Source organism: Microcaecilia unicolor, chromosome 8 (assembly GCF_901765095.1).
Source record: "Microcaecilia unicolor chromosome 8, aMicUni1.1, whole genome shotgun sequence".
Classification (NCBI taxonomy): domain Eukaryota; kingdom Metazoa; phylum Chordata; class Amphibia; order Gymnophiona; family Siphonopidae; genus Microcaecilia; species Microcaecilia unicolor.
Window position 1 is genome coordinate 167405385 of NC_044038.1, and position 1153433 is coordinate 168558817.

Sequence of the window (1153433 nt, forward strand, 5' to 3'; positions counted from 1 at the left end):
ATTTCAGAAGGCCTTACCAACGGTTGAACCGCCATAGAGCACAAACAAATTTCTTCTTGTATATCTTTATTCACATTCTCGTTCACCGTTGAATCGCCAGATACCATTAATGAAAGTCGCTGTACTATCTCTCCTTCTGCCAAGATGTTCCCATTCTCTGCTTCCATTGATGGAGTACGCCACCCCTTCGAGTCTTTTTTTTTCCCAGTTCTTGGTACAGCAACTCCGTCCGGCTGCGGGGGAGGGGGAGTAGCAGGTCCTAGTGGGCTGAGTGAAAAATCACTCTCCAGACCAGGGCTCTTCCTTGCCCCGGTAGCGGAAATGCCCATAAGCGGGGTAGAAACCAAAAATGTGGAGATAGACGACTGTCCCGGTAAGGAGGGTATTTCTTCGGGAGGGGTGGTCCCTTCGGTTTACCCTTCCTTTTCGGCATATTAAAGAAGAAAAAAATTATATTGATGTTAAACGGGAGCGTCTGTCTCACACAACCTGCTTAGTCGCCATCTTGGATTCACTCCCCCTCGGTTTCTCAGATTTAATTTTGATACTCTTCTTAATACTTGAATTATACCAGAGAGTTTCTCTCCAGAGTTTATACACAGTTAGTGTGGGCTAATGCTTAGTGCGCGCTAAAAATCCTAACATGCCTGTAGCACGGCTTAGTAAACAGGGCCCTAAGGGGTCCTTTTATTAAGGTGCACTGAAAAATGGCCTCTGGTAGTGTAGATGCGTGTTTTGGGCGCACAGAATCATTTTTCAGCGCACCTGCAAAAAAATGCCTTGTTAATATTTTTGCTGAAAATGGAGGTGCGGCAAAATGAAAATTGCCGCGTGTCCATTTTGGGGTCTGAGACCTTACCTTCAGCCCTTGACCTAGTGGTAAAATCTCACGCGGTAACTGGCGGTAATGACACTTGGCGTGCGTAGCTGACGCGTACCAGAAAATAAAAAATATTTTTTGGCCGTGCGTAGCAGACGCGTGCCAAAATGAAATTACCAGAAGGGCCATGCGGTAACTCCATTTTGGCACGCATTGGGCACATGTAGACGCTTACGTAGCTTAGTAAAAGGGCCCCTAAATTTTCATTGTTGATCATTTATAACATGTAGAAATTTTGATTTGTGATTGAGGGACATGAAGTAAATGCATATATAAAATTGAACTGATTATAGCTGAGAGATATAGAGGAACCTCTGTTCTGATGGAAAGATAATAATGTTCCTGCTTTTTTCTGATGATCCAAAACATTTTTTAAGTCCCATCTTATTCAGGTGTATTGGCTATTGTGAGTTTTAGATGAACGTTTGGTTGTTTTCTCTATATTAGGGGATTTATTTCGTTTATAAACTAGGCATAAAGGACTGGATCCAGTAAATGACAAAAAAGATCTGCGCTAAACTAGTTTTCTCCAAAGGGCACACATCCTTTGCAGAAAACTAGCTTAGCGCAGATCTCACGACTAATGTTAGGCACTGGATTTAGGTCTGCTGAAAGCTGGTGTGATGTCAGCACCCAACGTAGGCTCAAATAACATCACACCTATGAGGAAAGGCTGAAGCGGCTAGGGCTCTTCTGCTTGGAGAAAAGACGGCTAAGGGGAGATATGATAGAGGTCTATAAAATAATGAGTGGAGTGGAACAGGTAGATGTGAATCTCTTGTTTACTCTTTCCAAAAATACTAGGACTAGGGGGCACACGGTGAAGCTACAAAGTAGTAAATTTAAAACGAATCAGAGAAAATCTTTCTTTACTCAATGTGTAATTAAACCCTGAAATTCATTGCCAGAGAATGTAGTAAAAGCAGTTAGCTTAGCGGGGTTTAAAAAGGTTTTGGATGGCTTCCTAAAGGAAAAGTCCATAGACCATTATTAAAATGGACTTGGTGAAAATCCACTGCTTATTTCTAGGATAAGCAGCATAAAATGTATTGTACTTTGTTGGGATCTTGCTAGGTACTTGTGACCTGGATTGGCCATGGTTGGAAACAGGATGTTGGGCTTGATGGACCTTTGGTCTGTCCCAGTGTGGTAATACTTATGTACTTAAGCAACTCCTGGGAATGCCTCTTGATCTGCCATATTTCTCCCATAGCTACGTTCCTTTAATTGCGCACTATAAAATTTAGGGACGGATGTTGTAGAATAGCGACTAGGGCAGATGCACACTAAAATGCAAATTGTTGTGCCAAGTTACTCCAATTATTGATTGTTGATGCCTTATTAACAAATTAATTTGCGTGCATCTGCTCTGGTTTCCAGCAGTGTAAATGATCACACCTAAATGTAGGTGCATTCTCTGGCCCTATGCACTATTCTATATACCGTGCCTAACTTTAGGCACATTTTCTATAGAATAGTGCTAAGGGCCAGGTGCTATAGAATGCACCTAGAGATCCGTGATGAAATCCAGGCATATTCTATAGCAACGCTTGTAACTTAATTAGCTTAACAAGCTAATCAGCGTTTTTGACAGCACTCAACAAGCAATAACGAGCACCAATTGGCAATAATTAGAATTTACACACACAACTCGCTAAGAGTATTCTGTAATGAACTGCACCTAACTTCTCATGCATGCAGTTCAAAAGAGACGTGACTATGGGCGGAGAAATGGACATTCAGTGGGTGTTCCTAACTTTACGTACGTAGTTATATATTATGGCTCAGTGCGCATATATCTACATGCAGGGATTTATGCCATGTTTTCATTGGTGTAAATGGATGCACATCAGGGGCGGACTGAGGGTGGTTGGGACCCCCTGCCCAGCCGCTACCCGACACACCCCTGCCGCCACAGCCAACGCCCCTGCTGCCCTGGTCCTACCTGAGGAGTTCTGGTAGTCTGGTGGCATGTTCTTTCCTGCCCGCTGCACTCCTGCTATTCTCCTGCCTGCCGTTTTCAAAATGGCATCCGATATTTCCCGCGGTAGTCTTGCGGGTCTCAGTCTCACAAGATTTCCGCAGGGAGTCTCGTCTGCCATTTTTAAAATACAGTAGTGCCGGGTGGGGGGAATAGCGGCAGCCCAGCGGGCTGGGCAGGAAAGAACATGCTCCCCCCCCACTGAGGCCACTAGATTAGCAGTAGTGCGCCAGACATCCGGGCAGAGCCTCTGGGCCCTCAGGCAGTGCCTGGTTTCCCAAATGATCCTTCTGCCCCTTACACGCATAGTTTTAGGCGCTGCAATATCAACTAAGTATATGTTATATACTACAGGTAAATCCAGGCGCTGCTTATAGAATACACTTAGGCGTAAATATTCGCATGCAGAGTTTTTAGACACCATTTACAGAATCTGGTTCCTAAGTGTCCAATAGGAAATCCATATTGTCTGGTCTTGCTTGTTAAATGTCCTTCATGCTCATGTGTGCTAGTGAAAAGTTCAAGCCAAAATCCAAAATATCAGTGTTTCAGTCACACCTCAGGCAAAAGCATAACAGCTGGCTATCGACACTCATTGATCAAGTTCACGTCTCCAAACAGCGTTGCCTCCGAAGCGTGTGACTTGCCCTAGAGTGTCTTTTCTCAAACAGATGAGATTTATTTTTCCAGCTATCTTTCTTCTGCAGTTCCACATTACAAAATCCGCATACACTAAAGGAAATAATTGTACAAAATGTTGCTCGTGAGGGAACAAGAAGTCATTTTCGCAAAACTGCATGACAGATTGAGTCCTACAATTGAATGCTTTACATGGACCCTTAAAGTACGCCTCCGATTATTGATGCCATGTGTTGTTCACAGTGTCTTTGTGTCCAGCCTTCGGCTCCATATGTTCCATTTTGTAAAATGATATCTAAAAATCAGGAAAAATGTCTGTGTGCTTCAGAATCTCTATGCAGATTTGGAGGAGAGGAGGGGATGGGTATTGTTTGATCAACATTAGGGCAATAATTTTCATTTGCCCGTTTAGTAGAAAACGCATGAGTCCTTTTAAATTTCTATATTAATATTCAAATGTAAGGTCCCCCTATAGTTGAAATTAAATATTGTATTCATGGGTAGAAAACTTTTCCATGAATCTCACACCTATTTTATCTATGGGTCAGCTGTCAGCGGGACCCCATGTAAATCTGTTTAGTAAAATGCATGGTTTCTTATAACACAATCAAGCTGGACTCATTTTTTTTCTTTGTTATTACATATTAACATTGTAATCCTGATATGATATAGATTTACTTATAATGTGGTCAAATATCTTGGACCCCATATATGGCAATATGGGGTCTACATGATACTTAGAAATCAATCCTGAATTCATATTTCCATCTGAAGGGATTTCCCTTTTTCTATGTGGGAAAATATATCCACCTAGTGAATCTATTGTAGATGGGTATATTTAACCATTCAGTGGCTGCCACCCAGAGGTGAACACTGCATTCCCTAAATTCAGTAGTCTATCTATCTATCTATCTATCTATCTATCTATCTATCTATCTATCTATCTATCTATCTATCTATCTATCTATCTATCTATCTATCTATCTATCTATCTATCTATCTATGTCTGTGTGACTGGTAGCCTGGACTTACAATATAAATTGTGCTTTCTCTCTGTCTGTCTGCATCTATCTATATTTGTGTGTGTGTGTGTGTGTGTGTATGAGTCAGTGATGCAACTAGGTGAGGCACAAGGTCCCAACGGACTTCTGATGATGCCGGCGCCTATTTTTCACACGGTCCGTTGCGCCTACGCAGTCCATGCGCATGTGCCTACGCAGTCCGCTCTCCACTCCCCGGATGTCACAACCTAGCTATGCTTCTCCTGTGAGTGCTGGTAGCCTGGAATTACAATAAGTATTTCTCTCTCTCTCTCTAGAGAGCCAGAAAAGTGGAAAAAAACAGGGAATGTTCTCTGTTGAAGTTCAGTCACATGGTGGATTTTCACTACAATTCCCCAGGAAGCTGTAAGCTCTGATGTCAGGAGGATGGTGCTCAGGAGAGCCAAGGAAGCTGATGACTCATCAGGCAGCCTCTGCTCACCTGTTTGCAGGTGCACTGCTATGGAATTGCCTTCAGAGAGGGTACCGTGTTTCCCTGAAAATAAGACACTGTCTTATATTAATTTTTGCACCCCAAAATGCGCTAGGTCTTATTTTCAGGGGCTGTCTTATTTTTCAGGGAAACATCGAGGTTTGAATCGGGGTTGGCCCACCTGCCCTCCCTCCGTCGCTCCCGGAACTAACCTTAAACGTCTCCTTTCACCTTTGCAGCAAGCAGCAGCAGGGCAGGCCACTCCTTCCTTCCGTGTCCCGCCCTCACCTGACGTAATGTCCGCGAGGGCGGGACATGGAAGGAAGGAGAGGTCTGCCCTGCTGCTGCTTGCTGCGAAGGTGAAAGGAGGCGTTTAAGGTTAGTTCCGGGAGCGCCGGAGGGTGAGTGGAGGGGGGCCCGGCAACCTCGGGTGGGGGTGGGGGGGGGGGGTCGGCCTTGTCTGGCTCTCGGCAGCCCTGCTTTCAAACAAAAATTTGCTAGGTCTTACTTTCGGGGGAGGCCTTATATCTACCAATTCAGGAAAACCTCTACTAGGTCTTATTTTGGGGGGATATCTTACTTTCGGGGAAACAGGGTAATAAGCAAAGGTTTCTGTGCAGATAGCAATGCTTACCTGTATAAAACGTGGTTTGAATACTGCCCCCTTTAGTATGAGTTAAATTACTACATTGCATAATTTTGCTGATAGAAAAGAAAAGATAATATTAAATCGAGGAAGGAAAAGTATATGCAGTGACTGCATTTTCAAACTGCTGCACACACTGCATGGGGTGGGGGGGGGGGAGGGTTCATTATGCAGCTAAATTTATCCTGCACTGCAGTTGTGCTACTTCCGCATTCCCCTTTCTTTCATTTCTCCTATATCAAACTCGTTGTTTTTGTTTGCCCGATGCTCTTTTGACTGCTTACTCTGATTTGTAAACTGCCTTGAAGTCCTAGGACAATTTGATAGAATAGCAAATGGACGAATAAATAAATAAATAAGATATTAATGTGTATGCTAAGTTGGTCTCTAAAGATATTAGTGAAGTTGTGCTAGAATTAGCTCACGTTCCCATGTAAATAAAGGATTGCTATATGCAAATCAGGGCTTACCAGGTCCACAGAAGATAGCCTGGTATGCACGGCACATCTGCTGTATTTTTGGAGGCTTGGTAAAGACTGAAAAATTAACATCTGCCATGAACCAAGTGTTTAATTTTACCAGGCCCTACTGCAACCTCAAATCTCCCTCGCTAACTGGCCCTTTTCATGCTAGGTTAGGTAATTCTGGAATATCTTCTCCCCAAACCTGCCAAATATAAAAAAAAAATCCCACCAAACATTGCCCTCACCTGATCCTTTCCCACATTGGGGTAGATTCTATATATGGCGCCTAAAAAAATCGGTGCTGAAATCAGTGCTGACTAGAGTATTCTAGATTTAGGCACTGACTATAGAATATGCTTATTTGATATTTCAGTGCCTAAATCTACGCGCATCCATTTACACCAATGAAAACATGACGTAAATCCCAGCGCGTAGATTTAGACGCACTGGGCCATAGTCTATAATTAGGCACATACATTTTGGAGCGCCCACAAAACACCTATTTGCCCACCCATTCCTCACCCATCCAATAAAAAAGGTATCATCTTATTTTCTTTTCCATGTTTTATTTTGTTTGATTTCTATTGATAACCCACCCATTACCACACCCCTTTTTGCCTGTACATGTTAGAAGTTTGGCGCACATCATTACGGAATACACTTAGCGAGTTGTGCATCTAAATTCGAATCAGTGCCTTATTAATGCTCATTATTGCTTGTTAAGTGCTGTTATCAGCGCTCATTACCTTGTTAAGCTTGTTAAAATACAAGCATTGTTATAGTATCCATGGCGATTTCGGTGCCTATCTCTTGGCGCACCATATAGAATCTGGGGGATTATGGCTGTGAGAATCACGCCTTCCTCCCCTCCCTTCCAGAGGTACTGCCCAGCCTCTTCCACTCCACTAGGCTACTTCTCCATCAAGGCTCCATTAAAATTTATGGTAGAAAAAGGGATTGGCATTCTGTAGTGCACATAAACAGAGTATAAACTTATCCAACGTGCACATAAGTGGCATGGACTGAACCTACTTATTTGTTGCATTTGGTGGCAGCTGCAATGCAGGCTCTGACATCCCTCCTGTCATGATACTGCCAAGGACCTGGTTCTTGTGGAGGAGAAAGAGAATGCTTTGGGTGGGAAATCTCTGGGTTTGAGATGGAAATGTCTTTAGATAGGGAATGGCTTTGGGGGAGGGGGTGGTAGAGAAGGTAGGAAGTCAGTTTGTCGCCCTCTGCTCCTGTGTTGTTCCTTTTTATTCTGGGCCATTTATCATGGAGAATTTTTGCAAGTATCTAGTACAGCATTTCCCATCCACAGCCAGGCTGAGGTGCAGAACTGTCTCTCTGGCATCAACCTGGAGATTTTTCACAGGACAGCCCACGTTGCTTTAATCAGAAGCTTCTGATTTGCAAGATATTTGTTTCTGGCTTTTAAAATCATAGAGCACCTCTTTTGAGAAATGAATGCTGGGCTTTTTTTCTTGTGTTTTATCAGCAGGAAAAATTAAGTGAGGGTTTCAAAAATCCTGCAACTAAAACAAAATTCACTGAACTATTATAACCCTTATTAATATGCTCTAACTTACATGTAAGCAGCAGGGGGAAGACTGACATACAAGAGCCAACAAGAAAGGTCAAACAATATTACAAGATGATTTCAAAGGTTGTTCAAACAAAAATAAAAGCAACAACCAAACAAACCGCAAAAAGTAATTACTGTCTGAAGCATGCAGGACGCAGTAAAATGTGAATCAGGCAACTGGACTGAGAAAAGGCCACTGGAGATAGGTCAGAGTTCTTTGCTAATAGAACAGACTAGCAACATTTCGAGTGTTAAGAAAATAGCAAAATTGGAGACTCCAGTGGGGTTTTCCTCAATCTGCTGTTCATTCTGTTGAACAAGTGTTTACCTGCAATTGATATGATGTATTTAGTCAACATAGGCAAATGCCTGGGTGCCAAATTTTGAAGCCACCAAATACCTGGGCTAAACAGGTGTCTAGACTTTGGCGCACAGGGCCATATTCTATAACTAAACTACACGCATAAATTTTAGAACGCCCATGAAACGCCCATGAAACACCCATAACCACACCCCTTTTTGACTGTACACATTAAAAGTTAGGTGCACTGCATTATAGAATACACTTAGCGAGTTGTGTGCGTAAATTGTAATTATTGCCAATCAGTGCTCATTATTTCTTGTTAAGAGCTGTTATCAACACCAATTAAGTCACATGTGTTGTTATAGAATATGCTTGGATTTCAGTGTGGATCCGGGGGATAACTTTATGCCGATATTCTGCAGACGTAGCTATATAAGTTAGACTGCTGAGCATGCTGTCATAGGTTTCTACAGATAGCTTATCCCTTAGGGGCAATGGGGGGATTCTATAAATGGCCAGGAAAAATCGGCACTAAGCACGATTATATAAAGGGCATGCACCCTTGCGTCGAATCCTGCACCTAATGTTTGGTGCCAGATTGATGCCTGCTGACACCTGGTACAAATGCTGGCAAAGAGAATCCACTTACGTGGAGAACTCAAATGCTGGCACCCAAATTTTCGGAATGCCCCTGATATGCACATGCCCCTCCCATGGCCTCACCCCCTTTTGAGACACGTGCTATTAGAGTTAGGTGTAGTACCTTACAGAATAGGGTGCGGCCAGGTGTGCATGAAAATTTTAATGGGTGCTGGTTAACACCAGTAATTGGTCACCACACTATCGGAAAGAAAAATTCTAAAAAAATTCAATAATTCACGGTTTAATATTCAGAAACAGGGAAACTACTGCAAATTGCCTTAACACAGTCACGCAGTAGCCTGTTCCTGCACGCTAACCACACAGATTCTATAAAAGTCACCCAAATTTGAACATGATCCTGAGATGCGCACACAATTAACAATCAATAACTGGATGTTAACAATCAATTTATGATGTTAATTGGCACTAATTAGGATTTGGTCACGTATCTGTCTGTACACTGTTCTATAACTCTGGGTGCCTAAATCCCATAGCACGTGATCCAAAAGAGGGCATGGCAAGAGGAGGGGCATGGCCGGGTGAAGGATGTTCAAAAGATTTGGACGCAGTGTTATAGAATACCGAGGATGCGCATCCAACTTGTGTGCTAGGATTTACACCAGGTTTCAGCAGACATAAGTCATATTGCTGAAGTTGGCGCAGGAATCAGCGCTACGCGCTATTGTGTAAAGGACACTCAGCCCAATGCATCCTTTATAGAATAGATAATTTTTCTGGTGCTGATTTTTGAGAGCCATTTACTGAATTTGGGCTCGATATTCAGTCCATGGGAGGTAGCCTGGCTAACTTCTGCGGTTGGTGCTGAGCCCAGACATTCAATGCTGGGCAGTTTCCAGTGACTGGTATTGAATATCTGGTTTATTTTGGGCTGGTTCAAATTTAATCGGCAAAGCCGATATTCAGCGCTGGCTGGTTAAATTTGAACTGTCCAAAGATAGGACTGATATTCACGTGGCCAAATATGGCTGCTAAACTCATGCTGAAAATAGGTGGATAGCCAGTTATATCATGGCTGCTAGCCACGGATTTTCAGCAGGTCTTGGCTGGCCATGTACCACTGTAAATTTGCAGATAGCCGGTTATGGAGCATTTAACTGGCCAAGAGCCAATTCTGGCCTGTTAAATACTTTTGAATATCAGGAGGTCTAGTCCTAAATGCTTAATACACTTTAGTAAAAGTTAACTAAATAAGTTAAGCGGATATAGTGCTAAGGCTCTTCAGCTTGGAGATGAGACAGTGGAGGGGAGATACGATAGAGGTCTATAAAATACTGAGTGTAGTGGAATGGGTAGATGTGAATTGCTTGTTTACTTTTTCCAAAAATGCTAGGACTAGGGGGCATGCAATGACACACCAAATTTAAAACAAATTGGAGAAAACATTTTTTCACTCAGCGAGTAATTAAACTGTGGAATTTGTTGCCAGAGAATGTAGTAAAAGTAATTAGCTTAGCAGGGTTTAAAAAAGGTTTGGATAATTTCCTAAAAGAAAAGTCCATAAGCCATTATTAAGAGGGACTTGGGAAAATCCACTGCTTATTTCTAGGATAAGCAGCATAAAACCTGTTTTTATTGCTCTGGGATCTTGCCAGGTACTTCTGACCTGGATTGGCCACTGCTGGACACAGGATACTGGGCTTGATGGACCTTTGGTCTGTCCTAGTATGGAAACACTTATGTTCTTAAGGTGACATCCTGGCATATATATATTTAAGGGTGCACTTTAATGCTAGTATTGTAAACATTTATACACATAACACATGCATAAACTTTAGCATCTTGTTTATAGAATGACCCCTCCCATATTATAGCAATATATTCAATCCAACAAGGTTACCCAATAAAGAAAAGTTTTACAAGTTTGAGAAACTCAATTAGTAGGAACTACAATTAATCAATTACATAAAACAGATGAGCAACCTGACACTTCGCCACCATTCTCTTGTGGTGCAAGTCATTGTTAAAAGTTTAATTAACTTTCTGGCTCCTGGATAGAAAATAAATGACATTTTAAGATTCAGTTAAGAAGTAATGACCTCAGAAGTGAGCTGAAAAATTGACTTCAGGCCAGAAGGCAAGCTCTGCATTGAAAATATTCAACTGCGTTTAGATGAAGTGACTTCTGTTTTTGCAGGCTGATTCTGCACGCGATGCCCTTAGCAATGTGTACAGTACATCATGCACTAGTGTCTATTATGCAGCAGATGAATAGGTCACGGTACGGTCATAGAGTGACAGCTGGACTGCAGAATCCAATTTTAGCTATGTGGATCTTTAAAGAGATCATTTTCAAACTGTCTGCTCCATACTGGGACAAACACCAGGCACACTTTTTACTTAAGGGTTTTGAACTAGTTTTCAAGGTGACAGAACATGCCCTCAGTTACAAGTACCATATTTTTAAGCATAAAACACACCCACATGCATATATGGTTCCTGAAAAATCCACGTGGAAAAATTTACACCTAAGTGTATTCTGTAAAGCATGCCTAAATTTTATAGAATAGACTTAAATTTCCACATGGTATAACAATACACTGAGCGGCTCACCATGTCACTATATTTGGTCACGTCCATTTAAGCCACGTTTTGCTTGGTGTAAATCCTGATGCCTAAATTAGGTGCAGATTGGGTGTATTCTATAATAATGCACATAGATTTTAGAAGCGCCCAAGCACCACCCATGGCCATGCCCCCTTTTCAACTATTCGACTTAGAATGTAGGTGCACCAGGTTATAGAATACACTTAGCGAGTTGTGTGCATAAATCTCCATTAATGTCAATTAGTGCTGATAATTGCTTGTTAACATCCAATTAACAGCACTGATTAAATAGTTAACCAATTAAGTTATGCACATTGCTATACAAAACACCAGTTTCTGCATGGATCTTTAGGCACCATATATAAAATCCAGGGATAATACACGCAAATGACGTGTAACATAGTAGATAACGGCAGAGAAAGACCTGTACGGTCCATCCAGTCTGCCCAACAAGATAAACTCATATGTGCTACTTTATGTGTATACCTGACCTTGATTTGTATCTGCCATTTTCAGGGCACAGACCATAGAAGTCTGCCCAGCACTAGCCCCGCCTCCCAACCACTAGCCCCGCCTCCTAACCACTAGCCCCACCTCCTAACTACTGGTGCTGCCACCCAATCTCTGCTATGTCTATGTAAAAATAAACTCATGTGGAGGGGCATAATTGAACGAAAACGTCTATCTCCATGGGCGTTTATCTCCGAGAACGGGTCCGTGAAGAGGTGGACCGAACCGTATTTTCGCAAAAAATAGACGTCCATGTTTTATTCGACAATTTGTGATCTGGGCGTTTTTGTTTTTCAGTGATAATGGAAAATGAAAGCGCCCAGCTCAAAAACGAATAAATCCAAGGCATTTGTTCATGGGAGGGGCCAGGATTCGTAGTGCACTGGTCCCCCTCACATGCCAGGACACCAACCGGGCACCCTAGGGGGCACTTTTACAAAAACGAAAAAAAAGGTAAAAGAGCTCCCAGGTGCATAGCACCCTTCCCTTGTGTGTTGAGCACCCCAAATCCCCCTCACAACCCACTGCCCACAAGTCTACACCATTACTATAGCCCTAAGGGGTGAAGGGGGGCACCTACATGTGGTTACAGTGGGTTTGGGGGGGGGTTGGACGACTAAGCATTAAGCAGCACAATTGCAACAGGTAGGGGGGGGGATGGGCCTGGGTCTACCTGCCTGAAGTCAACTGCACCCCCTAACAACTGCTCCAGGGACCTGCATACTGCTGCCAGGGAGGTGGGTATGACATTTAAGGGTGAAAATAAAAAGTTGTGAAACATCATGTTTTGTGGTGGGAGGGGGTTAGTGACCACTGGGGGAGTCAGGGGAGGTCATCCCTCATTCCCTCTGGTGGTCATCTGGTCATTTAGGGCACTTTTTGGGGCCTTATTCGTGAAAAAACAGGGTCCAGGAAAAGTGCCCTAAATTCTAGCTACAAACGCATACTTTTTTTCCATTATCGGCGAAAGGCACCCATCTCTCCTCGGCCGATAACCACGCCCCAGTTCCACCTTCGCCACGCCTCCGACACGCCCCCGTCAACTTTGTACGCTTCCGCGATGGAGTGCAGTTAAAAACATCCAAAATCGGCTTTCCATTATACCGATTTATTCGTTTTTGTGAGATAAACGTCTATCTCCCGATTTGGGTCGAAATCTAGGCGTTTTTCTCTTTCAATTATAAGGTGGATAATGCTCCCATAGGGGTAAATTCAGTAAATGGCGCCTAAAGACCGGTGCTGAAATAAATAGTGCTTAGTACTATTCTATAAACAGCGCTCAAAGTTAGATGCCATTTATAAAGTAGTGCTAAGCACCGGGAACCATAATTACATTTAGGCATGACCATTTACACCAACGAAACCTTGGTATAAATTCCCGCACCTAAATTAGGTGTGGCTCCCCTGTATTCTGTGATAGTGCACATAAATTATGGAAATGCTCCGATATGCCCATGTCCCTCCCATTGCAGTGCCCCTTTTTTGGAGCCACATGTTATATTTATGTGCCGATCTGGGTGCATAAATATATTGCATAATTTTTCATTAATGCCAATTAGCATTGATAATTGTTAGCTCCCAATTATCGGCGCTAATTGGCTCACTATTCAATTGCATGCCCAAATTTGTGCATGCAATTTAAAGCATGACCTCCATTAAAACATTTTTTTAAATACTCCCATAAATGCTGTGTTAAATGTGGGCTTAGCATGCAGGAAAGTCCCATGTTAAAATGCGTTAAACCCAGATTTCACCTTACTTTTGCAGAAGTGCACCTACAATAGGTTTCAAGGAAAAATATGCAGGTAAACCACCTCGGAGGTACCAAAATCGAAGACAATAGTACATGATGGGTAAAGAGATATGTGTGTTGACTAAGCTGAAAAGAGACTGCAGGATGATCATTGCTGATAATCTCTAGGGAGCAAACACATGCTGCATGGCTGCTGAAATGATGCATTATGTAACTCTGCATGTAATAAATACTTTTGTTTTCTGAGGTTTCTTTTGTTGTTGTTGTTGTTTTTTTTTTTTTTTTTACTTAATACTGCTTTGAAACCTAAGGGGAAAGAGGATTATTAAATAATAAAACAGACTTGGAAATATGGAGTCTGCACCAAAAACCTTATGCCAGAGACTTAAGGACCTAAGTATGTATTCTCTGGAAGAGAGGAGAGATGGAGGCATCTGACAGTGACATTTAAATGCTCCAAAGGCATAAATAATGCACAAGGATCTTGGTGGAAAGGAAGTTATAAAACAAGAGGTTATGATATCTAGATCCAAGGGGTTAGAATCAGATGTAACACAGAAAATTCTTATTTTTAGAGAGGTGACAGGACGGCTGAGATAACTGGAGTCTACGGCATGCACCTGGAAATAAATTGGATCATCTGGGCTTTGTGGCCCCTACCTGCTATCAATCCTGTTCCAATTTGTTTCTGTTTATTCCACACTTGCTTTACTGCCTTTCTATAGATACAGTCAAAGCGGTTTACATATACTGCTTTTGCAGGTATTTTTTGTCTCTAATGGACTCACAATCTAAGGTTATTTGTACTTTTGCTTCATTTTAAAAACCGGGCTAACCTTTACCATTTAAAAATACCCCTCCCCCCAATACTTCCTGGGCCTTTCCCAATACCCCTGTTGCCCTTTTGCACCATCTTATCTCAGTAGGGGTGGTACTCTCTTTTTTTTAATTGAAAGTTTTTAAATAATATGTCACAAAACACAGGAATATGTAAAACTCAAAACATAAAAAATACAGAAGTCTAGCAGTGGTACTCTATGATCGGGAGAGGGCAGGAGGATTTTTTGTGGCATTTCAGGGCCCAATATTTTTTGAGGAGCCCTTTTACCAAACTGTAGTAAAAATGGCTTTAGGGTCCTTTTACCAAGCCACGCTAAAAAGTGGCCAGCATTGGTCTAGCGCGTAGGTTTTCAGTGCGCTGCAGCCACCGGGCTATATTTTATTGTAATGGCCACACGCTAATTTCCCCATTAGTGCATGGCCAGTACTGATTTAGGAGGTAAGGGCTCCCATGCTGCTCCCGTGCTAATCAGGTAGTGCGCGGTAATGTGCCCGTACTAACCAATTAGCAACAGAGAAATCTAATCTCTACCCATGGGCACACCTCCCACACTGGAAAATAAAAATATTTTCCAGTGTGGGATTAGTGCACGCTGAGTGGTAAACTACCATGGGATACCTCAGAGTGTCCTACGGTAATGCCCTTTTACCCTGCGGTAGGCCTACTGTGTCTTAGTTAAAGGACCCCAAAGTGCGCCCCTTACGCAGGTCTTTCCCATGCAATAAGGCCATTTTTCCTGCTGGTGTAAAATGGCTGAATTTCCTATTTTCCCATTAGTGACCATGCGCTAATTTTCTTGTTAGGACATGGATATTAGCGTGTGAGCCCCGATCACCGCCTATTTTGTAAGTGGTAGGGACTCACATGCTAAACATGTGCTAATCACTTACTGCTGGATTCTATATATCGCACCTAGCATTCCGTGCTGAAATCTAAGCATATTCCGTAACAAAGCAAGTAACTTGATTGATTGAACAAGCCAATCAGCATTTTTAATAGCGTTTAACAAGCAATAATGAGCACTAATTGGCAATAATTAGAATTTACATGCATAACTCGCTAAGGGCTCCTTTTACTAAGCGGCAGTAAGTCCAATGCAGGCTTACCGCTTGCTATACAGGAAGTACCGCAGGGCTACTGCAGCAGCCCGGCAGTACTTCCCACCCCTAGCGTGCTATCATTTCTGGTGCTACAAAAATTTATTAATTTTTGCAGTGCCGGTGTGTACCCGGCGGTTATCGCTGGGTTAATGCGGGAGCCCTTACCGCTACCTCAATGTGTAAGGGCTCCCCTCCGAAGTGGCCATGTTGCAACTGCTTTACCTGTCAGAAAGTGAGACTTCCCTTTTACCAGCTGCTGTAAAACAGGGCCTCGGCGCACATGTAAAATATGTACCAACCCCCTTTTACCGCAGCTTGGTAAAAGGGGCTCTAAGTGTATTCTGTAACGAACTGCACCTAAATTCTAAAACAGTGTGCCTAAGTGCCGTAGTGCGTGTCTTGAAACGGTGTTGCTCACAGGAGGAGCATGGATGTGTCAGGGGCACTCTGAAAGTTTGCACATGTAGTTATAGAATACTGGGTCGATGTGCCTAGCTTTGGCGCTAGCGTTTCTACCAGGTTTTATCAGGCGTAAGTTAGGCGCAAGATTTGCGCTTAAGTGCTATTCTATAAGGGCCATGCCTTTTACAGAACAGCACTTAGGAGAGGGATTCTATATAGGACATCTAAAAAATCAGTGCGGAAAACATTTCCTAGATTTAGGCACGGTATATAGAGTATGCTTAGTTGATAGCCCAGTGCCTAAAACTACGCGTGTCCATTTACAGCAATGAAAACATGGCATAAACCCGGCAAGTAGATTTAGGTGCACTGGGTCATATTGCATAACTAAGCCTATAAATTTCAGAACGCCCACGAAACGCCCATTTCCCCGCCTATAGCCACACCCCTTTCTGGCTGCACGTGTGAGAAGTTAGGTGCACTGCGTTACAGAATACACTTTGTGCACATAAATTCTAATTATTGCCAATTGGTGCTCATTATTGCTTGTTAAGTGCTGTTATCAACGCTAATTTGCTTGTTAAGCCAATTAAGTGCATTGTTATAGAATACACTAAATGCGCTATGTAGAATCAGGAGGTTAGTGCCAATTTTTTCCAGCACTTAATTTTCAGTATCATTTATAGAATCAGCCCTTAGTGTGCACTCTTTCAGAATATCAATCCTTATATATATATATATATATATATATTTTTTTTTTTTAATTAATTCATTTCTCTTGACAAATATCATGAAGGTACTAGGCCGCTTTGGCCTTTCACAGCATGATAAACTACTAAAGTATTCCTCCTAATTTAGTACTGGGCTTCCAGGAGAGTTTTAATCTACTGAGAATTAGTTCTCATAACAAAAATGGTTCACAGAATTCAGGCATTACTCATACTGCCAGAGAAATAAAGAGTATTATCCAGCATAAGCATTGATCTACACTGTAAAAAGTATCAACTGACCTAGAGGGAAAAAAAACTGAGCTGGAGAAAATCATTTTCGTAGTAAATCAAAAACCTTCACCTTGTCTCTCTCTTAAAGCAATAATATTAATTATCTTTTCAAATACATCCCGTTAACTAAGTTGCCAAGATAAGAAATAATCATCAATATTTCCTCTCTTTTGTGCTGGTACGTTTGCATTCCTGAGGCGACAACTGTGTCTATAGTTTTGGATAGTTCCTCTCTTTGAGACATCTACCTACGTGAGGTGAATGTAGTATCACTGTGTGAACCCTTATGACAGACTCATTGTACAGATATTCATAGTATAAGAGACAGTTCTTTTTCTGTAGACCATACAATCTAGTCCAAGCAAACCTGGAGGAGAGGAGTGGCCTAGTGGTTACAGCACCGGTCTGGGGATGGCCAGTTCAAATCCCACTGCTGCTCCTTTTCATCTTGGGCAACTCACTTAACCCTCCATTGCCTCAGGTACAAACTTGGGAGCCCTTTAACTAAGCTGCGTTGGTGCCTATGCGCGCTCAAAGCGTTCCAAATTGGAGTTACCGCCCGGTTACCGTGTGGCCCTTGTGGTAATTTCAATTTTGGCACGTGTCTGCTATGCACGTCTTTAAAATATTTTTTATTTTCTGGCGCACGTCAAGTGGCATTTGATGCGTGTAGACCATTACTGCCCGAGTACCATGTGAGACCTTACCGCTAGGCCATTTTGCTGCAAGTCCATTTTTGGCAAAAAAGGCATTTTTTGTAGGTGCGCTAAAAAATAATTCTGCGTGTGCCCAAAACACGCGTCTACACTACTGCAGGCCATTTTTCAGCGCGCCTTAGTAGAAAGACCACTTAGATTGTGAGCCTGACAAATAGCTACTGAATGTCCCAATGCTATCCATGTAAGAAGGAGTGAGTAGATAAAATAATATTAGCCATTTATTGAGTTACCGTTAAGAAGTCTTATTTTACCGGTAACCAGGGTGCCTAATGCAGCTTAGTAAAAGATCCCCTTAGGCTACTAAGGGATCCTTTTACAAAGGCACACTGAAAAATGGCTTGCAGTAGTGTAGGCACGGGATTTGGGCGTGCACAGAATTATTTTTCAGCGCACCTGTAAAAAAGGCCTCTTCCCCCCCCCCCCCCCGAAAATGGACATGCGGCAAAATCAAAATTCCCGCACATCTATTTTGGGTCTCAGACCTTACTGCCAGCCATAAATCTAGCAGTAAAGAATTTGGGCGGTAATGACCTAAGTGCATCAGATGCCACTTGGTGCGCATCTGCTACATGCGTCAGAAAATAAAAAATATGTTTTCGGACGCGTGCCAAAATTGAAATTACCGCAAGAGCCACGTGGTAGTCGGGCGGTAAGTCCATTTTGGCACACGTTGGGCACGTGTAGACACTTATGTAGCTTAGTAAAAGGGGCCCTAGGTTTTTCTGAAAATCAGTCACAAATATAGGGTGTCTTTTACTACGGCGCGCTCACGTTTTTCGTGCTTGCTAAAATTGTGAGCACGCTACATGATAGAGACACCAATTCATTCTTATGGGCGTCTCTAATGTTTAGCGCAGGGGCGTATCTGCGTGGGGCCACAGGGGCCTGGGCCCCCGCAGATTTTGCCCTGGCCCCCCTCCCCGCCGTCAACCCTCCCCCGCTGCTTACTTTTGCTGGCGGGGGGCCCCAACCCCCGCCAGCCAAGGTTCGACCCGCAGTCTTCATATTTCATCTTCCTCCGACTCCTCCGTGGCCATGCTTTAAGTAACGCTGCTGATTCGTTGAATCCAGTGTTGTACGCGCGTACAACGTGCTGCGACGTCAGACTCCGAACTGGATTCAACGAAGCAGCACTGCAGCGTTACTTCCTTGCAGCATGGCCACGGAGGAAGATGAAATATGAAGACTGCGGGTCGGACCTCGGCTGGCGGGGGTTGGGGTCCCCCGCCAGCAAAAGTAAGCAGCGGGGGAGGGTTGACGGCGGGGAGGGGGGTGGAGAGAGGCGGGGGGGGAAGGGAGGCAAAAATGTGCCCCCCTCTCTGGCTCTGGCCCCCCCTACCGCCGGATTCCAGATACGCCCCTGGTTTAGCGCACCCACAATTTTAGCGCACGCTAAAAACGTGAGTGCGCCTTAGTAAAAGACACCCTTAGGAGTCTAATTTAGGGCATCAATTTAGGAGCTCAGTTTTTCTTTGATTACTGGGCCCAAAATGTTCGTGTCTGTCATGCTTTAATGTGTTGTGACATGCAGAGTTATGCAAGAACCCTCTTGTCCCCAAGATATAATAATGAAAGGCAGACAGTAGGACTTCACAGACAAATGAAAATTTATTTAGACAGACAAAAAGTCACCCATTTGAGACTACAGTTTAGCATTTACAAGTTAACCAAAGAGGTTTGCAAACATATGAAACATTCCAATTTACTCTGTATGGGAAAGCATTCATGTGTGGGTTCTATTACACTTCAGCTACATGAAGGTTGTCAAACCGAAACACTTCAACTCATTTTAACTGATGTTTTAATTTTTATTTTTCAAGGCTACACAGAGAACAGTAAAGACAGCAGCAGCATTGAGAAAAGTATAAAAGAGGGCAGATGCATCATAGGAAGGGCTTTTAGTACAATGCAGTCCTGTGCACTAAAGAAACGAGGTCTGGTGGCAAATGATATCCAGGTGCCCCCCCCCCCAATGATCTCATGTAGGGTGTGATTTGCCAAAAACATTTTTCTTCACAGAAACTGAATGGGGGAGGTGGATGGGGGGGAATTGCCTTAGTAAATCAGGTCCATAGAGGCTGGGAGAATTTGGCTACACAACAAAGTTTTCTTTATTAAACTAGTTTATGGCTTGCTGAAATCATAGAATTGGCTGGACTTGCTCTCTGGGCTTAGGAAAGCAATTTGGAATGTTGGTATTACTTTCAATGTAGCAAACACTTTCAAACTTCTTTTACAATTAAGATTAAAACAGCAGGCATTCATTCTACTGGAAAAAGAAAGGATAAGTTAGACGCTACAGTAAATTAATGTTGATTGGTTCTTAGTGAGGTGGAGTTGCAAGGGGAAATGTTACCCGTCTCTTCCCATGTCTGTCCTTATGCCCTCTCCCCCCCCCCCCCCCCCCAGGGCTGGCTCTAGGCAGGAAGCAAAGCAAGCATCTGCTTGGATTGTATATATCTGGAAGCAACATTTTGACCATGGTTTGGCCAAAAAAAAAAAGACTAAGATTATGCATTTTGTAGCGTTCATTCAGTTCATTAATGCATGGTGAGAACTTCAGTACATGCAAGATCAATTTAACATGCATACAATTGGGAAGAACAGGCATGGGAAAAATAGTTTCTTGGGGCAGCAGAAAACCCACATGTTAATTGCTAATTGGCTGTGAGGCCATGGACCTCACAGCCAATTAACATTTTGGAATACTCAAAATGAATATCGAAGAGATATTTATGCATGCTTGGAGACTAGGTATATAGAGATTTTTAAAAATGTTTCATTGGTTGTTTGTGTTTATTTGTTTTTACTGTTTTTCTTCTCGTATTGCTTACAGTTTTTCAGTTGGCTATTGGCAGCTCTCACTAAGGGCCCTGTTTACTAAGCTGTGTTATAGGCGCGTTAACATTTTTAACGTGCGTTAACCATATACACGTGTTAACTGTGTATGTACCTACAATATCCCCTACAGGCACCTACACGGTTAGTGCACGTGCTAATTGTAGGCACGTTAAAAACCTAACACACCTTAGTAAACAGGGCCCTTAAAGTGGAAAGCCAGACCCCCATCAATTAACACATGTGCATAAAGCCCCTCCCCCCCGGCTTGCTTTTCTCTTCTTATTGCCCCTTAATCATAGCCCATCCCTAGGGTCCAAATGGGGAGAAGCAGGACAGGAATGACTGGGAATTACTCCTAACCCATTGGATGCAGAGGATGGTGGAAGGTTAAGGTGAAGGAGAGGGAAAAGGGTGTGAGGGATGGAAGGCAATCAATGGGGGAGGGGACATTCTAATTTTTTTTAAAATTGACATAGCAGTTGGAAGCAGAACTGAGATCTGACACCAGGAGTCTTCATTTGCTACTACCCAGGGATTATTCCTGCATTTTATTTCCTCTCACCCCACCTTGCACAATTTTATTTATTATTTATCTATTTGTTTATTGAGATTCACCCAAGGCAGTGTACAACAGGTATAGCTTGACATAAACAACTTATATTATTGTTAACAATGTAGCAATAGTAAAATGACCAAATGTAGGCACAGAATACAATCAATAAGGTAAACTTGGAGATAGGCAACAATGTATCTAGTGTGGTCATTACATCAATAGTCCTTGGCTAGAATCCTGAATCAGGCAGGGCTTTTTCTGGAACACTGCAGTCATGAGCCTGAATCAAGCCACTGATCACTCTTAAGCAATGAGGGTGACTATAGAATTCACTACTCTTTGTATAACATTTAGCCCCACCCCTAGCCTGGCCCAAATCGAACCCCACTTTAGCTGCACAGATTTTGACCTTCACAGTGACTTATACAGTCAACAGTGATCTGGAAAAGTGCCAGAAATTCTTCAAAAAGCAGTTAAGAGGTTGGTATCTGCTGCCAACCATGAGAACTTCTGAATGTTAGGAATGATGTATTTATTTAAGTAGAGTAGGAATTTCCCTGTCCCTAGGAAGGCTTAAAATCTGTTGAGCAGGGACTGTCTCTTCATGTTCAAGTGTACAGCACTGCGTACATCTAGTAATGCTATAGAAATGATAAGAAGTAGTAGTGGTGGAAATCTGGGCTTACTGCATTCTAACATGGGACTTTTCACGCACTAAGCCCAGATTTACCATGGCATTAAAATAGGGCATTTTGGGTTTTTTTGCAGGTCGTGTAATAATATTCTCATTAGCACATGGTACCTGCAAAAAATTAATTTTGGGAGCACTTGCTTTCTCCTATTTAGAAGATACTAACCCCTAGATTCTATATAAGGCACAGTGAGTTGCATGTGTTAAATTGGGCGAACTTTCAATTTACACTTGCACTATAATTAAGTACTGAGCCAATCAGTGATGATAATTGGCCAATAACAACCAATTATCAGCATTAATTGAAAATAATTGTATGTTTTTGTGCACTGCCTGGTTACTGCCAGGTTGGCATGGGAGCCCTTACCGCCACCTCAATGGGTGGTAAGCGCTCCCCCCAAAACAAAGACCTGCCTTTTACCCGCTGCAGTAAAAGGGGGCCTCAGCACACATCAAAAACATGCACCAACTCCAGCGCAGGCCCCTTTTGCCACAGCTTCGTAAAATGGGCCCCATGTGACTTAGAATTTACACGCCCCACATTACGGAACATGCTTAGCGAGTTGTGCGCGTAAATCCTAATTAATGCCAATTAGTGCTGGTAATTGCTTGTTAACATCCAGTTGACAGTGCTGATTAGCTAGTTAGCAATTAAGTTACGCATATTCTTGTAGACTAAGCTTCAATTTCTGTGCGGAAATTAATGTGCTATATACAGAATCTGGCAAATAGCGCACAAACAGGCACAATACAAGAAAACGCTTTAACACATTTTGTGGTAACCTGTTTTCTCATGCTAATGCCATGCTAAGGGCTAAACACCCTTTAACAAAAGGGCCCTTTAGTTTGTTCCTGAAGCAAAGGAGGGTTAAGTGACTTGTCCAAAGTGGATGTGGAGTGGTGTTGAAGTGGATGAGTAGCATAATGGCTAGAGTAATGGGATGAATGCAAGGGAAGCCCAGTTAAAATCCTACTGTGGCTCCTTATGATGTTGGACAAGTCACTTAACCCTCCATTGCTTCAGGTAGAAATTAGATTGTGAGCCCTCCGGAGACAGAAAAATACCCACTGTACCTGAATATAAGAGACGGGAGAGGTTCTGCGAGATTGGACCGCATGAGACGAGCAGATGTGGTCCCTCTTCACAAAAGTGGAGACAGGGAAGAAGTGGGAATCTACAGATCGGTAAGTCTCACGTCGGTGGTAGGAAAAATAATGGAGTCTACTACTACTACTACTACTATTTAGCATTTCTATAGCGCTACAAGGCGTACGCAGTGCTGCTGAAAGGATAGTTAACTTTCTAAAAGACAAAGGGTTACAGGACCTGAGGCAACATGGCTTTACCAAAGGAAAATCCTGCCAAATGAATCTCATTGACTTCTTTGACTGGGTGATAGAAGAAATGGATGGAGCCCGTGTGCTAGATGTAATCTACTTGGATTTCAGTAAAGCCTTTGATACGGTCCCCCACAGAAGACTCATGAATAAGCTGAAAGGGTTGAACTTAGGACTGAAAGTGGTGAACTGGATAGAAAACTGGTTGACCGACAGGTGACAGAAGGTGGTGGTAAATGGAATCCGCTCGGAGAAAAGGATGGTGAGCAGTGGGGTTCCTCAGGGGTCGGTGCTGGGGCCCATTTTGTTTAATATATTTGTGAGAGATATTGCTGAAGGGTTGGAAGGAAAGATTTGCCTTTTTGCGGATGACATGAAGATAGCCAATAGAGTGGATACCCTGGAGGGAGTATAAATGATGAGAAGGGATCTCCGAAAGTTAGAAGAATGGTTGAGGGTCTGGCAGTTAAAATTTAATATACTATTCAAATTTCTGGGTATCCTATAAAGGTCAGTTTCTAATATCACAATGGATATACTGTTACAGAAACCAAAGTAAAGATATATTGATATCACAAAAAGAAAAAAGAAATGTGTAAAATATACAAAAATATACTTATATATGATATTAGTTTGTGCTCAGTTTTTTTTTTGGGTGTATTAACAGTGACCTGAAGGTTCAAAATGTGTATAAACACCACACTTACATCATTGCACACCCTGCCTCCATCCTAATCGTAGCACTAAACAAAATAGCAAAATCGTTTATCCAAAGAAACTGATACTATGCTGATAAAAAATATATATCGGCTACTTAGCTTAGGTGGAGTTTATACAGGTCCAATAGTCTTTTTTGATGTTATAGACAGATGTAAGTTCTTTATCACTGCAATACTTTTTAAATCTCAATCCGATAAAAAATTTTGTTCAAAAATCAGTGTTCAGAATTCCTAGTCCCCTACATGGGCCATGTTTCGCCAAACTAGCGGCATCTTCAGGGGAACTGATCTGTAACCAGTGGTGTGCTGGAGCTGGCTCTCACAGGCTCGCGAGAGCCGTTTGTTAAGTTTTTAAGAATTTTGGGAGCCGGTTGTTAAAGTAGGCCTCCCCATGGCTACTTTAACAACTGACTCCCAAAATGTGGGCTTGGGCCCCCTCCTGAATTCTCTTTTACTTTGCTGGCAGTGATGCTGGCCCCACTAGCCAAGTAAATAGACTGCTGCTGCTCCCTGCTCCTTGTTTCTGACTCTGAGCATCAGGCTGGGACTTTTCATGCAAGCGCAAGAAGGTTCTATAATGCTGCTCAGAGCCAGAAACAAGCAGCAGAGAATGGTGGCAGTCCATTTATTGGCTGGTGGGGCTCGGCAAAGGTATGTCTAGTGTGCCCGCACAAGGGAGGGGAGAGAGAGGCATGTATTCCCCCCCCCCCAAAAACAAAAATTTTTTCAGGGCTGGCTATGCCCGGAGAGAGAGCCCGTTGTTAAAAATTTACCAGCACACCCCTGTCTGTAACAATAATGCATGCACCGTATAAAAAACAAACACTGCACAATATATAAAAAATATAAAAAATAAAGAAAATTGTAGAATTAAAATACTCAAAAATATAACAATGTTCATGAATTAAGCAAAGTTAAATAGGCTTTGTTACTCACTGTTCGGCATAGTTAAAATTTAATGCCAAGAAGTGCAAAGTGATGCATTTATACTGATAGGAGGGGAGAGATTAGTAAGCTCGACTCAGGAGAGAGACCTTAGGGTGTTGGTGTCGGAGGATATGAAGAAACAATGTGACAAGGTGACGGCTGTAGCTAGAAGGATGCTAGGCTGCACAGAGAGGGGTATAACCAGCAGAAGAAAGGAGGTGTTGATGCCCCTCTACAAGTCATTGGTGAGGCCCCACTTGGAGTATTTTGTTCAGTTTTGGAGGCCATATCTGGCTAAAGATGTAAAAAGACTGGAAATGGTGCAAAGAAAAGCTATGAAAATGGTATGGGATTTGCATTGCAAACCGTACAAGGAGAGACTTGCCGACCTACTACTACTGAACATGTATACCTTGGAGGAAAGGAGAAACAGGGGTGACATGATACAGATGTTCAAATATTTGTAAGGTATTAATCCACATACAAACCTTTTCCGGAGACGGGAAGGTGGTAGAACTAGAGGACATGACTTGAGGTTGAAGGGGGGGGGGGCAGACTCAGGAGTAATGTCAGGAAGTATTTTTTCACGGAGAGGGTGGTGGATATGTGGAATGCCCTCCCGCAGGAGGTGGTGGAGATGAAAACGGTAATGGAATTCAAACATGCATGGGATAAACACAAAGGAATCCTGTTTAGAAGGAATGGATCTATAGACTCTTAGCGGGCATTGGGTGGTGACGCCGGTATTTAGAGAATAAAACAGGTGCAGGGCGGACTTCTACGGTCTGTGCCCTGAGAAAGGCAGGGACAAATCAAACTCGGATATACATATAAACTATTACATACCATGTAAAATGAGTTTATCTTGTTGGGCAGACTGGATGGACCGTTCAGGTCTTTACCTGCCATGATTTACTATGTTACTATGTTAATATACTACTACTACTTATCGTTTCTATAGCGCTACTAGACGTATGCAGCACTATACACTTGAACATGAAGAGACAGTCCCTACTCGATAGAGCTTACAATCTAATTGGGACAAGTAAGAGATAACTCAAAAAGGTGTGTGCCATTAAAACAGTTATACATGTCCAAAGATTTGTCTTCATTTTACAGTAAATGTGTACCTTGGGCCTCATTCACTCTTTTCCCATAGATCCTGAATGGGAGAAATGCCTTGGCCCCTCTGTGCTTCTTTTCAAAAAACAAATCTTTCTTGAATAGGTCTCTAGAATAGAGAATTCATCGGCATGCTCAGTGTGCCTCTCATTAAAAAGTATTACCTAATTTTGTGATTTGCATCAATGCATTGGTCTCTACGTTAAAACATGTTTCTTGTACTCTGCTACTCTGCAAAGTTTATTCAAAATGTTACCTTCGCATCCCACTGTGATTCTCCTGTGCATGAGAAAATGAGGTGCTTAAATAAAACTCTCATGGCATCTGAAGTGCAATGCGTTCTTAATGAATTCATCTCATTTAGAAATATTTGGACAGGTCAGCCAAAGTGGCACAATATAATAGTTTTCAGAAACAGAATTTCAAAGGTCATCTCTTTGAAACTCTTCATCAAGGTAGTTAATAAATTCCAATAAATAAATAAAATAATGAAAAACAACCAACTAACCAAATAAATAACTCCTTCAAAGAGGAAAAGTCAAATGTTTTTAATGAAAATGAAAATTAAGGGGCCCTTTACTAAGCCACACTAAAAAGTCGACAGCACTTTTGTTAGCACATGGGTTTCCTGCTTGCTGACGCCACTTTTAGTGCAGCGGTAAAATAGACGCATTTGCATCTTTTTCTGAATGGCCACGTACTAATTTCTCAATTAGTTTGTGGCCAGTACTGTGGGAGCCCTTCTACCACTTATTTTGTAGATGCTAAAGGCTCCTGTGCTAACCCCATGCAGCAATGTGCCCACTCTACCCGATTAGCGCAGGGCACGCCTACTCTCCACCCATTGACATGCCTCCCACGCTAAAAAAGAAAAACTATTTTTTAGTGTGGAATTAGCATGTGTTGAATGGTACATTACTGCGGGACGCCTTGGCACATCTCACAGCAGTGCTTTTTGGGGCATGGTAGGCATGCATTAGGGCAATGGTTCCCAAACCTGATCCTGGAGGCACCCCAGCCAGTCAGGTTTTCAGGATATCCACAATGAATATTCATGAGAGCGATTTGCATGCACTGCCTCCACTGCATACAAATCTATCTCTGTCATGAATATTTTGTTATGGATATCCTAAAAACCCGACTGGCCGGGGTGCCTCCAGGACCAGGTTTGGGAACCACTGCATTAGGGCCTACTGCGGCTTAGTAAAAGGGCCCCTTAGAGAAATTGAGAGGTTCAAAATGAAATGTTAACACTATTTCACTGGTGTTGGTGCTTAATTTAAACTGGTGACCTACCCTCTCAAAATCCAGCCCCTGGAGTTCCCAAGTGGCTCCAGCTTTTCAGAACGGTCTATGCCAGTCCTGGGTTTATCCCTCTGCCTGCAGGGACTTGTAGTCTTGCTTTCCTCAGAGAAATCAGTCGAGACATTGGAACTATAAGTCTGTGGAGCAGGGCTGGTATTAGACATTCAGGGGCCCAGGGCAAGAACTGGAAAGGGGGCCTGAATGCTGGCCTTCAGTCTATGCCTCCTTCAGCTTGAGGCAGACTTGTGACCCCTTATGGGCCAGGGTAATTGCCCTGCTTGCCACCACCTAACACTGGCCCTGCTGGGGAGAAAAGTCCAGACCAGATCAGTTTGTTCTTAATACCTGGAGCATCTGTTATACAAGGGCTTGTAGTTCTTACCAGGAGTACCCATGGTTTGGAGACCATTGGATTTGAAACTTGATGTCAAGCCTAGTTGCAATTTTTGGGTCTTTGGTTTGATCTGCTAAACTTACGGACACACAATGGGGAAAAGAAGAGGAATCCCGTAAATCAGGCCCCTCATTTGTCATTGTGTTTCTATATAACCCAACATGCTGTTGTTTTATATGGCTGTTATTCTTGTCCGCCTTTGATGGTTTTAACTATTCAGAGTGTATTTAGGGGCTTTTTCACTAAAGTGTGGTAACTTTTCAGACTTGCTGCACTTTAACAGCAAAATTTACTACATGGTAAGTGCAAAGCACTTGTCGTGCTAATCCAGGGGTTCTCAACCCAGATCCAGGGACATACCTAGCCAGTCAGGTTTTCAGGATATCCACAATGAATATGCATGAAATAGATTTGCCTACAGTGTAGGAAGTGCATGCAAATGTATCTCATGCATATTCATTGTGGGTATCCTGAAAACCTGACTGTCCTGAGGACTGGGTTGAGAAGCCCTGCTCTAAGTGGAGTGGAAGTCCTGCAATTCCATCACTGCCAGTAGGGGGTGGTGCTTCAATAGCATGTTATAAATCTCTAGAGACAGGCAGGTTCCCTGGAGTCTGTACCTCGCTATTGAAAATGTGATAGTGAAGCAGCAGCACCCACTGGCAGGATTATAGGTGGAGGACTCATGCTCAGCTTAGAGGAAACAGTGGCAAAGGCATGCCCAGCATATCTTCTGCAGTTACTGCACTGAAATGTTCTTTACTGTGCATTAAGACTGTTTGCAACTAGCACGGATGCACTTTCATGAGTCATCTTGAGGGGGCAGTAACTGCACAAGTGGTAGCTCATGATAAATACCATGCAACGTCTGTAGTATGCAGTCCATGCTCATTCTCTGCCCATAACCCACCCCCTTCTTGCCCCCAACACAGCAAGCAGGCTAATTTGCTCAGTAACCCCCAGATTCTTTATATGGCACTAAAAGACATGTGCTGAATTTTGTGTATGGTCCTGAGGTGAGCACCCATCTTAATTGCTTAATGAGCCACTTAATGCCAATAATAATTGCTAACATTGAATTAAACTAAATTAAAATAATGGAGACCAGTGACGAACAGGAAAGTGGCGGTTTGAACCATAGAGTGCCCCACAGCTCCTATTGACTGAGGTCTCCAAAACATATTAATAAGCAATTTTTGAATGAGTGCTATTTGGATTGCATTTTACAATTTTCAACATGATATTGGGGCCGTGAAGATAGTTGATTAACAATGAATGATTGGCATTAATCGGCCTCAATTAGGAATTGCACATCCAACACTGTGCACACAAAACTCATGGTGTGCAACCCAAAAGGGGGTTTTGGCTGTGGCAGGGGCATGAGGAGGTCATGGGCATTCTCACAAGATGCATGCAGTGTTATAGAATTCAGGGGATCCACGCTTAGCAGAAGGTTTTAGTTGGTGTAAATCCTCACAACCAAAGTTGGACGTGGGAATCGGCTCTAAACATTAGTCTATAACTCTGAGCACTGTTTATAGCCTCTTTTTTTTGACACTGGTTTTTCAGCACTGTATACTCCATACTGCTTAATGCAAGTTAATAAAAGGGCCCCTGTGATGTACACAAACACACATAACCTCCAGGTCTACTGTGTTGCAGGACAGTTGGCCGCTAGAAGAAATGTGAATACATCACTTTCAAAGACAAGCGTTTTGATTTTAAATTTGGCATACCATTTTTTGAAACATTAACTGAACATGCATGGCATTAGCTTTCTGTGAAATTTCCATTAGAACTCTTACGTTTCCATCATCAAGCTAATGTTATTGACTTAGAATAGGTCAGCTAATTTGTCAGAGCTGGCATATGGATTGGTGCTGTAGAACCTTCTGTTGCCCGAATGTATATTCTTGCTGCAACTCTTGGGCAGAACCAAAAATTACAACAATGGATTGTGAAGCAAAGGAATCTACCCCCTCCTTCTATAAAATTGGGCACCCAATTTAACGCTTAGGGCTAGATTCTATATATGAAGTCAAATAAATCAGCGCAGAAAAAGTTACACCCATGCCCCTCCCATTTCGCACCCCCTTTTTCCGATTGCACAAAAATTTTAGGCAGGGATCCCATTCCTAAATTTATGTGCTTCAATGCCAATTAAATCTAATTAGTGCCAATAATTGCTTGTGAAAAAGCCAATTGGCTTGTTATTCAATTAAATTGCTGTGTAATTTTTGGTGGCTTTTATAGAATTAAGGGGTTAGTGTGCAAAGTTGTGCATGTAATTTACAGAATAAAGTCAATTGTCTGTCTAACTTAATGGTTTGATGAGATGTTAATTGGCTTTAAGCTCCAGTAATTGCCCAATTATTACATTATTATATTACATTATATTAAGATTCATATTCTGACATTACCTGTACAGTTCATGGTGGATCACAAATTAAGTCAAAAAATCACTGAGAAACATACTCAGTTAAGCAAGCATAAAAAAGCTCAACATCATAACGTATAAGCAATAAAAAAATTAGACATAAGTAATAACATTTAGCAACACCCAGATAATATAAACTTCTGAAATAAGAACGTTTTCAAGTGTTTTCTAAATATCAGATAATTCTTTTCCAATCTGATAACTTGAAGGTAGGCCATTTCAAATAGAGGGGGTCTGATAAAAGAAACACAATATCAAGTCTTTGAAGGACTTCACTTGCTTTACGGATGGAAAATGATTAAGATATTGATTTTGAGAAGAATGACCCAACCTGCCTATAGACAGATTAATCAAAGTGGTTAGATATAGAGGAGCAAAACCATATTGTGCTTTTCCAATAAAGATTTGCATTCCACTCATCTGGCTGGGAGAGGTTATTCGGTGTTCCCCTACTCTTGCTTGGTTTTTCATTTGGACTATGTAGGGTTTTGTTTCCTGATCTTTTTGGTTGGTATCGTTATAACAAATAGAGCAGTCACCCAATCATGGAAGAGTGTTTTTTTTTTCTTTTTTAATTATGGAGATTCACATTTATTGTCAATACTTGAATAAACCAGCTACACAACAATGTTGCAAACTGGCATTTTACTCTCTATCAAACTTTAGGTGAATGTGACACAAAAAAGGCCCACTTGTTCTTGATCTGTACCTACTATTCTTGGGCCACAGACTGTAGATGTCTACCCAGCAGTGGTCCTACATCCTAATTACTGGTGTTGCCATCAAAGCCCACTCCTGCCAATCCATAATTAGGGCACAGACCATAAAATTCTGTCATTTTGCCATATTTAGGACACAGATCATAGACGTCCACCCAGCACTATTTCTCTACTACTGGATTTGCCATTCAAGCACCGGCACATTTCTATCCTTTTTCCATATAAGGATCAGTTGTGTTTATCTCACACTTTCACCCCAAGGTCTCTCTCCTGAACCATGACTGTCAGTCTCTCACCCCCTATCTCCTTTGGATTTCTATACCCAAGTGCATCACCCTGCACTTTTTCACATTAAATTTTAACTGACAGTCTTTATGTCATTTTAATTTTTAGAGACCCCTTTTCATATTTTCTGTTCCCTCTGTAGTGTCCATTCTGTTGGATATTTTTGTGTTGTCTGCAAAAAGACAAAACCTTTCCTTCTAATCCTTTAGCAATGTCACTCACAAATATATTACATAGAATTCATCTCACTATCGATCCCTGAGACACTCCACTATTCACCTTCCCTTCCTCCGAAAAAACTCCATTCACCATCAAATGGCTGCTGTTGTAGAACTGGTGCTCAGTGTATGCAATTGGGGCACCTATCGCGTGGCACTCAGTTACAGAATTGCCCCTTTAGATAGTAAGTCATCTGGAGATGAAGATCTACCTCAAGCTTGGATGGCTGGAGAAAGATGATGGCAACATTTCTGGGTTTCCCATTTACAATTCTGGAGGGTCACCTTCACCAGCAGGAAGGATGGTATTCTTTGCCTGCTGGCACTTTTGACCTTTACTAAATGCAGGGCTTTTTTTCAGGGGGTGCTGAGTACTGGCACCTTTTCCATTGTCAGCTAAAATTGACCCACGGACTCCAAGTTTTAATGAAAGAGCTCAGGCTCTACACACCAATTCTGCCTTGTCATAGATTCTGTGACTGGTTGCAGGGGGGTCTGGCTATTGTGGGGTGGATCCCCTCAGTGATCACCCCACCCCTGAAGGGTGGCTTGGCATTTGAGTACCAGCACCTTTTTCGCTAGAAAAAATGCACTGACTAAATGACATCACTGTTGCCGGTAGAGAAGGAAGACTCTTCAAAATCATAACTGGAGATTATGGATGGGGTGCTGTATGGGGATACTCCAGTATCTGGGATGGGGATAGGCTGCTCAGAATCTTCAGTATGGGGTGAGAGGAAGGGCATCACAGCAGAGGGTGGGATGATTTTGGTGCTTATTTTCAACCAAGACTGAGTAGCTAAAATCTAGGCAGCTACATGTTGGTTGTATAGACGAGACCCCTTTGTTTTGGCTGAAAATTGGCCTATATGTTATGAGAATGAGAACAATAAATGCACAGGTCACCAAATTGTGCACATATTAATTAGTTGCACAATTTCACTAACGGGCAACCTCACCTCCCCCATTCTGCCCCCAAAGAGCTTCAGAGTGGATTATATTGTTTTGCTCTTGAAGGCAGCTAATCATCAGCCTTGAAATGATCAATTTATCTAAAAATGAATACTGTAAAGGATGAAAAGAGCAGCTATATCTGACAAGTTTAATGCATGAAAATGACAGTTATAATATTTTTTTATTCCTATTATAACTGCCTAATGTAGTTAGCAGGTGCTAGAGGGAAACCTGATAATGTAATTTTAAAAAACATTTGCTCCATTTTTCTAACATTGCTACTATAATTCCATACCTCAATGGTATCGGTTAACTTTATTTAATGAAAATAACACCTTTGAATTTTATATTCATTGATTAGTTTCCCGGTGTTAAAATAAATATCAGATTCTGTCTTTAAAAGTTACCTTTATCACACAGAGGATTGGACATGATGCTAGATCATGGAATTTGGGGGCCATTTTACCAAATGGATGTAAAAGGGGCCCTGCAGTGACATTGGCTTGTGGGTTTGCTATGTGCCGAGGCCCCCTTTTACCAGTGCCGGTAAAAGGCTTTTTATTTAAAAAAATAAAGAAATGGCTGTGCCATAAGTTAAACACATGCTGTTTAGGAGGCAGTAGCCCAGCGCTGCTTGATTACTGCCTGGCACACCTCCTATGCTAGAAAATACAAAAGTACTCTATAATGCGTTAATCACCGCATGCCAGAGGCTGGAACTACCGTTGGGCTCCTGGGTGAACCCAGCGGTAGGGCTGATTTGCTGCATGACGATGCGGCGGTTACAGTTACCACCGCTTAGTAAAAGGGCCCCTTAGTTCACTGTTTTGAAGAATACAGCTTTTCTGATTCCTATCATTGAACTGCAAATGTCTAGATTTAGATTGATAGCAACAGGACATCGTAATGACCACAGGCAAGTGCATTGTCCATGAATACTCTACAAGATCTCTAGAATAACATTTGAACCATACAATGTCAGGTTGTTATATGGCGAGTTCATTGCCACCCATCACACTGAGTCCTAATAAAAACTGCCATGCCTGTCAAAAAATGGCAAAATATTTGTCAAACAGTAGTAGCTGTAATGTTTGACAAAAAGAATATTTACCTCTAATTATACTTCATATTTATTAACTATATCTGCTGACAAATTGCAGGCAAACAGAAAAAGCATTCCTGGCTAAAAGAAGGAGATGGCTGAGGGTGCCAGGATCCCTTTGTAATCGTGCCACAAGTCATGGAGCAGTGCCATCCACGTACCTTTAAAACGTGATCTGTTAAAGGGGCCCAGCAATAACCTTTCTGAAGGACAATAGCTCAGGATTAGCTTGAAGGTAAGATCAATAGTAGTGATGTGAATGGGAGCAGATTTTGTTTCATTTTTACTTTTGAAACCTTTTAAAATTTCTTTTTCTTTGTGTATGTGTGTTTTGCTTTAGCCTGTGCTAAATCATCTTAGTATGTCCTAAAATGCAAAAACAAAACATTCTTCATTTTTGTACTGTCATTTCTGATTAGAAGCAACACAAAACAAAACAACAAATGTCTTTGGTGTTTTCCCCATCATTTGAAGCAATTAAACACCCCATTATCAATAAAAGCCTGGGACCCCCTTCCATTCACTTTAAATTGTTGCCTAATGCAAATTCTGAATCAGTGGAATGTTTATTTAGGAACAGAAATACAAAGTAAGTTGACTAAAATTCCCAAATATTGAAAAGCAATTTCCCAGGTAGCTCATAGGGATATTATAACACAAAGTATCGCCCAGGTCTACGACTGAGTGGATCCATCTTGAATATGTTTATTGGGAAGCTTCTCCCTGGTTAGACTTTACTACAGAGCCAGCAGGACATGTTTGAAATGAAGAGAGAAAGGTAGACGATCTTAACTGGAGAATAAGCGCATTCATTTTCGGTTTTGTACATTATGCATCAAAGATGAAATCAAGGACATTGTTCTTTCATGAAGTACAAAGATGGACATGCTTGCAAATATAAAGTCATGCCTATCAACTTGTCATAGTACAGTCAAAAGCATACAGTACAGAGAAGTGTTCAGACAATACATTCATTTCAGCAATGAATTACAGTAAGGGAAGGTAGTCGCATGCTTTGGTTTCAGGATGTTGTGGTACTCTGTGTGAAACCACTAAAGCAAAAGAAACTTGGTCATGTAGACACACAGGCCAATACTTTCTCATGTTGATATCAATATATTTTTGATGCGTATCAGAGAAAATGTCTTCAGTTAAACATGGCTGCCTTAGGATTTATTTTTTGAACAGACCAAATGCTTAAATGTATGTATGTACACTGTTAAAGAAATGCATTTGCTTGCTTTAGGTGGTTACTTTGCAATGCCAGTTTCATGTTTTTTTGCCTTGGCCAGTCATTCAGATGTCATGATGGACACATGATTCGAAGATCTGGTGGTATCTTACAAAGAACAAAGAGGGAAGCTTGTTTGCATTCCAATAGTACATACAGACTTTTCTGCTTTGGAAAAAAAAAAACTTTAGTAGAAGTATTTGTTGTATTATGATATTTTTTAACTCCTCCCCTCATCTCTGAAATTTGTCATATTTTCTAGAAAGACAGTCTCCCTGTTTTCTCTTTCTGGTAGTTTCACACATAGAACTCTTAAAGGAGACAAACAGCTACACTGGGGCTTGCCTTAGGCCCAATGTTGTTATCAAGACACTGGAAGATCTGATGTACGCTGACAAGCTGAGGGAAATGACCTTTGCAGTTCGATACCAATATATCATCTGGTAAGGAGGAAGATGATGAGATGTCTGCTTTTCCTTGTCATGCACTACATGACAACCACAAAGCAACTCCCTAGCCTGAGATAATGAAGGCCAGAACATTTACTGCAATAGAAAACTAATTTTCCTTGGATAATATAACAGCAGATCGCTATGCCAGGTCTGCAGTATTTTATTCTGGAAAACACGACTTTTTCTGTGAAGGACTGCATGCATGCATTTGTATGTATATGTGTGTCTGTGCATATGGAGGGGACAAGTTCCAGCACATACCTTTGTCCAATCAGTAGTCAGAAAACAAAGAGAAAGTAAATCAAACTCCCCCCCCCACCACCCCCCAAGACAGTGAACAGAAATCTATATCGAAACCTGACACTGGAAAAGAAGTGTCTTCAAACTCTTTGTTGGAAACAAAAGCTCAGAAAAGCAATACTTTGTGCCCGATATTCCTAGGTACAACTGCAGAGATATGAAGTTATTTGCAATCATTGTGCAAAACGTCAGAGTTCGTAAAGTGGGTGACTACCATATATAGCCAACTTCATCATCCTTCTCGTCGTCTTCGTCTTCATCGTCTTCATTAGTTGCTCGTACGTGAATTTTCAGTTTTCCTTCTTTATCCCCTTTGGATGCCTCTCGATCCTCTTCCAGGTCATCTATGAGTACCACAGATCCACCACTACCAAAGTCCCCAGAGGTTTCCTGTTCCTCTTCTAAATTATGGAAGGTTAGAGAATTAACGTTTTTATCCAAGTTTATAAGTTAGTCCTAATCATCTCGGTTTCTTCCCTGATCTATATGTTCAGTTGAGTAAATTAAATACATAGAGAGTCCATAAGATAATTATTTAAAAAGTAACATCTCTCATTAACCATGTATATGGTTTATCTAAACTCATCATCATAACTTATACTACTCATGCTCTTCCTGAGAGGTGCCAAATATAACTTTTGACTTTGTGAAACGTTTCATTTTAATCTTGCTCGACCTGCATGCTGCATGTTATAAACAAGTAAAATAAATATTGCACATCAATATACTAATCCTATCTTGCAGCTTCTTGTGTAGGAGTCTGGGATGGGACTCAAACACTGATTCCCTCTAAGCTGAGCTGGAGTCCTCCACCTACAGTTCTGCCAGTGAGTGGTGCTGTTTCATTATTACATTTTCAATAGTGAGGGACAGGCACGCTCTGCAGGACTCCAGAGAACCTACCTCTCCCTAGCAATTAAAAACGCAATATTGAAGCACCACCCCCTACTGGCAGCAATGGGGTTGGATGATGCCCACACAGCTTAGAGGGAACAGTAGACTCAAGTTAAGACATTTCTTTCCATGTACGAGAATGTAAAACCAATGGAGTCGTGGTAGTGAAAGGAAAGTTTCTTTAAGAATCATAAACTGCTTAATAAAAGTAATCTTCTGTTTCAACAGGATCAAACCAAACTTACTGTACTGTGTCTAATTTGGTAACAAAAGCATTAATAATCAAGAACTACATCTTGTCATTTTCACACTGCTTGCTTTAATCTTAACAAAGGGATAAATATCTTCAAGTGGCTGAGTAACACAGTGTACATTTTATGTTTTGCATAAGCTGAACAAGTGACATTTTGTAGCACTGGCAGCTGTTTGCAGAAATTACTTGACTTTTCCTGCCTGATCTCGTAGAAGCCGAGAGACTCACGCTGTTAAATTATCCTAGAGCAGCAAATCTTTACTCACCACAGGTAACTACTCCTTGTTTTCTTGACCCGGCCAGTTCGTTTCCGTACTTATCAACACACCAGCACTGTCTTGTACTTCCGTGGCACTGAGTTGCTCTGTAATATCCTTCTTCATTGCACCTTGGGATGAAGGCTCCTAAAAAAGGGGTAAAGGCACAACCTTATGTACTGATTCTTGCTTGAAATATTACTTCTGCAGCTGTAGTTCCCAAAGCTCTCCTCAAAGACCCGAGTAGGGTTGGGTTGGTTTTTGACAATATCTTCAATGGATATTAGGGATGGGCATTTGTTTGCAATGATATGGAATATGGGAAATGTCAACCACATATTATATGTCATTGCATGTTGTTATCAACCAAAAAAGAGCAAACAAACACAATGAAAATTAATATTTTACCATTTGCCGATAAGTGCACATTCTTTCGAGAGAGTGCAAGCTATTTGTAAAAAGGACATCCATAACCACGTTACATGCACACATAGGAGGGAATTTTATAAATGGAGCTCAAAATTCATCGCTGTAAAAAATCAGTGCTATGCGTGATTCTATCAAGAGTGCGCACCCCTTATAGAATCACGCTTAGCACTGATTCCTGTGCCTAATTATAGAAGCTACCATTTATGCCCATTGTAAATGCTGGTGTTCAATTTAGGCACGCTAATACCATATTCTACAATTTTCTGTGGAGCTTTTTGGAATGTCACTGACACACCCATGGGTACACCCCCTTTTGAGTTATGCACTATGGGAGTTAGGCACTATGCTTTATAGAATGGTGTGCAGCTAGATGCAAGTACAAATTTTAATGAGGGCCAATTAAGATCAATAATTGGTTATAACACCCAATTATTGATAGTTAAGGGCTTGTTAATTAAGTTGCATGCTCATTTTGGGTGTGCATCCAAATTTCAGGGCGCAATTCTAGACGCCATCTATAGAATCCAGTGGATAGTGTGTACTCTTTCAGAAAGAATATACCCTCTTTGAAAAATTGGCACATTCAACGACTTTGCTCTCGTGATGAAAATGCCCGAACAAAATGAATAACATGAACATTCCCAGAAATGACATGGAAAATGATAGAAAACAATAATTATCTGGCTGCCCATCCCTAATGCACATGTAGGGAATACATTGGCATACATTGCCATCATTGTCTTCAGAAATATTACACATGTATAATTTCTGGATGTCCTTCAAACCTGGGCGACTGGGGATGCCTGAGAACATAATTGGCAACCACTGTTTGTACTGTATTTCATAAGCATTGTACAGTTGAATCAACAGAGGAGAACCCCAAAATGACGTGGAAGTACTTTTTTCTAAGTCTAATTTAATTACTTTCTATGAGAGGAAATATCCCTCGGCAAGCTACTATGGGATTATGCTAAATTACAAAATAGGCTAATGCAAGATCCTTCCATTTATGTCAGAGAATGTTTAACATACCCAGAAAGGACCTTCTTTTAAAGTGTCTTCCTGAGACACAGGGAAGATTTGCTCTCTACTAGGACATCAATTCCACTTCCTTATAACTTATTAATTTACTGTGTTCCTGAGGGGGCGGAGGCTGTGTCTCTCCCATTCTGCTATCACAGATCATTGCTAAAATGCCACTAGACCGATACAGTGCTTTTTAATGGCATAATAGATATAGAGACTAATTTTCAAAGCACATAGACCACAGGGACACTAAGCTGGGGAGCATGTTGACATCAGAACATGCAGTGTGACATGCAGTGTGACCTATATGAGGAAGGAGGGGCTAGAGACTGTGAGACCAGTGGCATACCGAGGGTGGGGCGGTGGGGGCGGTCTGTCCCCGGTGCACGCTGCTGGAGGGGTGCTGGAAGCAGCTGCGTGACTGTCGGCTCTGCTGGTTTGCTGCTCCCTCTGCCCCGGAACAGGTTACTTCCTGTTACGGGGCAGAGGGAGCAGGGAATCAGCGGAACCGACAGCCGCGTGGCTGCTTCCAGCAGGTAAGAATGCACCCGGGGGTGTCATGCTGTACATGGGGGGGGGGGGGGGGGGGAATGCCTCTGTACCCAATGGGTGTGTGTGTGTGTGTGTGTGCAGCGGCGATCCGCCCCAGGTGGCAGCCGACCAAGGATCGCCACTATGTAAGACAAGCATGGCAGACCATGTGGAACCAGAGCGGTGAGAGAGTGAGTGGCTGGAGTGAATGAGAGCTACCACTGAGGAAGCAAGCATTAACTCCCATGGCAGAATGGGCCCTCAGCTAAAGACCAAACCTGAGCTGACAGTGATGGATGGCAACTTTGTGGACCAGATTATGGACTGGAGTAATGTGGACTGTTTTGTTAATGTTTGAATATTGGCAATAACTCAGATTTATTACCTTTGGGAGTGAGGAACTTTCCACAAGGGGAGAGGGAATTAAACTGAAAATGTGAAAAATGGTTGTTAAAGGGTTCACTTGATAAAGTTGGTTGGGATGAATGCTGGTCTTTTCATGGGGGGAGGGGTGAGAGAATCTTCTGCCTAGGGGAGAAGGACAGTATGATGGCCCAATGAACCCAGGGAGCCTTCTTAAAAGGGGGCAGTGCATTAGAAACAGAAACATGAACCCATCTCCTCCTCCCCCAACTAAGATCCACTTCGCACCCCCTAAAGACACTTTCCAAGACCCCCAGTATAAGCACCACCACCCCCTAGAATTTCCAGACCCTAGCCAATATCCCCCACCGCCCCCAAAGAACCCAGGTCTACCATACCAATCTCTTGTGTCTAATGGAATAGGGTATGAGTGATATGCTGTTGCCTTGTATGACTCTAGGTTCAAAATGGAGCTTCTTAACCCCTAGTGATAGTTTTGCAGTACCTACCACTAGGGGATCAAGCTGCCAAATAAGGACTAAACCCTTATATAGCAGCTTGACACATAGTGATCGTACTGTGAAACTAGTGCTAGGGGTTGAGAGGCTCCGTGTTGGACCCAGAAAACTCTTCATGGGTGGAGGATTTGTTCAGGGGGTGGGGTATGTTGGGGGGGGGGGGGAAATCTGTGCTTCTATTGATAATGCATCAGCCCATTTAAGAAGGCGTGCAAGGATGATTTTCAGCGCTACTATCTCGATAGTGCCACTGAAAATCAACTGATGTCCCTGGTCAGCAACACTCATCTGGATAGGATGTGTTGCCCTTTGTGGGTAACTTCAAAATTAGCTGCGTAAGTACATTTGACAATAATATTTCACAACTCCTTCCCTATCACCCGTTGTCCTTAAGTGCCATATTTATAAATTCAAACTCATCTGCAACCCTGCAAGGGCTGAAATTTCTCTCTCGACATTAACATTTATGAAAAAATACATCAAGAGATGCTGTAATCCGGCCTTTCTTCTCATAATGTACTGTGATCCTTTTGCATTTTCACTTCAAGAGAAGTGCGGCAAATGCTGTTATTTCTAGCACAAATGCTAGCCTATAATTAAATTACCTGTCCGGTATCAGACACAGCAATAAAGAAGTGTTAATTAGGTGTTTAAATGAGAAATCAGACTCACCCAAAAGGCTTTTCCCTCGATTTAGCTTCTGAATCCTGTTCATTTCATTCTGGCAAGGGAGACCTATAACACAATGCAGAAGAATCATTTCCAGATGGTCCTCGGTGGAAGTTCTAATGACCGACTTCAGTCTTGACATTAAGAGCAGTTTATTGCACCCCTATGAATTACTAAATCTCACCTGCTGGTGAGGCACATCCAAACAAATTTGAGTCAACTTTACTAATTAAAGAATTCAGACTCTACTGTAGTGAGGGTTATTGTAGTTTTAATGTAAGTCTTTCTCTCGCCACCATGCTGAAACGTTGTCAGGTCAGGTGTATAATTTTTGATTTACTAATTGATTGAATTTGAACATTAGTCCCGGAGCTAATCAAGGATGAATGGTCCAGCTGTGATGAGCTCAAATATTGGCTCAGAACACAACTGATTTTGTCTTTTTTTTCCCTGGCTGGCTGTAACCCAGCGTGCACTGAAATTTGAATTTCTGGACTGAGGTTTCAGTTGTTATTTTTAATGCAAGTCACCTCAGCTTTGCAGTGCAAGTGGGTCCCTAATTCGTCTGGCTCATCATGTGGGTAGAAGCATTTTTGATGATTCAAGCATAGGGCTTCCTAAGCCTAGCCTAGTAGCCTTAGAACCAGCTAGGTTTTGTGGATATCCAAAATGAATATGCATGAGATAAATTTGCATATACGGTGGCTTCAGTGATATGCAGATTCATCTAATGCACGGTTTTGGGGTCACTAGAACAATATCGTTTTTGGATTTTTAGAATATGGGGTCTTAAAATTGAAATGTGGTTGCCATCCTGTTCTGCTGATATTGTGTTATTAGCTTCAATGTTTAGATGGTTCCACCACTTGTGTATAATGCGCCATCAATGACATTCATTTTGATATGCAATTCATTTTGTTGCATGGGCTCTTTCCCAAAAAGGCAGAATATAAGGGGTTGATATTCAGAGCAATTTAACTGGCTAGAAATGGCTCCTGGCTGGTTAAATCACCTGATCGGGACTAACCGGTCATTTTCAGTGGCTCTTAACAGGTTAGTGCAGCTGAAAATGACTGGTTAGCACTTACAGCAAAACTGGCTATTTTGAGGTGTTCCAGGGCGGAGTCAGCACTTGGTCGGTTAAGTACCATCAGCACTTAACTGTCCAAGATAACCACAGGGGTGGACTGATCATTCGGGAACCAGGCAGTGCTAGAGGGACCAGAGGCTCTAGGGGGTTCAGAGGTTCTGCTCGTTTGCCCACCGCCACCAGCAGTCCTACCTTGAAGGGCCCTGGTGATCTAATGGCTTCTTCAGGTGTAGCCGGACAGGAAAGAATCCCACTCTTTCCTGCCTGCTGCCACTAGTGTACCCGGGGGCCAATGCCAGTGTGTTTTCAAAATGGCTGCCGAGACCCGTGAGACTGCCGCAGGAAGTCTCGGCAGCCATTTTGAAAACATGCCAGCTGTGATGTGTGTGAGGGGTGTAGCGGTGCAGTGGTGGGGCGGCAGGCAGTGGCTGGGGGGGGGGTCCTGATGACTCTTACTGCCCAGAGGTCCCGACCACTGTCAATCTGCCCCTGTGTAACCACATAAATAGGACCACATAAAAGCCTGTCCTATTTTCATGCAGTGCTCCATTTTGATTTCCAATAACAGGAAACAACAGAAGAAATGTGGTTGACATGTCTTCCCGTTGTAAACAACTGCCCGTCCCTAGTTACAAATGCTCTAAGGGCTTTCAGAATCATTTTATGTTTTATACTTTGACAAATTAAAACATATACCTTCTGGCTTCTGAAAACAGTAGCACCATTCATTGTTGGAAAGTTTCCCATCCTTAAAGGAGTCACAAGAATTGAAGAGTGGTTTAATACATGGCTCGTATTTATCAAGGTAAATGGCATTGATCTCCGTATGGTCCAGCAATAAGTCATAGTTCATGTCTAGTTTGTTGAACATCCAGCCCAATGAATCTTTGCAGATTGGTAATATACTGGTATCAAACCCTGCAGAAAAAAAGTATGAAGTTGAATTACAAGCCCATTCTGAAGAAGAAGCTGTGTACACAGACATAAGTACATAAGTACATATAAGTACATAAGTAATGCCAAACTGGGAAAAGACCAAAGGTCCATCGAGCCCAGCATCCTGTCCCCGACAGCGGCCCTCCAGGTCAAGGGCACCTGGCAAGCTACCCAAACATACAAACATTTTATACAAGTTATTCCCGGAATTGTGGATTTTTCCCAAGTTCATTTAGTAGCGGTCTATGGACTTGTCCTTTAGGAAACCATCCAACCCCTTTTTAAACTCATTTTTGTTTTCCATTCCTTCCCAATAATTCCCAACATTCCATTCGCCTTGCTAGCCGCCACCGCACACTGAGCAGGGGGCCCCAACGCATCATCGATGACACCAAGATCCCCCTCCTGGGAAGTGGACTCCCAATGTGGCACCTTACATCACATAGCCATAGCCTGGGTCTCTCTTTCCCAATGAGAGAGAGAGAGACTGGGTGAAAGCTGGAGGAGGGTTATGAGATTGGTGAAGGCTATGAGAGAAAGATTGCATGAAGGCAGGGATTATGAGAGAAAGACTGGGTGCAGGTTTGGGGGGGGGGGGGGTTGAGAGAGAGAGACCCATGCCATGACATGTGAAAGCTATTACCTCTTTGCTTATTTATTTATTCGTTGCATCTGCATCCCACACCTTCCCACCTCCCTGCAGGCTCAACGTGGGTCACAGTGCGCTGTAGTGGCGATCGCCATTTTCGGCATGAAAATACAGTATGGAATTTGATTAAATACATAAATGATAAAGTAACTTATAGAGTAAGTTATATAATCAGATCATTTCTGGCGTGAGAGATTAGTTGAAGAAACATTAATGTTCATTATTTACAGAGTGGTTTAAGCAGTGGCGTACCAAGGGGGGGGGGGGGGGCGGTGGCACTGGCAAAACCTTTGTAAACAGGAAACCAGTAAACCACCTAGTTTAGATTATTCATTTAATTATACAATCTTGTATCCCACAATTATCCAAAAACAAGTTTCGGTTCAAAGTGGCTTACAATTATAAGAGAAATTACAATGCGGTGCTCAATCACGTGCGTTGGGGAACAATTCATGATTTACGAGATTAATCCTAAGGTTTCTTAACTAGATGCGGTTTTAGTTCTTTTCTGAACTGGAGATAGTTGTTAACGTTTCTTAGGGCCTGGGGGATTGAGTTCCATCATTTGGAACCCAGGTAGCTAAACCCAGCTGTGTAGGTGGATTTTGTAGGTGATGTTGCTGCTGTTGGGAAGGTGTAGTAGTAAGTAGCTCCAGGTTCCTGGGTTTGTGTTTCTTAGTGATAAGTTTTTCAGGTCTAGCATGTAGTCCGAGGACATGCCAAACAGTATTTTGAAGATTAGGGTGCTGGATTTAAAGAACAGTCTAGCCTTAACTGGTAGCCAATGTAGCATTACAAGTAGTGGAGTTACTCTTTCGTATTTTGTTTTTTTGAATATTTATTTATTTTTATTTTTGTTACATTTGTACCCCGCGCTTTCCCACTCATGGCAGGCTCAATGCGGCTTACATATACAGGTACTTATTTGTACCTGGGGCAATGGAAGTGACTTGCCCAGAGTCACAAGGAGCTGCCTGTGCCTGAAGTGGGAATCGAACTCAGTTCCCCAGTTCCTCAGGACCAGAGTCCACCACCCTAACCACTAGGCCACTCCTCCAATATTAGTCTTGCTGCTGTGTTTTGGACGGTCTGCAGTGATTTTAGCATGCTTTCTTTGCATCCTACATATGCTGCATTGCAGTAGTCTAGGGTAATATCAGAGATTGTACTTTAAGATGGAATCCTTGTCTGGGAAAGTAGTCTCTAATCCTTCTCAGATTCTACAACATTTTGAAACTCTTTGATGCCACTGCTGGGACCTGGTTTTCAAGAGATAGATGCTTGTCGATAATGATTCCTAGTATTTTTAGTTGCGGTTCAATGGGGTATTTTGTTTGGTCTATTTTGAGCGTTTGGAAAGAAGCAGGATTCTGAGAGCTGGACAGTACCAGTAATTTGGTTTTGTCTCTGTTTGGTTTAAGTTTGAAAGTTTTGGCCCATCCTTCCATGAGGTCTATTCCTTTTTTTTTTTTGCCTTGTCCAATATCTCTGTGATGTTTTTGTTAAATGGTATGTAGATACTGACATCATCAGCATATATGTATGGGTTGAGTCCTACCTGAAAAAAACGGTGTTAGCACCAGCCTAAAACTCAGGTTTTGGTACAAGGATTGCATTTAACAGAACCTTCTATAGGAGAGAATTTTGCAGGAAAAATAATGCACATTTTGGGAAAACCTTCTCCCAAAGCTGTTTGGAATGTTGGATGGAAATTGCAAAACGAAAGGACCGGACATATTTATTTTTCTCTGCAAATGATTCCTTCAAAGAATTTTCAAGGAATAAAATCCCTTGGCAAGAGACATCTATTTCAAAACATTTGCAGGCATTTGCTTTTTCTTTTGTTTTTATCATACTGTGGTGGTCATTTTGCTAATGGTTAGCACACGGTAGCATCATTTGTACACATTATCTATCACAGGGTCCATTTAATTCCTATAATGCACATTAACCCCCTCATTCTATAACAGGTGCCTAAAGTTAGACATCAATATGTGCACTTAAGGTATAGACTGGAATAGCAAAGAGACGTTGAGAGTCTAGTAGCGACAGAAGAAAAAACAGAAAGCAGACACTAGAAGTCCAAACAATTTCTTTATTCGTACAGACCCGACGTGGCCACGTTTCGTCAATTAAGGCTGCATCAGGGGTAATAACATAAAACAGCTAATAAAGAAATAAATAAAAGATATATCACCAAATGATAAAACAATAAAAACTGCATTTACATAAAAAGCCAATTATAGGATATATTAAAAACAAATAAAAAGCACAGCAATAAAAATCTTTAATAAGTTCTTAAACATCACAAAAAAGACTAAAAGGTTAGGCTCATTGAGCAACTAATAAAAGTCAAAGCAAACATCCTAACCCTGGTTATTACCCCTAATGCAGCCTTAATTGGCGAAACATGGCCACGTTGGGTCTGTACGAATAAAGAAATTGTTTGGACTTCCAGTGTCTGCTTTCTGTTTTTTCCTCTTAAATTATAGAATACTAAAAGGCACATGACTTCACATTTACATACATACCCTGGGATTCTATATATGATGCATGGAGGCACGCATGTAGATATGAGTGCACGCCTAATCTACACACGTTTCAATTGTTTATCGAGCCACTTAGTCACAATAATTAGCTGATAACGACCAATTATCAAAACTAATTGGCCATAATTGGAATTTACACGTGTGCTTTGCTAGGCGTATTCTGTAAAGCGGCGCGTGTAAAGTCCAATGCACACAGCCAAAAAAAGGGGGGATCAGTTATGAGTGGAGTGTTGGTGTGCCAGACCTATCAATCAAATATACGTGCACAGTTACAGAATTTGGGCCAGTGTGAGTAGGTGTAGGCGCAGGCATTTATAGCAGCTTTTCACTAGCGTAAATGGCCGTGCCTAAATCTACACACGTCCACCCGGCCTATGCGTATTCTATAAGCTAAATTTGAATTTAGGTGCGTCTTATAGAGTATGCCTTGGTGCTCTAGCTGACTGCCTAGTTCACAGAATGGAAGCGCTGGCCCGAGTCACCGGCATAAATTAGCAGCCAGAGCCAGTGTTTAGCTTAATCTGTACATTCAGCACCATTGGCTGTATAGGTAGCAACATTAAATATACATATTGGTTGATGACTATGGTGGCACTGTTTGTGTAGTTTAGGCCTGCTAAAAAGATAACGTACTGGGATAGCTATGGATGTTTAACATTTAGAAAATCTATTATGTATGTGAAATTATACATGAAGTACAGAGAAGGCTAATGGTAAATAGAGTAATAAGCAATTCAGGTAATAATTAGTTGTTTGACATATGGTTGTTCTTTGTGAGGGTTTGTTTGAATAGGAACGATTTGAGGATTTTGCGGAATCCAATACATTCCTGTATATTTCCTATTCTGGGTGTTAAGGAATTCCATTATTTGGTTCCTAGGTAAGTGAAGTCTGCAGAGTGGACAGTTTTGTAGATCACATTTTTATCATCTGGATACCGGGTCATTATCACCATTATTTGAATAATTCTCTGGGGCCGCTTTTGCCCCAGGTCTAGCTAATAATTATACAGACCCTACTGTAGCTATGTGGGTTAGCTCTGTTCCCAGCAGTGGCGTAGCTGTGGGGGGGGGGGGGGGGGCCACAGGGGCCTTGGCCACCCAAATTGGCTCTCTGGTTTGTCTGGTGTCCCTCGCCAGATAAAGCATTTATCCTGAGCTGGTCTCACATTGCTAGGCACCCTGTCCTGTTTTCAGTCGCTGTGTATGCTCGTTTGAATTAGACTGAGCATAAACAGCGACTGAAAACAGAACAGGGCACCAGGCAATGTGAGACCAGTGCGGGACAAACGTTTTAACTGGCAGAGCTTGGGAACCCCCACCAGCCAACCTTTGCAGTGGCGGTGAGGGGGAAGCGGCGGCAGGGGAGTGGAAGCAGTGGCAGGAGGGCGGTGACGGGGAGGCGGTAGCAGCTGCGGGGGGGGGGGGGGGGGGCGCGGTGCAGGGCGGCAGGAGGGATGTGGACCAAAATGTGCCCCCCCATCTTGGGCTCTGGCCCCCTCCCATCAAGGTCTGGCTACGCCCTTGGTTCCTGGCACTGAACATTGCTGGCACCCGCATAACCGCCAGCTCCTCCTCAATACTGTCCCTGACCTACCCGTTTTTTTTGTGGCTGATCTGACCAGATATTTAGTGGCACTGCCTAGTTAATTGCTGCTGAATATTGCTGGTTGGGTGGCCTCAAGTGATTTAAGTAAGTTGGAGCCTCTCCTGCCCATTTAAATTGCTTTGAAAATTGGGTGGATGCTGCGGGTACAGGAAAACACCTTGAGAGCTCAGGTCAATTCTGTGAACTGCTTTCAGAGGTTAAGTGATTTGAAGAGCACTTTGGTTCGCATCAGAGGAAAAAAAATTCAAAGTATATATATAATTTCAGTGTGCAGCAGCAAATAGTGGAGATTACTATTGGTTGAAAACCTGGATGCTTTAAATTGTTTTCCCGGAGCTGAAACTTTGATTGCCATCGCAAAACTGTGCTTCAGCAAAGTGAAGTAGCTCTTAGACTGCATTATCTTGAAAAGCAGGGACAGCACCGCAGTTGATCTGCTACTCGGAGTTCCAGGGAGGGCACAGCATCAAATTGGAAATTATGTTCCTTAACAGCACTTCTGGTTCATGGCCTCAAGTGTCACAGAGTCGCATTCAAAAGCGCTGAAATGAACAGGGTCTTGCCAATCACGGCAAAACAAGACCAAACAATTCAATTACCTAATAATTGAATTACTTCTCAGTTAAATGAAGAATCCCACCGAGAGAAAAAAAATATCTTAAGCAGATTTCTTAAAATTGCTTCTTTGTTTTCCTTGCAGCTGTTCTCTGCAGAACAGCTTTGAGTGTGGCAGTGGCACGTCATGTGGGGAGGGGGGATTGCAAACAAAGACTGCAGGTTTGGGTGGATGGATTATGGCATCTAATTTTCAGGAGCTGCTAAAAAGACAGACAATCCCACTGCTTGGCTGTGGACAACCTACTGCGATCAGGAGGCACCTACAAGCAACTCCCTTGCTTTGCATGGGCCCGATATACTAAAGAGTTTTTTCAATTTAACAGGGTATTCTATAAATGGTACCCAAAATTAGAAATTGGGAAGATCCGTACTAAACTAGTATTCTACAAAAGACGCTCTGTGTGCACACAGATCTTGTATCTAACTTTGGGTATGGCACTTACGCCTGCTGAAACCTGGTGTAAATGCTGGCAGCCAACTAATGGCAGTTGGGTGTGTAAATGACCCTATTCTACTACTACTACTACTTAGCATTTTATTACACTGCGCCTAATTTCTGGGAACGCCCCGACCCACCCATGCCCCTTCCATAGCCATATCCCCTTATGAGTTGCATGCTACAAAATTTAGGCTTGCATTTTATAGAACAGGGGTGCAGAACAGATCTGTGTGCAAACCCAAATGACTGCCAGTTAACAACTATTGATTGTAATGGTTCATTAACTAATTAGTCTATATGCAGATCTGGAATCTGCACCCAAAATTTTGTGCCCAACTTTGGACAACCTATATAGAATCTGCAGGTTATGGTGTGTCATGGGAATGCTTATTACATCTGGCCTGCACTACTCACAGGTTTATTTATTTATTTATTTACAACATTTATATCCCAAAATATTCCCGCCCATGGGCAGGCTCAATGTGGCGTACAATAGTTAATAAACAAACCATAACACAATAGCACAAAGTACAGTGGACAGGGTCACAGGAGGGGGAAAGAGAAGTCTGATGAGGGAATGGAAGAGAGGGTGGGTGATTGGGTATCACAAAGTGAGCTGTGGGCTAAAAGGCTGCAGCTCCTGCAGGACTCGTGGTAAACGCTCTGCCAAAAAGGAAGGTCTTGAGACGTTTCTTAAAGGTCGGGTGATCTGAAGTGATTTTGATCTCCCGAGGCAGCCCGTTCCACAGTTGAGTGCTGAGATACGGAAAAGAGGAGCCATAGATGGCCTTATATTTGAGGCCACGCGAAGCAGGGTAATGGAGAGTGAGGTACGAGAGGGCCAATCTTCGGGAGTTCCTGGGCGGTAGGTTAACAAGAGGGACCATATAGGAAGGGGCATCTCCATAGATAATTTTGTGCACCAATGCACAGGTCTTGAACGCGATGCGGTCCTTCACAGGAAGCCAGTGCAGCCGCTCACGCAATGGTCTTGAGCTTTCAAATCTGGATTTTCCATAGACGAGCTGGGCAGCTGTATTCTGGGCCATTTGCAATTTTTTTAGGAGCATACCTGCACAACCTCCGTAGATACTATTGCAGTAGTCAAGATGGCTAACCACCAGAGACTGGACCAGATTGCAGAAAACACCCCGAGGGAAGTAAGGCTTGATACGCTTAAGCCTCCAGAGAGAGTAGAACATTTGCTGGACTGTAGAGTTCACATGCTGCTCCAACGTCAGGGTTCGATCAACCAAGACACCCAGGATTTTTAGGGATAACGAGAAAGGTAGTGTGAGCTCAGGAGTAATTAGCGCAGGAGGCCAGAGTTTGCAATAAGGAGAGAAGAGGACCAAGCAATGCGTTTTCTCGGCGTTGAGCTTGAATCTACTACTACTACTATTACTATTTAGCATTTCTATAGTGCTACAAGACATACGCAGTGCTGCACAAACATAGAAGAAAGACAGTCCCTGCTCAAAGAGCTTACAATCTAATAGAATTGGCCCAGTCAAGCATGGTGTTAAAGCCGTGACGAATCCGACTGGTAATTTCATTCAGGTTCTTCTCAAACGGGATGTAGATAGTGATGTCATCTGTGTAGATAAACGGGTTTAGCCCCCATTTGGAGAGAGCCATTGCCAGGGGGATCAACATCACATTGAACAGGGTAGGTGATAGCGGGGAGCCTTGTGGCACTCCGCAGTCAGCTTTCCAGTGAGATGACCGAGTGGAGTTGGCTTGTACTTGGTAGGATCTGGATGTTAGAAAACCTCTAAGCCAGGCTAATACATTTCCGCTTGCACCGAAGTAATCGAGGAGCCGCAGAAGTATATCATGGTGAACCATATCAAAGGCGCTGGACATGTCAAACTGCAAGAGTACGATGCTCTTCCCCTCAACTATCTCTTGCTTGAAGTTAGATAGGAGAGTGACAAGCACAGTCTCAGTACTGTGGAGCGGTCGAAATCCCGATTGTGAGGCATGCAGAACATTAAATTTGTCCAGGTGAGCATTGAGTTGCTTATTCACCAGGTTCTCCATAAGTTTTACGAAAAGGGGAATGGAGGCAATTGGCCAGTAGTTGGACAAATCGCTACTGAGTTTCTTAGCGTCTTTAGGCACCGGGGTCAGCAAGATGTTACCATGGCTTGCTGGGAACTTGCCTTCACCGAGCATATGGTTTAGGTACAGGGTCAGGTCTTCAAGGAAACAGGCAGGGGCACTTTGAAGCAGATAGTTGGAGCATACATCCAGCCTGCAGTACTTCCGAACAAATCGGCGAAGCTCCCTCTTGACAGTATCAACTGAGAGGGTGGAAAAGCTGGAGAGTAAATGGTCCGCTGGTTGCTCGTCAGGCCCCGGGTGCAAGCCTGCAATAAAGTCACCAATGTTGGAATTGTTTTGCGGAAGGGCGCTCTGCAGCTTCTTGAGTTTGTCCTGGAAAAATTTTGCTAAATCGGCAGCAGGTGGGGTACCACCTCCCGTAGAGGTAAGTACCGCAGTATCCATTAGCTTGTTTACAAAGAAGAAGAGTTTCTTGGCATCTTTGAAATCCGGGCCAATTTTTTTCTTGAAGTAATTTTTTTTCGCCTGCCTAAGTGCGTAGTTGTACGTTTTGTGAGACTGCCTCCACATAGATAAATGTTGAGTGTCCTGGTATTTTCGCCAGGCTCGTTCAAGCCTTCTAGTGTTTGCTTTGAGCGTTCTGAGGTGATCATTGAACCACGGGGCAGCTACTTTCCTCTTTATACAACACTCCTTGAGCGGCGCAATGGCATCTAGGGTGGTTCTACAATGGTTATCCCAGTTGTGCAAAAAGCTTCCAGGATCTGTCGGGCCGGGCCAGTCCGACTCATATATAGACTGCCAGAATGCCGCAGAGCCAACATACCCTCTCGTTGTGTATGATATTGGGGAATGCAGGCTACATGGCCCTTTTAGCTGCCACAGAATTGAGCAGGTGAGCTTGAAGTGGTCAGACCAAGGGACAGCTGTCCACAAAGCTTTGGCTATGCACAGATTGTAGTGGTTAGCCGACTTAAAAGAGAAGAGGTCTAAAGTGTGACCTCTGGAGTAGGTAGCCTGAGTATTCCAGTAGGTGAAGTCCCAAGAGCGGAGGAAGGCCAAACAGTCTCGCGTGTGTGCAGAGGAGGAATCTTCAAGGTGCAGATTAATGTCTCCCAGGATTAGTACATTGGGGCAGGACAAACATGTTGTAGAGATGAAATCAGTAAAGATAGGTTGCACATCACACCAGTTGTCGGGAGGTCGGTAAAATAGGACACAAGTTAGATGACCAAATAAGGTTTTATTAGATATTCTCACTGAGACGATTTCAAGTTGTGGCTTAATGGAGCCAGCAATGGGCTCTACGACGAAGGTGGAACGATAGACGAGAGCAATACCTCCACCTCTCCTACCTGGACGCGGCCAGTGGACAAGCTTGTAACCTGAGGGACATAAGTCAAGCAAGACAGGGTCTGTTTGGAGGCGGACCCAGGTTTCCGTAATAAAGACCAGGTCAAGGCTTTCTTGCATGATCCAATCGTTAAAATTTGAGGCTTTTTTGATTATGGATCTGGCATTTACGTAGCCCACCAAGACAGGGCAAGAGGCTGGCGGTGAGGACTGCGATTGGCAGATGCGAAGTAGTTGGCGTTCTTTGGTATGTGGTCTGAGAGGACGGCTTGGCAGTCTGCAGGAGGTGCGAAGGATGGGAATGGGGACAGGAGTACTTTCTGAAGGAGAGAGGGAAAAAGAGAAAGAAAACAAGGAGAGAAAAAGACAAGCAAGAAAGGATGCAAGCAATGCCATTTTGGGAGCAGGGGAGAGGAGCAGGAACAGACCAGATGCGGTAGCAACACAGCCACAAGGATGCCATAGTGTACTTGCTGCAGCACAGGCTAAACAGGAGCCCAGGCACGCTCAGATTCAGTCCTTGGTGCAGAAAAGACTCCACAGGAGCGGAGAGTGCAGGCAAAACACGCCCACTGCAGTAGCAGCCAGAATCCGGATGAGGTGGGCGGGCGCTAAGAAGGTCAAGCCCCCAAGTTGTGTCTGTTCTCACTTCTGCGGCGACTTCGCTCTCAGTCAGCTCCGTGGGGCAGGAGGCGCTGGGCAGGGAAAACCAAAGCGGAGCCTTCAGCCAGCTGGAAGTTCACCGTGGCCAACAGGGGCAACCGCCGACTCCGACCAGGAAAGCCCGATCCCTGATCTCAAAATGGTAAAGCCCCGCACTAAGGCGGAACAGAGGAGCGTGATTTTAGTAGGCCCGTAGAGCAGCTAACTGGGGTTGTAAACCACCGCCGGTTCCACAGCAACTGCCACAACTGTTGCACATGGAGGCCAATACTATCCATATAGAATTAGATTCTATATATGGTGCAGGAAATATTTCCATCTAGGCATATTCTTTAATATGCCTAGCGGCCATGCCTGTGCCTAACTCTAGGCACGTCTTGGCATAAATACTGGCACCTAAGTTAGACGCGGAGCAGGTGTATTCTATAATCCTGCGCATACATTTTTGGAATGTCCATGGTTTGCCCCTTCCACGCCCATGACCATACCCCCTTTTTGCCAGTGTGCATTAGAATTTGCATGCACCACTTTACAGAATATGCCTAGCAAGCTGTGCGTGCAAATTCTAATAATGCCAATTAATATCAATAATCACTTGTTAAGTGGCAATTATCAGCGCTGATTGGCTTGTTATGTAATTAAATATCACATGCAAATCCAGAATTCGACCACATCTGTGTGCACAATTTTGGTCATGCTACATAGAATCCGGGGGATATTTTTTGAAAATACGTGGAGAGTGAAGTTACACATTCATCGTACCATTTTAGTCTTCTTAGGGAACATGATGTCGTATTTTTCTCCAGCTCTGTAATGATCTATATGGTATTAGCACATTGATCTCAAATTGAGGGGGTTTATCTTTTAATCCTTTTTATGCAACTGGAATGGGCAGAAAAATCAGATTATTGCCATCCACAATTACAATAGCTTGCAAAGTATTAGGGATGGGCAGTCCAAAAATGGTTTCATTTCATTTCCTGTGTCATGTGCCGGATGGTTTGTTTTATGTTTTTTTGGTTAGATTTCTTTTTTGTTTCGGGATCAATGTCATTAACGCTGTTTGAGAGTGTGGAAGAATTTTGCTAAGAGCATTGCGACCATTTTCTGGTGGACTGCTCCTGAGGAAGAACTCTATCGAGACAAAGGCTCTGTCGAGCAGCCATTCTTTGAATTGTTTCAGGTAAGTGTTGGTCTTTTGAATTGTTATTAACCATTGTCAGCCCAGTATCCCTTATGCTTTTGATATATCTCTGTGAGGTTTTATTTTTACTATAACTTTGTGTAACTGAAGATTGAATATTTTTATATGGACACATTTCTGTTGGCTTATGCACATTGGAGGGTTCAACGATGTCATGAAAGCACTTTGAATGGTCCATCAAAATTGGGGCAACTTCATATTGTGTATCTTGGCCTTGGGAAAATCCTTACTGAAAACCTTCCATTTATCATTACATATTTTTCGTTCATATGCACTGAATTGTTAATAGTTATATTCTACTTCAGTCTCATTTATTTCTCTGTAGCGGGTTCTGCATTTTTTTGTATTTTTTTTTTACCTCCTCTTCTTTTGGGTATTTTTTGGTTTCTTTGAAATGTTGATATTAGAGCATGGCCATTACCAAAAATGAATATGGTGCATATGGTTTGCGCATGCACATCTGGATCATCAACGTGACTAGCAATTATGCACGAGCCTTTTAGAAAACTATCAGCTATACATGTAATTGTCAGTGCTTAAGTGTAAGCATTTATAACAGCCATTGATATGATCTAAGCGGTCATGCCTAAAGTTTCGCAAATAGGTGCGGACTTATGCTAGAATTCTATTTTTTTCAAGAATCTTTTGGAAACACTGCTTAGAATCAAACTGGAAGAAAAAAAAGGGAATTAATGCCTCTTGCTGTTTTTGATATATATGAATGTTTTTATTAATTGTATATTTTTAGTTTGGATGGTTTGCTGTGCTTTTCTATCACATATGGATTTCCGATTTGTGTATTTTAATTATTTTAATGTTATATTTTATTGTAAACCGTTCTGATTTACTCTGTAATAAGAAACGGTCTAGTAAATAAATAAATGATAAACGATAATAGTGAATTACTTGTGGAATTGCTGTTATGGAATATCCCCCCGATATTCGAAAATATTTAACTGGCCAGGAATGGCACCGGGCCAATTACATGGCACTTAACCAGCTATCCAGCGATATTCAGTGGAGGATAATCGGATATACCCCACTGAATATTCCCAGTTAGTGGCTAGGGGATAATCGGCAATATTGAGCGATATAGCCAGTTGTCCCCGGCTATTCAGCACATAACCGGCTATCATAAACGGCCACATTGGGCCGCGTAAGTAGCTGGAATACTTTTGGCTGGTTTAAACTTAACCAGCTATCTCTGAATATTAACTTAAGGGTCCTTTTACTAAGGTGCGCAGAAAAATGGCCTTGGCTAGTGTAGGCGTGTCTTTTGGACACGCGCAGATCCATTTTCAGCGCGTCTGTAAAAAAGGCTTTTTTTATTTGGCTGAAAATGGACGTGTGGCAAAATAAAAATTGGCACGCATCCATTTTAGGTCTGAGACCCCCATTGACTTAGCGGTAAGGTCTCAGGCGTTAACCGGGCAGTAATCGCCAGCACACATACACTGCCGATTACCACCCAATTAGCGCCATGCTGTAGAAAATAAAAAATATTTTTCGATGCGCATATCGGATGCACATAAAAATGGGATTAAAAAAAAATTTTTTTTTAATTATCTCATTTGTACCCCACAGTTTCCCAACAGTGTCAGGCTCAATGTGGCTTACAACAGACCACAGAGGCAGACGCCAATGCAGTAAAATGAAGCTAATACAGCAGAAAAACCTACACAAGAGATAATGGGGAGGAAGAGGGGATGGAAGGAGTAGGGAAACTAGGAGAGAAGAGGGAAGGGGAATTTGTCCAAAATTGTCTCTAGATTGACGTGCATCCAACAATGGAGCATTATCACCCAGGCCACTCGGTAGTTGGGCGGTAGTTCCAAATTGACACTCATTGTACATGCATAGGTGCCTACATGATTTAGTAAAAGGGCCCCTTAGCCGGTTAAGTTTAAGCCAGCCAAAAATAAACTGGATATTCAATGTCAGTCATCGGAAATAACCCAACATTGAATATCCTGGCTGAGCGGGCTCTCTCCAGCGGTCAGAATATTGACCCCTATATGCTTAACATGCAGTACTTAGCCACCTAACTTTTGTCAACCTTTACACAATTACCTCCTGTATCTATTTCTGTTTCTTTATCTGTATTGATCGATTGATAGATTTATATATGGGGTAACTATGAAAGCCATTTCCATAAAACTACCTGCCTGACATCATAGGAGCCAACTTTTCAAAATTAATGGTTGTGCTAAGCCCAATGTAAGTAACCCTTCCCTGGCCAGATACAAGGAATTTTCTCAATATTGGGGGTGCTCAAGCACCCACAGCACCCACAGAGTCGGCTCTAATGCCTGACATGAAGATAAAGATGTGTGCCCGGGCTGTATAATAAGTAACTTTGGTTACAGACTGAGGAGGGAGGATTGTGGAGGACTAGCATTTATGTGTGAACACTTCTGGATTTTCAAAAGTATGAGTACATTTTTCCTCAGTATTATTTCACCTAGTACATGTGCTCATAATCTTCCAGAAGTGTGCATGCACAATTCACTAATGCAAGCAGTGATAAAATTTTCCCATAGTGCATTAAAGTGTCAGAACATTTATGGTACTGTATCATGTCCTAATTAACAAGAGGAGTTGCAAGGTTAGTGTAAAAGAAAGCTCTTAGAAGGTGGAAGCAATGAATCTCAGGAACAGCTGGCTAGATCATCAATAAAGACTCTATTATGGAAAGTGATTTATTTGGATATTTGTATCTGGAGGTGTGGAGAGACCTCATTAATTATGCAATGTGAGACGGAGTCTTAGGAAGAAGCTTCTGGATGTACTAATTCAGCTAGCAGAAGGACTATATTTATGAACACAGTTAAATAATTGGATCTCAGAGACCAAGACGAAGACTGATTAGTCTTTGTCTGGGGGGAAAGAGATTCATAGATGTGGCCATGGGTGGTAGAACATATTCAAATAGGTGATTCTTGGATTTTCTTCCCAAAGGAAATTCCCTTAATGGACTACACACTCAGGACTGTAACAAGCTAAAAGTACGCCCGGTACGATTCATCCACTGAACCCTCCAAACACCACTCCCCTAGAGAATCCACTCCCCCTTCTGCAAGTCGCCCCCAAGGAAAACTCCTCCTAAGGGCACATACCCATCCTCATCCTGAGGACTCCCTACCTCCTTGTCAGTCTCCCCCTCCTTACCTGATTGATGTCCTGGTGGTCTAGGGTAAGGTGAGCAGCAGTGATCCCCACTCACTGCTGTCTATGGCTATTCTGGGTTCAAAATGGCACTATGACTCTGGTAGCCTCCATTTTGAATCCAGATCCAGCATGGGCAGCAGCAAGTGGGGATAGCTGCTGCCCATCCTACCTTACACCACCAAGGCATCAGTCAGGTGGGCCCTGCAATTGGAGATGCTAGGCATGCAAGAGAGGCAATGGATGGGGAGCAACTTTCATATTTCCTGTCTCCTTTGTGCCTCGTGCATTTGCACTGGCCAACCACACTTTTCTACGGCCCTGTCTACACTTTCTTCTGCCAGAATGTTTGTATCCCAGGAAATAATGTGTTTCCTCTTTGACAGCAACCATCACAACAAGCAAGACAGATATGAGGGTCGCTACCAATACATTCTCCAAGTCCATAATTCAATGCTCCTCAATCCAGTCCCCGAGTACCTTCCCAGCCTGTTGGGTTTTTAGGATATGCACAATGAGTGTGCATGCAAAAGATTGGTATGCATGCCTCCATTGTCTGTAAATCTCTCTCATGCATATTTTATTCTAGTTAGTTAAATTATTTATAATGTGTGCCATTGAATGCTCTTGGCAGACTACAACAAACACAAATAAGTAATAAAAAAATACATGGTAAAACAGATAATAAAGACATAGGCACAGTAAAACCTTGCAGGTCAATATTCAGCTGGCGGCAGTGAACGCTTTCCTAAGGGTTGACTGCGGCTGGTTCAGATAGACCTGGATACTCAATGCTGGGCCAAATCCGTTCATTGGTAGAGACTATCCGGAAGTTATGCAGGTATGGCCAATATTTAGTGCCATATCCACCTATCTAACTGTGCAAAGTTAGGACTGCTTTTTCTGCATCAATATCCATAACAGATTAGACTTAGAACCTAAATAGAAATATCTTAGAGGAGAAATGGAAAAATATGATCGAGATATTTTAAGTATCCAAAAGACATTAATATTGTACATGAAACAACCCTTTTCTAAAAGAAAGAAAGCTGTGGAACTAAGGGATCATGGACTGAAGCTCAGGAAATACTTTTTCACTGAAAGAGTTATGGATGCATGGAATTCTCTCCTGGAGGAGGTGATGGAGATAAAAATGGTAACTGAATTCACAAAGGTGTGGTACAAATAGCAGACCGTATCTAGTAGCAAGAGGATGGTTCAGTGCAAAATAGTAGTGAATGATGGCATTTTGCATCCAAGGATGTATGGGGTAACGTTAACCTGACTAGAGCGGCAGGTATGATCCTATACAAAAGGCATGGGGTTATCCTGCAAAATGTCGCAGTTACGACCCTGCACACCTTAATGGAGAAACTCGATAGGCCATTGATCTTTGTTTACCATCATTTATGATATTAATATGAAACAGATTTCCAGGAATTTCCTCAGTTCTTCTACCTTGGATGGTCTAAACCATCTTGTGTCTGTCCATGGCTGAAAAGTAGCACTGACCACCATGGCAGTGGGCGGAGATGCTGCCATATTGAGTGACCTCCAAACATTTGCAGATGCTATTGAAAACAACAGCAAACTTGTGAGGTTTATATTGTTTTAGTAAACCTCCTTGTTTTTTGCATTCTTCCAGTTAGGAGGGGATGGGGGGGGGGGAGGGGGAATGTAAGGGGAGTTGGGGGAGTTTTTGAGGGGTCTGTGAAGGGGGGAAGTTTATATTCAAAATGTGTTTGCCAGTGCTCCAGCGCTTGCTTTGTTATTTGCAGTGCTGTATTGTGGATTTCAGAGTTGCGCTATATGCCTTTATTTTTATTTATGATGACAATAAAGATATTTCTAGATAAAAACAATAGCAAATGCCTATGTGTGTTTTTTTTTAATTTGACAACTTTTTTTATTTATTTGAAAGCATCCCATATATACATACATATCATAAAATAAAATTGAAAATCAGTAAACCATCATAAAAAAATCATTGTTGGTGTTTCAGCTATAAACAGAGCGCCCAAGAGAGACAAGCTTCGGATCAGACGAGATGCCACACACTGAATTGAGAAGAAGCGGATAGAAAACTGCTTAAGTGGCAGTAAATGAAGGCAGCATCTCATCTAAGAAGTTAAAGATGTTTTCTCTTTTTTGTACCTATTTTTCAGGTTTGCAGAGTCAGGTATTTGGATTTTTCTTCTCGGCAATTAGAACATAAGAACATAAGAATAGCCATACTGGGTCAGACTAATATCTAGTCCAGTATCCTGTTTTCCAAACAGTGACCAAGCCAGGTCACAAGTACCTGGCAGAAACCCAAATCGTGGCAACATTCCATGTAGAACCCCAAAGAATAGCAAGATTCTGGAATCTTAAAGAGTGACAAGATTCCATGCAGAATCTCAAAGAGTAGCAGCATTCCATGTAGAACCCGAAAGAATAGTAAGATTCTGGAATCATAAAGAGTGACAAGATTCCATGCAGAATCTCAGAGTAGCAACATAGGTGTTTGCCATTGTTTTTATCTAGAAATATCTTTATTGTCATAAATAAATATAAAGGCATATAGCGCAGCTCTGAAATCCACAATACAGCATTGCAAATAACAAAGCAAGCTCTAGAGCACTGACAAATCCCAGGGCAAGCTGTTGCTTCCCATGTTTGCCTCAATAGCAGACTAAGGACTTTTCCTCCAGGAAATTGTCCAAACCTTTTTTAAACCCAGATATGCTAACTGCTATTACCACATCCTCCGGCAAAGAGTCCCAGAGCTTAACTATTCATTGAGTGAAAAAATATTTCCTCCTATTTGTTTTAAAAGTATTTCCATGTAACTTCCTTGAGTATCCCATAGTCTTCGTACTTTTGGAATGAGCAAAAAATCAATTTACTTCTACTCGTTCTACACCACTCAGGATTTTGTAGAACTCAATTATATTTCCCCTTATCCATCTCTTTTCCAAGCTGATGAGCCCTAACCTCTTTAGCCTTTCCTCATACGAGAGGAGTTCCATCCCCTTTATCATTTTGGTCGCTCTTCTTTGAACCTTATTAGCTGATAGTTTGTTTAACGTACACCAATATGGCAGCAGGCCGGGGGAGATGGCTCTAGCTTTTTGACGTCATGTTATCTCCTGTCATTAAACCCCCTTGCTTAATACAAATACTCAGGGAATCATAGTACAAATGATTGAAATGGTCAGCTAGTCATGTACTCAGGGGAGATAGGAGAGGATTAAACCGAAATATAGTAGGAAGACAACTAGACATAACCAGGTATCAGATTGAACAGCAACTTCCTCCTTGGAAAAGGTCTTGATTCTGGGTAACAAGCTTTTACATTTTCAAAGACATATAATGACAAACTGGAGAAGATCTCTAAGCATTATATGAAATCAGACAGGAAGCATTTGCTACAGTGTGTATGACTATCATACTCTTTCTGAGAAGTCTGGTGTTTGCAAGGAGTAAAAGTGAAAAAGTTAATTTAATTGCAACCTTAAACTTGACAGGTGTCCAGGGAATAGAACATTCTGTAAAGGAACTGGTCAGGCTACAAATGTCGATGGGAAAGGACCGGACTGTTCTAAATCAATATTTAACACAATTAAACTCAAATGAGAACCTGCCACACATGATAATAAGACTTGGCAAGTGAGTAGAAAAGTTCTCTTAAAAATGGCAAATTGAACTCAAAGAAAATGAACTTTCAGCATGATGGACAGCCATCGGATGGTTCTTAGATTTATTGAGAAACACAAAATGGTGGGTGGGGGTGAGATTTTTAAAAGGACATACGTTTACCAGTGACTTGCAAAACAAAGGAGGAGGAAAAGTCCCTCATGCAAATGTGAGCAGAAAAAATAAAAAGTGAGGTGGACAAAAGGAGGATGTCAAAATATAAAAGTCTTTAATTCTAAAAGATATTAAAAAAACCCGACACGGCCGGTTTCGGCTCACAGGCTGGCCTCAGGGGTCAAGAGTATCTCTTGTGTTGAGACGACAAGACTTGCTAAAAGAAGATGTCAAAAAACTGGCTGCCGAACTGCTGTATGATCCCCAGTGAAAAATCCTCGTGTAATGTAAACAACACCTTGCTGGCTAGACCGGTGACATAATTAGTGCAAATTGAGCTCAAAGAAAATGAACTTTCAGCAGATGTACAGCCATCTGACAGTTCTCAGATTTAATGAGGGCCACTACTGATGCTGGAAACACAAAGTGGTGGGTGGGGGTGAGATTTTTAAAAGAACTTATACTTTTAAGTTAAACATATAAGTCTGTTATTCTCTAATATTCAGCCCCTCTACAGGCAGGATAAAAGTTTGTCTAACAGACCTAGCACTATTTGTATAGAGCTGGGGTGGAATTAGAGCAAGAACTTGTATGTTATCCATACAGTGACCATATTTGGCTGTTATAGGATAGCCCTAGGCATTTTACATTACATCTGACAAATAGCCGGTTAACTCAATAACAGTTAAAGACAGACCTGCTATTTAAGTGGCCTATCTTAACCGCTCAACTTAGCCAATTTAGCGTTGAATATTCGTGCTTAGCCAGCTAAGTTGCATGGCATAGCTAATTATGGGGAGATTCTATATATGGTGCATAAAAAAATCGGCGCTGAAATCAGTGCCGTCTAAACGTATTCTATAATAGGTGCCTAGATTTAGGTGCCGATTATTTGATATTTCAGTGCCTAAATCTACGTGCATTCATTTACACCAATGAAAATGTGGCGTAAATCTCAGCGTGTAGATTTAGGTGCACTGGGCCATATTCTATAACCAGACACGTAAATTTCGGAACATCCATGAAATACCCAATTCCCCATCCATAACCCTGCCCCTTTTTACTTGCAAGCATTAGAAGTTTGTCGCACATCGCTACAGAATACGCTTAGTGACTTGTGCACCTAAATTCTAATCAGTGCCAAGTAGTGCTCATTATTGCTTGTTAAGTGCTGTTATAAGTGCTCATTAGCTTGTTAAGCTTATTAAGTTACACGCATTGTTACACAGTCCGCACTGATTTTGGTGTGGATCTCTAGGTGCACCAAGTAGAATCCGAGGGTTAGTCCTTGAAAAACCCAAGGTTTTTTCCACCAATGGAAAAACAAACAACTCAATTAGACCCTAGAATTCGAACCAAATAATGACTTAAAAATCAAATAGAGAACCTTAAATCAATTTGATTTTTTATCATTAACAGATAAATATGAGAAACACTATCAAATCGCCCAGCCCCAATGATCAATCTAATAGCAGTGTTTTGCATCAACCGCAACCTGTTTAGCTGTTTTACTGAGATACAAGAATAAAGTGAGTTGAAATAAGCTAATTGTGGCAACAAGACAGCCTGAGCTACAACCCAAAACAGTAGTGATAGGACTGCGTTGGGCTCCTTTGCCATCCTCTTTGCTGCTTAGAATCTTTTGTGCTTATGTATTAATACAACTGTATGTCTTGACTGAGAAAGCTACCAAATAAAAATGTAAATATATTGCCCTCTTCTCCCAACTAAACCCACACCAACATCAGCATCTAGTAGTAACCTTTATTCTGGCTAAGTGGACCCTGTGTTATGCTTGAGGAAAATGTTTTCAGTGAGTCTAGAATGTTTTCAGTACTTAAAGCCTAATGATTGACTTTTCTTCGGATCCAGAATAGTAATGAGCATTGTAATAAGGAACTAAATTCTAGAATTTGCCAGATGGTAAAGCAGTAACTAATACTCCCATTTCAAAGAATAAAATAAAATTCTTCATTATGCACATGTATTTTCACATAACTGAATAATTTTGTAGTGTTGAAAGAGTTCAAAGTTCCACATTTCCACGTAGAATTGCTCTTCATAGTTCCATTTTCTTGAAGAAGATTTCATTGCCCATTTTTTTCATCAGAAAGGGAAAATTCCTTTTTAGAGGGCTTTAAAGAACAAGATGCATCCAAGCAAGAGCTTTTTAGTACCCCAGGAGTATGGAGAAGCCCACCACTAGACAGAAGAAATGTTCTAAAAACATTGCAAGAGTTGCTTTAAGGATGCCCGTGGCACATCTGCAAAGTTCTTCCTTAGGGGATCAATTTATCATCATTGAATCTGAAATGGAGCCGTCTCAGAGAGTAATGCTAATATTATATTTTGATTGTGCATGAATATTAAAGCTAAGGCCCCGCAGTGTTCAGTTAACATGAGGGAATTTCCTCCACCCTCCCTATTGCCATGTGCTTAGTATATTATTTCCCCTTTCACTATATAGGTTTCTGAACAGTTTGAGCAGTGGGAATTTGTGTTTTTGGAAACACAGGTCTAAATTTAGGCTGTACATCATTTCTGGTTAGGGTTATTGAACTATAAAAACAGAAAAAAAATGATGGCACATAAAGACCATATGACCTATCCAGTCTGCCCATCCATGCCATCTACTATCCTTTCCTATCCCTAAGAGATCATCCAGCTTATAATTGAAAAAGAAAAACGCCTATATTGCGACCCAAATCGGGAGATAGACGTTTATCTCACAAAAACGAATAAATCGGTATAATGGAAAGGCAATTTTGGACGTTTTCAACTGCACTCCATCGCGGAAGCGTACAAAGTTGACGGGGGCATGTCGGAGGCGTGGCAAAGGTGGAACTGGGGCGTGGTTATCGGCCGAGGAGAGATGGGCGCCTTTCGCCGATAATGGAAAAAAAGTATGCGTTTGTAGCTAGAATGTAGGGCACTTTTCCTGGACCCTGTTTTTTCACGAATAAGGCCCCAAAAAGTGCCCTAAATGACCAGATTACCACCCGAGGGAATCGGGGATGACCTCCCCTGACTCCCCCAGTGGTCACTAACCCCCTCCCACCACAAAAAATGATGTTTCAAAACTTTTTATTTTCACCCTCAAATGTCATACCCACCTCCCTGGCAGCAGTATGCAGGTCCCTGGAGCAGTTGTTAGGGGGTGCAGTGGACTTCAGGCAGGTGGACCCAGGCCCATCCCCCCCTACCTGTTACAATTGTGCTGCTTAATGCTTAGTCATCCAACCCCCCCAAACCCACTGTACCCACATGTAGGTGCCCCCCTTCACCCCTTAGGGCTATAGTAATGGTGTAGACTTGTGGGCAGTGGGTTTTGAGGGGGATTTGGGGGGCTCAACACACAAGGGAAGGGTGCTATGCACCTGGGAGCTCTTTTACCTTTTTTTTTTGTTTTTGTAAAAGTGCCACCTAGGGTGCCCGGTTGGTGTCCTGGCATGTGAGGGGGACCAGTGCACTACGAATCCTGGCCCCTCCCACGAACAAATGCCTTGGATTTATTCGTTTTTGAGCTGGGCGCTTTCATTTTCCATTATCGCTGAAAAACAAAAACGCCCAGCTCACAAATTGTCGAATAAAACATGGACGTCTATTTTTTTCAAAAATACGGTTCGTTCTGCCCCTTCACGGACCCGTTCTCGGACATAAACGCCCATGGAGATAGACGTTTTCGTTCGATTATGCCCCTCCACATGACCTATCCAGTCTGCCCATCCATGCCATCTACTATCCTTTCCTCTCCCTAAGAGATCATCCAGCTTATAATCGAAAGACAAAAACGGCTATATTGCGACCTAAATCGGGAGATAGGCGTTTATCTCCCAAAAACGAATAACGCGGTATAATCGAAAGCCGAACTTGGACGTTTTCAATTGCATTCCATCGCGGAAGCGTACAAAGTTGACGGGGGGGGGGGCGTGTCGAAGGCGTGATGAAGGCGGAACTGGGACGTGGTTATCGGCCGATCAGAGATGGGCGCCTTTCGCCGATAATGTAAAAAAAATATGTGTTTTTAGCGAGAATTTAGGGCACTTTTCCTGGACCCTGTTTTTCCACGAATAAGGCCCCAAAAAGTGCCCTAAATGACCAGATAACCACTGGAGGGAATCGGGGATGACCTCCCCTGACTCCCTCAGTGGTCACAAACCCCCTCCCACCACAAAATATGCCGTTTCACAACTGTTTATTTTCACCCTCAAATGTCATACCCACCTCCCTGGCAGCAGTATGCAGGTCACTGGAGCAGTTATTAGGGGGTGCAGTGGACTTCAGGCAGGTGGACCCAGGCCCATCCCTCCCCTACCTGTTACAATTGTGCTGCTTAATGCTTATTAGTCGTCCAACCCCCCAAACCCACTGTACCCACATGTAGGTGCCCCCCTTCACCCCTTAGGGCTATAGTAATGGTGTAGACTTGTGGGCAGTGGGTTTTGAGGGGGATTTGGGGGGCTCAACACACAAGGGAAGGGTGCTATGCACCTGGGAGCTCTTTTACCTTTTTTTTTTTTTTTTTTTTTTGTAAAAGTGCCCCCTAGGGTGCCCGGTTGATGTCCTGGCATGTGAGGGGGGACAGTGCACTACGAATCCTGGCCCCTCCCACGAACAAATGCCTTGGATTTATTCGTTTTTGAGCTGGGCGCTTTCATTTTCCATTATCGCTGAAAAACAAAAACGCCCAGCTCACAAATTGTTGAATAAAACATGGACGTCTATTTTTTTCGAAAATACGGTTCGGTCCACCCCTTCACGGACCCGTTCTCGGAGATAAACGCCCATGGAGATAGACGTTTTCTTTCAATTATGCCCCTCCATATGACCTATCCAGTCTGCCCATCCATGCCATCTACTATCCCTTCCTCTCCCTAAGAGATCATCCTGCTTATTTTCGAACGAGAAGGCCGGCCACCTTCCAACACAAATTGGGAGATGGTCGGCCTTCTCCTAATGCTGGCCAAATCGGTATAATCGAAAGCCAATTTTGGCCGGCTTCAATTACTTTCCGTCGCAGGGCCGGCCAAAGTTCAATGGGGTGTGTCGGCAGTGTACCGAAGGCGGGATGGGGCCGTGGTTAACAGAAGGCCGACCTCGGCCGATAATGGAAAAAAGAAGGCCAGCCCTGACGAGCATTTGGCCGATTTTACTTGGTCCCTTTTTGTTCACGACCAAGCCTCGAAAAGGTGCCCGAACTGACCAGATGACCACCGGAGGGAATCAGGGATCACCTCCCCTTACTCCCCCAGTGGTCACCAACCCCCTTCCACTAAAAAAAAACATTAAAAAACATTTTTTCCCAGCCTCTATGCCAGCCTTAAATGTCATACCAAGCTCCATCACAGCACTATGCAGGTCCCTGGAGCAGTTTTTAGTGGGTACTGCAGTGCACTTAAGGCAGGCGGACCCAGGCCCATCCCCCCCTAACACGTGGTGGTCAATAGGAGCCCTCCCAAACCCCCAAAACCCACTGTACCCACATGTAGGTGCCTCCCTTCACCCCTTAGGGCTATGATAGTGGTGTACAGTTGTGGGTAGTGGGTTTGGGGGGGGGTTGGGGGGCTCAGCACCCAAGGTAAAGGAGCTATGCACCTGGGAGCAATTTCTGAAGTCCACTGCAGTGCCCCCTAGGGTGCCCGGTTGGTGTCCTGGCATGTGAGGGGGACCAGTGCACTACAAATGCTGGCTCCTCCCATGACCAAATGGCTTGGATTTGGCCGGGTTTGAGATGGCTGCCATTAGTTTCCAATATTGGCAAAAACCAATGGCGGCCATCTCTATTGCTGGCGATCTCTAAGGCCGGCCCAAATGTTGAGATTTGGCCGGCCCCAGCCGTATTATCAAAACGAAAGATGGCCGGCCATCTTGTTTTGATAATATAGTCGGGTACGCTGCTTTACAGGGCTGTGAAGATGGCCGGCCCCGTTCGATTATGCCTCTCCATATGACCTATCCAGTCTGCCCATCCATGCCATCTACTATCCTTTCCTCTCCCTAAGAGATCATATGACCTATCCAGTCTGCCCATCCATGCCATCTACTATCCCTTCCTCTCCCTAAGAGATCATCCTGCTTATTTTCGAACGAGAAGGCCGGTCATCTTCCGACACAAATTGGGAGATGGCCGGCCTTCTCCTAATGCTGGCCAAATCGGTATAATCAAAAGCCAATTTTGGCAGGCTTCAACTGCTTTCCGTCGCAGGGCCGGCCAAAGTTCAAGGGGGTGTGTCGGCAGTGTACTGAAGGCGGGATGGGGCCGTGGTTAACAGATGCCTGGCCTCGGCTGATAATGGGAAAAAGAAGGCCGGCCCTGACGAGCATTTGGCCAATTTTACTTGGTCCCTTTTTGTTCACGACCAAGCCTCGAAAAGGTGCCTGAACTGACCAGATGACTACCGGAGGGAATCAGGGATCACCTCCCCTTACTCCCCAAGTGGTCACCATCCCCCTCCCACTCAAAAAAAAAAATTAAAAAACATTTTTCCAGCCTCTATGCCAGCCTTAAATGTCATACCCAGCTCCATCACAGCGCTATGCAGGTCCGTGGAGCAGTTTTTAGTGGGTACTGCAGTGCACTTAAGGCAGGCAGACCCAGGCCCATCCCCCACCCACCTGTTACACTTGTGGTGGTCAATGGGAGCCCTCCAAAACCCACTGTACCCACATGTTGGTGCCCCCCTTCACCCCTTAGGGCTATGGTAATGGTGTACAGTTGTGGGGAGTGGGTTTTGGGGGGGTTTGGGGGGCTCAGCACCCAAGGTAAGGGAGCTATGCACCTGGGAGCAATTTCTGAAGTCTACTGCAGTGCCCCCTAGGGTGCCCGGTTGGTGTCCTGGCATGTGAGGGGGACCAGTGCACTACAAATGCTGGCTCCTCCCATGACCAAATGGCTTGTATTTGGCCGGGTTTGAGATGGCTGCCATTAGTTTCCATTATCGGCAAAAACCAATGGCGGCCATCTCTATTGCCAGCGATCTCTAAGGCCGGCCCAAATGTTGAGATTTGGCCGGCCCCAGCCATATTATCGAAACGAAAGATGGCTGGCCATCTTGTTTCGATAATATAGTCGGGTACACCGCTTTACGGGGCCGTCATTACAGATGGCCACCCTTAGAGATGGCCGGCCCCGTTCGATTATGCCTCTCCATATGACCTATCCAGTCTGTCCATCCATGCCATCTACTATCCCTTCCTCTCCCTAAGAGATCCTACATTCTTGTCCCAGGCTTTCTTGATCTGTAGGACCAATGGTTAGAAATTAAGGATCAAAGGCATTGAAGAAGAGTTAAACTCTCCCATGGAAATCAAAGAAGGAAAGGACATTAAGGAGGTAGAGGAGGCGAGGCAGTTTAATGCAATTTCCTAGTGTAAACCAGTTAAATGTGGTACCTCCTCACAACAGGGAGAAAGCAATGCATTTCTAATCTCCTCAGTTCTCACTGTAACAGTAATCATGATGATGGCTTCACAGGACAGCCCTTTCAGAATAAATTGCTGGACAACAGGCATATACAGATGTAGAACAAGCAGGATCCCTGCTGTAAATTATTCACACTGCATGTTGTCATTCCAGATGTTCTACAATCCCCAGCAGCAGATGCTACTAGGATCGCTTTCAATGCTGTCATTGTTAATTAGGGGCAATGGCCAAGCACTGGGCCCATGCAAAAGTAACCAAGCTTGCTGTGATCTGTAAGCATGCTCTTTTATAGCAACCAAAGTCATTTTGGGGGAGACTAGATGCTTTTGCTAACACTTTTCTCTCCTTTCCAGTTCCCCTTCCTGTCACCATCATGATACAATATGTGAATCACGTCTGCATTTAAATGTCTATATGATATTCGGCGTCGTACTGTACTTTGCAATGTATGCATGAATATTACAACTCTATCCCTGATAGGCTCAATATTCAGCGCATGGTGGGCAGTGCGTTTACTGTTTGCCGCTGGCATTAAACCTAGATATTCAATTCCAGGCTGTATCCAGCAACTGGCATTGACTATTCAGGTTTATTTTGTCTACTAAAAAGTTACCCAGCTATGCTGATATTTATCATTAACCTGTTAACCTTTTAGCGGTCAAAGATAGGCCTGCTATTTAAGTGGCCTATTTTGACCGCTCTCCATAGTTGGTTAAGCGCTGAATATCTGCACCTAACTGGCTATGTTGTGCGATACAGCCAGTGAGCGACTAGCCACTAACCAGGATATTTAGTGGGAGATAACCGGTTATCTCATGCTGAATATTCACAGATAGATGCTTAAACCCTTTTTAACCGGCCAGGAGCCGTTCGTGACTGTAACATATAGTAACATGGTAAATGATGGCAGATAAAGACCTGTACAGTCCATCCAGTCTGCCCAGCAAGATAGACTCATTTTACATGGTATTTGATACTTTATATGTATACCCGAGTTTGATTTGTCCTTGTTATTCTCAGGGCACTGACTGTAGAAGTCTGCCCAGTACTGGTTTTGCTTCCCAACTACCGGTGTTGCCACCCACTCTCTGCTAAGATTCCATAGATCCATTCCTTCTAAACAAGGTTCCTTTGTGTTTATCCCATGCATGTTTGAATTTCATTACCGTTTTCATCATCACCTCCTGAGAAAGGGCATTCCATGTATCCAGCACCCTCTCTGTGAAAAAATACTTCCCAACAATACTCCTGAGCAGTGCGTTTTTTTCTAGCAAAAAAGGTGTGGGTACTCAAATGCTAGGCCATCCTTCAAGGGTGGGGTAAACACTCAGTGACTCACTCCACAATAGCCAGGCCTCCCCAGCAACCAGTCACAGAATCTATGACAAGGCAGAATTGGTGTGTAGAGCCTGAGCTGTTTCATTAAAACTTGGGGTCCATGGGTCAATTGTAGCAGACAATGGAAAAGGTGCTGGTACTCAGTACCCCCTCAAAAAAAGCCCTGCTCCTGAGTCTGTTCCCTTCAACTTCAATTCATGTCTTCTAGTTCTACCTGGTTAAATAGTTTTGAATATCGGGGGGGGGGGGGGGGGGAAGAGGGGAGGAGGAGGAATATGTCCAAACTACATCCCTGCTCACTGAGCACCTGGCACCTGTGCTAAAATAGCACACGTGAGTAGCAAAATAACACGTCTTAACGGCAACCCACATTGATAACTACACCCCTAAATCAGGAGCTTATATTTAGGTGTTCAGTTTTTCAATAACTTAGAAATGCTATTTTCAATACATATATCAATATTTAGAAAGGTATTTTCTCACTGCCTTCTGCTGCTTCAGGACTTGTAGGCTTGATAACTCGATTTGCGTCTTCATGAAGTGCACCAAACCAGTCTTTTAGTCTTGATGCAAGGTTTCTCAATTCTTTATCGGTGCAAACCACTACAATGAAAACACAACAAAAAACTTTAAAACCCTAACATTTTAACTACATTTCCCAATCAGAGCCTAAACAACAACAACAAAAGCATCATTGACTGGCCCAACTACTAATATTCTGCGGCATTTAATGGATAGCACTAGTTGGTTAGTGTTGGGGTGGTCTGGGGCGTAGTTAAGGTGGACCTGGACGTTAGGAATTGACCTCCACAAATGTGTATTCAATATGTATCATAAACCAGGTTATGTTGCTACACAGCATAGAGAACTTTTGTGGTGTATGATACATATCAAATGCACATTTCTAGGACAATCTGATTCCGCAGTGGGCAGTCATTGGATTTTGCTGGACTCCTGATGCAGGCCACACAGCCGAAACATGGCCGTGTCAAATCTATTTAGATGTGAACAAAGATTAAAGCACAGGACTAGTGACTGTTTACTTTTCAATTGCCTCCACTGTAACCTTAGTTATCCAGGCACTGCAGATATTCAATGTCGATGCCTGGATGGCTAACTGGGCATGTCAGACCACATATAGGGCTGGATTCAGTAAATGATGCTAAAAAATAGACTGGTGGAAAAATCCACACTTGGCGCTATTCTTTAAAGAGCGCTCCAGGATGAACGCGCTTTATAGAATAGCACTTACCCCCAGATTCTAAGTAGCACGCCTAGAGATCCGTGCCGAACTCCAGGCGTATTCTATAAAACCATATGTAACTTAATTGGCTTAACAAGTTAATTAGTGTTGTTAACAGCACTTAACAAGCAATAATGAGCACTAATCGACAATAATTAGAATTTATGTGCACAACTCGCTAAGCATATTCTGCAACAAAGTGCGCCTATCTTCTAATGCATGCAGACAAAAAGGGGTGTGGTTATGAGCGGGGAAATGGGTGTTTCGTGGGCATTCCTAAACTTGCATATTTATAGAATATGGCCCAGTGCGCCTATATCTACATGCCGGGATTTACACCATGTTTTTGTTCGTATAAAAGGACGAGCATAGTTTTAGGTGCTGGGATAGCGACTAAGCATATTCTATATACTGCGCCTGAATATAGGTGCTGCTTATAGAATACACTTGGGTGGAAATGTTTTCTGAGCAGATTTTTTAGGTGTCATATATAGAATCTCCCGCTTAGTGTGGATTCTCACACCCAACTTTGGGCGTGAGGACTTACACCAATTGTACCTGGTGTAAATCCTGGTGTGCAATTTGTGCACAGCTCTCAAATTCAGTAACATTGCACGTAACTTTCCAGAACACCCTTGACGCACCCATGTCCTCCTTTTGGGTTGAGCACAAGAAGGTTTAGGCGCAGTTCCTTATAGAATTACACATAGAGGGGCATAATTAAACGAAAACATCTATCTCCATGGGCGTTTATCTCTGAGAACGGGTCCGTGAAGGGGCGGACCGAACCGTATTTTCGAAAAAAATAGACGTCCATGTTTTATTCGACAATTTGTGAGCTGGGTGTTTTTGTTTTTCAGCGATAATGGAAAATGAAAGCACCCAGCTCAAAAACGAATAAATCCAAGGCATGTGTTCGTGGGAGGGGCCAGGATTCGTTGTGCGCTGGTCCCCCTCACATGCCAGGACACCAACCGGGCACTCTAGGGGACACTTTTACAAAATAAAAAAAAAAGATAAAAGAGCTCCCAGGAGCGTAGCACCCTTCCCTTGTGTGTAGAGCCCGCCAAATCCCCCTCAAAACCCACTGCCCACAAGTCTACACCATTACTATAGCCCTAAGGGGTGAAGGGGGGCACCTACATGTGGGTACAGTGGGTTTGGGGGGGTTGGACGACTAAGCATTAAGCAGCACAATTGTAACAGGTAGGGGAGGGATGGGCCTGGGTCCACCTGCCTGAAGTCCACTGCACCCCCTAATAACTGCTCCAGTGACCTGCATACTGCTGCCAGGGAGGTGGGTATGACATTTGAGGGTGAAAATAAACAGTTGTGAAACGGCATATTTTGTGGTGGGAGGGGGTTTGTGACCACTGGGGGAGTCAGGGGAGGTCATCCCCGATTCCCTCCAGTGGTTATCTGGTCATTTAGGGCACTTTTTGGGGCCTTATTCGTGGAAAAACAGGGTCCAGGAAAAGTGCCCTAAATTCTCGCTAAAAACACATATTTTTTTTCCATTATCGGCGAAAGGCGCCCATCTCTGATCGGCCGATAACCACGCCCCAGTTCCGCCTTCACCATGCCTTCGACACGCCCCCCATCAACTTTGTACGCTTCCGCGATGGAGTGCAGTTGAAAACGTCCAAGTTCGGCTTTCGATTATACCGCGTTATTCGTTTTTGTGAGATAAACGCCTATCTCCCGATTTAGGTCGCAATATAGCCGTTTTTGTCTTTCGATTATAAGCTGGAAAGTCAGTTGCGCAGAACTCCAAATTAGTGCCAATTAATGTGAAAAATTGATTGTTAGCGGCCAATTATTGAGTGCTAACTGCTCATTAGGGGGCCCTTTAATACAGGCGTGGTAAGCCCAACGCGGGTTTACCACACGTCAATTTGGAACTGCTGGCCCAACGAAGGCACCAGCCGTAGTTACAGCTCCATCGTATGTTATTTCCCGCCCCTGGTCCTGACCCGGCCACCTGAAACACTCAGAAGACTATTGAAGCTGCATATCTTGACTAAAGCCCTGAAATTATTTGGAGGAAGCAACTTATTGAAAGCAATTTGCTCTCCTGATGTACACAGTGAAAAAATATCCATTTTAGTAGGTGAATATTTTTATACTAAATTGAAAAGACCCAGCATATCTTATAGGTGAGGTTAAGATGAGAATTTGGCAGTAGTAAAACCAGGAATGTGATTGTTTAGTGTATGTTCAATTCATTAACTTGCATTAATGTGTGCAAAATCAATTTATTGCATGCTACTGTTAACCTATGAATTAACATGCTTGCAATTTGAGTACATTATAAAGTGTAATGTGCATTACAAATAATTAAACAATGGTGATTGCTTTTGACATACAAGGTGGTAGCTTTATTAGGTGTACAAAATGGAAATGCATTCCTGAGCCAGACACATAAATCCCCAACCCTCAGTCCTCCAATCAGGTTGATGCCTTGGTTGGAGGCACCTCCCACCAGCCTGCACTCATTGGGGTCATGCCTCCACCTGGCCTCTTCAGGTGACTCTGACCACCCAACCCTTGGTCACTCTGTGCCTCTGTGGCACAACTCTTCAGGAATCCTGCCATTCTCAAAATATAACCAACAACCCCTGTCTTACTACTACTACTTGACATTTATAGAGCGCTACTAGTGTTACGCAGCGCTGTACATAATAACGAAGAAGGACGGTCCCTGCTCAAAGGAGCTTACAATCTAAAGAACAAATGTCAAGCTGGGGCAGTCTAGATTTCCTGGGTAGAGGTGTAGAGGTTAGGTGCCGAAGGCGACATTGAAGAGGTGGGCTTTAAGCAGAGATCTGAAGACGGGTAGGGAGGGGGCCTGGCGTATGTGCACGGGGAGCCTGTTCCACGCGTGGGGTGAGGCAAGGCAGAAAGGGCGGAGCCTGGAGTTGGCGGTGGTGGAGAAGGGTACTGAAAGGAGGGATTTGTCTTGAGAGTGGAGGTTACAGGTAGGAACGTAAGGGGAGATGAGGGTTGAGAGGTAAGGAGGGGCTGCAGATCGAGTACATTTGTAGGTGAGTAGCGGTATCTGATCGGAAGCCAGTGAAGCGACCTGAGAAGGGTGACATGAGTGTATCGGTTCAGGCGGAAGATAAGACGTGCAGCAGAGTTCTGAATGGATTGAAGGGGGGATAGGTGGCTAAGTGGGAGACCAGTGAGGAGTAGGTTGCAGTAGTCAAGGCGAGAGGTAACGAGAGAGTGGATGAGAGTACGGGTGGTGTGCTCAGAGAGGAAAGGGCGGATTTTGCTAATGTTATAAAGGAAGAAGCGACAGGTCTTGGCTATCTGCTGGATATGCGCAGAGAAGGAGAGGGAGGAGTCGAAGATGACACCGAGGTTGCGGGCAGATGAGACGGGGACGATGAGGGTGTTATCAACCGAAATAGAGTGGAAGTAGAGGAGAAGTGAGTTTGGGTGGGAAGACAAGAAGTTCGGTCTTGGCCATGTTCAGTTTCAGGTGGCGGTTGGACATCCAGGCAGCAATGTTGGATAAGCAGGCCGATACTTTGGCCTGGGTTTCCGCAGTGATGTCAGGTGTGGAGAGATAGAGCTGGGTGTCATCAGCATAAAGATGATACTGGAAGCCATGAGACGAGATCAGGGAGCCCAGGGAAGAGGTGTAAATAGAGAAAAGAAGGGGTCCAAGGACAGAACCCTGAGGGACTCCAACAGAGAGCGGGATAGGGGTGGAGGAAGAACCATGAGAGTGTACTCTGAAGGTATGATGGGAGAGATAAGAGGAAAACCAGGAGCGGACAGAGCCCTGGAACCCAAAAGAGGACAGTGTGTCAAGAAGTAAGTTGTGATTGACAGTGTCAAAAGCGGAGGATTGGTCAAGGAGAATGAGGATGGAGTAATGACCTTTGGATTTGGTGAGGAACAGGTCATTACAGACTTTGGATAGTGCCGTTTCTGTCGAGTGAAGTGGGCGAAAGCCAGATTGAAGCGGATCGAGGATGGTATGAGAGGCGAGAAAATCAATGCAACGGCTGTGAACGGCGCGTTCAAGTATTTTGGAGAGGAAGGGTAGGAGGGAGATGGGGCGGTAGTTGGAGGGACTGGTAGGGTCAAGTGAGGGTTTTTTGAGGAGAGGTGTGACAACAGCATGCTTGAAGGTGTCAGGGACAGTTGCGGTGGAGAGAGAGAGGTTGAGGATATGACAGATGGGGGGGTGATAGTAGGAGAGATGGTGATAAGTAGGTTGGTGGGGATGGGGTCTGAGGAACAGGTGGTGGATTTCGAGGAGGAGAGAAGATGGGCGGTTTCCTCCGGTGATATCAGGAAAAGAGGAGAAGGAGGCCTGGGTTGATTGGTTGAGGGAGTGGGATGGTAGGATGAGGAGGAGGAGAAGGTTTAGTGGTGAATTCGAGGTTGATCTTCTGGACCTTGTCGCGGAAGTAGTCAGCCAGTGATTGAGGAGAGAGTGAGGGGGTGGGTGGGAGCGGAGGGCACTTTGAGGAGGGAGTTGAGGGTGGCAAAGAGACGACGAGGGTTAGAGCTAGGTCACGGGTGGGAGCAGAAATAGAAAAGAGGCTGGGTCACATGGCTCACCCTTTTTTAATGCCTACATAAGGCCATAAGTATTGCCATATTGGGACAAACCGAAGGTCCATCAAGCCCAGCATCCTGTTTCCAACAGTGGTCAATCCAAGTCACAAATACCTGGCAGAAACCCAAATAGTAGCAACATTCCATGTAGAACCCCAAAGAGTAGCAAGATTCTAGAATGCTAAGGAATAACAAGATTCCATGCAGAATTTCAAAGTGTAGCAACGTTCCATGAAGAACCCCAAAGAGTAGCAAGATTCCATTCAGAATCTCAAGTACATAAGTATTGCCATACTGGGACAGACCAAAGGTCCATCAAGCCCAGTATCCTGTTTCCAACAGTGGTCAATCCAGGTCACAAATACCTGGCAAGATCCGAAAAAAGTACAATACCTGCTGCCTACCTCCTGGCTGGTCAGATCTGCCCTGTCCTCCCCTGGCCCAATTGTCAAGCAGCAAAGGGGAGCCACCCTTTCCCTCAGATAAGACAGAGGGGGGAGAAGGGGGAAGCTCTAGCCTCTTCTCCCCCCCTCCCCGGGGAGGGGGCAATGTGACCTGGTTACCTTCACCTCCCTGGGAACCCCAGCTCAGAGACTCCTCTAAACCTGTTTTTTTTCAGAGAGCTCTCCTGTTCTGCCAACTTTCCCCACAAATGAAGCTTTACAAGTTACAAAGTTTGTCACATTTTCCTCAAAATCATATTTTCCACAATTTTTATGATCTTCTGCTGGAAACCCTCCAGTTTTCCCCCTCAATTTATTTCAAGAGATTAAAACCAGCAGCAGCTAAAATATCCAAGGGGAATAAAAAGAGAAGCAAGCCTGTCAGAAACAATACCCTGATTTCTGCATTCTCTTTAGTGATTGAATTGCCAGATTTAAAGCATTTTCTCTTTCATCCAATGAACACATCACTCTACATTTGAAATAACATCTTCTGCAACAGAAAACAAGGTTTCACACTTAAGAGTAACCCACAGTATGTGCTCCCTAGTTCATTCCACCTTTTAATATTCCTCCCACTAAGGCTTATTAAAAACAGTTTTAGCACTTGCTGTCTTCTATTAAATTTGATACTCTGACAGCTATAGTGAATTGATCTCTGTTGAATTGCTGCAGTTCTTACAAGAGCCCTCAGAATAATGGCGAATCAAGTTTCTGTCCCATTCTGCATACGCATATTCAGATTGCGGGAAGGAGCCCGGCTAACTCCCGTGGTTGGAGGTCAGCCTGGATATTCAATGTCGGGCCGTTAATATCTGGTTTATTTTTTGCCTGTTTAAACTTAACCAGCTATGTTAATAGTCGGAGATAGTTGGTTACGTTTAAACAGTGCAAAAATATTTCACCTATTTACATGGACCGATGTGGCCACTTACAATAGCCTACTATGTACTGAAAATTCAGGGCTAGCTGGCTATATCACATGATATAGCCTGTTATCTCCTAGCTGCTAACCGGGAATATGCAGCGTGGGGTAGTCGTTTATCCCCCACTGAATATCGCTGGATAGCCGGTTAAGTGGCATTTAACCGGCCAGGTGCCGTTTCTGGCCAGTTAAATGCAGTGGCGTAGCCAGACCTCGAGGTGGGAGGGGGCCAGAGCCCAAGGTGTGGGGCACATTTTGGTCGCCGCCCTGCTGCCGCCCTGCTGCCGCCCCCCCTGCCTCCCACTGTCGCCGCTGTACATCTTTCCTGGCAGGGGTCCCCAACCCCTGCCAGCTGAAGACTTCGTCCAGCACTGGTCTTCAACACCGCCGCATTTCCTGCCTGCTCTTTCTTCCCCTCATGTCCGGCACGCTCCTTTTATTGAAACTGCTCCACTAAAAGAAGCTTGCCCGACGTGAGGGGAAGAGACAGTAGGGTAGGCAATGCGGCGGCACTGCCACAGACCAGCGCTGGATGAAGTCTTCAGCTGGTGGGGGTGGGGATCCCCGCCAGCCAACCAGGGGCCCAGAGCAAATTTGGGGGGCCCCAGGCTCCCATGGACCCGCCTAGCTACACCACTGGTTAAATGGTTTTGAACATCAGGAGGATAATGTTTTTTGTAGGCTGAGTGATGAAGATAGTGAGGCTCATAGTCAGCCAGCATGGTTAAAGCCCACTGCCGGCACTCAAGCCAGAAATTCATTGCTGCACTGTATCCGGTGATTGGCATTGAGGGGCCCTTTCACTAAGCTACGGTAGACTCTATGTGCACGCAGCGCGCCCAAATGAGATTAGCGCCAGGCCAGTGTGCCCTCCTGGCAGTAATTTCAGATTTGACGCCCACCTATAACTTGTAGATGGATTATTAATTTATTTCCTACTGCGCGCGCCAGTTCCTGTGGTAATCAGCACTTGGCATGTGCCGACCGGTCACTGCACATGTAGTGCATGAGCATTTACTACTAGATCAATGGGTGGCATTAAGGGCTCAGGTCGGTTTTGGGTGCGTGCTGGTTTCATTTTTACCTCAGGCCCTTTTCCCGTTCCATTAAAAAAAAGGATTTTTTGTAGATGCGGTAAAAACTGGTCTGGTGCATGCCCAATACACTCGCCTACACAACTGCAGGCCACTTTTTACCATGGCTAAGTAAAAGGACCCCTGAATTCCAGGTTCATTTTTGGCTGCCGGAACATAACCAGTTAAGCCATTATTCAGCACCAACCGGATAAGTTTTTATCGGTTAAAGATAAGGCTGCTATTTCTGCAGTCCTAGATAACTGCCAAAGCCAGCGATGAATATCGGTGCTAACCAGCTATATCGTGTCATATAACCAGGGCCACTGAGGGGGGGGGGGGGGGGGGGCAAAATTCCCCAGGCCCAGCCTCCAAGGGGGGCCTGGCACCAGCGCCGGGGTCTCTCTCTCTCTTCTGCTCCTGAAGAAAACTCTAGTGCTGGGCCCGTCTTGGAGGCTGGTGAGGAGCGGACACAGCAGGGCTTCGGGCCAGAGCCTCTGGTTTGGTTGGCGGAAGTCCCCCCAGGCCCCACCAACAGAAGGGGTCTTCCTCCAGTGCTGCTCTTCACTCTGCCGCATTGCCTGCCAAGTGGCTGCTTTTCCTCTCAGGTTGCGCATCCTCGATTTTGAAGCCGAACATGCACGACGTGAGAAAAAAAGCAGCCGCAGGTGCAGGGCAGCGCTGGAGGAAGACTTCTTCTGCAGGCGGGGCCTCAGGATCCCCGCCATCCAAGCTATTTGTAGTTACAGCGGAGGGGGGAGGGCAGCAGCGTCAACGATCTGGGGGGGGGGAGGGGGGGGAATGGCCCTGCCCTGGGCTGGGCTTAGTCTCTCGGCAGCCTTGGATATAACCAGTTAGCTGCTATGGCTCACCGTGAATGTTCAGTGGAGATAATCGGTTATCTCCTACTGAATATTTGCGGTTAGCTGCTTAAACGCTATTTAAGTGGTCAGCGGCTGTCGCTAACCGGTTAAATAGCACTGAATTTTGGGGAGTTGTGTCTATCTTGCCATAATTCTATACTGAACCTCCATGGCAGTGTTTCAGCTTTCTATATTCTGGTTCTTTCTGCAGAATCCAAAAGTATAAGGCTTAAAAAAAAAAGAACCTACATTTAAACTAGACAGTTCCTGAAATTAATGTCCAATTCCCCAGATCTCCTTCCTCCAGACCACTCTATCCTAATTTGTCCATCATTTTGACTAAGAGCCTGTTTTCAAGTCAATGTCTACTATGAGCCCCGCCCTTGCCAACTTTAAATTATTTCCTTAGAAAAGGCCAAAGCCTAAGCGATAGCCACTGTAGGGGGAAAAAATCAATGTGGAATCAATTTTAAAATGCTTCCTGCATGTATAACTTGCAAACATTATCCTAAGATTAGATTATTTATGGAAGGGTTTGAGAAATGAAAGGCGAGCTGGGGTCACCGTTGTTTTTCACCTCACTCTCTGGGGAGTCATTTAAAAAAGATTTTTCCAAGTGCTAAGCCACTTTTACACACAGGTCTTTTAAAATCTCGCACATTAAGAAATGCAGGGTCATGCACTTGGGTTATAAGAATCCAGGAGAACGGTACAATATAGGGGGTGAAGTGCTTCTGTGTACGAAAGAAGAGTGGGACTTGGGGGTGCTTGTGCCTGATGAACTTAAGGTCTCCAAACAGGTAGAAAAAGCAATGGTCAAAGCCCGAAGGATGCTTGGCTGCATAAGGAGAGGGATGACCACCCGGAAAAAAGAGGTGATAGTGGCCTTATATAAGTCTCTGATGAGGCCCCATTTAGAGTACTGTGTGCAATTCTGGAGACCGCACCTGCAGAAGGATATAAAGTGGATGGAGTCTGTCCAGAGGGCAGCTAAAAAATTGGTATGTGGTTTTGGTCATAAAACATATAGGGACAGGCTTTGGAACCTAAACATGTAGAGAGGCAGGAAAGGGGATATGATAGCGATGTTTAAATACCTCAGTAGTGTTAATGTACAGGTAAGCCTTTTTCAAATGAAGACAAACTCTAGAATGAGGGGGCATACGATGAAGTTAAGAGGAAATAGGCATAGCAGGAATCTAAGAAATTACTCTTTCAAGGAAAGGGTGGTTGATGCATGGAATGGTCTCCTGGTGGAGGTCCTGGAGACAAGGACTGTGTCAGAGTTTAAGAAAGCATGGGATAGGCATGTGGGATCCCATAGGAAAGGAAGAGTTGTTACTGAGGGTGGGCTTACCGCTGCTTTGTAAAAAGGCCTCTTAGTCACCAGCGTCCTTTCAGGCGTTTGCTCATGGAGCTTCTCTCTCCCTCACTACCAGTATTCCACATTAAAATCTAAACATTGCCTATTCACTCTGCTGAATTTGTCTATGACAAGCAATCTTTCACGTGATCCACAAAGTACAGCATTCCTTCTACCTGGTAACTGAGAGAAAATGCCTTATTCAACAGAGCGCTTAAAGGAAGCCAGCTTGGTTCGGTTCCCTGGAAATGTCACTTATCTTTTACGTAGGGGAGATGTGCACAATGCGGAACTGGAGAATCCAGTTGGTTGATTTGACATTTTCTAGCTATAAATCTTCTTTTGTCAGCTGTAAAGATTTGAATTGAGGTGAATAAGGGACGGATGGTTAACAAAGTGGTAGAGAAAAGGGAGTTTGGGTATAAGCTTTATGGCTGATTCTCAAATAGATGAATGCAAGAATGATACGTCTATATGAAAGTTTGCTACAGTGTCATTACGAAATCACAATACATAAGTAGGCCACCTGCTGCTACTAACATCTACTACTTATGTATTATGGATGCATGCTGTCTCTTTATGATCTATTTCCATTTATCCTGTATTTCTATGTTTACACCTCCTTATTCCCCAGAAAAGGAGCCAAGCGGGCTTATTTTCGAAAGTGATCACTGGCCATCTTCCGACATAAATCGGGAGATGGCCTGCGATCTCTCAAAAGCAGCGAAATCGGTATAATCGAAAGCTGCTTTTTTGACACCATCGCCGCTTTCCCGTCGTCGAGCTGACAAAAGTACAAGGGGGCATGTTGGCGGCGTAGCGAAGGCGGGACATGGGCAGGCATGGGCGTGGCTACCAGATGGCTGGCTTTCGTGCATAATGGAAAAAACCCCCAGCGTTAATCAATATTTTGCCGGGTTTACTTGGTCCTTTTATTTTCACAACCAAGCCTCATAAAGGTGCCCCAACTGACCAGATGACCACTGGAGGGAATGGGGATGACCTCCCCGTACTCCCCCAGTGGTCAACAACCCCTTCCCACACTAAAAAAATAAAAATAAAAACCTTTTTTACCAGCCTCAAATGTCATACCCAGCTCCCTGACAGCAGTATGCAGGTCCCTGGAACAGTTTTTGTTGGTTGCAGTGGACTTCAGGTAGGCGAACCCAGGCCCATCCCCCCCCTACCTGTTACACTTGTGGTGGTAAGTGTTGAGCCCTCCAACCCCCCCAAAACCCACTGTACCCACATGTAGGTGCCCCCTTTCACCCATAAGGGCTTTGGTAGTGGTGTAGAGTTGTGGGGAGTGGGTTTTGAGGGGCTCAGCACCCAAGGTAAGGGAGCTATGCACCTGGGACGTATTTGTATATATTTTTTTAATTTTTAGAAGTGACCCCTAGGGTGCCTGGTTGGTGACCTGGCATGTCAGGGGGACCAGTGCACTACAAATGCTGGCTCCTCCCACGAGCAAATGCCTTGGATTTAGCCAGGGTTGAGATGGCTGCTTTTAGTTTCCATTATCGCTGAAAAACAAAACCGGCCATCTCAAACCCGGTGAACTCTGGCATTTGGCCGGGCCAAACCGTATTATCGAAAAAAAAAGATGGCCGGCCATCTTTTTTGATAATACGGTTCGGCCAGCTGTTTGCAGCGCCGTCAAAATAGATCGCCGGCAATCTATTTCGCTGGCGCCGTTCGATTATTCCCCTCAAGATGGCTTACATTTTTCATCATAAACACATTAGAATACATGAAAATAATAAAAAATACAATCATGCTAAAATTCCTGTTCCTTCCCTTACTTTTATTAGGAAGAGTGACAGGCCACACTACATGACAAAAAATATGAAAACCCAACAAGATAGTAAGTTAGTTCATCAAATAGTTCAATACACAGACAATACATTCAAATATAACCTCATATAATAAGAACAGTCTAGATTACAAATACTTCTTTTGTACTTAGAAAAACACATTATATAGGGTACGAAGGATTCCTCTTACTCGGTCTATAGCAGGACACTTTCTGAAATAGGGATCGGGATTTAGGGACCCTTTTACTAAGCTGCGTAAGCATCTACGTGCGCCCAACATGCACCAAAATAGAGTTACTGCACGGTTACCGCATGGCCATTGCGGTAATTTCATTTTTTATGTGCATCTGCTACACTCGCCCAAAAAATATTTTTAATTTTCTGGCGCATGTGACATTTGGTGTGCATTGGTCATTACTGCCTGGGTGCCATGTGAGACTTTACCGCTAGGTCAGTGGCTGACTTTACCACTAGATCAATGGCGGTAAGGTCTCAGACCCAAAACGGACGCACAGCAATTTTGATTTTGCTGCACTCCATTTTTGGCAAAAATTTAAAAAAGGGCTTTTTTTACAGCTGCGCTGAAAAATGGATTGGCATGCGTCCCAAACCTGCAGCTACACGACCGCAAGCCATTTTTCACTGCACCTTAGTAAAAGGACCCCTTACTTTTTATGTGGTGAATAGGACGGGGCAGGGTCGTAGCCAGACACCCAATTTTGGGTGGGCCTGGGCCCAAGATGGGTGGGCAGAAGAACTCTGCCTTGTCCCACAAGTGATTTGGAGGGGCATAATCGAACGCGAACGCCCATCTCCATGAGCGTCTATGTCCGAGAACGGGTACGTGAAGGGGTGGGACAGACCGTGTTTTAGAAAAAAAATGTGCGTCCATCTTTCGTTTCGAAAATACAGTTTGTACGGACCAAAATGCCATGGATTTAGTCATTTGTGAGCTGGGCGTTTGTTTTTTTAGCGAGAATGGAAAATACAAACGCCCAGCTCAGAAATGTCCTAATCCAAGCCATTTGGTCGTGGGAGGGGCCAGGATTCGTAGTACCCTCGCCCCCCTGACATGTCAGGACACCAACTGGACACCCTAGAGGTCAGTGCGGTGGACTTCAGAAAATGCTCCCACATGCATAGCTCCCTTACCATGGGTGCTGAGCCCCCAACCCCCCTCCCCCCAAACCCACTACCCACAAATGTACAACACTACCATAGCTCTTAGGGGTGAAGGGGGCACCTACATGTGGGTACAGTGGGTTTTGGAGACCTCCCACTTACCAGCACAAGTGTTACAGGTAGGGGGGGATGGGCCTGGGTCCCATCTGCCTTAAGTGCACTGCGGTACCCACTAGAAGTGCTCCAGGGACCTGCATACACGCAGGCCTCTAGGACTTGTTGCTGCTGTATAACCTTGGCACACCAGTTAACACCTGAAGTCTAATCTCTTTGAAAAAGTCCTTTATTTGAATAAGCACGTTTACTCACAGTTAACTGCAGATCAGAGTTTGTGCCCCACTGGCAAAGAGTCTTCCTGGTACTGAGATTAGCAGTAGGTCAGAGCTGGCAGAATGCTGTACAATGACCTCTTTCAGCAACATTCAAGGGAAGAACTAGGAGGCAGATGCAGCAACCAAACGTAAAAAAATCTAAATCGTTAAAGTCCCTAACGATTTTAAAATAACGAAAACTGTACCAAAAAAAAAAGTCACACATGCTGAGATCGGTATTGAAACGTACAATGTATCAAAGAATCACAATACACATCGTTAATCGGCCCCCAAATCATGCGCAGAGCAGCCAAGCGTTATGTTAGCTGCTCTGCGCATGCCACAAACAGTCAAAACACAGTCAAATCACAAGCACATGGCTCCCAAATCAAAACAAAAATAAAAAAAAAGGGTCGGGAGGGGGCAAGGGCGCTCATCAGGAGCGTCCTGTACGGACGGCCTTGCCCCCCCCCCCGCTGCTCCCCACTTTCCGCCGCTCCCCCACCCCGAAAAAGCAAAATTCAAGCAGCCCTGCTCCCCACTTTCCGCCGCTCCCCCACCCCGAAAAAGCAAAATTCGAGCAGCCCCTGCCCCCCTCCCTTCCTCACTACTCTCTCACCTCAGCTCCGCCTCCCGACATCCTCCGTCCTGTGCCCCGTCCCCTTTTGGGGTCGTCGCCGCCATTCCCCTCCTCCATCGGGCCCCCCTCCCTCTTACCGGGCCCGTGCAGCGCCTCTATCCTCTGTCCGAAGGCGCTGCATGGGCAAGAAGAAAGCCTGATGCCTGTCTTCGCCCAGCTTCGATGGCTTGTCTTTCTCCTGCTGGGCCCGCCCCTGTCTGACGTCAGTAACCTACGTAGGTTACCGACGTCAGACAGGGGCGGGCCCAGAAGGAGAAAGACGCGCCATCGAAGCTGGGCGAAGGCAGGCATCAGGCTTTCTTCTTGCCCGTGCAGCGCCTTCGGACAGAGGAGAGAGGCGCTGCACGGGCCCGGTAAGAGGGAGGGGGGCCCGATGGAGGAGGGGAATGGCGGCGACGACCCCAAAAGGGGGCGGGGCACAGGACGGAGGATGTCGGGAGGCGGAGCTGAGGTGAGAGAGTAGTGAGGAAGGGAGGGGAGCAGGGGCTGCTCGAATTTTGCTTTTCGGGGTGGGGGGAGCGGCGGAAAGTGGGGAGCAGCGGGGGGGGGGGGGCAAGGCCGTCCGTACAGGACGCTCTTGATGAGCGCCCTTGCCCCCTCCCGATCCTTTTTTTATTTTTATTTATTTATGTTTTTCTGACGTCCTTTGGACCAATCACAGCGCTTTTAGCTCTGCTAATGCGCTGGGATTGGCTCAAAGTTTGTTTATTTTTTCTCTTAATGATTTTTCCTGGCACAGAGCTGTCCTAACGAGTGGTCCAGACCTCTCGTTAGTTTTCCTGCCTTTTTCCTGCGTAAAGGCAATTGGAAAAGGTTAGTGCATGTCGTTTCAATGGGGTTTTCACACTAATTGCTCATCTCCATTCCGTTTTCGTTAGCTGCTGGCTTCCTCGGTAAAAGCCCTTTGATGCATGCAACGGATCAAATTTTCCTCGTTGGAGAGTCATTAAAGGCTCATTTAGCTTTAGTGCATCTGCCTCTAAGTTCTGTAACGTGGCTAACACATGAAAGGGATCTAAAACTGTGTTACAAAAATGGCCACTACCTCATGGACTACCAGAAACAAAACAGGGCACACTCTGACCCAGTAAGCAGAGGGAAAAGCACCATGGGAGTAGAACCTACCAACTACCAACATCGTGAGCATTTAACACAAGCTAGTGGAATCACGGAGCCCAATACCCTACACCCACCACAATGCATTGCTGATGTGACTTTGCAGTGCGCATAACAGAAAAGGTGTCACACTCACCCGAGAGCCACATCAGAACCAGGGAAAGACTGTCACAGGATAAAACACATTCTGCTGTCATGGAGGTGGGTACGACATTTGAGGCTGGCATAGAGGCTGGGAAAAAAAGTTCTTAAAGTGTTTTTTTTTTGGTGGGAGGGGGTTAGTGACCACTGGGGGAGTCAGGGGAGGTGATCCCCGATTCCCTCCGGTGGTCATCTGGTCAGTTGGGGCACTTTTTTGGGACTTGGATCGGAAAAAAAAGGGTCCAAATAAAGCTGACCAAATTCTCGTCCATAACGCCTTTCTTGTTTCGATTATCAGCTAAAGATGCCCATCTCTCCTCGGCCGATAACCACACCCCAGTCCCGCCTTCACCATGCCTCCGACACGCCCCCATCAACTTTGTTCATTCCTGCGACGGAGTGCAGTTGAAGACGACCAAAATCGGCTTTTGATTATACCAATTTGGTCGCACATAGGAGAAAGACGCCCATCTCCCGATTTGGGTTGAAATATGGGCGTCTTTCTCTTTCGAAAATAAGCTGGTTGGTCTCTCCCTCACTCGCCTGCATGCCATATGGACTCTCAAACATCCCCCCATCCCCTGCATACTTTTTAAATAGCAGCTTTTCACCAGCAGCGAGCAGGAACTAGTACACACTACTCATGTTGACCCCACAGCCTTCCCTCTGATGCAATTTCCTGTTTCCGCATAGGCAGAAGTATATCAGAGGGAAGGCTGTGGGGCTGGTTTTGAGCAGTATGTATCAGTCGCTACTCACTGCTGGTGAAGATCTGCTATTTACAAGGTATGCAGGAGGAACAGTTGTTGGGAGTTTTTGGCAGCTGGGGATTGGGAATCGTTGCTATCATAGGTGTGCTGCTACTGGGTGGGCCTGAGCCCAACATGGATGGGCCTGGGCCCACCCTTGGCTACACCACTGGGACAGGGTGCTATTCCCTATGGGCCCGATATTCAGACCTCGGAAGGGAGCCCGGCTAAATCCTACGGTTGGCGGTCAGCCCAGATGTTCAATGCAGGGTCATTTCCAGTGACCGGCATTGAATATCTGGGTGTTTTTTGACCTGTTTAAATTTAACCGGCCAAGCTGATATTCAGCGCTGGCCGGTTAAGTTTAAAACCAGCCAAAGATATTCCTGCTACTTTAGTGGCCTAATTTGGCTGCCAAACCTAGCCTGAGATGCGCTGAATATTAGCGGATTGCTGGTTATATCATGCAATATAACTGGTTATCCACTAAGCACTAACTGGTGATATTCATCAGGAGATATAACAAAAGAGAAAGAACGAAGTACAAACTAAAGCCCAAAAAAAAAAAAACCAGCACCACGGGCCTTTAAAAATGGAACACAGTTCTTTAATGAATGAGCCTTGACAAAAAGACCCGACACGGGCCGTGTTTCGGTGACTAGCACCTGCGTCAGGGGTCACAGTGATGACGTGGAAAACTTGGGGAATAACTCGAATATATTCCTCTACAATATATTCCTCTACAATATATTATTCCTTACCCCACGTCTCATATAGTAAAAGCTACAAAGCACCAAGGCACTTTCACTTTCTGTATACAGAAAATGAAAGTGCCTTGGTGCTTTGTAGCTTTTACTATATGAGACGTGGGGTAAGGAATAATATATTGAAGAGGAATATATTCGAGTTATTCTCCAAGTTTTCCACGTCATCACTGTGACCCCTGACGCAGGTGCTAGTCACCGAAACATGGCCCGTGTCGGGTCTTTTTGTCAAGGCTCATTCATTAAAGAACTGTGTTCCATTTTTAAAGGCCCTTGGTGCTGTTTTTTTTTTTTTTATTCATCAGGAGATAATCAGCTGTCTCCCATTGAATATTGCCAGATAGCTGGTTAAGTGCCATTTAATTGGCCAGGAGCCATTCCTGGTTGGGTAAATGATTTTAAATATAAGTGGGTATAATAATAAACTGTAAGGTTTGCACAGTCTGCATCAGGGTCCCCACAAGTAGGTGCCACTTTATAGAATTGCTCTCTTAGGGTGGGGGGGGGGGGGGGGGGTGTCAATCTATAAGGATTTAGGCAGCAAGTACACGCATGAATGCTGGTACTCTAGCCTTTTATGCATGAATGTAAATACAGACGTGTGCAAATAACAATATTCCAACCACACAGTATTTGGTGAGTACAAGCCAATCTGCAGCGGTGTGTATTTTAAAGGTGGGCATTCACATAGGCAGAGTCTGGGTGGAGTGTGGGTGGGGAGCACAATTTCGGGCATGATGATAGAATACTATGATTTAAGCATGAGCGTTTACACCAGCAGTAGGATCTATAAAGAAAAGTAGGTGCTAGGCTGGAAGTCCATAAGTGTGTCATTTTGACACCCCTTGGCAGGATCACTGGCATCAGTGTGGCCCAAAAAATATGGTGAGCTCTGCTCTAATTGGAAAAATGGTAATTTAACACACACCTAAAAAATCAGCGCGGAAAAAAATACGCCTAGACGCATGGTTTGGAGAATATGCCTAAATATACGTGTAGTGTATAGAATGCGCCCTACACCCATTTTCTGCAACTATATTTAGTCACGGCCATTTACGCCAATGTAAACCTGGTGAAAATGGCGACACCTAAATTATGCGCAGATTGGGTATATTCTGTAACATGCCCCCTTTTCAGATCCATGTCTTAGAATTTACATGCATCGCTTTTAGAATACGCTTAGACATTTGTGCGTGTAAATGCTAATTAATGCCAACTGGCATCAATTGCTTATTAAGTTCAATTATCAGTGTTGACTAGCTTGTTAAGCTAATTAAGTTGCATGCGCAAATCCAGAATATGACTGGATTTGTATGTGCAACTCAAGTCGCGCTATATACAATCCAGGGGATAATGACTAGAATTTACATGCATTGGTGTTAGAATATGCTTAGACATTTGTGAGTGTAAATGCTAATTAATGCCAATTAGCATCAATTGCTTCTTAAGTTCAATTATCAGTGTTGACTAGCTTGTTAAGCTAATTAAGTTGCATGCGCAAATTCAGAATATGACTGGATTTGTATGCGCAACTCAAGTCGCGCTATAAACAATCCAGGGGATAATGTCTAGAATTCACATGTATTCTTGCCATCTAACACTCAGCTGTTCCTTTTAGAACTGTCCCCATCTGCCATCATCTCTTATGTTATAGTATTACTGCATTGTTTCTTGGAGCTACACAGAAATCAAAGAAAGAGTAAATGCAAACAAACAGACAGAGTAAAGGAAAGAAAGTTGGAAGTGGAATGACTGGAGGATCAATGTGCAAGATGAATGGGATTAGTAATTAAGCTTGATCGGAGGCACAGATTTGCTGCAGCTCTGGAGTGTTTACCATGAGATTCACTTTCCCAAACAACTTTGAGTGGCAATAAAAGAAAAATCCAGTCATTTTGCAAGAATTGATCCCGCTCCATGCTACTCAGCAAATATTATTTGTCTTGGCAGAGTAACTAAGAAATTTGTGGGGCCGAAACGCTGGGCTCATGGGCAGATAGAAAAAACACAAAAAATATTAAAATATTTTTAAACAATTGGGGATAATTATATATATATATATATATATATATATATATATATATATATATATAGTAAAAACAAACAATAAATTATATGAAAGAGAATATATGTAAAAAAATAAAATATGGGGGTCTTTTACTATGGTGTGCTTGCAATTTTTTAGCGTGTGTTAAAAATAGGTGCGCACTAAACATTAGAGACGCCCAAAGGAATACCTTGGTGTCTCTAACATTTAGCATGCTCTTATTTTTAGCATGTGCTAAAAACATAAGTACACCTTAGTAAAAGACCCCTTAAATAAGAGCATACAGTATATATAAGAGAAGAGGATAATATATACACACATGAGGTCTCCATGTGATAATGTGTAATGTATAATATTCTAATATATTCAGAAAAAAATCCTGAAATGATAATTCATAGTTTGGACATTTGTAAAATGGATGTTTATGCTAGACATATCCAGCACTTGGACATCCATTTTTCATGTATATTAGAACAGGCTGTATGTCAGCAGATCCTCTTCTAAAATACATGAGAAATGGACATTCATTTTCTGAGTTGGATGTCCACTCTACAATTCCTCTCTGTACTATCGTTACATGTACCTTGCAATAGCTACTGCTGTCGAAGTGAATATGAAGATCGTTAAGGTTGAATCATGAGTGATTCTGATTTAACCAACTGCTGCTGTCCAGAGATTTCATTTATCTGATGCGATTTCCTGCCTGCCATGATTCATATGGGATTTTGACTTAATCCAAACTTGTGTGCCCATCTCTGATATATCCCCTGTTTTTCCCCCCCAAATTGTATGAGATTTCCCAATGGATCAATTAAAAGCTCATGTTCAGTAAATACATACTGCTGATTTCATTGCCATTTCTAGTCACGCCGCCATCCAGTAATTGGTATAGCATGAAAGTACCACTGGGATTTGGGAGAGATGTCACTATAGGAGCCTCAACAGAATGAAATGGTGAAGCAATACTGAATGTGGACATGAAAGAGCTGTTCTTTTAGCCTTTCCAGAAGCATGAGAGGTTTTTGAACTAGTTGCCTGCAGATAGCTACACTTTTTGGGAAATATCCATGAATTTATAGACTATGGGGTCCTTTTACTAAGGTGTGCCGAAAAATGGCCTGTGGTAGTGTAGATGCGTGTTTTGGCCACAAGCAGAATTATTTTTCAGCACACCTACATAAAAATGCCTTTTTTTCCCAAAAATGGACGTGCAGCAAAATCAAAATTGCCCACATCCATTTTGGGTCTGAGACCTTACTGCTAGCCGGTAAAGTATCCGGGCGGTAATGTCCTATGCACGCCAATTATGCGCACCTGAAAATAAAAAATATTTTTCAGACACGTGTATTGGATGTGCGCCAAAAATGAAATTACTGCAAGAGCCACACGGTAGTTGGGTGGTAACTCCATTTTGGTGTGCATTGGGTGTGTGTAGACGCTTACACGGCTTAGTAAAAGGGCCTCTATGATAGCAAGGGGTATATAGTTTGCCCTGTTTCCTTAGCCATAGCAGTTACAATAGTAGGTCCTTTTACTAAGTTGTGGTAAGAAATGGCCTTAACATGCCCTTATGCAGGTCATTCCCACACGCTAAGGCCATTAGTGTGTGGCCATTTTTTAAAAAACCACTGTGGGAAAATTTAATGCCACCAATCTTGTGGTGGTAAGGGCTCCTGTGTTATCCGAGCGCTAACCAGTCAGTTCACGGTAATGTACATAGGTATATAAGTACATAAGTATTGCCATACTGGGACAGACCGAAGGTCCATCAAGCCCAGCATCCTGTTTCCAACAGTGGCCAATCCAGGTCACAAGTACCTGGCAAGATCCTAAAAAAGTACAATACATTTTATGCTGCTTAATCTAGAAAGAAGCAGTGGATTTTCCCCAAGTCCATTTTAATAATGGCTTATGGGCTTTTCTTTTAGGAAGCTACCCAAACCTTTTTTAAACCCTGCTAAGCTAACTGCTTTTACCACATTCTCTGGCAACGAATTCCAGAGTTTAATTACTCGTTGAATGAAGAAATATTTTCTCAGATTTGTTTTAAATTTACTACTTTGTAGCTTCAATGCATGCCCCTAGTCCTAGTATTTTTGGAAATCGTAAATAAGTGATTCATATCTACCCGTTCCACTGCACTCATTATTTTATAGGCCTCTATCATATCTCTCCTCAGTCGTCTTTTCTCCAAGCTGAACAGCCCTAGCCACTTTAGCCTTTCCTCATAGGGAAGTTGTCCCATTCCCTTTATCATTTTCATCGCTCTTGTCTGAACAGTTTCTAATTCCACTATATCTTTTTTGGATGCGGTGACCAGAATTGCAAACAGTATTTGAGGTGTGGTCGCATTATAACATTCTCATTTTTGGTTTCTATTCCTTTCCTAATAATATCTAACATTCTATTTGCTTTCTTAGCTGCCGCCGCACACTGAGAAGAGGGTTTCAATGTATCATCAACGACAACGCTTAGATCCCTTTCCTGGCTGGTGACTCCTAATGTGGAACCTTGCATTACATAGCTATAATTCGTAGATAACCAACTAGTTAGTACAGTGACACACAATCTCCAATTACCACATTGTTAGCATGTGCACATTCCAAGAGTAACGGGTGATGTTTTATTGAGTCCGTGTTAGGCCATTTTTGCTGCATTAGGGCAATGCATTAGTGCCTAATGCAGCTTAGTGAAAAGACCCCACACATTTTAATGCATATCTGGCTTTATCCTTGTGCCCCTGGCGTTAGGATTTTCACTTTGAGCCAGGGGCGTAGCCAGACACCCAATTTTGGGTGGGCCTGGGCTCAAGATGGGTGGGCAGAAGAACTCCGCCTTGTCCCACAAGTGATTTGGTCTCTCCCTCTCTCGCCTGCATGCCATATGGAGGGGCATAATCAAACACGAACGTCTATGTGTAAGAATGTCCATCTCTGAGAACGGGTCTGTGAAGGGGTGGGCCGAACTGTATTTTCGAAAAAAATGGACGTCCATCTTTTTTTTCGAAAATACATTGGATTAGGGTGTTTTTTGAGCTGGGCGTTTTTGTTTTTTAGCGATAATCGAAACCAAAGCGGCCCAGCTCAAAAACGACCAAATCCAAGGCATTTGGTCGTGGGAGGGGCCAGCATTCGTAGTGCACTGGTCCCCCTGAGATGCCTCTATGCCAGCCTCAAATATCATACCTAGCTCCATGACAGCAGTATGCAGGTCCCCAGAGCAATTTTAGTTTAGTTGGTGCTGCGCGGGACCCATGCAGAGAGGAAAAATCGGAAGAAAAAAAAAACAAGCAAGCAAGTGCAGTCAGGGACGTCCAAATTAAACAGATAGTATAAAGGGGAATTGAACCAGCAACCTTCTGATTACAAGCTCAGTATTCTAGCCAGTGCACCATGTTATTCAGCTGCTTAGCTAGGCCTTCCCTTTCCATTAAGTCCCTCCAAGTTTCTGTCAGCCAATCACAGCTCGTTTGGAGGGACTTAATGGAAAGGGAAGGATGTCTAAGCTACTGAATAATGTGGTGCACTGGCTAGAGCACTGAGCTTGTAATCAGAAGGTTGCTGGTTTAAATCCCCTTTTTACTATCGTGGTAATTTAGACGTCCCTGACTGCACTTGCTTGTTTTTTTTTTTCTTCCGATTTTTCCTCTCTGCATGGATCCCGCGCAGCACCAACTAAACTAAAATTACTTCAGGGACCTGCATACTGCTGTCATGGAGCTGGGGATGACATTTGAGGCTGGCTTACAAATTGGAAAAAAAGTGTTTAACGTTCGGTTTTTTTTTGGTGGGAAGGGGTTAGTGACCACTGGGGGAGTCAGGGGAGGTCATCCCCGGTTCCCTCCGGTGGTCATCTGGTCATTTAGGGCACTTTTTTGGGACCTGTTCGTGAAAAAAACGGGTCCAACAAAAGTGACCTAAATTCTCTCTAAAAACGCCTTTCTTTTTTCCATTATTGGCCGAGCATGCACATCTCTGCTCAGCCGATAACCACGCCTCAGTCCCACCTTTACCACGCCTCTGACAGGCCCCCATCAACTTTATTCGTTCCCTTAACAGAGTGCAGTTGGAAACGCCCAAAATCGGCTTTTGATTATACCGATTTGGGCACCCCCGTGAGAAAGACGTCCATGTCCCGATTTAGGTCGGAATATAGGCGTTTTTCTCTTTCGATTATAAGCAGGATGGTCTCTTAAACATCCCTCCTCCCTCGCATACCCACTTAAATAGCAGATTTTCACCGGCAGCGAGAAGCAACTAATACACACTGCTCATGTTGACCCCACAGCTTTCCCTCTGATGCAACTTCCTATTTCTGCATAAGTGGGAATGCATGAGAGGGAAGACTGTGGGGCTGGTGCGAGCATTATGTATCAGTCACTGCTTGCTGCAAACAAAGATCTGCTATTTACAAGGTATGCAGGAGAGACAGTTGTTGGGAGTTTTCGACTGGTGGGGCTTGGGGATCTCTGCCAACCACATCATAGGTGTGCTGCTACTGGGTGGGCCTGAGCCCAAAGTGGGTGGGCCTGGGCCCACCCAGGCCCACCCTTGGCTAAGCCACTGCTTTGAGCCCTTTGCATGCAGGAAAATGCTTACTGTAAAATGCAGTAAATCATTGAGCGTAAGTTAATAAATTAAAAAATTTTAAAAATATATTTTTTGGAATGGAATGTGCTACAGGTGGGAAATGCTTCAGATCACAAGCTTATTATTAGATCCATCAGATAATAGATATTAAAAAATTGATACTGGATTGATGATGTTTACACATGATCACCCTTATTCATGCCTGGCTCAAGTGAAACTAATCATTGTGGTTGAAGCATGCGTATCTGATGGATCCAGTAGTAAACTTAAGCTTGTGATCTGAAGTGTTTGTGAATAAGAAAGAGTGTTAGGAGCTGGGCTTATTATTTTGGTAACTATTTTGCCTCCTCCTTTATGATCATTACTGGTGCTTGAGTTACTAAGAACAGGTGGGAAATGGGCATGCCTGCATTAACCAGCTAGCATGTTCTGCTTAGCATTTGCTGTTTAATGCAGAGCTTAAATGGTAGTTCTTACCAGTGGCGTACCAAGGGGGGGCAGGTTACTTCCTGTTCCGGGGCAGAGGGAGCATGAAAACGAAGAGCCGGCAGGCGCGCGGCAACCCCCCCAGCGGCGTGCACCTGGGAGGGGGGGGTTCTTTTGCCGGGGGATTGGGGGTTTTTTCGCCGGTGGGGGGGCGTCACGCTGTTCTGGGGGGGGGGGGGGCGCTGCACCCAGGGGGCGGGGCGAATCGGCGATCCGCCCCGGGTGTCAGCCCCCCTAGGAACGCCACTGGTTCTTACTGCCTCTTAAAAAGGAGACAGTAAGGAGTCTAATGGTTAATGCAGTGGACTTTGACCCTGTGGAGCTGGGTTCAATTTTGCTGCAGCTCCATGTGACTCTGGGCAAGCCATTTAACCCTCCATTGCCCCAGGTACAAATAAGAACCTGTATATACCATGTAAACAGTTTGGAATGTAGTTGCAAACCCCCCAGAAAGGCAGTATAACAAGTCCCATTCTCTTTCCTGCTTTAATGTTTTTGCAGGTCTCAGGTGCTATTGAAAAAATTAACATGGAACCTGCAAAAGAAAGCAGAAAAAAAGCCCTATGTTAGGACATCATAAAAAATGGGCTTAACGTGGGAAAGTCGAGCGTTAAAATGCACTAAGCTCAATTTCTAACACTTGTTAGTAAAAGGGCCCCTTTGTGCATTAGACTCATCCCTCCCTGATATTCAGCACCTGGCCTGTTAAATGGTACTTAGGGGTCCTTTTACTAAGCTAACTCCAGACTCAGTTCCTTTTATCTTGCTGCACCATATGCCTGGGATAGACTTCCTGAGCAGGTAGGTCAAGCTCCATCTCTGGCCATCTTCAAATCTAGGCTAAAAGCCCACCTTTTTGATGCTGCTTTTAACTCCTAACCCTTACTCACTTGTTCAATACCCTTATTTTATCATCCCCACCTTAGTAATTCCCTTATCCCTTATTTGTCCTGTTTCTCTGTCCTAATTAGATTATAAGCTCTGTCGAGCAGGGACTGTCTCTTACATGTTCAGTGTATAGCGCTGCATATGTCTAGTAGCGCTATAGAAATGATAAGTAGTAGTAGTCTTTGGGATTCCGGAATCTTGCTATTCTTTGAGATTCTGCACAGAATCTTGCTACTCTTTGGGATTCCGGAATCTTGCTATTCTTTGTCCTTATCCCTTATTTGTCTTGTTTGACTGTGTTGATTAGATTGTAAGCTCTGTCAAGCAGAGACTGTCTCTTTATGTTCAAGTGTACAGCGCTGCATACGTTTAGTGGCGCTACAGAAATGATAAGTAGTAGTAGTAGTAGTAAGCCATGGTAGCTTTTTTAGGTCACCATAGAACTCAGGTAGTGGTAATCATTGAGACACCCGTACGAATATAATTGGTGTCTCGGTGTTTACTGCCAGCTGATTTCTACTGTGAGCTAAAAACACTACCGTAGCTTAGTAAAAGACCCCCTAAGCCACCAATGCGGCTATCTTGGTTGAGTATTAGCATTAAGTGGTTAGCTGGATGACCGACTATGTCGCGTGACATAGCCAGTCAACACCGATATTCAGCATCTGGCCGGCTATGTTTGGCGGCCAAACATGGCCTCATCAATAGGTAGAATATCTTTGGCCAGTTTGACTTTAACTGGAGAGCACTGAATATCGGTTTAGCCGGTTAAGTTCAAATCAGCTGCAAAAAAAAAAAAATATTCAATGCCAGTTACTGGAAACGGACTGGCATTGAATATGTGGGCTCAGCACCGATCGCGAAAGTTAGCCGGGCTTACTCTGACGGTCCGAATATTGGGCCCTTCAAATCCAAACCAGTCTAGTTAATAATCTATCAATCGATTTGGACATATCATGACTGAATGAGATTATCCGAAAAGATCAGAGGCTGAACCAGGAGCTGAAACATATTTCATCTGTAGAATTGTTTTTACGCCTGCCTTTCAAAAGACGAATGCAGAGAAAATGAACCAAGTGATCATTCGGAAAGAAATCTCATCTTTTGTTGTGGTTTCCTCATCCAATTTCTCTTTCCATATCCTCCCCTATCCAAACTAGATCAGCTGCCTCTGTAAATCATTCTTAGAACTTACACAGCAAGCACATATCATATACCCTATGAATCCCCCTATTCTTTTCTTAGATGATAGCATTCTCCTACATTAATGGAAATGTGTAAGTACCTGCTAATTGGGTCTGTTCAAGATTTAATACGAACATTTCTGTAGGGCATAATTACTTTTTTGAAGTTCTGCATAATATGCAGTGGCCCCCTCTGGCAAATGTGAAACATGTGATCATTTATTCTTTTCAACTATCCCTTAAAGGCACCCATTTCCAAGCCCACAAAGCAATTGATAGAAAATGAATATTCACTTAAGAACACAATACTATGACTCTGATTCCTTCAGCTCAGCTAAAAGGGAACTTAATAGGTCTGGTGCCCTAATGTTTCCAGAAAGCGTTTCATTCAGAAACAAATGAGTGAATCTGCAATGCAAAGTGAGAGCCCTCTGTGCAGCAAGAAAAAATTCCTAGCCTGGTTTTGCAGAAGGGCTGCCCATTTCATAAAGGTGCACAGATTGCATGGTGTGGCTGATAACATTTGTGAACAGTCAGGATCATAAAGTTTGACTTCCCACGGTTAGTGTCAGTCTGTGTGGCATGTCTAATTTTTCCTTAGGAAGACATTCTTTTGGCTTATTTGGTTATAAAGCATTTGAGAAGTTGGAGGCATGAAGACAGAGGAGTGAACTGTGTTGCTATCTGAACATTGGGGTGGGGGGGGGGCAGGGAGAGAAATGGGAGGGAGAGACAGGATTAACAACCTGGTTGCCCTAGGCCAGTGTTTTCCACATTGGTCCTGAAGTACCTCTTTGCTAATCAGGTTTTCAGGATATCCACAATGAATATTGGCAGCTGGTCCCTCTTCCACCAACCAGCCAGGGCTGACACAACTCAGCTTCTCCAGCTTCACTGTTGGCTAGGAGGCTCCAACCACGGTCCTGTCCTTACTTTGTACCCTCCGGTTCCGACACTCCTCTCAAATGGCTGCTACCCCAGTTATCTTTATGATAGTGTTCACCAAAAATGTGCAGCAACTCCAATACTTCTTATAAGTTAGGGGTTTTATTTGCATAATCTTTAGTCACATAGTTCACAACTTTTACTTCACACATTGATTCCACTTCCCCAACACAGTTCCAGCTCCCTTCCTCAGGAAGATTTAATTATTGTCCAGCTTCTTCTGACACCGCTTTATAATTTCCAGCAGTTTGCTAGTTCCTTTAGTTTTTCACCATCATAGCATTTCATCAACCCAGTCTCATGTCATTCATCAACACAGTTTCATTTCATTTCTTCCTCATATCTCATCCCTTCATAGCACTCCCTTCTGTCCCCTTGGGTAATCTACCAGGCTAGCTTCTTCCACAGGTTCCTTCCCAACTGCACCAGCCTTCTTTCCCCAATCTTAAACAGTTTAGGTATTGTAGCAGCCAGAAAACCTTTTACTCTACCCCCTTGGGTCCGTGCTAATGCTGAAATCTCCATACTCTCCTCCCCCAACCCCTCAGCTGCCTCCATTTTATCATATTCCATATCCTCCTCCCCACAGGGCTCCCCCAGCTGCTTCTCATCACCCTGATCAGAGACCATTTCCCAATCATCTCCCCCGTCCTCCAATTCCTGAGAGTCTTGCATAGGAAGTGATAGATTCTGGAGATGGTAGTTCCTACCCCTAGTCAATATTCTGACTGGCCTCTTGGCCACTAGGGGGAGAATCTCATGTCTACTAGGAACCTGTGAGTGAAACTTTCTCTTCCTTAAGAACACCTCTTCTTCGAGCCCCTGCCTCTGCCCTCTTTTTGTCAGGCTTTTTTCCGACCCCTTACAATATGCATGAAAGGCTTTTGGAGCAGATGCTTAAGACTGACTGCTGGTGTGGGATGTAGCAGAATATAACATAATATGTTTGCTGATTTGATATTATTTATATTGTTTATGAACCACCTAATTCAAATTCCTAGCTCAGTGGCTCCCAAACCTGATCCTTGATGTACCCCAACCAGATAGGCTTTCAGGGTATCCACAATGAATATTCATGAGAGACATTTGCATGCAGTGGAGGCAGTGCATGCAAATCTCTCTCATGAATATTTATTGTGCATATCCTGAAAACCTAACTGGCTGGGGTTCCTCCAGGACCAAGTTTGGGAACCACTAAGCTAGGAATTTAAATTATGTGGTATATCAAATTTAATAAACTTTGAACTTGGATGAAAGAGATTTGCATATATAATGGAGGTAGTATATGCAAATCTCTTTAATGCATATTCATTGTGGATATCCTGAAAACTTGACTGGCAATGGGATACTCCAGGACTGACTTGGGAAACATTGTCATAGGCCCAAATCTAATTAAAGTCTGCAAGTTTTCAGCATTCTCTGTTTGTACTTATGTAGGTGGTATGATTTATGATATGCTACCGTTACAGTTTTTATACCGTTAACACCAAAAGTTCGAAGTAATTTAGATTTAGATTTAAAAAATCAAGACAGCCTCTTGATGAAGAAATTAAAAACAAATATCCAAAATTCAACCTGAATTAACAAGAAAATTCTTGAAAAAGGATTGTTTTAAACATCTTCCTAAAATAAATGTATTCAAGATTAATTGTAAAACAAGGGGCATAAGCAAACCAGATTTTAGGGACTCGGTAAGCAAGAAGCCTATCACAGATCTTAAAATCACTTTAGATTGTCTTTGAGAAGGGACTGTCCTTCTATGTTAAATTGTACAGCGCGGCGTAACCCTAGTAGCGCTTTAGCAATGTTAAATAGTAGTAGTAGTTTTACTAAGACGCGCTCACGTTTTTGGCGCACGCTAACATTGCGGGCACACTAAATGTTAGAGATGCCAATGCATTCCTATGGGCGTCTCTAATGTTTAGCCACCCACAATGTTAGCGCAAGCTAAAAACATGAGTGCGTCTTAGTAAAAGATGCCCTGAATACCCTTAAATGAAGGAAGGGCAAAAGGGGAACAATTTATAGTCCTTCTACTCCTAGAGGGAACTGTAAATTCAAAGTGGGATATTAGATATTCAGGACAATCACCTTCTCGTTCATGCTGGTAACTTAACCCATTGACGATCAAGTCTCTATTTTCACTCAAAGGTCTTTTTAAAGACCGACTTCATTGGCATCATACTTCACCAGTTCTTTTTCTTCAACATCTGCACATCAGATGCTCTTCATTCATTGAGACTCCTGATGCAGGCCTAGCGGCCGAAACACAGTGTTTGTGTTGAGCCTTTTTACCTAATAAACATTTGCTTTTAGAAGAATTTATTTCTCCAGTCATTGGTTTCTGTGGTCAAACATCCCAATTTTTCCCATAACAATCACCATTCGGAACATGATGCAGTATACAAGAGAATTGAAACAGAATCCTTGCTTCAGATGGGAGCCAGTGGGCATTGATCCTCGCTATGCCTAAATTTGAAAATTTGAAAAACAGCAAAGCTTAGAAATAGTGAGGACCAATGCCCTGGCGTTAAGGGCTCAGGCTGTAAATAGACACACACTGATTTTAATTTTGCTGCAGGTCCATTTCCCGCTCCCCCTCCCCCCAAAACCCCTTTTTTCCAGATGTGGTGGAGAAATGGTCCAGCACATGTCCAATACATGCGTTCACACTACTGCAGGCCACTTTTTGGTTCACCTTTTTAAAAGGGCCCCTTAGTACCTAATGCAGCTTAGTAAAAGGACCCCATGGATTTTAGTTGAGGAGTAGCCTAGCGGTTAGTGCAGTGGACAGTGATCCTGGGGAACTAAGTTCAATTCCCACTGCAGCTCCTTGTGACTCTGGGCAAGTCACTTAATCCTCCATTGCTCCTGGTACAAAATAAGTTCCTGAATAAATGCAAACCACTTTGAATGTAGTTGCAAAAACCTCAGAAAGGCAGTATATCAAGTCCCATTTCCCTTCCCTTTAATGCATCTCCGACTATCCTTGTGTCCCTGGAATTAGGATTTTCACTAATTACCTCTTGCTTTCTTTAATTTTGTTACATTGCTGGCCTCAATATCTGTTGCATGCATGCGTTGTCCTTGCTGAGAAGAAACACTTCCCTGTGAATCTTCTAAGCCAACTTCTCATTACAGACTTCTAGTCCCTTGTTCTAGAACTTTGGTAAAAAAAAAAAAGGGATACTGCTTTAGGGGTACAGCTGAGAGGAAGGGGAAGAGTTTGGGGGTTGTTATTTGTTGCTCCAGGGGATTTTCAACAGCACTTGTAATTTGTTTGAAACTAAAGCGACTGTGGTATAAATTGGGGCTCTTTTTGATGGTTGTATTTTTCTTTTGCCTGGTTAATAAATAATAAAGTTCTAAAAAAATAAAGCACTGCCATTTTTGCATTATTCAGTATTCATTATGTGTATAGGACTGGATTCAGTAAATAGTGCCAAAAAATAGGAGAAAAATCAGTGCTCAGTACTATTCCATAAAGGGCACTCCAGGATGAGCACTTAACCGGCCAAGGTAACTGCATGAAAATCAGCCCTATCGTTATGCAGTGACCCATAGTTGATTAAGGGGGTCTTTTATTAATTTATTTATTTATTAGGATTTATTTACCACCTTTTTGAAGGAGTTCACTCAAGGCGGTGTACACTAAGGTGCACTAGCATTTTTAGTTCACGCTAAAAATCAGCTGGCGCTAAACGCTGATATGCCCAATGGACATCTCAGCGTTTAGAGCCAGCTGATTTTTAGTACGAGCTAGAAACACTAGTGCACTTTAGTAAAAGACCCCCTAAATGCTGGGGTCCTTTTAAAAAAGCTGCGGTAAAAAGTGGCCTGCGGTACTGTGGGCGTGTTCTTTTGGTGCACACTGTTCCACATTTTACCACGGCTGGGAAAAAGACCATTTTTTAATGGGCGGGGAAATGGATGTGCGCAAAAATTACAACTAGCATGTGCCTATTTACGGCCTGAGTCCTTACCATCAGCTATTGACCAAGTGGTAAGGGCTCACGTGCTACCTGTATGGTAGCCATGCAGCACACGCCAACGTGGCCACGCTGCTGATTTCCGCCAGGAACACCCCCCGCAGTAGAAAATAGAAAAATAGAAAAATATTTTCTACTGCGGGATTTGGCATGCACCAAACTTGGAATTACCACTGGGCACACCCGCTACCCTGGAGGTCATGCTAATTTGGTGCACTCTACTTGTGTGTTAACCCTCCTGTGGCTTTTTAAAAGGGCATCTTAACCGGTTATGTTTTCGCCAGCTCTAGATACCTGGCATTTCAGTGCCAGAGCTCGGACATGGCCAGGCATTGAATTTCCGGGGATAACACTGGGAGTGGTCAGATCGCCGCTGGCTAAATATTGGGCCTGACATATATATTCATGTACTGCCTCCATGTTATGCAGATTCATTGTGGATAACCTAAAAAGCAGACTGGTTGTTTGCTTCTGAGACCTGGTAGAAGTCATGCAGTTAGAAACTGCAAATTGCCCTAGGCTTATGCCCTTGGCACCTTCTGATACCTGTAGGAAAATCCTTTGTTTTATAGAGAGACCTGTTCATTGCCCACAGCAGTCTGTGCTTCAGTAATAATTCCTGCACCAGCTTTCCGTCTATGCATTATTTAATACTGCTATCCAATTGCAGTTGAAGAGACTGAAATAAACAGCTCACTGACTGTTAATGACAGAACTATCTGGAGAATTAATCCACATCTTTGTCCACCACTAGAAATGGTAGGAGAATACGTGGTAAAAAAATTTGCTGTTTAGTTTCTCATGTCATTTAAGGGCTTTAAAAATTTTTTAAATGATCTTTCTTTCATTTTGGGCAACATCATCGATGTGTGCATTATTTTGCAGGACAAAATAGTGCGTTCGATTGCGAAATAGTGTACACTATTGACAACACAGGAAAACCCCCCCAAATTTTGCTTTTCTCCTGTCATTTTGAATTAAAAAGGGCATAAAATAACCACAAAAGCACATCCTTAAAAGGTTTCCTCTTACTGTTATAGGGCAATGTCTCAGAGGACTGCAAATGTCTGGTTTTCAGGACCCTCCTAATGAATATGTATGAGATAGATTTGCATGTGAAGGCAGATTTTAGAAAGAAAATACAAACTGGAAGTGAAATGTCCAGGCCAGAAGGTGTCAATTTTCATGAATATTTTACAAAAAGATCTGCTACCATAGAGCCTTTTACAAACTATATGCGGGAATGGATGTGCATGTTTGCAACTGCCACTTTTTAAAATATCAACTGGATCAACACAGCAACATATACATGTATGTTGACATTTTAAATCATACATGTATATGTGCAAGAACATACATCAGTCTACCATTTTAGAAACATATACAAGTGGTCACAAAAAGGCTCATTTTCAAAGCACCTAGACTTACAAAAGTTACCTATGTTACTATCCTGCTTATTTTCGAAAGACAAGGGCGCCCATCTTCCGACACAAATCGGGAGATGGGCGCCCTTCTCTCAGGTGCAGCCAAATCGGCATAATCCAAAACTGTTTTTGGCCACCCTCAACTGCGTCGCAGGAGCGGCCAAAGTTTAAGGGGGTGTGTCAGAGGCATAGCGAAGGCGGGACAGGGGCATGGTTAACACATGGGCACCCTCGGCCAATAATGGAAAAAAGAAGGGCGGCCCTGACGAGCATTTGGCCGACTTTACTTGGCCCATTTATTTTCAGGACCAAGCCTCAAAAAGGTGTCTGAACTGACCAGATGACCACTGGAGGGAATCGGGATGACATCCCCGTACTCCCCCAGTGGTCACCAACCCCCTACCACCCTAAAAAAAAAAATTTAAAACATTTTTTGCCAGCCTCTATGCTAGCCTGAAATGTCATACCCAGCTCCATGACAGCAGTATGCAGGTCCATAGAGCAGTTTTAGTGGGTGCAGTGCAGTTCAGGTAGGCAGACCCAGGCCCATCCCCCCCACCTGTTACACTTGTGGTGGTAAATGGGAGCCCTCCGAAATCAACTGTACCCACATGTAGGTGCCACCCTTCATCCATAAGGGCTATGGTAGTGGTGTACAGTTGTGAGTGGGTTTTGGGGGGGATTTGGGGGGCTCAGCACCCAAGGGAAGGGAGCTATGTACCTGGGAGCAATTAATGAAGTCCACTGCAGTGCCCCCTAGAGTGCCCGGTTGGTGTCCTGGCATGTGAGGGGGACCAGTGCACTACAAGTGCTGGCTCCTCCCATGACCAAATGGCTTGGATTTGGCCGGTTTTGAGATGGCCGGCCTCGGTGTCCATTATCGGCGAAAACTGAGGCTGGCCATCTCTAAGTCTGGCGATCTCAACAATTAGGTCAACCATCTCTAAGGTTGACCTAAATGTTGAGATTTAGCCGGCCTGACCATATTATCGAAATGATGGCCACCCATCTTGTTCGATAATATGGTTGGCTCTGTCCCTTCCCGGGGCCATCCCTGGAGATGGTCGCCCTTAGAGATGAGCGCCCCCGTTCGATTATGCCCCTCCACGGGAATTATTTTCGAAAGACAAAAATGTCCAAAAAGTGTCATAAAGCAGCATTTGAATTGATGTCTTCTCAAAATGTCCAAATCGGTATTTTTGAAATCTATTTTGCAGATGTTTATCTATGCAATTTGTCTGCAGTAAGTCCAAATCGCAAGGGGGCATGTTGGGAGCATTTCAAGGGCAGGATTAGGGCGTGCCTAACACTTGGAAGTTTTATGGCCATAATGGAAGAAAACCAAAACATCTAGGGCGAAAACTTCGATGTGTTGGTCTAGACCTGTTTTTCTAATGAATACGTCACAAAAAAGTTCACTAAATGACCAGATAACCATTGGAGGGATTCAGGAATGACACCCTCTTTTAATCCCCCAGTGGTCACTGACCCCTCTCATTCCCCAAAAATGTGAATAAAAATATTCACTAGCCTCTATAAAAGCCTCAGATGTTATAGCCAGGTCCATTAGAGCAGAATGCAGGTCCCTGGAGTAGTCCAGTGGTGGGTGCAGTGCATTGCAGACAGGTGGACCCAGGCCCATTCTCCCCCTACCTTTTACACTTATAGTGGAAACTCACTAAAAACCCAATGTACCCACATATAGGTGCCCCCTACACACATAAGGGCTATTGTAGTGGTGTAGAGTAGGGGGTAGTGGGTTTTGAGTAGATTTTGGATGGCTCATCAAAAAGATAAGGGAGCAACAGTGAGATGTGTACCTGGAAGCAACAGTGAGATATGTATACAAAATCCACAGCAGTGGTCCCTAGGGTGCCCCACTGGTCCCTGGGATGCCTGGGGGACCAGTCTGCTAAAAATGCTGACCCCTCCTACGTCCCAATGGCTTGATTTTGTGCGTTTTTAGCTTGTGTTTTTTTCCCAAAATGACCTAAAGAGACAAACACACATAGCACAAAACCTTGTTCGAAATGGTGTTTAAAAAAAAAAAGATAGATGTTTTTCTTTTTTCAAAAATGGTTACAACTGCTATTCGGATTTAGGACGTTTAGCGCAAAACATCCAAAGTCTGACTTAGATGTCATCTTGAAAATGTACCTCTATGTAACTGTGTAAGTCTATGTGCTTTGAAAATGAGCGCCATTGTCTGATATCATTTGCAAGAATCACTTTTGGGAGGGGAGACAACAAACACTGGGAGATTAAACGGTGAACTTCTCTAAGTCTTCCAGCTGAGAACTGCATAAACTCCTGGATTCTATATAAAGCGCAGCGAGTAGCGCATGTTAAATTATGTGTGCAGTCAATTCATGTGTGTTATTCAATTGAGTAATGAGCCAATCACTGATGATAGTTGGCCAATACCAACCAATTATCATCACTAATTGGCAATAATTGGAATTTATGCGAGCTTTTTAGGCATATTCTGAAAAGGGGGCACAGCTATGGGAGGAGTGTGAGCATTTACGTGCATTGTTATAGAATTTGGGGGAATGTGCCTACATTTAAGAACGGGCATTTACAGCAGGTTTTCAGTGGCAGAAATGACCAAGCCTGAATGTAGGCACGTTCCCCGGCCCTATGAGCTATTCTATACAACGTGCCTAACTTTAGGTGCATTAGAATAGCACTATGTGCTTTTTTTCAGACACGTTTAGATTTTAGGACACCATTTACATAATCTGGCCCAGGTGTAAATCCCAACATTGATCCCAAGGGAGCTAGACCTGCATTCTAATCTAATTTAATCTAATCTAATCTAATTCAGATATTCATAGACCGCCAATTCCGAATGGTCCTAAGCGGTATACAAAATTTCTAAAAAAAAAAGGGGACATCATAGGGCTATTAAGCAGAACAAACTCATTTCTGAAATGGGGAATACATGTGATTATTTTAGGCCCTGCCCTAGTCCCACCCAGAACATGCCCAGACCATGTCCTCTTGCAATACGAACTTATTCGTAATTTGGAGGTGCATATTCCGGTCTTCTAAACTTGGGATTTAGATGTGTATGTAAGGGCGGGCCAAGACAGTCTGCCGTCTGAGGTGAGGGGATGGTCTGCCACCCTGGCTCAGCTCGGCACCCCCCCCCCCCCCAGTCTGACATCTTCCCCTTTCCTTCCTTCCCCTAACTTACCTTCTTTTCTGGCTTTCTAAAAGTTAGGGTGGCAACGGTTCCCATATGCTCCCATGCCGCCGGCTCCTTCTCTCTACTGCGTCCCACCCTGCTTTTGAGGAAACAAGAAGTACACCAGAGAGGTGAGCCATGAGATAGAAGGGGTCAGCGACAGGGCAGCGTATGGGAACTGCTGCCACACTGACTTTCGGAAAGCCAGAAAAGAAGGTAAATTCAGGGAAGGAAGGGCGGGGGGGGGGGGGGGGGCTGATTCCAGAGTGCGGCGGGCGTGGGGGTGGATGCTACTCCAAAAGATTGCTACCTTAGTCCCTCGCCTCAGGTGGCCTAATGGTAGGGCCGCCACTGTGTGTATGCACATCTAAATCGTGAATACAGCCTCTAAAATAACCAGTATTATGTAGGTGGTATGTATTCAAATATATCTCATATATCAGGGGTTCCCAAACTTTTTCGGTTTGTGGCACCCCCCCCCCCCCAGCCACATGGGTCTCCGCAGCAATCCCTCTGGCCACATGGGTCTCCGCACCCCCCCCAACATGGGTCTCCTTTTCCCTGCAGCTCCCATCTCTCACACCAACACACCTTTGCCTTCCCTAAATCCATCATCGATCGCTACCTTCCTTCTTGCAGGTCCGGGATCACTGCCACTTCCTTCTCCTTCCCCCACCACCGCTGCAGTGCTTGCAGCTTACATTTTTGGGCTGTCCGTGATTCACACACGCACTCCGAGGCCTTCCCAGTCTGCCTGTCCAGCCCTCTCTGATGCAACTTCCTGTTGCGAGGGCCGGACGTGGCAGAGGGAAGTCCCCACAGTGCCTGTGTGAATTGTGGATGGCTTGAAAATGTAAACTGCAAGCACTTTAGTGGCAACGGGGAAGAAGCTAGAAGCAACAGATGCTGGACCTGTGGGAGGGAAAGTAGGGAGTGATGTGCCGTGGCACCCCTGAGAGTTCGTTTCGGTGCACCAGGGTGCTGCAACACACAGTTTGGGAACCGCTGTCATATATATTCACAGACTTGTTTGTTGCTCTCAAGGACTGGAAATAAATGCCACCCTTATAGGGAATCACATTCTGCCATAGCTTTGAATTACATATTTTATGACATTTTCCCTCGGTAATACATTTCACCTATCTCTCTGCACTCGTGAGTAGACTTCTTACTAAGAATGGTCGACTTCCATTTGTCACCATTTGATGAAGATGACAAGGAAATGCGTAAGAGTCACACCGTACTTGTGGAAACTTGGTTTTTCCTCCATTACCCTTTTTAGTACAGTTGATATTTTTTTTTTTCAAAATGTGCAGAGGTTTTTATTATTATTATTGTTATTATTATTATTTTCACATTCCCTGCTGCTTTTTCCACCGCTGCTTACCACCAGGGTTTCATTCAAATAACATCCTACATCACTATGAATTATTTTAAATATGGAGAAAAACAGCACTTGGAAAGAAAATGAGGCGTTGCAGCACAGCGGTGTCTTGATACATTGGTGATCTCCCACTGGAACATTTCCTGCAGTCTTAGTGGAAAACTGAAAGAAATTCAAAGTGGAAACAGAATCAAGGCAGCAGGAATATTCCAGAAACAGCAGGGCCGGCCTAAGTAAGGAAATACCTCAATACTGCTAGTTTGTTTCCCCTATCTTTGGATGTGGAGAGGGTTGGGGGATCGTCGTGCCAACATGCTCTTGGCAACCTGTTCTTGGCAGAATGCTGCAGGGGTTTGCCATTTTCTTTTGCAGTCCACCCTAGGGTTGCCAACCTTTTGCCAATGAAAAACCCAACACTTGTCCCGCTCCGTGCTCCCTCATGCCCTTCCCTTGTTCCACCTTCATGCCATGCCCCAAATCCCTTGCCATGCCACCGTTGTACCTTTCTCTCGCACCTCTACAACCAACTGTCCATACTAGGGATGGCATCTCAAAAGAAAAAACTGCCACATGTACGTACGTTCTATGATTATTTCACAAACATAACAGAAACAGAGTTTCAATAACCAAAATCTGCAAAACAAACAAACAAACAAACAAACAAACAAACACATTCCGGACTTATATATGTAGAAAACCTGCCATAATAATGCAGCACAAATGTCCAGGGCAGGACTGAGGAGTAACCTAATGGTTAGAGTAGCAGACTGGGAATCAGAGGGCTCAAGTTCATAATCCCACCATAGCCTGTTTTGGCCTTAGACAAGCCATTTAACCCTCTATTGCCTTGGAATGTCCAGGGGTGGCACTGGCAACCTAACCCCAGTGACGATCCTAGGTCGGCTGCCACCCGGGGCGGATCGCCGATGCGCACCCCCCCCCCCCCCACGGGTGCAGCACAACACCCTCCCCCCCCCGGCGCATCAACCCACCCCCACCCTGGGTGCATTCTTAGCTGCTGGGAGCAGCCACGCGGCTCTCGGCTCCGCTGGCTCCCTGCTCCCTCTGCCCCAGAAGTAACCTGTTCCGGGGCAGAGGGACCAAGGAACCAGCGGAGCCAACAGGCATGTGGCTGCTCTCTGCACCCCTCCACAGGCGTGCACCCGAGGTGGACCGCCCCCACCACCCCGCCCTTGGCACACTGCTGCCTAACCCCATTCAAGGTCTCCCATCAACCATCACACAGTGGCCCCAAAAGCATTTCACAGCTTGCTCCTTGTGGGCATCAGGGACTTACAAGAGGGAATCTCAAATAGCAACAACCCTACCTATAAAGAGGCAGCACCCTAGAATACCAATATACTTCCTACTGAAAATACAGAACAAGTCATACTGCCTTCTCTAGCAGAAACAAAATCAGTGCCCCCCCCCCCCCTCTGGCCTCCCCTAGTCCTGACTTCCAGCACCAACTTGCACATTCCTGCTGTCTAATGGAGGGTAGGGGTAGGAACAATCCCTGCTCAGCCCTGCTCTGGCAGCTCCATTCTCACAATTGTCACCTCCCACCACCTAGCAGTAATTTTGGGGTTCTGGTTCTATTTCCGTGATGGATTGTTACTCTATTTCATGTTATGCTGTGGGTTCTATTATAGAATACAGACCAAATTCTATATACAGCGCTCAAAAATGCGTGCAGAAATTTGGGTGTGCACCCAACTTCTGCATGCAATTTAATTAAATAGTGAATCAATGGGTGCCAATAATTGGGCACTGATAATCGATCATTGGCACTAACTGGCAATAATTTCAATTTGATCACACATCTTGTGAGGTGCTATTCTAGAAAGATATGCACATCCATTTTAATGCATGGATCTGAAAAGAGGTGTGGCCATGGGAGAGGCATGGATGGGTCATGGGTGTTATAGAATTTAGGTGCGCCATTCATAGAATGTAAACAGTGCTACAAAGATAAGTGTCCACATTCACTGTTTTATATATTTATATATTTTTTGCATTGAACATTATTAAGACCGTTTTGTTGGATTATTTTAGAATTTTGGACACTTTATACAGCATGAAGGTTTTTTGACCTATGATTACTGTTTTAACTATGTGCAGCCAGATTGTTCACCAACATAGGGGGTCTTTTACAAAGGCCTGCTAGCGTTTTTAGCACGCCCTAATGATTAGGACGCAGTACTTCAGAAAGCAGGTGAAAGCTTGGCTTTGCAAGCAGGCCTTTAATGGAAGAAGTAACTAACTTGTTAGTCTCGCTCATACACACAAAGAGTGACACGGGCTGCACATACTGCAGCAGGACATGTTTATCCACTCCTACCCTAGCTAAGATAATATTTAACCACCTCTCTGACCTCATGTGCACCTTTCTTTAAATTAGTCACCTTATTTTCTAACTTCTCTTACTCTCTTACCTATCTATATGTTCCATCTTTGCTTATACCCTACGCTGTCTTTTAAAATGTTCTATTACGTATTGTGTTGACATTGTAAGTAGTTTACTATGCCATATTTTGTATTGTTATTTGAATATTTTTACTGCTGTAATTATCTATTGCTTATGTTTGATTTATTCTTACTGTACACTGTCTTGAGTGAATTCCCAATAAATAAATGCTAGAGATGCCCATAGGAATATATGCAAGTAATAGATGTCCCAAACAGTTATATCTGAAGCAGGAATTCACAGCATATCATCTAATGCGTCTAATGCATGGGGATAATCAGATTAAAATGCTTCCCACAACCATATGAACAATGTTGTTCCCTCGCACAGGCGAATTGGTGTGGAGCAAATCCTCATATAAATCCCCTTACTTCTTTTTTCTTTTTATCGATATACATCCATCTTTTATATATCAAAACTGTGCAAATTCACATCAATAAATATATACATCCTTTTTAAACAGTCACTTATCTGTAAAAGGCAGCGATTTAACAGTAACAGGGAACCCCCGCCGACATGGCCAAGTTTCGCATAAAGCTTTATCAAGGAAGAGGCTCACGTTTCATCCTGCATCTATCCCTGGATGAAACGTGAGCCTCTTCCTTGATAAAGCTTTATGCGAAACTTGGCCATGTCGGCGGGGGTTCCCTGTTACTGTTAAATCGCTGCCTTTTACAGATAAGTGACTGTTTAAAAAGGATGTATATATTTATTGATGTGAATTTGCACAGTTTTGATATATAAAAGATGGATGTATATCGATAAAAAGAAAAAAGAAGTAAGGGGATTTATATGAGGATTTGCTCCACACCAATTCGCCTGTGCGAGGGAACAACATTGTTCATATGGTTGTGGGAAGCATTTTAATCTGATTATCCCCATGCATTAGACGCATTAGATGATATGCTGTGAATTCCTGCTTCAGATATAACTGTTTGGGACATCTATTACTTGCTTGGATGACTAGTCCCCACAGTGTGCTATTTGGTGATATTTAATCATAGGAATATATGGGCATCTCTAGCATTTAGAGCATCCTAATTATTAGCACACACTAAAAATGAAAGCACGCCTTAGTAAAAGACCCTCATAGTGATTAATTACATCTATTGAGATGTTTGCCACAGTTTTATGAGGTCTTTTTCTTCCTGTAAACAAATATAAAATAAGTGGGTAATAGAGCTGTTGAATATCTGAGGTACTGAGGATTGTTTGCCTATTTTTTTGAACTGAATTGGACCTGGGGGGGGGGGGGGGGGGGTTTATTTTTACGTTTTGAAAATAACCATTATACCTTTTTTGATCCCAGCCAGCTAAATAATTATTTTTGAGACTAGACAGGATGGTAGACTTATATAGAGGTAATTAAGATAAATTTTAGCCGGTGAATCCTTATTTGTTCCTCTTTTCTTCTATTTGGACTTTGGGCAATATCAGCCTTGTTTCTTGGAGTCTTATAGGGAACTAATCACATTTTTTGTATTATATATATATATATATATATATATATATATATATATATATATATATATATATAATACAAAAAATGTTTTATATAGTTCATAGTTTCTTTGGTGAAATATTCTATTCCTAACAATCAGCGGATGGCTGCATGTTTTATAAAGTACATACATTTAAATGAAAAGTGTAAAAAGAAAAAGCACAAAATGCCTGGAAACTCAGAAAAATGTCAAATTTCAGACATTTTATGCTACTTTTCATGCGACACAAGCTTGTGTGAAGTCACTTTGCCCTCTTGTACATGAGGCTCCAAGAGAATTAAGTTGCCTAGAGGTTAAAGTACTGCCTGCAAGGCATTATCAAACGATTTCAGATATGTATAGAAGATTCTTCATGGATGAACTTTGCTTGCTGTCTGCGGACTGCTGTGTTCCCCTGAAGCTTGTTTGTATAAATCAAGACAGTTTGGATTGCTGTTACTCACTTTAACTGCATGAGTGCGTGAACACAACCACAGATGGCAGATCTGCCCTAAGAGAAAGAAAGAGCACCCGAGTTCCACTTCTCCATCTGATTGATTAAAGCCTATGGCATAGCAGACAGCTACCCTGGCAAGGGGTTACACCAGTTTTAATATTCTCATCCCATTCATCACTTTGATGAGATCCCCACGGATTTCATGCTCATTTTCCTAGGTTGACTTGATGTCTTTCATGCTTCTGTTTCCCCTACTTCCGATGCACTGAATTTCCTCTGGGTGAATCTGAATACTGCTGTTTCCTAAAATAGAATGATAGAACCAGTTGGTTGCAAGAGTTAAGCATGAAATCGCAGTGGCACTGCAAGAGGAAGAATAGTTTTACCCTATGGTCATCTTTCTATGGAGAACGCTAGATCATTTATTTTTTACTCAGTATGATACACCAAAGCAAAATGGATCTCAGAGGGGCACATTTGGATGCCTTAAATTTACTGTACCTCATTTGCTGCAACTTCTAAAATTTTAAGAGCTGTACAGCAGTAGCATAGACAGACAGCAAATTTCAGGTGGGCCTAGGGACAGAATGGGTGGGCACAAAATGTCCTCTCCAGCCCTTCTCACCCTTCAATTCACAATATAAATACTGAGCTGGTGAGAATCCCCAAGCCCTGCTAGCTGAAGACCTCTCCTCCAGTCCTGCAAAGGCGCCCAGAAACCCAGAACGCCATGCAACCAAGCTCTGCAGTCAGCTCAGTGCAGCATTCCTGAGCTCAACCTGGCACCTAGCATGCTCACTTGTCACTCATGCCCCTGCCATATCGATACCCTGAAGAGCAATGGGTTTCTCGTAAACTTAAAATTCTACCATCCTAATCTAACACACCTATCTTTTGCTTTCATATAGAATATTATATTAAGGCCAATATTTTAGAAACATATCTACATGTAAACAGTGGCATGTGCATTCCAGATCGGCACCCAAAATTATCAGTTAATGGGATCCAAAGTTTTAATTATTGGAGGTAACAAGCACATAATTGGCACTAATTATGATTTGGGCACCAACCGGGCTACACACCATTCTGTATCAATGGGCACTTAATCCACTAGTGCCCAACGTTCCCATATGGGAGCTTATTATAGGAACATTGCGCACTAATGGGTTAAACTAGATCACTCACAATTCAAAAGGGGGTGTGGCCAAAGAAGAGGCATGGGCAGGTCAGGGGCATTCACAAAAGATTTATACAGTATTACAGAATAGCAGGGATTCTGCACCCAATTTGCGTGCCAGGATTTACACTAGGTTTCAGCTGGGATAAGTCCTCGTACAGAATTTGGTGCTCAATGCTATCCGATAGAGTGCTCATCCTGAAGTGTTGAACACTGAATTTTATCATTCCTGAATTTTTGGCACCATTTATAGAATCTGGTCCTTAATGGTCATTTTACACTGCAGTAACTGCTAGAGCAGAGCTGTGTTAATGGGCTTTGCAGTGTGTTTGCCGTTAGCGCGCAGCAAAACTGGGTGTTAAGTGTTTTTTGTGTCAAGGCTGTGGTGTGGGATGGAGAGTGGGTGTGGAAGGTGTTTGGCAGTTAACACACTGTGGGGTCCTTTTACTAAGCCACGGTAAAAAGTGGCCTGTGGTAGTGTAGGTAACGTGGAGGGGCATAATCGAACGTGGGCGCCCATCTATAAGGGTGGCCATCTCTAAGGCCGGCGCCACGAAAGGGTGGGGCAACCCGCATTATCGAAACAAGATGGCTGGCCATCTTTCGTTTCGATAATATGGTCGGGGACGGCCAAATCTACTACTACTACTACTACTACTTAACATTTCTAGAGCGCTACTAGGGTTACGCAGCGCTGTACAGTTTAACAAAAAGGACAGTCCCTGCTCAAAAGAGCTTACAATCTAGTGGGCAAAATGTCAAGTTGGAGCAGTCTAGATTTCCTGAATAAAGGTATGATGGTTAGGTGCCGAAGGCGACATTGAAGAGGTGGGCTTTGAGCAAGGCTTTGAAGATGGGTAGGGAGGGGGCCTGGCGTATGGGCTCAGGGAGTTTATTCCAGGCATGGGGTGAGGCAAGGCAGAACGGGCGGAGCCTGGAGTTGGCGGTGGTGGAGAAGGGTACTGAAAGGAGGGATTTGTCTTGAGAGCGGAGGTTACGGGTAGGAACGTAAGGGGAGATGAGGTTAGAGAGGTAAGGAGGGGCTGCAGATCGAGTGCATTTGTAGGCTAATAGGAGAAGCTTGAACTGTATGCGGTACCTGATCGGAAGCCAGTGAAGTGACTTGAGGAGAGGGGTGATATAAGTATATCGGTCCAGGCGGAAGATAAGGCGTGCAGCAGAGTTCTGAATGGACTGAAGGGGGGATAGATGGCAAAGTGGGAGGCCAGTGAGGAGTAGGTTGCAGTAGTCAAGGCGAGAGGTAATGAGAGAGTGAATGAGAGTTCGGGTGGTGTGCTCAGAGAGGAAAGGGCAAATTTTGCTAATGTTATAGAGGAAGAAGCGACAGGTCTTGGCTATCTGCTGGATATGCGCAGAGAAGGAGAGGGAGGAGTCGAAGATGACTCCGAGGTTGCGGGCAGATGAGACGGGGATGATGAGGGTGTTATCAACTGAGATAGAGAGTGGAGGGAGAGGAGAAGTGGGTTTGGAAGGGAAGACAATAAGCTCAAGTGGCGGTTGGACATCCAGGCAGCAATGTCGGATAAGCAGGCCGATACTTTGGCCTGGGTTTCTGCAGTGATGTCTGGTGTGGAGAGATAGAGCTGGGTGTCATCAGCATAAAGATGATATTGGAAACCATGAGAGGAGATTAGAGAGCCCAGGGAAGAGGTGTAGATTGAAAAAAGAAGGGGTCCAAGGACGGATCCCTGAGGAACTCCAACAGAGAGTGGGATGGGGGTGGAGGAAGAACCATGAGAGTGTACTCTGAAGGTACGGTGGGAGAGATAAGAGGAGAACCAGGAGAGGATAGAGCCCTGGAACCCAAATGAGGACAGTGTGGCGAGAAGTAAGTTGTGACTGACAGTGTCAAAAGCGGCGGATAGGTCGAGGAGGATGAGGATGGAGTAGTGACCTTTGGATTTGGCAAGGAACAGGTCATTGCAGACTCAACAAGTAGGTCGACCTTAGAGATGGCCATCCTCGGTTTTCGCCTATAATGGAAACCGAGGATGGCCATCTCAGAAACGACCAAATCCAAGCCATTTGGTCGTGGGAGGAGCCAGCATTAGTAGTGCACTGGTCCCCTCTCACATGCCAGGACACCAACCGGGCACCCTAGGGGGCACTGCAGTGGACTTCACAAATTGATCACAGGTGCATAGCTCCCTTACCTTGGGTGCTGAGCCCCCCAAAACCCACTACCCACAACTGTACAACACTACCATAGCCCTTAAAGGGTGAAGGGGGGCACCTACATGTGGGTACAGTGGGTTTCGGGTGGGTTTTGGAGGGATCCCATTTACCACCACAAGTGTAACAGGTAGGGGGGAGATGGGCCTGGGTCCGCTTGCCTGAAGTGCACTGCAGTACCCACTAAAAACTGCTCCAGGGACCTGTATACTGCTGTGATGGAGCTGGGTATGACATTTGAGGCTGGCATAGAGGCTGGAAAAAAAAGTTTTTTAATTAGTTTTTTTGGGTGGGAGGGGGTTGGTGACCACTGGGGGAGTAAGGGGAGGTCGTCCCTGATTCCCTCCGGTGGTCATTTGGTCAGTTCGGGCACATTTTTGAGGCTTGGTCGTGAACAAAAAGGGACCAAGTAAAGTTGGCCAAATGCTTGTCAGGGATGCCCTTCTTTTTTCCATTATTGGCCGAGGATGGCCATCTGTTAACCATGCCCCCGTCCACCTTCGGTACACTGCCGACACGCCCCCTTGAACTTTGGCCGTCCCTGCAACGGAAAGCAGTTGAGGCCGGCCAAAATTGGCTTACGATCATGTCGATTTGGTCAGCCCTGAGAGAAGGCCGCCCATCTCCCGATTTGTGTCAGAAGATGGGCGCCCTTCTCTTTCGAAAATGAGCTGGATAGTAACATAGTAGATGATGGCAGAGAAAGACCTGTACGGTCCATCTAGTCTGCCCAAGAAGATAAACTCATATGTGCTACTTTATGTATATACCTGACCTTGATTTGTATCTACCATTTTATGGGGACAGACTGTAGAAGTCTGCCCAGTACTAGCCCCGCCTCCCAACCACCGGTGCTGCCACCCAGTCTCTGTTAAGCTTCTGAGGATCCATTCAGGGCCGTGCTAACACAGTAAGCAAGGTAAGCAGCGCAGGGGGGCGCCCACCTCTGGAGGGCGCCTACCCTTTCCTGAGGTCAGCTCACTTGCAAAAGGTTTTGCCTGAAGCTTTGATTCTCCTCTCTCCCTTGCACTCCTCTCTTCGGCCACAGTGCTCACTGAGGCAGGCAGGCTGGCTCTGCTGCTGAAGTTGTTTGAAAGAATACAACAAGTGCTATTTATATGGTTGGTGTGGGATGAACTCCTCATTCAGGGTGAGCTTGAACAACATTCAAATTAAAGAGAACAGCCAGGTTTGGAGGGAGGTTTGGAGGGAAGTGAGACTGGGGAGAAATAAAAACTAAATAGTGTAATTGTTAAAATCTGTAAGTGGTTCAAAGTTTTTTTTTTTTCTCTGCGCTTGTACACCTAGAGGAGAGCATGACTGCAATGATGTTTGCATAATTGTCAGATAACCCAAAGCTATAGCTAAAAGCCATTTCATTGGCTGATGGTTCCAACAGTAGTTTCAGAGGAAGTTTAGCTGACGTGTAGTGTAGAAGAGCTGGTAAGTGTTTTTTTTTTTTTGGTGTTTGCTTTTATATAAAAGATTCTCCTTGGATAGGAAGAGTCTGTGATATGTGAAAATATATTTTGCTTTAATGAAATTGCTAAACTTTAGAGTCAGAGACTTATCAATGATCAGAAAAAGAAAGTCACCAGACAACAAAGGTAGAGAAAAATCATTTTATTTTCATTTTAGTGTTTGGAATATGTCCACTTTGAGAATTTACATCTGCTATCTTATTTTGCAATGTATAGCAATTTGTTTCTAAGAATATTGCTGACAATTCCTGTCAGTGTAGCAAGTGGTGAGCGATCATTTTCACGGTTAAAAATCATAAAAAACTAGTAAAAAATGCCCGTTTCAAAAGAGAAGGAAACGGGCGCTAGCAAGGCCATCTCCCACCCTCCCTCCCTCACTGTTCCAGACTCTGCCGTCCCTCCATTTTCACCCCCCCTTTCCGTGACCCAGTCGACCCCCCCTTCTCAGCGAAAACCGTCCCCCACCGCTGTCCAGTACCTGTGCTGATGGGGGACCCCAACCCCTGTCATCCGAAGTCCTGTGCTGGTCTTCGAGGCGTTGCTTCTTCAATGATTTTGTGTCCAAGTTGCTCCACGTGCATCTGACATCAGACGCACGCAGAGGAACTTGAACCGAAGATCATTGAAGAAGCAACAGCGCGAAGGCCAGCACAGGACTTTGGCTGATGGGGGTTGGGGGTCCCCCGTCAGCACAGGTACTGGACGGCGGCGGGGGACAGTTTTCGCCGAGAAGGGGGGGTCGAATGGGTCGCGGAAGGGGAGTGCAGTGGGCTGTAACACAGGGGGAGGAGTCCGCGTGTTTCCCTACTCCTCCCCTTGCTTTGGTATCAGCTGTCACTGACGTCACTGACGTCAGTGCATGCCTGTCTAGCAGACCACCTCCGAGGGAGGCACGGTCCCAGGCACATCCTGTTGGAGGTGAGAATTATTATATAGGATTATTTGCGATCAAGTATTTCGCAAGAAAGGCTTGTAAGCCTTGCCATGATTGCTATTGAGAATGATATATGTGCCCAGTTAGATATCAAAGATTTAATTACTAATTTCATGAACATGAAAGCACGATAAGCTAAGTGGTTGTAAACCCTCTATTTGTTCAGCAATCCCACAAAGATGCACTCCATCTTTCAGCTCCTATTTCCTTTGCATCTTGTGCCCCACGGGGGAGGGGGGGGAGGGGGGCGCCAACTGATAGTCTGCAGGGGGGCACCAGAGACCCTAGGCACGGCCCATCCCATTCCTTCTGAACAGGATTCCTTTATGTTTATCCCACACATTTTTGAATTCCGTTACAGTTTTCCTCTCCACCACCTCCCGCGGGAGTGCATTCCAAGTATCCACCACTCTCTCCATGAAAAAATACTTCCTGACATTTTTCTTGAGTCTGCCCCCCTTCAATCTCATTTCATGTCCTCTAGTTCTACCGCCTTCCCATCTACGTAAAAGGTTCGTTTGTGGATTAATACCTTTCAAATATTTCAACGTCTGTATCATATCACCTCTGTTTCTCCTTTCCTCCAGGGTATACATGCTCAGGTCAGCAAGTCTCTCCTCATACGTCTTGTAACTCAAATCCCATACCATTTTGTAGCTTTTCTTTGCACCGCTTCAATTCTTTTTACATCCTTAGCAAGATACGGCCTCCTAGGTGCGTGTATTGAGTGCATGCTGGGCCAGTTTTTACCACATTTACAAAAAATGACTTTTTTTTAATGGGATGGGAAAAGGGCTTGCGGTAAAAATGAAACCAGTGCACGCCCAAAACTGGCCTGAGCCTTTAACACCACCCATTGATCTGGCAGTAAAGGCTCACGTGCTACACAAGCGATGACGGATTGGCATGCACCAAGTGCTGACTACTGCTGGAACCGGCGCACGTAGGAAGACATGAATAAGTAATTCATCCACGTGTTATGGGCATGCTCCAAATCTGAAATTACCACCAGGAGGGTGCACTGGCCTGGCGGTAGTCTCATTTGGGCGCACGCTGCACGCGCGTAAATCCTACTGTGGCTTAGTAAAAGGGCCCCTGTACTTCCCATATGCTAATTTGATAAAATGAGGGGACATGAAGTAAAAGTTTATCAGATGAATGCAAGATTCGAACTGGTCGATAAATTCTCAAAGAACTAGCAACAGAAACTGGAACGTCATTGCTTAAGGCCTTAAAAATCAACATCAGGAGTTTAGTAGAAGGGTCCCTTAATAAGATCCTACTTGAGCATGTAAAATGCAATTATATACGCTCCGGCCCTTTCCAAAACTACCTGTTTGTTGAATTCCCCAACCTAAAGTAACCTCATCTGTGAGTCTACCTACTTTGTTCTTGGGGATAATATGCATGTTATTGTTCCTTATGCATATTTTTACTTGGGGAAATAATTGGCAATTTTCAGACTATTTCCTTGGAATGTGGTCTAACACGTCATGTCGCCACTTTGATTATTTTATACTTGCAAGAGTGTTTTATAAATATTAAACAGCCATTTACCTGGGTGAATCAATTTTGAAAATTGCTTTGCTCAAGTTTTCTTCTATAATATAAGCAGTTCATAATAGGGAAAACCCTTTGGCATGTCAGGACCCTTGTCAGTTGTCATGTATATTAAAAGATACATTCAGTCTTGAAATTAGAAACTGGTTTTACTTTGGCTGCATATTATCTTGCTTCTCACCCCCTCCCCCATTCGATACAAGAACAGCTATCACCTCACTAGACTGCAGGTCTCCTCTTTTTAAATAAATCACCAAGCTAACAGAGTAGCTTTATTTAAATTCCATATTCTTTCATAGTAATAATTCTATAAGCTATTACTAGTTATATTTTTTAACATGAATAAATTGACTGTATGCCCTGTTGATCCCATTTCATTGTATTTACAGCAGACTTATCAAAACACTATGAAACACACGTTGAGAATCCGTTGCGCTATTCAAAACAAGTGACCCATAAAAACCATTTTCCATTTTTCTTGTGTATCCCATTCTTATTAATCTTTTCAAAGTACTCATCTGAAATTATTAAGTCTATGAATTATAATTAAACAGGTGGAGTAGGCCTCGCAAGGATGACATTCTTTTGTAGAACTTAAAAAGAGATGACAAGGTAATATTGGATTCTTATGAGTTGCTTCTTAATGTAGGCTCAGGGACCAGCATGCCAGAGGCAGGTACAGTAAAAGCCCCATTATTCAACACTTAACTCTCTGGTATAGTGAAGTGACTGGCATCTCATCAAAGCAACACCCTTAATGTAGGGGAATGATAGGAGAGAAGGGGCTGGACTAGGGAGTGGAGTTGCTTTCCTCTACTCTCTCTGTCCACTCTAGCACTGCCCATCCTTTCCTGTGCCAAGGAAGAGACAGGATGGAGGACTGGGTTGGATGGGAGGGAGGAAGAACATGAAGGGAGGGAATGGGGTTGGGGATACAGAAGTTCTCTGCTTTATTCTTTGCTCTTTCTTCTCTAGCATCACACCCACCTCTTCTGTAGGTCAGAGCAGAAAGCAGAGTACCCAGCGGACATATTTGGTTCCAGCTATTCACAGTAACTGCTGATGGTATTACTTATTTTATTATGTATTTATTAGGATTTATTTACCTCCTTTTTTGAAGGAATTCACTCAAGGCGGTGTACAGTAAGAATAAATCAAACATGAGCAATAGGCAATTACAGCAGTAAAAATATTCAACTAACAATTCAAAGTATAGCAATAATATACTACTTAAATAATACAAACAGGGACTAACTGGTAATAAATTCAAACCTATCAAATTGCTAAATCAGTTAGGGCTTGGGTTATTTCTCTCACAGCATGAACAAATAGATAAATGATCAACAATGGACCTCAAAGCTTCCAAGCAAGGCAATTCTGCATAGAATAATTGTTCCTGTAAAGAGCGCCTTTCCTATATGTGGAGCAAATCCTATCACTGGTCTCAATATTTTTATTCAACCGAGTAAAAAACAAACCAATGTAAAAAACTCCATTTATGGAGAAAAATCATTGGTTTCTCAAAAAACCCCATTTAAACAACTAGCTCCAACTACTGTGAGAAAAAGTGCCCAAAACTATCAATAAAAGACCAACGTGGGACACGCGCTTTAGCTGGCGGTGGTTGGGGACCCCCGCTAGCCAAATCGGGGGGCCCCAGAGCCAATTTGGGGAGCCCAGGCCCCCATGGCCCCCCATAGATACGCCACTATGTGCTGCTCATATCTTACATAGCACATATTTTACAGGTGGTTATGGTTTATTTTGTTCTTGATATACCGTTCTCAGTGAACATGTCAGAACAGCTTACAAATAAAAGTATAGATTTAAAGTTTAAGGAAGTGAAAAGTAACACCAATATTGTACAGGAAAGTCATTAAACATCCATACCAAAATACTGAGAACAAATAAAATAATCCATACATTCAATGCAACACAACAAGCATACAAGTTAGTCAATACACGTTTCCTAATAACATTAAAAAATTATACATATTTCTGTCCTTCTTGCTTGTACATGGGAGGAGTCGGGATAGACTGTGGTGGGGCCCACATTTATGCACATAACTTATAGAATACTAGAAGTTGCTTGTGTACCTACTTGATTATGCTAGCATGGAAGCCAGTCTATTTCAGTTGAAAGAAAACTCTCGGATGAGAGGCCACAGGATGAAGTTAAAAGGCTGTAGGCTCAGAAGTAATCTAATGAAATGCTTTTTTGCAGAAGGCGTGATGGATCTGAGGAATGGTGATGAAGACAAAGACTTTATCTGAATTCATGAAAGTGTGGGACAAGCACATGGGATCTCTTAGAGTGAGGATGAGACAATGGATGGGCAGACTGGCTGATCTTGCAGTCCCCATTTTGCCTTTGGAATCTGCACTTTTACATATATGCATCCAAGAACATTATCCTTTCGACTGCAGGAAAATTTATTTGCATGCATAATGAGAGAGAAGACAATGATTTTCACATTAGATGCACTATATAGCTTTCATTATGCTTGGAGGCATATTTGTTCCTGACTCTACATACAATTATGGCTGTAAACTGTAATAATACATTTGGTGAGGAAAGATTTTGGCTTGCAAGAACCATCTGCGGAGATGCCTTCCTACATTTGTCAGCTATGAAACAGAATTGTCAGGCAAAATATTGTACTATCATTATTACAGTACAGACTGCTAAAAAATGCAAATTCCTGTGGTCAATATGTAGATACCCACTGTTAACTTTGTTAATGTGCATAATGTTACCAGCCTATTTCCAAAAGCAGCATGAGGCTCAAAAAGCCAATGAATAGTCGCTATCTCTGCCATTCCCTTACCCCTCCTTTCCTCCCCTTTCTTCCCTCCCACCCCTTTCACTTTTTTGTAGACCCCCCCAAACAATGACCACACGGCTATTTCTTCCAAATGGAATAGTTTATTATAAGGCTGCAGCACTGGCATGAACAATTACAATAATTCCACCTCATCATACAATATATCAACATTTTGTTATGTTAACATCTATACAACATTTGCAACCCTGATCCTTATTTTTTATTTTATTTATTTATTAGGATTTATTTACTGCCTTTTTGAAGGAATTCACTCAAGGCGGTGTACAGTAAGAATAAATCAAACATGAGCAATAGGCAATTAGAGCAGTGAAAATATTCGAACAACAATACAAAGTATGGCATGGTATACTACTTGCAATGACAACACAATATGTACTAGAACATTATAATTGGTAGTGAGGGGTAAGGCAAAGTTGTAACATATAGATGAGTAAGAAAGTAGGATGAATTAGAAAGTAAGGTGACTGATTTGAAGAAAGTTGCATGTGAGGTCAGAGAGATGGTTAAATATTATCTCATCTAGGGTAGGAGCAGTGGCGTACCTAGCATATTTGACACCCGGGGCTGACCTTTTTTAACACCCCCCCCCCATGGAAAAATTATTTTTAGCAATAATCATGAAATGAGATAAATGGTCAGAAAAGAAATAGACAGTAAAAAGTAAAGAATTAATACTTTTTAATTACATTTTCTTTATCATTTTTCCAACCAACTCTGGAACGCTCTCCCTAGACCTATCCGAGCAATCCATAACCACCTACCATTCAGGAAAGCACTAAAAACCCATTTATTCAAGCAAGCCTACCCAAAGGACCCAGATTAATCTTATGAACCCATCTACCTTTGATATACTGAAGAGAAAACGACATTGACCCAGACTCTATCTCCCACCTTACCCTCCTCTCTATCACCTGTCTCTACCTACCCATCCATCCTATTACTATGTTATACTTAATTTCCTACTTTACATAACAAAATTCTGTGTTACCTATTACTATGTAAGCTGCATTGAACCTGCTTTTAGTGGGAAAGTGCGGGATACAAATATAATAAATAAATAAATAATAAATGTTTCCTTTTCTTATCTTCCTTTATTTTTCTGTGACTAGCTTTCTTTTCTAAGTTGAGATTATTTTGTTATTTATTTTATTTTTATATGTATTATGGAATAAATTATAGTTTGTTTCATATGTAATAGATTTATGGTATGCTATATTATAAAATGTTAATAAGTACACCATTTATAGATAAATAAACAAAACGTCCACAGACATGGGATTCCCAGTTTGGTGACTTCAGAACCAGGAGCTCCGAGTTGTGGACCAAGAGTGTCACAAGCCGCAAGCACTCCCTGTGTGACATGCCCCCAAAAGCTCCTGGTGTGCTCCCGCCCTGTCCTCTTGTATCTCACTGGCAAGGGAACCAATGAACAGGGTGCAAGTTTGGCACCCCAGCTTCCCTTGAGCTCTGTGCAACTACACCAGCCAGACATAGCTAACTATGGCCTTGTTAGGGACCTCCAGAGCCCAGAACCCCCCGTTGGCCCTGAAGCCCAGAATCAGGGATCCCCAGAACTTGACAAATTTTCTTTGGATTTAGCAGCAAGCCCAAAAGCTTGGAAACCAATGGCTGAGACCTTCCCCCCACTACCATCAATTGCTTCCATTAAAGTGGGGAGTGGGGGGATGACTCTTTGGAGGTCTGCCACAGCTCCTTTAAGACCTGATTTACTAAGGTTGTTTTCCCATTCTTTGTCCAAGGAAAATAAAGCTTAGCAAATCAGACCTTTAATGTACACTTAGAGCCAATGACAGAAATACATAGCCAGCAGCAATCCTCTCCCATCCAGTCTTTCAATCTCTCTCCTCCCCTCCCCACCTCATTATCACCCAATCTCTCTCTTTTGGCCCCTTCTTCCTACCAGTCTCTCTTCCCATCCCAGTGCGATTGAAAGAGGCTGTCAGCATCGGATCTTCCCTCTGCGAGTTCTGCCTATGTGGAAACAGGAAGTTGAAACAACATAGGCGGGACTCGCAGAGGGAAGCTCCGACGCTGACAGACTCTTTCAATCGCTGCTTGCACCGTTCGCGCTGCTGAGTCTTAAAAAAAAAAAGTAAGTAGGGGACTGAGAGGAAGTGCAGGACTCACCAGGGGGGGGGGGGGGGGGGAGTCACCAGGGGGCAATAAAAAGGTGCCGGTACACCATACCGTTGCGTACCGGCACAAAAAAGCACTGGCTACTCCACACTCTGTATGCTAACTATTTAGATAATCAAATAGCCACTATGCTTCGGTAGCCATCCCCCATATTTTTTGTGAGCCTGTGTTATAGTATCAAGGTATCTGATAAGGTATAGGCTAAGCTCAGGCTCTTTCTCCACAATCACGCTCATAAAAATGTGAAAAACAGATACCAATTTGCTATAGATTTGAATATTTTGGGTTTACACTCCATTTAGTGGCATCTATGCCAGTTACCTGCCTTCTCCCCAGTCCAGTCTTCCTGGTCCCTGAGGAGGAGGGAGATCATAGCTATGAATTCCCTATTCCAGATTCTTTGTTTCAATGTTTCAGGGACTCCTTTCGCTAAAGTATTGACTCTGCAAAGAACATCCTCAGTACTTTTGTAAAGGGTACAGGAGTACATTGTGCAGAAGTGGAAATGAGATACAGCATTGTACTGAGGATAAGCAGGAGTGAGACATGGAACTGAGGTGGAAGGCGGAACAGAGGTGATGGAGGTAGCTGCAGCAGAGGGGGGGATTAGTAACACACCATACAGTCTGTACATTATAAACACTTTGTCAACTGCACTCCGTCTAGGCTGCTGCCTTTTTTTTGCTTAAAGGACACAATCGCGATTTTCGGACACGCCTATTTTTAGATGTAATTTACAGAATCTGGCCCTTACTGGCTCAGTGACATAGACGAAGCTCATCTTTGACCAGGGCTGGTGCAAGAGTATTAGGTGCCCTAAGTGAAACTTCAGCCTTAGGACCCTCCACCCCAAATTAATTTTAGGCCCTTAATCTGCCTCTCTCCCAAGACATCATACTTTTAAACTTTACCCAGGTAAATAGGTTAAATGAAAACAATCCACTCTTCCTGCAGGTAAAAGTATGAATTGATGGTTCTTTGAGTTTGCTTGGGTGTTGGTATTTATTATTTTGCTATTATGCAACTGCTCTTTGGCACCCCCCCCCCCCCCCAAAAAAAAAGCTTCTGCCCTAGGCAACTGCCTAGTCTTGCCTAATGATTAGACTGGCCCTGTCTTTGACTTTCCACTTTCTTTTTCCTGAATTAGGATTCCCTTTGTGCTTATTCCAGACTATCTTGAATACTGTCTCTTCCTTCTCTTGGGGATCAGTCTATGCAGTTTGCTTCAGTCAATTAGGTGAATATTCTCCCTTATTTCTAACCTCCAACTTATGACTTTTAAAAATTGTTTTAGAAAAAAGAAATAGGAAGTCTTGACAAAGTTGCACACAAATTCGCTGAAGGCATGCTTGCTTTGCAAAATGAAATTTCACTCTTGTCTCCTCAGGGAAATGAACATGCTTAAAAAAATCTTTGAAGTGTTAAAATGACTTAAACAAATATAACAGCTTTGCTTCTGGTTTGCCATTTAGTTTTCTGTTGCCCATAAAAAAAATAAAGAGAATTAAAGCTTTCATATTTTTTTATGTTCCCTCATACAGACTCATCTACAGTTTCATTTCTTTATTTCCCACACGTTCTCTGGGGAGGCTAATTTCTCTTTCAAGTGGCAGTGATTTTACCAAGTTAAAGTATCCCGTTGCTGAAGGAGGTTTTCCCTGACTTTTCATCATTGAAATCTTGCCTTGGAATGCTGGCATCTTTCAAAAATGCAAAAAAAAAAAAAAAAAAGGTGATGGACAAAATGAATGGTAATTAGTGCAGGATAGGACAGAGCTGGGAGCCTGGCTGTCTCTTGTGATATAATAAAAATCACAACAAGAAATGTTATGCCAATCTAGCAATTGCTAGACGACATCAGCCTTGGAATAAATACCATGCTTACGTGGGCCAACGCCTTCAAATTGAAACTTAACACCGAAAAAACTCACTGCCTCGTTCTTGCCTCTCCCTTCAATAAGTTCAGGCCCACCAACTTATCCGTGCCAGGCTTCACCTTGCCCATCTTTGAAAGCCTTCAAATACTAGGTGTTATAGTAGATCGGAACTTAACGCAGCTGGACCATACCATCTCAACCACCAAGAAAGCATTCTCCTCCCTCTGGAAACTAAGGCGAGTGAAACCATATTTCCCTAGGGGAGTTTTCGGCGACCTAGTCAGATCATTAGTCTTGAGCCGACTGGATTACTGCAATGGCATCTATGCAGGGTGCACTGGCGTACTCGTAAAGAAACTACAAACTGTCCAAAACACAGCAGCTCGACTCATATATGGAGTACCAAAGTTCACTAGTTCCAGTCCGCTTCGTGAGAAATTGCATTGGCTTCCTGTACAAGAGCGTATAACTTTTAAGATCTGTGCCCTAGTCCACAAGATTCTCTATGGAGCAGCCCCTGCGTACATGGATTCACTTGTCCATCTACCCGCCAAGAAACTCTCTCAGAACTGCCCGCTCCTACTTAACCCTCCATTACCCTGCGTGTTCTAGGCTGAAGAATAAAACCATGTATGCTTCCTTCTTTGCCTACGTCGGCGCCCGCTTGTGGAATGCCCTACCAAAATCAGTGAAAGCGATTCAGGATCATCTGGCTTTTAGGAAGTCGCTTAAGACTTGCTTATTTGAGCAAGCATACCCCAAAGATCCAGGCCAACCTCACTAACCTCAGGATGCTGCCATTGCGCTCTGGCGCTGCTATTATGGACCCATTTCTTTATCCTTACGTCTCTGCCCTACTTACCCCTTTCCATTTACTGTGCCCTGACTATTTTTTGTTCAAATGTTGTAAGCCACATTGAGCCTACCAGAGGTGGGAAATTGTGGGATATAAGCACTGTAAAATAAATAAATAATAATAATAATTCCATGCAGAGTAGATAATAAAGCCATTCACAGATGCACTTCCAGGCCTATCTGCATATTAGAGAATAATACAGACCACAAAATCTTCTTTCCCCTCTCCAGGTCAGGCCTGTGTATTTTAAGGGCCACTTATTATAGGATGGATGAGATGCTTGCATTTTTTTATATGATAAGTGTGGGTGCAATGATTTGGGGATTTTTTTTGGTGCATACTACTTCTGTAGTGGTTGCACAAACAATATGGCATGACCATCAACTATAAACGCCTGTCCTGCTCTTGCTAATACTAATATCTTTTGTCTTTGTGCAAACACTTCCCTTTCCTGGATGGATGCATCTGACCACTGTCCCTTGGATTCTATATATGGCGCCTTTATTTGCATGCCAAAATTTGGGCATGTTCCCGAGATGGGTGTGCAAATTAATTGGCTAATGAGCCAACCAACATCAGTATTTGGAAGCTAACAATCATTTATTGAAGTTCATTGGCGTTCGTTAGGATTTGCATGCACATCTGGCTGTGTGCTATTCTATAATATTCTATATTCATTCATGGAAAGGGTGGTAAAAGCATGGAATGGCCTCCCAGTGGAGGTCATGGAGGCGAGGATTGTGTCAGAATTTAAGAAAGCGTGGGACAGGCATGTGGTATCTCTTAGGAAAAGGAAGAGTTAGTGGTTGTGGAGGATGGGCAGACTGGATGGGCCACTTGGTCCGTATGTGCTGTCATGTTTCTATGTTTCTGTAAGGCATGGCACCTTGGATATGTCAGAGGCAGGGCCGGTTTTAGGCAGGGGAGGCAGTGGCGGTTGCACAGGGCCTCCCACTCCTAGGGGCCCCGCATCTCTGGTACGTCTGTCCTCCTATCTCGGAACACCTCCCTGCTCTGTACCTTAATGTGCATCCACATTTCAGTAGAGAGCATCAGACAGCGACAGTGATTTTCATATCCCATCAGCTGCCAAGCCCAGAGCCTCCTTGCTGCTATGTCCTGCCCCCTTTTGATGTCACTTCCTGCTTCCACAAGGGCAGGACGCAGCAGCGAGGAGGGCCTGGGCTTAGCAGCTGATGGGATATGAAAATCGCTGCCGCTGTCTGCTGCTTTCTACTGAAACGTGGTGGATGCACATCAAGGTATGGGGTGAGGTGGGATTCCGAGAGCTCTAAACCTCCTTTTAAACTGATAATTTATGGCTTATGGTGGTGGATGGGCACAGGTGGGTGGGGGGCAGGCACAGGTGGGGGGGGGGGGGGCCCACTGAACTGATCTGCACAGGGCCCTAGAATAAGCCTAAATTTCCACATGGTTTATAGAATATGCCGAGCAACTGTTGCACAACTAAATTTAGTAGTGGGTAGTTATGCCAAGTAAAACTTGGTGTAAATGATGTCGCCTAAATTATGCATGGACTGGGTGTATTCTATAAACACGTGCATAGATTTTAGAAACACCCATGGCCACGCCCTCTTTCCCACTATGGGGCTCATTTTCAAAGCACTTAGCCTTACAAAGTTCCGTGGAGGGCATAATCGAATGCGAACGCCCATCTCCTTGGGCGTGTATCTCTGAGAACGGGTACGTGAAGGGGCGGGACAAACCGTAGTTTCAAAAAAAATGGGCGCCCATCTTTTTTCCGATAATACGGTTTGTGCCAGCCAAATGCATCGGATTTGTGCGGATTTGAGTTGGGCGGTATCGTTTTTCAGCGATAATGGAAACCAAAGGCACCCAGCTCAAAAACGACCAAATCCAAGGCATTGGGTCGTGGGTGGGGCCAGGATTCGTAGTGCACTGTTCCCCCTCACATGCCAGGACACCAACCGGGCACCCTAAGGGGCACTTGTAACAATTAAAAAAACAAAGCAAACTACCTATGAAGTCCATAGCTCCCTTCCTTTGGGTGCTGAGCCCCCCCAAATCCCCCCCAAAACCCACTCCCCACAACTCTACACCATTACCATAGCACTTATGGCTGAAGGGGGGCACCTAGATATGGGTACAGTGGGTTTTGGGGGCGGTTTGGAGTGCTCCCATTTACCACCACAAGTGTGACAGGTAGGGGGGGATGGGCCTGGGTACACCTGCCTGAAGTCCACTGCACCCACTAATAACTGCTCCAGGGACCGGCATACTGCTGTCATTGAGCTGGGTATACAAAAAAAACTCTGGACTTGATTTCAGCAAAACTCAACTATATAGTCAAATAACAAGCTGAATCTTCATATACTAAATATAGACTTAAATCTATGTACGATGTGATGTCTTTTTCTCTAATTTTAATTTATTATTTTTTTATTTTTTAATTTTAATTCCAAAAGAAATGGAGAAAAAAGACCTCATCAGTCCCAGCTTGACGATATTTTTATTCAATTTTTCAATCGATTTGATCGTCTGCTTGTTCAAGGACTCCGTTATAATCCTTGGTCTTAAAAAACTCCACCTCTCTTTATTATAATAACAAAATTATTCTTTCATTGTTCAATCTCCATATTATAATCGTGATTATTTTCGATATCAAGTTAAATACTAATGTTACTTAGCTTTTTTCTCTGCAGTTAACTGTGAGTAAATGTACTTATTCCAATAAAGGACGTTTTCGGAGACATTAGTCTTCAGGTGTCAACTGGTGTGCCAAGATTCTACAGCAGCAACAAATCCTAGAGGCCTGGAGCACTTTTAGTGGGTACCGCAGTGCACTTAAGGCAGGTGGGACCCAGGCCCATCCCCCCCCTACCTGTAACACTTGTGCTGGTAAATGGGAGGCCTCCAAAACCCACTGTACCCACATGTAGGTGCCTCCTTCACCCCTAAGAGCTATGGTAGTGTTGTACATTTGTGGGTAGTGGGTTTTGGGGGAGGGGGTTGGGGGCTCAGCACCCGTGGTAAGGGAGCTATGCATGTGGGAGCTTTCTGAAGTCCACCGCACTGACCTCTAGGGTGCCCAGTTAGTGTCCTGGCATGTCAGGGGGGTCAGTGTACTACGAATCCTGGCCCCTCTCACGACCAAATGGCTCAGATTGGGATGTTTTTGAGCTGGTCGGTTTTAGTTTCCATTATTGCTAAAAAAACAAAACGCCCAGCTCAGAAACAAACTAATCCATGGCATTTGGTCCTTACAAACCGTATTTTCGAAACAAAAAAAAAGACGTCCATTTTTTTCAAAAATATGGTCTGTCCCTCCTCTTCACGTACCCGTTTTCGGACATAGACGCCCATGGAGATAGGCGTTCGCGTTCGATTATGCCCCTCCACGTGACCTTAAGCGCACCATGTTATACAATATGCTTAGACAATTCTGCACATAAATTCTAATTAATGCCAATGTGTCAATAATTGCTTGTTAAGTGCCAAGTATCAGTGCTGATTGACTTATTGAGTGTGAAAATCCAGAATATGACTGGATTTGTACGTGCAACGTAAGTCGCGCTGTACAGAATCTTGGGGATTGTTACAGAATACTGCCTTACTGCGCTTAACTTGGGCACCAGCATTTATATCAGGTTTTAGCAAGCGTAAGTCTGTCACCCGAAGTCAGGCATAGGAATCAGCAGTAAGTACGATTCTATAAAGTGGGTGTGTCCTTATGGAATTGTGCTTAACACTGATTTTTTCCAGTACCACTCAAGGGACACTCAAGGAAGTTACATGGAAACACTTTTAAAACAAATAGGAGGAAATATTTTTTCACTCAAAGAATTGTTAAGCTCTGGAACTCATTGCCACCGGAGGTATTAACAGTGGTTAGCATATCTGGTTTTAAAAAAGGTTTGGACAAGTTCCTGGAGGAAAAACCCATAGTCTGCTATTGAGACTGACATGAGGAAGACACTGCTTGCCCTGGGATTGGTAGCATAGAATGTTGCCACTCCTTGGGATTCCGGAATCTTGTTACTCTTTGGGATTCTGGAATGTTGCCACAATGGGTTTCTGCCAGGTACTTGTGACCTGGATTGGCCACTGCTGAAAGCAGGATACTGGGTAGATGGACCATTGGTCTGACCCAGTATGGCTTATGCACTTTAGTTGCTCGCAACACTCCTAGTCACTCTTCTTAATGCACTCAAGCATGGAACAACAAAATCAGACCAAAGTGAAATAATACCAAAGAAATATAATCAACATAACACCAAGATTCAAATGGAATTAAAGATACACAGAGAAAGGAACCCAAAGAAAGTAAATAGGCAGAGGCAGGAAGTCATCTACAGCACTATTCAGACACATAGACAGAGATCCCATCCTCTATGAAGTTTATCATGCAGTCTGATTGAATTATAATGCTTCGGAGGGCTAGATATGTAAATGATGGTAGAAGCAGAGCAGGGAAGGTAGTCGATGGGGGCAGCAGGCAGTGCCTAGTGAAGATGCTAATCCACTATAGTCCAGCAGGCAAGCTGGAGATTTTGTTAAGAGTAGAGTATCGAGAGGCGTAGCTTCCAGTGGAAATATGAAAGAACAATTGTCTGCGTCTACCACTATGGACAAAAGAAGGCAGAGGCAGTACAGGGTGGAGGCCAGGAGACCAGCGACAGGAAAAGCCATTACCATCAGAGCAGAATAGAAAGTACATTCTGTTCTCTGCTGAAGAGTGTAAGAGCAGGTTTAGACAGATGCAGAATCTAATGGATCCTCATATTAAACATTTCCAGAATCATATACTGAAAGCTTTGTAGTTGAAGATGGCCTTGAAAATCTATTTGCTAGTGTGCTGCTAAGTGATGAGGAGTAGTGAGTGATACTGTCAGGACCAAGAGCATCCCAAAAGTACAGCAGATAGTGGAGAGTGTGAAGGATGCCTCTGGACTTTTATCTTCTGTCCTACCCTCAGCTTCAGTTCCAGCAGCACCAGCAGCCCCTGAAGAGGCAGAGAGTCAAAAGTTATTGGAAATCTTCCATGAGAACTGCTGGATTCTTTCCTGACTCTTAGGGAAGGTAGCCATGCTGGAACTCTGGCGACGGCCACAACTGCACAACTGCTATTGCAGAATGCATTTAATGACACCTTCGGAGGCAGGGGCAAAGGAAGATCTTTTTGATTGGAAGGGCCAAGCAATGCAATCTCCAGCCTTGCCCACAAGAATTCTACTTTCCGGTGATATGTCGGGCAAAATATTGCTGGGGCCATGGCCCCAGTGGACCTCTTCATTCCTCCGCCTATGTCTGGAAGTGCATCAGTATTTAACATATATTAGCGACACATGCATTAGCTGTTAGCATACATTAATGGCAATAGAACATCAGAGATGTGGACAGATAAGAACACAAGAATAGCCATATGGGGTCAGACCAATGGTCCATCTAGCCCAGTATCCTGCTTCCAACAGTGGCCAATCCAGGCCACTGTCCATACTACCAATCCCGGGGCAAGCAGTGGCTTCCCCCATGTCCATTTCAATAACAGACTATGGGCTTTTCTTCCAGGACAAACCTTTTTAAAATTCAGATACACTAACTGCTAACCATTTTAAATTGTTTGAGGATCTGTGTATGCAAAATGCATGTACCAGCTAGATCAAGGCTGGTGCAATGATATTGGGTACCTTCGGCAAATCTTCAGCCATGCATTCCCCAAAAATTAATGTTTGAAAAATAATATTGAGCTTTCTGCTTATAAGACTGTGCCCCATACATTTTTAAAAACCTGCAATGGTGCCACAACAGCTGAAAAAAAAATATTTTTTACAGCAGGATCTTTAAAAATATAGCATATATAAAAAATGCAACATTGAAAGTAATCTTTGGAGATTAAAAATATAACATGCAGTGTATATTATATTTATATGTGTTAAGGTGCAAACCAGAAAAAAAATACTGTAAACCCTACCAAAAATATTCTCAAAGTGGTCAATATTCACAATGATTTTAGCGGGCAGGAGAGGCCCACTTTTGCATAGCTTTTGGGTACCAGCCTGAAGTGTGTCAGTCACCTTTTCCTCCCTCCCTCCCGCTGCCCCAAACATGATGACAACCCCTTCTGATGCCCTCTCCCACCCTTCCAACTCCCCCCCAGAACAAGACAACAGCCCCTTCCAATATCCTCTCCCTCCTTCCTCCTGATCCGTTTGGGCCTACTTGCCCTATCTCAAGTGGTCTAGCGGGGGAATGGGCAGGAGCGATGCCCACTCGCTCCTGCTTATCACAGCTGCCTCTTCAAAATGGCTGCTGTGACCTCTAGCGGTAGCCTTGAGATTCTTCAGTAGTAAATAGGCACCTTAATAATTCTTTCTCTTCCTTAGGGGCCCTTTTACTAAGCTGCGTAAGCTTCTACGCACGCCCAACATGTGCCAAAAATTTTTTTTGTTACATTTGTACCCTGCGCTTTCCCATTCATGGCAGGCTCAATGCGGCTTACATGGGGCAATGAAGGGTTAAGTGACTTGCCCAGAGTCACAAGGAGCTGCCTGTGCCTGAAGTGGGAAACGAACTCAGTTCCAAAGTCCACCACCCTAACCACTAGGCCACTCCTCCACTCCAAAATGGAGTTACCTCCCAAATACCACATGGCTCTTGCAGTAATTTCATTTTTTGCACACATCTGATACACGTCTTAAAAATATTTTTTATTTTTTGGCACACGTAATGGACACGAGCCAAGTGGCATTTGGCGCGCGTAGGTCATTGCCACCCGGTTACCGCACGAGTCTTTACCACTAGGTCAATGGCTGGCGGTAAAGTCTTAGACCCAAAATGGATGCGTGGCAATTTTCATTTTGCCGCAGTCCATTTTCGGCAAAAATAAAAAAGACCTTTTTTACAGGCGCGCTAAAAAATGGATCGGAGTGTGCCCAAAACCCATGCCTACACTACCACAAGCCATTTTTCAGCGCACCTTTGTAAAAGGACCCCTTAATGCACTGAAGTACATAGTCAGCTGCCTTTGGAAGCTGTTGATTATATCAAAAAGAATATGCAAATAAGGTGACAATCAAAGACTAGACTTGTCCTCAATCTGTCAGCTGTCAAGGATCTAATGAGTAATCTGTTTTGTGTTTAGCTTTAACACAAAACATTTGTTCCAGAGAGTGCCTTTTCCCTTTGCAACCTGTATTTCAGATCAGTGTGTTGAGTCACTCATAACAATGAAAATAGGAGTTAACATAATTCTCTTCACTGTAATGTTTACATTCCATAGGGGAAATTTGTGAGTAAAACAAGATATATTTTGGTGTATTACTATACTTTAGATACATTTCTTCCTAGAAACTTAAAAGCAGTAGTGGGTCCCTCAGTGGCCTGTGTGTTGCGGCATTTTCAAGGGCAGCAGGAATGAAGGTGAAGATCTTTCCTTACCTGTGTGTTGGTGGGTGTTGAGAGCTGGGGTTGTGCAGACCAGAAATATTGGTTTTGCTTTGTTTCCCCTGTTATTTCAGAGATTTTTATTTTGTTCATTACTTTTGTTTTCCAAAAGGGTCAACACTATTGACAAAGAGTGCACGTTATTATTTTTCAAAGTTAATCTTTGGGGGGATGAATGGCTGAAGGTGTGCCTAGGGTAACCCAATATCATTCCACCGGCCTTGTTCCAACAGTACTTGCATTCTGCATACACGGCTCCTCAAATACTTTAAAATCTCTCTGCACCTCTAATGTTTTATTGTCATTAATATATGCTAACTGCTAATGCAGGAGGTGTCGTTAGTGTATGTTAAATACTGATGCACCTTCAGAGATGTCATTAAGGGAGGAAGTTATTAACGTTGGCTTCCATTAAGATGGATCATTTTACTGTTAACCTGGGTTATTAATAACTCATTGCATAAAATGGGACCTGTGCTAAAATAGCAGATATTAGCAGTAGAATAACTTGTCTTTTAGGTAACCCACGCTGATAACCTCCTCTCTAAGGGGTCCTTTTGCAAAGGTGCGCTAGCATTTTTAGCACATGCTAATGATTAGCGTGCCCTAAGACCGCTAGTACACCTTTGTAAAAGGGCCCCTAAATGCATTCTGCATTAACAGCCATGATGTGCTGTGCAGTTATGGCCATTGCCAGAGTTTCAGTATTGCTGCCTTCCCCTAAGAATCAGGAAGGAACCCAACAATTCCCATGGAGAATTTTTTAATAACCTTTGACTCTGCTTCTTTAGGGGCTACTGATGCTGCTGGAACTGAAGCTGAGGGTAGGAAAGACAATAGAAGATCAGGGCATGGCTGGCACCAAGGAGGTTTTATGATAGGGGACGGGATGAGCTTATCTGGCCCATTATGTGGGCTGAAGCTTGCCGCCATATTGAGTGACTACAAACATTCGCAGACACTATTGAAAAACAATAGCAAACGTGAGGTTTATATTGTTTTATTAAACCTCCTTGGTTTTGCATTCTTTCTGTTAGGAGGGGAGATGAAGGGAGGGTCTGGGGAGTTTTCGAGGGGGGGGGGGGTTGTTTTGGGTACACTAATATGGTGGCTGCTGGGGGAAACCGGCTTCAACTTTTTGATGTCATGCATTTCCTATCTTATTAAACCTCTTTGGCTGGCAATGACAGCAAAAGGTAGCATTAAGTGACACCATGCTACTGGCAGTCTGGAAGCACACAATATCAACTGGCACCTGAGTAAATTATGGCCCCAGTCAAGACTGGATGTGTATTGCCAGTGTCCAGATTAGGCCAACACTGAATATACAGGCACAATTCAACCCACAATGGTCAGGGGGTAAATGTCTAGGTGGGCTGCATGAATAGCAGGTATAACTTGAAACTTTTACCCCTGGATTCTACAAAGGGCGCTCAAATTTGTGTGTCCAAATTTGTGCATGATCCTCAGATGCATGCATAACTAAATTGAATAACAAGGCAATTAACAGCAATAATTAAGCACTAAGAATCAATTATTGATGTTAATTGGCACCAATTTGGAATTGTGCTCACATCTTGCTATATGCCATTCTATAATACTGCACGCTCAAATCCTGTAGTGCGTAACCCAAAAGGAGGCATGGCCATGAGAGGTGCATGGGCGGATCAGGGACATTCTCTCTAGATTTGTGCAGTGTTATAGAATTAGGGGGATCTGCACCCAACTTGCATGTCAGGATTTATACCAGGTTTCAGTTGGTGTAAGTTCTCGCACCCAAAGTTGGACGTAGAAATCCAAGCTAAGCTTAGCATGGATTTTTTATGTCACCCAAGTTTTGGCGAAGATGACACAAGGATATAGTCTTTAGACAATGTTTTTAAAAGTCCAGATTTATTGTGTAGCTCAAAAGACACAACAAGTCCAGATCAATTGTGTCTTTTTGAGTTACACAATTGATCTGGACTTGTCTTGTCTTTTGAGCTGCACAATAAATTTGGACTTTTTTAAACATCGTCTAAAGACTATATCCTTGTGTCATCTTCACTGTGTTCTTTGTGATTTTGAGTTTGCGAAGACTGGTGTTCTTCTGTGTTTACATGGACCCAAGTTTCGGCGCCATTTAGTGAATCCGTCCGTAATGTGGATCTTCTAAGATGTATGAGAGCGTTCAGTAGGGAACACATTTACTCCTTTCTCAAAGCAGATGTAAAAATTGTGTGTGGGCATTTGTGCATTTTTGGGGCTGGTTCTGGGTGTCTATTGTATAAAATGCATCTACATGCTTATGTTGGCTTTATGAAATACGCTAGTCTCATTAATTGCGGAATCAAATTGTTTTCACAAGCAATGTGGTATAAAACACCCAATAGTAGACATTCACTGCTTGTATATCGTGAAATTTAGAGAATGTTTTATAAAGAATTTATCTTGAAAAAAGGGCCTCAGAATGGGTGTCAAGCAATCAATTAGCTTCAAGATCGCATATGACCCTCCTGATATCATCACCAGTCTCTGAATATTTTATACTTATATGTTTTTATATTATCACTGGTCTCTGAAACATTAGTGGTTAATAGTATAAAGACATATAAGTATAAAATATTCAGAGACCGGTGACGATATTGGGAAGATCATATGAGATCTTGAAGCTAATTGACCGCTTGACACCCATGCTGAGGCCTTTTTTTCAAGATAAATTCTTTATAAAACATTCTCTAAATTTCACTATATACAAGCAGTGAATGTATACTATTGGGTCTTTATGAAATAGGCACCTTTTGGACCTCAAATACATGTCCTCTTATCAAATTAACCCCATTATGTGATTACAATAGGTGCCTAAGTTTTATTCCAGCAGTGAAAAGAAATTCTAACCACAAGAAAATAAAGATAAAGATGATACCTCTTTTATTAGATTAACTTAATGTACTTGTGCAAGGATTAAAACTGTGGTAGAACTTGACCTGGGTCCTGGCCAGTTAGAGAAATGATTAGGTGTTTGGTGCTGTCAGCTAGGGGTGGACACTATGTTGTAAATTCAAGAAAGACTGGCTTAAAGTTAGGCACTAATCCCCGGATTCTATATAGCGCGCCTAGAGATCCACGCCGAACTCCAAGCGTATTCTGTAACAACACATATAACTTAATTGGCTTAACAAGCCAATCAGCATTGATAACAGCACTTAACAAGCAATGATAAGCACTAATTAGCAATAATTAGAATTTACACGTACAACTCACTAAGCGTATTTTGTAACACAGTGCGCCTAACTTTTAATGTGCACAGCCAAAAAGAGGTGTGGTAATGGCAGGGAAATGGGCATTTCGTGGGCGTTCCAAAATTTACATGCATAGTTATAGAATATGGCCCAGTGCACCTAAATCTACGTGCTAGGATTTACACCATATTTTTGTTGATGTAAATAGAATATGCTTAGGCCAAATTTTTTCTGCAAAATGTTTTAGCCACCATACATAGACTCCCCCCTAAGCGTCAATTCTGCATACAACTGCCATTATAGAATACTAGTGTAAGTCCACAATTACGCACCTAACTTTAGACGCAAGCATTTACACTAGCTCAAAGGCTGCTTTAAGTGTTTGTGCCTAATTGTTGCAGTTATGTATTGTATAACATGTGGATGCAAATCTTGGCGACGCCCCTGAGCCACCCATGCCCCTCCCCAGTCCACGCCCCCTTGCAGTTGTGTGCTATGGACTTACATGCACATGTATAAAATACCAACTGTCAGCTGTGTGCGTGACTCTAATACTACTTAGTGCCAATAATTGAAATTTAACACCAATTATCAGCTCATTATAATATTAGGTTGCAGGTATAACTGACCTTATTATGAGACTCTTTATCAAGACGTGCTAGCAGTTCCCAAGCGGCAATGCCAACGGAACCCATTCAAAGTGAATGGGCTTTGTTGGCTTTACCGCACCCGAGTTGCTAGCTCGGTTTGATAAAAAAGGCCCTAGTTAACTTGCATGCACATTTTTGAACACTAAGCATAATGTGGGATACGCAAGTTTATAGAACTTGGTGGTGTGTGGATTAAACAAGCCTAATCAAAAAATTATGGAAATTGAGCCTGTGGACTGAAGCAGAGACCTGTTCCTGAGAAAGCATTGATCCCCGAGAAAGAAAAAAGGGTGCTGGGACCTTGAAAGCTGTTTTTAGCAATATGAGAATTATGAGCCATGCTGTGGGGGCAGGCCAAAGAGAACTCCAGATGAAAGAAGATGGTATATGTGCTGACTGAAGGTAAAGACAGTAGGTATGCAGCCTGCTAAGCATGCATTCATTTTTTTCAGGACCTCCATACATTCTCTTCAGGCTTTTAACCTGACAACTTGTGAATAGCTTTTCAAATTTATATTCGCTTTATCCAGTCAGTGCAAAACAAGCTAAAAATAATGCAGCTTAAAAAAAATTCAGGTAAACAGCAGCTTTTGTTTTAAAAATCCATAAAAGCTAAACAGTAAAGGGATGCAGGTGGAGGGGGTGGCAGGATGGAAGGAAAGGTACACGTATTATGTGAGGAGAGAAAATGGAGAGAGACAAACAGAAAAAAAAGGAACTTTGAGAACGTTAGTAAAAGAATTGAAATTCATTGTACAAGTTATGGAAGCAGAACATGATCTCCCTTCTCGTCCACTGCTAACTCCAGGCTTTGTTCCTTTTCTCTTGCGGCACCTTATGCCTGGAATAAACTTCCTGAGCCTGTACGTCTAGTTCCATCTCTACCTGTTTTCAAATCTATGCTGAAAACCCACCTTTTCACTGCTGCTTTTGGCTCCTAGCCACTACTCATTTGCCTCTCCCCTTGTTCCTTCTCACCCAGTACTTCCCTCGCCCTTAATTGTCTTGTCTGTCTGTAGTATTTTAGATTGTAAGCTCTATTGAGCAGGGACTGTCTCTCTGTGTTAGGCGTTCAGTGCTGCATGCGTCTGGTAGCGCTATACAAATATTAATAATAATAATAAGCTCGGTTTTGACCTCAACATTTCCTTTCCTTTTTCACAGTTAAAGATGTTTTCTTAGATTCTGTCACTAGAGGTCAGTATCATGCATCTACTGTCCTTTTCATAGGTAATAGTTTCTGGTCTTGAATTAATCCTTCTTCCTTTGGTCTCTTATCATGACCTTGTTCTAGAACATTCTGTGCAGAGATATGATCCTCTATTGGCAGGTAACATCCTCAGCTTGTTTGTTGACTATTTACTTTTCTAAGTGGATTATTGATTATTCTGATAATATGGCTACATTTGTTGTTTTAAAAATTGTTTTTAGAGATCTATTATAGTCCGTCTTGAACTGGTTTCAGCTAAGCATAAGATAAATGCCAAATTAATGGGCTCTTTTACTAAAATTCATTAACCATTTACCCCTGGATTCTATATATGGCAGCCAGAATTGCACCCTCAAATCTGAGTGTGTGTCTAAGATGCTCATGCAAATTAATCAAGTAATGAGCTAATTAGAATCAATAATTGGGTGCTAACAACCAATTATTGATATTAATTAGCATTAATTAAAATTTGCATGCATCCCAATGGCTTGATTTTGTGCGTTTTTCAGTTGGAAGTTTTTGTTTTGAAAATAGCCCAAAAAGATAGACATACTGAGCACAACAATGTCTAGCGAATGGCCATTTTCAAAACAAAAAGGTTTTTCTGTTTTGAAAATGGCCACGTTCCCTACTGGATTTTTGGACATTTTCTGCAAAACATCCAAAGTCAGATTTAGACATCATATTGAGAATGCCCCTCTATGGGGTACTTTTACAAAGGCGTGCTGAAAAATGGCTTGCTATAGTGTAGGCGTGGGTTTTGGGCGCGCTCCGATCCATTTTTTTAGCATCTGTAAGAAAGGCCTCTTTTTTCCCCCCGAAAATGGACATGCTGCAAAATCAAAATTGCCGTGCGTCCATTTTGGGTCTCAGATCTTACCGCCAGCCGTTGACCTAGCGGCAAAGACTTGTGCGGTAACTGGGTGGTAATGACCTTCGTGCGCCAAATGCCACTTGGCGTGCGTCCGTTACGTGTGCCCGAAAAGAAAAAATATTTTTCAGATGCACATATTGGACGCGCACTAACAATGAAATTACCGCAAGAGCCACACAGTCAGGCGGTAACTCCATTTTTGTGTGCGTTGGGCGCCCGTAGATGCTTACGCGGCTTAGTAAGAGGACCCCTCAGAGTTTTCTAATTCAGTACTTATGAGTTAGGGGTGTAGAATATATTACATATCGGTGTTTATTGTAGCAGAGCTGGCTTAACCATTGGACCAGGTAAGAAAGGGCATTGAAATCCCCAGCCTCTGACATCACCACCAGTGCCTCACCTGGTCCAAAGGTTAAGCTTTTTCTCCGTTTCTTTTCCACTGTGCTCCTGTACACTTTACTTGGTTGTTGGCAGCGGCAGAAGCTGTAAGAACAACAGGTAGCTTTTGGCTTACCCTTGTGTTTTCCCTGTACCGTGTCCTACCCACAGGAAATTACATCAGAGGCGGCAGGGTGTGGCAGACAGAAGGTGCAGGGGCCGGCAAGAACCCGCCTATTGTTCATGCCGCTGCTGCCAGCAACCAAGGAAAAGCATACAGGATCATGGGGGAAAACAGTGGGAGAGAGAGAGACCAGATCTGGGAAAGGGGGGAGATCCTAGACTGGGGGCCCTTTATACTAAGCCGCGTATGGCTCTACGTGTGCCTAATGCGTGCCAAAATGAACTTACTGCCCGATTACCGCCTGCCTCTTGTGGTAATTTTAATTTTAGCACACGTCTGCTATGCATGTCTGGAAAATATTTTTTATTTTTGGACGTGCGCCAAGTGGCATGGCATCTGATGCGTGTAGGTCGTTACTGCGCAGATTCCTTACTGCTAGTTCTATGGCTGGCAGTAAGATCAGACACCCAAAATGGACGCGTGGCAATTCTGATTTTGTCACATGTCCATTTTTGTAAAAAGGTTTTAAAAAGACATTTCTGCACGCGCCCAAAACCCGCGCCTACATTTCCGCAAGCCACTTTTTACCGAGGCTTAGTAAAAGGAACCCTGAGTGAGGGAAAAGTGCTAGACCCATGGGGGGTGCCTGAGGGGTAGGTAGCAATGTGGGGAGGGGGAGGGGTGCCACTGAAATAAATTGGCTTAGGATGCCATAATTCCTTTAGCTGACCCTGATTGCATGTCTATTCCATCAACTATGCATTTTTTGGTGAATAATGCAATAATGTATTCTTTAGTCATAGATTTCCTTGCTACCCCTTGCATAATAAATAATTTCATTGTATGCAACCTTTCTTTAAAAAAAAATAGTGATTCTAAAGTGTTTATCAACACTGAATTGATTTTAGTTGAGACATGCTGTACATTGGGTGAACGGCCAATTACCTTGCTAGTGGGAAATCAGGCACTTAAACAGCTGTTACAGGCCTGCTTGATGGCAGCTGTTTAGTGCTGAGAGGGGGGTAAATGTAATTTTTATGTGTATTTCCTTTAAGTTTAGCCTAAGGCATTGTTTTTGAAAAGGTTTTCTGTTTGTTTGTTTATTTCAAAGCACTTTTGATTGTAGGACACTTTTCCTGATTTTAGGCAGTTTTGCTTGTAGTTGCTGTTAATTCTTCTTTTTAAAGTGATTCTTTTTTAGGCTGTTAGGCTTGAATAGTACATTCCAAATTTGATTTATGCTATGGGTTACTCAGATTATCGTATTAATATGTGGTTTTCAGGAGAGTCTATTTTTACTGGCAAGTGTTTCCAGAGATCTAGGACAAATCAAATTTGGGTATACATATAAAGTATCACATACCTTGTAAAATGAGTTTATGTTGTTGGGCAGACTGGATGGACCATACAGGTCTTTATCTGCCCTCATTTACTATGTTACTATGTAATAGAAGCTCAACCACAGTGAGTTATACGCAGTGTGTTTTTTCTAGCAAAAAAGGTGCCGGTACTCAAATGCTAGGCCACACTTCAGGGAAGGGGTGATCAATGACGGACCCACCCCACAATGGCCAGGTCCCCTGCAACCAGTCACAGAATCTATGACAAGGCAAAATTGGTGTGTAGAGCCTGAGCTGTTTCATTAAAATTTACAGTCCATGGGTCAATTTTTGCAGACAATGAAAAAGGTGCCGGTACTCAGTACCCCCAAGTACCCCTTGAAAAAAAGCCCTGGTTATAAGTGCTTTGTGTGTATATGGATATCTCTCTTGCTATATTTCAAATTTAAATTTTTAAATTATTTTTGCTATTATTTGTTATTATTTTTTGCTCACATCTTTTTTTGTTGTAGATCAAGGTGAGTTACATTTAGGTACACTGGGTATATCTCTGTTGCTTGAGTGCTCACGATCTAAGGGGGTTGTTTACTAAAGCTTAGCTTGAGTTATCTGCAGTGTTCCCTACTTGGTTAGTGGGTAGATGTTGCTACCTAGTGCCTTTTGGGTCATTTGTTCAGTAATAAAGGATGATTTTGTTCTTTGTTACTTCTACGATTAATTTATTTAGGGTCCCTTTTACTAAGCCACGTAGGCACCTACGCTCGCCCAATGAGTGCTAAAATGGACATACTGCCTGACTACCACTTGGCTTTTGCAGTAATTTCATTTTTGGTGTGTGTCCGCTATGCGCGTCTGAAAACTATTTGTTATTTTCTGGCGCGTGTAGCAGATGCGCGCCAAGTGGCACCTGACATGCGTTGGTACTTACCGGCCAAATTCTTTACTGCTAGGTCTACGGCTGGCGGTAAGGTCAGAAACCCAAAATGGATGTGCAGCAATTTCGATTTTGCCGCATGTCCATTTTCGGGGGGGGGGGGGGGGGGGGGGGAAGAGGCCTTTTTTATAGGTGTGCTGAAAAATGATTCTGCGTGTGTCCAAAACCCTCGCCTACACTACCACAAGCCACTTTTCAGCAAGCCTTTGTAAAAGGACCCTTTATTTATTTATTTATTTATTAGGCTTTATTTACCGCCTTTTTGAAGGAATGCACTCAAGGCGATGTACTATAAGAATAGATCAAACATGAGCAACAGACAATTACAGTAGTAAAAATATTCAAATTAATCATCTTCGTCTTGCCTTGTTATTAATTTTTGTTAATGTACCCATGATGAAGACGTCAGCTAAAATACGTGGGGTGTTAGAAAATGACTTTACTTGTTTTGGACTGCTTTGGGTCCTGCTGGTTTGTACAACTGCTGTCTGGAATTTTGGAAGATGGAAATGAAAAGATAATTAAGTTTTGGATGTAAAATGTATATGTCAGTTTTTGAATGTGCATCTGCCAGAACTGGTTTTAGACATGGCTGGAGCCCACAAGAAAAAAACCTCACTCATTGGCATTCAATCTCCAGAATAGCGCTGGTAAATCTCCAGCTTTGAGATGGGCCACCCTTCGCATCTCTGAACTTCTTTACCTTTGCTTTCAGGGAAACTGAGCCCCACCAGCCAAATAAATGGACTGCTGCTGCTCCCTGCTACGTGTTTCTGGCTCTGAGCAGCATGCCAGGACTTCTTATGCAAGTATGCATTCATTCAGCGCCCCCAATCATTTTGAAAAGTTGGCTCTTATGCCCATGTTGCTACTATTCTATAAGGGCATCTTGGCACACAGATGCCATCATAAATTGGTGCTCAGTACATGTCATTGCCATACCTAAATGGAGGTGCTAATTTATAAAATTGCTTCCTTAGGGGTCCTTTTACAAAGGTGTGCTGAAAAAGAGCTTGCGGTAGTGTAGGTGCAGGTTATGGGCATGCGCCGATCCATTTTTTAGCGTGCCTGTAAAAAAGGCCTTTTTAACATTTTTGCCGAAAATGGACGCGCGGCAAAATCAAGATTGCCGTGCGTCCATTTTGGGTCTGAGACCTTACCGCCAGCCATTGACCTAGCGGTAAAGACAAGGGCGGTAATGACCTATGTGTGCCAAATGCCACGACGCGCGTCTGTTATGCACGCCCAAAAATAAAAAATATTTTTCAGATGCAAGTATCGGACATGTGCCAAAAATGAAATTACTGCAAGAGCCACGTGGTAGTAGGGTGGTAACTCCATTTTAGCATGTGTTGGGCGCACATAGACGCTTACGCGGCTTAGTAAAAGGACCCCTTAATGTACTTTAGTTAAAAGCACCCAAAGACTAGATAATGTTGAGGTGATCTTACTGAGAACCCAAGAGCTGAAGGGTCAGGAAGAACTTTGGTTAGCCATAAAATAAAAGACTGAGGGGTCCTTTTACTAAGGTGCACTGAAAAATGGCCTGCGGTAGCGTAGGCGCGTGTTTTGGGTGCGCACAGATCCATTTTTCAGTGCGCCTGCAAAAAATGCCTTTTTAAAATTTTTGCTGACAACGGACGTGCGGCAAAATAAAAATTGGCATGCGGCCATTTTGAGTCTGAGACCTTACCGCCAGCCATTGATCTAACGGTAAAGTCGCACACAGTAACCGGGCGGTAATGACCTGTGCGCATAGCAGACGTGTACCAGAAAATAAAACTTATTTTTCGGACACGCATATCTGACGTGTGCCTAATATGAAATTACCGTAAGAGCCACAAGGTAGCCAGGTGGTAACTCCATTTTGGCGCATGTTGGGCATGCGTAGACACTTACAAAGCTTAGTAAAAGGGCCCCTGAGAAAGCAAGAAATCTCTGTGCAAAGCGGGATAACACAGTTAAAGGACAATTGACCAGTGTTTTTCTTTAACAAGGTAGCAGAAATGTAAGGACGAAGAAATTCAAACTCAAAAAATAAATGCAAGCAGAGGAAGACAAGTACAATTATCAGGAAAGAGAAAAGGGATATGGGAGAATAGTTAGACAAGCAAAGGCCCACACAGAGGAGAAAATTGTTCAGTCAATAAAAGGAGAAGACAATCTCACTGCTAGATTTATTTAGGGCAATTTTCAAAGGCATCTACTTGAGTGAATAGGTATTTATCCAGGAAAAAAGACCTGAGTGAAAATTGTCCTGTTAAAATGTGGCTTATGGTATATGCACTGCTGTGTACATTTAGTCACATGAAGAAATGGAGGTATTGAGGATGTGATTAGATTGGGTGAGGAAAACAGCAAACTCTGACTGAATTTCAAATGTTTGCAACCGTGGGGGTTGTGTGAAAAATTGCTTTTTCATAAAGAAGAGATGAAAGTGGGATTTGCAAACAAGAGTTTCAGCAGAAGGCAGTAGATCCATGCAGAGTCAGACCCAGGTCCACAGAACCCAGCATCCAGTGGCAGATCCCAAAATGCAGATCTATTTGCATAATAAATTTCCTTAGACGAACAATGGCTCTCCCAAGTCAACATGATTTTGTTAAGGACTTTTTCTCCAGGAACTTGTCCAAACATCCTCCGGCAACAGATTCTTCAGCTTAATTGTGTACTATGGGGGGAATTCACTCAAAATTTGGTGCCAGAAAAAAATCAGCACCCGTTCCCTTCCTCCATTTGCAAACTCATGAATGATTGTTCAAGGATTGGAATTGAAAAGGTATAGTAAAGTGTGTCTCAATGGGCTGTATGAGTCATAAAGGTGTGTGTGTGTCTTTTGTGTGTGTGTGTGTGGAGGGAGGGTTATGTGTATTAGTGTGTGTGTATTTTTGCATCTTTGTTTTTGTGTGTATGTGTGTGTCTTTGTACTTATGTGTACAGATGGACAAACAAAGAGATTGTGCCTTCCAAGTAGGCGCTATCGCTTTGGCGAAATGTGCTTAATAAAGCTGTGAGACTTAATGGTATTTAAATCAGGTGCTAAGACAGCTCATAAATATGCTGACTGTGTTCTTCATAACTTGCTCAGCGTATCCTCAAAGATACGGGATATTCCAAAAGATTGGAGGAAAGAGACTGGAGGAGCCAACTACCAATCCCATTAGTGTAATTTCAATAGTGGAAAAATAATGATAGAAACAATACTAAAGAAAAAGATACTGCAGTAACTTAAAGCAAGTACATTAGGTGTCATCAACAGAAAAAAGGAGATAATATTGCCCTTGTATAGGTCATTAGTGAGAACCTCTAAGTACCATGTCCAGACCTGGAGGACATACTTGCAAGGTTCTTCTTATTAGTTGGCTTAAGATCCTCAATTATTTTTCAGATCTTGAAGGTAGAAAGACCATAATAATTGTGAAAGCTTTATATGAATATCACCCTTCGTGTTCCCTCATTTCTGTTGGAACTTTCTGCTAAAATGTGTTGATTGGTAGAGACATGCTCAGAGAAGCCAAGGGTGGACCTTCCCAATGCTGGAGATTTACCACCGCAATGCTACAGATTGAAGGCCAAATGAGTGAGATTTTTCTCATGGGTTGAAAACTAGTTCTGACAGATGGACAGTCCAAAACCAGACATATTCCAATCAATAAATACAAAATAAAAATTCTTTATTCTACCTTTGTTGTCAGAGATGCCAAAGGAGGTCCATCCGGAAGAGTGACATATGCCAATCCAATAAGTGAAATTGAAGGTCAATGAGTGAGGTTTTCTCGCAGTGCATTAAATCTATAAATTTGAAATGGTGGTGACGTTCAAGGAAGGACTCCTGGCTACACTTATTGACAAGTAATGCCTTCATGTGCTTTCATGGATGACATGTTGCATATTTTAAACTCAATTATTTCAAACACTTAACATTAAACCACATACAAACCTATGGAAACAATTCAACTGTATTTAAAGGTCCCTCATCCTGCTGGAAACCTTTCTTAAAAATTGCTCTCCTTTGGCAGCTCTGCACTAAGGATGCCAGCTATCAAACAGAGAAATTGCCCAATAAACACTTTTCAGGGTCCTGTTCGTGAGATTACTTGTTTTTAATTCCATCTTTAATTTTGCCCTCCTTTGTATTTCAGTATTTTCATTGTCCTGATTGCTTTTGCAAAAATATATATATGGCTGCTAAAAATAAATCTGAAAAACACTGGCAAAAAGCCAGAGACATTTCATTAAGCTAACAAATAAATTTAAGTGGCAAGGAGACATAGGAAGCAGAACTCCATTACTGGCTAAATTTAAACCATGCAGCCTGCTTGAGTTTTTAAATAACCCACATTTGCACAGTAAAGGTGAAGATAATTACCTGTAAAGCTATCTTTTGTAAGACTTCAGTGTCACCTTTTCCCCTTGCCACTGGTAGAAGCACTGCTTCAATTGAATCAACCCAGCCCACCTCAGAGCTTTGGGCCTTCCCTGTAATACGACCTACCCTCGCAAAAGCAGGAAGTTGTATCAATGAGGGCAGGAGTGCAGGACGCATCATAGGGAAGGTCCGAAGCCCTGAGGCAGGCTGATTCAATTGAAGCAGTGCCTCTAGTGGTGGCAAGGGGAAAATGTGACAGGGACCACGGGTAGAGAGGAACCAGGAAGGGAGGGGAAGGAAAGGGGAGAGACACTGGAACTGGAGGTGCTGGTCTGGACGCAGGGAGATGCAGGCAGATGCCATAGTTGCCTCCTCTCAATGCGTGAGAGGAGGGGGCTTTGACATGCAAGCTGGAGTCAGGGGCCCATTGTGTGTGTCATGCGCCAAATGCATGCAACTTGGTATGTCTGCATGCTGCAGAGTATTTTCATGAAGCCGGCCCTTTAAGAATGATGATGATAATGATGGTGGGTACTTAGACCCTGTTGCTCTTCCTAAAACTAGGTTCAGAGCGATTAACAAAAGACAACTATAATAGGTAGATACAGTAATTACCAAATAGCTACATTAGGACAAGAGTTCCTGCAATTCATAACAGAAATGTAGAAAATAAGGGCCCCTTTTACTAAGCCGCGTAAGCGTCTACATGCACCCAACATGCGCCAAAATGGAGTTACCGACTACTGCGTGGCTCTTGTGATAATTTCATTTTGGAGCGCATCCAATACGCTCGTCTGAAAAGTATTTTTTATTTTCGAGCGCGCGTAACGAACACGCGTCAAGTGGCATTTGACGTACGTAGGTCATTACTGCCTGGATTCTTTACCGCAAGGTCAATGGCCAGCGGTAAGGTCTCAGACCCAAAATGGACGGGCGGCAATTTTCATTTTGCCGCATGTCCGTTTTCGGCAAAACAAAAATGCTTTTTTTGTAGGTGCGCTGAAAAATAATTCTGCGCATGCCCAAAACACGCGTCTACACTACTGCATGCCATTTTTCAGCACACCTTAGTAAAAGGATCCCTTAATGAGTCTTCAATTGTTTCTGGAAACAAAAATAGGATGAGGAATGCCCAAATATCTACAGGAAGTGAATTCCAATATTTAGTCATTCGAAATACTGCAGAATTTTCCTGAAAACCTTTAAGTCTGATTCCTCTAAACAAAGGAACTCTCAGCATAAGATAGTTACAAGTACATTGTTCTCGACCATCGTACAATAGTGTATCTAATGAAGTCAGATCGGATGGCCAAAAGCCCTCTAAAATCTTAAACACAAAGCAACGTATTTTAAAAATGATTTTTGCTCTTTGCTCTTTTTGGAAGCCAATGTAGTTCAGCCAACAAAGGAGATACATTTGCATCTTCATCTTCAATCTTGCCATTTGTTAACCCATGGCCAGCAGTGTTTTTGAAAATGCTGCCTAGCATGAACTCAATTACACCCGGATGTTCACTACCAGCCCTTATCCAGGTACCTGCATTGAATAGCCAGGTAGTGCAGTGCCGAGTATCACCATAGGAAGGTTTCTGCTGGCAGGGCTTGGGGACCCCCACCAGCTCAGATATGTGGGGTTGTGGTGGGGTTGTGCCCCCTCCCACTTTGTGCTCAGCCCCTTCCCCCCCACCCAAAAAAATCAAGGTCTGGCTACGCCTCTGCTCTGGGCGAGTCTCAAACCTCCATTGCCACAGATACAAAATAAGTACCTGTGCATAATATATTAACTGCTTTGTATATCTTGTCCTGATTATGTTGTAAACTCAAATAAGCAGGGGCTATATGATACGTATTAATAATAATATTTAAATGCCACTGTCTGTATTTGTTTTAAATGCTGGCACTATTCTCCGGCTAGTGAACTGCGCTGAATATCCAAGCCAAGTGTGAAGTACTGCAGCCCAGAGGCATAGCCAGACCTTGATTTGGGAGAGGGCATGAGCCCAAAGTGGAGGTGGGTCACATTTTGCCCTGCCTCCCCACTGCTCTTGACCCCCACAGTAAACCCACATACTTGGGCTGATGAGAGTCCCAAAACCTCGCCAGCAGAAGCTTTCCTGCGGCCATATTTTCACTAGAAACGAGCATGCGCATGATGGAGGGGGAAAGCGGGGCAGGCAGCATGGCGGCATATATTGCTGCAGGAAAGCTTCTGCTGGCGGGGCTTTAAATACACAGAAAGCATCGGTCTGACCAAATGTGGGAAATTTTCTCAAAGGAATTCCCAGATATTATCGTTGGCCTCAATAAATCATCAAACTGAATGCATTTATCTTGATAAATGCATTCAGAGTAATATTCGCTTTCCAAGTTTAGATTACAAGCTTAACCTAATTAACTCAGATGAAACCCAAGACCCAGAGAACTAATAAGAAAAAATCATAATGAACATTATACTTGTTCTTTTCTGATGCAACCTTTAATTTCCAAAGCACATTTATATTTATTCTCTAAAACAGCTGACATGCATATTTATTGACTGTGCCAAGAACCATTTCCTGTAATTCAAGCTGTTGCTTTTAGATCCCTTTAGAGGCTCAAGAAATAATAGATCTCAATAAACAATTCCCCTGCCTACTGCCCTACACTTGCTTTGCCATGAAGATAACATTTCTTTAAAAATGTGCCTGGGGCACTTGTGGAAGGTCAGGAGGACTTCCTTCTCTGGTAATGTGAATGTGGGGATGAACCTAGCTTCAATTACTGATGTGTTCATGCTCTGATAAATCTGCAAACCTGTTGGAAAGAAATCACAACTGGCATGTTGGGAATACAATCAAATAATTTCCTGGAAAACAGAACGGGGAATAAACCAAGGAAAAGGCTGTCAGTACTAAATAACAATTTTTTAGGCTAGATTTTTTTCATTGCAAAAATATGCATACCACTGTGTATAATTTTACTGGAAGGATATATGTAAAATGCCTACGGCCCTGATATTCAGACCACGGGAAATAGCCAGGCTGTCTCCTGTGGTCCGCGCTTAACCCGGATATTGAATGTCGGGCTGTTTCCGGTGACCAGCATTGAATATTTGGGGTTGTTTTTTTGGATGGATTGAAGATAACTGGCTGTGTGGATATTCAGACATAGCTGGTTATCTTTAAACCAGCTGAAGATATACCAGGTTTGTGACGTGACCAAATATGACAGCCAAACCCGGTTTAAAAACCAGAAGATAGCTGGTTATATCGTGTGATATAACCAGTTTTCTGCCAGTCACTAACCGTTGACATTCAGCAGAGGATAGCTGGTTATCCTCCACTGACTATCGGCAGATAGCCGGTTAAGTGCTATTTAACAGGTCAGCATCTGTTCTGATCAGGCAATATATTTTTATCATAGCCCTTAAGATACCCACATCAATATCTGTAAATAAAATTTAGCTCTTGGTTATGATTGGGGCAGTACATTTTTAAGTTTATTTCATGGCTGGTCATAGTTGAAATATAGGGCCTATGTTCAGCTGGTGAAGATCAACGTTTTGCTATCCGCTGCTGGCGTTAAACTTGGAAATTTAATGCTGTGCCATGTCTGGGCTTCATCATTGAATTTCCAGGTTTGCAGAGCTGGCTGATGCACAGCTGGTATGGTGTCCCTTTACTAAGCTGTGCTAATAGATTTAGGGGCCGTTTTAGTAAGGTGCACTGAAAAATGGCCTGTGCTAGTGTAGGTGCAGGTATGGGATGCGCACAGGTCCATTTTTCAATGCGCCTGCAAAAAGGGCCTTTTTTGTGGCTGAAAATGGATGTGTGGCAAAATTAAAAGGAGCATGTGTCTATTGTGGGCCTGAGACCTTATCGCTACCCATTGACTTAGCGGTAAGGTCTCACGCATTAACTGGGCGTGCATACCAGGGGCGTATCTGCGTGGGGCCTCAGGGGCCTGGGCCCCCGCAGATTTCGCCCTGGACCCCCCTACCGCTGCCAACCCTCCCCCTCCGTTGCTCGCCTACATTCGCTGGCGGGGGACCCCAACCCCCGCCAGCCGAGGTCCGCATCCTCCTGCCGCTGCCGGCTGCCTTTAAAAGAATTCCGTCAGCTTGCGGGGGACCCCCAACCCCCGCCAGCCAAGCCGAGGTCCTTTCATTTCTTCCACTAAAGCTGGCGCCGAAAGTTTCTTTTGAGTCTGACGTCGCTGCACATTGTACGTGCAGGACGTCAGACTCAGAAACAGAATGAGCTTCATTCTGTTTCTGAGTCTGACGTCCTGCACGTACAATGTGCAGCGACGTCAGACTCAAAAGAAACTTTCGGCGCCAGCTTTAGTGGAAGAAATGAAAGGACCTCGGCTTGGCTGGCGGGGGTTGGGGGTCCCCCGCCAGCTGACGGAATTCTTTTAAAGGCAGCCGGCAGCGGCAGGAGGACGCGGACCTCGGCTGGCGGGGGTTGGGGTCCCACGCCAGCGTAGGTAGGTGACAGCAACGGCGGGGGGAGATTGGCAATGGCAGCGGCTGGGGGGAGGGGGATCGGCAATGGCGGCGGCGGCGGCGGGTGGGGGGCTATAATGTGCCCCCTCACTCTGGCCCTGGCCCCCCCTACTGCCGCAGTTCAGATACGCCCCTGGTGCATACACTGCTGATTACCACCCAGTTAGTGCCACATGGTAGAAAATAGAAAATATTTTCTGACACGCGTTTTGGACACATGTCAAAATAGAACTTTGACACAACAAGTACGGGAGCAGGAGACTTGGTTGTAAACTTTGGCAAAGTTAAGGAAGCTAAGGGGGAACTTGCTAGCCAACGATGTGTATGAATATATAAGACTGAATGTATATTGTACAATCCTTGCAAGCATTATGTGTTTGTGATTTCTAATCTTGGTTCTTTGTTCTTTGCTCTCTCTAATGTGTGTTTCTCCACTTAATAAAAATATTTAAAAAAAAATAGAATTACTACCCAGGGCATGTGGTAGCCGGGCGGTAGTTATAATTTGAAACATGTTGGATGCACGTAGGCACCTATGCACGTTAGTGAAAGGGTCCCTTAGTACATGCTAATGATTAGCACACGTTAAAGGATAAGACGCCCATAGGAATATGATGGGTGTCTTATCATTTAGCCCACATTAATTATTAGCATGCGCTAAATCCTTAAACACACCTTAGTAAAAGGCCCCCTAAGTGCCTTATTTAGCACTTAACCAGCTATGACTTTTATATGGTCCTATTTATGCAGTTAACCTGGACAGTTAAGTGCTGAATACCGGTACTTAACTGGCCGAGTACTGACTTCGCCCAAATAGAATGTCCCCCAAATAGTTGATTTTAATTCAGTGCTAACCAGTTATTTTCAGCAGCACTAACCAGTTAAGCACCGAACAGGTGATTTAACTGGCCAGGAGCTATTCTTGCCAGTTAAATCACTTTGAATATCGACCCTGTAAGTTGTTTATTTGTATGTTATGGTGTTGATTTACTGAAAAGTTGTACTGACACACTCAAGCAGTTCAGAGATTGCATAACACATTCAGCTACTCTTCCTACCACTTAAAGAATGGTTGCCGTAGCATCTGATTGATTATATCTAAAACAATGTAAAGCATTGAATATATCTTCTTCCAAGCTCAATATCATTTATGATTTCTACCTGCTTTAAGACCTTGAAATGTAGTCAGTATTGTAGGAATGATCTGTAGATATGACTTCTTTTCTTGGATTTATGGAAAAACTAGTAAAAAAGGCCCGTTTCTGACACAAATGAAACGGGCGCTAGCAAGGTTTTCCTCGGAGTGTGTATGTTTGGGAGAGTGTATGTGAGAGTGACTGTGTGAGAGAAAGAGTGAAAGTGTGAGTGTGTGTGTGTGAGAGAGAGAGTGAGTCTGGGTGTGAGTGTGTTTGTGAGAGAGTGTGTGTGTGAGAATGAGAGTGTGTGCAAATGTGTATGTGAGACAGTGTGAGAGAGAGAGTGTGTGTGTGTGTGTGTGCGAGAGAGAGAGAGTGTGTGTGAGACACAGATTCTCTGTGAGAGTGTGTATGAGACCAAGCGAGTGTGTGAGTGACTGTGTGGCACATAGAGAGTGAATGTGATACAGTGTGAGACAGAGTGTGTGAGAGTGAGAGTCAGAAAGACATTGTATATGAGAGAGAGAGTGTGAGCCCTGCCCTCCCAATCCATGCCCATCTGTCCCCTGCCCCCTCCATTCATCCTTTTCCAGCAATTCCCCTCTCTCCCTGAGCCCTGCCCTCCCAATCCATGCCCATCCATGCTCCTCTGTCACCTGCCCCCTCCATTCATCCCTATCCAGCAATTCCCCTCTCTCCCTGAGCCCTGCCCTGCAATCCATATCCATCCATGCCCATCTGTCCCCTCCATTCATCCCTATCCAGCAATTCCCCTCTCTCCCTGAGCCCTGCCCTCCCAATCCATGCCCATCCATGCTCCTCTGTCCCCTGCCCCCTCCATTCATCCCTTTCCAGCAATTCCCCTCTCTCCCTGAGCCCTGCCCTCCCAATCCATGCCCATCCATGCTCCTCTGTCCCCTGCCCCCTCCATTCATCCCTTTCCAGCAATTCCCCTCTCTCCCTGAGCCCTGCCCTCCCAATCCATGCCCATCCATGCTCCTCTGTCCCCTGCCCCCTCCATTCATCCTTTTCCAGCAATTCCCCTCTCTCCCTTCCATGACCCCCCTCGCATCCATGCTCCTCTCTCTCCCATGTCCCAGCCTGGCCCGCCCTCTTCTCCCCCCCCTTCGCATCCATGCCCCCCCCTTCGCATCCATGCTGTCGTTTCTCCCCTGCCCTCCCGCTCCCATTGTTCAACTTTACTGCCCACCCTCTTCTCTCCCCCCAACATCCCTTTTCTTTTTTTTTTCTTTTTAAATTTACCTCCGTGACGGTTCCGGCAGCGCAGCGTCAGGGAAGGAGGCGGCGCTCCCGACGTCTAGCCTTCCCTTCGCTGTGTTCCGCCTTCTTCTGATGTCATCCTTGACGTCAGAAGAAGGCGGAACACAGCGAAGGGAAGGCTAGAGACGTCGGGAGCGCCGCCTCCTTCCCTGACGCTGCGCTGCCGGAACCGCCACCATGGAGGTAAATCTAATATAATAAAAGGCACCGTGCGTGGGTGCGATCCATTTGTTTGTTTTTTTTTCCGCCCTCGACGTCATGACGTTTGACGCGAGGGCTGGGCAGAGACGGCTGGCTGGCTTCACACCATGAATCCACGAACCCTTCAGGGAGTGTTTGAGTGACTTCAGAACGTTGTCTTCAGAACGTTCACGGTGCGTTTTATTATATTAGATTTGAACCCAAACCACCTTATAATCGAAAGAGAAAAACGCCTAGATTTCGACCCAAATCGGGAGATAGACGTTTATCTCACAAAAACGAATAAATCGGTATAATCGAAAGCCGATTTTGGACGTTTTCAACTGCACTCTGTCGCGGACAAAGTTGATGGGGGTGTGTCAGAGGTGTGGCGAAGGTGGAACTGGGGCGTGGTTATCGACCGAGGAGAGATGTACGCGTTAGGGCGATAATCGAAAAAATAAAGGCGTTTGTAGCGAACATTTAGGACACTTTTGTTGGACCCTTTTTTCACACAAACAGGTCCCAAAAAGTGCTCTAAATGACCAGATGACCATCGGAGGGAATCGGGGATGACCTCCCCTGACTCCCCCAGTGGTCACTAACCCCCTCCCACCACAAAAAAAATGATGTTTCACAACTTTTTATTTTCACCATCAAATGTCATACCCACTTCCCTGGCAGCAGTATGCAGGTCCCTGGAGCAGTTGTTAGGGGGTGCAGTGGACTTCAGGCAGGTGGACCCAGGCCCATCCCCCCCTACCTGTTACAATTGTGCTGCTTAATGCTTATTAGTCGTCCAACCCCCCCAAACCCACTGTACCCACATGTAGGTGCCCCCCTTCACCCCTTAGGGCTATAATAATGGTGTAGACTTGTGGGCAGTGGGTTTTGAGGGGGATTTGGGGGGCTCAACACACAAGGGAAGGGTGCTATGCACCTGGGAGCTCTTTTACCTTTTTTTTTGTTTTTGTAAAAGTGCCCCCTAGGGTGCCCGGTTGGTGTCCTGGCATGTGAGGGGGACCAGTGCACTATGAATCCTGGCCCCTCCCACGAACAAATGCCTTGGATTTATTCGTTTTTGAGCTGGGCGCTTTCATTTTCCATTATCGCTGAAAAACAAAAACGCCCAGCTCACAAATTGTCGAATAAAACATGGACGTCTATTTTTTTGCGAAAATACGGTTCGGTCCGCCCCTTCACGGACCCGTTCTTGGAGATAAACGCCCATGGAGATAGACGTTTTCGTTCGATTATGCCCCTCAAAATGTCCTTTCTCATGAATGTTGCCTACTTACGCTAATATTCTATAACAGATTTGTTGCCGGATTCTATATACATAACAAGCCTAGAGATCCGTGCTGAAATCTAGGTGCGTTCCATAACAACGCACGTAACTTATTTGGCTTAACAAGTTAATCAGCGGTGATAACAGCACTTAACAAGCAATAATGGGCATCAATTGGCAATAATTAGAATTCATGCACATAATTCGCTAAGCATATTCTGCAATGGAATGCATCTAAATTTGAATGCGTGCAGTTCAAATGGGAGTGGTTATGGGCAGGGAAATGGACATTTCATGGACGTTCCAAAATTTACACGTGGGGTTATAGAATATGGCCCAGTGCGCTTAAATCTACGCACAGGGATTTACACCACATTTTCATTGGTCTAAATGGCCTCGTATAGTTTTAGGCACTGGGATATCAACTAAGTACATTGTATGTACCGCGCCTAAATCTAGGCACCACTTATATAATACGCTTAAGCGGAAATGTTTACCAAAGGGATTTTTAAGGCTCCATATACAGAATCCGGCCCTTGGTGCCCAACTCTTCCATTATAAAATACCATCTTAATACCTAGTTTTTTGGCGTCTCACTTTAGAATACTTCCCTAATTGCTTAATGCACTGTGGTAATTAAAAGGGCCTATGAAGATTTTTTACACACTTAACATCTAGGAAAGGCATGTTATTGGATTTAGATTTTTTAACTCACCCTTCCAAACCAGAGCTGAAGGCATTTTGCATTTCTGGCATGCTAAGCCTTTCCCTTCCCCAGAGGGTTTACAATCTAAGGGGGTGTTTTACTAAAGATTAGCTCAAGTTATCTGCAGCAGGGCCTGCAGGAATAAAATGGACCTGCTGCAGATAACTCAAGCTAACCTTTAGTAAAAGAACACCTAAGTTGGCACCCGAGGCAATGCAGACTGACCTGACTTGACTGAGTTCAAAAGGAGAATCAGTGGGAGCGGGGCAGGATTTTGTCTAATTCAATCAAGGCATTTTCCCAGGGCCCATGAGTTTAGGAAGGGCCCTTTCAGTTGTGCAATTTCAATGCACCATGGTAGCAAGCTATGTGTGAATGGTGTGCCTGCCTGCACATGGAGCAAAGAGGTTGAGGGTGCTAAAATTGCACCCCATCCATTGCCTCCCTTGCTTGACTGTGACACAGTTGGTGGGGCAGGAATACAAGGTGTGTTTCCAGCTCGGCACACTCCTGATTCAAGGGCTCTCAAGGCAGATCATTGCTCTAGTAAGTCAGCTGCTGGCAAAACAAGAGTTTTTTTGGGGGGGGAGGGGGGCTGCTTCAGGCACAGACAGCTCCTTGTGACTCTGGGCAAGTCACTTAGAGGTAGATGCACTAAACGTTTTTCATCGTTAAATGAGCCCTCAGGGAAGAATTTCCTATCCTTTCCATGCACTTAAGCCTATTTTCCGACGACAGTAGCAGCTAACGAAAACGGAATGGAGATGAGCAATTAGTGTGAAAACCCCATTGAAACGACATGCACTAACCTTTTCCGATTGCCTTTACGCAGGAAAAAGGCAGGAAAACTAACGAGAGGTCTGGACCTCTCGTTAGGACAGCTCCGTGGCAGGAAAAAGTGTTAAGTGAAAAAATAAACAAACTTTGAGCCAATCCCAGCGCATTAGCAGAGCTAAAAGCGCTGTGATTGGTCCAAAGGACCTCAGAAAACACATAAAAAATAAAAAAAGGATCGGGAGGGGGCAAGGGCGCTCATCAGGAGCGTCCTGTACGGACGGCCTTGCCCCCCCCCCCCCCGCTGCTCCCCACTTTCCGCCGCTCCCCCCACCCCGAAAAAGCAAACTTCTAGAAGCCCCTGCCCCCCTCCCTTCCTCACTACTCTCTCACCTCAGCTCCGCCTCCCGACATCCTCCGTCCGTGCCCCGCCCCCTTTTAGGGTCGTCGCCGCCATTCCCCTCCTCCATCGGGCCCCCCTTCCTCTTACCGGGCCCGTGCAGCGCCTCTCTCCTCCGAAGGCGCTGCACGGGCAAGAAGAAAGCTGAATCAGCTGATGCCTGCCTTCGCGATGGCGCGTCTTTCTTCTGCTGCGCCCGCCCCTGTCTGACGTCAGTAACCTACGTAGGTTACTGACGTCAGACAGGGGCGGGCCCAGGAGGAGAAAGACGCTCTATCGAAGCTAGGCGAAGGCAGGCATCAGCTGATTCAGCTTTCTTCTTGCCCGTGCAGCGCCTTCGGACAGAGGAGAGAGGCGCTGCACGGGCCCGGTAAGAGGAAGGGGGGCCCGATGGAGGAGGGGAATGGCGGCGACGACCCAAAAGGGGGCGGGGCACGGACGGAGGATGTCGGGAGGCGGAGCTGAGGTGAGAGAGTAGTGAGGAAGGGAGGGGGGCAGGGGCTTCTAGAAGTTTGCTTTTTCGGGGTGGGGGGAGCGGCGGAAAGTGGGGAGGGGGCAGGGGCTGCTAGAATTTGCTTTTTCGGGGTGGGGGGAGCGGCGGAAAGTGGGGAGCAGCGGGGGGGGGGGGGGCAAGGCCGTCTGTACAGGACGCTCCTGATGAGCGCCCTTGCCCCCTCCCGACCCTTTTTTTTATTTTGTTTTTATTTGGGAGCCATGTGCTTGCGATTTGACTGTGTTTTGACTGTTTGTGGCATGCGCAGAGCAGCTAACATAACGCTTGGCTGCTCTGCGCATGATTTGGGGGCCGATTAACGATGTGTATTGTGATTCTTTGATACATTGTACGTTTCACTACCGATCTCAGCATGTGTGACTTTTTTTTTTGGTGCATTTTTCGTTATTTTAAAATCGTTAGGGACTTTAACGATTTAGATTTTTTTACGTTTGGTTGCTGCATCTGCCTCTTAACCCTCCATTGCCCCAGGTACAAATAACTACCTGTATACAATTTGTAAGCCGCATTGAGCCTGCCATGAGTGGGAAAGCGCGGGGTACAAATGTAACAACAACAAAAAAAAAGCAGAGCCACCAGTACCTGCAGAGGTCTATCTATTCTCCTCCTCCCCCACGTGTTGTCATCCAATTGGGATTTCTTACCTTCTGCTGTCTCCTCTGCTGGTTTTCCTCTGCAAGCAGAAGTAACAGGTCCCTGCTTGTGAGGTTTTAAAATCATTGATATTACAACGGGGGACCAAAGAGTTAATCCTCCCCTGAGTGGCAGAAATGAGATTTGAACTCCAATTTCCCCATTTCTCAGGCCAGTGCTGCAACCACTAGGCTACTCCTCCATGCCGCAGACACAGATACACCTGATGTTGAAAAATTTGTGCTTTCTTAAATCATTCACTAAGATGATGAAGGACAAGTTAGAATCACACAGTCACTTCATTTACTAAAGTTAATATGTTATATACTGGAGCTAAAAAGGTGTGAAAGATAGCTAAGGAAGAGCTTGAAAACTCATGAATAAATAGATTTCATCAACAATTGTTCTGTTGAGATAACCACAGCAGTTGTTTTGGCTGCTTACTTGAATTTATAACTTTAAAATGTCACTGAGGATTTATCTGTGTGGTCCTACATCTGATGTAAGGTAGGTGGCAAGCAGATTGCAGGAAGAAAATAACTCCTGTAACATTGTATAAGGGCAAGGAAGAACAGCTAGCACAAATTAAACTAACAGTTTAATTTTTGTGCAACAAAGAATTGAACCTCATGAATCAATCTGTACGGCTAGTTTTCTGTGACATTCCTGCTTCTGAACAGCCTGCTGGAAACTCATCCACTAATTCTATAAGACTGGGCGCTTAACTTTATGCTTACCCAGGGATTCTATATATGGCGCCTGAAAATCCACGCAGAAACTAAAGCGTATTCTATAATAACGCACATAACTTAATTGGTTAACTAGCTAATCAGCGCTGTTAATTGGATGTTAATTAGTCAAGTTCGGGAGGCGGGGCTGGTGGTTGGGAGGCGGGGATAGTGCTGGGCAGACTTATACGGTCTGTGCCAGAGCCGGTGGTTGGGAGGCAGGGCTGGTGGTTGGGAGGTGAGGATAGTGCTGGGCAGACTTATACGGTCTGTACCAGAGCTGGTGGTTGGGAGGAGGGGCTGGTGGTTGGGAGGCGGGGATAGTGCTGGGCAGACTTATACGGTCTGTGCCCTGAAGAGCACAGGTACAAATCAAAGTAGGGTATACACAAAAAGCAGGAAATATGAGTTATCTTGTTGGGCAGACTGGATGGACCGTGCAGGTCTTTTTCTGCTGTCATCTACTATGTTACTATGTTAACAAGCAATTATCAGCACTAATTGGCATTGAGATTTACGTGCACAACTTTCTAAGTGTATTCTGTAACATAGCTCACCTAAATTCTAAGTTGCATAGTTGACAAGGGGACGTGACCATGGGTGGGGTGGGGTGTGGGCACTTCTAAAATCTATGTGCATTATTATAGAATACACCCGCTCTGTGCCTAATTTAGGCGTCGTGATTTACAGTAAGTAAAACATAGCCTAAATGGACGTGACTAAATTTGGTCACGTGGGAAGCCACTCAGCGTATTCTATATACCACATGAAAATTTAAGTCTATTCTATAAAATTTAGGCATACTCTAGAGAATACACCTAAGCGTAATTTTTTTCTATGCGGATTTTTCAGGTGCCATATATAGAATTTAGCCTTTAGTGTGCAAAGTGGGGCACCCAAGTTATAGAATAATGTCAGTTGTGAGTGCAACTTGACTTAATAACTGGCTGTTAATTGGAGTGAATAGCCAATTATTGGCTTAAATTGGTGTTAGTTTGTGTTAATCAGCACCAGTTGATAGCTACATGCACAATTGTCCTTAGCCACTATTCTTGAAGCTGTGAGCGCAATTTTTGTCACTTCTAGGCTGTGGAAGGGGCATGGGTGGGTCAGGGGTACATAAGTATTGCCGTACTGGGACAGACCAAAGGTCCATCAAGCCCAGCAAACAGTGGCCAATCGAGGTCACAAATACCTGGCAAGATCCCAAAAAAGTACAAAACATTCTATACTGCTTATCCCAGAAGTAGTGGATTTTTCACAAGTCCATTTAATAATGGTCTACGGACTTTTCCTTTAGGAAGACGTCCAAACCTTTTTAAAACTCCGCTAAGCTAACTGCCTTTACCACATTCTCTGGCAACAAATTCCAGAGTTTAGTTACACGTTGAGTGAAGAAAACTTTTCTCTGATTTGTTTTAAATTTACTACATTGTAGCTTCATTGCATGCCCCCTAGTCCTAGTATTTTTGGAAAGCGTAAACAGATGCCTAAGAGTTACAATCACAGGTTATTGAATACTGAGGGCTACAGATTTATAGAGCTAAATGTGATCATAATGATCTATTCTTCATTATTGGCAAAAACCTTCCGATGAAACATATTTTTCACTTAAAATTTTCAATATCCATGTTCTTATAAAACATCTAAGCATTTTAAATATTAAAAAAAAAATCTATAGCTGTGCTAAAATAAGGGACCCTTTTACTAAGTGACGTGTAAGCGTCTACTTGTGCCCAGCATGCGCCAAAATGGAGTTACTGCCCGACTACCACATGGCTCTTGCAGTAATTTCATTTTTGGCACTCATCCAATACGCATGTCTGAAAAATATTTTTTTTATTTTTGGGCATGCGTGACAGAAGCGCAGCAAGTGGCATTTGGCACACGTAGGTTATTACCGCCCGGTTACCACTGAGTCTTTACCACGCGGCAATTTTCATTTTATTGCAAGTCCATTTTTGGCAAAAATAAATAAATGCCTTTTTTTACAGACACACTAAAAAAATGGATCGGCGCACGCCCAAAACCCGCATCTACACTTCTGCAAGCCATTTTTCAGCGTGCCTTTGTAAAAGTCCCCTGAGTGAGCAAAACGTCCGCTTTACCGATTCAGATATCAAATGCACTTATCTTTAGAAAGCACATGCAGAGCCGACATCTTAAACTCTCCCAACACCCCGGATATTGAAAATTGAAAAATATGTTTCATCGGGAGGTTTTTGCCAATGATCTTTATGATCACATTTAGCTCAATAAATCTGTGGATTTGGAGCTGTTAGAAGCTTTTCCTTCCTTTATCTGTATATATCTCTGATTTTGAGTGGATCATTTTGTTTGGAGTTTATCTTTATTGATTTTTGTGATTCCACACCCAATTTGTGTGTGCTTTAGCTGAATCACAAAGAACCAGCTGCGTAAGCAATAAACTCTATATCATCACAGTAGAGAAGACTTGAACAAAAAAGAAATATGATTTCAATGCTCTTTTGAACTGCTGTTCAGATGTACTCAACCTTAAATAACCAGGTAAATTATTCCCATAACACTAGTCCTTTCATTGAAAACGCAGCAACCCTTGTCTCTGCCTAGTGAATATGTACCAGTGATGGCACAACAATCTGTAAACCATCAGACCTCAATGCTCCTGCTGGTCTATAGAGCTGAACGGCCTGCGCCAGATATAGTGGTACTGGAAACAGAATCGCTCTATATTCACTGGCAGCCAGTGCAGTCACCTCAACTTGGGTGTAATATGCTCAGATTTTCCACAACCTAGGATCAGCCGTGCTGCAGAGTTCTGTGTATCCTGCAAGGCCTTAAAGCATCGAGACTTTGAAATTTCTAAGTACAATGTACAGTGGCTTCAAATCCCACTGCTGCATCTTGTGATCTTGGGCAAGTCACTTAATCCTCCATTGCCTCAGGTACAAACTTAGATTGTGAGCCCTCCTGGGACAGAGAAATATCCAGAGTACCTGAATGTAACTCACCTTGAGCTACTACTGAAAAAGGTGTGAGCAAAATCTAAATAAATAAATGCATTGCAGTAATCTAGTTTTCTCAAAACCAACACCAGTACCACTATTCGAAAATGATACGCTGTCAACATAGGTTTCAATCTACTAAGTAATCACATTGGAAAAAAAAGGATGATCTTACCACCTGTCCAATTTGTTCCTGCATTGAGCAATGTGTATCCAAGACAATACCTAGACATTTCATCTGTTCTTTAGGTGCCCACAGTTATGCGAGGGTAACTAGCGCTAGATTCTATAAACTGTGCTTTAAAAATCGGTGCTGAAAAAAATACACCTAGGCGTATTCTATAAACTATGCCTAAAATTAGGCATGGTTTACAGAATATGCCAAGCGCCTGTCTGCATGACTAAATTTAGTTGCGGGCAGTTACGCCAAGTAAACCTTGGTGTAAATGCCAACGCCTAAATTAGACACAGACCGGATGTAATCTTTAATGACGTGCATAGTTTTTAGAAACACCCACGACCTTCCCATTCCATGCGCATGGCCACACACCTTTTTCAACTATGCACCGTAGGTTTTACACACATTACTTTGCAGAATACGCTTAGACAGTTGTGTGTACAAATTCTTATTATTGCTAATTAGTGTCACTAATTGCTTGTTAAGTGGCAATTATCGGCGCTTATTGGCTTGTTAAATAATTAAGTTGCATGCACAAATCCAGAATACGACTGGATTTGTGCACACAACGTAAGTTGCGCTATATAAAATCTGGGGGTGTGTGCTGATGCTGGGTTGTGTTAGTATTATATAATGATCAGATAATGTTCTTTATGTATTCATTTGTTACATTTGTATCCCACATTTTTCCACCTTATAGTAGGCTCTATGTGGCTTACATAGTTCCGCAGAGGTGGTTACAGACTCCAGAGTGAACAAATACCGGTGAATAGAATAATTAAATGGATCTGGTGTGGTTCGCCCTATGTAGGTTTGCGTGGGTAGAATCGTGTGGTTAAGGATTAGATTATTGACTGTTTTCTAGTTTAGTTAATAAATAAAATAAAATAAATTAAAATGTTTCATTATTCGGTTTTTATGTTGGTTCTATGGGTTATATATATATATGGTTATAGAATATACTTCCACCACAGGGCATCAGTACATCTAAAAGAATGCACCTACTTTTTGCATCCACAATTGTCCCTTTAGTCCTTGACAAAGACAGTCAGGTGGATATTAACAAGTACTATCTTTGAGCTCTTAAAAAAATAATCAGTAGCACTTATGTGGATAACTTTTGCTGTTAAGGGGCCCTTTTATCAAAGGGCAATTCTCCAACAGGTCAGCTAGAAACAGAGGGTAAGCAGATGCCTATTTCTATCCTATCCAATAAAGAAAAGCGGCAGAAAACATGTATGTGATGCAATCACTTACACACACCCTATAGCTAGTGTAAATACCCACACCTAGATTTAGCCAAAATATGCATACACTATAGAATACTAAAATTTACACTCTTATTCGTGCACTTTTGTCCATGTCCCCCACATAGTTTGCCCTGTGAAAACATGCTGCAGACTTTTCTGCTAGTTGGTATTCTTGGAGTAGCTTGAGAACCTGGGGAACTGGGTTCGATTCCCACTGCAGCTCCCAGTAACTTTGGGCCAGTCACTTAACCCTCCATTATCCCAGGCACAAAATAAGTCCCCTTATATAATATGTAAACCGCTTTGATTGTAACCACAGAAAGGCGGTATATTAAATGGCATCCCTTTTTCCTTATAGCAGGTAATTTATGCATAGATGCTTAGAATACCATCATATACATACTTGTGGAACGGGATTTATACTAGAGAGTTGCACGGGGACAGAAATGCAACCCATCCCCGCCCGTCCCCGCTGGAATCTAACCCGTCCCCTTCCATCCCCATAGGGAATCTAACCCATCCCCGTCCGTCCCCATAGAATTACCCCTAAAGTGCATTTCGGTAACTGACTATGCACAATCGGGCACCCGGAGTACATACAGTAGAAGCCTATTCTATAAACTATTGTAGACGCCCAAGTTCCTTTATAGAATACTAGTATAAGCAGATATACGTATATTTTTTTAAATTAAATTTTAACAACTTAAATCCAAGCAATTTCACTTGTACAGAAAAGTGCTTCTAATAATAATGTAAACACTTACAAAGTATTTTCGGACTATAAGACACACTTTTTTCCCCCCAAATTTGGGAGGAAAATGGGGGGTGCGTCTTATAGTCCGAAGGTAGCAATTTCCCTCCCTCCCGCCCTCCCCCCGAGTTCGGGATCGCCCTCCCCCCGGCCCTGTCACCACTTCTCCCCTACTCACATCACGCGATCTTCCCTGGTGGTCTAGTGACGTCGGGGCAGGAAAGAGCCCCCTCTTTCCTGCCCAGCGCGCTGCTCTCCGTCCTCCTGTATGCTGCCTGACGGTCTCGGCAAGATTCAAAATGGCCATTTTGAATCTTGCCGAGACCGTCAGGCAGCATACAGGAGGACGGAGAGCAGCGCGCTGGGCAGGAAAGAGGGGGCTCTTTCCTGCCCCGACGTCACTAGACCACCAGGGAAGATCGCGTGACGTGAGTAGGGGAGAAGTGGTGACAGGGCTGGGGGGAGGGCGATCCCGAACTCGGACAAGACGCACCGGAGCACCTAGGTTTTAGAGGAGGGAAAAAGGAAATTTTTTTTTCCTATTTCCCTCCTCTAAAACCTAGGTGCGTCTTATGGTCCGGTGCATCTTATAGTCCGAAAAATACGGTAATCCTAAAAAAAAAAGAACAAATATAATTGCACTCAAGTCCACAATATAGGATCCAAGACGTAATAAAGAGGGTAATACAAGAAAGTTTTAAGGAATATTATACCTGAAGTACAAGGGCTAGACATTTACTTTATAAAGAGCCTATTCATTCTCCTGACACTCTCTTAGATACCAAAAATGCTGACAAGTGAGATGATTCAAAGAAAACATATTTAACATCTTTATATCTAACCTCTGGTTTCAACAAAAGAAATTGCTTTCGTCTACGCTGGGTTAGTATAACCCAGGGGCATAGCCAGACTTCGGCGGGAGGGGCGTCCAGAGCCCGAGTTGAGGGGGCACATTTTAGCCCCCTGGTGCCGCCGACCCCCCGCCACTTTTGAGCCCCCCGGTGGCGCCGCCCCTCCCTGTCCCTTTCGACCCCCCCTCCTGCCGCCTCCAACCTTCCCCTGCCACCGCCAGGTACCTTTGCTGGAGGGGGTCCCCAACCCCTGCCAGCCGAAGTCCCTTTCAGTGCCGGTCTCCGAATCCAGTGCGTTTGCTGATCTGGATTCTGTTCCTGCGTCCTACATGCAGGACGTCAGGACTCACAGAAACAGAATCCAGATCAGCAATGTGCCGTAGACCAGCACTGAAGAGGACTTCGGCTGGCGGGGGTTGGGGGGACCCCGCCAGCAAAGGCACCTGACGGCGACGGGGGTTGAATGTGGCGGGGGAGGGTCAGCGGCGGCAGGGGGGGTGAAAGCAGGGGGGCCAGGGCTAAATCTGTGGGGGCCCATGCCCCTGTGGCCCCACCTAGCTACGCCCATGCCTTACACAGGTGCTCATGCCTATGCCAGCCATAAGTGTGGCAGAGACACATGCAGTTCACAGTGAGTTATGGGCCTAGCTGGGATCCCAACATATGTCCCTTCCAGGATCCACCTCTGTGTATGTTCCCCCCTTTGCAAATAAGCGCTACTTAAGTTAAGCAGGTATTTGCAGAATGAGCGCTTAAAGCTGCTACTACTACTACTACTACAAATCATTTCTACATCGCTACCAGTCATACGCAGCGCTTCACAATTGAACATGAAGAAAAGACAGTGCCTGCTCAAAAGAGCTTACAATCTAAATCAGGACAAACAGACAGGACAAATAAGGGATAAGGGTAGGACAGACAGATAGGACACATAAGGAAAGGGGACTATTGAAGAGAGGAAGACAAGATAAAGGTTACGAGCAGGTGACAAGTTAGAAATTAAAAGCAGCATCAAACAGTTAGGCCTTTAGCCAGGGATTGAAGGCGGCCAGGGATTATGTATTAGCTGGATTATGGGTCCCTTTTACTAAGGTGCGTAGGTGCCTATGCAAGTCTAACGCATGTCAAATTAGAACTACCGCCTGGCTACCGCGTGCGCCAGGCAGTAATTCTATTTTTGATGTGCGACCAAAATGTGCGGCAGAAAATATTTTCTATTTTCTACCGTGTCTGTAGTCTGTAGTGTACACATGGTGATGATTACGGCCCATTTAATGCGGGAGACCTTACCACTAAGTCAATGGGTGGCAGTAAGATCTCAGGCCCAAAATGGATGTGTTCTCATTTTAATTTTGCCGTGCGTCCAATTTTGGCCACAAAAAAGGCCTTTTTTTGCAGGAGTGCTGAAAAATGGACCTGCGCACATCCAATACATGCACCTACACTAGCGCAGGCCATTTTTCGGTGTGCCTTAGTAAAAGAGCCCCTGTTGCACTCAAACTTTGGCACCGAAAAACATCAGCGCTGAGCAGTACTCTGTAACGGGTGTTCCAGGATTGCTGCCCTTTACAGAATAGCAAGTAACACTGGGCTGCTTATTCAACTGTGGATACAAGGTGTTGCATCAAGTGTAAATTGGAGACCTGCATGGGAGTGGGGTTCGTGGGAATCCCGTGGGTTCCGCGGGATTCCCACAGGGACGGAAGTAGTTCTGCGGGGATCCCGTGGGGATGGAAGTAGTTCCTCTGGGGCTTCTGTGGGGACAGAAGCAGTTCCTGTGGGGTTCTCATGGAAGTGTATGCTGCACGAGCCAGCCTCTCACCTACCGAGTACCAAGTTCTTTGAGTGCTGTCTCCTCCTCGTCCTTGCTTTGACAACACAGATGTGGAAAGTCTCCATTAAGGAAGTGGTGGAGATACAAATGGTGATGAAATTCAAAAAGACATGGGATGAACACACAGAATCTCTAATTAGAAAATGGAAGTTATAAAAAGCCTAAACTTAAACAGTTGCTTGTGTGTGGATGTGTCAAGTGACACTTAGATGGCGACTCTGGCTGTGATGAACTAGGGCCGATATAGGAAGACCTGTACGGTCTGTGTCTCATATATGGCAATCTGGTTTAGGATGGGCTGGAAAGGGTTTAGACAGCAACTTTAGTGGCTGGAACATGAGGACAGTGTTAGACAGACTTTTACGGTCTGAGTCCCGCAAATGAGAAGATGAAAAGGTTGGAGTGGGCTTCAAGGGCAACTCCAGCAGTTGGAACATAAGGATAGGGCCAGGCGGACTTCTATGTTCTATTTCCCTGAAACGCCACAGAAAGACCATAAGCAAGTATATAGTATCACATTCATTGTTGATTTAATCACAAATTAATAATGATTGTTACTATTGGGTAGATTGGATGGACCATTCCAGTTTTTATATGCTGTCATTTACTAAGTTACTATTAATCCTCTCTGCTCCTGGGCTGATGCGCAGACCTCAGCTCTGACATAAGCACAAGCATTAGATGTCACCTGACTGACTGGCTTGTGCATGTGGCGATCTCTTAGCACACAGTGATAGTGAATTAGAGAAGTCTTACATGTGCGCACCAGAGTGTTCCAACTTCCGTTCCTTCCTTCCTTCCTTGCCTGCAGTGCTGCAGCTCAAACCCAGAGAGAGACTGAAAGAGCCAACAGGATTTATTTTTTTTTATGTACCATTAAATTCTTGTGGGACTGGGTAGGGACAGGTTAAAATTCTTGCAGGTACGGGCAGGGATGGGTTAGATTCCCTCCGGGGACGGGCGGAGATGGGTTAGATTCCCCATGGGGACGGACGGGGATGGGTTATATTCCCTATGGGGATGGAAGGGGACGGGTTAGAGTCGGGCGGGGACGGGTTGGATTTCTGTCCCCGTGCAACTCTCTAGTGTAAATCCCATTCCACAAGTTGAGCATGGATCTGCACTATTCTATAACACTGTAAGCATTTTAAGGGAACACCCCTGATCTGCCCATGTCCCTCCCATTGCCATGCCCCTTTGTAGATCCCCACGTAAACACTTAGGTGCTATTCCATAAATGGACGCATAGGTGTGTTTTCATGCCGATCTGCCGTTTCTGTCGTTTTTAAACCCCGCATCCATTATAACGCTTTTCCATGTCAAAAATTCAGCATGGAAGTAGCAGTGCAATACATAGAATTCCCCTGTTAGTGACCACACTATCATTTACATATGTTTGTGTGTATAATGCATGTAAATACTAGTATTCTAAATATTTACATGCATAACATCCTTAAATGTGAGCATCTAGGTTACAGATTTGCCCTTTAAATTATCCATTTAAATTCAGGGTGAGATTTGGGGCAGGACAGGCCAAGGCTAAATATCATCCATTCAGTAGTGAAATTCAAATGTTAACAGATAACAAATGCATTTAACTACAAACTGATAAATAGCAGGTATAACTTTAAACAGATAATTTATTTTCTGTAAATTTTATGCAGATTTTCAGTGAGCCTATTTATGAGTTGTGGCTACCTGAAACTCTGCATAGCTGTGAATGGATAAGCTGGATAAGTTATCTGTCTGCAGCTATGATGTACAGTAGCTGTGTGGCTAAAAACTGACCTCAATCTTTTCTTCCAGGTTTCTTTAGATGAGAAAAAAAGATAAACAGATGAAAACAAAACTCAAGTGCTACAACCCACTGGCTTTAAAAAATAAATTACTTCATGCTCTCAGTCAGATTTATGCAAGAACAACAGGAAACTTCTGCGTTGTGCAAAGGGCCTGGATGGTTCAAATGAATTGCCACAGAGTTACAGTTGGAATCCAGCAGAGGTCTGTAGGGTCATAAATGGTCCCTATGTAAAATGATCTAGAGGACTTATTTTAGTAGCGGCAGAACCACTTAGGGGTCCTTTTTCTAAGGTGCGCCAAAAATGGCCTGCGCTGATGTAGACGCGTGTATTGGATGCACGCAGGTCCATTTTTCAGTGTGCCTGCAAAAAAGGCCTTTTGACCGAAAATGGCCATGCGGCAAAATAAAAATTGGCGCGCATCCATTTTGGGCCTGAGACCTTATCGCCACTCACTGACCTAGTGGTAAGGTCTCACACGTTAACCGGATGGTAATGGTCTACGTGTGTACAATGCCGATTACCACCCGGTTAGTGCCACGTGCTGGAAAATTTCTGGTGTGCTTAGTGGACGCGTGCAAAAAAATGAAATTACCACCCTGGCCATGCAGAAGCTGGGCATTAGTTCAAAATTGGCGCATGTAGGACATGCGTACGTGCCTATGCGATTTAGTAAAAGGGCCCCTTATATTGTAACTCCTGTTAGATGTTTATTCCACTGTACATGTTGTCACTGGGTTTGGCGAAGAGATTTCCAGCTACTGTGAGCTCTGCTGTGATTAAAAGAAGGTTTTGATTAACCTTAGGTGGCGTTCTTCCTCAGGGCTCCATCTGCTCCAGCTTTAATGGATAAATCTATTACTATAGTAAGCTTATTTAAATACAAGCAAAAAAGCCCCTTTCGGAACAAATGAAACGGGCCCTAGGAAGGCTGTCGTCTAAGTGTTTTCTCATCTCTATCCCCTCCCCTCCATGTCCAGCGATTCTCCCCTCCCCTCCATGTCCAGCGATTCTCCCCTGCCCTCCCTTCCACATCCAGCGATTCTCCCCTCCCCTCCTCTGCCCTCCCATCCCATCTCATCCATGTCCAGCGATACTCCTCTCCCCTCCACTCCATACCTGAGGTCACAGCGGCAGCAGGCTCGGCTCGCGTCGCCTCCAGCCTTCCCTTGCCTTCCCGCTCAGTGTCCCTCCCTCCTTCGACGTCATTTTGTCTTTCCACGAGGGCGGGACACAGAGGGAAGGGAACGCTGGAGGTGAGCTGATGTAAGCTCATTAGCATATGGTTACGAACCCAGCCAGCCATCCATCCAGGGACACAGATTGACCAGTTATTATAGAGAGAGATCTGGGAGTTACACTTGATTTCCATCAAGATTAAGTTTCTAATGTGGTAAAAAGGGGTTTTGGTGCGCTTTGTCTATTACTTGCCATTAAACCCATACAAACACCCAGTTTTCAGATGCTGTTGCATGCTTTACCAATATCCCGTATGAACAATGGAAACTTGGGGGTCCTTTTACTAAGGTGTGCCGAAAAATGGGCTGCGCTAGTGTAGGCGTGTGATTTGGGTGCAAGCAGATCCGTTTTCAGCGCGCCTGTAAAAAAGGCTTTTTTTTTTTAGTTTTGCCGAAAATAGATGTGCAGCAAAATAAAAATTGGCACGCGTCTATTTTGGGTCTGAGACCTTACCGCCAGCCATTGACTTAGCAGTAAGGTCTCACAAGGTAACTGTGTGGTAATCGTCTATGCGCGTAGAAAGACGATTACCGCCCGGTTTCCTCTGCATGCAGGAAAATAAAAATTGTTTTCCAGTGTGCATAAAAAACTAAATTACCACCCAGGCCTCACGGTAGCTGGGCGGCAACTCCAAATTGATGTGCATTGGGCGTGTGTATTAAAAGGGCCCCTTGGTATTTGCTGTGTTGCCTATTTCTAGTCTCAAATGATTACAATCTGCACAAAACACGGCAATTCACCTGTGAGAAATACTCAAATTCATGTAACAGCATTATATCTAAAATTTCATTGGTTACCTACATAAGTACATAAGTATTGCCGTACTGGGAAAGACCAAAGGTCCATCAAGCCCAGCATCCTGTTTTCAACAGTGGCCAATCCAAGTCACAAATACCTGGCAAGATCCCAATAAAGTACAAAACATTCTATACTGCTTATCCCAGAAATAGTGGATTTTCCCGAAGTCCATTTAATAATCATCTATGGACTTTTCCTTTAGGAAGCTGTCCAAACCTTTTTTAAACTCCGCTAAGCTAACTGCCTTTACCACATTCTGTGGCAACAAATTCCAGAGTTTAATTACACGTTGAGTGAAGAAAAAACTCCGATTTGTTTTAAATTTACTACATTGTAGCTTCATTGCATGCCCCCTAGTCCTAATATTTTTGGAAAGTGTAAACAGACGCTTCACATCTACCCATTCAACTCCACTCATTATTTTATAGACCTCTATCATATCTCCCCTCAGCCACCTTTTCTCCAAGCTGAAGAGCCCTAGCCGCTTTAGCCTTTCCTCATAGGGAAGTCGTCCCATCCCCTTTATCATTTTCGTCGCCCTTCTCTGTACCTATATCCTTACTCATAAGGCTTTCTTTGAGAACACAGCCCCATATTTGGGATCTTTAATTATTCCTTACATTCCAACTAGAACTTTGAGATGATGATCTCAACACAGATTAGTCATTCCAACACACACAAAAGCTCACTCAAGAAAGTGCATTTTTCTGGTTAGCACCCACTCGCTGGAATAGAATCTTTGCCAAAATTAAAAAAAAAAAGATTAAAAAAACCTTACCAGTTGATATTGAAAACGATTTAACCAGCCACCGACCAGTCAAATCACTTGTTTATGGCTATCCAATCATTTTCAGTGGCACTTAACCAGTTATATTTGCTGAAAATGACTAATTAGTGCCAAATTCAAAGAAGTATAACTTGTGGACATTCCAGGGGTGGATTCAGGGTTAGTTGCTGATATTCAGCCCCTCATCGCATAAGTAAACCACTTAAATTGTGTCACATAAATAGCAGTCCTATCTTTAAGTGGTTTGGCTCATGCAGTCAAGGGCTGACTATTGACTTAGGAGTCCTTTTACTAAGATGTGCTGAAAAATGGCCTGCGGTAGTGTAGGCACGTGTTCTGGGCGCGCGCAGATCCATTTTTCAGCGCACCTGCAAAAAAATGCCTTTTTAAAATTTTTGCCGAAAATGGACGTGCGGCAAAATCAAAATTGGTGCGCGCCCATTTTGGGTCTGAGACCTTACCGCCAGCCATTGACCTAGTGGTAAAGACTCAGTAACCGGGCGGTAATGACCTACGTGCATCAAATGCCACTTGGTGTGCTTCTGATATGCGCATCCGAATATAGAAATTATTTTCCGGGCACATGTATCGGACACACGCCAAAAATGAAATTACTGCTAGAACCACGCCGTAGCTGGGTGATAACTCCATTTTGGCGCAAGTTGGGTGCGCATAGAGCTTAACGTGGTTTAGTAAATGAGCCCCTTAATTGGCTGTTAGCTGGCTAAAAAAAAGGGATATTTAATGCCAAAGCCAGGACAGGGAATAACAACGGCAGCTGGCAGCAAATCACTTACTGTTGCTGGCAGAATATCAGCGGGGGGGGGGGGGGGGGGGGGGGAGGGGCTACTTTTTTACTCAAGCATTTGGGTTATCTGATATATCTGGGGAGGGAGAGAAGTAAACACATTATCTGCAGGATATACTTTTGTAGTTGTTTGAAGTATGTATATTTTTAACTATTGTTAACTGATAGGTTGTGTGTAATTTAGATCTTTGCTATAACTAATGGAGATCTTTTCCATTTTAAACAATCTGTATTTGTAAACTGCTGTGATCATATGTAGCCAGGTGGTATAAAAATTTTTAATAAATAAACAAAGTCTGAATTTTCCTTGTAACCTGACTGGATTTCTCTGACTCATGAATGAGTCTGTCTACCCCAACAAGGTTCTGCTTTGCTGAAAAGGATTCTTTAGAAACATGCCAGAAATTAATGTGAAAGACCAGCTGCCAAAATATAATCCCTACTGAATTGTGTTTTACAGATCAATAGTTTTGGCACGGACTCTCCTTGCTTTGAGTTTGATGTGCTTACCAATATCAACCAACTTCTGACGAGCAAGAGTTCACTTTTCTATGAGTTTCTACCTCTACCTGCAATGATCCTTAGGGGAAACTAATAGGCTTGCCACACAGCCATTTCCTGCAGGAAAGAGAGGCTTCCCTTTTATCCGCTGCAGTATAAGGGAGCCTCGGTGCGCATGAAAAACACACACCGATGCCAGCGCAGGCCCTCTTTTGCCGCAGCTTGCTGCAAGGGGCCCTAGGTGACCTGTTGGAAAACTATCCTCCACATGTACAAAGGAAGCGCCTTGTTACCCAAAGTCAATAAAATTAATTAAATATCCATATAAACACATAAAAGGCTTTACCTTCAAACTGCTATTACTAAATTATTAATCCTCCCTAGAGCAATAATCTGAGATTCTTTTATTTCTCAACCAGAGCAGGAGGAAACCAACGCTAAACTATACCAGCATAGAAAGCACCATGTGACACATTACAATAACCTGAAAACATGATGTGTTGTGAAGAGTATTAGCTACTGTTTGCCACTGGGTGAATTCTTTCTCCAAAAACGTATTACAAGATTGGACAAAATTACATTGTTCAGCAGAAACTAATATCACAGTCGAAACAAATGAAGTAAATGCATCAGATCATTAGGACAATCAGCACCGATTGTAACTCAGTATTACAAAAATTGTTGAATAAACTTACCTGTCTTCTCAGCCTTATATTTTGTGCTTTCTTGTCCTGGAAGACAAGGACAGGGACCTTCACATCGCATTGAAATGGTTTTGCCTGACGTGCAGGTATGGAAGTCCAGTTTGCACTGAAGTCAAAATAAAACAAATGTAAGAACTACAGTAATAGTTACACAGCAAAATGGTGCAAAGCAAGAATCAAAGCTGTCCTTAATGAAAACATTGCAGATGCTTTGAAGCAACAATGTTGTACTAAGGAAGGAAGTGAAAAACTTTCTGATGCATGGATTTGATTCTACTGAAAATGAATTCACTGTAACTGGATCGATTTCATTTTTAATAGGGTAAGTGCAAGGCCTATGTGACACCATCACTTCCCCAGCCCCTGACTGGTGAAGTTCTGTAAAATTATTGAGGCTGATATTCAGCATGGTTTAAGGGGGCAAGATGTTTTCGGTTGGGTCAGAACAGGTTTGAGCCAGTCGGAACTGGTTTGAACCGGTTTGAACCAGTCGGAACAGGTTTGAACCGGTCGGAGCAGGTTGGAACCGTACAGAACCAGTTTGAACTGGACCGGTGTTATTTTCAGCCATACTTTGTTTTGTTTCAGATTTCATTTAAAAGTTTTTTAAGATGCGTAAAAACATTTTTTTGAACTAGCTGAAACCAACTTTGCACATTAATTTGTAGGTTAACACAAATCAGTTTGGCATATATTTTTTTATTCTTGTAAAATTACCAACAGAGTGCACAATAAGGAATGCACATCCCTAGTAGATTGTTATGTTTATCCAGTATAATCAATAATGATATTTAAATGAATAGTAACTCAGAAGAAACTCCATTGTTTGTCATGTAATTATCCACAATGCTCATGTCTCCCTGGACAGCACGTTCAGTAGGAAGGAGTTACATTAGAGATCAAAGCATTTTGCTCTTCTCTATAACCCACTCACCAGATAATTAAATATTAAATATGATTTATTTACTTTCCATTTCTCTTTTATTTAGCTGTTTTTTGTTTTCGTAATCACTCCAATACACAAAATGTGTCAGACTTGTGAGTTCTTGTACCAAGTAGAGCGCTGCTGAGCCCAGTACTCAGGCCTGGTTCTGCTTGGTGGCTGGACAACCCCGGGTTTCACCTGCGCTGACCGCCATTCCCCAGAGGTTGAGCCCCTAGGTGCGGGCGGCCTGCAGGACTTACGGGACAGATCTGGAAGCGGGGTGATGAATGTGTCGGCCAGGCAGGCAGCAGGTCAAGAGAGTAATCCAGGTACAAGTGGCAGTCAGTAGGCAGGCGGCAGGCAAGAGAGTAATCCAGGTACAGGCAAGTCAGTAGGCAGGCGGCAGGCAAGAGAGTAATCCAGGTACAGGCGAAAGTCAGTAGGCAGGCGGCAGGCAGAGGGATAATCCAGGTACAGGCAAAGTCAGAAACGAGGGACCAGTAGATAAGAAGCAGACTTCAGAGTTAGAAACACCTACCAAAGTAGAAGCCAAAGCATGGAGTCCAGGGAAAGCTCAGCTGATAAAGGGCTGGCGTCTGACATCAGCAGGGAGAAGGGGCACAGCCATAGGAAGAGCAGGGGAAGGAGGAACCGGAAGACCAATAGGAGAGAAGCAAGGGAAGCCAGGCAGAGGAAGAGCAGACCCAGGTGGGTGGAAGCAAAGCAATCAAGGAGCAGAGAGAGAGGAGAATCAGGTGCATGGAAGCAAAGCAATTAAGGAACCTGCAACCATCGCTCTCTGAACAAACCCAGAGAGGACTACACACACATGGCTCAGGCAGTGCCAGTCAAGTGTGTGTGTCGACGGGACCTCACGCAGCCCAAGGACGCCGCTTGCGTTGAGGTAGGGGACATGACAAAATGCTGGAATGTTCCTCATAAAGCAATGTCATACATCAACATAGGTGGATGGCAATGTCAAGAGTCTTAAATAAAAATACGGATAATATATAAAAATATCATATACATAAAAATCTGGATCAATAGAAAAAAAACCCAGTTTAAAACCCAGGCAAGGGAAAGATGTTGCAGTTTCAATCTGACACTCCTGAGCAAGACAGATTTAATGTTCCATCACAGAATGAAAGAACACAAATGAAAAATGAGATGTTTTGACCACCACCTAGGGAGGTGATTTCGTGGCCATCATCAATCAAAGCATGACTGCAGATACAGCCCTTTAAATACCATGAATCACAGAGGACACCAGGTATTTAATAATGACAGCCTCTTATGCCACTCATATGTTAACCCTCCGCAAACCATAGAGGACCAAGCAGTATTACATAAGCTATCTGGAAACTCAACTCAGCAGGTGGGTAAGTAGGAGGTGCAGTCTGTTGACTGCCGTTCAGTGAGCGCATGACTGGAATACAATGTTCAGACATTTACCTAGGTCTACTTACCCAAGTACGACAGCTTGATTAAAAATTGCCCCCCCCCCCCCCCCGCCTGGGTACAATTACACACAGACATTCACCTCACATATATTTCAGCTTCACTAAAATGAGGCATTTCCAAGAGCATGTCTGTTGTCGGAAGAGGGGCAGCAGTAAGCCAGTGTGAGTACCTGACATTTTCATAAGTGCTCGTCACTAAAAATTGCGTGCACAAATTTAGGCACATACCCAATTTGCATGCGCAATTTAATTGAATAGCAAGCTAATTAGCTGAGGAGAGATATGATAGAGGTCTATAAAATAATGAGTGGAGTGGAACAGGTAGACGTGAATCATTTGTTTACTCTTTCAAAAAATATTAGAATTAGGGGGTATGCGATTAAGCTACAAAGTAGTAAATTTAATATGAATTGGAGAAAATGTTTCTTCACTCAACGTGTAATTAAACTCTGGAATTCATTGTCAGAGAATGTGGTAAAGGCGGTTAGCTTAGTAGGGTTTAAAAATGGTTTGGACGGCTTCCTAAAGGAAAAGTCCATTGACCATTATTAAATTGACTTGGGAAAATCCACTGCTTATTTCTGGGATAAGCATCATAAAAATGTATTGAGCTTTTCTGGGATCTTGCCAGGTATTTGTGACCTGGATTGGCCTCTGTTGGAAACAGGATGCTGGGCTTGATGGACCTTTGGTCTGTCCCAGTGTGACAATACTTATGTACTTATTTATTGGCACTAATTAGATTTAACTGAAATTTGTGGGCATAAATTTAGGCACGGGATCTGTAACTAAATGTTATGTATGAGTTCAAAAAAGGGGTGTGGAAATGGGAGGGTCGTGGGCAGAATGGAGGCATTCTTAACATTTCTGCGCATTGTTATAGAATGAGGGAGATACATGCCTAATTTAGGTGCGTACGTTTGCATCATGTTTCAGTTATGCAAATGGCCACGCCTATTTTAGCCACAATTCCTGGGCATAAGGGCTATTCTATAAACTGCGTCTAACTTTAAGTGTAGTTTACATAATAGTGCTTTTTTGTACACCAATTTTTTTGGCGCCATACATATATAGAATTCGCCCCGAGCGTAACATTGTGCACACAAGTTTATAGAATAACTAGTAAAACATGCCCGTTTCTGACACAAATGAAAGGGCACTAGCAAGGTTATCCTCCGAGTTCCAGCTTGGCCCCCTCCCTCCCCTTCTCATCCGAGTTCCAGGTTCCTCTCCTCTGAGTTCCAGGCTCCCCTCTCCTACGAGTTCGAGGCCACCCTCTCCTCCAAGTTCAATGCCCCTCCCTCCCTCCCTCTCCTCCGAGTTCCATTGCCCCCTCCCTCTCCTCCCCTCCGAGTTCCAGGCCCCCTCCCCTCTGAGTTCCCTACTTCTCCTCCCCTCCCCTCCGAGTTCCATGCCCCCCTCTCCTCCAGAGATCCAGACCCCCGCGCCTCCTCCCTTCTCTCTCTCCCCTCCGAGTGGCAGCCCGACCTGCGTTGCCCGCCCTCTTCTCACAGTCCTCCACCTGCCCCTCGTCTTCCTGCGTGCTGCCAGAATTTAAAAGTTTTTACCTCAGGGTCCGGCGGGCAGCAGTGAAAGGCGAGTATGCATGGCGCTTCAGCCTGCCTTCCCTTCTGTCTCAGCTCTGCTTCTGGTTCCGCCCTCATTTCCTGTTTCTGGAAGGGTGGGACCAGAGGCAGAGCTGAGAGAGAAGGGAAAGCAGGCTGAAGCGCCGTGCCTGCTCGCCTTTCACTGCTGCCGCGGGAGCCCGAGGTAAGAACTTTTAAATTCTGGGCAGCACGCAGGAAGACGAGGGGCAGGTGGAGGACTGGGAGAAGAGGACAGGCAGCGCAGGTCGGGCTGCCACTCGGTGGGGAGAGAGAGCGAGGGAGAGAGGCACGGGGGTCTGGAACTCAGGAGAGGGGGGCATGGAACTTGGAGGGGAGGTGAGAGAGGGAGGGAGGGGGCTGGAACTCGGTGAGGGGGGCCTGGACCTTGGAGGACAGTGGGGGAGGGAGGGGGTGCGATTCTCCCGTGATTGTATCCGCACCTCCAACGTTCTGTGGCTGGCTGGTGCTGGTTTCCCTTCCCTCTCACTGATTCGCCCTCTGACGTCATCATGTTCAGACGCGAGGGCTTTGTGTTACGAACCCAGGCATCCAGACGTAGAACGTTGGAGGTGCAAATTATTATATAGGATGTCTTCGGAAATGTAAGTACTCGGTTTATAGAGCTGTCCCTTTAGTGTCCTGCAGCTGCAAAACCTCTCTAGTTTTAACTGTGTTTCCCCTTTCAGGTTTAGACACTAATAGTTCAGCAAAGAAGCAACAGTTCCGCCTTTTCACGATTCCTTTCAGTTTCTCAGATCTACAAGTTATTAAATATTTATATAAATTGCATCTTTGTTGTTGCCCAAACTACATAACCCTGCAGGAAAACACCCTGCAGAGCAAAATGAGCGTAACCTGTTGTGCAGGGCTTATACAAACACAGAATAATGACGATATTTTATATTCACACCCTGAGTTTGTTTTGACAACTGAGACACTTAAATCATTCAAAGCTACCAAATATGGTTTAAATAATTAAAAAAGAAAAAGGAAATCATGTGTCAGCTTTATTTATTAACTGGAATTTATTAACCGTCTTTATAAAGAGATTCACTCAAGGCGGTGTAGAAGGTAATGTAGCAATTATTGAGCCTGATTCACTAATGGCTTCCCTCCCCCCCCCCCCCCCCCCCCCCCGTGGACATTAAAGGGCCCATTTTCAAAACAGAAAAAATGTCCAAAAGTGGCACAATGCAAACAGATGGACATTTTTCTTGCAAAATCGTACAAATTGCTATTTTCAAAACACATTTTAAGACATTTTTCTAAGTAGCTCATCTGCACTGTGTCCAAATCACAAGGGGGCATGTCAGGGCCAGTGGCATAGCTAAGGGGGCCTCAGGAGCTCAGGCACACCCTCCAGAAATTAACATTTAAAGCTGAAGCTGTGTGTACTAAAATCTGCTAATTATTTACTACAAAAATCCAACAAAAGGGTTATGGGCCCAGGGCTCAGGAATTGAAAAAGAAGAGAAATATTACCAGGCAGAAAAAAAGGCCACATTTTTCTCTTAAGTTTTAAAGGAAAGATTCAGTCTGTCTCTCTCCCCCCACACAGCAGACAGAAGGCTAAGAAAATGGCTGAGGGAAGAAATTCACCATTTTTCTATTCTCTCAAGGTGCCTAGATTAACTGAGTTTAATTATCAGCAGTGGGAACTAAGATTCATATGTCTCCTTCGAGCAAAAGGATTAAATATATGCTTAGACCAAGACAGAACAGCTGAAATATGGCTGAATGGGACAATGCAAACTATTATGTGAAGTGCATGCTTTTGGAAGCTCTCTCAGAGAAACAAGCCATATTAGTGGAGGAAAAGATACACCAAAGGACATTTTATAAACTGAGAACTATGTATGCAACTACATATGCAAAGCAGCAACCAATTTGGCTGGCAGAGTTGAATGAAACCAAATTAAGGGATAAAAGTAAATGTAATGATCACATTATGCATCTTATGTCTCATTTCAAAAGCTAGAACTTTCTGGAATTCCCATGTGTGATGCATTGAAAAAAGCATTTCTTTTACCTCACTATCAAAGAGTTTGATGTTTTTAGGTCTGTAAATGAGGCCATTGAAGGGCAATCTTTTGAACAGGCAACATCAAAACTAAGGCAGGAATGCATAATAAATGATTCTGAGGAGATGTGTGCTCAAAGTCAGTCAGAGAGAAATGAAACAAATTTCTTGGCAAAGAACAGAGGAAGGCGGAGCTATGGGAAAACTCCACCCAAGGGCAAGCTGATTTGCTACTCATGTGGAAAGGAGGGACATGTATCTAAATGGTGTAAGGAAACACAAAACACTCCCTCTCTCCTAAGCCAATGGAACTAAAGAATTTTCAAACCAGGAAATGTATGAAGGACAAAGATAAACACAAGGGCTTTCTAATGGCAGAAAATCTTTGACTATGGTAAATAATAATTCAAATGAAAGTACTTGGATTTTGGATTCGGGGAGCACATGCCATTTAACCAATTGTAAGGATTTCTTTCAGGAAATGTGTCCAGAGGAAGGTATTCTTAAAACTGCAAACGCAGGGACTGCTAAGATCCAAGCAAAAGGAATTGGATTCTTAAAATGCAAAGTGTCTAATGAAGTTAAAGAAATTCCTGTAATGATTCTTGTTATTCCCCAAGCAGTTTGTAATATGCTTAGTGTATCTACATTAGATAAGAAGGGATTTCCATTCCGTCTCAGGCCCCCCTACTCTGGTGGCCAGTCAGGTGCCTGACTTTTAGGCCCCACTTACCTACGCATAAATGCGTTTTCTTGCAATTGAGGGCATTGGTTGTGCGTCTGCTAATCTGCTGGACACTGCAGCTGTTTACTGTGCCTGCCTTGTCTGCCTTGTGGCTCTGATTGATCTTCAGTGATGCTAGGGTCTGCTGCTGTTGTATCCCCGCATGCCGGCTCCTGCCCATGTGATTCAGAGCCATCACAGAGATCCCACAATCTGAAGAGCTGCGAGAGCCCGTGTACTGAAGATGAATAAGAGCCGCCACAGACTGAGTCCGTTTACTGAAGTGAAGAGCAGTCGGAAATCACAGCCACAGAGCCCAGCCATAGTCTCACAGCCCAGGAATCGGCAGCTGCTGCAGCAGGTTTTGGAAATTTGAACTTGAAGGTGCTGCTGAAGGAAGCCTGCCCTGTGGCCTGCAAGCATTGCTAGTGCCTGTATTCAACTTGGGTCTCCTCTCCACCACTGCTAGTGCCTGCTGTCCTGGGTAAAAAAAAATATAATAATAATAAAAAACTTCTTATGCTGGGCTTTGGAGACAGGGGTTAATGCTGGGCTGGGGTGGTGGTGATGGTAGTACAGGAAGGACAGAGTTGATGCCAGGTGAGGTGAGATGGGAAGTTTGTTTATTTATTTGTTGCATTTGTATCCCACATTTTCCCACCTATTTGCAGGCTCATTGTGGCTTACATTATGCCGTAATGGTGATCGCCATTACCGGAGTGAGAAATACAAAGTGGTAATGCATTACAGTTCATAAGTGATAGAGTAATTTAAGCAGTCAAGTATAGAGAGTTCATTTCTGGAATGAGAGATAAAGTGGTATTGCATTAAAGATCATTAATATCAAAGTAGTTGAGGTAGTCAGGTGTAGAACTTTGGTTTCGTCCAGGTCTGGTATAAGTTTCAGTTTTTGGTATTTAGGATGGATCATTGTGGTATGCCTTTTTGAACAGGTGAGTTTTTAGTGATTTTCGGAAGTTTGTTAGGTCGTGCTTTGTTTTTATGACATTTGGTAGTGCATTCCATAGTTGCATGCTTATGCAGGAGATGCTGGATACATATGTTGATTTTTATTTCAGTCCTTTGCAGCTGGGGTAGTGGACATTCAGGAATGTGCGTGATGACCTTTTTGTGTTTCTGGTTGGTAGGTCTATGAGGTCTGACATGTAGACCGGGGCCTCGCCGTAAATGATTTTATGAACCAGGGTGCAAATTTTGAATGCAATGCGTTCTTTAAGTGGGAGCCACTGTAATTTTTCTCTTAGGGGTTTGATGCTCTCATATTTCGTTTTGCCAAATATGAGTCTAGCTGCTGTATTTTGGGCAGTTTGGAGTTTCTTCATGATTTGTTCTTTGCATCCAGAAAAGATTGCATTGCAGTAGTCTAACCTGCTTATAATCGAAAGAGAAAAACGCCTATATTGCGACCCAAATCGGGAGATGGGCGTCTTTCTCCCGTGGGCGCCCAAATCGATATAATCGAAAGCCGATTTTGGGTGTTTCCAACTGCAATCCGTCGCGGAAACGGGTAAAGTTGATGGGGGCATGTCGGAGGCATGGTGAAGGCAGAACTGGGGCGTGGTTATCGGCCAAGGAGAGATGGGCGTCTTTAGCTGATAATCAAAATAAAAAGGCATTTTTACCGCGATTTTGGGTCACTTTTTTTGGACCCTTTTTTTTTCACGAACAGGTCCCAAAAAAGTGCCCCAACTGACCAGATGACCACTGGAGGGAATTGGGGATGACCTCCCCGGACTCCCCAGTGGTCACTAACCCCCTCCCACCAAAAAAACCCACTTTAAAAACTTTTTTCCAGCCTATATGCCAGCCTCAAATGCCGTACCCACATCCATGACAGCAGAATGTGTTCTGTCCTGTGACAGCCTTTCCCTGGTTCTGATGTGGCTCTCGGGTGAGTGTGACACCTTTTCTGTTATGCGCACTGCAGAGTCACATCAGCAATGCATTGTGGTGGGTGTAGGGTATTGGGCTCCGTGATTCCACTAGCTTGTGTTAAATGCTCACGATGTTGGTAGTTGGTAGGCTCTACTCCCATGCAGGGGCGTATCTGCGTGGGGTCACAGGGGCCTGGGCCCCCGCAGATTTCGCCCTGGACCCCCCTACCGCCAAGCCTTTCCCGCCTACTGCCGTCACCTACCCCCGAGGTCCGCTCCTGCCGGTTTTTTTAAATATTACTTCAGCTGGCGGGGGCCAGCCCAGCCGAGGTCTTTAACTTCTTCATCCTCGTGCTGTTAAAGCTGCAACGCATCCTTCCATTTGGACGGAGTTTTGACGTCGCAGCACGTTGACGTCCTGCACGTACAACGTGCTGCGACGTCAAACTCCGTCCAACTGGAAGGATGCATTGCAGCTTTAACAGCACGAGGATGAAGAAGTTAAAGAAGACCTCGGCTGGGCTGGCGGGGGTTGGGGTCCCCCGCCAGCTGAAGTAATATTTTAAAAAACCGGCAGGAGCGGACCTCGGGGGTAGGTGACCGCGGTAGGCGGGGAAAGGGTTGGCGGTAGGCGGGGGAGGGTTAACGGCAGTGGGGGGGGGGGCGGCAGTAGGGGGGTCGGCAGCCAGGGGGGGGGGGGGTTATAATGTGCCCCCTCACTCTAGCCCCTGCCCCCCCTACCGCCAAACCTCAGATACGCCCCTGCTCCCATGGTGCTTTTCCCCCTGCTTACTGGGTCAGAGTATGCCCTGTTTTGTTTCCGGTAGTCCATGAGGTAGTGGCCATTTTTGTAAGCCAGTTTTAGATCCCTTTCACGTGTTAGCCACGTTACAGAACTTAGTTCTTACCTTGAATGTTGCTGAAAGAGGGCATTGTACACCATTCTGCCAGCTCTGAACTTCTGCTCATCTCAGTACCAGGGAGACTCTTTGCCGGTGGGGCACAACCTCTGATCTGCAGTTAACTGTGAGTAAGCGTGCTTATTCCAATAAAGGACGTTTTCGGAGAGATTAGTCTTCAGGTGTCAACTGGTGTGCCAATGTTATATAGCAGCAACAAGTCCTAGAGGCCTGCATGTATGCAGGTCCCTGGAGCACTTTTAGTGGGTACCGCAGTGCACTTCAGCCAGGTGGACCCAGGCCCCACCCCCCCTACCTGTAACACTTGTACTGGTAAATGGAGGCCTCCAAAACCCACTGTACCCACATGTAGGTGCCCCCCTTCACCCCTAAGAGCTATGGTAGTGTTGTACATTTGTGGGTAGTGGGTTTTGGGGGAGGGGGGTTGGGGGCTCAGCACCCGTGGTAAGGGAGCTATGCATGTGGGAGCGTTGTCTGAAGTCCACCGCACTGACCTCTAGGGTGCCCAGTTGGTGTCCTGGCATGTCAGGGGAGCGAGTTTACTACAAATCGTGGCCCCTCCCATGACCAAATGGCTCGAATTAGGACATTTTTGAGCTGGGCATTTTTAGTTTCCATTATCGCTAAAAAAAAGAAATGCCCAGCTGAAAAACGTCCATTTTTTCAAAAATACGGTCTGTCCCGCCTCTTCACGTACCTGTTTTCGGACATAGACGCCCATGGAGATAGGCGTTCACGTTCGATTATGCCCCTCCACGTGACTTAGTACCATTGATTGTACCAGGCTGCAGAATATTGCCCTTGGGAAGAAAGGTGTTAATCTTTTGAGTTTCCACATTGAGTGGAACATTTTCTTCATTGTATTTTTCGCATGGCTTTCTAGTGTAAAATTTTGGTCAATTGTAACTCCAAGAATTGTCAGGCTATCTGAAACAGGAAGGGTGTAGTCCGGGGTGTTTATAGTGATGGGTTTGTACGTGTTATATTGTGATGAGAGGATGAGACATTGTGTTTTTCCTGCGTTGAGTTTTAATTGAAATCCATCCGCCCAGGAATTCATGATATGGAGGCTGTGTTTGATTTCATTTGTGATTTCTGTTAGATCATGTTTGAATGGGATGTAAATCGTGACGTTGTCTGCATAGATGTAGGGGTTGAGGCCTTGGTTGGATAATGATTTGGCTAGGGGTGTAATCATTAGGTTGAAAGGGTCAGTGAAAGCAATGATCCTTGGGGTACTTCACAATCAGGTTTCCGTGGTGCTGATGTGTTCGAATTTGATGTCACTTTGTATGTTCTTGCTGTTAGGAAGCCTTTGATCCAACTAAGTACGCTTCCTCCGATTCCGAAGTATTCTAAGATATTTAATAGTATTTTATGGTTTGCCATGTCGAACGCGCTGGACATGTCGAATTGTAGGAGAAGTATATTGTTGCCAATTGCAATTGCTTGTTTGAATTTGGTTAGTAGAGTGATTAGTACTGTTTCGGTGCTGTGATTGGATTGGAATCCTGATTGTGATTCATGAAGTATTGAGAATTTGTTTAAGTAGTCGGTGAGCTGCTTGGTTACCATACTTTCCATTAGTTTGACTGCCATAGGAATGGATGCTACTGGGCGGTAGTTGGTTATGTCATTTGCTTTTTTCTTTGAGTCTTTGGGTATTGGGGTTAGTAATATGTTTCCTTTATTCTTAGGGAAGATTCCATGTTTTAGCATGAAGTTTAAGTGTGACGTGAGGTCTGATATGAAGTGTTGAGGGGCGGATTTTATTAGTTATTGGGACATATGTCAGTTTGCAATGGGATTTGGCGAACCTGTTGATTGCTTGGGAGATGGTTGCATCAGTTAGCAGAGCGAAGTTTGTCCAGAGTCGGTCTGCTGGGTGTTCATCGGGGTTTGGGTCCAAACAGTCCAAGAATTTTTCGTGGTCAGAGGCATTAGTTGGAATAGTAGAATTGATACTGGACTGTGGGGATGGTGGAATAGAGAAGGGCAAGGGAGATGCTGGGCTATTAGATGGTGGATATAGAAAGGGCAGGGGAGATGCCAGTCTATGAGGGGGTGGGGGTATACTGGTCTATGAGGGGGTTAGGGTGGGGATGGGGTATGGAAGGGCAGGGGAGATGCCAGTCTATAAGGGTATGGGGGTATGTAAGGGCAGGTTAAGTTCGATACTCAGAACTTAACCTTCTATGGACTACCACATAAAGATAGGACTGACACCGGATTATTTTGTTAGGGTGACCTTATAGTTCCATGTCAAAAGAGACAAACTAAACCAATCTTGGTCCTCTTTCTCCCTTTTCCCTTCCCATGCTTGCCTACTTTTCTTGTAGAGAGCCTAAAACCAGGACGGACTTGGTCTGTTCTTTATGACATGGGGTCACATGGGTTTCTTCAAAGCAAATTACAGTTTTCGCAATGTTCAAAACTGTGAGGCATCATCAGCTTTGCAGTTTCCTTCATTATAAACCACACACGCCTATAAAAGGTAATGATCAGCTTCTTGCTTTTTGAAAAGAATAATCATTTCTTGGCATTAGCCATTTGAGTTAATGGCACCAGGCAAGTTAACTTGCTGTTAACATTGTAACAACAGTTTTGTACAATGCACTGCCTTCTCTAACCAATACTCTTATGCATGTATAACAGCAATAATGTAATTTAAAAGCAGGCATATTTATTGTAGGCAGAAACACATGTTGGAAAATTGGTCATTTTGGGCAATAAATGATAAATTTTCTTCCAACTAGCATCTCGGGTAGGTCTTGGGAGGTGTACGACAACCAATTGCTTTGGAATTTCTGACCATCTTCATGTTGTGCTTGCCTTTAATAGTTTCTTCTTTATTATTTAAATTATGCATTGCCTTTCTGATTAGTCTTGATTGGGTTGACTACAATTCTGTAATTAGGTAAATTGGATTTCTTTTTATAAAGCTAAAGTAGTATTTTTACTCTGTGTAATAATAGCTTTTTCACTTTGTGAACTACGTGACTCACAGATTTCATATTAATGTCTTGATTGGAAATGAACATTGATTTGCTTACGATAGTGGTGATAAGCACCATTTGTGTTTTAATGTGCGTAAACTGTCCTTTATCTTGCATAAACATTTAAACTTCCAATTTTATAAGTCATGATATACACATTGAAAACTGTAGACCATGCAATTGGCAAGGGGGCATGGTCTGGGTGTGTTTTGGGTAGGTCGAGGGTAGGACGTCGAAGGACATTTTTGATAAAATGTCTGTGTGGAATATTTCGCTAGAAATGTCGCATTGAGTGGTGAACATAACCATTTTTGAACTTGGGGCAATGGAGGATTAAGTGATGCCCAGGAGTCACAAGGAGCTTCAGTGGGGAATTGAACCTTGTTCTCCAGGATCAAAGTCCGTTTTACTAACCACTAAGCTACTCCTCCACTCACACTAAGCCATTTGTTATAAAATTACCTCAAAGTATTAAGATTTGGGATATTGTGGCCCTTACATCCTACTGTCTCTTCATCTCTGGATGCTTGTCTTTCCCAATATCCTGGAGACACTCATACTGCTAAACTTGAAAACTAAGGGGGTTCCTTTTACTAAACTGTGTTAATAAGTGGCTATCAGTAGTTTTAGTGTGTGGGTTTCCCTTGCGCTCTGGCCACTTTTAGCGTGGCTCTAAAATTGCCAAAACTCTATTTCTGCCATTAATGGCATTCGCTGATTTCCAAATTAGCTCTTGGCCATTACCTCCTAAGCCCTTACTGCCTCTTATTTAGTAGGTGGTAAGAACTCACGCACTACTCATGCAGTAATTGGGCAGCTTAATTCCTGTCCCCCCTGCACTAGAAAATAAAAATGATTTTCTAGCAAGGGAAATGGCACACGCTGAACTCAGAAATACCACAGGACACCTTAGAATGCCCCATGGTAGTGCTGATTCTGTGCATGCTACTCACACAGTAGCCTTACTATCGCTTTGTAAAAGGGGTCTCTAAATTTAAAATCCACTTTTTCAAGTCTGCTTTCAATTAGCTCCAATATCACCCATTGTCTTTTTTTCTAATTATTTATGTTCCATTTTTGGTCATCATTGCTGACCACCAGGTTTGTGCTAAGTAAGTACAGGAAGAAAGGCATAACGAATAAAACTGAGTCTACAATAAACTGTGCAACATTTCAAAATTTTGAAAAGGTAAGCAGCAGTTTGACCTTGCATTAACTACAGAACTAACCTTGATTTTGTTCCCAGAAAAAGTTATTGTTCATGGGCACGAAATGTGCCATAATTCTTCCATTTATTCATAAAACAGACACAGAGCAAACACTGGCAGTGTGGGTGCCCTACATTCATTTTCCTAACACACTTCAACCCTGTTTTGCAGGAACCATCTCTAAAGGTGAGAGGAAATTTTAAACCAACTAGGAGAAAATATTGTTTCACTCAATGCATAATAATTAAGCTCTGGAATTCATTGCTGGAAGAGGTGGTAAAAGTACTACTACTTAACATTTCTAGAGCGCTACTAGGGTTACGCAGCGCTGTACAAATTAACAAATAAGGACCGTCCCTGCTCAGAAGAGCTTACAATCTAAAGGACGAAATGTCAAGTTGGGGTAGTCTAGATTTCCTGAGTAGAGGTGTTGTGATTAGGTGCCGAAAGCGACATTGAAGAGGTGGGCTTTGAGCAAGGATTTGAAGATGGGCAGGGAGGGGGCCTGGCGAATGGGCTCAGGGACTTTGTTCCAAGCATGGGGTGAGGCGAGGCAGAAAGGGCGGAGCCTAGAGTTGGCGGTGGTGGAGAAGGGTACTGAAAGGAGGGATTTGTCTTGAGAGCGGAGGTTACGGGTAGGGATGTAAGGGGAGATGAGGGTAGAGAGGTAAGGAGGGGCTGCAGATCGAGTGCATTTGTAGGTTAGTAGGAGAAGCTTGAACTGTACGCGGTATCTGATCAGAAGCCAGTGAAGTGACTTGAGGAGAGGGGTGATATGAGTATATCGGTCAAAGCGGAAGATAAGATGTGCGGCAGAGTTCTGGATGGACTGAAGGGGGGATAGATGGCTAAGTGGGAGGCCAGTGAGGAGTAGGTTGCAGTAGTCAAGGTGAGAGGTAATGAGAGAGTGGATGAGAGTTCGGGTGGTGTGCTCAGAGAGGAAGGGGCGAATTTTGCTAATGTTATAGAGGAAGAAGCGACAGGTCTGGCTATCTGCTGGATATGCGCAGAGAAGGAGAAGGATGGAGTCCGAAGATGACATTGAGGTGCGGGCAGATGAGACGGGGACGATGAGGGTGTTATCAACTGAGATAGAGAGTGAAGGGAGAGGAGAAGTGGGTTTGGGTGGGAAAACAATAACGTTCCGTCTTGGCCATGTAAGTTTCCAGGTGGCGGTTGGACATCCAGGCAGCAATGCGGATAAGCAGGCCGATACTTTGGCCTGGGTTTCCGCAGTGATGAACTGGTGTGGAGAGATTAAAGTGGGTGTCGTTAGCATAAAGATGATAGTGGAAACCATGAGATGAGATCGGGAGCTAAGGAAGAGGTGTAGATTGAAAAAAGAAGTGGGCCCAAGGACAGATCCCTGAGGAACTCCAACAGAGAGCGGGATAGGGGAGGAGGACGAACCATGAGAGTGTACTCTGAAGGTACGATGGGCGAGATACGAGGGAAACCAGGAGAGGACCCTGGAACCCCAAAGGAGGACAGTGTGTCAAGAAGTAGGTTGTGATTGACAGTGTTCAAAAGCGGCGGATAGGTCAAGGAGGATGAGGATGGAGTAGTGACCCTTTGGATTTGGCGAGGAACAGGTCATGCAGACTTTAGATAGTGCCGTTTCTGTCGAGTGTAGGGGGTGAAAGCCAGATTGAAGCGGATCGAGGATGGCATGAGAGGAGAGAAAATCAATGCAGCGGCTGTGAACGGCGTTCAAGTATCTTGGAGAGGGAAATGGGGCGGTAGTTGGAGGGACAGGTAGGGTCAAGAGATGGTTTTTTTGAGGAGTGGTGTGACCACAGCATGCTTGAAGGTGTCCGGGACAGTTGCAGGTGGAGAGAGAGAGGTTGAGGATATGACAGATGGTGGGGGGTGATAGTAGGAGCGATGGTGTTAAGTAAGTTGGTGGGGATGGGGTCTGAGGAACAGGTGGTGGATTTTGAGGAGGAGAGGAGATGGGCGGTTTCCTCTTCGGTGATATCAGGAAAAGAGGAGAAGGAGGCCTAGGTTGGTTGGTTGAGAGAGTGGGTTATAAGATGAAGAGGAGGAGAAGGTTTGGTGGTGAATTTCGAGGTTGATCTTCTGGACCTTGTCACGGAAGTAGTCGGCCAGAGATTGAGGAGAGAGTGAGGGGGGTGGGTGGGAGCAGAGGGCACTTTGAGGAGGGAGTTCAGGGTGGCGAAGAGACGACGAGGGTTGGAGCTGAGGGAATTAGTCAGTTGGGTGTAATAGTCCTGTTTGGCGAGGAATAGGGAGGATTGAAAGGAGGATAGCATGAATTTGAAGTGAATGAAATCAGTATGGGTGAGAGATTTCCTCCAGAGGCGTTCAGCCGAACGGGCTCAGGAGCGAAGGTATCGGGTGCAAGGGGTCAGCCAGGGCTGGGGATTGGTATGCCTTGTGGGATGGGAGATGGACGGTGCAAGGGTGTCTAGAGCAGAGGAGAGAGTGGCATTGTAAGTGGAGACAGCTTTGTCAACAGATTCGGAGGACATGATGGAAGGGAGGAGATCAGAGATACTAGAGGATAAGGTGTGGGGGGGGGGGGGGGTCAACAGCCTGGAGATTTCTGGAAGTAGTAGTTAGTGTTGGGCGAGATTGAGAGGGAGGGTGCTGAAGTGTGAATGTGATTAGGTGATGGTCAGAGAGAGGAAGAGCTGATGCGCGGAAATTGGAGGGTGAGCAAGTAGAAGAGAGGATGAGATCAAGACAGTGGCCAGATTTGTGAGTAGGGATGTTGGAGCTCAGTTGGAGATTGAAGGAGGAGGTAAGAGTGAGGAACTGAGAAACATATGAGTCGGATGGGTTATCAATGTGCATGTTGAAGTCACCAAGAATGAGGGATGGGGGATGAGGGCTCAAGAAAAACGGAGAGCCAGGCATCGAAGTCGGTAAGGAAGGAAGGGAGGGACTTATCAGGGGGGGCGGTAAATGACTGCAACTCTGAGTGGCAGCGGGTGGAATAGACGGATGGAGTGAACTTCAAAGGATGAGAAGCAGTGAGACTGAGGTAGGTGGAGAGGTTGAAAACTGCAGGAGGGCGAAAGTAGTAGCCCGACGCCGCCTCCGCGACATAGGGCCGCGATTGAGGCAGAGTCGTCAGGGGTGAGCCAGGTTTCAGTTAGGGCGAGCAGTTGAAGGGAATGGGAGATGAAGAGATCGTGGGTGAAGGGAAGTTTGTTGCAGATCGAGCAGGCGTTCCACAGGGCGCACGAGAAGGGGAGGGAGGAGGGGGGAGGAGGGGAATAGAGATGAGATTGGAGATATCGCGGGAACGTTTGCATAGATGAGATGAGGACGAGGACAGGTGTGGGGGACCTGGGTTGGGATTGATGTCTCCCACGGATAGCAGGAGAAGGAGCAAGAGAGTACGGAGAAGGGTGGGTGAGGAAGGGCGACGAAGGCGACGAAGACGGGATGCACTTAGGAGGAAACAGTGCAAAACTGTTGTAGAGGGCATAGAAATTCTTCCTGTTAGAAACAATTATCTCTATTTCCTCTATTAGTACTAGGTATATGAATTTTTCACCTGGAAGAGTCTTGCAGTTTCCAGAACCAGGGCTGACCCTTCTGCCTAAATGGTTGTTGTAGGGGGAGACACCCCTTTGGAGGGAAACTGTGGGACTATAAATACCATGTCCATGAAAGTAGCCTTGTCTTTGGCTCCTGGTCCCTGGCCACTGCACTGCTGATAGAACGGAAGCTTGTGACTAACACAGTCAGTGCACAGGGGTAGGGAAGGAGTGAGCGCGGATGCAGTAACAAAACCCTTCTGAGAAGAACGAGAGATAAGCAGTGGAAAATCACATACCTAGGAGAAGCACTAGGATGGGGTACCCAAGTAGTTGAAATCTCACTGGGGAAGAGATCATCTACCAGGACCTTGCACCTGCAGGCTCAAAGAGTTCAGCCTCCGACGAATACCAATGAAGAAAGATTAAGGAGGCTAGGGCTATTCAGCTTGGAGAAGAGACTGCTGAGGGGAGACATGATAGAGGTACATAAAATAATGAGTGGAGTGGAACAGGTGGATGTGAAGCGTCTGTTCACGCTTTCCAAAAATACTAGGACTAGGGGGCATGCGATGAAACTACAGTGTAGTAAATTTAAAACAAATCGGAGAAAATTTTTCTTCACCCAACGTATAATTAAACTCTGGAATTCGTTGCCGGAGAAAGTGGTGAAGGCGGTTAGCTTAGCAGAGTTTAAAAAGGGGTTGGACGGTTTCCTAAAGGACAAGTCCATAAACCGCTACTAAATGGACTTGGGAAACATCCACAATTCCAGGAAAAACATGTATAGAATGTTTGTACATTTGGGAAGCTTGCCAGGTGCCCTTGGCCTGGAATGGCCGCTGTCGTGGACAGGATGCTGGGCTCGATGGACCCTTGGTCTTTTCCCAGTATGGCATTACTTATGTACTTATCCAATCTTCGTTAGTCTAACCATCTGGCATATTCGACAGATCCCACCAGCCAGTGCCATCATTGCATTTATTTCTATAAAACATCTTTGTTTTAGAACAATTTTTGAAAATTGGGAACTCTATGCATTTGTTTATGCACTGTTTGAGGGGTTTATGCAGTGTTTTCTGTATTATCTGAATTTTTACTTATCTGACAACGGGTCGGTCCCATTTACATAGGATAATCGAGACTGTACTGTAAGTTTTTCTACTAAACAGTTCTCTGGAAACTGGAGTCCCAGGGAATGAACACCTGCAAAACAATTTATAAAGACCTTCTACCAAAGCAGAGTGATCAGCAGACTGCTGAATACGAGACTGCAAGTGTTGAATATTACTATTATTCTAATAAAGAATGTATTATTATTATTATGACATTTATAGCCCACATTATCCTGAACATGCTCAGGTTCAATGTGGCTTACATTCAAGAAAAAAGCATCAAAAATATAATACAGTCATATTTAATTATAACATTTTAACATATTACGAATAATTGTGTGTTTGTCATGAAGCTAGGCAAGAGTATTGGTTATGTTGAAACATATAAGAGAGACAGCAACATTAGTTTATTATTATCTTTTGATAAGATACGTAATTAATAGAAAAGCTTGTACATTAATTTCAGTATTTATATACTGCTTAGACCTAAGCAGTTTACAATTTCACTTTATGGGTACTAAGTCTGTCCCTAGTGGGCTCACAACATAAGCAGTACATTATACTACTGTTCTACCTGTGGCAATGGAGGGTTAGGTGACTTGCCCAAGGTCACACAGAGGTGCAGAGGGAATTGAACCTGGTTCTCCAGGTTCTCAACCCATTACCAACCATCAGGCAGCAGTGGGAATCAAACCCAGTCCCACCCCCACAATCAGCTGCACTAACCATTATACCACTCCACCACATAGTTGATACTAAGAAGTTTTCCCATGTGTTTTTCTGTCCCATCCAAGTTAATTAAACTTGTGGTTGGAATTGCAACTTCTGGCCTGGACTGACTTATTAGGTGAGTGTGTTGAATGTCCCAGCCCTGACCTCACAAAACATAACCCAACCTGATGCTCACTGGGTAAGAAAATATTATTAAGGCAGACCTGGGGAAAATGACTGCTTATCATTGGTCATAAGCAGCATGGAATCTGTCAGTACTATAGGATCCTGTCAGGTACTTGTGACCCGGATTGGCCTCTGCTGCAAACAGGATACTGCCCTTAATGGATCTTTCATTTGGAGTGGAGGAGTAGCCTAGTGGTTAGTGCAGTGGATTGTGGACCTGGGGAACTGGGTTTGATTCCCTCTACTGCCTGATGGTTGGTAATTGGTCGAGAACCTGGGGAACCAGGTTCAATCCTCTCTGCAGCTCTGTGTGACCCTGAGCAAGTCACTTAACCCTCTGTTGCCCCAGGTACAATGTACTGCTTATGTTGTGAGCCCACTATGGACAGTCCCAGTACATATAAAGTGAAATTGTAAACTGTTTAGGTCTAAGAAGGATATAAATACTGAAATGAATGGGGAACTGGGTTCAATTCCCACTGCAGCTCCTTGTGACTCTGGGCAAGTCACTTAACCCTCCATTGCCCCAGGTACAAATAAGTACTTGTATATACTACACGTAAACTGCTTTGAATGTAGTTGCAAAAACCACAGAAAGGCAGTATATCAAGTTCCATTTCCCTTTCACCCGTCTCAGTATGACAGTTCTTATGTTCTTAAATTCAGCTTTTATACGTGGGCAGTGTTTTAACCTCTCTGCTGACTCAGATACTAGCCCATATAGACTTTTCTGTGATAATGTTTAGGCATTACTGAGTCCAGGGAAAGCATATTAAAGAAATAATCACTGAAAAATAGATAGATGAGCAAATGGCTCAAGGAAATTTGCAAAGGTTGCAGAGCCTATCAGCTTTTGATTATTTGTTGAAAGCTTGCTGAGGTTTGTAGTGAGTCATTGCGTTTAAACATCTTTTGGTCTATTTCAGTGTATACATGCAATGCTGTTTGTAAAATCTTCCAAACATTGCTGCTATGAAGAATTTCAATGGATTTCCAGGCAACAGCTTAAAAAGAATGTTGAAAAGCTCTTAAAGATAAAGCCAATTGCAAATGTTATAATATTTCCAATGGGAACTACTAGTCGGAATGCTAGTCTCTCTCTCTCTCTCTTATCATGTTTTCCTTGTTGGGATTCCAACCCCAGAACCTAGATGTCAAGTACAAAAATGTTTTTCAGTTAGTTACAACTGGCTGGTTTCCTAACAGAAGCCACAATAATTCTGTAGTTACTTCTCAGTCTGCTTACTGCACAGCTTTGACTAAGTCGGCTTATGAAACTGGCCATCTGCTTTGCCAAAATTAATCATTTTAAAGGAACGTGAGCTATTCTTTGGTTTTTTAAAAAAATGATCACCAACATATAGTTGTTTTTCATTGTTTATCAAACTAACAGGAAAATCTATGTTAATAGAAGGATAACGATGATGATGATGATGACGATGTAAACATAGAAGAACACAGTCTTCGCAGGCCCAAAGTAGCAAGGAACACAGCGAAGATGACACAAGGATGAGATCTTAGATGATGTGTAAAAAAGTCCACTTTAATTGATAAGTCCAAACCAATGTAATAATTCAAGAAGTCCTTATGCTCACTATAGGTGACATTATTTTGCAGACTATACACAACATTTTCTTCGAGTTTTGAGTATTACTAACGAGGTTCTTACTTGGAAACAGATTGATAGACATTATCTGTCATTACAGACTACTACTAATAGAAGGATAACACTTGGCCTGGGCCAGGAGCAACGTAACTTGGCCAAACACACATCCAGGAGGAAGGTTAGTCAACTGTGGAGGAAAATAGGGAATGGAAGCCAAAGGAATAGGTGCTGAGTATGAGCTGCTGATGGAAATGGGAACAGCTATTGGTTGGAGTGAGAGTGAGAAGACCAACGTAGGGCAGGGAATATGAAGGGACATTTAGGGGCTGTATACAGGAAGAACATTTATGAGGAGCAGGAAGGTGGTGGGAGTCCTAGTTTCACAGTAGTTAAGAATAGGGGTCACTCCAGTAGACAGCCAAATGGGGGTTCCAAGGCAGGTTGGGGAGGGGGTATTGTTGGTATAAAGGGAAATGGGATAGGATTTCATTACCTTTCTATGGTTACAATCAAATCAGTTTACATGTTACATACAGGTATTTCCTTTGTACCTGGGGCAGTGAAGGGGGTTAAGTGACTTACCCACAGACACAAAGAGCTGCAGTGGGAATTGAACCCGGTTCCCCAACTGCTGTACTAACCATTAGGCTACTCCTGCACTCTAAACCTATAAGTGACACCATCATAGGGAAAAAGAGTGAGATTCTACAGCCTTGCGGAACTGCAAATTATAGGCAGCTCCACCAGTTTCAAGGAACCCTACTGCAGGTGGATCATTACCAACTGGCCAAGTTGCTGAGTGTTGTTGTAGAAGTGGATGTGGAGGGGGAGGGGGAGGGGGAGGGGGGAGTATAAATTGGAAAGGAAATGGAGTAAACTGATTAAGGGAGTGAGTGGGTAGATGTTATGGGAAAATTACTGCTTAATATATTATTGATTACCTAGAAAATAAAGAAGCTGCGGCTGTGTTTTTTGCTGTTTAGAAACCTTGTGATTATTTTGAAGGTTGGTATGGGAATCTTTTATTATTGAGGTAAGGGTGTTAGAGCCTACCTTAATTTATTTTCCTCTTTCTTTATTTAAAAACATTTATTGCCCACGTGATCTACTATTCTTGAGTCAGCAGAAGGGTTAAAACAGTGCTCAGGTATGAACCTTGCTTTTAAAAAGCTCTAAGGAAATACATGGCAAAAAAAAAAAACCAGACACACACATACAAAACAACAACAACAACAATAACAACAACAATAAACATATTTAGGCACTTTTCTTGAATTTGTATTTATCAGCATATAGTTTGCTTAGGGGGTCTTTTACTAAGTTATGTTAAGCAGCTGGTGCAGGTTAAGCCCCTAAACAAAGGAATAACCCTCTAGAGAGAGATAAATGAAGTCAGTAACAAAAAAGAATCAATCCATTAAAAAAATGTCAATATCGCTTAATACAAAGCCTGGGACCTGTCTCACTGGATGCTAAATGGTGTGTGTTATTAAGATATATATATATATATACAGAGAGTGAATTGGGAAGAGAAAAGGAAAATTCAGTATAGGTTGAAAAATACAGACAAGCTTTATTTCCGTGAGAATAGCCACAAAACTGGTTCACTTGAAGCTCTATACATCATTAGAACTCCTGCCAAGATTCCCCTTCCTTACTCCACTTATTTTAATTAATCAAAAATGAAGATTTTATTATTTTTATTACATAGAAAGGCTAACAGGTCCACAACGATCTAATAAGCATTATAATGCAATATCCATAAACTGGAAAAATAACCAAAACAAGTCCACAATAGTGATCTGGTATAAACAGCACCGGAAATTCAAAGAGCAGTAGAAAAACTTATCTCAATCTGCCGATACTTTCACAAGACGTCTTGTGAGCAACCCCTGCATTTACCGCACAGACTTTGCACTTACTATATATTAATTTTTACTATTAATGTGTTGTAAGTGCAAAACCTTACCATACTGTTGTGAAAGCCTCTCACTGTGTTTACGCTAGAAAAACGTGAGAATTTTGAATACGAGAAAGATATTTTACTTCTAGGCAAAAGCAAATTCAAGGATTTCTGTGAGAGAGAGACAGAGAAAATAGAGGGAGTTATACAAAGGTAAAGGGATAGTAAAGAAAGAAATAATATGCATATTTGGAGGGACAATTACATTTTTAATCTCCCCACAAAGTTTGAACCTGCAAGCTCATTTTCAAAGGGAAATCATCAATGTTTCCCCATCAAAAACTTGGATCAGTGTGTACCTGCTTAATGCTTGGTACGAAGTACATGCTGGAAAATACATGCAAGGATTTCAAAATGAAATCACCAGATATATTCCTCTTACCCCCGCCCCCCCCCCCACACAAATTAAACCACACTCTCTTTCCCCACTGATAAAGAAGTTCACTTTCAGAAACAGTGCCCACACGTTTCACATTGGAGAAGGGCTGAATTTCAGAAGCATTTCACCTGGCTAGATATGTTTGTTTGTTTGTTTTATATCATTTTACTTAATGCCAGCTCAAACTGGCCTGATATAATAGGGTCAATATGCAATTATAGAGCGTAATGCACCGTGGCCAGAAAACAGGCCATTACTGTAGTTTTTTCATCATCACTTTTTAAAATTAGTTTTACTTATGCATTAAAAAATAATTCAGTATGGGAACCTTTTTTTACTAAAGCGTAGCTTGCACTATTGGAATTTGCCCGCACTAAATGCTAAGAAGTTCGTAGCATTTAGCGCACACTAAGCTTTAGTTAAAGCGTCCCTATAACGTATGATAAGTGAATGCGGAGGTTAGAAAAGCAAATGCAAGGATAATATCAAATATTATCTGTGACAAATAAAGAAAACAGGCACAATTATGAAGAGGGACCAAACTACAAGATAATAAGGAAAATCCTATATAATAATTCTCACCTTCAACGTTCTGTGCCTGGGACCGTAGCTCCCTAGGCTGGAGGTGGTCTGCTAGGCAGACATGCACTGACGTCACTGACGTCATGACAGCTGATTCCAAGGCAAGGGGAGGAGTAGGGAAACACGCGCAGACGCACGACGCAAGCAGAGGAACTTCCAGAGAAGATGAGGAAGGAACGCGAAGGGCACAACAACACTTCGGCTGACGGGGGTTTGGGTCCCCGGTCAGCACAGGTAGTACACAACGGCGGCAGGGGGCGGTTTTTCGGCGGTACGGGGGGGGGGGGCGACAGGTTCGCCGATGGGGGGGGGCGAAGGGGCCGTAGCACGGGGGGGGGGGGGGGGAGGAATTGCCTGCCTAGGGCCCGTTTCCTTGGCTTCAGAAACTGGCCTTTTTTACTAGTATATAATAAATTCTAAACCCCCTCCCCCCATTTACAAAGCTGCGCTGTGTCAGCATTACCGCTGGCCAGTCAGCCTAACTAGCGATTACTGTAGGCTGTTAATCCCCGGTGCACATCATAATTTTGACAAATTTAAAGATATGTGTGAGATTTTTGGCAGGCAAGTTCCTTAAAATATTCAGAAACTGAGCATCTCTGTCATACACAAAACCTAATTTATGTGGCTGCTTTACCTTGTGAAATAAGGTTGAAGCTATAATTTCAATTTTTATAACACAAAACAGCTGCAAAATGATAATGCCATTGCCAAGTGATGCATCAGGTGAGGTGGTTAAATTTAATTACCAAGTTGGCAGTAGTTTATGTGACCCACATGCAAAAAATAGTAAATATATGAATAGGTATATACAAGTTGCGATGAAAAAACATCTGGCCTCTTTCTTTTCCTGATGTGGTATATATTTAAAAACCACAATTATAACATTTACATTTTGTTCCAAATACTAAACATTACTTAAAACAATTTATCACAAATAATTCACTGTGGAGATGTGAATGAGGGCAGGACAGAGCCACACAGTAGTTGCAGGTAAAGGGAGCATTTAGGTCAGGGGTCCTGTTCCATTCACAGGTAGGAGGGAAAAGGCAACATAAAACAAGTCCTTAAATACAACAATGTCCTCGTTTGGTCTGCTCCTAGAGGGCCACTGTGTATCTTATGGCCTTTCAGTCCAGCACACACTTTCCCTGTCCCTGGCCTGGTTCCTCAATGCTATCAGCAATTACTCAGGCCAAAATGCAAAATCTGCAAGGTTCCCATCAGTTGGTCTACTTGACTCTAGCTGTGGCAGTTCACATATAAGTAGTGGAGGCACATGCCTTGGGGTATTGCTGCTTCCCTCTGGACCTCCTTAACCTAGCCATGCCTAGCCAGGGCAAGTCACTTAACCCTCCATTGCCTCAGGTACAAACTTAGAGTGTGAGCCCTCCTGGGACAGAGAAATATCCAGAGTACCTGAATGTAACTCACCTTGAGCTACTATTGAAAAAAGGTGTGAGCAAAATCTAAATAAATAAAAATAAATGGCCTCGGCTTATATACTTCCTGGACCATGCCCTCCTGGCTCCACCCCTCCCGTGTTACTTCCCCTTTGGGCAGGACTATATGGTTTAAGGTGACTCTGACACTGCAAGGGGGTGCTATTGAGGGGCACCATCCTATAGACTCCCTCACATTCACTTACTGCATCCAGCATGTTCACCTTAAAAAAACATATAACCCTATTGAGACATCCTTTAAAACCCAATTACAATGATTGCTACTCTGTTGTTTCTCATTTGCCATTTCATAGGCTATTTGCTTCCTCCCCCTCCCACCCTGTACCATTAAACCTCATGTACTGGTCTTATAAACTCTAGCCAGATTCTGTGAAAACAGTCAAGTTTTCAAAACATATCTGAAATGTAAACATTAATGACGACATGAATATCAACCTTCAGCACATTACCTCCTACCAAGAAGGGCAGTTGTCACTTTGGTGATAATAGTATTTTTGATCACAAAGAGGGTTCAATTACCATAATTGCTGCAGAACCCCAAAATATATCTTTAGCATCTTTGATACATAGGTTTAGAATCCAGTGTTTCCTAGGAACATCTTTATCCTCTATAATGACCCTTGGATTTCAATATTTTATGGATTTCTTTCACCCCAAAGTTACATTGCTGTTTGTTCGATTCAGCTTCAGGTTTATCTATTCAATTTGAAATATTTTCTAAATCTACATTCATTTTCCCTACAGCCTCTTCAAGATGTTCTCCTAGCTGAAGTTACAACGTAGCATCATTAGTAAAACAATAAAATATAGGTTAAACAATGTGAAGGAAAACAATGACCTTGAGTTATTCTATACACCAAGAAAGAGGGGAAGGTAGTTTTCTCCCCCACTGATTACCTTTTATATCCTTCCAGAAAACAATGAGAAAAACTTTTACTCCATCTTAAATAAATGTCTAGAAGGATATCATAGTTGACTCTTAAGTAGAGGAGTGTGGTAGCCAAGTTAGTCCACTCTTAAGGTTATCAATAGAAATCAAACAAAATAAAACATGGAAAAGAAAATAAGATGATACCTTTTTTATTGGACATAGTTGTTAGATAGTTGACTTTAAAAGCTTGCACTTTGATCCAGAAACACTGATAAAATCTGCTATTTAAAATATTTTTGGTTCATTTATTGATACATTTCTAGGCAGGTCATCCAGATACAGTTTCAAATCATCTACTACTGCAAACAATGCAAGCTCTGTACTGCAAAACCTCCTGAAACATGACCATCAAAACTCTTTCTTCTGAAACAGTCCTGCAATTGCAGAAGGACCACCTTCTCTACGGTCTTTCCTAAGAAAGGGGCATTTGATATGACACTGTAATTCTGGGATTTAGTAATGGGTAATCCTGTCTTCATTAATAAATAGTTTCACTGTTTGCCTGCTTGTCCTTCTCTTAATGGTGGGTGTAATACCTTTGCAAAGTCCCCTTCCACAGATGCTTCTTATGTGGGTATAAAACTGCAATGCGAGTCCAATTTTGGCAACAGAGTAAAAGTTCATTGATGTTTGCATAGGCATTAACATGTTAAAACAGATGTGAATAATTGATGAATGCATGCTGATTTGCTTTTGTGAACATCAGTACTAAATATATGCAAAACAGAAGGGGCCCTTTTACTAAAGCTTAGTGTGTGCTAAATGCCACATGGCCTATATGTATAAAAAAGGACATGCAGCATTTAATGCATGCCAGATTGGGGATACTTAACTGCAGGATCATCTTAAAAACCACTGGTCTAAAGGAAAGAAAAAGAAATATTAAATACTATCATTATACTTGCTTAACTGACTAGCCTAAAATTATATGAATAGCAGCAAAGAAAGGATTAGAATTCCTGATCAGCAGGCAAGTTGGTGGCTAAGTGCAGTGTTGTGTACCACCATGCAGAGGATCTGGGTTCAATTTCTGGATAATCTCTTTTGCTCTCTGGGTGGACTGGAGAGGCTGTGGGAATAGCATTCATAGCAGTAGTGTAACATTGGTTGGGAAAGGGCCCACCCAAAATCAGCACCTCCTTGCTCCTCCTCCAGCAGTCAAAATGCCTTCCAAACTCAGCAGCCAACAGCATTAGTGTTTCTGAGCTGCTATTGGCCTCCCTTCCCCAACACATGCTCAGTTTTCAGCAGTGGCTCAGGGATATTGCCATTGCTGCTGAGCTTAGAAGGAATTTGGCCACAAGAGAAGGAGGTCTTCAGTTGGCGGGGCTTGACGATCCTCACCTGCTCAGTTATTTATATTTTGAGTTTTGGGAAGGGGCGACATGGGTGGGGGGGGGGGGGGGCAAACAGAAATTTTGTGCCTACCCACTTTGAGTTGAAGCCCACCCATCTGGCTATGCCACTGATTCAAAGTCCTGGGAGGGAAGTGGAAGGGGAGAAGAAGGCCCAGTGATCAAACAACAGTGATGCCAAGGATTTAGGGCCTGCGAATGCAGGGTGTCTGTTGTATGGCTCCTGACTAAGGATTATCAAGAAGAAGGTGATATAAAAACAAAGAGAAAACAATCCCTGCATGGAGGAGAACAAACTTTGATGACACTGGATCCTCATCCTACCTCTGATTCAGCTGGAAATCTCAAGGAGGCAGGAGAAAACTGCTAGCCTAAATAAATAAAAACCTCATTCTATAATATTGCACGTATGTTATAGAATACTAGCAGTTAGGTACAAATTGACACTAACAACCAACAATCATTGATTATTGAAGTTAATTGGCACAGATTGGACCTAATTTGTGGTTACATGCGTTAGCACCTAAATTCTGTATTGAATAACTGTGAGAGGGACATGTTCAAGGGCGTCCCAAGCATATAAGCTTTGAGAATGCTGTCAATTACATGCATGACTGCCTCAGTTTGGCGTAAGCATTTACGCCTGCAAAAGAGCTAGCATACCTAAAGTTGTGTGCATGCATGTGGACTTATTCTAGTATTATACAACAGCAATTAAGAGCTTAATAGCCGTTATAGAATTTATGTGCTTAATGCACATACTTTAGATCCCTAACTTTAGGCAACCTTTGCAGAACATAAGATTAGTCATACTGGGGCAGATCGATGGTCCATCTAGCCCAGTATCATGTATCCAACAGTGGCCAAGTGACCCTGACAGAATCCCAAAGAGTAGCAAGGTTCCAGAATCCCAAAGAGTAACAAAATTCCAGAATCCTGAAGAGTAACAAGATTCCAGAATCCCAAAGAGTAACAAGGTTCCATGCTACCAATCCCAGGGTAAGCAGTGGCTTCCCCATGCCTGACTCAATAGCAGACTATGGACTTTTCCTCCAGGAACTTGTCCAAACCTTTTTTTAAACCCAGATACGCTAACCGCTGTTACCACATCCTCTGGCAATGAGTTCCAGAGTTCAACTATTCATTGAATGAAAAAAATATGTTCTCCTATTTGTTTTAAAAGTATTTCCGTGGCCTTCAATCTCTTTATCTGCCCAAGGTTGTAGATTGCAAATGAAGAAAATGACAAACTGGAAAGGAAAAAGTATGGTTGGCAGCTGCAATGTGTCTTTGCATGGGTAGGCAGGGGCAGCTGGGCAAACTAAGGGGCTAGTTTATACGCTATGTTAGGTGCTAATGCATGTCTAATGCAGCTTAAAATGGCAAGCCATGGGATGTGCTCAGGATCCTGCAGTAACTGCCAAATTAGCGCGTGTTCATCCAGGTGTTAATAAACATTTGTATTTTTTGGAGGAGGCTGTGTTAGGGGGTGCAAAATGAACATTCCTCTGCTAAACAGCATATTAGTGCATGCTAAAATAGCGAAAGGCTTACCACCTATAAAATGACTGCCCACATGGTAATTTTATTAATGGTCATGCAATAATGGCCTCATTAGCTCATGGCCATTAATATAAACAATATAAAATTGGTCATTTTACGGTTGCTGTAAGAATGGCCTCAGTGCGTGGGAAAGGCCCAAGTAAGGACATGTTTTTGCCATGACTTAGTAAAAGGACCCGCACATTTTTAATTAGCCTTTTTCTGTCATCGTTTACTGTTTTACAGCAAGCCCCAAGAACTGCCCAGGCTCTCAGCAAAATATGAAAATGCTTACGATTAATTATTAAACTAGAATTTGGGTGCTTGTGTTTCACAGCATTCTGTCTCTTCACATCTTGACATGTAAAGGAAACAAACTGCAAGAACAAACAGGGCTGGAAGGAGAACAATAGCCCCGCTGCTACATATTTTAGCAAATCAGAGCTGCGGCTATTAAAAATGCATCATTTCGCTACGGCACATTTTTTTTTCTGAAGTCCACAACAAACTGACAGAAACTTCAGAAGCTGTTATCTGGGGATAGATTTCTGGCTTCATGCTGGAAAGGGATTGCAAGGCTTTTCAACAGACAATGTGCTCTGACATCAGTCAGGTGCTGGTTTCCTTTGAAAACCGCATTGATATTCATGCGGTCTATGTTGTTTACAATCAAAGGAGTCCTGCATAGCTCCGAATTCTGGATCCCCCTGCACAGCAGAAGACAGATTGTCTTAGCAATTGCAAAAAAAATCTCTCTCACCCCTTTGCTGTCTCTGAGATAACTGACATCCGGGATTCTCTGATAATTATTTGCTGGAGAGTCCACACTGGCACCAAACTGACTTATCCGGAGTTCTCTGGTGCAGGACTGAATTTTAACACCACAGAAGGGCTTCCTGCTGCTCTTTTATTCAATGAACGTGCGTATGATATCATGCTGCTTACTCCCTGTACATCCCTAAACTTAGGGTTACCATGTGTCTGGATTTCCCTGGACATGTCCTTCTTTTCAAGGGACTATCGGGGGTCCATATGTTTTGTTTTTACAGCCAGCCCATTTGTCTGGGTTTCTGGGCTGGCTGGCGGGGATTGGTGTGCGAGTGGACAGATGGACTTGCCTTCTCCTCCTCCCCCAGCCTACTGTAGTGCACCCTTGTGGTCTAGTAGCTTCTTTGGGGCAAGAAAGAACCCCACTCTTTCTTGCCTGCTGATGCTGACCTCCCCGCTACCACCACTTCTTGAAAATGGCTGCCAAGACTCCAAGCGGAAACCTTGCGAGACTTCGCAGAAGTTTTGCAAGGCCTACGCTTGAATTCTTGGCAGCTATTTTCAAGAAGTGTCAGCAGTGGGGAAGTCAGCAACAGTGGGCAGAAAAGAGTGGGATTCTTTCCTGCTCTGAAAAGGCCACTAGACTACCAGGGTTGCAAGGTAGGTCTGGGAGGGGAGGGACAGAAGGAGGTAAGCTGTTCGTGGATGGGAGGGAGAGAAGGTGACAGCTGCTTGTGGATGGGAGGGAAGGGAGAGGAGAGGAGAGGGAGACATGCTGTACATAGAGGGGAGGGAAAGGAAGGGAAAAGGGGGAAAATGCAGCACATGGATAGAAGGGGATGGAGAGGAGAGGAGAGGGGGACATGCTTCTCATGGATATTTTCTTTTTTGGAAATGTACATCTTTTCTAATTTTGTATTGAGACTACAGAAGAAAATGCATTTTTGGTACTTTTACCAGTATTTTCACTGCTTATAGAATCTGGCTTTCTTGGGGGATCAAGGTGACTGTGTGGCTGGGGTGGGGCAGGGCGACATTTTATTTTTTTGTGTCCTCTTTTTTGTCTCCGCATATATGGAAACCCTACCTAGACTTCTTTTCTCTGACAGAAACCCTGGAACCTTCCATTTTTTTTGTTACATTTGTACCCCGCGCTTTCCCACTCATGGCAGGCTCAATGCGGCTTACATGGGGCAATGGAGGGTTAAGTGACTTGCCCCATTCCTTATAGAGCTGCAGGGAGAAAAGACCTGATATTGGATTCTCATGCTACTGATCTGTCCAAAATTCTACTTGCCATTGTACAGTGGCAGAGAATTTATAAAGGTTATTCAGATTGATTACCACATCGTGGAAGAGATGGAAGTGATATTTGTTTTGACAAGTTCATACAGGATAACAATGTATCAATAGATTATACCAGGCAAGAGACTCTGAATTTCATGAACCTATTTCACAAAACTTATCGACAGTCAAGTGCTTTAAAATTTTGAGCCAACGGGCTCCTACAGCTCTCTATCCATAGCAAATTTGATCACAGCAATGCTATATTTATAAGTAGTGTGCAAGGCGCACAGTTAATGTATAAACAGCAATTCTTTCAGTTCACACTGGGAACACAACACCTTTTTATAACCTGATATACCCTCTTTGGTTTCTTTAGATCAAAACATGATTACTTCTCTCTTTCTCTTTTCATATGTGGCAAATCATGTATTATTTTTTCTCCTTTGGGCCACAAATCAACACACACCATCCCCAAATAGGCGTAGGGAGAAATAGTTGATGAAAATGAGATTCTAGGATACTTGATAATAACATTTATCATTCTTATTTGTGACAGCGGACTGAACTGTTAATTTAAGCCTATATCAAAAGCTAGATGCCCCATCACACAATAACATCCACAGCAAATATCCTGGTGGCAGAACCCAATAACTTAATTTCATTTTGTTTATTAAAAACACATTACATTACATTAAATTCTTATAACCTGCAATGAAAAGCTCAGTTCGATACGGCTTACAGAAAAGAAGAGTGGAACAATGTAGGAATTACATAGCATAGAACCATAATCATCCTATCCTAACTCTGTTAAACAAAGTAAAAAAAAAGAGAAAACCAACTCTGTTGAAGATGAAGCAGGACAATCCCTCTGCAGAACACCAAAGAAAAGCCGCACAGGAGCAGAGGGCAACAAACTGACTTCCAGCCTGGGAGAAAATGTTCAAAGGTTCTTTATTTAAAGGCACCAGAGAAGTAACCCGACATGGGTCTGTTTTTCCGCGGACACAGCTGCCTGCCTCAGGGGTCACAAGAAACACTCTAGCAGCCTTATTTTCGAAAAATGATGGGCGCCCAGATTTCGACCCAAATCGGGAGATAGGCACCCATCTCGCAAAGCCGCCCAAATCGGTATAATCGAAAGCCGATTTTGGGCGTCTTCAACTGCACTCCATCACGGGAACAAAGTTGACGGGGGCATGTCAGAGGCGTGGTGAAGGCAGGACTGGGGCGTGTTTATCGGCCGAGCAGAGATGGGCACCTTCGGCAGATAATCGAAAAAAGAAAGGCGTTTTTAGCGCAAATTTGGGTCATTTTTTGGACCTTTTTTTTTCACGAACAAGTCCAAAAAAAGTGCTCTAAATGACCAGATGACCATCGGAGGGAATCTGGATGACCACCCCTGACTCCCCCAGTGGTCACTAACCCCCTCCTACCATAAAAAAAAACAACTTTAACAACTTTTTTTTTCAGCCTGTATGCCAGCCTCAAATGCCATACCCAGCTTCATGACAGCAGTATGCAAGTCCCTGGAGCAGTTGTTAGTGGGTGCAGTGGACTTCACCTAGGTGCACCCAGGCCCATTCCCCCCCTACCTGTTACACTTGTGGTGGTAAATTGGAGCCCTCCAAACTGCCCCCAAAACCCGCTGTACCCACATGTAGGTGCCCCCCTTCAGCCATAAGGGCTATGGTAATGGTGTAGAGTTGTGGGCAGTGGGTTTTGGGGGGATTTGAGGGGCTCAGTACCCAAAGGAAGGGAGCTATGGACTTGGGAGGTATTTTACTTTTTTTTTTTACTTGTTACAAGTGCCCCCTAGGGTGCCCGGTTGGTGTCCTGGCATGAGAGTGGGACCAGTGCACTACGAATCCTGGCCCCTCCCATGACCCAATGCCTTGGATTTGTTCGTTTCTGAGCTGGATGCTTTTGTTTTCCATTATCGCTGAAAAACGAAACCGCCCAGCTCAAATCCGCACATATCCGCTGCATTTGCCCGGCACAAACTGTATTATCGAAAAAAAAGATGGCCGCCCATTTTTTTTGAAAATACGGTCTGTCCTGCCCCTTCACGTATCTGTTCTCGGACATAGACACCCATGGAGATGGGCGTTCGCGTTCGATTATGCCCCTCCATGTCTATGTAAACAGAATTTATACCTTGTGCAATAGATGAATGTAGATTCCAGGATATAAGATTACACCTCATATACAGTGAGCAGTCTCTCAAAACACTTCTCAACGCACAGCCGCAATGAAGGGCAAACCTTTGAACTTTCTCTCTCAAGCTGGAAGTCAGTTTGTCTCCTTCTGCTCCTGTGTGCCTTACCAATTACAAGTAAACATAATTTACTAAAATTCTCTACATAACAAAGATTTTTTAAATAGAAAGGTTTTCACAGCCCTTCTAAATAGTCTATAATTTGTTAGTAGGCAAATCGAAAACTGAAGAGAATTGCATTGTATCGCTGCCTGATATGGGAAAGAGAACGTCAAATGTTACTGAAATTTGACTTTGTTAGAACTTGGGAAAGCTAATAACATCAGATTCCTACAAGAGTATCTGTCATTAGTTTTGAACAAATAGATATGTTGAGTCAAACATAAAGGAGCAATTCCATGTACTATCTTAAATAATTTAAAGGTAACCCTTGCCTCTATTGGTAGCTAGTGCAACTTAACAAAAATGGGGTTACGGAATCAAACCTACCAGCAGAATAGATGAGCCTGTAGGCCGTATTTTGAACTGTCTGTAGTTTTTTGGTTCAACGTTTGGAATAACTTAGGTAAACATATATACCGCCAAACTGGCCTTTGGTCATTCAAAACTTTTTAAAGATGAATAATGCAAAACAAAAACGCTCATACCAACTAACATACAATTTCTAACCCACATATACCACACACTCTAAACAACACCATAGCCATATATAATCTGATCTAGGGAGATTCTAATATATAAGTACATAAGTAATGCCACACTGGGAAAAGACCAAGGGTCCATCGAGCCCAGCATCCTGTCCACGACAGCGGCCAATCCAGGCCAAGGGCACCTGGCAAGCTTCCCAAACGTACAAACATTCTATACATGTTATTCCTGGAATTGTGGATTTTTCCCAAGTCCATTTAGTAGTGGTTTATGGACCTGTCCTTTAGGAAACCGTCTAACCCAAAACCTTCTGTGCAATTAACCTTCCTTCCCCTATATACTGCCAAACTTACTACTTATTTCTCCCCCCAGAAAGAGGAGGGGGGAAAGATGTTTCCAGAAGGAGAGCAGATTTGGCTCACCTCACAGATCCCTGAGCAACTTATTCCTCATAAGAACATAGCAATTGCCCTACTGGGTCAGACCAAGAGTCCATCCAGCCCAGTATCCTGCTTCAAACAATGGCCAGTCCAGGTCAGAAGTCCCTGGTAGAGTCCCAAAAGGTAGGAAGATTCCACACTACATAACCTCAGTGGCTTTCCCCAGGTTTACCTTAATAATAATTTATGGACTTTTCCTCCAGAGATTTCTCCAAACCTTTTTTAAACCCAGCTATGTTAACTGGCTTTTACCACTTGCTCCAGCAATGAGTTCCAAAGCTTAAACATATGTTGAGGGAAAAAATATTTCCTCCTAATTGTTTAAATGTGCCACTATGTAACTTCATGGAATGCCAATGAAGACTCTGCTCTTGCCTCCAAGCTCCAGCCAAAATTTGCACAGCTGTGTCTTGGACTATCGGCATATATTGTAGTCCTTTGGCTGGTAGCCCCATGTACAATGCATTGTGTTAATGCAAGACCCTGAGCACCAATGCCTGTATTACCAAACAAAAAGCTTTTTTGTCCGCGAATGGCTTCAGCTGTTTTACCAACTATAATTCATAAAAGGCATTCTTTGCCAAATTCACAATTTGTTGCTGTCTCTCTTAATCCTGACAATCATAACCCAGTCCTTTTGTCAGTGTTTGTCCAATCCCAGGATCCTAGGCAAGAACAATCTGTACTTTTTTTGTTCATTAGGCTGATCGGGCAACTGTCAAATCGTCAATCCTACCATTAGGACCAGAAGCAACAATTTATGCTTTGTTCTTTGGTGTCTAAATGCTGGCACCCTCCTTACTGAATTACCCCTTATGGGCGTAATGCTATAAATTAGTCTCTATCATTATTCTGACAATTACACATGTAAATGATTACAATAATGCTATTTATTTATTTGTTGCGTTTGTATCCCACATTTTCCCACCTATTTGCAGGCTCAATGTGGCTTACAATGTTCCATCATGGCATACGCCATTCAACAGTAAAGAAACAATTGGTATTAAATGAAGAACAAGTATAACATAATAGAGTTGAGCAATCTGGTATAAAAAGAAAACAGTCAGAGTAACAGGTAAGTAGTGATGCGATAGAATTCCTATTATTGATCATTGTGGTATGCCTTATTGAAAAGATAAGTCTTTAGTACTTTTCGAAACTTGAGTAGGTCGTAAATAGTTCTCAGGTCAAGTGGTAGTGCATTCCACAGCTGTGTGCTCAAGTAGGAAAAGCTGGACACATGTATTAGTCTATATTTTAGACCTTTACAGCTTGGGAAGTGAAGATTTAGGAATGTGTGTGCTGATCTTTTAACATTCCTGGGTGGCAGTTCAATAATGTCTAACATGTAACCAACTGATAAATCGATTCCTGAGAATGCCCAGTTGTTTTCTTTTTGTGAGTCATCTTGAACTTTGAGATATTGGCGGTTGATAAACATGATTTGTGATGTAATGTATGTGTGTCTCTGTGTGTAAAATGCCAAAATGCTGCCTGAGCACTATTCTTGCATAGAGTGTATATTGGGCCGAAAGGCATATACATAGGTAAAGTCTGGGTGAAGTATAGGCAGGACTGACACTTATGCGTGTAACTTAGGTCAATATTTAAAGCGATTTAACTGGCCACAAATGGCTCCTTGCTGGTTAAATCACCTGCTTGTGGCTATCTGCTAATTTACAGCAGCACTTAACCAGTTAGTGCCTCTGAAAAAAACTGGTTAGCACTGAACTGAAAACCGGTTATTTTGGGGGCATTCCAAGGGCAAGTTGGCACTTGGCCGGTTAAATGTTGATATTCAGCACTTAACCGCATAAAAGTCATTCCTAGCTTTATTTGGTAACCCATAGGGGGTTAAGTGCTGAGTATCGTGCTTAGCCAGCTATGCGTTAGTGGGCTCTAATGCTGAAGCCCGGATATGGCCCTGCATTGATTTAAAAGGTTTAACATCGGCATCAGTTAGCAAAATGCTGAATATCTGGCCCTAAATTTTCTATAAGTTACGTGCATATCTCTAGCATCTAGAGGGAAGCACTTATACCCATTCTATGGCTGTAATAAATTCTCACTTCGAAGAACATATGGGAATATATACCCAGAAACACTAGCCCCCCTGTTTACAAAGCCACGCTAGCGGTGGGCTGTGTCAGCAGTACTGCACCGCCAGCCATTAGTGTGGCTTGGTAAACAGGGGTGTAGTATTTTATAAAGGAATGTAAGTGCCTACTTTCCTTCACAGAATAGGTGGCTAAACACTGATACACTATTATAGAATTTGTTCCCTAATGGGGAAATCCTATAACTGTAGGACCTCTATTTAGGCCCAGTAGAAACCTATTCTGTAATGCAACCTAGGCACCTAAATGCATCAGGGAAGCCTGTAACTTACAATATTCAGCAAGTTACACATATAAATGGCAGTCCAGTTTATATCCTGCCCCTGTTCCAAATACATGCTATGCAAGATAGCAGCATAGCTATGGAATAGTGCGAAGGTGGCAGGGCTGGCCAGAATATTGCTTGAGCTTCATGCTAGTACTCTAAACATTTGCATGCACATCAGGCTTGTAAATATTAGTGCCTGGGTTATAGTATTACCCTTCAACCATATATATTATTACTGCACTGCTTCTACAGCATGGAGGAGTGGTCTAATGGTTAGTGCAGCGAGATGCGGACCTGGGGAACCAGGCTCAGTTCCCACTGCTGTCTAATGCCCGGCAGTGTGTTAAGATTCTGGAGAACCAAGTTCAATTCTCTTTCTGCAGCTCCGTGTGACCCTGGGCAAGTCACTTAGCCCTCCATTGCCTCAGGTACAATATACTTAGATTGTGAGCCTGTCTGGGACAGTGCAAGTACCTGAATAGTTGTATATATGTAAACCACCTTGATTTGTGCTTCAATAGAAGGCGGTATATCAAAAATTGATAGACTTCTAATGCTTTTTAAATTATTTTGATTATACTTATCATAATTTTCTGTTCCTATGTACTGTAGGTACTGCTGCTACAAGAAAATGAATTTCACTTGTTTTTGGCAATGAAAAGCTTTCTTCACAGTTGTATTTTATGAATTTCACATTGCTTAATTTCATTTGATCCTGTACATACAGATGTCCCAAATCATTTGACCTAGATGGTAGATGCTTACTGAAATGGGTCCTACATGAATAATGAACCCTTAAGAAGTTACAAAGTCCAAATAGCCAAAAGAAGCACCAGGAGCCTTCAAAATTGGGACACAGTTCCTTTAATCGTATAACTTCAACATCAATCTCTCCTTAGTGACCCAACACAGGCTGTGTTTCGGTGCATAGCGCCTGCATCAAGGGCAAATTAGGTTGTAACATCTAAGACGTTTGGTGTGCAGAAGTTAATCACTTCATTTAAGCCTTACTGTAAAGTAATAATACTAGGGTGTATTCCATCTACAACATGAAGAACCCTGTTTGAGTCCACTCCAGCTTATCACTAAGTCATGTGGGTTTCTAGAGCTTCTGGTGTACACTATGAAAGTTTTGGCTATTTGTTCCAGAATTTTCCTTTACAGTTTATTTACATCAGCTTCTCACTTTATTCTTAACATAAGCTTAATGAGGTCATTACAACCCTATATGGGCAGGCAATTTTTCTTTGCTGAAAAGATCAGAAAAGCACCAAGGAATCAGTGATTCAGAACCACAGAGGAGACAAAATAATTAACCCAGGTATCTTAGTAGCCTAGTGGTTAGCGCAGTGGACTCTGATCTTGGAGAACTGGGTTTGATTCTCACTGCAGCTCCTTGTGACTCTGGGCAAGTCACTTAACCCTCCATTGTCCCAGGTACAAATAAGTACCTGTATATACTATGTAAACCGCTTTGAATGTAGTTGCAAAGACCACAGAAAGATGGTATATAAGTCCCTTTCCCTTCCATGTGCAGGTGATTAGCTTCTCTAGATCCTCAGAATGATATTTTAAATAGTGATATTATATAGAAATAAAGTTTTCCATAAATGAAATGCTACAAGAGAAAATATGATTATATCTAATGATAAATTGCTTTGAAAAATGGCAGAGGTCATAGAGCTGAAAATAAATGAAATCAAAATCTTTTAATTACCATTCCTTGAATTTGTATTGACTAAAGAAGGAAGCCTTTTAAGTATTAAACCAGGAGGTCAAATAGCTGAAAAGATTTTACTTGATCAATTCATTCAGAATCAACTTGCATTTTGATGCTAGTACTTTTCCACAAGATTCCGTCTCAGTTTTGTTTCCTTTTCATTTACTAAGTGAAGCTTTGTACATGCTACAGGGAAAACACAGGTTTGGCTCTTTAGGTTCTGCAAACCAACACACAAGAAATGCATACTGAAAATTTGCAAAAAATCACTTTCACATACAATATAGTTCATTTAGAACTGTTATGTTATGTTATAACATAACTTCTTACCCACCATCTACCTTAACAGTTCAAGGTGGGTTACACAAACAAAGAAAACCAGAAACAATCATTCTGGGAGTTACAATAAAACATTAGATAAAATATCCATTAAATGTGACAATTAAGACTCCAGACGTGGAAACAGAAATGATTTCAAATTCTTTCTAAACAATGTGTAGAATGAACAACATCGGAAGACTAAGAGAAGTGAGTTCCATGATGAAGCCAACTGGTAATGGAGTGACACAGAAAAGTGTCTCATTGACCTTAAAGCAGTGGTGCTGGGAAATTGTAAAAGGAATTGATTATGTGTCTGAGATCTGTGAAGGAGATTCACTAAATCCAACATATACAGAGGAGCTGGTCCTGACAGGATCTTAAAGATCATTGTACACACTTTGAAACAAATATGTTCTTTGACAGGAAGCCAATGTAGTTTCAAATAATATTCTTTCACTCAGTCATAGTGTTTTAAACCATAGATTAACCTAACTGCCATGTTCTGTATAACTTGCAGTCGGTCTAATAATTTCATGGAACAACTGATTAGAGCCAAATTACAGTAATTAAATCTGGCCAAAACCAATGCCTGTACAAACAATCTGAAGGTGTCTGTTGCAAAATACCTCTTGAAAGATCTGGGTTTTCTCAAGATAATAAAGATTTTTCTCAAAATCATTGAGACATAGGATTACATTGTTAATAAATTATCCAATTTGACCCCTAAAATTTTAGACTGAAGGTCTAATGTAAACTTGTTTCCATCAATTAGAAACTTAGAAGTAAATCTTTCATTTTCATCTTGATACATCCAAGGGTGCTCAAGGAACTCGAAGAAGTTCCTCTTCAATGCTTCTTTAGAGTCCGGAGTGTTCACGGAAGACTGGAGAAGGGCGGATGTGGTCCCTTTGCACAAGAGTGGAAGTAAGGAGGAGGTTGGGAATTACAGACCGGTCAGTCTGACCTCAGTGTTGAGTAAACTAATGGAAATGCTTTTAAAGAGGAGGATTGTGAGGTTTCTCGAATTGAATGGAATGCAGGACCTGAGGCAGCATGGCTTCACTAGAGGCAGGTTGTGTCAGATGAATCTGATTGATGTCTTTGACTAGGTGACGTGCTGGATGTGGTGTACTTAGATTTCAGCAAAGCTTTCAACACGGTTCCGCACAGGTGACTCATAAATAAACTGAGTACCCTTGGTATGGGACCTACAGTAACTGACTGGGTTAAAAATTGGTTGAATGGAAGGAGACAGAGGGTATTGGTAAATGGAGCTTGCTCTGGAGATAGGGATGTTATCAGTGGAGTACCACAGGGATCAGCCCTAGGGCCGTCTCTTTTTATCATCTTTGTGAATGATATTGTGGAAGGGCTGTTTGGTAAGGTTTGTCTCTATGTGGATGACACCAAAGTCTGCAACAAGGTAGACACCCCAGAAGGTGTGGATGACATGAGGAAGGACCTAGCAAAGCCTGAGGAATGGTCCAATATTTGGCAACTAAGATTTAATGCTAGAAAATACAGGGTCATGCACTTGGGTCATGAGAATCCGAGGGAACAGTACAATATAGGGGGTGAAGTGCTTCTGTGTACAAAGGAAGAGTGGGACCTGGGGGTTATTGTGTCTGATGACCTTAAAGTTTCCAAACAGGTAGAAAAAGCGACGGTCATAGCCAGAAGGATGCTTGGGTGCATAAGGAGAGGGATGACCAGCAGGAGCAAAGAGGTGAAAGTGCCCTTGTATAAGTCTCTGGTGAGACCCCATTTAGAGTACTATGTGCAATTCCTTAGCCGTAAGGAGTAGAGCCAAGTGTTTTCCAGCTGCATTGAACTGTCCAGAAAAGTCACCCTGATCCACTGCTGTCCCTCTGGTCAGGGGGAGACTGGATCCTAAAAAATAGTCAGTGAGAGCAAGGTTTGAAGTTGCTGATAACTGCTTGTCCCAATTGGGGAAGGGATTGAAAGATGAAAGCAGTGGAACCGGTAAGTGCCAACCATCTTATGTGTCAGGGGATAATTCACCCACACAGGGCTTATGTTTAACCTGTTCACAAGCCAAACTTATAGCACTAAGTGGGTCTTTTATTAAAGCTTAGAGTATGTTATCTGCAGCAGGGCCTATTGGAATAAAATGGATCCTTTAGCAGATAACATGTGTTAATCTTTTGTAAAAGACCCCCTTGGGGAACAGTAGTAAGAACTACAGGAGAGTTGACTGAAACACCACTGGGATAAGAGTATAGAAACCCGGTTGCCATCCAACAAAAAGAGAGAGAGAGAGAGACTAGAGGCTAAAATTTACCGCAAAGAATCATATCACTTGCATCAGGAGAAAAGAGCTACAAAATAACTAAAGGGTCCTTTTACCAAGCTGTGGGAAAAGCGGCCCTGCGGTTGCATCGGCATGTGGATTTGCTGTTTGCCGAGGCCCCCTTACACCACAGCAGGTAAAAGGCTTTAAAAAAAGGAAATGGCTGCGCGGTAAGTTAACCACTTGCCACGTGTCCATTCCTGGGGGAGCTCTTACCACCTCAAAATTAGGCAGCAGTAAGGGCTTCCACGGTAGCCTGGTGGTAACTGGACAACGATTACAACTAAGTGTGCCCCCCAATGCTCGAATAAAAAATATATTTCTGAGGCACAAGAAATGGTGCGTGGTGAGGGCAGGCATTACCACCGGGCTCCTGCAGAAGCCCGGTGGTAGTGCCGAATCAGCATGTGACATGCCCATGGTAGGCTGGTCATGCATTTGTAAAAGGGCCCCTTAGACTTCAATATACAAAGAGGATGGAAAATAAGCTCAAAACAACAGTGAAATGACTTTGTACTTATTAAGGCATGGGGTAGGGGTGGGGGTGGGGAAGGGGTTAAACTGCACAGAGCAGCAGTTACATCTCTAAATGAAGGCATGGGTGGTAACATATTTGGAGCAGAGTTACAATTTTAACCAGCTATCTGGATAGACTGAATGGGTCATTTCAGTCTTTATCTGCCATCATTTGCTATGTTACTAAGCCACTATCAGGCTTATTTTTGAAAGAGAAGGGCGCCCATCTTTCAACACAAATCGGGAGATGGGCGTCCTTCTCCCAGGGTTGCCCAAGTTGGCATAATCGAAAGCCGATTTTGGCCGTCCTCAACTGCTTTCCGTTGCGGGGACGACCAAAGTTCATGGGGGCATGTCGGAAGGCGAAGGCAGGACTGGGGCGTGCCTAACACATGGGCGTCCTCGACCGATAATGGAAAAAAGAAGGGCGTCCCTGACTAGCACTTCAGCGACTTTACGTGGGCCATTTCTTTCTTACAATCAATACTCAAAAAGGTGCCCCAACTGACCAGATGACCACCGGAGGGAATTGGGGATGACCTCCCCTTACTCCCCCAGTGGTCACTAACGCCCTCCCACCCTAAAAAAAACTTTAAAAATATTTTTTGCCAGCCTCAAATGTCATACTCAGGTCCATCACAGCAGTATGCAGGTCCCTGGAGCAGTTTTAGTGGGTGCAGTGCACTTCAGGCAGGTGGACCCAGGCCCATCCACCTCCTACCTGTTACACTTGTGGTGGTAAATGTGAGCCCTTCAAAACCCACCAGAAACCCACTGTACCCACATGTAGGTGCCCCCCTTCACCCCAAAGGGCTATGGTAGTGGTGTATAGTTGTGGGGAGTGGGTTTGGGGGGGGTTTGGGGGGCTCAGCACACAAGGTAAGGGAGCTATGTACCTGGGAGCAATTTAGGAAGTCCACTGCAGTGCTTCTTAGAGTGCCCGGTTGGTGTCTTGGCATGTCAGGGGGACCAGTGCACTACGAATGCTGGCTCCTCCCACGACCAAATGGCTTGGATTTGGTCGTTTCTGAGATGGGCATCCTTGGTTTTCATTATCGCTGAAAATCGGAGATGACCATCTCTAAGGACGACCATCTCTAAGGTCGACCTAAATTTTGTGATTTGGGCGTCCCCGACCGTATTGTCAAAATAAAAGGTGGATGCACATCTTGTTTCGATAATACGGGTTTCCCTGCCCCTTTGCCGGGACGTCCTGCGAGGATGTCCTCAGGAAAACTTGGGCACCCCTTTCGATTATGCCCCTCCATGGGGCACTTTTACTAAGCCGTGTAAGCGTCCACATGCACCCAACATGCGCCAAAATGGAGTTACCGCCCGTCTCTTACAGTAATTTAATTTTTGGTGTGCGTCCAATACGCACAATGGTAAAATAATTTTTATTTTCAGATGCGCGTATTGGATGCTCGCCGAGTGGCATTTGACGCACATAATTCATTACCGCCCAGCTACCGCATGAGACCTTACCACTAGGTCAATGGCTGGTGATAAAGTCTCAGACCCAAAATGGATGCGTGACAATTTTCAATTTGCCGCACGTCCATTTTCAGCAAAAATTTAAAAAGGCATTTTTTACAGGTGCGCTGAAAAATGATTCTGTGCGCGCCCAAAACATGCGTCTACACTACCGCAGGCCATTTTTCAGCACACCTTTGTAAAAGGGCCCCTCAGCCAGTAGCCAGAATTCCAGGTAAAGAACTGAGCAGCTTCGTTCAACTCTCTTTCTACCAGATACTGCGGCATATATTCTAGGGCTAGGCCAATATCCAGTTCCAAGTCCTCCTTCCAACTCTAGGGTGAGATGAAGAGTCACCAAAGAGAGGTTATACTTTGGGGAATTCAGTTGGGAGTGACTGGGAATATCTTCTTGGTCTCTGGTTTTGTTTCAGTGGAATTCGTTTTTTATTTGGTGGTGGGTAACAGAATTCTTGCACCTACCCATCTGAGATAGGGGGTTGAATAAAGATTATATAAATGGTGTTAGTGTATGTTATTTTATTTTTATTGAATTGCTGGTTCTTAATTGCATGCTATATTTATGCTGAATAGTGCTCTGAGTCATGGTTGATAAAAGCTGAGTGTAAAATTAAAATATATTGTAATATAACATAATAGATGATTAGGAAGTTGGCCAATTAAAACATATTGTAATATAACATAATGGATGATTAGGAAGTTGGCCATTCTATTATACTTTTATAATAGCTCTTGCAATTCTGCAGGACTTGTTTTTGTTAATATAAATCTGCATTTATTATCATTATTAGAATTCGTCTTTGATCATGTAGCATAATGGTTGCTGGAGCCAGTGGGGTTTTCAGAATCTCTGCAGTGAATCTTTGGAGAAATTTGCATAAAAAGGAGGCACTGCAGGCAAATCTCTCATAAATATTCACTGTGGATATCCTGAAAACCTAACTGGCTGGGGGGGGGGGGGGGGGGGGGGGGGAGGGGCACGGACAGTTCTGGGAACCACTGAAGGGCAAGGCTCATAACGAAACAAGATCCCTTCTGAGTATCTTGGAGAATAACCAAGGAAGTTGCTTGCATATGTGAAAAATGCATTACGTTAATTAGGTCTACTAATGTATAACTAATTAAAATACAAAGCAAATTGATTTTTCTTTCAGTAACTGAAATGCGAATTCTTCCCTCTAGGCATAGCCATGCCTATAAAATTTGCAAAACCCAATTTTTATAATGAGTTGAACCTACATTAATTACAATTTTTTTTTAATGCAGCCCAGGTTAGCAACAATTAGGAGACTGCAGGACCACATTTTTCATTTTTTTTACTATTTCTTTTGGTTGGAAGTGATTTTCATTTCAGTTTGTAATTTCTTTTTGTTTTGTATTGATCTGTTTTATTGTATAGTGTTTGCCAATAATATACACTAAAACCAAAACTTACCCCACAAACCCTCCTCACATCTTACACTTTAAAAAGTCCCCTGAGCCTTCTCTGCATTGCCCATGCCCTGCCCCACGACTGAGGGGAGATATGATAGAGGTCTATAAAATAATGAGTGGAGTGGAAAGGGTAGACGTGAAGTGTCTGTTTACTCTTTCCAAAAATACTAGGACTAGGGGGCATTCAAAGTTTTGGAAAAATAGTAGCTTGTATCAGAGACTCTTGATGTAAAGGTACCATGGGAACCTCAATGGATACTCTTACATACCAATATCACAGGAATAATAAAAAAAAAAGGACAGATAATTTAGTCAGGCATCTTCTAGTGGCTACAAAGTGTGACATTGTAAGAGCCTGGAAAGTAAGGTGGTTCCCTCATTGGAAGTTTTATGGGAAGGGTGAGGGAGAAGAACTTGATGGAGAAGCCTACAGAGGATTTAAGGGATACCCATAAGCCTTTGCAAAATGACTGAGTTGCTTTGGAGGCTGGTAGGATTAAAGAGGAGGGGGGATATGATGAGGGAGCAAGCTGCCATAAGTGGCCTTCTTTCCACTTAATAATTAGAATTGAGCAAAAGTTGGAACTGGTGCTGTTATCTCTAGGGGAACACACAATTCTGATTCAGAATTTGGGTTCTATTTTTTTCTCTCACTTTTTCTTGATAATTGGTGTATAATTGAAGAAAGATTGTATAACTAGCAATATGGTTTTGTAGGCTATGTTCTGATTTTTGAAATTGTATATATGAAAATTTTATCCATGAAAAGCTCAAAGCTAAAAAAAAAAGAACATGGACTTCTTTAACTTTCAAATTCATTAGGGTAAAATATTATTGTAGAAAATTGGTTTTATTTGCTAAGAAGATCTATAAAATGATGAGTGGAGATGAACGGGTAGAAGTGAAGGGTCTGTTTACGCTTTCCAAAAATACTAGGACTAGGGGTATGCGATGAAGCTAAAAAAGCAGTAAATTTAAAATGAATCAGAGAAAATCTTTCTTCACTCAATGTGTAATTATACTCTGGAATTTGTTGCCAGAGAATGTGGTAAAGGCAGTTAGCTTAGCAGAGTTTAAAAAGGCTTGGATGGCTTCCTAAAGGAAAAGTCCATAGACCATTATTAAATTGGACTTGGAGAAAATCCACTATCTATGGGATAAGCAGTATAAAAGGTATTTGTGACCTGGATTGGTCACAGTTGGAAACAGGATGCTGGGCTTTATGGACCTTTGGTCTGTCCCAGTATGGCAATACTTATGTACTTCTGTACCTTTACTAAAGCTTAGCTCAAGTTATCTGCAGCAGGGTCCATTTTATTCCTATGGGCCCTGCTGCAGATAACTTGAGCTAAGCTTTAGTAAAAGACCCCCTAGGAAAATACTCTAATTATGCCACTGGAAACATCTTTTGTATTTTAAAGCTTCAGTACCTCAACAGATCATAAATCTCCAACATAGAAGGTCAGCAACAACATCATTCAGCTTGCCTCCGAGTTAAACAGCATGATAACATGGTGGGGATGAACACAAATATTTCCATTTCTATTATAAAACCCATTTGATGCAATTACACATTATGTTGTTTTTACTATTTAGTTTAAAGTGCTTTAGCTTGTCTTGGGCATTTCATGGAAAGGCGGACAGAAATCAAAACAAATATACTGTAGAACATAAAAATGGAAAAGGAAGAACACTGACAATTAATTTCAGTTCCAAAATCATTTTTCTTTGCTTTCATTTAGGAAGCCTAGTAAAATGATGGCATTTGTTCTCAGAGTGAATGGGTATTTTAGCTATGCTGCCTGCAATATTTCCTCTGGGGATGCATATTTATTTGAAAGTATACTGTTTCATCGTTTCATAACAGAGGGGTCCTTTTACAAAGGCGTGGGAGGGCTACTGTGCAGATAGCACGTGCCCAATCGGTGCTGCCGCCGGGGTAGCGCATACACCTGGCAGTGATTCCGATTTTGGCATGCGCCAAATCCCGCAATAGAAAATAATTTTCTATTTTCTACCACCAGGGGCATTCCTGGCGGTAACCGGCAGCATGCCCACACACTGGCATGCACTGTATGGTTACTGTGTGGGTAGCATGTGGTAGTGCTGAATTGGCATGTGGCAAGAGTGCGGTGGACTTGCTGTGCTTATTTCGAATTCTTACAATCAAGTAAAACTTGTACAGAAAAGGAGGTTATCAGCTATTAATTGCAAATTATTATTATGAAGAAAATTATCCAATAACTATCCTCAAGTCCACAACTTAGGATCCAAGAATACGCAAGTGGAATTATTATATACTAGTAAAAAAGGCCCGTTTCGTACAGAAATGAAACGGGCGCTAGCAAAGTTTTCCTCGGAGTGTGTATGTTTGAGAGAGTGAGTGTGTGAGAGAGAGTGAATGTTTGCGCGTGTGTGTGTGTGTGACAGAGGGAGAGTGAGACTGGGTGCGAGTGTGTGTGTGAGAATGAGAGTATGTGCCAGGGTCTCCCCCCCCCCCGGTCTGTCTCCCAGTTGCAGTTGCAGGGGGGATTCCCCCTCCCTCCCAGTTCCAGGGGGGTTCCCCCCGTCCCTTTCTCCCAGTTGCAGGGTCCCCCCTCCCAGTTGCAGGGTCTGTCTGTGTCCCCTCTCCTTTTGTCCTCAATTTAAAAACGACAATGTGAAGCAGCAGCTCCTAGGTTTGCTTGTTTGTGAGTGTATAGCAATGACGGCTGCGTGGGGGAGTTGAAACAGAGATTAACCAATGGGCTTCCTTGCTTACCGTACACTTGCTTGGGTCACTTCCACTCCTGTGTATTAAACGTCCTGAAGCATGTCATAGGTTTGCTTCTTTTGTTTTCAGTGAATGGGATGACGGCTGTGCTGGAGTCGTAGCCAGTGGTGTTTCCTCCCCCCCCCCCCGCCCGGCCGCCCGCCCGCTTCCGAGTCGCCAGTGGTCCTCGACCCCGAGCCCTCACCCGCCTCCTCCACATTGGACACTCGCCGCAGCCATTTGCTCGCCGTGTTGCCGCCCTCCCTCTTCGTCCTGTGTGAGAGTGTGAACCTGGCCTCTCTCCTGCTTTCGGCTACTGATTGGCTCCTTGAATGTGCTCCGCCCTCAACGTCATTACGTTTGACGCGAGGGCGGGGCCCACATCTGCTGCTACAGAGCTTCGAACAAACGAACTGGCTTCATTGACGTCAGTGGTTAATGGAACGTTGAGAGTGCTTTTTATGTCCAGATGGGGCGTGGCCTAGGGCGCAGATGGGCGTGGCTGAGTGCGGGAGTCCGAATAGCCTAGGTCAGGAGCCACAGTTGGAGAGAGGTGAGCTTCAGAACGTCTGAGGGGGATTCAGAATGTCTGAGGGGGATTTTATTTATATAGATTAGAACTGTTGTAGGAATTATAACCTGAGTGATCACAAAGTGCCCTTATTTACATTTCTAGAGCATCAATATAACATTAATATTAATGTTAACTTATCCCCTCAGATCTCTTGGCTACTAGAAATTCAGTGAGATGAGAAGGCTAAAAAAAACATATTTAATTGACTGTTAACGGACTACACATTTGCAAGGGTACTGTAAATAAAAAATACCACCGATCTGAAGAACTCCTGGTTTAAGTTTTAAGAACTGTCAACGTCTTTTCTGAGTCTCTCTTGATATATCAGGGAATACACGTATTTTAAGTCCCATAAAGTCTTTATCTTTGTTCTTAAAGAACATTTTCATCAACCATGTTTTATCTGGAGTTAAAGCAACAGCGGTAACCATTTCGGAGTCTGAGGACTCTAAAATTGCAGATATATCTAAAGGAGAATCAACATGTTCAGGAACCAATTGACCTTCTTTTGGTTTACTCGGAAGATAATATATTTGAGAGATAGGGGTAATAGAGACTTGCTGTGCCTTAATAAGCTTTTTCCCCAGTGAACCCAAAGTGGGGGGAAATCCTGAGTAAATCAGGACTTTATTGGGGGTTTAAACTGTGAAAAACAATTTCAACTTTTCTAAATCATAAATATGGCATGCTCTCAAATGTAAGGCAGTGAACTAATGTTACCATTAGCGCATGGCCATTAAAAATTTTACCACGTGAGCACTTACCTCAATCCATTTTGTAGGCAATAAGCAGCTACCACACTGTAATTTAGCTGCGCTAAAGGGCCCTTTGACTAAAGGGTTGACGTGTGGCAACCCAGAACTACTACCAGCCCAACATGGCCACCGACGGTAGTTCCGCCTCCAGTGTGCGCCATTTCCAGCGCCACTGGATTTTAAAAAATATATACTGCCGGGGTAGTGCGGGAGCCCTTACCGCCACCTCAGTGGGAGGTGGAAAGTGCTCCCCCTCCACGTGGCCACGTGGTAAGTGCAAGCTTACCGCAGGACTATGTTTTTTGGGGGGATTTTTACCTGCTGTTGTAAAAGAAAGCCCTGGCGGGTGGCAAAAATGGCCGCCTCTGCTACCACAGGGCCCTTTTTACAGCAGCTTAGTAAAAGGGCCCCTAACTGATCAGCACAGGAACACCAACTCTCGGCCCTTGACATGCCCCCTCAGTTAGCACACGCTAATTTGGGAGTTATGGTAGGATGCCTGAGTGCATCCGGCAGTATGTCATTTTAAGCTCATTAGGCGCAATTCTGCACCTAACACAGTTTAATAAAAGGGTCCTTTAGTAAATAACACTTTCCAAGATGGAATATTCCTTTCAAAATGAGAGGGTTCATTTGCCCTTTCTTGATGAAATGAAATGCAGACCTAACAATTACAACAATTACAGATTTGTAGTGAATGTGTCATATTTGGGAAAGCTGATTGAAAAGGGACTAGAATCACAATTATCAGATTTTATGGATGAGCGAGATTACTACAGTTCTTTCCCATCACGATTCAGAAAGGACTGCAGCTGCAACAGCCCTTTGCAATGATTTTCTTCTTGAATTAGATAGGGTAAGAAAGGACATCTTATTGATTTAAGTCAGTCTTTCATCAGCGTTAGAAATACTTAATCATTTAATCATGATTACCTATCTGTCATCTGTAGTGATGGGAGGCATTGTTATCCACTGGCATGGGTTATTTTTGAAGAATAAATGTCAGCTTGTCATCATTGATGACTGTACATTTAAATATCTTCTTGTTGCCCTCGTGGTGTAATATCGCCAAATTTGTTGGTTTTGTACATAGCTTGGCAGGAATGAATCTCATTCATAATGTGATTTTGGTTTCTAATATTCACTATCGGGCTTATTTTCGAAAGTGATCACCAGCCATCTTCCGACATAAATCTGGAGATGGCCGGCGATCTCTCAAAAGCGGCGAAATCGGTAAAATCGAAAGCTGTTTTTTTGACACCATCGCCGCTTTCCCGTTGCTGAGCCGGCGACAGTTCAAGGGGGCGTGTTGGCGATGTAGCGAAGGCGGGACATGGGCGGGCATGGGCGTGGCTACCAGATGGCCGGCTTTCGCAGATAATGGAAAAAAAAAAGCAGCGTTAATCAGCATTTCGCCGGGTTTCCTTGGTCCTTTTATTTTCACGACCAAGCCTCAAAAAGGTGCCCCAACTCACCAGATGACCACCGGAGGGAATGGGGGATGACCTCCCCATACTCCCCCAGTAGTCACTAACCTCCTCCCACTACAAATGCTGGCTCCTCCCACAATCAAATGCCTTGGATTTTGCCGGGTTTGAGATGGCCGGCATTTTTTTCCATTACCGCTGAAAAACAAAACCGGCTATCTCAAACTCAGCAAACTCTGGCATTTGGCCAGGCCAAACCATATTATCGAAAGAAAAGATGGCCGGCCATCTTTTTCAATAATACGGTTCGGCCAGCTGTTTGCGGCGCTGCCAAAATAGATTGCTGACAATCTATTTCGCCGGCGCCGTTCGATTATTCCCCTCTATATGTGCTTGTCTCAAAACTTGCATCGTGCCACCTTCTGGAGTTCATAAGATGCAATATGTAGAGGCTATACTTTACAAAGTGTTCAGGTAGGAAAGGTGATGGCAAAAGCCAGAAGGATACTTGGGAGTATAAGGAAGAAAGAATGGCCAGCGGGAAAAAGAAGGTGATAGAGCCTCTGTAAAGGTCTCTGGTGGGACCTCATTTGGAATACTGGAGAATGTCCAGTGAGTGGCTACTAAAAGGATAACTATATTTGAAAGAAAAGTGTGAGAGGGGAGATATGCCAGAGATGTTTATTTCAATGCACAAGATGTGAGTCTGTTTCAAATGAACCGAAGCTCTGGAATGAGGAGTCATAGGATGCAGGTGAAAGAGGGGTAGACTCAAGACTAATTTAAGGAAATATTTCTGCATCCAATAGGAGGAAATATTTTTTCACTCAAAGAATAGCTAAGCTTTGGAAGTAATTGCCGGAGGATGTGGCAACAACGGTTAGTGTATCTGGGTTTTAAGAAAGGTTTGGAAAGTTCCTGGAGGAAAAGTCCATAGTCTATTATTGAGATGGGCATGGGGGAAGCCACTGCTTGCCCTGGGATTGGGAGCATGGAATGGTGCTACTAATTGAATTTCTACCAATTACTAGTGACTTGGATTGGCCACTGCTGGAAGCAGGATACTGGGCTTGATGGAGCATTGGTCTGGCCCAGTATGGCTATTCTTATGTAACAGATGTATGGAACAGCATCTCAATTGAGTTGGTGGACTTGAGGACAGTATATAAATTAAAGAAAGCAAAGGACAAATGCAGAGGATCTCAGAGGAAGGGATTATAGACAGGCCTTTTGGTCTTTAATTATCTTTAGGCCAGCCTCACCAGAGTCAGAGGGAATTTTTTTACAACAGACTACCTAAAAAAATGAAAAAAAAAAAAAATCAGCACTCAGATTCATGCAAAGGCACACAGGTAAATTTATACCTGATCTGAGGCCAGTGCAAATATACACATGTACTTTCTACGTGGACATGCGCATGTTCTATAAAGGATTTCTATAGATGGCACCTAAAGAGAGGCATGCAATTGGGTGCACAGTTATAGAATAGGGTAATTTAGGTGCAGAAACTAATTGACTCAATTGGCTTAATTGGCGCTGTCAATAATTGGCCTTAACAAGCACTAGTTGGCACTAATTAGGAGTTATGCATCTAACTGATATACGCCCTAGTCTGTAAACTGAGTGCTTAATTTCTATAGCATGCAATTCCTAAGAGAGCAGGGCGAAGGGAGGGTGGGGCCAGGGTAGGGCCATGGGGCAGGGCCTTGCCCAGCATTTAGGCACAATTTTATGGAATATTTGCATTTACATGTCTAAACGCAAGTAGTTAGGTGATAGTCAAAAATCATCCCAGGAACCAGATCACATTATGGGGCTCTTTTACTAAGGTGCACCAAAAAATGGCCTGCGCCTGTGTAGACGTGGGCATTGGACGTGCGCAGGTCCATTTTCAGCACAACTGCAAAAAAGCCCTTTTTTGGCCAAAAATGGACATGCGGCAAAATAAAAATTGGTGCGCATCCAGTTTGGGCCTTAGACCTTACTGCCATCCATTGACCTAGTGGTAAGGTCTCATGCATTAATCGGGCGGTAATGGTCTATGCATGTACAATGCCAATTACCGCCTGGTTAGCGACACATGCTGGAACATTTTTGGTGCGCATAGTGAATGCACATTAAAATTGAAATGACCACCTGTGCCATGTGGTAGCCAAGCGGTAGTTCAAAATTGATACACGTAGGACGCGTGTATGTGCCTACACAGCTTAATAAAAGGGTCCCTGTATGTCACCGTTTCCAAAAACATATTTCCAAAACGTACTTATTCAATATTTAAACTTATTAATGAGTTAATAAACCATTTTTTGAAAAGGAACTTCAGATATCTCAACACAGATACTGCATCCCAATACTGTGCATTTCAAATGTAATATGATCGAAAGCCACTCAGCTTAAGAAAAAGCCGGAACCTCTTCCAACATGGGTAGACGTCCAACTCATCCCATGCAATCGCCCACTCAGCATAAGGAAGTAGTTAGGCAGAAGCATTTACAACAGCCTAAACTTCGCCATGAAAATGCAAACTTAAGCTCTAATTCTATATCAGCAGTTCCACGCAGAAGTGCCATATATAGAATTTGTGCCTAGTGCCCTGTATCCCAGTGCCTATTTTTAGACATCCTTTACCAAATCTACCACCTACATCGTAATTCCACTCCAACTCTGCCCTGGGAACTTCTGCATTGTCAGGACACACACTTACATGTTATGCTATACAGGGCTTATTGTCTGCAAACACCAATGTTCAGTTCGTTACAGATCACAAATCAAGAATACTGAAACATAAACCTCAGGAAGTACAGACTTATCATGGTTAAAACAGACATAATCACAATTATGAGAAACAAGTCATAAAAGCACTTGATTATCCCAGATATTCATGAAAGAAACATTTTGAAAGCTCTATGAAATACTAGGTTATTCCTAAGCATACGCATCTCAAAAGGAAGAGAATTCCATATTGAAGTTAGTGAACAGAAAAATTGAACAAATTCTTAGATCTTATTGAAGGGACTGCTGGGAAATTTAGCAGCATGCGAATGCGGGTTTTGCTATTATTAATAGGGTTACCATGCAAGAGCTGCACAAGTTGATATAAGTAAATTGCTGCAACGCCGTAAATGATCTTAAATGTAATTGTAAACAGTTTAAACTTAGCCCTGGCCTCAACCGGGAGCTAATGCAATCTCACAAGCAAAGGAGTGGCTGGTGTAAATCTGCCAGCTGAAAAAAATCAACAGAGCCACCATATTTTGAATAAGTTGCAATTGTTTTCCCAAGTGTCTTTGAGCAGCCATTGAAAATGCTGTGCGATTTTAGAGAAATCCCTTTACCACATATAGAAGAGGTTTTATTTATTTATTTGTTGCATTTGTATCCCACATTTCCCCACCTAATTGCAGGCTCAATGTGGCTTACATAGTACCGTAAAGGCATTCGCCAATTCCGGTATAAACAGTTTCACAGTGATGTTATGGTAGAATAAGGTTCATGTGGAACAGCATGTTAGGGAATCGTATAGAGGAAGAGTTACGTTATGTCCATTACGTTCTTTGGTTTCGTAGTGTTGCAGGGTTCTGATATTTAAGTAGGGTCAGTAGGGTATGCCTCTTTGAACAGGTACGTTTTTAGTGATTTCCGGAAGTTTAGGTGGTTACACGTTGTTTTCACGGCTTTTGGTAGTGCGTTCCATAGTTGTGTGCTTATGTAGGAAAAGCTGGATGCATAAATTGATTTGTATTTAAGTCCTTAAGTATGTTATTCAAACATACTTAAGTTTTTTAAGCCTTCCCTAGTCTGTACTTTTAAATAACTTTACTCTGGAATTATTTTGGTAGCTTCGTGTTAAGGAGTATTTAAATCAGCTCAACCACTGTGCGTGGACAGAGATGGACTCTATCCCATTTATTATGGCCCTTGTTAAGGGATGTTTGAAATCGGAGCTAATTTAGGTTAGCTATAACAAAGGGTGTGAAGACCTAGGCAATCATTCCTTTTGGCTCCTTACTCTTACTTACGTTAAGTATTTCTGTAATTGTTCTTTTACACTAAAAGTAAGCATATGTTAGACAGAGAAATCCATCAAAGGCTCTCAATACAGTTCATTAATATCAAAATAACCATTCAACAAATAATGGACCAACAGTTCATCATTATATATGGAGAGATGGGGGGAAAAGTCTAATCTGTCACCGGTTTGGCACCCCACTGCTCTCTTCGGGGTGATTTATTTGAAAAACCCTTTAGTGATTGTTGCAATCATTGACAAACTCCCACTTCCATCCATATAATATGTAACTGCAAATGTTAATTGCTATTTAAATAATAATTAATCAATCAAAACAGTTGACATTATGCTGAGCGTCTGGCGATAAACTTGAAAAGTAATGCAGGGTGGCACTTATCTTTTGGCTCACTAATGACCTCCAAAATCAGTTGACTTACCTGGATAGCACCCTACATTGGTACTATCCAGTGAAAGTTTATTCCACCCCAAAAACACAATTCCCAACCAGATAACTTTTGACCAGACTTCGAACTGTCCAGACTAGTTACTTCTGAAACTAATCAGACAAATCTTTTGACTGGTAGCCACATGCATTTTTCTTTTCAATAAAATGCTGAAATAATCTGCGTGTTTGCCATTCTGTGCAAATGTTGCTTCATAATACTATCTGTTGTATGTTTGGAGGAATTCCGAAACTGAAAGTGATGACTTGGGATAGCTTGAAGTGGACATGGTATGATGGATAAGAGGAGAAATAACTGATTGTTATGAGGCTATATCCAAAAGTATATGATTTAACCTTCCAAGTGCTGTAACGAGTAAGTTATTATACTAGTGTTCAAAGCACTACATGTACATTTTCTCACTGAGATGGAAGCAAATAAACCTGTTAACATAAAACATATATACCTGGAGCTCAGATTAGGGTCCCTCATTAAATTAAAATGCTTCATAAAATGCCCTCCTGAATTTCAACCACTTCATTATGGTATCTCAAGTAGGAATATTTTGCATGGCTGTGTTACATTAAAAAAAAATGCAACACTATTTCAGTAGCAGTGTAGCCCCCCCTACCCAATCTAACCAATCAATGTGTGCATTACATTACATTAGAGCTTATATCCTGCTAACACCTTTTCAGTTCTAAGCAATTTACTAACTTTTTTGTAGGGATATAGAGATCAGAATGTCCTCTGAGAATTACAATGGATGCTTTAGAAGTAGGCAGAGATCTACTAACTACAATACATATTTCTTAAATAAGAAAGATTTTTAATCTTTTTTTGAAACATGAGGTAAGATGGTGTAGGGGAATAATTTCCGGAAATGTCTTTCCAAAGTCTGGCTGCTTGAATGGCAAGAGATATGTTGAAGAGCGCTAGTCTCTTGCTCTTAGGTGAGGGGAAGTGAAGAATTTGGCGGCTTCTTGTCTCCTTGATCTGGTTGAGGTTGCAAAGCAGAAATGAGCTAGTAGATAACTGGGGATCAGTCCTTTCAATGTTTTAAACAGGAAATAGGCCAGTTTGAAAAGCACTTTCGTCTCAATGGGGAGCCAGTGTAGTTTGATATAGGAAGGGGAGATACTGTCGAATTTTCATAGACTGAAGATTGGTCTGAATTTTGTATTTTGAATGGTTTGAAGCCTCGAGTGAGGTTTTGTGCAGTCTAGGTATATTAGATTGCGGTAGTCAAGAGATGATAGTACCAGCGCATGTACCAACTGTTCATATTGGTTGATTTCAAAGTACTTCAAAGTACTTCCAAATGGTGCAGACCTTTCTCATTAGGTGGAAGCATTTTTTGGCCATTTTTTGCATCTATCTGGCTGATATTTAAAACCATTTATCTGGCCAGGAATGGCACCTGGCCAGATAATTGGTACTTAACCAACTACCTGGCGATATTCAGTGGGAGATAGTTAACTATCTGCCGCTGAATATCGCTGGTTAGCACTTAGCAGACAGCCGGTTATATCACATGATATAACTGGCTATCCGCTGATATTCAACACATTGCTGGCTAAGTTTGGTGGCCTAATTAGGCCACCAAAATATCAGGCCTGTCTGGCCTATCTTTGGTCGATTTCAACTTAACTGGCCAGCGCGGAATATTGACTTGGTAATGTTGAAACCGGACAAAAACCACTGAATATCCAGGCTCATCGCCGACTGCGGAAGGCAGCCCGGCTACCTCTCGCAGTCTGAATATTGGCCCCATATGTTTTTATTTATTTACTCTGAGCTTGACATTGATAATAATTTAACTGTACAGAAGATCATGCCTGGTTAAACAGTGCTGACTGGCCCTGGAGCAGATATTCAATGGCACTAACCGAAGACAGCAAATCAATATCTGCTCTGACTGCCACGATATTCTCCATTAGTGCCGGGGCATCTGGAGGCAGAGTTGGGGAAGACCCGGAAGTTAGGCACCACTGATATTCAGTACCAGGTAAGTATTGGCAGTGGTGTGCTGGAGCCGGCTTGCACCAGCTCACAAGAGCTGGTTGTTAAATTTTTTAACATCTTGCAAGCCGGTTGTTCTGCAGTGCGAGCTGGCTCCGGTAAATGATGTAAGCATGGCAGGAAGGTGCCACAAGCCATGCTTACCCCGTTTACCTCACCTCCCACCATTGCCCTTGTTTGCTTGTGCCACCCTGGGGGGGGGGGGGGTTAAATCGTTTTGATTACCTCTGTCGAAGCAGCCGCATCATTGAAAGCCCTGCCCATCTCTATCCTTCCCTTTGTGAGTTCGTTCCCTCAGAGTCCCGCCTTCTGACATCATTTCCTCTTTCCGCAAGGGCGGGACTCTGAGGGAACAAACTCATGAAGGGAAGGCTAGAGACGGGCAGGGCTTTCAATGATGCGGCCGCTTCGACGGAGGTAATCAGGGGAGAGAGAAGAATTGCTGGGTACAGATGGCTGGAGGGGGGGGCAGGGGAGAGGAGAATTGCTGGGTACAGATGGCTGGAGGGGGCGCAGGGGAGAGAAAAGAATCACTGGGTACGGATGGCTGGGGGGGCAGGGGAGAGAAGAGAATTGCTGGGTGCGGATGGCTGGAGGGGGGGCAGGGGAAAGAAGAGAATCGCTGGGTATGGATGGATAGAGGGTGGCAGGGCAGGGAAGAGAATCGCTGGGTACGGGTGGCTGGAGGGGGGTAGGGGAGAAAAGAGAATCGCTGGGTATGGATGGATAGAGGGGGGCAGGGCAGAGAGAATTGCTGGGTATGGATGGCTGGAGGGGGGCAGGGAAGAGAAGAGAATCACTGGGTATGGATGGATAGAGGGGGTTAGGGGAGAGAAGAGAATCACTGGGTATGGATGGATGGAGGGAGCAGGGGAGAGAAGAGAATTGCTGGATATGGATGGATGGAAGGAGGGCAGGGGAAAGGAGAGTTTCTGGACATGGGTGGATGGAGGGGAGGGCAGGGGAGAGGAGAGTTGCTGGGCATGGGTAGATGGAGGGGAGGGCAGGGGGGAGAGGAGGGTTGCTGGACATGGGTGGATGGAGGGGAGGAAAGAGGAGCGTTGCTGGACATGGGTGGATGGAAGGAAGGGCAGGGGAGAGGAGGGTTGCTGGACATGGATGGAGGAGAGAGAAGGGAGAGAGAAGAAATGCTGGACATGGATGGAGGGGAGGGAAGAGTGAGGAAGGAGATGAGATGAGGGAAAAGGAAGGGAGGAGAAAAACTGCACATGGATGAAGAAAATAGGCAGAAGCTGGATCCACTGGACAGTCAAGTCTGCGGAGGACCCAGCTTTTACTTACGGATGTAGGACAAGAAATGAAGAAGAAAGGCGGAAAGTAAAGAAATAAATGGAAAGGAAGCCCTGGAAACGGAGTTAAGAGGACAGATAGCAGCAGAATCGGATACTGGGCCAGCATGATCAGAAAAACAAAGTCACCAGACAACAAAGGTAGAAAAAATCATTTTATTTTCATTATAGTGTTTGGAATATGTCCACTTTGAGAATCAGGTGCTCAACATTAAAAGTTTATATTTATTTACTTATTTATGGCATTTTATCCCACATTAAACATGAATTAGACTGGAACCTGGGATCATTTAATTTTTTTTTCCTGGAGAGAGTAATGCATTGCCCCCCCCCCCCCCCAGGCTCTCTCCCCGACTATAACCAGCTCTGCAATTTGGGGGGGGGGGGGGCGCAGGGATGGAACGGGGAGACAGCCTATTGTTAAACATTTACTAGCACACTACTTAGTATTGGGCAAGTAAGGACTACACAATAACCCAATTTGCCCAATGCTTATCAGTCACTTGCCTAATACTAGATATTTAGCCAGCGGCACACTGATTAGCAGCTGGCATCTGGATAAGTTATGGCAACCAGGCAAGACTCTGATATTCTGTGTGGCTGGGCCCGGATCGGGCCCAGCATTGACTATTTGGATCAAATTCAGTCTGTGGTGGTCATTGCTTTAGAAATCACCGACTGCTGCTGATAAGTAGTAAGTAGTAAGTAGTGTACAATCTTAAAAACATACCCAATCTAATAACATCAACAGAATCAGACAAAAATGATTAATGATTTTAGTATAAACTGAGTCCGACATCATCATAGCTCTCAACCGACATCACCAAAAGTTTGCCCCCCAAAAAACAAAATTTTATATTTTCCAGAATGTTCCATAGTTTAACTCCATACATAAATCTACTAGACGTGAAATCTAACAGCTGAAAAAACTGTTGAATGGGTTTTTGCCAATCTTGCTACCTTCACTGAAGGAACTTGCAAAGCCCGCTTACCTTGGTAGAATAGGTGTGTCCATCGGAGCCGCAGACAGAGCTGCCGTGTGTTGCTGGACATGGCTTGCATTTGGCTAAGTTAGTTGCTCCAACCCAGTGTTTATGGGGCGGGTTTCCTTTCTTTTGCCTTAAACTACAAAACAAAATCAAAGATCAAAAGTGAGCGATTAAAAATTCTTCCTTCTTTTGCTTTTTCTGAAGGAATTCATAATAATGGAGTCGATATTCAAAGTGATTTAACTGGCCAGAAAATAACTGGTTAGCACTGAACTGAAAACCAGTTATTTTGGGGGTGCTCTGGGGATGGAGTTGGTACTTGGCTAGTTAAGTGCCAATATTGAGCACTTAACCGGCAGGTTAACCACATAAACAGGACCACATAAAAGTCAGTTCTATCTTTATGTGATAACCCATAGCTGGTTAAATGCTGAATATCACACTTAACTAGCTATGCATTAGCTGGCTCTGGAAACCTGGAAATTCAGGGGTCCTTTTACCAAGCTGCAGGAAAAAAGATCCTGCAGTAGCAGTGTGGGCCGTTTTTCCCGTGTGCCAGGGCACTTTTTACCCATGTGGTAAGATTACTCTTACTATGTGGCCATGCGTGGGGTGGGGGGGGGGAGCACTTATCATCACCCATTGAGGTGATGGTAAGGGCTCCTGCAGTAACTGGACTGTGTGCGGCAATGCTCGATTATTGCTGGGTTGGCGCCACGCTATAAAATAAACATTTTTTCAGGCGTACCGGAAATGGCACCCACTCAAGGCAGAACTACCGCTGGTGGCCACGTAGGGCTGGCGGTAGTTCTGGATTGCCATGTGGTAAGCCCACACTGGGCTTACCACTGCTTTGTAAAAGGGCCAACAAGAGCATAAATCCTTTAACTATCAGCCTTATGGAGGGTAATTTCATAACAATGCACTAAGGTGCTTACAGATGGCTGATTGGATGAAGAAAAGAAGCCTGCCTTGTAAAGAAAAATAATATATTAGCCTAAGGGGTCCTTTTACTAAGGTGCGCTAGTGGATTTAGCATGTGCTAAATGATAAGACACCCATCATATTCCCAAGGGCATCTTATCATTTACAGCACTCTTATTGTTAGCGGGTGCTAAATCTATTAGTGCACCTTAGTAAAAGGACTCGTAAGTCACCTAACACAGACATATACAGCAGCGATAGAATTGGTGTACATGCCTGTGGCTATGTTTTGCAAGTTTATGCATAAATGACTGCATTTCATAATTTATTAATTAATTTTATTTATGCATTCTTGTATCCCACTCAGGCTCATTTTCGAAAGAGAAAGGCGCCCATCTTTCAACACAAATCGGGAGATGGGCGTCCTTCTCCCAGGGTCGCCCGAATCGGCATAATCGAAAGCCGATTTTGGGCGTCCTCAATTGCTTTCCGTCGCGGGTATGACCAAAGTTCATGGGGGCATGTCAGAAGCATAGCGAAGGCAGGACTTGGGCGTGCTTAACAGATGGGTGTCCTCGGCCGATAATGGAAAAAATAAGGGCGTCCCTGATGAGCACTTGGCCGACTTTACTTGGTCCATTTTTTTATGACCAAGCCACAAAAAGGTGCCCGAACTGACCAGATGACCACCAGAAGGAATCGGGGATGACCTCCCCTTACTCCCCCAGTGGTCACTAACCCACTCCCACCCTAAAAAAGAATTTTTAAAAAATATTTTTGCCAGCCTCTATGCCAGCCTCAAATATCATACCCAGCTCCATGACAGCAGTATGCAGGTCCCTGGAGCAGTTTTAGTGGGTACTGCAGTGCACTTTAGGCAGGCGGACCCAGGCCCATCCCCCCCACCTGTTACATTTGTGGTGGTAAATATGAGCCCTCCAAAACCCACCGCAAACCCACTGTACCCACATCTAGATGACCCCCTTCACCCATAAGGGCTATGGTAGTGGTGTACAGTTGTGGGGGGGGGGGGGGGTTGGGGGACTCAGCACCCAAGGTAAGGGAGCTATGCACCTGGGAGCTTTTTCTGAAGTCCACTGCAGTGCCCCCTAGGGTGCCCGGTTGGTGTCCTGGCATGTGAGAGGGACCAGTGCACTACGAATGCTGGCTACTCCCACGACCAAATGGCTTGGATTTGGTCGTTTCTGAGATGGACGTCCTCGGTTTCCATTATCGGCGAAAATCGGGGATGACCATCTCTAAGGTTGACCTAAATTTCGCGATTTGGGCGCCCCGACCGTATTATCGAAACGGAAGATGGATGCCCATCTTGTTTCGATAATACATGTTTCTCCGCCCCTTCACGGGGCCGTCCTGCGAGGATGTTCCCAGGAAAACTTGGGTGCCCCGTTCGATTATGCTCCTCACTATTACCCCAAAACAAGTTTCGGTTCAAAGTGGCTTACAATTTAAATTTTGGTGGAGTTACAATAGTGTTGTGCAATGTGTGGCTATTCATAGAGTTTGGGAAGAGATAGATTTGAAGTGGAAAAGGCAATGGTAGCTTTTGTGTTCAATTGTAAAGATTTGGTGATATTTATTCATATAGAGGTCCTTTTACTAAGGCGTGCCTAAAAGTGGCCTGCACTGGTGCAGGCGTGTGCTTTGGACGCGCACCTGGAAAAAAGGCATTTTTTTTGTGCCTGAAAATGGACGTGCGGCAAAATTCAAACCAGTGTGTGGCCATTTCAGCCTGAGACCTTACCGCCACCCATTGACTTAGCGGTAAGGTCTCACGTGCTAAGTAGGCGGTAAGCATTCAATGCGCATCAATTGTCGATTACCGCAGAGTAAGTGCCATGCGGTAGAAAATATTTTCTACTGTGTGTTTTGCGCGCAATAAAAAAATGGAATTACTACCCAGGGCAGGTGGTAGTCAGGCGGTAGTGCCAATTTGATGGGCGTTGGATGCACTTAGGCGCCTACATGCCTTAGTAAAAGGGCCCCATAGTTTTTGAAGGTGACAATATCTTTGTGATTAGCTGTAGAATATTTTGAAGGTTTGAAGAGATAGAGATAATCTATGCACATACTTGCACATACCAACCAAACCCCACCCATGTTCATGCCCACTGCTTGATGTCACAACACACACTTTTACACAGGTTGGTATTCTGTAAGAACTCATTTACGCATGTGTGTGGCCACTTATATGTGGGAATAACTTCACATTGTGCATCCTATAAATCCACTTTCAAAATCCCACTAAACGACTATCACAGCTATAGGAAACAATTGCAGGATGGGTTCTGAAGTTAATTTCACAAACGTTTACAATTTGCTACACGATAAAGACTCCAATGTAGTGTCACATTTGGTGGTTAAAATAATCATGATTCTATTCTTTAGTTTCAGCTCAACCTTTATCCTGTTCTAACCCATGTCATATTGATAAATAGTCCTATTAGGAGGCTTGTGTCCACAGGAGGAGCCCCATCACAGTATTATAAAGTGGAAAATTATAAGCCTATAGCCAGTGTCAGCATTTTCCTCTTATCATGGGGAAGCTCTCTCAATTTGCAGAACTACGCTGACCTCTACAGAGTTTATTTAACTTGAAAATAGGAACACTACATCTAGGAATTATGTACACAGAGGGTACTCTGGTATGTTTATTTTGATAGGAAGGTATTGGTGATTTATATATTTATATAGGTCTGTTTTTTTCTAAGGTACTTGTTTGCAAAAAAAGAAAATACTAATGTTAGGATAATTTCTTCCACATAAACCAGGTTAAATTTGATCCTCAAAGGCTACAGATTTGATTGGTTTTCAAGGGAATCAGTATGAAAAGTAACCTAGGGCTCCTTTTACTAAGCACCACCGGGCTACCGCAGCAGCCCAGCAGTACTTCCCACCCTACCACTCTGTCATTTCTGGCGCTACGCAAATTTGTAGCACTGGATACTACCCAGCGGTAATTGTGCCGTGCCGCGCGCTGCCCAGTTACTGCCGGGTTAGTAAGGGAGCCCTTACCGCCACCTCAATGGGTTGCAGTAAGGGCTCCCCCCCCCCCTGAAATGGCCGCCTGGCCATTTCCTTAAGGAAAGTGAGACTGGCCCTTTTACCAGCTCGGCGCGTGTGTAAAACACGCACTGATAGCAACATAAGCCCCCTTTTGCCACAGCTTGGTAAAAGGGGGCCCTATGTCTTATTTCTGATTTATGCAAATGTACTCATAGAATTTACTAATGTTAAAATGAAATCCAGACTGGATTGTAAACCTTGAGGACTGTTACATTGGCTTTGGCGATTCTTATGACTCTTCACGTTGTTATACTGTAACCTGTGATGTCTTGGGCCTATTATTTGTTGTTATCACCATTGGCTGAGAGTATTTGATTGACTCCTGAGGCAGACGCCCAAACACAGAACTGTGTCAAGTCTGCTTTACATTTTAATAAGCCCACTGTTTAGATATAGATTTGGTCTGCCCCCTACTTTCTCTTTTGTCTGCACTTTTTTGTGATCTGTTGTAAGGGGGATACTTCTGATTTCTCTGTCACCTTTTGCACCTGCTTCAAAGCAAGCAAAACTGGAATGAAAGGAATTAGTACGAGTGATTGAGGGTGTTTATGCCCTTATTTCCCTTTATTTTTTTTTAGGGGGGGGGGGGGGTTGATGTTTTTTAAGTGCTTACTTTTCTTTGTAAAATACTAGTGTAGCATAATCACTTATATAGTGCTGGTGTAAATGATCAGCAATGATTGCAAATTATAGCATTGTACAATCCATGTAAATACTAGCTGACACCACTCATGCTGTGCCCACACCACTCCTATGCCTGCCCACAGTGAAAGTAGGAGGAATGCTGGCTTCGGCCTAACCTCTGGTAAGCCTTTCCTCAGCTGAGAGGTGCCCAGCTCTACCACCGGCTGCCTTTCAGGTGCTGTGGAGGACTTGCAGCTCATCTGCATATCCTTACAGCCTTCTCCGGGGTGACACCCAGGTCCACTCTGATCCACTCAGGGCCTCCGCTCTAGGTGCCCAGCGCTCCCACCAGGTGCTGTGGAGGACTTGCAGCCCATCTGCATTTCCTCACAGCTGTATCCGGGGTGACTCCAGGTCCACCCCGATCTTCCCAGGGGCATTTTTCTCTTTACATCTAATCTTCTTCCCAGTTGCTAAAGTACCTCAGTCATTTATGGCCCCTATTCACATTCTCTTCCTAGCCCTGTCCCTGCCTAATCTTTTCCCTCACCCCCTACCTCTCTCCGCTACAGGAACTCACTGCCCATCCATCGACTTCATCACCTCACCTTCTCTCCTACCCTCTTCCTCCCTCTTGGCTTTTAATCTCTGTCTCTTTCTTCCCTCCATTTTGCCTTCCCCATTCCACCTACATACCTCTCGCCTTCGACGCCTTCGTGGCCACACCTCTCCTACTCTCCTCCGCTCTCTTTTACTCCTTCTCTTACTCTCAGCCGGTGAAGTCAATCCCAATCCTGGCCCTCCTCACCAACTATTATCCCAACTCTACAGATCTCACCGTGACCTCTCTAACCTCATCTCTATTCCTCTACTCCCCTCCTCTTCTCTGCCCTTCTCTTGCGCTCTATGGAATGCCCGCTCTATCTGTAACAAACTCCCCTATATCCAGGACCTCTTTATCTCGCGTCACCTCCATCTACTCGCCATAACAGAAACCTGGCTCTGCCCTGATGACTCTGCTTCAGTCGCAGCCCTCTGCCATGGTGGTTATCTTTTTTCACATACTCCTTGCCCTGCTGGTCGCGGGGGCGGTGTTGGACTACTTCTCTCTCTCTCCTCCAGATTTCAATCCCTTCTTCCACCTCAATCTCACTGTTTTTCCTCCTTTGAAGTCCACTCTATCCGCCTTTTCTCTCCTCTGCCTCTTTGAATAGCGGTCATTTATCGTCCCCCTGATAAGTCCCTTTCATCTTTTCTCAGTGACTTTGATGCCTGGCTTGCCTTCTTCCATGATCCTTCCTCCCCCTCTCTCATCCTTGGTGACTTTAATATTCCTGCTAATGATCCTTCCAACTCTTATATTTCCTAGTTACTCGCTTTAACATCCTCCTTTAATCTCCAACTATGCTCCACCTCCCCCACTCATCAAAATGGTCACTGTGTTGATCTCTTCTCCTCCAACTGTTCACTCTCTAATTTCCTTGCCTCTGATCTTCCCCTCTCTGATCACCATCTTATAACTTTCACACTTAAATCTCCTCCCTCGCAGTCCCGGCCTATCTTATCTAATTTATCGAGGAATCTTCATGATATTGACCCTTCATCTCTATCCTCCCATGTTTCAAACCTCCTCTCTACTGTGGCACCATCCACAATGAGGCTGTTTCTTCTGCCTTAGACACACTTGCACCTTTGATGACCCGCCCTATAAGGTGTGCAAAACCCTAACCTTGGCTGACTTCTAATATCCGCTACCTACGTTCCTGTACCCGCTCCGCCGAACGCCTCTGACGGAAATCTCGGGCCCTTGCTGATTTCTTATACTTTAAGTTCATGCTGACCTCCTTCCAATCTGCTCTTTTACGCACCAAACAGGATTATTATATCTAACTGACCAACTCTCTTGGCTCTAACCCTCAACTTCTATTCACCACATTGAACTCTCTCCTCAAGGTGCCCCCTCCCCCAACTCCCCCTTCATTATCTCCTCAGACCCTTGCTGAATTCTTTCACGATAAGGTTCAAAAGATAAACCTTGAATTCTCTACCTATACACCTCTCCCTCCACTAGTCTGTTCCCCACTCTCTCCTTCCCCTCATTCGTTTTCCTCCTTTCCTGAAATTACTATAGAGGAAACTGCACTTCTCCTTTCTTCCTCAAAATGTACCACCTGTTCCTCTGATCCCATTCCTACCCACCTTCTTAATGCCATCTCACCTGCTCTTATTCCTTTTATCTGTCACATTCTCAACCTCTCATTTTCCACTGCAATTGTCCCTACTGCCTTTAAACATGCTGTGGTCACACCTCTCCTTAAGAAGCCTTCACTCGACCCTACTTGTCCCTCTAATTACCGACCCATCTCCCTCCTCCCTTTTCTCTCCAAATTACTTGAGCGTGCTGTTCACCGCCGCTGCCTTGATTTTCTCTCCTCACATGCTATTCTTGACCCACTACAATCTGGTTTTCGCCCTCTCCACTCAACCTAAACTGCGCTTACTAAAGTCTCCAATGACCTATTACTGGCTAAATCCAGAGGTCAATATTCCATCCTCATTCTTCTTGATATTTCCGCGGCTTTTGACACTGTCGATCATAGCATACTTCTCGATACCCTGTCCTCACTTGGATTCCAGGGCTCTGTCCTTTCCTGGTTCTCTTCCTACCTCTCCCTCTGCACCTTTAGTGTTCACTCTGGTGGATCCTCTTCTACTTCTATCCCTCTGCCTGTCGGCGTACCTCAGGGTTCTGTTCCTACCATCTCTATGCTGATGACTCCCAAATCTACCTTTCTACCCCTGATATCTCACCTTGCATCCAAACTAAAGTTTCAGCCTGCTTGTCTGACATTGCTGTCTGGATGTCTGAACGCCACCTGAAATTAAATATGACCAAAACCGAGCTTCTCATTTTTCCCCCAAACCCACCTCCCCGCTCCCCCCATTTTCTATTTCTGTTGATGGCTCTCTCATTCTCCCTGTCTCCTCAGCTCGAAACCTTGGGGCCATCTTTGACTCTTCTCTCTCCTTCTCTGCTCATATCCAGCAGATTGCCAAGACCTGTCGTTTCTTTCTTTACAACATCCGTAAAATCCGCCCCTTTCTTTCCGAGCACTCTACCAAAACCCTCATCCACACCCTTGTCACCTCTCATTTAGACTACTGCAATCTGATTCTTGCTGGCCTCCCACTTAGTCACCTCTCCCCTCTCCAGTCGGTTCAAAACTCTGCTGCCCGTCTCGTCTTCCACCAGGGTCGCTTTTCTCATACTACCCCTCTCCTCAAGACCCTTCACTGGCTCCCTATCCGTTTTCGCATCCTGTTCAAACTTCTTCTACTAACCTATAAATGTACTCACTCTGCTGCTCCCCAGTATCTCTCCACACTCGTCCTTCCCTACACCCCTTCCCGTGCACGCCGCTCCATGGATAAATCCTTCTTATCTGTTCCCTTCTCCACTACTGCCAACTCCAGACTTCGTGCCTTCTGTCTCGCTGCACCCTAAGCCTGGAATAAACTTCCTGAGCCCCTACGTCTTGCCCCATCCTTGGCACCTTTAAATCTAGACTGAAAGCCCATCTCTTTAACATTGCTTTTGACTTGTAACCACTTGTAACCACTCGCCTCCACCTACCCTTCTCTCCTCCTTCCTGTACACATTAATTGATTTGATTTGCTTACTTTATGTTTTGTCTATTAGATTGTAAGATCTTTGAGCAGGGGCTGTCTTTCTTCTATGTTTGTGCAGCGCTGCGTACGCCTTGTAGCACTATAGAAATGCTAAATAGTAGTAGTAGTAATACTTCTGTGCTGGTCAGTGTTTTGTAAGAGTTAATTTAAAAGTGTAAATTGCCACGTGTGTAAATGACAAAAAACCCAACATTTACAAGCACAATTCAAACCTAAAACTAGGTGCCACCATAAAGAATTATGCCCCTTTTGGCTAGATTAAAAGTCTACAATTGCAGGGTCATGGAAAGAGCCTTGGTGCATGGTCCCTGGCTGAAGACTGTTACTACAATGAAAAGCAGAACAGGGGAAGGATCCATGTGGAAAGGCGAAGAAACCAAAAACGTGGTACAAACAAGTGACTCAAATATTAAACCTTATTTGCATGTGAATTCAATTACATGCAGTTCAGCTTCTTATTAAAATAGAAGGTAAACAATTTAGGAGTAGAACTGAATTTGTTCTTTCAAAATCAAAAATAATTTGTTAAAATGTGAAACTAGGAATCCTAATTCAACATTTGGCTTTCTGGTAATTTTGAACACTGAACTATCAGACGAATGGTTAATCTTCAAGAACGATATGGAGTGGAGGAGTGGCCTAGTGGTTAGAGTGGTGGACTTTGGTCCTGAGGAACTGAGTTCAATTCCCACTTCAGGCACAGGCAGCTCCTTGTGACTCTGGGCAAATCACTTAACCCTCCATTGCCCCATGTAAGCTGCATTGAGCCTGCCATGAGTGGGAAAGCACAGGGTACAAATGTAACAAAAAAAATATCTCTTGAAATTTATTATTTAAAGTTATCTCATTTTTGTGTTGTTTGTTTTGCAAAAAGCATAAAACTGGGTTTTCCCCTCGTTATTGATCTATGTAACTAAATTGCCACCATGCTTATTTCCACTACTGTTCAACAAATCTTAGCCACCCAGGTACCTCACGTAGCTACTCTTTGGCAACACCACCGTCTGCTTCCTCTCCCCTCTTCTTCCTCCCTTCCCTGATAATCTGGTTCATTCACTGTAAACCGCCTGGAACCTCATGCTGGGAATTGTGCGGTTTAAAAGCGATAGATTAGATTAGATTCTTGATTCTCACACTGAGCGTATTCTGTGTTGTCAAGGCACATTTCAACTGAAAATAAAAGTCTGAGATTGTTCTTGTCTGAAACACTGGATTGTTTTTCTGTTTTAAAAGGTCACTTATGGAAAATAAGAACAGATGACACAAATATAAAGACAGTGTTGATGTTTCAGGCTCAGATACAAATTAACAGGCTAGATGTACAGAAACTAGGAATGTGCATTCATTTGCAAGACATGACAAATGTCAATGGGAACGAAGAGTGTGCACTATTCATAATATTTCCCCTAAAATGAAAATAACAATAATAAAAAACAACATATCCACCAAAAAGTCTGTTAATAACATGAGAACATTTTTGAGCTCACACCCCTAAAAGAAACTGGATGGTAGAGATGTTTGGAAAACTCAAGGTCAAATTCAATCCAAGCTAGGGTTGCCAGCTAGATCTAGAGTTGTCTGACAGGGTTGATCCAGTCCTGGGCTAATCCCTTTGCAGCACAAAAGGGAGTGGAAAATAGACCAGGCAAATCAGATTTGAATGAGGAGACTTCAAATGTTGATAAATAATGTATTGGTGAAGACTCATCACACACTGAATCTATGGATTTCTCACCAACTGTCTTTTTAAAGACCATTATCCTATTGTATCAACGTTTTGTGAATAAGTGACGGTTTCATGTATTTTACATAAAAACTCCTGAAGCAGGCTTATAGTCGAAACACGGTGTACTGTGTTGAGTTTTAACCAATAAATTATTTATCAACTAGTAAAAAAGGCCCATTTCCGAAACCAATGAAACGGGCACTAGCATGTGGCTTTTTTTTTGTGTGTGTGTATGTGTCACAGAGTTATTTTGTGTGTGTGTGTGTGTGTGTGAGTGTGTGAGGGTGCAGTGTGTGTGCAGGTTGTTGATGTGTCTTTTTTTGTTTTGTTTTTTTGCTTGGGGGTTGGGGGATGTGCTGTGCTGTCCTTGGTCGCTGTTTGCTGCTGGCTGGGTCACGGGTAATCCTTCCAGCTGGGCCGCAGCTTGTCCTGTTCGCCCACGTCCCAGATGGTGACGGGCACGTTGTTTTCCGGCTCCTCCGACTCCATGTCAAGCGATCCCAAATATAGTCTGTGCTATAGGCCCTCTGGCACTCTTCAGTACTGGCATTAGGCATTTAAAAATTTCTTCCCCCCCCCCCCCCCCCAGTCTTTTTTTGCACATACCCACAGCAGGAATATTCTTCTCTCGTTCCAGCGGTGGTTCTGTGCTCTCCATGCTGCACAGATAATGAGCCATTCTGCTGGGGAATGCTCCTCCCTTATTGTCACGTAGTTTCCTCTGATTGGTCCATCTTACATTGCCTAGTGTTGCCTGGGAACGGTGTTGTGATGGTCCTTTGTGTTTCAGAATGTTGAGGGTGTTTTTTCTGATTGGTCCGTCATGCGAGGGCGGGGCAGAGAGACATGGTCAGTGTTGTGGCTTCACCACCATGAATTCATGAACCCTTCAGGGAGTGACTGAGTGACTTCAGAACGTTGTCTTCAGAATGTTGAGGGTGAGTTTTATTATAGTAGATGTTTGAAGTCTCCTCGTTTGATTCTGGTTTGCCTAATCTATTTCTCACTCCCTTTTGTGCTGTCACTGTTACGTTGTGGGATCTTGGTGTTCCCCCACCCCGTCAAGCTCTCACCTTATACATTTGTATGCAAGGACTTGTGGTTCTGATTTCCCCATTGCATTCCCTAGGAAAAGCAAGACTACAAGTCCCTGTGTGCACTGGGGTAAGCCCAGGACTGGATTAACTCTGTCGGGTGAATATAGATCCAGTTGGGCAACCCTAATCTAAGCTAAATTCAGTCTGGTTTGAGTTTGAAAGTTTGCACATTTTCCCTTAGACTTTCTATGGACATTTGTGAATCTAGGGAAAATTTGGCCAGAATAGATGTGATGTTGCCAATTCAAGGGGTTTATAATGATTTTTTTTCTTGGAACGAGCTTGTAGAACTGAACTAATTAGCCAAGACAACAAATTTCTTGAAGGACAATCAAACTAGTTTGCCAACCTGTTTTTGTTTTAAGGTTCATGCATCTCGATTGGATGGAATGAAAGCAGTGGTGCCACTTTTATCCTTTTCTGCCTGCACTTTGGCATTACAGCAGCTATTTCTAGATGATTCAGTTGACAAGAACAGGCAAACAAGACCATTAAGAAGCCTATTTTTATTCTGATTTACATTTAACTTTCATCTACTCTCTTTTTAAAATTAAACCCTCTGTTCCCTCACCAAGATGATTCCTCACAACTTTTAATTCTCAGCACACACATTTTAGGGTAGGTGTGTTAACTTCTTCCCTGGCCCAGGCCCCGTAGCGTCAGAAGGAGGCGGGGCCTAGGCCAGGGAAGAAGAGACGTCATGGAGACTCTACAACCAACACAATAGATCTTCCTGCCCGTGCAGCGCTTCTGAAAGAGGTGAGAGGCGCTGCTCGGGTCGTTAATAGGGAGGGGGTCTCGGGGGAGGGGGGGGGCGGCGTAGTCGACCTCAGGGGGGGCAGCGGGGGGCGGGGCACGGGGCAGAAGAATGACGGGAGGCGGAGTTAGCTCTGCAGAACACAGGAACAGGAAGGGAGGGGGACCGGGGCAGCTAGCATTTTGCTTTTTCGGGGGGGGTGGGGAGCGGCGGAAAGTGGGGAGCAGCGGGGGGGGGGGGGGCAAGGCCATCCATACAGGACGCTCCTGATGAGCGCCCTTGCCCCCTCCCGATCCTTTTTTTATTTTTTTTATTTGATGTGTTTTCTGACGTCCTTTGGACCAATCACAGCGCTTTTAGCTCTGCTAATGCGCTGGGATTGGCTCAAAGTTTGTTTATTTTTTCACTTAATGATTTTTCCTGGCACAGAGCTGTCCAGACCTCTCGTTAGATTTCCTGCCTTTTTCCTGCGTAAAGGCAATCGGAAAAGGTTAGTGCATGTCGTTTCAATGGGGTTTTCACACTAATTGCTCATCTCCATTCCGTTTTCGTTAGCTGCTGGCTTCCTCGGTAAAAGCCCTTTGATGCATGCAACGGATCAAATTTTCCTTGTTGGAGGGTCATTAAAGGCTCATTTAGCTTTAGTGCATCTGCCTCATAGAAGGTTGCAAGCGATGTGACCACATCACACCATTTTTGCAGAAACGTCATTGGCTACCAGTACAATACAGGGCTAAATTTAAAACTCTATGTCTGATCTTCAAGGCCCTGAAAGGAAATGGCCCTGAGTATCTAAAGAATAGGATGATCCTCCACACACTGCCAAGGACACTAAGGTCCTCCCAAGGACTTTCACTAACTACACCCTCTCCAAAAGACATTACACGATGTGATACCCGCAAGCGAGCCTTCTCCAGAGTAGCCCCCACACTCTGGAATGCATTGCCTGAAAGGCTCCACTTAACACAAGACTATCTCTACTTCAGGAGCAAGTGAAAGCTTGGCTCTTCAACCAAGCCTTTAATGGAAGAAGTAACTAACTTGCTAGTCTCACTCACACACACAAGGAGTGACTCGGGCTGCACATACTGCAGCGGGACATGTTTATCCACTCCTCCATGTGCAACTTTCTTCAAATCAGACAGCTTACTTTCTAATTCTTCCTACTTTCTTACCTATCTGTATGTTACAACTTTGCCTTACCCTTCACTACCAATTATAATGTTCTATTACATATTGTGTTGACATTGCTAGTTTACCATGCCATACTTTGTATTGTTTTCGAATATTTTTACTGCTGTAATTGCCTATTGCTCATGTTTGATCTAGTCTTACTGTACACCGCCTTGAGTGAACTCCTTCAAAAATGCGGTAAATAAATCCTAATATTAATAAACAAATCAGGGACTACAAACACCAGCTCCCATCTCTGTTAGCACAAGTTAGTAACAGTGTGGCCTGTTTGACCCAGGAGCCTGTGTAGTTACACTGAACTGGGGAGATAAATTGAAATCCAGGCCTTAAACTGAGAAATTTGGCAGCTATGACTGTGTTGGCCTTTTTAAAAGTGAATCATTGGTTTTAAAATTAGGGCTGGATTCTATATATGTTGCCAAAAACATCAGAGCTGAAAAAAAGCACTATTCTATAAGCCACGCTTAAAGTTAAGGTTGGTGTATAGAATAGCGCTTATGCCTGGGAATTGCGCCTAAACTGTGCCTAAATTTAGGTGTGGCCATTATTCTATAAGAATGCGTGCTAATTTTTAAAATGCCCCCGTTCCACCCATGGCCCTCCAATTTCTGCATCCCCTTTTTCAGATCACGCATAAAATTATTTATGTGCATAAATTTCAATTAAATTTAATTAGTGTCAATAATTTCTTCTTAAGAAGCCAGTTATTGGTGCTCATTAGCGTATTATCTAATTAAATTACACATGCAAATTAGGTGTGCACCCAAATTTGTATGCACAATTTTTGGCAACGATTACAGAATTAGGGGGGTTAATGTTAATTGAGACTCCTGAATTGTTTGACTTTAGTTTACAAAATGATGAGCTGAACTATGTTCTCATTCTTTCAAATGGTCCCTCCAGGAAAAGTCTGAAGACCAACTATGTAAAGCAATGTTTCCCAATCCTGTCCTAGAGGCATCCCTAGTTTTTCTGGATTGCCACCATCAGTTATGGATTTGCATTGGTTTGAAATGACATGGAAACGTTTTCCTGCCTGAAATGACAGGACCCCCCCACCCTCAGATTTTCGGTTTTCTAGTGTGCTGTTAATAGTTTGCATTCTTCCAAAAGAATACACATTTATCCAAAAGAGCAAGCACGCTTCCAAAAAAGTCTGTGCTTTTTGCTAACTCTTGTTCTCAGTTTAATTACAGTGCATAATAAATGATAGATCACTATATAAAAGGTAACTATAATAGTAGTAGTATTATGGGTAGCCATCATTTTAGACTGATGGCTGTTAACATTGGCCAAGACACTTTCCAGGACTGGGTGTTAAGGAAAGGTATGGGAAGTGGGGGTGGGTGGGGATGGGGGGGGGGAGGAGAAGGCTATAGGGAAGAAGTATAACATCATGCAGTTTCTGGGAAGAAATGAGGTACAGATGGAGTTTAATGTTGGGACTGGATCGAGGGAAGGAGTGGGGTGGAGTTTGAGGGTGTGAGAAGAATTGAAAAGGGTTGTTTTGGCTGTCTTTTATTTATTTATAGTTTGGGAGGGTACGGTGGGGTGGAAGAAGATTGTGATGGTTCGGTGTGAAATCAATTTCTTGTCCTATCCCTTCCCAGTCATGGGTAGGAGTTCAGTGGAGGGAGGAGGGGACTGTTTTTTTTTTAATATGTATATATGTATACAATGGTGGAAAAAGAAATTTAATTCTAGGTGGCAGTTATCTTGGGGGGGGGGGGGGGAGGGAAAAGCGGAAGAAAATAAGGTGTTGTCTGCTTGTGTGTGAAAGTGCCACACTCCACTAGTGGAGGCGAAGACTTGGTGTCACTGCAGGTCTCGCAGATCATGTGGATTTTAAGTGTATATGGAGCTTGTTCCAATAATTGAGGTGGATAGGTCATTACCAATTAGCTGATTAAAGAAAAGAAGTATTGCGGTAGGAAAGCTGCTCTGAAAAAAGGGAATTCATAAGTTTATATGCTTATGAATTCGAGGAATAAAGCTGCAGCCAATTGCTTTGCCAAATAATTTAAGAGTAGTACATTGTGCTTATTTTATAGTGATGGCATGGAATTGGTATGAGCGCCAATGTTAGGAATCTTAAAAAAGAAAACTAATGAGTTGCAAGGACTTTGTGTCAAAGCAGAAGGATGAAACCATAAAGTGCAAAGGTTCACTTGGATGAAAAATGATCGTAGTCCCTTCATATGGTAGATGATAGAGCAATTCTGAAAAGATGACTCTCAAAGGAAAGTACTGTGGCATGTTACAAGTTCAAGAAATAAAAGATATAGAAAGTGGGACTGTGTCAGGATATTATTCACGTGTCCATAGGGAAATACATTGTACTATCCACAGATCTGGGTCACCAGTTTTCATAAGTAGGCCAAACTGATGTTAGAGCTAAGTCACTCATTACAACATAACTCGCTGAAGTCCTTCCCATCAATCAACATCAAAGAAATCTGTAATTAAAACCTAGAGTGCTTGACTTTGGAACATTTTCAGACTGTGCTAATTAACGTGGGCCTCTCTGTTTGTACATAAGTATTGCCATACTGGAACAGATCAAAGGTCCATCAAGCCCAGCATTCTGTTTCCAACAGTGGCTAATCCAGGTCACAAATACCTGGCAAGATCCCAAAAACGTTCAAAATATTTTATGCTACTTATCCCAGAAATAAGCGGTGGATTTTCCCCAAGTCCATTTTAATAATGGTCTATGGACTTTTCCTTTAGAAAGCTGTCTAAACCTTTTAAAACCCTGCTAATCTGTCTTTACCATTGGATGACGTGGGGGGCATAATCGAAAGGGATGCCCAAGTTTTGCTGAGGACATCCTCGCACAATGTCCCAGTGGAGGGGCGGGGAAACCCATAATATCGAAACAAGATAGACGTCCGTCTTTCATTTCGATAATATGGTCAGGGACGCCCAAATCTTGACATTTAGGTTGTCCATAGAGATGGTCGTCCATAGACTTGGCCGTTTCTGATTTTCAGCAATAACCAAGGACACCCATTTCAGAAATGACCAAATGCAAGCCCTTTGGTTGTGGGAGGAGTCAGCATTCGTAGTGCACTGGTCCCCCTGACATGCAGGACACCAACTGGGCAACCTAGGGGGCACTGCAGTGGACTTCAGAAAAAGCTCCCAGGTACGTAGCTCCCTTACCTTGTGTGCTGAGCCCCCAAACCCTCCCCCAAAACCCACTCCCCACAACTGTACACCACTACCATTGCCCTTATGGGTGAAGGGAGTCATCTAGATGTGGGTACAGTGGGTTTGTGGTGGGTTTTGGAGGGCTCACATTTACCACCACAAGTGTAACAGGTAGGGGGGGATGGGCCTGGGTCCGCCTGCCTGAAGTGCACTGCAGTACCCACTAAAACTGCTCCAGGGACCTGCACACTGCTGACATGGAGCTGGGTATGATATTTGAGGCTGGCATAGAGGCTGGCAAAAATATTTAAAAAATTTTTTTAGGGTGGGAGTGGGTTAGTGATCACTAGGGGAGTAAGGAGAGGTCACCCCCAATTCCCTCCGGTGGTCATCTGGTCAGTTCGGGCACCTTTTTGTGCCTTGCTCGTAAAAAAAATGGACCAAGTAAAGTCAGCCAAGTGCTCATCAGGGACGCCCTTTTTTTCCATTATGGGTCGAGGACACCCATGTGTTAGGAACGCCCAAGTCCCGCCTTCGCTACGCCTCTGACACACCCCCATGAACTTTGGTCGTCCCCGCGATGGAAAGCAGTTGGGAACGCCTAAAATCGGATTTCGATTATGCTGATTTGGGTGACCCTGTGAGAAGGACACCCATCTTCTGATTTGTGTCAAAAGATGGGTGTCCTTCTCTTTCGAAAATGAGCCTGATAGTAGTCTATAATAAGTCCCATGGTCATACAGAATTCTTTTTCTATGGACAACTGAATACTTTCTAACAGATATTTCTTATGTCTAGGACAAGATTGTATGATAAAGATTAAATTAAATGATGCATCCCTACTGATATTAACATACATTTAAAGGTATCAGAAAATCACTTCACAAAAATAAAAAGGAGTGTGCCCAGAGTCTATTACTACTACTACTAATCATTTCACTAGTGCTACTAGACGTATACAGCCCTGTACACTAAACATATAGGAGATAGTCCCTTCTTGATAGAGCTTACAATCTAATCATGACATAATTATACCTGTCCCCGTGTACTCTAAATGACATTGCTCCCCCCCCCCACACACAAATGAAAGTGAAGACTAATCAAAGTAAACAATGCTGCCAACATGGGAAACAAAAAAAAAGTTTATGGGCTGCCCACCCATGCTGCCTACTGCTTTAACACACTGTTTTGCTACCTTGAGATCATCAGAGACTATTATCTTCTCATCTTTTTCCTTGCTGGTGCATTTTGTCATTGACAAAAAGGCAAACTATCCTGTGCAATATCACTCATGATAGAACAAAACTATGCCCAGGAGACACTCCTCAGTCTTTAGAATGAGTTTCATTGACTACTATCTTGTTATCTATCAAAATACATTTCTTATTGAGTCTAGAAGTCTCCTATGTGGAATGATATCAGAAGCATTGCTAAAATCCAAACAAACCACCTCCAGCACATGCACTTAATTCAGTTCTTTAGTCACCCAAATGAAAAAGTCAATCGGTTTCGTCTGACAATTTCAATCTGGAAAAATCCATGCTTTTTCAGGTCCTTCAACCCACTGGATTATAAATACTTCACCATCCTTTCCCTCTGTAGAGATTCAATATGTGCCCCTTTCAAAACCTAATTCTGTTTAGGTATTGCCATCGACAGCAATAATATTCCCCCACTGTCCCACTGTGATCAGGAACTCATAGTCAAGAACCATAAAACAAACTGTAGAATGATTTAAAAAAAACTATTTCAGATAAATAAACGAATACTTTTCCTGCGATGGTTGCTTTGGAAGCAGCCACCAGACAAAAAATAAATCCAATGTTTTCTATCATGCATTAATGTTCACCTTTAAATTAAATTAAATGGAAGCAATTGTTTCCAGTGGGGGAATAATGACTTTGGATTGCATTAAATGGCCATACTGTACAAGTGTTTTGCAGTCTCATGATACATTAATAATAATTGAATGTCACTGCTATGGATATAAAATCATCTCAGTGTTGGCTCTCTCTATATATATACATAGTGCTTGCATATAAAAGTTCAGATGTATAATTTGATTGCAACGGTATCAGTATAGAAAAGGCAAGTGGGATCCACAGTCAGTAGTACCAATAGCAGAGAGTAGATCACAGGAAATGAAGTTAAAATGCTTTTACTAAAATAGCCCTATATGACCATGTTTCGCCTATGAAAGGCTGCCTCGGGTGCAGTGAACTGTTAATCTGACACAACGCATAAATTAGAAAACAAACAATATTGGAACAATGAAATTAAAAATCACATTTGTAAAACATATATCCATAAATAAATTAAATTTAAATAGAATAATAAAATCAACCAATCAAAACATAAATACATACATAGATATGCAAATTGTATTCATAGAATAAATGCTAAAAATATAACAGTAGTTCAAACTTAAAAACAGACACTGTGCATTATTGTGGGGTGAGGGGAAAATTAATAAAAACATTTTAGTTCATCTCCTGCAATCTACTCTGTTCTATCACTAATTTGATTGCAACACACATTTTGTTGCTCTGTATTTTGCACTCAGATCCTGAAAAGTATACTGAAGATTTTATTTTTTTATCATGACAGCAGAAATGTCCAACAAATAGCAAAATCAGACATTCAACTAAATTGTACGGTGCTTCATTATGTAGATTTTATCCTTCCTAAGGCCCACGCTATGAAGTCTCCGCAGAAACTGACACTTTGCTGGTGGGTCTACAGAAAGTAAATGCATATTTTTAATGCAATAATAATACTTCATTACCCTTAAGGTATTAAACCAAATGTTTCTTTTCAAACATTACAGCACAGTGGTGCTGGCACAGACAACGTAGTCATACAATTAGTTACAAGCTGTGCAAGCAAAATGCTTGTCCCTTATGACACCTTTTATTAAGAGGGAGGTTTATTAAATTCACACGCAGGGTATACCAAATGAAACGGCAGGAGGTGTTTGCAATTAGTGGTCACTGTGAAAGAAGCCCCACATGATTTCTTTAAAGAAATTGCATTTATCAGTCTTCATGACTTGGGGGGGAGGGGGCCAGGAAACACTTATTACAGGGGAAAGAAATCAATGAGTGTTGGAAGCTACAAGTTTATCAAGAAATGTCAGACAACAATCTTCTATCTCAGTGTAATGAAGGTACTAATAACGCGTGACACCTGTAGACACTTTGTATTTTCCGTAGGGTGTAGGCACGTCCAACATATCAGTTTCAACATTAGAGGAGACAAATCCCTTCTGTTGGTTGTGAAGTGGTTTGGATTTTTAGCTGCTCAACCATCTACCGTGCTCCAAATTAGAATGATAAGGCCATTAAATTTCTTGCTTTAGGGCAAGGGGTTTTTAAGCAGTGGGGCCTGCAACCTCCGAGGGGTGTGGGAAGAGGTCAAAAGGAGTGCAGAGAAGGGTCTTGAAATCTGAGGCAATTTATTGAAATGTTCTAGACAGAGTGAAGGCAGTTATTAGGCTAGTTTTCAAAGGAATTTGTCCAGAACAGAAAATAGACTGCACGCATGTGATGACAAGTGCGTTGCACTGTTGAAAAATGAACCACAGTTTTGAGCACTGGTCAAGGGTAAACCAGTAGTGTAGCCACAAGGGGAACTCAGAAGCCTGGGCCCCTTCACCGTGGATTCTAGCCTCCTTATATTGCAACACTGGGCATCTACTGCAATGGCTGGTGGGGGTCCCCAAGCCCCGACAGCCGAAGAGGTTCTCCACTGGCATTCTGTCTATCTGTGGCATTTTATATGGGTTGCTCCCATCATTGTGTACAGACAGTTGTCAGGCTGGGACTCCCCCCCCCCCCCCCCATGTATGCTCAGTTTTCACTCATGTGGTGGCAGGGGGAGTCCGGCACAAGGGTGGAGGCCTATAGAAAGTGCGACTAACAGACAGAACATCGGGGAAGAACCTCTTCGGCTGGCATGTGGATCCTCGCCAGCATCCAAAGGTATCTGGAGTTGTGAGGGAGCACAGAGGGCAAGGGGTGGGGCAAATGTTTGTGCCCCCCTCCCACTGAGGGCTCAGGCTTCCTCAAAAATGATAATCTGACTTCACAACTGGGTAAATAGCTACAATACTCTCACAAATGGTGACAAAACATACTTTTTAAACTTCATTTGCACATTTCTCCAGGGTGCGCAGTCATGTCTTTGTGACAAAGGCTGTGACCTAATGACCAACATTACTGAATTGTTCTTGCAATGCTTATGAACAAAATGTTTCCTTTGTGAATGATCATTTTATTCAATAACATCACGCAGCGTTGTAGCTTTAAGTGTGATTTCTTTGGCAGTATAACTCTGTACTACCGTGATTTTAAGAGCGTGTCGGCACTTGGCACTGTTTTCACTTACACCAGGTCAGGAGTTGGTGGGATCAATTCTATAACTGGGTGCCTAGATGCAGTGCACTGAGTGCTAAAAGTACTTAAACAAAAAGTAAAAGTACTGGCTTCAATAGTAGAAACTCTTATCCAAATAAACCAAACAAACAAAAAAATCTCAAGTAAAATTAATAAAGTACAGCGCTTAAAGCTACTTTTTCACTACAATGTAAAAAGCATTCTTAACAAGTTGGGCCACTGAATCTAGCATCTTTACAAGTAAACTTCCAGGGGGGTCACGCTAGGTCCTTCCTAGAACCCCCCCCCCCCCCCCCAACACCCTGAGCATTGTAGTGGACAGAAGAACATTAAACACCTATTGGAAAACAAAACAAGCTGGATTAGTACAGATCTACACAGACACTTGACCCACTGTTTACTAAGGCGTGTTAGCATTTTTAATGCACCTACAATTAACGCATTCGCTAACCGTGTAGGCGCCCTTAGGAATATTGTAGGTGCGTGCACATGGTTAACGTGCATTAAAAATGCTAACACGCCTATAATGCGGCTTAGTAAATGCTAACAGAATATCCTGCCTTTTTCACACATGAACAGAGGTAGTCCCCCATAAAGTACAGAATAAGTAACCACAAACTAAAAAAATAGAAATATGTAATCAAAAATTAAACTGAACCCCCGAGAAGCCATATTCTGCATACAGTGCAAAACCAAAGAAACAGAAACTGTGCAAAATATAAAAAGAGCAGATGTAAATTTCAAAAACTCACATATTCCAATTGCTACATTAAAAATTAACAAACAAAACAAAAGCAGAAAATAAGTGATACATTTTTATTGGACTAACTTATTACATTTTTTGACTAGTTTTTGGAGGCAAAAACGTCCTTCCTTAAGTCAGGACAAGTATACTATTACAGCAATATACTGTCTCAACCTGAAGAAGTAGGTTTTGGTCTCCAAAACTTTGTAAAAAAAATATGTCACCTTATTTTTTGTTTTTTTCTTTTCTTTATATTTATTAACTTTTAAAGTGGACTAACACAATTACCACATTACTTTATCCTAACCTAAAAACAAAATTCTTTTTTCTACCTTTGTTGTCTGGCCTTTTAATTTTTCTAATTTCGTTGGGCCCAAATCTCTGGTTACTGCTTTCCTGTCCTTTTAAAACTCTCTTTCCAAGGGTCTCCAGTCCATGTGCCATTTTTTCTTTTCGTCTGTCTTCTTCACCTCTTCCACTATAACCAACTCCAACACTGATCTGTTCCAGCTCTGTGAGTGCTTGAGCACCCCCAATACTGAGGAAACCTTTGACTGTATCCAGGGAGGGATAATTTATATTAGATTTAGCATCCCCATTCATTTTGAAAAGTTGACTCCTATGTCCCTACCTCTCCAGTCTTGCCCAATTTCTCTGATTCTCCCCAGCCCATAACCTCTGTCTCTACCCTACCCCGCCTTTATCCAGTATTGCCCCATCTCTCTGTCACTCTCTCTCTTTCCCCTCTCATCCAGTCTTGCCCAATTTCTCTGACTCTCCCCAGCCCATAGCCTCTCTCTACCCTCCCCTGCCTTTATCCAGTATTGCCCCATCTCTGTCGCTTTCTCTCTCTTTCCCCTCCCATCTAGTCTTGCCTCATTTCTCTCTCCCTCCCTACCTATCCAGTCTTGCCCAATTTCACTCTCCCCCAGCCCAGCTGTCTCTTTCCCCCTTTTGTCCAGTATCATCCCATCTCTCTCTGTCACACTCACTCTCCATCCCCACCCATCCAGTTGTGCCTAATTTCTCTCACTCTCCCTTCCCATCCACTGCAGCTCTGCAGCACAGTCTCACTTACTTCCTCCCGTGCACCTCCGCTGGTCCCTCATTAATAAACTACCATGGGAGAGAGACGGAACCTGGCTGTCTGCAGCGCCATTGGTGCTTCCTGTGTCACTCCTTGAAGTGTACATCAGAGGAGGCATGCAGGGCACAGGAAGCAGTAGCAGCATTGGAGAGAACTGGGTCCCGCACATCTCACCATGGTAGTATATTAGTGTGAACCCGGACATTTGGGCACAAGCTGCTGCAAGCCGTGTCTGACATCACTTGGAAATCCTGTAGAGTGGGAGAAGCAGAGAATTGGAAAATACTTTTTTTAAAACTACTTTCCAAATTTGTACTTTGTTCCTAAGTACTAAAGTAAAGCTTAAATGTAACATCTTACAAGTAAAAAGTATTGCAAAAAAAAAAAAAAAAAAAAAGAAGGTAACCCGTTACAAGTAAAAGTACTGCCAATGGTACTTAAGTACTGTAACAAATTACAAGTACTTTGTTACTACCCATCGCTGGCTAATTCTATAATTTTATTTATTTATTGCATTTGTATCCCACATTTTCCCACCTATTTGCAGGCTCAATGTGGCTTACAGAGTTTTGTTATGACACAGTCATTCCAGGATATCAGATACAATAGGTAATGTCCAAAGATTAAGTAAGACGCGAGAAGGAAGGTGTTAGGTAGGTTAGTATAGAAAGTAGGCTTGTATAACTGGGTGGTTGGTGAGGTAATTTTGTAAGGCTAAGGGTTCTCTTTGTAGGCCTTGTTGAAGTGATGTGTCTTCAGAGATTTGCGAAAGTTAGTTATTTCGTCAATGGTTTTCAGGGCTGTAGGTAATGCATTCCACAACTGCTTGCTCATGTAAGAGAAGGTAGTGGCATGTGTCAGCTTGTATTTTAGTCCTTTACAGCTGGGGAAGTGCAGATAGAGAAATCTGTGGGATGATCTTATGGTGTTTCTGGGTGGCAGGTCCACGAGGTTTAGCATGTAGATTGGGGCGTCTGCGTGGATGATTTTGTGTAGAATCATGCAGATCTTGAACGCAATGTGTTCCTTGAGTGGAAGCCAGTGAAGCTTCTCTCTTAGGGGTTTTGCACTTTCATATTTAGTTTTTCCAAATATAATGGCATCTGTGCGCCAAAATTCCATAATAGAAAGCTAGCAAGGAAGTCAGCATCCTCACACCTGCATTTACACACTCTCACAGGCTCAGTATTCTGCAAGTTACGCATGTAAATGTTGGACATGTCCACAATCCGCCATGGTGCCTAAAAAAATTGATGCCAAAATATCTGCTTAAATAGAATTCTATAAGCTGAGCCTAAAATTCAACACGGTTCATAGAATTAATGCATAAGCGGATAGGTCGCACGTAAATTTAGGCACCCCCATTTGCATCAACGTAAACGTGGTGAAAAAGGCCTATGCCTAAAGGCTGCCGATACTCAAATGCCAGGCTACTCCTCAGGGGTGGGTAATCACTAAGGGACCCACCCAACGATAGCCAGGCCCCCTGCAACCAGTCACAGAATCTATACAAGGCAGAATTGGTGCGCAGAGCCTGAGCTCTTCATTAAACTTAGGGACCATGGTCAATTTTAGCAGACAATGGAAAAGGTGCCAGTACTCAGTACCCCCCTCAAAAACAAAGCCCTGTCTGTGCCTAAATTTACGTGCAAAGCACGATTATTCTCAGAAGAGATGTAAATTGCTTCTTAAGATGAGATCTTTGCAATTGGGTGGATTATTCTGGCTGAATTTCCCATGTAAATGTGTAATTAAACTTGAATCAGCTAGATATATTTTTTAGGAACCAGCTCATCTAAATGCTTTTTTAAAAATCAAAATGTAGTAGATCTTTGGGGGTAACGGGAAGGCCTACTATGGCATCTATTCCTTGAGATCAAGAATTCTGATCTTTGTTATTTCATACATATCTTTCTCTCTCTCTTTTTTTTTTTTTAGTTTTCCTAGAATTGTGCTTTGGATATTCACTCCTTTTGTGGACTATTATGGATAAATCCTATTTAATAATTCTCACCTCCAATGTTCTAATCTTGCCGCCTGTGTCCGTGGCTCCTTTGGAGTTGCTGAGCTAGGCTCTGCAGTCGTCTGACGTCACCATTGCAATTATGCTGTGAACTTCAGAACCCGTGAAAAAAGAAAAAAAACATTCCATGCCTCACAGCTGATCTATTTGCAGCGACCTTGCTCTCTCACCTGCCTTCCCTCCAGCCACCCAGGTTGTGTAGCGAATTCTTCGGGGCAGGCAGGAAAGATCCCCAGTCCTGCCTGCCCACTGCTGGCGCTGGCCCTCCCCCGCTGCCGGATCGCTGTTCAAAATGGCTGGCGATACTTACAAGGGCGGCCTCCAAGACTACAGCAGAAGTTTCGTGAGTCCGCCATTACAAGTCTCGGCGGCCATTTTGAACAGTGATCCGGCAGCGGGGGAGGGTCAGCGCCAGTGCCAGCAGTGGGCAGGCAGGACCGGGGATCTTTCTTGCCTGCCCCAAAGAATTCGCTACATAACCTGGGTGGCTGGAGGGGAGGCAGGTGAGAGAGCAGGGTCGTTGGACATGGGTGGCTGGAGGGGGGGCAGGGGAGAGAGGAGGGTCGCTGGACATTGGTGGCTGCAGGGGAAGAGAAGGGTCGCTGGACATGGGTGGCTGGAGGGGGGCAGGGGGAGAGGGAGGGGTGAGGGGGATCCTAAGACCAGAGAGGTGGGGGTGGAAGGGGGTCCTCAGACCATAAAGGGGAGGAGGGGGTCCTGAGAGAGGGGGTGGGGGCACACACTCACTCTCTGTCTCTCACATACACTCTCTCTGACACACTCTCTGTCTATCACACTCTATCTCTCTGTCACACACACACAGTCTCACACACACTGACACTCTGTCTCTTACACGCTCTCTCTCTCACACAAACACACACACTCTGTCTCTCTCTCTCTGACATACACACTCCATCTCTCACATACACTCTTTCTCAAACATACAAGGAAAACCTTGCTAGCGCCCATTTCATTTCTGACATTGAATGAGGTTTATTTGTTTGCTATTGTAATATTTCTTATTTCATCTTGTTTTCTGTACCAAGTGATTTTTCTTTGTGTAATATTCACATTTATTATATAAATAAAGTTTAAAATAGAATCAAGGCACATGTGTGTCCCCTTGTGCAAACCCCCTTGCATTTATATGCTAAGCCGGTTGCTCTCTAAAATTATAGAATACCACTTAGCATTCCAACAAGCACTTGGGCGGAATTGTAACAGTCATGCACACACGTGACAACATTCAGGGGCCCTTTTACTAAGGCACGCCAAAAAATGGCCTGCACTGGTGTAGGTGCATGTTTTGGATGCACATAGGTCCATTTTTCAGCATGCCTGGAAAAAAGGCCTCTTTTTGTGGCTGAAAATGGACGTGCGGCAAAATTAAAACCAGTGGACGTCCATTTTTGGCCTGAGACCTTATCGCCACCCATTGACTTGGTGGTAAGGTCTCGTGCGCTAACTGGATGGCAAGTGTCAGCGTGCATAAACTGGTTCTCACCGCTGGGTAAGCGCCACATGGTAGAAAATAGAAAATATTTTCTACCATGTGTTTTGTAGGTGCATCAAAAATGGAATTACCGCCCAGGGCATGCGGTAGCTGGGCATTAGTTTCAATTTGACTCTCATTGGATGCGTGTAGGTGCCTATGCACCTTAGTAAAAGGGCCTCTCAGGGGGAAGTTCTATAAACGGTGCTCAAAATACATCAACAAAAAAATCGGTGTTGAATAGTATTCTGTAACGTGTGTTCCAGGATCAGTGCCCTTTATAGAATAGCGCTTAGCGCTGGGATCCATGCTCAACTTTGGACATGAGGAGTTACACCAACTGAAACCAGGTGTAAATTCCAGCATGAAAGTTGGGCGTGGATCCCCCGAATTCTATAACACTGCATGCATTCTAAGGGAACGCCCTGACCCACCCATGCCCCTCCCATGGCCACGTCCTCTTTGCAGATCCACACGGAAACATTTAGGTGCTATTCTATAAATGGACGTGTAAGTGTGTTTTCATATAGATCTGATGTGTCTGCCCTGTTTCGGCGCCTTGCATCCATTAGAACACTTTTCCATGCCAAAAGTTTGGAGCAGAAGTAACGCCTAACATTCAGCGCCATATATAGAATTTCCCCCTCAGTTTGGAAATGTAGGTGCGAAGTTCTAGAATGAGGGGGATTCCCTGCCACCTGCACTTGTATTTATAAAGAGAAGAAGATGCTTTCTTATTCTTATACCCATGGCCCTATTATAACATTACCCCCAACGTACCTTGAGTTTTGATGTTAGTACCATTAGATGCAAAACCTTTGCACAGTTTAATAAGCGGGACCAACATACATTAGGACACAGAAGAAACAGTTTGATACGAGACTGAAGGGATATTCAATAATGATAGGAAAACAACTTTGAATGGTACACGACACTGCACATTTTCAGTGTGAGCAGCTGTCTGCAGTACCCCCCACAGTAGCCTGCAATGAGTGCCTTTAAAGTTTAAACAGCACCAAAGGAAGTTTCCATGGCAATCTGTGGCACATCTGCAGCAGTGCCACAGATAAAGGCAGCTTAGAGCAGATGGCACTGTATCTTTATCTAAAAATGGTTTAAAATGGATTCCATTTTTTAATTTCAAACTTGAGTGAGTTTGGAACTCACATTGAATGCATTTTCAACTCATTTGCCAAGGAGCTGAATGGAAATCAGTCGTGTAGTGTTGCTTCTTTAACTTCCTTGTAAGGGTGCGCATACAAAAATACATTTGTTTCTTTTCTATTTTGTTTATTTTGTGTCATTATTTAATTTGATTCCTTCTTATTTCATTTCTGTTTTTAAGCGCACCTGTAAAAGGACAAACAAGAAAAAAAAAAGTAATTACTTTGTCGCTTTGTTCTCAGTAGGATGCTAGACTGCACAGTGAGAAGCATAACCAATAGCTAGAAGAAAAGTGTTAATGTCCCTGTACAGGTCATTGGAATGGCCCTACTTGGAGTATTTTGTTCAGTTTTGGAGGCTGTATCTTGCAAAGGACATAAAAGGCGAAACAGTTCATAGGAAGGCAACAAAAATGGAATAGGGTTTTTTGCTGAAAGACATAGAGGGACATAATCGAACGGTGTGCCCACGTTTTCCTGAGGGCGTCCTCGCAGGACGTCCCCGCGAAGGGGCGGGGAAACCCGCATTATCGAAACAAGATGGGCGTCCATCTTTTGTTTTGATAATATGGTCAGGGACGACCAAATCTCAACATTTAGGTCGACCTTAGAGATGGTCGACATAAATGTTGAGATGGTCAACCTTCGAGATGGTCGTCCCCAGTTTTCGGCCATAATGGAAACCGAGGACGCACATCTCAAAAACGACCAAATCCAACTCATTTGGTCATGGGAGGAGCCAGCATTCGTAGTGCACTGGTCCCCCAGACATGCCAGGACACCAACCGGGCACCCTAGGGGGCACTGCAGTGGACTAACTGATGCACTAACTGAACGGAAAAAGCCCTTCCCTTACTGATCCCTTAGTGATTCGGAAAGGAACGGGCATGCATGAAGGAAATCGCATGCAAATGAGCTGCTCACTGTTACCTCGTTTGCACATGATTTCCTTCCTAAGGAGGGGAAGCCAGTGCAGAGCAGACGGGCATTATGCGTGGCTGCTCTGCGCATGCCAAAGACAGCTTCATACATGCAGACAAGCTGCGTGTATAATAGCCGTCTACAACCTTAAATAAATTGCCATCTACAAACTTAGAAAATTACAAGTCCAGGTGAAAATGTCCAAGTGCTCGTCAGGGACGTCTTTTTTTTTTTTTTTTTAGAGTATGGATGAAGGACATCCTTTGCTATGCCTCCATCCCTGCGATGGCAGTTGAGGACGTCCAAAATGTGGACGTTTCTGTGAGAAGGACATCCATGCCTGGATGTTTCTGTGAGAAGGATGTCCATGCGTGCTTTGCTTCCGACACCCCCTTTATTTATTTGGATTTTGGATCACAAGTAGCAGCAGTGGGATTTGAACCGGCCACCTCTGGATTGCAAAACTAGTACTCTAACCACTAGGCCACTCCTCCACTCCACTCCCTTAAAATTGGCTGTCCCTGTGGGGGGGGGCAGTTCAGGACATCCAAAATGTTTGAAAGAAGGACATCTATGCCTTCGCTATGCTTCTGCTGACACACACATACCTCCCCTCCCAGGGACCTGCATACTGCTGCGATGGACCTGAGTATGACATTTCAGGCTGGCAAAAAATTTTTTTTAAGTTGTTATTTTCAGGGTTGGAGGGGGATAGTGACCACTGGGGGAGTCAGGGGAGGTCATCCCCGATTCCCTCCGGTGGTCATCTGGTCAGTTCGCTAACCTTTTTGAGACTTGGTCGCAAGAAAAAATGGACCAAGTAAAGTCGCCCAAGTGCTCGTCAGGGACGCCCTTCTTTTTTCCATTATCACTCGAGGACACCCATCTGTTAGACACGCCCCAGTCCCGCCTTCGCTATGCCTCCGACAGTTCCCCGGGAAATTTGGTCGTCCCTGCGACGGGAAGCAGTTGGGGACACCCAAAATTGGCTTTTGATTATGCCGATTTGGGAGACCCTGAGAGAAGGAAGCCCATCTCCCGATTTGTGTCAAAAGATGGGCAACCTTGTCTTTCGAAAATAAGCCTGATAGAGACTTGGGGGTACTTTTGCTAAGCCGAGTAGGTGCCTACGCGTGATGAACGTGTGCCAAATTGGAGTTACCACCCGGTTACTGCGTGGCCCTTGCGGTAATTTAAATTTTGGCGCTCATCTGCTACGCGCATCTGAAAAATATTTTTATTTTCTGGAAGGCATAACGGATGCATGCCAAGTGGCTTTTGACACGTTTAAGTCATTACCGCCTGGATTCTTTACCGCTAGGTCAATGGCTGGCAGTAAGGTCTCAGATCCAAAATGGAAGTGCGGCAATTTTGATTTTGCCGTAAGTCCATTTTTATCAAAAAAGGCCTTTTTTAGAGGCACACTAAAAAATGGATCGGCGCGCACCCAAAACCAGCGTCTACACTACCGCAAGCCATTTTTCAGAATGCCTTTGTAAAAGGACCCCTTGAAGACCTGCATATGTATGATCTACAACAGGGCTACTCAATTCCAGTCCTTGAGGCCCACAGGCAGGCCAGGTTTTCAAGACATCCTTAATGTATAGGCTTGAGAGAGATTTGCATAGTAAGGAGGCAGTGCATGCCAATCTATCATATGCATATTTATTGTGGATAGCTTGAAAAGCTGGTCTACTTGTAGACCTCAAGGGCTGGAATTGAGTAGCCCTGCCCTAAGGAAAGGAGGGACTGGGGAGTTATAATACAGACATTTACATACTTGAGAGGTATTACTATGCAAACAAATCTTTTTCAGAGACAATGAAGTGTTAGAACTAGAGGACATGAACTAAGGTCGAAGGCGTAGACTTAAAATAAACATCAGGAAATACTTTTTCAGAGAGAGTGGTGGATGCCTGGAATACTATCCCGATGGAGGTGGTGGGGTCAAAAACAGTGATGGAATTCAAAAAGGCATGGGATAGAAACAGAGGATCCCTAATACCTTACACTCTAAACAGGGGCATATGGGTCTATAAACTGCATGGGGCAAGAGATACAACCCTAAACGAAGTCATAGAGGGTGCATCCTGCAGGTACAACACTAACCACCTTAGTGGGCAGAGTAGATGGACCATACAGGTCTTTATATGCCGTCATTTACAATGTTACTATGAAACAACTGCATATTCCTATTTTCTTTTATGTTCTAAGCAGCGTTATTCCAGCGGCTTTGGACCACCAGGCCGTAAAACTGCAGCACAATGCTCCTGGGCCATCAAAGCAACTTGCCCCAGGATCCAAACTCCCCCCCCCCCCCCACTAAAAGGCTCCAGACACCCCCACTCTCCTGGGTCCAGAGGGCCCACTATTTAGATCATTGGTGGTCCAGGGAGTCTTCAGGTAGGTGCAATGCCAAGTCCAGTGCATCATCAAAATGCTCCCCTAGTGGGTAGTCTCATGCACACTGCAAGTTGTGTTAGGGTTTTTACATGGTGGGCATTGTTACACTGTTAGCACATCTACATTAATGCATGCTAACTAGTTAGTGCACAGGTAATGCAGGAACCCTCACCATCTACAAAATCTGGGCAACCGCATATGGTCTTGGAATAGGTTCTTATCATGTGTCCTCAGGGCTTCTCAATGGAGACGCCAAGTTACAGACTTCCTCCATAAGGGTCAAATGAAATGAAACTAGCTCAAGGGTTTATCAAAAGAGAAAGAACTCTGCAAATCTGAAATAACATGCACCTCTTCTTCCAGCATCCCCAGCTGGATTAATACAGGCACTGAGGTTTAAGGCACTGTTGAATATCTAATAATCCAATAATGATATGCATGTATAGTGCATAATAAGGTTAAATTAACATACGCTATTATTGCAAATAATCTAAATAGTTCATAAAATTGTGTGTTTGTATATGCATCACTGCACTGTTTATGTCACTGCAATATTCCACATAACTCAGTGCATGTTTAAAATTAACATTAAAAACATTTCTTTACATAAATCACAAACCATTGTTTGAGTTATAGAGATATTTTGCAAGCATCTGCATGTGTAAATAGCTAATGGCATTTTCACACAAAGAGATCCATGCTACACAGAGATTTTAAGGGAGTGTGGTGTAGCCTGACCACACAGACAGGGGGCCTAGGGGGCACCGCAGTGGACTTCACATAAAGGTTACAAGGTACACATCTCGCTATTACCTCCTTATATTGTATGGGGAGCCCTCCAAAACCCACCAAAAACTTACTGTACACAACTATACACCACTTCAAAAGCCATTATAGCTGCAGGTGTCACCTATATTTAGGTACAGCATGTTTTTGGTGGATTTTGGACGGTTCACACTTTCTACCACAAGTGTAACAGTTAGAGTGGATAATGGTCCTGAGTCCCCTTCTCCACAGTACACTGCACTGACCACTAGGTTGCTCCAGGGACCTGCTTGCTGTTCTAATAGGACTGACCATAACATCTAATGCTGTCATAGAGGCTGGTCTGTACTGTTTCATTCACATCTTTGGGGCCTGGGAGGGGAGTCAGTGATCACTGGGAGAATAAGGGAGTGTCATTCCTTTATTCCTTCAGTGGTCATCTGGTCATTTATGGCACTTTTTTGTGGCTTAGTCATTATTAAAACAGGTCTAGACCACCAAGTCCAACTTTTAACCCTGGAAATTTTTGTTTTGTTCCATTATGACAGAAAAATATAAGCTTACTTTTTAACACACACGACATTTTAATTTTTTTTATTTATGCATTTTTATATATAAAGACAAGATAAATCTTAACATGAAATATGGAAGCTGAATTCATAAGATTAATTAACAAAGGAAAAAATACATGACATTTTAATTTATGATTCTTGTAGGGTGCGTTATAAAGTAAAAATAAATCCAGACTAAGCTTTATCTTATTTTCTGTGTTAAATTATCAAATTAAATTTTTAATCTATCACTTCCTGCTGCTTTAATTTTTCAATTTCCACCCTACTTTTTTTTCCATTAATGAGCCTGTGATTGCCTGCTTAGTGATCTGCCAAAACTCATCAAGAGTACAACCTACAGATTTTCAATTTAGTCATTTTCAATCAGATTAATTTGGCCAGTAAACCATGAATGAGATTTTTTATGGACATCAGCCACTGAAGTACAGGCTGATCAGGCTTTGAGAAACTACATTGTTAATTCTGCTCCGAAACAGGCCCAATTGTACTGTCTCTTTAAATCTACCTGTGAATGAGTTATTCAGACTAGTTTCGTAATAATATTGACTTCTTACTGCCTTAGCCCACCTCTAGCAGTCAATGACTGGGAAAGAGGGATAATCGTGCTACAAGGAAGACATTCCCTTCATAGCTATTGGTATCTGTTGCTTATTGATTATCAGGTATCTCTCTCAAATTTGATATTGGTTGTTTTTGTGATGAGTCACCTTTTGGAAGTCCAGTTGTGCTAACATAAGGCTTATTAAGGACCATATCCTAAAGTGTGAAGAAGTTTTACGGTTAGCATACTTCTTTGTTAAATGTTGTGGGAATTTTCAGTATCTGCCAATGCGGCCAACACAGGAAAAATACATTCACTGCACATTAACTGCATTGCTGGTAACAAGAATTAATTAATTAATTTAATGCTAGCATCTGAGGTGGACTCAAAGGTTCTGTGTTATCTGCTGTATTAATAGTTAACCTTCGGCTTTGCTTTTACATGTCCGTTGGACAACTTTTTTGCAAAACTCTGCTATTACCATGCACAGTGCAGTAGACCATGTACGTAGTGGGTCTGTAATTCTGAAGCATTTTATGCCTTTTTCTTATTTGCTTGCTTGTATCAATCCAAGCTGAAGCCAAAGTACACCAGTAAGCAATACTGGAGGCTGGGTCATTTTTAACTAGCTTTTCTTCTGTTATCTTCTCAGAGAAGTACTGGAATTTGTAGTTCTTGGTTTAAGAACCACGAATTCTGACCAATAATCTGTTCACCATCTTGGAATATTAACACGTGGATGCCACAGCTTCAGTGCAAGTTTCTTTTTATTTTTGTTTATTTGAAAATAGCTGCTGCATATTATTTACTGCATAAGTTCAAAGGGGATTAACAGATTCATCAATAGGAAAAGAGCACAAAATTCCATTATTTGGGACTTCGCAACCTATACAATACTACAGTGGATCTAGCAATACACACACATGCCCCAGTTGGGAATAAAGTTGCATATAAACATGTAACTGGCCAGTACCAGAAGATGTATGAAAAGAGACTGGAAAACTTGAATATAAGCACACTGGAGAAGAGGAAGGATAGTAGAGATATGGGACAAACATTTACATTCTTCAAAGATAGTAAGGAACAAAACAACCAACTAGAGGATATGAAATGAGATTGGAAAGAGGGAAACTTAAAAGCAACACCAAGAAATACTTTTCACAGAGAGGATGCTGGGTGCCTTCTGCGGAAAGTGGGATTGAAAAAAAGGACGGAATTTAGAAACAGGTGGAATAACAAAGAGGTTACCTATATGGGATGAAGATGAAATAAAACTATGCAGCATTTCAATTCACAGTAAAAAATAACGTTCACACTTGTAAAAAATAAGGCATGGGGGGGGGGGGGGGTGACCACACTATAAGGCCCCCTCCTTGTGGTTTTCTTGCCTTGATACAGGAGTGGCTTGCCATTGCCTTCTCCTGTGCAGTGCTGGGGGGGGGGAGGGGAGGAGGAATGTCATGATCTGCACTGGCATTGAGACTTATCCCTTTCTAAGCTTATCTCTTCTGAGCTTGCATTGCATTTTTCTTTCAAAATATCTTTAGTGTGCTCTTCTCTCCATATTTTAACAGCCACATTTTCTGTCTCAACCCATGACCTCAGCCCAACCACCCCATCCTCTGCCTTCTGCAGCAGTTGGTCCAAATTTAACTATTTATCTTTATAGCCTTCACTAAATTCACACCTTCCTCCAAACTGACTACCTGTCCGCTTCATCCCATTCCTTCTACCTGGATAGGGATTATGACAAGTGGAGGGGCATAATTGAACGGAAACGCCTATCTCCATGGACGTTTATCTCTGAGAACGGGTCCGTGAAGGGGCGGGCCGAACCGTATTTTCGAAAAAATGGACGTTTTTGAGCTGGGCGTTTGTTTTTTTTTAGCGATAATGGAAACTAAAAACGCCCAGCTCAAAAACGTCCTAATCCGAGCCATTTGGTTGTGGGAGGGGCCACGATTTCTAGTACACTCGCCCCCTTGATATGCCAGGACACCAACTGGGCACCCTACGTCAGTGCGGTGGACTTCAGAAAAAGCTCCCACATGCATAACTCCCTTACCAAGGGTGTTGAACACCTAACCCCCCTCCCCCAAAACCCACAAATGTACAACACTACCATAGCTCTTAGGGGTGAAGTGGGCACCTACATGTGGGTACAGTGGGTTTTGGAGGCCTCCCATTTACCAGCACAAGTGTTACAGGTGGGGGGGGGGGGGATGGGCCTGGGGCCACCTGGCTGAAGTGCACTGCGGTACCCACTAAACGTGCTCCAGGGACCTGCATACACACAGGCCTCTAGGACTGGTTGCTGCTATACAACCTTGGCACACCAGTTGACACCTGAAGACTAATCTCTACGAAAACGTCCTTTATTGGAATAACCGCCTTTACTCATAGTTAACTGCAGATCAGAGGTTGTGCCCCACTGGCAACGAGTCTCCCTGGTACTGAGATGAGCAGTAGGTCAGAACTGGCAGAATGCTTTACAATGCCCTCATTCAGCCACATTCAAGAGAAGAACTAAGTTGTCTAACATGGCTAACACAGGAAAGGGAACTAAAACTGGCTTACAAGAATGGCCACTACCGCATGGACTACAACAGGAAACACAACAGGGCACACTCTGACCTAGTAGGCAGGGGGGAAAAGCACCATGGGAGAAGAGCCTACCAACTACCAACATTGTGAGACTGTAACACAAGCTAATGAAATCACAGAGCCCAATACCCTACACCCACCACAATGCAATGCTGATGTGACCCTGTACTGCACCCGAGAGCCACATCTGACCCAGGGAAAGGCTGTGACAGGATCGAACACATTCTGCTGTTATGGAGGTGGGTACGGCATTTGAGGCTGGCATACAGGCTGGGAAAAAAGTTTTTTAAGTGGGTTTTTTTTTTGGTGGGTGGGGGTTACTGACCACTGGGGGAGTCCGGGGAGGTCATCCCCGATTCCCTCCAGTGGTCATCTGGGCAGTTGGGGCACCTTTTTGGGACTTGTTTGTGAAAAACAAAAGGGTCCAAAAAAGTGACCCCAAATCACGGTAAAAACGCCTTTTTTTTTTTTTCGATTATCAGCTACAGACACCCATCTCTCCTCGGCTGATAACCACGCCCCAGTTCCGCCTCCACCACGCCTCCGACACGCCCCCGTCAACTTTATTCGTTTCCGCGATGGAGTGCAGTTGGAAACGCCCAAAATCGGCTTTCGATTATACCGATTTGGGCGCCTTTGCGAGACAAACGTCTATCTCCCGATTTAGGTCGCACTATAGGCGTTTTTCTCTTTCGAAAATAAGCTGGATAGACTGGCCACTTTACTTGTATCTCTTATAACAGTTTTTCTTCTGGCTATATTGCCTCTGAATCGAAAGCTGTTATCATTTGCCTCTTACTGAAATAAACAACTGGACCCATCATTATCCTCAAATTATAGACCATATACTTGAGAAAATCTGCTCAATTGAAGCTCACCTGTGAAGGCCCGTTACCTAGAGAGAAATTTATTATAAAGTTGAAATTGCAGAATGGTTTAGTTGTGAGATTTTATCGATTGATTTGCAGTAATTCTATTGATAGCTAAGTAACGCCTATTGAACACTAGTGCATGGCCATTAATTCAAAAATTCCCATGGAAGGGCACACAAAGGTCATTCTTTAGCGCTGCTTTGTAAAAGGGTCCTTATGCCACTTACACACGCTTTTACCAAATAGTGCTTAGGTGTCCCACCACCATGTGCAATTACCCACAAAAGTGTTGGTATTCTATCAATTTACGCAGACAACTGGTACGCAACTGTAACTGCCCAGTTATAGAATTGCCCTTTCATGGATTTTAACGTAATGTTGTAATTGTCCTGGGTATGCTCAGCTTCTTCTACTGTGAGCCACACTGAATCAGAAACAGTATGTTTGGGATATAATTGCAATGATGCAATGTAATGTAACTCTACAAGGCATCAACTAGTTTTAGGTGGCAAGAACATGCCTAAATGGTGGTATTTCAGGGATCCTTTTACAAAGGCATATAAGAGCCTATCACGTGCATCCAGCATGCGCCAAATTGGGATTACCACCCAGCTACCACGTGCCCCGGGTGGTAATTCTAAATTTGGCATGTGCCGAAAACACGTGGTAGAAAATATTTTCTATTTTCTATCGCAGGATGCCTACCTGGCGATAAACGGCAATTGGCAAGCGCTGCATGCTTACCGCCCGTGTAGTGTGTGAGACCTTACCACTAAGTCAGTGGGTGGGGGTAAGGTCTCAGGCCGAAAATGGATGCACACTGGTTTTCATTTTGCCGCGCATCCATTTTCTGGCTCATTAAAATAATCCTTTCCAGACGCATTGCAATAAGGGCCCAGCACACGCCAAATACAAGCGCCCACACTGCCGCAGGCCAGTTTTGGTGCACCTTTGTAAAACGGCCCCTTAATCATTTAAACTTATCAAAGATCACATTCCACAAATAGTGCCAAAAAATTGGTTCAAAAAAAAATAACATGCTAATCATTATTCTGTTTATGGCGCTGAAAGTTAGGCACCCTTTATAGGATATTCTTACCCCCTAATTCTGTAAAAGTCACCAAAAATTGTGCACACAAATTTGGGCATGCATGCAATTTAATTAAATAACAAGTTAATTAGCACCAACAATTGGCTTTTTAACAAGCAATTATTGACTCTAATTAAATTTAATTGAACTTTACAAGCATAAATTTAGGTGTGGAATTTTACATGTGGTTTGAAAAATGGGGTGCAGAAATGGGAGGATCATAGGAGGAATGAGGCATTCCTAAAATTAATGCACATTGTTATAGGATAACTGCGATATGCACCTAATGTTGGCTCGTAAAATTGCACCACATTTCAGTTGGTGCAAATGGCAGAGCCTAAAGTTAGGTGTGATTCCCGGGCATAAGTGTTATTCTATAAAGTGTGCCTAAATTTAAGCGTGGTTTATAGAATAGTGAGTTTTTGAAACTGATTTTTTTTGCCGCCATATGTAGAATCTAGTCCTTAGCACCTAATTTTAAATTGCATGGATCCGTGCGACTAAAATTGCATGTGTAAATTCCGATTAAAGCCAATTAGTGTTGATAATTGATTATTAGTGCCCAATTATCAGTGCTAATTGGCTCTTTAATCAATTAAATTGTATGCGTAAATTGGGTGCATGCCTAAATTTCTTTGCCAATTTTAAGAGCCATTTATAGAATTTGGGGGTAAGTGGGTACCTACATGTGTAAATGACCTTGATAAAATACCAACCTGTGTAAAAGTACATGCTACATTTGCATGGTGCATACTTTACTGAGGCAAACACATGGATGAAGTTTGGATGGAACATTCTTGCTATCAGCTGGATGCAGGCATTCACACTAGACCTAGGTGTGTGGGCATAACCATGGGTGAGGTTTGGGCTGAGTGTGGATGGGATATACAGTTAAGAACTTAAGAACATAAGCACTGCCATATTGGGACAGACCAAAGGTCTATAAAGTCTAGTTTCCAGCAGTGACCAATCCAGGTCAGAAGTACCTGGCAAGATCCCAAAACAGTACAATACATTTTATGCTGCTTATCCTAGAAATAGTCAGTGGAGCAGCTCACACTTATTTATGCTTTAATGAGGGGATGTCTCATACTGTCACACAGGCACTTCTTTTTTGTGCTTCCTTAAAGCCTCAGCTTTAAGGAAGCACAAAAAAGAAGTGCCTGTGTGACAGTATGAGACATCCCCTCATTAAAGCATAAATAAGTGTGAGCTGCTCCACTGACAGTTTGTTGTGTATGGTTCAAATTACAAGTGGTGGAGGGTTGCCATTTTTTGCTATATTTTTTTGATTATCCTAGAAATAAGCAGTGGATTTTCCGAAGTCCATCTTAATACTGGCTTATGGACATTTCTTTTAGGAAGATATCCAAACCTTTTTAAAACCACACTAAGCTAACTGCTTTTACCACATTCTCTGGCAAAGAATTCCAGAGTTTCATTACATGTTGAGTGAAGGAATATTTTCTCCGATTCGTTTTAAATGTACTACTTTGTAGCTTCATTGCGTGCCACCTAGTCCTAGCATTTTTGGAAAGAGTAAACAAGCCATTCATATCTACCCATTCCACTCCACTCATTATTTTGTAGACCTCAGTCATATCTCCCCTCAGCCATCTTTTCTCCAAGCTGAAGAGCCCTAGCTGCTTTAGCCTTTTCTCATAGAGAAATTGTCCCATCCCCTTTATAATTTTCGTCGCCCTTCTCTGTACCTTAAATTATAGAATATGATAATTTATGCATGAGCATTTGCACCAGGTCTGGGGTGCTGCATGGGGTTGCATCTAAAATATACGCATATATTTTCCCTGCTATGTTAGTATTCTGTAAAGGAAAGTAACTGCTTACTTTTCTTTATAGACTAGGCGTCTTCTTAGTTCCTAAAAATAAGCATCTCTTTCTAGAATTATCCTCAAAGTGCTTTTCAATAACATCTTCAACATTACTTTTATAGAACAGAAAAATGCATACCATTTACCTCCTATATTTCAGAGAAATTTTGGATGGGGCAATTTGTCTACCTAAATCACAGAGCTCTCCTTGTTATCTTGTGCTATTTCAAAGTGACTAAAATAGAACAGGGCACCTGCAATTCTACTGCTATACCAATCGTTTGCAAATGTTCAGTCTTAGTCATTCAAATAAGAGCTAAATGGCTCAAAATCTTGCATCAGTTTTGACAGGTCTAAATAATTATCTTTTCCAATAAGAGATGCACAGAACACACTGCTTCGAACAGGCTTCAGAAAGTAAAATTGCAGTTGAGTTCCTTACAAGTAGCATTTTAGCAGACAATGTTTTCCTTGGGGTTTATAGCTCTGTCATGGCAGAGCTTTGTACAGTAGGGCAGGATTCAGTAAATTGAGCGAAAAAATAGGCACCTGGAAAAATCAGGGCTATTCTATAAAAAGCACTCTGGGCTGAATAGTCTTTATAGAATAATGCTTAGCACAGAATCCCGTGTCCAACTTTGGGTCCGAAGACTTACACCAACTGAAACCTGGTATAAATCCTGGCACGCAAATTGGGTACACAACCTCTGTATTCTATAATACTGCATCCAAATATTCAGAATGCCCCAACCCTCCATGCCCCTCCCATGGCCACTTCCCTTTTGAGTTATGTGTTAAGAAAATTAGATGCCCATCATTACAGAATAGCATGCAAACCTTAATTGGGGACAATTAATATAAGTATCCTGTTTAGAAGGAATCAATCTAAAGAAGCTTAGCAGAAACTAGGTGGCAACACTGGAAATTGAGAAGCAAAGCCAGTGCTAGGCGGACTTCTATGGTCTGTGCCCTCTGATCATGACCTAGATAGATATGGATGGGCTGGATTGGAGCTTTTCAAGGACTTCGATGACATCTTCAGAAGTTTTAGAGCAAGGAAAGTGCCGGGCAGACCTCTACGGTCTATGCCCTGAATATAGCATGAATAAATCAAGATCAGGTATACATATGTCGTATCACCTTATACCTTTATGTAATGAGTTTATCCACTCAGGCAGACTATATGCCACCATCTACTATGCTACTGTGTTACTATGTTAATTGGTTGTTAGCACTAATCATTGAGTGCTAATGGCTTGTTAACTAGTTAAGTTGTGTGCACATCTCTGGATGGTGCCCAAATTTGTGCTACCTTTATAGAATCCAGGGATTAATAATGGCTTTACTAGTAAAATACTTATCTGAAAAACAACATGCCATGAAAGCAAATAATCCCAGAAATTATATTCTTATTCCTAATTTTATTATACACCCTGTCCTTCCTGTTAAAAAGAATGCTCAATGCAGTTTACCATAAATCAAAACTAAGCAATCTCAAATCGGCACAAGATGATTTTCACAGTACATGTCAATAATTGTATTGCATTAAACTTGAAAGACAATAAGATTTACATTACCATACTGTATTCTTCAACCCCAGAGAGAACAATCAATAGAATGCCATTGAAAATGCCAGGGTCCAGAGGTTAAATTGAACAAGTCACTAAAATCATGAGAAGATACAGAGCAAGGACATTATTTTATGGTGGCCTAAATCTACTGTGCTTTCAAGTTCTTATGACTATATAAAGGGCTATGAAGGACTCAGTAACAGGGGCTCAATGGTCAGGACAGAAGGCTACAAATAGAGTACAGGGAGGAAGACATGCAGTTATATAAGAACATAAGAATAGCCATACTGGGTCAGACCAGTGGTCCATCTAACCCAGTATCCTGCTTCCAACAGTGGCCAATCCAGGTCACAAGAACCTGACAGAATCTCAAAGAGTAGCAAGATTCCAGAATCCCAAAGAGTAACAAGGTTCCGGAATCCCCAAAAGTAGCAAGATTCCAGAATCCCAAAGAGCAACAAGGTTCCGGAATCCCAAAGAGTAGCAAGATTCCAGAATCCCAAAGAGTAGCATTCCATGCTACCAATCCCAGGGCAAGAAGTGGCTTCCCAATGTCTGTTTCAATAGCACTTTTCCTCCAGGAACTTGCCCAAACTTTTTTTTTAAACCCAGACAAGCTAACCACTGTTACCACATCCTCTGGCAATTTTCTTTTGAATTAAAAAAGATCCTTTCCAATCATGTTAGGTTTACCCAGAAAAGCCATATTGCATTTGTTTATCTTCAATTTTAGAAAATGTTTATGTGGCCAGCATTGAATGAGGGCCACGTGAATGGCTTTGTTTGAATTTGTCAGCATAGGCAATATATAACTTTGGGCTATAAATTTAGGTGTAAATGACTGGAGTACTGGCAAAATTCCACCCAAGCACTAATCTTAAATATAGGTACATCTTATATAGTGCGTATTTTACAGGAGTGGCGTCATATGGGTGAAGTCTGAGCAGACCATGGGCAGGATCACACATGCATAACTTTTAGAATGCTACAATTTATGCAGGTATCTCTAGCATTTGAATCCGATTATTACATCAGCACTATGGTTGCTATAAGTATTCAAACCTGTTACGCTAGTACTCTATAAAGGAAAATAGGTGTCTATTTTCCTTTATAGAATAGGTACTCTATAGGTGCCCTCTAGGTTCCTAAATAAAATTTGGGCAGGATGAGGTACAGTTTGGAGGTGAAACTTAAAGATGAATCTTGATGTAACTCATACAGAATCTCCAGATAACTTATCCATTTATGTGTGATTGCAGAAATAGACCAAACTTTTTATGGATAAGTTATCTGTACAAAGATGTGCTGGCATTTTCAGTGATGACACATAAATGAGTAAATTGGTTCAAATTATCTCTTTGGGGCCCTTTTATTAAAATGGGCTAGATTTTATATATCACACCAATAACACTGGCACAGGCGTATTTATTAAACTGAGCATAAATTTAGGCACGGTTTATAGACTATTCCTATATCTAGGCAGAGTATGCCCAAAATCCATTTTCTAAAACTATATTTAGTTGCGGCTATTTATGCCAATGAAAACCTTGTGTAAATGCTGATGCTCAAATTTCATGCAGAACAGGCATATTCTATAACAGTAATGTAAATTCTAGAAATGCCCATGACCGCCTATTCCCCTCCCACGGCCATGTCCCTTTTCAGATCTGCATCTTAGAATTTATACGCATCATTTTCTAGAATACGCATAGAAAGGTGTAAATTCTAATTAAAGACAATCAAGATTAATAATTGCTTGTCAAGTTCAATTATCGGTGCTGATTGACTTTTTAAGCTAATTAAGTTACATGTGCATATCCAGAATACAACCATAAGCTTTCAGAGGGTAATCACTTTTGTTCATTACCAGTGCTAAAGGTACACTAGCGTTTTTAGTGCATGCCGCTAAACACTAAAAACACCCATTGGAGTATATTGGTGTCTCTAGCATTTAGTATGCCCTAATTTTAGGCGTGCACTAAAAATGATAAACTCTTAGTAAACAGGGCCCTTAATCTAATTTGAACCCATAACCTCAGTGTGAAAAGTTTTGAAATGTCCTAATTCCCTGGAGCCAAGTAACCCATGTTAGGACTGAAGAATGGGTTTTAGCTCGATCTGAGCCAATTTGGAGATATCTACTTAATCCTCCCTCCTCTCCAAGAATGTTCTGTAACTCTCATTGCTGGCTAAGTTGATATTAAAGTATTTCTTAATGCCATATTATAAATATTGCAGATTCAGGATACGCGTTGCAAGCTATAATCAAATGATAACCAGAGGGCCGAGAATAAAATCTGCTGCTATCTGTCATGTCTAAGAATGAAACAAGAAAGCCCCAAGGTTTATTTCATTAGTAGCATATTTCAGACCCTATGCAGAACATTTCAAACGTATCTTGAACTGGTATTAGCACAGCTATGATGCCCTCAGTGATAATGCACTTACGACTGACCAAAGCAAATGAAACACTTCAAAGCGGTAATATCTCCTAAACAAGTTATAGCAAATAAATTTTGGAAGCCTCATGTGAAGTGGAGTCAGAAGCTATATCCATAGCTTGGGGATCCGTTTTCACACACATTCCTATTTTCTTTAGAATTTCATCCATGAAAAATATGGTTATACACAGTTCTTGTTATAAATATTTCATAAGCAGAGTTCCATCGAGAGACATGTGAACCATCTGGCAGCAACTTTATGGCTCAAAACTCCATGCCTTTTCTTCCAGCTTAACAATACTTGCCAAAATACCCCATTAGTGCAAACAGTGGTGTTCGGACAACCCCTCCTCTCCCCCCAATAACAATAATCCTGGGAATGTTTTGGTTTAGGATGGCTGCTGGGAAGTTCCATTAGGGATGCTCTCCCAGTGAAAGAGCTGGGCAATTTGTCCAGAATTGGATCACATGGTTTTGTTGTTGAGCAGCATTATTAAGAAGGCGGTTGCAAAGTCTTGTTTTTCCTGAGAGGTTAAAATTGTCTCTTCTCTTTATGGTTAAAGTTGTCTCCGTGTGTAAGTACATCTAAGGCAAGTGAGCCCCATTATGGTATGGACATAAATGGTGCTTTAAATTACAAGCACAAATTTGGGTGTGCGCCCAATTTGCGCTTGCAATTTAATTGAATAATGAGATGATTAGCACTGATAATTGGGTGCTAACAATTACCAACACTAATAGACATTAATTGAAATTCATGCATGCATTTTTAGTCATGGGGATCCATGTATAAATTTTAAGTGCATCTTCAAAAAGGAGGCGTGGCCAGGGTGGACTAGGGGCATTCCTACAAATTATGCACACTGTTATAGAATAAGGGGGATCCACGCCTAATTTAGAGGATTTGTACCAGGGTTTACTTGAGATGGACATGGGGGAAGCTACTGCTGTCCCCAGGATCGATAGCATGGAATCTTGCTACTCTTTGGGATTCCGGAATCTTGCTACTCTTTGGGATTCCACCAGGTGATTTTTCGATGCTATTTATAGAATTTGGCCCTATATATGCACTTAAAAGTGTCCTTCAGAGCATATATAGGGTGAGGCAAAAAGTAAACTCTAGAGTTACGCGCACACAATTTAATTGAATAATGAGCCAGTTAGTGCAGATAATTGAGATGTTAAGCAATTATTGGTGCTAATTGAATTTAATTAAATTTTACATGTGTAAATTTAGGCATGGGATCTGCACGTAAATTTTGCATGTGTATAATAGGCTTTTGCCTGGAAACTGTCTATCCCTTTTCATTGTAGATTGAACACTGCCTAGATGGAATTCCTATGGGCAGGATAGAACATTTTAATTAAACTTGATGTGGGTCCAAGAGGGGGTATGGCCTTGGGAGGTTCATGGACAGATCTGGGGCATTCCTTTAATTTATGCATGTTATTATAGAATAAAGGGGATCTGCATCTAATTTAGGCACAGGGGTTTACACCAAGGTTTCGTTGGTGCAAAATGTTCATACCTAAATGTAGTCACTGTTCCCTGTGCTAAGTGCTATTCTGTAAACAGTGCTTAACAATTTTTTTATGCTAATTGTTTAGGTGCCATTTGTAGAATTTGGTCCATAATATATAAAATATAATACATAATATATAATATATACCGTGGATCTGAGTTTGCAAGTTCTAGATGACATTTGATATACAAGGTCCACCTAAGGTCAGATTTGTCTATCTTTCTATAAGTAATGAGATGAAGGTTACATTAGTCAAGGGCTTTTGTGCTAAATGGTTTGCAGTACTGTATGTGGAGTAATAGCTCTGGAACAGCACAGTTTAATTTCCAGTGACAGACACATGTATTATTAAATTTGTAAAAATAAATAAATAAACAGAAAAACACAGCAGAAGAAAAAGCATGTACTGCAGCAAATTACTTCATCTTAAAAATAAAACCCTCTCTGCATGCATTGTCTTCACTATTCATTACTATTGTAAATGCACCCAGGAAATGAATAATATTTCTCTTCTTTTCCAATATGGAATGAATTATTCACTCATAAAGATCCTTTAAAATCAAATTTTCATTTACTTCTGCAGTTCATCCATATTTTACTAGGTAGAACAAAAGAGATATTTTGTAGAATTCTACATAGTGTTGAAATGTTCTTTCAGTTGGGACAGCTTGCTGTAGACAAGAGTTATTTGCCATGCAGATTGAATTTTAGAAGTCTTGAATTCTTGACATGGAAGGCAATAAACAGAATAATTAAAGATTTAAATGGACTCTAAACCAGAAAAATGCATGCAAATATATCTCAAAGATATTCACTGTAGGTGCTCTGAATGCAAGACTGATTTCTGGCCCTTAGGGTATGAATTTGAGAATGCCACTATCTAATTCAGTGGACCTCAAATTAGTAGGTTGAATCCACTAACCAATCAGGTTTTCAGAATAACTACAATGAATATGCATGAGAAAAAGTTGTATGCAGTGAACTAGTCAGGTCTAGTTCAGTGATTTGTGTCCAAAAAAAGGGTTAAATTATAGATCTTAGGGATGTGCAGGCAAAACAAATGTTGCTTTCTTAAGTTTCCTATGTCATTTGAAGATTTCTTTTTCAATTTTGTTTTTATATGCTTTTATTCATTTGACGTTTTTTTTTTTCAATTTTGTTTTTATACATTTTTATTCAGTGTGGTAATACTGAAAACCCAACCAGCTAGGTGAGAAGCATTGTATTAAGGGACCTGTAGCACTGATTTCAATGGGTAGACTCAGGGACTGCAAACATCATACCTCTTTGCGATGTAAGTTTAAAACAGGACTGGCCATAAGGTCTCCCTCCTGGAACAGAGTAACTTTTCAGCTTTGTTTAAGCTGCTGCTGGCGCCTTCTATCAATTCTTCTTTTTTTCTTTTTTTTTAGGTGACTGAGGGAGGACATTATCAACGTGGCCTACTGTTAAGGTGGGTTATTTTACCACGTCATGCTATTTTAGCACGGGGTCTCATTGCATAAAATGGGACCCTGTGCTAAAATAGCACAACCTGTGGTAAAAGAATCCAGCTGACCAGTAGCCAATATTGATAAGTTGCCTTCAGAATCAATCAGCAGGGTCGCCAAGAGGGGGGCAAAATTCCCCAGGGCCCGGCATCCAAGGGGGGTCCGCCCGGCGTTAGCATTACTCTCATGTTCCTGTGCACAGCAACGCCATACTTCCTTCCTGCCGCGTCCAAACAGCCTCATTGGACACAGCAGGAAGGAAGGAAGGACTCTGCTCTGTGGCGCTGCCATGCACAGGAACAGGAGAGCAATGCTAGTAATGGGCCCTGGGGAAGTTTGCTGTGCACAGTGATAGCCTGGAGCAGGAGTGCAGGCAAGTAAGCGGGGTGGCGGCGGGGCGAGTGGTGGGCCCACCCGGAAAGGGGGGCGGGTCTGCCTGGAGAGGGGGGTGGGCCCGGAAGGGGGCGGGCCAGGGAGGTGTTTACCCCGGGCCAGCTTTGTCTCTCGGCGGCCCTGTCAATCAGTGCCTTTACTAGTTCATTCTGTCACATTGTCTCTAGCTGGACAGGGACATCAAGGGTTGATTACTGTACAAGAACAAGGTGAGAGCTAGGATTGCTTGAGGTAAGTTTTAATGTCACTGTACGTTCAGGTATTGCATTCATACAAAAAAGGCAAATGAGGATGATTGGAAACAAAGGAGTCCTTTTACAAAGTGTTGGCAAGACCAGCGTGGGCTTACCATACACTAACTTGGCCAACAGCGGTAGTTCTGCCTTGACTGTGTGCTGTAAAATGTTTTTTTTATAGTGCAGCACTAACCCGGCTGTTATCACACATCACCATGAGCTGCCTGGTTACCACTCAATGGGTGGCGGTAAGTGCCCCCCCCCCTCTCTCAGAATGACCACACGGTAAGAGTAATCTTACCGCATGACCATTTTTTAGGGGCTGTTTTATAAAGGGCTTTGGTGCATGGGAAAAACAGCCTCCGTTGCTACTGCATGGCCTTTTTGTCCATGGCATAGTAAAAGGACCCCAAAGTGCTCGACAAGAAGCCAGAATCCTGAGGCATCAGGAAGCAAGACAAAAACAGGAACCAAAGCCAAGCCTGGACAAGAAAACAAGACTGAAGTAGCAGGGAACAAGCCAAGAGGTAGGATAGAAATATTCAAGCATGCCCTGGGCAGGTCCCTGCTTGCCCTATGAGGAAACAGAATCTAAGTACCAGAAATTCAAGATACAGCTAGGAATAGTCTGGCTAGAACCAGATTCTCAAGAAACAGAATAACTACTTTTTAGAAGAAAGATACCCTGCAACCAAAGTTGGTCACCACTTCAAGTTGGTTTATGTCTGACAACTTTTAAAATTGCTGGGAACCCCCCCCCCCCCCCTAAAAATAGTTTTTTTCCTGTCATTTCAGGCTAGAAACTACTACTACTACTATTTAGCATTTCTATAGCGCTACAAAGCGTACGCAGCACTGCACAAACATAGAAGAAAGACAGTCCCTGCTCAAAGAGCTTACAATATAAAATGACAGGAGAAATATCATTCACATTTCCCATATTGTTTGTAATGAATGCACATCTCTAATTTTTATTAACCATTCTTTATATAATGTACTCCACTCCTTTTCAAGCACAGCAAGCCAAAAATATGAAATATCATTTGTCCTTACCTATGCACCAGTTGCTTGCGACTTACACAAACAGCAGTCTGATAATCATGAGTTACACATACTTTGTGTGCGCTGCACTTCATCTTGAGGCAGGGGTCTTTTGATGGATCTAGGGCTGTATAATAAGAGCAAAAGAACATTGTTACAAAGTGTCATTTAAGTGGTTCTTAAATGCAGTGTTTGAAACAAAGCAAATTATACCTGAAAACAGTGGCGTACCAAGTGGGGGGGGGGGGGGGGGGCGGTGCGGCCGGTCCGCCCCGGGTGCACGCCGCTGGGGGGTGCCGCGCGTCTGTCGACAATGCTCATTCCCTGCTCCCTCTGCCCCGGAACAGGAAGTAACCCGTTCCGGGGCAGAGGGAGCAGGGAACGAGCGTTGCCGACAGACACGCGGCACCCCCCAGCAGGTAAAGATACACCTGGGGGGGTGTGTCTGTCATTTTGCCGGGGGGGGGGGGGGGGGGTCGCATCGGCGATCCGCCCCGGGTGTCAGCCACCCTAGGAACGCCACTGCTTGAAAATCAAGCCATTTCTCCAAAATTAAAAAAAATAAAATCCAAGGGGCCCTTTTACTAAGCCGTGTAGGTGCCTACATGCGCCCAACGTGTGCCAAATTGCAGTTACCACCTGGTTACCGTGTGGCCCTTGCAGTAATTTCAATTTTGGCGTGCATCCGCTACGCGCGTCTGAAAAATATTTTTTATTTTCTGGCGCGTGGCAGCTACGCGCATCAAGTGGCATATGACGTAGTAGACCATTACCGCTGGGTTACCATGTGAGACGTTCCCGCTAGGTCAATGGCTTGCGGTAAGGTCTCAGACCCAAAATGGATGCGCAGCAATTTTCATTTTGCTGCATGTCCGTTTTCGGCAAAAAAAGGTAGTTTTTTGTAGGTGTGCTAAAAAATAAATTCTGCATGCACCCAAAACACACGTCTACACTACTGCAGGCCATTTTTCAGCGTACCTTAATAAAAGGACCCCAAGTTTTTGACTGTGCACGTCTGTATTGGCTATATTTTCAAAGGAAAACTACATGTTTATACCAACAGCAGATTGTCAGAAAGAGATGCATATTACTTCCATGACTGTCTAGGTTGTGGCTCTGTTTAAAAGATACTTTTAACCATGTCTGATTGAAAATAAAAGCCATATTAAACGGGAAAGGGAAATGGAAAATGGGACTTGATATACCACCTTTCTGAGGTTTTTGCAACTACATTCAAAGCGGTTTACATATATTCAGGTACTTATTTTCTACCAGGGGCAATGGAGGAAGGCGGGTTTCTCATTTTGAGCTATCTAGCTGGATCTTTCTTAGCAAAAATCCAAGCACTCACCTCCCTTAGGGGAGAAGTTATCAATGTGGGCTACCATTAAGATGAATTTTTTAAAATTACAAGTCGTGCTTTCTTAACACAGGGTCTCACTGCTTACAATGAGACCTTGTGCTACAATAACACAGCCTGTGGTAAAATAACCCGTCCTAACGGTAGCCCACATTGATAACTTTTCTCCTTAATACAGCTCTTGTTCTTAAGCAAACATGGCGAAAAGTGTCTTTTAGGGACCCTTTTAGTAAGGTGTGCCGAAAAGTGGCCTGTGCTGGTGTAGGTGCGTGTATTGGCTAAGCACAGGTCCAGTTTTCAGGGCGCCTGCAAAAAAAACCCTTTTTCTTTGGCAAAAATGGATGTGCAGCAAAATAAAAATCAGCGCGCATCCATTTTGGGCCTGAGACCTTACCGCCACCCATTGACTTAGCAGTAAGGTCTTACGTGTTAACCAGGCGGTAATCGTCAGTGCGCGTACACTGTTGATTACTGCCTGGTTAGCGCCACACAGTAGAAAATAGAAATTATTTTCTGCTGCGCATTTTGGACATGCATCAAAATTAGAATCACCGCGGTAGCTGGGCGGTAATTCTAATTTGAAGCATGTTGTACACACATAGGCGCCTACATGCCGTAGTAAAAAGGCCCCTTAAACAATATTCTTTGGGGCCTTTTCCAAGCTGTGGTTAGCCTAACACAGCATAAAATGGCGTACTGGGGGACATGCTGAAGCATCATGCGGTAAGTGTAAAATGCGCATGCGCTCTAAAAATATTTTTAATTTTTTTGATGAGGCATGTCTGGGGAGTGGAGAGTGGAAATTCCTGCACTTACCAATTAGCACAACTGCATTGCCACACACTGGATAGCACAGGAATAGGGTATAAGCCCTTGCCACATACAAAATGAGTAGCTAATTTTTTTTAATGGCTATGTTTATTTATTTATTGATTGATTGATTCTTGTATCCCACTCTTATCCAAAAACAGGTTTCAATTCAAAGTGGCTTACAATTTACATCCTGGTTGAGACCCCTATCTCCAAAGATACCCCTGAACTCTTGCAGACCACACCACCCCTTGTAGGCTCCCCAAGACTTACCTTAACTTATGCCTGGTGGTCTAGGGTAGACTAGGCTGAAGTGATCAGCCAATGATCCTGCTATGCTAGTGCTGAGTTCAACATGGTGGCTGTGATCCCTAGCAGTATCACAAGACTACCACTAGAGGCTACAGCCACCATTTTGAACCCGACGTTGATATGGGCAGCAGTGATTATGGATCACTCCTGCTCGGGTAACCCTAAACTACTAGAAATAACTTTAGATAGGTCTATTATTCCTGTACCACAAAACTTACTAACTTGCAATATTACATTAATGAAGATTATTTACTCCTGTAGTTAGTAACTAAAATATGGCAAAAATTGCCTTCTTACAGCATCTTAGCTTGTTAACTGGCTAAGGCCCGAGCAATTTTCACATAGCTACTTTATGTGAATAAATGGCTTCTAAAAATAGCCCTTTCAATGTAACAGATATCCACCAATTACTGGGTTTTTATTTAGAGAAAAGCTTAATTATGCAATCAGTTTTTTCCATTTATTTTATTTATTTATTAGGCTTTATTTACTGCCTTTTTGAAGGAATTCACTCAAGGCGGTATACAGCAAGAATAAGTCAAACATAATCAATAGACAATTACACCAGTAAAAATATTCAAATAACAATGCAAAGTATGGCATAGTATACTACTTACAATGTCAACACAAAATGTAATAAAACATTTTAATAGACAGCATTGGTTGTAAGCAAAGATGGAACATATAAATAGAAGTAAGAGAATAAGGGACTAGTTAAAGAGAGTTGCAAACGAGGTCAGAAAGCTGCTTGAACATTATCTTAGCTTGGGTAGGAGTGGATAAACATGTCCTGCTATATAATATGTGCAGCCGGTGTCATTTACTTCTTCCGTTAAAGGCCTGGTTGAAAAGCCAAGCTTTCACCTGCTTCCTGAAGTAGAGATAGTCTTGTGTTAAGTGAAGCCTTTCAGGGAGTGCATTCCAGAGGATGGGGGCTACTCCAGTTCACATTCACACAACCAAACTTTTTTGTTTTCTGTTTCGGCTTCAATGCGATATGGTAATGCAATCATATAAAAGTGTTGAAATCAGCCCTTGAAGTTGAATTGTTATGTAAGCGAAAGGCTCCACACATTCAGCAGACGTTATGCAGTTACTGTATTAACTTTCCATTTCTGTATTCTTGAAGGCAAAAGTGAAGATTGAGAGGTGTGTGTATGTGTGGGGGGGGGGGGGGGGGGGGGGGGGAACGACCCTATGCTCTGGAATTTACTCCCAGTGGAGCTACTTATACTTGAGACTACCTCTATCCCAACTGACTCTCTACCATGCATCTTGTTCCCATCATATATCTGCTCTTGGTCCCTCAGCTATATGGTAAGCCGTATTGTAGAAATTCTTTAGCATCATATCTGTTAGCTGAATGTTCAATGCATGCTTATTAGATGCATTGTTAGTATTATGCTAACATTGTATTATATCTCTGGTATTTGAATTCCAGTGCTGTTAAGTGTATATATTTTTGATACTGTTTCACAGTAGTTCTATTATTAGATTTCAATTTACTGTTTTCAAGTTTACCTCATTTATTGTATTTGTGTTTATACTTAGTTATTTTATTATTGTTAGGCTGTTAACAAAATTATAAGTTTTATGTTAAACTGTAGCTGCTTTACACTGCCTTGGGTGAATCTCTTCATAAAGGATTGGAGAACGGCGGAGGTGGTCCCTCTTCACAAGAGTGGTGATAGGGAAGAAGCTGGAAACTACAGGCCGGTAAGCCTCACTTCGGTTATTGCAAAAGTAATGGAAGCGATGCTGAAGGAAAGGATAGTGAATTTCCTGGAAGCCAATAAGTTGCAAGATCCGAGACAACATGGTTTTACCAAAGGGAAATCGTGCCAAACGAATGTCATTGAGTTCTTTGATTGGGTGACAGGAGAATTGAATCAGGGATGAGCTATGGACTTAATCTACTTAGATTTCAGCAAAGCTTTTGACACGGTTCCCCACAGGAGGCTCTTAAATAAACTGGATGGGCTGAAGATAGGACCCGAAGTGGTGAACTGGATTAGGAACTGGTTGACGGACAGAAGCCAGAGGGTGGTGGTGAATGGAATTCGCTCGGAGGAGGGAAAGGTGAGTAGTGGTGTGCCTCAGGGATTGGTGCTGGGACCGATTCTGTTCAATATATTTGTGAGTGACATTGCCGAAGGGATAGAAGGTAAAGTTTGCCTATTTGCGGATGATACTAAGATCTGTAACAGAGTGGACACCCGGGAGGGAGTGGAAAACATGAAAAAGGATCTGAGGAAGCTAGAAGAATGGGCTAAGGTTTGGCAATTAAAACTCAATGTGAAGAAATGCAAAGTGATGCACTTAGGGAATAGAAATCCTCTGGAGATGTATGTGTTAGGCGGGGAGAATCTGATAGGTACGGACGGGGAGAGGGATCTTGGGGTGATAGTATCTGAGGATCCGAAGGCGACGAAACAGTGTGACAAGGCGGTGGCCGTAGCTAGAAGGTTGTTAGGCTGTATAGAGAGAGGTGTGACCAGCAGAAGAAAGGAGGTGTTGATGCCCCTGTATAAGTCGTTGGTGAGGCCCCACCTAGAGTATTGTGTTCAGTTTTGGAGGCCGTACCTTGCGAAGGATGTAAAAAGAATTGAAGCGGTGCAAAGAAAAGCTACGAGAATGGTAAGGGATTTACGTTATAAGACGTATGAGGAGAGACTTGATGACCTGAACATGTATACTCTGGAAGAAAGGAGAAACAGGGGTGATATGATACAGACGTTCAAATATTTGAAAAGTATTAATCCGCAAACGAACCTTTTCCGGAGGTGTGAAGGCGGTAGAATGAGAGGACATGAAATGAGATTGAAGGGGGGCAGACTCAAGAAAAATGTCAGGAAGTATTTTTTTACGGAGAGAGTAGTGGATGCTTGGAATGCCCTCCCGCGGGAGGTGGTGGAAATGAAAACGGTAACAGAATTCAAACAAGCGTGGGATAAACATAAAGGAATCCTGTTCAGAAGGAATGGATCCTAAGGAGCTTAGCCGAGATTGGGTGGCAGAGCTGGTGGCGGGAGGCGGGGATAGTGCTGGGCAGACTTATACGGTCTCTGCCCTGAAGAGGACAGGTACAAATCAAAGTAGGGTATACACAAAAAGTAGCACATATGAGTTTATCTTGTTGGGCAGACTGGATGGACCATGCAGGTCTTTTTCTGCCGTCATTTACTATGTTGCTATGTTACTATGATTCTTTGTAACACATAAGAAAATCTTTGTATAGATTTCTGTGGAACAGCTTTAGAGCGCTTATAAAAGATTTCATTACTGAAATGATCATTCTGTTCATTTTTTAAAAACAAATTGGCAATAAAGAAACAGCCATACTTCTTAGAAAAGGGTAGGAGACACCCATACAAAAGAAACCTCTTCATAATACAGCATTGGTCACAATTGCAATACAGTCCTTTTCTCTCCATAGACTGCTAGAATTCAAAACAAAAGACATGCATTCTTTCAGTTTGTAAATTATCTCAGGAAAAGTATTCATACAGATTAACACCAAGGAAAACTACAAACATACCTTTTAAAGATTATATATATAGTAAGAACAAGCCCAAAATCTGCCCCAGGAATGCTTCCCCAAGTGAAAATAGCTCTAAACACATGGAGGTAAATATTGAACAGAAAGAGTAATTCATAATGTTATGCGATATTTCATCTTTATAACCATGCAGATTTTCAGCCTGGTTATGCATTCAAGATTGAATGCTTGAAATGGTGGCATATAGTAAGTTTATAAGGATCATTTTTTACCATGCTATTCCTTCTATTTCTGGAGTGTCACAGGCTGCACATACTGCTGCAGGACATGTTTATCCACTCCTACCCTAGCTGAGATATGTAACCTCATTTGCAACTTTCTTTAAATTAGTCACCTTACTTTCTAACCCCTCTTACTCTCTTACCTATCTACATTTTCCATCTTTGCTTATACCCTTGACTGTCAATTAAAATGTTCTATTACGTACTGTGTTGACATTGTAAGTAGTATACTATCAGGCTTATTTTCGAAAGAGAAGGACGCCCATCTTTCGACACAAATCGGAAGATGGGTGTCCTTCTCCTAGGGTCACCCAAATCGGCATAATCGAAAGCCAATTTTGGGCGTCCCCAACTGCTTTCCATCACGGGGATGACCAAAGTTCCCAGGGGCATGTCGGAAGCGTAGCGAAGGCATGACTGGGGCGTGCTTAACTCATGGGCGTCCTCAGCCGATAATGGAAAAAAGAAGGGCGTCCCTGACGAACACTTGGCCAACTTTACTTGGTCCATTTTTTCTTACAACCAAACATCAAAAAGGTGCCCCAACTGAGCAGATGACCACTGGAGGGAATCGGGGATGACCTCCCCTTACTCCCCCAGTGGTCACTAATCCCCTCCCACCCTAAAAAAAAACTTTAAAAATATTTTTTTGCCAGCCTCAAATGTCATACTCAGCTCCCTGACACCAGTATGCAGGTCCCTGGAGCAGTTTTAATGGGTACTGCAGTGCACTTCAGGCAGGCGGACCCATGCCCATCCCCCCCTACCTGTTACACTTGTGGTGGTAAATGTGAGCCCTTCAAAACCCACCACAAACCCACTGTACCCACATCTAGATGCCCCCATTACTCCTTAGGGCTATGGTAGTGTTGTACAGTTGTGGGGAGTAGGTTTTGGGGGGGGGGCTGGGGGCTCAGCACCCAAAGTAAGGGAGCTATGCACCTGGGAGCAATTTGTGAAGTCCACTCCCTAGGGTGCCTGGTTGGTGTCCTGGCATGTGAGGGGGACCAGTGCACTATGAATGCTGGCTCCTCCCATGACTAAATGGCTTGGATTTGGTCATTTCTGAGATGGGCGTCCTCGGTTTCCATTATTGCCGACTTGAATGTGTGTTATCTGGAGAACTGCTGAATTTCTATATAACTTTAAACCCCACTTCCACCATCCCCAAATCCTGCCCATTTTGTTGGCTTTTATGTAGATAATTTTTGACCACATATGGCATAGTTATCAACATGAACAGCCATTAAGATGTGTTCTTCTACTACTAACTTGTGATATTTTAGTACAGATCTTATTTTATACAATGGGGTTAACAGTAAAATAACACAGTCTAACATTAGACCACTTTGATAACTCCCCCTCTTAATTAAAAAAAATGTCTGTAGAAATAAAAAAAAAATCACTGCTACATGTAATAAAAGTGAATCAAGCCATTGTGACATCATTGATGAGGTTGGCTCTTAGGTATTGGTGGAATGAGACATTATTACATCACAATATCAGCTCTGGTTACCAGAGACTTTAACTCTTCACACTAAGGGCAGCGGCGTAGCAAGGCTGGCTGACACCCGGGGCGGGTCGCCGCTGCGCACCCCCCAGGTGCAGCTCGGCGCACCCCCCCCCTCGGCACGCGCGTGCCCCTTCTCGGCGCGCACAACCCCCCCCGGAGTGCATCTTTACTGATGGCGCTCCGCCCCGCCGAGTGCATGTCGTCTCTGGGAGCTGCGTCGGCTCCGTTGGTTCCCTGCTTTCTCGGCCCCGGAACACGAAGTTACCTGTTCCGCGGCAAAGAAAGGTAACCAGTGGTGCCGACACCCCCCCAGCGCGTGCACCCGGGGCGCACCACCCCACCGCCCCCCCTTCCTACGCCACTGACTAAGAGCAGAACTTATCAGTTTGAGCTACCATTAAGATGTGTTATTTTATCATTAATTCATGCTATTTTAGCACAGGTACCATGTTATGCAGTGAGATCTAGTTACTAATAACTGGGATTAACGGCAAAATAACACATCTTAGCCATAGCCGGCACTGATAATTTTCCCTCATAGTGAAATAAATATGCCCAGAAGTAATTCACATTTAATTGTATACAGTTTACTGATTCTGTTCATCTTCCATTGTTTCCAGAAAGGATAAGTAAGATTGAAAGCATTTTTTCTATTCTTCTAGTTAACGAAGAGTCAGCCAAAGAGAGGATGATGAGATCTGCCTATCCACATTCATGACGTGCCTTTTACTAATACCGAAACTGTGATCCAAGAAGATGATTGGAAATGTAAAATTATTTAACAGCAGCTGACGACCAAGCTCAATTAGTTTTGAGCAAATTATATAAGCCAGTTGTTAACACTTTTATTTCTTTTTCGTATTCACAGAAATCCATCTCAGCAGGCATTCAATATAATTATTTTAATTAGAGACATCAAACTATTTTAATTAGCGCTGTGGATGGTTAGAAAGACATTTTTATTTGCAGCTTTTAATTTTCTTTCTGTTTAAATGGAAAGGTCCTATATTCAAAGACATCGTAGAAGACATAGCTGGGGGAAACCATTTTGAACTGTAGATCTCTACGTGCTCACTGCGCAAGCTATCGGTTGTTTTATGATGCTTCTTAGGATGAGAATTATACAGACGCCTTCCCTTATTCAAACTCTAACACGTAAGGCTTTACACACAGGCACACCTATGTACACGTCTAACCTGTTTACATCTTATATTCCATCAAGGATACTGTGGTCAATTAGGGGCCCTTTTACTAAGCTGCGTGTCTATCCACCTTATAATCGAAAGAGAAAAACGCCCATATTCCGACCTAAATCGGGAGATGGACATCTTTCTCTCGTGGGCGCCCAAATCGGTATAATCAAAAGCCGATTTTGGGCATCTTCAACTGCACTCCGTCGCAGGAACGAATAAAGTTGACGAGGGCGTGTCAGAGGCGTGGTGAAGGCGGAACGGGGGCGTGGTTATTGGCCGAGGAGAGATGGGCATCTTTAGCTGATAATCGAAAAAAAGGCGTTTTTACCACGATTTTGGGTCCCTTTTTTTACCCTTTTTTTTTCACGAACAAGTCCCAAAAAAGTGCCCCAACTGACCAGATTACCACTGGAGGGAATCGGGGATCACCTGCCCTGACTCCCCCAGTGGTCACTAACCCCCTCCCACTAAAAAGCCCCCCACTTTACAAAATTTTTTTGCCAGCCTGTATGCCAGCCTTAAATTCCGTACCCACCTCCATGACAGCAGAATGTGTTCTATCCTCTGACAGCCTTTCCCTGGTTCTGATGTGGGTCTCGGGTGAGTGTGACACCTTTTCTGTTAAGGGCACTGCAGAGTCACATCAGCAATGCATTGTGGTGGGTGTAGGGTATTGGGCTCCGTGATTCCACTAGCTTGTGTTAAATGCTCACGATGTTGGTAGTTGGTAGGCTATACTCCCATGGTGCTTTTTCCTCTGCTTACTGGGTCAGAGTGTGCCCTGTTTTGTTTCCGGTAGTCTATGAGGTAGTGGCCATTTTTGTAAGCCAGTTTTAGATCCTGTTAATGTGTTAGCCACGTTATAGCACTGAGGCCCAGATGCATCAAACATAAAAAAATCTAAATCGTTAAAGTCCTTAACGATTTTGAAAAACCGAAGTATGCACCAAAAAAACAGGTCAAACATGTTCGTTGCGGTATCGAGAAGTACAATGTATCAATGAATCGTAATCCCCATCGGTAATGGGCCCCTAAATCATGCGAAGAGCAGTCAAGCGTTTTCAGCGAGATTAGTCTTCAGGTGTCAACTGGTGTGCCAAGGTTATACAGCAGCAACAAGCCCTGTCCCTGAAGCACTTTTAGTGGGTACTGCAGTGCACTTCAGGCAGGCAGACCCAGGCCCATCCCCCCCCCCCCACCTGTAACACTTGTGGTGGTAAATGGGAGGCCTCTGAAACCCACTGTACCCACATGTTGTTGCCCCCTTCACCCCTATGGCAGTGCTGTACATTTGTCCCGCCCACAACCAAATGGCTTGGATTAGGACGTTTCTGAGCTGGACGTTTTTATTTTCTATTATCGCAAAAAAAAAAAAAAAAAAAAAACCCGCCCAGCTCAGAAAGGACCAAATCCATGGCATTTGGTCCGTCCAAACCGTATTTTCGAAACAAAAGATGGACGTCCATTTTTTTCGAAAATATGGTCTGTCCCGCTTCTTCACGTACCCGTTTTCGGACATAGACGCCCATGGAGATGGGCGTTCGCATTCGATTATGCACCTCCACGCGTGCCCAACGCGTGCCAAAATGGAGTTACTGCTCGACTACTGCATGGCTCTTGCGGTAATTTCATTTTTGGTGTGTCTGAAATTTTTTTTTATTTTCAGGCATGCGTAACCGATGCGCGCCAAGTGGCATTTGGCATGTGTAGGTCATTACCGTCCGTTTACTGTGTGAGGCTTTACCGCTAGGTCAATGGCTGGCTGTAAGGTCTCAGACCCAAAATGCACATGCAGCAATTTTCATTTTGCTGCACGCCCATTTTTGGCAAAAAAGGCCTTTTTTACAGGCACGCTAAAAAATGGATGGGCACGCGCCCAAAACCCATGTCTACACTACCACAAGCCATTTTTCAACACGTCTAAGAAAAGGACCCCTAAATAATTGTTTGCACTTCCCCGCACATTATGACAGTACTAAGTTACATGCATTCTTTTGTCTTTCATCTACTTTCTGAAACTCACTTCCAACCAATATACGTTTGGAACCTTCATACCCCAAATTAAAAGCTTCATTGAAGACTTATTCTTGAGAGCATATGCCCCCGGATCCTAGAGATCCACGCTGAGAATCAAGTGGATTCTATAATAACACATGTAACTTAATTGGCCTAACAAGCCAATTAGCATTGATAACAGCAATTAACATGCAATAATGAGCACTAATTGGCAATAAATAGAATATACTTGCACAACTCACTACGCACATTCTGTATTGCACTGCACCTAACTTCTAATGTGTGCAGACAAAAAGGGGCATGGATGTAAGCGGGGAAATGGGTGTTTTGTGGGCATTCTGAAATTTGCATGCATAGTTATAGAATATGGCCGTCTGTGGCTAAATTTACATACCGGGATTTACGCAATGTTTTCATTAGTGTAAAAGGAAGTATGTCATTTTAGGCGCTGGGATATCAACTAAGCCTGTTCTATATACTGTGCCTAAATCTAGGCACCACTTATAAAATATGAATAGATGACAATGTTTTCCACATAGTTTTTTTAGGCCCCATATATAGAAATCCCCTCCCCCCATGGGATGTTGAAGGTTGATAGAGCACAAGCCTCATTGTATCCCAGTTATGAGGCTTTCTCTTTCTTTGTCTCCTGAGACAGATGCCTTCTGTGTGTGTGAAATTTGGGACATTTTACTAAACTGTGTTGGGTGCTAACACATGCCTAATGCAGCTTCAAATGCATTAGGATGCATTTAGGTGTCCTGCAGTAAAGGCCATTTTAGCATTGCTAACCCATGTTAAAATGTTTTTTTTTTTTAATTTTTAGGGGAGGGAGCTTGTTGGGGACATTCCTGCATTAATCAGTTAGCATGGCTATATTACTGCGTGCTAACCCCCTGATTCTGTAAAGGTTGCCAAAAATTGTGTGTGCAAATTTAAACATGGTGCCAATTTGCACACACAATTTAATAAGATAATGAGCCAATTAGTGCCAATAAGGGATGGTCATGGTGTTTTGGGGGGGAATGGGGGTATGGTTTAGAGTTATGCACATAACTACAGAATAAGGGTAGTTCACACATTAATTTAGATGCAGGTATTTGCAAATGGTGGTTCTTAATTTATGCATGACCATAACACTTAAATATCAAACATATAAATGGCAAGTGATCGACTCACCTGCAAATGCGCAGTAGAGACTTCCCTCTCTGTCCCGCCCTCGCGTCAAGACGTGATGACGTCAGAGGGCGGAACAGAGAGGGAAACGGAGTCGGACTGTCGGCCGCTGCCGCTGGAGCCTGGAAACGAACATCGCGCGCACCAACCTCCACCCTCCCCCCATCCCAGCCGCCGCTCCCGCCCCCTCCGTATCAGGCCCCCTGCACTGACCTGACAGTGCCTCTCACCTCCGTGTGGAAGTGCTGCAGGCAGCAGCAGAGCGATCTGCTGCTGCCTGCAGCGCTTTCACACGGAGGTGAGAGGCGTTGTCAGGTCAGTGCAGGGGGCCTGGCACGGAGGGGGGAGGGAGCGGCGGTGAGGAGGGTAGCTGGAAATCCCGCCCATTTTAACGGGCTTAACGGCTAGTTATTCTATAAACCACACCAAACTTTAGGTGTGGCTTATAGAATAATACTTAAGTGGTGGGGTTTTTTTGCATGATTTTATAGGCGCCATTTACTGAATCTACCCCCAACTGGTTAGTGTAGGGTTACCGCATAAGCCCTTATTACCTTCAAAATGGAAAATGAGAGGCATTAAGTGTTCACATGGTAATTTTTTATAAATGGCCATGCACTAATGGTGACATTAATGCATAGCCATTAATGCAAAAAATGGAAAATCAGCCATTTTGGACTAGATTCTATATAACACGCCTAAGATATTGGTGCCGAAAAAATATGCCCAGGCAAATTCTATAAACCGCACCTAAATTTAGGTGCGGTTTATAGAATATGACTAGCGCCCATCTGCATGACTAAATTTAGTCACGGGCTGTGCCTACACCTAAATTAGGCACAGACTGGGTATATTCTATAACAACGTGCATAGTTTTAAGAAATGCCCATGACCCTCCCATTCCACACCAATGGCCATACCCCTTTTTCAACTAGGCGCCTTAGCATTTATGTGCAATACCTTACAGAATACGCTTTAACAGTTGTGTGCGTAAATTCTAAGTAATGTCAATTAGTGTTAATAATTGCTTGTTAATTGGCAATTATTGTCACTGATTGGCTCATTATTCAATTAAGTTAAATGCACACATGCAGAGTACAACTGGATATGTGTACACAACTTTAGTCATACTATATAGAACCCGTGGGTTTACAGCTGCAGCAAAAGTGGCCTTAGCATGTGAGAAAAACCCACGCAAGGGCATGCTAAGGCCACTTATTGCCACAGAATGAGCTTACAGTCATACTGGAAGGGGATTTTAGGAGTACACAATACACAACATATGAAATGAACACGATCATACTTTGACTCAAGCACAGATGGACTTAATAATGACACTGACTTTCACACCCATCATATGAACTGTAAAGGTTTAATGTCATTTACCTCCATCAAGTCCTTTTAGTAAGTGCATATGCAGATATCCTAAAACCAACAGTACTTTGTAAAAGTATTCACAGCTTTTTACATCTTTCAGATGTTGCTGTCTAAAAAATGTGGTCCACAATACATTAAGGGACCCTTTTACTAAAGTGCAGTCGAATCTGTGCACTAACCCACTGATTCTGTAAAGGTCACTGAAAATTATACATTCAAATTTAGGTGTGGTGCCAATTTGCACATGCAATTGAATTAGATAATGAGCCAATTAGTGGCAATAATTTGCATTTTAACACCTAACTTAGGTACAGATCGAGTGTATTCCATAATAGTGTACATAGCTTTTTGAAATGCCCACAACCCGCCCATTCCACACCCATGGCCACATCCCCTTTTTGGCTGCATGCATTAGAATTTACACGCACTGCATTATAGAATACACCTAGAAAGTTGTGTGTGGAAATTCTAATTAAAGCCAATTAGTGCTGCTAAGGTGCCATTTATAGAATTTGGGGGTCAGTGAACTGCTAAATATTTACATTATCATTTACTTTCTTTTTTGCTCTTTTCCCAGTAATTTTGCTTCCTGCTCCATCTCATATTTATGTTTTTAATAATTGAATTTTGGGGGCTGGCCTTGTTCATTTTAACAAAACATTTTGCACTGTTCATTTCTGCTTGTCTGATTATGCTAATGCTTTTGTCCCATGCTTTGTAATTTTGTAAGACTTTCTTTGTTCTTGTCCTCTTCATTATTTTAAAGACACTCTTTCTTATTGACAGTTTATTTTAACTTGTTCATTGAACTAGATCTGATTTATGTTTTTGGTATAAATTTTGTCTAACTTTTCTGTAATACCTTCCACTTGTTTCCAGTGTCTTTGCCAACATTTATTTTCAAGGAGCTTTGTCACAGATGATGAATAGGAAAAGTTCTTTTTAAAAGAAAAGTTTTTTTCTTTTTTGAAATTTGCTTCTGGAACTTATTGTTTATTAAGGGTCCCTTTTACTAAGCCGTGTAAGTGTCTACGTACACCCAACGCATGCCAAAGTGGAGTTACCACCCGACTACCATGTGGCTCTTGCGGTAATTTCATTTTTTGCTCGCATCCGATACGCGCATCTGAAAAATATTTTTTATTTTTGGCCACGCGTAATGGCCGCACGCCAAGTGGCATTTGATGCGCATAGGTCATCACCACTTGGATTCTTTACCGCTAGGTGAATGGCTGGTAATATGGTCTCAGACCTAAAATGGACATGCAGCAATTTTGATTTTGCCGCATGTCCATTTTTGGCAAAAAAAGGCCTTTGTCACAGGCATGCTGAAAAATGGATTGGTGCATGCCCAAAACCCGCACCTATACTACTGCAAGCCATTTTTCAGTGCACCTTAGTAAAAGGACCCCTAAAAGTTTTGATAAACCGCTTTTCCTGCAAAGCATAACAAGGCCCATGATTGTTTCAATTTTTTTTATTGTTTCTAAAATGTATGTAAATGATGTTATAGTACATTGGCCCTTAACTGGGAGGAAAAAGCAAAACCCTTTAATAACCATTCATAAACAGGATATGTCGTATAAAGATGTCTCTATTAGACTGACACACACTGATGCCTATTTTATATTTCTGATTTATTCCTTCCATCAGAAATGCAGATCTATGCTTACTGATTAGTGATTGCTGACTGCTTATGATCACTACAGGAGACAAATGATAATTTCCAGCTGCATAAGCAGAACAACTATGCTTTATTACAGCAATAATGATTTGGAGACGGCATTCATATTTGTTTGTTTATTATACATTGACTATAACAACCAGATACATGCATTTATAATTTTTAAAACTCAACAAATGAATCGTGGCATGCATAATTTTAAAATTAAAATATCAATAAGCAGTACAAAAAAACAAAACAAAACAAGTGGAAATCAGACTTTTTTAAAAAATCTTTCTCATTTCAGATTGCTTAGAAAATGAATAAGAGAACAACGGTTTATGTTGAATTTATTGAAATGCTGAGAGAAAGACTTCATGGTTTTGCAAATAAATTAATAAATAACCAGTGAAAATATAGTAGGCTGAGGTTTTGTTCAGGAAGTTAGAAAATCACAGACTAAGGCCCTTCACTTCAGAAACATATTCACCTATAAATAGCAATGTTTACACGTTCATATCATGTACACATGTAAACAGTGATTTCAGAAAGCCTCTATCTACATATGGCGATCCATACCATGCAGAGATTTCAAAGGAGCATGATTTAGGTGTGGCTTGGGTGGGACTAAATTCCACATATATATTCCCCATTTTACATGTATGGAGAAAATGTCCATATTAAGATTTCCATCTGCTCAAAAAAAGTGCTAGTTTCAGCCAGGAATTAAAAATTAAGGAAGTCATTCTCCTTAGTCTCATATAGTTTATTTCCACTTCCAAAATGAAACCAAGCTAAACTAGTGGCTTCACTACTTAATAGGCAGAACTTGCATGTGAAAGTGAAGCCATTTACACGTGGCAGTTGTGAAATAGCCACTTCCACGTGTAAGTGCCAACACCTCCACTTGGAAGCTGCCAGATCCATGTCGTTCTTTTTTTTCAATGTATATATCCAGTGGTGTGCTGGAGCCGGCTCGCACCGGCTCGCAAGAGCCGCTTGTTAAATTTTGACAGCTCTTGCGAGCCGGTTGTTGTTGGGGGCGAGCCGGCTCCATTGCGGGAGGTAAGCATGGCAGGAGGGCGCCATCACAGGCCATGCTTACCTCCCCTGCCGCTCCGAAGCATGTCCAAAGATGTCCTTCGCTCCCACCCTCCCCTCCCGCTCCCCTCCGTCTTTTTTTAATTACCTCCGTCGAAACCCGCGTGCCATTTAAAGCCCTGCTGCGTGCTGGCTGTCTCCAGGCTTCCCCTGCTTGATTCGGATGATGTTCGTGCCTTAGTCCCGCCTTCATTCTGACGTCATTTCCTTTTTTTGCGAAGGCGGGACTAAGGCACGAACATCATCCGAATCAAGCAGGGGAAGCCTGGAGACGGCCAGTACGCAGCAGGGCTTTAAATGGCGCGCGCTTCGACGGAGGTAATTAAAAAATGACGGAGGGGAGCGGGAGGGTGGGAGCGAAGGACATCTTTGGACATGCTTTGGAGCGGCAGGGGAGGGAGGAGAATCGCTGGATGGGTAGAGGGGGGCAGGGGAGAGACCTGCTCGGCATGGGTGGGTAGAGGGGGGCAGGGGAGAGACTTGCTGGGCATGGGTGGGTTGAGGGGGCAGGGGAGAGACTTGCTGAGCATGGGTGGGTAGAGGGGGGCAGGGAAGAGACCTGCTGGGCATGGGTGGGCAGAGGGAGGCAGGGGAGAGACTTGCTGGGCATGGATGGGCAGAGGGAGGCAGGGGAGAGACTTGCTGGGCATGGATGGGCAGAGGGAGGCAGGGGAGAGAATTGCTGGGCATGGACGGGCAGAGGGGGCAGGGGAGAGAATTGCTGGGCATGGATGGGCAGAGGGGGGCAGGGGAGAGAACTGCTGGGCATGGATGGGCAGAGGGAGGCAAGGGAGGGAGAACAGCTGGGCATGGATGGGCAGAGGGAGGCAGGGGAGAGAATTGCTGGGCATGGATGGGCAGAGGGGGGCAGGGGAGAGAATTGCTGGGCATGGATGGGCAGAGGGAGGCAGGGGAGAGAATTGCTGGGCATGGATGGGCAGAGGGGGCAGGTGAGAGAACTGCTGGGCATGGATGGGCAGAGGGAGGCAAAGGAGAGAATTGCTGGCCATGGATGGGCAGAGGGAGGCAGGTGAGAGATTTGCTGGCCATGGATGGGCAGAGGGAAGCAGGGGAGAGAATTGCTGGGCATGGATGGGCAGAGGAGAGAATTGCTGGGCAGAGGGGGCAGGGGAGAGAAGAGAATTGCTGGGTATGGATGGATAGAGAGGGGCAGGGGAGAGAGGAGAGTTTCAGGACATGGATGGCGGGAAGAGCAAGAGAAATTCTGGACATGGATGGAGGGCAGGGAAGGGAGAGAGAGGAAATGCTGGACATGGAGGGAAGATAGAGGAAGGAGATTAGATGAGGGAAAAGGAAGTGAGGAGAGAAACTGCACATGGATGGAGAAAATAGGCAGAAGCTGGATCCACTGTACAGTCAAGTATGCGGAGGACCAGAAATGAAGAAGAAAGGAGGAAAGAAAAGAAATAAATGGAAAGGAAGCCCTGGAAACGGAGTCAAGGGAACAGATAGAGAGCAGCAGAATCAGATACTGGACCAGCATGATCAGAGAAACAAAGTCACCAGACAACAAAGGTAGAAAAAAAATAATTTTATCTTCATTATAGTGTTTGGAATATGTCCACTTTGAGAATCAGGTGCTGAACGTTAAAAGTTTATGTTTATTTACTTATTTATGGCATTTTATCCCATATTAAACATGAATTAGATTGGAATCTGGGATCATTTAATTTTTTTTTCCTGGAGAGAGTAATGTGTTGGCCGCTGTCCCCCCCCCCCCCCCCCCCCGGGTATAGCCAGCTCTGCAATTTTTTGGGCGGGGGGGCGCAGAGGTGGGTGGGGGGCGCAGGGGTGGACGGGGGGTGCAGAGGTGGATGGGGGGGGGGGGCGCCGAGGTGGACCGGGGAGAGAGCCTGTTGTTAAAAATTTACCAGCACACCACTGTATATATCTGTAAAATGGCTGATCCCACTATACGAAGAAACAACAAGTGAAAAGTCTCCACGGAAATGCCAAGAGCAATCACACAGCGGTGACCATCAGAGGCAAAACAGTTGAAAAGTTCATTCAAATGTGATCTTTAATAATAAGAACAGGACCCGACATGGCTGTGTTTCGACATGTATTGCCTGTGTCAGGGGTCTGTAACTTTCTGACAAGTTCTAAACTTGGACGCTGTTGGAAGTGGAAACAATCGCTGTATGCTGTTTCTGTACATTAAAGCTGTAAATTGATATTGACTGTTTACATATGAATATATGATACAAAGTCACAGACCCCTGATGGAGGCAATATATGCTGAAACATGGCTGTGCCAGGTCCTGTTCTTATTATTAAAGATTACATTTGAATGAACTTTTCAACTGTTTTGCCTCTTCATTTGATGGCCACCGCTGTTTGATTGCCCCTCATCCCACTACACACCAGTAGATACATGGGCAATCCTGAAGGCATTTTAGACAAGGCTCTACACTGGCAGATCGTTTTCTAAAATACTACCACAAATATGTATATCCTGACTTGGACATCTCAATTATGATCTCGATGTTCTACTTAAAATGAGGATCAAAATGAAGCCTGTGACTGCATAGTAAGCAAATTAAAATGGTCAGACTGGATGGACCAAATGGTCATTTCCTGTTGGTACCTTCTATGTTTCTATATGGTTTTGGTGTTGATGTGCCTTTGAGTTCAGTTTCCTTTTGCATGGAGCTAGAGAGAATGTAGAAATGATGGAGTAATGAAAGATTTCTGCTGGTTGTTGGAATTCATTCTTATAAATTCTGACTGTATTCTCAGTCTGATCGTTACACCCACATTTGATTTGTCATGTGTATAAAAGTCAAAGGATAAGGAACAGTAGGAGACATAGGATGTGGGTCATTTAATTCAATCCAAAATTGCTTTTATATTTTAATATAACAATCTTTAAAATATGTCCAGTCATTTTCTAATATTACAGCTCTGGATGCAAAAACTACCTGGTTAGAAAACAATCATCTGGTTTGGTTTTAAATCCTGAAAAGGCAACAGGCCCCTTGAATCACAGGGTACCTACAAAACCTACAAAATGACCTACAAAACTCACCTCCAACATTTCTGTTGCCTTGGTCTCTTGTCTCAAATACCTCAGTGTCTTTCTTGACCAAGAACTTAAAAATGCCAGGTCAATGCTATAGTTAAAAAGCTTCTTATTCTTTATGACACTTTCAGACAATCTGCTCTCATCTAGATGAATCTTCACCGTTAACCCTCCTTCATGCACTAGCTGCTTCACAATTGGACTATTGCAATATCGCTTACGCTGGTGCTTGCAATCAATTCAAAATGTAACTAATCAGATCCTCCCTCATGAATCAAAGTTTGACCATGTGAATTCCTCCTCATTCATCATCACTGGCTTCCAGTTCACTAGCATATACACTATAGAATTCTTACACTAACACACAAAGCACTATCCAGCAGCTCTTTTTCTGATACTATACTAGAGGCTTGTATCCTGCCAAATCCCTTAAAAAAATGGTGCAAGACGGGTAACAAGAAAACCCAAGCATAACAATCATATAAATACCAGAAGAAAAAGTATAGCTTATGTATAATTATACAAATCAATTTACTAAATTCACAAAACATACTTTGCAAAAAGATAAGTTTTCAGTTTTCTCCGAAACAACAGATAAGAAGAAGAAGAACAAATACCATATGGAAGAAATTTCCAAATTCTAATGGCATGAAAAACTAAAGACTGACCTGTCCCAGCTACCTAATGATATCCGCCCCTGATCGCTTCATAGCAGACCTCACATCCCACCTAAATTACATGCTTCAGCAAGGTCTCTTCCCTAAGTAAAATGGCAATATCCTACTCACCCCAATACCAAAAGATACCAAGAAAAAAAACAAACAAAATCACTAACTACATTCCAGTAGCATCTATCCCGTTGGTGGTCAAACTGATGGAAAGCATGGTTACCAAACAATTTACAGATTACATAAACAAATTCTCAATATTACACGAATCACAGTCAGGCTTTCGCCCCCTCCACAGCACGAAAACGGTATTACTCACTCTTCTAGCCAAATTCAAGCAGGAAATAGCAACAGGCAAAAACATCCTTCTCCTCCATTTTTGACATGTCTAGTGCATTCGACATGATAAACCATAATATATTAATAAGATTACTAGATAAGTTCGGGATTGGTGGATACATACTTAACTGGATCAAGGGCTTCCTAACCACAAGAACATATCAAGTAAAATCAAATTCAAACATATCATCACCGTGGAAAGCAGACTGTGGAGTACCGCAAGGATCACCGCTATCACCGATCCTATTCAACTTAATGATGACCCCACTTGCCAAGTCCAACCATGGCCTTAACCTTTCATATATGCAGATGACGTCACAATATACATTCCTTACAAAACCAAACTGACAGAAATTACCAATGAAATCAAGCTCGGCCTGAACATCATGGATTCATGGGCAAATGTATTTCAACTAAAATGCAATAAAGAAAAAACTCATTGTCTCATCCTCTCATCCCAACACAGCGCGGACATCCCCATAAATATCAACACCCCAGATCACACCCTTCCTATCTCAGACAGCTTGAAAATCCTCGGCGTTACAATGGACTGTAACTTAACACTAGAGAGCCAAGTGGCATCCACAACAAAGAAAATGTTCCACTCAATGTGCAAACTCAAACGCGTGAAGCAATTCTTCCCAAGGGAAACATTTCACAACCTGATACAATCAATGGTACTAAGCCACTTAGATTACTGCAATGGAATTTATGCGGGATGTAAAGAACAGACCTTAAAGAAACTTCAGACCACTCAAAACATGGCAGCTAGGCTTATATTTGGTAAAACGAGATTTGAAAGCGCAAAATCCCTCCGCAAAAAACTACACTGGCTCCCAATCAAAGAATGCATCACCTTCAAAATCTGCACCTTGGTTCACAAAATCATCTATGGAGAAGTCCCGAGTTACATGACAGACTTGATCGACTTACCAATTAGAAATACATCTAAATCAACATGATCTTATCTAAATCTGCACTATCCAAGCTGCAAAGGACTTAAATACAAAACAACTTACGCATCTAGTTTTTCCTACATAAGCATACAACTGTGGAACGTATTACCAAAAGCCTTGAAAATGACGTACGACCACCTAAACTTCCAGAAATCACTAAAAACCAACCTGTTTAAAAAGGCATACCCTACCGATCCAACTTAAATGCCTAATCTCTGCAACACAACCAAACTAAAGCATGTAATGGACATAACACAACTCTTCTGCTCTCTGATACCTAATGTGGCTGTGCCACATGAACTTGATCTTACCACAACATCACCCTGCATTTGTTCACACCGGAGCCTGCAAAGTCCTCTCCAATACTATGTAAGCCACTTTGAGCCTACAAATAGGTGGGAAAATGTGGGATACAAATGTAACAAATAAATAAATATAGTAATCTATATTTTACACCTTTCAAAGAAGGTAGCTACAAAATAATACCCACACTTCAACCCTTAAAAGAAGTACATGAAAAAGAAAATAATAAAAGAAAATCAATTGGAGCTTCACCATATAATGTTTTTAAAAAACTAAACAACAACATTTAAAAACAATTTGTGCTCTATGGGGAGCCAGTGAAGACCAGTAAATAACTGGGTCACATAATCAGAGGTACTTTTCCTACACATCAGCCTAGCAGCTGTGTTCGGAGTCAACCTTAGCTTCTCCAGTAATTTCTGCAAAATACCTAGGTATAATGAATTACAATAGTCCAGAGATGACAAAATAACAGCCTGAACCAATTCCCTGAAATGTTGAGGAAAAAATAAAGATCAAATTAAATGTTATTGCTTCAGTTTAAACATAATTTTTTTAACTGCAGCATTAATCTGAGGATTCATCATTAGAGATGAGTCTAAAAGCTGGCCCCAAGACCCTGGACTCCTTATCCTCTGAAAGACATGACCCATCCAACAATATAATCTGAACTGGTCTTGAACTCTGATTAACACCAAACCACAGTAGCTTAGTTTTATCAGCTTTCAATTTGAAATGATATTTTACAGACCAGCCTTTAATCTTATCAATAGCGGACGTCAGCTTTCCCATTAACAAATTAAAGTTCTCATTTAAAGAGAGCAACATAAAGATATCGTCTACATCTGAAAACATCCACTCACCTAACCCAGCATAACCGTACTCAATGAGGTCATAAAAACATTGTAAAACAAAGGAGAAATAGGTGATCCCTAATGGACTCCACAGGGAGAGGTCCATAAATTGTCTATTCCTCAGGAATCCATCAAAGCATTTTAATACATTCCCCATAAATCCAAATCCTTCTAATCTATCCAGTAACAAGTCATGGTCTACGGTGTCAATGCAGCGGAAATATCGAACTGCAGTAGGACCATTTGATTCCCCTTACTCAATTCTGATTGAACAGTTGACTTTAATACAATTAGAAGTGTCTCTGTACTGTGAAACCTCCTGAACCTGTGTTGAGATGATAATCTGTTTATTCCCTAAGGGGAGTCTTTTACATAGCATCAGTAAGCCCAACGCGAGCTTACCGAATGCTAAATCGGGACTACCATCGGACCAACATAGCCGCTGGCAGTAGTTCCGCCCCAAGCACCCACCATTTGCAGGGGAAAAAGAAAACCCCTGGAAAAGGCTTGTGCTGCAGTAACCTGGCGGTAATCAGGCATTATCAAGCTGCTCAATTACCACCGTGTTACCACAGGAGCCCTTACCGCCACCATAGGCGCCCCATATAAGAGGCTTGGGGAGGCTAAGCCTCCCCAGCCCAGCTGTGACTTTCCCCGCCTGCTTTCTCCTGCGACTTTAAAATAACAGGTTTTAAATGCAGGGCGGCTGCAGGAGGAACGGAATGTGGGCTCTCGGGGAGCTGAGGACAGGCAGGTGAGGCTGGGGGAGGGAGACGGTGCTAAAGGTTCACTGACCCGCCCTAGTCAGGTTTAGTTTCTTTTTCAGTGGCCATGGCAAGATGAGACGAGCTGAACCAGTATTGCTGGTCTTTCTGCAGCTTTTCGTGCTGCCGGAGGCTGCCAGAGTCCTCTGCCTGTCCTTTGTGGGTGAGTGAGGGGAGACCACTGTGCAGGCAGGTTCGGGGTACAACTTTTGCATGCCACATGCAGGGAAGGAAGCAGAGTGTCGGTTACCTGCGGAGTGAGGGCTTCGATTTCGCTTGATGACTAAATTAAGCACTTTGGGGAATCTTAATGCTTGCTGGGGTAGTTCGGCCAGAGATCTGGATCTGCCCGCAGTGCCCCAGAGCTGAAATACAGGGCAAGCGTTGGATAACTTTACTTGAGAGTTCAGATCGGAACTCCTCACCAAATATTACTAACTTTATTAAACTTTCGGTTAAATGTTAAGCAAGATCTGAGAACTAGGAAGAGAAACTGTACACTTCTATAATCAAATGCCTTAAAAAGTTTCATCTCAGCTTGAAAACAAAATTTTCCACCTTTTCTCTTTAGCACTTCTTTCTCCTTTTATCTTACTATTCTAATTTTGTCGTCTTACTTTTTAGCTGCCTTTTTTTTTCTTCTTCTTTTTTTTCCCTTCATCTTCTTTACATTTGTCTGTCCATTTATGCAGACAAGATGCACGAAGCCTTTAGCCTTTCTGAGTCAGAACTCAAATTATTAGGGTTGGGGTTCATGTGTTCTGGACAGACACATACACAGCATTGGCTATGATTTGAGAGCCTCTGTAGTTGAGCACTTTGGTGTGGTTTGGGTTTTAAATACTGGATTTGTGTAGGCACACCATATCTCTTTTGCATTTTCATTGTGCAGCAGCACCTTCAGTATGTCTTCTGTGGAGAACAGAAAAACTAAATGCTCAGACAACAAAGGTAGAAAAAAGTATTTTATTCAGAATTTATTAATTGGAATATGTCAGCTTTTGGAAATGTGCATCTGTGATATTTTGCACGTAAGTTTCAATTTCTTTAGTATTGCTGCATGCTCAGTCTGACTTCTTGAGGTAACTTTCCAGTTCAATATTTTGCCTTCATATCTTTTGATTTCTACTTCCTTTTGTCATATCTGTTGTCATGTGTTTTTCATGTGTGATCAAGGTGCAGTATTCTGCTAGCGTGTACTAACCGTTTTGGGTTTTTTTTTCACTAGGTAGTGTATTGGTGTTTTAGAGCCTGGTGTAATTACAGTGCTGCCTTTCCACGCATAAGATTGTAGCTTGTCCTGTCCTTGGAATTAGTGCTGTTATGGTTTGGTAAGGTTCTGAGTGTGTTTTTGCACAAGATTGTGTATAGTGTTTTGCAGTGGAGAGATTGTGTGTTGGCCATACTAAGGTGACATCAACACTTTAAATTAATTTTAGTTTGTTTGTCATAACATCAGACATGGTTTTATAATATTTTGGAGGATCTGATGTTGAATTGTTAAAGGTATTAATTGTGACGATTTTACTTTTATTTTTATTTTTTTCTGTGTGTTGTCAGACAATTATGGATGTAAGCCCCGCCCCTGACACCACCCCTAACCCCGCCCCTTTAGCCTCCCCAAACAGTTGGGTCACCGACCGCCTATGCCGCCACCTCAATGGGTGGCGGTAAAGGCTCTCCACAACATGGCAACATAGTAAAAGTTCTTTCACCACAAGGACATGTTTGTCTGGGGGCTTTTAACCCGCTGCGGTAAAAAAGGCCTGTGCTAGCAGCGGGGGCCGTGTTTCCCACCTGCCAGGGCCCTTTTTCTGAGGCAGGTAAAAAGTCCCCAGACAAACATGACCATATTTCCCTCAGCTTGGTAAAAGGACCCCTGTGTTCCATACCAAGCCCTTAGATTGTTCAATTTCTGTCAACGCCACATTCTCCCTACATCTCGAGCTTCACTGGACTCGCTCTGTTGCATGTTTTCTACTGCACAGCAACACTGTTATGGAATTCCCTTCCTGTCCCTGTCCATCCTGAACTGTCCTTTCCTATATTTAAAACCACTATAAAACCCCATTTATTTGTAACAGCTTTTGGCGACTGAATCATGATTGGTGGTCACTGGTGATGGCAGTGATCAAATCTACAGTATCCTTTCTGTTAAAGAATTGCATTCTTTTCCCTTTCTCTCTTGTTTTAATTTAGATACCAGAAACCGCCTTGTTATGTTTTTTCAGGAAAGACAGTTTGGGGTCCTTTTACAAAGCGGCGGTAAGCCCAAAACGGGCTTAACGCTCGCTAAAAGGGAAGTACTGCCGGGCTACAGCAGCCCAGTGGTAATTCCCACCTCCAGCATGCATCATATGCGGCGCTGCAAAAATATTTTTATTTTTGTAGCACTGGTGTGCACCTGGCAATAATCAGACAGTGCCACGCACTGCCTGGGTACTGCTGGGTTAGCGTGGGAGCACTTACCGCCACCTCAATGGATGGCGGTAAGTGCTCCCCCCTGAAATGGCTGCATGGCAAGTGCTTCGCTTACCACGCAGCCATTTCCTGAAGAAAACAAAGACCTGCTTTTTACCCGCTGCAGTAAAAGGGGGCCTCGGCGTGCACCAAAAACATATTCTAACACCAGTGCAGGCCCCCTTTTACCGCAGCTTCATAAAAGGGGCCCTATATTAAATACTAATAAACCATAAACCATATAATAGATCTTCATCAAATATTCAAAACAAATTGGAAAACATTTTTTCAATAATTGTTTTAAATAAATGAAAGACTATTAAAGAACGCAAGCTCATTGCACCTACTTTTACTGTTGCCTTTCTTGGGCTGCTAGTTTTGCAATCATCAGAGCCCTCCAGTGTGCATTAGTTGCAGGTGGGCTTGAGCTTTTTCAGATGATCTCTTCTTTACAAATCCGTGCTAGCGATTCTGGTGCTGAAAATGCCACAAATCCCATTCAGTTCCTATGGGCTTCATCACATTTGCCGCACTCGAATCGCTTATGCAGGTTTGTAAAAGGAGCCCTTAAGTTATTCAAAAATGTTATTTTGCAGTTTCTTTTGGGTGTTTGACAGAACTATTATTTGTGTGTAATATTTGTGCATTTGTTCTTTTATTTGGGAATTAGTCATTTTCTAAGACATTTTCAAAGCTTAAAATGATTTCACACATTGCAAGAATTCATCTGAAATATATGCTTTGGCTTTTGCAAAATGCTAAACATATTAGACTCCTACCTTCTTATCCCTTCCTGAAGTTATTTTGTAGAAAACTAAGCAAATATGAATTGGAAACAATAAAGCTGGTATATTACTTCTAGCATTATTGCTTATCATTTCCATGGTACTACTAGACATATGCAGTGCTGTATACATACATGTAATCCACGGACTTTATAATAATGCTTAACCAACTTAGGGGAGTACTCATTAAGGTGCATTAAAAATAAGGAGCCTGATATTCAAAACAATTTAAACGGCCAGGAGGGGTTCCTGGTCATTTAAATCACCTGTCCATCTTTTGTTTCGATAATATGGTTCCGGCCAGCCAAATGCCTTGGATTTGGCCGGGGTTTGAGATGGCCGGCGTAGTTTTTTAGCGAGAATGGAAAGTTATGTCAGCCATCTCAGACCCTGGCCAAATTCAAGACATTTGGCCGTGGGAGGAGCCAGCATTTTTAGTGCACTGGCCCCCCTGACATGCCAGGACACCAACCGGGCTCCCTAGGGGTCACTGTGTTGGACTTCAGAAAAGCTCCCACGTGCATAGCTCCCTTACTTTGGGAGCTGAGCCCCCCAACCCCCCCAAAACCCACTACCCACAAATGTACTGCACCCACTAAAACTGCTCCAGGGACCTGCATACAGCCTCTAGGACTTATTGCTGCTGTATAACTTTGGCACACCAGTTGACACCTGAAGACTAATCTCTTTGAAAAAGTCCTTTATTTGAATAAGCACGTTTACTCACAGTTAACTGCAGATCAGAGGTTGTGCCCCTATGGCAAAAAGTCCCCTGGTACTAAGATGAGCAGTAGGTCAGAGCTGGCACAATGGTGTACAATGCCCTCGTTCAGCACCATTCAAGGTAAGAACTACATTCTCTAACGTGGGTAACACAGGAAAGGGAACTAAAACTGGCTTACAAAAATGGCCACTACCGCATGGACTACAACAGGAAACAAAACAGGGCACACTCTGACCCAGTAAGCAGGAGGAAAGCACCAGGGGAGTAGAGCCTACCAACTACCAATACCTACACACACCACAATGCATTGCTGATGTGACTCTGCAGTGCAAATAACAGAAAAGGTGTCACACTCACCCCAGAGCCACATCACAAGCAGGAAAAGGCTGTCGGAGGACAGAACACAGTCTGCTGTCATGGAGGTGGGTACGGCACTTGAGGCTGGCATACAGGCTGGAAAAAAAGTGTTTAAAGTGGGTTTTTTTTTGGTGGGAGGGGGTTAGTGACCACTGGGGGAGTACGGGGAGGTCATCTCCGCTTCCTTCCGGTGGTCATCTGGTGAGTTGGGGCACCTTTTTGAGGCTTGGTCGTGAAAATAAAAGGACCAAGTAAACCCGGCGAAATACTGCTTAATGCCATTTTTTTTCCATTATCGGCGAAAGCCGGCTATCTGGTAGCCACGCCCATACCTGCCCATGTCCCGCCTTCGCTCCGCCGCTGACACGCCCCTTTGAACTTTCACCGGCAAGGCGACGGGAAAGCGGCGATGCTGTCAAAAGAAGCAGCTTTCGATTATACCGATTCCGCCGCTTTTCCGCGATCGCCGGCCATCTCCCGATTTGTGTCGGGAAATGGCCGGCGATCACTTTCGATTATGAGCTGGATAGCTTTGTGCTAAGCTTGCACTTACATACAATATCCCTATAGGTGCCTACATGGTTAGCATGCACACTAATTGTAGGAACGTTATAAACTCTAATGTGCCTTAATAAACAGGGGATCCTAAGGGGGTCTTTTAGTAAAGCTTAGCTCACATTATCTGCGGCAGGGCCCATATTATTCCTATGGGCCCTGCTACAGATAACTCAAGTTAAGCTTTAGTAAAAGAACCCCTAAATTAGGTACAAATCCTTCTTATTCTATAATAGCATGCATAAATTGTATGGTCGACCACGGAATCCTACTACACATACTTGAATACTTTGGCATTGGAGGAAATGTCCTGAACTGGTTCAAGGGGTTCCTAACCCTGCGTTCGTATCAAGTCACATTAAATTCAACCACATCCAAGGCATGGACACCTGAATGTGGAGTTCCACAAGGATCACCTCTCTCACCAACTATCTTCAACCTAATGATGATCCCTTTAGCAAAACCCCTATCAAACCATAACCTCAACCCATATATATACACCGATGATGTGACAATATACATCCCTTTCAAACAAGACATCAAAGAAATCTTCAACGAAATCAATCAAAGTCTATACATCATGAACACATGGGCAGATGCATTTCGTCTGAAATTAAATGCAGAAAAAACTCAATGCCTGATACTCACCTCCCAATACAACACAAATGAATTCAACGCGATAAACACACCAAACCTAAACCTTCCAATCTCAGAAACGCTAAAATTCCTTGGAGTCACTATCGACCGCCACCTAACACTCGAAACCCACGCAAACAATACAACCAAGAAGATGTTCTACTGCATGTGGAAATTGAAAAGGATAAAACCATTCTTCCCAAGATTCGTCTTTCGCAACCTAGTGCAATCCCTCGACCTCAGCCATCTGGATTACTGCAACTCACTATACGCAGGATGCAAAGAGCAAATACTGAGGAAACTTCAAACAGCCCAGAACACAGCAGCCAGACTCATCTTCGGAAAACCAAAATATGAAAGGGCAACACCACTACGAGAGAAACTACACTGGCTTCCACTTAAGGAACGCGTCACTTTTAAGGTATGCACACTAGTCCACAAGATCATTCACGGTGAAGCCCCAGCCTACATGTCCGAGTTGATAGACCTACCACCCAGAAATGCTAAAAGATCATCCCGAACATACCTCAACCTCCACTTCCCTAATTGCAAGGGCGTGAAATACAAGACGCTACACGCGTCAACCTTTTCTCACATGAGCACGCAGCTTTGGAATACACTGCCGCGCAACTTAAGAACGATTTATGAACAAGCTTCCTTCCGCAATCAATTGAAGACCCATCTGTTCGAAACAATTTACGGAAAGAGCCAAAACACATAGAGTCCACACTCACTGTTCATCAATGCATCATACATCCACTTCTGACCCTCATCCCCCGTAATTCCACATCACTCATACACTTACTCACAGAAATATGTACACCATATGTCTTTGTGTCTTAATACTGCCCTTTAAGCTTCCCATTGTCTCCCTCCAATGTTTCTATGTTGATGTCCCATTGTTAAATTCCTAACGATACTTCGATGGCCTCGCATAACTTGTACAATATAACCCATAACCAAGTTGTAACAAATGTATTTCCACTATTCATATCTTATTGTAAGCCACACTGAGCCCGCAAAGAGGTGGGAAAATGTGGGATACAAATGCAATAAATAAATAAATAAATAAATAGTGTAGAAATGCCCCTGATCCGCCCCTGATCCGCCACATCCCCTTTTTCGAGACATATGTAAAATTTACGCATGGATCCCCATGACTAAAAATGCATGTGTAAATTTCAATTAAAAATTGATTATTAGCACCTAATTATTGGCGCTAATTGACTCATTAATCAATTAAATTGTTCACATGTCCAAATTTGCACATGCAATGTTAAGCACCATTTATAGAGTTTTGGGGATATTTTATAAAATCTACACCTTTTTCAGAGCAGGTGCAAATGTGTGTGGGTGTTTATATGCTCTTGGGGTTGGTTCGGGGAACCAATTTTACAAAGGCATACGGGGATCAATATTGCCTTTATAATGGAATAAAGGGCTCCTGTTACTATGCTGCAGCAAAAATGACCTTTAATGCACCCTTTCGTGGGTCTTTCCTATGTGCTTAGGTCATTTTTACCTTAGCCATAAATGGATGATTTTTTAAATCAGATTATTTATGAATGGGACAAATGGTGTCTGCACTTAAAATCAGGAACAATCTAAGCTCCTGGTAATACAGGTATCATCCATACTGTTCATTATTTAAATCTGCAAGTCCCATTTATTTATCCCTTCTATTAAGGAAGAAAAGGGTTAAAATTCCAGGATCATTCAGCAAAGCACATTATGACATTTGCCACAAGTATGACAAAAGCTGCCTGCAGATGAATTTCTCTATCCGTGATTTACACAGGGTTTTCCAGGACTTTCAACAGTGCTTAAACCCCAAAGGATGCTAAATATTCTTTTCCTCCCTGAAATGTAGTGACATAAAACAGGAAGCTCTTTTCTGCCTAAGATATTTCCTGATATACTGACAAAATTGTCTTACGTATTCTTCTGGTTTATAAAAATACACAGAAAAAAACATTTTATGCTGCTTATCCCAGAAATAGTGGATTTTCCCCAAGTCCAATTTAATAATGGTCTATGGACTTTATGTTTAGGAAGCTGTCCAAACCTTTTTTAAACTCCACTAAGCTAACCACCTTTACCACATTCTCCGGCAACGAATTCCAGAGTTTAATTACACGTCACCGCATCTCAAAAAGGATATGGTTAGCGCAGGCAAATCGATTAGCATAAGGTTAGCGCATGAACCCTTATCGCCTACAAAATAGGTGGCGGTAAGGGTTCACAAGGTAATGGTCACACACTAATTGGGAAATTAGCGCATGGTCATTAACGGAAAAAAGAACGTGTGGCCTCAGCGTGAGGGAAATCCATGTGCTAAAAATAGTGCAGCTTTGTAAAAGGGCCCCTATTATTGGTGTATTTTCAATCAACGGCGCCCTCCAGTGTGCATTAGTTGCAAGTGGGCTTGAACCTTTTCAGATGATCCCTCCTTTATTTAGGGTTCCTTTTACAAAGCCGTGCTAGCGATTCCAGCACAGCAAATGTCACAAACCCCATTCGGTTCCTATGGGCTTCATCGCATTTGCCACGCAGAAATCGCTAGCGAGGCTTTTTCTTTTTGTTCCTTGTTTCCTGCCTAGATCCTCTTAAGCTGTAACTGCTTGTTTATTTTGAAATTACAATACAAATAAAAAATTTTAAAAAATGAAGGAAAAGCTGCCAATCTAATCCTATTATAGTGAAGAAATGCAAGAACGTTCATGCTGTCAGTATCCATAAGTAGGGGAGGGAGTAGACTGAGAAGTAATAATCATAGGAAAAAGGTTTTTACATATCATAAACCATTCTTTAAGACATATTTTACTTGCCTCGAAACATGAATTCATTTGCTTTATAAGTCTAACACTGTGGCTAGGGTATTGTTAAATTCTTGTATTGTCCCATCGGTATTATCTCTTCCCTGCCTATCTTTAATAAAACCAGTTTGCTCTATCTTTATGATTGATGGTAAGTATTTCTCTAGGCGCCCGGCACAAACACTTAGTCAATATTTTGTATTATAGGTTAATACAGAGGGCAAAAATTACTGCATATTTCTGGTTTTTTTCCCTTCTGGATTTTGAATAGCTCCTCTTACTGTCAGCATTATTGTATAAGGCAAGAAGTACTGTCTGAAGCCTTATTAAATATGTTTTTCCAGCTTAGAGGGTAGTATATGTATCAGAATTTTGTATTAAATGAAAGGTTGGTTTCATGGCCTCTGTCAATTCTTATTTGGTAATTTCGGCTTCAGAAATGCTAAAACTTTCTTCCAAGTTCATTGACAGAGGTAATTTCTTCCAAAAAATTGTCAGTGGCTGAAGCCACCAAAACATCTTTGTAACTGCAAGAGGGCCCAACATCTCACGAGGACGCCCAAATTATAGATTTATGTCCACTGACAGAGCGGGAGATTTTCAAATGCTCTACATAATTATAAAGCTATCAGGAGGCAATTCAATAAGTGGGTGCCTCATTTTAGGCATCCTGAGGAGGCTGCGTGGCAGGGGCGTAGCCAGACACCCAATTTTGGGTGGGCCTATACCCGAGATTGGTGGGCAGAAGAACCCCGCCCTGTCCCACAGGTGATTTGGTCTCTCCTTCTCTCGCCTACATGCCATATGGTCTCTCAAACATCCTCCCTCTCCCGCATATCTTTTAAATAGCAGATTTTCACCGGCAGCGAGCAGCAACTAATACATACTGCTCATGTTGGCCTCACAGCCTTCCCACTGATGCAACTTCCTGTTTCCACACAGGCGGGAATACATGAGAGGGAAGGTTGTGGGGCCGGTGCGAGCAGTATGTATCAGTTGCTGCTTGCTGCAGGCGAAGATCTGCTATTTACAAGGTATGCAGGAGGAACAGTTGTTGGGAGTTTTCAGCTGGTGGGGCTTGGGGATTCCTGTCAGTCACATCATAGGCGTGCTGCTACTAGGTGGGCCTGAGCCCAAAGTGGGTAGGCCTGGGCCCACCCGGGCCCAACCTTGGCTACGCCACTGCTGCGTGGTATTTTCTAATGGAACTTAATACTAGAATAATCTAGTATTGGCATGCCTAACTTGTAGATGCCTGCAGTTACACCAGCCCACAGCTGGCATGTGTGCACCCCTAAATGCAGCAGGAATGCATATGGGGTGAATTCTACATATGGCGCCAAAAAAGCACTATTCTATAAGCCGTGCTTAAAGTTAGGCACAGTTTATAGAATAGCGCATAAACCCAGGAATCGTGCCTAACTTTAGGCATGGTCATTTGCACCAACCAAAACGTGGTGCAAATGTATGTGCTTAAATTAGGTGCATATCCCCCCCTTATTCCATAGCAATGCGCGTAAATGCTAGGAACATTCCTGTTCCACCCATAACCCTCCCATTTCCACACCCCCTTTTTTCATTCACTTGTAAAATTTAGGTGTGGATCCCATGCCTAAATTTACACACATAAATTGTAATTAAATCTAATTAATGCCAATAATTACTTGTTAAAATCCAATTACTTGCGCTAATTAGATCATTATTTAATTAAATTGCACACATAAATTGGGCATGTGTCCAAATTTATGTGCGCAATTTTTGGTGGCTGTTATAAAATTAGGGAGATAGCTTCCAGAATTCTGTAAGCTACATGTGTAAGTGGGATCCCTGCCTACGTCCCGCCCAGGCTCCTCCCCTGTATACACCCCCTTGCAAATACACACAATGCGAGCTATGTGGGTATTTGCAGACTAGCACATAGGCCTCCTGATAGCACTTATATGGCCTGGCATTGAATATCAGGATTTTTCGGCGGTGGCAGAGCAAGCAGGCATAGTACAGAGAAGGGTGATCAAAATGATTAAAGATATGGGAAGACTCTCATATGAGAAATGGCTAAAGAGGTTAGAACTCTTCAGCTTGGAGACAAGACAGTTGAGCAGAGGTCTACAAAATCCTGAATGGAGTAGAACGGGTAAATGCAAATGGAGTATTTACTCTTTCCAGGGCCGCCGAGAGGGGGGGGGGGGCAGGGGGGACAAAATTCCCCAGGCCCGGGCCTCCTGCATTCGAAGCGGCAGTCACAAATTGCCTCCCTTTGGGCCTTCCCTCCCTGTGTCCTGCCCTCGTGGAAACCGGAAGTTACATTAGACGAGGGTGGGACACAGGGAGGGAAGGTGAGGCCAGAACTGAAGAGAGGCGATCTGCGACTGCCGCTCTGAATGCAGGGTCCCGGAGTCGAGGAGGCAGGCAGGTGAGACTGGGGACTGCAGCTGCGGGGAGAGCACCGGGGGGGTGGCAGCGGCGGGGGGGGGGGGGGGGGGGGGGGGAGTGACAGGGGGCAGCAGCATCAGGAGGAGCGATGGGGGGTGGCAGCGGCATTGGGGCAGAGGAGGAGCGGCCTTGCTCCAGGCCTGGCCTAGTCTCTTGGCAGCCCTGACTCTTTCAAAAACTATAATGACTAGGGGACATTTCATAAAGTTACACAATATCACATTTAAAGCAAACAGGACAAAATATTTTTCATACTACTTATGGTTAAGCCCTGGAATTTATTCCTAGAGCAAGGGAGAGGAAGGGATACTGGATGGCATGGACAGGTAGACTTTGAATGCTATATGGCCTTTATCTGCCTTAATTTTTCTCTGTTTCTATATTTCTGAGGGGTAAAAGTGGTTAATGTAGCTAGGTTTGAAAAAGGTTTGCACAGGTTGCTGGAGGAAAAGTCCATAAAATGTTATTAAGGTAGACCTGGGGAAAGCCACCACTTATCCCCGAGGTTAAGCAGCATGGAATCACTGTTGTAAATAGGATACTGGGCTAGATGGACCCTTAGTTTGACCCAGTAGGGTAACTCTTATGTTCTTTTTTGTATGTTCACATTCGCTTTCTAAAAGTAGGCTGCATTATTTTTGCACGGAATTTCTTGTACTGGTCTTGCTTGGGGGTTCTAGGGGTCCTTTTACTAAGGTGCGCCGAAAAATGGGCTGCGCTAGTGTAAGCGCGTGTTTTGGGTGCACACAGATCCATTTTACAGCACACCTGTAAAAAGGCCTTTTAAACATTTTTGCCAAAAATGGGCGTGCATCAAAATAAAAATTGGCGTGCATCCATTTTGGGTCTGAGACCTTACCGCCTACCACTGACTTAGCGGTAATGTCTCATTTGGTAACTGTGCGGTAATTGTCTACACGCTTAGAATGATGATTACTACCCGGTTTCTGCCACACGCAGGAAAATAAAAATTATTTTCCAGCGCGTGTAGCGGACATGTGTAAAAAACAAAATTACCGCCCAGGCCTTGTGGTAACCGGGTGGTAACTCCAAACTGACGCACATAGGACGTGCATAATCACCTACTTAGCTTATTAAAAGGGCCCCTTAATTTGCTAAGTAGGCCACTTAAAAGTTTTAAAGTTGCAGGAGGTAGAAAGATCTAAAAAAATTGAGTAACAGCATTGCTGATCATCGCTGATCTTTCTAGAAGCTGGTACAGAGTTCATAGCACTCGTTCTGATAACAGCAGAAGAAATGTAGATTAGGGCAACCAACAATATCTTCTAGAAGTAATTACTTATTGTTTTAATTTTGCTGTAGCAAATCTTGGCATAAATTACACTGCTTCATTAGACAGGAAATTGGAAATGCCCCATTTCCCACTTCTGCAACAAAGCCACACTTGTGAGGAAAAATGCTGTCTGATATTTAACTCCCCAGGCATAATTGCCAATACTAAACTAAGGTGATTTGCATACAGTAATCAATTCAGCAAAAAAGAACTACCACAGGCCATGAAGCTTAAAAAGTATGTGAATTATTTCACGTAAACTCATTTTGCGAAATAGTAATACTGGAATAAATTAAGCTGTCAGCACTTATTCAGTCCACACTGTTCAGTTCTGGAAAGCAAGAAAACTCTGCCAAGTTTGAAAATCAATACACAAATTCTTTTTATTTATTATTTGCCGGCATTTTTTAACTCATTTTCCTACAGGGAAACTGGCCTTAGAAAATAATCATTTCTGTGCGTTTGTCACCTTCTAATAACTTTTGAGCCATTCATCCAATTTTGCTTAAATATTTGATACAATAGACTATTCACCCCCCCCCCCATCCCCAATATTTAGTGCTATTTAACTGTTCAGAAACAGCCACTGAACAATTAAATAGTGTTTTTGCACCTAGTAAGCTCGACTCAGGAGAGAGACCTTGGAGTACTGGTGTCTGAGGATCTGAAGGTGAAGAAACAATGTGACAAGGCAACAGCCATGGCCAGAAGGATGCTAGGCTGCATAGAAAAGGGTATAATCAGCAGAAGAAAGGAGATGCCCCTCTACTAGTCATTGGTGAGGCCCCACTTGGAGTATTGTGTTCAGTTTTGGAGGCCTTATCTGGCTAAAGTGTAAAAAGACTGAAAGTGGTGCAAAGAAAAGCTACAAAAATGGTATGGGATTTGTGTTGCAAACCGTACGAGGAGAGACTTGCCGACCTGAACATGTATACCTTGGAGGAAAGGAGAAACATGGGTGACTTGATACAGATGTTGAAATATTTGAAAGGTATTAATCCGCAAATGAACCTTTTCCGGCGACGGAAAGGTGGTAGAACTAGAGGACATGAATCAGTGGCGTTCCTAGGGAGGGGCGGTGAGTGCGGTCCGCCCTGGGTGCACGCCGCTGGGGAGGTGCCGCACGCACCTGTCCTTTGTTCGTTCCATGCTCCCTCTGTCTCGGAACAGGTTACTTCCTGTTCCGGGGCAGAGGGAGCATGGAACGAATGAAGGACAGGCGCGCACGGCACCCCCCCCCCAGCGGCGTGCACCCAGGGGGGGTTCTTTCGCGGGGGGTGTCCTTTCGCCGGGGGGGGGGGGGGGGGTCGCACTGCATCCGGGGGGGCACTGCACCCGGGGGGCGTGGCGATCGGCGATCCACCCCGGGTGTCAGCCCCCCTAGGAACGCCACTGACATGAATTGAGGTTGAATGGGGGCAGACTCAGGACTAATGTCAGGAAGTATTTTTTCATGGAAAGGGTGGTGGATACATGGAATGCCCTCCCGCAGGAGGTGGTGGAGATGAAAACAGTAATGGAATTCAAACATGCGTGGGATAAGCACAAAAGAATCCTGTTTAGAAGGAATAGATCCACGGAATCTTACCGGACATTGGGTGGCAATGCTGGTAATTGGGAACCAAAACCAGTGCTGGGCAGACTGCTACGGTCTATGCCCTGATCATAACTGAATAGATATGGATGGGCTGGAGTGTTTAAGGAGCTTTGTACAAGAACAGTGCTGGGCAGACTTCCACGTTCTATGCCCTAAGAACGGAAAGAACAAATCAAACTCAAGTATACATATAAAGTATTGCATACAATGTAAAATGAGTTTATCTTGTTGGGCAGATTGGATGGACTGTTCAGGTCTTTATCTGCCGTGTGATTTATCCAGTTAGGCATGCATATTCAGCGTCTGACTGGATAAGATTATCAGTTAAATCGGACCACATAAATAGCAGTCCTATCTTTAACTGTTATAACTTAACCGGTCAAGGGGCCCTTTTACTAAAGGGTTGATGCGCAGCAACAGGCTCGCCGCGTGGCAACCTGGAACTACTGCTGCCCAACGCAGCCACCGGTGCTAGTTCTTCCTCCAGTGCGCGAAATTTCCAGCACAGCTAGCTTTAAAAATATATACCACGGTGTGTGTATGTGTGTGTATGTGTGTGTGTGTGTGTGGGGGAGTTACTCAGTGGAAATCGGTCAGCACCATGTGCTACCGCATGCTAGTAGCATGGGAGCCCTAAGTTCTCCCCCCGCATGGCCATGCAGTATGTGCAAGCTTACTGTATAATCATGTGGTTTTTCAGGCTTTTTACCTGCTATGGTAAAAAGGACCCTGGCATGTGGCAATAATGGCCACCGCTGCTACCACAGGGCCCTTTTTAGCGCAGCTTGGAAAAAGGACCCCTAAGTGTTTAGCACCCCAAAAAGCCCCATGGATATTGAATGCCGGTCGCCGGAAATGGCCCAGCATTGAATATTCAGGTTTAATGTCGGTCGCCGGCTGAATATCAGCTCCTCTGTGACTAGGAAATGCACAGCGCCCCCCCCCTTCCCCACCAAAAAGGTTCATGTCTTGGGTACATAAGTACATACGTATTGCCATACTGGGACATACCAAAGGTCCATCAAGCCCAGCATCCTGTTTCTAACAGTGGCCAATCCAGGTCACAAATACCTGGCAAGATCCCAAAAAAGTAAAAAACATTTTATACTGCTTATCCCCAGAAATAGTGGATTTTCCCCAAATCCAGTTTAATAATGGTCTATGGATTTTTCCTTTAGGAAGCCATCCAAACCTTTTTAAAACTCCGCTAAGCTAGCCATCTTTAACACATTCTCTGGCAACGAATTCCAGAGTTTAATTATACGTTGAGTGAAGAAATGTTTCTCCGATTCGTTTTAAATTTACTACTTTGTAGCTTCATCGCATGCCCCCTAGTCCTAGTATTTTTGGAAAGCATAAACAGACGCTTCACATCTACCCATTCCACTCCACTCATTATTTTATAGACCTCTATCATATCTCCCTTCAGTCACCTTTTCTCCAAGCTGAAGAGCCCTAGCCGCTTTAGCCTTTCCTCAGAGGGAAGTTGTCCCATCCCCGTTATCGTTTTCGTCGCCCTTCTCTGCACCTTTTCTAATTCCACTATATCTTTTTTGAGATGCAGCAACCAGAATTGAACACAATATTCAAGGTACGGTCGCACCATGGAGTGATACAAAGGCATTATAACGTCCTCATATTTGTTTTCCATTCCTTTCCTAATAATACCTATCATTCTATTTGCTTTCTTAGCTGCCGCAGCACACTGAGCAGAGAGTTTCAACATATCATCAACGACGACGCCTAGATCCCTTTCTTGGTCAGTGACTCCTAACGTGGAACCTTGCATGACGTAGCTATAATTCGGCTTCACTTTCCCACATGCATCACTTTGCTACTTTTTGGTATCTTTTAAAACATAAAACTGTGATGTGGAGGGGCATAATTGAACAGGGACGACCATCTCTAAGGGCGTCCATCTCTAAGGACGTTCCGGCGAAGGGGCGGGGAAACCTGTATTATCGAAACAAGATGGGCATCCATCTTTCGTTTCGATAATACGGTCGGGGACGCCCAAATCTCAACATTTAGGTCGATCTTAGAGATGGTCGACCTAAATGTTGAGAAGGTCGACCTTAGAGATTGTCAACGCCGGTTTTCGGCCATAATGGAAACCGAGGACACCCATCTCAAAAACAACCAAATCCAAGGCATTTAGTTGTGGGAGGAGCCAGCATTCGTAGTGCACTGGTCCTCCTCACATGCCAGGACACCAACCGGGCACCCTAGGGGGCACTGCAGTGGACTTCACAAATTGCTCCCAGGTGCACAGCTCCCTTACCTTGGGTGCTGAGCCCCCCAACCCCCCCCTAAAACCCACTACCCACAACTGTACACCACTACCATAGCTCTTAGGGATGAAGGGGGGCACCTACATGTGGGTACAGTGGGTTTTGGGTGGGTTTTGGAGGGCTCCCATTTACCACCACAAATGTAACAGGTGGGGAGCGGATGGGCCTGGGTCCGCCTGCCTGAAGTGCACTGCACCCACTAAGAACTGCTCCAGAGACCTGCATATTGCTGTGATGGAGCTGGGTATGACATTTGAGGCTGGCATAGAGGCTGGAAAAATGTTTTTAAATATTTTTTGAGGGTGGGAGGGGGTTGGTGACCCCGGGGGGAATAAGGGGAGGTCATCCCTGATTCCCTCCGGTGGTCATCTGGTCAGTTCGGGCACCTTTTCGAGGCTTGGTCGTGAAAAAAAAGGGACCAAGTAAAGTTGACCAAATGCTCGTGAGCGACGCCCTTATTTTTTCCATTATCGGCTGAGGACGCCCATCTCTTAACCACACCCCATCCCGCCTTCAGTACCCTGCCGACACGCCCCTGTGAACCTTGGTCATTCCTGTGACGGAAAGCAGTTGAGGACGCAAAAATCGGCTTTCGATTATGCCGATTTGGGCGACCTCGGGAGAAAGACGGCCATCTCCCGATTTGTGTCGGAAGATGGGCGTTCTTCCCTTTTGAAAATAAGCAAGACAGTCATTCTGTTATACGTAACTTCAAATGTTGAGTCAGATATGTCTATTTGTTTGTTGTTGCTGTTTTTCAATTTGAATAAAATATATTGAAACATAAAACAAAATTTTCTCAGTTTTCCTGTTTGCTTCATCTGTTTGTTTTTTTTAGACACACATTGTGGGGGGAATTTTGTATAGGTTGACCAAAGTAAGGCGCCAGGATGATCTGTGCTAAGCTAATAGTCCATACAGTTTGTTCTGTGTGAAAAGGGCTTTATAAAATATTGCTTATGGCACATTTTCATGCTTAACTTTGGGCACCAGCATTTATACCTGCCAAAGACTGGTGTAAATGCTCAAGCCCAACTAATGGCTATGACTGTGCACGTCAGTATTCTATAACTCCGCGCCGAAATCCTCGGAATGCCCATGCTGCTCCCATAGCCACATCCCATTTGGAATTGCACGCTATGAAAATTAGGCGCGATTATTATAGAACAGAGCTTAGGACGGATCCACACGTAATTCCTAATGGCTGCCAATTAAGTACTTGTTAATGCCAATTATTGATTGTTATCACCGATTAAGCCAATTACTTTGCGTGCATATCTTCAATCCAGGTACAAAACTGATCGCCTAACTTTGAGCAACCTATACGGAATTCCCCAGTGTAGGCATGCCAGAACTATTTTATGCACTCAATCGATTGTATGCATGATAATTTGAAGGTATCTGTGCATACAAGCAATTTGCACACACTCTTCAGTGCCAAACAAACTGAGTGCAAGGTTATGAATAAATACCATTATCAGTGACTCCCCACATTCCAAATGCCCATGATACATCTGACACTTGCATTTTATTGAAGCTTGGCTTACTAAGGCAGTCACTAACCTGTTGTAACTTAAGAACATACACATTGCCATACTGGGACAGACCAAAGGTCCATCAAACCCAGCATCCTGTTTCCAACAGTGGCCAATCCAGGTTACAAGTACCTGGCAAATTCCCAAGACAGTACAATACATTTTATGCTGCTTATCCTAAAAATAAGCAGTGGATTTTCCCCCAAGTCCATTTTAATAATGGCTTATGGACTTTCATTTTAGGAAGCTATCCAAACCTTTTTAAAACCCCGCTAAGCTAACTGCTTTTACCACATTCTCTGGCAATGACTTCCAGAGTTTAATTACATGTTGAGTGAAGAAATATTTTTTCCAATTTAAAATAAATGTACTACTTTGTAGCTTCATTGTGTGTCCCCTAGTCCTAGTATTTTCGGAAAGAGTAAACAAGTGATTGATGTCTACCCATTCCAATCCACTCATTATTTTATAGACCTCTGTCACTACTGTCATATTGTCTCTCTCTGGGCACTTGTAGCTTCGCTGTATGAAAATTCTTTATAACTTGATACTAACTCTCATGGTAAACACATTACACAACTTGCAATCAACCTTACAAGCTGTGTTATTCTGCTTCTCAGGTGCCACTACCTTGTGGCTGATGGTCCTGTAGAGTCATCTTAAAGAACTGGTGCAGTAGAAACAACAGCGTGATCCATGGTCCCTCTTCCCTTATAATCTATGTATTTAAATTTGTGCCCCACCACCCCTTGCCCAAACTCCACCCATTTGAGTACCCACTTGCTAGGTGTATACTTACACGATACTGCTTAGCCAGAAGCCCCTCATTTGTACACGTGTGACTAGAATGCACCTAAGTAGATTTTGTTCGTTATAGAAATACCCCCATAATGTACGTTTACTGCCGGATTCTATATAGCATGCCTAGGGCCCCCTTTATGAAGCTGTAGCCAAAGGGGACCTGTGCTGGCATTGACACATGTTTTCGATGTGTGCCGAGGCCCCCTTTTACCACAGTGAGTAAAGGGTAGATTTTTTTTTCCAGGAAATGGCTGCGCGGCAAAGTGAAGCACTTTCTGCAAGGCTATTTTGGGGAAGGGAACACTTACTGCCACCCATTGAGGTGGTGGTAAGGGCTCCCATGCTAACTCTGCAGTCACTGGGCAGCATGCAACACTGCCTCATTACTGTTGGGTGCACACCGGGGTGGGAACTACCGCTGGGCTGCTGTACTTCCCTTTTAGCGAGTTGGGCTTACCACTGCTTTGTAAAAGGAACCCCTAGAGATTTGTGCCAAAATCTAGGAGTATTCTATAACAACATGCGTAACTTAATTGGCTTAACAAGCTAATTGGCATTGATAACAGCACTTAATAAGCAATAATGAACACTAATTGGCAATAATCAGAATTTACGCGCACAAACCATCAAGCATATTCTGTAATAAACTGCGCCTAAATTCTAATGCACGCAGTTCAAAAGGGGCATGGCTATGGGCAGGAAAATTGGCATTTTATGGGCATTCCAAAATTTACATGCATAGTTATAGAACATGGACCAGTGTGCGTAACGCTACATGCAGGGATTTACGCCACATTTTTCTTGGTATTTATTTATTTGTTACATTTGTATCCCACATTTTCCCACCTATTTGTAGGCTCAATGTGGCTTACATAGTTCCGGAGAGGAGGTTACAGACTCCGGTGTGAACAGTACAGGTTGGTTTGACGTCGGTGCCGGGCAAGATGGTGGAGGCTATTATTAAGAATAAAATTGCAGAGCATATACAAAAACATGGACTGATGAGACAAAGTCAGCACGGATTTAGTGAAGGGAAGTCTTGCCTCACCAATCTAATGCATTTTTTTGAGGGGGTAAGCAAACATGTGGACAATGGGGAGCCGGTTGATATTGTATATCTGGATTTTCAGAAGGCGTTTGACAAAGTGCCGCACGAAAGACTCCTGAAGAAATTGCAGAGTCATGGAATCGGAGGTAGGGTATTATTATGGATTAAGAACTGGTTGAAAGATAGGAAGCAGAGAGTAGGATTGCATGGCCAGTATTCTCAGTGGAGGAGGGTAGTTAGTGGGGTCCCGCAGGGGTCTGTGCTGGGTCCGTTGCTTTTTAATGTATTTATAAATGACCTAGAGATGGGAATAACTAGTGAGGTAATTAAATTCGCCGATGACACAAAATTATTCAGGGTCGTCAAGTCGCAGGAGGAATGTGAACGATTACAGGAGGACCTTGCGAGACTGGGAGAATGGGCGTGCAAGTGGCAGATGAAGTTCAATGTTGACAAGTGCAAAGTGATGCATGTGGGTAAGAGGAACCCGAATTATAGCTACGTCTTGCAAGGTTCCGCGTTAGGAGTTACGGATCAAGAAAGGGATCTGGGTGTCGTCGTCGATGATACGCTGAAACCTTCTGCTCAGTGTGCTGCTGCGGCTAGGAAAGCGAATAGAATGTTGGGTGTTATTAGGAAGGGTATGGAGTCCAGGTGTGCGGATGTTATAATGCCGTTGTATCGCTCCATGGTGCGACCGCACCTGGAGTATTGTGTTCAGTACTGGTCTCCGTATCTCAAAAAAGATATAGTAGAATTGGAAAAGGTTCAGCGAAGGGCGACGAAAATGATAGTGGGGATGGGACGACTTTCCTATGAAGAGAGGCTGAGAAGGCTAGGGCTTTTCAGCTTGGAGAAGAGACGGCTGAGGGGAGATATGATAGAAGTGTATAAAATAATGAGTGGAATGGATCGGGTGGATGTGAAGCGACTGTTCACGCTATCCAAAAATACTAGGACTAGAGGGCATGAGTTGAAGCTACAGTGTGGTAAATTTAAAACGAATCGGAGAAAATTTTTCTTCACCCAACGTGTAATTAGACTCTGGAATTCGTTGCCGGAGAATGTGGTACGGGCGGTTAGCTTGACGGAGTTTAAAAAGGGGTTAGATAGATTCCTAAAGGACAAGTCCATAGACCGCTATTAAATGGACTTGGAAAAATTCCGCATTTTTAGGTATAACTTGTCTGGAATGTTTTTACGTTTCGGGAGCGTGCCAGGTGCCCTTGACCTGGATTGGCCACTGTCGCTGACAGGATGCTGGGCTAGATGGACCTTTGGTCTTTCCCAGTATGGCACTACTTATGTACTTATGTTTGTACAAGTACAATTAAATTAGAATTGGGGTGATTCAGCCCATGCAGAATGCAAGGGTGGGAACCGTGGCAAGGGATAGGGTATTGTCTGTTTCGTAGTTTGATTATTGTCCTTCATATTCGATGTTTATGTCTGTTCTGTGGGATATGCCTTTTTGAAAAGGTGAGTCTTTAGATTTTTTCGGAAATTTAGATGGTTAATCGTGGTTTTCAGATCTTTTGGTAATGTTCTCCAGAGCTGTGTGCATATGTAGTGAAAGCTGGACGTGTATGTTGATTTATACTTCAAACCCTTGCAACTTGGGAAGTGAAGGTTTAGGTACATTCTTGCTGATTCAATTGTGTTTCTGACTGGTAAGTCGATTAAATCAGTCAAGTATCCTGGAGCTAAGCCATGGATTATTTTATGAACGAAAATACAAATCTTGAAGGCAGTGCGAAGGGGTCTTGCACTTTCAAATCTTGTTTTTCCATAAATGAGCCTGGCCGCTGTGTTCTGAGCAGTTATGGAGTTTCCTTAAGATCTGTTCCTTGCATCCCGCGTAAATTCCATTGCAATAGTCGACGTGGGTTAGTACCATTGTTTGAATCATATTACGAAATGTTTCCCTCGGGAAAAAATGTTTTACCCGTTTAAGTTTCCACATTGTGTGGAACATTTTCTTTGTGGTGGCAGTTGCTTGGTTCTCTAGAGTTAAGTTGCTGTCTATGGTAATGCCGAGGATTTTCAGGTTATCTGAGATTGGGAGTGTATAGTCCTGGGTGCAGGGCCGGTCTTAGGCCGAGGCGACCGAGGCGGCCGCATAGGGCCCCGCGCTTAGGGGGGCCCCACGCGGCGTGCCTCAGTCAGCCTTGACCTAGTTCCGCCCGGGGATCGCCACCGCTCATCCGAACTGCCCGCCCTCTTCTCTCCCCCACGATCGATCATCGATCCCATTCCCTTTCCTTTTTTGCTTTTAAATTTACCTCCAGTCCGGCAGCGTCAGTGAAAGCGCTCCCAGCCAGTAAAAGCGCTTCTCTTCGCTGTGTCCCGCCTTCTTCTGATGTCATGACGTCAGAAGAAGGTGGGACACAGCGAAGAGAAGCGCTTTTACTGGCTGGGAGCGCTTTCACTGACGCTGCCGGACTGGAGGTAAATTTAAAAGCAAAAAAGGAAAGGGATCGATGATCGATCGTGCATCGTGGTGGAGAGAAGAGGACGGGCAGGGGAAAGAGGGACATGGATGGGATGGCAGGGCTCAGGGAGAGAGGGGAATTGCTGGATACATGGGTGAATGGAGGGGGGCAGGGGAGAGAGGAACACATGGGAGGGCAGGGCCCAGGGAGAGGAGAAATTGCTGGAAATGGAGGGGAAGGGAGAGGGGACAATTACTGGATGTGGATGGAGGAGGGAAGGGCAGAGAGGGCCAAGGATGGACTTGGATGGGATGGCAGGGCCCAGGGAGAGAGGGGAATTGCTGGATACATGGGTGAATGGAGGGGGGCAGGGGAGAGAGGAACAGATGGGAGGGCAGGGCCCAGGGAGAGGAGAAATTGCTGGAAATGGAGGGGAGGGGAGAGAGGAGAATTGCTGGATGTGGATGGAGGAGGGAAGGGTAGAGAGGGCCAAGGATGGACTTGGATGGGATGGCAGTGCTCAGGGAGAGGAGAAATTGCTGGAAATGGAGGAGAGGGGATAATTGCTGGATGTGGATGGAGGAGGGAAGGGCAGAGAGGGCCAAGGATGGACTTGGATGGGATGGCAGGGCCCAGGGAGAGGAGAAATTGCTGGAAATGGATGGGAGGGGAGAGAGGAGAATTGCTGGATGTGGATGGAGGAGGGAAGGGCAGAGAGGGCCAAGGATGGACTTGGATGGGATGGCAGGGCCCAGAGAGAGGAGAAATTGCTGGAAATGGAGGGGAGGGGAGAGAGGAGAATTGCTGGATGTGGATGGAGGAGAGAAGGGTAGAGAGTGCCAAGGATGGACTTGGATGGGATGGCAGGGCCCAGGGAGAGGAGAAATTGCTGGAAATGGAGTGGAGGGGAGAGAGGAGAAATGCTGGATGTGGATGGAGGGCTAACTGTTGAATTTAAGGGCTGGATCGGAACACTTTGAAGGCAGATGCTGAAACTGGAGAATGGATAGGGACAGGGGGCTACAGATGGTAGACGGAACACATAAGGACACAGGAGGAGGGTGGACACGGTGAGAGAAAAAATATCAAACGGAAAGAAGACACTGCATAAAACAGAAGACACTGGGACCAAAGCGAATAGAAAAACTAAATGATCAGACAACAAAGGTAGAAAAAAAGTATTTTATTCAGAATTTATTAATTGGAATATGTCAGCTTTTAGAAATGTGCATCTGTGATATTTTGCATGTAAGTTTCAATTTTTCTAGTATTGCTGCATGCTGAGTCTGACTTCTTGAGGTAACTTTCCATTCAGTATTTTGCCTTCATATTTGTTGTGTCATGTGTTTTTCATGTGTGATCAAGGTACAGTATCCTGCTAGCGTGTAGTATTTGCAGCCCTTTTTTTTTCACAAGGTAGTGTATTGGTGTTATAGAGCCTGGTGTAATTACAGTTCTGCCTTTCCATGCATAAGGTTGTAGCTCGTCCTGTCCTCGGAATTAGTGCTATTATGGTTTGGTAAGGTTCTGACTGTGTTTTTGCACAAGTTTGTGTATAGTGTTTTGCAGTGGAGAGATTGTGTGTCCGCACCTCTGACCCCCCGGGGTTATGAGAATTTGAACTACTAATTGTGGACTTGCTGAATAATTTCTTGGGAGGGGGGTTTCATGATAGCATTGTGGTTATTATTTCAATCAGTTTTTCTGTACAAGTTTAGCTTCATTTGTCTTTATTTGAAATTTCATAAATAAAATATTTTCTAAAAATTGAATAATCTTATCAATGGGCGGGGGTGGGGCTAGGATAGGGGCGGGGCTAGGATGGGGCCCCAACAAATTGGTCTGCATAGGGCCCCGCACTTGCTAAGACCGGCCCTGCCTGGGTGTGTATGGCTGTGGGTCTGGGGTGGATTGTGCCCTGTTGGGATGAAAGAATGAGACAGTGTCTTTTCTTTGTTGAGTTTTAATTTGAAAGCCGATGCCCAGGAATCCATTATGCTTATGCTGTTCTCTGTTATGTTGGTAATTTCTGATAAGGTCGATTTGAAAGGTATGTATATTGTGACATCGCAGGGCAGGCCAAAGTTAAAGGGGGTGTTCTGGCAGGGTATGGAAGGCGGGATAGGGGCGTGGTTACGAGATGACCAGCTTCGGCCGATAATGGAAAAAAGAAGGCTGGCTCTGATAAGCACTTGGCCGGCTTCAGTTGGTCCATTTATTTTTAGGACCAAGCCTGCAAAAAGTGCCCCAAATGACCAGATGACCACCGGAGGGAATCGGGGATGACCTCCCCTTACTCCCCCAGTGGTCACCAACCCCCTCCCACCCAAAAAAAATTAAAATTTATTTTTTTTGCCAGCCTCTATGCCAGCCTGAAATGTCATACCCAGCTCCATGACAGCAGTATGCAGGTCCCTGGAGCAGTTTTTACTGGGTGCAGTGCACTTCAGGCAGGTGGACCCAGGCCCATCCCCCCCACCTGTTACACTTGTGGTGGTAAATGGGAGCCCTCCAAACCCCCCCAAAATCCACTGTACCCACATGTAGGTGCCCTTTCACCCATAAGGGCTATGGTAGTGGTGTACAGTTGTGGGTAGAGGGTTTTGGGGGGGATTTGGGGGGGCTCAGCACACAAGGTAGGGAGGTATGCACCTGGGAGCAATTTTTGAAGTCCACTGCAGTGCCCCCTAGGGTGCCCGGTTGGTGTCCTGACATGTGAGGGGGACCAGTGCACTACAAATGCTGGCTCCTCCCACGACCAAATGCCTTGGATTTGGCCGGGTTTGAGATGGCCACCATTAGTTTCCATTATTGCTGAAAACCAATGCCAGCCATCTCTAAAGCCGGCCCAAATGTTGAGATTTGGCCGGCTCCGACCGTAGTATCGAAACGAAAGATGGCCGGCCATCTTGTTTCAATAATACGGTCGGGACGCCGCTTTACGGGGCTGGCCTTGAAGATGGCCGCCCATATAGATGGCCAGCCCCGTTCGATTATGCCCCTCTATGTGACCCGTGATCTGGTTGAAGCTTGACCAGATTCGGTCTGTCGGGTATTCTCCTGAGTGTGGATCTAGCTCATCGAGGAAGGTACCCAGGTTGGTGTTCTTCTGAGGCATGCTGTTGCGTAGGTTGACAATTTTTTCTTTGAAGTATTTGGCAAGTTTGTCTGCTGGTGGAATGTCTGTGTTAGAGGCGGTAACTGGTTTGGTGTCTAATAGTTTGTTCAGTAGATTGTATAGTCTCTTTATGTCATTGTAGTCTGTTCCAAATTGTGCTTTATAGTAGTTTCGTTTGGATTTTTTTATTTCCTGTTTGTATTTTCTTTGTGATTCTCTCCATGTGTATAGAGTTTGAGTGTTTTTGTTTTTCCTCCATGCTCGTTCGAGTCGTCTGGATGTTGTTTTTAGTTTCTTCTGATTGTTGTTGAACCATGTGGTTTTATCGAGCTTGTACGAGGTTTTTGTTCATACGGGGGCTATTTCGTTTAGAAAGGAAATGCATCTTTTTTTCCCATTCTGCGAGGTAGTTTGTAGAATCAGTTGGAGCTGACCAATTGTTGTCATATATCAATTTCCAAAATGTTTCAGCGTCCACGTGACCTCTTGTAATGTATGATGTTTTTTCATCTGAGTGATATCCTTTCTTCAGTCATTGTAGGGTCAGATTTAGTTTGAAGTGTTCTGACCAAGGAGTTTCTGACCATTTATGTTCTGTTATTTTGAAGTTTTGGTCTGTTGTAAATTTATTTGTGAGCAAGTCTAGTGTGTGACCTTTTATGTGGGTAGCGTTCGATTGTGGCCATTTGAAATCCCAGAGTTGAAAAAATTCCTTGCATTCTTGTACACCGTTTGAGTCTTCTAAGTGAAGGTTAATATCTCCTATGACTAGTATGTTTGAGTTATATTTACAAGTGGCTGATATGAAGTTCATGAAATTTGTCTGTGCTTCATTCCAGTTACCTGGTGGTCTGTAGAATATGACACAATTCAGATGGTCAGTTAGGATTTTGTGTTGTATTCTGATTGATGCAATTTCGAGTTGAGGTATTAGTGACTCAGCTGTGGTTTCGGTGGTGAAGTGAGATCTGTATATTAGTGCAATGCCTCCTCCTTTTTTTCCCTTTCTTGTCCAGTGTGTGATTTTGTATCCTGGGGGGCATAGGTCGAAGATTATGGGATCATTTGGGTCGTGAATCCATGTTTCACTGATGAACAGTAAGTCAAGGGCTTCTGTTGTGATCCAATCAGTTAGTGTTTCTGTTTTGTTTACTGTGGATCTGGCGTTAATGTAGCCCACTTTAATTGTGTGGTATGGGTCTTCTGTGTTTGAGCTTGTGAGGACTTTTATTAGTTGTCGTTCATTTATTGATTTGGATTTGTTTGGTCCTTTTTTTGACTTTTGTACGATTTGATCATAGAGTGATGATTTTCCATTATAGGCTCTGTTGTCAGTTTGGTGGTGGTTGGTGTGTCTGATTGACCGGAATTGGTTGTGTAGTAGGGGTATGATGTTATTTTCGTCATGTGGTGTAGCTATTATTGCTTGGATCAATGTTAGGGAGTAAATTCCTAAGAGTAGTTTTATGGTGTTCATTTTGAGTCCTTTAGAATTGTGGTGAGTGTTTTTGGTTGAGTTTTTACCTGTGGACTCCACAGAGATCGAAGATGTGAATTTACTGCAGCCTGGTTCCGGCCAGGTTTGATGTAGACTGCACTGAGGGAAATTTTTTTTTTTTGAGTGTGTGTGACTGCAAGAATGTGTGTTTGTGGGGATTTGTGTGTGGTTGAGTGACTGTAAGAATGTGTGTTTGTGGGGATTTGTGTGTGGTTGTGTGCAAGAGTGGTACTGTGACTATCTTGCTTCGCTTTCACTGGGTGTAGTAGGGCCTTTTACAAGTTGTGCTGATAAATTTTCTTCCTGCACTTTCTTGTTTTGTCTAGTTAACAGCTTCCTGAACAATTTGAGCTGTGTTGGGAAGATTTTGTTTAATGTAGTTTTGTATGGTGTTTAGTCTGTGAGACCTTGTTCATTGATTTCAGATTCAAAAAGGTTTACTTACAAACTTGGGCCGAAGCAGATGATGACCGGCTGCAGGCAGTGTTGTTTTAGAAGTGGTGCTGTTGTTGTGGTCTGATCTTTCCTGCTGTCTCCTGCTATGAGTGACTGCCCTGGGTTCTTGTTCTTCTGCTGCCCTGCTATGTTATTGGGTGTGTCTTTTGGTTCATGGAGCAAGCTACTCCCGTTCAGGTGTTGGGTCCCGATGTAGTGCAATTCTCTGCCTGAGTCCCGCAGAGTTGTTGTTCCATTCCCAGTAGTGTTCTGGTTGGTTGCTCTGTTGGAGCGGCAATTCTTTTCCTCTCTCTGTCTAGTTGTTCGGGCTGGGTCTCTGCCTCAGCCACGAGGGGAGATGTTAACGCTGCTGGGCCCAATCTTCCGAGAGTGCTCGGTAATAGCGCAGCGGCTCTCTGGGATCACTGTCCGCCGCATCTCGCGGTCGCGTCGTGATCCCAGCTGTTTTGTTTAATCCGTCGCAGCGGTGGCGTCCATCCCGCTCACCGGTCTGTCGTTCCTGCCTCGTGAGGGTCGTTTTGCTTGCTCAGTTGCAGCAGTGGTGCCACACTCACCAGTTTCACCGGTCCGATGCGTCTGCCACGTGGAGGTGCGGGCTCGCTCACCTGGTCTTCCCCGCTCCCCAAGCCTGACTGTGTCAAGGCAATGCTTCCTGGCCACTGTACACCACGGTGTGTGATCATCTGTGGTCTCAGCACTTGAGTTGGGTGGGTAAGGATGTAAATACTTGGCTTTCGGTTAAGAGTCTTGGAGGGTCTCGAGACTTGACCTCTTACTCTGATGCCAGAGTATAAACAGAGGCGTGTAATTTTAGACGCTAGGATATCAACTAAGCATCTCCTGTATACCGTACCTAAATCTAGGCTCCACTTATAGAATACGCTTGGGCAGAGATATTTATTGCATAGATTTTTTATATAGAATCTGACCCTTAGTGGTTAACTCAGTTTTCACATAGAGATGGCTTCTACTGGCAAAACACTTCATTTAGAAGTATCCTAATATTTGCTGGCTATCTTTTTACCGGTTTTGGATTGTTCTTTGGAATTTGATTTAAACTATTAACTGACAGTAAACCTCAACTCAAAGAAAATGTGATTGGAAAAACACACAGAATGTACCATGACATTGTCTCATGCACTTTCCCCAGATGCATTCCACGTTTCTTTAATAAGATGGTTTTATGATCATCTTTGAACACCTTAAATCATTCTTGAAAATAGTTGAATAATGTGGGTGTTTAATCTTTAGTCTGGTAAAAGAGAAGTGTTTTAAAAGGAAATTTTAAAAAATCCTCTTTAATTCATACTGAGCACATTATTATTCCATACAATTGAGCACTGAGTTATTGGGTTTACAGATCTGCATATCAGTAGGATGCTTGCTGCTCAATTTCTAGTGAATGATCACATGCTGCTGTGTCACGTATACCTGAGCGATGCATATCCCAGTGGACGGGGGGGGGGGGGGGGGGGGGGGGGCTTGTATAATGCAAGGGTTCCTGATGGGCTGACAGATTGAATGTTACTATTAACACCCAGGAAGTTAATTTCATACTTTCGCTATCCTGTAAAAAATTAAATTACATACGTCTGTAAGTAAAGTATTGCCATACTGGGCCAGCTCAGCATCCTGTTTCCAACAGTGGCCAATCCAGGTCACAAATACCTGGCAAGATCCCCAAAAAGTACAATACATTTTATGCTGCTTATCCCAGAAATAAGCAATGGATTTTCCCCAAGTCCATTTTAATAATGGTCTATGGACTTTTCCTTTAGGAAGCTGTCCAAACCTTTTTTAAACCCCGCTAAGCTAACCTCTTTTACCACATTCATCGCATGCCCCCTAGTCCTAGTATTTTTGGAAAGCATAAACAGATGCTTCACATCTACCTGTTCCACTCCACTCATTATGTTATAGACCGCTATCATATCAGACCTCAGTCGCCTTTGCTCCAAGCTGAAGAGCCCTAGCCGCTTTAGCTTTTCCTCATAGGGAAGTTGTCCCATCCCCTTTATCATTTTTGTCGCCCTTCTCTGCACCTTTTCTAATTCCACTATATCTTTTTTGAGATGCAGTGACCAGAATTGAACACAATATTCGAGGTGTGGTCGCACCATAGAGCGATACAAGGGCTTTATAATGTCCCCATTTTTGTTTTCCATTCCTTTTCTAATAATACCTAGCATTCTATTTGCTTTCTTAGCATTTGACCAATTATTCTACTTGGAAAATTAAAGCTGAAGATATAGACAGAGCTATTTTCAGTGAGGATAAATCCCCCAACAGAGTGGTTATTCGTTGAAGACCCGTTGCTTGCTAGTCTGCGTTGATAAAGCAGAATTCTCACTGTAGCATCGAGATCTTCTGTTATAGCACATAATCTCCAGCTAGTACAAGTTCTTTTAGCAAATGTATTACTTTTGTTTCAGTTTTTATTGTCTGACACATCTTGCCCAGATGATTATCCAATGATTTTCCGATCCTCTTATGTTCATGGCTAGATAGAAAGTACCTTTTGAGGCCGAGCCTTTCAACACCCATCATGTACCAGGAGGGTTCATGGCAATCCTTCTTCTTTTGGTCTTTGGCACATAATTACCTTGATGCATGTACACACTGCTAGTTCTGATGGACAGGAGACTTGAACTCAGATCTCTTGAGCTGCAACCTGTAGCCCTGTAGTCAGATCAGGGTCAGAGTCATGGATCTGATATATTATTATTATTTATTTATTGCATTTGTATCCCACATTCCCCCACCTATTTGCAGGCTCAATGTGACTTACATATATTTGTTAACATTGTCATTTCATGACATCAGATACAGTTAGTAATGTGTAGCGATCAAGGAAGGGAAGAGAGAAGAGGGAGGAGAGTGATTAGGGTAGTTATAGAAGGTGGGCGTTCATACTTGACTACTACTACTACTACTACTACTTAACATTTCTAAAGCGCTACTAGGGTTAAGCAGGGCTGTACGATTTAACATAGAAGGACAGTCCCTGCTCAAAGAGCTTACAATCTAAAGGACACGTGAACAGTCAGGGGCAGTCAAATTGGGGCAGTCTGGATTTCCTGAAAGAGTTAGGTGCCGAATGCAGCTTTGAAGAGGTGGGCTTTAAGCAAAGAGTTGAAGATGGGCAGGGAGGGGGCTTGGCGTAAGGGCTCGGGAAGGTTGTTCCAAGCATAGGGTGAGGCGAGGCAGAATGAGCGGAGCCTGGAGTTGGCGGTGGTGGAGAAGGGTAATGAGAAGAGGGATTTGTCCTGTGAACGGAGGTTTCGGGCGGGAACGTAAGGGGAGATGAGGGCAGAGAGGTAGTGAGGGGCAGCAGACCGAGTGCATTTGTAGGTAAGAAGGAGAAGCTTGAACTGAATGCGGTATCTGATTGGAAACCAGTGAAGTGACCTGAGGAGAGGGGTGATATGAGTATATCGGTTCTGGCGGAATATAAGACGTGCAGCAGAGTTCTGAACAGATTGAAGGGGGGATAGGTGGCTAAGTGGGAGGCCGGTGAGGAGTAAGTTGCAGTAGTCAAGGCGAGAGGTAATGAGAGCGTGGACGAGAGTTCGGGTGGTGTGTTCAGAGAGGAAAGGGCGAATTTTGCTGATGTTAAAGAGGAAGAAGCGACAGGTCTTGGCTATCTGCTGGATATGCGCAGAGAAGGAGAGGGAGGAGTCAAAGATGACTCCGAGGTTGTGGGCAGATGAGACGGGGAGGATGAGGGTGTTATCAACTGAGATAGAAAGTGGAGGAAGAGGAGAAGCTGGTTTTGGTGGAAAGACGATGAGCTCGGTCTTGTACATGTTCAGTTTCAGGTGGCAGTTGGACATCCAGGCAGCAATGTCGGATAAGCAGGCTGGGTTGGTGAAGTGACTTAGTGAGGCTATATGTTCTCAATTGTAGGCCTTGTTGAAGAAGAATGTTTTCAGTGATTTTCGAAAGATAGTTGTTTCGTTGATTGCTTTCAAGTCTGTAGGTAATGCATTCCATAACTGTGTGCTCATGTAAGAGAAGGTAGTGGCATGCAACTGCTTGTATTTAAGTCCTTTGCAGCTGGGGTAGTGCAGGTTGAGAAATATACTGACTCTCTGTGGTGCAACCAAAGTGGTTTACATATATTATATGCAGGTTCTTTCTCTATCCCCACAATCTAAGTTTTTGTACCTGTGACAACAGAAGTTAAGTGACTTGCTCTGAGTCACAAGGAGCTGCAGTTCCCCAGATTCTCAGCTCACTGCACTAAACATTAGGCTATTCCATTAGGCCAAAACCATAACTATTCACATCTATTTTTTCTTGTTGTTTTAAAGTATAATTGTAATAAAGCAAGGTGCTCAGAAAAATACATATACATATGTTAGATATTTAGTAACAGAAGCATAACAAGTTGAAAAAGCTCAAGTTTGAAACTTCCATGGTACAACACCGATTATCAAGAATTCTGATAAAGGAGAAAAGGAATAACTTAATAGTTAGAGCAGTGGGCTGAGAAGCAGGAAAACCAGGGCTAAAATTTGAGAAACACACTTTGCAACCTTGGGTACGTCATTTAGAGCCCCTTTTACAAATGGCGATACCCGTACTACCGCTTTGCCGTGCGCCTTTCCGGCACTACTACCTGGTAAGAGCCCGATGGTAGTATCTGCCCCCAATGCATGCCATTTCCGGCACTGAAAAAAATACTTTTATTTTTTAAACTCCGGGGGGCTTACCCGGCAGTAGTCCGGCACCCCTGTGTGCTGCCCTGTTACTGCCAGTGCGGGAGTACCTGAAGTAAAGGATGATCCTCTAAACACCACCAAGGACACTAAGGTCCTCTCAAGGACTATCACCCACGCCCTCTCCAAAAGTCATTACACGATATGATATCCACAAGCGAGCCTTCTCTGGAGTAGCCCCCACACTCTGGAATACACTGCCTGAAAGGTTCCGCTTAGCACAAGACTATCTCTTCTTCAGGAAGCAGGTGAAAGCTTGGATCTTCAACCAGGCCTTTAACAGAAGAAGTAACTAACTTGTTAGTCTCACTCACACAAACAAGGAGTGATAAGGGCTGCACATACTGTAGCAGGACATGTTTATCCAATCCTACTCTAGCAGAGATAATATTTAACCATCTCTCTGACCTCATGTGCAACTTTCTTAAAATTAGACACCTTATTTTCTAACTCCTCTTACTTATCTACATGTTCCATCTTTACTTATACCCTAAATTGTCTATTAAAATGTTTTATTATGTATTATGTTGACACTGTAAGTAATATACTATGCCATACTTTGTATTGTTATTTGAATATTTTTACTGCTGCAATTGTCTATTGGTTATGTTTGATTTATTCTTACTGTACACCGCCTTGAGTGAATTTTTTCAAAAAGGTGGTAAATAAATCTTAATAAATAAATAAATAATAAATAAAAACAGGAGCAGGAGACATACTGAGGGAGCAGAACCTTCTCCCTGTCTGCCTGCCTCCAGAAACCTTGCCTAAGAACATTAGCAATGATATTATGAGGGGCATAATCGAACGGTGTCAGCCATCTCCGTGGCTGGCCATCTCCGGGGCCGGCTCAGTAAATGGGCGGAGCCAACCGTATTTTCAAAAAAGATGGCCAGCCATCTTTTCTTTTGATAATACAGTTGGGGCCGGCTAAATCTCAACATTTAGGTCAAATGTTGAGATCGCCGGGTTTAGAGATGGCCGGCTTTGTTTTTTGGCCATAATGGAAACTGGGCCCAGCCATCTTAAACCCGGCGAAATGCAAGGTAATTGGTCGTGGGAGGAGCCAGCATTTGTAGTGCACTGGTCCCCGTCACATGCCAGGACACCAACCGGGCACCCTAGGAGGCACTTCTAAAAATAAAAAAAATATATTAAAAATTTCTCCCAGGTGCATAGCTCCCTTCCCTTGGGTGCTGAACCCTCCAAATGCCCCCAAAACCACTTCCCACAACTCTAGACCACTACCATAGCCCTAAGGGGTGAAGGGGGGCACCTACATGTGGGTACAGTGGGTTTTGGGGGGAGGGGATTGGAGGGCTCCCATTTACCACCACAATTGTAACAGGTGTGGGGGGATGTGCCTGGGTTAACCTGCCTCAAGTGCACTGCACCCACAAAAAAACTGCTCCAGGTACCTGCATACTGCTGTCAGGGAACTGTGTATGACATTTGAGGCTGGCATAGCGGCTGGTAAAAAAATGTGTAAAAATTTTTTTTGTGTGTGTGGGAAGGGGTTGGTGACCACTGGGAGAGTAAGGGGAGGTTATCCCCGATTCCCTCCGGTGGTCATGTGGTCAATTGGGGCACTTCTTTGAGGCTTGGTCGTAAAAATAAATGGACCAAGTGAGGCCAGCGAAATGCTCATCAGAGCCTGCCATATTTTTTCCTTTATCGGGCGAAGCTGGCCATCTCATAACCACGCCCCTGTCCCGCCCCCGTCCTGCCTTCTGTACCATGCCGAAATGCCCCCTTGAAATTTTGCCGTCTCCATGACGGAAAGCAGTTGGCGCCTGCCAAAATCAACTTTCGATTATACCGATTTGGCCGGGATCAGGAGATGGCCAGCCATCTCCCGATTTGTGTCTGAAGATGGCTGGCGATCTCTTTCAAAAATAAGCTGGTATATCATAAAACATACAAACCCAGCTAATCCTCTTTTCAAATTATAAATTAGGTTCCAACCAACATAACAAAGTTCTTGAAGAATTCAAAATTTTATTATCACAAAGTCCAATAAACGTTCTTAACTGATATAAATATTTTTCATCTGTAGAAACACTTTAAAATGTTGTAAAGCAGACTTATCAAAGCTTCATCATATTTTGCAGTGCACGGACGCCTCCACCAACATGTGGCATGTTTCGCAAATTGCTGCCTCAGGGTGTGGTCCGTCATAACTTAAACATAAGGAATCGCACATACTGCATCTGGAACCTAATTTAGAATTTGAAAAGAGAAACAAAGAAACAAAACAAATCTTTGATACAGCTGGGTGTGTTTGTTTCTAGAAACCTTGCCGGCATCAGGCCCCCCCTTGGAGGCCGGGCCCAGGGAATCTTGCCCCCCCCCCTGCCCCCTCTCAACCACCCTGGGAAACCTTTTGTTGGATATCCTCTGTGTTTCTCCCATGCAATTCCAATTGAATTCCAATATCAGAGCAGTAGGATTCACTGTTGAGCAATAGTACATACCATCTGCACTATTTCAGCAATATTTGATGACATCAACCCCCCACCCCCCCCCCCACACACACATACAAAATTAAACCCTGAATAAAATATGAAATCCTGTAAATTACAAGGGGAACTAAACAAAATGTGCAACTCTCGTAATAAGATTTCCTTACTATTGTAGCTTTGTAAGTGAGCAACAATCTACATTTTCTTCCCTCGACATTTTCCTAACTAGTGATTTCTACCAACATAGACACCTTCAGAGCCTGTGGCTTCCTAAGTATAGCTTGTTTAATGTATGTTTTTGTTTTTCTTTCCTTAAGCGAGTCTCACACTGTTCCCCCCATGTCTCTGCTGTAACACTTCACTGCTCAAAGTCAAATGAGCTGAGATATCCTTGGATTCACAGAATAATACAACATGTCAGTGCTAACACACGTATAGGGCTGCATTCAGCTAAGGTTTTGCCGTATAATTGCTGTTTTGACTGCTTACTGATAGAAGGTTAGAACTAATGCGATGTGTGTTTTGGTTAGAATGAGTGTGAGGATGAGCTGCAAACACTTTGGAGTAAGCATACCAGTAACCTACAAGAAAACATAACCTGCATTTGCGGTCCCTACTTTGCTGATTTCAGTGCAAACGTAAGTATGTTATAGGGCTCCATAATTACATGGGAACATTCAGTGTAGCCATTTGAAAAGAACTAATGGTGAAATTAGCTGTCCAGAATTTCTTGACAATAAATTACATGGTTTTGTAAATTACATGCCAACCAATATTACAGTTATTGAGAGGATAAGAGAGCCAGTCCTGGTCTTCCAGCTTTCACTGGAGTGCTTTCTGCTGCATTTATTTATGCTTTACCTGCAAGAATTTCTGCAGAGCAGCTTGCCTTGGGATAGCAAACTATAAATCGTGTTCTGGCTCTTTTGTTCCTGAGAACACATAGCCATCTGCTAACACTATTAAGATGACAAATCCTATAATTAAAAAACATGGTATTATTCCCTCTCCATGTCTACAACCAAAGTGATTTACTGCAACTTAATGTATACAACAAGGTCTGTATTTAATCTGTAATGATCACCTTCCTTGAGTTACAGAAAAGTTCTCACCCTGGAGAAACCATGAGACGTTTTTGTATGCTGGCAGAAGAACACTTCAAAATGTAGTTGCTTGCAAAATAATTATAGGTTGGTGTTCAGTTTCTGAGAGCAACTATTATCTTGTTCACGAGGATAGTTCTGTTCACTAAAACAATCCAATTCAAATGTTTTCCCTACATCTATATGTACTAATAACCTGTATGAAAGCTTGCGAGAAGGTAAACAATGTGTTGTTCTTCTGCCATATACTGTGGATATGCAAAAATGTCTGACCCAACAACATTCCTCACAGGATATGGAAGAAAGATAGGAACAGGAGAAAGATGAAAGAGAACAGTGTTTTGTTTTTCACTTCTGTTGGTTGGCGTGCCCTTTGGGCATGAGATGACCTTGACTAAATGTTCCAGCCTAGCAGCTGAAGAAGCATGCATCTTTTAGATAGTGACATTATTGATATTGGTTTTCTAAAAGGCCATTGATGAATGTTTTGGATCATCTTAAAACCAGGCTGGTTCCAAAATTCTTGGGGAGTACTAAGTGAATGAGAGCGCCAGCCTTAGGCTTGGGGAGGCTGCATGACTTGAACCAGCAGTATTAAAAGACAGCAGTAGGGCTTGGTCAAGTAATTTCAGGCTCTTGGTGGCAGAATTTATGGGTGGAGCACCCAAGGCCTATGATGAAAAGCACAAACATTCATCTACTTAATATCAGATGTGTGTGTGTGTGTGTGTGGGGGGGGGGGGGGGTTGTTATCACCCATACCTTTCAGTTCTTGGAAGAAGGGGTTGTACGCTGATTATTGACAAAGCTCATGGAGGCTGAAAACCAATTTTTTTTGTCCAGGCTGTAAGAGACAGTTGGTTGGGGGAAACATAGAAGGGCATAATCGAAAGGGACGCCCAAGTTTTTCTGAGGATGTCCTCGCAGGACGTCCCCATGAAGGGGCGCGGAAACCCGTATTATCAAAACAAGATGGAAGTCCATCTTTCGTTTCGATAATATGGTCTGGGACGCCCAAATCCGGACATTTAGGTCGACCTTAGAGATGGTTTCCTTAGACTTGGTCGTTTCTGATTTTCGGTGATAATGGAAACTGAGGACGGCCATCTCAGAAACGACCAAATCCAAGCCCTTTGGTCATGGGAGGAGCCAGCCTTCATAGTGCTGACATGCCAGGACACCAACCGGGCACCCTAGGGGGCTCTGCAGTGGACTTCAGAAACTGCTCCCAGGTGCATAGCTCCCTTACCGTGTGTCCTGAGCCCCCCAAAACCCACTACCCACAACTGTACACCACTACCATAGCCCTTATGGGTGAAAGGGGGCACCTACATGTGGGTACAGTGGGTTTTGGGTGGGTTTTTGAGGGCTCACATTTACCACCACAAGTGTAACAGGTAGGGGGGGATGGGCCTGGGTCCGTCTGACTGAAGTGCACTGCACCCACTAAAACTGCTCCAGGGACCTGCATACTGCTGCAATGGACCTGAGTATGACATTTGAGGCTGGCTTAGATGCTGGCAAAAAATATTTAAAACATTTTTTGAGGGTTTGAGGGGGTTAGTGACCACTGGGGGAGTAAGGGGCGGTCATCCCCGATTCCCTCCGGTGGTCATCTGGTCATTTCAGGCACCTTTTCGTGGCTTGGTCGTAAGAAAAAAAGGACCAAGTAAAGTCATCCAAGTGCTCGTCAGGGACGCCCTTTTTTTCGATTATGGGTCGAGGACGCCCATGTGTTAGGCATGCCCAAGACCCGCCTTCACTATGCCTCCAACATGCCCTCGTGAACTTTGGTTGTTCCCGCGACGGAAAGCAGTTGGGGATCTCCAAAATCGGCTTTCGATTATGCCGATTTGGGCGACCTCGGGAGAAGGACACCCATCTCCCGATTTGTGTCGAACGATGAGCGTCCTTCTCTTTTGAAAATAAGCCTGAAAATGAATTTGAATCCCTGATGAATGAAAATTGAAATGGAATATATTTAGTCTAGGATCTGGTACAAGGTGTAGCAAGACCAGGATCCCAGATAGGCTTCATCAAATTATTGATCTTTCTATTTGGAGGTCATCACTTTTATTATATTGGAAGGATGCTTGGCTCTGACATCTCAGTAACATATAGGAATTATTCTCTGGATAACATGATGATGGTCATGTATATAAAGCTGATGCCCTGCTTCTGTGGGTGAGGGGAGAAAGAGATCTTTGGGAAAGGGGATGGGGTAACTGAATGGGAAGAGAGAAGGTGTGCTATCTTATGGTCATGGGCATAGGTGGATAGGGCAGAAACTCTGACTGCCTATATTGGTTCACTGGTAATCCACAAGAAACATAACAGACATTTGTGGTTACGACCTTGCTGATTTCAGAGCAAGCCCAAGGTTTCCATAATTATACAGTAATATTCAGAGTACTCACTCGAGAAGAGGCAACTGTACTGCAATATCAACATAAAATTACATATGCCTTAAGAATAAAATAAAATGACATCAGGGCAAGAGGGCCAGACCTGGTCTTACAGCTTTCACCCTAATGTACTCTCCTACATTTAATTCTGCTTTACCTGCTGAATGAATTGCAGCAGAACAGATTGCCTTGGGATAAGACCTATAAATCCACTTCTGGCTCAGTTGTTCCTGAGAAGTCACAGCCATCTGCTAACTCTATTAAGATGACAAATCTGGTAATTAAAAAACATGCTATTATTCTTTCGACATGTCTGCATTGAAGTGATTGACTAATAGTTGATACATATACAGCAAGGTCTGTATTTAATCTATAATGATCACTTTCCGTGAACTACTGCCGTGTACCACCTTGGAAAAACCAGGAGGTATTTTTGTAAGTTGAGAGAACTATTAGAAATCCATTATCCTACAAAAACTGTAGCTCTACTGCTTTTGAGAGCTATGACTGTTATTAGACCAGTTCATAGTGTTGCCCTACCTCACCAAATACTGTTTTAACCTTTGCATTAGCATATATCATGGTAAATAAAGTGTTGACCCTATAGACACTTGCTGTATATCGCAGTATTCAATATATATATTCTCTCCATCAATATTGCTATAATTTCAAGGGAATACTTGGGATGAGAAATATTCCAGTCACATTAACTGGCAATTTTTAATATACTTTATGACATTTTTGAATTGCATCTTGTATTTTGATACCACAAGAGCTACAAGACACTAGGACATCTACAACCTAGTATACATAATTGCACCACTACATGAATCAAGAAGAGGTTTGGGCGTTTAGATATTGTAAAGAAAATGAATGTTCTTAGGCTTAGGAGTAACATGATAAATTTGTCTTTCTAGAATTCTTGACAAGGGGAAAAGTCAAAAGGTATTAAGTGAAGTCTCCTAAGAAAATGACAAACTGCACAAAATACGGCTGCCCGCCTTATATATAGATTGCCACATGATTGCCACGTTACGTTAAAGCATCTCCTCTTCTTAAGGATCTACATTGGTTACCTATCAATGAAAGAATTTAATTTAATCTCTGTGTTCTTGTTTATCAGATTCTTTATGGTATATTACCATCTTATATGATAGATCTCATTAAGTTATCACCATGAAATGCCACCTCATCATCTAGAGAATATCTCATATTACATTTCCGAAGTTGTAAAAACTTAACCTACAAAACTATCCATAATGCTAATTTTTCTTATTAAATTACTAAACTCTGGAACTCATTACCCAAGTAGATCAGACACACAGTTGATTATCAGGGGCATAATCGAAAGAGAAGGGCACCCATCTTTCGACACAAATCGAGAGATGGGCGTCCTTCTCTCAGGGTTGCCCAAATCGGCATAATCGAAAGCCGATTTTGGGCGTCCTCAACTGCTTTCCGTTGCAGGGATGATCAAAGTTCACGGGGGCGTGTTGGCAGTGTACCGAAGGCAGGACGGGGGCATGGTTAACAGATGGGCATCCTCGGCCAATAATGGAAAAAAGAAGGGCGTCCCTGACGAACATTTGGCCGACTTTACTTGGTCCAATTTTTTTCACGACTAAGCCTCAAAAAGGTGCCCAAACTGACCATATGACCACCAGAGGGAATCAGGGATCACCTCCCCTTACTCCCTCAGTGGTCACCAACCCCCTCCCACCCCCCAAAAAAACAAATTAAAAAACATTTTTTGCCAGCCTCTATGCCAGCCTCAAATGTCATACCCAGCTCCATCACAGGAGTATGCAGGTCCCTGGAGCAGTTTTTAGTGGGTACTGCAGTGCACTTCAGCAGGTGGACCCAGGCCCATCCCCCCACCTGTCACACTTGTGGTGGTAAATGTGAGCCCTCCAAAACCTACCCGAAACCCACTGTACCCACATTAGGTGCCCTCCTTCACCCCTTAGGGCTATGGTAGTAGTGTACAGTTGTGGGGAGTGGGTTTGGGGGGGGGTTGGGGGGCTCAGCACCCAAGGTAAGGGAGCTATGCACCATGGGAGCAATTTATGAAGTCCACTGTAGTGCCCCCTAGGGCATGTGAGGTGGACCAGTGCACTGGTCCTGGCATGTGAGGGGGACCAGTGCACTACAAATGCTGGCTCCTCCCACAACCAAATGCCTTGGATTTGGTCATTTTTCAGATAGGCGTCCTCGGTTTCCATTATCGGCGAAAACCGAGGTCGCCCATCTCTAAGGTCGACCGTCTCAACATTTAGGTGGACTATCTCTTAGGTCGACCTAAATGTTGAGATTTGGGCGTCCCCGACTGTATTATCGAAACGAAAGATGCACGCCCATCTTGTTTCGATAATACGGGATGCCCTGCCCCTTGGCGGAGACATCCTCAGAGATGGGCGCCCTTAGAGATGGGCATCCTCATTCGAAAATGCCCCTCCACATGTTATTCTACTTCCAAGTATCATCCATTATCCTTTCCTATAATATTTTTGGTTTCATGCATTACACCAATGTAATTGTTCTCATACCTCAAACTAACATTATCTGCTTTTGTTGCACCTAGAATGTAAACTGCACTGAACCTTGAAAAGGGGGATATTAGCTATATACAAGAATTGATTTGATTTGATTTAGTCATTTACTTAAAACCCACTTCTTTAGATCTGTGTTAAGCTAATATGAAAATATTCTTTTAATAGTTGTCTTCTTGTATTAATATTGTCTTATAATGCTTCTTCTTAATTTGTTATATAAGCTGCATTGAACCTGAGCTTTCTTGTGAAAATGCAGGGTAGAAATGTCTTAATAAATAAATAAATAACGCTGCATGGTCATCTTAAATTTTATGTTGAAATATGGTGAGATAAAAGGATGGGGAATAAAGGAAGAACACATAATAAAGATGTTCCTTTTAAAAGACTTACTGTTTATATAACCCTCGAAGATTAGGTCCTTTTTTTGGCCCAGTATGAGTTGAACCACTGGCCATTCATCACACTTCTGAAATGCATTATGCATATATCATGGAACAGATAGGAATCTCATTATTCATTAAAAAAAAGTTTTATTTTGAAGAGACATAATAAAGCCTTGCTGAACCAGACCAAGGGTCCACTGAGTCCAATTTCATGACTCTGATGGTGGCCAGTCCATGACACAATAGACTAGAAGAGCCCAAAATGTAGATCCAAGCTAATTTCAAAGGATAAGTGATGACATTCCCAACTCTGGCTGATCATTTTTATGGACTTTTCCTCCAAGAACTTATTCAAATCTCTCTTGACCACATCCTATGACCACAGATTCTACACCCACAAGAAAAAATACATAAAGGTCCAGACCAACACTTGACACTTCAAGTAGTATGGCACGTAAACATTGTCTACAGCTTCATTATGCCTGCATAAATATGTTTTCAGTCTTCTGGTTGTTAGTTTCATGCAGTGTCCTCTTGTTTTCTGTTATTTGAAAACATCAATTCCCTATTTAACCATTACACCCTATTAACAATTTTATCAATTTCTATCATAGCCTCCATCGGGTATCTCTTTTTCAACCCAATGAACCCTAACCTGTTCAGCTTTTCTGTAGAAGGGATGTGATCCCAACCTTTTATCATATTCGTTGCCCTTCTACGCATCTTTTCTAGTTCCATGATATCCTTTTTGAGATGGGCAACCAGAAGAGCACTCAGTACTCAAGGTATGCTTACACTTGAAAACTATGCAGAGACATAATGACATTCCTTTTTAGATAATCTCTATCATTCTATCTGCTGTGGCACACTGGGCTGAAAATTTCAATGTACTGTCCGGCACGACTCCAGATTTTTTTTTTCTTGGGTGGTGATTTCTAACTCAGAACACAGCATTTTACATCGATATTGGGATTATTTTTCCTTATGTGCGTTGCTTTGCACCTGTTCACATTAAATTCCATCTGCCATTTATGCCCAGACCCTTATGTTAGCTCTACCCATATTTTAGACGTCTATAAACTTACATTTAGATGTCCATATTCCAGGAAAGTGTAAATCTTGATTTTATGAAGCCAGGACGCAGATGTCCAAAACTGCAGTATGTCATTCTAAATGTGTTTCAGGTGGGACTAGGTGACTGGCCAAAATATGGATGTCCAAATCCCCATTTCAGAAGGGGAACAGATGACTATGTCCAAAAAGATGGATGTTAGCATTTAGACCTGTTTTCCCAGACATCTTGGTGTCAGAATAGTGCTCTGATTGAGCAGCAATCCATTGGCGGGCTTAAGGGAGGTCACCTTCTTAATCACCTAGTGGCTGATGTTCCCCCCCCCCCCCCCCCCACAAAAGGGCAAGGTATAGTGGGCTCTGTGATAGCTTTCAGAAATATGGATGTTCAATGCACTAAATTGACTGTCATAAATGTTCTTGTCCCAGCTCAAGGATGCCTATGTGGACATTTTATAACATGGACGCTCATGTGCTGCCACATTGATGTCTATGTTCCCGTTTTACTCTGTTTGTATTGTTTCTGCTTGTAAAGTGGATGTTCATGCTGGATGTAACCAGTGCATGGATGTCTATTTCTCCATGTATATTTTAGAACAGGCTCTATGTCAGCAGATTTTGTTCTAAAATGCAAGAGCCACCAGCGATGTATTGATCTGGACATCCTTTCTAAAATGCCATTTCTGATCTCCTAGTCTCACAAGATCCTTCTGTAATTCTTCGTAATCTTCTGCTATTTGGAGGGCTTTGAATTATTTTGTGTTACCTACAAATGTGATCACCTCTCCCATTGTTCCTTTCCAAAGATCACTTATGAACATCTTAAAACAGCACTGGTCCCTGTGCAGATGCTTGGGACACTCCACTATTAACCTTTTTCTGATGGACTATTTAGTTCTACTCTCCCGCTTTCCTTTTTAGTGTTTCCAATCCATAACAGAGCACTGCCTTCTACCCCATGAGTCATAACAGTTCAGTTCCCTGAGGAGTCTCTAAAGAGGGACTTTTTCAGATGACTTCAATCCAAAAGCACTACAACAACCTGCTCACTGTTATTCATGTGTTTGTTCACATTTTTCAAAAAATTTAATCAATTGGTAAGACAAGGCTTGCCTTTGCTATGGCGAATGTTTTGACGTTCGATACAGGCGACATTTTACTGCCAATCCTGCACAACGTACCTTTCTGAACACTGAGCTCCATATACGAGGTTTCATCCTGGCTAGCTGATCAACAGATACAGTTTGATGTGCAACCCATTACAACAGATCATGAAGACTCTTGAGGCAGGACGGTTGGCTGAAACACGGCCGTGTCGAGTCTCGCTGATTCAGATTATTCATATGGACCCGTCAATAAATTTGGATTTATTACACATTGTCTAAAGACAATATCTTTGTGTCATCTTCGCTGTGTTCTTTGTGGGGTTGAATTTGCGAAGATTGTGCTCTTCTGTGTTTATATTGCCTTTGCTATGCCCATGCTGACTCTTTCCCATTAAACCATGTCTATCTGTATAGTTGGTAATTTTGTTTAATATAAGATTTGCTTCCATTGTTATAAATTTTTAATTTTTCTTTATAGAAGAGCTAGTTCTATTTCCAATTCTCATTTTTTTAATCTTCTCACACTTATCTGTTATTTAGAGCTTCATTGCTTTCAAACAATTATCATGGTAACATAAATAGCTTTAGATAACATAAGATCTATTTAATGAAAGGGAACGTGCCAGGGACCTGTGACCTGGACTGGCCACTGTTGGAAACAAGATGTTGGGCTGGTTGTATCTTTGGTCTGACTCAGTATGGCTATTCTTATGTTCTTAGGAAAACAGTGTAATGTATAATAGATACTATATATATTATATATTGTTTTGCATTTTCTAAATGCTTTCTTCACATGCTGATGAGTAACAAAAAGCTGTTGTGAGGAAATACATAAAAATGGCATAAAATTATTGAAATAATCTTTTGCACTGACATGGTAGGACCTAATGAAGAGAGGCTTTGCTGTGCCCCTCGCAGAACATCAATTTCATGCCCTCTAGTTTTAAAAATGGGCCACAAATCCTGCTGATGTTTTTTTTCCCTTTGAAAGATGACAAATGGCTGGTTCCTTTAATGTGCTGTGCATAATCAAACAAGAAAAAAAGTATGTAATAGCAATCCAAAAACCTTTTTTCAGAAGAAATAATTGCATTTTTGAGGGAGTCCTGTGAGACACAGATAGATCTGTATTTGCTTGTTACATTTGTTAGTAGATGAACATAGGCTGTATATACATATTCTGCCGGATTCTATACAGCACCTACAGATCTGCACCAAAATCCAGGCATATTCTATAACCATGCACCTAACTTAATTGGCCTAACAAGCTAATTAGCATTGATAACAGCACTTAAGAAGCAATAAGGAGCACTACTTGGCAATAATTAGAATTTATGTGCACAACTCACTAAGCGTATTCTGTAATGAACTGTGCCTATGGGCAGGGAAATGGGCATTCCCAAATTTACGCACATAGTTATAGAATATGGCCCAGTGTGTGTAAATCTACTTGCAGGGATTTATGCCATGTTTTCATTGGTGTAAATGGATGTGTGTAGTTTTAGGCACTGCGATATCAACTAAGCGTATTCTATATACCATGCCTAAATCTAGGTGCCACTTATACAATACGCCTAGGTGGAAATGTTTACTGTGTGGATTTTTTAGGCACCTTATATAGAATTTGGTGCATTGCAGTTAATATTCAGCAGCAGGGTATATGGTTGAAAATATCTGGATGGAACAGCAATTTTTTTTCAATTTAACTTAGGTGCCCTTTTACTAAACTGTCTTAAGCACTTACCCCTGGATTCTATATAGCATACAATATAGTCTTATTCTGGATTTGTGCATGCAACTTAATTAGTTAACAATCCAATCAGTGCCAATAATAGCCAATTAACAAGCAATTATTGATACTAATTGGCATTAATTAGAATTTACGTGTACAACTGTCTAAGTGTATTCTATGATGTGATGTGCATAATTTCAGGGTCACATAGTTGAAAAGGGGCGTGGCATGGTCAGGTCACTGCATCAGTTGATCTAAATTTTGGAGAGTGATGCATATTTGTAAGAATAACCCAAATCTTAATTATCTGATGCTAGAGTCCACTTTAGGAATCAGCACTCAAGTAAAAGACCTAGGTGTCATTGAAGACAACACTCTGAACACTTCTGCCCAGTGTGTGCAATGGCCAAAAAAAAGCAAACAGGATGCTAGGAATTATTAGGAGAGGGATGCAAAATAAGATCAAAATATTATAAATATTATAATGTGTCTGTATTGCTCCATGTTGCAACCTCACCTTGAGTATTGCGTTCAATTCTGTTTGCCGTATCTCAAAAAAGATATAGTGGAATTAAGTTCAAAGAAGAGTGACCTAAATGATAGAGGGGATAGAACTGCTCCCATATGAGGAAAGGCTAAAAAGGCTAGGGCTCTTCAGCTTGGAAAAGAGATAGCTGAAAGGGGATATGATTCAGGTCTACAAAATCCTGAGTGGTGTAGAGCGGGTGGAGGTGAATCGATTTTTCACTCATTCAAAAAGTACAAAGACTAGGGAACACTCAATGATGTTACACGGAAACACTTTTAAAACAAATAGGAGGAAAATATTTTCACTCAAAGAATAGCTAAGCTCTGGAACTCATTGCCGGAGGATGTGGTAACGGCGGTTAGTGTATCTGGGTTTAAAAAAGGTTTGGACAAGTTCCTGGAGGAAAGGTCCATAGTCTGAGATGGACATAGGAGAAGCCACTGCTTGTCCTGGGATTGGTAGCATGGAATGGTGCTACTAATTGGGTTTCTGCCAGGTACTTGTGTCCTGGATTGACCACCGTTGGAAGGAAGAGACTGAGCTAGATGAACCATTGGTTTGACCCAGTATTGTTATTCTTATGTTCTTATGAGGTGGGGGGGGGGGGGGGGGGGAATGTTACAGTTGATTTGACAATGCTATAGATGGAATAAAAGAGTGTGAGAGTATGAAGTTTTTTCTGAAGAAAACTAGATTTTAAATAATTATTTTCTTAACTCAGGGCCCTTGATGTAGTGCAACAGTATCTCTGTGTATATATATTCCACATGGTTTATATATTTGTGAAAAAGAAAGTAAAAAGTTCAAACTGCAAGTGCTGACAGTAAAAGAACAATGTTCTTTTAGATTGTTTTACTGTAACAAGAAATTCTACATCTTTTATGCAGATAACTGCTTTTCCAACAACGCAATCTCTTTTTAAAGGTCTTTGGTAATGTATGTTAAGCCTCTTTTTTGTAAAAAAGCACATATGCTGCATCCAACATATTCTTTCTTCAAAGGGTTTGCATGCAGAACTATGTCACAAAACAGAAAGGGAAGGAGACTAGTGAAAAGCTCTGATAAGGACATCAAGGGTACCAGTGATGTTGGTGCACGTTGCATGGTGAGAGCATGTTCAGCTAGAGAAATTAGCACGTGCTGCTATGTCATGCAATGTGCTAAGGGGTATATGAGATGGTAGAACTACATCACAGAAGTCTTTTACTAGTTGAACAAGTATTGTTGGGGGAGGGGCAAGATGGGGAGGAGGGAGACTCTCCGTCTATTTATTTATTTATTATTACATTTATATCCCACATTTTCCCACTAATTGCAGGCTTAAAGTGGCTCACATAAATCTGTAGTAAGGCTACAGTGCAATAAAGCAATTATACAAATTGAGAATAAGATAGGAAATAACAATTAAACAGCAATAGGCAAAAGATAATAACATGTAATAACATGTAATCTATCATACTATGCACTCACAAATAATCTCCCAAAATGTCTTTTTTTTTATTCCATTGCAAATGTTCTCTGTTTTACATAGAACTGAGATAGAATTTGATGCAGTGCTCTAGATATCAGCATTAAGCAATTAGGACTGGATTCTGTATATGAGGATCTAAAATGTAGGTGCAACAGAATCATGTGGGTAACGCTAGTCTATAAATTGCATCTACAGTAAGAGTTATGCGTGTAATTAAAAAATAATTTTATTTAATTTATATCCCACATTGTCCCAATAGATCAGGTTCAAGGTGGCTAACATTGTAATTAGCTACAAAAAGTGATGTGGGATAGTATACATTAAGTAGTAATAACAAAGTAAATGAGGACTGAGTATTATATGTAATATGGAAAGGAATGCTAGATGCAAAAAAGTAACAATGTATAGTCATCCATGTATAGTAGCAATTAGAATGGAACTGAGAGGGGGATTCAAGATGGCCGCTGCAGCGATCGCATGATCCTGACCTAGCTCCGTGAAGGCTTACCTTATTGAATATGCCGAAGAGAAGGGGCCGTCCAGCTTCCGCAGCCCCGCCACGACATACTCCTGCTACTGGAGGGATAATACCGCACCTCCAGCGACTACCGGTTCCAACATCCGAAGGGGTTAATCCGCTGAATCGCACCAGCGTGAATGGAGACGCTGGTGCATCTCCAGGATTAGAGCTGACGCTCAGCCCCGAGGAAAGAGCACCTCCCCCTCGCCCTTCGAGCTGTAGCTCTCCTCTGTTGGTGCCCCCTGCACCATTTTCCCCATCGGGTTTGGATGAAGCGAAGCGGGAAGCGGTACAAACAACTGGATTTCTCCGGGCAGTGGAGGGACAGACGACTCAGGCGGAATCCTCTGTGACCGCTGAAGAACCGAAGGAGAAAGAAGCTGAAGGCTTGGAGCAGATAGAGCAGCCAAAAATGGCGGAGGTACTGTCCACACTATTTCCTATCTCTATGTCTAAACCTAAAGAAGTTACACTAGATTCCTTGTGGTCATTAATTGTGGATCTTGGCAAGGCTTTAAGCCCTCAAATACAAAAATTGTCTCAGGACTTTGTGTTATTAGAACAAAATTCAAAAGAAATGGAGTCAAAATTGGATACGGTAAAGCAGCAAGTTAAAGACCAAGGAGAGAATATGAAAAAATTACAAAATTTCCAGGAAATCTCAATGAGAGATTTAACTTCATTACGGAGAAAAACAGAATTTCTAGAAAATTCAATTAGAAGTAATAATTTACGTTTTTTGAATTTTCCAAAACAATTTACCTTAACACCATGAGAAATGCTGAGGAAATATTTAAAAGAAGTTTTGGGGATGGCTGAAGAAGCCATACCCCCTTTCTCACAGATCTATTATTTACCATTAAAGACTCAAGTAAATCAAGTAGATCAAGGTAATCAAGATCTTAATATCTCAGCAATACTGGAATCATCGGACTCTGATCCGATAACATCATCAACTTTAATTGCTACAGTTGCCCTGGCTCCAGATAAAAATTGGATTATGACATTATTCTTTAAAAACCAAGGAAAACTTTTTCTGGGACAAAAAATACAGATTTTTCCGGACCTTGCGAAAGAAACACAAAAAAGACGTCAACAATTTTTGATGATGAAACCTGGCGTGCTTCTATTGGGGGCTACTTTTTTTTTAAAGTTTCCTTGTAAATGTGTGGTTAAATTTCAATCTACAAAGTATGTTTTCTTTGAGCCTGCCCAACTAACAGCCTTTTTAACATCTAAAAATAAGTAGGGTTAAGGATAAAACAATCTCTCTTGTTGTAATAATGTGGAACCGATAATCTTAGGAATCATGCAATGCTATTTCTTTATTGATGTTTTCAAATTTAAATTTAATTCCATTGTGTAAACCTCTTGAATCCATAATGAGGACTTGAGCAAATACGGCAATATTTTTCCTTATATTAATGATGTTATAATTAGAGGCTGTTATTTTCTTTTCTGAACAAGTTTGTATACTTGAAATTATTAATAAATGCATAATAAAAAAAAATAAAAAAATAAAAAGAATGGAACTGAGAAATTGGAACAATTGTATAATTAGGAATTTAAATTAATTATGATCATCCGTGAGAAACTACTTAAACAGAGAGGATTTAAGGTATCTCTGGAATATCAAATAATTATGTTCCCATCTGATGAATTTTGGAATGGAATGCCAGCATTTGGTATAGAGGTAAGAGAATCCGGACATGTAGATTGACTTGTAGATCACATTTTTGCAACTGGGATAGTGGAGGGTCAGATAATCTCTTGAACCAGGGAGAGCTTTGTAAAGGGGGAGATCAATTAAAGGCTGCACATAATCAGGGGTTAAGTCATATAGAGTTTTGAAAACAAAAGTGCATAGTTTGAATGTTATTCTGGCTTTGATTGGGAGCCAGTGTAACTTTATAAGCAAAGGGGCTGCACTTTCGAATCTCATAGCCTTGTAGACTAATCTGGCTGCTGTATTTTGAGCTATCTTCAGTTTTTTCAAGGAAGGTTCCTTACAGCCATTATAAATGGCATTGCAATAATCAAAGTGTGATAATACTAATGTTTGTACTAAGGTTCTAATCATTAAATAGCAACCCTGCACTTATAGATTACTTCAGTCACACTTAATAAGTGGGCAAATCAAGTCAAATAGGAGCCTCAGCAGCAACTCATTTCACACAGGAACATATCCTGTGACTTGCCTGCCTCAGCATCAGCTTCCATACGTTATGACTATTAATCTCACTGTGCTGCAAAACATGGCCCATGTTGGCAAGGGTCCAATTGCAGTTGCTTAAGTTTAAAAAGATCAGTTTTAAAGTTTATATAAAATATATTCTATAAGTGAAATATTGTGAGATTAACAGTCATAACACATGGAAACTGACGGCTAGGCAGACAAGTCACAGGATAAGTTCCCGTATGAAACGAATTGCTGCTGAGGTTCCTATTTGACTTGATTTGCCCACTCCTTAAGTGTGATTGAAATAATCTACAAATGCAGGGTTGTTGTTTAGTGATTTGAATTACCCCCACTGTGCATAGATCATTGTTGGACTATTTAACATTGATTTGTACTAAGGTTCTAAACATATCATTAGGGAAGAGATGCCTGATTCTTTTTAGTTTCCACATTGCTGTAAAGGTGATGATTCTTTGGACGGATGTCGAATAACATGTAGGAATCAATACAGAATATGGGGTCTCCATGCGTAAATTTAGGCATTGGCATTTACACCATGTTTTCATTGGTGCAAATGGTGGAGCCTAAATTTACTCACAACCTTTCTGCTGAAGTGTGTATTCTATAAACCGCACTGAACTTTAGGCATGGCTTATAGAATTTTTTAGGCACTATATATAGAATCTAGCCCCATATATATATTTATAATGATTAGAAAAAACACTGAAATTCATGTTGGATAATGAGTGTCACAGACGGCAGTAAAAAAAGTTAAGGGAATGATAGGCAGGGGAAAAAACTCTATGGTGCCCTAAGCACATGCTTATTTTGCTTAATGGTTAATCCAAGGCTGTCTGAGGGGGTGGGGCTGGGTCAAGTGGTGCTCTTTAGGAAGGGATACAGATTGTCATAAGAAGTTCAGGATATGATCTGGGAGTTGGGATGCTTTATTGCCCTGAAACAAACATAATGACAAAATAAAATGAAACAAACATTTGCAAAGAAACAATGGCATTAAATGGAAAAAAAACCCTGTAAATAATGCAGGAAAATAAGCAGAATGAAATTGTTTTGCTGGCATACTCCCAAACCTTCTCTCTCAGCTGTGCTATTTGTAATTGGCATATGGAATGTACTGATATACCTAAGGGTTTTCCTGGAGATAGGGAAGAACCAAACAATGGAAGTAAACCAAACCCAGTATATTCACTTTACATTAAATATTTAAACTTATATACTCCTCCGTAGGAGATAAGGCTACATCTTATTTACAATAAATATAAAATAAATTATTGAAGGAACACTTCTGTACTCACTAAAAGGCAACAGAAATTAATAGCAGCAATTACAAAATGCACAGTCATGTTAGCAAACTGGACATTTTGGGGTCCTTTTACTAAGATGTGTTTAGGTGCTAACCCCCCCACCTAACACAGAAAGACTGGTTTAATGTAATATAAGCTAAAGCATCCTGCTTTAATTTTGCCATGTGTGCACACTAACAGTGCAGTAAGTATTTTAAAATATTTTTTAAAGGCATTTCAGGGGCAGAGATTGGGTGTTTCTGTGCTAGTTAGTGCATCTATATTACCACATGTTTACTGGTTAGTGTACAGTAAATGTTGGAGGCGTCTTTACCATCTCCTAAGCAGGGGCATAGCCAGACTTCGGCGGGAGGGGGGTCCAGAGCCCAAGGTGAGGGGGCACATTTTAGCTCCTGTTACGTCTGGGGAAGTGAGCCCTTGTGCCCCGGCTGAGCATGGCGAAGCACCGCACTCGGTCAGGCAGCCAGAGAACCCCTAGCTTCACCTGGGAAGTGACCGCCGTTCCCCGAGAGTTGAGCCCCCAGGTGCAGGCAACCACCAGGACTTCCGGAACCGGCGGGGTGTATGGCCACCAACCAGACAGGCGGGGAAGCTGACACAGTCCAGGGACCACGGAGGCAGCAACACAGCAGAGTAGTCCGGAGTCAGTCCAAAGTCTGGGCAGGCAGCAACACAGCAGAGTAGTCAGGAAACAGTCCAAGGTCTGGGCAGGCAGCAACACAGCAGAGTAGTCAAGAAACAATCCAAGGGTCAAAACACAGGAACACAGGATCATAAGATAACTGGCAGTAGAACACAGATGAGGACTGCGACCTCTACAGCAATAGAAGCCGAAGCATGGAAGGACTGGTGGCAGGGCTTTAAATAGTATAGGAATTAGGCTCAAACATGTGCAGCTGTTCCAAGATGGCTGCCCCCATCAGAGGAGATGCTCTACGCCCAAATATGGGCTTCCTTCCTGAAGCTCCCCAACTCCAAGATGGCTGCCACAACCTGAGAAGCCCATCTCCAAGATGGCCGCCCTATCCTGGAGATACCCACATCCAAGATGGCCGCCGCATCCTCGAATGCCCATACCCTGCGCAAGCAGGCTGCACTTCTGGAGGAGTGTAACAGAGTGTAACAGCTCCCCACGGTGCCTCTGAACCCCCTGCCACTTTTGACCCCCACCCCCGGTGACACTGCCCCTCCCCATCGCTTTCGACCCCCTCCCGCTGCTGCCAACCCTCCCCCGCCACCACCAGGTACTTTTGCTGGTGGGGGTCCCCAACCCCTGCCAGCCGAAGTCCCCTTCAGCGCCGGTCTCTGAGTCCGGAGCGATCGCTGCTCTGGATTCTGTTTCTGTGAGTCCTGACGTCCTGCATGTTCCTTCTTGCAGCATGTCAGGACTCACAGAAACAGAATCCAGATCAGCAACGTGTCAGAGACCGACACTGAAGAGGACTTCAGCTGGCGGGAGTTGGGGACCCCCGCCAGCAATGGTACCTGACGGCGGCAGCGTGGAAGGGTTGGCGACGGCGGGAGGGGGGGGGTCGAACATGGTGGGGGAGGGTCGGTGGTGGGGGGCTGAAAGCAGGGGGGCCAGGGCTAAATCTATGGGGCCCATGCCCCTGTGGCCCCACCTAGCTACGCCCCTGCTCCTAAGTAGGTAGGTGGTAAGTGCTCACACTGTATTTAAAGAAATGGCAGTACTCTACTGGTCAACAAAACAAAAAGTGGGGAGAAATATATAGGGCCCCTTTTACCAAGCTGCGGCAAAAGTGGGCCTACGCTGGAATTGGCGCGTGTTTTTGATGTGCACCAAGGCTCCCTTTTACCGCAGCAAGTAAAAATTAGGTCTTTCTTTTTTTTTTTTTAAGAAATGACCATGTGGCAAGTGAAGCACTTGCCGCATGGCCATTTTAGGGGTGAGCCCTTAGAGGTGGTGGTAAGGGTTTCTGCGCTAACCCGGTGGTAACTGGGCAGTGTGCGGCACTGCCCAATTACTGCCAGGTACACAGGATATGACAGTGCACCGGGGGGGGGGGGGGGGGGGGGGGGGAACTGCTACGGTAGTTCCCTTTTAGTGAGTGATAAGCTTGCATAGGACTTACTGCCGCTTTGTAAAAGGGGACCTCAGTGCTTAACACCTCACAATCCTCACTTATAATAATAAATACATGCAAATGGAGGAAAAGGACCTCAAAAACCCTGTAGGACTTTGTATAACTCCATTGGTCAGAGTATAACAGTTATATGAAGTACATCTTCAAGAAGAGACTAGATTGCCTGGGTACACTATCCCTTGCGAAAGCTGTGAGTGAAATGGGTACCCATTGGGATCAGGAAAATAAGTGTGCCTTTATTATGTTTATGCTCTTGATTTTTGTTGGATTAAAAAAAACTGTTAAAAAATTAAGGGGTCCTTTTACTAAGGTGCGCCAAAAAATGGCCTGCGCTGGTGTAGAATCATGTATTGAACGCTCGCAGGTCCATTTTTCAGCACACCTGCAAAAAAGGCCTTTTTTTGGCTGAAAATAGATGTGTGGGAAAATGAAAATTGGCGCGCATCCATTTTGGGCCTGAGACCTTAACGTCACCCATCGACTTAGCGGTAAGGTCTCACGTGTTAACTGGGCAGTAATCATCAGCACGTGTACAATGCCGATTACCGCCCAGTTAGCGCAGCGTGCTGGAAAATTTGCCGGTGCGTGTAGGAGATGCATGTAAAAAATGAAATTACCACCCAGGCCACACGGTAGCCAGGCGGCAGTTCAAAACTGATATGCATAGGAAACGCGTATGCGCCTACGCGTTTAGTAATTATTAAAGAGAAAAATTTCAGATGATACATTCATTGACTATTTTGAAGAACTGAAAAAAAAATCTGAGGGTTTTTGACCAAGGATGACTTTCTATTGGTGGTGACTATTTATCAGAAATGTTTGGAATAAGTCCTACTACAGTTTTGAGGTCTTTTCCTTCTGTTTGCAAAAGGTTTAGCAGGTGTTTATTATTATAGGTGAGGATTGTGAGGTGTTAAGCACTATATATTTCAAGGTGTTGAGTAGAAATTCAGTTATATTTAAACACACTCTACTGGTAACATTAACGCACGGCCATAAAACAATCCCTTAAATAAGAATGCATCTCTAGAAGAAAATGCAGAAAAGTCTTGTATTTAATAAAATGCTAAACATTTGCTTTATCCTCTTTTTGTTTTTTATCAGTTCAACATCCTTTAAGTCACCAGTGAAATATTGATGAGGATTAAGTAAATGTTGTTGTTGTTATTATTAAACTTCAAATATGCCTAGGGAACTATTTGCTGTAGTGAAGGGATTTTGCACCGTGATCTATGAGGAATGTGAATGGAATATCCTCAGTTGAGCAACGTAATTGTTTTGCTAATCATTTTCAGAAGAAAACTGAGATTCTTTAGGCAACAGAAGATGTGGATGGTCAGGATGCAGAGTCTCTTTACCTGCTAATCTGGCAGATTTTAAGATACATGTGGGGTTGAGAGAGAGAGAGAGAGAGAGAGAGAGAGAGAGTAACCGCTGGGAGATGGACAAGAAGAGTGTTTGTTGGTCATATATTAGATGGTTTGTGCTTCATCCCTTAAAAACATTCTTCATTAAGGGGCCCTTTTACTAAACCTAGTGTGTGCTAACGGACATTAGCATGCATTAAGTGCCACATAGCCCATAAGGTAAACAAAAATAGGACGCACAGATTTTAGCATGCTAATGTCCATTAGTGGCACTAAGCTTTAGTGAAAGGGCCCTTAAATGTATTCATTTGCCCTCTTGATCACCTTAGACTCTAGATCATGAAGTGAGTCAAAGCACAGTTAAATTTTTCTTGAACTTCAAAGGGAGTGTGGCTTGGCACATGCTTTTTTACTTTTAGTGGCTTCAAATTAACTAGCAAGCTTGATCTTTATTATTATTATTATTATTAGGATTTATTTACCGCCTTTTTGAAAGAATTCACTCAAGGCAGTGTACAGTAAGAATAAATCAAATGTGAGCAATAGACAATTACAGTAGTAAAAATATTCAAATAACTATACAAAGTATGGCGTGGAGGGGGATAATTTAACAAGGGCGCCCTGTAAAGGGGCGGGGCAACCCGTATTATCAAAACAAGATGAACGTCCATCTTTCGTTTCGATAATATGGTCGGGGACGCCCAAATCATGAAATTTAGGTGGCCTTTAGCGATGATCATCCCCGGTTTTTGGCGATAATGGAAACCGAGGACGCCCATCTCAGAAACGACCAAATCCAAGCCATTTTGTCTTGGGAGGAGCCAGCATTTGTAGTGCACTGGTCCCCCTCACATGCCAGGACCAGTGCACTGGTCCCCCTCACATGCCCTAGGGGGCACTACAGTGGACTTCATAAATTGCTCCCAGGTGCATAGCTCCCTTACCTTGGGTGCTGAGCCCCCCAACCCCTCCCCCCCAGGTCTGCCTGCCTGAAGTGCACTGCACCCACTACAACTGCTTCAGGGATCTGCATACTGCTGTGATGGAGCTGGGTATGAAATTTGAGGCTGGCATAGAGGCTGGAAAAAAATTAATTTAAATTTTTTTTGGGTGGGAGGGGGTTGGTGACCACTGGGGGAGTAAGGGGAGGTCATCCCCAATTCCCTCCGGTGGTCATCTGGTCAGTTGGGGCATCTTTTCGAGGCTTGGTCATGAACAAAATTGGGCCAAGTAAAGTCAGCCAAATGCTCGTCAGGGATGCCCTTCTTTTTTCCATTATCGGCCGAGGACGCCCATCTATTAACCACGTCCCCGTCCCGCCTTCGGTACACTGCCATCACGCCCTCGTGAACTTTGGTCGTCCCCGTGACTGAAAGCAGTTGAGAACGCCCAAAATCGGCTTTCGATTATGCCGATTTGGGCAACCCTGAGAGAAGGACGCCCATCTCCCAATTTGTGTCAGAAGATGGGCACACTTCTCTTTCAATTATGCCGCTGAAAGAGAACTTTATTTCCAGGACAGATAAGGGCCTCTGAACTCATCTGACCCCCTCCACCAAATTCATCTACCAAAGTCTTCAAAATCTTTACAAACAACAGGGAGCTAGTATCTCTCCTTCTGGCCTTAATGCAGCTGATACTCTAACCAGCACCCCATCAGATAAGTTATTTAAGCATCTCCTGGGAATAGAATTTGAGAGTATATACATAATATTTTTCAAGGGTTAATGGGGTAAATAACTCATTTCATGTATTCTTTGTTTAGTCACTATGCTTCACTATTATCTCCAGTTGACTCCGGTGGGGTAGAGCAGTCCTGAGTTGGGGGTCCATCATCTCACATCATATCTGGAAGCATAGTATGAAGTGTGCACAAAGTTACTCAGAGCTTCAAATGTATGTTAACTCGCTTTTTATTGGCTAGCTACACCCACAGATAAAGCAGGGTCAACATAAGACAGTATGTTTCTACCCTCATACATGTTAGCATGTGTTCACTGGGAAGACACCCTGATAGTTTACTTATGAAAAGTAGCCGTGTGTCTTGGAAATTGACCCCATGAGTATACAATCCTAAAATAAATAATTATGAGAAGGAATCACAATTTCTCTTGCATATTGCAAATAGAAGCATATGAAATATTAAAGTATGTAAGCTTCAGCTCCTATAAAATAAGATAAAAATGCCTTTATAGTTGGGCAGCTGTCTGGCAGGTTCTTTTCAGCATAATCAGGTTGACGTCCATGAGTGCCCCTCATTATGGCTGACAGTCAAATACACTCATACATATATAATGAGCCATGAACTCCAAAGTTCTTGTGCCTGTTGTGTGTGTGTGTGTGTGTGGTTCTGCATGATCAATTTTTTAATCTTTAATCATGGTAATAGAAAAGTAAGCAGAATACATTCTGCACATTACAGACATAGCCTGCAAAGCCAGAAACGATTCCATGCTTCAAGCTCTATTTAGATATAAATTTGATAAAGAGTGTTGTTGAATAAACCAAACTGTCAAACTGTCAATGGCTGAATTTTTCATACTTCTCATAGACTTGTCAACGAATCCTGCTAAAGTGGTAAATAATTTTTTTAACTCAATTACATTTTTGAAAGACTATTCTTCATAACTTACAGGGCGATGCAGTGTGAAGTGAAAACAACTGAAAGGTAAATTGGGACCAGAACCATGAAACGAGCAGAGAAGCTGTTGAGCAAAGTCTGTCTTGAGAGCCAAGGCCAACAGCTGTAGTCTTCCTCAGACTGGACAGAGTTCACATTTCCATAGATTTCTGGTTTAATAACACAGGGGTCCTTTTACAAAGGTGTGCTAGCGGTTTTACTGCGAGCTAACCATTAGCGAACGCTAAATGTTAGAGACGCCCATAGAAATATATGGGCAACTTGATATGCACTCCTCTCTACAAACTTTGACATTTAAAAATACTAGTGATAAAAAGGTTTTGTCTGAAGCTGTCCTTCTTCAAGCACAGGTGACTGCTCAACAGTCCACTAAAGTAAAACTTCTGGAATCAAAAACTCAGACTTTGGAATCTTTGGGATTAGTCTCAATTAAGGATTGGAATTTCACTTATCGTCGATTAGAATATTTGGAAAATCAAGCTAGGAGGCTTAATTTGAGACTAACCAATTTTCCCAGGTCACCTCTAATAGCGCCCAAAGATATCATAACAACACTCTGTAAGCCACATTGAGCCTGCAAAAAGGTGGGATAATGTGGGGTACAAATGCAAAAAAAAAAATAAAAAATAAAAAATAATAATAATATGGTAAAGAAATATCTGATTGAAATTTTGGGAATGTTGGGTGATTCACTGCCTCCCATAACTTGTGCATAGTATTTACAGATTTAAAAAAAAAATCAGTTGGTGAGAATTTTCAAGGCCAAGCAGGAGACAGTATAAACCTAACATCTTTTTTGGAGTCCTCACTAGAAATGATTACACAGAGAACTATACGTAGTATCCTTTGCTTTGGAGATGGATCGTGATGCGGTATTGAGACTTTCATTTTGACATTTGGATACACAGTTTCTGGGATCTAGAGTTAGAACATTTCCTGATCTTTCTAGAGAAACACAGAAAAGGCGTAAGGTGTTTTTTGGCCTTTCGACCAAGGATTTTGGCCTTGGGCGCCAATTTTGTACTTAAATTTCCTTGTTTATGTTTTGTATTATTTCAAGCTAAACAGTTTCAATTCTTTGCTCCTAAGCAAGTGGAAGAATTTTTGGTAGCTAAAGAGGAGATAAATATCACTGTTTAAGTCACAGGAGTGCACTGTAGTGATGGGCTGGAGAAAGCCTTATGAGTTGCAATGATTTAGGTTCTTAGTTTAATATTTCTTTGATTTCTTTTTTATTTTCTCATTATCTTGGATCCAAATGACCTTATATATTTTGGACGAAGCCTGTATAGTTTTCATTTGTAGTCAATTTTGACACATATTATAATTTTCACTGTCTTGAATTACTAATTTCTGTATTATTTCTCATTTGAGTTGTAATCAATATAAATAAATAAATAAGAAAAAAAGAGAAATATATGGGCAACTCTAACATTTAGTGCGTGCTTATTTTTAGTGTGCGCTAAAAACGCTAGCACGCCTTTGTAAAAGGACCCCACAGTGACATAGTAGATGAAATAAAATTTTAAAAATGGTTGTGGGGAGCGGCACATTCTTGCTAGCTCTAGGGAGCATAGTGCATTTCTCTCCCAATGCAAAACTTCAGGCTGTTCTTTCTAAACCTGACTCACATGCACTTCAACCTTTGCCATCAGGCCCCCATGGCCCCAAGAGCTCCTAGCACTAAAAGGGAAGACAGGGAAGGCACAAGGAAAAAGCAGGAAAGCAAACACACGCTAGCAAAGGAGCTTCCTAAGCCCCTACGCTACAGCAGTGCATCACCGCACTAACCTAACCCAGGTTCCACTAAGCACCAAGCTACTGACGTACTTCTCACAGCGAACTGAAGTGCCTCTAACAGCACCAAACCCAGAAGTACTTCTAACAGCAAACTCTGCAGTGTTCCTAACAACACCAAACCCCGAAGTACTTCTAACAGTAACAGAGCTTCCAAAGCCCTACACACAGCAATGCTTCCAAAACCAAGAGGGAAAAGCAGGAAAGCTAAACACACAGACACCAGTGCACACTGCACTAACACTAACCTGAACCTTAGCAAAAGCAAGCAGGGAAACTAGACACAAAGTCAAAAGTGCACACTGCACCACCCTACCTAAAGCAAACACCACCGTTGCAAAGGCTCTGAAAGAAACAACACCACTTCCCTGATGATGTCACACTCCCTAGACCTAGACCCAGGCAACAGCACACTGGCCCAGAGAGCACACTGAAACCCAGAGAGGCCCAACCCACACCAATGCAGCACTGTGAAACACTTGAAGCCTGTACACCCAAAGAGAGGTAGAGCAACTCAGCAACACACACAGGTGCAGTATAGTGAAACAATTAGAGCCATGCTGCTGGAAGCTGCCAGCACAGAGAGACAGAGCCAGCTCAGACAGGACAGACAAAAGAAACAGAAGCCAGCTAAGAAGCTGACCCCCAGAAAAGAGGTAAGTTTGAGAGGGGTTCTGACCCCAATCATAACAATTGTCACCTCTTGCAGAGGTGTTAAAAGCAGAAATCTATACATTGGGAAATATCATTTATGCACTCATTCAACAGGATTCTATATATAGTGCCTTAATTTCCATGCGTAAATCGAAGCGTATTCTATAACAATATGCGTAACTTAATTGGTTAATTAGCTAATCAGCACTGTTAATTGGAAGTTAACAAGCAATTATCAGCACTAATTTGCATTAATTAAGATTCACGTGCACAACTCGCTAAGCGTATTCTGTAACACGGTGCATCTAAATTCTAAGTTGCATAGTTAACAAGGGGGTGTGTGGCCATGGGCAGGGCATGGGCATTTCTAAAATTTATGCACGTTGTTATAGAATGCACTCGCTCTGCACCTAATTTAGGCGTCGGGATTTATGCCAAGTAAAACATGGCGTAAATGTTTGCGACTACATTTGGTCACATGGAGAGGCACTCAGCGTTATTCTATACTAGTAAAAAAGGCCCGTTTTGTTATGAAATTAAACGGGCGCTAGCAAGGCTATCCCCCACCCTCCCTCGCTGTCTTGTTCTGTCCCCTCCGAGTTCCAGACCCCCCTCCCACCCAGTTCAAGGCCTCCCTCCCAGTTCAAGGCCTCCCAGCCTCCCACCCACCCAGTTCAATGCCCCCTCATGCCCCTCCCACCGAGTTCCAGACTCTGCCCTCCCTCTGATTTCAACACCCCCCACCCCGCGTTACGGACCCATGGACCCCCTCCGCGACCCTGTTGACCCCCCTTTCTGCCGAAAACCGTCCCCCGCCGCATACCTGTGCTGACGGGGGACCCCAACCCCCGACAGCCGAAGTTCTGTTCTCATCTGCGCCGGCATTGCTTGTTGAATGATCATCTGCTCAAGTTCAGTGCATGCGTCTGATGTCAGACGCACGCACAGAAACGAACAGATGATCATTCATCAAGCAACGCCGTGCAGCCGAGAATAGGACTTCGGCTGTCGGGGTTTGGGGTCCCCTGTCAGCACAGGTGCACAACAGCGGCGGAGGAGTGTTTTCGTCGGGAAGGGGGGGGTCAACAGGGTCGCAGCAGGGGGGTCCAGGGGTCCGTAACGCGGAGGGGTGGTGTTGAAATTGGAGGGAGGGCGGAGTCTGGAACTCGGTGGGAGGGGCGTGAGGGAATCACGTCACTGATGGTGCCTAGCAGACCACAGGAGCCACGGTCCCAGGCAGGATAGAACGTTGGAGGTGAGAATTATTATATAGGATATCACATGGAAATTTAAGCCTACTCTTATAAAATTTAGGCATACTTTACAGAATACACCTAGGTTTTCTGTGTCGATTTTTGTGCATACAGATTTATTTTATTAGCATTTTTTAGCCAATATTATGCTAATGTTTTTCCTGGTTGAAAATAATGTAATATTTTGTTGTTACAAATTTAGAGTTCCTTGCATGTCTGGAGTTTACCATTCTGCCAACTGATACTTTGATTCCATAATGGGGCAATTTTCAAACTGCTAGCAATTTTCAGCCCATAGGTTTTGCACAAAAAGAAATTACAGGTATATTTTCAACTTGAAACTTGCCAAGGAAACTTGCAGCTGCTTTTTGCGTAGCTACTTTGTTTCATAGAATGCAAATGCATTTCAAAATGCATGTGATTTTCTGGAGGAGTGGCCTAGTGGTTAGGGTGGTGGACTTTGGTCCTGAGGAACTGAGTTCAATTCCCACTTCAGGCACAGGCAGCTCCTTGTGACTCTGGGCAAGTCACTTAACCCTCCATTGCCCCATGTAAGCTGCATTGAGCCTGCCATGAGTGGGAAAGCGCTGGGTACAAATATAAAAAATAAATAAAATTCAGCCTCAGAAAGCTTCTTTCTAATAAGACTAGAAGTACACATGGACTTTTAGCTGTAGAGGGCAATTTTTAGATGGACAGTTTAAGAAAGTAAATTGCTATTTGCAGAAACAGCTTTGAAAATTGCCTCTCCTTCGCCTTCCCCCCTGCTCCCTCCCCAAATTTTTAGGTTCACATTTCTCACTGCCTTCAGCTAAGTGACATGACATTTGGCTACACAACTGTGAAAAGCAGGTAAGCTCAGATAAGGACTTGGTCGAACATCTGTAACAAGAAGATAAGTCTTTCAGCAGTTTTGTGAGCACCTCTACTTTGAAGCTTCTGTGTCTTAAATCTTGCATGACACCACTGATCAATATTAGCAGAGAGATTTATTTGAAGATTATAACTGTAGCTTTGTTTAGCAGGAACGTGTCCAAAAAGGAAGGGAATTTTTTTTTCTACATTGAAGAAACAGTGTATTATTGAGAGGTAAAGGTCTGCAGCTTCTCTTTTTCATGTCATGATTTTTTTTTTTATATTGTTATTGTTGGTGGTGGTGGGGGTGTGTTGGGAGGGGATTTTACATTTTTGTTTTTATTCTTTGTTTACTTTTTTTCAGTGTGTGGTATTTGATGATAACATGCTCTCTGTACTAAAACTGGCTAAAAGGGTAACAGTTAAGGAAGGAAAGAAGGCCTTCGACCCATGGGACAATACCTACAAATGAGTTTGTTTTGCAGTGCCTTTTTTCATTGTCTTGAATGAGGTTTCAGTGCAAATATCAATCAGAAAACTATTCCACAATGCTGGGCCACAACCATTTAGCGGTCACCGGTTGTATTCCCATCCCAAGTGTGCACCATTTCTGGGGGAAAAAAGAAACCCCCCAGAAATGGCTTGCGTGGTGGTAAACTGGCAGTAATCAGGCAGTGTGCCGCTGGGTTACATGGGATCCCTTTATCGCCACCTCAGTGGGTGGCGGTAAGGGCTTCCCACCGCATGTACACGCAGTAAGAGTTCTCTTACCACATGGCCATGTGTGTCTGGGAGGTTTTTTACCTGCTGCTCTAAAAAGGGCCCTTTTTCCCGCAACTTGGTAAAAGGACCCCTAAGTAAATGAATTTGTGAGACGGAACAAGCAGAAGATTTTGTTGGGATGATCTAAGAGACTGGGAGGGCTTTCATGGAAGTAGGAAACTGAATCCAAAAAAAGGTAGTCCAGAGTTATGGACTTGGGATTCCTTTTACAAAAAGGGCATTAAAATCTAGGCTTAGTGTGTTTTAACGTGCACTTTCCTGTACGCTAAGCCCAGATTCAACATGGCAGCATTTATGGCATTTTCTGATATTCAGCACGAGTTAACCAGCTGGGAATGGCCGTCCGCTGGTTAACTCACTTATCGGTAGTTATCCGGTCATTTTCAATGGCACTTAACCGGTTATCTTTGCTGAAAATGACCAGTCAGCCCTGAAGTGCAAGCCGGCTATGGTGGAGGCATTCTGGGGGCATTTTGGGGGTGGAGTCCAGTTAGATCCTGATATTCAGAGCTAACTAGCCAGTGTTAGCGCATAAATAAAAACATATAATTAGTCCTATTTTTATGCACTAACGAATGGCTGGTTAGCTCTGAAAATCAAGACAACCAGGCATGTGCTAGCTGGCTTTAAAACAAAAGGATAATCAATGCTGGCAACCGGATATGGCTCAGCACTGAGTATCCGGGTTTAACTCCGGCAACGGATATCAACAGCACTGTCTGCCACTGGCTGAATATCGAGGGTTTGTTTTTTTTTTTTTAAATTGCAGGTCCTGAACTAATTTTTCTATTAATATGCTTCTCAAAATTAATGCAGGAGCATTAAGGGGCCCTTTTACTAAAGGGTTGCTGAGCTGCTTGCCGTGTGGCAACACAGAGCTACCGCTGGCCCAATGTGGCCGCCGGTGGTAGCTGCGACTCAAGTGCATGCCATTTCTGGTGCTACAGAAAATAATATCATAATTTTTAGTGTGGTGCTAACCTGGCGGTAATTGGGCAGTGCTACAGGCTGCCTGGTTACTGCTGGGTTACCGCAGGAGCCCTAACCACCATCTCAATGGCTGGCAGTAGGTGTTCCCTGTCCCCGCATGGTCAAGCGATAAGAATAATCTTAATGCATGGCCATGTCTTTTTTAGAGGCTTTTTACCCACTGTGGTAAAAAGGGTCCTTGTGTGTGGCAAAAACGGCCCCCACCTCTACCACAGGGCCCTTTTTACCGCAGCTTGGTAAAAGGACTCCTAAGTTTACCCACATGTACATAAGTACATACATAAGTATTGCCATACTGGGACAGACCAAAGGTCCATCAAGCCCAGCATCCTGTTTTCAACAGTGGCCAATCCAGGTCACAAATACCTGGCAAGATCCCAGAAAAGCTTGATACATTTTATGATGCTTATCCCAGAAATATTTTCCCCAAGTCCAATTAAATAATGGTCTATGGACTTTTCCTTTAGGAAGCCATCCAAACCTTTTTAAAACTCTGCTAAGCTAACCGCCTTTACCACATTTTCTGCCAACGAATTCCAGAGTTGAATTACACGTTGAGTGAAGAAAGATTTTCTCTGATTCTTTTTAAATTTACTACTTTGTAGCTCCATCGCATGCCCCCTAGTCCTAGTACTTTTGGAAAGTGTAAACAGACGCTTCACGTCTATCCATTCCACTCCACTCATTATTTTATAGACCTCTATCTATCATATCTCCCCTCAGCCATCTTTTCTCCAAGCTGAAGAGCCCCAGAAACTTTAGCCTTTCCTCATAGGGAAATCGTCCCATCCCCTTTATCATTTTCGTCGCCCTTCTCTGCACCTTTTTTAATTCCACTATATCTTTTTTGAGAAGCGGCGACCAGAATTGAACACAATATTCGAGGTGCGGTGTTAGCCAGTTAGGGTGCGCTCATGTGAATGTGCTAGCTGGTTAATGCTTCCATGTCATTCTCCACCCCTAACATACCCCCTCTTAAAGATATATATTTTTAAAACAGTTAATATATGGTTAGCACTTGCTAACTGGAAAAATATCACAAAAAGTTTTAACGCATTTTGCTGTAGGCTTATTTTTCATAAGTGGAGCTCCCACATATTTGGGTAACATACAGAATTCTGTAAGTATTTTATCACCCCACACTTACACCTGCTCCAATGCTAGTGGAATTACAGGTGACAATGTTAGATGCAGCAATATTGAATTACACTTGTAATCTATAAGACAACCAAGGTGCTTGAATTCTATAATTGAATAAGTTCCTGCCATGTGCCTCAGGGCATCTAAATGGAATTACTTCCTTAACAGCCCATATGTCTTTATAAAAACTGGCAGAAACTTTGCACAAAGTAGCTAACATGAGGCTGTGGACATTAATACCAGCTCAAAAGCAGCTGCACAGTACATGCAAATTCATGTACTTTATAAATTGCATGCATAGATCGTTACTCCACCCCTCAACACGCCTACACTTTGTTCATTTAAAATTATGCAAGTTCTGTCATCTTACATAAGAATGTAAGAAATAAGAGTAGCCATATTGGGTCCATCTAACCCAGTATCCTGTTTCCAACAGTGGCCAAGCCAGGTCACAAATACCTGGCAGAAACCCAAATCATGGCAACATTCCATGATATAAATCCCAGGGCAAGCAGTTGCTTCCCCAAGTCTTCTAAATAGCAGACTAAGGACTTTTCCTGCAGGAAATTGTCCAAACCTTTTTTAAACCCAGATATGCTAAGTACTGTTACTACATCCTCCAGAAAAGAGTTCCACAGCTTAACTATTCGTTGAGTGAAAAAATATTTCCTCCTATTTGTTTTAAAAGTATTTCTAAGTAACTTCCTTGAGTGACCCCTAGTCTTTGTACTTTTGGAATGAGTAAAAAATCGATTTACGTTTCTACTGATTCTACACCACTCAGGATTTTGTAGACCTCAATCATATCTCCTCTCAGTCATCTCTTTTCCAAGCTGAAGGGCCCTAACCTCTTTATTTCCTCATACAAGAGGAGTTCACCCCCTTTATCATTTTGGTTGCTCTTTTTTGAACCTTTTCTAATTCCGCTATATCTTTTTTGAGATATGACGATCAGAACTGAACGCAATATTCAAGGTGCGGTCGCACCATGTAGCGATAAAGATGCAATATAGTATTTTTGATCTTATTCACCATCCCTTTCCTAATAATTCCTAGCATCCTATATGCTTTTTTGGCCGCCTTTACTATGGAAGCAATTTTATAAGAGACATAGACATTTTACTCAAATATCCTATTCTATATGCACAAATGCCATCATAAAGTATTAGGTTCTATATATGGCACCTAAAAATTCCACGTGGAAAAAAATATGCCTAAGTGTATTCTGTAAAGTATAGATAAATTTTATAGACTAGGTTTAAATTTCCATGTATAGAATACACCAAGCACCAGTCCACATGAATAAATTTAGTCACGGTCAATTATTCCAAACTAGTAAAAAAAAACCCCGTTTCTGAAGCAAATGAAACGGGGGCTAGCAAGGTTTTCTTCAGAGTGTGCATGTGGGAGTGTGTGTCCCTGCCCTCTCTCCCTCCCTCTCCCCCCTTTGAGTCCAGTCCTTCAGTGTTAAGTTTCCTGCTGTTCTGTGTTTTTGTTACAGAGAGAGTGAGGGCATCTCTCTCCCCTCCCCCCTCTGAGTCCTTCACTGTTTCCTGGGATTTCCTGCTGTGCTGTTTTCCTTCACTCATGGGGAAACCGGATATCTCTGGCGCTTCACACTTCCAGCTGGAGGCTTCAGTGGTGCCTTTTATATATATAGATAATACCTGGTGTAAATCCCGACACCTAAATTAGGTATGGAGTGGGTGTATTCTACAACAATGCATATAGACTTTAGAAACACCCATGATTTGTCCATTCTATGCCCATAACCATGCCCAATTTTCAACTATCCAGCTTATTTTTGAAGGAGAAGGGCGCTCATCTTTCGACACAAATCGGGAGATGGACGCCCTTCTCGCAAGGCCGCCCAAATCGACATGATCAAAAGCCAATTTTGGGTGGCCTCAACTGCTTTCTGTCGCAGGGACAGCCAAAGTTCAAGGGGGCGTATTAGCAGTGTACTGAAGGCGGGACGGGGGCGTGATTAACATATGGCCATCCTCGGCCGATAATGGAAAAAAAAGGGCGGCCCTGACGAGCATTTGGCTGACTTTACTTGGTTCCTTTTTGTTCACGACCAAGCCTTGAAAAGGTGCCCGAACTGACCAGATGACCACCAAAGGGAATCGGGGATCACCTCCCCTTACTCCCCCAGTGATCACCAACCCCCTCCCAACCAAAAAAAAAACTAATTAAAAAACATTTTTTTGCAAGCCTCTATGCCAGCCTCAAATGTCATACCCAGCTCCATCACAGCACTATGCAAGTCCCTGGAGCAGTTTTTAGTGGGTACTGCAGTGCACTTCAGGCAGGCGGACCCAGGCCCATCCCCCCTACCTGTTACACTTGTGGTGGTAAATGGGAGCCCTCCAAAACCCACCCGAAACCCATTGTACCCACACCTAGGTGCCCCCCGTTACCCTTTAAGGGCTATGGTAGTGTTGTACAGTTGCGGGGAGTGGATTTTAGGGGGCTCAGCACCCAAGGTAAGGGAGCTATGCACCTGGGAGCAATTTGTGAAGTCCACTGCAGTGCCACTTAGGGTGCCCGGTTGGTGTCCTGGCATGTGAGGGGGCCAGTGCACTACAAATGCTGGCTCCTCCCATGACCAAATGGCTTGGATTTGACCAGTTTTGAGATGGGCTTCCTTAGTTTCCATTATCGGTGAAAACCAATGTCGGCCATCTCTAAAGGCGGCCATCTCTAAGGTCGACCCAAATGTTGAGATTTGGCCATCCCCGACCGTATTGTCAAAATGAAAAATGGCCGCCCATCTTGTTTCGATAATACGGCTGGGGACGCCTCTTTACGGGACCGTGTTTAGAGATGGGCAACCTTATAGATGGGCGCCCCCATTTGATTATGCCCCTCTATGTGACTTTAGAATTTATGCGCACCACGTTACAGAATATGCTTAGACAGTAGTGTGCATAAATTCTAATTAATGCCAATTAGTACTGATAATTATTTGTTAACATCCAATTATCAGCACTGTTTAGCTTGTTAACTAACTTAAGTTATGCACATTGTTATAGAGTACACTTTGATTTCCATGTGGAAACCTCAGCATGATATATAGAATCCCGGGTAATAATGTCCTCTTTGGTGTAACAGCTCGGGATGGATATTTGTTTGCAACGATATGGGAAAGTCAAGGACATATCTCACGTCATTACATGTTGCTATCAAATGAAAATGAACAGAAAAAACATGAAAATATGCATTTTATCATTTGCCAATAATACTGTGCACTGTTTCAAGACAGTGCAAACCATTTGCAAAGAGGGTATCCGCTGTGCATGCGTGCATAATGCGCACTCTTTCAGAAAGAATGCATCCCTCTTTGTATATAGTACACCCTCTTTCAAGAGTGCATGCTTACCCCGGATTCTATATAGTGCGCCTAGAGATCGGCACTGAAATCGGCGCGGGTTCTATAAGAATGCATACAATTTAACAGGCTTAACAAGGTAATGAGCACTGATAACAGCACTTAACAAGCAATAACGAGCACGCGCAATTATACATTGGTGCAAATGGCCATGCCTACATATAGTTGTGGCTGCCAGGCATAAGCGCTATTCTGTAATCCACACCTAGCTTTAGACGCAGTTTATATAATAGCACTGAGCATTTTCTTTTCAGCGCTGATTTTTTTGGGCACCATATATAGAATTTAGTCCAAAATGAATATGTTCTGACTGTGCATCCCTAGTAACAGCATTTATATGTTCACCTGCTGTGAATGTGTGTGCAATCTCTTCCTGGAGCTGAGGAAATGGGAATTCCTAGGGATAGGGAGAGGATATGGGATTGACTGTGAATAAATGTCTCTTTCCCCCTCCTCCTTTTTGGTCTGTTATAGTAGTATTCAATAAAGATCAAAAGTTATTTCCTCAATTTGCTAATTTAACTGGATTCCTGATGACTATACAATTCCACTTACCGTATTCTGGGCCAGCCCAAGGCAAGATGTCGCCTTAGGTGGAGCTAACATGCCCCCCCCCCCCCCCCCCCCCAGGCTGTGTTTACCTCGTCATGTTTCAAACCCGGCAGCGATTCCCATATGCTGCCCTGCCACTGGCACCTGCCTCTTCCCTTTACTGTGCCTGCCTAAGCCTCTGACAAAACAGGAATTTACATCAGAGAGGCAGCCGCAGTAAAGGGGGCAGGTGCAGGCAGTGGCAGGGCAACATATGGGAATCGCTGCCGGGTTTGGAACGTCACCATGAGGTAAACTGCCGCGAAGGGGGAGATACTGCTCCTGAAGAGTTCCACCTGAGGCCCCCGCCTCAGGTGTCCTAATGGTCGTGCCACCCCTGACTGCATTAGTCTGAAATATATAAAATAGTCTTAAAGGGGCATGCTGCAGTTAAAGTTCATTTGAGTAGAGGAGTGGCCTAGTGGTTAGAGCAGAGCTCTTGACATCCAGAGGTGGTTGGTTCCAATCTCACTGCTGCTCCTTGTGATCTTAGGCAAGTCACTTAACTCTCTATTGCCTCAGATACAAAACTAGATTGTGAGCTCTCCAGGGACAAAGAAATATCCAGGGCACCTGAATGTAACTCACCTTGAACTACTACTGAAAAAGGTGTGAGCAAAATCCAAATAAGTTTGACCCATCAAGACTTTCTAGCTGCCCCTCTTTCACCTTGCCTTCCTACTGTCTTCTCTGTCTATCCCAAGCACACTTGATTTCTGTCACTTCTCTTGGTGGCTACCATCCATCTCTGCAGCTCAGTGATTTTAGGTATCCACAACTCCATCAACAATGGTGCATTTTAAAAATATTTCCTCTAAGCTTCCTCCCTCCGTCTCTTCCCTCATTCCTGAATTTCTTTTTCTATAAGGAATAATATCTTGTCTGTAAAAACACTTCGCCAGTAAGTTCACAAAGCAGCAGAACCATTTCTCCAAACCTACGTTCAATACCTTATAAAGTTGTGCCAAGTATTTCCAATAAATCCAAGGTAACCTGCTTGAAGTAGTGAGATTTGGGTCAGAACCTCAATAGTAAGAGAGAATGCAATGCAGTGTGAAGGGTAGTGGAGCATAAATCATCTCGGTGTGCTATACAGAGAATGAACAGTAGGATCATATTATTTCCAGAGGTGTCGATATGCTAGTCTGTAATAGCAGGAACAACAGAGGGGCTGGTGGCATTTTGCAGACTAACAGATTTATTGAGGCATAAGCTTTTCGAGAACAAGGGTCCACTTCATCAGATGCAAGTGCAAATGCATGTACAGGCTTTTTCCCATGGAACCTCGTACCTCAATAAATCTGCTAGTCTTTAAGGTGCCTCCAGCAAAAATCGTGGAAACATTAAAAAAATTAACCCTCAGGGCTCTCTGTATTTCTGTATTATGGGACCCACAACATTGATGTCAATGGATAGAAACACAGACTGCAAATCCCACACACTTTTTAGTTGGAAGTTCAAAACCAGCACTGGCCAAAAGTCTCCTTCTGGAACTGGGTAACTTGGCAACTCTGCCACAGCTATTGTTTACCCACAGAATTTCCAGCAATTTTGAAGGAGACAAGAAGTAAATATTCTTGCCATGGTTTAAAAAAGTACTGGATCTGCATTTGTGTCAGTAGTTTTACTGGATTTGATTTGAAAATTTGATCTAAGTTTTATTTAAAATCTGTCTTCACATGTCTGAGAATGGGCTATAGAAAAACAACCTCGTATATTTATACTGCTTAGGGCTTCTTTTTACAAAGCTGTGCTACCGATTCCCGGTACGGTAAATGAGAGGAAGCCCATTCAATTCCTATAGCCTTCCTCTCATTTGCCACGTGGGAATTGCTAGCACAGTTTTGTAAAAGAACCCGTAACAAATATGCCAACTAAATGCTGCAAATCATTATGGAGCAAATGATGAAAGAACATTTACAAAAATGAACTCTGAATCCTGCAGGTTCTCAATTCCTGAATTAGATTTTGGTTAATTTTATTTCTATTCTATTCTATTCATTAGTCTTACATACAACTTCTATCCTTAGAAAAGGTCCCAAAGCGGTTCACAAAAGTAAGATGAGAAAATGAAATACACTCAAAATAACCTAGAAATGAAGAAAAAGCAGAATACCTTTAATTATAACTAAAATAATACATTTCCAAGCTTTTCTGAATACAAAGTACAAATCAATAAACCTAATAGACTCAGGAAAAGAATTCCAAATTGAAGCCGCCTTGTAAAAACCCCTTTAAAAGAGAGACACATGGAGGGGCATAATCCTCACAGGACAGCTCCAGCAAGGGGCAGGGAAACCTGTATTATCGAAACAAGATGGGCGTCCATCTTTCGTTTCGATAATACGGTTGGGGACGCCCAAATCAGCAAATTTAGGTTGACCTATGAGATGGTCGTCCCCAGCAGAGATGGTCGTCCCCAGGACTTGGTCGTTTCTGATTTTCAGTGATAATGGAAAGTGAGGACGCCCATCTCAGAAACGATCAAATCCAAGCCCTTTGGTCATGGGAGGACCCAGCATTCGTAGTGCACTGGTCCCCCTGACATGCCAGGACACCAACCGGGCACCCTAGGGGGCACTGCAGTGGACTTCACAAATTGCTCCCAGGTACATAGTTTCCTTACCTTCAGCCAGATGCACTAACTGAATGGAAAAAGCCCTTCCCTTACTGATACCTTAGCGATTCGGAAAGGAACGGGCATGCAGAAGGAAATCGCATGCAAATGAGCTGCTCACTGTTAGCTCATTTGCACATGATTTCCTTCCTGAGGAGGGGAAGCCAGTGCAGAGCAACCAAGCATTATGAGTGGCTGCTCTGCACATGCCAAAGACGGCTTCATACATGCAGACAAGCTGCATGTATAATAGCCGTCTACAACCTTAAATAAATTGCTGTCTACAACCTTAGAAAAACACAAGTCCAGGTGAAAACGTCCAAGTGCTACTCAGGGACGTCTTTTTTTTTTTTTAGAGTATGGGTGAAGGACATCCTTTGCTATGCCTCCGTCCCTGGCAGGTGACATTTAAGGATGTCCAAAATGTGGGTGTTTCTCTGAGAAGGATGTCCATGCATGGCAGCATAGAGTCCCCTGAGGAAGCCATCTGGTGAAATGGGTCCCTGTAGGGACGTTTCGCTACTGCCACAGATCATCGCTTATAAGATGTTGCTCTTCACTTTTTCATGCTTTGGAAGAATTGAAAAATGTTTTTTTTGCATCACTGCATAATTATAAATAAAAATTGCATTACTGGGTTTTTGACCTATGATTGAAGCCAGCACTGCGCTATAAAAGCTGTATGATATTTCAGCGTCAATGAAGCACAGGCGTCTGATGTCTTGTCCCAATCTTTTAAGCAACTGATATATTTGCAGTGGCAGCCACAGTGAATGTGTTTTTCCCACTTTTTCCCAACTTGTGTTTTTGGGTTGTAATTATTGTTTGCCAGTGGGTTTCCAGTGTTTTTTTGTTACCAGAATGCGTACCCATGGGAAAGAATAGCATCGTCAAAAATTCTTCCGGAATGTTCTCTTGAAAAATTTGGGCGGCTCACAATTTTAGCTGTAGGAATCAAAGACTTGCAAAACACAATTCCCCTTTACGTTGGCTTTTGCCTGTTGGTTTTGTTTTAAAATGGGACGGGTTAGCCTTCAGTAGTTTCTGCCCTAGTGCAGTTACAATATACTGCTTATTTAGAAACTCTATTCATATTTTGGACATCTGAAAACCGGCATTTAGACTTCTATATTACATGGATGTCCAAATGTCGATTTTACGAAGCCAGGACATGACTGTATCCAGTTAAGTGCTATTGAAAATGCCCAGTTAGCCCCAGACAGGCAATTTACATGATCAGGAGCCTCCCTTGGCCGTTTAAATCATTTTGAATATTGGGCCCTATGAGTAAGATAAACACAATACCCGAGCATAATTTCAGTATATCACCAGTCTGTTCCTAAAAGCCCAAATTCTTGATTTACTGTTTCTATTTCCCAATAAGAGATCCTCTTACAATTCTACTCTTCTACAACCAGCCTCTTGAGAATGGCACTGACAGGTCGGGGCTCAAGTCTCTCCTCCTTATTGCAGCATCGCTTTTCCTTATAACACCTGCTACCCCCTCAGGGGTTTGTTGACTTGTTTAATTCAGCTATTTGAAGTGACAGCCGTGGCACCACTAAAGTGTGTTTCTAATGCAGAATTCCTTCCCTCAGTCATATCTCCATTATCCGATTAATTTTATTTCCTGTTTATAAAGAGAAAGAAGGGCCCCTATAGAATGTCAAACCAGGAGAATCACGCATTTAATTTTGAATAATGTAGGAAATTTGAGAACACAAATGACCAGGTGTACTGAAAGATTTTCCTCACAGGTAGGGAGCTTTCAGGCGCCCCCCCCCCCAAGAAGTTGCAGGGATGTCTTAATCCAAGTACTTTTCAGCTGAATGGCATGTGGACTAAACCTGCAAAAAACAGGTAAGAACCCTCCCCATCCCCCATCCTGACCCCTAGCCATGACTGTTTGCCCTTCCTAGGTTCATGGAATTTTTCAAAGGGCTGTTGTTCATAAATTATTATTTACCCATAGAGAATCTTCTTTTTGAAAATTGTTCTTGTATGTAGGGGGGAGGGGGGCAATTTCATAACAGGACACCTATGTGAAATGTCCAAAAAAACATGTATTTTATAATGGCAATTATGTGCTTTATACAGAGGCTGATATAAGATCCCGATTAGCACATAAATCTTCGTGCAAAAATTTACACCTCCTTCAAAAAAAGATGTAAATGTTGCTCTTTACTCTATCCTGAGCAACCTCCGCTATAAGGCATTTTTAGCTGTGGTAAGCACAGATTAGTGCTTACAACAGCTTAGTAAAAGGGTCCTCAAATATACAACCCTCCCACCACCCAAGAAAACAAACAAAAGTCAGTCTGACAATAAATCCCTAGTACAACACCAATGAACTCATTAGTGGCTCAACGAGATTTAACTATAGTTATACTGATGCTGCCTTTGTATGTAACCTACCTTTGCTCTTTCAGGAAAAATGAGAAATATCAAATAAAATAAATGTAAAAAACCCCTGTAAAAACGTTAATGTTTCTACTGGACAAGGAACATTGCGCAGTACCCAACATAAAAATACCTGGAAACTTGCGACACAATGTAACCAAAGACCGTAATGAACATTACCTGACTCTTCTTCCCCCATTCCCTCCCTAAGTTCCCCCCAATTGTACCTACTATACATGTACCTCATTCTACCACAATATCACTTTGTATTTATTCATACCATGTATTTGTTCAGACCGGAATCGGCTAACACCGTTAACGGTTATATGTAAGCCACATTGAGCCTGCAAAAAGGTGGGAAAATATGGGATACAAATGTAACAAATAATAATAATAATAATAATCTTAGAAAGATAAAAGTAAAGTAAAATACATTTGGAACTGTAACCCACTGCCGCATGAAAAATACAATAATTACTAGACATATCTCACAAGTTATAGCCCATAAGTAAAGATATGTTTTGTTTTGTTTTGTTTGTTTGTTTGTTTTTTGTTACATTTGTACCCTGCGCTCTCCCACTCATGGGAGGCTCAATGTGGCTTACATGGGGCAATGGAGGGTTAAGTGACTTGTCCAGAGTCACAAGGAGCTGCCTGTGCCTGAAGTGTTACGGTAACATAGTAGATGACAGCAGATAAAGGCCTGTATGGTCCATCCAGTCTGTCCAACAAGATAAACTTACCTAACTTAACCATATGTAATATCGAATCATACCCAACAAGGTAGGATGTGATACTACATATGCATACTTAAGATCAAGTATGCATATGTAGTATCACATCCTACCTTGTTGGGTATGATTCGATATTACATATGGTTTAGTTAGGTTAAGTTTATCTTGTTGGGCAGACTGGATGGACCATACAGGCCTTTATCTGCTGTCATCTACTACGTTACCGTAACTTGTCCTTAGCACCTCACAAACCAGGACCTGACATGGGGCCGTGTTTCGTTGGGAAACCACCTGCTTCAGGGATCGCATACACTGTTACACACAACAATGCTCGACAAAAGATGCTATACATACAGTGGCTACATGTCACAACCGCTCCCTACTTCAGAGAACCGTACTGCTAATGTTTTATGAGAAGAATCCGAATCACAGTGCAGACAGCTCTATATAGAACTCGGGGTATACTTAGAAGAACTTAAACCATAGGTCTACACCAAGATCCACTTTCTGGTCAGAAATTTGATTTTAATTATAACAGGCAGTAATCAAATAAATTGAACCTTTGAATTTTGGTCACACAGGGCCCCTTTTACCAAGCTGCGGCATAAGGGGGCGGTGCTAGCGTCGGCATGTATTAAACACGCGCCAACGCTCTGTTTTACTGCAGCTGGTAAAAGGGAAATCTCGCTTTTCTACAGGAAATGGCAAGGCGGCAAGTAAAGCACTTGCCACGCGGCCATTTCGGGAGGGGGGGCAGTAAGGGCTCCCATGTTAGCCCGGTGGTAACAGTGCAGCACGTGGCACTGCCAGATTACTGCCGGGTACACTCCAGCGCTACAAAAATAAATACATTTTTGTATCACTGGAAATGATGGCGCACTTGGGGTGGGAAGTACCGCCGGGCTGCTTCGGTATCCCGGCGGTACTTCCTGTATAGCGAGTAGTAAGCCTGCATTGCGTTTACTGCTGCTTAGTAAAAGGAGCCCATAGTTAGGTTTATAGTTAATTCGTTTTAATATACCACTTTTTGTGGTATATTACAATAATTATTTACAATAATTAAAACCTGATAAATGAAAATCTGAAAAGAACCACATTGTCAGACAGGAAAGAGGAAGAAACAGTGAGAACAGAGAGTTTCCTTCACATTTGCCTGTCAGCATGCGCTAATCGCGTGCTATTTAATTAGGGACATACACTTATATGCAGATTCTCTTGCTTCTCTGCGTGAGCCGGTCCTTTATGTTTAGGTTTATATTTATCAGTTAGGTTACAAAGCAGGAGAAATTCCTTTCTTTGTTTGGGTCTACAATAGAAGCTAGCAGAGTTTGAAGAGTATATATACCCTACAGCTTAAAAACTTTCTAGCAGAAGGGAAATGAATATAATGAACACATCTCGGAAACTCCACTCGCTACAAAATGTATTAACAATGCAAAGCTATAATTGCCTTTTTATGTTTGCTTGTCTCTTTATACAATACATGATTTAGGAAACAGTAATACAGATAATATTCATTTATAAACGTTCTTAGGCGATGTATAATGAATAATTTATTGCAAGAAGCAAAACTGTTATGGGGTGGAGGGGAGGGGGTTTAAATACCAATCATTTTGATTTCAAAGCCTGTAGAAAATAGAAAAAAAAATTGAATTTATTAAGTGTAAGAACACCTTATTTGGGAAGTTTCTATTAGTTTCTATTAACTCTCCCTAAAAGTAATCAAACATGAATTTGTCTTATCTTAGGACTGACACTACGTCTTTGAATAACTGCATGTATGAACGATGCCATTAACTAAATTTAAATAGCAAGTGTGAGCTTTTAGGAATCATGACTTCTAAAACATGGTGGGGTAAATGTTCAGAATGATTTAACCGGCTAGAGAATGTGGTAAAAGCAGTTAGCTTAGTGGGGTTTAAAAAAGGTTTGGCTAGCTTCGTAAAAGAAAAGTCCATAGGCCATTACAAAAATGGACTTGGGAAAATCCACAGCTTATTTCTAGGATAAGCAGCATAAAATGTATTGTACTATTTTGGGATCTTGCCAGGTACTTGTGACCTGGATTGGTCACTGTTGAAAACAGGATACTGGGCTTGATGAACCTTTGGTCTGTCTCAGTATGGCAATACTTATGTACTTGGGATTTTGAATGGAATCTTGCTTCTCTTTGGGGTTCTTCATGGAATGTTGCTACACTTTGAAATTCTGCATGGAATCTTGTTAATCCTTAGCATTCTAGAATCTTGCTACTTTTGGGGGTTCTTCATGGAATGTTGCTACACTTTGGATTCCTGCCAGGTACTTGTGACCTGGATTGGCCACTGTTGGAAACAGGATACTGGGCTTGATGAACCTTTGGTTTGTCCCAGTATGGCAACAATTATGTACTTATGATAAGTTGCTGCCCAGGTAATCGCAGTGAGCTGGCCATCTCAGGATTTCCTGAGGCAATCCAGGGGCAGATTTTTCCTCAATTACAATAACTTCTCCCAAGCAGATAAAATAGATATGTTCTGATTGAATAAGAATCTTAGGGCCCTGTTTACAAAGGGGCGCTAGTGTTTTTAGCGCATGCTGAAAATTAGCGCACACTGTGTAGACACCCATAGGAATATGATGTCAAACAGTCTCAATTTTTATAGGCGGGGACTATCAAGCAGATATCTTCTCATCCCAATGCACAGTCACTATTTCAAAAAACTCAGGTACAGGATGTACTTTCCATAAGACATTTATTGCTATATATCACAGTATCAAGACCTGTGTCAACATGGCCACGTTTCACCAATGCTGCAGCAGGACAACAGCCCTGTTACCAATACGCTGCTCACTTCCAGCGCTTTCTCATCTTACATAGGAATATTTTGGGCATCTACATGGTTAGCGCGTGCTAAAAACACTAGCACACCTTTGAAAACTGGGCCCTTAGAGGCCCTTTCAATAAAGAGCATTACATTTGGCGGTATTTTTCCTGTTCCATTGTAGTAGCTCATGTGTTTACTATTTAGTATTTTGGGGAGGGGCATGTCTTGGGCAGAGAAAGGGCATGGAAGCGTTAATCAGCTAGCGCATTCGCATTAGTGCACTAAGGGGCCCTTTACTAATAAACACTGAGCACTAATTGGCAAGAATTAGAATTTGAGCGTGTATATTGCTAAGCAAATTCTGTACTGTACTGCGTCTGGTTAGGGGACGTGGAAATGGGCATTTTATGGGCATTCCAAAGTCTACATATGTTGTTATAAAATTTGGGCCAGTGCGCATAAATCTATGCTCAGGGATTTACACCAGATTTTCATTGGCGTAAATGGTCGCACGTAAATTCAGTTGCATGAACTATGCCTAAGCGTATTCTAAATACCGTGCGTAGATATACATGCAATATTTAGATAATGCTTAGGTGTAATTACCTAGTGTGCATTAAGTTTAGGCACCATATATAGAATCAGGCCCTAAGAGTGTGCACGTTTTGCAAAGAGTGCGCAATACTGCTGGCTAATGAAAACCTCCCACTCGTTTTCATTTGCAACATTTGTAATGACTGTTGTTGACATTTCTTATGTTGCTTCTAATGAATGCACATCCCTAGTAATTTTATAAAATCTCTTTTTATGGGTACAACTACATGGAAAAAGTTTATAAAATTGGTCTCATACACTGTTAAAAAGTGGAAAAATAATTTAGCATAGACATAGCTTGCTCAAACCCTGGGACTCGTACTTTGCCTGGCTTTTTTATATTAAATAGTTGTTTAGACACAAAAGTTCTGGTTATGTGGTGCTTCGCTCTAAGAATAGACCAGGGAAATTAATCAAGAGGGATAAAGTAAGCAAACTGTGATCCTTGTAATCACTGAAACTGTCTTAAATACTGCACCAGCATTTATGAATCAATTTTCTTTTCCAGCAGGAGGAGGTATGAAGTAATTATAGTTCCTTCTGATGTTTGTACAAGCATATGAACCTTTCCGCACATTATTATAAGGTTTTTTACTGCTGTTTGGGCAGCCAACTCAGGGGCCCTTTTACGAAACGGTGGTAAGCTCAATGCAAGCTTACCGCTTGCTAAAAGGGAAGTACCATCAGGCTACCGCAGCAGCCCAGCGGTAGTTCCCTCCCCCAGCGCATGCCATTTCTGGTGCTACAAAAATATTTCAAATTTTGTAGCGCTGGTGTGTACCCAGCGGTAATCAGGCATTGCCGCGTGCTGACCGGTTACCACCAGATTAGCAAGGAAGCCCTTACCACCACCTCAATGGGTGGCGGTAAGGGCTCCCCCCATGAAATGGCCACGCGGCAAGTGAAGCACTTGCCGCACGACCATTTCTTGAAAAAAAAACCAAAGACTGCCTTTTACCTGCTGTGGTAAAAGGGGGCCTCGGTGCACGTCAAAAATATATGCTGATGCCAACAAAGGCCTCCTTTTGACGGAGCTTCATAAAAGGACCCCTCAGTCACAGGGGCGTAGCCAGACTTTGGCGGGAGGGGGGTCCAGAGCCCGAGGTGAGGGGGCACATTTTAGTCCCCCCCCCTGCCGACGACCCTCTCGAGTCTTGGCCCCCCTCCCACCGCCAACCCTCCCCTGCCACCGCTGTCTACCTTTGCTGGTGGGGGACCCCAACCCCCGCCAACCGAGGTCCTCTTCTTCCTTTGTTCTGTTTCTGATCTGCAAGGCTTCGTTCTGTTTCTGTGAGTCTGATGTCCTGCACGTACAACGTCAGACTCAGAAACAGAACGAAGGAAGAAGAAGACCTCAGCTGGCGGGGGTTGGGGTCCCCCGCCAGCAAAGGTAGGCGGCGACGGCGGGGGAGGATTGGCGGTAGGAGGGGGGTCAAGAGGGTCGTCAGCAGGGGGGTCCAGGGCCAAATCTACGGGGGACCCAGGCCCCTGTGGCCCCACATATCTACGCCACTGCTCAGTCAGAACCTGCCTCTTGATCTATGATGTTTGAGTCTATATTCACAACTACACACGACTTCCTGTTTTCTCTTAGGGGCCCTTTTACTAAGTTGTGCAAGCACTAGTATGCACTTTTGGCTTACCACGGGATAAGCTCAGGCATCCTGCAGTAAGTTCCAAATCAGCACATGCTAACTGTGCACTAAAAAAATGTGTAAAACTTTTCTGGAGGGGGCATGTCTGAGGGCAGAGTGTGAGTATTCCTGTGCTACTTAGTGCAGCTACGTTATTGCGTACTAACTGATTAGAATAGGATTAGGGCGTGAACTCTTACCACTTTCAAAATAAGGGGTGATTTTATTAAACCGCGGTAAAAAGTGGCCTGCGGTAGTGTGAGCGTGTCTTTTGGGCGCACACTGTGCCATTTTTTTTCACATCTAGATAAAAGGGCCTTTTTTTAAGGTGCCGGAAAATGGACCTGTGCTAAAATCGAAACCAGTGTGCATCCATTTTCGTTCTGAGAACTTACCGCCACCCATTGATCTAGTGGTAAGGGCTCACGCGGTACACACACGGTGACCGATTGGTGTGTGCCAACTGCCGATTAATGCCAGCAAATCCGGGTGTAGTAGGAAAAATACTAATCTGTCCTGGCATTATGGGTGTGTGCCAAATCCAAAATTACCACCAGGGGGCGCACTAGCCTGGTGGTAGTCTCATTTTGGCGCACGCTGCATGCACATAGAGCCTACCGCACCTTTGTAAAAGGGCCCCTTTAAGTGTCTGTAAGTGTAAACGCACTCATTTTTAAAATGATCACACTGTAATGCAAAAATGGAAAATCAGTGAGGAGCATCCACGGAAAGTGGAGGAACCCTCAGTTCCTACGTCAAAGTAGTGCAGAAAAGGAGTAGGATGATCTGGCCCTTTCAAAGACCCAGGAAGATGTATACCACTACAAAGCCTTTATTAAAGAACAACAAGTGGCATGTAATGGGTCAGTTCAGCAAGCTGAAGAGTAGTAAATCACCGGGACCTGATGGTATTCATCCCAGAGTATTAATAGAACTAAAAAATGAACTTGCGGAGCTACTGTTAGAAATATGCAATCTGTCCCTAAAATCGAGTGTAGTACCGGAAGACTGGAGGGTAGCCAATGTTACTCCGATTTTTAAGAAGGGTTCCAGAGGAGATCCGGGAAATTATAGACCAGTGAGTCTGACGTCGGTGCCGGGCAAGATGGTGGAGGCTATTATTAAGAATAAAATTGCAGAGCATATACAAAAACATGGACTGATGAGACAAAGTCAGCACGGATTTAGTGAAGGGAAGTCTTGCCTCACCAATCTAATGCATTTTTTTGAGGGGGTAAGCAAACATGTGGACAATGGGGAGCCGGTTGATATTGTATATCTGGATTTTCAGAAGGCGTTTGACAAAGTGCCGCACGAAAGACTCCTGAAGAAATTGCAGAGTCATGGAATCGGAGGTAGGGTATTATTATGGATTAAGAACTGGTTGAAAGATAGGAAGCAGAGAGTAGGATTGTGTGGCCAGTATTCTCAGTGGAGGAGGGTAGTTAGTGGGGTCCTGCAGGGGTCTGTGCTGGGTCCGTTGCTTTTTAATGTATTTATAAATGACCTAGAGATGGGAATAACTAGTGAGGTAATTAAATTCGCCGATGACACAAAATTATTCAGGGTCGTCAAGTCGCAGGAGGAATGTGAACGATTACAGGAGGACCTTGCGAGACTGGGAGAATGGGCGTGCAAGTGGCAGATGAAGTTCAATGTTGACAAGTGCAAAGTGATGCATGTGGGTAAGAGGAACCCGAATTATAGCTACGTCTTGCAAGGTTCCGCGTTAGGAGTTACGGATCAAGAAAGGGATCTGGGTGTCGTCGTCGATGATACGCTGAAACCTTCTGCTCAGTGTGCTGCTGCGGCTAGGAAAGCGAATAGAATGTTGGGTGTTATTAGGAAGGGTATGGAGTCCAGGTGTGCGGATGTTATAATGCCGTTGTATCGCTCCATGGTGCGACCGCACCTGGAGTATTGTGTTCAGTACTGGTCTCCGTATCTCAAAAAAGATATAGTAGAATTGGAAAAGGTACAGCGAAGGGCGACGAAAATGATAGTGGGGATGGGACGACTTTCCTATGAAGAGAGGCTGAGAAGGCTAGGGCTTTTCAGCTTGGAGAAGAGACGGCTGAGGGGAGATATGATAGAAGTGTATAAAATAATGAGTGGAATGGATCGGGTGGATGTGAAGCGACTGTTCACGCTATCCAAAAATACTAGGACTAGAGGGCATGAGTTGAAGCTACAGTGTGGTAAATTTAAAACGAATCGGAGAAAATTTTTCTTCACCCAACGTGTAATTAGACTCTGGAATTCGTTGCCGGAGAACGTGGTACGGGCGGTTAGCTTGACGGAGTTTAAAAAGGGGTTAGATAGATTCCTAAAGGACAAGTCCATAGACCGCTATTAAATGGACTTGGAAAAATTCCGCATTTTTAGGTATAACTTGTCTGGAATGTTTTTACGTTTGGGGAGCGTGCCAGGTGCCCTTGACCTGGATTGGCCACTGTCGGTGACAGGATGCTGGGCTAGATGGACCTTTGGTCTTTCCCAGTATGGCACTACTTATGTACTTATGTACAGCAGCCATGTTTCGGCACCTGTGCGCCTGCTTCAGGAGCCTAAAAAGGACATATAAAAGATCATATACAAATCATAAAAAAAACCCATATAAAATCATAAAAACACTGAGTCACAAGCAACCATCTAATTTATATAAACAGGAATTATAAATACATATAACATTTATAGTTTAAATGAATTGGTTCGTGCATTTAAAAACTTTTGGCATATATAAATTTTAAAACAAAAACATTATAACAATAGAAAATACATATTACATGTAAAAAAAATGCTGAGGTAAAAATGGCCTAAGCACATGGGAAAAGCCCACACAAAAGCACACTAAGGTCATTTTTTACTGCAGCTTAGTAAAAGAACCCCTTAGTCCAGTCACTATAATGACTATCTTCAGATCAAGGTCATGCGCCAGGGTTCCGAGCCTTGGGTCTGGTTTCTAGGTGTCTCCACCGAGCAATAATGACTGTAAATGCTTTCACAGCATCCCCAGCCCTGACTGGCCTGTGAATGGAAGATTTGGTCCAGGAATTGAAGCCCCTGCACTGCCATTAAACAAACCTACTGGCTGTAGACAACTCTTGCTGATTATTGTAAATTTTGATGTTTATCATTAACTGAAAGCCCTTTAGGAGAAAGAACTGAAAAGGTTCAATTTAGGCAGAAGGCTTAAGGGTGCTTTATTGTCTGATAAACCTCTCCATCATCCTGCTCACTAAATTCAGCGTATGTCTACACAGCTATAGCACCTGCCTACATCAAACTAAGGCCCTGAGCAATCAAGGTTTTCTTTTTTCTATTCTATGTCTATGGAAACAACCCTTGATAAGTCAGAAAATCAAATGATTGCTTTGATTATCACAACGCAACAATGATTTTGCTACTGAGAGAAAAACATGTGATTTATACTAAATTGAACCCGCCGATTTCAAATATGAACTCTGAATTTGCCTGACACATCTAGATTTTAAGTTATACATGCAAAGCCTATTCACTTATAATAGTAATGCTTGGGATGCATTTGTGCTAGTAATGCAGAACTTCCTTGGGAACAGATGAGCTGAAAACTATGCTGAACTAGTAGGCAACATGCTTAAAGCATATGAACAACTTGGCTGCCGAATGTCATTGAAAATGCATTTCTTACATTCCCATCTTGACTTTTTCCCACCCAATTTGGGACATGTAAGTGACGAACATGGAGAGAGGTTTCATAAAGACATTTCTACAATGGAGAACAGATATCAAGGCCGCTGGAATCCCAACATGATGGGGGACTACTGCTGGTTTTTGCAACGGTCACAAACGCAAAAGTAGATGCCTGAAGCACTTTTAACAGAACTGGGCCTTGCTGAAGTAAGACTTTTAAACTGGAATACGAGACTTTCTTGAAATTTTGTTATTTCATTACATTTTCATATACTGTTTACTACGAAAACTTTGATGTAGATCAGGTAATTGTTGGAGTAAAACTCGTTCTGTAAAAAATTATTCAATGCTTTTTTCCAAGTGCTTAATTCATTTGGGCAAACTTATGCATAACACAATTTCCTGACGTGTTACAACAATTCTGACTTCGGATTTGGAATATGCACACTGAATTTAGTATAGGACAAATGGTTTTTGCCCAGTAGCACATGAAAACATGTTTTTTGTTGTGCTGTGTTAGAAACCATTTACCATATCACGTTGGAGCCCAAACTGTATCATTGATTTAGGAAGGGGATTATTTTATAAAAAAAATAAGTACCTCCATAAAAAACATCATATACAACATATTCAATAAAATATTAAGATTTAAATTAATTTAATTTAAAAATATATAGTTCACCTTTTCACTTAATGGGGCTTGCAAAGCACACAATATATAAACAGGTAGGGAGTAATTTCTATAAATATGTTTCAGCACAGAAAGCCTGTTTTACCCCTAAAAATGGACTTTTATACCCGTGTGTCAGAATACACATGCAGAATAAAGGTGTGCCCTTTTATATAGAACACACATAAACATTTGCAGGGGCAAAGTTTCAATGGAATGGATACGAAGTTGCAATGTACACAATTATTTTATAAATTATATGGGTTCTGGCAAAGAGTATGCAGATGCATTTACACTATTTTTGGAGCAGATGCATTTTTCAGAGCCTTTTGTAAAATACCAGAGGCATTGTGAATGTCCTAACCTAGGCAACTCAACTCCCATTGCAACATTCTAACCCCCACCCCTCCTGTTTACTACACTGTGCTAGTGGCTACTATGTGCTAATGCTGACACATTACCAGGCGGTTTAATAAACGGGGAGGGGGGAATAAAATTGGGCTTTGCGTGTTATTACACCTTGAAGCTAATCCACTATTGTGCAAAAAACTTTGAAAATTATGCTTGGTGTGCTAAAATTGGAATTAGTGCATTTTATCTGTGATAAAGTGAATTAATTTTGGTTTTAGCACTCAGTGCAGCATTCATGGGAGTTTTTGCCTTCACAGAAAATACAACGTATCACACATAGGGGCCCTTTAAGTAAGCTGCACTTTCCCGTGCGCTGAGGCCATTTTTACCATAGCTATAAAATGGGTGCATTTCCCATCTTCTGTATTAATGGCCACAAACTAATTCCAATTAGCAAATGGCCATTAGCACAGGAGCACTAATCACCATCTATTTAGTAGGCGGTGATGGTTCCCACACTAACTACACATTCATTGGTTAGCATACAGTAATGCAGCTGTAATGAGGGGCCCTTTTATTAAAGGGTCGCCACGCAGCAACCTGGAACTTCTGCCGGCCCAACACATCTGCCGGTGGTAGTTCCGCCTTGAGCGTGCACCATTTCCGGCACTACGAAAATTATCTCCATAATTTTTAGCGCGGTGCTAACCTGGCTGTAATCGGGCAGCGTGCTGGGCTACTGCGGGAGCCCTTACTACCACTTTTTAGTGCTGCTTAGTAAAAGGGCCCCTAAATATTGCCATGTAAGTAGCATGGTGGATGACGGCAGATAAGACCTGTATGGTCCATCCAGTCTACCCAAAAAGATAGACTCATTGTATATGATACTTTGAGGGGCATTTTCGAATGGGGATGCCCATCTCTAAGGGCGGCCATCTCTGAGGACGTCCCTTGAAGGGGCGGGGCATCCCATATTATTGAAACAAAATGGGTGTCCATCTTTTGTTTTGATAATACGGTCGGGGACGCCCAAATCTTAACACTTAGGTTGACCTAAGAGATGGTCGACCTAAATGTTGAGATGGTCAACCTTAGAGATGGGCGACCTCGGTTTTCGCCGATAATGGAAACCAAGGACGCCCATCTCAAAAACGACCAAATCCAAGGTATTTGGTCATGGGAGGAGCCAGCATTCGTAGTGCACTGGTCCCCCTCACATGCTGATGCTCGTGCTACAAAACAGTGCTTAGTGTTAGTGGTGAACCCTTTGCCGATTCATTCACGCTCTCAAATGAATTGGCAAAGGTTTCACCACTAACACTAAGCACTGCTTTGTAGCACGAGCATCAGCAAACAGAAAGAAAAAGAAAAAAAGAAATAAGAAAAGGAACAGACGGGCAGCCATTTTACCCGTTCGTCCACCTAGCACCTGTAAAGGAGTACAACTGATACAGAGGAGCCAAGTATTATTACATATAGTGGCATACCGCTCATATTGGGACTAGAGAATATTTACATCCAATATTTTATGTATTTCATCTATTCCAGCTCTCTGTAGGCAAAAAGGGAGGGATTGATAGTGCGATGATGGTGGTATTAGTAAGATGTTACAAGCTGTTTAATGGCTTAACTCATTCACTTAATTCTGAGCACTATTATATATTATTGTACACTACTTTAGAGCACATGTGACTTAGAATCAACACATTGGGTAGTAAGTTAATTATATTGAGGTTTCTAGGTTTTTCATATACTTAGAATACAAGAGAAACCGATCGATAAGGGATCCCCAGTTTATCCTGATTAATTAAATTTTAACTGCCAGACCCATGACCATTCTTCTAACACTTGGAGATCCTTTCTCATGGTTTCTACTCATTCCAGCTGGACATATATACTAAGCTTAAATGCATAGAATTAGCTTCCTCTGGATTTGCACGTTTCTGGGATTGAAACGGAAATAGTATGAGAGCATTTTTTTCCAAGTGGAGAAGATAGAAATATAACATAGGCATTTGAACTTTCACCTTCTTTTCCAACCTCCTCGGCAAACATACCCTCTTTCCCAATAAAATAAAGGAACTCAACTCAGTTGGCCACAGCTTCATTAAAACAACTAAATAACACAGCCACTTACAAACTGGGTTTAATCAAGACTAGACGGTGTCATCCTAGCCTCCCACCAGCATAAGCAAATTCAGAACTCAAATTGGCCCGATCTGCAATGATGCAAAGCGGTAACAAAATATCCACGTCCTAATTCATAATTCACATCCCAACCCAACAATTACATTGCGGTGTCACCCATATTAGCCCCGCTTGCTTCATCCAACCAATCTGCAAGTCGACACTATGCAGTTTCCCAATATCCTAAATTACTGCTTAAACTGTAAGATATTGTGTCCCCTCACTTAACTATCACCCTTCACTCTCAACTGCTGCAACCCTTCCATCCATAAATGTATACCTTCAGGCTAGGAGGTGCTGCCAGCCGACCACCCTCACCTCTCAAACTCTACAACATATGCAGTAAGCACATCCTACCCCTTTACCTTTCCCGCACCAAGGGGCCCTTTTACTAAGACGCGTAGGTACCTACGTGCATATAACTCATGTCAAATTAGAACTACCACCCGGCAACCGCATGCCCATGGTAGTAATTCTAATTTCTACTTGCGTCCAATATGCGCGGCAGAAAATAATTTCTATTTTCTAGCACGTGGTGCTAACCAGGCGGCAATCAGCAGTGTACACGCATAACCCGTGAGACCTTACCGCTAAGTCAATGGGTGGCGGTAAGGTCTCAGGCCCAAAATGGATGCGCTCTGATTGTTATTTTGCCTCGCGTCCATTTTCTGCAAAAAAAAGCCTTTTTTGCAGGTGCGCTGAAAAATGGACCTGCACGCATCCAAAACACACGTCTAAATCAGCGCAGGCCACTTTTCAGTGCACCTTAGTAAAAGGACCTCTAATTCTCTTCACAATCCCTCCAAACTGACTTGCCTTTAACCTTCCCTTCCCCCAGCCTTAGTAGGCTTCAGCTCAGTCATGTTATGGCCCCCCAGTCTACTCATTCCTCAGTTCATGGGAGTCAATGCATTTTCTTAAGAATTAATTTAGCCAACATACAAAAAAAGTCTCTTTATCCCCAGCTTGCAGAATAGTTTAGAAGCCATTGACTTTTAATGAATTGGAGCAAACACATATTGCAGTACTGTACACGGCTTACATAAAAGGCCTTCAGAGGATTTTGTGTCAGAATCATTTCAAAGGGGATACACAGGCAGAAACATAAAATAAATCTCTCTGAAAGATTAGTATAATGGTTAAAGTTGAGCTATATTCTCAGCACTAGGGGTTTCCGTTCTTCAAATGCATGACATTACTTTCCTCAAGCTCATTGTGTATCAGGCACCATATCTTCTTAATAAATGTGGACCAGAAAACTATTTATTTTCAATTCAAGAAATGTGCAGTATCTTAGTACTGAATATATTCACATAGCCACTGTTTTCTGCTGCAGTTCGACAGAAATTAAGCTGCTTTAGCTATTTAATGTAGGAATTACTGTGCCTTAACAGTCAGTAGAGGTGTGTGCAGCTCCACAATTTTTATTTTGTTGTTTATAGGAATGTTTGTTTTATCGACTTTTTTTTTTGTTTTGGGACCACTTTCATAAACACTTTTTGGAATGGGTGGGCACTATTTGAGTTCATACTGTTTTCCAGTAATGCACAAACTTTGCATAAGAGTACACCCCCTTCTGACAAAGGATAAAATCCTGTAGTTTTGGACTGTAAATAACATGAAACAACATGGAAATGTCAAAAGATATTCTCCATTTCATTTTAAACGAATGCACATCCATAACAGGTAGCAGGCAGTTGTACAAAGGGGGTATTTTAGTAAGCCGCATTAGCATTTTTAGCTCACGGTAAAAATCAGCTGGTGGTAAACGCTGAGACACCCATAGGAATATAATGGGTGTGGGGCATTTACCACCAGCTGATTTCTATCATGAGCTAAAAATTCTACCATGGCTTACTAAAAGACCCCTCCCCCCCCCCAAATGACGTGGAGGAGAATAATCAAACGGCGCCGGCCAAATACATGGCCGGCCATCTATTTTGGTGGCACTGCAAACCGTATTTTCGAAAAAGATGGCCGGCCATCTTTTGTTTCGATAATACGGTTGGAACTGACCAAATGCATTGGATTTGGCCAGGGTTTGAGATGGCTGGTTTCGTTTTTTAGCGATAATGGAAAGTTATGTCGGCCATCTCAAACCCGGCTAAATCCAAGGCATTTGGCCGTGGGAGGAGACAGCATTTTTAGTGCACTGGCCCCCTGACATGCCAGGACACCAACCGGGCTCCCTAGGGGGCACTGCGGTGGACTTCAGAAAAGCTCCCACGTGCATAGCTCCCTTACTTTGGGAGCTGAGCCCCCCAACCCCCCACCAAAACCCACTACCCACAAATGTACTGCACCCACTAAAACTGCTCCAGGGACCTGCATACAGCCTCTAGGACTTATTGCTGCTGTTTAACTTTGGCACACCAGTTCACACCTGAAGACTAATCTCTCTGAAAAAGTCCTTTCTTGGAATAACCACCTTTACTCACAGTTAACTGCAGATAAGAGGTTGTGCCCCACTGGCAAAGAGTCCCCTGGTACTAAGATAAGCAGTAGGTCAGAGCTGGCACAATGGTGTACAATGCCCTCTTTCAGCACCATTCAAGGTAAGAACTATGTTCTCTAACCTGGGTAACATAGGAAAGGGATCTAAAACTGTCTTACAAAAATGGCCACTACCGCACTACAACAGGAAACAAAACAGGGCACACTCTGACCCAGTAAGCAGGGGGAAAGCACCAGGGGAGTAGAGCCTACCAACTACTAGTACCTACACCCACCACAATGCATTGCTGATGTGACTCTGCAGTGCAAATAACAGAAAAGGTGTCACACTCACCCCAGAGCCACATCACAAGCAGGCAAAGGCTGTCGGAGGACAGAACACATTCTGCTGTCATGGAGGTGGGTACGGCATTTGAGGCTGGCATACAGGCTGGAAAAAAAAGTGTTTAAAGTGGGGTTTTTTTTGGTGGGAGGTGGTTAGTGACCACTGGGGGAAGTACGGGGAGGTCATCTCCACTTCCTTCTGGTGGTCATGTGGTCACTTTGGGCACCTTTTTGAAGCTTGGACCTGAAAAAAAAGGGACCAAGTAAAAGCGGCCAAATGCTCTTCATCGCCGCCTTTTTTTTCCATTATGGGCTAAAGCCGGCCATTTCTTAACCCCGCCCATGCCCCGCATTCGCTTCACAGCCAACACGCCCCCTTGCACTTTGCCCGACTCTGTGATGGGAAAGCGGCGATGGTGTCAAAATAGCGGCTTTCGATTATACCGATTTGGCCAGTTTCAGGAGATGGCTGGCCATCTCCCGATTTGTGTCGGAAGATGGCCGGCGATCACTTTCGATTATAAGCTGGTTATGCTGTTAAAATGCTGTTAACAGTTTTTTGTCATAACAACATAAACGTTGCCATACTGGGACAGACCAAAGGTCCATCAAGCCCAGCATCTTGTTTCCAACAGTGGCCAAACCAGATTACAAGTACCTGGCAAGATCCCAAGACAGTACAATACATTTTATGCTGCTTATCCTGAAAATAAGCAGTGGATTTCCCCATCTTAATAATGGTTTATGGACGTTTCTTTTAGGAAGCTGTCCAAACCTTTTTTAAACCCTGCAAAGCTAACCGCTTTTACTACATTCTCTGGCAATGAATTCCAGAGTTTAATTACACATTGAGTGAAGAATTATTTTTCCGATTTGTTTTAAATTTACTACTTTGTAGCTTCATTGCGTGCCCCCTAGTCCTAGTATTTTTGGAATGAGTAGGCAAGCAATTCATGTCTACCTATTCCACTCCACTAAGTACTTACATTTATATCTGTTCTTTAGCCTCTCTAATTTTCTGATTTAATTTATGCACATATGATAAATTTTCAAAATTGTGCATGCATATGCAAACCCCTCCTCAACCTGCCCCAACACCTAAGAGGAGAGTTGAAGAAAGTGTTAGTGGAACACATGATTTACAAACTCAAATATACTTTTGAATTATCCACAACAAAAATAAAACGAATGTTTGATATTGATCCTAAGAACCTTCTCAGATCTCATAGTAATTTACAAAGGCTTGAAAAGAAAGAACTGGCAACTATGAATGTTTCCTACGTGCAGCTGCCACACTGACATTCTGAGGGGAAATAATAATAATTACTTTAATTACAATGCTTCCATCAAGATATTAAAATGAACATAACTGAAGCTGGTTTTGAATGTCATATCCAAATTAAAACTTGTGGTTAAATACCATTTTTTTTCTTTGCAGAAAGATGTAACCACAGACTGTTTGTGGAACTAAATAATGCAGAGTCTTTCCTACACTCATCTGAAGAACCTGTTCTATAACTGGCTCTTGGGAAGCAGTTGCAAGTCGATGTCTTCAAACAGGTGTTTGTGAAAGTTAATGCATTTTTTCTCAATTGATGAAATAAGATGATTTTAATCTTACAGTGCTAGAAATAATACAGTGCTGTGCACTGAGGACTTGCTATTCAGCTGTTATACCAAGGGGGGTCTTGAAAAAACCTTTGAACTCAAAGAACGTTGCAGCGAGTAAAGTGACTCAATCCCTTGATATAGCGACTTCATACCCGAACAAATATTACAAAGACTCCTGAGGCAGGCCTGTGACCGAAACACAGATCTGTGTCGAGTCTTTAATAAAGTTTTCCTGTTCCACTCAGTTGTCCCAGTCTCTGGAGATATTGGTCCATTTCCCACTTCTACTTTCTATGAGCTGGCTATTCAGCACTTAAGCGGCTATGGGGTAGCACTTAAAGATAGAACAGACTTTTATGGGGTCCTGTTTATGTGCTAAACCTGGCCACTTAAGGGCTGAATGTCAGCCCTCAGCCCTCGGATTCTACATAGAGCACCTAGAGATCCATGCCAAAATCCAGGTGGATTCTATAACAATGTGCGTAACATAATTGGCTTAAGCTAATTAGCGTTGATAACAGCACTTAACAAGTAATAATGAGTACTAATTGGCAATAATTAGAATTTACATGTACAACTTGCTATGCATATTCTGTAAAGTTGTGGACAAAACTTCTAACGCAGGTAGACAAAAAGGGGCATGGCTATGGGTGGGGAAATGGGCATATTGCGGGTGTTCCAAAATGTACACACATAGTTATACAATGCGGCCTTCTGCACCTAAATCTATGACCTGGGATTTATGCTTTGTTTTCATTGGTGTAAATGGACGCACATAGTTTTAGGCACTGGGATATCAACTAAGCGTATTCTATATACCTCACCTAAATCTAGGCACCACTTATAGAATACGCTTAGGCGGAAATTATGGATTTTTTAGGCACCATATATAGAATCCCCTCCTAAGCATCCAAGTGCTGACTCCACCCCAGAATGATCCCAATATAGCCAGCTTTGAGTTAGGCGCAAACTGCGAACTTCAGCGGCACTTAGCAGGTTAAGTGACACTGAAAATTAGCAGCTAGACCCAAACAAGCGGTTTAACAGGTCAATAGCCAGCTATATCACTTTCAATATTGGCTGGTGATTGTTCTAAAGCTGCAAATGGGTCACGTTTTCAGGATATCGCAAATGAATATGCATCTTGGAAATCTGGGCTATTTCCAGTAGGATGTGCAAATACTGCCAATCACCAAATGGTGATCACTTATAAATGGGGGTTACATTGGCCACAAAATCTTGCAAATTCCATTATTTCAGTATGTACAGCAATGTTTTCAGGAGACACTTGTCTGCTCTGAGAACATACCTTGAAGCTCCCATCTGGGGATATAAGTTCTTCAGAAGAGAATCTTGAGCTTTACAATTTCAAGAATGTGACTGCTGTGCAAAACTGATTGGAATGTATGATTGAGCAATCTGAGCACAACCAGCCTTGTTTTTGAGAAAACGAAAGAGTCATGGGATAGGAGGCAGCACTCTGTTGTGGATTAGGAATTGGAATTGGTTATTGGACAGAAAACAGAAGGTAGGGTTAAATGGCCATTTTTTTAAAATGGAGGAGAGCGAATAGTGGAGTGCCTTAGGGATCTGTACTGGTACTGGGACCGATGCTATTTATCATATTTATAAATGATCTAGAAATCAGAATGATAAGTGAGATGATTAAATTTGTAGATGATGCAAAATTATTCAAAGCTGTTAAAACAATCGGACTGTGAAAAATTGCAGGAAGACCTTAGGAATATTCCCGATTACTGCCTAGGAGATAACCGGCTATATCGGGTGATATACAGCGAGGGATAGCTGTTAGTGAAAAGGTGAATCTGCTTTATTGGTGAGGAAGTGCTGCAATTATAACTATTGGGTATTTTCCCCTATAGTTTCTAACCTCTGACGCAGCCATGGGGTGAAACGTGGCCACATCATCTATTTGTATCAATAAATTTGCCCAGCACTCTTATATCCTTGGTCTGCTTTTTGCTTGCTATACTCCTGCTTGTTACATGCAACCTCCCTTTCCTAGAATTTGGAGAATATTACTACTTTTATCACCTTGTATCGTTCCTTCCAGTCTCTTCCCCTAAATCTCATTCCTCCTTATATGCTTCTGATTTTATAGATTCTGCATTCCACAAATTCGTCAGTTGGATGTCTCCAGGGTACACTTTAAATTCTTGTTGACATAAAAAGGTTTGCTCAGTTGGCCAACTGTGCACTTTAGTATGGTCATTCACACATTTTATTTTGGATAAGTGCTAAACTCAATTAAGATTATACAGTAAGAAATGTGCCATAGGGTTCTCACTTGACATGTTTTCTCCCTGTGGTCTGATATAAAACCTCCCACCTAGTTGGGTATGATAACCACCCCCTGTGGATGAAAGCAAGGAATACAGCTCCATTTGATATAGTGATGCCTGAGCTAACAGGCTCACTAGGAGACAATTATCTTGCTCTTCCTGCCCTCAGGGCATGTCAACACTACTTCTAGTCCTCTCCAAGCTGTGGTTGCTTAGCTGCCCCACAAAGTAGAACATAATGCCTCTTGTAAGACATTAAAGTGACCAGGCATCCTTTAATATTCCTCCTTTTCTTCCTTCCTACAATATTGATATTTTTGAAGCTATTATACATCCCAGATATTTTGTTAAATGAACTGTTAAATGGCAGCAATTTGTTTCAGAAACATTGTGTTATAAATAGCACACTACTGTTGCAAGGATCTGTTGAATGCTTGTCACTCCAAAGTGAATTATTGGCAGAAAAGAGTTTTGAAACAGAATTGCCTCTATTCAGAAATGCTGAGGAAAAAGAGAACTGGGGCTGAGCTATTGTACGTTCTCCGTTTCCAGTTGTGTCAACTGAGAGGCAGCAGTGCTAAATAAATCAAAGGAAACCACCATGCTCTCGTTTGTATTCCATCATGTTTATTTTCATCTTACACGTCAAATGCATTCTCTTGCTGTCAGTTCTTGGTTGGCTGTATTATTAATATGTGTGGAATCTTCTGAGTAATAGGATGTCTCTAGCCAGAATCTATGGTATTGCTGAACATTTATCTGAAGTTTACAGTAGCTTTACTTTCTTTCAGCCTTGTCCCCCATATCTACAGATCAGAAACTATAATGGTACCACCAGCCTGCTCCCAAGGGAAGCTGTAGGGTCCTGCCCCCCCCCCCCCCCCCCCCCCACCCAGAGACTGTCTTCAAAACCAGACTACTATGCAGCACTGGAAGATCCAGTTGCCTGCTCCTTGCATGTCAAAAGGAAAATGCTAACCAGGCCTAGTTTTTCTTTCTCTGCATCTAGGGACTTGCAGTTCCAGTGTCTTAAGGAAATTGATGTCCCTTGACATGTTGGAATTAAACCAGAGTAAGCCTGACTTGTCCCTTTTGACATGGAGCCATGATGTCACCCAATGCTTCCATTGAAACTAAACCTACCTCTGCAGGAGGGATGGGCTGTGGTTTGCAACAACATTGGAGATGTCAACAACATATCCTATGCCATTGCTTGTCATCATCAAACAAAAATGAGCAGAAAAAAACTATGGTATTTTATGTTTTGTTATTCGCTGATCACTATCAGGCTTATTTTTGAAAGTGATCGCCGGCGATCTTCCGACATAAATCAGGAGATGGCCAGCGATCTCACAAAAGCGGCGAAATTGGTATAATTGAAAGCTGTTTCTTGACACCATCGCTGCTTTCCCGTCGCCAAGCCAGTGAAAGTTCAAGGGGCCGTGTAGGCGGCAAAGCGAAGGCGGGACATGGGTGGGCATGGGCGTGGCTACCAGATGGCCGGCTTTTGCAGATAATAAAAAAAAAGTGGCGTTAATCAGTATTTCGCCGCTTTTAATTGGTCCTTTTATTTTCACAACCAAGCCTTAAAAAGGTGCCCGAACTGGCCAGATGACCACCGGAGGGAATGGGGGATGACCTTCCCGTACTCCCCCAGTGGTCACCAACCCCCTCCCTCACTAAAACAATAAAAATAAAAATCTTTTTTGCCAGCCTGTATGCCAGCCTCAAATGTCATACCCAGCTCCCTGACAGCAGTATGCAGGTCCCTGGAACAGTTTATGTTTGTTGCAGTGGACTTCAGGCAGGTGGACCCACGCCCATCCTCCCCTACCTGTTACACTTGTGGTGGTAAGTGTTGAGCCTTCCAACCCCCTCCCCCCCACAAACCCACTGTACCCACATTTAGGTGCCCCCCTTCACCCATACGGACTATGGTAGTGGTGTAGAGTTGTGGGGAGTGGGTTTTGGGGGGGATTTGGGGGGGCTCAGCACCCAAGGTAAGGGAGCTATGCACCTGGGAGGTATTTGTATATATTTTTTAAAAGTTTTAGAAGTGCCCCCTAGGGTGCCCGGTTGCTGTCCTGGCATGTGAGGGGGACCAGTGCACTACAAATGCTGGCTCCTCCCACGACCAAATGCCTTGGATGTCGCCGGGTTGCAGATCGCCGGCATTTTTTTCCATTATCGCTGAAAAACAAAACCGGCCATCTCAAACTCGGCGAACTCTGGCATTTGGCCGGGATAAACCGTATTATCGAAAAAAAAGATGGCTGGCCATCTTTTTCAATAATACAGTTCCGGCCCCGGCGACGTTCGATTATGCCCCTCTATGTGCACTATTTGGAAACAGTGCAAACTATGTGGATGCAGGGTGCATTTTCAGAAAGAGGTGCACGCTTTCCAAAGAGTGGATCCACCACACATGTGTGAACCATTGCACATACACAAACTTGTGCACACATGTGTACCCAATCAGGAAAAATGCATGCCCTCTTTCTGCAATAGTGCACACTGCTTCAAAAGTGCACTACTATCAGAAACAGACAATATGACTGGAGGAGTGGCCTGGTGGTTAGGGTGGTGGACTTTGGTCCTGGGGAACTGAGGAACTAAGTTCAATTCCCACTTCAGGCACAGGCAGCTCCTTGTGACTCTGGGCAAGTCACTTAACCCTCCATTGTCCCATGTAAGCCGCATTGAGCCTGCCATGAGTGGGAAAGCGCAGGGTACAAATGTAACAAAAAAAATCCCAAATAAAGCAAAAATTCCTGTAAATGACACAGGAATCAACCTTCTGGCCACCTATCCCTACTCCACAGCTGACCTGTTCACTCATATAACTCATCCCTAAACACTTGTTCTACATCCATGAGAGAAAATGTTTTGCTCTACCAGGTCACCCCTGAGGTGCCCCAAAATCAACATCTGGCTATTCCCCTGCTTGCTATATGTAACTTCCCTTTCCTAGAATTTGGAGAATATTACTGCTTTTATCACCTTGTATAACTTCTTCCAGTCTCTTTCCCTAAATCTCATTCTTCCTTTTATGCTTCTGATTTTATAGATTTTGCATTACACAAATTCCATATACCTTCCTAATTCACACCCACCTATTTGAAAATATACCTCATAACTTTTTTTTAATATTTAGTTTCGATGTACTGTAGCTCTAGATTGAATTGCACTGAAAGTATCTCCATAAAGCAACATCAGAATTATTTTTCAGCCAATAATCAAATAAGTTTTTATCCTCCCTTATCTGTTTGCAAAGCAATTTTCAGATATCCACAATCATTCAATTCCTTCTCTAAACTGATCGAATTACTGCTTTCATTCCACTTCCATTTAATGAAATCTAAAAGACCTGAGGGATCAGTAACCTGATTCACCTCTTCAGATACAATGTATGTTTATGGATGATATGAAGAAGATTTTTTTCACATTCAATAAAACAATGTAAAATTTATCATGGGAATTGCAGTTTCTGTTCAAGAGAATAGGATTGATAGGTTTGGAGAAATAGATGCCACTTTAAAATGAAGTTGATATCTGCAGGTGCTAATCAATAAGCCTAGCTATCATTATTCACAATTGAAATAATATACTTCATCATTGTTATTTTTAAGGTTGTAAACGTGTACACTGTTCCTGTTACCAGATTTGTGGTATTTGGGCTCAGGAAGGTTCCCACACTGGATCTGAGGGGAAGAAGCTCTTTTCTGTTTACCATCTCATCCACTGATATTATTTGAATGATATGTTTTGATTTGTAATGTAATTTATTGATGCTATCCTCTAGGAAACACAGAGATACATTTTTAGTGGGATGAAATGCATAAAGTCATAAGGATATTTTGCCCATGTAACTGTGTACAGATATTCAGGTAGGCTATCCTGCTTATTTTCAAAAGAGAAGGGTGCCCATCTTCTGACACAAATCGGGAGATGGGCGCCCTTCTCTCAGGTGCGGCCAAATCGGCATAATCGAAAGCCGATTTTGGCCACCCTCAACTGCAGTCTGTCGCAGAAGCGGCCAAATTTTAAGGGAGCGTGTCAGAGGCATAGCGAAGGCGGGATGGGGGCGTGGTTAACACATGGGCGCCCTCGGCCGATAATGGAAAAAAAGAAGGCCAGCCCTGACGAGCATTTGACCGACTTTACTTAGTCCATTTATTTTCAGGACCAAGCCTCAAAAAGATGCCCAAACTGACCAGATGACCACCAGAGGGAATCAGGGATGACCTCCCCGTACTCCCCCAGTGGTCACCAACCCCTACCACCCAAAAAAAAAATTTAAAACATTTTTTGCCAGCCTCTATGCCAGCCTGAAATGTCATACCCAGCTCCATGACAGCAGTATGTAGGTCCTTGGAGTAGTTTTAGTGGGTACTGCAGTGCACTTCAGGCAGGCGAACCCAGGCCCATCCCCCCCCTACCTGTTACACCTGTGGTGGTAAATGGGAGCCCTCCAAAACCCACCAGAAATCCACTGTACCCACATCTAGGTGCCCCCTTCACCCATAAGGGCTATGGTAGTGGTGTACAGTTGTGGGGAGTGGGTTTTGGGGGGGAACTGGGGGGCTCAGCACCCAAGGGAAGGGAGCTATGCACCTAGAAGCAATTAATGAAGTCTACTGCAGTGCCCCCTAAAGTGCCCGGTTGGTGTCCTGGCATGTGAGAGGGACCAGTGCACTACAAATGCTGACTCCTCCCATTACCAAATGGCTTGGATTTTGCTGAATTTGAGATGGCCGGCCTCGGTTTCCATTATTGGCGAAAACCGAGGCTGGCCATCTCTAAGTCCAGCGATGTCAACATTTAGGTCGACCATCTCTAAGGTTGGCCTAAATGTTGAGATTTGGCTGGCCCCAACCGTATTATCGAAACAAAAGATGGCCGCCCATCTTGTTCGCTAATATGGTTGGCTCTGCCCCTTCCCGGGGCCGTCCCCGGAGATGGCCACCCTTAGAGATGGGCACCCCATTCGATTATACCCCTCTATGTGCTCAAGTCTGAATCCTGAAAATGCCGGCATACATTCAGAGTCGAATGATATGTTTTTGAGATAGTGTCTGAGGGGTCCTTTTACTAAGGTGAGCTGAAAAGTGGCCTCCACTGGTGTAGACGCATGTGTTGGATGCGCGCAGGTCAATTTTTCAGGGCACCTACAAAAAATGCCTCTTTTTTTGGTCAAAAATGGACGTGCGGTAAAATGAAAATTGGCGCGCGTCCATTTTGGGCCTTAAAGTTTACCACCACCCATTCACTTAGTAGTAAGTTCTCACTCATTAACTGGGCAGTAATCGTCAACGCACGTAGAATGCTGATTAGCACCCGGTTAGCGCCGTGTGCTGGAAAATAAAATATTTTGGGGGCACAAATAGTGGACGCGCGTACAAAATGAAATTACCAGCCGGGCCATGCAATGGTATATAGAAAACAGTGAGCACCAGTGTAACTCCTGATGCCTGAATTAGGTGCAGTCTGGGCGTATTCTATACAAATGTGCATAGATTTTAGAAACAAATCCCAATCACATCTCACAAAGCTTGCAGCATGAAAGCACATCTCTAACACTTTCAAATTTAAGCAGGAAAATGCCCTCTCCTCCTCCTTTTTTTTTGTGTGTGGTTGCCACTAAACGCACACCAATACCAATCTCCACCAGGGCTTGTTGAAAGGAACATAAAGCTCAGGTACTGTGAACTGAATACACAAATATGGTGGAAAATTTGCAAGAAGATTTTGATAAATAAAAAGGGTAAAGGGGTCATGGGTTTGATGTACCACCTTTCTGTGGTACAATCAAAATGGTTTACATATTTTATATGTAGATACTTTCTCTGTCCCTAGCGGGCTAACAGTCTTATGTTTTTTTTCTTTTTGTACTGAGGCAGTGGAGGGTTAAGTGATTTGCCCATGGACACAAGGAGATACAGCGGGAATCAAATCCAGTTCCCCAGATTTTCAAACCACTGCACTACCTATTAGGCTACTCCACTACTCGTTTTATCAAGACTTTGATCTCAGTTCTTTGGCTAACTGGAAGCCAATGTAGATTCAAAAACACGATAGATATGTTGCTTCAAATCAGCACCGGAGAAAACAAGAGCTGCCACATTTTGAACTTACTAAAGTCTTTCCAGTTGTTGTTTAGGTAGGCCCCTATATACAGAACCATAGAAATCTAAAGATGATACAACCAACACTTGGGTTACAGCATGTAAATCTTGCCCATAGATGGTAAAGGATCACGATCACCGCTGAACAAATCTGTTTACATAAGAATATCCCTGCTCTATTGGTCACCTTGACCTCATCCTCCAGCAACAAATTCTGCAGCTGAATTATGCATGTACCAACAAGAACAAAACCAACTTTCTATGATTTTTCAATCTGCTGGTCATTAGTTTTCTGGAGTGTCTTTTGTGTTGGTCGACAGGTTAAACAATTATTCCCTGTTTAACCTTTTTACATCGCTCATAATTTTCTAAACTTCTAACCAGTCATCTTTTCCTCAAGCTGAAGAGTCCTAACATGTTTGGTCTTTCTTCATAAGGGCTTTGTCCCATTGTTTTTATCATTTTTGACACCCTCTTCTGAACTTTTTCTAGTTGTACTATATCTGTTTAAAGAAGGGACAACTTAGAGCTGCATAAAATATTCAAAGCACAGGTGTATCGTGCACCTATCAATGGCATAACGACATTCTCAGGTTTGTTCTCCTTCCTTAGATCATCCCTAGCATTCTTCTTCTTATTTTTTTTTAATTCTATATTTATATTTCAGAAATAATATTACAAGTATAAACTTGTTCCAGAAATAACAGAGTTACAACACCCAAGCATCCCTAGAGAAAGTAACAATCTCAACAAAAGAAAAAAATATATAGGTGATCTGAACTCTTCCTTAGACCTCAAAAGGAAGGGGGAGGAACAGCAATATAAAGACAGAGAGATCTCAGAGATATGTAAAGAAGGAAAAGGCCTATCCAGGCTAAACCGTGCCTTAATTCTCATTGCCAACTAACTAGATGGATAAAGGATCTCCAGCTTCACCACCGAGGGGGGTGCTAAATCCACTGCAGCCTCAAAGTTCTTCAACTTAGCCACAGTAACAACAGGTGGACATAGCAGAGTGTTGGATAGTGGAAGAGACAACAACATGTACTTTCCTAACAGGTCAGACACTTCCTCACCTGACCTCAACGTAGAGTTCTCTCCAGTGCATTCAGACAGAGAGGTTTGGCAACATAGTGGTTGAGCTCCTGCTGAATCAGGGACAACATGCCTACCGTTGGTGGTAAGACTTGCATACCCCCTTTCCTCTTGTTTGAGGCATATTGATAAGAACTCGACCTGAAATACAGCCTAGCATCTTAGCCCAATCTCTAGCATTCTAATTGCTTTTTTACCACAATGGGATGAAAATTTCAACACATTGTCCACAATAACTCCAAGATGTTATTCTTAGTTGCTGACTCCTAACTCAGAACCCAACATTTAATACCTGTAATTGGGATTATTTTTTCCAATGTGCAATTTTTCAACATAGGTGCTAACATTTATTCACGTGATATAAACATAAATGTTTAGAATAACAATCCTTATTTCAAAAATGCCAGAATTCCATCTAAGTGCTATTCTGCAAATACCCACTTTACTAAAGGCCCTGTTTACTAAGGTACATTAGTGTTTTTAACGCACCTACAATTAGCGTGTGCGCTAACCCTGTAGGTGCCTATAGGGATATTGTAGGCGCATACACAGTTAACGCGTGTACGTGGTTAATGCATGTTTAAAATGTTAATGTACCTATAATGTGACTTATTAAACAGGGCCCTTAAACAGGTGATTATTTTAGAAGTGCTTTTTGAGTTGATGTGTATAAACCAGTATTTGAACATCTACATTACATAAACATCTAAATCCCAATTTTACAAACTGGGATATACATGTCCAAAACTCTAAAATGTGTATATGGTAAGGGGGCATGGTCTGGGCATGTTTGGGGCAAGACTAGTGCTAGCCTAAAAAATGAACATATATTCCCCATTTCAGAAGGGGAATGTACAACTTATGTCCACAAAAATCAAGAGATGCTACGTGGGACATTTAGGTTTCAAGAAAGATGCTCTTTATTGAGCAGAGATCCATGGGATTATTTATTTATTTATTTATTAGGATTTATTTACTGCCTGTTTGAAGGAATTCACTCAAGGCGGTGTTCAGCAAGAATAAGTCAAACATAAGCAATAGATAAATTTTCAAACAACAATACAAATTATGGCATAGTCAGGGCCGGTCTTAGCAAGTGTGGGGCCCTATGCAGACCAATTTGGTGGGGCCCCATCCTAGCCCCAGCCCTGCCCCCACCCCAGCTCCACCCCATTGATAATATTATTCAATTTTTACAAAATTTTTTATTTATGAAATTTCAAATAAAGACAAATGAAGCTAAACTTGTACAGACAAACTGATTGAAATAATAAGCACAATGCTATCATGAAACCACCCCTCCCCAGAAATTATTCAGTTCAAGTCCACTACAATTAGTAGTTCCAATTCTCATAACCCCGGGGGGGGGGGGGGGGGGGGGGGTCAGAGGTGCGGACACACAATCTCTCCACTGCAAAACACTATACACAAACTTGTGCAAAAACACACTCATAACCTTACTAAACCATAACAGCACTAATTCCAAGGACAGGACGAACACAACATAGGCGTCCGGTATAAGAGGCTTGGGGAGGCTAAGCCTCCCCAGTCGCATCTCTCTCTCTCTCATCCCCCCAGCCCCACGCCCCCGATGCACTGTTTATCGGTCGCAATCTCCCTCTCTGCAGTCCATATAATTAGCATCACATCTCTATCCCTCTCACTCCCTCCAACGTGCTTTACATCACCCATCGCTGCCGGTAGCGGCACCAACCTTATTACAGCTTGCTTCAGGGCTTCTCGGCCTGACGTCATGATGTGCCCCGCCTCCTCTGACCAGCCTTCCTGCTTCCGTGAGGGCTGGACGTATCATAAGGAAGGCTGGTCAGAGGAGGCGGGGCACGTCAAGACGTCAGGCCGAGAAGCCCCGAAGCAAGCTGTAATAAGGTTGGTGCCGCTACCCACAGTGATGGGCGATGTAAAGCACGTTGGAGGGGGTGAGAGGGATAGAGATGCGATGCTAATTATAGGGACTGCAGGGAGGGAGAGTGCGACCGCAGAGCGGAGACGAATGAGGGGCGGAAGTGGCTGCCGGGAGCACATCCGGCTTGCTTGGGCCCAGCTTTTCCCTCCGGCTGGGACGGTGGTCTTGCCGTGTTCTTGGGTCTGTTTCATAATTAAATCCCTTCATTATTATGCTTGGGGAGGGATAACTTGATTGGAGTTCAGCACCCATAATCATTTTAAAAAGTTGCCTCGTATGTTTGCTCCTTCGTCTCTCCCCCCCCCCCCCCCAGCTTGATAACAATTTTTCTAGTATTGCTGCATGCTGAGTCTGGCTTCTTGAGGTAACTTTCAAGTTCAGTATTTTGCAATGGCGTACCAAGGGGGGGAGTGGTGGGGGCGGTCCGCCCCGGGTGCACGCCGCTGGGGGGGGGGGGTGCTGCGCGCCTGTTGGCCAAGTCTGCTCGTTCCCTCCCTGCTGCTCCCTCTGCGTGGAACAGGTTACTTCCTGTTCCGGAGCAGAGGGTGCAGCAGGGAGGGAACGAGCGGACTTGGACAACAGGAGCGTGGAACCCCCCCAGCAGGTAAAAATGCACCCGGGGGGGGAGGGTGTAATTTCGCCGGTGGGGGGGGGGGGGGGGTTGTAATTTTGCTGGTGTGTGTGTGGGGGGTGATTTCGCCTGTGGGGGGGGGCTGCACTGAACCCGGGGGGGGGGGGGGGCGCATCGGCGATCCGCCCCGGGTGTCAGGCAGCCTAGGAACGCCACTGGTATTTTGCCTTCATATCTGTTGTGTCATGTGTTTTTCATGTGTGATCAAGATGCAGTATTCTGCTAGCCTGTAGTATTTGCAGCCCTTTTTGTTTTTTGTTTCACTAGGTTGTGTACTGGTGTTTTAGAGCCAGGTGTAATTATAGTGCTGCTTTTCCACGCATATGGTTGTAGCTCGTCCTGTCCTTGGAATTAGTGCTGTTATGGTTTGGTATGGTTATGAGCCTTACTGAGGTGGCACCAAAACATCAGAAAGGGTGTAGAGCCTAAATCATGACACACTACCTCTTGAAGGATCTATATATGGTCGTTAATAAAAGGAGCTCATTGTGAACACTATCCACCCTAAAAGGGTGTTTTGTGGCTTTACATGAGAATTGTGGTATTATGATCCCTTGTTTCATATTGTTGATGGTCTGCATTTTCCGTATGGTGGTGTATTGGTGTATTAGGTCTGCCCAGTGTAATATTTATGGTACAGTAAGGTTATGAGTGTGTTTTTGCACAAAGTTGTGCATAGTGTTTTGCAGTTGAGCGATTGTGGTTAGTATATGCTTTGAGTAACCACTTTATTATTTGACATACATATCTAATATCTAAATTTAATAAAAGGTATTAATTGTGATTATTTTATTTTTACTTATTTTTTTCTGTGTTGTCAGACGATTATGGATGTAAACCCCACCCCTGGCCCCACCCCTAACCCCGCCCCCTTTAGCCTCCCCAAACAGTTGGGCCACCGACCGCCTATGGAGCACAACCTTATGTGTGGAAAGGCAGAACTGTAATTACACCAGGCTCTAAAACACCAATACACTACCTCGTGAAAAAAACAAAACAAAAAGGACTGCAAATGCTACATGCTGGCAGGATACTGCTCCTTGATCACACATGAAAAACACATGACACAACAGATATGAAGGCAAAATACTGAACTGGAAAGTTACCTCAAGAAGTCAGACTCAGCATGCAGCAATACTAGAAAAATTGAAACTTACATGCAAAATATCACAGATGCACATTTCCAAAAGCTGACATATTCCAATTATTAAATTCTGAATAAAATACTTTTTTCTACCTTTGTTGTCTGATCATTTGTTTTTTTCTATTCGCTTTAGTCCCAGTGTCTTCTGTTTTATGCAGTGTCTTCTTTCCATTTGATATTTTTTCTCTCACCATGTTCACCATCCTCCTGTGTCCTTATGTGTCCTGTGTACCATCTGTAGCCCTGTCCCTATCCTTTCTCCAGTTTCAGCATCTGCCTTCAAAGTGTTCTGATCCAGCCCTTAAATTCAGCAATTTCCCCTCCATGCATATCCAGCATTTCTCCTCACTCCCCTCTTTCCATGTGCATATACTTTCCTCCCCTCCATCCATGTCCAGCATTTCTCCTCTATCCCTTCCCCTCCATCCATGTGCATCTCCTTCCTTTGTCTTTCCTTCCCTCCATTCCTGCCCAACATTTCTCCTCTCTCCCCTGCCCTCCATGTCCAGCAATTTCTCCTCTCTCCCTGGGCCATGCCCTCCCATCCATGCTCCTCTCTGTCCCCTGCCCCCTCCATTCATCATCTCTATCCAGCAATTCCCCTCTCTCCCTGAGCCCTGCCCTCCCATCCATGCTCCTCTCCCCGCCCCCTCCATTCATCCCTATCCAGCAATTCCCCTCTCTCCCTGAGCCCTGCCCTCCCATCCATGCTCCTCTCTGTCCCCTGCCCCCTCCATTCATCATCCCTATCCAGCAATTCCCCTCTCTCCCTGAGCCCTGCCCTCCCATCCCATCCATGCTCCTCTCCCCTGCCTCCTCCATTCATCCCTATCCAGCAATTCCCCTCTCTCCCTGAGCCCTGCCAACCATGTCCAGGTCCTCTCTCTCTCTTGCCCTCCCGCTCCCATGTTCAACTGCCTCGAGGGCGGGACACTGAGAATGAACGAATCAGGAAGAGCTTCTGCTTTCTGCTAGAGATGTCGGGGGGACTTGGGAGGGGAGGAGCGCTTTCAGTGACGCTGCTGTGCTGTCCAGTCGGATTCCGGCGACGGAGGGTAAGTAAATTTAAAAGAAAAATGATCCTTGGTTGGGGGGAGAAGAAGAGGGCGCCAGGGTGGGCAGATAAGTGGCGGTAAGCATGGCGCGGCGGCACCCTCCATGTTGGCGGCCCCCTGCCATGCTTACCTTGCTTGTTGGTTACCATCCGTGTCGGACCAGCCTGGGAAGAGGCTGACTGAGGCGAGCCGCGCGGGGCCCTATGCGGCTGCCTCGGTCGCCTCGGTCTAAGACTGGCCCTATGCTACATTTCAACGTCAACACAATAATAAAACATTTTAATGGACAGCATAGGGTGTAAGCAAAGGTGGAATGTATGGATAGATAAGATAGAGTAACTAATAAGGTACTAATTTAAAGAAAGTTGCAAATGAGGTCAGAAAGGTCCTTGGTGTGTGACGAGACATCAAAAATGACTCAAAAAGTGGAAGACTCTCCAGATAAAGATAACTGTTTATTGAAGGGTGAACAAGGGGTGTGTTCAGGTGTCTCGCAGTCATTTTTGCATGTGCACACACTACCCACATGCTAAAAAATAAAATTTATTTTTAACGCTAAGGTGTATCTGGGAGCAGAGAGCGGGCATGTTCTGTGCTAATCGGTTAGTGCAGTTATATTGCCATCCACTAACATGTGGTGGTAGGGGGCTTGCACGTGGCCATTAATGGGAAAAATAGAAAAATTGGCCATTGTACCCTGGTGGTAAGAATGATCTTAGCGCACAGAAATGACCCGCATAAGGATACGCTAAGGACACTTGTTACCGCACTTTGGTAAAATGGTCCCTTTGTTTGGCCTTTGGCCACCTAAAACCAGACCTAAATACCTGCACATAACTCAGGCACAGATCGGGTGTGTTCTATAATAGTGCACATGGGAGCCTTTTTACTAAGGCGCACTGAAAAATGGCCTGCGCTGGTGTAGGCGCGTGTTTTGGATGCACACAGGTCCATTTTCACTGTGCCTGCAAAAAAGGCCTTTTTTGTGGCCAAAAATGGATGTGCGGTAAAATTAAAACCAGCGCGCATCCATTTTCGGCCTGAGACCTTACCACCACCCATTGACTTAGGGGTAAGGTCTCACGTATTAACTAGGTGGTAATCACCAGCACACGTACTTCCGATTACAGCCGGGTAAGCGCCATGTGGTAGAAAATTTCTACTGTGTATTTTGGACATGTGTCAAAAATAGAATTACTGCCCGGGGCACTTGGTAGCCAGGTGGTAGTTCCAATTTGACACATGTTGGACGCACATGAGTGCCTATGCATCTTATTAAAGGGGCCCCATAGTTTTTTGAAATGCCCACAACCTGCCCATTCCACAACCATTCCACACCCCCTTTTCAGCTGCACGCATTACACATACCACATAACAGAATACACCTAGAAAGTTGTGTGCATAAATTTAAAGTAAAGCCAATTAGTGCGGCCAAATTATCACACACAACGTAAGGCGCCATTTATAGAATTTGGGGGTAATAGGTAAAACACAGGCATTTTTTTGTTCATTTCAATTAATAAAAACTTACTTACCATCAATCTGACTAAAAGTTATTCATAGCAGTTTGCAAAACTTAAAAACTCATCCACTAACATGAACTTTCTGTTTGGGCTTTCTACATAGGCTCCCCTGCTGGAAAATTTCTCCCTAAGGGTGGAATATGTTATTTTCTTTGCAGTCCAGGGGCAAGGAATACACTTAGCCGTTATTAATAAGCTGCACATTTATGTGCCGGTGGATAAAGCAACCTTATGCACAGTACTGCCAGAAATGTGAATTTAATAGGTTCTAGGATATGGTTGGGGATACTACGAGCCTCTAAGCACTGGCAGTCATCCCCTAGGTGGAGAGCAAGAAGTGATTGTTAATTGCATCTTTGCAATGTGCAGTGAAGTTTGATGATGTCTGCAAATAACAATCCAAGCCACAGAGATCTTATATTGGCATCAGAACCCTCGAAGGACTCTCCCTCACATTATTAGAAAGGCAGATCAAGTAATTTCATTGTATGTGTCCAAGATTTCAGAATGACATTTTGATTCTTTACTAATGTGTTAATTCTTAATGGTACAATACTTTTAAACTAATTTTCTGGAATTTCTAATTCTTAATTGAAGCATTTGCAGGTCTTGCCCATTACTATCTCAGGTTTTCATTTATAGCTCTTCAAATACTCATCATCAAAAGGAAATATCTTTGGACAGTCGACTTGCCAGTCTTTACCCAATTTAGTTTACATTTCCGAAATGTTTTAAGCTCCAATATCTTCATGACATTTCCATATAACAATTGTAGAACCTCCAAGAAAAGAAACCAGCAACTCTGAATTTCCTCCTCATTCCCCATCAGAGTCCCAAGATCTGACTGTCTACCCAATTTCACCATTTCCTCTAGGGGTTTCCATGTTTCAATAAAACTTGCAATGTTTTCACATTTTCTGGCGACTACTGGTGGGAGGAGCCAGCATTTGTAGTGCACTGGTCCCTCTTACATGCCAGGACACCAACCAGGCACCCTAGGGGGCACTGCAGTGGACTTCACAAATTGATCCCAGGTACATAGCTCCCTTACCTTGGGTGCTGAGCCCCCCAACCCCCCCCCCCCCAAAAAAAAACCCATTCCCCACAACTGTACACCACTACCATATCCGTTAGGGATGAAGGGGGGCACCTATATGTGGGTACAGTGGGTTTGTGGTGGGTTTTGGAGGGCTCACATTTACCAGCACAAGTGTAACAGGTAGGGGGAGTATGGGCCTGGGTCCGCCTGCCTGAAGTGCACTGCAACCAATAAAAACTGTTCCAGGGACCTGCATACTGCTGTGATGGAGCTGGGTATGACATTTGAGGCTGGCATAGAGGCTGGCAAAAAATGTTTTTAAGATGTTGTTTTTTGGGTGGGAGTAAGGGGAGGTCATCCCCGATTTCCTCTGGTGGTCATCTGGTCAGTTCGGGCATCTTTTCGAGACTTGGTCCTGAAAAAACAGGGACCAAATAAAGTCAGCCAAATGCTCATGAGGGACGCCCTTCTTTTTTCCATTATCGACTGAGGACACCCATCTGTTAACCACGTCCCCGTCCCACCTTCGGTACACTGCCGACACACCCCCGTGAATTTTGGTTGTCCCTGCAACGGAAAGCAGTTGAGGACACCCAAAATCGGCTTTCGATTATGCCGATTTGGGCGACCCTGAGAGAAGGACGCACATCTCCCGATTTGTGTCGGAAGATGAGCGTTAGGTATGATTTGTCCTTGCCTTTCTTAGGGCACAGACTGTAGAAGTCTGCCCAGCACTGTTCTTGTACTAAGTTCTGAAGATTCTGGAATCCTAAAGGGTTACAAGCAGGGGCGTAGCTACGGGTGGGCCTGGATGGGCCCAGGCCCACCCAGTTTAGCTTCAGGCCCGCCCAGAAGCAGATCCTTACCCTTTCTCGACTCCCACCCCTGCCGCAGCGCTTCATTTAATTCTGTGGGCGCTGCTGTCACAGTCTCCCACCCCTGCGCTTACAGTTTGCGCTGACAGCAACTCTACAGATGCGGAACCGACGTCCGACGTCCTGCTCCGGGGCCTTCCCTCTGCCGCGCTGATGTAACTTCCTGTTTACGGAGGCGGGACGCGGAAGGCCCCGGAGCAGGACGTCGGTTCCGCGCCGTAGCAAACTGTAAGCGCTGCCGCGGGGGGTGGGAGACTGTGCATTTACAGCAGTGCGGACAGAATTAAATGAAGCGCTGCGGCAGGGGTGGGAGAGGGTGAGGAAATCAGTGGGGTGCTGGGCCAGTAAGGAGAGGCTGGGAAGGGAACAGAAGGGTGCTGGACTTGCCAGGGGCAGAGGGTTGGAGGGAAGGGGAGAAGTTTGGGATTTGCAGAGGGAAGGGGAGAAGTTTGGGATTTGCAGAGGGGCAGAGGGTTGGAGGGAAGGGAGAAGTTTGGGATTTGCAGAGGGGAGGTTGGAGGGAAGGGGAGAGGTTTGGGATTTGCAGAGGGGAGGCTGGAAGGAAGGAAGGAAGGAAGGAAGGAAGGGGAGAGGTTTGGGATTTGCAGAGGGGAGGTTGGAGGGAAGGGGAGAAGTTTGGGATTTGCAGAGGGGAGGTTGGAGGGAAGGGGAGAGGTTTGGGATTTGCAGAGGGGAGGCTGGAAGGAAGGGGAGAGGTTTGGGATTTGCAGAGGGGAGGTTGGAGGGAAGGGGAGAGGTTTGGGATTTGCAGAGGGAAGGTTTTGGATTTGCAGAGGGAAGGGGAGAGGTTTTGGATTTGCAGAGGGGAGGTTGGAGGGAAGAGGAGAGGTGCATGGAAAAAGAGCCAGATACATAAGGGGAAGGAAAGAGTGGAAGAGAAGCTGGTTGGGGGATGGGATCAGAGAGGAGAGGGACACATTGGTGTGGAGAAGGGAGAAAGGGGACATAGGTAAGTATACAGAAGGGAGATGATGGGCATTAGGTGGGAGCATGGGGACAGGGACACAAATGTGAGATGCTGTGTGGGGATGGCACATGGGCACAGAGGGGTAATGCCTGGCAAGGGGGGGGGGAAGGGGATATGGAATAGAGATAAAATGCTGGACACTGGAGAGGGGGGTATATGGACACAGAGGGGGGGAGAGAGATACCAGACAAGGGGGAGAATAGGAACACAGAAGGGATATGCTGGGCATGGGGTGCATAGGTGAACAGAGGAATGATGATGGATGAGGGGATATGAACACAGGAGAGATACTGGACAAGGAAATATAGGAAAACAGAGATGGAAGATGGATGATGGACATGAAGAAAGAAGAAATGTCAAATAGGAGACCCTGGCAAGTGAGTTAAGAGAAGAAAGAGAGAAGCAGAAACCAGAGACTGGGACCAATATGATTTGAGAAAAAATGACCAGACAACAAAAAGGTATAAAAATATTATTTTATTGTCAATGTTGTGAATATAATATGTTGGATTTGGAATGTACATCTTGCCAAAGTTGATGTTAAACATGGCTGGGGTCCAGGACAGAAATCTAGGAAAGGACCCCAAAGTCCATTACCAGGCTGCGCCTTCAGCTTCCAGCATGCAGGCTTTCTCTGGCCAAGAAACCAAGCACAATTGCCCTAGTTGCATCCCCTAACACTATCCCTGGCATGTGCCATCTTTATATTTTGCACAGGAGCAAATGCCTTTCTTTCTTGTTTCTCTAGTGTTATACTACATGCAAGGTCTAGTTTCTTGGGGTTTCCGTTTAATTTATATTTCTAGAGTTTGTGGTCACTTATTCTGTATTTTGCATTTGTGTCTTGTGTGTGTGACTGAGGTATTCTGTTAGAATGAAGTTTCCATGTAGCATTCTGTAGTAATTTGGCTTGTTCAGCTTTCCTGATAAATGTATTTGTATTTTTGGGCCCTACTATAATATTTAAGGCACTTCTTTTTCATAGGTAGGATCTTTGTTTTTGGAAGTTAGTGTTGGCATGGTAGATTTGCTCTAGGTTCTGAGTGACTTTTTGTTTTATAGATTTTTTTAAAGTTAATTTATAATATGTCTGTAATTGAGATTACACTAGAAAACAAAATTTCTTTGTATGATGAGTTTTATGGAGAATTGTCCTTGCTGTGCTCTATATCCATTGTTGGTGGAGGGCCAGGAGGTTCTCTTGATGCAGAATGTGTTTGGCTTCAATACCATATATTTGTTGGAGGACCATGGCTCAATGGGGCTGAATAGTGCAGTCTATTGTACTTCCCTTAGCTCTCAATTGGCCTGCAGCCACTGAAGCCTGCCCTGCAACCCTCATTGAAGTTATGAGGAGAGGGGTAGGGACAGAGCATGGGTGCATCAGGTTGCTGTTTTTTCTCTTTCAAAAAAGTTGGCAACTCTAGTGCCCACCCATCCAACCTGTTGGCCCACCCAAAAATTGCCTTCTGGCTACGCCACTGGTTACAAGATTCTGGAATCCCAATGAGTAGCAACATTCCATGTAGAACCCCAAAGAGTAACATAGTAAATGATGGCAGATAAAGACCTGAGCAGTCCATCCAGTCTGCCCAACAACATAAACTCATTTTACATAGTATGTGATACTTTATATGTATACCCGAGTTTGATTTGTCCTTGCCTTTCTCAGGGCACAAACCGTAGAAGTCTGCCCAGCACTGTTCTTGTACTAAGTTCTGAAGCTAACATCGAAGCCCCTTAAAATTTACACTCCAGCCCATCCATATCTATTCAGTCATAATCAGGGCGTAGACCGTAAAAGTCTGACCAGCACCGGTATTGCTTCCCAATTACCAGCATCGCCACCCAATCTAAAGAAAACTACGGAAGGTTCCAGAAATGTTCTGTTTCATAAGTTTCTGTTGTTATTATGATAGGTATAGATGAGTTCTTATCTGTAGGACTACATTTTTATCACTCTTTGTATTATGATTGTTTTATTGTATTTTCTTTTTACTAATTGATTGTAAGCCACATTGAATCTGGGATCTGCACTCGATTTTGAGAACCTATAGAGAATCCATAATTAATGGCCTTTAAAACAAAACAAAACAAAAAAAAAACAAGTTGAAAAGTTCTAAAAATGGTTCCTTTCTAGAATACTCCTGGAACTGGCTATCTTTGTGCCTAACATTTATGCAATCATTTTTATGCCAGCCATATAACCGGTATAAATTTGCATGCGTAAGTGTGGCAAGGATGCACATAACTCATAGTCTTCTATGTTACCAAGTAACTGGGACCCCCACCTATGGCCTGCCCATGCTCCGCCCCTGTGTACACCCCTTGTAAATAAATATACACTATGTCACTTAGGGCCCCTTTTACCAAACTGCAGCAAAAGGGGGCCTACACTGGCGTCGGCGCGTATTTTTCATGTGCACCGAGGCCCCCTTTTACTGCAGTGGGTAAAAGGGAAGTCTCTCTTTCCTGCAGGAAACGGCCATGTGGCAAGTAAAGCACTTGCCACACGGCCATTTCAGGGGGGAAGCCCTTACCGCCACCCATTGAGGTGGCGGTAAGGGCTCCCGCACCAATCTGATGGTAACTGGGCAGCGCATGGCACTGCCCGATTACCGCCGAGTACACTCCGGTGCTACAAAAATAAATATTTTTGTAGCACCGGATATGATGGCGCACTAGGGATTGGGAAGTACAACAGGGCTTCTGCGGTAGTCTGGTGGTACTTCCTGTAAAAGGGGCCCTAAAACTGGTAGTTGCAGAAAGTGATTAGGTGCCATACTAGCATTTATGGGCATAATATTTAGCCCGTGGTGGTAGGCATTCGGACTAATCCTGGATATTCATTATCAGGGCATGCATGGCTCTCAGCACTGAGTATCCAGGTATGTCCACTGACTTTTAGACTGGTGCCCGGTTAACTCACTGCATAAGGTCAGAACAGCTGTTTTGGTGTGCTCACTTTATACAGTTACCTAGCTGGTTAGTGGCCTGAAAATTTCTGCTAACCAGCTAAATTGACGCTTCGCTTTAACTCTGCCTCTACTTTTTCGGGGTCACTCATTTTGCTTGAAAGACAAGCAGATCTTGTGAACACTCTGGAACCAACTGCAGAGAGTCTGTGTTGCAGTACCTGTTTGAGAGTGGAAGAGTAGCCTAATGGTTAGTACAGTGGGCTGAAAACCAGGGGAACTGGTTTCAATTCCCACTGCAGCTCTTTGTGATGCTGGCCAAGTTGCTTAACCCTCTGTTGTCCCATGTACAAAACTTAGATTGTGAACTCCCTAGGGATAGAGAAAGTACCTGTATATAATATTCAGGAGTGGCCTAGTGATTAGGGTGGTGGACTTTGGTCCTTGGGAACTGAGTTCAATTCCCGTCACTTAACCCTCCATTGCCCGCCGCATTGAGCCTGCCATGAGTGGGAAAGCGCGGGGTACAAATGTAACAAAAATAAATTTAAACTGCTATGGTTGTATCATAGGAAGGCAGTATATCAAATACATGACCCTTCTAATACTTGGTTCACCTCTCACATTTATCTTCCTCATATTGCACTTTAAAATAAAAAAAATTGAGCTTCTCTTTTCCTTTTGATCTGGATATAAGCAACAGGTGAGCTAGTTTTTCAAATTTCTGCTTTAATTTTACCTCTCAGTTCATCAGTGGAAATAAGATGATGCAACAGATTCATACAAGATAACATATATATATATATATATATATATATATATATATATATATATATATACTGTATATATATATATATATATATATATCTTGTGCTTAAAATAGCATGTCAATGTGTCACTGCAAATGATATAATCTGCTCAAGAAGTTTTTCTCTAGAATTATATTCAACTTTACTGACTCAAGGCTTTAGAGGTCAATCTCTAAAAGGTCCCTGTGCAACTAAGATAACTAGCTAATTTTTAATGGGCAATCATTAGGACATTTCTCAGCTGAAGCTACAGTAACTCATTAGGATCAGGGCCGGTCTTAGGCATAGGCGACAGAGGCAGCCACATAGGGCCCCGCGCTTAGGGGGGCCCCGCGCGGCGTGCCTCAACTCTGCCTCACTCCGACCGACTCCCGCTAGGACAACCGCATCATGATCCCGCTTGGCCGTCGCTGCTCCGCTCCCGCCACACTGCGGCACAGTGCCCAGCCCCGCTGAGCCCGCCATCAGCAGCTTCCCGCCTCCCTGGACCCCGACAGTTGCACCAACAGCCCCGACAGACAGTTGCAGTGCCAGCGCGATGGCCCCGGCTCCCGACAGAGAGTTGCAGCGACAGCTCACCCCAGCGTTTCACTTCCCGCTCAATGTCCCTCCTTCTGTTGAGGTATTTCCTGTTTGGCGGGCGGGAGTCACTGAGCGGGAAAGCTGCCTGGAGCCTGGTTGGAGGTGAACCGGTGTGTGAGTGAGTGCGACTTAAAAATAAATAAAGACAGTCAAGTGGAGCTCGAGCTGGAGCAAGTTTTTGCCACTGCCATTCAAAGGTAAACCAGGTATGATGATAGCTTTTCTTATAAGGAAGAAGGAAGTTTCAAACCCCTTTTGTGCCATTTTAAAGGTAAATACTATTGCAGTAGTCTATTATTCTCCCATCAGTGTTTTATGAAGGGCAGTGACAGGAAAAGATCAAGAGGTTAGCTAAAGTGGTGCGTGTATATGAGGGGTGGGGACAGGGGCAAGTGGAGAGGGCTAGTAGTGTCAGACTTTACTGTTAATTTGCCCAAAGTTATTGAAAACCTAAAGAATCCCAAGTGGGCAGGTACTAAGCTGGCCAGATCATGTGTATTTAGGAGAATTTGAGTTTCCAAAGCAAATAGCAATTTAGCCTCAAGAAAGCCTCAGCTTAGGAGAGGAAAAAAGCACATATAAAATCCATTTCCAAGGAACCTTTTTAAATTAAAAAATAGGGGAATTTGAAAGTACTGGATCTTTTCTTAGTATTTTTACTTTATTCTCCTATGTTATGAGAATTGGAACTACTAATTGTAGTGGACTTGAACTGAATTTCTGGGGAGGGGGAGGGTTCATGATAGCATTGTGCTTATTATTTCAATCAGTTTTTTTGTACAAGTTGTACAAGTTTAGCTTCATTTGTCTTTATTTGAAATTTCATAAATAAAAAATATTCTAAAAATGGAATAATCTTATCAATGGGGTGGAGCTAGGGTGGGGGCAGAGCTATGGTAGGGCGGAGCTATGGTGGGGCGGGGCTAGGGTGGGGAGAGGCTAGGATGGGGCCCCACCAAATTGGTCTGCACAGGGCCCCGCACTTGCTAAGACCGGCCCTGATTAGGATTTCAGCAAAACGTTTAGCTACAATACAGTTCAGTCTCAGCAGTGTCCAGCTGGTTACATGGCTTCCCAAACCTGTGCTGGGGACCCCGCATCCAGTCAAGTTTTCAGAACACCCACAGTTAAAATTCATGAGATGAATTTGTACACACTGGAGTCCTAGTATATGGAATTTGATTGAGAGTATCCAGTAAACCTGACTAGCTACTGATAAGCCCCAGGTTAGAGTAACAGCGTGAGAGCCAGCATACAACAGTTCAAATCCTTCTTTCTCTCCTGAAACTCCTGTTGGTTTTAGAAAAGTTATAACATTGCCTATTTCCTCAGATACTAGGGATGATCTGTCATTTGCAACAACATGGGAAATGTCAATGACATATCCCATGTCACTGTGTGTGATAAAAATGAGCAGAAAAAAAATCACAAATTGTATTTTTTGTTTTATTTATCTATAAGAATGAAGCATCAGACTAATTATGTGCTGACTAACCTGGGGGCACAGGACAGAAGACAGAGCCTAACTTGCTGCTGGTTGGGAGTTTGGGGGAGAGGAGAGATGATTGGTTATTTACTGCACAATGTGGTTAGAAGCAGTGGTGGGCTCTAGTCACTGTTTTTTTAGGGGTCCTTTTACTAAGGTGTGCTGAAACATTTCCTGCGGTAGTGTAGGCGTGTGTTTTGGGCGCCTGCAGATCCATTTTTCAGCACGCCTGCAAAAAATGCCTTTTAAAATTTGTGCTGAAAATGGACGTGTGGCAAAATCAAAACTGCCGTGCTTCCATTTTGGGTCTCAGACCTTACCGCCAGCCATTGACCTAGCGGTAAAGTCTCACACGGTAACCAGGCGGTAATGACCTATGCGCGCCAAATGCCACTTGGTGCACGTCTGAAAATAAAAATTATTTTCCAGATGCGTGTATCGGATACGTGCCAAAAATGAAATTACCGCAAGAGCCACGCGGTAGCCGGGCGGTAACACCATTTTGGCATGTGTTGGGTGCACGTAGACACTAATGCGGCTTAGTAAAAGGGCCTCTTAGTTAGTTGGGAGGGGAATGTTTCATATTGAATATTGACCCCTTAGGCTTTTAAGTTTTGCTAGAAATAGGAGACAAAATTTAGGAACTCAGCTTTTTTGAATATCAGGCCCTAAATTCCTTATTGGTCAGACAGGTTAGGTCATTGTGGTCTTTATCTGTCATCACCCACTAAGAAAATAGATAAAAGAATGGATAATGGGGCCCCTACAGAACAATTTCATGGGGATCATTTAATGAGCAGAATTGTGTTGAAACAACACCAAAGAGTTGAAAGCTGATTACAGAAAATCCTGTTCTGAAAGTGAAAAAAACAGTTGATTCCAGCTTTTCTAATTCCATAGTGAAAACTGCCAATATTGTATAACAGATCAATCCTGCCACACAGAAGAGTGCCGTTTCTAATTAATTTGTTATCAGTGTGTTGTACTGATGGACAGAATGCATGCATAAAATCATCCTGTGTTCTGCCTTCTAATTAAAAACAGTTTGATTAGGTGAGATAACATCTTATCTTATTCTTCCTCAGAGTTGAAAAGATTTCAACTATTTCAGCACCTCATATTAATCTGATTTAGAACAGGACACGAAATATGAATCACATTTAAAATATTGTGTTGTAAAAGTGGGACTTTTACTATATTCTTTCCTCTAACATGCAGAGTTCTAGAAGCCATATTGAATTCTCATGGTATTTCCTGCATTTTGGGGTAGATTCAGTAAATGGCATCTAACGTCAGGCTAAAATGGTGAGTGCACCTTGCAGGTACCGCCCTTCTTGCTCCCAGAGGTCACCTCTTTCCCCACCTCCCAGACTTCCTATCATGTTACCTGCCTCCCTATAGGTCCTCTATTCTTTAGTGTTTCCTCCTTACTTATCCCTTTTCTAACTTGCCTGTGCTTGTAAGCTCTTCTATACTTCCCCATCATCCTCCCCCTCCCTCCTATTCCTGCCGTGCTGGGCCACCGCCCGCTTGTGCTTGTGGATGGCTAATGCTGGGTCACTGTCCTGAGTTCTAGGAGCCATATTGAATTTTCACGGTATTTCCTGATATTTTGGGGTAGATTCAGTGAATGGCGTCTAACGTCAGATGCCAAGATACAGGGATTAAGTCTGCATTCTCACATCTAATTTCAGGCACAAGCACTGATGACAGTCAAAGGCTGTAATATGTTAAAAGCAAATGACCTAATATTTCAAAATGTTTTCTGCTCCTAAATTTAAGCTCCTAAGTTAGGGGCTGTTTTACTAAACCACGTTAAGCGCTAATGCACGCTTACTACAGATTCCATATATTGCACCTTAATTTCTGCACAGAAATTGAAGCGTATTCTATAACAATTGGTTGACTAGCTAATCAGCGTTGTCAGTTGGATGTTACCAAGCAATTATCAGCACTAATTGGCATTAATTAAGATTTACGTGCATAACTCACTAAGTGTATTCTGTAATGTGATGTGTGCAAATTTCAAGTCGCAGAGTTGAAAAGGGGGCGTGGTTAGGGTGTGGAATGGGTGGGTTGTGGGCATTTTGAAAATCTATGCACATTATTATAGAATATACCCACTCTCCCACGGATTCTAAATAATGCGTCTAGAGATCTACGCTAAAATCCAGACAGATTCCATAACAACGAGTGTAACTTACTTGGCTTAGCAAGCTAATTAGCATTGATAACAACACTTAACAAGAATAATGAACACTAATTGGCAATAATTAGAATTTGCGTGCACAAGTTGCTAAGCATATTCTGTAATGCACTGTGCCTAACTTCTAGTCTGTATAGACAAAAAGATGCATGGTTATGGGCATGAAAATGGGCATTTCATGGGTGTTCTGAACTTTATGCATGTAGTTGTAGAATCAATCTAGCATATTCTATATACTGCTCTTAAATCTAGGTGCTGATTATAGAATACTCTTGGCAAAATTGTTTTCTGTGTGGATTTTTAGGAACCATATATAGAATCTCTCCTCTGCGCCTAATTTAGGCATCAGGCTTTACACCAACTAAAACATGACCTAAATGAACGTACTAAATGTAGTCACGTGGAGAGGTGCTCGGTGTATTCTATATACCGCATGGAAATTTAAGCCTATTCTATAAAACGTAGGCATACTTTAGAGAATACACCTAGGCGCATTTTTTTCCACATGGAATTTTCTGGTGCCATATATAGAACTAGCCCTTAACATGGGGGGAAAAAAGGCTTATTGCAAAATGTATGAAAGCATTTTGTAGCAATTTTCCTGATAGCATTCACTAATTGCATGCTATTTAATTTTTGAAAATATTTTGGGGAGGGGGTGTGTGGTGGGCAGGGATTGGATAGGGAAGCATTATCCCACTAGTGCATTATGATTACTGCAGGCTAACTGGGTAATATGAACTCGGTGCCGAAGCACTTAGCAGCTGGTAAATAGCAGGTATGCTCTCAACTTATTTTTTGCACGTCTTGCAATTAGCAAAATAAAATAAAAAAAGAAACCTCAAAAAAGAAATCTTAATATACTGCCATGGTAAATCTGGGTTTACCACCAGGAAAGTCCTGTGTTAGCTTGCGTTAAGCCCAAATTTTGCTGCGGCTCCTCAGGGTCCTAAATTTGTGCCCTATTTTCAGCTGAAAGTCCATCTTAATTTAGGAGCTTAAAAGTTATGCTTAGAAATTATTTTTATTTATTTATTTATTTTATTACATTTGTATCCCACATTTTCCCACCTATTTGCAGGCTCAATGTGGCCTAACATTCATTTGACTACATATATTTGAGCCCAATTTATGAGCTAGTGCTGAATTTTTGTGCTAAGCTCCTAACATTTTCCCTTCCCTAAATCTGCCCCTGTTGCCACTCACATTTAATCTTCTAAATAAGAGTTTAGTGATATTTTGAGTATCAACTTAAGTACTCAGGTCTAGTACATTTCCAAAGAGGTCAATTTAGGAACACAACTCTCAAAGTTTAAAACATAAATCCTTTGAATATCAGGCCTAAAATGATTAGCAACTGAATATCCCCTTGTATGCCAAGTGATTTTTGGGAAAAGTTGATGTTGGCTTCGTCTCCTGAAGGCTTAAACCACTCAAGGTGACTTTACTTAAGGTGACTACATTTTTTTTTAAAGTCCAAAACTTGAGTTACTTGCACTCTTGGAAATTACTGCTCTGTGCGGCTTCAAAAATTACACCACCACAACTCTCACTGCTGCTTTACCATGATTTTTAAATCACTTGAACAGCATGTCATTGAAACGCGTTCTGTTGCCTGTGTGAAATGAGGGAACATGGTCCCAATTCGCTTCCATGTGAAAAGGTGTTTACAGAAATACATCATCGCAGAGGGCACTAATTGGCATCAGGGTGGGCAGTCTCAGCAGAAAGGTAAAGGGTAGACTGAATCAGCATGAAAACTGAATTACTCTCTCTTCTTTGAGAAAGTAGGTCTTCCACTGTTAAGTCACACTGGGAGAAGACAATCCAGCAAACGTGTGGTATTTGTTCTGCAGTTAAAGGAAAGAATTTCAGTTTCTGTCAACATGATACCTTTCATGGATACTAAATTCAATGGAAAAACTAATATAAATAAGATGTAAGCCTCAAACCACATGGTATGATGTAGACAAATGTGAAGTCCTCTGTTATAAGTACCTAGTATAGAACATACGTGTACAAGTTCAGTCCCCAGGCACCACAAACAGGTAAGGATATCAGGTTATCCCTAAAGAATATGCATGACACAGAGTTGTTTAAAATGGAGGAGGTATGCATCTTCATTAGAGATATCCATGACCTGCTTGTGGCCCTCAAGGACTGAGCTTGTCTATTCCTGCCCTAGGACTATGTCTTGAGGAGTTTTGTGGGCATGCCCTGGAGGTAAATGTTCACAGATGAAGTTCTTAATGTTTCGGTAAGTAGCTGAAGCAGCTTTGGCTCTGAGAAGCTGGTGCCAAGAAAAGCTGAGAATAGAGAAACTACTCTCAGCATGGCTGCGCAGAAACGGCGGGCTCCTGATGAAGCAGAAAGCTCTTCGGAGAATGATAAATTCCCCATCTGTAAGACATGTTCAGTCTGGTAAGGACAAGGGACAGTGAGTAACAAGGAAGCTTGGATTGGATTTGTAACTTTGAGGGGCATAATCGAACGGGGCGCCCATCTGTAATGACGGCCCCGTAAAGCGGTGTACCCAACTGTATTATCGAAACAAGATGGGCAGCCATCTTTCGTTTCGATAATACGGTTGGCGCCAGCCAAATCTCATCATTTGGGCTGCCCTTAGAGATGGACGACATTGGTTTTCGCCGATAATGGAAACTAATGGCGGCCATCTCAAAATCGGCCAAATCCAAGCCATTTGGTCATGGGAGGAGCCAGCATTTGTAGTGCACTGGTCCCCCTCACATGCCAGGACACCAACCGGACACCCTAGGGGGCACCACAGTTGACTTCACAACTTGCTCCCAGGTGCATAGCACCCTTACCTTGTGTGCTGAGCCCCCCAACCCCCCCAAATCCCACTACCCACAACTGTACACCACTACCATAGTGTGATGGAGCTGGGTATGACATTTGAGGCTGGCATAGAGGCTGGCAAAAAAATGTTTAAAATGGTTTTTTTGGGGTGGGAGGGGGTTGGTGACCACTGGGGGAGTAAGGGGAGGTGATCCCCGATTCCCTCTGGTGGTCATCTGGTCAGTTCGGGCACCTTTTCAAGGCTTGGTCGTGAACAAATAGGGACCAAGTAAAGTCAGCCAAATGCCCGTCAGGGCCGGCCTTCTTTATTCCATTATTGGCCGAGGACGGCCATCTCTTAACCACGCCCCCGTCTGGCCTTCGGTACACTGACGACATGCCCCCTTGAACTTTGACCAGCCCTGCGACAGAAAGCAATTGAAGCCGTCCAAAATTGGCTTTCGATTATACCGGTTGGCCGGCCTTAGGAGAAGGCCGGCCATCTCCCGATTTGTGTGGGAAGATGGCCGCCCTTCTCCTTCGAAAATAAGCAGGTTTGGCACCAAGAGGAAATCTTAAGGGTTCATACTAGATACTGGGAACGGGCTAATCCACAGGTTTGTCCTTACCCAGATTCTCCCCTTCTGTGTACCCCCTTCTCACTCTAGTTCTTTCTGTACTTCCCTGATTTTTATCTCAGTCCATGGCAGCAATGAGATGAAGTTAACATAGGACCTGTGACTAGGTATAGTATGTGCAGGCCTGTGGCAGCCCCACCCCCTCTTCCTCATGGGCTTCCTGTTAGTAAGGAAATACAGGCAAGTAGAACTGCTGCAGGATCTGTGAGCATGGGCACCTGCTCTTAAGACTCATGCTAACCTCTTTTCATTACTGGCAGGCTGGAGGAGAGAAGAGGAGGGGAAGAAGCATGGAACCATCTGGATCCTCACCAACATTCTTCAGATTCTGGGCTAAAGATGGCATCAGCATACCTGGGACATTTTGAATTGTGGTCACCTAGAGATTGCTGTAGTAGAGACGGGCAGTTGTTTACAATGATAGAAGAAATGTCAACAATGTTTCTTCTGTCATTTCCTGTTGGTGGCAAACAAAAATGGCCAGGGTTTCATTTGCAAATGACAGGTTTGAAAATGCCAGCCCCCATGTTCCAAGGCCCCCCTGCCTCAAACCTACTTCCTGTGGTAGTCTAGCAGAGTCATTTGGGGCAGGACAAATGCTGATCTGCTCCTGCCCATGGCCATGAGCACATTCAACATGACTGCCACAACCTTTTCCCCATAGTCTTGTTGTACCATGAGACTGTGAAGAAAGTCTATGGCTGCCATATTGAATGCAGCCACGTCAATGGGTAGAAGGGAATCAGCATTGCTTCTGCCCCAACTAGACCTCCCAGATGTAGGTGTGGGGGTTGGGGAGCTTGGATCACTGGGGAAGGGGTGCTTTGATGTTGGGGGGGGGGGAGTAGCCTAGTGGCTACTGCAGTGGACCATGATCCTGGGGAACTGAGTTCAATTCCCACTGCAGCTCCCTGTGACTCTGGGCAAGTCACCTAACCCTCCATTACTCCTGGTACAAAATAATTACCTAAATATATGTAAACCACCTTGAATGTAGTTGCAAAAACCTCAGAAAGGCAGTATATCAAGTCCCCTTTCTTGTTTTGTGTCATTTCCCATGATGACATAGAAAGGAGGGGGACCCCTGAACAAAATGAATATTCCCCTAAATGACACAGGAAAAAACCCATAAAACTAGTAATATAGGGGTGAGGATATGAATGTATGTACAAAAGGAGTAACAAGCACAGAAAGTTTACTAAGAGAATTTAGCCTTGATTTTTAACGCTGCCATGTGTAAGCTTTATATTTCTTAAAATCTTACAGCAATCAAGGCCATACTAAAACATAGTATCACCAAGGTAGAAATAAGAGTGACTGTACCATGACATATAAAAATGAATTAGTCAACATTATGTGCTGTGATAGAACAATAAAAGGAAAACACACAGAAAGAATTATTCCTATGCAAAGAGCAAAAGCTAAAACTATGAGGATTTCTCACAACAAGGCTATCGATGGCATGCACACATTTCTGCTCAGTTTTGCTGTCTTTCTTCAGTGTTAATAGAATGATACAGGATAACACTTCTTTATGGAGATTGATGGGCCTCTTTCATGCTAATTCTTTTAGAAAGAAGGTTTTATTTGCCATGTCAAGAAAATAAAATGATGACAAGCATCGTAGTATGCATTTAAATGTCATCAAGTTTCATTACAGATTAAACTATTTACCACACACAAGGAATGATGTCTCAAAGACAGTATTTCCAAATGTGTTCATGACTATAGGAACTCTTGGTAAAGAAAAGAACTGGATGGGAGTGAAACAAAGTGTTTAACTGCTTGCCATCACAGTGACTAAGTGCTAGCTAGGGACCTGCACAGGCAAACAATTTTGGGTTTCTTCTCAGAAAATGTGGCTTTCTTCCCAGATGTTCCTTGCTATTTTTGGTTCGTTTCATACTCTTGTGCTAATGACAACTTTTAACCGACATTAGAACTTTTTAATGCCTGGTAATCAATTGTAAATGCATTAATTTGTAAGTTAATGGGCATCAGATCAATTTCACGCACACAAAATTTTCAAGGTGTCTTAATGAACTGAATGTGTGCTATTAAATCAGCTAAAGAATTATTGCTGCAAGGAAATTTTGTGAATAAGGAATTACATTCCATTTTGTTTTTAACTGCCATGCAAACAAGTGATTCTCCTTTCGTTCATTGAAATAAAAAGATATCTTCCGCAGCAGCAAATACAGTTAGGCATCTTTCACACCACTGGAGGTGTGAACGGGGACTGGGACAATGGAAAACCCACAAAAATCTGTGGGAATCCATGGTGGTGGTTACAAAACAGTCATTAATACCACACAGATGAGAGGAGATGGATCCAAAGTGAATAAGGACAGTAGAGAATGGGTCAGAAGTGAATGGGGACAAGAGGGGATAGGAACCAGATGTCCTCATGCACACCTTGCTTAACTCAGAATCTTGAAACACCAACACCTCAGTTAAAAAAAGCAAAATGGAAAAATCTTGCATACTTAACAAAATAATGCCTATCATTTTCTGTTAAATTTTAACATTATAGGACATATTTTATGCTTTGTTATGCAGATAAGAAAGAAAACTGTGGAATAGTGAGGGAAAGGTCATAGAATAATGGCAATTGCGCACCTAACAGGGGTTCTTTTACTAAGGTGTGCCAAAAAGTGTCCTGCAGTTAGCATGTGAATGAGTGTTCTCTGCACTGTTCCAACTAAGCTAAGCGGGAGTCCTCCACTTACAGTCCTGCCAGTGGGGGGCACTGTTTCACAATCATAGTTTCAATAGTGAGGTGCAGACAAACTCTGCTGAACTCCAGGAAACCTGCCTGCCTTTAGCGATTGAAGGCACAGTATTGAAACATCACCTCCTACTGGTAGCAACGCAGTTGGAGGACTCTCGCACAGCTTAGACGGAACAGTGTTGTTGTATGCTAGCATGTATTTATTTCACGCAATAGGGGCTAAGTCTCAAAAGGTCACCTCATGTTAGGTGTCGGGATGATGTGTGCATTCTGTGATGACAATTGTGCATGCAATTTTCATGATAGAATACTAGCTTAAGTCCTCTTTTATGCATCTAACTTTAGGCGTGAGCACGTTCGCTAGCTCAATGGCTGGTGTTTAATGCTTCCCCTACTGCAGGCAGTTACATACATAAATGCTAATATTCTATAACTAGTATGCATAACTGTCTGACACACCCTAACCTGCTCATACCAGGTCCACGACCCCTTGTAGTTGTGTGCTCTGGAAATTCAGCATGCAACTTATACAATACTGACTAAGGGCAGTTACACATGTAACTGCCAATTAGTGCCATTTAGCGCCAATTAACACAATTATAACCAAGAATTGCTTGTTAAGACCAATTAGCATCTAATTATTAAATTCAGTTATGTGTGCAACTGATGCTATTCTACAAATTGTACTTGCAAATTTGTGCTAGTGTGATAGACCTGGAAGTTGGGCTCAGTGTGGAGGCATGCACTCTAGCTGACCTTTCATGCATGATTTATGGTGCAGTCCTAACCAGCCTACACAAAGAATGGAAGCAGCTTGCAGAAACAGGATGTGCTATTTACTTGCTAGACCAGCGGTTCCCAAACTGTGCGCTGTGGTACCCTGGTGCGCCGCAGCAAACTCTTTGGGGTGCCGCAACAAATCTCGACCTCCCTCCTGCCACCACCTGAACTGCTACTGCAGACAGCAGTGGCAGCAAAACAACAACAAAAATGCAAGTGCAGGGCTGCAGCAGCCTTCAAGTATGTGCTGTCAGTTCTGCAGGTCCTCTGCCCCTGGAACTGGAAATTGACATCAACATTCCTCTTCCCAAGTTCAACAGCACCATCCCCAGCCAGCAGTGCTCGTTCTTCCCACTATCTGGTTCTGCAGTGCAGCCTACCTTGCTTCTCGGAGATAAACAGTAACATAAAGGCAAAGAGCCACTGTTGGTCTGTTCCACTGTTAGCTTTGCTGGTCCCACCCCTCAGAGACAGGAAGTGGGAAGATAAGGCAGGACCAGCAGAGCCATCAGCAGAGTGGCTGAGAGTGGCTCTATGCCTTTTGCTGCTTTTATCCCAGGAAACAGCTGAACAGGGGACAGGAAAGTAAAGGAAGGAAAGATGCTGGACTGTAGTAGGCCCTGTGCTCAGGGTAGGTTTTACTTATGGACCACTTGTTAAGCTGGTTCTGGGGCAGCTTCTTCCTTTGCCTTTAGGTAAAAGGAGTCTGAAAGTAGGTCAGTGGCTAGATGTGTTTTTTTTTCCCCCAAACTATGTGGTCAAACTTCCCTAAGACAATCCGATAAAACTGAAAACTCCTCAAGCATGGGACGGATTATGCAAATATATTATGTGAGGAACTTTAGAAGTTTCTATATGTAAAAGATGAAAGCTTAAAACAATATGTCCTGTGAAATCATTGCTTGATGGATAGGACCTAGGAAATTTTCTGAATGGCTGGAAATGCATCTTAATTTATGCATGCAAATCTAGGACTGCACAGATGGTGCTGTGCCACTAAATGAGGACAGTAACAAAAGGGTGATCTGTTCAGATTTGTTTGCAGTCAGCAACATTCAGACGGCATCATTCTGGATGAGATGCAGACCTCAGTGACACTGCTTTTGGAATGACAGTATAATGCAAGCTGCAGTGACCCAAGCAGGAAATCATGAATGCCTGAATGAACATAAAAAGCAGGACCATCAAAGGAAGGGCAGAAATGTTCTGATTGGTGTAGCTGGAAGAAAGCTGTTTAGATACTGCTAGGTTTCCATAGAGTGCTCAGAGTCCAGAATAAATCCTAAAATGGTAACTTAATAAAGGTGGTCCCTTGTTTGTGAGTACCAAGTCACAAATGGCTTATGGGGGCTGCCACATGGCAGACTATTGGTGGGGAGCTTTTCTATTGCCTTTCCCAGCTATTTTAACCCTCAGCTAAGTCTGGGTACACATTTACTAACCACAAATGGATGGACAACTAAGTTGGCCAGAGGTTGGCTGCCTGACAGAAATCCCAGCGTGGAATTTGAACACTGCACCAAGTGACTTACTGATTGTTCAACAAGGCCTCTTGATCATTTAATGGCTGACAGGTAAGGTAGTTCCTTTGAGGATGATCACAGGTTTTAAATAACCAGGATAATTTTTACATAAAGCATGAGATGGGCACATGGGATCTCTTAGGGGGAGGAGGAGATAATGGATGGTTTGAAGCAGTTGGCTATGTGGTTGCTGAAACCTGCATAACTCACAAAAAGGCAATATACTCAAGTAGGACCAGTTGATCAATAAATCTCAGTCCACTCCCACTCAAAATTTAACAGAGCCCTGAAAACCTCAGTGGTTCTCCTTACACATATATTATTTTAAGTGCAAGGTTCTTCAGGATCCATCTTGTCATCAGTTCTCAAGAGGTTCACTGATGAAATTCTTATAGGTTCCTTCCGAACACCACCTTCTGTACTGCCCACTTTATACATGGCTGGTCAGAGGCAATATTCAACAGCAATGCCCAAATAAGTGATACTGAATATTTCTTTATTTTGGATTTTGCTCACACCTTGGCAGATTAGGTTACAAACTGGCTCAGTGATAAGTGGCAGAAGGTGATAGAGGTAAATGCTGTTTGAGGAACTAGGTCTTGCTGGTGCTTCATGCAGACATTTCTTCAAGACAGTGGATGAAGCATGGAAATTTAGAACAAAAATTTATAACAGATTAAAGGGGTAGGGAGCAGATGAAATGCTAAGTTGAGCACCACTTTCACTTTCACCACATTAGAATTTGGTAGATAGAACTTAGAATTGTTGAAATGAATCAATTCTAACAATAATTTTGTAAGCCGAGGTCTAACAGATGCAATAAGCCTAGGTCTTTGGGATGGTCGTTTTTCAAACCATAGTTAAGAAAATAATTGAAATAGAGGAATGACTGGTGGCAGGCAAGAGTTGGAGGCAAAAACAGTGAAATAATGTGGAGCAAATGGACTGTCAATAACAATATAGAGTGTTATGCCTACTGCTTTCTATACTGATACATTTCACCTAATGTGAATGAAAATAGACATTTCTTATTGTACAACCTGAATGTTAACATGCAGCATACAGAACAACTGAGATGTTGTTTAATGGAGAAATCTTATGCTCACAAGTCTTCTGTCCAATATGCTTCTGGTTGTTCAGTGTTTTAGAATGAAGCATATTATAGTATTCGTTTCTTCCAAAATAGTAGAACATTCACTAGCATTAGCATATCTGCCGTTCGAAGCAAAATTAAATCCCTGTGGCTTTTGTTCCTTCTTTCCTTCTCTAACTTCTACCCACTCAGGCACATTCTTTGATTTATAGGCCACCACCAAGAAGAGAACAAAAGGAAGGATATTTGTCATGAGAGGTAATCAGGAATTTAGATTTAAAAAAAAAAGAGAGAAACCCAGACCTAATAAATGAATTATTTGTAATTTCTTTATCATTCATTGACTAACCAACATAATATACATCAAGTAAATCCAAAGGAGCTCACATTAGATCACACATCTATTCTACTTTAGCTTTAACAACTAATTTTAATAACAACTTTAAATAACTAAAAACTCAGCAACCTTGGACTACTGTAACGCTTTGATGTTAGGTCTTCCTATGAAGTCATTCAGATGGATTGGGTTGGTCCAGAATGCAGCCACAAGGTTGCTTCTGAGTACATCTTCTTGAGAAAAACTCTCACCTCTGTTCAAAGAAGTTAACTGGTTACCAGTTCAGATGAGAAGTGTATCTAAAATATTAGTTCTGATGTTTGAAAACAAATTGTAAAAAGAAAGTTGAAACTGGAATTGAAATGTCCAGGTTGGGAGGAGTTAAATTCATGCAGGACTTTTACAAAGACAAACTCAGATAACACTAATGGAGGAACCATAGCTACACAGCCATCTAAGTGTGGGCACATACACATATATGGGTATTTTAGATCATAGACGTACATGTGCTGTGCATTTGGGAATGAGACCTATGCTAAAATAGCACGATAGCCCACATTGATAACTACCCTCTTAAATGGTTCAGTTTCATCTGTACAAGCACCAGAAATGGAAGAATAAGCAAGTTACGTGTTTTCTACTCACTGGCAAATGCATAACTCGCCTTGGATAAGGAACCCCTTATGTTTTTATTGACTAGGCTGTCAACTGATTCATCATGATGGTATAGGAACTGAGATAAGTGAATTTTGATGTCTCTAACAACAACTAGTGCTACTTGATCTATGTTATAAAATAATATTCACCTTCCCAAATGTAAATAATACTATTAAGTAGTTTTCATCTTCCGTGGAGATCATAACACTTCTCAGTAGCTGGACAATAACGAAGACAGAGGGTCATATTTATCAAAGGCTTTCTGTATACTTGGAGGAAAATTTTTTGATACATTCAACATTTATCCCCCCCTCCATTTACTAAGCTGCGCTAGCAGTTGCAATGCGCAATGCTGACACAGCCCATTCAAAGTGTCAGCATTAGCACAGGCCAGCCGCTGACACAGCTTAGTAAACAGGGGGTTAGCATGTAAGTAGTGAGTTGCAGTTGGGAGAATGGTTTAATTATTTTGTGGACCTGATTTACTAAGGATTTTTTCCCCTTATTTTTTATTGGTGGGGAAAATCATACTAAATCAAGCCATGCATAGGTTTATGCATTTGAGGAATGGCCTAATGGTTAATACAGCAGGTTGCAGATCTGGGGAACTGGGTTTGATTCCCACTGCTGCCTGATGGTTGGTAGTGGGATGAGATCCTGGGGAACCAGGTTCAATTCCCTCTGCAGCTCCTTGTTACCCTGGGCAAGTCACTTAGGGGCCCTTTTACAAAGACATGCTGAAAAATGGCCTGCAGTAGTGTAGACTCGTGTTCTGGGTGCACACAGAATCATTGTTCAGCGCACCTGTAAAAAGTGCCTTTTTTAAAATTTTTGCTGAAAATGGACGTGTGACAAAATGAAAATTGCCTCGCGTCCATTTTGGGTCTGAGACCTTACCACCAGCCATTGACCTAGCGGTAAGGTCTCACACAGTAATCGAGCGGTAATGATCTATGCGCATAGAATGACGGTTACTACCCGATTACCGCCTGCACCCCAGAAAAAAAAATATTTTCTGGCACGCCTAGCAGACGTGCATCAAAAATGAAATTATCGAAAAGGGCCACGCGGTAGCCGGGCGGTAACTCAAAATTGACATGCATTGGGTGCGCATAGATGCCTATGTGGCTTAGTAAAAGGGCCCCTTAACCCTCCATTGCCCCAGGTACAACAGTATTACAATGTACTGTTTAGACTGTGAGCCCACTAGGGATAGACCCAGTACCTGTAAAATGAAACTGTAAACCACTTAGGTCTAAGCAGTATATAAATACTGAAATGAATGAATGAAATGTTTTTGACCCAGGCACAGGCAAATTAATACAGAATGGAGCAATAGTCTAAGAATGAGTTTCAAATTCCACTTCCCCACTGACACTTCTTAGACTATGCCTGCTGACTTTTAAAAATGTCTGCTGCAAATCAGTACTTTCCTCAGATTTCTTCTACAATGGAACTAAATGTTGGAGCTCTCTCCCTAAATCTGTTAGATTCCATTCTAATTATATACAATTTCAAAAGAAGTTAAAAACTTATCGCTTTACAAATTCATTTCAAATTTCTTCAAATTAGTCTAAATTTTCTTGATCTAATTAACTGGCCGACAACCTTACCTTCTGCTTGTATTATGCCTTTATCAAGTTGTACATTGCTATAATCCTTCTTTTAATCTGTTACTCCTTGCTACTCATTCCAACATATTATGACCAATGTCATTTTTCATTCTATATTTATTCAATCTGTATTGTAAGACAGATTGAACTCAAGACTTTTTGGGATAATCTGCCGGATTATATATATATATCGCGCCTAGCGTTTCGCACCTAAATCTAAGTGTATTCCATAAGAATGCATGTAACTTAATTGGCTTAACAAACCAATCAGAGTTTTTAATAGCACTTAGCAAGCAATCATGAGCACTAATTGGTAATAATTAGGATTTACGTGCATAACTATCTAAGCATATGCTGTAACTCACTGTGCTCAAATTCAAATGTGCACATCCAAAAGGGGTGTGGCTATGGGCGGAGAAATAGGTGCTTCGTGAGTGTTCCCAAATTTGGAATATGGCCCAGTCTGTGTAAGTCTACCCACAGGGATTTACGCCACATTATCACTGGTGTAAATAGATGCATGTAGGTTTAGGCGCAGGGCTATTGACTAAATGTGTAATATACTGTGCCTAAATCTTAATATGCATAGATTTTCCAGGTGCCATATATAGATTCCCACCCAATGTGGGATACAAATGTCATGCATACATCTGTGGGCAAGACTCTTCATATTTATCCCCTTATGCTATATAGGACTAAATTCTATATATGACACCCAAATAATCAGTGTAAAAAGTGCTATTCTATAAGCCACACTTAAAGTTACGTGTTGTTTATGGAATAGCTTTTATGACAAGGAATTGCGCCTAATCTTATGCGCAGTCATTTGCACCAACTGAAACATTGTGCAAATGTACTTGCCTACATTAGGTGCATATCCCTGTTATTCTATAACAATGCACGTTAATTTTAGGAACCCCCCCCCCATTGTGCCCATGACCCTCCTAATTCTGCACCCTCTTTTTCAGATCACTCATAAATTCTAATTAAATGTAATTAGTGCCAACAATTGCTTGTTAAAAAGCCGATTATCAGTGCTAATTAGCTTATTATTGAATTAAACTGCATGCACAAATTAGGTATGCACCCAAATTTGTATGCACAATATTTGGCGACTTTTATAGAATTAGGGCAATAATGTCCAAACATTAGGTGCCAGATCAGCGTGCAATCTTCTGTGCTACAGTGACAGTTTTGTGCCAAAATGGGGGTGAAAAAGTGGTACACACATAAGTGCATTTAGGTGCTATTCCATAACTTGTCACCTAAGTGTTCTAGCCTGTATCAGCAAGGGGACATTCACATGGAAGGGGCATAGGCAGGCCATGGGCGTGTCACCAAGCAAGTCTTGCTGACCAAGACTTTGCAATACTAAATGTCTATTTACTAATATTCTTCCACTACTCATGATATATTGTAAGCCACTTTGAGCCTGCAAAGAGGTGGGATAAGGTGGGATACAAATGCAACAAATAAATGAATACTTTTAGGTGTGCATGTAGGATGCTACATTTACGCTTGCTATTGACATGGTGTAATTGGGTACATTTGCATAAGTTATACAGATTGAAGCCTATGATTTCTGGGTATGATTTCCAGTGTGTTGTTCAAAGTATGGTTTCAGTATGTTTGGACTACTGCGATGCTTTGTATATAGGGATGTCTTCTTTGAGTATCAAAGCATTTTGGGTAGTCCAGAATGTGTCAGCCAGAGCAATAATGGGAGTGGCAATTTTCCCATGTGATACCTATGCTTAAGCAATTACACTGGCTACCTGTTCTGCAAAGAATTCAATTTAAGTTATTGATAGTTATACATCAGGTCATGTTTGCTGCTTCCCCATTTTATTTAAAGCAGATTTTGAGTGTTTACCGCCCAAGATGTACACTGAGATCTGACACCACTATGCGACTGTCGACTGATGTACTTATGCAGTTGCATTACGTTAGACACGTGAGCCTCAGCCTTTGCTTCTGTTGGAATTTTATTGTGGAATGCACTGTCTGGTCAGCTCCGTCAGTGTGCTAACAGGACACATTTTAGGAAGTCATTGAAAACTCAATTGTTTGTGTCTGTATTTTTATAATTATATGAAGAGAGAACCTTTCGCAAGCAGTTTGTTTGTATATGTTTTATGTTCTTTTTGGAAAATGTGAATGTTCTTCCATACTCCACCTAGTTGTAGGCGGTACAGAAATTTTTAAGATAAATAAATGTTGGCACATAACTGCTTACTTATGTTAGTGTTCGGTAATTGAGTTGGCATACTAATTTGCTTTTATATAGAATACTGAGCTTAGTGTTCAGATTTTTGGCAGCTAAGTTCTAGCCTTCTTTATAGAATTACTTCATTTATAAGCTTTTTGTGGGAAGAGTTTTATTATTCCTGAATTTGATTAATGCTGTAAGTTGAAAGATGGGCTAAAAATTCAAATTAATCTTTTTTTTTTAATTCACATTTTCACCTTGATCTCGAAAGAAAGTAGGTGCAAAGAAAGTCTCAAAAATAGAATAATGAAATGACTACATCAGGACAGCTATATAAATAGTGATTCAGAGCACTTAGAAATATGTTTTATAATCACCAGGGTGATAATTGGCCAAACAAAACAAAAAACAATTCATGATTATTTTAAATAAATTTTTCTCAATTTTCCCCTCACCTAAGTGTTCTTTATTCACAGTAGAAATGTTTTAAGTGTGTACATACTGCAAATTCTATATATAGCGCCTTAATTTCTGCATGGAAATTGAAGCATATTCTATAAAAATATGTGTAACTTAATTGGTTAACTAGCTAATCAGCGCTGTCAATTGGATATTAACAAGCAATTATCAGCACTAATTGGCATTAATTACAATTTACATGCACAAGTCGCTAAGCATATTCTATAATGTTGTGCACGTAAATTCCAAGTTGCACAGTTGAAAAAGGGTGCACCTAATATATCTGTCAAGGTTTACGCCAAGTAAAAACATGGCCTAAATAGATGTGACCAAATTTAGCTCTGTAGAAAGGCGCTCAGCGTATTCTATTTACTGTGTGGAAATTTAAGAGTATTCTATAAAATTTAGGCATACTTTAGAGAATATGCCTAGGCGCATTTTTTTACCGCATGGATTTTTCAGGTGCCATATATAGAATCTAGCCCACAGTACATATGTTAATTTGTAGGTATATACATGTACAAGCAATTTGCATACACTTTACATTTATACAGGTTGAACACCAGGTCCAACTGTAAACCAGACTTTACCACAACTTAGAAATTTCTATGTTGACAATTGCACAAGAAATGTACAACATGGGCATCATCCTGCAAATCATTGCTTCTTCAGGGGTCTGTATATGTATCTGTTACAAATGATCAAAAAGTGAGTGCGGATTACAAAAAAGTACACGTGGAATCCCAAAAGAAATCCACTATAACCGAAACAACCATAGAACAAATGAAAGGAAAAGCCTTAAAGAACTCAAGAATTACAAATGATTTCTGGGGATTTTTTAAAAAAATATTTTTGAGCTCTTGAAAGTTTTTTGAGATTCTGAAATTTTATGATCAATGCTTTTCCTGTTGGGTCAGCATCGTTTTTATTGGTTCATCCAACTAACAGCTCCCATTGATGTGCTGTGCCTGTATGAGAATGCATTTGTTCCATATTTTTGTGTCCTAGACTTTTGTAAAGTTCGTGTTTACATGGTGTGTTTGTATATTTTTTTTATAGAAGACACCCCGTCGCTGGGGACCCTGAAGAAACATAGTGAAATGCTGGCTATCGTTGGCCTGGAGGCGAGTGAATTTTCAATACAGCACAGCACAGTACAATAGTGGGTAGTCAGTGAGCTCAGCCCAATTTGCTAATTGTGGATACACTGTGATGTAGATCTTCCAAAGATAAGAGGACTTTGATTTATCTCTGCAAAGATTTTTAAGATGCTTATCCTTTGAGAAAGATTGAGAAAGTCTGTGATATGTTTGCTTTTGATAGATTTTTGCATTTTGATATTTTTTCATGGAAGGTTTTTATGCCGATGATGAAGGAATAAGTGATCATTTGATCCTTTTAGCTTGTTAGATTGTTTGCAATTCTTGAGCTCTTTGAGGCTTTTCCTTCCATTTTATCTATGGTTGTTTTGGTTATAGTGGATTTCTCTTGTGATTCTATGTGTATGTATCTGTTACTCCAGTGCTCATAGCCTCACACAAACAACTCTTTGAACACAGTGGTATGTATTAAGTTAAGGATCAGGAATGCACAGTACAAATAAAAGCAGAGCAAATACAGTTAAACCAAAACATATGCAACATTTGATCATCTTCTTCTGTAATATCAAACTTCAATGCTGCACACTGTTAAAAAAAAAGAAAAAGAAAGAAAACTGTCTTTCTTACCTTGATCAAAAGGCTTGTTTGGGTTCCAGCTTCTGAAATAATCATCCTGAGAAAAACAAGGCAAAAAATAAATTTGGAAAAATCATGCAAACGTTCATTTACTTTTCATCTTTATTAAATCACTAAAAACAGCCATGCTATATAATTAATTTGGGGGAAGGGGGAGAAAGACAGTGCTCTATAGCAAATATTTGCAGAAGTACAGTATTTGATTGGTATGCTTCAAAAACAGGTAATCACTTCTAAACTAGGGATGTGTTTTCACTGGAAATGAAAGAGAAGATTTTAACGAGGTTGGCTGATATTGTACAGCAGAAATAACGTTTTTGTTGGTCTTGGTCTGTTAGCACCATTTCTTCTGGCTGTACTAGTGGGGCAGGAGCAACTGGGAATCAGTCCTGCCTCATGACAGAGGGATGGAAGTGAAACAAAACACATGATTTATATTGAAAAGAACATTAAAGACTGTTTTCTTCACATGTATGCTAAACTTAAGAATGAATATCTTTTGGAATGCAGTTGTGATCTTCCTGCAGCCCTGTCCCTGACTGGCCCCACAGTCTCAGCTCGCAGTAGTCTTTTGTCTTCCAGGTTAACCAAAACCAAGTCTGGCCTCCAGGAATAGGATTTCACAAGGTTCCAGAAGAAAACTGACCTACATGAATTATACTTCTGCTGTTTACACGTAAGTTGTTTGGGCATGTCCTACAGTGCTGTACTGTTCTTGTCTGCCCTGGGCCTCTCTGGTCTGCTCCTGGCCAGTTAAATCGCTTATTCAGAGCTAACAGGTCATACGCGGGGGCACTCAAGCGGATAGTGCCGCAGAAAACGTTCGGTCAGTGCCTAGTGCAAAACAAGCTATTTTGGTGGCATTCCAGGGGCATAGTCAGAACTTGGCCAGTTAAATGGTGATATTCAGCACTGAGGGGGTCTTTTAGAAAGTGGCGATAAGCCCAACACGAGCTTAATGCTCACTAAAATGGAAGTAGTGCCGGGCTACTGCAACATCCCGGTGCTACACCCCCAGCACACGCCATTTCTGGTGCTACAAAATTATTTTTATTTCTGTAGCACCAGTGTATACCCGGTGGTAATCGGGCAGTGCCGTGCAATTCACGGTTACCACCAGGTTAGCATGGGAGCCCTTACCGGCACCTCAATGGGTGGCGGTAAATGCTCTCTCCGAAATGGGTGCGTGGCGAGTGCTTCACTTGCCGCACGGCCATTTCTTAAAAAAAAGAAAGACATGCCTTTTACCCACTGTGATAAAAGGGGACATCAGCGCGCATCAAAAACACACTCCGATGCCAGCATAGGCCCCCTTTTGCTGTAGCTTCATTAAAGGACCCCTTAACCAGCCATGGCAACGATAAATATAAGTACATAAGTATTGCCATACTGGGACAGACCAAAGGTCCATCAAGCCCAGTATCCTGTTTCCAACAGTGGCCAATCCAGGTCACAAATACCTGGCAAGATCCCAAAAAAGTACAAAACATTTCATACTGCTTATCCCAGAAATAGTGGATTTTCCCCAAGTCCATTTAATAATGGTCTTTGGACTTTTCCTTTAGGAAGCCATCCAAACCTTTTTTAAACTCCGCTAAGCTAACTGCCTTTACCACATTCTCTGGCAATGAATTCCAGAGTTTAATTACACGTTGAGTGAAGAAATATTTTCTCTGATTCTTATTAAATTTACTACTTTGTAGCTTCATCACATGCCCCCTAGTCCTAGTATTCTTGGAAAGAGTAAACAAATGATTCACATCTACCATTCCACTGCACTCATTATTTTATAGACCTCTATCATATCTCCCCTCAGCCATCTTTTCTCCAAGCTGAAGAGCCCTAGATGCTTCAGCTGTTTCTCATAGGGAAATCGTCCCATCCCCTTTATAATTTTCGTCACCCTTCTCTGTACCTTTTCTAATTCCACTATATCTTCAAGTACAAAATCTCTACTAGCTGCAGATAGCAAATGTTGCTGGTAATAATATCTTAGCTGCACACATGTCAATGAGGTCTCCTTTTATCCCTTTTAGCTCTCCTAAAGGATAGCAAGCAATGCAGCTCACAGGAGCCCAGTGGCTTCTAGCACATCACCCTTACGACCATTAAGGACATCCATAAAACTCTGTTTAGACTCAAAATATTTCTGTTATATAAGACTTGTTTACAATGTGTTTTTTGAAAGGTACTACAGGAAACAAGCGGAAAGACACCATGCTGGTTTTATCCCATACTTTTGTCAGGAAAATCCAAACAATACAAAGAGCAGACATGTATTGAACTGAAAGTAATGACAGCCCCTCCTCAAATATACAACAGCACTAACAGGAAAGGTTCAGCAGACATATGTTTTTGTTCAATGTATGAATTTTGGAAAACACTGAGATACACATGGCATACTTCCAATCATTATATTCTATTGCCATTTACAGCTTAAAAATCAAAGACCTACCTCAACTTCCTGAAAACGAAAGCATTTTAAAAAAGAAAAACAAAATAAAACAATGTATAATATCAACCATAACAAGGGCTGTTACATTTCATCAATGCTTATAACACAGAATCACCAAATCATGTGGTTGTGAACATCTTCTAACTATGGGCCCTGTTTACTAAGGTGCGTTAGCGTTTTTAGCGCACACTAAAATTAGAGCGCACTAAACGCTAGTCTCTTATATGATTCTATGGGTGACTTAGCATTTAGCATGAGCAAATCATTAGCATGTGCTAAAAACACTAGTGCGCCCTTAGCGTGGTTTAGTAAACAAGGACCTATGAATGATATATATGTTGCTTTCACTGCACACCTTACAAGGGTTAAGACATTCCCTTCACAATGCATAATTTTCATCATTTAACCTACTAACCTAGACTAGCAGTACAGAACAATTAACATAAATTGAATACAACAATACATCCCCCAGATTCTATGTTGTGCGATTTGCATTCTGCATGCAATTCAGGTTGTATTCTGTACTGCATGTGCAACTTAATTATCTTAACAAGCCAATCAGTACCAATAGATAATAGAAATGTGTGCATATTTATATATTTCATTAATATCCCACATTATCCCAATAGATCCCCATATATTCCTATGGGTGTCTCTAGCATTTATCATGCTCTAAAAACGCTAGCACGCCTTAGTAAACGGGGCCCTCAATGAGGATTGAGTATTACAAAATGTAATATGGAAACGAATACTAGATGCAAAAAAAAGTATCAAGTTATAGTCATCCATGTATATTAACAATTAGAGTGGAATAGAGAAATTGGAATAATTGTACAATTAGGGGTTTATATTATGATAATCCGTGAGAAATTGAATAAACAGAGAGGCTTTAAGGTACTTCTGGAATATCAAACAATTAGATTCCCATCTGATTAATTTCGGGAGGGAATACCACCATTCTAACTATGTTATGTTACATGTTTAGTACCAAGTATGTATGCACCTTAACGCAATACTATTTGTAACTCTGTTATCCGGAAATGGTGATGGTCTGCAAGGCAACCGCCATTACAGCAAATGTAAGCCACATTGAGCCTGCAAATTGGTAGGAAAATGTGGAATACAAATGCTACAAATACATAAAATAAATAAATAAAAATATGGTACAGAGGTAAGGGAATTCTGATATGCAGATTGACTTGTAGATCACATTTTTGCAACTGGGATAGTGGGAGAATCAGAGAGAGCATTGCGAAGGGGGAGATCAATTAAAGGTTGCATATAACCAGGGGTTAAGTCATATAGAATTTTGTTACCTCGTTCTTAGGGGTTCTATAAACAGGTCAGGTGCAGCTTTTAATAGAAACCTAGGGCAGGAATCAAGTGCACAGTTAGAAGATGAATATGTCAATAGAAAATATTTCACCAAGAAGAATGAAGGGGGAGAGAATGATGACCAATATCTATCAGTTTTGATACCAGTGAGGTTATATGTCAGTTCGGTCATGAAAATCATAAGGTCTCCTTTATACATTATAACGTTATCTCTAATTTTTATGATTTTCTGCTCAAAATGTGTAGGTAATTGGGTAGCAGATGGAGTAGATTCATTGGATAGATAGAAATGTGTGTATATAATTGGAAAGCTAGAAATGTGAGTGTACAGATAGATAGATATGTATGTAGATATAAAGATACAAATATTTGTATATACATTTATATAAATACTAGTAAAAAAGGCCCGTTTCTGACACAAATGAAACGGGCGCTAGCAAGGTTTTCCTTGGCTCCCCTGCAGCTACCCGGGTCCAGTGACCCTCCTCTCCCCCTGCCCCCACCTGCAGCCACCCATGTCCAGCGACCCTCCTCTGGACATGGATCAGCTGTGAGGCATGTTCCCCCCCCCTCCCTGGGTTCTGAAGTTGACATCATAATGGCTACGGTGATGTCAGCCTGATTTACAGAGCCATCCTGACCAACTCGGAATGAGCCACGGTCCCAGGCAGCAAGTCAGAACGTTGGAGGTGAAAATTATTATATAAGATGTATGTATACTTATTATTATGCAAATCACTGACTTCTCTGACAAATAGGGTGGTATATCAGATGTTTTTAAACTATTAAACTATAAATGGAAATTTGTATAGATAGATAGATAGACAGATAGATAATATACTATTTTTTTCCTATGCAGGATTAACAATCATCAGAAGAGCATACGAGAAAGACAGCCCACCGGCACTAGAAAATATTTTCTAGTGCCGAAAATGGCGCACAGCAGGTCCGGAACTACCACCGGTCTCCTGGGCAAGCGCAGCTGTAGGGCTGATTTGCTGCGTGCAAACCTGACAGTAACCCAACAACTGGGTGATAAAAGGGACTCTTAGAGAATGAGTGTCTGCATTGCGAAGCTTTATTCCCATAGTCACAGCGTAGAAGTAAAATCTTTACAATGAGTCTTAAGTACGATTAATCCATTTGTATCAATGAATTTAAGTGTTCAGATCAGAGTTTTCAACAAAGAACAATACGGTGTTTAGGTTTATTTCCAAAAATGGAATATATTACACTTGCATCTGTAGAACACAGAGGGAATACATAATTACCATATCTGTGATTAAATAGTTGACTTTATTGAAGAGTTCTTTTAAATTCTGAAATGTTACAGCTCTGATTTACAATACCTCTAAGCTACTTATATTAATTTAGATAAGGAGAATGAACTATTTGTCAAAGATTGCGCCCGCTAAGTAATACCCACCATGATTTACAGTGAAAGGCAGAATAGAGATGCAAGTTGATTAGAGGGGCAATCAGGATCACATGAGAGTTTAATGGCTTTTGATTGTTGGAGATAACAGGCTTCCTAAAGAGTTATTGTTTTACGTAATTAAAAGTCTTCACTGGCTCTTAGTGACCTTAGTAAGAATAGCCAGTCTTTGTAAGAAATGTAATAGAAAATCAATTATAATAATAGGTGTATTAAACATGTGAAGGGCAATTCTATAACCGAGCACCTGCAATTAGGTGCCCCTTGTGCGCGTCGATTTACAGAATACTAGCACTTATACGTGAAAGTCAGTGATTCCCAAACTTGTCCTAAGGTTTTCAGGATATCCACAATGGATATGCATGAGAGAGATTTGCACACACAGGCTTAAATTCTATAAATGGCGCCCAAATTTGGATGCCAAAAAAAAAAAAAAAAAGATCTATTCTATTGAAGACGCTCAAAGTTGGGAGCCTACCACTTAGCACCAGGATCCACACCCAATTTTAGGTGCAAGGATTTACACCAACTTAAACCTGATATAAATTGTCACGCCTTAATTAGGAGCAAATCTGCCTTATTCTGTAACACTACGTACAAATTCTAGGAATTCCCCTGACCCACCCAAGCCCCTCCCATGGCCACATACCCTTTTTGGATCCACATGTAAAATTTCCGCATACATCTTTATAGAATACTGACTACAAGGATGCATGCATAAATTCAAATTGGTACCAATCAGTGCCCAATTATTGGCACTCAATTAAATTGCATGTACAAATTGGGCGCATGCCCAAATTTGTATGTGCAATTTTGAGCACCTTATATAGAATTAGGAGGACTGCCATCTTGATATGGAAACCTCTCTCATGCATATTCATCGGATATCCTGAAAACTTGACAGGCTGGAATTCCCTCAGGACAGGACTGAGAACACCTGGCATGAGCATTCACTTAGCTGTGAAAGTGCTAGCAGAGCGCCTAAGAGCTATTTTGTAACAGATTGCTTAATTGGCATAATATATAAATGTAAGAAGGTGGTACATGTGGGCAGAGCATGGGTTGGCAATAGATGGGGCTCCCACATATGTGTGTAACTTATAAATTCTGTAATTACACCCATCCCTGCTGCATTTAGGTGCCTGCAGTAATAACAGATCTATGGCTGGTATAATTACGGGTACATAAGGACTGTTATTCTATAATGGAAGATACCACTATGGACTAGGATCTCACCATTCATCCTCAGGGAGCTACCCAACTATAGGATTGCCCTTATTGGGGGTAATCATATATGAGAAGTTCAACAAATTGCCTACTAGAAACTTATTGATAAAGACAACTTAAGCACCGATGTGTGTTTCTGAAAGGTCCTCTCAGAACCAGCCTCAACAGGGTGCAAGTGTCAACATCTAAATTTATGCCTGCTCTGAAAAACCTACATATATATTCTATACATGTGGAGTGGAATGGAAGAGTAGCCTAATGGTTAGTACAGCAGACTTTGATCATGGCAACTTGGTTCAATTCCCACTGTAGCTCCTTGTGACCATGGGCAAGTCACATAACCCTTCATTGCCCCAGGTAAAAAAAAACTTAGGGCCCCTTTTACTAAGCAGCAGTAAGCCCAACATGGACTTACTGCTCACTAAACAGGAAGTACCGCTGGGTTACCGCAAATGCCTGGTGGTACTTCCCACCCCTAGCACGCCATCATATCTGGCGCTACAAAAATATATTAATTTTTGTAGTGCCTGTGTGCCCAGTGGTAATTGGTTGTCATCTGGTTGTCATCTGGTCATTTTGAACACCTTTTTGTGTCTTATTCATTATAATAACAGGTATAGACAAAATCATTTAGATATTCACCCTGGACATTTTCATTTTGTTTCATTATGGCTGTAAAACATCCAAGTTGTTAGGCATCTCCTAAGCCCGCCATATTCTTACCTTTGAAACGCCCCCGACATGCCCCCTTGTGATTCGAATGCACTGCAGACGAATTGCATAGATAGACGTTTGCAAAACAGATTTCAAAAATATCGATTTGGATGCTTTGAGAAGAAATTCATCCATATGGTGCTTTATGATAATTTTTGGACATTTTTCTCTTTCGAAAATGAGCCCACACTGTGACAACATGCAACGGAAGACAATTCCCAGATGCCATAAGATTTACATTTGGCTTTAAAATGAATCTATTCCCAGTTCAGAAAAGGTGTTTTATTTCAAGATACTAGGTTAATATCTTCTGCTGAATATATTTATTCAGTTGATGAACAATACAATCACATTTTATACTGTATAACCTTGTTTATCTGCCTTGCCTACCCTAGTTTTCATAGGAATTAGAACAAAATATCCACCACAGCACCCATTTTTCATTTCATATAGATCTAGGTGTCATGTGAAATTTGTTTTAGAGTTTTTAATGTAAAATCCTAAATGCTATTCTTTCCAGGAACTGCCTTGGGTTTCTTTCTATTGCCCCTCAGAGTCTATTATGGAAAAATGCATCTTATTATCCCCAGACTCCAGAAAATGTTTTATACTTTTACAGAATGCTTAAGGCACTTCAATATTAATGGCAAACAGGATCTCACAAATTTAGAAGCTGGCAACATCTCATTGAAGCGCTATTGCAACCAACCAGATAAAAACAAATTTTCATACACATTACTTTACCAATGTAGCTGAACTGGATTGATGCTTCCATCTGTATACATCAAAAAGTGATCAACGATGCAAAAACGTTGTGCAAATGAAATCCTAAGAAAGTCTGCTTGTTCTGGGTACTCATTATTCTCTCCCTCTGTTTCACACCCACTTCTATCTCGATTTAGTTCAAGGACACAGAACAATGAAAGGAATTTAGTTTTGCTTGAACAAATTATGCTGTCTTGTAAACTGTCTCAGTTTAAGAGCTGTTCTTTATACCTTCCCCCTGAAGTCCACACAAACAGTTTCAGCTGCACTGTGGAGGGAATTCTATGAAGGCTGGAGGAGTGGCCTAATGGTTAGCGCAGCAGGTTGCAGATCTGGGGAGCCCAGTTTGATTCCTGCTGCTGCCTAACGGTCATCAGTGGGTTGAGATCCTGGGGAACCAGGTTCAATTCCCCCTGCAGCTCCCTGTCACCCTGGGCCAGTCACTTAGCCCTCCATCACCCCAGGTACAATATAATAATGAGCCCAATAGAGACAGTACCAGTAACTGAAAAAGAAAATTGTCTAGGTCTAGGCAGTATATAAATATAAAAAATAAATATATTGGAAGCAGAAAAGTTCAGCACTAAGCACTATTCTATAAAGGGCCAACTCTGGGCTCCAGACTTAAGCCTGCTGAAATCTGGTGTAAATCCTGCCTCCCAAGTTGGGTGCAGAGACCCATTATTCTATAACATTGTCCCTAACTTTTCAGAATGCCCCTGGCCCACCCATGCCCCTCCCAAGGCCACACCCCTTTAGGTTTCACACTTTGGGATTTAGGCACCATGTGTTATAGAATAGTGGACAGACAGATTCACATGCAAATCCTAATTGGTGGTAATGTCAATAATTGGTTGTTAGCATCCAATTATTGATGGTTAAGAGCTCATTAGCCAATTAAGTTGCGCTCACATCTTGGAACTGCGCCTAAATTTAGGCACTTTATATAGACTCCATTGGGGTGTGTATAAGGAACCTGGTCCAGGAAAATGTAATCTACTGTAGCAAAATAAAATATGTTTATGTTTATTAAGGGGTCCTTTTACTAAGTTGTGGAAAGCACTAATGCATGCTTACTGCAGCAAAAACATGCTTAATGCAGAGTTCGCATGGAGAGGCATAATCGAACGGGGCCGGCCATCTATATGTGCGGCCATCTCTAAGGCCGGCCCCGTAAAGTGGCATACCCAACCGTATTATTGAAACAAGATGGCCGGCGTTAGAGATCACCGCCATTGGTTTCCGCCGATAATGGAAACTAATGCCGGCCATCTCAAACCCGGCCAAATCCAAGCCATTTGGTCATGGGAGGAGCCAGCATTTGTAGTGCACTGGTCCCCCTCACATGCCAGGACACCAACCGGGCACCCTAGAGGGCACTGCAGTGGACTTCAAAAATAGCTCCCAGGTGCAAACCTCCCTTACCTTTTGTGTTGAGCCCCCCAAAACCCACTACCCGCAACTGTACACCACTACCAAAGCCCTTAGGGGTGAAGGGGGGCACCTACATGTGAGTACAGTGGGTTTGGGGGGGTTTGGAGGGCTCCCATTTACCACCACACGTGTAACAGGTGGGGGGGATGGGCCTGGGTCCGCCTGCCTGAAGTCCACTGCAGTACCCACTAAAAACTGCTCCAGGGACCTGCATAGTGCTGTGATGGAGCTGGGTATGACATTTGAGGCTGGCATAGAGGCTGGCACAAAAATGTTTATAATTTTCTTTTTGGGTGGGAGGGGGTTGGTGACCACTGGGGGAGTAAGGAAGTTGGGGCACTTTTTTGAGGCTTGGTCCTAAAAATAAATGGACCAAGTAAAGCCGGCCAAGTGCTCGTCAGAGCCGACCTTCTTTTTCCATTATTGGCTGAAGCCGGCCATCTCTTAACCATGCCCCCGTCCTGCCTTCGGTACCCTATCGACACACCCCCTTGAACTTTGGCCGGCCCTGCTACGGAAAGTAGTTGAAGCCGGCCAAAATCGGCTTTCGATTATACCAATTTGGCCGGGTTTAGGAGATTGCCGGCCATTTCCCGATTTGTGTAGGAAGATGGCCGGCCTTCTCCTTCGAAAATAATCAGGTTAGGCACCCCGTGGTAATGTTTGTATGTGTGCGCTACTCACATGATAAAGAATAAAATTTATTTTTTAGTGCTGGGGTGTGTCTGGGGGGGTGAAGAGTAGGCATGTACTGCGCTAATCAGCGCAGCTGCATCACTGCTCACTGATTAGCATGTAGTTAGCATGTGAGCTCTTACCGCCTACAAAATTTCCACAGCGATCAAACAGACAAGCACAAAGGGGAAGAAGACAGTTCCAAGAACCAATTTGGATACACGCGCTGCGCTGTTTCAGCTGATTCTTGCATGAATGACCAAAAACGTGGTTGTTCTCCATATTGTTTTCAACAAAGGTTGTTCTCCATATTTTTTGCAATACCACAAAGTTGTGACCCCTGAGGAAGGCAAATAGCCGAAACATGGTCTGTGTTGGGTCCGAACTGTTTATGCAACTTTTATTGGAGAATACATTTTTTGAACTTTGAAGATATTGGACTTCTGGTAGTTCTTGGAACTGTCTTCTTCCGTTTTGTGCTTGTCTGAAATTAGCACGTGGCCATTAATTCTGGAAAGAGAAAAGTTGGCCATTTTACCCACATGGTAAAAAGTGCCTTAGTGCACTAAGGCCCCTTTTTACCAAAGCTTAGTAAAACGGCCCCAGAAAGATTGACTATTCTGCCAGGCTTTCCAGGTCACAGCGGTTTACATGATCAAAATAATACATAAAATATAAAACCATCAAGGAAGCACAATAGGAAAGACTTAGACACCACATTCACACATCAATCACCACAAACATAGTCCAAAAACATCAAATACTTGCAATACAGCTAGGCACCATCCCAACGCTATCAAACCTCCAAAGTTCCAAAAGATTAGCAAAAAGATTTTAAAAAGATACGCTTTTAATTCTGCTTTAACTTTTGACAAGGAAGTAATCTGCATGTCTTATAAGAACAATATGGAAGACCATTGCCATCTTCATTCACTATGTAAATGAAATGGAAAAATGCTTCTGCTGCTCTCAGTTATAGGAAAATTCTCAAGTCATTTATCTGAGTAAATAATAATTTGCTCAGGTAAATTGGCCTGTCTGAAAATTTACATTCTTGGCATGGCTAAAAGAATGCATGAGTTTTGGCATGCATGCTATTAGCTGAGTTTGAACAGATGCATTCCAGGAGGTGCATTTAGGTCGAGGAGGATAAAGATGAGCACAAATTCCATTTTCAAATGCACACGTTTGTTTTACCCCTGCTTGGCCGTGGACCTACAGAAATATTAAGGGATAGTATGCACTGTCTTTATATGTGTGTATGTTATCGGGAGAATTCTATATATAGTGCTCAATGTTATGTGCTTAAATTTGGGCACGTACCCAATTTGCGCATGCAATTTAATTGAGTAACGAGCCAATTAGCACCAATAATTGGGTGCTAACAATCAATTATTGGTGCTAATTGGCAACAATTTGGATTTATCAATACATCTTGCTAGGCACCGTTCACTATTCTATACAGACACATGCATAAATGGGTGGAGGAGTAGCCTAATGGTTAGTGCAGTGGACTTTGATCTAGGCGTCCTGGGTTTAATTCCCACTGCAGCTCCTTGTGACTCTGGGTAGGTCACGTGAACCCTTCATTGCCTCAGGTACAAAAACCAAGATTGTGAGTCCTCTAGGGACAGACATAGTACGTACTTATAATTGGATTGTAAGCCACATTGAACCTGAATTCTGATTGAGATAATGCAAGATACAAATGTCATAACAGAAATAAATCTTTCAGGGTGCAACTAAAAAGGAGGCATGGCCATGAGAGGAGCAGAACAGTGTTCGAGCACCCTGCTGGCACTTTCTTGGATAATGTACACGTATGCAGCAAGGAGCATGTAAAGACAGTCACCTAGACTATAGAATTGCCCTTATTGTCCGTACATCTCACTCATTGGGGCTGTCCACTCTTGGTATCTCTGATTTGTACCAGAAGTAATGGAGGGAGAAAAAGACTTGCCCAACTACCTTGGTTCTCATCCCACTGCTGCACAGTGTGTAACTTTGGAGTCCCTAATTCTACCCACAGAAATTAGTGCTTCAGGCCCCATAATACAACAAAATGGGATTGTCATTAATCGAAGCTGGGCCTAAATTCCTTACTGGATCTGGGTAATTTGACAGTGTCCCAGGGTATAGAACCCAAACAGTGCTGATCCCAATGAATAGATCCATTTCTTGTTGTTCACACCCAAAATATTGTTTATAGTTTCACACCCAAAATAACAGGACCAGTGTATTGAACAGTATGTTACTCTGACGTAACAAAAAAATGTGCTGTAATAATTTCAGACTTTCAAGTATAAGCTTACAAAGGCAATTTATTGAATTTATTGATAGCATTGTGAGAAAATACAAGATAAGTATTTCAGAGAAACAACTTGACTGAATGGTGAAAACATTTCTGAAAGTCTGTTACAACATTCTACATCATCTAAAATCATTTCAGTGTCCCGGAAAGTGCTCACCTATAGAACTATGTCTAGAGAAGGACGATGTAAGCGTAAACATTTTGTGCTTGTTTGTCCTGTGGTCCAGCTCCCGTCTGAGCATCTGTATTAATTCTCAGCCTAATGGAAACAGGCGAATGGGCTACGAGATGATCATTAAACCACAATCATGTCTAAATCTTTCAGAACCTATAAACATGGCATTTCCATTAGAACTGTTTTTATGATATTGCTAGCATTGTTTCCCTGAGCCCCAGCCCAATGATTAAACCTTCCACCCGCGAAGTACAGCTGGGAAGGTGGCAATAATTGCCATCTTGCTGCTCTTTTAAAAATTAGCTGCAGAAGGCTGCGATTGCAGTTTCCAGTCTTCCTCTTCCGCCTGCTCCAGAAGATTGTTTTGATTTGCCACAGTGTGAAATCACCAGCTGCTACTCAGCTTAGCCTCTACCAGAAAATCTCACTAAGGTTTGCCTATTTTAATCAAACAGACTCGGTGAAAAGAAAAACAACGAAATAGATGAATAAAGAAGATCTCTTTAGAAGGCTCAAAAATGCTTAACGATGAAAGCTCTCTGACAATTCATGTTCCTTGCTGAGGACATTACCTTAGGAAAGGAGATTAGTTTTCCTGAAGGCTTTTATATGTAAATCTAAGTAGGTATTCTGTCTAGCCAACTGTTTTGTTGACTTTCTTTAAACTGATTTTCATTTTCCTCGTCTAGTACAATGCTTTTTTTGTGTAATTAAATTATTTTGATATTGAATTTAATATTAAAATTTTAAAGGAGCATTTTCAACTAGTATTTACAGCATATTGGGTCTTATTCCAAAAGGTTTTCCCCCAATCTGGAGGTAATTATGTAAAGAGGGTGCCAATATCTAAGAACATAAGAATAGCCATACTGGGTCAGACCAATGGCCCAACTAGTCCAGTATCCTGTTTTCCAAACAGTGGCCAAGCCAGGTCACAAGTACCTGGCAGAAACCAGAACACTGACATGTATCTGAGTATCCCCCAGATTATATATATGAGGGCCAATATTCAGATGGCAGGAGGCAGCCCGGCTAACTTCCGCGGTTGGCGATGAGGCTGGATATTCAATATCAGGCCATTTCCAGTGACTGGCATTGGATATCTGGTTTATTTTTGGCAGCTATAAACTTAACTGTCCCAAGTCAGTATTCATTGCTGGCCGGTTAAGTTTATAGTGGCCAAAGATAGGCCTGCTATTTGGGTGACCTGATTTGGCTGCCAAACGTAGCCAGCAATGTGCTGAATATTTGCAGATAGCTGGTTATATCACCTGATATAACCAGTTAGCTGCTAACACCTGGATTCTATATAGCACGCCTAGACATTGGTGCTGAAATTGGCACAGATTCTATAACAATGTTCATAATTTAACAAGCTAATGAGCGCTGATAACAGCACTTTACAAGCAATGATGAGCACTAATTGGCACTGATTAGAATTTAGGCACACAATTTGCTAAGCATATTCTGTAACGATGTGCGTCAAACTTCTAACTCGTGCAGACAAAAAGGGACATGGTTATGGGTGGGGAAATGGGCATTTTGTGGGTGTTCTGACATTTATTCGCCTCATAATAGAATATGGCCCAGTGCACCTAAATCTACACACTTGGATTTATGCCACGTTTTCGTTAGTATAAATGGATGCACTTAGATTTAGGCTAAGTAGGCACTCCACTCTCAGCCTGCCCCTAACCCAACTTAGTGGCGATTTTCAGAGACACTAACTGCTTAAGTGCTGCTGAATAGCGTGTGCTTGGTCATTCAATGGGTTTTAACCAGGAAAGAGACTCTCCTGTCTAGTTAAACCCTTTTGAATATTGGGTGGAACAATTTCAATGTACATTCCATTCCACTACTATTTTTTTAGATGCAGTGACCAAAATTGCACACAGTATTTGAGATGCAGTCACACCATGGAGCAATGCAAAGGCATTATATTATATTATATTATATTATATTATTTATTGCAGCATTTATATCCCACATTTTCCAAATAGGTTTGGTTTAATATGGCTTACAAAGCTAGCTAGTGGAGGTAGAGAAATACACTTTAAGAAAGTGGGTGGAGGAGTAGAGATTCAAGAGATTACAGCAAGGCTTCGAGTGTTAAGGTGGTCCGAGCAAGGAAGAATAGGGGATAGGTATTGTTCTGGGGGAAAAGCCAGGGGATGGTCTGTTAGAGTGCCAGGGGATGACTTAGAGACAAGGATCTTCATGTTCGGGGTGTGCTGGTCGTCATTCTGGAGGTTTGGATGTCTTGATATCTTGAACTGACTTTTTGTGGTGGGGATTAGGTTACATTTCGGGTGGATGAGAATAGTTCATTTTTGTTGTCTGTGGGTAGGACTTTTTTGAACAGGTAAGACTTTAGGTGTTTCCGAAAGTTAATGTGAGGTGTTATGGATCTTAGTGACTTGAGAAGGGCATTCCACAGCTTGAAGCTTTGGTAGGGGAAGTTTGCTAAGTGAACGGACTTGTAGATGAGCTTTTGACATCTGAGGTAGTGAAGAGTCAGATAGTTCCTTGCCTAATTCAGTGTGTTCTTAAGAGGTAGGATGATCATGTCCGAGAGGTATACAGGCACTTCTCCGTGGACTATGAGCCAGACCATGGTGTAGAGTTTGAAAGTTATATGGGCTTTGGTTGAGAGCCAGTGGAGTGCTGGCTCTTTGATTTTGTGGCTTCCTGAAAATGAGTCTGGCGGCTGTATTTTGAGCTGTTTGGAGTCTCTTTGTGACTTGCTCTTTGCATCCTGAGTAGGTAGCATTGCAGTAATCTATGTGTGTAAGAACTATGAATTGTACTATAAGTCGGAAGACTTTTGTGGGGAAGTTGTTTCTAATTTTCCTCAGTTTCCATATTGTATGGAATACTTTCGTTATGTGATCTGGGGTTCAAAAGTTAGTTTTTGATCGATGACAACTCCCTGGAGTTTTAGGTTGTTTGAGAGAGGGTAAGTGGTCCCGTCTAAGGTGTTGTTGGGTATGATGGTTTAATTGTGAGGTGCTGTTGCTACCAGGAATTGGGTCTTGTCTCTGTTGAGTTGGGGCTTGAATGCGACGAATAAGCTTGAGCTTGAATTCTCAGTTGTGTTCTTTATTTCTTTTCTACATTACATATCTAGAAGATGAACAAATTTGCAGCTTACAAAAGTTAACAAACTCCCCAACTCAATGGAAAGCATTGTGACACCACAAGGACTTTACAGATCATTTTTTAAAACTTGTATCAGAACTTTGTTAATCAAAATCCATTGTTGAGAGACAAAGCTCAGGGTTAGCATTTAATTGTTACCATCCTTTTGTCTTTTTGTGCTTATCCCACACCTGCATTCACTTCAGAATTAATTTCCTAAGCACCTGGCAAGTACACTTCTATCCTCTTTAGTTTACACTCTCCTTTAGTCTAATAGTCTAATAAGTGCGACTGAGTCACCAAATCCAAAGGCATTTGTGATTTAAAAAAGAGAAAATTTCACTCAGCGTGACTTAGTAGTTTGATGTGGTTTAGGAAGGATAAGCTGCAGTTTGCCTAAAACCCAGTATTTCAGTGCTCCCTTTTAACAATTACACTTGAGATGAAGAAGTCAGGTACTTACATTATCTCACAAACTACTTAAAATCAAAAGGAACAGCTGAAGTGTTAGAGGAATTTGGGACTAAGGCCCAGATGCATTAAAGTCATCGGTAATTCCCGTTCCCTACCGATTCCATAACGAATCGGTAGGGAACGAGAATTCACTAAGAAAAGGGAATGCAAATGAGCTACTCGTTGTAGCTCAGTTGCATTCACCATTACCTCGGTAGCCAGTCGAAGAATCGGGACGTCCCATTCGGTTATGCTCCTCTTCCAGGTCTCTTCAGCTAATCAAGCGCGTCTAGCTTGCTGGTGTCAGCTAAACGCACTCTGATTGGCTGAAGAGACCTGGAAGAGGAGCATAATGGAAAGGGACGTCCCGAACTCCAGATCGACTCGCACGTCCCCGATTCCCTTCTCCTCGCACAGCTAGCTACAGAAGGTGAGCAGTGCCGGGGAGACAAAAATAAAAAATAAAAAAAAACCAGCGAAAAGACAAATAAAAGATGTCCCTCACAAGCGCAGGCAGAGTACGTCCATAAAGGATGCCCCTCACGTGCGCTCGCTGCTTTTTTTTCTTTTTTACCTTTTTTGGGGGCCCTTTTCCTTTCTGATTCCCTCACAGGAGCCCTAACGAGAAGTGCAGACCTCCCGTTAGGGTTCCCATGGTAAGGGAATCGGAAAAACGGTAGTGCATCTCATTATAATGAGCTGCAATGGTAGTGCAGCTCATTATAATAGCCTTTGAATAATTTGCATTCCATTTTCGTTGCCTGTTATCGTGACAGGGAAAATGCCCTTAGTGCATGCCCCCCGGTAAACTACTTGCGTTTTAAACTGGCTGGAACCAGTTTAAAACGCAAGTTGTGGGCTCGTTAGGTTTAGTGCATCTGGCCCTAAATCTTCTAACAGCAAGAATCTCCATGCAGAATTCCTTGTGAACTGATCTTAATTGGTCTTTCATATGGCACCTGCATTTCTATTTTACGGAATAGGCTTTCTGAGTGGCCCTTTTGCCAAGCTGTGGCAAAAAGGGCTATGTGGTAGTGGCTGTTTTTACTACGTGGTGAGACCCTTTTTATCGCAGCGGGTAAAAAGGCAGCAAAAATACATAGCCATTCGGTAAGATTGCTCTTATTGCGTGGCCATGTGGAGGGAACACTTATCACCACCCATTCAGGTGGCGGTAAGGGCTCCCGCAGGAACCCAGCAGTAACCAGGTAGCGGTTTTAAAAGTATTTCCATGTAACTTCCTTGAGTGTCCCCTAGTTTTTGTACTTTTGGAATGAGTAAAACATCGATTTACTTCAGCTCGTTCTACACCACTGTCGTCTACTGGGTTCCTTTGCTAAGTTGCATTAGGTGCTAATGTGCACCTAATTATTATTATTACTATTAAAAAGTTTTTATACCGCTCTAGCCAACTAGCAGAACAGAGCGGTGTACATACTACAAAAGAGAAAAAGAAAGGAACTCCATCAAAGAATAGGAAAGCACATCAGTCACACGACAGGTTAGGCAAAAACTAAGGGAAGGATAGGCAGGGGGGGGGGGGGGGGGGGTATTGTACACAGTATAGCAGCTCAAAAGGCAACAGTTTAGCTGGTGGTTTCAGTCAAACTGTCGCCCCGAAAGCCAAATGAAAGAGCCAAGTCTTTAGTTCGGTAGCAAAAACAGACTAACATAGGACACACTAAAAAATCATGCATTAAGGGGCCCTTTGCGGTACTAGGAAATATTGAAAAAACATTTCCTCAGAGGACAACCTGGCGGTAATCGGGCAGCATCGCCTACTGCCCGGTTACTGCCAGATTAGTGTGGGAGCCCTTACCAACCACCTCAGTGGGTGGCGGTCAGTGATCCCCCCTGAAATGGCCATGTGGCAAGTGCAAACTTACTGCATGGCCATGTCATTTTTGGCAATTTTCACCCGCTGCAGTAAAAGGAGGCCCTGGCGCATTGCAAGAACAGCCACTAGCGCAGGGACCCTTTTACCGCCGCTTAGTAAAAGGGCCCCTATGTTTTGTATTTGTGGGCACTAACTGATGCTCATTGCCTGGGACGGAGAATGGGTGTTCCTGCATTAATCAGTAAGCCCATCTACATTAACAAATGCTAACTGGTTAGATAATGCGGGACCATTACCGCCTACAGAACTTGCCTTGATTTTAGCTAACCATCAAATTATCCCAACGGACTCTTTACACGCATCTTGTTCCCATCATATCTCTGCTCTTGGTCCCTCAGCTATATGGTAAGCCATATTGTAGAAAATCTTTAGCATCATATCTCTGTTAGTTGGATGTTCTAATGAACGCTTATTAGGTGTATCATTAGTATTATGCAAACATTGTATTATATCTGGTATTTGAATTCCTGTGCGGTTAAATGTGCATATTTTCGATACTATTTCACAGTAGTTCTATTATTAGGTTTCAATTTACTGTTTTCAAGTTTTCCTCATTTATTGTATTTAAATTTATTCTTGGTTATTTTACTATTGTTATGCTGTTAAAAAATTGTAAGTTTTATGTTATACTACATCTGCTGTACACCACTGTGGGTGGATCTCTTCATAAAGGCAGTTAATAAATCCCAATAAATAAATAAATGTAAGTGTTCAGGTGGTAATTTTTGAAAAAGACTGCTTGCTAATGGCAACATTAGCACATGGCCATTGATGAAAATAATAGAAAAAAGACATCTTTACTGCTGCGGTAAAAAATAGCCTTAGCATTCAGGAAAAAACATGTAAGGACGCGCAAAGGGCAATTTTTACCGCAGCTTTGTAAAAGGACCTCTCTGTGAGGCTTGTCCAAGTTCAGGCCTCGAGCATCGCATACATGCCAGATTTTCAGAATATCCCTAATGAATATGCATGAAAAAGATTTGGATGTCCGCTTTCTGCATATCTCTTTCATGCACATTTATTAGGGATATCCTGAAAATCTGGCCTGTACGGAGCCAGAGGATGAACTTGGAGAAGTCTGATCTAAGTCATACTATACATATGATAGAGATGTGCATTTGTTTAAAAAGAATGAAAAATGTAACAAAACAGCTCATATTTATTTCTAAAACAAATGAAGCAAGATAAAATGCAATGGACCTTGAAATGAGTTAAATGAAGAAAACAGAAACAAAAAGCACAGCCATAGATTTTCACAAGTCTTTTTTTTCAGATTAATAGCACAAAATCTGGGACTGAGATCCATTTATATACTATGTATGTATTTAGCTGGCTAATTATTGGCCCAATATTCTGCCAATGTGTTCACTGGCTTAAGTTAAACATCAGTTCCAATTTCCACAATCGGAACCACTGGTTGGTTATTTTGGCTCACCATTTCTCTCTCCTAACCCAGCCTACTTTATTCAGATAGGGGTCCTTTTATCAAGCTACATTAAAAAGGGCCCTGCACCAGGGCCCTTTTTACCACAGCGGGTAAAAAGCCCCTAAACAAAATGGCCATTCGGTAAGATTACTCTTACCGTGTGGCCATACGGCGGGGAGCACTTATTGCCACCCATTGAAGTGGCAATAAGGGCTCCAGCGGTAACCTGGTGGTAACTGATTACCACTAGGTTAGTGCCACAATAAAAATTACAGAAATATTTTTCATTGCGTCGGAAATGGCACACTCGAAGCGGAACTACTGCCAGAGGCTGCATTGGGCCGGTGGTAGTTCTGGGTTGTTGCGCGGCAATTCTTTAGTAAAAGGGCCCCACGGTATGGGACCATTTGATGGCCAACCCATATCTTCTGTAGAATATTGGGCCCTATACATTTGTTTGCCTCTCTGAGAAGACATTCAAAGAAAAAAAAAAGTGGAAAAGTAGAGTAACGAAAACTCCTCACAGCTGATGTTCAAACCAAAATTTATTCAGAATTCTTCTAAAAACATGGACGACGACCAGTGGTGTGCTGGAGCAGGCTCTCACAGGCTCTCGAGAGCCGTTTGTTAAGTTTTTAAGAATTTTGGGAGCTGGTTCTCCATGGCTACTTTAACAAATGGATCCCAAAATGTGGGCTTGGGCCCCTCCTGAATTCTCTTTTACTTTGCTAGCGAGAGAGAGCCCCCTGTTAACAATTTACCAGCACACCCCTGAGTCGACGACCCAACAAGACTTGTGTTTCAGCCTAGTCGGCCTGCATCTGGGGTCTAGGAAATAGTAAACCAATACGTATTTCCAAGACTAGTCATCAAAAGGTTAAAAATCCAATTCACCTGGATGCTCAACACAGATATAGTAACTAACTGTATCTGTTCACAAAAGGTCGTGTCAGGTCGTTGTTCATGTTTTTAGAAGAATTCTGAATAAATTTTGGTTTGAACATCAGCTGTGAGGAGTTTTCGTTACTCTACTTTTCCACTTTTTTTGGTGCCCCCTTTTTAGTAGAGTATTTTCCTTCTGTTTGTGACTGTCAAGACATTCAAAGAGTGATGGATTTGGTAGACTGCCTTTCTGTGGTACAGCCAAAGTGGTTTGCATATTATATTCAAGTACCTTCTCTGTCCCTTGTGGGCTCATAATCTAAGTTTTTGTACCTGGGAAAATGAAGGGTTAACCCTCGCACTCTATACGGCGTGACCAAAATTGCATGCACAACTCCAGTCATATTCTGGATTTGAACGTGCAATTTAATTACTTAACAAGCCAATCAGTGCAGATAATTGCCACTTAAGAAGCAAGACACTAACTGGCAGTAATTAGAATTTATGCATACAACTTGCTAGGCATATTTTGTAAAGTGGTGCACGTAAATTCTAATGCACGCTGCCAAAAAGGGGGTGCAGCTATGGGTGTCGAATAGGTTGGCCAAGGGCATTCCAAAACTCTAAGTGCAGAGTTGTAGAATACACCTGCTCTAGGCCTAACTTAGGTGCTAGTATTTACACCAAGCTTTACTTGGCATAAATGGACATGCCTAGAGTTAGGCGAGGCATTGCTACTAGGCGTATTGTATAACCTGCACCTATATCTAGGCAATTTAGAGAATACGCCTAGGAGGAAATTTTTCAGGCGCCATATATAGAATCTAGTTCTAAGTGACTTATCCAGAATCAAAAGGAGGTGCGCTGGGAATTGAACTTAGTTCCCCAGACTCTCAGCTCACTGCACTAACCATTAGACTCCCCCTCCATTTCAAAACCCCAGTGTCGCAGACTCTAGAATTAAAAAAGAGCAGTTTTATAATTGAGCACACACATTGATCTGCCATTAACGTCTATAAATGTACAGAATCCCCCTGAATTTATAAAAGTCGCCAAAAATTGTGCACACAATTTAATAGCATAATGAGCCAATTAGCGCCAATAATTGGCTTTTTAACAAGCAATTATTGGCACTAATTAGATATAAATGGGACTTATGCATACAAAATGTAAGTGTGGAATCCACGCCTAAAATTTACACATGGCCTGAAAAAGGGGGTATGGAAATGGGAAGACCATGGGTGTGATTTTGAGTTACGCACGTAATTATAGAATGGTGCTCTGCGCATAAATTTAGGTGTGGGCATTTGCACCAGTTTTCGTTGGCACCTAATTTTACGCACAACCTCTCCACTTAAGTGTTATTCTAAAAATTGTGCCAAACTTTAGGCGTGGCTTCTGGAATACCATTTAAGTGGGGGGTTTTCAGTGCCTGTTTTATAGAACGTGGCCCCAATAACTGCATGTTTGTGGGTAAGTGTACACTTACGCACAAAATGGGAAAGCAAAGCTACTAAGCGTTATTCTGTAAGGGTGTGCATAAGGGGCATAGAAGAGAATTCTATAAATGGCGCTCAAAATTCAGCGCCAAAATAAATCATTGCTAAGCGCAAATCTATAAAGGGTGCACACACTTCACGGAATCATGCTTAGGCATGGATCTGTGCCTAACTGTTGGGCGCGGGACTTCACACAATTCCACATGCAACTTTTGGGAATGCCTCCAACATACCCCTGGCCATACACCCTTTTCAGATACATGCTATGAGAGTTAGGCGCTAAGCCTTATAGACTAGTGCACAGCCAGTTGTGTGCGCTAATTCTTAATTGGTGTCAATGAACAGTCATAATTGGTTGTTAGCGTTCAATTATTGCAAGTTAACTGCTTGTTACTCAATTAAGCTGTGTGTTCAACGTGGGTGTCATATACTGAATCCGAGGGATAGTGCATAATTACAATGGAGCATTCGCAAGGGTGAAGCATGGAAAGGGCATGGGTGGAACTGCCACTTACCTGTGCAGCTTGCAGAATAGAGTGTTACATGCACCCTTGTTGCATTTAGGTGCCCACAGTTATGCCAGGTCTATGGCTGATGGAACTTCAGACACATAAATGTTAGGTATGCTGATACCGGGTTGAGCTAGCAGTGGCAGACTGACCATACAGTGCTGCTCCCCCCCAGCCCCCACAAGCTTCAGTAGGCCCTCCCTGGGCCAACCTTGAAGGGCCCTGGTGATCTAGTGGCCTCTTTGGGAGCAAGAAAGAACCCCACTCTTTCCTGTCCGCTGCTGTTATTCTTCCTGATGCTTCTGCATCTTCAAAATGGCTTCCAAGACTTCCTGTGACACTCTCATGAGACTGCCAAGACCCGTGAGACTACCATAGGACGTTTCGGCAGACATTAAAAAGAAGCATCAGTGCAGGATACAGCAGCAGCATCAGGCAGGAAAGAGTGGGGTTCTTTCCTGCCCCCAAAGAGGCCACTAGATCACCAGGGCCCTTCAAGGTAGGCTTGGGGAGACTTATTGTGCAGGGGGGTGCTGGAAACAAAGGTGGGGGTGGTTGGGGGGGGGGGGGGGTAGAGGGGGGCTGGGTGGCAGTAGGGGTGGGGGCAGGTACTGCAGTGATGCCAGGACACCCAATAACCTTTATTGCCTGGAGGCCCACACTCCTTTCAGTCTGTCCCTGTGCGCTAGTATTCCATAAAAGAATCTAGACACCCAGATGCTATTATAGACTCTCACTGCATGATATTGGGGCACCCTAAAGGGATGCCCAGTTATAGAATTGACACCAAAATGGGTGCTGCAGCAGATAACGCAGGCTAACCATTGACAGACGATGCCCAGAGTTTTCTAGTGACACCCTCTTTTCTCTGCTTGAATCTGTAGCTTTTTAAGTTTCTATGGCAATAATAGTGAAAGAAGGCTGTGTGGTAAACCGGCAGTTTTGTTACCTCTAGTTTATCCTTAGTCATTAAACCTCTGGAAGACAGACTGCTTTCAATGCTGAATGGGGTGAGAGGCCCTAGAACACCTCATAAAACAGAGAACAAAACTAAAGAACCTCATTCATCACCTTAAACAGACAAAACACACATTCTACTTGCCTGCAAAAACATTAACAGTTATTTGATGCAACTGCATATGTTAAAAGCTATCTTTCTGTCCTTCTCTCCCCTGAGACTTCAAAGGCCACCGAATCTAATGTAAACCCATCTTTTTCTAGGAGAACAGTGTGTTGGGTGTTTCTGATTAACCATGCCCCTGCTGCCGCTGCTGCTGTAAAAGGCAGCAGAGGAGCTGACAAATGTACGTTGGCTGTGAATGAAGACAATCTGCAGTCATCCATAACCCCAATTCCTTTCAACCGCAATCTCTCTGCAAACCAAGAATGTAGATGGGGGTAGCTTTTATAACTAGCCTAATGTATTGTCTAGGATATCAAATGGAGTTATTCCCACACACCTGCACAGGTTTCACCATTGCACCGACTGTGTGACAAGGTAGGATTCTTTTAAAACAACATACTCATTTAATTAAAAATAACCATCAAAGGAAAAGCACAACTGGGTCTTCAAGACTGAGACCTTTATTAAGATCAGACCCAACATGGGCCGTGTTTCAGCGTAAACAACGCCTGCCTCAGGGGTCCAAGTTCAATATCAAGATACACAGGTAGGGAGCTCAGTAAAAGCAAATTCTTAAATTGGTATACAACTTCCCAAAAAAGAAAATGCAAAAGCTCCTGTAGAAAGTTGTCAGTCAGAAAAAAAACACCAAAGTCCGACGGCGTTCTACAGGAGCTTTTGCATTTTCTTTAGTTTTGGAGTTGTATACCAATTTAAGAATTTGCTCTTACTGAGCTTCCTATCTGTGTATCTTGATATTGAACTTGGACCCCTGAGGCAGGCGTTGTTTACGCCACGGCCCGTGTCGGGTCTGATCTTAATGTCGGACTCCTGTTGTCTCAGTCTTGAAGGGCCAGTTGTACTTTTTCTTTGTTTGCTATTTGTGTATACTGTATCACCCTCTCTGGTTGCTTTATTTTAATTAAAAATATCCATTCCGGCTCAAAGCTGTTTAGGTGGTTACCATATGAGAGAGAATCAAAAGAATAAGCAAGACAATCTCCATCTGGAGGGTACTTCTGTAACAGAGTGCCCCCTAGAGGCACTAGTTATGATGACTATTTTAACCCATTCTGTAAAGAAAGTAAGCATTTGCGTTCATTTGACCTATTTTTAGTCATGCATTGTGTGTGTGCAAGGACATAAAAATACACACAATTGATTGTACATGCATTAATTTATAGATGAACTCGTATACAAGTGATTTACATGCACCTTATATTCTTAGGGCCCCTTTTACTAAGGTGCGGGAGGGCTAATGCATGAGTAGCGTGCGCCAAATTGGCAGTACCACCAGGTTAGCATGTACACCTGGCAGTAATTCTAAGTTTAGCACACGCAGAATCCTGTGGTAGAAAAATGTTTATATTTCCTACTGCAGAGGGCGTTCCCGGCAGTAATCAGCAGTTGGCATGTGCTGCATGGTTACCGCATGGGTAGCACGTGCACGCTTACTGTTAAGTCAATGGGTGACGGTAAAGGCTCAGGCCATAAACAGGCACACACTAGTTTTAATTTCAGCGTATGCCCATTTCCCAGCCCATTAAAAAAATAGCCCTGTTCCCAGCCGCAGTTAAAAATGGCCCAGTGCGTGCCCAAAACGCATGCCCACACTCAATGCATGCCTAAAAATAGGTCAAATGAACGCAAATGCTTACTTTCTTTACAGAATGGGTTAAAATAGTCATCATAACTAGTGCCTATAGGGGGCACTCTGTTACAGAAGTACCCTCCAGATGGAGATTATTGTCTTGCTTATGGCTTAGTAAAAGGACCCCTTAGATATCCAAATGAGGCGAAAGCACACTCCTAGCCATTGTACTCTGAAGGAAACCTAGACATTTGAGATTGGCTTGAGGAAGACTCTGATATAATAAGTTGCAGAAATCTAGTCAGGTGGTAACCTCAAATGAACCTTTTCCGGAGACGGGAAGGCGGTAGAACTAGATGACATGAATTGAGGTTGAAGGGGGGCAGACTCAGGACTATTGTCAGGAAGTATTTTTTCACGGAGAGGGTGGTGGATATGTGGGATGCCCTCCCACGGGAGGTGGTGGAGATGAATACGGTAATGGAATTCAAACATGTTTGGGATAAACACAAAGGAATCCTGTTTAGAAGGAATGGTTCTACAGAATCGTAGTGGTGATTGGGCGGCGACGCCAGTAATTGGGAAACAAAATGAGAGCTGGGCAGACTTCTACGGTCTACGCCCTGATCGTGACTGAATAGATAGGGATGGGCTGGAGTGTAAATTTTAAGGGGCTTCGACGTTAGCTTCAGAACTTAGTACAACAACAGTACGGGCAGACTTCTACGGCCTGTGCCCTGAGAATGGCAAGGACAAATCAAACTCGGGTATACATATAAAGTATCACATACCATGTAAAATGAGTTTATCTGGTTGGGCAGACTGGATGGACTGTACAAGTCTTTATCTGACGTCATTTACTATGTTATTATGTTCTGTGCTGGCAGATTACTTTTGCATTATGTATATATCTTTTTATTGTATACTTATTATATTGTATATATTTTTATAACTATTTTATTGAATAGTTCCATTGTTTAGTCCATTCTTTTATATACATGCATTATAATAGATTTCTAATGCAAGCGGATGCACCGAAACACGACACCGTGTCAAGTCAAGTAGAATCAAGCTTTTGTGACATTTTGTCTCCATTTTAAAGTTCCCCCAGGAAGGGTTTGGAACCACTGCTAGAGTATTCTAAAGTAAAAGGATGCTGGCTGAGAAAACACATTTAGAACAGATAAGTGACAGAGACAAAAACAGCAGTATTTACAAATGTCCTGCAATAAGGGACAAAGCCTATGTCTTTCTGATGTTCTTTTGTATTCTTTCAAAGTGATTGATCATTTTTAATTTCAAATGCCTTATGGTTCTTGTAGTTTTGAAGTGTTCTTTTACTATTCTGATTGGAAAGTCACTGATGCAATAGTCTGGCCTAGAAAAATATTTCCCAACTACAGCATCATCTTGTCTCCAGGGTGCTTTATTTTATGCTGCGTAATTTTATTCTTCTCTTTAACTTCAGAGCTGTCGCATCAGCAAAGCATCCCTTTTCGTATGTTCTGCATATGACAATGCGTGGGGTTTAGGACCCTTTTAGAAAGCTCCAGTAAGCACAAACCTGTCCTTACCGCAGTAAAAAAAAAACGGTGTAACGTGAGGCATGCGTATTCTATAACAACGTGCGTAACTTAATTGGCTTAACAAGCTAATAAGTGATGCTATCAGCACTTGGGGGTCTTTTACAAAGGTGTGCTAGCATTTTTATCGTTCATTAAATGCGCTAAATACTAGAGACACCCATAGGAATATATGGGTGTCTCTAGCATTTAGTGCATGCTTATTTTTAACACACACTAAAAACGCTAGTGCGCCTTTGTAAAAGGACCCCTTAACAAGCAATAATAAGCACTAATTGACAATAATTCGAATTTACACTCACAACTCGCTAAGCGTATTCTTCAGCTCAGTGCACCTAACTTTGGAAATCTATTCCTGCCTATATTTGATCCGAGAAATCTTTTGCTGAATTTAAAACCTCCATTAAAACCTACCTTTTCTCTTTGATATATCCTTCCCCTCCTTGATTGCTCGTATGCCTGAATGTACGTGTCCTTCCCTCCCCTGGCACAGCATGATTATGATTAGTATTCTGTAAACTGCTCAGAAGCCAGTTCCTGGCATGGGCGGTATATCAAATGTTTGTAAATAAAAATAACTTCTAATGTGCACAGACAAAAAGGGGCGTGGTTATGAGCGGGGAAATGGGCGATTCACAGGCGTTCCAAAATTTACATACACTGTTATAGAATATGTCCCTCTGCGCTTAAATCTACGCACCAGGATTTACATCATGTTTTCATTGGTGTAAATGGGGGGGGGGGGGGGGGGGGGTAGATTTATTTATTTATTTATCTATCACATTTGTATCCCACATTATCCCGAACAAGCTCAGGTTCAATGTGGCTTACATTCAAGAAAAACATCAAAAATATGATACAGTCAGATAATTATAACATTTAATGTATTAGGAATATGATTAGGTGCTATGAATTCTGCCTAAGCATATTCTATATACGGGCATGGATTATAGAATATGCTTAAGTGGAAATGATTTCCACACTGATTTTTTAGGCGCCATATATAGAATCCCGCCCCCCCAAGCGGGCAATTCTATAAAGTGACACCTAAATTAAATACCACAAAGGGGCAGGCTTTGTGCGAACTCAATAACAGCGTTAAGGCACACCTGAACCATTACAGAATAATAGTTCTAATCCGATTGAGTGTGCTAAAATTTAGGCATGACAAAACGATAGGAGGAAAGTCTCTGTAAGTAAGGTGCAACTAAGGCAACAGCTGATGAGCTGAACCAGCACAAGAAGTTCCAAAGATTGTGATCCAAAATTTAAAATGAGTTTTGGGATTACATTCATTGGAATTTATAAATGTTAGATTACACTCATTGGAACTTCTTCTGCTGGTTCATCTCTTCATCTGACTGTCACTGCTGTTGCCTTAGTTGAAATTTAGGTATGACCACTTATGCCAGGCCAATTGGAATTCATGCAAGTGATAATATTTTATAAATTGTGTGCATTGCTAGGCCCAACACCCATGACACACCCATGCTCTGCCCACTTGTGGTTGAATTACAAGCGACATACATGTGAACCGATCAATATTCAAAATGATTTAAGTGGGCAGAAGAGGAAGTACTGTGAGGTTGCCTCTAGAGGTCACAACTGCCTTTTTGAAGAGGCAGCCACGATGTGCAGGACAAAGTGGGCATCATTCTTGCTCATTCCCCTGCTAGACCACCAGGAATTGGACAGGTAGGCCCAAATGGAGCTTGGGGGAGGAACGGTGTTGTGGATGTTTGAGGGAGGAGGGAGGGGGGTTCAGAAGGGGCATTCAAATTGTTTGTGGAGGGGGAAGGTGGGGATTGGAAGGGGATTTAGAACTGTTTCGGAAGGAGGGGGAGAGGGATCGGATCTTGAGGGCAGGAGATTGGGACCTGGCCAGATACCCTTATGTGAGTCCTGACTGATATTCAGTCGAGATCCGCATAAGACTCAATGGCTAGTACAGGTCAAATTAGCCCTGGATATTCAATACCAGGGCCTAGACATCCAGATGAATAAACACAGGTTGCGGTGAACTTCAGTTAGTTTCAATAATCATTCTGAATGTGTCTAAACTGCTGAGCTGCATCATTAGAGAGGCTTCCCTTCAATCTTTTTATTTTTTTTTTCAGAATGAATCCTTTTGATATTTTTAGTACTTTCATATACCACAGTATGAGACTATTCAGATTACTCAGGTTGTGCTGCACACCAGGATCCCTGGGTTTTTGCCTGATCTTAGCATAACTTTGTCTTTTTTTTCTTTTTAATCAAGGATGAATTTGCAGTTCCATTATATAAATGACATCTTTTTTCTTGGAAATGCAACTACCTGATATTCAGCCTCAGTGGTTGGCTTCTTTTTTGTTTCAGTTGGCCACTGAGGCCAAAATAAATCCAGATATTCAGCGCTCAGATCTGGTTAGTGGCTGACAGTGAACATCTGGATTCAGTGGTGACCCTCATCACTATGCTGGTAGCAGTGATATTCAGTTCAATATCCGAATAGCTCACCACATTAAGGGGCCCTTTTACAAAGCCGCTTAGGATCCTATCCAGCTTATAATTGAAAAAGAAAAACGCCTATATTGCGACCCAAATCGGGAGATAGACGTTTATCTCACAAAAACGAATAAAGCGGTATAATCGAAAGCCGAATTTGGACGTTTTCAACTGCACTCCATCGCGGATGCGGACAAAGTTGATGGGGGCGTGTCAAAGGCGTGGTGAAGGCGGAACTGGGGCGTGGTTATCGGCCGATCAGAGATAGGCGCCTTTCGCCAATAATGGAAAAAAAATATGCGTTTTTAGCGAGAATTTAGGGCACTTTTCCTGGACCCTGTTTTTCCACGAATAGGGCCCCAAAAAGTGCCCTAAATGACCAGATGACCACTGGAGGGAGTCGGGGATGACCTCCCCTGACTCCCCCAGTGGTCACAAACCCCCTCCCACCACAAAAATATGCCGTTTCACAACTTTTTATGTTCACCCTCAAATGTCATACCCACCTCCCTGGCAGCAGTATGCAGGTCACTGGAGCAGTTATTAGGGGGTGCAGTGGACGTCAGGCAGGTAGACCCAGGCCCATCCCCCCCACCTGTTACACTTGTGCTGGTAAAAGGGAGCCCTCCACACTGCCCCCCAAACCCACTGTACCCACATGTAGGTGCCCCCCTTCACCCCTTAGGGCTATAGTAATGGTGTAGAATTGTGGGTGGTGGGTTTTGAGGGGGATTTGGGGGGCTCAACACACAAGGGAAGGGTGCTATGCACCTGGGAGCTCTTTTACCTTTTTTTTTAAAGTGCCCCCTAGGGTGCCCGGTTGGTGTCCTGGTATGTGAGGGGGACCAGTGCACTACGACTCCTGGCCCCTCCCACGAACAAATGCCTTGGATTTATTCGTTTTTGAGCTGGGCGCTTTCATTTTCCATTATCGCTGAAAAACAAAAACGCCCAGCTCACAAATTGTCGAATAAAACATGGACGTCTATTTTTTCCCAAAATACGGTTCGGTCCGCCCCTTCACGGACCCGTTCTTGGAGATAAACGCCCATGGAGATAGACGTTTTCGTTCGATTATGCCCCTCCACGTGCGCCCAACGCATGTCAATTTGGAGTTACCACCCAGCTACTGCGTGGCCTGTGCGCTTATTTCATTATTTTTCAGACACATGCAGTAAAAATATTCAAAAACAATACAAAGTATGGCATTGTATACTATTTACAATGAATTTGAAACTCCAAAGTCACAGTTTCACACTGCCTGTGTATATTATTACCGGATACAAGAATCAGTTGTCACCCACAATTCTATGCAAATCTTTCAGCATAAGTGGAGAAAAAAAGGGGTTTCAGTAACGCCACCCAGCCAGCCCAAGATGAATGGACTATAAGGCATGGGCCCGGCGCAGTATCATCCAGCCCCCAATGTCAACACAATACGTAATAGAACATTATAAATAGAACATGATAGCAAAGGGTAAAGCAAAGATGTAACATATAGAAGGGTAAGAAAGTAGGAAGATAACTTCCACTTCACCTTTGCTTTACCCCTGTACTACCCTTGCAGTGTCCAGATAATGACACCAAATATAAGCAGAGAGGCCCTTCTAAGTCAAATATCCAGACACCTGCAGCCACTATGCAGATAAAATGCTTTGGACATCTGGCCCTAATTTTGTATTTATTTATTTTACTTTTTAATTATTTTACATAAAATGATTAAACTTTGCCATATGTAGGGCAAGGGTAGATTGAGTCAAAAAGAATATAGAATAATGAGGTATTTGAATGGAAAAAATATTTGTTGGGCTCAAATATTTTCCAGCTAGTCAAAAAATGTATTAGGCTATTCCAATAAAGAAGGTTTTATCTTCTTTTTTTTTCTTTTGGTTTATTTCTATTTATTATCTTTAATGTGGGATAACACAGAAACTACACTACTTTATCCAAAGTTCCCAGTGAAATACTAAGCATTAAGGGGTGAATTCAATATATGGCGCCAAAAAAAATCAGAGCTGAAAAAAGCGCTATTCTATAAACCCTGCTTAAAGTTAGGTGTGGTTTATAGAATGGCACTTATACCTGGGAATCGCAGCTAACTTTAGGCACAGCCATTTGCACCAACTGAAATGTGGTTCAAACGTATGCACCTAAATTAGGCATGTACCCCCCTTATTCTATAACTATGTGTGCAAATTTTAGAACACACTCATTCCACCCATGACCTACCCATCTCCAAGGCAGGAAAACAGGAGAACAGTAGCCCTTGTAGATACACAAACCAAACAGTCATGACATATATAGAAGATTGTTTTTCATTTGACACAGCATAAATAAATAAATAAATAGATAAGCAAGTAAGTGTATAGGTAATGTATATACTCTTGACGTCAATATATATTATGATGCAAAAAATATATATAAAACAGATAAAAATGATAATAATAATAATGGTAGTAAATAGTAATAATAATAATAAAAAAATATGTAAAAACTTTAAAATACATAAAGAATAAACAAATACAATAATATAAAATGAAAAAAAACATGGAGGTCCAAGTAATACCTTTGTATGGATGTATGTTGTTATTAAGCTAAGCTCAAAGCTATACAGATGGTGCCCAATATCTAAAAGAAGGGGGACTAATTAGCTCATTATTCATTCGATTGACAATGCCTAAATTTGCACATGCAATTTTTAGCAACTCATAAAATTCAGGGGTAAATCTGCATTTTTTTTAATTAAAAATTTTTTTTGTACATGTTTGCAAAACACAATAAGCCATATGTAATTCTCACCTATGATAAACAGATTTGACAGGCTGAAAATTCAATTGATTTTATACATGTGGTTATTGCTTGAGGTTTCAGTGCCATTTACAACTGTCATACTTGTAACATCTGGGAGCATTTTATACCTTCTTTGCCTTGCACACTTCTTCCTGTTGACCGGGATGCTGTGCAATCAAAAACGTACTGTTTGAACGTATCTAAGAGGTGAATATATCCTATTTATATTCAATTCTAGCTGTCATGCTATTGAAATGGTCAGGAGAAGGCAACTAATTAAAAGCTAACACTTACATGGAATCTTAGAAATATTGTAGAAATAGGCAATTAAATAAAATTACAACACAAGAGTCTGCATATTTCAATGGTTTATTTAAAGCTGAACAGTTTATTTTTTAGCTGAAATTAGTTTTGGTAACAGTCTTACGCAGGAAGTTTACAGAATTACTCCATATCATTCCATTTCTTTATTGCCTATCATTATACATCTTAGAGTGAATGGATGTTAAATGAAGTGAATCATAAAAAAATTATGAATGCTATGAGTTATGAATGCTATGCTGACCCATACCAAACAATTCAAATGGGCTACATCAACGCCAGATCCGTAGTAAACAAAATGACACTTGTAACAGACTGGATCACATCAGAAAACCTTGATCTACTCTTCATCAATGAAACCTGGATCCACGACCAAAAAGACCCCATAATCCTAGATCTTTGCCCCCCAGGATATAAAATCGTCCACTGAACCAGAAAGGAAAAGAGAGGCGGAGGCATAGCACTAATCTATCGATCCCAGTTTACCATTGAAACCATTGCCAAGTCCATAACACTCCAATTTGTAATTGCCTCAATCAGAATCCACAACAAATCCCTGCTTGACCACTTGACAATTATCAAAGCAAGGCCTCAACCTGTTCATCTATGCAGACGATGTCACAATATACATTCCCTTCAGACATGATCTAACAGAAATCACCAATGAAATCAAACTCGGTTTGAACACCATGGACTCATGGGCCAACTCTTTTCAACTGAAACTGAACACTGAAAAAACACACTGCCTCATCCTCTCATCTCAACACAACACGTACAAACCCACAACCTTAATCACCCCAGACCACACCCTCCCTATCTCAGACAATCTGAAAATACTCGGCGTTACAATTGACCGCAACCTCACATTCAAGAGCCAAGTGAACTCCACAACAAAGAAAATGTTCCACTCAATGTGGAAACTCAAACGTGTAAAGCATTTCTTCCCGAGGGAAATATTTTGCAACCTTGTACAACCAATGGCACTAAGCCATGCAGACTACTGCAACGGAATCTATGCAGGATGCAAAGAACAACTCGCAAAGAAACTCCAGACTGCTCAAAACACAGCAGCCAGGCTGATATTTGGTAAATCACGATTTGATAGCGCCAAACCCCTCAGAGAAAAACTGCACTGGCTTCCAATCAAAGAACGTATCACCTTCAAAATCTGCACCCTGGTCCATAAAATTATCTACGGCTAAGTCCCAGGATACATGACAAACCTCATAGACCTATCAATCAGAAACATAACCAGATCATCTCGAACATATCTAAACCTCCACTATCCAAACTGCAAAGGACTCAAATACAAAATAACTTATGCATCCAGCTTCTGTATTGCCAAAAGCTGTGAAAACGACCTAAGACCACCTAAACTTCAGGAAATCACTAAAAACCTACCTATGCATACCCCACCGACCCAACATAAATACCTACACTCTGCAACACAGGAAAACCAAAGCTCATAATGGACACTATATAACCTTTCCTCTCCTTAACCCCCACTATACTTGAAACACATGTACCTTTATTCGACCACAATATCACCTTTGTATTTGTTTCTCTACTGGGCTTGGCGAATGCCTTTACAGTACTATGTAAGCCACATTGAGCCAGCAAAAGGTGGGAAAATGTGGGATACAAATGTAACAAATAAATAAATAAATAAATAAATAAAATAAATAAAAATATATGTTTTTACTTTCTTTTCTATTAAATATGATATTATGGTAAGTAATACAGAATGTTGTGTCACCCCAACTTGGTAAGACCCCAGCAATACAGAAATTAGTGGTAAACAGAACAGTCCATTTGAACAATGTTTTAAAATGTTTTTGCTTGTGCTTAAGTGTTTATGTTAACTTATACCAAGCTGCGGGTACAGTGCCACGCGCTGCCTGGTTACCGTCGGGTTAACCCAGGAGTCCTTGCCACCACCTCGGTGGGTGGTGGTAAGTGCTTCACTTGCTGAATAGCCCGCTGTGGTAAAGAGTGCCTCAGCGCGCATCAAAAACACATGCTGACACCAGCGCAGACCCCCTTTTGCCACAGCTTAGTAAAAGGACTCCTTAGATAGATAAGGTAGGGTTTATAGCTGACAGCATAGCAGATGGAGGTGAATGGTGGAAAAGTGTAGTTGGGTTTGGAACTGGATTAATCTCTGAAAGCGAACAGGTTTGTTTGTTTGTTTTTGGTTTGTTAAAGAATACATTATTTTGTTTGCTTAAAGAAGGCAAGCATCCTCCCTTCTAAAGTGTTGGCTAAGAGAAAGGGTCATGGGTTGCAAGGTATTTTTGAAGTGAATGGACTTTGAACTCTCTTTCGATTTTATACATTTTGTTTTGGTTCCTGCCTGGAAAATAAACCCTGCTGTCAATTTCACTTGTGAACTGAGGGGTCTTTTTACCAAGCTGCAGGAAAAAGAGCCCTGAGCTAGCACCAGGGTCCATTTTTCCTGCGTGCCAGCGTCCATTTTACTGCAGCGGGTAAAAAGACCCCAGGCACATATGGCTATGCAGTAAGAGAAATCTTACCACATGGCAGTGTGACGGGGAGCCTTTACCACCACCCATTCAGGTGGCAAAAAGGGCTCCCAAGCTAACCTGGCAGTAACCGGCAGCGCACAGCGATACCCGATTATTGCTGGGTTACCGCTGTGCAAGCCATTTCCAGCAGTTTTATTTTTCCGCTGGAAATGGCACGCGCTCGTGGCGGGACTACTGCCGGCGACCACATTGGGCCGGCGGTAGCCCCGGAAGAACGAGAGGTAAGCCTGCGTTGGGCTTACCGCCGCTCTGTAAAATGGCCCCTAAGTGATAGATTATTGCGGAAAGAGAGCGCAATGATATGGAGGAAAAATGGCGGTTGAACTGCGTCCTAACCAGGCTGGAGCTGGGTGCAAATCCTTATACCCAATGACAATATTCAGCAATGGAGCTAGTTTGTTTACCACTACTGAATATCTAACTTATCCCTTCAAGTTACTTAAGATAAGATAAAACAGTCTTGCATCCCAAGGGAGGAGTAACCTAGTGGTTAGTGCTGTGGACTTTGATCCTGGGGAACTGAGTTTGATTCCCACTGTAGGTCCTTGTGACTCTGGGCAAGTCACTTAACTCTCTATTGCTCCAGGTACAATTAAGTACCTGTACCTAAACCACTGTGAATGTAGTTGCAAAACCTAACCTAGTGGTTAATGTAGCAGACTTTCATCCTGGGGAACTGGGTTTGATTCCCATTGCTTTACCTTGTGACTCTGGGCAAGTCACTTAACTCTCCATTGCCCCAGGTACAAATAAGTACCTGTATATACCATGCAAACTGCTTTGAATGTAGTTGCAAAAACCACAGAAAGGCAGTATATCAAGTCTCATTTCTCTTTCCTAATACCACAAACAGTTCTAAGTGGCAACATTATATCAAGAAGCCAGGGACAAACCCCTGGGAATATGTTGAATATAGTAATAAGCAAATCAAGATATAGAATCTAATACATGTTTGTGAAACAAGAAGGTTTTGACTTTCTTTCTAAAATCTAAATAGGATACAGTAGAATTAAAATTAGCCTTTAACATTGTCCAGTTTCTGGCTGCTTGAAATGTCAGAGTTGATTCGAATAAACACAATTTTCTTTTTCCCTTAGCTGAAGGATAAGTAAAATACATGTCATTATTGCATTTTGACCTCTGCACAATGAAAAACTGAAAGTGGTTATACAAATAATTATGTACTGAACCATGAAATATCTTAAAAAGAAAACAAGCCAGCTTGAAGATAATTCTAGGCTCAACTGGAAGCTAGTGTAGTTTAATATAGCTGGAAGAGAAACGATCATATTTTTTTAAGGCCGAAAATTAGGCAAACCGCTGTGTTCTGAATTGTCTGGATTCGTCTCAACAGGCTTTGTGGCATCAAGAGTGACTGAACCAAAAATCTGAACTGCTCCACCTTAAAAATAATTTTGAACACATTTTAGCTTTCTCATCGTAAAGAAAAAAGTTTTCACCATGGACTATCAAACATGATCCTTAGGATTTTAATTGATTTGAAAAATTCATAGTTGACCTGACCAATATTAATAGACTGGAATATTTTCTGGTTTTATCATCAAAACGTAACAGTTTGGTTTTTTCAAATTAGGCAAACCGCTGTGTTCTGAATTGTCTGGATTCGTCTCAACAGGCTTTTGCTGCAGCCCAAATAAATAAGATTTCAGTAATCTAACTATGGGATCAAGAGTGACTGAACCAAACATCTGAACTGCTCCACCTCAAAAATAATTTTGAACACATTTTAGCTTTCTCATCATAAAGAAAAATTTTTTCACCATGGACTATCAAACATGATCCTTAGGATTTTAATTGATTTGAAAAATTCATAGTTGACCTGACCAATATTAACAGACTGGGATATTTTCTGGTTTTATCACCAAAGCATAACAGTTTGGTTTTTTCAATATTTAATTTTAGTTTGTAATCTACTATCCAATTTTCTATCAATGTCACAGAATGTTGGAGTCTATGACATTGATAGAAATATTGCTTTGTAATAACTGACCTAGAGAGCACAAGATATTAAATAGCAAATTTATTTCCAAATGTACAAAAACAATGCCAATTCCTTACCTTTCCCCAACACAGCTTTCAGGCACATAGCTCCCCTCCCTCAAAGCTTTTGATAATTAACTCAACAATCATCATCATACCACAACAATCCTATCAAAACACAAAGGGATACCAGGATAAATGGCCTTTGGAAATTGCCCACCTTTCCTGTAGGTAAAAGTACATGCTGATTGCTTGAATATATGTGACTGTTGCTTTGACTGCAACTGCTTTTTTGCTGCCCCCAAGAAGCTTCAGCCCTAGGTGGCTGCTTAGTCTTGCTTAGTGGTTAAGCTGGCCCTGAGAAGAAACAATGGCACATTCTTTAGTTTCAACCCCTGTTTAGTTTTGAAGGTGTTACGGTAGAATGAGCAAACTACTGAAATTGCATTTTATCCATGCTGGTCCTTTGTTTGCTGTAGAGAAGGAAGCATATCAATCTTTTCTTGTCTTGTTTTCTAAGGTCTGGATAGAGAGTAGCAGCATGGTGACTGTACATAATATGTTGGGGGCTGTTGTCCTCATCTGAGTGAGTGGATCATTTTCTTCCCTCCTTCTGCCTTGCTGCAGAAATCTACACCACATTAATCATTTGTGAGCCGAGTCTCTGTGGGAGGCGAGAGTATGGTATAATTTACTGTGCCTGCATTAAGTTCCTTTCCTTCATCAGCCCTTTGTGCGCCTCTCTGCTGCGAGTTAGTACTTCCAAACTTGACAGGAATCTGAACGTTCCTCCTCAGGTGGTTTGCTGAAAAAGGCAACGCTGGAAAATCCTGAAGGAAACTCATGTACAAACCATGTTAGAAACAGACACATTGTTGTCTCCTATTTTACTAAGGGGTCTTTTTACTAAGGCACGCTGAAAAATGGCTTGCGGTAGTGTAGGCGTGGGTTTTGGGCGCATGCTGATCCATTTTTTAGCGCGCCTGTAAAAAAGGCATTTTTTTTGCCAAAAATGGACGTGCGGCAAAATGAAAATTGCTGTGCGTCCATTTTGGGTCTGAGACCTTATCACCAGCCATTATTGACCTAACGGTAAAGACTCACGCGGTAATGACCTATGTGTGCCAAATGTCACTTGGTGCGCGTCCGTTATGTGTGCGCCTGAAAATATTTTTCGGATGCACATATTGGACGTGCATCAAAAATGAAATTACCGCAAGAGTCACGCGGTAGTCGGGTGGTAACTATGTTTTGGCGTGTGTTGGGCATGCATAGATGCTTATGCAGCTTAGTAAAAGGACCTCTAAGGGGATTATACACTATCTTAATCATCAAATCATTGTATATATGCTATACCCTGTTTGCTAGGAAGATTGCCTTCATTTTTGACTATTAAAAAATACTCATCAAACTAGAATTTATCTAATACAAATGCTGGATTCAAATAATTATTGATATCATGCTGGATGTCACAATGTAATGGGCCCACTGGAAAGAGGGAGGAAGAAGAGGACTGTTTAGTACATCGGTTCTAAAAGCTGCCTGTTTAAAAGAGTTCAACCGAACATACAGTGGGGTAATAGAGATGACAATTGAATCTGGAACCCAAATTGCACAGCCTCTGAGTATCATAAAATATTTCTAGCCAACACAAGAACATTAAAGTTAACGTTCCTAATGCTGGGAAAATCTTTGCACAGTTCAGAAAAGTCTTTGCTGCATAAATCCACATTTTAAAATTTTTGGCATTAATTTGTTCTATACAAAAAATACATTCAAGGGAAAATGATTAAATACAAGTCACCTCAATACTTCTATAACCCAAAAAACATAGCAGGAGACCAATAATATATATCAAAAAATATATAATAGACAAATCTGTCAAAATAAACAGAAAACAACAAAACTACTAAAAACTTATAAAAATAAGTGAATAGGTGAATGGTGCTGAGAAATAAGTGACATAGAATAGAATAGGACTTTATATTAACAAAACAGGACATTACAACCCATTACATACAGGAAAATGAGTCCCTGTTCCAGAAAGCATAGGATTCCTTTTACAAAGTGGAGCTACCAATTAACATGTGCTGAATTTGAAGAAACCCATGGAAACTGAGGGGTCCTTTCACGAAGCTGCGGGGAAAAGGGCCCCGTGCTAGAGGTGGGGGCTGTTTTTCCAGCGTGCCAGAGTGTTTTTTACTGCAGCGGGTAAAAAAACCCCCAGCACACATGGCCATGCAGTAAGAAAACTCGCACCGAATGGCTTTTGCGGCAGGGAGCCCTTACTGCCACCCATTGAGGTGGCGATAAGAGCTCCCGCGCTAACCCAAAGGTAACCGGGCAGTGTACAGTGATGCCCAATTACCGCTAGGTTATTACTGTGGAAGCCATTTCTGGGGGTTTTCTTTTTCCCTCAGAAATGGTGGTGCGTTTGGGGCGGGACTACCGTCGGCGGCCGTGATGGGCTGGCAGTAGTACTGGAAGAGTGAGTGGTAAGCCCACATTGGGCTTACCACTGCTCTGTAAAAGGGTCCCTAAATGGGCCCTTCTACTAAAGGGTTGGTGTGTGGTAGTGGGCTTGCTACATGCCAATCTGGAACTATCTGTCTGACTTGTGAGTTCTTGTACCAAGTAGAGCGCTGCTGAGCCGGTACTCGGACCAGGTTCTGCTTGGCGGCTGGACAACCCCGGGTTTCACTTGCGCTGACCGCCGTTCCCTAGAGGTTGAGCCCCTAGGTGCGGGCGGCCTGCAGTATTTACGGTACTGAGCTTGAAGTGGGGTGATGAATGTATCGGCCAGGCAGGCAGCAGGTCAAGAAAGTAATCCAGGTGCAGGCAAATCAGTAGGCAGGCGGCAGGCAAGAGAGTAATCCAGGTACAGGCAAAAATCAGTAAGCAGGCGGCAGGAAAGAGAGTAATCCAGATGCAGGCGAAAGTCAGTAAGCAGGCGGCAGGAAAGAGAGTAATCCAGGTACAAGTGGCAGTCAGTAGGCAAGTAGCAGGCAAGAGAGTAATCCAGGTACAGGCAAAAGTCAGTAGGCAGGCGGCAGGAAAGAGAATAATCTAGGTACAGGCAAAGTCAGCAATGAGGGACCAGTAGATAAGAAGCAGACTACAGAGTTAGAAACACCTACCAAAGTAGAAGATGAAGCATGGAGTCCTGGGAGAGCTCAGCTGATAAAGTGCTGGCGTCTGACATCAGCAGGGAGAAGGGGCACAGCCATAGGACAAGAGCAGGGGAAGGAGGAACCGGAAGACCAATAGGAGAGAAGCAAGAGAAGCCAGGCAGAGGAAGAGCAGACCCAGGTGGGTGGAAGCAAAGCAATCAAGGAGCCTGGAAGCCAGGCAGAGAGAGAAACAGGTGCATGGAAGCAAAGCAATTAAGGAGCCTGCAACCACCGCTCTCTGAACAAACCCAGAGAGGACTACACACACATGGCTCAGGCAGTGCCAGTCAAGTGTGCGTGTCGAGAGAACCCCGCGCAGCCCAAGGATGCCGCTTGCGTTGAGGTAGGGGAAATGACACTATCGCTGGGCTACAGCAGGAACCCAACGGTAGTTCCCACCCCCAGCACACGCCATTTCTGGTGCTACAAAAATATTTTCTATTTTTGTAGCATTGGTGCTTATGCCTGGTTAGCACAGGAGCCCTTACCGCCACCTCAATGAAAGTGAAATGAACGCAAACCTTTGTTCATTTTTCTTTTATTTTGATTTCAAAGGGCCTGATATTCAGCCAGCTACGATCAGCATTTTGCTGACCTCCTCCAGGGCTAAACCCAAAAATTCAATGCCAGGCCATTCAATACCTTGAGTATTGTGTTCAGTTTTGGTCACCGTATTTCAAAAAAGAAATAGCAGGATTAGAAAAGGTTCAAAAAAGAGTGACTAAAATGATAAAGGCGATGGAACTCCTCTCATATGAGGAAAGGCTAAAGAGGTTAGGGCTCTTCAGCTTGAAAAAGAGACGAATGAGAGGAGATATGCTTGAGGTCTACAAAATCCTGAGTGGTGTAAAACTAGTATTAATAAATCAATTTTTTGCTCATTCCAAAAATGCAAAAACTAGGGGACACTCAAGGCAGTTACATGGAAATACTTTTAAAACAAAGAGGAGGAAATACTTTTTTCACTCAATGTTGCTGGAGGATGTGGTAACAGTGGTTATTATATCTAGATTTAAAAAAGGTTTGGACAAATTCCTGGAAGAAAAGTCTGGAGTGTCACTGTTATTTTGCTATTCTTTGAGGTTCTACATGGAATGTTGCCACAATTTGGGTTTCTGCCAGGTACTTGTGACCGGGCTTGGCCACTGTTTGGCGTGTGCAGATGGCAAACTAACGCAGGACTTGTAGGCCAATTTTGCTGTGTTAGGCGTGCTTTAGTGCCTAATGAAGCTTAGTTAAAGGGACATTTATTAAAATGTCTATTTTTTAATTTTTACATGAAAGTACATGCTTAAACAACAGATTTGAAAGAGGTCGATCCGATTAGGGAGGCTGGACACAACTGGGCTGAAGGCCCGCAAAAGGAATAGTGGCAAGGAAAGGGTTAAGGATAGGCAGGGGCGGAGGGAGGAGGGGGAGAATAAAGGAGAGCTCACAGGTAGGGAGGGGTCTTTCTGAACAGGCAGCGACAAGACAGAACAGCTGAAGACTGACCTGAACACTCTCGTTGCCAGGAGAAGGCCCGATTCGACCACTTTCACTTTAACAGCGTCATCGAGGTTGTTTTCTGCCTTGTTTTTATCAGTTGTGAAATGTCCAGTTAGTTTGCATTTGGCTCTCTCGAGTGATGGTTAGTAGTTAAATTGCAAACGCCGGCGTGCAGCATGCGTTTTCCTGGGCCAGCATGTGATGGGGAGATCGGGTGGCGCCGTTTACATGAAAGCACATGCTTAAACAACAGATTATTCTTTTACAAAAGATCAATTCCAAGCCATTTCTTTTCCAGACTATGCAGCCTATGAAAGGCTGTCACCATAGTAATGTTGGGGCCACAATTATATTTTATAGCACTTCATCTTATCATTTCATAATGAATGAATAATAGCATCATCCATTAGATCTCACTTTCATCTAGTTTACATTGAAATAGAGGTCAAAAAGTTACAGGTGACAGAGTAATACATTTCTGACTAGCTGTTGGAGCTCAGATCCTTTCATCAGACAAAGCGAAAGGGAGTGAAGGGAGCCTTGCTCTTGAGAGCTAGTTAAAATTGTATTGTTAATTCAATAAAGACGTTATGGCCTACAGCTTGATCTTTATTTCTAGGTAATAAAGGGCACCGTCTAGGTAACCAATGTCATCCCCAAACACTAGGTTGATGGACTAAAGATTTTATTTGTTGTTGTTTTGTTTTTGATTAGTTTTTATAGGAAAAATGCCACGGGACAAATATTCAGCAGTGCCATTGAATAATATACTGGATTAACTTTAGGACCGCCCTTCTCCATCACCCAGGGGCAGCCCACAGTAGGATGTGGAAGGATATGGGACTCATTTCCATAAGTCAATAAGGGCTGAAAAGCAGAGCAGAAAGTGGGACATGTGTGAAAAACAGAATCACTCAAAGATAGACTGATCCTGCCATGAGCAGATTAGTTTAACCTGTGGTGTAGCCGTGCGGGAAGAAGCCTTGGGAGCCTGGGGCCCCTACTCTGGGATAGGTCCCCCTCTGGAACTACAGCACCCCTTTACCTTTACTGTCATGGATGCCAAAGCCCTGCCAGCAGATGTCAGCAGTATGTCTTCAGCTGCCAATGCCAGGCCTTCTCACGCATGCTCACAGCATGTGCAAGAAGTCCCAGCACTGGCAGTCCATGTTTGCAGGAAGGAAGCAGCATAAACATATTTCTTTGGCTGGGGAGGGGCCTTGGCATTCCCACCAGTAAAGGTATGATTAACACATGGAGAGGAGGGGGAGAGGAATGCATTGCCCCCTCCCAATCCACCCATGGGCACCCTTATAATTAGAGGGCTGGTTATGCCGCTGGGTCTGAGTTTTTCTCCTTTACTTACCATGTAAATTTTGTCCGGCGTATAAGTTGGCTGAGCAAAATTCAACCAGTTGTGAGGAGAGGGGTTAATTTATAAAATGAGAGACGTGTCCAGTGGACTCCTTAGGACACCCATACACAGGGCTTTTTTTGAGGGGGTACTTGGGGGTATTGAGTACCGGCACCTTTTCCATTGTCTGCTATAATTGACCCATGGACCCCAAGTTTTAATGAGAGAGCTCAGGCTCTACACACCAGTTCTGTCTTGCCATAGATTTTGTGACTGGTTGCAGGAGGCCTGGCTCTTATGGGGTGGGTCCCTCAATGATCACCCCACCCCTGAAAGGTGGCCTAGCATTTGAGTACCGGCACCTTTTTTGCTAGAAAAAATGCACTGCCCATACATATCTTTTGAGTATGTGAAAAAAAGCGTTTTATGAGCTTGTAACAAAAGCAGGGCAAGGCTAGAAATCATCATCGGACATTCGATTCCTGCCTTTCATTTTTACATTGTTTCTTTTCATGACTTCTCTCCTAATTTGATGGAATTCTCAAATTAAATGAGCAGAAAGGGGAGAGAAAACTGATGTGCACTAGGGTTGGGCTCTGATTTGCAATGACACAGGAAATGTCAATATTACCAAACAAAAACAAGCAGAAAAAAAATGCATTTCATGTTTTGATGTTCGCTGATAATAGTACTCTGTGGAAAGAGGGTTCACTTTTTCCTGATAGGAGAACCACCACATACGCACAATCTAGTGCATATGCTGGCAACCAAATATTGACGTTAATTAGTAATCATTAAAATTTGCATGCGCATCTGTCTGTATGCTATTCTATAAGGCTGAATATCAAATTGTAATTTAAATGCCCAGTGTTATAAAATCTTCTTTGATAATTCAACCGTATAGCAGAAGTCCTCATGTAGATACATTCAAATTCACATTTGTATGTATTTAGGACCTCAGCTATAGCAATTCTTTTAAGAAGAGCCAACTGTGAGTTGACTATGAGATGTGGTTAGTAGACTGAACCCTGACGCAGCTTTATGCGAAACAAGACTCATGTCGGCAAATGGTCCTATACGCTTCGGCAAACAGTCCTATAAGCTATGGCAAATGGCTTTATAAGCTATCATACTCAAGCTAAGTACACCTCATTAGATGTTTTCTTGAGTTTCCAGAATTGCATATAGTACTCTAAATGGGAAATTAACGGAGACTTATACAAGGACACTATCACCTCTTTTTTTCCTGCTGGTCATCCCTCTCCTTATGTACCCAAGCATCCTTCTGGCTTTGACCGTCATTTTTTCTACCTGTTTGGAAACAATCACCCCCAAGTCCCATTCTTCTTTCGTACTCAGAAGACTCCCCCCCCCCCCTATATTGTACTGTTCCCTTGGATTTTTGTAATCCAAGTGCATGACCCTGCATTTCTTAGCATTAAATCGTAGTTGCCAATTATTGAACCATTCTTCAAGCTTCGTTAGATCCTTCCTCACACTAGTCACACCCTCTGGAGTGTCCACCCTATTACAGAGTTTGGTATCATCCGCAAAGAGACAAACCTTACCAGACAGTCCTTCCGCAATATCACTCGCAAAGAAGTTAAAGAGAGCTGGCCCAAGGACTGACCCCTGTGGTACACCACTGATAGCATCCCTTTCCTCAGAGCAAGCTCCATTTACCACTACCCTCTGTCTCCTTCCATTTAACCAGTTTTTAACCCAGTCAGTCACTTTAGGTCCCATACTGAAGGCACTCAATTTATTTATCAGTCACCTGTACGTAACCATGTCAAAGGCTTTGCTAAAACCCAAGCACACCACATCTAGCGTGCCTCCCATGGCTTCAGTCTAGTACCCAAAGTTAGGTGTGGGAATCAGCACTATGTATGATTCTATAAAGGGTGTATGCTCATTATAGAATAATGCTTAGTACTGATTTTCTTGGGTGCCCATTTATAGAACCCCTCTCTACCCAGTGGTGTGCACAATTATTGGCAACTGACAAATAAAACAAAAATTCCTGTAAACAACCTGGGAAATGACACATAGAAAAATTTCTGGCTGAGCGTGTTTTCTTACCCCTTGCCTTGGAGGTGGTTTCTTCACTCCCTCCCTTTCCTTGTCCCTCCCCTCCCTCCCCTCTCCCCCTCCCTTCCTGTCCTCCTCTCTCTTCATTCCCTTCCCTTCCCTTCCCCTACCCTCACCCTCCTTCTCTGTCCTCCCCTCCTTCACCTTCCCTCTCCCTCCTCTTCCAGATAGCAGTTGGCCAACATAATTTTGCTTCCACCTTCCCTGTGCACACAGTGAAACCCTGTCTCCATGTTACAATGCTTTCAGACAGTTACAAAACACAAATTTAATCTGACAATATATCATGCTCTTTGACAAACCTCCGATCTGGCTACAACATGCCCTTTTCAACCTGCATCAGTTTCCCTTAGCTTCATTCTGTGGAAAAGTGCTATTAATAACTCTACCCAATATCTTACGCTGAGAACTTAATAAGTACATAAGTATTGCTATACTGGGAAAGACCAAAGGTCCATCAAGCCCAGCATCCTGTTTCCAACAGTGGCCAATCCAGGTCAAAAATACCTGGCAAATAGCATGGAATTATTTTTATGGTTCAGGACCTGAAAATTTAATACAATTTTTAACATTTCCTATTAATAGATCACATTTGAGAAGTACTCAAAGACTAACTTTAGAGTTTTTTTCAATGAAAAAAAGTTATGGGTCTGTTTCGGATTGTTCATTCATTTATCATAGTGCTAAAATATGGGATGAATTCCCTGTTCAGATTCATCAAATGTCAACATACATTCTTTTCCATAAGGCAAAGTGATAGTACTCTGTTTTCAGAATTGCAGTTTTGTTAGATTCATAAGAGTAGCCAAACTGGGTCAGACCAATGGTCCATCTAGCCTAGTAACCTGTTTTCCAAACAGTGGCCAAGCCAGAAACCCAAATTGTGTCAACACTCCATACTACAAATCCCAGGGCAAGCAGTTGCTTCTCATGTCTTTCTCAATAGCAGACTATGAATTTTTCCTCCAGGAATTTGTCCAAACCTTTTTTAAACCCAGATATGCTAATCACTGTTACCACCTCCTCCGGCAAAGAGTTCCAGAATTTAATTATTCATTGAATGAAAAAATATTTCCTCCTATTTGTTTTAAAATTATTTCCATGTAACTTCTTCTAGTGCCCCCCAGTCTTTGTACTTTTGGGATGAATAAAAAATCGATTTACTTCTACTCGTTCTACACCACTCAGAATTTTGTAGACCTCAATCATATCTCACCTCATCCGTCTCTTTTCCAAGCTGAAGAGCCCTAACCTCTTTTCCTCATATGAGTCATTGTACTTAGCTTTAAGCACTGTATGTTACTGGTGACTATCCAGCCTCTTGAAAAGTGTAATCCGCGTAGAACCGAGAGGTTAACTGCGGAATATAACTCATGCTGTAATGTAATGTTAATTTTATAATCATGTAAAATTCACAGTATATCCCTTCTAATGTCAAGCTGTTCTTCTTTATGTAATCTGTCTTACATTCTCACGCTTAAAGGCACAATTTAAGCTGTATAATACAATACAATACAATACAATACAATACATAACAGAACCTAAGAATAGCCATACTGCATCAGACCAATGGTCCATCTAGCCCTGTATCCTGCTTCCAACAGTGGCCAATCCAGGTCACTAATACCTGGCAAAACCCCAATTAGTAGCAACAATCCATGCTATCAATCCCAGGGCAAGCAGTGGCTTCCCCTATGTCCATCTCATTAACAGACTATAGACTTTTCCTCAAGGAACTTGTCCAAACCTTTTTTAAACCTAGATACACTGACTGCTGCTAGCACATCCTCTGGTAATGAGTTCCAGAGCTTAACTATTTGTTGAGTGAAAAAATATTTCCTCCTATTTGTTTTAAAATTATTTCCATGTAACTTCCTCGAGTGTCCCCTAAATAGGAGTGTGAAAACTTCAATAGAAATCCGTATACACCCTTCCCCCAATTCCGTTGACTGAAAAAACTCATTCAAAAATGGCAATGCAGCACTGGCGTCCCTGAGGAAGAAATTTTGAAACAGGGATTCCTGTTGGACGTTTGGAACAGAGAGTGAAAAGGCGAGGAAATATAAGTGAAGTTCGCTCCTCTCTGTTCTCTTACATTCCGGTGCTTTTTTGTATTTTGTTTGGATATATTTTTTGATTATTTTTGGATGAGTTTTTTCACTCCTGTGTGGATTTAAAATATGTATTTATAACATGTATTATGTTTAGCATGTGTTTGATATATAAAAAGAAACAAAAATTAAGGGATATAAAACAAGGAGTATAAATGATGTATAGAGCTTTCAAGTGAGCCGTTTTTCAGCTGAACTCACTGAAATTCAAGCTCAACTGTGGGAGCAGCCTATACTGACTTCTCCCTTTGTTCCTTTTTCAATCTAGGGGCCCTGTTTACAAAGGCGCGTTAGTGTTTTTAACGCACCTACAATTAGAGTGCGTGCTAACCGTGTAGGGATATTGTAGGCACCTACACAGTTAATGCGCATACATGGTTAATGCACGTTAAAAATGTTAATTCGCCTATAATGCGGCTTTGTAAACAGGGCCCTAGGTATTTACATAGTAACATGCTAACATAGCAAATGACGGCAGATAAAGACCTGAATGGTCCATCCAGTCTGCTCAACAAGATAAACTCATTTTATTTGGTATGTGATACTTTATATGTATAACCGAGTTTGGTTTGTCCTTGCCTTTCTCCGGGCATAGACCATAGAAGTCTGCTCAGTACTGTTCTTGTACTAAGTTCTGAAGTTAACGTCGAAGCCCCTTAAAAGTTACACTCCACCCCATCCCTATCTATTCAGTCACGATCAGGGCATTGCCGGTAATTTAGTGCTACAGGACTGTGTAACTCTCTAGACATCTCTATACCTCTTATGTATTGGGATTGACTATTTTTGATTTTTTTGTATTTTTATTATTTGGGATTTTATAGCTGGTACCAAAAGTTAGGCATTGAAATGTGTGCTAAGCTAATGTTCTGTAAATGTTGCTCTATACAGAATGCCCTTTGCAAAAAACTAATTTAGCACTGATCATTTTTGGTGCCTAACCTGGGGCAACATTTATTCAATTCATTTACAACGAAAACAACTACTTTATAAGAATTTTGAATTACTGGCATTCAAAAGATAAGTGGACATTTATAAAATGCTGCATCAAAGACTGGAGTAGTTGTACAGAAACCTTGACCATATCAAGCCAGTAAAGCCAAATGAAGATGCACAGTGTCGCCACAGTACAATGTGAAACTTTCATTCTCTTTTCTTTTAAATTGCATCTTTCACACGAATATGTCCCCAAACATTTCATATCTATTTAGAATGAATTAATTTGTATGGCATATTTGTGTTTGATACGCATTTGATTATGTAAACAGCATTGAGTAGTTCTCTGGAGCAGAAAGATGGCATATATAAAAGTTCCGATTAGATTAGATTGATTCAGTTGAGTACATCGGGTTTGGAAAACAGTTTTAAATAAAGAATTTAAACCCTTTCAACCGTTACGGAATGTAATTCAAACTGATCCGGTTTCAAATAGTGTGTGGAAGTAAAAAGATTACCTGAGAAAATATGAGCTGTTTCTTGGCATTACAGGGAATTGCACTCAGCCGAATTTGGTAACATGCTTCTGGCAGTCTACAGGTGCTAGTTAGTTATGGGGACTCCGTGAATGGGTTTGCTTTCCTCCTCAAGCCCCTCCCCCCTAAGTAAGCTGAATTTTTAATACAAATAATAATTGCAGTAAAAGGTAATAGTGAAATCAAGAGAGTAACTGAGACAGTCATGCATTTTTCTCAGTTTATCGTTTATCGTTTATTTATTTACTATACCGTTACTTATTGCACTGGCAAAGCAGAACGGTTTACATTGTAAAAATATACATTTAGAAAACAAACATACAAACTAAGAAATCCATTAGTCGATAGGAAAGCACAGCAAAAACAGAAACATCCACACTAAGAGGTGAGTGAACAAAAATACAGTACCATTCATACAAAAACCAAGATTATAATGCTGCATGTTGAAAATAGCACATCCATTGCATCTGTTATCCCTTAATCATGCGTTGTTTTCAAACGTACTGTGGAAAAAGTATGTTTTTAAGGTTTTATGGAAGCGGGTATATGATTTCTCTAATTTAATTACTTTTGGGAGGCAGTTTCAAAGTGTGGGGGATAAGAAAAAGAAAGCTGATGCTCGCGTAGATTCCCATCTAGCCCTCAAGGGTGACGGAATTACTAATCTATTATCTGTGAGTGACTGGAGTGTACGTGTCAGTAAGTATGGTATGGTGATTGGCTAAATATGATGGGGTTGATAAGTGTAATGCTTTATATGTCAGAATGAGGATCTTAAATTTTATTCTGACTTCAATCGGAAGCCAGTGAAGATGGTGTAAGAGGGGTGTAATCCTGTCACATTTTGAGGTCCGGCAGATAACACGGGCTGCCGTGTTTTGTATCATTTGTAGACGTTTTAAATTGACCTTTGTGAGGCCTGTATAAATGACATTGCAGTAGTCAAGACATGTTATGATATAAGCATATGTTAGGGTACACAAGGAATCTTTGTCTATCGAGTTTCTGATTGAATGCAATTTCCGTAGATGATAAAAAGATTTTTTTACTACATCAGATATTTGTTCATTAAAGGATAATGCAGAGTCAATAATGACACCTAAATATTTAAAGGATTGTACCGTAGGTATCTGCTTACTAAACAGAGTATGTATTAAAGATGGTATTGATCCATGACCTGTTATCCAAGACGTTATTGTCTTATCCGGATTTAATACTAAATGGTGCTTTGTAAGCCAACTGGCCACCTCATCAAGGCAGTTTTGAATTGGTGTCAAATCAATGTTCAGCGGCTGCACGTAATGAATAAGAAGGAAGTCATCAGCATATGAATACGAGCTGATACCCAGAGACTGGATAAGTAACGAAAATGGACTGACATATGGATTAAACAATATTGGTGATAAAACCAATCCATGTGGTACTCCACAGTAGATGGGGTGGGATTTTGAAATAGATTGATTTTGAACAACTTTGAATGAATGGTTACTGAGAAAAGATGAGAACCAATTATAGACTGTGCCCGAGATACCAATTTCCTTCAAACGACTGAGTAGTAGATCATGATCTATTAGATCAAACGTCGCAGACAGATCAAGTGAGATAATCAATTCGATGTAACCTTGTTCCAGTCTAGAATGTACTTCACTTAGAAGGGACGTCAGAACCGTCTCTGTACTATGACCTTTCCTAAAACCTGATTGTCTTGGATGTAACACATTTTTCGATTCTACATAAGATTGTAACTATGTAATCACAACCGTTTCCAATATTTTGGATAAGAATGGAAGATTTGAAACCAGGAGATAGTTACTTGGGGAGTATGGATCCAATGAAGATTTCTTAAGACTTGGCTTTACCAGGGCCTCTTTAAGAGCTTTTGGGACTACTCCATCTGTAAGGCTTTTTGTTATAATTGAGTATAGATGGGTTAGTAGTTCTAAAGAGGGAAACTTTAGCCAATTTGACGGTATTGGATCTAGTGAACAGTAGGTGGGTAAAAGATGTGATATCATTTTTTGGAATGATGTTAGGGATGGAATCTCAAATAGGTGTCATAATCCTGACAAAGTTGGAGTGGACACCTCTTCTGAATCTGTTATCTTAAAAAAAATGAGCTCTTAACTTATCAATTTTGGAAATAAAGAATTTTGCTAGAGTTTCAGACTCTATATATGATGTCACTGTACTTATTTCTGGTTTTGTTGTTAGATGTTTCATAACAAGAAACAACTGTTTAGACGAGTTTACAGCAGCCTGTATTTGTTTGGAAAAATAGGTGGTTTTTGCTATTCTTATCTGCGCTATAAAATACCGTTGACACTCCTTACATTTATTTGTTTGTTCTGTTGTCTTTCCCTTTCGCCATAATCGTTCGGCTCTACGTACCTGCTGTTTACATAATTTTAGGCCTGAGTGGTACCACGGCTGAGAATGTTTCATCCTTAGTTTAAGTGTTTTTATGGGAGCAGTATTGTCAAGAGCTGCTGAAAGGACCTGATTCCAAATAGTAATCTGCTCCTCTAATGATGAATCAAAAAAGTTTAATGGAAAATTTTCTGACAAAGGGGGCAGGGCAGAGGGATCTATCTTTCGCAGACCCCTAGTCTGAATATAAGATAGAGTAGATCTCTGTGCTGGTCTTAAGAGTAATAATTTAAAATGAAGGAAGAAGTGGTCTGACCAAGAAACTGGTACAGTTTCTATCTTTGTACATTGCAACTCATCTGGCTTATTTGTCATAACTAAATCTAAGGTATGACCTGCTATATGGGTGGATCCTTTTACATATTGTGTTATACCAATGTCTTGTAAGAATTTATAAAATCTCATAGACAGTGAGTTTAACTGGTCATCTAAGTGGATATTGAAATCTCCCCATATTAAGAGATTTGGAAATTTCACAGCAGCATCTGCTATTGATTGCTATATACTCTCCCAATCTTCTCCTGTGGTAGAAGGAGCACAGTAGAATAGAAGCGAATGAAAAGTAGAGTTAGCTGTATTTATTTTTAGTAAAAGAAGTTCTGAATAAAGAAGACCATGGTCAGGAATCTCCTGAATTTTAAGATTTGAAGCATAAATGTATGCCAGCCCATCTCCTCGCTTGTCAACCCGAGATGCATTACTCACTGAATAACCTAAAGGTAAACACTAGAATAGATAGGACTCTTCTCCAGGAAGGAGCCAGGTTTCTGTTATAGCAAATGGATCAAGCTGATAAATTTGTATGAGATCTATGATATGACTATACTTATGTTTCAAGGACCGACAGTTTACCAATGCTAATGAGAGGGAGAGAGATAGGGGGATAACCCCTAGATCTGTCTTTCTAGATGGCGGAAGAAATGTTAAAAAACAGGGCTTATCAAGAGTGGACATTTTCCGACTTGGCCGCCTGCCCCACTGAACTGGAATATGTGAAGTTTCCGATATTAGAGGTAATGAAGTGTGAGGCAGCATGAGGAACTTGCAGTACAATACCAGAGAATAAAGACGGTTGATAACTAGCCAGCCTGTGGATAATAACCAACTAGATTTCCTTACCGGCAGTCTTGTGTTTTGATTCATTAATTGCGGTTTCCGTGTGCCTACTGGCAGAATAGTGAGGAACCTCAATAAGATGTCATAAAAATATGACACCCCTCATTGTACACCCCAAGGAACACACCTAAGGAGCAGGACCTGCTCCTCAGGCACGCTCCTCCGGTGCACCCCCGACGCGCACGTCGTGCCGTTGATGCACAAGTTTAAATAGCGGTAGAGACTTGCTATGATGTCGGAGGATGCTGGTGCGTGGGTCACGTGACCGTGCCCGGAAATGGGACTTAGTGTATACATAAGATTGTCCAGGTAACTTTGATGTCGGAGGACGCTGGTGCGTGGGTCACAGTTGATTTCCTGTCCATCAAGACATTTTGCTTCTTCCAAAATTCTCCTGGAAAGATAGGAAAACCTGACAATAAGAAAACAGTAGAAACACTTTTGTTAATGTGGTCAGATATGAATTGCCTGTGTTGGGAAGTGGGCCTTTTTGTATTGTGGAAAATGTGGAGTCTATTTAACCAAGGTATTTGTGTAGTGAGAGGTAGGAGAGGAATGTAAAAACGCTTAGATAATGCAGTATGTAAATTTGTGAATAAATAAAAGCTTCTCCTCCGCTATATATTTGTGAGATTGTTATTATGCTAAGTATTTACCCATTCTAAAATTATTTGGGTTAATGCATAAATCCAGCCATCTATAAACTTTAAAAATCTATATAGATGGCGCTGGCCTGAAAAAATCTCTAATAAACTTGGCACTATTTGTATGTCCCCTAATTGCATAAACTTAGCATCTAAGGGGTCCTTTTACTAAGGTGCACTGAAAAATGGTTTGTGGTAGTGTAGGTATGGGTTTTTGGGTGCGTGCTGATCAATTTTTCAGCATGTCTGTAAAAAAAGGCCTTTTTAAAAATGTTGTCGAAAAAGGACGTGAGGAAAAAAAAAATCAAAATTGCCGCATGCCCATTTTGGGTCTGAGACCTTACCACCAGCCACTGATCTAGTGATAAAGACTCACCTGATAACTGGGCGGTAATGACCTATGTGCATCAAATGCCACTTGGTGCACGTCTGATATGTGCGTCTGAAAAGAAAAATTATTTTTCGGATGCGCTTATCAGACATGCACCAAAAATGAAATTACCACAAGAGCCTTGTGGTAGCCATTTTGGCATGTGTTGTAGCATAATGTTAGCTACGTGCATTACTTAGCTGCTAATTGGCTTTAACAACCAATAATTGGCTATAATTCACATTAATTGGCACTAATTTTCAGTTAAATGCACAACTGCCCTTATTTGGGATTCCACAAAGAAGATGTCAGGAAGTATTTTTTCACGGAGAGGGTGGTGGACGCTTGGAATGCCCTCCCGCGGGAGATTTTGGAGATGAAAACGGTAACGGAGTTCAAACATGCGTGGGATATGCATAGAGGAATCCTGTGCAGAAGGAATGGATCCTCAGAAGCTTAGCTGAAATTGGGTGGCAGAGCAGTTGGGGGGAAGAGGGGGTGGTGGTTGGGAGGCGAGGATAGGGGAGGGCAGACTTATACAGTCTGTACCAGAGCCGGTGATGGGAGGCGGGACTGGTGGTTGGGAGGCGGGAAATACTGCTGGGCAGTGCCCTGAAAAGGACAGGTACAAATTCAAGGTAAGGTATACACATATGAGTTTGTCATGGGCAGACTGGATGGACCATGCAGGTCTTTATCTGCCGTCATCTACTATGTTACTATGTTACTACTAGTAAAAAAGGCCCGTTTCTGACACAAATGAAACGGGCGCTAGCAAGGTTTTCCTCGGAGTGTGTATGTTTGGGAGAGTGTATGTGAGAGTGACTGTTTGAGAGTCGGAGTGAAAGTGTGATTGTGTGAGAGAGAGCGTGAGTCTGGGTGTGAGTGTGTTTGTGAGAGAGTGTGTGTGTGAGAATGAGAGTGTGTGCAAGTGTGTATGTGAGACACAGTGTGAGTGAGAGTGTGTGTGTGTGGGCGAGAGAGAGAGTGTGTGTGAGACACAGATTCTCTGTTTGAGTGAGTGTATGAGACCAAGCGAGTGTGTGAGTGACTGTGTGGCACATAGAGAGTGAATGTGAGACAGAGTGTGTGAGAGTGAGAAAGACATTGTATATGAGAGAGAGAGTGTGAGCCGTGCCCTCCCAATCCATGGCCATCTGTCCCCTGCCCCCTCCATTCATCCTTTTCCAGCAATTCCCCTCTGTCCGTGAGCCCTGCCCTCCCAATCCATGGCCATCCATGTTTGTCTGTCACCTGCCCCCTCCATTCATCCCTATCCAGCATTTCCCCTCTCTGCTTGAGGCCTGCCCTGCAATCCATATCCATCCATGCCCATCTGTCCCCTCCATTCATCCCTATGCAGCAATTCCCCTCTCCCTGAGTCCTGCCCTTCCAATCCATGCCCATCCATGCTCCTCTGTCACCTGGCCCCTCCATTTTTCCCTATCCAGCATTTCCCCTCTCTGCCTGAGGCCTGCCCTGCAATCCATATCCATCCATGCCCATCTGTCCCCTCCATTCATCCCTATCCAGCAATTCCCCTCTCCCTGAGTCCTGCCCTTCCAATCCATGCCCATCCATGCTCCTCTGTCACCTGGCCCCTCCATTTTTCCCTATCCAGCATTTCCCTCTCTGCCTGAGGCCTGCTCTGTAATCCATATCCATCCATGCCCATCTGTCCCCTCCATTCATCCCTATCCAGCAATTCCCCTCTCCCTGAGTCCTGCCCTTCCAATCCATGCCCATCCATGCTCATCTGTCACCTGGCCCCTCCATTTTCCCTATCCAGCATTTCCCCTCTCTGCCTGAGGCCTGCTCTGTAATCCATGCTCCTCTGTCCCCTGCCCCCTCCATTCATCCATTTCCAGTAATTCCCCTCTCTCCCTGTGCCCTGCCCTCCTAATCCATACCCATCCATGCTCCTCTGTCCCCTGCCGCCTCCATTCATCCTTTTCCAGCAAGTCCCCTCTCGCCCTTCCATGACCCCCCCCTCGCATCCATGCTACGCTCTCTCCCATGTCCCAGCCTGGCCCGCCCTCTTCTTCCCCCCCCCCTTCGCATCCATGCCCCCCCCTTCGCATCCATGCCTCGCATCCATGCCCCCCCCCTCGCATCCATGCCCCCCACCCCTTCGCATCCATGCATCCCTTTTTTTTTTTTTTAATTCTTTTTAACTTTACCTCCGTGGCGGTTCGTGCAGCGAAGCGTCAGGGAAGGAGGCGGCGCTCCCGACGTCTAGCTTTCCCTTCGCTGTGTTCCGCCTTGTTTTGAAGGCGGAACACAGCGAAGGGAAGGCTAGACGTCGGGAGCGCCGCCTCCTTCCCTGACGTTTCGCTTCCGGGTTTGTTTTGTCGCGAGGGCGGGGCAGAGACGGCTGGCTGGCTTGAAGGCTTCACACCACGAATCCCCGAACCCTTCAGCCTCAGCCTGGGAGTGACGTCAGATGGCTTCAAGGCTTCAAGGCTTCAGGCTTCAGACTTCCGGCTTCAAGTTTCCGGCTTCACAGAACGTTGTCTTCAGAACGTTCACGGTGCGTTTTATTATATTAGATGTGTGCAAGATCCATAGTGCACAACGGCAAAGGGGCGAAGAACTTGGAGGGTCATGGGCAAGTCAGGGGTAAGACAAATTTATGCATAGCTTGAAAAAGGGGGCATGGAAATGGGAGGGTCATGGATGTTTCAGGACAGATCGGGGGAGTGGATATAAGTTACGCGCATAATTACAGAATATGAGTGCTCCATGTGTAAATTTCAGTGTAAGCATTTGCACCACATTTTCATTGGTGCAAATGGTTGTGCCTAAATTTATGTGCAACCTCCCCGCTTAAGCGTTATTCTATAAACTGTGCCGAGCTTTAGGTGTGGCTTAGGTTATAGAATAGTGTCATTTCCAAGCTAAAGTGTCACATTTTGGCACTGAATATACAAATTGACCAGTGACCAAAGTAATCAGGGCAAATCTTTTGAATATTGACCTTACTGTCTTTCTCCATCTTATATAAGAAGCTTTTATGCTTTATTGAATAGGATAAGAGTTTAGGTGTGAAGTATTTATACCTTAATTAACGTATCCTTTTTTCGAACCAATTCATGACATCTGCCATTGGCCAACTTACTGCTTTGAATTCTCAGGCTATCTTGTGAAATGCAAGGTCTCTAGCACTGCAGGGGTTAAGCATTTCAATCACAGCTGTATTTGTCTTTGGGACAGTAAGCAACAGCTGTTGCTGGACACAAAATTGCCTGTCCTGATGAAGAGTTACTCACTCCATTGCACAACATAAATCATTTTCTGTACTGCAAGTGCTACAGTGACCAGTGTAGAGAACAGAGGTGTATCATTCCATTAATCGGTTCTGTTCATCTAATCGATTTAAAAGTCATATGTACTATTCCTAAGCAAAAATAACCAATTTTTTTTAAATTACAACTTATCCTTCCTTTAGTTCTGCTCTTTCTTACTATTTAACTTACATGCAGCCATCAATCACACACTCCAGAATATTTTACTGCTTAGCTCAACTTCTTTACAGCAGGATTTTCAACAGGTAAGGCCTTTGGATTAAGTTAAGCACCAGCGCTTAACTTAATCCATAGATTCAGTGCTGCTGTCCGTACTGGTGGAGGCACTGAGCATACAGATTGACCAGTGACCACACTGCTGTCCAGTAGCCCTAAACTAAATGCATAAATTATCCATGTGATGAGCAACTCATTAAACTAGGTGCTAGCATTTACATACGCATCATGCGGGTAAATGTTTTGAAAAGTAGCATATCCATTGAATGTGGATTCCTAAATGTTAGGCGCATTGATACGTTTTGCTAGTATTCTAGGCACCTGGTTCCATTTTAGAATAGGTCCTTCCACCTGCCCTGGCTGCCTAAATACAGGCACTCATTAATAACTGAAAATCACCACTAAAGGTGGGATTCTATAACTCAAAAACATGCCCCATTCTGCCCCGAAAAGTGCATGATCATCCCCTTTCCATGCCCCCTTTTTTGGGCTGTGAGTAAATTTTAGGTGCAGATCCTGTGCCTAACTTTACATGTGTAATACCCAATTAAATCTAATTAGTGCCAATAATTGATTATTAAAAACCCAATTATTGGCAATAATTGGCTTGTTATTCAATTACACTGCACACGCAAATCAGAACCATGCCAAAATCTGTGTACAGAATTTTTGGTGACCTTTATAGAATCAGTGGGTAATCCACTTTAGAGCATAATTACAGAATAGCATTTAGAGGCACACTTACCCACATAGATGGGCACTTACATTTAGGCAACCTGTTGTAGAATGAAAAGGATACTGATAGACAGATGTGAAATAAATAATTACTCCTTTATTTGTACGTATATTTTACATTACCTTCCTGGGTTAGTGTTCAATTGCATTATATAAGGAACCAGGCATAACATCAATTATTCCTATTGGTGCATGACTGATGTGCACTGGACCACAGGAATAAGGCTTATTGAAATCAATGCAACTACTAAAAATAATCTCTTCAATGAAGAACTTTGGACATATTGAACCCAGAACAGTCTTGATTTCTTGAAGCCATATTGACTTATTGATGTAACCTGACATTATCATGACAACCAAAAGTATCCTCATCCTTTTAGAATGGATGTTTAGCTGTTAATGGCTGTTCTCTGTAACATACAATGTGGCCAATACATTAGAACACAATCCAAGGTTTCAATGTATTTGGAGAAATTGCATAAATATATCAACTTTTCTCTGAGGTGGCCTTCCCCATTATTTTGCAAACTTTAATCTATGGATTTTCCCTTTAAAGAAATCTGTTGTAGTCTGCCTATATTATCCTAAAAGTCAGCCATCTTTATGCTGGTCTTTAAGACTGCTTATGCTGTATATATTTTGCTCCCAGAGTAACATAATAAATTAAATGACAGCAGATAAAAGACCTGTATGGTTCATTCAGTCTGCCCAACAAGGCAACCAGAGTTGTACCTGCCACTCTGTGAAGGAAGAACAGCAGAAAGATACTGAACTCTAAGGGAGGGGGGTGGGAGATGCTGTACTTGGGGGGGGGGGGGCAAGAGAGAGGGAAGATACTGCATGTGGTGTTATGGGAGAGGGAAGATGCTATGCTGTAAGATGGATGAAGGGGACAGGGGAGATGATGCACTGTAGGGGAGGTTAGGAAGATGCTACATTGTAGGGGAGCAGGGAAGATGATGCACTTTAAGGGGGAAGGGGAGATGCTGTACTATAGGAGGGACAGAGGAGAGTAAAGTTGTACTGTATGGGCAAGAGGGGAAATGCACTGTAGACAGGACAGGGGAGAGGGGAAATACTGCACTGTAAGGTCAGAATGGAGAAGGGAGATGCTACACTGTATGGTCAGAAGAAGAGATGTTGTGCTGTATGGGCCAAAGGGATATGCTGTACTGCAGAGGAGAAAGGGAGAGGGGAGATGCTGTACAGCAGAGGGGATGGGAGAGGGGTGACACTACATTGTTGGAAAGAAGAGGAGAGAGAGAGGTTACAGGGAGATGTCATGGCTACAGATAAAAAGAGAAAGTAGGGGAATAGAAGTTGGAGATGGAGAGGAGAGGAGATGCTAGGAATGGTGGAACTATGGGGAAGAGGCCAAGAGGGGCTGTCAAGGAGACGAGTGAGAGGACAATAATGATAATATGATAATGGAGAGTAGATGAAAGATAGGAATTGGAGCTCCAATGGACTTTCTCTCAATTGCCACGCAGGAATCACTTGCACAGCTTTGTAAAAGAAGCCCTAACGTTGCTACCACACTAATTTAATCAGAATTACAAATAAAATTCTTTTTCTACCTTTCTTGTCTGGCCATTTAGTTTCTCTGGTGTCTGCTTTCTTCAGTCTACTCTTAACTGAACTTAAACTCTTTTGCCACAGTTTCCTTTCCATTTCTCTCTCTCCTGTCTTCTACACTTCCTCCACTACATTCATCTCTGACACTCATCTTTCAGCTTTCTTCTATTTTTCTGCATTTCTATCCATTTAGATGTTATTCATTCTTACTATCCAGTCTAAGCTCCCTTTTTTCACTGAATCTACCTACATTTTTCCATGTTTCCCTCACTCAAGCCCATCCATTCCCCTTTCGCTTAGTCCCCAGTCTTTCATTAATTCTTTCCCCCTGTCATATAACTTCTCCTCTCGGTTTCTTTCTCTCCCCTTCTCCCCCCTCCACTATGCAGCGTCTCCTCTTAGTATCTCTTTCTCCCCCCTGCCAACCAGCATCACCCCATCTCTGTTTTTCTCTCACTTCCCCATATCTAGCATTGTCCCATCTTTCTTTCTCTTCCCTGTTATCCAGAATTGCCCCATATCTCTTTGTCCTCTCCCATTCAGCATTACAGTGTCTTTTTCTCTTCTACCCCATCCATCATTGCTCTCTCTCTCTCTCTTCCACCCAATTCAGCTTCACCCCATTTATCTCTCATCACATCCACCATCTCCCTGTCTCTCTTCCCCTATCTAGCATCTCACCCTCTTCCTCCCTATCCAAAATCACCTCCTCTTTCCTCCCCCATACAGCATCACCTTGTCTTTGTGTGTTGCCTGTCTCTCTCTCTCTCTCTGTGCGTTGTGCATGTCTCTTCCTTTCGCTCTCTCTCCCCTTCTCTCTTCGCATGTTGTCTCTTTTCCTGTGTGTCTGTGTGTGGTGCCAGTCTCTCTCTGTCCCTCCCATTCTTTCTCTCCCCATGTGTCTGTGTGTGGTGCCTGTCTCTCTCCCTGTGTCTTCTTGCGATGCTTCTCTCTCCTCGTGTGTCTGCAGGCAGTGTCTCTCTCGCTCTCTTTTCCCTTTGTGTCTGCTGTCTCTATCCCTTTGTGTTTGTGCGCAGTGCCAGTCTCTCTCTCTCTCTGTCCCTCCCCCTCTTTCTCTCCCCGTGTGTCTGTGTGTGGTGCCTGTCTCTGTCCCTGTGTCTTCTTGCAATGCTTCTCTCTCCTCGTGTGTCTGCAGGCAGTGTCCCCCCTCCCTGGCTCCCTCCCTGCCCCTGCTGGCTCAGGCAGCCTGGACTGGGTCACGGCCCTCTCCCCCCCCCCTTGGCAACTGGCATCAACCAACTGAATGTCGCTGGACCCCCCCCCCCCCACACACCCGGCCTCCCCCTTTCCCCTGGGGGGGGCGGGGGAATTCATTTGGGGGGAATCTCTCTGAGGGCAGGCGATGAGTGGGGCCGGGGAGGGGGGTCCAGCTGGCGAGATGACTCGGAGCCGGGGTCCGGGGTGGCGGGGGATTGAATTAAAGTACTTACTCAGGGACAGTCACAGGACAGGATGGGCGGCGAGCGACAAGACAAATTTGTCTGCTCTTTGGCGGTCCGGTCGGCGAATCCGATTGGGTGGGGGCGGGCCAGGAGTTTTAAAGAATTGCACAGTACTTTTGTTGCCATGGTACTGCATCGAAGGGGGCCAATCCGGGGCCGCTGCAAAACAGCTTGCATCCTTTAAAATTTGCGCCGGCAACCGAAGAGCCAATGGCGCGATGGCTGCACACGATTGGCTGCAAGCGACGATTTTTTTCATCATTTTTTTGTAGCACTGGGTGCGCGTGCCAGCAGAAAGGGCTCTGCGTGCCCTCTCTGGCACGCGTGCCGTAGGTTCGCCATCACTGCTCTAGTGGATACTCCTCTACTTCTATCCCTCTGTCAGTTGGTGTACCTCAGGGATCTGTACTGGGACCTCTTCTTTTCTCCATCTATACTTCTTCCCTTGGTACTCTGATCTCATCCCATGGTTTTCAGTATCATCTTTATGCTGATGACTCCCAGATCTACCTCTCCACACCAGAAATCTCAGCCGAAATCCAGGCCAAAGTATCAGCCTGCCTGTCTGACATTGCTGCCTGGATGTCTCAGCGCCATCTGAAACTAAACATAGCCAAGACTGAGCTTCTTATCTTTCCCCCTAAACCAACCTCTCCTCATCCCCCATTCTCTATTTCTGTGGATAACACTCTCATCCTTCCTGTCTCATCAGCTTGTAACCTTGGGGTCATCTTCGACTCCTCCCTCTCCTTCTCTGCACATATTCAGCAGACTGCTAAAACCTGTCATTTCTTTCTCTATAATATCAGCAAAATTTGCCCTTTCCTTTCTGGTCACACTACCAGAACCCTCATCCACACTCTTATCACCTCTCGGACTATTGCAACTTGCTTCTCGCAGGTCTCCCACTTAGCTATCTCTCTCCTCTTCAATTTGTTCAAAATTCTGCTGCACGACTAATATTCCGCTAGTGTTGTTATGCTCATATTAGCCCTCTCCTCAAGTCACTTCACTGGCTTCCTATCTGTTTCTGCATACAGTTCAAACTCCTCTTATTGACCTATAAGTGCATTCACTCTGCAGCTCCTCGGTACCTCTCCACTCTCACCTCTCCCTACATTCCTCCCCAGGAACTCCATTTACTGGGTAAATCTCTCTTATCTCCACCCTTTTCCTCCACTGCTAACTCCAGACTCCGTTCCTTTTATCTTGCTGCACCATGTGCCTGGAATAGACTTCCTGAGCCGGTACGTCAAGCTCCATCTCTGTCCATCTTCAAATCTAAGCTAAAATCCCACCTTTTTGATGCTGCTTTTAACTCCTAACCCTTGTTCACTTTCAGAACCCTTATTTTATCATCCTCACTTTAATATTCCCTTATCTTGTTTGTCCTGTTTGTCTGTCCTAATTAGATTGTAAGCTCTGTCGAGCAGGGACTGTCTCTTCATGTTCAAGTGTACAGAGCTGCGTACGTCTAGTAGCGCTTTAGAAATGATAAGTAGTAGTAGTACTCCAGGACTGGACTTGGGAAACACTGAACTAGAGGATAAGAGAAGGAGAAAGAGAGTTGATAAGTAGGTGAAAATTAAGAAGGAGATGGAAGACTGGAGGGTGAGAAAGAGGATGACATTTGAGTGGAAGATAGACAAAAAAATTAAGAAAGAGAGGAAACATCTAAAAGGGACAGATCAATATGTGTAGAAATCTGTAGAAGTTGAGTTCCACTTTTTCCTTTTTAGTAGTGGTAGGTGTATTGGTGTTCTAGGGCCCAGTGTAATATTTGTAGCGCTGCCTATTCATAGGTAGAGTTATTGCTGTTTGACTCGATTTTTTACTCTTTCAAAAAGTACAGGGACTAGGGAACACTCAATGAAGTTACATGGAAATACGTTTAAACAAATAGGAGGAAATATTTTTTTATTCAGTGAACAGTTAGGCTCTGGAACTCGCTGCCAGAGGATGTGGTAACAACGATTAGCGTATCTGGGTTATAAAAAAGTTTGGACAAGTTCCTGAAGGATAAATCCATAGTCTGCTATTGAGATGGACATGGGGAAGCCACTGTCGCCCTGGGATTGGTAGCATGGAATGTTGCTACTAGATACTTGTGACCTGGATTGGCCCCTGTTGGAAACAGGATACTGGGCTAGATGGACCATTGTTCTGACCCAATATTGCTACTCTTATGTTCTTATGTTTACATTGAATTCATGAGAACTACTACATTGTGTCAGACCAAAGATCCATAAGGGTTATGTAAGCAATGTGTTTCAGATACGTGAGTACTGTTCAATTTGTGTGTTTTAACTGAAAAATGCTCTAGGGTATACAATACACATTCAGGTCTTCAAATCTTTTCTCAAATGTCATTTGGTGCAAACCTCACAACATTTTTATCACCTTCCTATGATGTTTTCTTTGCTATGTTTCTTTCATATTTCTTCTGAAATAGGTAAGGAGGCAAACAACGCAACATCATTACAAAAGCAATACAAATATAAAGAGGTCTTATGAAACAACTTTTCATATACTGTGTTGTGTTGCATCCATAGCTTGGACTGATACGTGTGAGAGAGGCAGACATTTCTGTCAAGTTCTTTGGTGAAATGGATTGGGATCCATTATGCTCATTTAAAAAAAATATTGTTGATAGCAAGCTTACAGTCCCGTTGCTCTATAAACATTGTTCAAAATGTACAAGGTTTCTCCACTACGAACATAAAGTGCTAAAGCATTTTTCTGTTCAGTATTGGTAATTTGTGGCTGAAAGCTGCATATTGTAAATTAGATTGGATGCATTCTAGCAGGGAAATATTGATAGTCACAACTGGTTGCCCCAGTATGAATAATATATTTACAATCAGAGTCTGCCAGGTGGCATATAAAAAGCAAGATTTATAATGCAAACCACTGCATTGTTCTATTACAGCTTTTAATGCAATGGCTGAAATAATACATCCTAAAAGGTCGAATAAAGGTCAGATCCCCAGAGAAACCTTATTTTAGTAATGAGACTTTCTCTCCTGCCCCAAAAGTATTATTGCATCTACCTTCAATATTGCGGTTGTTTAACTACATATTTTAAAATATCTTTTGATGCACTGTGAAAAGCGTTGTTTCTTCAGGTAAATGCACATTTGTCACATTGAACTTTTACTGGCCTCGCATTAAAGAAACAAATATAAATGGTTAACAGCATTGAAATGACTATCTAACGTTCCATAGAAGAAAATATAGTGATATTATTCAAGTTTACATAGAGACTGTTTTCATTGCCAAGATATCAAAGTAAGCAGTGTAACAGATTACTTTTCTTTTCTAAGTTGCTCATATATCTTTCAAAAATGTTAAAATCCTACAACTGTTACCATTGCATACATAATAACATGATTTTAAAGCCCAATGGCTTTCTGGAACACTGTGGTCTGGATATTTTTATATCAATGCTTGCTGAATCTTCTCCCCTCGTTTGTATTATTAGCACTGAACTCCAAAGTTTTCCATGTATCTATGGGGCAGGCACAGCAATATTGTAAACCTCCCCTCTGTGTCCTGCCAATGAACTCAGCATTGTTCTGGGCAGAAAGGTGATCTCATCTCCATTACTTATTCAATCCTCGTCATTTGAAGCATAAGGTCAGATAAAAAGATATACGTTCAATACTGAAAAATTAAGTTGTAATGGAATCCTGGATGGGACAGGGAGCCACTGGGAAGGGATTCTTTAAAAGTAAACAATAATGAGCACAGACCCAAGTGCATTTTAAAGGCACGTAAGATAGGGAGGTTCAAAGCAAGTTAACTCACCCTTGCAGTAACCCATTAGTCCATACAAAGTCTACAGGAGATGAAGGGGCTGGTTTAGGGAGTCTATTTTATAAAGGTGCATAGGGGCCTATACCACTCTTATATAACAGGGATAAAAGAAGCATCTTTCCAGGTTTTCACCATAAGCAAGTTAACTCATGGACTGTTCAGGTCTTTATCTGCCGTCATTTACTATGTTCCTATGTATGTAAACGTTCTGTTATAAAAGTACTTCCAACAACAATATTGCAACCTACAAAAATTACACCATTCCATTCCATTAGGCAGCAAAGTGACTCACAATATTTAAAAGTTGCTTTGAAATGTAACACTTATAAAGCACAAAAATGAAAATATTTAGAACCTAACCAAAATTTTTCTCAATGAGTCAAGCTTTACCGAATGTGTGAAAAGAAAACAAACTTCCAAATATTGCACAAAATGGATGAGAAAGTGAGCTCAGAGGCCAGTGGGATTACTGCTTTACAATATATTTCACAGCCTCTCAGTCTGATTTACTACACAGAATCTGTCTGCATGAGCCAGAGGGGTAGCCAGACCTCGATTTGGGAGGGGGCAAGAGCCCAACATGTGGGGTACATCTTGCCCTGCTTCCCCACCACTCTCAACCCCCGCTGTAAGCCCACATACCTGGGCTTGCAGGGGTCCCTGAGCCCCGCCAGCAGAAGCTTTTCTGTGGTGATATTCACCACCGCACTGCCTGCCCTGCTTTCCTGCCCCGGCTCGCATGCTTGTTTTTAATGAAATTGAGCATGTGCTAAGCGCTGTTCTATAAATGGTGCACTTAGCCCAGGATTCTACATATCGCGCTTCGATTTCCGCACAGAAATTGAAGCGTATTCCATAATAATGTGCATAACTTAATTTGTTAACAAGCTAATCAGTGCTGATAATTGGATGATAAAAAGCACTTATCAGTACTAATTGGCATTAATTAGAATTTACATGCAGTACTTGCTAAGCGTATTCTGTAACGTGGTGCACGTAAATTCTAAGTCGCATAGTTGAAAAGTGGGCGAGGGTATGGGTGTGGAATGAGCGGGTCATGGGTATTTCGAAAATCTATGCACATTGTTATAGAATACACCCGCTCCACACCTAATTTAAGCATCGGGATTTAAACCAGATTTTAGCTGGAGTAATTGACAGCGACTAAATTTAGTCACGCAGAGCAGCACTCGGTGTATTCTATAACATATGCGTACTTTATAGAATGTGCTTTGATTTTTACGTGGAAATTGAGGTGCGATACATAGAATCTAGCCCTTAGTGCCAGGGTCTGCGTACAATTTTGGGCATGAGAATTAATACCAGCTGAATCCTGGTGTAAATCCTTGAGCCTAAATTAGGAGCAGATCTACCATATTTATCCTTGAGCCTAAATTAGGAGCAGATCTACCATATTTTATAACACTGTGTGCAATTTCTAGGCATGTCCCTGATCCGCCCATATCCCTCCCTTGGCCACACCCCCTTTTGGATCCACATGGAAAATTTACACACACATCTTTATAGAATCCTGACTAGGAGTTTGCACATGTACATTTTAATTATTGCCAATTAGTGCCAATAATTGATGATTAGCACCAATTATTGCCTATTAACTTCACATTTGTCAATTAAGTTGCATGCACAGTTATGAAATACATCCAATATGCACCAAATTTCCATGCGCAATTTTGAGAACCATATATAAAATCCAGGGGATATTGTTATATATGCACCACAATGACTACTAAATTACCCCATAATGCTTTATCTACTGCACTCATTACTAATCTCATAAATTAATCTGCATTATCTCTTTTGTTATCACCAGGACTAATAACTGTAGCAACTTGACAATAGCTCAGATAGAATCCAGCAGCTGACAACTCGAACTATACGGAGCTGAACATTTTTCACTGTTCTTTTCTTGGAGTCACCAAGGCATAATACTTAATGGGTTTTACCTACCTTCTCTCGTTTGATGATACCTTGGCATTAATCAACACTACCACAAAAAGAGCAAAATGAAATTCTGCTTTCTGTCTTAAGAGTCCATACCCAGGACATTCTATTTTTCAGTTTGTATTTATATAGGGCTGTCAGTGTATAACCGTAGGAGATAAATCACACAGCAACAAGGTCTTTGCCCCGAGAATTTCACAATCTAAGTTCTAGTAAAGGGTTAAATGACATGGGTCAAGGTCACACGGTATGTATTGTAGAAGGGGAATCGAACTTAAGTTTCTGGGTCTTTCACTGCTTTATAGTCTGAATACTAGAGTTGCATCACAATCCCTGACATTTCATTTTATAGCCCAATTAAAATAAAGAGTTGCTTGGTATTATGGACGATATGCATTCATAGAGTAATCTTATAACAGGTCACTTAGGGGTCCTTTTACTAAGCTGCAGCAAAAAAAAGTGGCCTTGGCGCGCCCTTATGCAAGTTTTTTTTTGCACTAAGGTCACTTGTTGCCATAGCTGGAAAATGGATGATTTTCCATTTTGTAGTTTAATGGCTATGCGCTAATATTTGCCTTAGCGCATGGCCATTAACAAAAATTAGCGCATGAGCTCTTATTGCCACTGTCGCGGGAACAAACAAAGTTGACGGGGCATGTCGGAGGCTTGGTGAAGGCGGGACTGGGGCGTGTTTATCGGCCGAGGAGAGATGGACGCGCTCAGCCGATAATGGAAAAAAGAAGGGCGGCAGTAGCGAGAATTTGGGCCGCTTTTTTTGGACCCTTTTTTTTCATGAACAAGTCCCCAAAAAGTGCCCCAACTGCCCAGATGACCACCGGAAAGAATCGGGGATGACCTCCCCTGACTCCTCCAGTGGTCACTAACCCCCTCCTACCAAAAAAAAAAAGAACTTTAAAAACTTTTTTTTCCAGCCTGTATGCCAGCCTCAAATGTCATACCCAGCTCCATCACAGCAGTCAGTATGCAGGTCCCTGGAGCAGTTGTTAGTGGGTGCAGTGGACTTTAGGCAGGTGGACCCAGGCCCATCCCCCCTACCTGTTACACGTGCTGGTAAATGGGAGCCCTCCAAACCGCCCCCAAAACCTACTGTACCCACATCTAGGTGCCCCCCTTCACCCATAAGTGCTATGGTAATGGTGTAGAGTTGTGGGGAGTGGGTTTTGGGGGGGATTTGGGGGGCTCAGCACCCAAGGTAAGGGAGCTATGGGCTTGGGAGGTATTTTAATTTTTTTTTAAACTTTTTACAAGTGCCCCCTAGGGTGCCTGGTTGGTGTCCTGGCATGTGAGAGGGACCAGTGACTAAGAATCCTGGCCCCTCCCACGACCAAATGCCTTGGAGTTGTTTGTTTTTGAGCTGGGCGACTTCGGTTTCCATTATCGCTGAAAACCGATACCGCCCAGCTCAAATTCACCCAAATCCGATGCATTTGCCCGGCACCAACCGTATTATCGAAGCAAAAGATGGACGCCCATCTTTTTCGAAAATACGGTCTGTCCCGCCCCTTTGCGGAGCCGTTTTCGGAGATAGTCGCCCATGGACATGTGCGTCCATGTTCGATTATACCCCTCCATGTCATCCAACTTGCTCCACACCCCAATCTGGGAGTCAAATATATGCAATTTTGCCTAATGTTCCCCTAACAACCACTTCATCTGCAACAAACTTCAACCCCCTTAAATTCTTCAGCCCTCTATACACACTTTCTAAACCACTGTAACAGGTGGGCAGGTGGGATCCATAACTTGTCCAACCACCCTACAAATATCTGCACTTCCTCCTGCTCTAGGTAAGCTCCATTCATGCATTTCCTACACTCCAATACCAAAACCTGCTACTCTAACCTGGTCCCTACCCCAACCACTACCTGCTCCTACCTCCCAAATAAATAGGTTCAGGCTCATCCACATTATAGGTATATAACTAAAACTCCACCCCCTCCATCCTTGGGCAATCATACATATTTAAGATGTATATGTGTATATAAAACTATGAACAGGGAGCTATCTTATACATAAGATAGCTCCCTGTTCATAGTTTTATATACACATATGGCAATGAATTTTATAAAACACTCTAGATGTAAAACCAGTACAAAATGATCACTTAAGCTTGCAGCTGAGTCAACAGTGATTTCCCAAATGTCACAAGGAGAATCAGCAGGGTCTGAATGATGGTTTTCTGGCATACAGCCTACTCCTCTCTCCATTAAACTGCTCCTCCATTTATCATAGGCTGATACAATAAGTACTAATGATCAATGAAGGTCACATTTCATGACTTACTGATTAGTTTAAAGAGTTCTCTAGGAGCTTTCAGCTAGAGACCATCACTTGTGACTACCTGTATAATATACTTTACAAAGGGAAATATCATCTTTCTCATTGGTGAAAAACTACTTTCTCTAGCGAGTCCCCTTTGTTTACAGAGGGCCCCTTTTACAAAGCGGTGGTAAGCCCAATGTGAGCTTACTGCTTGCTAAACAGGAAGTACCACCGGGCTACCATAGCAGCCCGGCGGTATGCCCCACCCCAAGCGCGCTGTCATATCTGGTGCTACAAAAATATATTTATTTTTGTAATGCTGGAGTGTACCCGGTGGTAACTGGGCAGTGCCGCACGCTGCCCGGTTCCTGCTGCACGTTGCCCGGTTACTGCCAAGTTAACTCGGGAGCCCTTACCGCCACCTCAATGGGTGGTGGTAAGGGCTCCCCCCCAAAATGGCCGTGCGGCAAGTGCTTTACTTGCCGCATGGCCATTTCCTGAAGAAAGAAAGACCTACCTTTTACCAGCTGTGGTGAAAAGGGGCCTCGTATGTGTGTCAAAAACAGCACAGGCCCCCTTTTCATGCAGCTTGGTAAAAGAGGCCCTTAGACTGTCAAAGCCTCTGTATTTCAAGTTATCTTTGAATATTATCTAGGGAAAGCCCTGCATTCTTAAAATCAGAACTTATTGGAGGTAATACCTTTGACTGTTGCACCCAACTCCGTTACACAGAATCATGCCTTTAGATGTAAGGCAAATGTATGATCTAGAAGACTCCCCTTACCCTTCATAAAAAGGTCTGGCTGTTTGAAGGGGCTTTAAAATTATTTATTTATTCATTTATTTATTTTTGTGCTATGTAAGCCGATACTTTTTGGGGTAACATTTGACATTTGATTTGACATTTTTTAACCATTGTTTTAATTAGGAAGTAAAAAATTAGCTTAGGTACCTCAAGACTACATGAGGACTGGTTTTCATATATCTGGATTCAACCTTGATGATCCTACAAGTAATGTCTTAAAACAAGCGTTGCCCTTTCAGGTACACGAGATCTATTGGGCAAGAGGAGAACCAAAGGAAATACTTTCTGAGTAGACACTAGGAGGGGCATAATCAAAAGGGGCGCCCAAGTTTTCCTGAGGACGTCCTCTCAGGATGTCCCGGTAAAGGGGCGGGGAAACCTGTATTATGGGTGTCCATCTTTCATTTTGATAATACAGTCGGTGACGCCGAAATCACGAAATTTAGGTCGACCTTAGAGATGATTGTCCTTAGACTTGGTCGTTTCTGATTTTTGGCGATAATGGAAACTGAGGATGGCCATCTCAGAAACGACCAAATCCAAGCCATTTGGTCATGGGAGGAGCCAGCATTCGTAGTGCACTGGTCCCCTTCACATGCCAGGACACCAACCGGGCACCCTAGGGGGCACTGCACTGGACTTCAGAAATTGCTCCCAGGTGCATAGCTCCCTTACCTTGTGTGCTGAGCTCCTCCAAAAGCCACTCCCCGCAACTGTACACCACTACCACAGCCCTTATGGGTGAAGGGGGAACCTAGATGTGGGTACAGTGGGTTTGTGGTGGGTTTTGAAGGGCTCACATTTACCACCACAAGTGTAACAGGTGGGGGGATGGGCCTGGGTGCACTGCACCCACTAAAACTGCTCCAGGGACCTGAATACTGCTGTCATGGAGCTGGGTATGATATTTGAGGCTGGCATAGAGGCTGGAAAAGTATTTAAAAAAAACGTTTTGAGGGTGGGAGGGGGTTATTGACCACTGGGGGAGTAAGGGGAGGTGATCCCCGCTTCCTTCCGGTGGTCATCTGGTCATTTAGGGCACATTTTTGTGGCTTGGTCATAACAAAAAAAGGACCAGGTAAAGTCATCCAAGTGTTCATCAGGGACGCCCTTCTTTTATCCATTATCGGTCGAGGACGCCCATGTGTTAGGCACGCCCCAGTCCCGCCTTCGCTACGCCTCCGACACGCCCCCATGAACTTTGGTCATCCCTGCAACGGAAAGCAGTGGAGGACGCCCAAAATCGGCTTTTGATTATGCCGATTTGGGTGACCCTGTGAGAAGGATGCTCATCTTGCGATTTGTGTCGAAAGATGGGCACCCTTCTCTTTCGAAAACAAGCCTGTAGGTGAACTTTCTACGGCCCAAATCTAGATTTGGAACTTTCCTCAGAATTATCTGCACTTGTTCTCCCTTTCCGGATCTGAATTCTTTAAAAAAAAAACCAAAACCTTTGGGGTCTTTTTACAAAGGCATGCTAGCATTTTTAGTGCACGCTAAAAATAAGAACCCTTTAAATGTTAGAGAAACCCATATATTTCTATGGGCATCTCTAGTATTCAACACGGACTAATGGATCCTTTTACTAAGCCGCAGTAAAAAGTGGCATGTGTATTGGGCACGCGCCGGGCTAATTTTTATCGCATCTACAAAAAACGGCTTTTTTTAAAAAATGGGACAGAAAAAAGGCCTGTGGTAAAGATGAAGCCAGCACATGCTCAAAACCGGCCTGAGCCCTTAACACCAGTGGTAAAGGCTCATACGCTACACACGCGGTGACCAGTCGACACACGCCAAGTGCCGATTACCAACGGAACCGGCGTGCAAAGGAGGAAATAAGTAAATAATTCATCCACACATTATGGGCATGTACTAAATCTGAAATTACCGCCAGAAGGGCGTGCTGGCCTGGCGGTAGTCTCATTTAGGTGCGCACTGCACACACACAGAGCTTAACAAAGCTTAGGAGAGGCCCCCTAAAACCTTTGTAGAAGACCCCCCTTAATTCTTAATATGGTTTGAAATTGTGAATTCTGATTATGCAAGATAGTAATGTTTTCCAAAAATACATTTAAATCTGTGACTATTCATATTCAAACTGGACCATAGGACTTATACAGGACAAATATGTTTATCTGAGAAAAGGATTAATGACTGAAATACATGAGTCTGTGTCTCTTTTAAGTCAGACTATATAAATACATTCAATTTGTATCTGACTTAAATTTAGTCTAACTATATTGGCCGTCCCTACTACAGATTACTTTTGTATTTACAACTACTTCACCTGTCGCATTAGCAATTACTTCCCTCCCTTTCATCTTCTTGAAAATTGATTTATCTTTTGTACAAAGAAAACATGGTGGGAAAAATCCATTATTATAAAACGTAATGTAAAAAGAAAATTAATTCTAGTCTTCTCAAATCAGTTACTGAAGTCTGACATCAATTTACATATTCACAATGAAATACCAAACAACATCACAAAAACTTCCTGGCAAGACATAGATTTCCTAGACTTCCTTCTAAAACTCTGTTCATAAATCTTTAGCATTCCAAGCTGCCAGACACTGGAAGGATTTATGGAAATTCTTCCACCTTCTCAATCCTATTTGTTATTTAGAAGAAATGCTCGGACATTTCTATTTAATAAATTTGTATTGAGGAACTGATCATTAATTTTTATTATTTAGTTTTGGTTATTCCTGAAGGATTGTTCTGGTCTCTTTGGGGTCCTTTTACTAAGATGCACTGAAAAATGGCCTGTGTTGTTGTAGACACGTGTATTGGATGCGCACAGGTCCATTTTTCAGTGTGCCTGCAAAAAAGGCCTTTTCTTGACCAAAAATGGACGTGCAGCAAAATAAAAATTGTCCATTTTGGGCCTGAGACCTTACCACCACCCATTGACCTAGGGGTAAAGTCTCACACATTAACTGGGCAGTAATGGTAAACACGTGTACACTGCCAATTACTGCCCGGTTAGCGCCGCGTGCCGGAAAGTTTCCAGGCTACCTAGTAGACGCGCGTAAAAAATTAAATTACCACCTGGGCCACGTGGTAGCCAGGTGGTAGTTCAAAATTGATGTGCATAGGACGCACGTATGTGCCTTTTTTTTTCCGTGACCCGCTTAGAACTGAAAGGTGTGAACGGAAAACAAGTCAAGATGTTATGTTATATTATGTTATGTTGTGTTATGTTATGTTATAAAAGCTTGACTTCCATTTTGAACCTGTAGTAAAATGTATGAAATCTGAACACCAACCAAGGTAAACTGGTCTTTGAATTAGTTGATGGCACACACTACTGATAAGAACAGTTATATGATATGCAGAGGTTATGCCGTCCAAGGCAATAAGTGATAAATCTTCAAGTCACTTTTTACAGATTATTAAAAGTGAAAAAACAAACTGAAATGTCCCAGATTCGCAGCAGAATCATTTACTTGTTTGCCACCTTTTCCCATCCTTCTATGTCAGTTCAATAGGAAGAATATCAGAGGCGTAGCTAAGTGGGGTACAAGGGGAGAGGCTGCTCCCCCAAATGGATTTTGAACAAAATGGCACTATGTGGATCAGCCCTTTAGCATCACACTGATGCTTATTTTACAAAAGGTCTGCCCCCCCCTGACATTAAAACCCAGCTATGCTTCTGCTGAATGTATTTGAAAATTTCCAATAAGAGGTAGATTAAAGAAAGAGTGTCAAAATTTAGGCACCGGGGTGATGTGTACTAAGTGCTAATTCTATAACGGCAGTTCCATGTAGAATTGCTTTTATAGAATACCAGTGTCAATCCACAGTTTTGCGGTTAACTTTAGGTGTAAGCAGTTATGTCATGTCAAAGACTGAGGTAAGTGTTCGTGCCTAACTGTTGACAATTAGGTGTGAAAATCCTAGTATTCTATAACCCAGTGGTTCCCAAACCTAGTACTGGAGCCACCCCAGCCAGTCAGGTTTTCAGGATACCACAATGAATATTTTCGAAACAGATTTGCATGCACTGCCCCCAACTGCATGCAAATCTCTCTCATGGTTATTCATTGTGGATGTTTTGAAAACCTGACTGGCTTGGATTCCTCCAGGACCAGGTTTGGGAATCACTGGTATAACCTACGTGCCCTACTCCTTGACATACCATTGACCCACCCATGTCCATCCCCACATCTACACGCCCTAGAAGATGTCCATGATGGAACTGGCGTGCACGGCTTCTAGAATATCAAGTAAGGACAATTATGTGCACAAATGCTAATTGGTGCCAATTAGAGTCTAGTAACACAATTCAAGTCAATAATTGACCATTAATACCACTTAATAGCTAATTATTAAATTAAATTGCATATATGACTGGTAGCGCTATAGAAATGATTTATAGTAATAGTAGTATGTGCAATTGGTCTTATTCTATAATTTGCTTACTAAGGGGCCCTTTTACTATGCTGTGTAGCCACTTACATGTGCCCAACATGCTTCAATTTGGAGTAACTGCCTGGCTACTGTGAGGCCCAGGCGTTAATTTCATTTTTTACGCACGTCCGCTATGCACATTGGAAAATAATTTTTATTTTCCTGCTTATGGCGGATACTGGGTGGTAATCATCATTCTACGTGTGTAGACAATTACCGCACGGTTACCGCATGAGACTTTACCGCTAAGTCAATGGCTGGCGGTAAGGTCTCAGACTCAAAATGGATGTGTGCCAATTTTTATTTTGCTGCACGTCCATTTTTGGCAAAAATGTTTAAAAAGGCTTTTTTTTACAGGTGCGCTGAAAAATGGATCTGCGCATGCCCAAAACATGCGCCTACACTAGCGCAGCTCATTTTTCGGTGTACCTTAGTAAAAGGACCCTATAAATTTGTGATCTAAGCTTTAATTTGGACATGCAAGTTTACAGAATCCAGGGTGCAGTGGGTAATTATTGGCTCCTCCCAAACTCCACTCTCGGACCTCCCCTAACCTAGCTGGGTAGGGAATAGCTCATTAGTGGAGGTAATCGACTGCACTACCTGGTTAAGTGCTGCTGAATCTCAGTGACCGGCCAGCTCAGTGAGATTTAACTGGGCAGGGGCTTCTTAGAATATTGAGGGGCTCCTTTACTAAGCCACATAGGCATGTACGCGCATCCTACATGTGTCAATTATGAACTACCACCCAGCTACCACATGGCCCAAGTGGTGATTTCATTTTTTACGCGCGTCCACTAAGCACGCAGGAAATTTTCCAGCTCACGGTGCTAACAGAGCAGTAATCGGCATTGTATGTGTGTAGACCATTACTGTCCAGTTAACGCATGAGACCTTACCGCTAGATCAAAGGGTGGCGGTAAGGTCTCAGGCCCAAAATGGACGCGTGCCAATTTTTATTTTGCCGAATGTCCATTTTCATCCCCCCAAAAAAGGCCTATTTTGCAGGCGCGCTGAAAAATGGACCTGCGTGCATCCAATACACGCGTCTACACCAGCACAAGCCATTTTTGGCACACCTTAGTAAAAGGACTCCTGAAACAATAATGTTCAATTAAAAAAATCACAGAGCTCATCCATTTCCTTTCTACTTCCCTTCCCAGTCCTCAACAACATTTTTTTTTTTCTTTTGCCTGAGGGACACTGATTAGGATTCCTCACAGAATGGTACACATGTGCTGTTTTGTCAGCTGATTGGTGTCACTGCTGTAGGCATATGCATTAGTTTGAGATGACAGGAGAAATATCAGCAATATTTCTTATAGTATTTTATGTATGAAACAAAAAAGTGTTTTTCTCTGTGCTTTTTTGTTGTGGTAGAGGAATAGTCTAGAGGCTATAGCAATAATCCAAAACCCAGCAAAACCAGGGTTGAAGTCCCTAATCCCTCAATGATGCTCCTTATGACTTCCATGGTCTCAGTTTGCAAGCCCTCTAGGCCAGTGAACTACATACTGGGCTAGATTCTGTAAAAAGTGCCCACAGATAGGCATCAAAATGGCAGATGAAATTTAATGTGGACAAAGGCAAGGTGATGCACATTGGAAAGAATAATCCGAATCATAGTTACCTGGCAAGATGTTTACATATGCAAGTGTCAATAAAAGAAAATATTCACTGCCTATTTCTTTTCTGACCATTTATCTCATTTCATGATTATTACTAAAAATATTTTTTTTTCTTTTGGGGGGAGTGTTAACAAATGATCTGTGTTAAAAAATGATCTGTTCAGTGACTAGGTACGCCACTGAATAGGGCCCCTTAGATGTAAGATCTGGAGATAGGGAAATGCCTACTGTACTTGGGTGTGATTCACCTTGAGGTACTACTGGATAAGAGTGAGCTAAGTGCTAAAAAAAATACTAGCTTCAGGCAGCATCCATGTTCTACGTATGCACTTTATAAGACTCATTTTGACTACGTGAATGCAGTTTTGGTGGGAATTCATCAATGAATTTAAGGAAATTACAGACTTTGCACAATACTGCAGTGCATTCACTTGGAAGAGCTCATAGGTTTTGAACATGTTGCTCCATTATTTATGCGTTATCACTGGTTACCGGTGCAGTTTCAGATTTTATTTAAGTCGATGGTGATTACCCATAGCGTGTACTATGAAGAAGCTCCTCAGAAGCTTGTTAGGGTAATATAGCCATAAAAACCAACCAGGCCATTACGTTCCCAAGATACGTTAATGTTGTGAATTCCTCCAGTGGCTAGAACCCGTTTAGAGGCCACTAAAAAGAAGGCCTATTTTTACTTAGCGAAATGCACTTCCTTTGGTGGTACGAGCCAAGAAGTTTTTGAAGCTTTTTAAATGCTTATTTAAAGCTCATTATTTTGTTCTGGCATTTGGAGTTGATCTCTATGAAGTTTGATTGGGGTTGGGTGTTGCACATCTGCAGTGATTTCATTAGTAAAAGTATGCATGGTCTTGTATGATTGATGCTTTTCTATCTGATTATTGTAGTTCCTTTCTGGTATATTTTAATATGCTATTTTATTTTAACTTTGTACACCTCTGTGATCTATTAAACAAAAAGCTTAGTGGTATAGTAAATTCAATAAACTGTAACTGAAACTGTATATTAAGGGGTCCTTTTACTAAGCTGTGCTGAAAATGGCTTATGGTAGTGTAGGTGCGGGTTTTGGGCCTGCGCCGATCCATTTTTCAGTGTGCCTGTAAAAAAGGCCTTTTTTAAAATTTTTGCCAAAAATGGACATGCAGCAAAATCACAATTGCCGCACGTCCATTTTGGGTCTGCGACCTTACCGCCAGCCATTGATCTAGCAGTAAAGTCTCACACGGTAACCAACAGGCTTATTGTCAAACGTGATTGCCGGCCATTTCCCAACATAAATCGGGAGATGGCTGGTGATCTCTCAAAAGCGGCGAAATCGGTATAATCAAAAGCGGCTTTTTTGACAGCATCGCCGCTTTCCCCGTTGCCTTGCCGGAAAACGTTCAAGGGGGCGTGTCGGCGGCGTAGCGAAGGCGGGACATGGGCAGGCATGGGCGTGGCTACCAGATGGCCGGCTTTCGCGGATAATGGGAAAAAAAAGCGGCGTTAAGCAGTATTTCGCCGGGTTTACTTGGTCCTTTTATTTTCATGACCAAGCCTCAAAAAGGTGCCCCAACTGACCAGATAACCACTGGAGGGAATGGGGGATGACCTCCCCGTACTCTCCCAGTGGTCACCAACCCCCTCCCACACTAAAAAAATAGAAATCAAAACTTTTTTTTACCAGCCTGTATGCCAGCCTCAAATGTCATACCCAGCTCCCTTACAGCAGTATGCAGGTCCCTGGAGAAGTTTTTAATGGGTGCAGTGCACTTCAGGCAGGCAGATCCAGGTCCACTCCCCCCTACCTGTTACACTTGTGGTGGTAAATGTTAAGCCCTCCAACCCCCCCCCCCCAAAACCCACTCTACCCACATGTAGGTGCCCCCTTCACCCATAAGGGCTATGGTAATGGTGTAGAGTTGTGGGGGTGGGTTTGGGGGGGATTTGGGGGGCTCAGCACCCAAGGTAAGGGAGCTATGCACCTGGGAGCTATTTGTGTATTTTTAAAACATTTTTAGAAGTGCCCCTTAGGGTGCCCGGTTGGTGTCCTGGCATGTGAGGGGGACCAGTGCACTACAAATGCTGGCTCCTCCCATGACCAAATGCCTTGGATTTCGCCGGGTTTGAGATGGCCGGCATTTTTTTCCATTATCGCTGAAAAACAAAACCGGCGATCTCAAACCCGGCGAACTCTGGCATTTGACCAGGCTAAACTGTATTATCGAAAAAAAAAGATGGCCGGCCATCTTTTTCGATAATACGGTTCCAGCCAGCTGTTGCACCGCCGCCAAAATACATCGCCGGCAATCTGTTTCACCGGCGACGTTCGATTATGCCCCTCTAAGCTAGTAATGACCTATGCGCGTCAAATGACGCGTGCCAAAAATGAAATTACCGCAAGATCCATGCAGTAGCCAGGTGGTAACTCCATTTTAGCGCATGTTGGGCATGTGGAGACGCTTACATGGCTTAGTAAAAGGGTCCCTGAGTGTTGTCACCTATTTGTATAGTGGCTGATATTTATACAAAATTGCAGTTACTGTCACCACTGAAAATTGACCCGCCTCCCTTTTGAAATTTTTTTTTCAAAGTCTGACAGTTGCCTTAGAAAATAAGAATAATAAGAAAGTCTATATTCTCTACTGACCTCCAGTAAGCATGGGAGCAGCAGATGGGGACAAGAAGTGTCTGCAACAGCCCCAGTTCCTTATCAAAAAACACATTAATTGCATTGTGGTTCATTATCTCTGCCCCAGATTGCAAATACCTCTGACAGCACAGCACTGGTCAATTTAACCTTTGTGATGATCTGAATAGCCCAGAACATTGTAAATGAGCATCTTTGTCTTTTCTTCCATCTGCATAAATCATTGATTTATCCAGTTGAAAGAATGACCTTCGTCTGTACTGATAATTAGATAGGATAAATGAAATCACCAAGGATCAATAGAATCAACCAGAAGGGACCAGGAAAGACTGATAGCCCATGTGTTTCAATAGACAGAAAATATGCAAATTAAATAAACTTACCAATATTAACCATAAGATATTTGTGCATAGAATGTAATATACTGTAGTACAAGGCTAAGTAGGTTTGTTACAGTAAATCCAGTTCATTCAAATTACAAATATGAACAAATAAAAACATGGATTTGATGATTTACTAATGGGTCAATTCTCAAAAGGTCTAAGGGGCCCTTTTACTAAGCCGCGTAAGCATCTACACGCACCCAATGCATGCTAAAATGGAGTTACCACCCGGCTACTGCGTGGCTCGCAGTAATTTCATTTTTGGTGTGCGTCCGATATGTGGATCCGAAAAATAAGTTTTATTTTCGGACACGCCTATTGGATGCGCGCCAAATGACATTTGACGCACGTAGGTCATTACTGCCTAGTTACCGCATGAGACTTTACCGCTAGGTCTATAGCTGGCGGTAAGGTCTCAGACCCAAAACGGACATGCAGCAATTTTCATTTTGCCGCACGTCCATTTTCGGCAAAAATTTTAAAAAGGCATTTTTTTATTGGTGTGCTGAAAAATAATTCTGCACGTGCCCAAAACACGCGCCTACACTACCACAGGCCATGTTTCGGCGCACCTTTGTAAAAGGACCCCTAAATCCTTAAACATTTGTTTATCAAAACCGAGGTGCTTTAAAAGAGGGGTAAAGCCAAGATGGAGGAAAAGAATAGGTACTCTGGGGTCAGCACAGGAAGCTATGCTACCAATTAGCTCAGTAGTTTATACTTGAATTTCCCAAAATCCTACTCCAGATGCAGGAAAATTAGTGCGGGAAAACCACTGCCCTAAAGGGTAATGCACTGGGCAGGCAAAATACATGCAAATTAATTGCTCCCAATTGTAAAACACTGTACTAAAATCTAGAAGAATTTTTTTTACTCCTTTTGTTGTTGTTTATTAAAGACTTGGTATACATGCCATAGCAAATTGGTTTACAGTCTAATTGCAAATAGGAAAAGAACAATCCAACAAAAAAGGTGAAGGTACCAAGGCAAAGAACCAGGATAGGCTGAAGTCCAGTTTAATTTTAAAATAGAGTTTATTCATAAAATCCAAAAAGGTGTGTGCGAACAGCAGGATGCACCTAACATCGGTACCCAACACAGGCCATGTTTTGGCAATGATATGCCTTCATCAGGGATCCTGTCTTTCTATTGCGGAGGGCTTGTTTTCCTTTTTTTGCTGCTTGCCTTTGTACATATGAAAAGAACACCGGATCAGTCCTGGTGTAAGGATGCACCACGGGAGAAGAAGGTGATCTAAGGTAGAGTGAGGCATTTCACCTCAGATTATCGATCACTACAGAAGGTCTCTGAACCCCTCACCACCTTAGACCCCAAATAGTCTGTACCTCCCTCTTCAGTTCCCCCCCTCCCTCAGCTGCCACCTAAAACAAAATTCTGGTAGTCTAGTGGACTCACGTTCCCTCCCATAGGACTTCTTTGAATAATGGGTGGAGTGGAGGAGTAGCCTAGTGGTTAATGCAACGGAGGTTGATCCTGGGAAACAGGGTTTGATTCCCACTGCAGCTCCTTGTGACTCTGGCAAGTCACTTAACCCTCCATTGTCCCAGGTACAAATAAGTATCTGTATTTGAATGTAGCTGCAAAAGTCACAGAAAGGTGGTATATCAAGTCCCATTTCCCTTTCCCTTATAAAATTTCTCCAAGTGTTACAAGCATAACAATAAAGAAAAAGTAGGGACTTAGTGGTTGGAGAGCCTGAAGGATTAATTATTCACTGGTCTAGGACTCCAGTGCAGCACAAGGGAGAGGAAGGGTGGTGAATGCATAGAACAACTCTCCCAGTGGAGGTGATGGAGAAAAAAACTGTATTTGAATTCAAGAAAGCTTGGGACAAGTATGTAGGATCTCTAAGGGATAGTAGATGGCATGGATGGGCAGACTGGATAGGCCATCTTGATCTTCTTTCATTTTTCTCTGTTTCTATATTTCTAGACTCCTGATCCAGAGTTTTTCATAGTTTTATTTTTGTAATTCAATGGTTAGAGGTGTAAATTAATGGTAATGTAACCAGTTAAACTTGCTTCAATGTTAACACACTTTTTAAACTTCTGATTTAGCACAATTCTATATAACCGGTTATGTGCTAGCCAGTTTTTAAAAATTATAAATTTAATGGGAAAGCCCATACAGGGCCGGAATTGAATTTCCAGTTCTAGCACTGGTAGAAGGCAAAAAGCTCTGTCCACCACTGGCTGAAGATTGGCTGGATCCTGCTTTGCCTTAAATAGATAAGAAATCTGTTTAAAGTTTATATGCATTCTTAGCAGAATCACAATATTTTCTGCTACTGAAAATCTACATAACTTAAAAAGGATTGTACATCTATTTAAAGTTACGCGATGACCCCCAACGCTGAAAACTGACTTCATTGTTTCCGCCTTAAGGAAACATAGCACAAAAATATTTATGCTTATTTAAAGAAGGAGTGAAATATGTTCTGTCTGTGTCTCATCAAGAGCCAACAACATGATATCTGTTTGAAGAAACTGACTTGCCTAATTGTTGAAACTAGTGATTTCAATTTCATTGAATGGAAAGAATATAATCCAGCATTTAAAACTTCAATAATGTGACTACAATCAATTTCTTTTTCAGCTAGCTTTCTAAGCTTAAGACTGCACAATGTTTGTAAAGATGGAAGGATAGCTTAGAAACATCAATCAAGTCAGCATCATACACTTTTCAAGGGGAGAATGTGTGATTTGTCCCATGTCAATTTACAATAAACAGTTATCTAGAATCTAATGGTGTACTTTATTACCTTGGGCATCATTCCTAGTCCTTGAGGGTCTGTTTTTTTTTAGGATATCCCTACTGAATATGCAGGAGAGAGATTTACATACAATGAATGTAGTACAAATGCAAATCTCTCTCCTACATATTCATTAATAAATATCTAATGGGATATCCAATGCATAAATTATGATTCCAAAATTGACCTTATCCAAATAATCATATATCAATTATACTCACATAAATACTCATACAATAAACATTTATTAATACAAAATTCAGTTGCAAACAAAAATTAAAAAACACTATTTAAGCTGTACCCTGTCAAACTAAGAGGACATATGTTTACTCTATTGTACACAAATATCATCAAGCCATCAAATCAATAAATAATTTCATCATTAAAGCTGTGGGTAGATGAACAATCAAACATGCGCCCCTGAAAGGTGCCCCAGGGCTCACAGGCCTAATTAAAGTCACTCACAACAGTAATTTCACTCCCCCACAACCGTTCAATTCAATGACTGATTCCATCCAGTGTGTGTTGCAAAATTATGATATTATGACTTGCTAACAGCCCACAGCTGCTACTGAGGCTCCCACGGTCTTACTGCAGCTTTACAACCCAAAGCTGATGTGGCTTGTAAGGCCAATAATTATCTCAGTAACACAAGGTCCAGTGTTGATAGACCTGACTTAGTTTTAACACAAGTGCGTGTTTTGCTCCAATAATGTCTTCAGGAAACTAAACAAAATATATGACAAAAAACATTTCCACGGCATCCACAGGGCAGCTCTTACCGCAGGGTGCCCAAATTAGCTCAGGGTTGCTAGTTTGGACACCCTGCAATTTGGGCACCCTGTGGTAAGAGCTGCCAGCCCAGTGGATGCCATGGAAATGTGGGTTTTGAAGCAGCAGAAAACAAAGGGGATATCAGATACCCCACCACGTCAATCACATTAAAAGTTTTATACCCTGTGAATCAACCATCATCTACATAATGGTAAAATTAAGGAAAGCAGCCACTACCTTAAACATAATGTTGATTTGATAACCCTCTGCAGGTTGAACATCATTCTAGAAGTAACAACCATTTCAATAGCTGAAGTTTTGCCATAAATCACCTGATCAAACTGCTCATGTTAATGTATTAACAAAAGAGCAAATTCTTTAATATACTGTGAGACTGATTTTCAGACCAGCTAACTCAAGAAGTCAGTGCTGAGCCTGGATATTCAATAACAGGCTGTTTCTGGTGACTGGCATTGAATATCTGGTTTATTTTTGGCCAGTTTCGAGATAACTGGCTGTCGACTTAGCCGGTTATCTTGAAACTAGCCAAAGATATTCTACACTTTTACGTGGCCAAATATGGCTGCTAAACTGGCTTCAAAAATCAGTGGATAGCCAGTTATATCATGCAATATAACTGGCTTTCCACTAGCCACTAACTGGGGATATTCAGCGGGGGGGGGGGGGGGGGGTAGCCAGTTATCCCCCGTTGAATATCAGCGGATAGCCGGTTAAGCGCTATTTAACCAGCCAGCAGTTGTTTGGCTGGTTAGATAGCGTTGAAAATTGGATGGAGTATCTCTAGACCAGGGGTTCTCAACCCAGTCCTCAGGACACACCTAGCAAGCCAGATTTTCAGGATACCCACAATCAGTGCTTTTTTTGTACTGGTACCTTTTTTGAGGTCCGGCTCACCTGACCGCTCACTTCCATTCATGCACCCATGCTCCCTGCTTTGAAATCGTTTTTTTACCCAAAGTCGCAGTGAACCGGCAGTAAAAGCAGCAGGCAGGCAGACACTGGCAGGCAGGCTTGCCTCCTCGCCGCTTCCCTTCCCTCTCAGTGTGTCCCACCTTCCTCTGATGTAATTTCCTTTCCGTGAGGGCGGGACACGCTGAGAAGGAAGGGAAGCGATGAGGAGGCAAGCCTGCCTGCCTGCCTGCTGCTTTTACTGCCGGTTCGCCGCAACTTTGGGTAAACAAACGATTTCAAAGCAGGGAGCACGGGTGCACGAACGTAAAGTCGGGGGGATTGGGATTTCAGAGAATTGCTGGACATGGATAGGAGGGGAGGGCAGGGAAGAGAGAATTGCTGGACATGGATGGGAGGGGAGGGCAGGGGAGAGAGGAGAATCGCTGGACATGGATGGCAGGGGAGGACAGGCGGCAGAGGAGAATCGCTGCACATGGATGAGAGGGAAGGGCAGGGGAGAGAGGAGACATACTGGACATTTATGGGAGGGGAGGTCAGCGAAGAGAGATTTGCTGGACATGGATGGCAGGGGAGGACAGGGGATAGAGGAGAATCACTGGACATGGGAGGGGAGGGCAGAGGAGAGAGGAGACATGATGGACATGGATGGAGGGGAGGGAAGACAGGAAGGAGATGCACATGGATGGGAGGGGAGGGCAGGGGAGAGCGGAGAAATGCTGGAAATGGATGGAGAGGAGAGCAGGAGATAGAGGAGAATTGCTGGACATGGATGGATGGAGGAGTTGGCGGGGAGAGAGGAGAAATGCTGGACTTGGATGGAGGAGAGGGAAGAGAGAATTATTGCTTTATATGGATACAGGGGAGGGAAGAGAGAATTATTGCTTTATATGGATACAGGGGAGGGAAGAGAGAGGAGAAATGCTGGACATGGATTGAGGGGAGGAAAGAAAAAAAGAAGAAGATGCACATGGATGGAGATGAGGGACAGGGAAGAGAGGAGAAAAACTGCACATGGATGGAGAAAATAGGCAAAAGCTGGATCCACATTATACCTCCTCCAGTCAATTCCTTGGAGGAGGACCCAGCTTTTACTTATGGATGTAGGGCAAGAAATGAAGAAGAAAGGATGAAAGTAAAGAAATAAATGGAAAGGAAGCCCTGGAAATGGCGTTAAGAGAATAGATAGAGAGCAGCAGAATCAGAGACTGGGACCAATATGGATAGAAAAATAAAGTCACCAGACAACAAAGGTAGAAAAAAATCATTTTATTTTCATTTCAGTGTTTGGAATATGTCCAATTTGAGAATTTACATCTGCTGTCTTATTTTGCCCTAGGTATACTGGAGCTGTAACAGCTTACAGAAATTATTTATAATGAAAAAAATCACGTTATTTTTTTCTGCTATACTAGTATAATATTTTCAATGATGTCTGTTTATATGTGCCATGGCTGGTATAAGGGGTGTGGCTAATGTGGGTGTAGCTATAATAGGGGTGGAGCCATATGTGGTGACCTCGCCCATAATGAGTACCGGCACCTTTTTTTCTACATGAAAAGCACTGCACAATGAATATGCATGAGATAAATTTGCACACACTACTTCTATTGTATACAGATCCATGTCATGCATATTCATTGTGGGTATCCTGAAAAACTTCAGTGGCTGGGTATGTCCAGAGGACTGGGTTGAGAAACCCTGCTCTAGAAAATTCCAGATGTCAGTCTTACATAGTGGCATAGCCAGACCTGACATTTTGGCTGGGCCCAGAGCTAATATGGGTGGGCACTGTATATCCATCCCATAGCTAAACATCAGCTCTATCCTTCCACCCCACTCCTCCCTGTAGCCTAGCATCAGCCCTGTCCTACACCCTACACACCCCCTATGGAATTAAATAAAAAAAGACTTTTTTTTCATGCCCACCTCTGCATGCACCGGTCCACCCAGAGAAAACTGCCGGTGCCTACACTTTTATTTATTTATTAATTTTAAACTAGGCGCTGCAGAGATCATCCCCACCCAAAAACCCACCAAAATAAGAGAAAGACAACTTTTTAAAAATTAAGCTATCTTGGCACTATTAAAATTTAATGTTGGGGAATTTTTGGGTGGCGATGGGCTCCTCATTGACCTAGGCAGTGAAATGTCTACCCCCCTCCCCCATCCAGAAGCCCACTACCAGACCACTGCTATTATTTTGATTACAAAAGAGTAATCAAAATGCTGGCTGGTCATGGTGGTGGGCTTCTGGGTGGGGGTGGGCTTTTCACTGCAGGGCAAAAAAAGGTATATTTTAATCATTAAATATATACATTTTTTGCCCTAGGCAATGAGTGAAGTGCTTACCCCACCCAGAAATTCCACAACAATAAATTTTAATAGTGCCCAGGCCCCAGCTAGCTTAATTTTAAAAAAAATTACATGATGAAGTTAAAATTATGATTTAAAAAAAAAAGCATTTACAATTTTATTACCTGCTGGGCTGGGCTGGGCTGGGCTGGCAGCTGCTTGGCAGTATTAGAGTTGCACTACGGCGCGGTACCGAGACAGGAACTCGATTCTCGAATGATCTTCCCGATCGAAGAACCTTTCCCAATTCTCACGTTTCCAGGGCAGGGATAGGCTGAGGCTCGCAGTGCACTAGCTCAATGCTCAACCCTCCTGCGTGCACGTGCAGCTATTTTTTTAGCCTGCCCTGATGCCATGAGCGAGCGGACAGAGCTGAGCGGAGCGTGAGCGAAGCTGAGCATGCCGCCGCACACAGCCATGTCATCATACGGGCATACTGCTACTGCGTAGGATGGAACAACAACTACAACAATGACGAGCATCAGCTGCACCGCGCGGCCGCGATGCGACGGACCTGCAAGTGCATTAGCGCCGAGTCTGCAACTCTGCCTCTGCAAGCCCAAAAGGTAGGCGGGCTGGAGCCTGGACTCGAGATCAGCTGATTGGGTTCCGTCTCTGCCGTGGTACGCTAGGCTGCTGCAGTGTGTGCACTTGGGTGAGCGGGCGGGTGGGCCTGGGCCCACCCAGCCCCACCCGTAGCTACGCCCCTGGTCTTACAGCTGTGCAAAACTGGGCCCAGAAAGAGACCAGTGCCTGGGTTGGGATGGGCTTCATTCTATACAGCTACCATCTTCTTAGGCATCCGATAAAAATGATTGAACAAACACTAGAAAGCTTCTTAATTTTGTACAGAACTTGAACATTTCAGGAATAGAACCAAAAAAAACCCCCCACCTCAACATATTCAGTTAGAAAATGCCATAGCACCAGAACTACTGCTTAACCCACTGGAGAAGATTGATTATGTTGGATAGAAGCTGCCTAAGGACAAAATATGCTGTGCAATTTTGCCCCAGAAGAAATGTAATGTGAAAATAAGATTCATCAATCTTGTACATCACATTTTGCCCAATTTTTCACTACAGGACAGACTGATTAAAATGAAAATGAGTCTATGTGATATTTGTGGTCATACTTCCAACGATGAGGCCTCAAAACAAACATAATAACTTTGGCATAGTCAATGGTGCATGGTGAACTTGGCTTGTGCTTGAAGAAGGTATTTAAAAATGGTAGTTTTCAAGGTCATAATCATGTCATTCAACATTAATAAGTGTCTTTACCAGATGTAAACTTGAATTCTTGCTTGAAACAGAGAATTCATTTCTTTATTTTTAAACTGTAAATTCCTTTTATTTGAAGACTATACGCCGGATTCTATATAGCGCACCTAGAGTACCGTGCTGAATCTAAGCGTATTCCATAATAATAGGCGTATTTAATTGGCTTAACAATCTGATCAGCATTCATTGATAGCAGCGCTTAAGAAGCAGTAATGAGCACTAATTGGAAATAACTAGAATTTACTCGCATAACTTGCTAAGCGTATTCACTTATGTACTGCGCCTAAATTCTAATGCGCACAGTTCAAAAGGGATATCATCAAGAGCGGGGAAACGGCCATTTTGAGGGCATTCTATCATTTGCGTGTGTTGTTATAGAATATGGCCTTCTGTGCCTAAATCTGCAGGCCGGGATTTGCAACATGTTTTCGTTGGTGTAAATGGAGGCATGTTGATTTAGGCGCTAGGATATCAACTAAACGTATTTTATATACCATGCCTAAATGTAGGCGCTGCATATAGAATACGCTTGGAAATGATAATAGTAGATCAGTGATAGAAATACAAACTTTATTCATGAAAATAGCAAAAGTCCTTGCATCGCCCGACACTGGCCGTATTTCGCCCAAAAAGGGCTGCCAAATCTTCAGAGTCCACAAATGCCCAGACTTCCTTTGCTGAATTAAACTTCTTGTACCTGGCAGAGGGGAATCTATGCACTTGTTCTCAGGTAGACAGACTGGTGTCTTTCATACTTGGTAAGTGTTTGAGAAACCCAAGCGATTTGCAGTATTTTGAAAACTGAACCATTTCTGCCAGGGAGGAATGCAAAGAACAAGTGCATAGATTCCCCTCTGCCAGGTACAAGAAGTTTAATTCAGCAAAGGAAGCCTGGGCATTTGTGACTCTGAAGATTTGGCAGCCCCTTAGGCAGCCCTTTTTGGGCGAAACATGGCCAGTGTCGGGCGATGCAAGGAGTTTTGCTATTTTCGTGAATAAAGTTTGTATTTCTATCACAGATCTGCTATTATCATTTCCATCTTGGGGCTTGCGGATCAATTGCCTCTCTGCTTTATAGAACATGCTTGTCCAGAATTGTTTTCCTCGTGGATATTTTAGGCGCATTATACAGAATCTGGCCCTATATGGCTAGGTCCGTAGTCCAGCTCAGTAAAAACTGACATCCAAAGTGTGTGCTTGATAGTATCAGCAAAATTAATGTTCCAGTAACTAGCTAGAGAGGGTTATTAGTATTTTATGATACTAGATTGAAACCCTGGTGTGATGACCCTGAGGGATAGGGCTATACCTTCATTAGAAAGTTTATAGTCTAAGGATGTCTCCATCAGTTTTGCTGGGAACGATGAAAGAAAATTTTCATTACAGAAAAAGGATTGAACTCTCTCCCACCCCTCCTCCTCAGCACACTCAGTAATGAAATTGTTCCTTATTCTGCAGTAACTTCCTTAATAGCATTTTATTGCATCTATGCACCATTGTTTTATAACTTTATTCTAGACTATATATAATACCATATTAATATAGTATCATAGTAGATGATGGCAGATAAAGACCTGTATGGTCCATCCTGTCTGCCCAAACAAGATAAACTCACAGCATAAAGTACGATGTAATATTACATATGCATACTTGACCTTGATTTGTCCTTGCCATTTTCAGGGCACAGACCATAGAAGTCTGCCTGCCACTGGTCTTGTTCCCCAACCTCTGGAGTTGCCATCTAAGCACTGCTAAGTTTGTTTGGTTTCATCTTTTTTTCATATAGGATTCCTTTGTGTTTATGCATTGCAAATACGGTATATTTGTTTCAAAGCAACAGTACTATCTAGCCTCCTCCTTTGCTTGTATTCCTAATGATTTAGCGTACTTCCCCTCCCCGGTTTAATAAGCCGTGTAGCAATGTAGACACAGCCCATTCAAAGTGGAAGGGCTGTGTCAGTATTAGCGTAGCTTAGTAAATGGGGGGTGGGGGTTAATTGTACACTGAATGCTCCCGTGATGAAAAAAATGTCCAAATAAAACAAACATTTCTGGAAATGAAACGATATGAAACAAAATTTTCTGGCTGCCCATCCCTATCCCCAACCCCCCCCCCCCCCCCCCCCCCCAGAAAAAAGGTCAGGTTTTCAGAATAACCAACATATGGTTCTATGACCAAATGTATGCAATACATATTTCATAACTTTTCATTGTGAATATCCTAGAGATTAGACTGACTTGAGGATATCAAGAACAGAATGGATAACCATGGTTACAAGGGATCAATACAGTATACCTGATTCAGGAAATCACCACAATAATATATATTGATTAAGAATACTTGGGGGGGGGGGGGAGTTCATAAATGCCATCAAATATTAGAACAAAAGTTAATTCTCGTAGCTTAGCAGGATTCCAAATACTGATACTGATATATTCTTATATTCCGCTACAACCTTGCAGTTCAGTGCGAATTACACATAATCAAAAGTTCAGACAAACCTGAAGAATCAATAATTAGCTTCTACAAGAATTCGTCATATCAACTAAACATGTGAAATAAATTCTAAACAGATAAAAGATATTTCTTTAAAAAGTACGCTTTTATCTTTCTCGTAGAAGCCAGATAGTCCCATTGAGGTGGTGATAATGCATTAACACAGTGGTAACCAGGCAGCTTGCAGCACTGCCCGATTACCACCGGGTATACTCCGGTGCTAAAAAAAATAAATCGATTTTCGTAGTGCAGGAAATGACACGCTGGGGTGGGAAGTACCGCCGGGCTGCTGATGTAGCCCAGCAGTACTTCCTGTATAGCAAGCGGTTGGCCCGCATTGGGCTTACGGCCGCTTAGGAAAAGGAGCCCTGAGTTATAAACTCATGGAATAGTAACTAACTTGCTTGTCACATACACACAAGCAGTGACACCAATTGCACATGCTGTAGCAAGATATGTTTATCCACTTCTTCCCTAGCTGAGATTATATTCATGCTCCTTTCTGACTTTGTGTGCAAGTTTCTTTAAATTAGTTCCCTTATTTTCTAACTCCTCTTACCCTATCTCAACGTACACCCTATGCTGTCTATGAGAATGTTTTATTGTGTATTTTGTTGACTTTGTATTATAAGAACATTGTATTATAACATATTATAACAATAACATGTTATTTGAATATTTTTACTGCTGTAATTGTCTATGTTTAACTTATTCTTGCTGTACACTGTCCTGAGTGAATTCCTTCAAAAAGGCAATAAATAAATCTTTTAAAAAGACATAAATAATTAACCCCCTCCCCTGTTTACTAAGCCACACTAGCAGTTCTTGCAAGAACAACTGTAAATATATCTGCTAATTCACGCATGTGAATGTCTTGATATCAATTTCAGCAAATCTTTAAAAAAGATTTTAACAGGATCTTCAGAGTTCACAGCATCAATGCTGCTTAAACTGAACTGAGTCAGAGCAGCAATGTGTGCATATCTTCATCGATCCAATATTGTTTAGGAATTATTCATCCAGCTTGCACTAGCCTTATCATATTTTTATTTAAAGATCATCCAGCAGCCTTCAAAAGTTTCAAAATTTGATGAAACATAAAATCAAGTAGTGTTACTTAACTTTTCTATGATTGCAGGTCTATAAGAAACCCCAGCAACATGGCCAGGAAAGGAGTTCAAGGACAGCAGTATGCATAGAAAAATGGCCACGGCTTTATTAGGTTTTGAGCATCAGCCCCCTAGACATTAGCCACAGCATGTGTCAATTACGGAATGCTATAATTTACATGCATTTTTGAGTGTTCCTCCCATGTTCTGAATATGTGCACACAAACCAGCAAAACACATGCCATCAAGGCATGGCGCATTCTTTTTCAGTAGTCGTTACTATGGAAGAGGGTGTTTACGTGCATAAGTGGCTAGTATATCTCAGGGGCAGACTGCCCATTTGGACAACTGGGCAGTGCCCGAGGGCCTAGAGGCTATGCCCGTTTGCTCACTGCCGCCACACACTACTACCCCCTGGCCCTACCTTGAAGGGACCTGAATAACACTCTTTCTTGCCCACTGGGGCTATTCTGCCTGGCGCTGCAAGGCTCCCTGCAGCAGTCTCGCAAGACTGTTGAGACCTGTGAGACTACTGTGGAAGTCTCGGACACCATTTTGAAAACACAGCGGTGCCATGCAGAATAGTGGTAGTGGGCAGGAATGAATGGGGTTCTTTTCTGCCCCTGAAGAAACCACCAGACCACCAGGACCCTTCAAGGTAGGACAGGGAAGGGCCCACTGAGGCTCAGGAGACTGAGGTGTGTGGGAAGGCAACGGCAGCTGCAACGGTAGGGGGCGACAGCATGGTGGTATGTGGGGCATCAGTGCAGTGGTGGTGGGGGGGCCCAGATCACTCGCAGTCCACCCCTGGTATCCTGCAATTTAATCTAACCGCCTTTACCACATTCTCTGGTAACGAATTCCAGAGTTTAATTACACGTTGAGTGAAGAAAGATTTTCTCCGATTCATTTTAAATTTATTACATGCGATGAAGCTACAATGTAGTAAATTTAAAATGAATTTTCGTCTCTTAGTGCTTAAAGATTTTGAGAATCTAGAGAAGACAGCTTGGAAAAGAAGAAGTTGGAATTTAACTAAGAAGGAGCAGTATGCACTGGAATCCCTGAGAACCAACAAGAGCATCATTATTAGGAGGGTAGACAAAGGAGGGGCCATAGTGATCCAGAGCAGTATATTGCCGAAATTTTAAAACAATGTCAGGTTGTCTCCGATTATAAATGGTTAACAAGTGATCCGACCCCAGAACTTCAAGAGCGTATTTTTAGGCTGACTAGTGAAGCGTACGCTAGCAGGGTGTTAACCCAAAAGGAACTCCATTTTTTTAATACCGCACATTCTAAGATCCCTGTTTTCTATACTCTCCCTAAAATCCACAAGACTCTGGTTCATCCTCCTGGAAGACCAATCATTTCCAGTAGAGATCCATTTTAGAACCGTTTTCCATGTTTGTGGATTGTTTTTTAAAACCACTAGTGAAGGAGGGAACATCTTATTTGAAGGATACAACACACTTTCTACAGATCTTGACAACCCAAGAAAATAAAGCACGTATTTCTATTATGGCAACACTTGACGTGACCTCTTTGTATACAGTCATCCCTCAGGATGACGCTTCGGAAGTGTTAGAGCAGTTCTTGGACACTAGGGAACCGGGTCGCGTACCTACTTCTTTTATTTTAGCCTTAGCAAATCTGGCTAAGAAGAGGAATTTTTTTCTGTTTGATGACAAATTATTTCAACAGATCTCGGGTGTTGCGATGGGAGCCACGATGGCTCCCTCCGTGGCGAATCTCTACATGAGAGCATTTGAACAAAGATTTGTGTACACCACGGAGCTCTATAAATTTGTGAGCCTATGGGTCTGTTACATCAATGACATTTTTCTATTGTGGACAGGCAATGAATCCGAGTTGCACCAATTTACTTCAGATTTGAATAGCTGTCATCCGCGCATCCAGTTCACATTACATTATGATGTCTCTGAAATAACCTTTTTGGATGTCTTGATTAAGAACATGGGAGAAGGCTTTATCACTACTGTTTTCCATAAAAAGCCTGATAGAAGCGTTTTCTTGTATTATGGGAGTTGTCACCCTTCGACTCTGAAGAATAGTCTGTGCCATTCTCCTAGTTTCTAAGATATCGTCGAATATGTTCCAACTATACAGATTTCAGACGACAATCTCAAGAAAGATATAGTGGAATTGGAAAAGGTGCAGCGAAGGGCAACTAAAATGATAGCGGGGATGGGACGACTTCCCTATGAAGAAAGACTAAGGAGGCTAGGGCTTTTCAGCTTGGAGAAGAGACGGCTGAGGGGAGACATGATAGAGGTATCTCTCTATATAAAACGCACCTCCAACGTTCGAATGAAGCCTCTGTTAGCCAAAAGTGAAGGGGGTGAGATCGCATTGTGTCTGCCCCGCCCACGCGTCAAACGTGATGACGTCGAGGGCGGAGCAATGACACTCAACCAATCGCAACGCTCGGCAGCGAAGCGTCAGGGAAGGAGGCGGCGCTCTCAACGTCTAGCCTTCCCTTCGCTGTGTTCCGCCTTCTTCTGACGTCAAGGATGACATCAAAAGAAGGCGGAACACAGCGAAGGGAAACCTAGACGTCGGGAGCACCGCCTCCTTCCCTGACGCTTCGCTGCCGGAACCGCCACGGAGGTACATTTAAAAACAAGAAAAAAAAACATGTTGGGGGGAGCGAACAGGGTGGCCACAAAAGAAAAACAATGGGAGCGGGAGGGCAGGGGAGAAACGACACCATGGATGCGAAGGGGGGGGGAGAAGAGGGCAGCCCAGGCTGGGAGTGGGACATGGGAGAGAGAGGAGCATGGATGCAAGGGGGGGGGGTCATGGAAGGGAGACAGGGGACTTGCTGGAAAAGGATGAATGGAGGCGGCAGGGGACAGAGGAGCATGGATGGCCATGGATTGGGAGGGCAGGGCTCAGGGAGAGAGGGCAATTGCTGGAAAGGGATGAATGGAGGGGGCAGGGGACAGAGGAGCATGGATGGGCATGGATTGGGAGGGCAGGACTCAGGGAGAGAGGGAAATTGCTGGATAGGGATGAATAGAGGGGACAGATGGGCATGGATGGATATGGATTGCAGGGCAGGCCTCAGGGAGACAGGGCAATTGCTGGATAGGGAAAAATGGAGGGGCCAGGTGACAGATGAGCATGGATGGGCATGGATTGGAAGGGCAGGACTCAGGGAGACGGGAATTGCTGAATAGGGATGAATGGAGGGGACAGATGGGCATGGATGGATATGGATTGCAGGGCAGTCCTCAGGCAGAGAGGGGAAATGCTGGATAGGGAAAAATGGAGGGGCCAGGTGACAGATGAGCATGGATGGGCATGGATTGCAGGGCAGGCCTCAGGCAGAGAGGGGAATTGCTGGATAGGGATGAATGGAGGGGCCAGGTGAAAGAGGAGCATGGATTCGAAGGGCAGGACTCAGGGAGAGGGGAATTGCTGGATAGGGATGAATGGAGGGGACAGATGGCCATGGATGGATATGGATTGCAGGGCAGGCCTCAGGCAGAGAGGGGAAATGCTGGATAGGGAAAAATGGAGGGGCCAGGTGACAAAGGAGCATGGATGTCAGGTTCTCAGGTTCAGAGCCCGCGGGACTGGGCTCTGGAGCAAACGTGAGCCCTTGGGCTGCTGACGAGGAGCGACAGCAGCAGGCAAAACCCACCAACCAACACTGGGTAAACACACCGGCAGGGACTGCAGGCACTGCCCAGCGAACCGGAACACATGGACTGGAATCCCCCGGACTGGAACACACACCAGACCGGAACACACTGGACTGGAGCACACCAGACTGGAACACACACCGGACCGGAACACACTGGACTGGTCCCCCGGACTGGAGGACACAGGACTGGAACACGGGACTGGAGCACCCTGGACTGGTCCACACAGCTTCACCTGCACTTAGCTACTAAACCCCCCAGAAGTTGAGCTCCTGGGTTCGAGTAGCCGACAGGACTTACTGGATACCGGATGACAAAGGGACCAGGACTGGAAACAGAATTGCTCCTAACCCTAAACTGATCTACGTGCTCCCAAGCCCTAAACCAGCAGGAGTGTTCCTAACCGTAAACTGACAAAAGGACTTCCTAAGCCCTATACTAAACAGGAGCTCCTAATCCCTGCTCAAGAAAGGGACTTCCTCAGCCCTAGACTAACAGAGCAGGGAACTAAACACAAAGCTAACACAGGTGCTACTAAGCACCAAGCTACAAGCAGAGCTTTACACTAATAAGCTAAACACCGAACTAACCAGCTACCTAAGCACTGCTCTAGCAAGCTAGATACAACTAACAAGGTGCTTCCTAAGCACTACTCTGGCAAGCAACCAGAAGAGCTCCTAGCACTAAAAGGGAAGACAGGGGAGCCACAAGGAGGGAAGCTAACACATAAGCCAAAAGTGCTTCTAAAGCACCAAACACCAACAGCAAAGACTGCAATGCTCCTAATAGCACAAACACCAGAAGTACTTCTAACAGCAAACTCTGCAGTGTTCCTAACAACACCAAACCCAGGAGTACTTCTAATAGCAACAGAGCTTCCAAAGCCCTACACATAGCAATGCTTCCAAACCCAAGAGGGAAAAGCAGGGGAACCAAAGGGAAAAACTAGGAAAGCTAAACACATAGACACCAGTGCACACTGCACTAACACTAACCTGGACCTTAGCAAAAGCAAGCAGGGACCCTAGACACAATGTCAGAAGTGCACACTGCACCACCCTACCTAAAGCAAACACAACTGTTGCAAAGGCCCTGAAGGAAACAAGACCACTTCCTTATCAAGGCCCTCCCTGATGATGTCACACTCCCTAGACCTAGGCAAAGCACACTGACCCAGAGAGGCCCAACCCACACCAATGCAAAACTGTGAAACACTTGAAGCCAGTACACCCAAAGAGAGGTAGAGCAACTCAGGCAACATACCCACAGGTGCAGTGTAGTGAAACAATTAGAGCCATGCTGCTGGAAGCTGCCAGCACAGAGAGACAGAGCCAGCTCAGAAAGGACAGAGAAAAGAAACAGAAGCCAGCTAAGAAGCTGACTCCCAGGAAAGAGGTAAGTTTGAGAGGGGTTCAGACCCCAATCATAACAATGGATGGGCATGGATTGGAAGGGCAGGACTCAGGGAGAGGGGAATTGCTGGATAGGGATGAATGGAGGGGACAGATGGCCATGGATGCATATGGATTGCAGGGCAGGCCTCAGGGAGACAGCGGAATTGCTGGATAGGGATGAATGGAGGGGCTAGGTGACAGAGGAGCATGGATTGGACTCACACTTTCACTCTGACTCTCAAACACTCACTCTCACATACAGTCTCCCAAACACACACACTCCGAGGAAAACCTTGCTAGCGCCCGTTTCATTTGTGTCAGAAACGGGCCTTTTTTACTAGTATAAAATAATGAGTGGAGTGGAACAGGTGGATGTGAAGCGTCTGTTCATGCTTTCCAAAAATACTAGGACAAGGGGGCATGCGATGAAACTACAGTGTTGTAAATTTAAAACAAATCGGAGAAACTTTTCTTCACCCAACGCGTAATTAAACTCTGGAATTCATTGCCGGAGTACGTGGTGAAGGCCGTTAGCTTGGCAGAGTTTAAAAAGGGGTTAGACGGTTTCCTAAAAGACAAGTCCATAAACCGCTACTAAATGGACTTGGGAAAAATCCACAATTCCAGGAATAACATGTATAGAATGTTTGTACGTTTGGGAAGCTTGCCAGGTGCCCTTGACCTGGATTGGCCGCTGTCGTGGACAGGATGCTGGGCTCGATGGACCCTTGGTCTTTTCCCAGTGTGGCATTACTTATCTAAGACCCTACTAGATAAATTGATTGCCCGTGGGTACCCAGATCAAGTTGTGCATAAAGCTTATTGTAGAGCAAAGTGTAATCATCGTGATCTACTCCTCACACCTAAACCGATCACCACTTCAGAAGAGGATACTACACTGGCCTATGTTATGCAGTATGATTCAATTACTTCATGAATAGCATCCACTTTGAAGAAGCATTGGGCATTGGTACAAACTATATGTTTAAGGATGCACGTATATGCTTTGCCTACAGTAGAAACAAAAATCTCAAAGAATTCTTGAGCCCTGCAGTTTTACCATTTGCCACTGTCACAACAAATCAATTGAATTGCAGTTTAGGCCACTTTACATAAGTACATAAGTAGTGCCATACTGGGAAAGACCAAAGGTCCATCTAGCCCAGCATCCTGTCACCGACAGTGGCCAATCCAGGTCAAGGGCACCTGGCACGCTCCCCAAACGTAAAAACATTCCAGACAAGTTATACCTAAAAATGAGGAATTTTTCCAGTCCATTTAATAGCGGTCTATGGACTTGTCCTTTAGGAATCTATCTAACCCCTTTTTAAACTCCGTCAAGCTAACCGCCCGTACCACGTTCTCCGGCAATGAATTCCAGAGTCTAATTACACGTTGGGTGAAGAAAAATTTTCTCCGATTCGTTTTAAATTTACCACACTGTAGCTTCAACTCATGCCCTCTAGTCCTAGTATTTTTGGATAGCGTGAACAGTCGCTTCACATCCACCCGATCCATTCCACTCATTATTTTATACACTTCTATCATATCTCCCCTCAGCCGTCTCTTCTCCAAGCTGAAAAGCCCTAGCCTTCTCAGCCTCTCTTCATAGGAAAGTCGTCCCATCCCCACTATCATTTTCGTCGCCCTTCGCTGTACCTTTTCCAATTCTACTATATCTTTTTTGAGATACGGAGACCAGTACTGAACACAATACTCCAGGTGCGGTCGCACCATGGAGCGATACAACGGCATTATAACATCCGCACACCTGGACTCCATACCCTTCCTAATAACACCCAACATTCTATTCGCTTTCCTAGCCGCAGCAGCACACTGAGCAGAAGGTTTCAGCGTATCATCGACGACGACACCCAGATCCCTTTCTTGATCTGTAACTCCTAACGCGGAACCTTTAAATGTGGTAGCTGCACTTTTTGCTCAATTATGGAAGAGACTACGGTATTCATTACTCCACTAGATCAGAAGAACTATAGTCTCACAGCCAGCACCTCCTGTAAATCAAGTCATGTGATCTACAGTTTGAGGTGTCCCTGCAACAAGATCTATGTGGGCAGACGTCCAGGGCACTATCAACTCGCCTTACTTAGCATAAAAGTTCCATACAAACCGCAAAAATCAGATTGCCCTTAGTGGCGCATTGTAATCAATATCATCATGGATTTGAAGACTTCAGATGTGTGGTTTTACAAGCAGTTTACCGTTCCCCACGTGGAGGAGATTACTGCCGAGTCCTTTTACAACAAGAACAAAAATGGATATTTAAATTAGGCGCTTTGGAACCACATGGTTTGAACTCCCGCATAGAGTGGTGTCATTTTTTCTGAGTTCCCGATAGGCACATATTTTTTCTGAGATGCCTATTGGCAGATTTTCAGACAGCATCTGACGTCACAATAGCTATATCATGCAGATCCAGTGTGCTTGATCAGATGTTGAGGGGGACCCTGTAAAGAGGAGTTGCGGCTGCTCCAAATACTGTTAATGTTGGTGCTTATATACTTGTGAATGAATAAGTCTAGAGATACGTTTTCTGTACTGGCAAGTGTTTTTGATTTGTCAGCAGATCAACCCCGCGATCGAGACCCTGAAGCAGCAGCTCGAAACGCTGGCCATCGTTGGCTCGGGATTAGAGGGTGAAGATAGTGCGGCAGAGCACTCTATGTGGCAAAAAGATCCCCAGACCAGTACTGACTTTAAAGATAAGTGTCGATATTCATGCTGAGTGCAATATATTAATAGTATTGTAGGCACATTAATTTTCAAGATCTTTAATATGTAACCGACAGGAAGGTGTTAGCAATTTTTGAAGGTTTTTTGGCCAATGATGAAGAGAAGATCATAAAGATCTGTTATATCTCCGATAGATTTAAAAAGTATCTAGGAGCTCTTTGAGGCTTTTTTCCTTCCTTCGGTTAAAAAAAGGGCCTTTTTTGCAGGTGCACTGAAAAAAATGGACCTGTGCGCATCCAATACACACGTCTACACCAGTGCAGGCCACTTTTCAGCACACCTTAATAAAAGGTTCCCTTTATTTCTTAAAACTTTTGGGCCCCCTGTCGGTGTTTATCTAGGACAGGATTTGTGTTGGAACTGTGATGATTCTGCTAACTTTGTTTTTAGAATATTTCCCCTTCCCTTTACTTCTCTTTCCTGTTTTTATTGTACTTCTTTTTCCTAAGGCTTTTATTTTTAGTTATTGTAAACCGCTTTGATGAGCTTTCTTATAATTGGCATATCAATTTTTGAATAAAACTTGAAAAATCCAAAAATACCTAGTTCAAGCCTGACCTCAATTTTTTTGCATGTCTCTAGCAAAGGAACATCAAAATGTACTCTGGAAGACATCCTTTTATCTTACGAAACCACAGCTTGGGCTGAAACTTTATCTGTTCCTCTATCTAGATATGGAACTGTGAATTTTAACTCTGCATTCATTATAAAACAAGCTTTATGTGATGGCTGAGTGAGTTTTGGGGAGAAAAAACAGCTTACTAAAAATGTTAGATCCTTGGTAGATGATTAAATGATCCTTCTATTAGTTTATATGTTCAACTTAAATCTTTTTTTTTGTAATCATGTTTTCTGTGTAGCAAAGTTATAATCTCCCCCATCCATTGATGCCTGTCAGTATTATATTGTGGCAAGTTGTAAGATATTTAGGAAAAAATATAAAAAGGATGTTATTTCCCTGGCTTTCTGTGGGTGGTTATATAATTCAGTACTGCACAAAAAAAAAATTCAAGTCCCTTGATCTAGAATTTCAAAGAGCAGTGAGGGCTAAATGATATGACATGCAATCTTCATCCATTCCGGCCCTCCACTTATACCTCATATGATCACTATACAACTTTGTATTTGTTAACCACCGACTGGGCATACGCCTTTGACGGTACTATGTAAGCCATATTGAGCCTACAAATAGGTGGGAAAATGTGGGGTACAAATGCGACAAATAAATAAATACTTTTCAAGAAAGCTCGCCCCATATCCTCAAAAGTCAGGATGAAATGAAAACTCCAGCTAGCCCACCTCCAAATTAAAAGGAGCTGGAGGGGGCACAGCAAAATGGCAGCAGCATGGCTGAGCTGGCTGAGTAGATAAGCTGTGGTGGAATTTCCTACTTGACTGTCTGTTTACCAGAATGGGTAAGAAGAGGGAAAGAGTTTCCTGACCAGGTTCGGGAAGTGCTCCAAAGGTTGTAGCAGCTGTCCCGACTGAGAGTCGGCGAGAAAGGGAAAGTCAGCATCTGTCTTGACTTCAGAAACATTTCTCAAGACTGAGATACATAGAGTAATGGCACAACCCAGAAGTCTTGTTCCTGAGGCTGTGGGGTATATGCAAGATGGAAAATGGTGAGGTTTTGAATCTGCTGAGCTATTTGTGGTACCCCTTCCTTTGATTCAAGAGGTCGATGGAGAGGTAACTGAGTAAACTGTCAAAGCCTCTTAAGGCACAATGGGCTAGATTCTATATATAAAAATCCACACCAAAAAATATGCCTAGGCGTATTCTATAAATTACACCTAAATTTAGATATACTTTATAGAATAAACCTAAATTTCCATATGTATTATAGAATACGCCGAGCACCTGTCTGTGCCACTAAATTTTGTCACGTGCAGTTACACCAAGTAAAGTTTGGTGTAAATCCCATTCCTAAGTTAGGAACGGACTGGGTGTATTCAATAACCACATGCATAGAGTTGAGAAATGCCCATGACCCGCCCAGTTCACACCCATGGTCAAACCCCTTTTTCAACTATGTGACTTAGAATTTGCATGCATTATAGAGTGTGCTTAGACAGTTCCGCGCGTAAATTCTAACTAATGCCAATTAGTGTCAATAATTGCTTGTTAATTAGCAATTATCAATGCTGATTGGCTTGTTAACTAATTAAGTTGCATGCGCAAATCCAGATTTGACTGGATTTGCACTTGCACCTTAAGTCCCACTATATAGAATCCTGAGGAATATCTTTAAAGCTTTAATATCCAAGAAGTATAACCCCCACACATCAGCACCCACCATAAGTCTCTTTTCTTTCTGAAATTTACTTTATTGAATAAATGTAGCTAATTTACTCACAGTTAGTAGATTCTCAGATATTATTGCCCCAAGGCAGGAGACTTTACAGGTCTGAAAGTTGTACCAGTGAGTAGAGGTGGACATTTGAAGAGAAAGAAGCTTTATGGCAGAAGTGAGAGAGTTGTCAAGTAGATGAACGTAATTCATGGATGGGATGATGAATTGTCTTTGTTTGATATGCCTAAGATAAAGTCTTCAGACCAGATTCCTCAGTGCTTACAGTTGCTTAATGAAAAGCCTGAATTAGTCACTTTGGAAACTCTTTGGTCTGCTATAGACAATTTGGGTAAAGTTCTTACTGGAAAATTTAATATGATGGAGAATCAAGTTACAGAACTCCCTGGAACTCTTGCTGAATGTATTACTCTGATTACAGATCAAGGAAGATCTCTAGACTTGCTCAAACTGACGGTTAACAAATTAGACACCTTAACAACAGCCTCTGTTAAAGATAATATTGCCACTCAGAAGAAATTGGAAATGATGGAGAATTATTCTAGGATAAAAATCTATGCTTTTAAAATTTTCCAAAGCAAACTAGAGTTTCAGCTGAAGAAATGCTGAAGAGATATATGAATGAAGCTCTGGAGATTTCATTGGCCTCTTTTCCTAGTTTAAATAGAGTTTATTATATAATGGTTCCCCAGACCAGTAAAAGAAATGATCATTCTGCAGGTACAAGCTTGTAATTGATAATGTGTGCCATTCACAAAATCCATTCTCTACCCAACAAAATACACAAAGACAAAATATTTAATGAAGAAACAGGGCCACAGCTTTATTAAATTATGTATCTATTTGCATTCAATAAATTCATGCCAATTAAGCAAATAAACAAATACAATTTTAATTACTTGACTAGACTGTGTCATACTAGCCAAGCAGATAACCTCCATAACTTCAGCCATCTGCGTCCCCCACGGTGATGCCAAGGGACGTTATAAGCAATGGCAATCATAAATTATTCATACATGCACGACATTTCAATCCTCAAGCGCTAACGCAAGAGAATATTCATATTCTGTGATCAAAACTCAAATACTTAAACTGCTCTTATTCAGTAAACTCAAATACTTAAACTCCTCTTATTCAGTAAAAGTTACAAGACATACTTTTCCACATTGCACAGCTGCAACAAATCACCCACCCCAATAAAAACAATTCATTGGGCGGGTGGGAGGGATCACCAAAATCTCTCACAAACTGCTGACTTCTGCTGGAAAGACCACCAAAACTCATCATACCTGATTGGCAGCACTGATTCCCAACAACAACCAACCAATTAACAAGATCAGGAAAGACCTACTAAACCACGGGAATTGGTGTTCAGGCACACATTATATTGCCCAAGTTAAGTCAATGGGATTTATTCTTATCTACTGATAGTTTGAATACTCTTGATGCACAACTAATTTTTCTTCTTCCTTTACTCTGATTGCTACAATTAAGTGGGGAAAGGATAGAGATAAGGTCCTGAAACTTTACTTTAGACATAGGTGTGAAGATAACTCAAAGAAGGCATAAGCAATTTTTGTTACTAAGACCCAGGGCCCTGTTTTCTTCTACATTTTCCCTGCAAACGTACCTACCCCGGGATTCTATATATGGTACTGAAAGTTGTGTGTGCAAATTAGGGCACACGCCCAATTTGTATGTGCACTTTAATTGAGTAACGCGCCAATTAGCACCAATAATCGGGCGCTAACAATCAATATTCTATAAACTGCATCTAGATTTAGGTGCAGTTTATAGAACACACCAAGTGGGTTTATAAAATACACCTAGCGGTCATGCCTACGCCTAACTCTAGGCGTGCCCATTGGTGTAAAAACCGGTGTCTAAGTTAGGCGCAGAGCCGGTGTATTCTATAGCTCTGCGCATATATTTTTGGAATGCCCGTGACCCGCCCATTCCAAGGGCATGGCCACACCTCCTTTTTGTCAGCACACATTAGAATACGCTTAGTAAGTTGTGCACGTAAATTCTAATTAATTTCAATTGCTGTCAATAATTATTGTTTATTTATTTACTATACCGTTTCTAATTGCATTCACAAAACAGAACAGTTTACTTCTTAAAATAAAATATAATTAAAAAATAACATATAAGAAATCCATTGATTTGATAGAAAAGCACAGCAAAAACTAAAACAACCATTTTAAAGGATACTACCGTATTTTTCGGACTATAAGACGCACCGGACCATAAGACGCACCTAGGTTTTAGAGGAGGGAAATAGGAAAAAAAAATTTTTCCTTTTCCCTCCTCTAAAACCTATGTGCTCCGGTGCGTCTTGTCCGAGTTCGGGATCGCCCTCCCCCCGGCCCTGTCACCACTTCTCCCCTACTCACGTCACACGATGTTCCCTGGTGGTCTAGTGACGTCGGGGCAGGAAAGAGCCCCCTCTTTCCTGCCCAGCGCGCTGCTCTCCGTCCTCCTGTATGCTGCCTGACGGTCTCGGCGAGATTCAAAATGAGAATTGAAGAATTTGGGAGGAAAAAAGTGCGTCTTATAGTCCGAAAAATACGGTAATACCAATAGACATTGGACAACCATTCATAACATACTATATAAGCAAACATATTATTTTTTTACTGCGTATTCATCCTGCCTATTTGTACCCTTTTTTATCCCAGATTATTATCGAAAGTATTTTGAAACAGAGATGTTTTCAAAAGTTTACGAAACTGGACATAGGACTCTTCCAATCTAATAATTTTAGGAAGACAATTCCAATGAGAGGAAGCTAGAAAGAAAAAAGCTGAGTTCCTAGTAGATTCCCATCTAGCCTTTTGTGGTGGAGGAATTACTAATCTATTATCTGTGAGCGATCGAAGTGTTCGTGTAGGTGAGAATGGCAGGATAAGATTAGCTAAATATGATGGAATCAATAAATATAAGGCTTTACGTGTCAGCGTAAGAATTTTACATTTTATTCTGGCTTCAACTGGAAGCCAGTGAAGCTGATATAGGAGTGGTGTAATCCTATCATATTTTGAAGCCCTACAGATAATACGATCCGCAGTATTCTGTATCATCTGTAACCGTTTTATATTTGTCTTGGTAAGTCCTGCATAGATGGTATTGCAGTAATCCAGGTGTGTTATAATATATGCATATGCTAGGGTACATAGCGAAGCTTTGTCAATTGAGTTTCTAATTGAATGCAGCTTTCGCAGATGATAAAATGATTTCTTGACTACCTCAGATATTTGCTCACTAAACGATAAAGCTGAGTCAATAATGACACCTAAATACCTAAAAGTATTGTTAATCGTTAATTATTGGCGCTGATTGGCTTGATAAGTAATTAAATTGCACGCGCAAACCCAGAATATGACTGGATTTGTGCACACAATTTCGTTTCTCCTATATATAATCCAGAGGATGGTGCCTAATTTGGAACATTGTTTACAGAATAGCACTAAGTGCTCATTTCTTTCGGTGCCACTATGCAGACACTGCCACTGAATATCTGGATTATTTTACCTTCTGACATTAAAAGAAAAATAGTTACTGCTCTGGGCTCAATATCCAAGGCACACAGAAATATCCTGGGTTAATGCTAACTTTGTATATATCACCTAGAAAAAAAAATGGACAGTACGCAGAGCAGGCCAGAGAGCAATCAACTGGTATGATTCCCAAAAACCAATAGGAATAAACTGAATCAAAGGTAAAGAAAAGCTCAGGGGTCCTTTTACTAAGCACATCTTTTGGACATATGCTGGGCCACTTTTTTTTTTACCACACCCAGGAAAAAGGGCCCTTTTTTTTAAGGAGCCGGAAAATTGACGTGCGCTAAAATTGAAACCAGTGCACATCTATTTTCGGCCTGAGAACTTACCGCCACTCCTTGACCTAGCAATAAGGTCTCACGCGTTACCTATGCAGTAAGCATGCAGCTTGCGCCAACTGCTGTTTACCGCCAGGTAAGTGGCCTGTGGTAGAAAACAGAAAATTATTTTCAGCACTTGCCAAATTCTGAATTACCACCTGGCTCATGCACTAGCCAGGTGGTAGTGCTGATTTGTCGCAAGCTGTACACGCGTAGGGCTTTATCCAGCTTAGTAAAAGGGCCCCTCAGGGTATGCTACTACTAAACGTTTCTATAGTGCTACCAGATGTACGCAGCACTATACACATTATATGCAGGTACTACTTTCTCTGTCCCTAAAGGGCTCACAATCTAAGTTTTTGTACCTGAGGCAATGGAGGGTTAAGTGACTTGCCCAAGGTCACAAGGAGCTGTAGTGGGAGTCAAATGCAGGTCACCAGGATGAAAGCCCGCTGCACTAACCATTAGGCCACTCCTCTCCTCCAGACATGGAGGCTTTCATAAAATATGAACAGCATTGTCAAAGAAATACATATAGGATTGTGGTTATCAATGTAGGGTGCCATTAAGATGTGTTCTTTTACCACTGAGGGGGAGGGAAGTTATCAATGTGGGCTTCCGATAAAATGTATTATTTGACCACTAACTCGTGCTAGTTTAGCACAGGTCCCGTTTTATGCAGTCAGGCCCAGTTACTAATAACTGAGGTTAACAGTAAACTAATATGTTCAGTAGCCCATGTTGATAACTACAACCCTAACTCATGCTATTTTTACACAGGTTCCAAGTCACAAGTCCCCAGAGTTAACAGTAAAATCATGTCTTCAAGACAGCCTATATTAATAACTTCCCCCACAGCGGCTCAAAGCACTACATGGAAAGTCATTTTATACATGAACATGTTCAAAAATGAATGCCATCACTATAGGTTTATATCTCTAGGTGACAGCTTATCAAACATATAAACGGCGAGTGACCGTACTCACTCGCAAATGCGCAGTAGAGACTTCCCTCTCTGTCCCGCCCCCGCGTCAATACGTGATGATGAGAGGCGGGACAGAGAGGGAAACTGCGCGAAGGGGAGGGAACCACCGAGGTCGCCACCGTTCCCCCTCCCCCTGAGGTTGCCGCCACTGGTACCCCCCCCCCCCGGAATCGCCGCCGCTGCCACCCCTCCACCCGGCCCGTCTCTTCGCTATTCAACTTACATCTCCGCAGCAGGCAGATCAGCTGAGCTGCCATTGGCCTTCCGTCCCTGCCTGTGTCCCGCCCTCGCCGACGTTACGTCACACGAGGGCGGGACACAGGCAGAGAAGGAAGGCCGACAGGAGCTCAGCTGATCTGCCTGCTGCGGAGATGTAAGTGGAATAGCGAAGAGACGGGCCGGGTGGAGGTGTGGCGGCGGTGACTCTGGGGGGGGGGGGGGGGTGGCGGCGACCCACTAGCCCGTTTTAACAGGCTCAACAGCTAGTAAACACATAAAATGCAAGTTTGCTACTTGTGTGTTTAGATTTTACCACATAAACCTCTAAACCAGAATGATCCAACCTAAACACCTGAACCCTCCAACACAATCTAAACTACTACCAGAACTGGACTAAACTTAACTATCTCTCCTTGAATACTTATATACTCTGTCATCTATGATCATTAACACTTGACCACTCTGTATTTCTCTTACCGGAATTGGCGAATGCCTTTACGGTACTATGTAAGCCACATTGAGCCTGCAAATAGGTGGGAAAATGTGAGATACAAATGCAACAAATAAATAAATAAATAAATGCAGTAGATTTTGTAAATGTGGGTGTTTGCAGGGAGCAGGGGATGTTTTTGAATCCCAAAGAGATAAGTGCAATTCCCCCCCTCAAGCACATTTCCAAATTCCCAGTCCAAGCCAGAAGTTAGCCAGAGCTTATGTGAGACTCGAGGCAGGAATAAATGCCAATCGAGGAGACAGGAGACGCTGCAATCAGATAAACTTTTTAAATTGTGATTAATGCATTAATTGCAGAGTTAACTGCGATTAAAATGTAGCCCTGATTTATGCCACTGAAAATCTAGTGTAAATACTCATGTCTGCATGTTCCCCTGAATTCTATAAGGTACAAAAATTTGATTGACGCCCCTAACATGCCTACACTCCACCCATGGCTGCGCCCCCTTTTCAGAATACACCTAAAAAGAAGCACGTGTAAATTCCAATTATTGTCAATTAGTGATGATAATTGTTATCGACCAATTATCATCACTAATTGCCTCGTTACTCAGTTGAGTAGCGTGTATAAATTGGCCACGCGCAAAATTTATTTATTTCTTTGTTTGGATTTTGCTCACACATTTTTCAGTAGTAGGTCAAGGTGAGTTACATTCAGATACACTGGGTATTTTAAAGCGTTCTACTCTCTGCACCTTATATAGAATTTGGTCCAAAGTGTGCGCGAATGGCAAGATAAATGCAGAATGATTTAGCACATCCCACATTAGTCCATTTTTGCTGCATTAGGTCTGTTTTTGCATCTAACGCAGCTTAGTAAAAGGGCCTCTATCGATCACCTGTCTTCTGATAAATTCCTCACAGATTAATTTGAAAAGGAAGTGCTCTTACAACATCCTCCTGACACATCTCCAGGCTGACTAGAACCCATAGGTGAGACTGTCTTTAATTTTTTCTTAGATTCTGGAATTTTCTCTCAAGACAGGCTGACATTTTAACATTTCATCTTCAGATAAAAAGCTGCATCTTCCATCAGTCTTAATTTGCTTGACGTGACTGCAGAACAATTTCTGTGGAAGCTCTAGTAAGCTGGGATACCATGCATTATCTCAGACTTTTACTCTCAGGGATACATCTTTCCACACTGTAAAATTAATATTGACACTGGGATTTCTGCTCCCTTCAAGTTGTTTTATTATGCTTTTACCTGTTCAGCTGATATTTGATCTCACCTACTGGTATCTTATCATGCCTATTTTTATCTAGTTCCTCAGCTCGCTCAGATTGATGCCAGACTTCGATGACACTGAGATTGTCCTTATCTTTGATTCAGTATTATCTCTATTGGTCTTTGGCGTTATACCAGTTAATTGATCCTGAGTACTCTGGGTGTGGTTTCTTTTACTAAAGCGCGCTAGCGTTTTTAGCGTGCACTAATATTTAAACCATATACAAACTACTATGTGGAAATTTGAAAAAAGAGTGCTTCCTCTTTCTGAAATGTGTCCTTTTTCCAAGTGGAGGGGCATAATCGAACGGGGCGCCCAAGTTTTCCTGAGGGCGTCCTCACAGGACGTCCAGCGAAGGGGCGGCAAAACCCGTATTATGGAAACAAGATGGGCATCCATCTTTCATTTCGATAATATGGTCGGGGACGCCCAAATCTCCACATTTAGGTCGACCTTAGAGATGGTCGTCCGTAGAGATGGTCGTTCCTGATTTTTGGCAATAATGGAACCCAAGGACGCCCATCTCAGAAACGACCAAATCCAAGCCCTTTGGTCATAAGAGGAGACAGCATTCGTAGTGCACTGGTCCCCCTGACATGCCAGGACACTAACCAGGCACGCTAGGGGGCACTGCAGTGGACTTCAGAAAAAGCTCTCAGGTGCATAGCTCCCTTACTTTGTGTGCTGAGCCCCCCAAAACCCACTACCCACAAATGTACACCACTACAAAAGCCCTTATGGATGAAGGGGGGCACCTAGATGTGGGTACAGTGGGTTTGTGGTGGGTTTTGGAGGGCTCACATTTACCACCACAATTTTAACAGGTGGGGGAGCCTGGGCCCACCTGCCTGATGTGCACTGCAGCACCCACTAAAACTGCTCCAGGGACCTGCATACTGCTGTCATGGAGCTGGGTATGATATTTGAGGCTGGCATAGAGGCTGGAAAAAAATATTTTAACATTTGTTTTAGGGTGGGAGGGGGTTAGTGACCACTGGGGGAGTAGGGGAGGTCATCCCCGATTCACTCCGGTGGTCATGTGGTCATTTAGGGTACATTTTTGTGGCTTGGTCGTAAAAAAAAAAGGACCAAGTAAAGTCGGCCAAGTGTTCATCAGGGACACCCTTCTTTTTTCCATTATCAGTCGAGGACGCCCCAGTCCCGCCTTTGCTATGCTTCTGACATGCCCCCGTGAACTTTGGTCGTCCCTGTGATGGAAAGCAGTTGAGGGCGCTCAAAACAGGCTTTTGATTATGCCGATTTGGGCGACCCTGGGAGAAGGACGCCCATCTCCCGGTTTGTGTCGAAACATGGGTGCCCTTCTCTTTCGAAAATGAGCCCATTTGTATACAATATTTCCAAAGAAGGTGTACTATTTTCAGAAACTGACAACTTGACAAAATGGCCAAGTGAAAATGAATAAGATGAAAATTCCTGGAAATGACATCCCTAACCACAGTCTTTTTGGTATGAAATGAAAATTCTAGTTAGCTCTTTTGATAGATTATAGATGAATAGGCATCAAATGGAATGTTTTATTTCATACTCATGTTATCTCATCTTCCCAATCACAGCATTCCATTTCTGGATGGCATTTTATAACACAGGATTGTTGCCTATTTTCAGAATGAGTTTGTCTTTTACTCTGTTGTCTAGTTCTATCCTCCCCAGCATTGATACTACTGCTTGAAATTGTTCTTGATCTAGACTGATGAACATCAAATCACCTTTATTCTGTCATAAATAAGCTAGTTGGAACCTGCTCTCATAAGAGTTTTGCCATAAACATACAATTGGACTAAGCCCTTTTGAATCCATTTCTTTTATACTCTTTGCTGGAGGCTTATAGCTAAATGAAATCAGCTTGTAACTGCAGAGGAAGGGGGGCTTCTGAATGAAAACAAGCTTTCAACACACCATATCTGCTCTGATTCATTCTCATTTACTAAACACAAGCAAGAAAACGAGGTCTATCTAGGTGTCTTAGGACGATATTTCTCTTCACAATGCTGAAAGCCACTCACTCCTCTGCATCAAAGCCTTTATAATGAGTCTCTTAAAAAACTAGCATCAGGCATTTTGTCAATGATTCTCTTTAAGGCTCTTTGAACTTTATTAATTTCTGTCAAATGTTTGGGAATAGGTGTTCATACTTCCTAACAATCCAATTCAATTCAGCAGTTGGTGTCAATTCTGTTCCACCCATGGGTGATGGGATACATTGCTTGTAGGTCATCTAATCAGCAGCAAAATGAAGAACTGCCAGACTCAATATAATTGAAGAGTACTGCACGTTCCTCTGAGTATTGTTACTAAACACACAAGTCATTATTTAGAACTCTTGCTTTGGATTCATTTCAGTAGTGTGTTTGTGAGCAAATCTGAAATAGTCCCCATGCCAACTTATCCTTGCTAATGAAACTATCTTTTAGCAGGGTCCCATAATCCCTTGCAATCTTTATAAATGGAAAAGCTTCATAATGTGAGGGAACAGCAGACAGTTAATAGATAATGATTATCTAATGTCCTGAAATAATCATTTCTGAGCTTAGTGTGGCCTTATGCACTTCCCTGCATTTAAATATTGTTTCTAATAGAAACCCACATCCAAATGCAATGCTTTCGCCATGCAGGAGACTGCTTTTAAACCTTAGCCATCTCATGATAACACATTCTCACATTTATTTATTATTAGGATTTATTTACCGCCTTTTTGAAGGAATTCACTCAAGGCGGTGTACAGTAAGAATAGATCAAACATGAACAATAGACAATTACAGAAGTAAAAATATTCAAAAAACAATACAAAGTATGGCATGGTATACTATTTATAATGTCAACACAATACGTAATAGAACATTATAATTGATAGTGAAGAGTAAATCAAAGATGTAACATATAGATAAGTAAGAAAGTAGGAAGAGTTAGAAAGTAAGGTGATTCAGTGGCATTCCTAGGTCGGCTGCCACCCGGGGCAGATCGCCGCTGCGCACCCCCCGGGTGCAGCGGTGTCCATCCCCCCAGGGTGCAGCACGACACCCCCCCAGCACAATGACACCCCCTCCTGGTGCATCAAGCCCCCCCAGGGTGCATTCTTGGCTGCTGGAGGGTGCAGAGAGCAGCCTCACGCCTGTCGGCTCCACTGGCTCCCTGGTCCCTCTGCCCCGGAACAGGAAGCCTGTTCCGGGACAGAGGGAGCAGGGAACCAGTGGAGTCGACAGGCGCGCGGCTGCTCTCTACACCCTCCAGCAGCGTGCACCCGGGGCGGACCGCCCCCACCGTCCCGCTCTTGCTACGCCACTGGATTGATTTAAAGAAAGTTGCACATGAGGTCAGAGAAATGGTTAAATATTATCTCAGCTATGGTAGGAGTGGATAAACATGTCCTGCTGCAGTATATGCAGCCTGACTCACTCCTTGTGTGTGTGTGTGTGTGTGTGTGTGTGTGTGTGTGTGTGTGTGTGTGTGTGTGTGTGTGTGTGAGACTAACGAGTTAGTTACTTCTTCCATTAAAGGCCTGGTTGAAGAGACAAGCTTTCACCTGTTTGTGTTAACTAGATTGCAAGCGCTATGTCTCTTTTGAGCGTTTGCACAGATTTATGTATGCTTAGTAGAGCTTCAAAGGAGATAAGTAGAAATTGGGGTCTTCAAGGAGATTTCAAGTCTGCCTGAAAATAACTTGCAGATGTTTGGTTATGAGCCTTGCTAGGTCTGAAAACAACCAAAATGAATATCTGTTTATGAAAAATTCTCTGTGTTAACTGTTGAGGGTGTTCTCAATATTTTGCCATTCAGTTAATGGAAAGAAGTTCTGTATTGCAAATTCACTGCATCTGTTCAGTTGGCTTTAACTGTGTCATGTTATCTGCCCCATTAACAGTGAATGCACAGTAATTTCCATGTTAACTGTATTGTGCAGTCCCTGCCCATTTTTACTCATGTTCTGGGTTAACTGCTAATGTGGTAATTACTATATGAGTTCTGCTGCACTGTTAGCAGTGTTAATTATTGAATTTACAGTTAACATCTTAGTAAATAGGCTTCATCAGGGTCAGAAGACTCCATTCCTCACAAAGATATCAGGTTTTCAGGATATCACAATACATATGCAGGGGATATATTTGCATGCACAGCCTACAATGTATGTAAATATCTCATGAATCTACATGTTGGATATGCTGAGAATTGTGACCTGGAGGACCAGCTAGTCTGCTAAATTGTAATAGACAACACCTTGATTAACCTACGAAGGTCAGTTCTATTACATTACAAAAGCTACCACTTACCTTTTTCTTCTTCAAATCCATTTCTTCAAAAACTCAGTGAATAACCACACAAACTATAGATGTCCTTTCCACATTGCACAACACTATTGTAACTCCACCAAAATGTAAATTGTAAGCCACTTTGAACCAAAATTTGTTTTTGGATAATAGTGGGATACAAGAATGCATAAATAAATAAATAAAGGACATTGCTATTGCACATTAGAAAAGTTCAATTAAAAAAAAAAAAAAAAGAAAAGTTCAATTTGGCTTACAGCATGAACAGCAACAGTCAAACTCCCCCTCCCCCTTTCCGCGCAGTAATGCCAACACAGCCCATTCAAAATGATTAGGCTGTGTCGGCATCACCACGCAGCCTTTTAAAAGGGGAAGGAGGTAGTGAGCAACTACTGGACAAAAACTTCATCCAATTAAAGTTATAGCATAGCAATGAAGTTTCAAGATATCAGAAATGTTTGAAATAGAGAAGACTTTACCGTGTGGCCATGCGGCAGGGAGCTCTTACTGCCACCCATTGAGGTGGCAGTAAGGGCTCCTGCAGTAACCCAGCAGCAATGTCCAATTACTGCCAGATTACCGCTGCACTAGAATAAAAAATTCTGGAGCACTGTAAACGGCCACCAAGTTCCCCATGAAGATATGCTTGACTTTTGCTGACCCAGGAAGGGGAAAGATACCAATTGTACTTTCTAACAATTTCAAATGCATTTTGAAGTTAGTTTAATGCAAGATGTGCTATAATGGAAGTAGGTTTTTGGACCATATTCCATACTGGAAAGGCTCAGTTTCTTATTTCACAACATATGGAAGATAATTTAAAAGGAAGTATGGACTACATTATGGACTACAGACTGGATGTATCAGGAAGCAATGTCCTGACATATCTTCAATCTGCTCTTTAGACTATACAAGCCTAATGCAGAGGCTTTCTTACAAGTAAATGTTTATGCATATCTTTTTATCTTGTTGGGCAGACTGGAAGGACCACAGGTCTTTATCTGCGTCACTTACTATGTTACTATGTTATGCTTGACATGGAACTACTGCCGGTGGCCATGTTGGGCCATCAGTAGTTCAGATTTAGCATGCAGTAAGCCCGCGTTGGGCTTACCGTCAGTTTGTAAAAGACCCCTATAATGTGTACAGCACTGGTTAAATCTAGTAGCGCTATAGAAATGATTAGTAATAGGGTGCTCAGATGCCATTATAGAATAGGGCAGCTCTCGCATCGAGGCATCCTAAAAGGCCATGTCCACTTATAAAATTGCCTCCACAATGGCCAGAGGATTTTTTTTACATCATATTTTATTTTGAAATCTTCGTAAGACATTTGGTTGTTATAAATAGATGTCATAAAGAAGAGTATGCCTTTAACACACCCAGTCTTCTAGAAATTATGCATGATGATTGTTAGCACATGTAGCATAAATCTAATTTATACAATAGGAAATATTTTCTAACTTAATTAATGCAGCTTCCAAACAGTGCTATAATTGACCTTATTAATCATGCTGGTGCACCACTTGCTCCAAATCACAAGAAAAGTGTAGATTCCAGCCTGAACTCTGGAGCACCACTTGCAAGACTAAATCAGTGCTAATTGCTTCACATTCAGCATTTAACACATCACAGCATGAAGAGAGCTCTCATCTGTGTAGGGCACACCTAGGTTAAAAATACACAAAGTGCCTTCCTCTGTAGACCTCAAGAACAATTGTTTTATGTAGACAGGTAGATATAAGTCAATAAACAATCTGTAGATGATACATTTTATTGTTCCGACCCCTCCAAATCCCTAAAAATTCCCCCCCCCCCCCCCCCCCCACGATCCATCTGTCATTTACCCCACATTCCAATTTACCCTCTCAGGGCCAGATGCACTAAACTTTACGAGCCAATAACGAGCCATTAACGAGCAAGTAGTAAACCCTGGCATGCACTAAATACTTTTTTCCGACGACGGTAGCAGCTAACACAAACGGAATGCAGATGAGCAAATTGTGTAGAAACCCTATTGTAATGAAATGCACTAAGCTTTTCCGATTTCCTTAACGCTGGAAAACGCTGGGAGATCTCGTTGGGGCTGCGCAGGCTTAGAAAACTTATAACATTTAAAAAAAATCGGGAGAGGGCAAAAAAGGACGCTCGTCACTGTAGCCTATTATAAAAAAAAAATCACAAGCTCTGATGCTGCAGGCTCTCAGCTGAGAGACCAAGATATCCAGGTGAGAAGCAAAGCAAACCCATGGTGAGTGCTCGTCCGTTCATTGCTGCTACCACGGTCAAATGTCCATCTTTTCCCCCTCCTGCGAGGTAACCCTGGCTCCGATGCTCCAGGCTCTCAGCTGAGAGACTCGAAAGTCTCTGAGCAAATCACAACACACTGTGATTGGCTCAGAGACTTCCGGATCTCTCAGCTGAGAGCTTGCAGCATCAGAGCCAGGGTTACCTCGCAGGAGGGGGAAAAGCGTTTAGCTCAGCTCGGCTCAATGCTTCCTTTGCTGTGATTGGGTGGAAGATGGTGCTGGGCGGATGGAAATCCTAACAACAGTCTCCAGAATTGCTTCTATTTGTACCATGGTAAGTGCAGCGGATGCCTGCAGCATCGGAGCCTGTGATTTTTTTTTATAATACACTACAATGAAGAAGGTTCATAAAGGACGCTCCTAATGAGCACTTGGCACTTGAGGCGTATTTGGCATGCGCAGAGCAGCCAGCATAACGCTTTGCTGCTCTGCGCATGCTTGACCGGCCGATTGGCCGACAGTTTTACGATGGAATAGAGAATGTAAGTGAGCTACAACGAGTAGCTCATTTGCATTCTCTTTCCTTGGTGCATAGCCGTTCCCTACCGATTCGCTATGGAATTTGGTAGGGAACGGCTCTAAGGACGACTTTAGTGCATCTGGCCCTCAGTCCCATTCTCCTCACTAATCCCTCTTGATCTTCTCTATTCCCTTTCTTTACTTTTATCCTGCCTCCTTTCTCCCTGCTAATCTGGTCTGCCATGGAAAAGGAAGAGCTGCAATGTTTTAGTTCAGTACCTGAAGAACTGTTGCATGAAAAGTGACAGCTCCATTCTTCGCCCCTCTACAGAGACCAGACATATACCTTATATTATGTCCTGGGCAAAGTCTTGACTGCTTTGCCCTTGCTCTTAACCACTTCCTCCTCCTTTGCCAATGTGTTCAGGCTCATAGTTTGAACCCTGTGGGACACTGTAATGCAGTACAGTTCAAGCATAATGTGGTCTCAGGTATGTCTATTTCATCGATGTCGGGTCCCTTTATATAACTGTTACAATAAAGATCCTTGCATATTTTGACACCCTCTTGATATCTGCCTCACTTTTTTTGTTTGCTGCTCAGGTATGTCTGCCATTTTGGAAATCTACACATCTAAATACTCCCAATTAAGTTCAGAGGCAGCAATCATTAGGCACTTTTAACTGGGGTGGGGGACACAGGGAGATTAAGGAGGCAACCTCCTCTGATCCTTCCTGTAAAGTGGTGCCCGAAATGAGCATTTTTCCAAAAACTATATGTACCCAGTAGCAGTTGTAAATCCTAACACTGATTTCTTGTGATCATAGGCATGCATTCCCTTTCTGAAATGGGAAATACGTGTGTTTTTCAATCCCACCCTAGTTCTGCCCATACCATTTTCTCTTGCCTTACACAGATGGTTCAGACTTATGTGTGCATATCTGGGATATTCTTGGTATGCATTTAAATGAAAATATTTATACATATAAATCGCAGATAGGACTTCTAAAATAAGGGACATAATATAAATTACCAAGTGCAAAACTTATGAACAGACATCATGGGGTCTTTTACAGAACTGCGTTAAGCATTTAACATGCAGTAACTGTTACCTCTCAACTGCATTATGGGGCGTTACATTATTTTTGAAGTTACTGCATGGTAAAAAATGCATTAAGTGCTTTTTGAGTTTGGGGTGTGTCACAGGCAGAGAATAGGTGCAGAAGGCATTTTCCCCTGGATTCTACATATGGGACTAGATTCTATATCGCCACTTTCACCAATTCTCTTTAACTTAATGATGTTACCACTTGCCAGATCACTACCCAACCAAGGCCTAAATCCGTATACTTACGCTGATGACGTTACGATATACATTTCATTTAAGAGAAATTGCAGTTAAAATTAATAACAGCTTCCAAATAATGAACTCATGGGCGTATGCATTCCAGCTTAAGCTTAATGCAGAAAAAACACAATGTCTTATCCTTTCATCGCAGTATAATAAGACCTATTATACCACTATAAATACAACAAGCCACACTCTCCCTGTTGTGGATACCCTGAAACTCCTGGGTGTTACTATTGACCGAAATCTTACCCTAGACTGCCATGTGAAAAATGTTACAAAAAGAATGTTTCACGCAATGTGGAAGCTTAGAAGAGTGAAACCTTTTTTCCCAAGGGAGGTATTCCTTAGGCTGGTGCAATCATTGGTACTGAGCCATCTGGACTATTGCAATTCCATTTACGCAGGATGCAAAGTGCTAACCATTAAGAAACTCCAGACTGCCCAGAACACTGCAGCCAGACTCATATTTGGAAAGGCGAAATATGATAGCGCCAAACCCCTTAGAGAAAAATTACATTGGCTTCCATTAAAAGATCGAACTGAATTCAAAATTTGCACCTTAACTCATAAAATCATTCATGGAGAGGCCCCATCATATATGTCAGACTTAATTGACTTACCAGCACGAAATACCAAAAGCTCATCACGTAGTTTCTTAAACCTCCACTACCCGAATTGCAGAGGACTTAAATATAAATCAATACATGCATCTAACTTTGCCTACCTCTGTACATAATCATGGAATAAACTACCGAATACTATAAAAACAACGCATGACTTGACAACCTTTCGGAAATTACTGAAGGCGGACCTGTTTAGAGAGACTTACAACAAGAATTCTCCTTAATGACTTGATTCTAGTTAATCTCAAATGTAGAAAATAAGGAGAAATCAAATAAAGAGCATCAGTGCGTCTGGATGTGGAAAGTAATACCACAGTTATGAATGAGGAAAAGGCCTCGAGAAGTCCCCAGCCTAAATACTAGCTTTGGGGGCTGGACTTGCTCATCATCGGCCAAAAAACCTTTTTTTTTCTCTTTTTGTTTTCTTTGCTTGTCTAATATGAAAAGTCAGTACACACGGTTACTTAACTTGCTTAAGTCATTCTTATGGCTGTGTGGATCCTTAGTGCATCGCGGCCACGATTCTAATCTATACCAGAACCAACCAATACCGATCCCTTCCAAATTGATTACTTTATCATATTATCATCATTGAACAGTATATCTTATCTTGCTCTCATTTATATGTTATGTATTATCTTATTATTTACCCTATTTACCTGATACTATTGCACATTAATTGTAACAATATGCTGAATCGCTTACTCTGTTATTGATGATGCCAGTGCAACATAATGTAAGCCACATTGAGCCTGCAAATAGGTGGGGAAATGTGGGATACAAATGCAGCAAAATAAATAAATATATGGCATCAGAAAAATTGGGGCTGAAAATATTTCCACCTAGGCATATTAGATAAACTGCGCCTAGATTTAAGTGTAGTTTATAGAATATGCCTGGCATGTTTATGGATCTATCTAGTGGCCATGCCTTCCCTTAACTCTACATCGTTTTTGTTGCCAGACAAGAGAGAAAATACTGCTGACACGGATGGCAGAACTGCTTTTTGGGGACAATTCTTGATAAAGCCGTTGGGCGAAACATGACGCCATGTTGAATAAAACTCCCCTTTGAAAACATCTATTCACAACAAGATAAGTGAACTGATAATCTCACTTTCAATCAGCTAAATGTGATATCTGATTTAGAAACATAGAAGCATTGAAGGAATTTAACTTTTATTAAACATTTATTTAACATTAATTCCAAAGCGAACTTTGTCAAGCAATCCTCCATAAGTTACAAAGAAACAAATATTCAGGGGAAATCCCTCATCTGCAATAATATTTATAGGCTATAGTCCACAATATAGGGGGGGGGGGGGGACTGATACACCATTCCTAGAAAGAGGAATAGGAAACAAACTAAGATAAATAAAAGAAAAATAAGGCACAAGAGATCATACAACTGCATCATTATTTCTACAAGTCCAAAGGGTCTCTATAGGTCATTTTTAGGAATTCTTGCATTCAAAAAAGATCGAAGCTGTAAAGGTTCAAAAAAGTGAAATGCCGTATTTTCTATCTGAAGAACACATTTACATGGGAACCTTAACTGAAATTTTGCTCCCAAAGACAAGGCTTCCTGTCTCATAGAGAGAAATCTCTTCCTTCTTTCCTGTGTTGATCTGGAAACATCTGGAAATATCTGAATCTTTTCTTCCAAAAAAAGAACTGGAACTGATTGCCTCAGATAAAGTCTTATCAATGCCTCTTTGTCTTGAAAAAATACAAAAGAGACTAGTAAGGTAGTCCGAAAGTCCACTTCATCTTGTGATCTGAGACATCCAAACTATCAGAAGACAAATTCACCCCCACTTGGCCTTTCGATCTGGTTTCTTGAGCTAACGAAGATGGCAAATAATAAGGTTTTTGTATTGGAGGAAGCCCATTTTCAGGATATAATTTAACTTATTTTTGAGATATTGAAAAGTTAAAAAAAATAGAAGACCGGTGATGATAGGAGAGTGGCAGCCGAGAAAATATACATCTCCACTACTCCGTTTGACTGAGGTCTTCGGAAAAAAAAAAAACTTGGTAGTACATAGGCACCTTACATTGGAGCCTTTACCTGTAGTTTTGTTCCCTTAACTCTAAGTACATCTATTTATGCCACATAAAACTTGGTATAAGTGCTGGTGCCTAAGGGTCCTTTTACTAAGCTGTAGGAAAAAGGGCCCTGCAATAGCAGTGGGGTCTGTTTTTCCCACGCAGCAGAGCCCATTTTACAGCAGCAGGTAAAAAAAACCCTCCCCCCCCCCAAAAAAATGGTCATGCAGTAAGATAACTCTTACCATGTGGCCATGCAGCAGGAAGCACTTACCGCTTCTCACTGAGGTGGCGGTAAGGACTTTTGTGGTAACCTGGTGGTAACCGGGCAGTGCGCTGTGATGCTTATTACCGCCAGGTTAACGCCATGCTACTAATTTCTGGGATTTTTTAATGCTGGAAATGGCACATGCTTGAGCCGGAACTACTGCCGGCGGCTGAATTGGGACAACGGTAGTTCCAGTATAGCATGCGGAATAGCAAGTAAGCAAGCCCATCAGCACTGATAATTGCCACTTAACAGGCAATTATTTACACTAATTGACTTTAATTAGAATTTACATGCACAACTTGCTAGGCGTATTTTATAAAGTGGTGTGCATAATTTCTAATATGCGCAGTCAAAAAGGGGTGTGGCCAAGGGCATGGAATGGGAAGTTCGTGGGCATTACAAAAAAAGTATGCACATGAATATAGAATACCTCTGCACCTCACCTAACTTAGGTGCCGTTGTTTACACCAGGTTTTAGTTGTCGTAAATACCCACAATTAGGTTTAGGCATGTTTTATACAATACGCCTAGGAGGAAATTTTTCAATGATGATTTTTCAGGCGCCATAATAGAATCTAGCCCAAAGTGTCCAAGAGAGAACAGCAACACATACTGTAAGTCTAGCAGAAATTAATTGTGGAAGGACTATATAACATTCCACTGCTTCGTTTGTAATAAATATTAGAGAATTATACCACTGGGTAAAGCAGACCTGTTCTGCTGCCAAAAGCTGACAGTAGGTGAATCTATGACCAAAAAATATTAAGAGTCATTAGAAATCAGCCAATATAGGGATAACGGAAAAAAAAGACACCAGAAAAGTAATATTAGTCTGGGAACAATTCATGCTTAATTAGTTTAGCATGAAACGGCACTTGCCTCTCTGTTTACAACTCAGGGAGAACTCAGTATTAAATTTACAATGCAAATGGCTGCATAAGCAAAATTTCAAGCTTACTAGGTAATTTTCGACTCCTTATCAAATTAATCATGCGATACTAAATTACAATAATTCTGAACAGCTCGCTGCTAAAGGTACACTTTCATGTGAGCTTTCAAATTGGTTCAAAACCAACATAACGCAATAAATATCAGTGTGAGCAGCAGAAAAGAAATTGTGCAGCCTGGAGATTCCAGACCCTGTACCAGACCACTGACATCAGAAATCAAATCAACCCCCATAAAGCTCAAATTCTCTACTTTTTCAACCATTTTGGCTTATATACATTTTTCTTTCTTCATCTTAGAGGACACACGTCGCATTTATTACCAGAGACAAACCATAAACTCTAAATAATTCTTGTAATTGAAAAGAACATTATTTCTCGGTGCTGTTCTGTCCTCTTTCTTCCCTGCCTTACAAGGATGTTAAACAAGAATAGAGTGGCCAGGATTCAATCAGAGCTCAAACAGGAGGGAGGGAAGCAGCTCCACAGAAAATGGAGGTCAGGAAGAGACATATCCGGAGGTCAAATGATTAAATGCTAATTTTTTAAATGAAGGTAGAACAAATGGGAAACAAATGACATTTAGCATTTAAAGTAGCATTTGCTTAGTGTCTGTATGATGTGCCTTAACAACAAAAGCAACTGAGTTCAAAACATGCATCTTTCCGGCATTTGGCAGAAACAGTGAAGTTGCCTGAGAGTCAAGAAAAGCACTGAAAGATAATATTTAACAAGGACATCCATACCGGTTTCAACTCTCTTTTGTTTAGATTGTTTTCCTCTTCTCCCCTAACTGAACACTGCCGTGTTCCAATAGTTTGTGCCAAGCAGACCAGGACTTTGTTAACATTTCACAGAGCAAGCAATACCTATTAACTTTGCAATTTGCGATAAACATCAGGAAATAATCAAATACCTCATTGGGATATTGCAGAGCACTTGGCTAAATGCATTCTGCTCTACATGACTCACTGTTAAGGGGGAAGCAGAAATAGCATGCGATCTTTGAATTAGTTTGGAATCTCAGCTTATTATTGCCTTGAGCCAAGCAGTTTCCACTCTACTATCCTGGGCTCAATGGTGCATGGATCTTCAACCCTTTTTTACTTGGAGTCACGCTATATAGCATCCCAGGGATTTTATTTTACCTTAATCCGCTTTGGGCCTTGTTGGAAGTTGGTGGACTATAAATGACACATTACATTATATCTGTGGGCTTTGTACCACTTTTCAAAGTAAAAGCACATTAACAGGGGAACTTGTTATGATGTGCTAGGGCTTTAAGTCATGTTATTTGCCCCTTAATGTGACTTAATGGGCCCTAACGCAGCTTGACTGTTTTTACTGCGGAAATATATAGGTTGCCATGGGCTACATAGTAATGAGATGCAAAACATCCAAATGCATGTAAAGAGCTCATTACTATGTACAAACCATAACCACTGGGTGCACGCTGGGGTTATTTTACTATGCCTTGAGTATCAGGCCTCAAAGCTGTAGATCAATGCACAAAGGCCTCATCTTAAAGGGGCCACAGGGCTGCTGTTAACACCCCCCATCCTGCTCTCTTGAATCAAGCTCCCCCAACCCAAGCCCCACAATCCCCCAAGACCCTCCCTTCAGCAAGGGTCTCAGAGCCCTTACTTGGTTGTCCGGTGGGTGACAAAGCAATTGTCATGGATCCAGTCAGCCACTACCTGAAGACATCAATTTCATTGTGTAAAATCCAAAGATTTAGAATTCAAGGGAACCCATAACAAGATATAATCAGCATAAAAACTGATAATAACTTGTAGCTATTATACCAGGCAAGCTAGGGTGGCCAAGTAGATATTGAAGAACAAGGGAGCCAAGACAGAGCCCAGGGTACCCCACAGGACAGGGCATACAGAGTCAACAAAGAGGAAGGCGACATAACTGCAAAGGAATGGTCAGAAACAAGGAGGAGAACCAGTAACAGACTGTTCTGGCAATGCCAATGTCAGTATGCTCCAACTATTCTCAATATCCCCAGCGAAAGAAATCAATTTATACCTCAACATACAGTGACTCCCCCCCCAAATCTAACAAAACACCTACTCATTAATCTATAATTAAATATAAGCATTACTTTTCTCAAAAATAATGCTTACTAAAATAAACAAATATACAAAAAAAGTACAGTGTGCCAAATACAGGCAAGCGTTAGCAGTAAATTTGAGAGAATGAGATCATACTCCACATCCCCTGGCTTAGGAGTGAGGTTCATTCCTGTCATGGTATGTGCAATAACTAACCCATTTGGAGACATTGTCCCTGAGAGAGACCATCAGTATAAAAGACTCGCTGACAAGATCTGCTCTGTTCAGCATCTGTAAATGGTGTCACAAAGTGACAGGTGCTAAAATAGAACCATCATCGATCACCGGTGTCTCGTAATGACTGTGCCCAAAAAAATCACTGATTCAAAACTTATGCAATACCACTTAAAATATATAATAAACACTTATCTCTTCCACCACGTTGACTCACTTGTGTCTTGTTATCGTCTCCACCAATATCACATATCGCTCAAAAAGCCCTGTTCCCATGAGGTTTCCCAATTTTGAATGCCCGCTTCAGAGACCAGTACTAAGACTTTTTCTATTTTGGGGGAAGTCATTGTATGTTGAGATGTCAGTAGCTGTCACAGCTAATGCTGATGGTCAACTAGGTTGAATGCTGAGGACAAGCTGAGTGACACCAAGAGAGCAACTCAGCCAACATTGAATATGCTATGTAGATCACTAATCTGATTTGTCAGCACTGTCTCAGATATAGTTCATTCCTATATATTTAATTAGGCATTTACAGGGATATTTCAGGAAAAAAGAAGCTCCACATCATAAGCAAGAAAAAAAATTACAATACTCCTGTGTAATCCTAGCTATATCATCTGGATATATATTGATATCCTTTGTTCCAAAAGTAGAGTCTTGAAGTTCTGGAAGTAAAGACACATATCAATGTAGATATCTTGGTCAACAGTCATAGAATAGCCTTTGTATATCGTATAAAAAATAGTTAAGCTCTGGAACTCATTGCCGGAGGATGTGATAACAGCAGTTAGCGTATCTGGTTTAAAATAGGTTTGGGCAAGTTCCTGGAGGAACCGTCCATAGTCTGTTATTGAGATGGAAATGGGGGAAGCCACTTCTTGCCCTGAAATTAGTAACATAGAATGTTGCTACAATTTGGGTTTCTGCCAGGTACTTGTGACCTAGATTGGCCACTGTTGGAAGCAGGATACTGGGATAGATAGACCATTAGTCTGACCCAGTATGGTTATTCTTATGTTCAAGTCAAGCTGTTAAGCTAGAATCTATTTCACTTCTTGGAGAAGGTAACCCTCTTACTGATGTATCAATGGCTTCCTCATCAGCTCTACCTACAGACAAATAATCTGCCTTGCCAATGGTGGTGGTGGTGGGGGGGGGGGGGGAGAACATTGCTTGTAGAATTTTCAAAAGTTCCCTCATATACATTTTGAACAAGTCTTGTGGCGTAAACCCAGATACTTTTGGGAAATTTAGTATATGTAGATTCAACCATCTGGACAGATTTTCTAAATGTTCCAATCTCCCATTACCTTGGATTTTATCTTTAACTAAACCAGCACTTATTTACTGAAGTGCAATAAGTAGTTAACGGGCGGTTGATGTCCAAAAGCAGGCTCTCACTTGACTGCGTTAATGGGTTTTGCCGTAGCTTGTTTGTTGCTGCCTATCAAACTATGTGTTGCTGAATTTTTTAGGATTTTTCTGTCAGGAGCAATGACGTGGGCAGAGAGTGGGTGTGGAAGCATTAGCCAACTAACATGTTACACTTACCGTGTGCTAACTGGTTAATGCAGAGTTAATGCAGGAGTGCTTAGTGCTGCCTAAATAGGAGGTGGTAAGTGGTCCTGCGTTAACTGTCAGCAGGTACCATACCTTAATGAGAATGTTAACGTACACCCTGCAGTAAAAAACATAATGGGAACGCATGATGCAGCATTAGTTTTGGGCTTTCAGTACGTTAAAATAGTTTTGGGCTTTCAGTACGTTAAAATTCTATGAGCCATGTTACTCCCCATCAACAAGGCTGCCATTTCCTTTCCTAATCTAAACATGGTTCTGAGAGCACCTCCTCTCAACGGGCATGTTTTCAGTCATATTGAATGAAGCAGGGAAATTTTCAGTTAAAATTTTAATGGGGGTAAAATGCTTTTTAGCTGCTTAAATGGCTTTGAAATTTGTCCCCTACATGTTCTTGGTAAAAAGCTACAAAGTCCTGCAAGTGGTAGAGAATCAAAGTTATGCAGAAGTGCATGAAGGCCAAAGAGCTGGCAATAACTTCAAGCCATGAGGGACATTTTGAGCTGGCATTATTGAATTTCACAGGTTTTTTTTTTTTGTCAATACAAATGCTTAGAACTGGAAGATTAAAAGAAAGCTGGCTGAAAGTGCTGTTTATAACCTAGAGTCAGTTGGCAAGAGGCCAGAAGGATTCTAGTTCGATTGTAGTCTCAATTTCCCTTAAGTATCTTCACTTATTTCTCTTTTTTTTCCTCATTCTAGCTACATTTTAACCTATTAAAACAATTTTCTCTAGTTTTTCTTATGTACTGATTTAGCCAATATTTTCTCTTCCCTCTTTTCTCTGGAGGTACCACATTGTGTTAAGATAGTAAATATGAACTCTTAATTCTACCTATTAATGAGGGCAATTTGTAAAGCCATTTATTTGGCTAAATAATGATTTACCAAGCTAAAATGGCTTGGCTGAAAATTACATTCTTCAGAGCATCTAAAAATATGTAAAGTTTTTCAAAATACATAGTTTTGCTGTGGGGAAAAAGAAGTGTTCATTTGAGAGTGTTTAGGTTGGGAGGTAAAACAAGGTTTGGACAAGTTCCTGGAGGAAAAGTCCATAGTCTGCTATTGAGACAGACTTGGGGAAGCTACTGCTTGCCCTGGGATTGGTAACATGGAATGTTGCTACTCTTTTGGGTTCCGGAATCTTGCTACTCTTTGGGATTCTGGAAGCTTGTTACTCTTTGGGATTCTGGAATGTTGCTACTATTTGGGTTTTTGCCAGGTACTTGTGACCTGGAATGGACACCGTTGGAAGCAGGATACTGGGCTAGATGGACCATTGGTCTGACCCAGTATGGCTATTCTTATGTTTTTATGTTCTTATGACTCTTTAATTTGTATGTATTTTATTGTGCTTCCTGCCTGCTGCACATAGAAATAGCAGGTGCATGATACTTTTAACACATTTGAAGGGTAAGTTAAGATAAGGGGGTGCTTATGGGGTAATTCTATAAGAACTATCATAGATATAGGTGGCAATTATGCAAATAGTAAGCTGGTATTCTAGTCACACATACATGCATAAGTAGCAAAAATTTGGCTGTCAGCTGCTCTATAATTATGCACATATCTTCTATGGATGTTCATGGGTGGGGTCTGGACATAGTGTGGGCAGGATTTAGGCTCATTCACATAAATTATAGAATAAGATCACAAATAAGGAGAACAAGATTCTTATAGGCAACAAGCAGCAGAAATAAAGTGAGTTCCAAGACAAAGGAACCAAGGAGTCCAAAAGATGTTACAATGACATCTATTTATTCTGAGTTGAAGATAAAAAGTCCTCTAACAAAGTTGGACTTTGCAACTGTAGAAGCACGACTCGACACGGCCGTGTTGCGGCATGAATGCCTGCATCAGGAGTCAAAAAAACTAGAGTGCTGTGAATCACAACTTATGTTGATGAAATCAAAACAAAGTAAACAAGATCAAATGAACAATTGTGCATAGTTTCAGCACACGTAAAATTTTACCTAAACCATGCTTGCCTGTTCTGAAGCTATGTACATTTGTTCATTTGGGGCCCTGTTTGCTAAGCCTTGCTATAGGCACGTTAGCGTTTTTAGCATGTACTAAGCATTAGTGCACTCTAACCATGTAATATCCTACAGACGTCTACATGGTTAGCACGCTCTAAAAATGCTAGAGCACCTTAATAAACAGGGCCCTTGGTTTTCTTTACTATGTTTTGATTTCATTATCAATTTATAAGTTGTGATTCACAGAACTCTAGTTTTTTGGTCTCCTGATGAAGGGGGAAGACCAATCGAGTTCCATGAATGGCCACGAATTGTCAGTTCACACTAATACTTTGTCTTTCTGTTGCAGTACATTGATGGTGTAATTTTGGCGATCTTTGGACTATTGAATGTTTAACCATTGTTGCTCACTGGATTGAATTGTTCAACTCCTGAGGTAGGTGCTTCTTTGCACCAAAATGCAGGACTGCATCGAGTCTGTTGTCCATATTTCAATAAACGATTGCCCTTGTGCTGGAACTCAATTGGTCTTCCCCATCCTTTTTTTTTTTGTTGGTTTTTGTTTTGGTACATGCATACATGTATGCACTGATTTTATTATACATTTTATTGCCTTCTTCTGTGTGCTGTGCCTCTTTTTCCTTTTCCATGTGTTTGTTTATCTGTCCTATCATTATTTGTAGTTCCTTTCCTTTTCTTTATGTTTTTAGTTTTGTACAACACTCTGCTCTGACCAGGCAGCTAGGGCAGTTAAGTAAATTCACTCAATTATAAACTATAACCTATAACTATAACGAAAACTTTAATGGAGAAATGCTCGTATCTGCTCAGAGAGTTGCAAAGTCTGCAAGACTAGTCCACTTTTCAAAGGGAAAGTATAAGAATTCATTCCCTTCGAACTCTGACCTGGAAAAAAAGTACTTCCAGTAATTTACATGTCTTTTTATGGGTACAATTTCTCTTACAATAATGCAGATAGATTTGGAAATATAGGGGTAAAGTCTGTAAATGGTGCTCAAGTTTAGGTGCTGGGAATAATCCACAATCAGCGCTATTCAATAAAGGATGCTCCAAGCTGAGAGACCTTTGTAGAAAAGTTCTCAGAACGGATTCCCATGCACAGTTTTGGGTGCAAGGATTTACACATGCTGAAACCTGGTATAAATCCTGGTGTGCAAATTAGGCACATAATCCCAGGATTCTTTACAACTGCGCCTAAATATTTACAATGCCCTTGAGTCACCCATGCCTCTCCTATGGGCTGCACATGAGACATTTTGGGCATGCAGCGTTATAGAATAGTATGAAAGCAGATGCATGCATAAACCCAAATGAGTGAGGCCCCACTTGGAGTATTGTGTTCAGTTTTGGAGGCTGTATCTTGCTAAGGATGTAAAAAGAATTGAGGCCGTGCAAAGAAAAGCTACAAAAATGGTATGGGATTTGCGTTACAAGACATATAAGGAGAGACTTGCTGACCTGAACATGTATACCCTGGAAGAAAGGAGAAACAGGGGTGATATGATACAGATGTTCAAATATTTGAAAGGTATTAATATGCAAATGAACCTTTTCCGGAGACGGGAAGGCAGTACACCTAGAGGACATGAAATGAGGTTGGAGGGGGGCAGACTCAAGAAAAATGTCAGGAAGTATTTTTTCACAGAGAGAGTGGTGGATTAATGGAATGCCCTCCCGCAGGAGGCGGTGGAGATGAAAACGGTAACGGAATTTAAAAATACGTGGGATAAACATAAAGGAATCCTGTTCAGAAGGAATGGATCCTCAGAAGCTTAGCAGAAATTGGGTGGCAGCACCGGTGGTTGGGAAGCGGGGCAAGTACTGGGCAGACTTCTACGGTCTATTCCCCGAAAATGGCAAGGATAAATCAAGGTCAGGTATACATAAAAAGTAGCACATTTGAGTTTATCTTGTTGGGCAGACTGGATGGACCGTACAGGTCTTTATCTGCCGTTATCTACTATGTTACTATATGAGTGCCAATTAACTCCAATTAATGCCAATAATTGGTAACTGACTAATTAGTTTATGCATGCATCTGGGCTCTGTGCCCAGATTTGGGTGCCCAACTTTAGGCAACCTATGTGGAATCCAGGGGATAATGCATTGGAGTTATTTCCTTTCCCTGCCCTGACACACTTCTGACATTAGCCATTCTTAAGCATTTAAAAGCATGCACATTGTTGATCCTGTGCATACTTTCAGGTTAGTATGATGTTAGCAATTTTCAAACAGATTAGCTAATTAAGGATCTTCTGAAAATTCCCCTGTGATGAAGTGTGTGCAATAACCCCAGTTACCCTTAAGCACACTCTCTCACAGGGCCACTTTAAGAGAGTTCTAGCTCTAAACTATATAGTTGGGACCAGGGAGAAATAAAAACACAGAGCAGAAACATGGAGGCCTAGAGCAGGAAGAAACTGCCCTTCATGGAGGGCCTCCACAAATTATGGACAAAGATCCAGAAAAGTGGCCAAGATTGGAAAGTTCTCAGTTGAACATTGTGAAATGTTAACCTCATGGTTTGAGAGAAGGTAGGTCCTTCCTTAACTGTTGAATGCTGAAGTTTAAGCTGATTCTCCTGGGTACACAGTGACTAACTGCAGTCTAGAAGAACCATTCCCATTATTTTGGGACTGAGTTACAAGAGGGATTACACTTACTCCTGAGTTATCAGGCCTGTGACAGAAACAGGGCATATACTTGCACAATCAATAAAAATGTTGTTCTACTTCACACTCTATCTGTAGAAGGTCTGTGCCGTACACTCATTAATGCTACCTTATACCCTCTTTTAATGCACTGCTTCTAGGTTAAAAGAAACCATGCCTCTCTGTTTCCTCAGGAAGAAATATTTTTAAAATAGATGCAAGACAGTTTACCACTTGGTTTCTTTAATATAACCATATTTTATATATGCTAGTTCATGGCCAGTTTTGACTGCACAGGTTTCTGCTCTATCCAAGAGACTATACATTTTTGTAGCGCCGGTGTGCTAGGGGTGGGAAGTACCACCAGACTACTGCGGTAGCCCGGCGGTACTTCCTGTATAGCGAGTGGTAAGTCTGCGTTGGGCTTACCGCCGCTTAGTAAAAAGGAGCCCTTCAAGTAAGGTGACTAATGCTGAGAAGTCAAGGGCCTAAAATTTCTTTCGGGAAAGAAAATAGCAATAACTAATACCACATATTTCAAATGGGGTATTTTTTGATTTATATCCAGTATACGTAAGATTTAATCCCAGACTGAAGTCAATAACACAGCAGTGGCTGTGTTCTATGTAAAACAGTTCCAGGGCTTTTTTTGAGGGGGTACTTGGGGGTACTGAGTACTGGCACCTTTTCCATTGTCTGCTAAAATTGACCCATGGACTCCAAGCTTTAATGAAAGAGCTCAGGCTCTACACACCAGTTCTGCCTTGTCATAGATTCTGTGACTGGTTGCAGGGGGTCTGGCTAATGTGGGGTGGGCCACTCAGTGATCACCCCACCCCTGAAGGGTGGCCTAGCATTTGAGTACCGGCACCTTTTTTACTAGAAAAAACGCACTGAACAGTTCTAACCATCTGTGGACTCGTGAACAGAAATGAACCAAATAATTCTGTAAAACCCTTATTATAAAACCCAACAGGGCAAGAAACATGAATAATGCTCCCAACTGAAAATTAAAATGGCAAGTAATGCTTTTGTATTCAATGTTGGAAACCAGAATAAAGTATCATAGTCTGGAATGGTTTATGTAAGTCTTTTCCGAGGTGTTATTTATTTACAATCTACTGTAACTCATTATTGGAAAAGCCTAACAGTAATTAAGGAAGCAATTTCTTCCTGTAAATCTATCTTGCCAAGTTTCTAAGTCAAAACTAAGGAGCACAGAACTATGCAAATTCGAATGCCATTCACGACAGATTCTAGATTTAAGATCAAAACTTTTCAAAGGTAGCGGTCCTTTTACTAAGGTACGTGAACAGATTTTGCACACGCTAACTTCTGTACACCCATTGTATACCTCTATGGCACTTAATACACACTAATTTGTTAGCACACGGTAAATTTATTAGTTCGCCTTAGTAAAAGGACCATAAGTGCATAAGTACATAAGTATTGCATACTGGGAAAGACCAAAGGTCCATCAAGCCCAGCATCCTGTTTCCAACAGTGGCCAATCCAGGTCACAAATACCTGACAAGATTCCAAAAAAGTACTAAACATTTTCTACTGCTTATCCCAGATATAGTGGATTTTCCTCAAGTCCATTTAATAATGGTCTATGGACGTTTCCTTTAGGAAGCCGTCCAAACCTTTTTTAAACCCTGCTAAGTTAACTGCATTTACTACATTCTCTGGCAACAAATTCCAGAGTTTAATTACACGTGCAGTGAAGAAAACTTTTCTCCAATTCATTTTAAATTTACTACATTGTAGCTTCATCGCATGCCCCCTAGTCCTAGTATTTTTTTAAATCTGTAGCAGTGAAAATGACAAAGAGTATGTGTCATCTAACAGACTGATTTATTAAGGCATAGGAGAATTAGGCATCTTCCTAGAGTTGAAACATTTAAGAGGGGCTCTCTCAGTTGTGCTAACGCAGTGAGTCCCAAGGCAGATTTCTGTCCTACCAAATCAACCGTTGGCAAAAAGATGAATGTGGGGGTGGGGAATCCAGAACCACTACCACTTGTAGAGGTCTGTCTACTCTCCCTACCCTCTGAGCATTGTTCCACATTTAGAAGAATGAGTCAGTGAGCAGAACTTATTTCGGAAATGGCGATCGCCACTACGGTATTTGTAAGCCACATTGAGCCGGCAAAGAGGTGGGAAAATGTGGGATATAAATGCAGAAAATAAAGAAATAAAACTTCTAACTACTATATTTCACACAGGGCCCCTATTTGTGGAAGTTTAAACATGTATTTGTATTATAATAGGGGAGTGGGGGGGTGGGAACTAATGCACTTGTTTGACTAGGGTACATAGGAACATGGTAATAAAGTGGATGACAGCAGATAAAGATCTGACTGGTCCAGTCTGCCCAACTCATTATCAATTTATGATTAAATCAACAATGAATGTGGTATATAAAAAAAACTTGACTCTGGTCTTTCTCTGCCATTTTCAGGACACAGACTGTAGAAGACCGCCCGAGACTGTCTATATGTTCCAACTACTGGAATTGTCCCAAAAAAAAGAAAAGAGAGCACTCAATATATTGCTACATAAAAATCTCTCCAATATACAATGATGGCAAAAGACCATACTTCTGTAAACGACTATAATTCTGTGGAGTGCATCAAGCTGTTAATGTAAATAACAAAGGTTGAGAGAATTTACTTTGTTATTTACATGAACTATTTGGGTTGGAGGCTGGGCTAGACTCAGAGGCTTTTTATCCCCTATTTATCTCCTACAGTTTGATGCACTCCACAGAATTATAGTCGTTTGAAGAAGTACGGTCTTGTGCCAACTACTGGAGTTGCCATCAAAGCCCTCTCCAGCCCATCCTAATCTGTCTTGTCATATATGGTACAAAAACTGTAGAAGTCTGCCCAGCACTGGCCTTAAATTCCAACTATTGGAGTACACCAAAAAATTCATCCTGCCCTGAATGCATTTTCATGGGCTCAAGTCCAATTTGACTCAGACACTACTGGAGCAACATCTCATTACTCTTCCTTTACAATTACCTGAGGTTTTATCTCCTGTATTTTTTTCTTAACATTCCTTTTTCCTTCTATGTTGTCCAGCAATTTTAGTGACTATCCATTGGCCAAAGGCTGAAGACCACTGCTCCCTCTGGAACACACAGCATCCTCCGTCCCAGTCAGTAGAAGAGCTTAATCAAGTTCTGAACTATAAAATACAGCATTGCCCCTGAGACATTGAATACTTGAGTTTTCACACAGTTCACAAGTTATGGGGGTCTTTTACTAAGCCACGGTTTAAAAATACTAAGACTAGGGGGCATGCAATGAAGCTACAATGTAGTAAATTTAAAATGAATTGGAGAAACTTTTTCTTCACTCAATGTGTAATTAAACTCTAGAATGCGTTGCCAGAGAATGTAGTAAATGCAGTTAACTTAGCAGGGATTTAAAAAGGTTTGGACGGCTTCCTAAAGGAAAAGACCATCGACCAATATTAAAATGGACTTGGGCAAAATCCACTGCTTATTTCTGGGATAAGCAGCATAAAATGTTTTATACTTTTTTTTGGATCTTATCAGGTACTTGTAACCTGGATTGGCCACTGTTGGAAACAGGATGCTGGGCTTGATGGACCTTCGGTCTGTCCCAGTATGGAAATACTTATCTACTTAAGTGCTTAATGTCCTTTAGTACAAAGATATCTGTACAACTTATATGGATATCTCTATGTGTATATTCAGCTAATGTATGCATATAAATTAGACCACTGAACATACTGTTCTAATCTGATCATTATTTTTTCTTTACTATTAATTAATTTAAAATCATAACATCACAGTAGATGGTAAAGTGAAAAACTCTGCAGTGAGACCAGGAGAGAGGGAGAAAAAAAAACACTGGTGTGACAAAATGCTCATAAGTCTTTCAGACAGAGGGTGCAGTGACAAAGAGGAAATTTCTACCGAATGTGGCCTTGTTACAAAATGGAGCTGAGGAAAGTCACATTGATTTACTGCCTCAGATTTCCCTCATGCCTTTGGGGAGTGAATGTTTCATTTTCATGTTTTACTTCAGTGAATTTTGATTCTGAAAACCTTTGCTCCTTTTTTTTTTATAATCTCGCTCTTATGATAGTGAGTCTGACATCCTGCTTTCACAGTCACTCGATGAGGATGCTCTACTGTAAATCAGATCATAGGAAGAATCTGCCTGCTTGAGAAGAACAGGATGTGGGGAGAGTGTAGACTGGATTCATTTGCAGGAGGGCTTGTGTAACAGATACAGTGCAACCTCTGCATAGGAAGGTTTGGAATGCAGCATGATGCGCATACAAAGTCGCTGGGACCATTTTACTAAAATGCATTAAGCACTTGGGGCACTTTTACTAAGTCACGTGGAGGAGAATAATCGAACGGCGCCCGCGAAATACATGGCCGGCGATGTATTTTGGCGGCGCCACAAACAGCTGGCCAGACCCGTATTTTCGAAAAAGATGGCCGGCTATCTTTTGTTTCGATAATACGGTTCTGGCCAGCCAAATGCATTGGATTTGGCCAGGGTTTGAGATGGCCGGCTTCGGTGTTTAGCAATAATGGAAAGTTATGTCGGCCATCTCAAACCCCGGCCAAATTCAAGATATTTGGCCATGGGAGGAGCCAGCATGTGTAGTGCACTGGCCCCCCTGACATGCCAGGACACCAACCGGGCTCCCTAGGGGTCACTGTGGTGGACTTCAGAAAAGCTCCCATGTGCATAGCTCCCTTACTTTGGGAGCTGAGCCCCCCCAACCCCTCTCCCCAAACCCACTACCCACAAATGTACTGCACCCACTAAAACTGCTCCAGGGACCTGCATACAGCCTTCAGGACTTATTGCTGCTGTATAACTTTGGCACACCAGTTCACACCTGAAGACTAATCTCTCTGAAAAAGTACTTTCTTGAAATAAGCACGTTTACTCACAGTTAACTGCAGATCAGAGGTTGTGCCCCACTGGCAAAGAGTCCCCTGGTACTAAGATGAGCAGTAGGTCAGAGCTGGCACAATGGTGTACAATGCCATCTTTCAGCACCATTCAAGGTAATAACTATGTTCTCTAACGTGGGTAACACAGGAAAGGGAACTAAAACTGGCTTACAAAAATGGCCACTACTGCATGGACTACAACAGGAAACAAAACAGGGCATACTCTGACCCAGTAAGCAGGGGGAAAGCACCAGGGGAGTACAGCCTACCAACTACCAATACCTACACCCACCACAATGCATTGCTGATGTGACTCTGCAGTGCAAATACAGAAAAGGTGTCACACTCACCCCAGAGCCACATCACAAGCAGGCAAGGGCTGTCGGAGGACAGAACACATTCTGCTGTCATGGAGGTGGGTACGGCATTTGATGCTGGCATACAGGCTGGAAAAAAAGTGTTTAAAGTGGGGATTTTTTGGTGGGAGGGGGTTAGTGACCACTGGGGGAATACGGGGAGGTCATCTCCGCTTCCTTCCAGTGGTCATGTGGTCAGTTCGGGCACCTTTTTGAAGCTTGGACCTGAAAAAAAGGGACCAAGTAAAAGCGGCCAAATGCTCTTCATCGCTGCCTTTTTTTTTCCATTATGGGCTAAAGCCGGCCATTTCGTAACCCGCCCATGCCCGCCCATGTCCCGCCTTCACGTCGCTGCCAACATGCCCCCTTGAACTTTCGCCGGCTCTGCGACGGGAAAGCGGCGATGTGTCAAAATAGCGGCTTTCGATTATACCAATTTGGCCGTCATTGCAAGATCGCCGGCCATCTCCCAATTTGTGTCGGAAGATGGCCGGCGATCACTTTCAAAAATGAGCTGGATAAGTGCCTATGTGCATCCAACATGCGTCAATTTGGAGTTACTGCCGGCTACCATAAGGCCCGGGCAATAATTTCATTTTTACACACATCTGCTACGCCTGCCACAAAATAATTTTTATTTTCCTGTGAGCTGCGGAAACCGGGCAGTAATTGTCATTCTACATGCGTAGATGATTACCATGTGAGACCTTACTGCTAAGTCAATGGCTGGCAGTAAGGTCTCAGACCCAAAATGGATGCGTGCCAATTTTTATTTTGCTGCATGGACATTTACAGTAAAAATAAAAAAGGCCTTTTTTACAGGTGCGCTGAAAAATGGATCTGCATGCGCCCAAAACACATGCCTACACTAGCACAGCCCATTTTTCGGCTGCACCTTAGTAAAAGGACCCCTTACTCCAGATTCTATATAGCGCGACTTGTGTGTGCAAATACAGTCGTTTTCAGTATTTATGCATGCAACTTAATTAGTTAATAAGCCAATTAGTGTTGATAAATGCCAATTGTTACTCTTTGAGATTCTGTCAGGTACATGTTACCTGGATTGGCCACTGTTGGAAGCAGGATACTGGGCTAGATGGACCACTGGTCTCACCCAGGGCCGCCAAGAGACTCCGCCGGGCCCGGGGCAAGGCCGGCCTGCCTCCACCCCCCCATCACTGTCGCCCCCATCGCTCCCCCTGACGCTGCCACTCCCTGACGCTGCCGCCCACGTTGTCCCCCCGCCGCTGCAGTCCGCAGTCTCACCTGCCTGCCTCCATGGCTCCAGGCCCTCTGCATTCAAGGCGGCAGTCGCAGATCACCTCTTTTCTGGCCTTCCCTCCCTATGTCCCGCCCTCGTCTGATGTAACTTCCGGTTTCCGTGAGGGCGGGACACAGGGAGGGATGGCCGGAAGGGAGGCGATCTGTGACTGCCGCTTCGAATGCTGGGGGCCCGGAGCCGAGGAGGCAGGCAGGTGAGACCGGGAACTGCAGCGCCGGTGGCCTGACCCCAGTGCCGGGCCCCCCTTGGAGGCCCCTTGGAATTTTGTCCCCCTCCCCCCCCTCTCGGCGGTCCTGCCAGTATGGCTATTCTTATGTTCTTATCATTCCAGTAGCTACATTTTGGCGACTTTTTGAGAATTTACCTTTGTATGTGCATAAGTTTATATGTCTATAATCTGGGTAAAAAAAGAGAGTATTTCTGAGTGTAAAACACTATTTTACCAGTGGCAATGTCTTTTGAATTTATCCCTTTGTAGTGGAGTTTTTATGATCAATAAAGGATGCATAAAAATCTGAGTAAGGTCCACAATGAACAAAAATGCTACTTAAAGAACATTTGATCTAGAAATCTTTTAAAGATATCATGCATGTGATTAATTATCCCACGGGGATGCATTTAATTAGAAAAAGGAGGACCTTGCCACTTACTTATGCAAGACTTTTATCTTGATGTTATTACAGCAGTACACTTTGTTCTCAGGGTAACTTAATTAGTGCAAGAAATGTTCTTGAAAAGAAACATTAATTGATTGTGTTCTACAAAGACAATGCAACATGTGTCGAAATTTCTGAAATAAAATTGTATGTTTTAAAAATCCCAAGATCTCAATAAACAAACCAGAATGCATTTGGAAATTCTCACAACCTTGAGCATATCCCCCCATTGAAGTTTGAAGGTGGGCTGGAGGGGATGGATGTCATTGACACACACTTGTCAACCACACTATCCAGCTTATTTTCGAAAGAGAAAGACGCCCATATTTCGACCCAAATCGTGAGATGGGCATCTTTCTCCCGTGGGCGTCCAAATCGGTATAATCGAAAGCCAATTTTGGGCGTCTTCAACTGCAATCTGTCACGGAAACGGCCAAAGTTGACAGGGGCGTGTCAGAGGCGTGGTGAAGGCAGGACTGGGGCGTGTTTATCGGCCGAGGAGAGATGGGTGTCCTCAGCCAATAATCGAAAAAAGAAAGGCATTTTAGCGCGAATTTGGGTCACTTTTTTGGACCCTTTTTTTTCACGAACAAGTCCCCAAAAAGTGCCCTAAATGACCAGATGACCACCAGAGGGAATCGAGGATGACCACCCCTGACTCCCCCAGTGGTCACTAACCCCCTCCCACCCAAAAAAAAACAACTTTAAAAACTTTTTTTTTCCAGCCTATATGTCAGCCTCAAATGTCATACCCAGCTCCATCACAGCAGTATGCAGGTCCCTGGACCAGTTGTTAGTGGGTGCAGTGGACTTCAGGCAGGTGGACCCAGGCCCATCCCCCCTACCTGTTACACTTGTGGTGGTAAATGGGAGCCCTCCAAACTGCCCTCAAAACCCACTGTACCCACATCTAGGTTCCCCCCTATGGTGCTATGGTAATGGTGTAGAGTTGTTGGGAGTGGGTTTTGGGGGGGATTTGGGGGGCTCAGCACCCAAGGGAAGGGAGCTATGGACGTCAGAGGTAGTTTACTTTGTTTTTTTAATTGTTACAAGGGCCCCCTAGGGTGCCCGGTTGGTGTCCTGGCATGTCAGGGGGGACCAGTGCACTACGAATCCTGGCCCCTCCCACAACCCAATGCCTTGGATTTGGTCGTTTTTGAGCTGGGCGCCTTCGGTTTCCATTATCGCTGAAAAACGATACCGCCCAGCTCAAATCCGCACAAATCCGATGCACAAACCGTATTATCGGAAAAAAGATGGACGCCCATTTTTTTGAAAATACGGTGTGTCCCGCCCCTTCACGTACCCATTCTCAGAGATAGACGCCCATGGAGATGGGCATTCGCATTCGATTATGCCCCTCTATGTAAACCACCTTGACTGTAACCACAGAAAGGCAGTATTACAAGTCCCATTTCCCTTTCTCTATTTGAGATTCTATATGGAATGTTGCTACTATTTGAGATTCTGTTGCTACTATCTGAGATTCTACAGGGAATGTTGCTACTATTTGAGATTCTATTGCTACTATCTGAGATTCTACAGGGAATGTTGCTACTGTTTGAGATTCTATTGCTACTATCTGAGATTCTAGGAGGAATGTTGCAAGTGGAGGAGTAGCCTGGTGGTTAGTGCAGTGGACTTTGATCCTTGGGAACTGGGTTCACTTCCCACTGCAGCTCCTTGTGACTCTGAGCAAGTCACTTAACCCTCTACTGCTCCAGGTACAGAACAAGTACCTGTATATTATATATGTAAACCACTTTGATTGCAACCACAGAAAGGTGGCATACCAAGTCTTTCCCTTTAAAAATTAATGAAGACTACTGGTATAAATACTTAGGGGTCCTTTTATAATTACCCCCAGATTCTATATATGGCTACTAAAGTCACAATTGCAAAATCAGCACCCAGAGCCAATTTGCAAATTTAACTTACTAATGAGCCAATCAGTGCCAGTAATTGGCTACTAACAACCAATTATTGTTAATTGCCATTAATTGTGAGTTGCGTGCACATTGTATTCTGTAACACTATGAGCGGAACTCCTATAGCACATAATTTCATGGGGATGTTTGGGGGGGGGGAGGGTTCCAGGGGCATTTGCAGAATTTAGCTGCATTGTTACAGAACAGACTTGATTGGCACCTAAAGTTAGGCATCATTTATGCACTTTGAACATCCTTTATAGAATAGTGTTCAGCACTTAAATTTTTCAGCGCCGATTTTTTGGCACCATTTATAGGATCTAGACCTTAATGTGTGCCAATTCATGCATTTTTAAGGGAGTTTTATGTTAAAGGTTGAAACTAGATAGGGCATGGATGGACAGTGGTCGTGGAGAGTATATTTTACTTGGCATGTGGTAATTACCATGCTCTAACTGACAATTTTGCAATTAGTATGGGTCCACTTAGCACCTCCTAAATAGGAGGCTATAAATGCATCCTCACTAAGGGCCCCTTTTAACAAGCTGAGGCCAAAGGGGGCCGGAGCTGGCATTGGCGCATGTTTTACATGCGCGCCGAGGCCGCCTTTTACCACAGCTGGTAAAAGGGAAGTCTCACCTTCCTGCAGGAAATGGCTGTGTGGCAAGTAAAGCACTTGCTGCGTGACCATTTCGGGAGGGAACCCTTACTGCCACCCACTGAGGTGGTGGTAAGGGCTCCCGCATTAACCCAGCGGTAACCGGGCAGCGTGTGGCACTGCCCAATTACCACTGGGTACTCTCCATTTTTGTAGCACCAGCAATGACGGCGTGCTAGGGGTGAGAAGTACCACTGAGATGCTGTGGTAGCCCGGCGGTACTTCCTGTATAGCAAGCGGTAAGCCCGCATTGGGCTTACCGCTGCTTAGTAAAAGGAGCCCTAACTGCGATCAAGGTAGCACATGTTAATGGCCATTTTAATGTGCAACCTGCAAAAGAAATCCCAGACTCTCACCTTAGTAGGTGCTGTGTTAAATTTACACTTATCACACTTCAATTCCTTGCATTAAGTCACCATAACTGCAACATTTAACATACTTTAGTAAAAGGATCCCTTATTAGTCACAGTAGTAGCTACTGATTAGAGCAAAACTGCAATAGATAGAAATTCTGAAGTATATTTATGCTGGTTACAGAAGAGAAGATTGTTTTGACACAAAAATGGTCTTACAAATCAGACTTTTATGAGCAGCCCTAACACTGTTGTGTATTTCCGAACGTACAATGCTATTTTGCCAGTACTATTTCACAACTAGATATTGTCACCTGCACATGTCATAGTAACAGTAATGCAGCAAATTAACCTTAACTCTCTTGTCTTTGACAATCTTAATCTCTTTTGACCTTTCTAATGTGGATCAATGTTCATTGTTCTGCTGTTGCTGTATCTTTTTACTGCAATGTATGTTAATGCTCCTGCCTTGGCAGTATCTGATAAGAGCTTTACTTGGATTTTGTTCCCTATCAGTAAAGAGAAGTGATTATGAGCCACTAGGTGGCCACAGGAAGCACATCAAACAGTTTAAAAAGGGATTATTCACGGCACGAAACATTCTGCACACAATGAGAGCCTCAAAGCACAGATGGGAAAAAATACAGTGGATCATGTCCAGTTTAATGAAAAGCATTATAAACCACATCGTACAAGCAGAAAAATTAGCTTCCTGCAATCTAAATAAATAGGTCACCATACTCCATTAACTTTGTTAACTGCTAAAATAATATTTTTATGTTAATGAAGTTCACCATTTTCATTTCGTATCTTTTGTTCAAATAATGCTTAATCACACGAAAACAAACTCAGTTATAAAACAGATGCTGGTGCATGTGAACATGTGGATTAGTCTTCTTCAGGGCGAGAAGAAAGGATTGAGAATGTGGAATGCAGTTATGCTACCTCTATTTATTTATTTATTTATTTATTTAGGGGACCTTTTACCAAACTGCTGTAGACAATGGCCTTAGGGATCCTTTTATAAAGGCTCGCTGAAAAATGGCTTGTGGTACTGTAGGCGCGGGGTTTGGACACGCGCCGATCCATTTTTTAGCGCGCCTGTAAAAATCCATTTTTTAGCGCGCCTGTAAAGATCCATTTTTTAGTGCGCCTTTTTAAAATTTTTGCCGAAAATGCACATGGAATGAAATGAAAATTGACGTGTGTCCATTTTGGGTCTGAGACCTTATCGCCAGCCATTGACCTAGCGGTAAAGTCTCACGCAGTAACTGGGTGGTAATGACCTACGCGCATCAAATGCCACTTGGTGCATCTACACTACCGCAGGCAATTTTTCAGTGCACCTTAGTAAAAGGACCACTTAATTGTTTCAAGTAAGGATCCAATAATCTAGGGGACACCACAGCATAAATCTACATACTCTGAAAAATAAAAATGTTTATCATAGGAATAGGGCAATTATCTGAATCATTACAGCAAAGTAATTAATAATAACGGTAGAGTAATATCATAAGCACATGCAACAAGATTAAAGATGAAAGTCCAACAAAAACAGTCAAGGGTCTGATATATTAACCATTTTTGTCATAGACTTAAATAAAAAGAGCCCTTTAGAAAATCTGACTAAAATAAAAGTTAATCTTGGAGTTCTGAAATCATCAATTTATAAACTAAAAGCCAATGAAATCCATGCAGTGCTACTTTGAACCACACTGAAATGCACAGGGGAAATTCTAGGACAATTGTTTTTAGATTCACACAGAGCGCACAGACAAATAATGGAACTATATCCAATTTTCTGTGTAAGCCTTTGGGGTTTCTGTTTATCGGTCCAGCTCTGAATGACTGAAATGAATATAAGAGCAACACCAGATTTAGCAGTAAAGCTAATGTGACAATTTCTTCATTTTACAGTCCAGTTATTTGACAAAGGAATTCTCAAGGCATTCCTGGGTTAAAGTGGGAAGTATGTAAATTTCTGTGCATTGAAATCCATTTCTGGACTAGATTCAGCAAATGGTGCCCAAATTTGGCACTGGAAAAATTACTGTTGAGCTCTATTTCTATAAACAGCGACCCGAGTTGGGCGTTATTTATAGAATAGCATGAGATGCTGTGATTTGTACCCAGATTTGGGTATAAATCCTCATGTGTAAATTTGGCGTGGATCTCCTGAATCTACTATAATAAAACTCACCCTCAACGTTCTGAGGACACTGACTGACGTCAGTGAAGCCAAGCCCTGACTTCCTTCAAAAAGGTTCGAAGGTTCGTGGTGGTGAAGCCACCAAAATCGCTCCGGGCCCCGCCCTTGAGGGTGGAGCTATGGCAGAACAACGAAGGGGTTGGCAGGGAGGGAGGCAGGGAGGCGGGAAATCGCTGCGGGCCCTGCCCTCGCCTCAAACGTCATGATGTTGGGGGTGGAGCAATGGCAGAACAACGAAGGGGTTGGCCAGGGAGGGAGGGGGGGTGTTGGCGATGAAAACCTTGCTAGCGCCCGTTTCATTTGCTCAGAAACGGGTCTCTTTTACTAGTTTTATAATAATGCGCTCATCTTTAGTGAATGCCCCTCCCATAGCCACACCCCTTTCCAGTTGCATGGTGAAAGATTAACCTGCACTTCTTTATAGAATAGCGCCTAGCAAGGTGCGCAAGTCCAAATTTATGCTAATTAGCATCAATAATTGATTTGCTAGCACCCGATTATTGGCTCTAATTGACTCATTGCTTAATTAAATAGTGCACCGAGATTTGTATACACAGCTTTGAGCGTCATATATAGAATCCAGGGGGGTACTGTATTTTTCTGTCATTTACTCATCATAGTCAGCTTTGATTTGGTTAAATCTCCTCCCTTCCCTACACTCTGACCCTAAAAATTCTATTTTGCTGAAATTCACTCAGACTTATGTAGACATTCACATTATCCTTCTCAATATCTGATGTGAGATACTGTATCTCATATAGATGCTATGGAGCCAATATTCAGACCACGGGGGTTAGACTGGCTAACTGCCATGGTCAATGCTAAGCCTGTATGTTCAATTTCGGGCTGTTTCTGGTGACTGGCATTGAATATCCGGTTTATTTTTGTCCAGTTTAAAGATAACTGGCTAAGCTGATATTCAGCACTGGCTGGTTATCTTTAAACCAGCCAAAGATATCCCAAGTTTCCATGTAGCCAAATGAGTGGAGGAGTGGCCTAGTGGTTAGGGTGGTGGACTTTAGTCCTGGGGAACTGAGAAACTGAGTTCGATTCCCACTTCAGGCACAGGCAGCTCCTTGTGACTCTGGGCAAGTCACTTAACCCTCCATTGCCCCATGTAAGCCGTATTGAGCCTGCCATGAGTGGGAAAGTGCGGGGTAAAAATGTAGCAAAAAAAAATAAAAAATATGGCTGCTAAACCAGCTTTAAAATTGGCAGATAGCCGGTTATATCAGGTGATATAACCAGCTATCTGCTAGCCACTAACCAGCAATATTCAGAAGGAGATAGCCAATTATCCCTCACTGAATATCGCCAGATAGCTGGCTATGTATCATTTAACCAGTGCATTTCTCCTAGCAAAAAAGGTGCCGGTACTCAAATGCCTGGCCACCCTTCAGGGGTGGGGTGATCACTGAGGGACCCACCCCACAATAGCCAGGCCCCCTGCAACCAGTCACAGAATCTATGACAAGGCAGAATTGGTGTGTAGAGCCTGAGCTGTTTCATTAAAACTTGGGGACCATGGGTCAATTTTAGCAGACAATGGAAACGGTGCCGGTACTCAGTACCCCCAAGTATCCCCTCAAAAAAAGCCCTGCATTTAACCAGCCAGGTGCCATTCCTGGCCAGTTAAATGGTTTTGAATATCAGGGGGTACGGCTTTAACAAGACCAAATTGAACATTTTCATGAGCCAAAATATGAGTGTAGAATGCGCACTGATGTTTCGGCTCACGAAAAAGTTCAATTTGGTCTTCTTAAAGCCTTAGCGCCTATGTGAGATACCGATATCTACATCAGATATACCAACTCCTGAAGCAGGTGTCTTGTCACCAAAATATGGTTCCATGTTGATTCTGTATGATCTTTGATATCTGCTTAATAAAATTGTTGCGACCTACCTCTGGACTATATCAGTTATTAGGTTGGCCAATGTCCCTTCCCTACTTTTTTGGCTTCTGTGGATTTCGTTTCGTAGGGACTTGTCCTTTTTGTTGGTGTGTATGGAAAACGTCAACAGCATTTTTCATGTTGTTTTTAGGTTAAAATGACAAGTTTAAACTTTAATTTTTTTCCTGTTTCTGAAATAGTGTGCACACTTTCCGAAGAGTGCATGCTATTTCCAATAGTGCCCCTCAAATGAAATAATAATAATAATTGGGGTCAAAATTCAAAGCAACTTAACCATCCAGAAATGGATCCTGGCTGGTTAAATTGTCTCTTCAGGACTGACCAGTAATTTTCAGCAGTAAGGTCTTCCCCCTGAAATGGCCGAGCGGCAAGTAATTTACTTGCCGCCCGGCCATTTCCTGTAGGAACACGAGACTTCCCTTTTACCAGCTACAGAAAAACGGGGCCTCAGAACATGTGTAAAACATGTGCCAATGCCAGCACCGGCCCCCTTTTGCCAAAGCTTGGTAAAAGGGGCCCTTAATGCATTGGCGGTCAGCAAAACTAGCTAAATGCTGCTGAAAATGACAAGTTAACCAGAAAGGCATGAATTAATTGGTTGACACCCGTGCTGGTTAACTCGCACTGAATACCAGCCGGTCAGTTTATATAATAGGGCAACTTCAAATTATCATCAATTCATGCTTGATAACACCTTTGTTGGTATTTATCGCCAAATTAGTACCAAAATTAGTTAACTATGTTATGCGCATAGCCCTATTCTATAACTGCGCACCTGACTGCATATCTAACTTTGGGTGCCTTTTATAGAATTTGGGGGTAAATCGCTCTTTCTGCTGCTTTCTACCATTACATTTTAAATTGAGTTGTTCATTGTTAATTCCTGAAGAATTTTCAATGATTTTATAATTTTTTACCACACCTTGAATCCCATTGTGGAAGAGCTGGCAGGTTATAAGTACCGATTAACATAACATAACACAGTGGCGTAGCCAGACCTGGCATTTTGGGTGGGCCCAGGGCTAATATGGGTGGGCACTGTGTATATAGGTATGAGTAGTGTTTCTTGGGATACTACAAAATAATGCCTTAGAATGCACTTGATGATGAATTTCTAAGTAATCTGCCGAACAGCTGCCCTGCATCAATATAAACCATATACATTCTTAATGGAAAAATAATATTTTTAAATATAGCTACATTAAGTCTACTATATTGGCAAACATCTCAACGCACATGACAGGATTCTGCAATATAATTACAGCAATGATATATATACTTCAAACTTTGCAAATTTTAACACCAATTCTAATAACAATACCTTTACAAAGGCAGCAGTGAATATACACAACAGCACTACACATCCCATTGGACAAGTCAGACTCATAGATCCCCACACAAACCACATGCCAGCATACTCAGTCAAATGCAGAACACAGACCAACCCTCATCAATTACAGAATAACGGACCAAAAATTAGAAATTGTCCTGAAACCTGACATCAGTCCTTCCCTACCCCCACCATCCATCCCTATAGCCCGTCATCAGCTTTTCCCTTCCCTACCCCCCCCCAACTGTCCTTGTAGCCCAGCATCAGCTTTTCTCTTCCCTAGCCCCCCAATCCATCCCCGCAGTCTGCCATCAGCCCTTCCTTTCCTTCCCAACAACCCCATCCATCCTCATAGCCTAGTATCAGCCCTTCCCTTCTCCACCATCCATCCCATAGCTAGGCATCAGCTCTTCCCCACCCTTCCTTGTAGCCTAGCGTCAGCCCTGTCCTACCCCCACCCATCCCCCCCTTGGTCTGGCATCTCCTCTCCCTGTCCCCCCACCCTTAAGGACACCAGCATTAAATATGACCTTTTTTTTTGTTTGTTTGTTTTTTTTTAATGTTCTGGGCACTGCAGACCCACCTCCACCCAGAAACCCACCTACATTAAATTGAAAACCTTTTTTTGTATTATTATTTTAACCTTTGTACTGCAGAAATCATCCCTACCCAAAAACCCACCAAGGCACAATAACAAATATAGTACAACCTTTTTTAAATTTTAACCTGGGTATAATAAAATTTATTGGTGGTGGATTTCTGGGTGGAGGTCGGCTCTTCACTGCTTAGGGAAAAAAAAGTATACTGAATAATTAAATATACCTTTTTTTGCCCTAGGCAGTGAAAGAGTCCACCCCCACCCAGATGCCCATCAGCACCACCAGCCAGCATTATACTGACTTCACTACAAGTTAAAAAAAAAACATTTAACCTCTTTTTTTTTTTTACCTGTGCACCTGGACTTCAGTGGTAGCAGGTGGTACAGAGAGGTGAGCACTCACTGTGCTGTGTGCTCCGCTCCATGTCATGTGGCGCCGCAGGGGAGTGCTGACTAGGCCAGGGGGGGGGGGGGGGGGGGAGGAAAGGCTGCACTGCAGGGCACAAAATGCAACAGCGACATTGACGGCAGCCGGCACAGCACATTCAGCTCAACTGCGGCGCTGTGATGCGGGGGGGGGGGGGGGCAGGGAAGAAAAAGCAAAGCAGCACAGAACCAGGCAGGGAGCGACGGGGAGCGAGCAAGGCACGGAACAATGGAGTGGTGGCGCCAATGTGCAGCTGCACTGCAAGTGCGCAACCGCTACAATGATGACCTGCCTACAACTTCCGGATCAGGACTCAGGTGGAGGAGGACCGGAGAGCTACCGGCTGTCTGGGTGGGCCTGAGCCGACATTGGGTAGGCCTGGGCTCATCCAGGCTCACCCGTAGCTACGCCCCTGACATAACATAACAAGATCCCAGAGAGAACTCATCTCAGTTCTGAGAACAAAATACCAACCAGTAGTTAATTTAAAGACTGGGAAAAAAATATTTCCATGAATCTGTAGAATCTGACATGCAAACAAGAGAATGCTGTACAGGGCTCAAATTGCCAGCAAACTGTTAAAGAAATCTACTGTAGTAACAGTTTGGCAGTTTGTAGGAACATCTGGCTCTAACCAATAGATTGATTCATGAGTTTATTTGCCACTGAAATATCAACTTTATAACAAATTTTACAGGTCTTCTCAATAGTTTAGCTTCAATTTTCACATTAAGGATTCAAAAGAGGAAAAATGAAAAAAGCAAATGGATATATCTTCTAGGAAAAACTCATTTCAAATTTAAAAAAGTGTTGCAAACAAAAATTATTATGGTGCAATTAAAAAAAGTATCTAGCTATACAATGAAACAATTTATGATGGGAATTTCAATTACAAAAGAAATTATCTTTTCTGCAACAACAATTTTACTGACAGTCATACCATACACAAAATCATGAAGCTTAATTATGTGAATGTACTGATGTCTCAGATGCAGCCCTGAAATCTAATTAAGTAGATCCAGTAGAATTGTGAGACCGTGGACTACTGAAGTAGAATTTGTTGAGCCAAAGACTTGTAACAAAATCACTTCCTTGTGACTCCAGACAAAGAGAAGTCAGTCTTTATTTTGGAAATTTGTATGCTCATCTCTCCACAGCAGTGGAAAACTAAACTCAAAGACAACTGGACAGATTGGGTGAGTCAATTGTTCCTTATCTGCCATCATGTACTTCGTTATTAAGGGGCCAAAATTCAAACAAAGTTATATATTCACCTGCTGTATAGACTTCTGTTCAATAATAAGCTGCAACTCTGTTTTGCCTTATATTTGGGTGTTTTGGGTATGAGGAATGGATGTATGTGAATGCCCAAGTTAGTACTTTTCTGTTCTGCATTAATTTCAGAAATGTTATATGCTTACAACAGGCATTTACATTTAATATTTCTTGACAAGAAAGTTGTGGTGCATGAATTGCCCCAATTATATTAACACAACGACCCCAATTTACTAAGCCGTATTAACTGCATAACATGTGAATCACTGCACACTGAGGGGTCCTTTTACTAAGTTGTGGGGAAAAGGGGCCTGTGATAGCAGTGGGAGCTGTTTTTCCCGCACGCCGGGGTCCTTTTTACTGCAGCCTGTAAAACGCCCCCCGCCCCCCCCCCAAAAAATGTTCACACTGTAAGATGACACTTACCAAGTGGCCATGTAGTAGGGAGCACTTACCGCCACCCACTGAGGTGGCGGTAAGGACTTCTGCGGTAACCCAGAAGTAACCGGGCAAAATGCGGTGATGCCCGATTACCGTCGGGTTAGCAATGCGCTAGGTAAAAAAAGTTTCCTGGAGTGCCGGAAATGGCACATGTTCCAGGCAGAACTACCGCCGGCGGCCGGTTGGGCCAGTGGTAATTACATTTTAACGTTCGGTAAGCCCATGCTTACCGCCGCTTTGTAAAAGACCCCCTAAGAGTGGAGGTCCACATTAAGAGTTAGCACAATGTTAACCATTAAGGCAAACTAATCCCTGCATTAGAATTAATATGAAAAATAATGTTTTGGCTGGGACAACTTTTTCTGAAACAAAGTAATGAGATATTACCTAAAATAAGAACTTTGGAAACTGAAGTACCAATAAAAGAAGAGGAGTTTAAAGTTTTGGATGATAAAATTGGAAAATTGGAGGAGAAATTGGATCAAAAGGTTTTGAACTTTGAAACAACTCAAGCTATGATGATGAAAGATTTAACCAGTCTTAGGAAAAGAACTGAATTATTTGATAATTACACTAAAAGTTATAATTTGAGATTTGTTAATTTTCCTAGTATACAAAATGTAGCTACTCTTGAAATGTTAAAACGTTACTTGTGTGAAAATCTGAATATTCCCGAACAGAATCTCCCAACTTTTACTATGGCTTATTATATTCCTGGGAAAGAACCGAATCAGATAATTGAAAAGACGATAGATATATCTCTTTTGCTCGAGACCACTGACTCTGAACTTGCAAAGGCCGCTACTTTGGTGGCGACCGTTGCATTATTGCCGGATAAGAATTGGATTTTCTGCTTGTTCTTCCGTAATAAAGAAAAGCCTTTTTTAGGCTTTAAAATCCTTTTATTTCCTGATGTCTCTAAGGAGACTAGACGGCGGAGGAAACAATTCTTACTCCTGAAGCCGGAAATTCAGCACTTGGGGGGTACCTTCTTTTTAAGATACCCCTGCAAGTGCATAATAAGACTGGGGGGGGGGGGGGAAGAAATATGTTTTCATGGAGCCTGCTCATGTTTCGGCACTTATAGCCTCAGCAAAAAAGGATAAGCGTTAAGAATAAGGCAATTCCACTTAGTGATGTGCGATATCCTATGTTTTTTTTATTTGTTTATTTCTCCAGTTGATTTCCTACATATTGGATCCTAGAATTATGGATTTGAGTATCAATCCTTTGAAAAAGTGAATTATTTTACTTTTGTAGATAATTTCCTTGGTAAATTGTATATTTATGATGATACTTTCTGACATAAGAGGTTTCTTATAAATATTTTGAATAAATGAATAAATAAAAAAAATAATAATAAAAATAACGTTTTGGGCCCTGGATTGGGTGAGAATTGGATCCTTACTATTTATGTTTAACTTACTCTTGCTGTACACTGCCTTGGGCGATTTTTTCAAAAAGGCAGTAGTGTGGGTTATAAATATTTTAACTAACTAAATAACTAAGGGACCCTTTTACTATGCTGTAGTAAGTTCTATTGCATGCTTACCGCAGAGTAAAATGGCATACCGGGGGACACACTCAGGTATCATGTGGTAATTTTCAAATCTGTGTCAACTAATTGCGTGCTAAAAAATATTTTTTTGTATTTTTCTGGGAGGGGGCGTGTCTGGGACAGAGAGTGGGCATTCCTGCCCGCTGCTACATTACCATACGCTATTAACACCATTTAGGTTGCTGGTAAAGGCTCTTGAACTAACCCGTCGGTAACTGGGCAACGCCAGATATGACAGCACGCTAAGGGTGGGAAACAACACTGGGGGTGGGAATTACCACTGGTAGTCTGGCGCTACTTCCTTTTTAGTGAGCAGTAAGACCGTTGGGCTTACCACTGGGTTGTAAAAAGGGCCCTAAGTGACTTGCCCAAGATTACAAGGCATGGCAGTGGGATTTGACCTGGTCACCACTGGCTGTCAAGACTGGTGCTCTAACCTTAGGCCTCTCTTCTACTCCACTCCAATATATATGTGATCCAATATAATCGATCTAACTATTTAAGTTGGGAATCACTAATATCCTATCAAAATTTGGGGGCCCTTACCACCTACATAATCCTGAGTGGTGTAGAACGGGTAAAAGTGAATCAAAGTTTCACTCTTTCAAAAAGTACAAACACCAGGGGACACTCAATGAACGTACATGGAAATACCTTTAAAAAAAAAGGAGGAAATATTTTTTTCACTCAAAGAAAAGCGCTGGAACTCACTGCCGGAGGATGTGGCCACATCAGTGTATCTGGGTTTTAAAAGGGTTTGGACAAGTTCCCGAAGGAAAAGTCCATGGTCTGTTATTGAGGAGGACATGGGGGAAGCCACTGCTTGCCCCGGGACTGGTAGCATGGAATCTTGCTACTCTTTGGGATTCCAGAATCTTGATACTATTTAGGTTTCTGTCAGGTACTTGTGACCTGGATTGGCCACTGCTGGAAGCAGGATGCTGGGCTAGATGGACCATTGGTCCAACCTAGTATGGCTATTCTTATGTTCTTAAGTATTCACATGGTAATATTTTTAATGGCCATGCGCTAATGGCAATATTAGTGCACAACTATTAATTTAAAAAATAGAAAATCAGCCATTTTAATGCTGTGGTAAAAATCGCCTTAGCGCACAGTAAAAACTGGTGCAAGGGTGAGCTAATTTTTACCTCAGCTTAGTAAAAGGACTCTTAAATAAATAAAATAATACTGTAAATGTCCCCTAGTGGTTTTGCAAGTGTTGTGCATTAATTTTGGCTATCGCCGTGCAGTCACTGCAAAACCTTACCACAGCTTAGTAAATAGGGGTAACCTGCTTTACTGGAAATACTTCTAATATATTATTTTACAAAATTAACATAGCTAGTGAGTTCTGTGTTTGCCAAACAAATTAACAATTAACTGATTGCGCGATAACAAAATATTTTTTTCTTTTTCATCCTAACATTCAAATGTATCCTAATTCTACTTCTTTCAGTAGAAGTGTATAGAAGATCATGATGGAAGCAATTGATCTTCAGATGATCTACTCCAGAAACTTTGAATTTCTGCTCTTGTGATTTATTCAGATATTGCATGCTATAGGTGGAGGGGGAATTATTATCTTTTGGTTTGGAATGCCATATCTATGAATGGAGCTCCCGATTTAGATGTCTGGGGATATTGATTTCACAAGTATATTCATCCAATTATTACGCTTGTCAGAACAGCATTTTCCATGGGGCTAATGATTTTTTTCAGTGTTTATTGTTGGTAAGATTGTTTTGCATCATAGTCTATCATTACCCAAGCCATTTTTTGAAATATTGATTGCAATACCCATTTGTATGATAAAATAAAAGGGAGAAACCAAGTGGATAACAGATGAACTACTCAGTTTGTAGCCAGAAGGAAAGGACCTTGCAAGTGAAGTTTATGTAACATGCTTTACGGAAGAGTCTTATGATTGAGGTTCTAATTATCGTTGGGGTTATGGGGGAACCAGTTTTGAAATATTTTTATTTCGATCTTTTCAGTAGTAGCTCATATTGAGTTACATTCAAGTACACTGGGTATTTCTCTGTCCCTGGAGGGCTCACATTCTAAGTTTGTACCTGAGGCAACAGAGGGTTTAGGGGGTCTTTTTACTTAAGCAAACTGGTGTTTTTAGCGCGTGTTAAAAATAGGCGCATGCTAAACACTAAAGACGCCCATAGAAATGCATTGGTGTCTTTAGCTCACCTTAGTAAAAGATCCCCTAAGTGACTTGCCCAAGATCACAGCAGTGGGATTTGAACTGGCCACCTCTGGCTGTCAACACTGGTGCTCTAACCACTCCTTCACTCTGATATAATATAACTGATCCAAAATCACTGATCAAACTATTTAAGCTGGCAATCACTAATATACTACCAAATTTTGGGGCCCTTTCACTCAAGTGCAGTAAAGTTTTGCACTTGTTGTACAGGATGGGTAATACTGTAACTATGCACCTACACTAGGACCATAGAAGGCGTTTATGCAGTACCTATCCTATAAAAGACAGTAGGATCCATTTTCCTTTAAAGAATCCTAGCATAGCTTACCATTAAAGCAATTACATCAGCCATAGAAATTATGCATGTGTAAGTCCCACTCATACTCTGCCCAAACTCCTCCCATGTGTACATCTATCTAATAAAATATGCACTATGTAAGATATGTGCATATTTACAGAATATCACTTAGGGGGAATATTGGCATTTACATATGTATGTGACACATGCACAGGTATATGCCAGAATTCTAATCATTTGCATGCATACTCCGTTGAACTGAACCCCATTGTACTGGATATCAATTGGTCAGAAGAAGCTGATGAAACACAAGTGTTGAAGATGTATCTGTCTGCCGTAAAACGAATAAGAGGAAATATTTTTTTCACTCGAAGAATACTTAAGCTCTGGAACTCGTTGCCGGAGAATGTGGCAACAGAGCTTAGCGTGTCTGGGTTTAAAAAAGGGTTGAACAAGTTCCTGGAGGAATAGACCATAGTCTGCTATTGAGACAGACATAGGGAAGCCACTGCCTGACCTGGGATTGGTAACATGGAATCTTGCTATTCTTTGGTTAGCCTAGTGGTTAGTGCAGTAGACTTTGATCCTGGGGAACTGAGTTCAATTCCCACTGCAGCTCCTTGTAACTCTGGGTAAGTCACTTAACCCTCCATTGCTCCTGGTACAAAATAAGTACCTGAATATATGTAAATCACTTTGAAAGTAGTTGCAAAAACCTCAGAAAGGCAATAGTAAGTCCCATTTCATTTTCCATTTCTGCCAAGTACTACATTTCTGCAGTGGCGTAGCAAGGGCGGGGCGGTGGGGGCGGTCCGCCCCGGGTGTCATCGGGTGGGGGGGGGGGTGCTCCGCTCCCGCTGCTCCGCCTTAAAAAAATTTTTTTCGAAGCACTGGAGAGTGGCAGGCAGTGCGCCTCGCGTCTGCCCTGCTAGTAAAGAAGATCTCGCTGACGTTGTCGCCCTTCCCACATTGAGTCCCACCCCCTCTGAGGCAACTTCCTATTACCGTGAGGGCGGGCGGGACTCAGTGTGGGAAGGACGATGACGTCGACGAGATCTTCTTTACTAGCAGGGCAGATGCGAGGCGCGCTGCCTGCCACTCTCCGGGGTGTCGAAAAATTTTTTTTAAAGGCAGGACAGGGTAGGAGCAGCAGGAGAACAGATCTCAGCTGTCGGGTAGGGGGGGGACTCAGAGGGGAGAAGGGGATTGGGGAGGGGTGGGGGAGCTCAGATGGGTGCTTAAAGGGGAGAAGGGGATTGGGGAGGGTGGGGGTGCTCAGAGGGGGGAGGGGAGTGTTCAGATGGGAGAAGGGGTCTGAAGCTGGAACTGGGGTCTGACAAGGGGGCAGGAGGGAAAATGGGTCCATGCCTGGGGCAGGTGGGAGAATGGGTCTGGGGCTGAAAAGGGGGGGATGTAAGGCATGTGGTGGATGAAGGGGGCTGAAACTGTGGGGACTAGGGGCTTTAAAGGGGACAGGGAGAACTGGCTGGGGCTGAAGCTCGGGACTGGTGAGAGAAAAGGGCTGGGGTTGAAACTAGGGGCTGAAAAGAGGACAGGGAGAAGTGGCTGGGGGCTGAAGCTCGGGACTGATGGGAGAAAAGGGCTGGGGACTGGTGGGATAGTGGGGCTGAAAAGGGGGGCATGTGGGAGATGTGGGCTGGGGCTGGAACTAGGGGCAGGTGGAATAAGGGGGCTGGAACTGGGGGCTGAAAAGAGGGGGCAGAGAGAGAGGGGATAGAAGGGGGAGCGTGAGGGAGGGCAGACCCTGGATGGATGGTAGAGGGAGGGCAGACGGATTGAAGGGGCAGAGAGAAAGGGCAGATGGTGGGTGGAAGGGGAGAGAGAAAGAGGGCAGACTGCGGCAGATGGTGCATGGAAGGGGCAGAAGTGGATGGAAGGGAGAGAGGGCAGACAGTGGATGGAAGGGGCAGAGAGAGAGGGCAGACACTGGATGGTAGAGAGAGAGCAAAGACAGATGCTGGATAGAAGGAAGACAGTGAAAAGATGAGGAAAGCAGAAACCAGAGACAACGAACTGTAAATATATATTTTTATTTTTTTGCTTTAGGATAAAGTAGTATTGTAGCTGTGTTAATAAATGTTTATAATAGAACATGTAAATAAGGTAATCTTTTTATTGGACTAATTTTAATACATTTTACTTTCGTAGAACAAAACCCCCTTCCTCAGGTCAGGATAGGACACTGTAACAGTACTATACTGAATTGACCTGAGGAAGGAGGTTTTGGCCTCTGAAAGCTAAATGTATTAGTCCAATAAAATGATATTATTTGTTTTATTTCTATTTGTTAATTTGTAAAGTGGTGATTGGTATTTGTTAGTTTTTTCAAATTTACATCTGCTGTCTTTATATTTTGCACAGTACTAGAGGACATTTTCTGTTTCTGTGGTGTTACATTGTATGCAGAGTCTGGCATCGGGGGTTCAGTTTAATTTTTGTCTAAATAGAAAGTTTATGATTACTTATTCTATAGTGTATTAGGGTGTATCTGTATTTGTGAAAAAGACATGGCTTTCGGTTGGCATTGACTGTGCAGGATCTACGATCTGTACTAATCTGTCTGTTTTCGTTTTACAATAGGTGAATTGATGTTGTAGTGCTCACTGTAGTGTTTAAAGATGCTTTCCTTTTCCTTGTGTGACTCATACAAATTACTGCTTATGGTATGGTAGAATTGCTCTACAGGTCCTGAGTGTTTTGTATTCTCGGTATGCCTAGTACTGCATTTCGGGAGGGGGTGTTAAAAAATGACCGGCCCCGGGTGTCAACTACCCTAGCTACGCTGGAAGCAGGATGCTGGGCTAGATGGACCATCGGCCTGGCCCTGTATGGTAATTCTTTCATTCTTATAGACCGACTGACTCAAGAAGAGTGGAGGATTTTTTTAAAAAATGGGTCTTATTGCAAGTTTACAAAATTACTGTACATCACTGAATAATCCTGCAATGAAAAATGAAATCCCAAACCAAAAGCATGCCAAATGTGTTACTGGTCAATCTAACCAATCCAAATATTAAAGAATTCAAGAATGTATTCAAGATTTTAGTCTCAGGATTAAAGGAACTTAATGCTGAAAGAGAGCCTTTCACTTAAAGGTCATTATCTGAGCAATTGTATACCAGGAGTTTAAACAAATGTACACACAACAACAACAAACACAACAATGAAAAAAAATAGGGCAGAAAACAGGCCGAGAGTCAGCATTCACTATGGTCCCTAAAGAGGGGGGGGGGGGGGGAGGAGGCTATTTTAAACAAAGATACACACATCTGGAGGAGTGCCAAGTCTCTCGTAATTTATTTCTGCATGTACAGTACTAGACGGAGATATGATGCATACACATTGAAAAAGGAAAAAACCCTCAGCTGATAATAATCAGCCTGTGAATGTCAACGCTTATTTTATAGAACTACTGCCTAGAAGGGAAATTCCATAATCTAGGTGCCTGCATTTATGCGAGTGTTACGTGTATTGATGTCAGGAGTATAGAACTTATGTGTGCATGTGCGTGCACACATACCCATGCAAATGCCCATTGAATTTGCATAGCTCTTATCCGTGAGGGGGTAGACACTGGAAAGAAGCATGGACAGGGCAGATGCATTTACCGCCTCCTATTCAGAAGACAGTAAGGAGCAAATTCTATAAATAGAACTCAAAATTCAGCTCTGGAAAAAATTGGCACTAAGTGTGATTCTATAAAAGGGTGCACTGATTCCCACGCCGAACTGTAGGCACCAGGCTTACACCTGCTGAAGCCTGGCATAAATGCTGGTGCTGAAGTTAGATATGCTTTGGCTGTACTCTATAACTACATGCATAACTTTTCGGAATAAGCCATAGATTGAATGGATGAGGGAATAATACAGTATTTCTAGGATGGGCAGGACAAATTGCTTGTTCTTTTGGCCGCTGTCGGTGACAGGGTGCTGGGCTCAATGGACCCTTGGTCTGTCCCAGCATGGCGATGCTTATGTACTTATGTATAATACCCCATGATCATGCCCCTTTGAGTTACACGCTAGTAGAGTTAGGTGCCATGCCTTACAGAATACCGTGCAGCCAGATACATGTGCAAATTTTAACTTCAGTAATTGGTACCCATTAGCACCCAATTATCAAAAGGTAAAGGCTCATTACTCAATGAAATTGCCTGTGCATCTTGGGAGCACACACAAATTTGGACGTGCAAATCTGGGCACTAGATATAGAATCCGGAGGTTAGCGTATCTGTGCTATTTGCAGTGTGCAGTGTGCAGTCCTGGACCCTTTCCCTGTCCATTTCTCACAGTTTACACAGTTAGCACTTGAATTAGGAGCCCTTGTACTCAAGTGTATTAAGGACAGAGCATGGTTGATGCCCAGGAATAGGCTGTGCAACCACATTAATGGATTTTGTGGTACTTTGCCTGTTTCCATGTGTTAAACCATGCATTACTGAATTTTTCTGAATTTTGCTGTCAGGGGGCGTGGTGTAGGCGAAGAGTGGGTGTGGAAGCTTTAGCCAGCTAGCGCATTAAATGTACCGCACGCCAACCCCACGATTCTATATATCATGCTGAGATTTCCATGTGGAAATCAAAGTGTACTCCATAACAATGCACATAACCTAATTAGTTAACAAGCTAAACTGCACTAATTGCCAATTAACAAGCAATTATTGACACTAATTGGCATGAATTAGAATTTACACACAGAACTGTAAGCATATTCAATAAAGTGCTGTGTATAAATTCTAAGTCACATGGAGGGGAATAATCGAATGTCGCCAGCGAAATAGGTCGCCGGCGATGTATTTTGGCAGCGGCGCAACAGCTGGCCGGAACCATATTTTCAAAAAAGATGGCCGGCCATCTTTTTTTTCGATAATACGGTGTGGGCCGACGAAATGCCTTGGATTTCGCCGGGTTTGAGATCGCCAGTTTTGTTTTTCCGTGATAATGGAAAAAACTGCCGGCGATCTCAAACCCGGCGAAATCCAAGGCATTTGGCCATGGGAGGAGCCAGCATTTGTAGTGCAATGGTCCCCCTCACATGCCAGGACACCAACCGGGCACCCTAGGGGGCACTTCAAACATCTTTTATAAACAACCAAATTAGCTTCCAGGTGCATAGCACCCTTACCTTGTGTGCTGAGTCCCCCAAATCCCCCCCAAAACCCACTGCCCACAAGTGTGCACCATTACCCTAGCCCTAAGGGCTGAAGGGGGGCACCTACATGTGGGTACAGTGGGTTTTGGGGGGTTTGGGAGGGCTCAACATTACCCACCACAAGTGTAACAGGTGTGGGGGGGGGGGGGGGCCTGGCTCTGCCTTTCTGCAGTCCACTGCAACCAACAACAACTGTTCCAGGGACCTGCATACTGCTGTCAGGGTGCTGGGTATGACATTTGAAGCTGGCATACAGGCTGGCAAAAAAGGTTTGTAATTTAATAATTTTAGTGTGGGAGGGTGTTGGCGACCACTGGGGGAGTAAGGGGAGGTCATCCCCCATTCTCTCCGGTGGTCATCTGGTCAGTTGGGGCACCTTTTTGAGGCTTGGTCATGAAAATAAAAGGACCAAGTAAACCCGGCAAAATACTGCTTATCGCCGGGTTTTATTTTTCCATTATCCGTGAAAGCTGGCCATCTGGTAGCCAAGCCCAAGCCTGCCCATGTCCCGCCTTCGCTTCGCTGCCAACACGCCCCTTTGAACTTTCACCGGCGAGGCAAAGGGAAAGCGGCGAAGCTATCACAAATGTAGCTTTCGATTATACGCTTTTCGTCGCTTTTGCAAAATTGCCGGCCATATCACGATTTGTGTCGGGAAATAGCCGGCGATTACTTTCGATTATAAGCTGGATATTTGAAAAGGAGGCATGGCCATAGGCATTGAATGGGCAGGTCTTGGGCATTTCTAAAATCTGTGCGCATTGTTATATTATATACCCAGGCCGCGTGTAATTTAGGCATCGGTATTTACACCAGGTTTTACTTGGTGTAACTGCCTGCTACTAAATTTAGTCACGCGGACCGGCACTTGGTGGATTCTATAAACTAAGCAGAAATTTAGGCTTCTTCTATAAAATACACCTAAATTAAGGCGTACTTTATAGAATGTGCTTAGGCAAATTTCATTTTGCTGCTGAATTTTTAGGTGTGACATATAGAATCTAAGAGTTAGGGGTATGTTTACTAAGGTGCGTTAGCGTTTCTAATGCGCCCTTAAATTTAAGGTGCGTTAAATGCTAATGCACCTATACATTTCTATGGGCGTGTTAGCATTTAGCACAAGTAAACCATTTACCTGCGTTAAAAATGCTAACACTCCCATAACAAATATAGGCGTAAATGCAGGTGTGCTTAGCACTGCAAGCAAAAAGGTTTCCTTGTTGTTTCAAGCTCTTACTGTTTTGGAAATCTTTAGAGAACAAACTTTTCTAAATATGTATAAGAGCAAAGAGGGTAAAGCTGCCACAGCCATGTCTTCCCTTGTCTTCCCCTCCAGTAATGAAATGAACAGACATTATTATCGACATTATTATTGTCAGTAAGCTTTTTGAGGTTGCTTAATGAGTCTTCTCATATGTTGTAGTATTCACACCTTTAATTAATAAACTGACTGCAAACATGACATGCAACTAGCAAGTCTATATTTTCATAAAAATAAATTGTAAACAGTCAGTAACAAGAACTTATTTATTAATTCTTATAAAGCACATTGACCAAAAAGCATTTCACAACAAAAGAATCAGGACTTAATTCAGGGGCATAGCCATACACCCAATTTTGGGTTGGCCTGGGCCCAAGATAGGTGGGCAGAACTCCGCCTATCCCATAAGTGCTTTGGTCTCTCCCTCTCTCACCTGCATGCCATATGCATGCATCCCTCCTCCCCCCACATACCTTTTAAATAGCAGATTTTCACCAAGTAGCATTTGATGCATGTAGGTCATTACCGCCCAGTTACCGCGTGAGTCTTTACCGCTAGGTCAATGGCTGGCAGTAATGTCGCAGACCTAAAATGGACGTGCGTCAATTTTGATTTTGCCACTCGTCCATTTTCGGCAAAAATTTTTAAAAGGAAGGAGTCGTGCTGCCTGCAGCTGGCGGGACCATCCAAGGTACTTTGGGCGGGTGTGGGTGATGACGATTTGGGGGGGGGGCCTGCCACGGGCCCAGCTCACTCTCTCGGTGGCCCTGGGCTTTAGCACGCGGCTTTGAACATTGGCTCCCTAGTGTCTGTGTGGTCACTTGACTGCTGAATACTGACCACCATAATTTTTATGATTAATGAGAATATAGTTGCCCATGCACATAGGATACATTTTAAATAACTGCTTACTGAAATTTAAAAAAAAAGTGATGTTTATATGTTATAGGCATCTAATCGTATCTCCTGATGTTTCCACTTGCGTAAGTCAACATTTTCACTTCATCTTACACAGATCACCAGCACATTATTAATCATAGGTGATAGCAAGTTATTTCACCCTCATCCTGAAAGTAGTCAGGAAATGCAACAAGGAGCCAATGAAAACAGAAAATCCATACAGAGATTCCTGTAAATGAAGGGAAGGCTTCCGTGTAAGCTACAGGATAGGAGCCACCTAATGGAAAGTGTCACTCATGTTTCCTAGTGTTTGTCGGTGATGCATTTACACCAAGAAGATGAATTTGACAGTGTCTGACTAGCCAAGAAAAGATATGCAAGAAATCAAAATTAACTCTGAGAGACAGAGCAGGGCCCGGGGCAAGGCCATTGCAGCCACCGCCCCCCCCCCCTCCACTCAGGATGCAGCCACCACCCTCCCACTTGGGAGCTGCCGCCACTACTTTCCGCTCGCTCAGGCCGCACTCACCCCCTACCTTCCTACATCAGTATGTCTGGTCCTCCTTGGAGGCCAGGGTCTGTCTCTCTAATGCTCCTAGGACCAGGTTATCTCACTAATGCAATCACCCGGGTCCCAACAGGAGCAGGAGAGAGACAGACCCTGGTGTCGGGACTCCCTTGGAGGCTGGGCCTGTGCAAATTTTGCCCCTCCGCTCCCCCCTCTCAGTGGCCCTGGTATTGTGGTAGAAAGTGGCCTCAGCGCACCCTTACATGGTTTCATCCTGTACATTAAGGCCATTTTCACCACAGCAGTACAATGACTGATTTTTCCTGTTTTGCATTAATGGCCATGCGCTAATGTTGCCATTAGAAAAATTAGCAAGTGAACTCTTACCAACACCTATTTTGTAAGCAGTAAGGGCTCATGATAAAGGGGATGGGACGACTTCCCTAGGAGGAAAGGCTAAAACGGCTAGGGATCTTCAGCTTGGAGGAAAGGCAGCTGAGGGGAGATATGATAGAGGTCTATAAAATAATGAGTGGAGTTGAACGGGTAGATGTGAAGCGTCTGTTTACGCTTTCCAAAAATACTAGGACAAGGGGGCATGCGATGAAGCAACAATGTAGTAAATTTAAAGCGAATTGGAGAAAGGTTTTCTTCACTCAACGTGTAATTAAACTCTGGAATTCATTGCCAGAGAATATGGTAAAGGTGGATAGCTTAGCGGAGTTTAAAAAAGGTTTGGACAGCTTCCTAAAGGAAAAGTCCATAGACCATTATTAAATGGACTTCGGGAAAATCCACTATTTCTGGGATAAGCAGTAGAAAATGTTTTGTACTTTTTTTGGGATCTTGCCAGGTATTTGTGACCTGGATTGGTCACTGTTGGAAACAGGATGCTGGGCTTGATGGATCTTCGGTCTTTCCCAGTATGGCAATACTTACGTACTTATGTACTTATAATCCTGCACTAATCGGTTAACATGCAGAAATGTAGCTGCTCTAACTGGTTAATGTGTGAATGCCCATTGTCTGTCCCTAGACATGTCCCCTTCACATAAAAATCATTGCATGGGTAGCGTGCACCAATTGGGAACTCACTACATGATGCCTGAGCTCAACCCACGGTTAGTCCTTTAAAGCTGTGGTAAACATTCTCTAGCAATTACCGCAGCCTAGCAAAAAGGACCCCTAAGACAATTTAAGATGAAAGATATTCTTTAAGATGCTGATATTATAACAAAGTGTCTAGGATAGTATGGTACAAAGGAGCATATTTTTAGCTTGTGTGTCTATACAGTACAAATCCTGCAGAAACAGCACATAGATTGTGGATGTTGATAATTATACCTACTCAGAAGCAGATCAAAATATTAGCATGTAAAGTACACTCCTATTTTATAAAATATGCAGTGAATCGCCTATGATCCTCCTAAACTCCTCCCCTGAGCATGTCTGCTCTTCATCTACACACTGGCTTGCACTGTGGGTGCTTTTAGAGGTAACCTAATTTTATTAGAAGCCTGTGTGCTAAAAAGGCTTATGAAGTTACCCTCAAAAGTTCATGCATGTGGAGGGTAATTCTAGAAAGGGGCGTGCGTCTTTTATAAAATCACACTTAGCACTTGATACTATATATGGCGCCTGAAATTACGCATGGAAAAAAAGGCTTAGGCGTATTCTGTAAAGTATGCTTAAATTTTATAGAATACCACATGACCAAATTTAATTGCATTCATTTACGCCATGTTTAACTTGGCGATTCCTAAATTAGGCACAGAGCGGGTGTATTCTATAACTATGCACATAGATTTTAGAAACACCCACGCTCTCTCCATGGCCACTCCCCCTATTCAATTATGTGATTTAGAATTTATGCGCACCACATTGCAGAATACGCTTAGTGAGTTCTGCATGTAAATCTTAATTAATGCCAATTGGTGCTAATAATTGCTTGTTAAAATCCAATTGACAGCGCTAATTAGCTAGTTAACAAATTAAGTTACCAATTATATAGAATACGCTTCGATTTCCATGTGGAAATTAAGGCATGATATATAGAATCCAGCAGTTAGCACTGATCTTTTTCGGTATCCATTTTTGAGCGCCAGTTACAGAATCCGACCTTAATGTCTCCTTATGAGGCTGTGTTAAATGCACGCTTGGAAATTGTCAGTCATAAGTTATCAGACAGTAAAGTACCATGCGTTAAAGCAATGTTCAGTCCATGCCTTTTATCTGCCCATACCCATCCAGTTCCTGCATTACAACAATGCCTTTATTAATAGGTTTACCGAAAAATATTTTGAGTGCCCTACAAGTTACACAGAATTCAGCAGCTAGAGTGCTTTCAGGTTATCCACGTTACAATCACATTTCACCGATTTTATAACAATTGCACTGGTTACCCATTGAACAACGAGTTAAGTATAAAGTGTTATTGTTGGTGTTTAAAGCTACCATTGATTGCTATTATGTTGAAAATTTATATATCATCAAGGATGCTGAGATCATCCTCTCAAATTTTATTAGAAATTCCCTCTTTTCAAGATACGAGACTGGGATAATATCGTAAAACGACCTTTAGGATGATGGCTCCATTTTTGTGGAATTGTTTACCTTGGTCTTTAAGAGTGGCTCAGAGTATGTCTATTTTCAAGAAAGGACTCAAAACCGTTTTTTGTTTCAAAAAAGTATACGATACAGAAAGAGAGACGTTTACCTCCCAACCTGTGTTTTTAAGAGTAGCTCAGAGTATGTCAACTCTGCTCAGAGTGCCCACATAATAGCAGGCTTCATGTTTGGTATGGTGCCTGTGGAGAAAGGTTGATAGCCCTGCACATGCAATTTAACTGGCCAGGAGCCTCCCCTGTTCGGTTAAATGGTTTTGAAAATTGATCCCTATATAGATAGACAGATAGATACAGTGCTTTTTTTGTAGAAAAAAAGGTGCCGGTACTCATTATGGACGGGGTCACCACATATGGCCCCACCCCTATGATAGCCAAACCCACATTAGCCACATCCCTTATGCCAGCCATGGCGCATATAAACAGACATCATTGAAAATATTATACTAGTATAGGAGAAAAAAATAACGTGATTTTTTTCATTATAAATAATTTCTGTAAGCTGTTACAGCTCCAGTATACTCAGTGCAAAATAAGACAGCAGATGTAAATTCTCAAATTGAACATATTCTAAACACTAAAATGAAAATAAAATGATTTTTTCTACCTTTGTTGTCTGGTGACTATCCATATTATAAGTACATAAGTACATAAGTAGTGCCATACTGGGAAAGACCAAAGGTCCATCTAGCCCAGCATCCTGTCACCGACAGTGGCCAATCCAGGTCAAGGGCACCTGGCACGCTCCCCAAACGTAAAAACATTCCAGACAAGTTATACCTAAAAATGCGGAATTTTTCCAAGTCCATTTAATAGCGGTCTATGGACTTGTCCTTTAGGAATCTATCTAACCCCTTTTTAAACTCCGTCAAGCTAACCGCCCGTACCACGTTCTCCGGCAACGAATTCCAGAGTCTAATTACACGTTGGGTGAAGAAAAATTTTCTCCGATTTGTTTTAAATTTACCACACTGTAGCTTCAACTCATGCCCTCTAGTCCTAGTATTTTTGGATAGCGTGAACAGTCGCTTCACATCCACCCGATCCATTCCACTCATTATTTTATACACTTCTATCATATCTCCCCTCAGCCGTCTCTTCTCCAAGCTGAAAAGCCCTAGCCTTCTCAGCCCAGTCCCAGTCTCTGATTCTGCTGCTCTCTATCTGTTCTCTTAACTCCGTTTCCAGGGCTTCCTTTCCATTTATTTCTTTACTTTCCTCCTTTCTTCTTCATTTCTTGCCCTACATCCATAAGCAAAAGCTGGGTCCTCCTCCGTGGAATTGACTGGAGGAGGTATAACGTGGATCCAGCTTTTGTCTATTTTCTCCATCCATGTGCGGTTTTTCTCCTCTCTTCCCTTTCCCTCATCTCCATCCATGTGCATCTTCTTCTTTTTTCTTTCATTCCCTCCATCCATGTCCAGCACTTCTCCTCTCTCCTTCCCTCCATCCATGTCCAGCACTTCTCCTCTCTCCTACCCTCCATCCATGTCCAGCATTTCTCCTCTCTCCCCGCCAACCCCTCCATCCATCCATGCCCAGCAATTCTCCTCTATCTCCTGCTCTCCTCTTCATTCATTTACAGCATTTCTCCTCTCTTCCCTGCCCTCCCATCCATGTGCATCTCCTTCCTCTCTTCCCTCCCCTCCATCCATGTCCAGCATGTCTTCTCTCTCCCATGCCCTCCCCTCCCATGTCCAGCAATTCTCCTCTGTCCCCTGTCCTCCCCTGCCATCTATGTCCAGCAACTCTCCTCTCTCCCCTTCCCTCCCCTCTCATCCATGTCCAACAATTCCACTCTCTCCTCTGCCCTCCCCTTCCATCCATGTCCAGCGAATCTCTCTTCCCTGACCTCCCCTCTCATCCATGTCCAGTATGTCTCCTCCTTCCCCTGCCCTCCCCTCCCATCCATGTCCAGTGATTCTTCTCTGCCCCCTGTGTTCCCCTGCCATCCATGTACAGTGATTCATCTCTGCCCCGTCCTCCTCTGCTATCCATGTCCAGCGATTCTCCTCTCTCCCCTGCCCTCCCCTCCCATCCATGTCCAGCAATTCTCTCTTCCCTGCCCTCCCCTCCCATCCATGTCCCCTCCCATCTATGTCCAGCGATTCTCCTCTCTCACCCTACCCTCCCCTCCCATCCATGTCCAGCAATTCTCCTGTCTCCCCTGCCCTCCCCTCCCATCCATGTCCAGCAATTCTCTTCCCTGCCCTCCCATCCATGTTCAGCGATTCTCCTCTTTCCCCTCCATGTCCAGCAATTCTCTCATCCCTGCCCTCCCCTCCCATCGATGTCCAGAAATTCTTTCTTCCCTGCCCTCCCCTCCCATCCCATCAATGTCCAGCAATTCTCTCTTCCCTGCCCTCCGTTCCCATCCCATTGATGTCCAGCAATTCTCTCTTCCCTGCCCTCCCCTCCCATCAATGTCCAGCAATTCTCTCTTCCCTGCCCTCCAATGATGTCCAGCGATTCTCCTCTCTCCCCTGCCCTCCCCTTCCATCGATGTCCAGCGATTCTCCTCTCTCCCCTGCCCTCCCCTCTCCCATGTCCAGCGATTCTTCTTCCCCCAGCCCATCCTCCTCACAGCCCGTCCTCCTTCTCCACTGCCTGCCAGCGAAGCGATAGAAAGGATGCCAGTGTCAGACTCAGCAGCACGAACGGTGCAATGATTGAGAGAGGCTGGTAGCATTGGATCTTCCCTCTGCGAGTCCCAACTATGCGGAAACAAGAAGGTGAAACAATGGTGGGACTCGCAGAGGGAAGCTCCGACGCTGCCAGCCTCTCTCAATCACTGCCTGCACCATTCGCACGGCTAAGTCCGACGTAGTAGTAAGTAGGGGAGTGAGAGGAAGGGTGCAGGACTCGCCGGGGGGAAAATGGTGCCGATACACCATACCGGTGCGTAATGGTACAAAAAAAGCACAGGATAGATATGTGTGTGTATAGATACATAAATTCCCCAGCCTTAATCCTGGGAATATGTCTTCCCATGTCGTCCTAAAAACAGTGGGGCTGATATTCAGACTGTGGGAAGTAGCCCGGCTACCTCCCATGGTCGGCGGTGAGCTCCGATATTCAATGCCGGGCCATTTCTGGTGACCACCACTGAATATCCAGTTAATTTTTGGCTGTTTTAAACTTAATCAGCCAAGCCAATATTTGGCGCTGGCCAGTTAAGTTTATAGTGGCCAAAGATAGGCCTGCTATTTGGGTGGCCTGATATGGCCATCAGACTTAGCCGGTGATGTGCTTGAATATTCGCGGATAGACGGTTATATCATGTGATATAACTGATTAGCTGCTATGCTAGGGATTCTATATATGGTGCCTAGATTTGCACACCGAAATCCAGATGCATGTGTAACTTAATTGGCTCAACAAGCCAATCAGCATTTGTAACAGCACTTAAACAGTAATGAGCACTAATTGGCAATAATTGTAAGTTACACGCACAACTTGGTAAGCGCATTCTATAATGACCTGTGCCTAAATGATGAAGCACACAGTTCAAAATAAATATGCTCAATTCAAAAGAGACATATTTATGGGCATTTTATGGGCATTCAAAAATTTACAAACATAGTTATAGAATGTGGCCCAGTCCACCTAAATCTACGTGCCGAGATTCACGCCAGGTTTTCATTGGTGTAAGTGGGCATGCACAGATTTAGGCTTAATATCGACTAAGCGTATTCTATATACTATGCATAAATCTTATACAATACGCTTAGGCGAAACTGAGTTCCGTGCAGATTTTTTAGGCGCCATGTATAGAATCTGGTCCTATGTGCTGACTGCAAATATTCAGCAGGAGATAACTGGCTATCTCCCTCTGAACATTCACAGATTGGCAGTTAAGGGCTATTAAACCGGCCAGGAGCCATTCCTGGTTGGTTAAATAGCGCTGAATATCGGGGGAATGTATTCATACAAATTAAAGCCTATAGAGACTGGACGATTTTTAAAAAGGTCATTTCTGTGACTAAAATGCAGTTTTACTTAAGGAAATGCCTGCTAAAATTACTCCCACTGCGGATAACCAGAGAGACAGGCACACAGGACTTCGATAACAGCAGTGCTAAAAGGTATCCATTAACTTTCATTGTCTTCTGGTTTAGTCTCCATTCGTTTGACAGGCATTCCATCTGGTATTACCCAGAGTGAAACACCTGACAAGGGCAGACCAACTTCGGGCTGAACACAGCTAATTAGGAACAGCAGTTAGCAATTACTCTGCTAGTCATCCCAATTAACCAATCACTTAGGTCCTCATTAACAAAAGCAACATATAATAGTGCTTAATTGAAGCCAAATTGGTTACTGGCATTAACATTCCAATTAATCATGTGGCCCCCATTTAACCAAGTCCCAAAGAACTGGAGTGTAAACTACATATTGTGTGCAGGGTTCGTAATTTTTTGCATAATGTACACAGAAATTTAACCAAGCTTTATCAGCGATCAGAATGACCAAATGCATAGTACTCTTTTGCAGAAGAGCTAGGCTTCCTTATGGAAGTGGGCACTGAGGCATCTCACTATAGCCTTGCTTTATAGCCTACTGTTGAGAAAGGCCGATGCAGAAAGATAGCATGTGTAGAAGAGTGCAGTTAGCGAGATGCCTATGTGCGCATTTTTATGGCTGCATGATGCAGAGAAACGTTTCACGCAGAAGATAACACTGGACGAATCCACATATAGAACACTAATGCACAGCACATTAAAATGAATTGTAATGAGGCGATTTGTGGGCCAAAATTTAGATGCAATTCTAAGATGCGTGCACAGCTTAATTGGTTAACAAGTTGATTAACGGCAATAATTGAGTGCTAATAATTACATCATAGTGTACTTCTATACCACTAACACCACTAGCTTGAAAGTGAGTCACAATACTGAAAATGCCCTCCCTTAGGAGGTGGTGGAGATGAAAACGGTAATGGAATTCAAACATGTGTGAAGATAAACTCAAAGGAATCCTGATTAGAAGGAATGGATCCACGGAATCTTAGCGGAGATTGGGTGGCGACGCTGGTAATTGGGAAGCAAAACCAGTGCTGGGCAGACTTCTACGGTCTAAGCCCTGATCATGACTGAATAGATATGGATGGGCTTGAGTATAAATTTTAAAGGGCTTCGTCGTTAGCTTCAGAACTTTTAGTACAAGAACAGTGCTGAGCACACTTCTACGGTCTGTGCCCTGAGAAAGGCAAGGATAAATCAACCTCGGTATAGATATAAAGTATCATATACCACGTAAAATGAGTTGATCTTGTTGGATGGACTGGATGAATTGTACCGGTCTTTATCTGCCATCATTTACTATGTTACTATCCAGCTCATTTTCGAAAGAGATCCCCGGCCATCTTTCGACACAAATCGGGAGATGGCCGGCGATCTCCTGAACCTGGCCAAATTGGTATAATCGAAAGCCAATTTTGGCCGGCGCCAACTGCTTTCGGCTGCGGAGCCAGCGAAAATTCAAGGGGGCGTGTCAGTAGGGTAGTGAAAGCAGTATGGGGGCGGGACAGGGGCATGCTCACGAGATGGCCGGCTTTGCCCGATAATGAAAAAAAAAAGCCAGGCTTGATGAGCATTACGCCGGCTTTACTTGGTCCCTTTTTTTACACGACCAAGCTTCACAAAGGAGCCCCAACTGACCAAATGACCACCGGAGGGAATCAGGGATCATCTCTCCTTACTCCCCCAGGGGTCACCACCCCCTCCAACCCAAAAACAAAAAAATGTTTTGCAAGCCTCTATGCCAGCCTCATATGTCATACCCAGCTCCATGACAGCATTATGCAGGTCCCTGGAGCAGTTTTTAGTGGGTGTAGTGCATATCAGGCAGGTGGATCCAGGCCCATTCCCCCCCTACCTGTTACACTTGTGGTGGTAAATGGGAGCCCTCCAACCCCCACCCAAAACCCACTGTACCCACATGTAGGTGCCCCCTTCACCCCTTAGGGCTATGGTATTGTTGTACAGTTGTGGGTAGTGGGTTTTGGGGGGGGATTGGGGGGGCTCAGCATACAAGGTAAGGGAGCTATGTACCTGGGAGCTATTGTTATTTTTTTTTTTTTTTTTTTATGTGTCCCCTAGGGTGCCCGGTTGGTGTCCTGGCATGTGAGGGGGCCCAGTGCACTACAAATGCTGGCTCCTCCCATGACCAAATGCCTTGCATTTCGCTGGGTTTGAGATGGCTGGCCCCGGTTTCCATTATGGCTGAAAAACAAAGCCAGCCATCTCCTCTACACCAGGTGATCGATTTAGCCGGCCCCAACCGTATTTCGAAAATACGGTTGGCTCCGCCCCCTTGCGGCGCCAGCCCTGAAGATGGCCGGCCAACTTCTTGGCCAGCGTCGTTCGATTATGCCCCTCTATGTTACTCTTTGGGGTTCTACATGGAATGTTGCTACTAATTGGGATTCCAGAATTTTGTAACTCTTTAGGATTCCAGAATCTTCAGAACTTTTAGTACAAGAACAGTGCTGGGCAGCAGGGCCGCCGAGAGACTAGGCTGTGCCCGGGGCAACACCGGACCCTGGGCAAGGCCGCCTCGTCTCCGCCCCCCCCCCCCCCGTCACTCCCCCCGCCGCTGCAGTCCGCGGTCTCATCTGCCTGCCTCCATGGCTCCAGGCCCCCTTCATTCAAAGCGGCAGTCGCAGATCGCATCTCTTATGGCCTTCCCTCCCTGTGTCCCGCCCTCGTCTGATGTAACTTCTGGTTTCCGCGAGGGCGGGACACAGGGAGGGAAGGCCAGAAGAGAGGCGATCTGCGACTGCCACTTTGAATGAAGGGGCCCGGAACCGTGGAGGCAGGCAGGTGAGACCGCGGATTGCAGCGCCGGCGGCCTGACCCCAGCGTCGGGCCCCAGCCCGAAGAATTTTGCCCCCCCTGCCCCCCTCTCGGCAGCCCTGCTTGGCAGCCTTCTACGGTCTGTGCCCTGAGAATGGCAAGGACAAATCAAACTCGGGTATACATATAAAGTATCACATACCATGTAAAATGAGTTTATCTTGTTGCGCAGGCTGGATGGACTGTACAGGTCTTTATCTGTCGTCATTTACTATGTTACTATGTTAAAACCAGGACTATCTCCTAGGATAAAATATCAAACAAATTTCATAAAATGGAAAGTCTTGAAATTTCTTGCATGGTTGCACTTCTTTCCATGACTTTACAGCCAGAGACGCAAGATGTTTATCGTTAATTTTAAAATGTTTAACATCCTTCAGTGTAGGGAAAATAAAAGGAGAGTTATACATTGATCTTCTTACTCTCTTAGTAGATGTTAAACTGCAAGTGAGACAATAAATATTCCGGACATTCACCATTCAACCTCTTGAACAATATACATGAAATCAGGGGTGTACTGACCCTTTGGCCAACCAGGCAATGCCCGAGGGCCCTGAGGCTCTACCTCCCCATCGCATACTGCAGCCCCCCTAAGCCTCAGTGGGTCCTCCCCAGTCTCACCTTGAAGGGTCCTGGTGGACTGATGGCCTCTGTGGGGGCAGGAAACCCCCCCCCCCACTCTTTCCTGCCCACTGCCGCTACTCTGCACGGTGCCGCCATGTTTTTAAAATGGCTGCTGAGACTTGCTGCAGCAGTCTTGCGAGACTACCGCGGGATGTCTCGGCAGCCATTTTGAAAACACAGCAGTACCGGGTAGAGTAGTGGCAGCAGGAAGGAAAGAGTGGGGTTCTTTTCTGTCCCTGAAGAATCCACTAGACAACCAGGGCCCTTCAAGGTAGGGCCAGGGAGAGCCCACTGAAGTTCAAGGGTCGGTAGTGTATGGGAGGGAGGTGGAAACTGCATCAGTGAGGGGAGCTCTAGTGTGTGGGAGGGGATGGAGGTGCAGCAGTGGGGTGGCGGGCAGCAGCTGAAGGGGCCCAATAACCTTTACTGCCCGGGGGCCTAGGTCTCTGTCAGTCCGCCTGTGCATGCAATCAATTATTGACATTAATTGGCACCAATTAGGATTTGCACGCATCTGGCTATGTGCTATTCTAAAATACTGGTCACCGAAATCCCATAGGGCAGAACCCAAAAGGGGACATGATCATGAGAGAGGCACAGGTGGGTCAGAGGTAACCTGAAAATTTGCACGCAGTGTTATAGAATACTGGGGAAGTGAGCCCGGTATTCATTGGGTGCCAGGAATGACACCTGGTTTTAATGGGTGTAAGTCTGGTGTCTAAATTTGGGCAGGGGAATCAGCCTTATGTGCTATTCTATAAAGGGCACTCAGCCCGAAGTGACCTTTACAGAATAGCGCTGAGCACTATTTTTTTCCCAGCACCAGTTTTTCAGCGTCATTTACTGAATCCAGCCTATTTTCTGTTTTTTTTCATTTGCCGAAATATTGTGCATTCTATGCAAAGAGGACACACTGTTTTCCAGATAGTACATGCATGTGTGAACAATTACACATGGGTGAACCATTGAGCGTGAGCTCACTATAAGGTAAAGACTGCACTCTCTTGACAACATAACTCCTGTAATGAATACATACCCAGAAAAAAATGAACATTCCTAAAGAGTGTGCACTATTTTCAAGGAGTACACACTGTTTTTTTTGGATAGTGCATGCATGTGCAAACCCTTATACACTATAAGGTAAAGACTGCACACTCTCAACAACATAGATCCCATAGGGGTCCTTTTACTAAGCTGCGGCAAAGGGGGCCTTCGCTGGTGTTGGTGCATGTTTTTGATGCATGCTTAAGGGTAAAAGGCTGTGTTTTTTTAAGAAATGGCCGTGCGATAAGTGAAGCATCAGAAATGGCTTGCACTGGGAGTGGGAACTACCCCTGGGCTGCTGCGGTAGCCCGGCAGTACTTCCTGTTTAGTGAGCGGTTAGCCCATGTTGGGCTTAAAGAATGACATGAGGACCCACAGTAACCACGAGGATGGGAACGGGCATGGGGTGGGGACAGATCCCACTGGGACAGGGACAAACTTTGTCCCCGTGTCCTTTTCTACTTTGAAGCCTGCTAATGATCTGGACTGTTGTTTATGTTTGAGTGATGCCTACAACGATATTTTGATTTTTTGGAAAAACAAGCAAACATGCTGGCCACAACTGTCAAAATTTGCATGGGGGATCCTTTTCATCCTTCTACCAGTACATCTTCTAAGAAAACAACTTCTATTGCAGAAAGGAGTGTGGAAGACAGGAGAGCTAGACTGAATCCTGAGATTGTTGATGACGTATTCATCCACAGATTTAAAAAGTGCTTCATAGGGCATATTTCTCCCCTCTAGGGAATACAGAATGGGTTGTATGTTATACCCCTGGGCATTTTAACAGTGTGAATTAGTAGTCCTTGGTGTAGTAGATATCAGCTATTGTTGAAGTTGGAAGGGTAGAGAGTGGTGGTGGGAAGGAGGGTTATTATAGCTGCTCGTTGTTGTTATTATTGTTTTTTATTTGTAATTTATACACAACAGTTGCACAGCATATTGTTCATTTTTATACTTTAATAAAAAGATTTAAATATCCTATATAATAATTTGCACCTCCAACGTTCTACTTCTGGATGCCTGGGTTCATAACATCAATTCCCATTGGTCTGCCCTCGCGTCAAAACGTAATGACGTCAGAGGGCGGAACAATGAGAGGGAAGGGAACACTGGAGGTGAGCTGACGTCAGGAGGGATGTTACAAACGGAAGCCAGCGCCAGCCAGCCAACCTGTGCTGCCCGCCTTCTTCTCTCAGTCCTTTGCCTGCCCCTCACCTTCGTGTGTGCTGCTCAGAATTTAAGATTTCTTACCTTGGGGTCCAGCAGCAGCAGTGAAAGGCGAACAGGCATGGTGCTTCAGCTTGCCTTCCCTTCTCTCTCAGCTCTGCCTCTGGTTCCGCCCTCATTTCCTGTTTCCGCAAGGGCGGGACCAGAGGCAGAGCTGAGACAGAAGGGAAGGCAGGCTGAAGCACCGTGCCTGCTCGCCTTTCACTGCTGCCGCCGGACCCCGAGGTAAGAACTTTTAAATTCTGGGCGGCACGCAGGAAGGCAAGGAGCAGGCAAAAGGACTGGGAGAAGAGGGCGGGCAGCGGTCAGGCTAGCACTCGGAGGTGAGGTAGGGAGGGGGGCCTGGAACTCAGAGGAGAGGGGGAGGGGGGCCTGGAACTCAGAGGAGAGAGAGGGAGGGGCCTGGAACTCAGAGGAGAGGAGGGCCTGGAACTCGGAGGAGAGGGAGGGAGGGAGAGAGGGAGGGCCTGGACTCAGAGGACAGAGAGGGGGGCCTGGAAATCGGAGGAGAGGGAGGGAGGGAGGGAGGCCTGGAACTCGGAGGACAGGGGGGCATGGAACTCAGAGGAGAGGGAGGGGGCCTGGAACTCGGATAAGAAGGGGGAGGGAGGGGGCCAGGCTGGAACTCAGAGGATAACCTTGCCAACGCCCGTTTCATTTGTGTGAGAAATGGGCCTTTTTTTACTAGTAAAATCATAAGTGTTTGAGGCTTCTGCAGATGAGGACAGAGCCCATGGGGACGGGGTGGGGACGAGGACAGAACCTGTGCGGATGGGGTGGGGACAGAGAGAGGGCCTGCGAGGATGGTGTGGGGATGGAGACAGAACCCACAGGGGCGGGGGCAGGGATAAACTTTGTCCCTGTGTCATTCTCTAGTTGGACTTACTGCCACTTAGTAAAAGACTCCCATAATGAACACATACGTGTTAAAAAAGGAAAATGAACATTCCTGAAAACGACATGGGAAATGGCATGAAATGAAAACGTTCCAGCTGCCCATCTCGAGCCTGTATGACAAATCTCTCCAGAAGTTTTAGATCTGTGCATAGACAATGCTAATTAAAAGGGATTCTAAGAAGTCATATAGAACTTCAGACAATTTCTTTATTGGTTTTGGATTCCTTTACCAGTATGCAACAAGATCAAAGTAATGTTTTGACGATGAATTTCAGAATGAACTCTGTCCTTTCTGAAATTACAAAACAAGACAACAGTTTTGATTCATGCAAGTTTCTGACAGATACACTGAAATTAATATAGTTCCAGGTTCCAATTCCATTAAAAAGAAAACACACACAGAAAGAATAGTAGTAATTTGCCAACAATGAACATTAGCAAGTTTATGAAAAATGATATTCACTGGTAACAGCAGGCTTCAATGGGTTTATTATGCAGCAAAGAAATTATACCATATAGAAACCAGAACACGGTATTTGACAGGCTTCTTGCCGTAATGTGCCTCTTAAAATAATATCCCAACTGAAATTAAACTCTTCATGTTAATAAAATGATCCACATTTTTAATTTTATATGAAAAATTAGTTATGAGAATAATACCTAGCCCTACAGCTCTGCTATGTTTATGAGTTTTGCAAGGCGGTGAAATAATGAAGGCAATAGATAATGTTCACATTGCTACTGTAATTTATACCGTACTATTTCCATTTATTCCATGTTGGACCTGAATTTGACAGAGGACACTTTCCAGCAGTCTGGTCTGGTAATGATAGCTCTGCCTCCTTCTGCTCAATCCTACCGCAATTCTCCGCCTGTCCTTCTACAAATTACTTCAGCTTCTTAAACTTTTGAGGGCCTGAACCTAACTTGGCAAGGATCTGTCACAGAGAAGTGACTTAAGCAGTGGAAAAGATTGAATCGGTCCACTGCATTTAATCTCAGTTCCTCTCACTCTTACTGACACTCAACGGAATCATTTTCTCAAAACTCTCTGATAAAATATATAAAAAATATCATTGTACCAATGTAACCTCTTCCTTTCACTTGTCAAAACTTGGTAATTTTTTTTTTATTTCAGCAACTGGTGGTTTTTGTTTCCAAATTGTTCCAAATGTACATAATCTTACTATACATTTTCCAATGCAGTCTCAGGGCTAATAGCTCCAAATTTCAAAAATGGATAATCAGTGTTCAAAGCCAACTATATTTTGTCTCATTAACCCTCTGCAGTCTATCTGACAGGGAAGAATGCAATGCAGATCAATGAGTGAACAAGTGTGAAGACAGAGAGGCTGAAGTTACAGTATATCTGAGGATGGGTGATGATTTTTTTTTTTGCTCATCCTATTTAAGAGAGTAAATTTACTGTTATTCCTAAATTTATAGTCCAAAGTTATGCTTCTAAACCTGTGCCCTATTTTCAGCCAAATGTACAGGCATAAGTTTTTAGCTAAAAAAAAAATCATCTTAATTTAGGTGCTTAAACATTATGCTTATATATTTAGGTCTGTCATTCATCTGCCTAAATTTATGAGCCTAATGTACGAGCCTAGTGCTGAAAATCAGTGCTACGCTCCTAGCATTTTTCTCTGCCCAAAATCTGCACTTGTTGCCACCCACTTTTTACAAGTTTAGTGGAATTTTGGGGTCAATATTCAAAGCAATTTAATTGGCCAGATTTGGCTCCAGGTCCGTTAAAACACCTCTACAGGTCTAACTGCTAATTTTTAGTGGGATTTAACTGGTTAGTGATGCTGAAAATAATCGTTTAGCACTGAACTGAAAACCAGCTATTTTGGGGGCATTCGGGGGGGGGGGGGGGAGGCAGAGTCATCACTTAACCAACAAGGTTAACTGGAAATTCAATGGTGGTACCTGGACATGACCCGACATTGAATTTCTGGGTTTAACACCTGCAGCAGACAGCAAAACGCTGATTGCCACAGCTGAATATAAAGCCCTGGTAAATTTAGCTAGGAGCGTAAATCCTTTGAATATCAGATCCACATGCTAAGCGTATTCTGTAACATAGCACACGTTAGACGTTAGATACACTGCATTAAAAATATGCTTAGCGAGTTGTGCGTGTAAATTCTACTTATTACCAATTACTGCTCATTATTGCTTGTTAAGTCTTGTTATCAATGCTGATTGGCATTTAAGCCAATTAAGTTACGCACGTTGTTCCAGAATACACTTGGATTTCAGCGCAGATCTCTAGGCACACTATATAGATTTCGGGGGTTAGCATCTAAAAAATATGTGTCAGTAAGTGCTCCAGTGGCGTAGCTACGTGGGGCCTGGGGGGCCTGGGCCCCCGTAGATTTGGGCCTGGATCCCCTAACTACGACCCGCCTGACCACCTTCCCGCCGCCAACCCGCCGTCGCCGTCGCCTGCCTTTGCTGGTGGGGAACCCCAACCCCAGCCAGCCGAGGTTCTCTTCTTCTCGCAAAAGGCTTTCTTCTGTTTCTGACGTCCTGCACGTACAATGTGCAAGACGTCAGAAACAGAAGGAAGCCTTTTGCGAGAAGAAGAGAATCTCGACTGGTGGGGGGTTGGGGTCCCCCACCAGCAAAGGTAGGCGACAGCGGGTTGGCGGCGGGAGGGGGGGTCTAGAGGGTCGGAGGCAGGGGGGCAAAGTCGGCAATGGCATGGGGGTCGGCGGCACCGGGGAGGGCTAAAATGTGCCCCGTCAAATCGGGCTGTGGACCCCCTCTCCCGCCGAAGTCTGGCTACGCCCCTGAAGTGCTCATGCGCTAATTTCTTTTAATGGCCATGTGGCCATTGATAAAAATAATTGGAAATCAACCATTTTACTGCTGTGGTAGAAAGTGGCTTTTTATCATGTGGGACAAAGGCATGCTAAGGCCACTTTTTATCATGCCTTTGTAAAGGACCCCCGAGTATCTTATAATCAACAATAAATCAAACTATTATGGGTTTTTCAGAGGGTAGGAACAATGCTGAATCTCTGGGGCCCTTGTACTAAGGTGCTGTAAAAACAGTTTATAGTTTATTAGAATTTACTATACCGCTCAACCTAACTTGTAGACCTGTGCGGTTTACAAAACTAAGGGTACATAAATAGGCAGAAAGGAACTACAATACAGATAGGAAAGGAATAGGAGTAAGAGGAGGCACAAGCTATAGAGCAGCGAATAGGAAGGGTCACAGAAGGCAAAAGGGAAAAGGAGAAGGGGAATGGAAAGGAAGACAAGCCATAAGTCTGAATTTGATTCCTCCTATAATGAATCAGGGAACATTAAAGGCTTGATTAATGAGTCAGGTTTTTATAGCAGTCTTGAAATTATTGAAGGACCAATTGGTATAAATGGTTAGTGGGAGAGAATTCCAATGAAAAGAAGCAGCAAAGAAATAGGCATGCTGTCAATTAAATTCTAACTGGGCAGCTTTTGGGCTTGGGAGAACAAGATGATGATCATTAATCAACCGCAAAAGACGAGGCAGGGAATATGGACTGGTCAGTAATGCTAGTGTAGATCCCCTTACACTAGGTAATCTGGAAGACCTAACCTGTAGGCTTTGAATGCCAGTGTGAGTAACTTGAAGATGATCTGTTTCTAAATAGGGAGCCAATGACATTTCTGGAATAAGGGAGATACATGATCAAATTACTTGCATGAGTGATTAATCTTATAGCAGTTTTTTGTATAGATTTAAGTCTTTTTAGTTTTGTGTGCGAGCAACCAAGGTAGATTATGTTGCAATAGTCAAGTCCAGTTACTAACAGTGAAAAGACAAGGGAGTAAAATGTCTCTTGATTGAAGTACTGCCAGACTGACAGTACTCTAACGTGGGACTTTCCAAGCTAAGCTCAGATTCAACGTGACACTGAAGTAAGGTTTTTTTTCTTTTTTCTTTTTGCGGGTTGTGCAGTAATGTTCCCATTAAATTTGGCACCTGCAAAAAAACAACATATGAGCTCTTACCATCTCCTATTTAAGAGATGGAGTGGAGTAGCCTAATGGTTAGGGCTGCAAGGGAAACTACAGTATCCTTGTGATACTTTGCAAATCACTTAACCTTCCATTGCTCGGGTGCAATATAAGTACCTGTATTTTATATGTAAGCCACTTTGATTATAACCACAGGAAAGTGATATCTTAAATCCCATCCCTTTTCCCTTAGGAGCTAAGTGCTCCCATGTTAACCCTGTATAATTCTATATATAATCATTGCGTTCAAAAGTGCACGAGCAAATTTGGGCATTAGCAAAATTGTGCGTTTAATTTAATTGATTAATGATCCAATTAGCACTGATAATTGGGTGCTAATTGGCAATAACTGGAATTTGTGGATGTACCTTTATAGTCGCTATTCTCTAAAGATGTGTGAGTAAATTTTTCCACGCAGATCCAAAAAGGGGATGTGGCCATGGGAGGGGCATGTGTGGGTCAGGGGTATTTCTAGGATTTGCACAACATGTCATAGAATTTAGGGGATCAGTGCTTTAATTTAGGCATGGCGATTTACACCAGGGTGAAGTTGGTATAAATCCTCATGCCCGAAATTGGGTGCGGATCCCGGCACTAAGCACTATTCTTTAAAGGGTGCCCACCTTGCCTTCTGTCTACCTGTAAATAAGTGGCCCTCAGAAAACTTTTCAGTCACAAATATTCCTTTAAACTACAGCATTGCAAATATTTTGAGGAAACTTAAAAGCATTAGTCTCCTTAGCCAAGAAGAAGCCAAGAAGAATGAGTCATTTTTTTCCACACCTCTGGCAAAGAAAATGAAGTGACTCCATTAATTACTTGTGATTGTTGAATTACAGGGCTAGAAATCATCACAGCATAATCCCACGTAACTTTCATACCCATCACTGAAGACAGATATTTAAGGCAACGCTTTAGAGCACATTCACTTATTTTCTACCACCTGAGTCGAAACTTTCCTTTGCATTACACCACTGTAATGTGAGCCTCAATCAGTTTGAAGGTAACAAGTAATAAATCACTCTGTTCCTCCTTAAGTGGAGATGAAAAAAATGATAAGAATGATGGTGTGGGGGGGGGGGGGGGGGGGGGAGCTTGAAAAGATCATGACTGGTCACATGGAGTGAGAGCTCCTGCAGCACAACCCAAGAAACTGTGAAAATCAGCTTATTTTAGTGGTAAAATAGGCACAGATCCCCTTAATTCTATAATGCTGCATGCAAATCCCAGAAACACCCCTGATCCACACATGCTTCTCTCATGACCAAACCTCTTTTTAGGTTCCACGTGAAAAAATGTATGCACACATCTTTATAGAACAGCAATTACAAAGATATGTGCATAAATTCCAATTATTGCTAATAATTGATTGTTGGTGCTCAATTATCAGCACTAATTGTCTCATTAAGCAATTAAATTGCGTGCGCATTTTAGGTGCTAAATCTAGAATTAGGAAGCAATTGTATCAGTATTAACCCCCACATTCTATATATGGCACCTTATGTTGTGTGTGCTAATTTGGCCACATGGCCAAACTACGCACACAACTTCATTGATTAACAAGCCAATCAGCGCTGATAATCGGTACTTAACATCCAATTAGTGACACTAATTGGATTAATTAGAATGCATGCGCACAACTTTCTAGGTATATTCTACAACACAGTAAATTCGAATGTGTGTAGTCAACAACGGGGCATGGCCATGGGTGTGGATTGGGCGGGTTATAGGCATTTCAAAAAACTCTGCGCACTCTCATGAAATACACTCGATCAGCGCCTAACTTAGGCGCAGGTATTTAGGCCTGGTTTTAGGTGGCCTAAAGAAGTGCATCTAAATTTATGATGCAAGAATGGCTTGTGAGCATATATTATAAACTATGCTAAATTTTAGGCGTAGATTAAAGATTTTTTAGCACCAATTTTTAAGGTGCCATTTATAGAATTTGACCCTAAGCCTTCAAGAATAACATGGGCTGATTTTTCCCAGACCCTTCAAACTGTTTTTTTTTTGGTGGGGGGAGGGGTGGATTTATTACTCCAACCCACCACTATGCATGCCCTTTATAAAAAGATAAATCCAATAATAATGGTCTAAGGTTCAACTCACAAAGTCGGGGCACCAGTCATCAAAAGTAATCACAGCCCAGTGCTTGTATAAACTGTTCAGTCACAAACATTCATTCAGCCTCAGCAGTGACTCTTTTCATATGAGCACATAGGTTCATGACTCGCCAACATGGGCCATGTTTTACCAAGAAGGCCTCATCAGGGAACGGTCTTCTACTTGCAAACTTCTCTATCTTCTCAGGTGAGTTTTTCTGCTTGGAGCTTCTAGGCTACGTCCCTGCACCAGCTATGGGACTTCCTACATCTAAGGCAGTGGGGGAATTCATTTAGTTTGACCAGCAAACCATGTGCAGGTTGCAGAGCTTTAGGGTTCCTTTTACTAAGGTGCGCTGAAAAATGGCCTGCGCTAGTGTAAGCGCGTGTTTTGGACTCACACAGATCCATTTTTCAGTGCACCTGTAAAAAAAAATGCCTTTTTAAAATTTTGACCGAAAATGGACATGTGGCAAAATGAAAATTGGTGCACATCCATTTTGGGTCTGAGACCTTACCACCATCCATTGACTTAGCGGAAAGGTCTCCCGCGTTAACCGGGTGGTAATGATCTACGCGTGTTGAATGCCTTTTACCGCCCAGTTAGTGCCGCATGCCAGAAAATAAAAATTATTTTCCGTCGCGAGTGTAAAAAATGAGATTACCGCCTGGACCATGCGGTAGCCGGGCGGTAATTCCAAATTGAAACGCGTTGGGTGTGCATAGTTGCCTACGCGATTTAGCAAAAGAGCCCCTTAATGCCTTTCTGCTGTGAACTGACATCAAGTTGGCTGCTAGTTTTTCATCAAGGTACTAATCACTGAATTTTAATATCTGTAAAGAAGGAAGCAGTAATTAACATCTTTAAAAGTATTTTTTTCTATACTGGAGATGAGAAGCAGACGACTGTTGTAAATATGTTGTCCACCTGTGTATGGAACTAAAGTAAAGTTTTGTTTTTGGTTCAAGTTGATAACTGGTACAGACTATGGGGTCCGTTTACTAAAGTACGCTTAAAATGGTTTGCGGTAGTGTAGGCGTAGGTTTGGGGCACGCGCCGATCCATTTTCAGCGCACCTATATAAAAGGCCTTTTTAAACATTTTTCCAAAAATGGACATGCGTCAAAATCAAAATTGTCGCGCATCCATTTTGGGTCTGCGACCTTACCGCCAGCTATTGACCTAGCGGTAAAGTCTCATGTGGTAACCAGGCGGTAATGACCTACCAGCATCAAATGCCACTTGGCGCACGTCCAATACACTCATCTGAAAATACAAATTATTTTTCGGCACCGCATATTGGATGGGCCAAAATGAAATTATCACAAGAGCCAAGAGGTAACCCAGCAGTAACTCCATTTTGGCGTGTGTTGGGGCGCACATAGATGCTTATACAGCTTAGTAAAAGGGCTTCTAAGCTATTTCCTAGAGCTTTAAGTCTGTTGCTGTGCTTGCCCAGCCAAACAGGATATTCAGCCCGGCCCTGGTCCCAAACAAATAAATTCTTTGTGTATTCTTCTTCCCACCATCCTGGGCAGTGACTAGGGAGCTGCCTAGATCACATCACAAAGGGGTTACAGAGAAAAAAAGCAAGTGAAAATGGAGGATTCAAGGTGATAAATGTCTGGATATGTTTCTGGAGAGCAGTCACATAAATTTGTTGAATGGATTGATAAGAGGGTGATTTTCAAACTGTCTGCACCAATTGAAAACATATATGAGGATAGTTACATTTGCTTTTTCTGCAGATCTTTTAAAAAATAGAAAATAATGCAATCTACATATATTCTCTCCCTCCCCAGCTTATATATGCCCTAAGGAATGCTGTGGGTTAATGGTAGCTCATTTTCTATAGTTTTTTTTAAATCCATTAAATCAGAAAATGGCTTTTGAAAATTACCTTTCCAATCTGTACAATATTCTTTTATTTTCAAAGAACTTTTTTTCATTCTAAGTCATTTCTCTACATATCCTTAGAAACTTACAAGTTTAAATCATGAAATATTACATTAGCACTGACATGAACAATGAGAGTCCATTTAATTCTAATATCTCTCACAGCAAATGAAAGAAAAATGCTATTTTCATAAAACATAGCTTGACATTCCAAAGTGAGAATCATTTTACTACACACTATCAACTTTTACATATCTGCTGCAGAAATCTTCAACCTTTTGGTTTCACATGACTGTTTTACATAACACAACTTGCTGTATGCAAAAGAATGTTCATCTCTTGTATTAAATTAGTCGGTTTGCTGCACTTTTGCACCAAGCTCATGTGCAATGGTCCAAGACCACTCGGTTCCATTTATTTTCTGAGAAGACAAAAATTATATTCGTCGATGGCATCCTGTAGTTCAAATAATTTAGTAGATGTTTCTTCAAATCTCCAACTTTCAAAATATGCAGAGGATAATGTTATAAAACGTTTTCTGCATGAGAAGCTCATTTTACGCCCAGAAAATAACTTTTATGCAAATGTTCAAATAGACATATAAAATGTGAGTACTTGAAATAAGTGTACTGATGTAATTTGGGCAGATAAAAGGTGAGGTTGTGACCTATTCGAACTTGCCCTGAGTATAACTAACCATCAAATTACCCAACTAACTCTGTACCACACATCTTGTTCCCATCATATATCTGCTCTTGGTCCCTCAGCTATATGGTAAGCCATATTGTAGAAATTCTTTAGCATCATATCTATGTTAGTTGAATGTTCTAATGAACGCTTATTAGGTGTATCATTAGTATTATGCTAACGTTGTATTATATCTCTGATACTGTATTTGAATTCCTGTGCTGTTAAATGTACTGTATATATTTTTTATACTGTTTCATGGTAGTTGTATTATTAGGTTTCAATTTACTGTTTTCAAGTTCACTTCTTGTATTATATTTATGTTTATTCTTGGTTATTTTACTGATGTTATGCTGTTAACAAAATTATAAGTTTATATTAAAGTGTACCTATGGTTACACTGCCTTGGTTAATAAATCCCCAAAAATAAACAAATATTTGTGCATTTTATAAAATATATGGGTACTTACAGGCTAGGGCATAGCCAGACCTCTCAGTGGAAGGGGACTTGAGGTGGGGGACACATTTTGGTCTGCTGCCCTGCCGCCACTCCCCCTCGCTGCCCTGCTGTCGCTCCCCCAATGGCTAACTACAAGCTGCAGCAAATACCTTGGCTGGTGGGGGTCCCCAACCTCTGCCAGCTGAAGCTGAAACCTTGTCCAGCACCAGACTGGCGCCGCAGCGTTGCCTGCCCTGCTCTCTCTTCCCCCTCAGGTCCTGCATACTCCTTTTAGTGAAACTGAGCATGCTCAATTTCACCAAAAAGAAGTGTGCAGGATGTGAGGGGGAAGAGAGAGCAGGGAAGGCAACTCAGTGGTGCTGGAGACCGGCGCTGGACAAGGCTTCAGCTGGAGAGGGTTGGGGACCCCCTCCGGCAAAACCAGGGCCCCGGAGGAAATTTGGGGGACCCAGGTCCCTGTGGCCCCATGTAGCTACCCCACTGCTTACAGGGAACATACACACACAGTTACACCTTTTTGGAACAGAAAAATACCTGCTGTACCTGCATGCACATCACTTCAATAGCCTTCAGGCTTATACATTCTGATACAATAGGATTATTTCTGTCTCTGGAGGGCTCACAATTTAAAAGAAAAAAATCTCAAACAGCTGAAGGGGGATTTGATTCTGGGTCTTTTAGTTCTCAGTTTATTGCATTAACCATTGGGTTACTCCTCAACTCTGCATGGGGGTGTCTATTAAGAAGTTAATTTTAGAAAGGATTTAGTATCATGAACAACCGTAGCGCCTGAAACTGTCATAGAGCCTGTGAGGGAGTAGATAGATAATATAATGAAGAGCACTCCTTCATGGATGATGCAGTTCGGCCTCCTTGCAGCAGGGGGCACTAGTCTACTGAGGCGGAGGCTGAGGCAGTTGCTGAGTCAGAGGGCCAGAGCTCAGATCAGGATGGAGCTAAAAGCCCTGAAGCTGAATAGGTTGGAGAAGCCCCAATAAAGAGGTCCTAGGAGGAAAGAAGCTGCCCTGTAATGTAAGGGTTCTCCTCCTGAAGTGCAGTGATCGTGACCTGGATAAAGTAAGCCACTTTTGTTATTTGACTGAGACTTGCAAGTTGTGTTTTGAGGTCTGGCCGGAGCCAGACTTGGAGAAAAACCAAGAACTTACAGGCTGTGTTTGGGGTGTGGCAGCCCCACCAGTCACAGACTATGTTTGGGCCTATCACCCAGAGGCCTGCTTAAGACTTTGTTTATTGAATGGAGGAAGGTTTTCCAATTTATGTTCATGGTTCTGTGAGGTAACAAGCCTCAGGACTTGGATAAATAAATACTTATTCTTGCTTATATCCTGTTGTCTGATTGAGTTCTTCCACCACCCCACACTCAACCTTCACTAAGGGTATCATAGATCCCCATATCCCTTGCTAATGTCATATTTAAACAAATCTTTTCTAGAGACAGAGAAATGGTAAAACTAGAGAACACATATTGAGGTTGTGGGGTAGTAGACTTAGGATTAACATTAGGAAATATTTTTTTTTTCACAGAGAGGGTGCTCAATGCCTGGAATGCCTTCCTGAGGGAGGTGATTGAGACAAAAATGGTGGCGGAATTCAAAAAGGCATGGAATTAACACAGAGGATCCCTAATTAGAAAGAGGATGGTATAAAAACAAAACTTAAATGACTGATTGCATGTTGACAACATAAGAGCATAAGTATTGTCATATTGGGACAGACTGAAGGTCCATCAAACCCAGTATCCTGTTTCCAACAGTGGCCAATCCAGGTCACAAGTACCTGGCAAGATCCCAAAACAGTACATTTTATGCTGCTTATCCTGGAAATAAGCTGTGGATTTTGTCCAAGTCTATTTTAATAATGGTCTATGGGCTTTTCCTTTAGGAAGCCAGCCAAACCATTTTTTAAACCCCGGTAAGCTAACTGCTTTTACTACATTCTCTGGCAACAAATTCCAGAATTTAATTATATGTTGAGTGAAGAAATATTTTTTCTGATTTGCTTTAAATGTACTACTTTGTAGCTTCATTGCATGCTCCCTAGTTCTAGTATTTTTGGAAAGAGTAAACAAGCTATTCGCATCTACCCGCTCCACTCCACTCCACTCCACTCATTATACTTCCATTCCAGAAGCATTTGTACCAGTTGAAAGAAAAAAAGACCTACCCAAGGTCCTGCCTTTTCCTCAGCTGTCCAATAATTCAAAAGAAGCAGCTAGCCTCTTTTATGTGAGATCTAACCCCCTTTACCAATTCCCTATGTGTAGTCCAGCTTCCTCAATCCCCATCTTTGGGGGCATGCATATATTTATCTTACCCCTTCAAACTTCAAAAATGTGTTTTATGTATTTGAAGTGTGAAATCTACTGTGGTACATTTGAAGGCTTACCTTAAAGATTTGAGAAGATATTACTAATTAAAGCTCCCAGAAATATAATTATTTGTTCTCTTTCAACAGATCACTAAAATTTAAACTATATTTCCTTGGTACTCACTTCCAACCTATACCAAACACTTCTATCTTATTCAATTTAGCTAATTAAGGAGCGGGTCTATGTAGCAAGATTTAGAATATAGGGTGGGTGGGGAGGGAGTGCTATGACTTCATAGAGTATAATTAGCATCCTACTCCCCCTTCCCACTTACTTTGAACTGGAAGTCAAAAAGAAAGCTCTAGAGCAAGCAGATAAATGACTAAAGTTATGTGCACTTAAGGGATGTTAATACAGTTTAGTAAATGAAGGGCCTAAACTGATTTTTTTTCAGAATCCACTGGTAATAATCCAATGAGTTTCCTCAATAGATTTGGGAAAAATTCAAAAGTTCCATCAAACTCCTTGAAGGCTGACTTAAAATCATTCATACATCTTTCCGTGAGTCAGACTGTAGCAAAATCAGTTGTAATTTGAGAATTGTCCAGGAGTATTTGTTTTAGATCTTTATGGCTTGGTTTAGATATGTTTACAAACTGGTGCCTTACTATGTACTTGAATTTGCAACTATTTGTATTAATCCGATACAATTTGAATACATATGGAATAAAAATAAATTAAACAAAAAATTGATTGGTACTCAGTGAAAGAAGATTATCCAAGTAAATTCAAGGCAATCTGCAATTTTGAACCTGGATGTGAAAAATGTCAAATGAGGTTTGCCAATCCTCACAAAAAAAAAAAAGTTTCTGTAGGGTCCCTTGTTTACATAGGAGACCACATGGTGCTTGTTTGGGATGGGTAGGATGGGGAAGGGAGGGGAGGAAAGGAGAGATCAGGATTTGGCTGATAAATAAAGTTGACTTTGTTGAATGTCTAAGATATCAAACATATAAATGGCAAGTGACCGACTCACCTGCAAATGCGCAGTAGAGTCGGAACGCTGAGAGTGTAGAAGTCCAAGCCCCGTCTCCAACAGCAGTACAGCCCAATAGGGAGGAGGGCTTGGACATGGGCGTGGAAATCAGAGGAGGAGGGAGCAGGGAGGGAAGGAGGGGGTGGAACAGAGGGAAACAAACGCTGGGGGGAGGGCAGGGGAGAGAGCAGGGTTAGTGGACGGGGGGGGGGGGGGGGGAGGCCATAGGAAAACAAAAAACTAGCCCGTTGTTACGGGCTTAACGGCTAGTATGTCCTTTAAACTAGTTGTTCTCAAACCTATCCTGGGAAACCACCAGCCAGTCAGATTTTCAGGATATCCCTAATGAATATGCTTGAGAGAGATTTGCCTATAATGGATGTAGTAGGCATGCAAATCTCTCTCATGCATATTCATTAGGGATATCCTGAAAACCCAACTGGCCCAGGACAGGTTTGAGAACCTACTTGTCTAAACTCTGGAGGCTGAAATATATATTTATTTAGATTTGGTCTGTACTTTTCTTCAATTATAGATCAAAGAGAGCTACATTTAGGTACACTAGGTATTTCTCTGTCCCTGGAGGGCTCACAATGTAAGTCTGTACCACAGGCAATGGAGGGTTATGTGGCTTGTCCAAGATAACATGGAGCTCCAGTAGAGTTTGAACTGGGCTTCTAAGGTTCTCAGCCAACTGCTGTAACCATTAGGCCCTCCTCCCCCTTATTTTACAAGGGCAATGGGTCTGACAACTTAAAAAAGCTTCACTAGAGAAACTAAATTCAAGCGACTGCAGATAGATTTTCAAAGCTAAAGACAGTTACAAGTCAAAAATTGAAGCAATTAGAAAGCTAATCTCCAACAGGAGTTCCAGAAGGTCAAGCTGTTTAATAGCTGACCATTAGGAAGTCTACACTGATACGGCAGCATAAGGACTCATTTTAATGGACAGCACTGTCAAAGCACAGATAAAGGAATGTGCAGAAGAAGAACTTTTCAGTACACAGCCAAAGATCTAAAATCCTACTGAAACAAGGGCCTAATTTACCCACAGCATCCCCCAGGGTGTCCAAAACGGGAACTAGATGAGGGCGCCTCCGAATCTTTTCCATTTCGGAGAAGGTAAAGGTAAATAAGAAAGCCGGAGAATTCCCCTGCAGTAATTCTTCCCACTTAGGCTTGTCTGTAGCACGCTGTGCATGTACAAGTGTCAAAAGATAATAAAGGAAACAATCTACGAAGCACAGGCCCTGCCGCTTGAATCGGGAATGAACAAATTAGCATTTGCTCATTAAATCTGCATTAACTTAGATTCAGATGTTTTGGATAGATGCTATAGAAGGCATTTAGGAGATAGCTCAAATTATGTGATGGAAGAATTAAATCAGGTTGTATCATTACCATCTTTATTAAGATGGGGTACATGATAAAAGTGAATAGATATGAATAAAGCAGAGTTACCTTGAAGTGGAGGAGGTGTGCTGAAAGATAGGAAGGGTAATTTTCAAAGACAGAAATCATCTATTAACAAATTGCTCACCTGAATAGATAGGGATGGGCTGGAGTGTAAATTTTAAGGGGCTTCGACGTTAGCTTCAGAACTTAGTACAAGGACAGTACTGGGCAGACTTCTAGGGTCTGTGCCCTGAGAAAGGCAAGGACAAATCAAACTCGGGTATACATATAAAGTATCACATACCATGTAAAATGAATTTATCTTGTTGGGCAGACTGGATGGACCGTTCAGGTCTTTATCTGCCGTCATTTACTATGTTACTGATATGTTATAAACTTGCAGGCGTATCACTTGTAGGCATGTAAGTTTGTTTCTAGCTTGACGAGACATTCTCGGGGGAAGGGGAGGGAGTTTGCACTTACAAACATACTTTTGAAAAGTTTAAACACGTACAAATTTGTGCATCTCAAAGAGTAGTTGTAAATAAAAGTACTCAGCTTGATATGGATAACTTTCTAAGCAGAAGTACCCAGATACTTCAACTTTGAAAATACGGCAAAGCTCTCACAGAAAACAGCGTGTGCATAATTTTTACCCATAGGCAGAGTTATAAAATTACTCCCAAATACTGGATTTTGCAGGGATAGGTCTGGGGAGGCATTTTCAAAATTACACTTTTGTATCCTCAGAAAATACAACCCAGATACAAAACAAGTACCTGTATATAATATGCAAACTGCTTTGACTGTAACCACAGAAAGGCAGTATATCTAATCCCATCCTCTTTCTCTTTACTTTTCCCTTTCTCAAAGGGAAAGAACCAGGCACACCCATTAAAGGGGGGCTGACCACAACCGGGCTGAAGGCCAGCGAAGACAGAAGTGTGGGGGAGGGTACAGGGAGGGCCTAGCTAGAGAGCAGAGGTAGTAGTGGGAGGGTAACAAGGGGTAGCAAGGGGAGGGGACAGGAAAGAAGGGGAGGAGCAAGGGAGGAGGAGAGAGGAATTTGAACTGCACAGGAAGTCCTTTTGAATTTGGAAACAGGAGAAGAGCTTGTATTTTCCCTTTGAGACCTGGTGCAAGGTAGCCATACACTTTGCATTTCTGTGAGTGCTCCTGAAAATCTCCCGGTGTATCTCATTACTTTAGTGTTAAGAATTCACCTTTCTACTAATATTGTGCCTGCTCAGTTTCATTAAAACGAGCGTGCATACCGCCTGAAAACAGAACAGGGTGCCAGGCAATGCGAAACCAGCACGGGACAAATGCTTTAGCTGGTGGGGGTTGGGGCTCCCCAGCAGGCAAACCAGGGACACCAGAGTCAATTTGGGGGGCCCAGGCCCGTGGCCCCCCATAGCTACGCCACCGGAGGGGTCGTGGCTTCATCCTTCCAGTGGTCAGCTGCTCAATCAAGGCACCTTTTTGTACCTTGGATGTGGTTGAACGAGGTCTAGATAAAATACCCTTCTTTTTGCCTTGAACGTTTCTTCCCATTCCATTATCGCTGAAAGATGTCCTAATTTGGGGCCCGCCCCAGTCCCACCCAAAGCACACCTTCAACAGGTCCCCTTGCTAACTGGACAAACTGCAGTGTAAAACATCCAAATTTTGCCTTTCAAAAATCACAATTTGGACGTTTTTGGCTATTTTCAGTCGTCCATCTGCTTCGAAAATGAGCATCAAAAAGTACACAATTTGTGGGGCACATGGACTACAGTGTTTTTATTATTTTTTTTCTTTTATGAAGGGTATTCCTACATAGCTCATTCTATAGAGTAACTGCTATTTAATGCAGCCTATTTTCCAAGGGTTTTATTGATAGGTACAAAACAGAAAAAGCATTGGAAAAGAAGATCCTTGGTTTGGCCAAAGCAGGACCCTTATATCTCTTCAGTCATTGTACATAGGACTCCTGAATGCATTTTACTAATATCCAACAAGTCTGACAGCTAACTTGGGGGCTGATTCAAAAAGCTTCATGTTAGCACCTGCTCAGCATGTGGCTCTACTTTGAAAGTCACACTCCAAAAAATCCTCAGCATGCTGTAAAAGCAATGAGCATGTTAATTACTGCCCTGTTAAGTAATCAGCCACTCATTGTGAAATATCACCCTTCTTGTCAGTTTGTGAGCATTGGCTCACGCACTGAGAGGAGGGATCACATTTGCAAAAAATACAAATAAAAAATAAAATGTAAAAATGTAAAAAAAAATCCATCCAAGTGAAGCCTTCAGACCTGCATTGGCCACCCGCTTGCCCTCCCTTTCCTCCCTCTGAACCAATCCTACAATCCCTTGTGTCTAGCAATACTCCCTGCACCTGACATGACCCCCCTTTCCCTCCACCCCCAACAAAATGAAACATTCCTTGGGGTCTAGTGGTCCCTCTCCCCAACCAAAACTCCCATCCCAAGACTTAAAAAAATCAAATCCCTGGTGTCTAGTGGAATCCTCACCCAATGGACTCCTCCCCCAGGCCATATCTTAAGAGGCAGGAGCGATGCCCACTTGAAAAATGGCAGCGCCTGGCCCTGCCTTTTACTGAGCTGGGGCAAAGAGTAGTCTGCGGTAGTGTGGGCACGTGTTTTTGGAGCATGCCGGGCCAGTTTTTACTGCATCTGGGGAAAAGGGCTTTTTTTTCAAGGGCCTGTAGTAAAATTGAAACCAGTGCATGTCTATTTACGGCCTGAGTCCTTAATTCCACCCACTGATCTAGCAGTAAGGGCTTATGAGCTACCCACGCGGTGACTGGTCAGCGTACACCAACTGCTGATTAAAGGCGGAAACGCTGTGCACAGAAAATAAAAAACTAATTTGTCCCAGCAGTATGGGTATGTGCCAAATCTGGAATTACCACCAGGAGGGTGCGCTAGCCTGGCGGTAGTCTCGTTTTGGCGTGCACTACATGCGCATAGAGCCTACTGTACCTTTGTAAAAGGGCCCCTCAGTGAGAATGTTATAAAATGCTCGGGAAATTGTGCATGTCCAGACTTGGATACCCCTTTTCCTACCAAGACAATCTATACATTATCAGCTTTAAGGATGTAAGCTAAAATTGCAGCTATTTGCATTATAATGAAAACTATCTATAGTACAGCAAACCATCCATCCTGACCGTCTGCAGGACATCTGTACCTTAATTTCAGTTTATAGAACAAAGCATAAAACAATCTAATCAGCGTTGGGTAAGGAGAAAATATTCCATATTGAAAAAGAGCTACAGATTTTCTTAAAAATTATGGGCCCCATGCCAGTTCCTTGACACCAAATCTATACATGGCCATTTTATGGAATCTTAAATCACTACAGAGCAAGAGAAAGATGGATTTGCTGGAGATATTACCCTTGTTAGTTCCCCAGTCCTATCGTGATCCTTGGGTCAAATCAAACTTGAAGAGGATATAAGGATTTAAAAACCTTAAGAAATGAAATGTCCAATTTTTTTGTTGCAAAAGCTAAAGAGTTGATGCAATTTCTACATTAGCTATCACATGTAACTTCTATTTTCACACCTTCAATGGCTTTCAAAAATATATATATCAAGCATTCATCAATTTCCTTGAGCATTACATTTTATTAAAGAATACAGTGGCAGGGGAAAGGTATTAAAATTGGTCATTACAGAAATCATTCTGGGGCTCAGCTAGTGCTGGGTTCTCTCTTCATGGCTCCTGTTTGTCAAATCAATGAAAGCAGGAGGAATAATAATCTGGGATATTCAGGGACCAGGGTCTGTTTTCATTGTTAACATACACCTTCTGCAGGTGAGAAATGCATCACTAATCACCTTCAATAAGTATATTACGGCCAGTTCAGTTTGTCATTGCTTCTTTCAAAAAGTTCAAAGACCAGGGGACACTCAATTAAATTAAACGGAAATACTTTTAAAACAAATAGGAGGAAATATTTTTTCACTCAAAGAATAATTAAACTCTGGAACTCACTGCCAGAGAATGTGATAACAGTAGTTAGTGTATCTAAGTTTAAAAATGGTTTGGACAAGTTCCTGGAGAAAAAGTCCATAGTCTGTTATTGAGATGGATATAGGTTTCTGCCAGGTACTTGTGACCTGGATTGGCCACTGTTGGAAGCAGGATGCTGGGCAAAACATCTGTCTTAGGGCCAGATGCACTAAACTTAACGAGCCATTAACGAGCAAGTAGTAAACCATGGTATGCACTAAATGCTCCTCCAAGCCATTTTCCGATCACGGTAGCAGCTAACGAAAATGGAACGCAGATGAGAAAATTAGTACCCCAATGTGTATGAATCGTATTGTAATGAGATGCACTACCGTTTTCCGATTGACTAACCATGGAAAATCTAACGGGAGGTCTGTACCTCTCATTGGGGCTGCGCAGCCTCTAAAAACTTCTATAAATGTAACAAAAAAAAATCAGGAAAAAAATGTCCAAGTGCTCGTCAGGGACATCTAACATGAGCGGAACGTCTTCCTGCAGCTTCTGTGATGGGCGTCCTTCTTGGACGTGTTTTTCCTTACCTGCAATTAGGAAGGACTTCTCTGGAAAAAAAAAAGGACGTCCCTGTTTATCTTACCTGCCTAAACTGACCACAACCACAGTTCTCTCAACAGTCCCCTCCAAGGTTCTTTTCAGCTTGTGCCCCCCCCCCCCACCACCACCACAAGATCGGGACGTGCGAGGATGTCCAAATCAAAACTTTTTGGATGTCCCTCCCTCCAGGTCTCTCTCAGCCAATCACAGCGCGTTTAGCTGTTACCAGTATCAGCTAAACACGCTGGCATTGGCTGAGAGAGACCTGGAGGGAGGGACATCCAAAAAGTTTTGATTTGGACGTCCTCGCACGTCCCAATCCTAGGGGGGGGGGCGCAAGATGAAAACAACCTTGGAGGGGATTGTTGAGAGAACTGTTGTTGTGGTCAGTTCAGGCAGGTAAGAAAAACACGTCCAAGAAGGACGCCCATCACAAAAGTTGCAGGAAGACGTCCAGCTTGTGTTAGTCCATAAAGGACGTCCCTGATGAGCACTTGATCATTTTTTTCCCTGATTTTTTTTGTTACATTTATAGAAGTTGTTAGAGGCTGCGCAGCCCCAACGAGAGGTACAGACCTCCCATTAGATTTTCCACGGTTAGGCAATCGGAAAATGGTAGTGCATCTCATTACAATACGATTTATACACATTGGGGAACTAATTTCATCATCTGCATTCCGTTTTCGTTAGCTGCTACCGTGATCGGAAAATGGCTCGGAGAAGCATTTAGTGCATGCCATGGTTTACTACTTGCTCGTTAATGGCTCGTTAAGTTTAGTGCATCTGGCCCTTAGACATCATATGAAAATGCCCCTCCATATATGTTTCTTAATAAAGATGCTAGGAGTTCAGAACTGCTGGAAATGTGGGGGTTCCTGTGCATTTTCCAAGGTCCATGAAGGACATGAAGGTTGACTTCTGCAGAATCTAAGCAGATTTAAGAGGCCTGAACTGAAAACTGCTCTTAATGTAGTCATCTGTTTAGTGTAAAACAATTTAACTGAATCCTGGTTCAAATTCTAATAACAGTAAATATCGGGAAAAATTTAACTTTTTTACAACAAAGTACATTTTATACACCCAAATATTCCTTGTACTCCCTGTTATTCTAATAAATATACATATTCAAGTTATTTTAATAATTTTAATAAACCAAATATACAAAAACCCTATGACACATGTAACATTTATAGCCCCGCAGTGCTCCCAGCCTTGCTGGAAAATCTTCCCCCCTACCGGTCAGGTATACATCACTTCTCCACAACTACAATACATGCCCAACTACTCATACATCGATGTTAGATTTTCAAAAACATTTTCATCTACTTATTCCAAATGTCTACTACCCACAGTTGTAAATGACTACCCTTAATAATTAAGGGTTGTCCGCGTGGTAATCAGTATACTGCTAGATATAACACTAGTCCTGCGCCAGCCGGCTTCAACTGTTCATAATCCTCCTCGAAATCAAGGAGCTTTAAATATTGTTTATCCAGGAGAAGATATAGGCAGATAGGACATCCAAAAATGTGATCTTCAATGTTTTTTAAGACCGTTGGTAATGGCGGGATCCAGCTGCTGCGAGCAAACTGCAGCGCATTCTCAATCCAGCATATTCTCACTGTCGGTTCTCAATGCGAGACCGCATTTCGCTCTAGGCTTCTTCAGGAGAACCGCAATCACAAACCTAAACAAACACATACAATAACCTACATAACTTAACTCCCTTAACGTACAACATCGCTCAAATATACATTTTTCTCATCTTAAATCCAACAGTGATAGTATCAATTTACTTGGCAACTTACCCAGCGGGCTATTTTCCAACACTGAGCGGACAGGAAATGACATCACTCATTTGTCCATTAGTACCGGTATACCTAATATATATACCCCCAGGCCACGCCTCTTAAATACATGAAGAACTCAGATCCATTCCACCTCAAGGTTTAACCCTAAAGGCGCCACAGTTTTCCATTGAAAAATAAAGCGTTGTTCAATATTAAATAGAACCTCGCTTACATTGCCTCCCCGATCAGATAACGGGACCTGTGTCAACACCACACATTTAATATCTTCTATTGTGTGTTGATATTGCATCCAGTGTGCGACCAAGGGGGCATCATCCCTTGAATTCCTAACATTACTTATATGTTCAGCTAATCTATTCTTTAATTTCCTCCTGGTATGGCCAATGTAATATTTATTGCACGGACATATTATGCAATAAATAACTCGTTCACTATTACAATTGGTCAAAGATCGAAGATAGAAGAATCTATAAGATCCTGGGATTTTTATGGCATTCGTAGTAATGGCATGTTTACAATATACACAATTATTGCATGGGGAATGATGCCCCCCATCTTTCTTCACACTGGGTCGTTTCAAAAGCTCTCCTAAATTAGGTTTGCGGCTATATGCCATTTTTGGGTGTTCTTTAAAGACTGGGTGGACACTTAGAATGTGCCAAAATTTATGAATTATATGTCCAATAGACGGAGCCCTATGAGAAAAGGGGAGAACACATGCAATCGGTTTAACCATCGCCTTTTGTTTCGAAATAAACAACCAATCTCTCTGAGCATACCGGGCCCGTTTATAAGCCCGTTTTAACACTGATAGGGGGTACCCACGTTGAACAAATCTTTCCGTCATGCTTTGTGCCTGACTTTTGAATTCTTCCAGGGAGGAACATAACCTCCGTAATCTCAAATATTGTCCGACAGGAACTCCCCTTCTTAATGCACCATGATGAAAACTTGAATAATGTAATAGGGTGTTCCTGTCGGTACTTTTTCTGTAAATAGAAGTAGATAAATTATCCACATCTGTTTTGCTTATTTTAATGTCTAAAAATTCAATGACCTCCCTGGAGATTCGAGCTGTAAATTTAATACAAGGGTCCACCCTATTGAGATCGTCTATAAATTTCCCCAAATCTTGTTCTGAGCCCCTCCATAGCAATATCACATCATCTATATATCGTCGCCAGAGCACAATATCTTTGTGCCATGGCGAGGGATAGACGTGTTTCTCTTCAAACTTTGTCATATAAAGGCAAGCCAATGAGGGGGCAACCGTGGCCCCCATGGCTATACCTCTCTTTTGAACATAAAACGTCTTCTCAAATTGGAAATAATTAAACCCAATAACCCAAACTAAGAATTGACGTAGTGCCAATCTCTTGTCATTGGGAATATTGCATTGTTCCAGAAAAGACCAGGCAACCTCTATAACCCCCTCCTGGGGCAAATTTGTGTATAAGGCTACTACATCTAAACCTACCAAAAAGGTAGTTCCCATCATCAAGCCTTGATCTTTAATTTGGTCCAAAGTGTGTATGAAATCCGTTGAATCCCGAACATATGACGCTGCCTTACTAACCCAGGGCTGGAGAAACCTGTCCACGAATTTGGAAAGGGGTTCTAATACTGAATCCCTAGTACATACTATCGGCCGACCCGGGGGGTCCCCCGTAGTTTTGTGCACCTTTGGAACAAAATATATATAGGGAATTTTTGGGTGGGGGTGGCAAAGGAACCGATGTTCCTTTGTCGAAAGAATACCATTCATCACTGCTCTCCCCACATAACCCGCAATCAAATTTTTAAGGTATTCAGTGGGGTCATAGTTTAAACTATCATAGAACTCCCCCTGTTGTAACTGACGTAACCCTTCCTCTATATACTTATATTTATCTAAAACTACGGTAGACCCTCCCTTATCGGCCCGCATTACCATTATATGTTCATTGTTGGCCAGCTGTTGGATACTCTGATATTGATCCAACGTAAGATTGTATCTATGCGGCATCTTAGCCATCTCTAATCTTTCTACCTCTTTCAATACCAATTTTTGAAATGACATAATCGAGGGGTCTGGGGGGCCCGGCGGCGACCAACGGGACTTAACTCCTGTGCGTGGAAGAAAGCCGCCCTCTTCCTCATTGAATTGAGGAGTACCAAAAAATAAACGCAATTTCAATTCTCTAAAGAAATTATACAGTCCTTGTCTGGTGGCAAAAGCATCATATGCCGAATAAGGGACAAAAGACAGTCCCTTATTCAGTACTTCCATATGATGTGGAGAAAGAACATAGTTAGATAGATTGATTACCGAACTCACTTCTTGATCTTGCGACCCCTTGTTCCGCCTTTGCTTGGTATTGGTTTGATCTCGCTTACCACTTCCTGAGCCTGAGGCACTAACCGTAAAAAAGACCCAGGTAAAAGATTATCCATGTCTAAACCATCCAGAGTCCCTTGCCCCCTCTGCTGATCTTTACCCCGTTTATTCTCCTCCTCACCTGAGGAGTCACTTGATGACAACTTAAATTGTACTCTTCTACCCATCCCCCGGCCTCTGCGTCCTCTACTTCTTTTATCCATCCATCCATACACAAAACCCTTTGTGTAGTCATACTCATCACGTTTATACTTTGATACTTTTAACTCCCTTTGTTGATTTCGATACTGGTCAATTCTGGAATTATGTTCATCCCATTGTTTATCAAACACTGACTTTTCATAAACTTGCTTAATCCCATCAAGTTTTACATTTAACTCCTGTTGTAACTTAACCATCTCTTCTTGGAGAACGTCTATGGTCAACAGCATCAAATCAAGTGAGCACCTGGTGATTACGGAGTTCCATTGTGATACATATTGCTCATTACCTAAAAAACGTGGTTCTTTATTAATCCGCAGTCCCCGTGGGACCCTTTGCACATGGCAATATTCAATCAGAGCAGCAGAATGTAACTCCGTTCTCACCAGTGCCTTATGTGTTCTTAAAATTTCCTCCCAACCGCATGTTTGCTGTTGGAGAGGATCTGAAAACAACCGTGTCCCTCCTAATAATTCTGAAATTCTGTCCTCTGACAGCCCAGATTTGGAATCCCACCGGGCAGTTGCCATATTCCCTTACTCGTATCAATAACAGTAAATAACACGTATCAATAACACGTCTATCCCTCGCCATGGCACAAAGATATTGTGCTCTGGCGACGATATATAGATGATGTGATATTGCTATGGAGGGGCTCAGAACAAGATTTGGGGAAATTTATAGACGATCTCAATAGGGTGGACCCTTGTATTAAATTTACAGCTCGAATCTCCAGGGAGGTCATTGAATTTTTAGACATTAAAATAAGCAAAACAGATGTGGATAATTTATCTACTTCTATTTACAGAAAAAGTACCGACAGGAACACCCTATTACATTATTCAAGTTTTCATCATGGTGCATTAAGAAGGGGAGTTCCTGTCGGACAATATTTGAGATTACGGAGGTTATGTTCCTCCCTGGAAGAATTCAAAAGTCAGGCACAAAGCATGACGGAAAGATTTGTTCAACGTGGGTACCCCCTATCAGTGTTAAAACGGGCTTATAAACGGGCCCGGTATGCTCAGAGAGATTGGTTGTTTATTTCGAAACAAAAGGCGATGGTTAAACCGATTGCATGTGTTCTCCCCTTTTCTCATAGGGCTCCGTCTATTGGACATATAATTCATAAATTTTGGCACATTCTAAGTGTCCACCCAGTCTTTAAAGAACACCCAAAAATGGCATATAGCCGCAAACCTAATTTAGGAGAGCTTTTGAAACGACCCAGTGTGAAGAAAGATGGGGGGCATCATTCCCCATGCAATAATTGTGTATATTGTAAACATGCCATTACTACGAATGCCATAAAAATCCCAGGATCTTATAGATTCTTCTATCTTCGATCTTTGACCAATTGTAATAGTGAACGAGTTATTTATTGCATAATATGTCCGTGCAATAAATATTACATTGGCCATACCAGGAGGAAATTAAAGAATAGATTAGCTGAACATATAAGTAATGTTAGGAATTCAAGGGATGATGCCCCCTTGGTCGCACACTGGATGCAATATCAACACACAATAGAAGATATTAAATGTGTGGTGTTGACACAGGTCCCGTTATCTGATCGGGGAGGCAATGTAAGCGAGGTTCTATTTAATATTGAACAACGCTTTATTTTTCAATGGAAAACTGTGGCGCCTTTAGGGTTAAACCTTGAGGTGGAATGGATCTGAGTTCTTCATGTATTTAAGAGGCGTGGCCTGGGGGTATATATATTAGGTATACCGGTACTAATGGACAAATGAGTGATGTCATTTCCTGTCCGCTCAGTGTTGGAAAATAGCCCGCTGGGTAAGTTGCCAAGTAAATTGATACTATCACTGTTGGATTTAAGATGAGAAAAATGTATATTTGAGCGATGTTGTACGTTAAGGGAGTTAAGTTATGTAGGTTATTGTATGTGTTTGTTTAGGTTTGTGATTGCGGTTCTCCTGAAGAAGCCTAGAGCGAAATGCGGTCTCGCATTGAGAACCGACAGTGAGAATATGCTGGATTGAGAATGCGCTGCAGTTTGCTCGCAGCAGCTGGATCCCGCCATTACCAACGGTCTTAAAAAACATTGAAGATCACATTTTTGGATGTCCTATCTGCCTATATCTTCTCCTGGATAAACAATATTTAAAGCTCCTTGATTTCGAGGAGGATTATGAACAGTTGAAGCCGGCTGGCGCAGGACTAGTGTTATATCTAGCAGTATACTGATTACCACGCGGACAACCCTTAATTATTAAGGGTAGTCATTTACAACTGTGGGTAGTAGACATTTGGAATAAGTAGATGAAAATGTTTTTGAAAATCTAACATCGATGTATGAGTAGTTGGGCATGTATTGTAGTTGTGGAGAAGTGATGTATACCTGACCGGTAGGGGGGAAGATTTTCCAGCAAGGCTGGGAGCACTGCGGGGCTATAAATGTTACATGTGTCAAATTCTAATACCAATGGATTTATTTCCACTCTGATGTTTAAAATGGCCATAAACTACTCGAAAATTGGGAAAATGTTTTTTATATATTGGGTATTTTTATTAAGGATTTTTACCTCCTCCTCCGCCCCCCTCCCCCACACCATGTAGAAGTTTGTGTGCTGAGAAAAATGCATGCAACTCAGGTGCAGGCATGTTCTTAGGATGATTTTGGATGGAGCGTGGATGGAGTGGCGAGTTGTACATGTTTATAAAATATGCAAGTATGGGGGAATTTTATATATGGTGCTGGACACTAGGCGCTAGCTCTGCACTGAATTTTCAGTGCGGATAAGTGTTCTAACAGATGCAAAGTGTGAAACGAGCAGATCCATGTGAAGGAACACTTGCACATGCATTTATAGAATAGTGCTTAGCTGTTTCGGCACAGATCTGAAAAGGGGTGTGGCCATAGGAGGGGCATTCCCTTAAAATGTGTGCAGTGTTATAGAACAGAGCACATCCTCATCCAGTTTGCATACTGGGATTTAAACCTAGTTTCAGCTGGTGTAACTCCTCATGCCCAAAGTTCAGGGCAGATCTCGGCATTACGAGCTATTCTTTAAAGGAAGCCAGTCTTGTAACACTCATAATAGACTACTGTTCAACACCAATTTTTTTTCAGTGCCAAATTTTGAGCACCATTTACTGAATCCAGTCTGTAATGTGTATTCTATATGCTCATTTGTATACCTGCTCCCAAGCAGGGAATATGCAGAGACAATGTCCTGGATTTTTTTTAATGGCTTTTCTGAGGATTCACACTGTTCTTGGCAAAACAAGTTCAACTGTATCCATTTATAGGCTTGGAATGGTGACTGTAGCAGAAATCATGTATCCACTAAGTTCTAAATCTTCTCTTCTAGTGGTTAGGGTGGTGGACTTTGGTCCTGGGGAACTAAGGAACTGAGTTTGATTCCCACTTCAGGCACAGGCAGCTCCTTGTGACTCTGGGCAAGTCATTAACCCTCCATTGCCCCATGTAAGCCACATTGAGCCTGCCATGAGTGGGAAAGAGCGGGGTACAAATGTAACTAAAATAAATAAAAAATAAATCTTGAGCATCCTTATGAGTCTGATGGTATTATTATGTCTTCAAACACTAGAACTGCCTTCTGAAGAGATTTCCTGGAGAAACCAAAGAAGACATTTTGTTTTGCCCAACAGCATCTTTCTGTTGAAACGAGTGTCATAACAGCTCTCACAAAATCTCAAATTCTATTTTCTGCTCTGTAAGGTAAACATGGTGCTCTAGCAAAGATGTAGGACATCATTGGCAGAAAGTACAGCACTTGATTTAAAAGAAGGAGCATAGAGTGTTGCAATATTAGGCATGAGATATCTTTCATCTCTGAATGCAACTGAAGAAATCAGAAACACAACGGACAAAATCTGTCTCATTGTTTGTTGACATTAATGGGCCTGTATGTGAATAATGGATATCAAAATTTTAAAAAAAACATTACTAATTGCATGTTCAGTATTCCAACTTTTTTCAGGACCTCTATTCAAGTAGGAAGGAAAAGCCTTAGTTCTATCCAGTGGTGTAGTTACTGTATGTGGGGCCACAGAGGCCTAGGCCCCCCAAAATTTCCTGTGGGCCCCTGGTTTTGCTGGCGGGGGTCCCCAACCCCCACCAGCTGAAGCATTGTCCAGCGCCAGTCTCCAGTGCCGGCAAATTGCCTGCCATGCTCGGTCTTCCCCTCACATCCAGCACGCTCCTTTTAGTGAAACTGAGCATGCTCAATTTCACTAAAAGGAGCATGCAGGGCATGAGGGGAAGACAGAGCAGGGCAGGCAATGTGGCAGCGCTGGAGAGCGGCACTGGACAAGGCTTCAGCTGGCGGGTGTTGGGGACCCCCGCCAGCCAAGGTATTTGCTGTGTGGCAAGGTGGCGAGAGGGGCGGCAGATCAATATGTGCCCCCCACCTTGGGCTCTGGCCCCTCCCACCGTGAGCTCTGGCTACGCCCCTGGTTCTATCACAGGAAGATAATATATTCCACCTGCTTAACTTCCATCATTGGCTGAAAAACCTTCCACCTTCCGAATTTTATTATAGTGTAAATAACTTCAATTTTGTAATTATTCCAGTATATTTTTTTCTTTATAAATAAAAGAGCTCTTCTTATAGTACTTAGCTTATAAGCAGACTGGATGACCCCAACATTGGCCAGCTTTTTGCAGTATCGTATTGGTGCCTCGGGGCAAACAGACCTTTCAGTTGTGTGCTTCTCAGTTCACTATTTAGATTGTAAGCTCTTTTGAGCAGGGACTGTCTTTTCTTCATGTTCAATTGTGAAGCGCTGCGTACGACTGGTAGCGCTATAGAAATGATTTGTAGTAGTAGTAGTGACTCTCTGAGCACAATTCAAAAACTTTTATGAGGTTTTTCCTTCCTGCCTGAATAGAGGTCCAGAAAAAGTTGGAATACTGAACACACAAATAGTGAAGTTTTTAAAATTTTTGATTTTGATACCAGGGGCGGCCCGACCATTAGGCCACCTGAGGCGGCACTCTTCAGAAGCGGCATCTCCCCACTCTTCAGGAGCGGCATCTTCCCCATTTGCAGCATTTACCTCTTTCCTCACGCTCAAAACCTGGCAGCGATTCCCATATGGTACTCTGCAGCCAGCACCCGCCTCTTCCCTTTACTGTGGCCCAGCTCTCTGATGTAACTTCCTGTTTCCTCAGAGGCAGGACACAGTACAGAGAAGAAGCTGGTGCCAGCAGCAAGGCAGCACATGGAAACTGCTGCTGCCGCTGAGTTTTGGGAAACAAAAAAAGAAAGTAGACACGGGAAAGGGGGTTAAGGAAGGATGGGGGGGAGATGCCAGACCGTGGCTAGGGAGAGAGAATTGGGAGACAGAGAGATTGTGATGTTGAAATTGGGGGAGGGGGAGGAGCGGGGGACCGGCGGCGCCATCTCATCCCTTGCCTCAGGCGGCAGATTGCCTTGGCTACCCCTGACGGTCAGCATTAAAAAAAAAAACACTGGTCACCACTGGTTGAATATCCACGGGTCTGTGTTTATCCCACAAGCTTTTGAATTCTGTTATTATTTTCATCCCACCACTTCCATCTCTTTCATACAGTATATGAAATGGAATATTAAAACCTTGCTGAATACAGTAAATTCCTTTTGGAAAAGAATCACAAAACACAGTATATTTCAATGGATGTGCTCCTACAAAGAGCAAGCTTTCACCATCTGTTCTCGCTCTAATTATGAATGCCACAGGAAATCACAATTACATCAGCAAAAAAGTACAAAGATTCAAGTGATTTCAAAGTACTTGTTCTTTATACAAAGCAGCCCCCATCTGTAATGTGCTTAGTAGAAATCCAAAGACATCCACACGTTTCTGACAGATTCCTGAAACAATGACAACCGGGACTTTGTTAGCAAAAGTTCTCAACGGACATAAATACTGCAAATGATCTTGTCTTCCATTACACAGTCTATTATATTCGCTCATTAAATTGTAGACAATATATGCTCTGCAAACTACTTGTATTGAAGTGTATTAAATTCTAAATCATCCTTAATTTCTACACTTAGCAATTGGATACTGATGTACTTTTATTTTTCTACTTTGCTTTTCCATAATTGAAATGTGCCTCTCTAATGATTTTAAGCAAGGGCTCAACTCTGGTTACCCAAAGAGAAAACTACCATGATAAAGATCTTAAATTTAGCGATTGATTTTATTCTGCATTAACTATCACTAAAACTGTATTAGGGGCGAGGATGGAAAAACAGAGTAACATGGTTTAGCAACATGGTGGTCACAGATGTTTTAGTGAAAAATAGAACAAGATAACTCCTCAGGAAGATGACGTGGGGGGGGCATAATCGAACGGGGTGCCCAAGTTTTCCTGAGAGCGTCCTCGCAGGACGTCCCCGCGAAGGGGCGGGAAAACCCGTATTATTAAAACAGATAGGCGGCCATCTTTCATTTTGACAATACGGTTGGGGATGCCCAAATCTCAACATTTAGGTCGACCTTAGAGATGGTTGACATAAATGTTGAGCTGGTCGACCTTAGAGATGGTCGTCCCCAGTTTTCGGTGATAATGGAAACTGAGGATGCCCATCTCAAAAATGACCAAATCCAACTCATTTGGTCGTGGAATGAGCCAGCATTCATAGTGCACTGGTCCCCCTGACATGCCAGGACACCAACCGGGCACCCTAGGGGGCACTGCAGTGGACTAACTGATGCACTAACTGAATGGAAAAAAGCCCGATCCCTTAGCAATTTGGAAAGGAGCGGGCATGCATGAAGGAAATCGCATGCAAATGAGCTGCACGCTGTTAGCTTATTTGCACATGATTTCCTTCCTAAGGAGGGGAAGCCAGTGCGTGTATAATAGCTGTCTACAACCTCAAAAAAAAAAAAAAACAAGTCCAGGTGAAAACGTCCAAGTACTCTTCAGGGACGTCTTTTTTTTTTGAGTATGGGTGAAGGACTTCCAAGTGTTGGGCGCCTTCGCTATGCCTCCATCCCTGCGACGGTAGTTGAGGATTTCCAAAATGTGGATGTTTCTGTGAGAAGGATGTCCATGCCTTTGCTATGCCTCTGACACCCCCTTTATTTATTTGGATCTTGGATCACAAGTAGCAGCAGTGGGATTTGAATTGGCCATCTCTGGATTGCAAGACCAGTGCTCTAACCACTAGGCCACTCTTCCACTCCACTCCCTTGAAATTTGGCTGTCCCTGTGGGGGGGGGGGGGGGCAGTTCAGGACGCCCAAAATGTTTGAAAGAAGGACGTCCACGCCTTCACTATGCCTTCGCTATGCCTCCGCTGACACACGCATACCTCCTCCCCCAGGGACCCGCATACTGCTGCAATGGACCTGAGTATGACATTTCAGGCTGGCAAAAAAAGTTTTTAAAGTTGTTTTTTTCGAGGTGGGAGGTGGTTAGTGACCACTGTGGGAGTCATGGGAGGTCATCCCTGATTCCCTCCGGTGGTCATCTGGTCAGTTCAGGCACCTTTTTGAGGCTTGGTCGTAAGAAAAATGGACCAAGTAAAGTCGCCCAAGTGCTTGTCAGGGATGCCCTTCTTTATTCCATTATCACTCGAGGACGCCCATCTGTTAGGCATGTCCCAGTCCCGCCTTCGCTACGTCTCCAACGCCCTCGGGAACTTTGGTCGTCCCCGCGATGGGAAGCAGTTGGGGACGTCCAAAATCGGCTTTTGATTATACCGATTTAGGCGACCCTGAGAGAAGGACGCCCATCTCCCTATTTGTGTCGAAAGATGGGCACCCTTCTGTTTCGATAATAAGCCTGTTAGTCTTCCAAGAAGAGCTAGTCCATTATTAGCTTTTACAGTAAGTACTAACCACATTATTATAATAGCCAATCAGTGTTAACTATAATATTATCATATATCAAATGTGTGATTATTGTCAGATTACCTATGTATGACCTGTTATGCTAATGAACGTATATAAGTGATTGTATTTCCTGCTTCTCTGGAGACAGTCACAGCCAGTATCTTTGTGCAAGCTCATACGTAGCCTTGGGTCTTTTATCTCTGCAAATTGGCTTTGGCTGTACTCTCACGAAAAATTACTATTTGTTATCTATGCTTGGTAAGTAATAAACAATTGCATTTCTCATACCTACGTAGCCTTGGTTTATTTATTCCACCTATTAGGGGGTGGCTGGTCAATACTACTCTAGTAAGGGATAAATAAACCTACATAATTCAAGGCTTGTGTACTAAACTGTGAGAGGTTTTTTTTAACACATGATCACAATCTTGGGGTCCTTTTACAAAGCTGGGGTAATCAATAACACATACTTATTGGAAAAAAAATAGCTTCCATGGGGCGCGCTGAGCTGTCTCATGGTAATTCGGGGATATGTGCTTGCTACTCATGTGCTAAAAAATAAGGGGAAGGGAAGGGAAATGGGACTTGATATACCGCCTTTCTGTGGTATTTTGCAACTACATTCAAAGTGGTTTACATATATACAGGTATTTTGTACCTGGGGCAATGGAAGGTTAAGTGACTTACCCACAGTCACAAGGAGCTGCAGTGGGAATCGAACCCAGTTCCCCAGGGCCCTGTTTACTAAGGTGTGCTAGCGTTTTTAGCGTGTGCTAAAAATTAGCAAGTAGTAACCATGTGGAGGGGCATTTTTGAAAGAAACGTCCAAGTTGCCATTTGGATGTCTTTGTAAAATGTCCAAATCCAGAGGAGGGGAAAACCATATTTTCAAAAAAAGATGGATGTCCATCTTTTGTTTCGAAAATACTGTCAGAGATGTCCAAATCCTTAAATTTGGACGCCCCTAGATTTGGACGTCCTTTGATCTGGACATTTCGACTTTCAGCGATTTTCAAAACCAAAGATGTCCATGTCAAAAACGTCCAAATGCAAGCCATTTGGACGTGGAAGGAGCCAGCATTTGTAGTGCACTGGTCCCCCTGACATGCCAGGACACCAACAGGGCACCCTAGGGGGCACGGCAGTGGACTTTATAAAATGCTCCCAGGAACATAGCTCCCTTACCTTGTGTGCTGAGCCCCCCAAAACCCACTACCCACAACTGTACACCATTACCATAGCCCTTACGGGTGAAAACGTTCAAGTGTTCGTCATGGATGTCCTTGCTTTTTTCGCTTATGGGTCAAAGTTGTCCAAGTGTTAGGCACGCCTAAGTCCCGCCTTCGCTACACCTCTGACACGCCCCTTTGAAATTTGGACATCCTTGAGACAGACTGCAGTTGGAGACGTCCAAAATCGGGTTTCAATTATACCGATTTGGACAGCTCTGGGAGAAGGATGTCCATCTTCTGATTTATGTCGAAAGATGGATGTCCTCTTTTAAAAATGAGCCTGATAGAGGCCCATATTAGACATCTACACGGTTAGTGCGTGGTAATATTTAGTGCATGCTAAAAGCGCTAGCGTGCCTTAGTAAACATGGCCCAAAATGTATTTTTTGGTACTGGGGCGGGCCTGGGGGCTAATAGTGGGCTTGTTCTTTGCTAATCAGTTAGCGCATGGGCTTTGCTGCATGCTAATTAGTTCAGGTTTAGCGCATGAGTCCCTACTGCTTACAAAATAGATGGTGAAAGGGGCTCACAAGCTAATAGGAAACTTGGTGCTTGGCCATTAATACTAAAAAGAGGAAAGCCAGCCATTTTAATCCAGTGGTAAAAGGGGCCTTAGCACGCAGGAGTGACCCACGTAAGGTCATGCTAAGGCCACTTTTTACCATTGTATGGTAAAACAGCCCCTTTGAATGCTAGTTTTCTGTGCATGCAAACACGACTGGCAGAAAAGTTTACATGACAATTTGCTGTGGAGTTTATCACATATAAACTGACACCTCCTTGAAGTGTAAGAAAACAGAAAAAAAAAACATAGAAAAATGACAGCAGATAAAGACCATATGGCCTATCCAGTCTGCTCATCCATGCCATCTACTATCCATTCCTCTTCCTTAGAGATCCTATGTTCTTGTCCTAAGCTCTCTTGAATTCAGCTACTGTTTTCATCTCCACCACTTCCACCAGGAGGTCGTTCCACAAATTCACCACCCTTGCCATGAAGAACTATTTCCTCAGGTTACTTCTGAGTCTGTCCCCTTTCACCTTCATCCTATGTACCCTCGTTCCAGAGCTTCCTTTCAACTGAAAGAGACTTGCAAGATTGAATGGCATCATTTCTTTTAAACCTCATTGGTTCAATAAAAGAGGATGTGTGGAGAAATGTTTCCTGATTGGTGCTCTTACAGATTGGGGAGAAGATACAAGGTCAGTGCCATCCTTCACTCTCTCCACAACCTGCTCATTCTTTGGGGGTGGGGAACAGTATCACTTCTACCTCATCACCACCCTCTATGGTTCATCTGATTCTGCATTTGGCAAAACCTGCTCCATTCACTTCTCCTGGATTTACTTGCTGTAGGTCTCTGATTCCTACCCTCTCTGACCCCTCCCCTTCTCCCACCACAACACACACACACATATATACACACAGTTTCTGCCTTATTTAGTCCCAGGATGGAGGTGGGGGCAGACAACTGTATTCACATTTTCCCTGAAGTCTGCATCTACTGGTTTTCTCCTCTTAAAACTGCTTTATTGTTCTCATTTAGGACAATAAAAAATTATTAACAGAGTAGACAAAGAAAATAGCACAGTATGATACAGGACAAATTCAGAACCTGTGAAATTTATATTTATATTGAAACCGCCATCCTCTATTCTTTACTCAGATTTGACCCTGAGGCAGCAACTGCGAAACATGCCACATGTCGGTTTGGTTATTATGAACATTAAGCTTCAGCTACGCCACCATTGAAAGCTAAGTCTTAATCTCTTATTATACTGTGAAGTAAAGTAAAGTAATTGTAGGGAAGGACGGAGGTTACCAATGAGGAGCCAATGGCGCATAAAGAGTTTAGAGTGGTGTCTCTTGACAAATGAATTGCGGCCATCTCACATATTGAGCTTCTGAGGTCCTTTAGATAATGAGTACTGAAGTCAATACACAAAAAAATATGAAATAAAAAAAGAACAATGTGATGGCGATTTAAAAGATCTATGCAACAAAATTAGAGTTGCAAGGAAAGACAATGTATAGTTAATTGATGGCACTAAGCAGATGTTGTACTAAGTATAAAATGGACATGCAGCAAAATGAAAATTGCTGTGCATCATTTTGGGTCCGAGACCTTACCACCAGCCATTGACCTAGTGGTAAAGTCTCACGTGGTAACTGGGCACGTGCGCAGCTGAAAGGCGCCAGAAAATTAAAAATATTTTTCAGGCGCGCATAGCAGATGCGCACCAAAAATGAAATTACCACAAGGGCCACATGGTAGCTGTGCGGTTACTCCATTTTGGTGTGCATTGGGCTCACATAGACGCTTACGTGGCTTAGTAAAGGGGCCCCATAATTGTCTACCTGTTTCTGTGAGCACTATCTTTGCTCTTTGGATTCTATTTGTCTCTTATTATGGTTTTCACATCACCAAACTAATTTTGAACCAACACCCCTCCCCCAATCACTCTTTATTTCTCTCTAGGATGGGGTGGGCAACCTCAGTTCTTGAGGGCTGCAGCCCAGGCGGAGATGGAAGCAGGGAGGCAACCGATCTGCAAAATCCAACGTGGAAAACAAACAAGCAGATCAATATAATATCCAAAAAAAACTTTATTGAAGATACCGTGTATAAGACAAATGCCCGACACAGGTCCTTGTTAGCAGACTATTTATAGATTATCTGGCGTCACCAGGATATGCTATTTTGAGCTGCTCATGCTGGTTTTTTATGAAGCAAATTCCTTGTATCCTTGTCCTGTTATATTATTTGATACCGCTCTTATTTACAAAAGATACAGACTAGCCCATGACGCAGCCCTATCGTTGGGCGAAACACGGCCTGTGTCGGGCATTTATCTTATACACGATATCTTCAATAAAGTTTTTTTGGATATTATACTGATCTGCTTGTTTGTTTTCCACGGAGATGGAAGCAGTGCATGCACATAGATTTCATGCATATTCAATGGGGAAATCCTGAAAACCTGACTGGGTTGCGGCACTCCAGGGCCGAGGTTGCCCACCCCTGCACTAGGAGGAACAATGATGCTGGACTGCTGTGAGCCCTAGCATACATGCACAGGGAGTTAGAAAGGGAGCTCGAGACTAGACAAAGTGAGTGAGCTTGTGGGAAAAGGATACCAGTCTGAAAACCACCTAACAGAAGATTTAGATGTGCTGAGCCTGAGAAGCTTGTCAATAATCTCTGTAATTAACATAATAAAGCTTAGGTTACACAACAAAAGGATTTATAATAGCTTCCCTCTCCAAATGCACATTTTTCAAGATTCTACTGCTAGAGTTAATAAATCCTGCAACAGATTTTTCAAAATTCTTTGCTATTATGTAACAATCTGCATAATTTTGTACAAAGCTTCACATCTGTCACTATGCAAATAAAGTTTATTTCTTATTGAAAATCTGTCACATTATTTAAAAACAATGACATCACTCAGCCACCCCCTCCTTTGTCCCTATGAGTTCTGCTTGCCACCTCCTCTTCCCAATTATGGATACAGTGTAGCAGTGATGTACTTGAGCCTTAGAAGAGAGAAGCAAGATAGCTACTGATGCTGCAGAAATAACTTCAACCAACAATAATGAGGTACTGAGGGACAGTCTGAAGAAGCAGGAGTCTGGGATAGAAGAATTCAATACTGAAGGCAAAATGAAGAAAATAATATAAAAATGCATTTACATGTAGATGAAAACGAGAAAAAAAGAAACAGAAACATGCATATACTCAAATAACTAAAAAATATAAAAAGTAAAGTAGAAAAATAATTTTCAAAAATGCAATGTACAACTCTTAGTTGGAATCAGGACAATAACAGCAAGACCAGGCAATTCTATTTCTCCACCACTAGGTGGCAGCAACTAGCATGAACAATAGGGTTGTAGAGCTTAAAAAAAGTGTTTTCCATTTCCTATATCCTTTTGTTTTGTCCAGGGGTGTTTTGGCTTTTTTTTTTTGTTCCATTCTTAAAAAGAGCGCACATTAGCCTAGAGAGAGTGCAGTGCTGTACACTTGAACATGAAGAGACAGTCCCTGCTCGAAAGAGTTTACAATCTAATCAGGACAATTAAGGGATTAGGGAGTTACTTAAAGTGGGAATTATAAAACAGACACAGGTACTGAACAAGTGAACAGGGATTAGGAGTTAAAAACAGCATCAAAAAGGTAGGCCTTTAGCCTAGATTTGAAGACAGCCAGAGATGGAGCTTGACGTACTGACTCAGGAAGTCTATTCCAGGCGTATGGTGCAGCAAGGTAAAAGGGACGGAATCTGGAGTTGGCAGTGGAGAATAAGAGTACAGATAAGAGAGATTTACCCAATGAAGATAGTTCCTGGCGAGGAGTGTAGGGAGGGATAAACGTGGAGATGTACTGAGGAGCTGCAGAGTGAATGCACTTGTACGTCAATAAGAGGAGTTTGAACTTTATGGGAAACAGAGAGGAAGCCAATGAAGTGATTTGAGGAAAGGGCTAATATAAGCATTCCAAGTAAAAAAAGAAAAAAAATTGAAGTGCTCGTATTTATAGATGTAGAAAACAGATGCTGTGTGCCTCACTTTCAGTTTTGCCAGGCTCATGCATACAAGAGCTGAGCTCACCACAAAACTCTTCTGCTCCCCACTTGCTTTCACTTTTAAGGTGCGCATATAATTTGAATATCATTTCCTTTGAGCATTGGCTAGCCTGGTTTCTGCACTGTTGTCATACAGTGAGAGTTCTGAGCTTTGGCCCATCAGAATGGTTCAGGGCAGAGAATTACTTCTCTATTTCAGCTAGCCTGTGACCTAGAGCCCTGTTTACTAAGCTGCGCTATAGGCAAGCTAACGCTTTTAGCTCACGCTAATGCTAGAAACACCCAGTGACTGAACTGCTTGCTGGCTATGCCCATTGCCTGTTACAGCCAATCTGAATGTAGCTCAGTGCTCCAGGTTGAGTCAGAACTGCTTGAAAAAGAGCTGCAGGCACTGATTTAACTTCCTTCAGATGACTAAATTCCAGGGGAGGGAAGCCAGGTTTGCTGATTGCACACATGGCTGTACATTAAGCAGCAAGCAACAGGCTAGTTATGGGGTATCTCCCATGGCCACCGAAATGAGGGAGATTGGGAGCACCGATTCTAGCCCACATATCCTGCAAATTAATGGTTTCTTCAATGAACAATAAAAGCCAGTGTAAAATGGAATTAGCATGCTAAAGTGAATTGAATATGAATCACCCAAACCATAAATGTGGTCCATGATTAATTAGAATGATTTTCTGCTATGCCAATGTAAGAAAATATCGACAAAATAAAGCTGAGGTCAAGCAGTGGATGCACTTTTCTCTTCTTCTACGGAAAACCAAAGCCAGAGAGGCAACACAGATATGATCACAATACTTTATTGCATAATCTTCTTGCAAAGCTCTGACTTTACTAAGGGGCACTTTTACCAAGCTGCAGTAAGCACGAATGTGTACTTACGTCAGCTTAAAATTGCATACCACAGGGGGCACTGAGACATCCCGCAATGAGTTGCAAATGAGCGCTACCCATGCACTAAAAAATATTTTAAACATTTTAGCTGAGGGGACATGTCTAGGGGGTGGTTTTGCATTAATCATTTAGGGGTCCTTATACTAAGATGCGCTGAAAGATGGTCTGTGCTGGTGTAGACATGTATATTGGATGTGCACAGGTCCGTTTTTCAGTGCACCTGCAAAAAAGGCCTCTTTTTTGCCAAAAACGTAAGTGCGGCAAAATAAAAATCAGTGCGTATCCATTTTGGGCCTGAGACCTTACCACCTCCCATTGACTTAGCGGTAAAGTCTCCCGTGTTAACTGGGTGGTAATCATCAGCATGCATACACTGCCAATTACCGCTTGGTTAGCGCCATGCGATAGGAAATAGAAATTCTTTTCTGCTGGGCATTATGGGAGCCCATCAAAATTAGAATTACCGCCCGGGGCACTTGGTAGCCGGGCGGTAGTTCTAATTTGACACATGTAGGCACCTACGGATCTTAGTAAAAGGGCCCCCCAGTGAAGCTACATTACCACATGCTGACTGATTAATGCAGGATTAGCGTGTGAGCCCTTACTGCCTACAAAATAGGGACGCTAAGGGCTCATGTGCTAATTTTTGTTAATACTACTACTACTAATACTTATCATTTCTATAGCGCTACTAGACGTAAACAGCACTGTACACTTGAACATGAAGAGACAGTCCCTGCTCGACAGAGCTTACAATCTAATTAGGACAAACAGGACAAACAAGAGATAAGGGAATATTAAAGTGAGGATGATAACATAGGGGTTCTTTAGGAGTTAAAAGCAGCATCAAAAAGGTGGGCTTTTAGCTTAGATTTGAAGACGGTCAGAGATGGAGCTTGATGTACCGGCTCATGAAGTCTATTCCAGGCAAATGGTGCAGCAAGATAAAAGGAACGGAGTCTGGAGTTAGCACTGGAGAAGGGTGCAGATAAGAGAGATTTACCCGGGGAGGAATGTAGGGAGAGATGAGAGTGGAGAGGTATTGAGGAGCTGCACTTATAGGTCAATAAGAGGAGTTTGAACTGTATGCGGAAACGGATAGGAAGACAGTGAAGTGACTTGAGGAGAGGGCTAATATGAACATAATGACCCTGGCGGAATATTAGTTGTGCAGCAGAATTTTGAACAGATTGAAGAGGAGAGAGATGGCTAAGTGGCAACATTGGCGCATGGCCATTAAATCAGAAAATGGAAACTCAGTCATAATTCCGGCCGTAGCAATCAATGTCCATAGTGATAGGGAAAGACCCATGTAATGGCGTACTAAGGCCATGTTTTTTGCCACAGTTTTGTAAAAGGACACTAAATAATGTTTAATGTCCTAAGTTAGGGGCCCTTTTACTAAAGGGTTGGCACGCGTCAATGGGCTTGCCATGCGCCAATCCGGAACTACTGCCGGGCTACTGCAGGAGCACAGCAGTAGTTCCCACCCTCAGGGTGCACCATTTCCGGCGCTATAAAAATATTTTCTATTTTTGTAGCGCCGGTGCTTACCCAGTGGTAATGCCCTTACCACCATCTCAGTAGGCGGCAGTAAGGGCTCCCCATTGAAATGGCTGCATGGTAAATGGTTCACTCATTGCATAGCCATTTCTTTCCCCCCAAATGGCCAGCCTTTAACCTTCTGTGGTAAAAGGAGGTCTCAGCGTGCATCAAAAACACATGCTGACACTAGCGGCTTAGTAAAAGGACCCCTTAACCAGGCAGCTATGTGGATACCACTATTGAATAGCGTGGTACCTGGGTAACACTTGGCAGACCATCGTTTGGATATTCAGTACCACCAGTCAAATATTACCTCCTGCAAAGTTAAGATTCTTTAAATATATTTTTGAAAAACACATACCTCATTTACAAGCAAGGAAAGCTCAGCGTGAGAGAAAGAAATACAACAACACGAGAAAATTATAGACAACATCCAGTTACTCTCAACCAAGTCAAATCCACATAAAGGAGGAAGGAAACAACAATTTTATGAAATGCTAGCATCAAAGAAAAAAGAAAGCAAGAAGATCAAACAGCCCCCCTCCCCACCCACCTTGCACACAATTTGTTCCTTTTTCCATAAAAATCCTCTTTGCTATGGAACATGAAAAACAGCCAGCCACTTTTCTGCGACAGTAATTTTTCCAGGTTGGCAGGATCCAGAAAAGAATAATTATTACCCAAACAGCCAATTAGGCATTTACATGAGAACCTGAAAAAAAAGGTTACTACCAATGCCAAAACCCTGCCCTTCAAGGAAAGAAAACATTTCTGCTGAAGATGAGTGGTAAAGTAATATTTTTAATAAGCAAGAGAGTTAGAAGGTTCTAAAAGTATTTTTAGATTTTATGGAATATGTAGAGGAAGTGTTTGTATATTAGAGATTATTAGACACAAAAATAATTGTGTAGTTTCCTGTGTCATTTGCAGACTTTTTCATTTATTTTTACATATTTTAATTTTATTTCATTTTATTTTTACAAATTTTGTTTAGGTTAAAAACTGGACAAAATCAACAGTTAAGCAACAGGGAACAAGCCCAGAGGGAATAAATGCTCAAGTCCAGTCTGAGCTGGTTCCTGCTGGGCCAAGATTACCAGAAGTACAAGACACTGGCTATTGCAGACTCTCAAGAGGCAGAATAGCTCCTCCTAGACAATGGCTATCTTCTAACCTGAATATGACAGGTTCAAGGTTGGCTTGTGCATAGTAGCTATTAACACCCGAAAAATATGCTGAAATTTAAAGACACTGGAAAGAAATCTGTCATTTTGTTTTCTTTCCTGTCCTTTTAGGTTAGACTCAAATTTACATGAGTTTTTCTATCAGGTACTTTAAATGACTGAACCAGTCTTTCAGTACCTTTACTTTGGCTAATTCATTCTGTCATAGAATCCTTAGCAAGGACACCTGAGACTTGAATACTAGACTAAAACAAGACAAGAACTAGGATTGCTCGAGTTAAGTCATAATGTTATTGTACCACCAAGATGTGCATCCAACACAAAAGGACACCCAAGGATTACTGAAAGCAAAGAACCAATTAGGAAACAGGAACTAGTACCAGAAATATAAACACAGCTAGGCATGGGCTGGCTACAACAGATTTTCAAGAGACAGAATGTCTCGTCTGGAAAGTGGTTGCCTTCCAACCTGAAGATAATAAATTCAAGACAGGCTGGTGCTTGATAGCTATTAATACTGGAAATAAATACTGCAATTTAATGACATTAGAAAGAAACTTGCCATTTTTGTCTGTGTCAATGTTTTCTTATATTCTACTATATCCTCTAGAGTTCCAAGTGGATTACATATCAAGAAGCCAGAGCATTCCTGGAAAGTTTTTTAAAAAACAAAAAAAACTTAGGGCCACTTTTACCAGTGGCGTACCGGGGGGCAGGGCGGTGGGGGCATTCCACCCCGGGTGCACGCTGCTGGAGGGGTGCAGAGAGCTGCTTCTCTGCTCCCTCTGCCCCGGAACAGGTTACTTCCTGTTCTGTAGCAGAGGGACCAGGGAACCAGCAGAGCCGACAGCCGCGTGGCTGCTTCTAGCAGCTAAGAATGCACCTGGGGGTTGGGGAGTTGATGCGCCGGGAGGGGGGTGTCATTGCATCAGGGGGGTGTCGTGCTGCATCCTGGGGGGACGGACGTTGCTGCACCTGTGGGGGGGGGGGGGGGGGGGGGGGATGTGCAGCAGCGATCCACCCTGGGTGGCAGCCGACCAAAGATCGTCACTGCCTTTTTGCCACACACCAGGGCCCCTTTTACTGCAGTGGGTAAAAAGACCAAAAAAGAAATAACCATGCGGTAAGTTCGTACTTGCAGCATGGCCATTTCACTGTCACCCATTGAGATGGCGGTAATGACTCCCATCTCATTCAATGCTGCCCATTAATGCCAGGTAACCTCTTGCGGAAGTATGTTTAAAATATTTCCACTAGTGCCAGAAATGCCGCAGGCTGGGGGTGTAACTACCACCGGTGCCCGCGTTGGGCCGGTGGTAGTTCTGGGTTGCCATGCAGCAACCCTTTAGCAAAAAGGCCCCTTAATCTAATAAATGAGTTTCGAACAGGTTAGCTCTCAGCATTTTATAAAATGTAAGGAATATTGTTAGTGTTTGTATTTGGTGTGGTGGCGTCAGTGTGTGTTTTTAACATGCGCCGAGGCCGCCTTTTACTGCAGCTGGGTAAAAGGTAGGTATCTCTTTTCTTCAGGAAATGGCCGTGCAGCAAGAACTGGCTATGTGGCCATTTCAGGGGGAGCCCGTACCGCCACCCATTGAGGTGGCAGTAAGTGTTCCCACGCTAACCCGGTGGTAACCGGGCAACACTGCCCGATTACCGCCGGGTGTACACCGGTGCTACAAAAATAAATATATTTTTTGTAGTGCTGGATATGACGGCACGCTGGGGGTGGGAACTACCACCAGGCTGCTGCGGTAGCCTGGCCATAGTTCCTTCTTAGTGAGTGCTAATCCCCTGTTGGGCTTACCTACACTTTGTAAAAGGGGCTCTGAGGAAGCTAATAGTCAAATATATAAGAAAAGAATACTTCTGACTTCAAGCTTTTAGGACTAGGAAGCTACATGGCAAACGAATATCGTAGTGTCATAGATCTTGCTCTAGAAAGAGAACCAATCAGTGTAATCACATAAAGAGAAGCAAGACCATAGCGAATTTTATAAATCAACGTACAGAGCTTAAACTGAATTCTAACCTATACTGGTAGCCAATGTAATGTTATCAACAATGGTGTGGCCCTGTCTGTCTTATGAGCAGCCTAGATCAATCTTGCAGCGACGTTCTGAACTGTCTGCAACCTTTAAAATAAAACCTAGGACAACCTATAGATATCACATTACAGTAGTCCAGTCGGGCATGAATAAAACTTTGGACAACTATTTTAACGGTGGATCATTGTAAGAAGCTTCTTACTCTTCTCAGTTTTCTCAATATCTTAAAAGATTTTTTAACCACAGATTTTATATGATGTTCTGGAGACAAAGAGGGGCATAATCGAACGCGAATGCCCATCTCCATGGACGTCTATCTCCGAGAACGGGTACGTGAAGGGGCAGGGCAAACAGTATTTTTGAAAAAAATGGGCATCTATCTTTTTTCCGATACTACGGTTTGTGCCAGCCAAATGCATCGGATTTGGGCGGATTTGAGCTGGACGGTATCGTTTTTCAGCGATAATGGAAACCGAAGGCGCCCAGCTCAAAAACGAACAAATTCAAGGCATTGGGTCATGGGAGGGGCCAGGATTCGTAGTGCACTGGTCCTCCTCACATGCCAGGACACCAACTGTGTACCCTAGGGGGCACTTGTAACAATTAAAAACGAAAGTTAACTACCTCTGAAGTCCAAAGCTCCTTTTCCTTGCGTGCTGAGCCCCCCAAATCCCCCCCAAAACCCACTCCCCACAACTCTACACCATTACCATAGCACTTATGGCTGAAGGGGGGCACCTAGATGTGGGTACAGTGGGTTTTGGGGGCGGTTTGCAGGGCTCCCATTTACCAGCACAAGTGTAACAGGTAGGGGGGGATAGGCCTGGGTCCACCTGCCTGAAGTCCACTGCACCCACTAACAACTGCTCCAGGGGCCTGCATACTGCTGTGATGGCATTTGAGGCTGGAAAAAAAGTTGTTAAAGTTGTTTTTTTTTTGTGGGAGGGGGTTAGTGACCACTGGGGGAGTCAGGGGTGGTCAACGCCGATTCTCTCCAGTGGTCATCTGGTCATTTAGGGCACTTTTTTGGGACTTGTTCGTGAAAAAAAAAGGGTCCAAAAAAAGTGACCCACATTCACGCTAAAGACGCCTTTCTTTTTTCGATTATTGGCTGAGGATGCCCATCTCTCCTCGGCCGATAAACACACCCCAGTCCCGCCTTCACCACACCTCAGACACGCCCCCATCAACTTTGGCCGTTTCCGCGATGGAGTGCAGTTGAAGATGCCCAAAATCTGCTTTCGATTATACCGATTTGGGCGCCCACGGGAGAAAGACGCCCATTTCCTGATTTGGGTCGAAATATGGGCGTCTTTCTCTTTCGAAAATAAGGCGGAAAGTGGGTAATATTGTCATACCTAATATTTTCAGATGAGATTCAAAACTGAATTTTGGATTACTTAATTTCAAAATAGAATCATTCCATATATTGTTTGATTGACCTAATAACAGGAATTTGTTTTTGTCTTTATTCAATTTTAAATGGTGATCAAAATCCATTTTTCCAATAAATTAATGCAATCCAAGATTTTTGAGGATATTACAAATTCTATGAAATGACAAGGGAAAAGTTGTTTTCGTTTTCCATGCAGTTTCAAATGAATGCATTTCCCTAGTACATATCAGAGTATGATATAGCCCTAGGAATGTATAAATCAAGCTAAACAGGTTTATAGTTTAGGACCCCTCTCTCCCCCACACCTTGTTTTTATGCTATGGAGGAAAAGGGTCACATTTTTTAGCTACAGATGATACTATGGATCTATTGTAATACATCGTAATACATTATAAAACACTCCAAGTATCCATCCCTTTCTTTCAGGCTGCCAAGAAAGCAAAGTGACTGGCAGAACAATCTGTATGCACGTGCCCTGCCAGCTTCATTCATTCATTGGCAGCAAGGCATGTTCTCTAGAAGCATACAGCAACCTTGGTGCTACCAGCCAACCCTTTGAGCTCTCTGGCTCAGTCAAAAGTAAAAGGAGTTTTTTTTTCATACTTTGAAAAAGAAGCAGAACCTTTAGGATATGCTTTTGATTTTTAAGAGTGCGCACACAGGCCATTAGTCATTTCTAGGGGAAAGCAAGGGAGAAGGTTTTGGAGGTGATCTTTTCATTCAACATTTTTAAAGTGTTTTTCAGTTTTTTATATTTGGATTTTATTAACTTTTTGTTTATAATTGGTGCACACTAAAAGCAAAATAAAACAAAGCAAAAACAAATTGTTTGCTTGATCCATGCCATTTCTGAAGGTATTTTTATACCATTCATTGTGAGATGGGGACTTTATAATGGTTTATTTAGGAATAGAACATAAACTTCAACTAGGCCTGAAACTCTTACATATATAAGGGGTTCATTTACTTAGCTGCGTTAGGTGTAAACGTGAGCCTAACGCAGCAAAAAATGGAGTACCGTGATATGTACTCAGGAATCCTGCAGTAACTTCCAAATGTACATGGGCTAACCATGTTCTAATATTTTTTGAGGGAGCGTGTCAGGGGCGGAGAGTGGACATTCCTGAGCTAACCAGTAGCGCATCTACATTACCGCATGATAACTGGTTAGTGCACGGATACCACATAAGCCCTTACGTTCATTTCCAAAAATGACTTTTCACCAATGGCAACATTAGCGGGTGGCCATTAATTCAAAAAATAGAAAAGCCTCCATTTTTCAGCAGTGGTAAAAATAGCCACAGTGCATGGGAAAGACCCGCATAAGGATGCACTAAGGCCACTTTCTACCACGTTTGTATCATGGGCCCAGACTCCCTTCCTTCATTTTTCTACAAAATTTTCCATTCTAATACCCTATGTTCCCTTTTAACAGAAGATCTATTTGTCCCTCCACCGCTTACAATAACCAAAAATTGGCTTAATGAAAATTGAAGTCCCCGGCTAAATTTTACTTTGTTCATCGGGCGATAGGATTACTTATTGTTCTGGGGCCACGCATTAAGGAGGTGGAATATCGCTGAGTTACAATTCTTTGCTTCGGTCTTCACCGAGGAAGATTTGGGTGGGATACCGGTGTCGGAAATGGTATTTCAAGCGGACGAGTCGGAGAAACTTACTGACTTCACGGTAAACCTGGAGGACATAATGGGGCAGTTCAGCAAACTGAAGAGTAGCAAATCTCCTGGACCGGATGGTATTCATCCTAGAGTACTGATAGAACTGAAAAATGAGCTTGCGGAGCTACTGCTAGTGATATGCAACTTATCCTTAAAATAGAGCGTGGTACTAGAAGATTGGAGGATGGCCAATGTAACACCGATTTTTAAAAAGGCTCCAGGGGAGATCCGGGAAATTATAGACCGGTGAGTCTGATGTCAGTGCCGGGGAAAATGGTAGAGGCTATTATTAAAAACAAAATTACAGAGCACATCCGAGGACATGGATTACTGAGACCGAGTCAGCACGGCATTTGTGTGGGGAAATCTTGCCTGACCAATTTACTTCAATTCTTTGAAGGAGTAAACAAACATGTGGACAAAGGGGAACTGGTTGATATTGTGTATCTGGATTTTCAAAAGGCGTTTGACAAGGTACCTCATGAAAGGCTACAGAGGAAATTGAAGGGTCATGGGATAGGAGGAAATGTCCTATTGTGGATTAAAAACTGGTTGAAGGATAGGAAACAGAGAGTGGGGTTAAATGGGCAGTATTCATAATGGAGAAGGGTAGTTAGTGGGGTTCCTCAGGGGTCTGTGCTAGGACCGCTGCTTTTTAATATATTTATAAATGATTTAGAGATGGGAGTAACTAGCGAGGTAATTAAATTTGCTGATGACACAAAGTTATTCAAAGTTGTTAAATCGCGACAGGATTGTGAAAAATTACAAGAGGACCTTACGAGACTGGGAGACTGGGTGGCTAAATGGCAGATGACGTTTAATGTGAGCAAGTGCAAGGTGATCCATGTGGGAAAAAGAACCCGAATTATAGCTACGTCATGCAAGGTTCCATGTTAGGAGTTACGGACCAAGAAAGGGATCTGGGTGTCGTCGTCGATAATACGCTGAAACCTTCTGCTCAGTGTGCTGCTGCGACTAGGAAAGCGAATAGAATGTTGGGTATTATTAGGAAAGGTATGGAAAACAGGTGTGAGGATGTTATAATGCCGTTCTATCGCTCCATGGTGCGACCGCACCTTGAGTATTGTGTTCAATTCTGGTCGCCGCATCTCAAGAAAGATATAGTACAATTGGAAAAGGTGCAGCGAAGGGCGACTAAAATGATAGCGGGGATGGGACGACTTCCTATGAAGAAAGATTAAGGAGGCTAGGGCTATTCAGCTTGGAGAAGAGATGGCTGAGGGGAGACATGGTAGAGGTATATAAAATAATGAGTGGAGTGGAACAGGTGGATGTGAAGCATCTGTTTATGCTTTCCAAAAATACTAGGACTAGGGGGCATGCGATGAAACTACAGTGTAGTAAATTTAGAACAAATCAGAGAAAATTTTTCTTCTCCCAACGTATAATTAAACTCTGGAATTCGTTGCCGGAGAAAGTGGTGAAGGCGGTTAGCTTAGCAGAGTTTAAAAAGGGGTTGGACGGTTTCCTAAAGGACAAGTCCATAAACCGCTACTAAATGGACTTGGGAAAAATCCACCGTTCCAGGAATAACATGTATAGAATGTTTGTACGTTTGGGAAGCTTGCCAGGTGCCCTTGGCCTGGATTGGCCGCTGTCGTGGACAGGATGCTGGGCTCGATGGACCCTTGGTCTTTTCCCAGTATGGCATTACTTATGTACTTATGAAGTGCAGCACCTTAAATGATATCAACAAATCCAAACGCCTAGTGTGTCAGAGTCGACACGGCTGTGTTTCGGCATGTGTGCCTGCGTCAGGAATCAAAAGAACCTGTCACATCCAGCGATGCAAAGTTGTTTAAGGCATGTGCAATTCAGGATATATAGCATCCGGCGTTCAATGGAGCTTGTGCGGGAAGCCAGCGAAATGCTATCATTTTCACTTCACACGTGGTACGCCGCTGGCTTCTCGCACAAGCTCCGTTTAATGCTGGATGCTGTATATCCTCGATTCCACGTGTCTTACATAATTTTGCATCGCTGGATGTGACAGGTTCTTTTGACTCCTGAAGCAGGTACACACGTCGAAACATGACCGTGTCGAGTCTGACACATGAGGCATTTGGATTTGTTGATATCATTAAATCTTGTAAACTTTACCTTTGGAATCCTCGTCATTTGTTGCCTCATTTCTTTTGGTTTGCTGTTCCATATCCGTGAGGATTTTGACCTCTTCTTGTCTTTAGACTGTTATCTTTTTGGAATACACTAGCAAGAAGAGGCGTAAAGCCTCTGCAACAAGTTACAGGGTTGAAAACAAAAGCAGCAACACAACCAGTGGCCATAGAAGCATATGAGTTCATTAGGAGAGCAACCTCTGATAGCAGTGTGTGTCAGTATTCTCCTACCATTTGGATATTACAGTCGATACCCAACGTGTTTTAGCAATAAATTGCCTGCATCAGGGGCACAGTTAAAACTGCTACTAGAGGCACTTCACACCTTAAGAAAGCACTCAGGGGTCCTTTTACTAAGGTGTGCTGAAAAATGGCCTGCGGTACTGTAGGTGTGAGTTTTGAGTGTGCGCAGAATCATTTTTCAGCGCTCTTATAAAAAAGGCCGACAATAGACATGCAGCAAAATGAAAATTGCCACATGTCCATTTTGGGTCTGAGACCCTACTGCCAGCCATTGACCTAGCGGTAAAGACTCACACGGTAACTGGGTGGTAATGACTTAGCTGATGCGCGCCAGAAAATAAAAAAATATTTTGCGGATGCGCACCAAAATGAAATTACTGTAAGGGCCATGCAGTAGCCGGTTGGTAACTCAGAATTGGCGCATGTTGGACACGCTTAGGCGCTTACGCGGCAAAGTAAAAGGGCCCCTCAGTACGTCAAAGATTGCCTATGCTAAGCTCCCAGAGCCCAGTATAACCTTCAAAATTTGCTGAAAAGTGGATGTCTTTTGGGGAGGGGGGGACAGGAGAGAGTGGAGTTCATTGGGAGGGGGGCAGGAGGGGGATCAGAGATGCTCAGGTGGATGGGAGGAAGAACAGAATATGGAGATGCCACTTATGCAGGTCCTGGCTGATATTCCTCTTAGGCCTGTATAATGAGATGCAAAGAATTCAAATGAATGCGAAGCACCTCATTAATATGCAAATCAAATAATGCAGCTTGCATCGAACACCACAAGTAGAGTAATTATGGCTTATAGTTTATTGATTTAATATACCAATCTTTCCTTACCAGATAGCAAAGCAGTTTACAAATTAAACCATTAAACACATTAGACAAGAAAGGAACACCATTATCAATAGTAACAGAATAGGGAGAGAGAGACTCAAATATATGAAAGTGTAGTTCTATCTATGGCTGAACCCATATAGACCTCGAACGCTAGTAGGATGGCAATAATTAGGGTATGCTTACACAAAGAAAGCCAGCTCTAAGGTGGAATTATTTTTCCCCTCTGGGAGCACTGAGCTGATAATACGCAGCCTGATGCTCCCAGGCAACATCTTAAGGGAAAGGAGCTGTATTAACAGCAGCCCCTTCTCTCTGAACAGATTCTCCTTAGGCCTCAGCAAGCACCTTTCCAAATAGCATCGCTCCCTCCCTCCCGAAAGGTCCTTATATAGCTGCTTGACCTCTAGAAGTATTGCAAGACTTCTGTGAAGATTTGCAGTGCTATTCTGAATCTAGAGTCGCAAGTGACTGGACATCACTCCTACATCATTCTATTAGACCATTAGGGATATGGAAGTGGCCTACAAGGTAGGGCTTCTGGAGGATGGGGAGGCCTTGGACTATTCAGAAAGATGCTGGGAGTGTCTGTTCAGGGGAAGAAGGGAAGCCACTATTTATGCAGCTCTGGCCCCTTTAAGAAAGCTCCCTGGGAGCCTCAGGCCATGCTTTTTCAGGGAGCAGAATAAGGCAGCTTGTGAAGCTGTTATTTATTTACCATGGGAGTCCTTAACTTGCTGTACTGAGTTAGCACAGAATAGTGACTCTCAGTTAACTAAGCTGTGGTACAATGCCAACTTTCATTGCAGCTTAGTCACTTCTCCTCTAAATCTATCAGAATCTTATTGTAGAAAGAGTTCCCCTGAATTCCTATTTAAGAAAAGGTAAAGAGAAATGTACAGATGGGATTGGAAGGAGTAGCTTTTTAGCTGATGAATGGGCCAATACCTCAGAAATTTGGCAATGATAGATGCAGTTCATATGCAGTTTTAGATCTGATTTGTGCTTTATAGACAGCTATAGGAGGAAGAAAATATATACGAACTCAAGTGATCTGAAGTCTGGAAGTGTCATGAGCACTATGCACTGAGGCCTAACAGATTTGGGGACTTTCTTCTCTTAGAGCTGGAAGACTGCAAAGAAGATTCAAAACCTTCAGATGTTTATTAGATTTGGAAAGCATCATAGAACCTAATGGCCTAGAATAAGCACGAATATTGAAATGGCAAGTTTAATTTAGTACCATGACCTAAATTTCTAATTGCAAGTAGAAATAAGGCAAGTAAGAGTGAGTGGCTAATTAACCCAATCTTGTGTCATGCAGCAGTAGGCTTTACTTTATAAAAAGGGCTGTAGTGCTATAATAGGAGCAAAATCTCCACAATGATTTCATTAGTCATATTTTAAGGTCTTTAAAGGTCAGCATTATCAGAGAATAGGGTACACTATGCATAGACACCCTAATTCAATATGTGGCGCTCAAAACCGCATGTGCAAATATGGTACACATCCAATTTGAGTGTGCAGTTTAATTGATAAATGAGCCAATTAGCATTGATAATTTAGCACTAGTAGTCAATTATCAGCGCTAATTAGCATTAATCAAAATCTGCACGCGCATTTTAGGTGCTGGGATTTGTGCGTAAATTTTATGCATGGAACCCAAACAGGAATGAAGCCATGGGAGGAGCATGGGTGGATCAGGAACGGTCCTGAAATTTACTCACAGTTTTACTGAATAAGGGAGATCTGCGTCTAATTTAGGCGTGAGAATTTATACCATGGATCTCGGCAACAAACGCTATTCTATAAACAGTGTCCCTCTGAGTGCCGTTTATAGAACAGCGCTTAACGCTGGTTTGTATCAGTGCCCAAATTTTGATACCATTTATAGAATTGAGTCAATAGAGTTAATACTTGCTCATACATAGTAACATACACAGTAACATAGTAGTTGACGGCAGAAAAAGACCTGTACAATCCATCCAGTCTGCCCAACAAGATAAACTCATATGCGCTACTTTATATGTATACCTGACCTTGATTTCTATCTACCATTTTCAGGGCACAGAACATAGAAGTCTGCTCAGTACTAGCCCCGCCTCCCAACCACCGGCGCTGCCACCCAATCTCTGCTAAGCTTCTGCAAATCCATTCCTTCTCAACAGGATTCCTTTATGTTTATCCCATGCATTTTGAATACACATAATTGGTCCATTTTAAACAACCCCCACCCCAAAATAAACAAATAAATAAATTATGTCCACTTGCAAAAGCCAATTCTCAGTGAGTCTGGACAATGTTGTTATCCCTATTACTTCAGATTATTATTTACTAAACTGTGTTAAGTGCTAACATATGCTTTAAGCTGAAAACATTGCCTAATGAAGAATGCTGTAAAGCCTTCTATGTTAGTTTTGTCATTTGCTATACGCTAACTGCAAGATATTTATTTTTTAAAATTTTTGTTCGGAGGGGTGTGTCAGGGGTGTAGAATTAGTGCTCTGCCATTAGTACACATTTATCCCTGGATTCTATATATAGCATCTAGCTTTCCATCCCAAAACCCAAGCGTAGTCTACTACAAGTGTTAATTGGTTTAACAAGCCAATCAGCATTTTTAACAGCATTTAACAAGCAATAATGAGCACTCTATAGTATTCTATAGCGCAGAGCGTCTACATTCTAATGCTTGGAGCCAAAAAGGGGCGTGGTTATAGGCAGGGAAATGGGTGTTTCATGGGCATTCCAAAATTTATGCGCAGTTATACAATATGCTCCTCTGCGCCTAAATCTACACACCAGTATTTACGGCACATTTTCCTTGGTGTAAATGGATGCGCGTAGTTCTAGGCGCTTGGATATCAACTAAGCGTATTCTATATACTGCACCTAAATCTTGGCACCGCTTATAGAATGCACTTAGGCAGAAATGTATTCCGCGTGGATTTTTCAGGCACCGTATATAGAATCTAGCCTTAACTGAATAACACTGACAACGTGGGAACCTTTAGCGCTTAACAGGAGGTGGTACGGGCTGTGGCGTCATTTTTTTCAGTGACACTGTGCTATTGCTAACAATAGCACTTGGCCAGTAAAAGATAGACTTGAAAAAGGCTAAATTTATGGCCATGCTAGAAATGGGCACACAGCGTGGGAAAATCTCCTGTTAGTATACAGACCAAACTTTTTCAGTTCAGTTTTGGAAACCATGACTTTTCCCCATACACTGATATTTTTGGGGGGCTGTTTCACACATTAAGAGCCCTGTTTACTAAGTCGCACTAGAGGCATGTTAGCATTTTTAGTGCGTGCTAATCATTTGCATGCGTTAACTGTGTAGACGCCCATAATATTCCTATGGGCGTCTATACAGTTTGCACACGATAATTTTCAGCACGAGCTAAAAACACTAGCGCACCTTAGTAAACAGAGACCTTTGTTTAATAAACAAATATATTAACAATAGAACAGTTTAAGGAACACAAATCATTTGGAAAGACCAGAAGAGGAGTGGGAACAGAACCAGGCTCTTTCCTTAATAAACTGAACTTCAAATACTGGATGTATTCGGCAGTGGTGTAGCCAGACTGCCAATTTTGGATGGGCCTGAACCCAAAGTGGGTGGGCACAAAATTTTCTCTCTACCCCCCTCCCCCAGCAAAATTTAGTCACACTAATCAGATGCATTTGTCACATAGGGTAAAGTGCTGCTTTTCAGTGCATCAGATTTCAGACAATTTATTTAATAGCCTAACACCCTTTTCAATGAGCTTTCAGAGGCCAAAACCTCCTGCCTAAGGTCAGTATAATGCTGTTACGGTATCCTCTCCTGACCTAAGGAAGGAAGTATTGGTCTCTGAAACTTTATTAACAAAGGTACCATATTACTTTATCCTAAATTAAAAATAAATTTATTTTCTTTACCTTTGTTGTATGGCCATTTACTTTTTCTCATTGTGTTGCTCCCAGTCTCTAGATTCTGCTTTCCTTCATTTTCGCTTAACTCTTCTGCCAGGGTTTCCTGGCCATTTGTCATTTTTCTCTCCTTTTTCTTTGCTTTCTTCAATATGTTTCTGCCTGTCTCTCTCTCTCTGTCCAGATTTAATTCATTCTTACTATCCATTCTTTAATTTCCTTCATCTACTTATGGCTTTTCATCTTTTTCTCACCCTTGTTCTCCCCATGCCCCTTCCTCTTATTCTCAAGTCTTTCACTACTCCCCTTTTCCATCCAGCAGCTCTCCTCTTTCTCTCCCCATCCTTCCAGTGTCTCCCCTCTCTCTCCCCATCCTTCCAGTACTCTCCCCTCTTTCTTTCTGCATCCTTCCATCCAGTGTCACCTCTTTCTCCTTACCCTTCCATCCAGCGTCTTCCCTCTTTCTCTCCCCATCCTTCCACCCATCTACCCTCTCTCCTGATCCTTCCATCTAATGTCTCTCTCTCCCTCCTTCTAACCAGTGTCTCTCTATCTCTCTACCCTTTTCTGTTCAGTGTCCCTTCTCTCTCCACATCCTTCCAGTCTCTCCCCTTTCTCTCTGCATCCTTTCATCCATCTCCAATCTTTCTCTCCCCATCCTTCCATCCAGTGTCTCTCTCCCCATCCATCCATCTGTTTTCCCTCTTTCTCTCCCCATCCTTCCATCTGTTTTCCCTTTCCCGATTCTTCCATCCAGTGTCTTTCTCTCCCCATCCTTCCATCTGTTTTCTCTCTTTCTCTTCCATCCTTCCATCTGTTTTCCCTCTCTTCTGATTCAGGCCCGCCAGTGCCAGCCCCAGCTCCCATTACCGGCCACTGCTGCTTTTCCTGTTGAGCAGTAGGGCTGGAGCTATAAAAAGAAGAAGCACTCTGATTGAGCTGAGCGCAGAGCACTAACGACAAAAAAATGTTTTAAAAAAAGTGCTGCACCGCAGGCAGCCTTGAGGCATTGGCTGCTAGCTCTGCAGGCTCCTCCCGTCTCCACATCACTGCCCCTGTAGCAACGCAGGAGCAGTGACGTAAGAGATGGGAGGAGCCTGCAGAGCCAGCAGCCAATGCCTCAAGGCTGCTTGCGGTGCAGCGCTTTTTTTTCAACATTTTTTGTCATTAGCGCTCAGCTCAGTCAGCTGAGCGCTTCTTCTTTTTGTAGCGCCGGCCCTGCTGCTCAACAGGAAAAGCAGCAGTGGCCGGCAATGGGAGCTGGCGCTGGCACAGGCCTGGAGGAAAAGTGAGCGGGCAGTGTGTGTGCGCTTGGGTGGGTGGGCCTGGGCCCACCCAGGTCCACCCGTAGCTACGCCCCTGGACTCTTCAGTCTGTTTTTTGAAGAGCCTGGTTCTGTTCCCACTCCTCTTCTGCTCTTGAGATTATTCATGGGACATCGTGGTTCTTTTCCACCTCGGTGGTTTTGCTACACAAATCAATTGCGCATGCCTTAATTCATATCAATTTGCATGCACTACATTTTAAGGCATTCTAATGAATCAAATGTATGTTAATGAATACACATCCCTAGGCTAGATTGAAGCTACTTTAAAGCTGTGTGGAGTGACTGATGTACAATATTCTGATCTTTTCATTTTAGCAAGCTGAGATCACATCCCTGTATAATTTAGGAACTGGATCTGGACACTGAGGAACAGAGAATATAACGTCAAAGGTGGACTTTAAACGCCGTCTAGTCTGTCCACTTTTTATTTCTGGTGCATTTGATTTCTACTTTTCCAAACACTTCGTTGCCAGTAGGGATCTCTGATGCCTTTCCCATATTTTCCTGAAGTCATCTACTCTTTTTGCCTCCACTACTTTCCTTTGAATGTACAGGCAAACCAAGCACACGCCTAGGGTCAACAGTGAAGAGGAGACCCAAAGATCCATTGGCGTAGCTACGTGTGGGCCTGGGTAGGCACAGGCCCATCCATTCTTGGCTCAGGCCCACCCAGCTGCAGAACCCCACATCAACATCTCTCCTCCTCCTTGGCACCCCGGCATCTGCCCGCTTGTCGCTGAACCCCATCCCTCCCCAGTATACCATACAGGCATCCCCAGGCACCTGCAGTGCTCCATTATTGCTGTCTGCGCCAGCCCCGCAAGCTTCCATTGGCTGGCTCCTACTCTTGCCGATGTAATTTCCTGTTTCCTGTCTGGCAGGATCCAGCCGATGGAAGTCTGTGGAGCTTGCGCAGCCAGTAATAATGGAACACTGCAAGTGCCAGAGATGCCTGTAAGGTACACTGGAGAGGGACGGAGTTCAGCAATGGGCAGGCAGATGCTGAGATGCTGCGCGGTTGGCGCAGGCAACAATAATGGATCACTGCAGGTGCCGGGGATGCCTGTAAGGTACACTGGGGAAGGACGGGATTCAGCAACGGGCTGGCAGATGCCAAGTCACTACATTTTTTTAGATCTCTGGCGAGGAGGGAGTGGCATGGTGTGGAAAGGCCTGTCTAAGTTAACTCTGGGCCCATCCAAAATATTGGGTCTGGCTTACGCCACTGCACAGACCTGCCAAATCTTCTACTCAGGAATGGCACATTTGTGGCAGATGTGAGCACCTTGTGGTCAGGGATAGGTTGTTAATTAGTCATTTTAGGGGCCTTTTTACTAATATGCACTACAAAATGGGCTTTTCCCACTCACTAAGCCCATTTCTAGCACATACATAAAATACAGCATTTTTATTATTTTTTTTTATTTGCCGGTTGTGCACTGATTAATGTGGGAGCAGTTACTGTCTCCTATTTAGGAAGTACTTCAGGCTCCTGATTTAGCCCTACATTATTCAGTTAGCACGTGCTAATGTGAGCGGGATACCTGAATGCGCTTCCACACCCATTCTGAGCCTGTGACACGCTCCTTCCCAAAATACATTTAAAAAATAAATTCTGCAACTTAGTATGTGCAAAAAAGAAAATTACTGCAGAACACTTTAACACATTTTGCTGCCAGATTAACTGTCGGATTCTACATATCACACCTTAATTTCCGCTTGGAAATTGAAGCGTAGTCTGTAACAATGCACGTAACTTAATTGGTTAACTAGCTAATCAGCACTGTCAATTGGATGTTAACAAGCAATTATCAGCACTAATTGGCATTAAATAAGATTTGTGCACACAACTGACTATGGGCTCCTTTTACTAAGCTGCGGTAAGCCCGTGGGCTTACCGCTCGCTGTACAGGAAGTACTGCAGCAGCCCAGTGGTACTTCCCACCTCTAGTGCACCGTTATTTCTGGCTGCTATTTTTGTAGCGCTGGAGTGTACCCAGCGGTAATCAGGCAGTGCCATGCGCTGCCCGGTTCTTGCCAGGTTAACATGGGAGCCCTTACCACCACCTCAATGGGTGGTGGTAAGGGCTTCCCCCCCCCCTGAAGTGGCCACGTGGCAAGTGCTTTACTTGCTGCCTGGCCATTTCTTGTGGGAAGATGAGACTTCCCTTTTACCAGCTGTGGTAAAAAGGGGCCTCGGCGTACGTGTAAAACACATGCCGACACCAGCACCAGCCCCCTTTTGCCGCAGCTTGGTAAAAGAGACCCTAAGTGTATTCTGTAATATGGTGCTCGTAACTTCTCAGTTGCATAGTTGGAAAGGGGCATGGCCATGAGCAGAGTGTGGGGATTTCTAAAATCTCTGCACATTGTTATACAATATACCCGTTCATCCCCGGATTCTATATAGTGCGCTTAGATTTAGGCACCAAAATAGGTGCAGGTTCTATAACACTGCATGTGACTTAATTGGCTTAACAAGCTAATGAGCGCTGATAACAGCACTTAAGCAATAATGAGCACTATTTGGCACTGATTAGAATTTAGGCGCACAACTCGCTAAGCGTATTCTGTAATGATGTGCGCCGAACTTCTAGTGCATGGAGGCAAAAAGGGGAGTGGTTATGGGTGGGGAATGGGCGTTTCATGGGCGTTCCAAAATTTAGGCACCTAGTTATAGAATATGGCCCAGTGCGCCTAAATCTACGCACTGAGATTTACACCAGGTTTTCGTTGGCGTAAATGGATGTGTGCGGATATCAGCACTGAAATAACAACTAAGCATATTCTACAGCACAACAAAAAAAATTTTTTCGTGTGCTACTAGGCAAAAACCATTTATCCTATACTAAATTCAGTGTGTGTATTCCAAATCCGAAGTCAGAATTGTTTTAATACGTCAGGAAATTTTGTTATGCATAAGTTTGCCCAAATGAATTAAGCACTTGGAAAGCATTGAATAATTTTTTACAGAACAAGTTTTACTCCAACAATTACCTGATCTACATCAAAGTTTTCGTAGTAAACAGTATATGAAATTGTAATGGAATAACAAAATTTCAAAAAAGTCTCGTATTCCAGTTTAAAAGGCTTACTTCAGCAAGGCCCAGTACTGTTTAAGGTGCTTCAGGCATCTGCTTTTGCATTTGTGACCGGTCATATTTTCCCGTTGCAAAAACCAGCAGTAGTCCCCCATCATGTTGGGATTACAGCGGCCTTGATATCTGTTCTCCATTGTAGAAATGTCTTTATGGAACCTCTCTCCATGTTCGTCACTTATATGTCCCAAATTGGGTGGGAAAAAGTCAAGATCTTTTATCTTGCTGCACCATATGCCTGGAATAGACTTCCTGAGCCGGTACGTCAAGCTCCATCTCTGGCCATCTTCAAATCTATGCTAAAAGCCCACCTTTTTGATGCTGCTTTTAACTCCTAACCCTTATTCACTTATTCAGAACCCTTATTTTATCATCCTCACTTTAATATTCCCTTATCTCTTGTTTGTGCTGTTTGTCTGTCCTAATTAGATTGTAAGCTCTGTCGAGCAGGGACTGTCTCTTCATGTTCAAGTGTACAGCGCTGCGTACGTAGTAGCGCTTTAGAAATGATAAGTAGTAGTAGTAGTGGTAAGATGGGAATGTAAGAAATGCATTTTCAATGATATTCGGCAGCAAGTTGTTCATATGCTTTAAGCATAGTTCAGCATAGTTTTCAGCTCGTCTGTTCCCAAGGAAGTTCTGCACTACTAGCACAAATGCATCCCAAGCTACAAGTTCCAGAGGGTTGAGTTTTGTTTTGAATGTGTCATCATGCATTAGTTTGTTGATTTCGAGGCCAATAAAAATTCCGGCCTTTATTTTAGCCTCAGATTTCAGTGTGCTAAACATCTCCTTCAAATACGGAAAACCATTTCCATCACGATTAAGTGCAATTACAAAATTTTTTATTAAACCAAGTTTAATGTGAAGTGGTGGAAGATAAACTTGAAGTGGATCGACCAGTAATTTGTGTTGTACATTGTACCGACCAACTGTGTGCTCGACTCTGAGAGGCCACTGTCTCATTTTGTAATGATTTTTGTCATCACGACTGTTCCATAGGCACAAGAAACACATATGCTTCGTGTACCCTAATTGTAGGCCAAGCAGTAGTGCTACCACTTTCAGGTCAGCACAAATATTCTATTTATGTTCAGAGTATTTGATCATTTTCAAAATTAGCTCCATAGAAGCATGGGTCTTTTTCATTCCAACCCCATGAGCCAATGGAACAAATGTTTTTTCATTACCATTGTGCAACAAGACAGCTTTCAAACTCGTTTTGCTCGAGTCTATGAATAGCCTCCATTCATCGGGAACATGTGTACCATCTAACTCCATCATAAGACCATTTACATCAGTACAGAAACAGGCATTGCTTTCCATTGCATAGTATGCAGCTAACTTGGTGTGTCGATGATGAAAATGTGAAGTTGTGGTGCTTCGTTGTAGCAAATTCCATTCCCGAAGTCTAGAAGCTAGCAGTTCTAACTTTTCTTTAGATAATGACAGATCTCTTCCCAGATCATCTAAATCTGATTGGCTCAGCAAGTGCGGCTGACCCTCCAGTTGTTCTGGATCAGGAAATACATCATGCCAATCAACATGTTCTTCTTCATCGGGATCAGAAGCGTCAGTTTCAATTGCCGTTCCTGCTGCGGGAGGGGCAGGCACTGGATTCTCTACATCGTGTGGTACTGGTTTAAGAGCAGACTCACAGTCAGGATACACAATTTGTGACTTGTTTCTCTTTGAATATCCGGTGATTTTGGTCATGCAAAAATAAGTCTGAATGGTGATTTTTCTGCTCATGCCAAACCATTGGCACTGCAAAAGTCATTTCTTTCCTTTTACCATTCAACCACTGCGTTAGCCCAGAGTAACACACAGTGCAACAAACATGAGGTGCCCAGCTTTTATCTTGATCTCCAATTTGACAGTCAAAGTAATACTTGTAAGCAAGGCGCACTCGCTTTGTCAGATTCTTGCGCTGATCAGTGTATTTGCCACATATGTAGCAGAAATTGTCCGGATCGTTAACATATTTGCGTCTATCCATCTTGCCTTATATACTTTCTGCTGACATCAGCCAATAGACCTGTCTGAGCGTGTCTGGACAGGTCCGGGCATGTCTGTTGGAATATTTCCAATATATAATGCATTAATATAAGTGAATAGGCTTTGCATGTATAACTTAAAATCTAGACGTGTCAGGCAAATTTGGAGTTCATATTTGGAATCGGCGGGTTCAATTTAGTATAAATCACACGCTTTTCTCTCAGTAGCAAAATCATTGTTCCCGATTATAATCGGCACCTAAATCTAGGTTCCAATTATAGAATACGCTTAGTCAAAACTGATTTCCACGCCAATTTTTTAGGTGCCATATATAGAATCTCCTCCTCTGCGCCTACTTTAGCTATTGGGATTTACACCAAGTAAAATGTGATGTAAATGGCCACAGCTAAATTTGGTCATGTGGACCAGTGCTCGGCATATTCTATATACCGTGTGGAAATTTAAGCCTATTCTATAAAATTTTGGTGCATTTTTTTTCACGTGGAATTTTCAGGTACCACATATAGAATTGAACCCTAAGTGCGCATCAGTGCTTAGCAAGGTTTAGTAAAAGAGCCTCTTAATTAAGTGAGGCCTGTGGCTGGCAAAGCTTTATAAATTGGCAGTATAATTGACAGGGATATATGAAAAAAAAACAAACAACTTTATTTGGGGCATTTTTTTTTTAGCTTGATAAAAAAAAATTAACAAACAGAGCTTTTTAATGAATGTCAATGAATTGTTCATGCATTAATTCATATGGTGGATGCATTAAAATATTTAATACATGCTAACAAAATGTGTGCTAGCAAATACACATCCCAGATAATTGTCAATCATTTTCTGACTTCCTAGGTCTGTAGCAATAGAGATTCTCACTCCTCTCTCCCCAGCTACATGATTCAGCCGTTCACCAGATCCCCTGAACCCAAATCTTCCTTCATTGCCTGCCTGCCTTCACTGTCTCACCCTCCCCTCTTGAACAGGCCTCTTTCCTTAGGCCACCCTCCCCAGAGTTGCTCTCCAAAGCTGTCCATGGAAGCTGCAGGGGCTGCTGCTGAACATGGCAACAACTTAGGACTGAATGCAAGGACTAAACCAATGCATAATTGCAGGTCCCACAGTACTGCTGAGAGAGGCAGGACCTGTGAAGATGATTTTTTCTTTGTGCTCTCTCACAACCTGTTACTGTCACCATAAGCAGAAGCAGTCTCTGCATTATCTCTCATGGAAGAAAGATAGTCTTGAGGAGGGGGAGGAGGCCATGAGTGTTCATTCCAGGAGGCGGTAAAGAACAAATGAATCGACTAAGCAGTAAATTTAAAACAATTGGAGAAAACATTTCTTCACTTGACATGTCATTAAACTCTGGAATTTGTTGCCAGAGAATGTGGTAAAAGCATTTAGCTTAGCAGGGTTTAGAAAAGGTTTGACTAATTTCCTAAAGGAAAAGTCCTTAAGCCATTATTAAGATGGACTTGGGAAAATCCATTGTTTATTTCTAGGAAAGGCAGCATAAAATCTGTTTTACATTTTTGGGATCTTGCCCGATACTTGTGACCTGGATTGGTCACTTTTGGAAACAGGATACTGGGCTTGATGGACCTTCAGTCTCTCCAAGTATAGCAACACTTATGTTCTTATGTTCTACATGTGACGCTGTGGGTGAGAAAAGCTTGAGGGAATGGAAGTTCATGGCAGAGACCCATAAATGTACTTTCGCCTAGGATCCAAAATGTTTAAAATCTGGCTCTTGGGCCATGCCATGTATTCACTACTCTTTCTATGAGAAAAATATTTTCTGATATTGTTACTTTGTCAACACATTGTAACCACACATCATGGCCTAGAACTTGCCTCTCGGTCTACCGTATTATTTGACAACAATTTTATCATACTGCATCACAATTTTAAAATCCTGTTTCATTTTGGTTTTCATCAGTTTAATATATTATGCAATACCAATAGATTGATCCAGATCCTTTCCTCATCATCTCTGCCAAATAGGAGAAAGGTTATTTCATTACTCATTTGTTTTTGGACCAGGGAACTTTAAAAATCAGGTATTAGAACATAAAGCTACTGTATACAGTAAAAATGTTCTTTTTGTGGCTAACAAACACGATAGAACCGAATAAAAAGATACCATTGTAACCCATTTAATCTGCAGTCATTCCAGCCACAACGCCAGGAAACTAATGCGAAATGTACAGTTGCTGAACAGACTTGTTTTTAACAGGCCTAATAGCTATTACAGCAAATGTCACTGTTTAGGAAATGGAGCTTTTGTTCATTATGCCGCTCCTTTAATTACAATCTTCATGTTTAAAGATCTCATTAAAACAAAAAAAAAGGCTGCTCTGGATGGAGACACGCCAGCCAAGCCTTGGGTGCTTTCCATTGCTTTACTGCTTAAAAATCAGCTATTTTGCGAGTCTGCTCCATGATTTCGCAGTCACTAATCTCCGGGCAATGCAGGAAAAGAGAACTTCTTTCAAAAGTTCCGCAATAACGAAACACGGTATGGTCACCACACTTCACAGCAAAATTGAACCCAAAGCAGCTACTGAGCCTGCACACACCTTGAATATGAATAAACGAATATATAGATACACACGAGCTTGTGCTGAACATACAACATCTGAAAATGCTTGCATCAGCTTTAATTCCCCCCTGACAATAAGACGCATCATCATAACTACAGACGGTAAAAGAAAGCGGTACTTACATCTCGGAATTTGTTCCAGTATTTATCGCTATCGTACTGCGAAATGGTGCTCAACCATTTGTCATTGTCCAAGAAATTGCCACGGTTGTTATTGGTGCTGATGATTTCTGGATGCCTGCCTTCCACCCGCAGCAAGCACCAAGCAAGAAAGAGCAGTATCCGGTTCATCTGAAAGAAAAATAAGCAAATGTCCTTCGTCAGCAGAGTTGCCTCCTTTCCAGAAGAGCAAAACGATCTATCGCCTCACTTCTGGTCCCTTTAAAATACTGAGAAAATAAAAGCAGACCTGAGCGTATTTGGGTTCCTGCGGAATTATTATAATAATAATTATTAAATGATTCTTTTCTTGGTTGCAATAAAGGGTAACACTGAGCCACAGAGGTAACCATGCAGCTGATGGGCAAACAGAATACTATCATGTTCCTTGCATATTTACCTCTGGAATTAAAAGTATGACTGCAGTAATAAAAACGTCTTTCAAAGAGCACTTAATATTGCATGTACTGAGATAGAAAGCAAGTTTATTGGGAGAAGTTGTGTTCCTTATTATTCCAACTTCAGCTATACGCTTAGAGCCTGTCTATACGAATTGTTTTCTTTCTTCACCTGCCTGATCTTAAAACCGAGATGCAAAAACTGTTTAATAATAAATAATATGCTAAACCAGAAAGCCAGGACGGTGACTAGCGGATCTGCCTAGCTTTTAAATCTCCATTTCGACGAGGAAAGCTTACCTTTAGCGGTTTCCACGTCCTGCTCTTCAAGCTGCTATGTGCACTGCTTCTTTCCTTGCAGCTTTTGCACTGTTTTGCTGGGATTTGGGAAGGATACATTGATGCTAAACAGCTTCAGCTTTGAGCTCTTGTGGCTTCTGCTGAAATGGCACCATCTGCTGCCCCCTGCCGGCCGAAGGATGAACTGACTGGAAGCTGCCGTCAAGCCCAGGTCTTTGCTGAAGGCGCATCCCGACACCTAGCAACAAGGGCTATTCCTCAGGATGCCCCAGAGGTTTCAGCACAGTTTCAGGATTAACCAGGTGATCTTCATCTACAATGTGTAGCTAGAAGAGCCACTAACGGAGAAAGAATGAAGGCTGGAAGCAGTTTGATTGCAGCCAGGTTCATTCCCAACCTCTCTTCCTTCCTCTGCCCTTAGCACCCCTCCCCCACCTCACATCAATTCCTTTTCTTCTCTATAGTCTTCTCGTAGTCTTAATTTATTTCTCAGGAAATAGTCACTTAGAAGGCTTGCTGGGTTTTTTTTCCAGCTTCTCTCTTTTTACCAAGTGCATGCACATAGTAGAAAATGTCAATGCACTGTTAACATACTTCTTGGCTACTTCATTTTACACCTCAGCATTCAGTTTCTACCTCTTCTCCTTAGGGGCTCTCTCAGCTCCAGATGAGAGACATCTTACCTCTTGCAATACCAGTTTCCTTTTCTGAAATCTTTCCTCACCTTCTTTCCTGCATCTACATTAGGTACCTTGTTTTTCTTGTATTAGGACTTACATGATGATCCGTTTATCCTTGTAAACATATTGAGTTTGAATTTTTTATTCATGCTTTCTTTCATCGTCTCACTTCCCTTGCAAAGGGTCCTTATCAACTCACGGCCAGTATGAATTTTGATTCACCTCAATCAGGACCTAGAAAAACATTCTGGCAGGATAATATTTGTTCAGTTTGGGTGAATAAAAATAATGCTGACCTATGTTATATTTTAAAGCAACTCAGAGATACTTTCCAGCTTATAATCGAACGAGAAAAACGCCCAAGTTCCGACCTAAATCGGGAGATGGGCGTTTATCTCACAAAAACGAATAACGCGGTATAATCAAAAGCCGAATTTGGGTCGCTTTCAACTGCACTCCGTCGCGGATGCGGACAAAGTGGACGGGGGCGTGTCCGAAGGCGTGTCGAAGGCGGACTGGGGCGTGGTTATCACCCGAACAGAGATGGCGCCCTTCGCCGATAATGGATGCGTTTGTAGCTAGAATTTAGGGCACTTTTCCTGGACCCTGTTTTTTCACGAATAAGGCCCCAAAAAGTGCCCTAAAATGACCAGATGACCCCCAGAGGGAATTGGGGATGACCTCCCTGACTCCCCCAGTGGTCACTAACCCCCTCCACCACAAAAAAATGATGTTTCACAACTTTTTATTTCACCCTCAAATGTCATACCCTCCTCCCAGGCAGCAGTATGCAGGTCCCTGGAGCAGTTGTTAGGGGGTGCAGTGGACGTCAGGCAGGTGGACCCAGGCCCATCCCCCCTACCTGTTACAATTGTGCTGCTTAATGCTTATTAGTCGTCCAACCCCCCCAAACCCACTGTACCCACATGTAGGTGCCCCCCTTCACCCCTTAGGGCTATAGTAATGGTGTAGACTTGTGGGCAGTGGGTTTTGAGGGGGATTTGGGGGGGCTCAAACACACAATGGAAGGGTGCTATGCACCTGGGAGCTCTTTTACCTGTTTTTTGTTTTTGTAAAAGTGCCCCCTAGGGTGCCCGGTTGGTGTCCCTGGCATGTGAGGGGGGACCAGTGCACTACGAATCCTGGCCCCTCCCACGAACAAATTGCCTTGGAGTTATTCGTTTTTGAGCTGGGGCGCTTTCATTCTCCGTTATCGCTGAAAAGCAAAAACGCCCAGCTCACACATTGGCGAATAAAACATGGGCGTCTATTTTTTTCGTAAATACAGTTGGGTCCGCCCCTTCACGGACCCGTTCTCGGAGATTAACGCCCATGGAGATAGGCGTTTCTGTTCCATTATGCCCCTCTTTGTGTCTCAAAAAACACTGATATAACTAGCTGTCTCACTTCTTCCCTCCTCCACCTCTCCTGCATGCTTAATAACATATTTTCAACTTCATTACAGTACAAATGAGCATCATTGTCCTTTGGATATGCAAAGTCACTCTCCTGTCTGTCACTGTTGGCACTGCAGCATCTGGAATTGGAAAAAAGGATACGGAGCACGCCCCCTACCATGATGTAGGCTTGAACTAAGTAGCATCAGCTTCTTGCCCTATTGCTTACTATTACTCCTTAGCAATGGAGTGGAGGAGTAGCCAAATAGTGCAGTGGGCTGAAAATCAGAGGAACTGGGTTTGATTCTCACTGTGGCTCTTTGTGACCATGGGCAAGTGTCAACCCTCCATTGCTTCAGTTGCAAAAAACTTAGGGGCCCTTTTATTAACGTGCACTGAAAAAATGTGACGCGAGGTCTGTTATGAAGCGTCGAGGGGCGGATTTTATTAGGTTGTTGGGGCATATGTCCAGTTTGCAGTGGGATTTGGCGAACCTGTTGATCACTTGGGTGACGGTTTCATCAGTAAGTAGAGCGAAGTTTGTCCAGATTCAGTCTGCTGGATATTCATTGGGGATTGGGTCCAGACAGTCAATGAATTTTTCGTGGTCGGTGGTATTAAGTGGTAGCGTGATTCGTAGCTTTATAATTTCTCGTTGAAGTATTTAGCAAGGTTCTCTGCTGATGGGGTGTCTGTGTTGGTTGTGGTGACTGGTGTGGGTATCCAGTATTTGTTCACGAGTTGGAAAAGTTTATGCGTGTCTTTGTAGTCTGGCCCTATTTTGGTTTTGTAGTATGACCTTTTGGTTTGTCTTATTGCATATTTGTATTTTCTTTGCATTTGTTCCATGCTTGTGTGTTTTCATCTTTATTTTATTCCATGCTCGTTCAAGCCTCTAACTTGTGTTTTTAGTTTTTCAGTTCTTCATTAAACCATGGTATCGAGTGTGTCTTTGTGAGGTTCTTGTTTGTAGTGGTGCTATATTGCGTAATATACTTCTGCATCTGTTGTCCCAATCTAGGAGATAGTGTTTTGAGTCTATTTGTGCTGTCCATTCGTTCTTGTAGATCTGTTGTCAGAATGTTACAGGGCCAATTTGGCCTCTTGTGGTGTAGGTTGTGCGTTCTTGATTGTGGTATGAGCCTTTTTTTTTCACCATTGTAGGGATAGGTTTAATTTGTGGTGGTCTGACCATGGTATGTCTGTCCATTATGTGTCTGTTAGTATTAGGTTTAGTCTGAGGACAGTTTGTGTGTGATGAGGTCGAGTGTGTGTCCTTTGACATGGGTTGCTTGCATATTTGGCCAGTTGAGGTCCCATAGTTGGAGGAAATCCTTGCATTCACGTGCATTGGTTGAGATAAGGTCTTCTAGGTGTAGGTTTATGCCCCCTATTATAAGTAAATTGGAGTTAGATACACATGTATTCGATATGAAATCCATGAAGTGTGGTTGGCATTCATGCCAGTTACCTGGTGGTCTATAAAACAAGACATGTTTAGGTGGTCGAGCAAGGTTGTATGGTGGTTTCTAACTGAGACGATTTCAAGTTGGGGTGTTATGGACTCGGCTGTTGTTGTTACGGTGAAGTGGGATCTATGGATTAGTGCTATGCCTCCTCCTCTTTTTTCTTTTCTTGTTCAGTGAGTGATTTTGTAACCTGGGGGGCATAGATCTAAAATTATGGGGTCCTTATGATCGTGGATCCAGGTTTCACTGATGAATAGTAGGTCAAGGTTGTCTGCTATGATCCAGTCTGTTATTATTGTTGTTTTGTTGACTACTGATCTGGTGTTTATGTATCCCACTTGAATTGTTTGGTAGGGGTCAGTTTGGATTCGAAGTTATGATGATTTTTGTTAGTTGTCTATACTCTTGTAGTATGGGTTTGTTGTGTCCTTTCTTTCCTTTGTATTGATTTAGTCTGCGTATAGTAGTTCTTTCATTGTTTTGGTTGTTGTTATTTTGTGAGATGCATTGTATCTGGGTAGTTTGTTGAGCTTGCGTATTGTGGATATGTTGTTGTATCTGTGAGAGGGATGGTTAGTGTGTGGTGAATTAGGGATAAGGAGTAAATTATTAGGAGCAGTTTGGCGGTGTTCATTTTGGTGTTAGTTCACTTTGGGCTGTTAGCTGAACAGGTATGATGGTTGCGTTGTTGGTCCTTGTTCATGGGATGGTGTCTATGTGGTCTGGAGTGGCTTTGTTGCTCTATGGTAATGGTGAGCGGGTTGATTGGTTAAAAATGACTGGTTTACTCACAGTTAGATGTGTGGTCCTAGAGCTATATCAATGGTCGGGGGTAGTGGTATCCGGAGCGATGGTTGTGCTCCAGGATGAGTCACACCATACAACTAGAGGCAGGTAGGGGTAGCCCAGGGTGTCAGAAGTGATGCTCCAGGTTGAATAGTGAGAGTGATTTTTCACATGAGTAGCGATTGCTGCTGGCAGTTTCACACTTCCTCAGACAGGGGCTCTTCAACTTATATCAGGGGCTGCTGCCTCAGGGATGTCCTTGTGACAGTATAAGGGAGCTTGCAATTGGCATGTCAAGAGCATACCAAAAGGTTGCACATGTAGTTATTGAATATGGCCCCTTATCCAGAGGATTAGAGCAATCCCAGGCACATTTAGCAACCAGCAAGGCAAGAGGCGTCTAGCAGTGTGCCTCAGGTGGCAACCATTTTGATCTCCATAGACCTCCACTTCTGAGCAGACAATAACACGTTAACAGAATGAAAGAGCAGAGATGTAAAGAAATAGATTCTATAATGCATTTTGGATAACAGCAATAATTTGATTAAAAACAGAATAAAATATTATAGATTTCTGATCTACAACGTCCCCCAAAGAGAACTTCCTTGTTTTGCAGAGGAGCTTGCGTGCCCCATGCTCAACGTGATACTAAAGAACAAAGCTCCTTTTATGGAAAGTCTAGGATAAAATTACTTTTAGGATCAATTGTACGAGGAATGATAAAAGATACCATTTTATGTACAACATAACAGAGAATGCAATAACAAGACAAATTGAAATGTGAACAATGAAGTCAAACAATGTAATAAAAAGCAATTTTGGCCAACAGCTCAGTCTGTCTGAGAACAGTGGGAGGGAACTTACTGACAGTGATTTGTGCAACAACTTCACAGAAAGCAACTGGAGTACTTTTGATTTTTGGCAGTATAATATCGCATGAAGGAAAGACACTTCCAGAGAGATGAATATACTCCAGCATTCCATGGTAGACCATCAGAATAATTGAAATTGAAAAATTGTCCGTTTTACCTTCAGAACTTGGAAAAAATAATTAAACCCTGCATTAGTTCTTCCTCCAAAACACACACACGCAAATTTTAAAGCAGATGAAGTTCACTGAAAGTAATGGTAAAAGAAAACATTATGTTTCAATCATTTTTATTGACACAATCTGAAAACGTAGAACTGTAATTATAAACCATGCAATAACAATTGTCAACAATTGAACATACACACACCCCCAACCTTATAACTTTTCTGATAATTGTTGCACTGCAACAACAACAAGGATTCTGTGGCAAGAAGAGAAATCAGAGGCAAAGCACTGGCAGTGCAAGTGGAAGATAAGAGGCCACTGCCCTATCACTGAAGAGAGTCCTAGTGAGGAAGCAATATTCCTCCAGTGAAGACCAAGATGTGCATGGTAGATGGGTGGGAGAGAAAAGTACAGAAGGAAGGGAATAAAAAAAAAGTTGGGGGAGGTCATTGAGAACATGAGAGGAAGGGAGGAGGGCTGAGAGAGGGCCGAAGAGACAGTGTACTGAATTGGCAAGTCAGAAACTTTTTGTTTCATGTCATTACAAGAATTTCATTTTATTAGGCTTTTTCTGGTCATTTTGTCATTATGTCAATCACTGATAATAGCGTGAAGTCTTTGGAAATAGTGTGCATTATGTGGAAAGATGGTGTACTATTTCAGAAGAAGGGTCTACTCTTTTTCCAGGTTTGAGCATGCACAATAGTTCGCATATGCATGGTGGTTCCACTGTTGAGAAGGTGTGTGCCCTATTTCTGAAATAGAGCATATTATATGGAAATAGTGAGCACTATTTTGAAATAGCATACACTATTACTGGCAAATAACAAAACACAAACCCCTCCAGATTCGATATATCGAATTTGGCAGTTAGTGTGGATTCCAGTACCCAGCTGAAACCTGGTGTAAATCCTGGTGCAGAAGAATCAAAACGATGCCACAGGACAGTTCCACGCACAGTGGAAAAGTGTATCCTAGTCTGTTTAAATACTGCTGCACTTTTTGCACATGCTATATTGGGTCACACGTTATTTGTCATATTTATTAAAACTCCTGAGGCAGACACTTGGTCAAAAGACGGTGCCGTGTCGAATCTTTTACTTCTAGAATAATGACCATCTCTTTTTGTTCTTCATTGGGTGTGGAAATGTCCTGTGGCATACACTACTCCTTTTGATTCTTCTTCACGATTGTAGTGTTTCCGTTCTTCCGCTTCAGTGGGTGTTTTTCCAGGGGCTCCCTTTTGAACTGCAACATAGAAATCCTGGTATACAAGTTGAACACGCAACCCCCAAATTCAGTAACACTGCACATAAAGTTTTAGAATGCCCCTGACCTGCCCATGCCCCTCCGATGGCCATGCTCCCTTCTGGATTCCACTCGATAAGATTTAGGCAGGGTTCTTTATAGAATTGCACTAGACAGGTGCCTATGCAACTCCAAATTAGTGCCAAATAACGTCAATAGCAGTCAATTGTTGAGTGCTAATTATTTATTTCTGTGTGCAATTCAGGATCACACTTTAATTTGGTCAATCTTTATAGAACTTTGGGATAGAGTAAACACAGCTGCATATCAGAATGCAGAAGCAAGGAAAGGCTTGGGGTAGCGTTCCTGGGGTTGGGGAAGGGTTGCCAACTTCTGAGAAGTCTAGAAATATTATTGTTGACACTGTTACTATCTGCCACACACCTGGAATCCTATTTCTGCATCACCCCCCTTTCCCTGCATTTCATTGAAATGGCTAGACCAGTGGCGTAGCAAGGAGGGCTGCCACCCGGGGCGGTTCGCCGTTGCACCCCCCCCCCAGGGTGCAGCACGATGACATCCCCCCCTCGGCATATCAACACCCCCCCCGACCCAGTGCCTACCCTCCTCAACTTCGTCCAACCAGCTCCCCCACCCTACCTTTAAAGAAATCTCAGAAGCCGTGGCGAGGCGAGGCGAAGCGCAGCGCCTGCATGTAAAAGAAGTGTGGATCGTCTCATTGGGCCTTCCCTCACTGTCTGTCCTGCCCTTGCGGAAATAGGAAGTTGCGTCAGCGGAGGGCGGGACAGACAGAGTGAGGGAAGGCCCGATGAGACGATCCACACTTCTTTTACATGCAGGCGCGAGGCGCTGCGCCTTGCTTCGCCACGGCTCCCGAGATTTCTTTAAAGGTAGGGTGCGGGAGCTGGTTGGACGGAGCTGAGGGTAGGCACTGGGTCTGGGGGTGTTGATGCGCCGAGGGGGGTTTCATCGTGCTGCACCCAGGGGGGAGCTGGCAGGGAGCACCCCCCTTGAGCTGACACCCGGGGTGGACCGCCCCCCTTGCTACGCCACTGGGCTAGACATATTGGACTAGATTCTATATATGGTGCCAAAAAGTACTCCCTTAAGTGGTATTCTATAGGTCACGCCTAAAATTCGGCACAGTTTATAGAATGAATGCTTAAGCAGACAGGACATGTGTAAGTTTTGGGCACCACCATTTGCACCAAGAAAAATGCTCACACCTAAATTTATGCACGGAACACCATTATTCTGTAATTATGCATATAACTCAAAACCACACCCCAATCTGCCCTGAAATACCCATGACCCTCCCATGTCCACACCCCCTTTTTTGGACGATGTGTAAGTCTTAGGCACAGATCCCACACCCTAAATGTACATGAGTTAGTCCCAATTAAATCTAATTAGTGCCAATAATTGCTTGTTAAAAAGCCAATCATTGGCCCTAATTGGCTCATAATTCTATTAAATTGCATGTGCAAACCAGGAATGCACATAAATTTGCATGCACAATTTTGGGTGACCCTTATAGAATCAGGGTGATTCCTTCCTTTCTTCTCACTCAGCAAACTCCAATACTCTAAGCGGTGGAGGGCCTCAACCCACTTGGGTCTTCTTTTACAAAGCCATGCTAGCGATTCCCATGCGGCAAATGAGAAGAAGCCTATAGGAATTGAATGGGCTTCCTCTCATTTGCCGCACCGAGAATCGGCAGCGTGACTTTGTAAAAGAGGCCCTTGGTGATTTGAAATGTGCAATGTGGTCCTTTGGCGACTCCTCGGTTAAATTAACAAAACATATTTCTTAAAGAAATTTAGCAATAATGGCTTCACATTTGGAATTACAGAGCAACCTTATTATGAGTATGACTCAATTTTCAACATACCCCTGAATTATATATTGTGCTATGTAAAAAATTAATACATGCCACTGCAAACAGATATTTTTGTGTGAGAATGGCATCATTTGGAGTATTGCTTGATTTCTTTTCTGATTACTTTTTAATATTAATATTTGCAATTTTTATGATTTAAGCACTGTTTTGTTTGAACAAGTAGAATGTAGGTAACATGCAATATTTACTTTCCATACAGAGATGATAATGTTTGAATACTAATCTATGAAGAGCTTAAGTAGATTAAAGTTAATTGCACTAAGTATTGTGGTTTCAATCCTTTTTAATATTGATAAATCTCTAGTGTGAAATAGTCATACTGCACGCTACTTACCGAGCATCATGAAATGGAGGGATTTTGTAGCAAATATGAATGGCTACATTTGCTTTATAAGGGTGGAATGCCAATATCACAAAATTTGGATTATTCAACAGCATGTCAAACTTCACAAGTATCAGAACCATGGGGGCACTTTTACTAAGCCGCGTAAGCGTCTACCCATGCCCAACACATGTCAAAATGGAGTTACCATCCGGCTACCTTGTGGCTCTTGCAGTAATTTCATTTTTGGCGTGCATCCGATAAGCGCATCTGAAAAATAATCAAACGAGCACCAAGTAGCATTTGATGCGCATAGGTCATTACCATCCAGTTACCGTGTGAGTCTTTACCACTAGGTCAATGGCTGGCGGTAAGGTCGCAGACCCAAAATGGACAAGTGGCAATTTTGATTTTGCTGCACATCCATTTTCGGGAAAAATAAAGAAAAAGGCCTTTCTGACTGGTGCTCTGAAAAATGGATTGCTGCGTGCCCAAAACCCGCGCCTACACTACCGTAAGCCATTTTTCAGTGCACCTTAGTAAAAAGGGACCCCATGGTTTCTAAGAATACTGCGTGAGGTCTTTCTTGGAGTTTCCTATTAACCGAAAACATCATTTTAAAAAACAACAACTTTGGGGCCCTTTTACAAAATTGCAGTAAATCTCACCTTAATGTACTCTTATGTGGGTCTTTCCCATTCGCTACGACCATTTTTACCACAGCAGTAAAATGGATGCATTTCCTATTTTATCCTATATAATAGAACGCATCTCCAACATTCTGAAGCCGAGAAAGTGAATACTAATCTATGAAGAGCTTAAGTAGATTAAAGTTAATTGCACTAAGTATTGTGGTTTCAATCCTTTTTAATATTGATAAATCTCTAGTGTGAAATAGTCATACTGCACGCTACTTACCGAGCATCATGAAATGGAGGGATTTTGTAGCAAATATGAATGGCTACATTTGCTTTATAAGGGTGGAATGCCAATATCACAAAATTTGGATTATTCAACAGCATGTCAAACTTCACAAGTATCAGAACCATGGGGGCACTTTTACTAAGCCGCGTAAGCGTCTACCCATGCCCAACACATGTCAAAATGGAGTTACCATCCGGCTACCTTGTGGCTCTTGCAGTAATTTCATTTTTGGCGTGCATCCGATAAGCGCATCTGAAAAATAATCAAACGAGCACCAAGTAGCATTTGATGCGCATAGGTCATTACCATCCAGTTACCGTGTGAGTCTTTACCACTAGGTCAATGGCTGGCGGTAAGGTCGCAGACCCAAAATGGACAAGTGGCAATTTTGATTTTGCTGCACATCCATTTCGGGAAAAATAAAGAAAAAGGCCTTTCTGACTGGTGCTCTGAAAAATGGATTGCTGCGTGCCCAAAACCCGCGCCTACACTACCGTAAGCCATTTTTCAGTGCACCTTAGTAAAAAGGACCCCATGGTTTCTAAGAATACTGCGTGAGGTCTTTCTTGGAGTTTTCCTATTAACCGAAAACATCATTTTAAAAAACAACAACTTTGGGGCCCTTTTACAAAATTGCAGTAAAATCTCACCTTAATGTACTCTTATGTGGGTCTTTCCCATTCGCTACGACCATTTTTACCACAGCAGTAAAATGGATGCATTTCCTATTTTATCCTATATAATAGAACGCATCTCCAACATTCTGAAGCCGAGAAAGTGAAGCCTTCAAGCCTTGAAGTATTCCTGCAATGTTCCGGAACTACGGTTCAGAATGTTGGAGGTGCTTATACTACTAGTATAAAAGGCCCGTTTCGGTAGGCAATGAAACGGGCGCTAGCAAGGTAACCCCCCCTGCAGAGTCCTTCCTGTCTCCCCTGCCCCCCCTGCAGCCACCCATCTGGTCTCAGGACCCCCTCCCCACCAACCCTCCTCTGCCCCTGCAGCCACGCATGTGCAGCGGCCCTCCTCTCTCCCCTGCTCCCCCTGCAGCCACCCATGTCCAGCGACTCTCCTCTCCCCCTGCCCCCCCTGCAGCCACCCATGTCCAGCAACCCTCCTCTCCCCCTGCAGCTACCCATGTCCAGCGACCTTCCTCTCCCCTGCCCCCCTGCAGCCACCCATGTCCAATGACCCTCCTCTCCTTTCCCCTTGCCCCCCTATAGCCACCCATGTCCAGCAACCCACCCTCTCTCCCCTGGCCCCCCTGCAGCCACCCATGTCCAGTGACCCTCCTCTCCCCTGCCCCCTGCAGTGTCCCTTCTGTCTCCCCTGCCCTCCCCTGCAGCCACCCATCTGGTCTCAGGACCCCCTCCCCCCCTCCCTCTTCCCTGCCCCCCCTGCAGCCATCCATGTCCAGCGACCCTCCTTTCCCCCTGCAGCCACCCATGTCCAGTGACCCTCCCCTCCCCCTGCCCCCCTCCAGCCACTCATGTCCAGCGACCCTCCCCTCCCCCCTCGGCGCATCACCCAAACCCCTACCCACCCCAGCGTATCACCCAAGCCCCTACCCCCCCTTCGGGCACATCACCCCCTCGCCACCTGCAGTCGCCATACTAACGCTGTCCGGCCGCTGCTGCGTCTCCTGTTGAGCAGCAGCGGCTGGTACAAAAAGAAAAAATCCAAAAAAAGATTTTAAACCTAAAACACGGCTCTGTAGACAGCCATCTGGCATTGGCTGTCATCTTGCAGCTGCTGCTGCCTCTCCCTCTGACGTCGCTGCGCTCTTCTGGGGTCTTCCTGCAGGGGCAGTGATGTGGAAGGGAGAGGAGGAGCAGCTGCAGTGACGACAGCCAATGCCAGATGGCTGTCTACGGAGCCGCGTTTCAGGTTAAAAATCTTTTTTGGCTTTTTATTTTCTTTTGTACCGGCCGCTGCTGCTGCCACAGGAGAAGCAGCAGCGCCGGACAGCGTTAGTATTGGCGGCTGCGGGTGATGAAGGAGTGATGTGCCCGAAAGGGAGGGGGGTAGGGGCTTTGGTGATGTTGCCGGGGGGAGGGTCCTTGGGTGATGCGTCGAGGGGGGGGTAGGGGCTTGGGTGCTGCGCTGGGGTCGTAGGGGCATGGGTGTTGCGCCGAGGGGGGGGGCACTGAGAGCTGAGTTGGTAGGCTCCCGCGTGTTTCCCTACTCCTCCCCCTGCCTGGCTCGCGGTTTTGGCAGGGCAGGGGCTTGGTTGTTGCGCCGAGGGGGGGCACTGACAGCTGTTTCCCAGGCAGGGGGAGGAGTAGGGAAACACGCGGAGCATGTTTCCCTACTCCTCCCCTTGCCTTGGAATCAGCTGTCAGTGACATCACTGCCTAGCAGACCACCTCCGAGGGAGCAGACATCTAAACTGCCTAGCAGACCACCTCCGAGGGAGCAACGGTACCAGGCACATTAGAACGTTGGAGGTGAGAATTATTATATAGGACTACTTAACATTAAGTAGTAGTATTATGTAGGATGTGCTCGGTGCTTTTCTGTAGCACATGGGGGGAATTTAATATATGCTGATTAAAGTGGAGCAGTGGCTGGAGGGGAACAGGGGAGATAGGACAATCGCTGGGTGGCTGGAGGGGGGCAGGGGAGAGAGAATCGCTGGGTGGCTGGAGGGGGAGCAGGGGACAGAGGAGACTCGCTGAGTGGCTGGAGGGGGGCAAGGGACAGAGGAGACTCGGTGGGTGGCTGGAGGGGGGCAGGGGAGAGAAGAGCATCGGTGGGTGGCTGGAGGGGGGCAAGGGAAAAAGTAGAATCGCTGGGTGGCTGGAGGGGGAGCAGGGGAGAGAGGAGAATTGCTGGGTGGCTGGAGGGGGGACAGAGGACACACACTCGCACCCAGCAGTCTCACTCTCCCTCTGTCACACACACACACACACACTCACACATTCACTCTCTCTCTCACACACAGTCAATCTCACACATACTCTCTCAAACATACACATTCTGAGGAAAACCTTGCTAGCGCCCGTTTCATTTGTGTCAGAAACGGGCCTGTTTTACTAGTTTTGTAATAATGGCCGTGCGCTAATTTTCCATTAGAACATGACAATTAAAAAAGATTAGCGCATGAGAGCTTACTTCCACCTATAATGTAGGCAGTAAGGGCTAACGATTTAATTATGTGTTAATCAGTTAGGGGTCCTTTTACTAAGGTGCATTGAAAAATGTCCTGCACTAGGTTACGCACGTGTATTGCACGCGTGTAGATCCACTTTTCACCACTCCTGCAAAGAAGGCCTTTTTGGGGGGCTGAAAATGGACATGCGGCAAAATAAAAATTGGCAGACGTCCATTTTGGGTCTCAGATCTTACCGCCACCCCTTTACTTAGCGGTAAGGTCTCTCATGTTAACCGGACGGTAATCGTCAGCGCGCATACACTGCCGATTACAGCCCAGTTAGCGCCTCGCGTTGGAAAATAAAAAATATTTTCCGTCACGTCTATCAGAAGCCATAAAATATGAAATTACCAACTGGGCCACACGGTAGCTGGGCAGTAGTTCCAAACTGGCGTGCATTAGATGCACGTAGGCGCCTACGCAGCTTAGTAAAAGGGCCCCTTAATGTGTGGCAATTTAGCTGCTTTAACTGATTAGCACAGACACACCCACTCTCTGTCCCTAGAACGCTCGCTCCATGAAAATATTTTAAAAATATTTTAGCATCTGGTTTGTATGCACACATTCAAAAGTTACAGTGGGATGCCTCAGTGCACGTCGCAGTTCACCATTTTAAGCTGCGGTAAGCACGCATTAGTTGATACCACAGCCTAGTAAAAGGATACTTTGGTTTGGATTGTACAAGGGATTTATAGAATCCTGGCATTGGCTCCTTTAGGAGGTCTTTTATGAAGCGGCGGTAAGCCCAACGCGGATTACCTCTCACTACTCCGGAACTACTGTCGGGCTACTGCAGCAGCCCGGCGATAGTTCCCACCCCTAGCGCATGCCACTTCCGGCATTACAAAAATAGTTTTAGTTTTATAGTGCAAGTGGAGGAGTGGCCTAGTGGTTAGGGTGGTGGACTTTGGTCCTGGGGAACTGAGGAACTGAGTTCAATTCCCGGCACAAGCAGCTCCTTGTGACTCTGGGCAAGTCACTTAACCCTCCATTGCCTGCAGCATTGAGCCTGCCATGAGTGGGAAAGCATGGGGTACAAATGTAACAAAAAAAAAAGTGTTTATCTGGTGGTAATCGGGCAGTGCCATGCGCTACCCGGTTACCACTGGGTTAGTGTGATATCCCTTACTGCCACCTCAATGGGTGGTGGTAAGTGCTCCCTCCCCAAAATGACCACGTGGCAAGTGGTTCACTTGTCGCATGGCCATTTCTTTAAAAAAAAGACAGCCTTTTTCCCACTGTGGTAAAAGAGGGCCTCAGTGTGCAGCAAAAAACACGCACTGATGCCAGCGCAGACCCCCTTTTACCACAACTTGGTAAAAGGACTCCTTAATCCGCTAACATTTCCACTGAATTTTGGTTTTTCACAATTTTATAGGAGTGCATAGTCAAATAATAAAAATGCATAGGCAAACAAAAACAGCAATGGTATTCTTTGTTTTCCTTTGCCATTTTTAGCTTTTTCATTTTGTTTTGGTGTGTTTCTATAATGTTTTCTTTTGGAAGAGGTGACTGCAGTTGCTGCCCCAAACAAACAAGCAAAAAAAAGCAGTAGCAGTTTGCCTGTGCCAAAAGTCAAAGACCACTACTGGTTTTTTGAGCCACGTAGGAGATTGCTTTTGTATTTTCTTGTATTGTGTTTGTGGTTGAGAAGGACTCCGCAGACAGACGTCTGATGCAGACGATAGCCGAAACACGGGCCGTGTCGGGTTTTGAATAAAATCTTGCTTCCCTTGACTTCTGAGTCCACCTGGCCTGTTCCATCTGTGGCAGGATACATCCTTTCTATTGGACAATTTCTTGTGTTGCTACTCCCTCTGTATGGCTAACTGACACTTGCCAGATAGCTAGCCAGACATCAACGCTAAATATTGGCAAAACATGGTTAACTTCTGGTAATTGCTGAATACCAATAGAACAACCTACAACAGCCAGCATGTATATTTAAAAAAACACTAACTGCCACAGGGTTAATATTATCCCTTTTGAATTCATCTTTTTATATTGAAATAAAAACTATCTGAAGTAATTCTAACCAAATGTGATGCAGGTCACTAAAAAGTCTCAGTTTAACCCTCATTTAATAATTATTGCAGTTGAAACAATGTGAATTACTTGATCTAGCAGGATGACTCAATTTGCAGCATCTCTTTTGTGATAAAAGGAGACCTCAGTATTTTTCCTAGGGTTACGGTACCCACAGTATGCTGTGCAAATAGCAAAGTGTGACCTAAATTCAATCTGAGCGTGCTTTTCAATAGAAAACCCATCGTCACTGCAAGTTACACAAGATTAGTAGAAAAATACAGAACGCAGCAGCATATAATAATTGAATACATATTCATGAAAGCATGCTAATATGTATTAAATTGATACAGTTCATCTTACCTTTAATGTTGTTTAATGTATGTGAGTAAGTGAATTGACCTTTATAAAAATAATGTGTTGATTAACATGCACATTAACAGGTATTAAAATGAACTTGATCCATGCTAATTTATCATGGTTTAGCAACCTATCACGACTAATGACCATAAATAATAAAATAATACTCCATGAATAGCAATCCATTATTTTGACTGAGGCTCAAACTTAAGAGTATAAATGTTGCCATACTGGGACAGATTGAAAGTCCATCAAGCCCAGTATCCTGTTTCTAACAGTAGCCAATCCAGGTGTCATGGCCATGGCCATGCTCCGTGTCCAGACTCACCTTTCCATTCGTGCTCCAGGGCTCTGCGGCTTCTCTGGACTGCCTGCTCCCTGCACTGATACCTCTGTTGCCTGTTTCCCTGTTTGCCAAGCCTCATTCCACAGACTATTCAAGCCTCAGTCTGATATACCAGTTTCTTAGCCTCGCTCTGGTACCTGCTGTGTTTCTCAGTGCCCTCCAAGCTTTTATTCTATCAATTATATAGTAAAAGGTTGTAAATCAAATAATAATAAAAAAAATGAAATGAACCCTCATGAATATTGTCACACTATAGAACCTATGTATTAATTTCTCTATATATTATTCTGTCAATAGAACTAGATTGAAAGTCCATCAAGCCCAGTATCCTGTTTCCAACAGTAGCCAATCCAGGTGTCATGGCCACGGCCATGCTCCGCGTCCAGACTCACCTTTCCATTCATGCTCCAGGGCTCTGCGGCTTCTCCGGACTGCCTGATACCTCTGTTGCCTGTTTCTCAAGCCTCATTCCATAGACTATCCAAGCCTCAGTCTGATGTATCAGATTCTTAGCCTTGCTCTGGTACCTGTTGTGTTTCTCAGTGCCTTCCAAGCTTTTATTCTATCAATTATATAGTTAAAGGTTGTAAATCAAATAATAATAAAAAAAAATGAAATGAACCCTCATGAATATTGTCAATCTATAGCAGTCCATGGCCTGCAACCCACTGGTAGAGTCCTTTGGCCGGTGATGGCTCTCAAGTATCAGTTCATGGATCTTTGCCATGGTTGAACCTAGAGGGGCCCATGCCTCTCTGTAGCCATGAGCTTTAGCCCATGGGCTTTTGCTCATGGTGGCGTACCTGGCAAGGATCTGCAAAGAGAGTGAATGCACTTCAGGGCTATAGAGAGGGAGAGGAATGGCTATTTGTATTCACTAGAGATTGGGTGGCAGAGCCGGTGGTGGGAGGTGGGGCTGGTGGTTGGGAGGCGGGGCTAGTGCTGGGCAGACTTCTACGGTCTGTGCCCTGAAAATGGCGGATACAAATCAAGGTAGGGTATACACAAAAAGTAGCACATATGAGTTTATCTTTTTGGGCAGATTGGATGGACCGTGCAGGTCTTTTTCTGCCATCATCTACTATGTTACTATGTATTAATTTCTCTATATATTATTCTGACAATAGAACTAAATGACTAACACTCCAGATAAGACCTTCAAAGTAGGCTACAACCTCATGCCACCTCCAAGGGACTCAGCTTTCGACTGGGCAGAACAGGATAACCCTAACTCCCTGGAGCCCCAAGAAAACATGAGAACATGCCTTGGGAACCCCACTAATGGAGGAAGACAACTATGAGGAACCCTCTCTGATGGCTACCCCTCACTGCAGCTTGAGGCAATTACACCTGCTCTTGGACTGACAGCCATAAATGGAGAGGCAGGAGATACATTTTGTCCTGCATTAGCAGCAACCATGACTGCCATGGCCCTGAACTGCCACCATAGCCCTATGATGCACTTCTGGATGCCTCCCTTCCATGCTGTGATCAGAGGAGTAGATAAAACTCCCATACTGGAATTGGGAGGCATGTCCACAACCTCTTCTGTGTGTTCCCTTGAGCTCTGGTGCAACTAGAAGTCCTTTCCACCACTGCTCCCACCTCACCTACATAGCTGGAGCAATGTCAAGGCCTCCTAACTTCTGTCTCATTCTTAACTCACTCCCTGAACATAGGACCCCTAAAGCTATTGGCATGATGTCATCAGGTCTGCTAGATTTTTCTAGGGGCTTTCCTGCTCCAGTCACTGACAATATGGGAATGAGATACTTCAGATAATTTTCTCTGCTTGAGCCCAACAGAGGTTTAAAATTTGCACTGTCAAGCAGACCAATTGCTGTGCTCCCTAGATTCATTATCGTCACAAGAGACTCCATCACCACTGCTCCTTTCCAGTTTTCCTTCTTCCTTGAAGGCATTGAGTCCAAATGATTGATGCCACACACACAGTTTGTACCACCAGGCAGGAAAGTTCCTCTTGCTTATAAACTCTTGCCCTTGTCCCCCATGGTCTACCCTTCACCCCTCCAATCCATGATGGGCAAAGCTTACTTCAGAGTTTTAAGCCCTTCTCCCCTTGCCCCCTCCTATTTAAGACAGTAAGTTGAGTTTACCAATCTACACTTTTTGCAGCAAGCATGAAGTTCTTATAAAACATGTACTAGGTTATTTTAAGATGGTTCATTTATCCAGATTCTAAACACATCAATCCCTGTATTGGTTGCAACCAATAGTAGAGGCAGTGAGTTTAATGAGGATGGTAAAAAAAAAGATGGAACAAAATTAAAAAAAAAAAATCAATTTCCCTGATGGACAAAAGAAACCTTACGAGTGCCGTACTATTAGACGAAATAAAATAGACTCCAGCAGATAACTGCACACCATTCCAGGAAACACGAGTGAATCTAGAAAGCTGAAGTGTTATATTAAAAAGGCAATAATCTCATCAGAGGCTAAATATATTACAGATACCGCAAAGAGATGTGTGCACTCCAGCAGTTTGAGACGGAGGTCATCTGAAGACAGACAGCATATGGTTATGTTCCCTTGATACCAATTATTGGCAGATGAAATGCAACTGCCAGGACTCTCACCACAATATTTTACATGGCTTCAGTGAAGCTGAGATTTAGTTTACACTATTAACTGCATTCAGCATTGTAGCATTTGATATTCCCTTTTACACTGGATTGAATTGTGGCCAATATAAAAAGAGTTCTGATGGTAGTACCAGGCAAAATGGTACAAGCCAGTCCAAAAAAACAATATTGGTGACCAATGTACCAGTACATTGATACACTGGAGTGAAGGCGTGGCCTAATGGTTAGTGTGGCTGGTTGTGGACCTGGGGAACTGGGTTTGATTCCTGCTGCTGGCTGACAGTCAGCAGTGGGTTGAGACCCTGGGGAACCAGGTTTAATTCTCTCTGCAGCTCTGTGTGACCCTGGGCAAGTCACTTAGCCCTCCATTGCCCCAGGTACATTATATAACTTAGATTGTGAGCCCATTAGGGACAGTGTAAAGTACTTGTAATAGAAACTTTAAACTGCACAATCTTCTCAGGAATCACTTGCGGTATATCAAGTGCTGAAATAAAAATAGGAGATTAGTAAACAGAAGTCTTACTTTGCCCATTTACTAGGGATCTAATTGCTGTGACAGAGAAGGTGCTCATGCCAGGAGATCACTAGCTATTGTAGGTTAGGCCTGGGAGGATCAAAGGGTGGGGGAGGGGGTCCAGGAGAGGGGCTAATCCTGTAGCAAGGTGGGCTGGGCCAGCTCAGGCCAGGCCAGGCTGTAGTGCTGATTTGGGGCAATAGTGGTCAGTTTCAATTTCAGCTTCTGTTTGGCTGAAACCGAGTGCCCAATTTTGGCCATTGATTCAGTTTTGGTTGAAACCAATAAAATCGGTTTCGGTTGTCCTCTAGGGGCATACATATCAATACCTTAAAAGAGGGTCAAAATTCTATAAGTTGATTGCATTATCTTTTTTATTGCGGGAGCTATGTGCAATTGCCAATCAGAAATCCACAGAACTGTCCAAATTCTGTGACAGGCGGCATCTCAAATGAGAGCATAAAGAAAGAAAGAAAAATTGAGATGCCGCCTGTCACAGAATTTGGACAGTTCTGTGGATTTCTGATTGGCAATTGCACATAGCTCCCGCAATAAAAAAGATAATGCAATCAACTTATAGAATTTTGACCCTGTTTCAAGGACCTTGAGATAAAGCAAGGAGAACGGGATGAGTTTGTTTAACAGAATACACTCTAGAAAGAGCATTAGAATTTTTTTTGATAGATTTAGATGGTACGAATACTTGTAGTCTGAAAAAGGTTGACTGTTAACATTGTTTCAGTTGAGTCATCAATGATTGGAGATGCTTTGTGCATAATAGCTGGATTCCAAGGTTAACAGAAAAGAGTTGTTGCTATGGTCTGAAAGAATTTCTATGTAGCTTATTTAGTTTTCTATGGCTTACTTTGTTTGTTTGTTTATGGAAGGGACTCTGCAAAGCAGACCTATCTGTGTCATGAATGTAAATTGAAAGCTCATTAAATAGTTGGCAAATAGCAATCACATATCCTCACAAAAGCAACTCAGCCTGCTGAAAGCAGATGACCTCTGTCCCTCTGTCAGAGCTTAGTATTCCTCATTTGATCATCTGTGTTGAACCCTACAGCAGTGTTGCGAAACAAGCACTGGCAGGTAATAAAGTCCTAGATGATTTCCTGCAAAATCTGTTGACTTCTAAAAGATTTGCTACTTTGAAATTCTCAGTTTTCTTCCAGAGACATCTTTCTTGCCCAGGGAAAGGAAAAAACTCCGATGTTCAAGACACAAGCACACAAGTTAGCCCCCACACCCCCCCCCCAAAAAAAAATAAAAGATTGCTAAAACAAGGCAATATATAAAAATTAAGGGTGTCAATGTTTTAAACTAATAAGCATTAATAGGTGTTAAATGCTTTAATTAAAAAAGGTATGCATTTAATAGGGTTGGGCGCCCAGAAAATTTTGCCTGTCACAGAATTTGGTCCTAAGAAACAAGATGGCAAGCGATCTGCAAAATCCAACGTGAAGACAAGCAAAGCAGATCAATCAGTGATATGGTTCAAAACTTTATTTTCAGAAATTCGTCCGACACAGACTATGTTTCGCCCACAAGGGCTGCGTCAGGGGCTCTACAAAAGCAAATAAAATCGTCGAGGAAATAAACAATGATTATATACATAAATACCTGCATATAATCATTGTTTATTCGACGATATTTGATTTCTCCTTCCAAGTGTTTGATTGATTTTATATATCTGATATGGTTTCTTTTTGATTATTAACGTTTTATGATATAGTATTGTACAAATATATATGTTTTTAATTGTATTTGATTTTATTTGCTTTTGTAGAGCCCCTGACGCAGCCCTTGTGGGCGAAACACAGTCTGTGTCGGGTGAATTTCTGAAAATAAAGTTTTGAACCATATCACTGATTGATCTGCTTTGTTTGTCTCCATGTCACAGAATTTGGACAGTTCTGTGGATTTCTGATTTTCAATTGTGCATAGCTCCCGCAATAAAAAGATATTGCAATCAACCTATAGAATTGTGACCTTCTTTTAAGGTACTGAAATATATGTAGATTATCAAATGTTTTCCCTAGAGGGCAATCAAAACCGATTTTATTGGTTTCAGCCAAAACTGAATCAATGGCCAAAATTTGCCACTCGGTTTCAAACAAACGGAAGCTGAAATTAAAACTGACCACTATTGCCCCAAATCAGCACTACAGCCTGGCCTGGCCTGAGCTGGCCCAGCCCACCTTGCTACAGGATTAGCCCCTCTCCTGGACCCCCTCCCCCACCCATAGATCCTCCCAGGCCTAACCTACAATAGCTAGTGATCTCCTGGCATGGCACCTTCTCTGTCACAGCAATTAGATCCCTAGTAAATGGGCAAAATAAGACTTCTGTTTGCTAATCTCCTTTTTTTTTTCAGCACTTGGTATACCGCAAGTGATCCCCGAGAAGGCTATGCAGTTTAAAGTTTCTATTACAAGTACTTTGCACTGTCCCTAATGGGCTCACAATCTAAGTTATATAATGTACCTGGGGCAATGGAGGGCTAAATGAATTGCCCAGGGTCACACAGAGCTGCAGAGACAATTGAACCTTTCCCATTGAATGCCATTAATAGTGCACCCTCTTATTTAAAGAGTTCACACTATGGGGTAAATTCTATATAGAGCACCCACATTTGGGCACCGGGAAAGTGCACACGAACCCACAAATTCAACAAAAAGCACAACAAGTTGTGCACATATAGGGCCTTTTACTAAGCCATGGTAGTGTTTTTCACACATGCTAAAAATAAGCAGGTGCTAAACACTAGAGATGCTCATATATTCCTATGGGCATATCTAGCATTTAGCCCACCCTAAAAATGTTACCACAGCTTAGTAAAAGACCCTCAAAATTTAATTGAATAATGAGCTAATTAGCACCGATAATTAGTTTGTTAAGCATTTATTTGCACTAACTAGATATAATTGAAATGTACACATATAAATTTAGGCACTGGATCCGCGCCTACGTTTTATGCATGAGTTCAAAAAGGGGGCACAGAAATTGGAGGGTCATGGGTGGATCAGGGTCATTCCTAGGATTTACTTACGCAATTATAGAATAAGGGGGAATCTGCTGCTAATTTAGGTGCGAGGATTTGCACCACATTTCAGTTGGTGTAAATAGCCATGCCTAAAGTTAGGCTATTCTATAAACCGCGTCTAAATTTAAGCATGATTTATAGAATAGTGTTATTTTTCTGTGCCAGTTTTTTAGGGGCCATATATAGAATCTAGCCCTAAGTGTGAATTTTATAAAGGCAGCTCTGTGTGGAAGTGTTTTTATTGAAAACTAGCTTAAGACATTTTTGTGCCTAACTTTAGGTGTGAGTATTTACGCCTGTCAAAGACTGGTGTAAATACTCACACCTAAGTACTGTCAGTTAGATGCGGAAATGGAAGTATTCTATAATCTTGTGCCTAAACCCTAGGAATGCCTGTGACTTGCCCATGCCCCTTCCAAGGCCACGGTCTCCTTTGCACTGTCACTAGGAGTGAAGGAGAAGCCTAGTGGTTAAGTGCAGCAGACTTTGATCCTGGGGAGCTAGGTTCGAGTCCCACTGCAGCTCCTTGTGACTCTGGGCAAATCACTTAACCCGCCATTGCTCCATGTACAAATTAGTACCTGTTTATACTATATAAGCTGCTTTGAATGTAGTTGCGAAAACCACAGAAAGGTACTATAGCAAGTCTCATTTCCCTTTCCCTATTTGAGATTCTCCATGGAGTGTTGTTAGTGGAGCAGTAGCCTAGTGGTTAGTGCAGCGGACTTTGATCCTGGGGAATTGGGTTTGATTCCCAGTGTAGCAAGCCACTGAATCCTCCATTGGTACAAATAAGTACCTGTAAATACTATGTAAAACACTTTGACCAACTACAGTCAAAGCAGTTTACTTAGTATTTACACATACTTAAAAACCACAGAAAGGTTTTTTAAGTCCCATTCCCTTTCCCCCTCCTTCCTGTTAGTACTTGCATGCACACAGTCACACATGGCCCTGTTAACAGGATAAGTTCTTTTGGGTATCAGTCGACCTGTATTATGATATCTAGAGACTTGGGAGCATGGGGAAGGGAAGAAAGGATTGAGTTATGGTTGGGGATTAGGCTACTAGAATATCAGTTTCCAGATGCCTGTTTTATTATAACCATTATGGAATCACTGGGATATGCTTGATCTTACAGGAATTAATACTGTTCTTCAGTATTTTAAAATAGTTAAAACTTTTTGTTAGCTTGGGGGGGGGGGGGGGGGGGCGAAGTTTCTAGATTGTAATATTAGACATTTTTTTAGGCTATTAGTGTCCCACTTACAAAGCCAGTGGGAAGCTCATTGTCCTGTAACCGTTTTACTATATTTAAATCTGCATTAATGTAAAATGCATGAGCTTACTTTAATAAAACATCATAGATTTTTTTTCAGCACTCCATTTCATGTAAAATGCTAACTATATGAAACATGAAATGGCACCCTGGATTGAAACATCTTAATTAGAAGAACAGGATCAGCAAAAGACATGATTGATCTTAGCCTAAAAGTCTAGTAGCTTATTTTATTTCCCCTCCCCCTCTCCCTTCCCCATTGCTGAATATCCACAGTAGAATCATAGCTCCAGATCAGAGTTACTACAGGATAACATGGTCCAAGTTTCAATTTTTTGCTACAGCGTACACATGCTTTGATTTATTTGTCCAGCAAATTCACTGATGTTTAATTTAGGTATGGAGATGTGGGAAATGAATTATTCATAAGCCTTCTTATTCTAGAGGTTTATAACTTGTAAATTTAGATTCTTACATTCCAGTCCATCTGGAAGTTTTTTGAGGACACTGAAAATAGGGGGTTACTGTATCTGCTTTCTCATGTTGTGAACAAATATCTCTTAAGTCCATCTTTCATTTGAATCTGCTTTATTTGAAAAAAAAAGTATAAATATTCAAATGCCTAGAGCAAAATAATAATAAAAAAATCCACTAAGACTTGGAGAAAGAGAGTGGAGAGGGATGAGAAGGGAGAAGGGGGGGGGGGAGTGTGGGAAGGGGAAGGTTGGGGGATTATTGTGATGTACATTTGTGGGAGTAGAGGGTTGGTGGGGAAGAAGTATGTAGATGTGAACATGGTTATATGGTTGGGAAAGGGGGAGGGCTAATCTCTATGCCCTCGTTCTTCTCCCCCCCCCCCCCTCCATTTCTCCAAATTCCTTATCCTCTGGTACAGTTCCCTCTCTACAGTTTTCTTTACCCCAGGGGTACTAAAACCTGTCCTGAGGGTCTACAGGCCAGTTGGGGTTTCAGGGTATCCTTAACAAATGAGAGAGATTTGTGTGTCTGTTACCTCCATTATATGAAAATCTCTCTCATGCACATTTGCTAAGGATACCCTGAAACCCCAACTGGCCTGTGAAGCCCTTTGAGTACCCCTGCTAGAACAGCACCCCCTTCTGTCCAAGGACTCTTCCACTTATACACCACAAAGTGCAACCCTTGTACCTTTTGCCCCACATAGTCAAATCACAACTTCTTCAATCTCCTCTCCTCACCCAGCACAGCTCATCCCCCCCCCCCAAAAAAAAAAAACCCCAAACAAAACAGAAGTTTTTGCAGTTGCAGTCAGAGCTGGTTTGAGGGCAGTCTCAGGATGGGAAGTCACATCGTGAAAGAAGAACAGTCTGGTGATTGAACCAGAGTGCATATTACACTCTCAGGGCCCCTTTTACTAAGCCGCGTAAGCGCCTACGCATGCCCAATGTACACTAATTCCGAGTTATCACCCGGCAGTAATTTCATTTTTGATGTGCATCCACTACACGTGCCAGAAAATAATTCTTATTTTCTGGTGGGTGGCGCTACTGGGCAGTAACAGGCATTTGACATGTGTAGACCATTACAGCCCGGTTAACGCGGGAGACCTTACCGCTAAGTGAATGGGTGGTGGTAAGGTCTGAGATCCAAAATGGACACGCGTCAATTTACAATTTGCCGCACATCCGTTTTAGGCTAAAATTTTAAAAAGGCATCTTTACAGGTGCACTGAAAAATGGATCTGCATGCGTCCAAAACACATGCTTACACTAGCACAGGCCATTCAGCGCACCTTAGTAAAAGGATCCCTCAAGTTCCGTGATGGCTCCATCATAGGGCTGTAACAAAAAATAATTTATACTTGGGGATATTGCTCCAGAGCACTCGCTAATATTTATAAGCTTTTAAGAGCATGTGGTCCGACCATGTGGTTTCACACAAAGGCTGTGCACATTTAACTTTAAAAAGAATTTATTTCTACTACAGGTACTGTAAGAAATGTTATATATTTTAATTCTATTCTCCACCAATCACCTATTAAGGTGATAAGACTCACAATTGCAATGAATTAGAGGAATTAGATGCTATATTTATTGGATTACATTCACCTGCATTACCAGGTTTTAAGAACATAGGTACAGAACAGACCATATATTTAGCTTCAAAAGGGGTTTATTTATGATACAATTGCAGCGAGAGGTAGTTCTTACAGAGAATCTGTGCTAAAGCAAGGCAACAGGTCTAGATCAAAGGTTAACTTACAAAAGTCCTTGTTGTAGAAGCTGAGTGATGAGTAGCATGGTTACAGGAGGAGGGAGAGTCTCTGTAGCAGTAGCAGGGAGACGACCAGGGCTGCAGTAGGATAAAAGAGATCTGAGCTCTGTGTGGAACCTTGTGCCTTTTATGCATTGCAAGTTGCAGGAGGACATGATCACATGAACCTCAGCACTTGCTTCCTGGTTTGCACTGGATAATTTGCCAGGCATTATGGTTAATGTAGTCTGTTCACATGATCACATTATAAGTCTTTCCTTTCTGCACATGTCCTGGCGTCTTCCTGTCTGATAGCTGATGGGAGGGGGCAGGTATACATCTGATGACAGACAAATGTTTTGTTTATGGTTTCCTCTGAAGCCTTTGTCTCCAGACTTTCTGTCTCCTTGTATCTTTGATCTTTGGAGGTGTCTTGGTGATCCACCCAGTCAACTTTTGTTACCAGTCCTTGTTAGGTCTTTTAGGTGGGAGGGCAGAGGAAGTTATATCTCTGTGAAGCCAGTATCTTTTGTCTCTGTTAAGTGTTGAAATTGACTAGTCCTGCAATCAGAAGTTCTCAGGAAAAGGGAGGGGAAAGAGGGGCTTGACATGAAAGCCAGTTTCATTGCTGCAGTTTCAATACGTTTTTAAAGCTGTATTTTATATTGGTATAATTGATTCAGCATAATCAATAATTATGCTACATATATTTCAATAATCCTGACAATTAAACTGATATCATAACAGGGCCACGAGCACAGCATGTTCCTATTGAAAACATCTGTGGAAGGCAGTACAGTGACAATCCCCTAGATTCTATATACTGTATGGTGCCCAGTTTTGGGCGTGTTTCCATGATGCATGCAAATAAATTGGATAATGAGTTCTGAACCAGTGGCATAGCCAAGGGTGGGCCCAGGCCCACCCACGTTTGGGCTGAGCCCACCCAGTAGCAGCGCACCCATGATGTGGCTGGCAGAGATCCCAAGCCCCACCAGCCAAAATCTCCCAACAACTGTCCCTCCTACATACCTTGGAAATAGCAGATCTTAAGGCTGTAGGGCCGGTTCGAGCAGTATGTATCAGTCGCCGACTGATACATACTGCTCGAACCGGCCCTACAGCCTTCCCTCTGATGTATTCCTACCTAGGCGGAAACAGGAAGTTGCATCAGAGGGAAGGCTGTGGTGCCAACAAAAGCAGTGTGTATTAGTTGCTTCTCACTGCCGGTGAAAATCTGCTATTTAAAAGGTATGTGGGGGAGGGGAGATATTTGAGAGACCATATGGCATGCAGACAAGAGAGGGAGAGACCAAATCACTTGTGGGGCAAGATGGAGTTCTTCTGCCCACCCTTCTTGGGACCAGGCCCATCCAAAATTGGGTGTCTGGCTACGCCCTGCTCTGAACCATCAATAACTGGGTGGTAATAACCAATTATTGATGTCAATTGGCACTCATTAAATTTTTGCATGCTATTCTTTAAGGCACAACACCTAACTCCATAGTGCATATCTCAAAAGGAGCGTGGCCATGGGCATGTTGGGGGCATTATGAAAAAGTTGTACGTGAAATTACAGAATACTGCCTAACTGCATCTAACTTTGGCTCCGACATTTACACCAGGTTTTAGCAGGCGTAAATCTGGCACCCAAAAGTGCCAGGCGTGGGATCCATGTGAAATGCCCTTCTATATAAGGTGACCACTCTTTATAGAATAATGCTTAGCACTGATTTTTTTCAGTATCTAAGTTAACCCTATTTTGACATTGTAGTGACTTATTGGGGCTTAGCAGTTTTAAGGGATAATTAGAAACCCAGGTGTAAGACAAAAACCACATTATTTTTTTTCAAGTAGTATAAAGAAGTGAAAGACAAGATTTTGAGTAATGAAAGATGCCTTCCAAACCTCAATTAAACTAAAGGACCTCTTAAAGAGTCCAAGATTTCAGGTAAGTAATTTCTGAAATCATTATTATTATTTTTTTTTTTAATGCATTTCATTTTGGCACTCAGAACACTATTAATGAGTCTTCATCCTTCACATTTAGGCTAATTGAGAGGGAGACGCCATAGGTGTGGGAGGAAGATGAATGGAATCCTCATTTATCTAATTATTCTCATTTAATTAGCTCCTGTTTTGTTTGGTGTGCCTTTAGTCTGTTTCACATATCTTTGAGTGAGTGTATTAATGGGTTTTGATTAAGGTATTAGAATGATATAGATACGCAAGAATAGTTAATTAACTATTAAGAGTATGTATATATTACTGGCCCTGATTAGCCTTTTAAATTAAGCTGAGTTTTCTTCTGGTTTTGGAAGAAGACAGATTAGAAGCTCAGGTTTCTTAGACTGTTGTCTTCCTTTCAGCAAATTTAAAATAACACAAGCTACCAAACCTCCAGTGGTAACTTGTATATTTTTCTTTATTTCTAGACCATCTCAATGCCACAAAGACACTAGGGGGAGGAATTCAATAAATGGCACCCAACGTTAAGTGCGGTTTATGAAATTATGCTTAAGCCCAGCAGCTGACAATTGGAAACCAATAAATGCTAACCAAAATGTTCTCAGTTAATGAAAACTAAGCAAACAGTATTGATATGGGGGGGGGGAGGGGAGGGAACATGCAGCACCCACAGCAAGGGAAGCAGGACCCAGCTTCCTATACTGCGTTTGAAATTTGCGGGTGCATGTCTCACCCCTCCTCCCGTCCGGTGCTCAGCCAATCATCAGAACCAACGTGTGCCCATGTCATCGCTGATGTTAAGGGCCACCTGCTGGCAACAGGGGTGGGGGGGGGGGGGGATGCCAGGCAGCATGGTAGCATCCTTTCTCATGGTCATTGACACATTATCCTCTGGCCACTCACGATACCGCAGTGGTCTTCTCTTAACTATTCTATATAATACACACAAATATTTCCTAAACAATTTAGATACATATAGTTTTGCAAATCAATAAACAAATATGCATATAAGTCCAAATTTCTCTCAACAGCTCTGCCCCCCCCCTTGTCTTTGCTTGCAGCAGGTACATGTATAAAATGGTTTACCACAGAAAGCATGATTCATTTTATAACCAGCCTTTTCTGCTCATAAATCTCTGGTTTCTGCAATCAAATAGTTTTCAAGATTATTTCCAAATTAGACTTATTATACAGACAGACAGAAGGAAGGGATGCACAACGATTATGGTATATGCTTTCTTTTGAGATACAGTAATAGAAAGCATCGCTCTCCATCAGCATCTTCACCCACCCCTGCCAGGTTGATCCTCCCGTCAGCATCTACCCTCAACAGGTTGAAAAACTCCCTAAGGTTTTATGAGAAAGTAAAAATGTATCTTTTCCTTGCTTGTTTCTCTCAGGTGATATTGATTGGGTACTGGTGGATAGGTGGGTGTGAAAGTAGGTCTTCTTACTGGAATTCTGTGGGCATTTTTACTCTGATTTTTAATTGCATTTTTATATCATTTTTACTTCATTGTTGTGCCTTGATAGTTTTTTGTGTTTTTTATGTTGGGTGCTTGTTTCATAATATTGTTTTTATAAATTGTATGCTCTGAATGGATGGTCTAGGAAGGCAGTAGATAAGATTTAGAAGTAAATAAATAGGTTTGTGCATGATGAAATTTGTCAGCAGTAGCACCTATAGCGAAGACGTGAATCAGATAAGTCTTAAAAGAATTGAAGTTTTATTGACTGGTGCTACTGCCACATGTTTCAAATTTGTGCTAATTCAATCTCTCCTTTTGTCTATAAAATACTGTAATTCAGCCTGTAAAGATCTCCTGTTTAGCAAATAAACTTCAGTTATGAGTTTTGCTGTTCCAGGTGCTGTAAACTATGAAGCTGTCTTCACGTAATTGATTTTTTTCTATGATAGAAGAGCACAGTTTTCAATAGTTTCTTACATCTAGTTCATATAAAAGCAATAAATGCATAAAATGGCACCTGTTACATGGGATGGAAATTCAATACAGTGTAAATATGCAAATTTAAGACCTGTCTTAACATCTTAAGAAACATGAGAAACTGTATTGGTTTTTGTCTAACTGAAGTTCTTTTTGCTACAGGGAACAGTGAATCTAAGTTCCACAGCTAATTTGCATATAAAAAGGCAGTTTAACCAAAAGTAAAGACATTTGCCCAGTAGAAAGGTTATTCTGAAAACAAAACTGATTTGTGTCCTCTAGGGAACCGAAGATCTGAGTAATTGGTTTATTATGATACTGCACTCAAAATAATGTGACTTTATATATTGTTTTTATTTATGCAATTTTATACAGATTGCATAATCAAGAAAATCTTTTTGAAAAAGGAAATACAGAGTCCCACCCAGGAGAAGAAATGGAAAACATGAATTAATATTTCACTCCAAATACAATTCCTCTAATGGAGTTTTCCGGCCCCTTAAAAAAGGCCCTTTTTCCTAGATGTGGTAAAAAATGGCCTGACATGTGCCCAAAAGTTGCACTCGCACTACCGCAGGCCACTTTTTGCTATGGCTTAGTAAAAGGACCCCTAAGTTCGCATTAGGGATTAACGCCCTTTAGTAAAAGAGTCCTACAGTTATTTAAGCTAATTTATATCCCACATATCAACAATCCTATATGGAAAGTATTGGATTGGATGGAGTAGGTAAGCTACTCTCAATCACCGAGATATAAAGTAAGCCACTTGTATCCCATGGAATTTAATAATTAAAGTTGTCTTATGGTGAAGGATTCTGGGATGAGTTCTTTCATTGAGTTTGCCTTTGGAGGACTATGGATCCATCTATTGGGAATGGAGCCAGTTGTTCTATTTCAAGTTTGAAAACTTTGTAGTACGTTAGGAAGGTAGTAAAATGGCTCCAGAATGTAAGGGTATTGTAGATACTGGAGATCTGTACGGTGAGTAACATTTTTATAGGCCATATTACTTTACACTCAAACACTGGTTACATTGTAAATATGAAGAGACAAGAATATGTGTGTGTGTATGTGGTCTGACCAGTAAAATGAGGCCCCTTAGTGCTGAGTCAGAGGGTTCAGCATTAGTGTAGTCTTTGCTTCTGTACTTGCGGATGATATAATAAATTGGGAGTGATTGTTTAAATAACAAATAACTTTATTATTGGGAATTATTTTTCAACTGTCTTGACAGAAAACATAAATGAGATGAGAACTCCTTATCCTCTCATCAGTATCTTGAACCCCTGATTAGCATCCCAATACATCCCCACCCAACCTTCCTGAGCTGCATGCCAAACTTTCCAACTAGCTTCTTAGGCAGCATCTCCACCCTCTCTCCAATTCTTCTCCCCCCCTCCCCCTAGCTTGTCCCTAATGAGTTAGTGCTGGGGCAGAGAGATCCTCAGATACTCCTGTCCCCACTGTCAACCCAAGTTTTGTATAGCAGCTCTGACTCCTAGTGGATCCTGTTTTTTTTAATGCACTAATTTTTTTTTAATTCTTGCATTCACTTTAAAATTCTACTTCTAGGACTTGGCTTCCAGGATTAAGTTCCCCTGCAGGACTGGATACCGCTTGGAGGAAAATCAATCTCCAAAGCCAAAATATTATCAGGTGAAAAACTGAAAGAGGTTTCAGTCTAGTATTTTTCCAGATTATAGTTTTTAGTGGATTTCTTCTGAGCAGTTGTCCTCCTAGTATGAGAAATGAACCTATCAAAAAGAGTTAGCAAACAAATGTGACACCTCAACCTCTTGTAATAGAGCTGTGCATGCCTTTTCCAGCAGACAGAGTAAAAAAAAAAAGCTGAAAAATTGAATCTTCTTCGAGTTTCACATAGGCTGCTAGACAACATTTTGGAGATAATATCTGCAACACAGATCTGCCATATTCCAGAATATGGCTTAGGCTTTCCAGAAAAAAATAAACAGAAAACAACACTTTCTCTGGGATTCTATATATCGCGCCTTAATTCTGCGTAGAAATTAAAGTGTATTCTGTAATAATTCTCATAAGTTATGGTCCCTTTTACAAAGTGTGTGATAAAAATAAGTGTCCACTAAATGTTAAAGACAGACATACAGTATATTCCTATGGGAATCTCTAGCATTTAGTGAGTGCTAATCATTAGTGTGTGCTAAAAATGCTAGCGCCTTTAAAAAAGACCCCCTTAATTGGTTAACTAGACAATCGGTGCTGTCAAATGGATTTTATCAAGCAATTATCAACACTAATTGGCATTATTCAAGATTTACGCACACAATTCACTAAGGGGCCCTTTTACTAAGGCGTGTAGGTGCCTACGTGCTTCCAGCGTGCATCAAATTGGAACTATCGCCCGTCTACCATGTGCCCCTGGTGGTAAATCCAGTTTTGACACACACCCAAAACACGTGGTAGAAAATATTTTCTATTTTCTACCATGTGGCGCTTACCTGGTGGTAATCGGCAGTTTACATGTGTTGGCTGCTTACTGCCCGGATAGTGCATGAGACCTTACTGCTAAGTCAACGGGTGGCGGTAAGGTCTCAGGCGCAAAATGGACACTCGCCAATTTTCATTTTGCCACACGTCCATTTTCGGCCAAAAAAAGACCTTTTTTGCAGGTGTGCTGAAAAATGGACTAATTGACGAATAATTGGAATTTACACATGCTTCTTTTTAGATGTAGTCTAAAAACAGGCATGCATAAATCCTAACATGCGTAGCTGAAAAGGGGATAGGACCATGGGAAGAGTGTGGCCATGTTGGGGGCGTTCCTCAACTTGGTTATAAAATTCGGGGGAATGCGCCTACATTTAGATGTGACCAGGTTTTCAGTGGCATAAATGGCCATACCTAAATATAGGTGCATTCCCCAGCCCTATGTGCTATTCTGTAAACCACGCCTAAATTTAGACACGGTTTATAGAATAACACTAAACTATAATTTAGATACCATTTACAGAATCTGTCCCCAACTGTTGCATACTAATGTGGCTTAATAAATAGGCATAACAGTAAGCAAGACCTATGATGCAATACAAGACGACTTGACAGGCGACTTTCCTTTCTTGACTATGCTTATGTCATACATACCAGGCTTTCTCTTACAGCAAACCTTTACGGTGAATTCCATGATGAAGACATTTTATCATGCTAGAACACATTTGTCATGTATAAGGATATCTTTTCTCTTTATTCATCCTGGTAACCTTGGATCTCTCAAACTGTGACTGGTTTTCTCCCTTTTTATAGATGTTTCTTTTCTTAGCACTTTTTTTGTCTACTGAGGATATTTTGCTTCTGTTCCTCTTGTTGTTATTTTCGTTTCTCTTTTGAAAACAATAAAAAGAAAGCACAACTGTGGCTTTTCAATGTTGTACTTGACTGAACATAGACAAAATACTTTGATTTGAATCCAGGCCCCAAGATCATTCCTAAGGACATCATTTACTAATGTATTTATTTAATTATCTTATAGACTACCTTTTAGAAAAAGGGGTGCTAATATGAGTTAAGCAAATAGGGGAAAATTCAAGAAAGGTTGCCTAAAGATAGGAGTCAAATATTTGGGCATTAACCCTGGGTGTCCTGTTCCGGTGATTGGTGAGCCCTTAGGTTCCCTGAGGCCCGGTGAGACCTCAGAGGACCGCCGCGCACCCCGAATCTTCACCCGCGGCGACCGCCGTTCACCGAGGGTTGAGCCCCCAGCTGCAGGCGGCCAGCAGGACTGCTGGAACCGCGGGGTGATGGCCGGCCTTGCTGGTAGTCAGCAACACAGTCTCTGAAGGGCAGCTAGCAAGGACGGCTAGCACTGAAGAGGAACACAATCCCTGAAGGTGGCTAGCAAGGACGGCTAGCTGGAAGAGGAACACAGTCTCTGAAGGTGGCTAGCAAGGGCGGCTAGCTGGAAGAGGAACACAGTCTCTGAAGGTGGCTAGCAAGGACGGCTAGCTGGAAGAGGAACACAGTCTCTAAAGGTGGCTAGCAAGGACGGCTAGCTGGAAGAGGAACACAGTCTCTGAAGGTGGCTAGCAAGGACGGCTAGCTGGAAGAGGAACACAGTCTCTGAAGGTGGCTAGCAAGGACGGCTAGCTTGAAGAGGAACACAGTCTTTGAAGGTGGCTAGCAAGGACGGCTAGCTTGAAGAGGAACACAGTCTCTGAAGGTGGCTAGCAAGGACGGCTAGCTTGAAGAGGAACACAGTCTCTGAAGGTGGCTAGCAAGGACGGCTAGCTTGAAGAGGAACACAGTCTCTGAAGGTGGCTAGCCAGGACGGCTAGCTTGAAGAGGAACCCAGTCTCTGAAGGTGGCTAGCAAGGACGGCTAGCTTGAAGAGGAACACAGTCTCTGAAGGTGGCTAGCAAGGACGGCTAGCTTGAAGAGGAACACAGTCTCTGAAGGTGGCTAGCAAGGACGGCTAGCTTGGAGAGGAGCACAGTCTCTGAAGGTGGCTAGCAAGGACGGCTAGCTTGAAGAGGAACACAGTCTCTGAAGGTCAACACTTCCTGATCCACTGCGTCAGCTTCTGACATTCGAAACGGAAGCACTGGGCTCTTCCCGTTCCGTTGCTTAAATCTCCCGCCAGTCCATCCCCTCTCAACAGCTGGAGCCAATCTCCCCGGCCTAGGCAGGCAAGGGATGCCTGGATTGGCCAGCCTGCCTGGCAGGCGGAGTCTCCCCATCAATGCGCCAATCAGGCACGAGTAGGTGGAGCTGGCTCGCTGGTCCGCCCCAGAGCAGGGAGACAACGACGCCGGCGCCACCATCTTGGCCGGCGTATCCCCCTCTCCGAGGCCGGCGCTCGCTCCAGCGGATCGCCGGCCTCGGACCGACCCGCGGCAGCGCCGGCCCCGTCGGCGGCTCGTCTTCGCTGCGCTGGCTCCCGCGGGCTCCGTTGACCCTCGCTCCCCGCTGCGGGAGCCCAGGTAAGGGCCCGGGACGGGACACTGGGATTCTATATATGGCACCCTAATTTCCATGCGGAAATCGAAGCGCATTCTATAACAATATGTGTAAATTAATTGGTTAACTAGCTAATCAGGACTGTTAATTAGATGTTAACAAGCAACTCTCAGCACTCACTGGCAGGAGGAGTGGAGTGGAGGAGTGGCCTAGTGGTTAGAGCACCAGTCTTGCAATCCAGAGGTGGCCAGTTCAAATCCCACTGCTGCTCCTTGTGATCTTGGGCAAGTCACTTAACCCTCCATTGCCTCAGGTACAAGCTTAGATTGTGAACCCTCCTGGGACAGAGAAATATCCAGTGTACCTTAATGTAACTCACCTTGAGCTACTACTGAAAAAGGTGTGAGCAATATAAATAAATTAATTAAGATTTACAGACAGCTCACTAAGCATATTCTGTAATGTGGTGCACATAAATTCTAAGTTACATAGTTGAAACGTGGGCACAGTTATGGGAGTGGAATGGGTACGTTGTGGGCATTTCTAAAATCTATGCATGTTGTTATAGAATAATTTAGGTGTCGGGATTCACACTGGGTTTTAGTTAGCATAATTGACCATGACCACGTTTACATGCACGGAGCAGCACGCAACATATTCTATAACATGTGCTTAAAATTAAAGTGAACTTTATAGAATTCACTTTGATTTCTGTACGGAAATGGAGGTGCGATATGTAGGATCTAGCCCTAAATGCCAATTCTATACCAACAATTATGCACATAACAGGGTCATTCAGGTGCCCAACTGCCATTAGTTTCACTCTAGCATTTACACCCTGGTATTAGACATTCAGGGGCCCAGGGCAGAAACTGGGGAGTGGGCCCCAAAGTTGGTCTTCAGCCTATGCCTTCTTCAGCTTGAGGCAGGTTTGGGGGCCCCTTGTAGTATGGGGGCCCAGGGCAATTGCCCTGTTTTGCTATCCCATAACCCTGGCCCAATTATACCCAGATTCAGCAAATAGCATAAGTTGGCAATTATGCTTCTAACTATAAGCACAAGCATGTATGCCTTGATGAAGGCCTGGTGTAAACGCTCGGGCCTAACTCTTACATCCACATATCTCTTGTTCTCAAGATCTCAGTGGTGACTTGTTTCACATGAGCATTCTAAGACTCATGATTCACTTGTGTCATCATCGGTCTGAACAATGATGTATTACTTAACAGTATTTTAAAAGAAAATCATTCATGTTTTGAGGTTTTAATTTTTATCAACAAAACCCTATTTTAATTAGAAATGTATTGCAGTTGAGACTATTTGAATGTCAAATCCAAACCCCTTTTCTCCTATCAGCCCTGGGTATCAGTTAATGGGTTTGTGGCCCTGAGGGGATTCAGATATGCACATTAAAATGATTTAGTGCATGATAAAATGAAAATAATTGACTGCAGATCCTTAATTAACTATCATTTCTTTAGGATGCCAAAAGTTCACAGGGACTTTTCAATTACTTTTATTTATAATCTAAGGACCGTATTCTATGTGCCATATCAGACGATATGTGAGCATAAGCAGAAAAGATGGATCAGATTGGGAATCTGTTCACATAGATCAGAAACACACACACAATTTCCGTACAGTTTTGCTTCAAAATATAATCTGCTGCTTCTTTTGTGATAAAGGAATAAAAGTCTTGGCAGATGGGTTACTAGAAAAATGTAGAAGGGACGCTCCAGTTGGAGCCATCTGTACAGAGCAGGAAGGTTCCATTACAGCAGTGCTGAAAAGAGATTATTTTAGCATGAATAATTTCTAAGCGGCCAGTAGAAAGTAATCACGTTACATTTATATGTTCTTTCAAAATGTTATGTTGACGCACAAATCAGTCTCTGTGATATTACACAAATTATCTCATTTGAAAGCTCTTATTTCTTTCTAAGATGCTTGATTTTGGAAATATAGGTTTTTGTCTCCCTATTTTACCTGAATGATTTCAATAAACAGTGGTAAAATCCAATGACTATATAGACACTTTAAACAGCAAAAAGTAATAACATTGATCTGATTAGCCAGTTTGTATATATTCATAGAAGAACATGATGGTAAATTTGTGTGAGCCAGAATACTTGAAATATTTTTCGTACCCTGAATCTGTAAGGCACAACAATCCCTTACAGATGGGGAGGTAATATTTCAAAGCCATTTAACCATGTAAAGGGTTTTGACATGAGTTAATCGGCACATTCTTTAGAAGGTAGGGAACGTAAAATTTCATGGTAGAGCCTCTGCCATTCCTTCTTCACCAAGAGGTCATATAGAATAGATTGGAACGTGGTCTACATTGAGGGGCCCTTAAGCCACATAAGCATCTGAATGCGCCCAACGCATGCCAAAATGGAGTTGACTCCCGGCTACCACGTAGCTCTTGTGGTAATTTCAATTTTGGCACGCGTCCAATACGTGCATTCAAAAAATATTTTTTATTTTCAGATGCGCGCAACGTACATGCGCCAAGTGGCATTTGACTTGCGTAGGTTATTATCGCACAGTTACCATGTGAGACTTTACCACTAGGTCAATGGCTGGTGATATGGTCTCAGACCCAAAATGGACATGCACCGATTTTGATTTTGCCGTACGTCCATTTTTGGCAAAATAAAAAAAGGCCTTTTTTTTTTACAGGCTGTGAAGAATAAGGGGCTGTCCTATCCTGGGTAGGCCACTAGGTGGTGCTGTTCCCATAGGAATGGGGGGAAATGCTTATGCTTAGGATGAGTCACTAGAGGGAGCCAGTAGGGGAAGGTCCAGATGGAGGTCGCTAGGACCTGGGAGAGTCCTGGGTTGGAAACAGGTGAAGGTTGTTATGGGCTGGGTACTGCCTGGAATTAGGGGGAAGATCCTAAAGGGGTGTAGAAGCTAGTCACCCATTTTATACCTGGCTGAGTTTTGAAAGAAAGAGAAGAGAAAGGAACTGGAGAGCTGGCAGCTGAGGAAAGAGGATTCCCTGAAGGTACTGGCTGGGCTCTAGAGAGACTGTTGTGCTAATCTGTTGTATATAGAACTGTGTAAGAAGACCAAGGAACTAGCAGCCAGGGGCTGGAGGACAGAAGGCTGTTAGCACTGAGCCCAGGTGTCTATGGGTGTGAGGCTCAGTGGGAAGATCTGTGAAAGAGTTTGAAGCTTGTGATAATGTTTTAAGCTGGAAGAAGGAAACTGTTTTAAGCTGGAAGAAGTGTGCCCCAGGGGGCTGGAATAAAGAGCTGATTGATGAATATGCTGTATTGGACTTGAGTAATTTGCATCTAATCTGCATATTCCCTGGAGCTCACCCTGAGTAAAAAAGGGGCCCAGGATCTTGAGGTTAGAGTGTTCAGGATACTGGGAAAAGACCGGCTGGAGTCCTGCTTAGGAGCCAGAGGCCAGTGAGGTCTGCTGGAGAGCAGGCGGAGAAGCCTCGTCTTCACAAGGCGAGCTGAAAAATGGACCTGCGTGTACTCAAAACCTGTGCCTACACTACCACAGACCACTTTTTTCACTGCACCTTAGTAAAAGGACCTCTGAGTCAGTTAGTTCATATTGTGACTTGCCTGAAAGCTCTGTTACAATTAAGGATGGGCAGCCAGATTATTTTTTTAATGTCATTTATGTTGTTTATTCAAGATTTTATGACCATTTTCTACCTGATCTTCAAAGCGATTTAAGTGGGCAGGAGAGGCTCCGTCACCCTTAAATCACTCGTCACCCTTAAATCTCTCCTGGCTGCCCAATCGCTGATATTCAGTGGCACATAACCAGGCAGTGCCACTGAATATCAGCTCTGCCAAAAATGGGCAGGTCAGGATTGGTACAGGGGGCATTGTTGGGGAGGAGCTTGATAAAAGGGGCCCTATACGAATAACACTGCTTGCGAGTGATCTCTCAAACAGCCTTATTCTACTGTCCTGGAAACATTGGGCTGCAAAGCCATGGCTCGATACTCGCAGGCCACATCTTAAATGGACCACTCAAAGTCACATCTGCCAGCTGAGGCTCCACCCTTTCAATCACTACCCCATTTCCTGAAGGCCCCCCTCCTATATTTGAGCACCCATCTCTATGCCCCACAATCCAAGCTCCTCATCATAAACTCTGAACTGAAAACCGCCGAGTCATAAAGTTCCCCTAACCTCCCATTCCTATCTTCTAACATCTTTGTTCTCTAGCGGCACTGGGTTCAAAATGGCTCTAGTGATCCCTAGAGGTAGTCTCATAGTACTGTCACTAAGGGTCAAGTATCTGCATAAGGCAGGAGTAATTGTGTCTCTGTATGGACAGGTGAGAATAAGAACATACGTGCATATTTTTCAAAAAAGAAAGACCATTCATTCCTATTTTATAAAACGTATCCACAATTGCTTCTCTCATCCTTGCTCTTGTCTGGTCCCCACTTCCAGGAATACTTACATAGTAACATAGTAGATGATGGCAGAAAAAGGCCTGCACAGTCCACCCAGTCTGCCCAACAAGATAAACTCACGTGTCATTTTTTTGTGTATACCTTACCTTGATTTGTACCTGTCTTTTTCAGGGCACAGACCATATAAGTCTGCCCAGCACTATCCCCGCCTCCCAACCACCCGCCGCGCCTCCCACCACCGGCTCTGGCACAGACCGTATAAGTCTGCCCAGCACTATCCCCGCCTCCCAACCACCCGCCGTGCCTCCCACCACCGGCTCTGGCACAGACCGTATAAGTCTGCCCAGCACTATCCCCGCCTCCCAACCACCAGCCCCGCCTCCCACCACCAGCTCTGGCACAGACCGTATAAGTCCGCCCAGCACTAACCCCACCTTCTAACCACCAGTCCTGCCTCCCACCACCGGCTAAGCTTCTGGGGATCCCTTCCTTCTGAGCAGGATTCCTTTACTTATACAAATATGACATAAAAATAAATGCTATTAATATTTGGAATGCAACCCTCCTTCTATCCCCTTTTTTGAACAATACAGACACTGGACTTTCTTTGATTTGAGAAATTAGAAGCATGCAAGTTTCTTTCAAATGTTAGCATTTTCTTCATCTTTTATTCCTGTCTTGGATTTGATTTTGGAATAGATATTGCTGCTTATCTTTGACCATTAAATGGCTCTTCTGTTCTTTACATACCAATAGTATTTGTTTGCCTTTTTTTCATTAATAAGATACAGCTTTCCCTTTGTTTTTAAAAAGTCATTATTGTAATAGCTAGTGCACAATGACATGGTTAGTTTAGTTGAAAGAAGATCAGTCAAGGCCAATTAATTTTTCAGTGTTCATTCTTTAAGCAACTATTTTCAACCCCCCACCCCTCAAAAAAAATAAAACTATTGAAATTTTAAAATCAATTACTTTTCAACAGCGAAATAATTTCTTTCCTGAGTTCAAGAAGCTAAGCAGAGAAACCTATCATTTGGAAAACCAATGACTTGGTCATGACCCTTTTTCTGAAACATGGATTTAGTTTCTGGTTAAGAAAAGATGATAGAGAAGGAATTATATTAGGAGAACCTTCAGGAAGGGCTGACAGGATAAAAGGATGTAGAATGGAAAAAAGAAATAGCAAAATAAAAACGGGTTTTTGAAACAACAAACCTCTAGGCAAAGAAAAGAAATTTAAGAGGTAGCAGACTGAGCCCTAGCATGAAAGGAGAATAGCGTGCTTTCACTGGAGTGTGTGCATTGCATTTTCAAATCAGTGACACAGCAGTTAAAAGTCTGGCAACTAAGATTTAATGCAAATAATAATAATAATAATAATTAAAAAAAAAAAAGTCATTCACGTGGGATACAGAAATTGAAGGCAGTGTTACATGATAATGGGAGATCCGGAAACGGATAGGAAGCCAGTGAAGTGACTTGAGGAGAGGGCTAATATTAGCATAACGACACTGGCGGAATATTAGTCGTGCAGCAGAATCTGTTCAAAATTCTGCTGCACGACTAATATTCCGCCAGTATCGTTATGCTCATATTAGCCCTCTCCTCAAGTCACTTCACTGGCTTCCTATCCGTTTCCGCATACAGTTCAAACTCCTCTTATTGACCTATAAGTGCATTCACTCTGCAGCTCCTCAGTATCTCTCCACTCTCATCTCTCCCTACATTCCTCCCCGGGAACTCTGTTCACTGGGTAAATCTCTCTTATCTGCACCCTTCTCCTCCACTGCTAACTCCAGACTCTGTTCCTTTTATCTTGCTGCACCTTATGCCTGGAATAGAGTTCCTGAGCCGGTATGTCAAGCTCCATCTCTGTCCGTCTTCAAATCTAGGCTAACACCTTTTTGATGCTGCTTTTAACTCCTAACCCTTATTCACTTGTTCAGAACCCTTATTTTATTATCCTCACTTTAATATTCCCCTATCTCTTGTTTGTCCTGTTTGTCTGTCCTAATTAGATTGTAAGCTCTGTCGAGCAGGGACTGTCTCTTCATGTTCAAGTGTACAGCGCTGTGTACGTCTAGTAGCGCTATAGAAATAAGTAGTAGTAGTAGTAGAAACCGAAAAATTAAGGCAGATAAACGACCATATGGCCTACCCAGTCTGCACATCCATGCCATCTACTCTCCCTATCACTCCCACAGAGATCCTAAATACTCATTCCAAGCTTTCTTGAATTCAGATACAGTTTTTGTCTCCATCATCTCCCAGGAGGTCTTCACCACCGTTTCCGTGAAGAAGTATTTCCTCAGGTCACTCCTGAGACTGTCCATTTTCACCTTTATCCTACATCACCTCATTCCAGATCTTCCTGTCAACTGAAAAACTCTCCTCATGCATTTATGCCATGAAGATATTTAAATGTCTATCATATCTCCCTCTCCCGCCTTTCTTCCAAAGTCTACATATTGGAATCTTTGTCCCATATGCTTTAAGACGAAGCCCACTGACCATTTTAGGGTTAGATGTAGACATAGGGGACCTTTTACTAAACTGTGGTAAACGTTTGCATGTTCTGCTTGTTAGGAGCCAAACTGTAGAACAGGAAGTGCAATGCCAGTGTAGTCTTCCATTTAGTACACAAACCACACAGATACTGCATTGCATACAACGTCAGATAATACAGGCTTAATACTGCTTGTTCTGATAGGCAGGTCTGAATAGTTATTATAATGCAATTTCAAAAAGCAAAATCAATCCCACACAAAAAAAATGTATATATAAATAACTGCTACTTGGCAGGCACCCCGGGAGTTGTAAAAACACAATGTTTTTGTACAAAAGGCCCGACTGGGTGGGTGTGGCCCAAAGACTGGGCTGAGAAGCACTGTCTTAAGATAGGTACAACTTGCTATCCATACTTGAACAAGGAGTGGAGGAGTGCTGACTGTCAGTGTGCCCATGTTATACCACGGGGCATGATGGCAGTTAGTGCATGTTAACATCTATTGATGTTCGCAGTTTTGTAAATATGTCTATAAATCTAATATTTTTTTCAACACAAATAAATATACAGTGCAGTTCAGTGTATGATCATAGCAGATGAGGCTAGTTTAATTAAAGCTTTTCCATTATCCACAAGCATAAAGCAGACCTATATGTCTGTCTGAGAAATATGAATCACCACTCAAAATATAAATTTTGCTGAAGAGGCTGATACAAAGCATTCACAATCTGCTATTGTTGCATAAAGCACTGAAACATTAAAAAAAAAAAAAATGGAAGCCTCATCTATCCCGAGGGAAGCCCACGATGGCTAATTATAGAAACCTCAATGGGGTTACTATCTCTGGCTTTGGAGCGTCTGTAAAAACAACAGTAGAAAAACAATTCCCCGAATAGTTGGAAGAGAAAAGCCTCTGTTGAAAAAAAAGCAGATAGTCTCTAAATAAATAACGGAAGAAATGCTTTGAAATCAGAGCCTACATAATCCCCCAGATTCTATATAGCGCGCCTAGAGGTCTGCGCTGAAATCCAAGCGTAATTCTGTAACAACGTGCGTAACTGAATTGGCTTAACATGCCAATCAGCATTGATAACAGCAAATAACAAGCAATAATGAGCAATAATTGGAATAATTAGAATTTATGTGCACAGCTTGCTAAGCGTATTCTGTAACGCAGTGCGAGTAACTTTTAATGCATGCAGCCCAAAAGGGGTGTGGTTATGGGGGGGAATGGGCATTTTGTGGGTGTTCCAAAATTTACATGCATAGTTATAGAATATGGCCCAGTGCACCTAAATCTACATGCCAGGATTTACGCCATGTTTTCGTTGGTGTAAATGGATGCACGTAATTTTAGGCACTGGGATATCAATTAAGCATATTCTATATCCCGTGCCTAAATCTAGGCACCGCTTATAGAATACACTTAGGCGAAAATGTTTTCCGCATGGATTTTTTAGGCGCCATGTATATATAATCTCCCCCCAATTTGCCTAAAGCAATGTCCTCAGAAATATCTGTTTCAATACAGTGGAAGCAAAAACGGTGCACTGCCAACGTTACTTAACTTGCGATGGATGAATCTCAGTCAATCCCAATCGCTGCTGCAATGTCCATTTGCTTCATAACTCTAATCCTAACGGCCCTGATAAAGGGTCCCCTTGTTTCTCATTCGCTGCTTCAGAAGGGGGAACAACTTACTGGTGACTCTACCAGTTCAAGATAGCGATGGAGTTGATGAAGGATGCTAAAACGTCAAGCACCAATCCACTTCAAATATATATTTAAAGGAGAAAGGACTGAATTAACAAGAAATTGCATCCCATTCCAAAGGACCGTTGCGTCCATTCAGCGCTGTTCACAGTGATGAAGAGACTTGGAAACATCCCTCCTAATGGAAGTTTTTATGAAATTGATCGATCACCATACATTTCAAATCAGTAAACTGATGACTACAATCTACACAATGTTTGACCATATTTACCCCCCCCCCCCCCCCCCGTGTCAGCATTTCCGCATGGCTTAGTAAAAAGGGGGGGAGGGGTTAGAGGCTATCTGCCTTTTTCAACAGTTTTTTTTCTCGCAACTATTAGGGGAGTTGTTTTTGCACTATAGTTTTTGCAGACACTCTGAAGCCAGTGATTGTAACCTCATTGAGGTTTCAATAATTAGCCATTGTGAGCTTCCCTCGGGGTAGTTAAGGCTTCAGTTTTTTTTAGATGTTTCAGTGTTTTATGCAATGATAGCGGACTGTGAATTCTTTGTATCAGCCTCTTGAGCAAAATTTTATGTTTTGAGTGGTGATTTTCATCATTTTGCTCTCCAATTGGTTGTTGCTTTAATGAGAATTATATGAATAATATACAATTTAAATATTTCCTCGTTATTTATATTTTTTTCCACATAATATGAAAAGTACCTATATATTTTCATTGGAGATTTCTAAAATGGCAAATCAAATGTATTCAGTTCCAGAGCTGTGTTATTAATGAACATAATTTCAAGACTGCTTTTATTTTGGCCCACTCTCCGCCCCCTCAAAAAAAATGGAAATATTTTTTAGTGCGCTGTTAGCATGCGCACATTTCTGAATCACCGCAGGATGCTTGGGTGAATCCCATGGAACTCCATTTTTAGCTGCATTAGGGGGTCTTTCACCAAGCGTCAGTAAGCCCAACGCAGGCTTACCGAATGTTAAATTGGGACTACCGCTGGTCCAATGCGGACGAGTTCTGTCCCGAGTACACACATTTCTGGGGGGAAAAGAAAGCCCTCAGAAATGGCTTGTGCAACGGCAACCTGGCAGTAATCGGGCATTAAATTACATTTATTTAGTGCCAATAATTGCTTGTTAAAAAGGCAATTATTGGTGCTAATTAGCTTATTTCATTAAATTGCATGTGCAATTTCTGGTGACTTTTACAGAATTAGGGGGTAACTGGTTGCTACAGGAACACCCACTTTTTGACCATGTCATGCCCCCCTCAAAAAAAACCCCTTAGAAATATTTTTTAGCATATAGTTAGCACTTGCATACTTCTGTGTTACCACAGGACATCTGAGCACGTCCCATGGTACTCCATTTTTAGCTGTGTTAAGCATGCATTAGCGCCTAACGCAGCTTAGTAAAAGGGCCCTTTAGTGATGAAAAATTGATTGAACAACACCCATTAACCCACAATGTAATGCATGCATCAAACAAAAAAATACATGCTAGCTAGCAAAGGCAGCTTAGCAAATTCAAATAAATAAACAAGAGAAAAAAAAATCAGGAGACATTCCAAAATTTCATAAATGAACCAAAACATTTTTGCCTGTACCCATCCCTAGTGGCCGCACATATCAAACGCATGATCCAGACCCAGACTATGATGCATTAGTACCCATGAATTTGCTTCTGTTAGTAGCATATTAGTACAAACACAGGGAATGAAAGAGATGGGAACCACCAGCTTTGCTCCAACTTTGGCCTTCCCTGACACCGATGAAGCCCTATTCAGTACAAGTAATGGTAGTTGCAGTGTAACATACATAGTAACATAGTAACATAGTAGATGACGGCAGAAAAAGACCTGCATGGTCCATCCAGTCTGCCCAACAAGATAAACTCATATGTGCTACTTTATGTGTATACCTTACGTTGATTTGTACCTGTCCTTTTCAGGGCACAGACCGTGTAAGTCTGCCCAGCACTACCCCCGCCTCCCAACCACCAGCCCCGCCTCCAACCAACCGGCTCTGGCACTGACCGTATAAGTCTGCCCAGCACTATATCCGCCTCCCGCCACCGGCTGTGCCACCCAATCTCAGCTAAGCTCCTTAGGATCTATTCCTTCTGAACAGGATTCCTTTATGTTTATCCCACGCGTGCTTGAATTCTGTTACCGTTTTCATTTCCACCACCTCCCGCGGGAGGGCATTCCAAGCATCCATTACTCTCTCCGTGAAAAAATACTTCCTGACATTTTTCTTGAGTCTGCCCCCCTTCAATCTCATTTCATGTCCTCTCATTCTACCTCCTTCGCATCTCCGGAAAAGGTTCGTTTGCGGATTAATACTTTTCAAATATTTGAACGTCTGTATCATATCACCCCTGTTTCTCCTTTCTTCCAGAGTATACATGTTCAGGTCATCAAGTCTCTCCTCATACGTCTTGTAACGCAAATCCCATACCATTCTTGTAGCTTTTCTTTGCACTGCTTCAATTCTTTTTACATCCTTCGCAAGGTACGGCCTCCAAAACTGAACACAATACTCCAGGTGGGGCCTCACCAACGACTTATACAGGGGCATCAACACCCCCTTTCTTCTGCTTGTCACACCTCTCTCTATACAGCCTAACAACCTTCTAGCTACGGCCACCGCCTTATCACACTGTTTCGTCGCCTTCAGATCCTCAGATACTATCACCCCAAGATCCCTCTCCCCGTCCGTTCCTATCAGACTCTCCCCACCTAACACATACGTCTCCCGAGGATTTCTATTCCCTAAGTGCATCAGTTTGCATTTCTTCGCGTTGAATTTTAATTGCCAAACCTTAGACCATTCTTCTAGCTTCCTCAGATCCTTTTTCATGTTTTCCACTCCCTCCAGGGTGTCCACTCAATTACAGATCTTAGTATCATCCGCAAATAGGCAAACTTTACCTTCTAACCCTTCAGCAATGTCACTCACAAATATATTGAACAGAATCGGTCCCAGCACCGATCCTTGAGGCACTCCACTACTCACCTTTCCTATAAGCATTTCTACCTGCAGTTGAGAGGGGCAATTTTCTTTTACTAAGGTGCACTAACAGATTTAGCTTGCGCTAATGATTAGTGCACATTAAATGCTGAGAAGCCCAGAGGTATAAAATGAACTTCTTAGCATTTAGCACGTGCAACATCCATCAGCACACCTTAGCAAAAAGGACCCCTTAACCAGAAAACTGCTTAGTTACCCATGTAAATTGGTCTAATAAAATGTATCTTTCAAATTGTATAATATCAAGGAATATTTCTACGTTAAATGGATGGGAGATAAAAGCCTTTCTACATCCATGTCGAAACTCATAGCATCATAACCAAGTCAAAAAAGGTTTTGCCGACCATGTTTATTAAGAATAATGCTGTATTTTAATATCACTATAATAACTTTGACATTTCACAGATACTATAAGTAGAAAGCAGATATGGGCAACATCAGGGGCAGAAAATAGTGTTAGGCAGTGAAGGATAGCGAGCAGTAAGACAGAGATGAAAAAACTGATGAGTTTATCAAAGTAAGCTTTCGACTTAGGTATGGGTATTGAAAGTTAAGAGCCTGGAAGACTGAAACCTTGTTTCCCAAGACTGTGAGGTTGAAAAATGATGGAGAGAAATAATAAGCCTGTAGCTGAGTTGGGTAGAAAGACATTATTTTAACTGGGTGGTTGGATTCAATACAGCAGTTCAAGTATGTATATAAGCGAGTGCCAGTCAAAGTGTTCCTATATGACCACACTACATACAGGCAAGCATTCCACAGAAAAATATGGGAAAACATCAGTCAAGACTGAAGGGTCATACTGATATATTTATTTATTAGCATTTATTTACTACCTTTTTGAAGGAATTCACTCAAGGCGGTGTACAGTAAGAATAAATCAAACATGAGCAATAGACGATTACAGCAGTAAAAATATTCACATAACAATACAAAGTATGGCATAGTACACTACTTACAATGTCAACACAATACGTAATAGAACAATTTAATTGACAGCGTAGGGTATAACAAAGATGGAGCATATAGGTAGGTAAGAGAGTAAGAGGAGTTAGAAAATAAGGTGACTAATCTAACGAAAGGTGAACATGGGGTCGGAGAGATGGTTAAATATTATCTCAGCTAGGGTAGGAGTGGATAAACATGTCCTGCTGCAGTATGTGCAGCCCGTGTCACTCCTTGTATGTGTGAGTGAGACTAACAAGTTAGTTACTTCTTCCATTAAAGACCTGGTTGAGGCCTATAGAAGGCAGATGCTAGAATCGGTCAAGAGGGTACCCTCTAAAATGGTTAATGGTCTTTGTCATCAACCCCTAGATTTTATATATGGCACCTAGATTTGCATGCCAAAATTTGGGTGCACTCCTGAGATGTGCAAGCAAATTAGCTAACAAGCTAATTAATTTCAATAATTGGGTGCTGACAACCAATTATTAATGTTAATTCACACCAATTAGGATTTGTGTGCACATCTGGCTGTGCGCTATTCTATAAGGCATAGCATGTAACTCAACAGGGGGGCGTGGTCATGGGAGGGGCAGGGGCATGTCGGAAGTAGTCCAAAAACTATACTGTACCAGCTCACCTAACTTGGGCACCAGCATTTACACCGGATTTCAACAGACAGAAGTCTCACGCCCAAAGTTTGGGTGTGGAAATTGGCGTTAAGCGTGATTTTATAAAGGACATATACTTTTTATAGAAACACGCTTACCCCAGGATTCTATATATCACGCCACAGTTTCTGCATAGAAATCAAAGTGTATTCCATAACAATGTGCATAACTTAATTAGTTAACAAGCTAATCAGCGCTGAGAATTGGATGTTATCAAGCAATTATCAGTGCTAATTGGCAGTAATTAGAATTTACACACACTACTTGCTAAGCGTATTCTGTAATGTGTTGCGCGTAAGTTCTGAGTCGCATAGTTGACAAGTGGGCATGGTTATAGGCATGGAATGGGCGTGTTGTGGGCGTTTCTAAAATCTATGCGCATTGTTATAGAATACACCCACTCCACACATAATTTAGGCATCGGGATTTACACCAGGTTTTAGTTGGCCACAACTAATTAAATTAAGTCGCGTGGACCAGCACTTGGCATATTCTATGATGTACGCCTAAATTAAAGCACACTTTATCAAATTCACTTCCATTTCCATACGGATATTGAAGCACAATATATAAAATCTAGTCCTTAGTGCCAATCTTTTTTGGAATATGTTTTTCAGTGCGATTTATAGAATCCCCCCTAAAACGTATGGGGACAGACTTAAAGTTCTCAATATGTATACTTTGGAAGAAAAGCTGCAGAGGAAAGAGATATGATAGAAATCTTTCATTACCTTTACGGCATAAATGCACAGGAGGTGAGTCTCTTTCAATTCAAAGGAAGCTCTGGAATGAGGGGACAAGGGATGAAGGTGAAAGGGGACAGTCTCAGGAGCAATCTGAGGAAATGCTTCTTCACTGAAAGGGTGGTGATGTATAGAATGGCCTCCCAGTGGAGGTGGTGGAGATGAAAACTGTATCTGAATTCAAGAAGGCATGGGACAAGCACAAAGGATCTCTAAGGAAGAGGAAGGGATAGTAGATGGGATGGATGGGCAGACTGGATAGGCCTTAATTTTTCTCTGTTTCAAAGAAAATAGCATACACCTTTAAGAGCCAGTAGCCGGTAGTAGTTGTGGTCTGTCACCAGAGGGCAGTGTGTACATACATATATTGCTGCACAGGCTCACAGCTGTCTGTGCATTGGTTTCTTAGGAAGTGTTTGGCCCCAGTGGTAAGCATGCATGAGATTTGCCATGGAGGAAGGAGATTCTGTGGACAAGAGAGGGTGGTAGATAGGCTTTTTGGAAGCCAGCCTTAAACCTTAGAGTGAGTGTGAGTGTTGGGGGTTTTTAAAGGGTAATTGCTGAGAACAGAGGAGGAAGTACATAAGTATTGCCATACTGGGACAGACCAAAGGTCCATCAAGCCCAGCATCCTGTTTCCAACAGTGGCCAATCCAGGTCACAAATACCTGGAAAGATCCCCCAAAAAGTACAAAACATTTTATGCTGCTTATCCCAGAAATATTTTCCCCAAGTCCAATTTAATAACGGTCTATGGACTTTTCCTTTAGGAAGCCATCCAAACCTTTTTTAAACTCTGCTAAGCTAGCCATCTTTATCACATTTTCTGGCAATGAATTCAACGTAGAGATTCCAACTCCTGAGGAGAAGGGGAGACTGAGAGTGACAACTGGGGCAGGGAAAGGGGTGGAGAGAGTAACTTCTGAGGAAAGAGGGGTGGAGAATGTGAAGGACTGCTGGGGACAGGTTTGGGGGTGGAGAGAACAAATGACTTCTGAGATCAGAGGGCTAAAAAGAGAGATTGCTGGGGAGAAGGGAATGGGTGGAGAGACAATGAATGCCGGATTTGTTTTGGGGCTGGGGCTGGGGATATTTAGGACAGGTCAGATTTGCACTGGTTGCCAATTGAACAACATGTTTTAAAATGTTTGTGTTTGGTAGACAAAATTTGGAGAACACATGGAAATAGTGATTTGGTTTTCTTTAATAAAAAAAAAAATGCTTTTATATTTGAACCAAAAGAAGTTACTTTTTGTCCCTCCAATTACTGTAGCTAAGAATATCGCTACCAGAAAGTGTGCATTCCAGATTGCTATTAATTGGTTTTCTGCCAAGTACTTATGACCTGGCTTGGCTACTGTTTGGAAAACAGGAAACTGGGCTAGATGGACCATTGGTCTGACCCAGTATGGTTACTCTTATGTTCTTATTTCACCTCAGAGATGCAGTTCCATTCCAAATGACATCTGAGAGCCAAATTATATGGTGTTTTGGAAGAAGTTAAAAGGTCATTTATCCCAGCAGGCCTATGGGAGTTGACATGAGGTTTCTAACTTCATTGTGTCTTAGCTGTGTTTCTGTACCTATTTTGATATATACATCCCTGATCTCAACTAATGAAGCACCGGAGCTGCAAAAATGATCATGGATAGAATTATACCATAATTATTTGAAACTGTCAGATTGATTTCAACCATTCAGTCAATCAATTTTATTGCTTGGTACCAAACTTGGGAGTCCGGCTCAGAACCATTCCATGCTAACTAGTAACCCCAATACTTTCCCTTTCAAAATGGTTAAGAAACATTCAATCAGCTCCATAGAGGGAACTTTCATTTCAAACTGCAATACAATCATTTGTCATGCTAATGATATTTTTACAGAGCTTGGAGGGAAAATATCAATTACCTACTCTGGAAAAGAATTCAGCAGCCATTCATCCCTGGGCTGTTTTCATGCCTTTTGAGATTGGGCTCTTAAATTTAAAGAGATATTCTGCCTCCAGGTAAACTTAGCTGTATCACTTGCATGAGTATGGAGAAGAGCTAAGCAGGGTGGGGTGAATATTCAGCCTGTACAATCACTGTTCTAACTTAAGCATTGGCACTGGCATTTCATTTCATATGCATATTCCGAGTTACTCTCTTTATAGACGCCAGCAATGAGTATGTTTAGAGCTGTCACCATGCCGGTTCTATCCATTTAGTTTATTTGCTATTCAGAACGATGTCGGTTAGGGGTGTGCGCTTTCATTTTCTGTAGTTTCTCATGCCGTTCACGGGAAATTTCATTTACCTTCAATTTTTTAATTTCTATTTTCATTTCAAGGACTATGTAAAAAAAGAATGCACGTTCTTTGTAAAGATCTGCTGCCTGAATCCCCCCCCCCCCCTCCCCAATGCTGGCTTAGTTGGTGGCGTGCTTCCAGCCACTGACGCATGAACTGAGCATGCTCAGGGATGCCGACCAGCAAAGTAATGATTTTAAAGGAGGGGAGGAGATGAGCAAAGATGAAATGTGTGGTCCCTTCAATCCACCTCAAAATGGACTGCTGACTATGCTAACAGTTGACATGCTTATGCAGTAGTGGTTGGCATGTGAAAAATTGCACATTTAGGGGGTCTTTATTAAGCAGGGGTAAGCCCAATGCGGGCTTCCCGCTTGCTAAACTAGAAGTACCGCCGGGCTACTGCAGCGCATGCCATTTCCGGCGTTATTTTATAGCACCGGTGTTTACCCGGCGGTATTTGGGCAGTGCTGCGTGCTACTCGGTTACCACTGGGTTTCCATGGGAGCCCTTACCACCTCCTCAATGGATGTCAGTAAGTGCTTCCCCATGAAATGGTCACATGGCAAGTGCTTCACTTGCTGCACGGCCATTTCTTTTAAAAAAAAAATCCCAGCCTTTTACCCCCTGCTGTAAAAGGGGCCTCAGTGTGCGTCAAAAACACATGCTGACGCCAGCACAAGCCCCCTTTTGCTGTAGCTTAGTAAAAAGACCCCTAAGGACCTCTTATCAAGTCACACTGGTGGTTCCCATGTGGCAATGCCAACGAAGCTCATTCAAGTGACTAGACTTTGCCGGCTTTACTGCACCAGGAGCCACTAGTGCAGCTTGATAAAATAGACTCTAACTGCTTTATGCAGTTTAGTAGAAAGGTGTCTCGTATCAAATCCCATCTCTTTTGAAGTTCTAATATCAGACAAATAATGAATAATTATACAGTCTAAGTACAACTAGAACACTTAAAAAATCATTTCCACTCACCAACTGTAAATCTGCCCCCTGTACTATCTCTCAGCAACAATTTGGAGAACAAACCTTATTCGTAAAAGGGTTTCCCCCCCCCCCCCCCCTTTGAGTTTATAGGGAAAGAATATTGATTGAAAACACCTCCCTATTAATGTTATCTAGAAGGATCCTTGGCTTAATTGACAGGAATCTACTATGGCATTCTACAATCAGCTGTGTATCAACACTGCCATCTGCTGTTTTATCTTGCAAAAGAGAAATAATAATAATTGCATAAAACAAATTCTGAAACATGATCGAAGCAATAATCAAACTGCTCATATTGGTGCAATCTCAATGGGTACCTTTTACTCCAGAAAAATAACTAGCAGATTGAAAACAAATCAAACAAACACAATTAAACCATAGAATGTATTGCCAAACAGGTAGAAAAGGTGACGGGCAAAGCCAGAAGGATGCTCGGGTGCCTAGGGAGAGAGATGACCATCAGGAAAAAAAGAGGTGATACTACTCTTTTATAGAATACTGTGTGCAATTCTGGAGACCGCGCCTATGGAAAGATATAAACAAGATGGAGTCTGTCCAGAGGGCAGCTACAAAATTGGTCAGTGGTCTCTGTCACAAAGCGGAGGAGGACAGACTTATAGATCTCAATAAGTACACTCTGGAAGAAAGGAGACAAAGAAGGGATAAGTCAGAGATATTTAAATATCTCTGTGGCATTAATGTACAGGAGGTGAGCCTTTTTCAAATGAATGATGACAAGGCATAGGATGAAGTTCAGAGGAAATAGGCTCAGGAGTAACTTAAGAAAATACTCTTTCACGGAAAGGGTGGTGGACGCGTGGAATAGCCTCCCGACGGAGGTTGTGGAGACAAGGACTGTGTCAAAATTTAAGAAAGCATGGGATAGGCAAATGGGATTTCTTAGGAAAAGGAGGAGTTAGTGGTTACTGAAGATGGGCAGACTGGATGCGCCATTTGACCCTTATCTACCATCATGTTCTATATTGCCAGAGAACATGGACAAGGTGCTAACAGAGTGGGGTTCAAAAAGGTTTGGATACGTTCCTGGAGGAAAAGTTCATATAAATGTTAATCTGAGTAGAGGCTTGGAGAAGCCGTATCTTATGTGTTAAAATTAGCTATGGTTTGAGTTCTGCTTTATGTCATCTAATATGTAAAGAGAGGGCTAAATTATTTGATATACTTAAGGCTATAGCAATAGAATAAATTTATAGTTTATTGGAACTTGCTAAACTGCTCTAGCTGATAGAACAATACAGAGTGGTATACAGACTAAAAAGAACTTTGGCAAGAACTTCATTTTTAGCAAGAACGTTCAGCAGTCACACCAGGATAGATAAGAGAGGGAGGGATATCGAAAGGAGGAGGAAGGGGGAACCATATTGGAGGATTATGAAATTCTTTTGAAGATTTTAGATAGTATAGGGATTTCAGGTTTGGTGTTTTCTTGGTTTCAGGGGTTTTTTTGACATTAGAAGTTAGACAAAATTACACATTAAACTTATATCAGAGCGATGGATAAAGGGGATGGGATGACTTCCCTATGAGGAAAGGCTAAAGCGACTAGGGCTCTTCAGCCTGGAGAAAAGATGGCTGAGGGGAGATATGATAGAGGTCTATAAAATAATGAGTGGAGTGGAATGGGCAGACATTTGTTTACTCTTTCCAAAAATACTAGGACTAGGGAGGCACGCAATGAAGCTACAATGTAGTAAATTTAAAATGAATTGGAGAAAATATTTCTTCACTCAACGTGTAATTAAACTCTGGATTTTTTTGCCAGAGAATGTATTAAAAACAGTTAGCTTAGCAGGGTTTAAAAAAAAGGTTTGGATAATCTCCTAAAAAAAAGTCCATAAGCCATTATTAAGATGGACTTAATTTTAGGATAAGCAGCATAAAAAGTAGTATACTGTTTCAGGATCTTGCCAGGTACTTGTGACCTGGATTGGCCACTGTTGGAAACAGGATACTGGGCTTGATGGACCTTCGGTACTTATGTACTTATATAGTTACTGTTAGGTACAGTCCCTGTCGCAAAATGGCATTTTCTTGGTTACCTGTTTAATGCAGGAATTAATGTGTACTAACAGTTAATATCTGGTAATGCCCACGCGAAGCAGCTAACGACCTTTGTAAATAGTCCTGTAAACGAAGCACTTAGCTAAGTGCTAAGGCTTCTTAGTATTTATTGCATACCAATTCCGTTAACACGCACTAAGCATTAGTCAAAAGGGCCCCAAATTGAGTTGCCCAAGGTCCCATGGAACATCATTAGGATTTCAACCCAGACTTCTCACATTCTCAGCCTGCTGCTCCAATTACTACCCTACTCCTCCACTCACGTTGTACATATCAATACAACAGGACTACTCAATTCCATTCCTCGAGGTCCTTGGGCAGACCAGGTTTTCAGGATATCCAGAATATTGTGTTCATTTCTAGTCGCTGCATCTCAAAAAAGATATAGTGGAATTAGAAAAGGTGCAGAGAAGGGCGACAAAAATGATAAAGGGGATGGGACGACTTCCCTCTGAGGAAAGGCTAAAGAGACCAAGGCTCTTCAGCTTGGAGAAAAGACGGCTGAGGGGAGATATGATAGAGGTCTATAAAATAATGAGTGGAGTGGACCGAGTAGACGTGAAGCGCCTGTTTACTCTTTCCAAAAATACTAGGACTAAGGGGCGAAAAAGATAGAAAGGAATTAGAGAAGGTGCAGAGAAGGGCGACGAAAATGATAAAGGGAATGGAACGACTTCCCTATGAGGAAAGGCTGAGGTTAGGGCTCTTCAGTTTGGAGAAAAGGCGGCTGAGGGGTGATATGATAGAAGTCTACAAGATAATGAGTGGAATAGAGCGGACAGATGTGAAGCGTTTGTTTACACTTTCAAACAACAACAAAACCAGGGGACACAAGATGAAGCTAGAATATGGTAGATTTAAAACAAATAGGAGAAAGTTTTTCTTTACTCAGCGTGTAGTTAGACTCTGGAACTCGTTGCCGGAAAATGTAGTGACAGCAGCTGGCCTTACGGAATTTAAAGGGGGTTTGGACAGATTCCTGAGGGAAAAGTCCATTGAACATTATTAAGAATTAAGTTTTTTTGGGGGGGGGAGAGGGGGGTTTGCCGGGTTCTTGAAGCCTGGATTGGCCACTGTCGGACACAGGATGCTGGGCTTGATGGACCCTTGGTCTTTTCCCAATATGGCAGTGCTTATGTACTTATGTAATGAAGCTACAAAGTAGTAAATTTAAAACGAATCTGAGAAAATTTTTCTTCACTCAACGTGTAATTCAACTCTGGAATTCGTTGCCAGAGAATGTGGTAAAAGTGGTTAGCTTAGTGGGGTTTAAAAAAAGGTTTGGACGGCTTCCTAAAGGGAAAAGTACATAGACCATTATTAAAATGGACTTGTGGAAAATCCACTGCTTATTTCTGGGATAAGCAGCATAAAATATTTTGTACTTTTTTGGGATCTTGCCAGGTATTTGTGACCTGGATTGGGCACTGTTGGAAACAGGATGCTGGGCTTGATGGACCTTTGGTCTGTCCCAGTATGGCAATACTTATGTACTTATGTAGATTTCCATACAATGGTGGCAGTGCATGCAAAGCTCATGCATATTCATTGTGGATAACCAAAAAACCTGACCTGCCTGTGGACCTCGAGGACCAGAACTGAGTAGCCATGCTATACCATATACATAATCTGTATTTGTTAGAGACCTTTAGATACTATACCTCAGTGTTTCTGCAAGTTGGTCCTGGAGTATCCCCTTGCCAGTCAGGGTTCAGAGTATCCACAATGAATATGCATGAAATTGATTTGCTTACACTGCCCCGTTATATGCAAATCTCTTTCATGCATGTTCATTGTGGATATCCTGAAAACCTGACTGGCAAGGGGGTACTCCAGGACCGACTTGAGAAACACTGCTATATACCATTGAACAATTCTCACCTCTTGGTTGCATACAAGACTTCCTTACATGAAAACCATTGCCCATGGGATGGCAGTATTGCTTTAAAGTTCTAATTAAAGGAGTGAAGCGATACTATAAGTCCCATAGAACCTCATTTTCTAGGGGTAGGATTTGGAACATCCAGGCTCGGCCTAATGAGGTGTCTTTTGTTAAGTAGATATAAGGAAATTGGCAAAATTGTGTGCATTTTTCAGCGTTTATCAGGAACATTGATTTCAAGAACCTACGTGTGCAGAGAAACAGCAGCATCACTTTACAACAACATTTCATTCTTTTTGTTTTGTTTAGTTGCCAAAATAAAAATGCATTAAATTACATCGAGATTTCCTCTTTTGCTTCAAACAAAAGTCCTCTTCCCAGAGCATAAAATAAACTTTTTAATGGAAATGATGAAACAAAACTAGTAACAGCCTTAAAAAAAAAAAACACAGTTAGTAATGAAAGAATGAAGGCAAAGAGGGAAGAAGAACAGGAACTTAAAATCATGCAAGCAGGAATTACTTGATAGGCTTTTATCTGCTGCCATAAATTCAAGGTGTTATGTCTTGTCTTTAAATGTCTCTACGGTTTTTGTTTGGCTGACCTTGTGAACAGCTTTAAGCTACTAAAAAAGCATAGTATCATCAAGATCTTGTAACTGGTTAATATTGTTTTTTCCATCTGTTAAAGGAATTCATTTTAAGTCTCTATTCTCCACATCTTTTATTTTTTTTTGCAGTTCGGCTGTGGAATGATTTACCTTCCGATTTGCCTTCACTACTAAATTTGTTTGCTATTAGAAAAGTTTTAAAAACAGGCTTGTTTTCTAACTAATTAGTTTTTCATCTGTATTTGTTTTATTTTGAAAATTTGATATTATATCCTGATGAAATGCATCAGTATCTTTTATGTCATCCCGCCTTGAATTCTGTATTTGAAGATTTGATGGGTTATAAATCCCGTATAACATAACATAGTCCATGTTTCCATTTAAACTTCATAGCATTAATTTCCACTGAAAAAAATGTCCTCAATGAACCTAACAAAGTTCCAAAATTACAGCAAATCAAAACCAGGCTAGAACTCAGCTGGTTCCAATTTGATCCTGAAGTAGTCACACATTTCTAGAAATTGCAAGTTAACAATAGGGTCCTTGTACTAAGGTGAGCTAGGCCCTAACACAGGTTTAACGTGCTGAAAAAGGCTTCTCACGAGATGTGCTAATGTTCCTTTTTTTGCCAGATATCTTTTGTTGGAGGAGGCGTGGCATAAGTGGGGAATGGGCATGGAAGCGTTATCCAGCTAGCGTGCTCATATTACTATGCGCTATTTGACTAGTATGGGGTCAGTGTTGAAGTACTTAGTGCATCCTATTTAGGAGGTGGTAACAGAGTAACATAGTAAATGACAGCAGATAAAGACTTGTATGGCCCATCCAGTCTGCTCAACAAGATAAACTCATTTTACATGGTATAAGATACTTTATATATATATACCCGAGTTTGATTTGACTGCTTTTCTCAGGGCACAGACCGTAAAAGTCTGCCCAGCACTGTTCCTGTACTAAATGTTTTGAAGCTAACATCGAAACCCCTTACATTTTACACTCCAGCCCATCCATATCTATTCAGTCATGATCAGGGTACAGACTGTAGAAGTCTGCCCAGAACTGGTTCTGCTTCCCAATTACTGGTTTTGCCACCCAATCTCTGCTAAGATTCCGTGGATCCATTCCTTCTAAACAGGATTCCTTTGTGTTTATCCCTCACGTTTGAATTCCATTACCGTTTTCATCTTCACCACCTCCCACGGTAGGGCATTCCATGTGTCCACCATCCTCTCCGTGAAAAAATACTTCCTGACATTATTCCTGAGTCTACCCCCCTTCAACCTCAATTCAAATCCTCTAGTTCTACTGCCTTCCCATCTCCGGAAAAGGTTTGTTTGCAGATTGATACCTTTCCTATGTTTTCAGTTATCACATACTATTGACAGCATTAGTGCTTGACTTGAAAATAATTGTTTAAAAATTTGAATATTTGTATTTTACTGTCATGGTAAAAATGAGTTTAGTGCATGGGAAAGATCTGCATTAGGGGCACACTAAGGACCTCAGTATTTACAGATGCTAGTCTCAAAAATTTGATTTCTACAATTGTCCTACAATATGAGCAAGAAAATAAAACCTGATGTTGCAAGTATCCTTAAATGCTTAGAAAAATGTTGGAGCACCTGCTTTCTGAGAGTATGAATAACCTTCCACCTTTCCTTCTTTCTGCTTTCAGTGCCTCAGTGCATTTCCCTTTCAATCCATGTGAAATGCACAGATGTCATCAGTGGCGTCTGCATAAGCATATTAATCACCCCATTACCATATGCTTTAGGAATTTTCTAAACTGCTCCGTTCTAATTTATGTATTCATTTATCTGCTGACCGAGCAGGTTAATAATATTGGAAAGCTACCCACTGCCTTGGATCCTGCATTGAAAAGAGGGCTTTGCATACCGCATACCACAATTGTGCCCATAGCCCATTTATTCTGGTTTTGCAATGGAAAAAGAGGCAGAAGGTCCTTAGGCAGGGCTTCTCAAACCTGCCCTCGTGGTTCCCTTGCCAGCCACCTGCCTCAGGAGTCCTCAGCCAGGTTTTCAGGATATACACAGACCCCACAACATTCACCCAGTGTCGGGTTGTGCGGTGACTGCCTGATGTCGATGATCAGACCAGATGTTCAATACTGGCCCATATCAGGCTACCAGCATTGAATATCTGGTTTCACTTTTGACCATGGCAACTTAGGGACCCTTTTACTAAGCCACTTAGGTGCGTACGTGCATCCTACACATGTCGATTTTGAACTACTGCATGGCCTGGGTGGTAATTTCATTTTTTATGCGCTAACCAGGCAGTAATAGGCACTGTATGCACATATGCCATTACTGCCTGGTTAATGCATGAGACTTTACCACTAGGTCAATGGGTAGTGGTAAGGTCTCAGACCCAAAATGGACGTGCACCAATTTTTATTTTGCCACTAGTCTATTTTTGGCCAAAAAAGGCCTTTTTTGCAGGCACGCTGAAAAATGGACCTGCGTGCATCCAATACATGCATCTACACCAGTGCAGTCCATTTTTTGACGCACCTTAGTAAAAGGACCCCTCAACTGGTTAAGCTGATATTCAGCTCCAACCGGCTAAGGGCTCCTTTTACTAAGTGATGGTAAGCCCAATGCGGGCTTATTGCTCACTATACCGGAAGTACCACCGGGCTACAGCAGCAGCCCAGCTGTACTTCCCACCCCTACCACGCTGTCATTTCCGGTGCTACAAAAATGTATTTATTTTTGTAGCACTGGAATGTACCCAGCGGTAATTGAGCAGTGCCACACACTGCCTGGTTATCACTGGTTAATGTGGGAGCCCTTACCGCCACCTCAATGGGTGGCAGTTAGGGCTCCCCCTCCCAAAATGGCCGCACGGCAAGTGCTTTACTTGCTGCCTGGCCATTTCCTGTAGGAAAGCGAGACTTCCTTTTTACCACCTGCGGTAAAAGGGGCCTCAGCAGCTTAGTAAGAGGGTCACTAAGTGCTTAGCGGTTAAAGACAGACCTGCGATTTATGTGGCCTATTTTAACCACTAAACATTGCCAGTTTGGTGCTGAATATTCACCCATAACTGGCTATGTCGCGCAATATATCTGGTTAGCTGAATATCCAAGATTAGGCGTTAAAACACTATTTAACCAGACAGGATCTGTAAACAGCTTTGAACATTGTCCAGTATGAATATAGATGAGATAAATTTGCATACAATTGAGACTCATATTTGTTTGATTTATACTTCTTTGTGTGTGTGTGTGTGTGTGTGGATATACAGTATAGACATAAGAATACTGGTCTAAGGTGTGTGTGTGTGTGTGTGTGTGTGAGAGAGAGAGAGAGAGAGAGAGAGAGAGAGAAAGAGAGAGAGAGAGAGATATTCATAGTTATTATATGCTTCAGTCTTCATGGATATGTAGCTCTGGATGTTTTCCTTAAGCAACAAAAAAGGACCTCACATCTAAATCTTATTTTTATGCACCCTTTTCTCCTTTATGAGAAGTACATTGAATTCTCTAGTAGAATTTTTTTTGATAGCATCAATCTCAGCAAAATATGTAATTTATTTTTCCTGTAATGGTTTTTGTGAAATAAATGAATTTCATTTAGGACTGCACATCCATGAATACAATGGGGAAAGGGGGGAGAAGCATGAGTAGCTCAATCTATATTTTCTTTTTAATTCAGAATCATGGAAACCCTTCACAATTGTTATCAGCTTAACTTCCCTTTTCCAGGACAAAGAGATAATGGTGGCATTTTACTATGCAGAGCCATAAGGCTTAGGGACCTGGGACCTCATCAGGTGGTAAAGCACTAATTATAATTTTATGCAGACTGAAACTTGCATAAGCCTCTTTTTTCTCCCTCCTCTGTTTCAGTTAAAAAAGAAAGAGCAGCTAAAACTTCTCCAGGAAGCAATAAATTAAAGTCAGGAGTTCTAATCCCTATTGCTCAGAGTTTTCAATGATAGATTAAAGCAAAAAGAATCAAACTGTCATTAGGAGAAGACAGGAAGAAGTAGAGTCAAACTATTTGAATTTTTACACTTTTTTCCCGATTTGTGCATACCCCCTAATTCTTTAAGAGCCGCTAATTATTGGATGGCCAAATTTGGGTGTGCACTGAAATCTGTGCATACAGTTTAATTGAATAATGAGCCAATTAATCCCAATAATTAGCTTTTGAACAATAAATTATTGGAGTTAATTGGAATCAATGAAGATATATACACCTCAGAGAGGATTTCACATGGGAACACCCATTTAGAAAAAGCAGATGCCGATAACCCTGATTTTACACCAGATACATTGCTGTGTCAAGCACTGCATGCCCCCCATCATAACTTCCTGACCCCTTCACCCTCTGATTACAGGTTCCAGGCATCCCCATCACCCAATCACATCTTCATGATATACCCCCATCCCCAGAAAACTGACACCCCGTGCTTCACATTCACAAGTTTCCAACACCCCACCCTGAATCACAGGTTATGTAAGTTATATGCTTCCCTGCCACATTTAGGCACCTTCACGTAGACTAGATCTATGGCTAGTGTAACTGGGGGTGCATAAATATCAAGCACATAGATACCAAGGAAAGACGTATATTAAAGTATAATAAACCATAATTAAACTCTGAAATTCTTTGCAGAGAATATTGTAAATGCAGTTAGCTTAGCAGGGTTTAAAAAAGGTTTGGATAGTTTCCTAAAAGAAAAGTCCATAAGTCATTATTAAGATGGACTTGGGAAAATCCACTGCTTATTTCTAGGATAAGTAGCATAAAATCTGTCTTACTGTTCTGGGATCTTGCCAGGTACTTGTGACCTGGGTTGGCCAGTATTGGATACTGGGCTTGATGGACCTTCGGTCTGTCCCAGTATGGCAATGCTTATGTTCTTATGATAGGTTACACTAATATTCCATAATGGAACCTGAGCGGCCAGATTCCATTGTAGAATAGTCTCCTACCCCCAAATTATGGATACGGTGCCTAAAGTTACGCACATTAAATTACATGCATGCCCAATTTACATGCATAAATTAGTTGAATAAAGAGCCAATCAACACTGATAATTGTTGGGCTTAATTAGGAGTTAGGCGCACATTGGATCTACACCTATAATGTTACCTGCATATCCAAACTGCACATAATTTCTTTCACATATAACTATATGGGGGCATGGTGGTTAGGGATGTTCCTAAAATTTGCACACATAAGTATAGAATCACGCCTAAATGTAGGTGTCTGCATTTATGTCTACTATAAGCAGGCCTAATTCCACATTTAGACGCTAAGTGCAATTCTGTAAAGGACGCATACTCCTTAAAGAATCACGCTAAGTATGGTTTTTCTTGGTGACGATTTTGTAGGCACCAAATATAGAATTTGGCCCCTAGTACACATCCTCAAGGTACATAAATGGAGGTGCCCGGTTGTAGATTTTCCCCCTAAGTGCTTTTGGAATGGGAATGCAATAACTGTAAATACCCAGTACCACCTGAGACAGACACGGGGAAAGCCACTGCCTGCCCTGGGATCGGTAGTATAGAATGTTGCTACTATTTGGGATTCCAGAATCTTGCTACTCTGGTATTCTGTCAGGTGCTTGTGACCTGATTTGGCCACTGTATATCATGATATGAGGAATTTTTGGAGTTATTGATTTTGCTGGAATCAGGTACAAATGTATCTGTATATGTAAAATATATAGTTGCAAAGACTTCTTGGAGTAGTATCAGCAAAATTAGTCTGTAACAAAAGCTAGCTGGTGGATGCTTAAAACGTCAATCACTACATCTCCAAAGAACAGAAGTCTGCATATTGACAGCAATCAAAAAGATTAGATGAAACTCACAGACAATGACTCAGACTGAAAAGCCCATCTAACTACCTAATCTAACAAAAGAAAGCCCAATATTCCAGACAATGACTCTTAATCCTGTCAAATACCTTCTGGATGTATATCACAGCAGATAGCCAGACAGGAACTCTTATGATGTCATTAAACGTGACCAACTACCCTGATCCATCTTCAAAAACCAGAAGAGAACCTACCCCTGAGTTTTCATTGGATCAAATATACCCCACCTGACTTCAGCCTATGGCCCAACAAGAAATTATAAAATCCTGGAACCTTCTCAGTCCTCTCTCTGCTCCGCTCTGCTTCTTCCTGATCTGCACCTCTCTGGACCTTCCCTGAATCCCCCTTGGGCCTTGCTGGACTTCACACACATCCAAGGTAAGACATTCTCCAGGCTCCAGCAACAACTCTGCAACAAAAAAACTTCTTTTCCAGCAAAGACCTCCTTCACCACTTCAACCAGCGGCCTCCATCAAAGTGAGTTACTATTAATCCAGCCTAATTTAAAATTCAGACTTTCTAACAATATTTATCTTGTGGCACATTTCCTTGTGTAAGATCCCTAAAAACTGCCTTTTTAACTTTATTACATTACCTGTATTGTAAATAAACATTTTAAAGGTAAATATCTGGTCTTTATGTTCTGAGCACATGTTCTTAAACATTACAATGCAGGTTAATGTAATTCTCCAAATATATCCCTTCCTTCCCCATTCCCCTTTTTTACATTTTATTTTTAATTGGAAGCAGGATACTGGACTAGATGGACCATTGGTCTGATCCAGTATGGCTGTTCTTATGTTCAACTTCTATAGTAAAGCAAGAGGGATTTGGGGGATGAATTTCTTCTCCAAAATACCAATCTGATGTATCTGGTCTTTGAACTCGTCAAGATATTCTCAGCATGCTACATTTAATGAATTTTTCATTTCAACTAGAGAGTTATTTTCCCCTTTAAAGATATTCTAACCTGCCAAATGCCAGAAAGCATAAATGAAATGAAGATTGATACATTATTTAATGTTGGTGTCATATTTTTAATTAAACTATACAAGCCCACTTATAATTCCTTTCAGACAACAGATAAGATATTAAAGTACAGTTTAATTGATTGATATCCATGACTCAGTGCAATCACATGCAAGTTTAAACCAAGCTGATGACTAGACATCAGTAATATCATCACTATATGGGATGTTCTTGTCCTTGGATCAATAAAGATAATATTTTGTTTAAAAAGCTAAAAAAAAAAAAGAGGGATGTGATGTGGCCCAGTTTCTGGAGGGAAATTCATGGCCAATCTTGGTTTCAGAACTTCCATCCCAAAGTCACCCTCTAGGACATGTTATACCCATATAAATTTGCAACTAATAATGAGTTCTCTAATAATTTATAAATATCTCTGGAAAACGTATTTTTGCAGCCTATTCTGGCAACTGAGCAGCAGAGGGTAGTGCAGACGTATTTATAACAGCAGGATTGATTTTAAACTTTGACTGCTCTTACATCCATTTCTCAAAAGAGTGTTCCTTGTACTAAGCACTAACTAGATAAAGTGCATCAATTAGCACCAAATATTGCACTGAGATTGGTGTGGGTGTGTGTGTGTGGGGAGGGGGGGGTGGGGGGGTACGTGTGTGAGCAGGCATTCCAATGCATAGCAATAATACTAATTAGGAACCACTCTCATGTTCTAAAATGAGGGGGAAATGAGGGCTAAATTTAGAATTGTGAACCAAAAAAAGACTGGGATAATTTGATCCGGATACAGTCCTCACCCTGGTTAATCATAGGAAATTAGGGATGCACAAAATTTCAGCTGTCAACAGTCAGCATTTGGGTACTAAAACTGACTATCTAGGCAGTTGGTGGCCTGCCAGGAATTACCCAGGTACCTCTGATATTTAGCAGGGACACCCAGACAGCTACCTGGATAGTTTAGGATAATCTTTCTGCTGCCCAACTGTCATGGTTGTGGCTGTGCCCTTATGTTCAGACCTACTGTTTCCCTGTATCTAATTCTGTGACCGCTCCAGTCTGCCTTTTTCCCTGTTGTTGTCCTTCCTGCAAGTCAAGCCTCGCTTTGGTCTCCCTGCTTCTGCTTCATTTCCTACTTGTGACATCATCAGCCTACTCCTTTATAAGGACCCAGGGAGCTTTCCTACGTTGCCTTTGCAAGAGGTCTCTTAATCTTGTGTTAACTGTTTAGAGCATTTCCATGCTTGGCTTTGTTTCTGAGTATCTTGCTCCTGAAGGTCTGTTCTCTGTTTCTTTGAGTCTTGTGTTTCAATGCTTGCTTTGTTTCTGTGTGTTTGCTTTTGTACCTTGATCCTGAGAGCCACACCATGCCCTTGGAGTCTGTATCTGTTTAATTCTACCCTTGGCCCCTGCTTTTAGTCTAGCCCTGCTTTTGACTCTTGCTATAGTTAAGCTCTGTGTTTAAGCCAATCTCTGTGTTTTGCCAAGCCCTGTTTTCTGTTTTCCCTGTTTTGTTTCCTGTGTGTGTGGTTCTTGTCTGTTTATTCTGAGTCGTTAGAAGCCAGCATCATACCTGATTACTTCATTGCTATCCAGCTGTGGGTGCTGGTAAGCACATTGCTTCTTTGTTTGTTTGTCTTCCCTTAGTCTGCTTAATCCTTTGCCTGCCATGTTTGCTTCCTGGCTCTTGAGCTTTGTTTCTGCCAAGTTCTGTTCCTGTGTGTGTTTGAGCCAGGTTCTACTTCTGCTCTGTTTGAGCTAGTTCTGTCCCAGTTCCCTGCTAAGTCCCTGTCAGTATCCTGTTCCAGCCAGGCCAAGCCCCTTTCAGTATCCTGTTCCAGCCAAGCCAAGTCCCTTTCAGTATCCTGCTCCAGCCTAGCCAAGCCAAGTCCCTTTCAGTATCCTTAACCTCCTAGGCTAATGCCTTCAAGATGAAATTAAAAAAACCCTCAATGCCTAGTCCTTTCATCTCAATATTCCCCACTTCTCCCGGCTACTCTCAATACCCCAGATGTAACTCTCCCCATCTCCAATAGCCTAAAGATCCTTGGAGTTACAATAGATAGCCACTTATCCTTTGATAACCACGCTAAGCTCACCATGAAAAAAATATTTAATACGATGTGGATTCTGAAACGAGTGAAATCTTATCTTCCCTTGAATACTTTCCAGAACCTGGTTCAATCCACAGTCATTACCCATGTCGATTATTGCAACAGTGTTTTCCTAGGTTGTAAAACCCAAGTCCTGAAAAGTCTTCAGACTGCCCAGAACACAGCAGCCAGACTCATCTTTGGCAAGTCAAGATTTGAAAGTGCATCACCCCTTCGAATGAACTTCACTGGCTCCCCATCAAAGAGAGAATATACTTCAAGGTCCATACTATGATCCATAAGATCATATCAGGAGAATCCCCTACCTATATGAACAACTTGATAGACCTTCCAATTAGAAACAGATCAATGTCATCATGAACATATCTCAATTTACACCTTCCCAACTGCACAGGTATCAAATACAAAACCTACTATGCATCCAGTTTTTCCTTGTTGGGTAGTCAACTTTGGAATGCTCTACCAAGACCCATCTGAGCAATTAACAACTATTTACCATTCAGGAAAATGTTAAAGTCCCATTTTTTTCAAGCAAGCTTACCCTAATGGTCCATCCTAATTCTAATACCAGCCCACCTACAATACTCCTACTATGATGATGACACTGTTACCAATTATACCTCTGACCTTACTTTCAAATCCCCTTATACCCAATCTCCAATATTTTCTTTAACATCCTTTTTAACGTATCCCTCCCTATCTCCTTCCCTTTTACCTATCCTATCCTTGTCTACCTTCCCTATCCCAATTCATATATTCTTGGGCACTGCTGCCACTGTATCCATCACAGTTTATAATATTCTTCTTACATGTCCTTAGTAATGCTTTTTACTATGTAAGAAGATATGCTTATCACAGTTTATAATATTCTTCTTACATGTTTTTTGTAATGCTTTTTTTACTATGTAAGTTGCACTGAACCTGCTGTATGTGGGAAAGCGCGGGGTACAAATGTAATTAATAAATAAATAAAATAAATATCCTGTTCCAGCCAAGCCAAGTAAGTCCCTTCCAGTATCCGGTTCCAGCCAAGCCAAGCCCGTTCCAGAATCCAATTCCAGTGAAGCAAGCCCATTCCAGAATCTGGTTCCAGTCAAGCCAAGCCAAGCCCATTCCAGAATCCGGTTCCAGTCAAGTCAAGCCAAGCCCGTTCCAGAATCCTGTTCCAGCCAAGCCTGTTAGAGAATCCTGTTCCAGCCAAGTCTGTTTGAGAATCCTGAATCCTGTTTGAGAATCCTGAATCCTGTTCCAGTCAAGCCTGTTCGAGAATCCTGAATCCTGTTTGAGAATCCTGTTCCAGCCAAGCCTGTTCGAGAATCCTGAATCCTGTCCCTGCCTTGTTTATTGTCTTGCTTCTGTTAGTCTTGTTGCCTAGCTCCTACCCTGTCTTGCCTGTCTAGTTGTGCTTTGTCTTGTCTCATTCAGTCTAGTCCTGTCCGGATCCAGTCCTTGCCTTGTCCTTGTCTTGCCCTTTTCTGGACCCAGTTTTAATCTACTTCCGTGTTTTGCCTTGTCTTGCATTTCTGGGCCCCAGTCCCAGTTTTAATCCAGTTCCGAGTCTTGCCTTGTCCTGTCTGGGTTCCAGTTCTGGCCCGTGCCTTCTTTTCCCTGCCTTGTCTGGATCCGGTTCTTGTGTTGTCCATTGTTTTTAGTTACCTCTGCCCTGCCTTGTTGAGTCTGTTAGTTAAGCCTAGTCCAGTCTGTTCTGATTCCTGCCTGGGCCAGCCCAGGTGATTTGTCTGCCAAAGCTCCGGCTTTGGTCTAAGGGCTCACTATTCCTGGCAGTTGTGACACCTACATAAGTACGTAAGTATTGCCATGGAGGGACAGACCAAAGGTCCATCAAGCCCAGCATCCTGTTTCCAACAGTGGCCAATCCAGGCCACAAGTACCTGGCAGAAACCCAAAGAGTAGCAACATTCCATGTAGAACTGCAAAGAATAGTAAGATTCTAGAATTCTAAAGAATAAAAAGATTCCATGCAGAATTTCAAAGTGTAGCAACATTCCATGTGGAACCCCAAAGAGTAGCAAGATTCCATTCAGAATCCCAAGTACATAAGTGTTGCCACACTGGGACAGACCAAAGGCCCATCAAGCCCAGCATCCTGTTTCCAACAGTGGCCAATCGAGGTCACAAATACCTGGCAAGATCCCGAAAAAGTTCAATACATTTTATGCTGCTTATCCCAGAAATAATTAGTGGTTGACTATCCAGTTGACTGGATAGATATGGTGCTGCTGCTGAATGTTGGCAGTGCCTGGGTAACTCCTGGCTCCACTTTGACTCTACTCCCGGACCACTGACACAAACTATATTGCACTGCTGTGGTCTCCTCAGATTTTCAGATCACCTCTCCTCTCCTACCCACTAATCTCCCACTAAATATTGAGGGTAAATATTCACCCAGCAACGGTCAGTGGTTTTTTTGGCTGCCACTAGCATTATTCCTGGAAATTCAATGCCAGGTCATGTCCGGGCATCAGCATTAAATGTCCAGTAGTGTGCAGCCGGCTATCCCTCATCTGGTTAAGTGGGATATTCGGGATGTAACTGCCTAAGTTAAACCAGACAAAGATAGGACTGTGTTTTAGGAGGTCCAGTTTAGTTAAGTGTTAAATTTACAATCAATTATCCGAGGATGGAGATTATGAGCATGTGGATTTGGAACCGACTCCTCAACTAAAAGAAGCTATAGAAAGTATAGCTAGAATTGGGTTGGAGAAAGGTTATCTGACTAAACATGAATTTGATTTTTTAAATGTGACTCATCAGTTGGTGGCAATTTAATACACTTTACCGAAGGTTCATAAAAATTGTATAAACCCCCAAGAAGACTTGTGGAGGGGCATTTTTGATATGACATCTAAGTTGGACTTTGGACATTTTGCACTAAATGTTCCAAATCCAAATTGCAAAACGACAATTTTCAAAAGCGCAAACAACGCAAAGATGTGTGATGCTCCTAAAGAGACATAGGGGCCTTTTCACCAAAAAGCAGCCTTATTGCCCATATGTGGGTCATTCCCATGTGCTAAGGCCTTTTCTAAGGCATGGGTGAAATGGTTGACTTTTCTATTTTTTTGAATTAATGGCCACATGCTAAATTTTCCATTAGCACGTGAGCCACGTTGTAGGCGCTAGGGACTCACATGCTAAATCTTTGTTAATCAGTTATTTATTTAGATTTTGCTTACACCTTTTTCAGTAGTAGCTCAAGGTGAGTTACATTCAGGTACACTGGATATTTCTCAGTCCCAGGAGGGCTCACAATCTAAGTTTGTACCTGAGACAATGGAGAGTTAAATGACTTGCCCAAGATCACAAGGAGCAGCAGCAGGATTTGAACTGGCCACCTCTGGATTGCAAGACCGGTACTCTAACCACTAGGCCACTCCTCCAATGGAGTGTGCAGCAGTGGTCATGCACTAACCAATTAGCACAGAACACATCCACTCTCTTCCCCCTCAGACCTGCCTCCATTGCTAAAAAATACATTGTATTCTTTAGGGGTGGGTTATGCACGCACATCTCCAAATTGGGATAAGATGATTTTTGCTATGGAATAAAATGGGCCAGTGGCGTAGCCAGAAGATAATTTTTGGGTGGGCCAGCGGGTTGGATGGGTGGGCACTACAACCTCAACCCCCCCCCCCCACACACACACACGCAGCGCACAGCACCTTTAAAGTTATCGACGCTGCCTCCACTCACCTCCCACCGTGGCGCTGACTCGTCTCCTGCACTTCATGGTCTCCGTCTCCCACTGCCGCAGCAGCGCTCTATCGGCGCTGCCTGCCTGACAGCTGACAGATGCGGCGCGACGACGTCCTGCTCCGGGACCTTCCCTCTGCCGCGTGCAATCCACCCTGCGTAAACAGGAAGTTGAATCAACGCGGCAGAGGGAAGGCCCCGGAGCAGGAGGACGTCGCATCGCGTCTGTCAGCTGTCAGGCAGGCAGCGCTGATAGCAAATTGAAAGCGCTGCCGTGAGGGTGGGAGACAGACACCGTGAAGTGCAGGAGAGGAGGCAGCGCTACGGCGGGGGTGGGAGAAGGTGAGAATGGGCCTGAGACGAAACTGGGTGGGCCTGGGCCCACCCAGGCCCACCCGTAGCTACGCCCCTGAAATGGGCCCTGCTGCAGATAACTCAAGCTAAGCTTTAGTAAATAGGGGGGGGGGGGGTTAGATTTTGAGTTGTCTAGGCACAGGGAAATACCTAGGGCCCTGTTTACTAAACAGCATTATAGGCGCGTTAACATTTTGAACGTGCATTAACCATGTACGTGCCTACAATATCCCTATAGGTGCCTAAATGGTTAGCGCATGCGCTAAGTGTAGGTGCAGTAAAAACACTAATGCATCTTAATAAACAGGGCCCCTAGTGTACCTGAACATAACTCACCTTGAGTTACTACTGAAAAAGTTAAGAACAACATCCAAATAAATATTCCGCCTACAACTAAGCAGATTACAATATCACATATATAATCAAAGTAAAAACAAATAAAATTCAAATTAAAACATACAAATAAAGATATAACATATTAGCCCCATGATAACTCATAAAAAAGTAGTCTCTTTAACCAGGTAGGATCTGAAGTAACCTGACACACAGATCTGAATTAGAAATCCTTTGGACCAATTTTACTAAGAAGAAGTCAGTTTAACTCCACATGTGATGCCTTTTGAAGGTATTCATGAAATATCCTCTGTAGTTTCTGTAGAAAAGACTCCTTGAACATATTTCAAGTGGTTTACTTGGCATCGCATGTGAATGCAGTGAAGTCTAAAAGAATCAAAACATTCTAACTTGTTTCTAAGCACTTCAAACCTTGCTCATAGAAGAAAATTGTCTCAACAATCCTTTCATATTGAATTTTTCTCAAGACCCCTGTTCAACTGAATTTTATGTTGTCAGCGTTTGATAAAATAAGGCCATGAGGAGAACACTTTCAAGCCCCAGGAAGTCAATGTTCAGGCAATGACTACCTACTGTGTTTCATCAGGCAAAACTAGGCAAGCTCATATCAAGAGATTTCAGTGATGGAAAAGGAGGGGTGTTACAATCCATATGAAAAAAATACACAGCAGATGCAACTAGACTTTGAACAACTGTATGAGGTGATGTATAGCCTGGTGACGGTTTCAATACTATCACCTGAAGACATGATTGGATTTGCGAGACATATAGATATTTTTTTAGTCTCAGTGGATACATTGTGTTGGCTGGTTCAGCAACTAGGGGTAATTTTATGACATTACATCTATATATAGGCACTCGTATGTTCTATAAAGAAAAGTATGTGTCTTTATAGAATATTAACATAACCAGATATAGATGAACATTTGGTGATATGCACATAACATAGCATTCAAAAATTATCCCCCAAAATCTATATATCGCGCCTTGATTTCCTTGCGGAAATCGAAGCATATTCTATAACAATGTGCATAACTTAATTGTTTAACTAGCTAATCAGTGCTATTAATTGGATGTTAACAAGCAATTATCAGCACTAATTGGAATTAATTGAGATTTACGCATACAACTCACTAAGTGTATTCTATAACATGGTGCGCCTAAATTCTAAGTTGCATAATTGAAAATGAGTAGTGGCCATGGGTGGAGCGTGGGCATTTCTACAATTTATGCACATTATTATAGAATATAACCACTGTGCACCTAATTTAGGCACTGGGATTTATGCCAACATGGTCTAAATGGCCTTAAATCTCTGTGCGTATTCTATATACTGCGCAGAAATTTAAGCTGATTCTATAAAACTTAGGCGTACTTTAGACAATACACCTAGGCATATTTTTTTACCGTGCTGAATTTTCAGGCGCCATATATAGAATCTACTATGCGTGTAAAAGTGTGTTCCCCTCCCCCCCCCAAGCTCCACCTGGACTCAGTCCATGTGCATGTCTACCTGTAAAATACACTCTATTAATGGGATATGTGCATATTTACAGAATAGCACATAGGCACATTTCTGGCATGGACTCCTATTTCTGGCATGTATGCTCGTATTCTAAACATATACACGTTAGTACCCTGCTTTATAGAATGACCCCTTATGCTCAGAAGGTTTGATCTAACACTGACCGTAATGAATAAGATGTCAGTTTGGTTGTATGTATGGTTTATGTTATATTGAGTTTGATATACTGCCATCTATACAAGCATCAAGGTGGTTTACAATAAAAATGTCATAAAAACATATACCGCCAGATACTTAAAACCATTTAACCAGCCAGGAATGGCTTCTGGACAGTTAAATGGCACTTAGCCGGCTAAACGGTTACCTTCCGCTGAATATTACCAATTGGCACTTAGCTGGTTATATCACTCAATATAACTGGCTAACCACCAATATTCAGCACATTGTTGGCTAAGTTTGGCCGCCAAAATAACAGGTATATCTTTGGCCGGTTTAAAGTTAATTGGCCAGCGCTGAATATTGGCTTGGCCAGTAATATTATTTATGCAGGCATTACTAAGCTTAACTTAAAATGTTCACAAAATATTCAAAACATGGCCGCCCGTATTATCTGTCAAGCCTCAAAATACAATAGGGCCACGCCTCTTTTACATCATCTTCACTGGATCCCAATAGACAAGAGTAAAATTTAAGGCTCTCAGTCTGACATATAAAGTGCTTCATTCGGCCACCCCACCTTATCTTGCGACCTTAACTATTTCATTCACACCATCGTGAACGCTCCTTTCACTCACAGACAATAGATTAGTGATCCCATCATCCTCAAGAACTAGATGGGAATCCAACCATGCTTCAGCCTTTTCTTTTTATCCCCAGCACCGTGGAATTCCCTTCCACAATCAATTAGGTTAGAACCATCGTACCCTCTTTTCCGTAAAGCTCTGAAAACTTACTTTTATCAAATGGCTTTTGAAATATAACATTATTTGAGTAGGAAGACCACACAGGTATGAAAAATGCTTTACACTATACGAGGAGACATAAATCATTAGAAATTGTGTATGACTGATGTAATGATTTTTTTAATTTATTTATTAGGATTTATTTACCGCCTTTTTGAAGGAATTCACTCAAGGCGGTGTACAGTAAGAATAGATCAAACATGAGCAGTAGGCAATTACAGCAGTAAAAATATTCAAACAACAATACAAAGTATGGCATGGTATACTGCTTGCAATGACAACACAATCCACCTTATAATTGAAAGAGAAAAACGCCTAGATTTTGACCCAAATCGGGAGATAGACGTTTATCTCACAAAAACGAATAAATCGGTATAATGGAAAGCCGATTTTGGACGTTTTCAACTGCACTCCATCGCGGAAGCGTAGAAAGTTGACGGGGGGGTGTCGGAGGCATGGCGAAGGTGGAACTGGGGCGTGGGTATCGGCCGAGGAGAGATGGGCGCCTTTCGCCGATAATGGACAAAAAGTATGCGTTTGTAGCTAGAATTTAGGGCACTTTTCCTGGACCCTGTTTTTTCACGAATAAGGCCCCAAAAAGTGCCCTAAATGGCCAGATTACCACCAGAGGGAATTGGGGATGACCTCCCCTGACTCCCCCAGTGGTCACTAACCCCCTCCCACCACAAAAAAATGATGTTTCACAACTTTTTATTTTCACCCTCAAATGTCATACCCACCTCCCTGGCAGCAGTATGCAGGTCCCTGGAGCAGTTGTTAGGGGGTGCAGTGGACTTCAGGCAGGTGGACCCAGGCCCATCTCCCCCCCTACCTGTTACAATTGTGCTGCTTAATGTTTAGTCGTCCAACCCCCCAAATCCACTGTACCCACATGTAGGTGCCCCCCTTCACCACTTAGGGCTATAGTAATGGTGTAGACTTGTGGGCAGTGGGTTTTGAGGGGGATTTGGGGGGCTCAACACACAAGGGAAGGGTGCTATGCACCTGGGAGCTCTTTTACCTTATTTTTTTTGTTTTTGTAAAAGTGCCCCCTAGGGTGCCCGGTTGGTGTCCTGGCATGTGAGGGGGACCAGTGCACTACGACTCCTGGCCCCTCCCACGAACAAATGCCTTGTATTTATTCGTTTTTGAGCTGGGCGCTTTCATTTTCCATTATCACTGAAAAACAAAAACGCCCAGCTCACAAATTGTCAAATAAAACATGGATGTCTATTTTTGTTCGAAAATACGGTTCGGTCCGCCCCTTCACAGACCTGTTCTCGGAGATAAACGCCCATGGAGATAGACGTTTTTGTTCAATTATGCCCCTCAATATGTACTAGAACATTATAATTGGTAGTGAGGGGTAAGGCAGAGTTGTAACATATAGATGAGTAAGAAAGTAGGAAGAATTAGAAAGTAAGGTGATTGATTTGAAGAAAGTTGCACATGAGGTGAGAGAGATGGTTAAATATTGTCTATGTTATTATCTTCAGTATGGAAGTTCTGTCTGTGTATTCCTATCATATAATGTATTTCCTAGCTTAAACTACATTATATGTTATTGTACATTTTTGATGTGTAAACCGCTCTGGCTTGCATTGCAATGACGGTATTGTAAACAAATAAACAATAAATGGTAAACGATAACATTTTAAATGGCCAATATACAGCCAGATATTCAATGCTGACAGCCCAGCATTGACTATCCGGGCTCTGAGCCAACCCCGGGAGGCAGCCCGGCTACCTCCTGCAGTCTGAATATCAGGCCCATAAAGAGTACAGAAATAGGAATTCAGAATGGCAATTAATTATAGAAAAAAAAGACATTGACAACAAAGGGAGGAGAATGACGGTAATACAGAAATGCCGACAGAACCCCAGAATGACAGAGGCCTACAAGTAATCTGGGAAAGCTAATTTTAAACACGTGTGTCTTTAGGGCAGATCTGAATTTGTGGTAAGAGGCCTCTATGTGTAAATCTCTAGGTAAGGAACTCCATAGGGCAGTACTAACTTGTCATCCCTAGAATCTGGGTTAGGAAATCCGTACCTCAGTTTTCCCTTAATTGTAGCTTGGTTGAGTCACAGAGATGAAACTGCTACTCTAAGGTAAGGGGGAACAGTAGAAAAGGATAAGTGAATTGTGCTAGCAAAAAAGGGCTACATTTTACAAACTATGTATGTTGGAACAAAGGCTGCAGACTTTGCCCATGATTCAAATTAAAAATGGCTATATCCTTTCACTTTGAAACTTGCTATGGATATCCATGGACAATTGCGTCTGCTTGTCCTGTGGGTACATTTTGCATGGACAACAATTTGTGTGGGTTTAAAAAGGTTATATATGCATGTTAGTTTTCTCCCCTGGCCAGAAAACATACCACTGGAGAGAAAACACATGCCTTGAGCTGTACTGAGGGAGGACAACTATCAAATGGCCAATTAATGCACGTAAATCACTATTTAAAAGGCTTGGAAAGTTGTCCTTGAAAGTCACATCGTTCTGTCTCAAAGGAGATCTCATCCTCCAGTCTCTGCTAAAGAAGAGAACTTGTGACATCCTACCATCCCATGAATAAGAGAAGAAGAATGGAGATAGGGGAGGGGGAAGCCAACAAATATTCCTTCTCTCCAGGGCCTTCCTGAGGGCTGTGTGAGCAATGTGACCACAATGGGTGCAGAAATTGCTCCTCATCCATTGTCTCCATTGCAGAGGCACAGGGGTAAAAGTGGGTACCATACAGGGCATGATTCCAGGTTGAGGCAGTCCTGCTTCTCTCAAAGGGGTCCTTTTATTAAGGTGCGCTGAAAAATGGCCTGTGGTAGTGTAGACACATGTTTTGGACACACACAGAATTATTTTTTAGTGCACCTACAAAAAAATGCCTCTTTTTTTGCTGATAATGGACGCGGCAAAATGAACATTGCTGCGCGTCCATTTTGGGTCTGAGACCTTACCGCAAGCCATTGACCTAGCGGTAAGGTCTCGCGTGATAACCAGGCAGTATTGGTCTATGTGCGTCAAATGCCACTTGATGCGCGTAGCTGCTGCGCGTCAGAAAATAAAAAATATTTTCAGATGCGTACCTGAAAAAATATTTTGCGGACGCGCGCCAAAATTGAACTTACTGCAAGGACCAGGCGGTAACTCCAATTTGGTGCGTGTTGGATGTGCGTTGGCGCCTACACAGCTTAATAAAAGGGCCGCAAAGTTAGAAATGCATGGGACAAACACAACGGACCATTAAATGGAAAAGGAAGGAATCAAGAGAAAACTTGCCAGTGCTCAGACATCAGTTCCAGCAGTAGGTGGGAGGTAAGGCCAGTACAGGGTGGACATCTACAGTATGTGTCCAAATTTGTCAAAACAGGGCAGAGGTTTACAGTCTATGACCTGATTATTAAAATATTTGGATAGGCTGTGGTACGCTTTGACGGCAACTCCAATGATCGGGATCAGTGCCAGGCAGACTTTTACGACCTGTGACCCATGAATAACAGAGATAGACCAAGAACAATTGTGTTTGTTTTCTTTCACATTCATATCACATGCTATGAGTGTATCTCAGAGAAGGAAGGGAAACATCCTAAGGATGATAGGGAGTAAAATGCTGTCAGTTTGCAACATTGTAGGATTGCTGGTTTAATCAAGTATTGACAATGAATGTGACTATCCAGCTTATAATTGAAAGTGATCGCCGGCCATCTTCCGACACAAATCGGGAGATGGCCGGCGATTTCTTAAAAGCGGCGAAATCGGTATAATCGAAAGCGTCATTTTTGACAGCATCGCCACTTTCCCGTCTCTTCGCCGGCGAAAGTTCAAGATTAGCAAAGGCAGGACATGGGTGGGCATGGGCGTGGCTACCAGATGGCCGGCTTTCGCCAATAATGAAAAAAAAAAAGCGGCGTTAAGCAGTATTTCGCCGGCTTTACTTGGTCCTTTTATTTTCACGACCAAGCCTCAAAAAGGTGCCCCAACTGACCAGATGACCACTGGAGGGAATGGGGGATGACCTCCCCATACTGCCCCAGTGGTCACCAATCCCCTTTCAAACTAAAAAAATAAAACTAAAAACCTTTTTTGCCAGCCTGTATGCCAGCCTCAAATGCCATACCCACCTCCATGACAGCAGAATGTGTTGTATCCTCCGACAGCCTTTCCCTGGTTGTGATGTGGCTCTCGGGTGAGTGTGACACCTTTTCTGTTAGGTGCCCTGCAAAGTCACATTAGCAATGCATTGTGGTGGGTGTAGGGTACTGGGCTCTACTCCCATGGTGCTTTTCCCCCCTGCTAACTGGGTCAGAGTGTGCCCTGTTTTGTTTCCTGTTGTAGTCCATGCGGTAGTGGCCATTTTTGTAAGCCAGTTTTAGTTCCCTTTCCTGTGTTACCCACGTTAGAGAACGTAGTTCTTACCTTGAATGGTGCTGAAAGAGGGCATTGTACATTGTGCCAGCTCTGACCTACTGCTAATCTTAGTACTAGGGGACTCTTTGCCAGTGGGGCACAACCTCTGATCTGCAGTTAACTGTGAGTAAACATGGTTATTTCAAGAAAGGACTTTTTCAGAGAGATTAGTCTTCAGGTGTGAACTGGAGTGCCAAAGTTATACAGCAGCAATAGGTCCTAGAGGCTGTATGCAAGTCCCTGGAGCAATTTTAGTGGGTGCAGTACATTTGTGGGTAGTGGGTTTGGGGGGCTCAGCTCCCAAAGTAAGGGAGCTATGCACGTGGGAGCTTTTCTGAAGTCCACCGCAGTGACCCCTAGAGTGGCTGGTTGGTGTCCTGGCATGTCAGGGGGGCCAGTGCACTAAAAATGCTGGCTCCTCCCACTGCCAAATGCCTTGAATTTGGCCGGGGTTTGAGATGGCCGACATAACTTTCCATTATTGCTGAAAAACAAACCCGGTCATCTCAAACCCGGCAAATTCCACGGCATTTGGCTGGGCTAAACTGTATTATCGATAAAAAAGATGGCCGGCCATCTTTTTCAATAATACGGTTCCGGCCAGCTGTAGCACCGCCGCCAACATAGATCACCGGTGATCTATTTGGCCAGCAACATTCGATTATGCCCCTCTATGGCACAACCAAAATGATAAAACCACTCTTCCATGATTGTGTGTGACCCCCTTACATGTAATGCCAGTATTTGATTATTATGGAGTGTAACCTGAACAGAATGGCCACCTTATTGTAGACTGGATGAACCATGCTGGATTTTATTTGTCATTATATACATTGGCCCCGCTATTCAGATAGTGGTTGATAGCCAGGCTGTATCCCATGGTCCATGATGAACCTGGATATTCAATGCCGAGCCATTTTGGGTGACCAGCCTTGAATTTCTGGGGGGTTCTTTTTGGCCAGTTTGAAGTTAACCGGCTATGTTGTTATTCAGAGATATACTAGGGTTTGACCTTTGACATGGCCAAATATGACCACCAACCCCGGATTAAAAATCAGCGGATAGCCGGTTAAGCGCTATTTAACTGGTCAGCATCCGTTCTGACCAGTTAATTAGCACTATGTAAAACATCACAGTAACATGTCTACATTCTGTTCCTGCAGCTTATTTTTGCCACTGTTCTGTACCACTAGGTCAGAAGTAAACAGTCATTATTATCTTAAATTCTGTTATCAGCCTGACAAAAACTCATATTTCTCTTTAAACATTCTTTAAGGTCATGAAGACATCTTAATGTTCTGTACTGAAGATGCTAAGATGCTTTGTTACTTAGAACATACTACATTTGGAAAGTATCCTAGCATATGAAAAATAAGGAAAAGGAAACATGAATGCAACAGGTACATACATAATCACCTGAGACATTTCCCCTACCGACAGATACAAAGTTGAGTGCCAGGAAACCAGACATAGCGGTGAAAGAAAAAAACACCAGAACAGTTTTAATAATAGAAGTGTCGGTCCCAAGTGATTACTCAGTGAATCTTATAGAGATCAAGTATCAAGAAATGTAGTTCGAGACCAAGAAAATATGGCAGAAGGATACAGAAATATTTTCCATATTTTGGGGTGTCACAGGCCTTGTTAGAAAAGAATTTCCACCTGGAAAAAGTGCCAATACATGACGCAAGTGCTATGATAAAAAATAGCCGTAAATGTGGGAGACAGATCATATTCCACATGTCCTGGATTAGGAGTGAGGTTCAGTCTCATGACCTCACTGCTGTTTACCAGTACCTGAGGTTACATTCAGGTACACTAAGATGCCCTGACCCAGTGAACTAAATCTAAATTTGTACCAGAGGCAATGGAGGGTTGTGACTTGCTCTAGATCACAAGGTGCAGCAACACGATTTGAACCCGACTTCCCTGGTTGTCAGTAACCCCGATGCTACTCCTCTAGTCCTCCTCCCTTATTCAAAGAGCCTGCAGAAAACGGGCTGAAGGCTTAATTTGTTTTGCTTTCTTTTTCTGCAAATAAATGCTTATATATCTAGGGCATGATATTCTGTGATTCAATATCTGATTAAAGATAACTGGATAATTTATCTAATCATTACTACTACTACTATTTATAATTTCTAAAGCGCTACTAGACGTACGCAGAGCTGTACACTTGAAAATGAAGAGACAGTCCCTACTCGGCAGAGCTTACAATCTAATTAGGACAAACAGGACAAACAAGAGATAAGGGAATATTAAAGTGAGGATGATAAAATAAGGGTTCTGAACAAGTGAATAAGGGTTAGGAATTAAAAAGTAGCATCAAAAAGGTGGGCTTTTAGCTTAGATTTGAAGATGGCCAGAGATGGAGCTTGATGTACCGACTCAGGAAGTCTATTCCAGGCATATGGTGCAGCAAGATAAAAGGAACGGAGTCTGGAGTTAGCAGTGGAGGAGAAGGGTGCAGATAAGAGAGATTTACCCAGTGAACGGAGTTCCCGGGGAGGAATGTAGGGAGAGATGAGAGTGGAGAGGTACTGAGGAGCTGCAGAGTGAATGCACTTATAGGTCAATAAGAGGAGTTTGAACTGTATGCGGAAACGGATAGGAAGCCAGTGATCCGCTTAAGCCTGGCTGCTGAATAGACTTCGAGTGTACAAATAGACATCCTAAAGTTATTCTGCTATCTGGTTAATGCCACTAGTCACCATTCTATCCAAATATTTGGTGCCAGACACCCTAGAGATACCAACACTAACTATCTGGATTTTTAAAAAATTGCCACTGCCGAGATTCAAAAAACCAAATTGTGGTGGCTCAATATCAGACTATCACGTATTTACTTCATAAAATACGTATTGATGTCTAGAAAAGGACTGTGTAACTGGTGAGAAAATAGACACTGTGGTAGATAACTGCTAACTTTATCATCAAGTGAAAAGTCTTATTTAGAAAAATGATTAGCATAATGTAGTGTCTAGACGTCTTCGCAGTAGAAAATTAAGCTTCTCATAGTCATACCCTCTTTCTGAAATCTAACGAGTGGTTGAATAGGTCGTGTGGACTTAGTTGGCAACTCTGGCTGCATCAACTAAGACCAGTGCTGGGCTGGCTTGTATGGTCTGAGTCCCGCATATGATGATCCAGTTTAGGGTGGGCTGGAGAGAGCTTCAATGGAAACTGCAGTGGTTTGGAACATGAGGACAATGCAGAGCAGACTTCTATGGTCTTTGTCCCTCAAATGACAAGACGGATTTGGATAGGCTGGAGTGGGCTTTGACGGCAACTCCAGTAGTTAGAACATAAGGACAAAGCCAGGTGGACTTCTATGGCCTATGTCCCAGATACACCAAAGAAAGACCAGGACCAAGTATTTAATATCACGTTCATTGTTGATTTAAATCTTGACTTGATAATGAATTAAATTCGCCGATGACACAAAATTATTCAGGGTCGTCAAGTCGCAGGAGGAATGTGAACGATTACAGGAGGACCTTGCGAGACTGGGAGAATGGGCGTGCAAGTGGCAGATGAAGTTCAATGTTGACAAGTGCAAAGTGATGCATGTGGGTAAGAGGAACCCGAATTATAGCTACGTCTTGCAAGGTTCCGCGTTAGGAGTTACGGATCAAGAAAGGGATCTGGGTGTCGTCGTCGATGATACGCTGAAACCTTCTGCTCAGTGTGCTGCTGCGGCTAGGAAAGCGAATAGAATGTTGGGTGTTATTAGGAAGGGTATGGAGTCCAGGTGTGCGGATGTTATAATGCCGTTGTATCGCTCCATGGTGCGACCGCACCTGGAGTATTGTGTTCAGTACTGGTCTCCGTATCTCAAAAAAGATATAGTAGAATTGGAAAAGGTACAGCGAAGGGCGACGAAAATGATAGTGGGGATGGGACGACTTTCCTACGAAGAGAGGCTGAGAAGGCTAGGGCTTTTCAGCTTGGAGAAGAGACGGCTGAGGGGAGATATGATAGAAGTGTATAAAATAATGAGTGGAATGGATCGGGTGGATGTGAAGCGACTGTTCACGCTATCCAAAAATACTAGGACTAGAGGGCATGAGTTGAAGCTACAGTGTGGTAAATTTAAAACGAATCGGAGAAAATTTTTCTTCACCCAACGTGTAATTAGACTCTGGAATTCGTTGCCGGAGAACGTGGTAAGGGCGGTTAGCTTGACGGAGTTTAAAAAGGGGTTAGATAGATTCCTAAAGGACAAGTCCATAGACCGCTATTAAATGGACTTGGAAAAATTCCGCATTTTTAGGTATAACTTGTCTGGAATGTTTTTACGTTTGGGGAGCGTGCCAGGTGCCCTTGACCTGGATTGGCCACTGTCGGTGACAGGATGCTGGGCTAGATGGACCTTTGGTCTTTCCCAGTATGGCACTACTTATGTACTTATGTACTTATGAATGTGATGGGATGGACCATTCAGGTCTTTATCTGCCGTCACTTATTATGTTACTATCAGTGACACTGGTCATACATTGACATTTTAATATTTTCTGCAGCATTTAAAGAGTAACATCAGTACTTGACGTTAACTTTACCTCTTTAAATTGTATATTTTCTGAACAGAAAGTTATAAAGATGTCACAGAATATTCTGCAAGCTTCTGTGAAGTTGGAGAACTACAGCTACTTAGAGCCTAAGGCGCAAACTACCCATATGAATCTTCGGAAAGGCAAAGGAACATTACTCAGCCTGTAAGCACCTTTCCAGATATATTTTTTCTTGACACGACTCAATTTTATTGTGCGTTCTGTATCATAGCTATATTTTCATTACTACTTAACTTGCCTCGTTTTGACAGACCGCAGCAGGGTTTTCCATCACATATCATTTATACCTAAGCAGTGACTGAATAGCATACTGAGCAGAATTTGTTTTTAACAGAATATATAACATCTTTTGCTATTTGAAGGCTTGAGGACTGCAGATTGTGAGAAGGAGTAACTTAATAGTGCAGTGGACTGAGAACCAGGAGAACTGGGTTCAGTTTGAACTGCAGCTCCTTTTGACCCTGGGCAAGTCACTTAGGGACCCTTTTATGAAACTTGCCATGTGGCAACCCAGAACTACTGCCGCCCCAGCGTGGCCACCAGCAGTATTTCTGGCTCGAGTGCGCACCATTTCTGGCACGACGGAAAATATTTTTTTGTTACCGCTGCACTAACCTGGCAGTAAGTGCTCCCTGCCACATGGCCATGCAGTAAGAGTAATCCTACCACATGGCAATTTTTTTTTTTTTTTTTTTGGGGGGGGGAAGCTTTTTACCTGATGCACAGAAAAACAGTCCTTGCAGCTACTGCACAGCCCTTTTTACCGCCACTTGGCATAAGGACCCCTTAATTCTCCATTGCACTGCACGAGTGGTGGTGGCGGCGATGATGACGGTCGTTGTAATGGTGTCGTAGGCCAAGGGACCTCCCAGCTCCTTTTCCTGTCCTGGACCTCTTCACCGATTCCCTTTGCTACTGCACTACAGGCGGACATAGAGGAGAGGCGCTGAGCCGGGTCGCCGTGTGTGTGTGAGAGAGAGAGAGACGGCCATGGTAACATATTGAAGTTTTCACCAAGATGCCTCATTAGCAAAAATAGCTGGATTTATAAAATAACTGGAATGCTGAGAAGAGTCCGCCTGATCCGGCTTCTCCCTGCTTGTTCCAGTCCGGCTGACCCGGCTTCTTCCTGCGTGTTCCAGTCTGCCTGATCCTGCTTCTTCCTGCTTGTTCCAGTCCGCCTGATCCAGCTTCTTCCTGCCTGTTCCAGTCCGCCTGATCCGGCTTCTCCCTGCTGTTCCAGTCCGCCTGATCCGGCTTCTCCCTGCTTGTTCCAGTCTGCCTGTTCCGGCTTCCTGATTGTTCCAGTCCGCCTCAACCGGCTTCTTCCTGCTTGTTCCAGTCCGCCTGATCCGGCTTCTTCCTGTTTGTTCCAGTCCGCGTGATCCAGCTTCTTCCTGCTTGTTCCAGTCCATCTGCTCCAGTTTGTTCCAGTCCGCCTGATCCAGCTTCTCCCTGCTTACTCCAGGCCTTCTGCTCCAGCCTGCCTGCTCCAGGCCTCTGCTCCAACTTGCTCCAGACTGCCTGATCCAGCCTGTTCCAGCCCGCCTGATCCAGCTTGTTCCAGTCCATCTGCTTCAGCTTGTTCTAGTCCGCCAATTCTTGCTTCAAACCACACCTCAGTCACTACTCATGGCCCCCATTCACATTCTACTCCTTGCCCTGTCCCTCCCTAATCTTTTCCCCCTCCCACTGCTGTATACCACACGATCACTACCCATCCATGTCCTCTCCCGTCCTGCTCACTACTGCAATACCCTACCTACCCCCCCACCACCTCACCATCCCTATTGTCCTCCTCCTCCTTCCTAGCTCTCAACCTTCAACACCTCCTTCCTGCCATGAACCCTTCCCCATTCCTTCTAAGCGCATCCCGTATTCGTCACCTTCGTCGCCCTTCCTCACCCACCCTTCTCCGCACTCTCTTGCTCCTTCTCCTGCTATCTGCGGGAGACATCAATCCCAACTCAGGTCCCCCACACCTGTCCTCGTCCTCATCTCATCTATGCAAACGTTCCTGCGATATCTCCAATCTCATCTCTATTCCCCTCCTCCCCCCCCCTCCTCCCTCCCCTCCTCCCCCCTCCTCCCTCCCCTTCTCGTGCGCCCTGTGGAACGCCTGCTCAATCTGCAACAAACTTCCCTTCACCCACGATCTCTTCATCTCCCATTCCCTTCAACTGCTCGCCCTAACTGAAACCTGGCTCACCCCTGACGACTCTGCCTCAATCGCGGCCCTTTGCCACGGAGGCTATCTTTTCTCCCATTCGCCCTGCTCAGTTGGTCGCGGAGGCGGCGTCGGGCTACTACTTTCGCCCTCCTGCAGTTTTCAACCTCTCCACCTACCTCAGTCTCACTGCTTCTCATCCTTTGAAGTTCACTCCATCCGTCTATTCGACCCGCTGCCACTCAGAGTTGCAGTCATTTACCGCCCCCCTGATAAGTCCCTCCCTTCCTTCCTTACCGACTTCGATGCCTGGCTCTCCGTTTTTCTTGAGCTCTCATCCCCATCCCTCATTCTTGGTGACTTCAACATACACATTGATAACCCATCCGACTCATATGTTTCTCAGTTCCTCACTCTTACCTCCTCCTTCAACCTCCAACTGAGCTCCTCCACCCCTACTCACAAATCTGGCCACTGTCTTGATCTCGTCCTCTCTTCTACTTGCTCACCCTCCAATTTCCGCGCATCAGCTCTTCCTCTCTCTGACCATCACCTAATCACATTCACACTTCAGCACCCTCCCCCTCAATCTCGCCCTACACTATATACTACTTCCAGAAATCTCCAGGCTGTTGACCCCCCTCACCTTATCCTCTAGTATCTCTGATCTCCTCCCTTCCATCATGTCCTCCGAATCTGTTGACAAAGCTGTCTCCACTTACAATGCCACTCTCTCCTCTGCTCTAGACACCCTTGCACCGTCCATCTTCCGTCCCACAAGGCGTACCAATCCCCAGCCCTGGCTGACCCCTTGCACCCAATACCTTCGCTCCTGTGCCCGTTCGGCTGAACGCCTCTGGAGGAAATCTCGCACCCATACTGATATCATTCACTTCAAATTCATGCTATCCTCCTTCCAATCCTCCCTATTCCTCGCCAAACAGGACTATTACACCCAATTAATTCCCTCAGCTCTAACCCTCGTCGTCTCTTCGCCACCCTCAACTCCCTCCTCAAAGTGCCCTCGGCTCCCACCCCCCCTCACTCTCTCTTCAATCTCTGGCCGACTACTTCCGTGACAAGGTCCAGAAGATCAACCTCGAATTCACCACCAAACCTTCTCCTCCTCTTCATCCTATAACCCACTCTCTCAACCAACCAACCCAGGCCTCCTTCTCCTCTTTTCCTAATATCACCGAAGAGGAAACCACCCATCTCCTCTCCTCCTCGAAATCCACCACCTGTTCCTCAGACCCCATCCCCACCAACCTACTTAACACCATCGCTTCTACTATCACCCCCACCATCTGTCATATCCTCAACCTCTCTCTCTCCACTGCAACTGTCCCGGACACCTTCAAGCATGCTGTGGTCACACCACTCCTCAAAAAAACATCTCTTGACCCTACCTGTTCCTCCAACTACCGCCCCATTTCCCTCCTACCCTTCCTCTCCAAGATACTTGAATGCGCCGTTCACAGCCGCTGCATTGATTTTCTCTCCTCTCATGCCATCCTCGATCCGCTTTAATCCGGCTTTTGCCCCCTACACTCGACAGAAATGGCACTATCTAAAGTCTGCAATGACCTGTTCCTCGCCAAATCCAAAGGTCACTACTCCATCCTCATCCTCCTTGACCTATCCGCCGCTTTTGACACTGTCAATCACAACCTACTTCTTGATACACTGTCCTCCTTTGGGTTCCAGGGCTCTGTCCTCTCCTGGTTCTCTTCCTATTTCTCCCATCGTACCTTCAGAGTACACTCTCATGGTTCGTCCTCCTCCCCTATCCCGCTCTCTGTTGGAGTTCCTCAGGGATCTGTCCTTGGGCCCCTTCTTTTTTCAATCTACACCTCTTCCTTAGGCTCCCTGATTTCATCTCATGGTTTCCACTATCATCTTTATGCTGATGACACCCAGCTTTATCTCTCCACACCAGACATCACTGCGGAAACCCAGGCCAAAGTATCGGCCTTCTTATCCGACATTGCTGCCTGGATGTCCAACCGCTACCTGAAACTGAACATGGCCAAGACTGAACTTATTGTTTTCCCACCCAAACCCACTTCTCCTCTCCCTTCACTCTCTATCTCAGTTGATAACACCCTCATCATCCCAGTCTCATCTGCCCGCAACCTCGGTGTCATCTTCGACTCCTCCCTCTCCTTCTCTGCGCATATCCAGCAGATAGCCAAGACCTGTCGCTTCTTCCTCTACAACATTAGCAAAATTCGCCCCTTCCTCTCTGAGCACACCACCCGAGCTCTCATCCACTCTCTCATTACCTCTCGCCTTGACTACTGCAACCTACTCCTCACCGGCCTCCCACTTAGCCACCTATCCCCCCTTCAGTCCATCCAGAACTCTGCCGCACATCTTATCTTCCGCCTTGACCGATATACTCATATCACCCCTCTCCTCAAGTCACTTCACTGGCTTCCGATCAGATACCGCATACAGTTCAAGCTTCTCCTACTAACCTACAAATGCACTCGATCTGCAGCCCCTCCTTAACTCTCTACCCTCATCTCCCCTTACGTCCCTACCCGTAACCTCCGCTCTCAAAACAAATCCCTCCATTCAGTACCCTTCTCCACCACCGCCAACTCTAGGCTCCACCCTTTCTGCCTCGCATCACCCCAAGCTTGGAACAAACTCCCTGAGCCCATACGCCAGGCCCCCTCCCTACCCATCTTCAAATCATTGCTCAAAGCCCACCTCTTCAATGTCGCTTTTAGCACCTAATCACAACACCTCTACTCAGGAAATCTAGACTACCCCAACTTGACATTTCGTCCTTTAGATTGTAAGCTCTTCTGAGCAGGGACCATCCTTAGTTGTTAATTTGTACAGCACTGCGTAACCCTAGTAGCGCTCTAGAAATGTTAAGTAGTAGTAGAACCAGGAGAACTGGGTTCAGTTTGAACTGCAGCTCCTTTTGACCCTGGGCAAGTCACTTAGGGACCCTTTTATGAAAGTTGCCATGTGGCAACCCAGAACTACTGCCGCTCCAGCATGGCCACCAGCAGTATTTCTGGCTCAAGTGCGCACCATTTCTGGCATGACGGATAATATTTTTTTGTTACCACTGCACTAACCTGGCAGTAAGTGCTCCCTGCCACATGGCCATGTGGTAAGAGTAATCCTACCACATGGCCATTTTTTGGGGGGGGGGGGAAGCTTTTTACCTGATGCGGTAAAAAGGGCTCTGGTGCACAGAAAAAAGTCCTTGCAGCTACTGCACAGCCCTTTTTACCGCCACTTGGCAAAAGGACCCCTTAATTCTCCATTGCTCCAGGTACAAAAAAAACTTGGGGTCCTTTTACTAAGGTGCACTGAAAAATGGCTTGCGGTAGTGTAGGTGCGGGTTTTGGGCGTGCACAGAATCATTTTTCAGCACACCTGTAAAAAATGCCTTTTTTAAAATTTTTGCCGAAAATGGACGCATGGCAAAATCAAAATTGCCGCCCGTCCATTTTGGGCCTGCGACCTTACCATCAGCCATTGACCTAGCAGTAAAGTCTCACGCGGTAACTGGGTGGTAATGACCTACATGTGCCAAATGCCACTTGGTGTGTATCAGAAAATAAAAATTATTTTTCGGCCACATGACAAAAATTATATTACCACAAGAGCCACATGGTAGCCATGTGGTAACTCCATTTTAGCACATGTTGGGAGCAGGGGCATAGCTACAGGGGGCCACAGGGGCCTGGGCCCCCGCAAATTTCATCCGGGCCCCTGGTTTGGCTGGCGGGGGTCCCTAACCCCCGCCAGCTGAAGCCTTCTTCAGCGCCGGTCTTTGGTGTAGCCGTATTCGCTGCCTGCCCCTTGCTCTTATTTCTTCTTGCTCCGCCTGTGACCCCCGCCAACAAAGGTATTTGTTTATGAGGGGAAGCGGCAAGGAGGCATGGAGGCGAGGCGAGGTGAGGTGGTGGGGGAGGGGGGGGTGAGGAGGCAAGGGGAGGCATGCTGGTGGGGGAGGCGGCATGGCGGCACTCAAAATGTGCCCCCAACCTCGGGCTCTGGCCCCCTCCCACTGTGAGGTCTGGCTACGCCCCTGGTTGGGAGTATGTAGAGCCTTACATAGCTTAGTAAAAGGGCCCCTTAGATTGTCAGCCCACTAGGGACAGAGCATATGATACTGCTTTCATTGTACCATAGGAAGGCAGAATATCACATCCATGACCCTTTACCCCTTATGCTGCTAAAGCCATTCAGAGCAAATGCCTTAGTCCAGGGGTAGGCAACTCTGGTCCTCGAGAGCCGCAGGCAGGTCAGGTTTTCAGGATATCCACAATGAATATGCTGGAGATAGATTTGCAAGCACTGCCTCCATGGTATGCAAATCTCTCTCATGCATATTCATTGTGGATATCCTGAAAACCTGACATGCCAGTGGCTCTCGAGGACCAGAGTTACCTACCCCTGCCTTAGTCTTACCCTTAATTCTATATAAATTAGGCACCTAATTTAAGTACTTATCTTAAACATTTTCTCTTGCAATGGGGATTAGTGCTGACATGTGTTTTGCCTTAGCTGTTTCAAGGCAGTCCCCTTGCTTTGTCCTGGGGTGGATTTTCAACCTGCATCCCTTAGGTGAAACATATGTTGGCACTAAACCCCATTGCAAGAGAAAGGACCTGTTTACTAAGAAGTGCTAAGGGCACGCTAGCGTTTTTACTGTATGCTAAACATTAGCGTGTGCTAAACACTAAACACACTCATAGGAATGCATGGGTACCTCTAGCATTTAGTGTGCACTAAAAATGCTAGTGAGTCTTCATAAACAAGGCCCAAAATATTTAAGATAAGTACTTAAATTTTACAAATATATGAAAAGAGGGTAACAAAAAATAAAAATGGTCCGTTACCTCGTGAAAGTATCATTACAGAAAATAAACTGCAGAATTATATGAATGTGATTAGTGAACTCTAATAATAACATTAGCACATGGCCATAGGAAAAGAAAATAGGAAAAAGCCATTTTACAGCCACACAAGAAATGGGCTTAGCACGTGGAAAGACTTGCGTAAGGGTGCACTAAAGCCATGTCTTACTGCAACTTAGTAAAAGGGCCCCTTAGATGAAAGGTCTCTGGGGACAGGGAAATACCTAGAGCCAGATGCACTAACTCTACAGAAAGAGCCCTTCCCTTACCGATCCCTTAGCGAATCGGTAAAAAACGGGCATGCATGAAGGAAATCGCATGCAAATGAGCTGCTCGCTGTTAGCTCATTTGCATGCGATTTCCTTCCCAAGGAGGGGAAGCCAGTCGGCCAGCTGAGCATGCGCAGAGCAGCCAAGCGTTATGCTGGTTGCTCTGCGCATGCCAAAGACGGCGTCATACAAGTCTTTCACTCAAAAAAAAAGGTCGTCCATGATGGGCATTTGGATGTTTTTTTCTTCAGATTTTGTGATGGACGTCCTTCTCTTGGACGTGTTTTTCTTATGTGCCCGAAATGACCACGCCGGAGAGAATCAGGGATTGGGACGTGCGAGGACGTCCAAATCAGAACTATTTGGACGTCTGTTTCGATTATGCCCCTCCAGTTCTCTCAGCCAATCACAGCGCATTTAGCTGTCACTGGTGTCAGCTAAATGCGCTGTGATTGGCTGAGAGAGACCTGGAGGGGCATAATCGAAAGGGACGTCCAAATAGTTTTGATTTGGGCAACCTCGCATGTCCCGGTCCCCGATTCTCGGCAGTGGTCATTTCGGGCACGTAAGAAGATCACGTCCAAGAGAAGGACGCCCATCACAAAATCTGAAAAGAAAAACATCCAAGTGCTCATCAGGGGCGTCCTTTTTTTTTTGAGTGAGGGTCGTCCAAGTGTTAGGCACTTGAAAGGAAGTCCCTGACGAGCACTTGGACGTTTTTTTTGTGATGGGCGTCCTCCTTTGCATGGGTCCCACGCAGCCCCAACGAGAGGTGCAGACCTCCCGTTAGGTTTTCCACGGTTTATGAGGTCGGAAAACGGCTGTGCATCTGCCTTGCATGCACATTATAATACTAATTAGCTCATTATAATAACCTGTAGATCATTTGCATTCCATTTTCGTTAGCTGCTACCGTGACAGGAAAATGGCTCAGAGAACCCTTTTGTGCATGTCTTGTTTTACTACTTGCTTGCTAGACTGGCTAGAACTAGTTTAAAAATCACGTTGCTGGCTTGTTAAGTTTAGTGCATCTGGCCCCTACTGTAACTGAATGTAACTCACCTTGAGCTCCAACTGAAAAAGATGTGAGCTAAATGCAGAGTCTCTAACACATTTCAAATTATAGTATTACTAATAACAGCAGCTCATTTGCATTCCCTTTCCTTGATGCATAACCGTTCCCTACCGATTCGCTATGGAATTCGGTATGGAACTGCTCTAACGACGACTTTAGTGCATCCCCCTCCCCCCCCCCAGTGTCCTGCAAAGAGAAAGTTAGAAGCCAAAAGAGAAAAAAGATCTACTAGACCATAATCATTTCTCTGTCAAAACAAACAAAAAAAACTCTAGAAATAGTCAGCAGGGGGTTGATTGCATTTCAAGCCTATGTTTACTTCTGGAAACTAGTCACCCATGTCCAGAAAAGAAACACATTGCTGGTGTGAAAGCAGTTAATCTGCTCTGAAGGTGTGTTGATTCTGCTGAATAACTGGGACAGAAACCAGTAGGGAATCAATCAATGAAGTGACTAATGCACAGAATGTGCAAGAATAGTAAATAGTTTATTTTAGAGCCTTGAGACTAGAAAGGGACCTGAGAGAATTAAAGCTTATATTTTGGAAATGGTAGATGTGAATCACTTGTTTACGCTTTCTAAAAATACAGGGACTAAAGGGCACAAAATGAAACTAGTAAGTAGTAAATTTAAAATATATCGTAGAAAATATTTCTTCCCTCAACATGTAATTAAACTATGAAATTTGTTGCCAGAGAATGTGGTAAAAGCAGTTAGCTCACAAGGTTTATTAAAGGCTTGAATAATTTCCTGAAAGAAAAGTCCATAAACCATTATTAAGATGGATTTGGGAAAATTCACTGCTTATTTTAAGGCTATGTAGCATAAAATCTGTTTTTATTTTTGGGGATCTTGCCAGGTTCTTGCACCTGGATTGGCCACTGTTGGAAACAGGATACTAAGGGGCCCTTTTACTAAGCTGCGTAGGCAGCTACACATGCCCAACACGTGTCAGTTTGGAATTACCGTCCGGCTACCGTGTGTCCCGGGCGGTAATTTCATTTTTTACGTGCGTCCGCTTCACGTGCTGGAAAATCATTTTTATTTTCCAGCACACGGTGCTAACCGAGCAGTAAAAGGCATTGTACATGCGTAGAGCATTACTGCCTAGTTAAAGCGTGAGACCTTACCGCTAAGTGAATGGGTGGCGATAAGGTCTCAGACCCAAAATGGACATGCGCCAATTTTCATTTTGCCGCACATCCATTTTCGGCCCCCCAAAAAACATTTTTTTACAGGTGCACTTAAAAATAGATCTGCACACATCCAAAACACACACCTACACTAGCACAGGCTATTTTTCAGCGCACCTTAGTAAAAGGACCCCTAAGCTTGACGGACTTTTGGTCTGTCCCAGTATAGCAATCCTTATGTTCTTATGAAAAAAAAAATTGTAGAACTATTGTTTCATGTAGTGCATAAATTAAGATAAGGAACCTGTTTCCATAGGTCTTGCTGTAGATGACTAACATAGTAGGTTGAAACAAGTTGGACAAATTATTAGCCAGGTAGACTAGGGGGCACCATTGTTTATTCCTGAAAATGAACTATGAGAAATAGATCTACTTATTGGGATGAGCTGAGGGCTTGTGCCAGATAGACCACTATCAGAGTCAGAATTGGATGTTTATAGATGTGTCCGCCAGCTGGTATTTAAAAAAAGCACCAACCAATGAGATTAACTCTCTGCCCAGTAGAGTCATTAACTATGAAAAGCAAGCAAAATGAGAAATAGAGGCAAAAATATAATAATTTTACATTGTACTGTAATTTTAAATTCTGACGACCACTGAATATTTCTCCTCCTCTTCCACATCAAGTTCCATCTTCAATACAAAGGTTGCCAACTGTGGTGGACCAGTTTTCATCATAGCTTTATCCATATTTCCAGCATCTGGATGGTTTGTATTGCCTTGTTCCAGATCTCTCTCTCTCTCTCTCTCTCTCTCTCTCTCTCTTTCTGTCTTTCTCTGCCTGTCTGTCTGTCTCTCAATCTCTTTCTGTTCCACTATCATACCCTCCAGTACAAGATTAGCTAACTTGCCACCAGAATTTCTGAGTTCATGAGCATCGTATCTCATTTTCCATGCAGTTAATCGTCTTCAGAATTGTTCTGTAGCATCATATTTTAAAAGTCTCCATTTTCTACATCATCCCCTTACCAAAATTCCATCTTTCACTTGTGCCCTACTACTCAGAAGATGTAGGTTTCAGTAGCTTTGTATTTACCTTTAAATATAAATTCTATCTAAGAAACATTGCACAGTCCCAAAAGTCATTACTTGAAAATAATGTAGAACAAAATAGCAAATTCCCTCATACCTTGCCTTGTAATATCAGCGCTTGAAAGATTCTAAGTGCTGTGCCCCTTTAGAGGGTAATTTCAAAGTTTTGTAAGCAGTAAACAGCTGTTCAGCCATAAAAAATACCCCAGCAAAATCTACTGCATCTTAGGGAGGGAAGTTGTCAACTATAGCTACCATTAAGATGGATTCTTTTACCACAAGTTTTGCTATTTTAGCACAGTCCTATGAATGGAGGACACTGAGGTTCTGGTCGCCCCATCTCAAAAAGGATACAACAGAACTAGAAAGGTTTCAGAGAACGATCAAGGGGTTGGAACATTTACCTTATGAAGGGAGTCTAAACCCTCACTCCAGGGCTCCTCAACTTGGAGAAACGATAATAGAGAGGGGATACGATAGAAGTTTATAAAATCATCAGTGGGGTAGACAGTAAAATAGGGAACAGTTATTTAACCAATACCAAAAAAAAGAGGACAACTCCATGAAACTAATGAGCAGCAGATGGAAAACAAATTCTGGAAAATATTTTCTTCATGCAGCACATTATAAAGCTGTGGCGTCTGTTAAAACCAATAGACCTCATTTTCAAGTTGGAGGTGTTTATCAGGTTCTGTCGATTTAAAACAAAAATCAGAATCCCTCAGGACAAAGGAGCAATCTCTTTTATTTATACAACCGAGAAGTTCTATGTTCTGCGCCATAAGTTAGGTGCCAATTAAGGTGTCTAACGTTTAGGCACAAAACCAGACGATAACAGTAGTTGAGAGCCAACAGGGGGTAAATAAACTACTTTGATTATAACCACAGAAAGGCAGAATATCAAATCCCACCCCCTTTCCCTTTAAAACAGCAGTTACACATTTAAGTAAGTACACTTAGGCGCTAAGCCCTAAATTCTATATACGAGCCTTAAGTTGTGTGCTCAAATTTGGTATTTAATGACCAATTAGCGGCACTAATTGGATTTAATTAGAATCTATGTGTACAACTTTCTAGGTCTATTGTATAACACGGTGAACATAAATTCTAATGTGTGCAGTGAAAAAGGGGGTGTGGCCATTGGCATGGAACGGGCGGGTTGTGGGCGTTTCAAAAATCTATAGGCACTGTTATGGAATTCACCCGATCTGTGCCTAATTTAGTCGCAGGTATTTAGGCTTGGTTTTAGGTGGCCTAAATGGATGTGCCTAAATTTTATTCGCGAGAATGGTGCTGGAGCATATTCTATAAGCTACACATAATTATAGAATCATGCTAACCAAGTGGTTTTTCAGCGCCGATTTTTAAGGCAGGACACATAGAATTCCCCTCCTAATCCTATAACTGGATGTCTAAGTGTTCTCATGAGTAACTGCAAAGGGAGTGTTCCCGCTATTTTCACACTCACGTTATAGAATACATGCATTTATGCATGCAACTGCTGCATTTAGGCATGACCGTTTGCACCAGCCATAGACCATGGCACAAGGGGTCAGGCACATTACTGTGTACTTATGCTAGTATTATATAAAAGATTTGGCAAACACAACATTATAGAACACTAGCTAAGCACCCACCACCCGATATTCAGCTGGTGGCCTAATGCTGGCATTAATCCAGGGTATTCAGTACCAGGCCATTTTCAGCGACCAGTATTGAATATCCGGGGGGGGGGGGGGGGGGGGGTTGGCTTGGCTGCTAAAAACTTAACAAGTTAAGCTGATATTCAATGGCTGACTAGTTAAGTCAGACCACTTAAAGATAGGACTGCTTTTTATGTGGTATGATTTAACCGGTTAACTTGAATATTGGTGTTTAATTGGTTAAGTCCTATGGCTTAGCCAGGTTAGATGCTAATCATGAATGTTCAGCGGGAGATAACCAGTTATTGCAGCTTAGTAACCATTGGGGTCTTGTTTACCACCCTGTAGTGAGATTTTGCAGTTACCACACAGTAATTACCAGAATTAATGCAAAATAACTGCTAAACTTCTGCATTAATTGTTGGAGACACTCCCAACATCTTAACATATAGTTCCTTACCATCAAAGTTCCTTACCATGCAGATAATGTAACATAGTCCCATAGTAAATGGTGGCAGATAAAGACATGTACAGTCCATCTAGTCTACCCAATAAGGTGGCCAGAGTTGAATCTGGCAGTCTGCACAGGTTCCACTTCTTCATGATTAACACTAGTATACTTACTCTCTATCTCTCCCTGCCAATTTTGGGGCACTGACCATAGAAGGCTACCTGGCACCAGTCTGGTATATGCTGAGGGGAGATATGATAAAGGTCTATAAAATAATGAGTGGAGTGGAACGGGTAGATGTGAATCACTTGCTAATTTTTCCAAAAATATTAGGACTAGGGGGCACGCAATGAAGTTACAAAGTAGAAAATTGAAAATGAATCAGAGAAAATATTTCTTCACGCAATGTTTAATAAAAGCAGTTAGCTTAGCGGGTTTTAAAAAGGTTTAGTTAGCTTCCTAAAAGAAAAATCCATAAGCCAGTATTAAAATATGGGATCTACAGGGATCAAATACGCAACCAACACACAAAAAAGGACACACATTAGACATCATAACATACAAATTTGACCACAACACAAACTTTACACTAACAAACACTAAATGGTCACCTATACTGTGGTCAGACCATCACAAAGCACATATCACCCTCCAATGTAGAATGAAAGACTTACTCGACAAACAAATACGAAAAACTTACACCATGAGAGGAAAAATAGACCCGGTTAAATTCTGGCAACCGATCTACATCGACGGATGGACAATAAAGACAGACACAATCCAATTCCTATCAAAATGGGACAATAGATGTAAATTAATACTAGACAGCATTGCCCCAATCCAAACCAGAACCTCACACAGAAAGAACTCAATACCATGGTTCAACGAAGAACTGAAAAAACTCAAAACACAAGTCAGGAAACTAGAACGCGCGTGGAACAAAAAGAAAGATGATCCCACTCTTAACGCCTGGAAGCAACTCCGAAGGAAATATAAATACTTCATAAGACAAACCAAAAGACAGTACTACAAAGCTGAAATCGGACCAAATTATAAAGACACACACAAACTTTTCCAAATCGTGAATAAATTATTAGATACCACTCCAGTCACCAACAATAGCAAAGACATACCAGGAGCTGACGACTTGGCGAAGTACTTCAAGGAGAAAATTATACAACTACGACTCAAAATACCTGTTAGCCCCATCGAATACACCACACTCCTAGACTGCCTAGACCCAGACCCTGGAGCTTACCCAGCAGACAGGATCTGGACTGAATTCACAATAGTACCGGAAGACCTTATCTCACAAACGCTTAAAAGATTCGCTAAATCTCACTGCAAATTAGATATATGCCCAAACAACCTCATGAAGTCGGCCCCACAACAATTTATATCGGACCTAACAAACCACGTGAACTTTATGCTACAAAATGGTCTCTTCCCAAGGGAGAAAGGTAATATTCTACTCACCCCCATACCCAAGGATGCAAAGAAAAATGCCAATAAACTAACGAACTACAGACCAGTAGCATCCATACCCTTAATTACCAAAATAACAGAGGGTATGGTGACCAAACAACTCACAGAGTATCTAAACAAGTTCTCAATTTTACACGACTCCCAGTCAGGATTTTGCTCTAATCACAGTACTGAAACCGTACTAGTCACGCTCATGACCAAATTCAAACAATTGATAGGAAACGGAAACAACATACTACTGTTACAATTCAACATGTCGAGCGCATTTGACATGGTTGATCATGGAATTCTACTACACATCCTCGAATACTTCAGAATTGGAGGCAATGTTCTCAATTGGTTTAAGGGGTTCCTAACTACACGCTCATATCAAGTGACATCAAATTTGACTACATCAGCTACATGGACACCTGAATGCAGAGTTCCACAGGGATCCCCCCTCTCACCGACCATATTCAACCTAATGATGTCACCCTTGGCCAAACTACTATCGAACCAAAACCTAAACCCATATATATACACTGATGACATAACGATCTTCATCCCATTCAAACAAGACTTAAGGGAAATCTCCAACGAAATCAAACAAAGCCTACACATCATGAATTCCTGGGCAAATGCATTTCAGCTGAAACTTAATGCAGAAAAAACCCAATGCCTAATACTCACCTCACAATACAATAAGAACAAATTTACCACCATCAACACACCTAAACTAAATCTACCAGTTTCGGACATCCTAAAAATTCTTGGAGTTACCATTGATCAACACCTAACACTTGAGAACCATGCGAAAAACATAACTAAAAAGATGTTCCATTCAATGTGGAAACTAAAAAGAATTAAACCATTTTTTCCAAGGACTGTCTTCCGCAGTTTGGTACAATCATTAGTACTCAGTCATCTGGACTATTGTAACTCACTTTATGCTGGCTGCAAAGAGCAAATACTTAAAAAACTCCAAACAGCCCAGAACACTGCAGCCAGACTTATATTCGGCAAACCAAAATACGAAAGCGCGAAACCCCTACGAGAAAAACTACACTGGCTCCCACTTAAAGAACGCATCACGTTCAAACTTTGCACCCTAGTCCATAAAATCATCCATGGTGACGCCCCAGCCTACATGTCAGACCTAATAGAACTACCACCCAGGAACGCAAAAAAAATATTCTCTCACACCCCTCAATTTGCATCCTCCCAAGTGTAAAGTTCTGAAATACAAATCAATGCACGCATCTACCTTTTCCTATATGAGCACGCAATTCTGGAACGCGTTGCCACGTGACCTGAAAACGGTTTATGAATTGACCAAATTCCGTAAATTATTGAAAACTTATCTCTTCGACACGATATATTATAATGGTCAACACATGTAACTGTACTCTCCTTAATATATCCAGAAATGTCATTTAATGCCTTTTGCTTTAATACTTTCATGTATCTTACCACCATGTAACCCATAACCCTCTGTAAAACCAATTGTATATTCTCTTCTATTTCCAGTATCCATGACGAATTGTAAGCCACATTGAGCCTGCAAAGAGGTGGGATAATGTGGGATACAAATGCAATAAATAAATAAAATGGACTTGGGGAAAATCCACTGCTTATGTCTAGGATAAGCAGCATAAAATGTATTGTTTTGGGATCTCGCCAAGTACTTGTAACCTGGATTGGCCACTGTTGGAAACAGGATGCTGGGCTTCACAGACCTTCGGTCTGTCCCAGTATTGCAATACTTATGTCATGGCTCTATGCAAGCTTCAACCCCAGACGGCCCCTAATCTAGCCAGTTAGGGAATTGCCAGTTAGCGGAGATATGCAGTGGCACTGCCCAGTTAAGCAGTACTGAATATCAGGGGGCAGCCAACTCAGCATGGTTAAACCAGGAAGGAACATCTCCTGCCCAGTTAAACCCTTTTGAATATTGATCCAGTCATCTTAAAAAAGAACTGCACAACATGTACCTTCAGAGTCTAGGTGCCCTGTAATAAAATCACCCTTCTTGTAGTCATTGCATGTATGAAAGGGTTTTGCTCAATACACATCACATTACTGAAAGCATTTTAGACTTATAAAAATGCTGATCCTCAGAAGCTTAGCAGAGATTGGGTGGCAGAGCCGGTGGTGGGAGGCAGGGCTAGTGGTTGGGAGGCGGGGCTAGTGTTATCACTGACAAGATCTTGATCCTCATATATATATTATTAATATTGTATTTTATATCTTATTATTTTTATGTTTTTGCATTTTAATTGTTTATTACTTTATGATATGGATGTTATTTTTGTAAAATGTGTATTTATAATTATCTTTGTGTTTTTATGTTAGACCCCTGAGGCAGGCGCTTGTGTCGGGTCTTTTTCACAATAAAGGACTGCCATTGTCTCTTTCTTGAAGGCCCAGTGTTGCTTTTTCTTGTCTAGATACAAATCAAGGTCAGGCATACACATAAAGTAGCACATATGAGTTTATCTTGTTGTGCAGACTGGATGGACCGTACAGGTCTTTCTCTGCCATCATCTACTATGTTACTATGATTGAGGGTACCTTTTACTAAAGGGTTGGCACATGGCAAGCCTCCAGAACTACTGCTGGGCAATCACAGCAGCCCAGCAGTAGTTCTTACCCCCAGTACACACCATTTCAGGCACTACAAAAATATCTACTATTTTTGTAGTTCCGAGGCTTACCCAGCGGTAATCAAGTAGTGCCGTGCAGTGGCCGGTTACCTTTGGGTTAGTGTGGGAGTCCCTACCACCATCTCAAAGGGGGGACAGTAAGGGCTCCCCCCCAAAAATGGCCATTACCGCACGGCCATTTCTTTTCCTCAAACAAAGACAGCCTTTTACTGGTTGTTGTAAAAGGGGCCCTCAGCATGCATCAAAAACATGTGCTGATGCTAGCACTGGCCTCCCCCCTTTTACCGCAGCTTAGTAAAGGGGCCCCTGAGTATCTTGCAGTGCTTTGAAAGTAAAGAGTTTGAGTAGTCTTAAGCAAGGGTGTAAATAAATGGTTAACAAAATGTACCTTTTTAATGTCAGTTAGTGCCCTAAATCAGTATGCTGATATTATAGAGACCAGTGTGCCTTTGAGATGACAGTATAAATAGCTGAAGTCTTCTGATATAATTAGATATGAAAGACATGATACATCTTTGGAATAAGAATAGAAGCTTCAATCATATTGGAACAATTCATCAGATAACTAAATTGTGAGTTGTCTGATCCTTAATACAGTCAGTCATTCTGTTGCATATAGAAAGCTGTGTTTCTCATTAGGCAGGGTAGGCGCATGCTTAGGGATGCTGGCCTGCCCAAGGGGCTTATTTAGTCTGGGTAGCTCTCTCATATGAAATGCAGCTGAATGCTCAAGCAGAGAGAGAGAGAATGGGATAACCCTCAAACCCCTCCTATCCCAAGCCCCCTATCTAGTCCTGGGGCTAGACATAGAGCAGAAATACATAAGTATAGATTTTAGCCTTTTAGTTTCTCAGTCATTCACTATAGCCTTCACTAATCATACTTTAAGGACAGCCAAGGGCACTGGGAAACAATACAACTGCCAGAAAGCAACATCTCATATGATATCTGTGTTCTGAAAATAGGTTATAGTTGCCAGTTCTTATGAAAGCTGCAAAATATGACATGAATAGAAAGTAGCGGTGTGCATTCATGAGTGTACATTCGGTTTCTTTGGGCACCTACAAATTTGAAGTGTATGCAAAGTATTTGTCCATGTGACTTTCCCTTTCATATGAATGAATACATGAACAATTGATTTGTGTCTCTAAAAACGTTCTAGCATGCATACAACGCACCTGCGAAGAACAAATAGGTAAAATAAATTCAAAAAAATGGTGGTTATTTTAGAAGCACTATTGGAGGTCTGAAAACCAGCATTTAGATGTCCATATTGCATGGACATCCAAATGCTGATTTTGTAAAGCCAAGATATGGACATCTAAAACTGTAGTAAGTCCATATGGCAAGAAGACATGGTGTGGGTGTGTTTTGGGAGGGACTAGGGAGTGACCAAAAGATGGACAATTCTCCAGTTGCAAAAGAGGAAAGGACCTCCATGTTCAAAAAGATGGATGTCCACATTTAGACCTGGTACTTGACACCCCAGACTACACCCTCCCTGTTTCTGACAACCTAAAAATTCTTGGAGTTACCATCAACCGAAACCTCACGCTAGAAACCCAATCGAAAAATACAACAAGGAAAATGTTCCAATCAATGTGGAAACTCAAACAAATAAAACCTTTCTTCCTGAGGGCAATATTCCGCAACTTGGTACAATCAATGGTACTATAAGTCACCTAGACTATTGTAATGCAATCTATGCGGGATGTAAAGAACAAATCATAAAGATACTCCAAACCGGTCAAAACACCGCAGCCAGACTGATTTTTGGAAAAACGAAACACGAAAGCGCCAAACCCCTATGTGAAAAACTACATTGGCTCCCGATCAAAGAATGGATTGCCTTTAAAATCTGTGCTCTAGTGCATAAAATCATCTATGGTGAGACCCCGAGATACATAACAGACCTCATTGACCTTCCAGCCAGAAACACCACAAGATCAACACGCACATACCTAAACCTACACCACCCAAGCTGCAAAAGAATTAAATACAAATCAACCTATGCATCCAGCTTCTCCTTTATAAGCACGCAACTATGGAATGCACTACCAAACACCTTGAAAACGCACGACTTATCAAACTTTCGGAAATCACTAAAAACTAACTTATTCAAAAAGGCATACCCTGATGACCCAACTTAAATGCCTCGATCCCGCAACACAATGAAACTAAGACTCAAACTGATCACAACTCAACCCTTCCTCCTTATTCCCTGATGTGTCTATCCTACATGAACCTTCTACATTGTCACTCTGTATCTGCTATACCGGAACTGGCGATCACCATCACGGTTATTATGTAAGCCACATTGAGCCTGCAAATAGGTGGGGAAATGTGGGATACAAATGCAATAAATAAATGTCCAGGCTACAGAAAAATGCTTCGACTGATCAGTTCGCCACTGGAGGGTGTAAGAGAAGTCACAGTAGTATTTTTCTGTCTCTGGCTCACAATTTAAAAAAGGGAAAAAAAGAGAAGTAAATTACACACAGCTGTAGTGAGATTTCAACCTGTGATCTCTGTTCTGGCTCTGTAACCAACAATTTGAACTACAAGGATATCTATGGGACCGTTTAAGAATATGGACATTCCTCTGCTGCCACACGGTTGTACATGTCCCTTGTTTTGCCTTGTTTATAGTTTGGACATTTCAGTTTGTAAAATGGATGTTCATGCTGGATGTAGCCTAATTGAGAGACACGCCCATTGGCCAACCATGCTCCGCCCATGTGTACCTCCCCTTGCAGTTAGGCTTTATGGCACTTAAGCGCTACCTTATAGAATAGTGCCTGATACACATAGGGCCAAATTCTATAAATAGTGCCTTAAAAATCGACGCCGAAAAACTATGCCGTTAGCGTGATTCTATAAATGATGCTGAAAAGTACACATAGTTTATAGAATATCCTCACACACCATCCTTATGACTAAAATTTAGGCACATCCATTTAGGCCACCTAAAACCAAGCCTACATTAGGCGCAGATCGGGTGTGGTCTATAATAGTGCACATAGTTTTTTGAAACCCCCACAACCCCCCCATTCCATGTCCATGACCACGCCCCCTTTTGACTGTGCATATGAGAATTTACACGCACCACGTTATAAAATATGCCTATAAACTTCTGCACACACATTCTAATTAAAGCCAATTAGTGCCACTAATAGGTTAAGTACCAATTATCAGCACTGATTGGCTTGCTAATTTATTATTTATTTATTTATTTATTTATTTGTAGCATTTGTATCCCACATTTTCCCACCAATTTGCAGGCTAAATGTGGCTTACATTTGCCGTAATGGCAGTTGCCATTTCCGGGTAACAGAATTACAATAGATTCATGGTAACATACCTGGAACATATGTTTATGGTATGCCTTCTTGAAAAGATGTTAAGTTATGCATGCGATTTGGTCAAATTAGAGTGCACAAATTAAGGCACCATATATAGAATTTGGGGGCTAGTAACATAGTAATTGACGGCAGATTAAAGACCTGAATGGTCCATCCAGTCTGCCCAACAGTCACACTCATTATCAAGTCATGATTATACCAATAATGAACGTGATAGAAAATACTTGATCATTGTCTCTCTTGGCATTTCTGGGACGTAGACCGTAAAAGTCCTCCCAGCCCTGTCTTTAGGTTCCAACTACTGAAGTTGCCATCAAAGTCAACTCCAGCCTATCCAAATACGTCTTGTTATTCACAGGACACAGACTGTAAAAGTCTGCCCGGCCCGGTCACATTCCAAATTACTGGAGTTTACGTTGAAGCCCCATCCAGTTCATCCTAAACCACTTTGCCATATATGGGACCCAAACCATACAAAGCTTTATTTTTTCCCAGCCAACATCACCATCTAAGAACCACTCGACATGCAAACACACATACAACCTTTTAAGTTTTGTTTTTTATACCATTCATTTTCTAGTTAGAGATCCTCTGTGTTCAACCCATGCCTTTTTCAATTCCATCACTGTTGTTTTCTTCACCACCATCCTCTCTGTGAAAAAGAATTTTGTGACATTATTCCTAAGTCTACCAACCCGCAATGTCAATTCATGTCCTCCAGTTTTACCATTTTCCCTTCTCTGGAAAAGATTTGTTTCTATATTAATGCCTTTCAAGTATTTAAATGTCTGTATCATATCTCCCTTGCCTCTCCTCTCCTCTAGGGTATACATATTCAGGTCTTCCAATCTCTTTTCATACACCTTTTGGTGCAAGCCTCATACTATTTTTGTCACCTTCATCTGGACTGCTTCAAGTCTTTTTACATGAGTGCCAAACTGTCAATTTGATGGCACGTTTGCCATGCTAAGTGGAGCTTTCTTCCAGGCATAACTTTATAAAACTGACCCTTAGCTAGTAGCTGAAAATGAAGACATCCATATTTTGAAAGGTATATATATATATATATATATATATATATATATATATATATATATATATATATATATATATATATATATAATCTCCACTGTAAAATCAGAAATAACCTGTCCAGAACACACTCGTCTCTTCTTCCAAACAGCGTCTGCTGTGGCTTTTGCAGATGTAAATATATTAGTTATTATTTGGATTGCTCATACCATTTCCAGTAGTAGCTGAAGGTCAATTACATTCAGGTACACTAGGTATTTGCATGTGTAAAAGCTGTACAAGTCTTGTAAAATTATCTGCTATGATTACATAATATTTCTCATATTTATTGTGTTTTTCCTTCCTTCATAAATGATGTTGGCATTCAGAATACAATATACCTAACTATGCGGAACATTGTTGGGCTAAATCAAAATGTAGTTTGCGTTCTTCCTTTTTTCTGATAATTCAGATAAAGATTTAAAAACTGTACATTATAGAGGTCTTTATTCTGGGTCTTTTAAATTCACTATAAAATTGAAGTTAAAGTGTTAACAACCACAGGGGATTACTCCCTGCTAGTGGTGGATTGCTTTACTAACCATGCAATTGGTATTCAGGTCCAGGAAGGAAGCCACTGCGGCTAAATATATCTTTGATTACTGCCCGAGGGAGTAAGGTATACAGGCAGGGCTCAGGTCTAGCATGCCAACATCTTTGATAGTTCCACTTAGACCCAGACAAGTCCAAAGTATTCAATAATCAGTCAAACAGAGGAATGAGAGCATGTTGGTTTGACAACAGAGTGATAGCCTAGTGGTTAGAGCAACTTGTGAGACCTCGGGGGGGGGGGGGGGGGGGGTCAAATCCCTGCTATTCTTTATGTCACTTAGGGGTCCTTTCTTTCTTTCTTTCTTTCTTTCTTTCTTTCTTTCTTTCTTTCTTTCTTTCTTTATATTTTGCTCACACCTTTTTCAGTAGTAGCTCAAGGTGAGTTATCTTTAACCAAGCTGCAGTAAAAAGGGCCCTGCGGTAGCAGCGGGAGCCATTTTTGCCACGTGCCAGGACCCTTTTTACCGCAGAGGGTATAAAGCCCCTAAAAAAGACATGGCCATGTGGTAAGACCTCAACATTTCAATTCCAACTTGCATGTTCTTTCTAACAGCTGCTTTTTAATTTTCATTACAAACACAGGGCCCTGTTTACAAAGGCACACTAGAGTTTTTAGTGTGAGCTGTAAATTAGCGCATGCTAACTTTGTAGATGCCCATGATATTCCTATGGGTGTCTACATGGTTAGCGCGAACTAATTTTTAGCATGTGGTAAAAACACAAGTGCCTTTGTAAACAGGGCCTACAGTATTAACAACAGGCTCTCTCTCTCTCTCTCTCTGGGTGTAGCCAGCTTTGCAATTTAGGGGGGAGGTCCAGCAATGGACTCGGGCCAACACATTTTTCTGTCCCCCTCCGCCCCACTCCGTGCAGGCACACTAGGCATACCTTTGCTGGCAGGGATGCTCCATGCGTGAGAAGTCCCAGCATGCTTTCTCAGAGCAGAAACAAGCAGCGGCGAGCGGCGGCAGTCTATTTGGTTGGTGGGGCTTGGAATCCCCACCAGCAAAGTAAAGGGGAGTTCAGGAGGGGGCCCAAGCCCAAATTTTGGGAGCCAGTTTTTAAGTAGCCATGGGGGGGCTACTTTAAGAACAGGCTCCCAAAATTCTTTAAAAAAACGTAACAATTAGCTCTTGCGAGCTGGCTCCAGCTGGTTATAAGTGTATCTGGTTTTGAAAGTTAGAAACTGAGTAACTTGTCAAAAAGCAAACTGTGCATATGGACAACCCAAGGCTATCAAGAAATAAATGACAATATATTGTAATTTGACCGATTGTTTAAGCATTTGGAGAAAATCCACAGTATAGACTAACATCACAGTGACCATGAAAAGCTCTGCACATTTCACAATGTCCTTTCTCACTTGACTTGCCCTGCTTTCATAACAGGCAGTCGTGCTGCGTGTCTGCCTTCTTCTGCTCACCTTCTACTCACCCTGGGATTAAAAGACTGTAGTTTGCTGTGTGGCTTTATAAATTACATTTGTTTGGATTTTTGCACTTTGGACTAGATCAGAGGTGTAGCTAGGGGGCACCAGGGGAGCGGCCGCAATCTGTCACATTTAAAACAAGCGCCAGCATCATTGGCGGTCTGCTCTCTTCTCTCCCTGCTGGCTACGCTTCTGGACTAGATTCTATAAATGGCGCCTGAAAAATCAGCGCAGAAAAAAACCTCTGCCGAGGTATCTACTATAATAAAACTCACCCTCAACGTTCTGAGGACACTGACGTCAGTGAAGCCAAGCCCTGACTTCCTTCAAAAAGGTTCGAAGGTTCGTGGTGGTGAAGCCACCAAAATCGCTCCGGGCCCCACCCTCGAGGGCGGAGCAATGGCAGAACAACGAAGGGGTTGGCAGGGAGGGAGGCAGGGAGGCGGGGGTGGGTGGGAAATCGCTCCGGGCCCCGCCCTTGAGTCAAACATCATGACATTGGGGGCGGACAATGGCAGAACAACGAAGGGGTTGGCCAGGGAGGGAGGGAGGGGGGAGATGTTGGCGACGAAAACCTTGCTAGCGCCCATTTCATTTGCTCAGAAATGGGCCTCTTTTACTAGTATTCTATAATCTGCGCATAAATCTAGGCATGGTTTTTAGAATATGCCTAGTGGGTTTATAGCCATGCCTGTGCCTAAATCCAGCTGACTCCATTTACGCCAAGTAAAACTTGGTGTAAATACCGGCGCCTAAGTTAGGCATGGAGTAGATGTATTCTATAACCCTGCTTGCAAATTTTTGGAATGCCCATTCCATGCCCCTTTTATGGCAACACACATTAGAATTTACGCGCACCACTTTATAGAATACGCTAAGCATGTTTTGTGTGTAAATTCTAATTAATGCCAATTAGTGCCAATAATTGCTTGTTAAGTGGCAATTATCAGTGCCGATTAGCTTATTAACTAATTAAATTGCGCATGCAAATCTAGAATATGACCAGATTTGCATGCACAATATTTGTTGCGCTATATAGAATCCAGAGGTTTGTACCCCAAGCCTTGCATTAATATAGGGGCAATTCTATAAAAGGTTACCCTAATGTTATCCACCAAGCTAACCACAAAACGGTCAGAATATTTATTTATTTATGAACATTTAAACCCCACTTTTTTCCACATTAAGCAGACTCAAAGTGGCTTACAATGTACAGGAATCAATTACAATTACGTTAGATAGGGTAAAAGGAACAGGGTAGGAAGTAAAAGGGAAAGGGCAAGAGGGTCTAAAATGGACTGTGGAAGACCAGATGCTGAGATGGATCAGAGTGGCTTGAACAGCTGTCGGCAAGGCAATCCATAATTGGGAGCTGTAGGAATACCCAGGAAGCGCAGGTGAGGTGCAGAAGAAGCAGCAGTATGCGGCCTGAAGAGTGGAAGAGGTCACCGGAGGCAGACGACATCAGCTGGATCCAGCAACTCAAAAAGAAGCAAGTCCCCAGCAAGGTGCAGCCAAACTCGAAAAGACTCTCCAATGCGAAGCAGCTGCCAACGCAATATGGGCTTGTGCGTGGTTATCTTCTGGCTGGCTGTTGTTTTCAGATATTCAATGATGGAGCCTGGACATGGCTCAACATAGAATATCTGGATTCAGCTTAGCCTGCGGCAATCAATGGCTTATAAACCGCAGACCACATGGGCTGAATATTACCTCCATAGAGATCGACAAATATGGGCATTACTCTTCCTCATGACAGGAAAGAAATAAATGTGCACAACACTTTATTTTGATGAGGAACTTAGGACCCTTTTATCAAACTACAGTTAAATTTGCAGTGGTAGCCTGCAAATTTAACATGACACCTACTGGGAGCCTTCCTAGTATTTTCTATTGCTCAACCCTCTCCTTAAGTCACTTCATTGGCTTCCGATCAGTTACCGCATTCAATTCAAGCTTCTGCTACTAACCTACAAATGTACTCGATCTGCAGCCCCTCCTTACCTCTCAACCCTCATCTCCCCTTACGTTCCTACCCGTAACCTCCGCTCTCAAGACAAATCCCTCCTTTCAGTACCCTTCTCCACCACCGCCAACTCCAGGCTCCGCCCTTTCTGCCTCGCCTCACCCCACGCATAGAACAAACTCCCTGAGCCCATACGCCAGGCCCCCTCCCTGCCCATCTTCAAATCTCTGCTTAAAGCCCACCTCCTCATGGTCGCCTTCGGCACCTAACCTCTACACCTCTACCCTAGAAATCTAGACTGCCCCAACTTGACATTTCGTTTTTAGATTGTAAGCTCCTTTGAGCAGGGACCGTCCTTTTTGTTTATTTTGTACAGCGCTGCGTAACCCTAGTAGCGCTCTAGAAATGTTAAGTAGTAGTAGTAGTAGTAATATTCACATTAATGCACACTACCTGCTCCTGGTTAATGTGGAAGCACTTAGGAGGAGATTCTATATATGGCACCTAAAACAAATCAGCGCTGAAATCAGTGCCAACTAAGTATATTCTATAATCGGTGCCTAGATTTAGGTGCCAGTTATAGAACACACTTAGTTGATATCTCCGTGCCTAAAACTATGCGCATCCATTGACATCAACAAAAGCGTAGTGTAAATCCCAGTGTAGGGTTACCATATTTTGTCCCCCAAAAAGTAGGACACACGCCCCGCCCCGCCCCCACCATACACCCCACTCCTTTCACGCCCTCGATCCGCCCCCGGTTACGTTTTTCCCTCCCCCCTGTCACACACCCCGTCACCCCCCCTCCCTGTCACCCCCCTCCCCTTACCTTACTACTACCATGGTGGTCTAGTGACCTTTTCGGGGCAGGAAAGAGCCCCCTCTTTCCTGCCCAGAGCGCTGCCCTACATGCATCCTTCCTGTTGGTGATCTCGGCACCGATTCAAAATGGCCACCGTGAGTTGAAGTCTTGCGAGGTCACTTCAACTCTAGGCGGCCATTTTGAATTGGCACCGAGATCACCAACAGGAAGGATGCATGCAGGGCAGCGCTCCGGGCAGGAAAGAGGGGGCTCTTTCTTGCCTCGAAGGCGGAAGAGGTCACTAGACCACCAGGGCAGTAGTAACTAAGGGGAGGGGAGGCTAGCAATCTGCCCATTTGTCCAGAAATCTGGACAAACGGGCAGATTGGCAAAACCCGCCTGGTTGCCCGGACATATCCTCAAAAAGAGGACATGTCCGGGTAAATCTGGACATATGGTAACCGTATCTCAGTAGTAGTGTAAATCCCAGTGCATAGATTTAGGCACACGGGGCCATATTTTATACTACGTGCAAAAATTTCAGAACGCCCATGAAATGCCCATTTCCCTGCCCATAACCATGCCCTTTTTTGCCTGCACGCATTAGAAGTATGGTTCACTTCGTTACAGAATACGTTTAGCGAGTTGTGCATGTAAATTCTAATTATTGCCAATTAGTGCACTTTATTGCTTAAGAGCTGTTATCGATGCTGATTAACTTGTTAAGCCAATTAAGTTACGCGCATTGTTATAGGATCTCCAGGTGCGCTATATAGAATCTGGGGGTAGATGTCTCCTATTTAGGAAACAGCAAGTGGTCCCACGTTAACTCCGTGTTCGTATACTAGTGTGCAATAAAAGCGATACATTAACTGCCAAATGCCTTCCATGCCCACTCTCTACCCATGCCGGTCCCGGACACAAAATGCACTTAACATGTGGTTTACTACATGAAACTGTTAAATTACTGTAAAGCCCCTTAACACAGCTCTACGCAAGCAGTTATCACATGTTAAAACGTACGTTAAGGGACAGATTCAGTAAATGGCACTGAAAAGTAGACATTGGGAAAAATTTGCATTTAACCTATTCTATAAAGGGGTCTCTGGGCTGAGTGCTCATCATAGAACAGTGCTTAGTGCAAATGCCGGCACCCAACTTTGAGCGCAAGGACTTACACCAACTGAAACCTGGTGTAAATCCCGACGCAAAACTTAGGTGCACAGTCCTCCAATTCCATAACACTGCGCATAATTCTTTGGAACACCCCTGACCCACCCATGCCCCATCCCATAGCCCTGCTCCCTTTTGGTTGTGTGCAAGAAAGTTTGGGCGTAGATATGTATAGAATCGTGCACAAATTCAAATTAGAGCCAATTAGCATTGATAATTGATTAACAGCCAATTATTGATTGTTAATGGATCATTAACTCATTTATTTGTGCACGGATCTCAAGATCACATGCAATTTTGTGCCCCATTTAGAATCCGGGGGTAAGTGCTTAACATTGCTTAGTAAAATGGTTCCTTAATTTGTATGTGTGTGAGGTAATTGGAGAATACCTTATCATATCTAACCCAGAGGAAAGGTGCTACTTAGCAGTCATATTTCGTGTTCAGTGGTATGGTAGTGCTGTAGTCAAGATAATTGGAGCTGAAGTAAATACCTTTGACAGGCCTGACATTCTTTTTGGTTTTCATCAGGATGCATGGAAGTAAGAGCATTCTAAAATCCAATCAAAGGGAACCCAAGCATGCAAGCTTTAATGCATATATAGAACAGACTGCATCATTGGTAATGCAAAGGAGGTGCCTCCCAGCTAGACGTCATGGTTTAGCTCATTGAACGCACTTTTTCTTATAAATGCGGAGTCCGCTGCGAGATTAAAGTTATAAATTGCGTGCTCTGTTTCATGTAAAGCCTGATTTAGTACAGCTTCTTTCACCTTTCTGTAACTATGGAGGCCGAGCCATTGTTTGTTTAGAGACCCTTTTACAAAGGCACATCCAAAACTGGCCTGTGGCAGCGTGGGCTCGTGTTTTTGGTATGTGCCTGAACCTTATCGTACCAAGTCTGGAAAAAAGGGATTTTTGTATTGTGCCGCAAAAATGGATGTGCGGCAAAATGAAAACCAGCTCGCATCCATTTTCGGCTTCAGACCTTAACGCCACCCATTGACTTAGCGGTAAGGTCTCATGCGCTATCCGGCCAGTAAACATGCAGCATGCACCAACCTCTGCTTACTGCTGGGTAGGCGCCCAGCAGTAGAAAATAGAAAATGTTTTCTTCCGCGTGCTTTCAGCACACGCCAAATTCACTAAAAAAAAGAGAATGCACATGTGAGGGGAAGCAGGGCAGGTAATTCACAGAAGACAGTGCTGGAGAAACGCTTCGGCTGATGGGGGTTGGGGACCCCCACCAGCCAAGGTATGTGCGGTTGCAGCAGGGCGGGGGTTTTGGCAGGGAAGCGGGCCAAACTGCGCCTCCCACACTTTGGGCTCTGGATCCCCCAAACGTTCAGGTCTGGCTACACCTCTGGCACATACACTTCAAAAAAAGAAATAATAGCCTCAAAATGTGCAAACGTCTCACGTGCAAAATAATCTCTCTGCCATTAGACTTGCCCCGACCTTGAAACAGCAAAAGCAAAACGCTGGCCAGTGTCGGTCATGGGGATATCCTGAGGGTAGATAATTGCTGTAAATTATTAGAATATAACACAGTTTCTTTTAATGTATGATTTTGAGTGCTATACTGCAGAAATACTATACAAGGGGTGTTGAGGCTTTTATGCCAATGATGAAGCATTTCTCCGCTCCGAGGGCGCTTTTGCCCAGAGTTCTTTGAGGCTTTTCCTCCCACCTCATCAATTATTTTGCATGTGAGCCACTTGTATATTTTAAGAATAGTATTTCTTTTTTTGAAGTGAATGTCTTCTTCAACCCATTTATCCAACATTAGCACATGACCATTACAAGAAAAAAAAATAGGAAATTGTCTGATCAAAATGGCCTTAGTGCATGGGAAAAACCCAGGAAAAGGCACAATAAGGCCAATTTTTATCGCAGTTTAGTAAAAATATCCCTAATTTACTAAGGGGATCTTTTACTAAGCTTTGCTAGCATTTTTAGCTTGTGGTAGAAATTAGCTGGAGGTAAACACCAAGGTGTCCATTATATTCCTATGGGCATCTTGGTGTTTATCGCCAGCTGATTTCTACCACAAGCTAGAAACGCTACCGCAGCTTAGGAAAAGACCCCCTTATGTAATCCTGACAATAACACAAAGAGCTACGTCTCAAGAAATGTAGTTATGCACTCATGCTCAGATAACATTAATGTGTGATTTTAAACAGGAGAATCAGCAGTGCTTTAAATGCACCACTCAGGAAAAGGTTTTACTTCCTGTAATGTCACCTGCTCGTAACCTCTCTTCAATAGTCCCTCTTCCCTATGTGTCCTATCTGTCTGTTCTACCCTTATCCCTTATTTATCCTATCTGTCTGTCCTGATTTAGATTATAAGCTCTTTTGAGCAGGGACTGTCTTTTCTTCATGTTCAATTGTGAAGCGCTGCGTACGACTGGTAGCGCTATAGAAATGATTTGTAGTAGTAGTAGTAGTAGTAATGAACTGTTCATTATCCCGCCGATATTACTCTTCAATAGACCTTCTTAGCTACAATGAAAAAGGCATGTTTCATGTGGGATTCTCCTGTCAAACTGTCAAAATTTCCTACCTTTTCTGAAAATTCATCTGAACAAGGGTAACATCAGATGCATTTGGAAAGAAGAGCATGGCAGTGTGTTTCTTCCCTGAATACCATTTTGACGTGGAGGGGCATAATCGAAGGGGGCACCCAAGTTTTCCTGAGGACGTCCTCCGAGGACGTCCCCGCAAAGGGGCAGGGAAACCTGTATCTTTCGTTTCGATAATACGGTCGGGGACGCCCAAATTGCAAAATTTAGGTCGATCTTAGAGATGGTCATCCCCGATTTTCAGTGAGAATGGAAACCGAGGACGCCCATCTCAGAAATGACCAAATCCAAGCCATTTGGTCATGGGAGGAGCCATCATTTGTAGTGCACTGGTCCCCCTCACATGCCAGGACACCAACCGGGCACCCTAGGGGGCACTGCAGTGGACCACAAATTGCTCCCAGGTGCATAGCTCCCTTACCTTGGGTGCTGAGCCCCCCAAAACCCACTCCCCACAATTGTACAACACTACAATAGCCCTAAGGGGTGAAGGGGGCACCTATATGTGGGTACATTGGGTTTCTGGTGGGTTTTGAAGGGCTCCCATTTACCACCACAAGTGTAACAGGTAGGAGGGGGGATGGGCCTGGGTCCGCCTGCCTGAAGTGCACTGTAGTACCCACTAAAACTGCTCCAGGAACCTGCATACTGCTGTCATGGAGCTGGGTATGATATTTGAGGCTGGCATAGAAGCTGACAAAAAATATTAAAAAATTTTGGGGGTGGGGGGGTGGGAGGGGGTTAGTGACCACTGGGGGGAGTAAGGGGAGGTCATCCCTGATTCCTTCCGGTGGTCATCTGGTCAGTTCGGGCACATTTTTGAGGCTTGGTCGCAAGAAAAAATGGACCAAGTAAAGTCGGCCAAGTGCTCGTCAGGGACGCCCTTCTTTTTTCCATTATCGGCCGAGGATGCCCAAGTGTTAAGCATGCCCCAGTCCCGCCTTCGCTATGCTTCCGACACGCCCCCGTGAACTTTGGTCGTCGCTGTGGCGGAAAGCAGTTGAGGATGCCCAAAATCGGCTTTCAATTATGACGATTTGGGCAACCCTGGGAGAAGGATGCCCATCTTCCGATTTGTGTCAAAAGATGGGCGCCCTTCTCTTTTGAAAATAAGCCTGATAATCTAAACTCCAAGGGGGTCAATGACTTTCAGCATTGATCAGTACATAAAGAGCAGAAATCACGTCTGTTCCAGTCCAAAATATTCAGTTTTACATCTACAATTTTTAAGGGGCTTTTTTACTAAAATGCGCTAGAATCTGGGCTTAACACATGATAATGTGGGATGTAGACCTTGGGAAATTGTTAAAATATATTGCATATTCTCTTGTTAACTTTTATATTGTTTATTTATTTGCTATACCGTTACTTCTTACATAGCAAATCAGACCGGTTTACATCTTTAAAAAGTACAAATAACATACAATAATATGCTAACATAAAAGAAATCCATTTTGTGATAGGACAGCTCTAACAAAAACTTCCATACCAAAGAGGACAAAACAATTAATTGTATGATTCATACACATCACATCGGACAATACTACTTCCTTTGATAGTATATATTCCATGTTTACATAACCATATTTCCTTTCCTTTCTGAGTGGTTCTCTAGATAGACAGCACTAAATTTCAAAAGCTTTTTTTAAAGAAATAGGTTTCAAACCCTTACGAAAGAGCGTAAATGATTCTTCCACCCTGATAAATTTTGGGAGGGAATTCCATAGAGATGTTGATAGAAAAAAATGCTGAGGCTCAAGTTGATTTCCACCTAACTCTCGAGGGAGGTGGAATTACCAGCCTATTATCAGTAAGTGAGCGTAAAGTTTGCAATGGTGTTATTTGTGTTATAAACATGTAAGGAAGGTCGCAGAAGCAGAAGACTGTGATCCACTATGTAACAGGAAGCCAAACAAAGGAGTAGTGTGAACTGCAAGGCAACTTCAGGAACAACAGGACGACGGAGTAATGGAAGAAAAAACTTTATTAATAATGCCTGACACGGCACCGTGTTTTGGCCAAGTGCCTGCCTCAGGGGCCTTTATGTAGGGAAAGTACCCAATATGGATAAATGACTTGCACATTGGGCATCTTTTTCAAGACAGGCACTAATTATGATTTGGGCACCGATTTGGCTGCACATTATTTTGTAACTATGGGGGCCTAAATTAGATTGTACACAACTCAAAAGGGGGTGTGGCCATGGGAGGAGCATAGGTAGGTCAGGGGCATTCATAAAAGATGCGTGCAGTGTTACAGAATAGTGGAGATCTGCGTCCAACTTATGCACCAAGATTTACACCAGGTTTCAGCCAGCGTAGGTCCATGTGCCCACAGTTGAGTGAAGAATTCATGGGGTCCTTTTACTAAGGTGTGCCAAAAAAATGGTCTGCGCTGCTATAGGCACATGTATTGGATACACACAGGTCCATTTTTCAGCGTGCCTGCAAAAAAGACCTTTTTTGGCCAAAAATGGACGTGCGGCAAAGTAAAATTTGGTGCATGTCCATTTTGGGCCAGAGACCTTACCGCCACCCATTGACTTAGCGGTAAGGTCTCATGCGTTAACCGGGTGATAATTGGCGCATATGCGCGCTGACAATTACAGCCCAGTTAGTGAAACGTGGTAGAAAATAAAAAATATTTTCTGCCACATGTATTGGACACACATAAAAATTGGAATTACCACTCAGGCGGTAGTTCTAATTTGACAAAAATTGTACGTGTGTAGGTGCCTACGCCCCTTAGTAAAAGGGCCCCTCAGTGATTAGCGCTATTCTATAAAAGTGTTTATCCCAAAGCATCCTTTATAAAAATCTAATATGAATTAATTAATGTCTTATACTGCTCTATCCCAACAGGAGGTTCCAGGCAGTTTACATAAAAAGAAACTCAATCTAAAATGAGGAATTTACATAATAATAAAAATAACTTTTTTTCTCTTAAGGAGGGGCAACTCATGGCGTTAGGTAGTTACTCTGTCATCTTTATTTCTGTTTTTCTTTGGCTTCTGTATAGGTCAATTACCAGGACTCAGTTTAACTGATAGCAGGTTATAAGCAGCTTCATAAAACTTCAAGTGGATTACTCTTTAGGACAGAGCAGTAATTGTGTGAGTTACAGATAAAGATCAAATGGTTTACCAAGAATTTTCCAATATCACTGCTGCCTTCTCTCATAGCTCCCTGCACAAAATGGAGGCAGGAGATTATCCTTGTTTCTGTTTAATTGCAATTTGGTATACTGCTTCTTATAACAAAGAGCGAAATAGTTTACACTTAAAAATCATAAAGAAAAGGAACTCCAAGTGCTTAACAGAAAAGCCTAAAAAAGAAGGATGAGGAAAAGGGAAGAAAAGAAAAAAAAGATAAAGAATAAGATAGGGATAAAACTGAAAAATAATGGTTCCACCAATCCACCCCACCAGAAATGAGATGCCAACTACCCAGCAAAAATCTGGCAAACAAATGCCTTAAAACTAATCCTAAATTTTTATAGGAAGATTCAGAACAGAATGAAGCGATTCATTCCCAAATGAACACTGCTAAACAGAAGACTACACACTAAAGAAGAGGGGGGTTTGGGGGTGTGTGTGGGGGGGTGGTGGAAATCAAGCCAAACATCTACTTTTGAACATGGCAATATCTCAATTGCAGCCACTGATAATAATGCTTATACTGTAAATTATACTCCCTGAGTGCCTCAGATGGCTTAAATTAACTCCCATTTTAAAGCTGGGGTACCCCTATTTTGCCAATCAACCCAACTAAACACTTTGGGAGTCTTTTACTAAGGTGCGCTGGCGTTTTTAGTGCACACTAAAAATAGGCACACACTAAACATTAGAGACGCCAATGTATTCCCACGGTGACTTTAGCGTTTAGCGCATGCCTATTTTTAGCACACGATAAAAATGCCAGCACAGCGTAGCCTTGAGGATACAAGATAAAGGGGGTCTTTTACTAATTTCCCAATTGGCTTCTATTATGTTCGCCTTCAAAATATCTGCTTGGTGTGAAGTTGTAGTTAGTACAAGCACTGTAGTGTATGCTGGTCTTTCAATCCTCCTGCAAGACATCAGACAAATTGTATAACAAGCAATGTCATGTCTAGAAGACTGAGTGCATGTGTATGTGTGTTTGAACATGTTTCTGGAGTACAGCTGGGTTTTATTACAGCATTTTTTAAAATTTCCTGCTTTGTACTAGGTACGATGCATGACAGCACACAAGCCTACGATAGGCACTATGGGAGCGATATTGGTCTAATCTAACACGTTTTCAAAGTTGTTGCTGAAGAGCACACAACAGTTTCACTGCTCTACAGTAACTGTAGCTGTAAATTGCTTTGCAGAGGGATTGCAAGTCTGAGCAAAGTTAAGCCTTTGGAAATTATTTCTATCACTGTTAATTTGTTTTATCTAAAATTATCTCAGATGCTGTCAACAACATGTAACATAAGTCTTGAGGGACTAAAAGAGCCAGATCAGGTAACTTGTACTGCATTACAGTCCACTAGATTGTTTCGGATTGTGGCCTTTTTCTTTCATAGCTATTTGAATGTTTTTGATGGACTGAGCGTTCAAGATTTTGTTTGGTCTGAGTGCTGCCAAGTTGGTGATAATGAACTCAATTGCAGTAAATTGAGTATTTCTGCTGCTGCCCCTTATGTTTATTCCAGAACTTTACTTAAAACAAGGTCAAAGAGATTTACGTAAAACAATATTTGAAAGAGTCAAGGAAAATCAGAAAAAAAACTCTATTAAAACAAGCAAGAACTCATTCACACCCACCTTAACGTATATGGAGCTATATGAATTTCTAAAGATCTGAGCTAATAAATTTCAGGAATTATGTAAGCATTAATTTTATTATTTTTTTTCTCAAAAAGGCGTACTGGACAGACTTGATAACTTTTCTGAATATCCTTAACAAAGAGTCTAGCGTTGGATTGAAAATGAAGATGTGACTGATTGATTGTTACATTTGTACCCCGCGCTTTCCCACTCATGGCAGGCTCAATGCGGCTTAAGTGACTTGCCCAGAGTCACAAGGAGCTGCCTGTGCTGGGAATTGAACTCAGTTCCTCAGGACCAAAGTCCACCACCCTAACCACTAGGCCACTCCTCCACTCCTCCTGGTCTTCTTCTCTCATGAACACAGTAGTTTGATTATACTAAAGAATAGGAAGATGGAGGATGTTTATTAAGTAGCACTAAGCAAGTAGTGTGGGTATTAGTATGCAGTAGCTGTTGGCGCTGGCACTTAGCATGGGTAGGAGAAGGTCATGGGCAGAGATGGGGTATAGCCAACTCTGACAGCTAGCATGCAGAATGATCCTGCGCACTGGTTGCCACAACTGCTAATAGTGTGGCTGCACTTACCCCCACCTCAAGAGGTGGCATTAGGTGTAGCCATACTTGCAGCCATCAAGTCATGCAGCCACTACCCCATGGTCCAATGGCTAATCTTGTGTGGGTGGTTCCCCTAGCTGATCCCTCCAACCAAGGCAGCCTAAGCCCATTAAAGATCCACATTCCAATCAAGTCTGCCCAGATCAAGCCTTCTACCCTGATAAGCACCCTCTAGAGCAGGAGTTCTCAACCCAATCCTTATTCTTTTTCTCCATTCTTCATTACTTACATTCCATAAACCTTAATGTTTAATCACAAGAGTCGCAATTTCACTAGAACCTGCAGTCTCCAAGTCCACTCCTATAAAGTAGGTTAATTACATTTGGCAACAATCTACCATCATCATCAATAGCTTTAGACAGTTTACAATATCTAAATACTCTAAAAAATGAAGGTTTACAGAATATGACCTAGCCACCATATACTATACTGGATGGAGACGATTTACCAACTTTTTCATAATACCCATGTACAATACATTACAATAGTCCTATTTCAAAACAAACAAAAGCAATAACTCTTTTCAGTAAATAGAGGGTCTCCCAGGTGATAACAAGATTTAAATCCTAATCTCTCTGTTCCCAGGGGTTTTGACCCAGCTTTCCAGTCACAATATATAGGGGAAAAAATCCCATTTTGCAAGGTTCAAAAACAACTGTGCTGTGAATCTCCCCAGTGTGGCATCACTTGATAGCAATCGGCTGCAAAGCTATTATATTGCATATTTGCTGTCTTTACCGTGATGCCTTTGACCTCCATTAGCTAATGTTAATCCAAAAGAAGAAAAGATTAAAGCATCTATAAAATCATCACTAGAGTATCATCATTGTTCAAGAAATATATCTGGTATATTACAATAATTATACAATGATTCCTTCATTTGTATTGAAACCTTCAAAATTAGCTTTTTTGTGAGTCATACGACTATTGGAACTGGGAAGACGCATCCTTCTTGCTGTTAATATAGCAATCCGGTTTTGCTTTGTGGTTTTTCTATTAAGAGCCTTAATGATGTCACTTTTGCATACTCAGGATTAAATGTTATGCGGACAATGGATATATACACAAGAGAAATTAACTCAAAAATAAATACCTGAAGAGTTAATGATGACTCATTGTCTTTTTAAGCGAGTTGACGTGACTGCATAAACCTATTACAAGGCTTCCCATTTTGATTGACTGGTCCATCACAGTCAGTTATGGAAATCTACATAATTTATAATGAATACTTACAATACTTGAATATATTATGGTTAAGCAAACATTAATATAGGAAAAGGAATGAAATGTACTCTAGGGATACCTTGTTTTAATTTATAAAGGTGAATTAAAATGTCATTTTACTATCTGTGGATCAACAGAGATTGATAAAGATGTTGAACTAACATAATACAGAAGTGTACTCAGATGAATGGTGCTTTTTATTTATCATTTAAAAAGTTAAAAACAGTGGAGACTGGATCATAGAGGATTTGGGTTTCAATCCACTGGCCATTGGGGGCTTGACTAAAAACAAATGTTCCATTAAGGTGATGTATTTGATGCTAGGGACGGAGGAAATCAGCTGTCACCACTACTGCAACACTGCCTTCCACCATTACCAATAAAAGGCATTGACTTGATGGAGAGGCCCCTCAATTCTAACAAGATTACTCATTGTCATCTCAATATATTGGAGGTAATTCAATAAAGAGGATGTTAATATTTACATGGTAACTATGTGAATAAATGATTGCATGCATATATTGCATGTAAATGCTGGAACTCCGGTTATGCGTTATGTGGTAATTATGCAGATATCTTCCATACACGTAGTTTGCTGGCAGGTATTCATTTAGGTAGATTTTGAGTGAAGCATGGTTAGGACACACTGTTCCGTGGGTATCTGCAGAGTCCAGGCACAAGTATTTACTTCAGCTTTATGACTGGCATAAGTGCTCACTTCTAAACGCAGGTTGGCCTATATACCTGGCAGGTGATGTGGAGGGGCATAATCGAATGGAAATGCCTATCTCCATGGGCGTTTATCTCCGAGAACGGGTATGTGAAGGGGCGGGCCGAACCGAATTTTCGAAAAAATGGACGTTTTGGAGCTGGGCGTTTGGTTTTTTTTAGCGATAATGGAAACTAAAAATGCCCAGCTCAAAAACGTCCTAATCCGAGCCATTTGGTCGTGGGAGGGGCCAGGATTCATAGTACACTGGCCCCCCTGATATGCCAGGACACCAACTGGGCACCCTAGGTCAGTGCGGTGGACTTCAGAAAAAGCTCCCACATGCATAGCTCCCTTACCAAGGGTGCTGAACACCCAACCCCCCTCCCCCAAAACCCACTACCCACAAATGTACAACACTACCATAGCTCTTAGGGGTGAAGGGGGCACCTACATGTGGGTACAGTGGGTTTTGGAGGCCTCCCATTTACCAGCACAAGTGTTACAGGTGGGGGGGGATGGGCCTGGGGCCACCTGGCTGAAGTGCACTGCGGGACCCACTAAAAGTGCTCCAGGGAGCTGCATACACGTAGGCCTCTAGGACTTGTTGCTGCTATATAACATTGGCACACCAGTTGACACCTGAAGACTAATCTCGCCGAAAACGTCCTTTATTGGAATAACCGCCTTTACTCACAGTTAACTGCAGATCAGAGGTTGTGCCCCACTGGCAACAAGTCTCCCTGGTACTGAGATGAGCAGTAGGTCAGAGCTGGCAGAATGCTGTACAATGCCCTCTTTCAGCCACATTCAAGGGAAGAACTAAGTTGTCTAACGTGGCTAACACAGGAAAGGGAACTAAAACTGGCTTACAAAAATGGCCACTACCGCATGGACTACAACAGGAAACACAACAGGGCACACTCTGACCCAGTAGGCAGGGGAAAAAGCACCATGGGAGAAGAGCCTACCAACTACCAACATCGTGAGACTGCAACACAAGCTAATGAAATCATGGAGCCCAATACCCTACACCCACCACAATGCAATGCTGATGTGACCCTGTACTGCACCCGAGAGCCACTTCTGACCCAGGGAAAGGCTGTGACAGGATCAAACACATTCTGCTGTCATGGAGTTGGGTACGGCATTTGAGGCTGGCATAGAGGCTGGAAAAAAAGTTTTTAAAGTGGGTTTTTTTTGGTGGGAGGGGGTTAGTGACCACTGGGGGAGTCCATGGAGGTCATCCCCGATTCCCTCCAGTGGTCATCTGGGTAGGTGGAGCACTTTTTTGGGACTTGTTCATGAAAAAAAAGGGTCCAAATAAAGTGACCCAAAATCGCGGTAAAAACGCCTTTTTTTCGATTATCAGCTAAAGACGCCCATCTCTCCTCGGCTGATAACCACGCCCCAGTTCCGCCTCCACCACGCCTCCGACACGCCCTCGTCAACTTTATTTATTTCCGCGACGGAGTGCAGTTGGAAACGCCCAAAATCGGCTTCCGATTATACCGATTTGGGCGCCTTTGCTTATCAAACGTCTATCTCCCGATTTAGGTCGCACTATAGGTATTTTTTTCTTTCGAAAATAAGCTGGATAGTCACAGGTGGGCCGGGGCCCACCTAGTTTGGACTCAGGCCCACCCAAAATTGTGGTACTCTTGCTGTGGCTGGCGGGGATCCCTAAACTCCACCAGATTTTCTCCTCCTTGGGCAGTCTTCCAAATGGCAGCCAGCAAGCACTTACCTTGAGCTTATGCCAATACCAGCTCTTCTGTACATGATTAGCTTTTGCACATGTACAGCCTGCTAGCGGCAGTGGCAGCTCGAGGCAAGTGATACCGGCTGCGGTTTGTAAGAGCACTGGCTGCCAAAGGAGGAGGAAATATTCAGCTAGCTGAGTTTGGGGATCCCCACCAGTTCAGGTATTTAATATTTTGGGTTGGCAGAGCCAGGAAGGACGAATTCTATGCCCACCCACCTTGGGCTCAGCCCACCACAAATCAGCTATCTGGCTACATTCCTGATACCCGATTACTTTAGGAGTCTATAAAGGAAAGAAGGAGCCTAATTTCCTTTATATAATAGGTTCCAATTAGATACCCCTTTAAAACAAAATTGCCCTCATACCGTGGAGAGGAAGATTTTAAAAGTAAAATAAGGGAAAGAATAAATATAATCACATAGCACTGATTTTGTTTATGTCACATAGCACTGGTTTTCACATGCATGCACTGGGATTTATTTACCGCCTTTTGAAGAATTCCCTTCCCTCAAGGTAGTGATCAACTAGTATAAACCAAAATTGTAATCAAATAATAGGACACATTATGGCATAGTATTCCACTTGCAATGTCAGCACAAACCTCATTAAAACATCTTAATACAGCATAGGATGTAAGTGGAGGTGGAACTTACAAACAGAAAAGACAAAGGAAGAGGAAGATAAAAATAGATACAGGTGACTAACTTAAGTTAAAATTGCCAGTGGCATCAGAAAAGATGCATGCATCCAACTTGAGAACTAGAGATGTGTGAGCCAAAGGTGACCCAAGCTGGCTGCTGATTTGGATTGAATGGTTTCTGCTTTGATGCTTTACAAATGGCAGACATGACAAGTTTAATAAATCAAAGCTAATTATGTTTTTATCCACAAGAACCATTTGCAGTGAAATCTGAATTTTCTGGCTCAGTTTGTATTTTCCTGGGCTAATGAGCTCATGTTTTAAAGTGAGGTACAGTATTTCATAATTTGTTTAATGTGAATTGGATCAATCTAATCGATTGGTGGAGAGAGGGGCAAGGGGCAGGATGCATTCTCATGTTGCAAGCTGTGTAGTCCTCTAACCTGCGACTTTATTATCTGTCTTATAATGCCGAAGATTAAAAAAAAAGTATCCAGCTCTCTATGATCAGACTCAAAAAACACACACACATAGGGATGGGAACTGATTTGGGGATGGTCTAGATCATGGGTTCTCAATCCAGTCCTTGGAACACACATAGCCAGTCAGGGTTTCAGGATACCCACAATCAGCCTTTCCCAACCCAGTCCTCAGGGCACACCTAGTCCCATTGGGTTTTCCAGATAACCATAATGAATATTCATGAGTTAGATTTGCATACAATTGAGGCAGTGCATGCAGTAGATATCCTGAAAACCTGATGGGACTGGGACTAGGTGTGCCTCAAAGACTGGGTTGGGAATGGCCCATAATGAATATGCATGAGATAGATCTGCACACAGTGGAGGTAGGGCATGCAAATCTATCTCATGCATATTCATTTTGGGTATCCTGAAAACCCAATTGGCTAGGTGTGTCCTGAGGACTGAGTTGAGAACTTCTGGTGTAGATGTTGCCACACTGAGGGGGATGTTATTAATGTGGGCTACCATTGAACATGTTTTACTGATATTTATTTATTTATTTATTTGGATTTCAATCTCTGGTAACCAGAGCTGATATTGTGATGTCACAATGCCTTATTCCACCAATGCCTGAGAGCCAACCTCATCAGTGATGTCACAATGGCTTGATTGCCCTATACTTGCCTCACTTTTATTACGCATAGCAGTGATTTTGATTTCTAGAAACATGTTTTTAAGGGAGATGCTATCAATCTGGGTTATTGTTAATATGTTATTTTACTGTTAATCCCATTATTAGTGTTATTTTACTATTAACCCAGGCTATTAGTAACAAGGGGGCCTTTTTACTAAGCTGTGCTAAAAAGTAGCCTGCGTTATGACTAGCATGTGCGTTTCATACATGCTGAGGCCATTTTTAGTGCAGCTATAAAATGATCATATTTCTTAATTCCTCCATTAATAGCTATGCTCTAATTTCCCAATTAGTGCGTTGCCATTAGTGTGGGAGCCCTTACTGACAACTATTTTCTAGGCGGTGAGGGCTAATTGGTTAGTAAACGATGATGTAGCTGTGCTAACCAATTAGCGCAGGGCACACTACTCTCTGCCTCAAAACATGTTCCAGGAATTGCACACCAATCTGAAAACTAGTAGATTATAACCTGCGGTAAGAACACGTGTTTACTGCAGCTTAGTAAAAGGGCCCCTAGGTCTCATTGCATAAAATGGGACCTGTGCAGAAATAGCACGAGCGGTAAAGGCGGTTAGCTTAGTGGGGTTTAAAAAGGTTCTGGATGGTTTCCTAAAGGAAAATTCTATAGACCATTATTAAATTGACTTGGGAAAATCCACTGCTTATTTCTGGGATAAGCAGCATAAAATGTATTGAACTTTTTGGGATCTTGCCAGGTATTTGTGACCTGGATTGGCCACTATTGGAAACAGGATGCTAGACTTGATGAACCTTTGTTCTGTCCCAGCATGGAAATACTTATGTACATATGTAGTGGTAGAATAATCCATCTTAATTGCCATGTTGATAACTTTCCATCTGAATTAAAATAATTCGGGATTCAATCAGTATCATTAGAACAAAAGCCGTGTTGCTTGAATGACTGAAGTCAAACCACTCTACATCCCCTTCTCTCTTTGTTTCAGATGGGTTGGCAATAATGTTGAAATGCCTCTCATGACCCACTATGGACAGGGTATAGAATGAACAGCTGCAAACAGATTCTGTAGTTCCTTTTGAATGAAAGATCAGGATACAGTATGCCTGCAAGGCACAGTGGCAAATAATTGTTTGGTAATTTAAATCTCTGATTTATAGATAGAACAAGTCTATGAGATCATTATTTGTCCATGAAATGGAAGCATTCGGTGTTGGTTGATGTCTCACTGAAGCCAAAGGCCAATAAAATGTAATTGTAGTGCTGTTCATTTATTATGATTGTTTTAATGAAAATATAGATAAACATGTTTGATGCTGACATTTTTCCAATAGTGAATCGCGAAGTTCATGGAGTAATTATTCCCCTAGGTTTCATCAGAACTTAAATTAATAAGCACCTGAGCTCACCCACAATTAATAGATGAACCTGTTTATTAAAATGGCATTATCAGCTTGTAGATCTGATTTTACTATATGATTTTCATGACATGTCCATTTTTCTCTCTTTAAAGGGCTGAACTGTATTAAGAATTTCATTTACTTTCTGTGCTGTTCAGTTCCCTTTTATCTGACCATCCAGTTTCCAATTAATGTGGCATGAAATAACATGGGACAGCTCCTTGACAAGTAACTCATTGACATAGGGAACTGATTTACTAAACAGTTTGTTCCCATAGACAAAGAATAGAATAAAAGTCTTCATAAACCAGGCCCTAGATCTCTGATCTTCCTCTCTTAAGATACTTACTTAGCAATAAGAACATATTAATTCGAAATATCATTAGTTACAGTCAACAGTTGCTAATTAAAAATCTAATAAGAGTCAAGTGATTCCATATTGAAGGGCATCCAGATCTATAAATGAATACTTAATCCAATCAGACAGGCTGAAACCTGCTGTAACAGTGAAGGGAATTTTTTAAATGTGTATACAGAAAACCTAGTCTGTAGGACATGTGTGGAAATATTTACAAAGGTAGGAAGTTAGAATTTATACCAGAGCTATTTTTAGCTATTTCTATTTACTGTAGTTGGCCAATCCTACTCTTGTGGGTTTCAGGTTCCCCAGAGGGATGTGTAACTGTTTAACTTGAATTGCACAGATTTCATCCGGGTTGAAAGTTGACAGGAGATTTAGATTATTCTTAGACCCCCCTGAAAGCTCAACTGGCAAAATAGTGGAAAATTTGAAGTGGGTGGTTGAAATATATCTACATACGGTATTAAAAGGGATCTCTTGAAATCTGGAGTACTTTTGGATCCAGTTTGGATTTTGCCACAGATGTGAAAGGCAATTCTATAAATTCACGCCAACGGGTTGGCACCAAGTACCTGCATATGTTACAGAAGACTAGTAGAAGTGTGGGCAAAAGATTCCACTATCCCCCTAATACTATAAAAGTTGCCACAAATTTTGCATGCAAATTTGGGCATGTGCCCGATTTGTGTGTGCAATTTAATTGAATAATGAGCCAATTAATGCCAATAATTGGATTTTTAAGAAGCAATTATTGGCACTAATTAGATTTAATTGGAACTTAAGCATGTAAATTTGGGTGAGGGATCCTCACCTAAATTTTATGCGTGAGTAAAAAAAAGGGGCACAGAAATGGGAGGTTCATGGGCAGAACAGGTCATTCCTAGCATTTACTCACATTGTTATAAAATAATGACAATAGGTGCCTACTTTAGGGATGTGCATTTGCACCACATTTGAGTTGGTGCAAATGGCCATGCCTAAAGTTAGGCGTAAGTCCCAGGCATAAGTGCTATTCTGTAAACCACACCTAATTTTGTTTTTTTTTTTACCAAGCTGCGGTAAAAACCGCCCTGTGGTAGCAGCAGGGGCTGTTTTTTCCACTTCTCAGGACCATTTTTACTGCAGCAGGGACCCCCCCCCCCAAAAAAAAATGGCCATATGGTAAGATTACTCTTACTGTGTGGGCATGCAGCAGGGGCTCTTACCGCCACCCATTGAGGTGGCTGCAAGGGCTCCCACAACAACCCAGTGGTAACCAGGCAGCTCACAGTGCTGCCCGATTACTGCCAGGTTAACGCTGCAGTAAAAATGGCAAAAATATTTTACAGCATGCTGGAAATGGCGCACAGTCGGGCGGAACTACCATTGGCTGCGTTTGGGCCGGTGGTAATTCCGAGTTGCTGCAAGGCTACCCTTTCATAAAAGAGCCCCTTTAAGCACAGCTTATAGAATAGCACTTTTTTGTGCTGATTTTTATAGGCCCCATATAGAATCTTGCCCTATATGTGCTAGCCACAATTTTATATAAAACCCACATTCCATACATTCCAGGGAGGGTGCAATGCAAGATTTTAGGGTAGCCAGGCAGTAGTTCCAATTAGGCACATGTTGGATGCATGTAGGCGCCTACGCACCTTAGAAAAAGGGCCCCTGAGAGAATCTCAGTGGGTCAACAGACACACAAAATCTCACTGTTTGCAGACGATGTCATCCTAACTATAGCTAAACCTCATATTTTCCTCCCAGTTTTATTATCAGAGATGAGATATTATGGGGCTGTATCCAGCTTAAAAATCAACTTGGACAAAACAGAAGCTCTTCATATTAAGTTAGAGGAGAGGACAAGAGTGAACTGAATAGATTTAGATGGGATGGAGTGGAGCTGTTCAGGGGCTTCAATGTTAATTTCAGAAATTTTAGAATAAGGACAGTGCTGGGCAGACTTCTACGGTCTATGCTTAGACTTTTAAAGTTATAGCAGTTATAAATAAAGTTTTATTATTATTATTATTATTATTATTATTATTATTATGCCCTGAATATGCCAAGGACAAATCAAGACTAGATATACATATAAAGTATCACATACCATATGTAATGAGTTTATCTTGTTGGATAGACTGGATGGACCGTGCAGGTCTTTATCTGCTGTCATCTACTACTATGTTACTATGTAACACCCTCCAGAATTAAATTGAGGGGAGAGTGGGCAAGGAAAAGGGCCTTTTCCTGTATGGCACCCTCTCTATGAAATATCATCCCCAAAGGAATTTGTGTGGAGATGAATTAAGCAAAATTTAAGATTGTGTTAAAAACGTTTTATTTTAGACCAGCGTTTAATCTTACAGGACAGGAGGACAATAATCCTTTGCATGTTTTTATCTTAAGAAAATGTGGTTAGGTCTTTTTTTAATCAACTGGCATTCTTTTCTATTTACATTTTGCGATTTTATTGTATTGTTAACCGGCTTGACCTGCATTAGCTAGATGGTATATCAAATTTTTATAATAAACATAAACATATTCACTAGCACATATGTGAAAATGGGATATTCATGTGGGCAAAGTGTGGGTGTTAATGAGTGGCTCTACCAACCACAAACGCTTATGCCAACTTTTGAAATAGCATACATGATTTTAGCTACATGTTTGCATGAAGGTGCCACCTTATTTCCATAGGGCCAAATTTTATAAATAGTGCCTTAAAAATCAGCGCCAAAAAAACTACACGCTTAGTGCACTTCTATCAACTATGCCTAAAGTTAGGTTTAGTTTATAGAATATGTGCACATGCCATTCTTGTGACTAAAATTTAAGCGCACCCATTTAGGCCACCTAAGACCAGACCTAAATACGTACGCCTACCTTAGGCGCAGATTGGGTGTATTCCATAATAATATGCATAGTTTTCTGAAACGCCCACAAGCCACCCATTTCATGCCCATGGCCACACCCCCTTTTCAGCTGTGCGCATTAGAATTTACATGCACCATGTTGTAGAATACCCCTAGAAAGTTGTGCATATAAATTCATTAAAGCCAATTAGTGCCACTAATTGGTTATGTTCCAATTATTGGCGCTGATTGTCTTGCTAATTAAATCATGCATGCAATTTGGCCATGTGACCAAATTAGCATGCACAGCTTAAAGTGCCCTTTATAGAATTTGGTGGATATTCTATAATGGCATTTACCTGCATAAGTGCCCTTATAGATTATTGCTTGGTGCCATGACTTTTGGCATTAAGGACTAGATTCTGAAAATCACATCTAAAAAATCAGCTCCAAAAAAACCACGCCTAGGCATATTCTATAAAGAACATCTAAATTTAGGCATAGTTTATAGAATATACCGAGCACTCGTCTGTGTGACTAAATTTAGTCATGGGCAGTTATGCCAAATAAAACTTGGTTTAAATGCCAACACCTAAATTAGGCTCAGACCAGGTGTATACTATAACAACGCGCATAGATTTTTAGAAACACCCACAACTCGCCCATTCCACGCTTATGGCCATGCCTCCTGTTCAACTATGCGACTTAAAACTTATGCACATCATGTTACAGAATATGCTTAGACAGTTGTGTGCATCAAGTCTAAATAATTCCAATTAGTCTCAATAATTGCTTGTTAATGACTGGTATAGTAACTAATTAAGGGGCCCTTTTACTGAGGTGCACTGAAAAACGGCCTGTGGTAGTGTAGATGCGTGTTTTGGGTGTGCACAGAATCATTTTTCAGCGCACCTGTAAAAAATCCTTTTTTTTTAAATTTTTCTTGAAAATGGATGTGCGGCAAAATGAAAATTGCCGTGTGTCCATTTTGGGTCTGAGACATAGAGGGGCATAATCGAACGGCACCGGCCATCTCTATGGGCGGCCATCTCCGGGGCCGGCGCCGCAAGCGGGCGGAGCCAACCGTATTTTCGAAAAATATGGCCGGCCATCTTTTTCTTCGCTAATACGGTGTAGCCCGGCCAAATGTCAGAGTTTGCCGGGTTTGAGATGGCCGGCATCGGTTTTCGGCCATAATGGAAAATAATGCCGGCGATCTCAAACCTGGCGAAATGCAAGGCATTTGGTTGTGGGAGGAGCCAGCATTTGTAGTGCACTGGCCCCCCCCCCTGACATGCCAGGACACCAACCGGGCACCCTAGGGGGCACTTCTAAAAATTAAAAAAATAAATAAAAATAGCTCCCAGGTGCATAGCTCCCTTCCCTTGGTTGTTTAGCCCCCCAAATCTCCCCAAAACCCACTCCCCACAACTCTACACTATTACCATTGCCCTAAGGGGTGAAGGGGGCACCTACATGTGGGTACAGTTGGTTTTGGATGGGTTTTGGAGGGCTCCCATTTACCACCACAAGTGTAACAGGTAGGGGTGTGGGCTTGGGTCCACCTGTCTGAAGTGCACTGCACCCACTAAAAACTGCTCCAGGGACCTGCATACTGCTATCAGGGAGCTGGGTATGACATTTGAGGCTGGCATAGAGGCTGGCAAAAAAAAATGTTTTTTTTGGGTGGGAGGGGGTTGGTGACCACTGGGGGAGTAAGGGGAGGTGATCCCCGATTCTCCCCAGTGGTCATTTGGTCAGTTGGGGCTCCTTTTTGAAGCTTGGCCATGAAAAACAAGGGACCAAGTAAAGCCGGCGAAATGCTCATCAAGCCTGGCTTTTTTTTCCCCATTATTTGGCGAAGCTGGCCATCTCGTGAGCATGCCCCCGTCCCGCCCCAGTCCTGCCTTCACTACCCTATCGACACGCCCCCTTGATATTTCGCCGGCTCTGCGACGGAAAGCAGTTGAAATCGGCTTTTGATTATACCGATTTGGCCGGGTTTAGGAGATTGCCGGCCATCTCTCGATTTGTGTCGGAAGATGGCCGGTGATCACTTTCGAAAATGAGCTGGCTTACCACCAGCCATTGACCTAGCGGTAAAGACTCACACGGTAACCAGGCAGTAATAATCTACGCATGTCAAGTGCCATTTGGCATGTGTCCGATACGCGCTCCCGAAAATAATTATTTTTCAGACGCACGTATTGGATGTGCGCCAAAAATGAAATTACTGCAAAAGCCACAGGGTAGCCAGGTGGTAACTCCATTTGGTGTACATTGGGCACACATAGTTGCTTATGCGGCTTAGTAAAAGGGCCCCTAAGTTGCATGCACAAATCCAGAATATGACCAAATTTGTTTGTGCAACTTGTCACGCTATATAGAATCCAGGAGAAAGCTCATTGTGCCCTTTTGGGCAACTTTTACTGAATTTCCCCCTATAGCTTTTCTTTGAAAGAGATTTGTCATGTCTGCTTGACAAGCTAGTGGCTTTTTCATAGGTTTGTGCAACAAGGTAGTGAACCTCTTTGCGACGTTTTCCCATTCCTAATCATCGGATCGATTTCTACGAACTTCATAAGAAAAATGGCCACTGACGTGTACAATTTGTAGCAGAACTGCCTCAATTAGCTGCCAGTCACCAATTTTTAGTTGATATTTATTGTATATGTTTTGTAAACCGCTTTGGTGTTTTAAGCGGTATATTAAGTTATTAATAAACAAACAACTCACAAAAATCCAGAGGGAACTGCAACAGTTGGATTCACTCCATTAAGTGGTGTTATTGTAGATATAAAGGGTATGTTGTGTCATGTGTAACGTTTTACAGTATGGAATTTTTGGCATGAATCTATTTTATATCAAGACAAATAGACTTTGTTGGCAGAAGCCAGTTTCCTTGTTGGTACAAATGAGCTGCCTATTACATTTGAATGTCAACAATTGCAGTGAATTAAAAGCACAGATGAGTATCTCCTGAGAATCCCAGTTCCACAGACTGATAAGTTCCCATTACAACAGCACAAGATGGCCAAATGGTCTTGCTACCCATGGCTACTCTATCATCATTAGAATACCCAGTCTGCACACTGAAGATTATTTCTGTGATTTCCTCTAATAAAAGAAAACACCTGTGTCAAAGAGTTATTAAGCAAAGTAGAATTTTAGGACATTTCGTGCAAGACTCTGGCATTTATAGTTTTAATACTGCATTTGTTACTGTTCCTGTGCAATAATGTGCCATAATAATATTCTGAATTTAATTACTTCACTCCTAAGTATCTGGTAACATTTCACACAAAATATCATTACAGATATTGCTTCACTGCTTGGGATAATTCACTGGAAAATTTCTGTCAGCTGGCACTTCTCATACACAAATCATAAGAACATAATCAAATTTTAATCTTGTGGTAAAAGATATATAAATAAATGGTTTCCAGTTGTTCATATAGAAAGAATTCACTAAGCCTCCACTGCTCTCTTTTGCAGAGTGTCTGATTTTCATGGCTTTCTAAAATAGAATTAATGCCAGGTCTTAAATTGTTCAATTATTCAGTTTGCATTACTGAGATCTGGGATTGCTCATGGCTCATCAGTGCCTGTTAGCAGCCTGGCCTCTTTAAAATGACCACCGAAAATAATAAGCAAATTGCTTTGAACAGACTCAGAAAGCAATTATAGATTTTAGCATGTCATCGTCAGGGGTAGCATATCATCCTGGATCTAGTCAACTTCTTGAACTGCTTTTTAATATCTTCCACAACCATTTGTGCTGTCACCGAGAAGTCCCTTGACAAAATTGTGAGATTTCATTATGGCATGAAATTTTTACAATAATTTAAAAATATGATCTTACTTTTTTACTACCAACATGGAAGTTAAAATATAGATATGTGCTTGTAATATTGCCTACTAAGAATTTACAAAACGGTGCGGAGAACACTGTCACTTAATGGCAGTGTAGCTCAGCTAAAGCATCTAAAAATGAAAGACTGCTCGTAGAGAGTGTGAAAATATTTTATGTCAAATGATATTTTTATTGCAAGAAAACTTTATTAAATCTGGGATATGTGGTTATTCATTTGATGCCTCTGTAGTACAATGACCAGGGTCTATTGTGGTTTCCAAAACACATTGGAGTCAATATTCAGTTGGCAGTGATAGTGTTTTACTGACTGTTGCTGACACTAAACCCAGAAATTCAGCGTTGGGCCATATCCAGCCACTGGCATTGAACTTCTGGGTTTGAGAAGCCGACTAACACATAGGTTCAGTGCGATATTTAGCATATAACCAACTGTGGATCACTAAATAATGATAGGACTGACTTTTATGTTGTCCTATTTGTGCAATTAACCTGGCCAGTTAAGTTCTGAATATCAGCACTTAACCATGTAAGGGGCCCTTTTACTAAGCCACGTGAGCGCCTTAGCATGCCCAATGCTCGCCAAATCTGAGTTACTGCCCGGCTACTGCATGGCCGTTGCAGTAATTTCATTTTTGGTGCGCATCCACTACGCCCATCCGAAAAATATTTTTTATTTTCTGGCACGCATCAGGTATGCGCTTGAAGTGGCATTTGACGCGCGTAGGTCATTATCGCCTGGTTACCACGTGAGACTTTACCACTAGGTCAATGGCTGGCGGTAAGGTTTCAGACTCAAAATGAAGTCTGCCCAGAACCAGTTTTGCTTACAAATTACTGGTGTTGCTACTCAATCTCCGGATCTACGGAATCTTAGGGGAGATTGAGTAGCAATGCCGGTAATTGGGAAACAAAACTGGTGCTGGGCAGACTTCTATGGTCTACGTCCTGATTGTAACTGAATAGATAGGGATGGGCTGAAGTGTAAATTTTAAGGGGTTTCAACGTTAGCTTCAGAACATTTAGTACAAGAACAGTGCTGGGCAGACTTCTACGGTCTGTGCCCTGAAAATGGCAATGAAAAATCAAACTCGGGTATACGTATAAAGTATCACATACCATGTAAAATGAGTTTATCTTGTTGGGCAGACTGGATGGACCATTCAAGTCTTTATCTGCCGTCATTTACTTTGTTACTACATTAACAGTAAACTAGCACGTCTTAATGATGGCCCACATTGATAACTTCCACCCCTTAGACCTTCATCTGAGCAAGTATAAATTTGGCTAGATTTACCCAAGTTATTAGTAACTAAGGGCCCTGTTTACTAAGCAGCGTTGTAGGTGCACTAACTTTTTAGCATTCGCTAAAAATTAGCATGTGCTAACGATAGAGATACTCTAGCGTTAGCGCATGCTAATTTTTAGCATGCACTAAGAAGTTTGCGTGTCTACAGCATGGCTTAGTAAACAGGGCCCTAAGACTCATTGCATAAAATGGAACCTGTGTTAAAACAACATGAGTTAGTGGTAAAATAACACACGTTGATATCTACGTCCTTAAGTGTATATGTCTACTTTTTGCATGTATTTGCATATTTTATTTCTAATAACACATATACATTGCAACTCCACCCCTGCTCTGTCAAAACCCTGTCCCTGGAAATGCCTACATGATTTGTGTGTATACGTACACAGCACCTTGTCTAAATACATGTAATTGGATTGCGCAAAAGAGTCATTTTGCTTTTATAAAACACGTAGAAAATTACTCATATAGACGCTCTTCTATTAGTAAACCACTTAGATCTAGATGGCAAGAACATGTGCAAATACGGATATTCAAGTCATGTGTATATGACCATTTTCTGGTATATGCTGTTCTGTAATTGTACGCTGATATTCGATGGCATGTATGTTACAGGAGGCAATCACACAAGCAGAGTTTGGACAGAGGGTGTGCGGATGCACATTTAACGATGTAGGTATGAACATATACACCAGCTTTATGGTTGGTGTAAGTGATTGTACCTAAATATAGGCACATTCCCCCGGATTCTGTAAATTGTGGCCAAAGTTGCACACAATCAATTATTGACATTAATTGTCATTAATTTGGATTTGCCCACAGATCTGGCTGTGAGTGATTCTATAAAGATTTCACTCAAATCCTCTCACACGCTACCCAAAAGGGGGTGTGACCATGGGAGGAACATGGGTGGGTCAGGGGCATTCACAAAAGATGTATGCAATGTCACAGAATTCTGGGAATCTTCACCCAACTTTCGTGCTGGGATTTACATCAGGTTTCCCTTGGTGTAAGCCCTCACACCCAAAGTTGGATGTGGGAATTCCCACTAGGCGCTAAGTTGTTATTTTTTCTAAAATTGTAAACCACCTAGTTCTGTGCGTCAGTTTAGGTGGTATAGTAAATCTAATAAAGAATAAAGAATATTTTATAAAGAGTTCTCAGTCCTTTATAGAATGACGCTGAATGTAGATTTATTTTCCTGGTACCTAATTTTTGGTGCCATCTATTAAATCTGGCCCATTTTGGCCTATTACAATAATACTCTATGAAGAAAAGCAATCAGCTAATGGAAGTGGCTCCAAACAGGCATTGCTTCAGGTATCTAAAAATAGGCCCCTTTTTATAGGGACTGTACTAACATTTACATCTGCCACAGACCAGATATAAATTTGTGTGCTACTAGGAATAATTGTTTAAACCAATTTTATAAAAGCAAATAGACACTTATGTTGCCTTTTTAAAACAAGAATAAAAAGGTACACTTTTGAGAATTTTTGATAGACTTCTAGTTATAAACTTATCCCTTTCGTGCTTGCTGAATATTTTAAATACAAACTAACCAGTGAAGGAATGACGTTACAAGGAGGAAAAAAGATCTCATACAACTGCGGCAATAAAAAAACAGCTTAGTTCAGTTTGTGGGAAGAGTGGTTCCACCCCAGCTGACTGGCTTAAAGATGTGCGGTTCCTACAGTCCCGTTTCACATCTGCTTCTTCAGGAAACCACAGCACTAGTCACTTTCATTTCCAACTCGCTGGAGGTCCACTGCCCCACGAACTGCACAGCACTACACAGATAAGTTTTCTATATTGATGTTTCAAGTGCGCTATTATTAGCACTTTCAATAATGACTGTGGGACAGTGTGCATAAGGTACCATTGAAGAACTGTGATTTGAAACACTATATTTAGAATGCAAGACAAAATATTTAAAATATATATATCTTAAGGGGGTTTTTGATCCATGATTACTTTTTGCACTGTGGGCAGAAGAATCGCTAGAAAAAAAGCTGATTTTTGATTGCCGCAGTTGTATGAAATCTTTTTTTCCTTCTTGTAACGTCATTCCTTCACTGGTTGGGTTTAGAGTATTATCTACAGTAGAGTTCAGTGAAGCTGATCTGTTCTGTGTTTTAAATACAAACTAAACTGGAACAATGAAAGGAAATGGCAAATAAAAAAGCAAAATGAGAGAACCAACCAATGAACTGAAGTAACCAACAGAAATAGAAATCCCTGCACACATCTATCGAAGTAGGCAATAAAACCTGTTTTTCTCATTCTCACATATGGTTGTGTGCACAGTCAGTTCCCAAAATGTACACATTAGTTGTATTATGGCCCAACAAGGCCTTCCTCAGGAGTCTACGAACATGTACATACAAATTAAAATCAATTAAAACATAAAATACAATAAAATATTATATTGTTTGACAGTATAAATATATAAAATGAACAGATAAATATATAAGCATCAAGTATTCTGTTATACAAAACATAAAACAAGTGTAAAATCATAATAATAATAATAATAACACAAATATGAATGTGACTATGACTGTGTGTATATATAAATATATATAAAAAAGGTGTGGTCAAGTAAATACCTTTAGTTGGATGTATGTTGATATAAAGCTACGTCTAAAATATTGCTGGTAATATCCAATATCTAAAAAAGGGGGGAGGAAAAAAGATAGACTATGATTAAAAATGAGGAAGGCCTTGTTGGGCCGAAACACGTTTGTAGACTCCTGAGGAAAGCCTTGTTGGGCCGAAACACGACTCGTGTCGAGTCTCTGGATGTTTCAATAAAGGTGTTAGTTTGGACATCGTCTGCTGCCCTTTCCTTTGTCACCCTTGATGTGACCATTTCTTCTGTGTGTCTACAAGGGTTACTATTCTTCTGTTTGCCCGCCATGTCTCACATTAAATGTATAACATGGCCCAAGAAAAAGAAGACTTGTTTTTCCCAGAGCTGTGTTTCTTTTCTTTTCTTTTTGCTTGCATTGGTGATTCAGAAACGTCTGTTTCTTATTTGAGAACGTGTGAAAACCAATTTCTTGCTTTTTTATTTTGAAGATTGTAGAGATTGCTCACCTCATTGCAAAGGTTTTGCCATAGGTGTTAATAGAAAAAGTTTAGTGTAAGTATTAGAAATCTTGGGAAAACTATTGAAACATTTGTCTTTTGATTCTGCTTCATGGATGCATACATATTGAGCAATAGAAAAGGAAGATGGTGCATTTGTATAATCCCAGGGTACAGGGATTTAAAGAGGGCATGGAGGGGATATGGCTTGAGCATGTTATGAAGCTGTCCAGAATAAGCAGATTACACAGTTTACGATGGAAGACTTTTTATTCCAGCACCTTCAATTTTAGGGGCCCTTTTACTAAGCTGCGAAAGCATCTATGCGCCCAATGCACGCTAAAATCGAGTTACCACCCAGCTACTATGTAATTTTTATTTTTGGACGCGCGCCAAGTGGCATTTGACGTGCGTAGGTCATTACTGCCCGGTTACCGCGTAAGACTTTACCGCTAGGTCAATGGCTGGCGGTAAGGTTGCAGACCCAAAATGGACACGCGGTAATTTTGATTTTGCCACACGTCCATTTTCGGCAAAAATTTTAAAAAGGCTTTTTTTAAAGGTGCTCTAAAAAATGGATTGGCGCACACCCAAAACCCATGCCTACACTACCACAAGCCATTTTTCAGAGCACTTTAGTAAAAGGAACCCTTAGGGGCCAAAGTGCACAATCTAAAAATGAATCGTTGTTCAGCTTGTAATAAAATGTTTCCTATATCTCCACCTCTCCATGATATGGTAGGTTTAAAAATCACTAAAAATCTATAATCCTCAGATTCATGATTTGCTACAAAAAGAATGTTTAGCCAAGGGTATAGAGAAAGGAGTGTGTGGACATTTTCCATGTGGAAATTGTTCAATTTGTAGTGTAAATTTAATAAATAGTAATAAATCAAAGCATAGAAAAGAAAATAAGATAAAACCTTTTTTATTGAACTTAATACATGTTTTGATTAGCTTTCGAAGGTAATCCTTCTTCTTCAGATCGTAAATCTTAAAAGCTTAGTGCCCCTTTTACTAAGTGGCAGTAAGCCCAACGCAGGCTTATCGTTCACTAAACAGGAAGTACTGCCGGGCTGCCGCAGCAGCCTGGTGGTACTTCCCACCCCTAGCACACAATCATATCCAGCGCTACAAAAATATATTTGAAATATACATTAAAAGTTTCAGAAAGATTTCATGTATTAGCTTTGTACTGTGTAAAGAATGTGCCAGTGACACATACATTTTGACCAGGAGTGCCTGAATCTTTGCACGCAACTGCATATTTCAGGAACTAAAATAAAGCAAGGCTAGAAAATATAAGTGATTCATGACATGCATTCCAGAAATAGTCTGAAGAAGTAAGTTATAGGAGGAGGAGGAGGAGGAGGAGGAGACACTGCATTGTTGGTAGTGTAGAACTCCTACAGATGAGGTTCAATTAGGGTGGTTAGATGTTCTGATCACGGTATGGGGATTCCCCACATTAACCCTCACCACTAAGGAATTTTACAGAAAAAGAATTGAGTAAAATTCTATATTATGTACTGTATGTCATATGATGTGCAATATAAAATAAACAAGGAATTTTCCTCTGATGTTTCAATTATTAATAATGATGTCAAAATTGCACACTAGAATGCTATTGTTTTTCTTTTTAAAATAATTTAATGCATAAAATGTTATAGAAGCACAATGGATATTTTCCAAAATAATAAGTAAGTTTAACTTATAATAACCTCCAATTTTCTTGTAATTCTAGAAAAGACTCTTCCAGACAATGTCTCATTAACAACAACTTGACTCAGCATAAATGCATCAGATAAGTATCAAAATCAATTTTTCCCTTTTACCAAAATTTCATCAGTTTTATGCACACATTGATAAAGAAATTGATTCTTTGTCTTTCAGAACCAATTTGTCTACCTAAAAGTGATTCAGATGGATTATAAACTCGCAGTACTCAGTTAAGTATCTATATGTATCCGTGGAGGGGCATAATCGAACGGAAATGCCTATCTCCATGGGCGTTTATCTCCGAGAACGGGTCCGTGAAGGGGCGGGCCGAACCGTATTTTCGAAAAAATGGACGTTTTTGAGCTGGGCGTTTTTAGTTTCCATTATCGCTAAAAAAAAACAAACGCCCAGCTCAAAAACGTCCTAATCCGAGCCATTTTGTTGTGGGAGGGGCTAGGATTCGTAGTACACTCGCCCCCCTGATATGCCAGGACACCAACTGGGCACCCTAGGTCAGTGCGGTGGACTTCAGAAAAAGCTCCCACATGCATAGCTCCCTTACCAAGGGTGCTGAACACCCAACCCCCCTCCCCCAAAACCCATTACCCACAAATGTACAACACTACCATAGCTCTTAGGGGTGAAGGGGGCACCTACATGTGGGTACAGTGGGTTTTGGAGGCCTCCCATTTACCAGCACAAGTGTTACAGATGGGGGGATGGGCCTGGGGCCACCTGGCTGAAGTGCACTGCGGGACCCACTAAAAGTGCTCCAGAGACCTGCATACACGCAGGCCTCTAGGACTGGTTGCTGCTATATAACATTGGCACACCAGTTGACACCTGAAGACTAATCTCTCCAAAAACGTCCTTGATTGGAATAACCGCGTTTACTCACAGTTAACTGCAGATCAGAGGTTGTGCCCCACTGGCAACGAGTCTCCCTGGTACTGAGGTGAGCAGTAGGTCAGAGCTGGCAGAATACTGTACAATGCCCTCTTTCAGCCACATTCAAGGGAAGAACTAAGTTCTGTAACGTGGTTAACACAGGAAAGGGAACTAAAACTGGCTTACAAAAATGGCCACTACCGCATGGACTACAACAGGAAACACAACAGGGCACACTCTGACCCAGTAGGCAGGGGGAAAAGCACCATGGGAGAAGAGCCTACCAACTACCAACATCATGAGACTGTAACACAAGCTAATGAAATCACGGAGCCCAATACCCTACACCCACCACAATGCAATGCTGATGTGACCCTGTACTGCATCCGAGAGTCACATCTGACCCAGGGAAAGGCTGTGACAGGATCAAACACATTCTGCTGTCATGGAGGTGGGTACGGCATTTGGGGCTGGCATAGAGGCTGGGAAAAAAGTTTTTAAAGTGGGTTTTTTTTGGTGGGAGGGTGTTAGTGACCACTGGGGGAGTCCGGGGAGGTCATCCCCGATTCCCTCCAGTGGTCATCTGGGCAGTTGGAGCACTTTTTTGGGACTTGTTCGTGAAAAGGTCCAAAAAAAGTGACCCAAAATCGCAGTCAAAACGCCTTTTTTTTTCGATTATCAGCTAAAGACGCCCATCTCTCCTCCGCTGATAACCACGCCCCAGTTCCGCCTCCACCATGCCTTCAACACGCCCCATCAACTTTATTCGTTTCCGCGACGGAGTGCAGTTGGAAACGCCCAAAATCGGCTTTCGATTATACCGATTTGGGCGCCTTTGCGAGACAAATGTCTATCTCCCGATTTAGGTCGCACTATAGGCGTTTTTCTCTTTCGAAAATAAGCTGGATAGTCCCTTAAATTAGTAGAAAGATGACTGCTGTAGCACTTAGCTGACAGGTAGACCTTTCTTGGATGTTCGTAACTTTGGTCTTTCTTTTATGTTGGTGCACTTTATGGTCCCGCGTTGTCCTCTTAGTCGCTCCCAAGACCTGTTCTTTAATTAACTTAGGGAAAACTAAAACCCTCTCTCCCTACTCAGCAGGAATTCTAGATAGGGACTTATTTAATCTTGCTTTACAGTGGCCCTCTATCTTACTTTAAAAGAATAAATAACTGGTTTCCCTTTCAAGAGATCCTCTCTTATATTTGTTTTCCTAACTAGAAAGGAACACTCTTCGCCATCTGGCAGGGAACACACCCACAACCTCACTCAAAACTGCTCTTCGGGCTCTCCCCTTATCCAACTTTCACCAAAACACACTATCACTCCAGCTTTGATAGGTAATGGCAATGATCAGTGAAAATCTTAACCAAAGATACGTTTAATTAGACTGTGCAGACACCTCCAGTAGGCACAACAAATCCTGATAATTTGTATGGAGCTATGAACTTATTTAAACTTGGGCCGGTCAGCTATACTCTTCACTCTCTCTCTCAAACTCCTTAAAACAATTTCCTTTTAGCTTAGTATAATACCAATATATAAAATGGTATTTTTAAACTTAATTATCATTTCAGAAGCGCTATTTGGTATTTCAGCATACAAGTGTGCACTCCAGTATTTCTGTATGATCAGACATCTCTCTCTATCATCAGCCCTCCTGTAATTCAGTCACACGCTATTTCATTCAGACTCTTTCACTGATTCAAAATCAATTTCCCACTCTCATGCAAAGCACCTGTCACACAGGTCTGTCTTCTTCAGTGTCTTCAGAGTCTGGGTGGGCCGCTGCTGCAGGCATTTAAGAGAAGCCTGCAGCCCGCCTCCGTGGGGCTTCTATTGGTCCAAATTGGACCAATAGAAGCCCCGCGGAGGTGGGCTGCAGGCTGAAGAGGGGAGGGAAATTAGGGAATGCTGGGCTTCTGGACCAATAAAAAAACCTGCTGCCCGGCGGCCGGGAAAAGCGCCCAAACCCGCACAGCAGCCGCGAAAATGCCGCCCAATTTCCCACAACCCACAGCCGTCAAAAAATGCCTGCAACCGGTTGTGGGAAGCCACCCAATTGTGTGGGAAACCCGCAGCCCTGGCAACACTGGTTCCTCTGAACACTGTAAGCGACTCCGTTTCCCCTAGCAACCAAGCTTCAGCGTGGCTAGGGTTACTATACGTCCGGATTTACCCAGAGATGGCCTCTTTTTGAGGACATGTCCGGGCGTCCGGACGGATTTGGCCAGCCTGCCCGTTTGTCCGGATTTCTGGACAAACGGGCTGGCTGGCGGGTGCGGGACTCCTCTCCCCTATCCTACTCTACTCTACTATCCCTGGTGGTCTAGAGGTATCTCTTCATCTTCGGGGCAGGAAAGAGCTCCCTCTTTCCTGCCTGGAGTGCTGCTCTCGGCGTTTCAAAATGGCCGCCAAGAGTTGAAGCAGCCTTGCAAGACTTCAACTCTCGGCGGCCATTTTGAAACGCCAAGAGCTGGCTGCTAGACTCACAGGATGCAGGGCAGCTGGCAGCAGCGCTCCAGGCAGCAAAGAGGGGGCTCTTTCCTGCCCCGAAGAGGTACCTCTAGACCACCAGGGATAGTAGAGTAAGGGGAGGGGAGGGGATGGGGGGGGGAGTGGAGATGACGGGGGAGGAAAGGTGATGGGGGATGAGGGGTGACCGGGGGAGGGGAATATGCGTTAGGGGCAGGGCGAGTGTGTGAAAGGGGTGGGGCAGGGGACGTGAAAGGGGCAGGGCAAGTGTCCTCTTTTTATGAGGAGAAAAAATGGTATCCCTAAGCGTGGCCACCTGACCTGTAGTCACCAATCAGGCACCAGCTTAGATTGACAGCTACCTTTTACAGTTTGGAATTTTCAAACAATCTCCATTTTGAAATCAATTTCTTTCCATTAAAACCAATGGAAACAAATTCATTTTATCATAAAATGCAATGTACATTTCACCATACTCCATTAAAACTTGTACCCCACCCCAGGTCACATTATCCCAAATCCAAATCATGTTTTATTTTGTTTAAAGTCTATAATAGCCCCATTTTACAACACTTTTCCCAAAATACCATTTAAAACCCCCCAGGGAACTCCACCAAAGTTTCCACAAATGTTAATGAACATACACCCACCCCCATACACCGTAGTCGGAAATTTGAAACACGCCCTCAGAGCAGCACAGGACGCTCCACACTGAAAATACCCACAAAACCCGGTTAAACTGAATATTAAATTTTGTTAAGGACACAGGCCACCTCAAAAGACCCCCCAGACCCCCCCCCCCCACCATAAAAATAAAAATTTTAAAATATTTACGGAAGGCCCGACAAATAACATTGCAAAAAGCTTAAATATTTAACCAAATCAAATTAAAGCAGGGCCCTAGGGCCTCTTACCTTGACCTATGGACATCCATTCTGTGGTCTTTTAATTTTTTTAGGGTCCCGATAACCCTCCAACTTCTTCCGTTCTTGGCCCAAAAAAAACATGAAAAATCTGGAACTCCGGCTGGGCCTCACTAAAATTTAGTCCCAGGCTTTGTTTTGGGGCCTACTGGAGCTCCAGACCTTAAACGCACATGAGCCAGATCCACTGGATCTGGCGCACATGTAGGAAACAAGCCCGGAACTGGCCAGCCTCCCCTCTAACCTGCCTTCTCACATTCGCAGCGGCGCGCCATTCGCACCAGCTGTGATTTCGGGAGCTCTTTCTCGCTCCAACCCCTCTTCAGCCCCAAGACTTGCTCCGGTCCCGAAACGGGAACCAAAACGCCGGAGCAAGCAACAACGCTGGCCACCAATAAGAAAACTCCGGATGGCAAAAAATTGGCCCGAATACAGTCGCCCCCCACCCCCCCAAAAAAATCACAAAACGAATAGGGCACAATAAAAAAAAAAAAACCCCGAAGTATCCAACAGACTCCGGAGCAGTCCAGGATGTCAAAAAAATACTGGAACTATCCCAGAGCCCAGGTAAACCCCGAGAAAGAAAAAACAAACCCACCTTTAATTTAATTTTTTTTCTAACCCTTTATAGTAGGAAGGGGAGAGGCACTGTTGAGGAGGAAATGGCAGAGGGGAGATGCTGCACTGTTGGGAAAAGAGGAGAGGGAGATGTTCCACTGTTAAGGGTAAAGGGAAGACACTGCACTGTTAAGGGGAAAGGGGACAGGGATATGCTGAACCATAGGGGTGGAGGGAAAGGGAGAGGGGGCAGGGAGATGCTGGACCATAAGAATGGAGAAAAAGTGAGAGGGGAGAAGCTGGGCATGTTACCCACTGTTATAGTGGCAGTGTCCCACTTCTCTCATTCTTATAAAACAAGCTGTGTCAAAATTAATTCTCTAGCGACCGACCAAAGAGGGGTATGCAAAAATCAGGGTCCTCTAGTTCAATTATAAATTGACAACTTATAAAGGTGGTCCCTTTTATAGAAAGCAACTAATTACCTCAGATCAGCATTTCAAAGACAGTTTTAACTTCTTTACCATCTACAGTAACTACAGCTAAGGCATTGACTCTGTGTGTCTTGCTTGTGATGATATCGCCAGGCTCTTTTGGCAAGACTCCAGTAATAAACTTCTAGTGTCAAACTGGCATTGTGTTCCTCCATGAAAAGATTTTTGACAGAGAAGATTTCTTTCTGTCATTTTTAGACAGGTTAGCTTTGCAGTTACTCTCGCTTCAGCTCCAAAGCTGACACTGTAGAGATCCTTAGAACACATGCTTTCCTCTGGATATTTCTCTTCTCATTCCTGGAATACCAGGCCCTCGTGACCCATTGCTTGATCTCTGTATTATGAAATCTCAAATGACAGTACGTGGATTGCACAATGAAAGGATTTCCCTATCATTTTTTTTTTAATTTCAGTCTTTTATTTCTTTTGTATATAACAGGAAAACAAAAGAACTATAGACAACCAAGGTTCATATAACAGTATAACATTCAATAACAAACTTTATTAGGAATTTATATATTTTTCTAGAGGTTTCCAGATTTGTTCACATATTTGAAGGTACTCTTTCTTTTCAGTAATGGCTTTTTCCTATTGTTAAATTAAATTACACCACATGTTAAATTCTAACAATGTACTGTTCTTCCAATTGATTAACATTATTTTACTGTCAAAGCCACTAAAATGTTAAGAGCATAAGAGCAGCCATACTGGGTCAGATCAATGGTCCCTCTAGCCCAGTATCCTCTGCCTTGTTTGCAGTTATGGATGAGGTGTGTGACTCGCCATTTGAGGTACGGTTATTCCGCTGTGCCTTCGCATTGGCTTTTCATGGGGCCCTTAGAGTGAGTGAGTTGGTGGCCCAGTCTAAGTCTGCGGGGGTGGGGGGGTGGGGGGGGGGCTGACAAGGGTTTGTTAATGCGGGATGTGACTATCACACAGACAGGGATTGATTTACTCATACGGAGCTCAAAAACTGACCAGTTGGCTAGGGGTACACATATGTGGATTAGACCACATTTACCGGAGACTACATGTCCGTTATATAATCTTCAACAGTACCTGCAGATTAGACCAATGGGGGGTGTCTGGCTGCTGCTTCATGCTAATGCGTCCCCATTGACTCGATTTCAATTCATCAAAGTATTGCAGTTGTGTGTTACTCGGGCGGGTTTGGAATCTGCCACATTTAGTTCGCACTCATTCAGGATTGGGGCGGTGACTTCGGCTGCTCTGCATGGAGTTCCATGCGAACAAATTAAACAGTTAGGCCGGTGGGGATCGAATGCGTACAAAAGATACATTCGGCCTCCACGTTAGTAGCCCTCTGTTGGGGTGGGTGGTCTTTTGCAGTTTTAGGTTTACTTTGGTTGGCTTTCCTGTTGTTGCCATAATTGATAACATGTTAATTGCATGTGACTTGCAGGTGACGTGGTGGAACAGTACCAGATATGGATCTGTGGTCACTCTTATGTGCATTGGGCATGTAAGAGGGCAGCTGTACGACCTGATGGGGTGAATTTGGGCTTTCCGAGGGGGAAGGTGGCTGTACGATGGTTGGGTAAGAGAGGGATGATGTGGGCTCAATTGTTGCCAACCATAGAGTGGGAGTTGACTGCTTCAGGGGCACCACAGGTTCTTATCCTGCATTTAGGGGGAAATGATTTAGCGGGGATGAATAGTGTGTTATTAGTGAAAACAATACAGAATGATTTATTAAAACTGGCGTGTTTGCTGCCCAGGACCAGACTTGTCTGGTCGGATATTATTCCACGACGAGTTTGGAGGGGTGAGAGGTCGCATAAAGCGATTGATGACACACGCAAAAAAATTAATAGGTGGATGGGAAAATTTATGGGGTTAGTTAAAGGGCAAGTGATTGTGCATGAGTTGCTTAAAGAATCTTGTGTGGGTTTGTATAGATCGGATGGGGTCCACTTGTCTGATGTGGGTCTTGATATATTCAACTGTGATTTACAAAATTTTATTGAAGCCATTACGTTGGTGGTAGGTCGCAGCCAGGGTTTGGGGGGAGCCCGCAGCAAACGAGGAGTCGTTGCCGTGGGCTGTGGCATAAGCTATGGAAGTTAGGTAACATTAACGATGAGTACACAGCACCTCAGCGGATAATATGGCAAAGTGAGTTACTATGTATATGTTAATGACCTGTTGAAAGTTACAATACTGAACGAAATGGTATGCCTGCAAGCGGGCAGGATTACAGAACAAGATGGACACAGCTAGTCTCCTGGCTTGGACGGCCAGGGGGCCAATAGCTTTGGTTAAAGTGGTAAATGCATCCTTGTATGGGATGCATTTGAATTGACAGCGTGTGCTATAGCAGACAGCACTGAGAGGAACAGGGTGCTTGGACGGCACAGCCTGTAGTAATATAAGCAAGAAGGGCTGTGTACTCGGAGGGAGATTGTTTATCAATGATGTTTACCAATGATTGTTTATGTGAAGGTTTATGGTAAATAAATTGTTGCGGACCTGGCTGCGGCCTGAATAAATCCACATTTGTTAAAGAAATTGGCTTCCGGTGTGGTGTTTGGATAGAAAGGGGGTGACTGAGTGAATGCCGAATGCCCGTGTTGTGGCTTTTTCCTATTTACTTGTTAAATTAAATTACACCACATGTTAAATTCTAACAATGTACTGTTCTTCCAATTGATTAACATTATTTTACTGTCAAAGCCACTAAAATGTTAAGAGCATAAGAGCAGCCATACTGGGTCAGATCAATGGTCCCTCTAGCCCAGTATCCTGTTTTCCAAACAGTGGCCAAGCCAGGTCACAAGCACCTGGCAGAAACCCAAATCATGGCAACACTCCATACTACAAATTCCATGGCAAGCAGTTGCGTCCCATGTCTCTCTCAATAGCAGACTATGGACTTTTCCTCCAGGAATTTGTCCAAACATTTTTTAAACCCGGATACACTAACCACTGTTAGCACATCCTCCAACAAAGAGTTCCAGAGCTTAACTATACATTGAGTGAAAAATATTTATTTCTATTTGTTTTAAAAGTATTTTCATGTAACTTCCTTGAGTGTCCCCTAGTCTTTGTACGTTTGGAATGAGTAAAAAATCGATTTACTTCTATTCGTTCTTCACCACTCAGGATTTTGTAGACCTCAATCATATTTCCCCTCATCCATTTCTTTTCTAAGCTGAAGAGCCCTAACCTCTTTAGCCTTTCCTCATTCGAGAGGAGTTCTATCCCCTTTACCATTTTGGTCGCTCTTCTTTGAAACTTTTCTAATTCTGCTATATCTTTTTTGAGATATGGCAACCAGAACTGAATGCAATACTCAAGGTGCAGACGCAGCATGGAGCAATATAAAGGCATTATAGTATTTTTGGTCTTATTCACCATCCCTTTCCTAATAATTCCTAGCATCCTGTTTGCTTTTCTTGCTGCCACCACAGGGACTTTCCTATCATAAACTTATCTAAACAGTTCTCAAGCAGCAACCCTTTTCTTCCAATCCAGAGAATCTCTATTATAGCTGAATGGGGCCCTAACAAACTTAGTTTTTTTTCAATAATAGAAGAGTGCTTTCTACCCGCTGCTGCCACATTTCTTCAGGTTTTACTCAATTCATGAAACTTGGGTTTCTTGAATCTGCCTTTTTAAAAAAGGAAATTAGAGGAATTTAAGAACCCAAAAGGAGCATCACAATTATCTTTCAGTTTCTTAGATGTTACACATATGTAACGAGTATGAGAATATTTATTGACTGAAGGCCAAAATTGCACAAGTGGATGAACTGATTCACTTGAATGTGATTTTATGGTTCCTTCCACCCATCTTAAAAATATGCAGCCTTGCGTCTTCTTCCTGATGGCCTCAATCCTGTGTAAACCAGTTAATACAAATTCTTAAATCAAGGCCAAAAGGGTCTAATTCAATTGAAAAATTGCCCTGCAATTGCATGCTTTTCAGTCAGGCAGTGTGTGTGGCACTGAGGGAAGCCAACGCACTGAAGAGTGCTGAAGGTCATAAATGTGAGTATATGAACAGAAAGCAGTGTCAGTTTGGATAAACTAACAATTCTAAAGCAGGGTCTGTAGGTTTTGCAAGTTTCGGCACACAAATTATGAGGTAATAAGATGCAAAACAATGCAAAATACTAAAAAGCTCTCATATTGAAGTGTTTATACTTTCTGCACCTTAACTTAAAAAACATTAAAATTAATGAGCTGTAAATGGCAAAGACTGAGTGGTAATTTTTGGGTCATGCCCAACCTGTCCTCTGCAGGTTATACACTGAAATGTTCATTAGCATGTGTTAAACTTGATTGCAATTAACACTTCCTATCGAGGAGGTGGTAACTGAACCCATGCTAACTGCCCGAGTGATCGTGTGCAAAAAATACCATTACACTCACTGCAACTTGCAGCCCACTTTCCACCCATAATCCGTGTAGAATCTATCCCTTAACACAGCAGGCAGTTAACACATGAATCAATGTGCACTATCATGCCACAGTGATGACTGTTACTGCGCTTGTGCAGTAATAGTGATTGTGTGCTAATTTGCACATTTAGGGCCGGATTCTATAAATGGTGCTCAGAAATGGGCTCTGAAAAACATTGGCGCTAAGCATGATTTTATAAAGGGTGCCCTCAGTAGAATTGTGCTTGGTGCTGATTCCTATGTCCTAACTTTGAATGCCAGACTTATGCTTGCTGGAATCTGGTGTAAATGCCAGTGCTCAAGTTCGATGTGCTGAACCATTATTCTGTAACAACGTGCGCAACTTTTTGGAACACCCCTAACATGTTAATGCCCCTCCCATGGCCACACCCCCTTTTGAGTTATATACTATGGGATTTGGCCAGTGGCAGTGTAGGCACGTGTTTTTGGCGTGCGCCGGACCTTTATTGTACCATGACTGGAAAAAATGGATTTTCTTAATGGGCCAGAAAATGGGTGTGTGGCAAAATGAAAACCAGTGCGCATCCATTTTCGGCCTGAGATCTTACCACCACCCATTGACTTAGCTGTAAGGTCTCACATGCTACCCAGGTGGTAAGCATGTAGCGCCTGCCAACTGCTGTTTACCGTCGGATAGGCACCCCGCGGTAGAAAACAGAAAATATTTTCTACCGCTTGTTTTTGATGTGCGCCAAATTCAGAATTACCACCTGGGGCACATGGTAGCTGGGCAGTAATGCTGATTTGGCATGCGCCGGATATGCGTAGGCCCTTACGCACCTTTATAAAAGGGCCCCCCAAGTGTTATAGAATTGTGCACAGCCAGATGCACGTACAAATCATAATTGGCACCAATTAACATCATAAATTGGTTGGTAGTGGCCAATTATTGCTCGTTAGCCAAATTTAGGCACCCAAATTTGGGCACTATACATAGAATCCAGGGGTAACTGCTTAATTTCCTTTAATAAAAGGTCCTTTAATTACCTATTTGCCCAGGTCAAGCACACATGCTAATTGCTTCTCAAATACATTACTGCAAGAAAATTAATTGCACCTCTGAACATATAGTTAGACTTTATCTTTAAATGTTCATAGGCAATGTATGTGCATATTTGATCATCTGGGCTCATTTGCATGCCATTAATATCACTCATGATTATGTTCATTGATGTTAAGTGCATTTTAGTACATTAGCCTCGGGATCTGATTCATTAATCTATTTTTTTAATTCATCGATACACAATGGGACGAACTCCTCATGAATTAGGAGTCCTTTTACTAAGGTGCGCTGAAAAATGGACTGCGGCAATGTAGGTGCGTGTTTTGGGCGTGTGTAGAATCATTTTTCAGCGCACCTACAAAATAGACCTTTTTAAAAGTTTTACCGAAAATGGACGTGCGGCAAAACGAAAATTGCCAAGCATCCATTTTGGGTCTGAGACCTTACCACCAGCCATTGACCTAGTGGTAAAGTCTCACGTGATAACCAGGCGGTAATGACCTATGCACGTCAAATGCCATTTGGCACGCGTCCAATACATGCGTACAAAAATAAAAATTATTTTTCAGAAACACGTATTGGACGCACGTCAAAAATGAAATTATCACAAGAGCCATGCGGTAGCTGGGCAGTAACTCTATTTTGGCATGCGTTGAGCGCACATAGATGCTGATGCGACTTAATAAAAGGGTTCCAAAGTTTCCTAGTGCTCTACAACATTACTTACTCCATTTTATGGCCATGGCTTTAGGGACATACTATTTTAAAAAGCATGCATCATTTATATATATATATATATATATATATAAATATTCCCATGAAATCTCCTTATGAATTGTAGTTAAGAAACTCCAAATGGAAGATGTAGAGTTTTCATTTGTATTTTGGCACCTATTGTCATCTTTCATTTCATTTACATTTCCTCTGGCGATGCATTAAAATTGCAGCTTTCTCAAGATTAATGAGTGAGATTCTATGCAAATTCCAAGCCTGTATGAATCTTACGTTACACAACAGGTTTTCACACAGGTATTCTATTTCATCACTGCAGCTGTTTCTTCCAGTAATGCTAAAATACTGTGCTCATTTTCAGAATTTTCTTTAAAGTCTGCATGAGATTTCAATAGTTGGTACATAACATTGTATGTGAAAAAATGTGTAATGCCACTATCGGCTTCGTGGTTTTTTTTGTAAATTTGTATTTAATGTGGGCATTCTTTTTACCTACAGACTATGCACTAATTGCATCTGCCCTTGAGCATTTTTTTGTGAATTAGGGTGAGATAGAAATCTTCCCTAAGGAAAAAGGCAACATCCTACTCACCCCTATACCAAAAGACACCAAGAAAAAAACTAATTACATCACCAACTACCGCCCAGTAGCATCTATCCCACTGGTAGTCAAATTAATGGAAAGCATGGTAACCAAACAACTTAATGATTATATAAACAAATTCACAATACTACATGAATCACAATCACCCCCTACACAGCACAGAAACAGTACTAATTACTCTCCTAACTAAATTCAAGCAGGAAATAGCAACAGGTAAAAGCAAACGTCTCCTCCAATTCGACATGTCTAGTGTGTTCGACATGGTCAACCATAAAATACTACCAAGACTCCTAGATTACTTTGGGATTGGTGGAAACACTCTTAAATGGATCAAGGGTTTCCTAACCACTAGAACATACCAAGTGAAATCAAGCTCAACCATATCATCACCGTGGAAAGCAGACTGCGGAGTACCTCAAGGATCACCATTATCACTGATCCTTTTCAACCTTACGATGAACCCACTAGCCAAGTCCTTATCCAACCAAGGCCTTAACCCATTCATCTATGCGGACAACGTCACAATATACATCCTTACAAACACGATCTGGCAGAAATCACCAACTAAATCAAGCTTAGCTTGAACATAATAGACTCATGGGCAAATGCAACTAAAACTCAACACAGAAAAAACACACTGTCTCATCATCTCATCTCAATACAATACGTATAAACCCACAAACATAAATACCCCAGGATACACCCTTCCTATCTCAGACAGCTTGAAAATTCTTGGTGTTACAATTGACCGGAACCTCTCACTAGAGAACCAAGCAAAATCCACAATAAAGAAAATGTTTCACTCAATGTGGAAACTCAAACACGTGAAACCATTCTTCCCGAGGGAAATATTTCGCAACTTGATACAATTGATGGTACTAAGCCACGCAGACTACTACAATGGAATTTATGCGGGATGCAAAGAACAAATCATAAAGAAACTTCAGACCGCTCAAAACACAGCAGCCAGGCTTATATGTGGAAAAACGCGGTTTGAAAGCGCCAAACCCCTCTGAGAAAAACTGCACTGGCTCCCAATCAAAGAATGTATTGCTTTCAAAATCTGCACCCTGGTTCATAAAATTATTTACGGCGAAGCCCCGGGGTACATGACAGACCTCATAGACCTGCCAACCAGAAACACAATAGGATCAGCTCGAACATACCTAAATCTCCACTACCCAAGCTGCAAAGGAATCAAATACAAATCAACTTATGCATCCAGCTTTTCCTACTTAAGCGCACAACTATGGAACGCACTGCCAAAAGTCGTAAAAACAACGTATGACCACCTAAATTTCCAGAAATCACTAAAAACAAACCTGTTCAAAAAGGCATGCCCCACCAACCCAACATAAAAGCCTGAAAATCTGCAACACAACGAAACCAAAACTCGTAATGGTCATAACTTAACTCTTCCTCTCAAAGATCCCCTAATGTGTCTGTCACAAATGAACCTTATTCTACCACAACATCACCTTGAATTTGTTCATACCAGAATTGGCGAACACCGATACGGTACTATGTAAGCCACATTGAGCCTGCAAATAGGTGGGAAAATGTGGGATACAAATGTAACAAATAAATAAATAAATAAATAATTAGTCAATTGCCTGAGAAGTAAGTAATTTAACACACTTGCATCCTTTTTTTTTGTGCAGATGTTTTACAATAAAAGTATTGAGTGGTGCATTTCACAACACAAAGGTATCTGTGATGTTTCAGCCCTTCTCAGTGCTACACTAGATATGCACTAAGGAGTTAATTCTATAATGGGCCAAATTCTACAAATGGCGCCTTAAAAATCAATACTGAAAAACCATGTGGTTAGCATGATTCTATAAACTATGCCTAAAATTAGGTGTGATTTATAGACTATGCCTACGTGCCGTTCTTGTGACTAAAATTCAGGCACATCCATTTTGGGAATGCCCTGACCCATGCCCCTCTCATGGCCACGCCCTCTTTTGAATTCTACGCTATGGGATTTGGGCACCCAGGATTAAAGAATAACACACAGCTGGATGTGTGCACAACCCCTAATTGGTGCCAGTCAATGTCAACAATTAATTGTTAGTGTCCAATTATTGATGATAATTGGCTTGTTAGTCAATCAGAGCTAAACAAAAAGCACAAAGAGGCCTCAGAGTAGGTGGTTTTTCAATTGCGTTTTCAGTGACCACAGGACTAAGATATTTATCTTATTTATACGCATTGAAAGTGTACCCTTTATAGCCAGGATTATATTTGCAGCACCTCTTCTTTTTTGGCTATTCAGCCCCGTTTGTGGAAGTTTTGTTACCACTTTAAGTGAACTCTGCAAGTTTATGCGACCCCTGATGCAGGCAAATAGTCGCCAAAACTCAGCCCGTGTTGGGCCCTTCAAAAAAAGAATTGGGTCTTTTCCCATTGTCCTGCTCCTGAAGGTCTCTTTGTGCTTTTTGTTTTGCTCTGCTTCTTTGGTGTACTTTGGACTCTCTCTTTTTCCTGCTAGTTAATCAGTCAGGTCATGCGCACATCTCAGAATTACATCCTTTATAGAATCCAGGGAATGAGTGGCCCAAGCCTCAGTCTGGTGCTTCGACTGCCTCTCTGGTCATTCCAAGCCTCATTCTGACACTCCAATAGCCTCTCTCAGTGGATCCTCAGGAGCTTAGCCGAGATTGGATGGCAGAGCTGGTGATAGGAGGCGGGGCTGGTGGTTGGGAGGCGGGGATAGTGCTGGGCAGACTTATACGGTCTGTGCCAGAGCCGGTGGTGGGAGGCAGGGCTGGTGGTTGGGAGGCGGGAATAGTGCTGGACAGACTTGTACGGTCTGTGCCCTGAAAATGACAGTTACAAATCAAGGTAAGATATACACAAAAAGTAGCACATATGAGTTTGTCTTGTTGGGCACACTGGATGGACCGTGCAGGTCTTTTTCTGCCGTCATGTTACTATGTTACTATATTCCAAACCTTAATCTTGCGTCACCCAACATTTTCACTACACTCCCAAGGAACACCCACAGCAACTTCATCCATCCCTGTGGGAATCCTTCAAACCCAAAAGTCATACCTGCTGGATCCCAGAAACCCAAAAGCCATACCCTCTTTCCCTTCTATAGGTCCTCAGTTCCACTTCCTTTTTGTCTACAAATTAAAGCCTTGCTTCAAACAATTTCCATAAGACATTCATAACTGTCAGCTAACTGTTCATTTGCATCTGGAGTTTGGAGAAATATCAAAGAGGGAAATTCTGTTTACTACTCTGGTGTTTGAAACCACCTCTGATAGGGCCCAACAGCAATTTCAATTCAGTGGCATCATTGCCTGATTACAGTTGATTGCCAATATATCAATGTTATACGTTGAACTGCCTGGGAATAAAATGAGAATCCAGATCACAGTCTATCTACCTATAACTTTCTTTTTCCACAACAATTTTATTTTTACTGAATATAAGGGCCCTTTTACTAAGCAGTGTGAGCGTGTACGCGTACCCAACATGCGTCAAAATGGAGTTACCGCCCAACTACCGCGTTGGCTCTTGTGGTAATTTCATTTTTGGCGCGCGTCCGATGCGCGTGTCTGAAAAAATTTTTTTTTTTTTTTGGCTGCGCATAATGGACGCGCGCCAAGTGGCATTTGACGCATGTAACATAGTAACATAGTAGATGACGGCAGAAAAAGACCTGCACAGTCCATCCAGTCTGCCCAAGAAGATAAATTCATATGTGCTACTTTTTTATTTGTACTGTCCTCTTCAGTGCACAGACCGTACAAGTCTGGCCAGCCCTATCCCCGCCTCCCAACCACCAACCCCGCCTCCCAACCACCAGCTCTGGCACAGACCCTATAAGTCTGCCCAGCACTATCCCTGCCTCCCACCACCGGCTCTGGCACAGACCCTATAAGTCTGCCCAGCACTATCCCCGCCGCCCAACCACCAGCCCCGGCACAGACCGTATATGTCTGCCCAGCACTAGCCCCGCCTCCCAACCACCAGCTCTGCCACCCATTCTAGGCTAAGCTCCTGAGGATCCCTTCCTTCTGCACAGAATTCTTTTATGTTTATCCCACGCATGTTTGAATTCCGTTACCGTTTTCATCTCCACCACCTCCCGCGGGAGGGCATTCCAAGCATCCACCACCCTCTCCGTGAAAAAATACTTCCTGACATTCTTCTTGAGTCTGCCCCCCTTCAATCTCATTTCATGCCCTCTCTTTCTACTGCCTTCCCATCTCCGGAAAAGGTTTGTTTGCAGATTAATACCTTTCAAATATTTGAACGTCTGTACCATATCACCCCTGTTCCTCCTTTCCTCCAGGATATACATGTTCAGGTCCGCAAGTCTCTCCTCATATGTCTTGTAACGCAAATCCCATACCATCCTCGTAGATTTTCTTTGCACCGCTTCAATTCTTTTTACATCCTTAGCAAGATACGGCCTCCAAAACTGAACACAATACTCCAGGTGGGGCCTCACCAACGACTTATACAGGGGCATCAACACCTCTTTTCTTCTGCTGGTCACACCTCTCTCTATACAGCCTAGTAACCTTCTAGCTACGGCCACCGCCTTGTCACACTGTTTCATCGCCTTCAGATCCTCAGATACTATCACCCCAAGATCCCTCTCCCCATCCGTACCTAGCAGACTCTCACCGCCTAACACATACGCCTCTCTTGGATTTCTACTCCCTAAGTGCATCACTTTGCATTTCTTCGCATTGAATTTTAATTGCCAAACCTTAGACCATTCTTCTAGCTTTTTCAGATCCTTTTTCATGTTTTCCACTCCCTCCGGGGTGTCCACATGTTACAAATCTTAGTATCATCCGCAAATAGGCAAACTTTACCTTCTAACCCTTCGGCAATGTCACTCACAAATATATTGAACAGAATCGGCCCCAGCACCGATCCCTGAGGCACTCCACTACTCACCTTTCCCTCCTCTGAGCGAACTCCATTCACCACCACCCTCTGGCGCCTGTCCGTCAACCAGTTCCTAATCCAGTTCACCACTTTGGGTCCTATCTTCAGCCCATCCAGTTTATTTAAGAGCCTCCTGTGGGGAACCGTGTCAAAAGCCTTGCTGAAATCTAAGTAGATTACGTCTATAGCACGTCCACGGTTCAATTCTCCGGTCACCCAATCAAAGAATTCAATGAGATTCGTTTGGCACGATTTCCCTTTGGTAAAACCATGTTGTCTCGGATCTTGCAACTCATTTTCTTCCAGGAAATTCACTATCCTTTCCTTCAGCATCGCTTCCATTACTTTTCCAATAATCGAAGTGAGGCTTACCGGCCTGTAGTTTCCAGCTTCTTCCCTATCACCACTTTTGTGAAGAGGGACCACCTCCGCCGTTCTCCAATCCCTCGAAACCTCTCCCATTTCTAAGGATTTATTAAACAAATCTTTAAGAGGACCCGCCAGAACCTCTCTGAGCTCCCTCAATATCCTGGGGTGGATCCCATCCGGTCCCATGGCTTTGTCCACCTTTAGTTTTTCTAGTTGTTGATACACACTCTCTTCTGTGAACGGTGCTATATCCACTCCATTCTCAAATGAACTTTTGCCAGTCCATCGTGGTCCTTCTCCTAGATTTTCTTCAGTAAAAACAGAACAAAAGTATCTATTTAGCAAATTTGCCTTTTCTTCATCATTATCTACATAGCGGTTTGCAGTATCTTTTAGTCTCACAATTCCCTTTTTAGTCATTCTCCTTTCACTAATATACCTGAAGATATTTTTGTCACCCCTCCTTACCTTTCTAGCCATTTGTTCTTCCGCTTGCGCTTTCGCCAGACGTACCTCTCTCTTGGCTTCTTTCAGTTTCCTCCGTTATTCCTCCCCGTGTTCCTCGTCTTGAGTTTTTTTGTATTTCTGGAATGCGAACTCTTTAGCCTTTATTTTCTCAGCCACTTGCTCGGAGAACCATAGCGGTTTCCTTTTTCTCTTGCTTTTATTTACTTTCCTTACATAAAGGTTTGTGGCCCTATTAATAGCTTCTTTCAGCCTGGACCATTGTCTTTCCACTTCTCGTACGTCCTCCCAGCCCATCAGCTCCTTCCTTAGGTATTCCCCCATTTTACTAAAGTCAGCACGCTTGAAATCCAGAACTTTGAGTTTTGAGTGGCAATCCTCCTCTTCAGCCGTCATATCAAACCAAACCGTTTGATGGTCACTGCCGCCCAGGTGGGCACCCACTCGGACATTTGACACGCTATCCGCATTTGTGAGCACCAGATCCAGCGTCGCTCCCTCCCTCGTGGGTTCCATGACCATTTGTCTGAGCAGAGCACTTTGGAAAGCATCCACAATCTCTCTACTTCTTTCCGATTCCGCAGACGGAACCTTCCAATCTATATCCAGCAGATTGAAATGTCACAGCAACAGCACCTCTCTCTTGTTTCCCAACTTTTGAATATCTGCGATCAGGTCTTTATCTAATTCCTCCAATTGTGTTGGAGGTCTGTAGACAACACCCACGTGGACAGAGGTTCTATCATCTCTTTTTAAGGTGATCCATATCGCTTCTTGCTTACCCCAGGTCCCTGTCATTTCGGTTGCTGTGATATCATTTCTCACATATAGAGCTACTCCGCCACCTTTACAACCCTCTCTATCCTTCCTAAATAGATTATAGCCTGGCATGTTTGCATCCCATTCATGGGAACCATTGAGCCATGTCTCTGTGATTGCAACAACGTCTAAGTCTGCCTGCATGTAGGTCATGTAGGTTATTACCACCCGGATTCTTTACCGCTAGGTCAATGGCTGGCAGTAAGGTTTCAGACCCAAAATGGATGCATGGCAATTTTGATTTTGCCACACGTCCATTTTTGCCCCCCCCCCCCCCAAAGGCCTTTTTTACAGGCGCACTAAAAAATGGATCGGTGCGCACCCAAAACCCGCGCCTATACTACTGCAAGCCATTTTTCAGCACACCTTTGTAAAAGGACCCCATAGTTTCTAATGTTACACCGATTTGCATTCAGCACAACATGGTTTAATTTCTGGAAAAGAATTAATTGGGAATGAGTTCTGGGACATACAAAAGGTGTAACAGTCACTTCATTTGCTCTGTTGTACACTTTGAAATCCCTTTTCAGTTCTGCAATGATTTTGACTTTTACACAGTATCTTCTGACAGGGAATTCATCTTGTATTATATTTCATTGCTTCTATTCCGCTTTTAACATGAATTACAAAGCAGATTACCATAATATAAACTTCTGTATTCAGAAGAATTTACATGCAATCTTAAAATCAATACATCAAACAATAAAAGATATACATAATTCTAATTAAAATTACAAATTCTGCTCACAAAACAATCCATTCTTTTTTTAATAAATAAAATTGTACTGTAAGAGAAATCATTTCCATTTTAATGTCTTTAGTTGTGCCATGATTCTCCATCAATGGTACCTTAAGGGACTGCAGCTCCTTTGTTAGCAGTCCCTTGATAAAGGGAGGTCTGAGTTTGTTTCCTTGCAAGCAACCATTTTGGTGGTGACCACAACTCCTGTTTGGACCTCTAGCTCTGTATGCAGGACCAGTGTTAGATATACAGGGGCCCCAGGGCAGAAGCTAGCAGGAGAAGACTTCCAAACCCCACCTTCAAGCTTCTTCCTTCAGATTGAGGCAGGCATTGACCCTCCCCCCTTGTTGCATGGGGACCCGGTGTAGTTACCCTGCTTGCCAACCTCTAAAGACTGCCCTACCTGTATGATGCCATGATGGCGCCTTCTCTTTTATTTGTTTTAGTTCAGAACATTACCCTCTTCTCACAAGAGAAGACTATGGAAAAGACAACAGGGTCCCTGCAGGAGTCCCATGGGAAACATAGGATTCCTGCTACCCCTATTCCCGTGCATTTCTGTAGTGTACATCTTATAGAATACTAGCATTTATATGTCGAACTGCCTACAGGGGTATGTTTACTAAGGTGCACTTTAGGTGTGTTAGCATTTTTAACATGCATTAATTGTTGACATGCATTAAACGCTAATGCGCCCATAAGAGTGTATTGTTGCGTTAGCATTTAACACACCTTAATTTTAAAAGTGCATTTTAAATGTTAATGTACCTTAGTAAACATACCCCACAGTTAAGTGAGAGAATTTACACCAGTCATCGAGCTAGCATAGGTTCTCATACCTAAAGTTAGGCTTGTATACTGCTGTTAGCCTTTTTGAACTAATGTAAGCCACATTGAGCCTGCCCATGGACGGGAAAGTGTGGGATATAAATGCCATAAATAAATAAATAAATAAATAAACTTATGCTGTTGCAAGAAATATTTAAGAACAGGGGGAATTGCTCAGAGCATGTGCTGTATTTCTAAGTTTTAAGATATACCGTGTTTCCCCGAAAATAAGACAGTACCTTATATTAATTTTTGTTCCCAAAGATGCGCTAGGTCTTATTTTCAGGGGATGTCTTATTCGGGAGTAGTAGAGGGACTGTGGCAGTCGGAAACAGTATTGAAGTGGGGGGCAGTATCCTGCAGGAGTAGGCCGTGGCTCGCCTATCTGCCCACAGTGACCGCAGGACTCGAGCGGAGCAGAGCCGCCCTGGCCGGGCTGGGAATGGAGGAGGGGTATGCACTAGAAAAGGTAATGGAATGTGGGGCCGGGCTGCTCTGGCTGGGGGTCTCGGGAGGTTGTGAGAGGGCTTAGGGCGCAGGATCATCCTTACCGTATTACAAACGTTAAAAAAAAAATTCTACGGTAGCTCCGTTCCCCGTTGGTGGCGCTTTATGCACTCCTCCTGTACATTCGCAACACTTTCCATCCTTCTAGTCTGACTTAGCCCTTGGGCAATGGAGCAGCGCCGAAAGGGCTTGGTTACTCATTTTCTTTTCTTTTATTATTTCTGCAAGGGGGATGTTTCTTTTCTTTCCGGGCTCACTTACCGGTAGTTGATCTTCACAAAAGCGTGAAGGAGGATGGTAGGAGTCCGCTGGAATATAGATTTTCCACCTCAGTCTTGTTTCTTGCATTTCTTTAATGTTATTTTGTCTTTGGGTTGCAGCAAAAAAAATTAAGATTTCTGTGTCCATGTCCCATCGGGGACAAACAAAAACTTTGCTAGGTCTTACTTTCGGGGGAGGCCTTATATTTAGCAATTCAGCAAAACCTCTACTAGGTCTTATTTTCAGGGGATGTCTTATTTTCGGGGAAACAGGGTATATTTTAATTAATTCTCCACCAATTACCTATATGGTAATAAGATTTACAATTGCAAGAATAAAGATGAATTAAATATTATATTTTTGTTGAATTACATTAAACTGTACTGCATAAGATTTAAAAACTTGTGCTCAAAGCATGGCACTAAGTTTTAAAAGCGACCATGTGCTATCAGAACATAAAAAGACCATGTAATTAGCTTCAAAAGGGTTTATTTATAATACAGTTAATGTGATCAATGTTGCAAGCAAGAGGTAGCTTAAGAATCTTTACAGGAGAATTTGTGCTTAAAAAACAAGATGACAGATCTGAATCAGAAGTTAACTTCCAAAAGTCCTTTATTGCAGAGCATGCTGAGGTCCAGCTGAGTGGAGGGCCATGAGGCAGAGGTAGGTCCTCACAGCAGTCATCAGTGGGGGAGGGGAGAAGAGTAGAGCTGCAGCAGAGGAGAGAGTCTATTTTAGAGGAGCATGCTCTTGGCTTTTTATAATGTCTTTTTGGAGCACTGGCTCCTGGGTGATTTGCAAAGGATCATGGTCCTCGGTGCACTGATCCCTGGGTATTGCAAGGATCATGGGTCTTACACTAAGTCTTGGAAATGTAGTTGCAGAGGAGCATGGTCTGATAGTTGATGGGGGGAGAGGGGCAGATACACATCTGATAAGATTGTCTGAGTAGCCAGCTGTATTTCTATAGATGATCAGTTTCTTTTGTTTTAGCCCCAGCCTGAATCATTGTCTGTGAATAGGTAGGTGGGCTTTCAGTCTGAGTCATAGGTGGAGTCTTTTGTTAGGTGCAGACTCTGTGTCTTCTGGTGTCTTTGATCTTTTGTGGTGTTGCAGGCAGGCTTCTTTAGAAGGATCTTTCAGGTGGGAGGAGAAGAGGAACTGGACATCTCTTTGAAGCAGTTTCTTATTTGTTTCTGAATATCCTCTTGATGAGGGTAGTACATGTGCTGATGGCTTTAGGTAACCACCAGCCAAGCTTTTGTTATCAGTAGTTACCAAAGGGGGAAAAGGGGGGATGAAAGCCATACCAGTTTATCCAATTCTGTCCCAATAAGTCTTTAAAGCTGTATTTTTATATTGATATCTGATCCAGCAAAATCAATAACTCTGCTACACATTTAATTCTGACAATTAACTCATGTCATGCTACAATACTAGTGCATAACTGTTGATATAGAATTCGCCCTTAGCTTGCATCATCCCAGCATGTAATATTAGGTGATCTATAAAGAATTACCTCCACAGTGGATAACATTGTTATCTATTTATAAATGAATATGTAAAGAGAAATGAATCTGCTTCTATTTAAGGAAGTGAGGTATAGTTGGTGTACATTAAGAGGTAAAATGGAAAACTATAGTTATAAAGATCTGAAAGACTGGTCTATAACAATACTATTTAATATAATTAAAGAAAAAATTGAACTGACTGAGATTAGAAACTAGCCGTGGACAGTTATAGGCTGCATAGTTTACTGGAATTAAAGTATCAATAAAATTCATATGATTTTATCCCCTAAGGTAACACATGACTTAAAGCAGTAAATCTGAGCAATATATGCACAAGGAGAAAACAAAGGTCAATGTGACTGAAGTGAGCTGAGTAAATAGCAAGGCAGCACCCGGGAAGAACATGGCAGGACCAGCAGAAAATGCAAGATGTACTAAGAAGGTAACATTTGCAAAAGCAAGTGAAACTCATGTAAAATCTGATTTTAAAAAAATGTAAAAAAAAAAAAAAAACATTAAAAAGACAGGACAAAGAATATTTCATTTTTAAATATGCAAACGCAGAGGTCACTGAATAATGAGCAAGGTATCACATGGATTTGCAGATGTAATTTGGCTCTGGAAGGAAAAGAAGTAATTTGACAAAATTCATTATTGGTGTGACTCAAAGCTTCACAAATAAGATTCTAGGATTTAAACCAGAGATTGTGGAGCACCATCTGGATCCTAACAAAGACTAAGGGGCCCTTTTACTAGCCACATTAAAGAATGGCCAGTGCTCTTTTTAGCATGTGGGTTTCCCACATTCTGAAGCCACTTTTAGTGCAGCTGTGAACTGGCCACAATTTCTTTTTTTTCTATTAATGGCCATGAGCTAATTTCCCCATTAGCATTTAAGACCTTACCGTCACCTATTTACTTAATCCCACACTAATTGGTCAGTGTGGGACACTTTACCTGTGCTACACGATTAGCGTAAGGCATGTCTAAATATATATAGTCAATATATATAAATATACATATTGCGTACATTATTTCTGGTGCCATTCACAGGCACCACTGGCTGAACTGATTCTGAATATTCAAATGCCATGTCACATGGCTCCCAGCATTGAAAATCTGGGTCTCAGTGGGTGACCCAGAAGTTAACAGGTGCTGACCAATATTCAGACTGCTGCCCAGTTAACGTCACTGCATAAAGTTAGGGCAGCCTTTATGCCACATGGCCATTTCCTGCAGAGAAGCAAGACCTACCTTTTACCCGCTGCAGTAAAAGGGGACCTCGGTTCATGTCAAAAACATGCACTGACACCAGCGCAGGCCCCCTTTTGCCGCAGCTTGGTAAAAGGGGCCCTTAGCATCTCCTATTAACTCCATGCAGGCACCATGCTCTAATAACAATCTTAGCACACAAGCTGCAATAAATATATTTTTAAAATCCCCTAAAGTGTTGCATTAAATCTAGGCTTAGCATGTGGTAAAATCCTATGTTACTATCCAGCTTATAATTGAAAAAGAAAACGCCTATATTGCGACCCAAATCGGGAGATAGACGTTTATCTCACAAAAACGAATAAAGCGGTATAATCGAAAGCCGAATTTGGACGTTTTCAACTGCACTCCGTCGCGGATGCGGACAAAGTTTATGGGGGCGTGTTGAAGGCGTGGTGAAGGCGGAACTGGGGCGTGGTTATCGGGCGATCAGAGATGGGCGTCTTCGCCGATAATGGAAGAAAAATATGCGTTTTTAGCGAGAATTTAGGGCACTTTTCCTGGACCCTGTTTTTCCACGAATAAGGCCCCAAAAAGTGCCCTAAATGACCAGATGACCACTGGAGGGAATCGGGGATGACCTCCCCTGACTCCCCAGTGGTCACAAACCCCTCCCACCACAAAATATGCCGTTTCACAACTTTTTATTTTCACCCTCAAATGTCATACCCACCTCCCTGGCAGCAGTATGCAGGTCACTGGAGCAGTTATTAGGGGGTGCAGTGGACTTCAGGCAGCTGGACCCAGGCCCATCCCCCCTCCACCTGTTACACTGTGCTGGTAAATGGGAGCCCTCCAAACCGCCCCCCCAAACCCCACTGTACCCACATGTAGGTGCCCCCCTTCACCCCTTAGGGCTATAGTAATGGTGTAGACTTGTGGGCGGTGGGTTTTGAGGGGGATTTGGGGGGCTCAACACCCAAGGGAAGGGTGCTATGCACCTGGGAGCTCTTTTACCTTTTTTTTTGTTTTTGTAAAAGTGCCCCCTAGGGTGCCCGGCTGGTGTCCTGGCATGTGAGGGGGACCAGTGCACTACGACTCCTGGCCCCTCCCACGATTTATTCGTTTTTGAGCTGGGCGCTTTCATTTTCCATTATCACTGAAAAACAAAAACGCCCAGCTCACAAATTGTCGAATAAAACATGGACGTCTATTTTTTTCAAAAATACGGTTCGGTCCGCCCCTTCACGGACCCGTTCTCGGAGATAAACGCCCATGGAGATAGACGTTTTTGTTCAATTATGCCCCTCCACGCGTTAAGGCCAGATTCTAATACAATTTAAACTACTTTATGGTGATGGCTCTGGTAGTTTGAGTGATCATTTGAATTTTCCATCATCTTTTTCCTTAGCTAGGTCAGAACATAGTTTAAAATCAAATTATCCATTTTTTAAAGGTATTCCAAAGAAATCCATGCTACAGCTGTCCTTTTTATATCAGGGAGTGAAGCTTTGGAACAGATTGGCTTTGGAGATTTGGAGAATACCACAATATTATTCTTTTTGAAGAGCGTTAAAGTCATTTTTGTTTGATGAGAAAGATCTTTCAAAGAGATGATGAGGGTTGTATCTTAGTTTAAAGTCTATAGATTTTTTTTATTGTAATTCTCCTGAATGAGGGATCCTTTTACTACCATGTGGAGGGGCATAATCGAACGGAAACGCCTATCTCCATGGGCGTTTATCTCCGAGAACGGGTCTGTGAAGGGGCGGGCCGAACCGTATTTTCGAAAAAATGGACGTTTTTGAGCTGGGCATTTGTTTTTTTTAGCGATAATGGAAACTAAAAATGCCCAGCTCAAAAACGTCCTAATCCGAGCCATTTGGTCGTGGGAGGGGCCACGATTCATAGTACACTCGCCCCCCTGATATGCCAGGACACCAACTGGGCACCCTAGGTCAGTGGGGTGGACTTCAGAAAAAGCTCCCACGTGCATAGCTCCCTTACCACGGGTGCTAAGCTCCCAACCCCCCTCCCCCAAAACCAACTACCCACAAATGTACAACACTACCATAGCTCTTAGGGGTAAGGGGGCACCTACATGTGGGTACAGTGGGTTTTGGAGGCCTCCCATTTACCAGCACAAGTGTTACAGGTGGGGGGGGGATGGGCCTGGCGCCACCTGGCTGAAGTGCACTGCGGGACCCACTAAAAGTGCTCCAGGGACCTGCATACACGCAGGCCTCTAGGACTGGTTGCTGCTATATAACATTGGCACACCAGTTGACACCTGAAGACTAATCTCTCCAAAAACGTCCTTGATTGGAATAACTGCCTTTACTCACAGTTAACTGCAGATCAGAGGTTGTGCCCCACTGGCAACGAGTCTCCCTGGTACTGAGATGAGCAGTAGGTCAGAGCTGGCAGAATGCTGTACAATGCCCTCTTTCAGCCACATTCAAGGGAAGAACTAAGTTTTCTAACGTGGCTAACACAGGAAAGGGAACTAAAACTGGCTTACAAAAATGGCCACTACCGCATGGACTACAACAGGCATTGGAGCCGACTCTGTGGGTGCTGTGGGTGGTTGAGCACCCCCAATATTAAGAACGTTCCTTGTATGTGTGCAGGGAGGGATTATTTTCATTGGGTTTAGCACCCCCAATAATTTTGAAAAGTTGGCTCCTATGACAACAGGAAACACAACAGGGCACACTCTGACCCAGTAGGCAGGGGGAAAAGCACCATGGGAGAAGAGCCTACCAACTACCAACATCGTGAGACTGTAACACAAGCTAATGAAATCATGGAGCCCAATACCCTACACCCACCACAATGCAATGCTGATGTGACCCTGTACTGCACCCGAGAGCCACATCTGGCCTAGGGAAAGGCTGTGAGAGGATCGAACACATTCTGCTGTCATGGAGGTGGGTACGGCATTTGAGGCTGGTATACAGGCTGGAAAAAAAGTTTTTTAAGTGGGTTTTTTTTGGTGAGAGGGGGTTAGTGACCACTGGGGGAGTCCGAGGAGGTCATCCCCGATTCCCTCCAGTGGTCATCTGGGCTGTTGGAGCACTTTTTTGGGACTTTTTCGTGAAAAAAAAAGGTCCAAAAAAAGTGACCCCAAATTGCGGTAAAAACGCCTTTTTTTTTTCGATTATCAGCTAAAGACGCCCATCTCTCCTCCGCTGATAACCACGCCCCAGTTCCGCCTCCACCACGCCTCCGACACGCCCCCGTCAACTTTATTCATTTCCGCGACGGAATGCAGTTGGAAATGCCCAAATCGGCTTTCGATTATACCGATTTGTGCGCCTTTGCAAGACAAACGTCTATCTCCCGATTTAGGTTGCACTATAGGCGTTTTTCTCTTTCCAAAATAAGCTGGATAGGACCTATGCGTGCTCAATGCGAGTCACTTTGGAGTTACTGCTCGGCTACTACGTGGCTTGTGAGGTAATTTCATTTTTGACACACATCTGCTACGTGCGCCAGAAAATATATTTTATTTTCTGGCACGTGGCGAAAATTGACAGTAACTGCAACTTAACTCGCTTAGGCGATTACTGCATGGTTAACTCGAGAGACCTTACTGCTAAGTCAATGGCTGGTGGACCGAAAATGGATGCATGCCAATTTTTATTTTTTGCACATCCATTTCCGGCAAAAATTTTTTAAAAGACCTTTTTTTACAGGTGCGCTGAAAAATGGATTTGCGCACATCCAAATCATGTGCCTACACTAGCACAGCCCATTTTTCAGTGCACCTTAGTAAAAGGACCCCTGAAGGAATTCTTGTAATCCGCTTAGAATCTTTTTGTGAACTTAACGGAATATAAGAATCACATAACATAGCATAAAGGGCCCCTAAAGCATTAAAATGCAGGAAAATATCTAATTTCTCAATGCAATTAAATTGTTAGGAACACTTAGCTTTAAACTGAATTCTCTCTGCTATGAACGCCCAATGGCGGCCAACATTTTGCTATGTTGCCTTAGGGAATATCCATTAAGAGGAAGATACATGTTTTATTCCTTGATAAAAGGTGCTGTAAAGTATCCCCCTAATTCTATAAAAGCCACCAAAACTTGCACATGCAAATTTGTTTGAATAAGGTGACAATTAGGGCAATAATTGGCACTTTAACGAGCAATTATTGGTACTAATTAGATTTAATAGGAAATTAAACGAGTAAATTTTGGTTCAGGATCCACTCCTAAATTTTACACCTGAGTTAAGAAAAAGGGCACGGAAATGGGAGGATTATGGGTGGGACAGTAGAGGTCCTAGCATTTACACACATTGTTATAGAATAACGGGGATTTAAGCGTCTATTAAGTTCCAGTGCTACAAAAGTAGGAAATATTTTTGTAGCGCCGGAACTTAACAGGCAGTAATCAGGTGCCTCACCGAAATGTGAGAGGACCACAAAAGTGGAAAGAACACCAGAGTCCCAAGGAGTAAACAGCAGAGACACAGAGTGGGAACAGGATCAAGCTCTTCAAAACAGACTGAGGACTCTCTGTATTATAATTATCATATTGAGATTAGAAACATTTATTGAGGATGACTCGACATGATACGTGCCTGCTTCAGGAGTCTTGATGAATGTGTTACACAATCACATATATTCTTGGCGATGTGTCTTAGGATGTAAACATAAGGTGATCTTTAGAAAGACCGTTGGTGGGTATAAGGATCTGTATCACTTGTAGATGCCACTGAAAGGCTAAACTAGATATTCAGTGTCAGTGTCTGGACACGACCCAGCATTTAAAATTCAGGTCGAACTTAGCCACTGCCACCAGTTTGATAAGTATTTAAGATAAACTAGGTTGATCCTATTATATTCTTGATTAACCTTAACAATTTATGAGATTATTACTTATATGTAATTTTTCTATCTTACTGTAAACTGATCTTGAGCCCTTAGTACAGATGGTATATAAATACTTTGTTGTTGTTGTTCGATATTGATCCAAAAGTTTTTAACCAAAATGAGGACTTTTCAGTTGAGTCCAACCTAGTTCAGCAGAAATAAGTGCTCTTATAAAATGATCTAAATTGCTGACTCTCATCATAGACAAAGTTATTATCAAACAATGATGATGCCCTCTCAAGTATAAATAAGAAAAGCATCATTCTTAAACAATACATATTTATAAAGTGAGGACAGTTTTGAGACCATTCATTGATGCCAAAGAAAGCCAGGTTGACTATTTTGACTATCAATGCACTTTTTAAAGATGGAAGATGCAACCTCTTCCCCACGGAGATCCAGACTTGATGCATTTTTGCTTACTTGACAATTTGACACACTAATCAATCTTTGCTGCTATGTTCAAATGTCACAACCATTTTTTTTTTAGAAACTGTTTATTGGCGGCAAAATGACCTTCTAATGCTAATGGAAAATAAGATGCTTGGAGGTTTGATGAATTAACAGTAGTGAAAGCTAGCAATGTAAATTACTTTGATGCTATGTAAGCATTGCAGATGCTGGCCTTATTTGAGAAAATGTTAAGCTATCACAAAATTTAAATTATATATATATAACTATTTGTGATGCTATATTTTTAAATTTAATATCAGGCATAATATGATAACTATAATACAGAGATTATGATAGAAATTTTTAAAAATGAAAAAATGGAAGCAGTCCAGATAATTGGACATCTGTATAATTGGATAATCAGCATCCTACTGTATTTGATATATTGTCTTTAAAAAAATAAAACAATAAAGTGGGTTTATGGTAATTAAATCAATATAGAAAATCTCTTGAATTTAGTGCTACCTTGCATTGTATCAAAGAAAGCTTTTTTCTATAGTTCATAGGTTGCAATACGTATTGGCAACCTCTCAAGATATACTTGAAAATTGCCTTTAATCAAATCTGTGGTACCTAATACAATAGGAAATATTTCTGTATTTTTCTGCCATAGTTTCTTCATCTCTGACTATATTTCTTGGTATTTGAGGATCTTCTCTCTCCACCTGATGCACTGTAAAACAGAGCCTTTGGATAAGATGAGTCAATTTTCAGAACAAATTAAAAAATGGTGGGCCCAATACTCAATGCTGTTTTCATGTTTTTTTTTTTCCTTTACCACTATGTACGGATTTCTTCCATCGAGCTTTTTATCAGTTGCAATGGGATTCTCCCAGGTCAGGGACGTACCATGATTTCTCTTGGTGTAATGTCTCCAAATCAGATGGATTATGGCCGAAAATGGATGTGCGGCAAAATAAAAATTGGCGCATCTCTATTTTGGGCCTGAGACCTTACCACTACCCATTAACCTAGCGGAAAGGTCTCACGTGTTAACTGGGCAGTAATGGTTTATGCGTATTGTAAGCTCGCTCCTCCTTAACTCATCCGTCGCAGCTCCAAAAATCACAAACAAATTCAGGTACAGTTCAATTTAAAAAAAAACACAAAGAAAACTGTTCAGGGGATAGGAAGAGAGTCTCTCGTTTGGTCTGGCTTTTTATGCAAGTCCCAGCCCCCAACACTTTTACTCTCTTCAAGCCGGGCGATACACAGCCCTGGCTTCAGCAGCTACTTCCCCTCTAGCTCTTAGAAGAGGAAAATTTGCCACAAAAACAAATCAATACTACAGTCCCGTGTTTCTCGGCTGCTTCCCCTCTCCCTCTCCTGGAGAGTTGTAGCAAAAAAAACCACCCCCCCCACATTAAACTTCTGGCCTGTTCTCTCTTCACAGGTAAGTGGCTCTTGTGAAACAAAAAAACCATGAGCCGCAGCCCAGTCCTTCTTTAGCTTTTCAAACACGTAACAAGTCCTTCACGCCGTACCTCTCTCTCTCTCTCGCTCTGGCTCTGCGCGGGAACAAAGCCAAGGGCCTCCACCCTCTTGGTCAGTCACACTCTCACCTGACCTCCTCCCGCTTGGACCCACTTTGGCATCCGTTATCTCCCGGGCTTTCGCTGAGCCAGCGCTGAAAAGTCCATCGGCTCTTACTGGGCGTTCTCCGGTTCAGTCAGTTCCATAGGGCATGGGTCCGCCTCCTCCTCCCCCTTTTCAGGAGCCCAGTCCATATTCTCTTCACCCCGCCCTTCCCTCAGCTGCCTCCCCTTTTCTTCATTAAGGATCTTTTGTATCTTTTCTTTCTCCACCCACTTGTCCCACCACCTTCTCCACCAGGTTGGAGACTCGGCCTTACTCCTTCCCTGCAGCCCTCCTCTGGTGACTCTCGGGAATGCACGTACCCTCTCCTACCACTGGGTTCCTTTAGTGCATGTTGGGATTTGTAGTCTCTTTCTCTCCTTTTCTCTTCTTGTCCCCTAGACCGTTCCACCTCCTCTTTACATACCCCCCCCCCCCTTAAGCTTCCTCCCACCCCTTTTTCCTCCTTCTTCTCTCTCTCCTCATCTACCCGGGACAGGGCATCAACATTTCCTAAACATCGGTTAGCCTGGTGTGCCAAAAAATTACCAGTTCACTTAGTGGATGAGCATAAAAAGTGAAATTACCACCCAGGCCACGCAGTAGCCAGGCAGTAGTTCAAAACTGATGCACATAGGACGCGCGTACATGCCTACGTGGCATAGGAAAAGGGCCCATCAGTCCTCAGGGCACACCCAGACAGTTGTGTTTTCTAGATACCCACAATGAATATGCATGAGATAGATTTACATAGCAAAGGGGGACAGTACACGCCATCAATATCCTGAAAACCTGACTGACTGGATTGAGAAGCACTGTATTAGAGCACTAAATAGCCTTTAAAGCTCACAAGATATGAGAAATATTTTAATGTACACTGATTTTTTAATCCATACCCACAGGTCTTGCTTTTCTTCCCCTTGATGCAGAAGCAACTGTTCTAACATTGAGTATACAGTATGCTTAATGATTTTAATTAGCTGTCAGCATGTTGGCAGCTAAGCTTCAAACATGATCATTAAGATTCATGTCACAGATCTTAGCAGGGAGCAGCCTAGAGAGACCACTTTGCACAGACAGAGGAGCAAACCTATAGAAATACACTGCTGAAAAAATTCCTTTCTCATACAGGCTCTGAGTTACTAATTTTATAAAGATCTGCCACCAGATAAGCCGATGGATCTGCTAATTGGTTTTGGCGTGAGAAGTACATAAGTACATAAGTGATGACACACTTGGAAAAGGCCAAGGGTCCATCGAGCCCAGCATCCTGTCCACGACAGCGGCCAATCCAGGCCAAGGGCACCTGGCAAGCTTCCAAAATGTACAAACATTCTATACATGTTATTCCCGGAATTGTGGATTTTTCCTAAGTCCATTTAGTAGCGGTTTATGGACTTGTCCTTTAGGAAACCGTCTAACCCCCTTTTAAACTCTGCCAAGCTAACCGCCTTCACCACGTTCTCCGGCAACGAATTCCAGAGTTTAATTACGCGTTGGGTGAAGAAACATTTTCTCCGATTTGTTTTAAATTTACTACACTGTAGTTTCATCGCATGCCCCCTAGTCCTAGTATTTTTGGAAAGCGTGAACAGACACTTCACATCCACCTGTTCCACTCCACTCATTATTTTATATACCTCTATCATGTCTCCCCTCAGCCATCTCTTCTCCAAGCTGAAAAGCCCTAGCCTCCTTAGTCTTTCTTCATAGGGAAGTCTTCCCATCCCTGCTATCATTTTCGTCGTCCTTCGCTGCACCTTTTCCAATTCCACTATATCTTTCTTGAGATGCGGCGACCAGAATTGAACACAATACTCAAGGTGTGGTCGCACCATGGAGCGATATAACGGCATTATAACATCCTCACACCTGTTTTCCATACCTTTCCTAAGAATACCCAACATTCTATTCGCTTTCCGAGTCGCAGCAGCACACTGAGCAGAAGGGTTTCAGTGTATTATCGACGACGACACCCAGATCCCTTTCTTGGTCCGTAACTCCTAACGTGGAACCTTGCATGACGTAGCTATAATTGGGGTTCTTTTTTCACACATGCATCACCTTGCACTTGCTCACATTAAACATCATCTGCCATTTAGCCGCCCAGTCTCGTAAGGTCCTTCTGTAATTTTTCACAATCCTGTCACGAGTTAACAACTGTGAATAACTTTGTGTCATCAGCAAATTTAATTACCTCACTAGTTACCATCTCTAAATCATTTATAAATATATTAAAAAGCAGCGGTCCTAGCACAGACCCCTGAGGAACCCCACTAACTACCCTTCTCCATTGTGAATACTGCCCATTTAACCCCACTCTCTGTTTCCTATCCTTCAACCAGTTTTTAATCCACAATAGGACTTTTCCTCCTATCCCATGACCCTCCAATTTCCTCTGTAACCTTTCATGAGGTACCTTTTCAAACGCCTTTTGAAAATCCAGGTACACAATATCAACCGGTTCCCTTTTGTCCACATGTTTGTTTACTCCTTCAAAGAATTGAAGTAAATTGGTCAGGCAATCTTCATTCATTGAATAATAAAGAGATAAATATAGACTATGAAGGTTCTCAACACAAGCTACCATTAAAACAGGTTATTTTACCGCAAAGAGAGAATATGCCTAGGCATATTTTTTTTCCACATGGAATTTTGAGGCACAATCCCCCAGAATCTATAAAGTGTGCCTGGAGATCCATGCTGAAATCCAAGTGGATTCTATAGAATGCACATAACTTAAGAAGCTTAGGGATCTTTTTACTAAGTTGCGCTGAAAAATGGCCTGCGGTAGTTTAGACCCATGTTTTGGGCGCGCAGAATCATTTTTAGCGCACCTGTAAAAATGCCTTTTTAAAATTTTTGCCAAACATGGACATGTGGCAAAATGAAAATTGCCGTGCGTCCATTTTGAGTCTGAGACGTTACTGCCAGTCATTGACCTAGCAGTAAAGTCTCACACGGTAACTGGGTGGTAATGACCTATGCGCGTCAAATGCCACTTGACATGCGTAGCTGATGAGCGCCAGAAAATAAAAAATATTTTTGGATGCACGCCAAAAATGAAATTACCGCAAGGGTCATGCGGTAGCTGGGTGGTAACTCAGAATTGGCACTTGTTGGGCACACATAGCGCTTATGAAGCTTAGTAAAAGGGCCACTTAACAAGCTAATGAGCACTTGTAACAGCACTAAACCATCAACAATGAGCACTAATTGGCACTGATTAGAATTTATGCATACAACTTACTAAATGTATTCTGTAAGAGGGGCATAATCGAACGGCGGCAGCCATCTATATGGCCGACGCCGCAAACAGCAGTCCCGAACCGTATTATAGAAAAAGATGGCCGGCCATCTTTCATTTTGATAATACGGTTGGGGCCGGCCAAATGTCAGAGATAGCCGGGTTTGAGATGGCCGGCCTTGGTTTTCACCGATAATGGAAACCGATGCCGGCCATCTCAAACCCGGCCAAATCTAAGGCATTTGGTCATGGGAGGGGCCAGCATTTGTAGTGCACTGGTCCCCCTGACATGCTAGGACACCAACCGAGCACCCTAGGGGGCACTTCTAAAAATTTAAAATAAAAACAGCTCCCAGGTGCATAGCTCCCTTACCTTGGGTGCTGAGCCCCCCCAAATCCCACTCCCCACAACTCTACACCATTACCATAGCCCTTATGGGTGAAGGGGGGCACCTACATGTGGGTACAGTGGGTTTTTTGGGGGGGTGGAGGGCTCCCATTTACCACCACATGTGTAACAGGTAGGGGGGGATGGGCCTGGGTCCACCTGCCTGAAGTGCACTGCATGCACTAAAAACTGCTACAGGGACCTGCATACTGCTGTCAGGGAACTGGGGATGACATTTCAGGCTGGCATAGAGGCTGGCAAAAAAGGTTTTTTTTTTGGGTGGGAGGGGGTTGGTGAACACTGGGGGAGTAAGGAGAGGTGATCCCCGATTCCCTCCAGTGGTCATCTGGTCAATTGGGCACTTTTTTTGAGACTTGGTCCTAAAAAAAATGGACCAAGTGAAGCTGGCGAAATGCTCCTCAGAGCCGGCCTTCTTTTTTCCATTATCTGCTGAAGCCGGCCATGTCTTAACAAAGCCCCGTCCTGCCTCCCATACCCTTCATAAACACCCCCTTTAACTTTGGCCGGCTCTGCGACGGAAAGCATCCAAAACACGCCTTACTAAAAGGGCCTCTAATTTGGTTGTGCAAGCAACTCAGGATCGCACCCAAATTTGGGCAACCTTTATAGAATCCAGGGGTAAGAGCTTAACGCCTTTTTAGTAATGGGGTCCCTATATAATTTCTAAACTCAAATTGGGGCATACCAGAAAAGTGTAAGGTGCACATGGCCAAGAAAGGTGCACAGCTCTAGCGGTTGTTCAAGCATTGAAAACAGATCCTTCAGCATTCAGGACTGCAAAATTCCATGCACTTGTTCAATGACATGATTTTTTTTTTTTTGTTAGTGAACTTTATTTTGCTGTACTGCTTTATTTTCTTGTTCTGTTGCACCCTTTACTCTTTCAGGAGAACCAGTTCTCATCTCACTCCTCCTTTCTCTGTATCACTCTGACAAATTATAGAATAAGTGAGCAATTTAGAGGAAATGGAGTGAGCATTTTGGCTCATCCAAAGGTAAAGAACAGCACAGTTGTTTTCTTACAAAGGTGGTTGTTACCAAGTGGTTTGATAGGGTGGTGAAAGAGGAAGGGTGTCTAAAAAGAGAATGGCACCCCACTTTTAAAATTACTACTACTACTACTACTTAGCATTTCTATAGCGCTGCCAGGGTTACGCAGCGCTGTACAAGTTTAAACATGGGGAAGGACAGTCCCTGCTCAAGAGAGCTTACAATCTAAAGGTAAAAGCTATGTAGTCAGTGTAGGTATCAGGAAAGGGAAGGTGGTTAGGCATCAAAAGCAAGGGAGAAGAGATGGGCCTTGAGTAAGGACTTGAAAATGGGCAGGGAGGGCGCATGGCGTATGGGCTCAGGAAGTCTTCCAGGCATAAGGTGATGCGAGGCAGAAGGGGCGGAGTCTGGAGTTAGCGGTGGTGGAGAAGGGTACAGAAAGGAGTGATTTGTCCTGAGAGCGGAGGTTACGGGTGGGAACATATGGGGAGAGGAGGGTAGAGAGGTAATGGGGGGCTGCAGATTGAGTGCACTTGAAGGTCAATAGGAGAAGCTTGAACTGTATACGGTAGCGGATCGGGAGCCAGTGAAGCGACTTGAGGAGAGGGGTGATATGAGAGTATCGGTTCACGCGGTAGATAAGACGTGCGGATAAAAGGAATTGACAGTTTCTCACTGCGTTACTAGGTAAAGTAGGTCAAAGTTCTTTTTTTTTTTTTGCAGGAAAAGGTTAGACAACTTAATAATAATAATAATAATAATAAAACTTATTACCCACACTAGCCTTTCAGTTCAGATTGGTTTACATAATAAGATACTGGTCAATTCCCGGAATTATAATACAAACATTAAAATTAGAAAAATTATCCCTACCTCTCTATTAACAGCTCTTAACAAACAATAACAAGCACTAATTGGCAAACATTAGAATTTTTATGCATACATTGTTAAGCGTATTCTGCAATGTAATCTTCTGTGCCTAAATTCTAATACGCACAGGCAAAAGGGGGTGTTTAGAGGCGTGAAAATGGGCATTTCGTGGGCATTCCAAAATCTACATGCATTGTTATAAAATATGGGCCAGTGCACGTATATCTATGCACAGGAATTTACACCAGATTTTCATTGAAGTAAATGGACGCATGTAGATTTATGTGTAAGAATTCTGCTTAGGTGTAATTGCTTAAAGCACGTTAATTTTAGGTGCCATATATAGAATCGGGCCCATTATGACTATGAAGGGTCAGAAAAATATGCATGCAGATGCTAAAACTTTAGATTTGGTGTTTGCACCTACTCTGGGGCACCCATAAGTGTTAATATATCTGTATTTCTCACACCAGAATTGGCGATCGCCATCACGGTACTATGTAAGCCACATTGAGCCTGCAAATAGGTGGGAAAATATGGGATACAAATGCAACAAATAAATAAATATATATGACACGATGATGCCATTTTTTTATTATGTCCTAGAGCACTGAGAGACAATAATAGACTGAAGAATAGAAATATCTTTTTGAAGATATGTCCTTTCAGGCTTTCACTGAAGTAGCATATTTGCTCAAAACACAATGTTGGGTCAGTTCCTGATAGAGAATGGATGGCTCTTACTTTAAAGTTAAGTATTTTGTGTCATGTGCTGTTTGCAATTACTTCTGTTATAATACAAAGAATAAGCTTTTCAGAAGATATCATTGGGAAAATTCTATGACTACTGGACTAATGATTAAAACAGACTGGCACTCATTTCAGCTATATATGAACCATTGTGGTACGATGGTCCATTTGCCCTAAATATTGATAGTTACATTGGTAGATTGAAGAATATATGTATATGTTTTTGTGGGATACCTCACTCATAAGGGGTTTTATTTGGCCCTTTTGGACTTTATACATAGATGTCCTATAATGAAATTATCCACTGATCCCTCATTCTATTACAGGTCGCCTAAAGTTAGATGCCAATTGGGAACATAAGCTATAGAATGCTAGTAGTTATGCACAAGAGTATTATCCCCCCAAATTCTATATATGGCACCTGAAATTCCGCACAGAAATTGAAACATATTCTATAACAATGTGCATAGCTTAATTGGTTAACTAGCTACTCAACGCTGTTAACTGGATGTTAACAAGCAATTATCTGCACGTGGTGCGCCTAAATTCTAAGTCGCATAGTTGAATAGGGGATGTGGCCATGGGCAGGGTGAGGATGTTTCTCAAATCTATGCGCATTATTATAGAATACACCAGCTCTGTGCCTAATTTAGGCATTGGGATTTATACCAAGAAAAACATGGCCTAAATGGTTGCATGGTGAGCCACTCGTGCCAAAATTTAAGCGCATTCCATAACAGCACATGTAACTTAATTGGCTTAACAAGCTAATCTACGTTGATAACAGCACTTAACAAACAATAATGAGCACTAATTGGCAATAAATAAAATTAACGCACACAAATCCCTAAGATTATTGTGTAACATACTGCGCCTAAATTCAAATGCGTGCAATTAAAAAGGGGCTTGGCTATGGGTGGAGAAATGGGCATTCCAAAATTTACATGCTTAGTTATAGAATATGGCCCAGTGAAGGTAAATTTATGCCACATTTTCATTGGTGTAAATGGACACATGTAGTTTTAGGTGCTGGGATATCAACTAAGCGTATTCTATATATTGCACCTAAATCTAGGCACCACTTATAGAATACGCTTAGGCAGAAATGTTTACCGTGTGAGGTTTTTAGGCGCCTTATAAAGAACCTAGTCCTTAGCATTTAATACGCTGCATCTTGGTGTCTAAGTACTGAGCTGGGACATTTGCAAGTATTTTACAAAAGGCACTGCCGAATGTAGAGTCTTTTGTATAATGCATAAAAGGATGTCACCCTGGAAAAGGAGACAAGAAAGAAAGAGGTCATTTTACTTTGTTTGACTGTTATGTGATCCTGAAATATAAGGGTGCATTATAGAATGTTGAGAATGCCAAATAAAATAGATTACTAGGGAGGACTATTTAAGGTAATTGCATGACAAGGGCAGAACACAACTCAACTCATTCCAATTTTTCTTTCTTAATTAGACTTTATGAAGATAAATGCTTTTGTTGTACAAGAGGCTTGACAGAGCATGCGACCTATTCACTTGAGAGCTTCTAATCAAGATTTTCAAACTGTAAATTTTATTAATTTATATTGCCTGCATTCCATAGAGAACTCTGATTATTCTTTTTTGGGGAAAATCCTCTGAAGAACATAATAAAATAACCTACATAGGAGTAATTCTGAAAAGACCACTGAAATTTAGGCGTTAGCATGCTGCATGCTAAACTGAAAGTCTATATCCCTGAAATTATATAAATTGCATGCATAAATTGGACGTGCGGCAAAATGAAAACCAGCATGCGACCATTTTCAGCCTGAGACCATAACGCCACCTATTGACTTAGCAGTAAGGTCTCACGCGCTAACCAGGTGGTAAGCGTGCAGCGTGCCAACTGCCGATTACCACTGGGTAAGGGCCCCACAGTACAAATTAGAAAATATTTTCTACCATGTGCTCTGATCATGCGCCAAAAATGAATTACTACCTGGGGCACGTGATAGTCAGGCGCAGTAGTGCCAATTTGATGCGCATTGGATGCACGTAGGTGCCTACACGCCTTTGTAAAAGGGCCCTAAGTGACTAAGCATATTGGAACAGACAATAAGTATTTAGATGCTGAGATCATAGGCGCCCCGTATAAGAGGCTTGGGGAGGCTAAGCCTCCCCAGCCAAACCGACCGTAACCTTTTCCCCCTGCTGCCTCCACTCTGAGAGCTGCAAGCTTCCCCGCTCCCCAGCCAGGTCATCCATCATCTCTCCCGTCTGCCCCGGCCCTCATTTCCTTCCTGCCCCGGCCCTCATTTCCTTCCTGCCCCGGCCCTCATTTCCTTCCTGCCCCGGCCTCCTGCCGTACCTTTAAATATTGTATTTTTCCTGGAGTTGCAGGTGGCGCCGGCATTGAAAGCAGCAGTAGGCTCATCTCGGCTCCAGCCTTCCCTCGCATGGCTCTGCCCTCTTCTGACATATTTCCTGTTTCCACGAGGGCGGAGCCATGTGAGGGAAGGCTGGAGCTGAGATGAGCCTGCTGCTGTTTCAATGCTGGCGCCGCCCGCGACTCCAGGAAAAATACAATATTTAAAGGTAGGGCGGGGGGGGGGGGGCAGGAAGGAAACGAAATCAAATGCACTGAAAGAAGAAAAATGGATTATTCTCATACCAGGAAGAGGGGAGAAGCCATTGTTGACGTTAAGCTCTTTCCAATTTATCATTGAAACATCAGACCATACAAGCAAGTAGAATATGCCAGAGTACCAACATGCACTATCCAGCACAGAATTGCTTGTCATGCTTTATTTAGGCTCATTTATAACTAAATAAGAGAATCTAGTGAGGAGTGCCATAAAGAAATGATGCACTGCCTTTTGAGATCAAAATTTAGTTTCTCTTCATTATGCTTTTCTAACTTCTACATTGCAGAGTTAATACAGGAAACAAAAACCCTGATGCCTGTCTAGATTTATGCAGTGAAAATGCGTATACCTGGAGACTAACTTGGATTCAAACTTTTTCCATAATTTAGCTAAACCAAGTGGAATTTAATCTGTCAAATTTTCATAATTTCTGCATTGGACATAATGGTCCTTTTGAAAATTGTAAAGGGTAGGTTACCAGTTGTACAGTTCCAAAAGATATTAGTAGGAAAGACACAGTATCCATATAGCAAAATGGCCCTCCTGTCACTGTAAATTTGGGCCACTTTCACCCACAGCTGTCTCTCTAAGCCACTTGTTGCGATGACTGGCTAATCAGCATGAGACTCTGCTCCGCTGATGCTGTGGCATTCCAGAGCTTCTCCGTCACAACTAGATCTTTCCATCAACGAGGGCTATCGGGAAGCTGAGGGCAGCAGACGGGAGAGATGATGGACGACCTGGACATGGGTGGATGGAGGAGAGGGGAGAGGAGGGTTGCTGCACATGGTGGATGAAGGGGAGAGGAGAGGGCAGAGGAGAGGAGAGTTGCTGGACATGGATGGATGGAGGGCAGGGGAGAGGAAGTTTGCTGGACACAGAGGGGAGGGAAGAGAGAGGAAGGAGATGAGGGAAAAGGAAGAGAGAAAAACTGCACATGGAGGAAGAAAATAGGCAGAAGCTGGATCCACTGGACAGTAAAGTCTGTGGAGGACCCAGCTTTTACTTAAGGATTTAGGGCAAGAAATGAAGAAGAAAGGCGGAAAGTAAAGAAATAAATGGAAAGGAAGCCCTGGAAACGGACTTAAGAGGACAGATAGCAGCAGAATTGGATACTGGGCCAGCATGATCAGAAAAACAAAGTCACCAGACAACAAAGGTAGAAAAGATCATTTTATTTTCATTATAGTGTTTGGAATATGTCCACTTTGAGAATTAGGTGCTCAACATTAAAAGTTTATATTTATTATTTATGGCATTTTATCCCAAATTAAACATGAATTAGGGTGTTTTGTGGCTTTATACGTATCATGATATTATGATCCCTTGTTTCATATTGTTGACGGTCTGCATTTTCCGTATGGGTGGTGTATTGGTGTATTAGGTTCTGCCCAGTGTAATAAGGTTCTGAGTGTGTTTTTGCACAAAGTTGTGCATAGTGTTTTGCAGTTGAGCGATTGTGGTTAGTATATGCTTTGAGCAACCACTTTATTCTTTGACATATGATACATATCTAATATCTAAGTTTAATAAAAGGTATTAATTGTGACTTTTATTTTTATTTTTTTTTTCTGTATGTTATCAGACAATTATGGATTTAAGCTCCACCCCCGGCCCACCCATAACCCCGCCCCTTTAGCCTCCCCAAACAGTTGGGCCACCGACCGCCTATGGTTGAGATTTTGTTTGATTTAAAATTAGTTGGGTGCCGGCATTTACACCAGCCTTTGGCAGACATATATGCTTGCACCCAAAGTTAGATGTGAAATACATGCTAGGCTACAGAACAGCCTTTATAGAATACTGGCTTAGTGCAGATCATCCTGGTGCCTAACTTTGGGTGAGCTATACAGAATCCCCCCACCACCACCCAAACACATAGCTATCTGTCCTAACTATCCAGTTAGCTACTAAGTTAGCAGCCGGCAGGGCTTTTTTGAGGGGGTACTTGGGGGTACTGAGTACCGGCACCTTTTCCATTGTCTGCTAAAATTGACTCATGGTCTCCAAGTTTTAATGAAAGAGCTCAGGCTCTACACAACAATTCTGCCTTATCATAGGTTCTATTACTGGTTGCAGGGGGCCTTGCTATTGTGGGGTGGGTCCCTTAGTGATCACTCGCACCCCTAAAGGGTGGCCTGCCATTTGAGTACCGGCTCCTTTTTCGCTAGAAAATATGCACTGGCAGACGGAATATCACTGATAACCAGATAGCATTGCCTGCCAATTCTGATTCCTGGATATTCAATGCTGCCAGTATCTACTGGGACTGAATACACAATGCTTTATTTACTCACAATATACAGAATTTTAAAAAGCTCATCTCAAAAGTCATCCAGGGACATTACAAGCCAACTTTATAAAATGATTTGGAGTGCTAAACTCAGCCTAAATGATAACTCCCCTGGACAGAGTAAAGGATTTCATTCAATTATAGGGTGCTTAAGCACATGCAGAATGCACAGAGCTGGCACCTATGTCTACAGGCTCTGCCTTATAATGACATGCTAATACAATTCCACCTCTTGAAGTACACCAAATATGCTGGTTATTTAAAGAATCAGGGTTTTTTTGTTCCTAACTAGCTGAGACTTGAAAATCATTCAGCTTTAAAAGGTAGTTAGAAATACAACAAACTTCAGGTAAAACTCTCAATTAGTATGCTCAGTTCTCCTATCAAATACTGAACTGCTTCAGGGCACAGCCATGCTTGTGATGCAGAGCCATATGGAGATCTGCAAGAGAAGCGCTAAGGGCCCTCTACGTTTGCTCTGAGTGCTTTCAATTTTTGATTACACTGGAATAATAAATGTTTTCCCATTGCAAGACTATTTCAGCAAAGAAACTGAGGAAATACCAAGTACCACAAAAAAAACATTATACCTATGCATGCAATTCTATAAACTTGCACACACAATTTTCTACGTAGCATGCAACGTTGTGCATGCAACTTATAGAATACTGTCAGTTGTGCACATAACTTATTGTAATTAGCTGCTAATTGGCTTTATCAATTATTAGCTATAATTAGTATTAATTGGCACTGATTGTAACTGCTCTTGGGATTCTGCAAATTTCACACACAAAATCTATATCTTATAACTGTCAGGGGTCATGGACCTGAGAGGGGCAAGGGTGAGTCAAGGGACTGCCTAACACTTACATGCATAAGTTATAGAACGCTAACAGTTACACAATATGCAGAATCCCAACTAAGGGCAACCACACATGTAATTGCTAATTAGTGCCAATTAATACCAATTATAGTCAACCATTGGTTGTTAATACCAATTAATCGCTAATTATTATATTAAGTATATGCTTAATTGACGTGATTCTATAACTTGTGTGTGCAATTTTGCATATATGTATAAAATTGTGCATGCAACTTTGTACAATTAGGGGACTTGTGCCTTAGGAATGTGTATTTGTTTGAAACAACATTTAAAAAAAACAAGCAGGAAAAAAAACAAGATTTCATGTTTTTTTTTCATGTGTCATCAATAATTTATGCTATTTCTTCACTCACCGTGTAATTAAACTCTGGAACTTGTTGCCTGAGAATGTGGTAAAAGCAATTAGCTTAGCAGGGTTTTAAAAAGATTAGGCTAATTTTCTACAAGAAAAGTCCAAACGCCCTTATTAAGATGAACTTGAGAAAATCCACTGCTTATTTGTAGGATAAGCAGCATAAAATCTGTTTTACTGTTCTGGGATCTTGCCAGGTACTTGTGACCTGGATTGACCACTGTAGGAAACAGGATACTGGGTTTGATGGACCTTATATTCTTATGTTATGTTCTTATGCACACTACATTCTTAACGACATTGCTCCCATGAAAATATAATGAAGAAAAAAACATGCAAAACCAAACAGTCCCAGACACGATATAAGAAGTGACATGACATGAAAATGTTCAGTCTGTGCATCTCTCAAAGGCATACTTAGTAACTCCACCTACTCCTCTGCCAAACACATCTACTCTCAAGATGTCTAAAAGAACGTTTCTTCCTGTCACCATGTCCACCTTTGCCCTGAGGTGCTTTTCTAAGAGGCTTTTTAAATGTCTACTCATGCAAACTCCTTTATAAAATTACCCCCTTCATGGATAAGATGTCCATCTAAAGTTATACATGGATTTTCATCAGTGTCACTTCTACTGTAAATCTACATAAGTAAATGCAGAATATTATAGGGGTCCTTTTATTAAGCTGTGCCGAAAAATGGCCTGCACTGGTGCAGAACAAAAAGGAGGAGGAAGACTCTCACGTACAACAAAAGCAATGGACACAAAAGTGAGGACAGCTCAAGAAGGATATCAGGAAGTCTTTAATATCAACAGCTAAAAAAACGACCCAACACGGCCATGTTTCGGCACAAAGGCCTGCATCAGGGGTAATTAGATTGTAAACTCTGTCGAGCAGGGACTGTCTCTTCATGTTCAAGTGTACAGCGCTGCGTACGTCTAGTAGCGCTAAAGAAATGATTAGTAGTAGTAGCAGCAGTAGTATTGAATCTCTTCTGTACTGGCTGATAGCTTAACCAAGAGGAGTATAGCTGTTTGGCTTCCGTAGATTGAGAAATTTCTTTGCTGCAGTCCGCCGTGGTGGCAAAACGCGTCTATGATGTCATACTTTTGGCTAATAGGTGTTGGGGGCTGTGTAGCTGCTCTGACTACTGTCTGCAAGAAATTGTTTGAATACTGTTTTAACTGATATATGATTGGTGTTTATTTATTAGTTTGACTGCTGTAGGTCTGTCCTATTTTTTAATGCTGTTCTTTTTTTTCTTTGTTCTTTTTTCTTTGTTGTGTTTTTATTTTTTTGTAAACCTCTGCAAACTATGGGGCCCTTTTACTAAGCCACGGTGAAAAGTGGCCTACAGCAGTGCGAGTATGTTTTTTGGGCATGTGCCAGGCCAGTTTTTGCCGCATCCTGGAAAAATGGCCTTTTTTTAAGGGGCCAGAAAATGGATGTGTGGCAAAATAAAAACCAGCGCGCATCCATTTTTGGCCTGAGATCTCACCGCCACCCATTGACTTAGTGGTAAGGTCTCATGCGCTACTTGGGCAATAGGCATGCAGCACGCATCCACTGCTGTTTACCACCGGGTAAGCGACATGCGGTAGAAAATAGAACATATTTTCTACCGCATGTTTTTAGCATGTGCCAAATTCAGAATTGTACACCATTGTGCCAGCTCTGACCTACTGCTAACTTTAGTACCAGGGGACTCTTTGCCAGTGGGGCACAACCTCTGATCTGCAGTTAACTGTGAGTAAACGTGGTTATTTCAAGAAAGGATTTTTTCAGAGAGATTAGTCTTCAGGTGTGAACTGGTGTGCCAAAGTTATACAGCAGCAATAAGTCCTAGAGGCTGTATGCAGGTCCCTGGAACAATTTTAGTGTGTGCAGTACATTTGTGGGTAGTGGGTTTGGGGGGGTTTGGGGGGGTCTCAGCTCCCTAAGTAAGGGAGCTATGCACGTGGGAGCTTTTCTGAAGTCCAGCGCAGTGACCCCTAGGGTGGCTGGTTGGTGTCCTGGCATGTCAGGGGGGGCCAGTGCACTAAAAATGCTGGCTCCTCCCACGGCCAAATACCTTGAATTTGGCCGGGGTTTGAGATGGCCGACATAACTTTCCATTATCACTGAAAAACAAACCCGGCCATTTTCAAACCCGGTGAACTCCACGGCATTTGACCAGACTAAACCATATTATCGGAAAAAAGAGATGGCCAGCCATCTTTTTCGATAATACGGTTCCGACCAGCTGTAGCGCCGCCGCCAACATAGATCGCTGGCGATCTATTTGGCCGGCAACGTTCGATTATGCCCCTCTATGTATGTTACTATGTATCATTGTGGACTCAGCAAAAGAGGTTTAGAAAGCCTTGCATTTACAGTAGTCAAGTATAAGCAAAGGGGCAGCAAGTTAGTCTGGGTGAGTCAAATGGAATTTATCTGTTGACATTTATGATGTTATTACGGATTGCACTTCAGTGTTCTGGTATTCTATTTTCATTTGCTTGAATTCTCTGTATATCTCATGCCTTTTCACAACAATAAGTTGAACAAATTATCTGATTCATAAACAGATGGGAAAAGTTATATTTTCAAAGGTGGACTTGTAGCATCTTTGTCGTATCTAATTACTTTTTCAGTACACCATAGTCTCCCAGATGGTGCTTTTACTAGTATTCCTCAATCTTGTTACAGATGTTGTGTTGCAGACTCAAGTTTCCAGAAACACTTCAGAGATTCAGTAAAGTATCTCGTGAAAAACCTCCTTTGTGGTTGCAATTTCCACAAATGCCAGTCTTATTGCTTCCTACTGATTGCAGCTGACAGGATATGCAAATATGTTTTCAGTGCTGAGCATTTGAAATTCCAGGGGGAAATGGCTCACTTTGTTTTCATGTCCAGGCAAATGCAACTTGCATCCATAGTTTAGCTGTTTTGCAGGGCAAAAATTTGAAGCAATGGAGAGGCCTTTTTGGAACACCTGCACTTGCCAAATTTGAGCACCTACACAGGTCGTAGGTTATACTGACATAATATAAATAAGCACTGGGGTGAAGAAGGAGGATGATTAATGATCACACTAAGGGCCTGATTCTATATATGTCATCTAAAATTAACGTGTGTTAGGCAATTATGCCTAAGAGTATTCTAATTACCGTGCATAAATCTACATGCGATATTTTGAAAATGCTTAGATGTAGTTCATGTGATTAAATCTACGCGCATCCATTTACGCCAATGAAAAGCTGCTGTAAATCCCTGTGCGTAGATTTACATGCACTAGCCCATATTTTATAACAATGCGCATAGATTTTGGAATGCCCATGAAACACCCATTTCCACACCCCTAAACACGCCTATTTTTGCCTACACACATTAGAAGTTAGGCACAGTACATTACAGAATCTGCTTAGCAATGTACATGTGTAAATTCTAATTTTTGCCAATTACTGCTCATTAGTGTTTGTTAAGAGCTGTTAACAACACTTAACAGCTTGTTAAAACACTTATGGGCTCATTTTCGAAAGAGAAGGGCACCCATCTTTCAACACAAATCGGGAGATGGGCGTTCTTCTCCCAGGGTCGCCCAAATCGGCATAATCGAAAGCCAATTTTGGGTGTCCTCAACTGCTTTCGGTCGCAGGGATGACCAAAGTTCCCGGGGGCGTGTCGGAAGCATAGCGAATATAATGTAACAGAGAGAGGGAACAAAGTACAAAAAAAGGTCCAAGCAAAAAAAACAGCACAAAGGGCCTTTAAAAACAAAGGGAACACAGTTCTTTCATCAAAAGAGTCCTTTAATAGTAAAATTTGATTGGAGGGGTCTTCCTCCAATCAAATTTTACTATTAAAGGACTCTTTTGATGAAAGAACTGTGTTCCCTTTGTTTTTAAAGGCCCTTTGTGCTGTTTTTTTGCTTGGAAGCATAGCGAAGGCAGGACTGTGGCGTGCTTAACACATGGGCGTCCTCGGCCGATAATGGAAAAAAGAAGGGCGTCCCTGACGAGCACTTGGCCGACTTTACTTAAAGCAAAACAGACATATCTCTTTTAACAACAAATAGTGGAATAAAACTTTAAAGGAAAAAAAAATAAACAATAATAGTCCTCTCTAGACCACAAAATGAAAGGAGGAGGAGTTAACAATTGTTCAGGAGATAAACTGCCAGATTATTTTCATTAGCAAATATAGCTTTGCATGATTAATTCAGAGCTAATTTCATTAATGTCAATCCTGATGTCAAGAAGTCACCAATTTCTTGGATTCTACAAAAGTTCTTAATTGGTCAGGATTGAAGAAGACATATTTAATTCCTAAATATTTTATAACACATTTACAGGGATAATTTAGAAAAAATGAGGCAGCTAATGCCAAAACATCTTTCCTAATAGCAAGAAAAGCTCTTCTTCTTTCCTGTGTTTGTTTAGTTACAACCATAAACATTCAAATCTTTTCACCAAAAAATAGTGACTGAGAGTTTCTAAAAAATAAGCGTTTAACCGCTTCTAAGTCTTGTTCAAAGATAAAAGAGACAATTAAAGTCGCTCGGTCAGAAGCTTCTGACATAGATGTTTCCAACAATTGAGTTACATCCAAATTTAATTGTTTTCTTCCTTGTTTTTGAATTTCTAGTTCTGAGTCTACTCCCATTTCTTTCTTTTTTGGAATATAGTATATTTTGTTAATTGGTGGAATATGTTCAGGGGAATACTTCAAAACTTCATTTAGATATTTCTTGAATGCATCCAGGGGAGAAATCCCCAAAGATTTGGGAAAATTTATAAGGCGCAAGTTCAATCTGCGATTATAATTTTCCATCTGCTCAATTTTTCTATGAATGTAATGTTTATCTTTTATTGTCGTAGTGGAGAATTCTTGTAATTTTTTTACTTCTTCTTTAATCTCTATCATTTGATTGTCCGAGTCTTTCTTAATTCCATCTAAAGATTTGGAAAGCATATCAATAGTACTCACTAGTGTCGCAATTTCTCCAGTTGAATTAGTGAGCTTGGCATCAAGGTGTTAGAGAGCTTCCCATATGCTCTCTAGTGGAACCATCTCCGGTTTTGTTAGAAAAGCTCGTGGCTGTGTTTGGGGAACAACTCGTCCCAAACCTCCGTTGGCTCGACTTCCCTCAGCGCCTCCTTCGTGGGTTTCCCCTCCTTCGACTTCCGTAAGGGGGGGTTCCCCCTGTGAGAAAGCGCCAGCGGGCAGAGGCAGTGGATTGAGTTCTGGGGGTGAGAGAGTGACATTCGGCCCCTGATCTCGGAAGTCTCCTCCCTCTGGGATAGCGGGGTTCCTCCCGGAATTTGTATCTGGCGTTTTCACAAAAAATTGCTCGATGGATGATTGCGACGGAGAGGAGGTCCTGGGCGCGGAGGCTACACCCCTGACCGAACCTTTTCGCTTGGTATGTGGCATTGTGGAAAGGCATGTACACTGTTAATGTGCATACATGGTTAACATGTGTTAAAAATGCTAACGCGCCTATATTGCGGCTTAGTAAACAGGGGCCTTAATTTGTTAACTAGCTAATCAGCACTGTTAATTAGATGTTAACAAGCAATTATCAGCACTAATGGGCATTTATTATGATTTAAGCGCACAACTCGCTGAGTGTATTCTGTAACATGGTGCACATGAATTCCAACTTTGCATAGATGAAAGAGGGGTGTGGTTATGGATGTGGAATGCGTAGGTCAAAAATCTATGTGCATTATTATAGAATACAATGCTTTGTGCCCAATTCAGATGTTGGGATTTACTCCAAGTAAAACATGGCCTAAATGTACGTGACCAAATTTAGTCGGTTGGAGAAGCACTCAGGATATTATATATACCACATGGAAATTTCAATCTATTCTATAAAATTTGGGTGCACTTTAGAGAATGCGCCTAGGCGTATTTTTTTACCATACAGATTTTTCAGGTGCCATACATAGAATATAGACCTAAGCCCATATTTTTGCACAGCTTAGTAAAAGGACCCCTAAGTTAGTTAGTCCTTCATTAATGTAAAGTGATATTGTTATCATGTATATGAATACAAACACACACACACACATACAGATGCACAGTTTTATAAGAGTCTAATGTAAGCATGTTTTCAGATATCTACTTAGCAGGCATCTTCTTTCTTTATAAAATAAGAATATAAGAACATTAAGTATTGCCATACTGGGACAGACCGAAGGTCCATCAGGCCCAGCATCCTGTTTCCAGCAGCGACCAATTCAGGTCAGAAGTACCTAGCAAGATCCCGAAAAAGTTCAATACATTTTATGCAGCTTATCCTAGAAATAAGTAGTGGATTTTCCCCAAGTCCATTTTAATAATGGCTTATGGACTTTAGGAAGCTATCTAAACCTTTTTAAAACCCCGCTAAGCTAACTGCTTTTACTACAGTCTCTGGCAAAGAATTTCACAGTTTAATTACACGTTGAGTGAAGACAATATTTTCTCTGATTCATTTTACATTTATTACTTTGTAACTTCATAGCATACCCCCTAGTCCTAGTATTTTTGGAAAGAGTAAAGAAGTGATTCACTTCTACCTGTTCCACTCCACTCATTATTTTATAGACTATCATATCAATGCAGGCAGAAATTGTGCCTGCACTGGAGGTGTAGACATTTATTCCTGCCCTGGAACAAGTAAGTGTAAATGTCCACACCTATAATTTGAAGTGTGCGCATAGATTAACATATTTTATCATCTCTGTGCTCTCCAAACTCCTGCCCCTGCTTGCAGCAGCATGTCAAAATTTTTACTTATACATCACACAGTACTTTATAAGAGGTCATTTACGTGCTAAAGAGAGTTTATAAAATTACCTTTATATAGTTCACAATTTACTAGACAAAAAGATTAGGCAGAAAGGATAAAACCTATGAACACAGCTGGAGGAATTTATGGTTCCAACCAACAGACTCTTCTCATGCCTACTTCAGCAAAGTAAGGACTAGATAACCTTCTGTCTTCTGAAGAGACTTCTGCAGCTCTAATTAGGAAGCATACATCGCTCTAGCTTTGACACATCTTCTGCCAATCTATTCCACAGGCCCATCTCAGAAAAGGAATAACATCATTTAGCTAGAGTTAGATAGCAGACTGCAGAACTTAGATAAAACTCCTTTCTGTGGCACAATATAATCTAATAATTACTCACCCAAATACAGCATTTTACTATCATGTGACAGGTGAATGTTTTTTTCAGATAAACTGTAATATAGAAATGTCATAATAGAGTAAGTTATTTATTTATTTATTTATTTTTTACCTGTGATACACTGCATCTAAGCTTCTTGTGGGGCCTGCCTGACACATTACCCCACTGATTATGGGCCTTCAATGACTTCCAATTATTTATCACTTTTGTTTCAAGGTTTTATTACTGGTTCACAAGGCCCTTTTCTCAAGTATTCCTCTTTATTTGAATTTTTTGCTGACTCATCTGATTTCTTCATAGTACCTTAATCAACTGGTGATCCTGTAGCCTGTGTAAATCCCTGCTCCTAGATGTGTGCATAAATGCACACAAATCATAGTATTCTATCATTCGTACGTGCACATGTGTGTTCTGCCCATGATACGTAACTTTCTGCTAATCAGCATTCTGTAAGAAGTTATTTATGCATGTAACTGGCTACTTATGCATATAAATGACTAGAAAGTCGCCATTTTCATGTCTTCTTGCTGCCTAAAACTAGGTTGGCCCTTTACAGTTAATCGGTGGTAATCGGCATTTGAACGCGTGCTGACGATTACCACCCAGTTAATGCATAAGGCCTTACCGCTAAGTGAATGGGTGGTGGTAAGGTCTCAGGCCCAAAATAGACGCGCACCATTTTTCATTGTTGCCACACGTCCATTTTCGGTCAAAAAAAGGCCTTTTTTGCAGACGTGCTGAAAAATGGATCTGCACACGTCCAATACACGCGTCTATAACAGCGCAGGCCATTTTTCAGTGCACCTTAGTAAGAGAACCTCTGAGTGTAGCTGCACTACTGTATTTTATGAACGATGCAAATTTATTAAAGTTTTTGAATTTAAACAAAGGAGCCCTTTATAGAATAGTGCTGGGTGTAGATTTTATTTATTTTATTGTGTGCGCTAAATAATTTAATGCACGTTAACCTAAGAATTAGCATATATTAAAATGTTGTAATATAAGTTAAAAATTATTAAAATGAATGTGTGAAATGAACTGAAAAATGTCTGAAAACTGGGAAAAATATCAAACAAATGAAAACATTTTGCCCTGGGAACATCTCTAGCAGTGACCTTTACTTTTACAGTGGTGGGTAAGTATCAATAAGGATTATCTAGCTGCCTCCTTCCAGTGTTAGACAACTATATCCCTTTAAAAACTTCCTTCTCACTGAGTTAAAAAAATATTATGATGATGTTGAAAAGTTGTTAGAGTGTTCCGGATATGAGATGGAAAGAAGCACTTGATTTGGAAAGCTCCGAGGAAATAGGTTCTTCTCATTGCACTGTTAATCCAAGATGCATAAATTTGTGACAATTACTTATATGCCAAAATGCAAACACCCCTGGATAAACCAGTTGAGCAAATTATGATGAAAACATATTATGCACATATGGTAATAGAAGGTGATCAGCACATTTTATGCTAAGTACTTTGCTAACAATTAAATAAACAGCAAAAAAGCTGTTTATCATGTCTGCCTGAGGAAAAACGGAAAGGGAAAAAAATCTAGATAAAAGTAACCAGTGTTCTTCCATGACTCAGAATTTAAAGCTGTGGTAAAGGTGCTCATTTTCAAAGCACATAGACTTGCAAAGCAACCTATGCAACTTATTAAGTCTATGTGCTTTGAAAATGAGCCTCATGAAGTAAATGAATCTACAGTATTGCTCTTACATTAAACCAGACAGTATGCACACTACCAGGGAAGAGTATGCCCCCTTCCCAAAAGAATGCACCACCTTTGAAAACAGTGAGTACTATTATGGTCAAATGAAAAACAAAAGTGTAAATTTTCTGCTCCTTTTCATTTGTTAATGATGTGCAATGACTAGGGACAGGTCATTGCAAACAACAGCCCATCCCTAGTACACACCATAACAAGATGGCACTTACTTTTATGGTAGGTAATGCAGGAGAGGAGTTTGAGTGGAGCGAGCGCAGAGTTCTATTGCCTATGTTTTTTTAATATTGTAATTTGTTTTTTATTTACAACTGTTATTGTAAACTGATTTGCTAGGCATTTTAGCTTTAAAAGTGGCATATCAAGAAATAAACTAAACCTAAACTAGCTATTAATTGTAAGGCTTATGATTGCTGGATTCCAGAAGGAACTCCAGTGCTTGGTCCTCAGCAGATGGCTATCACTGGAATGACTGGACTAAAAAAAATTATGTTGGGGGGGGGGGGGGTGGGGGAAGGCTGATTTAAAATAGAGTAAAGGTAACTCAGGGGTCCTTTTACTAAGGTGCGCTGAAAAATGGCTTACGGTAGTGTAGGCGTGAGTTTTGGACGTGCGCCTATCCATTTTTCAATCAAAATTGCCGCGTGTCCATTTTGGGTCTGTGGCCTTACCGCCAGCCATTGACCTAGCGATAAAGTCTCACATGGTAACTGAGCGGTAATGACCTACATGCGCCAAATGCCATTTGGTGCGCGTCAAAAAATAAAAATGATTTTTCACCCGCGCATATCAGTAAAAATAAAATTACCGCAAGAGCCACGTTGTAGCTGTGTGGTAAATCCATTTTGGCATGCATTGGGTGCATGTAGATGCTTACGCGTCTTAGTAAAAGGGCCCTTCAAACACTACCTGACAATCACTGCTAACTGGGTATATCCCGGCTCCTCCCACCACTTACAAGATAATGCTGTGGTGGCTGGTGTTGATATTCAATGGTACTGTCTGGTTAAGAACTGCAGAATATTCGTACCAGAGCCAACTAGTAGAATTTAACTGGTTAAACCCTTTACAATATCTACCCATACATCATCTGAGTCCCACCCTATCCCTCCCTCCCTCTCACACACTTTTTAATTCATTTTTAAGCACTTATTCACAGGCATTATGGAACTATTTTCCAGAGCCAAAACGTAGGACCACAGTGAATACTGTTATCAACACTAAACTGTAAGAAAAATAAGAAAATATTATCTAATCAGAAAAACATCAGAAATATAAACTAACATCTATATTTGAATGAAAGGGTAATTTCTAAATGTGAATAAAGCGCTATTCATTCAATCATTGTGATATAAAGCCATATTAAGCTGCTTATAATACATTTTTATATGTTACTTTGCATCGCCCATTTTTACTAACTGTAATCTCCTTTCAGACACGTAGCTTATTTACAAATGCAGCTGCTGCTGTCTGCTTTAATATAATCATAGAGGCAAATTAGTAATGCCATAGGAAAACCTCCTGCCTGTTACCTTGAACCAGTCTTACTAATAGCATTACTCAGTTGTTTGATATAGGGAAATTGAATAATTTCTTTTCCATTTGAGCTGATGTCACTTCTGCAAACAAAGCATGTGGTATTTCAGCCGCTATCGCACGGCCCAATTTCTGAAAATTGAAGTCCATCTGTGCCGCTTTTCCCTTCAGCAGATGCAGGAATCAAAGCACTTCAGGTGGGGAAACCTGATTGCTTTTCTCAACGAGCAGCACGGCTCATCATCAGAAGTCATCAGAACAGAACTCTTTGCAAAGGAGTCAAGAGTTGATTCCTCTCAGTACTGTGCTAATGTTCCCAATTTGAATTGTAAACAACATTTCAATATGGTGATCCCCAGGTGCCATGACACGTGGCCAACTCATTTTGTGGGATATTTAATTCAAATGACTACGGGGGGTCTTTTACAAAGTGTCGGTAAGCCCAACACGGACTTATCAAATGCTAAATTAGGACTACTGCTGGCCCAACGTGGCCACCAGCAGTAGTTCCACCCTGAGTATGCGCCATTTCTAAGGGAAAAAAACCCCCTGGAAATGGCTTGTGTGGCGGTAACCTGGGGCGTAATCAAGCATCATGCACACTGCCTGGTTACCACCGGGTTACCACAGGAGCCTTTATTGCCACTTCAAAGGGTGGCGGTAAATGCTCCCTCGAAATGGCCAAGCAGCAAGTGGTTCACTTACCGAACGGCCATTTTTATTCGACCAAAAAAGACAGCTTTTTACCCGCTGCAGTAAAAGGGGGCCTCGGCATGTGTGAAAAGCATGCACCAACGCTTTTACTGCAGCTTAGTAAAACGACCCCATAGTTATAGAATTACTTTCATAGCATACTCACAAAGAAAATCCATCTACAAATGACTCTCTTAACACTAATATATACATAGGTTTGTGGTACAAATATGAGTTGATCACTGGAAAGTAGTAGATCCGGTGTCATAGTAGCCTTTAATATACTGTCGCCATGGAGCAACGACAGTAAACATGCTAATTTTGGCAGATGACGTTCTATATTCACTAGTTTTGCACCACTTTTTCATTCTCACTGAAAAATCATTCATTGTCTCATTAAGTTTTAGATAGTGCTTGAGATTTAACATTGTCTTTCTCTTAACCTCCCGTTAAGTCATCACCTCTACTCCATCTCATTCCACATCTCTGATAATCGGCCAACCGTATAGACAAGACTTTAAGACATTCATGACTATACTTCCATTATAATGTGTGCTAGGATTTATATCTTTGCCTCTCTGAACTCTCTGTTTATAGTGTTTTTGTAAAGGTGAAAAAAAAAGGGGAGGGTACGATGTGATACAACAACCTCCTTGTGCATTAACCCTGCAGCTCAGGAGACCTAGTTCAAATTCTGACCTACCTTTCATTAAAAAATATGTCTGGTGCTCTGAAAATGATCCCCACTGGATCTGGACACAGCATCAACAAATTACTGTGGGTATCTAATATAATTATCTCTTCTCAGCAGTGGCCCAGGCCTGAAACAACAGAAATAATGTTAGGTCAAGGCTGGGTACATTAGCAGGAGACCTGCGAGGTGGTTTATACAATATTTTCTTGAATTCACTTGATTTATACGAACATAAAAAACTTCAACAAATAAGAAGCTACAATAATAACGAACAGAAGAGTCTCCCCAACCAGACATACCATAGAGATATTTCTTCAATAAAGCCTGCTAGAAATGTGGTCCCACCATGTTCAGGAAGTACAGAAAACAAGGGAGAATAACAGTTGTTTCACAACAAAATTCTTCATCACAACCATTTGTAGGGCTGATCCTGTGGGCTGATAAGATGAGTTCGAAAGTGCATTAAGTTCAAATGAAATATAAAGGCTTTATAACTGCATTTATCATGTTATTGCAGACAACTGCCCATCCCTAGTATACATCCACCTGCAAACTCCATTGCATTCAGGTGCTAAGATATAGAATAGTGACTAACTGGAATACAAGTGCACATTTGGACATATGTAACGGTAAGCAGGTTATTTAGAAGCATTTTCTGACTCCTAAATGTTGGTGCTTTCTTTCCAGAATTAACCATAAAATGCTATCTTAAAACTAATGTCCAAACCATCAAATATTGCCATTTATATAACTGGTTCATAATGGTCATTTTTATTATCTTTGACTAGTGTCTGACTAAAACAACTTTGTAGACCCTTCTCTCTTTCCAGAACCTCATTTATGACAGTCTTCCAAATTATGTACCTTTCATAGTTGTTCGTTACCTAGATCAGAGGTGTCCAACCTCAACCCTCGCCAAGTCGGGTTTTCAGGACTTCCCCAACGAAGATTCATGAGATCTATTTCCGTACAGTGGAGGCAGTGCATGCAAATAGATCTCATGCATATTCATTGGGGAAATCCTGAAAAACGACTTGGCGAGGGTTGAGGTTGGACATCCTTGATCTAGATGCTTCTGCTCAGCTAAATTTCTAAAAATAATTCATTCTATGGAGCATGATAGCATACTCCAAAATTATATCAAAAACTCTTGCATTATCGAATAATAAATACTGCAAAGTGTGAAGGTATTAATGTGCAGGTACACACAAAAATCTATATCAAATATCCACAACTTCACAGATCTATAAAAGTGCATTCTGTTGTACATAGTCTAACCATCACTGACACTCAAGTATATCTTTCCATATTTTTTAGCCATAAATTATTTATATTTTTTTTTTCAAGGAATAAAATAAGACCACTGAATTGCTTTAGTGGTACAATTAATTGTAGGGGTCTTGCACAGTGTTTCCACTCATTAATATATGCATCAACTGATCTATTATAAAAATGGAATTTTCTCTTGTGTCTTATGAAACAGAGTGCAGTTTTACTGAAATATGTATCAATTGACTTCTGGTAACCCAGTGAAAAATTGAAGAACATTAGAAAGACATATACATATTTTATAAAAATTCACAGATAGGGTGTTTTTAAAGACAGATGATAGACAAATGGAGCACGATTTGAATAGGGCATCTTAGTTCTTCCTCTCCCCCACCCTGATTTTTTTTATTTTTTTTTACATTAGAAGATTTGTTGAGCATTGAATTTGTACAGCCAGATTGATGCTTGTAGGTTGTGTTCCACAGTTTTGATAATCTGGTACTGTTTGTTCATCATTTGTGAGCGTCAGCTCTCCTTCTCCCAGCACAGAGTTCAGTGCCCCCACACAATATGGAGGTTTAAGGCACAGAAGCCGGCTCTGTGGGTGCTTGAGCACCCCCAACAATGAGAACATTCCTTGTATATGTCGAGGAAGGGGTTATTTCCATTGGGCTTATCACCCCCAATAATTTTGAAAAGTTGACTTCTATGGTTTAGGGGATTTCACCATCTACAACTGTCACGACTGTGGTCGTGACCCCTCTTTGAATCACCTTATTTCCCAATGGCCAGCTTCTGAGCTACCTCCTGTCTGTTCTTTCACCTTGCATTGTTGTTTCTTTCCTGTAGTGTTTCCACTTCCTGTGTGTTTCAAGCCTCTCTTTGGTGTTCAGTGTGTTTCCTGCCTCTGCCCTGTAGTTGTGACATCATTAGTGAGGGCCTTTATAAGGAAGTGGTGGACTTTCATTCAGGGCCTTTGCAATGCCAAAGGTCTCCAGGTTAGTCCATGTGCAGTGAAGCACTTCTGCCTTGTTCATAGTCTGTGTACCCGTGGGCACTTCTGTCTTGATTTCTTGTTTAGGGTGCCTGTGTACACTTCTGCTTCTGTTCTTCTCTGTTTGTTTGTGTGCTAGGGTCAGCCTTCAGCCTTAGTTCTGTTGTTTGTCTGTGTGGGTCAGCTTTGTGTTCTGCCTAGTCTGCCTTGCTTGCTCTAGTCCCCTCTACCTTCAGCTTCAGCTCCAGTCCTGTTGTTCCAGTCTTGTCTGTTCCAGCATTGCCTGTCTACAGCTTCAGCTCTAGTCCTGTCTGTTCCAGCATTGCCTGCCTACAGCTTCAGCTCCAGTCCTGTTGTTCCAATCTTATCTGTTCCAGCATTGCCTGCCTACAGCTTCAGCTCCAGTCCTGCTGTTCTAGTCTTGTCTGTTGCAGCCCTGCCTGCCTACAGCTTCAGCTCCAGTCCTGTCTGTTCCAACACTGCCTGCCTACACCTTCAGCTCCATTCTTGCTTGTTAGTCCAGTCCTGGTTGGGGGGGTTTGCCTCCTGCTGCCGCTCGACAACAGTAGGCCAAGGGCTCACGTTGTTCCAGAGTCCGTGACTGTTTGTTTAGAGCCTGAGACCATGACAACAGCACTCAGCACATATGATTTCATCAGCCAGAGTTGCAAAAAGAGAACTAGCTAGGTCTTCTTACCTTTGCATTTCTCCTTTGGAAACTAATCAAAAGAAAGAGTAGAGGATGACACAGCTCAAACAATTGCTACTTGCCCCCTCCCCCCGAGCATTGCAATTTTTCAATTTTACACATATTTTAAAGAACTAAAGTGCATTAAAGGGTTTTTTTACTAAGGCTTATGCATGGGTAGCACATGCCAAACCGGCATTACCACCAGGCTAGTACATGTGCCCGGTGGTAATTGTGAGTTTGGTAGAAAATAATTTGCTATATAATACCGTAGGGGCGTTCCCGGTGGTAATCAGCAGTTGGCACACACTGCATGGTACCGCACGGGTAGCGCATGAGCCATTACCGCTAAGTCAATGGGTGGTAGTTCGTAAATAGGTGCATGCTAGTTTTAATTTCATCACATGCCCATTTCCCAGCCCATTAAAAAAAAAAATCCTTTTTCGTGGCCGCAGTAAAAAAAAATGGGCAAGCATGCACCCAAAACACGTACCCATACTACTGCAGGACACTTTTTACCATGGCTTAGTAAAAGGACCCCTAAGTACTAACCCCTAGATTCTGTACAGTGCGACTTAAATTGCGCATGTAAATCTGGTCGTATTCTGGATTTGTGCATGAAACTTAATTAGTTAACAAGCCAATCAGCGCTGATAATTGCCACTCAACAAGCAGTTATTGACACTAATTGACATTATTTAGAATTTAACTGTACAAAGATCTAAGTGTATTCTGTAACGTGATGTGCCTAAATTCTAATTGCATAGTTGAAAAGGGGCATGTTTATGGACATGTTGTAGGTGTTTCTAAAATCTATGCGCATTGTTATAGAATACACCTGATCAGTGCATAATTTAGGCGTCGACATTTATACCAAGTTTTACTCGGCATAACTGGCCACAACTAAATTTAGATGTCTGAATGGACACTGGGCATATTCTATAAACCACACTTTAGGTGAATTCTATAAAACGTAGGCGTATTTTTTTCCACGCAGAATTTCCAGGCGCCATATATAGAATCTAGCCCTTAATGTGCAATCCATGAAAACAGGCTACTGTGTAACTGCGTTACAGGGTTTTGCGGTAGTTTGCTTCTGTCTGTCTGTTAAGCCATGCATTATTAACTTTTTCAGAAGTTTTCTGTCAGGGGGCAAGGCATGGTTGGAGAATAGGTATGGAAACATTAGCCAGCTAGCACATTATACTTACTCATAGGAGCCAACTTTTCAAAATTATTGGGGTGCTAAGCCCAATGGAAATAACCTCTTCCTGGACACATGTAAGGAATTTTCTCAATGTTGGGGGTGCTCAAGCAACCACAGCTCCCACAGATCCGGCTCCTGTTAACCGGCTAATGCACTGTTAATGTGAGATCACTTACTGTCTCCTAAATACCCGGTGGTAGGTGGTCCAGCATTAACTCTCAGCAAGTGCCGTATGGTAATGAGAACAATAGTGGAGTGGAGAAGGAGCCTAATAGTGCACCTCCTTGTGTCTCTGGGCAAGTCACTCAGGGGTCCTTTTACAAAGCTGCGGTAAAAAGTAGCCTGCAGTAGTGTGGGTGCATCTTTTTGGTGCACGTTGGGCCAATTTTTTCCACGGCTGGGAAAAAGGCCATTTTTTAAAGGTCCGGGAAATGGGAGTGCGTAAAAATTAAAACTAGCACACACCTATTTACGGCCTGAGCCCTTACTGCTAGTCATTGACCTAGTGGTAAGGATTCATGTGCTACTCACATGGTAACCATGCAGCGTGCACCAATGTGGCCGCGCTGCTGATTACCTCAGGGAACGCCATCCACGGTAGTAAATAGAAAATATTTTCTTCTGCGGTATTTGACACGTGCCAAACTTGGAATTACCACCAGGTGCATGCGCTACCTCAGAAGTGGTGCCGATTAGCACATGCTACCCGCGCATTAGCTGCCCCTCAGCTCTCCATTGCCCTAAGTACAAAATAAGTACCTGTATATATAATAAGTAAACCATTTTGATTGTAACCACAGAAAGGCGGTATATCAAATCCCAACCCCTTTCCTAATTAAAAAATAGTAGGAATGGTCTCAAAAGGTATCACTTAAAATCTGTAGCTACCATGCAGTAAAAGCCCACGTTAAACCACAGTAACTGCAAATTTTACCACGGTTTAGTGAAAAGGACCCTGAATTGACTTCACATAAAATTCCCAGCATAAACGTTTGTTTATTTATTTATATCCCACCTTATATTCAAGGTGGGTAACAGTGCAACATCCATAATATCAAAAACAACAACAATACAGACCACTAAGCAATTCAATAACATAAATCTGGGCCTTTAAAATATGTGAAAGTCTGTATGTGTTCCTCTTTTAATTAGTTTTATGCACAACTTTCCCAACATATTCTGCAATTATTGATACTGTAGATGAAAGGAAAATGTAATAAATGAAGTGAAGAAAACCTTAATAGCTCTGAGAACTTCTGGAGAAACCATCTGGCGAACAATCAGCCTCTAAGCCTGGGGAAGCTTTAACTAAAACGAATGGAAAAATTAGAAGTAGAGAAGAGTTTAGTCAACCGAAGCAAAAGCAAAATCATTACAAACGTTCAGGAAAATTTTAGATGGCTTTAACTGATCCTGGGGTTCATCAAAGAATCTTGAATTTGTTTCATAAGCTTTCACAGATTTATGGCTCAAGTCATGTAAATATTTTGGGGTCCTTTTACTAAGCTGCTGTAAGTGCTAGGACAGGCTTACCGCAGCTTAAGATGGTTTACCGCGGGATGTGCACAGGCACCCTGCTGTAAGTTTTGGACCTGCATGCGCAAACCATGCACTAAAAAATATTTTTACATTTTTAAGAGGTTGTGTCTGGGGGTGGATAGTGGGCATTTCTGTGCTAATCAGCACATCAACTAAATAACAAAAATGGGCACAGAATTACAAATGCAAATATAGCCACAAGAACAAAGTAATCCACAAAATGCAACAATACGGAACTGTGCTGTCATACAATTAAATAATAATGTAATAAAGTGAAGGAAAAGCCTCAAAGTAGCTCAAAACCAAAACCAAGGTTTAAAGAGCTTTACGGATCTGTGTAGATCTGTATGGATCTCTACTTCATCACTGGCAAAAACCTTCCCGAAGCTGCAGTGACTTCATATGACAAACAAATGCAATCTGTATGTGTATAATGCTCAAAAAAAGTTAGAAAACACTGGACTGAGATCCAAGATGGCGACTGGAGCTGTGTGAGCATCTCATTGCTCTCGAGAATCTGAGAGAGAAAGACACCAGGAGTTCCCCTGAATAACAGCATGGGGAAAAGGAAGGGGAAAGCTAAGGTTCTTACCTCCCCGAACCTAGCTACAGGTCCCGCTGTGTGCCAGACTACCTTAGAGACTTTCAGAGTGAGAGCGCTCAGAGAGCAGACGCCCGCTCCGACAGGATCCGCGTCTTTCGATGCGGACCATAGCATAGAGGGAGCATTGTTGAGTCCTCCCTCCAACACAGCCCCCCCCCCCCACGACCTGGAAGTGTCTTGGCACTGACGGAGAAGCAGCAGATGGAGGTGATTGGTGGAGTGCAACCCTCGTTTGTTGAGGGGGGGGGGGAACCCGTTAGCACCTCAACTCAGAGCAAAATAACAATGGAGAAGCAGTGTCCCTTGTCTTTAGCCCGAAGTGATACTCCCAAAGGAAACGGAGGAGTGGTAAGGCCGGCTGTAGTAACGCTGGAATTGCTTTGGGATGCAATCCAAGGTTTAAACACTACTTTTCAAACTATTTCTAACTCCCTTCGTGGAGAAGTAATGGAACTTAAACAATCTTCTCGGAATCTATTCGAAAATCTTCAAGAACAATCAAATAAGGTAGCAGTGCTGGAAGGGGAGATTACCAAACTTCAAAATGTTACATCTATATTAATTAAGGAGAAGGATATTCAAGCACGTAAGCTTGAATACCTTGAAAACCAGAGTCTCAGGAGCAATCTGAGGATTATAAATTTTCGTAAATCGCCGTTAATTCCAGCTTTAGAGATGTTTAAAAAATAGTTTGGGGAAGTACTGGGAATACCAGCAGAAGGCTTTCCACCTATTGCTAGAGCCCAGTACATAACAGGAACTTCAAAAATATCTAATGGACAACCTCAAACTGTTCCGGAATTAAATCTGACTGAATTTTTAGAAAGTTAATTGAAGATGGTGACAGAACGGACCACACTATTGGTAACCTTTGCTTTAGAGATGGACAGGAATAATATTTTTGGACTTATTTTCATCATGCTAATGCAGGTTTTTTGGGGTGTAAGATTCAGATTTTTCCTGATTTGGCAAGGGATACCCAGAAGAGAAGAAGGGAATTCTTGGTATATAAAACAAGAGTTCTCAATTTAGGAGCATTGTTTAGGTTGAAATTTCCCTGTAGGTGCTTGTATCCCTACACACGAATAATTATGTTTTCTTTGATCCCCCAAAATTGCTACAATTCATTAATTCTAAAGAAAGTGTTAATGTGCCTTTGACTGCACACCAATGTTAATATGCTAGTAAATCGATTAGTGGGATTAGTAGTGCTCTTCATGTTCCAATGATGTAACATAATTTTCTTTCTCTTAGTTATTCTTTTTGTTTAGTATCTGGATCTGTGAATTGTGGACAAAGTTAAAGGGGAATGGATTACCTTGGTTAAAATTTGCGATTATTATATTGTCTTTTTCGAATATTACCATTACATTTATGTTGGAAATGTAAATGTAAAAAAATATATATAAATAAAAGTTTGAAAAAAAAGAAAAGAAAACACTTATCTTCATGGCATCAATCAAACACAGGAACAGACCCTGGGGGCAAGTCTGCATCTCCAAACATCCACCTGATGCTGTGCAGTGATCTTCAGCACCTCTGCTTGAAGGCTGTAACATGCATCCACCACCCTTTACTTAAAGAAATGTTTCTTTAGATACTGCTGAGTCTGTCCCTTTTCTACTTCATCATATGCTCCCTCAGTCCAGAGCTTCCTTCCAATTGATAGGTCTACCTCCTTGTGCATTTATACCATGAAAGGATTTACATTTCTCTATCATATCACCCCTCTCTTGCAATTCTTATACCTTTAAGTCTGTCCCCATATGTTTAATGATGAAGAGCATTGAACAATTTAGTAACCATCCTCTGGAATAACTTCATCCTGTTTATATCCTTTTCAAAATATGGTCTCTAGAATTGTATGCAGTGCTCCAAAGAGGTCTGGCCAGAGACTTATACAAAAGTTACCATTTTTACATATTTGACCAACTTAAGATTGTTAGATATGATTATCCCCAGGTCAAACTCTTCTTTCATGCCCAAAAGAACTTTGCACCCTACACTCTACTGTTCTCTTGGTTTTTTGGAGTCCAAATGCATGACCCTGCGTTTTTTATCATTAAATCTTAGGTAACGCATTCTAGACCATTCTTCAGGCTTTGTTAAATCCCTCGTCATGTTATCCATATCTTCCCAGGTATCAACCTTAATGCAAATTTTGATATCACATAAAGAGGCAAGCCTTATCAACAGCCCTTCGAAAACTGCATAAAAATTGCTAAAGAGAACCAGCCAAGAACAAGTCCTTGTAGCTCACAACTAGTTATCCCTTATCCTCAGAGCAAACCCCATTTGCCACTACCATTGTTGCCCTTCTGTCAAGCAGTTTATAACCCAGTCGATCACTTTAGGGCCCACACTAACCCCCTAATTCTATAAAAGGTACTACAAATTGTGCACACAAATTTTGGACCATGTCAAATTTGCATGCACAATTTAAATAATGAGGTAATTATTGACAATAGTTGGGTTTTTAACAAGCAATTATTGGCACAAATTGGATTTGATTGGGATATGCACACGTAAATTTAGGCACGGGATCTTCGCCTACATTTTACACACAAGTTCAAAAAGAGGACATGGAAATTGGAGGGTCATGGGCGAAATGGAGGCATTCCTAACTTTTACGTGCATTGTTATAGAAAGAGGGAGAATATATGCCTAATGGAGTGGGTACATTTGCACCACATTTCAGTTGGTGCAAATGGCTACACCTAAAGTTGGACGCAATTCCCGGGCATATAATCACTATTCTATAAACTGCACCTATCTTTAAGCGCTGCTTATAAAATAGCGCTTTTTTTCAGCGCTAATTTTTTTCAGAGCCATATATAGAATTCACCCCTAAGCGTGCTCAGTTTATGTCACTTATGTGTAACCATGGCAATGTCTTTGCTGAAATCTAAGTACACTACATCCAGTACTCTCCCTTGATCCATCTCTCTGGTCATCCAGTCAAATTAAATTAGTCAGATTCATCTGATTCTATGCTGCCTGAGATCCTGCAATCACTGGATTCCAGAAAATGCAGCGTTTCTATTAATTTACTCAATGCAGACTAGCCAGCCTGTAGTTCTCAGCCTCATCTTACATCTGTGTTTGTAGAGAGGGATCAAATCTGCCATTCTCTAGTCCTCCAATCCCACTCCCAACTCTAAAGAAACATTGAAAAAGTCAGACTGCAAAGCCTCCAGAACTTTCCTAAGTGTTTGCTAAGCAATTCTATTTTATCCTCATTGGTTTTTACATATTTCTTCTCTTCACCCATGAATCTGAAAGTGCCACTTTTGCATTTTTTAATGCCATCTTCTCTTAGGGGTTGTTTTACTAAGCTGCACCATAAAATGGCCTGTGCTGGTGTAGATACGTGTATTGGACACACAGAGGTCCATTTTCAGCCTACCTGCAAAAAAGACCCTTTTTGTTTTGGCTGAAAATGGACATGCAGCAAAATGAAAATTGTCACGCATCTATTTTGGACCCATTGACCTAGCGGTAAGGTCTCATGTGTTGACCAAGTGGTAATTGTCAGTGCACATACAATACTCATCCAGATCTGAAAGCAAGTTATTTATATCCAATTACCGCGCCAGAAAATTTTCTGGCGCGCGTAAAACATGAAATTGCCACTCAGGCCACATGGTAGCTGGGCAGTAGTTCAAAAATTGACATGCGTAGGACACGCATACGCATGTATGATGACACAAAGTTATTCAAAGTCGTTAAATCGCGACAGGATTGTGAAAAATTACAAGAGGACCTTACGAGACTGGGAGACTGGGCGGCTAAATGGCAGATGATGTTTAATGTGAGCAAGTGCAAGGTGATGCATGTGGGAAAAAAGAACCCGAATTATAGCTACGTCATGCAAGGTTCCACGTTAGGAGTTACGGACCAAGAAAGGGATCTGGGTGTCGTCGTCGATAACACACTGAAACCTTCTGCTCAGTGTGCTGCTGCGGCTAAGAAAGCGAATAGAATGTTGGGTATTATTAGGAAAGGTATGGAAAACAGGTGTGAGGATGTTATAATGCCGTTCTATCGCTCCATGGTGCGACCGCACCTTGAGTATTGTGTTCAATTCTGGTCGCCGCATCTCAAGAAAGATATAGTAGAACTGGAAAAGGTACAGCGAAGGGCGACTAAAATGATAGCGGGGATGGGACGACTTCCCTATGAAGAAAGACTAAGGAGGCTAGGGCTATACAGCTTGGAGAAGAGACGGCTGAGGGGAGACATGATAGAGGTATATAAAATAATGAGTGGAGTGGAACAGGTGGATGTGAAGCGTCTGTTCACGCTTTCCAAAAATACTAGGACTAGGGGGCATGCGATGAAACTACAGTGTAGTAAATTTAAAACAAATCGGAGAAAATTTTTTCTTCACCCAACGTGTAATTAAACTCTGGAATTCGTTGCCGGAGAAAGTGGTGAAGGCGGTTAGCTTAGCAGAGTTTAAAAAGGGTTTGGACGGATTCCTAAAGGACAAGTCCATAAACCGCTACTAAAAGGACTTGGAAAAATCCAAATTTCCAGGAATAACATGTATAGAATGTTTGTACGTTTGGGAAGCTTGCCAGGTGCCCTTGGCCTGGATTGGCCGCTGTCGTGGACAGGATGCTGGGCTCGATGGACCCTTGGTCTTTTCCCAGTATGGCATTACTTATGTACTTATGTACACAGCTTAGAAAAAGGGCCCCTTAGCTTTTCCAGATATTGTTGCCAGTCTTCTTCTTTCTACGACCTCTAGTAGTTTATGAAAGCTAACGTTTATTTTCTTGTTTTTTCAGCTATTTCTTCTGAGAATTATAATTGCCTCATGTTCCTCTTACTTTTAATTTACTTTCTTAATGAAAAGGTTTTGGCCCTAATGATACCTCCTTTCAGTTTTGCTCACTACTTTTCTACTTCTCTAAGATGTTCCTGTCCAGCTACGGAGGTACAAAGATATCATGAGCCCTACTGTACCTGAACATTATTCACCTCGAGCTACAAATGGAAAAGCCATGACCTAAATCCAAATAAATAGCTTGACTTTTCTTACTTAGAAGGAAGTGATTTTCCTATAGTACAGGAAACCCATTTTTAATTGATTATGCTTTCATTGCAGATAATTGCACTTAATTAAATGTGTTTTTCATCATTAGCCATGGTCTGACTTCATATTCTCTTGCATATGATATAAATAACTTACTTTCAGATCTGGGTGAGCGTTCAATGGCATAAACAGATGCACAGTGATATCTGCAGCAAATTTATAATTCTGTGTTCAGCTGAGCTTTTGGAGCACAACTGCTGACAAAGTAACATTGTGGGGTGAAGAAAAATAGATCAGAGATGGGTTCAGAGAAGGGACCAGATGTTAGAAAAGCTAAAATTGCATATATTTGTTTTCTTACAGGGCCCTTTTACTAAAGCTTAGTGCACACTAACAGACAGTAGCATCTCCAAAATGCCACCTAGTCCATAGGTATAAAATAGGTTGCACAGTTTAACATGTGCTAAGCTTTAGTAAAAGGGGCTCATAGGGCTAGATTCTATATATGCTTTACTTGCCACATGGCCATTTCCTGCAGAAAAGAGAGACTTCCCTTTTACCTGCTGCAGATGTTCTCAGTATATAGTTTTCACAGAGATACAGACTAGGCTCTTTCTCTTTCAAAATTAGCTGTAAATACAAATGGCTAAAGAACTCTGCCTAGGAAGATTGCTCTTGGTTTTTTTTTTTTGCTACAAAGGGATCTTTCTTTTTTAAGCAGGGAGGGGGCAAAGCCCACAAAGAGTTCCGAAGGCAACCATCAGGACAAGAGGCTATAACTACAATGTAGACAATTTTTTTTTGCCTTTCCACGACAACATTATCACAGTCATTTTTGAAACGATTGTGCAGATGGTTGCATGATATGCTCTGATGCATCAAGGCTCCAAGAAGGCTTCAAAACCCATCTATTCTGCCTAATTTCCATCATCATTGCAGTTCTATAGACCTGTCTTGATCCTTGACTCTCCACAATTAAAGGTGGTTTCTTGATAAGCAATTCACTGATTTTTAAAAGGCTTTTATTGTATATGAAAAGTGAACGATATGTCAAAGGAAGCAATCAGTGAGGCATCTTGAGTCCATAAAAAAAGAGCCTAATAGGAAGAGATTAGAGCACATTGAGCTGAGCAAGCCTGTCCCTTGCCAGGCTCCTTTGTAAAAGGAACAAAGGGATGATCATTCAGAAATCAGATGCTTTATAATGAGCATTTCAAGGATGTTTTGCTCACAGATTGTAATCCCAGTTGAAGGAAACAGTGCTCAGGTGACAGATGAGCTTTCTGGCCTGTTTACAGAAATACCTGACAAAAAAAAAAGCATTTATGAGATACTCACAGTCATTGGAATCAGATAGTGAAGTGGCCTTATCAGAAAATCCAGAAACTGTTAGTGCAAAAATAAAGATGCCTGATGTAGTCTCTAGCATTAGACTATAGGGTTGATTTACTTAGCCATATTAAAAGCTATTTTATAGGACAATTTTCAAAGCCATTTCTGTAGCAAAACTGTGTTTTACCCATGAAAATAAACTTCTGTAAATTGCCTACCCTCTATGCAGTTAAATTATGCACTTTGTTCGAGAGACATTTCTGCGGGAGGCCTAGGTAGAGAGGCAACAAGGCAGGTAATTTTGGATTTTTAAAACTTTGCATGTAGATGGGAGAGAAAAAATAAACTGCATAGAAAGCAGGTATAAATTGCCACAGGCACTTTTCTCAAGATAATAATCAAAACAATGCAACCAGCTTAGTTTTGTTTTTATCAATAAAAACTACCTGGCTGTCAGGTTTGCTCTCAAATCTTTTAGGATTCTTTTCTTTCACAAACCACAGTGTGATTTTATGTATAAAAGATAAATATATATCTATATCAATCTATCCATCTCTCTGTTTCTCAACGTATCAACGACGCCGAGATCCCTTTCTTGGTCGGTGACTCCTAACGTGGAATCTTGCAATATGTACAGTAGCTTTTAGAAATATAACTAAAAGCTCCAGTCATTTGCTTAGCCAATAAAAAGCCACCCTTTATTTTTTATGATATATATATATTTAAAGATAAATACGTAAGTAATGCCACACTGGGATAGACCAAAGGTCCATCAAGCCCAGTATCCTGTTTCCAACAGTGGCCAATCCAGGTCACAAATACCTGGCAAGATCCCAGAAAAGCTCAATACATTTTATGATGCTTATCCCAGAAGTAAGCAGTGAATTTTCCCAAGTCAATTTAATAATGGTCTATGGACTTTTCCTTTAGGAAGCCGTCCAGACCCTTTTAAACCCTGCTAAGCTAACCGCCTTTACCACATTATCTGGCAACAAATTCCAGAGTTTATTTACACATTGAGTGAAGAAACATTTTCTCTGATTCATATTAAATTTACTACTTTGTAGCTTCATTAGTATTTTTGGAAAGAGTAAATAAACAATTCATGTCTACCTGTTCCATTCCATTCATTATTTGATATACCTCTATCATATCTCCCCTCAACCATCTCTTCTCCAAGCTGAAGAGCCCCAAACGCTTCAACCTTTCCTCATAGGGAAGTTGCCCCATCCCCTTTATCATTTTTGTCGCCTTTTCTAATTCCACTATCAGGTGAATTTCCGAAAGAGAAGTACACCCATCTTCCGACACAAATCAGGAGATGGGCATCCTTCTCTCAAGGTCACCCAAATCGGCATAATCGAAAGCCGATTTTGGGCGTCCTCAACTGCTTTCCGTCACGGGGATGACCAGAATTCATGGGGGGGGGCGGTGTTGGCACTGTACCGAAGGCAGGACTGGGGCTTGATTTTCAGATGGGCGTCCTCGGCTGATAATGGAAAAAAGAAGGGCGTCCCTGATGAGCATTTGGTCGACTTTACTTGGTCCATTTTTTTTCACGACCAAGCCTCGAAAAGGTGCCCGAACTGACCAGATGACCACCGGAGGGAATCGGGGATGCCCTCCCTGTACTCCCCCCGTGGTCACTAACCCCTCCCATCCCCCCAAAATAATTTTAAACATTTTTTTCCAGTCTCTATGCCAGCCTCAAATGTCATACCCAGCTCCATCACAGCAGTATGCAGGTCCCTGGAGCAGTTTTTAGTGGGTGCAGTGCACTTCAGGCAGGCGGACCCAGGCCCATCCCCCCCTACCTCTTACACTTGTGGTGGTAAATGTTGAGCCCTCCAAAACCCCCAAAACCTACTGTACCCACATGTAGGTGCCCCTTCACCCCTTTAGGGCTATGGTAGTGGTGTACAGTTGTGGGGAGTGGGTTTTGGGGGGGGAGTGGAGGGCTCAGCACCGAAGGTAAGAGAGCTATGCAGCTGGGAGCAATTTGTGAAGTCCACTACAGTGCCCCCTAGGGTGCCCGGTTGGTGTCCCGGTATATGAGGGGGACCAGTGCACTACGAATACTGGCTCCTCCCACGACCAAATAGCTTCGATTTGGTCATTTTTGAGATGGGCGTCCTTGGTTTCCATTATTGCCGAAAACCGGGGATGACCATCTCTAAGGTCGACCTAAATTTCATGATTTTGGTGTCCCCGACCATATTATCGAAACGAAATATGGATGCCCATCTCGTTTCGATAATACGGGTTGACCCGTCCCTTTACTGGGCTGTCCTGCTAGGACGCCCTCATGACAGCTTGGGCGCCCCGTTCGATTATGCCCCTCCACGTCTTTTTTGAGATGTGGCAACCAGAATTGAACACAATATTCGAGGTGAGTTCTCACCATGGACCGATACAAAGGCATTACAACATCCTCACTTTTGTTTTCCATTCCTTTCCTAATAATACCTAACATTCTATTTGCTTTCGTAGCCGCTGCAGCACATTGAGCAGAGCATTTCAACATATTGTCAACAACGATGCCGAGATCCCTTTCTTGGTTGGTGACTCCTAACGTGGAACCTTGCATTATGTAGCTTTTAGAAATATAACTAAAAGCTCCAGTCATTTGCTTTGCCAAAAAAAAAGCCACCCTTTTATTTTTTTTTAATGATCTGACCAGACAGGAGAGTAATGAGATTAACAGGTAAAAGGAATGTAGGGGAGACTTCATGGGTGAGAAAATCCGCCACTTTTTTGTTATAGAGACTTCATGGGTCACATGAGTGACTTGTTGAAATTGGGTGAGAAGGAGTTATCAGTTTACAGTGGAATTTTGGTGCTTAGCTCTAGAGATATGGAGCGAGAACATTCATTTATACCATAAAACACTTTAAAGTCATAGAACTATTGAGAGTACCCACTCAGACCATTTGTGAATGACATGACCTTCAAAGATAATAACTATAAGTGAGGCTTTTTTTTTCTTCTTACTAAAGAGGGAAAGGTGCTAAAAGGCCTACAGGTTTAGAATTTTAAGCCTCATAAATGTGTGAAGTGCAGAAGTAAACAGCAGTAATTGAAAGGAACAGCCAGTCCTATTTTCTCACAAAACCCAGAGTGGATTTCAGTTCGGAGATGTATGGAGAAAATCTGTAGGAAAATCAAATATTATTTCTAAGCAGATTAATATGTGCTTGCCACAGCAAAAAATGAAGGAGGAGTGGCCTTATGGCTAGTGCAGTGGCCTTGTTCCCAGCATCCTGGGTTCAATTCCCACTGCAGCTCCTTGTGACCTTGAGTAAGTTACTTAACCCTCCATTGCCTCAGGTACAAAAACCAAGGAAAATGTTTACTAAGGCACATAAGAATTTTTACCCTTCTTAAATTTAGGGCACATTAAACGTTAACAAGCCAATATATTTCTATGGGCGCATTAGCATTTTACGCACATTAAAAATGGTAATGTGCTTTTAGTGCACCTTAGTAAACATACCCCCAAGATTGTTAGCCTCTAGGGACAGCAAAAGTGCCTGCTTATAATGTATAATTGTTCTTCACCTTGAACTTGATGGTTAAGCAGATTATAAATGTCTAAATTAGCTCAATATTTCAAGGGATATTTTAAAAGGGCCAATATTTATAGCGTTGAAGTGTAGACCCCATCCAAAGAGAATCCCACCCCATTTACTAGACTTCTACATCCTAAACACACTCCTACTCCCCTAAAGGTCATGTCTCCTTTTTTTGTCACTTTCACTCCCTATTGGTAGTTCCATGAGAAAATCCCTAGGATGAACCAGTACCATTCGTTGCCAGAGAATGTGGTAAAAACAGCTAGCTTAACGGGGTTTAAAAAAAGGTTTGGATAGCTTCCTAAAAGAACTTGGGAAAATTAACTGCTTATTTCTGGGATAAGCAGCATAAAAATGTACTTTTCTGGGATCTTTCCAGGTACTTGTGACCTGGATTGACCACTGTTGGAAACAGGATACTGGGCTTGATGGACCTTCAGCCTGTCTTAGTATGGCAACATGTATATACTTATATGTACATAACAACAACCATACTGGGTCAGACCAGTGGTCTATCTAGTCCAGTATCATATTTATTTATTTAAAACATTTATAGACCACTATAGGTGGACAACTAGGTGGTTTCCAGTTATGAAGATGTACATTAAAATAGCATCATAATTACAAAAAAAAATTTTGAAACCTAACATACAAGACTAACAGGCTCGTTTTCGAAAGAGAAGGACACCCATATTTCGACACAAATCGGAAGATGGGCGTCCTTCTTACAGGGTCGCCCAAATCGGTATAATCGAAAGCCGAATTTAGGCATCCCCAACTGCTTTCCGTCGCAGGGATGACCAAAGTTCAAGGGGGTGTGTTGGAGGTGTAGCGAAGTCAGGACTTGGGCGTGCCTCACACATGGACGTCCTCGACCCATAATGGAAAAAAAAGGGCGTCCCTGACCAGCACTTGGACAACTTTACCTGGTCCTGTTTTTTTTACGACCAATGCACAAAAAGGTGCCCGAAAGGACCAGATGACCATCGGAGAGAATCGGGGATCACCTCCCCTTACTCCCCCAGTGGTCACTAACCCCCTCTCATCCTCAAAAAAATCTTTAAAAATATTTTGTGCCAGCCTCAAATGTTATACTCAGGTCCATTACAGCAGTATGCAGGTCCCTGGAGCAGTTTTAGTGGGTACAGTGCACTTCAGGCAGGCAGCCCAGGCCCATCCCCCTCCCTACCTGTTATGTTTGTGGAGAAAACAGTGAGCCCTCCAAAACCCACCAGAAACCCACTGTACCCACATCTAAGTGTCCCCTTTCACCCATAAGGGCTATGGTAGTGGTGTACAGTTGTGGGTAGTGGGTTTTAGGGGGGGGTGGGGGTCTCAGCACACAAGGTAAGGGAGCTATGTTCCTGGAAGCACTTTATGAAGTCCACTGCAGTGCCCCCTAGGGTGCCCGGTTGGTGTCCTGGCATGTCAGGGGGACCAGTGCACTAGAAATACTGGCTCCTCCCGCGACCAAAGGGCTTGCATTTGGTCGTTTCTGAGATGGGCGTCCTTGGTTTCCATTATCGCCGAAAATCAGAAACGACCAAGTCTAGGGACGACTATCTCTAAGGACGACCTAAATTTCAAGATTTGGGCGTCCCCGATCGTATTATAGAAACGAAAGATGGACGTCCATCTTGTTTTGATAATACGGGTTTCCCTGTCCCTCCACCGGGATATTTTGCGAGGACGTCCTCAGCAAAACTTGGGCGTCCCTTTCGATTATGCCCCTCTAAATTTAAAAAAATGGTTTCTTCAATGCATCACATGACTACTATAACTGCTTCAAAAGTAAGCTGCCTCAATTAAGCAAGTCTTTAAAGATTTCTTAAACCTGTGCCAAGCTGCCACAAAGGTGAAGTTTGTCAGGGAATGCATTCCATAACGAAATTGCTGCAGGCAGAAAGGCCGTAGCCCATGTGTCAGTATAACACACGTCAAATGCCTTTTACTGCCCGGTAACGCCGTGTGCCAGAAAAGAAAAATTATTTTCTGGTGCGCACCAAAAATTAAATTTACCACCCGACACATGTGATAGCCGGGTGGTAACTCGGAATTGGTGTGTATTAGGCACGCGTAGTCCCAGACATGGGTTAGTAAAAGGACCCCTATGTTTCCCCTGGCACCAAACTTTCAAATATTTTAAACTTTTCTTCAATGTGCCACAGGGAGCTGTGTTGGCCCCTGTGTTGTACAATTTGTTCCTATCTCCCTCAGCTGGATTGATACAAGGTTTAGGTCTCAGTTGTTTCTTGGCCTCAGTTAGAAGTCAAGCATTTCTGGTGTCCCAAAAGTTCAATAGATTATTTTAATGGTTATTATCCATAGTGAAAGTTGCCTTTCCATTGGCTATCAACCATGATATGCATTACCAACTTGTATTTCCTCATACCGGACATGGCGATCACCATTACGGAATAATGTAAGCCACATTGAGCCTTCAAATAGGTGGGAAAATGTGGGATACAAATGCAATAAATAAATAAATAAATAAATAGACTTGTGTAGAATTTATGTTATTTATTTATTAGGACTTATTTACAACCTTTTTGAAGGAATTCACTCAAGGCGGTGTACAGCAAAAATAAGTTAAACATAAGCAACAGACAATTACAACAGTAAAAATATTCAAACAATAGATAATATGGCTTGGAGGGGCATAATTGAACGCGAACACCCATCTCCATGGGCGTCTATCTCCGAGAACGGGTACGTGAAGGGGCAGGACAAACCGTATTTTCGAACAAAATGGGCGTCCATCTTTTTTCCGATAATACGGTTTGTGCCAGCCAAATGCATCGAATTTGTGCGGATTTGAGCTGGGCAGTTTCGTTTTTCAGCGATAATGGAAACCAAAGGCGCCCAGCTCAAAAACGACCAAATCCAAGGCATTGGGTTATGGGAGGGGCCAGGATTTGTAGTGCACTGGTCCCCCTGACATGCTAGGACACCAACCGGGCACCCTAGGGGGCACTTCTAATAATTAAAAAAAACAAAGCAAACTACCTCCCAACATAGCTCCTTTCCCTTGGGTGCTGAGCCCCCCAAATCCACCCCCAAACCCACTCCCCACAACTCTACACCATTACCATAGCACTTATGGCTGAAGGGGGGGCACCTAGATGTGGGTACAGTGGGTTTGGGGGGTGGTTTGGAGCGCTCCCATTTACCACCACAAGTGTAACAGGTAGGGGGGGATGGGCCTGGGTCCACCTGGCTGAAGTCCACTGCACCCACTAACAACTGCTCCAGGGACCTGCATACTGCTGTGATGGAGCTGAGTATGACATTTGAGGCTTTTTTGGGGGGGGGATGGGGTTAGTGACCACTGGGGGAGTCAGGGGTGGTCATCCCCGATTCCCTCTGGTGGTCATCTGGTCATTTAGGGCACCTTTTGGGGACTTGTTCGTGAAAAAAAGGGTCCAAAAAAAGTGACCCAAATTTGCACTAAAAACGCCTTTCTTTTTTCGATTATCAGCCGAGGACGCTCATCTCTCCTTGGCTTATAAACACGCCCCAGTCCCGCCTTCACCACGCCTCCGACACCCCCCCCCCCCGGTCAACTTTGGCCGTTTCTGCGACAGATTGCAGTTGAAGACGCCCAAAATCGGCTTTCAATTATACCGTTTTGGACGCCCACGGGAGAAAGACGCCTATCTCCCGATTTGGTCGAAATATGGGCGTCTTTCTCTTTCAAAAATAAGCTGGTTAGTATGCTACTTTATAATGTCTTCTCCAGGGCTATGGAATCGGCAGCAATTTTGGGTGGAGTCGGAGTTGGTAAAAATGTACGAGCTGCAGTTTCGAAATAAACAAACATTACAAATCCAGAACAAAAAAAACCTAAAGCCTAATTAATATCAGTAGGAATCGGAGTTGAAGCTGGAGTTGGACAGTAAAAAAAATAGAGGAGCTGGAGAACTGACCTTCTTCATATTTTACATCAAGAGATCATGGCAGGTGCCACAAATTGTAAATCATCAACTTTCTTCAATCTTGACAAAAGGCATCAATAATGCTGTTGGGCCCATTTGCATCAGTTTTTCAAAACTGGAAATATTTGTATTTTGCTGCATACACATACTCAAGTATAACAAAGTCTGCTATCAAATCGCACAATTGAAAATTATTTCAAGTGGAGGAAAGACTTCACTAGAGAAGTGCTAATTTTATGGCATAGCAGCTGCATACACATCATTAATCAGAACCCCCCCCCCCCTTTTTATTTTTATTTTTTATCTAATTATATCCTTTAAATTTTTATGTTAATTTAAAACTCCAATTATAATCCATCACTGAAGCTTTAGCAATAACATTTGTAATCCTAATCTGCATGGCGCATGGCATAAACTCTACGGAGCCCCTCCGTTTCACTCAAGATGCTTCTTCAGGAGCTGCCAACTTACAGGCCGGCACCACAACTTTTGAATCTTCAAGGAGCTCACACAACATTCTAAAAGTACATAAACGTATTTCGATGAGTGCATTAATATAAAACATGTCATGGACTTGCCTTTATGTTACTGCATAGACATTTTCCATGTTGTTTCAAATGAGTGCATGTCCCGAATAACTTCTAGATGGACTGTGAATGATTTCTGTAATTAAACTCCCATAAAGCTGTTGTACTATCAGTTTTGTTATTTCCATTAACTATACATTGATACTTATGCACAGAGACTTCTAGCATATTTCCATTTCATTACAAATTTCAACAAATGAAGTACATTCTTTCTGCAAAATAAGATCCCCCTCCCAAGTTGTAAAAATGGCCTGACATTTTTGGTCACTCTTTCGGTACCAAGTGAAATGAGTGACCATTGTTATTCCATCTAAATGCTAAGCAGTAACCTCACTCAGCAAATTTCCTCTAAATTACAATTGGATAGACTTTACTTTTTGAAGACAGGCATTTATTACCATCTAACTCTAAATACAGCGTTCTTTGTTATCTCATTTCTAATTTAAAAAAAGGATCTATTACACTCATTTCTTGTGGTGATACATTTATACAAAGCAATACTGAACAACACTTTTTCTGCTTCACTGCATTCCTATATAGGAAAATAAAAATTTAAGCATCTTTTTATTTCTGCTTCAAAATGTGCATTCGCTTAAAAGTGACACCGTAAATACTGCTTCCACTCAGACAAACTGACTTTGTAAAGCTGACCTTGAGTTTCCAGCTTTGTAAACTGATTGATTTTTCAAGATGTGAGTCAAATATGCAATGATCAATGTCAATATTAGGAAATAAGACTTTTGTTTATTTCAAAAATTCTTCTTGCAACCTCTCAAATCAGTAGTAATTAAAAGTTATTGCTAAAATTGGTTTTTTTTCGTAGTTAATAGAAATCTTGTTTTAGATAATGAATTTTGAAAAGACAGAAATGTGGATTAGGCAAAGAAGCTAATTTCGTAGTTTAATAAGGATGTGCAGTCATTTGAAACAACAGGAAATGCCAGTCACATATCCTATGTTGTTTCATGATGTTTTCTAAATATAATGAAAGGAAAAAATGCCATTTTTTTCATTGTATTATCAATAGCCAACATAAAATCCTGAGTGCAGTACAACAGGTAAACGCAAACCGATAGTTTACTCTTTCAAAAAAATATAAAAACTAAGGAACGTGCTAAGAAGTTATATAGTAATACTTTTAAAATAAATAGGAAAAGGTATTTTGTCACTTAATGGATAGTTGGGCTCTGGAACTCATTACAGAAGGATGTGGTAAAGTCTATAAACTGTTATGGTAGGCAAGGGGAAAGTCACTGCTTATCATGGGAATTGCTACCATGGAATCTTGCTCCTGTTTGAGATTCTGCCAGGTACGTGTGACCTGGTTTAGACACTGTTGGAAACAAATACTGAGCTAGATGGACCTTTGATCTGACCCAGTAAGACAATTCTTATGCTCTTATGTAAGCTGTTCAGAAATTCCTGTTTGTGAGCATGTACCCAAAAAGCAGATGGTAATCCAAAGAGAGCAAGGGGATGAGTAAAATCTCTATCTGTTGGCTGACATATCTTCAACATGCCCCCAACAAGTGGTTGGAAATGAACATTCCATATCATTGCTAGTCCTTCATCCGACTGGGAGACTGACTAGGCAGCACATTCTGCAATTGCACAGATGCTGACTGCATGTCAATTTTCAGCTGACACTCCTCAGGAAGCTTCTATGTTTCTGTCCTTGCTTGTGATATTTTGATGCCACAGTTCTCTTTCCCTGTGATTGCCTTTGACACATTTTTCTTATAACTGCTGCACTTGTGGAGGGAAATTATGTAGCAAGCTGCCTAAGTCCCACAACAGAAATGCTCATAACTTACACCAATTTTAAAAGGCAAAGTATGTGCATGCTTTCCCTTTTTAAAATTAGCCCTCTGAAAGTACTCCTACAATTTTACACCTGCTCATGGTCACACACAAAGCTGCTTGTTTCTTTTAAGCACTTATGCATGTATTCAAATATATATATATATATGTACAGATAAGTGCAAACCCTGCCCCTAGGACAGGGGTTCTACTACTACTACTACTTATCATTTCTATAGCACTACTAGACGTACGCAGCGCTGTACACTTGAACATGAAGAGACAGTCCCTGCTCGACAGAGCTTACAATCTAATCAGGACAGACAAACAGGGCAAATAAGGGATAAGGACAAAGAGTAGCAAGATTCTGGAATCCCAAAGAGTAGCAACATTCCGGAATCCCAAAGACTACTACCACTATGACTTTTCTTTTCTATAGCGCTACTAGACGTACGCAGCACTGTACACTGGACATGAAGAGGCAGTCCCTTCTCGACAGAGCTTACAATCTAATTAGGACAGACAAAAAGGACAAATAAGGGATAAGGACAAAGAGTAGCAAGATTCTGGAATCCCAAAGAGTAGCAACATTCCAGAATCCCAAAGAGTAGCAACATTCTGGAATCCCAAAGACTACTACTACTTTTCTTTTGTATAGCGCTACTAGACATATACAGCGTTGTACACTGGACATGAAGAGACAATCCCTTCTTGACAGAGCTTACAATCTAATTAGGACAAACAGGACAAATAAGTCAAGTTTTTAGGGTACCCATACCGAATATGCATGAGATAAATTTGCATGTACTACCTCCATTCTATGCAAAGCTATCATGCATATTAATGGTGGATATTCTGAAAACCTGACTGGTTAGGCGTGTCCTGGGTTGAGAACCGCTGCCCTAAGAATATCTCTGACTAAGTCAGACATTTATATCAAGAGCGCCTGCTCATAGATCACGTCACCTATGCTTTGAGCAATTTTAGAAAGGGTGTTTTCTGTCAATAAAATGTTGTTTTATACACAGACAAATTATCTCCAAGAATATCTACCTATAACAAGGGTTCTCAACCCAGTCTTTGGGACACACCTAGCCAATCAGGTGTTCAGGATACCCACAATGAATATACATGAGATAAATTCCTTCATTGTATGCAGATCTATCTCATGCATATTCATTGTGGGTATCCTGAAAGCCTGACCACGTGTGACCCAAAGACTTTAAAAAAAAGGTAGGGTGGTGGCAGGAGACGAGAGCTATCGGCTCTTGACGGAGCACCCCCTACCCACTGATACCTGGGGCGGACCGCCCCCACTACCCCGCCCTTGCTACGCCACTGGTTTAGCCTACTCTTTGTTCCACGCACTCATACAGCAGATGCAAAGTACACGGGTTCTGTTAGTGCTACTTCACACTTATTAATCTTTAAAAAGAAGCTACCTGAGTGGTTTCTCTTTGAAAATTAACTGCAAATACATATGGTGATAATACTTGTGTACTTTCCAATTGCATGGGACATTTGAAAGTCATCCTCACAAAGCACTCCTCAAAAATGCATGAAGACAAGGCAAAATCAAGAGTGCACTTGAAATAATATCAATTCAAAAAGATCAGACAATACATTTAAAAAAACATTCTGCACATGCACAGTTTAATGGTAAATGCTGACAAATTAATTCCATTTTACCATTATAAATTTAACACATGGTTTAGAGGCATAGGCTTATTAAATTATCAAAATGTTAATTGCTAAGTAAGTTTTAATTAGATTTATTCTACTGTAATTGCACAATTCTTTTTCTTAGGAAACATCGCCCTGATCATTTCATACCGGATATTAAAGCCTAGAAACAGCACATTAGTTGTTGAAATGAGATGCGTTTCCATAGATAAATCATATTAATACTGCAAAAGCCATACTGGTAATCATTCTTCGGAATCCAGAACTGTGACCAGAGTTGATAATTGTACTGTGTAAATAAGGTACAGTTTTAAATACACAGAAACAGATTTCTGTTCCATTGGCTCCTTTGCTATTTTAAGAGCCCTTTTACTATAGTGCTTTAGGTTTTGTAGTTACTGCACGGTTAACGCAAAAATGAAACTTCTGTGGTAAATGTAGATGGTGTGTCCAGAATCGTTGAAACCTTCTGCTCATTGTGCTGCAGTGGCTAAGAAAGCAAATAGAATGTTAGGTATTATTAGGAAAGAAATGGAAAACAAAAATGAGGATGTTATATTGCCTTTGTATTGTTCCATGGTGCAACCGCACCTCGAATATTGTGTTCAATTCTGGTCGTCACATCTCAAAAAAGATATAGTGGAATTAGAAAAGGTGAAGAGAAGGGCGATGAAAATGATAAAGGGGATGGGATGACTTCCCTATGAGGAAAGGCTAAAGTGGCTGGGGCTCTTCAGCTTGGAGGAAAGACGGCTGAGAGAAGATATCATAGAGGTCTATATAATAATGAGAGGAGTGGAACGGGTAGACGCGAATCATTTGTTTACTCTTTCCAAAAAAACTAGGACTAGGGGGCATGTGATGAAGCTACAAAGCAGTAAATTTAAAATGAATCAGAATAAAACTTTTCTTCATTCAACATGTAATTCAACTCTGGAATTCGTTGCCAGAAAATATGGTAAAGGTGGTTAGCTTAGCAGAGTTTAAAAAAGGTTTGGCCGGCTTCCTAAAGGAAAAGTCCATAGACCATTATTAAATTGGACTTGGGGAAAATATTTCTGGGATAAGCAGCATAAAATGTTTTGTACTTTTGGGGGATCTTGCCAGGTATTTGTGACCTGGATTGGCCACTGTTGAAAACAGAATGCTGGGCTTGATGGACCTTTCGTCTGTCCCAGTGTGGCAATACTTATGTACTTATGCAGTGCTGACACCAGGGGCGTAGCCAGCCTTCCGTGGGAGAGGGGTCCGAGCCCGGGGGGAGGGGGCACATTTTAGCCCTCCCCCCGGCGCCGCCCCCCCCCCCACCGCCGACATTGCCGCCCCCCCTCCCGCCGCGAACCCGCCGCCGCTGCAGCCTACCTTTACTTTTGCTGGCGAGGGATCCCACTCCCCGCCAGCCGACGTCTTCTTCTTAGTCGCTTCCCGCTCTTCAATTTGTTTGCTGACGTCGGACGTCAGACTCAGAGAACTGTTCTCTGAGTCTGACGTCCTGCACGTATAATTACGTGCAGGACGTCAGCAAACAAATTGAAGTGCAGGAAGGACTGAGAAGACGTCGGCTGGCGGGGAGTGGGATCCCCCGCCAGCAAAAGTAAAGGTAGGCGGCGGCGGGGGCGGGTTCGCCGGGAGGGGGGTCCTGGGGTGAATCTGCGGGGGCCCCGGCCCCCTCAGGCCCCACGTAGCTACGCCACTGGCTGACACACTGCACTACTGGTGCTGAAAGCACAGCTGCTCTTACTACCTCCTTTTCAGGTGGAGATTAGTATGATTGCGCTATCAGCAGTGGTAACGGTTGGCGCATGGTACAGACACATGCACTAGCTGTCGCAGCTGGCCACACCTCTGCCCCCCACATGCACAATTGCATGCACAATTAAATGACTGCACTATTAGGTGAGACAAACCAGAAGAAGCACAAGTAGCCTTCAAGGGAAGGAAAGTCAACTCAGAATTTTATTGATCAGACACGACACGGTTTGTGTTTTGGCGACACCGCCTGCGTCAGGGGTCTTTCAATGATCACAAAATCCAAGGGTGTCAAACAAATCAGTGGAAAATGCTAAATATGAATTCACGTAAATGACACCAACAGTGGTGTGGGTACAGTTTGACTTAAAAGTATGTGAGCTATGGAAGACATGCATATTTTTAATCAGCTCAAAGATGGTCATTTTCAGGCAAATTATCTGGCTAAAGGGGCGAGGTACTAAGCTGCGGTACAATGATGCATTTTACCTCAGTGCTATTTACCACAGGAGACACTAACTGGTATTTTGGTAAAATAAATGAATAACTCCCACTCTAAATATATATTTACATTACTACATACAGGAATACTGTGTATGCTTGGCTGCAGAAATGCAGAAATAGCAGGTCCAAATGGAGTCCACTAACTCCTACAGGGGCCAGTCTGAGATGACACACTCAAACTCCTTAAACCAGGCTTATACCCCCCCCCCCCCCCCCCCCCCCGAATAGGCTCCTGCCCTTCTGCATGCAGTCTTTATTTGGCAGCTTTAGCTCTAGTGATATTATACCACAAGACTAGCACTTGGGTGAACAGTGCCATTTTGATACCAACCGCCTATAGAGCAGGAATGACTGAGGATCACTCCTGCCCCCCATTGCTAGACACCAGGTTTAGCCACTATTTCCTCTAAGCTGAGTAGGTATCCTCCATCTTACTGCTTGGCCATGCCGGGGAGAGCATTTAACCGCCAACCATTGAAGTGGCAGTAAAGGCTAACCCGGCAGTTAACCGGGCAGCACACGGAGATGCGCCGTGCTATAAAATAAAAAAAATTATTCCAGTGTACCTAAAATGGTGCATGATTGAGGTGGAACTGCAGCTGGTGGCAGCATTGGGCTCATGATAGTTCTTGCTTAGCAGGTGGTAAGCCTGCGTTGGGTTTACCAACACTTTGTAAAAGGGTCCCTCAGTTCGCACTTACGATTAGTGAGTGCTAAATGCTGAGAAGCCCATTTTAATCCTATGGGCTTAGCATTTAGCATGTGCTAATTGTTAGCGCATACTAAATCCATTAGCACACCTTAATAAAAGGAGCTCTATGCAAAAAAATACCCATGCAAATAAAATCATTATTAGTGAAATCATAAAAACATATCATAAATAAACTAAGATTAAAATAAGAGAGTCTCAGTTATGAAAACAATCAACATATAAAGGTTTAAAGAAATAAAAACGAGCATATATGAAAAGACGTGGGACTTGATTTATTAAGATTTTTTTCCTCATTTTTGAGTGTAGGTACAAGTGTATGCATACTAAAAAAATCTTTTGTGCACTGTTTAGTATATTGTACCTGAAAAGCTCCAAAACCAGCTGAAGAATGAAGTTATTCAGGTAAAGTTTTTTTGATTGTATGTTTATTATGTCATGTTTTATTAATATTTCACAAGTGAAAGAAGCTGATTGGCTCTTATGTCATTGCTCTCAGGTCACGACATTTCATTGGTCAGACTGAGCTACACACCCCACAGGCTGGCACTGTACAAGTGAATCCAAACTTCACTTTAAAATTTCATTAAACCTATTTGTGACTCCTCTGCATGATTTTGTGATTCCCATTTAGGATCACAGTCCAGACTTTGGTAACAGCTGATATTGAAGAAATCATAAGTGTAGAAAACAGGATGATAGATTTGTTCCCTCCGACTATGTCTGAGCTTCATTTTACAGAAGAAAAAGAGATAAATTGCCTTCCATTGATTGCTATGGCTTAACATCTTTTTTTCTTTCTTTTATTGATGGGCAGTTGGATCACCATCACTTCTTGTTTCTTTGGTGAATTGTGTCCATGTTTAGGCTGCTTAAGGACCAGTAGCACTGTCAAAGGATAACAAGATACTTTTTTGCTGCTGCTTCCCAGATCAATGAGACACTGTTCATTTTCTTTTTAACTTCCTTCTTTTTTTTTTTTTTTTGCTCAAACGTACATACAGTATATCTAGATGCTTATCTTATTGATCAAGTTCTATAAAAAAAAATCCTTGCAGCAATGAGGATGGGGAACTGATATTGAGATTATGAGATTAAGTTTAACAGTCAATCTCCAATCTCTTAAATAATGGGTGGTATAGGGATAATTACCGTGCAAATAAAAGTATACATAATGGCAAAATTATGCACACTTGAACACACTGTCAGTGTAGAAGCAGGGCTGGCTCAGCCATTAGGTATGACCAGGACTTTTTTTGAGGGGGTACTTGGGGGTACCTTTTCCATTGTCTGCTAAAATTGACCCATGGACCCCAAATTTTAATGAAAGAGCTCAGGCTCTACACATCAATTCTGTCTTGTCATAGATTCTGTGACCGGTTTCAGGGGGCTTAGCTATTGTGGTGTGGGTCCCTCAATGATCTCCCCACCCCTGAAGGGTGGCCTAGCATTTGAGTAGTGGCCTAGTGGTTAGGGTGGTGGACTTTGGTCCTGGGGAGCTGAGTTCAATTCCTACTTCAGGCACAGGCAACTCCTTGTGACTCTGGGCAAGTCACTTAACCCTCCATTGCCCCATGTAAGCTGCATTGAGCCTGCCATGAGTGGGAAAGTGCGGGGTACAAATGTAACTAAAATAAAGTACCAGCACCTTTTTTTGCTAGAAAAAATGCACTGGGTATGACTAGGCAATGAACTTGGGAAGCAGCAAAGAGCAGCTGCAATCAAAGCAAAATAATAGATTCTGGCACCCAGAGAAGCATCAATGCATATTGTTTCCTGCAGGAAAGGAGGGCAGTTTTCAAATAGCCCATTTACCCATATTAGGGGCCTGAAAGTTAATTGGGGGGGGGGCAGTTTTTCCTCTTCTGCTGACTTCAATGAGCCACATCAGGGACTATCTGTATTTTATCACCCCAAAATGCAACTTAGATGGTCTGTAGTAGAAGTTCTTTATCTTGAAGAAAAACAAAAGAAACTAGGGGGCCCTTTTACTAAGCCGCGTAGGCACCTACACGCACCCAACATGCACCAAATTGAACTTACTGCCCGGTTACAGCGGGGCCCTTGAGATAATTTCAATTTTGGCACATGTCCGCTACGTGCGTCTGAAAAATGTTTTTTATTTTCTAATGCACAGCAGCTACGCACGTCAAGTGGCATTTGATGTGCGTAGACCATTACCGCCTGGTTACCACATGAGACTTTACCACTAGGGCAATGGCTTGCGGTAAGGTCTCAGAGCCAAAATGGACGTGCAGCAATTTTCATTTTGCCGCACGTCTATTGTCGGCAAAAATTTTAAAAGGCATTTTTTTGTAGGTGCGCTAAAAAATAATTCTGATCGCACCCAAAACACGTGTCTACACTACCACAGGCCATTTTTCAGCACACCTTAGTAAAAGGACTCCTAGGAGTATAGCTGTAAAGGATATTTCTTCCTGAAAACTTTCCAAAATAGCTGTTGCATTCAAAGTATCTGGTTCAACCACGGTTCAAATCCTGCTTCTTCCGCTGATTCTCCTTGTGACCTTGAACATGTTACTTCTCTCTCCAATTCCTCAGGTTCAACTTACATTGTAAGGGCACTTGGGTAGGGAAATAACTTGTGTACATTGTTCGTAACTTGCTATGAACCTAGACATGAAAAAGGCAAGTAATTAAATCTGAATCCCAAATACGCCTCACATCATTCCAGTGCTTCCAACCCCACGAGTATTGCCAGTCAGGCAGGTCTGCTGTACCAACCCTTCAACCTACAGGAGAATGCCAAAAAGATAAGCAGAAACAAGATACCCATGTTTACAATGCATTTGTGTATTGCAGTTTTATTATAATCCCTCATGAGGCTTTATGATGTAAAAAATAAATTTAGCATGTATAGTTCACACCTTCATTGTGATAATGAAATATCTGAGTCAGGGCAGCCTTTTCTGTGAATGATGATATGTCTACCCTGCAGTGCAGAGAAAATAGCACATTTCATCAGCTCCCCAGGGAGATAAAATTAATGTTCGTTTTTCAACAAGGATACATCAGATCACCACACTGAGCATTCATATACTACTGTTTATTTCTAGCCTGTCAGCTATCTTTAAAATTTCTAGTTGCTTATATATTGCCATTTATATTTCATATAGAAGAGTCATCTTCCAAAACCAGCTCTGCATGGATCCTGAGTCTATCCACTAGGTGTCACTGTTGTGGAATTCTGAGATTCTCTTCCCCCTATGCCTGACCAATTGATTTTACATTGATTTTGCAAAATGTTTTAAGAATTTGACATAAATTCTCAATTTCTCTAGTTCCCTAGCTCAGTGGTTCTCCAACCTGTCCTGGGGGACTACCAGCCAGTTGGGTTTTCAGGATAATCCTTAATTAATGCTTTGAATGGAGATGACAGTCATGCATATTCATTAGGGATATCCTAAAAACCTGACTGGCTGGTGGTTCCCCAGGGCAGGTTTGAGAGCCACTATCCTATATGATATAGGGCCTCTTTGCTAAAGCTTAGCAAGTATGCAAAGGTTATTTAACATAGACAATAGCCTTCAATGCACTAATTCCAGCACACACGTTAACCCAGTCCTCCTACATGTTACCAATTATGTTCTAAATTTAGCCTATACCCAAATACAAATCAAATAACATTGTTTGCAACTGAAACTTTAGGAAGCAATTCTATAAAGGGTGCTAAAAGTTAAGGGGCCCTTTTACAAAGGCACCTAAGTGCCTACGTGCATGCAGCAAGTCAAAGCAGCATTACTGACCAACTAGCATGTGTGTCTGGTGGTAATTCAGAGTTTGGTGCACACCAAAAACCAGCATAGAAAATAATTTTCTATTTTCTACTGCAGGGATGTTTCCGGTGATAATCATCAGTTGGTGCACACTGGACGGTTGCCACACGGGTAACGCATGAGCCCTTACTGCTAAGTCAATGAGTGGCGTTAAGGGCTCAAGCTGTAAATAGACATGCGCTGGTTTTAATTTTACCAAGTGACCAGCCCAAACGCAGAGGTAAGAGCTCCAAACATAGAAGTCTGCCCAGCTTCCATTTTGTTTCCCAATTACCGGCGTCACTACCCAATCTCCGCTAAGATTCCACGGAACAAAGTTCCAGAATAGCACCTACATTTATGTGTGTAACTGTCACTTTGCCATTGTTTTAGGGGTCCTTTTACTAAGCATAAGCTTTTAGCACCCTCTGGGCCATTTTTTTACCGTGGCTCAAATGATTTTGTGTCAGCATTTGGCTGAAAGAGAATTGATAGAAGTTCTTCAGGTGCTTTTGACACTGTATTCTGTTTTCTTGTCTTGTCAGTAGAATCACAATTACTATTTCAGGGTTAGCCAGCAGTTTAATCATCAGCTAGAAGACTCCTGAAACAGGCCATTAGGGCCGAAACACGACTCAAGTCGAATCTGGGATGTTTTGAATAAATCACCATTTTGACATTGTCTAGCCATTTGTTTTTGTCACCTTTGCTGTGTTGGGTTTGTCTGTGAGACTGCGAGGGTTCCTGTTCTTCTGTTCATTTTGCCATGACAAAACACAATGTCATGTCAGGAGGCTGCCTGATTTATTTTTACTAAGATACATAACCCATTTAATTTTTGAGTACTAGATATTATAATAAAAATGGATCTATGAAGAGTTTGATGATGGTACGGCAAGAAAAAACTATGCATGTTGCTGAATGTGCCACCTGATATTTCAATTCTATAAAAAATAGTAAGTAAGAAGGTTTGGCTAATTTGTGTTTGGATATTGACTTTCTTTGTAAGTTTGTTTGGCACCATGGACTTTATAACTTTAGGTACTTTTTGAATTTTTTTACCTAGGTATCCTGTTATAAAATTATCTTCCACAGAGTGTTTGTGTTAAATATTATAAAGGATGTTTATTAAGTTGTACATAATTTTCTTTAGGGTACTGTGGGTATAATTTTGGGGAGGTAATGTTAGATTTGACTTTAAACATGGAGCCACAGATTTCTAGTTTAACTGAACAGATTTTCTTTAGGTATAAACAATTGCATTTGGTTTGTTCAAATCTTTCCCAAGAACATTTCAGAGTAATGGTACAACTATTATTTCTTTCGCAACTTGATTGTTGCAATTCCCTTTATTCAGGTTTGCCATTAAAATTGTTGAACAAACTACAGTTGACTCAAAATATAGCCGTTAGACTGATATTTGGAAAATATAAATTTGATTCTATATTGCCCCTTTTGTTTGGGCTTCATTAGTTACCTTTTAGAGCTCATGCATTATTTAACATTTGTTGTTTAGATTTTAAAATTTTAGCTGGCTATGTGCCTGAAAGTTTACCATTGTTGTTATCTTTTGGGGGTTTTACCAACGCCAGTCGCAATATGGATCACTTGGTACTGACATTTCCTTCTGTTAATGATTTGAAATATAAAGCTTTTGTGATAATTGTTTTGCTTATCAAGCAATCAAGATTTGGAACTCTTTACAGTCAGACATTTGTCTTAGTTCTTATTTTCAGTTTCAGAAGCAATTAAAGTGTTATTGGTTTAGGGAATTTTATTAGGATAATTAGATTTCCTATTTTTATTATGTGCTTCTTGATTTTTTTCTATCTTCATACTGTATTTACCTATCCTATATAATAAAACGCACCTCCAACGTTCTGAAGCTGAGAAAGTGAAGCCTTGAAGCATTCGTGCTCTCTGTATCCATCTCCTGAATTGACGCCCGGGTTCGTCACCAGCAGCAGTGGCCAACCACAAGAGGGTTCGTAATTGCTCCGCCCTCGAGTGCTATATGCTGTGAAATCTATTTCTCCGAAACAGGACTAAAACAAAGACAACATATGATTTCTTTTCCTGCTGCTTTCCGCTCCGCTACAGGAGCTTGACTGCACCTTGCCCCCTCCCCTGTGCCCCGCCTTTTTCAGCAGCCGCCGCTGAAGCTGCTACCGCCGGAGAGCGCGGCACCGTCCATCCAAAACTCCAAAAAGTAACGGCCTCCGAACGTCAATTGCCACTGCAGCCGCATTACTTCCCCCTTTTCTACACCTACTCCTCTCTCCTTCTTCCACACACGCTTCTCCACCCAAGCTCCACCTCACCATGCGCTCACCCGCATCCTTCCGCGCCATTCTTTGGGAAGCGATGGAAGGAGGGGGAATCGACTAGCGGCAGAATGGATACGAACTACAAGATAATAAAATAGTTCATGCTTGCTACAAGTTGAAAGGAGTACGAGGGAGGGAGGGGGACGACGACCCTGGGAGGGAGGGGGGGAGAAAACCCTGGAACTGGGAGGGAGGGAGGAGGGGTGACCCTGGAACTGGGAGGGAGGGAGGGATGGGGGGGGGCCCTGACACACAAGCTCATTCTCACACACATACTATCTCTCTCACAGACACACTCGCACCCAGTCTCACTGTCTCTCTGTCACACACACACCAGGGGCGTATCTGGAATCTGGCGGTAGGGGGGGCCACAGCCAGAGAGGGGGGGCACATTTTTGCCTGCCTCCCTCCCCCCCCCGCCGCCGCCGCCGCCGCCGCCTCTCTCCACCCCCTCCCCGCCGTCAACCCTCCCCCGCTGCTTACTTTTGCTGGCGCCGAGGTCCGACCCGCAATCTCTGTTTTTCGTCTTCCTCCGTGGCCATGCTTCCAGGAAGTAACGCTGCAGTGCTGATTCGTTGAATCCAGTTCGACGTCTGACGTCAGACGCCGAACTGGATTCAACACTGCAGCGTTACTTCCTGGAAGCATGGCCACGGAGGAAGACGAAAAACGGAGATTGCGGGTCGGACCTCGGCGCCAGCAAAAGTAAGCAGCGGGGGAGGGTTGACGGCGGGGAGGGGGGGCCAGGGCGAAATCTGCGGGGGCCCAGGCCCCTGTGGCCCCACGCAGATACGCCCCTGACACACACACTTGCACATTCACTCTCTCTCTCTCACACAGTCACTCTCACACACACTCTCTCAAACATACACACTCCAAGGAAAACCTTGCTAGAGCCCATTTCATTTGTGTCAGAAACGGGCCTTTTTTCCTAGTAATGATATTATTGCAGAAATGACCTGAAATACTTTTTCCAAGGTCATATAGACATGAAATTCCTGGTGAAACTAGATCATGTTACTTCAAAATTCTTTGAATCTATCTTCTACTAAAGGACAAAACATGCACCACAGAACAGTAAACTGTCTTTAAGAAAATAAGCATCAATATCTTTGAACTGTGAAAAATATCCAGATTCAGTTATGATAATCAGAGCTGTTACATGAATTTTAAACCAGCATATACTGTTCACTACAAAAGTAAAACATGAGTTCTGTTGGTCTTTTCATTCAAATGTTGCAATCGCTTGTAAGTTTGATAGATAAAAGTGAAACCAGGTCCTGAGGGGAAGCATTAACTTATCTATCACAAACAACATTGAGCAAACAAATACAAAACCTTGAGTAATGTAGTGATCACTAAGTCATATGCCTACGTATCTTAAAACAACATAAATTACTGCAGCCTATAATCACATCAAGCATTGCCACCAAACTGCACAACAATCTCCAGATGGTAAGGGATAATATGTTATATCCTTGTAGACCAATGATACCCAGTCTGCAGCAGGTAACCAGGTGCTTGATAAGATTCTTTTATACCACAGATTTTTTTTTATTTAATTTTTCAACAGTAACAGGAAAAAACACATTTAACAAAAAACACATACACACAGTACAACGTTATACTACAAGGGAAACAGAATAATCAATATCGACCAGATTCATAGAGGACATGCTGTTGTGTCTGGGCTCAAAAACATAATTAACTAACCCCCATTTTTGCAAAGCTGCGATAGCAGCAGCCGGTGCGGTAATGCCGATACAGCCCATTCACTTTGAATGGGCTGTGTTGGCATTGCCGTGTGGCAGCCGCTGATGCAGCTTTGTAAACAGGGGAGTAAATACGAGAACTCTAATCTCCACCTAAAAAAAAAGATAGAAATTTTAAAAGGCACGCTAGCATTTTTAGCGCTCGCTAATACTTAGGGTGTGCTAAACGTTAGTGACGTCCATATATTCCTATGGACATCACTAACCTTTAGCACGCCCTAAGCATTAGCGAGCGCTAAAAATGGTAGCGCGCCTTAGTAGAAAGGGCCCTAAAGGCACCTTTTACAAAGCAGCGGTACCCACTGTGGGAGCCGGAGGTAGAGCTGCCCCCACTGCGTGCCATTTCTGGCATGATGGCAATTAGTTTTTTGGCACCAGGTACTTACACGGCAATAAACTGTGCGTTGCCTAGTTACCGCCAGGTTAGCGTGGTAAGGTAGCGGTAAGGGATACCTTTGGAAATAGCCGCATGGCTTGGTGTGATTTACTGCACAACCTTTTCCTATTTTTGCCTTTTACTCACTGCAGTAAAAGGGGCTTTGGCAAGTGGCAAACCACAGGGCCTCTTTTACCGCAGCTTGGTAAAAGGGGTCATTAAGGGCCCTATATCCAGTTGGCAGCAATCAGTGTTTCGCTATCACCAGTGTTATCCCCAGAAATTCACAAATTGGGCACTCGGCATGCACTCAGAGGTATTCCTTTTGCACTAAAAATGCCACACAATAGTTTTATTGCAACTGTAAGTGGAATTTATTTTGGCCGCAGCCAGGACTTCAAACATTGCGTTTGTAAAAAAACAGTACATACAATATTAATTTAACATTTAGCTGTTGCCTAGGTACACAATAATTTCTCAATCGCTACTTTTCATTACTTCACAGGTCTGCCGTCTAAGCACCCTGTGTTTCCTCTCTGTGCTGACTCAGCGAGCACACGTTGTTCTTTGGGCGCATCCCGTTGAAGGATGCACCTACCCTTCATTCCACACACCTGATGTTCTGGGCTTCCCGACCGTCCAAGCCAGGAGACAAGCTGTGTCACCATTCTTTCTGTCAATGTGTCCGCTAACAAGAGGGCATATAATTCTTTAATTACATTTCAACTTGAATGCAAATATTTAACATCAACTTATACCTGTTATCTGCCAAGATGCTGTGTACCCTGCGCTGGTAACGTATAACTAACGTAGCGTAACACCCAGCCACGACTACTACCGCTTTGGCCATAGGGTGGGTGGGCTGGGTCAGCGCTGCTCTCAGTGTTCTCTCCTCTCTCCTACCCCCGCTTTTTGTTTTGCTTTTTACTCCTCCATTGGGCTCCTCCTTATTTCTTTAACCCTTTCCTTCCCTTGATTGCTATGCCAATTGCCATGTTTTCATCCCCCTCGCTGACCAACCCCCCCCCCTTTCCTGTTTTTATTAGCCTTCAGCCCATGTTTGGCCTCCCTTAATGGGTTTGCCTAGGTCTATGCCAGGCTATGTCTAGGCTCCGGCATTGAATTTCCAGGTATAGAGATACAGGGAAAACATAGCGTGTTGTTAGACCATTTTATCTGGCTCACTTTTTCATTGTCCATTTCACCCTTTCATTCCTTCTATACTACTTTGCCTCATACAATAAGCATGAACAAATTAAATATATTTTGGCAACTATTTATCACTACTGCTCAGTGTTCAGCTAGCAGAAACATTGCCATATATTCCTAAATACCAATGTTCACATCATTTTAAATTTAGAAATTACCTAAGGGAAGCAGGTTAATGCAATTTTCCAAGCATCAACTATAGCCAATATGTATGGCAGTCATCAGCTTGTGTCAAAGCCTGATTTACATTAATTAGTGGAATAATTTGGTACATATTTTTCAAGTGTCAAAAAGTCTATTCAAATTCTAGTCAAATTGCGCACATGATCCAACCCCCACCCTGAAAACTCTGGCAATCAATTCTGAAATTTTAAATTGACCCTAATAATTAGTATCGCATGGCATTTTCAGAAAAGCTGGCTGGAAAGGCTATATGACGGCAAAGTACATTGGAACTGTAGTAATATCTGTCCTACATATATGTTCCTACAAATAGCTTTCCAATGTGTTATTCAGAACCAGCCTAACCCATGCACTAGATTCAATAAATAGTTCTAAAGTTAAGTGCTGGGATGACCCACGCTAAGCTAGTATTTGGTAAAGGTGCTCTGCAAGGATTGTCCTTTATAGAATACTAAGGGGCCTTTTTACGAAGGAGCATGGAAAAATGGTCTGCGCTTGTTTTGGATGTGTGCAGGTCCATTTTTCAGTGCGCCTGCAAAAAAAGGCCTTTTGGGGGGGGAGGTCCAAAAATGAATGTGCGGCAATATTAAAACCAGCACGCATGAGACCTTACCACCACCCACTGATTTAGCGGTAAGGTCTCACGCATTAACTGGGCGGTAATCATCAGTGTGTGTACACTGCCAATTACCGCCAGGTAAGAGCCACGCAGTAGAAAATTTCTACCACGTGTTTTGGACGCGTATCAGAAATGGAATTTCTGCCCACGGCACGCGGTAGCCGGGCGGTAGTTCCAATTTGACATGCATTGTACGCGTGTAGGCACCTACGTGTCTTAGTAAAAGGGCCCCGTAGCACACATTTTCCCCTGGATTCTATATATTGTGCCTTGATTTCTGTGTAGAAATCAAAGCGTATTACATAACAATGTCATAACCTAATTAGGGCCCTATTTACTAAGGCATGCTAGTGTTTTTTGCGCATGCTAATGTTTAGTGCACATTAAAAATGCTAGCATGCCCTTAGTGCAGCTTAGTTAAGAAGCTAATCTGCACCAATAATTGGATGTCGACAAGCAATTATCAGCACCGATTGCCATTAATTAGAATTTATGTGCACTACTTACTAAGCGTATTCTGTAACGTGGTGTGCATAAATTCTAAATCAAATAGTTGAAAAGTGTGCGTGGTTATGGGCATGGAATAGGCAGGTCATGGACGTTTCTAAAATCTATGCACATTGTTATAGAATACACCCAGTCCACGCCTAATTTAGTTATCAGGATTTACAACAGGTTTTATGTAAACCCCCTGGTGGCAGAGCAAGGTATTACAATGATGGTACCAAATATGTCAGTGTTTCCCCAAACTGACTCAACACCAACCAGGGAGTTTAACAATAAAAAGAAAATATTTTTTTATTATTTGATTTATATTTAAATGTTAATGAAATTTTACCAACTTGCAAATTTAACATATGTAAATGTAACCCTATGGGTTAAATTTTAAAAGATTATCTGGTTCCTTCTGGATCTGGTGTGGAGACAGTGAGCAGTGCAGTGAAACTGAATGGTCTGTGTGCATGTGCTGAGTGTTCCGCATGCTGATGGAACTCCAAACAGATCAGGCTGGCAGTTGGGAGGGAGCTGTATTGGTGAGAACAGGTTACTAGGATAAGACTGGAAGAAAGTTGATGCTGGAGATCATCACCTGAAAGAAAAGGCGCCCACCATTCAAGAGAGCCAGAGAGAAAACAAAGAGAACAGCTAAGTGACTGAAACTATTTAAAAAAGTTCACAAAAGAGAAAATAGTAAAGGAAACCTGAACAATAAGTGAGAGATAACTAAAAGAAGAAGAAAAAAAAGAGTAGAGGAAAACATACATGTTGAGATCCTTGAAGGTCTCCGGAAATCTGAAAGACAGGAGAAAAGAAAGTTTAAAGAATCTAGTGTTTTGTAAAATTGAATGTGCTTAAATGATTTATGTACCTAATATTTATACTAATCTGAAAATGCTCCCAATGTTTCTAAACTGATTTGTGTTGCAAACCTGTAATTGAAATACATATGTTAAATGTGCAAGTTGGTAACATTTCATTAACATTTAAATATAATTCAAATAATAAAAAAATATTTTCTTTTTATTGTTAAACTCCCTGGTTGGTGTTGAGTCATTTTTGGGAAACACTGTGACATATTTGGTACCATCATTGTAATACCTTGCTCTGCCACCAGGGGGTTTACATTTAGTTGAAGTAATTGGTGTATTCTATAATGTACACTTAAACGAAAGCACACTTTATAGATTACGCTTTGATTTGTGCATGGAAATCAAGGCGCAATATATGGAATCTAGTCCTTCACGCCTAACTTTGGGCACGAGCATTTATAACATCATGCTTTATTTCTGGGAATGCCCTTCACCCGTTCATGCCCCTCCCTTGGCCACACCCCCTTTAGAGCTGTGCACTATTAAATTTAGACACGCACGTTATAGAATAGGATGTAGGGCAGATCCGCATGTTCACTGCCAATTAAGTGCTTGTTAATGCCAATAGTTGATTGTTAGCACCTGATTGATTAATTTACACGCGAATCTAGGATCCGTGCCCAAATTTGGGTGATCTCTACAGAATCTGGGGGTAGGTATGTATCTAGGATGATAGGGAAAGCATTTGACTGAAACTGCATCCATTGAGGTTTAGATGAACTAGTGGAGGCAAACAGTAAATATTATCATGACATGCACTGCCCTACAGCAGGCTGGGTAGGTTTTTCTTTACCTCCCAGACTGATGAGACAAAACTCCTCTTGGCTCAGTCTGTCTTGGCATTGTCCTGTTAACTAAAGACACCAGTCTGCAATTTCCCAGATCACCTCTGGTACTCTTATCAATGCTTTGCATCTAACTTACCAGACTTTCCACTTCCTAAACGTATATCATATATGGTATACTATTTTTGCATAATTTACATTCATCAGGACAGCCATAATATTTAAGCTTGCCATGACTCATTTTGAACAGCTTGAATCATTCATAAAGGCTGTTTAAATGCTAAAAATAACTTAGTGTATGGGGTGGGTGGGAGAAAGAAAGAGAAACAGAATTCTGGAAGATTGATTTTTTTTTTCTTAGAAAAGAGATCTAAATACAGGGGGAAATACTTTTTTATTTATTTTGCTGCATTTGTATCCCACATTTTCCCACCTCTATTTTCAAAAGTTGCATGACATATTCTTACAATTAATTTGATACAAGTGATTTTTATGGTACACACACTATTTTTAACTGCAGTAACAGATTTTACACACTGGAGTTTTTTCTGCTTATGCTCAGAAATTGCCTGGAAAGTGCATACTCCATCTCATCCTGGGTAGGAATCCATACGGAACCTCCCCATTTTTCTGATGTTCATGCTGGTCAAGGCATCCATTTCAGATATTTAATCAAATCCAGGGTGAAAACAAGGCAGTCTGACAGATTACAAACATTTTGGTCCAAATTAGAAATATACAAGTCAATACTCTTCTTGAGCCTTATTAAAAAGTGAAAATCTGCTCATTGATTAAAATTCCTAATATTTTAATCGATAAGACTGGAATAATGGAGCCTATTAACACTAATTGTTTTTATGATGTCGATAACTTGTGCAGGAGACCTCAAAGAAACAGCAGCTTCTTATTAAGATGATGAAGGCATCTGATTGCCTCAGTTAATTGTCTCAACAAAAGAAGCTACTGCACCGAGTTATGAGAAAACACCAGTAGGAAGGAAGCTCAAAAGGATGCTTACAAGATGCCTAGCTCCTGATTACTCTGTAGGATACTTTAGGTTAATATTTTACAAGTCTTATCATATCTCACCTTTCGAGACTTGCACAGGCCAATATTCAAAACTGCTTATCTTGAGTACTGACTGGAGCCATCCTCAGGATTATTTGGATAATACCACTGAACATCACTACAGACAGGCCCAGTACTATCCGGAGAGAGTCAGGACAATCTAGGGGTGGAGCCTGGATGGTGTCAGAATTTATCTGGAGAGCAGCAATATTCAGCACCTGTATCCAGTAAGGAAGTACATTAATTTGAAATGACTTGGGAAATGACAATGGTAATTCACATATTGTTTTGTGTCAATTTTTCCTGAAATGCAGGAAATAAAACATTTATCCCACATACTTTTGAATTCTGTTACCGTTTTCATCTCTACCACCTCTTGCAGGAGGGCATTCCAGGTATCTACCACCCTTTCTGTGAAAAACTACTTCCTGATATTATTCCAGTCAGCCTCCCCCTCCCCCGCAACCTTAATATATATCCTCTAATTCTACCACCTTCCCTTCTCCGGAAAAAATTTGTTTGTAAATTAATACCTTTCAAATATTTGAACATTTGTATCATATCACCCTTGCCTCGCCCTTCCTCCAGGGTATACATGTTCAAGTCAGCAAGTCTTTTCTCATACGTCTTGTGATGCAGAGCAGACTCCATACCATTTTGATCACTTTTCTCTGAACCGTTTCAAGTCCTTTTACATCCTTAGCAAGATACGGCCTCCAAAACTGAACACAATACTCCAAGTGGGGCCTCACCAACGACCTGTACAGGGGCATCATAATTTCATTTGTTCTGCTGGTTATATTCCTCTCTTTGCAGCATAGCATCCACTGCCTTCTCACATTGTTTCGTCACCTTGAGATCCTCGGATATCATCACCAGGGCCGGTCTTAGGCCGAGGCGACCGAGGTGGCCGCATAGGGCCCCACGCTTAGGGGGGCCCCACGCTTAGGGGGACCCCGCGCGGCGTGCCTCAGCCTCTTCCCAGGGCCGGTCCGACTTCGACACGGACAGTAAGCATGGCTGGAGGGCGCCGTCGTGCCATGCTTACCGCCACTGTCCACCCTGGCGCCCTCTTCTTCTCCCCCCAACCAAGGATTTTTCTTTTAAATTTACCCTCCATTGCCGGAATCCCAAAGCAGCATCCTGCGTGCGTCACTGAAAGCGCTCCTCCCCTCCCGAGTCCCCCCGACGTCTCTAGCAGAACGCAGCTCTTCCTGATTCATTCATTCTCAGTGTCCCTCGAGGGCGGGACACTGAGAATGAACGAATCAGGAAGAGCTTCTGCGTTCTGCTAGAGACGTCGGGGGACTCGGGAGGGGAGGAGCGCTTTCAGGGAAGCACGCTGCTGTGGGATGCCGGCGACGGAGGGTAAATTTAAAAGAAAAATCCTTGGTTGGGGGGAGAAGAAAAGGGCGCCAGGGCAGACAGGCAGGCAGTTGAACATGGGAGTGGGAGGGCAAGGGAGAGAGGACCTGGGCATGGATGGCAGGGCTCAGGGAGAGAGGGGAATTGCTGGATAGGGATGATGAATGGAGGGGGCAGGGGCCAGAGAGCAGCATGGATGGGAGGGGAGGGCAGGGCTCATGGAGAGAGGGGAATTGCTGGATAGGGATGAATGGAGGGGGCAGGGGACAGAGAGGAGCATGGATGGGAGGGCAGGGCTCAGGGAGAGAGGGGAATTGCTGGATAGGGATCAATGGAGGGGGCAGGGGACAGAGGAGCATGGATGGGAGGGCAGGGCCCAGGGAGAGAGGAGAAATTGCTGGACATGTTGGGCAGGAATGGAGGGAAGGAAAGACAAAGGAAGGAGATGCACATGGATGGAGGGGAAGGGATATAGGAGAAATGCTGGACATGGATGTAGGGGAGGGGAGGAAAGGAAAGTAGATGTACATGGAAGGAGGGGAGTGAGGAGAAATGCTGGATATGCATGGAGGGGAAATTGCTGAATTTAAGGGCTGGATCGGAACACTTTGAAGGCAGATGCTGAAACTGGAGAAAGGATAGGGACAGGGCTACAGATGGTAGACAGGACACATAAGGACACAGGAGGATGGTGGACATGGTGAGAGAAAAAATATCAAATGGAAAGAAGACACTGCATAAAACAGAAGACACTGGGACCAAAGCGAATAGAAAAAACAAATGATCACACAACAAAGGTAGAAAAAAGTATTTTATTCAGAATTTATTAATTGGAATATGTCAGCTTTTGGAAATGTGCATCTGTGATATTTTGCATGTAAGTTTCAATTTTTCTAGTATTGCTGCATGCTGAGTCTGATTTCTTGAGGTAACTTTTCAGTTCCGTATTTTGCCTTCATATCTGTTGCGTCATTTGTGATCAAGGTGCAGTATCCTGCTAGCGTGTAGCATTTGCAGCCCTTTTTTTTTTTTTTTTTTTTTTCACGAGGTAGTGTATTGGTGTTTTAGAGCCTGGTGTAATTACAGTTCTGCCTTTCCACGCATATGGTTTGGTAAGGTTATGTATGTGTTTTTGCACAAGTTTGTGTATAGTGTTTTGCAGTGGAGAGATTGTGTGTCCGCACCTCTGACCCCCCCCCCCCCCCCCCGGGTTTATGAGAATTGGAACTAATTATAGTGGACTTGAACTGAATAATTTCGGGGGGTGGGGGGGTCATGATAGCATTGTGCTTATTATATCAATCAGTTTTTCTGTACGTTTAGCTTCATTTGTCTTTATTTGAAATTTCATAAATAAAAAATTTTCTAAAATTTGAATAATATTATCAATGGGGTGGAGCTGGAGTGGGGGCAGGGCTAGGATAGGGCGGGGCTAGGATGGGGCCCCACCAAATTGGTCTGCATAGGGCCCCGCACTTGCTAAGACCGGCCCTGATCATCACCTCAAGCTGCTTCTCCTTAGCCAGGTTTATCAATCTCTCTCCTCCTGTCTGGTACATCTCCTTTGGATTTCTGCACCACAAGTACATCACTCTGTACTTCTTGGCATTAAATTTTAACAATAAAATAGAGGTATTTGTATATTTTCTCTATTGATTAACAGAAACCTACCATATTCTATTTGTTTAAACTCAAATTATAAATATAAAAAACAATTTTATAAAAATTATTATTTGGTGTTCAGAGTGATCAGTGAAACCAAAACACTGAAATGACTCAACATTTCTTCATTTATGAGTCAATTTCTTTTACCATCATCGCACCAGAGTCCCTGGGGACAGGATGAGAATTAGTTTTACACGTTTGAATGAGCACAGCACTTGTTTTCACTGCCAAGCACTGTGTGGTGGAGATTTTGAAACATCAGAGAACCCTTTGCATTGGAACAATTACTCCTTAACCAAGATAAAGACGATCTTCTGACCACATAAGTGTTCAATTAGATAGTGTTTATTGAACATTGAAGAAGTAAGAAGCTTTAGCAGCATATATCTGTAATAAGTTATCGTATTTGATGACATTCAACCTATGAACAATTAGAAGTCTGGCAGGGGGACTCTGGTGCGATGATGGTAAAAAAAAAAAAAAAGACTCATCTACTATAATAAAACGCACCCTCAACGTTCTGAGGACACTGACGTCACTGCAGGCACCCACACACCGGTTTGTAAGTTCATGGTGGTGAAGCCACAACACTCACCATGTCTTCATGCCCCGCCCTCGCGTCACACGTGATGACGTCGAGGGCGGAACAAGAAAACAAGGCAAATGAACACACGGGGAGCAGTAGGGAAACATGCGGAGCGTGTTTCCCTACTCCTCCCCTTCCAAGAAATCCCAGCCGACGACGACGTGCCCATCACCCCGGCCCCTTTTGCCCCATCGCCCAGCCCCTTTCAAGGTACCGCCCCGCCCCCGGTAGCACACTCTTCCCCTCATCACCTTCCCTCCCCCCTGTCACCTCCCCTACCCTTACGCCACTATCCCTGGTGGTCTAGCGGTACCTGTTCGCTCGGGCAGGAACAAAGGAACCCCCGCTTTCCTGCCCGGAGCGCTGCTGCTAGCTGCCCGGCTGCATCGTGTCTGAGTCCGGCTCTCGGTGATTCAAAATGGCCGCCAAGAGTTGAAGCTGCCTCGCGAGACGTCAACTCTCGGCGGCCATTTTGAAACGCCGAGAGCCGGACTCCCACACGATGCAGCAAGGCACCTAGCAGCACCGCTACGGGCAGGAAAGAGGGGGCTCTTTCTTTCCTGCCCCGACCGAACAGGTACCTCTAGACCACAAGGGAGACTAGCGAAAGGGGAGGGGAAGGGACTCCCGTGCCCGCTAGCGCCCGTTTCATCAGAGGCAGAAACGGGCCTTTTTTACTAGTAAGTGAATAAATGTTAAGCCATTTCAATGTTTTGGTTTCACTAGTCACTCTGAGCACCAAATAATAGTTCTTTATAAAAATGTTTTTGTATTTATAGTTTGAGTTTAAACAAATAGAATATGGCAGGGTTATGTTACTGAATAGATTCAATTCTAACTGCCAGACCTTTGATCATTCTTTTAATTTTAGGAGATCTCCTCATGGTTTCTAATCCCTATGGGTTATCTACTCTATTGGCTATCTTCATGTCATCCGCAAAATGACAAACATTTCCCTCTAACCCTTCAGCAATGTCTCTCACAAATACATTGAACAAAATTGTCCCCACTACAGACCCCTGAGGCACTCCACTACTCATCTTCCTTTCCTCCGAGCAGATTCCATTACCACCACCCTCTGTCTCCTGTTGGTCAACCAGTTTCCAATCCAGCTCACCACTCTCAGCTCATTCAGGAGTCTTCAATGAGGAGCTGCACCAAAGGCTTTGCTGAAATCCAAATAGATTACATCTAGCGCATGTCCTTCATCCAGTGTTTTGATCACCCAGTCAAAGAAATCAATCAGATTTGTATGACAGGATTTTCCTTTGGTAAAGCCATATTGCCTTGGATCCTATAACCTGTTAGATTCTAGAAAGTTAGCTATCTTTTCCTTCAGCAGCGAATCTATTATTTTTCATACCACCAAAGTGAATGGGCTGTGTCAACTTTAGCGCACCAGCAGCCACTAGCGTGGTTTTTAAATGGGGGGGGGGGGGGTGGAGTAAATGCTGAAAAAGCTACTATGTTGTGGGTTAATGGAAAACCATTTCCTTTTCCAATTATAAACCCAACATTAGAGGGTAAAATGATTCAATTTCAGAAAGCTGTTAAAAGCCTGGGTGTTTGGATTGATTCTAATTTAACTGGTGAGATGCACATTAAGAAGTTAAAAACTGCTATTTATTTCAAACTTAAATATTGGCATCAAATTTGCTCTTTTTTCCAATTGATGATATGTTAAATTGGGCTCAGTCTAGTTTTTGTGATACCCACAATGAATATGCATGAGATAGATTTGCATACACAGGGGGTAAGTGCATGCAAATTTATCTCACGCATATTCATTGTGAGTATCCTGAACTCCTGACTGGCTAGACGTGTCCCGAGCAATGGGTTGTGAACTCTGCTGTAGACATTTGACATCCTCCTATATATATTATATGCACATGATATTTAAATTAACTAAGGGACCCCCTAACTGGCATCTGGAAATAAATTGAAGGTCTGATGGCTATCTGATAACTTCAAACAGATACTGTAAGTTATCCATTTTTAAAATGCAGATCTTCAGCAATGCTCTCTCTCTAATTGATGCTGCTGAAATGCCACATATAGCTTATCTGTTTAAGGTTATACCTGCATTTTTCTATTGTTACTTTGATGGATAAGTTATCCATTAGTGTGTGTAACTAGAACATTTTTGTTTCATGTTGTTCCCCGTATTCTTTACAGAAATGTTCATTTTTTTTCAAGGAAAGAGGTTTATTCTGTTATTATGGGAGCAGTGTCATTAAGAATGTATGCTCTTTCCTGATTATATCTGCAGCTTTGTTCAATCTGCTGCCCAGCTGTTGGCTTCCACATGGCTTACTGACAGAGGGAGATCAGCTGGTAGCCTGTGTGAGAAGAAGCATTCCAGTCCCATCATGAATCGGGAGTAGTAGACGATGCAGAAATATTATCTACGGTCTCAGGATAGAGTGTGCTAATTTTAAATCATCTGTTTGAAAGAGATGGTCATAATTTAAAAAATAGATAAATCTACCATTTTCCCCAAACAACTAATATCAAATATCAAACTTTACCCAGTGAGCATTCAATGTCTGTGAAGTGGCATGAAATGCTGTCAAACTGAAAGAACACTGTGTATTCACTGTACGGCATTTATATCTTCAAAATCTAAAGGTGATCAAATCAAGATAAAAGTGAAGTAAAAATAAAAATGAGGATAATAGAATACTATCAAGAAAGCCTTTCTTTTGAAATAAGAGTTAAAATCTAACAGATAATAAACAAGACCAACTTATTAAGACCCATAACAAGACTTGTCAGCAGATTTGACCACTTCATTTGTTAACCCCGTTTCCAGATCATTTATAGATGCATTAAAAAGCAGTGGTCTCAGCACAGGTCCATGGGGAACCCCACTATTTACCCTTCTCCATTGCAGTACCTTAGCTATACTCTAGGAAGTAGCATTACTAATGGGACAGATATTTTAAACTAGGGTTTACTTTCACATGATGTCATAATTTAAAGAAAAAAACAGCAATACGATTCTGGTTCTCTCAACCCTGGTAGTTCAAAACTATAATAAAGGAAACCTCCCAGATGCACTTTATACATTTGCTAACAAGGGGGAAAACAAGGACCTCAGATATCACTAGTTGTTCAAACCACCATCGTATTTGTAGCTCTTAAGCTCATCTAAAGCAAGTGACAGCCAACAGATGAATTGATTTGATTGAAAGATTGGCCATAGAGTTTAAGTTTTGGACCAAGATTCTTGCTGAGGTTTTTTGGAACAATGAGTTGGCACTTTAGATGTTTGTAAGAGCCACAAATAAGATGGTGTTTTGAACATCTAGGGGTCCTTTTAGAAAGGGGCAGTGAAAATGGCTTGCGGTAGTGTAGGCGTGGGTTTGGGGCGCGTGTCAATCTGATTTTTAGCACGCCTGTAAAAAAAGGTCTCTTTTTTGCCGAGAATGGACATGCAGCAAAATGAAAATTGCCACGCATCCATTTTGGGTCTGAGACCTTACCGCCAGCTATTGATCTAATGGTAAAGACTCATGTGGTAACTGGGCAGTAATGGCCTAAGCGCGCCAAATGCCACTTGGCGTGCGTCCATTATGCACACCCAAAAATAACAAATATTTTTCAGATGCGCATATCAGATGTGTGCCAAGAATGAAATTACCACAAGGGCCACGTGGTAGTCGGGCAGTAACTCCATTTTGGTGCACGTTGGGCACGCATAGACGCTTATGCGGCTTAGTAAAAGGGCCCCCTTACGATATCTGAGGTCCTTTTTCCCCCTTGTTAGCAAATGTATAAAGTGGACCTGGGAGGTTCTCTGTTTGTTACTGTCATTATTCAAATACCAGTTGTGCCTATCTCTGTTTCCTCAGAGCTGACTAGAGCAGCCTCTTCAAATTATGAAGCAGGAGGCTTGTCAAAATTTCACAGCACTGAACGTATGTTTGAGTTCCTTAGGGGCTAAGGGACCCTTTTTACTAAGCCGCATAAGCATCTACGTGTGCCCAACATGCACCAAAATGGAATTACCGCCCGACTACCACGTCTGAAAAATCTTTTTTATTTTTGGGCATGCATAATGGACATGCGCCAAGTGGCATTTGACGTGCGTAGGTCATTACCGCCTAGATTCTTTTACCGCTAGGTCAATGACTGGCGGTAAGGTCTCAGACCCAAAATGGACACTCAACAATTTTGATTTTGCCTCACGCCCATTTTCGGCAAAAAAGGCCTTTTTTACAGGTGCACTAAAAATGGATCAGCACGCTCCCAAAACCCGCACTTACACTACCGCAAGCCATTTTTCAGCGCGCCTTAGTACAAGGACCCCTAAGTTAGTGGTGAACCTATTATACTTTGTGATTTTCTCCAATCACTTGCTCATTGTGAGCTGGCCTGAAATTTCCCAGGGGGGGGGGAGAGGAGTTGGAGGCTCCATCTTGTCTAAGGCTCTTTAGGGTGTCTACTCTAATTGCTGGATACCTATTGTGAACACTACAATTGCTCCCTTTGATACAGTCACTAACTGCAGGCATTCTCCCAACTCAGACATATTAGAAAGTTGAGGGGATGATTTCTGCAACCAAATTCTCTTAGCTGCCAGTTAAACCCATTCTTTGATTCTCTTTGAAAACCTGGATCTTTTGAATTAGAAGGATTTCTTTTGCAGAGGAAGACAGAAAAGTTTAGCTTTGTATTTAATAACCATGCAGTCTACAGTAGAAGAACAAGTCAATGTCCACCAGATTTCAAAAAGCACATTTGAAAAAATAGAAATTTCTGTTCTAGTGTAAAGCTAAATTACAGGAAGGATTCTTTTTGTCAGATTGCAAACCTCTACGTGCAGATTTGTCAAATGAATGCTTTGGCTGTTTGTGCTGACAAATACACATACACTCCTGTATTATTAAATTAATAAGGAGTCCTTTTACAAAGGCACGGTGAAAAATTGCTTGTGGTAGTGTAAGCGTGGATTTTGGGTACACGCCTGTAAAAAAGGCCCTTTTTTTTCCTGAAAATGGACATGTGGCAAAATCAAAATTGCCACATGTCCATTTTGGGTCTGAGACCTTACCACCAGCCATTGAACTAGCGGTAAAGAATCCGGGCGGTAATGACCTACGTGTGTCAAATGCCAGTTGGCACGCGTCCGTTATGTGCACCTGAAAAAAAAAAAAATTTTTTCAGAAGCTCGTATCGGGCGCGCACCAAAAATGAAATTACTGTAAGAGCCACATGGTAGTCAGGCAGTAACTCCAATTTAGCGCATGTTGGACACATGTAGACACTTACGCAGCTTAGTAAAAGGGTCCCTAAAAAAAAAAAATATATATATATATATATATATATATATACATATACTGCCACAGGACATGTTTATCCACTCCTACCCAACGGAGATAATATTTAACCATTTCTCTGACCTCGTGAGCAACTTTCTTTAAATCAATCACCTTACTTTCTAACTCTTCCTACTTTCTTACCTATCTATAGTGTTACATCTTTGCTTTACCCTTCACTATCAATTAAAATGTTCTATTACGTATTGTGTTGACATTGTAAGTAGTATACCATGCCATACTTTGTATTGTTTTTGAATATTTTTACTGCTGCAATTGTCTATTACTCATGTTTGATCTATTCTTACTGTACACCACCTTGAGTGAATTCCTTCAAAAAGATGGTAAATAAATCCTAATAATAATAAAAGATAGATAGATAGATAGATAGATAGATAGATAGATAGATAGATAGATAGATAGATAGATAGATAAGGCTCTGTGATTGACAGTCTTTTGTAAAATACTTTGTAAATGTGAACATCCACACCTGGACACACATTTTCCACATATAGGATTAGATTCTATATATGGTGCTGAAAAAATTGGTGTTGAAAAAAATTAATATGTCCCTTTACAAAACCTTTTTACTTTTCAACCCACCTTGAGACTTGTGAGAAAGTGCCAACAGTTTTTAAGCTTATACTATGATCACAAAATCCCCAGTTCATGAACTGCAACAATAGCTGATAATTGATTTACATAGAAAGTCAACAACTACAGTCTGACTGTCTTCTGTTTCACTCGCGGTGTTTTTAATGAAGTTTCTTCCTGTGACCTACATGCAAATCATTCACAACCCCATTGGATTGTGACATAACTGAGAATCACTTGACAGTATGGCAGCCAGCAAGTTCTAGGATGTACAGTAACTCTTTGATGTTTTCTGAGTAATAACCGATACATGTTCTAAAATGGTCCATTATCTGCACCACAATACTGATCCTAATGTACAGCTGAGTGGTTACCACAGGTTGAGAGAGAGAGAGAGAGAAAGAGAGAATGTTTATTTATTTATTTATGCATTTATATAAAATATTTATAGACCGCAATTATCTAGGTGATATACAATGAAAACATACTTAATAAAATAAACATAACATCTGCAGTGCCATTTTTGATACATCATAGAAATAGAAATTGAGATGTACAGGTCAGTGCGTCTTCATTTTCACCTGTGTTTTAAAACAGAATCTGCTGACTTGGATCCTGTTCTAAAATACAGGGAAATGGAAGTCTGTGTGCTGAGTGTGTGCAGTATAAACGTCCATTTAAGACAAAAATGAGCATCTGAAAAGTCATTTTTATTTTTGGAAGCGCATAGCAGATGCATGCCAAGTGGCATCTGATGCACATAGGTCATTACTGCACAGATTCTTTACCGCTAGGTTTATGGCTGGCAGTAAGGTCAGACACCCAAAATTAGACATGCAGCAATTTTGATTTTGCCACACATCCATTTTCGGCAAAAATTTAAAAAGGGCATTTTTGGTACGTGCGCTGAAAAATATTTCTGCGCATGCCCCAAACCTTTGCCTACACTACCACAAGCCACTCTTTACCTTGGCATAGTAAAAGGACCCCAATAGAGAGTCAATGCTCTTCAACTAATAATGGGATAACCCTAACAATGTTTTTTAACCATAAAGTAATTTTACAGCAGTATTTTGCAGTAACAATAATCTCCTGAGTTGGGAATTAGGTAGACCTTGAAAAGGGGAATTACAATAATCTAATCAAGATATAATCAAAGGGTGAATAAGAAGCCCCAGTGAGGCTCTATCTTGGATAGATATCAAGTGTCTGAGAATTTGTAAAATGTTGCATATGCTACTAATCCTTTGCCTTCAGTGACTTAGACCACTAATCCTTCAGCACAAAAATACAGGGGGTAATATTCAGCCAGTGACATCAGTATTTTGTTAAATACCATCTACTGCCTGCCTGAATTGCATCCGAATATTCAGCGCTGACATCTATCTGGGTATCGACACTGAATATTCATGCATTTGACTGCCTGCTAGGATTTACCTGGGTGCCACCAATATTCAATGATGGTAGCCAGAGAGCTAACTGGTTTAGGGCTCCTTTTGCCAAGTGGCAGTAAAAGGGGCCCAGTGGCGGCGTCAGCACACAGGTTTTCTGCACATCGAGACCATCTTTTACCGCCGTCAGTAAAAGATGTTTTTCCTTAAATGGGCAGTAAATGGCCATACGGTACTTAAAAAATTGGCATGTGACCATTTAATGCTGGAGCCCTTACTGCCTCCTATTTACGAGATGGTGAGGGCACTGGCGGTAACCGGGAACGATCCTGATGCTAAGAAACAGCATGAGCTGAAAGCCGGAACTAAATCCGGGCTCCTGAGCAAGCTTGGTGGTAGTGCCGATTTCTTGCACGGAACCTCAGTGGTAGCCCTACCGCTGGGTAGTAAAATGGCCCCTTATTTAGGACTGCCCTTTGCTGTCTTACATTAACTGGATAGTTATCCCGGTACCAACACTGAATCTTGGTGGTGCCAAATAACTTCCAGCTTCACTCTGACTCTCTCTGGATCACCCCAGCACTAATTGACTGTCTCCCCAGAATTTCAAGGGCACTATAAGGTTATATGCCCCTAAAAATCCAGGGATCCCCTTGTCAGCGGAAGATAACTAGGTACGAGTTTCTTCTACGTGGTTATTTCCAGGTGAATACTGGCCACACAGTAAACCTTGACACATGCTAACTCATGTTGGCTTTCATTTCCCCTCATAATGCCACCAGGAAGAGCAAACAGTGCAGCCCATGATTTCATTCTGCGAAAGTAATTGAGCATTTACTTTGCAACATGGATCTAGCTCTCAACAAATAGGAAGATTGTAATTCAATTTTAGAACACAATGTGGTCTTAAGACTGCAAGTGTTCCATCTAAGCAATGATTTGCATGATTGCTTTCTTAAACAGTCAGAAACAATAATTTGACTTTCAACAAAGGCCATCAACATTCAGAAGACTAATCCTTCTCCACAGTGTCTGAAATAATTTCCCCAGGAAATCAACTGTTGTGCCAGGAAAGTGTCCTTAGTGTGTACCTTTCTGCTTATTTCTGCAATACTTTTAGTATAGCACTAGATAAACATCTACTGCAGGATCCTGTACAAGTCACCCAAAGTTGGATGCAGATCACAGATCCGAGCATAAACTAATTAGCTAATTAGGCAATAGCAATCAATTATTGGCATTAACAAGCCCTTTTGACTGTAATTAGGGGATACACAAGGATCTGCCCTAAGTTCTATTCCACAACGTGCCCTCCTAAATGTCATAGCGTGCAACTCCAAAGGGGGTGTGGCCATGGGAGGGGCATGGATGTTCCTGGAAATTACGCACAACGTAATAGACTACCTTTATTTGTGCTCCTGTCATCAGTTGGGCATGAGCATTTAAACCGGCCTTTGGCAGGCATAAGTACTCATACCCAAAGTTAAATGAACACAGCAAACCTTTCAATCTGCAGGGACACCTATAACTCCATAAGTAATTTCCCAGCAGCTAAATCATGTCTTCTGTCGCCACACTTTTAACCAAAATATATAACTCTATACAACAGTAGAATATCGCAGAAAATTTTTTTCAAAAAGGATCTTCAGATATAACAACACAAGAGTCACAGCTCTAACTTATCTTTAGCAGCAGTGTGCAAATCGTTATTGACCCAAATTGTTAACATTTTCATACATTGCAATGTATATTTTAAAATGATAGAGTCACTTGGAGGGGCATAATCGAAAAGGGTGCCCAAGTTTTCCTGAAGACGTCCTCACAGAACGTCCAGGCGAAGGGGCGGGGAAACCCGTATTATCGAAACAAGATGGGCGGCCATCTTTCGTTTCTATAATACAGTCGGGGACACCCAAATCGTGAAATTTAGGTCGACCTTAGAGATGGTCGTCCTTAGAGATGGTTATCCCCGATTTTCGTCGATAATGGAAACTGAGGACGCCCATCTCAGAAATGACCAAATCCAAGCCCTTTGGTCATGGGAGAAGCCAGCATTTATAGTGCACTGGTCGCCCTGACATGCCAGGACACCAACCGGGCACCATAGGGGGTACTGCAGTGGACTTCATAAATTGCTCCCAGGTGCATAGTTCCCTTACCTTGTGTGCTAAGCCCCCCAAAACCCAATCCCCACAACTGTACACCACTATCATAGCCCTTATGGGTGAAGGGAGCACCTACATGTGGGTACAGTGGGTTTCTGGTGGGTTTTGAAGGGCTCACATTTACCACCACAAGTGTAACAGGTAGGGGGGGATGGGCCTGGGTCTGTCTGCCTGAAGTGCACTGCACCCACTAAAACTGCTCCAGGGACATGCATACTGCTGTCATGGAGCAGGGTATGATATTTGAGGCTGACTAGAGGCTGGAAAAAATATTTGTTAAAAAGATTTTTGAGGGTGGGAGGGGGTTAGTGACCACTGGGGGAGTAAGGGGGGGGTCATCCCCAATTCCCTCCGGTGGTCATCTGGTCATTTAGGGCACATTTTTGTGGCTTTGTCGTAAGAAAAAAAGGACCAGGTAAAGTCATCCAAGTGTTTGTCAGGGACACCCTTCTTTTGTCCATTATCGGTCGAGGATGACAAATGTATTAGGCATGCTCCGGTCCCGCCTTCGCTATGCCTCCGACACACCCTAGTGAACTTTGGTCGTTCCTATGACGGAAAGCAGTTGAGGTTGCCCCAAATCGGCTTTCGATTATGCCGATTTGGGCGACCCTGTGAGAAGGACGCCTATCTTGCGATTTGTGACAAAAGATGGGCGCCCTTCTCTTTCGAAAATAAGCCTGTTAGCTTCCAACAGCAGTCATGCCAACATGGCCAGGTTTTGTTTTATTCTTCAGGGTAGAGGTCTGATTTATTACATCTGATTTATTATATCCTGATTTCCATCAGGATGTTAAGAAGGAAATTGGATGTAATAAATCGAACCCTATCTTTGGGCACCATTTATTGAATTCCTCCCCTACTGTACAAATTAATAAAAACAAAAGGGTTGATATTTGAAGCAATTTAACTTGCCAGAAATGGTTCCTGACTGTTTATATCACTTGTTCATGGCTAACCAGTCAAAAATTAGCAGCACTTAACTGGTTGGTGCCGCTGAAAATGTACGGTTAATGCTCAACTCAAAACTGGCTATTTTGGAGGCATTCCAGGGTGGTTAGCATTTGGTTAATAAAGTGCCAATGTTCAGCTCTTAACTGGCCAAGGTAACCGTATAAAAGTAAGTTCTATCTTTATGTGATTCACCAAAGCCAGTTAACTGCTGAATATCACACATAACCAGCTACGGTTCTGCTGGCTCTGCAACTCCGGAAATTGAATGCTGCATCCCAGACATGGCCCAGCATTGAATTTCCAGGCATAACCTTTTGTGTATTTACATTTCTTCTCTTAAGTATAGCTTTCTGGTAAAATCATGATGTGACTTTTTTCTCTGAGAAATGCAGAAATTTGGGAAAACTGACAGGAATAAGAGCACAGTTTGCTTCTGGCACAAATTAGGTCCTTTGTACCAATGGTTTTCATTAATTCACTCTAAATTGCTCTCAACAAGAAAATGTGCAGTGTGATGCCCCTAAATATAGCTATCAATATGTCCGCAGCTTGCAACATCTCTTTTAAGTACCACAAGAGCAACTGGTGGGAATAACAACCAAGGGGTAATACAAAGAGATTTATAATTTATGAAACAATAGTATGACCTGGATTTCCCTAAGGTTGATTAGACAGACATCTCTGTTAGAGCCTTCATAAATTTTAGTGTGCAGTCACTTGATTTTGATGATATACTTCAGACTAAATTATTTCTAGCAGTGATTTATGTGCAAAACAATTGTACTTCAGAGTGTAAGGGAATAGGGAATAGCGATGAATCAAAAAAAAAAGTGCAATGATGAAGTATTCTCAGCAAACATAGCATTAGCAAAAGCACTCTAGATTTGTGGAACTTCTTCAGAGATTCTAAAAAAAGATAGATAAGCTAAGCCATTCTTTTTTTAGAACAACCTGTGGTTTAAATTGATAATGAATTTTTATATGGGAAAGGAGTCCTCTACTTGGAAGCTAACGTGAAATATTCGAAAGGCTCCCCAAAAAGAATTCAGTAAAGAAATATTTCAAATATGAACAATCACAAATTTTTCCATTACTTAGCCCAGTAGCCTGAGTGTTTTTGAAGAAGCTGCCTAGGGGTTTTATTTGCAAAAGTAATTGAATTGTGACAACTGTTCTTTATGCTTTCTAACTCAGGTCTGTAAGGATGGCTGTGTTCTTTGTGGAAGAACTTGCCCTTGGCAATGTAATATAGGGTGTCTTATTAATGGGGGGAGGGGCAACATGGGGGACTATGTTACCATCTGAGCGTTGGGCTTACCGCCGCTTATTAAAAGGAGCCCTTGCTGCCTTAAACAGCATAGCTATACAGATAGCAACTGGAAAAAAAACTGTAAAATCACATGTCTTAAAAGTAACCCATGTTGATAACTTCCTCACATAAATAAAAAAAAAATGTCTATAGAAAACAAAATTACTGCTATGTGCAATAAAAGTGAGCCAAATATAGGGCAATCAAGCCATTGTGACATCACTGATGAGGTTGGCTCTTGGGCATTGGTGGAATGAGGCATTATGACATCACAATATCAGCTCTGGTTACTACTATCTACTATAATAAAAAGCACCTCCAACGTTCTGAAGCTGACTGTGGCACACTTGAAGTGAAGCATTCGTAAGGTTCATCAGTCTGTCACCATCTCTCTCTGTCCCGCCCTCGCATCAAAACGTGATGACGTTGAGGGCAGAACAGTGAGAGGGAAGGGCACGTCACACGCATGAGTGTGTCGTCGTACATCCCTTCCTCCCTCCCTCCCTTACAGTTCCAGGCCCCCTCCCTCCGATTTTTAAAAGTCATCTTCACTTACCAAGTCAGGGTTACGGCCCTTCTCTCTCTTTCTCAGCTGTGGTCCCGCCCTTGCGGAAACAGGAAATGACCACAGCTGAGAGAGAGAAGGGCCGAGCCTGCACGTGTTTTACCGCTGCTGGCTGCCGCCATAACCCTGACTTGGTAAGTGAAGATGACTTTTAAAAATCGGAGGGAGGGGGCCTGGAACTGGAAGGGAGGGAGGGACGAAGGGAGGGACAATGACCCTGGAACTCGGAGGAATGGAGGGAGGGAGGGGGTTCGACAAACCTGAAACTCGGAGGGAGGGAGGGACCCTGAAACTCGGAGGGAAGAAGGGAGGGGGATGACCCTGGAACTCGGAGGAACGGAGGGAGGGAGGGGGACGACGACCCTGGAACACGGAGGGAGGGGGACATTGGAACTAGGAGGGAGGGAGGGGGGCCCCTGTCACACACTCACACACACACTCTCTCTCTCTCTCACAGACACACTTGCACCCAGTCTCACTCTCTCTCTGTCACACACACATACACACTCGCACATTCACTCTCTCTCTCTCACACACACTCTCTCAAACATACACACTCTGAGGAAAATCTTGCTAGCGCCCGTTTCATTTCTTTGAGAAACAGGCCTTTTTTTAGTAGAATGTAATAAAAGTGAACCAAGTATAGGGCAATCAAGCCATTGTGACATCACTGATGAGGTTGGCTCTTAGACATTGGTGGACATCACAGTATAGCTCTGGTTACCTGAGACAGAAACTCTTCACACTACGGGGGAAGTTATCAATGTGGCTGCTATTAAGAAGGATTATATTAATGTTAATCCCAGTTATTTGTAACTAGGTCTCATTGCAAAAAGTGGGACCTGTACTAAAATAGCACAACTTGTGGTAAAATGGCCCATCTTAACGGTAGCCCATGTCGATAACTTCCTCCCTTAATAGAATCGTAGAACTACAGAACTCAAAGGACTTCAAAAGGTCACCCAGTTCTTCCAGGATTCTCATGAATAGTCACTGACAGTACAAATTATTGTAATAGATACAAATTTTAAGGAATCTATCCATATGTAAATATCACAGTCTAATTGGACACAAAATCCCCTTAATTCTTGATTGCATTCTAGCAGCCTAATATCTAATTACCATAAATACAGGCTGTATTACCTTAAGTATGATCTTTTTCCTAGTATATGCATCTGTTGTCAGTATGTTTATGTTCCATTTTTTCAGACACACAGATTAGAGGTAAAGCCGTTCTGTCTTATTAAAGAGAATTTTGAGATGATTTAACACATAGGAGTTTACATTAACATGATACCTTTGATCTGGCTAGCTTCCATCTCCTTCTGCCCTGGCCCCTTTGCTTTCTAAATCTTCAGTGTCAAAATTGCCACAGGTGCTCTTGTGGCCAGAGGCCATACCAGGAAGGCAGCCAAGGTGGATGAATCAATGATTAAAGAGATGGGAAGACAGGGCTTGTGTTGTAAAGCTGGGGGTATTTTTCTTGGTGGTATGGTGAGGTGTTACACAAGGCTATCAGCAATTTTCTTTAGGGTCAGATCTCTCAAGACACAAATTTGGTACAGCAGTTTATCTCAGTGAAGAAAATCATTTGGTTTTGAGTGTTAGTCTAAAGAATTTGCTGACCAAATAATGTGCAAGTGAAATCTATTGTTTGAATGTTATTGGTTGGTATTTTTGGTAGGTTCATTTGGTAGTTCCTACCAGGGCTAGCTCAAGGCGTATGTTCTCGTGCTTGGCAGTTCATTGTCACAGCAAAACAATAGTAAAAATGGTCAAATCTAAACTTGAATACAATAAATGAGGTAAACTTGAGAACAGCAAATTAAAACCTAATAATAGAACTACCGTGAAACAGTATCAAAAATATACACATTTGACAGCACTGGAATTCAAATACCAGAGATACAATAAGAAGTCATCATAATACTAATGAAACATCTAATAAGCACACATTAGAACATTCAAATAACAGAGATATGATAATGCTTTTCTACAACACAACTTACCATGTAGCTGAGGGGCATTAGCTTTGTCTGATTTGATTATCTATGTTTCTTAATTTTTGTAATTATTAAATCTCAAGGTATCCTTGGGGTCTAAAGGGCTTTTCTTCTTTACATATTTTCTTCAGTCTCTTCAGGAAAAAGGGGGGCGATAGTCTCATATACCCTGCTAATGTGCTAAATAAACACCCAAACAATGAAAAGGCCACTACTTTACTAACTACAACTACATTTTCAGTCTTTAGTTCCTTAGAGAGGTTGAAAGGTATCTTATACCACAGATGGAACAGCTTACAATGTTATGGGAATTAATAACAACTTTGTTTTTCCTGTATTCAGTTTTAGTCTGTGGATTGTCTTCCAATGTTCAACAGTATGAAACACCAGCTGCAAAGCAGATAACTCAATCAAACCCTTTGTTTGAACTAGAAGAACAGTTGTGTCACCTGGATAACTAAAAATCACAAACCCTAGTTTCTCCAATACAAAACCCAAAGAATGTATATATAAATTAAACAGCAAAGGGGACAAGGGGAATCCTTGCGGAACCTACAAACATTGCTCAACAATCTGACAGATCATCTGACATTCTAACTCTTTGAGGTTAATTTTTGAAAGAGAAAAGCATCTAAAAAGTGGCATGAAGCAGCATTTGGACGTTTTTCTCATAAAAACATCAAATCAGTATTTTTGAAACCCATTTCTAGATGTTTTTCTATGAAGTCCATCAGAAGTGCATTCAAATCATAAGGGGGTGTGTCAGGGAAATTTCAAAGGTGAGAGTAGGGCATGCCTAACACTTGGATGTTTTACGACCATAATGGAACAAAACAAAAATGTCCAGGACTAAAACCAAGACGTTTTGGTCTAGACCTGTTTCAGAATGAATAAGGCAGAAAAAGGTGCCCTAAATGACCAGATGGCCACTGGAGGGAATCAGGGGTGACCCCCCCAATACCCCCCAGTGGTCACTGACCCCTCCCACCCCCAAAAATGTGAATAAAAATATGACTTACCAGCCTTTATGACAGCTGCAGATGTTAAAGACAGGTCTATTAGAGCAGCATTCAGGTCCCTGGAGCAGTGCACTATGGAGTGGGGGCCCAGGTCCCTATCTCCCTATACCTGTCGCACTTGTGGTGGAAAGTTTGACCCCACTAAAGGTCACTAAACCCTACTATATCCACATATAGGTGCCCCCTTCACCCAAAAGGGATATTATAATGGTATATAGTTTTGGGTGAGTTTTGGAGGGCTCAGGGGACAAGATAAGAGAGCAAAGGTGAGATGTGTACCTGGGAGCATTTTTATGAAGTACACAGACGTGCCCTCTAGGGTGCCCCTTTGCTCTCATGGGATGTCTGAGGGACCAGTCTACTAAAAATGCTGGCTCCTCCTACATCCAAATGGCATGAATTTCTATGTTTTGCACCTATTCAAGGTTTTGTTTTGTTTTTAATGGACCAAAAAACAAAATGTCCAATTCACAAAACCTTGTTCAAAACATTATTTTCAAAAAAAATGATAGATGTTTTTCTTTTTTGAAAATGACCTTCTTTCCTATTCGGATTTTGGAAGTTTTGTACAAAATGTCCAAAATCGGACTTACAGGTCATATCAAAAATGCCCCTCCACATCTCCTACAGAAAAGAAAGCCATGGAACCAAGACTTAATTGTACCTGAGATCCCAATGGCATCCAAAATCTGTAGAATGAATAAATATATTTAAATGTAAGCTATTTGTCAATCAGTTTTAGATTTGCAAGGTCTAGATCTTTTTCTTTTTTTAACACAGTTTGCATTAGGATAGATAGTTACAGATTCACACTTGACATATTGCAGATCTGAAAATATTTGTAAAAATCAAAATCAGAGTAAACCAAGTTTAAAAAAAAATGTAGGATCAAATTAGTACCAGATTGAAGCTAATTCTGATCATAGAAACATAGACACATAGAAAATGATGGTAGATATAGACCATATGGCCAATCCAGTCTGCCTATCCATATCATCCACTATCTCTTCCTCCCCCTAAAAGATCCCACATGCCTGTTCCATGCTTTCTTGAACTCAGACTCTCTCTGCAAAGATACTTAAATGCCTCAATCATATCTCTTCTCTCTCATCTTTCTTCAAATTATACATATTGAGTTCTATGAACCTATGATCAGCTGAGTAAATGAACAGATATGAACCATGTAGGAGCATCCCAAGCCAGAATCATGTTCTATGCGACATGTCCCCTAGTGTCCCTGCCCCACCCACTGCTCTATGGCCACTGCAGAGAAGACAAAAGATGGAGAGAAACCTTAGAAAGCCAGAGCCATTCAAGGTCTGTAGAACTTGCAATAAACTCTTTGTATGTCTTGTGTGGTAATTGCATTAATATTTGTTCAAAAATAAGTATAATATTGTTATATTTGATTTACTGCCTCAGTGCTTGTTTAATGAACCAAAGATACATAATACCTATCAGTCCATCTGTACACCCAAATTAGTTCAGCTATGATAACCTTTCCTCCTTCACCAATTCACTGTTTTACATCTGCAAATAAACAAGGCTCTGTTAATAACATACATTCTTAAAATTGTTATGCTTTTCTTTGTTCAAGAAAGACCTTCAGCACTTCTGATATCACTCCAGAGCTCATCAGTCCTAACCCCTGTTACTGCAATGTTGCTGTTCTAGCGATAGGAGGTTATGTTATTACATGGCAAGGTCTAAGCAAGACCTCTAAAGATCCCTCAACTATCATTCAGGCTATTTTCTTCCCATACCAATTTGTTTTGTGTTATTTATTTAAATATTTATATACTGCCTACACCTAAGCAGTATACAATTTCTTTGCAGGTACACTGTCCCTAATGGACTCACAATCTAAGTAGTATATTGTACCTGGGGCAATATTTTATTTTCTCATGTATATTATTTTGTTTATTCCTTTAATTCCATGGGTAATAAAGGCCAGTGCCTGGCAGACTTCTACATTCTGTGTCCCCAAGATGGCAAAAAGACAAATCAGGATCAAGTATGCATATTTTACATCGCATTAATATCATATGCTATGAGTGTGGATCTTATGTATCTTAATAAGGAAGGATAAGACATCTTATTCTTGAAATTAATGAGTAAAATGTTGTTAGCAATATTATTGGATTCTTGGTTTCATGATGTATTGAGAATGAATGTGACCACTATTTCCTCTAAGCTAAGCGGGAGTCCTCCAACTGCATTGCTGCCACTGGGGGTGGTGTTTCAATATTATGTTTTCAATGGCTAGAGATGGGTAGGTTCCCCGAAATCCTGCAGAGCTTGCCTGTACCTTAATATTGAAAATGTGATAGTGAAACAGCACCACCCACTGGCAGGATTGAAGATGGAGGACTCCTGTTCAGCTTAACTGGATCAATGAATGTGACTGTACTGCAGCCATATAGTAAGACCACTCTTTGGACTATTGGCAGGCTGTTTTGGTATTGTGTTCCAGGATTGCAACATATGCAATTGCTTATATGCGATAGGCATGGTGACAAATTTTCAACTGCTCTGTTTGTGTAACCAGTTACCTCATGCTGAATATCTGCAGTTAGGCGCGCCTGGTGGGTTAAATAGTTTTGAACATTAGGGGTAAGTCTATATATGGCATGCCTAGTTGTGGAATACCACCAATTGAGCATGTAACTTAGGGGACCTTTTACTAAGCTGTGGTAAAAGGGGCCCTGTGCTAGCAGTGGTGGTCATTTTTGTCACGCACCAGGGCCCCTTTTACAGCAGTGGGTAAAAAGGCTGAAAAAAGAAATGGCTATGCATTGGTGTTATAGAATTCATGCTTAGCATTGAGCATTTTGGCTTATGGTTCCCTATACTGAATTGACCCTTATGTGCTACTGAAGATAGGTGTATAGTTATAGAATAGTACTTAGACATGTATCCAGCATGCAGACATATATTTTCACACATATATTTGCACATATGCTAGTGTTCTAAACATGCACATGCTAGCTCCTACTTCACTGAATTACCCCCATAGAGAATTCAAAATGGCTGACCTTTGGCGTTTTTGTGAGACTTAGCAATATTTTTCAGTGAACACATACTTTTGGAAAGACACTTTGCACTTTCTTTCATGAGGCCTTATGCTGATTTACAAAATCCATCAACTGGGTATGCATAATTTACAACATTGCATCTTATACGTTTATCTAGAGCTACTTATATGTATAAACCATTCTTTTTCTGAACATCTTTTGTAAAATGGCTGCCTTTTATTTTGTGTGTGGCACAAGAATATGTGTGTTTCTTTGCCAGCACTCTATACATTTTATAACAGCCCAAGGACTTACTCAACCTTTTATAACATACTAACATAATGAAATGGCCATTTCTCTATCTAAATGATTTATACACATCCACTTGGGGATCAATATTCAAACCCATGAAGGTCAGTGGTTTTTGAAACACTGCACTCAGCACTTAATCAAATCCGGATACTGGTGCTTAATGGCGGTAAATTGGTGGCCACTGAAAACTACCTGGGCCCAACTGATATTCAGTGCCAGTCCCAGATATCTATCTGGGCAAGTAAGGCAGCGTTTTATCTGACCCAACATGCAAGGTAGTTATCCATGGCAGCCGGTGTGATATTTAGTGGCACTTTCCAGTTAAGTACTTCTGAATATCAGTGCTAAACTCAGTCGGTGTGATTTAATTGGGTCCTACTTGGTTAAATGATACTGAGTATCGACCCCTTGATTTATTAGACAGATGTTTCATATGTTTCATTTATTAGTACATGACTAAGGGGTAGGTCTGCTCAGGATTGGCTTAACCATTGGACCAGGTGAGGCTCTGGCCCAGGGTGCCGGTGACTAAGGACTCCAAAATACCCAGCCTCTGACCCTGCCTTTTCTTCCCCTCCCCCAGTCCAATCTCTCCCCTTCTCTCTTCCCCCTCCCTGCAGGCTTGGCACTGTTCCTTCACCTCTCCCACTCCACCATCATATTGTAAACTTTGTTGGTACTTTGTTGGTCACCAGTGGGGGATCAGCAGCAGCATGACAGACTGCCTTTGGCCAGCCCATGAGAGGGAGAGATGAAGGAGGGATGCTGACCCCCACGGGGTGCTGGACATGGAAGCCGACTCTGTGGGTGCTTGAGCATCCCCAATATTTAGAAAATTCCTTGTATGTGTCCAGGGAGGGGTTATTTCCATTGGGCTTAGTACCCCCAATAATTTTGAAAAGTTGGCTCCTATGGTGCCAGAAGTGATGCTATGGGGGTGGGGAGCGCCACCAAAGCAAGTTAGCTCAGGGCGCCACTATTGAGATGTCCCTGAGTCTACTAAAGGTCTACTAACATGTGCTTAGTGCATGTGAAAACACTTACCACAAAGCACATAAAAGCATTTTATGGTAAGTAACCTGTTTGTGTGTGTTAATCACATGCCCCCTGATATTCAAAAGCATTTAACCATCCAGGATCGGCACCTAGCCAGTTAAATGCCCCATAACTAGCTATCCGGTGATATTCAGCGGGGGACAGCCAGCTATCTTCCACTGATTATCACTGGATAGTGGCTAGCAGATAGCTAGTTATATCGGCCAACATAACTGACTATCCGCAGATTTTCAGCTCCATTTTAGCAGCTATATTTGGCTGTGTGAATATGTGGGATATCTTTGGCCAGTTAAAAGATAACTGGCTATGTCTGAATATCAACATAACCAGTTATCTTCTAACTGCCCAAAAATAAACTGGATATTCAATTCCAGTCACTGGAAATGACCTGGCATTGAATATTCGAGTTTAGCCGTGACCGCGGGAGTTTGGTGGGCTAACTCCTACAGTCTGAATAAGACCCATGGTATTTATTTTTCTGTATTATTTTTCTGGAGGGGGCATGATGGGGCAGAGAATGGGTGTGCTCATGCTATCCAGCTATAGTGTTCCATTTACTGCACGCTAACTGGTTAGCGCATCTATAACACAAGAGCTCTTAGCACCTCTTAAATAGAATTTGGTAAGTGCTCTCCCGTCAATTTTATTTGAGGTTATGCATGTTAATGCCAATATTAGTGCACAACCTGAAAGAGAAATACTGAAAACTGCCCTATTTCCTGGGTGCACTAGAAATGGATTAAGCACATGGGAAAGTCCCACGTTAGCATGCACCATACTTCAGTAGACATACCCCTAAAACTTTAGCCTTATTTACTTACCACCAGACATAACGTTTTACACATTGTACTGTGCAATCATACACTGGCCCCCGTTCCTGGATCACATCTTTGTCAAGATTGTTTTCCACTAACTACATCGTGTTATATATCCATCAGTGATTTCAACCGCTGATGTAGGCTTTTTGCCAAAACACAAGGCTGTGTTGGGTCCTGAAGATGTGGGATACAAATGTAACAAATAAAATAAATAAATAAATTATATTCCTCATCCTGTTGTCTTTTTATGGAAGAGCTCTGCTGATCACACTACTCCTTTGTTTGACACAGATGCACTGAGCTATGTTCAATATGACATGCAAAAACAAACTAGAAAAATGCCAAAATTAGAAAAAGCCAAGTGTAAAGAACCACTTTTGAAATGAAATCTGTTCCATTTAGTGTAATTTGTCACTCATTTTAAAAAGAGGTAAATTTAATTAACTTACAAAAAAATGAATTCTTAGCATTAATAGTTTGTTTTATTCAGTAACTCCGCTTCTAAGGAACTTTAAAAAATGAGTTCTTAGTTTTAATAGTTTATTTTATTCAATGACACCATTTCTAAGGAACTTAAATGCGCTTAAATCATGCATAGTTCTCTAATTGTCAACAGACTGATCTTGCTGAGCGAATGAGTAAAAAAAAAATGAGTAAAAATAAGTTAAAATCACATTGACATTTTTGCTTGGAGACAATGAAATGATTTCATTGTTTTACAGCACTTCAACACTTCCATTACTTTTGTGCAGTTGTCACTGAAATGTCTATAATAGGGATGCTGGATGTTCAAGAACATAGACTACTGAATGTGCTTTTGTCATGGAAAGTACCTCCTTTTGAAAAATATAAACAATGCCTTTCTTGCCAAGTAATTGCACATCAGAGCCACACATTTTTAAAAGAAAAAGAAGGGTGAGCTACAAAAGTCTATCATGACTCCTACCTGCTTAAACTAGTTTCAAAAATCAGGTGAGACATTTTCATGTGTACATACTACTACTACTACTTATCATTTCTAAAGCGCTACTAGACGTACGCAGCGCTGTACACTTGAACATGAAGAGACAGTCCCTGCTCGACAGAGCTTACAATCTAATTAGGACAGACAGACAGACAGAACAAACAAGGGATAAGGGAATATTAAAGTGAGGATGATAAAATAAGGGTTCTGAACAAAGTGAATAAGGGTTAGGAGTTAAAAGCAGCATCAAAAAGGTGGGCTTTTAGCTTAGATATGAAGACGGCCAGAGATGGAGCTTGACGTACCGGCTCAGGAAGTCTATTCCAGGCATATGGTGCAGCAAGATGAAAGGAACGGAGTCTGGAGTTAGCAGTGGAGGAGAAGGGTGCAGATAAGAGAGATTTACCCAGTGAACGGAGTTCCTGGGGAGGAATGTAGGGAGAGATGAGAGTGGAGAGGTACTGAGGAGCTTCAGAGTGAATGCACTTATAGGTCAATAAGAGGAGTTTGAACTGTATGCGGAAACGGATAGGAAGCCAGTGAAGTTGACTTGAGGAGAGGGCTAATATGAGCATAACGACACTGGCGGAATATTAGTCGTGCAGCAGAATTTTGAACAGATTGAAGAGGAGAGAGATGGCTAAGTGGGAGACCTGTAAGAAGCAAGTTGCAATAGTCTAAGCGAGAGGTGATAAGAGTGTGGATGAGGATTCTGGTAGTGTGCTCAGAAAGGAAAGGGCGAATCTTCCTGATATTATAGAGAAAGAAACGACAGGTTTTAGCAGTCTGCTGAATATGTGCAGAGAAGGAGAGGGAGGAGTCGAAGATGACCCCAAGGTTACGAGCTGATGAGACAGGAAGGATGAGAGTGTTATCCACAGAAATAGAGAATGGGGGAGGAGGAGAGGTTGGTTTAGGGGGAAAGATGAGAAGTTCAATCTTGGTCATGCCAGTATGCATTCATAAAATGCCACTTATCAAACTGCCCTGCACATACAAGTACAGACAATGAGAAGAACATGCATGTTTGTACCTGACTTAGGGGTCCTTTTACGAAGTTGTGGGAAAAGTTGGCCTTAGTGTAGCCTTATGTGGCTTTTTCCCATGCTCTAAAGCCATTTTGCCACAGCTGGAAAATGGCCAATTTTTTGTTTTTTGAATTAATGGCCATGCGCTAATGTTTATATATCACAAAAACTGGAAAATGTTCCACAAACTAATGTGCAAACAAAACCAACACCAGCGTGTATCACTTGCCTCACTTATAGTCAATAATTCATAATGCAGACTGCACACTGTCAGGGGCCCTTTTACAAAGGCGTGTATGGCCAGTGCACATGCAGCATATGTGAAATCAGCATTACTGCCTGGTTACTGCATGCGCTGGGCGGTAATTCCAAGTTTGGCGTGCACTGAAAACCCACGGTAGAAAATAATTCCTGGTGGTAATTGGCAGTTGGCGCACACTGGAAAGTGACCACACAGGTAATGCGTAAGCCCTTATGACTAAGTCAATGGGTGGCATTAAGGGCTCAGGCTGTAAATAAATGCAACCTGGTTTTAATTTTGCCACATGTCCATTTCCCAGCCCACCCCCCCCCCCCAAAAAAAAACCTTCCTTTTTACCAGACTCGGTGCAGAAATGGTCCAGCGTGCTTCTAAAACATGCACCAAAACTACCGCAGGCCACTTTTTGATGTGCCTTCATAAAAAGGCCCCTCACTTTCCTATGACTAAAAAATCAAAACCTGCGCAGGAAAAGACCTCAGATGCTCATGCAGTCATTCATATAAATGAAGTCAGCTTGACTGCATGAAAAGGGCCATATGCAATCATCGGTCAGAAAAACCTCCACATGCAATACATTTGATATTGCACTTTGGAAATTACTCATTGTATTGTAATTATGCAAAAACAGTGGGGGAATAACAGCACTTATCTGAAGTATCCTGACGGGGACCCATTTTACTTAAAGCTTCCTGCAGGAAGCAAAAACATTATAAAGATTTTGAATGATGTCAGCACGTTATGATCCCCTGAGGAAGCTTTAAGCGAAACCGGTGAAGGTTAGTCTCCACACTGGTGTTGGTTTTGCATGCACTAATGTTACCATTAGCATGTGACTATTAACAAAAATTATCACATGATCATTTACAGCCAACCATTTTGTATGCAGTAAGGGCTCACTCAGTAATCTTGCGTTAATCAGTTAGCATGTGGTAATGTAGATGTACTGATCAGCACAGAAATGCCCATTCTCCACTCTCCTCCATGGAAAAAATCACATCAATTTAGCGTAGTTTGCACATGCAGATTGGGATCTTACTGCAGGACGCCTGATCACATTCTGAAGTAAGCCTTTTTATATTATGGCAAGCATGTGCTAGGGCTTACCTCAGCTTAGTAAAAGGACTTCTTAGCATGTTATGGGGAGGAGTTTTGGCAGATCATGGGCAGAGTTGCAATATATACAATTTACAAGCAGGTGTAAAGGTCTGCAGCTTGATTTTAACCATCATGTTGGGCAAATTGTGTAAAAACACCAAGGCACCTTCATAACCTTATAAAATAGGCCCATAGATGCTTATTTGCCTTTCCAATCTAGATAACCTGCAATGAAATTACTCTCAAACAGGATGTCTATACTATAAAGAAAATATTGGCAGCAATGTGCTTTCATAAAATAGGTACCCAGAACCAGTCCAAGCAGCAGATAAATCCTCACACACAGATTTATACCAGTTCCAAAGAAGGTGTAAATTTGGATGGGTAGACGTTTGTTTTATAAATTATATACATTGACTGTACCTTATTTGTGGTCTTTCTAAATATAAGTGCTTTCTTTCAGTGCTCCAGCTTTTTAATTTGCATATGTCCCCATACAATTTACTAAGCCACGCTGTAGGTGCTAGGAGAGGCTCCTGCCCAGTAAAATCCCGTTGAGCACCACTAGATGCGATACTCAATGGCTCTTAATTGAGTAGTGCCACAAAGTATCCCTTCTGACTGCTGGGATCTCCTCACTCTTTGAATTCCCATATATGATAATGTCAATACCTGCCCCCCGTACCAAGCCTGCGGCAGCCATCATCAATGTCATAAAGAGTTCAGCAGCTGGGACAGCAGATACACTGTAGCCCTCCTGCCACTGAACTCTACTGGTCTCTTTGGAATGGTAGGTGTCCGTTCTGGAGGTGTGAATAGGAGGTTGAATGGGAAGGTCTGGGCTAGCTCTTGAAAAGATCCTTTTTAGTTTACAGGGGGGTGGGGTGAAGAGAATTGGCATTGAAAAAGGATTTCCCAAGAGTGGTACCTTTCATTTCATTTGTTCACTATCCAAAAAGATCTGGGAACCATTTTCTAGTGGCTATTGATTAGAGGGCCAAGTTCCGGGGGGGGGGGGGGGGGGGGCAGGGGTTGACCTCAAGGAGAGAAAAACGCCTGGATCTTGGCTATGGCTGATGCAGCCGTGTTATACAGCCTACCTTGTAGCTCACTAATCACATAGTGGACTGAATAGTGACCGTGGCTGCATCACTGTCAACATTTTATGACCACAGGCAGCCTGTTGTTGGCAAAAAAAAAAAACACGTGTCATGTTTTTGTCTGCTCATTTTCATTTGCCAATGATAGGAAATTGCTAATGACAGGAATTTCTGTCATTGTTAATGACTGCCTATCCCTAATGTACTATCCCCCAAATTCTATATAGAGCGCCTTATGTTGTGTGCACTAATTTGGCTGCATGGCCAAATTGCATGCACAATTTAATTGATTAACAAGCCAATCAGCACCAATAATTGGTATTTAACAATCAATTAGCAGATTTAATTGGTTTAAATTAAAATTTACAAGCACAACTTTCTAGGTGTATTCTATAATGCTGTGCACGTCAATTCTAATGAGCACAGTTGAAAAGTGGGTATGGCCATGGGCGTGGAATGGGTGGGTTGTAGGTGTTTCAAAAACCTATGTGCACTATTATAGAATACACCCGATCTGTGCCTAATTTAGGTGCAGTAGAAAAATCTTCAATGATAGAGGTTCACAATTGGATCTTTCATTTGATATGCGGGGGAGAAAAGGTCTTATACAATCACCCAGGCTTCCACGTGTTGCTCAATGGTGCCTCGTATAATCGTTGACTGAAACCCCTCCAACCAAATTCAATTTTTCTTAATTTTTTCTATATACTTCTTGTTACGTGTTTGGGTCTTTAAATAAGTGTGGTGCAGTGACTCCACTGTGTGCTTGTGCGACCAGTACTAAGATAGTACCAGCCAAGAGATAGGATCAGCCATGATCCTTTGAGAAAGCATTCGTGAAATGGGTGCCTGTCGGGGTCCCGTTGGCTAATGTAGATTCGGACATTTCAGATAAGTCTGATTTATTTTTGGCTCTTTAATTACTTGCCATCCATAGCGATACATATTTTAGAAAAGCTTCCTTGCACATTGAGCACACAGTGGAGTCACTGCACCACAGTTATTTAAAGACCCAAACATGTAATAAGAAGTATACAGAATAATTTAGGTGCAGGCATTTAGGCCTGGTTTTAGGTGGCCTAAATGGATATTCCTAAATTTTAGGCACAAGAATGCCATGTGAGTGTATTCTATAAACTACACCTAACTTTAGGCATAGTTTATAGAATCACACTAACTGCATAGTTTTAAGGCACCATATTTAGAATTTCCCCCTATATATGTATATGTGCATATTTTATAAAATCAGCATGTATATCACAACTCTACCCCGGCTCCTCCCACACTACACACTTCTGAATGACCATGTGACAATCTCATTAAAATATGATTACTCTTCTTGTCATACTCATCTGTTTGACTGTATAAGCTCCATGCAATTTTGTGATAGGCCTTTTCTGCATATAAAACATGATTTACATATGGTAAATGCTTTGTAATGTTACCTCAATAGGTCACAGAAGAAATCACTAAACCATAAAAACAGAAATTGTGTCTTTTCCTTGCATCAAGAATCATCCTTGATTGATCAGCAGACAAGATATCGAGTTCAATGGCCCTTGGTCTTACTTAAGATGGCTTTTCTTATGTTCCCATCATGCAACAATGAGCAACTGCATAATATGATTGTTTAAAGGAAATGGGTATTAAAAAGATAAACTGAATGTTACTATATCTACCTTCAAGAAGCTACAATATTTTAGTTGTTCATAGACGTCAAGCAAGTTGGTATGTACAAGACATGTATCTAAATGAAAGTCTTGCCTTTAGTGAGGAATACACTATGCGGTATTTTTTCCGGCATATATTTGCAATTTCTCCATTTCTAGATTCTTCATTCACATTCTTTTGACTTTTCTTTTAATAAACTATGAAGGGATAAGATTTCCTTATTGCTTTTCATTCATGTAAATGTCAGATGCATTTTCTATTTTAATTCTGCATATTTATTCTAAAATTCTACAGAATATTCTTTAAAGGCCCCCTGCCTCCTTTTTCCTCCCACAGTTTTATTACAAATTCAATTTACAGAAAATAAAACAGATGATCTTTAATTGAATCATTATCAAACTGAAAAATAAAATCTTCCAGGTCTTGAAAAGAAGCACATCTGATTTCTTTTGAACTTCTGGACAAGTTTTGATGCTTTTTGACACTATAATAAAATGATGAGGAAATAGTAATTAGAGTAAAAAGTTAGCGATTCATCCTGTAAGGATTATATTTTTGAATGTAGAATCATTTGAATGTAACACCTGTAATTGTCACTAAGGGGTCCTTTTACTAAGCTGCAGTAGGAAGTGGTCTGCGATAGCATGGGCATGTAGAATTGTCACATGCCGAGGCCACTTACTATCACAGCATAAAAAACTATTTTCAATATAGATGAGTGGCCATTTACTGCCTGAGCACTTAACACCTCCTATTTAGCAGACAGTAAGTGCTCACAAGCTAATCTGGCAGCAATTGGGCAGCACGCAGTGCTGCTGATAAACCACCAGGCATGCCTATTCCCTGCCCCCACACTAGAAGATACAAAATGATTTTCTAGCACAGGAAACAGCAGGTGGCCAAAACAAAACTACTGCTGGATGCCTGTGCATGCGCGGTGATAGTGCTGTGTTACCACACACTACCCATATGGTAGCCCTACTGCTGCATAGCAAAAGGACCCTAAGAAGGATAGTTTACTATCATACATTAAGGGAGGAATACTTTAAAATGGCACCCGAAGTTGAGCACCTGGAGGAAGTGTGCTAAACTTGTCTACTGCATGGAGCACTCTTTATAGAATACTAGTTTAGAATGGATCTTTCGCCGTGTTCAAATCTGGTCACCGCATCTAAAAAAAGATATAGTGAAATTAGAAAAGGTACAGAGAAGGGCGATGAAAATGACAAAGGGGATGGGATGACTTCCCTATGAGGAAAGGCAAAGAGACTAGGCCTTTTCAGCTTGGAGAAGAGATGGATGAGAGGAGCTATGATAGAGGTCTATAAAATAAGGAGTGAAGTGGAATGGGTAGATGTGACTCACTTGTTTATCCAAAAATACAAGAACTAGGGGGTACATAATGAACCTAAGTAGTAAATTTAAAATAAATTGGAGAAAATATTTCTTCACTCAATGTGTAATTAAACTCTGGAATTCATTGCCAGTGAATGTGGTAAAAGAAGTTAGCTTAGCAGGGTTTAAAAAAGGTTTGGCTAATTTCCTAAAAGAAAAGTCCATAAAAGCCATTTTTAAGATGGACTTGGGAAAATCCATTGCTTATTTCTAGGATAAGCAGCATAAAATCTGTTTTACTCTTTTGGGATCTGCCAGGTACTTGTGACCTAGATTGGAAACAGGATACTGGGCTTGATGGACCTTCAGTCTGTCCCAGTATGGCAACACTTAAGGGTCCTTTTACTAAGGTGCACTGAAAATGGCCTGCACTACTGTAGACAAGTGTATTGGATGTGTGCAGGTCCATTTTTCAGCGCATATGCAAAAAAGGCACTTTTTTTAGCCAAAAATGGATTTGTGGCAAAATAAAAATCGGTGCACATACATTTTGGGCCTGTGACCTTATCACCACTCATTGACCTAGCGGTAAGGTCTCACACATTAACTAAGTGGATATGGTCTACGTGCATACAATGATGATTACCACCCAGTTAGCGCCTTGCACCGGAAATTTTCCAGCACGCTTAGTAAGCATGCATAAAAAATGAAATTACCACCCAGGCCACATGGTAGCTGGGTCATAGTTCAAAACTGATGCATGTAGAATGCACATACATGCCTATCCAGCTCATAATCGAAAGTGATCGCCGGCCATTTCCCAACACAAATCGGGAGATGGCCGGCGATCGCGGAAAAGCGGCGAAATCGGTATAATCGAAAGCTGCTTTTTTTGACAGCATCACCGCTTTCCGGCAAAAGTTCAAAGGGGCGTGTCGGCCACAAAGTGAAGGCGGGACATGGGCGGGTATGGGCGTGGCTACCGGATAGCTGGCTTTTGCCGATAATGGAAAAAAATGGCGTTAAGCAGTATTTTGCCGGGTTTACTTGGTCCTTTTATTTTCACGACCAAGCTTCAAAAAGGTGCCCCAACTCACCAGATGACCACTGGAAGGAAGCAGAGGTGACCTCCCCGTACTCCCCCAGTGGTCACTAACCCCCTCCCACCAAACCCCCCCCCCCAATTTAAACACTTTTTTCCCAGCCTGTATGCCAGCCTCAAATGCCGTACCCACCTCCATGACAGCAGAATATGTTCTGTCCTCCGACAGCCTTTTCCTGCTTGTGATGTGGCTCTGGAGTGAGTGTGACACCTTTTCTGTTATTTGCACTGCAGAGTCACATCAGCAATGCATTGTCGTGAGTGTAGGTATTGGTAGTTGGTAGGCTCTACTCCCCTGGTGCTTTCCCCCTGCTTACTGGGTCAGAGTGTGCCCTATTTTGTTTCCTGTTGTAGTCCATGCGGTAGTGGCCATTTTTGTAAGCCAGTTTTAGTTCCCTTTCCTGTGTTACCCACGTTAGAGAATGTAGGTCTTACCTTGAATGGTGCTGAAAGAGGGTATTGTACACCATTGTGCCAGCTCTGACCTACTGCTCATCTTAGTACCAGGGGACTCTTTGCCAGTGGGGCACAACTTCTGATCTGCAGTTAACTGTGAGTAAACGTGCTTATTCAAATAAAGGACTTTTTCAAAGAGATTAGTCTTCAGGTGTGAACTGGTGTGCCAAAGTTATACAGTCCTAGAGGCTGTATGCAGGTCCCTAGTGCAGTTTTAGTGGATGCAGTACATTTGTGGGTAGTGAGTTTGGGGGGGGTTGGGGGGCTCAGCTCCTAAAGTAAGGGAGCTATGCACGTGGGAGCTTTTCTGAAGTCCACCGCAGTGACCCCTAGGGAGCCCAGTTGGTGTCCTGGCATGTCAGGGGGGCCAGTGCACTAAAAATGCTGGCTCCTCCCACGGCCAAATGTCTTGAATTTGGCCGGGGTTTGAGATGGCCAACATAACTTTCCATTATCGCTAAAAAACAACACCAGCCATCTCAAACCCCGGCCAAATCCAAGGCATTTGGCTGGCCGGAACCGTATTATCAAAACAAAAGATGGCCAGTCATCTTTTTCGAAAATACAGGTCTGGCCAGCTGTTTGTGGCACCGCCAAAATACGTCATCGGCCATGTATTTCGCCAGCGCCGTTCGATTATTCCCCTCTGTGTGGCTTAGTAAAAGGGCCCCTGATGTTCTTAGGGTGCCACATTTATGCCTGCTGAAATCTGGTGTGAATACTTGCACATATCTAATGGCTGTTGGGTGTGTAAATGATCTTACTCTATAACATCACACCTAGTTTCTGGGAACATCCCTGATCCACCCATGCACTCCCATGGCCAGGCTCCCTTTTGAATTCCATGTTATTAAAATTTGGTGCACATTTTATAAAATAGTTTGCAGGGTAGATCTGTACACAAAACCAAATGGGTGCCAATTAACACCAATTATTGATTGTTATCAGCTCATTTACTAATTAGTTTGTACATGGATCTGAGATCTGGGTCCAAATTTGGGCACCCAAATTTTGGTGACCTATATAAAATTTGGAAGTAAGGAATAATGTTAAATGGCAGTATCATGTGTTATATTTTGTAATTCATGTTATTTGAGATAACTATGGGAGATGCAAAGCATGAAAATTCATTTGAAGCACCTCTTAAATATGCAACCTGAATAACGCAGCTTGGGTTGAACACAGTAAGCTGCATTATTAATTGAAAAATAAGTACAGTTCAAAGTGGCCCACTGCTCCCAGATGCCATCTTTAAATAGACCAGGGCTGAATTATTAGCATCCTACCTTCCCCTTCCCCCTGAAATGACCTTCAAAAGCCTGGTCTGCCTGTATTTGTCTCAGTTGGTCGAGTGGAATGGGGTAAAAGTGATCCCCAATCTCTTGTGACTCTGAGTTCCAAATTAAACTGGTGATCCCTGGTATTACCACTAGGGGTTAGGCTGCTATATAAGGGATTTGTGAAGGTAGGCCAGGGGGCTTAGAGAGGATGAGAGGGTGCATCAGGGGTTACAAGCCCATGGGACGCTTCAGGAAGGTTCTACCTGGAGCATTCAAGTGCCTTAGACCACTGTGTGCTCGGTATGGGCCCCTATAAAAAATATCTGCACCAAAGAAAAGTGATTTTTATTTCAAGCCAACCCTAAAATTAATTTTTTTGTGTTTAGCTTTTTCTACTTTCTTGAATCAAAAGAAAAACAAACATCCCAAGTTCAAATGTGCTTTAATATTTTTGTACTGTCTAACAACCATTGGTTTTAATGTAAATTAGCAATTGCTGTCTTTTGAATGTTGAAAAAACAGTTGCTACCTCATCGGAGCAGCTGAAAGCAAAAAGGAACACATACCAGCTTGCAAGGAATTTGCTTTAGAAAAAAAAAACCCGAGTCTGTAGCATTCACTGGGAAATTTCGCCATGCCAAAGGAAAGTGACAACGATGCTTTTCAGTTTGGAAATGCTAATTTACTATTGCAGCAATAGGGATAGTATAGTTTAACAGTTCAGTTTTTTCAACACAGGAGTCACCCTAAATCGTCAGAGGGAGAGGGAGAGAGAGAAAGAGAGCGAGAGGGGGAGGGGGAGAGAGAGAGAGAGAGAGAGAGAGAGAGAGAGAGAGAGAGAGAGAGATGATTTTACTATTTCAGCACCATGGACAACGACTGGAAAGCAAGACTGACATGACAGCCTGGAGAAATTATTGCTGCTGCCACTCAGCTTAGGAATTCAATGATCATTCTAAAGAGTGACAACTATCTATAACGTAAGAATATGATTATATCTCCTTTTCATATTTCACAGATATTTTATTCATTATGTGGTACTAAACTTTTAAAATGCATGTTTTAGTAAATGAATGTCAGTTTTACAGTGCTACATATCATTTCCGTTTTCTTTACCTACTGAGTACCATTCACCACTTTGCAATACATTAAATGTACCTACAAATCTTATTTAACTATCATAGTTAATCACTATTATGGGATGGATGAAGGAGGAGGGGCTGTTCAGCACTAATTGTATTTGTTATTAATTGTTTCACCTACAAGAGTATTTTATAATGTTAAAACAGTAATTTCTACATTTGTCCTAATCAATAGTATGTACATGAATTATTCTAATGCATTTGTGTTTCTTGGACATTTAATTATGAGATAAAGCCACTGATAGATTTGATTCTGTGATGAGCGTCAATAAGAAAAGCTTCACAAATACTGCTGCAACTATAAATCTGTATTTGTAGGAATATGTTTTAGAATCTCTGTTTGGGTCTTCTAAAATAACCCAGGTTATGTTTCAAAAAAACCTTCAATGTCGGGCTAGGAAAGCATTATAATGTGGAATTGCTGCCAAATATTAGTGCATAGCCTGCCATCTGGTGGAAAAATTAAGCTGATTTTAACAACAATTTTATGAATGAACAGGAAACCAGAGAGTGCCTTTTAATATAGACACTAGAAACAAAATTTTTATTCTACTTAAAAAAATCTTAACTGTATATCTTTTAGATAATTATCTATATTTTTTAAAGGAAGCCAATTTGAAAGTTTTGTCAATCATAGTTCCATGAAAGTGATACACACATCTTTTAATATGCATTGTATTGACGTGTATTTATGACTTTTGATATTATACATTGTAGAACCCCCTTTTTTCTTTACAACAATAATCTACATGTTCAGTTGGTTGCTTTGGTTGGATCAACCTTTTCCTGTTTTTAGTAAAAACAAACATCACTTTTTTTAATGCAATAGATTTTAAAATAATTCCCAGCTGCAATAAAATTATGGGCAAAGGAAACATCATCATATAGATGCAGGCAATACATTTTCATTTTAGGTTCCACTCAATATAACATTTATGAAAAAGTGAACAGGAAATGTTAATACAATAGTAAACAGGAAGAAGTGTTTTCTGGAGAATATATTACATTTTCAAACCATTATCTGTGCTGTGAATAACTCATCCATGATTTTTGTCTGTTTAATATTTTGGATGATATTTTGGTATATTTAAAGTGGGAATGCATGATCACTAATTCGGAATATTTAATATTTCAAAATCACAGTGTGCTGTATTTTAGTAAAAGCAGGTAGTGAAAACTCTTAAAAGAAAAGAGAATTTATGTTGGTTAGTAAAACAACAACAACAAAAAAGAATTACTTTCAGCTAGTGTATGGAGGCATTCATTTTGGGAAGTGATGCATGGCCTAAGGGTAAGCAAAGGAATTTGATCTGAGCTGGTCTGACACCATGATAATTTCATAGACAAATTAACACAAGGGTTATCCCCAAATCACTCATGGGGACTTCACCAACAAATAAAGCAATTGGTTATGCAAACAGAGGACAAAAAATGTCATGTATACATTTTTCAAATGTATACTTTAATAGTTACACAAACAGTTCTAAAACATTAACAATCAACAAGCATTTGTCAAACATTATAGCATAGTTCTATGGCTTCTTAGGGGGTCTTTTACTAAGCCACAGTAGCATTTTTAGCTCATGGTAGAAATCAGCTGGCAGTATATGCCAAAATGCCCGTAGGAATATAATGGGTGTCTTGGCATTTACTGCCAGCTGATTTCTACTGCGAGCTAAAAACGCTACTATGACTTAATAAAAGACCCCCTAAGAATCCATAGAGCTACGCTATAATGTTTGACAAATGCTTGTTGATCATCCTGTGCCACCTAGAAGAAGCCCAACAAGTTTCAGCAAGATGCCTGCTTCAGAGGCAATGCTGTTCTTATACAATAAAGGCAGGACATCATATATCAAACAAAAGAGAACAACACACCAAAATCAGTCATTTGCCAAAGGTGACATCCAGAATGCAGTAGGGAAAAGGCTTGGAGAAAGTCTATTAAGGAAAACCAGAATAAGTTTCCAAAGAGTAAGGAACCAGTCTGCAAGAGTCAAGATCGTTATGAATTTAATATTTTGGATGCTATTTTGATATTTTCCAATGCATGATCACTAATTTGGACTACTTCATATTTTTTGAATCATATTGGGATCCTTTTACTAAGCTACAGTAAGCAGCAGCATGCATTTACTGAAACTTCAAATGGCTTAACACAGGATGTGTTCAGGCATCCTGCAGTAAATGCCAAATCAGCTAACGCTAACCACATGCTAAGAAATATTTGTTTTTATTTTTGCACAGAGGGGTATGTCTGGGGTAGAGATTGGGCATTTCTGCTCTAATCAGTTAGTACAGCTATATTATTGATATATCAGTGCAGGATTACGAAGCGGTGGTAAGCCCAACATGGGCTTACCACTCATTAAAAAGGAAGAACCGCCAGGCTACCGCAGCAGCCCATTGGTAGTTCCCTCCCCCAGTGCATGCCATTTCTGGTGCTGCAAAAATAATTAAATGTTTGCAGCACTGGTGTGTACCTGGTGGTAATTGAGCAGTGTCGTGCACAGCCTTGTTAATGCCAGGTTAGCACGGGAACCCTTACCACCACCTCAATGGGTGGTGGGAAGTGCTCCCCCCTGAAATGGTGATGCTGCAAATGCTTCACTTGCCGCATGGCCCAGGTGCATAGCCACGGGTGGGCCTGGATGGGCCCAGGCCCAGACACTTTTGCTCCAGGCCCACCCAGCCTCTTCTGCCTGCTCTCCCTGTCCGCGTGGTCTGCTTACTTTTACTGCCCTGAAGCACCGTTCTCCCTCCAGCACCGGCGATTTCCATAGCCAGCCTTCTGCCAGCATGCGTCATCGGGGCCTCTTCTCAGGCATGTCCCGCCTACTCTGCAACTTCCTGCATCACACCTTTGCGGAAAATAGGAAGTTGCAGAGTAGGCGGGATGCGCCTGAGAAGAGGCTCTGACAACGCGCGCTGGCAGAAGGCTGGCAATGGGAATTGCCGGTGCTGGAGGGAGAACGGCGCTTCAGGTCAGTAAAAATGACCAGAACTGACCATGTGCAGGGGGCTGTCATGGGGGGGGGGGGGGTGGTAGCGGGTGGAGAGGAAATGCAAGGCCTGTGCCCACCCAGTCCACCTCCAGGCCCATCTAAAAATTAAACTCTGGCTACGCTACTGGCATGGCCATTTCTGTAAGAAAAGGGAAACCTGCCTTTTAACCTCTACGGTAAAAGGGGGCCTCGGCATGCATCGAAACACTCACCAATGCCGCTTTTTTGCTGCAGTTTCCTAAATGGAAGCACAATAATATGACATTACCGCATGGCCGTTAATGCAAGAAATGGAAAATCGGCCATTTTACCGCTAAGGCCCCTTTTACCATGGCTTAGTAAACGGACGCATTGTGCTGTATTTTAGTTAAAGCAGTTATTGGCATGAAAACTCTTAATAGAAAGGAAACTTTATGTTGGTTAATAAAAAAAAAAAAAGAATTACTTTCAGCTAGTGTGTGGACTGAAGGATGGAGTTATGGAGGCAAGCTATTGCATTTATTTTGACAAGTGATGTGTGGCCTAAGGGTAAGCAAAGGAATTTGATCTGAACTGGTCTGACACAATGTTAATTTCATTGACATGGGTACTGCACAAACTGCTGCAAGATCAATCTTCAGTCACAGAATTTGCTATTTCCCGTGGAACTGTGAGAAGCCAAGAGCCTTATCTCAGTTTTCTCCTCCTATCACTTTTATTTCATGTGTCTCGAAGCTTCCAGCTGGCATTCCTGGTTGCTACTTAGGTTGTTTCTCTTTGAAAATCAGCTTTGGCAAGATCTGAGGGTTGAAAAGTACCTGTAGACTTGGCATCTGTTTTAATTTTGGGAGGAAAGCATGCAAAGGAATTGAACATTAAATCTTGAACTCCAGAAACACCACCTTTATCTCAGTCTTAAATCTTTCTACCTTGGAGAACTGAGTAGCTAGATTTTGCACAGGGCATAAGAGCATAACATAAGAACATAAGCATTGCCATACTGGGACAGACCAAAGGTCCATCAAGCCCAGCATCCTCTTTCCAACAATGGTCAATCCAGGTTACAAATACTTGGCAAGATCCCAAAACAGTACAATACATTTTATGCTGCTTATCCTAGAAATAAGCAGTGGATTTTCTCCAAGTCCATCTTTAATAATGGCTTATGGACTTTTCATTTAGGAAATTATCCAAACCTTTTTTAAACCCCACTAAGCTAACTGCTTTTATCATTCTCTGGCAACATGGAGGAGTAGCCTAGTGGTTAGAGCACCAGTTTTGACATCCAGAGGTGGCCTATTCAGTTCCCACTGCTGCTCCTGGTGATCTTGGGCACGCCACTTAACCCTCCATTGCCTCAGGTACAAACTTAGATGATGAGTGGGACAGGGAAATATCCAGTATACCTGAATGTAACTCATGAGCTACTACTGAAAAAGGTGTGAGCAAAATCCAAATAAAAAAACAAATTCAAGAGTTTAATTACATGACAAGTAAAGAAATATTTTCTCTTAAATTTACTACTTTGTATTTTTTGAAAGAGTAATCAAGTGATTTGCATCTACCCATTCCACTCCACTCATTATTTTATAGACCTCTATCATATCTCCCCTCAGCCATCTTTTCTCCAACCTGAAGAGCCCTAGATGTTTAGGTTTTCCTCATAGGGAAGTTGTGCCATCCCGTTTATCATTTTTGTCGCCCTTCTCTGTACCTTTTCTTATTCCACTATATAACTTTTTTGAGATGCAGTGACCAGAATTGCACACAGTATTCAAGGTGCGGTTGTACCATGGAGTGATACAAAGGCATTATAATATCCTCATTTTTGTTTTCCATTCCTTTCCTAATAATACCTAACATTCTATTTGCTTTCTTAGCTGCTGCTGCATACTGAGCAGAGAGTTTCAATGTATCATCAACGATGATGCCTAAATCCTTTTCCTGGTCGGTGAATCCTAATGTGGAACCTTGCATCACATAGCTATAGTTTGGGTTCCTCTTTCCCACATGTATCGCTCACATTAAATGTCATCTGCCATTTGGATGCCCAGTCTCCCAGTCTCGTAAGGTCCTCTTGTAATATTTCACAATCCTCTTGTGATTTAACAACTATGAATAACTTTGTGTCATCAGCAAATTTAATCACCTCACTAGTTATTCCCATCTCTAGTTCATTTATAAATATGTTGAAAAGCAGTGGTCCCAGCACAGACCCCTGTGGAACCCCACTATCTACCCTTTTCCATTGAGAATACTGACCAATTAACCCTACTGTCTGTTTTCTATCTTTTAACCAGTTTTTAATCCACAATAGAATACTACCTCCTATCCCATGACTCTCATTTCCTCTGGAGTCTTTCATGAGGTACTTTGTCAAATGCCTTTTAAAAATCCAGATACACAATATAAACCAGTTCACCTTTATCCGCATGTTTGTTCACCGCTTCAAAGAAATGTAGTAGATTGGTGAGGCAAGATTTCCGTTCACTAAATCCATGTTGGCTATTGAATCGATTCCCATGCATATTTTCAAAGCACTTTGGGAGGCTAAGTTCCATAGGTTTCTATGGAACTTTGGGAGGCTAAGTGCTTTGAAAATGAGCACGATGCGCATGTCTCATTAATCCATGCTTTTGAATATGCTCTGTAATTTTGTTCTTTATAATAATCTCTACCATTTTGCCTGATACTGACATCAGGCTCCGGTCTATAATTTCCGAGATCAGATCTGGAACCTTTTTTAAAATTGGCGTTACATTGGCCACCCTCCAATCTTCCACCATGTTTGATTTTAAAGATAAATTACATATTACTAACAATAGTACTGCAAGTTCATTTTTCAGTTCTATCAGTACTCTGGGATGAATACCACTCAGTCCAGGTGATTTGCTACTCTTCAATTTGCCAAATTGCACCTTTACATCTTCCAGGTTTATAGAGATGTGATTCAGTTTCTCTGACTTGTCAGCTTGAATACCATTTCTGGCACAAGTGTCTCTCTCAAATCTTCCTTGGTGAAGACCAAAGCAAATAATTCATTTAATCTCTCTGCTATGGCTTTGTTTTCCCTGAGTGCCCCTTTTACCCCTTGGTCATCTAGCCGTCCAACTGATTCTTTTGCCAGCTTCTTGCTTTTAATGTACCTAAAAAAGTTTTTACTATCTGTTTTGGATAGGAAATGAGATGTACAAGTTCCTAGTGGAATACAAATGTCATGAAGTGCAGGTTACTTTTCTCTTACTTGAGTTGGCATTGTGCTGTGCAGTGTAGGTTACTTTCTCAGTTGAGGTTGTATCTGCTGTGCAGTGCATATTATTTCCCCATGATTTCTTACAAGTGAAAAAGTCACAAAGCGGGCACTCACTCAGCTACCCTTGTTGATATAAAACAACACCAGACTCAAATTTTGAGAATATGTAGAATTTATTAAGGCCACAACCAGGAAACGCCAACACAATGCTTCATTTTCATCATAACAAAATTCCATAATTTGTAACGCTTGACTTTGTCTCCTCATCAGGTACACAGCCTTTCTAAGTGTAATCACACAGGCATTGTCTTCCAAGCACCCTGTCCACACTTTATGTGCTGTCTCAGGTACCTGCTGGAGGGGCTGAGACCATTTGATATGATCTGATGTTCATGGCCTCCTGACTGTCTAAACTGGGAGAACCCACTGTCCCAATGTTCTTTTCCTTCAAGTAGCCACCAAACATGTGGCAATAACTTTCTTAACTCTTTCAACTTAAGCAGCAAACTTTAACAGTTAACTTTGAATCCTTAGCTGCCAAGGTGCTGTGTAGCTGTCCCTGACTGTACTAAACTACCCGTGTGTCCCCTGCCGTGACTAAGCGTGACTTAGGGTGGGCAGGGAGGGAAGCTCCATCCTTTGAATTGCCTTTGTCTGCCTCACTTTTTTCCTCCTCCTCTACTTTTCTTTCCTATATATCTGCTCCTCCTCTCTCGACACCACTCCCTAGTCCTTAACCCTTTCCTTACCATCCTGCTTTTAAACCACTTTCTTTACCATCCTGCTTCTAAACTCGTTACCTTCTTTCTGTTTCCCCAGCTCTTTTCCAACCCTCCAACCTTTCTTTCTCTCCCCATCCCTCCTTTGCCCCCTCCCCCTTCTCTCTTTCCTCACTGGCCATCAACTCGTTTGTGGGTGGCACCTCTTATCTTAGGTTGCCTTGTTCTTTACATGGGTGTTTTGATCTGAAGTGCTAAATCCTCTTGCCTTTTAGGGTTCCACTGTGTATAGCCCACTACTTTTTGAATTTCCCCACTTCTTTCAAAAGGGCATTCCAGCCATCCACCACCCTTTCTATGAAAAAATACATGGTTCTATCTCCCTGAAGCTTCATATCATATCTTCTAGTTACAATGTAGCATACTAAATGGGAGCCAATTAGCCTCTTGGAAGGCCGTGTCAGTCACAAAACTGTAGAGAATCTCTTTCCCAACCTAACCAGTTGTTGTTTGCTATTTAAGGCCAAGGTGCAAAGATACTTTATTCCATGCGCCATCTGTTCATGCAACATAATACTTGAACTTGTAGAGTAAAGCATCAATACTTAGCAAAAATATTCTAACAAGCAAGTATGGAGCACTTTAAGAAATATTTCAGAACACATTTTTAAAAAATGTGCTATGAGGTTTTCTGTTATGATATTGAGGACGAACAGTCTGTTGTGTTGTTTTGTTTTACTATGTATGTGCTTTAAAAATTGTACTCTGCTTAGTTATAAGCGGATTATAAATTTTAAAATAAATAAAAATCTGTTTGGAAGTAATTCAGTAGAGTTCTAAATAAAACAGAGTCATTCTCCAGTATGTTCAACTGGTAGATCCAAGTTTTTAAGTTAATTTTCTTAATTATAGCATATGCCTAGAGATAAATATTTCTTTTATCATGATACAAAAGCATGTTTCCCAAATGTCATCCAATATGTTTTGCCTATGAAAAATCAAATATTTTGAATCTTGTCCAAAACAATTCAAAAGAATCACATTGGGCTATGCATTAAAATGTAACCTGCATATTAAGGCTATTTGGATACACTAAAAATAAAATAGTATGCAGTAAGGTCTTAACATATATGTTAAGATAGTACATAATCCCCCCTGATTCTACAAAACTAGACAAAAATTGTGTGCACAAATTTAGGTGCACTCCTGATTTATGTGCGCAATTTAATAGAATGACAAGCCAATTAGTGTCAATAATTGGCTTATTAACAAGCAATTATTGGCACTAATTAGATTTAGTTGGGACTTACAAGCATAAATTTAGGTGCAGGATCCACACCTAAAATTTACATGTGGCCTGACAAAGGGGACAGGGAAATAGGAGGGTCATGGGCATTTTGGGTTGGATAGGGGGTGTGGTTTTGAGTTATGCAAGTAATTATAGAATATGGGGGCTCCACACATGAATTTAGGCACAGACGTTTGCACCAAAATTTCATTGGTGAAAATGGTGGCACCTAAATTTATGCACAACTTATTCACTTACACATCCTATATAATAATTTGCACCTCCAACGTTCCATGTCTGGCTGCCTGGGATCGTAACATCTCCTGACGTCAGCCAGCCTCTAGCGTTCCATTCCCCTTCACTGTCCCGCCCTTGTTTCAAGACATAATGACATCAGAGGGCGGAACAGTGAGAGGGAAGGGAACGCTGGAGGCGCGCTGACATCAGAAGGGATGTTACAAATGGAACGGAAGCCAGCGCCAGCCAGCCAGAAAACATTCAGGTACAAATCGAGGGGAGGAAAGAATCGTGGGACATCGAGGGGAGGGAGGGAGGATGGGAAGGGAAGGGGAGGGCAGGGCAGGGCAGAGGAGAATTGATGGACATGGATGGTATGGGAGGACAGTAAAGGAGATGGGAGGGCAGTAAAGGAGAGGACACGGATGGGAGGGCAGGGAAGAGGAGAATCGCTGGACATGGAGGGGAGGGGAGGGAAGAATTGCTGGTCATGAAGGGAAGGGCAGGGGAGAGAGAAAAAAAAAGCTTACATGATAGCCTTCCTAGGGCCCGTTTCATTGTTGAGGAAACGAGCATGGTTCCACTAGTTATTATATAAAACTCACTGAACTTTAGGCATGGCTTATAGAATACTGCTTAAGTGTGTGTGTGTGGGGGGGGGGGGGGGGGGGATTTGCACCGATTTTTAGGCACCATTTATAGAATTCACTCCAATAAGTCAATGTGCCCATACTAAAAGTGGCATTTGCCCAAATTTAAGTGTAGGAGGCTCATATGCAAATATCTATCTATCTATCTATCTATCTATCTATCTATCTGTCTGTCTGTCTATCTATCTATAATTTATATATATATATATATATATATATATATATATATATATATATATATATATATATATACTAGTAAAAAAGGCCCATTTCTGACACAAATGAAACGGGCGCTAGCAAGGTTTTCCTCGGAGTGTGTATGTTTGGGAGAGTGTATGTGAGAGTGACTGTTTGAGAGTCAGAGTGAAAATGTGAGTGTGTGTGTGAGAGAGAGAGTGAGTCTGGGTGTGAATGTGTTTGTGAGAGAGTGTGCGTGTGAGAATGAGAGTGTGTGCAAGTGTGTATGTGAGACACAGTGTGAGAGAGAGTGTGGCTTATAGAATACTGCTTAAGTGTGTGTGTGTGGGGGGGGGGGGATTTGCACCGATTTTTAGGCACCATTTATAGAATTCACTCCAATAAGTCAATGTGCCCATACTAAAAGTGGCATTTGCCCAAATTTAAGTGTAGGAGGCTCATATACAAATATCTATCTATCTATCTATCTATCTATCTATCTATCTATCTATCTATCTATCTATCTATCTATCTATCTATCTATCTATCTATCTATCTATCCATCCATGCCCATCTGTCTCCTCCATTCATCCCTATCCAGCAATTCCCCTCTCTCCCTGAGCCCTGCCCTCCCAATCCATGCCCATCCATGCTCCTTTGTCCCCTGCCGCCTCCATTCATCCTTTTCCAGCAAGTCCCCTCTCTCCCTTCCATGACCCCCCCTCGCATCCATGCTCCTCTCTCTCCCATGTCCCAGCCTGGCCCGCCCTCTTCTCCCCCCCCCCTTCGCATCCATGCCCCCCCTTCGCATCCATGCTGTCGTTTCTCCCCTGCTCTCCCGCTCCCATTGTTAAACTTTACTGCCCACCCTCTTCTCTCCCTCCAACATCCCTTTTTTTTTTCTTCTTTTTAAATTTACCTCCATGGCGGTTCCGGCAGCGCAGCGTCAGGGAAGGAGGCGGCGCTCCCGACGTCTCTAGCCTTCCCTTCGCTGTGTTCCACCTTCTTCTGACGTCATCCTTGACATCAGAAGAAGGCGGAACACAGCGAAGGGAAGGCTAGAGACGTCGGGAGCGCCGCCTCCTTCCCTGACGCTGCGCTGCCGGAATTGTTTGCTTTTTTTTCCGCCCTCGACGTCATGACGTTTGACGCGAGGGCGGGGCAGAGACGGCTGGCTGGCTTCACACCATGAATCCACGAACCCTACAGGGAGTGTTTGAGTGGCTTCAGAACGTTGTCTTCAGAACGTTCACGGTGCGTTTTATTATATTAGATATATATATAAATTAGATATAGATATCTATCTATCTATGTCTATATCTATCTCTCTATATAACTATCTATCTATATCTATATATATCTATATATATATATATAGAGAGAGAGAGAGTAGCGGTGATCAGTATGTTGCTACGAATGAAAATTTGGTGAAAACGCCTGTGCCTAAATTCATGTGTAGAGCCCCCATATTCTATAAATAGATATAGATAACTTTAGGAATAGTTTAAGGCATCACGCTAACCGTGTGGTTTTTTATGCCGAATTTTAAGGCACCATTTATAGAATTTGACCCTAAGCCCATTTCTAACATGGCAATATTTAAAGCATTTTTCAATTATTTTATTCAGGTTGTGAGCTAATATTAGCATTATCATGTTACCTGAAAGAAGTTAACATGGGAGCACTTAGCAATAAATTTAGGGACCACCATTTGCACCAACGAAAATGTGGTGCAAATGCCCATGCCTAAATTTATGCACAGAGCACCCTTATTCTGTAATTACATGCGTAACTCTAACTCACGCGCTGTTCCACTCTTAAATGTCCATGACTGACCCCTTTCTGCATCCCTTTTTTCGGGCCAAATTTTAGGTGTGGATCATGCACCTAACTTTACAGGTATAACACCCAAACAAATCTAATTAGTGCCAATAATTGCTTATTAAAAGCCAATTATTAGCACTAATTGGCTCATTATCTTATTAAATTATGTGTGCAAATTACCACCATGCCTAAATTTATGCACGCAATATTTGGCGACCTTTACAGAATTAATGGGATAAAGTGCAGTCTCTGCTCATTGTCTGCCCTCTTCCAATTAATTAATTGCTAGACTAAAAACTAATGAAACTTGACAAATATGGACCTTTATGTTTTAAAAAAATTGTAAACAATTAATGCAGCTTTTAAACTGATGTCAAAGTGAAAATGAGGACTAAAGCAAATATAAAAAATGATTGTTCAAATAATGAAAAGAATTTAACATGACTTGCCTTTCACACGCAGTTCAGCTCGCACTAAAATATTTCTTCTCAATGACATGAAATGTCAATGCATGCCTTGCTTGATACTAAAGAACACAATATTTTAATTAAGATATTTGATGAGTATGATCACTAGTAATCTCAATAATATATGCAAATAAAGGGCAATTTAAATGCAAAGCAACTTTTAAAAAGAACTGTTAAAAATAAGAGCAATCAAATAGATATAGTAAAAAGCCCTATTATCCAACACTTAACTATCTGGAATGCTCAAGTGACTGAATTCTCTGCTAAGCAGCATCTCCAGAAGAAGGGGATGATAGGAGAAGGGGCTGGATTAGGGAGCCGAATGGGATTTCGATAAAGGGAAATGACAAGGAGGGAGTACTGGATCATAAAGAAGACTCGGTCTGCTCTGCCTTAATGTGTGCTCTGTCAAATTTTAGAACCCAAAAGGGAGGAAGTTACCAATACCAGAAGTACAAAGACCACAAGTTTCAAAGACATTAAGTTGAAATGTTCAAAAAGTGTTAATTCAGCAATAATAAATACAGGTAAAACACAACACGGGCTGTGTTTTGGCTCACTAGCCTTCATCAGGGGTTCTGTATTGAGCCAATAAATATAAATCAAAGAACTTGATAACTTGATCGCTTATCATTGTTATTTAAGGTATGCTTAATCCCGAAATACTCCAAACAAAATGATTGCACCGCATCCGGCGGTCAATTCCCAAATGCGGTGCAATCATTTTGTTTGGAATATTTCAGGATTAAGCCTGCCTTGTCCATTAAATATCAGTGATAAGCCATCACGTTCATCGCTGTATATTTATTAGCTCAGTACAGGAGGCTAGCATGCTGAAACACGGCCTGTATTGGGTTTTGTCTGTATTTTTTATTGGTGAATAAACACTATTGAAACATTTCAACTGAATCTGTGGTTTTGGAGTGGTTTTGGGACTGTCAATTCTAGAGACATCCCCTCCCTCAATACAGTATGTTGGTTTCCAAGTAGTTTTTTCCATCATTGTCATTTTACCACTATTTAGAGAGCAATTTTATAACATCCAGCTTATTTTCGAAAGAGAAGGGTGCCCATCTTTCGACAAAAATCGGGAGATGGCCGCCCTTCTCTCAGGGGCGCCCAAATCGGCATAATCGAAAGCCGATTTTGGGCACCCTCAACTACTTTCCATCGTGGGGACGACCAAAGTTCAAGGGGGCGTGTCGGCAGAGTACCGAAGGCGGGACGGGGATAATGGAAAAAAGAAGGGTGTCCCTGACAAGCATTTAGCTGACTTTACTTGGTCCCTTTTTGTTCACGACCAAGCCTCGAAAAGGTGCCCGAACTGACCAGATGACCACTGGAAGGAATCGGGGGTCACCTCCCCTTACTCCCCCAGTGGTCACCAACCCCCTCCCACCCAAAAAAAACAAATTAAAAAACATTTTTCCAGCCTCTACGTCAGCCTCAAATGTCATACCCAGCTCCATCACAGCAGTATGCAGGTCCCTGCAGCAGTTTTAGTGGGTGCAGTGCACCTCAGGCAGGTGGACCCAGCCCCATCCCCCTACCTCTTACACTTGTGGTGGTAAATGGTGAGCCCTCCGAACCCCCCCAAAACCCACTGTACCCACATGTAGGTGTCCCCCTTCATCCCTAAGGGCTATGGTAGTGGTGTACAGTTGTGGGTAGTGGGTTTTGGGGGGCTCAGCACACAAGGTAAGGGAGCTATGTACCTGGGAGCAATTTATGAAGTCCACTGTAGTGCCCCCTAGGGTGCCTGGTTGGTGTCCTGGCATGTCAGGGGGACCAGTGCATTACGAATGCTGGCTCCTTCCATGACCAAATGCCTTGGATTTGGTTGTTTTTGAGATGGGCACCCTCGGTTTCCATTATCTGTGAAAACCGAGTTCGCCCATCTCTAAGGTCGGCCTAAATGTTGGGATTTGGGCGGTCCAGACCGTATTATCAAAATGAAAGATGGGCGCCCATCTTGTTCGATAATACGGTTGGCTCCGACCCTTCCCGGGGCCGTCCCTGGAGATGGGCGCCCTTAGAGATGAGTGCCCCCGTTCGATTATGCCCCTCCATGTCACCTAGATTTTGGGGTCTTTTTACTAAACTGTGGTAAAAAGAGACCTTAGCGAGCCCTTACACTGGTCATTCCTGTGTGCTAAGATCATTTTTACAGCGGCCATAAAACCACTAATTTTCTAATTTATTTTTTCATTAGTGGCCCTGCAGTAATGTTGCCAATAGTGAGTCCATTTTAAAAAATTACCATGGGAGCACTTACTGGCACCTGCTTTGTAGGCAGTAGGGATACCCGTGTTAACCATGCACTAATCAGTTAGCATATGGTAGGATAGATGCACTAACTGGTTTCTACAGGAATGTCCACTCTCCACCCCTGACATGCCACTTTCAAAAAATATATATATTTAGCAATTATTTAACACTTCTCGTGACCCCCCATCACACCACAACAAAGAGGGATTGTTACTGATTGGGACCACCAGCCACTGATGAAGACCCCCAGAATGAGAGAAAATGAGGCGGTGAGGGAAGGTAGACTGGGGGTGTGAGGTTTTGCTGGCAGGGTTAAGATTTTCCAGGAAGGGCTGGGTTGTTGGGGAGAGGGACTTGATCTTTGCATCAGAGGCACGGGGGGGGGGGGGTTGATTTCTGCATTGGGTTGCAAGGGGTCTTGATTTGTGCATCAGGAGGTAAGAGATAGGGATCAGATGCTATCAAGGAGTTCTAAAGTATGATGGGGGGATTAAGGGGAAGGATGTGTAAGGGGAAAACAGTACCACCATGACAGAACTATATGTTTATTTACGGCTGTGCCTGCATCACCTTACAGGTAGGAGCGGGTAGTGCAGTTTCGTAACACAGTGTGGTAGGCGTCTGCTCTGTGCAGTAAATGCAGTGAAGATGCTAAACATACCCCCTGCACTTATCACAAAGACTTTGCACTTACTGTGTATTAACTTTTTTGCCAGAATGGCTGTTGAGCAGTTAAATAGGGCTTAAACGGCTAGCCACCAATTTTTAAAGAAGCTTAGCGGCCATTTTTGGCCATATGAAACCATAGAATATCTTTGACTGGATTCAAGGTAATTGGCTAAAGCTGAATATCAACTTAGCCAGTTACCTTGAAACCAGCCAAAATAAACAGGATATTTGATGCCGGTCACTGGAAACAGCCCGCCATTAAATATCCGGGTTCAGCGTTGACCGCGAGAGTTAGCCAGTGAAACTCTCGTGATCTGAAAATTGGCCTCCTAACATTTACTTCCTACTTAAATGAAAGGAGCTGCTTAAATGTTTCAACTTAGAGTCGCACCATGGAGCGATATGTAGGCATTATTGTATTTTCAGTCTTACTCACCATCTCTTTCCTAATAATTCCTAACATCCTGTTTTGTTTCTAATGCAACACAAGCAATTTTGCAAGAGCCAAAGCTTCTGTCTTTGAACATCCTTTGTCCTTGGTTTCTTGCTTTGTCCATGCATGTTGTGGGAATCCTTTAAGCACAGTTTTCTATCACTGAATAGCAGTGTAGAACTCAGATTCATTTAGAATCACTGTAACAGATATGACTCAGTTATGTTGTAAATGCTTTCGAAATCAGTATGTACTTATTTCCCCCTAGGACTAGAATGAAATGAAAAAGAAAGGTATTGGAGGGTCCCCCCCCCCCCTGTTTTGAGATTGAATTAATTATAATGCTGTATAAGCTTATTTCATGCTTCTAGATTAAGGGAGCAGAGGGTAGAAATGCATAACTATCTTTTATTTTGTTCACTGCCATGCAGTTGTTGAAAAAGAAGAATGATGGACCCCATCCCTACAGTTCAGGCTGTAACACTGCCTACCATGGGTGACAGCTTATGAGCCCCCTGTCTGTCAGGAGACATCAAGTCTAGGCATACTGTGGAGATGGTGTACCCAACCCTGAAGAGAAAGGAAAGATGGCCATCATAGCTAAGGCAGCTCCTGCAGGCCAATAAGCTTGTTGTGGAGGTGTGCATCTAACCTTCAAGCTTATAAGTGTACCTCAAGCTTTGTGTTCATCAATGCAATGCCTGGGAGGCCAATGGCAGTCCTTAAAGACCTCTAGGGTGGCTCCCATCATCTTTCTGTGGTTTTTTTTTCTCTACTCTCTTTACCCAAGCTTGGGACAGAAAGGGGAAAGTGGATGGAGGAAGACCCAAAAGTTTGAAGGGCAAGACATTTTTCAACAGAAAAAGAGAATACATTTGGAAAACCCAGCTATTTGAGAATATCCCCAACAAAAAGTTTGAAGGTGGGCTGGTGAGTGGATCGTTGTCACTGACTAGTTTAGTGCAGATCATTTCAGTGCCTAACTTTGGGTGCCATTTACTGAATCCAGTCCCGTGCTCTTTCATCCTTTGTAGACGTGTGTCAAGCATTCTGTTTCTCTGGGTGTCACGTTTTGGTCTTCCATGCATGACTACAGTATCCTAGGGTTGCATTAAAAGTCCTTAGAAAAACTGGAGATGCAAAACTTTCCTGAGAGCTTCCCTCCAGGTTCCCATCAACTTATTTTACACAAGACTTGGCAACTGCTCAGCTCGCAAACAAAAAACAACATTATAAAGTAATTCATCAGAGACACTTTCCTCCCCTAGGAAATGAACTTTTTTAAGTATACTGAGAAGGGTTCTAGAGAAATAATTATAGCTAGAAGCAATAACTCCTGACAGCAGTCTTGCATGTAACCCTGAGCTTGGACTAAACATAACTAAATATACTTTCTCTAGTTATGTTTAGTCATTTTTAACATATCAGCGTTTCATGTAATTTTCTTTATAAATTCAATGATGTTATTATAGTTTGCTCTACATGTATCTTCACAACAAGCAGCTGTGAAAGCATCATAAAATTATAGCACACTGGAAAACTACTCATGAGAGAGCCTGAGAAGTGTACATATTCATACTAGAAATGGTTTTCAATATTATTTCCTGGAGTAAAAATTACAGTTGCAAATGTTTTGTACATTGGATACTACCAAAAAAACCGAAGACCAGAATATATGGGACAAGTCTAATCAAATAAAACAAACATGCCCTAGTAAGCACAAACTTATATTAGGGGCCTGCGCTGGCATAGGCATGTGTATTGGATGAACGCAGGTCCATTTTTCAACGTGCCTGCAAAAAAGTCCTTTTTTGACCGAAAATGGACTTGCAGCAAAATAAAAATCAGTACGTGTCCATTTTGAGCCTGATACCTTACCGCCACCCATTGACTTAGTGGTAAGGTCTCACTCGTTAACCGGGCGGTAATCATCAGTGAACGTACACTGGCGATTACCACCCAGTTAGCACCATGCGGTAGAAAATAGACATTTTCTGCTGCCCATTTTGGACGCGCATCAAAATTAGAATTACCACCTGGGGCATGTGGTAGCCGGGTGGTAGTTCTAATTTGTCACCTATGTGCCTTAGTAAAATGCCCCTTTAAGAATAAGAAACTTCAGAATGATATGATTCATATTTAATCTACCACGTAAGCAGGGCCAGATTCAGTAAGTGTCACCCAAATTTAGGTGCTGTAGTGATCTGCGCTAAGCAGTGGTTTTTTTTTTTTTTGCAAAAAAGGTGCCGGTACTCAAATGCTAGGCCACCCTTCAGGAGTGGGATGATCACTGAGGGACCCACCTCATAATAGCGAGGACCCCTGCAACCAGTCCCAGAATCTATGACAAGACTGAATTAGTGTGTAAAGCCAGAGCTCTTTCATTAAAACATGGGGTCCATGGGTCACTTTTAGCAGACAATGGAAAAGGTGCAGGTACTCAGTACTACCCCCAAGTACCCCCTCAAAAAAGCCCTGGGGCTAAGGGACCCTTTTACTAAGCCATGGAAAAAAGTGGTCTGCTCTAGTTTTGGCACATGAAATTGACGCACACTGGGCCATTTTACACCATAGCGGGGAAAAGGTATTTTTTTTAATGGGACAGTAAATGATCATGCCCTAATATTAAAATTAAAACATGGCTATTTAAGGCCTGAGACCTTACCACCACCTATTTAATGGCCACATGCTAATGTTGCCCTTAACACATTAGAATGTAGCCCCTTAACTCCACCTATTATGCAGGCAGTAAGGGTTCACACACTAATCCCATGCTAATCAATTAACATGCAGCAATGTCAATGCACTAACTGATTAACTGATACACCCACTCTCCAATATTTTTTGAGCACATGGGTAGCATGTGCTCATTTGAATCTTACTGCAGGATGCCTCAGCGCGCCCTGCGATAAGCTCTTTTAAGTTGTGGTAAGCATGTGTGACTGCTTATTGCAGTTTTGAAAAAGCACCCCAAAATATCATGTTTTTTTCTGTTCATTTATGTCATTGACCTTTCCCGTGTATTGTCAAGGCTGACATTAGAAGGTGGCAAACAGGGCAATTGCCCTGGTTCCTCATAGTACAGGGGGCCCAAAACCTGTCTCAAGCTGAAGAAGACATAGGCTGAAGACCAGCTTTGGGGCACCTTCACCAGTTTCTGCCCTGGGCCCCTGACCCCCAGTTTCTATATAGCACTCCTAAAGATCCAGGCCAAAATCCAAGTGGATTCTATATCAAAGCAAGTAACTGAACAAACTTTACAAAATAATGAGTGCTGATAACAGCACTTAACAACCAATAATGAGCACTAATTGGCACTGATTAGAATTTACGCACAGGCAAAAAGGCATGATTATGGGTGCGGAAATGGGCATTTTGTGGGCATTCTGAAATTTATGCTTGTAGTTATAGAATATGACCCAGTGTGCCTAAATCTATATTCCAGGATTTACAACACATCTCTGAATACTTTTTGTTCACAAGTTATTTAATTTATGTTTTGGGCACACGCAGATCCACTTTTCAGCGTGCCTGTAAAAAAGGCCTTTTTAAAATTTTTGACAAAAATGGACTTGCGGCAAAATAAAAATTGGCATGTTTCCATTTTGGGTCTGAGACCTTACCACCAGCCATTGACTTAGCGATAAGGTGTCATGCATTAACTGTGTGGTAATCGTCTATGCGCATAGAATAATGATTACCACCAGGTCTCTGCCGCATGCCAGAAAATAAAATTTATTTTCCAGCACGCATAGTGGACGCGCGTCAAAAATGAAATTACCACAAGGGCCATGCAGTAGATGTGTGTTAACTCAAAATTGCTGCACATTGGGCATGCATAGGCACCTACATGGCTTAGTAAAACGGCCACTATCCTGCTTATTTTCGAAGGAGATCGCTGGCCATCTTCCGACACAAATCGGGAGATGGCCGGCCATCTCCTGAACCTGGCCAAATTGGTATAATGGAAAGCCGATTTTGGCCGGCTCCAACTGCTTTCCATCGCAGAGCCGGCCAAAGTTAAAGGGGGCATTTCGGAAGGGTATGGAAGGCAGGACGGGGACATGGTTATGAAATGGCCGGCTTCGGCTGATAATGGAAAAAAGAAGGCCGGCTCTGATGATCATTTGGCTGGCTTCACTTGGTCCATTTATTTTTAGGACCAAGCCTCAAAAAAGTGCCCCAATTGACCAGATGACCACCATAGGGAATCGGGGATGACCTCCCCTTACTCCCCCAGTGGTCATCAACCCCTCCCACCCAAAAAATAAAAATAAAAAACATTTTTTGCCAGCCTCTATGCCAGCCTGAAATGTCATACCCAGCTCCATGACAGCAGTATGCAGGTCCCTGGAGCAGGTTTTAGTGGGTGCAATGCACTTCAGGCAGGTGGACCCAGGCCCATCCCCCCCTACCTGTTACACTTCTGGTGGTAAATGGGAGCCCTCCAAACCCCCCCACCCCAAAACCCACTGTACCACATGTAGGTGCCCCCCTTCATCCATACGGGCTATGGTAGTGGTGTACAGTTGTGAGGAGTGGGTTTTGGAAAGCTCAGCACCCAAGGTAAGGAAGGTATGCACCTGGGAGCAATTTTTGAAGTCCACTGCAGTGCCCCCTAGGGTGCCCGGTTGGTGTCCTGGCATGTCAGGGGGACCAGTGCACTACAAATGCTGGCCCCTCCCATGACCAAATGCCTTGGATTTGGCTGGGTTTGAGATGGCCGGCATCGGTTTCCATTATCGGCGAAAACTGATGCCGGCCATCTCGAACCCAGCCATCTCTGACATTTGGTCGGCCACAACCGTATTATCAAAACAAAAGATGGCCGGCCATCTTTTTCGATAATACAATTTGGGACCGCCCTTTGCGGCGCCGGCCATATAGATGGCCGGTGCTGTTCGATTATGCCCCTCCACGTTATTTTCTCATTATGCAAACAAATTGTCCTGCAAGATTTTTTCATTTTTGGCCTTATTTTTTTAACTAATTTCTCTTGAAATGTCCAGTATATCTTAGTAGATTCTCTGTATTGAAAGAACAACTTGTAATATGGTTTCAAAGTGGCTCAATCAATCAATAGTACAACCCATTAATGCATGAATAAACAGTGGTTCTTCCTTACACAGATTTTTCAAGACAGGTCAAACTGTGCTTGACATGGGCTATAAATTAAAAAGATGGAGAGCATAAATAATATGGCAAAAATAATGATTATGCCTGTTCAATTCATCAAATTAAAACAAATGAATGAAAGTGTACAATTTAGGCATGCGCTAAGCATATTTTCTAGGTCTGCTTTACCCAAGTTTGCAGCTCAGAAAAATTTCTGGTAGGAGGCTTCTCATCAAAATATATTTTGAAAAAAGGGCAAATAAACTACCTTTGAATAACTCATATAAATTATGGAATGTTTCACACATCTGAATTTTCTTTAAAATGGTAATTTAAAAATGAATGTTCAAAAACTGGTTTGATGAATGCACAAGGCATTCTTGTTGAACAGGTTTAACAAGGCTTTGTGTTGAAGCGTGAATTTGTGAGACAGATGGTGTAAACTTGTGAAACAGAGAGAAAAAAGATTATAAATATGTTGTGCAGATGAAGGGTATGCAACAGATAAGTCTCAAGTGATTATCTTTTTTGCAAAAATCAGCATGCAGATATTGTCACATTCTCCTTGCATTCTTTTGCATAATAGAAATTTCATGGTATATTATATGGACACCAGTTTATTAATTTTAATAACCAAACCAACTAGAGTGCCTACATGTACCTCAACCTTTCTAATATATTAGCATCCAGCTGCCTGGGCCTTTGCTCACTCATAGCAGATAAACCTCAGCCATACCTAGGAAATTTAAGGTGAGGATAACTCTGTCTCTAAACCACAATAAACCTTCCCATCCTCATGATCCACACCTGAACTCTGAGGAGTAGATATGAATTTTGTAATAAAACAAATCCAAATAAAGAATCACTACAATTCTTTACATAGACATATACTTAACCAGACAATTATAACTACACTAACATGGCTGAAAATATATGTCTGTAGGTGATGTCCACATAGGCAGTGTGGATAGGTGAGTTCAGATGCTGCAGCATTGGAGAGAAGAGGAAGTGTTAACTGTTCAGTTGGGAAGTCACTTTTACCCTATGCCATTCCTCACCATCTTTCCTGATCTTTCCAATTTACGTGCCTCAGTAGGTGCTGCTTGGACTTCAAGGGGGTTCATCAATTCTCCCTTTCCCCTCTAAGAGGTCAGTTGAAGTTGCCTCCTGCTTGTTGCTAGCATTCAATGTGGCCAGAAAATCCAGAAGTAGAGGACAGTGTAGTATGACTCAGCTGTGTCATGGACAGTGTGTCCACTGACCTTGTAATCAAGATCCCCTCACAAGCTTCTGGGAGTGGAAGCTAAGTCCATTTAGACCACTCCATTGCTACTGCCCACTGGTAGGTGCAGGGATCCTCCGCTCCTCAGCTGATACACCATATTGATATTCATTTAAGTTTCCTAATTCCATGCTTATGTAAATGTCTTTGTTCATTAATTGCTTGCTTAGTGAAGAAAAAGCAATGATTTCACTAATGTGAAATTATACCTTCATAAAGCTGGCAATGAGTTAAAAATTCCAGCTTTAAGTGGTTACTAATGTCTCTATCCTATGAACACTTGTTAAATCCATAAAGGCAAATAAAGTGATGGAAATCAGGAAAATATTAAATACTGTGCCAGAAACAATAACACACACATTTAGGGGTGTAGTTATCAACATGGGCTACCATTAAGACATGGTATTTTACATTTTACCCCAGAGCTGTCACAATGCCTCATTCCACCAATGCCTGACAAAACCTAATCAGTGATGTCACAATGCCTCATTCTTCCAATGCCTACAAGCAGCCTCATCAGTGATGTCAGAATAGTTTGACTGCCCTATGCTTGGCTCACTTCTGATATTGTGATGTCATAATGCCTTATTGCACCAATGCCTAAGAGACAACCTCATCAGTGATGTCACAGTGCCTCATTCTTCCAATGCCTACAAGCAGCCTCATCAGTGATGTCATAATGCCTCATTCCTCCAATGCCTAAGAGCAACATCAACAGTGATGTCACAATGGCTTGCCCTATATTTGGCTCATTTTTATTGCACATAGTAATTTTGTTTTCTAGAGACATATCTTTTTTATTTAATTAAAGGGGGAAGTTATCAACATGGACAACCACTAAGACATGTGATTTTACAGTTAACCCCAGTTAGAAGTAACTATCAGGCTTATTTTCGAAAAAGAAGGACGCCCATCTTGCAACACAAATCGGGAGATGGGTGTCCTTCTCTCAGGGTCACCCAAATCGGCATAATCGAAAGCCAATTTTGGGCGCTCTCAACTGCTTTCCATCGCGGGGATGACCAAAGTTCCTGGGGGCGTGTCGGAGGCGTAGTGAAGGCGGGGTGTTGTCGGCCGATAATGGAAAAAATCAGGGCGTCCCTGACAAGCACTTGGCCAACTTTACTTGGTCCATTTTTTTTCATGACCAAGCCTCAAAAAAGTGCCCGAACTGACCAGATGACCACCGGAGGGAATCAGGGATGACCTCCCCTGACTCCCCCAGTGGTCACTAACCACCTCCTACCCCGAAAAAAACAACTTTAAAAACTTTTGTCTTTTAGAGTATGGGTGAAGGATGTCCTTCGCTATGCCTCCGTCCCTGCGACAGCAGTTGAGGAAGTCCAAAATGTTTCTGTGAGAAGGACGTCCATGCCTTTGCTATGCCTCTGACACCCCTTTTATTTATTTGGATTTTGTATCACAAGTAGCAGCAGTGGGCTTTAAACCAGCCACCTCTGAATTGCAAGACCAGTGCTCTAACCACTAGGCCACCCCTCCACTCCAGTCCATTCCACTCCCTTGAAATTTGGTCATCCCTGTGTGGGGGGGCAGTATGCAGGTCCCTGGGGAGGGGGTATGTGTGTGCCAGTGGAGGCATAACGAAGGCATGGACGTCCTTCTTTCAAACATTTTGGACGTCCAGAACTGCCTCACCCTGACAGGGACAGCCAAATTTCAGGGGAGTGGAGTGGAGTGGAGGAGTGGCCTAGTGGTTAGAACACTAGTCTTGCAGTCCAGAGATGGCTGGTTCAAATCCCACTACTGCTACTTGTGATACAGAATCCAAATAAATAAATGGGGTGTCAGAGGCATAGCAAAGGCATAGACATCCTCAACTGCCAGGAGGCATAGCAAAGGACATCCTTCACTCATACTCTTAAAAAATAATAAAAAAAAAAAGATATCCCTGACAAACACTTGGATGTTTTCACCTGGACTTGTGCTTTTCTAAGGTTGTAGGTGGCCATTATACAGGCAGCTTGTCTGCATGTATGAAGCCGTCTTTGGCATGCACAGAGCAACCACGCATAACACTTGGCTGCTCTGCACTGGCTTCCCCTCCTTAGGAAGGAAATCATGTGCAAATGAGCGAGCAGCTCATTTACTATGTGATTTCCTTCATGCATGCCCGTTCCTTTCCAAATCGCTAAAGGATCGGTAAGGGAAGGGCTTTTTCGTTCAGTTAGTGGGATCAGTGCACTATGAATGCTGGGTCCTCCCACAACCAAATGGCTTGGATTTGGTCATTTCTGAGATGGGTGTCCTCTCTTTCTACTATTGCTGAAAATCAGAAACAACCAAGTCCTGGGGACGACCATAGGCGGTCGGTGGCCCAAATGTTTGGGGAGGCTAAAGGGGGTGGGGTTAGGGGTGGAGCCAGGGGCGGAGCTTATATCCTTAATTGATAACACACAGAAAAAATAAATAAATCAAAATAAAATAATCACAATTAATACCTTTTATTAAATTTAGATATTAGATATGTATCATATGTCAAAGAATAAAGTGGTTGCTCAAAGCATATTCTAAGCACAATCGCTCAACTGCAAAACACTATGCTCAACTTTGTGCAAAAACACACTCAGAACCTTACTGTACCATAAATATTATACTGGGCAGCACCTAATACACCAATATACCACCCATACGGAAAATGCAGACTGTCAACAATATGAAACAAGGGATCATATCATCACAATTCTCATGTAGAGCCACAAAACACCCTAATTCATGTTTAATGTGGGATAAAATGCCACTTTTAATGTTGCCAAATATAACCCAGCTCTCAATATACTTCAATCTACTTCACCTACATTTATATAAGAGGATCTAAATCCACTTGTATAGGATCTTTCAGACTTCCTGTCACCATCATACAGGCTAATAACGTGAGCCAGGCACTTTTATGATGGGCAGGTATTCCTCACTCGATCCATCTTAAATTTTAATTATTTTCCCTTATATTTCATAAAATCAGTACAAAAATTGAAACAAATTAAATCAAAAAAGAGCACTTAACTCAATGCTGAATATTCGCGTTATCTTTCTTCTTTCATTTCATTTCAGACATGAATTCATGTTTCGCACCTAGTGCTGTATCAAGGTAAATCTCCTAAGATTGAAAAAAGACACATATTAATCTTTATCATTTCAGCAATCCTCAATCCAAAATTTATACAAGAAATTACCTCAAACAGGTCTGGAAACAGTTCACTGCTTTCTCCATCTTGTTTCAAAGATGGCCACGGCGTTCTAACTATTTAAATCAAGATTTTTCCCGCTTCAAACGTCATTGATTTACTGGCACCAATAACAAAGCTCCAATCTATAACTCCTCCCCTTGTATTAAATGACTGACATCCATTCGATTTCTTGATTTAAACCTCCAGGTTGCACGGAATTTAAAGAGAAAATCCATGATTGTTCTTTATAATTTAAAATATTTTCAATGTTACCACCCTCCCACCCTACTATAACATGATCAATGATTCTCCATTTTATATCCGATATTGCATGATCACAATCTATCCAATGCTGTACAAGCGGAGCATCTTCCTTTTTATTTAGAATACGAGATTTATGTTCATTTAAGCGAATCTTTACAGGACGCTTGCTTCTACCAACATAAACTTTTTCACAAGGGCATGTTATTATATATACTACCATAGATGTTGTACAGGTAGTAGAAGAACGTGATCTTATAACTTGTTTAGTTTGCGGGTCCATCCATACAGGACCAGCCAATGTTTGATCACACCATTGACATTTCTTGCAACTATTATGTTGTAGATCTTCCATCTCATCTTCAAATATCTTTTTCTTCTTCTTTTTAGAGAGCAATTCGCCTATATTTTTAGATCTTGAAAATGCAAATAATGGTTTTTCCAAAAACATATCATCCAAATTGACTGTCCTCAATTTGGGACTCGGGTTTGTACCTGCGGTGAGATATGACCCTTTTAAAACGAGGGTTGCTATTTATAGATTTATCAGAGTATTGCAAATTAAAAAAAATTTTTCTGCTCACAGTTCAAATGTGGATATCTCAATAGTTAAACCTAAATCTAAATGGTGCCCGCAACTAATGGACCCGGTGATTCATACTTTTTTGAAATTGGTGCTCTTGGATTTATTGAAAATTGAAAGGGATCCCTCTAAGAGATGGATGATATATAACTTGTCACGAGATGAATCCTTAGCTCTAAAAGAATTACGGAATAATTCAGATATATTTATACAAAAAGCAGATAAAGGAGGAGGAGTTACCATCTTGTCTAAAGATATGTATGAATTGGAAGCTAGACGACAACTTAATGATGTCAAGTTTTACCTCCCTTTAATGAAAGATCCAACTGGAGAGATTGGTGAATATATCACACATATTGTGGAGAATGCATTGATGAGAGGTATGCTTACGAAAAGAGAAGCTGATTATCTGATTAATAAAACTCCTTCTGTTCCCTATATCTATTTTCTGCCTAAAGTACATAAGGATTGGAAAAATCCGCCTGGTAGACCTATCGTTTCCACGATCAATTCGGTTCTTGAACCATTGTCAAAATTAGTGGATATGTTTCTTCAACCTATGGTTAGAGAAATTAAATCGTATATCAAAGATTCGTCAGATATGCTACGGTGTTTAAATGAAGTGGAAGATCTTTCTGATGATGCATTTTTTGTTACTATGGATGTTTCTGCTCTTTATACTAACATTCCTCAAAATGCAGCTTTAGATATTATTAGGGAAAATCTGGATAAACGTCCCCCCTCCTCACGGATTTCGACGGAGTTCCTGATGGATCTTGCTACATTGGTGATTAGAAGAAATTACTTCTGGCATAATGATGTTTTTTATGGCCAACAATATGGTGTGGCGATGGGAGCTACTTTAGCTCCCTCAGTAGCAGCATTATATATGGCAGCTTTTGAGGAGAATTTAATATATACATCTTGTAAATTTTCTTCAATATGTATGTGGAAGAGATTCTTGGATGATATTTTTATCATATGGACTGATACGGAACAACTGTTATTGGAGTTTTTGGAATGGATAAATACACTGAATTCAGATTTAAAGTTTACTGCTATATATGATAAGAAGAGTATAAATTTTTTGGATATTCATATCGTTAAGAAGTCAAGAAAGATTGAGACAACGATTTTTCGAAAGGAGACGGATCGTAATAACTACCTTCATTTCACAAGTTTTCATCCATATCATCTAAGGAGTAATTTACCTATTGGTCAATTCCTGAGACTGAGAAGGCTTTGTTCCTCATTATCAGAATTTAAAATGCAAGCAGAAATATTAAAATGTCGCTTTTTGGAACGAGGATATCCTGAGAAATGTTTAAAAAAAGCCTATTTGCGTGCACGTTATGCACAGAGGGAATTATTGCTCCAAGAACGAGGAGATGAGGAGAGAAATGATGATAATTTGATTTGTGTTCTTCCATTCTCGTCTTTAGTAAATTTCGTGGTTCAATCTATAAAGAATAATTGGCAGATTTTACAACTGGATGATATGTTTTTGGAAAAACCATTATTTGCATTTTCAAGATCTAAAAATATAGGCGAATTGCTCTCTAAAAAGAAGAAGAAAAAGATATTTGAAGATGAGATGGAAGATCTACAACATAATAGTTGCAAGAAATGTCAATGGTGTGATCAAACATTGGCTGGTCCTGTATGGATGGACCCGCAAACTAAACAAGTTATAAGATCACGTTCTTCTACTACCTGTACAACATCTATGGTAGTATATATAATAACATGCCCTTGTGAAAAAGTTTATGTTGGTAGAAGCAAGCGTCCTGTAAAGATTCGCTTAAATGAACATAAATCTCGTATTCTAAATAAAAAGGAAGATGCTCCGCTTGTACAGCATTGGATAGATTGTGATCATGCAATATCGGATATAAAATGGAGAATCATTGATCATGTTATAGTAGGGTGGGAGGGTGGTAACATTGAAAATATTTTAAATTATAAAGAACAATCATGGATTTTCTCTTTAAATTCCGTGCAACCTGGAGGTTTAAATCGAGAAATCGAATGGATGTCAGTCATTTAATACAAGGGGAGGAGTTATAGATTGGAGCTTTGTTATTGGTGCCAGTAAATCAATGACATTTGAAGCGGGAAAAATCTTGATTTAAATAGTTAGAATGCCGTGACCATCTTTGAAACAAGATGGAGAAAGCAGTGAACTGTTTCCAGACCTGTTTGAGGTAATTTCTTGTATAAATTTTGGATTGAGGATTGCTGAAATGATAAAGATTAATATGTGTCTTTTTTCAATCTTAGGAGATTTACCTTGATACAGCACTAGGTGCGAAACATGAATTCATGTCTGAAATGAAATGAAAGAAGAAAGATAACGCGAATATTCAGCATTGAGTTAAGTGCTCTTTTTTGATTTAATTTGTTTCAATTTTTGTACTGATTTTATGAAATATAAGGGAAAATAATTAAAATTTAAAATGGATCGAGTGAGGAATACCTGCCCATCATGAAAGTGCCTGGCTCACGTTATTAGCCTGTATGATGGTGACAGGAAGTCTGAAAGATCCTATACAAGTGGATTTAGATCCTCTTATATAAATGTAGGTGAAGTAGATTGAAGTATATTGAGAGCTGGGTTATATTTGGTGAATTATAGTGAAGACCCCCTCTATCAAGTTTGGATTAATAAGGATACCATAGTGAGTGGACTTTTAATGTTGAGCACCTGATTCTCAAAGTGGACCTATTCTAAACACTATAATGAAAATAAAATTATCTATTTTACCTTTGTTGTCTGGTAACTTTGTTTTTCTGATCATGCTGGCCCAGTATGATTCTGTTGCTATCTGTCCTCAGTGCAGGTCAGGAAGTCATCCTCGTTAAATATCTCCCTGGCAACCCAGGACACCTCCAGCCAACCCCCCCCCCCCCCCCCCCAGCTCTCCCAGCAGTAAGGTAAACAAACCATAAACCAATTTCTACAACTGGACAAGGCTAGAGGGCTTTCACTGCAGCTCCTGCTGTGAGGATGGAGGTAAATCAACAATTTAAATCCCTCAGAGCACAGCAGGGGAAGCTTAGCCTGTCCAAGCCTCTTATACCGGGCGCCTATGGGGACGACCATCTCTAAGGTCGATCTAAATTTGCTGATTTGGGTGTCCCCGACCATATTATCGAAGTGAAAGATGGCCGTTCATCTTGTTTCGATAATACGGGTTTCCCCGCCCCTTGCTGGAGCCGTCCTACAAGGACGTCCCAGGAAAACTTGGACGTACCTTTCGATTATGCCCCTCCATGTCTCATTGCGTAAAATGGGACCTATGTTAAAATAGTGGTAAATGAACATGTTTTAATGGTGGCCCACATTGATAACTATGCCCCTCACTAGTAAATATAATAAATAACTCTCCCATTTGTAAAGATTTGTAAAGACATCCTTGCTACTATTTCTTCTATTGGTTTTTGTTTAGCAGTATAATTATTGGCAGTATAAATTGGTATTCTGTTTCTACTTTTTAATCATTCACTGTAATGGAAATAAGGTCCATGGAAAGGCAGGTTAAACAGTAAGATAAAGGTCTCTGGGTTTTTAAATAAACATCTCAGTTTTAACTTGACATTTTAACACAGACCGTGAGTTTTGACATTTTGTTATCCCTTATCTAATTTTATTACCAAATAAAATAATGTTGGTTTCTTGGGCTCTGGAATGTTGTACCATCTTGACACTAAGAATTTCTAAATTTATCCTAGTATCAGATGAACCTTTCTGAGCAGACCCTTGAATCAGGTTCCCTTGTTAAAGAAAAAGCAAACTCACAGACTGTAATGGTGTCAGTCCATTGATAAATCTCTAGAGCTGGTACATCTCCAGGGCTTGTAGGACTATGGCAATAAACTCAATAAAGAGATTGTAATCTACAAAACTACTATTTACTATACCATGTTTTAGAGACAGAAAAAAAATGCAGGAGTTTTTCTCTCTGTAGGTTATCTAAGAACTGCTAAAGCAGAAGGTTCCGTGTAGATTATAAAACTCTAATCTACTTGCCAACAAAAGTTAAAATGGAAGCTCACACTGTGTGAACAATATTTCTCAAGGAAAGCGTACAATGTCCCTGGCAACTAGCCACATAGAGTGCTACAATCCTCCTGGGAAAGTTAAGTAGGATCATTCCAATGTTTTGCAGTGATCCATTTTGCTACCATTAATATGTGGTTAACCAACAAAATTCTCTTAGACCTAAGCATACTACCCTGCTAGGGAATCCAGTAAAATTATTACTGCATAGCTGGTATTAATGGCCCTGCAAATTCATGAACCTAAGTGTGGGGGGAGGGGGTACAGACCAGAAGATATGAATTACAACTAGTGTTATTCCATCAAAGGAGGGGGGGGGTAATATAATCTATATTTTCTGTCCTATAAATAAGTTTAACTGCTGTATTTTGTATAAGTTATGGGCATTTCAAATTTGCTTGGGTAGCACCCACAAAAAGTGAATTATACAAATAAATTAAATTAAAGGGAAAAGTTATTAATGTGGGCTATGATTAAGACATATCATATTACTGTTTATCTCAGTTATTAATAACTAGATCTCATTGCATAAAATGGGACCCATGCTAAAACAGCATAAATTAGTGGTAAAATAACACATCTTTAACGGTAGCCCACATTCATAATTATGCTCCTCAATAGTATAAATTTATTTCGCCTAGGAAAAATAAAGAAGCATCCAACTAACTTATGTCTAATTTATTTCTGTATTTTTTTTAGGAGGGAGGTTGATCTCAAGCCTTGGTTTGAGTGAGTGAGAAGAGACCTCAGGAATGGAAAAAGGATAGAGGGCAGTGAAGAGGAGGGAAAACTGGGGATGGGGAATGAAGATGGGGAAAATCAGGAAGCAGAACATTCTGGAAGCTGGGGGAGGGGGGAAAGGAAGTTGCATTGTCTCAGGGAGACTTAGGTCCAGCTAATATGGGACACATATAAGAAGAAATAAGATAAAATTAGATTAATGTCCTAAAATCTAGAAACTGTTTTATCAACTAGGATAAAGAGTTGGTGACTTTAGTCATATAAATGTGAACATTCTTCCTATGGACATGAGGATTTAGCTCATGTGAACCTTATATTATATGATGTATAGTTAGCTTATTTTATTTTATTTTTTTAAGCAAAAGCAATTGAGCCTGCCATGAGTGGGAAAGCGCGGGGTACAAATGTAACAAAAAAAATTTCAAGTGTGATTTGTACTTGCTTAAAATGTTAGAATAAGATCCTTAATGAAAACACATGTATATTAGCAAAGAATGGCAGCTCACTGCTGAAACCCTTGTTTGGAAGGATAATCCCATTTTAATTTATAATCCTATTAGGGATGCTGTCAGAAGTACAATGCTTAAAATGATTCTTGCATGTTACAATATATTTTATTGGAACAGTATAAACATTTTTATAAGACATATTACAACTTTCAAAGAATTTAGGGCCACTTTCATTAAGCAGCAGTAAGTCCAATGCAGGTTTACTGCTCGCTACACAGGAAGTACAGTCGGACTACCACAGCAACCCGGTGGTACTTCCCACCCCTAGCGTGCAATCATATCCATATCCAGTGTACCCAGCAGCAATCGGGCAGTGCCACGTGCTGTCTGGTTACCGCTGGGTTAGCGAGGGAACCCTTACCACCACCTCAATGGGTGGTGGTAAGGGCTCCCCCCAAAATGGCTGAATGGTAATGCTTTACTTGCCGCATTGCAATTTCCTGCAGGAGAGACTTCCTTTTTACCCGCTGCAGTAAAAGGGGGCTTCAGCGCACGTGAAAAACACACACCGATGCCAGTGCAGGCCCCCTTTTGACACAGCTTAGTAAAAGAGGCCCTCTGTATTCTTCAGGATCACCACAATACTTAAGAAGGGATTATGAAGACTAATAAATTGTACAATTACATGATACGCAACGTGAATCAACTGAATGCATTTCCAATGCTTTAGAAACTGGATCATCAAGATTAATTGGTCCATTTTCTGCAGTTTTGAAGCTTATATTGTAGCACCACAAAGAAGAGTAGGCCAACTTGCAAGATTGAGGCCTTAACACAGGGCTTCCAAACCCTGCCCTGGGGGCCCCCCACAAACATTTGGGCTATTCACGATGAGTATGCATGAGATAAATTTGCATAAGTTGAGTTTCCAATGCATGGTGATTTATCTCATCCATATCCATTGTGGCTATCCTAAATATCTAACTTGTAGGGTCCTCAGGCCATTTGCAGGAATCCCTGCCTTAAAATTCTGTTGCTAGTCCCAAGTCTCAATCCCTCTGCAGTATATTGTCGTGTTTTATATACTGTGTATTGTTTGGTGTTTGGAAGGTCCCAAAGGTTTGCTCCTCATGAAAACTCAACAAAATTTTGAGCTGGACTCTATGGCTTACTTGCAGTCAATATTTTAACACAGCTTTATTTTGTTTTTACCAGAGTGAGTTAAGTTTCATCAAAAATGATTCAGAAAGAGACAATCTTTTTTTCCCCAGTCACCAGGTAGCACAAGGCAGCTTTATAAGTAATTTAGAACTGAATGCAGTACTATGTAAATGATGCAACAAAACATACCACATTGTCAAGAAAATATGTTCTCTGAACTCCTGGCATGGCACAAGAACCAATTCTGAACAAGTTTAATTTATATTTCTTTGCTTTCTTTACAGATTTCAGGGTGGTTTAATGCAGCAGCTGTGGATTAAAAAATTCAAGTGACCTCGCTCTTCTCAGCTTTTCTCCTTACTTTCCAATCCAAATTAAATACAATTTAAATTCTACTATCTTTAGTAATACAAGAAGAGTAGAGACTGCCAAAAATTGGAGGAGGAGACTGCAGAGTAAATGAAATTAGAAAACAATGACCCAGCATGGTCATGTTTTAGCTATTGCCAGCAGGCCCTTGAAGTCTGATAAGCGAGCTTCAATATGATTTGTACATTTTGGAAATATTGCATGTTGAATGTTTGGATTATGTGGACACCCAAGCCTCAACTTTTGTTCCAGCTGGTATTAATCTGTGGAACGCATTGTCCGAACAGCTTCGGCAATGTGATAGTAAAACACAATTTAGAAAGTTGCTGAAAACACAACTGTTTGTGACTGCCTTTTTAAAATTGTAATGAAGAATTTAAGTATTTTAATATTGATTTGTGGTGTATGCATGTAATTGTTCTCTTGAATAATGTGAATGTTATCTTGTAAACCACCTAATTAAAGGTGGTATAGAAATATTTTAAATAAATACACCTTATTCAAAGTAGGTCAAGTTTCACATTGCTGTAGTCTCTTCCTCCATTTTTGTTTTTGCTGTCTCCACTTTTCTTTTATGCTTTGGTGTTCGCAGCAGTTCCTTGACTGTATATAGTAACGCATGCCTCGTGTACATATCATTAACATCAGCTGTTAATATACACAATAAATATCAATGAGTTAATATCCAAAAGCACTTATTCAGATAACAGCATCTGCTATCCGGATAAGTTGCTGCTGACCAGGATATTCAGAGCCTCAGCACTATGCACATAGCGCCAAGGTGGGACTTGTGTAGTAAGGAACAGTCCCAGAACCTATCCAAATAGTAGCAATATTGAGTCTGCTGTCCAGCTTATTTACCCAGATAATTTTGGACCAATGGAAGTTATCCAGATAAGTTATAAAGACCACAGACTGAATATTGCCACTATCCGGATCAGTTCTGATGTTGACTGCCTTTTTCCAATATTCAGCCACTTTCTGGATAGTGGTGCTGAACATCCAGATATTTTTTGTCTGTCATATCCAGTTTTTATTAAAAAATAAACACTGACTGTATCAGCTAAATATTAAACCACAGATTTACCATGTATTAACAACCAATGTCAATGCAGCTTAGTACATTGACCTCTTAATGTTTCTAGTTAGGTAATATTGTTCAGCGTTTCATAGCTTTAGTTGGATAATGTGCATCTGTCATTTGATCTGATTGTATTTGTTTCATCTATCAATCAATACCATTGTATTAATGACAAATGATAATTTACCAGATGCCACTGGATTCGATTAGATTTTTTTGAGCAAAGTATGTCACAGTACATAAAGACAGCATACAGAGATTAATTCATTGATGGACTAATTAATTTTCCTCTTCCTAACTTTTCATAGGCTGGGAAACAGCAACTTTAAAAACATGCATCGAAGGCACACGACCCTTCGGGAGAAGGGCAGGAGGCAGGCTATTCGTGGACCTGCCTATATGTTTAATGAGAAGGGCACTAGCCTGACCTCAGAGGAAGAACGTTTTTTGGATTCGGCAGAATATGGCAACATACCAGTGGTACGGAAAATGCTGGAAGAGTCCAAAACATTGAACTTTAATTGTGTTGATTACATGGGACAAAATGCCTTGCAACTTGCGGTGGGGAATGAGCATCTGGAAGTAACTGAGCTTCTCCTAAAAAAAGAGAATTTGGCTAGAGTAGGTGATGGACTGCTCCTAGCTATCAGTAAAGGATATGTAAGAATTGTAGAGGCAATATTGAACCATCCAGCCTTTGCTCATGGTCAACGGCTCACTCTTAGTCCTCTGGAGCAGGAACTTCGGGATGATGATTTTTATGCTTATGACGAAGATGGAACTCGATTTTCCCATGACATCACTCCAATAATACTTGCAGCACATTGCCAAGAATATGAAATTGTTCACATCCTTCTTGTCAAAGGGGCAAGGATAGAAAGGCCCCATGATTACTTCTGCAAATGCAATGAATGTTCTGAGAAGCAGAGGAAGGATTCTTTTAGTCATTCCCGATCGCGAATGAATGCATACAAAGGATTAGCAAGTGCAGCTTATTTATCACTCTCTAGTGAAGACCCGGTTCTTACTGCTTTGGAATTAAGCAATGAACTGGCAAGGCTAGCCAACATTGAAACAGAATTTAAGGTAATGGTGCAAAGCCTTTTATAAGAAAATATACTAATCCTGATGTTATGTAGCTTGTTTGAAATACTTTCATTCAATATCAGTGAGTCAAACAAAACAAAATGAGGGAACTATAAGAAGGTTATTTTGGGAAGACAGAGGAGGCAAAGGGAATTAAAAGTTGTGGAAGAAATAATGGTAAACCTGAGCAAAAAAATTAAATGAAACAACACGGGGCTGAAAAATGATGCACACAGGTTGCATTTTCAATTCTATGGTGTTAATTTTGGAAACAATGGGCATCCAACACATGAAGAGGGCTAGAGGCCAAGTATCAAAATTTATTGGATATGTAAAGAAGTAAAAAAAATTAGACCCGACACAGAACCATGTTTTTGCAAAACAGTGTCTGCTTCAGGAGTCTGTATATCTGGTAGGCACAGTTGTCTTGACCTTGAACAGCCAAAATAATCTGCATAAATCCCATACAAAACTCAGATAAAAGGACTGCAAGGTCTTCTAAACACTGTCAGAAATATAGCCATACAAGCTTGAGACAAATGTGCCTTCCAAATATATAGGAGATTCTATATATGGCACCTAAAAAAATCTGCATGGAAAACATTGCCAACTAAGCATATTCTATAAGCAACACCTAGATATAGGTACAGTATATAGAATATGCATAGTTGATATTACAGCGCCTAAAACTACGTGCCTCCATTTACATCAATGAAAATATGGCATAAATCCCGGCACGCAAATTTACATGCACTGGGCCACATTCTATAACTATGCATATAAATTTCAGAATGCCCACAAAATGCCCATTTCTCCACTCATAACCATGCTCATGTTTGTCTGTGCACATTAAAATTTAGGTACAGTGCGTTATAGAATACTCTTAGGGAGTTGTGCGCGTAAATTCTAATTATAGCCAATTAGTGCTCATTATTGCTTGTTAAGTGCCATTAACAATGCTGATTGGCTTGTTAAGCCAATTAACTTATGCGCACTGTTACAGAATATGCTTGTATTTCTGCATGGATCTCTAGGCACGCTTATAGAATCGGGGGGATAACAGATAACTGACTATATCATGTGATATAGCCGGTTAGTGCTGATATTCAGCATTGGGTTTAGCGGTTAAATTATTATGATGTTATATGATCAGGATTTCATGATATGCTATATATTAGTAATTTTGTTTATATATTCGGGGTCAGCACCTACCACGGCAGTTCTGGGGACTGCCTCCCGACAGTTGTATATCAGCCCCTATATTTTCATTTTTAGGAAAATATTCATGCTAGTGTGTGAAATTTTCAATAGAATTCAAGTGACATTTGTTGTTTTCTTACCTTCAGCATAGGGGAATGAGATAAAATCAATACTCATAACAGTTACAAAATTACTTGTGATGATGACTGAATGCAATTCTACTAATATTGTTTTTTCTACCTGTTCCCTAAGCTTAAGGATTCAGGACTATCACACTTGTTATGTGTCTGCATGATAAGTAATGAATTATAGAATGTATGACTCTGATGTGGAAAAAGATTTATTTTCCATTTCATATCTATGGAGCAATCCTGGATTAACCATTAAGCAAAATAAGGACATGCTTAGGGCACCAAGGGAAGGGGTACCGCCAGCGGCGTAGCTACGGGTGGGCCTGGATGGGCCCAGGCCCACCCAGTTTATCCTCAGGCCCACCCAGAAGAAGATCCTTACCCTCTCTCACCCCTGCCGCAGTGCTTCTTTTAATGCTGTCGGCGCTGCTGTGCACAGTCTCCCACCCCCGCGGCGGTGCTTACACTTCGCTATGGCGCTGCCTGCCTGACAGCAACTCTACAGATGCGGCACCGACGTCCGACGTCCTGCTCCGGGGCCTTCCCTCTGCCGCGCTGATGTAACTTCCTGTTTACGGATGCGGGACGCGGAAGGCCCGGGAGCAGGATGTCGGACGTCAGTGCCGCATCTGTAGAGTTGCTGTCAGGCAGGCAGCGCCATAGCGAAGTGTAAGCGTTGCCACGGGGGTGGGAGACTGTGCACAGCAGCCGACAGCATTAAAAGAAGCACTGCAGGGGTGGGAGAGGGTGAGGAAGTCAGTGGGGTGCTGGCCCAGGAAGGGGAGAGGAGGGAACAGAAGGGTGAAGGGTGCTGGACTTGCCAGGGGCAGAGGGTTGGAGGGAGGGGATAGAGATTTGGGATTTGCAGAGGGGAGGTTGGAGGGAAGGGGAGAGGTTTGGGATTTGCAGAGGGGAGGTTGGAAGGAAGGGGAGAGGCTTGGGATTTGCAGAGGGGAGGTTGGAAGGAAGGGGAGAGGTTTGGGATTTGCAGAGGGGAAGTTGGAAGGAAGGGGAGAGGTTTGGGATTTGCAGAGGGGAGGTTGGAGGGAAGGGCAGAGGTTTGGGATTTGCAGAGGGGAAGTTGGAAGGAAGGGGAGAGGTTTGGGATTTGCAGAGGGGAGGTTGGAGGGTAGGGGAGAGGTTTGGGATTTGCAGAGGGGAGGTTGGCGGGAAGGGGAGAGGTGCTGGATATGCGGAGGGTGGAGGGAAATGGGAGATGTACTGGAACGCAGAGGGTTGAAGTGAAGGGGAGAGGTGCTGGACATGTAGGGGGCTGGTGAAAGGGAAAGAGGTGCTGAACATGTAGGGGGGGGCTGGATGAAAGGGAGAGAGATGCTGGACATGTGGGGGGGGCTGAAGGAGAGGTGCTGGATATGCAGATGATGGCTGAAAGGAAAGGAGACAGATGTGGACCTGCAAGGAGGGCTGGAGCAAAGGGAGAAAGGTGCTGGACCTATGGGAGGGGTTAGAGGGAAGGGAGAGAAGTGCAGGGAGAAAGAGCCAGATGCATAAGGGGAAGGAAAGAGAGGAAGAGAAGCTGGTTGGGGGGTGGGATCAGAGAGGAGAGGGACACATTGGTGTGGAGGAGGGAGAAAGGGGACATAGGGAAGTATACAGATACAGAAGGGAGATGATGGGCATTAGGTGGGAGCATGGGGACAGGGACACAAATGTGAGATGCTGTATGGGGATGGCACATGGGCACAGAGGGGTAATGCCTGACAAAGGGGGGGATGGGGATATGGAATAGAGATAAAATGCTGGACACTGAAGAGGGGGGTATTTGGACACAGAGGGGAGGGGAGATACCAGACAAGGGGGAGAATAGGAACACAGAAGGGATATGCTGGGCATGGGGTGCATAGGTGCACAGAGGAATGATGATGGATCAGGGGATATGAACACAGGGGAGATACTGGACAAGGAAATATAGGAAAACAGAGATGGGAGATGGATGATGGACGTGAAGAAAGAAGAAATGTCAAATAGGAGACACTGGCAAGTGAGTTAAGAGAAGACAGAGGGAAGCAGAAACCAGAGACTGGGACCAATATGATTTGAGAAAAAATGACCAGACAACAAAAAGTTATAAAAAAATATTTTATTTTCAATGTTGTGAATATAACATGTTGGATTTGAAATGTACATCTTGCCAAAGTTCATGTTAAACATGGCTGGGGTCCAGGACAGAAATCTAGGAAAGGACCCCAAAGTCCATTACCAGGCTGCGCCTTCAGCTTCCAGCATGCAGGCTTTCTCTGGCCAAGAAACCAAGCACAATTGCCCTAGTTGCATCCCCTAACACTATCCCTGGCATGTGCCATCTTTATATTTTGCACAGGAGCAAATGCCTTTCTTTCTTGTTTCTCTAGTGTTATACTACATGCAAGGTCTAGTTTCTTGGGGTTCCGTTTAATTTATATTTCTAGAGTTTGTGGTCACTTATTCTGTATTTTGCATTTGTGTCTTGTGTGTGTGACTGAGGTATTCTGTTAGCATGAAGTTTCCATGTAGCATTCTGTAGTAATTTGGCTTGTTCAGCTTTCCTGATAAATGTATTTGTATTTTAGGGCCCTACTATAATATTTAAGGCACTTCTTTTTCATAGTTAGGATTTTTGTTTTTGGAAGTTAGTGTTGGCATGGTAGATTTGCTCTAGGTTCTGAGTGACTTTTGTTTTATAGATTTTTTTAAAGTTAATTTATACTATGTCTGTAATTGAGATTACACTAGAAAACAAAATTTCTTTGTATGATGAGTTTTATGGAGAATTGTCCTTGCTGTGCTCTGTATCCATTGTTGGTGGAGAGCCAGGAGGTTCTCTGGATGCAGAATGTGTGGCTCAATGGGGCTGAATAGTGCAGTCTATTGTACTTCCCTTAGCTCTCAATTGGCCTGCAGCCACTGAAGCCTGCACTGCAACCCTCATTGAAGTTATGGGGAGTGGGGTAGGGACAGAGTATGAGTGCATCAGGTTGCTGTTTTTTCTCTAGGTACCGCAGAGATTTTTACCCTAGTTATTCCTGCTCTATAATGTGTACAGCACTGCATACGTCCAGTAGCACTACAGAAATGATGATGATTATTATTAGTTGTAGTAGTCTTAACTCTGTCACTACCATCTGCCACACCCACTATCCAACATGAATTTCAGTGTTTTTCTAATTGTTATCAAATCAAGTCAATTCTTGTATGCCGCTAATATCCTCTTTCCAGGGTTCAGTGCAGTTTACATTCTAGGTGAGAGAAAATTCAATAATGGTAGTGTGAGGTATAAGAACAATTAGAGAAAATTGGTTTAATGCATGAGACCAGAAACATTATAGGAAAAGATAATGGATGATACTAGAAGGTAGAAGTTAATGGATTGTTATGAAGCAGTTTTGGGAAGAGAAAGGTTTTTAGCCTCTTCCTGAAGCTAAGGTAGCTGTTTTCTGTTGTGATGGTAATAGTAGGTAGAGAGTTCCATATTTTAACTCCAATTACAGGGAATAGAGAGCTGAAAACCTTCTGATTTGGAATTGTCTTTTGAAACGGTGACGCTAGCATCAGTTATTCTTTCAGTCTGTTAGACTGGACCAAATGTAGCGAAGAGCAGTTTTGTACAATAATGATATGTCTCAGCACTTTTATCGAGTCTAAAAGCCTTGTCAATTAAGCAATGGAAGGGTCTGGGAGCACCATTGTTGAGCTGTGCTTAGGACATCAGTTGGCCTTAATCTGGCCCTGTTATGGGGCAAAGGCACTAAGTGAGCCTTTTACAAAGGTGTGCTAGCAAATAAGTGAGTGCTAAATGCTAGAGACACCCATATATTCCTATGGGCATCTCTAGTATTTAGCGTGCACTAATCACTAGAAAGCGCTAAAAACACTACCGTGCCTTTCTAAAAGACCCCCTAACCAGCTTATAATCGAACGAGAAAAACGCCCAAGTTCCGACCTAAATCGGGAGATGGGCGTTTATCTCACAAAAACGAATAACGCGGTATAATCAAAAGCCGAATTTGGGACGCTTTCAACTGCACTCCGTCGCGGATGCGGACAAAGTGGACGGGGGCATGTCGAAGGCGTGTCGAAGGCGGAACTGGGGCGTGGTTATCACCCGAACAGAGATGGGCGCCTTTCGCCGATAATGGATGCGTTTGTAGCTAGAATTTAGGGCACTTTTCCTGGACCCTGTTTTTTCACGAATAAGGCCCCAAAAAGTGCCCTAAATGACCAGATTACCCCCAGAGGGAATCGGGGATGACCTCCCCTGACTCCCCCAGTGGTCACTAACCCCCTCCCACCACAAAAAATGATGTTTCACAACTTTTTATTTTCACCCTCAAATGTCATACCCTCCTCCCAGGCAGCAGTATGCAGGTCCCTGGAGCAGTTGTTAGGGGGTGCAGTGGACGTCAGGCAGGTGGACCCAGGCCCATCCCCCCTACCTGTTACAATTGTGCTGCTTAATGCTTATTAGTCGTCCAACCCCCCCAAACCCACTGTACCCACATGTAGGTGCCCCTCTTCACCCCTTAGGGCTATAGTAATGGTGTAGACTTGTGGGCAGTGGGTTTTGAGGGGGATTTGGGGGGCTCAACACACAAGGGAAGGGTGCTATGCACCTGGGAGCTCTTTTACCTTTTTTATTGTTTTTGTAAAAGTGCCCCCTAGGGTGCCTGGTTGGTGTCCTGGCATGTGAGGGGGACCAGTGCACTACGAATCCTGGCCCCTCCCACGAACAAATGCCTTGGATTTATTCGTTTTTGAGCTGGGCACTTTCCTTTTCCATTATCGCTGAAAAGCAAAAACGCCCAGCTCACACATTGGCGAATAAAACATGGGCGTCTATTTTTTATCGATAATACGGTTCGGTCCGCCCCTTCACGGACCCGTTCTCGGAGATTAACGCCCATGGAGATAGGCGTTTCTGTTCCATTATGCTCCTCTAAGTATATTGAAACAACATCTATACAAGGCATATATGTTATTCACTTTTGTATTTTGCAATAACTGTATCAGGCTGCCCCAGTATTTATTTTCTTTATCAATACTTATAATGAATGGTAGAATGTTAGTCTGTATATCTCCAGGGGTGGCTACTTCCACATCATAGATGGAGCTCTGGTAAGGTAGAACATTTTGACAGCAAGGGGTCCATTTGGTCCAATCAATGTGTGTATTTGCACCTACAAATCTTGCTGCCATAGATTATTTATTAAGATGTATTAACTGCCTTTATGAAAAGATTCACTCAATGTGCCATAGAACAGGTATAGTTTGACCCAAGCAATTTACATTGTATTAATAGCATAGCAATAGTAAAAAGACCAAAATTCAGCATAATAAACAAATTTCCATTATATGGAAATCTGACCATTAAGGGTAAAACTGTAAGAATACCACTAGGGGTCAGCAGCACCATTTTGCACCCAAAGTCAGATGGGGCAAGAATGGAGGAACCAGCTTTGAATTTAAGTGGAAGGGGCATTTGGGGAGATTGGATCGGCGGGGCGGGGGAGGGGTCTGCTTGGGAGAATCAGATCACGTTGGATGGATCTGCTTGTAGGGGATTGGATTGGATTGGAGAGGTCTTCTTGGAGAGAATGGATTATGGGTAACAGGGAAGCATGGGGTTACTATTGGGGGGGAGTGAGAACGTCTGTCACAGAGGCTTCATATTCTGCACTAAGGAAAGCCCTGCTACCAGACTCTCTTGAGATGGAGTTAAGCAGTCACACTATCAGCAGTCCAGACAGCTGGCACATTGTACTGACCTATATGCTAGCTGTCACAGCAGGCCACTCCTCTGCTATGCCTTTGTAATGCCCTCATGTCCCCCTATGTGTATTAAGTAGCTAGCATGGGGTTTTTACTGCACCGTTTTAACCTGTGTAGCTATTAGTGCAGGTTCATGTGGTAAAACCTGCACTACCTGCTTAACTTAGCTTAGTAAACATACCCTAAATCTGTGGGGAGAGGGAGCTGGAGCTGGAGCTGGTTGATTCTTTTTCTCTTTTCACACATCCTTCTCATGTTTTTATGCTGTGCCATGAAATGAGAGACTGAAAATCTCTCTTCCTTCACAGCAAAACCAATCACACAGTGACTAATGACGTGAACAGAGCAATAATGAAGCAGAATTGAAGTGTAAGCAGACAATAGCAAGACAAAAAGAGCAAGTCTCAACAGCTTTTTTGTACAGTACAAGTGTGAATGATAAATAAATAAAAAACACAACAAACCCATCTTATGTTATGTAAGGGATTTTGAAGTTTCAGTAAACCAAATTATTTTTTGGAAATAAAAAACCCAAACCCCTATTCTCTAAATATGTCTCTGCACACCACACCCTTATTTTAGAAGCATCTCCACGTGTAAACAGTAGTTTTTCACATGCAGATTAGATACATGTGCAAATATCAGTTGAAGGGACCCTTTTACTAAGCTGCAGTAAAAGAACATAACATAAGAGTAGCCATACTGGGTCAGACCAATGGTCCATCTAGCCCAGTATCCTGCTTTCCAAACAGTGGCCAAGCCAGGTCACAAGTACCTGGCAGAAACCCAAATTGTGGCAACATTCCATGTAGAACCCTAAAGAATAGCAAGATTCTGGAATCCTAAAGAGTGACAAGATTCCATGCAGAATCTCAAAGAGTAGCAACATTCCATGTAGAACCCCCAAAGAATAGCAAGATTCTGGAATCCTAAAGAGTGGCAAGATTCCATGCAGCATCTCAGATAGCAACATTCCATACTACAAATCCCAGGGCTAGCAGTTGCTTCCCATGTCTGTCTCAACAGCAGACTATGGACTTTTCCTCCAGGAATATGTCCAAACGTTTTTTAAACCCAGATATGCTAACCGCTGTTACCATATCTGCCAGCAAAGAGTTCCAGAGCTTAACTATTTATTGAGTGAAAAAACTTCCTCCTATTTGTTTTAAATATATTTCCATGTAACTTTCTCGAGTGTCCCCTAGTCTTTCTACTTTTGGAACGAGTAAATAATCAATTTTCTTCTACTTGTTCTACATCACTCTGGATTTTGTAGACCTCCCTTTTACTGCAGTGGGTGAAAATAGCCAAAAATGAAATGGCTGTGCGGTAAGTTCACATTTGCCGTGCAGCCATTTTGGGGGGATCACTTACCGCCACCCATTGAGGTGGTGGTAAGAGCACCTGCTCTAACCCGGCAGTAACCAGGCAATGATTACTGCCAAGTAATTCCCTGCAGAAATATTTTTTCAATATTTACACTCGCACCTGAAATGGTGTGCGCTGGGATGGAACTACCACTGGCCCAATGCATTGAGCCAGCGGTAGATCAGGTTGCCACACTGCAACCCTTTAATAAAAGGGCCACTTAGAAAGCTACTAGTTATATGAGGAAATCCAGACCATGTACAGAGGGTAATTCTATAACAAGGAGCCCACTGGTTATATTTATCTATGTATTTATTTAAAACATTTATAAACCATTCTATCTCACAATTCTAGGCATTTTCTAATAGTGCCTATTGTAAGTGTATTCTATAAGGAAAAGTAGGGATTTATTAACCGCCTTTATGAAGAGATTCACCCAAGGTGGAATACTGCAGATACAGTTTAACATAAAATTGATAATTTTGTTAATAACAAAGCAATAGTAAAATGACTTAGTATAAACTTTATAGAGTTACAGCGCAAATGACTGAAAACATGGGGGGGGGGGGGTCGACATTCAGAGCGATTTAACTAGGTATATTTAATAGCACTTAACTGGATAGTGCCGCTGAATATCAGTATTAACTGTGAAACTCGAAGCCGGCAATTTTGTGGACAGTCAAGGGCGGAGTCTTCACTTATGCAGTTAAAAGCCAGTGCTCATTATTTAACCGCATAAGTTAACCAGACAATAAGACTACATAAAGCACAATCTTATCTTTGCCGGTTTAACTTATGCGGTTAAGTACCAAATATCACACTTAACCAGAGAAGGGATGGCTGGCCACACATACCCGGATGTTCAATGTGTCCAGATGTTAGAATGAATATACATAAGTGATAGAATTCTATAATTTGTGTGTATACCTGTGTACTCCATCCAAACTCCGCCTATGCACACGCCCACTGGCAACATACGAGCCATAAAATCACTTAGGGGCCCTTTTACTAAGTTGCGCTGAAAAATGGCCTGCGCTGGCGTAGACGCGTGTATTGAATGTGCAAAGGTCCATTTTTCAGTGTGCCTGCAAAAAAGGCCTTTTTGCTGAAAACAGATGTGCGACAAAATAAAAATCAGCGCACATCCATTTTGAGCTTGAAATTTTACCGCCACCCACTGACTTAGTAGTAAGGTCTCATGCGTTAACTGGGCAGTAATCGGCAGTGTGCGTATACTGCCGATTACCACCCGGTTAGTGTCACAGGGTAGAAAATAGTAATTATCTTCTGTCATGCATTTTGGACGCATGGCTAAATTAGAATTACCACCCAGGGCACGCAGTAGCCAGCAGTAGTTCTCATTTGATGCATGTTGTATGCATGTAGGTGCTTTGCATCTTAGTAAAAGGGCCCCTTACTTTTCAGTGAGTCATTTTCATGCATAAAAGACATGAGAGTGGGAGAAGAAGAAAGGGGAGTAGGAGGAGCATCTCTCTCTCTCTCTCTCTCTCTCTCTCTCTCTCTCTCTCTCTCTTTGCCCTATTTTCAGTCTCTCTCCCTTACTACAGGGTTTGTTCCCTTGCAAACTCATCTCTCTTCCATTTCTGCTTTTGGCCTCTCTCTTGCAGCCGGCACACTCACAGACCACGCCTCTCAATACCTAAACTGGAATCTAATGCTCCTGGTAATCTCAATGCACGTACAGGAGCCCTATAGCTCTTGCAACTGTTGAGCATCCTGTTGTCCACCATCTGAAAAGCACATAAGCTCATGGGTTGGAACCCATTCCACTGCTACCAGCCCATGGACTCCTGTGCCTCCAAGGGATCAGATAAGCTTGCACTGTCTTGTTTGAGGCACGCAGCAGACTGGCTGCCAGGGGATGCCCTGTCTTCTGATAGGTTATCCACCTCTGATTATATTCCAGCTCAGAATAAAGTTAATCCTTTCTTTCTATGAATAGGTCAGGATGAAACGATTTCAATGTATATAGTACACTGGGCACTGGGATTGGCACTAGGCATTGTTCTATGAAGGGTGCTCGGTGCAGGTCACCCTTTGTAGTATACGAGTTTAGTGTGGATCTTTTTGGTGCCTATCCTTGGGTGCCATTTACTGAATCCTACCCTTCATATCTTCTCAATACAATACGTTCTTTTAAATATAACAGTTTAGTCACAAAAAATCCAAACTTAACTTCACAATATAGTGGTACTCCACAACACCAAAACTGTTTTGTTCACAACTACATTCCAACACAGTGCTGTGTTTCATAAGTGCTTTGGCTCCTCAGCTAAAAGTGCTCATACTCACCAAAGCTCTACCTGCCACAAAATGCCAAAAACTTCAGACCGGGGTTAAGGGTGATTTTTTAAACATGTATATTTCTAGAACATGCTTAGCAATGCTTCTTTATGATAGGAAAGTAAATTGCTTTCCGGATCTACTAATTATCCCTGGTGTGCTAACATTATCTTTTTTTATCTGTGTACCAGGAATTCATGCTGAGCTACTTATAATAGACCTAAAAGAAACACTTCCATATAACTCGCATATCTAACATGAGCTATATGAAACAGAAAGAATACACAAGGCCATTTCTCTATCTCTATATATGTGCCTATGAACACAGGGCAGGAAAGAAGAAGAAGGAAAACTGTAGAAACTGAATTCTAGAATGTTGATTGTTCTAATCATTTCAACCATTGTAATGATTATTTTCTGTTGGATGGAAAGTTCTAGAACAAGATGTCATATTTTAAGACTGAAGGGGACACTCTAATGGGTAATATATAGAGAAGTGGTGAATGTGTAGAACAATCTCCCAGTGGAGAAGGTGGGGGCAAAAATAATAACAAAACTTAAGAAAGCCATTGAGAAACATAGAGGATGCAGAGTACTGGTGAATTTTATTTATTTATCAATGTATTTAGTATTTAATTTTGGCTATTTAATAGACCACCTTTCCAAAAGATACTGCAAAGCAACCTACAGCAAGAAAAAAATAATGTATAGTTAAAATAGAATTCCATAAATAAAGTTATGTAAGTTAATTGAAAATTAATCATTGGCTAATCTAAACAATCAGGCTTTCCATAGTTTTCTAAAGGAAAGTAAATTATCCAGCGTTTTAAGATCCAAAGGCAATCTATTACAAAGGCAATCTATTTCTGCCTAGTAGAAGTCGATTTAACAGCAGCAGGAGTCTGCAAAACAGCTGACTGAGACAGCTTGGAAAATAACACTAGACTCCCTATTATATCATTGATATAATAGGGAGTCTTACCCTTCAAGATCTTATGGATTATGAATGGAATTTTAAATTCAGTTTTCTGTGGAACTGGCAACCAGTGTAAAGGTTTTAATACTTGATGAATATGATCATTAGACAAATGGAGCAGTCACCTGAGATGGCAGAGAACCTCTGCAGTATAACCAAAATGCTAGATCAAGACAGCCACAGCATAGGCAGGCAGGAGGGCAAATGCCAAATAATCATTTACCTGGGTAAATGGCTTTTGGAAATTGCCCTCATTCTCCCAGATTCTACATAGCGTGCCTAGCATTCCATATCAAAATCTAAGTGTATTCTATAACAAAGTGCATAACTTCATTGGATTAACAAGCAATAATGAGAACTAATTGGCAATAATTAGAATTTACACGCATAACTTGCTGCGTGTAGTCTGTAACGCACTGTAAAACTTGATGTAAATCCCAATACCTAAATTAGGCATGGACCGAGTGTATAACAACGCACGTAGATTTTAGAAACATCTATGACCCACCCATTCCACGCCCATGGCCACACCCCCTTTTTAACTATGCAACTTAGAATTTATGTGCATCACGTTATACAATATGCTTAGACACTTTTGCGCGTAAATTCTAATTAATGCCAATTAGTGTCAAGCATTGCTTGTTAAGTGGCAATAATTGGTACTGATTGGCTTAACTAATTAAGGTGCACACACAAATCCAGAATATGACTGGATTTACATGTGTAACTTAAGTCACACTATATAAAATCCAGGGAGTGGTATCCATTATGCAATTTTAGAGGAATATTCTAAAATGGTAGTTTGGTTGATCATTATTATTGAGTTTAATAATCAGAATCCTAGGGGAGGGGATTTAGGTGCCTGGAAATTAATTAAAGAGGGGGTGCAAGGCTGAAAATGAGCCTAAGGAGACTAACAGGCTCATTTTCGAAAGAGACGGATGTCCATCTTTCGACATAAATCAGAAGATGGACGTTCTTCTCACAGAGACGTCCAAATCGGTATAATCAAAACACGATTTCTGGACGTCTGTAACTGCAGTCTGTCGCAAGGACGTCCAAATTTCATGTCAGAGGCTTATCGAAGGCAGGACTAGGGCGCTCCTTCGACCCATAATCAAAGACAGCAAGGACGTCCCTGACGAACGCTTGGATGTTTTCACCCGGACATGTTTTTTTTACGAATAAGGCACAAAAAGGTGCCCAAAATGACCAGATCACCACCAGAGAGAATCGGGGATGACCTCCCGTTACTCCCCCAGTGGTCACTAACCCCCTCCCATCATCAAAAAAAGTCTTTAAAAATGTTTGGTGCCAGCCTCCTATGCCAGCCTCAGATGTCATACTCAAGTCCGTGACAGCGCATGAAGGTCCCAGGAGCAGTTTTAGTGGGTACTGCAGTGCACTTCAGACGGGTGGACCCAGGCCCATACCCCCCCCTACCTGTTACATTTGTGGAGGAAACAGCGAGCTCTCCAAAACTCACCACAAACCCACTGAACCCATATATAGGTGCCCCCCTTCACCCAAAAGGGCTATGGTAGTGGTGTACAGTTGTGGGAAGTGGGGTTGGGGGGGCTCAGCACACAAGATAAGGGAGCTATGTTCCTGGAAGCATTTTATGAAGTCCACTGCAGTGCCCCCTAGGGTGCCCGGTTGGTGTCCTGGCATGTCAGGGGACCAGTCTACTAAAAATGCTGGCTCCTCTCATGTCCAAATGGCTTGCATTTGGACGTTTTTGACTTGGACGTCTTTGGTTTCGAAAATCGTCAAAAGTCACAAACGTCCAAATCCAAGGATGTCCAAATCTAGGGATGTCCAAATTTAAGGATTTCGACGTCTCTGACGGTATTTTCGAAACGAAAGATGGACATCCATCTTTTTTCGAAAATACGGTTTTCCCCGCCCCTGGATTTCGACGTTTTGCAAAGATGTCCAAATCGCAACTTGGACGTTTCTTTTGAAAATGCCCCTCTTATACCCTTGCACCTGCCCTGAGTGGGTGGGCCAACTTCTCCTTATGTTCTGTCATTTAGGGGCCCTTTTACTAAGGCACGTAGGTGCCTACGCACGTCCAATGCATATCAAATTGGCACTACCACCCAGCTATTGCATGTCCCATTTGGTAATTCCATTTTTGCCGTGTGCCCAAAATACATGGTAGAAAATATTTTATATTTTCTACCTCGTGGCGCTTACCTGGCAGTAATCGGCAGTTTACACGTGTTGAACGCTTACCGCCCGGGTAGCGTGTAAGACGTTACTGCTAAGTCAATGTTCAAAACATGTGCCTACACCAGCGCAGGCCACTTTTAAGTGCGCCTTAGCAAAAGGGCCCCTTAGTAAACTTTTGGTTTCCAGTCCTGAATGTGTGACCACAGTTATGTGGATCTTCTGAAAAACAGACTGAATGAACTGTCTTGTCCACTTTCCTTGTACATTTTACATTGGCGGAGAGGCTGAAAACCATACTAAACTTCTTATAGTCTGATCTGTCTGCTCTTCACTTATGTCGCTTACAAAGGATACTGTGGCCCCCCACTCTTTGAAATCAGCTTCCTCCTTCTATTCATCTCAAGACTTTCTTTCAAAAATTTAAGCAAGCACTTCAGTCCGTGTAAGTCTGCATCATTGGCTGGGTGGTATTTTTCTCTTTTTTTAAGTTGTTCATGTATTTATGCTGTCTCATGTGCCTTTAATGACCTTAAACACAACTAGAATAATTTACATTTAGTTGTGTTTATTGTTTTTAATAGATCTTTTAAGTTTTAATTATGTACATTTCCATACAATTTAACTCTTTGTGTTACTTTTATTATGTTTCATTTTAATATTTACATATACTTATTTATGTGTTTTTTTAAAATAAATGTTTATATACTGTCTCCCAAATTCTATATATTTCTCCTTAATTTCCATGTGGAAATCGAAGCACATTCTATAACAATGTGCGTAACTTAATTGGTTAACTAGCTAATCAGCACTGTTAATTGGATGTCAACAAGCAATTATCAGCACTAATTGACATTAATTAAGATTTACGTACACAACTCGCTAAGCGTATTTTGTAACATGGTGCACTTAAATTCTACCCCCCCCCCCCCCCCCCCCCCCCCCGTTTATTAAGCCACGCTAGTGGCTGCAATGTGCTAATGCCGACTCAGTCTATTCACTTTGAATGGGATGTGTTGGCATTGCCATGAGGCAGTTGCTAGCATGGCTTAGTAAATGGGGGTAAGTTGCATATGTCATAGGGGCATGGCCATAGGCACGGCATGGGCATTTCTAAAATCTATGCACATTATTATAGAATATATCCATTCTGTGCCTAATTTAGGCATCAGAATTTACGCCAAATAAAACTTGCCCTCAATGGATGCAACCACATTTAGTTACATGGAAAGACGCTCAGCATAATTCTATATACTGCATGGAAATTTAAGCCTATTCTATTCTATTTAGGTGTAGTATGTACTATAAAGAGTACACCAAGGCATATTTTTTGTCCGTGCTGATTTTTCAAGCTCCATATGCACAGTAGAGACCCTCTCTGCCCCACCCCCGCGTCAATACGTGATGACGAGAGTGGAACAGAGAGGGTCTGTACTGTGCATTTGCGAGGGACACCGCCATCGCTAACGCTCCCCCTACCCGGAGTCGCCGCCGCCACCCACCTTCCACCCAGTCGGGCCCTCGCTCCGCTATTGAAACAGCGAGGGCACGCAGCACACAGCTCTGCTGAGCTGCCGTCGGCCTTCCTTCTTCTTCTCTGCCTGTGTCCCGCCCTTGACGACGTTACGTCACACGAGGGCGGGACACAGGCAGAGAAGAAGGAAGGCAACGGCAGCTCAGCAGTAGAGCTGTGTGCTGCGTGCCCTCGCTGTTTCAATAGCGGAGTGAGGGCCCGACCGGGTGGAAGGTGGGTGGCGACGGCTCCGGGGGAGGGGACGAACTTGGAGGGGGAGCGGCAGTGGCGAACTCGGCGGCGGGGTGGGGGGCCTTTCAACCCCCCCTCCTATACTAGCCCATTTTTACGGGCTGAACGGCTAGTCTATCTATATAACTTAAATGGAGACCCCCGATGCAGACTATATGCAGAAACATGGTTCAAGTTAGGCCTTTAATAAGGTTACTTCCTTCCTGCTTTTTTGTCCGACTTCACTTTTTGCTGTGTATATTTTTTTCGCTAAGGCATTTCTACGGATTAAACTTTGCCTCCAGGGTAGTACCATGTGCCCTTTGCTAAATACTGTCTTAGTGTGGATTTTTCTGGTGCCAAATGTCGGTCTTTATTTACTGACTTTCCCCCTCATCCATGAAAATGACAATATTTTGTTCATTTACCTAGCAAGAAGCACATAAAAGGAGGCGCCCAGTTACGGAATTGTCCTTTTACCACATCTCTCCTCCTATAGCAGAGGAAAGTGAGAAGATTAAGTGGACCTTGCAATTGTGCACAGCTGTGTTCATTAAAAATCAAGAGCATAAAGGCCCTTTTTTACAAGTACAGCCTTGAAAGTTCATGTTTGAAAACATTTTTGTTCCAGTAATAGTTTCTGCCATCTAAAAGAATTCCAGTTTTCTCTGTAACTAATATAATGACTAGGAGGTAGATGCACTAAACGTTTTTCATCGTTAAATGAGCCCTCAGGGAAGAATTTCCTATCCTTTCCATGCACTTAAGCCTATTTTCCGACGACAGTAGCAGCTAACGAAAACGGAATGGAGATGAGCAATTAGTGTGAAAACCCCATTGAAACGACATGCACTAACCTTTTCCGATTGCCTTTACGCAGGAAAAAGGCAGGAAAACTAACGAGAGGTCTGGACCTCTCGTTAGGACAGCTCCGTGGCAGGAAAAAGTGTTAAGTGAAAAAATAAACAAACTTTGAGCCAATCCCAGCGCATTAGCAGAGCTAAAAGCGCTGTGATTGGTCCAAAGGACCTCAGAAAACACATAAAAAAATAAAAATAAAAAAAGGATCGGGAGGGGGCAAGGGCGCTCATCAGGAGCGTCCTGTACGGACGGCCTTGCCCCCCCCCCCCGCTGCTCCCCACTTTCCGCCGCTCCCCCCACCCCGAAAAAGCAAACTTCTAGAAGCCCCTGCCCCCCTCCCTTCCTCACTACTCTCTCACCTCAGCTCCGCCTCCCGACATCCTCCATCCGTGCCCCGCCCCCTTTTGGGGTCGTCGCCGCCATTCCCCTCCTCCATCGGGCCCCCCTTCCTCTTACCGGGCCCGTGCAGCGCCTCTCTCCTCTGTCCGAAGGCGCTGCACGGGCAAGAAGAAAGCTGAATCAGCTGATGCCTGCCTTCGCGATGGCGCGTCTTTCTTCTGCTGCGCCCGCCCCTGTCTGACGTCAGTAACCTACGTAGGTTACTGACGTCAGACAGGGGCGGGCCCAGGAGGAGAAAGACGCTCTATCGAAGCTAGGCGAAGGCAGGCATCAGCTGATTCAGCTTTCTTCTTGCCCGTGCAGCGCCTTCGGACAGAGGAGAGAGGCGCTGCACGGGCCCGGTAAGAGGAAGGGGGGCCCGATGGAGGAGGGGAATGGCGGCGACGACCCCAAAAGGGGGCGGGGCACGGACGGAGGATGTCGGGAGGCGGAGCTGAGGTGAGAGAGTAGTGAGGAAGGGAGGGGGGCAGGGGCTTCTAGAAGTTTGCTTTTTCGGGGTGGGGGGAGCGGCGGAAAGTGGGGAGGGGGCAGGGGCTGCTAGAATTTTGCTTTTTCGGGGTGGGGGGAGCGGCGGAAAGTGGGGAGCAGCGGGGGGGGGGGGGGCAAGGCCGTCTGTACAGGACGCTCCTGATGAGCGCCCTTGCCCCCTCCCGACCCTTTTTTTTATTTTTGTTTTTATTTGGGAGCCATGTGCTTGCGATTTGACTGTGTTTTGACTGTTTGTGGCATGCGCAGAGCAGCTAACATAACGCTTGGCTGCTCTGCGCATGATTTGGGGGCCGATTAACGATGTGTATTGTGATTCTTTGATACATTGTACGTTTCACTACCGATCTCAGCATGTGTGACTTTTTTTTTTGGTGCATTTTTCGTTATTTTAAAATCGTTAGGGACTTTAACGATTTAGATTTTTTTACGTTTGGTTGCTGCATCTGCCTCTAGAACTCTAAATTGACATATTAAAGATTTATTTTGCCTTTCATAAGGGATTTTGGATAGAAGAAATTGTCTGCAGTGTATGGACCTATATTAGCACATGGACATTTTAATCCTGAATTATTGTGATGTGTATAGAGTAACTCATTCCTTACTATGCGGAAGAAAGCAGTGGTTTACTGTTGTCCTGAAACGTCCATCAGTTCCGGACCTTACCATTAGCTTCCAGGAATGGAAGAGCCCTGTATCCGTAACCAGCCATTCGTAACTACAATTAACTTATAGATCAAAACAAATGAATTAATTCATGAGTGCCAGAGCACTGGAGATGCTTCCACAGAGGTAAGTTTCTTAATTAAAAGAACTCAACCAAAGCATAATTATCAATTACTTTTTTTAATTACCGTTCAGATTCAAATAATTAGAAATAAAAAAACTGAATTTAGTAATTTGTCACCTTCACCTTCTTTGTAATTAGACTTGCTCATGTTTGTCTTTTTTAATTACACCCAGATAGATACATGTGCCAAATTATGTGCTTCACATCCATGCAAACCCCTTTTACAATTTTCTCAACTTGCCCTAAAGATGAGCTTCCACTATCTGTACTGATGGTCCCACAGCCAGTCAGTTGTTCGGGATACCCACAATGCACATGTGTGAGATACATTTCCAGATACTGACTGGCTGATATTCAGCCGGTGGCAGTCAATGTATTTTAAAGGCTGATCGTCACCAGCTAGATTAGTTCTTGATATTCAGTCCTGGGCCATGTCCGGGCACCAGCACTGAAGACCGTGGGCTAAATTTGATGGGAATGGCTGCCGGAGCCTATGTGGGTCCCAGCCGATATTCAGCCATGACCTGCATAAGACAGTTATGCGGTCCCTTCTTGGGCCCTAAAAAACCCCTCCTCCTTCCTACCCTCTGCTTCCATCCTAAGAGACTGTAAACTCTCCTCCCCCTAGAACAACCCCCCATGATGTAGGTAGGCCCATCTAGGCCTATCTGTATCCCTGATGGTCCTAGTGGGGGCGATGGAAGCAGGAGCAAAGCTGCCATAAGAGGTCATGACAGCCATTTGTAGGAGGCAGCTGCAAGCAGCAGGAGTGAATGGACTTTGCTCCTGTCCCTATTGCTGCCAGGGACCAGGGGTAAAGGTAGGCCCAGGGGGGCTTACCTATATCACAGGGGATTGGTGGTGGTGGTGGTGGGGGTCATTCCAGGAGGGGGGATTGGTGGTGGTGGGGGGGGGGGGTCATTCCAGGAGGAGGGTTTACAGCAGGGCTACTCAACTCCGGTCTCTCATGTATATTCATTGTGGATATCCTGAAAACCTGGATTGCCTGTGAACCTCAAGGGCTGGAATCGAGTAGTCCTGGTTTGCAGTGTCATGGGCTGGGGGTAGGAAGGAGGGGGACTTTTGGGGGGGGGGGCTGGAAGAAGGATCAGGGGGATTTTGGAATGAAAATCTAACTATGCAAATCCTGGCCTATATTCAGCGCTGGGGCCCACATAGCAAGGTGGGTGAAATTAGGACAGGTTTTGAACTGTCCTAAATTCACCTGCTTAGCTGTTCAGGTCCTGGCACAGAATATTGTCAGCATTTATATAGCCCCCGACTCATCCCTAATTCCCTGCCCCCAACCTGTCTACTTCTTTGTTGGGTGGTCTGTGGTGATATTCAGCACACTCTCTAGTTAAGTGCCACTGAATATCGCCACTTAGTCAGTGATTGGTGATTTAACTGGGCAGGAGAGGCTCCTGCCTGGTTAAATCATTTTGAATATCAGCCGGTGAGTCTTCAGAGTATCAAATTTATCCAATGCATACTCATTTGCAGGAGTCTAGAAAATCAATCTGTTGGGATGATCACCAAGATAGGTTTGGGAAGCCCTGTCCTAGAATCTTGTCTTCATTACTTCTTTAAGAGACTTTATATAAGATGTTGGTGGCAAATATAGGTGCAATATAACAGCATTAGAGTGTGCCTAACCAATTAATAAATACCAGTGCAAAGTGGCCTTGATGCATCAATATCTATGTGCGACTGTTTACATGATGTCAATTTCAAGAGTAGGTTGCCACACTTAAGTATGCCTTGTAGTGTATGCAATTCAAAGTATTGTAGAATTTGTGCATGTCACTAGGGGAAACACCATGACACACCCATGCTCTGCCCACAAGTAGAGTTTACGTGTGTTTGCATATAAGCTACAGGCACGCCATGTAGCGCTTAGCACTTACTTGTATATTTGCCAAGGAAGGGCGCTAATCCCTTGAGTGAGTGCTAATATTCTGTTTTCGCTTAACACTTCCTCCTGTTCACTGTTCTCATCTCGAATCAACCCCGTCACTCCGCTTTCTTTTGTGTACTCCCTCCCTCTGGAATGTTGCTACTCTTTGGGATTCTGGAATCTTGTTACTCTTTGATTTCAGAATGTTGCTACTCTTTGGAATTCCGGAATGTTGCTACTCTTTGGGATTCCAGAATCTTGCTATTCTTTAGGATTCTGGAATCTTGTTACTCTTGTTGATTCCAGAATGTTGCTACTCTTTGGGGTGCTAAAAAAAAAAGTTATCACTATTTCTGCAAGTACAGCATGTGAATGCTGCACATCAAAATCCTGTGTGATAACTGGTCTCAAATTAGAATTTGAGCTTTATTCCTTCCTTAGTGGTGATCTGGCTGTGTCTACAGCAAGGCAACAGGAGGAAGGATCTAGACCACTGAATTATTAGGAAAGCTATTTTCTCTGTATGAGGATGAAAAAGTGCTCTATGTTATTGCTATATGCTCTTGGAAGGGGGAACTTTACAATCAGGCCAACTCTCTTTTTATTTGCAGTGTGAAATGATTCAACAAGAATTTTTAAAATAATTTATCGATAAAACAGATAACCAAGGCTAGAATCAAACCACTAAAGAATTGCCCTGGGAGCATTTGTGAGTTTTCAGGTTTGAAACCCCACATGGGCATCACGTGGAGGGGCATAATCAAACGGGGGCACCCATCTCTAAGGGTGCCCATCAGCGGGGGCGGCCCCAGGAAAGGGACCTGCATAGTGCTGTCATGGAGCTGAGTATGACATTTGAGGCTGGCATTGAGGCTGGAAAAAATGTTTTAAATTTTTTTTAGGGTGGTAGGGGGTTTGTGACCACTGGGGGAGTAAGGGGAGGTCATCCCCGATTCCCTCAGGTGGTCATCTGGTCAGTTCGGACACCTTTTTGAGGCTTGGTCCTGAAAATAAATGGACCAAGTAAAGTCGACCAAATGCTCATCAGGGCCGGCCTTCTTTTTTCCATTATCAGCCGAGGGCGCCCATGTGTTAACCACGCCCCATTCCTGCCTTCGCTACACTCCAGACACGCCCCATTAAACTTTGGCTGCTCCTGCGATGGACTGCAGTTGAGGGCGACCAAAATCGGCTTTCGATTATGCCGATTTGGCCGCACCTGACAGAAGGGCGCCCATCTCCCGATTTGTATCGGAAGATGGGCGCCCTTCTCTTTTGAAAATAAGCAGGAGAGTGACACATAAAGAGCAAAACATAGCAGCTAACTAGAATATCATCCTAGAAAACAAAGAAATAACGAGCTGAAATGCAATGCTTCAACCATAATATTTAAAATAATGTTCATTTTTTTTATCTGATACTTTTCTTTCTTATAGAAGTGCTCATACGGGGATATTGCAGGATTTCTTAACTCCCTCTGAAACATCTTTTTATTATTTGCCAAAGCAAATCTGTTTCAGAGAGCCAAAAGGGCATTTCCTCTCTGTTTTGCCTCATTGTTGAATAGTTAGTATACTCAGTTGAAAGAGATCACAGGCTTTTCAAAGCTCACAAGAAGTATAAGTAAATATAATTTCAAAATGTCAGCTTACTATTGTATTGCAGAGTTGGGAGCCAAGAATCAACCATAAGCAGCAAGATGGAAAACATGCAAATATTGACTTAACAGCTAACTCGAATGTTCTATCACAGGCTGGAGTACATTACATTAAGAGCATTTCAGAACACATTGAAAAATACACTTACTTGTTGATAATTTCATTGTCCATGAAGGCATAAGTAATTTAGGGTATTCAGTCCTAGCTTGTATTTATGCAGCTGAGGTTATATTTACTTCAACAGAAGACCCCAAATTCTTCAAATGGTTCCCAAAGCTAGGCAGGCAATTGGATGTGCAGTTATAGAATAGGGCAAGTTATACATATATCATAAGACACTAAGGGGGAGGGGGAGATTCATCAAGGTGTGGTACAAGTTTGCCTTTTACTGTACCTTGATCTCCCACAGGATTCAGCAACCTGCAGGATCCCAGTGCTGCAAGTTGCTGAATCCCACCTAAAAAAGCACACTAAAATAACCTCAGCTTTTTGCTGGGATTATTTTACCGCCTGGGATCATCAATGCTCCTAGGCTGACGGGGAGGTCCAAGGATTTTCCAGGAAAGAGAGATGCCTTATCCAACACTGCTCTTGCGCATCCCTAGTGTGGTTATTTTACAGTGTTTGTTTGGCCCTAACATGGCTTGCAGTATATCACCGAAAGTTGCATTGGAGCATTTTCATAGTAAAGTAAAGGCCTATTTCCTTCATAGAATATTAGCATAACATGTGAAATACACACCTATAATTTAGGCGTGAGATGTACGCCAACCATGCCCAGAACCCTTCTGCCCATCAAATGCGCTGTGTATGATATGAGCATATTTAGGCAGAATTTTGCCACTTAGTCTATGTGCACACCTGTGTGCACATATGCTATCATTCTAAACATTTGTGTGCTTATTCAGCACAATATATTGGCACTCACTTTTTATTTATTTATTACATTTATAACCCTCCTATCCAAACATCTAGGTGATGTACAATAAAACATTCATTAAAAAAAATGATCACAAAGATGGGACAGTACTTCAGGACTCCTCCTCATTATTGCTTCATGAAAGGGAGCTCTAAGTTGCCTTTTGTTACATGATTTATTACTTAAATAGCTGAATGAGTGGATGTAATTAAATCAAAACTAATTCCAATGATAAGGTTTTAATTGCCAGTGTTATATGCCTTATCTATAGTTGCAGCATTGGGACCATTCTCCATGCCTTTGTTGTGTGTTCTGATCCAGCTGTGTAGTTACATCTGTGTAGTGCTCTGCCCACCAATGGGCATGAGCTGAGTGACCATGAAGACCCCTCTGCATAAGTCCTCAAGCTCCTGCTGGCACAGAATCTCTGTCCTTCAAATAATTTCCTTGCCTTTCTTCAGTGACCATCACTTAAGGTATTTTGGGTCAGTTTCAGTCAAGGTCACCCAGAGGGGCCCCAGCCCAGTCCCAGCCTCTTTTCCTTCTAAGGAGTTCAGCTCAAGTTCCAGAAATGTTTAACCAACACTTCCATACCGCGGGATCCCAGCGGTAGTTCCCACCCCCACAGGAGTCCTTACCGCCACCTCAATGAGTAAGTGCTCCCTGCAAAATTGCCATGAGGCAAGTGGGTCACTTACTGCAGGGCCATTTCTTTTCCAGCAAAAAAAGACAGCCTTTTACCCACTGCAGTAAAAGGGGGCCTCAGCGCATGTGAAAAACATGCAATGACACTAGCGCAGATCCTCTCTTACCGCAGCTTAGTAAAAGGACCCCTTAATATTGGATGCTTTTTCAAAATGCATTCTAAGCACATTGAAATCAGATCTGCAGTGGGTTTCTGCTGGCTAATCCTGATTTACAAGATCGAGCAACCACTAAACATGACTCATCATAGTACTGCGCTAACTGATGTTATTTTCTTTTATTCCGCTAGAATGATTACAGGAAGCTATCTATGCAATGCAAGGACTTTGTTGTGGGTGTGCTGGACTTGTGCCGGGACACAGAAGAAGTGGAGGCCATCTTGAATGGTGATGTAAGCTTAGAAGTATGGACTGATCATCATCGGCCTAGTCTGAGCAGAATTAAACTTGCCATTAAATATGAGGTCAAAAAGGTAACAGTTCATTTTTAATGTCTTAATTTTTCTATTAATCAGCAAGATCGACTTGACACGGCCATGTTTCGACCTAATGGCCTGCCTCAGGAGTCTTTCTCTGTAGATGGATCTATCAGTAACACTTGCTGTAATGTAGTCTTCAGACTGTCATGAGTCGAGAAAAGATTCTTAGTGAAAATACTTGAGATACTACATTACAGCAAGTGTACTGTAAATTTAATATGAATCGGAGAATATTGTTCTTCACTCAACATGTAATTAAACTCTGGAATTTGTTGCCAGAAAATGTGGTAAAGGCGGTTAGCTTAGCGGGGTTTAAAAAGGGTCTGGATGGCTTCCTAAAGGAAAAGTCCATAGACCATTATTAAATTGACTTGGGGAAAACCCACTGCTTATTTCTAGGATAAGCAGCATAAAATATATTGAGCTTTTTTGGGATCTTGCCAGGTATTTGTGACCTGGATTGGCCACTGTTGGAAACAGGATGCTGGGCTTGATGGACCTTTGATCGGTCCCAGTGTGGCTATCCTTATGTACTTATGAGGTTTTGTTCTTCTGTATTTCTGTGTATTAACTTTTCTATTCCCAGGGATGTATGTATAAGAGTGGTCAGAGAAAAAAACATTTGTAACAAAATTCTGCTCCATTCCATATAATTTATTCTTCAAAGTTTGAATGAATGAGTGATAGGTATAACAAATTCAACTTAAAATTGCAAATGCATTTTCAGTGGTGCCATTTTGGAGGAGGGGTTGGAGAGCAGTGAGGAGGAGGCCTGTGAAACTTTTTTTAAGTGTATGATGCAGTTTTATTTACTTTCAAAACCAAACAAAACAGGAAATCTCCTTGAATTTTCCTGTTTCATTTCAAATGAAGCACATCTTTAAAATCCACCTGGTTTGAATTTGACCTTGAATGTTTTGTAGGTTACCTCATTTTTCAAATGAAATATTGCCATTGGCAGATCCAGGCAATGCACATGCTTTCTATTTAGCAGCGGAAAGTCATGGTCCCCACCAGAAGGCAGTAAATCTAAATGCAAAGTAGAAAATCTCCCGATAATTGTGCATTATGCTAGTTCTGTATGTGAGACGCAGAAAGAAAAAGAAGATGAATTACTCCATCTATTGGGAGTGACTTTTGACAATATGCAAATTTCTATTATAGAAGCTAAACAAACATGTACTTATACTCAGTAAACAAACATTTGAGTGGCAATATTCTGAAAAATCGTTCCCTTAAGTACTTCATATTCAGTGAAGCAGGGGAAGGGGGTGGTATTTGAAAGAAAATTACTGTAAATAAAAACTTTTCACTTACCACTGGAGGCTCTGTGTTGAAAACTACATCTGTTGTATAAATGAGTACTTTAAAACATTTTTTAGGTGACACAGCAATACTGGTTATTTGGCTTCTCCTGTTAGTGCAGTGATAGGATATTTGATCTATCACTGAGGGGTCCTTTTACTAACCTACGGTAAGCCTTAGGGTTGAGAGCAGGCTTTTCTATGTTAATCAGTTACAGGCAGATGATCAAAAGCCACGCGCTCTTCCAAACAGTGCGGGGCGCTATTAGACCTATGATCAGAGATAATGCATGCAAATTTAAGCAGCGTAATTATCTCTGATTATAGGGTAGAAGTGCAGGAGAATTGTGCCTGAGCATGCGCTCAGCACAATCCTCCCACACTTGTTTGACAGGTCTGGGCTGGAGACCAATGAAAAGAGAAGGACGTCCATCTTTAAATCGGAAGATGGACGTCCTCAACTGCCCTGTTGCAGGGACGGCCAAATTTCAAGGCGGTGTCGGAGGTTTAGCGATGGGGCAATTGAGGACGTCCAAAATTTGGCTGTTTCTGCAGTGGGCTGTTAAGGACTTCCAAAATTGGATGTTTCTATGAGAAAGACGTCTTTCTCATAGAAACATCCAATTTTGGATGTCCTTAACTGCCCATTGCAGAAACAGCCAAAATTTGGACGTCCTCAACTGCCCCGTCACAGAAACGGCCAAATTTTGGATGTCCTCAACTGCCCTTGTTGGCAGGTCTGCTGTAGGGGGGAATGGGGGCCTGCCAGCATGCAAATGCATGCTAGACAGGGCTCACCATTCCTCCCAATGATCTGCAAATCCTAACGCCAGCTCAGAACTGGCGTAGGGTTTGTCGCAGCCAGCAACCCAATCTTTGGCGCTCTGGACGCTGATCATTGGGGATGAATGCGTTAAGCGCTGATTAGCATACATTTGCATGCTACTTGCGCTAAGAGCCCTCGAGCGCGTTGTTTCATGCGCTCGAGAGCTCTGATCATGGGGTGGTAGCAAACGCCGGCGCTAGTATGGCGCTAACAGCTTCTAGCGCCGGCATTTGCTTTTAATCATCTGCCTGTGAGTGCATTTACACTACTGTGTGTTAACTGATTAGTGCAGGATTAGTGTGTGAGCCCTTACCACCTACAAAATAGATGTCGGTAAGAGCTTATGTACTAATCTTTGTTAATGCCTATGCGCTAATGGCAAAATCGCCTTCAAATTATGTACCTTTATCTTTAAAATCCTAAATGGCACAACTCCAGACTATATGGTACCATTAATAAACTTACCTCAAAGAATCGTTAAGTATGAGGCAAGAAACTATCTCAGGCTACACCTCCCAAATTGCAAAAAAGTGATCTACAAAACTGTCCAATCTGCAGGCTTCACTTACCTAGAAACCAAATGGTGGAACTCCTTACCACCCAAAATAAGAAATATACAGGAATATACTAGATTCCGCAAAATCCTCAAATCGTTCCTGTTTAAACAAACCCTCAAACAACTAATTGTTACCTGAATTGGTTATTGCTCTATTTACCATTAACTTTCTCTTTGATTCATGTACAATTTCTCATTCATAATAAATTATCTAAATGTTAAACATCCATAGCTATCCCAGTATGTTTATGATACTGTATTGTAAAAATGGATTCTTACAACAAATTGCTTTCTTATGCATTATTCTTTGTTATGTATCCTGTACTGTTTATTGTAAGCCACGTTGAACTCAAACTTGTTTGGGATAATGTGGGATATAAATGACACAAATAAATAAATAAAATTAGTGCATGGTCTTTAATTGAAAAAAAAAAGGAAAATCAGTCATTTTCTGGTTGCAGTAAAAATGTCCTTAGCATACAGGAAAGACTCGTGTAAGGGTGTGCTAAGGCCACTTTTTACCACAGCTTAGTAAAAGGACCCCCTGAGTGGCACGTGAATCTCTTAGGAGCCCTTTTACTAAGGCGCATAAGTGCCTAAGTGCGTCCAACGCACATCAATTTGGAACTACCGCGTTCCCCGGCGGTAATTCCATTTTTACGCGCATCCGATATGCACGGCAGAAAATATTTTTTTATTTTCTACCACATGGCGGTAATTGCCAGTGTATGTGCTGACTATTACCACCCGCCTTACCGCTAAATCAATGGGTGGCGTTAAGGTCACAGGTCCAAAATGGACCCGCGCCAATTTTTATTTTGCCATATGTCCGTTTTCAGCCAAACAAAAAGGCCTTTTTTGCAGGCATGCTGAAAAATGGACCTGCGTGCATACAATACACATGCCTATAACAGCGCAGGCCATTTTTCGGCGCACCTTAGTGAAAGAACCCCTCAGGTTGTAGCAGAAAAGGCCGAGGGGAGATATGAAAGAAGTCTACAAAATCCTGAGTAGTAAATGCAATTCAATAGTTTACTCTTTAAAAATAACAAAGACTGGGAGGCATTCCATTACTGTTCCCTCTAAACTGAGCGGGATTACTCAGTGAGGGGTAGCGTATCAATATTGTGTTTTCAATCACTAGGGTCTAGCAGAATCTATGGAGTCCTGCACAGCTTGCCTTTCTCTGACTAGATAGTGAAACAGCACCCCCCACTGGCAGGACTGTAGGTGGAGGACTCCCGCTCAGTTTAGAGGGAACATTGCATGCCATGAAGTGACAAAGTAGTACATTTAAAAGAAATAGGAGAAAATGTTTTTTGTCACTCAGTGCAGAGTTAATCTCTGGAGCCTATATTGCCAGAGGTTTTGGCAAAAGCAGTTAGAATAGCTGAGTTTAAAAAAGGTTTGGAGAAGTTTCCGTAGAAAAAGTCGATAGACTGTTATTATGATAAACCTGGAGAAAGCCACTGCTTATACTTGAGGATAAGTAACATGGAATCTGTCTGCTTTTTTGGGATCTTGCCAGGTACTTATGACTTCAAAGTACTGAGATTGGTGGAACTTTGGTCTAAGTCAGTAAATCAATTCTTATTCCCTTATGTTAATGCATATTATCCTACAGTTTAAATGTTTTTTCTATTAACATAAGGCATCTTTTATCAAGCTGCGCTAGCGATTCCCATGAGGCAATGCCGATAGAGCCCATTCAAAGTGAATGGGTTTTGCGACATTATCTCACTGGGAGCCACTAGCGCAACTTGATAAAAAAAGGTCCTAAATATGTGAAATGAACTACAAAAAAGAAATTGGGAAAAAACTTACATTTTCTGAAAATAAACAGACAATTTTTGTTGCCTACATAGTTCCTTAGTAATGCTGTTCCTCTAATATGTGCAGCCACTTCTCCAGCTCAGCATCTTCAGTCCCAATTCCTGGATGTGTGCCCTACCCTCTCCTAACTCTTTGGTTCTATTTAGTTACCCAAGTCTTGGTGGTCACTGCACCAGTCCTTGCTTTCCATTTCTGTATAGAACAGGACACTTAAATTGTGTTTGGAAAGCATTGCTTCAAGCTAAACAGAATCACAGATGGCTCCCTAAATCATATTTAATACAGAAGTACTACAGGAACCTTCTTATCTCATAATTGTTTCGTTAATAAATAACAATTGAAAGCCACTTCCAACAGAACTCAGACTGCTGCATTACATAATGCTTTTGTCATAACTTTGAAAGCTGAAGACCTGTTCCCTTTATAATTCCAGAGACTCAGACCATTATATATATGCCCCCAAATTCTATATATCGTGCCTTAATTTTCACACAGAAATCGGAGCGTATTCTATAGCAATGCGTGTAACTTAATTGTGCACTGTTAATTGGTTAACAAGCAATTATCAGCACTAATTGGCATTAATTAAGATTTACGCGCACAACTCGCTAAGAGGCATATTTTCAAAGCACTTAGCCTTCCAAAGTTCCATAGGTTTCTATGGAACTTTGGAAGGCTAAGTGCTTTGAAAATAAGCCTCTTAAGTGTATTCTGAGTTGATTAGTTGAAAAGGGGGCATGGCCATGGGTGGGGCGTGGGTGTTTCTAAAATCTATGTGCATTATTATAGAATACTCCCGCTCTGTGCCTAATTTAGTCATCGGGATTTACGCCAACTAAAACGTGACCTAAATGGATGCAACCAAATTTGGTCACATGGAGAGGCGCTATTCTATGAAATTTAGGCATACTTTACAGAATATGCCTAGGCATATTTTTTTACTGCACGGATTTTTATAATTGAGCTCCTGCATTTATACGCCACTTATATGTGTAAATGTACAGAATACTGACACTTTCACAGCTAAGTGTACACAAGTGCAGGAAACACTTTACCCTCTAAGCTGAAAGGGAATCTTCCACCTGAATCGCTGCCAGTAGGCGGTGGTGCTCCCCCGAACATACTTCTAATGGCACCAGCGCCTATTGTTCAGGGGGTTTGTTGCACCTACGCAGTGTGCATGCATGCCTCTCCACTCCCCCTGGCGTCACAACCTGGCTACGCTTCTGGTGATGTTTTCAATCGCTAGAGATAGACAGGTTCCCTGGAGTCCTGCAGAGCTTGCTATGCCTCACTATTGAAAATATGATAGTCAAACAGCTCTCCCCCGCTGGCCAGACTGTAGGTGGAAGACACCCACTCAGCTTAGAGAGATCAGTGGCAGCAAAACAACCAACTGCTATTCTTAAGGGCAGGCATAAGTCACATATCCTAGGATTCTATAAATGACGATTAAAGTTACGTCAGTGGCATAGCTACAAGGGGCCTTAGGGGCCCAGGTCCCCCCATTCTAGCCTCAGCCCCCCCCCCCCCCAACCCTGATGGTTTGTCAGGTGCCTGTGTTTTAAGCACTACTGGCTACCCTCCCGCTCAGTTGCCCTGCAGCAGTTCGGGCTTCTGCACATGCTTCCCTGCACTAAAAAATACTCTTTGGGGGGTAGAGAGTAGGAGTGCCCAGTGGTCATTGGTTAGTTCAGCTACATTACCATATGCCAACCAATTAGCACATGGTTAGCGCATGAGCCCTTTCCACCTACTAAATAGGTGTTGGTAAGGGCTCATGAGCTAATGACCATTAATAGAAAAATGGAAATGCGGCCTTTTTATAGTGCATGGCCCCTTTTAGCACAACTCAGTAAAAATGTCCCAAAATAAAGTCAATAACATTAATGTAAATTAAATGAATATTATTGATCTTACATTCAGTCAGAAAACTTTGATATAGAGGATCCATATTCAAACAACTAGGACAGAAACTACCATCCTCCATTCCATTAGAGAATCTTTCTATATAGTAAAGTTAATAATTCATTAACATAGGCTGTTAATACAACCCCCACAGATTCATGAGGAAATACACAAAGAGCTCAATATTCAACGCTGTTTAACCGGCCAGGAACGGCACCTGACTGGTTAAATAGCACTTAGCCGGCTAACCACTAATATTCAGTGAGGCATAAGAACATAAGAGAAGCCATAATGGATCAGACCAGTGGTCCATCTACCCAGTATCCTGTTTTCCAAACAGTGGCCAAGCCAGGTCACAAGTACCTGGCAGAAACCCAAATCATGGCAACATTCCATATAGAATCCCAAAGAATAGCAAGATTCTGGAATCCTAAAGAATGACAAGATTCCATGTAGAATCTCAAAGAGTAGCAACATTCCATGTAGAGCCCCAAAGAACAGCAAGATTCTGGAATCCTAAAGAGTGACAAGATTCCATGCAGAATCTCAGAGTAGCAACATTCCATACTACAAATCCCAGGGCAAGCACTTGCTTCTCACATCTGTCTCAATAGCAGACTATGGACTTTTCCTCCAGGAATTTATCCAAACCTTTTTAAAACCCAGATATACTGTTTTCAGTGGCGTAGGAAGGGGAGGGCGGTCCACCCCGGGTGCACGCCGCTGGGGGGGTGTTGGCTCCGCTGGTTCCCTGCTCCCTCTGCCCCAGAACAGGTTACTTCCTGTTCCAGGGCAGAGAGAGCAGGGAACCAGCGGAGCTGACGCAGCTCCCAGCAACGTGCAGTCAGGGCGGATCGGCTCTTCTGCCCGCTCCCCGCTTTCCTATGCTAGTAAGAATGCGCTCCGGGGGGATGCGCTCTGGGGGGGGTGCACCGTGCTGCACCCGGGGGGGGGGGGTGCGCAGTGGCAACCCGCCCTGGGTGTCAGCTGCCCTCGCTATGGCACTGACTATCTTTAACCACTTAGGAGGAGATTCTATATATGGTGCCTAAAAAAGTCGGCGCTGATATCAGTGCTGACTAAGCATTGTCTATAAACGGTACCTAGTTTAGATGCAGTATATAGAATACGTTTAGTTCATATATCCACGCCTAAATCTATGCGCATCCATTTACACCAGTGAAAACCTGGTGAAAGTCCCTGCATGTAGATAGAGGCACATTAGGCCATATTCTATAACCGCATGCCTACATTTCAGAACAATCAAGTGAATAAATGGAAAAGAAGATGAAAACAGGAAAAAACCAAAAAATGTACAACGAAAAAATGTAGAAATGGCAAAAATATACACATAAAATAAAAGGAAGAAAAAAGAAGAAAAAAACAAAATATGTGTATAAACAAAATCAAAAATCACTGCCACTGCCACTGCCAGTGAACGCCAGCAGCGTGGAATCTCTGCTCCACAAGATATAACTACATTTTTCACACTAGAATTCTTTATTACGATTGTTGTCAAATTACACACACAGCCTTTATAAAGGTAGAGTGTTGTTGAATAAAATTTTATTGATTTCCCTGCAAGAATTCAGATTGCCAGAGAATACACACATGGTGTAACAGACTCCTGATGCAGGCCGGTTGGGCCGAAACACAGCTGTGTCGAGTCATATCACCTTAATAAATTATCTTAATTATTCATCATTTTTTGTATTATTCTTGTGTCGTCCTTTTCTGATTTTTGATTTTGTTTATACACATATTTTGTTTTTTTCTTCTTTTTTCTTCCTTTTATTTTATGTGTATATTTTTGCCATTTCTACATTTTTTCGTTGTACATTTTTTGGTTTTTTCCTGTTTTCATCTTCTTTTCCATTTATTCACTTGATTGCTATTTTGAGTCATCTTCGCTGTTTTTGTTTATTATTGTTGTTTTTGCGAAGACTGGTTTCTTCTGTATTTGTCACACTACATTTCAGAACACTCACAAAATGCCCATTTCCCTACCCATAACCACACCTCTTTTTCCCTGTGTGCATTAGAAGTTCTGCCCACTTCGTTACAGAATATGGTTAGCGAGTTGTGTGCATAAATTCTAATCAGTGCCAATTAGTGTTCATTATTAAGTACTGTTATCAGCGCTCATAGCTTGTTAAGCTTGTTAAGTTATGCGCATTGTTGTAGAATCCACACCGATTTTGGCATGGATCTCTATAGAATCTGGGGGTCAGCACTTAACCGGTTAACACTGAATATTAGCTTAACACTTTAGGTTGCCCTGGACAAAACTGAAACTGGATCTTCAATGCCTGTCATCTGTGTTACTGCATGGATTATATATTTCAGTGTGAAATTGCAGTGCCTTCCAAGTATATTTCATATCACTTTCTCTGCTACTTTTCACAAATCAGGAATAAGGAAAGCTTTCCATAGAAACATTATCAGACCTGCATTTCACAGACTCGTTATTTCTGGGTGCAGATTGTATGATCTTCTCTGTGTTCCCTTCCTTGTCAACAGTGATTCATCTTCTGCTTTTTGTTGTATTTAGCAGTCCCTATCAGTCACTAGGAACAGTCATTATTTATAAACATGGTAGTTACAGGGAACATCCTATTGCTTTTATTTTAATTATCTCTTATGGTTAATTATGATCCGTATAATTAAAAAGTCAGATTTATCTGTATCACAAATTTTATAACTCCAGGGAAACAGCCAAAGTGTTGCAATTCCTACCAATATTAACCACGAAAACCTTTGTGTTACAGGAAATGGAAACAGAAATCCCGTCATTTCATTAAAAGCTGACCTTTGGAGCATCTGTTGTACTGATCATCGCTCTCTCTTTCTCTCTCTGTCTCTCTGTCTCTCTCTCATTTACAGTAATGTTTTTTTTTTTTTAAATCAGTTCAATTTCAGATTTGGACTTTTCCTCAATATTCAGGCATCTTTTTTCGGTTTGCACCCCGACATAATAGACCATGACAAAAAAAACCAACAAAACAGACTAAAACCAAAACAGACCATGACAAAAAAAAACCTCCCAAAAAAAACCAAGACAAAATAGACTCTACACAAAACAGGGCAGGGAAACCTCCTTAATCAAGCTGGATTATCTTGTCAAGCAGATTTATGATTCTCACTAGATACCAAGTGTGGATAGTGAAGTCAAGCTGTGGGCAGGTGCCAGGACTTTCAAGTGACAAGCCGTAGACTTTCTCAGTAAATCTATTTCATCAGACCCTTTTGTCAGGAGTCTATTTTGTCAGGGACTTTTATGTTGGGAACTTTTTTTGTTTGGAACATTTTTGTCTGGTTTCTTTTGTCTGTTTTTTTTTACCGGTTTCTTTTGACAGGGTGCCACTAAACAGGTCCTTTTACTAAGCTGCATTAGGGCCTGTTCATGCACAATCTGTGCCAAATCCGAGTTACCACCCAGCTACCATGTGTACCGGGCGGTAATTTCATTTTTCACACACGTCCACTACACGTGTCAGAAAATAATTTTTATTTTCTGGTGCACGGTGCTACCGGGCAGTAAAAGGCATTTGACGCGCGTAGACCCTTACCGTCCAGTTACCGCTATACCACTAAGTCAATGGCTGCCAGTAAGGTCTCAGACCCAAAATGGGCACACATCAATTTTTATTGGAGAAGTAGCCTAGTGGTTAGTGCAGTGGACTTTGATCCTGGGGAACTGAGTTCAATTCCCCCTGCAGCTCCTTGTGACTCTGGGCAAGTCACTTAACCCTCCATTGCCCCTGGTACAAAATAAGTACCTGAATATATGTAAACCGATTTGAATGTAGTTGCAAAGACCTCAGAAAAGCAGTATATCAAGTCCCATTTCCCTTTCCCTTTGCTGCACATCCATTTTCAGTCAAAAATTTAAAAAGGCATTTTTACAGGTGTGCTGAAACATGGATCCGTGCATCCATAACACGCGCCTACACTACTGTAGCCCATTTTTCAGCGCACCTTTGTAAAAGGACCCCTTAACTTTTAAAACAAATTCAGACCCAGATGCTGAAGATGCCAGTCCTGTTCAGAACAAGCGCTAGTGAAATAGCACAGGAACAGTGTGTCAGTACAACTCCCCAATGCTCAGTGCTAATGAGATGCAAATATAGGTACGCTCATAGCATTGAGCATTAGGGAGTTCGGTGGAAGGTTAGTGTCTGGCACATGCGCTCAAGAGTTGCATGTTAAGCACAGCTCTTAAGTGCATGCCGAAAACGCCAGAGGGGGAGGAGGGAAGGAGGATGGAGGGTTGTCCATCTCTGGACTTTTGACATCTGGAAGACTTCCAGAACTGCTGGTAAAGCTCTCCATTCATGAAACGGATTTGCATACAATGGAGGCAGTGCATGCAAATTTATCTCATGCACATTCATTGTGGATATCTTCAAAAATCAGACTGGATTGGTGTGTCCCAAGGACTGGGTTGAGAACCCCTGGTATAAACTGATTGCACTAATGTTATTTTGTAAGTTAATGCTTGTTAAATTGATTTTGCATGCACTAATATTTTTAAAGGCATGGTAGCTAACCAAATTCAAACTAAGAAGACTTCTTTAGGGGTCCCTTAACTAAAGCTTAGCTCATACGAAGTGCCATAAAGCCTATGGGTATAAAATAAGACATGCAACATTTAGTATGTACTAATTCCATTAGCAACCACTAAGCTTCTCCCAAAGAATGTGCATACCTGTTGTTCATTAAAGAGCTGATTTGAGCTAATGCTTTATGTAGTAAGCCCAAAACTGTCCCTCTGTATTTTGCAAAAAAACTCTATAGAGTTTTTGGCAAGATATAATGGAGGATGGGCTTGTATGTTCTGGATTTAGGGAGCTGGAGGCTTTTCAGTGGGACCAGCTGCCCACCATAGAGCAAAACAAAGGGAGCCCTTTGGAGTTCCAAGCTGATAAGAACAACGGTTTGAATGGTTTACCTTCATTGCAATAATGCACACTTCCAAATGAGTGTGCACTATTATCGACAAATGAAAAAGCTCAAAGGGCTGGATTCAGTAAACGGTGTTGAAATCAGCACTAACAGTGATTCTATAAGGAGCACACTGCGTATGCCTTGTAGCGCTATAGAAATGCTAAATAGTAGTAGTAGTAGTAGTAGCACACGCTCTTTATAAAATTCTACTTAGCCCCAATTCCGGTGCCTAACTTTAGGTAGCAGACTTACACCTGCTGAAACCTGGTATAAATGCTGGCACACAAGTTAGGCGTGCTGAGGCTGTATTCTAGAATTCTGCATGCAACGTTTTGGAATTCTGCTGACACACTCTTGGCCACACCTCATTTTGAGTTACATATTAGTAGAGTTAGGCGTCATGCTTTATAGAAGAGCATGCAGTCAGATGCACACGCAAACTTTAATGAATGCCAATTAACCTCAATAATTGTTGTTAGCACCCAATAATTAATCATTAAGTGGTCATTACTCAAAAAGTTACTCACGCATTTAGAGCATGCACACAAATCTGGACACCATATATTGAATCTAGGAAAAACGTCACATTTCCTTTGCTCATTTTCATTTGACAAATGTAATGACATTTCCCTGTTGTTGCAAACAACAGCTCATCCCTAGTACTTATAGAAGCAGTCAATGTGGGCAGTTCTCCAAAAACCCTTATACCTGGGCAAATTGGTATTTAAAAATTGCCCTGTTTATATTACCTGCACTAACAAGACAATAATAGCGGTAATTACACTTATTTCTGTAACTTAGTACATCTACCATGTGTAGCACATCATTTCAAATGCAAATCGTTTCTGTTGTCATTGAAATGCTGGTACTGTAATTTATTCTTCAGCTGTCACATTGTTGTTATTCTGTTTGCTTTCAGTTTGTGGCACATCCTAACTGTCAGCAGCAGTTGCTCACCATGTGGTATGAAAACCTCTCCGGCCTACGTCAACAGTCTGTATCTGTGAAATTCTTGGCTGTTCTTGGAGTCTCTTTTGGTCTCCCTTTGCTCGCTGTCGCTTACTGGATTGCCCCTTGCAGCAAGGTACAGATTTGTTAAGGTGCATATTTAGTTATTCATACTCTATGCTTGAAATTAAACGTGTTGTTTGTTCATTTTAATATGATCAATTCATCTTTCCATTGGAAATCGATAGGGGGGGGGGGGGTTCGAGATTATTAATTATGCAACTAGTTTGAGTCAAACTCAAACCAGGTAGAGTTCAGCCTGTTTTGAGGTTGACAAAATCCATGGATAAATCAGAGATCTACAGCGAGCATGAATTGGGCTTTTCCCAACAAATTCAAGAAACTCAGTTGATCCAGGAAAGCTGGAAGTGAATTTTGAATGAATTTTCTAGAGAGTAAAGAGATTTTCTCTTTACAATAGTTTGTGAATCATCTGATGAACCAACAGAATTCATACGGTTTTGTCAAAGTGGTTGATAAAGTAAGGAAGTTCGGACACTCCCATTGTATTGCAGTGCATTACCAGTAAACTTTGGGACAATTTTTAAAGGGTTTACAGGAGAATTACTAACTTGTGCTCCTCATTAATGTGTACTAAGGTCATTAATATGAATTTGTGCATTATTTTACCACAGATCCCTACTTAGTAATAATGCATGTTAACAGTGTCAATGCAAACTAATGAGGTAGCATACTCTTGTAACTCCAGTTACCTTAAAATAAGTTTCTAATTTTAGGAATACTAATAGACTTCAATCTAGGCAACCCAGTTTTGGTCATCTAGATATAGGAGAATCTTTAGTCATCAACTGTGGAGCTTGTAAGCTGAATTTTAATCTAATTTTAAACCTGTTGTCGCTGGCAAACCTGGAAATTCAATGCCAGGACCAAATCCAGCCACCAGCATGTTATTTCCAGGGGTTTTTTGGCGCTGCTAACATAGCCGGTTAAGCTGATATCATTGGCTGACCGGCTAGGTTCTAGCGGCCAAAGAAAGACCTGCTGTCTTTACGTAGGTCTGTCTTTAACTGGTCAGCCACTGAAAATCAGTGGTTACCAGCTATGTCACATGATATAGCCGGTGACCAGGCTAGCCGCTGACTGGGATATTCAGTGGGAGAAAGCCGAGCTCATTAGTTAATTCATTTGCATGCACATCTCCAGTGCATGCACAAAGTTGGGTGCAGAAATTTGGGTGCAGCATATATAGAATCTGGGGGATATTTGTTAAAGGCAAAAATAGGATTTATTTGAAATTGTTCTGATCCAGTTGCTGAAGAGAGAGAAAAAAACATCAAAATAAATGCATGCTAGTCCCATTTATATGTTGTGGAATCCGTTTATATTTTTATTTTTAGCTAGAATTTTATTCTCACTTGAATTATGATTTTATTAAACAAAGCCTGAAATAAGCACCAAACCCTAATGCTGAGGCACATTTTAATGATTCTGATTTTATATTCGTACTTGAAAGTTGTAACCCATAACTGCGCTTCCCCTTTTCTTCAAGCACAAAAATAGATCTGACAGACTTTTAAAGTCGTTCTTAGTAAGTGATAACTGAAGGGATGAAAAGTGTTTGCAAAAGGTACATTTGCTAATTAAAATATTTTGCTGAGAGATTGAAAAAGTTCAGAGATAGGGTTTACAAATTTAAGCTAAGTCTGATGTGTGGCTTTGAAATGAGAGCAAATCTTGTTTGCAATCAAAGCATACTGTGTGAATTTGCAGTAGACAGTCTTGCGTGGGAGTGAGAAGCTGGAAGAAAGACCTTTGTTCATCATTGATGATGGTGAAGTCATCAAGTTACTTAAGCTTTTCTGGCCTGATGAATTTAGTACTAGACTGCCCTCGTTCTTTTTTTTTTTTTTTTATCTACATGATTCCTCTGGATTCATTTAGTTCAACACACAAATGAATTTACTTTTCCAAAATTCTGCTGGTATTCTGCAATGTTTTTTTTTACCGCCTTGTCTGGCAAGTCCCCGTGATGGATCTTTTTGAGAATAAATTAAAGAGGGAAAAAGATAAGATGTACTTTTAGCTGATGCACAGGTACTAGTGAGTCATTCCTTTCTGCTCTTTTTCTTTACTTGTTTGGAACAGCATTATCTTCCTGCTTTTTTTAGGGCTTCCAGTTCAATTGGAACCAGCTGTTTTTTGCAACTACCCAGGGGTTTTATCCCCTTTCTTCATTTCACTTTCCTAGTTCAGTCCAACCTTGGCATAGAAATCCTTGACAAAATCAGAGCTCCCCTGCCCTGAACACAGGAAACATGAACCCAGACCTGGATTTTAAATGTGACCATTTAGCAATGACTGGCACTTCCTCTTCCAGTGACTTTGTTACCTCTGTAGCATCCCTACCCCTGACCAACCCCTGACCAATCCAGGTAGAAAAATCAACACAACCATAAACCACTGAATCACCCTTCTTCTTTCATTTTCAAATATAAAAAATCTAAGGGATAGGCAGCTGGAAGATTATCATTTTGGATCATTTCTGAGAATTTTAATTTTATTCAGGTTTCTTAGCCATTTTGTCATTGCAGGAACCATGTCATTAACAGTGCATCATCTTTGCAAAGACTGAACACTATTACTGGCAAACAAAAAAAAAAACAGAAAAATGTTTTTTCCTGCTCATTTTCATTTGCTAATGCAACAACATTGGGATATGTCATTGACATGTTCCGTGTTGTTGCACATGATAGCTCATCTCTGTTAGCAAATAGGCTCCCTTAATTCCCCTGATGTTTAGTTGCTAAGGATATGCATTGGTGCACATATCCCTAAGCCAGTAATACATCTGGAGGCCCATTTTATATAGAATATTGAGATCAGAATTCAAACAAATATGGTCAGAATATCCAATTTCAGTTTTGTCTGTGGCAACTTAACCTGTTAAGCTGACATTCAGATTCTATATAGTGCACTTAGCATTCTGGGCCGAAATCCAAGCATATTCTGTATCAACGCACATAACTGAATTGGCTTAACTACCCAATCAGTATTAACAAGCAATAATGAGCACTAATTGGCAATAATTTGAATTTATACGCACAACTCTTTAAGTGTATTCTGTAACACACTGTGCCTAAAGTTTAATGCATGCAGGCAAAAAGGAGCATGGTTATGGGCAGGGAAATGAGCATTTCATGGGGATTCCAAAATGTATGTGCATTGTTATATATCATGGCCCTCTGCACCTAAATCATTGGTGTAAAGTGGCAGTAATTGGCACTAATTTGTAGGTATACATATAACTTTCCTTAGTAGAGATTCTACAAATTGTGTGTGCAAAATCCATAGCACACAACTGCAAAGAGGGCATAGATATGGAAGGGGCATGGATATGGGAGGGGCATGGATAGATCAGGGGTGTGCCTAGAACTTATGCATATGGGTTCTAGAAAATGGGCATGGATATGGAAGGGGCATAGATATGGGAGGGACATGGATATAGGAGGGGCATGAGTAGATCAGGGGTGTGCCTAGAACTTATGCGCATGGGTTCTAGAAAATGGGCATGGATATGGGAGGGGCATAGATATGGGAAGGGCAAAGATATAGGAGGGGCATGTATATGGGAGTGGTATGGGTAGATCAGGGGTGTGCCTAGAGCTTGTGCGCAAATTGTGTGTGCAAATTCCATAGCACGAAACTGCAAAGGGAGCATAGATATGGGAGGGACATGGATATGGGAGGGGCATGGATAGATCAGGGGTGTGCCTAGAACTTATGCGCGTGGGTTCTAGAAAATAGGCATGGATATGGGAGGGGCATAGATATGGGAAGGGCATAGATATAGGAGGGGCATGGGTAGATCAGGGGTGTGCCTAGAACTTATGCGCATGGGTTCTAGAAAATGGGCATGGATATGGGAGGGGCATAGATATGGGAAGGGCATAGATATAGGAGGGGCATGTATATGGGAGTGGTATGGGTAGATCAGGGGTGTGCCTAGAGCTTGTGCACAAATTGTGTGTGCAAATTCCATAGCACGAAACTGCAAAGGGAGCATAGATATGGGAGGGACATGGATATGGGAGGGGCATGGATAGATCAGGGGTGTGCCTAGAACTTATGCGCGTGGGTTCTAGAAAATAGGCATGGATATGGGAGGGGCATAGATATGGGAAGGGCATGGATATGGGAGGGACATGGGTGGATCCGGGGTTTGCCTAGAACTTATGCGCATGGGTTCTAGAACACTAGCATTTAAACACAAGCATTTACACTGCCATTGAGCTGGCTTCAGTGGTGGCACCTTAAGTTAGGCACATAACTGTGGACTTTTTGTAGTACGCTATAATACCATTTATGTGCATAATTGCCGATATAGAATTTGCACTTAGCATGGATCATTCTAACTTTAGGTGACCTTTTGATGATTACTCCCATGTGTGGTTTTCTTTGGATGTACAGCTATGCCAGAAAACATCCAGTGCAGTGTACACTGAGGGCCTTCTCATTAATTGGCAGAAAGCTTCCTGTTCAGCTAGTTGCAACATTGTAACTGCCTGTGACAAGTAGCTACTAAAAAGCAGCAAGGGCTCCCTTCTGAAACATATTAGTTATTAGAGCATGCAGTAGTTTTGCCTGAACTGCTGTACAAAAACATTTGTACTGTATCGCTTGTGTGCCCAGATCATGGCATATTAGTATCTTAATCTGAAACTCTTCAGGCTGCCATTTCTTTCTCCAGTCAGGTGTGCAGCTGGGTCAGATGCCTCTCCAGCTATTTGCACTTACAGCTGATAGTGGGGAAATTAAATAAAGTCTCCTCATAGAAAGGCCTCCTCTTATCAGATCATGCCACAACAAAAGGTGTAATTCTACTAATCCTTGCTAATATTCAGCTGGCTGCAGTCAGTGTTTTTTTTAGTCACTTGGAAAAGAGACAGATGAGGGGAGATGTGATTGAGGTCTACAAAATCCTGAGTGATGTAGAACGAGTACAAGTAAATCGATTTTTTTACTCATTCCAAAAGTACAAACACTAGGGGGCACTCAAGGAAGTTACATGGAAATATTTTTAAAACAAATAGGAGGAAATATTTTTTCACTCAATGAATAGATAAGCTCTGGAATTTTTTGCCGGAGGATGTGGTAACAGCAGTTAGCATATACAGTATGGGTTTAAAAAAGGTTTGGACAAATTCCTGGAGGAAAAGTCTATAGTCTGCTATTGAGACAGACATGGGGAAGCAACTGCTTGGTAGTATGAAATGTTGCTGATAATTGGGTTTCTGCCAGGTACTTGTGACCTGGCTTGGCCACTGTTCGCAAAACAGGATACTGGGCTAGATGGACCGTTGTTCTGACCCAGTATAGCCACTCTTGTGTTCTTAGAAATGGTGACCATCGCCAGCTAAATTAGCGCTGGATCTTCAGTGCTGGGCCATGACTGGGCACTGGCACTGAATATCCAGGGCTAATGACATATGGCCTGGACACTGCTGCTCAGCCGGGACCTGCATAAGACAGTTATGTGGGCTCGGCAAAGCCTACTCATAAGAGGTAATTGCAGCCATTTTGGATTTGCAGCCACTAGGGGCAGGAACAAGTGGGCCTCACTCCTGCTCCCACTGCCCTTGCTGGACCACCAGGGTCCTCAGGTAGGTCTGGCATGGCCTATCCTGAATTGGAGATGGGGTGGGGTTGAGAAGGGGGTATGGATCTGCAGGGGGGGCAGCTTCAGTTATCAGAGGTAGGTTGGGAGGGGGCCTATTGAATTTGTGAGGGGTGGAGGGGGAGTGGAGGGGAACTGGAATAGTTTGTTTTATGTGGGTCCCGGTCGATTTCAGTAGGGACCTGAATTACTATCTTGTGTGGGCCTCGACTGAATATCAACCAGGACCCGCATAAGCTCCAGCGGCCAGGCTACATGTCATTTAGCCCTGGATATTCAGTGCCGGTTCCAGGGCATGGCTTAACAGTGAATATACAGGAGTAATTTAGTCAATGATGGTCAGCATTTAAAAAAACATTAACCATAACTGGCTGAATATTGGATGGTCATTTTATAACATTTGTGAGCACATCAGCTTTAAATGCTGATGTTTAGGTCTGCACACGAACAGACATAAATCTCAGTGTCCTCACTGGAGGCACTATATCTGCAGGATGTGCTATAGGGGTAAGTCTATAATTTGATGCCTAGTTTTTAGGTGAAACAATATGCATAAGAGTTGCATTTTAGTCATGTACAACTGTAACTCACATATATGCGCATAAATAGCCTCTTCGAAAATTCTGATGGTGGGTGAGCACATGGGCAGAGTTCAATATTCAAAATTTTGGGCCTGTTTACTAAGCCATGCTGTACGTGTGCTAACTTCTTAGCAAGTGCTAATTTTTAGCGTAGACTAAAAAGTTAGCGTACCTACAGCATGGCTTAGTACACAGGGCCCTTTTGTTTGGTATGGAGGGCTCGCTGTTTCCTCCAGAAGTGTAACAGATGGGGGGGGGGGGGGGGGTATGGGCCTGGGTCTGCCTGCCTGAAGTGCACTTCACCTACTAAACCGCTCCAGGGACCTGCATACTACTGTCATGGAGCTGGGTATGATATTTGAGGCTGGCATAAAGGCTGGAAAAAATATTTAAAAAATTTTTTTTAAGGTGGGATGGGGTTAGTGACCACTGGGGGAGTAAGGAGAGGTCATCCCCGATTCCCTCTGGTGGTCATCTGGTCATTTAGGGCACATTTTTGTGGCTTGGTCATTAAAAAAAAGGACCAAGTAAAGTCGGCCAAGTGTTCGTCAGGGACGCCCTTCTTTTTTCCATTATAGGCCGAGGACACCCATGTGTTAGGCACGGCCCAGTCCCGCTTTCGCTATGCTTCCGACCCCCCCCCCCCCCCCCCCCCCCATGAACTTTGGTCTTCCCCGCAACGGAAAGCAGTTGGGGATGCCCAAAATCAGCTTTCGATTATGCCGATTTGGGAGACCCGGTGAGAAGGACGCCCATCTTCCGATTTGTGTCGAAAGATGGGCGCCCTTCTCTTTCGAAAATAAGCCTGATAGTAATGTAGTAACAAGTTGATGGCAGCATATAAAGACCCGTGGAGGGGCATTTTTGATCGGGGACGACCATATCTAAGGGCGCCCATCTTCGAGGACGGCGCCACGAAGGGGCGGGGCTAACCGTATTTTTGAAATGAGATGGGCGTCCATCTTTCGTTTCGATAATACAGTTGGGGGCACCCAAATCTCAACCTAAATGCTGAGATCGCCGAAACCGATGGCGCCCATCTCAAAAATGAATAAATCCAAGGCATTTGGTCGTGGGAGGGGCCAGGATTCGTAGTGCACTGGTGACCCTCACTTGCCAGGACACCAACCGGGCACCCTAGGGGGCACTAAAGTGGACTTCACAAATTACACCCAGGTACATAGCTCCCTTACCTTGGGTGCTGAGCCCCCCGACCCCCCCAAAACCCACTCCCCACAACTATACACCACTACCATAGCCCTAAGGGGTGAAGGGGGGCACCGACATGTGGGTACAGTGGGTTTCGGGTGGGTTTTGGAGGGCTCCCATTTTCTACCACAAGTGGAACAGGTAGGGGGGGATGGGCCTGGGTCCGCCTGCCTGATGTCCACTGCACCCACTAAAACTGCTCGAGGGACCTGCATACTTCTGTCATGGAGCTGGGTATGACATTTGAGGCTGGCAAAAAAAAGTTTTGAAAGTTGTTTTTTTGAGGGTGTGAGGGGGTTAGTGACCACTGGGGGAGTCAGGGGAGGTGATCCCCGATTCCCTCCGGTGGTCATCTGGTCAGTTTGGGCACTTTTTTGGGACTTGGACCTGAAAAAAGAGGGACCAAATAAAGTCGACCAAATTCTCGCCACGGACACCCTTCTTTTTTCCATTATCGGCCGAGGTTTGAAGAGTCGACAATGCCTATCACGTTATCTAAATCCTCAGTTGTAATTCACTTCACAAAAACCACAAAGAAATACAGAGGTAGAACACATTTGAAAATCAACAACAGCCAATTCCATGAAGCTGATTGCTGAAAAGCATTTCCCACCAGTACACTTCTTCAAGCTTGTTGAGTTTAGATAAAACAAAATCAAGCAAGGGATGTGATTCAGTTTCATCTCATGTTGAAAACAAAATGAAAGAATGGTGAACAAAGTTTTGTTAATTTTTTTGCTTTGTTTTCAGTTATGAGCTACCATCCTCTGAGGACCACGTGGTACTGTTTTGAAATATAGAACCAGTAGGACAGGAGTAGTTAAGGACTACTGAGACTATGAATCCCATAGATTGGGTAAGATGAGGAGTGAGTCTGCTGGGTTAGGGGTCCCAGGTAGGCTTGATTCTTTCAAGTTTCATGATGTGAATTTTGGTGGAGTAAGGGAGTCCTCAGACCTAATGTTGCTGCTGTTGTTGTTTTGTTTCAAATAAACTAAATGAGAAAAAAAGGGGGTTAAAAAAAACAAAAAAAAGAAAATGAAGCAAAAATTAGGGGCCCTTTTACTAAGCCGCATATAAGCGTCTACACACACTCAAAACACGTAAAAATGGAGTAACTGCCCAGCTACTACATGGCTCTTGCAATAATTTCATTTTTGATACATGCGTCTGAAAAATAATTTTTATTTTTGGATGCGTGTATCGGACGCGCACCAAGTGGCATTTGATGCACATAGGTCATTATCGCCCAGTTACCGTGTGAGTCTTTACTGCTACGTCAATGGCTGGCGGTAAGTTTCATTTTGCTGCACTTCCGTTTTCGGCAAAAATTTAAAAAGGCATTTTTTGCAGGTGCACTGAAAAATGATTCTGTGCGTTCCCAAAACCCGCACCTATACTACGCAGGCCATTTTTCAGCGCACCTTAGTAAAAGGACCTCTAAATAGTGCATAATCCCAAGAAAATGGTACATAACTGTATGAGATCTGGGGCAGAAGGAAATAACCATGTGCACATTTGATTTCTAGGTAGGCCAGATCCTCAGAAGTCCTTTTATGAAGTTTGTGGCACATGCTGTGTCTTTCACAATATTCCTTGGATTATTGGTACTGAATGCGTCTGACCGATTTGAAGGAGTAAAAAATCTTCCCAATGAAACCATCACGGATTACCCCAAACAAGTCTTTCGTGTGAAAACTACTCAATTTACATGGACAGAGATGTTAATCATGAAGTGGGTTTTAGGTAAGATGCAAATATAATAACCTTATGAGATTCTGGGCAAGACATATGTACAATGATGGAAGTTTATTCCAGAAAGTAACAGAAATATTACAGTAAAGAGATAATGTTGGTGGAAGCATTTAGGGACCATTTTACTAAGCCACAGCAAAAAGTGGCCTGCAACAGTGCAAGCGTGTCTTTTGGGCGTGCACCAGGCCATTTTTTTACCGCATCCTGGATAAAGGGCCTTTTTTAAGAGGCTGGAAAATGGACTTGCGGCAGAATGAAAACCAGCACATGTCCATTTTCAGCCTCATATCATAGCGCCACCCATTGACTTAATGGTAAGGTCTCACGTGGTACCCAGGTGGTAAGCATGCAGCGTGTGCCCGCTGCCATTTACCACCGGGTAAGCGCCCTGTGATAGAAAATAGAAAATATTTACCATCGCATGTTTTCGGCACACACCAAATTCAAATTTACCACCCAGGGCATGCGGTAGTCGGGCGGTAATGCCAATTTGGCGTATACTGGATGCACGTAGGCCCTTATGCAGCTTTGTAAAAGGGCCCCATAGTGTTGAGATGCTGCTGCTGCTGCATGTTAGCAATGCGCTTTTATATGCAACGGCATGAGAACTGTTGACATTTCCTGTGTTGCTTCATATCGTGATTTGAACAAAACCAGGATCAAGGGGGGAGTAGGCTTTGACAGCAACTCCAGTAGTTGGAAAGTAGGACTGGAGCTGAGAAGACCCCTATGGTTTGTGCCCCAAAGTTCGAAGGGAGAGATAGAGATTAAGGCTGGATTCAGTAAATGGTGCTCAAAATGTGTTGCCAAAACAAATCAGCACCTAATGGTATTCAATAGCAAGCGTTCTGGGATTGGCGTCCTTTATAGAATAGCGTGTAGTGCAGGGATATACTACTTATCACTTCTATAGAGCTACAAGGCATACACAGCGCTGTGCACCATACATGAAAAGACAGTCCCTGCTCAAAGAGCTCACAATCTAGATAGGACAGGCAAACAGACAGAACAACTAAGGGGTAAGGGAATTAAAGAGGTGGGGTTAAAAGGGTACAGGGCAAGTGAGTAGTGGTTAGGAGTCAAAAGCAGCGTCAAAGAGGTGGGCTTTTAGCCTGGATTTGAAAACGGCCAAAGACGGGGCTAGACGCACAGGCTCAGGAAGTCTATTCCAGGCGTGAGGTGCAGCATGATAAAAGGAACTGAGTCTGGAATTAGCAGTAGAGGAGAAGGGGACAGACAAGAGAGATTTATCCACAGACCGGAGTACCCGAGGGGGGGCGTAGGGAGAGACAAGAATGGAGAGGTACTGGGGAGCGGTAGAGTGAATGCACTTATAGGTCAGTAAGACAAGTTTGAATTGAATGCGGAAACGGATAGGGAGCCAGTGAAGTGACTTGAGGAGAGGGCTAATGTGAGCATAGCGACTCTGGCGGAAAATGAGTCGCGCAGCAGAGTTTTGGGCTGATTGAAGAGGAGAGAGATGGCTAAGTGGGAGGCCGGTGAGAAGCAGGTTGCAATAATCTAGGCGAGAGGTGATAAGAGTGTGGATAAGGGTTCTGGTAGAGTGCTCAGAGAGGAAGGGACGGATTTTGCTGATGTTTTAGAGAAAGAAACGACAGGTTTTGGCAATCTGCTGAATGTGATCTGTGCCCAGTTTTGGGCATGAGGATTTACAGCAACTGAAAGCTGGTAGAAATCTTGGCACATAAATTAGGTGTGGATCTCCGGTATTCAGTAATACTGCATCTTTATTAAATGCCCCTGACCTGCCCATGCCCCTCCCATCACCACGCCCCCTTTTGAGTTGCATGGTATAAGATTTGCATGCGGATTTTTATAGAATATCACTTAGGAAGATGTTTGCACAAATGATAAATGTTGCCAATTTATGCCAGTAATTGAATGTTAGCACCCAATTATTAGCGCTAATTGGATCGTTACCCAATTTAGTTGTGCACACATATCAGAACAGCATATAATTTTACACATGGAAATTTGTGCACCATTTATAGAATCCAGCCGTAAGCATACCATGGGCCCTTTTACTAAGCTGAGATAAAAAGTAGCCTGCGGTAGAGTGGGCGTGTGTTTTTGGCGCACACTGGGTCATTTTTTACCGCGGCTGGAAAAAAAGGCTTTTTTAAATGAACGCAATAATTGTCCATGCACTAGAATTAAAGGTAGCGCACAGCTATTTACTGCCTGAGCAGTCCCCACCACCCATTGATCTAGCGGTAATGGCTCATGTGCCATATGTGTGCTACTCATGTAGCGTAGGCCATTGTGGTCGCGCTGCCGCTTACTGCTGGGAACACCCCCTGCAGTAGAAAGTAGAAAAATATTTTCTACTGGGGGAAACAGCATGCGCCAACTTCAACCTTGCCACTGGTTGGATATGCTAGCCGGACAATAGTGTTGATTTGGCGCATGCTACACGTGTGGTAGCCCTACCGCTGCTTTCTAAAACGGCCCCTGGGCCAGTGTTTAATCACGGAGAAGTGGAACCTCAGCAGAGTGCCAGATTCAACTCTGGTCACCTTGTTGGGCAGATTGGGTGGACCTTGTGGGCCTTCATCTGCCGACATTTACTTTGTTACTATAAAATAATAGAAGAACACCTGACATGTTGGTAGATTGCCAAATAATATCCACTATTTAAATGCATCCAAAATGTAATTTAAAGATGAAAAACATATAGTTTATGCAGAAAACTAAGCATTTTTTTGTCTGCACACCTCTACTGCATAATACAGGTGAAAAGGAGAATTATTGTACATGCTGCAGTTACTGAACTAAGGGTTAAAAAAATGTATAAGTGGATTCCACTTAGTTCATGCAGCTATAAAAATGAAATGCAAAAAAGGAAAAAAAAAGCCCAGAATAGGATGATGACACTTAATGGCACCTGGAGGAATTAAAGGCTTGAGATGAAAGTGAGCACTTTTAACCTTGGTAGGCCATAATCTGACAGCAAATGCTTTGTGCAAAGGATTACCGGTGTTCTAAGATTTAATTTATTTGTTTTAGATTTTTTTTTATCATGAACATTTAAGTACGGGGACAGGCTCACTTTCATAAAAATCACACCATGTTCTCAACACCAAGCATATTGGAGTTGGCAGATTAGATGAACCTTGAGGTCATTCTTTGTTCTCATAGTCTATCTATGTCTGGAATAAAACCAGCTATTCAGTTTCATATATAATTATATTAGATAACCTTTGCCAAGATATACTGGGCATCACATAACAAAGAAAAAAAATCTAACTGTTTTTCTTAGATAAAGCATGAGAGAATAAGACAGAGGGGACATGGCAGGCACATAAATGCGGGCATTTTGCCTGATTTCTGGGAATGCCCCTGACCAGTCCATGCCCCCCTTTTGAGTTACACGCTATGAAATTTAAGTGCCCAAGTTATAGAATAGGGCAAAGGGCAGATCCACGTGGAACTTGTTTTTACTGCCAATTAAGTGCTTTGCTAACTCCAGCAATTGATTGTTTGCTGTCCGATAGGTATGAGCATTTACACCAGCCACTGAGCTAAGGAAGGTGCTCACACCTAAAGTTAGGCACGTAACTGCAGACTTACACTAGTATTCTATCATGGAAATTATGTGCATTAAAGAATTATGTGTATTATAGAATTTGTGCATTACAGAATTTTAGGGCCCTTTTTCTAAGCCCTGGCAAAAAGTGGCCTGCGGCAGTGTGAACGCATCTTATGGGCATGCACCAGACCAGTTTTTACCACGTCCTGGAAAAAGGACCATTTCAAGGGGCCTGAAAATGGATGTGCAGCAAGACAAAAACCAGCGCGCATCTGTTTTCGGCCTGAGACTTTACTGCCACCCATTGACTTAGCGGTAAGGTCTCACATGCTACCCGGGTGGTAGTCATGCAGCGCACACCCACATCCATTAACCGTCGGGTAAGCACCATGCGGTAGAAAATAGAAAATATTTTCTACTGCATATTTTTGGCATGTGCCAAATTCAGAATTACCGCCCGCAGCATACGGTAGCCAGGCGGTAATGCAAATTTGGGGTGTGCTGAACATTCCCAGGCCCTTACATACCTTTGTAAAAGGGTCCCTATGTGCATTATAGAATTTGCACTTCGAGTTCAACTTTAGACACCTAACCTTAGGTGACCTTTTGAGAATGACCCCATTGATGTGCTTGTGTGGAACAATTTTCATCTTCACTGGTTAGCGAAGGACACCATCCAGAGAAAATATTTTGATGATTCTCTAAAAAGGTTGAACATCCAAATGTCCCCAGGAGCTTATCATTATCCTTGACATATTGTATCCCTAAACCTTTCTAAAGCCATATTTAATGAAACTGTAAAAGGCATATTGCATGCCAGGCTTCATTTGTAATATCAGAAAATGTAGTTTTATAGAACATGACACTTATACAAAAGGTAGGTGGTTATGACTTGCAACGATAACAGAGAAATTGGGTTGCAATCACTGAATGTGACGCATGTGAGACACTGAGTAAAAAAAAAAAATAAAAAAAACCATGCAGCTGTTCTCTTTGAGATAACAAGATGTAAAAGCCCAGCGTTATGTATCCTGCACACGTACCACTGTTTTCCAGACAGAATCATTTCACTGCTACTTTTCAAAATTGTGCTGTGCCTGTTTCACATCTGGTGGTTTCTTTGGTGGAAAAAAAAGGTCTTCTAAGTTGCAGCATTTTAAGATCATTAGATATACATCACACTGTATCCTGTAAATCCTTTTCATGCACTGATCATAACTGGATTATTAGCAATAATCTTGTCAGCAAAATGTTTTGTTCATTTGCCTTCAACATAAAGAAAGCAGTTACTTATTTCTTTCATTTACCAAACTAATCAAACATTTGTATGTGGATAAACTCAGATAGAGACAAGGGCCTTAAGATTTTATTCTTTGTGCAATTTCATAAACTTCAAATGATCCTTTGCTTTACTTTCCTTTTATTTCTTTGTAACAGGAGATTGTGCTTATTCTAATCTTTCATGAGTTCCTTTACTGTTTTCCCTCTATCGTCTTCACTAAGAATCTATTCCATGCATCCAGTACTCTTTCCATGAAGACACATTTCCTCCTGAATCTGCTCCGAGAGCATCAGTCTATGATTCCTTGTTATAGAATATTCTTTTCTCTGAAAGAGATTTGCTTCTTATGCAATAGCTACAGCCTTTATATGGTTGAATGAGCATCAAATTCCCCAATCTCTTTTCTTCTTGAAGCTAGCACATAGTTTCAACTTCACATTGCTTTCTCCAATTTTGATATAGCCCTCGGTGACCTTACCCATATGAGAAATCCATGGTCACCACTTCTGATAATGAAATCAATTTGCCTGATTAATAACTGCATTTTCATGCAGATAACATGAGTATTATCCCCCTAATTCTTTAAAAGTCATGCACTCAATTTGTGTGTGCAATTAAATTGAATAATGAGCTAATTAGCACCAATAATCAGCTTTTTGACAAGCAATTAGTGACATTTACATATGTAAATTTAGGCATGGGATCCGCACCTAAAATTTACGCGTGATCTGAAAAAAGAGGCGTGAAAGTGGGAGAGTCATGGGCATAATGGATTAGGCATGTATATTTGCACCACGTAAGAGCTATTTTATAAACCTCATCTAACTTTAAGCATTGCTTATAGAATAGTGCCTTTTTGATCTATTTTCTACCTTGTGTTTTGGATGTGCATAAAAATGGAATTACCACTCAGGGCACATGGTAGCCGGGTGGTAGTTCCAATATGACACACATTGATGCACCTTAGTAAAAGGGCCCCTAAGTTGAAAAGGGGGCATGGCCATGAGCGTGGAATGGGTGGGTCATGGATGTACTTTGTAGAATATGCCCAGGTGTATTTCTTTTTGGTGCTGGTTTCTTAGAGATGACATGTAGAATCTAGTCCTAATTGTGCACACCCCTTCTCTTTGGGGTTCCTAAGGCAAGCAATCAAGTTTGGCTAAATAGGTAAACAAGTATATACACTTTTCTCTATGATATACAAAGCCTTATGTGGCAAAGGTTCTCAACCCAGTCTTTGTGGAACATCCAGTCATTCAGTTTTCCATGATATCCACAATGAATATGCATGAGAGATTTCCATGCACTGCCTCTTTGGTATGCAAATCTACCACATGCATATTTATTTTGGGTATCCAGAAAACCTGACTGGCTGGATGTGTCCTGGATTGAGAAATCCCACTGTCTAGAACAGTGCATTCTAGATATTCCTTATGTCCATAAATTGGCCAATCAGATCATTCCAGGTAAAAGTTCCATTTCTTTCGTCTATGATTTATTACTATGCATAGAATCAGATGTAGCATTTCTCTGGTGCATTCCTTTATGTGACTTGTAATGTTGCCTTCATTGGGTGAGAACGCAATCTGACTCCTTTTGTTAATTCTGCATGCTTTTATATAGAGTCGGTCTGGCACAATTACACCATGAGCAACTGGATGATTGCAGAAACAATCAAAAAGTTCAAATGTCTTTTCAGACTTCTATCTAACAAGCACAATGAATTTACTTTATTCGTAAGCTACAATCAGTGCTATTCATCATGCTTTGCTCTTGCTACAGTAACTGCTTGGACCAAGAGGGACATTGCAGAAAGGTTTCTCTGGAAGAAGATCTATAAAAGTGGAATTTGAATGGAAGAGTTAATATACATTAGCTAACTGTAAATGGCGCTTCCCACTGGCAGACTGTGTTATAAATCCACTGATGCGTGTTAGATAGTCACATCATTTTTTAGAAACATAAAAACAGAGAATATAATAGGAGAAAACAAGTCAACCGTCTGCCCTTCGAAATCAACAGTGCAGTCTCTACATTACATTCTTCTTGCTTAGAGATCCTTTGTGCCTGTCCCATGCTCTTCTGAATTCTGATATTGCCCTTGTCTCCACCATCTCTACAAGGAAGCAGTTCTACACATTAGTCCTGAGTTTACCCCCACTTTACCCTATTCCTATAACCCCTCATTCCAGAGCATCCTTTTGATTGAAAGAGGGCCAGTGTCATTGAATTTATACCTGGGATGTATTTAAATGCCTCTATTATATCTCCCCTTTCCTGTTTCTCCTCAAGGAAATACATGTTTAGATCTTTAAGTCTGTCTCTAAATACTTTAAGATGAAGACCGATGACCATTTTAGAAAATGTCCTCTGGGACAGATTCATTCAGTTTTTATACATTTGAAAATGTCAGGTGCACTATCACCTCCTTTTTCCTGTTGGCCAATCCTCTCCCCATACACCCAATCATCCTTCTTGTTTTTCCCATTACCAATCTGTTTGGTCACCTCAAGCTCAATAGATATGATCACACCCGGATCCTGCTCTTGTTTGTGACAAGGAGAACTTTACCCCTAGCTGCTAAGATCTAGACCATTCCTCTAGACCCTGCCTCATATTTTCATACTTCCCATGGTGTCTATCCTGCTGCAGTATAAGGTATCATCTGCAATAAAGAAAATCTTTCCTGATAGCTCTTCTGCAAAAGCATTGAAAAGTGTCTATAAAGATCTCTTTTTATAAATCTCTACAAATCCCCTTTATAAAGCAAAATAAATAACCTAGCAACCTCAGAAACAATAAATAAAAAAGTATCCCTTTTTCCAAAATTATCAGGCAGGAGGATATGGTTACAGCAGTTAGCGTATCTGGGTTTAAAAAATATTTGGACAAGTACCTGGAGGAAAAGTCCATAGTCTGTTATTGAGACAGACATAGGGGAAACCGCTGCTTGCCATGGGATTGGTAGCATAGAATGTTGCTACTCTTGGGGATTCCGGAATCTTGCTACTCTTTGGATTCTGTCAGGTATTTGCGACTTGGATTTGCCACTGTTGGAACCAGGATATTGGACTAGATGGACCATTGGTCTGACCCAGTATGGCTATTCTTGTGTTCTTATTACTTTAGTTTTTAGTGAGCTCCCTTTCTTATCTAGTTTCCTGCTTTTGTCTCAACTGCTTAATGCTGTGTTGTATTGTTCATATATTTGCTACTTATTATAGCAGACGATTCCAAACACAATTCAATTGTATGAGTCTGTCTCATCTCACAAGCTACTAGCAAGAAATGTAACAAGTTGTACAAAGCTATGCATGGAGGTCATCGAAGACATGCAACATCCATTGAACTGTTCTGGCTTTTTCCTGTTATTACCATATTTCTTTCTGATGCCTGTATTTTCTGGTGGAAACAACCAGTATATCTAAAATCAGATCCATCTTTAAATCATTGCTTGCTATTTATTCAGCAGCATCAAGAACATATCAAGGTTGACCTTTATAAGAAATTAGGTAATGAGATCTGCTTCCGCAGGTTAGTCACTCCGGTGGGAAATTTTGGTGTGCATATTAATAACTATCCTCTTCTTAGGCAATTTTACTAGATTCTAAAATTTAGGGGGGAAGTTATCAAGTTGCCCCTTAATGCAACTTAAAGGTTACTAATACAGGTTGTCTTGCCCAAATGCAACATCATTTAAGTCACCGTGGAGTACATAGTAATGATATACAAAGCATGCAAATGCATGTAAAGGAACTCATTACTATGTAAATACAATACCGTGGCTTGTGGTGTGCACCAAATACACATTGTAAGCAACAGTATAGCCTGTAATAGAGCCTCAGCTAAAAGCTACTACCTAGTAGCAGTGGGCCACAAAGCCACAGCCTGACACTTCCAGGTTATCTCTTAAAGGGGCCAGGGCCTCTAAAAATTAGTAGTCTCCTGTACCACTTAACAGAAAGCCCCTATTGCAGACCCTCTGATCAACTCACCTCCAATAGTGAACCCCAGCAAGGGCCCTATACCCAAGAGGTGTCCCCCATCCAGAAGCCCACCATCCCAAGAGTAAGCTGCCCCCTCCCCAAGGCCCCACAACCCTCCTGAAGGCCCCCTATTTCTTCAATATTCCCTGATATCTAGTGGGCAGTCAGGAGTGACCCCAGTCCCTCCTGCCCTTACCAGTAATGGAATCCAAAAGGGTGCTGGTGACCCCTAGCAATAGTCTCACAGTGCTACCACTAGAGGTCATGTTTCCATGTAAGGGAAAAGAAGCAGTTACAACCTGAAACTCTCTACTGGATAGACTGGCTGAGCCACTTTGGTCTTTATCAACATCACTTACTATGTTGCTGTTACTATATCATTGTGTAACTGTTTGCATAATTACATATTAAAACTATGTGCTTATATTTACATTTTCTGAGGTCGTCTACATGCATACACTCAAATATTCAAAAGTATCATGCAAGTGCCAACCTCTCTGTAAGCCTAGTCCTGTGAATGTCTCCTTAAACCGTGGGTAAATCCATGTATATAATAGGGATGTGCATTAATTTGAAACAACATGGAATATATCAACAACACTTCTCATGTTATTTCATGTCAGTTTTGCATGAAACAACAATTCAGGCTTTTTCCTCTGTCATAAATAGTGTACACTATTCCAAAAGAATATGCACTATTTGCAGAATGTGCACTGTTAGGAGAATTTGCACTATTGGCAGAGTATGCACTATTGGCAGAGTTTGCACTATTGAGAGAGTGTTCACTGTTGGGAGAGTGTGCAGTATTGGCAAAGTTTGCACTATTGGCAGAGTATACACCATTGGCTGAGTGTGCACTGTTAGATGAGTGTGCACTATTGTTAGAGTTTGCACTATTGGGCCAGTGTGCACTATTGGCACATTTTTCAAATAATATACACTGTTTCAAAAATAAATGTTTGGGATTCACATCCCTGTGTGCACATATTAGGAGGTCAGTATTGGAACTGCCCTCTTCTGAGTACAAAACAGTGATTTATCTGTGCAAGTGCTTAGTAAATTTTCCTCAGCAACAAATCTTTTGGAATCTCAAGACATTTCTACTTGCTCTGTTATGAAAGCACCACAGTATAAATAATGCAGAATGATTTCTCAGGTCCATAGACTTTTGCTCTTATGTTCTCTTCTTTCTTTTTCAATCCTATATACATTTTCATATTCTTTTTCTTCAGTGCACATTTTTGAGATAAGGAATATCATAGTATAGTGTGGTACAGCAGGAAGTGTGTTTTAGTTACTTAAATCATACAAAACAGTCTGCAAATCTCTCCCCTTCAGGAATGATCTGGTCAGAATGCAAAGAGATCTGGGAAGAAGGTCCTCGAGAATACGTGATGCATCTCTGGAACCTCCTCGACTTTGGGATGTTGTCCATTTTTGTAGCATCATTCACTGCTAGGTTTATAGCCTTTCTGAAGGCCACAGAAGCACAACACTACGTTGATCAGTACGTTCCGGATAGCAATCTAAACAATGTCACACTGCCCCCTGAGGTTGCCTACTTTACCTATGGTAAGAATCTGCTCCATGTGCGAAGTTCACCTTAGTATGCACAATCGCAGGGAGCAACAGCTGGCTCTTGCTTGTAATGAAGCTATTCTATTAGAACACTTTAACCTTGTTCCCTAATATCTAGATTTAATGTACATCACAAAAGATCTAGGTCTTACTGGTTAAATTCTTCAGGCTGTTAATAACGCTATTACTCTTTCACTAATAGCTCTCTTCGGTGATATAGAGGGGCATTTTTGATATGACATTTGTCCAGTTTAGCACATTTTGCTGAAAACGTCCAAAAATCGAATGGTGAACATAATGATTTTTGAACCAGAAAAATGTCTCTCTTTTTGTTTTAAAAATATAAGTACATAAGTATTGTCATACTGGGACAGACCAAAGGTCCATCAAGCCCAGCATCCTGTTTCCAACAGTGGCCAATCCAGGTCACAAATACCTCCTAGTAAGATCCCAAAAAAGTACAAAACATTTTATATTGCTTATCCCAGAAATAGTGGATTTTCCCCAAGTCCATTTTAATAATGGTCTATGGACTTTTCCTTTAGGAAGCCGTCCAAACCTTTTAAAACTCTGCTAAGCTAACCGCCTTTACCACATTCTCTGGCAACGAATTCCAGAGTTTAATTACACATTGAGTGAAGAAACATTTTCTCTGATTCGTTTTAAATTTACTACATTGTAGCTTCATCGCAAGCCCCCTAGTCCTAGTATTTTTGGAAAGCGTAAACAGATGCTTCACATCTACCAGTTCAATTACACTCATTATTTTATAGACCTCTGTTTTCTAGATGTTTTTGTGCTCAGTGCATCTCTCTTTTGGTACCCTTTATTAAAAAAAAATCCTAGGGAGAAATACACAAAAATAAGCCATTGAAATGTCTGGGGGTCAGGATTCTTAGTAAACTAGACAGACACAAAGACATCCCAACAGAGCATTGGGGCAGCCTAGGGGACACTGCACATAAAAGGTCCCAGATACACATCTCACCATAACCTCCTTATATTGTATGGTGAGCCCACCAGGAATAGCAAAAAAATGTACTGTACTCAACTGTTCACCGCTATAATAGCCCTTAAGCTTGCAGGTGTCACCTATATGTAGGAACAGTAGGCATTTTGTGGTTATTGGAGGGCTCACACTTTCCACCACAAGTTAAGATTGCAATATAGGCTTGGGTCCTATATAGGCTTCTCTACAGTCCACTGCACTGACGAATAGGCTACTCCAGGGACCTGCTTACTGCTTTAAGAGGAATGACTATTATATGGGAAGCTGTTATAGAGATGTGATGAAGGTCTATAAAACACTGAGTGGAGTGGAATGGGTAGACATAAATTGCTTGTTTATTCTTTCCATTAATACTAGGACTAGGGGGCACACAATGAAGCTACAAAGTAATAAATTTAAAATAAATCAGAGAAAATATTTCTTCACTCAATGAGTAATTAAACTCTGGAATTCATTGCCAGAGAATGTGGTAAAAGCAGTTAGCTTAGCAGGGTTTAAAAAAAATCTTGGATAACTATACCTTGGAAGAAAGGAGAAACAGGGGTGACATGATACAGATGTTCAAATATTTGAAAGTTATTAATCCGCAAACGAACCTTTTTCGGAGACAGGAATGCGGTAGAACTAGAGGACATGAATTGAGGTTGAAGGGGGGCAGACTCAGGACTAATGTCAGGAAGTATTTTTTCACTGAGAGGGTGGTGGATATGTGGAATGCCCTCCCGCGGGAGGTGGTGGAGATGAAAACGGTAATGGAATTCAAACATGAATGGATAAACACAAAGGAATCCTGTTTAGAAGGAATGGTTCCACGGAATATTAGCGGAGATTAGGTGGCAACGCCGGTATTTGGGAAACAAAACGGGAGCTGGGCAGACTTCTAAGGTCTATGCCCTGATCGTGACTGAATAGATAAGGATGGGCTAGAGTGTAAATTTTAAGGGGCTTCGACGTTAGCTCCAGAACTTGGTACATGAACAATGCTGGGCAGACTTCTACGGTCTGTGCCCTGAGAAAGGCAAGGACAAATCAAACTCTGGTATACATATAAAGTATCACATACCATGTCAAATGAGTTTATCTTGTTGGGCAGACTGGATGGACCATAAAGTCTTTATCTGCCATTATTTACTGTGTTATTATGTTACTCTTTCAGGTTCTACATGGAATGTTGCTATTAATTGGGATTCCAGAATCTTGTAGCTCTTTAGGATTCCAGAATCTTCAGAACGTTTAGTACAAGAACAGTGCTGGGTAGACTTCTATGGTCTGTGCCCTGACAATGGCAAGGACAAATCAAACTCGGGTATACATATAAAGTATCTTGTTGGGCAGACTGGATGGACCGTACAGATCTTTATCTGCCATCATTTACTAAGTTACTATTAGGCTTATTTTCGAAAGGGATCGCCGGCCATCTTCCGACACAAATCGGGAGATTGCCGGCGATCTGTCAATCCCGGCCAAATCGGTATTATCGAAAGCCAATGTTGACCGGCCCCAATTGCTTTTTCGTTGCAACGCCGGCCAACCTTCAAGTGGGTGTGTTGGTAGGGTAGCAAAGGCGGGAAGAGGGGTGGGGTTACGAGATGGCAGGCTTCACCTTATTATGAAAAATAAAGGCCGGCTCGAACGAGCATTTTGCCGGCCAGACTTGGTCCATGTATTTTTAGGACCAAGTCCCAAAAAAGAGCCCCAACTAACCAGATGACCACCGAAGGGAACTGGGGATCACCTCCCCTTACTCCCCCAGTGGTCACCAACCCCCTCCCACACAAAAAAAAATTAAAACATTTTTGCCAGCCTGTATGCCAGCCTCAAATGCCATACCCAGCTCCCTGACAGCAGTATGCAGTTCCCTGGAGCAGTTTTTAGTGGGTGCACTGCATGTCAGGCAGGTGGACCCAGGCCCATCCCCACCATCTGTTCCACTTGTGGTGGTTAATGTTGAGCCCTCCAAACCCCCCCAAACCCACTGTACCCACACGAAGGTGCCCCCCTTCACCCCTTAGGGCTATGGTAATGGTGTAGACTTGTGGGCAGTGGGTTTTGGGGGGATTTGGGGGGGCTCAGCACACAAGGGAAGGGTGCTATGCACCTGGAAGCTATTTTTTTTTTTTAAGATTTTTTAAGTGCCCCCTAGTGTGCCCGGTTGGTGTCCTGGTATGTCAGGGGGGCCAGTGCACTACAAATGCTGGCTCCTCTCATGGCCAAATGCTTTGCATTTCACTGGGTTTGAGATGGCCAGGTCCGGTTTCCATTATGGCTGAAAATCGGAGCTGGCCATCTCATCTAAACCCGGCGATCCTGTTCCAAAGCCGGCAAGCAATTTAGCATATTTCGAAAATACGCTTGGCTCCACCCGCTCGCGGAGCCGGCCCCAAAGATGGCTGGCCATCGATTTGGCCGGCGCCGTTCAATTATGCCCCTCTATGTTACTATGTAACTTCCTTAAAGGAAAGTCCATAAGCCATTATTAGGATGGACTTGGGAAAGTCCACTGCTTATTCCTAGGATGAGCAGCATAAAGTCTGTTTTACTGTTCTGAGATCTTGCCAGGTACTTGTAACCTGGATTGACCAATGTTGGAAACAGGATACAGGGCTTGCTGGACCTTCAGTCTGTCCCACTATAGCAACTCTTATGTTCTTATGTTAGCCTGGTATGTAATGTCACTTTCACCTCTTAGGGGGGGGGGGGGGGGGGGGGGGGTCAGTGACCACTGGGGGATTAAGGGGGATTCATGCCTTTGTCCCTCCAGTGGTCATCTGCTGAGTTTTAAAACAGGTTCAGCCTAAAACATATTTTTTACCCTGGACATTTTTTACACTGTTCCATTATCACTGATATGTTAGACTTTTTGAAACGTAGTTTGGCCAAAATGTAGTTAAAGAGTGTGTATTTGATGACCAAGCTTTTGAAAATTAGAAACATAGAAACATGACGGTAGATAGGGGCCAAATGGCCCATCCAGTCTGCCCTTCCTTAGTAATCACTAGTTCCTTCTTTTCCTAAGGGATCTCATGTGCCTGTCCCAGGCTTTCTTAAATTCTGACACAGTCATCGTCTCCATGACCTCCATCAGGACAATTGCCCCCTTTCAGTCTGAAGACTTGGTATAAATAACCTCTTCAGAGAACAAAGGAATCACTAGCTAGAATGAGGCAGGACAGGCTGATAGCAAGTCTTAGACAAGTTCGAAATAAAATTAATCATGAGCAGCAGTGAGAACAATAGCATTCCATTCATGCTTCTGGTTGGTGAAAGTCAAAGGGTGAAACTTTAATTAATGTCCTTCCATCTTCTGTAAACACCAATAACTGTATAAACCAGTTGTACTTCTTCTGTCTGCTTATTTTCTTTATACAATATGTCAAGGGGAAAGTGCCACATGCAATAGAAAAATAATGCACGGTAAAGACTGCCCTCTTGTGGAAAAAGAAAATTACTTTTATTGGTTTTAATTAACAATAGTAACATAGTAAATGATGGCAGATAAAGACTTGTACGGTCCATCCAGTCTGCCCAACAAGATACTTTATATGTATACCCGAGTTTGATTTGTCCTTGCCTTTCTCAGGGCACAGACCATAGAAATCTGCCCAGCACTCGTCTTGTACTAAGTTCTGAAGCTAACATCGAAGCCCCTTAAAATTTACACTCCAGCATAGACGGTCGGTAGCCCAACTGTTTGGGGAGGCTAAAGGGGGCGGAGCTTACCTCCATATGCTCCGTGGCAGCGACGTCAATGAAGAAAAAAACTACAGGCTCGCCACGAGCTTCTCCCTTCTCTCTGCACACAGTGTCCCGTGATGCATTTCCTGTTTCCGCGAGAGCAGAGAGAAGGGAGAAGCGGGCGGCGAGCCTGTAGTCTTTTTCTTCATTGACGTCGCTGCCACGGAAATAAAAGATGAAAATGCGCGGGGCAGGAGGGTGGGCTGCACCACAAGCAGAAGTCGACGATTCGGCTGGGGAGGCTTAGCCTCCCCAAGCCTCTTATACGGGGCGCCTATGCACTCCAGCCCATCCTTATCTATTCAGTGAAGATCAGGGCGTAGACTGTAGAAGTCTGCCCAGCTCCCATTTAGTTTCCCAATTACTGGCGTCGCCACCCAATCTCCACTAAGATTTACAAAGCTGTGGTAAAAACTAGCTTTAGTGTGCCCTTATGCCATTTTTACCACAGCTGAAAATATGCTTTTTTTCAAGACGCATCAAATGGTTAAAGAGAACTTTAATAACTTCTACAATTTTTGTTTTGCAACCCTGACATCTACTATACTAAGAGGGACCATTGTTGCATTGTTGAACATGGAACAAAAATATGTCTCATATATTGATTTTTACAATTGTCTTTCAGGGACATCTGTAGAGTTTGCTTTTTTATTTTGTGGCTATTGTTACTGATAACCTGCTCTGCTTTGCAAATGACAACAACAGAAAACGTCCATAGTGGAAGAAAGGAAACATCAGTGCAAAATAAGTCATTGATTTTGTTTTCTTTGTAAACAATTGTCCTGGCACAGTACAATAATAGATGTTTACGTGATTATATACATTTTTTTAAACTATGAAAAACAAAATGGTCCCATGACAGTGAGACACAGTGTGAGAACTTCAGGTGTTTTCTTAGATTCAACTCTTAGCTTCACTACCTAGAAATTCCAAGTCACAGCAAAGCTTTAGAGCTTGTACAGTTACACTGGGACTTAATAGGTCTCATGCTTAAAGGTTCATTTGCAGAATCTTGTTTTCCATTTAAATATCTAAATATATCATTTAAACAACAAAAGGGATCAGCTTTATGTTCAATAAAATTCAAAATAAGAAAAAGGTGTCTGGGTTCAATTAGCTGAATATAGGGGTCCTTTTAGTAAGGTGCAGTAATGTGTTTAGCGTGCATTAAGGGGCCCTTTTTACTAAGCAGGAACTACCACGGACTACAGCAGGATCCTGGCAGTAGTTCCCACCCCGAACTCGTGCCATTTCCAGCGCTACAAAAATATTTTTTATTTTTGTAGTATTGAGGCTTACTCAGCGGTAATCAGGCAGTGCAGGGTGCTGCCCGGTTACCGCTGGGTTGGCACGGGAACCCTTAATGCCACTTCAGTGGGTGGTGGGAAGTGCTTCACCCCAAAATGGCAGCGAGGTAAGTGGTTCGCATACTACACAGCCATTTCTTTTCAGGAAAAAAAAGACAGCCTTTAACCACAGCTTAGTAAAAGAACCCCTAAATAATAAGACATGTTTAACATCTACTGGACTTGGCAATCACCTTTACAGTATTATGGAAGCCACATTGAGCCTGCTAATGGGTGGGAAAATGTGGGATATAAATGTTACAAATAAATAAATAAATAAATCATTTAGCACAAGCTGATCATTAACACGCACTAAATCTGTTAGCGCACCTTAGTCAAAGAAACCCGATTGCCATTTATTTGTAAGAATTTATATACTGCATATTTTGGACAACATTCTATAAATGGCACCTAAAAATCATTAATGAAAACTTTATGACCTGAACACTTTTCTATAAAAGGTACATGTCCCGAATAGAATAGTGTTTAAGGCATAAACCACGCCTAACTTTAGGTGCCGGCAATTATGCTTACTAAAAGCAGGTCTAAATGCCAGAGCCTAAATAAGGCACAGTTCGGCTGAATTCTGTGTCTACACATATAACACTTTGGAACGCCCCTGAAAAGCCCCTAGCCACGCTCCGGAAAATGTATGTACGTTAAGATTTATGCTCAAGTTATTATAGAAGACAGTCTGCGTGTAAATCCTAATTAAGGCCAATTAATGCCAATAATTGGTTGTTAGCAGCAAATTATTGGCACTGACGTAATTAAGTTGCATGCGCAAATCAGCTTTGTGCGCTGATTTGCATGCACAACTTTAGTTGCCTTTTGTAGAATCCAAGAGATGGCGTTTAAATGTTGTCTACATTTTCATAGAGTATAAAGAAGGCCTGTTGTTTTATGAATTTAGCAATTTAAAAAATACAATACAGTCCCTTTAACTGCTTTTCTGAATCCGTTTGTTATCTTTATGTTTTTAGCCAGAAATAAGTGGCTCCCCTCTGATCCTCAAATCATATCAGAAGGACTTTATGCCATCGCTGTGGTTCTGAGTTTTTCCCGCATCGCTTACATCCTCCCTGCTAATGAAAGCTTTGGCCCTCTTCAAATCTCATTGGGAAGAACTGTGAAAGACATTTTCAAGTTCATGGTCATTTTTATTATGGTGTTCGTTGCCTTCATGATTGGGATGTTCAACCTTTATTCTTATTACTTGGGTGCAAAATATAATCCAGCATTTACGACGTGAGTATATTCTGAGACTGGCAGGTAATGTTAAGTCATAAATGTAATATTACCCATCCATTTCCTCACCAGTACTATGTCTGTCGATTGAAACCCTCAATTGCAACTCACTCTCTATCTTGAGCTCTCTTCATAGAATCAAGAGGATTTCCACAATTCGGAATAGTGCTAAAAGTAAGGAAAAGCACAGATGACTAAGAGTTAACTTTATCTGAGGCATGTTAAGAAGAGGAGTGTGGTAGCCGTGTCAGTCCACTCTTAAGGTTATCAATAGAAATCAAACAAAATAAAACATGGAAAAGAAAATAAGATGATACCTTTTTTATTGGACATAACTTAATACATTTCTTGATTAGCTTTCGAAGGTTGCCCTTCTTCGTCAGATCGGAAATAAGCAAATGTGCTAGCTGACAGTGTATATAAGTGAAAACATTCAAGCATTACTATGACAGTCTGACAGTCTGAATGTTTTCACTTATATACACTGTCAGCTAGCACATTTGCTTATTTCCGATCTGACGAAGAAGGGCAACCTTTGAAAGCTAATCAAGAAATGTATTAAGTTATGTCCAATAAAAAAGGTATCATCTTATTTTCTTTTCCATGTTTTATTTTGTTTGATTTCTATTGATAACCTCTGAGGCATGTTGAAAGCAGCGTACAATAAATCAAGTTTTGCAAAATAATGAAAGAGATAACCAATTGTAACACAGACATAGCACAGACTTTATAACCATGTCGTTCTGCTCTGAAGGGTTTTGGAAAGGCAGAACCAACAGTGCCTGCAAAAGCACTCCAGCTGATATTCATCAGGTGGCAGTCAGTGTTTTTATGTCTGTCATTGGCTGTGTTCCCAGACATTCAGAGACCCTTTTACTAAGCCGCATAGGGCGCGTGTGTGCGTCCGATACGTGTCAAATTTGAACTACCATCCGGCAACTGCATGGCCCGGACGGTAATGTCATTTTTTTACGCTCATCCACTACACGCGCCGGAAAATTTTCCGGCATGTGGCGCTAACCAGGTGGTAATCGGCATTGTATGCAAGTTGACGATTACCGCCTAGTTAATGCGCGAGACCTTACCACTAAGACCCAAAATGAACTGCATAAGATAGGACTGCTTTTTATATGGCCCAATCAATGTGGTTATTTTATGTGCTTAAGAGCTGAATTTCGGCACTTAACCACATAAGTGCTGACTCCACCCCTGGAATGCCCACAGGATAGCCAGTTTCGATTTAGTTACTAACCACGGATATTCGGTGGCCGTAACCGGTTAACTACCACTAAATATTTGTGGTTAGCCATGGACAAGTGATTTAGGTGTCCTTTTACAAAGGCGCACTGAAAAATGGCTTACAGTAGTGTAGCATGGGTTTTGGGTGCACGCTGATCCATTTTTTAGCGAGCCTGTAAAAAAGGCCTTTTTAAAAAATTTTCTGAAAATGGACCTGCGGCAAAATGAAAATTGCTGCGAATCCATTTTGGGTCTGAGACCTTACCGCCAGCCATTGACCTAGCAGTAAAGATGCACCTGGAGGGGCATAATCGAAAGGGTCGCCCAAGTTTTCCTGAGGACGTCCTCGCAGGACATCCCGGTGAAGGGGCGGGGAAACCTGTATTATCGAAACAAGATGGGCATCCATCTTTCGTTTCAATAATACGGTCGGGGAAGCCCAATTCACAAAATTTAGATCGACCTTAGAGATGGTCGTCCCCGATTTTTGGCAATAATGGCCGTGGACAGTGAGAAGAGACTGAGCAGCTGGAGAGATAAGATTCTTTTCTATTACTAGAAGTCTGGATAAAGTCGAATAAAGTGTTACCTTACTTGACATAATCACTTCATAGTAAAGAAGAACAGGAGGTTTTTTTTATCCTGTGATGAATGTATGGGGCTTTTTAAGGTTGATTAACTGATCTACAAAGGAGTACCCTATCTTTGTTTGAGGCTTTTCCTCGTTTAGAAGGGACATCACCACAGCATGTTTTATCTCATGCTAGACATTAAGGGGCCTTTTTACTAAAGCATGGCATACACACCATGGGCTTGCCTCACGGTGATCCGGCACTACTGCTGGGCTACTTACCACATTTCCAGCATGTTGGAATTTATTGGGGGGGGGGGGGGTACTGCCGGGTTAGAAAGGGAGCCCTTACCACCTTCTAAATAGGTGGCATGAAAGGCTCCCCTGGGAAATGGCCATGCGACAAGTGGTTAACTTACCCCATGGCCATTTATTTATTTATTTATTTAACCCTTCTACCAGCTGTGGTAAAAGGGGGCCTTGGCGTGCAGCAAACCCACAAGCCAATGCCACAGCGTGGTAAATGGGGCCCTAAGAAATGTATTGTCTTCTAATATAAATGTCTTGCTTAGGAAATTGCATCTCTTTATTTCACTTAATAGTATTTTAAATTATTTTGTTATTAATTGCAATCTTAAAGATTTCAATCATTATATGCACAAGTCTCTTCAGGAGAAATTAATTACTACAGTATCAGGACTACAAGACCCCTGGTAGAATTCCCAGCAGATAGTCATCTAATGGATTTTTAATGGCTTTTCCATTAATCTACATATTAACTTTTCATATCAACTGTAAATAACAGCTTAGGTTCTTGTTTACAACTAATTACTAAAAGCAGAATAAAGATAGATGATGCCACCACTAGAATGTTCCAAACCCCTGACCCTTTTTCTAACAGTTAGCTTTGGTCACAAAAAGATTTATACATTCAAAATCATCCATTCGGTTTCAGGAATTTTTTTTAAATAAAAACGCTTATGTGGCTGGTGCAGATTCTGACTACACAGGTACTTTTAAACATTGGTATCACAGAATATAATAGTATTAAAGGTTTATCACCGTATGAATAGCCTGCCCAGTCATTTTAGTCCATTCCTGGAGGCAATGATGAACATTAGTACGAACCACTAGGCAAACAAGCAAATAATCCAAAAAGAAAGCTCTTTATTTAAGGTTCACATACTCTGTTCTTTCTAAACTGAGTGGGAGTCCTCCACCTACAGTCCTGCCAGTAGGGGGTGCTGTTTCACTATCGCAATTTCAATAGTGAGGGTCAAGCAAGCTCTGCAGGACTTCAAGGAATCTATCTGTCCCTAATGATTGAAAATATAATATCGACACACTGCCCCCTCCCCCATTAGCAGCAATGCACTTGGAGGACTCTCGCTCAGCTTAGAGGGAACAGAGTATAGGATTAGCTCATATATAGGACTCAACAGTGATAAGAATGTAAACTTTTTTTCTCTGATGTGATACTCAACAATAGAAATGACTAATAAATCTATGAGATTCACAGATCACAGTGTGGAAGCCTCTGAAATGGTACTTGTCATTAACTATGGATTGCATTTTCCATATTGTAGCTCTTTTATCTTGTCTGCAAGAAAAAAGAAATATGTAAAAATCTGAGAAATCTCTACCTTCTCTTCCCTTCATATTCCCATTAAAGGTCTGTTTTAAAGTTCAAACAATATTGCATTTTACACTCAGATAATTACATTCCAAATTGAAGCTGCTGTCTGGAACCAAGAATATAGATAAAAAGGTGTTTGGAGAAAGTCAGAGCAGTCAAAAATGAGCATAATTATAGCTGGTTATTTAACTTTTCAGATGATATATCTAAAGTCTTTCAAGTCATCTGCCTTGTGCAAATGGCATATAAATCCTACATTTTCCAGTCTGCATTGATAAGAATTATGTAGCACTATGGACTAGTCAATAAAGTTGGATGAGTTGATGAGTTGTCAAATGCGATGGTCATACACTCAACAGTGACAAGTTTATATTGCTGAGAACAATAACAAATGCAAAGAGAGAGACCTTTATTACTAAAGGGCGTTAAGCCCTAACTCATTTAACATATGAGAAAATGCATATGCAAAACGCAATAAAGTATTTTGCATTAATTTCACCTTTCTGAGCACTAAGGGGCCCTTTTACGAAATAGCGGTAAGCCCAATGCGGGCTTTCCGCTCGTTAAAAGGGAAGTACCGCTGGGCTACCTCAGCAGCCATTCACCACTGGATTAGCCTGGGAGCCCTTACTGCCACCTCAATGGGTAGTTGTAAGTGCTCCCCCCGAAATGGCCGCACAGCCATTTCATTAAGAAAAGGGAAACCTGCCTTTTACCCATTGTTTTAAAAGAGGGCCCCAGCAGGCCCCCTTTTGCCGTAGCTTTATAAAAGGACCCTAAAGGGATTTTGTAAAATATTTTTGTGAGGGGGCATGTCATGATTGGGGAATGGGTATGGAACATTATCAGCTAGCAAACCTTGTAATAAACCACTTCTTCTGTTACCCTCTTGTTCTATTTTTTTAAATCTTTTTCGATCTGCTTTTTTTCTTTCGGTTTGCTATTCTGTGGCAGATCTTTGCCTTTTTTTGTTTTTGGCGACATTATTCAGCTAGTGCATTTTGATTAATGCACATTAACTGGATAACGCAGACTTAATGCAGGAGTACTTGGCACTTCCTAAACAGCACCTCCTAATGGCAAAATTAGCGCACAGCTTGCAAAAAAAGAAATTAAAAAAAAATGGAAAATCTTTTTTAAAATGTGCCATGTTGAATCTGGATTTAAGGTGCAGGAAAGCCCCATGTTAATATATGCTAAGTCCATATCAGTGGCGTAGCCAGACTGCCAATTTTGGATGGGCCTGAACCCAAAGTGGTTGGGCACAAAATTTTCTCTCTACCCCGCTCCCCCAGCAAAATGTAGTCACGCTAATCAGATGCATTTGTCACAAAGGGTAAAATGCTGCCTTTCAGTGCATCAGATTTCAGAAAATTTATTTAATAGCCTAACACCCTTTTCAGTGAGCTTTCAGAGGCCAAAACCTCCTGCCTCAGGTCAGTATAATGCTGTTACGGTATCCTCGCCTGACCTAAGGAAGGAAGTATTGGTCTCTGAAACTTCATTAAAACAGGTACCATATTACTTTATCCTAAATTAAAAATAAAATTATTTTCTTTACCTTTCTTGTATGGCCATTTACTTTTTCTCATTGTGTCGCTCCCAGTCTCTAGATTCTGCTTTCCTTTGTATTCGCTTAACTCTTCTGCCAGGTTTTCCTGGCCATTTGTCATTTTTCTCTCCTTTTTCTTTGCTTTCTTCAATATTTTTCTGCCTGTCTCTCTCTCTCTGTCCAGATTTAATTCATTCTTACTATCCATTCTTTAATTTCCTTCATCTACTTATGGCTTTTAATCTTTTTCTCACCCTTGTTCTCCCCATGGCCCTTCCTCTTATTCTCCAGTCTTTCACTACTCCCCTTTTCCATCCAGCAGCTCTCCTCTTTCTCTCCCCATCATTCCAGTCTCTCCTTTCTCTCCCCATCCTTCCAGTAGTCTCCCCTCTTTCTTTCTGCATCCTTCCGTCCAGTGTCACCTCCTTCTCCCTACCCTTCCATCCAGCGTCGTCCCTCTTTCTCTCACCATCCTTCCATTCATCTACCCTCTCTCCTGATCCTTCCATCTAATGTCTCTCTCTCCCTCTTTCTAACCAGTGTCACTGTATCTCTGTACCTTTTCTGTTCAGTGTCCCTTCTCTCTCCACATCCTTCCAGTCTCTCCTCTTTCTCTCTGCATCCTTTCATCCATCTCCCCTCTTTCTCTCCCCATCCTTCCATCCAGAGTCTCTCTCCCCATCCATCCATTTTCCCTCTTTCTCTCCCCATCCTTCCATCTGTTTTACCTCTTTCTCTGCCATCCTTCCATCTGTTTTCCCTTTTTTCTCCCCATCCTTCCATCTGTTTTCCCTCTTTCTCCCCATCCTTCCATGTTTTCCCTCTTTCTCCCCATCCTTCCATGTTTTCCCTCATTCTCTGCCATCCTTCCATTTTTTCCCTCTTTCTCCCCATCCTTCCATGTTTTCCCTCATTCTCTGCCATCCTTCCATTTTTTCCCTTTCTCTGCCATCCTTCCATCTGTTTTCCCTCTTTTCTCCCCATCCATCCATCTGTTTTCCCTCTTTCTCCCCATCCTTCCATGTTTTCCCTCATTCTCTGCCATCCTTCCATCTGTTTTCCCTTTCTCTGCCATCCTTCCATCTGTTTTCCCTCTTTTCTCCCCATCCTTCCATCTGTTTTCCCTCTTTCTCCCCATCCTTCCATGTTTTCCCTCTTTCTCCCCATCCTTCCATGTTTTCCCTCTTTCTCTGCCACCCTTCCATCTGTTTTCCCTCTTTCTCCCCATCCTTCCATGTTTTCCCTCTTTCTCCCCATCCTTCCATGTTTTCCCTCTTTCTCTGCCACCCTTCCATCTGTTTTCCCTCTTTTCTCCCCATCCTTCCATCTGTTTTCCCTCTTTCTCCCCATCCTTCCATGTTTTCCCTCTTTTCTTCGAGGCCCGCCCTGCATGCCAGCACCAGCCCCAGCTCCCATTGCCGGCGACTGCTGCTTTTCCTATTGAGCAGCAGGGCCGGCGCTACAAAAAGAAGAAACGCTAACGCTAAGGACGAGAAATGTTTTTTTTTTAAAAAGCGCGACACTGGCAGGCACTGTGTAGGCAGCCTTGAGGCATTGGCTGCTGGCTCGCAGGCTCCTCCCGTCTCTTACGTTACTGCCCCTGCGTCGCTCCAGGGGCAGTGACGTAGAAGACAGGAGGAGCCTACGAACCAGCAGCCAATGCCTCAAGGCTGCCTAGACAGTGCCTGCCGGTGCCGCGCTTTTTTAAAAACATTTTTTTGTCCTTAGCGTTAGCGCTTCTTCTTTTTGTAGCGCCGACCCTGCTGCTCAACAGGAAAAGCAGCAGTGGCCGGCAATGGGAGCTGGGGCTGGCGCTAGGCAGGCCTGGCCTGAAATTGGGTGGGCCTGGGCCCAGCCAGGCCCACCCGTAGCTACGCCCCTGGTCCATATTCTAACCCCCTTTAGTAAAGAGGCCCTTTAGGTATTAAGCAGTGGTCTAAAACAGAAACCCTGAGGAATACCAGCATACAGCATAAATGCTGAAAAAAATTTGGGGCCAGTAGATTTTTAAAAAGCCATGAAAGAGTTCTGCGCTAAAAATGCTAGCACGCCCTTAGCGCAGCTTAGTAAACAGGGCCCCAAGTCTTGCATATGGCCCTTTTCATGGGTTGGAGAGCAGGAAACAGAAGCTGAAATATATTGAACCAGATCTTTCTCTATATTAATTGCAAAAAAAATTACAGCAGCTACTGGAGAGTTCTCCTAAAGCTTTCTATAGAATGTAAGCCAAAGGTTATGGTATAATTAAAAGTGACCTACTTTTCGTGCACAGTCAAAATTACTAACTGTTACTTGAAATGGGATAAAAGTTGGAGTGTGGAACAGGAATGGAGAAGGCAGCAGCTATAGCAAAAAAAGGAGGGAGTAGGGAAAGTTGGCTCTTCTAAAATACAGAAGGAGACGTGTGGATGGATAGGAGTCCTTATTACAAATCATTAAAGAGCGACTCGACACAGCTGCTGTGTTTCGGCGCCTAAGCGTCTGCGTCAGGAGTCTTATGATGTAATGTCAATGTTGAAAGCAAGATATTCCTATCTGAATTTTGTATGCGAAGTCGGTAACAAATAAAACCCAGCTGTGTCGAGTCGCTCTTTGATGATTTGTAATAAAGACTCCTATCCATCTACACGTCTCCTTCGGTATTTGAGAAGAGCCAACTCTCCCTACTCCCTCTTTTTTTTGCTTTGACTGTACGTAGGGAACTAGTGCACCTCCACCCTTGTGTGGCCTTCCCTTGTTCAAAGGCAGCAGCTATTACATGCCCAGAATTTGTGTAAGAAAATAGATAAAGTCATGTTAAAAGCTGTTATTTCTCTTAGAAAATTGTAAATTATATCTTGAATAATAAGAGAGGACTTAGAGGGGCATAATCGAACGAAAACGTCTATCTCCATGGGCGTTTATCTCCAAGAACGGGTCCGTGAAGGGGCGGACCGAACCGTATTTTCTAAAAAAATAGACATCCATGTTTTATTCGACAATTTTTGAGCTGGGCATTTTTGTTTTTCAGCGATAATGGAAAATGAAAGCGCCCAGCTCAAAAACGAATAAATCCAAGGCATTTGTTCGTGGGAGGGGCCAGGATTCGTAGTGCACTGGTCCCCCTCATATGCCAGGACACCAACCGGGCACCCTAGGGGGCATTTTTACAAAAACAAAAAAAAAGGTAAAAGAGCTCCCAGGTGCATAGCACCCTTCCCTTGTGTGCTGAGCCCCCCAAATCCCCCTCAAAACCCACCGCCCACAAGTCTACACCATTATTATAGCCTTAAGGGGTGAAGGGGGGCACCTACATGTGGGTACAGTGGGTTTGGGGGGCGGTTTGGAGGGCTCCCATTTACCAGCACAAGTGTAATAGGTGGGGGGGGGATGGGCCTGGGTCCACCTGCCTGAAGTCCACTGCACCCCCTAACAACTGCTCCAGGGACCTGCATACTGCTGCCAGGGAGGTGGGTATGACATTTGATGGTGAAAATAAAATGTTGTGGTGGGAGGGGGTTAGTGACCACTGGGGGAGTCAGGGGAGGTCATCCCCGATTCCCTCCGATGGTCATCTGGTCATTTAGAGCACTTTTTTGGGACCTGTTCGTGTGAAAAAAGGGTCCAACAAAAGTGTCCTAAATGTTCGCTACAAACGTCTTAATTTTTTCGATTATCGCCCTAACGCGTACATCTCTCCTCGGTCGATAACCACGCCCCAGTTCCACCTTCGCCACACCTCTGACACGCCCCCATCAACTTTGTCCGCATCCGTGACGGAGTGCAGTTGAAAACGTCCAAAATCGGCTTTCGATTATACCGATTTATTCGTTTTTGTGAGATAAACGTCTATCTCCCGATTTGGGTCGAAATCTAGGCGTTTTTCTCTTTTGATTATAAGGTGGATATTAACCTAGGGGCCCTTTTTACTAAGGCGTGTAGGTGCCTACGCACGTACAACATGCATCAAATAAGAACTGCCGCCCAGCTACTGAGTGCCCCGGGTGGTAATTCTAATTTTTATGCGTGTCCAAAACACGCAGCAGAAAATAACTTCTATTTTCTACCACATGGCGCTAACCGGGTGGTAATTGGCAGTGTACATGCTCTGACGATTATCGCCCAGTTAATGTGAGACCTTACCGCTAAGTCAATGGGTGGCGGTATGGTCTCAGGCCCAAAATGGACACACGCTAGTTTGTCTTTTTTTGCAGACCCACTGAAAAATGGACCTGCGTGCGTCCAATACACGCACCTACACCAGCGCAGGCCATTTTTCAGCATGCCTTAGTAAAAGGGCCCCCTAGTGAGAAATGAAAAACTGTGCATGGGAACCAAGGGGTACTTTTACTAAACTCCAGTTAAATCTCGGCTTAGCGCGTTCTAAAGTGGAACTTTCCTGCACACTAAGCCCAGTTTCAACTATGTGACTTAGAATTTAAACACAAGGCATTACAGAATGCACTTAGAGAGTTGTATGCATAAATCTCAATTAATGCCAATTAGTGCTGATAATTGCTTGTTAACTTCCAATTGACAGCGCTGATTAGCTAGTTAACCAATTAAGTTACACGCACTGTTATAGAATACACTTTGATTTCTGCACAGAAATTAAGGTGTGATAAATAGAATCCCAGGTAGGTGTGCGCTATTGATCAGCATGCACTAAATGATAACATGCCCATTATATTCCTATTGTCGTCTTATCATTTAGCGCACGCTAATTATTAATGCATGCTAAATCAGGGAATCTTTATAAAAGGACCCAAATGTTAGGCACCATATATAGAATTCCCTAGTAGCTGGATAATGCAGGAACACCCACTCTCTGCCCATGGACACACTACCTCCTAAAAATATGTTTTTAAAAATAGGTAACACATGAGATACATGTTTTGCAGTAGCCTGTTGGCGCATGCTAACCATCCATTAAGACTTTAACATCCTTTCGTAAAAGGGTCCTTAAAATATCTCTAATCAAGCCCAAGTCAAGCAGGATGCTCATTAAATATAACCCTGATGCCTTTATCATCTAAAGAAATAGTTGGACCATTGAATTTGTATCAAGTGTATCACACAATAGGGCTATTTTCAAAAGAGAAAAATATCCAAAAAGTGTCATAAAACACCATTTGGATGGCCTGCTTCTCAAAACGTCCAATTTGGTAGTTTAGAAACCTGTTTTGCAAACGTCTATCTATGCCATTCGTGTGTAGTGTGTCCACATCACAATGGGGCATATCGGGGGCATTTGAAGGTGGTTTAGTGTGGGCTTAGGACATGCCTAACACTTGAATGCTTTACAGCCATGATGGAACAAAACAAAAACATTTAGGGTGAAAATCTAAATGGTTTGGTCTAGATCTGCTTTTATAATGAATAAGGCACAAAAACGTGCCCTGAATGACCAGATGACCACTGGAGGGAATCAGGGATGACTCCCCCCTTACTGCCAAAGTGGTCAATGACCCCTCCCATACACCTCCCCTCCCCCCCCCCCCAAATTTTTTTTTGAATAAAAATAGTATTTACCAGCCTCTATGACAGCCTCAGATGTTATAGCCAGGTCCATTAGAGCAGAATGCAGATCCCTGGAATAGTGTAATGGTGGGTGCAGTGCACTGTAGACAGGTGGACCCAGACCCATACCTCCCTCTACCTATTACACTTGTGGTGGAATCCATGAGCCCTTTAAAACTCACCAGAAATCCACTGTACCCACATATAGTGCCACCTTCACACATAAGGGCTATTGTAGTGGTATACAGTTGGGGGCAGTGGGTTTTGGAGGGCTCAGCAGAAAAAACAAGTGTGCAACAGTGAGAAGTGTACCTAGTACCCCTCCTACATCCCAATGGCTTGATTTTCAAGGTTTATCACATGTATATATTTTTTTTCAAAAATATCCTGAAACGTTAAGCACACAGAACACAAAACCTTGTTACAAACATATTTTTTGAAGAAAAAACAGATTTTTATGGTTTCAAAAATGGTCATATTTCCTATTTGGATTTTAGAGATTTAGCATAAAACGTCCAAGGCCGACTTAGACATCATATCGAAAATGCCACGCCTCATAGACTTAATGATGCACCAATAGTCCACAACCTAATATCAACATTAATTCAACTGGCTAAATAATATATTTTACTCAAAAAATGTTCAGTTTTCTTTAAATGTAATAAAATATAGTTTCAAAATCAGTGATATTTACTACAAAAATCACTACCACTATCATCTGCTTAATAGCAATAATAAAAGCATAAAAATGTTCTTTAACTTATCTTAGCTGTGAAGCAATCCAGCAATCTGTGTAGTAATCCCAGTAATCCTGACAGAATGTCATGTTTCGACAGTTGTCTGCGTCAGGGTATCAAGATGTCATTTCAGTTATTCTACTGATCCTCCTTATCAAGTTCTTTGTGAAAAACATTGCCATATTCAGTACTATTTTCAGCCATTCCAGAAAGAGAATGGATTGAATTTTGAGCTTGAATGGTTTTCATTGATTTCATTGGAGTATATATGAGTATCTGAAGATCTGATTGGATGCTTTGGAGAGTTCCCTGATTGATCTGTTTAGATCATGTGAAGGTGTTAAGACACTGACGGCATATTGTTCTTTTTTTAGAACTCCTGAAGATAGTACTGAATATGGCAAAGTGTTTCTCAGAGAACTTAATAAAGAAGAACCAGTAGAATATTTGAAATGACATCTTGATGCCCCGATGTAGTCACCTGTCAAAACATGATGTCATGTCAGGATTGCTGAGATTACTGCACCGTTAAGTGATTTCTGAAAATGCTGTGCAACTAAGATAAGTTAAAAACAATTTTATTGCTTTTATTATTACTATTATGATGATGATTTTTGAAGGAAATATCATTGGTTTAGGAATTATGTTTTGTTAAAATTTTTAAAAAATCATTTTTGTGCAAATATATTATTTAATCATTTGGACTGATAATGAGAATAGATTATGGTGCACGGTTAAGTCAATGTTGTGTGAAAAACTACACAGTACAAATTTGATGGTCTGACTATTTTTTAGATGATTTAAGCAGCAGCTTTATATGGATTATATTTCTATTATTGGAATTGGATTATTATGGCAATAATTATCCCAGAGATAACTGCTTTTATATATTAAAAAAAAAAGGACAACGTGGTATAGCTTGCAAAATTCTAAACCTGAAATAATGAGCTCCTGATGAAAGTAGACAGAGCAGCCAGCGTCACACAGCAGGCTACATTTTCAGTACTTGATAATTCCAGTTAACTGGCTTCCATGCAAAGAAACAAAAGTTAACCTATACTTTATGTGCTTGATTTTACAACAGGATGCTTATGTGAGAAGTCCAAAAAGATGCTCATTTCAAGCCTAGTTTAGGGATCCTTTTACTAAGCTGTGGCAAAGAACTAGCACGCACTTACCATAGCTTGTTGTGGAAGGTCCTGCAGTAAATCTTTGTAAAAGGGCCTCTTAGTTTACTGTATATTCTGTTATGGCATCAATACTACTGTTCCTTTGTTGTTTTACTGTTCTGTTGTATTTTTCCCTTGTTAGAAGAAAACAGTAAAACCAGTATGAACAACAACAACAACAACAACAAAAAGCAGAGAATAGCACATTCAATTCATATGTGCGTACTAAAAGTTTATTTGTCTTGTGTTTAGGGTGGAAGAAAGTTTCAAAACCTTGTTCTGGTCTATATTTGGCCTATCCGAAGTGGTATCTGTTGTGCTGAAGTATGATCACAAGTTTATTGAGAACATTGGCTACGTACTCTATGGAGTTTATAATGTTACCATGGTGGTGGTTTTGTTAAATATGTTAATAGCCATGATCAACAATTCCTATCAGGAAATTGAGGTAAGATAAGCAGCTCACCAAGCTAGTTTATTTAATTGATTTCATTGCTATCTTTATAAATCTATCTGGATGACAACTCAAAAAGAGATCACTGTTCATAAATATTAAGAGAAAATAGGGTTTGATTCCAACTGCAGCTCCTTGTAGCTCTGGGCATGTCACTTAGGGCGTCTTTTACAAAGCGGTGGTAAGCCCAGCGCGGGCTTATCGCTCGCTAATACGGAACTATCACCAGCCCAACACAGCCACCGGTGGTAGTTCCAGATGGAGCATGTGCCATTTCTGGCACTGTGGATTTTTTTTCTGTAGTGCGGTGCTAACCCAGTGGTAATCGAGCATCACCGTAGGCTCTCTGGTTACTGCTGGGTTACCGTGGGAGCCCTTACCACCACCTCAATGGATGGCAGTAAGTGATCCCCGCCTTATGGCCATGCAGTAATGGTTAATTTACTGCATGGCCATTTTTTTGGACATTTTACCCACTGCGGTAAAAATGACCCTGGTGTGTGGGAAAAATGTCCCCTGCCGCTACTGCAGGGCCCCTTTTTCCACAGCTTATTAAAAGAACCCCTTAATCCTTCAATTCCCCAACTAAAAAATAAAAACCTGTAGATAATATATGAACTGCTTTGATTGTAACTACAGAAAAGCAGGATGTCAAATCTCATGCCCTATCCCTTCCCCCCCCCCCCTTTTTTTTTTTTCTCATTTTCTTGAGTAGAGAGATATGGTAGCCGTGTAAGTCCACTTTTAAAGGTAATCAATAGAAATAAAAGAAAAGAAAATATGGAAAAGAAAATAAGACAATACCTTTTTTATTGGACATTACTTAATACATTTTTGATTAGCTTTCAAAGGTAGCCCTTCTTCGTCAGATCGGAAATAAGCAACTGTTGGTAGATGACAGTATATATAAGTGAAACATCAAAGCATTTCAGTGACAGTCTAACAGGATGAGGGTGGATTAGGTGAGAGATAGGGAGAGCCGGGTGGATGAGGGACAGGGAGATATGCATGGAGATAGGAGGGTGGCAAAGCAGTACAATATTATGGTTTATAATGGGCTAGAAAACCCAGAGCTTTAAGTCCCATCTGGTGGGTGTCAAAATATTTAATCATTCTGACTTTAAAGGTCTTAGGAGTAGCCTAGTGGTTAGTGCAGTGGACTTTGATCCCGCGGAACTAAGTTCAATTCCCACTACAGCTCCTTGTGACTGTGGGCAAGTCACTTAACCCTCCATTGCCCCTGGTACAAAATAAGTACCTGAATATATGTAAACTGCTTTGAATGTAGTTGCAAAAACCTCAGAAAAGCAGTATATCATTTTCCTTCATTGTTTTAAAGTTCCCTTTCAGTATTCTTACCATAAAATCACTGGTACACTGTTCTGGTTTTGTAAAGTGCTGCCCCACAGAGGTGACATCCTGGTTGGTACTAGCATTTTTCACATGGTGTCTATGTAAATTAAATCTCTTCTTTAGCATCTGACTTGTTTCTCCAATGTAGCAGCCTTCATCGCATTTTTTACACTGAATGATATATACCACGTTGGAAGATGAGCATGTGAAAGATTCTTTAATGTTGAATATTTTTCCTTTGTGAATGACCGTGGGATCCTGTGAAATGTGTTGGCATAGTTTGCAGCTGTATATATTGCAAGGATGTGTGCCATTCTCTTCTTTTTTAGTCTGTGCTGGGAGCTTACTTCTAATTAGCTTGTGTTTTAAGTTGGGTGGCTGTCGGAAGGCCAGCATTGGTGGGGATGGGAATATCTTTTTCAGTAATTCATCCTCCTGGAGTAGAGGCTGTAGATCTAATTTTCTTGTAATTCAAATATTTTCTCTGCTGAATAAACCATCTGAGATAGTCTAAATGGCCAATATAAAATACTCTTTAATATAATATACATGTAAAGGTGAAATAACACAATGGTTGAAAAATAACAATGGTCATTAACTTATTTGATCTTTTCTGTATTTACTAATGAAATTGTGAACCAATGTGGTGGCAAAGTTTGAAGCAGTCTATGGAAATTCAGTACTACCTCTGATTACCCATGAAAACTCCTGTTAAATAGTCTCAGACCTCAAACTACAGTTAAACCAGTTCAGAGAAGGTTTGTTGATAGCCTAACAAATATAAAGGGGAATTCCATATATGGTACCAAACAATTAGACGCTACTTCCACGCTGAAAAGGATTCTAATGGAGCAAAGCATTGAAACAGGGCAGAAATGCCCCAAAACACACTTATGCACCCATTTATATCATCAAGAAATACAAGCAGAAAAATCATAGAAAACTCTGGAAGGAAATTTCTTCAAATCAATCGTAAGTGTAAATGGCACATACCGAAGTGTTGTTCCAATGAAGTGTTTTCATCAACATTAAAAAAAAATTTTGATAGCATGCTTATAATGTTGGAAGGACTACCACAGACCACAAAAGTCTTACCTTATGTCCTTTATTTTGTAATCATTGTACACTTATTTTAATCTTTCATACTTTAACCCACTTGTGTTCATCACAAAGATCTTAAAACTGGAAGCAATCTTATAAACTTATCTTCAAATGGTGTCTTGGGTCCTGTCATGGACCATGTTTCACATGCCACTGTTTCAAGGTATCCAATTGCTATGTTTTAATGTTCGTGTAAGCCCCTGCAACCATAAAACACGACTTAACAACTTGCAGATATAGCTCTTCAAAACCAGCCACAAAAAGTTTCATATATCAAAGCGCTTATAGCAGAAAATGGGAAGGGAGAACATACCTCATAAAACTCTTCTCCATTCTAATGTGTGAGAGACACCAGACTAAACCGGAAGTAAGCATGTCTCCATTTAAACACTGGCTCAAGGGGGCATCACTTACCCACACTGGCTCAAGGGGGCATTCACTCCATACTGTTTAAAAATATCCTTTCTCTCTCTTAACCTATTTTAGCCTGTCTATGCATTCAAAATTAAAATGTAACGTAACTCCTGAGGGTAACTGAGTAACACCTAAAGAACAAGGAAAGAATCTCTACCAGGAGAAGTACATAAGTATTGCCATACTGGGACAGACCAAAGGTCCATCAAGCCCAGCATCCTGTTTCCAACAGTGACCAATCCAGATCACAAATACCTGGCAAGATCCCCCCAAAAGTACAAAACATTTTATGCTGCTTATCACAGAAATAGTGGATTTTCCCCAAGTCCAATTTAATAATGGTCTATGGACTTTTCCTTTAGGAAGCCGTCCAAACCTTTTTTAAACTCTGCTAAGCTAACTGCCTTTACCACATTTTCTGGCAATGAATTCCAGAGCTGAATTACACGTTGAGTGAAGAAAAATTGGGAAAGGACATAGATCAACCAAATCGAGCAGGACTCCAGAGGTGGATAAAAAAACTTACATTGAGAAAGGATTAAATGCAAGAACAGTGATTGTACTTCAAAGAAATGAGGTATATGGCATAATAGTAACAGAATTGCCAAATTATGCAGGATGTTAAAAGGAAAACCTCAAAGAATACAGTCAATATATGAAAAGATATTGTGACCGTGTTATAGCTGATATAGGAATCAATACCACATATATGTACAAGTGTGTAATCACTGTTCTTGCATGTAATCCTTTCTCAATGGAGGTTTATTTTCACATCATAAATTCATCTCAATGTTTCTCTGTTTTTATGTATTTTATGTATATAGATACTCAGACTCCTAAAGCAGGGATATTGTTGCCGAAACACGGGACCGTGTCAAGTCCATTGTATCTGTTCTTTGTTAATAAAGACTTTATTTATCCATCTCCGGAGTCCTTGTTTTGGTTGACCTACGTCGCTTCTCTACTTCGTTGGAAGGATAACTGTAAATCCTTCAATAAAATTCAGCATCCACCATCGAGGAATAACACCAAACTGCTAACTGGATGTATCGTATAATTGGAAAGATGGAAACCACAGCAGAAACCAAGATGATAAGTTAGCCAGTTTGTATGCTGGCGTGTCTTATGGTGTTATAAATATTTGATAAATCAAGGTGCACTTCTTCATGCTGAAGCTTAGTTTGTGAGCAGTGTTCACGTACAAAGGCAGGGAGAATATTATTTATCCAACAGCTCACAGAGTCCTTTCTTTTTGCATTCCAATCCTGCCTGAATTGATTGCCCTTCCTTGCTTTTGCTAACCACCTTCTAAAGCATGAGGCAGCTCTAGAAGAGGGAGGGAGAGGTTTGCTTTAATGCCAGAGGCTATGTGGAAGAACACTTACATCAGTAGGATTAATGCTAGCTAGCACTGGCAGGACTGTAACAAATGCTGAGTACCAGAAATAAGATAAAGAAACCCCTTCAGCTTAAAACCCAATTTTCTTGTACAACAGCTTTTTCTCTAAACAGGATTGCTATTCTGGAGATGAAAATTCCCAGGGGAGAAAATGGTAAGAGAATGCCTATTGCCTAAAGGTCATTTGTATGGGCTCTCCAAATGCTTGTTTTCAAACAATGATAAATAGACATTTGATTAACAAGTATATCACTTTTGTTTTATGTAGCACAATAATGCAGTAGAGTCACATACTCGCTCAATTTTAGTCAGATTTGAGTGATTTTCTATGCCTTTGATTAAGGATGTCAGTCAATTCTCTTGCTATATAGTTCTGATATAGTAGGAAAATAGTTTGAAAAATTAATGGGGTTTATTTTCAGGAGTCCAGGAGCGCAGCTGCATAACTTTTAATGAATAAATAATTGTGGAAACATTGAAAATGACAGCAAATAAAGCTTATTCATCTGCCCATCTATACCATCTACTAAGCTGGAGGAGTAGCCAGAGAACCAGAGGAACTGGGTTCGACTCCCACTGCAGCTCCCTGTGACTCTGGGCAAGTCACTTAACCCTCCATTGCCCCAGCTACAAAATAAGTACCTGTATATAATATGTAAACTGCTTTGATTGTAACCACAGAAAGGCAGTATATCAAACCCCTCCCCTTTCCCTTCCCCTCTATATTTCCCTTCCTTTCCCCTAGAGATCGTTTGTGCTTGTCCAAGCTTTCCTGGATTCAGGCACCATCGTCATCTCCACAGGGAGGCTGTTCTATATATCTACAACTCATTCCATAAAGAAACGTATCCTTAGATTACTCCAGAGTCTACCTCTTTCACCTTCATCCTGTGACCTCTGGTTCCAGAGCTTCTTCTCAATTAAAAGTGACCCATCTCCTGTCCATTTAATCCATGAAGAATTTCAATGTCTCAACCATATTTTCCCTCTCTCACTTTTTATCCAAAGTGTAAATATTTAGATATTTAGGTCTGCCTTCGTACAGGGTGGCAACATTTAGGGGTCCTTTTACTAAGGTGTGCTGAAAAATGGGCTGCGCTAGTGTAGGCGCATGTTTTGGGCACGCGCAGATCTATTTTTCAGTGTGCCTGTCAAAAAAGGTTTTTTAAAAATTTTTGCCGAAAATGGACGTGCAGCAAAATCAAAATTGGTGCGTGTCCATTTTGGGTCTGAAACCTTACCACCACCCATTGACTTAGTGGTAAGGTCTCACGCGTTAACCGGATGGTAATCGTCTATGAAACTGCGTGTAGCAGATGCACGTAAAAAAACAAAATTACCGCCTGGGCCACATGGTAGCCAGGCGGTAACTCCGAATTGACACATGTTTGGTGCATGTAGGTGTCTACACAGCCTAGTCAAAGGGCCATTTAGGCCATAATTGCACAAGTAGTGAACTTTAATCTGTAAGAATTCTTACGTGGGTAAGTTTTCTGACAGAATACTAGCAAAAGCTGACATTACTATGTCTACGTGTAAACACCCACATTTAGGCCAGGTCTATATCTGTTATTAATGGGCATGCTTAAATGTGACATCTATGAATATAACTTACACTAGACTGAAACCTGCCGGCATAAATGCTGGCCATGCCTATAACACATCCATGTCCCTTCCATGTAAACGTCCCCTTCCATATACGTGCTGAGTCATTTTAGTATGTATTTACAGAATAACAGTTAGAGATAAGAGGAGCTATAGTAACAATAAATTAGGGGGCCCTTTTAATAAGGTGCACTGAAATCTGAGCTTGGCATGTTCTAACATGGTGCTTTCACGCATGCTAAACCCAGATTTACTGCTGCCTATAATTAAAGCTTTTAGGAGTCCTTTTACTAAGGTGCGGCTGAAACATGGCCTGCGATAGTGTAAACGCGTGGTTTGGGTGCACACAGCATTATTTTTTTAGCGTACCTAAAATGAAAATTGCCACGCATCCATTTTGGGTCTGAGATGTTACCGCAAGCCATTGACCTAGCATTGAGGTCTCATGCAGTAACTGGATGGTAATGGTCTACGCACATCAAGTTCCACTTGACATGCATAGCTGCTGCGCGTCAGAAAATAAAAAATATTTTTCAGACGCATGTAGTGGATGTGTGCCAAAATTCAAATTACCGCAAGAGCCACATGGTAACCGGGCGGTAACTCCAATTTGGCGTGCATTGGGCGCATGTAGCTGCCTACGCGTCTTAGTAAAAATGCCCCTTATTTTTTTTTAGGTCATGTGCTGTTTGCATTAGCACATGGGACTAGAAAAGAATTAATGTGGGAGCAGTTACCACCTCCTAAAGTTAACTCTACATCATCCAGTTAGCTTGTGCTAATCAAAATGAGCTAGTTGGATAACACTTCCATATTTATTCTTTGGCCATGACATTCCCTCTGCAAAAACGTTTTTTTTAAATAACTAATACATTTTATATCGTGTTCTAACAGATAAAATGCCACAAAATAGTTTAATGAGTTTTTCAGTAAGAGGCTTGTTTGCTAATCCACGTAAGCATCTAAGAATGCTCACACACGCCAAAACGGAGTTACTGCCTGGCAACCATGTGGCTCTTGCAGTAATTTCATTTTTGACGTGTGTCCCCTATGTGCACCTGAAAAATATTTTTTATTTTCTGGCGCTCATCAGCTACACGCGTCAAGTGGCATTTGATGTGCGTAGACCATTTCTGTCCAAGTTACCACGGGAGACTTTACTGCTAGGTCAATGGCTGGTGGTAAAGTCTTAGACTCAAAATGGACATGCAACAATTTTCATTTTGCTGCACGTCCATTTTTGGCAAAAATTTAAAAAAAGGCATTTTTTTTTGCAGGTGTGCTGAAAAACGATTCTACCCAAAACACGCGTCTACACTACCGCAGGCCATTTTTCAGTGCACCTAAGTAAAATAAGCCCTAAGCCTTTTCTCATGCACTAACGGACCATTTTACAAAACAGCAGTAAGCCCAACGTGGGCTTACCGTGCACCAATATGGAACTGCCACCAGCCCAATGTGAGCGTCAATGGTAGTTCCAGCCATAGCGCATGCCAGTTCCCATGCTAGGAAAAACAGGACACTATTTTTTAGTGTGGCAGTTTCGTGGCACTAATCAGACAGTGCTGTGTGCTACCCAGATACCGCCAGGTTAGCAATGTAGCCCTTACTGCCACCTCAATGGGGGAACCAAGGGTGAGGCATTGGGGACAGTCCACCTCAGGTGCAGGCAGCAATGGAGTGCACAGAGCGGGTGCACCTGCCCCCTCGAATGTTATTTCCTGTTCCGGGGCAGAGGACCGGCAGAGCTGACAGCCGTGCGCCTGTTCCATGCACCCCCTTGCTGGGAGGAAAGGTCTGGTGATGCTTTTCAGGGGATGATACACCGAGGACGGTGATGTGCTTTAGGGGGTGACACGCTGGAAGGATGATGCGCCGGGAGGCACAGCAGCAACCCTCCCTAGATGGCGAACAGGTTAGGAATGCCACTGCCGTCACTAGCAAAGGGTCCTTTTTACCATAGCTTAGTAAAAGGACCCCTAAATGCACTTTAGAAATGAATGCCATTTTGGATCTGTCTATTTCTAGGGAGGCCAGATTTCTATAAGACATCGTCGACTGATAATGTGCCACGAAAGTGGTTATTTTCTCCGTGAGTCGGTGATACACATGGAGGTCCATATTAAATAATTTTTCTGACTTAACCAGGTAAATCTAATGCTTCACTTCTACCCGTTCACCTCCACTCATTATTTTATAGACCTCTATCATATCTCCCCTCAGCCGCCTTTTCTCCAAGCTGAAGAGCCCTAGCCGCTTTAGCCTTTCCTCATAGGGAAGTCGTCCCATCCCCTTTATCATTTTTATCGCCCTTCTCTGTACCTTTTCTAATTCCACTATATCTTTTTTGAGATGCAGCGACAAGAATTGAACACAATTTTCGAGGTGCAGGCAACAAGAATTGAACACAATTTTCGAGTTGCAGGCGACAAGAATTGAACACAATTTTCAAGGTGCAGTCGCACCATGGAGCGATACAAAGGCATTATAACATTCTCATGTTTGTTTTCCATTCCTTTCCTAATAATACCTAACATTCTATTTGCTTTCTTAGCCGCAGCAGCACACTGAGCAGAAGGTTTCAACGTATCATCAACAACGACACCTAGATCCCTTTCTTGGTCTGTGACTCCTAACATGGAACCTTGCATGAAGTAGCTATAATTCGGGTTCCTCATTAGCTTGTTAAGCTAATTAAGTTAAACACGGTATTATAGAATCCGCGCCAATTTTGGCACCTAAATCTAAGTGCACTATATAGAATCCAGGGGATAAGGGCATCCTAATGTCACTTTTTACTTCAGCTTAATAAAATGACCCTTTGTTAGTTTTCTAGGAAATGTTTTCAGTGTGATTTTCTATTTTAATTTTTCTTAATTGGAATATTTTTAAAATAACTGATTGTAGGATATTTGCTGCATGTATTATGTATGATGTATTTTTAACTTGTTATCACTTTGATGCTTCAGAGTGGGCGGTAGTAATTACATTGAGAAAAAAATCAAATCACAAGCTATCAGAGTAATGAATCTGATTTTCTGTGTACTGTCACTGTACTGTGATATTTTTCCAAGCATAATTTAAGCACGATTATAATAATAAGACCTTCTGTTATGCAATATTCCTTTTCTCACAGGAAGATGCAGATGTGGAGTGGAAGTTTGCACGAGCCAAACTTTGGTTATCCTACTTCGATGAGGGGAGAACCCTACCGGCTCCTTATAATCTAGTGCCAAGTCCTAAATCATTTTATTATCTCATAATGAGAATCAAAATGTGCCTCATAAAACTCTGCAAATCGAAGGCCAGAAACTGTGAAAGCGATGTTGAAATGGGCATGTTAAACTCAAAGCTAAGGGTATGTTTTCTCATTTTTTTTTCCATACATTCTGACTTGGACTTTTGAGTTCCCTGCTACACATCCTTTCTAAAATCTGCTTCTGTCCCTCTAATTCTATAAAAGTCACCAAAAATTGTGCATGCAAATCTGGGTGCATGCCCAATTTGCCTGTGGAATTTAATTGAATAATGAGACAATTAGTGCTAAGAACTGGCTTTTTAACAAGCAATTATTGGTGCTACTTGAAATGTAGGCATGTAAATTTAGGCATGCATCCCGGAAAAGGGGGCTTGGAAATGGGAGGGTCATTGGCATTTTGAGGCAGAGCATGGGCATGGATTTGAGTTACATATGCAATTATAGAATAAGAGGGTTCCACACATAAATTTAGGTGACGCATTTGTATCATATTTTTGTTGGTTCAAATGGATATGCATAAATTTATACGCAACCCCTGTGCTAAAGCCAGGGGCGTAGCTTTGTGGGGTCACGAGGGCATGGGCCCCAATAGTTTTTGCCCTGGCCCCCCCTTTCCGATGACGCTCTTGACCCCCCTCCCACCGCCAACCCGCCCCCGCCGTCGGGTACCTTTGCTAGTGGGGCACCCCAACCCCCGCCAGCCAAGGTCCTCTTCTCTGGCGCAGCTGCATTGCTGATCTGCATGGCTTCATTCTGTTTCTGTGAGTCTGACATCCTGCACATAACGTGCAGGACGTCAGACTCACAGAAACAGAACGAAGCCTTGCAGATCAGCCAGCAACGCGGCCACGTCAGAGAAGAGGACTTCGGCTGGTGGGGGTTGGGGTCCCCCCGCCAGCAAAGGTACCCGACGGTTATGGCGGTGGCGACAGGGGAGGGTTGGTGGTGGCGGGAAGGGGGGGGGTCGAAAGGGTTGGTGCCGGGGAGGGGGTCAAAGTTGGTGTTTGCGGCGGCGGGGGGGGGAGTCGGCAGCACTAGAGGGGGCTAAAATGTGCCCCCTCACCTCGGGCTCTGGACCCCCCTCCCGCTGAAGTCTGGCTACGCCCCTGGCTTAAGCGCTATTCTATAAAACACTCCTAACTTTAGGTGTGGCTTATAGAATAGCATTTAAGCAGCTTTTTCAGTGCTGATTTTTTAAGTGTGATTTATAGAATTCACCCTATGTATTCCTAAGCAAATGTCTTTGTTGACTCCAAGTTACACATAACCCTAGCTAGGAAACTGAGGGCCCCTTTTACTAAGCAGTGGTAAGCCCAATGCGGGCTTACTGCTCGCTAAACAAGAAGTACTGCTGAGCTACCACAGCACCCCTGTGGTACTTCCCACCCCTATCGCACCTTCATATCCGGCACTACAAAAATATTTATTTTTATAGTGCCAGAGTGTACGCGGCAGTAAAAGGGGGCCTTGGCGCGCGTGAAAAACAAGTGCCGACGCCAGCACAGGCCCCCTTTTGTCACAGCTTGGTAAAAAGGGCCCTGAGGCTTGGAGAAGTTTCAAAGGAAGGAATGTGATCTCTTTTCTGATGTTCTAAACCACTTCCCTAATGAGCTGCTATTGTACATATAGGTTTACAAATCTGCTACATATAAATATAGAAGAACATCATAGATATCGCGTCTATCCCCAAAAATGACTATCTGTAGATTGTGGACATCATTTTAGAAAGGCAGATGTACAATTGCAGGTTCCATCATAAATCCAGTGGCGTAGGAAGGGGGGGTGGGAGGGGCGGTCCACCCCGGGTGCACGCGCTCGGGGGGTGCCGGCCCCACTGGTTCCCTGCTCTCTCTGCCCCAGAACAGGTAAGAATGCGGTCCGGGGGGGGGGGTGCGCCGCAGAGGGGGGGGGGGGGGGGGGGCGCGCCGTGCTACACCCGGGGGGGGGGGGTGCGCAGCGGCGACCTGCCCCGGGTGCCATTAGCCCTCGCTACTGCACTGCATAAATCAACATATCTCCACCACAAAAATAAGTGCTACACATGTAGGTTGGGAGCCAGCTATATTTAGTGAAAGGATCAATTTTAGAAAGATACACTTGGAAAACACAGGATCTTACACTTGAATGTGCAGCCACTTACGTATGTAGGTTGCAAAATAGCAACCTATACCTGTACATAGCGGCATATACACATATAAATCTGACATTGTACAAACATCCATGGGTAGCTGCCACCATGAGACCACAGAGAGGTGGCAATTGTTCCTAAGTGACCTGTTTACCAGCACCTCCCTCTGGATCCAGTTCTCCCCCGATCTCCCCCTACCAATAACATGATCCCCACTCGATCCCCCATCCAACTCTCCCTTCTTATCAAATGCTCTCCGTGATTCCCTCTTTTAGCCCCTTCCATATGTCCCTAATCCTTTCTTCAAGCCTCTTCCACAGGTCCCCAACCCTCTCCCACCCCTCCTCCTGGTCTTCCGCAAACATTCACCCACCCCGAGACCCATGTGGAGATAATCCTGGTGGTCTAGTGACAGAGAGCGGGTGTATTCCCCTCAACTGTCCAACTCTAAGATCAGAAGTGATTTTTGTTTTTGTTTTTCTAGTTTTAAGTTCCCTTTTTGAAATTATTTTCTATTTCATTGCTACTGTGTGTTGTAATTTCAGAAGGCTCGATTCCAAACTAATGCACGGAACCTAGACAGGTTTGCTGTGAGGAAGCCAACAAGATATCAGGTAAATATGGAGATAAAATCAATCACCTTTCTGAATGCCAGTTGAATTTGACTTTTATCAACTGTGAACCTTGTATGTAAAGCTTGGATCAAAAGTACTGAACTGTCATTTTTATAATTCATAAAATTTATTCTCTGGTATCCATAGAATAAAAGTAAAGACACTTCATTTCTGAAAGATGATACCCTGTTAGTTTGTTCCTTGCCAGTTCCACACACTCTCCTTCTTGGTGTAAAGGTCCCTTTTACTAAGCCGTGTAGGTGCCTACATGCATCAATTTTGAGTTACCGCCCGACTACCAGGTGGCCCTTACAGTAATTTCACTTTTGACATGCGTCCGCTACGCGTGCAGGAAAATATTTGTATTTTCTGGCACACAGGCGGTAATCGGGTAGTAATTGGCATTTTATGCACGTAGACCATTACTGCCCAGTTACCGCGTGAGACCTTACCACTAGGTCAATGGCTGGCAGTAAGGTCTCAGACCCAAAATGGACACATGACAATTTTCATTTTGCCGCACGTCCATTTTGGGCAAAAACACACACCATTTTTCAGTGCACCTTTGTAAAAGGACGCCTGAATGTGGTTCTCATAGATCTCTTTTTTCAAAGTCAACTTATCATTTAACAAACATTATATTTATTTATTTAGATTTTGCTCACACTTTTTCAGTAGTAGCTCAAGGTGAGTTACATTAAGGTACCTTGGATATTTTTCTGTCCAAGGAGGGCTCATAATCTAAGTTTGTACCTAAGGCAATGGAGGGTTAAGAGACTTGCCCAAGATCACAAGGAGCAGCAGTGGGATTTGTACTGGCCACCTCTGGATGTCAAGACCAGTGTTCTAACCACTAGGCCACTCCTCCTTAAAAAGCTTATAGCTCCCTACAACCAACAAGTTCTAAGCAGATGCCATCAAGAAAAGGCGCATACAAAATAATTAAAGAATTTAGAAACCAAGATACTACATAAATAAATGAAGGAACATATTTTTGGGAAAGGTAGGTCCTTAGCAATTTCCGAAACTCAAAATAATATTGCTTATGTCTTAGGAAAGATGGGACAGAGTTCCAGCTGGAAGCCGCTTGGTATGTTAGGGAAGGAGTTAAGAAATGCCAAACCTTTATTTGACGAACAGTAGGAAAATCTAGCAGAAAAAGATGTGTAGTAGCTTTCCCATTCTTCCTAATAAAAAAAAAGGCAAAATGGTCAATCAGATAACCCGGAGAATCCCTATGAAAAACCTTAAAAGTCAAGACCAATAGTTTAAATTGTAATCTAGCCTCCACTGTCAACCAATGTAGTTGAGACCTAAAGAATGCAATAAAGTCATATTTCCCTACTGAAAACATGACTCTGATTGCAGCATTCTGAACCCTCTGCAGCTTCGATATCAATACCATTAAGTTGTGTTATATTATCATAACTCGTGCTATTTTAGCACAGATTGCATTTTATGCAGAGATCTAGTTACTAATAATTGGGTTTAACAGTCAAATAGCATGCCTTCATGTAGTCCATGTTGATAACTTCCCCCTTAATGTGTGTGGGATGAAACTAGATGACAGATGTTTTGATTCAGAGAAGCATTCCTGGATAATGCATGAGAAATTACAATTTGCTGCTAGACTCCCACTGACTGCTTTCTTTAGCAATGTATCTGAAATGTTTTGAAGAAACAACTGGCATAGTACTAAATTAAAGCTCTGGCTACCCATATGATAAGACTACATGTAGACAATGGTATGTAGAATGGGTGTCAGTAAGGGCTCAGGCAGTAGTTAGCCACACGCTATTTTTTATTTTAGTGCACGGCCATTTACTGCCCCATTAAAAAATGCCTTTTTTCCCAGCTGTGGTAAATATTGGCCCAGTGCACACCAATTTCACGTGTCCAAATTACCGCAAGACGCTTTTTACCGCAGCTTAGTAAAAGGGCCCCATAATGTTTAGAAGTCTGCTTTCCAACTATCAAATTAATGTTTTACTAAGGGGTCCTTTTACAAAGGCGAGCTGAAAAATGGCTTGGAGTAGTGTAGGTGCGGGTTTTGGGCACACGCCGATCTATTTTTTAGCATGCCTGTAAAAAATGCCTTTTTTTTTTCTTTTTGCCGAAAATGGACGTGTCAAAATCAAAATTGCTGTGCCTCCATTTTGCTTCTGAGACCTTACCGCCAGCCATTGACCTAGCAGTAAAGAACTCAGGCGGTAAAGACCTACGCGTGTCAAATGCCACTTGGCGTGCATCCGTTACGCACGTCAGAAAATGCAAAATATTTTTCAGATGCACGTAGTGGATGCACGCTCAAATTGAAATTACCACAAGGGCCACATGATTACCGGGCAGTAAGTCCAATTTGGCGCAAGTTCAGTGCATAAATGTCTATGTGGCTTAGTAAAAGGGCCCCTAAGAGATGTCCTCAAAGAATTTCTTCACAAACGTTGGTGAATAAATCAGTACAGATTATGTATAACTTTAACAAGGCTTAAGAGAACTTGGGTGCATTATGTGCTGGATAAGTATTTATTTTTTGTTCAGTACAAGAACAGTTTTATTATGGCTACTGTCAAAACAATGTGCAATCTGAATGTTGTATCTAATATTGTGAATTAAGAGTAGATGTATTCTCGCTTTACTTTCATTTTCATGAAATTACTTCCACTTAGAGTATTTAATCAATCATTTTGTTCTTGATGTTTTTTTTTCTCAGTGAATTATAATGTACTGAGAAACTTTGTTCTATCTGTAAGAAAATGGAAGAGCAGAGAATAGGATAGACAGCAATTTAATATACCCTTCTGCATAGGGGCAGCAGAAAATCTTTTTGGTTACAGGGACCAAACAAACCTCTCTGCTGACACCATGTTGGACAAAATATTGGTAGGACCATGGCCCCACTAACCTGCTTCATCTGCTGCCTAAGCTTCTTGCACGTCCAGTTGTCTGCTTTGTGTACAAAGTTGTATGAACAAGTTAAAGAATAGTGTCAGTTGCATGCATAACTTAATTGCTTAATTAGCTGCTCATTGACATTAACAACCAATAATTGACTATTATCGGTGTTTCTTGGCACTAATTTACAGTTACATGCATAACTGCCCTTGGTATTCTATAAAATCCAAAGTGCAGAACTGTAGGGGGACGTGTCATGATCTCAGGGAAGGTGAGCCCTTCGCCGGACACTGGCTAGTGGTAGGCGAACCACCTGAGCAGGACAGAGCACTAAGGCAGAAACCAGGCGAGACAGGGCTGAAGCAGGAGACAAGCAAAACTGGGGCTGGAGACAGGCAAAGCTGGAGCTGGAGGTAGGCAGGGCTGAAACTAGAGCTGAGGATGAGCAGGGCTGGAGAAAGCAGGGTGGAACTGGAGCTGAAGTCAAGCAGGGCCGGAACTGGAGATGGAGACAAGCAGGGTTGGAACTGAAGCTGAAGACAAGCAGGGTTGGAACAGAAGCTGAAGACCATCAGGCCTGGAACTGGAGCTGAAGACCAGCAGGGCTGGAACTGGAGCTAAAGACAAACAGGTCAAATTCAAATAGGAGAAACACAAGACCAGGCACGCATAACTAGGCAGGAAACCTTGTTGCAAAGGCAAGGCATGAGAGTCCCATGGTTCCTTATAAAGCCCTTACTGATTATGTCATAACCTCTGGTGCCCTGGAATGAGGCTTGGAACACACTGAAGGACACAGCAAGAGTACCAGAGAGAGGCTAGAATACTGGGACATCAGACTGAGGCTTGGATAGTCTCTGGAATAAAGCTTGGAAAACAGGCAGCAGAAGTATCAGTGCAGGAGGGACATAGTGCCAGTATGGAGAAGCCGCGAAGCCTGAGCACCAAAACAAAAGTTGAGTAATTAAATTCGCCGATGACACAAAATTATTCAGGGTCGTCAAGTCGCAGGAGGAATGTGAACGATTACAGGAGGACCTTGCGAGACTGGGAGAATGGGCGTGCAAGTGGCAGATGAAGTTCAATGTTGACAAGTGCAAAGTGATGCATGTGGGTAAGAGGAACCCGAATTATAGCTACGTCTTGCAAGGTTCCGCGTTAGGAGTTACGGATCAAGAAAGGGATCTGGGTGTCGTCGTCGATGATACGCTGAAACCTTCTGCTCAGTGTGCTGCTGCGGCTAGGAAAGCGAATAGAATGTTGGGTGTTATTAGGAAGGGTATGGAGTCCAGGTGTGCGGATGTTATAATGCCGTTGTATCGCTCCATGGTGCGACCGCACCTGGAGTATTGTGTTCAGTACTGGTCTCCGTATCTCAAAAAAGATATAGTAGAATTGGAAAAGGTACAGCGAAGGGCGACCAAAATGATAGTGGGGATGGGACGACTTTCCTATGAAGAGAGGCTGAGAAGGCTAGGGCTTTTCAGCTTGGAGAAGAGACGGCTGAGGGGAGATATGATAGAAGTGTATAAAATAATGAGTGGAATGGATCGGGTGGATGTGAAGCGACTGTTCACGCTATCCAAAAATACTAGGACTAGAGGGCATGAGTTGAAGCTACAGTGTGGTAAATTTAAAACGAATCGGAGAAAATTTTTCTTCACCCAACGTGTAATTAGACTCTGGAATTCGTTGCCGGAGAACGTGGTACGGGCGGTTAGCTTGACGGAGTTTAAAAAGGGGTTAGATAGATTCCTAAAGGACAAGTCCATAGACCGCTATTAAATGGACTTGGAAAAATTCCGCATTTTTAGGTATAACTTGTCTGGAATGTTTTTACGTTTGGGGAGCGTGCCAGGTGCCCTTGACCTGGATTGGCCACTGTCAGTGACAGGATGCTGGGCTAGATGGACCTTTGGTCTTTCCCAGTATGGCACTACTTATGTACTTATGTACGATGGGGGGGGGGGGGGGGGGGAGGCACGACCATGGTTGTGATATATAGATATAGATATAGGGCTGCAACCTATTCTATTCTCTAGGATTTATAAAATGCGAAATCCCACTAGATTCAAAGCATTGTACAATCATAGCCCATATCTAAGCAAGAATTATACAAAGATTTGTTCATATAACAAATAATACACTAAGAACTAATCAAAAGCTATACCAAGGTTTACTTACAAGCATAATATTTCTGAAATAAATACATAATGCCTTTGTATCACTCCATGGTGTGACCGCACCTCAAATACTGTGTACAATTCTAGTTACTGCATCTCAAAAAAGAAATAGCAGAATTGAAAATAATTTTGCTCTGTGTTTTAGTGGTTTAAAGATTGGGGATAAAAGAGAAGTTGTAGGTTTATTGATAAAGACAGTTTTAATTTAAAAAAAATCTAACTTTATTAACTAGTTTCCATAGTGTAAAACCCTTTTCCCCATAGTTTTAAACTTGAATTTTCTGCCAGAGGTAGAAACTTAACTGCTACCACCTACAGCATTATCAAGTAGCTTCTAGACGTTACAGCAGGGCCTAGTTCAGTCTTCAGGACATTTAGGGAATCCCAATAGAGAGGTTTCAACAATGGTGAAAGAAAGCCAGGAGTGTTTAAGGGGAGAGCAGAATAAAGGATGCAAATTATCCCTGTCAACTTCTAAGCAGCTTGTAGATGCAAGGAAAAAACACAATTTGAAGTGCCTTAATACAAATGCTAGAAGCCTTAAAAATAAGATAGGAGTGTTAAAGTATATAACACTAAATGAAGAGATATATATAATAGACATCTCAGAGACCTGGTGGAAGGAGGACAGTCAATGGGATACTGTGTTATCATGGCACATATGATAGAGTGAATCAAATTGGAGGGTGGGTGTGCTATATGTTAGAGAGAGAATTTAGTCAAATAAAATAAATATTCTACATGAAACAAATAGCAGTATGGAATCCTTATAGATAGAAATTCCATGTAACATAGTAGATGACGGCAGAAAAAGACCTGCACGGTCCATCCAGTCTGCCCAACAAGATAACTCATATGTGCTACTTTTTGTGTATACCCTACCTTGATTTGTACCTGTGCTCTTCAGGGCACAGACCGTATAAGTCTGCCCAGCACTATCCCCGCCGCCCAACCACCAGCCCCGCCTCCCAACCACCGGCTCTGGCACAGACCGTACAAGTCTGCCCAACACTATTCCCGCCTCCCAACCACCAGTCCCGCTTCCCACCACCGGCTCTGGCACAGACCGTATAAGTCTTCCCACCACTATCCCCACCTCCCAACCACCAGTCCCGCCTCCCAACCACCGGCTCTGGCACAGACCGTACAAGTCTGCCCAACACTATTCCCGCCTCCCAACCACCAGTCCCGCTTCCCACCACCGGCTCTGGCACAGACCGTATAAGTCTTCCCACCACTATCCCCACCTCCCTACCACCAGCCCCGCCTCCCGATCTTGACTAAGCTCCTGAGGATCCATTCCTTCGGCACAGGATTCCTTTATGCTTATGCTGTTTTGGATTTTGACCCGCTCAGGTGAAAAACGTTTTACAATAAACTGACTACTAGAAACTATTTATCTTTTTTGTGTCTTAATTAGATTGTAAGTTCCATTGAAAAAGGGACAGTGTCTCTACCTTATGTATCTATACAGTGCTGCACATGCTTTACTAGCAAAAATAGTTCTGGTCTTTCATTCTGTGGTGAATTAACAACTCGCTTTCTTTGGCATATTTGAGACGAAACATACAAGAATTGCTCTCATTTCTTTTTTTTTCCCCCTTGTTATTTTTCAGAAAATTATGAAGCGTCTAATTAAGAGATATGTATTGAAGGCTCAGGTTGATAGAGAAAATGATGAAGTCAATGAAGGCAAGTAATTCTTTGCTCTCAATAGTTTAACACGGAAGACTTTACATCAATCTAAATAACATCATTTATGACGAGAACGAAGAGCTGTAGCCAATGAAATAAGGAAAAGAATGAACTGATGGGCTAGATCCCAGAAGAGAGAGAGAGAGTTAAAGCTATTTAAAAATATTTATTTCAATTTGGTAACCATACAAATAATCATTAAAAAAAAAAAAACATAATCACCAAATGTAAATATTTACATACATTGGAAAAATATTCAACATGGCCTTATTTTGGCAACATGCTTTCATCAAGGGTACGTTCTCAGTAAATTCTAAAAATGCAAATAAAATTATAGCTTTAGCTGCAAGAATAAATTCCCATTTGGTGACCCAGAACAGTATTCTTTCCATTACTAGGGAAGATTGTTTCCATGTTCATGGTGACTGCTTGCCTCTGGCACCCTCAGTTGGCTTCCATTTCCACAGTGTGGCCCTCTGACTCTCACTGCTCTGCTACGTTTCCTTAGGTGGCTATCTCTGAGCAGCTGGGCTTTTAATTCTAGCTAAGCTTCCCTAATTGGGTTTAGCTGACCAATTACCAGCTCAAGCTGTCTGAAAATTACAGTTCACAGAAGGTTTCTTTTCCAAGTAATTACAAACACCTAAATTTGGGTGACTTGGAGTCTTGCCCTAATCTCTGGCAAGGACTCCTCCAGACACCTTCTGTTTTATGTCCTTAACCCTTCTATTGCTTTGTTAATTAATTCAATTAACTCGCTCAATCTGTGAATACTTTCGTAGGGCTAGATTGCTCTTTTTAGGTTTCTAGTCTTCTGTTTCTAAAGGAACAAATTCCCCAGTAATTGTTAACATATATGTTGCACAGCCCTCTGCCATAACATGGGCAGCCATGACCTTCCCTTAGTCCTGCCATTACTGCCTCCTGCCAATCTCGTTCACCTCAACAGGCGACAGATAGCTATGCCAAAGAGAAATGATCAGCCACAATGCTTATAGATTGTAAAATCTCACTAAGTCACCTCACCAACCCACTCAGTCACAGAAGCTCACCTTATACAACTATCCTAATCACTCCCTTACTTCTTCCCTCCTCCCTACCTGATCGCTACACATTACTAATTGTATATGATATCTTGTTATGACAAGTTCAACAAATCTATGTAAGCCACATTGAGCCTGCAAATAGGTAGGGGAATGTGGGATACAAATGCAATAAATAATAATAATAATAATAATAATAAAACATTAGGTCATAGCTTTTATTGAAACATCAACATGTATTTCAAACACTTAGTACCCAAACCATCTGAGACTTATATAAACCACATGTAGGCCAGCCATTCAATTCAGCAAGGCCATCCTAACCTCGCATGGTGAGTGCAGTGAGTGGAGGGTAGTGCCCACCCTGGAGCAAGGCGGCCATGCCCCCTACTTGCTCAAGCTTGAGCAGTTCATTGTCCTAGGGGTACCCCTCTCTCAATCAATCTTAGTCTCTAGTCCATCCATTTCCTTCCTGGCTAGGGTACCCCCTGCTGCTGTGACATATTTTTGTAGCACCAGAAATGGCGTGCGCTGGGGGTGGGAACTACCACCGGGCTGCTGTAACCCGGTGGTACTTCTGTTTTAGCGAGTGGTAAGCCCACATTGGGCTTACCATCACTTTGTAAAAGATCCCCACAATGAGCATCTCTTATCGATTCCCCCAGCTACATCTGTAAGACATATAAACCAAGAAGTTCTTCCTGGCAATGGGCTGTACTTCCCACTTTTTGTTTAGTAAAGTCCACTAGTCCACACAAATGTTAATAGTACGGAAGCTAAAATGGGGAATATTCCATGGAACTTTGGGGAACTTCTCTGATCATGAACAATAGAAAGTATAGGAGAGTGTCCAAGTTTTTTCTATCTCATGAATCTGCATGACTCACCATGTCCTTCAAAGTCCTGTTGAGGCATTCCACTAGTTCAACAGTTTGAGGGTGATAAACTGATGCTCTGATCATTTGTATCCTACAAATTAACAAAGGTCCCACATTAACCTGAATCAGTAAGGATTTCTTGAGGAGTTCAAATCCTTGTGACCTGTACCAGCTCATGGACAGCAGGTTTTGTCTTCATATTGTGTAGGGGAATGATTTGTTGGTAATGGGCAGCATAATCTAGGATGATGGGAACATATTAATGCCCCCTAAGCCAGCCCCTGCAATTGACTGAGGTCCACAGCAATGCTCTGGAAGGGCTTCTTTGGGAAGAGAACCAGTGGTGTCTTCAACTATGTTTGGGGCGAACATTAGCTGGAATTTAGGGAAGAAAGCAACACTTCATCGTAGATCCCAGGCCAGAAGAATGAATTCAGGATTCTTTCTGGATTTTCTGATGGCCAGGATGTCCTTAAAATAAGTAGCTTTGGACCAGGCTTATGACTCTTCTCCTTTTCACATGGGGTACTAGGAATTCTTCAACCTTTCTTCCTTCATCGTTAACCACCTGGCAGAGCAATGAATTCTGTAGGATAAAAAATGAAAGCCATTGTGGGTCCCTCTAAAATAACAGGTTGACCATCATATTTTGCTTTCATGTCTGACTAAAATTTAAAGTGATCGGGGCCCTGAAATTTAAAAGCCAGCAATTTATGCTATTAACTCCAACATTAACTGCTTAAATCAGTTTGAAAATTGACCCTGGGTCCGTGTGCTTAGGTTTTTAGATAATTAGTTTTCTCAACATATACATTTTTGATACAGTGTTAACTGTAAAAACACTCCAGCTAGAAAACTATGTCTTCTCTTATCCCGATTTGCCTTTGCTCTCTTAAAAAGCATTCTGGTAAGGGCAGCAATATGAAAATGACATTTCCTAGCACAGTACAGTTACAAGGTTTTGAATTACCCAAAGCATTGCTAAGTAGGTAGACAAAGCAATCTATGTAATGCTAAGCAGTCCAATTCAGTGGTTTCAAAAGTTCAAAATGCTTTGTAAGATCTAACCTCTGGGTCATGACTATGAGTTCTATTTGCTGCCGTTTGCTTTTATCTTACCGATCTAGCCTTGGTTGCTCTTTTGGATCAGAAAGACGCGTTAGGTACGCATTATTGTACTGCTTAAGGGGGTGTCTCAGAGAAGGTGCTGCATCCGTTTCTTTGTGTGGCACTTTTGTTTGTAAAATTGGTTGGAAAACAGTTTGTACTAGTGAGTAATTGACCTGTCGGCTCTTTTCTGAAGCTATTATGGCATTGAAAAACACAGCATCTTATCTCTACCTTCCTGCCAGCTACTGTTTGTTTTCACAATAGTAAAACTCATCTGTTACTGGTTAAAAAGAAAGCACAATAGCCTTTCAGTTATCACATTGATTCTATCGTACAAGGCGAAGAGCAGGTGTGATAAATAGCTTTCAATACTTTTTCACAGATGTATTCCATATTGCATTATTTGGCAATGTAACAAAGATATGGACGGCTATGGTTCATATGAGATGGGCAGAATATTGTAGGATATTTTTTTATACAGCTATGATGGTCCCATAAAATTTATTTGTCAAATTCCTACAGGTCTACATGTGAAAAACTGCACGGCCCAGGGGAATACTTTCTTCCTTGCAAATTTCACTCTGGGGCTCTTTTACTAAGCCGTGTTAGTAAATGGGCTTAGCGTGTTGTAATGCGGGACTCTCTCGTGCGCTAAGCTTGTTTTTAGCATGGTCATAAATTCAAGCTTTTTCAATTATTTCATTTTCTGGCCGTGTGCTTTGTTTGTGAAATGTGCATGCATTTAACACTCATTTGCACGATCAGAAAAACGGCTCATATCATGTTATGTCTGGGCATCTAAGTATGCAAATTAGCAGAGTTTAATTAATAAATGTATGCTAATCAACACAGTAAGGGCTTTTTACAAAGTGGTAGTATACAGACCGCTGCCCAGCAGTAGTCCTACCCCTCCCCCCCATGTGCACCATTTCCAGCACTGAAAAAAAGTTTTAGTGCAGGGGGTTTACCCTGCGGTAATGAGGCAGCCCCGTGTGCTGCCCAGTTACTGCCAGGTTAGAGCAGGAGCCATTATTGCCTCCTAAATAGGAGGCATTAAGGGTTCCCCCCCCCCCAAAAAAAAATGACTGTACAGCAAGTGTTACACTTACCACACTGAGTACAGAGAAAAGTGGGAAGTGGACCAAAAACTTCAGAGACTGTGATAGTAGAATCAAATGTAAATAATGCTTTGTTAATGACTTGACACAGATCTGTGTTTCGGCCACAGGCCTGCCTCAGGAGTCTCGATGGTGTATTCAACCAAGTAGGTCAATGTGTACTGAAAAAAAATGACACGGTCTTAAAAAAGACCTTAGAGAAGTCTTTTGGTTTAAATTCACAACAGCGCATCACTACCTGAGGCAGGCCTATGGCCGAAACACAGATCTATGTCGAGTCATTAATAAAACTTTATTTGTATTTGATTCTACTATCCCAGTCTCTGAAGTTTTTGGTCCACTTCCCACTTTTCTCTGTACTCCGTTTGATTCCATGGGACTTCGTTGTCCATCCACCTAGGTGGATTTTCCTCCCACACTTACCGCACTGCTATTTCCATATTTTTTTAAGTCCTTTTACCCGCTGTGGTAAAACGGGGCCTCGGCATGCAGCAAATCCATGCAGCAATGCTACCACAGTTCCCTTTTTACTGCAACTTTGTAAAAGTGGCCCTAAGGGAGTAATTCTGCAATGTGTTTTTCAATAATGAGCACTGAGCTAGTGTTTTGCAAGACATCTGGGCACCCAGATTCCATTATTTATTTATTTAGAACATTTATACCCCGCCTTTTACCACGTAAAGCAGCCCCAAAGCGGCTTACAATGAACTAAAGATACTAACGTAAGTCAGCAGCAATGTGCTTAAATTTAGTCGCGATCACTTATACCAGTTTTATAACTTACGTACACGCCTGACTGTTGGCACGTCTGTGTGCAACTTACAGTATTCTGTAAGAGTCACACACAAGTGCACTACCCATCCGTAACTCATGCCCCTCCCGTGGCAACGCCTCCTTTTCAGTTGTGAGATATAGAAGTTAGACGCTAACTCCCAAATTCTCAATATATGGTGCTCAAAATTATGCATGCAATTTAATTGAACCATGAGCCAATTAGCGCCAATCAATTATTGGCACTAATTGGCAACAATTAGAATTTACGTGTGCATCTTTGTAGCCAGTATTCTATAAGTGTGCGTGCATAATTTTTTACACATGGATCTGAATAGGGGGTGTGGCCATGGGAGGGGCATGGGGGGGTCAGGATCATTCCTACAATTTTGCGCACAGTATTATAGAATACGGCTGATCTGGGCTTAATTTAGGCACAAGGATTTATACCAGGTTTCAGTTTGTATAAATCCTCATGCCCAAAATTGGGAACAGATGCCGGTTCTAAACAGCACCCAGCTCGGAACGCTGTTTATTGAATAACGCTTAGCGCTCATTTTTTGGTGCCTAAATTTGGGTGGCATTTATAGAATCTAGTCCCGTTTACACAATAGGGTCATCGGTCAGTTGCATACGTAACTATAAATTAGTGCCAATTAATGCTTGTTAAAGTCAATTATTAGAACATCACCGAGTGCCAATTTAGCACCCATTAACAAATTAAGGGCCTTGTTTACTAAGGCACACTAGCGTTTTTAGTGCACACTAAAAAATAGCATATGCTAATTCTAGAGACACCCATATATTCCTATGAGTATCTCTAAAAGCGTTAGCATGCCTATACCGTGGCTTAGTAAACAGGGCAGTATGTGACGCATGCAACTGGTTCTGTCCTGTATCTGGATGCCTAACTGTGCAATGCCTGTGTAGAATCAGTGGGGGGGGGGGGGGGGGTCCTTTTATACTAAGGGTGGGTGGTAATCCGCATTCTGACGCGCATTGACCATTACTGCCCGGTTAACGCGTGAGACTTTACCTATAAGTCAATGGCTGGCAGTAAATTCTCAGACCCAAAATAGATGTGTGCCAATTTTCATTTTGCCGCATGTCCATTTTCGGCCCCCTCCCCTCCCCACCCCACCCCCCAAAAAAATGCATTTTTTACAGGTGTGCTGAAAAATGATCCTGTGCACGGTCAAAACTCACGCCTTCACTACCACAGGACATTTTCAGCGTAAATTAGTAAAAGGACACCTGGGTTAAATGACTTCTACAGAAATGGATATTAGTTGTTTCTCCGATGCTCCCTCTCCCCCCCAAGATAGAAAATGCTCAGCAAAAGAGACTTTTTTTTATAAGCAACAATGAGATACAGTTTTGTAACAGAGTTGCTATTTTGTGTTTCAGGTGAACTTAAAGAAATCAAACAAGATATTTCCAGTCTGCGTTATGAACTGTTGGAGGAAAAATCAGAGGCAACGGGGGAGTTAGCGAAACTTATACAACAGCTAAGCGATAAATTTGGAAAGAATTTAAATAAACAACCATAGATTGCACTGTGTGAAGACACAGAAAACAAGGCTTTCTTTACGCATTATTTGATATAATCAGCCAGCATTTAAAGAAGCAAAAATAGAGGAAGGGATGAAAACCAAAACACACATGGACCAAATATCAAATATCATCCCTCCCCGTATATAATATGGAAACAGATTCTGTTGGGTCCTACAGCAAATAGGGAAATGCTTTCTGACAGTCCATACGGCTTTGTAAAGTTTATGAACGAATCCTATATAAAACACAGCTTCTTCATGCAAAGGTCGAACTACTGACATCAAATCAGTTGCTTTTCTTCCAACACAGTAATTCTAGTGAAACCAAAAGACCTTTCTCAAGCATTAGCTGGAAAGGGAATAATGAAGACAAGAAAGAACCTGGCACTTCAGTCTGATTGAAGAATCACATATTCTCTGCAGGAATGAATCTTCAGACCAGGTGCTACAATGTGGGAAAAGAGTGTATTGCAACTGTGATCCTCACATTTCCGTCTCTGGAAATTAGTAGTCGAAAGAGGTTAGAAACCACTCAAAGCACATTATAACTACTTTGGAACCGATCAGCGCTACTCTTGTTTACAGTTTGCACTTAGAAATCTGCCGTAACACTTTGATGGTAACTGAAACAGAACTGTACTGGGAAAGGTCTTATGACCAATTCTTAAGTGCCAGATGAATCATAGAAAAATAGTTATATTTATAAGCAAAAAATGTACTGTAGGTAAGCCTGAATAATAAATCATAAATGTATTTTTACCTTTAATAAAAAAAATATTGTAAAATATTATCATCTCTACTGTGTGAGTGTTTTTTTTTAATTTATAGGGAAAATTTTAAGTGTCTGAAAATTTTATTTTTGTTACATTTGTACCCTGCGCTTTCCCACTCATGGCAGGTTCAATGCAGCTTACATGGGGCAATGGAGGGTTAAGTGACACTTGCCCAGAGTCACAAGGAGCTGCCTGTGCCTGAAGTGGGAATTGAACTCAGTTCCCCAGGACTAGAATCCACCACCCTAACCACTAGGCCACTCCTTCTGTCTAGCTAAAAGTATCTATGGGTTTCTATCCTTCATGAACTTTTCATCAGGTTAAGAGGAGGTCGGGGATGTGCATTCGTGAACACACATTCGGATCACTAGTGAACTTTAAAAAAAATGTAGGCCTCTGTTTTCTGAAGTGTGGTAAGATTTTACAGTTAACACACATGGCAGTAATTCTATATATAGGTCACTAAATGTTAGGCACAAAAAAACTGAGCTAGTAGCAAATTTGTGCATCAAATCACTTTTAGATCTCTATTATAAGACAGCAGAAATCCACCGTGACAGGGTTTATAGGACACTGCCCTTCACCCTTAAGAAAAGTCATTTTCTAACTAACCTGGGCCACCTTAAGAACACTGATCCCACCCCAGGAGGAAGTGAGCCAGGAGGGGTGGAGTCAATACCTGGGAAGTTTAGAAGACAGGGCCATGCTGAGGGTAAGGAGGCCCAGGGAAGGACCCTTTACTAAACACATCTAGCTGCTGTGATCTGGCTGAGGTAAGCCAATCTTTTATTTGAAGAATTCTGAGCCTTGGTCTGGATGGAGCCAGACCTGGAAATACAAAAAGAGGAACAGAGAAACTACAAACTGTATTTAGGGCGTGGCTGTCTCAGGTCATATAGACTGGTTTGGGTCCTGTATGCCAAAGGCTCGTGCAACTCTTTTCCCCCTCTGAAAATTAAAGACTTTTCTTTTGTTCTAGGCCTGTCAAGAAACAGGCCTCAGATTTAAGTTAATAAAGCACTTATTTCATGTCTACAACCTTGTTCGACTGTGTTATTGACAGGGCCACCCCATAACCCTCGCCTGGGGTCTCACATATACCTAAATTTAGGAATGACCACTTATGCCATGTCAATGACAGGTGTAAATGCACGTGCCTTAGGGACCCTTTTACCAAGCTGCACCAATAAGTGGCCAGCACTGATGACAGCATATGGGGTTTCCGCCCACTACAGCCACTTTTAGCGTGGCAGTATAATGTCCACATTTGCATATATTTCTTTAGTGGCCCAATTAGCACATAGCTATTCTGCGGGAGCTCTTGCCAACACCTGTTTTGTTTGCACTAAGGGCTCCTGTGGTAATCGGGCACCTGCAATGTGTCCATGCTACCTGATTAGCACAGGGCACGCCTATTCTCCGTCCATAGCCACGCCTCCTGTGCTGAAAAATAGAGTGTTTTTCAGCACGGGATTAGTACGCACTGATGGGAACACTACCGTAGGACACCTCAGCACATCATGCAGCCGTGCTTTTTGCTGCGCTGTAGGCACCCGCGACTGACTACTGCGCCTTAGTAAAAGGGCACCTAAATGTGGCACCTTGCATATGTAACTAATACATTTCTTTCCCACATGAAAACTCCCTTTGCAGTTATGCACAAGATGATTTCCTCATGCACTTTATAGAATAACGTCATAATTCGTGCACATAACTGCAAATTAGTGCTACTTAAGGCCAATTATTGATAGTTATCACTATTTAAGTGTCAATTTAGGGACAATTACGTAATTAAGAGGCTCATTTTCAAATCACATAGACTTACAAAGTTCCATAGTAACCTATGGAACTTTGTAAGTCTAACCACCTTATAACTGAAAGAGAAAAACGCCTAGATTTCGACCCAAATCGGGAGATAGACGTTTATCTCACAAAAACGAATAAATCGGTATAATGGAAAGGTGATTTTGGACGTTTTCAACTGCACTCCATCGCGGAAGCGTACAAAGTTGATGGGGGCGTGTCGGAGGTGTGGTGAAGGCGGGACTGAGGCGTGGTTATCACCCGAACAGAGATGGGCGCCTTTCGCCGATAATGGAAAAAAAGTATGCGTTTGTAGCTAGAATTTAGGGCACTTTTCCTGGACCCTGTTTTTTCACAAATAAGGCCCCAAAAAGTGCCCTAAATGACCAGAGTATCCCCAGAGGGAATCGGGGATGACCTCCCCTGACTCCCCCAGTGGTCACTAACCCCCTCCCACCACAAAAAATGATGTTTCACAACTTTTTATTTTCACCCTCAAATGTCATACCCACCTCCCTGGCAGCAGTATGCAGGTCCCTGGAGCAGTTGTTAGGGGGTGCAGTGGACTTCAGGCAGGTGGACCCAGGCCCATCCCCCCCCTACCTGTTACAATTGTGCTGCTTAATGCTTATTAGTCGTCCAACCCCCCAAACCCACTGTACCCACATGTAGGTGCCCCCTTTCACCCCTTAGGGCTATAGTAATGGTGTAGATTTGTGGGCAGTGGGTTTTGAGGGGGATTTGGGGGGGCTCAACACACAAGGGAAGGGTGCTATGCACCTGGGAGCTCTTTTACCTTTTTTTTGTTTTTGTAAAAGTGCCCCCTAGGGTGCCCGGTTGGTGTCCTGGCATATGAGGGGGACCAGTGCACTACGAATCCTGGCCCCTCCCACGAACAAATGCCTTGGATTTATTCGTTTTTGAGCTGGGCGCTTTCATTTTCCATTATCACTGAAAAACAAAAACGCCCAGCTCACAAATTGTCGAATAAAACATGGACGTCTATTTTTTTCGAAAATACGGTTCGGTCCGCCCCTTCACGGACCCGTTCTCTGAGATAAACGCCCATGGAGATAGACGTTTTCGTTCAATTATGCCCCTCTAAGTGCTTTGAAAATATGCCTCTAAGTTACCCACATAAATGGTTCTATTCTATCACTATGCACTAATTGCATGCGTAACTGTGCATGCCAATTATAGAATTAGGGAGTAATTGCCAAATCTAATGCACTATAACTGCAAAACCTCTGTTAGGGGTGTTTTTTTTAACATGTTTTAACTGTATTGCAGATAACCGATAGCTCAATGAAGTTAGCTACACCTATTTAGGTGATGTTACATAAGAACATAAGAATAGCCATACTGAGTCAGACCAATGGTCCATCTAGCCCAGTATCCTGCTTTCAGCACTGGCCAATCCAGGTCACAAGTACCTGACAGAAACCCAAATAGTGGCAATATTATGGAATCCCAAAGAGTATCAAGGTTTCGGAATCTCAAAGAGTATCAAGATTCCAGAATCCCAAAGATTAGCAAGATTCCGGAATCCCAAAGAAGAGCAACATTCCATGCTACCAATCCCAGGACAAGCAGTAGCCTCCCCATGTCTGTCTCAGAGTTAACCACATCATATCATCTACATGTCAACAGTTAGGAAAACATTTGTGCGCAACTTGTTTGTCATCAGGCTGTTAATCTTTTGGAATTCTTTCATGCTTTCATAATATAATTTACTGAAAATAACCCAGGAATAGCTTCATGTTAGTCTGCACAATGTCTTGATTGTTGAGGTTTATTTTTATTATTGTTTTTTGCTTGGTAGCAGCTGTTTGTCTATTCAGGTCGGTGGAATGAACTATTCCTATTATCCCTCCATCCCAACATTTAAAGAAAAAATTTGGTAGTATTTCTTACGATAGTGGGGAATTGTTAGATTGATCCCAGGTATGTCCTTGATCTATTGAAATAACTAATAACTGAGGATTTACTGCACAAGGAAGGGAAATCAACCACATTGGGGTTCTAAGTCTGAAAAGTTGCTGAGAATGTCTCTTGTAGACGTTAAGCATGATGACTATCTCCCTATCCCTTGTTTTTATCTCAGAGTTAGATCTGCCTATCATAAAATGCGGCTAATTAGGGATTTTGTTTTTTCTTATGGAGACTTGGTTTCAATCAAAAAAGGATCTTACCATTAATGAGATTTGTCCAGCTCGCTATAATGCGCTGCATGTTCCACGGGAAGGTCGGATAGGGGGTGGTCTTGCAATAATTTACAGAGATTTTGAAGGTATCACTATGCAATATGTAGAGGGAAATAGATCTTGAAATGCTTTCATTTACTGTAGATTTATCCCTACAAGATGTACTGACATGTATTGTATTTTATCATCCTCCTAGTAATTGCTTTACTTTAGAGCAGTTATTCAATGAATTTGTCACTAATGAGGCTATTGATTCTAAATGTTGCGTACTAGTGGGGGACATTAATTTACATTTAGATCAGGAGAGTAGTCAGGCAACCCTTGAGAAAGGTCATCAATTCACGTTAATAAGTGATCCTTTTGCAAATTGGAAATTTGGAGATTAGAGTTGGAATTCTGTCATTTGGTCTGATCATTATAAACTTGAATTTACTCTGTATTGGAAACTTGTGGATATAAGTACTGTATTAGTATTAGTATATATGGAGGCATATTTTCAAAGCACAGAGACTTGCAAAGTTACGTGGAGGGGCATTTTTGATATGATGTCTAAATCTGACTTTGGATGTTTTGCAAAAAATGGCCTAAATTCGAATAGGAAAGAAGGTCATTTTTGAAAGAGAAAAACGTCTTTTGTTTTCGAAAATACGGTTGCGAATGTTTTGTGATTTGGACGTTTTGTTTTTTGGCCCATTTTCGAAAAAAAAAAGGCCAAGTGCAAAACGCCAAGCCATTGGGATGTAAAAGGAGCCAGCATTTTTAGTAGACTGGTCTCCCTGACATCCAAAGACAGCAATAGGGCACCCTAGGGGGCACTGCAGTGGACTTCATAAAATGCTCCCAGGTACGCATCTCTCCATTGCTCCCTTACCTTGTGTGCTGAGCCCCCCCAAAACCCACTACCCCCAACTGTACACCACTACCATAGCCCTTACAGGTGAAGGGGGCACCTATATGTAGGTACAGTGGGTTTCTGGTGAGTTTTGGAGGGCTCACAGTTTCCTCCACAAGTGTAACAGGTAGGGGGAGGTAGGAGCCTGGGTCCATCTGTCTGCAGTGCACTGCACCCAACACTAGACTACTCCAGGGATCTGCATGCTGTTCTAATGGACCTGAGTATATCATCTGAGGCTGGCAAGTAATATTTTTCATCCTGATTTCCTCCAGTGATCATCTGGTTATTTAGGGCACCTTTTTGTGCATTATTCATGATAAAAACAGGTCTAGCTCAAAACAACTTAGTTTTAGTCCTGGACATTTGTTTTGTTCCATTATTGCTGAAAAATGTCTAAGTCTTAGGAACGCCTATGTCCCCGCCTGATCACCCCCCTGATATGCCCCCTTGAGATTTGGATGTACCTCTGACCAACTTCATAGAAAAACATCTAAAAAATGGGTTTCAAAAATATTGATTTGGACGTGTTTGTGAGAAAAACGTCCAAATGCTACTTTATGCCACTTTTTAGACGTTTTTCTGTTTCAAAAATGAGCCTGATAGTAACCTTTGGAACTTTGTAAGTCTAAGTGCTTTGAAAACGAGCCCCATTGTGCCAAAAAATCAGCACCAAAAAAAAATTAGCGCTAAGCGGTTTTCTATAAACAGTCTCTGAGTTGGGCGCCATTTGTAGAATAATGCCTAGTCTGAGGATCCATGCCTAATTTTTAGGCACAAGGATTTATATCAACTGAAACCTGGTGTAAATTCTTGTGCCTAAATTATCAAGTGTCTTCTGCAACAGGGCTCGCAAATTCTTGGAAATCCTATGCCCCTCCTATGGCCATGTCCCCTTCTCAGATACAAACATTAGAATTCACGCACACATCTTTATGGAATTTACCTAGCAAGATGCTAGACCATTACTGCCTGGTTAACGTGTGAGACTTTACTGCTAGGTCAATGGGTGGTAGTAAGGTCTCAGGTCCAAAATGGATGTGCACCAATTTTAATTTTGCTACATGTCCATTTTCAGCCAAAAAAAGGCGCGTTGAAAAATGGACCTACGTGTGTCTAATACACACGTCTACACCAGCGCAGGCCATTTTCCGGCGCACCATAGTAAAAGGACTCCTTGGTCTCCTTTTAAAAAATTTGCCCTCCATAAGGGCAATAGTATAATTTAGGCACCGACATTTGCATATCCCTTGCACACATAAATATTTAGTATACTGGTACTTATTACCAATGATAGTGTCGTGGAAGTAGAAGAACACCTTCACTATTTTGCTAAAGATGGAATATTGCTGCATGAAAATATATTCGTCAAAATATAGCACATGAAGATGTTTTTGAGCATAGTGCTTTCAGATAAGTAAATCTCTTCATATATAATTATTGAAAAAGGACTTTAGAATTTGCAGCTTCCTGAGCAATGATAGAAATAAGGGAGCCTCACAATTGACAGCATTGATTTGGGCACTGAGTAGTTTTCTGAGCACAACCCCCCCCCCCCCCCCCCCCCCAATTTAAGGTGAATTAGTGAGAAATATTTATATAGATTTCTTAAAGTAGATATTATGGATGATAATAATTGCCTAGACCATTGTTTATTTAAGAGGGAGGGGGAATCTTTTCTGGATATGGGTTGAAATTGTTTTTAAGTTATATTATTTGATCTCCTATATATTTTTAATTGGATTACCATAGAAACCATCACACTTGTGGTAACACCCATAAGTCATTCACAGTTTGGTACTTGTAGACAGGGACACTTTGCAAAAATAAGGACCGAAGATGATAACAAGTTGCTGAGGACATTCCAGTGTGGGTTGTTCTACCTGATAATGGCCTCCCAGTTTGATGATCCAAATATATTTAGAAATGTAATTCTGAATACATATTTTTGAGACTAGAGAATGTTAGTTATATATTAACAGTTACAAATAGGCAGACTGGAAGATTGTACTTGTTAATGTGCATTTCACAAGATTGTTTTCACATTCATTCAATTTTCCTGAGTCAAAAGGTTACATAAAACCTAATGAAAATGAAGCAGCAGCCAACAGAGGGGTCCTTTTACTAATGTGCACTGAAAAATGACCTGCAGTAGCGTAGGCGTGGGTTTTGGGCGCACGCAGAATCATTTTTCAGAGCACCTGTAAAAAAGGCCTCTTTTTTTTCCCAAAAATGGACATGCGACAAAATCAAAATTACCGTGCGTCCATTTTGGGTCTCAGACCTTATCACCAGCCATAGACCTAGCGGTAAAGAATTTGGGCAGTAATGACCTACTCACATCAGATGCCACTTGGCGTGCGTCCACTACACCAAAAATTAAATTACTGCAAGAGCCACACGGTAGTCGGGCGGTAAGTCCATTTTAGCGCATGTTGGATGCACGTAGGTGCCTACGCGGCTTACTAAAAGGGGCCCATAGTGATAAAAGATGAAAGATGCACCACAGTGCTTATACACAGCAGAAACAGAGAAGCTAAAGAACCACTAGAGGGCACTAAAGGATGGAATTTTCGTTTCTGGTGTGTATTTTATTGAATGCCATGGAGATATAGCCTCCTTCTTTGCAGTATGGCTGCTGCTATTCAACTGTTCTACTGTACTACTTGATACTGTTGTTACTACTATCCTTCTGCTAGCATACAGCTACTGGTACCGATGCTAGTAATGCTATTATTGCTGTCATTAACACTACTGCTGTCCTTCTGCACCTAGAAGAGGATTAATGAACTGGCCGACATAGCTCTGCCTTCTTTTTTTTCTATCATAAAACCAATGAGCTCTTCTGTCTTTCAGAGGTTCCTGGAAATATGCAAAACCAAATCCATTATATGCCATAAGAGTGGAGGAATAGCGGGATGAGAACCAGGGGAGCCCAATTCAAATCCCAGTGCAACTCCCTGTAAGCTGCCTTGGACAACTCACTTAATCCTCTATTGCCTCAAGTGCAAACCGAGAAAATGACGCAAAATGCATTAAAGCATTTTGTAGTAATTTCCTCTTTTCCATACTTTAACTGCACTTTGTTTAAAATATTTTTTTGGAGGGATGTATTATATGAGGGGGATGAGCATGAAAGCATTATTCAGTTAGCAATTTCAGATTAAGTACATGGCTACTTCTTTGTGGAATTCTCTCCCGGCGATTCGTAAGAAACTTAGGGGTCCTTTTACTAAGCCGCGTAAGTGTCTATGCGTGCCCAACGCACGCCTAGATGGAGTTACTGCCCGACTACCATGTGGCTCTTGCGGTAATTTCATTTTTGGCATCCATCTGATACGCATGTCTGAAAAGTATTTCTTATTTTTGGATGCGGGGAACGAACGCGCGCCAAGTGGCATTTGACGCATGTAGGTCATTACCGCCTGGGTTCTTTACCATTAGGTCAATAGCTGGCGGTAAGGTCTCAGACCCAAAATGGACACGTGGCAATTTTGATTTTGCCACACGTCCATTTTCAGTAAAAAAAAAAAAAAGGGGCCTTTTTCACAGGTGCGCTGAAAAATGGATTGGCACCCAAAACCCGTGCCTACACTACCGCAAGCCATTTTTCAGCCCGCCTTTGTAAAAGGACCCCTTAAAGCAGTGTTATTTGAGCAAAGTGTAGATTAACTATTGTTTTAACCTGTTATATTGTTGTATATTTTCCAGCTATATTTGTTGGTTCTCTTGTTATCCTGCAATCCATATGGAACTATGGAAGATGTTGCAGAATATAAGACTAATGTAATGTAACATAATGTAGAATTAATGTGGGAGCACTTCCCCCAGATTCCATATAGCGTGCTTAGAGATCCGTGCCGAAATCCAGGCATATTCTATAACAATGTGTGTAACTTAATTGGCTTAACAAGCCAATCAGTGTTTTTTAACAGCTCTTAAGCACTAATAAGCACTAATTGGTAATAATTAGAATTTATGCACACAACTTGCTAGGCATATTCTGTAATGAACTGCACCTAAATTCTAAAAGGCGCAGTTCAAAAGGGGCATGGCTATGGGTGGGGAAATGGGCATTCCCAAATTTATGCACGTTGTTATAGAATTGGTGTAAATGAACACGTGTAGTTTTAGGCACTGGGATATCAATTAAGCATATTCTATGCACTGTGCCTAAATCTAGGCGCTGCTTATAGAATACACTTAGGCGGAGACTTTTACCATGCTGATTTTTTAGGCACCTTATATAGAATCTGGCCATTAATTATTTAAAGTTGCCATGCACTAATGGCAACATTTAGTGCATGACCTGCAAATTAGCGCACAGGAAAGTCCCACGTGAAAACACACTAAGCCCATTGTTTAACATATTTTAACATATTTGGAGGAGTGGCCTAGTGGTTAGGGTGGTAGACTTTGGTCCTGGGGAACTGAGGAACTGAATTCAATTCCCACTTCAGGCACAAGCAGCTCCTTGTGACTCTGGGCAAGTCACTTAACCCTCCATTGCCCCATGTAAGCTGCATTGAGCCTGCCATGAGTGGGAAAGCGCAGGGTACAAATAACAAAAAAAAAAAATTTAATAAAAGGGCCCCTTAGACTGTGAGCCCACTAGGAACGGGGAAATACTACCAGTAGTGTACCTGAATGTAACTCACCTTGGAAAAAGTTTTTGAAAAGTCCATTCAGTGTTTTATGAGCTAATCCTAATCAGGCAAATGTTCTGAGTCATAAGAACATAAGTGTTGCCATACTGGGCCAGACCAAAGGTCCTTCAAGCCCAGTTGCCAGTTTAGGTCATAAGTACCTGGCAAGATCCCAGAACAGTAAAACAGATTTTATGCTGCTTGTCCTAGAAATAAGTAATGGATTTTCCCAAGTCCATCATAATAATGGTTTATGGACTTTTCTTTTAGGAATATTATCCAAACCTTTTTTAAACCCTGCTAAGCTAACTGATTTCACCACATTCTCTGGCAACCAATTTCAGAGTTAATTACTCGTTGAGTGAAGAAATATTTTATTCAATTTATTTTAAATTTACTACTTAGTAGCTTCATTTGTGCACTCTAGTCCTAGACACCTAACCAAAAGTACACTCTGCAGTCATGATTGGGTATAACTTTGTTATTAATTGTCATTATTACCATGCCACTGGATATGTTCACAATTCCATTCTGTCCTACAAAAGAACATAAGTAGCACCATGTGATCAACATCCTGTTGAACACAGCATCCAGTCTCTGGTGGTGACCAATCCAGTAAGCACCTGACACATGCTAATGGGCAAATCCAAGAAGAAAGACAGACATGGGGAAGCCACTGCTTGCCCTAGGATTGGTAACATGTAATGATACTACTCTTTGGGATTGTGGAATGTTGCTACTATTTGGGATTCTGGAATCTTATTACTCTTCGGAATTCTGGAATCTTGTTACTCTTTGGGATTCTGGAATGTTGCTACTATTTGGGTTTCTGCCAGGTTCTTGTAACCTGGATTGGCCATGGTTGGAAACAGGATACAGGGTTAGATGGACCATTGGTCTGACCCAGTATGGCTATTCTTATGTTCTTATGTGCACAGCATTCTCTGAAAACAAATTCAACAGCTTAATTGAGCAATGACTGAAAAAGTACTTTTTTACTTTTAAATTAAATCTGTTACCAATTTGTTTCATGGCATGTCCCTCAATCCTTGCACTAAAACTAAAGAAAGATGGACAGCTCTGTTCCTCGAGGGCTGCAAGCCAATCACTGGTTCTCAAGAAATCCACATGAAATATGCATGAGATGTATTTGCATGTGCTACCTCCACCTCACACATTTTCACTGCAGATATCCTGAAAACCCGACCAGGCACTTTTATATGAGGATTAGTTACTTAAGCTAGACTGAAATGTATATTCGCCCTCTGTATCAATATAGTTTACATCACTTTACCATACACGTACAGGAAACAGATGTATCCATATATCACTTTCTCCACAGGATAATTATTTTACCTTTTATGAACATGAAATAGATGAAAGTGGAAGGAAGCAGTCATGCAAAAAAACTGTTAACAAGTTGTAATAATCTGGTAAAAGGAGAAAAATTATTTATTTATTTTATTTATTTGGTGCATTTTTACCCCACATTTTCCCACAAGAGCAGGCGCAATGTGGCTTACATGAATTCAAGAAGTAACAATACAATGCAAAGATGACTCAGTTACAGACTGTGGCAGGCTGGGAAAGGAACAGGGGACAACACGGGGTGAAAGATAGGGGCAAGCAACCAGCAGATAGCCATGTACAGTCAGCAAAATGAAAAGAAAACATAAGGAAGCCAATGAAAAAGTTGCAAAGTTAATTAAAAATCAAGACTTTCCTAGTTTTTAAGGAGTGATTCCTCCCGACGTATAAGCAAATAATTGCATATGGCTGTTTTTTTTTCCCATTACTTATCAAGCAGCTAAACATAAATGTGTTATATTATAATTACCAACAACAGCATTCAGAAAAGCTTTTGACATTATTACATTTAGCATCCTCCTACTGGTCCAGGTTTCATGTCAAATGTTGAAAGTCATTCTATTAATTTAGGCTTTATAAACTGTGTGGTGAGGTTATATGAAAATATGCAAAGGCGAAGATTTTTAAAACAGGTGTTGTAAAGCTGAAAAGATATTATAATGATAGGAAAGCACTTTCATACTGGCAGTATTGAGTAAAGAAATGTCAAAATAATTTTGTTTAAAAAGCCAAAAATAGTAAGGACTGTGAGAAAGTGCCTAGTTCCCTTTAAGGCATGTCCTCCCCATGCTACCTTAACTAAGCTAAGATTAGGAAGTCTAGGCAGGAGTGTGGCCTAGATCAGGAAGGATAAAACTTCAGATAAGGGAAAGTCAGAGAGACCCTGGAAGTAGCTGAAGGAAGACTCCATGATCCCGCCTGTGATAACAGAGGGACCGCTAAGGAGACATGCTTGATACAATGCAGCCACCTGGAATTGGGTTTCTAGAGATTTAAAGTTGGGGGGTGGGGGTTAGCAGGCAGAAATGCAGGCAACTTAAGTTAGGCATGGATTAGGTGCTTAGGCGCTATTCTATAGAGTGTAGATGCCCTTTATAGAATACCATTCAATGCATAATTTTTCCCATGATTTACTGAATCTAGCACTTTATGTACCATGCACAGTGTTTGCAAAGAGGGTGCACTCTTTCCGAAAGACCATGTACTCCTGACAACATTGCTCCCAAAATGAAAAAATGATTTTTAAAAATGCCAAACAAAACATTCTCATAAATGACATACGAAATGAACCATCATGAACATTTTTGAGTGCCACCACTCTAAGGAGCCCTTTTACTAAGCTGCGTAAGCGTCTACGCATGCCCAACATGTGCCAAAATGGAGTTACCACCCGGCAACCACGAGGCTCTTGTGGTAATTTCATTTTTGGCGCGCGTCCAATGTGCGCATCCAAAAAATAATTTTTATTTTCGGACGTGTGTATCGGACGCACGCCAAGTGGCATTTGAAGCACATAGGTCGTTACCACCCAGTTACCGCGTGAGTCTTTACCGCTAGGTCAATGGCTGGCGGTAAAGTCTCAGACCCAAAATGGACACGCGCCAATTTTGATTTTGCCACACGTCCATTTTCTGCAAAAATTTTAAAAAGTCCTTTTTTTTTTTTTTTACAGGCGCACTGAAAAATGGATTGGCACACTCCCAAAACCCGCGCCTACACTACCACAAGCCATTTTTCAGCACACCTTAGTACAGGGACACCCTAAGTACCACAAGGCTGCTGGGAGTGTGAGAGAGTTGATAGAGGACCACAGCAATTGAGCTATGAAAGAATGGACACAGATTGGGATTGTAGAATAGTTGGAGACAGATGAAAGAAATGAAGACGTAGCTTGGATGAAAAACTATGAGAGAGGAAGAGCAGTGTCCTTGTTACTGAGCTGTCTGCTTTGCTCCACTTCCAATGTATGTGGAGCCTGCGAGTGTGCATATGTACTAGAAACAGGATCTATTGGGAATTCATTGAAACCCTAGAAGATTCTGACTGCATGCTACTGATTATAGCAAACGTCTAATTTTAAAAAAAGCATGTAAGGAAAGCATTTTTATAATTGCTGATAAACCATTATCATTCTATGTAACATGCTAATACATTATTCATCAGCCACTTATTATGGAAACCCAACTTGTTAGCTAAGAAATGCAATGACACATATGGGTCTGAAAATGCATATAAATTAATCAAGTTCTTTCTAAAGCTGGGGCTGTAAAAAAAAAAAAAGAATGATATGCTTAGTCTTGCTCCATATGAGAAGTATCAAAAGGTCAACTATATAAGATGAGCAATTTGTTGCAAAGATTCACAATGTAAGAAAAAAAAATTCTGTACAGTGAAGGAATATATGAATCCATATGTTGTTCTATTTCTTTTATACCTTATTAAGGATGGAAACACTGCCTGCAGAAGTCATAAAGAGAATGAAGCATTCTCTGGATACCAATAATAATGATATGACAAGCTTACAAAGTCAATGTAGAATGATACTAGGAAGAAAATCTACAAGTATGTTAAATAAGTTACAGCAAGCAAGAAAATCTTTGCCAAAATAGAGATCCCTGCAGTCAGCAGGTTTATGAAGCTGCATTGGGATAAGGATAAAGAACAGCACGCAACATGGTTTTCTGGAAATTCCTACTACCTTCCATGTCACTCAAAGGCCCTATTACTAAGCCGCGTAAGCATCCACGCACACCCAACGCGCACCAAAATGGAGTTACCACCCGGCTACCGCGTGGCTCTTGCCGTAATTTCATTTTTGGTGTGTGTCCGATATGTGTGGCTGAAAAAAAATTTTTTATTTGTGGATGTGCGTATTGGATGATCTGATGCACGTAGGTCATTACCACCCAGACTTTACCGCTAGGTCAATGGCTGACGGTAAGGTCGGAGACCCAAAATGAATGCGCACCAATTTTGATTTTGCCGCACGTCCATTTTCGGCAAAAACGTTTTATAAAAGGCCTTTTTTGCAGGTGCACTGAAAAATGTATCGGTGCATGCCCAAAACCAGCGCCTACACAACCGCAAGCCATTTTCAGCGCACCTTAGTTATAGGACCCCATAATGATATGAATTGAGAGGAAGAGTCAGTACAGTTACCGAATTTCACCATGCTGGCTGAGTAGTGACTTCTGATTATAATATAGTCTACATGGGATGTAGTGAAAGGGTAATTAAGAAAATTCAGACTTTGTTAAACACAATAGCTCATTTGATTTTTAAACTACCTAAGTTTGAAAGGGCCACACCATTGCTTTTGCGGCTATATTCGTTGCCAATACATGTATGTGTCATGTTCAAACTGTGTTCTTTCTTTGTTTTTTAAATTTTGCATGGGTTAGTTTCTGTTTATATGAGTTCCCTTATTTTTTTTTATCCTCAAGAAATTCTAATTTTGATTCAAGACAGTTTTTACTGCTTCATTATCCTAATCCCCCAAAGGTTAAATACAAGAAAAGTTTTGTTAGTATTTTTGCATATCAGGCTGCTACCCACTAGAACAGTCTGTCTTCCACATAATATTAGAGGTCAGGCCAATTATGGTGTTTTTCAGAAGTTCCTGAAAACTTTTCTATTCAGAAAATGTATGACACAATGGGGTCCTTTCACTAGGGTGCGCTGAAAATTGCCTGTGGTAGTGTAGGCGTGTGTTTTGGGCATGCGCAGAATCATTTTTCAGCGCACCTGCAAAAAATGCCTTTTTTAAATTTTTGCCGAAAATGGACGTGTGGCAAAATGAAAATTGCCACATGTCCATCTTGGGTCTGAGACCTTACCACCAGCCATTGACCTAGCGGTAAAGTCTCATAAGATAACTGGGTGGTAATAACCTACACACGTCAAATGCCACTTGGCGCACATCTGAAAATTATTTTTCGGATGTGCGTATCGGACACGTGCCAAAAATGAAATTACCACAAGAGCCACGTGGTACCTGAGCGGTGGCTCCATTTTGGCACACGTTGGACGCACATAGACGCTTACGTGGCTTTGTAAAAGGGCCCCCATTGATTGTTATAGCCTCTGGTTTTCAAATCTGCATGTGATGTGAATTTTTATTTTGATTTGTATATATTTAAAATTGCTTGATGTAATAGTTCCTGGATACGCCCATTCTCTTTCGAATCTTTAAGCCACACTGAACTTGTAGGTATGTGTGGAGTATAAATGACTTGTAATGCAATCAGAGGATGTATTACCAAAGCAGGTAGGACTCATTCACAGTACAGAAATAATCTTTTGCTTGAAATATTTCTAAGACTGAAATCTGAGTACAGCACCTTGTTCAGTGGAACACAGTTTGTTAGCATGTTTGAAATTTTATGTAGTGGTTTTTGTTTTATTTTTTTAGTAGAAGTGGCTAAAAAATAACCATTACAAACTGTGCATCAGTGTCTCTGTGATAACCACACATTCAAGGCTGCACTGTGTTCCTCTTCCACACGATATTAATAATTACCCATATGGAAAATGCACAGAAGGTGGTGGCACTTTATAGACTAACAGATTTATTGAGGTATAAGCTTTCGAGGACGAGAGTCCACTTTGTCAAATCCCGAAGAGGGGAAGACAGGTAATTCAATCTGCATCTAGTGCAGACATACTGCAGACACAAACGGCCTGAAGTTACAATCTAAGAAAGGGCTTATCAAGCGCCAGCTCTTTATCAACTTACGTTTGAAATGGTATTCATGGTATAGGAACTATAGGAACCAAACTGCTTAACCACTCAGAGAAAAGCAGAATGGAGGGAAAGAAAGCCACGGGACCATTAAAGAAAAGGGTAGTAAATAACTAGAGTCCTTATATACTGTAAAATATTGGTGTTCCTTCTTGTTTCGTTTCAGCATGGACCATGGGAGACAGCCCGGCTATCTCCCGCGGTCTGAATATCGGGATCATAATATCATAATGAGTGAGTAATAGCAAAGAGAATACAGCGCGGCATCGGCCTAATTCTATAAAAAGTGCTAAAAATTCTGCATGCAAATTTGGGCACGTGCCCAATTTGCAGGCACAATTTAATTGAATAATGAGCTAATTAGTGCCAATAATTGGCTTTTTTAGCAAGAAAGTATTGGCACTAATTAGAATTTATTAAAATGTACGTGCATAAATGTAGGCACGGCATCTGCACCTAAATTTTATTTGCAAGTCAAAAAAGGGGGCGTGGAAATGGGAGGATCATGGGTGGTTTGGGGGCGTTCCTTTTGGTTACACGCGTAATTATAGAATAAAGTGGGATCCGCACCTAATTTAGGCGTGAGCATGTGCACCACATTTCCGTTTTATATACATTGGCAGTGTCTAAATGTAGTCACCTTTCCCGGGCATAAATATAATTCTATAAACCACACCTAACTTTGAGCAGGGTTTAAAGAATAGTGCTCAGTGGTATTTTTTAGCGCCATATATAGAATTTAGTCCCATATCCCACAGTGTAGAATATGGAACCTGAATTCATACAGCAGACTCAAATGTCTGCCTCATTAGTGCATGTTGTGTGATCACTAGGGGGCCCTTTTACCAAGGCGCATAGATGCTTACACGCGCCCAACGCATGCAAATTGGAGTTACTACCCATTTACCGCATGACCCTTGCGGTAATTTCAATTTTGGTGTGCATCCACTACATGCATCTGAAAAATATTTTTTATTTTCTGGCATGAGGCAGCTACGCGTGCCAAGTGGCATTTGACGTGCATAGACCATTAACGCCCGGTTACCGTGTGAGACCTTACTGCTAGGTCAATGGCTTGCGGTAAGGTCTCAAACCCAAAATGGACACTTGGCAATTTTCATTTTGCTGCACGTCCATTTTGGGCCAAAAAAAGGACAATTTTTGTAGGTGCGCTAAAAAATAATCCTGTGCGCGCCCAAAACACACGTCTACACTACCGCAGGCCATTTTTCAGCGCACCTTAGTAAAAGAACCCCCTAGATTTGGACCTCCACAACTACTTACACTGAATTTCATAATGATCTTGAGAGTAACTTTGAAAAGGTTTTCCATATGTAACAGCTCTTTTACATGCAGAGAAGACCTTTGACGGATTTACCCCACGGTGTCCAGATGTGCCCTTGAGTTGAACTAACTCCTGATGACCACATATTGAGGGACCTCGCTCTGGAATGCAAATGAAGACTAACCAAAGCAAAACTAAATAAACAATGCTGTAAACAACATAGGAAAGAAAACAAAATGAAATTCTAGCGGGTGCGAAACCTAGAATTTGCTACGTTGTCCTTCCGAAAACTAGTAAAGACCTGCTCCTCAGGTAGCCACCGAGTGATAGGAAAAATAATTACTTGGAATGCAATTTTTCCAGATACAACCTGCAGCAGTTATTTAATTTCAAAATGTTAAAACATTTTCTCATATAAATAACTGTAATACACAATAACTATTCTTAACGATGAATATTTAATGTGTCAGGCACTAACAGATACCCTATGGTGTGCATATGTTTGTACTACTAGCATTGATGCTCCTAAATCCTTCGCTACCATGGAAGCTGTCTTCTCACATCTTCTGGCAAAATGCATGGGTGTGTTTGCCAAGAAATTAAAAAGATTATGATTGTAGTCTAAAAAAAGATTCCCCATTGGAGTACTTTGAAACCTGTAAACATTTTAAGAGCCCCAATATGCTTCTTTCTGTCATGGATTCAACAAACTGATGCAGTGCTCCAGTCAACTGTCCTGTTCTGTAATGAATGAGCCAATTAGCTAATGTAAAGAGGTACCATTGGTATTGCTCATCCCGAAAAACCATGCCAGATAAACAAAGGACAGCACCTCAAGCAAATCAGTCCACAGATTGCAGTGACTGAAGGACTAGACAGCGGGGGCTTTGTTCAGTTCATCTGTAAGGCTCTCAGCAGAGTTTTCATCTGTCCAGGTGCACCTAAAACAAATTAAGGAGAGGACAAAAGGACAGGATGTGACAAGGCATTCAGCTCTGGCATGACCTCATTTTACAACTGAGAAAGACTTGTGAATCCAGGAGATGAGCTGACCTTAAACTTGGAACTTTTCTGTTATGCCTTGGCAGCTTTACATTGGCACTGGGCAATGTATAGTGTTTAATAGCTGTGTTGTATTGCTCAGATTGACTAATTGTTAATGTGATTTTGGAGTGTATTGTCAAATTTACTGGGTCTTTTACAATGGTACGCTAGCATTTTTAGCATGTGCTAAAAACTCATGTGTGCTAAACGCTAAGATGCCCGTAGGAATATAAGGGGCATCTTAGCATTTAGTACATGCTAAAAACGCTAGCATACCTTTGTAAAAGGGATCCTTAATAACACCACTTATATAATTATATAAGACCACAGACCAGAACTAATATCATATCTAGTGACCTTATTGCAAAACTGACTGCAGTGTATATTCCTTAAGAATCACCACTAGAGCTGCATGTGGTAAACATTTTCTTTTTTTTTTTTAATTCTCTTCATTACTGTAGTTTTCTGTCCTTTCACTTGTTTTGTTTCATGTTTTTATTTTGTTGTGTTTCATTTGAAGAAACTAAGGGGTCATTTTACTAAGGTGCACTAAAAAAATGGCCTGCGCTGGTGGAGATGCCCACGCCAGGGAATACCATAGAGCTCATTGAAATTAGATTTAAGTGAGCTCTGCAGTATTTCGCCCATATGATCAGAGAACGGCGCTGTGATCGTATGGGCAGAATAGCACCTTAATCCTAGGCCAGCTCCCTTATATGGTAGGAAAGCCCTGCCCAGCGCATCCCAAAATGCACTGGGCAGGGAATGGCACTGCCATTTTGGAGATGGCTCTAGAAGGAGGATGGAGTACTACGCTCTTTTCCATCACTACAGGGTACAGAGGGGGTGAGAGGGCCACTAGACCAGCAGGACGGGTGGGGATGGGGGTATGTTGCCCACTGGGCCACCAGGGAGTTGTTTTTTGTGTCAGAGGGGTTAGGGGTCTAGAGGTCCACCGGACTTCAGCTTCCCTTTGCCCTTGTGTCAGGGGGGGGGTCGGGGGGACCTCCAGCCTCCCCATATCTGGGGGGTGGGGGGGGAGAAGGCCACTGGGCCTATCTAGGGGGGTTAAGTGGACCTCCAGCCCCTTGCATGCTGGGGGGAGACTTCCTGTTTGACAGGTCAGGGCGCTTTTTTTTTGACAGCCTGGACCTGTAAACAACTTCTGCGGGAGGATTGTTCCTTGGGAGCATCCCCGGCACAATCTTCCCGCAGACGTACCCTCATGATCAAAACTAATAGCGCACATGAATTTGCATGCTATTATGTATTTATGTAAGTATTTATTTATTGGGATTTATTAACCATCTTTATGAAGAGATTCATCCAAGGCGGTGTTCAGTAGGTACAGTTTAACATCAAACTTACAATTTTGTTAACAGGAAAACTTGAAAGCAGCAAATTGAAACCTAATAATAGAACTACCATGAAATAGGATCAAAAATACACTCATTTAATGACACTGAAATTCAAATAAAAGAGATATAATACGTTTTGATCATGAGGGCTTTAAGCCCCCATGCAGTTGCGGTGATAATTTTCTAGCGCTGTTTGAAAACGTGCGGGGATATGATCATCTGGGCCTAAGGGCTCCTATGTGAACATTAGCGTGTGACTGGAAATTTTTTTTTAATGCCTTTAATTATGCCGTATTGAGGACTTCTTTTACAAAGCCACACTAGCAGTTCCTGCTCAGCAAATGAAAGGAAGCCCAGTCACTTCCTATGGGCTTCCTCTCAATTGCCGCATGGCTTTGTAAAAGACGCCCTGAACCTGGGCTTTGCACATAGGAAAGTCCCGCATTAAGATACGCTAAACCCAGATTCTAATGTTCTTTATTAAAAGAGCCCCTAAGTTGGAGGGTTAAATGACTTGCCCATGATCACAAGAGCAGCAGAGGGATTTGCACCAACATTTCCCTGTTTGCTAGCCTAATGCTCTAACCACTAGACTACACCTCCACATGTTAAAACCTTTGCAAATACCATGAAGAATCATTCGTCACTGTTAAATTATCACAAGGTAATACAAAACTGATATAAATGCTTCTCTAGGCTATTGTGCTATGCATCATTCATCTGTTCGATTGCTCACGTATCTTGGGCCAGTATCACAAGGATAATCTGGTCTCACTAGGGAAAAAAAAACAAAAACCAAAATCAGGTTGTAAAGATGCCCCAGTGTTTTTAAACTTTCTGGCATGTTTTGAAGAGCTGGAATCAAGCAGATGTTTCACTTAATTTACAAAAGCAAGCATAAGACAACATTGCAGCAGATCCTGCCCTAGTGGTTGGAGTTGGGGGAGAAATTTAATTCTGTCCTTATTGGTGTATTTTTAGTGTGTGATTTTAAAGGAGGAAATGGATTTCTCTATTTATTGGTCATTTAGGCTTATTTTTCATAGCATGCAGCCCTGCTGTGTTTTCTGTACTTCGAATAACCAGAACCGTTTCGGTGCACATTAATACTTTTCCATAATGACCAGGTCTGATCTTGACTTTGAATGTAATCCAGCCTTTGGCCTGCTGACATATCCTTTATTCTATTTCATTTATGCACATCAGCATCACGCATCTGGTGCTTAGAAAACAGAGATGATTGCACTGTTTACAGTTCTGTATCCAAGGAATTGCAGTATTTATGATGAAGTAACTGTTGTGGGGATAACATACGATAGATCTTCAGCTGGATATTTGATATGACAATTATTCCACTATCTGTCATGACCTAAATGCAGATTTATAGCTGTATCTGGTTTGTTTTTATTGAACAGAGATTTCCCATAGTCACAGCTGCTAAAGCAAGCCTCTGGTTTCTAGCCATGACCACATTAGGCCAGGGTATTTATTTTAAAACTACTGTTAAATGTTACAAACCTGTCAAGATGCTAAGGACAGCACAGCTGGGGATAGTGGTACCAGGGGCAGACTGATCATTTGGGAAACTGAGGGCCCAGAGCAGTTGGGGGGGCCCAGTTTTACCTCAAAAGTTCCTTTCTCCATACAGGGTCCCAGCATTGGCTGCTGCTGACCGGAACCTTCTGTCTGCTGCGGCCCACCTTTAGCAGAAGCAGGAAGTTACATCAGAAAGGGGCCACAGCAGAGAGAAGGTTCTGGTCAGCGTGGCAGACTGCCTATGCCAGGGCCCTGTATGAAGAAAGGAACTTTTGAGGTAAATGATGTGGCAGTGGCGGACAGCGGGCGGGGGAGGTAGAAAGGAGAGCTGAACCTGGGGACGGAAGAGAGAGAGGGAGATGCTGCCTCTGGAGGAAGAGAGATGTTGGACCTGGGGAAAGGAGGGAGGGATGCAGAGATGTTGGACCCGGTTGTGGAGGAGGGGTCAGAGATGATAGAGCTGTTGAGGGAGAGGGAAAAGATGATGCACCCGGGGAAAGGGAGAAAGAACGAGAGGGAGAGATGTTGCATTGGTGGGGAGAAGAAAGATGTTAGATCTAGAGAGAAGGAGAAAGACGTTGGATCTGGAGGGGGGAGAGATGGGGGACCCGGGGAAGGGGGCCATGTCTCTTGTTGCCAAGGGGTCCAGATCCCTGTCCGTCCACCCCTGAGTGGTATGCTCATAGAATGTCATCACATAGGAAACTTAGTGCGTTTGTGCTCAGCACGTCCTCCTCTCTCTGTCTCTATGCAGAACCTTCACTGCTGCTGATGTGCTGGGTAAAGTTCATGCACATACTGCTGTCACCACACATACTATCAGCAGGAGGAATGCCGGTTGACTGTTTGTACTGCATAGTAACAGGAATTCATTAGATTAGTAAACTAGGTGCCTCTGTTTCCATCCCAGTAGCAGAAAATGCAATACAGTTGAGAAGCAGAGGTCAATCAATGAGTTGGTTTTGGTTTATTCTTTTGATACCTGGTTTAAGATGCATTATAAATGCCAAACCCATCAACAACATTGGGGCACTAGGTGCAATACCAACAGCACTCAGAAGAGATTTGGACTGTCTAAACCTAGAATAAATTACAACAGCCCAACTATAGACAGCAAACTTTACGCACCCTTTTATAGAATTTAGGGAGCATATGATTTGCATAAAATTGAATGTAAATCGTGAGGGAATGGGAACATAAGAACATAATGATCCAACTTAAATGCCTGAACCCTGCAACACAACGAAACTAATACTCGAACTGGACATAAGTTAACTCTTCCTTCTTGTTTCCCTAATGTGTCTGTCACACATGATCTTTAACACAATATTACTCTGTAATTGTCATACCGGGATTGGCGATCGCCATCATGGTACTATGTAAGCCACATTGAGCCTGCAAATAGGTGGTAAAATGTGAGATACAAATGCAACAAATAAATAAATAAATACTGAGTCAGACCAATGGTCCATCTAGCCCAGTATTCTGCTTCCAACATTGGCCAAACCAGGTCACAAGTATCTGGCAGAAATCTAATTAGTATCAACGTTCCATGCTATCAACCCCGGGAAAAGCAGTGGCTTCCCCCATGTCCATCTCAATAACAGACTATGGCCTTTTTCCTCCAGGAATCTGTCCAAACCTTTTTTAAACCCAGATACACTGACTACTGTTACCACATCCTACGGCAACGAGTTCCAGAGCTTAACTATTCCTTGACTGAAAAAAATATTTCCTTGTATTTGATTTAAAAGTACTTCCATTTAATTTCATCGAGTGTCCTCTGCTCTTTGTACTTTTCGAAAGAGTAAAAAATTGATTCACTTCTGCCTGTTCTACATCACTCAGGATTTTATAGACTTCAATCATACTCCTCCCCCCCCCTCAGTCGTCCCTTTTCCAAGCTGAAGAGCCCTAACCTCTTAAGCCTTTCCTCATATGAGAGGAGTTCCATCCACTTTATCATTTTGATCAGTCTTCTTTGAATTTTTTCTAATTCTGCTATATATTTTTTGAGATACAGTGAATAGAACTGAACACAATGTTCAAGGTGAGGTCGCACCATGGAGTGATAAAGAGGCACTATAATATTTTTGTTCTTATTTTGCATCCCTTTCCTAATAATTCTTAGCATCCTGTTTGCTTTTTAGGCTGCAGCCGCACGTTGGGCAGAAGATATCAGCACATTGTCATTGGCACTCGGTGGTAATTTTGAAGTTGGCGCATGCTGTTTCCCACAGTAGAAAATATTTTTCTATTTTCTACCACAGATTCCCAGCAGTAATTGGCAATACAACCACATTGGCACATACTGCTGCTTGATTACTGTATGGTTAGTATGTGAGCCCTTACTGCTAGGTCAACAAGTGGCAGTAAGGGCTCAGGTAGTATTTATTTATTTAGATTTTTGCTAACACCTTTTTCAGTAGTAGCTCAAGGTGAGTTACATTCAGGTACACTGGATATTTCTCTGTCCCAGGAGGGCTCACAATCTAAGTTTGTACCTGAGGCAATAGAGGGTTAAGTGATTTGCCCAAGATCACAAGGAACAGCAGTGGGATTTGAACTAGCCACCTCTGGATTGCAAGACCGGTGCTCTAACCACTAGGCCACTCCTCCACTCCATCACACACTACTTTTGATTTTAGTGCACAGCCATTTACTGCCCCATAAAAAAGGCCTTTTCCCCAGCCCCGCTGCATGCCAATTTCACACGTCCAAACTACCGCAGGCCACTTTTTACCGCAGTTTAGTAAAAGGACCCCTAACAGCGCCTATGTACTTTGTGTCTGCAGTTTGTGTGGAGAACCAAGAGGGGGCGAAATAGCACATATACAGTTAAAAATCACCTGTATGAGCATGTTTATTCCCCAGCTTAAACATAACTACAGGAACACTTCTTTTGAATATGGCTACAGGTACATGCACCATGAAATCTGCACATACTTTGAGCTGTATTTGAGAAGGGTAAATTTCATTCAGACCCTTTTGTCCAGCTAAATCCTTTCAGATTTGCCCACTATGCATAGCATATGCCCTTCATAGTTACAATGCTGTTATAGAACAGTTCCCTTTAATAGCAAGTAAATTCTTTGGCCATTTTCAACAAATGCCTCCCCCCCCCCCCCCCCCCCCCCAAGCACAGAATAGCCTTTGGGGCTCATTTTCAAAAGAGAAAAATGTCTAAAAAGTGGCATGAAGGAGCATTTGGACATTTTTCTCATAAAAACATCCAAATCAGTATTTTTGAAACCTAGTTTTAGACATTTTTCTATGAAGTCCATCGGAAGTGCGTTCAGATCAGAAGGGGTTGTGTCTGGCATTTTGAAGGCTGGATTACGGCATACCTAACACTTGGACATTTTACAACCATAATGGAACAAAACAAAAATATCCAGGACTAAAACCAAGATGTTTTGGTCTAGACCTGTTTTCAGAACAAATAAGGCACAAAAAGGTGCCCTAAATGACCAGATGACAACTGGAGGGAATCAGGGGTGACTCCCCCAATGCCCCCCAGTGGTCACTGACCCTATCCCACCCCCTAAAATGTGAATAAAATATGACTTACCAGCCTCTATGACAGCTGCAGATGTTAAAGTCAGTCTATTCGAGCAGCATTCAGGTCCCTGGAGTAGAGTTAGTGCAGTGGTCAGTGCAGTGCACAGTGGAGGACCCAGGTCCCTATCTCCCCCTACCTATCACACTTGTGGTGGAAACTGTGACCCCTCCCAAAGTCACCAAAACCCTACTGTACCCACATATAGGTGCCCTTTCACCCCTAAGGACTATTATAGTGGTATACAGTGGGGGACAGTGGGGTTTGGAGGGCTCAGGTGATAAGGGAGCAAAGGTGAAATGTTCACCCGGGAGCATTTTCATGAAGTGAACAGAAGTGCCCCATTGCTCTCCTGGAATGTCTGGGGGACCAGTCTACTGAAAATGCTGGCTCATCCTACCTCCCAATGGCTTGAATCTCTACGTTTTACACCTATTTGTTTATTTTCAAAAATGGACCAAAAAACAAAATGTCCAAATCACAAAACAGTTCAAAACAGTATTTTGGGGGGAAAAAAAGACATTTTTCTTTTTTGAAAATGACCTTCTTTCCTATTCAGATTTTGGACATTTTGTGCAAAACATCCAAAATCAGACTTAGACATCATATCAAAAAATGCCCCGCCACATGTCTTGGGAGGAAGGTTTGTTCTTTTTCTTTTCTAAGCTGGAAATGCACATGTTCCTATTTATTTACACCATTCACAAATCCTTCACCTGTCTTTCCGCAACAGTGCAACCAGTCAACACACTGCAAATGAGGTTGAACAGCTCTTCTATGTGAAAATAATACAGCACATACAGATGGCACAATACTGTCTGCATCAATCAACAGTCTGCATCAGCCACTTCCACGTTGTCATTCACTGCTCTGCTAGCCTAGATCAGCTATGGAGGGGATCCTGCTCAGGACTGATAATAAACCAAAAGAAGCAGAAAAATGATCAGAGTCTTTGCTTGTTCCAGGCCTGTTACATTTTGGCAGAATGTAGCATATTTTGGTGCACAGATTTTCAAGAGCTCTCTGCCTCAGCAGGAGAGAATAATTGTTAGATTGGTAGAATTTATTTGATCAAAGTTATAACAATGGAGCATCGTGAGTCTACATTTTGTGAAAACAAGCAAAATGTTTAGTGTTCGAGGCTTGTAGAGCTTCATTTTAATTTGTAACTAATGTTGACGATATTTTGTCAACAGAAGAACTCGGTCTTGTTCGTCATTTCTGCCATCTGCAATCGCTGAAGGCATATCTGACATTTGAACAGTGATCTGTTCAGATATTGATGGGCAGTCGTTTACAATGGCAGAGGAAATGTCAACGCTATTTCCTCTGTCATTTCCTGTCATTGGCAAACAAGGTTTTGTTTGGCAGTGACAGGTTTCGCAAGAACAGCCCCAACCTCAATCACTGGTGGACCAGCAGCGGTCAGTAGGAGCAGGACTGTTGCCCATTTGTCCTGCCTATGACTGTGGCCATGTTCAATATGGCAGCCGTGAACTTTTATCCTAAACTCTTGTACTGCATCCAATATGGAGGCCAAGATCAAAGGCAGGAGCAAATAGGCATCACTCCTTTCCCAACAGACCTCCACTGGACCATTAGAGATTGTGGTAGGCCTGGGGAACCTATGTGGGGCTGTGGAAAGAGGCCAGAAAATTTTCATTGTGTGTCAGCTCCCGTGATGACAAAGTAGGTGGGGGGTCTAAAAAAAAAATGGAAATTTCCCATAGACTACACAGGAAATGACACAAAACAAACATTTTCAGTCTGTATTCTTTCCATGAAGTGATTTTCAAAGGGAATGTAAGCACATCCTTTCACTTACATATTTGATGTAGCTTACTGTATGCTACCCAAGTTAGACAGCTAATTTACATTCATAAATGAGCTCTTCAATTTGGTCACACCTAAAATAATGTGAGGAGCAGGCTCACACATAATTGTACAGTATAAATGTTCTGGGATGGAGATAGGATGGAGGGTGGGCAGGGTTGAGATGTACATTGTTATTTTATAAAATATTTTGGATAGCTGCTCTTGAGCAAGCATAATATTATCTTTAATCTAGGTATGATTTCTGAAGGATTTGTACTAGCATTTTATAAAAAGACACATAGGCCTTCATGTCCTATTAACCTAGAAACCCTCTTACAAAATTACCCTGTATATAATCTAGGATTTCTTAATCATTGTATTCATCTTGTTCCCTTTATGCAATAAGTTTTCAACATTATGGGGATGAAAGGAACTGATTTATATATGAAACATCCAATATAGAGCTTAAATTTCCCTTGCAAGCAGCCCCCTCATTTTTGAAGAGGGATTCTTCATTAAATCACATTACCCTGAGTAAAAAATCTTCCTAGGGGCCGTATTGCAGTTCAGCACTAATGACCCAGCAGAACTCCATCATACACATGTGAACATTATTGGATATAATATTTTAACAAAACCCAATTTAACTGTCATGCAGTTCTTCTGTCTTATTCACTATTAATTACTAGAAGATAGTATCAAGTGTTTTTGCCTGTGTTTTTATAGCCTTTTCTCTGCTCATTTCCTTCAGTGAAGTGGAGCCATGAGGACACTTCTATAAAGTACATGCGAACAATAAAATGCCGATTATGCATGTATTTCATTAAAATAATAGTATTACGTGCGTGTGTGTGCATGTGTACACCGAGATGCAAAACTTCAACCTACGTTCAACCCTTGGATTCTATAAAGGTCACCCAAATTTGGATGTGATCCTTAGATGCACGTGGACGTCTCCTTGCTCAAACCTCACTCACATTATCACAATCCACTACATGCTAAACATGGAATAAATGTCTTTTAATATGGGTACCAAATTCCTTTATTCGGTCTCATCTCATGCCCTCCACTGACACAGCATATGAGCTTCTTTTAAAAATAAGGTATTTCTGGAGTAGATATTCTATGCAACATTCAACTTCAACATTCAACAAGGGGATGGGGGAGAATAATGCAAAACACTCGGATTTTCTGTGCCTAGATACTTCAAGTACCCTTAAATTAGAAACTGTCTTAGCCTTATTAAACAGAGGCATGCTAATGCATGCCGAAATATATCATAACAGTAGTTAAAACTGCCACATTCTTTCTCTTAAGCATTTTCGTTTTCATGCTATTTATATCCAAGACATATTTTAAAAGAAATGTACTTAAACCATCTTCCATTCAACAAAACTAGTGGGCCTTTACTCATTAACAATGCTAGTCTGTAAACTCAATCATTATTACAACACCATAGCATCGGAAACTGTTGAGACGTTGGTCATGTTATAGAATGTCTAGAACCTTTACAGAACTCTATGAAAATTCCACTGGAAGCTCATGGAACCTAGGCATTGTTTATGTCAAGGTACACTATGAAACAAATATGTTAATCTCAGAACATGTGGCTAGAGATGGGTCAACCCAAAGTTTGGAGTCACGTTATGGCAATCTGGTCTATGGATGAGCTGGAAGGGGCTTCGACGGACACTCCAGTAATTTGGAACGTGAGGACAGTTCTGGGCAGATTTTTATGGTCTGTGTCTCGTGAATGACAAGACAGATTTGGATAAGCTAGAGTGGGATTTGACTGCAACTTCAGTAGTTTGGAACCTAAGGCCAGGACCGGGTGGACTTCTAAAGTCTATGTCCTAAAAATGCCAAAGAAAGACAATGATCAAGTATTTTCATATCACATCTGTTGCTGGTTTAATCATGACTTGATAATGAGGGTGACTGTTGGGCAGACTAGATGGACCATTCAGGTCTTTATCTGACATCATTTACTATGTTACGTTGTTATTCCATGAGCATCCCAGCTAGGATTTTATGATGTGTTTCACAAATCACAATTTGTGATTCACAGATCATTGTTTGTGATTAATATATCATTTAAGGAGTTCTTGAGGCAGATTTTAGAAAGGACATTCATCTCAGAAAATTGATGTCCAAGTTAGTACATCAAATATTGGCGTCCATTTCTCATGTATTTTAGAACTATTCTATAATTTACGCACAAAATGTAAGTTCCAAGTTAGAGGGGCCCTTTTACTAAACTGTGTAAGCATCTACACGCACTGAATGTGCACCAAAATGGAGTTACCGCCCAGCTTTTGCGTGGCTCTTGTAGTAATTTCATTTGTGGTGCATGACCGATGCGCATGTCTGGAAAATACTTTTTATTTTCGGACGCACGTATCGGACGAGCACCAAGTGGCATTCGGCGCATGTAGGTCATTACCACCTGGTTACCAAGTGAGACTTTACTGTTAGGTCAATGTCTGGTGGTAAGGTGTCAGACCCAAAATGGATGTGCGGCAATTTTCATTTTGCCGAATGTTCATTTTTGGCAAACATTTTAAAAAGGCATTTTTTCTAGGTGCGCTGAAAAATGATTTTGTACGCACCCAAAACCCGCATCTACACTACCGCAGGCCATTTTTCAGCGCACCTTTGTCAAAGGGCCCCAGAATGAGGGGGGCTGGTGTATACCAATCTGTCTCATGAATATATAGTATGGTAATTCTAAAAACCTCTCTGATGTACCTCCAGTACTGGGCTGGGAAACACTGATTTATCCCAAAAGACAGCACTGCCGGGTCAGAAGCAGCTGCTTGCACCCCACGTAGCGATGCTTCTGTGCCAGGTATTCCTTCATGTTGAAGTGATTGTTACATGATGCTCTTTCCAAAGTTTTTTGCAACTTTTTCAGCTGTACTTATTCAATTGTTCCACTGTGTTTAATCAGGTGAAGCCTCATAAACTGCAGCTGCTGTTCTGTTCTGCTGAGTTCATTATGAAAGACTAGGGTGATCCTCTCAGTCCCAGCTCAATTTTAGTATCTGACGTACATTTGTGTCTACGAGGAAGATGGATCATCTGCAAAGAACATTTGCACTTCTGAAAATGTTAAATTAAAAGTCACATTCTCAGTGTAATAATGTTTGGATAATAATGAGACAGTGAATGCATCACTTGCCAGGAGGATCTTTTTGCTTCAAGGCAGAGTCGATGCCCTTTATCACAGGTGGGTATTAATGAAGAGAAAATTCCCAAGATGAAGTTAGTATCCTAGTTACAAGCCAGAGCATAAAAAAATTAGCAAAAGCGTATTTTCTATAGAAGAAAAGGTAAGAGATTTCTTTTTAGCAACAATCATATGCTTGCATATAATCAATGAAACCACAATATGCCCAGCTACTAACCTCCACAATATCAAAGTAAAAGAAAAATATATTTTAAAAAGAACTTCAAGGATCTTCAGAAGATAGTCCTAAAGGGCTAGATTCTATATATCACACCTAAAAAATCAGCGCTGAAAAGAAATATGCCTAGGCATATTCTATAAAATACACCTAAATTTGGGTGTATTTTATAGAAATCACGTAAATTTCCATGCAGTTTACAGAATATGCCGTGCCCATCTGTGCAACTAAATTTAGTCAAAAGCAGTTACTCCAAGAAAAACTTGGTGTAAATGCCGATGTCTAAATTAGGCGCGGACTGGTTGTATTCTATAACAACGCACATAGGGGCCCTTTTACTAAGTCGTGTAGGCACCTATGCGTGTAGAATGACAATTACCACCCGGTTTCCACCACGTGCCAGAAAATTAAAATTATTTTCCGGCGCGCATAGCAGATGTGTGTCAAAAATGAAATTACTGCAAGGACCATACGGTAGCTGGGCAGTAACTCCAAGAATTTATGCGCCCGGCATTATAGAATATGCCTAGAAAGTTGTACATGTAAATTCTAATTAAAGCCAATTAGTGCCTCTAATTAGCTCATCTCTTCCTACACTCCTCCCCGGGAACTCCGTTCACTGGGTAAATCTCTCTTATCTGCACCCTTCTCCTCCACTGCTAACTCCAGACTCCATTCCTTTTATCTTGCTGTGCCGTATGCCTGGAATAGACTTCCTGAGCCAGTACATCAAGCTCCATCCATGGCTGTCTTCAAATCTAGGCTAAAAGCCCAACTTTTTGATGCTGCTTTTAACTCCTAACCCTTATTCACTTGTTCAGTACTCTTATTTTATCATCCCCACCTTAGTAATTCCCTTACCTCTTATTTGTCCTGTTTGTCCTGATTAGATTGTAAGCTCTGTCGAGCAGGGACTGTCTCTTCATGTTCAAGTGTAAAGCGCTGCGAACATCTAGTAGCGCTACAGAAATGATAAGTAGTAGTCAAATACAAATTATCAGCATTGATTGGCTTGTTAATCAATTAAGTTGTGTGCACAATTTGCCCGTGCAATCAAATTAGTACATACGACTTAAGGCACCATATATAGAATTTGGGGGAATGTGAAGATCTGTTTGTTTGGTAAAAGTGTTGTTATCCCCTTTTCCCTACCAGAGGTCCAATTCATCAACTCTTCACCTCATAGGGAAAAGAACCCACGTACCTGTATTCAGGCTACAAACCAATCACCAGCTGTACTTATTTAAATAGCCAAGAGCAGGATGATAATGAAAAATAACTGTCAGCATGTCTGTATAGCAAGAAGGCTGTTCGCCTTGGAAGTTAGAAAAATAGCTGTGAGCGACAACAGGCTGTTGAGAAAAGCTTGCTAAAACTAAGTGTTGAAGAAAACAGAAGCAAAACACTGATATGAGATGTTGACCCAAGGCTCAATTCACCCTGATCTGGGATTGAAAACAAATACAGCTATCAGTCAGTTTTGGGGAAGAAAAATAATCGTATTCTGTGTTAAAATACAGGGGCCTTTTTACTAAGCCATGTAGGCACCTACAAGTGCCCATCACATGTCAATTTGGAGTTACTGCCTGGCTACCGCATGGCCCCTGTGGTAATTTCATTTTTTACATGCGTTCACTAAGCGCAGCAGAAAATATATTTTATTTTCTGGCGCATGGCAAAAATCAGATGGTAACTGACTTGACACGTGTAGGCGATTACTGCATGGTAAACACAAGAGTACTTACCACTAAGTCAATGGCTGGCGGTAAGGTCTCAGACCCAAAATGGACGGGAGCCAATTTTTATTTTGCCGCACGTCCATTTTCGGCAAATATTTTTAAAGGCATTTTTCACAGGCTCGCTGAAAAATGGATCTTGTGCTTATATATATTTGGTCTTATGATTTGTACTTATATATATATATATATATATATATATATATATATATATATATATATATATATATATATATGTACAAATCATAAAACCAAAAAGCTAAATAAATAATATATAGACCACATAATATAAACATATATAGTTATAAACCATCCATATAAAACATCAATCACTTTTTAAATTTATTTTTAATTATTTATTGATGTTTTATATGGATGGTTTATAACTATGTATGTTTATATTATTAAGTCCCTGATGCAGCCCTTTAGGAGGCAATGTCAGGCTCATAACTGTTTACACATCTAAAAATTTGTGGTGAATAACTTCAACTTTTTATGAAAGTTTTGGGGGGATTTGCTTCTTTTCTCACTCCATCCCTAGAAAATTCCATATCACCCTCTGGACCCCTTTTACCAAGCTGTGATAAAAAGGGGCCTGCGCTGGCATCAGCGTGTGTTTTTGATGCGTGCCGAGGCCCCCTTTTACAGCAGCGGATAAAAGGTAGGTCTTTCTTTTCTTCAGGAAATGGCCGTTCGGCAAGAGGCAGGAGAAAGAGAGGAAATGGTTGTGTAAGTGAAATAATGTTAAATATAGTAACAGAGGGGTCCTTTTACAAAGGCAGGCTGAAAAATGGCTTGCGGTAGTGTAGGCGTGGGTTTTGGGCGTGTGCTGATACATTTTTTAGCGCGCCTGTAAAAAAGGCCTTTTAAAATTTTTTGCTGAAAATGGATGTGCGAAAAAATGAAAATTGCCCCGCGTCCATTTTGGGCCTGGCGGTACTTCCCACCCCTACTGCACTGTCATTTCCAGTGCTACAATAATAAATACATTTTTGTAGCGCTGGACTGTACCCGGTGGTAATCGGGCAGTGCCGCATGCTACCCAGTTACTGCTGGGTTAGCATGGGAGCCCTTACCGCCACCTCAGTGGGTGGCAGTGAGGGCTCCCCCCCCCCCCCCGACATGGCTGCACAGCAAGTGCTTTACTTGCAGTCCACCATTTCCTGCAGGAAAGCGAGACTTTTCCTTTTGCCAACTGCGGTAAAAGGGGACCTCGGCGCACGTGTAAAACACACACAGACGCCAGCACTAGCTCCCTTTTGCCACAGCTTGGTAAATGGGGTCCATAGTAAATGGAGATGACCCATCCCTTCTACCCAGTAGGTTATTTAGGATTATGGTGTTACAATAACATGGAAAGTGGAGTCTGATGCCACACTACAGCAATATTAGGAGCTAAGGTTTTAAATATTTTCAGCTCTGAAATCCCAAATCTCTTTGCTGCTCAGCATGCTAAAGTAGTTTTCATTAGGTGGTTGTTCTTTTTGTATTTTCAGTCTTATTGTTCTTCCTTTTATCTATATTCAACTAACAAGTAACCTGGCTTCATTTCAAGATGCTAAAATCCCCCAGGAGTAAACGGGGTTTCAGATGTTTTCCCTCTCACTGCTTGTTCATCTCCATTTAATTTGCAGCTTTGGGTGAAACTTTAAGCTCAGAGGGTTGGGGGTGATACATACAGCACAATTACAATTAGAAAAAACTTTAGCAGCAGCTATTCTAGTACCTAAGATGAATAACGATAAATAGCAATATCTTGGGAAAACAGATCATTCTTCTGGTGAAATGTAACACAACGGTCATTAGTTTATCATTGGCTGAATTTTTCTATTGTTATATTTTGGGAGTTACAAAGAAAATCAAATAGAAAGTTGCATCTCTGCAGCCCCTAGGACACATCTGAAGATTAAGAGAAATGTGCAGTTTTGTTTTGATTTGTTTTGTTTTTCCAAAATAAATGAGTGGATTTGTTATTGTCAGATGGAGGAGATAGCATTTAGAAAGCGTAACCACTTAGCATCTGGCCCAGAGTTAATTAAGGTTACAAGCTCTTTCTTTGCAAAGTTCTGTGATGACTTTCTGGGTTTTGCATCTCCAAAATCTTCTGTCTGGTAAACAGATGATAAGAAGTTAGGAATCCAAACCAATTGCACAGAAATAATTAATGCGATAACAGTAAGAAAAAAGTGCTTAGGCTCTGAAAAGACATTAGTTGATGAGTTTGCCTTGCTGGGTTGACACTTCCAACTGAGCAACTACTCTGCTTTAATCTCTGCTATTCATGAGTAAAAAGAAAATAAAAATAATGGACTTGTGTTTATGTATGAAAGGCCCTAAGTCACTGGTGTCCAACCTCAGTCCTCGAGGGCCACAACCCAGTTAGGTTTTCAAGATTTCATAAGAACATAAGAATAGCTATACCGGGTCAGACTGAAGGTCCATCAAGCCCAGTATCCTGTTTTTTCAGCAGCGGCCAATCCAGGTCACAAGTACCTGGCAAGATCTCAGAACAGTAAAACAGACTTTATGCTGCTTATCCTAGAAATAAGCAGTGGATTTCCACAGCTTAAAAGGTCTTACTGAGGGATGTACGAAGGCATCCCATGGTAATTTTACGATCTTCACATCCAACCCATGCGCTAAAAAATACATTTTATTTTTTCTCAGAGGGGGCATGTCTGGAGACAGATAGGGCCCCTGTTACTATGTGGCAGTAAACCCAACGCAGGCTTACCGCTCGCTAAACAGGAAGTACCACCGGGTTACCACAGCAGCCCGGTGGTACTTCCCACCCCTAGCATGCCATCATATTGTGCACTGCCTGGTTACCTTCAGGTTTGCACGGGAGCCCCTCCAGCCACCTCAATGGATGGCGATAAGGGATCCCCCCCCCCCCCCCAGAAATGGCCACACAGCAAGTGCTTTACTTGCTGCACAGTAATGTCCTGCAGGAAAGAGAGACTTCCCTTTTACTCGCTGTGGTAAACATGTGCTGACGCCAGCGCAGGCCCCCTTTTGACGCAGCTTGGTAAAAGGGGCCCATAGTGTGTTTCTATGCCAATTAGTTAGTGCATCTACATTACTGCACAAGGGCCCTGTTTACTAAGGCATGCTAGTATTTTTAGCGCAAGCTAACGCTGGAGACATCCATATATTCCTATGGGTGTCTCTAGCAGCGCGTGCTAATTTTTAGCACACGCTAAAAACACTAGCACACCTACAGCACGGCTTAGTAAACAGGGCTCTAACTGATTAGCATGTGAGCCCTCACGTGCTAATTTTTGCTATTGGAAACATTAGTGGGTGGCTATTAATTTGGAAAATGGAAAATCAACCATTTTCTACCTGTACTAAACATGGCCTTAGCACACAGGAAAGACCAACGTAAGGGCACGCTAAGGTCACTTTTAGGGCAGTTTAGTAAAAGGACACTTTGGTATGTTGTTTTTTTATTTACACATATTTTACAATAATTTTTTGTGTTTTTTATATGGTTTTTATTGTACTGTCTAAGTGTTATTGCATGTAAATGCTGTTATTCCATGCTATAAGTAAATACATTCTAATGTAATAACGCACATCAATGTGAGGTAAGGAACACTAATACAGTAGTTTTCATTTCAGGTAAATAAAATAAAATGAAACAAATGACAAATGAACTGTAACAAAGAACAACAAATAAAAAAAAAATCCTCTTGAAACATATTTCCCGAGCACATCCCTAAAGTCTTGCATATATCTGCACTGGGTTAGTCTTGCAAGCATGTTATATCTGAACTATTAAATTTGTTCTTTTAACATTCAGCTACCGGAGTCATTAAACTGATCTTAATCAGAAATGGTCATCACACACCAATTGAGAATTCTAAAAATCTCTTCAGGAGAGCACAGACTATCTCATCAAGACTCCTGTTTACTGGCAGGCCACAAGTTTAAGAGAATTTCATTAGCTCCATCAATAAGCACCTGAACACAGTTTCAATTATTTTCCTACTATCTATTCTTTCTTACAGGACAATAACAATGACAATTAAGATTACCACACCAAAACCGATATTTAAGGCTTTCTAGGCCAGTGATGGGGCATGAGCATCTGGAGATATTTAAAAGGGTGGTATATCAAGTTTTATAAATTAAAATTGTATATATATATATATTAAAATTTTATAAATTGGAAGTGTATTTACAAAGAAGCCCTTATATGGAAATATGACCCCCCCCCCCCCCAGCAGTAGTACCATGACACCACCACTAGGGGTTGCTGGCACCAATTTCATCCTGGCACTGGCAAGGGCAGGAAGGATAGGTATTTACAGAATAGCACTTAGGCTGAATTTTGGAATATACACATATATGTGGACACATACAGTACACACATATATATGCATCATTCTGAGTTACATGCATAATTGGCATGTAAATCAGAATTAGCACATAATAGAACTTATGGTACATATTTTGCTGGTAGGTGTGTACAAGGGTGGAGCTTGGTCAGATTATGGGCGGAGTTCACAAGATGTGCATAGATTATTAAATGTGCTAATGCGTTTTAAGGACTAGATTCTATTTATCATGCCTAAAAAATCAGCACCAAAACAAAATATACCTAGGCGTATTCTATAAAGTGCACTTAAATGTAGGCATATTTTATAGAATAAGCCTAAATTCAGCACGGTTTATAGAGTACACTGAGCGCCTGTCCATATAACTAAATTTAATCACGGGAATTTCGCCAAGTAAAACTTGGTGTAAATGCCGACGTCTAAATTATGCACTGACTAGATGTATTCTACAACAATGCGCATAAATTTTAGAAATGCCCATGACCTGGTCATACTACATTCATGGCCATGCCCCCTTTTCAACTATGCAACTTAGAATTTACACACATCACGTTATAGAATATGCTTAGATAGTTCTGCATTTAAATTCTAATTATGCCAATTAGTATCCATAATTGCTTTGTAAGTGGCAATTATCGACACTGATTGGCTTGTTAACTAATTATGTTGTGAGCGCAAATCCTGAATATGACTGGATTTGCATGCAAAACTTAGGTCACTATGTACAATCCAGTGGTAAGCTCTTAATGCATGGTTAACACATAGCACACGAAAACAGGCTACCATGCAACTGTATTAAGAGGTTTTGTATTACTTTATTTATTTATTTATTTTATTGCATTTGTATCCCACGTTTTCCCACCTCTTTGCAGGCTCAACGTGGCTTACAATACATCATGAATAGTGGAAATATATAAGAAAATAGACAGACTTTGCCTGTTTCTACTCATTAAACCACACATTACTGCATTTTTCAGATTTTTTCCCCTCCGAGGATGTGGCATGAGTGGTGAGTGAACTCCTAAATATGAGGTAGTAAGTGGTCCCACATTAATTCTCAGTGGGTGTCATTCATTAATGGGAGCATCATTATTATTATTATTATGAATGTGATTTTTTAACCAGTTCTGGGCATGGTTGGGAGGTTGGGCTAAAACTATTGAGTAAATAAATAAATTAGTGCACGATACCAGCAATAAAATAATACTGGGAACATCCCCAAAAGGTGCCATATAAAATTTGCAGCTACCATATGGTAAAATCCTATGTTAAGCCACAGTAACTGCACATTTTAGATCATTTTAGTAACAGGGTATCATGTGTTTTTATAAAATGACACCCAAGTAGGTGCCTATTTACCCTCTTAAACCAAGTGCCCCATTATAAAATTGGCCATTTCATTTTATAGGTCAATTGTGAATCCATGTACTCAGCCATAAGCACCAACATTTCAAAGTGATTGGGAATCACTGTTCCTTCTAAGCTAAGTGGGAGTCCTCCAATTGCATTGTTGCCAGTGGGGGTGGTGCTTCAATGTTGTGTTTTCAATGGCTAGGGACAGGCAGGTTGCCTGGAGTCCTGCAGAGCTTGTCTGTCTGTCACTATTGAAAATGTGATAATGAAACAGCGCCCTCCACTGGCAACATTATAGGTGGAGGACTCCCACTCAGGTTAGAGAACGCTGTTGGGAGTGCCAAACACAACACAAATTATCCCTCTCTGATCTCATTGAAGGCTTGTTCAATATTGGAGGTGCTCAGCACCCACTGGGCACCCACTGAATGTGTCCTATTTTTTTTAAGGCCATCTCTGGCATTATAGAAACAAAACAGAACTTACTGACTATAGGTATTGAATATTGGCTGAAATCTGTTTTGTTCCATTGCCTACAGGTGAAGAGTTCCAGCGGAAGGACCTGCCCTCATGTCTACTTTAGCAACAGTAAACAATGGCACATTGTTAGAAAAATAAAACCAGGAAGTTGCCAAATTTCCATATGAAAAAAAATATAATTATAATGCTCTAGTAGAGGGAGGGTTTGGGGGAGGAATGGGGATAAGGAATGGGGAGGGGTAGGGGAGTAGTCTAGGGGGGGGGGGAATAAAAAGATAAAATACAAATATGATGGTATATCAACAGTAATTGTGGAAACAATTATGCAATGTGAAATGTAACAGCTGATTGTGTGAACTTTAATAAAAATGATTGAAACATAATGCTGTAGTAGAAGCTTCTACAGTATGCAGCATTCTCTAATGATATCACGTTGATGGCATTAATGAGTGCCCATACATTGTAGCATAACAGGTGGCTTCTCGAAACAGGATGCCCATAAAGTTCCATGTCAGGAGCTGATTTTATGCTACTGCTTAAAGGCAGAGTCGTCCTGCAACTTCAGACATGTAGTGAAGTTATTCCAGTAAGGGCTCAGAGGTGTGCCTTTAATATCAGATTTGCAGGTTCACCCTACCTAGAAACAAAGCATGGGTATTTCTTCAGTCATCTGTTTCAAGATCTGAATTACCATAATGCCCAGATGTGTTCTTTGTAATGCATCTTTGTGTGCTCCATTCTTCTAAATCAAGAATTTAATTGTTGCTTTAGGGCTTCACTGTCTAATCATGTAGCCACACCATCACCCTCACTCCTCCTTCCTTCTTCTGCATTTTCTTCCTTTCCTTGGAATGGTTTAGATAGGAGACTGATTGAAGTTCTCGTATCTTTAAAAAAAAAAAAAAATAGATAACATATAAACTTTATAGCTCAATAGTCTCACATAAGATTGCTTTTTTGACTACATACTTTTCAGTTTAATTGATGTCTAAACTAAGGAACCATTTTCCATGTTATTCTCGGTAATTCAGTTTCTCGTAACATCTGTATACAGAATGAGCTCGTGAACACACACCACGTTCTGGTGACTCAATGAGAATTCTTTCAGTTATAGACAAGCGAATCTGACTCAAAAGGAAGGGAGAGGCAAGTTTCAGATTGTTGAACCAGGACCAACTATGATTCAGTTCAAATAAATCTGAGCCCTTTGCAAGTCAGCTCTCATAAACCTAGCCCGGTTGTTATTCAGATCTATATTAGCTCGGTCCTGTTATCTTGGACAGATATATGTTCAAACCAATATTTTTTTTATTTATAAGAATTCAAATTTACAAGCAATAAAATAACTTGACAGAAATACAGAGAAAGTAATACACAAGAATTATTTCAATCAGGTAATTCTATACTCTTCCGTAGACCACAAAATAGGGAGAGTGAAACAAGACAAGGAGATCAAACAACAGTAAACAGAAAAAAATGTGGTATTAACCTGATTGTTCCCAGTTATTATTTATCTGAATCATTATTCCACATTGATCGTCTGGTTGGCTTCTTCAAACCCAATATTTAAATGGTGGTGGGCAGCAGTTTATTTTGTCCGCCGCCTGCGCTAAAACTGGAAATTCAATGCTGGGCCCTGTGGGGACTTCAGCATTGAATTTCCATGGGGTTTTTTTTTTAAGCCAGCTAGTGAATAACTGGTTAATATTCAGACAACTGGTTATAGGTTAGTGCATAATGATAGGACAGCTATTTATGAGGTCCTAGCTATGCACTAACCCTGGGATTCTATATAGTGCGACTTAAGTTGTGAGTGCAAATCCAGTCATATTCTAGGTTTGCGCATGCAACTTAATTAGTTAACAAGCTAATCAGTGCCCATAATTGCCAATTAACAATCAATTATTGACACTAATTAGAATTTATGCATGGAAATGTCTAAGCGTATTCTGGAATGTGATGCGTATAAATTCTAAGTCGCATAGTTGAAAAGGAGGCGTGGTCATAGATATGGGATGGGCAGGTCAAGGGCATTTCTCAAATCTATGTGCATGGTTATAGAATACACTTGGTCCGCACGTAATTTAGGCATCAGCATTTACACCAAGTTTTATTTGGCGTAACTGGCCACAACTAAATTTAGTTTCGCGGATGGGTGCTCGGCGTATTATATAAACCGCGTGGAAATTTAGGCGTATTCTATAAATTGAATGGGCTGTGTCGGCATTGCCGCATGACTAGTAAACAGGGGGGTTAGTGTGTGGTATTTGCAGCACTTAAAAAATCAGACCAAGGCTCTGCTCCTGCCTCCACCAACCAATGACTAAGCCCACTACCAGCTCTGCTCCCACTCCCACTTGCAATAACTCAGCCTACCTCTTAAAATTAAGAATAGCCACTCCTGGCTTGCTTTATTCTTGTAGGGGTCTATAGAGTCTGGAGCTATCCCTACTCATTCTTATTTTACCAGAGCAATTTTGAAATAAAGTAATGGTAAGGGCAGGAGCAAATGAGATTGATCATGCTAACTTTGGACAGTGTGGGCCCAATATTCAGCTGATGGTGATCAATATTTTCCTTCCCACCACCCTTGTTAAACCTGGAAATTCAATGGTGGGCCATGTCCAGCCAGCATCATTGAATTTCTGGGTTTTCAGAGCTGGCTATCTTGGGAGCATTCAGAGGTGGATTCGGCACTGGGCCAGTTAAGTGCCAATATTTATTTTATTTATTTATTTATTTATTTATTGCATTTGTATCCCACATTTTCCCACCTTTTTGCAGGCTCAATGTGGCTTACATAGTTTTGTTAACATGGTCGTTCCAGGATATCCAGATACAGTTAGTAATGTGCAGAGATTAAGCAAAGGAAGAAAGAAGGGAGTAATTAGGGTAGGTATAGAAGGTGGGTTTTCATAACTGAGTGGATTGATGAGGTGAATTAGCGAGGTTATAGGTTCTCATTGTAGACCTTATTCATCACTTAACTGGCTATGGGTTACCACATAAAGATAGGACTGACTTTTATGTGGTTAACCTGGCCAATTAAGTGCTGATTATCGACACTTAACTGGCCAAGTGCCAACTCTGCCCCCAGAACATCCCCAAAATAGCAGGTTTTCAGTTCAGCGCTAACCGGTTATTTACAGTGGCACTAAACAGTTATGAGCCAAAACAAATTATTAGTCTGATCATTCGACTAGCCAGGAGCTCTTTCTGGCCAGTTAGATTGCTTCAAATGTCGACCACCGCATGGACAGGTAAGAATTAAGGGGCACTTTTACTAAGGTGCGTAGGCACCTACACATGTCCAATGTGCATCCTTCTGCTCAGTGTGCTGCTGCGGCTAAGAAAGCAAATAGAATGTTAGGTATTATTAGGAAAGGAATAGAAAACAAAAATGAGGATGTTATAATGCCTTTGTATCACTCCATGGTGCAACCGCACCTCGAATATTGTGTTCAATTCTGGTCGCCGCATCTCAAAAAAGATATAGTGGAATTAGAAAAGTTGCAGAGAAGGGCGACAAAAATGATAAAGGGGATGGGACGACTTCCCTATGAGGAAAGGCTAAAGTGGCTAGGGCTCTTCTGCTTGGAGAAAAGGCGACTGAGGGGAGATATGATAGAGGTCTATAAAATAATAAGTGGAGTGGAACGGGTAGATGTGAAGCGTCTGTTTACGCTTTCAAAAAATACTAGGACTAAGGGGCATGCGATGAAGCTACAATGTAGTAAATTTAAAATGAATCAGAGAAAATTTTTCTTCACTCAACGTGTAATTAAACTCTGGAATTTGTTGCCAGAGAATGTGGTAAAGGTGGTTAGCTTAGCGAAGTTTTAAAAAGGTTTGGACGGCTACCTAAAGGAAAAGTCCATAGACCAATATTAAATGGACTTGGGAGAAAATCCACTATTTCTGGGATAAGCAGTATAAAATGTTTTTGTGACCTGGATTGGCCACTGTTGGAAACAGGATGCTGGGCTTGATGGACCTTCGGTCTTTCCCAGTATGGCAACACTTATGTATCAATTTGCACCTTCCGCCTGGCTACTGCTTGCCCCAGGCAGTATTTCCATTTTTTACATGGATCCCAAAATATATTTTCATTTCTACCTCGTGGTGCTAACCGGGTGTTAATCAGCAGTGTACACACACTGATGATTACCGCCCAATTAACACATGAGACCTTACTGCTAAGTCAATAGATGGCGGTAAGGTCTCAGGCCCAAAATGGATGGGTACCAATTTTTATCTTGCCATATGTCCATTGTTGGCCAAAAAACGGCCTTTTTTGTAGGTGCAATGAAAAATGGACCAGCATGCATCCAATACACACATCTACAACAGCACAAGCCATTTTTTGGTGCACCTTAGTAAAAGGGCCCCTCAGAGAAGCTTCCAGAACTGGATGGGAGGCATTGGGATAAGTCAGACCAAAAACAACGGGTAAATGCTGCCACAACAATCAGACAAGCAAATAAGAGTGGAAGAAAGAGTTCCAAGAAGTGCCAGAAGTCCAATATCTTCAAAATAAAAGTTTATTCTCTATTCAAAGTCACATACACCATCTGGACCCAATATGGACCGTGTTTCGGTAGTGTACCTTCCTCAGGGGTCACCACTATATGAATACATAAATATGAATAAATATACAGTCAAAATGCAGATGATTAGATATAAATATAAATATATAGTGACACAATAAAAATATGATGACAAAGTGAAAAAATAAACCTTGATACTGTGAAAAATGATATTCAAAAGTGCAAAATAAATGCATATGTTGGACTAACAAAGCATGACTAACCTTAGCAGTGATAATATGGCCAAAATGAATCTGTGAACATATGAGAATATTCAGGGGTAGAGGACAGAATGCACAGGAGGAGCAAGAAGAAAGAAGAGATGGGGCAGGTAGCGAACGCCGCTGCGCCGGAGACCGCGCTGAAGAAGGCTTCGGCTGGTGGGGGTTGGAGACCCCCCCTACCAGCCAAACCAGGGGCCTGGATGAAATTTGCGGGGGCCCAGGTCCCCGTGGCCCCCCATAGCTACGCCCCTGGATAGATACACACACAAAGCATGCTAAAATATAACAATAAAGAGTGAATAAATAGAAAAAGGAAACCAAAGAGGTACCTCATCATAAATGTAAAAAGATATAGAGAATATCCTAACTAGGGATGCGTTGGGATAAGCCTGATGGACTGTTATTTAAAGTTAAAGAAGCAGATTTATTTGGGGGGGGGGGGGGGGGAAGGAGAGGGGATAAGAGCTTGAAGTAAATAAATGAAATTCCATTCATTTTTATTTTGTTTCCTTTATGAAATGAACAAAACAGGAAATGATGGTATTTCTATTTCCTTGTAAATAACAATACATTCCTCTTAACCTTTAATAACCTTGTTACAACTATTTTCTCAGACTGTTTTTTTAGGAAACGACCCATGGGTGGCAGGGAGAATATGTAAGTGCTGTGCATTCAAGGCTCTTTACCAAAGTTTAACACTGATTACTTAAATTCAATTTAGCTGGTGTTATAACTGGCATGATGCTTTAAAGTTAATGGGTATTCATAATTAGTGGCTCATTTCAGGCAGCCTAAAGGGATAAACAAATTGGAAAGGGGAAGACAAATACGCTCAACGACCTAGTTAAAAGTTTTGAGCTGAGAGATTGGCACACTTTCATAATTCTATTATTAATAAAATGAATCACCTGTGAGCTGGCTATAGTCACAAACAGAAAGGTGTGATGGTTCATAGCTTTTGTTGAATTTCAGCAATGGCATGGTGCTGTGTTAATGCATTCAGACTCAACCCTATATTTTATATAACACTGAAAATCATTTATCTAAATATAGAACAAGACTTTTCTCATTACCTACAGGACATTTTACCGAGCAACATCAGCTCCTTAGGCATCAAATAATGCAAATGAATTGTCTCATCTGTTTTACCTAACCTTTATTTTTAGGTACTTTACTTTGCCATAGCATTAATGACATGTCTTGTGGCTAGACAGAAGAGAGGCAATATTACACAATGTTAGGGGACTAGGGTCTCATCTAGCTTTAAACTGTTAAGATACACTTAAGGGTAAAATCTATAAGTAGTGCCTAAAAATCGGAGCCAAAGATTTTACTTACTTAGGGGTCCTTTTACTAAGGTGTGATGAAAAATGGCCTGAAGTAGTGTAGCCTCAGGTTTTGGCTGTGCACCATTTTTCGGTGCACCTGTAAAAAAAGGCCCTTTTTAAAATTTTTGCCGAATATAGACGTGCGGCAAAATTAAAATTGCCGAGCGTCCATTTCGGGTCTGAGACCTTACCGCCAACCATTGACCTAGCGGTAAAGTCTCACTCAGCAACTGGGTGGTAATGACCTACACGCGTCAAATGCCACTTGGCGCATGTCCAATACGTGCATCCAAAAATAAAAATTATTTTTTGGGCTGTGCATATCGGACATGCGTCAAAAATGAAATCACCACAAGAGGCACACGGTAGCCATGCGGTAACTCCATTTTGGCGCACATTGGGCACACGTAGACACTTATGCGACTTAGTAAGAGGGCCCCTGAGCATAGTTCTATAAAGGGTAGGTGTCCCAAAAAGAATAGTGCTTAGGGCATAAACTTTGGTTCCCTTTTACAAAGGCACACTAGCATTTTTAGTGCATGCTAAAAATTAGCATGTGATAAATACTAAGATACCCAAAGGAATATAATGGGCATCTTAGCATTTAGTGCAAGCTCATTTTTAGCATGCGCTAAAAACGCTAGTGTGCCTTTGTAAAAGACCCACTTTAGGCGCTGGCAATTACACCTGCTAAAAGCAGGTGTAAATGTTGGTGCCTAAATTAGGCATGGTTCGTCTGAATTCTATTTATACGTGTAAAATTTTGGAATGCCCTCGAAATGCCCCAGCCACAGCCTCAAAAAATTACGAGCGTTAGGATTTCTGCATGGATCATTATAGGATGCAATCTGTGTGTAATACCTAATTAAGGCCAATTAGTGCAATTGGTTGTTTGCAGCCAATTATTCACACCGATTGGTTAGTTAAGCAATTAAGTTGCGGGCACAAATTGGCTACGTGAGCTTAATTGCGTGCACAACCTTAGTTGCTGTTTATAGAATCCAGGGGTTAGTGGGTGTAATCCTATATCACATTAAGATGCCAATTGTAAGCCTATTCTATAAAGAAAAGTAAGGAGCCCTTTTGAATGTGGGATAAGCCTGATGGACTGTTATTTAAAGTTAAAGAAGCAGATTTATTTGGGGGGGGGGGGGGGGAAGTAAATAAATGAAATTCCATTCATTTTAATTTTGTTTCCTTTATGAAATGAACAAAACAGGAAATGATGGTATTTCTTGAATGTAGTTGCAAAAACCTCAGAAAGGCTGTATATCAAGTCCCATTTCCCTTTTACTAAGCCATGGCAAAAAGTGACCTGCGCCAGTGCGAGCCCGTCTTTTGGGCGTGCACGGGGCCACTTTTTACCAAGTCCTGCAAAAAAGGCCTTTTTTAAAGGGCCAGAAAATGGACATGTGGCAAAACAAAAACCAGCACACGTCCATTTTTGGCCTGAGACCTTTAGTGATAAGGTCTCTCGCGCTACCTGAGCAGTAGGGATCCAGCACACACCCACTGCCGTTTACCACTGGGTAAGTGTCAAATACAGAATTATCACCCAGGGCACGCAGTAGCTAGGCGGTAAGGCTAATTTGGCACATGCTGGACATGCATAGGCACTTTCACGCCTATGTAAAAGGGCCTCAAGTGTCTTCTTCTCTTAATAGGAGAACGCACATACATCTCTAGGCATGATCTCTCCTTTGAAGTCTGAGTTTTCATTTCCCCGTTTTTGCTGCCTTCTTAAAGCTCATTTGTTTTCTCAGGTGTTTCCTTAATTCTGCAGTTCTCCATTCTCAGGTGACGGGTATCAGCAGGTAGTTGGTTGTCTCTGTTTTCCAACCTGTCTTTTTTGTTATCTGTCTTTCTGGTCTAATTTGTTTGTTTCTCCTGTTCTACTGATATTGGCGTTCCTTTCCTGTTTTCTTTATTTTTTATTTTTTTTTACACCACTTTGATTTGTTGTGAAAGGTGGTATATCAAGTCCCCAATAAATATAAATGTAAACTTACACCAGCCCTATAGCTGGTGTAAATGCCCATACCTAGATGTATGCAGGATCACATAAAAATTACAGTATTTAATATGTTTACACCCATACATGTGTGCTCTGCTCACTGGGGAAAGGGGATGGAATTTGATATACTGCCTTTCTGTGGTTAGAATCAAAGTAGTTTGCATATTATATACAGGTGCTTATTTTGTACCTGGGGCAATAGAGGGTTAAGTGACTTGCCCAGAATCACAAAGAGGTACAGTGGGAATGAAACCTAGTTCCCCTGGTTCTCAGTCCACTGCACTAACCATTAGACTACTCCTCTACCCTGCAAACTACACACCACCAAAGCATGAGAGTACATGCTAAATATGGCGCCAAAATATCAGAGTCAAATAAAGTGCTATTCTACAAAATGTGCTTACAGTTAGGCGTGGTTTGTAGAATAATACTTAAGCCTGGGAATCATGCCTAGCTTTAGGGGTGGCCATTTGCACCAACTAAAACCTGGTGCAAATACCCATGGGCAAATTTAGGCACGGATGCCCTTTTTCTCTAACTATGCACGTAACTTAAAGGAACGCTCCTAATCCTCTCATGACCCTCCCATTTGCATACCCCATTTTTTGACTAACATATAAAATTTATGCACAGATCCCATGCCTAAATGTACACATGTATATTTCAATTAAATCTAATTAGTGCCAATAATTTCTTGTTAAAAAGCCAGTTGGCACTAATTAGCTCGTTATTCAATTAAACTGCACCCAAATCAGGCACACTCCCATATTCGCGTGCACAATTTTTGGCAACTTTTAAAGACTTTGGGGGTTAGTATACATCTAACGTTTGGCAACCTAGAGGGAATTATCCTCCCTGTGTGCTCTTTTATGCAGTTGGTATTGTATATGAGGTCATTTACTTATACCTATGGCCTCCCATGTGCAGGAATAACTTTAAACCATGACCTCAAATTTGTTCAAAGGCATTACTCTAGCTGTTATTTCTCCAGTTATAATTACTCATCATGCCACAGGAATGATGGTTCTGTTTATCTTCCCAATAAAATGCTGGAAGTGAAACAGAAGTCAAATTAAATCTCATCATGAAAGAGCAGACATCTAAAGAATAACAGGATTTTAGATTATCTCCATAATCAGTGTTTAAGTCTCAGAGATGTTTAGTTATGCAAATGATTGGGATTAATTCACACACTTCATGGTGAGAAGGTTTTGTAGAGTTTTCTCTCCCAGATGAAGGTCTTTAAATGTCAACCCTGGAGGCCATTTGAGAATCACGAACAACCTGCATTTGTTAGTGTTATTGCAGATATAAAATACAAATCAATATCATCTCTCAGTTTTGTTAAAAGCCCTTGTATTCTCAGACAGAAATAAACAAAGGGTCCAGCTCTCTGGAACTCTTCTTATCACCTAAATATTAACATTTGTTCTGAGTTGTGAATCATAATTGGATGACAAAGCTTTGTCTTTCTTGAGGGTCTCTTTACTAACGTGGTAAAAATAGGTCTTAGTATGCCCTCACATGGGTCTTTCCCACATGCTAAAGCCATTTTTACCTCAGCCATATAAAAAACTCCAGTTTTCTAATTTTTTTCTATTAATGGTCATGCACTAATGTTTCCATTAGCACATGGTCATTTTTTTTTTAACTACCAGGGTCAGTAGCGATACTTGGTCGGCTGCCACCGGGGGCAGATGGCCGCTGTGCACCACCCACACACCAGGTGCAGCAGCACCCCCCCCCCCCCCCCGGGTGCAGCATGACACCCCCTCCAGCGTATCACCAAAGCCCCCCCCCCCCAAGTGCAAGACGACACCCCCCCGGCGCATTACCCCCCCCCCCCCACGTATCACCCAAGCCCCCCACCCGGGGTGCATTCATATCTGCTTGCAGCAGCCGCGCGGCTGTCGGCTCCGCTGGTTCCCTGCTCCCTCTACCCTGGAACAGGAAGTAACCTGTTCCGGTGCAGAGGGAGCAGGGAATCAGTGGAGCTGACAGCCACATGGCTGCTCCCTGCACCCCTCCAGCAGCTTGCACCTGGGGTGGACCACCCCCATCGCCCTGCCCTCGGTATGCCACTGACAAGGGCACCCCTTACCAACACCTTTTTTTAATAGGTGGTCAGGGCTCCTGTATTGTCTGTACACTAAGGGGACCTTTTAGTAAAGCACACAGGCACCTATGCACATCCAATGCATGCCAAATTGGAACTACCGCCTGGCTACTGCATGCCCCGGGCGGTAATTCCATTTTTGGCGCACACCCAAAACACACGGTAGAAAATATTTGCTATTTTCTACCCTGTGGCGCTTACCCAGTGGTAATCTGCAGTTGCGCTGGCCGCTTACCGCCCAGTTAGCACGTGAGAACTTACTGCTAAGTCAATGGGTGGCGGTAATGTCTCAGGCTAAAAATGGACGCTTGCTGGTTTTAATTTTGCCACACGCCAATTTTAGGCCACAAAAAAGGCCTTTATTCCAGGCATGCTGAAAAATTGACCTGTGTGCATCCAAAATATGTGCCTACACCATTGTAGGCCACTTTTCAATGCACCTTAGTAAATGGGCCCCTAACTGATTAGCAGGTGGTAATGTAGATGCACTAAGGGGGTCTTTTTCAAAGTGTCGTAAATGCAACTCAAGTTTACTGAATGCTAAATCGGGACTACCACTGGTCCAACGTGGTCGCCAGTGGTAGTTCCACCCCAAGCACCTGCCATTTCCAGGGGAAAAAGAAAACCCCTGAAAATGGCTTGCGTGGCGGTAACCCAGAGGTAATCGGGCATTGAGCGTGCTGCCCAGTTACCACTGGGTCACCATGGGAGCCTTCATCGCCACCTCAGTGGGTGGTGTTAAGGGCTCCCCGCTGCATAACCACATGGTAACAGTTCTCTTACCGCATGGCCATGTTTGTCTGGGGGCTTTTTACCCACTGCGGTAAAAAGGGCCCTGGCGCGTGGGATAAACGACCCCCGCAGATAGCGCAGGGCCCTTTTTCCTGCAGCTCGGTAAATGGATCCCTAACTGATTAGCACAGGAATGCCCACGCTCCGCCCTGACACACCCCTCAAAAAACCCCAAAATATTATTTAGTGCACGGTTACCTTGTGCACATTCAAAAAATGAAGACAATATTCAAAGGTTTGAGTGTTAGACTTCTAAACTGCTCTCTTTGAGGGCCTAATTTTGTTTCCAAAATTTCTCTAAACTTCTAAATGTAGGTACTGAAAGAGTAGGTGGCAATAGGGAAGGATTTAGGACAGAGAAAAAATCGGGAGTTTAGCACTGATCGTTAGCATCAACCACCTAAGGGCTTCTTTTACGATTCTCACTGCGGCAAATGAGAGGAAGCCCATTCAATTCCTGTGGGCTTCCTCTCATTTGCTATGCGGGAATCGCTAACTCGGCTTTGTAAAAGAAGCCCTAAGTTAGGCTCCTAAATCTAGGCAAATGAATGGCAGACCTACATTTATAAGCACAATTTTTAAGCTCCTAAAATTAAGTGAATTTCTGTAGAAAACTTAGGATCATCTGTCTGACTAAAAATAGGAAACCAATTTAGGTACCTAACTTAGCAGTCCTTGTATTAAGCTGAGGTAAAAAGTTGTCTTACTGTGCCCTTATGCCAATTTTTTCCGCACGCTAAGGCCATTTTTACTGCAGCTGGAAAAATGGCTGATTTCAGCCATGTGCTAATGTTGCCCTTAGTATGCAGCCATGAAAAAGAATTATTGTATGAGCATTTACTGAAACCTATTTTGCAGGTTGGAAGGGCTCATGCTGCAATCTTTAGGGCCCTTTTACTAAGCTGTGTTAAGCAGCTAATGCAGCGTTATCAGCATGGTACACAGTCTACTCTGCTAAAACATGTGCCTTTGTGTTAAAAAAGCCACGTTAGCTGCCTAACACAGAACTGGACTGGGTCTGGGCATGACAGGGGTGGGAGAAAGTGTGGCCAACTGTGATCGTTAGTGCATGGATTATTACCATGAGCTAGCCATCAGAATTGCTGATAGTGTAGCCCAGCTTACTGCCACCTCAAGAAAAGACTGTAAGTGCAGCTGCGGTACCAGCAATAAGTACATAAGTATTGCCATACTGGGACAGACCAAAGGTCCATCAAGCCCAGCATCCTGTTTCCAACAGTGGCCAATCCACTAGGACTAGGGGGCATGCAATGAAACTACAGCGTAGTAAATTTAAAACAAATTGGAGAAAATGTTTCTTCACCCAACGCATAATTAAACTCTGGAATTCGTTGCCAGAGAACGTGGTGAAGGCGGTTAGCTTAGCAGAGTTTAAAAAGGGGTTAGATGGTTTCCTAAAGGATAAGTCCATAAACCACTACTAAATGGACTTGGGAAAAATCCACAATTCCAGGAATAACATGTATAGAATGTTTGTACGTTTGGGAAGCTTGCCAGGTGCCCTTGGCCTGGATTGGCCGCTGTCGTGGACAGGATGCTGGGCTCGATGGACCCTTGATCTTTTCCCAGTGTGGCATTACTTATATACTTATGTACCTGGCAGAAACCCAAATAGTAGCAACATTCCATGTAGAACCCCAAAGAGTAGCAAGATTCTAGAATTCTAAAGAATAGCAAGATTCCATGCAGAATTTCAAAGAGTAGCAACATTCCATTCAGAATCCCAAGTACATAAGTATTGCCATACTGGGAAAGACCAAAGGTCCGTCAAGCTAGTATCCTGTTTCCAACAGTGGCCAATCCAGGCCACAAGTATCTGGTAAGATCCCAAAAAAGTACAATATATTTTATGCTGGCTATTGTCTGTCCTGGGTTGCCAGTTTCCATAGAATAAATAGCTACCAGTAGTACTTCCATGGTGGTGCTCCCTCTCTGTCATCTTCTCTCACGAAAAGTGTTATTCCTCTCTACCACCTGAGTCAGTAACCTTGGTTATTGAGCTACTGCCAATTGGTGACTGTCAAAGTCACTTAAGGTGCAGAAAAATCGAACTTGATAACTCCACCACACCACCCCACACAAACACACACACTTAGGGGCTCTTTTACTAAAGGGTTGAGGTGCAGCAACAGGCTTGGCACACACCAGTCTGGAACTACCACTAGGCTACCGCAGGAGCCTGGTGGTAGTTCCCACCCCCAGCGCGTGCCATTTCTGGCGCTTCAAAAATATTTCCTATTTTTATAGCACTGGTGCTTAGCCGGCAGTAATCTCGTTGCCTGGCTACTGCTGGGTTAGTGTGGGAACCTTTATGCCATCTCAACGAATGGTGGTAAGTGCTCCCCCGAAATGGCCGCATGGCAAGTGGTTCACTTATCGCATGGCCATTTCTTTTTGAGGAAAAAAAAAGATAGCCTTTTACCCACTTCGGTAAAAGGGGGCCTTGGCGTGCGTCAAAAGCACACACTGACGCTAGTACAAACCCCCTTTTCCCACAGCTTAGTAAAAGAACCCCTTAATGCAGATTCACAGCACACGAATTACTCTGGTTCCTATGTATTTTGTCATTTTTCTATTATTCTCCAAATCGCCTACATTGCAAAGCCAGCCTAAAACCATCAGGAGTAGATTTATTGCATCTGTTGGCCATAATGTGAAAAGTCCTTAAATGTTCAGAAAGACTGAGAAGCCTCCTAATTATAATCATTCATTCCAAGACTGGGCACAAGGATCACTCTCCTCTCAGCTTGTTTTTGTGCCTTGTAAACAGGTTTTATCGATGTTTATAATATTGATGAATAGCTAACTGTGGGACACAGAATGGAGTAGATGTTTAAGTGGAAAAAGCTGTGATGCAATTGATAGTCATTTCTTTTTTTTTTGTTTGTTTAACTGGTAGAATTTTCAAACCAGTCAATATATTTTAGTTTGTATAAATACAGATAGCTTCTTGGAAAGAAAAGCAGGCTTTGAAGCCAAAATGTTATGTAGTCAAGTCATTTGCTTATGCCGTAGATTGTTTCATGATACTATTGTGTTGTCATCTGTGACTCTGAATGCTTTAAACAGTAAGTTTAATAACTTTTTTTCAGGAGTAACAAAAATATTACATTGTCAGTTTACTGAAGTTAGTAACAAGATTATTTTTGTCAGAAGGATAACAGTGTGTGAAAGCCGGCATAAACACATTTGCTCTTTCCCTGGGCAAAATATCAGAATTTTCTTCATTTTTTTGTTTGATGCAATATATCTTGCAATATATTTCTTTTGTTTTCAAAAGCACATCTGTGGTTTTCCAGCTGGCAATGAATTATAATTTCAAATTTGCTAAGTAAGGGTGTCTTGCTTCAAGCCCTTTCCTCCAAAGTCTCTTGATTTTCCAGTAACCACACCAAAAAGGAAAAATCCTCTAACGAGGACAGCTCAAATGAAATGACCTTGGAAACAGTCTTGTATGTTAAACCACAGGCTACCTTCCCTTTGAAGAATTAAATGATAAGCATATCTCGTTCTGTGAATGAAAGCCAAGTTGTGCATGTCTCTACTCAAACATAAGGATGGGCAACCAGAACATTTTCATTTCATGTCTTTTCCTGTTCGTTTCCAGAAACGTTCATGTTGATCATTGGAAAGTGTAGACCATTTCGTAAACCTGGGAAGCATGATAACCAAAGAACTGTAGCAAAGAAATACAAAGGAGGATGCTTTCCTGAGCCTGACCATGATATGGAAGAGCAAGAACATCAACATAATAACCAAACCATAAATATGGAGGAGTGGTCTAGTGGTTAGGGTGGTGGACTTTGGTCCTGAGGAACTGAGTTCAATTCCCACTTCAGGCACAGGCAGCTCCTTTTTTGTCTATTAGATTGTAAGCTCTTTGAGCAGGGACTGTCTTTCTTCTATGTTTGTGCAGCGCTGCGTATGCTTTGTAGCGCTATAGAAATGCTAAATAGTAGCAGTAGTAGCTCCTTGTGACTCTGGGCAAGTCACTTAACCCTCCATTGCCCCATGTAAGCTGCATTGAGCCTGCCATGAGTGGGAAAGTACGGGGTACAAATGTAACAAAATAAATCAATATGCGAGTCTTGGAGTCTAGCAAATAAAGTGGGCATTTTGAAGTTGAACACATTTCAAATGACGGCTGGGGTAGGAGTGAAATATGCACTGTAACCTACAGCAAAACAGATGATGAACATAGGAATATTAGAGCAGTTATGCTTGTTCAGACCAATGGTCCACTGAGCTCACCATCCTGTTTCAAAGAGTAGTCAGTGGGGTCACTTGGAAACATATGGATGATTCTCTTGTTGCTGCTCTTTCCCGGATATAGGAGGTAGTGATCCCGGGCCTGCCGAACTAGTATGGGTGAAAGAGGTAATAGAGAATGTCAAAGGAAAGGGGTGTTAAAAAGAAGCTGTAGAATGGATTATCTTCTGTTCTATCTTATAATATGATGGCAAAAGCAGGCAGGCCATTTGTGGTATTTCATTTTTTAACTTATATTAAAAATGAAATACCACAAATGGTATTTGTTTGTTACATTTGTACCCCACATTTTCCCACCTATTTGCAGGCTCAATGTGGCTTACATAGTAACGTAGAGGCATTTGCCAATTCGGTTGATAGCAGGTACAAAGTTATATTGTGGTCAGATGAGGTAGGTGTGGATCAGGCGTCATGGGGGTCGAAGGAAGTGAAGATTATAAAATTATTTATTGATTTTACTTGTTTTGTGTCTGTTAGGTTGTATGTATTGTCAGGATCACTCGCTGAGTCCTCACCACTCCTTCACAGTCTCTGCCTCATCAGCATCGCACACCATGCACTCCCAGGGTTAAAGGCCTGCAATCAGTGTCTCAGGAAAAGAGAAGATGCACTGGAAAGTGCTCTATTATCCCCTTAATGCAGCGATTCTTCTTTAAGTCTCCTCAGACCTTCTACTCTATCCAGTATAGTCTTACTTTAAACACAGTTCAATTTAATACTGCTTTTCCACACAGTTCCGCTTAGCACTGCTTTCAATATAGTTCAATTTAGCACTGCTTTCAATATAGTTCAGCTTAGCATTGCTTTTAACACAGTTCACTTTCATAGCAATATGGTCTAAATCACTTTCTCACTCTTAGACCTAATGACCTACCTCCCTCATTCGTCATCACAAATTCACCTGACATCCACCCACCGGGTCAATCCAGCAAGTCTTCATTCACCCTCTCATGTTCAGTTCATAACTCACTTTAAGAGCCTTCCAGCAGTACTTCCATTTCCTCCTCATTCTCTCTTTCTTCCACTTCCTCCAGTTCCATTCTCTCCTCCCCTTCCTCTCGATCTAGGGGCTCCTCCCCTCCCACATCTGATTCCATTTCCCAATCAACCCCCGGCTTCTCCCTTTCTTGCAGAGAACCCTCTCCCTTCATCTGATCCCTCTGCTGTTGCATAACTGCCTTCTGGCCCTTGTAGTTTCTTAGTTCCTGGTTTCTCTGCCGTTGCCCTGCCTTCTGGGCTTTGTAGTTTCTTTGCTCCTCACAGTATGCATTTATACATTGTATTATAAGCTAGTGTATCCATCTATATTTTGTGTTTTATGTACATTTTATGCATGTATTTTTATTCGTATTGTACACTTTGCAATTTTGCAGTGCATTTTATATTGTAACTAGCCGTTAAGCCCGTTAAAACGGGTGAGTATTGGTATGTTCTATTTTGATGTCTAACTCCCTCCCTCCCTCCCTGCCAGCTCCAAGGCCCCATTCCCTCCCTCCCCCTCCCATCCAACTGCAAGGCCTCCTGCCCTCCCTCCTTCCCTGCCAGCTCCAAGGCCCTCTATCCCTCCCTCCCAGCTCCAAGGCCCCCCCCCTCGTCCCTCCCTCCCAGCTCCAAGGCCCCATTCCCTCCCAGCTCCAAGGGCCCCCCTCCGTCCCTCCCTCCCAGCCAGTTCCAAGGCCCCCCTCTGTCCATCCCTCACAGCTCCAAGGCCCCCCTCCTTCTGACCTCCCATGTCCAGCATCCTCCCTCCTTCCCTGCCAGCTCCAAGGTCCTCTTGTCCCTCCCTCCCAGCTCCAAGGGCCCCCTCCTCCCAGCTCCAAGGCCCCCCCTGCCCTCCCTCCCAGTTCCAAGGCCACCCTCCATCCCTCCCTCCCAGCCAGCTCCAAGGCCCCCCTCCGTCCATCCCTCCCAGCTCCATGGCCCCCCTCCTTCTGAGACCTCCTATGTCCAGCATTTCTCCTGCCCTCCCCTCCCTCCCCCCGAGGTCGCCACTGCTCCTCCCCTCCCCGAGGTCGCCGCTACCACTCCCGCCGCCCCCCTCCACCCGGGCCGGGCCCTCTCTCCATTAAACGTACAGTGCCTCACCTCCAAAACCACAGCAGGCAGATCGCCTCCCATTGGCCTTCCTTCCCTGCCTGTGTCCCACCCTCGTGTGACGTAACTTCGGCGAGGGCAGGACACAGGCAGGGAAGGATGGCCAATGGGAGCTGATCTGCTTGCTGTGGTTTCGGCACTGTAAGTTCAATGGAGAAGAGAGGGCCCGGCCTGGGTGGGGGGGCTGGCGGCAACCCTGGGGGAAGCGGTAGCGACCTGGGGGGGGGGAGCGGTAGCGACCTCGGCAGTTCCCTCCCTCCCCTTCCATGTGGTGCACTCCTCAGCGCAGTTTCCCTCTCTGTTCCGTCATCACGTCTTGACGCGGGGGCGGGACAGAGAGGGAAGTCTCTACTGCACATTTGCAGGTGAGTCGGTCACTTGCCATTTATATGTTTGATATCTGTGAGCACGCATTTACGAATAGTCTTTTTTAACATTAACACCTGTGACAATCCCAGCCCCAATTGATCTCAAGTCTTCAAACCTCAAAGCAACCAGATACATTTTTAGGAATGTTTTGCCCAAGTGATAGCGCCTATTGGGAAGGCTCTATCTGTCTGTCCATCTATATGTATAGGCACACATATATAGACAACACACACGGACACATACACAAAGACAGACAGACAGACACATCTCATATAGACCAAGTCATTCTAATGAGACACACTTTGCCATGTCTTTCCACACCCAGTCTCTGAACAGACGTGCATGAATTTGTAAATGGAGGAAGGAGAAATATCGGAAATCAATAGATGGACAGCAAAACTAATAGTATACTACAAAATTTCGAAAAAATGTTTTGCTCAACGTAGCAGATGGAAAAGACATGGGAGTAAACCTTATAATATTACTACTTTAAATAAGAGAAGCCTCAACTGCCCGGGAAGAGTCTTAGACTTTTCACAAAACCTCTTAATGGGCCCTTATCATAGACCTCAGTGGGAACTGGAAAAACAGTAGTAGAAACCCACCACCACCACCACCACAGGAGGAAAAACCACCACTTCAAAAAACAGTTACACCCCCCAAATTTCATAAATACAGTTCACTGCCCATGTAGTTTCCAAACTGATACAAAAAATAGAAAAAAGAAAAACTAATATTCCAATTAAACATGCACTAGGAGTAAAGAGTCTGTGCTATATTCCTCCTCCCAACATCATCATTTTGAAACAAGGGGGGTCCCTAGCCCTTGTCGGAGTTTTGGCAAGTACAATTGGAACTATTGAGGATTGCTGCTGGAGTTTCAGTTACAGAGGATCATCGTTCAGATGGATTATTGAAGTTAAGTCTTTTTGAACTCTTTATTCCTAATGCATGCTTAATTGGAATATTCGTTTCTTTTTTCTATTTTTTGTATCAGTTTGGAAACTACATGGGTAGTGAACTGTGTTTATGAAATTTTGGGGGTGTAACCGGTTTTTGAAGAAGTGGTTTTACCTCCTGTGGGGGTTTCTACTACTGTTTTTCCAGTTCGCACTGAGGCTTATAATAAGAGCCCACTAAGGGGTTTGGTAAAAAGTCTAAGACTCTCCCCGGGCAGTTGAGGCTTCTCTTATTTAAAGTAGTGATGTGATATGATTTACTCTCATGTCTTTTCCATCTTCTGCATTGAGCAAAACATTTTTGGGAAGAAGAAATATGCCATTGTATAGCAATATAAGAGTGCACTTTTCAACTTGGTGTGTAGGCTGTAGCTTTATTAATATATATAGACCAATCTTTTTTCTCTACACTTAACTAAGCCACAAAAACGACATCATCAACCCCTTCCAGTCTACTGTTAGCATAGCAGGACAGTTTCTACTGTTTCAGCCTTTGTCTGACATCTTTAGTTTGACCATCCTATAAAAAGGAGTCATAAAGGACCCCACCATGTTTCCAAGCAAGATGTCCCTTGGCTCCAATGTGGCTGTGACCACTACTTTGTCAGCTTATCCCCTTTGGAAGCTGCCCACCCAAGATGGGGTCCTACTCCTCTCCTCAGTGATACTTATCAACGCTTTGCAATCACTGAAGCTTTTTGGACTAGCAGAATAAAAATGTCCCTGAATAAATAAATAGCGAAAGATGTCAATCATTTAACAGCTGCTGTCAATCACATAGTAAAAGGGGATCTGATGAATATTAGACGTCAGTCCAACCTCAGGCAGAGAGTTTTATCATAGATGTCCATGTACCAGGGAGTAAAAGACACCCTCACGAGATGAAGATGGCTGTCTAGATTTATACTGTTATCTTCTATAAATGGTTCTGTCCTTCTGGCTATTCATAGGGGCAGTTCAAAACATAATGTTCTTCATACCATCAGTGACTAACTCCCTGTCAAGACATGTGAGATATACTGCTAGTTCTATGAGCGTAACAGATGCTTCTTATCACTGCTTCACTGAACCTTAGGGAACGATGGAAGGAAAATGCTCTCTCTCTCTGCTGTCCTATCTGGAGCTGTGGAATATGGGCACCTATAAAGAGGCATCTGTGTCTTCTGCAAACATCAGTGGTATGTGTGAATTTGCACTCTGATCTTCAATTCACAGCCAATAAAGGGATAGAACTAAGCTGTACTAAATGACTATACAAACAGGGAATTTAAACTGTCTACACTAACTCTGCAGAATAATAGTAGTGTAAGATGAAATGGAGCCAGAAAATGGTAAGCAATGCAGCTCTTGATATTGAAAAGGGCACAGTTATTACATATACTATCATTTCATCCTGCCTCACACAATGAGTCAAAACCTTCTCAATGTCTGAGTTTGCACAGGCAGCCACAGAGATTCAGCCTACTCCAAGGCTTCAACATATCGCCTGAAGTCCTTCCTACCAACATATTTGCGGACCATCTTTAAATTCTTGTCACCTTTCAACTTATTATCTATTTTCTCTGTTTCTTTGATTCTATCTATTTGATTCTAATTTAATTGTAACTGTATCACCTCTGATCTGGCAATAGCCTATCAGTGCATTGTAAGCCACTTTGAGCCTGCAAAACTGTGGGAAAAACGTGGGGTATAAATGTACAAATAAATAAAAAAATTAAAACAATAAGGGCAAATCTATACATTGGTGCCTCACTCTATGTGCCCCAATACCATGTGCTTAGCTCCAGTTCTATTCATCGCCAGATGGAGTGAGGTTGGAAATGAAACATTTAAGGTTTAAGAAGAAATTGAAAATGTTTTTATTTACTCACTATTTTTATAATTAAGTAAGAATAGTTAGCCGTGTTATATAAGTTACTACTCTGTATATGTTATTATATTTGTAACTTCACTGTTTAAATCAATTGGTTGCTTTGATGTTATCTGAAATAAATTGAAAAGGTAATTGTGGAATATAAGCATAATGGAATGGAATCTTGGTGCCAAGATGTAAGGTTGGCATTGGCACCCCTTCTTTTGCATTGTCAATGGTAGGCATAAGTTGATGCATCAAGTTGTGCCAAGTAATGCATGTAGTTCATTGCATTCTATATACTATAAGGAAAATTCTGGACCCAAATTTCAGTGCTGAAATGTGTCCCAACTGATGCTGCAAGGTGCCAAATGGGGCTGAAATGGCAGATTGACATGGAAATACATTTACATGCCCAGTTACAGGCTAGCACCTAAGTATATCTGTGTAACTGCAAAAGGGGCATTCCCATGAGAGGAGCATGGGTGCGTCGGGGCATTTCAGAAAATGGCACTCAGTATTATAGAATACCACGGATGCGCATCCAACTTAGGTGCCAGGATTTACACCTGGTTTCAGTTGGTGTAAGTCCTCATACCAAAAGATGGGCTTTGAATTCGGCAACCAATGATATTCAATATAGAGCATTCATCGGTCCATAATACAATTTTTCTTATTATTTTCTATTTCTTTTTATATATTTTTCAAGTGTGACTTTTTAAATACATTTTTGTCTGTAGTTATCTTTTTTTCACTGAAGAATCTGTACAGAAAAGATAAGTACAGACAAAAATGTATTTAAAAAGTCATACTTGAAAAGATATAAAAAGAAATAAAAATAAAATAATAAGAAAATAATAAGAAAAAATGATATTATGGACCAATGAAGAACTGGGTGTATCACCTGCTTCCTTTACAGATAAGAGACTTGTCTCTTAAGGAAGTTCACCTCTGATGGTCCTTACCGTTTAAAGAAACAACATTTGAGTTGGGAAATACTACAGTAACTATAGTAGCATCTGTCCATATGTATGCCATCCTTGCAGTTAGGCACTATGACACTTTGCTCCTACTTTATGGAATAGAGCCTAGTACACGTGGAGGGGCATTTTCAATGTGATGTCTAAATCTGACTTTGGACATTTTGCTGAAAATGTCCAAAAATCTAGTACTGAAAATGACCATTTTCAAACTAGAAAAATGTCTATATTTTTTCTTTGAAAATGACCACTTCTTAGATGTTGTGTTTAGTACATCTATCTTTTTGGACCATTCCTCCCCCCCCCCAAAAAAAAAAAAAAATGTCCAAGTGAAAAACACAAAATCAAGCCACTGGGCCATAAGAAGAGCCAGTTTTCCTGGTAGACTAGCCATACAGGCATCCCAGCAGAGCAGGTGCCCATAGGGGGCACTGCAGTGGACTTCACATAAAACCTCCCATGTACACATCTCACCATTACCCCTTTATGTTGTATAATGAGACCTACAAAACTCATAAAAAACCTACTGTACTCAAGTGTACACCACTACAATAGCCCTTTTGGCTGCAGGTGTCACCTATATGTGGATACAGTAGGTTTGGTATTTTTGTTTTTTGATGCGCAGACACTTTCTACCACAAGAGTAATTGTTAGAGTGGATTAAGGGTCTGGGTCACCTTCTCTACAGTGCACTGAACCAACCAACCACTAGGCTATTCCAGGAATCTGCTTTGCTGCTCTAATAGGACTGGCCACAACATTTGATGTTGTCATAGAGGCTGGTATGTACTGTTACATTTACATCTTTGTGAGGTGGGAGGGGCTTAGTGACCACTAAGGGAGTAAGGGGGGGGGGGGTCATTCATTTTTTCCTGCAGTGGTCACTGCTAAGGTCCTTCTCTTTGCATATAGATGAAAATTTATGGTGGTAAAAGAGATGAAAAACTGCCTAATTTATATTGCATATAAAAGGTTTTCATAATTGCTGGGATTTTTTGGATATATGTTCATGTTCATATGCATAAGTACACATATGTGCATATATGCATGTGTGTGTGGATATATATATATATATATATATATATATATATATATATATATATATATATATGTCTTTTACCTATGCATACAGATGAGCAGATGGGTGAAGCCTCAATAGGCATGAAAAAAAATTAAAAACAAAAATTGTGTTGGGTGCAGGACTCTCATGTTGGCCTATTTGCCCATTTTAGGTTCCCAGATTACCCCCACTGCCTTCATGCATTCTGGGGGACCTCACATGGCCTCACTGACCCCGCTCACTACTGCTTCATTTGTCCTGGATTTCAACTTGGTACATTTTTGGCACATAGACTGTAATCCTAAACTGGTGGTGGCATCGGATCACCCCTACTATGTTGAAATACAGCATTGATGGGACAGAAGTAACTGGGTACCCCATGAAGACCCCCAGAATGCAAGCAGTGACGTATGATAATCAAGTCAAGATGTGTTCATTCCATAGCTAGCATATCCAGGCAAATAACAAAGGTCACTTAACCAGAGATAACATTTAATTTATTTTAATTTCGATACTTATATTCAAAGTGAATTACCTTAGTCAGCAAATAACTGATAATCTGTCTTAAAAAAAAAAAGAGAAAACAGCCCGAGGCTAATACACCAGTTTCAATGTACTTTGTATTTTAAAATGAAAAATTGAGAGCAATTTTAACAAGTGCCATGCTGGTTGAAATTTGTTAGTATCAAGCACTAAAGAAAGACCGTGCTCTGCTTTCTAGAATGGATTTTTATTTCTGACTTTGAAAGGCTACTACAGACAGAATAACTGTAATAAAAATATAATGGGTTACAAAAAAAATATATTTCTTAAATTGACTGGGGTAATTGCAGTAAAATCATTGAACTCTGTAAAATGCTTTTCAGTGTGAAATATTTAATGCACGGTAGCCCAATCATAAAATCTTCACTTTATGGAAATAATCCACTTATTATTTAATAAATTCACCTCCATATAGTTAAATATGGTTCTGTTGATCTGCTGGTGGCTTATTTGGAAATATTCTTAAAATAGTGACACATAACAGATGGCTCGACAGTATTCAGAGGCAACTTTCCCTCTATGAACTAATAAAGGAATATTATCCTGTGTATTGCTGCTCTTCCCCTGGCTTTACAGAATGCAACAGCTAAACATGAAAAACAATCATAAACGTAAAACAGAAAATGTAAGCCAGAGGCTCCACCCCAGCACAGAAGGGATAACTTACAGGGCTCTAAAAAGAGTAACCACTGATTCTGTTATTTGTTAATGGCATCATACCACACCTGGGGAAAGCCACTGCTTATCCCTAGGATCTGTAGCATCGAATCTTGCTACTTTTTGGGATCCTGCCAGGTACACGTGTCCTGGATTGGCCACGGTTGGAAACGTTTTGAGTAAAACAGTGAAATTCCACTCTGCAAATAACTTATATGCAGAGGCGTAGCTAGGTGGGTCACCAGGGGAGCGGCCGCTCCCCCAAATGGGCTTCTGACGGCAACGGCTCCTATTTTTGACGTAATCTGTCATGTTTAAATTATGCACCAGTGCCTTCAGCAATCTGCTCTCTACCCCTCCCCCTACGCCCTCAACCTGGCTATGCTTTTGCTTATATGCATAAATTAGGCCAACAGAAAGCAGACCTTATTTATATGTATAACCAGTGATGCAGTTGGTTTTTAACCCCAGGTTCTATATATGGCATCCAGATTTGGGCACACAAATTTGGCTACATTCCCGAGAAACGCACACAACTGTTAACCATCAATAATTGTGCACACATCTGGCTGCCTGTTATTCTATAACACTAGGCGTCTAAATCCCACAGAAAGCAGCTCAAAAGGGGGCATGGCCATAGGAGGGGCATGGGGGGCAGGAGAATTCCAAAAACTTGTGCACAGTATTATAGAACAATGGGTCAGTGTGCCTAGCTTGGATGCCTTCTGGCCCCTAGAGAATCGGTGCTAAGCACGATTCTGTAATGGGCTCATGTCCTTTATACAGTAATGCCTATCACTGATCTTTTCCAGCACCCATTCTTCAGTGCCATTTAAAAAACTCCCCCACATATGCACACTCAGCAACACTCTCTATATGGCTATTACTTAACTATCAGGCTCATTTTCGAAAGAGATGGACATCCATCTTTCAACATAAATCGGAACATGGACGCCCATCTCCCAGAGATATTTAAATCGGTATAATTGAAACCCGATTTTGGACATCTCTAACTGAAGTCTGTCGCAAGGATGTCCAAATTTCAAGGGGGCGTGTCAGAGGCATATTGAAGGTGGGACTTGGTCGTGACTAACACTTTGACCCATAATCAAGAAAAGCAGGGACATCCATGACGAACACTTGGACGCTTTCACCTGGATGTGGTTTTTTTTACGAATAAGGCACAAAAAGGTGCCCAAAATGACCAGATGACCACCAGAGGGAATTGGGGATGACCTACCATTACTTCCCCAGTGGTCACTAACCCCCTCCCACCCTCAAAAACATCTTTAAAAATATTTTGTGCCAGCCTCAGATATCATACTCCGGTCCATCACAGCACATGAAGGTCCCAGGAGCGGTTTTAGTGGGTGCAGTGCACTTCAGACAGGCGGACCCAGGCCCATACCCCCCCCCCTACCTATTACATTTGTGGAGGAAACAGTGAACTCTGCAAAATGAACCACAAACCCACTGTACCCACATCTAGGTGCCCCCTTCATCCGTAAGGGCTATGGTAGTGGTGTACAGTTGTGGGTAGTGGGTTTTGGGGGGCTCAGCAAACAAGGTAAGGGAGCTATGTTCACAGAAGCATTTTATGAAGTCCACTGCAGTGCTTCCTAGGTGCCCGGTTGGTGTCCTGGCATGTGAGGGGGACCACTGCACTAGAAATGCTGGCTCCTCCCACCTCCAAATGGCTTGCATTTGGACATTTTTGACATGGACGTCTTTGGTTTTGAAAATCGCCGAACGTCAAAGACGTCCAAATCTAGGGATGTCCTTGGATTTGGACGTCTTTAATGGTATTTTCGAAATGAAAGATGGACGTCCATTTTTTTTTCAAAAATACAATTTTCCCTACCTCCGGATTTGGACGTTTTACAAAGACATCCAAATCCAAACTTAGACGTTTCTTTCGAAAATGCCCCTCTTTATGTACTAGGTGGTAGCGATGTACAGCCAGAAAATTTTAATTTTGTGTTGCTTCCTGTGCTGTTTATGGGAATTTTTATTTTATTCATTTTTGTTTGGCTATTTTGTTGGGTTATTTTGTCAGTTGCCAATAATAGTGCACACTCTTTGGAAAGTGGAAAGAGGGAGCACTTTTTCAGGAAGAGGGCCTGGTCTTTTCCCGAGTTTGCACATGCGCGCTAGTTTGAGCATGTGCAGTGGTTTGGGTATGCACGCTGATTCCATAATTGGGGAAGAGTGTGCACTATTTCTGAGATAGTGCTCACTATTTCTACAAAGTCTGCACTATTTTCTGCATGCTTTCATTCGGCAACGACTTGCAGTGACATAAGACATGTCCTTGATATTTTCTATGTTGCTGCAAACCACAATCCATCCCTACTAGGTGGTCAATTTCAATATAGCATCCACTATATTTTGTACTTATGCTGAGAATGTATTCGATCATGTCTGTTGATTATATTTTAAGTCAGTGATATTAGGCCTGTTGCAATATGTGTTAGATATAGGTTTGACCTGCAGAAATAAGCACATTAAAAATGAATAATTATGAAGGTCACCACCACCTATGGCAGGTTTGAGACATGGAAGTCATCAACCCAGTCAAACCTAGAGCCCCTGTATAACACTACCACTGGACTGGACCCGTTCCTTGTATTAGGTAAGCAGAAAGTACATCGTATTAGTACTTTGGTAATGTTCCCTTCCTGGGAATGTATGAATTCACTACCCTTACTGTCAAGGTAAGATAAAAAATTAGTGAAGTGTTAGCGGAAACATTATAAATACATATTTGTCTGATGTACTAGAAATACATAGGAGTACAGGATTGCAAGAGAACGTTGGCTGGAAGCCATGAGCTAATAGCAATGTAAAAGCAGCTATTTGATTAAAAAAAAAATTAAATTGCTGTTTGTCAACCCTGTAGAGGTTGTCTGGGAACACAAGGAAAAGACACCTTCTCTTCTGCTTATTCTACAGAGACCCATCCTAATAATAAAACCAAGAAAGATTCAGCTTGCAAGTGGCTATTATTTATTCATTTACTAGGCTATTGGTATTATCATTCATATTAAGAACGTAAAATCTGGAGTGTTTAGCCAAGATTTACCACGTGAACGATTTCTGTTTCAGAGCTGCATTGTTCAAAAAGAAATTGCAAACTCCTGAAATATTCAGCACTGCCATGCAACCCTATACTTCACCCAAGAACAAGAAATGCGGCTACAGAGTAAGTCCTTTACCCAGACTCCACTTCCAGTTAGCTGCTTGGCTGGACCTGTAGAACCAGAACAACAGAGGTGATGCAAAAACAACTTGAGAGAAAGCAGAGGCTTTTGGAGTGGAGATGGGAAGACAGAGGTCCTCCGAGTGAGGGCACAGAGCTCAGCCTTTGCAGATCAAAGAGATTCAACTCCTGTTGCTCTGTCCGACCTGACAGTTATTTCTTCAACTCGCAATGCTGAAAAAAAAAATGCCAATGAAAAAAATGGACCTAAAAATCGCGATCTCAAATTGAGAAGAACAAACAGCAGGGAGTGTGTAAAACAATTGAAGTAGGATATCATGATGGGTCTCTGAAAATCAGGCTGAGGTGGAAGAGAACAGTGCCAATCCTTTAAGTACAGTCAGTACCAGGAAACTGTGACCAGGATGACCCTAGCCCTTAAGATTAGCAGAAAAGGAAAAACCTGTAAGATGTGCCTTAGCTGATGAGCATGACCATCCCAGTGTTAATGGCCAGATAAGAAATGGGTAATCATCCTGTCTGAAACAGGGCCAGGCTCCTAACCCAGAGATAACAAAAATTGTTTTACCACCCTGAATGCCCGCTGGTGGGCTGTCCAAGTGGTAGGACTGACATTATAGAGTGTTTAGGTGGTTGTTTCAGTTTTCCAAAGATGCTCCTCCATTGGCATAAGATGCCGGAAAAGAGTCCAATTGAAACAAGACATCAGCTATACTATTGTTAAGTAGTAGGATCCTAACTAATTCAGCTACTTTTGGGCACTTAGAAACAAAGGTGTTAAGGACTGATGCAACTGCCATATTGTCAGAGCAGAATATAACCTTCTTCTTCTATCTAAAACAGGGAATAACTCTAAAAAGGTAATATTTTTGGTGAAACCATAGTAGTACCAAGATTGGGGCCATGAGGAAGCACATCAAGAACCTTGGAAGTAAGTTCTAAAGCCAAATGAGCTGCCACATCAGTAAAAAGATAAGGGTCAACATTAGATGCTGGAAGTGACTGCCTTACTGAGATCCCATTATATTTGGTGAGGAATAATTGTCAGATATTAAGAAGTGGAGTGGAGGTGTGGCCTAGTGGTTAGGGTGGTGGACTTTGGTCCTGAGGAACTGAGTTCAATTCCCACTTCAGGCACAGGCAGCTCCTTGTGACTCTGGGCAAGTCACTTAACTCTCCACTGCCCCATGTAAGCCGCATTGAGCCTGCCATGAGTGGGAAAGCACGGGGTACAAATGTTAAAAAAAACCAAAACCTGATGAATTGATTGGTCATCTGTAGGTGGCAATCAGGCTTATTTTCAAAAGGGATCACCGGTGATCTTCCAACACAAATCTGGAGATTGCTAGCAATCTCCTGATCCCAGCCAAATCGGTATTATCAAAAGCCAATTTTGGCTGGCTTCAACTGCTATTTTGTATTGGCGCCGGCCAACCTTCAAGGTGGCGTGTTGGTAGGGTAGCGAGGGTGGGGCGGTGGGGCATGGGTACGAGATGGCTGGCTTCGCCTTATTATGGAAAAAAAAGAGGCCGGCTCGAACGAGCATTTCGCCAGCCGGACTTGGTCCATTTATTTTGGAAAAAGTGCCCCAGATGACCACCGGAGGGAAGTGGAGATCACCTACCCTTACTCCCCCAGTGGTCACCAACCCCCTCCCACCCTAAAAAAAAACAACTAAAACTTTTTTGGCCAGCCTGTATGCCAGCCTGAAATGTCATACCCAGCTCCTTGACAGCAGTATGCAGGCCCCTGGAGCAATTTTTAGTGGGTGTAGTGCACTTCAGGCAGGTGGACCCAGGCCCATCCCCCCCTACCTGTTCCATTTGTGGTGGTTAATGTTGAGCCCTCCAAAAAAAAACCAAAACCCACTGTACCCACATGTAGGTTCCCCCCTTCACCCCTTAGGGCTATGGTAATGGTGTAGAGTTGTGCGGAGTGGTTTTGGGGGGATTTCAGGGGGCTCAGCACCTGGAAGCTATTTTTTTAAGTGCTCCCTAGGGTGCCCGGTTGGTGTCCTGGCATGTGAGGGGGGCCAGTGCACTACAAATGCTGGCTCCTCCCACGCCCAAATGCCTTGCATTTCACTGGGTTTGAGATGGCCAGGCCTGGTTTCCATTATGGCTGAAAAATGAAGCCGGCCATCTCATATAAACCCGGCGATCCTGTTCTAAACCCGGCAAGCGATTTGGCTGGCGCCAAGCGTATTTCGAAAATACGCTTGGCTCCATCCCATCACAGAGCCGGCCCCGAAGATGACCGGCCATCGATTTGGCCAGCACCATTCAATTATGCCCCTTAAAGTCTCTTAAATGCTCCTGAGGTGGACAAGGCTAAGCGACATAAAAATGGTTTGCGCATTGGAATAATACCGTAGCAAAATTCAGTAGCCTGGACCTGTCTCAACGTTAAGTTTTTTGGCCTTAGGAGCAATGTCAATCCTAGCTTTTAGTTATTCAAGTTTAACTGGTGGAAGACATGCCACCATAGTGACTGTATCAATTTATGGAGAAGGAGAAGGAGAGGACAAAGATGAGTAAGAATCAGAGAACATAGAAGAGGATTGAGAATGTCTATTTTTCCTGCATCTTAGGTGTTTCTTAGATCATTCCCGAGTCCTTGTTTTCCCTGCATCCAGTGCCTGTGTGTCAGCGCAAAACTCATCTGTCAGTGCCATCTGGACAGGTTCAGGAACACCCATCTGTGACGAAGCGGATGCCAAGGTTGTATTAGTTGTTCCTCCACCTGATGAGGAAAATTGTGTAGCATGTTGGGGGGGGGGGGGGGGACTCCGGTACCTGAAAAAGAGAAGTTAGAGACCTCTGCAGAAGAGGTGCCATTATAGCAGTTAACATGGGAACAGTGGTATTATATTAATGCTGTTGTTGTCCCTGCATCTCCGAACACTGAGTGATATCCTCCCCAGCCATGACTTGGTCAAGTGAGTGGGATGAACGTAGTTGCCTGTGCAAATTGTCAAGGTGATTGTGCTGCCCAGGTGTGTGTGTTCCTAGAGCTTTGCAATTTCTCTTACTTTTTTATAATTTGCTGGAGGAGTGCGTGGCGATCGTGTGATTGTGATAAACTCCTGCAATGGGATTTCTTATGTTTGCATCCATGTTGGGTAGAGTGACAGGAGTGTCACCATTGTTGCCTGTGCCTCCTATGGCTGTTTTTCTCTGATGGTTGTACAAAGTATCAGTTGGTGTGTCAGAGGTGTAAGATGTCTGACTCTCAGATGAAACAGAACTTCTCTTAATGTAGGACAGACTAAGGTCATCTGTATCATGACCACCTGTTTGTGATGTATTCTCATTGTCCATTAGAATATGCAGTTGTGAAGAGGAAATATGCAGTCATTTAGAGGCAATGAGGGCTGGGGATGACCACTCCTTTGGTCGTGGTGGGCTGCCTTAGCAATAGAGCGTGTAAGGATATCCTTAGGAATGGACCGTTCCCATGAATTGGTGAATCTATGTAGCAGCTTGCATAGCCTGTTGGACCAAGGTTGGGATGGAATAGTACCAACATCCAGTGCATTGTGATCAGGAGGAAGTCATCCCTGCACGATGGGTGTTTATTGTTTTGGGGCAGTGGAATGGGGGGGGGGGAGGGGGTTTGAGGGATTTTTTGGGGTGATGGTGCTTAGGAGGCATTTGAACAGCCCAATGTTAACCAACCTCTGGGAAAATGAAGGAAGAAAATTAAGATAGGAGGTATGTATTCTAGCGCACACTTCAGGAAAATAAATCATCTACCAGGATAATTAAATTTGGGAATTTCTTCTTCTTAGCTCCCTATTCAGCAAGTGTACAAAGGTTAGCATAACAAATGTACTGATAACTTACACTTAATTGATGTACTACTTTTCATGTACCAAAATGAGCAAGATTTACAAAGGGATTTGAACCAGTAACCCACATTAGGCTATTCCTCCACACAAACAGTAGCTCAAAAATCAGGTTTCCAGGTTAACAGACTGCAGCTACAAACTTCACAGCCCTATTTAAAATAACCATCTCACTCCTGGATATCCCAATGTATCATGTGTAGATTAAGAGTGCAAGGCTGGAATTAGAACCAGGATCTGAGTCTAGCCTAATCTCTAATTGGCTACTCTAACCGTTGGAGCTATTTATCCCCCTTAATGAAGCCAGGGGGAACCGCAAGGACGAAGAGAGGATGTTTTAAACAGTAACTCGACTCTCTGCCCACTGTTGTTTTTTTTTTTTTTTTTACTTGCCTATGCATCTGCTGTGGTGGAAATAATGAGATAAATCTCACCCACACTGTGCAAAGTGCTGCGGGAACTGATCCCCCGAACTGTGGCAGATGAGAAAAACAGAGAGCGGGAACAGTGCTCCTCAGCTGAGGTCTCCCCAAACTTCACTCAGCTGTTGTTGCTCCCTGCTTCAGAGAAGACAGGTACCAAGGGTTAACCGTGTCGGAGCTGCTCTGCTGCTGCTCCCTACTCTGGGGCAAAGGAAAAAACTTGGGGGGGGGGGGGGGGGGAGGTGAATTCACCACCCCTACTGGCAAGGTAAAATACAAAAAGCTCAATTGTGAAATGTTACATACTTATCTGATGCACATAGGAGTTCAGGATTGCAAACGAAAACTGGCTGGAAGCCAGGAGCTAATAGCAATGTAAAAGCAGCAATTTGATTTAAAAAAATAATTAAATTGCTAATTGTCAACCCTGTAGAGGTTGTCTGGGAACACAAGGTACCTTCTCTTCTGCTTATTCTATAGAGACCTATCCTAATAATAAAACAAAAATTCAGCTTGCTAGAGGCTTTTTTTTTAGGCTATTGGTATTATCATTCATATTAAGAACGTAAAGTCTGGAGCGTCCAGCCAAGATTTACCAAGTGATAACGTTTCTCTTTCAGAGCTGCTTTGCTGAAAACGAAATCGCAAGCTCCTGAAATATTCAGCACTGCCTTGCAACCCTGTCCTTCACCCAGGAGCAAGTGACGCGGTTACAGGGCTTCTGTTCTCCTTTACACGTTCATCCCCTGACTCCACTTCCAGTTAGCTGCTCGGCTGGACCTGAGGAACCGGAGCAGCAGGAGGTAATGCAGGAAGAACTTGAGAAAAAGCAGAGGCTTTTGGGGCAGCTCTTCCGAGGGAACTGTGGAGGTGGGAAGACAGAGCTCCCCTGAGCGAGGGCACAGGGCTCGACCATCACAGATCAAGGCGATGTCACTCCTGCTGCACTGACCAGCCTGGATCTGAGTTTTAGTAGCCCTGGCTGTTTGAGCTTATGCATTCAGAAAGTGAGCTGAAAGCCCGCTGTACCTTCTCCAAACCCCAAACTGGTAAGCGACGCGGATAGAAGGGATTTCACTTTTCTCCGTTTGTTACACGTACATTTATTTATTTTTTTTTAATACCGTGTACTGAAGCGTCTAGTCACTTACAGGGAAAATTAAGCCGACCTCGTCAGCTTGGATGATAAGCAGTGGCTCCAGCCAGGTGCACAGAGAGACCTAAACCCTAAAGGATTTAAAATTCCTCATCCAGCAAGACTTGAGGGGGGGAAAGGAAACTGTCTTGGAAAACGTTTGGGACTAGTTGCTCTAGGGAACCTTTTTTCTGGCATCATGGGACCGATGCTTTATAAAACGAAGGGATAAGCTCGGCTTTACCGTTCCACCTGCTGTGCGGGGAAATTTTCTGCACAACCATGTATGGGGAGTTACTTCTAAATTCAACCAGCACCACAGAAGCTCACCTCATTATACAGACCAACACCCCGTATCTGAGCAGTACTCAAAGGTCAGTCAGCTCTTCTGCTTTCTACATGTCCACAGCCAGGGTCTTAAAAGACGGAGAAATACATAAGCCGGATTTGCTCACCTACATCCTTTTGTTTGTCTTCCTTCTTTTGACAGTGACTATAATTGTGCTTTTCATTAACTGTCAGTTGAAAAACTCTTTCTTTGCAACTCTGCCTTATGATAGATCACTGAGGGAAGCCAGAAGTCCCTGGAAAACCCAATCCGTCTAAGCCAAATCAGTAGCGGATCAGGGGAGCCTGTCCTAGTGACTTTGATCTCGGTTGACTTCTAGCACAAACCCGATCAAAATGTAATTTTGTTTAGCAATTGGGGTGTGAATGCATGCAGCTGTCTTTATAAAATGCATTTCGGTCCTCTGCTGGGAGAACTGATGAGGGAAAAAACAATACAGGTTGCTGCCTTTCAGAGTGTCTGCAGTTTAAACTTTCATGGTCAGCTTCTTACCATGCTTATGTACAGAAACCATCTTAATAAAGTCAAGACCTATGCTAAACACACGCATGCTTGCCAATTATACTGGAAAGCAATTCAGTCATATTAAAATTGTTTTTCTTCATTGTTAAGCCTTTGATTTGATCCTCTCCGGGGTATCAAGAGCAAAAGAAGAAAAAAAAGCATCATTAGCAAGAACTTAAAATATTCATATATTTAGCTTTTATAATGAGCAAATTGGTTTACATTAACAAACATAAATCTGTTTTCCTTCCTGAATACACACAGCTGTCAGTAGCTAGCAAAACACTTGATTGTCTCTGGGGTTCATCAACACAATGGGTCTTATCCATACAGGACCCCCCCCCCCCCCCCCCCCCCACACACACACACCACCACCACCTTTGTGCACAATGAAGAAATCTTTATAGAGCAAGGCCTTGTGTTAGATAATTCTGCAGTCCCTGAACTAGTCATGGCATCCTGGTTGATGGAGTGACTCAAGGAACTGTACTTATCAAGTGATGCAGAAGCGAGGGACTTGGGTATCTCTTTTTGTATGCATGAGCAAGACCAAGGAAAGCTATTTCACACCTTATTACACCTTTGTTGAAGCCTGCACACAGTATACCAGTATATTTCAGATGGTAAAGTAAAACCTTTGACAAACTAGAAACCTGTCCATTCAGCAGTAGTGTAAATTCATCACACACCACCACAAATAATCATCTCAGTTTTCATGAAAGAAGCATCTAGGGCTCTTCAGCTTGGAGAAAAGGGGGATGTGATAGAGGTCTATAAAATAATGAGTGGAGTGGAACGGGTGGACGTGAATTGTTTGTTTACTCTTTCCAAAAATACTAGGACTAGGGGGCATGTGATGAATCTACAAAGTAGTAAATTTAATGCGAATTGGAGAAAATGTTTCTTCACTCAACGTGTAATTAAACTCTGGAATTCATTGCCAGAGAATGTGGTAAAGGCGGTTAGCTTAGCGGGGTTTAAAAAAGGTCTGGACGGCTTCCTAAAGGAAAAGTCCATGGACCATTATTAAATTGACTTGGGGAAAATCCACTGCTTATTTCTGGGATAAGCAGCATGAAATGTATTGAACTTTTTGGGATCTTGCCAGGTACTTGTGGCATGGATTGGCGACTGTTGGAAACAGGATGCTGGGCTTGATGGACCTTTGGTCTATCCCAGTGTGGCAATACTTATATACTTAAGCATGGTTTCGGTGAAATGAGTGTACCCAATAGTACTACTAGTATATTTGAACATTAATTATAAAAATGTGGCTGGCTAAAACACCTGCCTAATTATAAAGAGCCTATAGTTTTTTATATGTAGAAAAATGCATTTAAGTAGGAATTAACTTGGAGTTATGAAACAGGATGTGGAAACTTCATTTCCTTTGGATAGAAGAAAAGTTTAGATTTCAACCATCATACAAGAATTTAAGAATAGTTAATTTCATCATTCCACCACATTTCACTAGCTATTGAATATCTACTGTGTGCAGCTTTCTCTGGCTTGGGAGTTCCACAAGGTTCAATTCTATCACCCACCTTGTTTAATATTTTCCTTTCTCCACTGCTGACATTCGCCCAGACTCTCAAATTTACAGTGTATGCTTATGCTAATAATTTTCAAGTCCTCTACTCATTAGAATCCTGTATCCCCAATGAGATTTCTTTGCTAAGTCACATACTTACTCAGAACATAAGCTGGCTCTGTGATCATAATCTACTCTTGAACCCACAGAAATCAAAGTGTATTCTTTTTTTCTGTTAGAGGGATCACAACTTTACCCGTACCAGTCTGTCTATCCAATAGAATGTTAGGTATTATTAAGAAAGCAAATAGAATGTTAGCTATTACTAGGAAATGAATGGAAAACAAAAATGAGAGCATTATAATTCCTTTGTACCACTCCATGGTGCGACCACACCTCGAATACTGTATGCAATTATGGTCACCACATCTCAAAAAAGATATAGTGGAATTATAAAATGCAATGAAAATGATAAAGGGGGATGGGACGACTTCCCTATGAGGACAGGCTAAAGCAGCTAGGGCTCTTCAGCTTGGAGAAAAGACAGCTGAGGGGAGATATGATAGAGGTCTATAAAATAATGAGTGGAGTGGAACAGGTAGATGTCAATCATTTCTTTACTCTTTCCAAAAATAGTAGGACCAGGGGGCAACAATGAAGTTACAAAGTAGTAAATTTAAAACAAATCGGAGAAATGTTTCTTCACTCAACATGTAATTAAACTCTGGAATTTGTTGCCAGAGAATGTGGTAAAAGCAATTAGCTTAACAAGGTTTTAAAAAGGTTTTGGTAACTTCCTAAAAGAAAAGTCCATAAGCCATTGTTAAGATGGACTTGGGGGAAAATCCACTGTTTATTTTTAGGATAAGCAGCACAAAATATAATGTACTGTTTTGGGATCTTGCCAGGTACTTGTAACCTGGATTGGCCACTGTTGGAAACAGGATGCTAGGATCCATGGATCTTCGGTCTGTCCCAGTATAGCAATGCTTATGTTCTTATGTACTCCAGTACCTCAGGTGAAAACCATCATTCTGGATTTTGAACTCTCTTTTAGCCCCAAGTTTCTCAGGTAGTTCAGCACTCTTTCTATAAGCTCTGGCTGATTCAATCTATTCGTTCCTTGATCCTTCCCTCTGCACTTAATATTTTGTGATCACCTAGATTACTGTAATTCTTTATATAAAGGACTTCAGGTAAAAGATCTTCATCATCTACAAGTCTTTCAAAATACTGTGATCCAACTGATTTTTAACATTAGGAAATATGATCATATCACTTCATATTTGCAAGATGCTCATTGGTTTCCGCTCACTCATTGTATAACCTATAAAGTTCTACTATTAGTTTTTAAAATCCAGATCTCTGGGGAAGCCTTCTGTCTCTCATGCCATCTTATCCCATACATCCCTAACAGGTCCCTCAGGTCAGCACATCAAAACCAGCTGGTGGTTCCAAGCTATCATGAGATAATTCATGAAAATACGAGACACACTATTTTCTCCATCCAAGGTCCTCTATTATGGAATGCTCTCCCTATTTCTCTCCACCTAAAGACTTCCCTTGATAAATTTATGCCTGACTTCAAGACTTTCTTTTTTAGTGATGCTTTCTACTAGATTTTCTTTTCTCACATTCTTATTTCCAGTTCTCATTCATAAAGTCAGATCCAGAAGGAGCACTAGTATCACTCCTCATGTTTTATCTCACCCACTGATCTATTTGATTTGTAGTTCCACCTTTCTTCCCCCACTTATCATTGTCTTGTCTTCACTTTTTTTACACTCCTTTTCTAATCTATAATTTTAGATTGAAAGCTGTCCTGAAGGCCTTCCAGTAGGGCAGGATAGTACATTTTAAATAAACTTCAAACGTGTTGTATCTATAGGTGTAACTCTATCTTTAGACTAGAGAGAAACCTAGAATATTGTAGCCAATGGGAATATCAAGGTCCATTTCCTGCAGCAGTACTGTAGACCCCAGATGACCTTTGGCTTTCCCAAATCTTCTGTGCATGTCCTGTGCATTCTTTGCTTCGGTCAATGATTCTGTCTCCACTCCCCAGTGAGATCATTTCAGCTATCCTGCATCCTTTTTATGAAGAAGTATTTAATGATGTTGTGCAAGTTTGCCCTAGTGAAGTTTCATATTGATACCTCTTTTCCTAGAGCTTTCTGTCCTGTGAACAGAGGCATTCAAGTACTCACTCCCTGTTCATAAGTACTTGAATGCCTCTTTATATATTCCCATCTATCTTCATGTCCCTTGATGTAGGGTTATTTATTAAGGACCTTGCACTGTTTTGATAGCATTTTTCTGGACCACCTCCACCCTGTGTGCATATATTTTTATTTAACTCACTGCCTTTCCAATGGTAATTGTAATCAATAGAAATAAAACATGGTAAAGAAAATAAGATACCTTTTTTATTGGACATAACTTAATACATTTCGTGATTAGCTGTCGAAGGTTGCCCTTCTTCGTCAGATCGGAAATAAGCAAATGTTGGTAGATGACAGTATATATAAGTGAAACATCAAAGCATTTCAGTGGCAGTCTAACAAGATGGGGGTGGATAGGTGAGAGACAGGGAGATATGCATGGAGACAGGAGGGTGACAAACAAAGCAGTACATTTTTATGGTTTATAATGGTATCATCTTATTTTCTTTTCCATGTTTTATTTTGTTTTATTTTTATTGATTACCTTTAAAAGTGGACTAACATGGCTACCACACCTCTCTACTCAATGGTAATTGAAAATAAGTTATACTCAGGTACCTGTTCCAAGAAAGCTTACAATCTAAGGGCTCAATATTCAGCTGCCATCTTTCTCCCTTGCTATTCAATGTTGGGCCATGTCCAGGCTCCAGCATTGAATATCGGGACATACATAGCCAGAAAAAACTTAGCCAGTTAAGTTCAATATTCAGTACTTGAGTCAGCTAAGATGACCTATGTTTTGTGCTGTCATCTTAGCTGGTTAAGTGCTGATGTACAGCACTTAAGTGTCAACTCCACCCTTATAACTTCCACAATTGTTTGAATATTGGGCCCTAACTTTGTACCTGAGGAAGTGAAGGTTTAAGGGTTGGATTCTAGCCTGCTGAAATCTGGTGCCCAAATTGGGCACAAAGATCCCGTGTTCTGTAACAATGTGCACAACTTTTAGGAATGTCCTGCCCCCCCCACCCCCACTTGAGTTGCACCACGTTTTAAAGAATAGCAGAGAAATCATAATTGGTGTCAATTAACATCAATGATTGTTTGTTAGTGACCTATTATTACTCATCAACCAATTAAGTTGAACACACATCTTGGGATCATGCCCAAATTTAGGCACCATATATGGAATCCAGGGGTGGGTAAGTAACTTACCCAAGGCCTTAAGAAACCACAGTGGGATTTGAACACAGGTCTCCCTGGGTTATAGCCTGCTGCTCTAACCACTAGGCTACTCCTCCATATCTGTGTGGGTGAAATCTCACCAATGATTTGTAGAAAGGTATCCACCTCCCTTCTTTAAGTATGCCACTTCTAATTCTATCCAAAGAACCTTATAACAGCAACATTCCATCCAACGCAACTATCCAACATACTTACATTTTTCATTTTACAATCAATCAGAAATTTCAATATTGCCATAATTTAAAGCTTAAATCACATGGTACAATACAGCAGAAAAAGGGTGAACACAGCCAAAAAAAAAAAAAAAAGTTTAGTTCACACTCATTTAAAACAAATGTTTTCCTATTATCGGACATTTTTTCATGTTCATATCACCTATTTATTTTTTTAGGCATGCACTGCATGTGCACAGGAACTTAAAAATGCATGCATCCAATTTTATGTTTGTTAATTTATAGGTATACATTTATACATGTGATTTGTACACACTTTAAAATTTTAGGCATACCAAAGAGACCAAATGCACACTCACAAATACACCCTGACCCAGAAAATAAAGCCACTCTTACTGCAAGAAATACTCATCCTAGAGAGCATTATGGTTTTGCAAAGTGGATTTGGGGAAACAGAGAACTTGCTTTTGACTCTGCTTCTCATGTGCTAAAATAATTTATTGTTCATTCAGTTTTGGTGAAAAAAATTAATTTTATTCAGCACATTATGTGTATATATGGATTCTGAAAAACAACATATCGCAATTCACAGAAGACATTGGCAACAGATCAGAAATATGCCTATTTATAGTTAATTGTTCTGAACATTTCATAGATCAGATGCTGCAGTGGCAGATTATTATTATAACAGGGCACCTGTATGAAAGTCCAAAAATGTGGTTCTCTTTCTTCTCCTCCTTTTGTTTCTTAGTATTATCATCAGTGCGCTACCTTGCTGTTTTACAGGAAGGCAGTTTATCAAATTTAGGGGTCCTTTTATTAAGCTGCGGTAAGACCGAGCGTACACTTGCTGCAGTTTAAAAAGGTTTACTTGTGGGACACGCTCAGGCACCCTATGGTAATTTGCTGATCTGCACATGCAAACTGCGTGCTAAAAAAAATATTTTTAATTTTATCCCAGAGAGGGTATGTCTTGGGGGGGGGGGGGGGGATTTCTGTGCTAATCAGTGCAACTACATTACCGTGTGTGAACTGAGGAGCACAGGATTAGTGTGCCTAAAAAACAGGTGTCATTACGTGCTCTTGTGCTAATTTATTATTAATGGCAACATTAGTGGGTGGCCATTAATAGGGAAAATGGGCCATTTTCTGGCTGCAGTAAAAACGGCCTTAGCACATGGGAAAATCCCACTTATGGGCCAGTGATCAGAAGCAAACGCAGGCTATAGACCACGCCTACGTCTAGGCACCACTTATAGAATACGCTTAGGCCAGAAATTTGTTCCCTGCAGATATTTCAGATGCCATATATACAATCTGTTCCATAGGGTTAGAGACCGTTCCCCCGTTTCAGCCAAAACCGAAACTACAACCGAAACTGCCTAACCACTTTCAGTTGAAACCAAAGCCATGGCTGTAGTCTTTTGACTGAAACCAAAACCAGGCAGAAAAAGGATTTTAGGCCAGTTTTGGCACTGTAACTGAAAATGAAATTAGATTGGCCTGTAATAGGGGTGAATTGGATATATGGTATCGAAAAAAAAACATTGGTGCAGAACAAAAGCGCTATTCTATAAACCACACTTAAAGTTCAGCACAGTTTATAGAATAGCACTTGCGCTTGGATCGTGTCTAACTTTAGACACAGCCATTTGCACCAACATAGTGCAATTGTACATGCCTAAATTAAGCGCATATCCCCTTATTCTATAATGCACATAAATGCTAGGAACAACCCCATTCCGCCCCCATGACCCTCCCATTTCCACACCTTTTTTTTACTCGCATGTAAATTCCAATTAAATCTAATTATTGCCAATAATTGCTTGTTAAAAAGCCAATTGTTGGCACCAATTAGCTCATTGCTTAATCAAATTATGCATGCAAATTGGGCATGCACCCAAATTTGCATGCACAATTTTTGGTGACTAGGGGTATAACTTATAGAATACTAACACTGGACATGCACGATTGACACCAATGCTTGGCAATATGCATGTAAATGCTAGATACTATTCTATGAAGCATGTGTCAAATTTGATTAGGGTTGGATTCTGCATATGGTGCCAAATGATAGGTGCCAGGAAGAACTGTGTAAAGCCCATAACCTATAAAAGGCACCCAACCTTTATAGAATACTAGCTTAGCATGCAGGTTGCACCTAAGTCTGGGCGCTAGAATTATGCCTGGTTCCGTCAGATGTAATTCTGGTGCCCAAAGTTAGGCGTGGATAGGCATTATTCTATAACATGGTGCCTAACTTTTGGGAATGCCAATGGTCCACCCAGACCCCTCCCATGGCCACATCTCCTTTTGGGTTGCATACAGGAAAAGTTAGGCGCCATGTTATAGAATAGCTAGCAGAGGAGATCCATGTGCAACACCAATTAAGTGCCTAACTGGTGCTTGGTATTGCCCATTAACCAATTGAGTTGCACACGGATCTCAAATCCCCATGTATATTCTGGCATCAAACTTTGGGTGACCTATATGGAATCTGGGGATTTGTATGAATCTACAAGGGGGCGTACATGTGGCAGGCCATAGGTATGTCACTACACAACACACATACAAGTTATAGAATACCATCAGTTGCACACAATCTATGGTGCACTAGGCGTGCCAACTTTTACCAGCCATTGACTTGCCGTAACTAGATATGCCAACACTTTGTTAATGAGCCTTAACTGTACTATTTTCTAATGGCTTAGACAGACCTAAGTGCCGCTATAGAATTAGAACTAAGCATGCCCTATTTATATGCATAAAATCTTCAAATTCATGCATACGAAGTAGACTGATGCACATAAAAGTAACAATATGCATAATAATCAAATTTAAACAAATGTTTCAAATGAGTCAAAGTGTGACGATAACAGTAAAGCTCTTTATTTAGAAAGTTACTTTGTATGGAAAAAGTTGGCCTTTTCTGTCAATGGAGCAAATTTGTTCAGGTCGTAAATTCACACAAGAAATGTAAACTGACACAAATATTTATCCAATGGCAAATGCTGACCTAGAATGTAACTCCTTTGTTCCAAAATATTTTAGCTCAGGCGTTTTCCTATGAGAGGACTTTGCAAAACTAATTATTACTCACTTGGTTTCAGCTGTGAATTCTAGATTAGAAAAGGGGAATCTTTTTCTTGCAGTATTCCTTTCAACTGCTAAGGGACAACCACAATCATTCAGGTGATCCATTTCCGGGTATCTGCAAAACAAAGCACCTTTCGTATATATACAAAATATGTCTACCTATAACTACACAGAAAAACATGTGTAGATATTGTCCTTTTCATGACCATGGCTAAGGCACGTTATGGATCCTCATTCCTCTTGTGCCGTTGTCAACATTTTTAAATCAACATCTGCTTCTTGAGCAATCATTCTTGATTTAGATTTCAGGACTTCATTTTATTTTTTCAACCTCTCTCATTACCTATTTATGACATCACACATTAAGCTTTTGCACTCAATACATTTTAAGGTATATCAAGGAGGTAATTCTATAACAAAGTACCTATAAATATTCACCTATAGGGAGCCTATTCTACAAGGGAAAGTAGGAACCTACTCTCCTTTATAGAATACTAATATTACTGGGTACATACACGTGTATGAAGTTAGGTGTGAGCACTTATGGCAGCCATAGATCTGGTCTGAGTGTTCATGCCTAACAATTTGTAAATGACTTATGTTCAGCCCAGACTCCACCCATGTATCCACCTACCTGTTAAATATACACATATTTACAGAATAGTACTTAGATTTTCAGCATTTATGCACATACGTGCACACCTATGCATATATGCAGGTACTATAAACATTTATATGTATAATCAGTGCATAGATGTTATAACCCACGCTATAGAATTAACCCCCACTTGACATTACAGAGTGGCCTGCTAATGAGGGAAGCCCTTAACACCTCCTCTGAAGGTGGTATTAACTGTTCTGTACTTCTTGCCACATTAGCAACATGCATTAATGGCACCCATGCTAACTGCAAAGCACACTCACTACCTGTCTAAAAAGCAATCTTGCATGAAGTGTGTAACACAGCAGTCAAAGCGTGCTGTTTTATTGCACATTAGCTGTTTAGACACCCACATTGGAAGGATAATTTTCTAAACTAGGTACTAGCATTTAGATGTTCACTGCATATGTAAATGTTTTGAATACTAGCATATAAGCATGTATTTGTACATAGGAGGTGGTAAGTGCACCTGCGTTAATTTTTTGGCAAGACTCACGAGCTAATAGAAAATTAGCGCAGGAGCTGCAAAAGGAAAAGGCCGCATTTTGGGACATGGTAAAAATGGGCTTTACCAGGGCAAACGATTACAAATTATGCATAACACGGCCATCAAACTAATCACTGCTCACCATAAATGTGACATCACCCCCCTGCTCAGATCGTCCCACTGGTTACCTATCTCCCACCATGTCACCTACAAGACTTCTCATTGTTTTCAAAACCTTCTACTCA

General features: G+C 42.4%; 3 protein-coding genes and 1 long non-coding RNA gene across 7 annotated transcripts; 2 read left to right on the plus strand and 2 right to left on the minus strand.

Moving 5' to 3' along the window:
• Positions 1-33673: 33673 nt before the first annotated feature.
• Positions 33674-669434, minus strand: SPOCK1 (SPARC (osteonectin), cwcv and kazal like domains proteoglycan 1). 2 transcript variants are annotated; one of them, XM_030212676.1, is made up of 11 exons: positions 669373-669434; positions 668639-668806; positions 435765-435810; positions 279263-279377; positions 231803-231935; positions 172874-172988; positions 69414-69530; positions 41820-42041; positions 40037-40099; positions 36507-36644; positions 33674-35494 (listed from the first exon to the last, which is right to left on the minus strand). In XM_030212676.1, exons 2-11 carry the CDS (start codon positions 668804-668806, stop codon positions 35304-35306), a joined length of 1308 nt encoding a protein of 435 aa, XP_030068536.1. In that variant the 5' UTR covers positions 669373-669434; the 3' UTR covers positions 33674-35303. The 2 variants fall into 2 exon arrangements, with proteins under 2 accessions (XP_030068536.1, XP_030068535.1); XM_030212675.1 differs by having other exon boundaries at positions 69411-69530.
• LOC115476351 lies at positions 407779-425942 on the minus strand. The gene is made up of 3 exons (XR_003943162.1): positions 425929-425942; positions 419557-419559; positions 407779-407892 (listed from the first exon to the last, which is right to left on the minus strand). It is a non-coding gene; the product is annotated as an uncharacterized LOC115476351 (long non-coding RNA).
• A 300836-nt stretch (positions 669435-970270) lies between the features above and the next one.
• On the plus strand, positions 970271-1072735 carry TRPC7 (transient receptor potential cation channel subfamily C member 7). 2 transcript variants are annotated; one of them, XM_030212510.1, is made up of 11 exons: positions 970271-971023; positions 994689-994871; positions 1007171-1007335; positions 1016214-1016430; positions 1026596-1026829; positions 1033909-1034173; positions 1046829-1047024; positions 1056039-1056260; positions 1058835-1058903; positions 1065598-1065673; positions 1072004-1072735. In XM_030212510.1, exons 1-11 carry the CDS (start codon positions 970271-970273, stop codon positions 1072144-1072146), a joined length of 2523 nt encoding a protein of 840 aa, XP_030068370.1. In that variant the 3' UTR covers positions 1072147-1072735. The 2 variants fall into 2 exon arrangements, with proteins under 2 accessions (XP_030068370.1, XP_030068371.1); XM_030212511.1 differs by lacking the exon at positions 1058835-1058903.
• Positions 1072736-1130331: 57596 nt separating this feature from the next.
• Positions 1130332-1143899, plus strand: SMIM32 (small integral membrane protein 32). Of its 2 annotated transcripts, none has more exons than XM_030211121.1 (2): positions 1130332-1130442; positions 1142466-1143899. In XM_030211121.1, exon 2 carries the CDS (start codon positions 1143263-1143265, stop codon positions 1143584-1143586), a length of 324 nt encoding a protein of 107 aa, XP_030066981.1. In that variant the 5' UTR covers positions 1130332-1130442; positions 1142466-1143262; the 3' UTR covers positions 1143587-1143899. The 2 variants fall into 2 exon arrangements, with proteins under 2 accessions (XP_030066981.1, XP_030066980.1); XM_030211120.1 differs by lacking the exon at positions 1130332-1130442 and adding an exon at positions 1141859-1141998.
• The last annotated feature ends 9534 nt before the right edge of the window (positions 1143900-1153433 follow it).

Bases quoted from the DNA above. Each gene is read 5' to 3' on its own strand.
- SPOCK1 (XM_030212675.1), bottom strand. From the start codon at position 668,806: ATGAACCGGATACTGCTCTTTCTTGCTTGGTGCTTGCTGCGGGTGGAA. The intron at 172,989-231,802 runs GTAAGCGGGCTT...TTTTGACTTCAG, and splicing joins GACACACCTATTCTACCAAG to TGCAAACTGGACTTCCATAC. The intron at 69,531-172,873 runs GTAAGTTTATTC...TTTTCATTGTAG, and splicing joins ATATAAGGCTGAGAAGACAG to TGGTTTGCACCGATAAAGAA.
- SMIM32 (XM_030211121.1), top strand. From the start codon at position 1,143,263: ATGTATGGGGAGTTACTTCTAAATTCAACCAGCACCACAGAAGCTCAC.
- TRPC7 (XM_030212510.1), top strand. From the start codon at position 970,271: ATGCATCGAAGGCACACGACCCTTCGGGAGAAGGGCAGGAGGCAGGCT. The intron at 971,024-994,688 runs GTAATGGTGCAA...TTATTCCGCTAG, and splicing joins ACATTGAAACAGAATTTAAG to AATGATTACAGGAAGCTATC. The intron at 1,016,431-1,026,595 runs GTAAGATGCAAA...TCTCCCCTTCAG, and splicing joins AATCATGAAGTGGGTTTTAG to GAATGATCTGGTCAGAATGC.